The sequence below is a fragment of the Neofelis nebulosa genome, chromosome 9 (assembly GCF_028018385.1).
Source record: "Neofelis nebulosa isolate mNeoNeb1 chromosome 9, mNeoNeb1.pri, whole genome shotgun sequence".
NCBI classification, from domain to species: Eukaryota; Metazoa; Chordata; class Mammalia; order Carnivora; family Felidae; genus Neofelis; species Neofelis nebulosa.
In genome coordinates this window covers 51,084,468-52,187,172 of record NC_080790.1, presented here as the reverse complement: position 1 = coordinate 52,187,172, position 1,102,705 = coordinate 51,084,468, and the positions used below count along the sequence as shown (strand labels likewise).

The 1,102,705-nt window shown below is 42.4% G+C and overlaps 6 protein-coding genes and 5 long non-coding RNA genes across 32 annotated transcripts; 4 read left to right on the top strand and 7 right to left on the bottom strand.

The window, feature by feature from the left end:
• Positions 1 to 78,382: 78,382 nt before the first annotated feature.
• LOC131484925 (uncharacterized) lies at positions 78,383 to 88,252 on the bottom strand. Its single transcript, XR_009248504.1, has 3 exons — positions 87,902 to 88,252; positions 85,011 to 85,116; positions 78,383 to 81,304 (listed from the first exon to the last, which is right to left on the bottom strand). It is a non-coding gene; the product is annotated as an uncharacterized LOC131484925 (long non-coding RNA).
• Positions 88,253 to 169,796: 81,544 nt separating this feature from the next.
• Positions 169,797 to 190,339, bottom strand: LOC131484923 (cytochrome P450 26B1). 4 transcript variants are annotated; one of them, XM_058683721.1, is made up of 7 exons: positions 190,213 to 190,339; positions 188,742 to 189,850; positions 185,024 to 185,248; positions 175,911 to 176,186; positions 175,492 to 175,647; positions 173,683 to 173,967; positions 169,797 to 173,325 (listed from the first exon to the last, which is right to left on the bottom strand). In XM_058683721.1, the coding sequence occupies exons 2-7, from the start codon at positions 188,943 to 188,945 to the stop codon at positions 172,933 to 172,935; spliced, it is 1,539 nt and encodes a 512-aa protein (XP_058539704.1). In that variant the 5' UTR covers positions 188,946 to 189,850; positions 190,213 to 190,339; the 3' UTR covers positions 169,797 to 172,932. The 4 variants fall into 4 exon arrangements, with proteins under 4 accessions (XP_058539704.1, XP_058539706.1, XP_058539705.1 ...); XM_058683723.1 differs by having other exon boundaries at positions 188,742 to 189,408; positions 190,213 to 190,319; XM_058683722.1 differs by lacking the exon at positions 190,213 to 190,339 and having other exon boundaries at positions 188,742 to 189,357; positions 189,462 to 190,036.
• Positions 190,340 to 213,351: 23,012 nt separating this feature from the next.
• Positions 213,352 to 235,137, top strand: LOC131484922 (uncharacterized). The gene is made up of 3 exons (XR_009248503.1): positions 213,352 to 213,799; positions 220,741 to 220,813; positions 234,661 to 235,137. It is a non-coding gene; the product is annotated as an uncharacterized LOC131484922 (long non-coding RNA).
• Positions 215,495 to 842,404, bottom strand: EXOC6B (exocyst complex component 6B). 7 transcript variants are annotated; one of them, XM_058683715.1, is made up of 23 exons: positions 836,893 to 836,993; positions 827,560 to 827,615; positions 749,341 to 749,506; positions 741,202 to 741,249; positions 739,432 to 739,522; positions 739,275 to 739,320; positions 726,381 to 726,585; positions 584,916 to 585,092; positions 567,208 to 567,276; positions 523,030 to 523,113; positions 522,592 to 522,638; positions 521,202 to 521,322; positions 511,014 to 511,085; positions 510,132 to 510,229; positions 508,576 to 508,681; positions 507,299 to 507,408; positions 489,138 to 489,249; positions 477,112 to 477,246; positions 468,468 to 468,647; positions 400,414 to 400,555; positions 373,256 to 373,329; positions 223,065 to 223,177; positions 215,495 to 218,975 (listed from the first exon to the last, which is right to left on the bottom strand). In XM_058683715.1, the coding sequence occupies exons 2-23, from the start codon at positions 827,577 to 827,579 to the stop codon at positions 218,849 to 218,851; spliced, it is 2,343 nt and encodes a 780-aa protein (XP_058539698.1). In that variant the 5' UTR covers positions 827,580 to 827,615; positions 836,893 to 836,993; the 3' UTR covers positions 215,495 to 218,848. The 7 variants fall into 7 exon arrangements, with proteins under 7 accessions (XP_058539698.1, XP_058539699.1, XP_058539696.1 ...); XM_058683716.1 differs by lacking the exons at positions 827,560 to 827,615; positions 836,893 to 836,993 and adding an exon at positions 842,224 to 842,404; XM_058683713.1 differs by lacking the exon at positions 827,560 to 827,615 and having other exon boundaries at positions 836,893 to 837,132.
• A 10,552-nt stretch (positions 842,405 to 852,956) lies between these two features.
• LOC131486201 (uncharacterized) lies at positions 852,957 to 854,455 on the bottom strand. The gene is made up of 4 exons (XR_009249231.1): positions 854,313 to 854,455; positions 853,840 to 853,959; positions 853,627 to 853,753; positions 852,957 to 853,271 (listed from the first exon to the last, which is right to left on the bottom strand). It is a non-coding gene; the product is annotated as an uncharacterized LOC131486201 (long non-coding RNA).
• Positions 854,456 to 855,815: 1,360 nt separating this feature from the next.
• On the bottom strand, positions 855,816 to 883,570 carry LOC131484919 (uncharacterized). Of its 4 annotated transcripts, XR_009248498.1 has the most exons (5): positions 883,018 to 883,457; positions 880,775 to 880,905; positions 860,494 to 860,636; positions 857,562 to 857,665; positions 855,816 to 856,333 (listed from the first exon to the last, which is right to left on the bottom strand). It is a non-coding gene; the product is annotated as an uncharacterized LOC131484919 (long non-coding RNA). The 4 variants fall into 4 exon arrangements; XR_009248500.1 differs by lacking the exon at positions 857,562 to 857,665 and having other exon boundaries at positions 855,818 to 856,333; XR_009248499.1 differs by lacking the exons at positions 855,816 to 856,333; positions 857,562 to 857,665 and having other exon boundaries at positions 860,378 to 860,636; positions 883,018 to 883,570.
• Positions 883,571 to 883,625: 55 nt separating this feature from the next.
• SPR (sepiapterin reductase) lies at positions 883,626 to 886,476 on the top strand. Its single transcript, XM_058683712.1, has 3 exons — positions 883,626 to 883,947; positions 884,545 to 884,835; positions 885,684 to 886,476. The coding sequence occupies exons 1-3, from the start codon at positions 883,626 to 883,628 to the stop codon at positions 885,872 to 885,874; spliced, it is 804 nt and encodes a 267-aa protein (XP_058539695.1). The 3' UTR covers positions 885,875 to 886,476.
• Positions 886,477 to 911,180: 24,704 nt separating this feature from the next.
• EMX1 (empty spiracles homeobox 1) lies at positions 911,181 to 927,992 on the top strand. Its single transcript, XM_058683711.1, has 3 exons — positions 911,181 to 912,177; positions 917,952 to 918,136; positions 927,427 to 927,992. The coding sequence occupies exons 1-3, from the start codon at positions 911,646 to 911,648 to the stop codon at positions 927,592 to 927,594; spliced, it is 885 nt and encodes a 294-aa protein (XP_058539694.1). The 5' UTR covers positions 911,181 to 911,645; the 3' UTR covers positions 927,595 to 927,992.
• A 7,592-nt stretch (positions 927,993 to 935,584) lies between these two features.
• SFXN5 (sideroflexin 5) lies at positions 935,585 to 1,052,449 on the bottom strand. 7 transcript variants are annotated; one of them, XM_058683709.1, is made up of 15 exons: positions 1,052,302 to 1,052,407; positions 1,043,112 to 1,043,222; positions 1,038,902 to 1,038,970; positions 1,025,490 to 1,025,565; positions 1,012,969 to 1,012,995; positions 1,012,441 to 1,012,495; positions 1,010,420 to 1,010,445; positions 990,851 to 990,904; positions 989,788 to 989,844; positions 988,348 to 988,413; positions 977,025 to 977,115; positions 962,859 to 962,974; positions 960,781 to 960,866; positions 954,768 to 954,885; positions 935,585 to 938,741 (listed from the first exon to the last, which is right to left on the bottom strand). In XM_058683709.1, exons 1-15 carry the CDS (start codon positions 1,052,340 to 1,052,342, stop codon positions 938,664 to 938,666), a joined length of 1,071 nt encoding a protein of 356 aa, XP_058539692.1. In that variant the 5' UTR covers positions 1,052,343 to 1,052,407; the 3' UTR covers positions 935,585 to 938,663. The 7 variants fall into 7 exon arrangements, with proteins under 7 accessions (XP_058539692.1, XP_058539687.1, XP_058539688.1 ...); XM_058683704.1 differs by lacking the exon at positions 1,043,112 to 1,043,222 and having other exon boundaries at positions 1,025,490 to 1,025,567; positions 1,052,302 to 1,052,444; XM_058683705.1 differs by lacking the exons at positions 1,038,902 to 1,038,970; positions 1,043,112 to 1,043,222 and having other exon boundaries at positions 1,025,490 to 1,025,567; positions 1,052,302 to 1,052,445.
• LOC131484917 (uncharacterized) lies at positions 1,011,594 to 1,015,474 on the top strand. The gene is made up of 3 exons (XR_009248497.1): positions 1,011,594 to 1,011,721; positions 1,012,251 to 1,012,393; positions 1,014,640 to 1,015,474. It is a non-coding gene; the product is annotated as an uncharacterized LOC131484917 (long non-coding RNA).
• A 1,596-nt stretch (positions 1,052,450 to 1,054,045) lies between the features above and the next one.
• On the bottom strand, positions 1,054,046 to 1,091,875 carry RAB11FIP5 (RAB11 family interacting protein 5). 4 transcript variants are annotated; one of them, XM_058683699.1, is made up of 6 exons: positions 1,091,111 to 1,091,875; positions 1,070,535 to 1,070,971; positions 1,069,703 to 1,070,402; positions 1,060,086 to 1,062,068; positions 1,056,581 to 1,056,770; positions 1,054,046 to 1,056,307 (listed from the first exon to the last, which is right to left on the bottom strand). In XM_058683699.1, the coding sequence occupies exons 1-6, from the start codon at positions 1,091,539 to 1,091,541 to the stop codon at positions 1,056,104 to 1,056,106; spliced, it is 3,945 nt and encodes a 1,314-aa protein (XP_058539682.1). In that variant the 5' UTR covers positions 1,091,542 to 1,091,875; the 3' UTR covers positions 1,054,046 to 1,056,103. The 4 variants fall into 4 exon arrangements, with proteins under 4 accessions (XP_058539682.1, XP_058539683.1, XP_058539685.1 ...); XM_058683700.1 differs by having other exon boundaries at positions 1,060,086 to 1,061,756; positions 1,091,111 to 1,091,871; XM_058683702.1 differs by lacking the exon at positions 1,091,111 to 1,091,875 and adding an exon at positions 1,073,653 to 1,073,986 and having other exon boundaries at positions 1,060,086 to 1,061,756.
• Between the last annotated feature and the right edge of the window lie 10,830 nt (positions 1,091,876 to 1,102,705).

Genomic DNA, 1,102,705 nt, shown 5'->3' with positions numbered 1-1,102,705 from the left:
GAGGTCGGCGGCACCGGGGGGAAATCTGCTTGGACTACGCACAGAAGGAGGGAGTTTTATCTCTGAGGTGGAGGCCACGGCCCAGGCAGCCATGAAGAGACACCGACAGTGTTTACCAAAACCTGATAGCAGGCACTGTGTAGCAAGTTTTGACTGATAATGTGTCATGTTTGGGCATGTAGGTGTTACCCTCATCTCAGCTGTGAGGAAACCATCTCAGAGTGCACGTGCCCAAGGTCAAACGGCTCCTGGGATGGAGCTGGGAGTCACCCTGCGCTGATCCAGGCGGAACGCAGACATCCGGAGGCCATTGGGAAAACTGTTTTGTGTGGAAAGCCTTACTCTGCTGGCGGAGGAGGCTGCCTCAGAGTCCGCCCAGCCTGGCCGCTGGCTCCAGGAGCTCCGCTGGGAGCTGTCTCTGAGCCTAACTTGTGTCCACCCCCGCGCCCAGGGAGCCAGCCTCTTCACACTCCCGGCCATGGAGCAGGCCCTACGGATTTGGAAGGGGACGTGGAGCCCCCAAAACAGAGGTTCCATTAACCCCCCCCAGGCGAAACCAGTCAGTCTCTGGCTAAAGCACAGCTGGGGTGTTTCAGATTAAACCGGAGTCTTCTTTGTGAAAAGGAAACGACAGAAGAGAGAGGCCCGGGGGTGCTAAACATGGTTCAGCTTCTCAACTGACCGCTGAGCCCTGGGAGAAGCACTGCTGGGGACAGGAATGATGCTTTGTGCCTTTTTCAGAAAGAGCTTTTAAATGAGTGAGGCATACAATAGAATTTCAAACATTAATTATCAATTGGTGGATGCTATGTAGGTGCCAGTAACTGTTTTAAATGCTTCAAGTGAATTAGCCTGGTGAGTCCTCACAATAGCTCTATGAGATAGATATTAGCCCACCTTACCAATGTAGAAACTGGGGCACAGAGAGGGAAGTGACTCACCCAAGGTCACGCAGCTGGTAAGTGGCAGAGCAAGGGTTCAAGGAGAGCAGGCTATTCTTTTGACCAGGACCTCACAGGGCAGGTATGGGCCTGACGTTCCCAACCTCAGGCCTCGGCCCTCAGTGCCCCATCCTCTGTGGGTGTCTGCAAGGGAAGATAAGCGTGCATGGTCTCTCACTGCGGGGGAGGGACACCTGGGATCTGGCCCTCACCTCGAGGACTACCCTTGTTCCACAGGGGCCCTTGGCAGACTCCGCTTAAAATCAATGTAAAGTGTTTAGAATAATGTCTGGCACAAAATAAATATTCAAGCCAGAAATTTTATATGTGAATATGTAGAAAAGACAAGCTCAGTAACTGGCTCTAGAGAGGATTTGGCACTTTCCAAGGACTTGGGTTAGATTGAATTTAATGATTTGTAAATATTTATTGTTGTATCTACAGTTTAAATGCACTCAGACTAGATTTTAGATTCCACATGTAACTGATTCCCACATCCAGATTTTTCAAATCTAAAAAGAGTAAGTATAACACACAATAAGTTTTCTCATTATTTCCTCACTTTGTGTCTCAGCCTTTCCATTTCCTGCATGCCTCAATAAATAATTTTAAATCAAAATAAACAAATAAATGAATGTCTAAGCAGGAGCTATTATATGAGTACTAAAGATATTGACCCTTTGGCTGCCATTTGTCAGACATGTAACAGGAATCAACGGCCCTCTAAGACTGGAGGATCCTGGTTGGTGGCAGGCTCTCAGTTTTGCCGAGCTTCTGGAACTATTGGGGTACTTCGGCTCATGAGATAAGGCAGGGCAAGAAGAGCTGAAGTGCTCTGCATGACAGAGGGAGAAATATTTGGAGTTGGAGAAATTCTGGGATGTAGGGAGAAAAGGGGAGAAGGGAGTGAGAGAAGAGGGGTGTGGAAAGGTGTGGGTGGATTCCAGAATATGGCCCCCAGACCTCCTGAGAAGTCCGGTGGGGTAATGTTTGGTTCGAATGTGGTTCCCCGGTCTGAATCTGCATCCCAGTTGACATGAAATCGCTGTCTCAGACCATGAAGCCACTTACCCCTTTGCTCCCCAAACTGGCAAACCCAAACCGTCAAGATGCCTAGGAACACCAGGAGTTGGTATCTGGATTGCACATGTCTTTTTAAACCCGGTTTGTTATTTGGCGGTGTGTTTTCTTTATGGTTGGAATGGACATTGTGGTGTGTCTTCTTTAGGACTGTAGGACTCCATCCTCCATCGCAGGGAAATACTGCAGCAGGGAGCCTCCAACGGTCGGCTGTCAGAGGTACCTTGCCCAACATCACAGGTATAACAGTAACTCATGCTCTGTAATAAATTGCCCCAAAACATGGGAGCTTAAAACAACAATTATTATCTTGAAGTTTCTGTGAATTAGGAATTTGAAAGCCACTTAGGGGGGTGGTTCTGGCTTAGGGTTTCTGATGAGGCTGCAGTCGAACTGTCGACCAGGACTGCAGTCATTGGACCCAGTCCCCTGACTGGGACCGGGGAACTGGCTTTTAAAGGTGTCTCACTAGAATGGCTGGGGGTGGGAGGCCTTGGTTTCTCACCACGTGGGCCCCTCCATAGGCCTGCTTGAGTGTTCTCACAACATGGCAGCTTTCCTTCTTTTAAGAGGGAAGCCCTAAAAGAAGCCATGATGGCTTTTGTGACCTAGTCTTGCCATCATGACTGCCGTGCTCTCTTTGTTAGAAGCAACTACGTCCAGGCTCCATTCAAAAGGAGGAGAAGTAGGCTCCATCTCTTGGAGGGATAGATATTAGACAATTCATGGACGTATTTTTAAGCCACTAAAATGCCCCACTCCTGGAGGAGCCCATATCCAAGGATGAAAAGGCCCCCACCTTGGGACAACTCTGAAGGACCCTCTCAGCTTCAGAGCTCCTTGTGGGGTCCACCCAACCTTCACTGAGATGCAACAGAGCTCAGCTTTCCCCTGGCCGATCCTGCCTGCACATGTGACATTCCCAAGAACATTACTGATAAACCTCCTGCACTCTCCACCTCAGAGCTGTCTTCCCAGGGAACCAGCTTGTGAAAATAGTGTGTTCTGTTAGTGTGCTAAAGGTTTCCTGAGTGTTATGCCTATTTCTTTTTTTGTGGATTCTGCTCTTGAGAGTGTTTTTACAAAGGCCTTCTAATCCCGAGACGAGATATTACCTAGATCTTGTTCCAGGTTATCCGTGATTTCAAACTTTACTCTTAATTAAGTAATATAATTGGGGTTTATTTTAAAATATTTAAATGTTTTTATTTACTTTTGAACGAGAAAGAGAGACAGAGGGTGAGCAGGGAAGGGACAGAGAGAGAGGGAGACACAGACTGTGAATCAGGCTCCAGGCTCTGAGCTGTCAGCACAGAGAGAGCCCAACACGGGGCTCAAACCCACAAACCACAAGATCATGACCTGAGCCGAAATCGAACGCTCAACCGGTTGAGCCACCCAAGCACCCCATAATTGAGATTTATTTTAATATACATTGTGAGATAGGGACTTTTCTCTGGTACTTCATCAATTGCCCTAACGAATTTAAAAAAAAGAATCATTTTCCTACTGAGTTGAAATGAAACTGTTACATATATGCTGAATTCTGATATTTAACTGGGTTGGTTTCTGACCTTTCTATTCTGTTCTGAACGCTAGCCACACTCTTTTTTATTATTATATTTCTGAAGTGTATTCTAACATCTGAGACTATAAGTCACTTTTCTTCCTTCTTCCTTTTTGATATAGTCATGAGCTTATTCTTTAATGATACTTTTATGGTAAATTTGATCATTTTCCCACTTTCCAAAATCACGCTGAGATTTTGATTGGGATGTGCTAGGTGTTTTGATGTCAGTTCTTCCAAAACATCTTTACAATATTAAAACTTCCCATTAAAGAACATAATATGTCTATCTATCTATTAACATCCCATTTAAAGTTCTTCCTATATGTGTAGGGTATGGCTATATGTGTAGAGGACATACGTGGAGAAGTACGTGTATGTATACGTATGAATATGGGGTGTGTGTGTGTGTGTGCGTGCATCTGTGTGTGTGCTTTCACACACACCACTGTGTTTGGTAAGCTTATTCCTACATATGTTATGGTTTTTGTTGCTATTGAGGATATCTTTTATTATGTTTCCTAGCTGGTTATTTATGAAAGCCAATGAAATCTGGGTAACTATCTTTTAAAACAATTTTTTTTACATTTATTTATTTTTGAGAAACAGAGCACAAGTGGGGGAGGGGCAGCGAGAGAGGGAGACACAGAATCTGGAGCAGGCTTCTGCGGGACTCAAACTCACAAACCGTGAGATTGTGACCTGAACCAAAGTCAGATGCTTAACCGACTAAGCCACCCAGGTGTGCCTGGGTAACTATCTTTTAATAAGCCACTGTTTACTCTTATGATTTCTAATACTTTTATAATTGATTTGCTTTGGTTTTCTTAGGCAAACAGTAATATCTTCAAATAATGATAATTTTCTTTTCCTCTCCAATCTTGACCCTCAAGATTCAGAGGAAGAGCACATTTCCTGCATTGTGCTAGTTTTGTTTCCTTTTCACACACAAGTAATATATAAGCATAGTCCAAATGTTAGAAAAAAAATTTTTTTAAATCACACCTCTGAAATAATACAACTGTCTGTGACTTAACAGACAGACTTAACTGTGCCATGCATTCTCTTTTTAGACTGTTTTCGGTGGAAACATATATGCATGTGTGCACATATGTGTGTATATATAAAAACATATATGAATTTATAAATATTATAAAAATAAACACTATTTGGGGGCGCCTGGGTGGCTCAGTCGGTTAAGCGGCCGACTTCGGCTCAGGTCACGATCTCGCAGTCCGTGAGTTCGAGCCCCGCGTCGGGCTCTGTGCTGACAGCTCAGAACCTGGAGCCTGTTTCAGATTCTGTGTCTCCCTCTCTCTGACCCTCCCCTGTTCATTCTCTGTCTCTCTCTGTCTCAAAAATAAATAAACGTTAAAAAATTTTTTTTTTAAAAAATAAACACTTTGTAATGTGAACCTTAACCATTCTATAAAATGAAAGCATTTTCAGGAAAGTAAATATATGTCATAATTTTATATTGCTTTATGTCTTCATATCATAATCTATTCACTCAAGCTTCTTTTTTAAAAAAGCTTATTTATTTATTTTGAGAGAGAGAGAGAGCAGGGGAGGGGCAGAGAGAGAGAAGAGACTCCCAAGCAGGCTCCACGCTGTCAGTGCAGAGCCCGACATGCTGCTTGATCTCACGAACCATGAGATCATGATCCGAGCAGAAATCAAGAGCTGGCACCCCGTATTCACTCAAGCTTCTAATTTAGGACATTTAAGTTGTCTCCAGTTTTTGATATTCTAAATTGTTTGCAATAAATTCTGTTTGGAATAGTCTGATTCCTGTCCCTGCTGCACCTAGAATAAACTCCTGGAAATGGAATATTGGTGAGTGGAATGACACATGTTCTTAAAATATCTTTGATTTATGCAGGATTGTTCTAACAATGGTTACAGAGGGATTTTAATTCTTTTCACTTCATTGGAGCATGCCTTGTCTTCCCTGTCTCCAATGCCGATTTTATCACCTGTGTCATCCTTACCAATCTGAAAAGAAAAAGAAAAAAGAGGCATCACATTTCAATATGAGTTTCTTTGATTAGGAAGGAGGTTACATCCTTCTTTTGAGGCTGCCTACCTACATAGTTTACCTAGATTTGGATTTTGAGAGGGGTGATTGTGTAATTTTGTTATTGAATTACAAGTATTCCATAGATAAAAACAATCTTAACCCCCTTTTATCATGTATTTTTTTGCAAATATTCTTTACAGTTTACATTATGACATGGGGAAATATAATATCCATATAATTTGCTCACGTGACCTTATGAAATATCAACTTGTCAATTTGCCTCAGATTTTTTAAAGCAACAAAACATTTTCATTACAGCTCATGTACTTTGTGTTTCTCTCCATAATTGCATTCTACTTCCTCTCTCACCAAATCTAATCACTATCCCAGTTTTGGGGGGATATCATTAATTCCATGCATGCTTTAATACCAATACTATGTGTATGTCCACAATACTATGTGTATGTGTATGTATGATATTGTTTTGTACATTATGTTTTGTAAATTTACATGAATTGAATCACATCGCAGGTGTTCTATAATTGGCTTTAGCTCAATATCATGTTTGGAAATATATTCATATTGAAATATACAGCTATAATTCATTCATTTTAATGAGGCATAGTATTCTATTTATAAATACCCTGAAATTTATCCATTTTCCTGTTGCTGGGCACTTAGGGTTTTTATTCTTCTAAATCTTCATTATAAAGACCATTTAATACTATTGTACATGACTCTGTACATGTCCCAGAGTCTCTCCAGGCACGTGGCAAGCTGAGGATTGTCTGCATCACTGGTGTGCACAATTTCAGATTCTCTAGATGGTGCCAAATAGCTCTCTCAAGCAGTGGTACCATTATACTCTCTCCTGGGTATTGTTTCTCTGCTCCAACTCATAGTGTTACCAAACTTTTCATTTTTGTCAATATTATGGGTAAAAAAAAACTCACTGTTTTATAGTTTTATAGTTTCCTAGTCCAAGTCAGCTTGTCTTTTCACACATTTATTGGCCTCTGGGGTTCCCTCTTCCATAAATGCCATAAATCTTTATATATTTTGCCTATTCTTTTGTTTATTTTTCTAAACTACCTGTAGCAGTCCTTTAGCATTATACATGTTGCCATGCATGTGAAACATAGGCTGTTTCTCAGTCTACGGTTGCTTTAGTAACTTGTGTGCTGTTTTAGTTGAGAAATACCTTAAACTTTAATGTAGTCTCACTTATCAATCTTTTTTTTTGTTTTCAGGTTTGGACTGTGTGTGTGTGTGTGTGTGAGAGAGAGAGAGAGAGAGAGAGAGAGAGAGAGTTTTAAATCTGTCTTTCCTTATACAAAGACCATAAAGATAGTCTCCTATATTTTCTTCTAAAAGTTAAAAACTTTTGCTTTTTATATTTACTTCTTTAATCTACATGGAGTTTATTTTGTATATGGTGTGAGGTAAAGATCTAAATTCTTTTCCATATGGATAACCTGCTATCCCAGCTCATTTATTAAATAGTTCAACCTTTTGCCTCTAGTTCATTATTGCCTTTTCTGTCATCAACTTTCTGTGTATGAGTGAGTCTGTTTCTATGTCCTCTGTTCTGTTCCATTGGTCTCCTTGTTAGTCCCTCCACCAGCAACACATTATAATAATTATACCTTTGAAATGTTTTGATACATGACCAAAACTTTCCTGTGCCAGGCTTTTTTCCAAAAGTTGTTTTTTAATGTAGTTAAATATGTCATTTTCCCTTCATATTTAGTTTTATGTTAGAGAGATGTGCCCCACCCAAGATTATATAAATGTCAGAGTGATAACGTATAAATGTTTGATAGCTTCCCCACCCTCCTCCATTCCAAAGAATATTCTGTGTCTATTTGCTTAGATCCATGATTTTTTGTTATATTTTTAAAAACTTGGTACAAAAAGCTGCAAAATCAGAAGGTTTAAGAAAAGGGGGACATATGTATATTACATATACAAAACATATAGCCGCAGAAGAGACGGAGTGTGGAAGCTGAACCATGCATTCTCAGTTTCTGAATGAATTTTGATTGGGAACTTAAGAGTTTTTTGTAGCTATCAGCTGTGGCACATGTAGAGGACATAGAGAATGGCGGAGAAGTGAGAGAATTTTTTTAATGTTTTATGGTTCATTAAAATGTATTTCTGTCACACACACACATCACTATAGCCCATTGGTGTTTACTCAAGAGAATAAAGATTTAAATCCCTTTAAATTCTATTTTTCTGTGTAAGTTCTGTTTAGCGGTAATTCCATGGGAAGTGTGAACTAAAACTACCTACATTTCATTTTTTTAAATTTTTTCAATGTTTATTTATTTTTGAGAGAGAGAGAGAGAAAAAGAGAAAGAGAGACAGAGAGCATGATGAGTGGTAAGGACAGAGAGAAAGAGAGGGAGACACAGAATCTGAGCAGGCTCCAGGCTGCTGTCAGCACAGAGTCCGGTGTGGGGCTGAAACTCACCAACCGTGAGATCATGACCCGAGCCAAAGTCGGACGCTTAACTGACTGAGCCACCAGGCACCCCCCCCCCAACACATTTTATTTCAATAAGTTAATAATAGCCTGGTTTTTGCCTAGTACTTTCATAAGTTTACTATTTATTTTAGTAACAAATGCACGTAGAAAGTAGATGTCCCCTCCATACCTTTCCCCAGTCTCCAACTTGTCTTTTTCAGAGGTAAATTGTGTGTCCAGTTTCTTAGGAATCTGGAGATACTCAAGCATAAACCATGTGTGTACTTTACACACCCCTCCGCTCTTTTATCCCCATATAGAGTAGCATACTACATAAAGTGGGCTATTCCTTGCTTCTATCCCTACTGAGCATATTATTTGGAGATCATTCCTTATCCATGCATAAAAATCTTCCTGGTTACTTTAATGCCAGTATAATATTGTACTATACGAATGCATCAGTGTATTTGTCTAGTTTTTTTTTTTTTTTTTGGTGGGCCTTTATGTTTTTCCAGTGTTGTTCTGCTGTAATTGGTATGTTGAACAAGATGCCTAATGATATCATCAAAAAATTTTTTTCATCCATTATCCATTTATAAGTCTTTCTTTAGAATAACACTTCTTACCTCTGTTTGACATCACTAATTATTTTCATGGGCTTTTGTTTTCAGTCAAAAACACAGCCTCAATGAAAAATTATCATCTTTATTTCCATGTAATAGACCAAATCCCTGAACTTGACATAGTTCTTCTCCCTCTCTTCTCCTTTCCCCCAACTCGGCCAGCTACCTGTAGGAAGACTAGAGTGGGGAAGGAACCTCTGTCTGCCTCTTTCCTTACATCATTCCCCTGCTACTTGTGATTTCACTTCCCATGAGAGTGAAGATGGCAGGGGGAAGGGGTATATTCATGAGGAAAGGTAAAGGGATGAGGTGGTGGTTATCACTGGTTGGGTGATTTTGAGTTCCCTGCCCCTGGCTGATGGCTCGTGCTGCCTCTTTCTCTTAGGGATCTTTGTGTGGTTGTTGGAGGTTCCCTAGAAAGCTGTTTTTCCAGGCAGTTCTCCTGACTTGTTCCTGATTGTTTATGATTCCTTTCTTGGCATGACCAGCCTTGTTCTACCAACTTCTCTTTGGCCCTTAGGGCAGCTCTACTGAACCAGACCCAGGGACACCTTATGCTGGTCTTTGGCACATGGCCCATATCTGACTTTGGAAACACTCATATATCCCTTGTCCTAACAATCTCTGATCCCAACATAGGTTCAACTGCAGAGTTCTGACACCAAAGCTGTAAGGCAGGCCTTTTCTGACTTCTGGATTTCTCAGGAGAGTCAGCCCCTGACTCCAGGCCACTTCAGCAACCCCACACCTGGGGGAGACACCGGTCTTCTCTTTCTCCCTCTTCTGGAAAAGCCTTTTGAAATTCCCCTTCCTAGTCTTGACAGTAGTCTTCTCCACTGGTCCCCCAAAGTTGAGGTGAAGACCCAGAAAGACAACAGCTCTCTCTAAAGAATCTTCTCCCCAAAACCTCACTCTTGTAGTCTCAGACCTTATTTTCATCCTTGATGTGGCTGAGCAGTTCAAGAATCATTGAACAGATTTTTGACCAAATTCCTTTATCAATCTACAGAAAGGAAGGTGTCAATTCTCTTTGGTATCCTGAGCCAAGAAGAGTTCTGTTCTAATATCATAAATAATTCTGACATTACTATTCTTGTCCAAGGACATTTATTTGTATACATGGACCAGTATATCTACACAAATTATCAGGTGAATTAATACAAAAGGCATTGTGTGGCCAAAGTATATGGAAGTCTCTTAATTTTAATAGATACTGACAAATTGTGCACCAAAAATATATGAGAGTGTCTGTTTCCCACCCTTTTAATAAGCTTCATATTTTACATTTAAGCCTTTTCTGACACAAATTATGCTTTAACTCCTGATATATCCTCTGCCTCCCAAATATATTAGATAGTAAATGCAAATTTATTTATTGAAGAAATCCATCCATTCCACACTGACTTAAAATGCCACTCTTATTTTGCAATACATTCTTGAATACTTTTGGACTTGTTCTGGGCTTTGTCTTTTTGCTTCACTGATCTGTTTTGTCTATTCCTGCACTAGTTCCATACGATTGTGATTACTATAACTTTATTATAAATTTTAATATCTGGTAGGGAAACTCCCATTTCATTACTAGAGTTTTTCAAAAATTCCCTGGATCTTATCAAACTTTATTCTTTCAACGATTTTTAGAATCATTCTGTCTAGCTCTAAAAAATTCCATATGGATTTTGATGAAGATTACAAGTAATTTATAGTTAACTATGTGGGAAATGGACAACTTTCCAATATTAAATATTCCCAAATAAGAACACAATATTCTTACTAGTTATTTAAAGATTTCAAGTGAGCTTTGTAATTTTCTTCATGCAATTTTTCATACATTTTTCATAAACCTAATTACATATGTATGTGACATTGCATATGTTTGTTGATATTGTAATAAAGATCTTTTTCCCAGTATACTTTCTAATTACAGTTGATCCTTGAATAACACAGGTTTGAACTGCACTCGTTCACTTATATGTGGATTTTTTGGATGCAGTACTATAAATATATTTTCTCTTCCTTACGATATTCTTAATAACATTTTCTTTTCTCTAGCTTACTTTACTGTAAGAATATGGTACATAATACATATAAATACAAAATATGTGTTAATTGACTGATTATGTTATCATTAAAGGCTTCTGGTCAATAGTAGACTACTAGTAGTTAAGTTTTGGGGAAACCAAAAGTTATATGTGGATTTTCTACTGCATGGTGGGTTGATGCCCCTAAACCCTATGTTATTCAAGAATCAACTGTAGTTAATATTGTCAAATAAAAATTTTCTGTTTGAAAAATATTCTATTTCTTGTCATTTTAGTCTATCTTCTTAGGCCTTCTATGTAGGTAATCATATTATCTGTAAATAATAATAACATTAATAACTCTCAGGAGAGTTAGTAATAACTCTATTACTATAATTCCATTCGGAGATTTATACTACTTATTTTTGTTTGTTTGTCTAATTACCAAGGCTGCACCACCCACTACAAAGGTAGAGTTATGAACCCATATCTATTAGTGTCACCAAGTATAGACCAAAGTTGCAAAGACAAATGACAACATATTAACAGTGATTATTTTCTTTGTCATAACTTCTGTATTTTGGTAATATTTGCAGTAAACATCAGGAAAATCAACCAAGCAAATTTCTGCCACTTATTTAAGTCTATATTTCTATAATAATCCAAGTCAAGAAGTAAAAGAGTACTTACCCTTCTACTTCCAGTGATGACGGATTAACAGTGATGGGGCTTACTTTTCTACCTTAAACAACTAGAAATTAGATAAAAACATAAAATAACTGCTTCCAGATATTGAACGATACGTAGCTCAGGAAAGGCAAACAAACAAATAAGTAACCCCCCATGATTGAATTGGCTTTTTGCACAGAGGCACCTTCTGGACCACAGAACAGTGAGGGAATCACAAGCTAGGTAGTCTCAATGAGTTGAGGAAACAGAGTTCAGGAGTTCTGAGGCAGCTAAAATGTTTAGGGAAAGAATCCCCAAGTGGAGTAAGCTATCCAGAAAAAGAACTTGAGAAATCTTCATAGAAATCCTTTCGGTTCTCTGATGAATAATAAAATGATGGTGTGTAAATTTCCATGAGTATGGAAAAGAAGAAGGTGTCAGTGAGTCAGAAGGTGAAGAATTCTAAGATCTCAAACAGGGCTGGAAGAGTTCTTATTGAACATGTAGTACATTCAGTGTACTGAGATCCTAAGAAGAACCATACATGAATAGAAAAACTAAATCATAGATTAAAAGCCCACCAGGAAAGTGCCTTAAAAAAGGCCTTGAATGGATCAAACTAAATCACTAGTAACTTTGCTGCCTACCACAACAAGGCAGTGCTCTTTAAAAAAGACAACAAAATCCTGATTTTCAAGAATATATTACTTACACTTTCCAACATCCAATCTAAAATTTCTAGAGATGACTAGAAGCAGAAAAATGTGACTCACAATAAAGAAAAAAAAATCACTCAATAGAAAGAGACCCAGATGATATAGGTGAAAGAATGATCACCATAATACTTAATTATTTATTAAGTAGCTGTTATGAATATGTTCAATAATTTAAAGAAAACTTACATAATCCATAAAACAGTATAATGCCATTTGAAGGTAGACTGAGATTAGACAGATTAAACCCTAGAACAATCTCTAAAAATAAAACAAAGAAGCTAATAAATCAATAGTGGAGGCAAAACAACCAAAAAATGAATCAAGGGAGGAAAAAAATGAATAAATGGAACAAATAGAAAGTAAATAGGAAGATGGTAGACATACAAATGGCCAACAGGTAGGTGAAAAGGTGCTCAAGGTCACTAATCATCAGGGAAATGCAAATCAGAACCAAAATAAGATGTCACCTCATGCAAATTAGCATGGCTATTACAAAAAAGACAAGAGATAACAAATATTAGTGAGTATGTGGAGAAAAGGGAATCCTTACCCACTGTTGGTAGAAATATAAATTTGTACAGCCATTATGGAAGATGGTATGATGATTCCTCAAAAAATTAAAAATAGAACTACCATTTTGATCCAGCAACTCCATTTCTGGGTATTTATCTGAGAAATTGATACCAGCATCTCAAAGAGATATTTGCACACTCATGTTCACTGCAGCATTATTCACAATAGCCAAGATATTGAAACAATCTAAATGTGCTTTAATGAATGAATGGATAATGAAATGTTACATATATCTATATATAACCTTTATATAGAGAGAGATATGTATATGTATGTATGTATATAGATATATATATCTTACATGATGGAGTATTAGTCAGCCATTAAAAAAGAAGAGAAATCCTACTATTTGTGACAACGTATATGAACTTGAAGGCCAGGATATGAAGTAAAGTATGTCAGACAGAGAAAGACAAATAGTGTATAGTATCACTTAAATTGGAATGTAAAAAAAAAAAAGCGAATTTTCTAGGAATAGAATAGAATGGTAGTTTCTGAGGGCTGGGGAAGGGGGAAATGAGGTGATATGGGTCAAAGGGTATGAATTGCCAGTTATAAAAAGGTAAGTTCTGAGGATTTAATGTACAGCGTGGTGACTATATTTAATAATGTGGTATTGTATACTTGAAAGTTGCTGAGAGTAGATCTTAAGCATTCTTACAACATATACAAATAGTTACCTCTTTGAGCTGATTGATGTGTAAATTATCTCAATCTTGGTAATCATTTCACAATGTATATGTACATCAAATCATCACATTATACATTTTAAATGCATACAATTATACTTGCCAATTATACCCAATCATTCTTTAATTAAAAGAAATAACAGGTAGACAGAAAATCAGTAAGTATATAGAAAAGTCAAATGACACTATCAAGCAACATGACTTAACTGAAATTTATAATGAGAACATACACACATCAACAGCAGAATATATATTCTTTTCAAGAGTGTATAGGGAAATTACCAGGCAGATCATATGTTGAGCCATTTTTTTTCAAATCTCAATGAATTGGAAAAATATTGAAATCTTACAGAGCATGTTATCTGGAAAGAGTTAAACTAAAAATCAATAAAAGAAGGATATTTGGGTAGCTGCCAAGTGTTCTGAAATTAAAGAAGACATTTCTAAATAACAATTAGATATTCGATCAAATATCAAAGAAGAAATAAATCAAATAAATAGATCAAAGATCAAAGAAGAAATAACACATAAAATTAGAAAGTATGTTGAGGTAAATGAAAATGAAAACAGTTTATCAAAGTTGTGTAATATAGCTACAGTAGTACTTAGAAGTAAATTCACATCACTGTTTATGTTAGAAAAGAAGAAAGACCCAAAATTAATAATACAATTAACCCACCTAAGAAGTTATAAAAGAAGAGAAAAATAAGCCTAAAGTCAGTAGAGAAAATAGTAAAGGCAAATGCAGTAATAAATGATATAGGAAACAAACACACAAGAGAAAATCAATGAAAACAAAAATTGGCTCTTTAAAAAGAATGTTGTTTAATTAGAAATCTCTAGAGGGGTGCTTGGGTGGCTCAGTTAAGCGTTCCACTTCAGCTCAGGTCATAATCTTGCGGTTCGTGAGTTCCAGCCCCATGTTGGGTTCTGTGCAGACAGCTCAGAGCCTGGATCCTGCTTCAGATTCTGTGTCTCCCTCTCTCTCTGCCACTCCCCCACTCATGCTCTGTCTCTCTCTGTCTCAAAAATAAATAAACACTAAAAAAAAAAAAGAAAGAAAGAAAGAAAGAAAGAAAGAAAGAAAAGAAATACTGCAAACAACCCTATGCCCCAAAATTTGATAACCTAGATGAAATGCACCAATTCCTTGACAGACACAGCTTGCCAAAATTTGCATGAGAAGAAATAGACAATCTGAATAGACCTGTATCTACTAATAAAATTGAATTGATAATGAATAATCTTTCAAAACAGAAAGCACCCCAAGCCCAGATGGGTTCACTGGTCAATTCCGTCAAACATCCAAAGATATCAATTCTCTACAATCTCTTTTAGAGGATAGAAGCAGGAGAAATAATTCAGAAATAATTCTATGAGGCTTGCATTACCCTAATACTCAAACTGAACAAAGACATTTAAAAAAAGAAAGAAAAATACAAACCAATATCATGAACATAGATGCAAAATCTTCAACAAAATGTTAGCAACTCAAATCCAACGATGTATAAAAAGAATTATACACCATGACCAAGTGGAATTTACCCAAGTATGCAAGATTGGTTCAACATTCAAAAACAATTAACATAATCCATCTTATCAACAGGCTGAAAAAGAAAAATCACATGATCATATCACTAGATGCAGTAAAATCATTTGACAAAACCCAATACCCATTCATGATAAATGCTCTCAGTAGACGTGTTTGGGTGTCTCAGTCTGTTAAACATCCTACCAGCTCAGGTCATGATCTCACAGTTTGTGATTTCGAGCCCCATGTTGGGCTCTGTGCTGACAGCTCACAGCCTGGAGCCTGCTTCAGATTCTGTGTCCCCCTCTCTGCCCCTCCCCCACTCACTCTCTGTCTCTGTCTCTCTCTCTCAAAAATAAATAAGCATTTAGGGGCACCTGGGTGGCTCAGTCGGTTAAGCGTCCGACTTCGGCTCAGGTCATGATCTCACGGTTCGTGAGTTCAAGCCCCATGTCGGGCTCTGTGCTGACAGCTCAGAGCCTGGAGCCTGTTTCGGATTCTGTGTCTCCCTCTCTCTGATCCTCCCCCATTCATGCTCTGTCTCTCTCTGTCTCAAAAATAAATAAACATTAAAAAAATAAATAAATAAATAAATAAATAAATAAGCGTTTAAAAAATTGAAAAATATATGGTTCATTTAGAGATAAAAATTAAACTATATAAACACTGCTGAGAAAAAAATTAATTTAAGTAAATGAAGGGAAAGATCATATTCGTGTATTGGGAGACTTGGGATCATTAAGATATAAATTCTGCCCAAATCAATCTATAGATACAGCTGCAAGATCAATCAAAATTCCAGTAAACTTTTTAGTAGTTGACAAGTTAATTCTAAGATTTACATGGAAAAGCAAAGGAACTAGGATAGCAAAATGATTTTGACAGAAGAACAAAGTTGAAGGACTTACAATACTTGATTTCAAGGCTTATTATATTATCCTAAAGAAAAGAAGCCGGGTATGAAAGAGTATATATTACATGATTCTGTTTATATGAAACTGTAGGAAAACTAATTAGACAGAAAAAAAAATTAATGGCTTTCTGAGATCAGGGGCTGGGGTGGAGGTCAGAAATTAACTGGACAGGGCCACAAGTGACTCCTCTAGGGTAACTAAAAGGTTCTCTATATTGACTGTAGTGGTGGTTATGAGGTTGTATACATTTGTCAAAACTCATTGGCCCATACACTTAAAATGTGTGTATTTTATTGTAAATTATACCCCAATAAAATGTATCTTTAAAAAGAGTATTATTCAGATATCCTTATGAACTATAAAGAACTGGTATACGTTTACATCATTCTACTCCTAAATTCTTCCTCTCAAGTTTTTGCCAAAATGACTTGATATTTTTACCTCAGGTTTATCATGGTCAAATCATTTTATTTTTATAATTTTAAATGTAACTAAGAAAGCATTCAGCTTCAAAACAATAATGACAACAATTTACTTAGTTCTGTGTCCACATTACCTCGATATTTACCAGTTTCTTTTAAACCACAACTCCCCTATTTGTTAACTTTTTTGCTTTACCTCCTCGTCAACTGGATTAGATTATTAAGTAAGCTTTTTTTCCATAGAAGATGGGTGTGTGGTATTTTTTTCTGAATATGTATATAAGTAAAAAATGTTTCCTATTGCCTGAATCTCAATTTTTTCCTTCAAAATTCTTGGTAAATTCATAGTTTCTTCAGTTACCTAATGTGGCAAAGAAATGAGTCCAGCTTGATTACTTTCAAGCTTGAAAAGTCTCTCTTCCTTTAGTTCCAGACTCTCACAGCCTCCTAGTTCTCCCCATTTCTCGGGACTCTCTTTCTCACACTCTTTGGTACCACTTCTTCCTCCTCTTGAATATCGGTGCTCCCAAAGGCTCTACCTAAGGTTCCTCTTCTTTTTCGTGTTACACCAAGGATTATAAATCCAGTCAAGTCCAAACTTTAAGGAACTCAATAAAATAAATAATGTCCTGGGAAAATGCAAATCGCCACAAGGAATTCATGACACATGATGCCTTAAAAGACCAATAATTAAGGAAAAATTCAAAAGGTTGATACAGAACTACTGCAAACAAATGGTGCAAGGCTCTGTTTTATCACTTAAATGTTTGTGGAATTGAGGATTTCCATGGTACGTAAACTTTTACGGAGACTAGAAAGACATGGAAGATCCAGTTGATTTTATAAATCTATATTAATCATGATACAAAAATATGAGAAATATAGTAATGAAACAAAACTGCCTATTGAGCTAGAAAATCAAATCTAGCCCCTCAATAAGAGAATAATACAACATGAGGCAATGGCATTATTAACATAATGTAAGCAGGGGTGCCTGGGTGGCTCAGTCGGTTGAGGGTCCAACTTTGGCTCAGATCACAATCTCATGGTCCATGGGTGTGAGCCCCATGTTGGGCTCTGTGCTGACAGCTTGGAGCCTGGAGCCTGCTACAGATTCTGTGTCTCCCTCTCTCTGTCCCTCCTCTGCTTGCACTCTGTCTTTTTCTGTCTCTCTCAAAAACAAATAAACATTGAACAAAAATTAAAAAATAATGTAAACATGGTTTAATAGAAAAGCCATTAAAATAATTCACTACATCTTTAGATCTAAGAAGAAAACCCTATGGTCATCTAGACAGGTGTGAAGGGACAAGAAAAATCTACTTTCTCTTAGGATGTAGGAAATCACAAGGGAACATTGCTTCTCCCCACATAACCATGTTTGGTTTTTGTTTTTTTTTTAAAGTCAGATGATCTACAAAATTATTAGTTTTCCTGAACCCATCAGAAAGCTGTTGTCCCAAAACTACCAGATGAACTAGATTTCAAAGAGTGAATGGCTCATTTGAGGAGAGGTGGAACGCACAAACTATTTTACTTTGGCAGAACACAAAAGAAAGGGTTGTAGTAGGTAGTAGTAGCCCACCTACTAGAGGAATTTGCAAGATACCATAGTGTGAAGGTACCTATAGCAACAACAATATCAAACCCAGTTTAAACATTGACTAGAGCAACCCAACAACCACATACCCACATACCCACACAAATTATTGTTCTCACAGGAAAGGTATCATGCCCATCCCAGGGCAAAAGTACCATTTATCTCAATCTCTGCTATTTTTCTACACACCATGTGCAACATTCAGCAAAAAATTACAAGAAACACACACAAAAAAAGCCACAAAAAAATTGTCAAGAGATAAGGCAGTCAATAGAACTAGACCCAGAGATGACCCAGATATTGGAATGATCAAATAAGAACCTTAAAATAATTGTGATTAATATTTTAAAGGATCTATTAGGAAAAGTGGACAAATGCTTAAACAGGTGGGGAGCTTCAACACTGAGATTAAAACTATAAAAAAGCCAAATAGAAATACTACAGGTAGGGGATGTGATATCAGAGATAGAGAAGAATCTCTTTGGCAGGTCCAGAAAAGAAAAGAATCATTGAGCTTAAAGGTAGCTAATAGACATTTTCCAAACTGAAACACAAAGAGAAAAATAATATTAAAAATCAAGAAGACCCAAAATTGGCATTCTAAAAGAATAGAGAAAAAATGTGGAGGAAAAAATATTTGAAGAGATAGTGGCTGTGAACTTTTCCAAAATTACCAAAGGACAACAAACCACAGATCCAAGAAACTCGGGGAACAAAAATATTAAAAAGAAACAAAATCTAAACGTATTTTAGTCAAACTGCCAAAACCCCAAAATACCCCCTATATTGGTTTATGGTTTCAATGAGATTCCAGTAAAAATCCCAGTGGGATTTTTGGTAGAAATTGACAAGTCACCCCTAAACTATATGAAAAAGCAAAGGAACTAGAATAGAATTTTGGAAAAAAGAGTTGAAAGACTCATACAATCTGATTTCAAGACTTAATTTAAAGCTACATTAACCAAGATGGTGGTATTGGTAAAAAAGATAGACATCTAGATTAATGGAACAGAATAGACCTCACAAATACGGTTGGCTGATTTGGACAAAGGATCCAAGATAATTCATTAGAAAAAAAGATAGTCTTTTAACAAATGGTACTGAAACAGTTGGACATCCACATGCAAAACAAAACAAAACAAAACAAAACCTAAACAAACAAACAAAAACCACCACAAAAAAAACAACAAAAACTAACTTCAATCCGTATCTCATTCCATATAACAATTTACTCAAAACCCTGTCATAGATCTAAATGTAAATTCTAGAATTATAAAAATTCTAGGAAAAAAACTCTGGGGAAAATCTTTGTGACTTTAGGTTCCCCTAAACTGTTAAACTATGAGTTTAAAAACACAATCCATAAAAGAAAAAAATGATAAATTTTGGATTTCATCAAATAAAAAATTCTGCTCTTCAAAAGACATTTAAGAAAATTAAAAGACAAGACACAGGTTGGAAGAAAATATTTACAAAACATATATAGAATAAATAATTTTTATCCAAAATATGTAAAGAAATCTTACAACTTGGGGCGCCTGGGTGGCTCAGTCGGTTAAGCGGCCGACTTCGGCTCAGGTCATGATCTCGCGGTCCGTGAGTTTGAGCCCCGCTTCGGGCTCTGTGCTGACCGCTCAGAGCCTGGAGCCTGTTTCGGATTCTGTGTCTCCCTCTTTCTGACCCTCCCCCGTTCATGCTCTGTCTCTCTCTGTCTCAAAAATAAATAAACATTAAAAAAAAAAAAAGAAATCTTACAACTTAATAATAGGAGGACAATTAACTCAATTAAAAAATGTACAAATGACTTAAACACTTAGCCCAAGAAAATATGTTGGTGGCAAATAAGCACATGAGAAGAGGCTCAAAATCATTAATCATTAGGAAAAAGTAAATTAAGACCACAATGTGATACCACTACATCCTCATGGAATGGTTAAAATTTTAAAAACTGACATTACCAAGTGCCGCCGAGGAATGTTATTGATCAGAACTCTCAAACATTGCTTGTGGAGAGATGCAAACTAGTCTAGTCCCTTAGGAAAACAGTGTGACAGTTTCTTATAAAGTTAAACATACAGTTACTATCTATCCACGACTCAGTAATTCTATTCCTAGGAATTTACCCAAGAAAAATGAAAAAATATGTCCACCAATGACTGGTGTGTAAACTTTAAGGACTTTAATCATCATAGGCCCAAACTGGAAATAATCCAAAGGTTTGTCAACTAACAAATGGCTAAGAAAATTTTTATATCCACATAATGGAATACCGCACAACAATAAAAAAGAATGCAGTATTGATACATGCAATGATACGAATGAATCTCAAATGCATTATGCAAAGTGAAAGAAGCCAGACACAAAATACTACATACTATATGATCCCATTCATTTTATATTCTTTAAAAGGCAAAACTATAGGAACAGAAATCTAGATCTCCACAAGTTCATAGACATAAATATTCTCCAGTTTAATTTTCTCCCATGCAAAACAACTTATGCAAAAGGAAACTTAAGCCAAAAAGCTCAAACTCAAACTTGAACCCCCTTAAAATGCAGAAAAATGTCTATCACAGTGTTATCTGTAACATACATTTAAAGGAAACGTTGGGTGAATAACCTATGACAAGAATGCGGCCATTCAATCCTGATAGAGAATACTAAGGACCTAGGAAGTCGATGGCATATATATATATGAAGAAAGACAGGACACAAAATAGAAACATTACTAGCTAACAACTGTTGAGTGGCTCTTATGCACTGGGCACTCCTCTAAGTGCTTTATGAATATTATTCCATTCAATCCTGGCAGATACCATGTTATTATTGTTGTTGTGTTTTGCTGTTGTCAATTGTGGGTTCTAAAGTTTGGCAAACGTGTTGTAACATGCAGCAAGTGATGGGACTGGGATTGGAGCCCAGGCAGTCTATTCAAGACTCAGAATTCCAACTAGTCCACTTTAGTGCCTCTATCCTGCATGACTGTAAATCTGTAATGTTTAAAAAGCACACAGGGGCCTGGAAGCAGCTGAACCAAAATGTTAACAAGTCACCCCCGGGTGGGAGTTGTAGGTAGCTTTTATATTGTTATTTTGCTTCTTTGTGCTTTTAAAATTTGCTCTCCTGAAAAAGAGTATGATGTTTATAATAAAAGAAAATAATACACGTGATTTAAATAGATGAAGACTTCATCTTGTCTAAAAAGTTGCCTCCTCGTGAGACACTACATTCTAAGACTGGGGTCTAGTCCCTGTAAATTCAAGGGTGCCATCCTGCACTCTCTCTGGCTCCCCCTTCCTCCACATCACCGACTACTTCAGGAGTCTAGGATGAGCAGGGAGTCACTGTCTCCAGAGAAAAGCCTTCCAGCCGCTTCTGCCAGGCATCCTGGACGGCAGCCGGAGGGAGGCGGGGTGCGTCCAGCTCCCCCTGAGTCTGACGCCGGCAGGGCTGGCCCAGGGTCCTCAGTTGAGCCCGGGCAGCAAAGCCCCAGGTCTCCCCCACTGGGGGTGGGATGGATGAGATAGTAGAAGGCAGGGAGCCTGGAGGCAGTGGTGGCAAACATTAAAAGAAGAAAAGACCTGTTTGATTAAGCCACGTCTCTCTTCCCCAGAACCCCCCTTCCCTCCCTGAGCTGTATTCAAACCCCATTGCATTTGGAGGGAAGTTCAACCCATGTGTTTCTGATTCATTTACACTTAACTCATCAAAATCCTGTTTTGAAAGAGGCCATTGGATGGTCTACAAAGTCTGAGCAAAGCTCCCCGCCTCTGCGGGCTGGTTGTGGACTCACCAAATACCCCTTCTAATCCACCGGTCTTGTGGGCAGGCTGTGCACCATGGTACGGGCTGTCTGAATGTCTGCTCCCCAGCCTAGGCTCCCTTGGAGCCCTTCCCCAATGCTTTCTGCCTCTTTGCGAGTTCTCAGGCTGCCTTTGACGGCCTGGCAAACTCACCCGGCCCCCGGGGCAGAGGCACGAAGTGTGCTGCCCTTCCTGGGCAAGGCTGGGTTTGAGATGAACTTGTAGAGGAGAACACAAAGGGAGGAAATGAATAGATCTCAGGGTGGGAGAGTGTATTTCAGGTCAAAGGGGCTGCGCGGGGCCCTCTGTTGCAGTGGGTGCAGTGCTCACCTCCAAGGGGAGTGAGGAGAAGACCACGCAGTGCACCTTGTTGCCCAGGCCTGCCTCTCCCACCAGAGTCTGAACCTGCATTGTCTCTCAGCCTCGGACCTTCTTGGATTGGATTCGAATGAAGAGCCGGCCTTCCAGCAAGAGCAGGGCACTGAGTCCCGTCGTCGGGGTCCAGCAGGTGTCCTTGGGTCAGCGTGGGGCGGTGCTCAGTGTCAACCATTGGTGCAAAAGCAAGCCCTCCTAAGCAGACATTTGGAAGTCATTAAATCAAAAAATGGTTGACTCAGACACAAAGCACGCCCGAGCTAGAAAAGACCTTAGAGAACTTTATGGTCCAACCCCCACGTTTACAGATCAATCCTCACGAGATCCTCTCCAGGAGGCTTTGGAGTAAGCCAAGCTCCTCCAGCTTGCTGCTTTGGGATAACATGGGGTGTGGTCAGAAGAGACAAGGAAGGCTGGGCCCCCTCCAAGTGAGGCTTACAATGAAACACATGGGAAGCAAGAACAGAACCAAGACAGTGGGGACCTGGGTCCTCTTGTGTCACCATCACAATGTGTTTTAACCATTAGATAACCCCCTTCCCCGCGGGCGTGTTGTTCTCTTTTCCCTGTGATTACTAGCAGGGAAAATTCTTCAGAAGCTGCCATGAAGATATGTGCAGTTGGGGACCAGAAGGCAAGCAGTGCCCTCTTGAGAGCCAATGTGGGGGGGGAGACAGCAGGAGCTGAATGAGACAAGAGGGCAGAAGATGAATAATGACAGTAGTGACTGTTTACTGGGGGGATTCTTCAATCATGAAGCTCAGAGAGGTTCAGTAATTTGCCCCATGTCACACAGCCACTAAATGTTGGCATCAGGGTTCAAATCTACATCTGCCTGGCTCTAAAATCCACAAAACCAAAGACATAGGGGATGAGAGGACAGAGGGGAAAAGCTACTAGATGTGGCTCTGTGCTCCTTGATGTGCAGGGCTGACAAGGAAACTCCCAGAAGGAGGTGCTGTTGTGCAGAGTCTGGAAAGAGAGGAGGCGCGTGGTTTATTGTAGAGGAGAGGAGGATGGTCCAAATGGAGGAATCAAGGTGGGTGCCAGTTGGGGCGCTCAGCTGCACCGGGCACTAATGGCACATGGTGGCTGCACCTGGAACCTACCAGCAGGTGGCAGTATTTCAGAACAAGAAGGTGATGGAAGGTTAGGACCTTGCGTTACCAGTTACTGAGCTCTTACTATGTGCCAGTTATTGTCATGAATATTTTATACAGAGCATCTCATTGAACCTTCACAACAACTCAATGAGGTAAGTATTATTATTAGCCTTGTTTGACACACGAGAAGGCTCGTTCGAGGCTACAGAGCCAGGAGGTACTGAAACCAAGATTCTTGCCCAGGAGCCTAACTCCAGATTCAGACCCACACAGCACAGCTGTCACACCTCAGTCCGCAAGCTAGGCTGAATTTCCACCACGGGTGCCCCACTGAGCTGGGCACTACAGACCTAGAAGTGGTCTAGATAGCACCTCTGCTCCGGCTGCTCCACTGATGGCTCTAATGTCCCGGAATGATGGAGGGAGGTCCTCGCAGACAGCAGGGAAAGGGACCCCCACTGACCAGGTCCTCAGACCTAACTCGGGTCCAGCTACTCTGCTCACTGCTGGGTGGCCTTCTGGGCCTCGGTTTTGCTTATCTGTCGGTAAGCGGGTATAACATCGACCTCATGAGGGTTGGATGGGACAAGAATCAGGCAATGGTGTGGGTAGTATGCTTTACTGAAATGACCACAAATATCAAACGCAAAAGGCACCAGGAGCCCAGGAGAGGGCTATCAAAGTGGGCTTCTGAGACTGAGCAGCAGGCTGACAGGAGGGTGAGCCTGAAGAAGCAGGAGGACTTGGGCTGGGGAAGCTCCGTGAGCATCTCCCCATCCTTGGAACCAGCCCCTGGAGAATGTTAGAAGACTGAGAAATCCGATCTTCAGAGGGTCTCAAAGTGAGCTCGATTTAAACAGGGAAGTAGAGGATTCGGAGTGCCCGGGTCTGCACGCTGTCATTCAGCAGGCGTCTCATGGGCCTGCTAAGGGCCGAGCACCAGTCCTGAATTGGCTTAGCCTGGGCCTTTCCTCCTGTGCTGTACATGTGTCCTGCCGTTGACTGAATCAAGCCCCACCCAAACCCACTGCCCAGTTCTGCCCAGCGGGTTTGTGAGCACCCTGGTTCCAGAAGTTCCCTATGTGCTCTGCATAACCCACTCCACCTGTGACCCTTCCAGACACACCCTCAGGGGAAGAGGAGAACCCCGGCAGGGCAGGAGAAGGCATGACAACCTCCATTCCAGGAGTGGTTGAGTCATTCAGGGAGGGCACATGTCCCAGGACAGTGTGGTAGATGAAGGATTGGGGGCAGGCACGCAGAGTCGGGCCCCAGGGACCTGCAAGCACAGTGCCACCTGAGAATGCTCAGGCATCCGCAACCTCTCGCTCTGCCCCAACAACACCGTGCCTCCCCCGACACAGCCCCGCCATACTTCTAGCCTCCCTTCTCAAGATATTGCGGGAACAAAGGCTAGCAGGTCTTCCGGGCTCTTCGTGGGGGTGATGGGAGTACAGGTCTGGCTCTGGCCTTATCTGCACAGAGGCACATTCCTTCCCTGGAACACCCCCCACCCAGAAACCTCATCATTCATTCCATCATACACACAGCTGGGGCTGGGGGAGGTCATGACAGGTGGGCCAGCCCCAGAGGTGGGGATGGGGCGCCACAGCCTTCTCCCCACCCCCCAAACAAGACAGATATGTCCCCTCTGAACATGCTGGGGGAGATTATTTTAACAAGCACTTTTGTACCAGGAAATCAGTGTGTTTAACCTAACAAGCAAAGAACAGCCCAGTGGGGCCCATAAATCTCGTTCCCACCTATTAATTTTACGGCCTACATAAAGCAGTGTTGAAGTCCAAAGTATATGTGACCTAAAAAGGCATTGCTCATTCTGACACATATACGACGTGGCCAGGACTCGAACCCTGACCCTGACCCTCACTCCAGGAAGCCAGCTCCCAAGCCTCACAGGGTGCGGGGGCTCACACTACAGAAACCTGCCTCACCTCCTCTCAGAAGAAAAGGACAGCTGGAGGAGATGGCTGGGGAGGAGGCTGGAGGATGCGGCAGCTACTCCTGAGGCTGGGTGGGCGGGAACTCCCTGCTCAGAGACCCCCAACCACCTCCAGGGCTGCTACGTGGAGCTGTGCAGGCTGGTCACTGCCCAAAGGCACCCAGACAAGGGACAGGCGAGGGCTGAAATCCAGCCTGCACTCCATTCACCGTGACTTCCCCTGGGGCAGGAATGTGTCCATCAGAGCAGAGTATTTAAAAAAGGCCACTGGAATGGCAGTAGTTCTCATAGCCCCCGACCCCCGTCCTGATTATTTCAAATATTGATCCCCAAATCCAATGACTCACTGTACCCCCAAAGCAATTACATAGCCCTCCTACCAGAGAAATCCTGGGAGGAGTAGACTATCAGTTGTTGACTCCCGACTTCAGTTACATGCCAACCCCTCCCAAGCCTTAGCACGCTTCAGGTGTCTCACTCACCATGTAATGACGAAAACTGGGCCACTCTGGAGTCACCAGGACAGGGCCCACCCCAGTGCAACTTAACCCTAAGCAAGCCACCTCAATCCCTCATGGACCCTATTCTTCCATTGGAAGAACAGCCCTGAGGACCCCAAACCCCAATGCACACTTACTGTACCCCAACCACATGCTGAGCTGCCAAACTCAAGTGTACAGTGCCCAGTACCTTCTATTTGTTCCCCGACCCCATCCCAGATTCATGCTCCACCCTGTCTGTGCCTGGGAGGCTCACCTCTAGGGACTTGTCCTCTGGTTTCTAGCCCAGTCCCCAAATGTGGAGCCCCTATTAGTGAAGTAAGGGGGAGACCCCTGTGGCCAGAGCCATGCACTCTCCATCGTGGTTTTGCTTTATCTTGAGAAGTCATGTGGAATTCATGTTCCCATAATATATCTTTGTTAGCTTTATTATAAAAATGTTTCTCTTAGGTCAGTTTCCCCAGAAGCAAATCCGAGACCGGGATATGAGGGCGAGTCATTTGTTTGGGCCGTGATCCCAGGAAGCGCCACAGGGGAGTGGGAATGTGAGGTGGGGAAGGAAAGGAAGCCCACACAGGGTATATTAATGAACAAGGGACTACTGTAGGAAAGGGACTCGGTCCTGCTGAGAAGCTGCAGCAGGGGTATTTATCCACCATTTCCTGCCTGTCCTTAGTGTTGGGCTATCACTGAGGGAGCGCAGTGACTCCAGGCCTTTCTGGGTTTCCCGGTGAAGATGCAACCTACACCCACAGTCAGGGGTGCATCCTCTCGCAGAGTTGCAGGTGCAGTAGCCAAAACGTATGGGCATTTAAGGAACAGAGCCTACCTACCCAGGGGGTGCGGGCAGAGCAACCTTTGCATTTGCTACAGTGTTTTGCTCAAATATTCAAGTAAATTTGACTCCTAAATCTCCCCTGGTCCCTGCATTCTCTAAGAAGCCAGGTTGGAGAAGTCCACATCCAGAACTCTCCACTCTAAACAAGGCACCAACTCCCCCTACCCACCCTTCCTACCAACTCCCCTGACCCTTTCTCACCCCCAGAGTTGCATACCGGCCTGCTGACCGCTGAACCCCACCACTCTGGACTCGAGTCCCCAGCTGACCCCAATTCAGCCTTGGAGTCTGTGCTTATGAGGCTCCCTTCCTCTGGGAGGCTTTCCTGGGAAACCACTTGTTCATCCCCTTCCCCAACCTCATCCATGCCCTACCCTCTCCAACTGAAGGTCAATATGACTAACTGATCCCTAAACACACACTGACCCTCAAACCTGACATTTAAGCCCCATCTGTGCACTTACCTTTAATCCAAAGTCATACTGACCCCAAAGCCAAACATCCCAACCTGACTGCAAGCTGTGTACCCTCTGCTGAACTTCACTGCTCCTCCACAGAGAGAGAGGGCACTCCGTTGGAAGTCCCAACCCCCTGTTCACTGAATCCCCCCGGCCACATCGAACCTGTGGCTACTCTAGGCCTTCAAATCCTGTGTACATACCAACCCACCACAAAACAGTCCCAACCCAGCCTCACTCTGTCCCCTTCCACCTCCCCCACACCTGAGCCACACCTCACAGAGATCACCCAGGCTGAACTGCACCCTTATTCTCTAACACAACCTCACCCCCACAGACCTTGTAACCCACACAAGCTAGGACCCATCGGGATGGTATTCAAAGAGGGATCATCTCCAGACTCCAATAGGCAGTGGCCCTTGGACCTGGGTACTTGACACTGTCCTTTGTGTCCTATCTCTATGACTCAGGGAGGGCACCGGCAGCTCTTGCCTAGTGACACTGGGACAGCCAGCTACATTCCTCCTATTATTTAGACATCTAGTCTCAAATTCCTCTCCAGCTTTGAGCATACTGACCTCTTCCATGCGGTACAATTCCCTTATGCCAAGTTCAGGTCTCCAGGGAACCATCCAGGATCTTGGTCAGCTACACTAAGTTGGGTCACACAAATCTGTGCAGCCTACTGGGCAGCGGGGTCAGGAGACTGGATGATTGTCCTGCTCACTTTCCCACAGGCTATGTGATCTCAGCTCGTCTCCTCACCTCCCTGGGACTCATTTGATCGCATATGTCAGGGGTCAGCCAACTACTGTGAGCAGATTGAATCTGGCCATGCCCTCTCATTTTCCTATCATCTGTCGTTGCCTTCCCAAAACAACGGCAGACATGAATAGTTGTGGCAGAAATTGTATGGAACTCAAAGTTGAAAAGATTTACTATTTGGCCCTTATGGAAAAAGTTTGCCAGCTCTGCTGTGCATCCCCTACCTTCCTCCTAGAGGGTTTAATCACACTGGAAAATTCTGTGTGTGAAGGCTTGGATACAAGATATCTCCCTTCCTTCTCTGGGCTTCTCCAGGAAGATGCTCCTTAATGATGTGTGGATTGCTCACCATGATGATAATAAAACCCATGATGATAATAAAACCACAGAGTTCTGTGCCCCCCAACCGGTGGAAGAGGGGCCAAAGAAAGATCACAGGGTCAGAGAAAAGGCCTTAGGGTTTGGGTAGCAAAATTGGGATGTCCCAGTATCTCTGTTTATTGTGGAGTTTCTTCCAACATTATTGCTTTTGTTTATTGAAGCCAACCCCCATGGCACTCACCACCCTTGGCAGTGGGCCCAGACCTGCCCAGGCCCCAGCCTGCCAGTCCTGGCCAAGAGGACTGGGGGTGGAGGGAGCACTGGCCAGGCCCCATTCCAGAAGCCTTGCTTGCTTACAGCCTAAGGCACTAACCCCCACCCCCCTTCTTAACGTCTTGCTTACAAGACAGCATTTGGAGACAATTTCTCATCAGACCTTCTTGTAAACATCCTCCTGGATGAAGCAAGCCTGAAGGATCCCTTATTGGAAACACCTGCGCCAGACAACGGGCTTGGTGAATGACAGCTTGCAGAACCGCCACCGGCCCCCTTGCCAATCCTGGGGCTGGTGAACCGGGTGGGATGGGAGATGGGAGTGAGGGTTTGGCGGGGGGAAGTTTCTTCCCTCCCTTTCCCCTCCTCCCTAATCCTCCAGAGGGCTGGTTATGCTGAGACAGTGTCCTTGCCACTGCGGCATGAAGGGGTGTCAGGAAGGCTCTGGGAACAGGAATCTCTCATCGGCTGGTTCTTGTGGTGCCCCAGATTGCCCCCCATGAGTCACCTCTCAGATCTTGGAGTCGTTGCCCTCTCCAACTTCTCCAAATAAGATGGCAGCCACATTTCTGTCATACATACACCCCCAGAGGTGTTAACACACTGAGTGTTAACATCACTTTAAATGAATGAGAATATTCAAGACTTTCAGTACTGTCCAAGTTTAAGCGGAGATAGAAGAGAGGCAGATCGAAGTTTCCCTAAGAGGAATTCCCAGGCTGGAAGTAACCTTGCCATGCCAGTAAAAATACAGAAAAAGCAAAGTCAGAGTCCAAAGGCCATGTCTTCCACTGCTAAGGCAGCTTCCAGCCACCTCCCTGCTCCAACCAAACACTTCGGCAGGTGCTGACCCAAATCCCCATTTGGCTAAGAGAAAGCCGCAGACAGGGAGGGAGGAGGAGGAAGAGGAGTATATAAATTGGGCCCCGAACTCGTAGGATAGCAATGCTTGTACCATGATAATTGGTCTGTGATGGGACATTCCAGCACTCACTGGACCCCTCCCACTGCCACCCCGCTGGGACTTGTGGCCAAGCACCCCTGTACCCCTTCCTGCAGTCCAGCTCACAGATTCTCTCTGCCATTGGTCTGCTGACAAATCCCGGGACCCGCTGAGGTCGGACCCTGCTCTGGACCATCCCTTGGCCCTCCTGGGGGCCTGGAAAGGGATCTTCTTGTGCTTCTGGGGCTGGACACCCTGTTGAGGTACCTTTGTTAAGGTGAAGTAGATAGTTCTAGAGGGAGTAGAGGCAATGAGCATCTGTCTCTCTGGCCCAAGACAAGCCACACTCCAGCCACCCTTCACCCCAACCTCCCTCCTGGCAGGCCACAGAGCTCTGAGTGGGACTGAGGTGGGGGAGACTCAAGAAGGACCAGTCTTTAATGAGTTGGGCAGAAAGAGGAAGCACGAGGCTCCATGAAATAAATTAGTGAAATCTCAATTCCGATAAATCCAGTTTCTTAAAAAAAAAAAAAAAAAACAACACAGCAACTGGTAGGAAAAGAAAATGTAATTTATGCCTATTGAAAGGAGGCCAGGTTTAAATTGATGAAGTCTCCTGTTTATGTAATAAATCCATTTCCATTCATGTCACCAATATATTTATCCACACATCCTGGTCCAAGTCAAATCTTCATTATTTTATTATTCAACGAGGGGCATAGGGGAGGGCAGGGGAACAGAGTTCTGTGTCGAATTAATAAAGTCTCACTCTCTCCCCCAGATCCCTCCTTGCACAGGGACAATTTATTCCTAAGAAGAAGGCAGCAGAACTGGATGCAATTTATGTGCTTTGAAAGAGACCCAAACGTAATTAGGCAAAGTCTCAAGTTCACCGAGAAATAAATCCCAGAGAAAGTAGCCGGGGGTAAAATTTACGTTCCCTGAAAGTCTGAAAGCCTTTCTCCCACCGGCCTCCCGCCCCTCCCCCAGGCCACCGTGCTCGGTTCCTGGTTCCTGAAGCCCGCCAGGCCACAGGGGTTCTCTCTAGCACCCCCACTTCCCACGGGGACCAACGTGTCTACAGGGTGCTCCCCTCTGCCTGTGGGTCCCCAGGGATGCTCACCCTGCCTGTCCGTCCCTCCCCTTGACACATACACACCACTCGAGCCACTGTCCCTTCACTCCACAGTCAGGACAGTTATGGGACTAAGGGACTTTTTAGCCTGTAGGGGCATTTGCCTCAGAGAAATGAAGGCTTACAGGGAGGGCCTGTGCCTCCACACCAAGTCAGAGGCTCTTCCTGGAGTAAGGCAGTTTCCCTGAAGGAAAGCCCACAGAAAGCCCCTCTCCAGGCCCAGGGAGAATCTGTCTTCACTCCCAGGGCCCCAGCTTCCTTCTTTCAGGAGGGAGGTGTAGGAGATGGGGTGCCCTTGCCCCAGGAGGTGGGACATTTGGTATTTGGGCCAGGGTGGCTCAGGATTTTTATTTATTTTTTTAAAGTTTATTTGTTTGAGAACAGAGAGAGTGAGAGGGGGGAGGGGCAGAGAGGGAGAGGGAGAGAGAATCCCAAGCTGGCTCTCCAGTGTCAGCACAGGGCCTGACTAATGCTTTGTGGCTGAAAGCCTTCTGGGCACACACAGCCAACAAATGAAGAAGGTTCATGTTGTTCCAGAGAGACTGTGGGAACTTAACCTAGGTCTAGACTTACTTAAGGTGCTCCCCCAGTGAGGAGCTAGGCCCATCATGGCCCAGCCCCAGCCCCAGCCCTGCCTTTTTCTCTCAAGAAACAGGCCATCCAGCTCCGGGCGATCAGGCAAAAGCACTTGGGAGGGTGCTGGAAGGTGAGATTGAGGTCTGAGCAGAGCCCAGGCACTGGCCACAGAGAGAGAAGACAGACCCGACAAGTAATGGGTAGGAAAAATCAGCAGGACTTCGTGCAGGGCAAAGGAGTGGGGGCGGTTCCCAGGTTTCTGGCAGGAGCTCCTGTGTGACCAGCCAGTGAGGCCATTTGCTATGACGACGAGGGCTGGGGGAGAAGGAACCAGGTGGGGACAAAAGGTGATGAGTTTAGCTAGAGAAGAGCAGATTTGGGAGGAAAGCAGGGATAAGATGGGTTCCCTTTAGGGCAAGTGAGTTGACCGGGACTTTGCCTTCACCAGAGAGATGTCTGGTGGAGATGGTCAGGTGTTCAGGAGTGAGCATGGGAGCCTCTGGCACACAGATGGTCCCCCACCAGGAAGCCGCACTTGTCCAGGGAGAGTGTGAGGAGTTAGAGCGGGCTGAGGCCAAGGACACCCCCCACAGTGTCCAAGGCTGAGAAAGGACTATGCCCTAAAGGCCGGGATGCCCCCACCACTGGTAGCAGAGAACACTGAGGACCTCAGTGACAGGGGACAGAGCAGAGGCCAGACCTCAGCAGGCGGAGGCAGGGAGCCCCTGCCTGTGTGTGTTGCTCTGTGGATAGGATTAGCCTTACAGGCTGAAGAGTGACTGACATGACATCACAAAACAAGTGCCGAGGGAGGGTCTCAGGGAAGGCACTGGGGGTTGCTTCTCAGAGCCTGGGTGCACTGCACCCTTGGAGAGCAGGCCGAGCACCTTTCTCTCCAGGGTGGGAGGGAAGGTGGCCCTGGACATGAGATGGAAGACCAGGCCCAGCTCGGGATGGGCAGGGAAGGGCCCAGTTAGAATGTAGGGTGGGCCCCGCATGTGGAGCCCCAGGCCCAATCCCTACCAAGCCATCGCTCTTTCTAAGTGCCCCGTATTTTCAGCTTTTGCTGGCCACTGGCTGACCGGATGGCCTGTGGGAGGCTGGCCGCCCTGCCCCTGGAGAACGTCAGGTACCTGATGGAAGCCCATAAGACCCATGTCAGTCTACCGTCCTTTGTTTCTGCTAAGGAGATGCTCCTGGGGTGCAGGGTCCCAGTGAGAGAGGCTTTTGGGCTTCCCTCTCCAGCACATCCCTGATGGCTGTACTAAATGGAAGTGACCTAGATGCTGGGAATGTTGATGCCTTTCTCAAAAAGGCCCAGGCTGGGCCCCCTCCATGGGCAAGCTGCCTTCAAAGACTGCTTCCCCATGGGCCACACCTCTGGGAAAGTCATCGTGACTGAAGGGGGCCATCCGATCCAACTGACACATTATTGCTCAACAGCAGCCCATGGCATACGTTGACGGGAAATGGGCTTGCAGTTCAGCCAAAGGGCTGGTGTCTTCGATGATGCAACAACTGCTGTATCTGTGAAATGGGCATTCTAGAAGGTTCAGAAAGGGAGCCCTTCCACCCTCAACCTCCCTCTGCCCATAGGCAGCTTCAGGTCAACTCTGGGCAAGCTGGGAAACTCTGGTCAGGTGGCTGTGAAGACACCAGAAGGGGTCCGGACCAGCCTATGGCCTGCGGGGTGACAGATCGTCACCTCCAGGGGTGCTTGCCTTGCAGCCACACACCTCCAGTGGGGGCCGCTTGATTTCTGTGTGACTTCCCTGACCTGGGCAGCAAAGACTCTGCCTATAAAATTCTTGTTTTATGAGGTTCTCTGGGAAGCCAAAACTCCCCTGGCAAGCCTACCAGGCCGCCCCGGAGGAATGCAGCAAAGGAAGCCCTATTGCCAGGATGCATTGCATCTCAGTTGCTCTAGGAGCTACTTATTTCTCAAAAGTCCAAATATCCAGCCACTTGTCACAGATCTCGGAGGAGGTCTCTGGCTCTATCAGGAAGGACTGACTATGAACAAAGATCCCAGGGTCCTGCTGTCCTGGACCCAAGCGCGGTGAGAGGAACAGGGAGTGGGGGAGGCATCAGTGCAAGCCCAAGACTCCTCCTCCATTGTTCATGAGGCCCCGGAAAGCCCCCTCAGTGGACCCACTGTCTTCCAGGAGCAGACCCTGAGAAGGGGATTCATGTGCGAGTGATTCATCAAAAAAGTGCTCCCAGGAGAACCCAGTGGGGGAAGTGGGACCAGTAGCATAGGGACAGGGAGAAGCTAAGTCACAGTGTGACAGTCTGCCTGATCCTGCAGAGAGCTCTGGAGAATAAATCACACCACAGATCTTATCCCCCTGGAGGCAAGGAAACGGCCACATTCCTCCACCAACCAGGCAATGGCTCAGTCTGCCCCAGGGGGAGAGAAACTCAGCATTTCCAGATCTCCAGGAGTCTGGGTGAAGTGCCTACAGTGACCCCCAAGAGTAGCCTTTAAAGGTGCAAACTCTTGGGGCGCCTGGGTGGCTCAGTTGGTTGAGCGTCCGACTTCGGCTCAGGTCATGATCTCGCCATCCGTGAGTTTGAGCCCCGCGTCCGGCTCTGTGCTGACAGCTCAGAGCCTGGAGCCTATTTCAGATTCTGTGTCTCCCTCTCTCTCTGACCCTCCCCCATTCATGCTCTGTCTCTCTCTGTCTCAAAAATAAATAAATTAAAAAAAAAAATTTTAAAGGTGCAAACTCCTCACAAAAGCCAGGGCATGGGCACACAGAACTGGTAAAGGCCACCCGGGTAGAGCCCAAAAGCATCCTTCCTCTTTGGTAAGCTTCAACTTCGAGATGACAGTGATTCCCTGCATTGATCTGTGTCACACCATTCCACCCAACAGAGGCAGCAACTGAAAACTATCCACCCTCTTCCCAGTATGGGTCCCACTGTCCTGGCCTCTGACTCCCAGCAGGAATGATTTGGGGGTCAATTGTGTGGTTTTAGTATGGCTCAGATGTGTCCTGAGAACTCTGATGGCCACCATACCACTCTGGGAATCATTGGAGTAACTACTTGACAGAGTCCTTTTCTGAAATGGGATGAAGGACTGGTTTCAAGACTGGTCCTTACTCTCTGGGACAGGAAGCATTTGGTTCAGGCATACAGCTTTTGTCAGGACTACCAGAAAGAATGGGTTAAGGGACAAGGCAAGATTCACTCCTCTGGGGCTGGAAGCTTTATTCATGAACCACCAAAGCTGTATACTTGGATCACGATCTGGACATTTCGGAGCTAAAATCAGCAAGCTCCACAAAGAACTCCAATATTGGAGGTGGTCATTGTCCATTTTCCTTTTGGCTACAAGAAAGCTCTCAAAATTTTGTGATTAGGAACGAGCCATAGCTTGCATTTATGTGTATTTTTAAATATAAATTTCCTTTATTTACCTGTACTTCCTTTATAGAAAGTATAGGGGAACTATTAACCTAGACACTATTTCTGGTAAAGACTCCTTAACTTTCATGAAAGGATAGCAATTTTCTTTGCCATCAGCAAAGCTCTTGATCATGTCTTAAGTGAACAGCAGAGGATAATTTCAGGCTGGTTGCTTGCCTGAAATTGTAACCTGAACTCTCTGCTACTCAATTCTATTCAAAAGCTTGGTTTGGAGAAATTGTCATCGTGGTGTGGGTGGGGAGGGTTCCTAGTGATAATAAAAATCTCATTCCTGAATCAAGCCAGGCTATTCTGTCACCAGAGAGGTCATTCTTGGGCTACACAACTTTGAACACTCCTGTAATTACTGTTACTAAATATCCTTTTGGTCCCCAGTGTGCATTTCGTCCCTAGAATCAAGAATAAGTTTCATGTAAAGGGATAAGTGCTTTGAAACTTACTAAGTTGGACACAATTTACTCTTTATAATGGGGATGTTGCCTAAGACCTTGCCTATTAAAATACACATTGTTACCAGGAGGAATCCACAGGAAAACATTTTCTTTGACCTCATGGCCAGAAAGCCAGAGACACAGGTCTCCTTTTTTATTATATGGGCATTGAGAATCGAATTATATGGGCATTAATCATCTGCCCCTCTTTGCTTTGGCAGCTAGGAAGCTCAGAGGCAAATTAACATCTCATCTATATCATTTGTGCATATGTGTGAGACTTTCTATAGCACAGCTGGGTGAAGGAATGGTTATCTTCAACTTTACTAGATATTGTCAAATTATTGTCCAAGGAGATTATCATCAAGTAACCCAGAGTTCCTTTCTCTCCCTCTCCAGATCAACACTGGATATAATAATCATGATGTTTAATTTTTGCCAAGCCAAGGAGTTTGACATGGTTGTCTTTTAAATTGCATTCTCCTAGTTCCTCAGAGCATCTTTTCATATATGTATTAGTCTTGAGGTTAATTCATTTTAAGCTGCCTGTTGAGAGCCTTTATTTCTTTTTCTCTATTGAAATATTATTCTTCCTCTTACTGACTTCTGTAATATTTGCAAGACTTGTAGATTTTTTTTTACCCCTGACTTCATCCTATGTCCCTAATCTATTTGCCACCATCTTGATTTACTTAGCTATCTATATCTATATTCTTATATCTATATCTATCTATCTATCTATATCTATCTATCTATCTATCTATCTGTCTATCATCTGTAAGCTAGGCACATTACATACTCTTGAGGTTATAGTAGTCAGGGTCAAGTAACTACGATAATAAACAATCCCCAAATTGAAATAGCTTAACAGAATAAAAGTTTATTTTTCTATATTATAGCAATCCAAAGCAAGCATTGCTGATGGAGTGACTCTCCTCCTAGTGTGATTCAGGGACCTGAAATCTGTAAACTCCATGGTTCCAGAACTCTCTGCTGGACTCTCCACATCCAGCCAGAATAGGAGATTGTGTGTGTGTGTGTTGGGGGTGGGGTGGGGGGGTTGTTCTCAGGGGTAGGCGTGGAGTGCCCTCCATCACTTCTGCTCATATCTGATTGGCCAGAACTTAGTGGGAAATGCCAGGCCCAGGATGCAGAGAAAGATTTTGGAGAACACACCATCGTCTCTGCTATTCTATAGATATAAACATGTGTTGACTTTGTCTTTCAGTTTGTGTTGATGGCTCATAAGATTGTGCTTGCTTTCGGGCCATCTAGATCGGTTTATTTGGTGGCGGCAAAGCATAAGTACATGCAGACAAGGTGTAAGGATGGCCGTGTAGAACGCTGGGGAGAAGGAGCTCAGATCCATGTTGGGGGGACCTTTCTCAGAACTTTGGTGAATTGGAATCACCTTGAAGTATTAGAGATCCCCAACTTTGCTATGAAGAATAGAGAAAGAGAGTGGCCAGAGCAGGGATAAAACTTGAGAAAATACCGACACACACACACAAAAGGTAAAATTCATTTCTAGAAAAAAAAGGAGTGGCTTGCATGATCAGGCAGACAAAGAGACAGAGCCAGCAAAATAAAGGACTAATAATTGGGGTCACTGGTGGCCCACCTCAGAGGTGAGGAAGCATGTCTTGGGGACGGGGGTGAGGAGGCCTTGAAGTGGAGCGTTGAGACCACAGGCCTCTCCGTCAAGAGGAGGGAGCCAGGATGGGCAGAGCCAGGGAGCACAGGTCTGGGGACCGCCTGAGAATTTTCCCAGCTGTCCCTTCCTGAGCCAAGAAAGAGCACACAAATGAGATGATCCAGCTTCTGCCCTCGGGGACTCACTATCTGGAAGGACAGACATATCCTCTACTGATTACAGCCAGACCATGATAAATCACACAATAAAGCTGTTATCAAGCTTCTTAGCAGGATAGAAATCAGGGAAAAATCTGCCAAGAGGGATGAGAAGGCATTTACACCAGGCTTTAAAAGATGAATGCAACGTGTAACGGTGGACAAGGGGACGTGGCGAGAACTCTGCTGATAATGGTGCTCCTGGAACTAAGGCCTCCACTTATGAAGGCACTTAGCATATGTGATCTCACTGAATGGCTCCAACCACACCACGTTGTTATCAGTTCCACTTCACGGATGCGGAGACTGAGGTGTGAAGGAGATTCCCCAGTAGCTCAGCCAGAGAGTGGCAGCACTGGCACGAGTCTGAGGAAGGACGTGAAGAGGACCAGAGCGTGGCTGCGTTTAGGGCAGAGAGCCACTGGGCCCTCTCCAGCCTCCCAGACCCTGAAGCTCAGAAACCAAACCCGCCCCCTCCCCCGACAAGGCCCAGCTGCCCTCTAGGGCTGGGGTCTGTACCAAGACCCTTGGCACCCCCGGAGCCCAATCCCCATGCCGGTCCTGAGCCTGGAGATGAGGGTCATTTCAGGCATGGGGCAGGGGTGGCAATAGCAAGAGCAGGGCCTCTGGAGTCAGACAGGCGCCTCGGAGCTCTGCTCCTGGTCTCCTCGCTCGGGAGATAAGGATGATACCACCAGTGTTGCAGGGCTATGAGGATTCAAACTAGATGGCATGTTTCACATCGTCCCCTGGGCTTTGTAGGAAGCCAAGGAGGGGAACTGCTGAATCTCAACTATCTAGGGTATTTCTGGGCAGAGGGGTCTCCCCAGAGCCCCTCTTGCTGCCCCTAGTCGGCATTCTGGCCTTTAGAGGGATTTCGGCTCCGGCCTTCTACCTATCCTCTTCCCTGTGGCCCTGGGCAGAACCACTCTCTCCCAGGCTATCCCAGGCCTCCCCAAAGACCTTGCCAGCTCCAGCCCGTCTCACTTGAGTGGCCGCAGGTCAGTGCACGGGGCCTCCATCACGGCCCCCCTTACTCACAACCTGCAATCACTCTTACCAATTAAGGTTGGGCTCCTCTTCCTGGACCAAAAACTTTCATACCCTGTTCCTCCACCACATCTCCACACTGCCCACTGCCCATTCTCTCCAGCAGGGACCCGGGTTCTCACCCACTGCCACACGAATGCTCATGTGTTTCCTATGCCTGCAGGGCTCTCTCCCATCTCAGCTGGCAGGGCTTACCTGGATACCTCTTCCATCTGAGGCCGGTCCCCACTAGGAGCTTAGCCCAAGTATCTGAGGCCAAGAAGGATGGACAAAACAACCTGGACCACCTCTGTCTCTAGCCTGTGGAGCCATGTGTCCCCCTGACCAGAGCACCAGGCAGGAAGAGGCTGGGGCCATCTTGTTCTTACATTGCTCTAGGCTGAGGCATTTTTCAGTCAAGGACCAGGAGAGTCCAATGCAGGAGATACCTACCTTGAGCTTCAATTGGGCCCACCTGCTCATTTTGTTGAAGCAGCGGTGGCCCAGGGAAGGCCAGTGGCTGACCCGGGTCCTCAACAGCCAATGGTTCTCTGCCAGGCCCAAGGACCCCCTGACTCCTGTCAAGGGAGCTCATAACATGGGGTTGGTTACATGCTCTTTGTCACTACATCTATTTGAAAATTGAATAGAAATGGGCTGTTTGGGAGGAGGTAGAGGGAGGCCAGTAATGGCCTAGACTTACCAAAATAAAATTTTATGTTCCTTAAATAAATGAAGTCACCCTGAACGGCCATTAACAAAGCATGGTCAAGGAAAGGTACTGGCTACTTCAGAGATGAGGTCAGAGTTCACTTGTGATTGGCACGCTAACTGCTCCCATGCAAGTGGGTATGGCCAAAGGGTCCAGTACTCCCTCTGCCATCTGGAACACAACCTGCACTTGGAGGCCGGGAGCTCCTACAATTATTATCTTGTTCCCATGAGGAGTTTGTTCGGCACGTGTTTCCATCAGCAGGGTCTAATTCCTCCCCGGTCTTGTGAAAGCATCACAAATTCTAAATTAGAGGTGTCTGAGCTAACAAGGGCCTCTCTCTCTACTCTTCTTACGTTTCTTCCATTGTGTGTTCCTCACTGCCACCACCAGCCCCCAGCTAGACCTGCAATCCCGTGGAGACAGGGACCATGTCTTCTATTTCCTTCATTCAACAAGTACTGATTGACCACCTGTCATGGTTTGTACCAGGTGCTTTGGGGAATACAAAACATGGGAAAGCACAGTCCCCACCTTCAAGGCAGAGGAGATGACCCTGTTGTGACTACGTTGCCTTGCTTTGTGAAGCCACCCATATTTTTCAGATACTAGCTCACTTGGATATCTGCAATGCTCCTGAGGGGGTGGGAGGGGCAGAGCTAGTATTGTTCCCATTCGTCAGACAAGTAAGCTGAGGCCCACAGAGGCTAACTCACACCCTCAGAGCCACACAGTCTATTGGTGATGGAGCTTGGGCTGGAGCTCCCAGTTCTCTGGTCTTGCCGACAGTGGGCAGCTAGACCTGTGCACGCTCACATCCGCAGCCTCCCCTGTCTGCTCATCTGAGGGGGCTGGACCGTGCCCCTCTTCTTCTGGCCCTGCCCAGTCTAGCACCAAATCCCCCACCCCCACCCAGTGTGTACCGTTTAAGCACACGTAGCTCTACAACTCACTGGAGACTAAAATCAGAAAATGATAAAAGGCAACGAAAACACTGACGTGAAAAAATTTGATATTTGTCCAATTGCTCACAAGTGAGGAGGGGCCTAACTGGCAGGAAGTAACTCTGCACCCCACTCGGTTCCTCCCACAGGCTCTGTCAAAGGTCCTGTGAAGCAGGAACTCCTTGAAGGAGGAGCTGTTCAGTGGATGGTTATTGCCTGGAGTTTTAGAGAAAACAGGGACCCCTGATTAAACAGACCATTGTCGTATGAGCTCCCCAGGGGCAGCAAAGCTGTGCCCTCCCAGGAGGCAGCCAGCAGACAACGGATTTTGTCTGTGCACCCCAGCCTCTCATCTCTCACCTAAAGGAGCCAACTGCAATGTCAATGGCTTGGTGTTGCTTCTCCCCACTGCTAGGGACAGGGTTTGGGGCAGAAATGGGAACCCAGTGAACTGAATTGGGGTATCCCTCATCCCTTGTCACAAGCCAACCCATTTCTTCTGCTGCCCAGAATGTCCTCCATGGATAACTTTGGCTCCTCTGAGGACACCATGTGGATGTGGCAAGCCAAGCTGGGAGTGGGGAGGGCGGGTGACGTGGCAGCAGATGCGGCCACCTGGCCTTCACTCCCACAGCCCCAGAGGTGATGGGAGCGGCAATAAACTTGAAGAGCTAGAGTCCATATGGATGGGAGAGACTTCTTGGGGGAGGCAGGGTCTGGTCGTAGAGGGGCCACTGGGGTTTCCTCTTAGGGAGAGCAGCGGAAGAGAAACATCTCCCCTTTCTGGGGAGGTTTTGTCCGAGGATAGCCAAGGCTCTTGAGTGTGCATCTGAATCCCCCAGGGCAGGGGTGGGGGTGGGGGTGGGAAGTTGCTCATGAAAACACAGATTCTGAGGCCCCACCCTCAGAGCTTCTGATGCAGCAGGTCTGAGGTGGGGCCTAAATGTGTGCATTTCCATCAAGTTCTCAGATGATGCTGCTGTTTTGGGGTCCACGCCTAGAGAACCCCTGGAGCTTTCTAGAGACAGGGACGAGTTGACCTGCTCTGTGGGGAAGTTCAGAACAGAGGGTCAGCAATGGCTGTCTTCGAAAGCCTCTTATCTGCCGGCAGTCTGGGATGGTGAAGCAGGGCAGTGGACAAGTGGCCGCTCGGTCTTCTCCTTTCCACCCCATGAGGGAAGAGGGAGCATCGAAGGCTGAAGTTGGAGATCACGAGCGGCGTGAGGTGGGGCCTCCAGGAAGGGTACATACTTGTGCGCACATGTGTGTGAGGGGGGTGGGGTGGGAGGTAGAGCTGGCTTTTCCCTGCCTCAGGAGTTCATCAGAGCCATCGACTCTGCCTCCAACTGCCATGGTTTGACCTCATAAAAGTGCCCACGGCCTTCTAGGACTCTTTCTCTGCCATGCTCCTGGCCGCTTCGACCCTTCCTGGTGCCCCAGCTCTCCTCAGGTCGCAAAGGTGGGACCGCACGTGCTCCTCCTGTTTCTCCCATGGGGGCCTTCACGTGGCTGGGTCACAGCAGGTGCTCAGTGAAGAGTACGGGGCTGGATTTGGTTTGGAGCAGAGCGAAGGCAACCAGGAGTGGGAGGCAAGGAATGGCAAGGCCATGGGCTCCCAACTGCTGAGCTAAAAGTGGAAAGTACACTCACAGCCGCGGAGGCTTGGCCTTCTTCCTTGTCTCACCATCTGCTTTGCAAGGAAGGGAGCAGGGAGAGGCCACAGCACATGTTACTCACTTGCTGAAGTCACGGGTTGAGGCAGTCAGGGATGGAGGTTAGGGAAGGAGGCCGACCTTCCTGTCCCAGTGAGTGGCCCTTCCAGCTACCCTGCTTATCCAGACCCCAAATCTAGGACGCCCCCGGCCCCTCACCCCCACATCCAATCGCGCAGGCGCTCGGGGCAAGTCCCTCTCCAACATGGGCTCCGATTCATCCACTTCTCTCCATCTAACTGCTCTCGCCTGGTCCATGTCTTTCTTCACTCACCTGAACCCTGAGGTAGTCTCATCTTGTGATGCTCTGCTCCACTTCTGTTTCCTCAAATCCACCCCAGCCAGTGATAGTGCAAAAAATGTCACTTAGTCTCATGGCTTCTCTGCTTAGACCCTTTGAGCATCACTACCACTCTTGGAATAAAATCCTGACTCCTGCACATGGCCTTCCAGACTACTCCCAAGCTGATCCCCGTTCCCACCCTCACTCCTCTTGAATCTCCTGCTGCCTTCACTCCTCACTCCTCACTGTGGCCACATCAGCCCCCGTGCACTCCAGGCACTTCTGCCTCTGACCTTTCTGCACTGGCTTTTCCTGTGGGGACACCCTCCCCAGGACTCTCGCTTAGAACTTGTCCACCTACAATTCAGACACCTGCTGCAAGGTGCTGGCCACCCTTGGTGGGATGAGTATGTGACTGGCTATTGGAGACAATGCTACCCCAGCTAGAAAACACCACCCCCAGGAGAGGAGAGGTTTCAAAGTGAGTGCATGCCCAATTTCCTCCCAACTCCTGGTAGGAGACAGATACCTCTGAGGCCCAGACAAGCAGGAATTCCTCACTGTGCCCCGAGGAGGCCAGAGGCCCCACCATCAGGAAAGCTCAGGGGGAAGGCCAGGGCTGTCATTCACATCATTGTTCCTGTGAGTGGTGCTCCCAGAGCTGTTCAGTGCTCAGTCTGCAAGGCCACATGTAGCACCCCTGGGAAGTAATCACGAGAATCTGTTTCCCAAGGGAGCTGGGAAAGAGACCAGTGAGTGATGCCTTTTTTTTTTTTCTGGGAGGAGAGGTCAGTGAGAAAAGGGAATGCATGGCCCCCTGCATGTTTTCAAACAGTGGTTTCTGCAGGGTGGGTGATGGGCACTGCTGGAAGGAGCGGAGGCTGCTTGGATTTCAGTATCTCAAGAGGTCCCCCTGATCCCCTACCGGTCCACTTTATTTCATGCTTTTGTGGCTATGAGGGTCTCTGGCTAAGATAGTAAATCCTGCATGGTCAATAGAAGCAAAATACAATATCATATCCCCATCTCCCCAGCCTCACCTCCAGTCCTACATCCCATCCTATGGGATACCAAGCTGATAGACCAACACCTACCCCCCAGGGCTTTGCGACAATTATGTGAGCAAAATAAAGCACCTCGCACCGTGCCTGTCACAAGTGGGCCGTGTGTTCTCTCCATGGGGCAGGGGGTGGGGATGTCGATGGGGATGGGGAGAGAGGTTTGAAACAAGGAGTACTTGCTGGCACCTATAAAATTATACTGCAAAAAAGAAAGAATCAGAAGAAAGAATGGAAAAAGGGGGAATGACAGGACTGCTTCTCGATATGCTTCTAATTTGGAGATTCTGGCAAAGGGCTGGGAGACAGCGTGGCAGGCTGAGCGGAGCACTGACCCGGAGCCAGGAGACTGGGGTCTAGAAGCCGCTCTGTCGCAGCCCCAGGGCCTGCCACCACCTCCCTCTGCCTCTGTGTCCCCTTGCCCATGAAGGGGCCAGGGGGAGAGCACTCCAGGCCGGCTCCCGCCCAGCGCTGCAAGTCTGGGATTCTATTTAAGAGCACGTAGCCCATCTGGTTCCCATTGAGGAGGCTGCGTTTTCTCAAGTGCTGCCCCCCCCTCTGCAATCCAGATTCCCACCATGTGACCCCATCTTCTCCCAATGGTGTTCAGTTTTATGGCTTGTTGTTCTGTGTGCGTGATTTGAGTTTGGGGACTTTTTTATCCCCCACACACAGATTTCCCTCCCTCTTCCAGAAAACGTGGAGCCTGAACTTTTGACTGCCTGCAACCCTCAGGGGGATGGTGATGAGGACAGAGGGCATGAGGAGATGGATGTCTCCGCCTGTCTCCTACTGCCGACTTCTCGACTTCTTCATTTGTTTCTTCTCTGTTTGAAGCACTGCTCCTGATGGCCCCTCACATGAATCAGCCGCGAGTTGAGGCCAGAGAGGAGGCTAGAGAGAAGTAACTGGTTCAGTTCAACAGTTCAACCGCATTTACTGAGCTGCCCGGGCCTGTGTGTGCTGGAGCTGCAGAGGGGAGAGGCCGGGCTCAGGGCTGGAGGAAGCCACACACTGATGGATGGCAGAAGCACGGAGGCACGCAAATAACCTGGTTCGTGGCTGAACCTGCCCACCCGGCTGTTCACAGGGCCCAGCCAGAGACCCTGAGCTCCACCTGGCAGTTGAGGGGTACAGAGAAGGCTTCCTGGAAGACACGAAACCTGGTCATTGGCTCATTCGATCATTCTGCAATTATTTATTAGCCCCCTTGTGGGTTCCAGGCTCCGCGCTGTATATACTGTGTAGAGAGTGGTGAATACAGCAAATGTGGTGTCACTACTCCCAGAAGGAGCTTCTGGCCTCTAGAAAGAGCAAGACATCAGATAACAGCAAGCACATATATATATGTATATGCATATATATAGTTATAAAGTGGGAAAATGCTGACAGCAATTATAAAGAGGTCTCATTGAAAGGAACGGCTCCTTAAAGAAGTGGCATTTAAGCCAGATTGAAAGAAATAGTAGGAGTTAGTAGACAAAGAGCATTCCTGGCCAGGGGCAAGTGCATGCCTGACCTGGAGCCAGGAGGTGGACGTGCTAATGCCCAAAAGATCTTTACTCCTTCAAGCAACTGAAAGACGGGCAACGTGGTGGGAACGTGGGGGTGGGTTATGGGGCGCAAAAGATGATCCAGGAGAGGTAGACAGGGTCCAGGTCATCTAGGCCATGGTGAGGCCAGGATTCAGCCTGAAGTCAGGGTCAGAGGTCATTCTGAGGTCAAGTTTAGGGGTCAGTATGAAACAGGGCTTAGTGCTCAGGCACAAGCACTAGAAGCTATGCTCGGTCTGTGGCCAGGGTTAGGCCTTTGATGCCAGAATTAGGGGTTGGTCTGTGGCCAGGGCTAGAGTCAGTCTGAATCCAAGGCCAGGATCATTCTGAGGTCAAGTTTAGGGGTCAATCTGAGGACAGTGTTAGGATCAGTCATTCATTAAATATTCACTGAACATCTCCCTGGTTGACTCCCCAGGAATATAGTGACGGCCTGACTGCATCCTTTGCCTTCCTGGAACTTAGAGTTGAATGGGAAAAACAGTCATTAATGAAAGCACTTCCTGAATAATTAGTTCATTAATTACCATTGCAATGAGCTCTATGGAGGAGAATGCCGGGTGCTCAAGACCTCAGGGCATCATTCTGGTTACTACAGCCACGTAGCAAATGATCCCACGAAGTCACAACAGGAAACAGCCATTTGCCATGTTCACAGAATTTGTGAGTCAGGAACTGGAAAGGGCATGGGAGGGATGGCTTATCTCTGCTCTGTGCTGTCTGAGCTCCCCTTCAGCTGGGGAGACCTGAAGGCTGGGCATGGGTTGATAGCTGGAAACTGGAACCATCTGAAGGCTCCTTACCCACACATCTGGCACCTGGGCCAAGACTGATGGCCAGAACACCTACATGTGGCCTGTCCATGCAGTTGGCTTCCTCACGGCGGCCTCAAGGTACCTGGATTTCTTACATAAGCACACCTGTTATGGGAAAAAGGCAAAAACCGCATCACCTTCTACGACCCGGCCTCAGAAGTCACACGGCATCCCTTCTACTATGCTCTATTGTTCAAGCAATCTGTGCCCACCAAGAAACAAGGGAAGAGAAATTAGGCTTCCCTCCCCTCCTCCACAGAGGAGTGGCTTGCTAGAACACGTGGATCACAGATATTTGGAAGTCTCTGGAAAATACCATCTGCCACAGATACCAGCAGAGGGCAGGTCAACTTGCGCTGTGGTAAGGGGTCCATCTCTAAACAGCATTAGAAAGAGGGGAAGAGAGTGTGCTTCTGGAATATACACTGGCCTCTGACACAGTGGGAGCTAATCACCTAGCTGGACAGCCCCAAGCCTGCTGGACACCGTGGGGGGAGGTGGGAGGCTTCGAGGTTGAAGGAGCTCCCCAACAGACCAGGTTCCAAACACACCCTCCCCTGTGGGGTAGAGAGGGCAGACAGTTTCCAAGTCTCGGCTCTCATTCTTTACTGTTACATCAATTTTTCCTTTATAAACTGGGGTTCGCTTCTCCTGGCCTGGGCAGACTGGAGGCTGGCATGGTCCAAACCGATTTTGGGTTCCCTGGCGTTTGAGGAACCTACAGGCGAGCCTAACTTTGATGGTATGCCATATTTTAAAAACCTTTGGTGCCTTACAGATGGTAACTGTTAATAACATTTTGTTGAAATTAGAAGTTTTGTGAATCAAATTCCATAGGAAATACACCAGGGAACGCCTTGCCTTAATGGAATCCTATGGTAAAATTTTCTCTAAAATGAAGACAAGTTTGTAAAGTTAAGAATTTCTCCCCCTCTAGGTTTTTCTTTTTAAGATACAGATTTGTGGTGACCTGGTTGGAGGAAGCAGAGGCTCCCTTCCCAGGCTCCAGACTCAAATAAAACCTTTCCTTTGTTCACACTGGTCTCGCTTTGCCATCTGGAGCTTTGTCATCTGTCCTGGGGGGTGAGAGGAAAAGAAACGGGTTCCAACAGCAGCAAGGATTTAAATCAGAAGTGGACGGAGCCTGAGTTATGTGGGTCTCTAGGAAAAATAAAAACAGCTGGAGCGTGCACCAACCTGGAGACTGTGAGGATGACGTCCGGACGACGCTGGCCTCCGGGACCCCTTCGTGTAGGAGCGTAAAGGGCCCTGTGCAGGAGCCCAGGCCCTGCTCACGGTTCAGCTGCTAACTCCCTGAGTGGGCTTGGGGCCTCTCTCTGTGCCTCAGTTTCCTTCCTCGGCTGAGTCACTTCTGAGGTCCGTTCTGCAGCCCCTGGGCTCTGACCTTACAGGCACCGCACCCCATCTGCTTCCACCCCTTCTCAGTGGCTACAGGGCTGCAGCGGTCCGGGCATGACCCCCTTCCTCACTGGCCTTGGGAAACTCCCTGAACTTGGCCTCAGGGCTGGGGTCAGGCGGGAAGTGTGGCCCAGATGACCTCATGCTGGGTTCTTGCCCTGCAGTTCATCCTTCGGCAGGCAGCTCAGTGACTCACCTCAGCGAGGGGGGTGGGGGGGGTGGGATGAGCCAAAGCCATTTGAAAACTGAAAGCCCTGTGGGGCCCTTCCCTTCCAAAGGCTCCGAGAACAGGCCTCTGGCAGCTCTTCAGCTCTTCTCTTCCCAGGGACCCAGAATGAAAGGCTAGATGTGTCCCAGCCAGGGCTGTTGTTCCTCTGAGGGGAGCTAGACCATCCTGCCTTCCCCATTCTGTCTTCTCTGAGCCAGCACCTCAGGACCCTAGGCCCAGCCAGTCTGTGAGGTGGTAAATACATTCTTTGCCCTCCCTGGGCCTGTCTCTGCATCTCGAAGCTACCATCTCTCAGCCCATCCCTGCCCTCCCTCTCCAAGCAGACCATCTGAATCTGTGCCCCCAAACCCCATGCACCTTAGCCCCAGGAAGGTTTGAGAAGAGCTCTGCGGCAAAGCGATTTCTTGCTCTCTGAGTATTCGTGGCTGTCCCACACTTTCCAACTGCCTTGCAGTTAGGTGGGGCCTGGTGACCAGCTCTGAGCAGTGATTACTTCTTGGCTGAGCACAGAAAGGCAGGCAAGTTCCTCCACACACTCTCTTCTGCTGATACCTGGGGGGTGAATGTGGAGACCTCCTGTTGCGGATCTGCCCTGCCGAATGTGGTAGCAACAGCCGCATATGGCAATTTGAGTTTGTCAGAACCAAATAAAATTCAAGATTCTGTTCCTTAGTCACACTAGCATATTTCAGACCCTTGATAGCCACATGTGGCTAGCAGAAGTTGCATCGCACAGCACATACAAGACGGTCCGTCATTGCCAAAAATTGTATCGGACAGCACCATTCCAGATGGTGAAGCTTTGAGATGCCAGGTCGCCATCGGCCTAGGTCCTCAAGCAAGAAAGGAGCAGGGCCTCCCACCAACCCTCGACGGGCACGCAACACCATCAGAAAATCAACTTGCACCATGCGAAGCCACCGAGGTCTCAGAGTGGAGCTATTGCTCCCGCAGAGCCCGGCCTCCCGCAACCAGAACAACCTACCCACATGAAATGAACAGGGAGCGGCAAAAACAGGCGGAAGAGGACCAAGTTCCAGCTTGCCGGGCAAAGGCCACATGCAGTCCAGAGCGTCTGTAGTACAGTCTACACTTTGCCAGCCTTGCAGGAGGAGCTGGCTGAGGTGTCATCGTGGGACAACTTCTGGGAGGTGAGACCAGGGATGGGCCTTAGAGAACGGGCAGGATTTGCAGAGGCTTGTAGTCATCCATCTACAAGAACTTTTGGCTGCCCACACGGGAAAGCGGAGATAAGCAAAGACGGGCAGGCGTTCCAGCAAGAGCACCAGGATGGCCAACCGCAGGAGTGAAAACATTGGTAAGGACACCAAAGCCTTGGGCCATGCAATTTTCCTTGGGGTTGCAAGGAAGCCTTTGAGGAGCTCAGGAGACAAGTCAAGTGGGAATTGGGAGGTGAGTCTCTTTGAGGGTTTCAACCCAGCCATGGCCAAGCGTAGAGGGGAGAGTGTGGATGAACTGATGTTGTCATTACTGATAGTCAAGGGTGGGGTTGACCTCAGGAATGACAGGCTAGAATTCCATAGCTGAGGTTGCGGGGTTTGACTGGAAAGTCTGGGAATTCACAGAGGCGGCATTTTGTTTATGGAATAATCAGTTAATTGGTGATTAATTCGCACCAGAAGTTAGCTAACTCCAGAGCTCCTCCTCCCTGCTGAGTTCCAGGCTTGCCTTTCCAACACTCCGCTTGGCTTCCCCAGCTGAGGGTCCACTCGGCACCTCCACCTCAGCCTGGCCACAGTGAACTACCTGCACCACACACCCAACCTGGCACCAAATGGCCACGGTGATCCAAGCTCATGGCCATGGTTTTGGAATCACGTCACCACCACCACCACCGCCACCCACGTGCACTCACATGCACACGCACGCACATGCACACGTGGGCATATGCGCATAGCACATCTCTCAACAGGTTCTGCTGGGGCCTCTGCCAGCCGTACCCCAGCCTTGACTCCTGCCCCAACATCCCTGCCTCCCCCATAATCCCATGTGGGACTGTTCTCCTAGACCACGGCAGCTGCAGGACTGCTGGCCCTACCTCCTATATCTCCGCTCCCTCCAACTCATTGTGCATTCCAGCACCAAACAAGATTTCCAGTATTTACCTGGGTCGTGCCTCTGCTCGAAAGCCTTCAAGGATCAAAGAAATTGAACCTCCTCAGCCTGGCATTCAAGGCCTTCCACTTGCTGACCCCCATGCACATTAGGCATGATTTTGAATGTTCCCTTTGCACAAATGCCACTGTACCAAACAGATCCCCTCACTGCTGCCTCTGCCCCTTATTCTATGAGACCCTTCAAGCCCTAACAAGGTTTCCCCTGTCTCCAGCTATTCCGTGCAAAGTATGTGTAGAGGGAGGTCAAATAGAAAGGGGATCTGAGGGCAAGAAGCATGGACTTCTGTTCCCACTTTCTGACTAGAAGTGTCACCTTGGGGCCCCTGCACCCAAACCTCTGCCACAGTAGCCAAGAGCTTCCTATTTACACCCCAAATAAAACCTGAACCCTTCGATGCCATTAGCAAGGCCATGTGTGATCTGGCCCCTGCCAGCCTTCCTAGCCTCATACTCACCCACACCCTCTCCCTCTCTGTTCCCCCCCCCCCCACACACACACACACCCGAGATCTTCCACTTGCCCCTGAGGGCTCTGCCAATGCTGTCCCCTTCAACCTCGAATCCTACACCACCCTGCTCAGTGTCGGCCCAGGCTTCAGATCCCAGCTCTAAAGTGGCTTCCCCAGGACCCGAACCACCACATTGCCTTTCTCTCTCCCTAGCTCTTTCACAGTTCATAACTACACTGTGAAAGCACACTGATTGTTTTTAATGTCTGGTGCCCTGCCAGAATGTAAGCTCCTTAGGGCCAGGACCAGGCCTGTCTAACCCACCATGGAATCTCAGCAAGAAGCCTGACATGTGGTAGGTGCTCAATAAAGATTTGAGCAATGAATGAGTGAGTGAGTGAGTGAGAGAGTGAGAATCATGCAGAAGGTCCTCAGAACCACATGGGTGCCACCCTCTGGGCCCATCTCCCCCCAGTCACCTCTACACTCCTGCCTTTGCCCTGCTCATCCTTACCAGACAGGGGAAGGGGCCACTCCGCATGGCTTCTGTTGGCTCAGACCTCACACAGTCTGGCTGGGCCTGGGCTTGTGGAGAATAAACAGTTCTAATCCAGAGGGGCCTTACTTTGCCCAGGAACTGGGCTTAGACACGTAGAACCCTGTGAATCTGATTTCCCCAGACCCCAGGCCCCTCCCAGAGCAGCAGCCCCTGCTCCCCTGGCGGGCTCCTGGATACAAGCCAGGATCCTGCCACCCTCTAGGTCTCTTGCCTCCCACAGCTCTTAGCACCGCCCCCCCCCCCCCCAACCAGATCATAATCTCTCCTCCAAGATATAAAAATATGTTTCAGGGCACTAACTGGGGAGGTCATTACTTCAAAGACCCTCTTGGCAAATTCCTCTATTGGCCCCAGTTTAAAAAGCCAGCATCTTCTTATAATAGGGTTCCTTAGAGCAAGGCCCACCTGTGAAAATACTGCCCTCTTCAGGGATTGAGCCGCGCAGGGAAGGGCAGCCTCCAGGCCCCTCAGCTGTTCCCAGAGGAAGAGCGGGGAGGAGGTCCAGAAGAGCTTAAGAAATGGTCTTTTCCTGAAAAGAGGGAAACTCCTCCTGGCCAAAGACTCCAGAAGGGAATTAACACTTTCAGGGCCTAGCTGAGGGACCAGCAGCAACCTGGCCTCTGGCGGAGCTCTCCTTTGTAGGAATCCCGCGTACTAAAGGGACTGAGATCGGCCAAGCCAAAAACATTATCCCTCCACTCCCCAGCCCTCTGAGCAAGTGGCTTCATTCCCCACCTCCCAGTGATGGAGGTCTTTGGATCTCCTGTCCCCAGTTGTAAAGGGCTCCCTGCACCCAGACCAGGCTGATCTTGGTCCCTCCCCTCCGTGAACATGGGGAAGGCTCTCTGCTCCAAGCCTCCACCTGCTCTGAGCTCCAACCCCAGTGAGAGTCACAAGCATCTCCTCCTGCCTTCTCGGGGACGCTCCCATGCAGTAAGCATGCCCGTCCCCCTACGATTTAATCTCTCCTTCTCTGTCCGCCCCTCCCACCAGCATTTAGGGTGCTCAAGAGTCTGCCATGTTAAAACTGCACAGGTCCGGCCGCTGCCCCGGCTCCTTCTGCCATTCACAGCCAACTATCTTGGAGGTGCCCGCACTTGGTGTCTTTGCCCCCTCACCCGTACTTTCTCCTCAGTCCATAGTAGTGTGGCTTCAGTCCTCACCACTTTCCTAAAACTGCTCTGTCCAAGTACCCCGAAGGCCGCTCTCTTGTCAAGTAGCATGTGTCTCTCCATCTTGAAATATTCCTTTTCCTTGCCCTTCTCAGCACAGCGCACCTGCCTTGGCTCCTGTCCTCCAGCTGCACGTGATGGGCACTCTTCAGAATTCTGTTTCTGACGTTCCTTGTTTTTTCTTCTCTCCACGCTTGCCGGGTGATCTTGTCTACTTCCATGGCTTCGGTGACGCTAGAATCTTTATCTTCAGCCCAGAACTCGCTTCTGAGCTTTGGACCAAATGTTCATTCATTCATTCATGCCCTCACTCACTCAACAGATCGAGCAACTGTCACATGCCAGCCACTGTTCTCAGTAACAAAACAGAACAAGCCCCTACTCTTGGGGGCTTAACAATGCAGTACAAACACTATGCAAGGGAACAAGGTCACTCCAGGCAGGATAAGTGCTCACAGGGCAACAGGCCAGTGTGACGGGGTCCATGGGGACTGCATCCATCAAGGTTACATCAGGAAGCAGAGACGCAGTATGCAGGACATATTATAGGAATAAGACTTTACAAAGTCGCGGAGGAAAGTAGGGAAGGAGAACAGAGGCCTAAAGGGGGAGTTGGAAGATCAGAAGAGGGTGAGAAACCAGTGCACCGGGCCAGGTGAGCCCAACCAGAGTGGGCCCTGAGGCAAGTCAGGGGAAGGCTGTTTCCTCTACACCTAGAGGTGAGCAGGGCTGGAAATAGGGAAGACTTGTTCAGAGAGCCATCCGCTGTCACCTGGATTACTGCCCTGTTTCCTAATGGGACTCCCCGATGCTGCTCTTGATTCCTTTCAACGTGTCCTTCACAGCGCGGCCTAAGCAGCTTTTCTAAAAATGTGGTCCCGGGGCACCTGGGGGGCTCAGTCAGTTAAGTGCCCGACTTCGGCTCAGGTCATGATCTCAGGGCTTGTGTGTTGGAGCCCTGTGTCAGGCTCTGTGCCGACAGCTCGGAGCCTGGAGCCTGCTTCGGATTCTGGGCCAGATACTGTGTCTCCAGCTCTCTCCGCCCCTCCCCTGCTTGTACTCTTTCTCTCTCTCAAAAATAAATAAACATTAAAAAAAAAATCAAAATACAGTCCTAACCTGTCACTGCCTTTCTTAAAACATCTCCTGCTCCCCATTGCCTTCCAGATCCCATTCAGATTCTTTGGCAGGCTGACCCTGCCCACCACACAGGCCTTCCCTCACGTGCTTCCCACTTTTGGAGCCTGCCCCCCTCCAGGCTCAGCCCAGCTCTCCAAATCCTCACCAGATAAAACTTTCTGCACGTCCTTGTGCCCTCACTCTCTTCCAGACTTGAGAACATTCTTTCTTCCCTCACATTCTTTTCTTGCCAACTCTTACCCCGCAGGACTTAGCTTACACACCTCCTCCTCCAGGAAGCTTCCATGATACCCACCCCACAGACATCTGGGCCCTTCCCACGGGCTCCTCCAGATCCTACATTTCCCTCTCTTTGCCCTTGTCTCCTGCTCAGGTACCTGCAGGCTTGCTTGTTCTCATGTTCAGCCCACCGTGAACACTGGGAGGAAAGGCTCCTTGCCATGACCAGCCCCTGCCTGGGCACTGAAGGTGTTTGATAATTTGCTGAATGAACAAAGGTTTACAAAAGCTGTGCAATAAGACATAAATATAATTTATTCTGTAATGTTCTTATAAAAAGCAGAACACAAACTTTTGTGTATATTAAGATTATGATTTATAAAATAAATAGAAGGAAAATGTATGCACAGTTAAATAAAGGGGGAGTGGAAGGAATAAGATACAGTTATTGATAAAGGCTGGTGAGACTGTGGATGACTTTTCACATTTCAGTTTCAAACGGTTCTGTAAAGTAAAAAAAAAACAAAAAAAACTACCATTAAATATTTTTCAAAAGCAATAAATTGCTCTCTTACCATTTACTTCTATTTTTATATTCACATTCCTTCCTAACCACATTTGTTCTATACTTCCAAGAATGAAGATTGCTGTCTTGGGCAGAGAAAGCCAAATTTTTCCTTTCAGTAGGAGTTGACTGACCTGTCTTGTCTCTGTCATCTGTTCCCAGATACCATCTGCCAGAAAACGTGTTCCCATCTCTTCCTTATTCTTCTTGCTTTGTGTGACAAAAAGTAATTATGAGGGTTTAGAGTTGTACCAGAGTGGCATGCTGGTGGATATTTATAGAGACATAAATGGCCCAGGTGTGGGGGCCCAGATCTGACTCGCAAGAACAAGCTTTTTCCCAGATTCCCTAAAGGAAATATGAGCACAGAAGACAAAGTAAGTTCAAGGAGCCCTTTGTTCCCCATGGAGGCTTTGCCCCATGCCCCTGAGGCAGGTCTCCCTTGACTTTGCTGGGTGACCTTCTCTTCTCCAGGCAAGCCCAGCCTCAGATCCCAGAGCCGTCGTCATGTAAGGAAGGGCAATCCTGAGCACTCCTGCTCAGCGGAGTAGAAAGGTGCACAATGGAGAGTATGCTGGCCCTTGAACCCAGAGCAGCAGTGATCTGGGAGGCCCACCTAGTGGTGGGAACACCACCAGCCCAGTGTAAGTAACTATTAAGTCCAGGAGAGAAAGCAGATCACACCGTAGCACTGTGGACCAATCTTCGACTCTAAGCATCTTCATTACAGGAGGGACAAGGGAGGAGAAAATCACATAGGAACCTGGTCCAACTTGAGACCAATACTTAAGTTGCCACTTGCGTTCTGAAATCCGGTTTTCTTTAGATCCACCACTCTCCATCTTTGCCCTCATGTCTTGCATCTGTGTTCATGGAGAAGTCTCTTGGGAGCTTTATATGCAACCCTCTGGAATAATTCCTCCTTGGGACACCTTTTTGTCAATTTCGTCATTTCAGGCCACGTTAAAATGTTTGGAGTTGATGTGGTAGGAAGAGGACGGGCCTTGAAAGTTGCCAAGCAGTAGATGGGCTCGGTGGGTTTAGTGGCCTGAAAAGAACTCTCTAACATCAGTGTAAAGAATAGGAAGGTTGCATTGGTTCAGGAAGAGCTAATAAAGGCCAGAGCTATGGCAGTCTGAGGAGGTGGGCCCGAGGGAGGAGGGGAAGGTCTGAGAGCCATTCCAGGAGCTGATGGGATTAGAGGTGGAGTTAAGGTTATGTCCAAGGTTATATGGTAAATGTTGTACTCCAGGCGTGTAACACTGATGGAGAAGCAAGCCTTTTGAGGAGAGGATCATAATTTTGAGATGCCTGAGAGATATCCAGGCAGATATTTTCAATATGTATTTGAAGATATGAGCCTGGAGCTTGTGATTGGGATTGGGGGTATGAATATGGTATAGATAACAGTTGTAGATGTAGATACAAGTACAGAAACAGATATAAGGTAGATATATGTGAGAGACACAGAGCTTGAGATAGATGTAGATACATCTTAACACATGGCAATGAGAGTCCAAACCAGGATGACTCCAAGAATTTTTCAAGAAAGAAATAATGGTAATTGGTGACCACTTGAGCATATGTGATAAAAGCATGTAAGCAGTGAAAAATTGTCCCAAACATTTGAGTCCTGGTGTCTAGAAGAACAGTGTTCCCACGCACAGAAACAAAAAGGACTAGGCTATGGGAGGAAATGATGACTGTCATCTGAGCTGCTGAGTTTGAGATAATGGTGGGACACGCAAGTGGAAATGTTAACCAGGCAGATTTAGGACCAGAGCTCGGGTGGGGTCAGCCTGGAGGTGCGGAATTCGAAATCATAAAATCATAAGATGTTAGTGCCAGAAGGAATTTTAGACTCCGTCTAATCTGATGCTTCCTTTTATAGATGAGGAAACCGAGGCAAATTAAAGGCTCTACTCAGTCTCACACAGTTTTTGCTAGCAGAGCCAGAAGTAGAACCCTAGTCTCTTCGTTCCCAGCCCAGAACTTTCGAGAATGTGAAGATGGATAAGACAGCTTTCTGAGAGAGAACTGCAAAGGGCTATTGCAGTGTTAAGTCACAGTGACTCAGAAATGCCTGAAATGGTTACGTTAGAACACATGTGTGGTTGGAAATGACAGAAACTCATTGTCCCGACTCATAATGAGGATAAGAGTGCCTTCAAGGATAGCTGGATCAAGGGACCAAATACCATCTGTACTGTTTCTTTCATGCATCTCTCTCCTCTGTGTATGAGCTTGATTCTCTCGGACTGGCTTTCACTCACAATGGGGGACATGGCCACTGGCTTACTCTAGACTCTTCTTACAGCATTTGGCCAGAGAGGGAAGAGGGCTTTCCCAGGGAGGAGCTTTCACTACCCAGCTTTTACATCACATGCCAATATCTGACCAAAACGCTATGATCCACAAGACATCACATGACTATGAATAGAAAATTGTTTCTAACTGGAAGAGAGGAAGTGGGGAGGAATGCTGGGAAGAGGGAATCAGCAGCCCCTCTAATGTACTCAGTAAAAGTTTCAGACGCAGACCAGAAAGCCTGAGCATCAAGGGATAAGCCACATGAGAGAGATGAAAGAGGGAAGGCTCAGGGCCCAAATCTGGTAATTTGTAGGCTGAGGGTCTGGGAACCAAAGGAGGTACCTGTGTTCAAGGGATGAGGTACAAAGGAGGGAAAATAGGAAAAGATTAGGTGAGCAAAGCAGGATAGAGAAGTAGAGAAAACAGACAATTAGTGTGTCAAGCACCACTTGGAATTGAGGTCACACTAAATCCAGGAGATCTTTTTCTAGAGAAGAGCCAAAAAAGGCTCTTTCCTCAAGGACAGGAGGACACACAGAGGGAAACATGTATTTCCCTCTTGCTAGCTGGGCAGTCAGGAAGGCTAGATGAGCCAGGGAGAGGAGCCAGAAGACAGGTCCCCTAGATTACGTTCTCCAGGAAATAAGGATTAGCAATTTTGATCTATAAAAACATGGACCACTCTTTGATAGGGTCACCAGGCCAGTAGATTAGAAGCATGAAGAAAACATAAAGAAAAAAAAAATAAGCCAGAACCACAATTCCTAGAGGTAACACTATTGCGTTTCATACATTATTTTTTTAATTTCATACATTGCTGTATATAAATGCTTTTCTTTTTTATAAAAATTAAATCCTACTGCTCATACTCTTTTGTAACTTCTCTTTTCACTTAACATGATGCAAACATCTTTTAGTATTAACATATATGTTTCTACAATGTTTTTATTGACCTCACATAATCCTAATGTACACATATATCATCATTTATTTAACTCATTCCTAGTAGGGCTACTTAGGCAATATCCAGTTTCTTTTTTTTTTTTTTTTAAGTTTTATTTATTTACGTCACCTCTACACCCTACACGGGGCCCGATCTCACAGCCCTGAGATCAAGAGTCACCTTCTCCTCTGACTGAGCCAACCAGGCACCCCGGCAACAACCAATTTTTTATAATTTTCTATGGCTAAACCTTTATGTACATGACCTTTCACTTGGAACTTGGAAAAAAATCCTGGAAACATAATTTCTTCAAAAAAGTGTATGCATACTATAAAAACCAAAACTACCCTTTAGAAAGATGGCACCACTTTCTCTCAATCTCGTTGATGGTAAACACTACTTTAATTTTCTTCTTTTGCTAGTACTATTCCTTTCCAGCTATTACTGGTAAGAATAATACATTTTTCTGTATTGAGAATATATTATAAGGGTCCCTGTTCAAACATTTGGAAGCTAGATGAGAGATTAAGGAAAAAGACAATATTTTGTAGGTTTTATTGGGTTTTCTTCTGATCAGCAGATTCTAAGAGTTCTTTATGTGTTCTTGACATAAAAGTACTTTGTCAGATATGTGTCTTACAAATGTTTTTTCCAGTCTGTGGCTTATCTTCTTATTTTCTTAATGGATTTATTTATTTATTTATTATTTTTTTAATGGATTTTTTTAAATAGCAGAAGCTTTTCATTTAATCACGTTTAATATCTCAGTTTTTTCTATGGTTCGTGTTTTTTGTGTCCGAACACAGAAATACTCACCCAGCCAGTAAAGATTATCTCCTATGATTTCTCCTAGAGTGTTTACAGTTCTAGCTTTTACGTTTAGGTACCTGATCCGTTTTGAGAAATGTTTAGTATGAGGTGAGGTAAGGGCTGGGGTTCTGGTTTTCCACATAGTTCTCCATTTGATTTAGCATCATTTGTTGAAAACAGAATCCTTTGACTCATTGAATTACCTTGTCCTATTTGTTGGATATCAATTGGCCATATAGGTTTGGGTCTATTGGCTGATCTCCGTATTGTGTTCCATGGATCTATATGTCTACCATTGTGCTACTATGGCACTGGCTTACTTACTGTTACTTCATAGGAAAACTTGATATCACGGTTAATTTTTTAACTTCCTGAATGAATAGCTTTCAAAATTTTTAATTGATTTTACTTATTTAACAATGAAAACATTTGGGAGTACAAATTTGCCTCTGAATAACTTTGCTATATGGAATGAACTTGTGCTACCATGCATGAATGTGTATTTTAAGGGGCGCCTGGGTGGCTCAGTTGATTAAGGGTCTAACTCTTAATTTCAGCTCAGATCATGATCTCACTGTGGGTGAGATCAAGCCCCGCACCGGGCTCTGTGTTCCTGGTGCGAAGCCTGCTCGGGATTCTCTCTCTCTCTCTCTCTCTCTCTCTCTGCCCCTCCCCTGCTCATGCCCTCTGTCTCTCTCTCAAATTAACTAAATAAACATTAAAAAATAATATAATGTATTTTAAAGCTAAAATAATTAAAACTTGTGTATTTTAAAGCTGAAATAATTAAAACTTGTGTTAATGGCACAGGGACACACAAAAGATATTCAAATATAAAAAAGAATTTAGAAAGTGACTGCTTAAATAAAAGTAGTAAAAGAACAACACCTTTAGTGTAAAAGCCCCAGGCCCACCTCTCAGGTGTTCCTAAGAGACACCTCCTCCCCACCACCAGTGGTATTGAATATGTTCCCATGAATCTGTTCAGCTGCTGGTCACTGCTGGGCTTGGTTGCTCTAAAAGACACTGCTGATTGCCTCCATCACCTTGCACTGCCCCCGGATGGCCCCACCAGGCCACACTGCTTAAACTGCCCTTACTGCTTTGAGCCACACCGCCAGTGACACCGGTAGTTCCGGAGGGTTCTCCTCTCTTCTTTCCGGTCTTCCCTTTACCCGAGGACTCTTCCCTGAGGATTAACCCTGGCATCTAATGTGCTCAATCCAAACTATGCCAAGATAGTTCAGAATAGTTTCCAGGGTGAGAAGAGTTCTCCTTCCTCAGATGGTGTACTGGGTAGGTGGCTGAGTGAGGTCCTAATCAGGTCTCTTGGTCTCCTGAAGCACTATACAGCTTTGTGAAAATGGCTTCCTTATTAACCAGATTAAGACTTTCACAAGTTTGCTGTTCTTTTAAAAATACACAGTGTTATAAAAGTAATACACACTCAATGTAGAACATCTGGAACATACAGAAAAGCAGAGAAAGATAAAAATCATCTGTAATTCACCACTTATGTGAACACTGTTAATATCTTTCTATGTATATTTTTAACCTAATTAAGAATCTAACTATTTCTACAGTTGTATATCCCGCTATGATAAGTTAATATTATTTGAGGATTATTGTCATGTTTAATTCTTTTGGAAGCCCTATTTTAATGTCTGTGTATTTTTCCACAGATATATCATAATGTAACCACCAACTATTGTTGGTTATCTAGACTATTCCCATTTTGCTCTTATAAATAATATGTGCTATGCATCCTTAAACACATCTGCATTATTTATTATTTCTTTATAATAAATTCCTAGAAGTAGAATTATTGGCTGAAAGAGTATAAATCTTTTAAGGCTCTTAATACATAGAGGACAAATTTCTTTCTAGAAAATTTTTATCAGTTCACACTCCCACCAGCTGTGAATAACAGTATTATATCACACTCTTGCAAGCACTATTTTTTCAATGTTTGTTAATTTGATAGGCTAAAAATAGACATCTTTTTGCTTTAATTTGCATATTTTGATTACCAGCCATGTTAAAAAATTTTATATGGGTTTATTAACCTTTCATAATTTTGTTTCTGAGCTCTTTGCATTTTAAGACCATTATCTTTCTGCCATATTTGCTGGAGACATTTGAAGTATTATTCAATGTTCTAAGTTGTTGATGGTCATTTCAAAATAGTACAAATTCTTTTTCGCCAGGATGCAAATTTTACATTACTGCTCAAAGTGTTTAGATGGGTAGTGGTTGGTTAAAAATGTCTCAAGAAATTTTGCTTTTATAAATCTCTTTCTACAATACTAATAGGTTTTGCTTTGTGCCTTTTGATGCTATAGTGTTGGAGCATTAAGCATCCATAGGGTTCTGAAAGGAAACAGATGGCCCAGTATAAGTGGGTAATTTGAGGAGAGTTTAACAAAGAGACTAAGTGAAAAGGTGTGGTTCTGGTGCAGTGAAACCACAGTGGTAGTTTAGGTAGGGCCAGAATAGCAGGGAACCATCGGCTTCCTTAGGATGGAAGGAGCAAGGGTGACAGCAGGTATGGGAACCTGAAAACAGGGAGGGTCATATGGAAAGGGCTCCTCTGAGAACTATGACCTCAGGGGAGGAATGGAGCCAATCTGTGACACTCTTGCAGGAAGGCTGCTAGGGAACTAAGCACCCCCCCACCCCACCATTCCACCTCCCCTCCATCTTATGCTGGTGTTCTCCATTGGCCAAACCCAAGTGGAAGCAGAAACCAAGGGAGCAATGTGGCCCCTGCAGTTCCCTCCTGGGGCCCACAGCGCCGAGGTCATGAAGGAAGAGTGGATCTGGAAGGGAATATGGAAGGTGTCCAGCACAGAGACTTCTCACTGTTAAACAATCCTTATGACTTTTAACTCTTGCCAATAGAAACTGACCTTTTGTGATACTTTTTGTCTTAATTCTGCTTTTTCTGATGTCTTGTTTACATGTTTTTCTAATATAACTTAACTTATGCGTTTTATAGTGGTGTAAGATTAATTTGATTTGATTTATTATCTATATGGTCTGCCCCTAGATTTGAAATTTGCAACTGAGCTAAGAGAAAGGGAAAAGTATACAGACCCTGGGCAGAGGCCGCAGGTTGTCCTCTAATATCCATTTCCCTCTCCTCAATAGTACTAAAATTCTCAGTTATCATCTGGGCACATGGCTGCTCACAATAAAGACTACATTTCCCAGGCTTTCTTATACCTAGGGTGACCATGGAACTAAGAGCCGGCCAGTAGAAGCTGCAGAAAATTGACGCAGGCAATCCTGGTCATTTCCCTGAAGGATGGCGTGTGAGCCTTTTCCTCCTTCCTCCGCCCTGCTGCTTGGAGCATAGATGTGGTGGAGAGGCACCAGGACCATAGGGATATTGGAGCATAGGATCCTCGAACCACCTGGATTGCTTATCTCCAGAAACTGGATGAGAAAGACACAAACTTCTCATCTAAGTTGCTGTTGTTTTGTGTATTACACTAAGCCAAGCCTGATTCCTAACTTCTACAGATACTGAGGAGCAGAATTTCAGCCACCCATTTAAATGGGGAAAGAGAATGGAGATTGACATTTTCTAAGCACCCACTGTGTGCTTTCACCTATGTTACCAGACTTAATCCTCTCAATAATCCTGCCATTATCACCATTTTCCCTCCTGAGGAGACTGAAATTCAGTTTGCTTAAGAAACTTGCCCACAGTCACACAGCTAATACCCTGACTAGGTACGAGTTCCAACCAAGGCGTGTCTATCTGACTCCAAAGCCCTGGCTCCTTTCATGTCAATCTCCTGCAGACGGGTGAACAAAAAAGGGATTCCCAACCGGGCCAAGAGCGAGCTCATGTATAGGCTTTAATTGCCTCATATCCTCTTGTGTGCTTTATAGATAAACCATAACACCTTGTCATCATAGCAACTGTTGTTTACAACTGGAATTCATTCTTCAGCTCTGAAGAATGGCCAGGAGCCCTCAGCTCCGGGGATTTATGAGTAACAGGAAATGCAAGAATGCCAGCCTTCTGCTGTCAAAGAGAGAGGCCCTGGAAGACTGAGGTACATACTGCACAAAGTCCAGCATTCGTGACTCACACGCCATTGCCAACATCATCCTAAGAACTCTCTTGGTTCCGAAAAAATAACTTTCCCCAGTGAGAGTCCCATTTATCTTATTTATATACCAATGGTGGGCAACAGGAGAAAAGGATGATGGAAGCTTTGGATCATTTTTATACTTCTCAAGGATAGTAAGAAAATGAATAGGAAATGTGTCCACTCCTCAGGCATTACTGAGTTGATATCATAACTTAACGAAGACTCCACATTTGTACTTTCCTGGGCTCTCTTTCAGAGAGCTGCTTTGGACCAGAACTTTGTGGGGTGTACTGTGAAGTTAGCTCATCCCTAAAATTAGCCAAGTTGTTACTGCTGTAAGATAGCATCAGCTCCCCTTATCCATACCAAGACGTGTATCTTAATCTTCCAGGCCTTGGGGTAACAAAACTTGTGTGGGTTCTATGTACAAATGAAGGGAATGACCCCTTCTCCATATCTGTATCATTTGACCCCAAACACTCTAGATGCTGGCGCTCTCTCCAACTTTCTCTTTAAACTAACTTGTGGGGAACGTCTGGGTGGCTCAGTCGGTTAAGCGTCTGACTTCGGCTCAATTCATGATCTCATGGTTCGTGGGTTTGAGCACCACATCGGGCTCTGTGCTGACAGCTCAGAGCCTGGAGCCTGTTTAGGATTCCGTGTCTCCCTCTCTCTCTGCCCCTCCTCCACTCACACTCTGTCTCTCTCTCTCTCAAAAATAAAATTTAAAAACATTAAAAAAAAATAAACTAACTTGCAGATTTCTCTCTTCTTAGCTATAGATTGAGGTTCATTTTTTTGCGTATGAATGTCCAGTTGTTACGAGACCATTTTTGAAAAAGACTATCCTTTCTTTATTGAAGTGCTTTTGCACCTTTGTAAAAAATCAACTTATCAACTTCATACCATATAAAAAATTAACACAATGGACAAATATAAATATAAATATACAAGAACTAAAACTATAGAATTCTTAGAAGAAGATGGGTATGAACATCCATGATCTGTGCTTTGTAGATATGACAACAAAAACATGAACAATGGAACAAAAAAAAATAGATAAACTGGACTGCAACAAAATTTAAAACTTTTGTACATCGAAGTCCACTATCAAAAAAGTGAAAAGACAATCCACAGAATGGGAGAAAATATTTGCAAATCATCTATCTGGTAAGAGTCTGGTATCCAGAATATATATAAATATATAAAAACGTTTACAACTTAACAACAAAAAGACAGCAATTTAATTAAAAAGCAAAAGACATGAATACACATTTCTCCAAAGAAGATACACAAATTACCAATAAGCACAAGAAAAGATGCTCAACATCACCAATCATTAGGGAAAGGCAAATCAAACCACAATGGAATACCACTTCATACTCACTAGGATGGCCATAATAAAACAAAACAAGGAAAATGGCAAGTGTCGGTGAGGATGTGAAGAAACTGAAATCCTCATACGTTGCTGGTGGGAAAGTGAAATGGCGCAACAGTTGGGCAGTTCCCTGATAAGTTAAACATAGAATTATCCTATGACCCAGTGATTCCATTTCTAGGTGAATACCCAAAAGAATTGAAAACAGGTGTTCAGACAGAACTTCTACCCAAAGAGTCATAGCCACACTACTCACAAGAGCTGAAAGGTAGAAACAACCCAAATATCCATCAGCTGATGAAAAGATAAGCAAAATGGGGTATATCCATACAATGCTATATTATTTAGGCATAAAAGGAATGAAGTATCGATACATGCTATAACATGGCTAAACCTAGAAAACATTACGCTAAGTAAATAAAACCAGACACAAAAAGCCATTTATTTATTGCATGATTCCTTTTATATAAAACATCCAGAATAGAGAAATCTTCTGAGACAGAAACCAGATTAGTGCTTGCCAGGGGCTGCGGATAGAGAGGAATGGGGTGTGATTGCTTAAAGGCAGCACTGTTTCCTTTTGGGGTGAGCTTTATTTTCTTTTGTTTGTTTGTATTTAGATTCCACGTATAAGTGAAATAATATGGTATTTGTCTTTCTCTCCCTGACTCATTTCACTTAACATAATACCTTCAAGACAAGATTTCTTTTCTTTTTTTCTTTTTTTTGCTGAGTAATATTCTGTTGTGAGTGTATATATATGTGTGTGTGTATATATGTGTATATATATATATATGTGTGTGTGTGTGTGTGTGTATATATATATATATATATATACCCCCACACACACACACCCTATCTTCCATTCATCCATCGATGGATATTTGAGTTGCTTCCATATCTCGCCTATTATAAATAATACTGCAGTGAACATAGGGGTGCATATATCTTTTTGAATTAGTGTTATTTTCTTCAGGTAAATGTCCATAAGCAGAATAGCTGGATCATAGGGTAGTTTTATTTTTAATTTTCTAAGGAACCTCCATACCATTTCCCACAGTGGCTGCACCAATTTACGTTCCCACCAACAGTGCACGAGGGTTCCCTCTCCCCACATCCTCTCTAACACTTGTTTCTTGTCTTTTTGATAACAATCATTCTAACAGTTGTGAAGCGATATCTCAATTGTGGTTTTGATTTGCATATCCCTGATCATTAGTGATGCTGAGCATCTTTTCATGTCCTTGCTGGTCACCTGTATGTCTTCTTTGGGAAAATGTCTGTTTAGATCCTCTGCCCGTTTTTTACAAATCAGATTTTTTTTTTTTTTTTTTTTTTTTTTTGCTATTGAGTTTCAGTAGCCCTGCCTCTCTTACTGGTCTTGATGTGGCCCTTTTATCCTTTGTTTTGGAGGAGATGTTCCACTAGTTTTTCATAGGGAACTGACCCACACGTAGCTGGAGATTTGGTTTGTCTGTGGAAAGAGGTGAGTTCAGGATCTTCTTATACCATCATCCTATACTATAACATATATTTTGAATGTTGGAGCTGTAATTTGAAACCCTCCCACAAAGAAAGTTCTAGCCCAGACGTTTTTACCAAACACGTAAGGAAGAAATAATGCCTGCGTTCTACAACTGTTCCAAAGAATGAAAAAAGAGTAAGCATTCCCAATTGATTTTATGAAGATAGATGCAAAAAAAAAAATAAATAAATAAACGAATTGTGAGCAAGGTAAATCCAGTGATGTGTTTAAAAAACCAAGTTGGGTTTATTCCAAGAATGCATGGTGAAAAGTTAGTTTAATATTCAAAACCCCAAGCAATATAATTCACTGTATTAATTATTATTGAGAAGAAAAATCAAAGAATTATCTCCGTAGATATAGAAAAAATTTATAAATTTTCTCTCAATAGATAGATTAAATAAATAAATAAATAAATAAATAAAAGCTTTTAGCAACTAGGAGTAAAAGGGAACTTGCTTAATCTGATAAATTCTATCCACAAAATCCTTACAGCGAACATTGTACTTAATGACGAAATACTGAAACCTTTCCCTCTGAGTTCAGGAATGAGACAAAGGTATCTACTATACTTCTATGCAATGTTTATCAAAGATTTTAGTCAATGTGTTAAGGCAAGAAAATAAAAATTAATAAAAAGGTACAAAAACTATAAATAAAGAAATAAAAATGTTATTATTCACAGATGACATAATTGTGCTTGGAGAAAATCCAGAACAACGTTCAGGTAAATTATTATAATTAATAATGGATTTAACAAAGTCACTGGGAATAAAATTAATATAGGCAAATCAGTTGTACCTCTATATACTAGCAGCATACAATTAAAGAATAGAAATGATTATATGATACTACTTATGGGCTATCAAAAAATCAAATACCTAGGGCTTAATCTAATAACATATGTATAAGAGCTCTACGAGAAAAATACAAGTATCATTGAGAGAATTTTGAAATATTTAAATAAATGGAAGTATGTATCACATCAAGAATTAGAAAGCTCAGTATTCTAAAGACATCTGCTGTCTCCAAACTATGTCGCACACAGAGAGACCCACACATACACAGTCATTGATCTAGACAAAGATGATGCCACAGTGCAATGGGGAAAGGCTAACCTTTTCAGTAAATAATGCTGGGTAAGTTGAAAATCCACACGGAAGTAAAAAGAGTCTTGACCTTTACCTAACATCACAGGCAAAAATTAAATCCTAGGTGGATTGTGGATCTAAATGTGAAAAGTAAAACTATAAGACTTTTAAAGCAGTGGTTGGCAAATTTTCGTGTAAAGGGGCAGGTAGTAAATATTTAATGCTTTGTGTGCTGTATGGCCTCTGTGGCAACTACTCAACTCTGCTGTGTAGCCCAAAAGCAGCCATAAACAGTTATTAATAAACAAGCATGGTTGTGTCCCAATAAAATTTTTATTTGCAAAAATAGGTGGTAGGCTTTAATTTGCCAATGCTATTTTGTGCATGCTCAAAGGAGGCGATATTGCCCCCGGGGAGTGAAAATTCATTTTTGGGGGAGGGGTGAAAACATCTTATTATTTTTATGTGTAAAACAGAGATATACACGCATGACATAAACAGTGTATACAGTTTTATAGTGGAGGTGGTAGTGATTAGGAAAAAAATATTAAGGAAATATCCTTTGGGGGTATGATTTTTAGTTATCAATTGCTGCAAAACAATATTACTACAAACTGAGTGGTATAAAGTAACACATCGATCACATCACAGTTTTTGTGGTCCAGGAGTCTGGGCACAACTTAGCTGGGTCCCTAAGAAGACTACGATCAAAGCATCAACTAGGGCTGGGTCATCTGAAAATTTGCCTGAGGAAGGATCCACTTCCAGGCTCACATGGTTATTGGTAACACTCCGTTTCTTGCAGGCTTTGGGGCTGGGGACTACAGTTTCTTCCTGGCTGTCATCCAGAATTACCCTCAGTTCCTTGCTACATGGCTGTCCTCTTTGGGAAGCTCACGATACAGAACCTTGTTTCTTCAAAACCAGCAAAGGAGAGTGCCCCCTAGCAAGACAGCTGTTATAATCTTAGGTAACATAATGGCAGAAGTGACAGCTCGTCACCTCTGCTGTGTTCTATTAATGAGAAGCAAGTCGCAGGTCCCTTCTGCACTGAAGGGGAGGGGATTACACAAGGGCAAAAATACCAGGAGCAGGGGATGATGGGACCCATCTGTCCATCACAGGTGATAATGCAAAAGGTTGAGAAGCCTTGTTCTAGTTGATAGCACAGGAGAATGTCTTCATAATCTTAAGGTGGACAGACTTCCTAAGCAGTACACAAAAAGTACTAAGCATAATCAGACAAAACTTAAGTAGACTGCACTACCACAAATAGCTTCTATTCATCAAAAAACACCATTAGGAGAAAGAAAAGACAAGCAACAAAGTAGGAGGAGACATTTATTTATTATTTTTAATACTTATTTATTTTTGAGAGAGCGTGAGTGGGGCAGGGAGGGGCAGAAAGAGAGGGAGACAGAGGATCTGAGGCAGGCTCCGCACTGACAGCAGTTGAGAGCTGAATGCTGGGTTGAAACTCATGAGCCTGTGAGATCATGATCCGAGCCAAAGTCAGTCGCTCAACCGACTGAGCCACCCAGAGCCCCAGGGAGAAGACATGTAAAATACACGGATCTGGGGCGCCTGGGTGGCTCAATGGGTTAAACTTCTGACTCTTGGTTTCCGCTCAGGTCATGATCTCATGGGGTTCATGAGTTCGAGCCCGGAGCTGGGCTCTGCACTGACAGCATGGAGCCTGCTTGGAATTCTCTCTCTCTGTGTCTCTCCGCCCCTCCCCCTGCTTGCTCTCTCTCTCTCTCTCAAAATAAATAAATAAATTTTAAAAGAATAAAATAAAATACACATATCTTACAAAGATGGAAAAACATGTACCTAGATCTCTCATAAATTGTGAGAGACTGATAAACCACTAAAGAAATGGGCAAAAGACTTGAATAGGTATGTCACAAGAGAGACTATCTAAATGCTAGTAAACAGATGAAAAAGTGCGCTCTATCAGTAAACATCTGGGAAATGCAAATTAAAAACACACCCAAGAGGCGAAAATGCTAAAGACAAAAATACCTGCAAGGATATAGAACAGCTAGAACTCTCAATCACTGCTGCGGGTAGTGCAAATTGGTAAAAATCATTTTTGGCAGTGGTCTTTGACGGTAGTAGATCTTTGCTTGTATTTACTTAAAGTGAACACACGGGTACCCTGTGGTCCAGCAACTCCACTGCTGCATGTACACTCAGCAGGAGTGACATGTACCTAGATCCTCTTGGTGGCACCGTTCATTAATGGTCAAAACTCAAAATGACCCAAATGCCCACGAACGACTGAATAAATAAATGGTGGTATATCCACCTAATGTAAATCTTCACTAGATAGTGAAGAGAGGAAAAGACACTGCTTCATGCAACAACATTGATGACTCTCACAAAATAATACTGGGCCAGAGGACAGAAGGTGTGATTCTCTCGTATAAATTTCAAAAGCAGGAAAAACTAATCCGTGGTGGTAGAATTGCAATTTCCCCTGGGTGCAGAGGGGCCAGTGACTGGTAAGGATTTCTGGGGAAGTGGTAATGTTCCATTTCCCCATCTGGATGTCGGTTATAGGAATTTGTTCATTGAGTTATACACTTAACAGTTCGCGCACTTTGCTGTGTGCATGCCATGCTTCGATAAAAAATTTACTTTAAAATGAGATTCATTGAATCACTAAAACCCAAATACAAAAGCGAAATCACCAGTAGACAGAGAAATACGGATTAAAATAATAATGAGATGTCACTTCATTCAACAACATCTATTCCTAGAGGACGTGCGGAGGAAAAGAAACTGCAACGTATTGTTGATGGCAATATGAAATGTTATAGCTGTTTTGAAAAGCAACCTGCAAACACCTATAAAATTAAACTCTCTCTATATACCCATACACCTACATATATATATATATATATATATATACATACATATATATATATATATTCATAGAACTAGGATATATGAGGACATATATTCAAGGACATTTATTGCTGCATTGTTTTCGTGGCAAAAAAAGCTGGAAATAAAATTAATGCCTATAAATAGTGGAATGGCTGAGGAAAAATGGCCTGCCCATATCATGGAATATTATGCAGCTGTTTTACAAAAATGGGAAATATAACTTTTTGCCCGAGAGGGATTTAGATGAGGTCTTATGAAGCAAGATGTAGAGAGGGTAAATAATATCTCGTCTTTATATTTTGATAAAAAATGACAGAGAAACAAAAACTCTCATGTGTATGAGTGTGTGTGCACACATATGAAATTATCACATTAGCATAGAGAAAAATATAGAATGCTCCATACCGGTTCACTAACATGGGTTGGAATGCTGTTTTATAGAGGGATGGGAGATGAGAGGGGGGGGAAAGATTCTGAAAAGAAAAAGGGGGAACCAAAGCAACACATCCATGCCTTTATGTGAAATTACCTGTGTATGTGCATAAAGAAACTAAATAACTTTAAAACACAAAGACCAAGAGGTGCTTGGGTGGCTCAGTTGGATAAGCGTCCAACTTCAGCCCAGGTCATGATCTCCCAGTTCATGAATTCGTGGGTTCGAGCCCTGCGTTGGGCTCTGCTCCAGCTCAGAGCCTGGAGCCTGCTTCAGATTCTGTCTCCCTCTCTCTCTGCCCTTCCCTCACTCGTGCTCATTCTCTCTCTCTTTCAAAAATAAACATTAAAAAATGTTTTTTTAAAAAGACCAAATAATTACGTTGTAGTCATTTTAGAACAGAGTAAATCAATTAGTTCTTTTGCATCTTCCATCTTTCAAGTCATTTCAGACATGTGAAAAATTTAACCCGTGGTTATGAACCCCATTATTTGCTTCTAAAATATAATTGAGCTGTCTTTCTTCCTTTTGTAATTTTATTTAACATTTACAATATTTTTACTTAAAATCTTTGTCTTAAAAATGCTCAGCGGAATAGTTATGGCTCATCCTACCTTTCCTTGCTTTATTTTTTTTTTTTATGTAACACACAGTGCCAACTGACAGCATACCATCTGTTCATTTTGCCTCCCGTCCTCCACACTGGAACGCGCATGCGCCGAGGCAGGGCCTGGCTCTAGCGTCTGCCACTGTGTCACCAGTCAGTGCCTGGAGGGGTGTCTGGCAGACAGTAGGTGCCCAATTAATGCTTGATTGGATTTCTGAATGAATACCCTTTCTGTTTTGACTTCCCTCTACTTGAGTGCGCTTCACCTACCCATGAATTCATTTAGCGCATGTTTAAAGCACACTTGCAGTGCTCAAAATAGGAGCAAACAATGGAAGACAACATGACCCATTCCTCCCAAACAACATGCGTTCCGGTGGGAGAAAAAGCCAGGAAGTCGGTGACTATATGTGCTATGAAAGCTATGACAGAGGTAAGCGTGATGTACTAATGGAGTGCCGAGAGCTTCACTCCTAATTCAGCCCATTTGGGGGTGCAAGTGTAGGGAAGCTTCCAGAAAGCAGTAATCCCATGAGGGAAGGCACCAAAGCTCTAGGGCAGTAAGCAAGGCCATATGGCAGAAGCCAGAGTGCCCAGGGGAATCCCACAGGAAGCCTGGCTGAGAGCGGCGAGATGGGGCAGGCAACGGCTGGAAAGGCTTCTGGTTGGTATGAAACTCAGTGTCAAGTCCTCTTGATATAGTCATGACTCTCAACTGAGGGACCCAAATAGAATCACAGTATAAATTTCGTCCTGTCGCCTCTACCAGAGTTGGGCTTGAGGGGAACGGGTCGAGGCAACTTGGGACTAAATTCTCAATGCCCTTTTCTGGCAGAATTTTGGGGTTAACATTCTCCTTAGGATCCTCTCTGGGCCTCTACAAGTGGATGTCTGATACCGTGACTCTGCTTAGGGAAGGTGAGATTCGAGACTTTAAGATGCTGCTGTAGGACCCAGTTCTCCAGTTCTGCATGGTTTGCAGCACAAGAAGCAGCCTGAGAGTTTCCAGGGAGCCCATTGGTTCACCAGATTGCCACATCAGGATTATTTTCTCCTCCCCGACTCGGTGATGAGCTAGGAATTCCTCTTCTCGAAGCAGCAATTCTATCTATGCACCTGATGTGAATTCCCCTGGCAATTAGTTGTAATGTTTTTTGCTTGGTGTACTAATTCCCCTTTCCCAGCACCCTTAGGGTTAGTAATGATAACATCAACAGTTACTATGAATTGGATTATTACCATGGCCCATTTAATTTTCACAAGGATCCTGTGAGGTAGTCACTATTATTATCCCCATTTCCCAGATGGAGAAACAGACCTGGAAGGGTGAGTAACTTGCACAAAGCCATGCAGCCACAAGGTGACACAGGTACACACCTTGACATCCCAGCCTTTACCAATTTAGGAAGCCGTGCTTCCCCCTGATCCCTGATTCGCACAAGTCTGAGCCCCTATCCCTTTCCAGCTGTGTCTGGATTTCCTGGGGAATATTGGTGTGTTCACCAAATGCCTCCTATGTTCTTCTCACCTCGGGACATCCTCTGGCTCTGAAACACTGCTTGCTCTTCTGAATGTTGCCTTTGTAGGCTCAGGATCAGTTTCCCAGACACGTTCCTGCTCTCCTTGAAGCAACTCTTCCCCAAGTGTGGGAATAGCACCCTCCTGCCATTCCTCTGCTGATTGGAACTTAACACAAGCTGGCCAAAGGTAGTCTATGCAGACGGGATTACTGCACAAAAGGTTATACTGCACATTAGCGATGGCTTCCCTGAGTCCAAGGCCCAGGCCCCTTCACAGGGACTCCATACTGCCCTCCTTTTCCCCTTGACTCTTGCCCATCTCACTGGGGTACAGGCTGGCCTCCCTGCCTTCCCCAATCTACCTGTTCCTAGGTCTACTCCAAAAGAAGTGTCCTTAAGCATAACAGCCCAATCTAAAATGCAACTGAATCGTATCCTGAGGCCCACAGACAGGAGCCAGTTTTCTCTTGCTTAATTCTAAGGCCCACCTTCCAAATTCTTATTTTCCAGTCCTATGGCTAACCTCTTACAAACATGAGTGACAATGAGAAATCGGCTTCCTTCAAGAAAACCCCAACCCTACCCACAGGCATACAATCTTGCCCTTTCACCCTTAAAATACATCCAAACCCAAAGTTACAATCAAGACATTTCCCAACCTCTAGCTTACTTAGTCATGAAAAATACCATCTGTGAGCTATCAACAGTCCCAGCCATACCAAAACAATTCCTTTTTCCTCTTTCCTCCAGCAACAGTGTTGATCAGACCTGCGTAGGCTTTCTGTCACCCTCAGGGTCTCCTCCAAAATCTGTGACCCAATGTTTGAAGAGTCACAGAAACATCTCCCAAGAACAAACAATATTATATCATGAAAGACTGCCTAATCCAGTAATTGTGAAAGAGGTATTTCTTTAAAGGAAGTATGTTTCTGAGGAGGTACAATCTGTCCACCCCTCCCTACCTCCATCACTATCATTCAAGGAAAACTGTTAACATTATTATGCAGAGAAACTTAGCTCTTTGGAAATCCACTGCATTTGCTTTGCTTAATCAGAAGGGCTGTTGCCCAAGAATGAACCCAAGAACCCCTCTCTAGCAACAAAGAAAATCACTTGAACCTTTGAAATCACAGTTCTGTTCCAGCTTTGACCCTCCTTATCTGGACTATATAAACCCCAGGATGAAGTTTTGGTTTGAGGCTCATACTCATAATGTCTTGGCTTTCTCTTCTCTCAACAGCCTCTGCAGGGAGGAAGTTTCCAAAGCAGATGGTCTAAGAGTGATAGTAGCTAATAACCCTATGTGCTGTTTGGCCATGCACCACTGCACTGAGCACCCTTTCTCATTTTTAAACAAGGAGAGTGAACTCAGAAAGGTTAAATGGTTTGCCCAAGGTCCCATAACTAAAAACTGGGAGAGCCACCATTTGAACCCAATCAGTCTGGCTCCAGCTCTCTGAGCTGTGACTTACAGGAGGGGAATGAGAGCCCCACCTAGGGAGGAGAGCCATGGAAGACACTTCCCCTTCCACAGCAGAACATGGGTACCATGACATTCTCTTAACACTGAGTGTGGTCCCTTTGGTTCTCTTCTCAAAATTGTTATTTCCTCTAGTGCTAGGTCATTCTCCTGGGCTGGTACTTACTGCAGATGCTCCCTCCCACAGCTCACTGGCCCCTGCAGTCACCGTGGTTCCTCATCAACAAGGTCTTTCTGATGGGAGGCTGTAGGGGTCAGTTGGGGGAAGGGGGTAGGGAGGTGGGGGGTAAGAGGAGACTGGAACTCAATCTGACTCAGGGGAAGTCACCAGTGTAAGTCACTCCTCTATTTTTCTTTCTTGGCAGAGTCCTTCTCATGCCCTTTGTGTTCTCCAAGGGTTCTTTTCCCCCTAAGTTTGCCAAACATCCCAGCTATTTGTTTTGGATGCAGAGGTGGAGCCTGACAACTCTTTATGGGGTTTCTTAATCAGAGTTTAATAGACACTCCTTTGCATCTGAGGTATTTGGTTGAGTAAGTGCATAGGCTACTTTATTTAAATTCTTTTACACAAGGGGTGACTTTAAGTGTATTTCATGTCTTGGATGAATGAAGTCTCAGACCACCAAATACCATTGCAAATGTGATTGCTGAACCATTGTTGCTTATTTTTGAGAGTTTATAGAGAGCTAGAGACAAGTCACCAAAGAGACTGATAAGTGTTGAGTATTTTTCAATGTCAACAAGATGGAAGGTGGGTGGGTATTGCAGACTGATGAACGTGACACTTTTTACCAGCAAAACACCAGAATGGACTGAAAAGCATTCACTTTCTGCACACTAAATCACTATGCACTAACATGGGTTCTCAATAAATAGCTTACACCAAATAACCTACTCTATTTCTAATTGGTTCTTTGACTAATGTGGATCAGGGACCACTATGGGTCAGCCATTGTGAACCATTTCTCAAAGCCTCTATGGAAATCTTAATAAATAAGATGAAGAAATGTGACTTGGCTGATGGCAAATAAGATGAATTTGTAACTAGTTGAACAACTGTACCTAAAGGATGTTGATAAAATATTTTAAATCAGCAACTCAGGCAAGAGTATTTATGACAAGCTTATCAGATTTGCAAACAATGCGAAACTGAGAGAGGGTAACTGATAGTTTGGATGACAAAATTTGGATTCCAAAGGCTCTTGAGAGACCAGGACTTGGGATAAAGCTAGCAATAACAAAGTGAATGGAGGTAGTGTAAAGGTTTTCATTTAGATACAAAAAAAAAAAAAAAAAACCCACCAAAAAACAAAAAAACAAAAAATACAAATAAAACCCCAGTAATACAAATATAGGAAGTGTTGACATAAATTAGCAGTAATTCCTGTATTAGAGGGGAATGCTTTTGGCTGCAAGTAACAAAAATACCTGATTCCAGATGGCTAAGGCAATTTATCATCTCCTATAACAAAGAAACCAAGGAAAAGTAGCTTCAGGTGTGAAAGCTTTACTTCTCTGAGGCATTCTAGGCTAGTGGTTCCACCCGTGGTGGAAGGGTAGGGGACAGATTTGCTCCCAAGGGACGTTTGGCAATGTCTAAAGACGTTTTTAGTTATCACAGCTGAGGAGACGGGGTATGCTACTGGTACCTAGTGATTAGAGAGAGGCCAGGAATGTTGCTAAGCATCCTACAACGTATACCAAACCTTCACAACAAAGAATTATGTCATTAGTGCTAAGAAACCCTGATTTAGAGTAATCCAAATTTACCCCTGGGGGTAGAAGTGTCAATGGATTGCCTTCCTCAGAGTCACATGGAGAAGGGGTGGAGAACTGAACAAAACTGGAGTTTGTTAGGAAGGAAGGAGGGAAGAAGTGAATATTGGAGAGTCCACCATAAAGACAATGCACCCATATTAAAAATATCTATTGTTTTTGATGACTATGAGCCAGGGTCATTGCTAGCTCATAGAAGTTCTTTGTATAAATTAGAAAAGGCACCCCCTTCCTCAGACACTCTACTGCCATCTTCTGGAAAATTATCATAAGAAACATATAAATCTATAATACGTTGTAAATAGAGCCCCCTAGAGTTGTGCAGTTCATAAATCACAATAATTTAAAGCATCTCTTCTGTGAGTCTAATATGATCCAGCTATGTGCAATGCCAGTCAAAGAAGTAGCTCAGGACTTTATAGACAGAACTGTATGTCCCACATAAAGAAAGTAAAAAAATATTCTATATTAGTCAGATCACAGCTAGAAATCAGTTAAATTTTTGGTTCCATAGTTCAAGATACAAAAGCGACCAAATGAAGTTGGACCAGAGGAGGAAGAGTCAAGAAGTCATAATAAATGAGAAGTGATTTGGAAAAAAAAAAAAAAAAAAAAGGAAATGGAGATGGAGATGTTGAGTTTGAGGAAGAAAACACTAGTAGTGAACTGGAGAGTCCTCTACAATTATCTGAAGGGTGTTAAGGGAAGGGAGATCAGTCCAAAGCTGTGTTTCTCCATAAGGTAAAACTGAGTCCAATGAGTGGAAACAGAGAATAATGAGATCTCAAGGCTGAAAGTGACCTTGATGGTCAGTTAATCAACCCCACAAGCAATGGCATTCCTTCTACAGTGCTTCCCAGCAGTCAGAGCACCTTCAGTCAATCCTAAAGGTTTTTTCGTTACATTGAATTCTGTCTCCTTTGATTCTTATCTATTACCCTGGTCTCCTCAGCTGCTCTCTGATGACAAATAGTTTCAGAGAGTCAAACCTGCTTTACATAAGGAAGGTTTTACAACCAGGGTTTCCACTCTAGGGCTTCCAGTAGAAGGTGGGCCAGCATTTGCCAGCAATCAGGTTTCTCAGCTATAAAATGAAAACGTTCAAACTAGATCTCCAAACTCTTTCCTGGTATCCCAGTGGAGCGTGGCCTTGGGGCTACAAAATTAGGAGGGTGATGTGCAAACATAGGATTAACTATGTGGCTGCCAGGTTTTTCCTCCCAGTTCCTCACTCTCTTTGTACACATTGGCACAATTTGGTGTGTGAATTTACTGTAATTAATTTAATCAGTCCCTAACTGATAAACCTTCAGGTTGCTTCCAATTTTTCATGATTGCAAACTTTACTGCAATAAACATCTTTATATATAACTTTTGGGCACTTATGTAAATATTTTTTATAGGTTAAGTTCCCAGGAATGAAATCACTGAGTAAAAGGGATAGACACTGCAAAATTGGTCCTCCTTAATGATTTGCTTCAATTTATACTTGCAGCCACACAAATACTGGACAATTATATTAAATCCTATCCATCAAACTGATAAACTTAAATTTTAATTTTAATTTCTTTGACTATTAGTAAGGTTGGGCATCTTTTCTTATGCTTATTGAATTCTATGAGTTATTTTTCATAATCTTTGCCTATTTTTCTGAGTTATCAACATTATATAGAATCTTTTGTGTATTGTAGATATTATTTCCAGTTTTACATTGATCTTTTTAAGGCTTTTTAGGTCTTCCACTTGACAGAAATCATTGATAAAATCAGATTTGATACAATCTAACTTTTAAAACTTTATAAATATAACTACAATACAACTTTTATAACTATAAACAATCCATGCTTTATAACTTTTAGGTTTTAAGTTATAATTAGAAAGGTGTTTTCATATGGAAAGATTATGCAGGTATTCTCCAATGCTTTTATGGCAAGATGTTTTACATTTAATTACTTAATTAGTCTGAAATCTATTTCTGCATGTGATGTTAAGGAGCTAGAGGCACCATATTTTTTTCAAATGGATATCTACATATTCTGATTCCAGTTATTAAAAAAATCCTTCCCATGTTAATACGATCGTAACCTTTTTGTGTACTCTACAGGTTAGTTATTTTTATGTATGTATATTCATCTATTTTTACACTCTCTATTCTCTTCCATTAATCAAGTTTTCTTTCTTCTTTTTGTACCTCTGTCGTATAATTTTCATTACTGTAACTTTGTAGTACTTTTTTGTGTAATTGACACGCAATGTTATATTAATTTCAGGTGCACGATAGAGTAATTTGACAATTCTATACATTATGCAATGCCTACCGTAAGTGTAGTTACCATCCGTCACCAGGCAATGTTACTACAGTATTATTGACTATATTCTGTATGCCATACTTTTATCTTCAGGATATAGTCCTTTTTTATAGTTCATAAAACAAATTCCTTTTTATTACTCTTATTTTGCAAAATTATAATTGACTTGCAATGTTCAAATGTTAAAATCCCATTGGGCTTTTTATTGGAATTACATTCAATTAACAGAGTAATTTGGGAAGAATTGATATTTTTATACAATTAAATCTACCTATCCAAGAACTTGTTGTGTCTCTCCATTCATTAATTCAAACATTGCTCTGTATTTAAAAAAAATTTGGGGGGCAACTGGGTGGCTCAGTCGATTGAGCATCTGACTTCAGCTCAGGTCATGATCTCACAGTTGGTGGGTTCAAGCCCCGTGTCAGGCTCTGTGCTGACAGCTCAGAGCCTGGAGCCTGCTTTGGATTCTGTGTCTCCCTCTTTCTCTGCCCCTCCCCTGCTGCCGCTCTATCTCTCTCTAGCTTTCAAAAATAAATAAATGTTAAAAAAACTTTTTTTAATAAAATGTCTTCACATACATCTTATACATTACTTCTTAAATTTGCTACTAGCTATTTTGTAGCTAAGCATGCTCTTTGAATGATCTTTGTTTTTGCATTTTATTTATTAACAGATTGTTCCTGGTATTTAGGGAGCCTATAGATATTTGGTTTTTTATATAGATTTAATCTGGCTGCCTCCCAGAACTTGTTTCTTGTCAAATACTTGATGGCTGACACTATTTCAATTGCTCACATCAGCCATAACAATGACAAGTCGTCCCTTTCGATTTACTATATGTAATTCTTTATTTGGTTTTCTGATCTCACTGTTTTAGCTAGAACCTTCAACACAATGATAAATAATAGCAGTGAGGGTTAGCATGTTGGTCTTGTTCTTGACGATAATGGTGTTGCTAGTGTTTCACCATTAAGGATAATGGCTGCAGTGGTTTTACAGTGACTAATTGTTATCCAGTCAATAAACTTGCCTAATTTTCCCGGCTTACTTGGAGTTTTTATGAAGGACAGAAGTTAAATTTTGTCAAATGACATTCTGGCCTCTATTGAGATGATCATAATTTTTTCCTTTAATCTATCAGTTAATGAATTGTCTGATATTGAACTAGGTTTGAATTTCTGAAATAAATTTTAAAATTGTTTTAATGTTTATTTATTTTTGAAAGAGAGAGAGAGAGAGAGAGAGAGAGAGAGAAAGCAAGGGAGGGAGGACAGAGACAGGGCAACACAGAATCTGAAGCAGGCTCTAAGCTGTCAGCACAGAGACTGACATGTGTTGCAGAAATTGGAAAAGAAACAATCAGATCAAGAGAAAGTAGGGGGAAGAAACTGATGCATAAGAAAGAAAAAGAAGCGTTGATACAGAAAGTCAAAACAAGGCTCTGTTGGCTACCTAGTCAGTAAATAGTGTGTGCCAAGCATGTGCCAGATACTGCACATAACAGGTGGGGAATCCTAAGATGAGCACAGTAGACATGATCACTGTTCTTGGGGAGTTTCTTTGAAAAGATTTCTTAAAAGAGACAAACCTCTTTCAAGACTGGCAAGAAAAAAAGAAGAGTGAAAAAGAATATAGATGTATAATTTTATAAATATGAAAGTGGATATAATATGTATATGGAGGGAACGTCTTAAAAATTCAAAATCGGTGGGTCCCTTTCAATCATTTATTTTTAACAAAATAATTAAAACAATGAATTCTACTCTGAGTGTAGCTTTGGCTTCACCTCATACATTTTGATGTATTCTGTTTCCTTTGCCATTAATTTTTTGGTAGAAAATAATTATTAAAAAGTATTTCTAGTGATTCCATTTTTAGGAAAATTTTTGGTTTGATTTATTATTCCTAGTTTTTATTGCACCACGGCCAATTTTGGAAATTTATTGAGAATTTGTTTAGGTATTTCTACATGGTCAATTTTTGTAAATGACTCACAGGTATTTGAAAAGAAAACGTTTTTCTATATATCGGGTATAAAGTTATATTGCTGTCATTAAATCAAACTTTATAATTGTGTTACCTGAATCCTTTTGAGTGTCTGTCCAATTCTGACAAAAATGTGCTAGAACCTCCCAATATGATTGGGGCTCCTTTAAGTTTGTGCATTTCTAGCATTTTATACTTTTTTATAATTAGGTTTCAATGCATCAAGTTTCATTAATATTGTATATATTCATTGGCTATAACTTTTATGAATATAAATTATTTCATTTTTCCAATCTAATTTTTCCTTGAATTCTACTTATTCTCATATCAATATTGCCATCCTGCTTCTGTTTTCCTAATCCTCTTTCATCCCTGCATCCCCATCTCTCTCACACACACGTGCAATTCCCAATTTATCTTTGTTCATATCATTATTTTTCACATTCTGTATCCATTTGGTTTATGTGTTTCTCTTATAGACAGCACAATACTGGATTTGGCTTTTAGAGCCAATCTGAGATTTTTTTTAAGTTTATTTATTTATTTTGAGAGAGAGAGAGAGAGAGCACGCATGAGTGCAAGCAACAGAGGGGCAGAGAAAGGGAGAGAGAAAATCCCAGGCAGGCAATTCACTGTTAGCGCAGAGCCCAATAGGGGGCTCGATCCCATGAACTGTGAGATCATGACCTGAGCCAAAATCAAGAGTCAGACACTTAACCAACTGGGGCACCCAGGAGCCCCTGAGATGCTTTTTTTAATAGAGAGTTTAACTTAGTTATGCTTACTGTTGTTACTTTTATGTTTGATCTCATGCCTTTACATTTTGTCTTCTGGTTTCTGTTTATTGATATTTCCTGGTTTCCCTTTTCTACGTTTTACTGGACAAGTTTTTGGTACCTTTTATTCTCCAGTAGTTTCAAAGTCCTACATCCTATATCTATCCTACCATTGGTTATCTTTAAATTTTAACAAATAAATCTGAATAAAATATCCACATCAATAAATAACCACTATCTCAAAAAACAAAGTGAAAATTTTAATATGCTTTTTCTGATTGTCTTCTTCCCATGTCTTCCTATTCCCTAGATTTTTACAGGTATGTTTTTGTTTTTATAATCCTTCCATGATACTTGCATTAAATTTCTAAATCCCATTACTAACAAATTTATTTGGATTAAACTATTTCTTATATCCTGAATCTTCCCTTTGCCTGGATTTATTTTTCTCTGATTCATTTTCATCTTGTTTCTCTCCAGCCCCTCCACCCTACCCTTCCAGAAGGGGCATACAGATATTTTGACTTCTAGGTCCAAATAATGCCTTTCTCTGTCTCTCACATGAGAACATCAGTTGGGCAGGTATAGATTTCCAGATCACCCTCATTTCCCCTAGAAAAGGTAGGTTTGTGATAGCTGCTAGGCTCCGGGGGTGGGGTTTGCCTGGGGTGGGAACTGAGCCACCACACTGATGGTGGCTTCCTTTCAGGAGAGGTGGGCTGGGAACAGAGCAGCAGGCCAGAGTTCTCAGTTAAAAGGCTCAGGGCTATGAGGGCGCCCATCCTCATGCTCAGGTGCTGTGCATTCTGCTCCTAGTAGTAACTTCATGGTCTGGAGAGCATTGGCCAACAGCTGGGGTGAGGAGCTCGGGTAAGCCCTGAAGACCATCATGTCGCTCCCTGCTGCTGGCTTCCTGTCTTCTAGCAAAGCCATTGATGTCAACAGGACAGTGTCAACAGGAAGATGAAAAGGAGTTGTCTCTGTGGGTGCTGAGGGCCTTAGGGAATTTCACCATCCTTCAGACTCCTTTCAGTTCTCCATATTTGTGGTACGGCTCAGAGTTCGCTGGGGCCCTGCCACACCTTTTCATTCTTCAGTCCACACTGAGACTTGGTAAGGAACACACACAACATGAGCTTGCCACTCTCACTGGGGGGAAGTGATCCAGTTTGCAGTTCATGTCTTTTCAATTTGCCAAGTGAGACTATCCCACCGCATATCCATTAGCTATCCCTGTTGCTGCATCAAGTCCTTTGAAGTGCTGTTGGGAATACCCTCACCTTTAACTTCAAGGGAGTATCCTCTTCACCTGTATTGTCTGCTCACCTGTGTACTAATCAGCTGTCCCTTTAATATGATCTTATCACTTCATTTCTTCCAGAAATTCCTATAAATGCCTTCCATTTTCACGACAGCCTCCTCAGTCGGTTCTGCTCTGGACTTTTTCTAACTCTTAGCCTATTGGGTCTTTTTAGTGCATCTTTGGGAGGTGGAAGACTCAACCTGACCTCCTAGAGCTGCATCATAAAGGTCCAGAAGGAGCATGGTGGTCAGAGGGAGCCACAGGGTTGGCACCCGGCGGGGAGAACAGGATGTGCACAGGTAAGTAGTGTGAAGGTGTTTGGCCTGTTGGGGGGTGGACAAGGATAGCTGGATCCCTGGCACCGTTTGCAGTGTGGAGGGTATTGGCCAGGGTCAGGGCTGGGAGATGCAGGTAGTAGGCAGAGAATACATTACGAAGAGCCAGCATGCAATGCCAGAGTTTAAACTGTTCTGCAGACTCTGGAAGTTGTAGAAATGGGAGTGAAGCAATTGATTTTTGTGTTTTAGAAACGTCACTGTGGTGACACAGTAGAGAAAGATGGATGGTGCTAGGAAACAAGGGGGCGGGCATAAGGAGACACCTGAAGCAGAGGGAGCAGGAGCTGTGAGCACCGGAACTAGGGCAGGGACCTGGAGCGCTGAGGAGCCGATGGATAGCAGAGATAATAGGCAACTATAATCACTCAAACCTAGAGACCTATTGGATATGGGGGTAAGGCAGCAGTAGAGTCAGAGATGACTCAGAGCTTTCTGGTTTGGGCACCTCAGAGGATTATGTTGCTATTTATCAAGATAGAGAATACAGGAGGAAAAGCAGGTTTCAGGGGGAAAGATAATGAGTTCGGTCTTGAACGTACTGCTTCTAAGTTGCCTGCAAAGTGGCAAAGTGTTGATGTCAATAGGTTGGCCCAACAATTGGCTCTGGGGCTCAAGAAAGAAGATGCATGTGAGAGTCATTGGCGTGTGTGGTGGTTACTGCCAGCGGGCATGAGATTGTCCTGGGAGCATGCAGAACGGGCAAGGCCAGCTTCGTGGATGTGTGACCACACAGGGCCCTGTGCTCAGGAGGGCCCCGTGGTTTGGGTTTAATGCTCTCCTGTCGCCATCTTGAATCTCTTAGTAACTTTTAAACTGGCACCCCCATTTTTATTTGCACTGGGCCCTGCAAATTGTGTAGCAATGTTTGAGAATAAGAAGGACAAAAACAAAGTGCTCTGAAGCACTAAGCTGAAAAGGGTGGGTGGTGCGAGAGAAGCCTGGTCCGATTGTGACAGAGCTCTGTGCCAGGTGAGAAGACACGGAGAAGAGATGGGTCGTGGAAGCGAAAGGCATGAGGGTTGCAGGAGCACCATGTCACACAGAGGAGAGCTGACGAGCTGCGAAGGATGGGGACAGCAGCCAGGTTGCACTGTTCGATGTAGAAAAGGTCGGAACCTAGACAAGAAGAACAAACAGACCTCTAGTTTGGTGAGAGGGTATGGAGAAAGACTCAGAGTCTGACCACTTCTTACCCCTTCTGCTGCCATTATTGTAGTGCAAACCCCCATCAGTTCTCATCCAGATCACTGCAATAGCCTCCCTCCACATCTGCCTCCTTCGTTCTTGCCCCTTATGGCCACGGTGACCATGCCCAGACCCACAGAGTCTTCTCATCTCAGCAGAACATCAAGTATTTACTGTGGCTGGGGAGGTCCTGGGGGATGGAGTCCCTGCTCCCTGTCTGCTCCTGCTCTCCTCCACACGCAGTCCTCCCCTACTGTGCTGGCCTCCATGAACTCCTCCAACATTCTCAGCTTTGCACTGACCAGTCTCTCTGCTTGGAATTCTCTTTCACCGTGGATGCCCCGATACTTCCCCCTCTTCCCTGGGCTCTGCTCAGAAACCCCTCTCGGTAAGATGGTCCCTGGCTGGGCTCTCTGTGCCCTCTTCCCCCTACCCTGCTTTATCTTCCTCACAGCTCTTGAAATCTCCTGACTTTCTGTGTAGTTATTTATTTGCTTTTGACTCCCCACCCCTTGGAGAGTAGAAACTTGGCTTTGCTCAGTTTATCTGGCTGGTCTTGTAGAAGAATGATGGCCCTGGGGACAAGCAGGAGCTGTACAGACCCTATTTCCCATGCCAAAAATTGTCATATGTTGTCCAGTGACGAGACAGAATATGCATTTGTTTGTCTGTCTGTATACCTCTTTGTTTCACAAAAGGATTTAAGGCAGCATATAAAGATGTATCAAATTCAGCAAGATGACATAAATTAGAAGCAGGTGAGAAAGAAAAAATGTAAAAGCATGGGTAAAGCCATAAAATGGAGCCAAGGATGGGACTAATACAAAATAAACATACCATAAACTTTGATCCATTTGCTGGGGGTGGGCCACAAATTTGGCTCAGAAACTTCTAACAGTCAGTGCCAAAACGAAACCTGATCAGCTGCACAGCTCCCAGGACCCTCAAGATTAAAGCAAACCACTTGCCTATGAGAAGCACCAGCATTCCTGATGTCCCAGAGAAAGCAAAGAAATGTCTCCTTAACCCCTCCCAAAGAGGACAGAAGATAAGACCGTGAGCCCCCCCCCCCCCCCCCCCCCCCTCAGAGATGACTTTGTAGCAGACCGCGAGCTGTCTCTTACATTTGCCAGAGAGGTGTAAGGGAGTCTGCCTGATGTGAAGTGCAGTTAACTGAGGGCCAGGCACGTGACGTTGAGTGCAGCTATGTGAGTCCTGATGGCCTAATGTGGTCCATCAGTAGATGTTAGAGCACATGGTGGAGAGTGTCGTCTGCAGATCTCTGAAGTCATGCTGTCAAAGGAGAGTGTCTCTAGGCCAGGTTCAGACAAATTCTGGGAGACTCTAGGTTCTCATGACTGGTGCCTTGCTCAAAGCCCCTTCTAAGTGATGAAGTTTTCCATGAGACCCGATGACCCACCAAATGTCCAACCGGTGAAAAGCTGGACATCCTCTCGTGAAAATCAAAGAGGTCTAACCAGGACCAAGATTCTTCCCAGATAATAATGGTGGGCCCAATGAAATATATGGCCTGTGACTTGAGCCTGGGAACATTTTAAAGCAGAGCCAGCCACACATCACCCCACTTTTTTTTAAGTGTCAATAAAGTCTCCATAGGTGCCTGGCTTTGAGCAGTTTCTTTCCTGCTATACCTTCCAAGATAAACCGTTTGTGAAATGCGACCCAAGGTAGCTGTGAGAAGACCTGTGTGGGATGATTCACTGGCACCAAAAATAATGACAGCTACCTAAAATAATGACTCTGCTGATAGAGTATTTGATCTGAAGTCTTTCTTTCTGGCAATAATTAGATAGCAGGCCAGTGTCTCCTGGGCCCAAATGCTAAAATCCAGCTGCCCCAGAAACTCTAGACCACTGATGGGAGGCAGAGCAGAGATGCAGGGGCCCTTTCCCAGCCCTGTGCCCCACCCCTGATAAGGATCCCAGTTACCTCCCCGACTCCCCTGGGTGTTGAAAGGCTCTGAGATAACGAAGTGTGCCTCCTCTTAGTTCCTGGGAAGAAAGGTGCTAGGCAAATAAAAACCAAGGCCCAGGCATAGAGCACCAGGAAGACCTGAATTGCAAGACAGGCTCCAGACCTGCCAGCCCCTCCACGCCCCTCAGAGCCCCAGCTCCTGAGAACTAGGTTCTCGGCACCGTAACCAGGTCCAAGAAATGCATTGGTGGTCCTCCTGGGTATCTTCCCTAAATTTTTCTTGACACAGATTAAAACACCCTTGCAAATCCACAAATGTGGAGCACATTGAACAACCAATGTCCACCTGACCCAAACCGCACGGAGGTGGGTGGTTTGGAGGCTAATTGTTATCTCAATTTCACACACAAAAAAGAAACAAGCTCAGAATCATTCCACGGTTTTCCCACAGCCAGGTCACAAGCGAATATCTACCAAGGGAACAGAACTCAAATCTCCAGGCTCTTAGCCCATAAGTCACCACGCCCACCCCATCTCCAAAGCCAGCCATCTTGTCAGGACAGGTCAGCCTTGCCGGAGGACAGCCAGTGCACACGGTGGACAGGTACTCGTGAGGATGGTGTGAAGCAAGGGGGTGGAGATCTCCACATCTCTTGCTTCACTTCATAGTACCAGGGAATGACCCAGCTGGAGGGAACCCAAGAGTTTCCCCACTACAGCCCTTCAGTTCACAGACGGGGAAACTGAGGCTCAGAGGGATGGGGATCCAAGCTCACAGCTTCTGTGCAGAGTGCCCACTCTGTGATCAGAGCGGGTCAAACTGGAGGACTCAGTCAGGAGTGGGGGATGATTAAACACCCCTTGCTAAGGGCTGGGGTGTTAGACTCTCACTCACCCCCACATGCCCATGCAAACATCTCCCCGTCACCTCCCATACATCGAAGCTGCCCTGTACAAGTCTTGGCCACAAAGTCTTCTGGAAAGAATACGAAGTTGGGCATCAGCAGCTCCAGTTGGCCGCTGAAACTCTGAGTGGCCTTGAACCTGTCCTTCAACCTTTGGGAGCCTGTTCTCAGCATTTCCCACAAAGGAGTTGATCTGAATGAGTCCTAGGTCTCTCTGGCCTCAATGTTCATTCTGGGATTCCAGGATTCCTTTTAAGAAAGTAGCAACCTCTGGGGAGCCTGGGTGGCTCAGTCGGTTAAGCCTCTGACTTCGGCTCAGGTTATGATCTCGCGGTCCATGAGTTCGAGCCCCCCGTCGGGCTCTGTGCTGGCAGCTCAGAGCCTGGAGCCTGCTTCGGATTCTGTGTCTCCCTCTCTTTCTCTGACCCACCCCCGCTCAGGCTCTGTCTCTCTCTGTCTCAAAAATAAATAAACGTTAAAAAAAATAAAAAAGAAAAAAAGAAAGTAGTAACCTCCTTGGAGGGATACGATGTGGCCACGTGAGGTGGACACCACAGAAGGTCAGAATGGACAGGGCTAAGTGTTGGGTTGTAGTGGAACGTGGGGGCAGGAGGGCTGCCTGGAAGGAGGCGGGATGAGGCAAGACCCGAGGAGGAAGACAAGCAGGACCTCGGGCCAGGGAGAGGACCGAGAGCAGGTGGAGGCCCATCTGGGGCTCCATGATGCTGCAGCCCAAGCCCCTGGACTCCTGGGATTTCCAGTCCCCTCTTCCTCCAGAAGGAAAAGCCAAGTCTCACCTTTAACTTGGATCAACCCGGAAGGGCTCTTGCCAGACATTTTTACACGCAGAATCTTGCCACCACTTTATGGTCTACCTGTGCGGTTGGGATTGATGGCCTCAATCTGCAGACAAAAAAAGTGAAGCCAGGGAAGACCTGGGACAGAACTTTGGCAGACGAAGCAGGGATTCCACAGCCTGGACCAGTACTCTCCCTGCCATGTGACCCTTGGCCTCAACACAGCCCAGCTTGTGACCAGACCTCTGTATCTCTGGACTGATAAAGATGCTTAGCTCGGGAAGAGAAGCCCAGAATCTAGCACTGCTTTCAGTCAGGAAATCAGAAGTGTCCCACCCCAAATATCAATATTTTGTTCAGTACTAAACTCACCCTTAACACCGATCTTTTTACTCATTTCGCTCATCAAAACCAACATTTACTACATTCCTTCTGAGTGCCAGGTGCCACGCTACACTGTAGTTTTGCAGCTTGTTTAGGGCACAGGCCTTAAAACGATCTTACATGTTATTGTTATGGCACCTGAGCATCTCTGGAATGTCTGGGGAGGGGGCGGCCCGAACCCCCAAAGCCCTGTGGAAAAGCCGTGTCCTCGTCTATGTCTGCTGGGTGAGGCATGGAGACTGTGGGAGCCGAGAGGAGGAGGGAAGGGAAAGCGCCTGAGAGAGCTGTAAAAGTGAGGAGGTAATCACCGGAGAGGTTCCTCTCCATCATTAAAGAGGATCTTAATTAAGGTCCCCGAAATAGATACTGAAAACAAGCAGCAGCTGTGGGAACCAGATCTGGCAGGGATAGCCGGGCAGCCCAGAGGTGCTGGGTGTTAGCTGGCCGGCTCCTCACCTGTCATTAGGGAGTGGGAAATCGCCCCACATCAAAGCCAGCCAGGAAGGAATGCGACAAATGCCATTCGCTTTAAAATGGTGATGAAAATAAATGCCAAAGTCTGCCAACCATTGTGTGCGAAAACTCCTCAGGCAGAAGGACAATCCCCAGCAAGAGAAGAGGCAAGGTGTGTCCAGCCAGGAAGCAGAGACAGGATGCTTGCATCTGGGAAAAGAGTCCTCCCTCTGCTGTGGGGTCTCATCCTGGCCGGAGCCTCTCCTGACCTTTGACCTTTGGGTTACTTGGGGCTGAGACCCCGGGGGATTCCTAGGAGAAGAATAAGTGGTTGGGATGCCCCTTTCTGCCTGTCATCCCACCACCTTGCCCCATCACCCAAGCTGGTTCCTTTGTTCCCTGCGCTACTTGCCAAGACAGAGTCCTGGTGGGAGAGGCAGAGGTCAGAGGACACCCCTGGCTGGGCTCAGCCACCTCTGAGACTGACCCTGGGTCACAGTTGTTTCCTGTCTTGGAGTCCCTGATTTCCCCCTTCTGGGAGGCAATTATTTTCCGTCTTTTTTTGTGATTGTAGATAATCCCAGATGAATAATAATAATAATAACCTCTGGGCCAAGGGTGCTTCATTTCAGCATAGTCCAGAATTTGGGGGAATGGCGGCAAGTTGGCATTTCCAGGTCAGGTCACAGCCGACGCTGATAGGGGCTTGCTGGTGTCAGTCTGGAAAATGGATCTCCGGGAGTCAGCTGACCATTCTTTTGCCCTGGCGTTGTGCTGATACGGTCTTAGATAGGGGTCTGGCCACAAAGGGTAGAAGAATGTTCTTTGTGCCAAGGCTGAGTCTATGTACTCATCCAGTTGTTGTGGGAGAATTGTCAATCCAGGCACCTTTGTGAGCCTGCCTTGAGCAGAAAGCAAAGAGACAGTGGTACAGAGACCAAGAGAAAGAAGCAGGGACAAAGAAAGATCCGAAGAGAATCAGGGAGGTAGGGTGGGGCATGTTAGCTGAAGAGTAGTCGTTACTGAAACACTGGCTTTCCCAAATAGCTCTCTCTTGGCACTTGACTTCCAAATCCAACACTGAGAGAGGCCAGCCTGTCCTCTCCTGTCCCAGCCTTTAACTCAGTCCTATAAGCATCTCATGAGCAGGGTCCAAATGACTCTTCCTTTCCCTCCAGCAGCAGGTGTGGCCGGGGTTCCATCGCAGCCTTGTAGCAGGGGAGAGCCCTGAGTTCCCCAAGGGCAGGAACACGGGTCTGCTTCTTGGCTTCTGGAGAGACTGAAATGTACAGGGAAGCCAGGGGTGTGTGTTTTCCACTAGGCTTATAGGGGAGGCCGTGGCTGCTCAGCAAGGCCAGTGAAGGCTGAGGAGGGGACCTGGCCAGACCCAAGGGTTGGGAAAATGTTAGATGTAGGGAGGCAGCTTTGAATCCCAGTAGAGGCAGGAGCCAAGTAGAGATGAACCCTGCTGTCTTCCAAACCAGGTGACCCCGGAGGTGGCTTCCTCCGCTGTGGGAGAATTCACGGGGGAGGGGGAGTGCCACGGTACTGCCGTCCCAGACCTGCACACGCTGGCCCACGCTCTCGTGATCTCGCCATCTCGAACCAACATAAAAGAAAGCAGACAGGTAGCAGACAAAGAGCCTTCGTCAACACATCCTCCAGACCACATGCACAAGGCCTGTCGCCGGCACTCTGGGTGCCAGCCCACCCTTTGGCTGCTGGCCCTGTTAGAGTCCTGAGGAGAGGCCCCTGAGCCCCACAAAGAGGAAGGTCAAAGTTGTGTTATCTCTTCCCTCCTCATGACCCAACTGTCACCTTTTCCAGCGTGAACAGGAGAAAAGGAAAGGGAATCAGCCACGCATCTGGGGCCTCTCCCGCAGCAAACCAAATGTTAACTACACTGCACACCGCGAGTCTGTGTGAGAGACCGGGGGAAACTGGGCCAATATAATGGAACAGGCTTCCTGGCAGAGGACTCGAGAGCCTACTTGACAAGTGGAATTTCCACTCCCATCCTGGGAGAATGGCGCACACAGGCATGATTAGCTCACCTTGTTTTAACAATCGCGAAGTTTCCCCAGCTCAGAAATAACAGCTGGGCAAATCCCCAGCTGGGTGAGTGCGGGCGAGAGGGTGTTTGTGGTGGGTGGAGGCCCTGTCCTTTCTCCGGTGGAGAAAGCCATTTATGACCTCACAGGATGAAAGGAACCAACCCAGGCCCGCTGAGCTGTTATTATAACAATTATCAAGACCTATCGCCTCCCTTTGGGAAATGTTCCCTTTCAAGTTGCAGTGCCCTCGTGTACCCTGGCTCACAGCCGCTCACAATCATTACCGGGTGCCCAGGGCAACTTATTAATAATGCTCTCTTTTCGACGTGGACGGACATGATCTGTTTCAAGGGCCATAGCTTCCCAAGGGCTCGTTAAAGCCACCGCAAGATGGAGGGGAGGGAGAGTGTGCATGCTGTCCTTGTTACACTCATGACGGCCTCCCCGAGCTCGGCCCAGGTGACTAAACATGCCAACGTCGTGTCTCGGGAGGTGTGCATAGCTTTGATCCTGCTCAGCCTCCCTGCCCTGCTCTCAGGAGCACAAGGTGGGGGAAGGAAGGAGGACAAAGGGAACGTTTTCCCAAGTCCCACCTCCCTACCCCACTCCCAGCTGGGTGACTCACCCCTATGGCACCTGAGCTGCAGAAGCCTCTGGATACTCGGGTTTGGGGCTTCAGGGCACGCACAGACCCTATTTCCTTCTAGAAGCTGGCTCAGGACTAGAATTCTCCTATCTGGGTCTTGTTCCTGGATTCAGGCTCTTGGGAGGAGGAGGCCTTCTCCCCATTCCCTTAACCCTCATTTAACTGTCCCCATTGTCACGGGCCAGTGACAAAGGGCAATGACACTGGATTCGTGAAGCAATGATGCCAAACCCACAGGAACTTTAGAAACATCTATTACAGCCTCCTCATCGTACAGACGGGCACGCAGCAGGCAAGTGACAGAGACAAAGTGGAATTCCAACATTTACATTCTGACACCAAAGGGCAGTTGGAATCTTGGGTAATTGCTTAGGATGCAGTTCACACTTCACTCAGAAATATTTTGGGGGGGCACCTGGGTGGCTCAGTCAGTTAAGCATCTGACTTCGGCTCAGGTCATGATCTCGCAGTTTGTGGGTTTGCACCCCGCGTCGGGTTCTGTGCTGACAGCTCAGAGCCAGAGCCTGCTTCAGATTCTGTGTCTCCCTCTCTCTCTGCCCCTTTCCTGCTTGCTCTCTCTGTTTCAAAACATAAATAAAAAATTGAAAAAAAGTTTTTTTGAAATGGGACACTGTTTAGAAATGTGCTTTCTTTAAAGCCAAAATGTATTGGGCCCTTTGAGATTTAGTCCTTAAGCCTCACAAACACCATGAGATTGGTATGAAAATTATTCCCATTTTAAAGATGAGAAAACCAAGCTCTGCGGAGTCACAGGTTCGGGGCTACACAGTTGGGAAGTGATGGAACTGGAACTCAAACCCAGGGGTCCCCAGTCCTGCTCCCTTGCATCTTGGCCCTATGGCTCCCAATTTATGCTCCAGAGGTAAATCTTTCAAGAAGGTTCCCCATATCTCAATCCCTCTTTCCCCTAGGAGGAACCGAATTATTTTTTCTCCTACCTATCCAGGAGCACTCTTCATAGCCCTCAGGCATCTGGTCCACTGGACAGAGCTCTAGAGGATGAGCAGGGCAGGCTGTGGTCCTTTACCTTCCCAGAGCCTGTCAAGGCCTTTTGTTTTGTTTTTTATGTTTACTTATTCATATATATATATATATATAGAGAGAGAGAGAGAGAGAGAGAACAAGCTGGGGAGGGAAGAGAGGGAGGAAGAGAAAAATCCCAAGCAAGCTCCATGCCTTCAGCACAGAGCCCCTGTAGGGCTCAAACTTTCAAACCGTGAGATATGACCTGAGCTGAAACCAAGAGTCAGACGCTTAACTGACTGAACCACCCAGATGCCCCCTGTCAAGGCCTTTTGTGCATCGTGATGCTCACAGAGCAAAGTGACAAGGGACACAAAGACATCATCTTCGCTTATCTCCATTACAAGTTTCCTACCCCAAATTGTCCTCTCTAACTCATCTAACTCACCTTCTGGGTCACAATAGCTTTGAACTTTTTTTTTTTTTTTAAAGATCACTCTGTCCTTAAAGAGGAGTGGGAGATTTACCTTCGAAACACATGCCAAAGAAAGTACCACAGGTCTCTTGGACTTCTAAGCAACATTTGTGCCCTCTGCTGGGCTCACCTGGCTCCTCTGAATGGCCAAGACCAGCAGCTGCTGACTACTCAGTCTAGGCCCTCAGCTTCCTCCCATGTGCAATCTAGAAGCTTCTGCCTCCTACAAGTGTAGAGGCTGCTCCCACCTCAGGGACAGAGGTGCAGTGGGGGTTCAGGACAGTGAAGGGTCAGAGGGGGGTACAGAACAGGGGTGGGAGGTATTCACAATCAGGAAGGCAGTCTATGGGGGTAGGTATGCGGGAGGGGGAGGAGACACAGCAAAACGCAGGGAGGCAAGGGAAAGAACGTGGATGAGGAGGGCCACGGGGTCCCAGGAAGGGACGCTGCTGTGCAAAGCTGGCAGGGGTGGGACTGGTTTCCTGTACCCTGGGGCTGTCAGGGTTGCCCTCGGGAGCAGTACCCACAGCTGGGCTGCCCCGGAGTGAGGCCTGAGAAAAGCAAGTCCCACATGGGTGAGGAGAGACAGAGGTAGGGAGAGAGCCCCCACAGGAAGCCAGACCCGGGAAGAGAAGGAAGCAGGGGTAGGGAGGGAAGGGAAGAAGGGGCAAGTGGGCCGTGATGGGCCATGTCTCAGTTGGCTTCCATGGCTCTTATGGGCCACTTGTGCCATCTTCGTGATGGGCCCTTCCTTCTTCCAGGCTCAGCTTTCCCCCAACCCCCGTGGCCAGCCCAGAGGGCCCTGGTAGACACATCCCTTCTTTCCATCACAGTCCAGGAGAAAGAGAGGGTGCATCCATGGTGTCAAGAAATCTGAGCACAACGCCTTCGGAGAGGCACCTCCCTGTGGCACCACAGGGCACAATTCCCCATTTGAGCATTCCTTTATCCATTCTATTCATGGGGAGACTGAGGCTCCAAGAGGTACATCTTTCTGCTTGTCAGTGACAAAGTGCTAAGGACAGGGCCCAGGCATACAGCCAGTGCTCAATCAATGTCAAATATGGTTCTTGCTATCACAAAGCCCAGACTCCTCTGTCTTGGTTGGAGCCATCCCAGAGTCTGCTGTCTCCTCTCCTCGCTTCCCCATCTAACCCCTGGCTCTTACTTCAGGGGAATGGGTGTCCAGGGAAGCCCTCCGGGGCACCAGCCAGAGAGGCAGGAGGGCTCTTGCTACCCTAAGCATAGCCTGCCTGTGGGGTCTCAAGGGGTTCTGGAAACACAGGCCACAGAGGAGAGGGAGGATGGTATGCTCTTCTGCCCAGGCCTCCAAATGCACACATCACAGGACTCTTAAGGACCCAGGTGTCTCCCAGGGCCAGGCCAGGACCCGCAGCACAAGGGAAAATTACAGGCCGTTCGAGGAAGGCCAGTGACCTCAAGACCCACCCTTGTCAGCATGCGATGCACTCCAGTCCTGCTCCTCCCTGATGGACACAGGCAGAGCCAGCACGTGGACCAACTGGCTCAGGGCCCTGTTTACCCTTCTCTTGGGAAAGAAGGGATGGTATGTTGGAAATAGCACAGGTTTGGGGTGCAAACCCGGTACTGACCTTCTCCCTGACCAGGCGAACTTGGGGGAGTGACTTAACTTCCCTGAGTAGCAGTCCCACCATCTCTAACGTGGAGATCCCCATACGCTCCTGAATGGGTTAAAGAGGGGACCACAGTGCCGGCACCTTGCAGCTGTGGGCACTCAACAAATACTAGTTCCTTCCCCTTCCCTGAAAGGGGTCCCTTGGAGCCTCCTTTTGCCCAGATAATGGTGGGTGTGTCAATCCCGGAGAGGCTGTGCTGAGGGCTGTTCTGTGCATAAGACACTTGGTGAGGCATCTGGGACACTGGAGACAGCAAAGCCTAGGCTGCAGACAGAGGAGGACCAGGCCTGTCTTCTTCCCCGCGGCCCCCCAACACCTAGCACACACTACCCCCCAACACCTAGCACCGTGCCCAGGCCGGGGAAAGGAAGCCCTGTGGGCTGGGGTAGACGGAGCTGAGTCTGAGCACAGGCCTCCCTTGAAATGCAAGTTGTGAAATGTCAACATAATTATGAAAATGCAAACACAGGAACATTTGCTTATGGGAACTAATGGTTTTTAATGAAGGTAATCAGCTTAGTTAAATCAAATTATTAGCTTTGACAATAGATGCGTAAACAGGAACTTAATGAATTTGTTGATTGCTCTTGCCTGCTAAAAAGACATTCCAGTAGTCTTCAGTCTAGCTTGCACACACATACCTGGGGTCCCCTCCTCTGTGGGGGCAACTCCTTCTCCCCTACACACACACACACACACACGCACACACATGCACACGCACACGCATACACACAGGGAGCTCCCAGGCAGAGACTCTATCTCTCCCATCAGCTCAGAGGATCACAAAGGGCAGGGCTCTTCTCCCTCCCTTATTTCTTGTGTTTTTGTTTTTCCTGTGGTGCACTCTGTACATGGTTGCTGCCCAGGAGACAGTCCCCGGGGAGTCCAGGATTGAGGGGACAGAGTCAGAAAGATGAAAAATTTTAAGACATGGGTCACCTGCATCCCAGAGCTTTTGCATACGTGATCTCATTTAACCCCAAAGGGACTCTTCCTACTCTTATTCCCATTTTACAGCTTAGGAAACGACGGTGCCATGGGAGGGGTAGGCTGGTGGCAGTGGTTCACACAGCTGGTGGTGGAGGTCCAGCCAGGCGGGGCAATGAGCTCTGGGGGTGGCATTGTTCTTAGTCTTCTTCGACCTCAGGAGAGACTTGGGGCCAGGAAGGGGAGAGAGCAGAGAGGAAATCTCCCAGAAGAAGGAGATGGGAACCCATTGGTGCAGAGGAAGATATTTAGAGGCCATTCAGGAATGGGAGCTGGATGCCCAGGCTTGATGCTGGGATTCTTTGAGAGCCAGGAAATAGAAATGGGGCTTCCCATCTCTAGAGACACCCTGGCAGCAATGATATTCCCATGGCTACTACTTTGGAACTTACCAGAGGAGAAATCCTAGGTTCTAGTTCAAGAGGAGGTACAGAGAGGATCCTCTCTCCTGAAACACACACACACACACACACACACACACACACACACACACACACACACCATCAGTATCAGCCAGGCAGGTGTCTCTTACAGTGCTGGGGGCAGGGGTGCTAGTTCTGTCGTTCTATGAATAATGTAATGAGCTCAGGCAGGGGCTGGGGTGAGGGCCGGGTGGGGGCTGAGGCAAACAACAGGCAGACACTCCCAAGAGACAGCTCACCCAAACCACCCTCCGAGATACCATCAGGCAGTTACACCGCAAACAGCTCGTTGGGGCAGCAGCGGGAGACGCCGCTGCTGCTGCCTCTCACCTGGAGCTTGCAGATGGGAACATTAGTCAGACAGACAGAGGGAGGGAGAGTGTGCTGAAACCACCTGAGGCCCTGGCTAAGTTCTCCCCGCGAATGGGCCAGCCCGCAAGGCTCCATGGGCTTGTTCCTGCTCAGGAGCTGGGGAGAGGGGAAGGGCAAGGCCCCAGCCCCTGCCCTAGGCTGATGGAGCAGACACAGCCTGCACTATCTGAGCCCTAGGCCGGTGGCAAGGACAGCTGCCACCATGCAGCAACTTTGGAGAATCTTGTCTTAGTTGGGGAATCACATTTCCTGCACTCTGACCCTTGGACCCTGCAATTAGTTAGAGGCAAAGTGTTCTCCATTAGGACCCCTGAGATGAAGATTCATGACCAAGAGACCTAAACTAAGGGCCAAGGGATAGGTAGGGCTGGAAGGCAGCAGAGTAGAGGGGTACAAGACGGGTTTCTGGGTCAATGTGCACTGCCATAAGTAAGAGGGAGTGGAGATAACTCCAAACTGAGTAGAGCAGTACAGGACCCATGGTCTTGCCCCTCCAGTGGATGGACGTGTGTCCATATTTCCCCAAGAGAGTCCTTATGAAGAAGACAGACTATCTCCAGAGAACATGGCTATGACCTCAGGGTGCCTGCACAGGTGTGGTGGACTGATTTAAGTAACTTAAGAATTCCTTCCCGGAACGAACAAGTCCCTTCTCAAGTTGAACCCAGTGATTTAGCATCGGGAAACCGAAAAATGAGCCTGCCACTGGACCCAGCCTGAAGACAGGGGTTGCCATTGGAGCAGAAGAGTCAGCCCAAGGAGGGAAAGAAGAGGTCCCCTTTCTAGCCCCTGGCCCCAGCCATAAATGGTTCCACCCTCTCCAGAACTCTCTTCACATACTGTACATTCCTGTACCAGCACAGTGTGTGGTAATTAAATACGCACCTCTTTCACTACACAGCAAGCTGCTTAAGGGGAGAGATGGTGTGCCTGACTCAGAGTGGGTTCCCAGTATTTGTTGCAGTGATGGATGGGTGAATAGATGAATTAAGCAGTTGGATGGATGGCAGACAGGTTGGATGGGTGGATGGATGGATAGTATTTAGACACATGAATGGATGGATGGATGGTTGGCATACGGATGAATACGTGAATACTAAACCCACATCCACCAGCACCCCTAGTGGTCACAGTATGCTTTGCCTTGCTCTCGGGTTGGAGTCATATCAACCCCTTTCCATTCTAGCTCCACGCAACTGATCCAAATGTCCACATAGGCAGGTGTCTGCACTTTGCAAAATTTCCTTCTCATTTAGAAGCCAAGGACTATTTCTTCACACTCTTCTAAAACCCACTCAGGATTGTGGTTGTATCAAAGAACTTCCACAGCCCTGTTGGCATATGGGCAGGAAAGAAGGGTTAGAGCCAGAACTGTTGAGGAATGAAAAGGCTTCCAAGAGAAAGTAAGACAGCCCCACCCGACCCCATTCAGTCCCAATCTGGTCTCCGGAGATGCAGCAAGGGAAGGGCATCCCAAAGGAGGGGCAATTCTGGTGCTCCCCACCCCCAGTTCCCCTCTGACCATGAGGTAGAATGTCCAGTCATCATGATCTAGGGTCACCCTTAACCCGAAACTAACCCAGATCCAACCCCAACTCTAACCCCAATAATAATAAAATAGCCACCATGTGCCAGGCACCAGTCCAAGTGTTTTACATACATTAACTCATTTAAACCCCGTAAGAACCCTGTGAGGCAAGGGTTCTTGTTATCCTCATTTTACAAGTGAGGTTATGCAACCTGTTTAAGGTCAATAGCTAATAAATGGTAGAGCCACAATCTGAACCCAAAAATCCTGGATCCCAAGTCTTTGCTCTTAACCGCTAGACCACCCTGCAGCTCTGAGTTCAGACCTGGACCCAACTCAACCTTAACATCAGCCTTCCCAGTGTTACGCTAACACCACACCTCATGCTCACCTCCCTGTTCACCCTTTATATCCTGACCTCACCAGTTATAGAATCTTCTAGAGATAATTCCACTGCCGCAAAATATAGGGTATAAAGGAACAAAGTAAATGATACCAGGAGGAGGCAGAGAGACAAAATACAGAATGTGGGACATTTTACAGAGCAACTGACCTGGCATCTGCAACACGCCAATGGCATGAAAAAAATTAAGAGGGCAGGGGAGAAATGCTCTAGATTCAGAAACTTATGAATCATAACAACCAAACATGAAACGCTGACTCTTGCTTGCATCCTGCCCAGTTGGATAAATCAACCACAAAGAGACATTTTTGAGTTCGTCAAAATAGTTTGATAATGTGTTGTGTTAGATGATACCAAGGAAATCAGTGTTAATCTTGTCAGGTGTGATTATGACACTGTGGTCCTGTAAGGGAACAGTCACTACACTGAAGTACAGTTGATTATCATTGTTTTTGGAAGTTATTTTGTATAAAGTCACCATAACACTGAATTATTGGATACTGAGCCATCACTCCCAGGGGAAATACAGGATAGGTCCCTACGAACTACTGGTCATATTTTCATCAACCAATCAATACGTAGCCTTGTTTCATGTTTGTTTCTGTTTAAAGACACCTTATTTCATACATATTGTTTATTCATTAACTTGAATTTGGCCAATAGCGCTGTGATTCATGAAACTGAAAAACTCATACAGGTCTGAATGAAGCTTATCTAACGCACGTATTTCCTCCAGAAGGCACATCACACCCTTCTGGAATCCAAGAGCACTGCACAGCACTCTAGCACTATACTTGGGGCCCGTTTTAAACAGAAACACCACCAACAAAAAGCACAGAAATGCAGCAAAAGTGGCACGAGACAGGCCACGTAGAGGACGTTTGCTCTGGTATGAGAGCTGAAACAAAGAGGCAGAACAGACTCGTTAAGAGAGTAGATCTCAAATGTTCTCCCCACAAAAAAGAAGTAGTAATTACGTGACGTGATAGAAGTGTTAGCTAACGCCACAGCGGTAATCATTTTGCAATATATAAATGTATCAAATCAACACCTCGTACACCTTAAACTTACACAATGTTATATGTCTATTATATCTCAGTAAAGCTGGGGGAAAGAAACAACGACAACAACAACAAAATGAAAACAAAGCAAAACAAAACAAAAAAACCCAAAAAGGCGGGACACTGGCCTGTTTGACCTCAGCTGAGAAGAGCTGGTGGCTGAAATTTCTCACCACTCTGCGTGTCCGTGAATGATCCTGAAAGTGCTGCCAAGGTCGATTGGGGCGTTATAAGTAAATTTCTGCAGTCGACGAATTTGCAAATGCAGAATCCGTGAATAATGAGGAACAACGGTCCTAAGAGTGAAATCACATGGTGTCCGGGATTTGCTTTAAATTACTCCAGCAGGGGGGCAAAAAAAGGGTGAAGAAAAGATAGATGATGTGAATGTGGTGAAATATTGATAACTGACCAGCTGTGGAAGATGGGTCTGGGGCTCCAGGTCCTCTAAGAGGCAGACACCAAAATGAGATGAAAGGTTTCATTTTATTAGAGGAAATGCCTGTGAGAAAGGAAATAGAGAAAGAGCCAGATGCAAGTCTGACCCTGAGTGAAGGGGGAAGGAGGAAAAGGTTGGGTAAGGGCATCTGAGACTTCAGTGTCATCATGGGGTCTGAGGACACTTGCACAAAGCTGTGGGGGGTCCTTGAGCAGAAGTCACTGGCAGAGGACCCACATCTCCCAGGACGGGAGTATCCCTACAGCACCGGTGGGGTCCAACCCGAGGGCGTTGCAGCCTCTCCTCCAACAGAGCGAGGGTTCAAAGCCCTGCAGCGGGGTCCCCAGGTCAGTTAGGAGGTCCTCCAAGCATGTTCTCCTGGCTACCACATTAATGGCTCATTAAACTATTCTCCCTACTTGTGAATATGTTTGAAACTTTTCTCAATGAATAGGACAAGACAAAAGAATGGAGGGAACAGGAAATACTAAGGAATAAGAAGTAGAAACAAGTTAGCACAGGGCACAGGCTGATTGATGGCGGGCAGTTCGTGCAAGCAACCCTTCTCATTTTAATTCTATAGGTTTGTAGCACAATGCAATTTGGTTTCCAAATCACTTCCACTCCCCCACATCGAACGCTCCCATCTACCTCCAGAGATGGCAAGGGCAGGTATGGGGAGACATGTCCATCGGACAGATGAGTAAATCTCTCTGAGGACTCAAACCTTACTTTGGTCAAGAGAGTTTCCCGGAGCCATTCCGCTGAGTGGGAGCCAAGGTGAAAGGCTGGTCCTGATTCTCACTCCAGTGGCCTTCCAAGGACTGTCCTCTGCCCACCCTCCAGGAATTAAGACTCAGGCAGTGAGCTGGATTCCTCGGAACCCATGTGAAACTACCCACACTGCTATGCCCGATCTCTCTTGGAATGAAGAATGCTTGCTTTGTAAGATGGATAGGGTTCAAAGGTGAGCCTGGGGGGACAGGGTTAAAGCTGTGTCTGAGGTCAGGATTGAGGTTAGTCTGAGGCTAGAACAGGGTCATCCTGCGGTCAGGTTAAAGGACAGGTCTGTGAGTCGGGAGTGACACCCCTCAGCCCCATGCTGACCGCTGTGAGTGGAGATCACCCCTGCCTGGCCTGGCCCTCAGCCTTCTAACCCTGCTCTCCCCAGCCCCTCTGGACCTGTGGACAGGAGGGCTACCACACCCACGGTAGAGGTGTCCCGCGTTAGTCCCTCAGGCCCATTTGCATATGTCGCACCTTGGACTCACCCAGGACGATTTCTCAGGAGCATTTCGTAAGCCACCTGCCTCTGTTTAAGCCCATTGACAGCAAGAACAGCTTTGGGACAAGATCTGTCCGATCCCCCGCCCATTGCTACAGACTTAATTACAGAGCCCGGCCACAGTAAGTGGCCACCTTCCGCCCCCACATGGGACAGGGGAGGGGGCAGGTTCGTGCTCCACTAGGAGGTATCAGGGAGAGAAATCAAAGGGCCTTTCCCAATAGCGTGATCAGCCTGGGTACAGACTTGGCCATGTTGGTGACCTTTTCTCAGACTGCCTCTCGTTCCCTGTGTGTGGTCCTTCCCCACTGCAGCAATGTTCTCCCCAGCCACCATACAGCCTGTCCCTTAATTCCCCCTGAAAGGGAAGGTCTGGGTACCCTGCCACCTTGTGAAAGGAGCAGTGCGTAAGCCCAAAAGAGAACCAACCGTCTGCTGGTGGCATTGCTGCCCCTGTGACCAGAAACGTGGGGACTCTCTCCGGCCACAGAGACTTCCTGGTGCCCTGCAGCAGTAAGGCCCCACCAAACTGTGGCAGGAGCAACGTCCTTTCCTTCTTCAGTGTCACGGCCTCTACTCAAGTCTTCCCGGTGCGCTCCCCCTGAGCTGGCGGGGCAAGGCCGGGGCTGAGGACACTGCCGACCGGGTGGGCGGCACCGGGCCTCCGTGTGCTGGCTCATGCCGGCCACCCACACTGTCTGCAGGACCCTCTCCCTCTCTGCACACCTAATCACTAGCCCCGGGAGCCCACCTCAGAAAAGGCTAGCAAATCAGCCCTGCCTCTCAACCCACACTGCCCTGGTCCTGAGGTGGACTGCCTCATCTCTCCCTGGACCTCGGCAGTAGCTTTCTACCTCTTTCTTCTCCGGTCAGTGGACATTCCTCAGCACAGCTCTGCCAGCGACCCCGGGTCGAAACTGGGGCTGGCAGACTACACTCAACCACAGGCCAAATCCAACCCATCATTTGTGTCCCCTAAGGCCCCACAAACTGGTAGTGTTTTTTAAAATTAATTAATTTACTTATTTTTGAGAGAGACAGAGACAGAGCTTGAGCAGGGGAGGGGCAGAGAGAGAGGGAGACACAGAATCCGAAGCAGGCTCCAGGCTCTGAGTTGTCAGCACAGAGCCCGACGTGGGGCTCGAACTCATGAATGGTGAGATCGTGACCTGAGCCAAAGTCAGACACTGACCCGACTTATCCACCCAGGTGCCCGAGAGTGGTTTTCACAGGTGAACATTTGCTATTAGATGATAGGGACCACTAACTTTAAACCCCAAGTAAGCAAAATATTATATCCCCAAAAAGTTTCCATTTTTTACATTATAGACCTGTATTATTTTTTAATTGTTCTCATTATTACATTTTAAATTTCATTAATAAAAAATGTTGTTTTTTCTTTTGTCATTTAAGTGTCTATGATTTCCTCAGTTTGTCCTCTTGGCCAGCAAAGTCTAAAATATTTACTATTAGACCTTCGCGGGAAAAGTTTGCCAACTGCTGGTCTAACTAAATCCTTTCTCTGTACATTCAAGTCCCTTAGCCATAAGCACCCCTGCTTCCTCCCAACCCAACCAGGCTTCCTGAGTTCAAATCCCGGCCCTTCCTTGTACCATCTTGGGTAAGTTGCTTGTACTCTCTGGGCCTCGGTTTCCTCAACTATAAAATGGGGTAATAATAGTATGCTAATAATTCAGTAAGTTATTATGAGGATTGAATCAGTTAATATTTATGAAGCTCTAAAACAATGCCTGGCACATAATGAGGCTGTGTACATGTTTGATAAATAAATAAAGCCTCTCCCAGCCCAGCGCAACCTTGAGCACGCCATTAAATCTCCATCTCCTCCATGCAGCTCCCTCTTCCTTTCACTGAATCCCTATCTGCATATTTTATCTCTGGCACACATAAGAGCAGTGATAACATAGGCACCACACTCCTTCTGCTCTGTTTCTTGCAAGCTCCTTGAGGGCAGGGATAATGTCTTCTCTTCCTTATTTCCCAGATGATTACAGAGCTGAATTGTAAAATGAAGCCACACACACACACACACACACACACACACACACACAGCAGTGATATTCAACATCTAGAGCAGGTAGGAGCATTCTTCGCTTAAAAGTGTATGGAGCAGTTCTGAAGGAAAGAATTTCAAATTTGATTGCTTAGAATGTAAGTTTTCCATACGACAAAAAAAAAATAAAATAAAGCAGAATGTAAAGTCAAGTAGGAAACATAGAAACAATATTTGAAACAAATATGGCCAGTAAAGAGAGAGTTAATGTCCTGACTATAGAAAGAGTTCTTAGAAATCAATATGGAAAAAAAAAACCTGAGGACAAAATAGATCACTGGTAAGAGAACTCAAATAGAAAAAAAAGGTGGAAATATAAATTGCTGACAGACATTTAAAATGTTTGCAGTTATTAATTATCTGCAAATGCAAATCAAAAGAATGACAAAAAATAATTTTGCACATTACATTCATAAATAATTTTTAAAATAAGAGTATCTAGGCTTGGTGAAGGAACTGCTGATAAATCAATCATCCCAGTAAATTTGGCATTATGAATCAAAGGCCTTTAAAAAAGACTTACCTTTTTATATGTTAATTTATCTCAACAAAAAATGGGGGAGGAAAGGGAGGGGAGTTTTACCCTGTGACAGTATTGTGACTCCAGGGAATTCGGCCCAAGGAAGTCATCTGCTGGGTGGGTAAAGATTTACATACAGTCGTGTGAAAAACTGAAAATAACTTACATGTTCAATAATAGGGGGTTGGTTTAAGAAATTAGGATCTGCCCATATGACAGTAGATTATGTAATGATTTAAAATGATGTTTACAAAAAACTCTTCATGACATGGGATACAAAGTTGTACAAACAGTTCAACTGAAAGTATGGTTTTTAGCACCTAGAAGAGGTTGGAAGGAAATCTGCATGACTGCCTGCCTGCCCAGACAAGACTGGGGAACTGAGCCTGCAGGTGGGGACTGTTCCATGTCTGAGGTACGTCCACCTACCCTGCATGGAGGTCCTGTGCACTGATGGATGGGAGCCTAATTAGGTCTGTGGTCATGTGAGAGAAGGTCTTCATTTGTGGACATGGGTGGGAAAGCGCATGCCAGGGTATATTCTGGGTTTGGACACATATGTCTTAGAGCTTCATGTTAAACAAATTAATTGGCAAGTGATACGGACATTCCTCAGCCTGTATGCCCTGACCAGAAGGGGCCAGTAGCCAATGTCCCCATTAAAAAAGGTATCCAGAGGGGCGCCTGGGTGGCTCAATCGGTTAAGTGTCCGACTTCAGCTCAGGTCACAATCTCGTGGCCCATGAGTTCAAGCCCCGCATCGGGCTCTAGGCTGATGGCTCAGAGCCTGGAGCCTGCTTCCGATTCTGTGTCCCCCCCTCTCTCTCTGCCCCTCCCCCGTTCATGCTCTGTCTCTCTCTGTCTCAAAAATAAATTTTTAAAAAAAAGTTAAAAAAAAGGTGTCCAGAGCACTCAGCCACCAAGTTGACCCTAGCCTAAGGTACCTTCACATCCAAGCTGGAGGTACAAGACCTCAGGGGACCATGTCTAGAGTTGGTCCAGGACAGAGTTGGTCTGATTAGAGGTGATTTTGAAGACCCCAAAGGCCTAGAAGGAGGCTGAAGTTACTTCCTAAGGGTCCGAAAGGCCAAGATCTACACAGCTCCGGACTAACCTTCAAGTCGCCCTGACCCAGTCTGAATACTGTCCATTGAGGGTCCTGCAGAGAGGAGGTCCACCACCTCCATGTTGAGAAGAACCCAAGTGCCTTCCAAAGACCCCAATATTTGGTGGGTCCTCTGGCCCAATACCTCTCAGGTCCTTTCTGCTCCCATTCCCAGGAAGGGGCTATGTGATGAGGTGATTTTCCACTGAGAAGTTCCTGTGTGATTGTCATCTCCACAGAGCCAGGCCAGCTCCACCCGTTGGCCTCATTGGCGATAAGTGAGCCCCACCTGCTGCCCCGGCCCCAGGAGCAGGCAGAGCAGACGGCCGGGGGTGTGACAGGATCCTATCTGGAGCACCCAGCCCAGATCACAGGGTGTGGAACTCCTCCGACTCCCCAGCACCTTCCCTTGAGCCTCTGCCCTGCCGCCTAACCCTGAACTGAACCCTGACCTCAGGTACCTGGCCTCTGAGGGCCCACCCTCCTCCAATCAGGTCATCTTGTCCACCCCTCCGCCTCCGAGCCTGGCTGACACTCAACTCGGCACACGTCTGCCAGCACCTACTCGGTCTCTGGGGAGCTCCCTCCGAGGCAGGGCCAGCCACACCGAGTCTGAGTCACTGGCAACGCTCCTGAAAAACGAGGAAGCGATGACTTAGCCAGCGAGTGGGGAAATATCCACTAAAGCCCAGCTGAGAGTGCGTAGACTCTGGGGAGGCCGGGAGGGACAAGATGGGGAACACAGGGCTCTTCCGGGCAGAGCTTGCACATTCTGTCATTCCCACTGAGTCCCAGGTGCACGGGAGGTGCTGGGCACTGGTGACATCATTGCCTCCTCAGAGCTTATAGTCTAGATGGCAAGATCAAAGAAGAGTAAAACTGCAACTGCATCAGGGGCTTTAGACCAAAGTTTCATGGTGCTGGGAGAGCCCAAAAGAGCATGGTTTATGGCTCACAGGGAGGGTGGCCAGCCTCTGCCCTGCACCCCAGGCCAATGGCCCCTGCATTCCCAGCACTCCGTGGTCTCCTAAAGTGAGCGCAAACCAGAGCAGTCTCAGTGCTGCGTGGTCCTCCCAGGTTGCAGGATGTTCACAGTGCCCCCTCAGTAGCATCAAAAGACGTCCACCTGTCCCCCATGTGAGAGGTGAAATGTACACTATAATAAACCAGCACTGAGAGGAGCAGCTGGTGGGGGGTGGGGGGGCGGCGCCAGGGAGAGCAGGAAAGGTTCCTGGAGAAAGTCACATCGGAGAAAGAGCTGAGGGCTTCTCAAGGTGCGTAGCTGAGCGGGGGCACCCCAGCGGAAGGAACAGCTAGTGGTGAGGCCGGGTGGAGGGCATGGATGGGCCAGGAAGTGAAAGGCAGCAAGTGTGTGTACAGAGGGCCAGTGGGAGATGAGTTTGGTGGGCCACGAGCTGGGCCCCGGGGCCGAGATCTGCCTCTTATTCTTATCCTAAGCATGCTTGGAAGCAACCGAAGGATTTTAAGCAGATGGTGACATGAGGAACATTGCATCTTGCTGTCCCCTTGGCTGCCATGTGGAAAACCAACATGAGGCCAGCAGAGAGGAGCAGGGGGCCAGTCAGGAGGCTCTGGCAGCAGGCCAGCCAGAGGCCCCAACTCAGAGCGGGCATGGGGGGCAGGCAGATGGGGGCAGAGCAGGGAGCCATGAGGAATGGTCACCCGGGGAGCCTGGAGGGAGACAGGACACAGCTGTAGACAAGATGCCAGCCCTAAGGAGGAGGCAGAGGGGAAGTCAGCCCCAGAGTGTCACTCTCCAGGCATTTGCCCCATGTGCTTGGGTTGAGGTGCAGCTTCAGAGGCCAAGATCCTTATCCTGGGGTCCCTGGACCCCGTGGGAGTCTGTGGATAGGATGCAAAGGTTTGAGAACTGGGTGAAGAAAAACAAATACACCTTTATTTTCCCTAATCCCCCACTGAATTCTCTTTCAATCATGCATGTAGACCACAAACCACAGAGGAATACCAAAGTACCGGTGACTTTGTCACCAATAGGAATCGGATATTCTCGTATCACGTTACAGTTAGGGAAGACACCTTAAAGTATCATCGGTGCTCACCACTACATTGGAATTGCAATAATTATTAGACCTTCTGCTACGTCTTGTTGTTTAAAGCACTAATAAGAAGCACATGTATTATTATATCACGAATTTGGACCTGTGTCATTCCCAGCTGCTGGCTTTCCCACAAGCAGCCTATATGCCTCCAGCCAACCTCATCAACAAAGATAAAAGCACCCAGTCGACCCAAGAAAGCTAATAATTAGTGTCCCCATAACCCATTAAAATTGTTTTGTGTTCAGCTTTTACTTAGTGGAAACGGAGAAACAGATTTTCAGTTAATATAAATTACATACTTCTTTCTTTGTGTTCAGAATAAGAAATCAATTACTTGCAGTCAATGTCATATATTTTAATTTACTTGGAATTGTTTATTTCAGAATCCTCCCCTTATTTATAAGTGGCCACTATTAGCCACACCCTCTAACTTATATACATATCATTGCTAAGCCTAAATTCACATTTAAACATTATTTTTATTGTGGTTCCTGGTCATCCGCTGGCCACATTCCTCAAGGTCTCAGTCCTCCTTTTTCAAAACTGGACCTGTTTTGGGGGTCATGTCAAAGCCTTTAAACCTTATGTAATAAAAGAAACCCCTCCTTCCCAATAAAAGTGCTTTATGCACCGTGCATTATTTGGTTGCAGGATTTCAGCTCATTGCAACTTTGAATGGGTCCCAGGTGAGAGGCATATCATGTAACTGCATCGTACAACGTCTACATGCTTATTTCAGAAATACACAGACAAGATAGGTTGGCATAAAATTTTCTTAATTTTACTCAAGGGCACTGCCTATTTCAGTGGTAATGGAGCTAATTGACATTTGGTCAGTTATAGATGGAGTCACAGATAGAAACCTAAGTTAGATGGCACCATTTTCCAGCTTGAATCCTTTAGGCCCTCTACAGACTGGCTACCTGACTGGTACCCAGGTTTGTTTCCCCTGAATTAGGCTCTGCCTGCTGAGGGGAACTGGCCTCCAGACACTCCCTTCACAGTCCTCCTAAATCAGCTCCTACACCCCCTATTCAAAGAAGCCCGAGACCCACCAAGAGTTTCATTGATAGAGAACAAGTGTGGACCTAACCGTTGGGGCGTTGGTGAAATGTGGAGTTATTGTGGAGCCTCCAAATGGATCTCATCCTCCCTCAGCACAGGTGTGCAGTGGCCTGAGGTGCCTCTGGTACCTGACCTTCTCATGGGGTTCTCAGGCTGCCCTCCTCTTCTCTGCTCCCCCATCCCACCCCCTTCACCCACCCAAGGAAGAGAGTGTTGGCTCATGGCGTTCATGGTGATGGGAACTGTGATATGCTTCCCGAGGAAATCTGCCTATGATTAGGGGATGTGCCTTAGTCCAAAAGTGTGAGTTTCCACTGCTCAAATTCCGGGCAGCATAACATTTGGCTGGAGCTATTTGGAGAGAAGACTTCTGGATACACCTCCAGTAAAACACAGTCTACCTGTCTGGGGGTCAAACCTCCTTCTGAGCTGGAGCCTTCTTGGGAAAGTCTCTGGCATTCTGCCATCTCCAGTCTCTATTGGATGTAGTGTAGACATCCTGTGAGCTTCCCCATGCCCTTGCTCCCTGGGAGAGAGGGCATGACCCAGGAAGTCTCATGCTTTTCTTCTGAAGTACAGGCTATGCCCGGGGAGGAAGGAGGGCCGGCTGGGGCTGAGGAATGAGAGGAATTAGCACAGGAAGGCTTCCTGGGGGAAGAGGCACCTCAGCCCCTCACCAGTACTGCCCAGAACATTCCGCAGGCATTCAGAAACTTCTGCAATCTGACCCTCCCCTACCCCATACACACACCCTATGATCTGGCCCTTGAATACAAATTCATTCCATTCCTCTGGCTATGTCCTTGCCCAGAATGCCTTCTGCCAAGCTTGCTTCTTCTCTGATAAGCTTCTTCTGATTACTTGCATGGAGCTGCTGCTAAGCACCCAACCACCGAGACCTCTCCCACAGCAATTGCCCTGCCCCTGCTGCACAGTCATCCGTGAGGTTGTTCCTTCATGGCCACTGCCTCCTCCTTCTCCCATTGCCTAAAGTATAAGATGAATTGAATCATTTCCCCCAAGGTCACATCTTGCTTCCCTAGAGCAGAAAATCGGGGCCAAGAGTTGGACAATGGCAGCCACGCTTAGGGCCAGTAGTGACAATAAATGGAAGAGCTCCTGGGGTCGGACAGGCTGCATCTGTATGCCGGCTCTCCTGCTAACGAACTAGCTCGGCACTCTGGAATCTTTTCCTTTCTCTGAGCCTCAGTCTTCTCATCTGCAAAACAGGACTATTTGAAAGCGGTTTGTATCCTGCACAATACTGAGCACCTGAATGGCGATGGTTACTCAGAAATTGCTGGCTGAACAGGTAGACAAGTGAGCAAATTCCAGGCTGGGGCAGGGATCTGGGGCAGGAGTGGGTGGCTGCCTGCCTCACCTATGCCCAGGACCAACCCTGGGCTCGAGTTCCCATTCCCCCCCCCCCCCCCCCCGGATCCAGGGATTTGCCAAACAGGCAGCTCTCGCCTGGAAAGAAAGTGACTCAGGCCGCCAGGAGAGCTGGAATGAATCAGGGAGGCAGGGACTTGAGTGTGGAGCCCCCACCCAGGGCCCGGGCCTCTCCCAGCAGGAAGAGCATGAGCTGGTCCTCAGAGCTGACTGGGTGAGAGGGCGATCCTGCCAATCTTGCCGAAATGCGCCCCTGGCCAGCCAATGGGGCATAGTAATAATCACCACTGCACTCACTCCCACATTCCAGACCTGTCAGGGCGCTTCCACCAGTACTATCTTGTCATGCACAAATCTCTGAACCTCGCATCAGGAAGGCCTGGGTTCTAGCTCTGCCTCTTGTCCTTGCCAGCCCAGGCAAGTCACGTGGGCCTCAGCTCCCTCTGTTAGAGGGCAAGGTGGAGCCAGCCAGCCCTAGCCCTTTCCTGCCCTGGCTGTCGCTGGGAGGCTGTGGATGCAGGGCACAGGAGCCCCTGTCCTGGGGAATAGCACAGGCGTGAGTCCCAGGCCTGCCACTCACCCGCCGCGTGGTGGGACCTGTTTCCTTGGCAATCCCCATGCCCCTGTTCTGCCCTGACGGTGGGACGATCGGATCCCAGAGCCGAGTCCTCAGCCTGGACCTCTCCCTGCACGCTAGACCCTGCTGGCTCAACAGCTCTGCCTGGGATGCACTGAACACGCCCAAGACTGTACTCTGATCATCCCCCAAAACCAGAAAAGAACCTTCTCCACCCTGTAGTTCAGTAAATGGGAACTCATCCTTCCAGTTGTTCAGGCCACAAATTTGGACTCCTCCAGTTCTCCACCACCCCACGTCTGACCCAGTGGCAAAACCTTTGACTCCACCTTTAAAATAGATCCAGAATCACACAGTTTCTCACTGCCCCTCTCCTCGCCCCCTTCAGGTCTTGGCTGAAATGAGGGTTTCCCTGGCCATCTCACTTCAACGCAGCACCACCCCCCCAGCACCATAGTCCACTTTACTCTTATCTTTCCCTGTAAGACTTATTACCTCTTAACGTGCTATATATTTTACGTGTCTACTGTGTGTCCTGTTTATTGTCTTTCTCTTCCTTCTGGAATGGTGGTTCCAGATGGGCAGGACTTCTTGTCTGTTTCATTCACTCATGGATCCTTAACATCTGACACACGGTACATACTCAATAAAAACTTCCAGAATGAATGAATGGATGGACAGACGATGGATTAATGAGTGAGTCTGTAGATTATAATAGTTAAGAGAACTTTGGTTAACCCACCATTTCCTAAATGCGTGACACAAACTCTTTGTGCCTCAGTTTCCCTATTTATAAAACTAAAGCTAATAATGGTACCTGACTCTGGGGGCTGTTGTGTGGATTAAATAAGTGTTCACCTCAGTGAGGTGGAGGTACATGACATGTGCTCAGTAAGTGTTAATTGTGCCCATGATGCCATCTGCACAACATCATTGAGAGACAGGTGACTCAGGGCCCACTGAGCCTGTTTCCAGGTCAGGAGATGCTCCTAGAAGTTCCTCTCAGCTCACTCAGCAAGATGCTCTTGCTCAGAGCCTAAGGAAGGCTCCCCATGCTGAGAAGCAGACACCTGCTCCAAGGGAGTCAGGCATCTCTGATGTAAGCACTGGGTCACCCTGAGATACTGGGTCTGTGACATGGAGGGGCCAGGACCAGTGGAGGACACAGGAGCAAGGATGTGAGGGAACCAGGCCTCAGGTGTTGAGTGGGTCTCCCTGGGGCCAGAAAGAAGCTATTCCTCGAACACATGGATTCCTCCTCTAGGAGCTGGGAGGAGGGTGCCTCTCTGGGCCTGGAGTCTAGGCAAACCCTCCTAGTTTCCTTTGAGCAGCAGGAGCAGATGTGCAAACCAGCCTTGATCTGAGAAATCATTAAAATCTGGCTCAGGGGAGCCTTGGGGGAACCCAGTGAAAGCCAAGGTTGAACCCCACATCATATTCATCATATCCCTCACCATGCCCAGAGGCCTAATGGCGCAAAAGGATCTGTCCCAGGTCCCACTATCAGAGAAAATGGAGTTAGGGCCAAAGTCAGGCTTGCAGCCCTAAACCCAGACCCCTTTCCTTCCACAAAGAGCCACAGTTTGGGCCAAAGTCCTGCAGCTCCTTACCCCAACCAGAAGCTATAGCTGTAAATTGTTTCCAGGTCTTCGAACCCCAGAAAATTCACTTTTTCCACATCCTGTAGCTTGAGATTTCCCCCAACCAAGGGGCAAGATACAGGATGTTCCCAGGAGTCCCCCTTAATGGTCTGTGAGCATCTGTGGACCCAACGACTTGCTTTTTAATGTATACTCTACTTACTTCCAGAGAGGACAAGAGGTAGCTTACAATAAAACACAGGCAGATAATGTTCATCCTTCCCCAAAGGATCTAGGAGACCCTTGAAGAATGCTTATGGCTGATTAAAAAGTAAATGCCCCAGGGGCACCTAGGTGGCTCAGTTGGTTAAGTGTCCGACTTCCGTTCAGGTCATGATCTCGCGGTTCTTGAGTTCAAACCCTGCGTCGGGCTCTGCGCTGACAGCTCAGAGCTTGGAGCCTGCTTCGGATTTTGTGTCTCCCTCTCTCTCTGCCCCTCCCCAATTCACACTCTGTCTCTCTCTCTCTCAAAAATAAATAAACATTAAAAAATAAAAAACAAAAAAAAATAGTAAATGCTCCAATCTCTGGGGCAGCCTGGGTTCACACCTTGTTTTGGCTGAATGAGGCATCATATCCTTGTTTTCTTGGTCTCTCCCCCAGAGGTTAGTCTGGGGCTTACATGAGGATGCCTGCCTTACTCTTATCTCTCCCCTGAGAAATGGTCTGTGGGCAGGACCCCCAGCCCGCCTACAGGAAGTGTGTCCCTGGCTCATGAAGTCATAGCTGACCTTGGCACCTGTCCTGTTGTCTTAATGAATCAGGCCTCACTAAAGAGAAAGCCCCAAGTGGCCAACTGGAGTCATTCAAAATGACTTAATTGACTTAGTTGAAAAGAGATAAAAAGAAGCCAAACCCTCCTGAGGGCAGTTTGGGTGCTTGTTTGGGTCACACGTGCTATGGAGATGTCCTCAGCACAGTGGCTCTGATTCAGGGGACTCACCCTATCCCTACCCCAGCTCTGCCTTAGGATCCATGGTGGGAGGGGGCAGCTGTGCCCTGGATCCTCACTGTGTCCAGAGAACCAGGCAGCCAGGGATCATGGCAAGACCATCAGCATGGAGGACCAGCCCTGGCTTTTGTGACTTAGCCTTAGAGAGCCAGGCCCTGGCAGATGTCAACCCAGGAGGCTTCCTGGAGGGGGTGGGCTGGGTCAGGCAACCCAGGAAGGATGGTAGATGTAGGGAAACAAGGCCAGAAAGGAGGTTCTTTCTTGGGGGAAGAGCAGAAAGGAGCTCTGTGGAGAGGCTGGACCAGGTCCTGAAGGCCCAGAGCCCCTGAGGAGCCATAAGAAGTGAGGGTGGCAGGGAGGCCAGCTTAGATACTGCCATTTGATCCTTACCCAATGAGAAAGACCTGATGTGTGGGGGGGTTGGGGGGGGTGGGGGTCTCAGCCTCACCACATCTCCCTGCCTTAGCAGAACACTGACATGGTGGTGTTACAATATCTGTGACCTCTGACCTCTACAGAGCAGTCATGGGCTCCAGGTACTACACCCAGTGCTTCTTGTCGTGCATCTCATGTAATCCTCACAGCCCTACCAGGTAAGTGACACCACTGCCCCACTTCACAGCTGAGGAAGCTGAGCCCAAGGACACACAGCTGAAGAATGACGGAGCCCAGATTCGAATGCGAGTCTGTACAACTCCAGTATCCCAGCTACTCCTATCCCCTCCTTGGAGGCCTTCTCAGATGACTAGGACACAACTCTGGCTCTTGGGGATCCCCTAATCTGATGGAAGAAACACAGTCCTGTCCTTTAAAAACTTGATCCAACTGGGGAGCTCTGTCACTGCTCTTAGGGAGGCTCTGGGTTAATGGGGAGATTGGTCCTTCTACCTGGGAGCTGCAGTCAGAGGGGGCAGGAGGAAAGATGCTCGTTAGTGGCCATGATTAAGAAGTCGACTAAAGAGACAAAGCCAGCATCTTCTCCTCCCAAGCTGAGGCCCCCTTCTCCATGTGACTACTCCCAGCAAGGGGAGCCAGGCAAGGGACCCCCTTTAGAAGCCCAGGGATCAGAAGGGAGGACAAGTGGTACAAAGAAAGGGACTTCATCCCAGAAGCCCTTGAGTGCCTTCCATGTCTAGAAGATGAGTTTGTCTGTAGTCAGGGCCAGAGCTTAGCCAGATACCAGAACTGGGACTGTCTGAGCCCAGGATTTAGTCAAAGTTCAGAACCACATATCAGTCAGAAGCCAGCGTGAGGTCTTAGCTAAGGTCAGGGTCAATGGCGCATCCGAGGCTGGAGATCAGCCTGTAAGCGGTGATCAGCAGAGGTGAGTTGCTGAGGGGTCCCCTGTGCTGGGTCTGGATCAAGAGGTCACAGTGAGTAACTGAGGTGACCCCTGGAGTCCTGCTGCCTGTTGGTCACTTGCTGGCGAGCAGGTACGAAGCAGGGCTGGGAGGGCCCCAGGGGTAGGCAGGGGCCGAAACCCAGCCCTATAGACTCCGCGCCCCTCATTCCTCCTGGCTGAGGTCATTTCATGGGCCCAGCCACTCCAGGCCTGGGAGGGAAGCAGAGGTTCCGAGGCGGCTCCCCCACAGTACTGTGAGTCACGATTCCTAGGACTACAGCTTCTGGGCCCAGCAAAGGATGGGGGTACCCCATCAGCATGCTGCTTCTAGCCCCAAAACCTCATGCATCAGCGACTGTCAGCTAATGGCTAAATTGTACTGTGCCAGCCACAATTCTAAGGTTTTGTAGACTTTGTTTGTTTTAATCCAATGCTGTGTTATTACCCGGTTGATAAATGAGGAAACTGAGGCAGAGTGGTTAAACATGTGGCTCTGGCATTTAAACTCAGAGACTGTTTTAAACCCAGGCAGTCAGCCTCACTCTTAACCACTGTATGATCGAAGCGCAAGAGCAAGACTAGCCCCACTCCCGCCCGACTCAAGGGCATTGCCAAAGCCCTCCGCAATGCCCCTGCACCCACACCTTCCTGGAAGAAGCTTAAAGCCAGCATCTGAAGTCCGAGGAGCAGAATTCCAGGGGAAGGAGACAGGTCCTTGGAACAGGGTGAACCTCAGGGAGCATTTGCACCATCACCACCTTCTGGATACCTGGAATGTTCCTCTATTTCTTTCTATTGAACACTGATCGGTCAGCAGGCAACGTATCTGGAAGGGGCAGCCCGATAGCATGTTAAGAAACACCACACTTCAGTGGAGTTGTGGATGCATTGGTAACTACATTTCTACTTGATATTAATGGTCTTAGTGAATCTGGGTTTAAAAAATTGTGAGGACAGGGACTTGTGAGAGCTGGAACAGGGATCAATAAAGATAACTAAGGCATGCAGGACCCCAGGGCACAGCAGCGCCCTCCACCTTTTGGGTGTGGGGGGCTTTCACAGCTCCCTGAGTTTGTCTCACATGGGACAAAGCTGAGACAACCAACCCTATTTCACAGATGAGCAAATAGAGGTCCCCCATGGGATGTGGTAGCAGCTGTATTGGTGGCTTCCCAGCTGACACTCCACTCTACCTCCTTCTCTGTTGCTGGGAACCTCCAATTCTGTCCTGAAGTTCATCATCCCAGCTGCTCAAGGAGGATGCTCCCTCTCAACCCCAAAGATGAACTCTATTAGCCTAAGCCAGTGGCTCACGACCCTTTCATAAACCAATATCCTCGTTTTTATTGCAAATCTTTTAACCTACCCTCTTTTCTATCCTGAAGTGAAATCCATAGATAACAGTTCCAAAGAAAAAACAATCAACACAATACCATGCCTAACATAAAGGAGGAATACAAGAAAAGCAATTTCTAATAAGATAATTGTGTTTCGGTATGTTACATGGTCAAGAAGGACCATCCCAGAAAATGCACCGTGACAATGCAGAGTGATTCGGTCGCTCAGATCCTGTGAAGGAAGCCACACTGCCCAGGAGTGGTGGGTGGCTCTAAACCACAGAGAATTGTCCCTCAATTTCCGGGTAAGTCTCAGGCAAGAACGCTTCAATAAAATGCAATTAGGTCCCAGGCTTGGATAATAAAAAGCAGGTTTTTCACCCCCATGAAAGGCTGGTGTGACATTCAAAGGTCGTGGAAGATGCAAACCACCCCACGTATTGTCGGACATGTGCAGTTGCCCACCTCCAAACGTCACAGGACCAGGACAACCATAACGTGCCCATGGCTGTCTGCTGAGAGCCAGCCATGCAAGCTGATGACAGGGTCTCACCTTCCTGGCCTGAAACATTAAGCACCCGAAGGAAGACAATGTCAAGTGCTATGTCAGGCAGAGGAGAGATGGGAGGTCTCCAGGCCCCTTGAGGGTTGAGGGGATTGTTGGGCTGCCAGGTCAACCGGCCCTGGATCACCCTACGTTGGGACTCCTTGCTATGTGTGAAGGCAAACCAACCCTCTTGTTTAAGCCGCTTTGCGGTGGGTCTTCAGTTACTTGCTGCTGGTTCAGATACAAGAAGTGACTTTTTCCAGACCTCACAGCCATTCTGGAAATTGGACGCCTGATCTCCTGACCCTCCACTGGCTCCTCTCTTTATCTTGTCCCGAGGAACAGGAGGAACCGGGACCGGGGCACAGCTCAGGGGTTGCTTCCTGGAAAGGGAGTCTCCCGGGGCCCTCCCAGTGGGCGCAGACCCTGAAGGGGCAGATCTCCCAGAGATGGGAAGGGGGCCGTCCGGGAGCTTCTCGGGGCTGATCCCTCCCCAGTTCCTTCTCTGACTCAAGAGACACTGGGATTAGCAGCTGCATTCCTCACCGGTGTCATCTTTTATGCGTCCAAGTGTTTTACAGGAGACAATTAGCAGCAAAGCGCCCCACCCCAAGGTGCCTCTTGAGGAGCCGGGGCTCCCTGCATGTGACCCAGGGCAGCACCAGACCTAATCTGCAGTGGGCAGCACAGGCCTCCCTGGGGAAGCCCCAAATGGGGAAGAGTAGGCTTAGAGAAAGTGCATGGGGAGATGGCTGAAGCATGCCGCAAAGACCCCACTGTGGAGAGACACCGGGGGCAGGGGGCAGGCTCTGGGCCACGCAGAGCCTGCAGACCTCATGTAGCTTTAAGCTTATCCCGGGTACAGGGGAAGCTCGGAGGGTTTAAGCAGAGGGTGATGCAGCCATCGCGAGTCCTTTCCCTGACCTGCCAGGGCATATGCCCAATGGCCTGCACAACTACAGGCCTCCCACTGCAGACAGGTGCTGTGGCCTGGAGTTCGGTCCTCAATGGGGACACAGTTGCCTTCATGGACATGGACAATGTCCCTGGCGAAAGCCCTCTAGTGCTTGGTATTACAGGAAGAAGCAGTATGCACGGCAGACTGGGGTTGCTTCCGGACACATAGTTTGAGGCCCATCATGTCCCTGCTCAAGAAGCTACCTTCGCTCCCTACTGCCCAGCGGGTCAAGTCCAAGGCCACTATCTGGGCTCAAGCAGCCTCTCAGCCTTTTCCTATTTATGCACAAACACCAACACCCACATCCAAGCCGGCTACCCTCCCGAGACCCTGGCTCGGAGCGTGCCCCCACCTGTGCACCACTGCTCCCCTTGCCCCAGCTGGACCGGCCACCCCTCTGCCCGCGTGCACTCACCTCACCCACAAATCCCACCCAGCTCTCAGCAGCTGCTTCTCCCCTTACAGACTCCAGGGGGATTTGCAAGCTCTCTCAGCCCGCCACTACCCCTTAGTCCTCAGAACAGCAGGGGATATTTGGCTGCACGTTCTGCTACGGCCTCCAGTTATTGCCTTGAATGGTCGCTTTCATATTACATGGTTGTTCCTCTTTTCAGCATTTGTGTTCTCACCACACACGTCCTCCCCCACCCCACCCCGACACACTCTATCGTAAACTCTTGGAGGATGGACACCGGTCTTATTCACACATTCCGGCCCCCAGCACAGTGCTGGCACCTGCCTGCTGGGAGCTCAGAGAACGTGGCTTTGAATTGCCTCTTCTCCAAGAAGTGACTCAGTGATGAGGTTTCCTAAACAGGAGTGATTGGGTGGGGGGAGGTTGAGGGAAGGGTCCCTCGCTCAAATTATCATCAGCAGCAGCCACAGGTATTTGTTGCGTGGCTCTATTGCCAGGCGATGCGACCTGTTCCTCCAATCTGTGATGATGGGGATGGAAGTCTGCAAGCAGCAGATGCAGACAGAGAAAGGGAGAAGCAACAGGATGACATGGAGATGGGGCAGGGATGGAGGTGGAGATAAGGCTCAGGAGCAAGACAGCCACAGGGATGCATAGAAACAAGCGTCAGGGCAAGAGGAGGAGAGGCTCAGGCGGAGACAGGAAGAAGCCAGGGGCTGGTGAGGCTGGGACCCAGAGAGAGCAAAGAAGACAGAGAGGGAGAGGGAGGCCCCAAGAGCTGAGAGAGGCAGAAGGGCAGCGGGAGCTCAGCCCCTCCCTCCCTGGCTGCCTCGGTGCCAGGCTGGGCTCTGCACCCCCAGAGCCTCTCCTGAAACTCCTGCATGTTGGAGCATGAAAGGCCAGGAGGAAGGCGGCCAAACTGGAAGGCAGCCGAGGACCAGCTGCCGGGGAGGCGTGCACCCAAGAGGGCGGCAGTGGGACAGGGAGACGGTGCCCTGACCCGTGGCCCCCATCGTCACACCTCCACCCCACCCTGACCTAGCCGAGGGACAGCTCCCACACCCAGCAGGCTGCAGGCTGGATGGGGAGTCCTTCTCCCAGGCCTGACTCAGGTGGCTTCTGGGGACAGGGAAAGGGAGTGGCTGAACAGAGACCATGGCAGTTGTGGGGGTCAGGAATGAAAGGAAAGCCAGGATTAAAGTTTCAGTAACCTGCCTCGAAAGCACCCAGGCATCGCGTGGGCCAGGATTCCTGGCCACTGAGTAAGGCAGCCATCTCAGCACCTGCTGCCGGTTGGAGAGAGGTGGGCAAGGGGATGGAGAGCCCTCCACCTCCCATCATGCAGCCCTCTCCTCACAACGCAGGCCAGACACCCCAACTGCCTAAGGCTCCAACCCCAGCTAGTGAGCACAGGGCCTAGCAATGGATTGGGACTTACGGAGGCTGGGCCTAGGGAGGACGGGGAGAGATGCCTATATGTGTGTGTGGTGAGAGGGAGACAGGAAGCCGAGAGAAGGAACCAAGAAAGGCAAAAGCTGAAGGGCTTTGAGCATAGCCAGCCAAAATTTTTAGTTCTTCCGTGCACTTAAGCCACGTTTACTGACACGGAAAAAATGGGATCCAATCACAAGCCTGCATCGGCAGACAAACCCTAACCCTGATCACACACTGAACCCTAAACCTGGCCTCAGACTGAACTTTACCCCTGGCCGCAGACTCACCGCTAAACCTGTCCCCAGACTTACTTTAATCCAACTCCCCCAGCTTCACTGAGCCTAATCTTGGCTTCTGGCCACCTCAGAACTGTGTTTCGATCTCAAAGGTACAGGAAAAGAGCATAGATGTTTCTGGAGAAACCCCACAAAACACACAGCTGTAGGTAGGGCTAGGAGGGAATGACATTGGGCTGCACCTCAGAAACCAGCACATCGTCCTTCAAAGCCCTTGCTCTCCAGCATCGCCTTCCTCTTTCAGCTGGATCTCTCTTCCTCCCCCATCCCACACTGCCCCCGGCTCTGGCCTGCCAAGCCAGTGTACCTGCTCCCCCCCGGACCCTGGCCTCCTGCCCCGCTTAGGGCCCTTGCTAAGCCCCTGCCCCTGGGCCCCCTGTGGCCCAGTTTACTGGGCAAAGCTTTCCATTTCCTTCCCCAAACCAATCCCAGCCAGAAGGCCCTCTAAGACATACCCTCAAATTATCTACCCAAGTAGTCAGTGATATTTCACTATCGTAATCAATGCTGAGATGGACACCCTTACTATACGTATTGTACGAACTTGTATACCAGAAAAACATCTCTTCCACCAGAGGAATGCCCTGAACACAGTTTTAAAAGTCAAAAAAGCTCACGATGAAAACTAGCAACGCCCTGCCTCACTCCCCCCCTCCCGCCTGAGACATTTGCTGTTCCTTTGGTGGTTTTTCTGGACTTTTAACTGCATACACCTAAATCGTTTGTTTCTATTCAGCATTCTTAATTTACCAAGTTTAAACTATTAATAGATTAAAACTCTATTCACTTTTGGGGCACCTGTGGGGCTCAGTCACTCAAGCGTTCAACTCTTGATTTAAGTTCAGGTCATGATCTCCCTGTTCGTGAGATCGAGGCTCATGTCAGGCTCTGAGCTGACAGCGTGGAGCCTCCTGGGGATTCTCTCTCTCTCCCTCTCTCTCTCTCTCTGCTCCTCTCTGCTTGTGAGTGCTCTCTCTCCCTCTCTCCCTCTCGGTCTCTAAATAAATAAATAATAAATAAATAAATAAATATTCAGTTTCTACTGTGGAAAAGGGATCACTTCTCTGCCACAAACATACTTCCTCCCAGTCTCCGTGTTCTGTTAAATTATAATGTCCCCAAATCTGAGCCATGTAGTATACATATGATTCCATTTCCTTTCCTGTAGCATTTTTACCCTTCCTGGACTTCTAGCAGAGGGTGTCCTTTTTTATAGGGATGCACTTCATTTGCTTTTTTTTTTTTAAGGTTTATTTTTTGAGAGAAAGAGTGTGAGAAGAGGAGGGGCGGAGAGAGGGGCAGAGAGAATCCGAAGCAGGTTCTAGGCTCTGAGATGTCAGCACAGAGCTCCACTCGGGGCTCACACTCGTGAACCGCAAGATCATGACCTGAGCTGAAGTCAGACACTTGACGGACTGAGCCACCCAGCCAGGTGCCCCCATTTGCTGATGTGTTATTGATGTTTTATTCATGAGCTCATTATTCAATAGCTTTCTGTTTTGTGTTGTTTCCTAAAGCTTTTGTACTAGGATTAAGTGAATCTCACTGAGTAAATTGAAAACTTTTCCTTCTTTATCTATTTGCTGGAGCAGTTTGAGTTGCGTAGAAATTCTCTTAGGTTTGAAATAAATCGCCTGCAAGTCCCTTCTGTCCCTGTGGTACAGTTTGTAGGAAATGGGGATAGGGAACAAAGTTCCTGACACACTGCTCAATTCATTCCATGTTTATTGCTCTGGTCAGACTTTCTTTTTCTTCTTGACTCTACTTTAGCTGTGTTTTTCCTAAAACTCAACCAATTCCTCTAGATTTTCAAATTTCTTTTCCTTTTTAGCATAGGCTTTACTGAAGTGTAATTTATGTTAAAAAATTCTCCCATTTTAAATGTTGGGCTCGATGGGTTTTAACAAATTAATGCATTCTTGTAACCTCTACCCAAAATATAGAGCATTTCCATGGTGCCAGAAAGTTCCCTCATGCCCCCTTATAGTCAATACCACTCTCTCCCCACCTCTGCCCCAGGTAACCACTGCTCTGCTTTTTCTCACTGTAGCTGTGCCTTTCCTAGAATTTTGTAGGAATAGAATCAGAATGAATTTGTGTTTTCCATCTGACTTCTTTTGCACAGCATAATATTTCTGAGACTCATGCATGCATGTATCAGGAACTCATCCCTTTTTGTTACTAATTAGTATGCTATTATATGGATATACTAAAATTTATTTATCCATTCATCAGCTGATGCAAATTTAGATTATTTCCAGCTTGAGGCTATGGTAGGCTGAGAAAATGGCCCCTCAAAAGATATTCACAGACTAATCCCCTGGAATCTATAAATGCTACTTCACATGGGAGAAGCATCTTTGCAGATATGATTGAATTAAGGATTGTAAAATGGAATCATTATCCTGGATTATCGGGTGGGCCCTGAATGCAATCACATGTATTCTCATAAGGAGGAGGCAGAGGAGGGGCACCTGGGTGGCTCCGTTGGTTAAGTGTCCTACTTTTGGTTTTGGCTCAGGTCATGGGCTCATGGTTTTGTCGGTTCGAGCCCCACATCGGGCTCTATGCTGACGGTGCAGAATCTGCTTGGGATTCTCTCTTTCCTTCTCTCTCTGCCCCTCCCCCACTCACGCTGTCTTTGTCTCTCTCAAAAAATAAATAAACTTAAAAAAAAAAAGGAGGCAGAGAAAGATTTGATACACACAGCAGAGGAGGTGTGAAGGCTGAGCAGGCAGAAGTTTCAAGGTGCCACACTGATGCAGCCACCAGCAGAGGAAGCTAGCAGCCACCGGAAGCTGGGGGAGGCAAGAAATGGGTTCTCCCCTAGAGCCTCCAGAAGAAGCAGGGCCACGCCCACACTTTGATTTCATCCTGGCGAAACTGGACATCTGGACTCCAGAACTGTGAGAGAGCAAAGTTGTGCTGTTGTAAGCCACCGCATTTCTGGTAACTTCTCACAGCTGCTTCAGAGAGCTAACTCAGGGGCTATTACAAATAAAGTTGCCACACAAACCTCTGTGTACAAGTCTATGTGTGGACACATCGTTCATTTCTCTTGGATAAACAGGAATAAGATTGCTGGAATATATGTTTAAATTTATAAGAAATTGACTGTGTCCCAGGTGGCTGTACCATTCTGCATTCCCATCAGAAATGTGTGAAAGTGCCACTGTTCCATATCTTTGCCAACACTTGATGTGGTCAGTCTTTTTAATTTTATTTTTGCTTAATTTTATTTTTTAAAAAATGTTTAATGTTTATTATTGAGAGACAGAGACAGAACATGAGCAGGGGAGGGGCAGAGAGAGAGGGAGACACAGAATCCGAAGCAGGCTCCAGGCTCTGAGCTGTCAGCACAGAGCCTGACACAGGGCTTGAACTTACAAACTGCAAGATTATGACCTGAGCTAAAGTCAGACACTTAACTGACTGAGCCACCCAGGTGTCCCTTCTTTTTTTTTTTTTTAATTTTTTTTTAACATTTATTTATTATTGACAGACAGAGCATGAGCATGAGCATGGGAAGGGCAGAGAGAGAGGGAGACACAGAATCTGAAACAGGCTCCAGGCTCTGAGCTGTCAGCACAGAGCCCGGCGCGGGGCTCGAACCCACGGACAGTGAGATGGTGACCTGAGCCAAAGTCGGACGCTTAACCGACTGAGCCACCCAGGTGCCCCTAAGAGTTCTTTATATGACAAATATAGTTGCAGATACTTTATCCCAATCTGTAGCATGTATTTTCAATTTCTTAAGTGTCTTTCAAATAGTAAGATTTTATTTTGATGACGTCCAATTTAATATTTTTTTCTTTAATGCTTTGTGAGTTTTTTGTGTCCTAAGAAATATGCCTCACCCAACATTGCAAGGATTTTCTTCCACATTTTCTTTTAGAAACTTTATAGTTTAAGCTCTTACACTTAGGTCTATGATCTATTTCATGTTCATTTCTTTATGTTGCATGGAGGTAAGAATTAAGGCTCACTTTTTTATATATGGATATGTAATTGTTCTACTTCTGTGTTTTATTTTTTAAAAATTCCCATTTGGGGCACCTGGCTGGCTCAGCTGGTTTAAGCATTCGACCCCTGACATGATAGGCTCAGGTCGGGATCTCGCTGTGGCTAATGTGAGATCAAGCTCTGTGTGGGGCTTTCAGACAGAGCCCACTTAGGATTGTCTCTCTCCTTCTTTCTGTCTGCCCCTCCCCCACTTGCCCATATGCCCTCTCAAAATAAATAAATCCCCATTTAATTACCTTGGCACCTTTGTAGAAAATCACCTGACCATATATGTCCCATTGATCTGTACATGTATCTTCACAACTATACCACACTGTCTTGATTACTGGAGTTTTACAGTCATAAAATCAAAGTTTAATTAAGTCCTCTAACTGTGTCCTTTTTAACAAAATTGTTTTGGTTCTTCCAGATCGTTTGCATTTCCATACAAATTTTAGAATTAGTTTGTCCATTTCTACCCCTCCTCACCGCCCCCCACAAAGCCTCCTGGGGTTTTAGTTTGGATTGTTTTACATTTATAGATAATCTGGGAAACAACTGAAATTTTAATAATATTGAGCCCTCCAGTTCACAAACATGACATATCTGTCTTTTAATTGCAGCTCTATTCAACTTCTCAGCAAAGCTTTATAATTTTCAGTGTACATGTGTCTCACATAATTTGTTATATTTATCCTTGATTATTTTAATGCTTTGATGCTCTTACAACTAGCCTTTTTAATTTGAATCTCCAATTGCTTATTGCTATCTTCTTTTTCGAAATCACTTTTTCTAGGGTTTTGTGCTGTTTCTCATTCATCACATTTTATGTGTTCTTTTTTGTTTCATTGGCAGTGTTAAAAAGATTGTCTTATTTTACAAGTCTTTACACAAATGAACACTTTGGTTTGTTTAATAAGTCCATTGAATCTTTTCCTAATTTATTAAGTTTTGCTTTTGCATTAACTTCTTCCTTTTCCTTTCATTAGGTTTGTATTACTACTCTTCTCTTAATTACCTCATTAACTACTGCATGCATTTGCTGTTTCTCTCTCTCTTATTTAATTCTTGTGACGGGTTTTTACTGAAATCACTTAGCTAAGCTGGAAGCGCTGCATTTCACAGGATCCCCTTCCTTAGGTAGCTGGGAGGTGAGCCGGCCCCAGGAGAGGTCCGCGTGGGATTTGGAACGCAGTGCTGGGCCAAATACCATTGCAGTTCACCAATGCTGCGTGTCTTCCGGATGATCTTGGTGTGGACAGTGGCCCTCGGCTCAGCTGGATCACCTCCTCCTTCTCAGAAGTTTGGTCCTCCTGCATGTCCCATTGGTGCGAGCTATTCAGAGCAGTGAGAGACACATGCCGTCCTTGTTTGTCCTGGTGGACTCCAGTTTGCTCTTACTGTTCCTACTTCACACGCATTTCCCTTCTACCTTAACCTGATCCAAGGATTTTCATTGGAATAACCAGAGGTTTCTGGTGTAGGTTATTGCTACAAACCTCTTTTCACTTTGGTTAACTCTCTAAAGAATGTTTTCCTCATTTCATTCGTTTCTAACCAAGTTACTAGCAATAACTTATACATTAACTTAAGTTTTACAGTTTTATTGCTTGCCACCGTCTCTTTTATAGTGCGGCTTCCATATTGGAGTTCTTATTTTGATTCATTTCTCAGTTACATTTCTTCAAGCAATTTCTCAGAAGGAGTAATGAGCAACTTACTTTCTGAATCCTGGCAGATCTAAGAATGCCTCTGTGTTGCCTTCTGCATAAATAATAATTAGGTTGGGTAAGTGAACGATTGTTTTTGCTGGCCCAATACCCATCTCTTCCTTTTTTAGGAACCACCTCTCCTTCATCCTCCATTCATGTGGGCTGGGTGGAGACGACTCTATCCAAGATCCCAGGGGTGAACAGACATAGGACAATGAAAACATGGCAATCCTCTGGCCATATGCCTGAGACAGCAATGACTGAGGTCAGGTCAATGAGAGTGACTTTTGCTGGAACTTTCACAAAAGCAAAGTCCCAAGGCTGTAAATTGTCAATTGGACAATTACATAGACACCCTACCTAAGGAAGAAGCCCACCAAAAGTAATTGCAGAGGTGAGGGATGACAGGAGACAGAGTCTTAAGCACCTGGATCTTGTCAGAAGAGAAAAAAAAAATTATCGATTAACAACAAAACACCCCGGAGATAGATTCAATTACTGCTGGGCCCTGATTTCAGATTCCTCCTTCATCTCATTGCTAATATGAAAGTAGAGCATTTCTTTTTTAATCTGAATTTAATGGAATAGATTTGTTTTATGTTTTCATATATATTTTCCTGTTTCTCTGAGTGGATCCCTTGTTTAGAGCTGCTTAATTTATTTGTGTGTCTGATGATTTTGTTTGCCTATACAGAGTGTGTATATATTTTTCCAGGATTAGGATTTATAATATGGTCTGTCAACAATAGTTTATATATTGGCTCCTATTAAAATTATTTAGTCCCGGATAAAATTGATCTTTCTTGTGCTTTTATTCTACTAGATTTACATTGAAGGTGGCTTTCAGTTGCCCAAGAGGATGGATGGAGTAGGTGAAGACTAAGTGACCCATACAGAGACTTCTGTTCCTATTCTATTCCTACCCCTATTCCCATTCCTATTCCATTTCCATTTTTGTGGCACCTCAGAGTTGGCTAGGTCACTGTCTCTCTTGTCCACCTGAAACAATGGCATCAAAGATGTCCCCACCAAATGCAAGCTGTAGCCTCAGGCCTTGGCCAATCTCTCTCCACACTGGTACCTACCACATCCTCCAAAACCATTCATGGGATTGAAATTCTTGCCTCCTCTCCATCTCCTGCCATTCTACTCCACAGTCACCCCAGTTGTTTCATAGCTAGTCCTTGGTTTTGTACTTATCTGCTCTAAGCTTGTGCTTTCTGTAGATCTCCTAGGTAACCTGTACCCTTACTTCCCATGCAAGACACAAACTTGCTACGCCTTCCTCAATCCCAGTGGTTCTCAAACCCCAGAGGCACACCTCCTATAGGAGCCCAACAAAGTACAGGTGGGGAGAAGAGTGCGGGGCTGAGGGGCATATGCAGTGGGAAAAAGAACAGTCAGTATTCTTAAACTCATATCAAACTGAAGGCAAAACTTAAGAAAATCTTCGGAACTGGAGATACACAGAGGCTAGGGTGAGAAACTGTGTAGGGGTAGAGACGTTGAGAAAAAGAGCATCCGACTTTTCCGGTAAGTTCCTGGCTGACTGATGGCTTCTTTCCTTTGTTTTCAGACCTAATTCTAGATATATAAAGGAGGTTGGGTGGATAGGTGGATAAATGGATAGAAATCCCACAAAGAAAACAAATGGCATTTCAAAAACTCAACTATGGTTTGAGATCCTTTGCCTGTCAGAGGGCGGCATTCCATTTAGGAAGACAATTTCCATTTTTCCCATAATTTGCATTGTTATATGAAGCTATAATACCTGGATAGTTGTAACAAAAACGATTAGCTACCACCAAAATAGCTTCTCCTGTTCTTCTACAGTATTAGTTCTTTCTGGGAAGCAGCTGCCCAGGCTGATGTCACACTCCCTGGTGCCCTCTGCCTCCCAAGGCAAGGCCACATGTCCAGTCTCACAAGAGAAGTGAGCAGCTAGGATATGTAGCATTGCCAGGCCTGACCCACAGTCCCTGTTCACTCACGTCTCCACATTCCTCCAGCTGACGAAGACGCCAAGGACTAGAACGCACTGGGAGGCCAGTGCTCAAGTTGACAGAGCTGCTGTTAGCCTCGTTCCCCAAACGATTAGATGGAGCATAGACTTCCACACACTCCCCTTAAATGAGAGAAGGAGGAGGAGTCATATACTTGAGGAGTCTTTTTTCCAGAAATGTACCACCTTACCCTAACACAGTGGGATTCTTTGAGGCAAAATCAAGTCCTTCCCACCTCCATCATCCTGTCATTTCCATGGTATGAAAAGAATATAGAAGAAATATCTCTATAGTTCCACAGAAAACTGGGAGAGAAATTTTGAGTTTTCATAGGCCGCTTGAGAAAAGGAGAATGAGGTAACCCAAAACGTGGAGAGGACAAGAGAGTGGAGAGAAGACCAGACTGGGGAGTAGCATGGGGGCCAAAGGAGAAGGCGTAGTCAGTGATAAATTCTCAGTGGTGGAAATAACTGAGTATGAAAACACCTAGTACTCAGGACTGAGTTATACTCTGTGATGTAGCCCTCCCTCCATTACTCTCTTGGAAGCTTCAGTAAATCCTACTGAACAAAACTGTCTTCTGATAAATGATCATTGGAAGGATAACAAAAAGGTGGGCCAAGCAAGTGTGGCAGAGTAGAAACAGCACAAGGTTTAGAGCCAGATCTGGGTTCAGGTCCCTTCACTGCTTATGTGTCCTTGAACGGCTCACATCCTTTGTGACTTCAGGTTTCCTATGAAGTGACTAAATGATACCCCCAGGACTTCCAATCAAACATGGAAGACTGAACCACTCTCTCAGAAGTCCCACAAAAACAAAAGTGAAATAAATTATTCATGTACAAACCCGCAGGGACAGATGGAGTAGAAGAGGAATAAACAGTCACCAAATATTGGAAGGCAGAAAGCGGGTAACAAAACAGTAACTGGCCATACCCTGGGGAAAGCTGAAACCCAAAGAAAGTGTTGGGGACCACCAAAAGGAGGTTATATGGGCCTCAGCCCCTGAGAATCTGACAATTTGAAGTACCAGTTACCCCGAAAAAGAGGGTGTGGGTGAGGCTGAAAATAAGAGGTTTGGTTGAAAGCCTTTTGAGGGGTAATTAGACATCCAGTGCCCTTTCCCATCCTGGCCCAAGAAGAGAGTTCTCCCTCTCTAAGGAGATTGAAACAGAGAAGTTCTGAATTCAGAAGCACTGGGAGCACACAGATAGCTATAAATAGGGAACTCGGGGGGAGGGGGGCGTGCAGTCCATTCCCCCAGCTTAGCTCCCACATTTCTGCAACAGGATTTACGTAACACTCCCAGCTGGGCAGAAGACTATGGATCCCTCACTGATTAAACCAATTAGCCCGGGAGGAAAAGCATACACACACTGACAGTCAGTGGTACCCCCAACAAATCAGCCCACACAGATTGTGCTAGACTGTCACATACAGTCAAAAAGCTTCATCCACTCAGTTTCCAAGGAGATTTTATAGTGCCCCATTCCTAAATATGAGCAAACAGCCAAGGATTGTCAACATGTGATGAAGGATGTTGACAAGAATAAAATGGGGTTGATTGCCTATCAGTGTTAATGACAATGTGTCTAGACATGTCGAGAGGATTTTTCACTTCACTAACTTCACTTCACTTTCACTAACATTTGGAGAGTTAGGGGATTAATAATTGGTAGGTATGAAAACTAAGCAACCAAAAATGGACAGTTATTAACCTCAGGGAAAACAAAAAGTTACACAAGAAAATGTGATCATAGTACACTACATGATTCAGCCATGAAGAGTGGATTTTATGGCCATAATGTCAATCAAAAAGATATCAGAGGAGTGCCCGGGTGGCTCAGTTGGTGGAGCGTCTGACGTCAACTCAGGTCATGATGTCATGGTTCATGAGTTCAAGCCCCACATCGGGCTCACTGCTGTCAGTGCGGGGTCTGCTTCACATCCTCTGTCCCCCTCTCTGCCCCTCCCCTGCTCACACTTTCTCTCTCAAAAATGAATAAACACCTTTTTTAAAAGATATTAGAAAATAAGATAGAATTCTAGTGCAAGCCTGGAAGGAGAGCAAGTATGTCCGTGTTTTGAGGGAGGGGTGGTAGCCCAAATCTCACGTTTTGTAGCAGGAAACCAATACATAATACCTAAATCTACCAGAAAAAGCTACATAAGCATAAAATCTTAAAATATGTAGACTAATGTCACTGAACGAGCTAAAAGTGGCTATCTCTAGGAAGCGGGACTCGGAACTGGGGAGGAGTAGAACTTCTAGACTTTTTTAGTCATGTACATATTTAACTTTGTCAAAATAAAATACATGTGTAAGTGGGGTGCTGAAATTTGCAAAAACAATTGTAAATTGACTTGTGCTACAGCTCGTAAATTATTCTCTCTTCATGTCTTAATTAATGGAGTTTATCTCTGCAATTATTAGTTTTCCTGCAGTTTTTCTTTTTCCTCTTCTTTCCCTCTCCTCCTAGTCGGAACCTAATGATTAAGGCCAATATTGGCAATAATGACAGCTGCTAACCTTCATTATCTTATTAAATCCTTGCAACAGCATGCTCAGATAGGTGCCCACTTCCTGTTCTGTCTTAAAGAGAAGGAACCTGAAGTTCAGGGCGATGCAGCAACTTTGTCCAGGTTGCGTAATAGCAAGTGGCAGATCAGGGTTCTGAATGTAGGCACGGTGACCCCAGGGTCACCATGCCATCAGAAGCTTCAGTCCCACTCCAGCGTGCCACTCTAAACCAGCAGCAGCCAGGGGTCCATGGGTGAGAGCTGCCATCTTGGAGACAGCAAGTGCCCTGCCCGTTCTGAACACGTGGTTGTTATCTCACCTGCTTGGAGCCCCACTTCACCACTCCCTAGAACAAGGCCTCTGAGCTGCAATTTCATGGTCCCGTGCTTGTACCTGGTGTTTGGATGATATGTGCCATCAGCATGATTGTTGACTTCTGTGCAACCCCGTTCCAGCTAGTGGGGACCTCTCCTGCTCTTTTTGGACAACATCTGCTGAGTATAGCCTCTGCCTGCAGCATCTGGCCAAGACTTCCCTCCCCTCCCTCCCAGGGGAGAGTGCACAGCCTAGCTTAGAAAGCCAAGACCGTCAGGGACCTGGGAGAGTTACAAAGTATCAGTACATCCACAAGGGCAAAATCCGAGAGGCCTCTACTCAAGACCTCAAGAGATGGTGTGGTAGATGAAAGAAGGCTCGAAAGTCTCTGTGAGTGCCCCCATTGGGAGTGAAATCTAATTCCCACCTCCTGAATGCAGGCTGGCTAAGCCGGGCTGCCACCCAGAATGCCCACAAAATTGTGAGATGTAATAACATGGAGGCTGTTTTAAACCTCTGAAGTTGGGGTCAGGTTGTACATAGCAATGAATAAATGGGACAGTCCACTTAGGGCCAGGAGAAGTGCAAAAAGACTTCATGCATTGGAGCAAATGGAGACATGGCTTGTGTTGACATTAGGGGAACACGGAATTTGCGTGGGAGGAGACAGAGTAAGTGTTTCTGATCTTGAGAAAGAATGAGGTAAGGGAAAAGAGGCACTGAATTGGGTGAAAATGAACACTAAAGTTAGTGAAAAGGGATGAGGACACACCGTTGGCGGAGTCTGGAGAGCATGGGAGCCAAGAGAGCATCACTGAATGAGGGGTGAAGGGGCCGGAGGCTCGGAGGAAGAGAGCCCCCTGGGAAGGAGAGCAGGAGGGAGGTGGGAGGGGGCACCAGCCCTCACAAGCCCTCATGGGGCTCTGGGCACCCAGCCTGCTGTGCCCCTTTGCCTGAGTCAGCCAGGGAGGAGAGGTGCCACCTCCATTTGCCAAAGAAATCTCCCCAGGGCCGACAGCCACATACAGAGCTCTAGTGCCCTACCAAGGTCTCTGAGGAAGGAAGGAAGGAAGGAAGGAAGGAAGGAAGGAAGGAGGAAAGGAGGGAATGAGGGAGGGAGGGAAGGAAGAAAAGAAGAAGGAAGGAAGGAGGAGGGAAGGAAGGGAGGAAGGAAGGAAGAAGGGAAGGAGGGAATGAGGGAGGGAGGGAAGGAAGGAAAGAAGAAGGAAGGAAGGAAGGAAGGAAGGAAGGAAGGAAAGAAGGAAGAAAGGAAGGGAGGAGGGAAGCAAGGAAGGAGGGAAGGAGGGAATGAGGGAGGGAGGTAGGGAAGGAAAGAAGAAAGGAAGGAATGTAGGAGGGAGGGAAGGAAGGAAAGAAGGAGGGAAGGAGGGAGGGAGAGAGGGAAGGAAGGAAGGAAGGAAGGAAGGAAGGATGGAAGGAAGGAAGCAGGGAAAGAAGGAAGGAAGCAGGGAAGGAGGGAGGGAGGGAAGGAAGGAGGCAAGGAAGGAAGGAGGGAGGAAGAGAGGGAAGAAAGGAGGGAAGGAGGGAGGGATGAAAGGAAACAAGGTGGGAAGGAAGGAAGGAAGGCAGGAAGGGAGGGAGGGAGGGAGGAAGAGAACGAAGGACAGACAAGCCTCCTGCTTCCAGGAAAACCAAGGCCCAGAGAGAACAAGAAACTGCCCAGGGCCACAGAACTAGCCCAAGGGTGGGGCTGGATGCCTGGGCCATCGGGTTTCCACCGCTCTTTCCACCAGATTGCACCTCAGAGGAAGCGAGGGGGAGAAAGGGTGAGTTGAGGTGAGGCGGTTCACCTCCCAGCCCGAAGCTGGTTTCCAGAAAGGACCATGGTTATTCACAATTTGGAGAGGGATTTACTGCTCTAGTATGCACATGCGTTCGCACACACAGTACACACGCGCACACATATCAGACTGCAAGGAGCTATGAGTCACACACCACATTCTGCTCCGGGGTAACGCAGGCTCTAAAGAATGGGAGCACCAAGACGTAGGCAGCTGGACTCCAAACACAACTCTGCACCCATCCTTCGTAAGCGGCGCTCGTGCCCGGGAGCCCAGGAAGCAAGCAGTGCCTGGAGGGATTCCTGGCAGTGATGCTCCAACCCCGGTGTCCACCCTCGTGCCGGGACCACTTGTGGAGTAAGGCAGTTGCAAATCCCTCCAGGATGGGGTGACGATAAGCCAGGGGCCGCGGAACCCTTCTCCACCCCGCGCTGCAGCCACTGGGCCCGTGAACCGCAGGCACACGAGTGCTCACACACCAGCCCGTGAGCTTTGTGTCTCTCTGAGGTCTGTGGGGCTTCTTACTCGCCTGCGAACCCTAGTGACTCAGCTCTGGGGTTTCCAGATCCCCCTCCCTGAAGCTCAGATGGCATAGCTGAGTAATCAGAGGGGTTGCGAGGGTCAGAGCCACGGGTTTCCGACCCTCGGGCCATTCTGGAGGGCGGTGGAGACCCCTGCCAGAAGGGTCCTCTTTCTTTAGAGCCCCAGGCCTGACCAAGCCACCACTCCCAGCCTGGTCCTCCGAGCAAGCGCCTCAGTCCCACCTCTCGCCCTGCCTGCACCCCACCCCTTCTTGGTCTCCATCTTGGCAAGCTGGCCTGCCCCCACCCGTTAGAATTCTGGGAAAGGCAAAGAGAGGAATGGAACAATGGCCTAAAATTAGAACCCACAACAGAAGCGTGGAACTGAGTCACGCATTGTTCTTTTTCTGCCGCTCTGAGTGCTGCTGGTAACCACGGCTTTCTGGCCCCGACAGAGTGCTGACAACAGGATTAGAGGAAGCCAGGCCTTGGGGAAGAGGGGCTGCGGGCAGTGGGGGTGGCCCCGTGGAGCTGTGGCTACTGGACGTCCGAAGCCGGCCGGAGGACAGAAGGCCAACGTTGCACTTGTGTCAGCCCGCACGGACGCAGGACAGGGAGGCATACGCCAGCCCACCTTCCGCCCACCTGGGCTCGCACCTGTCGGCCTAGCCCCCCTTCAGCACCTCCGTGCAGCGTGTGATGTGGGTGTGCAATTTTACCTGTTCACACAGATTAACGGTCGGCTTGGAGGATGTGTCGGCCGTGACCATGATACCCCAAGAATCGCCGTGCAGCTGGCCTCTCCCTGCTAAGGCCACACATTTGTCACCTTCTCAGAAAAAAAAAAAAGATACATAGGTGTGTCCACAATTTTCACTCCCAGGATGAAGTTTGGGTAAAGATCCTTTACGCATCTGGCCGGGGACGTCGTAAGAATGGGGACCCCCAGCATGGAGCCTTGCCCCAGAAACCTCTCATCCATCTTCTTGCCTCCCTTTAAGTAAGGAAACTGGTGTTCTGAGGTTCCCTCCTGTGTGTGGCCTCACACGGTCACTGCCGAAGTGAGTGTGGCCATCTGCAGGCAGGCCCATCCTGTTGCGGGTCAGGCCTCACATGGAACACGGTTTTCCTAGAGCTCCATTTGCACTGGGCTTTGTGGGAGGGATGAAGACAAGAGAGACAATAACCCAACCACCTTTCAGTCACCCCCGAAGTCCCACAGGACTCCTCAAAAGTCAGGCCAAAGCCAAAGCCACACCCAGGGCAGCTGGCTGAAGAACCAACTCCCCATTGCCAGGGGGTCTGCTGAAGGGGCCTGGGGAGCCAGCAGTCTGCCTTCCTAGCCAGTGTCCCAGGAGAGTCCGACGCCAGGAGTTGGGGGGGAGAAGACCACACTTTGAGAAGTGCGAGCTGAGGCCCGAGTACCCACGGCCCGATTCCAGAGCAGTGAATGCACAGGCCCACTAGCCCCTGAGGGTGCTAGGGAAATCTGATGGTCAGAGGAGGATGCCTGCTGAACTTGGAAGGTGGCAGAATATACGCAAGCCGGAAACAGAAGTTAAAATTAGAAAGGCTGCGAGGAGCCTTGAAGGCCTGCCAAGGAACCTGATCTCCACCTCTTGGTAATGGGGACAGTGTGGAGACAGGCACACAGTCAGAGCTGTTCGGGAGGGCGTTGTCATTGTCAGAGGGTGGAGACGGCCTGGTGGGGAGGCCGGGAGAGGGGACCCTGGCTTTCCCAGGCGATTCTTGGTGCCTAGGCCTTAGTAGCAGCCAATAAATGTTTGTGGGGCCAGTAAATCACTGCTGAGAAGGCTCCTGCAGCCTCCTGATGTGAGGAGGCAGCCAGTGAGGAAGGAAGGGTGGGACGTGGTGTGGTCCAGGCCTCCTGGGTATGAGGCTGGCCTTGAGGCCTTCCAGTGGGGGGAGGGGCTAGGGGTGGGCCCAGGAGACCCTGTGCTGCCAGCAGGTGGGGGCTGGGGGGTGGGGAGATGGAGCAGAAATCAGACAGGGAGATCAGGATCCCGAGCTGAGGCTGAAGAACATGGTAACATTACTCTTCCACGATGGCCTCTGCCCTGAGATGGTGTGGTCAAGCGGGGCTGGAGCGTGGGAACCCTCAGCCTCACTGTTAAGCTGCACACGTGTCCCAGGTCTGGAGGGAACGTGGCTCCTAACCTCAGTTCCCCCAAGGGGCACAGGCCACATCGTCTCCCCTTATGGCCGTTGGCGCTGTGAGAGAAGCCACTGGAAGCTGGAAGAATTTCCCACAGCTGGAGAGGCCCCGGCACGTGGCTGGGCTGTGGGAGAGGGAGGTGCAGGCAGCCACCGGCATCCAGGCCTGGAGGGAAGTCAGGTCCGGGGCCTGGGGAGTTTCTGTTTAGATAGAAAATAGTCACAAAACCCAGAGCTCCGGTTCCAGTTCAGACCGGCTCATTGGTTTGTTCTCTTTTTAAGACGCTGTCTTTGTTTATAAAGAGCATTTGTATTTGTTTCCATTTGGGATTCGGCAGATGAGTGTAGTGAATTCCAGGGTCTGCTTCACGGATCAGCTCCCCGAGAACACACGCACATCCCGCCCTCGGATCACGCTGTCTCCTGTCTGTCTACTGCCGGCACCCTGGGATGGAGGGTGCCCCGAGCAGGCGGGAGACAGAGGCTGCCCCCGACAGGAACATCCAGGGATAAAATACCACTGACCATTAAGGAGACTTCAATGCACCAGGTTCATGGATCACCTCATTTAACTACGTACAGCAATGTCCTACAGTAGCTCCAATTATTAGCCCCATTTTACCGATGGAAATGGAAGTTCCAAGAGGTTAAAAAAACACACCCATAAGTTGTTCTGCTGGCACACGCAGAGCTAGGATTTGAACCCAGAAACCCAAGCAGTCTGGCTCCAGGGCCTACCTTGGATCATCAGTAGTATTCATTCTGCCCACGGTCCTGCTGCTCACCAGGGATGTGGTCCCAATGGCCGTGTCCCCCCTTGAGAGATGATATGGACTGCGAGGCAGGAGTGTGACCTGTCACGCCTCTCCCAGGAGGCGGCTTACCCCGGCTGCCTGAGGCTCGTGAGGTGCCTGAGGCTAGAGCCACAAGGGCTCAGGGGAGGCCTCATCTTGCATCCCCCAAGCCAGGCCAGCTGCAGGCACATGGGGCTCAGCCAAGACTCAGGCTGTGAAAGCAGAAGGTGGGACGCAGGGCCCCCACAGCCCTGGAAGGACTCCTCACCTGCCTGCTGTCCCCTCTTCACGTGGTCCTCACGTGGTCTCTGCCCTGAGGCTCTGGCAAACCTCTGGGGGGCTCCCCAGCTGCTGTCCCCCAAGCCTACCTAGAGCTTGCCTCTGAAAGGAGGGCATAGTCTTAGGGGAGGAAGCCATCTTCACGTCCAGATATGCACCTGTCCCAGAAATGCCGAGGTCAGAGCAAGGATCAGAAAAGTGATGACATGTAGCAGCCGGGTCAAGTACCAGGAAGCGAGGCTCCTGGGTAAGCTATAACTCCGTGGGAACCCACCATCTCCCCACCAGTCTGGGAGGGCTGCCTGGAGAAAACCGCCTTTTGAGTGTCTGCGTATCCCCAGGAGCTGCACTCTCAGAGGCCTCTAGCTCCCAACAGCGCCATGGGCTGGCTGGCTCCCTCAAGCCCCCGCAGTCCACACTGAGGGGGCAGAGAGAAGAGAGAAGAGAGAAGAGAGAAGGGCAGAGAGAAGGTGCTTAGCTAGGGAGGAGGTGAGAAGACAGAGTACCCCGAGGAACAGCACCACCTCCAAACCTTCAATTCTGCAGTCCCCTCCCTGACCATGACCTCACTCTCCCCCAGCTCCTTACCCAGAAGCTGACCTTGCCAAATGCATAGAGAAGCAGAACATAGGGCCACACACACACACGCGTGCACACGCACACGCACACACCCGCATCTGCTTCCTGCCTCCCTGGGTGGGCAGCAGCCACAGCCTCCTTCCATCTCACTCCCACAGCTTCACCATGCTCAGGAATTCTTCCTGTACCCCTTCTTCTCCCTCAGCACTCCCAGCCAGCAGGGCACCAAGTGCGCCCCCCATGTGTCTCTAACCCTTCTCCTCTCCCATTCCAGGGCCAACGCCCCAGCTCATGGCCCGACCCTCTCTTACCTAGACCACAGCAGTAGCTGCCTCCACCAGTCAGGATGCCTCCGGCTGTCAGATACAGGATGCCCAGCCAACAGAGGCTTAACCAAGTGAGATGTGGAATATTGGCTCTTTACCTGTGTGTGGACTTGGGCATTCTCTGTGCCAAAGTCACTTTGATTCTCTGTGCATCATACAGATGAGGAAATACCTACATGTATTGCATGTAGAGTAATAACACGTGTGTTAGGCCTTTGATTTCCTTATGAAGTTAATATGAGAAGACTCAATACACGCAAAGTTCTTGGCATAGCTCTCAGTAAATGTTAGCCGCCACTACTCCATGATGGGCAGCCAGGAGACGTGCAAACCCAGTACTAGCTAAGCAGTGATGTTAGGGCTCAGGGTCAGCCTTGCCTCCATTCTTGCGGCTCTCCCCTGAAGTGTAACAGACAACTGCCATGGACCCCAACGACACATTCTACAAGGCAAAGTCTAAAGGCAAATAAGATATTTACCTCAATTTTCTCTTTTTATCAGGAAGGATTATTTTCCTGGAAACCCCTTTCCCAGGGGGATTCTCTTGGGTTCCATTGTCCAGTTAAGGTCACATGCCCATATCTAGTTGCAAAGGAGGCTGGGAAAGCAGGTGTCTAATATTTCCAGCCCTTAACCCAGAGGATGGCTTCTGCCAGCAAGAAGGAAGGCTGCCATTCTGGTTACCTGCCCTTAATCTTTTTCCTCTCCAGTCCACTTGCCATCCTGCCTCCAGAGTCATCTATCTAATCTCAGACGTGGTTGTGTTGTCCCTGCTTAAAAAGTTTTAGTAATTGACCTCAGGATGAAGGCCACAGTCCTTGGTCTGTCTCCCACTGTGTGATCACGGCTTTTCTTCTTGCTTCCAGCCGGTTCAAACTTCTCTCAAAGATGCCCTTCCCACACTTCCCACTCTCCTAAATCTGCCTCACAAAACTAAACTCCTACTCATTCCTCTGGACACAAACTTCTCTGTGAAACTTCTTTGGCCTCCTTGTTCCCTTGTGAGGCCACTTACCTACCATGGTGCCAGACTGGAGGTGCTCTCAATCAGTGTTTGATAAGGGGAGGAAGGAAGGAAGGGAGAGTGGGAGGGAGGATTAGGAAAGAAAGAAGGAAGGAAGGAAGAGAGTTAGGGAAGGAATGGAGGGAGGAAAGGAGGAAGGAAGGAAAGAAGGGAAGAAGGGAAAGAGGGAGGGAGAAAGGAAGGATTAGGAAGAAAGGGAGGAAGGAAGGAAAAGAGTCAGGGAGGAAGGAAGGGAGGAAGGGAAGGAGGGAGGGAGTGAGGGAGGAAGGAGGGAAGGAAGGAAGGAAGGAAGGAAGGAAGGAAGGAAGGAAGGAAGGAAGGAAGGATTAGGAAGGAAAGAAGGAAGGAAGGAAGAGAGTTAGGGAAGGAATGGAGGGAGGAAAGGAGGAAGGAAGGAAGAGAGGAAGGGAAAGAGGGAGGGAGAAAGGATAGATTAGGAAGGAAGGAAGGAAAGAAGGAAGAGAGTTAGGGAGGAAGGAAGGGAGGGAAGAAGGAAGGATTAGGAAGGAAGGGAGGAAGGATGGATGGATGGATTAGGAAGGAAGGAAGGATTAGGAGAGAGGGAAGATTTAGGATGACACCCTGGGCACCACTGGCCCCTTAGCTGTCCCATAAGTACCCACTACTAGAGCAGCTCCCTGAAGCCTCCTGGGCCATGCCATTTTGTCCCAGGCCATTGGTGGAGGTTGAACTAGAGGCCATATTCTTATTCTTGTAAGATTCAAACATTTTGGCTTTTTCCCTTTGGGGCAACTTCCTCACCCTGTGGACTATTTTCCAGTGCTCAATGAGACACGCCAAGTATTTTTTAAGAGCAGTAGTGCTGCGGTATGGTTGGAGGCAGCATTTCCCATCTGTCTTTTGAGTGTCATCACACTGGATTTGGCCCATTTCTCCAGCCTCACACTAGGTCTCTTTGACCTTTGACCTTGATACCCATTTTTTTTTTTATCCCTCTCAACCTGGTCACACCCTCATGTGATAAGCCTGTCATCTATGTCTTCATCTCCTTAGCTACTAAATCATTAAATAAGCCGAGACATTTTGTTGAAACCTCCCTCCATCTGACCTCAATTTTTCCTAAATCAGCACCCTTTGGGTGTGGCCATTCACCCCTGGAGAGGCTGAGTAGGAACAAAGCCTGGCTCAAGGTAACCTTGGGAGATGTGGAAGTGAGAAAAACCTGCCTCGGCTAAGCCTGGGGTGGGGGTGGGGGGATGGGGGAGGGGGCACCAGACTGATCCCCAGAAGACTCAACATGGCTGCAGAGTTGTGTCTCCCCCATCTCTGGAGCCAGGCATCCCACCTGCCCCTTCCTCTGCCTTTGTTTCTCCTTTTCACTGCCTGACTTTTATGAGTTACCTCACTTTTGAAATTCCCAATAGAGAAGATCTGATTGGACCAGCTCATCACTATCCAATATGCAACACCCTTGTGGGCAAAATCTTACTACCAGGGTAGTTCATGGGCAGCTCATCTCCCCTGCATCCAGCCAATAGATGGCCTCTATGGACGCAAGTACTGATTCCTGGGCCAGCCTTTTGTGGCCAGAGAGGAGCTGGGTCCCAGACCATAATGCCCAGAATTCACTTGCAAGGAACTGCCCAAGGCTGCTTTCCTCAGAAGAGGGGACGGGGATGGCAGGCACATAGAGTTCCACAGACTAGCCCTCTGGCCCCAACCTGTGACAACAGGGGCTAGAGGCTTATAGGCTATGGGAGGTCTGGGATCTGGAACTAGAGATGACTCTGGGGCAGCCATTTGCTAGGGAGAAACCGGCGGTCATCAGAGGCAGGAAGTACAGTTGGGCCAGTAAAGAGGGCAAGACAGGCGGCAGAGACTGCCCAGGCGGGCCAGCCTTGGAGAGGCCCAGGGGAGCGGCCAAAGAGGACTAAGCCACAGATGTCTGTGACAATCCTGGCAGGCCAGACTGCACAGCATGGGGCTCACTGGGAAAAGGGAGGCAGTTTACTGGTAAAGACAAGACACAGGCCCAACACTTGGACGGAATGGAGTTCCTGAAAGGGCTCAGAGACAAGAGGGACCTTAGGTTAGACTGGGTTCAAGGCAAGCCCTAATCTCTAGATCTGGGGCTTTAGGTAAGCCAAAAAACGAGAGATAACTGTGCTGCCTTATTCAATTACAAACCAACCAGACTCCTTACATTTTCCAAAACCTGGTTGGGATTGACTCCTGAATCAACCTTCCAGGTAGCTAGACATCCACCTGGTCTCAACTGTGAGGAGCAGAAAGAAACAGGGTCAGAGAAGGGCCAGGTCATCCCAGCCCCCAGGTCTCCACCTGGCACCACCGGGGTGACTTGAAAGACTTTGAGTGCAATTGACACATCCCCTCCCACACCTCCTACTTCATAAACCATCAAAAATGAACATGAGAGAATCTCACAAGTCTTCCCGGGAGTGACCACTCTTCTTTCTACAGATTTGCAAACTGCGTTTTTACCCATCCGATCAATGAGCCTCCTCGGGCATGATACCTTCTGCCATGATCCATCTTCTCTCCAGTTTTGAAGTTCAGAGTGACATTTGCTGCAGTTTCCTGATCCTCTCCCAGCTTCCATGATGACCCGGCATTGTGCAATGCACAGTTGTCTCCAGGCCTGCAGTTCACGACGGCAACTTCCCAACAGGATATCAGCACATCATTGATTACCCCGGGGCAGTTGTTGGGTATTGTCTGAGTAATCAAGTTCAAAAGGGCAATGGTGGAATTGAACATCTGCACTGGTTCTGGATCATTCACCCGAGGGAAGGGAAGATTCGGCCCAAGAACAGCAGGAGGAGGCCTGCTTGCACTGTTAGCACGGCAGCCAATTTCTCACTCATTTTGTAAGATCAAGTCCAAACTCCTCAGCCTCATATGAGGAAACGACTCTACTATAGGCCAAGAATTCTTAATGTGTTGCCACTGCACATTTTGAAACATGAATATGAAACAGTTAGTGATAAGATTCCCAAAAATGATCTCACGTGAAGCATGAGAGGGAGGCCCTGGGCTTGGAGATGACTGGCTTCAGCTGGAAGGACTTGCTCATCTTTTGGCCTTAGGCACCTCTTCCTCCAAATGTGCGGGAAATTAGAAGGGTCCCTGGGCTTGAAGAGGGGGCTCCACGGTCCCGGGAGGACCGTGAACTTGGAGCAGAGCATCTCATTCTCTCCTGGACCCTCCTCTTCTCCCCGGCGCTCTTTCCCTTGGCATGAAAGTTCTGACCATCTTAATAAACACAATAAAATAATTTCACCAACAGAGAAATAGTGAAATAAATTTTAAAAGAATTTAATATATACTAAATTTATGTGCATTTAATACATCTATAAATTATGGGGCGCCTGGGTGGCTCGGTTGGTTAAGCGTCTGACTTCCTCTCAGGTCATGATCTCACGGTTGGTGGGTTCGAGCCCCGAGTCGGGCTCTGTGCTGACAGCTTGGACCCTGGAGCCTGCGTCGGATTCTGTGTCTCCCTTTCTCTCTGCCCCTCCCCCACTCACGCTCTGTCTCTCTCTCTCTCTCTCAAAAATAAATAAACATTAAAAAAATTAAAAATGCATTTATAAACTATATTTAACATAAAACATCATCATTTTGTCCTGCTGTCAAAATTAAGGCTTGAGTTTTAAGTAACATGTACTGCTTTTACATAAAAAATGCCAGATTACTATACAAAAGCTAAAAACATTGGTTTAAAAGCACTGAATTTTTTCGTATAACTTTCTTCTTTTTTTTTTTATTTAAGTTTATTCATTTTGAGAGAGACAGCGTGAGAGCAGGGAAGGGGCAGAGAGAGAGAGAGAGAGAGAGAATCCTAAGAAGACTCCAGACCCAGCTCAGAGCCCAACGTGGGGATCGATGTCACGTCTGGGCCAAAATCAAGAGTCGGACGCTCAACCAACTGAGCCACCCAGGCACCCCAAAAGCACTAAGTTTTTACAAGTCTCCATTAACACTCACTTTCTTTTCCCTTGGGGGAAGCCCTGTGTTAATGTAACCATCTAACTCCTGATTAATTGGTTTTAAAATGTAATAGAAGTAGCTTTCAGATATGCCTGAATCCTGTCTGTCCAATTTTCCCTCCAGCCTGCCACCTTCTTGTTTTGCTCCATTCCCTTCCGAGCTTCTCCCCAGAGGGTCTGGACTGGCTTCTTCCCTCTCCCCATCTCCCACTGTGTCCCTGTGCTTGGCAATCTCACCTCTGGGACGTCAGTGCAAGAAGTGTTCCCCAAGGTCGCCATGACCTCCCAGTGCTGAATTCAATAGCTGCTTCCCTCCCCTCCCCCGCCCCGTCGTCTTATTCGATTTCTTCCTACTATCCCATATACAGAAAGCCCTACTTCCCCTGAGTTGCTGTCTCTTGGATTCTCCTCTTGGCCACTGCCCACCCCTCTGCCGCCACACCCAGATGTCCCCAGATGTTGGCATTCCTCAACTTTCTTTTCCCTTTCCATGTAGACCTTTCACTGATTCAATTCCATTAATCAGATGATGACCCTCCTAAGGTCCAGATTGAAACCCCACCTTATTGTTTCCTCCCCAGGCCACTGCCCCAGCACCCCCTCCCTTTGAGGTTCACCTCTTTGGGTGGTTCCACCAATCAGCAGTTAGGGTTAGAAATGTGGGAAGTATTCGCATTCCTTCCTTTCCTTTACCTTCCTCATTCAAACCATCTCTGAATCATCTGAGTGCCTCCTCCTTAGGAGCTCTCTAACCCACACCCTCTTCTCCACTCCCTTCTTAGTCGTCACCCAGGGCCCCATTGTAGCCTCCTACCTGGTCTTCCTACTGGCCGTCCCACCGCTGCCTCCCCCCCACCCTGTCCCCAGCCCCGCTCCAACCCATCCTCCACACAGGAGTGATTTTTATGAAATGTAAATCTGATGTTATCAGTCCCCTGCTGGATCAAAGGATCCATATCACCTTTGGGAGCAGATAGCCATCCCTGGCCCAGCCTGCAGCCCTCATGTTTTGATGATAGCTGCCCCCCTCTCCAGCTCCTGCCCAGCCTAGACCATCCTCCCCAACTCAGGCAGGTAATGATACCCAAGCCTCCAGGTCTTATTCCAAAATCCTACAACTGTGTACCCTGGGCTGGCCAAAGCCTCACTGACCTCTAGGAACAAAGGAGAGACCCCTCTTGATAATACCCCTGACTTCTGTGGTCCGTGTCATGCAAGAATTTGACATCTTACATCTCCACTGCAAGAACTTCTGGTAGTCCCCAGGAGTGTCTCACCTATGCTCACACACAAGTCCAGTTGCCACCTAGTGGTCTGCTGGGCACTTGTGGAGAAGATCATGTTGCCTTCTGACCATCCACTTCACCCTTCCTGCATGTGTACTAGTAAAACAGTTTGAATTGTCCCGACTCATCTCAATTGTAAGGGGGGCTCCTGATTGGTTCAAGCCAGGGTTTCTCAGCCTCAGCACTATGGACTTTTGGGGCTGGATAATTCTTTGTTGGGAGTGGGGAATGGGGCTGTCCTGTGTATTGTGGAATATTTAGCAGCATCTCTAGCCTTTATTCACTACGTGCCAGTCACACACACTCACCTACCGTGATAAAATGTCTTCAGGCATTGCCAGACGTCCCCCGTGAGGCAAAACTGTCCCCGGTTGAGAACGGCTGGTCTAAGCGAATTACATAATGTCATTCTCTTCCACAGTTACGGGTTTGGATATATGACCCAAACTGGCCCAATTAGAATGAAGTTGAGGAACTGTGTTCTGTGCTCAGTGCTTTTGTTTGCTCACCTGCTTGGTGTAGTTTAGGATTGGAGGCAGCCATCTTACAAACCCGAAGGGAGCCAGCTGTAGGATGAAGCTAATCTCATGGAAATAAAAAAGAGATGAAGAGAAATCAAGTCCTGAGTGACATCCTTGGGCCCCTAGATTAAGCTACCTGAAGCTCACTGCATTGCTAGATATTTCGTAATTCCATACTTGCAACTGAAACCATCATTGCTACATTGCTTGCTCAGGCCAGATCCACGCTCTAACACAAGGCTCTGCACAACCACTTGCCATTTCCCACTGGGCTCTGATCTCACCCTGAGCGCGGCTCCTGTATGCAGTACTCCCAGTGGGCACTGAACCCCCAAGATGCAAAGCCATCAGCAAGTCCAGAGCAGACAGAGATAGAATCTCTCTCTCCCCTTTGTGTTATGTTCTGGGAGAGGATCTCAAAGCTCATTGCTCTATCCACAAAATTACTCAGTTTTAATAAAATAGATATTTTGCTTTTATTTGTATTGCAGCTCTCTCCCAAGGACAAGAGATGAGTTCATGGGACATGGCCAAGGGCATATTTAAGTAATAGATAACACCCTATATATTAGACTCCCTTAGGCTCTCCAAGGCCAACCAGAAGCTTTCTAATCTTAGAGCACATTCTTTCCCAGAAGGTCTCTGAGTCTCTCACTGAAATACACTTTGGTTTATTAGGCCAATATTGGTATATCAATTAGCTTGTGCTAGTTTAGGCTGCAGGACTATGCAAATCTCAGTGGCTTGCAACAACAAGAATTTTCATATTTTCAGTATTGTATCTGTAAAATAAACATGATGGTTCCATATGTAAATTTATTCAAGGTTCATAACCCACCCTTTAATATGATGGTTTCTCCATTCCACAGTTCTTTATTTAGATTCATTTCTTGATCAATTGGATTCCATGACTGGATAGTTTCTCAAGAAATACTTAGGGGTGTCAAGTCTTGGCATATTTTTATCCTTGGGAATGATTATTGCCTTTAGACTTGAGTGACACTTTGCCTGAGTGAGAGCTTGCTATGTTCCACGTCTCTCAGAACTCGGTAGACAATACTCCACTAACTTTGGCTACTGAATATTACTAGGGATGAGCCTCAGGCCAGTTGATACTGTTTTCTCCCTTGTGAGCGATGCTTTTTCTGCATGGATGCCCATATGATTCTTTCCTTAGCTTTCATAATTACTTGACTGGGATGTGTTCTTTCCAGAACATAATGTGTCCTTTGGAACTTTACATTCAGGTCTCCCTTTATTGGGCAGTTTTCTTTTCTTTTTTATTTTTTTTTCTACTCCATCTATTTGGTCTCCTTCTATTGAAACAACAATTACATAGATGCTGGAGTGCTTTAATCTGTCTTGAACACCACCTCTTTTTTCTATCTGCTCCCCAATACGTTTTATAAGATTTTTCTCATACTTTTTTTTTTTCAACGTTTTTTTTTATTTTTTTTTATTTTTGGGACAGAGAGAGACAGAGCTGAACGGGGGAGGGGCAGAGAGAGAGGGAGACACAGAATCGGAAACAGGCTCCAGGCTCCGAGCCCTCAGCCCAGAGCCCGACGCGGGGCTCGAACTCACGGACCGCGAGATCGTGACCTGGCTGAAGTCGGACGCTTAACCGACTGCGCCACCCAGGCGCCCCATGATTTTTCTCATACTTATCTATTATGCATCTCACTGTGCTTAAAAAAACCTGCTCTATTTTTCTGATTACCAATAAGGTTTCTGTCTTCCCAACACATGTATGATTACCCTATATTTCTATTTTTTTTATCTTTATCAGTTCATTTTTATCTCTCTACATTGTCTTAATGTTTCTTCTTCAACCTTTTCTCCCTCCTCTGAGCTCTTCCATTGTCCCTTGGAGAGTTCATATTCTCATTAATCTCTTTGTGATCATGGACAGAGTATTTTTCCAAAATGTTCCTCTGTTTCCTGAAGTAATTGCTTTTCTGGTATGAGTTCTTCATCAGCTCCTTAGTTGTTATATTTCTTTTCTCCTTTCTCTATTGTAACAGGGTTCTTAATGATTCCTTTCTGTTTATTACTCATCTTTGGGGAAAGTTTTACGCCAGCCAGCGTTTTTCTTGAGAATTGTGTTGTGAAGATATGGAAGACTGCTCCAGGACAGCTGACGGCTAGAATTTAGGCATGACTCTAAGACCACATCCTCACCAAAAGCACCATATTCTCTGTCTAGGGTCACAATATCCCTATTTCCCGTGACCCTCAGGTTTCCTCATCCCACTTTAAGATGCGCAAGAAATCTTTTGGCGGTTCGCTCTTCTTTGAATGTCCTTCCTACTGTTTTTCCATTTTCTAGAAATAATTTTCAAAATGAATTGTACTTAAGTAACATCTTCTCAGTGTAGAAAATCCAAAAATTCATACAGGACAAAAAGAAAAAAAAAATCACCCATGATCTCACTATCCAGAATTTAATACACAAACCAGGGGTTTACAAGGCTCCATTTCAGATAGTCCCCCTCAAAAACAATTTTTATTGTGTTAGTCTTTGCCAATCTGATAAGTGAACCTTATCTTTTTCTATTTGGGATTTGTTTGATTGGTATTAAAGTTTTCATATGTTTATCAGTCATTGTATTTCTACTTTGTGAATTTTTATCTTCTTGTCTTTCTCTGATTTTCTCTTAAAATGTCCATGTTTTTCTTAGTAATCTTTGCAGGCTCTTTGTATTGTAAGGATTTTGTTATATGTGATACAAATATTTACCTAGTTTATCGTTTGCTTTATAATTATCTACTAAATAATGTGAGTACCAGACACCTTGTGAGATACAAAAGAATCATCAGTGAACAAAATAAGATTTAAAAACCATGCCCTCGGTGGCTCCGTCAGTTAAGCATCCAACTTTTTATTTTGGCTCAAGTTATGATCTCATGGTTCATGAGATGGAGTCTCACATCGGGTTCTATGTTGATAGTAGAGAACCTTTTTGGGATTCTCTCTCTCCCTCTCTCTCTGCCCCTCCCCTGCTTGCTTGTTCCTGCTCTCTCTCATCTTCTCTCTCAAAATAAATAAATAAGCATTAAAAAAAAAACATGCCCTCATGGAGCTTATACTCCTAAGCAGGAGTCCATGAGCTTTTCCTATAAAAGGACCGGATACTAAATACTTTCCACCACAGGCCAATTCAATGTAGATACTTATGTAAAAGAGACAAAACTTGTTCCTCTCCACCCTACTCCAGTTTCTGAGCACTGAGCACAATTTGTGCTGGTGGTTGTCCACTGTAGACATTCTTGGGAACAGGAGCAATCATCCCCAGGAAGGGGGGGGGGTGGCAGGCAGGAGGGGGAGCAGTGGCAATGGTCAGCTTCACTCTCTGCCCCAGTGACAGCCACACCTGATGAAAACTGACTTTGTTCTTCTAGGACATCCTGGCCATCTAGGCTAGAGCAGCTGGTTAGTGGGGTGGCCACCTGCCTAGTCACTGTCTCCCCGATGGAGATTCCACCGCTGGGTGCTGAGCAGTTGCCAAAAGCATGTAGGTGACAGCCAGTGGGTCCTGGGAGGCTGGGAGGTGGGACAGAGGAAGCAGACACTGAGAGCTGAGGAGAAAACAGAGGTGCAGGAGAGTGTTCCAGCCAGACCTCTATAGTTTATTGCACTAACCAGTACACACACAGGCTGTGGGCTGGATTTGACCCACGTGCTGCAGTTCGCCTACCCCTGCTCTAAAAGAGTAACACATACAATACATACATACATGCATGCATGCATACATACATATATATATAAAATGTCAGATTATTGAGGTGCTACAGGAAAAAAATATATATATATACATACATATATATATATATATATATATATATATATATATATATATAAAACAAGAAACAGAGACAAAGAATGCTGGTAGCTAGATAAGAATTGTAACTCTAAACAAGAAAAACCTCACTGAGAAAGGGCCATCATAGCAAGACTTGAAGGAAGTGAGGGAGCCAAGCCATTCAGATGTCTTAGGAAAGAGGTTCTGGTCAGGAGGAAGCAGCATGTGCAAAGGCCCTGAGGCAAAAGCATGCCTGATGTGTTCGAGAATAGCGAAAAGGCCAGCTCACTTGGAATGGAGTAAACAAGGAAGGAAGGAGAAGATTGTAGATGAGGACAGAGAGGTAATGGGGCGGATCATGTAGGGCAGGAGTTCTCCACTCTGTCCATGACTTAGGACCCCCGGGAGCCTTCCTCCACTCCCAGAGATTGCCATTTAATTGGCCCAGTTCTAGGCATCTCTACTTCTTTTAAAGTTTCCAAATGATTCTAATGTGAAGCCAGAGTGAAGAACCAATGATGTTGAGCTATGGAAGCTGTTATAAGGACATGGGCTTCTTTTCCAAGATATATGAAAGAATGGGATGGGGTAGGGGTGATCCTGATGGAGAAATGGTGTGATCTGACTAAGCTGTGGAGGGAGAGAGACATTTGGGATTCATAGTGAGTATCTAAGTGAAGATGTTGAACGGGCAGTTGAGCACACTAGTCTGGGATCCAGAAGAGAAGTTCAGGCTGGGTACGTAATTTTGCTAATCATCAGAACACAGATGGTCCTTAACGCCATAATAGTGAATGAGATAACAAAGAAAAGAACTGTGGATAGAGAGAAGAAATCCAAGGAATGAGCCTTGAGACCTCTCAACATTTTATTTATGATGATTTCCTAGAGAAGGTCCTAAATTTGTATACAGTTAAAATCTATGGGGTTTGTCTTTGATGTTATATTTAAAAGTTCTTTCTCACCCAAAGATTATATAGCTATTCATCTATGGTTCTTTCATGATTTAATTTTTTTATATTTAATTATGCCCAAATCTTTCTTCCTCCACATCTCCCAATCAAAGAAACCAGAATTCCTTAGAGAAATGGCTGATTCCAAGTCTGCAACGGAGAAAGTACAAAATGATCCTGGGACATCTTATTGTGCCAGAAAGCAAAGAAGTACTCAAAAACTGATAGGAACAGGTCAAAGGGCACAGGACCCACTGGCCAAATGGGAACAATCTGAGCATCAAAATGAATAATGACAGTAATGGATGATGGCCCAGTGAATAACATAAAATCCATGAGTCCACACTGACAGGAAAGAAGGAGAAAGAGGGAAGAAGGCAGAGAGAAGAGGGGAGGGAGGAAGAGAGGGGGAGAAAGCTCTTGCCAGATAATAAACACAGAAAGAATGGTAGAGTTAGAAAATTACCATCTTACAGCAACCCTAGTAATAATTAATTTAGGTAAAAATAAGTGACAGATATTTACACAGCCTTGAAGTGTCCAACCCCCTACAAATTTTGTACTAATCGTACACACACACAGAGTAACTTCACAGTGGAGAAATCTGTTAAACACTACTTAACCAAGTGGTGGCTCAAAGTTGACATCATCCAAGATGGAAAAAACCTACACCCTGTACCTCCCAAAGTGATGCACTGAGGACACAACGTGTCCTACAAAATGTGTAACCTGATTCTAATTATGAAGTACCAGATATACACAAATGCAGGGAGAGTCTTCGAAACTACTGGCCTGTATATTTAAAAAAATACCAGTAACATGAAAAACAAAGGGACACTAAGGGATTATGCCAGATTAAAGGGAACTAAAGACATAACAATTAAATGTGGTGAATGAACCTACATTGAATCCTAGATGGATTGAATCCAAGGGGAATGCCTATAAAGGTTATTTAGTGAGAAACCTGGCAAAATTTGAAGATGGGCTAAGCATTAGATTAAGAGTATTATATCAATGTTAAATATTTTAATTGGAACATTGTATTGTGATTACAGAAGAGAATGGCCTTGTTCTTTAGAGAATCTCACTGAAGTGTTTAAGGATAAAAGGGTACATGTTGCTTGAAACTCACTCTCGATTGTTACAGGAGAAACAAAACAAAACAAAACTATAGTTTCTACAGTTAGGAAAGCAGAAAAAGCCAGATTTGAATGCATATACAATAGACAGGTAGGTAGGTAGATAGATAGATAGAAAGATAGATAGATAATACACACATATCTATAATAAGCCATTGTACAATGTTAGTTATTGGTGAATCATTACAAAGGATATGATGAAATTTATTGTATTATTCATACAACTTTTCTGAAAATTTGAAATCTTTTCATAACAAAAAGTCAAAAATAAAAATATGTATGTAATTAGAAACTGAGATTTGCTTTTCTGTGCATTTTGAGGAAGGAATCTAACTTAGCCATTACTTATTGACTGCTCTATGAAATACCTCCATAATCAAGAATAAATTCCCACATACACTTGGATCCCTTCCTGCCTTCCTAGTCTGTCTTGTGAATCCATCTGTTTTTATGTACCAGTGAATCTGTTTTAATTGTTGGAGTCTTTAATTATGTTTAATATCTAGTAGGGCAAGTTCATCCACCTGCTTTTCTTCATAGTTTTCCCTTACACACTTCTAGTCTTCCAGAGAAATTTGCAATAATTTTGTCAAGGTTTCCTAAAGAAAACAAATCTCATTGAAATTTTGATTGGAATTTGTTCATGTATGGATTATTTGGAACAACTGAAAACTTGTATTTTGATTCTTCTTAGAAGACTGTCTCTCCTTTTGTTTGTCCCATCTTGATTTCCTCTGTAAAGACTTTAGGTTTTCTATACGTAAACCTTTCCCATTTCTTGTTAAGTTAATTCCCACAAATTTTGTTGCTGTTGTGAATGTAATATATTTCCATGATGTGTTCTAATGGCCTGCTCATTATTGTAGGAAACATATTGGTTTTTATATCTATGTCTCTATAGTTTGTGACTGCTACACTACTAAACTCATTTGTTAGCTCCATGACTTTTTCAATTGATTTTTTGCCATGTTCAAATTACAAAACAAAAAACAAAAAACAAAACCAACAACAACAAAAAAAACCCCAAACCATATCCCCTGAAAACGATGATGATAATATTTCCTCCTTGGGAATATTTATGACCCTTATTTTATCTTTTTGTTTAATTTCATTGCTAGAACTTCTGGAACATTGTAAGTAATAGTGGATAGATAGAGGCATCCTTATCTTGTTCCTGAACTTAACTGGGATGTCACTAATGTTTTCACAGTTAATTATGATGTTGTTTTGGTTTGAGAGAGATAACCTTTGTAATATTAAAGGAGTGTTCTTCAATTCTTGCTTTATTTACAAAAACATCACCTGGAATGAATGCTAATATCTTGGAATTTTTCTAAAATTCTCACCTATTGAGTTTTGACAATGTGCCAAGCTCTGTACCAAGAGTTTTGTATGTCCACACATGCCCTTGACTTGAGACATTATTTTCCCAATGTGGCGGTAGAGAAAATGCCTAAAAGTCCACAGTAAAGATGTGAAAAGGGTAGGATTTGTACTCGGGCTTTCTGCCTTCCAAACCTAAGCTCTTAAAACAGTGATAATGCAGTTTTTCACCTCGATCTATTAATGTCATTAATCGCACTAAGCGATTTCCTGATATTGAACAACATTTGCATTGCTGGCATCAGCCCTGCTATGTATCGCCTATTGTTATTTCACACATATGGCTGCATTCAATTTTCTAATATTTTGTGTATGTATTGGTGAATTGGGTTTCAGTTCCTCTTCTGCATGGCTGTCTCATCGGCTTCCGTGTCATTGGGGCAGCGCTGGCTCAGTACAATGACTTGGGAAGCAGCCCATCTATCTCCGTGCACTGACCCTATTTACACAGCACAGAGATGATTCGTTCCCTGAAGGCATGGAAGAATTCGCCTCTGAAACGGTCTAGGCTTAATACTTTTTTCGACAGTTTTTTTTCAGCTTCATCTGGGATTATTAATCGAATTCAGGTTTTCTACTGCTTCTTGAGTCAAATTTGGTCGTGTGTATTTTCCCAGAAAACTATCCACTTCATTGAGATATTCAAGTTTCTTAGCATAAAGTTATAAAGCCTATTTCTTTATATTTTTCGTTAACTCCCTATCATTTCTCACTTCTGTACCCTCATATTTCTTTTTTTTTTTTTTTTTTTTTTTTGATTAAGCTTGCCAATGGTTTCTTGAAGTCATTGGTCTGTTTAAAGAGCCAGACTCTGGCTGTATTTATCAATTTACATTTCCTATTTTCTAATCCATTAATTTCTGGGGTTTTTCATTATTAGCTTCTCCTTGTTTCCTTGGGTTACGTTGGTGGTGATGATGGTGGTTTGTTTCTGGCATCCGAAAATAAATGCCTGGCTCATTTATTTTTCTGTGTTGTTATCATTAGCATTCTGTTCCGTGCAGCCTGTTATTGAAGTTTGCAGTCCTTCTCAGACCCAAGAATGACTTCGAAAAGTGATTTTTAATTTCCCCAGTGGCTCTGTGTTGTTATTCTTTGCTTATCCTTTGGTTTTTAATTTCTAGTTTTCTTGAATTCTGGTCAGAGAATGTGACCTGTACAGTTTGTACATTTAGAGGCTATTGATAATGTCTTTGTGACCTGGCATAAGAATAATTTTTAAAACGATTCTCAGCAGTGATTGAAACGCATTTCTATCCTCTTTAGAATTCTCTGAGGTGACCCTTGAGCAAGCTGGAAGGATGGAAGGCAGCCTGACTTTAAACCGTCCCCATGGCCGGTCAAATCCAGCTTTCTCAACACCAGAGGGAGGAAAAGAGACTGAGGTTGGGGCCCACAGATGGCAAAGGCAGAGAAGGGAGTGGAAAGACCACCCCACCCCATCCTCCTGTCCATCCTGAGGCAGGACCCGAGGGTGGCATGGAAGTTCTCCCTTGGGACACCTGTGGCAGGCAGTGGAAGGGGGCACGGGGACCCCTCAGGAGCGTTGTTTCCCTGCTTATGAAACAGGAAAAGGCAAAGGGGACAAGTAGCGCCTCACGGCGACATCTGAACCAGCCAGAACTGCTGTTCTGCTCTTCACTGGCCCTCCTCTCGCAGGTGTGGCATTAGAGCTGGGAGAGGAGGGGGGAGTCATTCGGTCCTGACACAAACTCAGAGAGAAGAAAACCTAGTTATTGTTGGCTCCGTTTGCTTTGAAAAAGACAAAGTGCAGGAACACAGTTCCAGAAATCAAAACGTGCGCGTGTGTGGCCAGTATGGAGGAACTTTCTCATCAGTCTCAGAGCCGCACATCCCAGCCTGTTCCAAACTGTGGCCCACGCGCCCCCAGTCGTCCCCTCATTCACGCCTTTCTGGGGCCAGCCACTTGCCCTTTCCCAGCACTCCAAGTCCCCTCCCCACCTCTCTCTCTTTCTGTCCCTCCTCCATGGCCCCTCCTCTGTCTTCTCCAGGACTAGTTTACACAGAAAGGTCTAGTCCCTTTGCTGAAGGTCCCTTTCCAGACTGAGCTCTGGGCCTTCCTTCTGCAGCCGCATGCTGGCGCTGGCTCACAGGATGGCCTCAGAGGCTCTTTACCTCTGTCTCCCTTGTTGTCCCTTCAAACTTTGTTCAGCGAGAGACATTATTCAGTCCCCAACCCTTAGGCTGAAAATTGGAACAGTGTTTTTTCTCTCTCTCATTTTCAGATCATGATCTCACAGTTCATGGGATCAAGCCCTGAGTCAGGCTCCTTGCTGACAGCACAGAACTTGCTTGGGACTCTCTCTCTCTTTCTCTCTCTCTGCCCTTCCCATGCGCTCTCTCTCTCTCTCTCAAAATAAATAAACTTAAAAAAAAAAGAAAGAGGGGCGCCTGGGTGGCTCAGTCGGTTAAGCGTCCGACTTCAACCAGGTCACGATCTCGCGTTCCGTGAGTTGGAGCCCCGCATCAGGCTCTGGGCTGACGGCTCGGAGCCTGGAGCCTGCTTCCGATTCTGTGTCTCCCTCTCTCTCTGCCCCTTCCCTGTTCATGCTCTGTTTCTGTCTCAAAAATAAATAAACGTTAAAAAAAATGGTATAAAAAAAAGAAAGAAAGAAAAAAAGAAAGCATTTAAGCCTGTGTGGTAATAAAATCCTCAAACCTGATTTTGATTTTCTCTCCTACCTAGGCATGGGCAGCCACCTACCCTGAAGAGGGGGGGGTCTATAGGGAGGAGTAGGTGGGGGGCACCCGGCATGAGTCTTTTTCTGTCATTGCCTGGCACTACTCTACCTCCACCAGTCAATAGCTGTGGCATCTGCCCCTCTAGGGAGAGAGAAAAGAAGTAAGTACAAGGTGGGTTCTCAGCTGACAGGTACTGCGATAAGATGGCTTTATGCTCCGTGATTTAAAGATGACTGTCTTAGGGTGCATTTTCATGGAACCTTCAGAGGCCACACAGGGAACATGTGGCTATCCTTGCTGTAAATGGAGTGACACATTTTCTGCCATGGCCCCTTCCCAATTTCCCGGTCTCTGGCAGGATCCTCTTGAGAAAAAAAAAAAAAAAAAAATTGACAGACCTGAGTGTCTGGGTATTTGGGTTTTATTTTATTTTTTTATATTAAATATGATTTATTGTCAAATTGGTTTCCATACAACACCAATGCTCATCCCAATAGGTTGAGCAAAATTTTTTCACAGCTCTGGGCCAGTTGATGAATTCTCATTCTCTGGCCCATGAGAAACAGGTGCCCCGAGGCCAGGCCTTTTTTGGTAGAAAAAAGCAACCAGTCTCCCTCTGCCCTGCTACCTCACCTGGCAACCACAGCCTATTCTCAGGCAGGCATGGGACCCCAGTCCACCACATCCCTCAGTGCGGGCCACGCAGACCAAGTTTGCTCAGGGGCCTGCTCAGTGGCCATGAGGTAAAGGGGAGACCAAGGCTCACGCATACATTCTCCAAAGGGACCCTCCCTCTCAAGTCCTCTCTCTGCCCACAGCCTGGCCCTCTCACAGTGGTTTATGCCCTTGATCTGGGTAAAGGGCCCAAGAGTCACAGAACTAGTTTACTAAGCCTTTTGCAACTTCCACACATGGCCTCAAACAGTGGTTCACAACCTGGGCGCACACTGAAGTCACTTGAGGTGTTTTAAAAAGGGTAATAAGTGGGCCCCAGTCCCCAGGTCCTCATTTATTGGCCTGGGGTGTGGCATGGGCATTGGGATTTTGAAACATTTCCGAGATGATTCCAGTGAGCAACCAACGCTGAGAACCCGTGTCGTAGCCCAGGACTTCTCAAACTGAAATGTGATCATGAACTGCCTGTGGTATCATAAAGCTGCATTTTCCCACTCACCAGGCCTGGCACGGGGTCAAAAGTCTATATTTCTCTCTCTCTCTTTTTTTTCTTTTTTTTTTTTTTTTCTTTGACGTTTATTTATTTTGAGAGAGAAAGAGAGAGTGCGGGAAGGGACAGAAAGAGAGAGGGAGAGAGAGAATCTCAAGCAGGCTCTGTGCTGACGTGAGGGCTTTATCTCTCCAGCTGCGAGATCATGACCTGAGCCAAAATCAAGAGTTGGACGCTTAACCGACTGAGCCGCCCAGGCGCCCTGAGAGTCCACGTTTCTAACAAACTCATAAGTAATGCCGATGCATCTGAACCAAGGACCATTTTGAGCGTCAAAGAGCTAGAACATCTACGTGACTTGGTGAAACTCTGCTTTTTGGGTTTTTTTAGTAGACTTTATTTTGCAGAGAATTTGGGGTTCACCATAAAGTTGGGCGGAAGGTACAGAGATTCCTCCTCTGTCCCCTGCCCCCACACATGCACAGCCTCCCCCGTTATCAGTGTTCCCCACCATCTGTTCAAGTTTACCTTAGGGTTCCCTCTGGGTGGTGTTTGCTCTACGGGCACTGACAAACATAGAACCACACATATCCACCGCTACAGGAGCCACAGAGTAACTTCACTGCTCTGTCACTCCTCTATGCTCCACCGACCCCTCCCTCCCTACCCGAGGGTCACCTCACTACCACTGGAAACTGACTTCTAACATCTTCTTGTATATTTCTTGTTTTAAAACCCTAAGAAAGCATCTTCCTAAACAAAGAAGGCAGCAATGGCTCTTCGGCAGAGTTTCCTCAGCACTATTACTTGGGGACAGGTCTTCTCTGCTGTGGGGACTGTCTTGCACGCTGCAGGATATTTAACACCACGCCAGCTTCTTCTACCCACCAGCTGCCAGCAGTGAACCCTCCACCAGGTTGTGACAACCAAAAATGTGTCTAGATATTATCAGACTTTCCCACGGGGCCCAAACCACTCCCAATCCAGAACCACAGATTTACAGCAACACAAAGAACTTGCTGAAGTTTAAAAACGCTTATATTGGGGCGCCTGGGTGGCTCAGTCGGTTAAGCGGCCGACTTCAGCTCAGGTCATGAGCTCGCGGTCCGTGAGTTCGAGCCCCGCATCAGGCTCTGTGCTGACAGTTCAGAGCCTGGAGCCTGTTTCAGATTCTGTGTCTCCCTCTCTCTGACCCTCCCCTGTCCATGCTCTGTCTCTCTCTGTCTCAAAAATGAATAAACGCTAAAAAAAAAAATTTTAAAACGCTTATATTTAAAATTTCATTCATGTATGCATTATACTTTTTCTTCTTCTATTTTTTTTATAATGTTTGTTCTGAAGAGAGAGAGAGAGACAGAGCACGAGCAGGGGAGGGACAAAGAGAAAGAGGGAGACACAGAATCTGAAGCAGGCTCCAGGCTCCGTGCTGTCGGCATGGAGCCCAACGCGGGGCTCGAACCCATGGACCAAGAGATCATGATCTGAGCAGAAGTTGGACGCTTAACCGACTGAGCCATGCAGGCGCCTCCCATTATACATACTCTTGAGCCAATACTATTGTGTGCCAAACAGAGTGTCAGTAGTGAGGATACAAAGATGAACAAACTAAATGCTTATATAGTAACATCAAGTAGTGAGAATGATATGCAAACAAATAAATTTAAAAAATGAATAAAGCAGGATGAGGGAATACTGATGGCCCAGATGAGGCAGGGGGAGGGAGACCAGCTAGCAGGGAAAATCCCCTCAGGAAGAGGCAAGGAAGGCCTCCATGAGGAGGTGACTTTTGATCTTTCCAGAAAATGCAGTGAGGATGGGTCAAGTAAACACGGGTGAGGGCAGAAGCCAGATTGTTCCAGGCTAAGGAAAAAGTTGGTGCAAAGGCCTGGAAGTGAGCGTGTGATTTAATCCCAAAACAAAATCTTAGGCTGGGCTGAGGATGACGTGTTCGTGCTCCTTTCTTCCCCAGCAGACTTCGAAGGGAACAGGGTCTCAGCAGGTGGTTCTGCCCTGTTCAGGTGAAACCTCAGGAGTCTCCACTTCTCTATAACTTTTTTAAGAATCCTTGATTTGTCCAAGAGAGAGATCCATATGTTTGAAATCCTCACTAACACCATGGATTTGTGAATTTCTTCTTTTGTCTAGAATAGTTTTTGTTTTCTGTTTTTTAATGAGATGTTATTTGGTTCATAAAAGTTTATGATGTATCTTTATTGTGGATCGGCATCTTGATCAATATAAAATAACACTCTTAACTGCATTTTCCCTTAAATTCCACTTCGTATACTTCTGATACTGCTCCTTCTGCTTCCTTTCTGTTTGCATTTCCTGAGGATTATAATTTCCCATTCACAGGGCCCCTGGGTGGCTCGGTTGGTTAAGCGTCTGACTCTTGATTTCAGCTCAGGTTATGATTGCACGGTTTATGAGACTGAGCTCTGCATCAGGCTCTGTGCTTGGGATTCTCTCTGCCTCACTCTCTTCTCCACCACCCACCCCCCCCCCCGCCCCAACTCACACGTGCACGTGCGTGCGTGCTCTCTCTCCCAAAATAAATAGACATTTTAAAAAAAGAATTTCCCATTCATTTATTTTTCACTCTTCTCTAACACAGTATGTTTCTGATAAACAAAATATACTTTGATTATGCTTATACAATGTAAAAGTTTTCATCTATTAACAGTAGAATTTCATACACTCATATTTGAATGAAACTTGTATGTTTGGCATTGTTCTTGTAATATTTTCTGCTTTGTTTCGTGTTTCCTTGCTGTTTTCTCTTTCTGAATTTTGTTTAGTTGATCAATTTTTCTTGACTTCCTTTTCTGTGATAATTTGAAAGTTATGTACCTATAGAATAAAACAAAATATTTAAAACAAAAAAACTACCAATTTCCAGAATTGGTATATACTTCACTCTAGTTACATGAGAAATTTAGGGCACTTTTATTTCCTTCTTGGCCTTCCCCTCATCTTAAATTTTTGTTAGGAATAGTTACATATTCAGAACTTACATTTCTTTTCTCCTTAAAGAATTAACCATGTTCCAAAACATAACCATGGAACATAACCATGTTCCAAACAATGATGTAGACATTATTCTTTACTGGCTTAATTACTCATGGTTGTTTCTTTTATGCCACTCCTTCCATTTTGGGGTTCTTTATTTTGACTCATTTCTCAGTTGATTGCTGGACCTTTTGGGGCATTGTTTTTCAGGCAGATTACGTGAGTCCTTACATGTCTAAGAATACCTTTCTTTTGACCCATATGTGAATGACAGCTAAGTACAGAATTCTCTGCAAACACTGCTGCTGAAAATTCTACAGAAATTGTTTTGCTCTCTTCTAGAATTTAGAGTTACATAAACATGAGTAAAGTTTGGGACAAGTCCGTTTTTTTCTCTTTGTGTTTCTACCCTACCTATATACTGAAAGTATTTTTATTTTATCCTTGGAACTTGAGATTTTATAAAGATAAAGGTATGCATGGGTCCCTTTATTTTAATTTTGCCCCTTAAATCTGAAGGCTCACATCTTTCTTAGCATCAGAGAAATTTTACTTCTATTATTTCTTTGATTATAGAAGCAGTAGATTACAGAAAATAACTAACAAAATCTTTAACTAGAAACTTTCCTTTTGAATTTTTTTTGTTTCGTTCGATTGAAATGTAATTGACATGCAGCACTGTTTAAGTTTAAAGTGTGCGGCGTAATGACTTGATCTGGATATTGTGTGAAATGGTTACCACAGTAAGTTTCGTTAACACCCGTCACCTCCTATCGTTACAAGAACAGACAGAAAGAGAGAGAGAAAAAAGGTTGTTTTCCTTGTGATGAGAACTTTTAAGATGTACTCTCTTTGCAACTTTTCAGTATAACATACAGCAGTGCTAACTATAATCACCATGTTGCACGTTATGTCCCCAGCACTTATTTATAACTGGATGCTTGTACTTTTTTACTGCCTTCATCCAATCCCCCCTCTCCCACCCCCACCTCTGGTAACCATAAATCTGACCTTTTTTTCTATGAGTTTGTTCTTAAGATTCTACCTATAAGTGAGATCATGCAGCATTTCTCTGTCTTAACTAGAAACTTTAAATGATTATATAAAATCTCCACTAGTGGTTAGCTTGTAATAGGCTCAATAAATATATATTGAATGAATAACAAATGAATGAATAAATGCATTTTTAAAAAAAAAATTCTAACGTCTATTTATTATTGAGAGACAGAGAGAGACAGAACATTAGCAGGGGAGGAGCAGAGAGCAGGGGAGACACAGAATCTGAAGGAGGCTCCAGGCTCTGAGCTGTCAGCACAGAGCCTGACACAGGGCTCAAACTCACAAACCAAGAGATCGTGACCTGAGCCAAAGTTGGATGCTTAACCGACTGAGCCATCCAGGCACCCCATATAGATGCATCTTTTTTTCTTCATTTTGGTTGTCTTCATCCTCCTCGTAAACAAAGGTTGTGTCACCTGGATTCTCTATGTCCCTTACGTTTGCTCTCTTCTCTTTAGTGTTTTTCTAGTACGTATCTAGTAGAAATTTTCAAGCTGGTTTTCTAATACTGTTTGGTTTCATGCTATTCATGGTTTATACTTTTTAAATTTTGTAATCGTGATTTTTCATTTAAAGGAATTTTTGTAACTGAGATGATTCTTTTCTTGTAGATGCAATTAAACTTGTAGAAACTACAAAGAAAGATACAGTATTTCATTTTGTTTTCTTTTATTTTCTCTTGTTTCTTGCAGTAACTCTGAGGGCACCTGGCTGTCTCAGTTGGTAGATTATATGACTCTTGATCTCAGGGTCGCGAGTTCAAACCCCACATTGGGCTGTTTCTCGCAGTAACTCTGTTCCACAGTGGAACATCTGTTCAGTTTCCTTGGGGTAGCTGTCCTTGGGTAGCTAGCCTCCAAAATGTCCCCCCAAAAACCCCACCTCTTGCTATCCCTGCCCTTCTGGGTTCTCCCACAGTGAGCCAGAGACAACCTGTGAGACCAATGCAGCCTCACAACTGCACAACTGTGCAGACATGATGGCATATGACTTTTGAGGCTAGATTATAAAAGGCACCATGGCTTTCTCCTTGTGCTCTGGGATCTCTCCCTCTGGGGGAAGTCCAGCATTATGTCCCAAGGATGTTCAAGCAGCTGTGTGGAAGGGTCCACCTGGGGAAGAAATAAGGGGTCCTGCCAACAGCCAGTGCCACCTTTCCAGCTGCGTGAGTGAACCACCTTGGAAACAGATGGTCCCAACCTGTCAAGCTTTCAGATGACAGCAGCCTCGTGAGAGTCTCACCCTACCATTCATCTCCTACTAAATTCCTGAGCCACACAAATTGTGAGAGATTGTAAGTGCTTATTATTGTCTTAGGCCACTAAGTTTTGGGGCAACTTGTTAGGTGGCAAGAGAAAACTGGTACAGTCCCTTTCTTTTGAACTATTTGCCCATTCCAATAAATGTTACTTTTCCCTCTGTTTACCTAGTACAGTAAAACCTGGGGTTGTGGACAAGTTGTTCTGTGAGTGTTCCACAAGACGAACAAACATTTCTAATAAATTTTAACTTGATAAACGAGCGATGTCTTGCAATATGAGTGGTACATGACGCCAGACATCACATGATCACAACTGAGCCAGTAGTTCTCTCTCTCTCTCTCTCTCTCTCTCTCTCTTTCTCACTGCGGGGTTGTGAGTGATCGTCTCCCATGCTCAGATGCTCAGTCTCAGGCCATGATGTTTGGCAGAAATCAGTGATTTTTCAGAACTTTGGGAGGGGCCCACAGCTGGCACTAGTGTATTTTTTGCCACTTCAAAGCACCTCGGGACAGTCCTTTGCTTTTTCATACAAGAGTAAGCTTAGGAATGCTTCGCTTCATTCTAGGTCAGGCTGCCTGCAGATATAGACCTTTCCTCAGCGGCTTTATTGCCAGGTACATTAAATACAGTATATGACAAGAATTTATTAATACTGTACTGTAGTCAACATCCTTGTGAGCATATACACTGGCCCCCAGGCAGAAAAAGATTCCATTGAGCCCATAGACATCAGCGATTCCGTTAGTGATAGTGAAAGTCGTCCTACACAATAACCCTCCTCTCTTTCATCTCCCTCACACCAGCCACGAAGGTTTTCAAAGGTTAAGTGCAGGTTAATTTGTTTATTTTTCTTTATATTTTGTATGTTACTATTTTGTATTGTATTACAGCTTTGTAATCATTTTATATGAATATTTTGGGGTTGTGGAACAAATCATCTGAGTTTCTATTATTTCTTATGGGAAATTTGCTTTGATACACAAGTGCTTTGGGTCACAAGCATGTTTCCGAGATGAATTATGCTCACAAACCAAGGTTTTACTGTATTGAGATTCAAGACAGGTTCTTCCAGAGAGCATGTGGGTCTCTGTTCAACTCTTTCATCCCTAGGGGCGGAACGAGAGAAAGGCTGACCTGTGCTATAACTTTACTCTCCCTGTGCAGAGGTCTATTCGTTCATGATGAGCACAGAGTTTTCTACGGCTTGGTACGTCTGATTCCAAGTGTTTCCTCCCCGTGTGCAAGGGTTTTCTGAATGGGCGTATCTGAATGCTAGTGGTAGCAGGGACTTCTCTCTGCTCCCAATGATTACAGCCAGCAAGCTCACCAGTCTTCCTTTTCTCCATCTCTGCCAGCCATGAGGCCACAGTGTTGATCTTCTTGTAGAAAAGTCTCCCCAGCTCCTACATCGAGTCTCCCAGTGACTGCTGACTTGGTGACTTCACACTACAGGGCATTCAAGAACCAAATGCCCCTTTTCTGCCATGAAAACCAACCATTTCCATCACATTAGCTCTCCAGACCACAGAGTTGGGCTGCATTCTCAACTGAAACATTAGGGCAAGATAAGGAACGAAGAGCCACACAGGAAGAGCAACCTTTGGGAAACAGTCTGGCATCGTGTGATAAAGTTGAACTTTCTTCACACTCATGTATCCTATGACTGACTTCTAAAGAGCTCTGAAATGGATTCATCACAATGAAAGAACATTCATAGCAGCCCCACTTATGGTAGAAAAAAACCTGGAAACAATCACACATTCGTTCGCTGCAGGAGGGATAGATAAATCAAGGTATGTTTATTACATATAATGAGATATTATATAGTAGTGAGAGAACGAACCACAACTCCACACATCAACATAATTTTGTGGAATCTCAAAATTCATAATGTGTAGCAGGCGAAAGAAGAATGATTCCATTTACAAAATGGCAGGCAACGTGAAATATTATTTTTCTAAGGGCTACATTTCTTTTTTTTTTTTTTTAATTTTTTTTTTTCAACGTTTTTTATTTATTTTTGGGACAGAGAGAGACATAGCATGAACGGGGGAGGGGCAGAGAGAGAGGGAGACACAGAACCGGAAACAGGCTCCAGGCTCCGAGCCGTCAGCTAAGGGCTACATTTCAAGGCGGGAACCAGAATAGTCAAAATGGAGGAGGATGGGAAGAAAGGAAGGTGCAATTGAGGCGAGTGTCACTGGGTTGGTGCCAGATCTGGCTGACTTTGTTTTCTCATCCTCAGGGGTGGTTCCAGGGTATTTGCTTTATTATTATCCTTTAAACCTGTACACATACTTACATGCTCTCCGATATGTAAGAAATACTTTACAATGTGACAAACCAGAAAGAAAAGACTCCAGTTCTACTTCATGACTCAGGTCTTTCCAATGGAGGGTCCTTCTAGCCTAGATATCCGCTCCCCTCCTCCACTCCCTTACAGCCTCAAAGGCAGTGGCCCCAACCCCTCCCTGGAGACTCACCTCTTCCCCAGGATCCTCAGTATCAAGAAACCCCTCTGTTGGCCAGACCGGCCCCAGATCGACAACTCGTGGGCCCATGCTCAGCTCCAACCTGGACTGCCTTAAACACGGGGCAATAAATTCCTTCTTGGGCATGAGCTAGTTTGAGTGTGAATTCTGTCACTTGCAACTGAAAGAATCCTGAATGACACAGTGAGCTTGTTAACTGATCATTTCTTAAAAGGTACAAGATCTGTTCTGGCATGTATAAGAAGGTCTGAGAATTTTTTCTAGATCCTTCGAGGGGCTGGTTTCTGAGTAGGGGACTCATTCACTCACTCAGTATTTAGGGCAGCATGGGCAGCTGGGCAGATGCTGGCCCGAGAGCCAAACAGCCAGGTCTCCAAATGCTTCGAGCCTTACCAAGCCGGCCGGTTACAGTCCAGTTGGTTTTCCTTCCTGGACCTCAGATGCTTCCTTCACCTGTTAAGTGAAAAGTTTGGATCAAATGCAGCTCACATCCATTTTAATGTCATGGTCCCTAGATTCCTACTTGTGAAACATGTACAGAGTGTGAGGGTCACTGATGAGTGACAAGGTAACTTTAGTGACAAGGGTCACTAAAGAGACTGTACTCTCCTTAAGAAAACAGGGCCACATGGCACACAGAAGGCAGTACTAGGGGAGGCCAAGTTCCTCTGCACAGAGGTCGCTATACACAGGCACTGAGAGAAGTCACCCACCGAGGGGGTAGGAGAAGAGAATGTCCCCTGAAGCCAAATGTCTTGTGGATTCAGAGAAGGCTGAGAAGGTTCTCCCGGTCTGTTTCAGGCACAGGCCTGGAAGTCTCACCTAGAACCAAGGACGAGCTGGGGAGAGGCAAGACTCGGGAGTTCAGATGGGGAAGAACATGGGCAGGCTGCGTGCCGTCTCCAGCAGGGGATGGGGCAATGTGTGGAGCTGCAGGAGAGAGGAGTTTGTGAAACAGGTCAGCTGTCTGTAACGTGTGCTGTGCCCACTCCTCAGGCGTGAAGCTCTCTTGCTGGATGCAGGAGTAAGGGTCACCATCAGACCCTCTCCAGTGCCAAATGTTCAGTCTGTAGAGAAGCTTAGGGATGTCCTCACAACAGGCCTCCAGTGGCTGTGCTGGGTTGGACCCAGCTGGGGTACACACCCGCAGCTCTGTGCCCCCTGACCCATTCCAACTGGTATTTAGAAGATACAGGAGCTGGTGGTTTGTGGCTGAGCCAAGGGAGGTAAGAATTAACTTGTTCAGGGGGGCCTGCGTGGCTCAGTTAAGCCTCTGACTTCGGCTCAGGTCATCGTCTCACAGTTCATGAGTTTGAGCCCCACATGGGGCTCTGTGCTGACAACTCAGGGCCTGGAGCTTCCTTCAGATTCTGTGTCTCCCTCTCTTTCTCTGCCCCTCCCCTGCTTGTGCGCGTTCTCTTTCTCTGTCTGTCTCTCAAAAATAAATTAAAAAAAAAAAAAGAGTTAACTTGTTCAAAACAGATTCCCTGCTGCCTGGCCTCCCAGAGAGGGAGTTGGCCTCCTGCAGGGCCCCCTAAAACTAGCCTCAGCCCAGTGCTTAGGGTTACCAGTTCCGGTAGGAAGGGAGGGGGTGAAGAGCTACACCATCCAGTGGGGATGGACAGGGGCTATCCTGACCTAACCAAGGAGCCCCACAGCCCTTGGTCCTTCTCCCAGATGCCATGCCTGGCCCTGACGGATCCTTGAGTGCAGCCCCCAGATGAGGTGGGCTTCAAGGACCCAGACACCCCTGCTGGCCCCATGTCTGGAAGTTCCCCATATTCAACTGCCCCAGAAGGCCCGGCAAGTGTGAGTGACCTGGTCAGTGTCTTTGTTTGCTGGACACAAGGGGAAAAGACGCTTCCCCCGTGGGAGCTCGCTGCCCCAGATTGGATTGAAATCCTCTCTGTTATTGAGACAGCTTCCCACCTAAGTTCCCGCAGGTCTGTTATCTCCCTGAGCCATTAACCTTACCATAGCCGGAAAGGGTCAGAGCTGCAAATACCCACAAACACAGCAGGCTATGCATTCCAGGTGGGGGCTGGAGGAGGTACACATTCTCACCCACTTCCTGGTCATTTGGGGAAGCTCCTGTCTCACTCCAGGTGCTCATGGTAGAGTCAACTGTCACACAACTCACCGTCACCCCACGGGGGCGGGCATATGACCTCACTGGCCATCATGCACTCAGGTCCCTGCCCACAGCCAGAGCCTTCCTTGGGATTGTCGTATGAACCGCGAGGGAGAGTTCTCTTTCCCCTAGGATTGCAGGGACTGGGATGGCCCTTGGCCAACCTGCCTCTGACTCACTCAGAATGGAGCCAGACACAGACAACGAGGGACCAAGAGATAAAGTTGGAGAGAGAGCACCTGGGGGAACCCCGGGAACCAAGGGACCTAAAGCCAGAGCCCCTTCTGATTTGGGCAGCTCCGAGAGCCAGTGGGTCGTGCTTCCTGTTGCCTGTAAGCAAACATCTTACCGTGATACCATGTGCCAACAGGACCTCCGTGCCTCCCCCACGGCAGTCCACCATGCCTCACCTATGGCTCCGACGTCCTGAGGCCTGAGGCCCTAGACCAGCCACTCTGTAGCCCAGAAGCAGAGGCACAGACCCAGGCTGCGGTGTCTCCCACGCCCTGGGCTGGATGGCGCTCGAGCTTGGCTCCAGGGACTCGGCGGGCCCCGAGACCATCTTGGGAACGCAGATTTCTCTGAACAGTTCCTCCATAGCACGTTGACTCAAAAGCTCACTCCTTAGCTGGAAAGTGTGTGAATTAGTTCTCATTCAAATAAAATGTGAAATGGGGCGCCTGGGTGGCTCAGTCGGTTAAGCATCTGACTCTTGACTTCAGCTCAGGCGGTGATCTCATGGTTGGTGGGATCAAGCCCTGCACTGGGCTCCTGGCTGACAGCGCTGACCGAGCAGGGCCTGCTTGGGATTCTCTCTCTCTCCCCCTCTCTCTTCCCTTCCCCTGCTCATGGACTCTCTCAACAGAAATAAACTTTAAAAATAAAATACAAAATATAGAATAAAAGAAAATGTGAAATCGGAACTAACGATGGGACTAAATGTTTTTGAACCATGGCCCAAAAAGTAGCGCAGCATTTCCAGTCTCGCGGAACTGAGGAAGCCAGGGGTCTACATGGTCCTGTGTGGGCTGGGGAGAGCTAGAGTGTCATTTTCAGCCAGCAGTGAGGATGGAATTCACTCATCCAGCCACCGCGTGTGTCCTGAGCACATGCATGATTCGTGTGAGGCTCGGGAGCAGAAAGAGGCCCACATCAGAGAGCCTTCCAGGCAGTTTGGGGCCCCAGTCCCAGGGATCAGCCTGTCCCGGACAGAAGCCCCTGTGCCCCTTGCTATGGGAGGGGCTGCTCAGGAGAGAGATGCCCGTGTGCTTCCCCAGCCCCCACCCCCTCAGCACCTCAGCGTGTTGTGACAGGGAGGGACGGAGACTGGGGAAACCAGTCAGCCATTCTTAGTGAGTCAGGCCTTTGGCAGGCGGCCCCCAACCCCGGGGCATCTCTGACTCAGCCTGCTGACTGACAGACAGGGGACTGACAGACAGGAGACAGTGAAAGTGCCGGGAAAGGGCGGCACCGAGGGCAGACTATGCTCCCAGCTTCCCCAGAAAGCCTGTGTTAGGCGCCCCGCTAGGCCCAGCCCTGTGGGGTGCTCCCCGTCCAGCTTCATCTTGCTCCTACCCCTCACTTCCCTCCTCAGCCTGAGAGGCCAAACATATGGGTGAAGGCTGATGGACAGGGAAAGGGACCCCCTTCCCAGTGGTCCCCCAACTCCAGGGAAGACATCAGTCTGGCCTTCAAAGGACAGGCCACTCCGGGGAGGGGAAGGTTGATGCTGAGGGCTGAGCAAAGATCACTTCCGGGCCCTCAACCCTTCCACACCCTGTCATGGGCCCCACCCCACAACCAGTTCCCTAGGTGCTGCTCACCACCAGTGTGGGGCCAGCCCTGACCCCCAGGTCGTTTTCTTAAGCATGTGTGCCTCATCGGCTTCCCCCACCCTGTATTAATGCTGCTGGTTTAGCCCCTCAGGACACACCTTATGCTCACTTCTCTAGTTTGAGCCCACACATGCCCTGACTCTTCTTAGGTTCACGTCCCTCCACCCAGCCTCCCAGGTGCAGATGCCAGCCTGCCACTGCCAGGGAGCCCCCCAGGGTCACCCCCAGCCTCAGGGCCACCCAAAAGCCAGAGAAGGGGCTGCATGGAGTTGTTCTTCCTCTGGCTATGTCAGAGCCCCAGGAAGGGACTGCTTGTCCTTTTGTTCAGCTCCTTCTCTGCCACCTGACAGCAGGGAATGGAGGAGGCCATGCCTGACAGACTGGGCACCAGTGCCCCAGGCTCACCGGGCAGGCGTCTCTCCGCTGTCTGTGTGCTGAGCCCGGAGAGACGCAGGATTACTGCAAGCTGCACACAGGGGCCCTCCCCGCCCCTCCTCTTGCCAGGAGAAAACCCCAAGAAACAGCATCTGTTTGAGGATTCCAACTTCTAGCTGTGAGAACCTGGATACGTTACTTAGCACTCTGGGCTTCAGTTTCCTCATCTGTAAAAAGGGGTAAGTGGGGCCTGGGACCCAGACAAAGATGCATAAAGACTAGTCCTTCTTGTTCTACTATTGCTGACCCAAATGCACAGCACCGATTCCCAATCTCTCTGTACATCCCTGGACCCCTTTGGAAAGCTCTGGAAGCTGTGAACCCTCACCTCCAAGAAGGCATACCACACAAACATTGTAAATACAACACTAGGGGGTATCAAGACCCCCACAGCCTTCTACGGATCTCAGGTTGGAAACCTGTTGCACAAATGCAGTCTGGTGTCAGGCTCGGGGTCGGGGCTCAAGCTTCACTGTCCATTCGGGAGCAGTGCCGTCAGTTTGTGCAAGGCAGAAGGAGTTCTCACGTGGCTTCAGTCTCTAGCCTCGCCAGGGCCTGGAGAGGGAGACAGCTCTCCTGGCAGAGTCAGGGGAGGCCTGTGGGGTGCACAGCTCCCCCACACGCCCCCCTACAGCTGGGGTTTCCCACACGCTGCCTCCCTCCTCCCCCTCCCCCCGCCCCCCCCCCCCCCCGCAGCATCTGGCACCTCCTGGCGGTGTAGATGTCCTCAGAAGGACGTGGTCCCATGCGAGGCTCCTCACCCCCTTGCATCTCTTGCTTAAGACAAATCTCACGTTCACTTCTGTGTTTAAGTTTTGCACGCATGAAATACAAGGGGTCTACGGAAGTAGTGCATACAAATACATCGATGTGTAGTACAGAAAATGTTTTGTAAACCAGATACTAGCATAACTACTACCTGTGTCATTGAGGTCGAAAGAGAATACTCTGGCCTGGAGGGGACCGACTGGTCCTTGTAATCACCGTCTTGCTCGTCATTATAGTTTTGCATGTACATATGCATCCCTAGCAATAGCCTTGATTTGCCATTTTGAAACATACAGATATAGATGTACCTCTAGTTTGATGTCTGACTTCGCTCGATCAACTTTTTATTTGGGAGACGGTTCCATCCCGTTTGTGCGCTGCAGTTTGTTGATCTGTGTTGCTTCGTGATTGTACAGGTAGAGCTCCAAAATGACTCCAAGCTTCCTGCCCCTGCTATATCCACTGCGCGTGGTCCCTTCCCTGTGTGAATGCAATGCTGTTTCACCCTGGTGGTTAGGCTATGTTACATGCAAAGGTGAAAGGATTTTTGCAAATGTAATTAAGGTACTCCGGATCCACTGACCTTCAATTAATCAAAAGATGATCCTGGGTGGGCCTGACCTAATCAGAGGTCTAGAGGTCAGAGACAGAAGCCAAAGAGATGCCGCCCTGTTGGCCTTGAACAAGCAAGCTGCCATGTGGTCAGAGGGTCATGTGGCAAGAAAAGCAGGTGGCTTTTAGGAGCTGAGGGCCTCAGTTCTACAGCTTTGAGGATCTGAATTCTGCCAACAGTGAGCTGGGGAGAGAGACCCAAGCTTCAGATGAAAATGCAGCCTCCTGAGACCCTGGGTACAGAACTCAGCTAAGTGATGCCTAGGCTCCTGACCCATGGAAACTGTCAGACTCTGACATCTGTCTTCAAGGCCCACGTTCAGAGAAGCTCGAGAGTAATCCCAGGATGAAGTAGCCAGTCAGCTCGAGGAGCTCCTGCCAACCCATTTTCCAGAGCGGTTCACCAATTTACACTCCCCTCACCGTGTGTGAGAATTCCTGTTGCTTCACTGTCTCACCAGCTCTCGTGCGTTCCCACGCTCTTCTCACCGAGGGCCAGGGGCAGACTGTAGACCCAGGCACAGTGACCAGGTGGACCCCAGGAGGGAAGGGCCAACACTCTGCCAGCTCCTTGAGACCTCCATCTGGAGTTAGCGCCTCTCCGATGAGGGTCTGCTTGGCATCTCACCTAAGCCCATGTGCAATACTAATATGATCCTGCTGCTTTGTGGATTAAAAAACTAAGGCAGAGATACACTCTGTTCTTTGCTCAGTAGGAGAACTGGGCTTGAGGTCTCATCAGACACCAAGGCCATGTCTGCAACAAGAGAAGGAGGGGTCTCCTGGTTAGATATCAGGCCCTGACCTGGCACTTGAGTACTTGAGCACCAGGGCTGGTGCCCTTCCAGACAGTCCATCTACCGCATGGAAAAATGGAACCTCTTCCTCTAGGAAGCCTTCCCTGAGTTACTCCATCCTGCATCAATTTTTCTGCTTTGCCTTCTCTGGTTAAACCTTCCCTTAGCACTCTGTTCATTACAAAACCATTTAGATTGAGTTTTAGAAATACAGTGATATCTGGAATGAACTCTTGAGGCATTATCTGCCTCTCTGGCCCACCCCACTTCTCAGCTGCCTCGCCTGTGCTGGGTGACCCTGGCTCCCTGAACATAGATCGTTGGCCCAGAGCGGGGATACAAGCTGGACCAATTAGACTCTGTCTTCTAAGAAACTGAAACAAGAGGGCAATTCCACAACTCCCCATTGCTGGCATCTCCTGGACGGTCATGCTTTGCTCTTCCGATGACTTGGGGTTCAGGTCTTCCTTGGAGTCCATGACCCAATCTGGTGTTTTCTCAATAAATCCCTTTTTGTGCCGAAGCTACTTACAATAGAAAGAACCTGAACTCATCTAACATGAGAGCTGGAAGGAATCCCGGCATCCAGTTCTTCATTTACAGGTGGGAGAACAGAAGCCCCAAGAGGGGAAGTTGATGGACCTGCATCTGTCACAGGCAGAGGATAGAGAATGGACCAGACCTCAGTCCCACACTCCCCATGCACAGGCTAAAGTGCACAGTGTCAACTCTGAGAATCACAGCGGGCCTCCCGACACCCACCTCCCCCAGAGGAGATAGCTCACAGTGGGAGTTGCGTTAGGGAAATGAAAGGGACATGGTGCGGGGGAGATCAGAGGAAGAGGTGTGTGATAGTCAAGTGCAGCATGGAGTCTGTATTTGTCCTTAAAAATTTTCAGTGCATTTAAAAAATTTTAATGTTTTTTTTTTTTTGAGACAGAGAGAGACAGAGCATGAACAAGGGAGGGTCAGAGAGAGAGGGAGACACAGAATCCGAAGCAGGCTCCAGGCTCTGAGCTGTCAGCACAGAGCCCGACGCGGGGCTCGAACTCACGGACCGCGAGATCATGACCTGAGCCGAAGCCGGACGCTTAACCGACTGAGCCACCCAGGCACCCCATGTGCATTTTAAAACTAACCCCTACCCTAACTGGCATATGGAGTTATTCATAAGTTGTGGAACTTAATCAAGACTTGCATTATGAACTTAATAAAGAAGAGGCATCTGGCTCATGACAGGCGAAAGTGTACAGGTCGTGTCTTGGGTCTACACTGCAAGTTCAGCATCTGTCGATGTGAACTCCTTGGGAGGTGTCACCGGGTGACGCCCCTCACAGAGAGGGTTGATGGGTCTTCCCACCTCCACACAGGGGGGAAACAGAGTAGGCAGGTTAAAACTTGAGGATGATTTTCTTGTTTGCTACCAACTCCAGAGGCTATCCCAATTTTTATTATGGAACTGGAATTTGGCCTCATGGAGTTTTGTTTGGGATGTATGTGCCTTTGGGTAGGACCTGGTGGTCTTGAAGTGTAGTTGGGATTGGCGGTGGTGATGGATTGGGTTGGGCGCCATCTTCCCCACCCCCATCCCAGGGCAACCCGTCAGAAGTGACCACCCTCCTTCCCAAAGAATGAGCACAAGTCAAAAATTGGGCCAGAGTCCTTGCTGAGGGCTGCTATGTGACTGACCACTGCAGTTACAGGCTCAGGGTGAGGTTTTCTTGCTGCACACCTTCAGTGGGTACTGATCACAATATGCTCCACAACATTTCGCTCAGAGAGGATCGAAGCTTGAGTCCCAGAAGAAGCCATGGAAAAGAAGCCCTTACCAAAAGGTCAAGTCTACACCAGGCAAGGCAAGAAGGGCCTCTGAGGTGCGGATGAGGCAGGAAGAAAGTGGCCTATAGCCAAGCAGATGGGCACCGCCCAGGCACATCTGTCTCCCAAACTACCTATACTCTCCCAGGGAGACTGATCCCCTCAGGTGAGCCAGGAGCCCGGCCACGAGGCTACTACCAGCCAAGAAACCCTCTCTGTACCTCAGACGATCTCCAAGATGGACCCAGCTCCCTGCAGGGGTGTCGCAGCACCACAGTCCCATGCAAGTCTTTGTGGGCTCACCCATCATTGGTCTGCTGTGCAGAAGGAGGTTCAGTTGAAGGGAGCTGGAGTCAGAGCACCAGAGCTTGCTGGGAAGAGGGGAGGCATTCTCATTACCCAGAGGGGGCAAAGGCCAAAAGGGCTAGAGTAAGTATCTTCAGGGAGGCCAGGGTCCCTAGGGGGCAACAGGGGGCAGACCAATCGCTTCTGGAGAAAGGGAAGTCAGGTAAGAGATGAGGAGCTGAACCCAAGTTCCAGTCTGCTATTTCGTCATCAGAGCCGCTATGCCTTGCTCAGTGCTCCGGAGTGTCTACGAGGATCAGAGCCTGGCTGGCTTGGCCCAAAGACTCAGACAAGTCAGCTTTGTTTCTCCTTTAGGCCCCACCACGGACACACAGAGTCATTCTCCCTCTCTCTCTCTTCTCCTCCAAGGCACGTCAAAGCTGCACAGGCTGGCTCTGACGGAGCGCGGTCTCTGTCCTCACCTGCTTACCTCACCCGGCTGGCCCCAAGGCTCTGCTCTCACTGCCCTGTTCCTGGCTCCCAGTCCCTGGCCACCCTGGTCAGCGGGGCCCAGCCAAGACCAGGCTGTTTTGGAAAAATGCTGGGAGGTGGCAGAATGTGCGGTCTGTGAGTTCCCTCCAAACTGGCGCCCCAATCCCTGAACAAACAGTGGCCATGTTTGCCTGTCCACAACAGCCTTGTTCTCCTTCCAGGCCAGGAGATTCCCGGGGCAGGCGGCCGTGTGGGGGACATTGGTGACCCGCTGGGCCCACGTTGGAGAGGCACAGACAGACTGGGTGATGACAGGCCAGGCAGCCGCCTGGCTGGGCCCTCCCACCCCGTGGCAGGGCGGTCAGACTGAGGGCAGCCCAGGGACCATGCTGCCTTCACCTCTGCTGCCACACGGGACATTCCGCCAGGAGACTGGAATTCACACTTTGAAAAACTACTACCTTCTGCTGGCATGGTTCCTGGTGGAAGCTGGGGGGTGTTCACTGCTGCTTCTCACTGACCCTGGAGGCCTCCGGGTGAGGGAGTCCCACAGGGGCACGTGCTGGGTGGGGCAGGTGGCCCAGTTCTGGTTCAAGGACCATCCTTTGCTTCTGTGTAGCCATAAGAAAGTCCCCGCCACTCTAAGACTCTGGTTTCTCTTATGGAAAATGAGGGAGTCCCCCTTGCTGTCCCCCTCCCCAGGTGGAGGTTAGGGCTCAGGGAGAGCAGACCTAAGGGCGGTGGGGAGGGGCTGGTGAAGCAGAAAGATGGCACAGGGCCGAGGATGCGGTGGACAAGGCTGGCTGAGTGTCCTGCCCTGGTGGCATTGTTCAGAAGATGTTGGTGGTTCTCTTCTGGGTGGCCAGGCTCTGGGTCCAGGTGGCCAGGAGGGGAGAGGCCCTGCAGCCCTCTCTGGATCTGGGGACTCTGAACTGAGGTTGGACCTAACGGTGTCAAAACAAACAAAGAAAAAACGCTGCAGCCACAAAAAAAAAGTGCCTTTTTCAGGCTAGCTTTTTGGGGGTGTGGGGGTGGGGGTGGGAATTCCCTCCCCAGGCTGTGGGGAGGGGACTGGGCAAGGCAGAGGATGGGACCAGCCTGGGTACTATGAGGCCCTGCCTGTGACAGTACCAGGCCCTCTCTCCCCACCCCAGCCCCTCAGTCCTGAAAACCACCCTCAGAATTCCTTGTCCCAACACTGGACGTCTCGCCCTTTGCTGGCCTCACCTTTGCCCTCTGCGAGTCAGGTTGCAGAGCGCCTTTTATCTGAGTGTGAGGAATATGAAAGGGGACACGGTTTCCGTCGTCAAACGGGCTTGGGGAGCCCTGTGACCCACGCAGTCGCTTAGCACGCCCGCCCTCAGGTTCAAGGGCCCGGGAGGTCCTGCAGGGAGGAATCTGCCCAACCCTTTTTGACCCTTGCCCCAAACGTATTTAATCAGGGAACCCGTTTGCTCCTACAACACCCATGAAATAGGCTTTGAGAAGTGCTCTAGGGCACGAGGTTGGAAGTCAGGAGAACTGAACTCTGCTCCCCAATTTGCCGTGGGGCCATGGACATCAGTGTCCTTGTTCAAGACGGACGCTGAGGACGGGGCCTCGGCTCTGGGTTGCCTCGTCCAGCAATGAGACTCCCGGCCGAGCTGGTCATGGCCACAGTCGGCCAGCGGAGACAACTCCCAGCTGCCCCATCCCCCAATGTATGGGGACCAGTGGCCGTACATTTACACGTCTCCCCGCCCAGGGGAACCCACTACTCCCAGGGCACTGGCACGGACCTCTCTGCGCCTACGCACAAGGAATGGTGAGCTTGGTTGTGGGGAAGAATTTCCTGCCTGGCAGGTGGGCATAGGGGAAGGGCATGTGGGTGGCCGGGAGGACCCTTACAGCAATGCTGAGAATGCAGAGACCAGACAGCCAAACAAGGGTGAGTCCCCACGGTTTATTATGGAAGCCTATAAAAGAGCCAGGTTGAGTATTTCCAAAATCACAAAATGCACAACATTCATTTTTTTTTAATATGCAACATGGAATATTATATACAGATTAAAACCACATGACAGCAAAAACACTCACACGGCACCAGTTTCATATCAAAACAAAACACACAAGTGCTTTTTCAATATTAAAACAACTGTGATAAAAACATATTAATATTTTGAACCATGTTTACAATAGAGAAAAAAATTCATATTTTACTAAATAACAAATATTTAACAGCAAAAACTTTATACTAAATATCTATTTTGAATTATAACAAAAATAGTACTTATAATAGTTTATAAAGACAGACACAAAATTATAACATTTATGAAAAAAAAAGTTTTGTGTATAAAATAATATTATAGTGATCCGGGCAGGGTCAGGATGGTACCCAGAACACAAACGCCAGCGCCCAACATCGAAAGTGCTTCAATCTGCAAGCCCGTGGCAGGAAGAGGGTTGTGGGGTTTTGTCTTTTTAATGTCAAGTTACAATAGTTAGGAATGGTAAGTGAGGAAACATCACCCATCTAGCGCTACCTCTATAGAGCCTATACAAGAAACACACGGACACGGATGGACACAGAGAGGAGAGACGGCTGAATTTCGACACTGGGACCCTCCTGTCAGCCAGTCAAGAGCTTCTTTCGGTTCCCTTCTTGTTGCCTTTGAGACCCAGCGGGGTAAATAATCCTTCCTTCCTCCTCACGGGGACCCCCTCCAACTTCCCCTCTGCCCCTCCCAGGCTGGTCACCCCAAGAGAAGGCCACTGATGCCTCCCAGAGCCCTCCAGACCCCCCAACCCCTTACCAGGGCCAGGCCTGGTGGGCTTCCTGTCTGAAGTAGCACTTACTGCCTTCCTAGATGTTCAGTCAAAAGCGACTGGTTCAGGACAAGCTGGGTCAGCTTAATGGACCAGGAACCTTGCAGACACTGGGCTTTTTTATGGGTATGAAATTCTGGTGCACCATGCAGGTATTTTGCAAGCGTTGATGAGTCTTGACACATGTTTGCCTGTTTTTCAGAATGTGTGTGTGGGGGGGGGGGGGGGTGGATTGAGAGATTTTGCTAATATTTTAAAAATGTCTCTTTGCCAATGATGCCCCTGTTCTGCACTGTTTTTTAGTAGTGAAAATGTAGGAACCAAATAAAACACTTGAGAACAGGGGTTATAGAGCGGTCCACCAGGCATGAACCCGTTGCCCTAAAGCCTACCACACAGGGATGTGAGTCGGGGCGGGTGGGGGTCTGCAAGCACCATGAGGGGGCCACTCAGTGGCCACAGTAGCCACTGCTACAGAGAGGGAACTGGAGGGAATGGTATCCTGCACTCTTTTGTCTCTTCTGTGTGTTTTTGATTTTCTTGTAAAGATGATTCGTCGATTTTATATAACATCAAAATCCAATAGAGAAACACAGAAAGCCAAGAAAAATCTGAAAACAGACAAAATCACTTAGAGACTCACCAGAGACCCCCAAAACCATCCCGGGAGGCATCCCAAATTTCCAACACTCAAAATGCCAGTGGCAGGAACCACTCCTCTGTCCCCCAGTCATCCCCTGACTGGCCAGTTTTCAGCCAAATCACTTCTGACAAATCTCACGTACCCTCCTCCTCAGCTCTGCAGCACCCCCCCCTGCAGCTGCCTCCAGGCCACAGCAGAGGACCTGAGTCAGTGCAGCGAACGGGCCGCCTTCTTCGCTCACCTCCCCTTGCTTTCGTCTTGTCCCCACACCTCTGAGCTGGGCTAAGTAGACAGTGGCATAGAGGTGGGTGGGACTTCAAGGACATCTTTCCAAGGGCAAAGGGCCAAGGGTGAGGGTCAAGGGACGGACAACAGGGGCCCTCGCTCCCTGTCAGAAGAAAGAACCCGTATACTTCCCCATGCTCACTGGGAGGAGTGGGGGGCACCGGGGTGAACAGTGGCCAAGCAAGAGCTTGTGGCAGCCTCCAAATCCCCATGTGAACAGGGTTTTTGACAGAGCAGGGAGGGAGGCAGAGGGCCATTTCCCCACCACCGCCAGGGGGCAAAGGCGGAGGCACTGGACTTCACCCGGAGAGTGAGGCTCTGAGGTCGAACCCACAGAAGGTCTGGAGCCTGTGGGTGGGAGGACCGCATCATTTGCAGAAACCCTGCCCTGGACAGCTGGGAAGGTGGCTGGGGACAGAAGAGATGCTTATTCCAGTCCCCGGGAACACCAAGATTCGGTTGTATAAGTGAATAAATATGGGGGGAGTGGGGAGGGTCCGGGGTGAGGGGCAGCGGGCAGCCCATGAGCCAAAGGCCTTGGGCATGTGTGTAACAGGGAAGTAGGATGGGCTCAAGGCTGCCTGGCAGGAAGGTGAGGATGTCAGTGCGCATGCCCAGGGCCACCAGGGAGGGTGCTGGGAGGACAGGGCCTGGGGCTCCTTTGCCCCAAGGTCAGAGAGAGAAAAAGTAGCAGCAATAGGTAATTTCAAATGTCCAAACTGGCAACAGGGTGGGGCTCCTGCAGGCTGCTTGCAGCCCCCCACTCTACCAAGGGTGACTCGTGTTCTCTTACCCAGTAGCTATTCCGGGGCAGCCACACCAGGAGGGGCACTCTACCAGTCTGAGTCAAAGCAGGAAGGGAGGGGGTGCTGAAGAGAGCCCCAAATGGGGCACCTCTTTTCCTCCCTCCCCCTCAACCACCCGTCCTCAGACTAAAGGGGCCCAAAAGAAATGGGAGAGGTGGGACCAGTTCAGAACATGACAAGCAAATGCGACAGCCAAGCCACTGACTTTTAACACTGTAATGGGCATGCAGAGTGCCCCGCCATGCCCCTTCCCAGAAGCTAAGCTGGTGGGAACTGGAGGGACTGGAGAGAAGTAGGAGCCAGGAGAAGAGCCTTTCCCCTGGAAGGACGGGACCCTTCTGGCTTTGGGTAGGGTTTGCCAGGGAGAGGAAACAGGGGAGGGTAAGGTATGGGGGGCCGCTCCCCCTTCCCCACGTTCCCGCCCCCTCCCACACACAGGTTTCGACCCTTCTGGTGCCTCCCACCACCACCACCCCACCCCACCCCGCCTGGCTGGGCTGAGGTGGGGGTATGGGCCAGGCGCGTTTAGACTGTGGCGCTCAGCATGGCCTCCGTCTCTGGCAAGATCTTGTTCTGGTTAGAGTCCAGGCCAAAAAACTTGACACTGAGGCCATCCACGGGGTGCAGGACAGGGACCAAGGTGATGCGGGGGAAGGTCCGGGTGGCCAGCTCAAAGCGGCTCGTGCTAGCCAGCTCCACCGCCAGCACCTTCAGGAACAGCTTGGCCAGATGCTTGCCCAGGCAGGTGCGGACACCGCCGCCGAACGGGAGGTAATGGAAGCGGCCATCCTTGTCTTCACTCCGTGCCTGACCAAAGCGGTCTGGATCGAATACGTTCACGTCTTTGAACACAGGTGCCGTGTCGTGGGTATCCCGGATGCTGTACATGACACTCCAGCCTTTGGGAATCTGAAAACCCTAGAGGCAAGACGGGGGCAGGGGTGAGGTATGGTGGTGAAAGCCGAAGGAGGTCTGAGAGAGGGCAGATGACTTTCTGCCTGCCAGCCCCACAGGTCCAGATGTTTCTAGAGGCCCCCACACTGTGGCACCCCCTCCCCCCACAGCTCCCCCCTCAGCATGTTAGTCCTGTCTCTTGTTTACAGATGTCCACATGCAACTTCCATTATGATACCCGGGTTAGCTTCATCTGACCCAGCATCTGGGTACTGAAGTACCCTGACAAAAAGGCTGTTCTTTCCCAGCAGCCAGCCCCCACCCCCAAAGCAATGTTCCCAAGGATGCCCAAAGCCCCAGCCCCGCAGGGCCCAGCCTCACATCAAGCTCGAAGGTCTGCAGCACGGTACGGTAGCCACCAGAAATGGGTGTGAAAAGGCGCATAACCTCCTTGATGACACAGTCCAGATAGTGTAGCCCGCTGAGGGTGTCGAGGCGCAGTGTGCCCTCACAAGGGCAGCCGCCACTGTGCAGGATGCCCTGGGCCCGCAGCTCCTCTCGCAGCTTCTCCAGCACGGCTGGGTGCTTCAGCAGCTGCATGATGAGCGAGGTGCTGGCACTGGCAGTGGTGGCGTAGGCTGCGAAGATCAGCTCCAGGGTCCCGTCCTGCAGCGGCAAGGAGAGAGGCATCGTCGATGATCCAGCGCGGGGGCAGCCCCGCTCCACCGGCATCCCCCGTGCCCCAGGCTCGTCTAGCTGGGCCTGCCTCTGAGCCTCACGTTGCTGCAGCATCCGGGCCACAACAGACACAGGTCACAGGGCCAGTCCCCCGGCTGGGCAGGAGAATTAGCTGCTACAGTCCAGGGCAGAGGCACGAGCCTGGAAGTCCCTTGGGGCAGGGCTGCTTCTCCCTCACTGCTGGATTCCAGAGCCAGCCCCAGCAGGCCTAATCAGCGCAGTGAGCTCACAGAAGAAAAAGGACAAATCTCAAGGAGCCAGGCCCGGCGTGGCGAGCAGGGTGGGTCTACACTGGGGCTTTCCAGCTGGCAGCCGCAGCCCCTTCCTCCATTCCCAGGACATCTAGTAGGAGGTCAGGAGTTCTGACCCAACCCAGGGGAGGTGACCTGGGACCACACCCACGGGGACGTGTGCTGGGCTGAGCGGAGGTGGCCCCCAGAAGCCTCAGACCCCACCAGGGTTCTCAGGGGAGCAAGACACCTGGGCACTGGGTACCCCAGGGAAAGGTCTCAGCGGGTCACCTCATCCCGAACCCTGTATTTTACAAGTGAAGGCCTAGAGAGGAGAGGGAAGGGACCTGGGTTTCTGACTCGCCGTGGCACCACCTACGAGGCACAACACTTCTTGTCAAACGGGAAGGTCACTGGAGCTCCTAATGGCTCGCCAGGGGGAAAGCAGGAGCCAGACTAAGGGTGAGCACAGACAGTGGGGATGGCAGAAGGCGGAGTCTGCAGGAAGTCTCTGTGGGCACCTGGCAGGCCTGCGGGTGGCAGAGTCGAGACCAGGATGAGTTGATGAATCCCTCCTCACGTGGTACACCCACCATAAAAAGGGGCGGGCAGGAAGCCCTTCTTGGAGGCCAGTGTGGACAGTCTGGTGTTGGCAGCCTGACTGGGCTTAGCGAGTACCAGACAGGCTGGGAGACGGTATTGAGTGCCACCAGTTTGAAAAGGCTGGTAGGATGGGAGGAGACCCGAGTCAGGTCCAAATCTCCCTGTTCCTCCCCAAGGACTGAGGCTGCCCTCACGCAAGTGGCTTCCCTTCTGGGGACCATGATGCACTGAAATGGTGAATACTGGGAGGTGGAGGGGGTCGAGGGGTCGAGGGGGTCAACGAAGCCACCGACACCAAATGTGCGCGGGGTTTCTAGGGGCCAATTTTCAGTACCTTTTCCTAAATGGTGGATGGGATTGTGGGTGGGATGGAGAGTGTGGGTGCACAGAAGCTGTGGTGGGGGGCGGTACCACCCACGGCGGATGCTTCTCGTCTATCCCCATCAGACCGTGCACACTAAGCAGACGGGGATACAGTCTCTTTTCTGGTCAAATGCCCCAGCCCCATGTAGTGATGGCCACCACAGCTGGTCAGGGACAGTCCCTGTGGGCCGGGAGCAGAAGGGGTAGAAACAGAGCATGGGGTGCTCGCGCTGACCACTGGGGAGGCCGCCCCCACCTTCAGCTCCTGCATGGTCATCTCCTTCCCATGCTCCTTGCTGCTTTCAATGAGGATGTCCAGTGCGTCCGAGTAGTCCTTGCCCTGGGTGCACTGCAGCTTCTCCCGGATCGCCTTTTCTAGGCCCTTCTGCAGGATCTGCCGTGCCTGAATGCCCTGAGGGGAGAAGGAGGCCACCTGGTCACCAAAGAGGAAAGGCCCCTTCCCACGGCCGGGAGGGCCACGGGGAAAGGACTCCTCTGAGAACTTCCCACCTAAGCTGCAGAGACCAGCAGGTGAAGGCTCCAACCCTCACCCTTCCACTGACACCTCCCCTCTGTCTGTGTGACCGGTGAGCGTCTTAGTGGTCGGCCACCATCTCACTCCAAGTGGGCTCATGGATGCGCCATCTCCTCTCCTCCCAGGCCCTGGGTGCTCACCCGTCGGTAGCCGCTAAAAGGCAAGTCGACAGGCAGGGAGAAGACGTTCTCAACAAACTGCTGGTAGACTTCAAAGAGGTGGCCAAGGTCCTCTTCGGGGATGCTGAAGCCCAGCAGCACACGGATGGCCATGCGGAAGGTGAGCTTCTGCGCCTCCTGGTACACGTTGATGGCCTCAGGACAGCTGCTCCAGGCGCGAAGCGTGTCCTGGATCACCAGCCGGATCTTAGGCAGGTAGTTCTGCAGGGCCTCATGACTGAAGATCTTGGAGAAGACCTGGAGGGCAGGAGACAGTGGCAAGAGGTGCTCGTGCCGGCCCTCTCGGCTCCCAGGGGGCCCCACTGAAGCATGCAGCCAGGACGGTGGCCACAGAGACTCTGGGTCCCCACTCCAATCGAGCTCCGCTTTCCAGCTCTAGACACAAACACCTGCTGGCTCGCCTACCTCCAAAGCCCCTCCTGCTGCCTGTGCCTTGAGGCAGAACCAGGGGAAGGACAGGCTTAAAACACCATTCGTGGGCACTTTTATTCAAAGTCAGGACCTTCCATGTCATCACATGGAGATGTGAGCTGTCCTCTCCTTTCCTGACGCCCAGAAAAGCATGCTCTCCAAACAGTGGCAAAGCCCTGCGGACTGGGCAGTCCAGCCGCCAGCAGGTCTGCAGGCGATGTGGCTGTATCAGCTTTGGGGAGCACGCAACGGGGTGCTGGGCAGGGCTGCGGAGGAGCTGGCCCCTCCGCGACAGGAACCCATTCCCAAACTCCCAGGCCACAGGGGCAGAAGCACCCAGGAGGAGTGGAACACAGGTGCGAGGACTGGCCGAGGAAGAGATGGAAAGCACTAGGTGGCTCTTCTTCTCCACTGATGGGAGGACAAGAGAGTCTGAGGTTAGACCACAGGCAGGACTTCCTGAGACCAAATTGCTCTTATTCCCTGGGAAACACCTACTGGGTGCAGATCCCAGGCCATCTGTTAATAGCTGTGCCACAAAAATGTCTTCAATGTGGCCAGGCCTGGAGGCAGGGGAATGGGGGCAAGATTTTCCAACCCAAAAGATCACAAAGCCAAACAGAAGCTCTTTTAATGCCCTGCATCTTCCTGGTCCATTTTAAGTAGCCAGTGAGTCCCTATTTCCACCTTCTCTGCTTTCCATCCTCTTGCTTCCTCAGTAACACCCTCTGCCCCCTCCTTACCCAAATGCCCCAGCACAGTTTTCACACTGGTGACCACGGTGTACAGGAGAGGGGACAACGTTAGTTTATTTACTGATCCCCTGTGTGTGCCACTCATAACCAACATCCTCTACCCCCTCCAAGAGTCCAGAGCAGAAGGGGGTACCCCCACCAACAGCGAAGGAAAGGTCACTGGGGAAGGCAGAGAGGGGAGGGACGGCACAGGAGAAGGAGACAAATATTCCTCTAGCCCCCCTACCCTGACCCACGCAAACCACACACACGCGCTCACCCTCCCCTCCTGTCCCCCAAACACAACCACCGCACAAACTGTAAATGTGAGAATTTCCCCTGCAGTCAGCTCGAGGAGGAAAAGGTAACATTTTCCTGGCCTCAGCCCTGCATGGCTAATGGGAGGGCTGGTTTGCAGAAATAACAGTGCTGGCCCTTCAGTGGCCCAGCCAGGCATTCACAATAGCACTTTCATTCCGAAATTCCCGGTGGGCAGACGGAGGGAGGGAAGGAGGCCAGTGAGGGGCAGAGAAGCCAGCACTGTTCGGGGCTGCTCTTGCTATTAAGGGACAGCTGAAATGTAAAAGGATGATGGGAAGTGGCCAAGGGCAGCCCGGGCCTGAATGGGTCACTCACACCTTGCTCAGTTGTGGGGGTCCCAGGAATATACAAGGGAGACTTCAGCTGCTACTCTCTACAGAGGGCTATGGATAAAGGCAGTGTGCTTTCTGCCTCAGTACGCCCCCCCCCCCAACACACACACACCCCGTGTCCTTAGGATTCCAAGTTTGGCTCTTATGGGGTGGGAATGGGGCCCAGTCCCCAAAGCCCAGTGCTGGCCAACTAAGGGCCCTTACAAAACAGCAAAATGCTCATCAGGGAGGCAGAAAGATACTCTGTGGCTACCAGGCCTCAGTGAGGAGACTGGAGGTGGGGGCAGGCAGGGAGAGGGAGGCCACACCTGGCCTAGGACCAGCCAGTCCAGGGCCAACTGAGTACTGTCATGGAGGGGATGGGGGCAAGGGCTGGCCAGGCTCCCAGCACCAGGAGACCTGAGCCCAAAGGTGGGCATGTGGCGGTGGGTAACAGGACAGAGGCCATGCAGACCTAGACTGGTCAGTGTCAAAGCCAGCTACGCTCTAATATGCAGTGGGGTGGTGACTCTGCAAAGGCAGACTGGGCATCCAGAGACCTGAGTTTTAACTTACCAATTTACTGTGTGACCATGGCCTAATCACGCCCCCCAGCCTCAGTTTCCTCATCTATAAAATGGTGAGGTTGAAAGACGTGAGCTCTGTGGTTCCTTTCCATGTACAGAGCACATAAATGCCAGTATCTATGTGTCCCAAAGTAGATGCCGTCCCCTTGAAAGAGTCCAGAATCTGGCACTGCATGAGTCACCTGGTAAGGGCCTACCAGGCCCCCATGCACGCACTCCAAGTAGGCTACAGTGGCCCAGGAGGGGCCATCCCAGGGTTACCAAAGGAGGCGCTCTGAGGACCCCCACTGCACTTTAAGGAGTGGCCAGATGTGACCCATTGAGGAACCCTGCCCTGCCCTGCCCCAAAGGTTACATTCCCTGCGCCCTCTAGTGATGGCCAGATGAACTGCTCCTTCTCAAACCTTGGGGTCCAAAGAGGGCAGGAGGACCAAGGGGGATTTGGGACTAAGCAGATGGACTCCAAGGGTAAGAGGTCCACACGTCACCTCTAGGAAGACAGGGGTCCTTATGCGGAGCTGGGAATGATCCCCAGGATACCCTCTGCCACCCTGCACCTGCAAGCCTCTGGGCTGGGGCTTCTGAAAAGGGAATTACAGCCAGGTCCAGGGTTCTTTTCTTGACCCTGACTCATCAGTGACAGCCAACAGGTCACTGTCCTCTCTAGGGCTTAGTTTCCCCACTGGTTTCATGAGGAGTTTAACTGGATGTTCTTGGGTCCCTTTCCACCTAGCCATCTCACCCAAGATTCCTCTCAGAGCCCCCCGAGGCGGAGAAAATGGCCAACCGAGAAGCGAAGCAAAGGGAGATTGCAGGCGTTCTGAGCCCAAAGGACTTTGCTCAGAGGTCATCCAGTCCATGCCCCTGCTTCCAGCCCAGCGGCTCCAGCTCCACAGACATCAGGGCCTCCCAGGCACCAGGAAAACTCCCGGGCCTCATCTCTGGGTTGGTGCCCAGGATTAACAACGAGGGCACTTCCCACAGCCGAGGCAGCCCAGAAACCACCACCCACCACAAAGGCCAGGAGGAGGCGGAGGTGCTGGCCAGGGCACAGGGAGGCCTGGGCCACGTCGGGCGGGCGGGGTCAGGACTCGGGCACACGGGAAGGCGCCCAGCGGAGCTGCGCGGTGTGAAGAGAGGAAGGGTTCCCAGCCCCCAGAGCCTACTGCCCTGACCACAGTTGTAACAGGAGCCACAGCTGCTTTGTTTCCCTCTGGGGCTTCCCTAGGAATTCCCAAAAGTGAGCCAAGAATGTTGGACAAAGGTCATCGGGAACCAGCTGTGGCCCAGGCAAAGCCCTGCAGAGGGAGCAGCAGGTATGGACTTCCCACCAGGGTTGGTGCCGGGACAGAGAAAGCAGAGTGTCACGGGAGACCTGAGAACTCCCCGGCACAGACGCGGCACAGGATGGGCTCTCGCCTTGGAGGGCGTGCCTGGAAACCCTCCATCACCCCCATCAGTTTCTCCAGCAAAGCAACTGGCTCAAGGGTCTACATCCTTGTTCTCGCTCTCTCCCCTGAATGGGAGGGGGTGGGGGTGGGACACCAGGGGGCTTGTCAAGGTTCAAATCCTCCATAATTGTTTCTATACATGCTTCCCCCTCCTGCCTCTCACACAGAGCCCCTGGGAGAGGAGTGGCACACTGGAGCCCCAGATCCCTGCTTGCTGACCCGCTCAGCCAGATAGCCTCCCCCTTCTCAGCTGGTGGCCATGAATGCACAGACGGACAGACAGCCTCTGGACAGGCAGCCTCAGGAGCGGGAAGAGTCAGAGAGCGAACCTACTCCTTGGGCCAGTGACTCAGACTGGGAGGAATGGAAGCGGCTGCCCAGGAGGGTGGGGGCCTGGGCAGGCCACCCCGCCAAGCCAAGCCACCGGAGCCACAGCCTGCGGAGTGGAAAGAATAACAGAGGGCAGGCAGCCTCCGAGGCAGCTGTCCGCACAGCACAGGGGTGACGCCAAGGTGTGTACTTTAAACTCAAGTAAGGGGGAGGACAAGAGAGGACGTCATCTTCCCAGATGCCTGGCATTTCCACTGGGCCTGGACTTCACCTTGGCGGCCTTCTGAGCCAATCCCATCTCAGCCCCTCTGGTTGGGAGGGGCCAGCCCAGACCCCCCAGCCTGGGCATGCTTCTGGGTTCCCAGCACCTATGGGAACAGAGGGTCTGTCCCCCAGTTGACTCTAGCTCTGATTCTGTCCCCAGGACAAAAGCACATGGTGGGGGAGGGAGAGCAGCCCTTGGCAGATACCTAAGCCACAGAATCTGAAGGTTTAGGTTTGCCGAGACACTCATCCTTCTTCCAGCCATAGCAAAACCCCCTCAGAAAGCTGAGGCCCGAGGAGGGAAGGGTTTTCCCAATGTCACAGTCCAGACCATGACTGGCCACACTCACCAACGGCAGGGAACCCCATCTCCCACCACTCCAAACCCCATGAGCCACCCTCTTACCAATCCTGGGAGCTCTGAATTTATCTAAGGAGCCCTAAGGGGCCGCTTCTTTATGGCCAAGTTTATTCTAAGGAAAAGGCCAGCTGTTCTGGTTACTATATTCCTGCTCTCAGCATTTCTCTTCCCCTGGAGGCATGCTCTTAACCCTGGTCTTTCAGCCTGGGCCATCCTGAACAGAGACAATGGCTGGCACAGGGGGCTCAGGGCCAGAGCAGACCCCAGCCAAGCCTCCCCTCCCTGTCAAGGCCAGAATTGTCTCCCAAGGCTGGAAAGTGAGCAGACACCCCAGCATCATAGCCTTGGACCCCTCCCTGCCCTGGGAGGACAGAGAAAGGAGGGAAAGGGGAGAGGGTGAACCCTACACCCAGCCAGCCCACCCGCCCACTGCCTGGCACAGGGCAATTGGAGGGAGGCACCCACTCCCAGGCACCCTGGCGGCTGGCTGGCCATGGGCTCCCTCCCCCGTTGACCTTCAGAGAGATCCGCTCCTGCCACCCGCGCCCTCGGCAGCTCCTGCACCCACCGGCTACTGCTACAGTAACTTTTGAGTGAAGGACTTCTGGGGCTGGCAGAACAAAGGCTGTGTGCCTCTGCCAAGGGGCTGGGGCAGAGCTCTCAGTAGCGGGGCTGCCTGGCCGCGCCACCCACCCTCCTATCCAGTACAGGTGGGAACTTCTGCCCAGAGCTGAGCCTGGGGAGACTTTGCGGCCAGAGGTTGTGCACTGGTCCAAAGGCCATCTAGAGCAGGTCTGGGCTGGCTTCCCCAAAGACCCCCAAACCCTCCTGGCTCTGCCCTCCTGCTGAAGCACTTCCTGGACTCTCTACCCCAACACAGACTGCAGGGTGCACCGGGTCTCTGAGAGGGGTGCAGTGATCCTGAGCCTGACCTCCACTCCTACCCAAGACAGGGCCCAAAGGCCAGGTCATTGAGGGATGGTGTGCGGGGAGGCAGGGCTTCTTAATCCTTACCTCCAAAGCCTGGGGAGCTGCTCCCCCACCTCAGCCTTGGGTACAGAAGTCCCCGTAGCCAGGAGTCTGAGATGAAGGGAAAGCCATGCCTGCCATCTCCAGGACCCAGAAATCCAGGATTAAGTGCATTCTCTGGGATGCTCTCCAAGTTTGGGGAGGGCTACTACTGTCTGAGGCGCCCTGAAACTGCTGGCCCTCTGGTGCCGAAAGGCTCAGCCCTATCTCCAAAGGAAAAGAGGAAATGCCTGATTCTGGTGTGTGGGGCTGTGTGCACTGGAGCTTCTGTAATCACCCCCAACTCCCCCTCTGTGTGTCTGACAATTCTCCCCCCAATCTCCCCTACCACACTCCATCCACACTTCCAGGGTAATTACCCCAGCCTCTGCACACAAAGAAGGATGACATCCCTCCCCCATTATCAGAGACACCCCAGATCCCTGGGGGAAGGGAAGTTACAAAAGAGAAGGGACAGAGTCTGAGGTAGTGGCTATAGGGACACAGGCCTGGCTCTCCAAGAGAGGATTTTGTTAGACTGGGCAAGACTTTCCGGACTTTCTCCCTAACAACCCCGCCCATCTTGGCCCTAGACCACCAGGACAGCAGGGCAAACACCTGGAGTGCAGCAATGGCTATAAGGAGCCCCTTCCCAGCACATCTGGTCGGACCTCCCAGAGAAGGGGTGGGCCACCAGCCCCAATGGAAACAGTGACGCTCCTAGTTCCCCGCCAGCCAGCCGGGCCCCAGCACACCTGGGCTGTACTTCCTGTGAGGACATCCTAACCAGGCCTGGGCCCGGCCCAGCGGCCTGCTCACCAGCCAGGTCCCTGACTACAGAGTGGACTGGATAAGTCATCGTGCGTGGCACACCCCCGACCTTGCCCAGGCTGGGTCCACTGGGCACGGGGGTCCTGCAGACTAGCCATTTTCTCCAGGACCAACAATATGCCCCTGAATATTCATTCTCTTCTCGTCCCTCCAGCTAGATTCTACTTCTTGAGGCAAAGACCGAGATTCCTACTTCTGTGTCTACCTAGTCCAAAGCCTTCAATTTGGTTGAGCAAACCTAAGTTTATGGAAAATTGAATTAGAGAGATTGGGCGGGGGGGGGGGGGGGGAGGAGAGACCCTTTCGCCCACCCATTTACCATAGGACCCATATAAATGCCACATAGCAAGCATCAAGTAGTACACACACTGGGAGCGCCCTGCCCTGGGTTCTCAAGCCTCTGTCAGGATGAGCTGCTTTCTGGCCACCTCCTATCCCCAAGGAACTAGAGAATAGGGTACCCCAAAGAGGGAGACCATCCATGTGGCTCTAGTGTCAGGCCCCACCCCTGCTCCATCCCTATCCTTCCCTCCCCCTTCCTTCCCTGTGCATTCCTCTGACAGCATTCATTATGCCTTCTCCTTCCCTCCTCCCAAATGGACAATGTGGGCCAAACCTGGGGGCTTTCCAGGGGGGCCCTCCCTACCTGGAGGCCCACAGCCAAGTTGGGCACCGGGTGGGTGGAACCACAAGGCAACAGCAAGCCCTCTGCACCCCCAGGGTCTCACACTCTGGTCCTGATCCAGCCTTCTCCTTCTTCCCCACCCCCAACCACCAGTTTCTGGCAAGCCCAGGTGGGCAGGACTAAGTAGGGCTCTGCTTGGTGGCCCAGAAACAACTCATCTCACGGATGCCTGTGTTGCATGCCCTGTCCTGCCCTTTCTTTGCTTCCTGACCTGGTTCAAGTCCCTCAAACTCTCCAAGCCTCTGTGTCCCCTTCTGTGAGAAGGGGATGATAACTTTTCTTGTCAAAGCCTCTATAAAAATAAAATGAGGAAGCAGACGTATTCCCCGGAGCTGGGTTTCTGAATCTCAGGCTGTCTCCTCACTCTTTGGAACAGGCTTTGGGTGGAGTCATAAAGACTAGGAAAAAAATAATGGCCAGCACATTTTATAAGCCCCCCATGCCTGAGCCTATAGCCCCCTCCCAGCCACTCCTCATCTGCCCCCTGGAATTGTTAGCTGCTTCCTGCTCTAGTGAGGCAGATGGGGAAGACTACTTCAGGAGCCCCTTCCAGTACGTGCTTTATGGCGGGGCGGGGGTGGGGTGGGGGGGTGGGGGGAGTTGTCTCTTCCATCAGATTTTGCCGCCTTTTGTCTGCTTGTCTGCTATGGAGAACTACTCGTCGCAAGCAGTGCAGAAGACACCAAATACTACAAGATTAATTCCTACGTTCACAAAGACCACTTCACATGGACTTCTGGCCGAGAGGGCTGCTCACCGTTACCCGCCCCCCTCCCAGACTCTGCCACTCCTCCGGGAAGATCAGAGGCTGCCTCTCTTCCCTTCAGGTTTCAAACCTGGATGAGTCCTCTGACCTAATGGAAAACACCGAGGGAGGGGAGGTCGTGCAGCGCCCCCTCACTGGCGGCTTTAAGCCCGCGGGCCGCCGCCCCGCCCGCCGGCGGCTCAGCTTTCGGGTTACTGCAGTTCAAACAGCACGTGCCGCCCGCGCTCTGAGCCGCGGCGGCGGCGGCGCAGCCCTGTGAGGGGGCGGGGAGGCTCGCTCCGTGCGCGCTGGCTCGCCTCCTCCGCGCCTCTTGCAGGCGCTCGGGAAATCCACAGGATAAACACCCACTTTCTCTTCCTCTTTATGGGAGGGGGTAGGTGCACTTTGATCCCCTGCAGCGCCGCCGCCGCTCTCCCACCCCTCGCCCACCCCTCGCCCTTCCTCCGCCATCCAGACTGGTTCTCGCAGCAGTGGCCCAGATTTCATCTCACCCCTCCCGGGCGAGGCTCCGCGACCGTCTCGCACAGGGTGCTCGGCTCCCAGCGCCTGCCGCGTCTACCTTAATCCAGCAACCGGTGGCAGAAAGGCTAGGTTTGGTTTTACAAAGATCCGTTTCCAGGCCTTGGGAGCATGGACCACCATCTGCCCTTTTCTCTTTTCAATTTTGTGGGGCACCGCGAGGACAGGCGTTGGACGCCCTAGTCCCTGCACGTTCAAGCTCCCTCTAAACCACTTCCCTCACCCCGAACAGCCAGCCCCCCGCTGGGCCTGGTAGTGGGAAGGGCACAGCTAGCCAACAAACTGGCAGACCCAGAGGAGGCCTGCCAGCTCTGGAACCTAGACCGCAGACTTCGAGGCACGGAACTGCGGGGTCCTCTGGCATGGTGTACAAATGGGGTCTCAGATTCGAGTGGGGGCGTCTCCCGGGCTCTGCGAACTCCTTACACCCGAGGCTGGTACAGAGAAGAAGAGGCTCGGAGCAGGGTTGCGGGGTTCTTAACCCAGAGCGCTTACCTTGCGCTTGTTGCGGTGGATGTCGCCGATGGAGTTGGCCACTGTGTTTGGGCCCAGCAGCATGCGCGTGCTGCGTGGCCACTCAGTGCTCACGAGGTGGTGCTCGCCCATGAGGATCTTGCGCACGTTTTCTGCGCCAGTCACACGGATCAGCGGCCGCCCCAGCAAGTGCGTCTTGAACACGTTGCCATACTTCTCCCTCCTTGAGGACTGGAAGCCGGAACCCTGCGGGAGCCACGGAAAAAAAAAACCTCTCTCAGAGCGTACATCTCCAGATGAGATGTCCCGGAGGCCCAGCCTGAAGGGCTCGCGGGGGAGGGGCGGAGGACCCCGCTCAGGCCACCAGTCCCCTGCTCCCCCCCCCCCACACACAAACACGCACGAAGGTTTTATTTTTCATAGCATGCACAAGAACTGGGAAGTAGGGCCTAGAGGATAATAAATAATGCAAGGAGGCGGGAGGCCCGGGGCACCCCTCGGGAGGGTGTTTAGTAATGACTTGCGGGAGGAAAAAGGTATCCCGGACCGCGGGACCCAAAGCTAGAGCCTTCGCCCCCCTCCCCCTCGCTCCCCCGCCCCACGCTCCGGAGCCTCTCGGAATAAATATTTCCAGGCTCTCGGCCACGGGCTGGCGAGACCCCGCGGGGTGGCCGCAGGCCAAAGATTATTTATAGCGGTGAGCGGTCGGTGCCCGGAGGCAGTCACTACAGAAGGGGGTTGGGGTTTCCTCCGTTCTCAGGGGTGGGCCGCGAAGGGACCCGGCGGCCCTCTGAGGGATCTGCAAGGTAGGGTCACGGGCCGAGAGCCGCGATTTTCCTAATGCAATGTGCCCTGGGAATAACTGAGAAGGATTTTCGTCGCCGCCCAGGAGTTTGGAACGGGAGCTCCGAGGAAGGCGCTTCCCGCGGGGCGGGGCAGGGCGGGGCGGCTGTCGCAGGTAACCGGATCCCCGGCGGCGGCTGCGGCGGCGCGAGCCCAGGACGCCTAGGCCCCAGCCCCGGCCCCGGCCCGGCTCTCAGAGGAGCTGGCTGAGCGGGCCCCTGCGCGGGTACCGGAAACCGAGGGGACCTCCGAGGGGCGGGGGCAGGGGCGTCCCGCTCACCTTTGACGTAGGCACTCGCCACCCCACCCTACGTTAACCCTTATCCCGCCGGGACGGCACCGGGTGGGAAGGGGAGGGGCGCCACCTGTCCGGCCGTAGCTCTCGGCCCCCAACGAAGTGCGGATGCGGACTCCAGACCTACCGAGTCACGCACCCCCGAAGGGACACCTCGGCGGTCCCCTTTTCCTAGGTTGGTCTCTCTCTTCACTTTCCTTTCTTGTACGGAAAAGTATTCTCCAACTAGATGTGTACACACCCCAGCACAGCCGAAAAGTGACTCTGCAGAACCCGGATCCCTAATCACTTTTCCACATGCGCCTCCGGCCCCGGCCCGGGCGCGCGACAGGGAGAGAGCCCAGAGCGCCCGCGCCTCCAGGAGGGGGGCTGGGTCGCGGGGGGACGCCACCCCACTCCCAGGTTGTGGGGGAGGAGAGAGCTCTCCGACCCTGCCGCGGTTCTAGACGGCGTCTATCCCTTTAAGAGAATTCTAGGCGAGGATGGAGGTGCGACCAAGGGGGGTTGAGGAGCGGGATTCCCTCCCTCCGTCTGCTATACCCGTCTCGCTCGCTCCGTCTGACTCTCCGTCTCTCCTCTCCTTCTTTTCCTCTGTTTTTCTTTTCTTTCGACACAAAAGTTGGGTTGTGAATTTTCCGAGGTCGCCGCCGCCTCTCTCCCGCCGCCCCCCTCCCGCCTCTGATCTGCCTAACTATAATTAAAGTGCGTTTTTTGTGGCATTAATAAAGAGTTATTTGTCCGCCGTTTCCACGGTCTTCACAAAGAGGACTTTCATAGGGGCGGCCGCTCGGGCCGCGAGTCCAATTTATACAAAAATGTTGTATTTTTAGCCCTAGGCTCTGTTTAGATGGCGCACGGTGGAAACGGAGAGCCCTTGGAGGTCTCCCCGTAAAATCTGATAAATGACTCCAAAAAAATAAAGCTGGGATTCAGAGGGCTCCCATTAACCCCTTCAGCGGTCTCCTACAGGCATCCCCCATGTCGCTCCCACGGCGGAGTCTAGGGCCCTACAGGCTGATGGAAGGGGAGGTGTAGGCCTGCTTCCCTTTTCCCATCTTCTGTGCGGGTTGGACACGGAGCCCCAAGGGGCCCTTGTGGGATTCAGAGAAAAGGTCAGGGGGACATTGGATGGCAGAGAAAGGTCAGGAAAAGGAGGTGGGGACAGACCATGCATTCCGCAGATTGGCTCTAACAAGACAGGAGCTGATGCCCGTATGAGGTATTTTATTTCCTAAATTCTCGGCCAAAAGCCTAGACCACCGCCGCAGTTAACTCTTTAAGTGTGGCGGCAAGGGAGAGGCTCTGGGGATTTCTCTGCGGAGGGTAGCCCTATTGGTGAAAGCGAACCCCTCCCCACTGCCTGAACAACCCCAAAAGAGATGGGCCGATTCTGGGAGTTGGGAAGACCACACCGCAGAGGAAACGCGCGTCACCCTCCTCGCCCCCGCTCCGCTGTCACTTGGCGCGGGGCGGGGCCGGCAGGGTGTAAGTGTGGGGCGCGCGCGGATTGCACGCGTCTGTTAGTTTCAAACCTTGCTTTCGCACTTCTAAACCCACAGGTCTCTGCGTTCGCCTCCCGCCCCACCTCTCCCTTGCCCGGGTTGTCTTCAGGACATTCGTCCTTCTCTTAACCGCCATCAGCATCCTCCGGACAAACACCGGTGCACACGCGAACACGACACACTTCCCGCGGTTAACCAGAGGCGTCCCCCACCCCCAAAAGAAAAAATTCTGTGTGTATCCACTTGCAAACGCGTTTGTCTAGCACTTGACGAGGTTAATTCCAGGTTAATCTCCCCATTACCTTACCTGAGTCTGGTTCCCGACGCGCCCACCCCCATTATCACCAGCAGCGTGCGGTCGTGAGGCGTCTGGCAACAAACATGCACACACTCTATGGATCTCACACACCAATCCCAGGTTTCTCTCCCTTGCTCCAGTGTCCCCACCCAATAAGCAAATAGACCCTTTTCCTTAAAAGCCAAGAACCCTCGAGTCTCAGGCTTTTCATCTTCTTTGGGGTACCTCCTTCCCTCCCCACCACAAAATACACACGCTCTCTCCGACCTTGGACCAAGGCAGTTGTACCTAGCGCAGCCGACAACGCGGCGGGAACACAGCCGGGGGTCTTAAAGGGGCACTTCTGGGTGCCATTGGCTCCTTCGTCTCCCCGGCTCAGTTTTCGGGTCCCAAGGACACCGCCAAAGCCCCGGAAGCCGACGGCGACCGGGGCCTGGAACGCGAAGGGGATACGAAAGCGGCTCACGACCTGACGCCCCCTCTGGCCCGCACCGCGCGGGGAGCCCACTAGACCCCTGCTGGGTCGCCAGCGACCGGGGAAAGTCAATCTTGGGAGCCCTGTGGGGTCCTGGGACCTCTCGTGTCAACTCCCAGAATTTGCGCACCGGGCGCCAATGGGCTCCAAACCACGCCGCAGGCGGGCAGGAGAAGCCCGGACGGCACCCGCAAAGAGGAGGGAAGGGGCGGGGCGGGGACCCGTGCCTTCAAGCTCCGGGCGCCCCCTGGCCAGCCCGAGGCTCCCTCCTCCCGGCGCTCGCCGCTAGCGGACCCCGGAGAGCATCCGAGCGAGTGCGCCCTTACCTGTAGCAGCCAGTGGCCGGTCTCTCCGATGAGCGGGAAGCCCATGGAGCCCTTGGGGATGGGCAGCTTGCAGCTCTTGTCGCGGGTGGCAGCCCAGCGCAGCTGCCACAGCTGCTGCGACACGGCCAGCAACAGCGTCACCGACACCAGGCACGCGGCGAGGGTGGCCAGCGCCGACACCAGCTCCAAGCCCTCAAAGAGCATGTTGGCGGCCGCTCGGGGGATTGGCTGTGCCGGCCGCGGCGGGGGAGGGGAAGGCCGGATGAGAAGGGACACGAACGGCGGGGGAGGGGAGGCTGCGGCCGGGGGTCCTGGTACCTCCAGCCGAAACAGAGAAGGAGGAAGGGGCCGCGGGAAGGGGAGTGGAGGCTGCGAGGGGAGCGGAGAGAGGGAGGAAAAAAATTGCCTACAAGAAGAGAGAGAGGAGACTCGAGGAGACTCGGAGTGTAACTTTGTTTGTTTGTTTGTTTGTTTGTTCCCTTATAGCGGGCTTGGGGACTGCTCGAGGGTGGTGAGATGAAGCCGTGAATCAAGCTGGTGGATTAGCTCTCCCCGCAACCATCACACTCGGAAAACTTTGGAAAACTTTGTCCAGCGGGAGCCTCTCTCGTAAGAGCTAGCGGAGAGAAAGTGCGATCGATTTGTCAAAAGTTTTCCCCTCAAATTCCTAGGTGGAAAAAAAAAAGGGAAAAAACTCTGAATCCAAAAATTCCAACGAACCCAGAAACTTTGGGGGCGAAGGGGAAGGCTCCCCGGCTGAGGCGAGTCGAGAGGCCCGAGCCCAGCGTCCGCGGGCTGCCCCCGGCGGCGCGCCCGAGCCGCAGAGCCGCCGCCGCGCACCCCCGAGGCGGGCGCGGCTGGCTAGGCGGCGCGGCGGGCGCGGCAGCCGGAGCGCGGGTGCTGAGCCGGCGGGCCGCGGCCGGGACGGGACGCGGCCGACGACAGAGCCCCGGGCGGGCGCTGGGGCGGCGGCGGCGGCGGCGGCGGCGGCGGGCGGGGTGAGGCGGGGTGGGGTTGGGGGAGGAGGTGAAAACCCGAGCTGGGCTATTGTATCAATTAAGAAAAGGCAATCCGTCCCGGGACGCAGTCTCTCGGCTCTGGAGTTGCTGCTGGGGGAAGAAAGGGGGAAAAAAGAAAGGAAGGCAAAAGGAATGAAAGAGGGGGAAAAGCAGGAGGCAGGATTTCAGGGCTGGTGGTTTTAAAAGCTTCTCTCAATGTGAATTTGAGTCCAAAGCGAGGCGATGCGTGTGTTTATATAGAGGCGGGAGGCTGCGCCGTGGGCGCTCCGCCAGCCCGCCCCCCCACCCCACCCCCACCCTACCCCCACCCCACTCCACCCCCCACACTCCCCCCACCCTGCGCTCACAAAGCCGGAGGCGTGGTGAAAGGCCGGCGGCCGGAGCGTGTGAGCGCCCGCCGGCCTCCCGCCCCGCCCCGGCCGCCCGCCGCCCGCCGCCCGCCCGGGACCCACTTGTAGCCGCCGCAGGATCAAACTCAGTTCACCTCTCGCCTCCTCTTCCTTCTCGCCGGCGTCTCGCTGAGCCCGGCACCTACAGACGGACGAGAGGAGACACACACACACACACACACATACACACACACACACACACACACACACACACACACACACACACGGTGCGCGCTCGCTTCGTGCCCGCTTGGCTGCTAAGCTACTTCCCTCCCTCTTTTCCTCCCTCCCGGTCCCTGGCCCCCTCCTCCCGCCCCGGGCAGTCCCGTGTGGGCTGTCGCCCCAGTGGCTGAGGTCTCTGCCGGACTGCCCCTCGATGGAGGGCCGCTGAAAACCCCTGAACCTGTGATCGGGGTCCCAAGCTCCAATCCCGCGGAATCCCGCCGGCTCCTATCTCCCGGGACCCTTCAACGCCCCCGCCAACATTTCTCCTCCCAATTCTCCTTAGCCAGGGTCCCCCATCTCCCATCCGGGCATCCCAAACCTCCGATGCAGAGGTCTCTCCCCACACCGCCCCCCCCCCCGCCCGCACCACCACCCGCATATGTCTCTCATCCCACAAGACGCCAATGTTCCCCTTTCCCCGACCGCGTCCTGGGCTGCTCACGACGCAGCCCTTCCTCTCGGACCCCCTAACTTTATAGTGCCCTCCGCCCCCCGCAGCGTCGGAGGAACCCCCGGGTGCCGATCCGGGTGAGTGTCCCGCGCCGAGGACAAATGCGGCAGCCCCGGCACCCGGCACCCGGAGGCGGGAGGAGTCGGGTACAAACGTTCATTGATACAAATGAGTAAATAAACAAGCTGGGTGAGCGCGGCCACCTTCTCAGAGCCGGCCGCAGAGGGCCCGGCGCGCGTGCCTGCGCGAGGTGTGCGTGTGGCCCGGGGCCGCACCTGTGTGTGCGCCTGTGTGTCCTTGGGTCGGCTCGACATCTGTGGAGCTGGGTGGTGTGTCTGCGGGTTCGTGTGTTCTCTGTGGAGCTATATGTGTGTCTGTGCATCCGTCTGTCATCTGGCCTCTCCTCCTGCGTGTCTGTGATACATGGAGCTACGCGTGCCAAGCCCGGCATCATCTAGCTAGTGCCTGGCTCGCCCTCTCCCGTAGGTCCTTTCCCCCCACAGCCCCCTCGTCTCTGCCGTTCACTCTCGCACTCCCAGAGCAGAAGTCTTGATATCCCACCTTCAGTTTAGGGTGGTGTGTGTGTAAACGAAACTAGACTCCCCTCTTAACACCTCCCCTGCACCCAATACGTGTTCTATTTTAGAGTTCACTTGAAGAAAATGTGTGTGAGCGTCTAAGGTGCGAGCATATGTGCTGTCCCTCCCTGTAAGAGCGCTTCGGAGGTTGAAGTGGCGGCGGAGATTTGAAAGCTAATCTCTGGCTTCTAGAGCTCTGGCATCTCGATTCTCACTCTCTGCCTTGGAACCCCACCTGGTGGACAGTTATGGTACTACAGATTTAAGGGGAAGCAATTCCTGTTCCTCTGGCCCTCAATCTCCCTTCCTAGTGAAAGATCAGCCTTGAAGAGCCTGCGTGTAGGCTCCCAGAGGGCTCCTCTCCCACCCTAGTGCCCTCAGGCTTCCACCTCAGACGGCTTGGGGCCCAGATATTCACAAAGCTCCTGTCGGGACCACTGTAGCCGCAGAAATACAGAGCTGGGGCACGCCCTCGCAATAGGAAGATTTCACAGGACAGTCAACTGGACTGGGCACCCAGGAGTGGTGAGGCCAGCCCCACCTCGCTCCCCATGTGGGGCTGAAGTTCGGTGAGAATGGGGCTTGGGGAATTGTTGAGACCCCACTATTTTGGACACCCCTAACAATGTAGCCTGACCCCCAGACACAGCACTAGACTCAAGGTGGTAAAATGGGCAAGATGACCTTGGGGAACCCACCCGCAGAGGCATCTGTCTCTGAAAGATGGACACACACACACACACACACATACACATCTGTGAAACGGTGGACACATAGTCTTACCGAGATACAAAGAGATGCACAGGCAAATGGTGAGTGCACACACATATGTAGGAAGGCACACACACTCAGAGAATCATCGTCGACAAATTCACACAACACCCACCTCCCAGCCACCAACTTCAAAAGTCCACAAAGGTGTCGGCTTTGCTGGGATCACAGCCCCAGAAGCCATTGTCTTCCCCTTCCCTGCCCATACTCCTGGAGATGGCTTTTGTGCATTTTCATCCTCTCCTCCCATTCAGCAGCAGAGCGGGAGTCAGGAGGGGGCCTGGGGAAGTCATTCCGAGTCCTTTCTGCTCAGGCACCAAGTGGGGTCGCGGGGAATGTCCACAGGGACAGCACGGCCCCACAACAATAGTTGCTGGATTTCCTAATTGGAACCATCCTTGCTGCAATCCCAACAAGCACTTAGGACAAAAGAGAAGAAAAGCCACGGTGGTGTGATTTTCTAAGGCGTGCCAGAGATGCTGGGGAAGTAGGAATGCTAGGTCTGTGCAGTAGGCTTGCTGGGAGTGGCCAGGACAGAGAAGGGTCAGCCACCATCTTCGGCAGTCAGATTCCATCAGAGGACATTCCTTCATCCACCTCGGATGGACTTCTGACCCTGGCCCCAGACCTCAGTCTGACCCATCATCCTGACCTAAAACAAGCCCCTGAGCCTAATTCCAAATTGACCCTTAATCCTGGTCACAGATTCACCCTGCCCCTGGCCCCAGACTGAACCCCTGTCCTCTCAAACATCACCCAACCCCTCCTTTGGCCGAAGGAATGCGGCTGGCCCCTTGTGGACTGCCCCAAAGGTGGGTCACAGCTCAACCCATGAGGCTCAGGGAGCAAGAGTGGGCTATCAGACAGAATATTTTTCTCATTCTGGCCTGCATATGATCTGCCCTTTCCCCAAAAGCATCCTTCTCCCTCCAAGCTGGCTGGAGGAGTTCACAGGAACTCCTGCAGACTCTCTCCCTGACCCCCATCTATAATCCTCTCCCCAGGGCACATCCAGGGCTCCAGCTATTGCCTGCAGTGCTCTGAAGCTTTGGCTCACAGCTTGTGTCTCATATCCCCGTAGGCCTTCAGGCACCTGGAAATCAGTCAGAAAAGACTGGGGATCAGTCATGGCGATGCTGGTTCAGATAGAGTTCTGCATGGATGAACTTTGCAATGCTTGGCAGAAGGGGCGGGGAGAATATGGAGGGCAGGCTGCAGGCACTCTTGGAATATGCAGACAATGGGCAAGACGCAACCTCTACACCTTCTTCCTGGGCTCAGAAACCACCCATTCACAGGGGAAAGTCTGCCCCAAGGCATGCTCCTCATCAGAGCACAGAGCTTCCCAGGAATGTCCAGGACTTTCTACGCCCAAAGGAATGGAGGCATTGTACCTTTCAAATCCCTTTTATATGTGTGCAGTCCATAAGAGTCCACAAATCTCTTCTGCTCTTTTATTTCACCTCCATATAGCCCCATGAGATAAAGCTGATTTTAGATATTAGATATACATATTACTTTTCGTACCGATAAGAAAACTGAGGCCCAGAGTGCCTCCCCCCCACCGCAATCCCCATTGTGCTGTCCTACTCAGTCCTCCCCCAAGGAAGCACACAGCCCCGTGAGACTTGAGATCCTGTCCTCAGGGCAGCTGCCCCTTTGTTTTAATGCCCATTCTGACCGTTCAAGCTGACAAAAGAGGGAGTTGTCAATTTTACATTCAATTTTGCATAGTTTGGGCCTGAATTTTTAGAAACTTACACTTAATTACCTTCTTTTCCCTAAAACTACCTCTGCTTCCTCCAACCAGAGCCAAAAGCTAACAGTGACCAGAGAGCAGAGACCACGGGGCGGTGGACAGGAAGCAGAGCTGGTATTCAGGGGTCTACAGAGTTTACGCAAAGTCTTCTAGGTCTCCCACTCGGACCACGGACCACGGTAGTGTAGCCGGAGGGATAAAGCTCAGAATTTCACCTCAGGGAGTTCTGTCTGCTCTTTGCCCCATCCTGTCTTACTGGCATCCAGGAGTCCTGGGAAATCAGCTTTCCACTCCCATCCCCCTCTCCGGGCCTCAGGCTGGTCCTCATTTCATCCTAAGACCTCTTAGTACATGGCTGCCTGTGGAAAGGCCCCTTTCCTGAGAAACCTCAAGTCCAGCGGGGCAGCAACCTTCTGTTTCCTGCGTAGGAGAGGTCCCACCCCTGGGACACCGGCTCCAGCTCAGATATGTTCCTCCACTGCCTCTCCAGAATTGCAGCAGAAACAGCTACTCCAGCGGTGCCCTTTTGGCCCTGGATCCCAACTTGCGGCCCCAGATACTCATCCCTGAGGCCTGTTTGTCCACCTTCTCCCACTCTACGCCCTCCTTCCGGCAAGGCCGGCAGTGCCCCTCTAGTGCCCAGTCCTCAAGGACAGTTTAGAGGACGCTCCCAGACTGTGGCCCGGCTATTTTGAAGGGGGGCGGGAGCGGAGAACCCTCCTGTCCAGGCTGGTTAGGGGTGGGGAGTCAACCCAGCTCTGCTTGAAAATCACCTCGGTGCCATGAATGCTGCCTTTCTAGAGACCCCGGGGAAGAGAATCCTCGTCCGTCCCCCTTCCTCTCGGTTTCAGAGGCTCTGAGGCTGTTTAGAACACTAACAGACCCCTTCCAAACCACCACCACCTGCCGGAGTCCCACCCGGCCCAGCCACCTCTTTGGAGGCGCCATCCTGCTATTCGTGATGCTGTGGGAGCCGAGCTGATTCTGGACTCCAGTTATTTATTTCTTAAGGGTTTCTCTCTTCTTCTTTGTCCTTTAGTGTGATTGCTCCCATCCCACCCCCAGGTATCCCATCGTCATTGGCTGTCTAGATTTTTTATTTTATTTTTTAATTTTAGATTTGTTTTACAGATAACGACCCCCGTCCACGGGTCTCTACCTGCCAGTGTCCGATGCAGGCATAGCCTGGCTCCTTACTCCCAACCTCCCAGAGACCACCGGCTAGGAGAGCGCCCCTCACCCACCCTCTTGCCGCCCTGGGAAGGGGAAGCCCTTGGGAAAGAAGTTTGCTGCTTTCTCCTTTCCCTGAATAAGGAACGAGCCTCATCCCAGAAATCTCAGCTTCAGAGACGTGCCCCAGAAGGAATTTTAAAAAGAAATGGAAATACCCCCATCCTCCCCTGTTAGAGCCCCCATACCCAGTCCTTTTCCTTCCGCCCCACACCCAACCCAGAAGAAAGCAACCCAAAAAGGGACTTGCCGATGGAGAGAACGGGGTAGGTACGAGGAACGCAGCTGATAGCTGTGTCCAAATCGGCACTGCCTGGAAAAGTGTAGCCTGCCTGGTGGCGATGGGACACCGGCAGTGCCCCAAGCTGGCTGTGGCTGGCAGGGACACTGCCGCAGCGATGGCGTTCCCTCTGGCCCTGGGAGCCAAGAGCCCTTTATAGCCTGGGACCTGCCCTGGCACCGCCCACTGGGCGGTTGCAACCAGGCCTGCAACTAGGGGAGTCGCTGGGAGCTGGGAGGGCATCCGCCCCAGGACCCCAGGGCCAGGCCCCCACGCACAGTCTCTGGGATTCAACCTCCCCTCCCATCCCAGGCAACTCTATGTCCTGGTATGTGCATGAGACTGTGTGTGTGTGTGTGTGTGTGTGTGCGTGCGCTCGTGCTTAAACGTCCATTCAAAGACCTCAGATCTCTTTCCCTCAGCCTCTTTCTCTGGCAGTAACAGTTTTTGAAAGGATGGGGAGAGCAGTGTGTTTCTGCTCAGTTTATCAAATTACACTCAGTGACAAAGGACTGAAGTGCATTTTCTTGAAGGCTTGACAATTGGGATCCAGGAAGAGAAAAGAAAGCATGACAGAGAACCCAGAGCTTTTGTGGAAGGTAGAACACCGATATGAAAGGCAGGGGATGTGGTTGGGTGGCTCTCAGTGAATTTGCCTTCATGTGGTTTGGTGTTAAAAACTGCTCCCCCCCACCCTCAACCTCAGCTGCACAAATCCCACGGATCCCAGAAATTGCAAGATTGTTGATTTTTAAAAGGAACACTGTTCATTTTCACATGGGCTGAGTCAGACAAGCTGGAGCGCAGCTTCCTCCCTCCAGGACTCTCCTCCCAGCCCCCCTGCCAGGGAAACCTTCGCTGCTCAGAGAGGGGCAGTGCCCTTTGTAGCCCACCCCACCCCACCCCACCCCCGGCTCAGCCTGTGCAGCCAGCTTCTCTTTAGGGGTCTGGTTAGGAGAGGGACGGGCGCGCTTTTCCTCGCCAAAGTGCTGTCCTGCACCTGAACACTGAGGATGGCTTGATGGAGGATGGACTGTGGAGGCAGCCTCAGGCCCGAAGCAGGGCACACGGGGGCACTGGAACACTTGTTTCCATTCTTTGGGGGCAAAGGGCAGCAACCCAAGGCACCAGCCTTGGACGCAGAACAACACGCCTGACAGAAAATACACCCTCATCCAGAGCTTGGGGACAGTGCCCGAAACGAGCCCACCCCCTACCCTGCCTTCCCATTCCCGGCTGGCTTTTGTTCAGGAGTCAGACAGCAGGCAGGGAGGCTGACTGACCAGCCACCTTGTCCAGAGAGCTCAGAGAGAGAGAGCTAATCCGAGAACCTCGCTGGCAGAGCCCTCCACCCCAAAGCACGTCCTCTTGCACGAGCCATGGCTCCTGCTGACTCTCTGCCAGAAGGAGACGGAGAGGCAGAGTGGGGAGGCTGTGTGGTTTGTCCCACTGAGCACCCCCCACTCTCTCCTCACGCTTACACCCGCGCCATCCCACCCCAGCTCCGCGCTAACTGGGGTCTCGGGTGCTGCAGCTTTCCTTAGTTTCCTCCCCAGACGCTGATATGGTGACCGAAGAGAAGAGATGGCCCTGGTCTAACTGTTCTGATGGCCAAGGCTGTTCTAGCCCATGCCTGCGGTCCCTCCAGGCTCTCACTTCGTCCCCGTGCCCGGGCCTGACCACTCGGGAGGTACCAGGAAGTTCCTGGGAGGACTTTGGCCCTCTGACACACTCTGTCCATCAGCGTCCCCCCCCAAAACTCTCTGCTTCCTCTTCCAGTCAAGCCTCAGCACCAGGCCCTGGCGTCCCACCTCCTGCAACTAGATGGCCGCCCATATGGAAAATCTCTGCCTTTCTTAGTCCCCACCCCCCCAGTTTCATTCCTTCCTCGCAATCCTGCTTTCCAGATCCATTCGTTCTTTGTGCTGGCGAATAGGCAGAGGGGCTTAGTAGCTAAGAACAAGGGTTCTGGAGTCCATTAGACCTACAGGCACCAAATCTGCTCTGCCGCTTATTCACAGAGCACTCTACTTGCCCCGTGTGAGCCTCGGCGCTTCTCCAGGGGGGCGACTGGGTTAGAAGGGAATGAGAGCGGGGCCAGGGAGACCTATCAGGAGGCTGGGGATAACTCAGGGCATAGTAATAGTTCTAACGATTGTGATAACAATAGCACGGTAGTAATAGGTAACACTTGGTTAAACATTTCCTATGTGCCTGGCACTTTTTTAAGTGCTTCGGATATATTACTTCATTGAATCCTCACAGTGACCCCAGGAAGTGGATAGTATTATCCCCCACTTTACAGAGGAGGAATCTGAGGTACCAAGCAGTTCAAAAACTTGCCCAAGTGAACGTTGCTGTCTTTTGGGGAGTTAGACTTAATCACTCCTGGAATTCAAACCCTGGAAATTTGGATTAGTCTGAGCTGTTAGCCAGCACACTGAGGACTAAACCTCACTAGTAGCGAGGATAGAGAAACGTGGGCAGACTTTAGAAATATTTAGAGTTTCAGTCAAAAAGTGAACAGATCTGGCAAGTGACCAGGGGTGGAGGGATGAAGGAGAGGGGCTTAGGATTTCAGGTGATGGTGATCTTACCTACTAAGCTAAGGATCTCCGAAGAAGGGTGAAGCTTGGGGCACAAGATGAGTTTGGTTTTGCCCTGGAAGTTTCCAGGTGATGAAGCATTATTCAAATGGAGCTGTCTGGTGGGCTGTTGGATATGGAATTCTGGGGCACAGACGAGAGATCTGGACTGGAGAGAGATTTGAACATCATCTATATTCAGATGCTACTGGAAGACGTGGGGATAGAGAAGGCTACAAAGAACGGGGAGCAGGCCTAGGAGAGAGTCCCAGGGAACACCAGGTACAAGTGGAGGAAAAGGAATCTGGGAACGAGGGACTTCTTTTCTGTGCTCATGACGCACGTCCTCGTTAACTTCACTTGAGACTGATAACCTTGTTTCCCTTCAGCACCTGAAATCTCAGGGTTATCGAGAAACGCCCCTTAGCAATTTCAGCCCTACTCAACCTAGGGACACACATCCAAACCCGCGCACACCTGCACACACGCATGCACATGCACACAGAGCTTCCTGACCTAGGGACACCCATTAGTAGGACTTTTTATCCAGCTGCCTTTTTAGGAGTTAATTTTTGTAACTTATAATTGTATATAGAACCATCTATTTCACTGAGGCATTTTGCCACATTACATAGTGACATAACCATTTTAGGGGCACCTCCTAAGTGAGTATGGTCTTGTCTGTCCCCAGGCTGAGACTCCGTGCAAGCTGCCTGTCTTTCATCAGGTAGAGACCCCCCATTGCACTATGCTCTCCCCAGGCCATGGCTTCCTGGAGAACACAACCAGACTTCATAGCCATCTGCCGTGTGCTCAGGGTTGAGACTGGAAGGGGACCTCTGGAGGAGTGGGGATGACAGCACCCAGTGAGCTCAGAAGAAGGACCACACCCAATAGGTAGTGCTTCTACACAAACCCCGTGTGGGAGTGGGGGGTGGGGAAAGCATGGGAAGAGCAGCAGACCAATAACAGAGAGGGGTGCGATCGCTCCGCACACTCTCTTCACTGCAGGAGAGCTCAGGTGCCAGAGGAGCAAGCAGGGGTGGCGACTTGGCCCGGAGGGGCCAGGGCCTGGAGGAAGGCAGAAGAGAAGGGTGGAAGACAGGTGAGGGACGGGGGGGGGGGGGGGGGGGGGGGGGAGGGGGCATGCCCTCCGAGGGGAGGGGGCGCTGCCATCAGAGGCAAGAGGCAACGGTGGGGAAGAGACCAGACCCAATCATCCCATGGAGAAGCAAGTGAACAGGGAAGGGTGTCTAATGCTTCCTCTACCGGGTGGGATGCTCACATTCTGATTCTCAATAAGATGCTCTTATGGCACTCACACACGCTCAAGGACATTCGTGTGTCTTTCCTTCACACCACACGTGCCCCACCTGCTTCCCATTCTCCGCACGCCGGGAGGGGGGCTGAACGGTATGGCCTCGCAGCCTCAGGCCTGGCAGGAGGACAACCGCCCGCTATTCTCAGCAGCTTTGTGCCCGGATGAGCAGTGACTGGCTTGGCCTGCAGTGTGAGAGACACCTCACAAGAGCCTGGGCAGAGTGAGGAAGGCCTGCTGGGGATGAGGGTGGGAGTAGGGGTGGGCAGGCTTCTCACAGGCGGCTGCAGTCACATTAAAAGGATCCTGCGTGGGGGCGCCTGGGGGGCTCAGCCGGTAGAGCGTCTGGCTTTGGCTCAGGTCACGATCTCACGGTCCGTGAGTTCAAGCCCGGCATCAGGCTCTCTGCTGTCAGCACAGAACCTGCTTCAGATCCTCTGTCCCACTCTCTCTCTGCCCCTCCCCTACTTGCTCTCTCCCCTTCTCTCAAAAATAAACAGTTGAGGAAAAAACAAAAAAGGATCTTGCATGGCCCTCTGCCTAAGCAGATATGGGCTCCCAGCTCTGCTCAGCTGCTGAGCTCCCTCCCCCCCAGGACCCAGCTCAGATGGGGCCATGGTCAGTTTGGGGGAAGCAAGATTAACTACTGTAAGACAGGGGACCCATCACTGATCCAGAGCTCCATGCTGCAAGAGCTTCCACCCTCCTCGTCCTGTGGCTTACTGGTCCCTCCCAGAGCCCCTAAAGCAGCTGCAGCACTTGGGTACAGAGCAACAGCTGGAGGAGAGGACACTGCATCCACAGAGAGTTGTCTGGAAAGCAGACGTTTGAGTCAGGGGCCCCTCTGTGCCCACCACACGACCAGCTGACGCAACTCAGGCCAAGAGGCGGTGGGCCAAGAGCAAGCCAGGGGGTCGGTTCTACCATCCATAGCTGTAAAGTCTTGGCCAAGTCGCTTCACTGAGCCTCAATTTTTTTTATACAAATGGGGAGAATAAGTTCTTGCCTTCCTGGGAAGTTGGCAGTTGTGAGGCTTATAAAAAAAGGTAATCCATGTAAATATTTGACACAGTGGTGGGCTCATAGCAGGGGAAGATTCAAGGTAAGGCTGGGGAAGCTGGAGCTTTGGGGTCTCTCACTTGTACAGGCTCCTTCTGAAAACCTGAGAGTGGCCCCAGCAATTCATTCTTTTGCATTATTTTCTTAAAGAGGGTCCCCCAGATCATACAGGCTTCAGTTCTCATACATCCTGAAAGGACCTGAAAGGTAGATTTTCCCCTTCTCATTCCATCTCATTCTCAATCCTCTCCAAGTATATTCCATGCACAGGAGGAGACTTGCCTCGTCTGGCCAACAGAGCTAAAATGAGCCCTGGGCAAAGTGTCATCCAGATGGAAGGCCGGGGTGAAATCAGCTTTCCCAAGCAGGCTGCCCTAGGTCCACTGCTGAACTGGGCTTGGTGCCTGCTCCTTCCCATGCTCCACTCACAGCAGCGGGCCCGACCCAGGGATCTGGTCAAATGAATTCCCTGCGTTCTCAGAAGTTGTAGCCGACTCTGGGCACTGTGTCCCAGTCTGGCAGGGGCTTTGCTCCAAAAATTATGAACCCCTAGAGAAGCTAGTTGTAGGGCTGTGCTAGGCAACACAGGGGCTCAGGAATGGACCTTCAGGAAAACAAAAGCAACTTGGCTGGCTTCTCCATTAGCACCCGTTTCCCTAAGGAGCCTTGGAGGGAATGGGGACACAGGGCTCCCTCCTCAGTGTCTGGGAGATGGATGGGGCTGATTTTTTCCACGATTCCTCCCCATAAATCTGATTTGGCCCCTCATCCGTCTAGGCCAGTGTCCATGGAGGTGTGTGGTAGTGATGAATGGGCTGCCTGACTAATGTGACTGGGGTGGCAGGGACTTGGGGAGGGGCCCTGCTCTGATGGATGGTCCTCATGAGGGCATATTGCATTAGACACCCATAATGCAATCAGCAGGGCCATTACGATACCAATTTGTTGCTCCTCCTCACCAGGGTGGGGCAGTGGAGCTGGAAGATTAAGGAGGATGTCAGGACTTTAGAGACATGGAGGGTGGGGGGGGGGGGATTTTGGGCGGGGGCAAGATTTCCCTGTTGAGGGCTATTGCTAGAGGAATGAGATGAAGCCAAAGAAAGTGCAAGCTGGAAAAGGGAAGAGAGAGGAAGTGAGGCCCAGAGAGGAAGTGTGACCTGTCCAAGGTCACTTCTGGAACCTGAGGGAAGAGCTGGAATTGGCACTTGAGTCTCCTATTCTCTGTGCCCAGGGAGGCAGGGATGGACGCGGGAACGCGACTGGGAGAGGAGAGACCCGTCACCGGCCTCTATGCGGCTGGCAACCTTCACACACTTCCAGAGAGGTACTGAAATGAGCAAAGCCCATGACTGCCCCCGTGAAAACAAGAGGTGGTCTATTGTGGCATCCTCCAATGGCCCTAGATACAGCCCTTACTCCAGACCACCACCTACACACGTAACCTGTGATCTGGGTCTTTCTCCTGTCATTTTAAAGTAGTCTCCTGAACACTACACCATCTCCAGTCCTTCCTTACCTTCTAGGTCACCAGAAGGGAACCTTTGAAACAGAATGTTTCTCCTTGCTTGAAAGCTGTCAGCAGCTCCCTGTTGCCCTCATGATGGGGCCCAGGCTGCCTCTCTGACTCCAGCCTCCCTCCCAGCCTCAGCCCTGGGCTCCCTCCACTCAGCCAGCCCCTGCCATTCCATAGGCATTCATGCTTCCAGGTCCTTTATTTAGACCTCACGGGCGGGAAACAAGCCATACGCTTCAGTTCTTGGGTTTTTCCGTCAGTACAGGCTTCACTCCTATTTCCTCCCCCCAGCCCTACTTTGGATCCCCCATTTCACCCCCAGACTCACACTCCCCTGTGTTGGTATATACCCTTGGCAAAGTATCCGTTATCTTTGAAAATAATGCTATCTTGTGTAAGTATGTAATTTTAACTGACGTAAACGATCTTGCACTATAAGTCTGGTTTGGGATTTTTAAAAAAGTGAATGCGACTTTTGAGGTCGATTTATGTTGCGTTATTTCTATCTTGTGACTTCTGACTGTGGCAATGCATGTGTAAAATACGTATTTACCATATTTACTGCATTTTACTCTAGTAACGGACACCTAGACTTCCTCCAAAGCTTTATTACCACAAACGTTGTTCACTGGATGCCATTTCGTCTGGGTGTTTGACCAAGAATGAGCTTGCGAGGTCCTGGAGGGTGTGCGTGCTCGCGCTAAGTTGCGCTGTGGGACTCGAGAGAGACTGCACTAGTCCACGCTCGTTGGCAGTTCGCAAAGACGCCTGGTTGCCCTCATCGTCAACAGCCCTGGCCTTATTCCACTTCCTAACTCTGCCAGTCTAATAGATGCGAAGTGATCTAAGTCTTTACATATGCCAGTTACCACTACTTTGAATATCCTTCCTTTTCTATATTCCCTTCAATGTCCTTCTGCTTCACATATTTTCCTTTCATTGGCTGGTAAACTCCCACTTATCTTTTAAAACCCAATTCAAATATCATATTCTTTGTGGAGTTTTCTAGTTTGTCACCCCTTCCCTGGTGCTCCAGAACATTCTGTACATCCCATCTGAGCACTGATTGTATCCTTGTAATCCTTCCTCTCTTTCTTATTAAGGTAGATATGGTCCCTACCTCTTGGAACTGTGGGGGAGGAGGAGGTAGGAGGAGAGACAAAGAGTGAGGTGGGTTGTATTGGTGTGAACTGGGACATCAGGAATTTTATTGATGGATTAAAATGACATCGGGTACAGAAACTGGGCATTCTTCCTCTTCATAGCCCCCGTGTCTACATTCGCAGTAAGTGTTTTTCTGAATGAATCCCCTCATGTATTCCAAGACCTCACTCCCTTCCATCGCAAGCAACTTTATTCTGGCCATTTCTAAATGTTTCTTCCCTTCCGCCCAGAACCAAACCAATATCTCTCTTAGCTTGAAAAGCCTTTCCCTTAATGCCACTGAACTCTAGGCTGACACCTCATAAAGGATGCAATTAAAGAGCATGACTGGGGCGCCTGGGTGGCTCAGTCAGTTAAGTGCCTGACTTTTGATTACGGCTCAGGTCATGATCTCACAGTTGTAAGATCAAGCCCCATGTCAAGCCCATGGTCGGACTCCACACTGGGCATGAAGCTTGCTTGGGATTCTCTCTCTTCCTCTTCCTCTGCCCCTCCCGTGCTCTAAATACATAAATACACAAATAAATAAACATGACTGTTAGAATCAAAAGACTGAAGAACTCAGACTTTCTGGGCCTCTAGTCACTGATCTGTAGACTGGAGATGGGCCAGTTGTGAGGTTACATTTACCATTTGGCGGCACACTGTGCCTAATCTCTTTCCTTCATCAAGCTTCTAAAAGATACCTTCTTCAAGTGTCTAAAACAGAATTCTTCGCCTTCTTTCAAACCTACCCTCCCCTGGAAACTAGCAACTGTATTTCTGGCAACTCTGTCAGTTTTTCTAGTAAACTAGATGTCATTAGCTTGACATCTCCCATGTCCCTGGATGTTAGTTAACCAAAAGTCAATTGATTTACCTTCCCTGTTGATTCTTGAATCCACCCCTCATCTCCATCCCCACTGCCATCTTCCTCAGAGTAGGGGAATCTTCAGGATGGGAAGAGTTTGTTTAGAGATGATCTGTGGTTATAACTTATTTTCTCAAGTTACTTCCCACCCTTACTGTTTCTCTCTCACCTACACTCACCTGATGACTTATAGGAACCGCAAACTATCAATGACGAGCACTCTAGGTACCTACCCCTGCCCCAGATGAAGATAATTTTATAAGTTATGTCAAAGAACAGATAACCCTTGATACACCAGAGCAGAGAATAAAGATAAGATTTCTCAAAAAAATTCTTTCTGTGTACCAACACAGAACCTTTTGAAGGCAGTACAAAAGCAGTGTTGGCACAGACAAGTCTTATATTTATACAAAAATCCTAATCAAATGCTACTAAATAAAATTCAGAAGTTCATCAAAATAATAAGACATCATAACCAGGTGGGGTTGGACTCAATGAATCAAAAGATATTTCAACATTAGAACTTGCTATATTAATAGATAAAGGAAAGACTGATCACTTTAGTCTATGCTGGAACAAAAGCATTTAATAAAATTCAACACTAATTTCTTATAAAAGCTTGCAATAAGCTAAGAATAGAAGAAACTTTAACCTCATGGTTCACAACTAAACATAGAAGCACTTCAATTCAAGCAAGGAAAGGGACCAATCCTAACCATGACCTCTGTTATTCCACACTGTGTGACTGTCTTAGCTAATTAAATTTTTTTAAAAAGTCAGAAATGCAAGGGAAAAATCAAAAGTATGAATCTAAGCAAAACCAATGAACAAACAAAGAAAAAAGAGACAAAAAGACAAATACAGAGAACGAACTGGTGGCTGACAGAAGGGATATGGGAAGGATGGGTAAAACAGATAAAGGAGATTAAGAGTACCCTTATTGTGAAGAGCATGGAGACATGTATAGAAGTGTTGAATCACTATATTGTACACCTGAAACTAATGTAACACTGTGTTACTTGAATCAAAAAATAAACCAGTAATAGTATAAATATAAATATAAATATATAAATATAAATATAAATATAAATATGAGATAGCTCTTGAACAACTTCCTTGATTTCTTTCACAATAATTAAAATTTTGGGGCTTTCTCTTCCTTTCTGGGTCAACTTTAGCAATATATACTTTTCTGGAACCATCAGCCATCCTTAGGTTTATGGATTTATTTCCATATAATTTACCTATATTTCAGTTATTTTTTAAAACTGCTTTTAAAATTCCCTCAAGTCTGTGGTTATTTCCATTTTCTGATTCTTAATTTTGTCCAGGAATCAGGAAAGTATTTATAATTTCTTACATTCTTTTTCCTTGATTAGGTTTGCTTAGTGATTTACCTATTTCATCCCCCTGCCAATAAATAGCTTTTTGATTTAGAAAGGAATAGGACATTGTCATTATTACAGCTATTAGGACTGCCTACAATACAATATCTCAGGGAATCAACTAAAAACCTATTAGATCTATAAAAAGCATGTAATAACTTGCTCAGATACATGACAAACATATATATAATCAACAGCTTTCTTATATGTTAGCATTAATAAATTTGAAAATATAATTTAAAATATATAATGAATAATGTGAATATTCATGTGAATTTACATGAATAATGTGAATACTGTGAATTCATGAATAATGTAAGATTTCTGGGAAGAAAGCATAAAACTTTATGAAAGACATAAAAGAAGACCTAAATAGAGACTTACCATGTTGGGATGTCAGTTTCTCCAAAATTGGATAAACTCAATGTAATCACAATCAAAATCCCATGGGATTTTATAAATGAAATTTCACAAATTAATTCTAAAGCTCCTCTGTGATAATAAACATACAAGAATAGCCAAGACATTTTTGAAAACGATCAATGATGGGAGACTTTCCATACTAGATATCAGAACATATTTTAAGATATCAAAAATTAAAATAGTCTCCTATTAGCACAGAAACAGACAAATACACAAGTAGGATATGGAGTCTAGAAAGAGACTCATGCATTGCAAATCAGTGAGGAAAGGACTGACTACTAATAATAGGTGTTTAGGACATTCAGATGGCCATTTGAGAGAAAAAAAGTTTAAAGCTGCATCTCATATAATCCTCAAATAAAATCCAGATAGATTAAATACCTAAATGTAAAACAAAACTAAAATATTTTTATAATCTGGGGGTTGATGATGGCTGGGAAAGCCTTTCTAACCAAGAAACAAAACTCAGATGCTTAAAGGAAAGGACTGACAATTCAACTGCATTACATTTCAAAATTCTGTATGATCAAAGCTTCAAAGCTAGTACAACCAATTAACAATAGGTGAATGGGAAGTTATGGGTTAGCAATTCTGAAACTGTATAGTGGGCCTGAATGAATACGTAAATGGCTGGTAGATGGTGGGAGCCAGGTTCTTATCATTGGAGAGAAGGAAAGGTTAGAATTGTCCTGTGGTACTGGATTAGAGTTTGAAACATCTGTATAAACTTATATATGTATATGTATATATATATATATATATATATATATATATATAGTACATACATCATATATTATACACACAAACACACACACCATACACACACAGAGAGATGTATAGATACAGAAACAAATATAGATATGTGTGTGTACACGGGTTATTATATAATAAAGTATCTAGCTCTGTCTGCTGAGAGCCCATAAACAACACCCTAGTAGCAATGAGCACACTAAGCACCCAGATCTTGGTTTCTAAATATCATTTTACCATAAAAGGAGCTAGAGCTCCATGAAGAATTAGTTAATTCTAGAACTGGAACAGGAAAAGTACAAGATAAGCCTGGAGCATCTTGTAGTTCCATAAATCAAGGAAATGTTCAAATAAATGAGACGATGGAGGTTTTTCAAAGGTAGACAGGAACCAACCTGAAAGAGCATTACAATGGCCAAAACTGAGCAAAGAAATAGATAACATGGTGTTGAATTATAACCCAAAGTATAAAATAAATACAGAAGTCCCAAGGATAGACATACAGATTTGAGAGTGGGATAAAAAACTAAGAGTTCAGAGGCGCCTGGGTGGCTCAGTCGGTTAAGCGTCAGACTTTGGCTCAGGTCATGACCTCATGTTCCTGAGTTCTGTCTGTGCTGAGCCAGCACAGAGCCCACTCCAGATCCTCTGTTTCCCTCTCTGTCTACCTCCTCTGCTTGCATGCTCTCTCTCTCAGAAAGAAAGAAAGAAAGAAAGAAAGAAAGAAAGAAAGAGAGATAGAAGAAAGAAAGAAAGAAAGAAAGAAAGAAGGAAAGAAAGAAGGAAGGAAAGAAAGAAAAAAAGAAAGAAAGAAAGAAAGAAAGAAAGAAAGAAAGAAAAGCATTTAAAAAATGAGAAAATAGCTTAAAATAGGTGCAAAAACATGTGCATGAGTCCATACCGAGATAAATAAATGATTTAAGTAAATTGAGGAGCCAAAGCTTTCCTACACAAGAATTCCAAATAATTTATGTAGATACATTTTCTAGGAAGTAAATCTTAACCCCCGCCCCTCCCTGTCACATCTCAGTGGGCTGCAATTAGTGACTTGCTTCTTCTTTTTTTTAAAAATGGTTTTATTCATTTTTGAGAGGCAGACAGAGCGCGAGCAGTGGAAGGGCAGAGAGAGAGGGAGACACAGAATCCGAAGCAGGCTCCAGGCTCTGAGCTGTCAGCACAGAGCCTGATGCGGGGCTCGAACTCGAACCATGAGATCATGACCTAATCCAGAGTCTGACGCTTAACTGACAGAGCCACCCGGGCGCCCCAGTGACTTGCTTCTACTAGCTAGAGTAGGGAAAGGGATAAAGAGTCACTTTACAGTGGGGAAACCTGGCAGATGCTGTTACACCCAAGTATTCAAAGTTCACGTCACTAGTGATGTCATGTAACTTCTGATATATAATGAGGATGTTTCACCTCTGTGGCATTCTTTCAAAAAACCTAGAATCCCTGTCTATTCAAGAGAAAAATATCAGATAAATGCAAATTGGAGGACAGTCCGTAAAATGCCTAACCAAGACTTCTCAAAACTGTTAAGGTCATGAAAAGTAAAGAAAGACAGAAAAACTGTCAAAGACCAAAGGAAACTAAGGAGCTATAGCAACTAAGTGCACCATGGTATCCTAGATTGAATCCCAGAACAGAAAAGCTGGTGATATCCCACTGAAATCTGAGTTTAGTTCATACTAATGTACCAGTGTTGGTTTTTAACATTTTCACAAATGTATGTGGTGATATAAGATGTTAACAGCAGAGGAAACTGGGTGAGGGCTGTAGAACTCTGGATCAATTTGCAACTTCTCCATAAACCTAATATTATTTCAAAATAAAAAGCTTATTTAAAAAATTAAGGGAAAGACTAGGAGAAAATATTTGTTCATCTGTAACAAACAAATACATAGTTTGCATCGCGTGGCTCAGTGGGTCAAGGATATTGTGACAGACCCACTACCCTGACAACATTCATTTCCCTCTGATTCACAGCTGACAGGACTCGGATTGGCTCAGATCCCTTGTCTCCTGCCCCTAACCCAGCTCCATTTATCTTCTCATTCATACGTACCGTTGGTTCTTTCCATACAATTTAATAAGCATATTTTATGCAAGAGAAACTCTCTTAGGCACTCAGGATAAAACTGTGAACAAAACACTGTTTTCATGGAGCTTACAGGGAATAAACCATAGTTGATCTAAACCAAATGTGATCATTTTCCTCCCTTTGGCTGTGATAGTTTTTGGGGGTGGTCATATGGTTCAGTTCTGCCCAATAAGATGTAAGAGGTTGTAATGTAAGGAGATCATTTAAAATAGTAATTCAAGTTCAAATAATTTTGAGAACATTTTACATAATTTTAAGGAAGCAACTCCAAATCTACAGAAAGGTGGAAAGAAATCATGGTCTCCTAAGGAAGGAACAGAACAGATTTGGCCCACACAGGCCTTTATCTCTTTGCCTTTCCTTCTTCCTCCTGTTCCTTTCCTCCCGCCTGAAGGTGGATGTAATGCCTGCAGGTGACGCAGCTGTCCTGTGCCTGTGAAATGCTCAGCATGCTAAGCACGTCAGAATAGAAAGACAAAAAATGCCTGGGTCTCTGCTGTTCGGCTGCTCTAGTCCTGTATGCTTATGCTTCACCATCCAGAATTCTTAGGATTGGGAATATTATATAGAGTACAAATCTATGTATTTGTAAAAACATCTCAACATTTTGAGATATTCATTTCAGATTGAGAAAAAGAGATTAGACTTTGGCGCACCTGGGTGGCTCAGTTGAGTGTCTGACTTTAGCTCAGGTCATGATCTCGCAGTTAGTGAGTTCGAGACCCACATCCGGCTTGCTGCTGTCAGAGCAGAGCCCGCTTAGGATCTTCTGTCCCCCTCTCACTGCCCCTCCCCCGCTGTGTTCTCTCACAGATAAATAAACATTAAAAAAAAAGAGATTAGACTTTATAGATGAATCAAAAGGCTACTGTGTATCCTGGGGGAACCTCATCTCCTCCCCCCCCCCCCCCCCCGCGGAGATGGCTACCACACTGAATTTGGTGTCTGTCATTCTCATGCATGTTTTCAAACTTGAAGTTCTATCATGCTGTTACCATTCTGCCACTTGCATTTTTATTCAAGAAAATTAGGGGCGCCTGGGTGGCTTGGTCGGTTAAGCGTCCGACTTCAGCTCAGGTCATGATCTCATGGTCCGTGAGTTTGAGCCCCGCATCGGGCTCTGTGCTGACTGCTCAGAACCTGCAGCCTGTTTCTGATTCTGTGTCTCCCTCTCTCTCTGCCCCTCCCCTGTTCATGCTCTGTCTCTCTTTGTCTCAAAAATAAATAAACGTTAAAAAAAAATAAAAAAAAAAAGAAAATTAAAAAAGTTTGTTAGTGTTGGCGAATGTAGTTGTAGCTCATTTTAATTGCTATACAGTCTCTATTAGATGAATATATCACAATGGATCTATTCTCCCATTGGTGGACATCTAGGTTATTTCTTTTACTTATTTACTTCTTTTTTTATGTTTATGTATTTTGAGAGACAGGAAGCAAGCGGAGAGGGGCAGAGAGAAGGGGGACAAAGGATCCTAAGCAGGCTCTGTGCTGACAGCAGAACCGGAAATAGGGCTCAAACTCACAAACCGCGAGATCATGACCTGAGCTGAAGTCAGATGCTCAATCAACTGAGCCACCCAGGCGTCCCACATTTCGGTTATTTCTAATCTTTCATCATTATAAACAATACTAGAAGGTACAGTCTTAAACACGTCTTCTGGTGGCTAGGTTTCTCTAGGGAATGTTCTCAGAAGCAGAGTTTCTGAGTCTTAGGATATGCACATCTTTAGCTTTACCAGACACACACCCACAATACCTTGTTCAAAACTGTTGGAGCCAAATGTGGTTCATAATAAGAACTGTTTGGATCTTAGAAGGGCAGTATGGTACATGTGCCATGTATCAGACCCTAGCAGGGCTTGGGAGAAGTATTCCATAAGCAAATATATTACTTTTTCTGTGCTGAAAAGTAAAAATATCCACATTAAGTGTGATAAAGACCATAAATAGCCTCCCATCAAGTTAGGTTTTACCACCAAATATGTTAAGAAAGAACTTCCAGTTTTCAGGGGTTTTTTGTTTTGTTTTGTTTTGTTTTTTGATTTCTGAATTGCAGATAAGGGATTTGAATCTGCAGCACAAAACTGCTTTAGAAAGTAGTTGTATTAAGAATATCTCTTTCCACCACCGTTTCTCCCTCTCCTCATCAACATTGGTTAATATCAGACTGCAGGACTTTGCCAATCTGATAGATGTTTACACCTTACTTCTTTAAGTAAAACAAACCAGAAAATGTAGAATATGGAAGGAGAGATCTCACTTACGACAGTAATGAAAACACTAAACATCCGTGGTTGTACTAAATAAGAAATGTGAAGATTCCAAATGCAGAAAATGTTAAAACTGTTAGAGGAATCTAGATGTGATGAGTAAACGGACAGATATTTTTCACAAATGCATCGACAATGTTATACAGATGCTATTTACCTGCAAATTATTCTATAAATTCAATACAATTCCAATCAAAATCACAATAGAACTTTTAAAACTTGAAAAAGAGAATTATAAAATTACCCTGGAAGAATAATTATCCAAATATTCAGGAACAATCTGAAAGAGAAAAGCATGACGTAGGAAGGGATTAGTAGGTGTTAAAACAGACTAAAAAGATATGGTAATTAAAACAATATGGTAATGGCTCAGAAATAGAAATGATCATGGAACAGTAAATAAAGTCCAGAAATAGGCCCAAGAATAAATGGGAATTTAATATATGATAAAGATGATATTGACAAATTAATCAGTGATTCTGTGGGACAACTGGTCAGCCAGTCAGCCATTTGGTGTGGGGGGTTGGGGGGGTGGGGGGGGAGGAAAGCTGGGTCACTGCCACATTCTCCTATTGGAGGGAGTGTAAATTGGGGATTTTCAAGAGTAACACACAATTTCTATCAAGATTTGTAATACTAACGACCTTTAACCAATCAATTCCACTCCTGAAATTTTATACTATGCAAGAAGGCAAGGACGTATACAAGAGTCTTGCGATATTACTCACAATAGTGAAACACTGGAAACATGCCAGATATTCACCAACTCAGAATTAAATAAACCCCAGGTACATCCATGCAATGGAAGTATTCATGGGCTTCAGAAAGGAAGAAATCCCATTATATTGCCATGAAAGATGTTTAAGATACGTTAAGTGGGAAAGAAGCCCGCAATATAAAATACCAGGATTCAATTTTTTTGGTGAAAAAAGTACCTACATATTCAGATGATCTGAAAGAACATCACCATACTGTTAACAGTGATTCTATGTGGGAAATGGAATTAGGGCTCAGTATTTAGACACCCACATCCACATCCACACATGCACGGACACACTCCTTCACCACCACCACCACCACCACCAGGAGCACACCCTGCCTGTCAGGAATTAAACTGCCATTTTGGTTTCTCACCTGACGCGGTCTGTTGTCAACCTGTTCCTTACTCCACAGCATACCAAGAGTGGGGTAGTACATGGCTGTAGAGAATTTTAAAACCATAACAAAACTGACCAAAAGCTACTTTGCTTTTTATTCTCAATCCCCTTCCAAACCAGTGTGGGCCACAAGATATTCCTCCCAGCAGGGAGTGCTGCTTTCCCAGCCGCACCCCCCTCGGTAGTAACTGTCCCCACTGCGGGTGTGACTCATTTGGTCAGGAGGGCCCAGGTGCCATTTGCTGGGCAAGATGCCGCAGAGGATTCAGACAGGCATGCCAAGTCATTTCTGCCTCCGAAGAGCTCATTGTCAAGTCGGAGCATCAGACAAGCTCACGGTTCCTAGAAATCATCAGTGTCCCTAGGGCTCAACTTCCTGCCCCCATGACCTGCCTCCCCATAGCAGCCTCTCCTCCTGCTGCTCAAATGGGGGTCTATGCTCACTCCTCCCCACCTGATGCCTTCATGCTGCCCTGCACCTGAGGCCTGTTTCTCCTCAGACGTCGGAAAAAAAGGAATCTGAGTTTTTGATCTTCCTTCTCCCGTGCCCATCTTTGCCTCCCTTCACCTCCAAGGTCCAGATCATCACTTAATCCTTCACTTTGCTCCTGAGATTGACAGCCCGAAAGCCCCTTCCCTAAAACCTTGGAGACATATCTGGGAAGAAAGAATGAAATGGTTGCTCGGAACTGGCTACCTGAAAAGCCTTGAGCTGGGCAGAGGCCGCTTTCCTGGGCCCGAGGAAGTGGTGTTTCCCTAGCAGGCTTCTCTGGAGAAGAGGTTCACTGGAGAGGGCAAGGACTTACTCCATCAGCTTTAAAAATGAGCACTCCATGGAATAGAAAGAAAGAAAAGCCATCCACCCGGCTTAACCTGAGCCTTGTAACAGAGAGGGGAGTGTGTAGGGAGAACAAGAGGGAGATCTAATTAATTACCCTTAGAAGCAAAGGTAAAAGTTGAAGATTACGAGACCCATTTACAGGAGGAAATAGACCCATCATTGAGCCTAGAGAATGGAAGGATTGTTTAGGGCCAGAAAAGCGTCTCAATGTTCAGATTCCATTCCTTTTCTGGAGCTTTGGAGAGAGGAAGGTCATAGCTTGGGCCTGGAAGATAACACTAAGCAGTGGGTTCAGACTGGGAGGGGGCCTGTTCTCTTGGGTCTAGTTCTGGGCCCACATCCTGCCCCCACCCTGAGGGAACAGGAGCTTCAATCCTCTCTGGGAGTTGATGTGGGCTGGCTGGTGAAGGGGAGCCCCCCGTGAGAGAGGCCCCTCCATTACCATCACAACGGCTGATGTCACAGACCCCACAAAGCAGCTGGGGCCCCAAGTGCAGGGTAACCCTAACCCCAGCAGTGATTGAAACAGATAGAGGGGTGGCTCTCCCGCACAATGCCCAGGCCCCCACTCCTCTCCTCCTCCTCCTTGCACTTCCTCAAGAGCTTTTGTCTTCTGGTCCCCTGGGCTGTGAGGCTCTCTCATTCCCGGCACACACTGCCCATTAAATTCAAAACTGAGGCCTCTGGGGAAAGGGTCTGGCACTTTCTCTCCCTCCCCTTATCTCCCGCTAGCTGTTCCCCATCCTCACCTGCCTGGTCCGCAGATAAGCCTAGTTGTGAGTAAAGGGGCATGCTGGTGCCTGCTTCACATCTGTCCCAGGGTCCCCACCTCGCACCCCACCCTGGACACCCCACCAGGGCTGCTCCCTCTCTGGATAAGGCCTGGGGCGGTGGAACCATGCATCAGTCAGTGCTCGGAAGCTATAGGAAACGTTCTGAGGTGAGTCAGGTTCAGTTTGGCTTTGAGGGTCCATGTATCTACACTGGACTCTCCCCAACCAGCTGGGAGGCTCCGTATTCTCAGAAGTGCAAGGTCCTCATGCCGACCTCAGTTACCATAACCTGGCTGTGTAGAAAAAGCCAGGAGTGGCTGTACCAGTTTTTAGGTATGACCTGAGGTTCACATGGGGGCTCCTGGAAAAGGTAAGAGGCAGAACTGAAGGTCTTGAAAAATCTTCCAGAATTCTATGAGGCAGGGAGAGGAGGCTCAGGGCGTCTGGCTTTCCCTCAGGAGATTTGGTTATCATTCAGTATTTTAGTCCCGAATCTTTCTTTGACAGTGATGAGAGCCACGCACATTCTATCCAGAAAAAAATGGGTGAACGCAAGCTGGTACCCACACATGTGCACATACGTGTACACTCACACACATACACATATCCCACGGGTTCATGAACCCCTGGTTAAGAAGTCCTGAATTCTAGTACCAAGTGTGAACTTTGGCACCAAAGAGAGAGCGGAGAATGTTCTAAGTGGTGGTGAGGGGGCAGATTCTAGCTGAAGAACTGGCTGTACCCTGAGTCACAGTTGGCTGATTCGAAGGGCTTGCACCCATTTTGTGTACAGGAGATCCGGAGGCCTCATTACCATCCACCCTGTGCTGGGCTTGGAGAGGAGAAGCCAGGAGGCAGAGAAGCTCTGGACACTTCTGTCCAGTGCTCAGCCACGAGGAATGTTGTGGAATTGGAGAGGAAGGAGGGGAAGGCCTTAAACAGTGCACGTGCTATGGCTAGGAACTGGCGAAGCATCCTGACCATCCAAGACTCCTTCACACTTGACAACCACACTGTAAATTAGGACTACTTTTCTGTTTCACTGATGAGGATTAGGAGATTGAGGGAGGTAACTGGTCAAGGCCAGCTGGCTAGTAAGTGGCACAGCAGGGACTGAAACCTGGCTACAGTAGTCAGACTTGTTACTGAAGGAATTTTTCCCATCCTATTCTCATGGCTTCTGAGGGGGCAGGCAGACTGGTGCTGTTACACCATTTCTGGCCTTATTCCCCATGCTTCCGTGGGGAACCTCCCAGCATATGCCAAGCTCAGGCCAACTTTTTACTCTAATGTGGTCTGTGCCTAAGATACTCCTACAGCTTAATACAATTTGAATTTGAGTCCTTCAAGGCCCAGCTACTTAACGTCCTGCTTTCTCTCTGCTCTCTTCCCTGACCAGACCCATTCCTATAGCAGGCCGTGGTGCCTGCCCCTCTCCCACACTGAGCTCTAAAATCGGCTCATTTCGCCCCTTCTCCCAGCCTGGCTTTGTTCTGGATAATCCGCCATCTTCCCGTTCTGACTGGGAGCCTTTCTGTTGCCGGGCTGGTGTTCAACCCATCAGGCCTCAAGTTGCCTAGTCTGGTGCTCCACGTAAATCAGGCATTTCAAAAGTTACTCGTCTTGATGGTGATGATGCCAGCATTAACTACACACACAGGAAGATCTAACTCAGTAGTTCGGGACGTTTCAAAGGCTCCTTGCCCTTGTCTGGCAGGCAGGCTTTCTCCCCCCAGCAGGCTATTGCCTGCTCTGGTCCTCAGTCCAGTTGAGGGGGTGCATTGGCTGTCATACAGATCACCAACCATAGCTGCACTGTGCGAAAGGGGCGGAAGAACAAAAACAACCATGAGACAACACCGTGGCTTTTGAAACAGGTACATAGGCTCTCTTGTTTAATAGCAGTTAAGAGAGGAAAATGTACAGGAGGAATAAACATGCTCTTTCCACACGGGAGGTTCCCACTAACCACGAGGCCCATCTGCATCAGTAGCTTTACTAGTGAGTTTTAAAGAAAAAAATTCCCTTTAGAGTTAAAAATGGACTCTCCTAAATTTCCTCCATAAATGTACAACTATTTGTGCAAAATAAAAAGGCCATTTCCAACACATTGGTGAAAAGTAATTGCGGATGCAGGCAAAGAGAAAAAAAGAGGCAGTTGAAGCAGGCAGGAGGAGAGTCCTGGGAGAAAGGAGGCCAAGGTAGGGGGGGGATTTCTGTTAGCAGGCCCCAGGGAGTGTCGAGAGGCTTTATGAGGAAGGTCATGGCCACTGCCAATCTTGGGGATAAAGGGCTCTGGGTCTGGGGCTTGCTGAGCAAGTGCTTGACAAGTGTGCAGTGAAGCTAGGCTGGCTTTGAGGCCTGAGAGGCTGTTAGGCCTGGTATGCAATGGAAACACTGGGGAGCACTCCCTGGCCATTGGACATTTCTTCTGTCAACAGGGACTCTGCTGGTTCCAATCTCTGGGTCCTGTTCTCCCCCTCCCCCCGCCAACACCTTCATTTACAGTTCACTCAAAGAGATTTCCTATGAATGTTGAAACTATACAAGCCACCTGTACTACTTCTGAAACCTACTAGGGTCCCAAACAAGAACATCCCTCTAGAAGCATGGACCAGGTTTTTCCAGGAACTTGGTCAAGAGTCATATTAACTAGAAGGCCGGGAGGCTTCTAGCCACCTGTGTTCTTGCCCCCCTTACTGAGGCCCACTGGGGCACCTACCTATCTATCTCTGGGCACTTGAGGCCAGATCTTAGGAATCTGATGGGCATGGGCACATGTGCGTGAGTCCTCTCAACGGCTGGTCCAGCTAGAGGCCTATAGGCAAAACTGAAAATTCCTACTTCACCAATTCAAACAACTTGGACGCTGCGGGTCCCTGTTTTTTGACCTTCTCTTGCCCCCCAAGAGGGTGTCTCTACAGACAACTCAGTAGCGGCATGTTGGTTTCATTAGAGAAGACTAAAGGCAGACTGAGAGGGAAGATGAGATCTACCAAAGGGTCCTCCCTAATAAGTCTTGAGCTTGAGTAAGTGTTTTCTTTAAAGGGACTTCTGTGTACAAGGTGCAGAGGAACCCCCATTCCTCCACCTTGTTCGCCTTTCCTCTACAGCAGTCTTTCCAGGGTACATGTTTGAGACCGGACCAGCAATGATGACTCAAAAAAGACAAAAAGTATGACCTGCTTAAGGTTCTCTCCATTCCACATCCAAGTCTCAGTGCACAAAGCTGAAGGAATCTTGCTGCAAACTGGGGACTAATAAAAGGCGTATATTTGGAGCCCTTCTTAAGCAACAGGACTTTAGATTCGTGTAATCATTTCTTGCTCCTTTTCAGTCAAGTCCAGGGCTTGGGAGATGGCATCTTGGGTCTCATTCCCATGGCCCCCTGCCATCCCTTGCCTTTTGAAGTTCTGGGTGGCAGCATTCACCTGGACCCTCATCCTAAGACCCTAGGCTAACCACCTAGGTCTCAAGGTGAGCTTCAGAAAGATTCTCCAGAGCTTACACGCAGACTCGTCTCTCCAGCTTTGAGGAAGCCTGCATGTCTGTGGGCATAATCTCTTCCCCTTGGTTTTCAAGTTGTGATGGGATATGGGGGGCTGGGGGGCTGGGGTGGGGAATGAAAAAGGAAGCACCGCCCTCCCCAGAAGCAACTCAGTAGCTGACAAAGGTAGTGAAGAATTTTGCTTGATGCGTCTCTCCACCCACTAATCCAAGCTGGAAAGGCCTGTGTGGCTTATTTGTCATTGTCTGGTGATGCATAATTATATTCTTGCCAGTAGCCACAGTAGCATCTTCCTGAAGAGTCTTCAAGTTCCTCTGACTGACCTCACAGCAAAGCCCTTGTGTCAGAAGCCCGTCTGGGACAGCGGACACAGCTTCCAAGCTAGCTAGTCCAGGCTCGCTTTGCAAACTCCAGAATTTGTGGGGTAGGATTACAGACAATCTTTCTCAGATGAGGCCAAAAGATGGTTCGGGGGATCTCAGGAGAGGATGGAAGGCTTAGGCTTGAGTAAGAAGAGCTTCAGATCTAGGATATGACTTAGTAAGGGACAGCTGGGCCAGAGGTAACAAACTACTAGCCATACTTGGCCCTGTCTACTTCATGGTGACGTCTCCATCCCTAGAGGCATCCTGTCCAGCTACGGCTGCCCCCAGTGTGCAGAGCTGATAATATTTCTTTGAAAGATGGTGGCCAGGGAGCTGGTTTTACAACACAAGGAACACTCCCAGGTAATCTTCAGGTTTTACCTAAGGGTAGAGTAAGGGCCATTTTCAGGCTTCTGGAATCCGACTTATCTCAATGGATAAGTCTACTTATCCGACTACTGAAGGAGGCCAAGTCTCTGTGAAGATCTATGGAAATAACTGTTGATCTATGTTCTGAACCAAGTTCCCTGACCCTGAAAGAAGAAAATGAGAAGAATGGGGAAAGGACCGAGGCTGATTCCATTCACACTGGTTTTCAAGAGCCAATAAAACTCCTTTTGGTGTGGAGCAACCTGCAGTTAGTCATGGGGTCCAATTAGTACCACTGCATACTCAACTCTGTCTTGCCCTAGAGAAATCAGCAATAAAAGACTGGGTCAGATATGGGCTAAAGACATTGCCATCCTTGGGGAACTGGAGTGAAGCTGTCATCTGGCCACATGCCATGCTTGTTTCCCAGCCAGGGAAAGTTGGTGGACAGAGGAGATACGAACCTCCAACACAGTGTGCTGGTTTCCATACACTAAACAGTAATGTTTTCCTGGTCCTCTCCTTGCATCATGAAGAATCAACCTCACCTATGTGGTGAATGGGGCACCCGGGAGTAAACAGGATATACTTTATTACCTTTTTGCCTACTCACCTTACCTCCCAGTGCCAAGTACCCATTTTGTTAGTGTCGTTCCTGAGCCCCAGACCTAGGCTCGAGAGCCATGGATGAAAGGTGGTTCATCATACTGGGATTGGTGATATCACCATCTCTAGGATGATACAGACAGTATAGTGTAACTTCTCCTGAGCCCCAGCCTAGCAACATCTCACGTACTTGCTTTATCTTGTGCCTCTTTTTCTATAGGGAAAGGTTATGCGAATACTGTACATAGGTTATTAAAAAAATACATTTGCTCTCTTTGAAGAAGAATGCACAAATGCAGGGCCAGCCAGGGCTGGGTCCCAGGCTATGGGGCTATAGTGAGCAGCCTCTGTGGGCCTGAGGCCAGCCTTCACGAATGGTGGCTGCTGATGAGTCCCCGGAGCTGCTTGGCCACAGTGTCAATCAATTTCTGCTTGTCTCGCTCATTTTTCCGAAACTGTGCAAACATGTTGTTCTTGCGGCTAGTGTCCTTCATCCTAAACACGGAAGGAAAGAAAGAGAGCAAAGTGTTTGAGGAGACAATGGTAGAAAGAACTGGCAGGAGGCAGGATCGCACAGTGTATCTTACCCTCCACCCAGAGTTGAGAGAGTGCAGAATGTTTTCACTGTCAGGCCCATACTTACCTACTTATTCAGGAAGCTGTCCATAGCCCTCCCAACTTCGGTCACCTTTGGAATCAAAAGTCAAAAGCCAGCTATGGGAGAGCCAACCCCCTGATCATCCATACCCGCCCTACCTATTTCCTTCCCTTCCATCTCCAGCTGCGCACCTGTTACAGGTCTCTGGGGCATGCTAAAGCCCTGGTGCTCAACAGGCTCTTATAGGATATCTAGGATCCACTTACCATCTCATGAGTTTATGAAATCTTGCTGGGACCTTAAAGCTGGTATTTGAAAGATAGGGCAAAAACATACTCTCAACTAGTAATTCCAAGAGGATATGAATAACGAAAAGCCACCATGTATTTCTAAACTTCACAGGCTGTTTACCCTATCCCATCCTTAACAACACTAAGGGCTTGAATGATCTTTTTTCTTTTGTCTCAGACTAAGGACCCAGAGGCAGTGAGGTGGCTGAGTGTGTGGTGCTGAGGAGAGCAGGTGGGCCATCCTTTCACTTGATGAACCGGAACTTTAGGCAAGAGAAGCCCCTGAGGACTCGATGTCTGTCTATATCCTCAGACCTTTGGTCTTTGCAGGGCTTTCTATTCCTGGGTCCTGTTAAAGCTCCAGAGGTGGCATAGTCTTAGAGTACAAACCATGGGCAGCTCTGGGCAACAGTTGTGGTCAGACGGAGAGACCTAACAGGGAAGCATGGATAAAGTCAAGGCCAAGCTGTGGTTTCACAGAAATGCCCAGGTCTGAATAAGCCATTGTGATAGAATGTGGGAATCTGCTATTCCCTGCAGAGAGTCTACAACCTCTGACATCTGACTGTTAACTCTGGCCTCAGTCTCTGCACACTGGGCCTCCAGCCCACCCCTAGTTCTGGTGTTAGAGAATTAAGAACACTGCCCAGACCAATTTCTCCTGGGTCTTCATGACCACCTCCCAGGAGCTACAGCAGCTCTCTGACTTCACAGCTCCCTGGGCTGCAGGGACACAGGTCAGAAGAAGTGGGGGGAAGGAACCTTGGCAACCCTAGTAATCACCCCCCAGGTATACGTCCAAGGGCCTTTGGCCCATCGCCAATCCTGGCCCATCTTTTCCTGTGGGGTGGCTCTTGTGCAGAGGGGCAGCTTTGGGGCCAGTGAGTTAAAAGGCCAGAGATCCCACAAGGGCATATAAATGAGGTCAGGAGGTCGTGACGAGCACCAAAGCTGTGTGGTTCTGGCTGACACCGACGGCCACAAATGAATGGAGACTTCTCTCACAGATCTAAGCTTAAGGGCCTTAAGGCTGGAACTACTCAAGCGAACTCAGAACACTGAGTATAAGATACACCCACCCACATGGGCAGGTCTGTGCTTGGAGGTGAGGAAGAAGCAGAGGTGATGGAGGTTGGTTGAAAAGAAAGCACGCGGGTCTCAAGGCTATGATGATTACTGTATTTGGTCCCTTACACATTAATTATACCATTACATTTATGGAACTGACCTGGCTTTAGATTATATATCCCAGGGAATATGCTATAAATCTAAGTAAGAACAACACAAAACAAAAAAGAAAAAAAAGGAGGAAGAAAAAAATGCTCCCTATATGTATGGGATATTTAACATCCTATGTGATCATTAATTTCAGGACTCCTCCAAGCCGCCCAGAGATGGGGAACCAGAGTTGGCTTTCAGCTCCCATAGGAAGCTCTTGCAATAAGGTAGAAGGAGGGGAGGAAGAAGACCCCTGAGCCTCAGAGTCTTGGAGTTCTTGGCCCTTAAGGCCTGGAGTTGGGATTACTCAAAAGATAAACTCAGGTGCCCTGAAGGCTGACGGTGGCATGCTGGTTTGTGCCCTGGGATGCTCCAAAGCCAAAGGGGAAGCCTCCTCGGGATCCTGATCTACTTTGGCTATGGCCACCTCTCAATGACACAGGAGCCTCTTCTCTTTCCTGAATGTCCTCAGCAGGTCTTTGGTTCTTTTCGTATCTCACCCTGCCAAGAAGCGCCAGGTTAAAAAGCGGAGACTGTCAAGCTCTGGTGGTACATCTGGCTGTGCAGAAAGCAGGAAAGGGTCAGGGAAAGGGACTGGTTCCTATGAGGCTGGGAAATAGGGATTTTAGTGATCGGTGTGGCCTATGGCCCTACTGGGTTTGGAAGGAAGCTTTTAAACCCTGCTGACTCCTAGGGCTAAGCACGAGGCTTTGTTCCTGTTAGGCCTCCAGAATGCTACAGACAGGCTGATTATTTTAGCCTATAATTGATCCACAGAAAGTGGATGAGGCAATACCTCTTAGATCTAGGAATTCTCAGGAGCAGACAAGTAAAGGACTACTGAGAGAAGGAACTGGAAGGGAATCCCACAGCCCATTTGGACACATAGTGAATATGACATCTAAACGCCAACTGAAAAGCCAACATGTCCCCAATTCAGCTGGGATTAGGCCTTGCCTCTAATAAAAAATTTTCCGCGGGAGGCATAGGCTCCAGATGTTAACGCCATGGGCTTCAACCACCAGGAGGCGGGGAAGACTGCCGAGGAGCTCGCTTCTGTCAGGGCTGAGTTTCAAGCCCTGCACTAGCAAGAGTATTGAGTGGGCCAGGAAGCTGAGTGGGAACAGCCCTTTACCTGGCGCCAGTGGGGGAAAATCCCTGCTGTGACCTCCAGCCCCATAGGAATTGGTATGCCAAGGGTCACTCTGAGGACCAAGGATCGAGGAGGCAGCCAGCCAATTGGCACCAGGCTAGTTTAGTAGATTAGTGTGTCAGGGTGGGGACAACTCACAGGGTAGGGATTTTAGTGTAGTCATTAGTGTCAATGAGGAAACCAGAAGGACTTGCCTCAAAGTGATGGAAAAGGCCCAAGTGAATAATATACTTACTCTCTAGATATCCTAGGGAGGAAGGTCATTGGGAGAGAGAATCATGGGAAACAAAGTTAAAATGGAAACATCAGTCTGTCTTGGCCTGGAGAAAGCTGCACTCTGGGCTCTTAGTTTCTTGGCTGCAAACACATCCCTCTACATCCTGCTCTTGCTTACTTTCCAACTCCTCCCCTTCTCTCCCACCACACTGCGTAGTAGGGAGAATACACCTTAACCTTTTCTTCTGCTTAAGGCTCCATTCTGACCTCCTAGATGCTGGTCCATGTATCCAAGTTCACATATGGCCACATAGGTACTTGCTGTACTACTTAGATGCAGGGTACTCTTCCAAGAAGCTTCGAGGAAGCTAGGAGTTAACAACTGTGATGACAGGAAAAAGCTTCCCCTTTCCTTGGATCTTGGTCTCTGGCCTGCCAGCTCTCAACTAGGTTAGCAAAAGCCAGAACTAGGCTGCACAGCAGATCCCGGCATCTGGTTGATACACTGGTTAGCCATGGGATGTTCTGGAGACGGCTGACCCAATCTCAGTGGTAGCGCCTCTGTTGGCCAGTGACTGCCCAGAGCAAGAAGGAGACACCTTCTCCAACACAGCTTTCTTGGGACAGTCAGCACAGTAAGGCTCGACTCTGGCAGGGAGTGGGAGGGGTTGCTGGTGAAGGTTTCAGTAATTCCAAGAACTTCTCTGCTAGAAACCGGATGGGGTTTCTTCGATGGGGCTGTTCTGCCCATCATCCCCAGACGACTGGGGCCAGTCTCATTCTATTCACCAGGTGGCCTCTGACCAAGCTTAAGGCATGGTTCTTTCTTCTCTTTCCATCTCTAGTTAAAGAGATGTTGCCCCTTTAAGCTCCAAAGTACTGCCAGAGTCCACGTGACCCATACTTGGCCTAGCTTATTGGGGGTTCAGGAATTAAGAGGCTACAAGAAGGCCAGCCTGCCAAATCCAATGATGGAGACTGCTGGTAGCACTTGTGGCAACTTCAAGAACAGGACCTCTCTGCTGTCTTTTGAAGGTACTGGCAAAGAGAAAATTATCCCCGATACCAACCCCCACTTCCCAGCAGAGACCGCTGGACTAGGTACTCACTTCTCAAGCAGGGTCAGTGCTGTCACTGGGTTTACCCGGAGGTACTTGCAGTTGGGCTGACCATAGTCAGCAAGGTAGGTTGACCAATCCCACTGGATGAAGAGATCCAAAAGCTGTAAAATATTCAAACCCCACCCCAGGGATTAATCAGAAAAGACCAATCAGGATCTCAGAAACCCCTACCATCCTTCACTACCAGCTAACAGTAGATCTGGAAAATAAAAATAAAAATGTAATAAGAGAAAGCATGGCTAAAGACTGTAATGCAACTAGGAAAATAAATGAGTAATCATTGGAAGGCAGAGTCACCTCTACTATAAGTGCTGTAATGTTGCTAAGACTACATGCCAGCACTTAGCTCTCAGAGGCAGGCTGAGACTGAATCAAAACACAAGACTGTAGGGGCGCCTGGGTGGCTCAGTCGGTTAAGCATCTGGCTCTCGATTTCAGCTCAGGTCATGATCTCATGGTTTGTGAAACTGAGCCCTGCAACGGGATTTCTGCTGACAGTGTGGAATCTGCTTGGGATTCTCTCTCTCCCTCTCTCTGTGCCCCTCACCCACTCGGGTACTCCCTCTCCTCTCTCTCTTTCGAAATAAATAAACTTAGCAAAAAAAAAAAAAAAAAAAAAACAACACCACAAGACTATCATAATAACCGTTCATTAATTTAATAAATACTTAACAAATGCTTTCCATGTGTCAAGTGGCATTCCACATGAATCTTATTGCTAGAGAGACTGCTTAGAGGGCCACATATGTAACTGTATAAGCTTTGAGGTTAAAAAGGTATGAGTTCAAGAACCAGTTGCATGACTTCCTGAACTGACTTTGCCCAACTTACTCAGCTGATACTGTGAGATAACAGAAAATACATATTGGTCTCTGGCCCTGGTTACTGGTATAGAGCTCCTAAAACCCTTGTAATTTCCTAAATGATAAGAACACTACGGGCATCTCTTGTCCTGATATTGGCCTTTGACCTCTGTTCTTAACACAGATCTCTTGAAACCCATGTAATGTCCTAGGTGATAGGAGTGTCTTTTGTTCTAATGAGGTAACCCTGGGGGGCTTCCTGAATAAGGGCTGGTCACTACTGGAAAGATCAAACAATGATTAGAAGCTTGGAATTTTCAGCCCCACCACTCATTCTCTTGAGAAGGGAGAAAGGCTGAAAACAGAGTTAATGAGCTATCATGTCTATGTGATGAGGTTTCCATAAAATCCCAAAAGTACAGGGTTTGGAGAGCTTCCAGGTGGTGAACATGTGGAGATTTGGAGAGACCATGGAAGTTCCTTCACACCCTTTTCCCTATACCTACACTATAGCATAGCACACCTCTTCCACCTGAATGTTCCTAAGTTATAGCCTTTTCTAAGATACCTGTGATCTAGTAAGTTCTGGGAGCCACTCCAGCAAATTCAACCTAAGGAGGGGGTCAAGGGAAGCTGCCGTCTACAACAGTCAGTCAGAAGCCCAGGTTGACGACCAGGTGGTTGCTGTCTGAATTGCGGGGAGGGTCTTGGGGGAACTGAGCCTTTAACTTGTGGGATCTGATGCTGTCTGTGGGTAGACAGTGTCAGAATTGAGTAAAATTGTAGGGCACCCAGCTGGTGTTGCAGGGACTTGCTTGACGTGGAGAAAAACGTCCAAGCATTTGGTGACCAGAAGTGTCAGAAATGAAGTGTTTTGTGTAAGTGGTAAAGGAGACTCAGAGGAGAAACACAGTAGGAAAACTCTGAGTTTTTCCCTACATAGGGAGCAAAACACTGAGTTTTTCCTTTACAGACACAGACATATACACATACCTATAGTGTGTAAACAGGGCACAGAGACAACACGGAAACACTGGACCAAGGTATAAATGGATCCTGTAGCATTATGGGAGCAATCCATGTCGCACCTATGTGGATACTGGCCGAATAGATGGAACCCAGAGCCATGATAGGTCACGACTGAAAAGTGGGCTTAGCCCAAGATTGAGGGCACAGAATCTGGCACTGGGATCAGGAGGGTTCAAGCGGAGCACCAAGAGTCATGAGTGCCAACAACTGGATGCCTAGAAGAAGATAATGAAAGCACTCTGAGGGTAAATGGAGTTCTGAGTCTGGGAGAGATTCTGACTTAGAGAAACTTAAATGAATTTTGTCAAAGGCTTTCCTTCCCAGCCAGATTTAGCCTCAGGTTATCACCCTAACAAATATTTAAAAGCTGTAACTGGGTAAAGCCAAAAAAGAAATCATTGCATTTCTAAGGTAGGAGTGATGCAAGGGAAACTGTTGCCTCCCCTCTCTAAGCTTCTAGAGGGGGCAAAGTCCTGTTCTCACACTACTGCACAGCAGGAGGGGCTTCTAAGCAGTCTCTAGCCATGGGATTCATGTAAAGGCCTTTGAACTCAAGACATGTTCCTGGGTCTCCCTTTCTGAGAGGTAACTGACGATGGAGACAAGTGGATGGCTGTCTCTCTGTGCAGAACAAAGACAAGAGAGGCCTAGAGTCAAATCCAATGCCAGGGCCTGGGCTCTAGGCACACCTTCCTCCCCTGTCTGTCTTCACTGTGCAACTGGGCAAACAGGCACTTGTGGGCCTTGCCCTGCTTGGCCAGGCCTCCTCTCCCATCCATTCTTTTAGAATAGTTGTTATAAACTTCCTTAGGCAGAACAGGAATTGGCTGAAGTCCCAAGCCTAAAACCGAGGAATGCCCCTACACCCTTAGCCAAGAAAGGGATACTAAAGAGGAGAGGAGACGGGGACAGAGATGAGCAGACAAGTCAGTCACTCTAGGCTGGCCTGTCCCCAAAGGGCCCTCTCAGACCTCTTTCAGGTCAGGCCTATTTTAGTTGGCAAGTAAAAGGGCTTCTACCACTTCCTTTCACTGCCCCAAGGCCTCACAGAGCTCTGCTTTAGAAGAGAATTTTCCCTGACTTCCTACTCTAACTGTGGTATTTCTGTCCTATAGTACCCAAACACCATGCAAGATAGTTCCTCTTTACCTGCTCCTAGGAGTGCAATAGACACTTGTTCTAGTCCTCCCAGTACTGTGTTTTACAAATATAATTGTGTTTTTCCCCTAAATACCAGGAAAAAAAATTATGAAAAAAGACAGCATTCTCTTAATTAAAATTTCTTCTCGGAAAAATGTAAAAGACCTTGGGGAGCCTGTTATTGTTTGCACCCTAGGGAACTAATATAATAAACTAATAAAAAAAGTGAATGAATAACAAGTTGAACTGGAAACATTTGAAAACCTGATTTCTTAAAAGTATTTTTGGTATTTTCAGATGTGTATACATATGTGCATTTAACAAAACTACCTTCTCTATTAATGAATTCCTAATTTCTGTGATGGAATTAACGCTATCAGTATTTTCTGATTTATGGCACAGAATGCCATGTCTTTCTGGCTGATGATGCCTGGGCAAATCACCAATGGGGTGGGGAGGGTGGTTCATGATTTAGCTCTACAGTTTTCTATTTGTATCCTCCTGCCAAAGTCTCTCAATGCCAGTACTGAGCCTAAAAGCTCTGGGATGACAAGCTACTTAATTTATCCCACTCTGGGCATGAAAGCTACACAACTCTATTAAGGTCAACCAGTATGAGCTGTTGATCACACTCTGGGAGAGCTGGAGACTGGGGAGTCTGGGGAGTACTTAACCAAGTTAGCTGCATGGGGCACAGTTTGGCTGGATCCCATGAAGTGTTAGAATAAAAGATCAAGAGGGGCACCTGGGTGGCTCAGTCGGTTAAGCATCTGACTTTGGCTCAGGTCACGATCTCGCGGTTCATGGGTTTGAGCTCAGCGTTGGGCTCTGTGCTGACATCTCAGAGCCTGGAGCCTGCTTCGGATTCTGTGTCTACCCCTCCCCCACTGGCACGTGCCTGTGCGCTCTCTCTGTCTCTCTCTCTGTCTCTCTTTCTCTCTCAAAAACAAATCCCTACTTGGTTTTTTCTGGTGCTTTCTTATAATAAGATTTAAGACATGAATTTTTGGCCAGAATACAACCGAAGTGATGCCGTGTACTACTCCTCAGGGGATCACACCTTGAGGTATACACTGCTCATCTGTCTCTCATTGGTGATATCAATTTTGATCACCCTATCAAGATGCTGTCTGATTTCTCCCTGCCTAGGTATTATGTTTTCCTTTGCCAACTAGTCAGCAATGGAGGAGACAATCTAAGGTCATGCAGATATACAGCTCCTGATTAAAATTTCCCCTCAGATTTAGCATCCATTGAAGATTCTTGTCTGATTCAGCTTTACTATGATGGTTGCAAAACGATGGCATTCCAATTCCACGCTTCCCTCCACATTTATCAGTTGTCACTCAGCATTTCTCCCTCACTAACTTACACATTTATTTATGGCATGGATTCATGAGTTCCCATTTTTTCAATGGCTTATATTCATCACTATACCTAATTAATTATTTCAGTGCTCAAACTGTCCCAGATTTGGCAAGTGGGAGCGCTTTGAGCTAGAGCCTGTGTCCCTGTGATACTTCCTTACCTTCTGGCATAATAAGGTGTTTGTTGCAGGCTTGTCTTATATCGACCGTGCCCCAGCCATCAGCCATTTCTCTGAGAGGCCCTGGTTTCTTTTAGTGGGAATGTTATAGAGACCAAGATTTGGGTGCTAAGTATGCCTACTGCTACTGTAGCAGCTTTGTTCATTGCTGCTGGGGGGCAATCTGTGGGCAGTTAAACCCTTTCAGCAGAGCTGGGAAATACTTGCACGTAAATATACATATACATACATAAGTGTGCACACACATATACATGTGTGCTTCTATAAGCATGTACACATATATACTGTAGAAATCACGAGTTTACACTAATACCTCCAATTCAAATCATTCTCTCAGAGTTCTTTCTCGCCTTCCTCTATTCCGTACTTGTGCATGCTTTCTTCCACAATAAGAATCTTGGCTCTCAAGAACATCATCTCTTTTGTGAATTTGCTCCATCCTATCGTATATCTAAAATAGGTTCAGAATTATTTGTACATACCACTACCAAAAAAATTGCAATTTGCCATCCCAACTCAAGACTGGGTGTACAATCAAACAAACATTGTGTTCCTAAGCCACTTGGGTTAGTTCTTCATTTTCCCTTGGGTCTAGTTATGGTATTCATCTAAATGCAACCGGGTTCTTTTGTTTCCACTTGCTTTTAGTTCTAGGCTCCTTTCTCCCATCCTTGTTAATTTAATTTTTAAATATGTAGGACATTAACATGCTTCCAAAAGTCAAAACTACAAAAAAGCTAACTCGGAGAAGTATTGTTCCTTCCCTTGCTGTATTTCTTTTACCCCAATTCTTCCCATGCCTCACTGGTAACCAACTCCATTGTTTTTGGGCCTGTCCTCCCTATGCCTCTATTTGTAAAGATAGGCAGAGGCACGGACGCTTTCTAATTTTTCTTTCTCTCTTTCACAGGAAGTAGCATATTAAAAATGCATTCTAAGAACTCTTATTTCTTGATATTTGTAAGTAGATGGTGGATGGAGAAGAAGAAAGAGGAGGGTCAGAGGTGGAAGACTGAACTGAAGATCAGTGTTCCACAGTCTTTATAGTTTGAACATTACCTTGCAATTCTTATCATAGCCGCATGCTACATATGTTATTATTTACTTACCATTTTTTCTTTGTATTGATTCCTGTTTTATCATAAGAAAAATGTAAAACAACATTTTACATCACTATCATAAATGGGAAACCATTCTTGCCATAAAGAGAAGATGACTCAAATATTAGTGTCACAATGAGATGTTCTGTTTGTCATCACAAAAACTAAAAGGGGACATGATTTAGTGTTTCCTTACAACATGATTTAGTGTTTAATGGTGCATCTGGGTACTACCTAAACCTGTATCTTGAGTACTGTGATGTCTTCTGTACCTCCAGCATTTTATCCATACTACGGTTTAGTTTGTGACTTCAGCCAAGAGTTCAGTGATGCCTGTGTGCCTGGAACAGAATGAAGTGGTCTATGTGTACAAGGAAGCACTTATAACAAAAGTTTCAGTCAAGTATCAGTCTTATTATGAAGGAAGATCAGTGTTTTCTTTTTAAAAATATTTTTTTAAATGTTTTATTTTTGAGAGACAGAGAGAGACAGAGCACGAGTGGGGAAGGAGCAGAGAGAGAGGGAGACACAGAATCCAAAGCAGGCTCTAGGCTCCGAGCTGTCAGCACAGAGCCCGACGCAGGGCTCGAACTCACAAACTGTGTGATCATGACTTGAGCTAAAGTTGGTGCTCAACCGACTGAGTCACTCAGGCACCCCAAGACTGCTGTTTTTTTATGCATGGCTTCTGTGTCTGGGGCTGGTCAAGAGGGTCCATAGCCAAGGGTCTGCTTTGGCTGGGGAGGCCTAGCAAACCTGGATGGGCTGGAAAACTTGCTAACACAACCACAAGGATAGTTCATTTTTCTCATAACCAGGTATCTTCCTTAGTTAGTGGGTTTTCCTGTAGTTGGCTTTTGATGAGTTCTTACTTCTGCATCAGAACATTGTTAAAATTCCTGATTCTGTATGGGATGACTTCTGATAGAATTTATAGAACCACAATTTGGGCCTGCACTGTGTTCATTCTATTTATGTTTCTTAAGACTTGGTTGTTTTTTTTTTTCTTTTTTCTTAATTTCTATTTTTAAAAGATTTTTTAGAAGGAATTTTTTTAAGTTTTATTTACTTTTGAGAGAAAGAGAGAGAGAGAGTGAGTGGGGGAAGGGGAGGGGCAGAGAGAGAGGGAGACACAGAATCTGAAGAAGGCTCAGGCTCTGAGCTGTCAGCATAGGGCCTGACGCAGGGTTTGAACTCATTAATTGTGAGATCATGACCTGAGCCAAAGTTGGATGCTTAACCAACTGAGCCACCCAGGCACCCTTATGTTTTAAAGATTTTATTTTTAAGTAATCTCTACATCCAGCATTGGGCTTAAATGTACAAACCCGGGATCAAGAGTTGCATGCTCAGGGGCGCCTGGGTGGCGCAGTCGGTTAAGCGTCCGACTTCAGCCAGGTCACGATCTCGCGGTCCGTGAGTTCGAGCCCCGCGTCAGGCTCTGGGCTGATGGCTCGGAGCCTGGAGCCTGTTTCCGATTCTGTGTCTCCCTCTCTCTCTGCCCCTCCCCCGTTCATGCTCTGTCTCTCTCTGTCCAAAAATAAATAAAAAACGTTGAAAAAAAAAAAATTTAAAAAAGAGTTGCATGCTCTACTGACCGAGCTAGCCAGGAGCCTCTATGTTTCTTAAGTGTTGTATAAAACTTATTAACCTTCTAAAGTTTAAAAAGTTCAAATGAAGTAACCTGTTCTAATAGTTACTCATAAGATTTGAAACAATAATAATAGAACATAGGAGCTTATCTCAGATTTTCTTAATGAAGAGGTAAACCCCCTGGATTCAGCAAATGTTTTTAAAGCATCCTCTATGTGCAAAGAACAGGGCTGGGCCTTTCAAGTGTCATTAAAACAAATGGTTTACCCTCATGTAGGAGAATAAAAGAAAAGCATGAATAACTGTAATCCAAGCCAAATGAGTGAAATGCTATAAAATGACATACTGACTATTCCTCCTTTTTGAACTAACAACTGAACATTTTACAAAATTTTCACTTATAACAAATTTAAATAGCAAATATAAATTGTGGTGCAAACCACGCACACACACACACACGCACACACACACAATGCCTTAGAGGTGATGGGAATCATCTCAGCAATATTAAATACCAGTTACGCTTATATCCATGTCATAGAGTTCAATATGGAAATCTGTCTGCATTTTACTAACATCAGTGGCATATTAAAAAAATTATTTTTAAATAATGTTAGGCTTATATAAAAGTTGCAAAAACAGTATAGACAGTTCCTCTGTACCATTCACCCAGCTTCTCCAATGTTCACATATTAATTACATTGCCATAATATAATGATCAGAACCAAGAAATTAGCATTCGTACAATACTATTAACTAAACTATGACTTTATTCTACTTTAAGCAGATTTTCCACTAATGTCCTCTTTATGATCCACTCCAGAATCCCACACTGAATTTACTTTCCATGTCTCCTTTCTCTCTTCCAATCTGTTACAGTTCCTCATTCTTATCTTTAAAGATCTTGATACTTACGAATAGTTTCTTTGGTCATTTGTTTTACAGAACATCCCTCAATTTGGGTCTGCCCAATATTTTCTTATGGTTAGACTAAGGCAATAGTTCTCAGCCAGAGGGGAATCTTACCTCCCAGGGGACATCTGGTAATGTTTGGCGACATTTTTGGTTGTAATAAGGGGGTGTAATCTGGGGGTGGTGGTGGTGGGGTGGGGGTGGTGGTGGTGGTGATGCTGCTTCTAGAGGATAGAAGCCAGGGATGCTGTTAAAAAACCTACTATGCTCAGGACAGCCCCCACAACAAAGAATTACACAACGCAAAATGTCATTAGTGTTGAGGTTAAGAAACTCTGGGTCAAGATTATGCATTTTTTTTGTTTTGCATAAATACAACAGAAGTGATAATGTACCCTTTTCAGTGCATCACTATCAGGTGTACATGATGGCCACATCTCATTATTTGCGATATTAACCTTGCTCGATCACTTAGTTAAGGCGATGGCTGATGACTTTCTCCACCGTAAAGTTACCATTTTTACCTTTGTAATTAATCCAAAGACTATGCAATATCCTGTTTTCCCTCAAACTTTTGTCCACCAACTTTAATATCCATTGATGGATCTTGCCTGCAACAATATTTACTGTGGTGGTTGGCTATTTCTCTCACTCCTTATGTAAGTTATTAATTGGAATTCTTCTGTGAGGAAAAGTACTGTCCCTTCTCCTCCATTTATTTATTTGTCCAATTATTTATATTAGTACTACTTCATGAATATTTATTTTATTTCACGGGTTATAATCAAATATGATCATTATTTACTTTGTTGTTCAAATTATTCCAGCTTTGGTCATTAGGAACTCCTTCAGAATGGCTCTCCAGTGTATTTTCAACCAGCCCTACTCTTTTTTGAACACTTGCTTACTTTCTGGCACTAAGATGTTTGTTCCAAGCTCATCTTGTACCTTCCCTGCCCCTGCTCTGAAATGTCACTTTTCCAAGAAGCTACGGTTCCTTTTACTGGAGAATGGTGTTTAGAAACCACAATCTGGGCAATTAGCCTGCTCATTTCTATGGGGTGTTACTGCTTCTCGGTCATCACAATGGACAGAGCTAAGAAATATATGTGTTTACTAACTTGCACATACAAACATATCTATATTTCTGTATCTATTTATGTATATATACTAAAATCATGAGTTCCTATCTGATGTCTCTGGTTGCAGTTCAACACCATGGGGTTGGTGCTAGCCTTCCCTCTTTCCTTATCACTTCTTTCTCTGACAGTGAGAAGCCTGGTTCTAGTTATCTACATTTTATTTATTTGTTCAATTCTAGTATAAAGTATTTCAGAATTGCTGACCCATACCCCTGTGAGAAACAAATTTACTAACTAGAGTGTAGTATTTGTATATAGTTCTTTTTGTCTTCAGGCTTATAATTTCCATTCAAAATACTGGCTTTTAAATTACTTGGCTTAGTTCTTTTCTTCCCACCCCCAGCTTCAGTGTGGTTATATTACTCTTTCATAACTCAGTTAGACTTATTTTTCACCATTGTGTTCCACTTTGGATTCCTCCCACATTCTGGTTGATTTTTATTATTTATTTATTTGGGGGAATGAGTCAGAGCTATATAAAAATTATCCTCAGAAGTATCGCTCCCTCCTCATCCCAACTAACCTGTTCTAGTCTGTTCTAGTCTCTCCACTTCTTTCTGCATCTTTCCTATCTACGCATTGCACGCAACCAATTTCGTTTCTGGTTTATCCTTCTTGTATTACTTTTGTACAAATGAGAATATACATAAGCATTTTCTTATAGCCTTTTCTTTCTCACTTGAAGGGTAACATACCATGGATACTCTTTTGTGCTCTCCTTTTTTTAATGTTATGTCCTAGAACTCCTTCCCTAGATGATAATTCCTCATTAATGATTATATTCTTGATTTAGTCACACAAATGCTGTTTTTGTAAACCAGGTAAGTCATTTTTCAAGGGACAGGCCAGACATTATGTTTTGGGGCTACTTTATCATTAAACTGCTGGCACAGGAGAGCGTTTGATATTTACAGAGTAGGACATACCAATAAATGTTAGGGCTACTTAGATCAAAAGCAAACTCAACCAATCGTTAATGATGCTTTGACTGCAAACACAGTTATTTGTTCATGGTATTTATCAGAAGAGAACAACTAAAGTAGTGTAGTAGTTGATGTGACATTTTATAAGCTACATAGATGAACAAAAATTGTAAATTATATCATTACTGGTTATTATACACAAATTATACATAAGTGGGAAAGGACAGGACAAGGAAGGATATTTGAATCATGGTATACTCTTTTTTTTTTTGCTTCCTGTATGGCTTCTATTATTTTTTTCAATGTGACTTTAAAAAAAAATTTTTTTTTTAATGTTTATTTATTTTTGAGAGAGAGAGAGAGTACGAGCCAGGGAGGGGCAGAGAGAGAGGGAAACACAGGATCCGAAGCAGGCTCCAGGCTCTGAGCTGTCAGCACAGAGCCCGACGTGGGGCTCGAACCCACGAACTGTGAGATCATGACCTGAGCCGAAGTCGGACGCTTAACCGACTGAGCCATCCAGGTGTCCCTCAATGTGACTTTTAACTAAGGCTTTAGCAGTTCTAAAGCTGTCTCTACTGTATTTCTTAGTTATTTCAGAACACTCTCATGTTTAATAGGACTCAGGGAGGACCAAGACCCAGAAAGGAGAGGCAAGTTGCTGAAAATCATGAAGTAGACAAGTGGTAGTAGAGATGCCTTGATGGCTTATACTCCCCAAGATGCCACAGCTGTTTATTTTTTAAAATCCTCTTTGATCCAGGCTCTGGGTTGGGTACTTGCCCGAGGCTACGTCAAACTTCTGAACACTTTCTTTTTTGCACTGGTAGCTGAGAAAGTCTAGAACAATCCAAATGATTCAAAGTGAAAACTAGTCTAAGGCCACAGAGTAAGTTAACTCAACAGAGAACAGATAGCATTATAATAGCAGAACAAATGCTAACTTCCACAAAAGACTTTTGGAATGAGATTAAGAGAGAGTAGCACTTTCTTGGTTAGCACATACGAGCATACATGCTTCTCCAGCAGAGAATGTACAAGTAATTCGAATGGATGAGTTGTACGTGGTAAAGGGGTAGAAGGAAATCTTCAAGTAAGAATTATAGATTAATATTTTTTTAAATTTTTTTTTTTAACGTTTATTTATTTTTGAGACAGAGAGAGACAGAGCATGAACAGGGGAAGGGCAGAGAGAGAGGGAGACACAGAATCTGAAACGGGCTCCAGGCTCTGAGCCGTCAGCACAGAGCCCGACGCGGGGCTCAAACTCACGGACCGCGAGATCGTGACCTGAGCCGAAGTCGGCCGCTTAACCGACTGAGCCACCCAGGCGCCCCTAGAATTATAGATTAATATTTAAGCAAACAATTCTGATGGCGCCTTTGTGTTCTCATAGGCAGAAAGGATTACCCAAAGAACTCAGAACGTAAAGAAAGAAGAGGCTGGTGAAGAATGCCCTGCTTGTTTTCACTACTGGACTGGCGCTTGTCAACCAAACCAATTCATATCATGCCTACTCTTGAAGAAGAGAAGTGTTTTATGTACTTTTGCCTTTGTTGCTAATTCTGTGATCTGAGCCTCATCTCCCATGTAGATAGGGAGCTTGCTAAGGATGGTGATCATGTTTTCTCCTTCTCAGTACTCCACAGTGTGGACGAGCATATGGTTAGATCAACAGCAGATGGTCAGCAAAGACATGTTACATGGAATTAAAATAGGTGAATTAACATTTTATGGGAACAATATTGGCTAGATGGTGGAAAAGACTTATGATGTGTGTTTTTCACAACCAACATTCCAAATGGACCAACCCTAAGGTTCTCTTGACCAGCACTTGGAAGGGCGGTTGAGTGAGGAAGAAGGAAATATCAAACAGGAGAGATGATGCCTATGACAGGTGAGTGGGAACCCAGCTGCGGGTATGTGGTTCTAAGGTTCCAGAGGAAGATACCTGTGAGTACTGAATGGGAACTCAGTAGATGTTTGGCTCCAAGGTGACATCTGGGTCCCTCCTAGTGGGCAGCATGGGCTCTACCTCACATTAGAGAGAGCCTCCTCTTCCTAGAATATCTGCAAAGATTCCATGGGAGTAAAGGATCATAGGAGCTAAGGTACACACAGACACAGATACAAAGACACACTGACAAGAGCCACACCTCTTTCCCCTGGGGGTGCTTTACTCTACATGTTTTCTCTCAAACAGGCACACTGAGTCTTCTAGAGAGCTGTGCTCCCAAAGCAGGTGTGTCCTTGAAGTAAACTTGATGTACAAAACCCTGAATTTGCACTTTACATATATTCCGGAAGAATTCTTCATGAGAGGAGAGACTACCAAATGACTCCAAATAACATGCTCCTCTGGGAAATTTAACATATAATCTAACTGACAAAATTCTAAATATGCTACCTCTTCAGAACATGGCTGCTACATAAAGTACAGTACACTTAGTCAAGAGAATTGTAACATACAGGACACTAAACCAGGCCAAGTTTCTTTTGTCTACTCCCTGCCTTGGACAGGATGAAACCAGTTGCATCATTATAAAGTATTTTTCGTAATCACTGATGCACAGGTGCCTTTTAGGAGGAAGGTTAGCACAGCACAAAAGAGCCTCAGGCGGGGTGGGGGAGGGTTCCCTGACGATGTGACCCCAGTTAAACCAATAAATGTTTTCTCCTTCCAATACGGAATCATAACACCTGCTGTCAACAGCTGAGGGCAGATCAAGAGAATGACTGTGAAACGTCCACTAAAGAGCACGGAATTGACTACTGACCCGTTTGTGTTCACTGCCCAAGATCTCCCACAACTCCCTATTCCTGGGGCTGGGCCACACTCATTCAGAGAGTGTCTGCCTGCCTTCCATGTATCCTCAGGAGCACTTCATGACACTAAAATCTGAGCAAATGCAGTAGAAAGCAGGAATTATTTTAACAAACATAAACTGAGTATCAACAATGTATTAGGCATTCTTCTGAAAGGGTGAAGAAATTATCTCGAGTCTCAAGGAACTCACGCTGGTAAGTAATAGATACAGAATGATGTGAGCATGCTCACAGCTACTCTAACAGAGTGCAAAGAAAGTTCAGAAGAAGAGCATCTATGCCTGAGCCAGGTAGGTGGGGATCACCTTAGGACAAATAGGACAAATGAGCAAGTGATAAATGACCTCATATGCTAAACTAAGGAGATTGAAGTTTAGCCTAGAGGCTTCTCTCCTCGTTTTAATCAAAGCTGCTATATGCTTTCTTCTAGATCAAGGGATGGAAAACTACAGTCACCATTTGTTTATGTAAATAAAGTTTTATTGGAACACAGCCTTGTGCACTAGCTAACATCTATGACTGCTTAGTGCTTTAATAGCTGAGTTAAATAGTTGTGACAGACCACATGGCCTGAAAAACTTAAAATATTCTCTATCCGGTCTTTTACAGAAAAAGAAGCCTTTAGATCCATCCAGGCCAGGGAGGGCAGTGTGGTGCTCTGAAATTCTCTCAGATGTGAGATGTGTAATATCTACTAAATTAAAGACAGAAGGATCATGGAGATCCTTCTGATTGTAAAAAGGTGGCAAAAACTTCATTATCTTAACATCTGGCATCAGAATTCTTTTAGGGCAGAGAAACATGTCTGTATCTTGCTTTGTAAGATCTCCAAGGTGCCAAGACATGTGGTAGAGAAGAGGGAAGAAATCTGTTACTTTGGTTCTTGAGAGGCAGTGAGCTAATCTAAAGAGAGGAGACTTAACTATTATGTGTGTCAAGGGTTAAGAAGGAAATTCCTATTGGTATAATGGCCCCAAAGGTCTCTGATGAGCTGGGATGTCTGATAAGTGACTATTCTAAAGCTGTTTGCTGTGTACTGTGGGGTATAAATCTCCCCTAACAATCCATGCGGCTCAATTCTAATCTTTAGACAAATCTACTCTGCTCTCAATTGCTTGGGTGAATTAGTTATTTATTTTTTGGTGAACTCAAAGAGGCTGAATTTCGCACCTAGAAAGCTGTACATCGGCACTGTGGAAATGGGAGCCTGGGAAAGAAGACTGGAGGTATCTATCTAGGGATTCACAGAAATCTGAGGAAGGCCATGGGATTTTCCACAGGCTGTGGAACTGGGGTGGACAGAGATGGCAAGTTTCTCTGGATCTCTAGAGGTTACAGGAACCTGGCTTATACTTGACTTTTGCAGCAACGGCCACTCAATAGGCTGGCTCCTGGGTTTTCCAGAAAGGAAGGGCTGACCTCCTGCTCTTTTTTCCCTGGTTGAGTGCGGGCAGGAGAAGGGGCAAGTGGTGGCCGCGCAGCTCCCTGCCCTGCCTCAGGCCCAGCCGCCAGGCGGATGGAGGCTTCATTAAGCTCTTTATCAGAGACCAACTGCACGTCAGCAGCTTCCCCTGAAACGGAACGTCACTCTGAGAAATATTTATTTGCCTCATAAATGTGGGTTTATAGGTTTGCTATCTAAACTTTTCACCTCTGAGACTACCTTGGTAAAGAGAAAAAGAAAGACAGGGAGGCTTCAGGCTTTCCCATTGTCATCAGCTGGTGCCTGGGGCGGGGAGACTCCCAAACAAAAATGCCAACACCAAATATTCCTTTGTCAGAGACTGTGAGGCTATTTCTCATTGATGACAGCATCTATCCTGCTGCAGGGGCAGAGGGAAAACCTATTTTCATGCTGGGTGAGAATAGCCATACTGTACGTACATGTTCAAGGGGAGGATGGAAAGCCTCTTCCGTGGGCTGACATCCGTGGGTGTCACCCAAGGGTGACCCCTTGTTGGGGTAGGGAAGGCAGGCAGGTGTGGGTTTTGGATGGAGGTTAGTGCCACAGATGTGAGAGAAGGAGGTAGGAGCCATGGGCCAGTGTTCATTCTCCTTCAGCACACCGTGATTCGTTCAAGGTTCTTAGGTAAGTGGATTAGGGACCATACTGTTGGGTTTTTAAGTAAATATGCTTCCCCTCTGGCCAAAATGAGTAAGTGGTTTAAACCGCCGCCCCTTGCAAGGATACTATGGATTGACGATGATATTAACAATGTAAGTATAAGCAAACATCCAGGAAATGACAAAGCTCACAAGACTCTGTATCATGTGCAAGCCCTTTCTCATCCATGTGATAAAGTAAACACAATGATGAGCTAGTCAGGTTTCATAAAGCAGCTGTCCAAATTTGAAATGATTAAAAAGGCTATCTAGAATATGATTTGTATCCACTATTGTGAACAATGAACTTTACTCAGCCTAAGCACATATTGTGCCTTGAAATATTAATGACAGTAATGTGTGTGTAGACTCACATGGGCAAAGACACAAGCCAACTTTTAAAGGTAATGATAGTGTGCTATCTCTTAAACTGTAGTGCGGTTGCGGGGAGGGGGGCGGAATATGTGTGGGACTATCCTTTTGTAGCTATTCAGCATCCAATCACAATTTGTTAATAAACTGTTATATACAAAAAATATAAGGAGTGACAACAGTGGTGGCCAATCAAAAAAGTTTGCAAATGCTGGTTAGATCACCTGCAGGAAAGATTATCGACTATCCAAAATTCATAATAATGAAAATGGTCTGGGTTCTCGTTTATAAATGGATAAATTAAGAAACACTAGTTGTAAAAAATTACTTCTTGCCTTATAGGAGTCATTACAAATGACCACTTAGGAACTTTATGGTGGGCATAAAAAATACATCTAACAGGGAATGTCTTTAGACCCTGGATAAATTTAGAATAAGCAAGAATCTCAATGGCCTGGGAAAGGTGCTTGGGTTTGGACATAAGGCTCAGCCTAGAGAGCTAACTGCTGAAGACCTTAGCTCAGTCACATATGCCTTTAAAATCTATTTTGCTCTGGGTTGGAGGGACAGGAGACTGAATAAAATTACTACTCAGGTTCCATTGCCAAATTACACAACTAATCAATAGATCAATTAAAGAAGTATTAGATAAGTGACTCTCAGCCACCAAGGGATCCTTTCTGTTTGTTTCCTCTCTAGAAACTCCAAATTTCAAAAGGGTTCTTCTGCCTCCAGAAGACTGTATTAAGTAAACGTTACATGTTCACAGCAAGGAAAGATGGGCACGATTTAAACAGAGAAAAGAGAAAAGGGGATTTCGAACAAAGACACCAGTGGACGCCAAGGTGCACAAATAGGAGTAGCAAAGACATGTGTAAAGGAAGAAGAAATTGGATATTTCTTGAACACTTACTATGTGACATACACTGGGCTAGGCATCTTACTCACCTATTTCATTGAATCCTCAGGCAAATCGACAGCCTATGAGGTAGTATCTCGTTTCACAGATGAAGAAATGAAGGCTCCTCCCCCCTCACCCCCACCAAAGGTTAAAAGAATGGATGGAAAGGAACGTATTCAGAACGTGATAGAGTCAGGACTTGGACCCAGGAATCTTAGTGTGATTCCTAAGACTGGTCTCTTCCCTTTACTCCCTTCTGGGCCCCTCTCAATGGCCCATTGGTATACAACGTGGACGAGCAGAGGTGCCGTATAAAGGAGCAGCAGTGGGAAGACTGAAGAGGTAGTAATGGAGCTGGACTACGGAGAGTACTGACTGCCAGTCTAAGGATTTTAAAAAAAATTCATATACCACGGAGAGTGGTAACATTTCGGTCACAATTTATTAGATCAACAGACTTGAGGAGAAAATTTTCAGGTAGGAAGATCTGAGGTAATGAGGACGTGGACTAAGGTCCAACTGAAGGACAGGAGGTTGACTGAGTGTTGCAGAGGGACAGGGAAGACTGAGCAGTGATTGCAGGGCAGAGTTTTCAAAATCCGTTTCCTCCAGGGATCAGGCAAGCACTACAAATGAATGAATTGGGCAGGTGCTCCCCATGACTGTTCTCGTTCCCCAGAAAAGCATGGATCAGTATGTCTCTGGGTTCTCACACCCGCCTTTTGCTTAAGCTCTGGAGGAGGTGAAGAGATGTGTCCTGCTTTTTCCTTTGTCTTTGCTCACTGTGAATTTTGTAGACAGAGAGGAAGGCTGGCCAGGGGCCCATGGCAGGTTCAATGTGACCAAAGTCAGTTAAGGCTCACAGAAAGAGTGAAACCTTAACATTATCTAACTCCTTGGGGCCTCTCTCCTCCACCTCCATTCCCCTCACCTCCATCACCACAAATACCCTGCCTTTATCAGAATCTCCTTCTAAAATTGTCCTCATGTCAGAAACTGTCACCATATTACTTCTCAGAATTCTTGTTTGAGGGAGGAACAGTTTTGCTTGAATTCTGCCTGGCATCTTTAAAAACACTCTGGACCCCATATATTTATGTATGTGTCTTTGGGTTGGTAAACATACCTTTCTTCATTCTGCTTTCCTTTGCTAGCTTTAAATGTACTCCTTTGGCTTCTGAGGGGTTTTCAGATTTCCAGAACAGAAGACAGAAGACAGCATTGTAGCCCTGGGTCTGTCACCAGCAGCCAGTCTTACTGAGTAGGGCTCCTCTCAGAATAACTTTTGCCGACGACCTGTGACATTAATATCCCTTCCGGTTCTAAGATTCTCAACCTAGAGAATTCTTTATTAGGAAGTAAATAGCACCACCATTCCTTCATCTTACAGAGGAGGAAATTGAGGTCCAGAAAGATTCATGGTAATGTGTGAGGCTACCATGAATGGGGCTGGGGTTAGAACAGAAGCATGTGACTTGTGGTTCACTTCTCTTTCTACTACAGGCAGCGATTTAATTAGCTGGGGGCGAACCAAAGTTCCTGAGACCAGAATACAGGTCAGATGCAAAAAGAGACAAAGGAGATGGAAAAAGAGATTTTTTTATTAAAAAAAAAAAAAAGTAAAAAAGCATATAAAAGTTATTTTACCTCTGGTGAACAGACGTTACTGATTTGTCTAATTTACTTTCAATCCTCCTTTTGTTTTAAAGGAATAAAATGAGGTGAAAGCCCCTTCCCTTCCTCCCTTCCTTTTGCCTGCCTGATTTTGTTATGTATCCCCTATGTGGTTTTTTTTAATGTTTATTTATTTATTGAGAGAGAGAGAGAGAGAGAGAGAGAGCATGTACCAGCAAGGGAGGGGCAGAGAGAGAGGAAAAGAGAGAATCCTAAGCAGGCTCTGCACGGTCAGTGCAGAGTCCAATATGGGGCTTGAACCCACGAACCGTGAGATCATGACCTGAGCTGAAATCAAGAGACAGATGCTCAACTGACTGAGCCACCCAGGTTCCCCTATGCTGTTGGTGGAGAAACAACATATGGAAAGGTTTTGTCTTTTAGTTTACATATACAATATGGTACACAATGTTTGCAAGTTGCTTTTTTTCATTCAGTATTACGTTTTCAAGATCTGTCGGTGTTGATCCATGGAAGCCTAGTTCATTGGCTTTAACTGCCAAACAGCATTCTTAGATATACTACCATGTATTTTGTCAACTCAGTCGCTGATGGGAATTTGTACGGTTGTATGTCCTTGTCCAAAGACAAGGGAGTCTTTGGGGCAGTTTGCTTGCAGAGCACTGGGCAAGCACAGTGGGAAAGGGTATCACTCAATCTTTACCACCATACGTATCTGAAATGATGTAAAAATGTCAGGCCACTTCCTGGGCCCACTTAAATTACCCCTGAATTTGATACCACAGCAAGCGGTACAGAGAGAACTCAGATGACCAGTCCAGGCCAAGATTCTCAACAAGATAAGCAAAGGAAATCTATCCCTTCTTGGGAAAGAACACGTACAGGAATAAAGAAAGAAGCACAGTAAAGCTGAGGTCATTAAGCCCACTCTGACCAGCATTAAGATAAACACAAAATATTTCTTGTCTGAATAGGAAGGTCAGAAAGTTCTATCCCCATTTCCGAGCCTTTGGGAATGGGTCAGGGAGTCTCTGCAGGATTTCCCAGGGTATTTGGGGCTGACCTGGGGTGGCAGAGAAGTGCCAGCTCCGCTTCCATAGCTATGTCCCCTATTTCCTTGAACTTGAAGAGACGGCCTCTGAAATTTTACAAGAAGCATCTAAGTGCCCGTTAGCTAGGGTTTGAGTGGGTGGGAAGGAGAAATGAGAAGAAAGGAGCCTCCTTTTGGGAGCTTGGTATCATTTCTCAGGGGTCCTGGGATGGAAAGATTTTTTTTCTTATTCTGCACAGACAAGCTGAGTCTTCTGATTTCTCATCTGGCCACAGCAATAAGGTCTTTCGTCTGCGGTGGCATGGGAGCCTTTAACCCACACTAGGCCCTTGTTTTTATTATCTCTGGGTTAGAGTAAGGCTTGTCATGAGATCTCAAATCGGTGTAGTTTTCTGACTCAGTTTCTCAGTTAGGTGAATTTGCTAAAAATCTGCTCCAATTTATTATATGAGCGTACGAAAAAAGATATAGTAAGTGAAAGCACTTGAAAATTTCACATTGTTATTATAGTTAATAACACTATTACCACAGGGTATCATTATTATTCAAAGAGATTTTTAAAAAGCAACTAAACATTACCCTTCATGAACTTTAAAGCAATAAAACTTGTCTGCCTTTTGCTTCAATGTTGTCGACTGGAGCCTCTGGCTCTCCTCCAAGCTACAGCTCCCGTGTCCTGACCCCAGAGCTATCGTGTCCATATTCTCTGTGAGCCGGGACACATGGACATTCTCCAGCTTAGCATTTGTCCATGTGGCTTGTTCCCCGGAGCAGAGTTCCTTCAAGGACCTTAACAAGGGCCAGATTATCAGCTGTGGGTTTTTTTGCGGGGGACCACCCACAGTTTAAATACCATGGCCGAGCTCTGGGAAAAACAATTTATTCTTTTACCTGAGGTCTCTCCCATGTCTACAGGAAAATCGCCCCAAAGTAGATATCACGGTGTACTGGCAAATCACCATCGTCTTCTCACCCTTTGACTAGTCCTCTCCATCTGGTGACCAGCCCCATTCCTGACTTGAAGGCTTTATCTTTGGCAGCTAAATATTCCCAATACATTCCCCTGTCCCCTCTGTGGATCTCAAAGGCAAACATTGAACAACACTGGGCTTGGGGTAGAAGGTGAGTTAGGAAATCTTCAGTTACAGAAATAGGCGGTATTGAGGCAGCTCCAAGCTGTTCTGCCCGGGAGCTGTAGTGAGTTCAGGATTTCTATTGTCTTACTTCTGTGCCACTGGGCAGGATACCAACTTCTCTTCGAAGTGGAAATAATAATACCTACCCTGGGAAAGTGCTCAGCATAGTGCCTGGCATGAAGTAAATGCTCAGGAACCATTAGTGGTGGTGATGACAATGATGATGATGATGATGATGATGACAGCGATGAGGAAGAGGAAGAGGAGGAGGAGGAGGAGGAGGAGGAGGAGGAGGAGGAAGAGGAAGTGACAAACCAACTCACTTATTTCTGCCTTCACAACTGCACTCGTCCTGTTCTCTGATTTGGAATACCTCCCCTTTTCTCTTTGTCCCATCCAGACCCTTCCCTTTCTAAAGAGACCCGTAAGAAGAAGCCTTCTCAGATCATGCCAGGCACAGTCTCTCATTTGGTGGCATCATAGCTTATCTTAAGCCCCTAACCGTTCCTTTTGTCTTGCCTCCTCAGGGAGATTGTAAGCTCCTTCAGGGCAGGATCTATTGTTTTCTCTGCTTCTACCTAGCACAGGTCTGGTCCAATGTTAACTATGAGATGCTTAGTATTGAGTACAGTCACAGAGGCTTCCATTTCCTGGTCCCAGAGTGGTACCAAGCACAGCATAAAGGCAATTTCACAGCTGAAGGCTGTGTCTTCCTGGCTGCCAATACCCCCAGACTTTCTTTACCACCCACACTACTAAAATGGACCTGTGTTGGGTTGACAGGGGTAAAGCCCACATTCTCTAAATACTCCTCAAATGAGTAAGGGGTGCTAGCAGCTGGTTTGAGATTCAACACTTGCCACAGAAAATTCACTAAGCAATCATTCTTGCTCTGGATACTGGAATGCTAAGTATATCCCACATTCCCAAGAGGGATGCTGAGGTACAGCACAGGTTATGTTCCCAGAGGAACTAGAGACAGAATCTGTACTGGCCCAGAGGCTATGGACTGCCAAGGAAGTGGGTTTATGGCAAGTCAGAGTTGGTCAAAATCATCAGGTGGCCACTGCTCATCTATAACCTGTTGATCTTCAGGCTATGGTTCCTGGTACTGCCCATACACGCTGCCTCTGTAAGTTTCTGGGATTCTGTGGCCTGGAAGCATCTCTGTAAATGGGGTGTGCACCAAAGCACAGCCCTACAACTGAGGGGAACTTGTGACAGAGTTCCATCCCAAAGCAGTCTTTAGCTTTCTCTGGATGCCAACAGAGTCCCTCTCCTTCGTCCTCTTACCTCCATGGCCAGATCAAAGGTATTCCCACCTTTCAGCCCGTGAGCACCTTAAGGGCTCGTCCGTGTTTCCTCCCTTAGTGTTTAGCACTGTGGGTGGAGCACAACAGAAGCTCATCAGTAAATGTGGGCGGACTGACGTTCGTGAGAAAGTGTCACAGGAGGCCGTGTCCTGGGGCCCCGAGTGCATCGGAGCAAGCGCCTTTGCCTGAGGTCTTCCTTCGGGCCTCCCCTGGGTTCCCTGCAGCTCCCTGGGTGCCAGGGCTGCCTCCACAAGGTACTGGTCTCTGCTTTCTGTTGGTGTTTCTTCATGCTCTCCAAAAGGCAGAGAATGGGTGGAAAGGCTCAGCCACAGGATATTGGACTGTTTACAGTTGGCCAGGCCAAGATTAGCGTGAGCACAACATATGCCAAGTTCATTGGAAGTTACATTTTCCCTTTGTTTACACATTAAAGGGGAGAAGACCAGAAGGGAAAAAAAAAAAAAAAAAGCAGGTGACCTCCTGTTAACCTCACTCGTCTGCAAGAGGCTGCTGCCCTCACCTCTGAATGAACTTTCAGATTATCTCAGACAAGATTCACCTTGCGTTGAACTTGTACGCCTGCTCTGAAGCCCCCAGTCACGTAGCTGTGATTAAACATTACAGAGTGGCCATAAATTTACAGAAGTATTATTGTGGCTTGCTTTCCTCTTTCTTCTTTGGGAGAGGAAGAGAGCAATGAGTTTAGGGTGGGGGGAGCTCAAAAAGGGGAAACTCGTAGTCAAACAAACAGTTCCTTTTCACAGCTCTGAACAAAAGAGAAAACATTGCATAGGTGTCCCAGAAAGAAGGGCAAAGAGATTTGGCCATGGGAGAGAAATTAAGGCTCCAGAAGACCTCGAAAGCCCAAACTCAACAGAGCGGCTGAGATGCTCCCGGGCCCATCTCCAGGCAATTTCGAAGTTTGCAGGCGAAGCACGAACCTGTTCTGCCCTCGTTCCTGGCTTGTCTTGAAGGGTATCCTTGAAGTGATACTTCTGCCTGTGCGAGAGAGGTGCCCTCCCCTGGGGTGGCTCCACGGTGTGCGGCAGGCTGATAGGGCGGCAGGCAGGGGAAGGTTGCAGGAAAACATAGTTCGTTTTGTTCTCTGAGCTGCTCTGAGAGATGAGGACACCCTAACATCTGGGATATTGAAATGGAGACTGGACAGAGACTAGCCCATATTCTAAGGAAACACCCTGTAGCTGTACCCAGGAGACTGACCAGATGACCTAAGAATATTTCTTTCTATGATTCACTGTTTTATGCCAAAAGTATGAGAAAAAAATGGATGTTCCGCTGAAGTAACGTTTGCTAAACCCTCTAGGATCCCAAAGCCAAGATACGCCTGCAAAATCCCTGTGCTGACCCTTAAACAATGAGACCTCTATGACCAGAAAAGGCCACGCAGTGCTCTGTTTGATCCAAAAGATTTGTAAAAAGTGGTCAGGAAGCCCAGACTGAGGTGATAGGCCCTGGCCAGCAAAGTCACCTTTGGAAAGGACTCGTTCTGTCTCTGGTTACCCTATGGCAGTGACAGGGGTCCTAAAGAGGCTCATTGTTTCTACAGTTGGCAAGGCCTTGTCCATAAAAGCAGCCAAGTGCAGGCAGGGTCCATCAAACGAGGAAAGCAGCTGATGGCTTAGCTCCGCTTCTGCTCTCGGCAAGATCTCTCGCTGCTTGTAAGAATCAGCCAGGAATCAGAAAACGGCCTTTGGGACTACTCAGGCATTGCCTCTGACACACAGAACTGAGCCGGGAAGTGAAAAGGCCAGGGAGCCAGGACAGTATTGGGGATATTTAAGTCTGACAAGGGAGTTCTGAAGTCAGCCTCTGGTCCCAGTTTTGAACCTGTGTTCAAAACTCTGATCAGGACTTAGAGAAGAGAGAGAATGGGCTCCTGCCTCCCAGAGCACATTCTGTGTTTGGTAGTGAGTCCAGGAGGCTGAACATATGGGGCTGGGATGTGACATTCAGGGGGAAAGCTGAGAGCAAACAGGGGCCATACTAAAGCTGACAGTCCGAAGGCAGGCAAATAACCACCTAACACATAGGTAGCAGCCACGAGCAGTGAGACAGACTCAAAGGGCAGCTAGGAACCAGGAAGGCATACACAAGAGGAAGAAAGGCAAATCTGTGCCAAAAGCTAGAAACTATGAGATTAGACTGTGGGGTGGAAATTTAGGGCAGAGGTGGTGGGGAGGAGCATAATAAGTTACATCTGTTGAGAGCTGAAAGTCAGCCAGACACAATATTAAATGCTTTATTGGCATCGTCTCATTTAATGTTCTTCTAAGAGGAACATACTATTGTGCCCACTTTACAGGTAAGGAAACTGAGGCACACAACAGCCAAGCCAACTGTTCAGAAGCACACTTCTAATAAGCAGGAAGTCAGAATTTGAATCTAGGCCTACCTGATTCAGTGATCTTCAAATATGAGAGTAGAATATTAGAACCACAGAATTAAGGAAATCTATAAAAGCTCATGTGGGTCAGATTGAATGGAACATCCTCCTCCTTTTCCTACCATCCTTCAAGGTCTTGCATTAGCCCTCATCCTCTCTAGGAGACCCTGAATACCACTATGGGCTTCTGAGATTTACCCTTTCTCCGAATTCCATTTGTACTCACTGTTTATGGTGCACAGGAAGCACTGTAGCACATGTTTTTCTATTCTTGCAACTGTTTGTCCCTCACAACTGAATAGCTGACTATGTCAGTAAGCCAGATGTTGACATAGAGAGCAACCTAAGTGTTTTATGTTTATATATCCCGAATGGAAGTTCAATCCTTTGAGGTATGAAATTCACAATGCTTAATCCATTGAGAGGCACACACAGTAGGATTGCAACACCCTTGTGACTAAGCCCCCAGAAGCCGACACAAGCTCTCAGTGTGCAAAACGAGGAAACATTTTCTAAAGAAGAGAGCTGAGGAATGTGCTGGAGTAAAGGGTGTAAGGAATATGTGTGTGAGAGTAGAATGACCTCTACTTCTTTTGTGTATACTGTTTTTCCAAAATGATGCAGCATTATTGCGTAATTTCTTCACAAAAACTATATATGTTTTTGGGAAAAAAATCAGGAAAAACTTAACTCAAAAAAGCATAATGGGCAAACTATCATCTATAATCTCATCTCCTAGAGATAATAATTGTCAATGATTTGGTATCTAGCCTTCGAGACTTTTTTCTTTTCACCAAAAATAGAGCATATTGGACATCTTTGCAAAAACTGGTTCTTCTCCACTAATACAGCCCAGACATCTTTTACATGTAAACACCTATAGATAAACCCAATCATTTTAAAAGACTCAACAGTGTCTACTTTTAGTGGCTATATGCCATCATACTAAGATGAACGAATCCCTTACGGGTAGATATTTTGGCTCCTGTCACTCCCAATACTTCCCAATATTACCAGATGCCTTGACGAAATGCTCTTTGGGCATTTCTTCACTTGTTTCCTTGGGAAACAATGCAATATAGTACAGTGGCTCAAAGTGCTGACTCTGGATCTAGACAGATGAAGTTACATTCCTAGCTCTTCCACTTACTAACTTTGTGACCCAGGGCAAGTTTTCTAACTTCTCTACTATTTTGTTTCATTATCTATATAATGGGGATAATAATAGTACATAGGGTTGCTGTGTGGATTGAATGAGTTAATTCATTCAAAACCCTTAGAACAGTGCCTTTCACACAGTAAATGCACGACAAATGTTAGCCATGATGATGCTGATGATGGCTGAAGGGGAATTCCTGGAGGCAGAATTCCAGGTCACAGCTTTCACCATTCATTGGTAAACTGCTCTCCAGAAATGAATATCAATTTATTCTCCCATTAGCAGGTATCAGACTGTTTTTTTTTTTTTTTTCAACGTTTTTTATTTATTTTTGGGACAGAGAGAGACAGAGCATGAACGGGGGAGGGGCAGAGAGAGAGGGAGACACAGAATCGGAAACAGGCTCCAGGCTCCGAGCCATCAGCCCAGAGCCTGACGCGGGGCTCGAACTCACGGACCGCGAGATCGTGACCTGGCTGAAGTCGGACGCTTAACCGACTGCGCCACCCAGGCGCCCTATCAGACTGTTTTTGAATGGAAATACCTGAACAGAGCAGAGATGAACATGTTCCAGAAATACTAGTGGGGCTATCTCACTGAGCAAAAATCTTTACGTTTATGATCTCGAGGATCCCTTTCCACCATAAAATGCCATGTTTCTTGCTCTCTTCTTAAATCATATAAATGTAATAAAAATCAGGGGAACATGTTGAAAATACCTGGAACCCTTTGGAAGGAGAGTGATAACTTGTATTTAGATGGCGCTTTACAATTTACAAAATGTTTTCAAATATATTCTCATTTTGTGGTACAAATACCACCTAACTTACTGGCTGTGAAATCTTGTATTTTCCAACTGGAACAATTGACTAATGATTCGGTTACAAAATAACCAAAGGGATGCCAGTTCCCACCTTAACCCCTTTCTAGATCCTAAAACCCTGCACCTCAGAACAAAGTAAGCCCAGGGAGCCTGCACCCTTCACTTCACCACCCCCAGATGGAAAGTTCATACTCTTCTCTTCTCTTCCATTGTCACTTCCATTTCTCTTTACTCTCTGGTAACTTTTGTGTCAAATGAACCATAGGCAAGGAGTTAAAGATACAATCTTGTTACCTGAAGTATCTTGAGCTATTTTAGTTGACTCCTTGTTTCTCACTTCATCAATGGTGAGCACCGACTAGAAATTTACAAGTACAAGTTCCTTGGCTGTTTCTCTCCTGCTGTTCCCCAATCCCCTAAAAAACTTTCTTTCTTAAAGAAATCAAAGCTGGGCCTGGTGTGTTCAGAACCTTCCCAAAATTCTCCATTTTAGCACCCTCCCCTCCTAATAGAAAGTGTGACTATTGCACTCTACTGGAAGTTAAATGTGTTTCACCCAAAGACCCTATGCAGACACATGTTCACGGCAGAAAAGAACTAGTGGCTTGTTTAAAAAACTAGGCTCTAGTTCCATTTCTGATCATTGCAGCATTTGCTGAAGTAAGGGCTACGTCTCCATTAGAGAGTGTCTCTATGACCTTTGCCTTGAATGTTAAAATCAAGAAGGATGCACTGAAAATACAATTGTGGGCATTAGAATAATGCTCTTACCTAATTACCAATGCCTGTAATCAAGGCAGTCCCTCTTCCTTAAAATACATGGAGTTTAATTTTGGTCTTCAGTGATGACATTTTTATATTGTTGCTCTTTGTATTCAGTTATGATACAACTAACAAGGCTGCTGTGCACAGATTACGCAGGCATAAATTGAAAAAAAAAACGTACTGTAAATTGTAAGGCTTTCTTTTGATGAGTATCTGTAGCTGCCATCTCTAGGGTGTGCTGTTGTTTTAGGTCCTAAATCTTTGCTTGCTATCTGTCTCTTCCTTAATTCTCTCTACTTTGTCTCCAGATTTTATTTTTTAGGCATCTAATTAAACACCCTTTATCGAGTATTTTCTCTGCATTTGCCATCATGTGAAACACTATCAGGACTACAAAGAAAGGAACAGATACTACCTCGACCTTCAAGGAGTCTACAATTTAGTTGGGGATCCAGGCTAACGTATTTAAGTCAATAGATCTGCTGTCATTTTTACTGATGACATGTTATCTTTCCATCAATGCTAAATAAAATGAGCATATCGATATGCAGTAAGGTATGGGTTGCTACAGGAGGTTTACAAGAGTGAGCACTGGATAATATTTTGTTCACACTGTAGACCCATTTCCTAGAATAGTGCCTGACATGGACACGACACTCAATAAATATTTATAGAATGAATTCTCTCCTCTCCTGACCTGCCATCTATTTTAAAGCTAAGGGACTAGGTGTTTTCCAGGACGTGTACCTTCCCCAAAGGGCCCATGAGTCGTTACAATTTCCATAAAGTTGTGCAGTTTTCTGGCAGCCATCCCAGAGGGGGTCATGCCTCATCTAACAAATCGGTGTGTGCTCCTTCCCTGGGGACAGTGCCCATGGGAGCTTGGTTTGTACTTCTAATGAGACTGGGGGGTTTTGGTGGGTGGTGGGGAGCAGCAAGGTGCTGCTACAGGTCTGCAGCAGTGAGGCCTGTTTCCTCAACATAACGTGCACACATCCCCTGTGGCTGGGAAAGGGCATTTGGCCTTGAAATATTACGGGCGGGATCCAAGAGAGCAACACTTATTTACAAATGCGTCTCCTCAAAGCATCCACTTAGCACTGATTTGAGGGTGCCGATTAGGACAGAGAACCATAAGCTGAGCCAAATGGTAGAAGGCAACCCCCGCCACCTCTCACCCTCTCAGGGCGGCAAAGCTTTCTCCTGCTAGGGCCATGCAGGAAAGGGTTAGCAGTTTTATGCTCCTCCCTCCACCTGCAATGCCTTTAGTCCTCCCAATACCTGGGCACCTGCAACCTCTAAGACTCATGCCTCAGTGGACCAGTTTACTTGCCCCACTGGCAGAGATTCAGTTACAGATGCACTGACAGGTGATGCTGGAAAAAGTCATACTTCTGGACTCAATTTCCCCATCTATAAAATGAAGTTTGGGGGCTAATTAATTTCTCAGGGCTCTTTTCTAGCTCAAAATTTAATTTTTAAATGGGCCTTGTTCTCCCGTGAGAAGCTGGGGTGGACAAAGGAGCCCTCCTCTTCTGCTGGAGCTGGACTATCAAGGAAAGGCCAGCTTTCAGAGAAGTCTGGTGCAAGGTTAGGACTGAGGCTGGCACAGTTATTTTCCCACATGCATTCTCACCTGCTCATTAATGAAAGCCTACAATGAATGCCTACCACGTGCCCCAAAGAGTGCAAAGCCATAACAGAAACAAAAGCTTTGTCCCTGCTTAAGATGGAACATTACACCACACCCACCACAGGCTAGGTTTATTGGAGACTTTAAGGAGGCACCATGAATGGTGAGGTTACTAGAAGGTGATGGGCAGACTTATGAATGATCTTTAATCACACAACTCCCTACTGCTCACTGTAAATTTAGTATGTGGTCAGGTAGCATTGTCTGGGCTTATTATGAAGCCGGTGTGATTTTGGATAAAAGTATGTTTTGTTTTGTTAACCCCAGAGGCTGTGTAAGGGATTCAGGAGGTTATATATCGGTCTGGTTTACTTGTTCCTTTGATTTGGCTTTCTCTGCCACCCTGTGTCACCTTAAGCTGTTTAAAGTTTTATCTGAGTGATTCTCAGTGGTGGACTTTTCCCAAACCACAGAGCCTTCACTGCCCTAATGAGCCTCTACACTGATAGGAGTGTGTGGAATCCCTTAGGTGTGTTGAGGTGGAAAAAAAAAAAAAAAAAAGAGGCTCCACTGCTTTGGAATATGGAATATGCTGAGGGCACTTCTCCCTTTGGCTCAAGAATGCTGTGTCAAAAGGAGTGGTGTCCCAAAGGTGGCTGTCTGGCTTAGGATGGTGCCTCTCTTTGTAGAAGGGTGACATCTTTGTCCTCAGGGGACCTGAAGCATATCTAGAGGTGGGGAGCAAAAACAGTGCTTCCAAGGGTGTAATAGTGGCTTTCAGCCACCAACACAGCTTTTTGTATCTGCCTGGTTCAGCTCTCAGTCCTCTAGACAGTCCCAGTTTCTTGGGGCAGGGCAAGCTGTTTTATGGCTTGCTGTAGAGATTTGCTTTAATTACTAACATATCATAGAGATAAACCCAAGTTTCCAACACACACAGGAATAGAACAGCCCTAGAAAATAATAGCCCTATAAAAGAAGACTTGGAGTTGCTGAAACTGAGACAGGATAAAAAAGCAGAGTAATAAAAAAAAATTAAATGTCAAGTATCAAGCATATTAGTGGAAATGAAAATCCCCGTGAGGATAATAAAGCATCTTCAACTTAATAATAATAAAAACACATTTGACTTAGATAATAATGGGGGAGATGAACCAAGAATTTGCATCTTGTCTCCTTCCAGGTTTTTCCTCACAAATTCTGTCTTACTTAAGAGAGGCAAAGTTCAAGCCTATTGGACAATCAGCCTTTCAGGGATGTATTGGGGGTCAGAACTCCCATATTCTCCATCTCCGCAATAAAATGAACAACAACAAAAAAGCACGAGTGCTAACTGCAGAGCATAATGCTTGGGCTAAATATAACACAGCTCATAGCGGAGCAGGATGTGAGGCACTAGAAGGGGAGCCCTAGGTGGTGGAGGAGATTGTGTTTCAAAAGATGGCTGCAACAGTATCTCCCATCCTTTGTGCTCATTTGTGAAGAACCTTTCTACTGTCCCATCAAGAGGTGGGGTCTCTTCCCCCTCCCTTCAAATCTGCGTTAGCTCCAGGACTTGTTTTCATCAAAACAGTATGACAAGTGGTGGTGTGCACCTTCCGAGGCTGGGCCTTAAGAGATCACAGCTTCTGCTTCACCACTTGGAATACTCATTCCTGGAATCCAGCTGCCATGTAAAGAAGCCAAATGGAGAAGCAGACAGGTCCAAGCCTCTTAGCCAACCCTGCCAAGGTACCACATGTGTAAGTGAAGCCATGCTGGTACTCCGCCCCCACCCCCCCCCCCCTCCCCCGTCCAATCTCAACCTCATGAAGGATGCAAGCTGAGAGCATGTAAAGCAGAAGAACTGCCCAGCTGAGCCCTGGTCAAATTCCTGACCTACAGAATTGTGAACAAATAAAATGGGTCTTGATGAAAGGCACTGAACTTGGGGGTAGCTTGTTAATATAGCAAAAGATCATCAAAACAGGTGGAAATCTCCATTCTGGGAACAGGTTAGACAGTCACTTGTTTTGAGAACTCAGGCAAAGACAGTTTGAGGCCTTAAACCCACCTTTCTGGTTTTAACAATCCACTGAACACGGGGAAAGAGGAGGAATGAATTCTCTTAGAGTCTCTATAGTGAGTCTTGTTAGCACTTCTGGATGGGGCTTGTCTATAGGAAGCCTTCAAGAGGAAACTGGTGTTTCTCTGTAGGCTGGTAACAAGACAGTCTTCATTTGCGCTCAAGAAGGGGCTTCAGTGATGCTCTTTTGCCCACTACCTCCCTAGAGTCCCTTACTTCTGTGGACAACGAAAGTCATTTCTGTTCAAATCATCATTTGGTATTGCTAAGATTTATCACTGGTGTCTGGGGCACAGGATGTGCTGAAAAGTATCCTCCCTGCTGACTGTTACCACACACTGCTGTGGTCACTCAAGCCCCTTTTCAGCATCTGATTCTGGCTATGGTTCCCTAGCCATTCAACCCCACTTCCATGGAATCATGTCTTCTATTTCCTTCCTGCTAGTCATACTTTCCCCTCTTTGGTGATCTGCAGTTAGAACGCATCAGGTTTGTGGAGAGGTGGCCACTTGCAGGCTTCTTCCTTTAAGACCATACCAATGCCATTGATGGGATGCCATAAAGGTAGGTAGTTTGATTTAACAAACAGAAGTACAGGCTGAGGGCTCAGGAGAAGCTCCCTCAAAAGGTTTAGTTGATGCTATGCTTTTGTATGTGAAACTTTTGCTTTGGGGTTGTGAACTCTTTAAAGCAAACAGTTGAGGTCATTGTTAATGGGAGACAGGGTGACTCGCATAGCTTCTGTCAAGACTGCTTTTAGGGAGGAAATGCAGCAAACAGGGTTGGGCCTTTTCACGATGATCCATCTTTCAAAAGCACTAGTGAATGCCCCATCTCATTAATCATAAGACTCTGGCTTACACTGCCCATGGGGAGTAAGAGCTACTCATAAGGCCATCATATGGCTCTTCTTGCTGAATAGTAAGAGAGGGCCAAGTAATCTCATCTTCTTCCTACTTGCTACTAAAGAACACCTCTCTGAGCAGGCTAGCCACAGAAAAAAGGGATGGACATTTAAATTAATAAGTCTTATTGTTTTACGTGTGTCCTCGGAGGTAAGATGTTAGGGAGAAAAAAATCTGACTTCATTCCAGGACTGCCCTGGGCTAGGCACAAGTTCCAACATGTCTCTTTGATTTACCACCCTACTGTCACCTGGTAACCAAGAAGGAAGGCCAAAGCAGAAGCATCTGCCTCACATGACCTCTCCAACATGTCTCACTCTCCTACCTAACACAATGCTTATTACCTAAACTTAACTTCCAGGAAAGAAACCATTATCCTACACACACACACACACACACACACACACACACAGACCAAGGAAATCAAAGCAGCCTAAAAGCTTTGCAGGAAGGAACAGCTCATGAACTTATCAGACAGCTGAGGTTGCAAAACCAACTAGCCTAAAACTCAAAGACAGACAAATATTTTCAAGCAGACATGAGACATGAGTGCTTGCTTACCTGGGGCAGATGCTGGGTACCAGGCAAGCGGTCAGTTAAAATGTTAACAAATTGCTAAAGGCTGAGTGTGGACCAGCATAAGAATATTGAACTTTTGGGAGCAATACACAAAAGAAGAATTTGTACCCATTAGGAGACTCTTTCTCACAGACTTCACTGTTCAAGAGAGACTGGGAGAAGAACAAGAGATGAGAAAAGGCTTCCTTCGTGGTGGAGGACTGAGGAGATGTATAGTTGCTACTTTAGAAAACGAACAAAGCCCTGCCCCAGATGTTTTTACCCTTTCTCCATTACACACACAAAAAAAGCGCAGCACTCAGGGCACAGGGGAAAATCTAGTGAAGCTGGGGAAAGGGTACAGAAAAAAAAAAAAAAACCCAACAGTGTATCTATGAGGGAGAAACAGAAAAATGATTGGGTCCATATCATTAAAGATCCCTTACTGCTGATGGAGGAACAGGATCACTGAGAGTAGAAAATGTGAATATCTCCACTTCTCATCACCAAGCTAGCAAACAACAAATAACCAGTGTCAACAGTAAACTTCTGGAGGAGGGGCACTCTGACATGAAGCACCAAATGAATACCTAAAACAAGGAAGATTATTACTCTTATGCTCTTCAATATTGTAGTGAAGATTTCAGGCAGTGCAATAAGGCCAGAAAAAAAAAAAAGGCCCACAGATTGGAAAGAGAGAAACAGCACTATTCACATATGATAAAATTGTCTATATAGAAGGTCTACCTCAAATGTCCAAAAAAGCCACTAGTACTAATAAGTGATTTTAGAAAGATTATAGGATACAGGGCCAGTATATGAAAAACAATCTATCCTAATGCTATATACTAGCAATAAACAATTGGAAATTGAAGTAGATAAAAAAAAAATGCACCATCTACAGCACCACCAAAACTCGTGAAATACATAGGTGCCAGATTTGTATGATGAAAACTACAAAATGATGAAAGAAATCAAAAACAACCTGAACAAATGGAAAGATATACTATGTTCATGGATTGGAGAACTCTAAGTTGATAAGATGTCAAAGTTTCCCAAACTGATTTATAGATTAAACACAATCCCAATTAAAGCACTAGCAGAATATTTTCAGTATAAATTGAAGATCTGATTCTAAAGTTTATATGGAAAATCAAGGAAACCAGAAAAACTAAAAAATTTTAAAAGAGGAGCAAAGTTGAAGAATTCACACTACTTATTTTCAAAACTTATGTCAAAAGCTACAATAATCATGACAAAGTAGTGTTAGTGAAATTAGTCATATAGATCAATGAATCAGAAAGAGAGTCCAGAAACAGACATAACACACATGTATGATCATGGTTTTTTGACAAAGGTGAGAGAGAAATTCAATAGAGAAAAGACAGCTTTCTCAACAAATGGGTGCTAGAATAATTGGATAGCCATTATATTAGTGTCTTGTGACTACCGTAACAAAGTAACATAAACTGGCTGGCTTAAAACAATGGAAATATATTCCCTCTCAGTTCTATAGACCAGAAGATAAAAATAAAGGTGATGGCAGGGCTGGATTCCCTCTGAAGGCTCTAGGGGAGAAACTATTCCTTGCCTCTTCAAGCTTCTCATGGCACCAGGTATTCACTGGCTTGTGGGCACATCACTCCAGTCTCTGCTGCTGTGGTCACATTGTCTCTTCTTCTGTGTGTTTATAAAATCCCTCCACCTCTTTCTTATAAGGAAACATGGGATTGCATTTAGGGCCCACCTGAATAATACAGGATACATGCTTCATCTCAAGATTCTTAATCACATTTTTTGCCTCATAAAGTAATATGTATAGGTTCTGCAGATTAGGGCATGGACATATCTTTGTGGGGGGGCACCACTTGGCCCACTACAGCCACATACAATAAAAAAAAAAAAAAGAATTCCAAACTACACATTACACCATATATAAAAATTAACTCAAAGTAGATCATATACCTAAATGTGAAACTTGAAACTATAAAATTTCTAGAGGAAAGCATGGAAGAAAATTTTTGTGATCTTGGCTTAGGCAAAGATTTTTTAGCTATATCACAAAGTGCACAATCCATAAAATTAAAAAAATTGATAAAATTAGACCTCATTGAAATTAAGAACTTCTGCTCTTTAAAAGAGAATGAAAAACCGTCACTGACTGTGAGGAAGTATTTTCAAACCACGTATATGATAACGAACTTGAACCCAGAATATAAAAAGAGCTTTTATAACTCAGGAATATGAAAAAGAACCGCACTTTACAAATGGCAAAGAGATTTAGACAGACACTTCACCTAAGAAGATACATAGACGATAAACAGGCACATAAAAAGAAGCTCAGGATCATCAGTCATTTGGGAAATACAAATCAAAGCCAGGGATCTTATGATCACTATACACCTATCAGAATTGCTCAAATTAAAATTTTTTTAATGTTTATTCATTTCTGAGACAGAGAGAGACAGAGCATGAGTGGGGAGGGGCAGAGAGAGAGGGAGACACAGAATCCGAAGTAGGCTCCAGGCTCTGAGCGGTCAAAGAATTGCTCAAACTTAAAAACAGAATTGCACATCCATTTCGGAAAACAGTTTGGCTGTTTCTCATTAAGGCTTAACATAGAACTCAGCAACTCCACTCTTAGGTATTTACAAACACTAAATGAAAACTCATGTTCACAGCAAAACCTATACACATAAATGCTTACAATGGCTTTATTCATAATTGCAAAAAACTGTAAACAACCCAGATGTCTTTTAACTGCTGAGTAAACAAAGAGTGCGTCATCCATACAGGGGAATACTACACAGTAATCAAAAGCAAAATCATGCTTACAACATGGATGAATCTCAAATGCAAAGTGGAAGAAGCCAAACTGAAAAAGCTCCATATTGTATGATTCCATTTATATAAATAACATTCTGGAAACGGTGCACTATGGGAACAGTGACTTTCAGAGGCTGGGGGTGAAGAAAGGTTTTACTACAAAGGGATGAAGGAATTCCTCAGCATGATGGAACTGTTCTATATCTTGGTTATGATGATGGCTATATGACTGCATGTACTTGTTAGAACTGTACAATAGAAAGAGTAAATTTTGATGTATGTAAATACTTAAATTATATCTCAATAATAAACCACTAGCAACAACAAACCAACATCAACAACAAAAGTTCCAAGTAGCAAGGTATGTGAAAGCCAATCTCTGTACTTGTTCCAGTACTGCATATTATTTGTCTTTAAAAAATTTTGTTAATTTGATAGAAGTATTATTTTTGTTTTCTCGGCTATGAAGGAATCCATATATTTATTGTCTTTTTGGGTTTATTTTGTGAATTTCCTGTTCACATCTGTCATTCACTTTTCTATGGGCTTTTTCCTATTGATTATTGAGTAGTGTGAGGTTATATATATTCCGGATATTAATCTTCTGTCAGTTATAGATATTGAACATATTTTCTTCCAGTCTGTCACTTCTATTTCAACTGTGCTTAATAAATTACCTGTGTTTAATAAATTCTCATCAAATATCAGTAAGTGTTCAATTTATTCTTATATGTTTTCTTAGCAGACAATTATTTGTAATCAGTAACAACTTTTCTTCTTTTCCTTACTTCTTATTTCTGCTTGTCTTATTCATTAACCAGAATATATAGGATCATAATACTGATGACAGTGGTATTCTTATTTAATTTTCTTACTTTAGTGATTTTTTTCTATTTTCATCTGCTGATAATGTAAGATAGCCTGGTGTTTCTCAGATGAGTCCTGTTTGGTCAAAAGAGATTGTTTTTTTAATATGCTGTTGAATTCATTCAACTAGTATTTTGTTTGAGATTTAAAACTCTATGTCCTAATTCAAAATGATGTATAGTTTGCTTTTTTGTGTTTTTGGAAATGCAACTTTCAGAATTAGGCTAATTTTATAAAGTGAACTAGGAAAATGTTCTCTATCTTTCCTTAAGTTCTGATAGAATGTGAATAGGAGTACAGAAACAAATTAAATAGAATTATTCACTAAATATGTGGGGGAAAAAAACACTCCCCAGAGCACTGTTCAGCCCTCAATCCTCTTTTATTTTAGTTTCTCTCTTTTAGTAAAAATCTTTATTCCTAATGATATTAGTATATACAGTTGCTTACCTATAATATACATAAGATTGATTCAAAGTGTAGCATCAATATTACCAACCTATAATAAACCTGCAAGTAAAATTTAAAATTTTTTTGCAATTATTTTGTGGAAAGAAAACATAACTGTTTTCAAAAATAACTTGATATTATTATTTGTTCTTCACGGTGATGTCATCAATTTAATATATAATTAGGTTAATTTATTTGTTTTCATGAGATTACTGGTTCTGCTTTACTGTTTCCCTTTTTGATTTAATTACAAATTGTCGATTTTGAAATAATCACAAACTTACAGAACAGTTGCAAGTGCGGTACAAAGAACTTAAACATTTTTTCTTAAGCCCTTTGAGAGTAAATTGCCAGTCCGATGCCCTTGTATGAGCACAGTACAACCATAAGAGTCAGTCAGCAAGCAGCAGAGCCAGGATTTGAATATAGGCAACTGATTTAATAGACTAGTACTGACTGGACTAAAAGAATGAAGTCTACTAATCAGAAGGGTGAAGGTACTGCAGGACAGCAACCTTGTATTCTTCCAATCTGGCAAGAGAGAACATGCTTGCGTGATTCCAGATATAAGGTAGAAAGCAGTACCTGCCATAAAGGACAGCAATGGTTATGGATTCTTCGAGAGGGGAGAGATGACTTCCATCTCACAGCAACATGGAGAATAATTCAGCAATGAGACTGGCAGCAGGGAGACCAATTACAAAACGCTGTAGTAATCAAGGTAAGATAGACAGGTGGCCTGAGCTAAGGTGTCTCTCAGCAGAGGCCAGTTTTGTGGATTAAAGGTTTACACTGTGTGCTTGCCATGGACTCCCACTATTATGCCTTATTTTCCCATTCGAGACCCGCCCTGGATAATAACAATATTTGCAGGTCAGAAGAAGTTGAGGATTAAAAACCATTATGCATTTCTGGCACTTGAACCTTGCTATCCTTCCCTCTTAACTTCTTTCCCTTTTACTCAAATTAAGGTAAGGAAAGAACACACAGCAAACACAGAGGAGGGTCAAGCAGTAGGATTTCCTAAGTTGACACAGCATGGACACTCAAGTTGGACTTAGACTCAGTGGTACAGAATGAGGGCACTGACCACCTCTGCTACATATGGTCCCTTAGCTACAAAAAGGAGCTGGTGCATTCAGAGTACTCACTGTGCATAAAACTCATTATGCACCAAATACCTGCCAGCAGAGGAAGTAAAAGTCTCCCAACGGGGAAGCTTCAGGTCTAGTGGGCAAGACACAGTCTTTTACTATGGGGGCAGTCCTTGTTCAAAGTAGGAGAGAGGGACCTTGCCTTCAAGGGGTCACGCAGAAGAGTGCAGGTCAGGAAAAAAGATATAAAACAATGACAGAATATGGCTGCCTGAATGCCTAGGCACATATGGGTCTGCTTTAAGGGACTGGTATCTGGCATTTTTAGTTGGAAATTTCCAGGAATTGAAGAGATGAGTACCTTGAAGTCTTCTTGATTATGCTTTATTTTCTTTGTGCCTCAACTGGCTTGAATAGGACTTAGCACACAATAGGCATTCAGTAAGTGCTAATATGGGTACTGTCTGCCAGATGTGGTGCTGAGCACTTTTTTATATCATTTTAATTACCTCAAAATAACCCTATGAGGCAGGGTTTACTATATAATAAGCCCACTTTACAGATGAAGAGAATGAGGCTAGAGAGGTTAAGCAACTTGTTCTAAATCACTGATGGACTCTTTGGAAAAGAAAATGTTTGGTATTAGGGGGCGCCTGGGTGGCGCAGTCGGTTAAGCGTCCGACTTCAGCCAGGTCACGATCTCGCGGTCCGTGAGTTCGAGCCCCGCGTCAGGCTCTGGGCTGATGGCTCTGGGCTGATGGCTCTGGGCTGATGGCTCGGAGCCTGGAGCCTGTTTCCGATTCTGTGTCTCCCTCTCTCTCTGCCCCTCCCCCGTTCATGCTCTGTCTCTCTCTGTCCCAAAAATAAATAAAAAAACGTTGAAAAAAAAAAAGAAAATGTTTGGTATTAGGAACAATGAAAAAAAAGGAAATTTTGCCAGTTTACAAGTCAATGTGTCAGAGGACAAATATCACTTGCCTTCTGTCGACCAAGAGAATACCTCATAAATGTGTACAGCAAGGCCTGTGATGGCTACCTACTGTTCAGCACATCAGCAATGTGAATTTTTCACGTTGCTTCCTGCTCTAATAGCTACAGAGCTTTAATCCTAAGCATAAAGGCATTTTACAGTTTAGCATTTATGTATATGCATGAATTTTTTCATCCTGCCTTAATTTCTAGGGACTCAACCAAGAATAAGGAGGCCACCCAGCAAAGGTCTTAGAACACGGTATGTGTGTATAAGTGTGTGCCCATGTGTGTATCTACATGTATATGCTCATATGTGTTCATACCTAGAATAATTACTAATCAGGTTAATTAACCAAATTAAACTGATTAGTAATGATTTATTTGTCCACTGTCTTCCAGCACTGTTCCTCACTTGCCTGAGTTTTTATTTGTTCTCAGGACCTCTTCTTTTGCATTTATCCCTCACTCCTTACTCCAGTTTTTAGATTTCCATTCTACTCTTACATATCCAATTTAAAAAAAAAAAAAAAAAGAATGAAGAAAAACACCGAAGAGAATGAGAATAAAGGAACCAATGTTTTAACAACAATTTTAATTGCACCTACAGTTGCTTGTATGTGGGGGGGCTTGCTTTCTGTAGGCAACAAGAGACACTGGCATTCACCAGTGATAATGGTGACCATTATCCTGACAACCAATTCACTGGTCTCATTTTCCAAATCATGGTGTAGCAGTGGCAGGAGGGAGTGGGTGGTGGCATGGAGGGAAGAGTATAGGACATGATCTTCAAAGGTCATTACCAGAGCTGAAACACACACCAATGGTTTGGACGGCAGAATCCAGCTATGGAAGCATCCTCTGCCCTCGCATCTTCAGTTTCTCTGTGCCTGCCGCCATATTGCTGGAGTTCAGACAATGATTCTCATGCCAAGATCAGCAGTTTATGGCATTGTTATATACAATTTTACCTCTTTCATTTTTCTCCTCCTAGCATTACTCAGTCTTGTTAGTTTACTACTTTTGTGTTCCTTCTCTTCCCTACTCTAAGTTGAGTCAAACGAGGGAGAGGACTTAGTTTTTGCTAGAGGGTCAGCCAAAGGTGTTTCTCCTCACGTTTTCCGCTCGGGCCCCAAAACAAGTACGACTCCCTAAATATTCAATAGGTTGCTGAATCCTTCTGCCTCGATCTACTGCGTAGTTACAACTAGTATTATTGCACATCCACTTTGTCTTACTTTATTGTCACAATCATTCTTTGGGATCGGTAGGACAAAGATCACTAGTGTTTCACACATATACAAAAAAACTAAGGCTCAGCGAAGTTCAGGGATTTCTACAGGTGGAGCCACGGTTGAATACTGGTTCACGTACTGTGAAGTTACTCAGGACCTGACTCATGGCACAGCGTCAGGTGAGGCACTTACCCCATTTGTGTCTAATCTCTAATATGGGGATGAAAGTACCAACTTGCTTCCCAGGGAAACTGCAGAGATTAATTAGCCAATTAAACAACTGTCAAGGGATTTGGAGATTCCAAATGTTACATAAATGTTTTAATAAGCTTTTAATGTGAAGGCTGCATTAGGTACCCATGGGTGGAAATGAGGTGAATTTATTCTATTTTCCAGGGTCTGCAAAGTATATAAACTAGATTAAGCTGGTTTAGAGAATGCGCCCAGCTCTTTCTAAACTGCTCCTAGGTGCTGGCCCTGCTACTTGCAAGTCCTGTCTCTGCCTGCCCTCCTCTACTTGAACCCAAGCAGATGGTTGCTCTCTATCTGGCCAAGGCAATGAGAAAACATTGGAGGAGGGCTCCCTCCCCATGCCCCCTGGGGCAGGCGAGATAATCACAAGCAGACTCCCTACAGTCCTTCCAGATGGGCACTCTGACCTCTGAGAAAACATCCCAAACAATTTCCAGGGCATTCAAAGCATGTATAGTGTAGCCATGGCCACTAAGAAATGACACGGACATATCTAGGGTCTTCATGCTATGGTCTCCCTCTCTTCACTGAAACCCATTTAATGGGCATTATAACAACTTTGTTATGTTGCATGGGCAAACTAGTGACAACTTAACATCATATCAAAGAAAATATCTGAAGTCAACTTACAAGACAAGAAACCTCCAAGGCCCAAGGAAGATGGGCTGTGTGATGATGTGCTATCACAGAGCTCGGCTGAAAAACTGTGGCCTGCCTGCCCCACGTTGCTAAGTTTCATGGCTCTACTGAAGTTAGCTCCCCTTCCCTCTCCGGGTCTTACTTGTCCCAATCTGTTAAAACAAAGACAATGGCCTCTGCCTAAAAGCTGCCTCAACTGAAAGTCTCTTTAAGCCAGAACAGATATCCAGCTGGTATATCCAGTTTCTTCATTTGAAAAGGAAGGATACAACAATCTACCCCACAAATTTTAAATGATAAATCGTGGCCCTCCATCACCTGAAGGCTGCTCTTCTCTCAGATGTCTGCTTGAATAACTATGTCATTTCCCTCAAGGCATTGTTCCAATCTCACCTCAGTGAGGCCTTCCCTGACTCATTTAATACTGCAACCTGTCCCCCCACCCGTGCCCACACTCTCATCCCTCTTTCCTTGTTTTACTCCCTTATTCTTTCCACAGTACTTGGTACCTACCTACAACCGTATAGCTTATTGATTATTCTTATTATTTATCTATTTTCTCACTCCTCCACCCTAAATAATGTGTATCAAGTGCTTGGTACATAGCAGAGGCTTGGCAAATATTTATTAAATGAATGAATGACCCTCTAAGAATAATTTACTTTTAAATAACTGAAGGTAAGAGGTGAACTTTGTTTTGAACAGTTACTATACACAACTGAGGGTTTGGGCCCAGAAGATATTTAAAAACACATTCCAGGGGTGCCTGAGTGGCTCAGTCGGCTAAGCGTCCGACTTCGGCTCAGGTCACGATCTCGCGGTCCGTGAGTTCGAGCCCCGCGTCGGGCTCTGTGCTGACAGCCTGGAGCCTGTTTCGGATTCTGTGTCTCCCTCTCTCTGACCCTCCCCCGTTCATGCTCTGTCTCTTTCTGTCTCAAAAATAAATAAACGTTAAAAAAAAATTTTTTTTAAAACACATTCCAGTTGACTGGATGTACCTGAAAACCATCAATACTTTGTCACTGCCTTCTTTTATCTGTTTTCTCCTTGGTTTGGGGAAACCCTAACGATTAACCAGCCAGGTAAGAGGGTCAAGCAAGGGAGGTGAAGCTGGGTAAAATCAAGGGATACGAAGGAAAGACTGAGCAGAGATCCAGAATACTCATAGTGATAAGTCATTAAGAGCTTAACAGAACCTGGGAGATTCACTAATTGAACAGCCAGAGAAGACGGAGACTTTTAAAAACATTTACAACCTCCATCCTTCTGTTGGCTGGACCCCACTACTTGGCCTATTCTAGGCACTGGAATAATGAACCCTGTAAGATATAGCAAATACTATGATTGCCACTGAAAAACCAAATCAGATCTAAAAAAAGAAGCCGGTGACACACCACATGATGAACACCGACTCACTGTAGCAGGGAAATGCTGTGTATGAGGAAGGTTCACAAGGCCACCTATGTGTCCAGAATTTATCACAGAAAACTTTCTATAGGAAAAGTAGACCTTGAAGTACGAAAGGAAATATTTTTATGTAGTCATAAGAACAAGTATGTAATAGTTATATTTTTATAGGTAGAGCTGAAGGCATTGGACAATTCATTCAAGAAGCTTCTTAATCATTTGTTCGCAACAAGAAACATAATTTTGTTTTACCATAATTCAGTTTAACTTATTATTTTTTTTAGGTTTATTTACTTTGAGAGAAAGTGTGTGTGCATGTGTGCACAGGAGGGGCAGAGAGAGAGGGAGAGAGAGAATCCCCAGCAGGCTCCATGTTGTCAGTGCAGAGCCCGACGTAGGGCTCAATCTCACGAACTGTGAGATTAGGACTTGAGCTGAAATCAAGAGTCAGACTCTTTACTAACTGAGCCACCCAGGCGCCCCAATTCACTTTAACTTTTATTATTTCCAGAATCATTTTTTATAAGAAAATTTTACTGTATATTTGAATGTCACTGAGCCTAGTTATGGAATCTCAAAAACAAACAAACAAACAAACAGCCCTGGACTAGAGACTAAGCTGTTTATCAGCAGGGAGAGCGCATAGTCTTTCTTCTCATGAGACAGTGTTTCAGAGTTGGGTCCTTATGTGGACACTGGTATCTTTCTCAAGAGATATCTAATATTCATCCTGGCTTATACTGAAGACAGGTAACGCAGCTGGCTGGCCTACATGAGTAATTCTCCCGGAAAATATTATTATTGCACAATGAGCTATGTTTCTCACTTAACATATCCCCAACCCTCCAAGTAACTCATCACAGACTATGCTGAACTCTAACTGGGCAGAGGAAATGTTCACACTAGGGGTCCCCTCATGTATTTAACATTCCTCAGTAAACTGAACCAGTCAGGGGAGGCTGATGGCTAAGACACCAAGAGAAAGAGAGGAGACACTTGCTTTCATGTGAGGGCTTACAGTGCACTCATTTTCTCTTCAGAGACTAAAACTTTATATGTGAGTTACCAGCACTGAAAACGTGTGGCAGTGACAGCACCTGTGTATAGTATGTCTGAGGTCCATCTGCTCTGCCCTGAACCTACCCTCAATCCCACCCAAAGAATATTGCTGTCTTTTCCTTGGTCACCAAGCCCCCTCTATTTGGCAAGAAGGTAGAAGGATCCCCAAATGCAGATAAAGTTATAAGGGTTAACTGATTTCATTAGCTAATAGCCATTGATAGACCACTATTCAGAAAATGGAGTGGGGAAACACACACACACACACACACACACACACACACACACAAACTCCTTCAACGTGTTTTAAATCATTGGAACAAACACATTTAGACTTTGGGAAAGTGAATAAGGCACCAAGTTATGAGCGCAGTTTACAAAAGATAAAGATCTCAGTCATCCCTTTGTGGTTACAGGTTATGAAACCACTTCGGGCTCTCCCTAGGCAGTGTTCCCCGTGAATGTTAGGTTGCAAACAGGGCAAGCAGAAGGGAAGCATCTCTGATTACGACCCCCGTTAAGGTTTTGTCCTAAGCATCCTTGTATACTTTACAATTTAATTTTTTGCCTTTGTAATCTTTAGCCCCTTGTGTATATATCATCTAATGAAAAGGCCTTTTTTGAATTAACATGGTATTTGGAAAAAGAACATGTGTTTCTGTTTTATTATTAAATACATTTATAAAGAGAGAAAATGTTCTCAAACCTAGTAGATGCCTGTTTTTTTTTTTTTTTTTAACAAGCTTATAACACTTCAGGAAAATACAATCCTTAGCATAAGTGCTCAGATGGTGTGGGTCATGATAGGATTTGGGGCAGAGAGTGACTGTGGAGCTTAGGAATTCAGATTTGCCTCCTCTGATCACCTTGGGGGTAAACACACTGCTCTGCCTTTTCCCAGCTAGTTGGTGAGCTTGGCATCTATTAAGCAGGACATTCTGGGATACAGACCATTCCAATTACCACAATGGTCTTATGTTTCAAGACTGCTTGTTTATAAACACAGCCACTTTCTGGTTTAATTTCTCTCCTTTTTCAGCTTGCTGAAGCTCCTAAATCTTTTCAGAGTGCAAAAGCTTAAATAAGGATTTTTGAGATTAATACTGGCGATATGCATTAAAATAATAAAAGCTCCTGAAATGTATGCTGCATAAACATCTAGTTTACATTCACTAGTAATCAAGGACAGGGACATGAAAGCAATAAGAAGTTGCCATTTTATACCTAAGAAGTAGCACATCTATTAAAAATAAGAACTCCTGATGTTTGCCAGGTTTTGGTAAAATCAGTATAATCATGAGCTGTAAATAGCACCATAACACAGCAAGTTGTTTAGAAAGATATATTACCTTATGTTTTGAGAATCACAAAACTATTCCTACCCTCTGGCACAATGATTCCGCTCCTAGAAATTGACCTGAAGGGAATAACTTACTAAACTAAAAACGTTATATATATGAAGATGTATATTACAGAGTTTTCAGGGGGGTAGGGGGAAAGACAACATACATAAAATTATAAACCAGCTAAATGAATGGCTCTTAACTAGGATGCAAACACTGTTTTGTAGGGGAGGGAGGTATTGCAGAATCTCCCCAGAGGAAAAGAGGAAAGAAACGAATGTTATGTGCAGTTTTAAAAGCATACCGAGGGGGCGTTTGGGTGGCTCAGTTGGTTGAGCATCTGACTTCATGATCTCACAGTTCGTGAGTTTGAGCCCCACATCGGGATCACTGCTGTCAGTGCAGAGCCTGCTTTGGGTCCTCCGTCACCCTTTCTCTCTGTCCTTCCCTGCTCACGTTCTCTCTCTCAAAAGCAAATAAACATTTATTTAAAAAAATAAAATAAAAGCATACTGAGAATTACCATTGTTTTCATTTTCTTTTAGACACAAAGTTGCTTTATCTTATAATTTTAAATATTAAACAGGATATGTTGTCTTTATGTTCATTAAAAAGAGGTATAAGTAAAGAAAGTCTGATAAATTTCAATAGCAAGTCTAACAAGCAGAAAATTAGGAAAAGCAACCTAACAACAACAATAGTTAATATTTATTGAGTACTTTATGTGTCAGCTATTGAGGTAAGTTCTTACATTATTCTTTCTTTAATTTTCATATCCCTAGGTGGTAGAGTGGCAGGTACAAAATCATTATCAGAACCAGGTAGTAAAGGAAAAATTCCTTAGTTGTCCCAAAGGGCAGGGAGGTGTTTGAAGCTTGGATTTTCAAGCCCACGTGGGGACTGGAGACAATGACTTGGACCTGTCTATGGAGCAGGGTTAGAATTGGAAGTTGCTGTGTAAAGGCAAGACTCTTTGTGGGCTGAACTTCAGTGAAAGGACAAACCAAAAACAAATCTATCTTCCGGTATAGCAGGAATAAGGCAATCGATTTGTCATAACAAATGAAATACACTGTTCCCAATTTTCCTCTCCCACGTGCCCCTTTAACAGCAAATTGTCTATATTGGTCAGGTAAATAGGAAGGAGGGGAATTGACAACCACTATAAAACCAAAACCAAAACCAAAAAAAAGATATAATCCTTGGTATGTGTGTCAAAGACTAAAAGTAATTTAAGGTTGGGGCACCTGGGTGGCTTGGTTGGGCGTCTGGCTTCGGCTCAGGTCATGATCTCGCGGTTTGTGAGTTCGAACCCTGTGTCGGGTTCTGTGCTGACAACTCAGAGCCTGGAGCCTGCTTTGGATTCTGTGTTTCCCCCTCTCTCTGTCCCTCCTTTGCTCATGCTCTGTCTCTGTCTCTCAATGATAAATAAACGTTAAAAAAATTTTTAAAAAGTAATTTAACGTATTAAATACTTTTAGAAAATATCTGCATCCTTTACTTTCATATCTGTAACACTAATATTTTAAAGCCAAAATAAAAAAAATAAAAGGTGGGGAAAGTTAGAAACAAAAAGAAACAAAGGCAGGTAAATAGCATAAATAAGATGTTAGAAATAAAAATATGATAGCAATGGTCTAAACTAATTAGTTAAATGACTAAGGTTCTGGAATTTTATTAATAAGCAAATCCAACTGTAAGAGAGATATGAGTGATAAATTGAAAATATAACTTTGAGAACACAGAAAGTTTAAAGTGAAGCAATGGAAAAAGACAAACTGAGCAAACACACACACACACACACACACACACACATACACACACACAAAAGGATAAAGAAAGTAGATGCAGTATAGACTCCAAGACAAAACAACATTAGGAATAGAAGGCACTATATACTGGTAAAAGGATAATTCACCAAGCCATAAAATTTCTATATATAGAAATGCTATATACCCAATAGCATAGTCTCAAGACACAAAACTATACAAAGCAAAAACTCACACTGTTATAAGGATAAATTAATACACCACAATAGTAGAGGGAGATTTTATCACTCTTCTTTCAGTGATTAATAAAGCAGATTAAAATAAAACCTTAGGAAATGCAGAAGATTTAAATAGCACCAATATTAAGTTTGATTCACTGGATATGTCATATTTCATTCATTTACTAGAAAATACACAAAACTGATAAAAAATATGCTATATAGCAAACCTGAAAAATACCATATTCTTTGAATCAATGCAATAAAGTTATAAATAAGTTAATCTGTGTGTCTTCTTCTTCTTCTTCTTCTTCTTCTTCTTCTTCTTCTTCTAACTAGACAGTCTTTCACCAGGAAGCTTATAATTTTACTCAACTTAGAAAAAGCAACCTGGTGGGGCAAAAAGCTAAGGAGGAGATACCTTCATTTCAGCCTTACATAACTACTGTTGCTCACTCCTATTATTCATCAGGACAAGAGGAGGATTGCTGGTAGAGGAATAGTATTTGTAAGGGTAAAAAGGTGTGAAAAGAGTAAGACCTTCAGGAGGAAAGTACAATTGAAGTGTTGGACGAAAAGGAAAAGCAGAAAAGACATTGTCAATGGGGGAAAATTGAGATCTTTCCCCCTAAGGTCGGGAACAAGACAAGGACGTCCACTCTCACCACTTTTACTCAACATAGTCCTGGAAGTCCTGCCACAATGATTACACAACAAAAAGAAAGAAAAGGCATCGAAACAGGTAAGGAAGAAGTCAAACTCTCACTATTCACAGATAACATGGTACTCTATATAGAAAACCCTAAAGATTCCTCCAAAAAACTCCCTGAACTGAAAAATTAATTCAGTAAAGTCACAGGATACAAAATCAATGTACAGAAATCTGTTGCATTCCTATACGCTAATAATGAAGCAGCAGAAAGTGAAATTAAGAAAATAATCCCATTTACAACTGCACCAAGAATAATAAAATATCTAGGAATAAACTTAACTAATGAAGTGAAAGACCTATATTCTGAAAACTATAAAACACTGATGAAAGAAATTGAAGACAACACAACAAATATTAAGACATTTCATGCTAATGGATTGGGAGAACAGATATTGTTAAAATGTCTATACTACCCAAAGCAATCTACACATTTAATGTGACCCCTATCAAAATACCAATGGTGTTTTTCACAGAACTAGCACAAACAATCTTAAAATTTATATGGAACCACAAAAGACCTTGACTAGCCAAAGCAATCTTGAAAAAGAAAACAGAACTGGGGTATCACAATTCCAGACTTCAAGTCATATTACAAAGCTGTAGTAATCAAAACAGTATGGTACTGGCATCAAAATAGACATATAGATCAATGGAACAGAACAGAAATACCAGAAAGAAACCCACAAATGTATGGTCAATTAATCTTCAACAAAGAAGGAAAGAATATCCAATGGGAAAATGACAGTTTCTTCAATAAACTGTTGGGAAAACTGGACAGTTACATACAAAAGAATGAAACTGGACCATTTTCTTATACCATACACAAAAATAAACTCAAAATGGATTAAAAACCTATATGTGAGGCCTGAAACCATAAAAACCCTAGAAGAGAGCACAGGCAGTTACTTTTTCTGACATCGGCTGTAGCAACATTTTTCTATATATGTCTCCTGAGGCAAGGGAAACGAAAGCAAAAGCAAAGTATTGGGACTACATCAAAATAAAAAGGTTCTGCACAGCAAAGGAAACAATCAACAAAACTAAAAGACAAGCTACTGAATTAGAGAAGATATTTGCAATGACATATCCAATAAGGGTTAGTTTCCAAAATATATGAAGAACTGATACAACTTACTACCCCCAAACAAATAATCCAATCAAAATGGGCAAAAGAGATGAACAAATATTTATCTGACGAAGACATACAGATGGTCAACAGACAAATGAAAAGATGCTCAAATCACTCATCACCAGGGACATGCAAATCAAAACCACAATATCACTTCACACCTGTCAGAATGGCTAAAATAAACACAAGAAACAACAAGTGTTGGAGAGAATGTGGAGAAAAAGGAATGCTTGTGCACTGTTGGCAGAAATGCAAAGTGGTGCAGCCATGTAGAAAATGCTATGGAGGTTCCTCAAAAAGTTAAAAATAGAACTACCCTAAGATCCAGTAATTGTATTACTGAGTGTTTACACGTCAAAATATAAAATCTACTTCAAAGGGATGCATGTACCCCTATGTTTATTGTAGCATTATTTACAACAGCCAAATTATGGAAGCACCCCAGATAGATGAATGGATAAAGATGTGATATACACACACATGTGCGCGCGCGCACACACACACACACACACACAGGAATATTATTCAGCCATAAAAAAGAATGGAATCTTGCCATTTGCAACAACATGGATGGAGCTAGACAGTATAATGCTAAGTGAAATAAATCAGTCAGAGAAAGACAAATACCATATGATCTCACTCACATGTGGAATTTAAGAAACAAAACAAAAGGGCAAAGGAAAAAAGTGAGGGAGAGAGACAAACCAAGAAAAGACTCTTTAACTACAGAGAACAAACTGATGGTTACCAGAGGGGAGGTGGGTAGGGGCGATGGGTGAAATAGGTGATGAGTACTAAGGGGGGCGCTTGTGATGGGCACTGGGTGATGTATGGAACTGCTGAATCACTACATTGCACACGTGAAACTAATGTAACAGTGTATATTGACTATACTGGAGTTAAAATGAAAAGCTTAATAAAGAAAAGAAAATAAAGGCTGTTTTGGTCGACTGGAGTCAGCAAATCTACATTGCATTCACGAGAAGAACATGAGAAGAACATTTGGAATTTATCATTTAGGCAAAGGGAAATGATCAAAGGTGTCTAAGTGCCAAGTTGATAAATGCGGAGGACATGCTGCACTGAAGAAACAGTGCACACAGTGATCAACTGGAGGAGTTTCAACTAGGGTGGAAGCAATGGAGATACAGAGTGACAAAGTGGTTTGAGATTTGGGAAAGGCACAGAGCTGACATCACTTGATAATTTACCTGAAATCCAGGAGAATGAGCAAGTGAGAGGAATCAAGAATAAGTCGAAGATTTCTTAGTTGCAGTGCCTGATTGGGTAGCGATGCTATTAATGGGGAATAGGAATGGAAAAGAAAGAAAAGCAGGTAGGAGAGGAGGACAGAGCATCTTACAAAGGCAGGATCACCTTCCTGTACAATGTACCCTAGACAGAAAACCAAAAACAGAATATAAAAGCAGGAAAGAAAGGGATGAGTGCTGAAGGAAAGGAATAGAACAGGACTATTTCCTAAAGTATATGCACAGGGGGCTCCTGGGTGGCTCAGTTGGTTGAGCATCTGACTTCGGCTCAAGTCATGATCTCGCAGTTCGTGGGTTTGAGCCCCACGTCCGGGCTTTGCGCTGACAGAGCCTGCTTTGGATTCTCTGTCTCCCTTCCTCTCTCTCTGCCCCTTTCCCACTTGCACTCTCTCTCATAAATAAATAAACATTAAGAAATAAACAAAGTATATATACAGATTATCTGTGGGGGGAAAAGAGTTCTCCAGGCAGTAAGTTTGATTCACTAACGTTAAGTACTGTAGTCAGGGTTCTGAGAAGTTCTATTGTAAAGAAACCCATTGGAATTCATTTAACTCAGCATGTCCCCATTTTTTTTTTTTTTTTTTAACTATGGAACTCTTTTCACTGCAAGACACTTATTAATACGGTATGGCACTACGGTTCTGTTGAACACACTTTGAGAAATATAAATTAATAAATAAATTAAAAAGGGAAGAACTGGTAGAAAGACAAAAAGACTGAGTTTGGGAGATCCAACTTCTGATTGATGTCTTTCAGTAACTGAAGGCACATCGTTTTATCTTTTTGTATTACAATTCCTTCTTGTGTCAAATGGGAATAATTTATTTCACCTTTGTCTTACAGAGACCCTGATACTAGTTGCTTGAGATGCTGGCACAGAGGGTGGTAAATATAACACTGGATCTTAGCATTCTAACATTTTAGCTAATGACCTGACCTGCATACTTACATGAGATTTTAAAAATTCTTAGTGCTAGGTACCAAGGAAGAGAAGAACCAGTCTCTGCAAGAAGCGTACAGTATCTGGTGAAATAGGATTTACACATGGGATAAAATGAATTTAAGTGTTCAATTGTTATGTATAGATAGATTATCAGTCCTACTGGAATGCAGAGGACTAAACAAGGCTGGCTGGAAGAATTAGGATTTGATCTGGGTCTTGAAGTACTGCTGAAAGATGGCTAGAAAAGGGGCATTTATTTCGCCCACAGTGTAGATGAAAGCAAGAATAAAAGTGACATATTCCTAAGAGTGAAGAAACAGGCCTTAGAGGCATGTGTCAGAAAATAGCAGTTAAAAAAAAAAAAAAAAAGAGTCAATAAAGAAACGGTTAAAGTGCTTTTCCCATCCTTGAGTATAGCTGGAGATAAAGATAAAGTAGCTAACATTGATTTGATAAAATCAAACTCACTGAGAATGTTTGATTTAAAAGTTCCCACTGAAAATAGAATCTAGTTCAGGTTTAACATGGTGGAGGATTTTCCCAACTTCCTATTTCCCATGAAAACATACCACACACACCACACGCGCGCGCGCGCGCACACACACACACACACACACACACACACACACATTCTTTAAATACTAAAGGCACTGTAAATTTGTAAGATCTGGTTGCCAAATCTGGGGAAATGAATGGACAACACTGCTGGGAAAATGATCTGCATGAAACAAAAATAAACTAAATCCTCATTTCAGATCTTTATCCAAAATAAATCCTAGATGCATTTTAATCTAATTTTAAAAATGGAATAATAAAGAAGAAATGAAGGTATTAACCTTCTTTCTGATTGTGGAAGGACTTCTGAAGAATAATAACAGAGAAATTACAAAGGAAAGTTACAGATTTGACTACATACAAATTTAAAGCTTCAGTAGCTAATAAACATGACGATAATAAAAGGCAAATAAACCAGGAAAAATATGTTCAGTAAACATGATAAAGAAGTAATAACTCTACTATGAAGACCTATAATTGATAAGAATGTAATTCTCTTTTTTTTTTAATTTTTTTTTTCAACGTTTTAAAATTTATTTTTGGGACAGAGAGAGACAGAGCATGAACGGGGGAGGGGCAGAGAGAGAGGGAGACACAGAATCGGAAACAGGCTCCAGGCTCCGAGCCATCAGCCCAGAGCCCGACGCGGGGCTCGAACTCACGGACCGCGAGATCGTGACCTGGCTGAAGTCAGACGCTTAACCGACTGCGCCACCGAGGCGCCCCAAGAATGTAATTCTCTTAAAAAAAAAAAGAATGTAATGCTCTTACAAAACATGTAATGTTCTAAAGAACCATAAATGGCTATTAAACAGTAAAGAATATTTAGCCTTAAGAGCAATCAAAGAAATACAAATGAAAACAATGAGACACCTTTTGCTTATCAAATAAGCAAAGGTTTTTAAAAACTGACAGGTCATAGTGAGATTAAAAATGGCTCCCTTATGTAATATACATGGGAGTAAACTGGTAAAACTACTCTAGAAGGCAATTTGTTAATATAAATCAGGAGCCATAACATTCACAGCGTTTAAGCTCGTAATTCTACTTCTGGGAATTGATCCTAAGGAACTAAATAAAAAAACCAAAGATATATGTACAGGATGTTCATCATAGTGTTATCTATACTAGGCTAAAACCATAAACAATCTAAATGTCTAACCACAGGAAAAAAAGTTAAAAATTCTATTCTCTATGGTGGAATATGAAAAATGATGTTTGTGTAGTTTTTAACAACATGAGAAGATGCTTATAAGATACTATTAAGTGAAAACTGTAAGACACAAATCTATGTAAATATCAATATTATTTAAAATTTATAATTTTCTATATTTTTAAAGTTTTCTATAATGTACATATGTTACTTTTATAATCAGGGAAAGAAACTCTACTACATATGATATCCTTTAAAAAGTGACAACAGGACAAGGAATTTCAAAAGATCACATGACTGTGGAACCCCATATTTTCTTTATTAAAGCAACATGAATGAGGACATTCAGGCAGAATTGATAAATATAGCTTCTAAATGGTGCTGGCTAGAAATTGAGTGAAATACAAGAATAATCCCACTTAGCAGGTGTACAGGGCTTTCAGTTTATAACTGCCTTTACTCTAGCCCTCTTTCCCAGCATGCTCTTTGGATATGTTGTGCTCCTTCTGGGGTACAGTCCTGCCCTCCTCCTTGCTGCATGGTGAAGGCTCTTGGTCTCTTCAGCTGCCTTTCCATACGTCTGCCATCACCTTTTCTTCCCACTACGGTACCATTTATTTGGCATTTATCATACAACATCTTGTATTGTGGCTTATCTTTTTGTAGGTATATCTGGCCTCCTTTTCAAGGCTAACCCAGCTGTACAAAAGTGTTTAAGGGATGTCAGTTGATAAAAGAGCTTAAAGCATCTAATAAATGCTGTGTTAATCATTCTGACCATCCCTGAGAAAAAAGGATTCCTACCCCCATCTTATGGAAACTGACATCTAGAAGAGTTAATTTACTTCCCTTAGATTCTTGAGTTGAACCAAAATGGACTGAGAATGTTCTTCTCCTGACCAGACCAGACAGCTTCTTGGCAAATCAAAGTACATAATCCCCTCAGTAACACGGCTGGCTTACCAGCATAGTTGGCATTGATTTGTGCTTATAGGCCCATGGCAGTTGGAGAATAGGGCTGTAATATTAGGCCACTGCATACACAAGAGATTAAATGGTTTGAAATATTTAGAATCTTGGTTTACTTTGAGCTCGGAAAATAACCTTCCGGGTACACTAATCTAAGGGCAAAAGGAAGTTAATCACATCTTGGCACTGACTTGTTAGTACTGTCTTGAATTCAGACTTTCAAAATCACTCAATATTTGGTTATCAAATATAACATAACTTTCAACATGTCTTCCTGCAAGATAGGTACCAATAAATTAAAATATTCATAAGTTCTGCAGAATTCCCTGGAAACTTCATGCCAGTATTGTCCTGGTGTCTGAATTGTTTTGACATGTTTGGCCCATAATGACTCAATCAATTAGCAATGCTATTCCACAGGCAAAGTGGCTGGGATTTCTGTGACTCAGCAGAAGAGTCTTGAAAGATGTGGTTATTTTCTTGGCAACTTTTGACTTAATTGTCATTTAGCTAGATCTAGTGCAAACAGATAATTAGTGGAATTGCCAACAAAGAGGAACTTCAGAATTCAGGGGGACTATGGGCAGTATCAATTTCTCCTACACAATTTCCAGGGATTCCACTGCTCTTTGGCAACGTTAATGCTGCCTCTGGTCACTATCAACACATTACTAGTCCTGTATTTACACATAGAAGGGTAGTAGTAATGCTTTTCTTTTCTTCTACTTGCTGGAGAGAAAGATGACATGGCTGTAAACTCAGAGTCAATACTTCCTGAGACTTCAAGACAGGAAGGTAGACTTGGAAAAGAAAAAGGCATAGTGGTCCACGGAGAATTGAAGAGCACCTGCCAGTGCTAGGCAGAAGTTATTGAGGTAGTCCATTTGTTGATTCATTCATTCATAAATACTTATGGAGCACAGATGAGGGGTCAGACAGTATGTTAGGCAGTAGGAATGTAAACAGTTAAACTCTTCAAGTTTAATATATCACTAAGTGGGTATGTGGTTAAGCTAGGAAAGTTATGTGTGCCGTATGACAGGTTACCTGGTAATCGGGATAATATCTCCTTTACTTCTGATCAATGATTTTTATCACTGGCCAAAAAGGCTATTCTCTCTTAGAATATAATCAGGAAGTTGAAAATGTGCACAGGCAAATTTCAAATCAGATATATTTTTGTAGAAAAAAAGGGCAAGAACTACTAGAGAACAAAGAATCAAGAGATGTGCCTAATAAAAACATGAAAAAAAACTCAGCACAAAGATTATGAACAAAACACACAGAAAACTGGAAAACTGACTATAAATGAAGTAAAGCTTCTAGCTGACAATATAAAGCAAGCTACATGGCAAAGAGAATTTAAACATGTTCCAGAGTCAACTTTGTCCTTCTTCTTACCCTCGCCCTCTGCCTGACCTCTCAATCTCTGTGTAATTGCCAGTTTGTGTGGAACTTCACATACTATGACTTTTTGATTTCTGCTCTGTATAACATATTTCTACAGAATTTGACATTGTGGCAGCAGGGGCTGTAAACTGAGTGCTCCTTGGAGGCTACTGACTTGAAGTGTGGGTGGAGAGGAGGCAGGGGAGAGCCAAGGCCAAAGAAGGAAGGAAACAAAAATTTCTCTCACTTTTGGACTTGGGGAAGAACTTGGTATTTTTTTCTCTTAACGTTTTAGCTAAGATACAATTCACATACCATATAATTCACCCACGTAAAGTGTACAACTTAATGGTCTTTAGGATGTTCACAGAATTGTGCAACCAGCACCATAATCACTTTTACAACATTTTCATCACTTTATAAAGAAATCCTGTACCTATTTTTGGCAGTCATCTTGAAATACTCCCAGAGCATTCTGTTCTTTTATTTTTTTAAAATTTTTTTTAAAAGTTTATTTATTTTTGGGAGAGAGAGACAGAGACAGAGCAGGGGAGGGGCAGAAAGAGAGGGAGACACAGAATCCGAAGCAGGCTCCAGGCTCTGAGCTGTCAGCACAGAGCCCAACGCGGGGCTCAAACCCACAAACTGAGTGATCATGACCTGAACCGAAGTCAGACGCCCAACCGACTGAGTCACCCAGGCGCCCCCCAAAACATTCTATTCTTAGCAAGACTTGCTCTCAACAAAAACTATTTTACAAGAGCCTACCTGGGGTTTTAACAGAACCTAACAAACTAGGGAAAGGGAAATACTCAGCTCCAGACTTCCATGTGGGGGAAGGAAAATACTGGACTCCAGCCCTCTCCAGTCTTCCTATCTCAATAAAGTGGGTGGGGACTGAGATGTACTTGTGAAGGTAATATCCCAGGGACAAAAGCTCACTAAAGGACAAAAGAATAAAACTATACAACACTTGCCCTCTCCCCATACCTTTTGACATATCAACAGAGCCCCTGCATGATACAAGGGGAATACAACTGAACGAACAGCATATCTCAGGCCTTTTTTTTTTCTTAACTGTTTAGAGAAATCCAAAGATAATAAGGGACACAACAACAAAGATACCAGAGGAAATTTTAGCCTCTGACACACCTAAGGCAAATGGTAAACACAACCTAACTCCTATCAAGATAATCATAAAACCTCACAATAAAGATATATTTATCTCAGTATCTTTTACCCAATACATTACATCTGGCTTTCAAGAAAAAATTACAAGGCATACTGACAGGCAAAACACAAAGTTTTAAGTGACAAAACAAGCATCAGAACCAGACTCATATATGACAGGGATGTTGGAATGATTAGAATAGTAATAAAACTACTATGGTTAGTATCCTTAAGGGCTCTAATGGAAAAAGTGGACAACATGTAAGACTAGATGGGTAAAGTAAGCAGAGATACAAAAACTCTAAGAAAGAATCAAAAGGAAATGGTAGAAATAAAAAAACACACTGTACCAGAAATCATAAATGCCTTGGATGGGCTCATCATTAGACTGGAGATGGCTAAGGAAAGAATCAGTAAGCTTGAAGAAATGTCAATAGAAACTTCCAAAACTGAAATTCAATGAGAAAAAAATTGAAAAAGGCAGAACTGAATATCCAAGAACTGTGAGACAATTACAAAAGGTATAATATATTTGTAACTGGGAATATCAGAAGGAGGAGAAATAAAGGAAAATATTTGAAGTAATAGTGGCTGAGAATTTTCCAAAATTAAATACAGACATCAAACCATGGATTCAGGAAGCACAGACAACACCAGCAGGGTAATTACCAAAAAAGTTACACCTACACATATCATATTCAAATTTTATGAAATCAAAGATAAGAGAAAATCTTGAAAGAAGACAGAGGAGAAAAAACAACTTACCTATAAATACGTAGAAGAACTATTTCAGACTTCTCTTTAAAAATCATGCAAGCAAGAAGAGAGTGGAATGAAATATTTAGTGTTGAAAGAAAAAAAACCCCACCAACATAGAATCTTACACCCAGTTCAATTAACCTCCCAAAGTGAAGACAAAATACTTTTCCAGAAAGATAAAAAGTGAGGATGTTTGTTGCTAATAAACCTGCTTTGCAAGAAATTTTAAAAGAAGTTCTTCAGAAAGGAAGAAAATGTATACATTAAAAAATCAGTTCTAAATAAAGAATAAGTGTTAGAAAAGGAATAAATTTTTAAAATTTTTTCTTTAATGTTTATTTATTTTTGAGAGAGACAGAGACAGAATGCGAGTGGGTTAGGGGCACAGAGAGAGGGAGACACAGAATCCGAAGCAGGCTCCAGGCTCTGAGCTGTCAGCACAGAGCCTGACACAGGCCTCGAACTCACGAGCTGTGAGGTCATGACCTGAGCCGAAGTCGGACGCTCAACTGATGAGCCACCCAGGCACCCCTGTATTTTCTTATTCTTAACTGAACTAATAGATCAGTTTGTTCAAAGCAAGAATGTATTTGGCAAGTATATATAGCTTATGGGTAAGTGAATTGAATGACGACAATGTTATAAAGGACAGGTGGAAAGAATTGAGATGTTATGATGTACTTGTACTACCCATGAAATAGTACAGTGTTATTTGAAAATGGACTTAGATACAAGAAATCTTTCTTGTAAGCTTACATTCCAAACTCTAGGGCAACTACTAAGAAAAAGTACTATAATTGATATAATTGATATGCTAAAAATAGAATCTTTAAAAAGTTCAATTAAAACTATAAACAGAAGAGAGTGGAAGACAAAAAAAACTCTACAAAACAAATAATGACTAGAAAACACCAATAAATATGCTAGATATTAATCCAACTATATCAATAATTACTTCAAACATAAATGGCCTAAATACCAATAAAAAGAACAGAGACTATCAATGTGGATCAATTAAAAAGACTCAATTATATGTTGTCTACAAGAAAGTCACTTCAAATATAAAGAAAGATAAATTAAAAGTAAAGGGATGGAGAAAGATATAATATGATAACACTAGCCAAAAGAAAGCTAGAGTAAATACATTAATTTCAGACAAAGCAGATTTCAGAGCAAGGAAAATTAACAGGAATAAAGAAGGTAATTATACAATGACAAAAGGGTCAATTCTCAAAAAGACATAACAATTCTTTAACACCTATGCATCTAACAACATAGCATAAAAATACGTTTGGCAAAAACTGTTAAAACCACAAGGAGAAATAGACAAACTCACTATTATAGTCAGAGACTTCAACACAACACTATCAGTAATTGACAGATCCAGTAGCCAGAAAATCACTAAGGAAACAGTTGAACTGGATAGCACCATTAAGTGGATCTAATTGACATTTATAGAAAAATTCATCCAAGAAGAGCAGAATACACATCTTCTTGAGATCGTATATACAGAATATTCACTAATATTGACCATATTCTGAGCCATAAAACATACCTTAACAAATTTAAAAGAATAGAAATCATACAAGGAGTGCTCTAAGACCACATTAGATATGAAAAACTAGACACTAAAAACAGAAAGATGGCTTAAAAACTCCTCAAATACCTGAAGATTAAACAAAACACTTGTAAATAACACACAAGTCAAGTAAGTCTCAAGAGAGAAAAAGTATTTTGAACTAAAGTAAAATACAACTTCTAAAAATTTATGGGATACAGTAAAAGCAGTTCTCAGCGGGAAATTTATAGCACTGAATGAATATATTAGGGGGGAAAAAAGATCCAAGATCAATAACCAAAACTTCCAGCAAAGAAATCTTGAAAAATATAAGTGGATTAAATCTAAACAAGCAGAAAAATATATAATAAAAATTAGAAAAAAACTCAATAATATTGAAGACAGGAAGTCAACAGAGGAAATCAATGAAAATTTGGTTCTTTATGAAGATCAGTAAAATTGATAAACCTCTAGCCAAGCTAGGAGAAAAGACTGGAGACATTAGAAAGGAAAGCAGGACTATCATCATTGATACCACTGAAATTAAAAGAATAACAAAAGATCAGGAAAATGGCAGAATAGGTGGTTCCTGACTTCACCCACCATCACATAAAGACCAAGTGGCAACCCATGTCAAGTCCAAACAAGTCAAGTCAAGACAACCAAGTGTCAAGTCCATAGACAAGATACCTTTGTGGAAATGATGGAATCTGAGGTAAGGCTGAAGCACCTCCTTGGACACAGAGGCCAGGAAGGATTGTGTTAGAAGAGTAAGAGGAGCAGTTTCACTTTGATTGTACTGCCCCTCCCCCAGGCCGGCACAGCGCCACACTGAGAAGGCCCACCTGGGCATTTGGTTTCAACTTCTTCAGTGGAAAAAAGAGAGTCCAAGTTGGGCATCTACTTTCCCAAACATTGATGGATGATTCCCAGGAGGCCCACCTGGGTCTTGCCTCATAGGAATCACTTGGAGGATAAGTGAGGTGTGGACCATGGGGGATTAGGGACAAAGCAAGGGGCAGAGTTTAAGCAACTAGTGGATGGATCTTGGAAAACTGTTCCTGCTGGCAGTGGCAGCACTCAACAGATTCTACCTCGTAGCACTGCACATTTGCCTGGCTGCTCTGGTGGGCCTGTCTGGCCAGGGATCTCTATCAACAGTTCTGCCTGGTTTGGTTCCCCAGTAAATGGACCATACCAGCTATGGAGCACTTTTGACAGCACTACCCAGACAGGGAAGCAAGTCAATAGCCTGATCAACTTCTGAGCATAGTCTTAGCCTTGCATGACCAGGAAGCGTGGCCAGAGACCCCAGGAAGTCACAGAGCAAATCCTATAGCCCCTCTTGAGGAAAGAGCCAAGCCAGCAGCTCTGCCCAACTACTGAGTAAACCTTCCAGCCCTGCTTGACCAGGTAGCCAGAACACTGACCTTGGGAAGTCCTAGAGACTAGTTTACAGACACACCTAATTGATGACCACAGCCTGCAGCTATACCCAGGCAGGGAGACTAGCCAGTGACCCCACCCAACTGTGAATAACCTGCGACAGGTCCTACCTGACCATAGAGTCTGGACAGTGACACCACCTAATTGTAGAGAACATTGTCCATCCCCCGCCCCCACCCCCAGCTGCCATAGTACAGCTGGAGGCCCTGCCTGACAGAGGCCTGCAACCTCATCCAGCAGTAGAGCACAGCCAATGGCCTATCCAATGGTGGAATCCAGCCTGCAGCTCCATCTGAACATGGAGCATAGCCTGAAGCACTTTAATGTGAAGCCCGGCCTGTGGCCCTGCCTGAATAGAATCTAGCCAGTGGCACTATTTGGATATGGGGCACAGCCTGAGACCCCTGACCAGGAGTGACTGAAGAGCACAGCCTGCAGCCCTGCCCAATCACAGAGTCCAGCTAGTAGTGCTGCCCTGCCAGGAAGCACAGCATGCTTCACTGTCCAAACACAGGTAACTGCAGACTCTGGCTACTGGTCCTATCTGACCAGAGAGCACAGCTTCACATGACAGCGAGCATAAATAGGGGCTCTAACTGAACATGGAACACAGCTAGCAGGTCCACTCAATTGTAGAGCCCAGCCAGTGGCTCCCCTTCCCTGAAATCAGAGAATCTGGGCAGCAGCCTCACCCAGTTAGAGACCCCAACAACTAGTCTGCTTGTGGGTGCTATACATTGATCTGTCCAGAATACTATGCTGAGTTGACTGGTTAAAATGTCTTTCCATGCAAAAGCAAACCAGTAAAGTCTGGAAGAGGAGACTGCTTTCTCAAATGTGCAGATATGAACACAAGGATACAAGGACCACCAAGAATAAGGTGCATGTGACACCACCAAAGAAAAATTAAATAAAGCTCCAATAATAGACCCTAAATAAATTTATGACCTGTCTAGTAAAAAATCCAGAATAATCTTAAAGAAATTCAGTTAACCGTAGGAACATGCAGATAGACAAACAAAATTAGAAAAATAACGCAAGAACAAAATAAGAAGTTCAACAAAGAAATCAAAACAATAAAATATAAATAAAACAATAAAAAGAATACAAAGAATAAAAAGAAACAAAATGGAAATCTTAGAACTGAAGAATACAATAACTGAAGAATTCAATCATTAGACTACTAGAACAAGCAAAAGAATGAATCAGTGAATTTGAAGCCAGATCACTTGAAATGGTATAGTCAGGGGAAAAAAAAAAAGAATAAGAAAGAGTGACAAAGCTATACCAGACTTGTACAATACCATTGACAGAAACAATATATGCATTATGGGAATCCCAGGAGTGGAGCATGGGGAGAAAAAAAGAGAGAGAGAGTCTATTTAAAGAAACAATGGCTATAACTCTCCCAAACTTAGGGAAAGAAATGGACACCTAGATGTATGAGGCCCAAAGGTCCTCAAATAGGTTAAACCAGAAAAAGGTTTCAATAAGACATAATTAAACTGTCAAAACTCAAAACAAAGAGTTTGGTTTTTTTAGTTGAAATACAGTTAACACACAATGTTACGTTAATTTCAAGTGTACCTGATAGTGATTCAACAACTTCATATGTTATGCTACACTCAAAGCATAACATATGCTATAGGACAAAGAGTTCTGAAAGTAGCAAGAGAAGAATGACTTGTCACATACAAGGGGGTGCTCCAGTCAGTTAAGGATCCGACTCTTAACACTGGCTCAGGTCATGATCTCGTGGTCGTGAGATTGAGCCCTGTGCTGGGTTCCCATGCTGAGAGGAGCCTGCTTGGGATTCATTCTACCTCTCTCTCTGACCCTCCCCTGCTAGTACACATGTGCTTGCTTGCTCTCTCCCTTTCAAAATAAATAAACTTTAAAAAGACTGAATCATGAAGAAATAAAAATCTGAACAGACCAGTGACAACTAAAAAGACTGAATCAGTAATCAAAAGCTCCTAGAGGGGCACCTGGGTAGCTCAGTCAGTTAAGCATCTGACTTCGGCTCAGGTCATGACCTCACAGTTCGTGAGTTCGAGCCCCATGTCGGGCTCTGTGCTAACAGCTCAGAGCCTGGAGCCAGCTTTGGATTCTGTGTCTCCCTCTTTCTCTCTCTGCCCCTCCTCTTCTCTCATCCTGTCTCTCTCTCTCTGTTAAAAAAGAACATAAACATTAAAAAAAAATTAAAAAAAAAAAAGCTCCTAGAAAGGGAAAGCCTAAGATCAGATGGTTTCACTGGTGAATTCTACCAAACATTTAAAGAAGAATTAATGCTAATCTTTCTCATATGCTTGCAAAAAAAATTAAAGAAGAGGGTATACTCCTAAATTCATTTGATGAGGCCAGCATTACCCTGGTACCAAAACCAAATAAGGACACTACAAAAAAAAAAAAAAAAAAGAAAAGAAAGAAAACTCCAGGCCAACATCTTTGATGATTATAAATATAAAAAATCTAAACAAAATACTAGCAAATTGAATTCAGCAATATAGTAAAAGCATCATACATCAAGATCAAGTGGGATTTATCCCTGGATTGCAAGGATAGTTCAACATAGGTAAATCAATATGAATGAGAAACCACATTAATAGACTGAAAGATAAAAATCTTATGATCATCTCATTAGATTCAGAAAAACATGACAAAATTTAACACCTTTTCATGATAAAAACTCTTAATAAATTTGGCCTAGAAAGAAAATAGCTCAACAGAATAAAGGCCATATGTGACAAACCTATGGCTCACATTGCATCAACAGTGAAAGGATGAAATTTTCCTGCTTAGATCAGGAACAAGTCAAAGGTGCCCACTCACATCACTCCCACTCAACATAAAACTGGAAGTCTTGGCCAGACCAGTTAGGAAGGAAAAAGAAATAAAAGCAATCCAAATTGGAAAGGAAGAAGTAAAATTATCAGTTTTCAGTTGATGTGATATTAAATATAGAAAATCCTACAGTCCATGGGGTGCCTGGGTGGCTCAGTCAGTTGATCTCAAGGTTCATGAGTTTGAGGCCCACGTTGGGCTCTGTGCTGACAGCTCAGAGCCTGGAGCCTGCTTCAGATTCTGTGTCTCCCTGTCTCTCTGCCCCTCCCCTGTTCATTCTCTTTCTCTCTTTCTCTTTCTCTTTCTCCTCTTTCTCTTTCTCTTTCTCTTTTTCTTTCTCTTTCTCTCTCTCTCAAAGATAAATAAACATTAAGAAAAATTGTTAAAAAAAAAAGAAAATCCTACAGTCCACCAAAAAATTGTGAGAACAATTAAATAACTTGAGTAAAATTGCAGGATACAAAATCAACATAAAAAATCAATAGTGTTTCCATACACCACCAACAAAGTATCCGAAAAAGAAAGAAAACAACCCTATTTACAATAGCATCCAAAAGAATAACATAGTTAGATATAAATATAACCAATGAAGTGAAAGACCTATACACTAAAAACTATGAAACATTGATGAAAGAAACTGAAGAAGATATAAATAAATGGAAAGATACCCTGTATTTCTGGATTGAAAGAATTGCAAAAACATCCATACTACCCAAAGCCATCTATAGATTCAATGAAATTCCTATCAAAATTCCAATTCCAATTCACAGAAAAAGGAAAAATCCTAAAATTTGTTGGAAACCATAAAAGGCCAGAATGGTCAAAGCAATCTTGAGAAAGAAGAATAAAGCTGGAGGCATTTCTTACTTCCTGATTTCAGACTATACTGCAAAGTTATGGTAATCAAAACAGGAAGGTATTGACATTAAAACAGATACATAGCCTAATGGAACAAAATTAAGAGCTTAGAAATAATCCCATACTCATATGGTCAATTAATATTTGACAAAGTGAGCCAAGAATACTCAATGAGGGAAGGAAAATCTCTTCAATAAATGGTACTAGGTAAACTAGATACTCACATGCAGAAGAATGAAATTGGACTCCTATTTTATATTTCGTACAAAAAATAACTTGTGATTGATTAGAACTAAATGTAAGACCTGAAACATTAAAACTCCTAGTAAGGACCTAGGGAAAAAGTTCCTTGAAATGGATCTTGACAATGATGTTTTGGATATGACCAAACCCAACAAGCAATAAAAGCTAAATAAACAAGTGAGACAACATCTAACTGTAGCACAAGAAACAATCAATAAAATGAAAAGGCAATCTATGGAACAGGAGAAAATATCTGCATACCATCTATCTGACGGGGGTTAATATTCAAAATATACAACACACTTATACAACTCAATAGCTAAAAAACAAACAATATCATTAAAAAATGGGCAAGAGACCTGAATAGATCTTCTTTCTACACAATGGAATACTACGTGGCAATGAGAAAGAATGAAATATGGCCTTTTGTAGCAACGTGGATGGAAGTGGAGAGTGTTATGCTAAGTAAAATAAGTCATACAGAGAAAGACAGATACCATATGTTTTCACTCTTCTGTGGATCCTGAGAAACTTAACAGAAGTCCATGGGGGAGGGGAAGAAAAAAAAAAAAGAGGTTAGAGCGGGAGGGAGCCAAAGCATAAGAGACTCTTAAAAACTGAGAACAAACTGAGGGTTGATGGGGGGTGAGAGGGAGGGGAAGGTGGGTGATGGGTATTGAGGAGGACGCCTTTTGGGATGAGCACTGGGTGTTGTATGGAAACCAATTTGACAATAAATTTCATATATAAAAAAAAGAAGACGTACAAACGGCCAACAGGTATATAAAAAGATGCTCAACATCATTAATCATCAAAGAAATGTAAATCAAGACCACAATAAGGTATCATCTCACACCTGTTACAATGGCTATTATCAAACAGAGATAACAAGTGCTGGCAAAGATGTGGAGAAATGGGTGGATACTGCTAATAGACATGGAAATTGGTACAGCCTTTAGGGAAAACAGTACGGAGGTTTCTTAGAAAATTAAAAATATAACTACCATACAATCTAGTAATTTCATTTTGGGTATATATCTGAAGGAAATGAAATCACTGTCTTGAAGAGATATGTGCACTCCACTGTTCACTGCAGCATTATTTGCTATAGCCAAGACACAGAAATAACAAATGTCTGTTGGTGGATGAAAGGACAAAGAAGAAAAATATATTTTTTTAATTTTTTAATTTTTATTTATTTTTGAGAGAGAGGGAGAGACAGAGCATGAGCAGGGGAGGGGCAGAGAGAGAGGGAGACACAGAATCCGAAGTAGGCTCTGGGCTCTGAGCTGTAAGCACAGAGCCTGACGTGGGACTCGAATTCATGAACCGTGAGATCATGACCTGAGCCAAAGTTGGACGCTCAGGCAACGCCCCAGGCGCCCCAAAAAGAAAAATATTTTTAATATATCAGACACATAATAGATTATTACTCAGCCATAAAAAAGAAGAAAATCTTACCATTTGTGACAATATGGGTGAACTCCGAGGGCATTATGCTAAGTGAAATGAGAAAGACAAAGAAAGACAAGTAATGTATGATCTTACTCATATGTAGAATCTTAAAAAGCCTAATGCATAGAAACAGAATAAATTTGTGGTTTCCAGATGCTGTGGAGTGAGGGAAATGGGAAGAGTTGGTCATGGATACAAGTTTCCAGTTATAATGTGAATGTCTTCTGGGATCTAATGTATAGCTCAGTGCCTAATATTGTATTTTATACTTAAAGAGTAGATCTTTTTTTTTTTTTTTTAAGTTTCTTTATTTATTTTGAGAGAGACAGCAAGAGCAGAGGAGGGGAAGAGAGAAAGGGAGAGAATCCCAAGCAGGCTCGGCACTGTCAGCCTGGAACCCATCGTGAGGCTCAAAGTCACAAACTGTGAGATCATGATCTGAGGTGAAATCAGGAGTCAGATGCTTACCTGACTGAGCCATCTGGGCGCTCTGAAAGGATAGCCTTTTTAACAAATGTTTCCAGAACAAGTGAACATCCACATGCAAAGAAATTAATCCAGACCCTCTATAAAATTATATACCCTGTATAAAAATTAATTTGAATAGATCATCGACCTAAGTGGAAAACAAAAAATTATAAAACTCCTAGAAGATAACATAGGAGACAATCTAAGTGACCTTGGATTTTGTAATGGGTTTTTAGATACAATACCAAAAACATGATTGGTAAGTCGCACCTCATTAAAATTAAAAGTTTCAGCTCCACAAAAGACACTGTGAAGAGAATGAAAAGATAAACCACAGACTGTGAGAAAATATTTACAAAACACTTATCTGATAAAGGACTTGTATTGAAAATATATGAAGAATTAAAACTCATCAATAAGAAAATAACCAACCTAATTTAAAAATGGGCAAAAGATATGAACAGACACCTGACCAAAGAAGATAAATAGCAAATTAACATATAAAAAAATGCTGTGTATCATATTTGCTTACAAAGGTGCTATTATCAGAGAATTGCAAATTAAAACTAGAATGAGATATCAATATACATGTATTGCAATTACTAAATCCAAAACTCTGACAACACCAAATGCTGGCAAGGATATGCAGCAACAAAAACTCTCATTCCTGGTTAGTGGGAATGTAATCATACAGACACTTTAGAAGACTGTCAGTTTCAAATACAGCATCCATTCTTGACAAAAAAACCACTCAGCAAAGTAGGTATAGATGGAATATACAGCAACATCATAAAGGTCATAGAAGAAAGACCCACAGCTAAAACCATCATCAGTTGGGGGGAGAAACAGAGCGTTTCCTCTACGGTCAGGAATAAGACAAGGATGTCCACTCTCACCATTACTATTTAACAGTACTGGAAGCCCCAATAATCAGGCAACAAAAAGAAATAAAAGGCATCCAAATCAGCAAGGAGAAGTCAAACTTTCACTATTTGCAGATGACACTCTATGTAGAAAACCCAAAAGGCTCCAGCAAAAAATTTCTAGAATTAATAGATGAGTTCAGTAAAGTTGTAGGATAAAAAATCAACATGCAAAAATCTGGTGCATCTCTATACATCAATAATGAAGCAGCAGGAAAAGAAATCAAGGAATCGATCCCATTTACAATTACACCAAAACCCATTAGATACCTAGGAATAAACCTAACCAAAAATCTAAAAAAAACTGTACTCTGAAAACTATAGAACACTTATGAAAAAAAGTGAAGAGGACACAAAGAAATGGAAAAAACATTCCATGCTCATGGACTGGAAGAACATTGTTAAAATGTCTATCTACCCAAAGCAATCTACACATTTAATGTAATCCCTATCAAAATGCCACCAGCATTTTTCACAGAGCTAGACCAAACAATCCTAAAATTTGTATGGAACCACAAAAGACCCTGAATAGCCAAAGCAATCTTGAAAAAGAAAACAAAGTGGAGGCATCACAATTTAGGACTTCAAGGTATATTACAAAGCTGTAGTTATCAAGACAGTATTGTACTGGAACAAAAAGACACATAGATCAATGGAGAAGAAGAGAAAAGCCCAGAAATGGACCCACAATTACATGGTCAACTAATCTTTGACAAAGCAAGAAAGAATATCCAATGGAAAAAAGACAGTCTTTTCAACAAACGGTGTTGGGCAAACTCGATAGCAACATGCAGAAGAATAAAGCTGCACCACTTTCTTACATCATCCACAAAAATAAACTCAAAATGGATGAAAGACCTAAATGTGAGACAGGAAACCATCAAAATCCTTGAGAACACAGGCAGCAACCTCTTTGACCTCAGCTGTAGCAACTTCTTACTAGACATGTCACTGGAGGCAAGGGAAACAAAGGCAAAAATGAACTACTGAGACTTCATCAAGATAAAAAGCTTCTGCACAGCAAAGGAAATAATCAACAAAACTAAAAGGCAGCCTGTGGAATGAGAGAAGATATTTGCAAATATCTTCTTATCAAATTCAACATCCAAAAAACAAATAACCCAGTGAGGAATGGGCAGAAGACATGAATAGACACTTTTCCAAAGAAGACATCCATCCAGATGGCTAACAGACACATGAAAAGATGTGCAACATTACTCCTCATCAGGGAAATACAAATCAAAACCACAATGAGATACCACATCACACCTGTCAGAATGGCTAAAATTAATGACACAAGAAACAACAGGTGTTCATGAGGATGCAGAGAAAGGGGAACCCTCTTGCACTGTTGGTGGGAATGTAAATTGGTGCAGCAACTCTGGAAAATAGTGTGGAGGTTTCTCAAAAAGTTAAATATAGAACTACCCTATGATCCAGCAATCACACTACTAGGTATTCACCCAAAGGATACAAATACAGATTCAAAGGGCACATGCACCTCAATGTTTACAGAAGCATTATCAACAATAGCCAAACTATGGAAAGAGCCCAAATGTCTATCAACTGGTGAACGGATAAAGAAGATGTGGTACATATATACAATGGAATCTTACTCGGCCATCAAAAAGAATAAAATTTTGCCATTTGCAATGACGTAGGTGGAGCTAGAGTGTATTATGCTAAGCGAATAAGTCAGTCAGAGAAAGACAAATACCATATGACTTCATTCATATGTGGAGTTTAAAAAACAAAACAGATGAACACATGGGGAAGGGGGGTGAAAAGAGAGAGGAAAACAAACTATAATAAACTCTAAATGATAAAGAACAAACAGGGTTGATGGAGGGAAGTGGGTGGGGGATGGGCTAGATGGGTGATGGGTACTAAGGAGGGCACTTGTTATGCTGAGCACTGGGTATTGTATGTAAGTGATGAATCACTGAATTCTACTCCTGAAACCAATATTGCACTGTATGTTAACTAACTAGGATTTAAATAAAAATTTAAGAAAAGAAAAGAAAAGAAGACTGTCACTTATAAAACTAAACATGTTCTCAACATATTCCAAAAATATGCTACTTAGGCTTTACTCAAATAACATGAAAACTTATAGTCACACAAAAACCTGCACATGAATGTTTGTAACAGCTTTATTCATAATTGCCAAAACTTGGATGCAACCTAGAGGTCCTTCAGTAGGTGAATGGAAAACAGAAGGTGGTATATCAATACAGTGGAATACTATTCAGTGATAAACATAAGTGAACCATCAACCTACAAAAAGGCATGAAGCACCCTTGAAAGCATATTGCTTAGTGAAGAAAGCCAATCTGAAAAGTCCACATGCTGTATGACTCCAACTAGTTGACATTCTAGAAAAAGCAAAACTATGGAGACAGTTAATAGATCAGTGATTGCCAGGGGTTTGGGTGGAGGGAGGAAAGGAAAAATGGGATTTTTAAGGAAGTGAAACTATTCTGTATGATACATAATGATGCATACATGTCATTATATATTGTCAAAACCCATAAAATGTACAATACAGAGAGAACACTACTCTAAACTATGAACTTTAATTAATAATGATGTATCATTATTTGTTTAATTTCACAAATGTACCATACTAACACAAGATGTAAGTAATAGGGGAAGTGATGGCAGGGAGGGGAGAGAAGGAGGTATGTGGGAACTCTCCACATTTTCTGATGGATTTTTCTATAAACCTAAAACTTCTCTTAAAAAATAATTTTAATTTTTTAAAAGGTGACGTATGTATGCTTTAGATCTACCATAGCTCTTTTAATAATTAGACATGAATAATCAAGGAACCAAACTCCAATTCCTCTTAAATATTTTCCTCCTTTTCTGTTCCATATCTAAGTAAACAGCACCACTCTTAATCCAATTGCTCAAGCTAGAAATGTGGATGTATGATCACGTATTCATTGATTCATTAAAAACTTATTTTAATAGCTCATATATGCTATATAGTAAGGATACAACAAAAACTAAACACATCTTAACAAAACAGAGCCTTCTCAGAACTCATGGTTTACACACTATATATCGTTGATTCTTTCTTCCTTGCATCTCAATCTTTGGTCAAGTATTGGCAATTCTACTTCTTTCTAATCCACCCACTTTTCTTCCTCTTTTGCTATGATAAGCAGTTCAAGGTATCCTCCTTCCTCCTTTTTTTTTTTTAAACACCTCAACTATTGCAGAAACCTCCAGATTGGTCGCTTCCATTGATTCTCGACTTCCCCAATCTGTAGTCAGAGTGATTAAAAAAACAAACAAACCCAAAACCTGGTTATATTAATGCCTTGCCTAAAACTGATGAATGGCTTATTTTTTGAATAAAATATTTTCAATATTAAAAATGTAATATGGTCTACAGAGCTATGGCCTAGCCTGTCTACAACCCCATCACCTATCCACCTCACTAAGCTCTAAAGATACTGCACTCTCTCATGTCTCAAATGCACCAGTCTTTGCCACCCTTCATCATCAAGTCTCAGTTTAGATGTCACTTTTTCACAAAGGCCATCCCTAACTCCTCCAGATTTGGCTCAGTCCCTCTAAATCAGGCTTCCATATTTTATACTAGCTTTTCACAGTGTGTGTCATCTTTATCACATACTGCCTGCTTTGTTTTCTAGAATGTAAGCTCTGTGAAGGGAGCGCCTATAGCTTTCATTGTTGTATCTGCAGCGCCTGGCATATGGAAGGCACTCAGAATTAGTTGACTGACTGGCTGACTGATTGACATTCTGGAATAGGTTAACTTAGGAAGCAGTTGTTACCCTATTCCTGGAAACAGAGCTAAACAGATCCAGAATACTGATTAAGAGGTTTGATGACGTTTCTCTGAGATCATTTTCTGTTGTAAATCTATAAAGGCAGGACGCTGAAAGAGATGACCTTTCTAAGAACCTGTTTTGTTGAGGTTTTTGAGTTTCCACAGTAAAGTCCCCTGTGGTGTGATCCAAATTTAACAACAGTTATTTGCCTACAGAGGAAAGTGGCCCATGTGGCACCAAACACACATTTCTCGAAGAGGGTAATAAAATCTGCTACTTAGAAATGCAGAAGGTAGGACTCTGCTGTAAGGCAAACAACAAGAAGATATCATCAAGAAGGTGAAGAGAATTGTTCTGAGAAATGTTTTTTTATTTAATGACATGCAGGTTCTGTTGTGTGGGGTGGTTATTTGGTCAAATCTTATGCCTGCCTCAGAAAAGAAGACACGGAAAGGCAAGACACAGAATCAAGAATTAGACTGCTGATGCTGCTTGGTGTACAAGACAAGGAATTACGACCCCTCCTATGAGAAGCCAGAAGTCTTTGAAGGTACAGCAATAGGATGCCGAAAATGGTAGGGGAAAAAATCCAGCAGACTCTACTGCCTGAGAGAAAAAGGACACTTGGGGATGCTGTCATTATCACACAGATGCTGTTGTTTGCTTTAGTGCCTTTTAAAAGCTTCTGATCTTCCTCTAGCTCATCTTCCAGGGTTTCCCAAGGATAATCTACTATGCTGACCTGATGGTGTACCTCTGGACTTTCCAGCTCCAACCAGATGTCAGAAGTCCTCCCTCTTAGATCTGCTATGGAATTAAGACACTTTTTGGCAGGCTGAAGTTTGTGACTGTAACTACTCATGTAAACTCCCAGCAACTTCTCCACAGCTGCCTTGGAAGGCAAACATGGGAAATTTGCAAATTTATCAGAACATGATGATTGGCTCATAGATGAGATTCTTTTTGGGGGGAGAGAGGAAGGACAGTTGGTAGTTTTTTTCAAAGTTGATACTTTTGGTCATTTAATGATTTGTTTTGATTCATCTTATGAGTAAGTTTGGGAGGCATATTAAGATGCTCTGAATCTGAACCTGGATCTCTTCCTTGAGAATCTTGGGGAGTGAGAAAGGCTGTCATCTATCTTTTTATGGTGTAGGTAGAAGATGTCTGGAGATGTCTGGAGAATGGGAGATAAACTAGCTGTCCCTGAAAAGCCTCTCACCAAAGATTCTCTAATCATCTGATTCTGTTGATGACTATGCTTGCCAGGGGTCCTGGACTATTCGACTATTCTTGAGTCCTCTTGGAAGCAATTCTCCACATTACCGAACTCCCTCTCCCAGAATCTGAACTACTCAGATAACACAAAAACAATGATAACAACTAAAAATGGGTTAGAAGTCTTGCATTATTATAATTCCATGTCCCATGCCAGGTATGGGTACTATATTTTCTTTCCTTTAATCTTGGATTTCTGTTCTTTTGCTCTTGTTTTTTTAAAAGGGGGGAGGGGCAGAGAGGAAGGAAGAGAGATAATTTTAAGCAGGCTCCGTGCTCAGTGTGGAGCCCAGTGCAGGGCTCCATCTCATGACTCTGAGATCATTTACTTGAGTCAAAATCAAGAGTTGGACTCTTAACCATTGAGCCATCCAGGCACCCCCAGATTTCTATTCTTCTTTAGCAACCAGACTGATAGTCTTTGGAGGCAGGAACCAGGTTTGATAAATCATCATATTATCATAAATAGCACTTAGAGACACTTAAGAAATAATAATTATATCTAGATTTGTTCAGCTCTAAACTCTTTGTACGGAGAGGCATTTTAGCTTAAATTTGGCTCAATTTTCACCATTTCACCATGTGCTATATGCAGTGTAGGTTCATTCAAAGTTAATGGTGACTCAGTTTCCCAAATGTCCATAGCCTTCCATCAAAACATCCAGCTCTAACTGTTCATTTCTTTGGGTACATCAAAAGTCCATTTTCACGCGTAATTTCCTTCTATGGACCCTGTCTATCTCGTTCACTGCTATCTCTCTATGCTCAGCATAGTAAATCTTCAACAAATATTTGCAGAACAAATGAAACAGTGTTATTAAATTATTAACTTAATTATTACTTATACCCTATCTACTACCAAAAAGGACATAAAATTGCCTGTAATATTAAAACATAGACAAAATAAGGTAATTAGAAAGAAAGTTAGGTGAAAAAATAGAAGATTAGAAAAAATAGAAGAAAACAAACAATATGTAAGAAAAATAGAAATGATAAAGATATTATAAATATACATTAATGTAATAAATGTATTAGAATAGAATAATAGAAACATATAGAAAATATATAAATAGAAAAACATAGTAAAATTTAGAATAGATATAAGGTAAATAGAAAAATATTAGATTAACATCCCCCCTCCCCCCACTTGCCAAATAGGAGAGAAAAAAAGAAAGATGAACTTGGAATCTGGACAAATTTATCACTGTAATAGAGCACTAAACAGTTCTTGGCTTCCTGGCCACCAAACGAAAAGAGAAACACACTAAATTTCTAGTTTCAATAGAGTTCATTTGAAAAGGCAAACATTTTCTTGGCACTGAATTCTAGGATTTTTTTTTTTTTGCATGAATCCTTATACAATGGATGGTGAACAAAAATATATAGAGGGCTTTTATTTTATTTTATAATTTTTTTAATGTTTATTTATTTTTGAGAGAGAGAGAGAGAGAGAGAGAGAGAGAGAGAGAGAGAGAGAGAGAAAGTGTGTGTGAATGGAGGAGGACCAGAGAAAGAGGGAGACAGAGAATCTGAAGCAGGCTCCAGGCTCTGAAGCTGTCAGCACAGAGCCCAATGTGGGGCTGGAACCCATGAACCGTGAGATCATGACCTGAGCTGAAGTCAGACACTTAACTGACTGAGCCACCCAGGTGCTCTGAGAGGGCTTTTATTTTTAATTTTATAAAAGATTTATAAAATTTCTTCCAAATGAATATTTCTTACATGAACAGCCACATAGTCAAATGTATATGGTTTATTTTCACCTTAAAACTTATCATTATTATTTATTTGTGTGGTCATTTGTTTATTGTCTGTCTCCATCAGCTTGTAACTAGACTGGGGACCTAGCCTGTACAATTTCAACAGGCTTGTTTCTAATAACTATTTCTGATTTATAGAAATAAAACTATTTTTAAAAAAATTAATAAAGTTAAATAAGTTTAAATAAATAAAGCTATGTCAATGACATAGAAAAAAATGTATCTCTTCTTTGGTATGGTAGGTAGGCATTCATCCAATTAACAGCTGGTTGAATGGCATGAAATTGCTGTTTTTATTGAGTATTGGTAGTTTTATATGGTTCAACCTAATATGATAGGTTTATCAAGTTATTTAGGTTTAATGTTAAGGGTAGGTAAATCAATTTTGATTTATATTGTTTAGAACTGTCCATTAAAATGTAAACTTCCTGAAAATAGTGATTTGGCCTTGCTTATTTACTGCTGAATCTTTAATGTCTGGCACATGGGTGTTCAATAATGCTTTGTTGAATTAATGGATGTTTTACTTCTTGAGCTATTTCAAGAAACTCCTTCATCCAGAAAGTAACATGAAGCCTGAGTGACATAGCAGGCAGATCCATGATCAGGTGTCAATCATTTTATATAATGTTGGGGATAAAAACAATATTCAAATTCTTATATAAGCATGGCAATCAAAGTCACAATGTGTTCTTCCTATATGGTCTCTATTCTGTTGAACCAAACTGATCAGTATCTTTCTGATCCTGATAACACTGTGTCGACACTAGCATACTCTGCAAAAGTCAGATTTTTGTAGGCTAATGAAAGAGGCATGGGTCTTCATTACTTCATTTGCTTACTTTCTATTTGATATTGGCAGTGTCTCCATAGTTGCTTTTCCCCTGCCGTCTACTTTATTCCTTAGCATGCGTGTTCTTGATCTTATTCTTTGGTGAACTTTTCCTATTTGGATTCCACGATTATAAACTAATCTCTTAGAATAGGTTCTCTAGGCACATAAAATGGCTCAAATTGTACACAGGAATTTACATTTATGTAACAATTCATTTTTTATCAGAGTCTACTAATCTAAAGAATTAATTAATTTAAATGGCTTATATGGAGAAAATGGGTATAATAACAACACACCTGCTGTCAAATGTCAACTGGATTATTTCTCCCGTGTAGGAATAGGAATAGATATGAACCAAATCCAGTCCTATTGTTATTCATTTGAAACTAAAAGTATGCAAAAATGTAAAAGATCTGTAGGCTGAAAACCATAGAAAACTTATAAAGGAAATTTAAGAAGGCACAAAGAAATGGAAAAACATTCCATGCTCATGGATTGGAAGAATAAATATTGTTAAAAATGTCAATACTACCCAAAGCAATCTACATATTCAAATGCAATCCCAATCAAAATTGTACTGCCATTCTTCTCAAAGCTAGAACATACAATCCTAAAATTTGTATAGAACCACAAAAGACCCCAAATAGCCAAAGTAATGTTGAAAAAGAAAACCAAAGCAGGAGGCATCACAATTGCAGACTTTAGCCTCTACTACAAAGCTGTAATCATCAAGACAGTATGGTATTGGCACAAAAACAGACACATAGACCAATGAAATAGAATAGAGAACCCAGAATTGGATCCACAAATGTATGGCCAACTCATCTTTGACAAAACAAGAAAGAGTATCCAGTGGGGTGGGGGGGGGGGGTGGTGGAAACAACAGTCTCTTTAGCAAATGGTGCTGGGAGAACTGGAGAGCAACATGCAGAAGAATGAAACTAGACCACTTTTTTACACCATACACAAAAATAAACTCAAAATGGATGAAAGACCTAAATGTGAGACAGGAAACCATCAAAACCTTAGAGGAGAAAACCAGCAGCAACCCCTTTGACCTCAGCTGCAGCAATTTCTTGTTTGACACGTCTCCAAAGGCAAGGAAATTAAAAGCAAAAATGAACTGTTGGGACCTCATCAAGATAAAGAGCTTTTGCACTGCAAAGGAAATACTCAACAAAACTAAAAGGCAACCAATGGAATGGGAGAAGATATTTGCAAGTATCAAATAAAGGGTTAGTATCCAACATCTATAAAGAACTTACCAAACTCAACACCCAAAAAACAAATAATCCAGTGAAGAAATGGGCAGAAGACATGAATAGACACTTTTCCAGAGAAGACATCCAGATGACCAACAGACACATCAAAAGATGCTCAATGTCACTCATCATCAGGGAAATACAAATCAAAACCACACTGAGATGCCACCTCATGCCCGTCAGAGTAGCTACAATGAATAAATCAGGAGACTATAGATGCTGGCGAGAAGGTGGAGAAATGGGAACACTCTTGCACTGTTGGTGGAATGCAAACTGGTGCAGCCACTCTGGAAAACAGCATGGAGGTTGCTCAAAAAATTAAAAACAGAACTACCCTACAACCCAGCAATAGCACTACTAGGAATTTATCCAAAGGATACAGAGGTGCTGATTCATAGGGGCACATGTACCCCAATGTTTATAGTAGAGCTTTCAACAATAGCCAAATTATGGAAAGAGCCTAAATGTCCATCAACTGACAAATGGATAAAGAAGATGTGGTTTATACATAACAATGGAATACTACTTGGCAATGGGAAAGAATGAAATCATGCCATTTGCAGCAACGTGGATGGAACTGGAGGGTATTATGCTGAGTGAAATAAGTCAGTCAGAGAAAGATAGATATCATACGTTTTCACTCATATGTGGAACTTGAGAAACTTAACAGAAGGCCATGGGGGAAGGAAAGGGGAAAAAATAGTTACAAACAGAGAAGGAGGGAGGCAAATCATAAGAGACTCTTAAACACAGAGAACAAACTGAGAGTTGATAAGGGAGTGGGTGAGAGGGGGAAAATGGGTGCTGGGCAATGAGGAGGGCACTTGTTGGGATGAGCACTGGGTGTTGTATGTAAGTGATGAATCACAGGAATCTACCCCCAAACCAACAGCACACTTTACACATTGTATGTTAGCCAATTTGACAATAAATTATATTTAAAAAAAAAGGAAACTAAAGGTATGCATTCGCAAGATGGTTAAAAGGAAATTAGTTAATGAAATACATGTGTAAGTTTGAGGATAACATTTTAATTTTCATTTTTTTAAATAGGAAAAATGACATGGATGAGGTTTGAAACCCTAACTTCAACAGTACTTGAGACAACTATGTCTCATGCAAATACGCATTTACTCATATTGTGATACTTCCTACAGAGAAATGCACAAACACATTGGTCACGGGGTGTAACAACATTTGATTTAGCATTTCCTCAGTTCTACTCTTTTGTAACTTAATCCACTAAGCATAATCATGTATAGCATAGACGTAGCTGAAATAAAATTTAAGAGACTTTTCACTGAACATTTAGCAAATGTAAAGTTTAAATAACTTCATACCTGATCAACACCAACATTAGATAACTATTCTTGTTTACACTACTTTATCACCATGAAATCTATCTGCACCCTTGCATCTGTACCCATAACTTCTACTTCTTCTGTTACAGTGAATGAACTATCCTTCACTTAGACTCTAATCCTATTCCTTTTTGTCTACTCTAGGGCTCTGTTTCTGTAATTAACCCTCTTTTCTCTAGAATCAACTTTTCTCTCTTTATTGATCCCATTACCCCATAAATATGTTGTATTATTTCCCAATCTGATAACTTCTGACTGATATTAGGGAATAGGAAAAGGAAGAAGGGCATTGGAGCTACAGAAAGGGTTATAGCTATTTTTGGAAAGTATACAGTTTTAATCCAATTTATATAAATAAGGGCAAAACACCTGCCATTATTCCTGTATGTAGACATTCTTTCTTCTTGCTTTGTGTGTGTGTGTGTATGTGTGTTGGCTGGTTGGAGGGCTGATGGAATATATATATATATATATATATATACACACACTGCCTTCAATCATCATATGAGTGATATACTGCTCCTTAGCTATATTCTGAAAAAAATACTAGGAGGCAATATAAAGAGTAAAAACTTCAGTTTTGTCATCTGACAGATTTAGATTCAAATCTAGGTTCTGTGATATACTTTGGAACCCTGCCCAAGTCAGCTCACACTTCTTTTTTTTTTTAAGTTTTTGTAAGCAAAATCACATTTTTTAAGTGTATTTATTCATTTTGAGAGAGAGCACATGCACGTGCATGAGTGGGGGAGGGGCAGAGAGATGGAGAGAGAATCCCAAGTAGGCTCTGCAGTGTCTGCACAGAGCCTGATGTGGGGCTTGAACCCACAAACCATGAGATCATGACCTGAGTCAAAAACCAGGAGTGTGACGCTTAACCAACTGAGCCACCCAGGTGCCCCATCAGTTCACACCTCTGAGCCTAAGTTTCCTAACTGTACAATGGCAATAATATTACTTGCTTTATAAGTTACTGTGAGAATTAAATAATACACATAAAGCATACTGACACAATTAAAAATACTATTAATAGTCTCATTAATGAAAATACTTAAAAATCACAGATCATTGTTCTAGAAGGGAGCTTTAGAAACAATATGTTTCCCTAACATTTGGCAACTGTAGTGGGTTGGATGGTGACCCTTAAAAAGAGGGTCCTATCCTCCAGTACCTATGAATATGACCTTATTTGGAAAAAGAGTCTTTGTAGATGTTATTAAGTTAAGGACCTCAAGATGAGGTCATCCAAAATTAACTGGCTAAACCCTAAAACCTATGATAAATATCCCTATAAGATGGAAGAGGAAAAGACAGAAGCAGAGACCAGAGTTATACAAGCCACAAGCCAAGAATGTCTGGATCCGCTAGAAGTTGGAAGAGGCAAAGAAGAATTCTTCCATAGAACCTTCAGTGGGAGCACAGCAATGCTAACACCTTGTTCTCAGATTTCTGGACTCCAGAGTAGTGAGAGAATTTAAGCCACCAAATTTATGGTTATTTTGTTACAATAGTCCTAGGAAACCCGTACAGATTTTTGTACCTAGAAGTGTCATTGTAAAAAATATCTAAAAATGTAGAAGTGACTCTGGAACCGGGTAATGGGCAGGGGCTGGAAAGATTTTGAGGGAAACAATAGAAAAAGCTAAGATTGCCTTGAAGAAACTAGTGGTAGAAATATTAATATTAAAGAGGATTCTGGAGAGGGCTCAGAAAGAAGGGAGGAACACGGCATAGAAAGCTACTGTGTTAGAGGATGTATATATTGTCATGAAAAGAGTGTGTGGTAGAAACACAAACATTACAGGTGCTTTTAGTGAGGTTTCAGAAGAAAATAAGGAACATGTTTTTGAAAACTGGAGCAAAGATGATCCTTGTTATATACAGTGGGAGAAAACTTGTTTGAATTGTCTTCTACGGTTGGGTGGAAAGTAGAACTCATTTACAAGTCATGAATTTGGGTATCTGGCTGAGGAGATTTACAAAGTGTTGAAGGTGTAGCCTGATTTCTCCTTGCTGTTTATGGTAAAAGGTAAGAGAAAAGAGATAAAGAAAAAGTATTAAAATGTACAGATAAACCAAGAAACAGATTCTTAACTGTAGATGGTTACCAGAGGGAGGTGGGAATGGGGGAAATAGGTGATGGGGATTAAAGAGTCCACTTACCATGATGAAAAATAAATAAATACAATGAATAAAAAAAGAAAAATTATTAAAAATTAAAAGGAACAAATAACTGTTAACTATAAAGGAACCAGTACCTGATGATTTGGAAGGTTCTTGTCCAAATCAGATTGCAAAGGATATCAAAATTAGGAAATTTACTGTTTGGAAAGTGTGCTTTGGAGAGAAAGCCAAGGGTGTGCCTGGACAACCTTTTGCGAAAGAGATTCAGTGTGAGACTCACTGATCTACTGAACCATCTCAGCAGAAGCCAGAAACAGAGGTTATCCAGGGAAGCTCTATGGAGGGCTCTCCTATTTAATGGTATGGATCCCTGTGATATACACAGGGGCCGCTGTGTACTCTTTTAGGAATGTTGTATCAGGAGAGACACTGCCAGCCAAACTGAAGGGGATGGAGACAGGATGGAGTGAAGGAAGGCTGTTGGACCATAATTCTACAAGCAGGAAATGTGCAGACAGAGCTACCCAGTTGCAAATGTGCTACCATTGAAGGGGAAGAAAGAATGACTTCTAAGACATAGACTCTGGTGCAGAAAGCAGAGGCTGTTAGAGATGCCACAGCCCTGGAGAGCAGAGCCATGGGCCTGGAGAGCCATAGATTGGGCCGAGGCCTTGAAACCTAATGGAATTTGTCTTGCTGGATTTCAGAGTTGCTTAGGATTGGTAACACCTTTATTCCCTCAATTTATCCTTTTTGGACTGTCTATCCCATGCCTGTCTCACCATAGTATTTTAGAAACAGATAACTTGTTTTCTTGGTTCATAGATTCATAGATAAGAGAGCAATTCCATCCTAGGATGCATCATACCCAGAGTCTTACCCATATTTGATATAAATGATTTAGATGATTAAATTTGGGACTTATGGGCTCATGGTACTTAGAGAAGTCTTTCAACTTAGAGTAAATGCTGTAATGGACTGAATATCTGAAAATGTTGGGACAAGGTCTGTGTGTTTTGCACAGGTAAAAGATGTGAATTTTTGAGGGCCAAAAGGTGAAATATAGTGGGTTGAATGATGATCACCAAAAAGATATGTCCAGGTCTTAACCTCTAGTATCTGTTAATGTAACTGTATTTAAAACAAAACAAAACAAAACAAAACAAAACAATCTTTGCAGCGGTAACTTAGTTAAGGATCTTACGATGAGACTATTCTGAGATAAAACAGGTGAGCCTTAAATCCAAAAGCATGAAGAGAGGAGAAGTCCATGTTAATATACAGGCAAAGATTGGAGCTATGCAGCCACAAACTAAGGAATCCCTGGAGCTTCCAGAAGCTAGAAGATGCAAGGAAGGATTCTCTCCTTTAGGCTTCGGAGGGAGCACAGCCCTTCTGATATTTTGATTTTGGAATTCTGGGCTCCAAAAATGTTAGGAAATAATTGTTGTTTTAAGCCACCAAGTTAGTGGCAGTTTGTTATGACAGCCATAGGAAAATAATAAATACAGTGACTGAGATATTACCAAACCCTTTTGCAGTTAAGGTAACTAAAGTTTAAAGAATTTATGTGATTTCTGTTCAGAGGAAAAGTATGAAACAGATGGTCTTTGCAACTGTTGTTTCAAGGTAAAATGAAAAGGCACTGGAATGAAAATTGGGAGACTGGAGTTCTAGCTCTGGCTTTAGCTGTGTGACTCTGGGCAAGTCCCAACTTCTCTGGGCATTGAGTTGCCTCACTTGTAAGACTGAGAGTGGGGATGATAAGTACTGGTGAGGATAGTGCAAAACTAGCTGACCAGTTGAATCACATGAAAAGCTTACTTAAAACTATAGATTTCCAGCCCTCACCACACCACCCCAGTCCCATATGCTAACTTAGAATCACTGAGTTCCCAGCTAATTTAGGATCAACCAAGTTTGGGAATCAAAGGGTTAGATGATTCTTAAATAAATCCCTTCTAGTGCCAAAATTTATATTGTATTAGAGGCCCATTCCCATAGTTTCAGCACTTAAGTATTTGTTATAGCCTTGACTGTGTGTATTTGTGAACATGGAGAGGCTGAATGTAAAATCAAGTATCTGGAACCTATTTATTCCAGGTTCCAGGGGCATGGAATTTGGGCCTAAAGTCACCCTTAATATTCTTTGTTCTGTATAACCAGTCACTGTCCCTAGGCTGACTCCCTCCTGTCCCATCTCATCATGTTCTGGGAACAGAAATGACTGTGTAAGTGTTTTTTCCCCACAAAGGGAAAGCACATATGTGACACGACACAGGCCAACTTAAACAGGTATTGTTCAAAGTGTCTGCATATGAGCCAGTCTTGCCAACATGGATCCATCACATCTGAGAATAATATTCACAAAATCTTTTCCATCTTTCAGAAGTCACAGAGCTTTAAAGAAATAAAATAAAACATATCTTCCTTCTTAGACAAGGCCCAGTTTGACTAAATGTGGTTTTTGTTTGTTTGTTTTTAAAGCCAACTGGGGTTATCTTCTTGGCTCTCTAGTTTTGTTTTGTTTTTTTCTTTCCTCCTGAATTTAATCTCTAATTGTAGTATCAGGGTTGGAAAAATCACGTTTGTATTATAGTCTAAATTTGATCATTAAAATTAGTTGATCCTGAGTAAACCAAATGTTAGCAGAATGAAAAATCACGATCAATCTTTGGTCATGAAGTCAATACTGAAGGAAATGTATTATTCTGATGTTTACCATTAGTAGAATACAGAGTGTTAACAAGGCCTGTTAACACACGGAGCCTGAATTACATGTCTGTCAGTTGCCAGAAGATCCTTATGAAGACGGGATTTGTGAATTCTGCAGAATTAGGAAGACCTAAAAAGATCAGTGAAACACTGATGCCTCTTTATCTTGAGGAAGATCAAAGCAGGAGTTATTTCTGCTGTTCCCTCCAAACCACCCCATTTCTCAGGGCTGGGCTAGTCACCACGACCTATGCAGTCACAGGATGATATGAGGCTGATAGGGAGGGATCACATGGTCCCAGACAGTATTCTGATTCCTATAACTCCAGTTCCTCTGAAGACTCTTTGAAGAGTTGAAGTTAAATGGGCACAGAAATATCTCAATCACACAGCTGAGTCTCTTCCCACGGTTCTGTGTTAGGTCCTGTAAAAGGGACACCCTCTGGGAACTTCCTTCCTGAGATTTTCAGGAGGTGGTTGGCTCACTCACTAAATTTCACATTTGGAGTCTTTAAGTAGTTTAAAGCGAAAAGCCCATGTGGTTAGATTCTTAATGTTCTTTAAACCGAAATGGCCTAGCATTCTCTCAATTGTTTCTTTTCAAATTCTCAGACTAGTAAGACACAGACAACAAGGAAACAGCGCTGTCTTTCTTTATGGAATGTCAAGTGTGAACAGCATGGAAGCATCTCTTATCTACCCCATTAGACTGTGAGCTCCTCCAGGGCAGGGTTTGTTTCTTTCATCCTGATAACCCAGCAATTAGACTAGGGCTTGATGCAGAATAGGTACTCTAGAAATGCTTGCTGAATAAATGAATGAGTTTAATAATAGTAATAATAATAATAATAATAATAATAATAATAAATAGTACTAGAAGGCCCTAATATATATAGACTGAGACAATAATTATCCCACTGAAAATTTTAAGCTTGGCTTTCTTGTCACTGCAGCTGTTACTGCCTCCCAACTACTCCCCATCAACATTTTATGAAAAATTTCAGACACACAGGAAAGCTAAAAAAATTTAACAGTAAACACCCATATAACCACCTCTTAAATTTTATTTTACAATTTACATTTTACTATATTTGTTTATCACACATATATTCATCAATTACTCTTTCTTTGATGCATTTCAAAGTAAGTAGTAAACCATTTCATCATGTGTGTCATTAATTAGCATTTGATATGTTTACAGATCAACTTTTTCTTTTGAGGTAATATCTACATATAATGAAATGCACAAATCTGAAGTATACATTTTAGATGAGTTTTGACAAATGTATAAACTCATGTAACCTAAACCCAATTAGAGAAATTACTTCCATCATTCAGTCCCTAACCCTCAGAGGCAACCACTGTTTTGATTTTTTTCTACCTTATATTAGTTTTGCTTGGTCCATGAATCTTGTACAGTAGATAGTCACCTATTCTTAAATTTTACATAAACAACAGCATAAAATCTGTTCTCTTTTGCATAAGATTTCTTTCAGTCAGTATGATGTCTTGGAGATGCGTCCATGTTGTTCTATGTGTTAGCAGGTTTCCTTTGCATTAAAGAATAATATTCCATTCTATAGATATACAACAGTTTATCCATTCTCTCACTGATGGGCACTTGGAAATTTCAGTTTTTTTACAATTATGAATACAGTTGCCACGAACATTCTTTTAAAAGTCTTTTTGTGGACATATTTTCATCTGGGATAAATACCTAGGAGTGAAAGTGCTGGGTTATAAGGTTAGTAGCTTGTTTACTTTCACAAGAAACCACCATGGTGTGCCTGGGTGGCTCAGTCGGTTAAGCGTCTGACTTCAGCTCAGGTCATGATCTCACAGCTCGTGAGTTCGAGCCCTGCATCAGGCTCTGTGCTGGCAGCTCAGAACCTGGAGCCTGCTTCGGATTCTGTGTCTCCCTCTCTCTCTGCCCCTCCCCTGCTCATGCTCTGTCTCTCTCTGTCTCAAAAATAAATTAAAAACATTTAAAAATATTAAAAAAAAAAAAGAAACCACCAAGCCATTTCCCAAAGTGGTTGTACCATTTTACACTGTCATCAACAATGTATGAGAGTTCTGGTTGCTCTAAGAAGCCCATTTTTGACTGAGTAATTTAGTTCCGGCTAGTGTCACCCCCAGCATGTCATTCTGGGTTCCTTTGCCTTGAAAGAGTGTCAGTAGTTGAACTCTCTCTTCAAGTTTATGTATAATAAAGTTTATATATAATGATAAAACAGTATTTTAGATTACACATTATAGAAATATAGATATATGAAGGGAAACTGAACTCTGTGTACATATCTAAGGGGAATGCTGTGGCCCATGGAGACTGTTGGGCTTTCATCAATATCATCAGGTAAGGTGAGCCTGATTGAGATGAGGCTGATTGGAACATTAAGAAAGAATGGCAATTTACTTCTGAAAATTCAAGCTTAGGAACTAGCTTATAGGATAACAGAAGTCATATCCAGTTTTGATTATGCGAGGCAACAATTATGAACAGGGGGTCACTAGCACAACTTCTGTGAAGTTGGAAGACATGGTTTTAAAATATGTCACCACACAGATCAATTTCAAAGATTCCCTTTCCCTGCCCCATGGCCAGTGATCTAGACAGGATTTCAAATACCTTGAAAGTGTAATAGAAAAGAATCTCATATAAAATATGGGCTCCAGCAGATTTCAGAAAGGGGAGCGGGGGAAGTAAAAAAACAAAAAACAGAAAACCCAAAAACAAAACCAAAAACCCCCAGCCATCTAGATAATTTGATAAGAGAACAGAGAAGATCTTGGCAATTTCCTCGTAATAGCTGCAATTCTTGGTAACTTAATCCTTGGGGGGATGGTAAGGTGAAGATATTCCCACATGCAAGAGCATATTTCAACAGATTTCCAATTAGAGACACTGTCCACCAAAATTGGTCTTATTTTCTATCTGGTGATAATCTACGGAATTTCTTTTCCCCAAACCAGACTTGGAAATATAAAAGTTACTAAATTTATCCAGTTTAGAGACTCCTATAATTCTGTTTGAGTCTGTATGTGTCTGCGTGACATCTGTGATATCCCGAACCTCCTCTGTCTGTTCTTCAGAGCGATGGGAAGATGAATAAAGAGTTTATGTTGACAAGGACTATGAACTAAGCAGCTCCAAACACACTCCCCCAGGCTTCCAGAACACAAAGAAAAAAGTAATCACTCCAAATGACCCCCAACTATTTAGAATTTCATACCATCAAGTCAGATGAACCAAAATTGCTACCACCTGTAAAGATTCAAAGAAATACAAAAATCACTAAGAAGAAGGAGAAAAAAAGTGGCAGATGTGCTTGGAGGGAGGGAAAACAAGCAGAGGAAGAACATGCTTGGAGCACCCCCTCCAGGGAACTGGTGATCATATCAGAGCCCGAGAAGCTCTGCCAGATTGGAAAGCAATAAAACAACATGCCTTATCTATTCTCATACTTGTGATTTTAAGAAAAGCTTATTAAAACTTAAAGATCTTGTAGGGTCATAGAACTGAAGGCTGGGAGGAGTTTGGGTTTGTCTATGTACAAAATGATAGACCTGTAGCTTTGGAAGGGACCTTGGGAATCATTTAGTATAATTTGCTACCCAATAAGAAACATCCCATATAAATGGGAATCTGTTTTCTGCTTGCATTCCCCTAGTTATAGGAAATGTAGTCAGTTCCAACTTGGGGGAACTCCAGTTGTTGACAAGTTTTTCTCTTATACTGAGGCAATCTGCTTCCCTTTAACTTCTAATAATGGGTCCTAGTTAGCAAAAGAGAAGTAAATCTATTCATGGTTCTCTATAAGTTAGGTCTTCATAAATGTGAAGCTGGATATTGTGAATCTCCTAAGTCTTCTCTTTTCCAGGCTGAAATATTCACAGTTCTTTAAACAGTGATCTCTTGATAACCTGCTTAACTTTGTCTTCTAAATGCACTTTATCAGTGTCTTGCTTAAACCGTGCTCTAGATCAAATGCTATGCTTCAGGTATGGGCTTATCTTTATTGCACACCGCCTCCAATTACAGTTGATAGGAAAGGTTAGATTATTTGCTCACATTTACTCAAGCAGGTAGTAGTAGAGACAGACATAGAAAATAAATCTCCTGATTCTCAGGTCAGTGTTCTTTCCCTGTATCACACTGAAAATAACCTGTTGGATAGGAAAAATATGCTCCTTCAACGTAGATAACAGAGTTTTTGTGCTAATAAAGGGAATGAATGGAAAACAGCGAGTCTTAGGATTATGAACTTCCTTCTCCTTGGCCAGGTTAATTCCCTTACTGGGATCTCCACTACTGTCCGCAAAGAAAAATGAGATGTACTCTTAGGCAGCCTTTTGGGTAAATGTATCTAGTATCAGAGGATCAAAGCATACCCGTAACCTCTGGTCTCTGTTTAAGAGGTCCAGACAGGTTCCCTTTCCAACTCAAATCCCAACACTTACTTGTTTAGGCAATAAGTCTCCCCTGATATTAAAGGCAGATTACAAATAAATCAAAAAGAAAGTCAAAACTATTAAATATTGGCCTGGGTGGTGGCAGTGGGGTGGGGAAGGTAGGGACATAGAAGCTATCCTCGCCTTTTTTAAAAAAAACTTTTAAAAAATGTTTATTCACTTACTTTGAGACAGAGAGAGAGAGAGAACAGGGGAAGGGGAGGAGAGAGAGGGAGAGAAAGAATCCCAAGCAGACTCAGCACTGTCAGTGCAGAGCCTGACGCGGGGCTCGGTCTCACGAACCACGAGATCATGATCTGAGCTGAAATCAAAAGTTGGACTCTCAACTGACTGAGCCACGGAGGCACCCCCATTAATCAGAATTTTGAAATCACAATACATGTAGCAAAGGTGTAAAATGAAGTGATGTATATTACCTCTGGAGCAGTGGTTAAAATCGTTTCAGAGCATTGGGTAAAATAGCATCCTGGTGCATAGTGGTTGGTGATTTGGCTTACGTGCTTTCTTTGTAGCTTTCCCACCTCCCTCAAGTTCTGAATTCAGCCCTCAAAATACATATGGAATTAATTCAATATATACTTACTGCAAATCAACAAGACAAAAAGGCACTGAAAAGTGAAATTCGCACACAAAAAGAACAAGGCTTGCCTTAAAGTTGCTCAGCAACTAACTTAAAAAGACAAACATGCAGACAAGAGATGCCGATATGAGAGAAAATGGATGCACACAATATAAACAAACCTAGACTGAAGCTTTTCCTCTGAAAGTAAATTCCAAAGTTGGGGGAAAATTTAGAATTGGGACTAATTTACTTTTGACATCAGATTGAAAATTCCGTGAAATCCTCACAGAAATTCCAGAATGAAAGTCCCATATAAAAGACCCAGAAACTCTCCTTCTGCTGATGGAATAAAACTTGCCCTATGAAATTAACTGGCCCTTCGCACGAGCAGGTCTGTGTAACTGCCAGAACAGGTTAACAGCAGGATGGCCGCCGGCGCCACACTTGGCCTGCACATCTCTGTGCAGTACTTTGATTCCGATATATCTGAACTTTCCATGACTGAAGATGGGCTGCTGGGAAGAGACTGCTCCATGGTCAGAAATGATACTCAATCGTTTGTTTGGGAGTGGGGGAGCACTGCTATGTTCAGAGTGGAATATAAAAAGAACTGAGATAAGGCCCTGGTAAGCCACGTTGTCCTTCCCCTCCTGTCACTGGGTACACTAGTAAGCAAAAAACTATTATGCTGGACACAAGCCATTCTCATCCCCAAAGCAATGGATTTTACAAGCCAAATAACAAACAGAAACCAAATCTAGGAATGCTGAATTCACTGAGAAATCCAAAAGAGAAATATCAATTGTCAATCCCTTCCCAAAGGAGTTGGAAGGAAAGGCTGAATAAAGCAGTTCTATAAAATGCAATCCAAAAGCCCTCATTGTTTACTGCATGGTAAATCATAATGGCAGGAGTGGTCTTATCCTGTTACGCTGGAAAATGAGCTAGAAGAAGATAAAGTCACAGCCATAGCCACTAAATAAAGTAAATAAATACTTTATACATACAGCAGAATGCCCAAACAATGCATAGTCTCACTGTTCTCAGCCACTCCTGCAAAGCAAAATTTCTCCCTTTTAGGCTCTGCTGCAGGAATCATAAGAAAGCATTCTGACAGACAGTCAGAATGTTAGGAAGATCATGAAAGCAGTTTGCTTAGAACACCACAGAGCTGGCTGATGTTTGAATTCTGGGCATAAGATCTTTTATTTCCTTTTACTGAATTAATGGGCCTATCTCTCAGTATAAAAATAAAAAAGGATAATGTACCACTAAAGAGGAGATGCTGTATATAATAAACTAAACCATGTTAATCTCTCCCAAGTATAGAGCTGAAGACTGCCATTCTGTCTGTTGAATGGGAACAATGTTATAGACAGACAGTCAGGGGACCCAGAGTCTCTCATTTCTATATTGTATATTGACACTTTCCTTCTCTCACTGTAAACATACACCTATGGGTTCACTTGGGATCAGCTCAACAAATAAAAATCTCATGAGGGGCACCTGGGTGGCTCAGTCAGTTAAGCATCCGACTTCGGCTCAGGTCATGATCTCACGGTCCGTGAGTTTGAGCCCTGCGTGGGGCTCTGTGCTGACAGCTCAGAGCCTGGAGCCTGCTTCGGATTCTGTCTCCCTCTCTCTCTGTCCCTCTCCCACCTGCACTCTGTTTCTCTCTCTCTCTCTCTCACACATAAATAAATTAAAAAAAATTTTTTTTTTAAATCTTATGTGCATCAAGACAAGACTCAATGAGCCAGTCATTTTACATTTAGGTATACTTTTAGGTAAAAAGTCTCAAGAAACAGTCATATGCATGCACAATGAAAGAAGCATAAGAATGTTCCATGAAATGCTACTTGTAACAATAACAAAAAATGGAAACAATTTAAATGTTCTTCAGTAGGATAAAGGATTATAAAATGTGACATATTAATAGAATACTATACAACAGATAAAGGGAACAAATTAGACCTCGTTATTGGCACAGAGAATTCTTAAAAATACTATTGGATGAGAAAAATGAACAACGAATAGCATGATCTACATACATAAAGTTAGAAGACACACAAGGTAACATTCCATATTGTTCACAGGTACTCATATATGGCTTAAAAGCATAAACAAAATAAACTTGAAAGGATACCTAACCAAATTCATGTCAAGAATAGGCCTGCCTAGAGGGGGACAAAAACGTAAGAGACTCTTAAATATGGAGAACAAACAGAGGGTTGCTGGAGGGGTTGTGGGAGGGGGGATGGGCTACATGGGTATTTAGGAATCTAATTGAGGAATCTACTTCTGAAATCATTGTTGCATTATATGCTAACTAACTTGGATGTAAATTAAAAAAAAGAAAAAAAAAAAAAAAAAAAAAAAAAGAATAGGCCTGCCTAGAGCCACTGTGGAAAACAGTATGGAGATTACTCAAAAAGTTAAAAATAAAACTACCCTAAATCCAATAATCACACTACTGGGTATTTACCCCCAAAATACGAAAACACTAATTCAAAGGGATAGATGCAGCCCTATGTTTATTGAAGCACTATTTACAATAGACAAATTATGGAAAGCAGCCCAAGTGCCCATTGATAGAAGAATGGATAAAGAAGAAGCAGTGTGTATTTATATATATATAATGAAACATTATTCAGCCATAGAAAAGAATGACATCTTGCCACTTGCAGCAACACGGATGAAGCTAGACAGTATAATGCTAAGTGAAATAAGCCAGAGAAAGACAAATACCATATGATTTTACTCAAATGTGGAATTTAAGGAACAATGAGCAAAGGAAAAAAAGAGACGAAGAGAGGCAAACCAAGAAACAGACTCATAACTATTGAGAACAAACTGATAGATACCAGAGGGGAGGTGGAAGGGGGGTGGGTTAAACAGGTGAAGGGGATCAAGTACCGGGTGAGGTATGGAAGTGCTGAATCATTATATTGTACACCTAAAACTAATATAACACTGTATGTTAACTGTCCTGGAATTAAAATAAAAAACAATAAAAGTTTTTTTTTTTTTTCTTTTTAAGGAAAAGAATGGGACTGCCTAGGCCTGGGGATAAAACATACTCAAATGTTTTGCATTTTTTATTCCCATTTAATTCTTTTTCCTTTCTTCTCATATTTCTTCTTGCCAATTTATAGATTTTAAAATAAAAGATGAAACAGACAAAAATGTTGAATTTTCAAGTCTGGATAGCAGAAATATAATGTTTGTTATGTTTAAATTTCTCGAAAAACATTAGGTCTCAAAGGGGCCAATCTCTGGACTATATTTACTTTGAGGTATGGAAAGATATATCTACTGGAAATTTGGAATTCTAAAATAAGTAAAGACTTCGCATTGTTTAGTGTTTCCTCTAAAACTTAAGGTGGGGAATTCATGGCTATCTGGGTGAACGTCTGCTGCTCCGCTATGCTGGTTCTAGACGAGGTCAACGGAGAGAGGAGGGGGAAGAGCATCACCATTGACTGGCTTTGGCATCAGACAGACCTGAGTTCAATTCCTGATTCAGCCTCTTAGTGAGACTTTGGCTAAGTGCTTACCCTCTTTGAGTACCAGTTTCCTCATCTATAAAACAGAAATAATTCTTATCTCCCATAGTCTTTGGAAAATTACTTGAGATAATGTAGGAGTATGCTGCTTAGTTTTTGCCTAGCACATAGGAGATACTCAGATGGGCAAGGAAAATGAAAGGGATGAGGAAGCATTTATTGAGGGCTTTTAAAAGTTGACCATTCTTTTGTTAATTCTATATATGTGATGAGGATGGGACGTTCTCCTCATTATAGGAAATGGGGCAGACATGAAGAGGTGAACAAGTACAGGATGTGAGGTGATGACGGGGAACAAGAAGCCTTCTAGATGTACCCCAAACCACCTCCATCATCACTGAGAATGGCTGTTCTAGCTTAGCAGGACCAACAGAGGCCTGGGTATTTTAGGCTCCTAGAATTGCAGAGGTGTGGCTGGTAGCAACTCTGGATCACTGCTCCCTCTGGGAATCTGGGATACAGAGATCACAGAGATGTGAGGCTTCCTGCTGGTGGCAGCTAAAACCCCTGGTTAGACAAAATTCTGGGGCACCAGAAGCCGTGGAGGGCTGCTGCTTCGTCTAAGCAGCCTGGAAGTGGTCTCAGGGACCCCACCCTGAATAAGAGGCTCCAGGAATCCCAAATGAAGGCCAACAGGTTGTCCTAAGATATCTGTCTGCCCCAAGTCTCACTTCCCTCCAAAAGAGAGACAATGCTATATGTATCTTTGTTCCAAAAAACAGTAAGGTACAAAATAAAAGACTAAAAAAAAAAAAAAAAAAAAAAAAAAAAAAAGAACTCTTCAGACCTATTAAATCACAAATTCTAAAGAACCCTCAAGTGGAGGCCTCCTGCCCTCCCACCCTCCCTTCCCCACCTTCTTTCCCACACTATCCTGAACACATCCTAAGTTGCTGCTGAAAACATACAAATGCTTTTCTTAACTATTTATGTTTCCCAACAACGGTTTCAGTCAACTAAGCCAACTTCATCCAAAAAAGTATCAGTCGCAGATACCTATTTTCCTATAGTTATTAATCTTCAAAAATCACAATAATCAGAAAATGAATAAAACTAACTTGCCTTTGTATTAAGCCTCACCTAAATGGTTCCTTCCCTAGAAAAACAGGCGGCAGGGCAGTTCTAGCCTCATTTAAATGTTTCTTGCTGAAATTTAAACCTCTGCTGTCTTAATCTTCTCTATGTGCATGGAATAGTTTGGAAGGAAGGAATCAGCAACTTGAACAAGGTTCTCTAGCAGGCCCCAAGTACAAAACTGCTCCTGATTTTCCTCTCGGTCCAGAGACAGTGCCTATCATTTTAGCAGCCAGGTGCTTTGATGTGTTTCTTATTACGTTCAGAAAATGAGGAAACAGATGGTGGGAGGCATTAAGTGACATGATTGAGGCCAAGAATAAGGGTTTAAAAGCCCTCCCGCTTCATTTGTTGGGAGATATTCTTTCTGCATTCTGGTCTGCATTCTCTTCACGTTTAAATTAGGTAGGTGAAGATCATGGTGAATGCTCTGTCTGCTTGGGAGTAAGAGTTAAAATCCCAGCCTCTTGGATATCTTGTCTGTCATTGAATCCTCAAGTGAGTCTGCCTTCCTTAATCGGTATCTCTTGAGGGGGTGCCTGGAGAGTCAGGGTTAGTCAAATGAGGTTTTTCACAACAGAGAGGTCTACTGAAGGAGGGGGTGAAGGAAGGAGAGAGTGTGTGGGAGGTATGGGAGGAGAGAGAGAGAGAGAGAGAGAGAGAGAGAGAGATGGGAGAACGGGAGAGGAGGGATTAAGGGAGGAAGGGAGGTGGGAAGATACGAAGGGAGGGAAGAATAGAAGGAGGAAGGGGATTGCAGGGGAGAGTGGTTAAGAACTCCACTCTATCCTTCCATTTTTGGGGGGAGAAAAAACCCTTGTGATGCTGGTGCTAATACGATGTAAAGGGGTGTGTACCTATGAGGAAAAGTTTCAATTTTCATCTTGATAAATACTTCTGGGTTTGCACATATACCACAACTGATTATAGTTCAAGATCAAAACTGCACCTGCAGTTCACAATGACCTATTTTTTGCCCCAGTCCCCCAAAGTTGCTCTGTAGCAAAGCCAAGTCAAAACAATGCTCAAAAAAAGGCTGCAAGTTCCTGGCAATTTCCCTTCCACTCCACATGCTGCCAAGGTCACGTAGAGGTGAGGCTGAACTCTCCATTCGGCCTTTTTTTTTGGTCTTTTCCTCCCCCTTACCCCTCCCTCTACTTACGTACATACTGATACGGTTTATAGCCTGTACCTCAATAGCATTATCACCCTGGATTTTTATCAGACCTGGGGTCAGGGGAAGCAGGAAAGGAGATTGGATGTGAGTCTGGGTGTGGCAAGGTCCTGTTGCCTTATCAGGGAGGTAAGAAAGTGAATCCACCTGGTATGCTTCTGGCTGTGAAGTGCAGGGAGGTGAGCCAAGGTGCCAGGGGGTCACTAGGAGTTCACTTTGGATCGGCGCCCAATGTTTGCAGAACTTAGCTCATCAACTTTTCTAATTTGCAAAGATGTATTTCCTGTTTGGTTTCTTCCTCCCTGTCATCTAGGCAAAAGAATCCAGTATGCAGCTTGTTTGGCGTGTACAGGAAACATCCCTTTCCTGAATTAAGTCCAATTATGGTAATTCATTCAGAAAATTCTCGGGATCACTGGTACAAGTTAAACTGCCCAGGGTGGAGGAGTTGGGTGTTTAGCCAGGGGACTGTCAAGGATCCCTGGGTGCTTTCCTCACCACTGCATTGACCTGTACCTGAACCTACCCCATGTCATTTCACAAACCACGTAACCTTGGTGTGCCTTGTTTTACTCTCCAATAAAATGGTGGTCCTCACTATTTATGTCTAAGCTACTTCTATGACCTGTTTAGAGAGCCCCAGAGAGTAGAACAACAAAGTCACAGTGACAGAAAAAGAAACACAGGATCAAATTTCAAGAGTTTGTGCTCCAGGACTTTGGGGCTGACAGGGGGGCCCTATGGCTGGTCCTTAATAGAATGTTAGTGGCACTGTTCTTTTATGCTAATTTTGGATAGAATTGGCCATTGCGTGGGTCCTACTAAAGAATAATTACAAAGCAGGTGGGAATACTAATTTCTTCTGATTAAAATCCTGGCTGAAAATACTGCAAAATGCCAAGAAAAGGTGTTCATTTTCTGAAACGGATATTGCTCTAAAAAGAAGGTAAAAGATGAGACCAAAGACTCTACTTTTCTAGTTACAAATTGTACTTACACCCATCTGACCTACTTTGGAATCCAGGTGTGGTCAACAACAATAGCAAAATCACTTCCACTCAAACTAGAAGACGTTCCCAAATCAAGGTACCCGTGGTCAAGACATATTTCAAGGGACTGGATTCTCTGCTGACATAAAAAGAAGGTATGCACTCAAGCCCCCTTAGTCAAGTAGCTCATTTATCAACATGAAAACAGGACATCTATAGACATGAACTAACTTCTCAGTGGAAATCCTTTGGCTTTCTTTTAATTCCATTTAAAAAAAAGTTTATTTGTTCACTCATTCATTCAACAAACATTTTTGAACAGGGGCTGTGTGCCAGGAACTGAGATAAGGATATAAAAATAAGTGAGACAACAGTCTCTATCTTAAACAGTTCACAGCTAGTAGAGGAGACATATAGGAAAATAAATATAGTACGGTATGATATACTATAATAGAGTTTTGTGTAAGGTGTTAAGGACACAGGGCTGGCCAGTTCCTGCCTGAGAAAGTCAGAGAAAGTTTCCCAGATGAGGAAACGTCTGACCTGAGTCTTAAAAGTTGAGTAAATGTTTGCCAGGGGAGTGAGTGCCTAGCTAAAAGGAGGAAACTTTGCTATGCCATGTTTGTTGAATAGCAACAAAGTTTGTATGGGTATACCTAGGGGATGGTAGAAGAGGCAGCTGGGAAGGCAGGTATGGGCTAGCCTGAGAAGGCACTTTATACACAAGGGCTTTTTTTTTTCTTCTTCCTTCTCTGGAGATGATGGACAGATCCTGAAAAGTTGGGTTTTTTTGTTTTTGTTTTGTTTTGTTTTTGCAGAAGAATGATCAAATTTTTAGCTTAAAAAGTTTGGCAGCAATTGCAGGGGGAAAGGGGCTTACCATGCAGAAACAGAAGAGATATTGAGACAATGTGCAAAATAACGATGACAAAGTTTATGATAAGTGCTGACATTAATGTGGGTACTTGTATAAGTTTTGTTTCATATAGCTGCCACCACCATTATGAGTGCTGTAGAAAATCCATAAGAGTTCAGAGACTGGAATGTAATGGTGAGGGAGGCATCATGGAGAAAGCAGGAAGGAACTAAGAAACCAAGGCTAAGATAGAGGGAGCATCTCAGATTGCAGATATAGCACAAATGAAGTGTGATGCTTCTGGCCGCAGGCTAGAAACATGATGCATCCAAGAAATGGACGACACCTACCAGACTGACGGGGAAACAAAAGACATAAAATTATCTGAGGCCCTACACATTAAGGCAGATAGACCAAGTTACATAAAAGTCCACCAAAATCTAAATGGTGTCCCAAAGTGACAGGAGGCAATTTCTGTGTACAATGAGCCGCCATGATCATGCATGTAGTAGGGTTTAGTTAATTTCTAAGTTTGTGCATTTGACTGAGATGAGCACACTGGACAAATACAAGGCATTCTCTTTCAAAGAGACATGGATTCCTCTAGTCTATTAGCGATGTTGGACTTAAATCACCAGCCAAGTGAAATGACATTAAATTAAGATAAACATGCCTTGTGAAGTTCCCTCTTCATTTAAGTGTGGTACAAGAATTGCAAGAGTGTATAATGCAGGCTGCCACTACAAGAGGAGTTGAGAAGGCCAAGAGTGTATTTGGGTCTTAGCTGAAACCTCTTTTGAAATAGGAAGACCTCAGTGTTACTTACACATTTAACACTTACAGTAAACAGAGATGTGAACAATTAGATCATTCCAATCCCATGAATGGAATATTTCCACCCAGTAATAAACCCATTTTGGATTATTATTCTTTGTTTATTAAACCAACAAGAGCACTCGTTCTAGCCAGCCTGTCAAAGGCACAAAGTGAACTAAATGGTTTGTTTAGTCTAACGATGGATGTTCTCTGCCAAATAAGAAGGATCCCAAAGTAAAATGTGACTTTACCATGGAATGATATTACATAATTACAGGGAGGGGACAAAAAGATGGCGGCAACAGAACGATGCACTTCTTTTTATTCAGTGTGACAAGAGATGAAATGGATTTCTTGCCAATTTAAAGCACCGAATGTGACGAGGTGTAGCTCATGACTGATTCTGGCAATAAATCAATTGTTTATGGTATTCCCTTAACATAGCACACACTCAATAACTGCAGCACCATTATTTGATTCAGTTGATGATCTAAGGCAGTAAGCCACACACTACCTTTGAGATAACATTTCCCGGACAACAAAGAGTTAAATTTTATCTCGGACCCATTCACTCTACACCATAAATGACCCCATCACCCCTCCTTGTCATTAACAATGCTAAGTTACTGCTGTATGATTTTACCTACCTCATTCTGAATAGTTCCAGAAAGTTGTCCAGCCCATGTGTCAACAGACCACTTGGAGTTCAAGCAACACTCCATAGCTCTCAGCTGGTAATTACAATGTTTTCCTAAATATGTAGATGATATATGATTTCCAAATTACAATAATCTTCCTGGGTCACTATTAGGCCTGGTGACCTCTCAGCACTTCAGGAATCGATTCACAAAGTGGGCAAGTCACTTTCCTCAGCAGTTTTAACAAATTTTATGCTTCACGTAGACATGGATGGTCAAAACTCATTTTTATTTTCTGATTAGTGCTGCTCAATTAATCCTCAACTCTCTTACAATTGGCACTAAAAGAGACATAATCTTCTTTCTACAAGTACACTTGGCCCCGGACACATCCTGATTTCACCTGTTCAGGTCTCTGGGTATTCAATAAAGCAAGTTCAGCCGCTGTGCCAAGAGGCCACACAGAGTTCAAGGTAACACCTCACAGCCATCAGCAGGTTAATTATAATTTCATTTTCAAACACACCGACTGCATGCTTGTTTCAACTCCAAATGACCTTACCTGCTTAATTTTTTTGGGGGGGGGGAGGTCTACATGGAGTAAATTTCTGTCAGCAAAGCTGAAAGGCCACTCAGAGTTCATGGTAACAATTCATATTTTTAACAGGTTGCCCAGACCTAAATCCTCACCTTCAAACATTCCAGAGAGAGCACTTAGTAGCTGTGAAGAAAATGGGGCATGGGGGATGGGGATGGGAGAGGATAGGAAAGGGAAGGAGAGCCCTGGCTCCTGACTTCTGGAGTTTTGAGAGGATTAGTGCCAACGGCGATCTCAGTGAGCTGACTCTGGCTCCTGGGGGAAGGCCTTGCACTTCTGGGGTGGAGCCTTACAGGAGTTTCTAGATACTTACTTAATGACCGCATCCCTGTCAGAAGCAAAACTAGTTCAAGAGCTGTCTTGTGTTCCATTCTGAAGTGATGATAATAGGTGAAGCTTGAGGCTGCATTGGAGGCAACGGGGAAAATGCTGATCTCCTTCTGCTTTCTCAGTGAGCGGGAACAGAAAAGAAGTTCTCAGAGGGGTAAATGCTTTCTGCAAAGGGTTCCTTCTCTTATCAATTAGGCTGGAAGAGCCCAGGTAATATCAAAGAGAGGAGTCCATTCAGATGTGATTTTTTTTTTTTTAATCCCCTGTTGCCCATATTGTATCACATGCCAGAATGACAAGCTTTGTGGGAATGTTCTGTAGGACCAACTGACCCATTTTCCCACTTAAAAACCAAACCCAAACAAGTGGCCCCAAAGTTTTTGCTCAGGAAGGCTTTCTGCATAACTTGTCACTCATCCTGTATGAAAATCTCATTTTCCATCACAGAGCTTAGCTGTTTTTTGTTTGTTTGTTTTAATTCTTTTAGTCTTTCCAAACTATGTACATGACTCAACCACTCATTGTATTGTTCATGTTGCAAGCAACTTGAAGGGACCAAAAAGAAGTCTCACTAACGTATTTCATTCTTGGCAACTTATTCCCCTTGACACAATTATGAGTTGCATGGGACTTTGCCTCAAGTTGCTTAAGAGAACTCTTCCCTAAAATTGGGATCACCACCTGGCTTGGGCTGCGTCTACTTTCTTACAGCCTGACCTGCCTTGTTGACTCTTGGAATGATAAAATGAAATGACAATTTCTATAACGTTCACTCATTCCCTGTACAGAGAGAGGTTCCTTGTCTTGGCAAACAACCGGGTGGCGTAACAACCATTTCCCTCTCAAAATGTGACCGCGGTCCATTGCAATATTGATTTTCAAATGAGGGAGGTAATTTCTGGTTACTGCAGGACCACAGAGCATTTAGTCGAGTGCCCACCATAAAGACTGAATGTTTCATTATTGTTGCATCATCCAGTGATTTAAATTTCTTAGTTGCAGAGCCGGCTTTCTCCCCCCACATAATCTTATGAAGGAGTCGAATTTATAAAACATAGAAAATCAAAGCTGTTCAGGCAGATTTGGGATAAATCACTCGGGACCTATCAGCTCAGCCCTTCTGCCTCCCCCATTTGACCAGCTTCTACCACCACAGCATAGAATCACACCCACGGGAGCTCAATGGAATCACTGGCAGCCATGCAACACAGCTTAAAAGCTACTAAAACATGGATGTTGGTAGTAATTAGAAAGTAGGTATTTGTAAGTGGCAAATCATTTCCCTAAACTTAATTAACTCAGAACTATATGAACATGTTAGAACACCTTTTTTCCCCCCATTAAATTATCATCTCTTGGAGGCAGGAGCTTCGGTTTGTTCATATTATACACTTTCCACAATACCCAGCTCATCCTAAATGTTCAGTAAGTGTTATATTACACTTGCCTCAGATTGAAAGAAAAAATTACTTTCTGTGCAAAACATGTCATGTTACAGGGGGCAGGGAAGATATCGCCCTCTTCCCTTACCCTGCATTCATCCAGAAATCCCTAGTCATCACAGGGATTGTGAGAGACCAGTCATCACATCAGACTCCATGATGAATAGAGTCATCATAGAAACATTCCACCTGACCTTCAAACAAGATGACAACATATATTCATCTCAACTTCCTTAGTGAGAAATGTTGAATGGCAATTGGAAGTTGAGGCCTTGAATAAAGCGTCTTTGGTCTCAACTTCCCCACTTATAAACGGCAACAATTGAACTGATCATTTCCCTTGTCTGGCACTCCAGAGGAGGTGGTGAGTGTTAAACCGAGGCAAAGAAGCCATTTGAAGTCTGTTTTTCATTTTAGGGGGATCATTCCTTCTCAGTCAACAAGCAACCAAGTATTCATTGACATCCTCTGGGGTCCAAAGAGAGCACTGAACTTGAAGTCAGAACACGGGAGCCCAAATGTACAATTGCTACTGCACGGCAGTAAGATATTGCTCAAGAGCACCCCGAGTATCTGTTTCTTCATTACTATAAGTGGAATAATCTTTATCTTACAAGATTATTTGTAAGATAAAAAAGATAATTATGAAACTATCTAGTGTTTCTGGTGGATATTTGATTCAGGATCCTGTGTGAGATCCCAAGGACACAGAGGGTTAAAGGTGAGATACCAAAGAAATGTACTGTGACTTTGTAAATCAATTGCCATAAGGTGAATACCCAGGCAGTTTGTATTTTAATGTTCATAGGGCTCTGGGGTACCAGCTTAGCTATGTGGGATTAAAGTTATGGGATGGTAAGGGAGGAATTCAGGGCTCGTAAGCCTCAGGATATATCAAATTGACCTAGATTCAGAACCCTGCTAAGATTAAAGGCAGAACCAGAGCCACATTCCGTTTGTAGAACAATCATACTAATGGTTGCTCTGTGACAGGAAAAGGATTTTCATTTCAATCACCACATCTTTACCATCACTTTCTTTCTCTTTCCCTCTTTTATACCTGAATCAGGGTTGAACTGGAACTAGAACAGAGACTGGATATTCTCAGAAGTGTAGACTCCTACGGTCACAAACCTATTTACCGGTGTTAAGATCTGTTCCTTTAGGTAATTATTCCTCTGCCAAACTTTCTGGAGTTACATAGTTACATTTTAGATTCCCCTCAGGGATAATCTGACCAATCTTTATGATTAGAATCAAAATACGTCTGGTAAGGGATCAGGTGGCTTAGAAAATTTGGACCTTGGTCCACACAAAAATTGTATCAAGGGTCCAAATGTTAAAGAATTGCTTTTTGTATGTGGTAAATTATGATGACAGAGGAACTTCTGCTAAATTTGCTCCTCCCTTTTGGATCTACATTGGTGAACTAGCAAAATAAGTACAGATAATTTTCCTAAAGCTATTGAGTCATTTAGAAACAGATGACTGACTAACATTATCATCAACAATAACTTGCTTAATGGAATCAAGCAATGCTTCCTAAAAATACATCTTTCATCTGTCTTTTTTTTTTTAATTTTTTTTTAACGTTTATTTATTTTTTTGAGACAGAGAGAGACAGAGCATGAACAGGGGAGGAGCAGAGAGAGAGGGAGACACAGAATCCGAAACAGGCTCCAGGCTCTGAGCTGTCAGCACAGAGCCCGACGCGGGGCTCGAACCCACGGACCGTGAGATCATGACCTGAGCCGAAGTCGGACGCTTAGCCGACCGAGCCACCCAGGCGCCCCAACATCTTTCATCTGTCTTACAGCAAGCATGTACTAGTACTTAATCTATGTAGGTCTTAGTCATTACCGCCTCTGGCCTTTATTAATCTCTTCCTATCATTCTGGTTCTATTTTGCCATTTTTTCCTTTTTGTACTTTAAATAAATGGCACTATAACAAAGCATTTTATTTATGAGATAGATTCAAATAATATATTCTGCCATTCCTTTCTGTACTTTTCTTTCCCTGTTTCATCCTCATAATCTTTTTGGGGATTCTCTCCTTTGCCTGTATCACCTCTGACTACTTCACAAATTAATTCAGATATGTTTCAACTATGGTAACTCACTACTCTTTTCTCCTTTTCACATTCCTCGTGCTCATAACCCTGTTTCTAGTGAAGTGTCCTGAGATAAAACAGATGTTAGAATTAAGCAAAAACAAATGACCATTTCCCATGCACCCATATGAGTATAAAAGCCCATGATATTAACCTGAAAGAATCATTGGAAATTAAAAATTAAACGTATCTTTAGAGATCACTCATCCAGACATGGTCGGGAGCCTATGAGGCTTCAAAGTGTTAAAGGTGGTGATGGCCTCAGTGAGAATTTCTATTTTAAATCAATAAACAGGTTTTGGGTAGGATAAGTAACTTGAAGCAGACCAACACTTCTGCCAAGAACAATTAGAAAAGCCAGAAACAAAATTAAAAAAAAAAAAAAAAAAAGCTGCCTGAAGGCATCAGAGAGCTGCTGAGACATCCAGGATTGGAGAAGACAAGATCTTGGAGAAAAGAGAAGTTCTTTGGGATAAACCCAAAATTCTGCATACCGGATTCTTGGTGTTAGGAAAGAGGCAAGGAAGCCAGGAGAACTTCTGGCAAACTCACAGGGCTGGAGAGAAAATATCGGGCTTTGGTGTTACCAAGGGACAAAGAATTGAAATAATCAAGGTTGCATGGAGAAAGAAGGGACAGAAATGCAAGCTTACTGGCATGTGCTGATGCTAAACCAGAACAGGCAGGGGCCTAAGAAGTAGAGCAGAGTTTCCTATAGACTCTTGGTGCTGAGAAAACAAAAATTAAGAGTTCAACTCCCAGCATGGGGGCTTACTAACAAACCCTGGGCCCCTGCTTGGGACACAGTGAGGAATACTGGTAACAGTGGATACAAACAAAGCATACACGGAAACTTATACAAACTGCAGTTCATGCACAAGTCTGCACAATTCCTCAAAGGATGGGACTGGTGTCCTTCCTCCCTCTAAATACCACCTAAAAGACAAGATGAATCTCTGGGGGAGAACATTACCTAGGGCCGCTAAAATTTTCATGCACAATGGCTGGGATTCAATAAAAATACAAGCTTGCTTAGAATAGGAGTAAAAAAACACACAACAGAAAACAGTCCAACAGTTGAACAAAATCAGAACTAAACTTTAAAATAACTGTGACTCGTGTATAATAAAACAGGGGACACAATGAAGAATTTCACCACACAACTGAAAAATGAAAAAGAAAGGAAAAACCCAGCAAATTCCAGCAATGTAAAATACAATAGCTAAACTTAAGAACATAGGGGCACCTGGGTGGCCCAGTTGATTAAGTGTCCAACTCTTGGTTTTGGCTCAGGTCACAGTCTCTTGATTTGTGAGTTTGAGCCCTAATGAGGAGCCTGCTTGGGATTCTCTCCCTCTCTGTTTCTCTCTCTGCCCCCTTCCTGCTCATGCACGCCCCACCACCACCTCTCAAAAATAACCTAAAAAAAAAAAAAAAAAAAAAGGAATACAGTGGGTGGGCTCACTGCTGAAGAGAGCATTAGTAAATTGGAACACTGGTAAGTACAAAATATCTAGACTGAGGCAAATAATCTAGACTGAACAAAAAGATAAGACATATGGGATATAGTGAAAAGAGCCAAATATTTAGGGTTCATGTCCCAAAAAGGAAGAGCTAGAGAATGAAGGAAATGAAAAGGAAAGATATAATAGCTGCAATTTTTTAAAACTAATGAATGATATCAAGTCACAGATTCAAAAGGAATTTTAAATTCCATGCAGGAAAAACCCACAACAAGGCACAGTAGAGGAAAACTGCCAAAACCAAAGACAAACCTTCAAAGGACCAGCAATAAGACTGACGCCTGACTTCACCAAGAAAAATGATGAAAATCAGAAAACAATAGAACTGAAACACTGACATGCTAAACAAAAGTAACTGAAACTTAGAATTCAATACTCAGTGAAAATGTCCTCTGGAATGAAGGCAAAAAATAAAAAGACAGTTTAAAACAAACAAAAGTTCAGTAATTTGTTATCAGCAGACCTACACCAAAAGAAATATTAAAAAGAATGTGGAAAGAAACAAAAGGGTAAATATGTAGATACATATAAATAAATATCATCATCATCATCATCATCATCGTAGTGTTCCTTTGGATTTAGAATATTTGTGAAGTTAAAATGCACAATGGCAATAATAATAAGGTTCTAGAATTTTTATGGAACTTGTTAAGTTATACTACACTCTAATAAGTTAAGGATGCTTAACATCTTGCAGTGTTTAGGGCAACCACTAAAAGATATACTAGCCAATAAAAGATATGTTTGTTATACAGTCTAAAAAACAAACTAATAGATTAAGAAGTTAAACATTAAAAAGTTAAAATTAAAACAATTAATTTTTAAGAGGGAAGAAAAAAGGAAAAAAAATCCAAAAAAAAAAAAAAAAGAAAAAAACTCAAAACCAAAGACAGGGCAAAAATACAAAAGAAGAAGTATAATGATATATGTATAAATCCCAACATATCAGTAATTAATTTAAGCTCCAATTAACTAAATACCCCCCCCCCCCAATTAAGAAGCAGAATTTTTTAGGGGCGCCTGGGTGGCTCAGTTGGTTAAGCGGCCGACTTCGGCTCAGGTCATGATCTCGCGGTCCGTGGGTTGGAGCCCCGCGTCGGGCTCTGTGCTGACGGCTCAGAGCCTGGAGTCTGTTTCAGATTCTGTGTCTCCCTCTCTCTCTGCTCCTCCCCCGTTCATGCTCTGTCTCTCTCTGTCTCAAAAATAAATAAACGTTAAAAAAAAAAAAAAAGAAGCAGAATTTGTTAGAACAAAGACTAACAAACACCCTACATGTCCTGATAAAATACCTTAAATATAACAATCTTAAAAACTTGAAAATAAAATGAAAAAATATGTACCATGCAAATACTGGTCAAAAAGAAAGCTGATGTGGCTATACTAATAATACTGGACAAAGTAGACTTTAAGGGAAGAAGCATTATTAGAGATACAAGGGGATCTATTATAATGTTCAAAGAGTCAATCTACCAAGAAGATGCAACATTCCTAAATTTAAGTACACCTAGTAATTTATGCTTCAATATAAGTAGAGAAAAAAATATACAGGAATAAAAAGAGAAGTAGCAAATCTACAATCATAACTGGACAGTTACGTGCCTCCTAATTACTGACATAACAATTAGGATAACAACCAAACAGTTAGTAGAGATATAGATTTACCCATTGTGACGAACAAACTTGATCTGACTGGTGTCTACAGAACACTGCAGACAGTAAGTGCAGAAAAAACACTTTTTTAAAGGCATTTGAATATTTACCAAAATTGACCACATGCTGAGACGGATGACAGGTCTCAACAAATTTCAAAGGACTAGAAATAATTTTATTATATATTCTCTGATCACAGTAAAATCAAACTAGATATCAATAGCAATAGATAGCTAGAAAATCCAAAAATGGAAAATAATGTTGAATGTTAATGAAAATAAGAGAAATGAAGACCATAAAAATGATTATAATTTTGCAAATATGTTCAAAGATGACCTTAAACAAACTGGTAATTACATTCATTGATCAGACTCCACAAAAACTTATACTTAAAAAGAGGAGGGGCATCTGGGTGGTGACTCACTCAGTTAAGCATCTGACTCTTGATTTTGGCTCAGGTCATGATCTCATAGTTTGTGAGTTTGAGCCCCACATTGGACTCTGTGCTGACGCCATGGAGCTTACTGGGGATTCTGTCTCCCTCCCTCTCAGTCCCTTGCCCGCTCACTCTATTTGTCTCTTTCTCTCTCTCTCTCAAAAATAAAAAAAATAAACATTTAAAAAAAATAAATGAAAAGAGGAAATATATTTGTATTCAATTTGACTTTGTATTCATTAGGATTTAGGATTACACTTATTTTTTGATAAATAGTTGCACTTTCTAGCATAAAATACCTTTTCTTATTTTATTTAGAAACACAACTTGAAAATTATATATACAAATTAGTCTTTACTGTTCAAAATTAAAAATATCAAACAATAAGTCTTATAAATAGATTTGGCTCTTTGGATCTGTATTTTAATAACTGGAGCTTCTTACATTTTATCTCTAAACAATTCAATAAAATATTATAATTGGATTACTCAATAAATTCTGCTTTCTCTTACATAATTGGTTTAATTAAATACTGTGCATAATTTTTATAAGGGAAATGGTGACAGGTATTTAATTAATATTTCCAGATATTACATTTAAATTAACCTTAGAGTCTATAATAATATGCAAAATATGAATTTTTAATTTGCTTCTTTATCACATGCCATGAAACAAATGACAATATTATTTTTCTTTTAAGTTCCAAAAGGGAGGCGATCTAGATCTAAATTTAGGCGATCTAAATTTAGATCATGTCTAAATTCTACAACTCATGAATGTTTGAAAATGCTCATTTACTCTAAGGTCTACCTCCAACTTTTATGGAGAAGGAAAATAAGACTCTGAGCAGTTACACAATTTGACCAATGACACATTTTCAGTTAGCAGAGCGAGGGGAAACACTCAAGTGTCCTGATTATTGCCTAGAGTTTTCTGTAGCACAGCATAACAAACCATCTGCCCCTTCTAGCACGATGGCACATACTAGTTCCTCAACTGATTTTTTTACAAACACAGAAAGAATCTGGTCAACTCTAGCTATGAAAAGGCGGCCATGTCGTACTGAGAAATTCGCAAATATAATAGCTCTTTACATTCTCTTCCACCTTCAATAAATTTGGCTTTCACCAACTGATGCCTGAAAACATCTTTGGATAATTTTCAGCAGAGAAACAATAAATCAGGGATGTCAGTGGGCTGAGAGGGGAGAACTTTTCCAATTTTCATAAACAAAAACTTCAGTGACAGCTGCTTTCAGGTTTTGAATGTAATTTTCCTAACTGATGTCTTCACTGTGGCGTGCCTTGGCTGTCTTCCACTCACTAGCCAATCTTGGGGGAAACGTGATTTATGTTGACGCCACATCAATGTGAAAATCGGATCAACTAAACTAGAACTCGGAAGCCTCGCTGGGGAAAGCTGGAGGCAAGTCACCATTCACATGAGGATAAGGCAAAGACACGGTCCATCTATAAAAGTACTACTGCTCTGCCTCTGGTTTAAGTGGCCAGCTGATTAGTAGCTAATGACACAGCCTCAAGAAACTCCCCATGGAAACAGCTATACGGTCTCTAAAAAAAGTAAAAACTCTCAACAATGCTAAAATCTAAAACGGACACTTAAGCTTCTGCCAGAATGCAGGATTGCGAATCACAATCCAGGGCTCATGCAGAACGCACACAACAGTCTTCCCTACTCCCACCCCTGGCTCGAAATCCAGGCTTTATGACAATGTTTCCCAACATTGGACAGTTTTCTGCAAATACAGACTCCTTGGATTCATTTCCAGAGATGCTGGTTCAACGGGCCAAGGTGGAGGTGGGAGGTGCTGTCGAGAAGTGATTATGTTTTTTGTTTTTGTTTTTTTTATAAAGCTCATTAAGTTACTCTGATGATCTCCCAGGTTTGAAAACTACTGGCCTCTATCAGTCAGAAAAACTGGGTGGCCATTCCTCAGTTGCACAGTTGCTGCTTTTTTTTTTTGAAACCTAGTAGTTTGAAACGGACTCCTAAGAAGCTGCAAAAATTGTACAAAGAGTTTCCATAAACCATTCAGCCAGATTCCCACAATAATACTTTTTGTAACCAGAGTACACAGTCAAAACCAGGAAACTGACATTGGTAACAATACTACGAATTCAGGTGTAGACCTTATTTGGATTTTTACCAGTTTCTACATGCATTCTTGTTTATATGTGTTTTATACGTACTTGCGTGTGTTGCATAAAATGTACAAAATTTTATCACATGTAGATCTGTGTAATCATCTCTGCAATCAGAATGCAGAACTGTTCCACCACCATAAAGGAACTCCTTTGTTTTACTTTATACTAATCACACCTTCCCCAGCCCCAACCCTAACCTCCGGGAACCACTGATTTGTTCTTTATCACTATAATTTGTCACTTAGAGAATGTTATATAAATGGAATCATACAATATGTAACCATCTGAGATTGGCTTTTATTTTTCACTCAGCAGAATGCCCTTGAGAGCCATTCACATTTTTTTTTTTTTTAACGTTTATTATTGAGAGACAGAGAGACACAGAGCATGAGCAGGGGAGGGGCCGAGAGATGGAGAGACACAGAATTCGAAGCAGGCTCCAGGCTCCGAGCTGTCAGCATAGAGCCCGAAGCGGGGCTCAAACTCACAAACCGCAAGATCATGACCTGAGCCCAAGTCGGACGCTTAACTGACTGAGCCACCCAGGCGCCCCATTCACATTTTTGTATATTATCAATAGCTGAATCCTTTTTATTATCAAGTAGTTAGTATTCTACCGTATAGATCTATCACGGATTGCATGTATCTTCAAAGCACATACCTATTCATTCTTTGCAGTACCTTTGGACTGCACACCGGAAGTGCATTTCCAATTTCGGTTACTACAAATAAAGCTGCTATGAATGTTCATGTAGAGGTTTTTATGTAAACCTAAGTCTTCATTTCTCTGGGATAAATGCCCAGGAGTGTAACTGTTAGTTTACATGGTAGGTATATATTTAATTTCATAAGAAACTGTTAAGCTGTTTTCCAGTGATAGTATCATTTTATAATCCCACCAATATATACACAAGAAATTCATTCTTACCAGCAGGTGGTTTATCAGTTGCTGCTTTCTGAGGTGCACAAAGCTGGGTATCCTTTTTTCTCAGCCTCTACCTAGTACTTACACTTTTATGATATGGCTGAAGGCAAGAGGGCTTGAGTGATGCAAAGCATTATGAAGTGACAATGCGGGCACAGATTAGAAGATCCCAGGAAGAGAACATGTCAGGGCAATAGAATATCCATTCATTCTACTGGTTAATGTCAGAGAGAGAGACAGTGGGGACAGGCTTGTGATAAACAGGAAACCATTAATGTTGCGTTGGATGAATAATTGTTGAAGGTGGGATACTCAGTCAGGGATTGTGCATATCAATGTGCTCCCCGGCTATTGATCTGGGATGGGGCTAACCACACTCAAGAACAGGGTTAACAGGTGTCTGTTTTTTAAAACTGAAAGTCTGGTATTTAAACTTGTGGCCTAGAAATAAATATATACTGTGATGTAGCCTATGAACCAACATTCTTCCTCTGGGTGTATAACACATGCTGCTGTGCCGACTCCTAACACGGATGCAAGAGCATGAGCTTTCTGTTTTGATGTTTCTGGGGACACTATACAGCAGACCCAGGCAAACGGGACCAAAGTGCACCACAGTTCCTGTCTAATATTTAGATACATAATGCATCTAAATATTCCTTCTAGGATATGTAACTGGGGGGAAAAAGCTATGGTAAAATATTCTAAGATCATTGCAAGGGACCATCATCCTTAAGGTTCAAGAGGAAAACATATTTTTGGAAAAGACTTAATAGAGAAACCAGAAGGAAATTAAAAACTAAAAATTGATTTGCCTTTCCAGTATGATACAAGAAAGCAGAATAGTCATGATAAGGGAGACAGCATAAACAATGCAAAAAGAAACCCTATAGCACAACAGAATTCCAACAAATGTGTTAAAGGTAGTAATGATCATGATGCCAGGAAATTAAATAATAGATATAAAGGACGAGCCAGACTTTGATAAGAGTGCAGAGGTGAAAACCAAACAGATAAATAGAGGGGCGCCCAGGTGGCTCAGTCGGTTAAACGTCCAACTTTGGCTCAGGCTTGTGGGTTCCCGCCCAGCATCGGTCTCTGTGCTGACAGCTCAGAGTGTGAAGCCTGCTTCAGATTCTGTGTCTCCCTCTCTCTCTGCCGCTCCCCCCCACCAAAAAAAAAAAAACAAAATAAAACATTAAAAACATCTAAAACAAAAAACAAATAGAAAAAGAAGATGATTTGTATGGGGAGACAAAACCTAGGAATTGAATCAACAATTATTATTCACTCTCCAAAGTTAACGTTTATTACAGTCATTCTACTCTCCTTTCCTCAGTTTGACTCTTTACAACAGAAACGAAGCATTGACGAGCTGATACAATCACTCAAGCTCTAGAATTCTGACCAACATGGTTCTAATTCAAAGCATCCAGAATCAGGAAGGCATGTGTTGAAGACAGGCAACCATCACTTCTGTCTGTCTTTCTTTCCTCAGACACTTGGGCTTTTTCAGTTGTTCTTCACCAGATTTTCTTCTTTCACACATGTATGCACGCATCTAAAGGCTAGGACCTCCAGGCTAAGGCTAGAACACGTATTTACATGTTTTCTGTAATGACAGGCCTGAGTGATCTTGCTTCTCATTAACCAACTACCAGTAATGTTCAGTGAAATTAAATGCAGTTGTACTTCAATTTTTTTCAACTAAAATTTGGTATATTAACTCCTACCATGCTCACCGATTTTAATACTATATCCTCTACTTTCCCTTAAATTGTATTTGCTTGCACATTTGTCTTTTATGTATCTTTTAACACTCTAGAGTCACTTTTTGATATCTGGATTTTTTTTTTTAAATTTTTTTTTAACGTTTGTTTATTTTTGAGACAGAGAGAGACAGAGCATGAATGGGGGAGGGGCAGAGAGAGAGAGGGAGACACAGAATCAGAAGCAGGCTCCAGGCTCTGAGCCATCAGCCCAGAGCCCGACGCGGGGCTCGAACTCACGGACCGTGAGATCGTGACCTGAGCTGAAGTCAGATGCTTAACCGACTGAGCCACCCAGGTGCCCCTGGATTTTTTTTTTTTTTTTAATTTTTTTTTTTCAACGTTTTTTACTTATTTTTGGGACAGAGAGAGACAAAGCATGAACGGGGGAGGGGCAGAGAGAGAGGGAGACACAGAATCAGAAACAGGCTCCAGGCTCCGAGCCATCAGCCCAGAGCCTGATGCGGGGCTCGAACTCACGGACCGCGAGATCGTGACCTGGCTGAAGTCGGAGGCTTAACCGACTGCGCCACCCAGGCGCCCCTGGATTTTTTTTTTTTTTAAAGCCAATTTGAGCTTTCTGGTAGGAACGCAATCTATTTACATTTATTATTGTAATTCTGCTTTGTTTTCTTTGTTGTTTCCCCAACTATGCAGGAATTTTCTTCGGTTTTGTTTTTGCTAATGATTTACAATGTATACAGTCTTGATTCAATTTTTAAAATACGGACTTCTATAATTACCAGTGGCAAGAATAAAAGAACATCAATGTATTCTATACATTTTTTAATCCCCTGATGTGATTGACATTAGGGATTTCATACCCAATTTTTCATTTTTTTAAAATATAATTTATTGTCAAATTGGCTAACATACAGTGTGTAAGATGTGCTCTTGGTTTTTGGGGTAGATTCCCGTGATTCATTACTTACATACAATAGCCAGTGCTCATCCCAACAAGTGCCCTCCTCAATGCCCGGCACCCATTTTCCCCTCCCCTCTTCCCCCACCAACACTCAGTTTGTTCTCTGTATTTAACAATCTCTAATGGTTTGCCTCCCTCCCTCTCTGTTTGTAACTATTTTTCCCCCTTCCCTTCTCCCATGGTCTTCTGTTAAGTTTCTCAAATTCCAACTATGAGTGAAAACATACGATATCTGTCTTTCTCTGACTGACTTATTTCACTTAACATAATACCTTCCAGTTCCATCCACATTGCTGCAAATGGCATGATTTCATTCTTTCTCATTGCCAAGTAGTATTCCATTGTATGTATAAACTACATCTTCTTTATCCATTCGTCAGTTGATGGCCATTTAGGCTCTTTCCATAATTTGACTGTTGTTGAAAGTGCTGCTATAAACATTGGGGTATGTATGCCTGTATGAATCAGCACTCCTATATCCTTTGGATTAATTCCTAGTAGTGCTATTGCTGGGTCGTAGGGTAGTTCTATTTTTAATTTTTTGAGGAACCTCCACACTGGTTTCCAGAGCGGCTGCACCAGTTCGCATTCCCACCAACAGTGCAAGAGGGTTCCCGTTTCTCCACATCCTCCCCAGCATCTATAGTCTCCTGGGTTGTTCATTTTAGCTACTCTGACTGGTGTAAGGTGATATCTCATTGTGGTTTTGATCTGTATTTCCCTGATGAGGAGTGATGTTGAGCATCTTTTGATGTGTCTGCTGGCCATCTGCATGTCTTCTCTGGAAAAGTGTCTATTCACGTCTTCTGCCCATTTCTTCACTGGATTATTTGTTTTTTGGGTGTTGAGTTTGGTAAGTTCTGTATAGATTTTGGATACTAACCCTTTATCTGATATGTCATTTGCACATATCTTTTCCCATTCCGTCATTTGCCTTTTAGCTTTGTTGATTATTTCCTTCGAAAGGCAGAGGGTTTTTATCTTGATGAGGTCCCAATAGTTCATTTTTGTTTTTAATTCCCTTGCCTTTGGAGACGTGCCAAGCAAGAAATTGCTGCGGCTGAGGTCAAAGAGGTTATTGACTGCTTTCTCTTCTAGGGTTTTGATGGTTTCCGGTCTCACATTTAGGTCTTTCATCCATTTTGAGTTTATTTTTGTGTATGGTATAAGAACGTGGTCTAGTTTCATTCTTCATTTTTAAACAAAATGTTTATTTAATTATTTTGAGAGAGAGAGCAAGAGAGAGACAGAGAGTGTGCGCATGCTTGCACATGAGTTGGGGAGGAGCAGAGAGAGAGAGAGGGAGAGAAAGAATCCCAAGCAAGCTCCATGTTGTCAGCCCAGAGTCCCATGCACAGGACCTAAACTGACAAACCATAAGATCATGACCTGAGCCCAGCTCAAGAGTCAGAAGCTCAACCAACTGAGCTACCTAGGTGTCCCTAGTTCTTCATTTTTAAGTATTTATATATCTTGATATTATCTTAATAAAATATTTTAAGTATTTAAACATGTCTCTCAAAACCTATACAGACTTCAAAATGTTTTTTAAAATGTTAATGTTGTCTGCCAGTCCTTTTGTACAAACACATCCTTTTATGAAAAAAATCCCCACATTTCTATTGATTAAAAATATGGACATTTGGATTACATTAGAGACTTTTTATTCTTCAAAGTATGTAAGTGTTTTCACTTTCTTGCATTTAATACTATAGAGAAGGGGGTGGCAAACTTTTTCTCTAAAGGGGCAGGTAGTAAATGTTTAGGCTTTGTAGGCCATGTATTTATTCTCCGTATCAAATACTAAGGTTGGACATTTTGGTGCAAACACAGCCAGAGACAACAGGCAAATGAGTAGGCATGGTTATGTCCCCGTAAAACTTTATGCATAAACATACACAGTAGGCCTTAGTTTGCAGACTTTTGCTGTGAAAAAAAGGTCTGGGGCTAGCCTAACTGAGTTAAATCCTTCTCTAATATTAGATGATACTATATGAAATGAGAAGCACAGCCCTCTATTCTCTTATCTATATTCCTCTTACAAGAGATTGGGGCATAAATCTAATAGATAGTCAATCATTATTTATTATGATTTTTAAAAGTAAAACTAGAGGGGTGCCTGGGTGGCTCAGTCGGTTGAGCGTCCGACTTCGGCTCAGGTCATGATCTCACAGCTCGGGAGTTTGAGCCCCGCGTCGGGCTCTGTGCTGACAGCTCAGAGCCTGGAGCCTGTTTGGGACTCTGTGTCTCCCTCTCTCTCCACCCCTAATCCACTCACATTCTGTCTCTGACTCTCTCAAAAATAAATAAACATTAAAAAAATTTGTTTTTTTAAAAAGTAAAACTAGAGCTTTGGTGAGTACTTGAAAACCAGAATGACCCAAATATACACTCGTTAAGAAGCATAATCTGAGAATCCACTTAATTTCTTTTGACACGCTCATTCTATCAAGTAAAAAGCTGATTTTTCTGTAATATAAAAGCAAGCTCCATGTCCCATGGAGCTTTGACAAATGCATCAACAGAACCTCACTTTAGCGTTAACCCTAAAGGTTCTGTGACTCTTTGTAAGTACGACAAACCCAGACTGGTATACAGATTGAAGAGTAATAACTTCAATCTTGTCTACTTCTTGAACTTGGCTGGGGAAGACTATTGAAAGATGTGTGAGCACCTCACAGTATAATGATTTGGATGGAGCCTTCAATGATTCTAAGGGGCAGGGCTCTCATTTTTACCAATTGTAAGAGATGCACTGGCAGATGTGTGTCTTCCAGGTGGTAGAAGCAGAAAGGCGGAGAGAGAAAGAGTCAGTTACCAGCAAAGTAGAGCTAGGGGACTTCTAATAAATCCAGACAAAGATGCAGCGTAATCTAGTGGGACCAGTGTTCACTGCGACTATAGGCACAGCCAAAACAAATTCACAAACCTCTGAGCTCCAATTTATCATTCAAAACAGGCAACCGACGGAATGGGAAAAGATATGTACAAATGACATATCGGACAAAGGGCTAGCATCCAAAATCTATAAAGAGCTCACCAAACTCCACACCCGAGAAACAAATAATCCAGTGAAGAAATGGGCAGAAGACATGAGTAGGCACTTCTCTAAAGAAGACATCCGGATGGCCAACAGGCACATGAAAAGATGCCCAACGTCGCTCCTCATCAGGGAAATACAAATCAAAACCACACTGAGATATCACCTCATGCCGGTCAGAGTGGCCAAAATGAACAAATCAGGAGACTATAGATGCTGGAGAGGATGTGGAGAAACGGGAACCCTCTTGCACTGTTGGTGGGAATGCAAACTGGTGCAGCCGCTCTGGAAACCAGCGTGGAGGTTCCTCAAAAAATTAAAAATAGATCTACCCTATGACCCAGCAATAGCACTGCTAGGAATTTACCCAAAGGATACAGGAGTGCTGATGCATAGGGGCACTTGTACCCCAATGTTTATAGCAGCACTTTCAACAATAGCCAAATTATGGAAAGAGCCTAAATGGCCATCAACTGACGAATGGATAAAGAAGATGTGGTTTATACATACAATGGAATACTACTTGGCAATGAGAAAGAATGAAATCATGCCATTTGCAGCAACGTGGATGGAACTGGAGAGTGTTATGCTAAGTGAAGTAAGTCATACAGAGAAAGACAGATACCGTATGTTTTTACTCTCATGTGGATCCTGAGAAACTTAACAGAGGACCATGGGGGAGGAGAAGGGGGAAAAAAAGTTACAGAGAGGGAAGGAGGCAAACCATAAGAGACTCTTAAAAACTGAGAATAAACTGAGGGTTGATGGGGGGTGGGAGGGAAGGGAAAGTGGGTGATGGGCACTGAGGAGGGCACCTGTTGGGATGAGCACTGGGTGTTATATGGAAACCAATACAATAAATTTCATAAAAATTAAAAAAGAAAATAAAATGAAATAAAAAATAAAAAAAACATTTGAAAGTAACGTTATTAGAGCTATGGAGATAGAAAGAAATCTATTAAAATTTCAAAGAATGCCATAAGCCACAAGGTTTAAGAGATGGAATACAGGCTCTGGAAGAGGTTAACAAAACTGGGGAGATTTGAACTTTGAGAAGAAAGGATGAGAAGGAAATTTTCTTACTGTACATACCTATTTGCCTACATCCAGTGTGGTATGTGTCCTTTTCCTATTGTGATCGAAAATTAATGCAGTAATGGTTTTGAATGGTTTGTGGGTTTAACCAAGGCCAGGATAACTTCAAACAACAGGTTTAAAGGGTTGAAAACTTTGGAAGGAGGTTATCAGGAGACGATAGAGCCTCTTTCCTCAAAGACGGTGACGACCATTCGCCCACCTAACAAACTGCCACCCTAATTTCCTAAGCTGGGTAAGCTTCAGTACGACCTAGAGAGAAAGAGATTCCCTTGCTTCGTTACTTCACAAAGCCCCTTCCTTACCAGAACTGATCACTGCCTTGTTTCATACGCACATCTTCCAGTGGAAGTAGTGTTCCAATGGTCACTGCCTTATTCATCATTATAGGCCGTAACTTCTGCAGGAGAGAAGTCAGTCTAGCTTCAAATATGTATACGTGTAGTTTACAGTGAAGATGTTTCATCATCCATATAAGCCAGAACTTCTCAGACACATATGCCTCAAGTTATCTTTTATTCCAACCTTAGAGGCATTCAGAGAGAAGTTCATCACATGGAGAATATTTGGTTTCAAGATTCTGATTCAGTGATTTGCTGAATCAATCCCTAGTTTGAATCCTGGTCCTGGTGTAAATTCTGCTGACCACAAATTGGTGTAGATCCTCACTCTCTACAGCTGCCTGTAGGAGAAATTTATTTTGATGAAAAACAATTAGATATTTGCTAGCATGTGTCTGAACATGTCAGCAGGGAAAGTATTAGCACTTCCTTAAGCCCAGACTAGAAGGAAAGAATAGAACATGACAAAAGTGATGGTATGTCACTTCCGTGATGAAGTTCCAGAAGACTGTGACTTCCATCTTACTATCATACTCTCTGTTTCCCACTCGCTTGCTCTGATGAAACAAGGTACCATGCTGTGCGACGCTCCATGGAGGGGCACAGAAGGCAAGGAACTACAGGTCTGTCTGTGGCCAGTAGCTCTTGAACAATTGAGGGAGGCCTTGGGGTACAACCTGTAAGGAACTGGGTCCTCCAACAATCACTGAGTAAGTAAGGAAATGAATCCTTCTTGAAGTGACAGCAGCTTTGTGGGAGACCCAGAGCCAGAGAACACAGCTAAGCCACACTCATTCTTGACCCACAGAGACTGTAAGATCATAAATATGTGTCATTTTATACCAAGTTTTGAAGTAATTTGTTATGCAATAGCAGATAACTAACACAAATGATTAATGGGTAAGTGAAAATTCTTCATTAAGTCTAAGGAGTGTTCATACGAGTAGATACTGTTTTCTGTGCTCAAGGATCACCACAGTTGGTGTTTAATAAAACAGTAAGAGCTGGAACGCTACTGCCTGAATATCAGGGGTCTCATGCTGAATGACTAAAAAAGGAAGATGTGAAGTTTGTATTTTCCTAGATTTTTCAAGAAGAGAAAAGCTGATTCTCTCCTAAGTTCTTGAAGCTTCCGCTCCCCTGAGGCTGATTATTGGACCAGATGACATTTTGAAATCTCTTCTAATGTATTTATTTTAAACAGGTTAGATGATTGCACATAGAATAAGTTAAGAAGAGAGAAAGAAAACTTTTATATTTGTTTTTTTCAGAATATAGTGAAAGAGACTGTACAAAAGAGGTGAAAGTTAAATATTTAGAAGGAGGCTTTCAAATAATAATCATACTTTGTAATTGTCTGTAAAATAAATATGAAGACATCCATCCCCTTAAAGATGAAGAACTGAAGGTTAAGAGTGGTTATGGATTTGTCTAAGGGTGCACAGAGAATTTGAACAGAATCCTGAACATGTATGTCTCAATTTTACATGATATTAAATAATAATATATTAAAAACAATAGATTGGCTTCTGAAGAAATTAGTATGTAATCCTGAAGTGCCGAATATAAGATTATATCCACCCTGGCAGTTTCTAATATAAAACAGGAAGTTTCCAATGTAATACAGTTTGAGCCAGCTGAAATGATACCCTGACATGCTTGGGAGAGAAGAAAACACGAGTCTTTCAGATTCTTCAAGTGGAAAAGTTTTCTGAGTTGCCAAAATCCAGAGGGTCAAATTTCCCTGGCTTTTCTAATGACAATGCCACTGTTCTTTTCACAGCACACACAGAGAGGGGAAAAAGGGAATTCTAAAGAAGCCCTTAAATATTTAGATGAAGATAATTCATGCAGTATCTATTAAGGGCCTCTTATAGGTATAACATACATTTCAATAGTATAGATAAGAGAAGCAGATAGATATATCATCACTCATTAGATTCATTTCCTCTCTATTTTGCTGCTCCCGAAAAGTGTTTTGGGGGTTTCATGATAGAGGATATGTTTATAATAATGTTTTCTATATGGAAATAGAAAAGACACAATACAATCGTATGACTGTTCTCTAGATATTTAAAGAACGTGACTTCCAGGAGGAGAGAAAGGTAAACATCTCAAGAGACTTAAACTAGGTGTAAAGGAATGAAATTAAGCAAAGGAAAATTCACTATAAACAGAATGTTTTTCTGATTTTTCCTAAGTTTCTACTTGTGAACTAAATTCCCCCAGGAAGAATGTTTGCAGTCAGGTGAAGAGAATGTTCTTTTTGTGCTATTCTACAGAGGATAAACCTGCAGAAAGAAAGACAAGAGATGAACAAAATTATCTAAGAGAGATTTTTTACCTCTAAATTTATCCTCTAAAATTAACTGTAGTTTGAAGAAGTATGCAAGTAATACGAAAACACATTCTCAGTGAAAGAAGGCAATCAAATAAAAGTTTCTCCCTTCTGAAAACTCTTTCTTCTTCAAGATGGAGGGGTGATCTCATTGTTAACATGCACAATATCGATAGATATCTACATATAGATAGGAAGTTTCACTTTAAGTATTGTTTGGTGACTTATCTTTTTAAACTTCCTATGTCTTGGAGATCTTTACATGCTGGTATATATATACTGTCTCCACCTTTTTTCTTTTTTTAAGTTTATTTATTTATTTTGAGAGAGAGACAGCACAAGTGAGAGAGGACAGAGAGAAAGGATCCCAAGCAGGCTCCACACTGTGAGTGCAGAGCCCAACATGGGGCTCGAACCCACAAACTGCGAGATCAAGACCTGAGCCAAAAATCAAGAGTCAGACACTTAACTGACTGAGCCACCCAGGCACCCCTCCCTCCCCCTTTTTAAGGGATGTGTAATATACCAAGTGTGAATGGCCCATAATTTAGTCATTCTCCTACCAATGGATATTTAGGTTTGTTCTACTTTCCCCCTGTTACAAATAGTAGTATAATGAATTTTTTAAAATTTGTTTTGATGTCTATTTGTGAGAGAGAGAGAGAGAGAGAGAGAGAGAGAGAGCACAGGTTGGGAGGGGCAGAGAGAGAGGGAGACACAGTATTCAAAGCAGGCTCCAGGTTTTCTGAGCTGTCAGCACAGAGCCTGACATGGGGCTCTAACTCACAAACCGTGATATCATGATGTGAGCCAAAGTTGGACGCTTAACTGACTGAGCCACCCAGCCACCCCAATGTTTATTTGTTTTTGAGAGATAGAGAGGGAGGGAGAGAGTGAGCGCACAAGCAGGGGAAGGGCAGAGAGAGGGAGACACAGAATCTGAGGCAGGCTCCAGGCTCTGAGCTGTCAGCACAGAGCCCAACGCAGGGCCCAAACCCACAAACCGTGAGATCATGACCTGAGCTGAAGTCGGTCGCTTAACCAACTGAGCCACCCAGGCACTCCTATAATGAATATTTTATATTTGTATTCTTGTACACACGTGAGAGGTAAAATTATTAGAGATAAAATGGAAGGTGTAATTTAAAATAATGATAGTTATTGCCAAACTGTCCTCAAACACACTGCACCAATTTGTACCCCATTTGATAGCTTCAAATAGGATCAGATTCTTCTCTTCTTTTTTCAACACTAGATATTATACATTCAAAATTTTTTTATTAATTTGATAGTTGAAAAATGATACCTCATTATTATTTTAATTTCCCTTAATAGTGAAGGTAAGTATCTTTTTATTCGGGGAAGGGCAATTTTAGTTTTTATTTTCCCAACTATCTGTTGATATGATATGCTTTGATCATTTTTCTGCTGGTTGTTAGTTTTTTTTTCTTATTGAGTCCTTAGAGTTTTTTATATATTCTGGATATTAATCATTATTCCATTACAGATACTGCCATTATTCTCTCGGACTGTGATTTAACTTTGTTTATGCTGTCTTCTATCATATTAAAGTCTTAAATCTTGTCAATCTTATTTTATGGCCTTAGATTTTGTATTTTAGTAAGTCTTTTCCTACTATAAGAGCATAAAAATATTCTCCTATTTTTCTTTTAATACTTTTAATGTTTAGGTTTTTAATACATTTGAAATTTATTTATGGGCATGGTATAAAGCAGGGATCTAATTTAAGTTTTCCCCCAAAGGGATAGTAAATTGTCTCTGCACAACTTACTAATATTTTCCTGGCTGATTTGAAATTGCCCCTTTATCATAAATAAGCAAAATTCCCATGGGTCTATTTTTTCCTAGTGTGCTACTTTATTCTTGCACCAAAATCATAATTTTTAATTTATAGCTTTATATGATGTTTGATATTGAGTGGTGAAAATATCCCCTTGGTATACAGGCAGGACTGCAGTGGTTAAGAACAGGGGCTGAAATCAGACTATGGTAAGATCCCAGCTGCGTTATTTACTAGTTTGGGTGTTACTAACCTTGTTATTTACTAACCTTGGGCAGGTTACTTAATCGCTCTGTATTGTTCTAGTAGACATGATCTGAAAAATGATGATACTACCCATTCCTACATTTTACTATTTGGAGTACTAGATGAGTAAACACACGTAAGGTACTTAAACCACTACCCGACACATAGTAAGGATTCTAATACGATAGCTATTCTTAAAAATCTTCTTCTTTATTCTCACATATTATATCTTCCACAGAAGTTTGAGAATCAGCCTATTAATTTTCATAAAAACAGTTCCACAGGGTCTTTGACTGGTATCCCACTGACTGCATGGATTAGTTTCGAGGAGAAAATATTGCCAAAATTCCTTCATCTTCCAATCCAGGAACATGGTGTACCTCTCCATTTATACTTCTTTTATATCCTTTCACAAAGTTTCATACTTTTTTCCTATAGATGCTGTACATTTCTAGTTAGGTTTATTCCCAGGAATTCTATTGATTTTGTTCTTATTATAAATGAGATTTTTTCCTCTATTGATATTTGCTGTTATGTAGGAAAGCTATGTGTTTTAGTACATTAATTTTATGTGTGGCCATCTTGCTGACCATGTTTTATCAGTACATAGGCATATCTTGTTTTATTGTGCTTCACTTTCTTGCACTTCAGAGACATTGTGTTTCCTACAAATTGAAAGTTTTTGGCAACCCTGATGTCAAGCAAGTCTATAGGCACCATTTTCCAAAGCATTTACTCACTGTATGTCTCTAGGTCTCATCTTGGTAGTTCTCGCACTATTTCAAACTTTTTCATCATTATTATATTTGTTATGGTGATCTGTAATCAGTGGTTATGACCGATTGAATGCTCAGATGATGGTTAGCATTTTTTTTTGGCAATTAAGTATTTTTTAAATAAGGTTAACAAATACTTTTAACATACTTTTTTTTAGACAAGGCTATTGCATACTTAATAGACTATGATACAGTCTGAACATAACTTTTATATGTGCTGGGAAACAAAAAAATTCATTTGACTCGCTTTATTGAGAAATTTACTTTTATGTGGAGGTCCGGAACTGACCCTGCACTATCTCCAAGGTATGCCTACGTTGTTTTTCGGACAATTTACTTGAAGTTTTTAGGCTGAGGATGATACAATCTGTTAATAAAGACAGCTGTGTTTCTTCCTTTCCAATATTTTTTGGTATTAGTCAAAAACACTGAGGAAAAAATGTCATTTCTCCCTGTCTTTTGGTTGAGTGGCAATAGTCACAGGGTGATGGATACTTCACTAGAATTCTGCTCCATTTAATACTGCATGGCTCAGACAAAAACACAAAAACAACAATAAGAAACATACATAGTGCTTACTATATGCTAGGTGTTCTTTTTTTTATGTTTGTTTGTTTAGAGAAGGGGGAGAGAGAGAGAGAGAGAGAGAGAGAAAGGGAGAGAGAGAATGTGTGTTGGGGAGGGGCAGAGAGAGAGAGGGATGGAAGAGAATCCCAAGCAGGCTCCACACTGTGGAGATCATGAGCTGAGCTGAAACCAAGAGTCAGACACTTAACCTAGATTGAGCCACCCAGGCACCTCAGCTACGTACTCTTCTAAGTGCTTTAAATATATTGACTTATTCATATGTTTTCACTCATATGTGGATCCTGAGAAACTTAACAGAAGACCATGGGGGAGGGGAAGGGGGAAAAAAAAGTTACAGAGAGGGAGGGAGGCAAACCATAAGAGACTCTTAAATACTGAGAACAGACTGAGGGTTGATGGGGGGTGGGGGAGAGGGGAAAGTCGGTGATGGGCATTGAAGAGGGCACCTGTTAGGATGAGCACTGGGTGTTGTATGGAAACCAATTTGACAATAAATTATATATATATATATATATATATATATATATATATATATATAACATATATATACACACATATGTTGATTTATTTAATCCTCACAACCTCATAAGGGATAACTGGAATTAATCTCCCCAGATAGGACTCTGGTTGGAAAGAGATTCTGACAGTTTTCCCTCAAAGGAACTTTGTGATCTGTTAGTTATATCTAAACACCCCCACCCACGGCAAGTTCAGCAGAGTGCCACTTGTCCTTTAACCCCAAAGCTCCTTCATTTCCAAGTAAGCGGGACCAAATCAGTTTGAGCCCGAAAACCTCACTCTTACTCAATCAAAATAAAAACAAGGCCCATAAGAATCTACTTTGACTTTCACAGCCACGTGGACCAAGAGTTGCTCTGAGCAAATCCTTGAAAATCCTTAGCATTAAAGAGATCTCTCAAGGTCATACACAACCCAATTCTGACTTACTGTCAGGGAAGTCAGATGTTAGAAAAATTAGGCTGTATTTCTGGCTCTGTGTTCTTAAGAAAATTTAATTAAAAAATAATTTTTAATATATCCTTCCTGACCTTTCTTTTAGTAATATCACAGATGATGTGTTATGACCTACTTTCTGTCAACAATACGTTGTGACCAACTGAACTGTAAATAAACGCAGATGTGCATCGTCATTTTTTAACAAGTTCATCATAGTCTGTGGTTTGAATACATCATTTTTTAAAAGCACAGTGATTACTATGTACTAGGCACTATTCTAGGTGCTTTATAAATACCAGTTCACTTAATCCTCATTACATCTGGGGTGCGTACCACAGCATACCATATGGCATGCGTGTATCATGATTTACTTAATCAGATTAAACATATCAAATTCAGATTTGATTTAATTAAAAATTTAAGCAGATTGCTCCAAAGTCTGGTCATTATAAACAACACTGTAACAAAGTCCATGGTACATACGCCCTTGGACAGCTGTGCCACTATTTCCATAGACCAAATTAAATAGGTGTCTTTTCAGTAGCTGAACACTAGCTGATTCAAACTATCCCAAGAAGCCAGTGAAATAAAAGGATCAGAATTCCAGGGCTCGGAACTTCTGTTCTAGTTTAGATAGCACATGACTAGGGCCTCCGTCCTGTCTTGTTCTCCTGTTCCAAAAGGGGGAGCAAGCAGCATGGTCCCAGAGTCCTAAAACTCCTGAACACATTTTTCTCCCTGGGGAGAGATGAAAGGAGGAACCCTTTTCACCCTTAATAGGCTGATCCAGATTAAGGCAGCGCCCAAGATATATTCATATATATTACCCATTTAAACTAATTCACGTATCATGAAAATATATACCTTTATAATCCAATATCCTCATTACACAGTTGATAAAACTGAGTCATACGTGACTTCACCTGAAATAACTCCCCAAACTCTACACGTGCTTCATAACATCTGTATTGTTATCTTCGCCATTACAAAAATACATTTATAGGGGCGTCTGGGTGGCTCAGCCGGTTGGGTGTCTGACTTCGGCTCAGGTCACGTTCTCGTGGTTCGTGAGTTCGAGTTCCGCATCAGGCTCTGTGCTTACTGCTTAGAGCCTGGAGCCTGCTTCAGATTCTGTGTCTCCCTCTCTCCTTTCCCCTCCGCTGTTCACACTCTGTTTCTCTCTCAAAAATAAATAAAGATTAAAAAAAAACCCTCAAGAATACATTTGTATATAATGATGTCATTATGGATAAGCCATTTTTCTGCTCTTCTATTTTTTTTTTTTTTTAATTTTTTTTTTTTTTCAACGTTTTTTATTTATTTTTGGGACAGAGAGAGACAAAGCATGAACGGGGGAGGGGCAGAGAGAGAGGGAGACACAGAATCCGAAACAGGCTCCAGGCTCCGAGCTGTCAGCACAGAGCCCGACGCGGGGCTCGAACTCACGGACCGCGAGATCGTGACCTGGCTGAAGTCGGCCGCTTAACCGACTGCGCCACCCAGGCGCCCCTCTTCTATTTTTTTTAAGTAGGCTCCATGACCAACGTGGGGCTTGAACTAATGACCCTGAGATCAAGAGTCACACGCTCTACTGACGGAGCCCAGCAGGAGTTCCTCTGATCTTCTATTTTTTACCACTACTTTGCTGTACTTTTTGTATGTATTGTGCTCCTTACATGCATGAACGTGGTCCACAAATACGTGATTTTAATTAGAACATTATGATTAACATCCAACCAACAGTTTAACTCTTCTCAACTGTTAGATATTTGTACTGTTTTTTGTTTTGTTTTTGTTTTTAATCAAAAGTAGTAGCTACAAATACTTTAAGTTTTAACCCCTCTTCTCCCCTTTAGCCCCTTTGGGTAATTTTATAAATAGAAAAAAGTATTTTTAGATAAAAACTTAGTGGTTAGCTTTATGATCTTTGTTGTATACTGCTAAACTCTTCTCCAGAAAGACTGGCAATTTGTTCAGTTACATCTAAGCCTGCATGTTCAAAAATTCTGTCTCTTATAATTGGTAGTGAGTTGCCATTTGCTCTCAATCTCTACAATTCTGGGAAAACATGTTAACATTTCCTAATTACTAGCTAGGAATTTCAATATAATTCTATTAAAGTTGAATTCTATTTAAGATATTTGCATCTGTGTTTATAAATGAGATTATTATCACTTCATGTTAAATTATTTATTTTTTATTATTTATTATTATCACTTCATGCTCACTTTAGTGCACATTTTAGGATCAGGACCATATTGAAGTTATCTCTCATAATAAACAAAGGAGCCTCTTAGTTTATGTTCCCAAGTCTGTGATAGCCCTCCTTCAATCCCTCCACATTACAATTAGAATGACCTTTTAAAAACTCAAGTCTCATCATATCCTTTTCTTAAAATCTTTAATGGCTTCCCATTACTTTTACGATATAGTCTAAAACCCTAACTTGGTCTATATGGTTCTGGAACATCTGGCCATGCATGCCTCACCCTCTTCTGCTTTGGAGTCATCATGCATTCACCATGGGACTTCCACTCCCTCCCCCAGCTAAATCTTACTGAGCTACTCTTAAATGTCACTAACATCTAGGTTAAAGCTCCCTCATTACCCAGCTCACTTTATTCAAAATTACTCATTCAATGTCTGATCTCTCTGGTAAAGTGTAGAAAACTCTGCAAGAGCAACCCCCAACTCCCGTTTTTTTCTTCAGGCCAGAAGTAAGTAGGCATTCTTTACCTTAGGAATTCAAGAGCCTGATGCTGTATATACTGTTCTCCTATTAGAATACATGCCAAGGATAAGGATCAGTTCTTTTATATGTTTCCACCCAAAGTTTGGCACAGTGCCTTGGGCTTAATTAAAAGTTCAGTGGATTTAGGGGTGCCTGGGTGGCTCAGTTAAGTGTCCAACTTCAGCTCAGGACATGATCTCACAGTTCATGAGTTCAAGCCCCGCGTCGGGCTCTGTGCTGACAGCTCAGAGCCTGGAGCCTTCTTCAGATACTGTGTCTTCCTCTCTCTCTGAAATCCCCCACCCTGCTCATGCTTTGTCTCTCTCTCTCTCTCTCTGTCTCTCTCTCTCTCAAAAATAAACAAACATTAAAAAAAATTTGTTTTTTAAGTTCAATGTATTTATATCAACATGTACTCTAGAGGAGTAATACAAAGTTAATAACAATAAAGTTTGTGTCTGGCAGATACTCCTTAATGTTTTAACATAAAACATTATATAAAACATAACATATATGCTTACAAAATAGAATATAAACTACAGGAGAAAATCTTCCACCATAAAGAGATAGTCATCCTGACTCCCAGAGTCCATTGTTGAAATTCATCACAACTGCTGAGTTAAAATAGTCGACTCATTTGAGAGCTTTATACACCGGAATGCATAAAGTCCTTAAAATACTCTGAAGTGAAAAAGTCTCCTGTGAAGAGACCTCAAAGAAGGGAAATTCAACAAACACCACAACACCGAAATATCTTCTGCTTTTTACCTTTTACTTCCTCAAGGAAATGCGCATGTGTCTCCTGTATATGCCCGACCAGAACTAGCAACCCTAAACACTACCTCCTTTCTACAATAGTGGATCACTTCTGGAACCATCTCAGGCTTGGCTTCTCATGTTTTATGGCATTAGTAATTTCCAAAATCAACACTCGTTTACTGTAGATATACTGAGAGCCTAAGCCAAGAGTCCTAAGAAAGGTGGAAGAGGGACAACTATGCAATAAATAAGTGATGGAGTGGCGGCAGAAGCGGTAAGTAACAAGGAACACGTTAAAGTACAATGACCTTGCTAACGGAGTCTGCTTCTAAGAGGACATCTATAAGAGAGAATAAAAGTAGTGTCTACCTCACAGAGGTGTTGGAAGGATTAAGTGAGTTAATTCACATAAAGCTCTTAGGGCATGTAACTGTTATTGCTTTCTTTTTCCTATCTCTCATTAGGCTGCTGGAACTTAAGGGTTTAAGTAAATGAAAACAATCGGTCGGTATTCTGGGCCAAGAGGAGACCTCGTTTATTCACGGTTGATGACAGTTTGCATATATGTACATTTCTAGGGAGGTTCCTAATATCCCAACATTATTACTTTCCTCTATTGTAATAGGCAGGCAGTTCTTCACAATATCTAAACTACTTCAGATAGATTTTTATATCTAGTTCTTCTTTTTATTAGCGGGAAAAGAAAGGTGTTTTCTATAAATGAAGATGATGGCTATAAATGCATTAGGAAATTACTGAAAACAATTTTTTATTATCATAAGCAAAAAATAACTTCTACTAACATTAAAAGATGGTAAATCTGATGGAAAAGAGAGTAATTAAAAACCTTAGGAAATAAGTCTTCTCAAGCAGAATTATGAAAAATTAAAGGAAAGCCTTATGCTCTGAACTGAATAATTGCGTCCCTCCCAGATTCACATGTTGAAATCCTGATCCTCAATGTGATAGTATTAGGAAGCGGAGCCGTTGGGAGTGATTGGGTCATGAGGGTGGAGCTCTAATGAATGGGATTAATGGCCTTATAAAGCAGACTCGGGAGAGCTCTCGCCCCTTTCGCTAAGTGAGGACACAGCAAGATGACCATCAATGAGCCAGGAAGTGGGCCCTCACTAGACACCATATCTTCCAGTGCCTTGATCTTGAACTTCCCAGCCTTCAGAACTGTGAGAAATAAATGTTTGTTGGTTAAGCCATCCAGTCTGTGGTATTTTTTTGATAGCAGCCCTAACAGACTAAGACTCCCTCTGACCAAGGGGTGATGTTTACATTCTACAGCCACACAAAACTGCCCTGAAGCTTTCCTGCTTTCATTTTTCTCTATTTCTGTGACTGATGCAAACGGCCACACAACAAAATTTTCTATAGGAGGAAAGGGACACAGAAGAAACAGATAGGAAAGGGAACTTGGATGGAGGAGAGAATGATCCGGCTACTACCGGGGATTCATTCGGTTCCCACCATTTGGTGCCAAGTTAACGATAAATACTTCTCATTTCTTCTGACACTTTGTCTTCCAGTTAATCTCTGTTTACATACTCCTCACTAAAACGGACTTATGGAAAATTAGTCTAAACACACATCCTAACAAATATTTTTGGTTCCTGCCTAGTTTACTCCCTAATCCGACCTTCTAAATAAAAGTAGCTAGATGCTATGTCATGATAGTACCCAAGTTAAATCCCATTCTTGGAGCATTTCCCTACATGCTATAAAATCTGCACCCATGTATATTCCGATATCTTTAACAATATCACTTATTCTAAGACTTCCAAAATTCTTCCACTCCTTGATCCTAGTTCTACACCCGCATGTGCACATGTAGGTGTGTGTGCACCCCGCCTCCTCCACGCACACACACGCACTGACCACTCCTTAGCATTTCTGGATCATCAAAAGCGAAACTTAATTTACCATTTCAACTATTTTAAAGCGTACAATTTAATGGTACCAAGTACCTCCACAATGTTGTACAATAACTACTACTATCTAGTAATAGAACTTTTTCGTCACCTCAAGGGAAAACCCACATCCATTAAGCAGTCCCTCCTCATTCCCCTGTCCCTGACAACCACTAATCTGCTTTCTGTCTCTATAAATTCACTTACTTTGGATATTTCAGATACATGGAATTACAGACTCTGTGGCCTACTGCATCGGAATACTTTCGTTTCAAAGTTCATCCATGTTGTACCCGGTATTATTACTTCATTCCTTTTTAGGGCCAAACAATATTCCATTGTACGTATACACCACCTTTTGTGTATCCATTTATTAGTTGATGGAATCTGGGTTGTTTCCCCTTTTGACTATGGTAAATAGTGTTATTCTTTGACTATTCAAGTACAGGTTTTTGTTTGAATCCCTATTTTCAATTCGTTTGAGTACGTACCAGAAAGGGGATCGCTGGGTCATATGATAGTCTGTTTAACTTTTTGAAGAATCACCAAACCGTTTTCCACAGAGGCAGCACCACTTTACATTTCCGCCAGCAAGGTGCAAGGTTTTAATTTTTCTACATCTGCACCAACGTTTGTTCTCTTTTCATTTTATTGATTACAGCCATCCTAGTGGATGCAGAGTGGTATTGCGCTATGGTTTTAATTCACATTTCTGAAGATGTTGTATACACTTTTGGGGGAAATGTCTATTTAAATCTGTTGCCCACTTTTAAACTGGGTAATTTGTCTTTTTATTTTTGAGACATAAATTTATAGTATTCTTCTGAATACTAGTCCCTTGTATTATGTCCAAGGTAATGCCTCCTATTGGATCCGCTGTCTTTCACTTTCGTGATAGTGTCTTTAGAAACAAAAAAGTCTTAATTGTGATGGAAGTCCAATTTATCTATTTTTTTCTGTTGTTGCTAGTTTCTTTGATGTTGTAGCTAAGTATGGTGCTTCTTTTGACAGCTAAAATATATCAGTGTTGGCTTTAATTTTTACAATAGTAATCACTATCATATATTGAATTGTATAGTAAGCCAGGCACTTTACATGTGCCATCTCATTCTGCCCCCTACTCCAAGCTAGCCGGTGTTATAGCTATTTTCTAGAAGAAAAAAAAGTTCAAGAAGATTATTTTCTCAAAGTCATTCAGTAGGATATGATAGAGGCAAGATTCAAACTCAGCTTTGTCTAAACATACAGATCACACTCTTTTTTTCCCTCTACTGCAATGTATTATTGAATAGCATATGCAAAGTTTTTTGGCTTTGGCAACAAAACACGTAATGTACGTTGTGTTAGTTTTCTATTGCGTCCATTACAAATCACCACAAATTTAGTGACTTAAGCAACACACATTTATCGTCTCACAGTTCTGTAAAGCAGAAGTACACCATGGTCTCCCCCCACCCGGCTAAAATCAAGGTGTTGGGAGGGTTGCATTCCTTTCTGGAGGCTCTAGGGGAGGATTCGTTTCTGTGTTCATGTAGGTTGTTGACAATTCAGTTTCTGGTGGGCACAGGACTGAGATCCCCATTTGTTTGCTGGCTGTCAGCTGAGGGTCATTCCTAGCCTCTAGAGGCCACCCATACTCTTTGGCTCATGGCCTCCTTCTAGCTTCAAAACCAGCGAGGTAGGTCAAACCCCTCTCACACTTTGAATCTCATCTCTCATCTCACACTTTTTCTTCCATCTCATCTCTCTGATCCACTCTTCTGCCTCCCTCTTCTGCTTTTAAGGACTCATGAGATTAGACTGCATTTACCCAGATAATCCAGGATTATCTCCTCCTCTCAAAGTCCTCAACATCCTATTTGTGAAGTCTCTTTTGTCCTACAGGTAGCATTAGTCACAGGTGCCAGGGATTAAGACGTGGCCATCTCTGGGAGAGCAGGGCATTATTCTCTCTCTCACACACACACACACATTTTTCTTTCCTGAGCTGGGCAGAATATGGAGAGTAGGAAGAACAGAGGACTCACAGAACTGAGGGAACCTTGAAGTATGATATTAAGAAATGGATAGAAAAAAAGAACCTCTCCTCACCTCCCCATCTTCCCCCGGAAAAAAAGAGCCTGAGAAGAAGCAATCAAAGAGGTAGATCCAAAGGGACACTGATCTTGAAGATGCTTATGTGAAGTTTTGCCTGTTCATGACTTACTGATTTCCTCTTTTTAACCTGGAAATAATTTTCTCAAAACTCTTTGCCTAGTCTTTTACATCCTCCTAATCCAGTCATCTTTCATGGTGCTTCTACTTGGGCAGTGACCACACAAATGTCAATTTTGCACATAATATCCTGAAATACCTCAGAACACTCAGCCAATGAATTGCTAAATTGGCTGAACATTCAGAGACTTCTTTTCCAGGAACATCTTGCTCTAGGCAATAGAATAATAGATCATTGCTAGAACTCCCTAAAGCAAGGTAGCTGTGGAAAGCTGTAATAGCTAGATGGCAGTTCCACGGCGATAAGCAAGATCCTTACCTCAGGTTTTCAAGAAAAGAAAGCAAGCAGGGAGACTCCTGACATCAATATTGTTTTTTTTCCAACAGAGTCAAATAAATTCTATGAGACATAGACATGTGGATTGATAAATATTAATTTAACTAAAGGAATTGGGTAGATCCTGTGTTATAAACTGAGGATCATCAGTGATAGGAAAGCTAAAACTCTTCCTATTAAATAAATGTTATCTTCTAAAACTGAAATAAAGGGACTCTAAGCAAGTACCTATAAGAAATTAAGGAAGAAACCATCTTGAAAAAGGGCCAGTCTCAAGCCAGTAAAGATGATCCACAATCACAGAACATAAGACATCAAAGGGAACATGAATATTATCTAACCTAATTTTTTCATCTTACACTGGAGAAATTAAAATGTAAGGAAGAGACTTTCCCAGGATAACCAGGTTTCTGGCATCATCACATATATTCTGACTTCCCCTCAACGTTCTCCGTCTTGGGGTAGTGAACAGGAGGTGGCTCTACTATTAGTCCCCAAATTGGATTCTAATCTGTCAGGCACTCTATTCTGGGGCCTCAAAAGGAGGACAAAAATGTGGGTGAAACAATGCCAATCTTTGCCACTGTAAGCAATTTTAGGCTCAGCTCTACTGGAAACTCTGTTCTATCATCTCTGAGCCCTAAGAAGATCTCTTCAATAGTAATAGGGGTTGGCTCCTGAAAAGCAATGAGCTCTACTTCTCTCCCAAAGGTCCGTGCACCTAAAAGATGGTTAAGACAGTACACAACTCAAAATGCAGTATGTGCATAAGAGATTTTAGAAGTATGTGCATATTTATAATTACGACTGGATTCTGGGGGGGAAAATGGGAAAGATGAAGTAGGAAAAAAAGGTTAATGGCTTCACCTCTGCCACATCTGACTTTTTGCCAAGACGTTTTTAGTTCTATTACCATAAACTCATAAAAAGCAGGAGCCACAATAAAGAAATCTCTGAAGCCTATGCCGCTCAGCACATTACAGGATACGACTAACGTAAAACCACAACTAGCTTATGCTGTTCCAGACTGGGAAGTTAAAAAAGAAAAAAAAAATCCACATTTCAAGGAGTCAGTTTGGCCCATCTAAGCCTTCCAACCCTAGCATCTATGCAATTAGCCAGTTGCAGATTTAGAGATTAAGTCCTATGATCCCTCTCCAGACAATTTGCTACTTAAGGATAGTGCACAGTTGCCAGCTGCCCTCTGTAAAAGCAGAGGGAGATTTCAGCAGGCCGTATACTCCACAGATCACTCTCCGTTCTCTGGGTTTCTGTGGGCCTGATGCCCACACCAAGAAAGGGGATGAAGGAGAAGGGCATATGGAAAGCAACAAAAGGTGCCTAATTAGCCCTGGATATCTTAGTTCAGATTTCTCCGCCACTTCTCAGGATGGGCTACTGAATTTGTAGACTCTAATTTTAGGTTATACAGTTTTAGTATCTTTGTTTTTTTAATCCAAGATATCGTACTTAAACTCTCACAGTTGCAGGGAAGACTTCTCCTGCCTCTCTCTTCTTGTTTACTGAACTCAGCATCCCAGGTTATCACATTATCATATCACCTGGTATCCCTTGATTTCCCCAACTTTCCGTATATCATCATACCCTACTGACTCTCCTGGAAGAAAAGAGGTGAGTCCATTCATATATAACATTAAAAATCTTCTGTAAAAGTCACAACACACTTTTCCAATCAGGAGTCAATTTTCAGTTTACCAAAACATTCCTCCCCAACTGCTCTGTTGGGTTACTTTGACCATTTTCAAATGACTTCTGCATTTCTTGGTAAGTTGGGTTGCCTTAAGTTTTACTGCAACTTGTGATCAGACTTTCCCAACTGGCTCACAGTTTTCGTCTCCATACTTAATCCCATCAACATCACTACCATCAACATCATCATCCTGGATGACATGTTTTTAGGAAGGGACATTTATCAGCAAGTCTCCATCAATCTATGTTAGAAGGATACCTACACCCAAGAATATTTTTAGGAAATATCCTTTCTCTATCTTGTTGAAAGGTATACACTTTATATCCAATATGTACAACACAATTTTTAAGCCACGGATCAAAAACTCTCTGAAATCTCTACTTTTAATGGTACATCAGTTACTCTGCAGAACAATTCATATCTAAAAGGCTATTAACCTCTGGGTACTTAAAACTAAGGCAAACATATAGAGATTAAACTTTTTCCCTTTAATGAAAGGCTACCATGTGCTAGGAATTGTTCTAACACTAAAAATAAAACCATTCACAAAACGGGTGCCTGGGTGACTCAGTCAGTTAAGGTCTGACTCTTGGTTTTGGCTTGTGTCATGATGTAGTGGTTCGTGAGTTCGAGCCACACATCAGGCTCTTCACTGACAGTGTGGAGGCTTCTTGGGATTCTCTCTCCCTCTCTCTGCCCCTCCCCCTGCTCACTCTCTCTGTCTCTCTCTAAATAAATAAATAAGTTTTAAAAAATTAAACAAAAAACCACTCACAAAACAGGCAAAATCCACGATTGCGTGAATCATTTTCTAGTGGACAAGAAAACAAATTAAACAAGATATGTAAGGTATAAAATATACCAGATGATAAATTTGTTAGAGAAAAATAAGGCAGGGAATAGAGAGTTTTACTCTGGTTTTTGACTGGGTGGTGGGGTTGCAGAGGCAGTGGGAGAGAAAAGCAACAGTCTTAAATAGCAAAGGTCTCCATGAGAAGGTGAACTTGAGATGACTTGAATAAAGACCTGAGAAAGATAAAGGAGTAAGCAATATAAATATCTGCAAAAGAGCCTTCTAGGAAGAGACAACATCAGGTACACAGGCCTTGATATGGGAGTGTACCACGTTTGAGAAAGAATATAGATGCTAGCAGAGTGAGAAGAAAAGCAGTACGAGAGGAGGTTAGAGTTAAGGGATATGTGTGAGCAAAGATTCTATAGGACCTTGTAGGTCACTGAAAGCACTTTGGCTTTTATGTAGAATGAAATGGGAAACCACTGTGAGGTTTTAGACAGAGAAGTGACATGATCTGACTTTTGCTTTAACTGTTTCATGCTGCTGCCATATTGAGAATGGTCTGTAGAGGAGCAAAGGCACAATCGTGGAGAACAATGAAGAAACTATTGCAAGAAGACAGTGAGAAATAGCTGTTACTTGAGTCCGGAAGGGTGAAATGATAGTTATAAATGGTTGGTTCCTGGATATATTTTGAAGGGAGAGAAAACACAGCTTGCTGAGACTGGGTGTGGGATATGAGAGAAAGAAAGGAGTAAAGGATGACTCCCAGGTTTCTATTTCTAGAAGATCAGAATTGCTCTTCATTGAGATATGGAGGACTGAAGAAAGAACAGATGTTCATGGAGGGGAGGGGGATGAGGACATCAGGGACTTAGTTTTAGAAGGCTTAAATTAAGGTATCATTGATGTACATTATATTAGTTTCAGGTGTACAACATAATGATAAAATATTTGTATATATTACAAAATGATCACCACAATAAGTCTAGGTAACATCATCACCATACATAGTTACAGAATTTTTTTATTACGTACACTACATCCCTATGATTTATTTATTTTATAACTGGAATTTTGTACCTTTTGACTCCTCTTCATGCATTTCACCCACTCCCTCCACCCTCACCCTCTGGCAATCACCAATCTGTTCTCTCTTTCTATGAGCTTGTGGTTTATTGTTATTTGCTTGTTTTAGATTCCACATATAAGGGAGATCATACAGTGTTTGTCTTTGTCTGACTTATTTTACATAGCATAATGCTTTCAAGGTCCATCCATGTTGTTACAAATAGTAAGACTTCATTCTTTCTAATGGCTGAAAAATGTTCTTCTTTACTCATTCCATCCGTCAGTAGATATTTAGATTGTTTCCATATCTTGGTTATTGTAAATAATGCTGCAGTGAACACGGGGGTGCAGATATCTTTTTGAGTTAGTGCTTTTGTTTTCTTTGGACAAACACCCAGAAGTAGAATTGCTGAATCCTATGGTAGTTATGTTTTAAATTTTTTTTGAGGAACTTCCATACTGCTTTCCATAGTGGCTGCACCAATTTATATTCCAACAGGAAATGAGGGTTCCCTTTTTCCTACATCCTTGACAACACTTGGTATTTCTTGTCTTTTTGATAACAGCCATTCTAAAAGGTATGAGGTGATATCTCACTGTGGTTTTGATTTCCATTTCCCTGATTAGTGATGTTGAGTATCTTTTTGTGTATCTGTTGGCCATCTGTATGTCTTCTTTGGAAAAATGTCCATCCAGATCCTTTGCCCATTTTTTAAAAAGTATTTCTCTTATGTTTTTTATTTTTCTATTTTAGAGAAAGAGAGAGAGAGAGAGAGAGAGAGAGAGAGAGAGTGCACGAGTGGCAGAAGGAGAGAGAGAGATAGAATCTTAAGCAAGCTCCACACTCAGTGCAGAGCCCGATGCAGGCTTTGATCCCATGACCCTGGGATCATGACCTGAGCCAAAATCAAGAGTTGGACACTCAACCAACTGAGCCACGTAGGCACCCTTCCTCTGCCCATTTTTAAATTGGTTTGGGGATTTTATTGCTTTAGAGTTGTATAAATTCTTTATAAATTTTGGATATTAACCCCTTACTGGGTATATAATTTGCAAATATTTTCTCCCATTCAGTAGGTTGCCTTATCACTTTGTTGATGGTTTCCTCTGCTGTGCAGAAGCTTTGTAGCTTGAGGTATTCCTACTTGTTTATTTTTGTTTTAATTGCCTTTGCTTTTGGCGATGAATTAAAAAAATCATTGCAAAAACTGATGTCAAAGTTCACTCAACTATGTTTTCTTCTAGGTGTTTTACAGTTTCAGGTCTTATGTTCAAGTCTTTAATCCATTTTGAGTTAATTGTTTTGTATGGTGTAAGACAGTGGTCCAGTTTTACTCTTGTGCATGTAGCTGTCCAGCTTTCCCAACACTATTAATTAAAGATACTTTCCCCATTGTATATTCTTGGCTCCTTTGTTGTAAATTAATTGGCCATATATGCAGGGGCTTATTTCTGGGCTCTCTATTCTGTTCCATTGATCTATGTGCCTGTTTTTATACCAGTGCAATCCTGTTTTTAGCATAGCATTGTAATAAATTTGAAATTAGAACATTTTAAGCTATAATAAAATACAACACATTAAGAGAGTTTTTTATTATCATCCATGATGAAGATAAGCATATTTCTGGCATGAAGAATGAGGCCATGTTACATGTTGAACACTTTAATCACTTTCATTCAACCTTCCTCACTTTCTCACCAGGAGTTACTTGTAAACTGCTCTGGATGTCAATCCTAGAAAGATTTCAATATCTTGAAATGGTTTCAGAGTTTGAATTGACATTCTGGCCTAATTTTGGAGCTCCACTAGTAGGCCACATATGTCTCAGAGGGATACAACAAGGCTGAAATTCTGGATGAACTCCAAGGATGGATTTTCATTGAGAAAATGGCCCCCATTTGGGAATAGAAATAGAAAGGCAACACCTGACACCTGACACGGGTGCTCACCCGTGTTGGAAGAATATGATCAAGTGTTTCATCTGAGAAGTCATCTCCTGTTGAAGCAGTAAGAATAATTTATCAGGTGAGGAGCTATTTTCCTTCCCGGCCCGAAGCATCTAGCTGCACAATGCTCTTCCCTAGGTAGCCTTTCCTCATGGTTCTCACTAGAGAAGACCTCACGCACTAGGTACAGGAGACTACCAGTGAGCCTATCCTTTCCCCGTATCGAGTCCTGCCTTCCCCAGGGCTGTGACTCCTGCACTTCATTTAATGAGATTAAAGTGAAAATTAAGAGCACATGGTGGGAGAAAAATGATGAGTACTATTTATTTAAGGGAGTTTGAGGATAAATATTATTCAGAAACTCCATCTAATTCCATTTACTTCAGAAATGCCACAAACAATATTAGGTCAACGCATTCAGCAAGCAGTTACGAAAGCATTATATGTAATAGGACTATGTTACCCCCTGGGGGAGGGGGAAATCAAGGATAAATAAAACAGGGTTCCTGCCCTTGGTGAACACAGAATCTAATGGAGAAGGGAGATGATTAAACAAGTAATTATAAGAGAATTAGTAATGAAGGGACATACAAAATGTCAGAGACCCAAAGGGGGAACAATTAAATCTGTCTGAGGAGGTTGGGAAGAATTTATAAAGGAGATGACATTTGAGCCAAGCTGTGAGGGAAGGGAAGGAGTTTGTCACTCTACCAAGAGAGCACACTGTATGATAGGCAGAAGGGGCCTAAAGCTTACCCAGTTTTGGAACCAGGGAGGTGTGGAAACTGGGGAAGAGTTTCCACATGGGGAAGAGTGACAGGAAAAGGAGACCAGAAAGACAAGCAGGCATCAGAATTGCTTTGCTAGGGGTCTGTCCTTTGTTCTTCAGGCAACAGGGAGCTTTCAGGCTTTGTAAGCAGGCAAATGACAGGATCATAATTGTGTTTTAAAGAAATAGCAGGTGGCAGAACGAAGAAAAGAAATAAAAGATCCTCCATGGCAGAGACATAAAACAGAGCAAGAGAAGGAGGAAGAATAAAATAGAGTTTCATACTTAACAGAAAGAACCATGAACATATCCACTCCTGTGCTGCTTCCCCCAAACCTATCACTACCTCCCACCAATGAAATTAACTGTCTCCTTTCACTATCACTTCATCAAGGGGGCAGTGCTTCTCCACAAAGATAGAAAGATAGATATGGGACGTTGGTATCCCAGAGAAATCACATGGAAAACCACCTTCTCTCTTTTAATGATTTCTATCAGACGTGAGAAGGGAAGGTAAAATTAACAGCATCATATGGAACTCTAACCATACTTGGATTTAGAGCAGACAAGCACGCATGGACAAATACACACACACAGACACACACACCAGCATGACCACCACCACACTGCACCACATGCACAAATGCTGTGGTGACAAATGATAAGCAGTATATGCCCTGAAGTCAATAATTACATATCCCATATTACGTATACATATTATGTATACATAATATACATATCATAACACGTATTCACTTTTAATGACATCATCAACTTACTATGGTCTGAGGTAGCTCTTTTTAATATAGTCTTGGTGTACCAGTAGCTTCCGAGAACCACTTTGTCCTCACAGTCTCTCCAAGTCTCCTGTGATCTGACATCACTGAATACCACAGACTATACAAGTAGTAGCTCATAAAGAGGTCATACCATTGCATAGAAAACCTGCTGCTCACCTCGACCAGGCCCAAAGCATAGAGCTCTGGGGAGAATTTGGGAGGCCTCTCTATGATTGATGTTTGGCTTAGATGAACATCTCATTCTACAGATTAAGTCTCTAGAGTGTATTTTTTAGCACTGTCCAGAAAATAGAGAAGTTATACCTTTACTTTGCCAGCCAATAGAAGGCTAATTTGCTCTTTGTCTGTAGTTAACACTGAGATGAAATAATAATTTGAATACTTTTTATTCTTAGCATGGGATTAAATTTCTCCAGATGACCACAATTTTCACAGACACCATGCATAGCAAATCTCAAATGTTTTGTCATAGAATGCTTTTAGAAAAAATAAATACCCCAAACAAAAGAAAGAAAATCAGCTCCTACTGACTTATTATAACAACAATAACCGAAAAGGCAAGAATCATCACTTCTAATGGCACAGCCATACCTCCCTCCTCCGAAGTCATGCAATAGCATGCTTACATGCTATTGAATTTGGCACTTAAATCATATGCTGCTTCTTCCGGATAGTTAACTTTTTAGAAGTATCAGTCTCACCTTTCTTATTAGATTGTAATAAGCTAAATTTAAATGATGGATACATCAAATTGGATTGCAAAAAGCATACCACAGGACATGGCAGTGAGAACTGAAAATTGGACGCTGGTAAAGTCATACCCTCACTGAAGTTCATGAGCCACTCAGTATTTTTCATGTGTACAAAAAAAGAAAATAGTGTGGAAGAAAAGAATAAGGTACCCTCTAGTACCTATTAAGCTAACCAAAACACTTAAAATTTACATTTTATAGACTCAATGTTGGTGAGGCTAATGTCAAACTAGTGCCCGAACACACTGCTAGGGTTCTGTAAGTTGGTATAACCCTTTGTTGTAGGAACCAGCAATACATTGAAAAGCCATACAAATGTTTTTATAACTCTTGTATAAATAAATTACTTTTAGAAGTAATTCAGATAAAAAAAAATCCTCAAAGTATGAGTATATATCTTACGACTTCAGTGTAAAAACAAAACATTAGACATAACTTCTAAGTTCAAAAATAATAATGGCTAATGATAGAATATAAAACTGATGACCCCTTCATAAGAAAGACTCTAAACAGATTAAGAATTCAAAGACACTTGCTCAACTGATGAAGGACATTAAAAACTTACACTTATCATTATATTTAATGGTGAAAACTGAATACTTCCCCAGTAGGATCAGGAACAAGGCAAGGATATCTGTTCTCAGTACTTCTATTTGACATTGTGGTGGGGGTCCCAGTGCAATCAGGCAAGAAATAAAAGGCATCTAGTTTGGACAGGGAGAAGTAAAACTGTATTCAAAGATGTCATAAATGTCTACCTAGAGAATGCCCCCAAATGTATAAAATTCCACTAGATCTAATAAGTGAGTTTAACAAGTTTGAAATTCAAGGTCAACATACAAATCCCAATCCCAATTGTTTCAATACACTAGCAATGAACAATTAAAAACTGGCATTAAAAGAACAACACCATTTACAATGAACATGAAATACTTTGAGATAAATCTTACAAAACACACGCAAAGTTTGCTGAAAAATACAAAGCACCTATGAGAGAAACCAAAGACATGAGTAAATGGAGAGATTGACTATATATGTGGATTAGAAGATTCAATAGTGCCAGAATGTCCATTCTCAAACTGATCTAAGAATCCAGCAAAATCCTAGTCAAAATTCCAGCAAGCTTTTTGTAGGAATGGACAAGTCGATTCTAAAATATCTACATAAAGGACTTAGGATAAACAGAAGAATTTTGAAAAAAAAGATGGAGTTCATAACATACTATCTGATTTCAAGATTAATAGAAAAGTAAGATCATGACACAGTAAAAGGACAGACACAGATCAATGGCACAGAACATAAAGTCCAGAAATAGCACAATACATACATGGTCAATTGACTTTTTATTAAATGTGTCAGGGCAAATCACCAGTGAAAGCATAGTCTTTTGGAATGAGCAGGGCTGGAACAACCATAGGTTCTACATAAAAATTCAAAACATAACCATATCTTATATTATACTGAAAAATTAATTCAAAATATTATCATCAGAGACCTAAATGTAAAACTTAACACTATAATCTTTGGAGAAAACATAGGAGATATCTTTGTAACTTTGGGTTAAGTAAACATTTCTTAAGATAGGACACATAGACTATAAGCAATGAAAAAAAATGATATCATTATTAACTATGTATTATTAAAATAAAAAATGCAAACTTTTCAGAAGATACTGTTAAGAAAACAAAAAGCCAGACTGGGAGAAAAAAGCTGCCAAACACATAACTGATAATGGACCATTAACCAGAATATAGAAAATTTTTTTACAGCTCAATAATAAGAATTAAAAAAATTTTTTTTAATTAGTTTTCTTTATTTTTGAGAGGCAGAGAGAGACAGAGTGCATGTGGGGGAGGAGCAGAGACAGGGGAGACACAGAATCGGAAGCAGGCTCCAGGCTCTGAGCCGTCAGCGCAAAGCCCGATGCGGGGCCCGAATTCACGAACCGTGAGATCATGACCTGAGCCGAAGTTGGACGCTCCACTGACTGAGCCATCCAGGCACCCCAATAATAAGAATTATTTTAAAAACTGGACAAAAGACTCAAACAAACACTTCACAAAAGGAGAGAGATGGATGCCAAATAAGTATACAAAATGAAATTCAACATCAACAGCCACTATGGGAATATGCATTAAAACCACCCCAAGATCCTACTACATACCTAATAGGATGGTGCAAATAAAAAAAATCGACAATATCAAATACTAGTCAGGGTAAAGAGCAACTGCAACTCTCATATATTCCTGATGGAAATGGAAAATGGTAAAGGCACTTTGGAAAAGAGCTTGATAGCTTCTTGTAAGTTAAGCATATACTTTCTCTATGAACCAATTATCTCGCTCCTAAGTATTTACTCTAGAAAAATAAAAACATATGTCCACACAAAAACCTTTACACAAATGGCTTTATTCATGAAAGCTCCAACTGGGAACAATTCAAATATTCATCAACTGATGAATGAGTAAACAATCCCTAAAATGGAATACCATTCTGCAATAAAAATGAATGGACTACTAATAAATGTAACAATATGGATGAATCTCAAAAGCATTATGCTAAGTGTGAGAGGCCAAAATTAAAAGTATGATTCCATTTATAAGACAAAACTATAGTGTCAGAGATCAGGGCAGTCATTGCCAGGAGCTGGGAATTGGAAGAGGAAACTCATTGCAGAGGCGTAAAGAATTTTCTGAGGATGGAAATATTCTTGGTTTTTGTGGCGGTTATATAATTGCATAAGTTTGTAAAAATTTACAGAGTTGTATATCTAAGAAGGATTAATTTTACTATACGTAAATTATGCCTCAATAAACCAACAGACAAAAGACCGTCACACCAAGCGCTGAAGAATATGTAAACACCTGAGCTGGTCACTGGTCACTGCTGGTAGGTGTGGAATATGGCACAATCACTTTGGAAGAGTCTGACATTTTTAAAAATAAAGTTAAACATACACTTACCACGGACTCAGCAATTCCACTGCATGTACTACCCAAGAGAAATAAAAACATTTATCCACATAAGCACTTGTACATGAATGCTCATAGCAGCCGTGTTCATAGTATTCCAAGACTAGAAACAACAAAATATTAATAAATACAACAGGTGAATGACTAACTAAATTATTATATATCCATATAGAGAAATCTCACTCACCAATTAAAAAATGAGCTACTGATACATTCAATACCATGGAGGAAGCTCAAAATACTACACTGAATGAAAATAAGAATATAAATTCTAGAATTTTATAGATACAATGTTATTTTACATTTTTTTAGACTTACTTTTTAAAATCAATTTTATTAAGATATAATTTATATACAATAAAAACAAACCTATTTTAAGCATGCAGTTCCATGGGTTTTGATAAATATATACATCTATGTAACTACCACCACCACCAAGAACATTTCTATCATCCCAAGAAGCTCCCTTGTCTTTCTTTCTCATCAGTCCTGTCCCCTTGTTCCCAAGCACTGATCTACTCTCTGTCCCTATAGATTAGTTTGCATTTTCTAGAATGTTATATAAATTTTAGAATTGGATTATCAAATAGTTCCTTTTTATTGATGAGTGATACTTAGGTATATTATAATTTATTTAGTCATTCATTATATTTATGAACTAATGTACTGAAAACAGAGCCCGGGCTATAAAAAAAGAAGACTTTATAATAATTTATAAGGCTTAAAATGCTGGAGTAAGCATTAAATAAGATAACATAATCATGTTACTTACTATTTAGTAAGCATATAATCAAAGATAGCGGGAAACTACACCTTAGGTCAAATAATTTGCCATATGTCACAGCTAGTAACCCAGGTCTGTCCAATTCCAAACTTCACGCTGTCCTAACGCCCATTACAGGGTTCCTGGAATTTGTGGATATGGGAGAGTCCTACTTTTCCCAATGTTTAAGGGGTTGAGACATAGAAGGGAGACACCAGAAGTTTAAGAGGCCAACCGAGAGTTTTGTCTCTCCACACTTACAGGATTTGGAAAATTGCTAAGTGTTCAGCATTTAGAAGAGACTAACCAGCTCTCTGCTAACCTACTGGGAACAGATCTTAAGTCCCCGGATTGACTAGGATCTTGCCTATGTAACTAGTTTGCCAGAGCCAGTTTTTCTTTTCCACTGGATATTCTTAGCAAATGTTATAGAATAAAATGTGAGAAGGGAACACCAGAAGCTAATCAAGGAAAGTGAACTGTCCTTTCACACCAGTGCTACCAGAAGGGCTTCATGACCAAGTTCAACTTCATTTCACGCATAAGTCATATCATCCTTCTCTCTGGCCATATTCTCAATGAGTCATTTTGCTCTTGAAATCAAGAAAGACTAAGAAAGAAATGATCCTGGTTAATCAAGAAGGAGCTACTTTAAAAATGAGAATCTCACAGATCTGACTGTTTAGTTGTGTCTGAAATTGGTCCCTTTGCAGCTCCCTGCCTCATGATATGTGCCCTACACAAGGCTCCTTCCTAGGTATACCTGTCTCAGGGAGTCAGTCTTTCCTGACTCTATCTTTGCCTCTGCGACTTGCTCAGTCTGGATTGCCTTCCACTGTAGCTTTCTTTCATTTGGTTCCTATTCCATCTTTGCTTCCCCCTTGAGACTTAACATTTTAGACTATCCTTTTGGTTTCCTACTTTACTGATGTTGTCTGGTTGCCCTTTCCCAGTCAGTCTTATCTCATTTCTTTATGCATTCCTAGGAACCTGCCTAGAAGGAAGGTTTTAATTTTCAGATCAGGGTTGTAGATGCTCTTTTTGGTCCTTGTTCTCCAGGAGCCCAGGCTTGCAACCTAGGCTTGCTCCTAGGTAGTGAGTTCTCTTACAGTTAAGGGGGCTTCTTCCCTGGCAAATTGAAATATGCCTCAATTCCCTAAATCTGGACCTTTGTTGTCACTCTCTGCTGCCCTCCAGCGGCTGTCAATAGATGCAGTAGTTACTTAGATTGAGGCCTGGCTCTTTGCCCTTTCCAGGCTCGTAAGTGTTCTCTAGTAGGACACTAAGGCAGTGCAGTTAATGAAGATGAGATGTGTGTTCAGAATCCATCAGGTTTTATTTAATGCTGCCAGTATTCCTGCGACAGACTTTGATACCACTGCTACTTCCAGGGAAATTCATTGGTAATGACTCACTTGACCTTTCTCCCGAAGATGTGATTATCTCAGAAAATCCACAAATTCCACGTGTGTGGGTTTGCATATTCAGGCTGTGTGTTGAGATACGGGAGAAGCCTCCCAAGTTCCTGAGGCTTGGCGTGTTGGGAGATGCAGACAGCGGTGCAGAACTTCACGCTAGCCCAGGCAGCATGCCTCACAGGTTACCTCGGTCAGAGGATCACCAACGCTGTCCGTGAGCAAAGGGAGAAACTACCAGGTGGCTTTCACTACGCTATGCTTATTAGCTCCTCCCACAAGAGCTTGAAATGGAACAAAAGTCTAGCCTCTGAACTGACAGACTTGGCTATAAGGCTATCCAGAGTAACACTGGCACTGTGCCCACTTTAAAAGCGGCCATCATGCTATTGGAGCAAAGGGGTAGAAGATAGTTGCAGACTAGACGCACACTTCTGGAAAAAGTATGTCTAGCATACACTGGAAAGGCTGTTGTATGCTCTGGTGGAACCCCTAAGTGGCCCAGCTTTGCCAAGTAGGAAGTGCTAGACAACTCTGTTGAGCGAGCTTTAGATTAGACTTCCTATCTAACCCGAGATTGTGCCAATATGGGTTGACGGCAACAATGGATAATGTTAACCTGGGGTTGGGGCGATCCATGAGTCAAAGGCCAAACGCAATGTATTGTTCATGGGAAAACACATCCAACGTCTGGTGTTTTGTCTCCTGCTACCCAAAAGATTATCCACAACTGCTCCTAGCTAGCTAAAGTTCCTTCCACATAACTTCTTTCCACATAACTGCTATTAATACAGCTTAAGGACCCTGACAGGGCCCACTGCGCCAGTCATTCACGAGTCAGCATTTCCAGACACACAAACTGTCTATAAGAGGGAGGGCCTTCAAAGAGGCTCAGAAGCTACCACTTTACCAAGTACAAATGGGCAAAGAACCGAGTGTCTCCCACCTACATTCGTGCTAAATGGCTAAGCTTCCTCTCTGAGGAAAAGCAAAGCCCCTGGAAAACAAAGCGGTGTTCATCACACCTTTCACCTTCCTTTCATGGACCCCAACTATTCTCCACTGTGAAAAATCAACGAGGAATCTACCTCTTATAAACTATCATGATCTCAATGTGGCTGGCATCCACTACTAATACATGCTCCCTTTTCTCTGATTCCCAACCTCTTGAAACAACTCCATGAGACTTTAAGAGATTAGACTTCTGAATTGCTAAAATGATTTCCATAGTGAGAGGACAATGAATAGAAAATGGCCATCCCCACATGCTATGATGTCATTTGGACCGTTCAAATGTCTGGTTTTTTTTTTCCCCTAGCATTTAAATACCATCTTACATGATTTTCTATACCAAAAGTCGCACCTGCTCAGATATTATTTCACGAGATCCTGGTCTGGAAAAAAAAATGGATGCTGTGTTAAATCAAAACAAACAAACAAACATACAAACAAAAAACCCTGAGACAGAATTTCTGAGTGCATCTCCTTCCCTAGTTGAGAGGTTAGTATGAAGTGAGACAAAGTTTCAGCAGTTCTAGAATAGACTTTCCTCCAATCAACCAAGGACATTGGGTAAATCCCAGAATGTGTTACATATTACTGGCAATTCCTTCTATAAATTTTCCATGGCAACCCAGTTACATAAGGAAAGATACCTGATTTTCAGTGGCAGCAGCGGCATCTATCTCAGTGGCTGAAGACCTTATCTACCTGTGCCCCATCCTGTGTGTGCTGATCTAGCCTTGGCTTACATGAGGTCATAAGTCTAGCTCGGTGGAGTCTATTCTCAGAAACGTTCCTATCTCTGTTTTTTACAGAACCAGACCAAAGGCGTAAGCTTTCCCCAACTCGGGAACGGGAATCGTTTGCGGTCAGAGATTCCTTTGAGGTTAAAGGTATCGCCCTGGTGCCTGTCAAAATACCATGGGCACAACAATTTTGTCAAAACAACCAGAAAACCCTACTTTCAAAAACCAAAGGACCACCCTCTGAAGCGTTTCAAGATGGCCATCTTATGTATGCCGGGCTGCCAAATCACAGCTACAGGTTCTTTTCTGAAAGCCTGTGTATCGGTGTACAACAGACTTGGGCTGGCCCTGGGGATTTGCAGAAAGCTCTGCGGCTGTCCCTAAAACTGACCGATACAGCATCAATATAAAAAAAAAAAATCAAAATCGAGACCAACTGGCAACACCTTGGATGCAGTTGTTTTATTCCCAATTATACCAGTAGAGTCACTGTAATAGTGCTAGGGACAGTGTCCAATGAATGAATGAATACTTCTGATTTAGGGAGGTCTATAAAGTTTGCTTGCTTTATCTATGTTAAAACATGGACTAGGGTCTGTAAGAACTTTTAGTACCTCTGTCTCAGCAAAGAGATTTGTGCAGACTGACTGATATTATTACTTTATCTTCTTCCAACCACCAATGCCTTTGGGATAGGATGACTCTGGATTTCATTTCTGAAATGACATTTAACCACATATACATGCTACCACACCAGTAGTGAAGATGATCTTTTCTAAGATAATGTGCTTAATGGCTTAAACCATTCCTTCTGACCCCTCCATCCACATTAGTCATAGTAATGGCATCTTCCAATTCCATGAGTTATCAAGCTCTTTGATTTCTGAACCCTGGTGCAGATGACTCCCAGTTTTACAGGCCACTATTTATTCAAGATCATACACAATCTGAAGGTCAACAGAATATTTCAGGTGAGCACTTGGGAGAGTAGTTCTACCTCCAGCGTTATTGGCCCATATACTTCACTACCAGAGGATCTGAGGATTTACATACCACTCTATTTTCCTCCACCTAGAACATCCTTTCACAAAAACATCCCCCTACCAACTCTCCCCACACCTCTCATTTTCTCCACCATGACTCCTTGGCAACTGCTCAGTAAACATTTAGGAAAACTATAGGCCATCCCCCGCCCCCCACCAAAACCTCCAGGTTACATCCCAGCAAGTTAAAAACCAGTATTAAGAAGTACATGTGGGAAATGACTTTCTTCCTGTTAAATAGGGCTTAACCGTTGTGACGAAATGTAGAAGATTGCCACCTGAGGCCTTTTTAAGATGTGGGCCCGCCTTACCCTGATGCAGGCCTCCTCTGTAGTTTCCTAAAAGTTAGGGGTTGTTTAGACTGGCTAGGGAGAAACATTAAAAAAAGAAATTCTATTGACTATATATCATCTTGTTACGTGCGGTATCAGACAAATTCAGTTTTTCTATCAATTGGTATTCTACTGAGGCTAACACATAAGTGGTTATTAAGCAAAGTTAAGATTTTTCCACATGAGCCTAGATCAGTAGAGCAAAGGGGGGATGTTCCTCTTAGTGGGAGTGGTTGTTCATTAGACTTGGGGGCAGAAAAAAGAAGAAAAGTAGGCAATTTGATTCAAAAACCAAAACTTTACTGAACAGAATGAAGACAGGCTGGGAAACAGGAAGGGCAGTTCTGCATAGTTAGTTTCTGAGCTGTTCCCAGGTTTCATACCTGACAGAGCGGACGGTCCTGATTTCACTTTTACGCCTCTAACACGAACATCAGAATTCTTTCAACGTCTCCAAAGAAATATACAACTATTTCTCTTAGGTCCTAGAGTTGTTGTTAAGGCAAGTTAAGTGCCTGCAATGGAAATGCACCGTGTTTACTTTAGTCAGAAGGTTTAGAAATTGGGGAATAACTGGCCTAGAGGGAATGTCACCAGCTCCATCTAAAAAAAGCCGCAGATATCTTGGGATGGCTTTGCTGTTTGAGAGTCGTTGCCAACAAGCTCCATTCAGGAGATCTGATGCAATGTCACAACCTAGTTCATTCAGCTCTATAAAAACTTAGTATATCGGAAGTAAGCAACAGTTGGGGCCAAGGAACAGAAAATAATGTGATGCTACTAAAGAAAAGAATCCACTCAAACCTTTTCCTGTTGGTCAAATATGTACGGTGAACAGCCAGAAATTAAATGAGTAATATAAATAATTAATTATCTAGAGAAGTTACGATTCCCTCACAGTGAATGTAACAGAAATGTGAAATGTTTCAGGGTAGCCTACAATAAGCAGTGTTTGCTGAGAAGGAGAAGGCATAAACAAAACCAACCAAACAAACAAACAAAAAAACAGGTCCATGAGGAAGCTGAATAGTAAAAGTAAGAAACGAAGAAGAGAAAGTAAGAAATGGGGTTTTAAAAAGATTAGTCTAAGACTTAAAAAAAAGGAAAGATAGTCTAGATCCTAGTTAAAACAACTCCATATATGTTTTTAAACAAAACTTAAAACTGGCTATTCTCTATGCTTAAAACACTTTCCTCCCTCACCAATGCCTGGTTTCTATCAGTTGAACTTTCCACTATTTTAATGCAGTATTTTATAACTACTTAGGCTCCCGAAGACCTCTCCACTCCATGGCCTCTTTCTGCAATTATAGATGCATAGTTTGTATAAAGGTCTTATATCCCAACCAGAGGATAAACTGAAGTTGATTTCCCCGCTCTTTGATTTTGGGCTGGCCCTGTGACCAGCTCTAGCCCATAAGATGTGGTGGGAACGATGGCTTGCCAGTTCCAAGTGTGGACCTTAAGGGGTTTGCATATTTCCCCTCGCTCTCTTGAAACCTACCAATACGCCACGTGATTACGCCTGGGTTAGGCTGCTGGTGGATGAGAGACCACACGGAGCAGAGAAGAGTCAGTCTAGCTAAGATGCCCTAGACCAGGCAGTTCCTAGTGAATCTAGTACCTGACCTCAAGGTGTGAGTGAGCCCACAGAACCTATCCTAATTGCTAATCTGTAGAAACCTGAGTTAAATAAATGATTCTTCTTTTAAGACAAGGCTTTTTGGGTGCTTTGTTATGCAGCAAAACACAACAAAATAATTGAAACATATGTAATAGCTTCATCCTTCCAACGAAATGCTCACTACAGGCTGACTTATATTAAAATTAAGTATTTGCTGATCACTTCTTTGCTCCTGGAGGTCAGAGACTGTATGATATTCACTTCTGTATTCCCACAGCACCGGGGTTGTACTCTGTTCACGGTAGGCACTCAGAGTTTGACAAAATAAGCTGAAATGAAAATCAACGGAAGTTCAAATTCTAATATACATTAGTATTATCTACTGAATGCTTAACAAAAGAAGAAAAACACAAACCAGAGTACTGGTAGAGAATCCAGTCACTACTGAGAATCTGCTATGGACCTTGTATGGTAATTCCCAATGATGGAACATTAAGGGCTGGCAGCTACTAGTACTTGGAGTGCATATGCCACTTCAGGATAGCTAATAAGTGGGCCCTTTAAGTTGTCCTTGCCAAGATCTAACATTAACCCGAAGTTGGATTTTGATAGCGATTCACACACATATTTGAACACATGAATGTGAAGTCATACTGCAATCCTCCTTTTATGGACTTGGGACATTTAGTAGCAAAGGAGATTTTGATTTGCACTGTCTAATTCACATTATCATTAACAGCAGGTTTTCTAAGCCTAGCAGTCTGACAAATGAGATTTGCAGGTAAATGTACATTAACTATGAAGTGCTGCACGCATATAAAATATCATGAAAGCTTGTGTAGTCAAGATGTCATTTCACTCTTTTCCTTAAGAAGTAGGAGACTGAGAATAGACAGGACAGGTGGGAAACGATGAATCGTTTTGCTATCCGTATCTAAATTGCATCCTAATTGAATTTCTATAGCTTTTAAGTGACACTGTGCTATTACACTCTATGCAGAGATGATCTCATCAAATATTCTGTGTTTTGATTATTTTAAAATTATTCACTTGACAGTGTCTGAAACACTCTAAAGCAAGGCAACACAAAAGTACGATCAGAATGAACATGCTCATAAAGCAGTGAGGCAGATACAGTCAATGACAGTAAAAGAATACCCTTGCTGCACTGTAACCGTAGTGCTTTGCATGGATGCACACCCCAGAACTTGCCCTAACTTTAACTTCTTCCTTTAACTTCTGCCATGCCTGCTTAATATTGTTACGTCAGACTCAGAAAGAACATGATGATTAAGTCAGTCACTAAGCTAGAAAACTGAATCAGGATCTAATGAGGTTTAGACTGGTTAGAATGATAAAAATCTGTGTTGTTAACAATGTGAAAGAAACACATAGACCGAAGAGAGTAGAGTCTCCAATCTGTTCCGTAAAATCGAATGTGTGAGGACTCCTTGAGGAGTGGGTCTCAATGCTATACATGTGATAAAGACTCAATTGCTAGCAGAGAGGATGCTCAATAAATCAGGAGAGGAAGCCTGTCCCCGAAATTGTGATGCATTAATAAAAACATAAAGAACCAGAGGGTCAGAGTTCAGCGAGACAGATTTTAGCCAACTTAAGAAATATCTTTCTAGGGGTGCCTGGGTGGCTCAGTCGGTTGAGCGGCCGACTTCGGCTCAGGTCATGATCTCTTGGTCCGTGAGTTCGAGCCCCGCATCGGGCTCTGTGCTGACAGCTCAGAGCCTGGAGCCTCTTTCAGATTCTGTGTCTCCCTCTCTCTGACCCTCCCCCGTTCATGCTCTGTCTCTCACTGTCTCAAAAATAAATAAAACGTTAAAAAAATTTTTTAAAAAAGAAAAAAAGAAAAGAAATACCTTTCTAATAATCAGGTTGTCATAAGGAGGCCCTTGCTGTCTTGGGGTGGCGAGTTTTCTTCAAGGAGGATACACAGGCACAGTCTGGGTGCTACACATGGTTTCAAGTATCAAGTCAAAGGTTATCCTGCATGATTTTTCAAATGAGCCCCAACCCCCAAATTCCATAATTCTATTATGGGATTCCGAAGGAAACATGCAGAAGGACAACATACTCAAAGGCACTTAATCATGCTTCATTTGAGGTCCAGATATCTCCTTTGGAAACATACTCCCAGGTTTTCTCCTGATAGTTTGAACATCTCCATAGTTCAGAAGTCCCCTTTTAAAAAGATGCTCATTTTAAACAAGTTGTGAGAACAATGAAGATGGACTGCAAAGAGATCAATATTTTCAGAAGAGAACAGGGAGGGATAATTTGTCTCACAATGATTCCACCTACCTGGGGGCTGCTAATAAAGAGCTACAGCCTGAGAGCTGGGGAAGTTTTTCAAATGGTCTAGGTTAGGAAAGTTATTGTTTTAACAGAGACAGACACAACTAGAAATTAGGTGATTGATTCAATAGGAAGAGACATACTCTTCTTCTTAGTAAAATTCAGGAGTTTTGGTTTCTCCTGCTAAAATATCATAAAAGGAAGTCTGAGAACAGCAATGTAACAGCAAGTAGGAACTTAAGCATAAACACCAGTGCTCACTGAGAGCCCACAAATACTTGAGCATTCATCCCCGGCTCAGATCCACCTTATTTTGGCTGTGTTTTCTAACTTACTCCCTTAGTTAACATTTTCTGTGAACACCAGTTGCTTTCCATAGGGACCAAAAACCACAAACTAGAGAGAATGACCACACTTCCTTCTCATGAATAGTGAGAAAGGAAAAATTTTTTCCTTGGATGTGGCTCTCCAATGAAATTCAGTTTCTGCTTTCCAAGAAAAGCCAATTGGCTCAGAAGTTTCTGAGAAGAAACAAGGGAGAAAATTCCAACAGATAGCACTCCACAAAACCCTAAGGCAAAATCCCAATCTCCCAGTCTCACATCAGCCAAGGGGTTAAAACCTGAATGTCTCAGTTGAGTTGCTGAATCGACAGGTGGAAGGTCATAAGTGTGGAAAGAGATACTCAGCTCCATTTGTGACCATGCTGGGAAAGCCTTTATGTGTACGAGAACCCCCACCTCGGCCCCCAAATATTAAGTTGACACACGTTTCTGGGACGCGGCTTGAATCCTCAAACTTTGGCGGGTCTATAGAGACACAATTTTCTGTTTTCTGCTTAACAGGGCTTTCCAGAATTGTCATCAGATGACAGATTACACCACCCATCCACAAGGATTCAGGGGTAGCTCAGGCCATCCATTATGGGTTAAAAGCTGTTCCAGCATGAATCGAGTCACAGTGGTAAGGAGACTACCAATACAAGGGGTCCTATAGCTTTAAGAAATACTCTGGGCATCTAAAAGTTTTCAGAATGCAAACTATGTCAGCTCTGAAAACAAGAGGCACTGCATCATTATGGCAGGAGAAACAAAGCCAGCCCCCTTTTTAAAACAGACAAAAAAAAAAAGATTGTTTTAATAGGAGAGAAGCATCAGTCATTGATTCTTACTTCATTCACACTTTCTATCCAACGCCATCCATCTTCAGAGTGAAGAGATGACAGAGCCCGGTTAACTCTCTCCCTCTTTCGGCCCCCGCCCATCCTGTTCCTCTCTACCCAAACCACCGAGGCCTACCAACCTGCCCATTTTGATCTGCAAGCAACAGCCCTAGAGAATGACTCTTTCTAACTGATGGGCTCGCAAAGCTCAGGTATGCCTGACGACTGGCTTTCATCAACACTACTTTAACAGGGTTGCCTGTCAGGTTAGCATGACTGGTCAGGGCCTTTGCTAATCATCTTCTAAAACCACCACTTAGTCACTCTTGGCTGACCACATTCTACAAAGGAGGGGATGGGAAGACTGAAGGCAGCAGGAAAAAAGTCAACAAGCCAAACCAACCATCCAGAATGTAAAATATTTCATTTTTCTTAAATGCTGCTGCCCTCATTATCTACAAACAAAAGTCCCCAGGCAGGCTGTCTCTGCATCAGTGCACCTGCTTAGCATTGGTCTGTGGAGTTATCTTTCTGCTGTGTCTGCAGAAGCCAACTATAGCACAATGGGTCACATCACTTGAGGGTCACTTGAGTCCCTCTACGCTCTGGGTCCCTCCTCCCACCTCCTGCCTTCCCTTCTACCCACAAAACCTTTAACTCCACCATAGCTAAGGATCCCAGATAGCTAAATAAAAGAGGTGGCCTCAAACACAGGGAAAAACCCTTAGGTCTCCAGTGTGAATCGCCAACGCCAATCCCCCTCCCCTCCCCTTTTCCTTAAGACCTGATGGTCTTCAGTCACACATCTTAAAAGAAAAACAAAAAACAAAAACACAAAGACTTACTTGTCTCAAGTCGATGAAGGCCAACTGCAGCGTGTCCTCCTGGAACCCAGGCACCGGGCCGGATCTGGCAAACTCTGTGGGAAAGAAAAGAGGATAAAAAGCGCCTTTAACTAACCATGGACAGGGAGATTGGCAGACGGATGACAGGGAAGACAAGAGAGGCTGGGGGAGAGGAGGACCAAGCTTCTAAGGAGTCATGTCTCTCTCCCTTCAGCTTCTTTGTTTGCCCTTCAAAATTCGTGTCATCAAAACACCATTAATTCCAGCATCCTGACAGCAAGGAAACTGTACTAATTCGACCTGAAATTTATTCCCATGAGCCGCGCTGGGCTTCAGAGTATTTGTTTTGTGAATGGACAAACAACTTGCAAAGGAGGAGGGAGTGGGGGAGAGAAAAAAGTTTTTCCTCTCAACACAATAAAATCTTCAGCTGTGAAACTCTTTTCAGTTCCGAAAGCTATTTATATTTTAGATCGCTGAAGGAATTTTCTAATTTCACGCCTGTCACCTCATTCCCCAAGCATTTATCAAAAAATATTCCCTGCCACATCATTAATTATTCCCTCACTGATTATTTGTATTATCTCATGACTGCATTATTGCCAACACACACACACACACACACACACACACACACACACACACAAGCAGAAGCTGTCCCAACCCACTGCTTGGCTCCTGAGCAAAGGAGTACTTGCAGATATGAAAAGCCTACCTAAACAAATCTCATGGCAAAAGCTTACGGAATATTTGCACATATCCATCCTACTAGTGTACTCTTTGTCCTTGACTTCTACTTCTATTCCACTCTCGAAAACTCTTTTTTTTCTCTTCCCTCTACCCCAATTTAGTCTTAGGTCAAAGACACCACATGAATGCTATTTGCAATTTACAGTAGCGCCTTGGGTCCATGCTCAGTTTATGACTCTGGCTTCTACATCGTTAACAAGAAGATAACTGCACGGGCTATAGGGACAGACACTAGTAACAGTTAAGAATGTCAAGTTTTATCGTCCCTAAGCCCTGCTTATTATGAAATCAAAAGGTCTTGTTTAAGCTCCCTACACACACACCCACACCACACACACCACACACGGAGAATGAGAAAATTCAAGAGTTGGACAGTTACTATGTCTTGAATTCTCTCTATAAAGCCAAAGTGTGATGGACATTTAACATCAATCTACCATTTGCCTCAAAAACAACTCCAGTATTGGCTCAAAGCAAATATGAAAAGGAATGTTTTCAATTACGTTTTATTCCAGGAACGAATTTAAGAAATTATACAGACTTAGTATCATACTTTTTTTTGAAATTAAATAAAATCCATCAAGATACCTGCATAAATGCCTGGAAAATTACTTCCAACATCCAGTAGCTGGACAGATTTAAATGATGATTTGTGAACAACTATGGGAATCCCTGTTTTTAAAAAATATTTTCCATCTGGGGCTTAGACAGAATAGGTTTTCATAACATCCTTGCCCCACTTAAAAAAATAATGCTAAACAAAATTGAAAGGGATTATGGAAACATCACATGAAATGAAATTTAACAAAATTTGTTAAACAAAATATAGCACACGTATATTCTACAACTGTACACAAAATATTATTTTAGATATTTCAAAAAAATAACTACTGTAAGTGAAAGGAGATAAACTATAGATAGGATGATTAGCAGCACCGGGTTTCTATTTGCGAGGAAAAGAAAACTCCAATGCTATTTGCAAATTAATTCCATCATATTATAGCCCAAATGATTCAAGTTTCAAAAGAGTAGAATCCTACAACTGTACAAATACTTGAAGAGGGCCATGTTAATGGAAAGCCTGACATACTCCATCCTTCATATGTTACAACAGCCATTATCTGTGCTAACCTTGTATATACAGCAGCTGCTCAAGTCAGATGTACAACTCGCCCATACTGTGCTCCCACAGAAAGCAGTTCTTTGAATTATAGCCACAGCCGCTCTTTTTGACTGCCTTGATTGTCAGTGGTCGGCTTCAATAAGCTTCCCATGCCTGATGGTTTCATCCAAAGTTGCTAGTTTCCCCCCACTGCTCCTGCATGACTCAAGGCTAAGTTTCATCACTTGACGTACTAAAGTCCTCTCTGTCAGTAGGAACCTTTCTTGAGTCAAAATATAGCAACGGTCAAGGTGTTCTGCTTACCTACACATGTCCAACTCAATAGAATTACCCCGTGACACAAGGTTGAAATGCTTGAGAGCTGCCTACACATTCTCACCTCTCCTTGTTGAGCATGCTCCCTGGGGCTAACAGATGACACAGACAAAACCACTCAGGAAACCGAGAGTCTCACTTTATAGACCTCATTTTTATGACACACTGAATCTTCCAGGTTCCCAGAGGACATGGTGGCCTTTTAGATTTGCTTTTCTTTTTATAAATCAGGGAATCAAAGAGTGATAATTGCTTCAAACTATGACAGAGTAAAGAGATTCGTTTTCACATATAGTTTATGGAAATGTCTCATTACTGTATATTCAACTTCATGTTTGTATTTTTTCCTCATTGTTTTACATATATAATCCTTGTCTTCTCATGTAGATAGTAAACCCCTTAGGGATAAGGACCCTATCACTGAACCTAACAAGTATTTAAAATACTAGATATTTAACAAATACTCGTATATTAATTAAATAAGTTACAAAAACAGCGAGATTCATTAATCATACATCCTCTTCACTGCCAATGAAAATCTTTAGATTGCAATAGGTAACGTGGCCTTATTAATATGAGTACCAATAAGCAGGTTTTAGGAATGTATGAGCTCCCTAAACTTTGGTGCACAATGATTGAAGAGATGGGTTTTGAGGTCATAAATATCAGAATTTGAGCTCGGATACTAGGTCTATGGGCATAGGCAAATTACTTAATCTCCTTAAAGCTTCAATGTCTTTTTCTCAAAAATGAAGAAAACAGTGCATTCTTTATAGTGCTACCATGAGGATTAAATGAAATAACACACATAGAGCAGTTGGCAGAGGGCCTGGCATATCATAATTGATTATCATTACAATTAGTTTTCTGTGTGAATATACAGTTCTCTGGGAAGAAGCTTCCTAGCTTTCACTGAACTCTCAGAGGGCTGGTGACCAAACAAAAGTTAAGAAACACTGTTACATACCCAGGACAAAACAGGAGAATTTATTCAGCTACCATTCAGTGATGAGTTAGTGAGCTGGCATTGCAGATTTGTTTACAGGCAAATATTTAAGTCTTTCACTTAAATGAAACTGAGATGACTAATTAACAGAATGTTAGCCACAGCAATTTTTATTGGTGTTATTTATGAATTTCAAAAAATGCATAAAACAGATCTCTTGCAATGTTTGGATTCAATATACGCTTAAAAACACGGTTGTTCTCTTAGAGTCAATTGTTCAGATATACAAAAAATGTTAACAGCATAAGAAAGTGTGAATATTTTAAATAAATGAACATTTGTATAGAGTCTGATTTCAACTCTATAAAATATAATATGCATAGTAAACACTCATTTCATAATGTTAACTGAGGCTGTTGCAGATGGAAAGATTACAAAAGGATTTTCTTCTTTTTTATATTTTATAAACTTTTAAAATGAGTAGAGACCACTTTCATAATCAAAAATAGGAAATAGAACACATGTGCACATGTGCACCAAAATTACCTAGTGGTTCTGATTTAGTAATACTTTCTCTAGTGACAAGGGATAGGACTTATTCAAGATTTAGCATTACAGGCAGCCAGGATTGGTCTGCACACCCAAATTCCCAGATGTTGCTTGACAGAAAGAGAAGAAGAAAACTACAAAAAGCTCCAGTCTGTGTAACAGGCCGATGCAAACACAAATTCATTAGATGCACACACAAGAAGCCTCTCTTTAACATCACAAATGGAAACCTTCCTTCTTTGGAAATCATCAAAAGAGGTAAAAGTATGCCATTATGACTGAGTGGAACCAATGTACATATGGGGCACAATGGACAAGACCCTTTCTGGACTTGTCTCTGAGTCCAAGATCTGTCGGTTTTCAGTCTCTAAGTGTTTCCAACACCAAGTGTTTCCAAAGCCTGGGTTCTGTAGTGTAGACGGCATCGCAAGACCATATAAGGTGCTTGCTCTATTTCACAAAGACCCAAACCCAACATTTGACCAGCATGTGTTACTTAGGGACTGAGTCAAGGTTCCAGTGAGGCTGGCAAGAAAGCTTCCTCTTCAAAAATTTGTTCAGATTAGTAGAGCCTACCAGTGATGCATTTTCCAGAGAGCTCTGGCTCTCCCCAGCAGCTCTTTCCTGCCCTTTTACCATCATGGTAGGGACTTCAGAGTTGAAGCTGGTATCAGGGCTTCACTCCAAGACCCAATTTGCAAATGTGAAAAATCTTTTAATGAGGAAACTGCCAACTCATCAAAGTTTACAAAGGAAATATTTTCATTTAAGGAAATAAAAAGGAGGTATAAAAGTTACAGAAAACAAGGCATATTATTAAGTGAAGGTATAAATGGGGAAATAAAATCACACAAAAAAAGTATTTTACTTACCAAATATTCAACGTTCTTTCATATTCTCCTACACACTTAAATCTATGTGGTTGGGCAATCATTTCTAAAAACAATATTAATTTCTCAAAAATATCCTGTAGGTTTATTTATAATGACATAAAATTACCAAAAGAGAAAAAGAAGGGATTCCACTAATTTCAAAATGCCTTCTACACTTCTTGAAGGCTGATCTTATAATTAACTAACACTATCACTTAGAGGGGGAAGGAAAAAAAAATTTAAATAAACTTTAAAATTATCAGGTACATTCACATTTGGCTGAAAAAAAACACCATTTTTATAAACACCATAGAATGCTAATTAGAATAAAACGGTAGAGTCAGATTAGAAAGGGCTTTGAGAAATCAAAATGACTGTCTTAGTCTATAATCTGTGTATCTGGATAGGACATCTGAGAGTTTATCAAAAGCAAGTTGTGAGAAACAGAAAATAAAACTAGTTCTTCTGAAATGACTCTAGGAGAACAATCATGTTTGTAAGGGTATACCGAGTCACAAAATTACAGATCTATTTTATGCAAATTGTTCATGGAACAAGAATAATTTTCAAAAGCAGATGAGCAACAAGATAAAATTTATTTCAGAAAAGCAAAACTAGTACCCTCTCTGGAAAATAGGTAAGATAGCAATTGTCGGAGAAAACCATAATTTGGTTAAATAAGAGGAAGCTGAAAAGACAGTGGATAAAATTTTGACCAGAGGTCCCTAGATACCGCCATTCACTACTGCTCTCACTGAACTTCCAGGTCAGAAAATGGATAAGATAGCATCACCAGCCCTCACTGAAGGGACCAGAGGTTTGGCTAGGGCGAAAGTGCCAGGTGAGAAAGAAAACGCAGTACCCGGGGGGCCCAAAGTATGTTGGTTTCTTGTTTACATCTTAAGATCATGTCAGGTCACATGTGGTGCTTGTGGGATTGAAAAAATAAGAGCTGCTGTTGCTGTATTAACATAATGGTTTCCTGGTATCTAGCTCCCTAGAGCAACAGACAAGGAGTGTGCCAGACTACCAAGTGTGGCTCTGGGGAAGCTAGCCTCTTCTTGCATCACTTCACAGTGGCTGCACTAAGCTCATTACAGACAGGAGTTGATGGACTCCACAGGGAATCCACTTGGGGCTCTGCTGGTCAGAGAAAGGTTGGCCAGAACATAAAGAAGTAAGCAAAGGAGACAGATACCAAGGAGACAGGAAAACGGTGGGGCGTGGGGGGGAGAAAAAAACCACCTTGGAGATGAAACTGACCATACGTGTGTAAGTGTGCTTGCATGGACATGTGATCATAAAAAACAGGCACCTTTATTTAGCCAGGGTATGACTCCGTGTCGCACATCACGCTCTGTTTTTACATACCTTAAATATGTAACTCACTACATTTCCCATCCCAAAAAGGGCAGAGGGAAGCACAGGCTAACTCAAACACATTCTCAAAGTTCTGTGAGAGAAATCTGATGGAAACTGACGACACTGAAATCTGATTGCAAATGCCAAGACTTTTGCAAAGTACTTTTAAAGTTTGATTTTCTAAGTTCAATTCTCCAAGCTCCTTTTGCTCTGAAAGACCATTGAGAGCTAGGACAGACGGACATGGCATTTTAATTAATAAGGAATTAATCTCCCATAAGTGAGAAAATGGACACCAGCATGAAGGAAGTTCCATGCTGCTGCTCAGTAAACAAGACAATCAATCTCCACCTGGCTGCCCCTCTAACTGTACCACCGGGAGGAAAGGAGGGTCCTGGCACATTCAGTGGCTGGCGTCAGTGACAGCACACATTCTCCCGGACAGAAAAGCTGTTTTATGAGGAATAAACCTAGCAGATCAGAGAGGTCGATTTCTACATCTTATTTAACATATAAGAAGAATCAGTAAACAGCTTAATGAAATTAGTCAGCAGAATCTAGCAAAGCAAACTAGAGAAACAATTCTGTTTAAGTTTAGAAGACAGATAATATAAGTTCCCACCATTTCATGGAGTCCAAGGGGCACTGGGTGCCTTTATAGAAATAAAGTGCTCATCTTTGTCTGAAGAAATAATATTTTAAATGATGGGTAAGAATACTTAGCCGTATTCACTAAACTAAAGAGAGTGACTTCTGCATTGTGTGATTCTTTGCAGAGGAAGAAGGGCTGAGGAAGTCAAGACTATAACGAGTGGCAGAAGAACGTCATGCCGCACGGCAGCGGACTTTACCTTAATATTCCACAGAAAAATAACAGGCAAAAACAGAGCAAAAGATGACCTTGGACTTGAGTCTATAACTTACGCCGCTAAAGCTGAAAGGAGCATTTGGAACTACTGAGGACTTCTACCGATGAGCAAATTAAGGCCCAAAAGGTGAAGTCAGTGACCTAGTTAGAATCTGATCCCTCTAAGTCTGCCCTTCTAATATTTCAACAGGCACCCCCCCACCTCTAATGTCTAAAAACAAATATTCACTTTGCATGTTCCTTTATAGGCATATTAAGTATTCCTTTACATTTAGTTAGGAATCATAAAATCCTAAAAATACACAGATCTGTGCAAAGTCATAATTTTCCTCGGAAGTTCCCAAATGCTTCACAATTTTGCAAAGTGCCAGTTTCATAATATATCTTTTAAAATCATGGTGAAAAGAAGCTTCTCCCAATCAGTATTCCCAATCAGTACTTCTGTGTACAATCTCTAGGAAAGCTGAGGGTCCACCATGAGAGGGGTGGGCTTCCTGAGAGATGAGAAAAACTAGTGCTCAGAAGCAGTGACTTTATATCCTTGAAATTTTCACTGTGCTTTTAAGGAATTTTGTCCATGTGTTTGTTCAGCACTGATTATCCTGCAGTATGAACATATACACAAAGTTGCGGCTACTGACATTTTACAGAAGGATTCTGAGAAGGATTCTGTAGGTCATTTAACATAACAGTGAAAATCAATTTTCTAGAAAAGCACTGTCCAAATAGAAATGCGAGCCCCATGTGTAATTTTAGAATTTCTAGTAGACACACTAAAAACAGACAAAATAATTAATATCGAAACTAATAACATATCTTGTTTGACTCAATATACATAAAATATTTCAATTTCAACATGAAACTAATATTTTAAAAATTATTCATTTGGGGGGCACATGGGTGACTCATCAGTAAAACATGTGGCTCTTTTTTTAAAATATATATATGTACGTGTGTGTGTGTGTGTGTGTGTATTTTTTTTTTTTTTTGAGAGACAGAGAGAGAGCAAGCGTGAGTGGGGAGAGGAGTGGAGGAGTAGAGGGTGGGAAAGGAGGGTCTAAAGAGGGGGAGAGAGAGAGAGAGACAGAGAGAATATTTTAAGCAGGTTCCATGCCCAGCATGGAGCCCAACATGGGGCTCAATCCCACAACCCTGGGATCATGACCTGAGTCAACATCAAGAGTCAGACACTCAACTGACTGAGCCACCCAGGTGTCAGGAGCATGTGACTCTTGACCTCAGGGTCGTGAGTTCCAGCCCCACATTGGGCATGGAGTCTACTTAAAAAAAAATGATTCATGCCTTTTTTTCCAAAATTTAGTATATATTTTACACTTACAGCACTTCTCATTTCTGAGTAGCTATATCTCAAATGCTCAAATGGCCACTTGAGGCTGATAGCTATAGCGTTGGACAGCACAGCTTTACATGATGTTGACTGTAATGAACTTAAGTTAAAATTAAATGTGCCAAGAATGATCTTAGATTTTGAAATGACCAATAAAGAGCATTCCTAAAATTCACAGCATTATGAATTCTATTTTTACATCGGCTATGAAATTAGGATTGAAGCAAATGTCCATGATACTACACAATGGCTTTGATTCAGCTTGTATTAGAAATGTATGTTGCCTTCAGAGAGCTATATATATATACTTTGTATATTTTTCATCATGCCCGTCAATACATTTTTATACTACCTCTCAATTAATCCTTATATTTGTATGCTTACCTTTCTTCTCTTCAACCCATTTTTCTCTTTCTTATGCAGGTGTCCCCTGTTATCTATCTGCAGGGAGATATGTACCAAGACACCAGTGAATGCCTAAAGCCACAGAGGGTACTGAACCCCAAACATACCATGGTTTTTCCTATACATGCATATCTATGTTAATTTATAAATTAGGCACACTAAGAAATCAACAACTAAGAATAAAATAGAACAATTATAACAATATACTGCAATGAAAGTTAATGTCAATGTGGTCTCTCTCTCTCTCAAATAATTTATTGGGCTGTACTCATCCTTCTTGTGATGATGAGAGAAGATAAAACACCTGCCTGCTAAGATAAAGGAGACCTGTTACATAGGCATTGTGATGAAGTGTTAGTCTTCTACTGACGATACATCAGAAGGAGCATCACCTGCTTCCCGATCACAGTTGATCTTGGGTAACTGGAACCACAGAAAGTGAAACTGCAGAAAATTGGAGGCTTTGGTACCTAACTTATTTATTTTTTCAATTTATCCTGTTGAAAGTGGCCTCAAATCATTTTTGGAAAAAGCAGTAGGGTGTAATTGTTTTTAAATGATGATAGCTGGTAAGTATATAAATTTGGGGACATAGTGAGCTATGCCTCAGTTTCCCTAGCCAGTGATGACAATAACCATCCTGATCTATAACTGCAAACTGTTTTTTAAGGTGCAACATAAAATAAATACTGACTCATTAAAGGGAAAAGTATCAAGACTCTGGAACAGGGTGGAGGTATATCGTACCACACTATGAAAAATGCTGAAAGTCAGAGAAATGACTAAGGTACATTCCACATGGGAAGTTTCCTAAGTTAAAGGAGACAGACTTTTTAAGAAAAATCAGTATAATTCTTTTCTTTCTTTCTTTTTTTTTTTTTTTACAACTTTTTAAAAGTAAGCTTCATGCCCAATGTGGGGCTTAAGCTCATGACCCCGAGATCAAGAGTCACATGCTCTACCAACTGAGCCAGCAAAGTGCACCAATATCATTCTTTTCAAACTGAGAGTAGTTAATATTTCTTTGGCATATATATTTCATGATGTTCTTACAATTTTCTAGGAAAACTAAGTCTCATAATGTAAGCTGATGTCCACAAAGATAGATATATCATTAGATAAGGTAACTGAGATTCTAGTCCTTTCTAGAATTTACTTATGTGACCTTCGGCCAATCAGATAAGTTCTTAGTACTAAATGTCTCTGCTGTGAAATGAAGGTAATAATATTTCACTTAATTAAAGCTACAGGAATAAATCAAATATATTCTTGATGTCTATGATACAATAAAGAACATGTCTGGTCTTTGCCCCCGCTCCTAGAATAGAGTTTCAAATACCCTTGAAAGTTCCTGAGCAATAGGAATTGCTATTCACAATGAGCTTCTTTTGACCATACCTAGGTTTATGCTAACAAGGTTGCTCCAGTGGGACCTTAGAGAGTTTTAAGGGAGGGGCTGGATAAGCCAGAAAGACCAAGCTCATGATTTTCAGTCACACCCCCAGTCTACAGGGAGGGTAAAGGGGCTGGAGGCTGATTTCACTCGTGTGGCCAATTATTTACTCAATCATGCCCATGTAATGAAAGCCCATATAAAACCTCTGGATACTGAAACCCAGTATCAGATTAGTGAACACTCTGATGTGCTGGGAGAGTGACATGCTTAGACTCCAACCAAGAGACAAGATGAAAACTGTGCTTGTCCCCCTCTTCCCCAGGACCTTAACCTATACATATCTTCCATTTGGCTCTTCCTCTTACAGCCTTTATAATAAAACTGTAATCAGAAGTATAGAACTTTCAGTGATTTCTAGGAGTTTCCTAGTGAATTCTTTCATGCAAGGGAGTTTGGGGAGTTCTGAATCTGTAGTCAGCTAGCAAGAGGAGTGAGTGGCTTGGACACCTCAGACTTGCAGCTGATGTCTGAAGAGGGGAAGTCTTACAGGACTGACCCCTTAACTTGTGGAGTCTGCAATTAGTCTACGACTAATAACTTAGTTGCAGAATTGGATTGAACTGTAGGACACCCAACTGATGTCAGAGAACTGTTGTTGGAACACAAAGTCCAATATAGATCAAGTGCAATAAAACGGGATATTGGGTCCATTTTAATATCTAGGCTAGAGCCATACATGTCCCAGCATAATTAATGGGAACATTACTGGATTTGGATATAAGATAATATGCTTTTCCCCTTGACATGGCCACTTCTTCAATGAATCAAAAAATTAAAAATATTGAATTAAAGTAAGTCTTTGATATTAGAGATCATTTTTGACATGACAAAGTAAAAGTGCTGTATATCTTGCCCAGAGAAAATGAACATTTTCTATATTTACTAGCTTTGATTCTTTGTTTCATGAAATTGTTCTAGTTATCAGCTGGGAACTTTTTCCCCTAAAATGGAAATTTATTGTAAAATAAATTATTTTATAAATAAATTATGTTTTATTGTAAAACAATGATCCAACAGCCATGTTAAATGTTTGCATTAGATGAATATCAACATAAATACCATTCTCCCATTCTGGTTACATAGGCTAGACCTAAGAAGTCAAGACCTAAACTTAGGATCTCTCTTACTTAGAGAATATAAACTGTGCCACTGAGAACTCAGTTTAGGATGTGTTTTCCCTTTTCTCCTTTTCCCCTAAAGCAAACAAACAAACAAAGACAAAAGGAGAAGAGAATCTTTGTTAGTGCCACGCTAGCCCTTTGGCTGATACTTACTGGGTAAAGGGTCAAGGAAAGGACTTCGGACACAACTCAGGAGCTCTAGAGGAAGCATTAAGGATTTTAACTCCTAGGTACTGCTGAGAGGGAGATTAGTGTTTAAAAAGAATTTAGGTTGGCTGGAAGAAAAGGAAATGAAAATCGTTGTTTCTTAAGGCACATGAGCCACTTCTTTCCATGATAAACTGGTGCTTTTAAAGGAATATCTTAAGTGCTAGAAGGTATAGGAGATAAATGAACATTTCAAGTATTAAAAGCACTCCTGTCTTTAAAATGATCCTTGCTGAAAAGCCCTCAGAAATGCTTTTCTAGGGAAGAATAGAGAACCTCACTCTTTTCCCTGGTTAACTGTCTGGGCAGGGGCTTAGGCTACACCTTGTTTCCATCCACTGACAGGCAGACAGCTGACAAAAAGATTCCAGTGACTCAGAGGGGAAGGGCAGGCCTTAAACAGGCTGACTGCTGGGACTTGGTGAAAAATGGAGGAGCCTTGGTATTTCTCCAGCAAGGCATATCATTCAGAAGAAAGGTACCTCATTCGGAATGACAAAAAGAAGAGAAAGATGATGAGGCAAATTTTACTGATACCTATGAAGAAAATAAAGGAAGAATTATTTTTCTTTTATTGTTGGTTACATTATAGAAAATGTTCGGTGTCACTTGCTATTAAACCGTCCCAAATCATTAGGCTGAACAGTGGCAACATAAAAATAACCACTCCACTGAAGTTCTCAGACGCAATAAAATAAACAACTTCTGCTTTCTTCTCTTTTCAAACTCCATTTCTGAAAGAGCTATTTACAAGCACGGATTCAACTTCTTTATCTTCCACTCATTCCTGAATTCTCTGCAATCCGGTTTCTACCACCCCTACTTCCCCTAAAAGTACTTTCTCTAAAATTTACTTTGGATTCCTTCTTATTAAAGCAACACTTATTCAGGCCTTCTCTTACCTGACATTTGCATGTACCATGCAGTATTATATATATAAAATTATTCATTGTTTATCTGAAATTCGCATTTAACTGAGCGTCCTGTTTTTTATCTGGCAACCCTACTCCTAACTGAAGTTTCTGTATTTAGGCTTGCATTTTCCACAATTTTGCCACAGTGATTTTCCTAAAGCAGAAAATGACCATGTCATTCTCATACATAAAACATATGACCAAAAAAAAAAAAAAAAAAATGACCAGCTCCCTACGTACCTATAATCAAGTATATACTTCTCAATAAGTCTTCCAGCACCTAACAAGGATTATATTTTCACCGTTGCCTCTTGGTTACCCCACTTCATTTCACCTTATCCTCCAGTCATAATGAACTAGTTTTAGTTCTCTAATATGCCACACTTTTTGAATTTCCTCCCAGAATTTATACGAACACCTGCCTTACTAGTTAGAATATCCTTCCAAACCTACCTCATCCCACTTGAGTGGCTAACTCCTACCCATGTAGTTCAATTGGATATCCTAGTCCAAACAATTCCCATATAACAAATGAGTAAAAAGATTTTAAAAGACATTAGTGTATTATTCACAGATACTTAGTGATCAAGCACAAAGACACAGGTCTCGATTCACCCATTCAGGTGTGTGTTATCCCACCAGTGACCCTACTATACAAGCTTCTCTTCCCAGGAAAGGGGTGGAAAATAGAAGTAAAATATAGATCAACTGAAATTTATAGGCAAAACTTACGAATTCCGTACATTGACTCACCGGAAACTTTTCGCTTTTCTAAATGAAAGTGTTGGCAGTGATATTTTCCTCCTATTTTCTAAATTCCAATCTTAGAAATATAAAAATGGGAAATGCTAAGGTGATCTTTTGGAGAAATTGTAGTAGGTCTCCTCAACTTCTCTCTTTCCCCCTTTCTCTCTCATTCACACACACACACACACACACACACACACACACACACACATCCCCCCAACAAATAGATAAACTAAAGGAAGAGAGAAAGAAGGTAAATTTTTACAATTTGTAATGCTAAAAGTAGACTAGATAGATTAACTCAAACCAGAATTTGTTAAATGCTGAAATGCTAGATAGAGTATGTAATGATTGAAAAGACATGGGATTTTTTTCTTTTAAAATGTCTTATAAAATCTAGAACTTTCATCAATTTTTTGAGATGTATAAGGTGTGTTCCACCTAAAGACAGTAGATGGGTTAGAATGTTATGGGAACTCCTTGTACACCTGAGTAGAAGTCTGTCAACTTTCAACAATTAAAATAATTTTTAAATAAACATGGCATTTTTTTTTTAATTTTTTTTTCAACGTTTTTTTATTTATTTTTGGGACAGAGAGAGACAGAGCATGAACGGGGGAGGGGCAGAGAGAGAGGGAGACACAGAATCGGAAACAGGCTCCAGGCTCCGAGCCATCAGCCCAGAGCCTGACGCGGGGCTCGAACTCACGGACCGCGAGATCGTGACCTGGCTGAAGTCGGACGCTTAACCGACTGCGCCACCCAGGCGCCCCTAAACATGGCATTTAATATGCCTTCCTGGTTTACACCCTATAAAACGGCCCAATTAAAACCAACAGTTTACTGGCCTCAGCCCCAAAGACATGAAGTGAGGGCCAAAGAAAATATGTAATGTATAAAATGCCCCAGTGTAAACACTTGGTGACAAGCAGGAGCAGTGAATGCATCAGATATTCTCGACAGATTCCAGCTTACGGCAAGCATTAAGATTTGGGCCCATGTGAGTAAAAGGGATGCACAAACGGCTTAAGGGAAGGAGGCAGCAATGCTAAAGAAATAAAATAGCTTTTAGCTGAGGTGCTCTTTGGAGCTAGCTGATATAACAGAAAGAGATGGCCATACGCTGGTCTGGGGCTAATGGTGAGGTCTTGGGTTTGCAATAATTAAGATGAGCTACTATTTCTACTGGCTCATTTCTGCCTAGAAATGCTTCTGGGTGTTTTGAAGCAAATCACGGGGATTCATGAACATTTTAAATAACTGTCTAACTTTCTAATGAAGAAACAGTACAAAGGCTTTGGAGAGTAAGAAATTGCTATGATATACTCGTTTTACTGTAAGAAAACCTGTTTTACCAAGTCCAGAACCAGGGTCAAGTGACAGGAAAAGAGTAATAACCACAATATAATTTTATTATTTTCCTTCTTTGAAATGGCATTTCTTAACCTTTCTGGTCCCTGAAACTTCCAAAGTGTATAAGGTCTTAAAGTTGAGAAAAAAGTAAGGACTAAAATCTGAAAGAGCTAAAACGGAAAATGTAGAGAAAGAGGGAAGGAGCACTAAGTTTGGAATATCACTTCAACAAAAAAATCTGGTATTCTCCTTTCCAAAGCCATGCAGCAGGAAAAGAGCCTTTTGGAAACTACCAGCTGTTCAAGGTAAATCTCTTGGCCACCATCCCCACACCCCCCAAAATATCCCTTGAAATAAAATCAGGAAGAAAACTCAAACCAATTTCAAAGAGGAATCAGTCACCATCCTTATTTAGAGATGGGATAAGTACCACATTTTCCAAACAGTCAGACAGAACCTAGGGTATGGGAGAGTTTGCCACAGAAAGAGAACCTTAATTCAAAATTATGATCCCTCATGCGGCAGGTCTTTTGTATTCCCTCATCACTGTTATGCCCCACAAACAACCCAAGGTAACATTTGCTACCAGAAAAAGTACTTTGTCTGTGTTGGCCAATCTCTGGAAGCCAATAGCAGAGCTTGACAGTGATGTATAACAAGGTTAGAGCAGAAGGATCCATCTCCATTTGCTTGACAAGTATGGTATCTGAGGCCATGGTGAGGAAGAGCAGGTCGCCTGCCCTCGCTGCTCAGGTTGGCAGCACCTACTATCAAATGACCAGGTGTCTGGCAATGGGCTCAGAGAGACAATGACTTCCTTCTCTTCTGGAATTCAAGGAACTTCAGCCCATAAGCCAGAATAACTGCTGAGTGGGCACTACTCACTGACCCATGTCTGACAAGAGTCCTCTCAGAAGGTACAGGGCCCATCATCCACAGTCAAAGAGAAGTGATATTGCCATTTTAATGGCAGGGAAGACTTCTGTTTGGGTACTCCATAGCAGAAAGGTGCATCATAATAGCATATCACCTAGCATGACAAGCATTATAGTCGTGGGAAAACAACAGCAAACAAAGCATGGCTTTTGTACTGCCTATTTTGGATAGAAGGAAGATATTTGCAGTGTGTTCTCTTCCCACATTATTTTAGATCTGAAAATCCAAGCTCAATCCTGCATTAAGAAGAACTGGTAGGGATCTGGGAATGGGGGAGGGACAAAGCCATATAATCCGTAAGTTCCCAAAGAAACTTTTGCACAATACGTTGATTGGGAGCTGTGTACCTGAGAAAATGATTCCAGACTATGGCCTCTATTTTCAACCCAAATACTTGAGTTTTAAATCTGACTCCTTGTATAAAATATCTACAGTGTTCCAGGTCTTGCAGAGAAAACAAAGAATGTAGAGAATGAACTCTTGATTACTGTGTGTGTGTGTGTGTGTGTGTGTGTGTGTGCGCGCGCGCGCGCGCACACGCGCACGTGTGTGTGTGTGTGTATATATATACACGATTGCCAACTTAATGAATCTTCCCCTGCAAATCTGTAAGTTTCACTAAAGATACTGAATCAAAATGAGAATTAGAAATAGGAATAGAAAATGAAACTGAGAAAAGGGGAAAACAAACGATAAAATGAATAAACAAAAATACACTCTGTTAAGACTGGCTACTCAAATTCCTATATACTTCCAGTAGAGAATGAAAGCATTACTGTAAAGAAGCGATAGAAAATATTTTTCTGATTCCATTAACCAGTCAATCAACCAAAAGACAAAATTCATTAGCCACGGAGTTTGCTTCATGGAATGAGTTATTGTCTCCATCATATTAAAAGCATTAATGACTAATTACACTTAGATTTTCACACGTGCACAGCGCTGCAAATTATAAAAAAACAAGTTTATTTTTCTGCATATGAACCCAAAGTCTATCATTAATCTTACCTTAATGTTTCTCAGATGAAAGAGAGCAGAAAGCAAAAGCTTGTTTTAAAATTATAATTCATAAAGATGAGGCTCAAGATAGAAGCTAAGGGATCTGAAATTAATGATACTGAAACACACAAAATGTCCTTCAATAGTCTACCCATAGGACATTTGCATCTTCAAGCACTATACAGGCCATATGAAAAGAAGCATCTGTTATTTTAATATAACCCAGAGAGATCAGATTTAAAACTTAACTAAGCTCAAATTTCCTCCTTTTGTCACTCCTCAAACCTTATATTCTTAGGATGGCTCTCTTTTTAAGATTTGAAGAGGTACCAAATGCTTAAGATACAATCTGAAAAGTGTCCTTTCGATAAAGTATAAAAAATATATTTGAATTGGAAAGGAAGAAAATTCTAAACTTTTCACAAGAATCCCTTATGAAATGGTGCCATTTGTTACAATGATTTAACATTTCCAAGATTCATTTAGTGTTGTAGAGAGCCAACTTCTCTTCTTTAAATCTATTTCTACCAGTATTCATGTCCCGATAACCGAGTCTCCAAGAGATGTGTTCATACTCTTTAGTGTCTTCTGAAATTCAGGACTGCTTAACTAATATGTTTCATTGTTGCAATTCCGACTTGACCCACCACACTAACATCTTCACAGGTTACTGTAGTGCTTCAGGTCTGGACTATACAGCTTGACTTCTTCCTAAGCCAATGTTATCCAAAGGTAAATAGTATAAAACAGACTCTGAAGCAATCCTGCCTTAAAGAATTATATAGAAAGTGTCTTTGAGGAAACAATTATTGATCTATTCCAAGGGTCAATGAATTTATAAGAGCCCCTGACAGAAATCACTCAAAGCCTGCTTTCTGCTTCCATATACTCTGAGTATAAGTCCCCTGGGGACCATGGCATTGTACATAACTAATAATGAAAGCTCTAATAAACATGTGATACTTACTAATGCTTACAAACAGTCATGTATATAGGATCTGTAGATCATTTCATGTGCATTATCTCATTTAATCCTTACAACAACTCTCTACAGACATAAAAATATCCACACGATCTTTCCTCCCACAATAAATAATGTTATCTTTAAACTAAACAGAAATTTAGAAATCATGTAGCCCAACGTTCTCATTTTAGAAATGAGAAGCCTCAAGCCCAAACAGGTTTAAAGAATTTTCAAGACCGTACAACTAGTTGGTGGCAGCAGTGAGGTTATAATACAAGTTTCCTGACTTCCAGCCTACTAGTCTTTCTAATGATAATGATAACAGTGACAATGAGGACAGTTATTGAGCATTTACTATGAGTAATAACTTAATCATCAAAACAAGTCTATGATTTACACCAACTGTAATTTCATTTTACAAATAAAGAAACTAAGGGAGTTAAGCATACCCAGACCACTAAAATGAAGATCCAGGTTTCAAAGACCAATCTATCACCTACAATTTTAATCACTATGTATTACGCAGCTTATATATTGATAATTGATTGTTGATGGCAAGATGGCTTTATAATCCATAGAAATTGGTGGTAGGATATGTGTATTAAAGTTGCTAATCATTGCCTTGCCAGTTGTACATCCTCCTAAAAGAATATTCCTTAGGATTCCAACTATATCCCAGGCTGTCTTGCTATGCCATCCATCCGAGCGACTTCCTACTTACACTCCCTCCCATCCTCAGAGCTGACAAAGAGCTCCAGAAATGGAAGCAGTTGCTAACTGAATCATTTTTATTCATTCAATAAATATTAAGCAAGCACCATATGTCAGGCACTGTGCTAGGTGCTAAGGAGACAGGAACAATCAGGGCAAATAGGATCCCTAACTTAACTGATTTACTGTTTACCTTTTTCTTGGATTCTATGAAATGCATATATTTAAAATAAGCTTTCCTTTATTCTTGAACTGGTTTGAAGAGATTTCTGTTTCTTGCAAATAAACATATTCTTAATTAAGACAGATTATTAGGGATCGAGCTGGCAAACAAAGACTTTGGAGAAAAAGTAGACTGTTTGAAATTGGTTAGCAGGTTATGGCAGGGAAAAGGGCACTGAGACCTCCCATGGTTTCCCAGGAAGTCAACAGTCTGAGGAATGTGGCAGCCAAGTTCATAATTAAGGTATTATCTTAAGTCATCAGGGAACAAGTTCTCACTGCGGGTGAAGCTTTGGAGGACAAAGCTGTGCTGTCACCAATCAAGTTAAAGAAATTGAAGAATATGAGTCATGTGAAATCTTTTAACGACACTGGGCAAACAAGAAAATGGGGCAAACTCTGATCCCTGATAGAACGTGGAGCTCAAACATCCAAGAAAACAGCCATCGTGAGGCTCTATTGCAGTACCCCTCTATCTGCAGCTGAATAGCTGAGTGAGTTGAAAATGAAGTGCATAAATTGATCTTTCAAGTTATGTACTGATATTCCAGCTGTCTTCATAATCTCACCATATTTCTTTGGTAAATGCAAGAGTACTGTAAGAAATTGGGGAACCTTGATCCCTCCCCTTCTCCAGAAGGCTTTCCATTGCATCCTCTTTGCCGGAGAAGATAGCAGCCTGCTCTATGTCCCACTCCTTATTGAATCTTGTCCTGTGACTCAGATCTAAATAAACACGGGCTCAAAGGGTGATATGCAAAATAAAGGTAAAGAAGGAAAAAATTATATCCAGACGGAAATGTAAGAGTGTTCTAGGGAATCTCTGCAAAAACAGGGAAAACTGTATGGATATGCATTTTGCATTACTTATTCAAGGACAACTAAACATAATCTTGACTGACAAATTAATTGCTATAGGGCATCTTGCTGGAGAGGCTTGCTTGAATGTACTGGCTAGCAGTTATTTTAACAGTTTGGTTGGTCGGCTGATGCAGATTTGGGTTTAACACTGGCTTAGATGTTATTTAAGGGCCAGAACTGCGTTCACATAATATAAACTTCAAAGGCCGCAAAGGAAGAATGATACAGTGTGGATCTGTCAAATATGCTTTCCTTATGTTTCTCACCAGGGTCTTGAGGACTCTGTTCTCTCTCCCTCACATCGAGAAGGGATAGGTAAAGGAATGCCTAATGCCCTAAGAGAGACTCATATGTGAGTGACCGAAGGTAGATAATGAACTATATGGAATTGGAAGTCAAGGATAGGTGGACTCACATAGTACAGAGAATCAAAACAAGTGAGTACATTTATCCCAACTGGCAGTTGTTTGGGCCTTGCATTTAAGGTTCACAGAGACCACTTTATGAAGATTCTTTAGTTCTGAAGCACCAGTGGCAAAATCCTAAGCAAGCCTATAAAGGTTTGCCTGATTACCTTTAGCTAAAACACACCTGAGTCTATACCACAAGGGGACTCGAAGCCATTTATTTTAGTGAATATATACAAAGATACTAAAATGTTAAAACTTTTTAGGAACTACTAAAATTAATTCTTTGGTTTATTTATTTCTGAGAGAGGGGGTGGCAGGACGGGCAAAGAGAGATGAAGACACAGAATCTGAAGCAGGCTCCAGGCTCTGAGCTGTCAGTACAGAGCCTGAGGTGGGGCTCAAACTCACGAACTGTGAGATCATGACCTGAGTTGAAGCTGAGTCACCCAGGCTCCCCTGAGCTAAAGCTAATTCTTTAAGGTTTGCAGAAAGCTATCTGATCTTTCAGTTAGAGCAGGGACTTATGGAGGGTAAGTGACAAATGGTGTTCTGCCATTATGTTCTATCACAGTAGGCTCAGTGAGGTCATGAATTTATTCTGAAGTTGTTTCCCAAAATCCCAAGTTTAGGCAGAGCCACATTGGATTCCTGACTTGTAAAGTGGTGAGGGTTATTATGGTAAGAATGGCAAAGTGGAAGACTCTGGAGCCCTTCCCCAAACAGTAAACCAAGGCCAGATTTACTCAACCACCAAAGAACTGAGAGTACGACAAGGTGCATCCTCTCTTACCTTCTTGTTCTAAGGCCCAGTTTATTCTGTGCAAAAGACTGATGGATCCTGGGAAATGGACTCTTCTAAATTTTAAAAGATTCAATTCCTGCTGTATCTCTTTGCAAACAAATGTGCCCCAGATTTAGGTTAATTATATCATACTTTTAATATACCAGTCTTTTGAATAATTTAGGGACCTGAGTAGATAACTAAAAACTGAAAATATTTAACACCATAAACCATATAACAGTGGAAGTGAGAAAGAAAAGGAAAAAACACACATAAAAGTATAGGGGTAAAGAAATGATTACATAATATGTAAAATTTCCATGGATGTTTGTAAATGATTTTATATATATTATCTCATTTCACTTCCTAACAATACTGTGAGACAAATAGGGCAGGGATTAGTATTTCTAGTTTATTGATGGACTCAGGGAGGTTAAATGAGTTGATCCATTCATTTCCATAGGTTGAATTATTGTGCAGAAATAGGCTGAGGCTCTCGACTCATCTCTACCCTGACGTAGACCTATTACTGGTCTTGAAGGCTTCTGATAAACTGCAGAGTCCCTTTTAAAAACATAAATCTAACCAAAAGAATAGAATAGAATAGAATAGAATAGAATAGAATAGAATAGAATAGAATAGAATAGAAGTAAAATAAAATAGAATAAAATAAAATAAAATGAAATAAAGTAAAGTAAAATAAAAAATAATACAAATACAAATCTAATCAGTCACTCTCCTATTTAAAATCCACTGTTTCCCATTTTATCTCCAGCCTCCAGCATGGTACTCTGCACAAAGAAGGGGCTCCATATGTATTTGTTGAATAAGTGAACATATTACTAAATTAATGCTGTAAATAAGTAGTTGAGCTTGGCCATGAACCTAGACCTCTTTATTTAGAAGGCACAAAGAGAAAGCTTAGGAAATTCCAAATCCAGACCCAGACTGACTAAGAAGTGCATGTATGATATAGAGCCCAAGTTTGGTTAAGGAGGTAAAGTAGTAGGCTCTTAAGACTTGCTAGTATTTCAGATCCAGTTTCTCTGCCAGGATCCAGTGCTCCAACATCTAAAACCAAATAGAAGACATACAAACATATGGAGGTATAAGATGAAATCCAGACAAAGTAGAAATATCCACTGCCAGTTTTGAAAGGGAAAGGAATATTTTCTTCATACCTCCTGAATTCCTAATGGCCTCCACTTTAAACGTATTTGGTTTAGGGGCGCCTGGGTGGCTCAGTCGGTTGGGCATCCGACTTCAGCTCAGGTCATGATCTCACCGCTTGGGAGTTCGAGCCCCGCGTCAGGCTCTGTGCTGACAGCTCACAGCCTGGAGCCTGCTTCAGATTCTCTGTCCCACTGTCTCTCTGCCCCTCCCTTGCTCATGCTCTGTCTCCCTCTCCCTCTCAAGAATAAATAAAACATTAAAAAATAAATTAATTAAAATAAACGTATTTGGTTTAGTGTCCTGTCAGGAAGAATTATGTAACAACATTCCTATTAGATAATGGTGCCCTAAGCATAGTTACTATTTCTAGTAAACAGCCGAGCTGACTGACTGATATCTCACAAGAGCATCAACCTGAGAATCAGAAAATGATCGGTTCTGGATCAGACATTTCAGGACAACCACAGAAGTTTCACAGACAACTACCAAAAACAAAAATGAATTTCTTAACCCAAATAAAAGGGCATCTTCAAACCTACCTAATTCATACACTATAGACAAAGATTTGAGTGACCTGCAAAAGTCCTTCTGAGAGTTTGGATATTTATTAACTGCTGCGGCTGCGGCTGCTGCTACTGCTAATGATAACAGGAGAAGCCACTACTTAATGCACAGTGTTTTGCCAGCCATGAAATAAACCCTTTCATGCATTCGCTTATTTAAATCTGACCCCATTCCTGTAATATTAGTTACTATTATTACTCCTATTTCATAAATGGGGCTGTGAGAGGTTAAATAATTTACACACGGTCACACTAAATATAAGTGGTGTCTTGAATGCATTTGGTTGAGCTGACTCTGAAATCTATGTTCTTAATGACTACACGACACTAGCTGAGTATCTCAGGCTCATGCAATGCATACAATTCCTCTTTTTACTTGGGACCTAAGAAAAAGGCAGCCCAGGCCTCAGAGTCAAACACTCAAGGTACATTCACTTTCTGCCTTGTCCAGAGTTTGATTTCTTTCAGGACCTATACAGTTCTTCCAAGGACTCACAGACAATAGAGAAAATACCGCATGCACACGCCACTGGGTAGAAAGATGTAAGTGTTAATTATCTTGTCACTTGGGGCTGCTTTTATACGCCTCTGTATAGTTACTTGAATTTTATGTATCATTTCTTTAAGATTTTTTATAGACCACTGAGCATCTAAAGAAAAAAAGAATTAGGGGGATGGTATAGCAAAAGACATAGAATAGAATTCTTTCTTTTAAAGTAAAATAAATGTCCGTGGAAAGTTTCTTGACAGACAAATTACTGACAATCAGAAATGAAACATTAAAACTTCTTAAATCAATGAAACTTAGTGGTTCCACAATATATGGACAAAAAAAATTTCAGTGGTAATATGGTTATTGGAGGTACTGTCATGCCCTACAAATGCTGGCTTCAAGCTGATTCCTAAGTGTGAAAGGCTATTACCAATATATCAAATGGCTATTCAGATACCGTACTGGCTCTCTGGAACCGCTTTTGCATGGATAACAAACTCTGTTTCCACCCTTTCATTCATAAATACAATATTATACTGTATATAAAGTGATCTCCCCACCTCTTAGTCTTAATGGAAAACTAGCTCTCTGCTAAGGAAACCAATTTGCCTCTACTTCCCTCAGGTAGAAGATGCCCCTTCTTTGACATACAATGTACTTCAGAATCAGGCCATAACATAGGCATCTTCCTTCCTCCCCTGTGCTTCTCCTAGACCATCACTCCTCTTCCTCAAGGCTCCTATATTTTAGCTTTATCACCTCCATTCCTCTTTATCTTTTAGTTCTGACAAAATGCAGTCATGTAGTCCTTCCCAGTCATTCATCAGACTTAGTTGCTGAACCAATGACATTGGCTGGTTGCCTACTCCTACTCTATATAGAGAGAGTGAAGGTCTACTCTTTTCTAAAAACTCAGAAATGGATGACTTCATGCTAAATAGCAAAAACCAATCTTGATTCGTCTAGCCAATCATTATGTTTTTATCTTCCAAGTAACTAATTGGTTAAAACAGAGGCATGTAAAACAATTTTGGCTAAGTAGATGCATGGAATCTGGTGGACTATTTCTAGAAAAAGTTCTGTGGCTGCTGGATATTATCATTTCTGAATATAATCCCTGGAATTGTACTTATATCTGAATGATGAGATCATGGTGACTTTTATTTTCTTTTTCTAGTTTTCTTTTTCCCCAAAAAAATTCCGCAAAAAGAAGTTTTTCTTTCTGCAAAATACAAAATTCTGTAAATTAAAGTATTGAATATGTTAATATTCAGTTTTTTAAAGGCTCTGTCTGCTATTTTCTTTTTTTTTTTTTTTTTTTTTTTAAATTTTTTTTTTCAACGTTTTTTTTTATTTTTGGGACAGAGAGAGACAGAGCATGAACGGGGGAGGGGCAGAGAGAGAGGGAGACACAGAATGGGAAACAGGCTCCAGGCTCCGAGCCATCAGCCCAGAGCCTGATGCGGGACTCGAACTCACGGACCGCGAGATCGTGACCTGGCTGAAGTCGGACGCTCAACCGACTGCGCCACCCAGGCGCCCCTATTTTCAACATTTCTGTTATCAGTGGGTCTATTTCTATTGCCTGTCTTTTCTTCTTATGGGTCACATTTTTTCCTGTTTCTTTACATGTCCAATCTTAGCTTTTTGCTGTGCAATTGTCAATGCTATATGGTTAAGAGTCTGAATTTTTTGTGTTCCTCTTCCTTCAAAGACAGATGAGTTGTGTTTTGGCACGCAATTATTTTATTGGTAGATTACCTTTATCTTGTCAGGCCTCTTTTAATTAGGCTTTGTTAGGGTGGATCAAGATTGGCTCTTACTCTAGAACTTGAGCACTCTTAAGGTCTAACTTTTGGGGGTCTTACTGAATGTACAAGATAATTAGCTGGTCTCTCAACTCTGACTGATCAGAATTCCAATGTCTCATAGCACTGTGGGACCTCTAGCATTCCTATTAAGCTCACAGATCCTCAGAGGCTGTTCTCTGCCAATCACAGAATTTTAACCTGTACATGACAATTTAGTTTTTGACCAAGGGCTCAAGGGCTTTCCGATGCAGACTTCTAGAGCTACTTCTTTAAACAACTCCTTGCTCTCTTGTATCTTGCCCCACAAATCCCAGCTGCCTCACCAGCCCTATATGCTGATCTCTGTTTTTTATTTTGTTTTGTTTTGTTTTTTTCGATGTAAAACACTGCTTTTTATTTTGGCTCTACTTTCCTGTGCTGCTGTTTGGATAGTACCCTCTGATAGAAAACAAGAGTGAATGTCAAGTTTACCTTGTGCATTTCCCCTTTCTGAAAGATCACAGCTTTGTGCTGTCTGCTATCCAATGCGTGAAATAAACTGCTTTATACAGTTTATCCAGTTTTACAGTTATTGATAGCAGAAAGGTAGCTTTGAAACCTGTTACTCTGTGGTGACTGAAACTGGAAGCCTCTAATAAGTAATTAATTAAAAACAGCATAGCCAATAAAACCTTAATTTCTAGCCACCAAGAGTCAAGTGAGGGAAACCAACAGGCAGTAAAAATAAAAAGATGGGGAAGAAGTATTAGCAGATTTTTAGTATTTTCCATTATTCTAATTTTCTTAGAATCAAAAAAAAATTTCAAGTCATCATATCATTTTTGTTCATTTTCATTTCTTGCTGACAGCACAATGAACACCAGAACGCTCTTTATTTCTTCCTTCTTGTTCCTAACCAGAACTAATTTTGTGTTCAGCTCCAAGGGGATGATTCATGATGAACCAACTGTCCCAATTACAGTGGTCCTCTATCACTTTTCCAGATACTCAGTCTCTGGCCTCCCTTAGAGCCGGAGGTGACCGTACAACTAACTGTATGATGACCAATGAGATACAACAAAGTAGTCTGTTAGGAGTCTCCTGAAAAGGTTTCAATTATCTTAATAAAAGGAATAAGTGACACTGGGCTCTTTTTCCTGTCTTGAACGTGAATCTCTTCTTTTTTTTATTGAACTATAGCTGACATACAATATTATATTAGTCTCGATGGCACGACATAGTGGTTTGACAGTTACATGCAATGCAAAATGCTCACCACTAGTGTAGTTACCATGCCACCATACAGAGGTATTACAATATTATTGACTATCCTCCCTAAGCTCTAATTTTCACCTCTGTGACTTTCCCTATTTCATAACTAGAATTTTGTACCTCTTAATCCCTATCACCTATTTATCCATCCCCCACCCTCCCTCTGGCAACCACCAGTTTGTTTTCTGTATTTATGAGTCTATTTCTTTTTTTTTTAATTTGTTTTATTGTTCAGATTCCACATTTAAGTGAACATACGGTATCTGTCTTTCTCTCTTAGCATAATACTCTCTATCTCTATCTGTGTTGTCATGAATGGAAAGATTTCATTCTTTTTTATGGCTGAATTCAGTACAATTCCATTGTAGATATATACCACATCTTCTTTATCCATACATCTATCTATGGATACTTAGGGTGCTTCCATATTTTGACTATTGTAAATAATGCTGCAATAAACATAGGGCTGTGTGTATCTTTTCAAATTAGTGTTTTTGTTTTCTTTGGGTAAATACTCAGAAGTGGACTCACTGGGTCATATGGCATTTTGGGGGTTTTTTGAGGGAATGTGAATCTCTCCTGACTATAATACAATACATATATGAGAAGGAATAATATGCATGAGGAGGAAAATTCCACACTCTAAGTGTGGCAGAGGAGAGGGAACAAAAGAGCGTGGGTCCCCTAAATACCACATGATTTCACTCACATGTGGAATCTAAAAACCAAAACAAATGAATAAACACACAAACAGTAGAATCAGACCTATAAACACAGAGAACAAATGGCTGCTTGCCAGAGGGAGGAGGGATGGAGGGATGGGCAAAATGGGTAAAGGAGAGTGAGAAATGCAGGCTTCCAGTTAAGGAATGAATAAGTCATGGGAATAAAAGGCACAGCATAGGGAACACAGTCAATAATATTGTAATAGCCTTGTATGGAGACAGATGGCAGCTGCACTTGTGGTGAAAACAGCATAAGGTATATAGAAGCTGAATCACTATGTTATACACCTAAAGCGAATATAACATTGTGTGTCAACTATACTCAAAAATAAATAAATAAATAGATAGATAAATAAATAAATAAATAAATAAATAAATAAAACTTGAGTCCTTGATGACATCACTGAGCAACTAAATCAACACAGCAATTCACTGCCTCGAGAAAAATAAAACCTATGTTTTTAAACCACTCTAACATTTTCTATTTTTACCTGCAATAGAAAGCATTTCTGATTCCCAAATGCACACGCATTTGTTCTTTAGAGTAAGAAGAGTTTGCAGGTAAGATGTAAAAATAGCCTTAAAATATAACATAAAAAAAAGTGACTGGGAACTGCATTCTTCCGAAGTCTTCAGACTAATCAGGTTTTCTTTGGTGCCTATAAAACGCACGTCTGCCTTATCCCCCACTCTAGATTGCAAATTCGTTTGTGGCCAGAGATCTCTGTCCTACATGTGGGCCTAGGCACTCTGGGTGCTCAAATCAGCTTGATGATAGGCCATTTCTACACATCCTTCAAGTTGTCTCCCGTATTTGTCGACTCCATCGGGAACAAAGACCCCACAGACTTAAACTTCTTGGTTTTCACAGACGTGAGTACACAGGTGAAACAAACAAGTGAAGGGTGGTTCACTATCTTACGTTCACATTCTCTGACATCCAAGTTGAACTGCTGCAATGCTCCCAAGGTGAGCTGTCTTACTTCGGCTTCCAGCAACAGCTGCATCAAGGATGTGGCCAAATGCTTGCAAGCTGACATACATGCTGTCTGGGCCACTTTTCCCTGAAATACAAGAGCGTAAATCATGTTAATGGATTACAATGAAATTCCAACAAAAATGACAACTTATTTTTCAGTTAGAGATTTCTTTAAGGTTTTCTCCATCGTGATAGCCTCGGCATTCAATAATCTTGGATTAATAGCACCTGGTGGCAACATCTTAAATATTAGCTTCGTCACCCTGAGTTATACAGCTGTAACATTAAACTAAAATTCACAAAGCCCAGATGTTTAACATCCAAGCACTTTTACCTAAACAACAGATAAACAATATTCAAAATTTTAATAAAACAGAGAAGGATTTTTTCCACAGAAATAAATTTTAAAAAGTCCCTTCCAAAATTACTATAATTCTTGGGGCGCCTGGGTGGCTCAGTCGGCTAAGCGTCTGACTTCGGCTCAGGTCACGAGCTCGCGGTCCGTGAGTTCGAGCCCTGCGTCGGGCTCTGGGCTGATGGCCCAGAGCCTGGAGCCTGCTTCCGATTCTGTGTCTCCCTCTCTCTCTGACCGTCCCCCATTCATGCTCTGTCTCTCTCTGTCTCAAAAGTAAATAAACGTTAAAAAAAAAAATTCAAAATTACTATAATTCTTAAAAGACAAATGTAAACAACATGCCCTAATTTATCTAGAAACCAAAGTGTTTACTGTTTTATGATTTAACACACACAAAAAGGAAAAGAACAATTAAGGTTTCCTGGAAAAAAAAATGAAAAGGATGAATTTTGTTTTCTTAAAAAATGAACACGAAAGGGTGCCTGGCTGGCTCAGTTGGGTGGAGCATGTGACTTTTGATCTTGGGGTTGTAAGTTCAAGGCCCATGTTGGGTTTTGAGATTACTCAAAAAAATAAAATAAAATCTTTAAAAAAAAGTGAACACTGAGGTTTATAAACATAAACTGTAAGCTAATTTTATTTTATTTTAATTTTTTAATGTTTAGTTATTTTTGAGAGAGAGAGAGAGAGACAGAAACAGAGCAAGCAAGGAAAAGGCAGAGAGAGAGGGAGACACAGAATCTGAAGCAGGCTGTAGGCTCTGAACTGTCAGCACAGAGGCCAATGCGGGGCTCGAACCCATGAGCCATGAGATCATGACCTGAGCTGAAGTCGGATGCTTAACCCACTGAGCCATCCAGGAGTCCCTAAGCTAATTTTAAAAATATTGATATCAAAATTAATATTTACTATCTTCTTTAAAGGATTCAAACCCTTTGCATCTTAGTCCCAGATCTAAGCTATAAACCAGAGAAGAGAAATCCACTTTTTTCCAGATACTTATCCATTTTATTTGTTATTTATCATCTATTCTGAAAAACAGGATGATAATGCTTCAAAAAGTCTGAGATCTCAAGTTAGTCAATGGATCCTTCTATTTTGAAATTATGAAATATTTCAATCATACAGAAAGGTATACAGAATTATATGATGAATACTTATGTATCTATTAAACATTATAAATATAGTTTCAGCCCTTGTATGACCTCCTTAATCACTTTCTTTCCTCTCCCTAGGGGCAACCATTATTGTTGCTAGGTACACCAGCTAAATTTTTAAAATACTATTATAAAGTTACGTATAAGTATATAATAAAAAAATTTTATGTATTTTGAAACTTTCTATCATATCATACAATATGTCTCTCTGCAACTTGCTTTTTCGGTTCAATATTATAAATGTGAAATTTTTTAAATGTAATACATGTGGCTGCAGTTTATTCTTTTAATTATCCCACGGTATTTCATTTTAGGAGTATACCACAATTTACTTGCCTATGTCTACTCTTCTGTTGTTGGAGATCTAGGATGTTTACATATACATATATATATATATATATATATATATATATATATGCCTATCTGCTAACGTGATATATATGTGTATATATATAGATATATATGTATACCTATATATACGTATATATGTATATTCTATTATAAATGCAGTAGGTCATGGAGTAATGTAAGTCTAGTAAGAGGTCATAAAAATGCCAGATTCTGACTACAGTGTCTTTAACGTTTTTCTCATATGTTTCACTGGGCCAGGGCCTTCCTCAAAAGTAGCAAGCTTTAAATGAAAAAAATATAATAAACAATACCACAATGAATTTTGAAATTTGTGTACCTTTTTATATACTTTGGATAATTCCTTTAAGATTATTTCCTTGGACCATATTAGGGTATCAGTACTGTGATTCATAATGCATATGCATGTATGAGAGGAAAAACATAGGTGGAAACTAGATCCCTAAATATCTCACTATAAACTGCTTTGCTTAAGGTATGTGCTGATTTATAATGTCCCCACATATTTATGAGAGTATCACTAATTGCATAGTCACTAGCACTGAGTACTATATAAATTTTTCTCTCCTAATTAAATAGGAGATATTTTATGATTCTATGTCTTTTGATTACTCTGTGAGATTGAATGTTTTCCAAATTTTTATTTATTTGACCACAATATTATTTTATGGCATAAAAATAACAGGGTGATAAGCAATGCCCTATTTTGTATACATACTAGAAGTGTTCCTCATCTATATGCTTCTGCTTGTATGTTCTGAAGATCCACACTCTGGATGACTTAAGACAACAAATGGAAATACCTAAGTTAGGGAGTACTGCACAGACCGAGTGAGAATGAGGCAATGGCAGTACACAGAATCCTAAAGAGAAGAGTTATATTGTGAATGAAATCCCCAATAAGAGGCTTGCTTTCAGTTAAACCCACTGGAGACCTGGAACAGACACCACACCAAGGAGAGCCATGGAGTTCAACACACTTACAGGCCCTGGGTGAACAATCAGAGGGGGCGGATCAATGCTGTGAGGAGCCCTGTGGGTTTTCAACATTGAGAGCGGGAATGGAGTGAAGGAAGGAAGATGAGACTACAGCAGATGCCCAGAGACAGCAGCGCAGATCAGAAGCCAGAAAAAAGGGTAAGAAACTGTCATCTCTTGGGCATTACTCTATGCCCATTACTCTATGCCCAAGATTTGCTACAGCCTAAACAGTTGGCATCTTGTGCTATTTCACTTAATTCTCAGAATTACCGCAAGAAGTTGGGATTATTTTTTTCTTTTAGATAAATAAACTAAGGCTCTCTGTGAAGTTCAGAAATGTAGACAAATTCATAGAGTTATTGGTATTTCCACCCAGTCCTAAATCTGTATCTTTCCACTAAACCATCACCTAAAAAGCAGTAGTAAATCTTACACTGTCTTACACCGAAATACTGAGCAAAAACTGGTCCAGATGTTAACAAGGTTAATGGGTTATCCAAGGCATAGACTAGGCCCAAACAGGTAAGACAGTGGTAGCTCAGGAGCCAACTCTTCAAATACTGAGTAGCAGCAGGGACATACTTTTTGACTTGTAGCCCAACATGATTATCAAGGCCAAGATATTTAAAGGACCCGACAAGCTGAACATGGAGATGTTGTGAAAATCAAACAGCTACAAGCCCCATTAAGCCAGAGGCTGAAGAAGATAGCATTGGAAAGGCTTCTCTCAGTGGCCAAAACAGATTGCCAGGGAGAAGCACAACTAGACTGGTAACATGAAAGAATTTGGGACTTAGGAAAACCTCAACTGATGAAATGGCCCATAAAAATGCCTTTTGGATACCTCTAGGAAGACTTTCAAATCAGCCTAATGACACCTAGGCTGTATCTCATGAAGCTGTAATAGTGTCCGTGTATGGAGAACCTGCAAGAATAAACGTAGAATGCCAGACAAGATGAAAAATGAGCTAAGAATTGCCATATTTTGAACGCACAGGAAACATGGGGTGCAGGGCGGTTTGAGTCACAGGGTCTCAGAACTAGTTCAATAGGCAACATCATGCTGCCTCTCGATGCATCTACAATATTTACATACTCCAAAGACAGTCAACAAGCATCACCAAAATGAATTAAAAGTCCACTACCACCCACTACCAAAGCATTTTAGTTCATAGTATTTTTCAATCTAGTACAATTTTTTTTTTTTTTAAGTTTTAAGAAGGGGAGAGGAGTAAACTGGTGACAGGTTCATAATGTTAATTCAAAATCAGGCTTATGGCCATAGAGAGAACCACCACCACTGGGTGTGAGTCAAGACCCACGAAAATACTTTTGTTTTCACCATGTAGCTCTTTGATAACCAAATCAACTCACTCACTTACTGCCAAAATATACTCAGACTTGGGGCGCCTGGGTGGCTCAGTCGGTTAAGTGTCCGACTTCGGCTGGGGTCATGATCTCGCGGTCCATGAGTTCGAGCCCCACATCAGGCTCTGTGCTGACAGCTCAGAGCCTGGAGCCTGTTTCAGATTCTGTGTCTCCCTCCTCTCTGACCCTCCCCCGTTCATGCTCTGTCTCTCTCTGTCTCAAAAATACATAAACATTAAAAAAAATTAAAAAAATATATACTCAGATTCATATTCTGTAATTCAAATCATCCTCTCTACCTCCACCTCTACTTACTGTCTTTCTTCCTTGTATCACAATCCTTTACACAGAGTGATATACTGCACTGTCATATAATGCGTGTGCATTTTCTCGAAAAGCATATGTTCTGAAAGGAAAGAAACTATGGCATCAAAACTGCAAAGCAGGTACACACTGATACGTAACTTTATGTCTTGGAGGTATCTAATTCTCTTTACAAAAAGGGAGATATCCATTGTTTCTTACACAAAGACACAAACACAATTAAGACAAATGTTTAGAAATCTTACAGACTCCTTAAAAGACATACAGAAAGCGTAATATTCATTACTTTCTCTTTTTTTTTTTTTTTTCAACGTTTTTTATTTATTTTTGGGACAGAGAGAGACAGAGCATGAACGGGGGAGGGGCAGAGAGAGAGGGAGACACAGAATCGGAAACAGGCTCCAGGCTCCGAGCCATCAGCCCAGAGCCTGACGCGGGGCTCGAACTCACGGACCGCGAGATCGTGACCTGGCTGAAGTCGGACGCTTAACCGACTGCGCCACCCAGGCACCCCACTTTCTCTTTTTTTAATTTTAATGTTTATTTATTTTTCAGAGAGAGACAGAGTGTGAGTGGAAGAGGGGCAGAGAGAGAGGGAGACACAGAATTTGAAGCAGGTTCCAGGCTCTGAGCTGTCAGCATAGGGCCCATCGTGGGGCTCAAACCCACGAAGGGTGAGATCATGACGTGAGCCGAAGTCAGACGCTTAACCAACTGAGCCACCCAGGCACCCCAGTATTCATTACTTTCAATTACCATGTACTTCAATTACACGATACTAAGTTCTATGTCAGAGAACACAAATGAATAGAGGTGAGGAGCTTAGAGAAAGCATCGCCATCATCAATCCCACCACTATCTCTACGATCGCCAGACTGGCTGCCTTCATTTATTAAGCATTGACTATGTCCAAATGTTTTGAACATGTTCTCACATAATTCTTGCAAGAACCCCATGAAGTATTTAACCCTTGATTTATACATGTGAGTACAGAGGAGTTAAACTATAGAGTGTATCTTGCAAGTGGTGAAGTTGGGATGTGAACCCAGCCCTGTCAGACACCAAAGACTTAATAATCATTTGATTCTGCTTCCGAGTAAAGGGACTTTGGTAATTGCCATGTGTTTCTGTTGCTCCATGACTTGGGATAAGGGAATGGAGAGGACAAGAAAAATCACACAAGTATAAAAGGCCAGGATACTGAGCGAGAGGTTTTTTCTCCCTTCTCCATTAAGGAAGCAGCAAAAGAAAGCTCAGTTCACAGTAGGTACTGAGAATGGACTCCAACCACAGCTCTCTGTCAGCTTACTGGGATCAGACCCTGACTCCAAGATCACCAAGGATCTTGGCTTAGTCACTGCAAATGGCCAAAGCCAAATTTCTCTTTCTCTGGATAATCTTAGCAAGTTTCAAAGTAAGACAAATGCAAAGTGCCAGGAACTGTTCTGTGAAAGAGAGCTGTCTTTTTCACACCAACTTTCTCTTTTGCTTTTGCTTCCTGAATAACACTCCCTTGCTTACATTTTGGTTTTGTCAAATTTTTCTTTCTCAAGTCATGTAATGAGTTATTTCACTGTGAAACAGAGAAAAGTTCAGATGCAGAAACTGATCTAGCAAGGCAAGTAAGAGCTCTGCAGAGAGAATGTAAAGCCACGCTATAAAGCGCTCCCTTTCTGTTTACCAGGTGCCTCTGCTCCCTTAACCTTCTATTCTGACCTTTACTGTAGGCATTCCCTTTAATATGGACCCTTGTCTTATTTCTGCCTGCCCCAGGGAACTTGATTTTTTATTGCTAACTTGCTTTCCTTTATTGAATAAGAAAGCTACCTTGTTCCCTTTTCCTCAATAGCCCATAGCTATGGATAAGACCAATTCATTCCAGAGCACTGGGTCTCCTATTTATTTAGGGTGGACATTCATTAAGTTATATTTGGAGGAATAGAACTCTGGGTCTTCGCATAAGTTTTTGTCATCTGGGACCCATGCCTGGAACTTGGTTTCCCATGTGCTGCAGAAATTCCATGAACAAATTTTTACTTCACCATTATACTTAAACCATCTAAAAAAATCACACATCTGGGTGTCTGGGTGGCCCAGTTGGTCAAGCAACTGAGTCTTGATTTTGGCTCAGGTCATGATCTCACGGTTCCTGAACTCAAGCTCCCCATCAGGCTCTGCACTGACAGTGTGGAGCCTGCTTGGGATTCTCTCTCTCTTTCTCTCTCTCTCTCTCTCTGCTGATCCCCCGACTCATGCTTTCTCTCTCTCTCTCAAATAAATAAACAGACTTAAAAAAAAAAATCACACATCCTCTCCAAGTAGATTTTCCCACAACTGAATTCATGTCTTTACAATCCTGCCCAAAGAACATTCTTCAAGTCAGAAAATCTGTATAAATATCCACTCACTAAAATCATGCACAAATCCCCATTCTAGACAAACAAAAGTTTCCTAACAGCTAAAACAAACAAACAAACAAACAAACAAAGAAAAGAAGTGAAGCCCAAGGACGGTAGTCAAAGTATCCTGGACAACATATATAGTGTCATTTGAGCCATCAGTAGAGCCTACAATGAGATGGTGAGCCCCTAGTAATCAAAAATAAGGAAGACATAAAAAAAAAAAATAAGGGTAAACAATCTCTACCTTACTTGTCATGAAACAATTAGGAAGTCCAAAGAAAAAAGCATAGTCCAAACAGAACTTGGAGTATATACTACTCAGGATGTGGATGGAAGGAGAGGAGGGATTTACTGGTTCTGAGACCTAGCCACTCGCTTCACTTTCTTATCCTCAGTCACCTTTCAAGAAACATAAGAACCCTTTAAAAAGAACAACAACACTGTTTGCTATGCATGCTTTTATTGAGGTATAATTACAAACAGTACATGTGCAAATCTTAAGAACATAGCTTGATGATCTTTATGTATATAAAAACCTATAAAGCTGCCATCGAGATCAAGATAAGAGAACCCTTCCATACACTGGAAAGTTCCTCATGGCCCTTTCAAATCAGCAAGCCCACATAGATTATAGCCACATAGATCAGTTTTGCCTGTTCTTGAACTTCATATAAAAAGAACCCTATAGCCTTCTTTTGTGCCTAGCTTTTTAAATTCAGCATGTTTTTGAGATTCATCCATGTGACTGCATGTAACTATAGTTTGTTCTTTTTTATTGCTGAGGAGTATGAATAAATCACAAGTTGTTTATTAATTTTTTCTACTAGTATATATTTGGGGTTGTTTCTATTTGGGAGCTATTCTGAATGAAGTCTTTCAGTGGAAATTCATTTTCCTTGGAAAGATATTCAGGAGTGAGATTGTTAGATTACAGAGTAGCTGTATGTTTAATTTTATTAGAAACTGACAAACTTTTGGGGTGCCTGGGTGGCTCAGTTGGTTGATCGTCTGACTCTTGATTTCAGCTCAGGTCATGATCCTGGGGTCATGGTATCAAGCCTCCTCAGGGGCTCTGAACTGAGCGTGGAGCCTGCTTAAGATTTGTTTTTTCCCTCTGCCCCTCTCCCCTACTTGTTTGCACTCTCTCTCTCTCTCTCTGTCTCTCAAAAAACAAAACAAATCCCCCCCCAAAAAACCTGCCAGTTTTTCAGAATGATTGTGCCATTTCACACTCTCAGGAGCAATGTATGGGAGTTGTTCCACAGCCTCTCCAATACTTGGTACTGTAAGTCTTTTTAATTCATACTATTGTGCCAGTCTATAGAGGTAACCATTGTAATTTCAATTTGTATTCTTTCATGAGTAATTCTATTAAAACATATTTTCATATGTGTACTGGTCAAATGGATACCCTCTTCTAAAAAGTACCTGTTCAAGTTTATTGTCCATGTTGGTAGTGGATGGAGGTGGGGAATAGCTAATAGATTTTTATTTTTTTTTTAAAAAGTTTTTATTTAAATTCCAGTTAGCTAACATACGGTGTAATATTAGTTACACGTATACAATATAGTGATTCAGGATAGGCACCTTTGCTGAAAACCAAGGGACCACATGTGTGGGAGTCTATTTTGGGACTCTCTATTCTGTTCCATTGATCTTTCAGTCAAACTTTATGCCAATACTTCACTTTCTTCCTTACTAAATAAAGCCTTATAGTAAATATAGAAATTAGGCAGTATAAAGTTCTCTAACATTCTTCTTTTTCAAAATAGTTTTATTTTAGGTTTTTGAATTTTTATATAAATTTTTAAAATAGCTTATTAACATCGATACTCATTTCCTTCAAGATTGGTATGACTACTACAATTCCACATACATAGAAGAAATGTTAATTCATTATATATCATGGAGGCCTTAGGGCACTGAGGTTTAATTCTCACCCAGAAGTCTGGTAGAGAAGAGCTGCTAAAGAGTAACTTTGGGAGAATTGACATTTTAATAATACTGAGTCCATAAATACAGTAAACTTTTCTATTTAACTAGATCTTCTTTAATTTTGTTTGGTAATGTTTTGAGTGCACAACTTTAGCACATATTTTGTTTGTTACAGAGTATTTCCTGCTTTTTGATGTTGTATACTACACTGATTTTTCATTTCAGATTCTAATTCCTCTTTATTAGCACAAGGAAACAGACCTATTTTTTGCATAGTGACCTTGTATCTTGTGATATGGCAAACTTAGTTCCACTACCATTTTTTAAAGATCTCATAGGAGGCAAGGGAAACAAAAGCAAAAATGAACTATTGGAGCCTCATCAAGATAAAAAGCTGGTGCAGCCACTCTGGAAAACAGTACAGAAGTTCCTCAAAAAGTTAAAAATAGAACTACCCTACCACCCAGCAATTGCACTACTAGGTATTTATCCAAAGGATACAAAAATGCTGATTTGAAGGGGCACATGCACCCCAATGTTTATAGCAGCACTATCAACAATAGCCAAAGTATGGAAAGAGCCCAAATGTCCATCGACTGATGAAGGGATAAAGAAGATGTGGTTTATATATACAATGGAATATTACTCGGTGACCAAAAAGAATCAAATCTTGCCATTTGCAACAATGTGGATGGAACTAGTGTGTATTACACTAAGGCAAATAAGTCAGAGTAAGTCAAGTATCATTTGATTTCACTCATATGTGTAATTTAAGAAACAAAACAGATGAACATAGGGAAAGGAAGGAAAAACAGAGAGGGAGGCAAACTATAAGAGATTCTTAAATACAGAGAACAAACAGGGTTGCTGGAGGGGAAGTTGGTGGGTATGGGCTAAATGGGCATTAAGGGCATTAAGGAGGACACTTATTGGCATTAGCACTGGGTGTTGTATGTAAGTGACGAATCACTAAATTCTACTACTGAAATCAATACTAAACCATATGTTAACTAACTTGAATTTAAATTAAAAAAGAAAATACGGTGCTGAAGAAAATAAAAAAAAATAAAATAAAAAATCCTTTAGGATTTTCTGTATCAGCAATTGCGTTATCTTTTTAAAAAGAAAAACGTTTCATTCTCTCCCCCTTTCAATTAGCACTCTTTTTCTTTCTTTTACCTGTCACTTTGCATTAACTAGCTCCAATAGCGTGTTGAATTGGAATGGTGAGAGAAGACATACCTGTCTTGTTCCTGATCTTAGAGGTCAAACATTCAGTCTTTTACCATTAAGTAAAATGTTAGCTGTAGGTTTTCATTGATACCCTTTTATCAGATTAAATAAGACTAGATTGGTCTGCTAAGAAGTTTTTTTTTTTTTTTGACAGGGTGTCCATTTTTGCCAAATGCTTTCTCTACATCTCCTGAGATTCTCTCTTTCTCTCTCTCTCACTCACACACACACACACTAAATTTTTTTTTTTTTTTAAGAGAGAGAGTGAGCATGAGCAGGGGAGGGGCAGAGACACAAGGTGAGAGAATTCGAAGTAGGCTCCATGCTGTCAGCGTGCAGAGCCCAGCACAGAGCTCAAGCTCATGAACCACGAGATCATGACCTCAGTTGAAATTAAGAGTCAGACGTTTAACTGACTGAGCCACCCAGGTGCCCCAAATAAGCTTATTTCTAATAAAGACATTAAATTTATATTTTATAAACTTCCAATGAAGAGACTCCAAACTCGGATTATTTTGCCAGTGAATTCTATCAAGTATTAATTGAAGACATTAAACCAATTCTAGACAAAATCTATTGCAAAAGAGAGATGGGGAGAAAACATTTCTAAACTCATTTTATGAGACCAGCATTACCCTGGTGGCAAAATCAAAGGCAAAGACAATACCAGAACAGAAAACTATATACCAACATCCTGCATAAACACACATACACAATTTCAACACATTAGCAAATCAATGATATAGTATGTCTAAGTGGGTAATTACATAAACATGTCTTATGATTTCTAATTTATTTCTGTGGCAGATGGCAAACATAGTCAGTTAGATTTTACTCCTTTTAAATTTATTGAGACATGTTTTACGGTCCAGAATATGCTCTAGCTTAGTGAATGTTCCATGTATGCTAAAAAACAGCTGGTCGTGGTAGAAGGCCAATTAAGTCAAGTTGTTTTACTGTGGTTCAAGTCTTCTATACCCTTACTGACAGTGTGTCTACTTGTTTTATTGGTTATGGAAGGAGTGTTAAAATAATCAGCTGTACCTGTGAATCTATTTATCCTTCCAGTTCTGTCAGTTTTTATTCATGCAGTTTGAAGATCTGTTACTGAGCGCAGACAACTTAAAGGTTCTGTTCCATCCTTATTCTCTCCTTTCCTTCTGGGTCTCCAAGAACATAAGTGTTATACATTTATGTATGTATGTGTGTATGTATGTATTTATTTTGAGAGAGACAGAGACAGCATGAGTGGGGAAGGGGCACAGAGAGAAGAGAGAGAATCTCAACTAGTCTCTGCGCTGCCCACCAGAGCCAGATGTGGGGTTGGAACTCATAAAACTGCGAGATCATGACCTGAGCTGAAATCAGAGTTGGACACTCAACCGACTGAGCCACCCAGGCACCCCATGTGTTACGCCTTTCCACTGTGTTCCATCTCTCTTTTATGCCCTATTTCATTTTTTTAAATTAAAAGTACATTTTTTTTCTTTTTTCTATGCATTTACATTTTGGTGGTGTCTATAGACCATTGAGTTAAATTATCTTGACTTCTGCTTCATTGAATCTCTTATTGAACACATTTAATCCATTTTTAAGAGCTCACATAATGAGCTCTTCATTACAAATCCTATATTTTGCTATTCTAAAACACACATTTGAGTGGCACCTGGGTGGTTCAGTCGGTTAAGCGTCCGACTTCGGCTCAGGTCATGATCTCATGGTTCGTGGGTTTGAGCCCCACGTCAGGCTCTGTGCTGACAGCTCAGAGCCTGGAGCCTGCTTCGGAATCTGTGTCTCCCTCTCTCTCTGTCCCTCCCCTGCTCATGCTCTGTCTCTGTCTCTCAAAAATAAATAAATGTAAAAAAAAAAATTTTTTTAAAAACCACACATTTGATTCCTAATATCTGTTCAAATAATCTTTTTGTGTGTGTTTTGTCCATTATTTCCTCTGTTTTCTTTAACATATGTATCAGTTATTTTGAAATCTCTACTAGCATATCTGGATTATCTAAAGATCTGCTTCTATTGACTGTTTTAACTTTTGATTGCAGGTCAGTTTTTCTGCTTATTACCATGTTAAGAAACTTTGTTTCACATACCACACATTGCAGATAAGATGCTGCAGAGGGGTCAGATTATGTTATCTTCCTCAGCAGATTTTGAGTTTTGTTCAGGCAGGTAGTGTATCCTCTCTCATTCTGTCATGCTTGTTTTTAAAGTTACAGTGGGTTTATTTTAATTTCATCCTTTATCTTAGGACCTTCTCCCTAATCCCTGCAAATGGCCTTACTGAATGTTTAAACAGAAATGCAAATGTTTAAACACAAAGGCCATGTGTTCATCAGGTCTCTGTGTGGGTCCAATCCTCAATGTCTCTGCCGTGCACTTTTAGAATATTTGCTCAGCTATCAATATTCCAGCAGCTGATGTCTTCTACAGCTCCAGAGTAGGCCCTAATTTATGAAACTTAGAAATTAGCCAGGGACTGAAGGAGAATTTTATAAAGACATTGGGGGGGGGGGGCTCTTTCTCTGTGTTTCTTTTTTCTTTGGTACCCTGTTCCTCTAAAACCTGTTGTAATTTACATCCCAAGAATTGATCCCTTCCTTTTTTGGACAATTCTCTGTTTCTATATTTTGTATATAAGTATACAGATATAAAAATATAAATATAAAAATATTTATGACTAAAGAATAAGTCTCGCTCCCTCATTTGAGCTATGAGATCATACCCAGGACCCAAAGAACCTTCTTAATTTACCAATATATACCAACCAGAAAAAAAACTATAATAGCCATTTAAAGAATTTTGCCCCGGCCAATAATTTTATGTGCCCTTGTCTTGATTTCCATTATCAGTTTGGCAAACGGTTTTGCTTTATAATGAAAATGCATTCATATATTCATATAAACTCAAATTCACAATAAAGGATTAAGAGTATATATAGCCAGTTAGTCAGTACATTCCCATTACAAAACAACAAAAATACCAGCAAATACACCTTGACTTGTATGTTCTACTGACATAGACGACAACAGGGTTAAATATTAAATTGCCAGTGTAAATATTAAATATTAAATATGTGATTTAATGAAAACAAACATTAAATACAGTGCCATGGAACACTGAATTTAACCTCTGCCTCAATTTTGTCATCTGTAAAGTAGGATTGTTATGATGGTTAAATAGAAACAATTCCTATGAGTATTTACCACACTACCTGGTACTGGTAAGTACTCAGTAAATGTCTTCTGATTATTATAATATTTATTCCTCTGATCCCGAGCATGGAAGACAGCTGAAAAGACACTGGGTATATCTGCTTAAAATGTAAGTATTTTTTGAGCTCATAATATTTTACTAACCATTTACGCCTTTTATAGAGTCAGATGATTTTCCTCTTTTTAACCAAAAAATTCTGTTCACGCAAAAAGTGGAAAGTGTACTTCCCGTTCTGAAGCAAATCAAGGAGAACATGCAATTAAGTGCTAAATTGAGCAGAATAAACTCTAAGTGCTATATGATTTTAGAAGAAACGGTTATGAGGCCAAAATAGTCAGAGAAAGCTTCACAAAAGTGGTAAGGCTTACGGGGTGACCTTCGTTACATCCCAACAACAACAACATGGAAATGTTTTCAAGTGGCTTCCAATTTGAAATGAGGTCGTATAAAGGACTCTACAAATAACAATTATTACTACACAAACCTCCATAGAATAAGAAGTCCTCAAATGAGAAATAAAAACTCTTCCTTTCTCTTTCCTCAATTCCTGTTCAGGTTAAAGGTCAACTTCATCAAGTCATCTCATTAACACAGAAATGTCTTTGAAGGGATTCAGTCCTTGCCATGCTTGACATTTCACCAGACTGCAACCAAGATGCCAAAGAATCAGATTCAAATATTAATGAGGAAAAGGTCACGATGAGGTAATCTCCAAAGTTCTATTAGTTCCTGTTTTCTGACCCTGTCCGATCCCCCTCTCCTTCTCCAGTCCTCGCTTAGTACATACATTTACAATCACTGGCTTCATTTCAAGATATACCCTCTAAACTGTAATTTCACTTGAAGTGCATTTTAAGTGGAGGCCTCCCAGATGCTGATTTCTAATCCAAGGGTGATCTATAGAGGTATCGAGTTAAAATAAAAAGAAGAGAGAGAATCAACTAAAAACTATACTCAATTTTGATATTTAACTACCAGAACCCCCCCCCGCAAAAAAAAAAAGGAAGAAAAATAGGAAGAAGAAAAAAGAAACACTCTCTTTCAAACTTTCCAATAAGCTATTTAATAATGTGACAAAGCAGAGTGTATTAAAATATTAACCAAAGCTTCCAGGAAAACCTCTATAATCTCAATTGTTTATTCAAGACCTTTACAAACCTCATAAAAAATTAAGTGGGCTTGGAAAAAACACACCACAGCCATAGGAGAAAGTTTACAAAACACAATGGTACAGACGCCTGACTGTCTGCCAGCCAGTCGCTTTTAACTTCCACATACAACTTATTACTCAGTTCCTAACTGGTCAATACCCTAAATAAGAGCATTTCTCCTCCCAAACACCTCATTAGCCTGAGTTTCTTTTTTGCTTTTTTGAGCTAACGTATCCTGTAGGTGCTTTGGTTCATTATTTTCTGCCAATACAAATACTTCATTTCAGAATATTTAAACCCTTAGGTTTTCTCTGAGGGAAATCATTTAAGATCTTCTTTACAACAATTTAATTAGCTCTGTACTTAATCTTACTATGGGAGAACAGTGCATGAGCCACCATGTCCATTTTATGGCAAGTCGTAGTGAAAGCAAGACAGGACTAGAGGGGATGTGATACACAGAGAAAGAACAAGGACTTTGGTTCATACTAAATTAGGTTCAAATCCTGGCCCTGTCACTTCTGTGTCCTTTAAGGAAAGTTGTCTAATCTTAGTTAGACTTAGCTTGTTCATCAGTATAATGAAGATAATGACACCGACCTTGCAGAAATTTATGCAATAAATGGGATAACAGACTGTAGAGACCTATACAGTATCTGGCACATATTAGGGCCTCAATGAGTGGCAGAAAGTGTATTATAAAATATTCTTATCTTTGCGAGGAGTACTGCATATGGATCGAGGAAACTTTTAAATGAAAACTTGTTTGGGTCCCAGGTCGAATTAAATATTCCACAATTCCTGAAAAGTGGTTATAGAAAAATTCTGTAACGTGCAAACTCTAACGTGAGCTGGATTCAATCAACTTTCATACACGTAGAAATCCACTCTGAGTTAATCATGTTGTAGGAAATTGAGCATGAAATAGGAATATTTCACTCAGTCTCAGTTTGGGAGAGCAAATACTCTTAAACCACTTATGTCTAAGGAAACATGCTGCATATTCTCCCCATCCCCATCTTTCCCCTTCTGAATGGTCCTACAGGAGCTGTAAAGAGGAAACTTTTCATCACAGCGTATCTGTGTGAAAGCAACAAAATATGTTAACAATTAGAAAAGAGGAAACCTGAAAGACTGCCTTGTTAATTAAGGAACTCGCTATCAAAGAACTCATTAAAAGGTAATGAAACCAAATGGCTATTAAAATAAATACCCACTGAATAAAGATTGCCTGGCTAACAGCCCTTCAGTATAGTTTTTCACAAACACTCTCAATAGTAAAGAGCCAGAAAAAGATGAAAAGCCACAATAATGCTACAACCAAGACTGAAAAAACAGAGATGAAGTTATCCTAAAGTAGAAGGCAGAAGCTGAATTAAGAAAAATGTTCCTACATTTTCTACATTCAGAATACATCAAACACTCTGTAAAAGTCTTCTACAATCTATCCCTTGATCTCAGAGACACTGAGAATTACATAATACAGAACTAGGCAGCTGTTCCTCTCTATACTTGTTACTCTGAGCCATTAAGTTAGAATGTGGCTTCCCCTATTCCTAGTACATCCCTCAACTACTTCCTGCCACCTAGCTTCTTTCTTAAATCGAAGTAGAAGCTGTGCATCTTGAAGAGATGACCTAAACTTATAGTTGAAGGCAAACTGTTGAAATATAATGTCATCTCAGAGGCATAGTCCTTGAGTGAAGGAAGAACAAGAACCAAAGAATCTCTGTGACAGGACATGCTAGAAACTGACCATTTGCACTGTATCCCACAAGTTTAGAAACTTTTTAGAGATGCAGACAATGGTGACAGTAAGACACCGCCTCCACTTAAAACAGAATATATGTGCAGACTATGTCAGTTGCCTGTTCATCATCCCTGCTCCCTTCTTCATTAACAAAATAATCCTTGGCAACACAAACAGAATATGACGTTTCTCAGCCTCTTGTCAGATACGAAAGGCAAATGATTTGAAAGCAGAAATGTCTTCAGAAGCCCTTTTGCCCAATCCTTCCTTTTTTCTGCTATCTAAATATGTGATGGCTAAAATTCTGCCTTAGAACTTTGAGAAAAAGGTTAAGAAATGACAAATACCTTAGCCCTGACATTCCTGAGCCTCTGTGTGATTATAATTTCTGGAACTGTTATTATGTAAGGAAATACAATCTTAGGTATGAAAGCCATTGAAGTTGATTAGCTATAATAACTGGTAACTTAAAAGCCAGGAGAACCAGGAAATCAGAGGAGAGATGTGCATATCATTACATACATAAATAGTTTAGGGAAGGGATGACACTGCCATTAAATGGGGAAGAGAAAAGGATGAAAGGCTGTCTACTACCCTTGTTTTCTGACAAGGATTCAATGTGTAAAGAACTACATCTGGGGTCAAGTAGGAGAATAAAATACTAGCACATGGCCCAAGTAAGAATGCCACAAAATGAAGAGAGAAAAAAAAAAAGGGCATAGCATCTGTGGTTATTTTATGTGTTAATTATATTTCATGTGTCAACTTGACTGGGCCACGGGGTGCTCAGATATATGGTCAAACATTACACTGGGTGCATTTGTGACAGTATTTTCAGATGAGATTAACATTTAAATCAATAGACTGAGTAAAGCAAATCCCCTCCCTAATGTGGATGGGCCTCATCCAATCAGTAGAAGGCCTGAATAGAACAAAAAGGCATATCCTCCTGTGAGGAAGAAGGAACTCCTGCCTAACTGCCTTGAACTGGGACATCAGTCTTTTCCAGACTTCAGACTTGAACTAAAAAACAGCTCTTACTGGGTCTTGAGCCTGCAGGCTTTCAATCCAGAATTTACACAAACTTCCTGAGTCTCCAGCTTAACAACTGCAGATCTCAGGACTCCTCAGACTCCATAATCATGTGGGCCAATTCCTACAATAAACCTTTCATACACACACACACACACACACACACACACACACACACACACTATTGGTTCTGTTTCTCTGGAGAATCCTGACTAATACAGGATCCAAAAGACTTCTAGAATTCTCAAACCTCAGAAAAGTATGTATTAGAGGATACAAAGAAAACTTTCAAGAAACTCTTTGATATCATCATCTAAAAGGTGGAATAAATCCTTTTCAATAAAAGAGGAGCATAAAGCAATAAGGAGAAAATAGTGTGAGGTGAAATAACACGATAAATCCAAGAGTCAGCAGGAATTACAAAGAGAGATGGATAAGATAAAAGGACACCAAAAGCACAGTAACTAAATTAAATTCCATACGAGAGGGAATAAGTGCAGGATTTGCACTAAGGGAAATTAACCAAGTTATACGGAAAACAAACATGAGACCTTCTCTCCCAGAACTTGGACAACTGGTATAAAGCTAAAAATTGTAAGAGAGAAGATGATCAGTTTGAACACAGAAGATAAAGTTAACTTCAGGTCAACTGATGTTTGTAACGGGGAGCCAAGAAAAAAAAATGAAACATCAAGAATAATCAAGGGGCACCAGGGTGGCTCAGTCAGTTAAGCACCAGACTCTTGATTTTGGCTCAGGTCACAATCTCGCAGTTTGTAGGAGTGAGCCCTGTGTCTGGCTCCGTGTTGACAGTGTGGAGCCTGGTTGGGATATTCTCTCTCCCTCTCTCTCTGCTCCTCCCCCATTTGTGCATTCATGCACGTGTGTTCTCTCTCCCCCTCTCTCTGTCAAAATAAATAAATAAACATTTTTAAATGCTGGAATAATAATACTAATCTTGATCTAAAACACTGCAACATATTAAAACTATAGCAGAGGAAGAGGGAGATAACGCAAATGTGTGATAAACCGCTTATATTATGTCACATATGAAAATTTTCACACTAATTCTAACACTTGGAGAATTACAAATTTAAGAATATTTTGGAAAAAATGAAAGGACTTATGTTTTTCAAAGCTCTGGGGATGTGCAAAAGCTATAAAATATGGCATATGTACCAAAACAAACAAAAGAAAATTTAAAAAGAGAAAGAACAAAACAACACACTCATAACCAAGTAAATAGCACAATAATTGTATATTGTTTAAATTATCTTATTAAAAGACAAAGGCAAGACCAAAAAACTGATGAAACTGACAGATAAAATAATGGGTAAAGAGAGAGAGGGAAGCATAAGTCTCATAAGAGACTCTTTTTTTTTAATCTTTTTTTATGTTTATTTATTTTTGAGAGAAAGAGAGACAGAGTGCTAGCAGGGAAGGGGCAGAGAGAGGGGGAGAAACAGAATCTGAAGCAGGCTCCAGGCTCTGAGATGTCAGCACAGAGCCTGACATGGGGCTCAAACCCACGAACTGCAAGATCATGACCTGAGCCAAAGTTGGACACTTAACCGACTGAGCCACCCAGGCACCCCAGCAAACCATAAGAGACTCTTAATGATAGAGAACAAACTGAGGGTTGATGGAGGGAAGTGGGTTAAATGGGTGATGGGTATTAAGGAGCGCACTTGCTATAATGAGCACTGGGCATTATATGTAAGTGATGAATCACTAAATCTACTCTTGAAACTGGCATTACACTATATGTTAACTAACTAGAATTTAAATAACAATTTGAAAAAAATAATGGGTAAATATACATAAGGAAAAAGCAAATGTAAATGAAGAGGCAGTAATATATTAATAATGGATAAATTCAAATTCAAGGGGCTCACTAGTGGTAGGTAATGGGGAAATGATAAATAAAAGACCAAAAAATGCCAGTGACAATACCAAATGTTGACAAGAATTTAGAGTAACCATAACTCTCATACTATGGTTTTAGAAACGTAAAATGGTCTGGTTACCATCAAAGACCACTTGGCAGTTTCTTAACAACGTTAAAACCATACATTTATTTACCATTTGACACCAATACAAATTAAAATAAAACTGAACACATGGATTCATTCTTAACATCAAAAAAATAGAGAAAATTAGACACTATGAGCTTCCCAACTTAACACAATTAGGAATATACGTATGTATTTATAAAGTATTTTTGACAAAGTTACGTCTATATTTAACCACCGGTTTAAAGAAAATACGGAGCTCAGAGGACCATGTTAAGTGACATCATAGCGATGTACCATGGGACATCCTGAAAAATAAGTAGGTGGTTTTCTTTAACAAATAATGGGCAAAGAATTAAAACAATGTAGTGTACAGATAAAAAGAGACTTAGGAGCCTTCCAATTACAACGCAGCTGATGTAAAACAAATCTTCCCACCAAGACCCACTGTAAAACTTGATAAAATAACACAAACAAAACAAAATAAAAACAGCTGTTTGAAGGCATCAAAGAGCAACGAAGGATGCAAAGATTTAAGGAAACAAAAGAGAAAAGTTAAACGGTGGAATTTCTCTCATGTTTCTTCCCTTTGGGGCATTTGCTTATTCCCAACACAGAATTTGGAGGCTGAGAAGGAAAGCGGAGCTGCTCAATGATGTGGAGTCAAATAATAATGGATTTAGCACTCTTATTTCAGGTCCTCAGACACAAAGACAGTCAAAATTAGGGAATAAGATGATGTTGGAGGAAAGTGTACTGCAGAGATTGACATTCCTTCTATTGTTTCCTTTTACTTGATCCTAAACTGTAAGGGGGCATGAAACACAAACAATCAGGAAGAATCAGCTAAGAGGTGAGAAAGCTAAGTAGAATTTAAGCAGTCTCGTGGGGCTAGGTAGAGGTTTGGAGATCAAGATCCACCAAGGAATAAGGGCACTGGCAAACAGGCCAAGATCCAGGTTGAAATTCCAACAGGACCATACCTTATGATTACATGCAAACCAGAAACAGACTAATCTTTATAAAGCCTTAAGGATAGCCTAGTTTGCAGTGAGAATACATGGTCCAGAACTTAAAAAAAAAAATTATCAGAAGTATCAAAAGACAGAAATATATCATGAGAGGGGGTGGGGCAAAACAAGATAAAAAAATAGAAAACAAAAACAAACCCTTGGATAATTCAGATATTGTAATTATCGTATGAAATAATGTTTATAAAATTGGTAATAAGAGAATTTTACTAGAGATCTGAGATCTATCAATAGAAAATTGATAAGAATTCTAAACTGAAAAACACAATTTCTGAAGCTGAGAACCCAAAATATGTTTTTAATGACACATAAGACAGGGCAGAAGAAAGGATTTATATACTAGAAGATAGGTCCAACAAAATATTCAGACTCCGGCAAAGAAAGAAAACTAGATGTATAAAACAAAGTGTTTTAAGAAACATATGAAACAAAGTAAAAGAGCTAATAAAGTGTAACTGAAGTCCTAGGAAGAAAGTAAAAGAAGAGAGAACTGGACAGAAGAAATAGTCGATGAGATACTGGCTGGGAATTTTTCAAAACAAATGAAGGACATTAAGCCCCAAATCCAAGAAGCTCTATGAACGTCAAATAAAATAAACAAGAAGAGTCCCACATCTAGAAACATTTTAACACAAATAAAGAAAATTAAAGGAAAAAAGAAACCATTCTTTTCTATTCCTAGTTGTCTGAGTGTTTTTGCCACAAGAGTGTTGGATTTTTTTTAAATCATTTATCTGCAAAATTGTAACAATAACGTGGTATTCTTCCTTCACTCATTAATGTAGTGTATTACCTGACTGCTTCTGTGATAGTGGGCGAGTATTATATTCCTAGGTAAGATCCCAGTTGGTCAGGGTGCATAATACTTTCAATATTGTTGGATTCACTTCACTAGTAATTTGTTGAGGGTTTGTGGTTATATATTGATGTAGAATACTGGCCTGTAATTTTTCTTTTCTAGTGATGTCTTTATTCGGCTTTGGTATCAGGGTAATGCTGCTGTCCTAGAATGAGTTAGGAAGTGTTCCCTGCTCTTATATTTTTTGGAAGAGTTTAAGAAGAATTGGTATTAATTCGTTTTAAATGTTTGGTAGAATTCACCAGTGAAACCACCTGGTCCTGGACTTTTTTGGGAGGTTTTTGATTACTAATTCAATCTCTTTACTTATTATAGGTCTATTATAATTTTCTTTCTTCTGGAATCAGTTTAGGTAAAGTGTGTTTCTATAATTTTGCTCTTTTCATCTAGGTTACCTTTATGTTGTCATAAATTACATTTTTTACACACTTATACATACTATGCACCCAGTAAGATAGAATTGTAATTCTTGTTATGCATTTGTGTTTTAAATCAAGTAGTAATACAAAGTAGAGATACAAATCAAAAATACAATAATACTGACTCTTATATGTATTTACCTTTACTGGAAATCTTCACTTCTTTATACAGCTTCAAGTTACTGGCTAGTGCCCTTTCATTTAAACCTAAAGGAACCCCTTTAGCATTTCTTGTTCTTAAAGGGGATGAACTCCTTCAGCTTTATCTAGATATGTCAGTTTATCTAGATGTTTTCAACTTCATTTTTGAAGGACAGTTTGTCAAATACAGAATTCTTGGTTAATAAGGTTTTCTTTCTTTTCTTTCAGCTCTTTGAATATATAAACCTACTGCCTTCCGTTCTCCAAAGTTTCCGCTGAGAAAACTGGGATAATTTGAGCATGAGGTAGCCTTTAGACAGGTTAGAAGAAACATACACAATACTTTGTGTAGGAGATGTGCTTTGACCCCTCTGCAGTCCGTAAACAGGGACCCACGTTCGGGAAATGGGCTGCAGCTGCTTCAAGACAACCAACTTGCTTGGTGGGAAAGCGGGGAAAGGGCAAGTAAAAACACCACACAGATTTCCTGTTATCAGACTGCCTTTTTCTTAACTCAGCATTCATGTGGTCAATGTTTTTGTGGTGAGATGAGAGTTTGGAGCTGCCCACTCCACCATTTTCCTGATATCCCTCCCAGAGGTGACTCTTCTTAATTCAAGCAGCCATGTCACAACTGTATGTCACAGATGAGAGTTCCCCAAACTGGTTTACAGAGACAGGTTCCATGGTTCTTGATGGGACATTTTCCACACTTTTGTGACTGTCTAAAAACATAAGTTAATTGTGGTTTGTTTTATCTGAATGCTTGTTTTTATAACTGAGAACCACAATATGATTTCAGTGTTTGGCCTTGCATTTGTATTTTTTTTTTTTTTTTTTTTTTTTTTTATTTATTTTTGGGACAGAGAGAGACAGAGCATGAACGGGGGAGGGGCAGAGAGAGAGGGAGACACAGAATCGGAAACAGGCTCCAGGCTCCGAGCCATCGGCCCAGAGCCTGACGCGGGGCTCGAACTCACGGACCGCGAGATCGTGACCTGGCTGAAGTCGGACGCTTAACCGACTGCGCCACCCAGGCGCCCCTTGCATTTGTATTTACAATTACCTTGGTATCAAGTAACGGGTCATTTTTGCCATGAGCCAAAGGGCAGACACGGACCTTTATGCAACTGTATCAAGTGAAAGTCAAACTAGGTTATCACACAGTACAAAAAGTTTCACAATAGGTTAACCAGACAAAATTGGCAGAAAACTGAAAAGTCATACATTGCATGTGACTCTGAAAATCCTGCATTGACACTTAGTACTATTCATGGTGTATATAGCGACTTAGCTTTAGCAAAACCATAAAATTGACGTTATTAAGGTAATATTGTTCATTTTAATTTTATTCATCATAAATTTTTATATTTAAGTTGTAAATCTGTTTTAGGTGATAATTATATAAGGATTGTATGGATAAGGTATTTATATCTACTTTCTGTTTACATACATAGAGGTAGCACTGTCCAAAAAATGGGAAGAATTTAAGAGACCAAGAAATTTTAACTCTGGCAATATGGCAGACTGAGCTGACACGAAACATAGAAATTATGGATTCCATATCATAGCATGTTTTAGTTAAAAAACCGAGTTTGAAAGAAAAGGAAATATCCATGTACTAGGAAAAACAACAACAAACCCAAAACCTAACTAAATTTTGCTCAGATCTCAGGAGGACATGAGGCCAGAATTACCTAGCAGCTACATATTGGGCTTTAATATCAATATGGGGATAGACCTCAGCTTCCACAGAAGAATGGAGATATAAACTAGACAGTGTCCCACTGTCTTAGCTCAGGCTGTTACAACGAAGTACAATAGGCTGGGTGGCTTATAAATATTAGAAATTTATTTCTCATAGTTCTGGAGACTAGAAACCCAAGATCAGGATGCCAGCACGACCGGGTTTTGCTGAGTTGCAGACTGACAACTTCACACCGTATCCTCCCATGGTGGGAAGAAAACAAGCTAGCTCTCTAGCCTCTTCTTATAAAGGCACTAAGATTTAGATTTCAATATATGAATTTTAGGGGGACACAAATATTAAGTCCGTAACACCTGCCTACTTCTGAGACCTCGAAAGGCTACCCTTTCAGGGAGAAGAAATCATATTAAAGTGACATGGAAGCTTTGTTTTAAGTGCATATAAAGTTATCCACTTGGTGTTGGGGAAAAAATATTCTTCCACAAGAAGTTAAAATCCAAATATTGGTGGGCTGCAGAATTTATAATCCTCACACTACAAAGAATCCCTAAGCTGAAATATGAACAAAAACTGATCCTGGATCAGTGAAACTCCTGAGACCATCAGGAAAAACAAATGTAAAAGAGTTCTACAGGGGCATTTTTATTAATATAGGAAATATACATTCCCATGGAAAAACAATTCTTGTCAAAAATAAACTCATAATCAAAAATTTAAAACTACATAAAAAAATGATTTTTCATGAGGTAGAGTCTAAAGATCAACAAAATGAGGAAAAAGCATAGGCAGAGACCTGAGATAAAAGAACTTCTTCAAAGTTAAAATAAAAGATATATTTAAAATGACAAGAGAAAAGGAATTTAAATAATCACAAAATAATAGAACACTATGAACAGACAGATATGGAAAAAAAACCAAATAGGACCTCTAGAAAAATACACACTGAAATTTAAAATTCAGTGTATTATATAAACAACAGATTTGACTACAAGACAGATATGATGAATTACCTAAAATATAAGACAGAGATATAAAAAGACAAAAATCTTCAAAGTTGTAAGAAAGAAAAGACAAGTTTCCTATAAAGGAACAATAAATAAGGCTGACAGCAACAAGAAGAAGCTAGAAGATAACGGAATAATATCTTCAAAAGGCAGAAGGAAGGCTCATCTGGGTGGCTGTCAGTTAAGCATCCGATTCTCGATTTCGGCTCAGTCCATGATCTTATGGTTTGTGAGTTTGAGCCCCACATCAGACTTTGTGCTGACAGCGTGCAACCTGTCTGGGATTCTCTCTCTTTCCCTCTCTCTGCTCTTCCCCCACCTTCTCTCTCTCTTTCAGAATAAATAGACATTAAAAAAAAAAAAAAGCAGAAGGAAAATAAGGTTTAAATCAGAGTTCTAACCCTAGCTAGAGATGAACTGAGGTAGAATAAGAACACTTTCAGATAAGAGGGGCTCATCCATCACTTAAGTCTGAGAACAGTGATCAAGGTAATAACCATAAGCAAAATAATAAATTATTTTTTATTATTAATAAGTATTTTTAAAATAAAATTATTTTTTAAAAATTTAAAGTACACAAAAGCAAAAGAATTGATCTAGGATTGCTCCGACCAGAGTTGAGTAGAGGAGGATATAGTTCTAGATCAGTAACATTCTTAAATTTCAGCATACATCAGAATTCCCTGGAGGACTTATTAAAACAGATTGCTAGGGCAAAAGCTTGAGTTTCTGATTCAGTAATGTCTGGGATGGGGCCCAAGATTTTGGATTTTTTCAACAAGTTCTATGGTGATGTTGACACCAGTGTTCCAGGGACCACATTTTGAAAACTGTTAAGAAATATTCTTCTACAATACCTTAGACCAATTGAGCTTTTTGGTAGACCTATCGTCTTACTTATTTAACCTGAACTCACAGTCCACTCAAATTCTCAAGTCTTTATAGGCACTGTTGATTTGAATAACTTACTAAACACTCCCACTCCTTGTTTTCTATCTGTATTGAGAACATCAACAAAAAGCATGTTCTACATGGTAGATCGTTAATAACATATTCATCTATGAAAGACAGCATATTATTCTTCGTATTTTAGCTTCAGCTCATCAAGCTAAAGAGAGTTCCAGACCGCGGTCTTCTCTAATTTATAAGTGAGCCAGTTTCTGAGATCTCTTGGTGTCCTTTCTCTGACATTAAGAGAACTCAAAGACTCTGTCCGCACAGAGTATTCTTCAAATTATTTTTTTTTAATCCCATAACAACAGAATTGCAAAGAATGTAAAAAAACAAAACAAAAAACAAAAACACAATGAATCAACTACATAATGCTTTCCAAAAACTTTTGAAAAATAACTGTTGGCTCCTCAACTATATGAATAGTTTATCTAACTGTCCAACTACTAGTTGTCCAAAAAAAGTTTTATAAATACTCATCTGAAACTGAAAAAAAAATCACTTTCAAGTTTGAGTGCTTGACTCCAGTTAGCTAATGAGACAAGAAGACAAAGAACCCTGCCATTTCCACATGACATGGACAGAGGCCCTCTGTGCAGGGATATATTAATATGCTGAGAGAACAGCCTATCAGAGAACAGATGCGCTCAGTGTCAATCGGTTAAACTTTAGAAATTAATGACCTTCACTAGCTTTGCTTAGTTATTTTTTGTGCCAACTTCTTCAGTACCACAGTTCAATTCAAGTCAGTTAGACGGACCTAAGACAAATCCCAAGAATACAATCTCCAAGTCTATAAAAATTTACCAGTTTGCTGAAGTTGCCCAGCTCTGCTCACATTTACCACAATTCAAGATGCTTTGCTTCGCAGAGGATCAACAGTCAAGACAATTACTAGATTACAATATAACTTTTAGGATAGTTCTTTTTTCCCCTAATGTAAGACTCTATGTCCACTGCCTTGACTGAATTAACCTGGTAATAAGCACTCTCCTGTCACTGAACTGGTGAAAATCTTTTTGGAATTGATATGAACATGCTGTGTTTTTATGTATCTTTCTTTTCTGAAACATAATCAACTGCTATAGCAACCCTGAGGGATCCTTAAGTTTCCGGTACTCGCTCATATTATCAAGTCAGGAAAGATAATGGGCCCTAAGGCTCTCTATTCAATTAAAGAAGCCAAGTCTTCAGACTATCGCTTTTGCCCAATCTTCTAAATTTAGCTATGGAGTTCTGAAAGTTTACAAATCAAAGAACAAACAAAGGAAAAGATGCTGGGCCTGGGGTCCTGCAAAGAATACAGTGATCAAAGCCCAAATCACTGTGCTTGTTGCAAAACAACAACAACAACAACAACAACAACAACAAAGGCAGTAGGGGAAAGAAGCAAAGTTTTCTCAGGTTAAAACAAAAAACTATGTCTGAAGTGTCTTGAAAACTCTTGAAAATGTACTGACACTATAGTTTGAAATGTCTGGAAGACTTTCCATGTATTTTTTTGACTGTATTCAATCACAGACAGATGGTACAGCTCACTGTCCAAAGTGTGACCAAGGAGTTTAGATCCCAGCTTCTAGAATTAACCATGCCAAGGTAAAAACCAATTGAATAAAACTGTTGCAGAACACTGCTTCACTACACTAATGAGGAGCACTAGGTAGCACAAAGTGAAATTCTGACTACTGGCGCTGACCTTACAACAAAGCAATTAGGATCCCGGAAGGTGAAAACCAGTAACACTATATATGGTGCATACGCAATACTGCCAAACAGCAACAATCGTTTTGACTCTGTATCTTTCATTAGCAAAGTGCAGAGAAAAAGCGATTTTTTTTTCCAGGAGATTTTGGAGTCTTAGCGTTTTCAGGATTCTAGAGGTGAAATCAAAAACTCTGAGCAATATTGATTTATCAGACAACTTACACTAGGTTATGCTGCAGTAACAAATAATTCCCAAATCTTCGTGGCTTACAACTACAAAGATTTATTTCACGTTACATGTCGCCAGGGCAGGCTGAGGAAGCAGCACATGCTTCCTGGCAGAGGGAAGACAGCCACGGCAGAACAATGTAATGTTTGTTAGGGATTCTGCTTGGAGGTGATAGCCATCCCTCTGTTCACATTTCATTGGACACAGCAAGTCACACGGCCAAGCTTGAGATCACTGGGTGGAGAATTAGATTTCTCACACCCTACTCCCCAGAGGTGATAACCTGAAAATCCTATCCAATCATGCCAAAAGAGTCACAAAAAAGTCCATAATCCTGTAACAGACTCTATTTAAAGTCCAGATCTGGCACCTTTTACTCTGGAGACCAACAAACTAAAATGACAAGTTAGCTGCCCCTCAAACATCCAGCATATAATTGTAGAATGGGAATACTACAACTGGAATAAACCTTCAATTCAGAAAGGGGAAGACAGGAAACGTACAGCCGTCTCTTATCCGTGTGAATTCTGAAACTGCTGGGCCGAAGACGTAAGAGCCGCTTGCCCCCAGGGTGGAGAACATTCCTTAATCATTTCTTAATCTGCTTTCCTGTCGCTGCTTCCTCACTCACTGTACTCTGAGGCTGCTGGCTCTGCCCTCTGGGAAGTCATTCCTTTTTCTTGATCCTCACTGCCTACTTACTTTCATTGAATCTGAAGTTTTAACAAAACTATGTGAGTGTTAGCTCTGATGTGGTCTTTAGTAGACACCTGAAATATAATGGGCTTCTGTGGATCCAAATAATTTTCAGTTATATATTTTATCAGTTGAAAATGAGGAAGAGTTAAATATGTTGACTCTTCAATTCCTGGAATTTCTAGATTCTCCCTATTCCCTTTATACCCTGCTTACAAACAGGCCAATTCTTTCCTGAGTTTATCTCTATTTGTAAACAAATGAAGCCAGTGGCAACCAAAGAACATTGGTCCATTTTTTCTCCCAAAGTCTCCTAATGCCTAATACCACATATTAAATCTGGTATATTATCTGATTTCCAGTTACCTCAGGTGACAATTTCACCAAAAGTTCTATCATGGAAGCCACCTTCTGCCTAGCTCCACAGTCAATGTCATATATTTTAGGTGTTTCTCTACGTCTGTTTATTACAGCAGTATCCCATTTACTTATCAACTTCTGTGTCAGTCAGCTTACACTCTGTTACGATACATTAACAACCCCTAAATCTCAGTGATTTACAAGCAAGGCTTATTCCTCACCCAAATTATTGTTGGCTAGGGATCAGCTGCTCTGCTTACTGTCATTTTTATTCTAGAGCCAAGTTGGAAATGGGGCAGCTACCGTTGGGGACATTCAGTGCACATGGCAGAGGGGAATGCTGGAAGAAGCACAGAATGGCTCTTAAAGCTTCCTCTTAGACGTAGCATATGAAAAACTTCCATTTCACTAGCCAGAGCAAGTCATATGGCCGAAGCTAACACAGGGCAGGGAACTGAATAACTGTGAATGATACAATCTACTAAAATAATTTATCATAACAGATTGAATGAGGAAGCATGTTTAAGAATTCAGCTGTCTTCTATTAAACCAGACAAGAAAGATTGGCAAAAATGTAAAACAATGCTGCTCTGAAAAAGTACTTTGTTTAGAAAATAGCCATTTTTCATTAAAATGTTTCTCGCATTATCATATTGGATTTATTATTGCTCTTTAAAATAAAATAATAAATACTTAAAAGACTTCTAAGACAATTCCTAATATAGCATATATCAATAGATGTAATGCAAATAAACAAAAGTCCTTTGGTGTCCTCAGTAACATGGGGGAGTATGAATAGTTCCCCAAACCAAAAAGTTTAAGAACTGCTGCTCTGTAGGACAAACAACAGTAATAATCCAAGGACTGGTTGGATTAAAATAGATGCAGTTTGATGGGGCACCTGGATGGCTCAGTCAGTTAAGCGTCCAACTTCAGCTCAGGTCATGGTCTCACAACTCATGAGTTGGAGACCTGCGTTGGGCTCTGTGATGACAGCTCAGAGCCTGGAGCCTGCTTCAGATTCTGTGTCTCCCTGTCTCTCTGCCCCTCCCTGCTTGTGCACTCTCTCTCTCTCTCAAATATAAATAAACACTAAAAAAAAATTTTTAATAGATGCAGTTTGAAAATCACAGGGCCTGGCACAGAGTACACATTTACTAAATATTAAATATTATTGTTACTAATGATAACAACTAAAGGGATGAAAAGTCAACGAAAATAAGAGAAGATTCTTTCATAAATACAATATTCAACCCTTAAATCATAAAAGAACAATTTTTTTATTTTAACAAGAGGAAAATTCCTAAGGAATGTATAAATCAACTGTTATATTAGTGGCTCACTGATGACAAAAGCAATGCATCACTGTGGTAAAAAAAAACCTCCTCAAACATTATAGAAATACTGAACAAAGAAAAACAAAGTCCCTAATAATCCTACATTGAAGAGATAATGGATTTCAAACCTTGCATTTACCTCTGGAATTTTTTTTCTAACCAATATACCCTGCAGATACACAAACACACATACACACAAAGATTCTTGAAAAATGAGATCACACTAGATAAACTTACTTGTAACATACTTTAGAAAAATTTAATGTGTATCTTAAATAAATTTTAATGTGCATTTGTACTGATCTATATATTTCATTACTTGGATGTATCAATATTTATTTAAGTGCTGACTGCTTCAATATCACCGCTTTAAAAAATGCTATCTTAACATCCTTACAGATATATTGTTGCCTATTTGTGATGATGCCTTGAAAATAATATATGAGAATGAAATTTTAAGTAAAAGGGTGGAGATACAGAATTTTAATAAATGAAGTCAACTGCCTAACAAAAATTCATATTCTAACAAACAGTGCTTTCTTCGGTCACAACGTTGTGAAGACTGGGTATTTTCGATTATTACTCATATGACATATGAAAAATCTCACTGATACTTTCATTTGCATTTCTATAATCATGAGCACAAGGATACTTACTTATTGGCCTTTGCATTTCTTTTTGCGATATGCACATTTTTCTTCTAATTTTTAATTACACTGTCATTATAAAAGATTCAAAATAATGAAGAATTTAATAGAGCAAAGTGTGAAAATTCTTCACATTTACTCACCAGACAAACTCCCTTCCAGAGGTTACCTATCAGCACGGAACACATTCTTCCAGTCTGGCTTGTATGCATTTTCATACATGCGCAAGTGCATATATTTCTTCTTAAAACATGAAATCATAAAAAATCTCCTGTTGTATAACTCAATCTTATCAAATAGGAACTTACCACCTCACTGTGTTCTTTTAAAAGGTTAAATATTATTCCAAGTACTTACTATGCTATATACTATAATTTACCTTATAAGCCCCCTATTCATGGGCATCTGAATTGTTTTCAATTTTTTATGTAACAATGTTGCAATTAATATTTATGTATATTGATTTTCAATGGGTACAAGATGAAACTGTGGACTATATGAACGTGCACTTTTAAGTTTTACTAGATACTAGTAGGGTGTGTTCCAAAAGGGCTTTTTATCATGAAAATGTAGGAGAGAACTGATCTTCCTGTCTTTTTTTTTTTTTTTTAATTTTTTTTTTCAACGTTTTTTATTTATTTTTGGGACAGAAAGAGACAGAGCATGAACGGGGGAGGGGCAGAGAGAGAGGGAGACACAGAATCGGAAACAGGCTCCAGGCTCCGAGCCATCAGCCCAGAGCCTGACGCGGGGCTCGAACTCACGGACCGCGAGATCGTGACCTGGCTGAAGTCGGACGCTTAACCGACTGCGCCACCCAGGCGCCCCTGATTTTCCTGTCTTTTAACAGTCTTTATCATTTATGCTCATAGGATAGAAAAATATTATTGTGATTTTAAACTTCATTTCTCTGATTACTAATGAGGGCTGAAAATCTTTTCATTTACTCACCAGTCATTTCTAGTTCTTCTTTTGTAAAACATTCACGTATATTCTTTCCCCATTTTTCTATTGAGCTTCTTCTTAATAATTTACAAGATCTAGATCTTAATCTTTGTTAGTATAAATATTCTCTTGGTTTGTCTTTAATTATCTAGAGTTATCTTTAATTCTCAATTGTAGTATCTTGCATCATATATGAATTTCAACTTTTATGTGGTCAAGCACTTTAAAAATGTAATTTTGGTCTATTTTACATCATTGTTATCTTTTTCTATTGCCACACTTCACTATTTTAGATGTTATTGTTTTAAACTGATTATTTCACACCCTGAATCTTTCTATCCAGGATTATTGTTTTTTCTTCCTGCTAATAATTTGGTTTTCTTCTAGGTCCCTCATAAAATATCAGTGTTTCCTCTTATATGTTGTACATACTTCTTGTCATATTTATTTCTACGTATTTTATCATTTTTCTTACAGTTGTGAATGCAATCCATTTTCATCACATTTTGTTATATAGTATAAGGTAAAGCTGAAGAACAGGATATGTAACATTGTATTGGGGACTATTACTAAACTCTCACTAATTCTAATATGTTTGCAATTGGTTGTCTTGGCTTGTTTCAAATGGACAATCACGTGGTCTACAAACAACTTTCTCACATCCTTTCCAACAGTCCCACTGCTTATTATTTTTCCTGTCTTACTGCACTGGCTCAGACCTCCTGAAAAATACTGAATGACCGTGGTGACAACAGGCTTGTTTGTTCTACCTCTGGCATAATAGGATGTTTCTAATGTTTCACCATTAAACATGATGTTTGTTCCATATCCCTGGTAAACAGCATCTATCAAATCAATGAATTTTCTGTTCATTATTAGCTTGTTCAGTTTCTATTAGGAATGTCTGTTAAAGTACATCAAATGTTAAACTGTTGATTTCATGTTAAAGTATTAAATTGTTTTCAATATTTGAGAGATGATCATACAGTTTTTCCCTTTTAATCTTCCTGTGTATTGTGTATTTTTTTTAACAATGTGATATATACCTTTCTTATCTAATTTTGAGGTTGTTTGCCTGAAGTTCTGTTTTACATAATGTTAATATTGCTTTCTTTTTCTTAAATCTGGCTGGAATATTTGCTCACACATTTCTTTTATATCCTTCTATCCTGTTTTATTTGAGTGGTATTTCTTGTAAACAACACAAAGTCAAATTTTTATTTAAGGCAAATCTCATAGTCTCTATGTTTAAAAGACAATTTTACTATTTTTACATTAATGTCGTTTTTGACACATTTGGACTTACTACCATCATCTTATTTCATATTTTCTCTCTAATCACACTTTGTTTTTAACTTCTCCTAATCTGGATCAGTTAAATTTTCCTGTTTATGTTTCTCCCTCTGCTGCTATACGTTTTTGCTTTAATATTTTAATTTTGTTTAATGTTTACTCATTTTTGAGAGAGACAGAGTGCAAGCAGAGGAGGGGCAGAAAGACAGGGAGACACAGAATCCGAAGCAGGCTCCAGGCTCCCAGCTGTCAGCACAGAGCCTGACGCGGGGCTCGAACCCAGGAACCGCACAATCCTGACCTGAGCCAAGGTCAGTCACTCAAATGACTGAGCCACCCACGTGCCCCTGTTTTAATATTTTTAGTCGCTACCCTGAAATTTTAAAACATTTAAAAGGTATATTTCAGTTATTATCTAAAGATAATCAACACTGAGAGTCTCCAGTGGGATAAGACAAAAATCTTGGATGTTTTCTCTTACTTTTCTCCAAACTAGTATCTACTGCATGTTGACATTATCTGAGATCTGTCATTTACAATATACATGAATATCATTTAGTTTTAACTATGAATTTACTAGTTTCTATGCTCATTGTTCTTGCCTGGATTTACGTTAAACTTTGCCAACATACATTCCTTAGTGATTTCACAGAATGATGGAAAGTTTCTGAGTTCTATATCCTACAATGTCTTTCTTTTGCTATGCTGCTTTAAATACCAGTTCAGGCATAATAGAAGTCTAATTCCAAAATGATTTCCCTTCAGAAACTTAACAATACTCATTTTCTTCTAGTATCCAATGTTGCTAATACTCATTTATCCAAGCTTACTAGAGCATCCTTCAGCTGTTTCTATTCTATTTAGCTAATATATTGAGTTTTAAAAAATTCATTTAGCATATTTTTAATTTTTACATTTCCATTCTTTTGAATTTCTCTGAGGATATTAATTAAACTTACTTTTGGAAGTTCTTTTAAGTCAGATGTTAGTTCTTCTCTTTGTCATTGAGTGCCTACCCTTCATGTTGTTGGTTTCCTCAATTACTGGCTTGATTTGTCTATTCATCTTTGTATTTAGGAATCCATTTATCTTTCTATTAATGCTGGTTATATCTACAGTAGTATGTCCCCAGTGACTGTGGTACAGGATGGGACATGTTTCTGGGGAGAGTGGACTGACAGTTTATATTCAGGCTGTGAGTGACTCCCACCTCTCCTTAAAAGGGCATTATCTACATAGAGATTGCCTTATCAAGTCAGCTGTGATATCCAAACACTTTTTTAGACACATGAGCCACTTCTCAGTTGTCCACTGAAAAGAAGTAGGAGAGGGTTAGAGAGCCAATGGGTCAACTTCTTTCCAAATAAAAACACACTGACAATTGTCCCAGAGTCAATTCTCTATTAGTGTCAATAGTGTTGAATAAGAATTACCAGAACAGATATTTATTATAGGAAAAGGGAAAGACATTAAGAAAACATCGCTAAATTTGGAAGAACTCTATAGAGGTAAGACAAACATTGTAGGAAAAAAGTCAGACCTGGAAAAAGACAAGAGTATAGCTACTAGTAAAGACAGTCAGAACCTTAGAATGATTTGAAACCTTTTTATTATGCATGAGGGTAGCTAAAGAAACAGAAATAATCATACAAAAAGGAGTTAAAAGTGTTAGTAAAAGATGCATAGCACATAATCCACTCTCGGTTGCCTTGGTAATAGGACCCCACACCATGACCATAAGAAAAAAACCTGAAATGAATAATAAGTAAAAACTGGGCCAAATATACTCTTGTTAACTACACCTTGGGTATTGGTGAAGAGTTTGAGAGGGAGTTATGCCACTGAAAAAAATAAGGCATGAAGAATATAACTTATCTGTGAAAGAGTTAAGCTTATGCTGATAACTCAAGATAGCTTCTGGGAAGTGCTACCATGGAGTTACATACCGTGTTATCTTGCCAATTCTATTCACTGACCTCACTGCAGAGAAGGAATCATGACTTTCTCTCCTGGGGTACAATATATGTAGGCTAGAGTCTGGAGAAATCCAAGAGCCCTTCTGCTTACATTTTGCTCAGTACTCTTATCCTAATCATCCTAGAATTAAGCAAGTCAGCAGGGAAATAAAAGAATGAGGAGCCAATATGCTGGCTCTCAGCTTGGTACACTTGAACAAGAGTGATTTCATACTTGACCTTTAGAGAATGGTTTACTCCGGTATTTTTCCCCAAATAATCACACACACACACACACACACACACGTGCGCGCGCACGCACGTGTGTTTATATTTCAAAGTTCCCTTATCTTGTATGCCAATGGCATTCTTTTTCTTTTCCTTATTAATACAGTATTTATTTGTCTTCTCTTTGTCAACCCCCTGAGCCAACCATTTTCCCCAGCCTGTCTGGGGAGGTATAAGAAAAGGACCATACAGGGCAGACAAGACAAAGGAGGTGAAGACGGCTCCTTCCCATGGTGAAGAAGAAGGGCCACCATCAGGAGAAAGAGACCCATGGTCTCCAAAAGTACATAGCCCAAAATGGCATAGGAGGAGAGCTGTTGCTTCAGAGAAGGGTTCCTGGCATAACCAATGATGAAATTCCCAAACACAGTCCCAATTCCAGCCCCAGAGCTGGCCACCCCTATGACGGCTGCCCCAGACCTAAGAACTTGGCTGCTGTGTGGATGTCACTTTAAATGGCACCAGTTTGGAAGCTGCAGCTAGGAATAAGTGAGGTCAGGGTACATGGGGCAGCTACTGTTTTGGCACCACTGCAGACAATGATTGGCTCAACAGCTGACAGGTGCTCCTCATCAAGCAGGGGATGGAAGGAACTTTGCACAGGCATAACGCTTCAAAGGATGAGGGGCTGTGGCTGAGAGTGGCTCCCCATGCAGAGAAGACAGAGAGGGGACCAGTTACACTCTCTTTCCTTTCACTGCTAGTAAGTTATTTCCACTTAAAAGATATATCTGCACTATTATTTTACGGGATTGGAGAGTTAAAGAATATTTAAACATGTGTACCTCGTCTACCTTGACCATGTACATTTTTAATTGGTAGTATTTTAACTCAATATCTAAGAGCATGCTATATGCTTTTAATATTTATTATGAAATTAGCCCTGTCTGTTCTTACTAGACTTTGGACCCTTTACAGTGATTTTGACAGGGAAGTATTAAGAGTTTTAATAATAAAAAAAATAAAGAGCTTTCACAATCAAATTTAAGACTATTCCTTTATGGCCCCTGTGTTTTGTACCATGATAAGAAAACCTCCACTACATTTTCTTCTAATACCTTTGTGACTTTTTAAACACACATATTTAAATCTTTGTGTAAGGACAGTGAAAGGAATCTATTTTTTCCCCATCTTAACTCTGTTGTTACATTTATCCCATAATCCATCCTGGTTCCCAGTGATCTGATATATACTTATTATATATTAAATTCCCAAATAGTCTTGGCTACTCCATGGAGTGTAACCTTCCAAACTAGGTTAAAAAAAAAAAAAAGTTCTCCCTAATTTTCTTTAGAATTTTACTGATCATTCCTTTTCTCACATTCTTTCTTCTAGATAAACTGTACATAATTGTAATAAATCCAATGCAAATCCCACTGGGATTTTTATTGTGCTGCTTTGTATTAATGGATAATCGACAAACATTTTACCATATGAACAGGTCATTTTATGATACTTGGTAGAGTTTTATAAATTTCCCAATACAGTATTCACATATTTCATGTTTATTTCTAAATGTTCTAATGTTTTTGTAGCTATTATGAGTGGGACTTTTATATCCATTACATTTTTTAGGTTTTGGTTTATACATGGGAAAACTACAAATTAATGTAATTATTAAATTACATATTTTTTGTTTCTGATCAATTGTTCCTTAGTTAGGTTTGATGGTATTCCAGATGTTAGACCATATAATTGACAAGTAGTAATAATTTTACCTTATTTATGTATTTATTTGTTGCCCTTTTATTTGTTTGTATTTATTATTTGTTGCTCTTCCATAATTGCCTTAGCAAGCACCTCCAGAGAAAAATCATTAAGTAATGATGCTAGAAAACCTTTTAAACACATACACACAGATACACACACACACACACGTTTATTTTAAGAAAATGTTTATACATTAATGTTTATAAAGATTTTCTATAGGAATGTTCAATTATACACCAAATGTTTTTAGGTATTCAAAATTTAATCTTTTGTATTTCAGTATAATCTCAGAATTACATTGAACTAACCCTGCGTTCATAGATGAATTTCATTTGACAATGGCTTATGTTCTTTTAATACATTGGTCTATTGTGTTTGCTGAATTTTTAAAGATGATTTTCATCAATATTGTGCAAGATTGACTTGTTGATTTTTTTCAACTTTTTTTAAAAGAGTTATTTCATTTTGAGAGAGGGAGAGAGAGTGCACAAGTGAGGGAGAGGGGCGGGGGGGGAAGGGAGGGGGAAGAGAGAGGAAGAGAGCGAGAGCGAGAGCGAGAGCGAGAGCGAGAGCGAGAGAGAGAGAGAGAGAGAGAGAGAATCTTAAGCAGGTTCCATGTTCAGTGCAGAACCCGACTTGGGGGCTCGATCCTGGGATCATGACATGAGCTGAAATCAAGAGTCGGACACTAAACCAACTGAGCCACCTAGGTGCCCCTTTTACTTTTTGATGTCAGGTTTCATACCAATATTTTGTTGTCTCATGAATGTAATTGTTAATTATGCCTTCTATCTCCAATGTCAAGAACCTTTTTAATGGCATTAATATTATTTGTTCCTTAACAGTTAAGCAGAATTCATCCATGAAGCCATCTAGAAGGCATTTTAATTAAGAGGTAAGGATAGATAAGCTCTTTGTAACAGTTTTATTCTTCTATCATTCTAACTTTTGATTTTTCTAACCCCTTTAAAATCTGCTTAAAATTTCCTAGAAAACTATATATTTCATCTAAAATTTCAAATGTATAGTATAGATTTGTGCAAAGCTTTAGCATTCAATTTTGTCTGTATCTTAAATCATCTCCCAATTCTTTAACCTTTAATATTCCAAAATCTTTAATTTTGGATATTTCTGGCTTTCTTCCTTTCCCCAACTTAAGACTAATGACTTTTACATTATCAAAGAAAAAGCTCTTAAATCTATCAGTTCAACTGATACTGAATTCATTGATTAATGGCTTTGCCATTATTATTTAGTTCCTGTTGCTATCCTTTAGTTGCTGATTTTTTTTTTAAATGCATATAATTGTTTTCTCATTCTTGATAGATTTAAACTAGAAACATCCAAGTTATGAATTTTCCTTAGGTATCCTTCTTAATTGTACCTTATAGGTTATGACATGTTTTGCTTTTATTACCATTATTCTAAAATTTTCCGGAAGTTAGAGTGTTTACTTCTATGATCACAGAATTGTTCAATAGAAAATTTTCTAATTGTCAGTGTTACTGTTACACAAATAAGTTGACTGTGCTTCCACATTTGCTGGCATTGCCATGTGAACCCAAGTCAGTCCGACGCCACAGTCTGAGCTCTCAACTGCTATTTCCTATTGCCTCCTCTCTCAGCATTTCTTTTGTTTTCAATCTTTTGCTTTATGGCTTGTATTTTATGACCTTATATGTTTAAAATCTATATTTAATGCACTTTAAAATGCCAATAATTATAAGATGCGTTGTTATTTTTAAATGATCAGGAAAGAAGATATGGTGCCAATTATATCAGTAAGCCACAGTTGATTACAGGACAAATTCCAAGTCCAGAGATGTTAAAATGTGAAAAGAAACTGATGAAATACACTAGTATGCTGAAGCCATATTTTTCCATTTATATACTTCAAAAATAAACTCCTTTAAGAAGGATGAAGCAATTAGCATGTTAATATGATATTCCCTCCCACGCACCCCCCCACCCCCGCCAGAACACTACATTTTGCTGGCTCTTTAACTTTTTATCCTAGCTAACTAGCATCAAATTACTATTTCTAAATGATATATTTTCTATTTGAAAATTTGATTACATACTTTTTCCCTAGTCTGCTTTATTCTGTGTTTAATCTGCTCATCACCAATCTTTCCACATGGTAATTTTACCATTTATGGATTTCTTTTGACTCCTCTTCTTTCTAAGCAAATTTTTACACAGGGTTCATAGAGGCTATAATTTCTTACTTTTAAAAAATATTTTTTAATTTTTGTTTTTAAAATAATTTTATACTTTTTAACCTAAGTAACCTATTTTGTTTTCCTTCAACATTCTATAGACATTATTACAGTGTCATCTGGGGTCTGAGAAAAAAATATGGGGCCAACTTAATTTTGTTTAACTTTGTAGGTGACTTTTTTCTTACTCTAGTAATACTTATGGAAATTTTTTAATCTTAAAAGTTACCAGAATTCTAAGTCTTCATTACTTTTTCCTAGTATTTAGTAAACTCTTTTCAATCTGTAGATTAAAGTCTTTTATTCCAGGGATGAGTTTTTTCCTTCTGTAGCAACAAATTTCCACTAACAGTTTTTCGTCTCTCTTAACTGCATTTTATGTGATTTTTCTCAAGAATTGCGCCTAAGTCAATCTGCGGCATCATTCACTCCACATCTCCCTGTATCTAATGTGGTTTTAATTATTTTAATAGTTTTACTCATGCGCCGCCCCCCCACCCCTGCCAACTATTTTTTAATTGTGCTTTAGTTCTATAAAAGTACTATAGTTCTTTTCTCTATATCTTAATCTCTTAAACTCGTCTTTGATCTCTTATCATACAGTCTGTGGTCACTTTTATCTCCATGAGAGTGTTGAGAATTATTTTTTCTTAAAGTGTTCTTCAGTTTCCTGAAGTAATTCTTCTTTCAAAATATATTCGTCCATTGCCTTTTATGCTCCTATTTATTTCACTTATTTTTTAGTAGACCTCATATACAGGTTCTTTCTCCAACATTTAGCTAAGAAGAACAATTTGGTTACCTCTAACCAAAGTATGCTTTAAAAACACACTTTATAATCTAAGCTGGAAGTGTAGAAATTGGCTGGATATAACATCTGTTCATTATTTCAGATGCTTTGGGAAGTGGGGACAGGATGAAAGAGAATAGTGAATGTAGCAGTATGACCTATATGTAGTAGTAGTATATGAATATATATATTCTATATATAGTATATAGTAGTATATGCTACATATATGTAGCAGTGTATGACCTAAACTCAAATACGTTGTCTGCAAACACTCCTATCAAACTGGAGGATTCTCGTGTCCTGAGTTAATGTTAAGATTCATGAGGGTAATTCTTTTAGATTTTAGCAATTACCACTTCAGAACCAACAACACAACTGGAAAGATTTTTCCACAATAGGAAGTCAGGTTGAGAAAAATAAAGAGTATAAGCCACCCCTCTCTCAACCTTACCTCCTCTGTCATCCTCTATTCTGTAGTCTGAAAATTAGCCCCAATTTGGTATTTGCCATTTGTATCCCCCGTGCTTCTAAGTTAAGCGTTATCAATAAGATATTTCCGAACTTTCTCACTTACTTTGCAGAACCTAGAACCTGCTTGAAATTGGGGACCTATGTATCAGCCTTTGACACTCAACTTTGATTTGGTTCAAATGTTATTAATATCAAGAAAATGGTCTTTGATAATTGGAATGGGGCTAGGGTCACTCCTATGGTTTTACTTAGGGCTGAAGCTTACGACTCTATTTTTGCTTCATTTTGTCCATTTTTGGATAGTATTTCAGGTAGGCAATCTGCTCAATTAGCCGTCTTTCCCAGAAAATTTCACATAAATTTCAGATAATTTCACATAAGAGTTGATGAAATTAAATTTAGGGATATCAAATAATAGGCCTTTGTAATTAACAATAATTATATTTGAGTTTTACCTTGAACTTAGTATTCTAAGATACTTTCACTAATTTAGTCCCTTTAAGAGATAAGTGCACAAAATAAAAAGTTACTGTTAGCTTTTGTCTGGTTCCAAAGACACGGTCACTATTCCAATAACTTTTCTGAAAACCACTGTGGGAGTCATATATCTTGATATTTGCATTTGACCTCTACGAATATTCTGGCACTTTCTGCCAAATGAGCAGCCAACTGTTTCCAAAAGACTATTCTTGCACTTTCCAAAAATGGAAAAGGCAGATAAAAAGATGAAGATGTTAGAAGATAATGGAAACAATTTTTTAAATTTATTTTTCAGAGAGAGGGCGTGCATGAGTGGGGGAGGGGCAGAAAAAGGGGGGACAGAGTATCTCAAGCAGGCTCTGTGCTGACAGCAGAGACCAGATGCAGGGCTTCAACTCACGAACCATGAGACCATGACCCGAGCTGAAGATGGAGGTTTAACCGACTGAGCCACCCAAGTGCCCCTAATGGAAACATTTTTTAAATTGAAGATTATTTGATATGATTAAAAAAGTCTAATTAAAAGCAAACAGACCATATTGGGGGAAATGAATAAAGTACCAAGGGCAAGTAATGATATAAGATATATAAGCATAGAGTGGTTTAATTTTTTAAACAGACATTTCCTAACTTAGATAACCACGGGAGGCTATACAGTAGTGCTAATCACGCTCTGAATATTTTTGAAACTTCTCTTTTAGAACAGCTTTCATGACCATTACTATATTGTTTTCAGTGGAAGCAATTACTCATCACCTGAGTAATATTTTTTTAGATTTTTAATTCAGACATTGGAGCAGTGATGATTTTGTTTTCCAGGGGACATTTGACAATGTCTGGAAGCATTTTGGTTTTCACAATTCAGGGAGAAGACAGAGTGGTTCCCTGAAATTTAACGGGTACAGGCCAGGGATGTTGCTAAACATCCTACAGTACACAGCCCCCACAACAAAGAATGATCCAGCCCCAAATGTCGATAGCGCCATGACCGCGAATCCTTGCTTAATAGCCAAGACTAAGGCATAAAAAGGTAGATTGCTTAAGTATGGTTTCTTGCATTCTATAAGCATTTAACAAATATTTCTTGGATGAAGAAATAATTAAGTTGAATGACACTCTTTGGGATAATAAATAATAATTATAAAACAATTAAGATCCATAAAATGGCTCAAAATACATTGCTTTGGGGAAAACTGTATTGCTTTCCAACAAGACTATATCAAAGGACAAATTTATCTAGAAATGTGTTAGGACTGTTTTAAAAACCACACACACACTCATACAACTAAAGACCCAGCATAACTGAGAAAGTTACATTTCCTCATCTTATTACCCGCAGAGTTTCCTAAGAAAGCAAAAACAAACTACTGATGCAGCCAGCATCTTCTGCTCATTTCTAAAATTGGTCTTTGCTTCCAAGAATATGGATGGAATACATGTTTCTCCCTATAAGTCTTAAAAACTCATCATGATAGTCTGAGGAAAAAAAGATATAAAGGAAAACAGAACCTATAAAAACTCTAGTAGCTTGAAAAGTTATACCAGACGGAAATTTTAACTTTATAACTCAATATATCATTTCACAACCAAGTTCCATTGAAAGTAGCAGATAAAATTAATTAAAGGGAAGTAAAAAGGCAGAAAAAAAAAATCCTGAATTTCTCTATTTCGGTGAAACTATTCAAAGAAACCGAACTGTCAATCCTGCCAGTGAGAACTGTAACACTCTGTACGTTAAAAAGAACAAACTTTGGAGCTGGACCTTTGACATAGATTTGGGGGCCAAAAAATTCATGGCTATGGGAACACAGACAGGATGCTTAACCATAAGGATCCTGAGTTCCTCCATTGTAAAATGTGGATACTAAAATTTATCTTGTCAAAGGTATGCTATTACTATCATAAATTATTATAATTTATTTATAGAGACCAAAAAAGATCAGATAATTCAGCCTACCTGATTTAATTTCTTAAAAGCATTAAAAAGACCACAGAATCATTTTTAAGTACTGCAGTATAGAATATCTAGTATAGAAAATACTTACGTAGTATAGAAAACCTCACTCTACACATACTTTTTCAGAATTGGTATCATAGCTCCAAATAAAATTCACCAACAACTTCATAATGAATTTTAAACAATTATTTTGATGAATTTATTTATTTAAATTTTACTGCACATTGCCTCCACCAATACTGGACCCTGAATTAAGAACAGAAGGATCAGGCTGTGCTCTTATCTAGATCTTTAGTGAGAATGAAGAATTAAATCTGGAGTAAATCTCTATCTATTATTCCAGTGATGAATTATTCTTAAAAGGCATCTTCAGGACAGCTGGATTCCAAACACATCCCACGCAGTTAAATCAGCAATACTCTAAATCATTAAACTATATTCTTTCATGGAGAGGATATTTCATCCTTATAACCTTACCAAGCAGCACAATGCATCACTGAGCACATAGTAGGTACTCAATAAATAAGTCTTAATTAAATTGAAAGCAGTGAACCTCAAATTCTAGGAGCTCAAGTTATTCTAAAGTTACGGAAATAAAAATAAAATAAATTGAACAATGAGAAGGAAATGTCATTGAATTACAAGTGCATCGCCACCAATTTATCTAAGGCATTAGACTATGAAGTTACGTTGACACTTGATCAGGAACACATCACAGAGAAAATCCGGTGATTCTGAAACTTGGGCCTATAATTCTCAATCTTATAAAGAAGCACTTTTACAGCCCAGTGCATACAGTTTTTCCCAACCCTTTCAGAAATCATCTTCAACTCACATTTAATGCATTCTCTTTTCATTAACACTTCAGAACCCAGTTTAGAGTCTTGCTACATGGATGTCTAAAGCAAGATACTCACGTGCTGAGGCACTGGACCAGAATTTCCTTTTGAAACTTTTCCTAAAGCCTAATTTAATTTACTTTCCGGCACGTTGTCCAGAGAAACATCAGGTGTCAAAAAACCGCCACACTGATTCTGTAAAAGGCTGATGTTGCTTTTACTCAGGATCTAGAGACAATAAAATCCCTACCTCTGCCACTTATGAGCTGTGTGATCCTGGGCAACTTAATTAAGTTCTCGGTCCTTGAGTTTCCTCACCTGTTAAATGAGCAAAATACTACCAATCTCACAGGATTCTTAAATAATTAATATTTGTAAAGTAACTTAGAACAGTTTGTGTATACTAATAGTGTATAGTTTTTGTTAGACAAATAAGATCTATTTTGGTAGAAACAACTTCAGCAGGCTTATTTTGCAGATACAGAAATATAAAGATTATTGTAAAAGCCATAAATTAAAACATTTAAACATAATTCTTTACGTTTTTACATTTGGCCATATTTAAGACATTTCTTTTTTCAGAGTGCCTGGGTTGGCTCAGTAGGTTAAGCGTCCGACTTCAGCTCAGGTCACGATCTCACAGTTCATGGGTTCAAGCCCTGTGTCAGGCTCTGTGCTGACAACTCGGAGCCTGGCGCCTGCTTCAGATTCTATCTCCCTCTCCCTCTCTCTCTCCCTCTCTCTCTCTCAAAATTAAATAAACATAAAAATTTTTTTAAGACATTTCTTTTTTTCTAAAGTAAAAATGAAGCCTTGAGTGTTATTCTGAGCTAACATCCTCGTATTCTCTCTCTTGTAGTGAAAAAGAATAAATCTCCAGAATCATAATAACAGAGTTAAGTATTTCTTGCTATATAACTTACAACTAACAATACATACAATATAGAAGCTACATGCACTGAGTTAACACATTTAAGATACTTCAATATCAGAAATATGCTTTCATTAAATACAGGACAATAACTTCTCCATTAAAATTTCTATAAAAGGACAAAGTCGAAAGACAGAATCGCATCAATAAAAGGAACCATTGAGGTCCATTTATACCAAATATTTTATACAATGTCATATGCATAACACTCCAATCCTAAGAATAAGTACACATTAAATGACCCCAAAGTCATGTTCAAATTTAAATTCATCACGCCTTCCTAAAACATCTCTTCTTTACAGGCTATCTATCTTCTTGATATTTTCACCCTCTCAACTCCTGGCTCAAAGCTCTCAGTCATCTGTAACTCTCCCCTTGCTCCAAACATCCATTCATTATCCACTTATATTGATTCTACCTCCATAATATCTCTCTTAGTAATTCTCTCTTTATCTCTATTCTGTCAATTCAAACATTTTTAAATCTGAACTAGATGTACTAGAAGAAATTCCGCAGTTGCTAATTTGTTTTCCTATCTATAATTTGTTCCATCCCCGATCCAATTTCCTGCAATCAAATTAATTTTCCAGAAAGAAAGCTATGATTTTCATTCACACTTCCTTGTTCAAAATCTATCAGCGATTCTCCATTTTCCCTTAACTTGCTGGTTGGGATTCCCACAGTCTGGCCCCAACTATTGCCTTTTCCGATTTACTTTGCCCTGCTATTTTTCTTTAAATATCTTAAGCTCAGGAAATATCACACTACTCGTTATTTCCCACACCCCACCCCTGCCCCACCAAGCTTTCGAGCTTTACTGCCTTTTTTTAAAAAAATAGGGTTGGGGTGCCTGGGTGGCGCAGTCGGTTAAGCGTCCGACTTCAGCCAGGTCACGATCTCGCGGTCCGTGAGTTCGAGCCCCGCGTCAGGCTCTGGGCTGATGGCTCGGAGACTGGAGCCTGTTTCCGATTCTGTGTCTCTCTCTCTCTCTGACCCTCCCCCGTTCATGCTCTGTCTCTCTCTGTCCCAAAAATAAATAAGAAACGTTGAAAAAAAATAAATAAAAAAAAATAGGGTTACTTCTTTCTTAAAAGATCTTTCCTAAAAATTCTTCAAAGTAACTTTCTTACTTTCTTCATAAAATCATTCCAAACTTCCTCTCTCTCAGAACTCCTGCTTGAACATCCACTGTGCTTTATCTGTATCACTCTCAGAGCACTGACCATATTTTACACTGACCAGTCATCATTCAAATACCTGTCTAGTGCTTTTCTCATAGTATGGGTTCAATGAACTCATTTGAATGACTGCTGAACATAAAAACTATTTTTGTATGAGGAAATGGAGATAAAAGGTTTTGAAGCTACCACTCCAAGATCACACTGAGTTTCCTGGCAGGGGGAATTACCATATACCATACTGTATTTTTCTTTCACCTACACTATCTACCTGTCAATCAATCAATCTATCATGCATGTGTATATATGCATACATACATACATACATATACATATATACATATACTACATATATATTATCTGTATGTATACACACACACACACAAACATACATACAAATAGTACAGCAGAAAAGAATCTGGAAAGTACTATGGTATCTGAAAAGAGTGTTGGACAAGGAATCGAGGGATCTGGGTTTTATTTTATTTTATTTTGTTTTTCTATTAAGTAGTTGTAATAAGCTTAGATAAGTCACTAAAGGCCTCTGAAATTCATTTCCCTAACCTGTGTGGGCTGAAGTATATTAGGCATCAGGGTAGACACTATATGGTAATATGAAAAGACACAGGCTGCCTTATTAGCAGAAAACATTACTGGTTTGCTGCATTCTCCATGCTCAGCATAAAACTAAAGTTGTCTTTTCTTTTCTCTTCTACCAGATTATGTAGTATACCAAACTCTTATATAATTTTTTGAATTCTCATCTTTTTGAAAAACATAGTTATGTTATCTAACTCTAGATAGGAGTCTATCTCAAAAGAATACACTCCATCCTCTATTAATTTAAGTGACTGATATACGTGATTAGGCAACTGTTTACAAAATCAACTTAACGATAATCTAAGTAACAGCTTACATAGAGGAAAATAAGGTTCTTTTGATATTTTTCTTCATGCATTCTCACCTAAGGTGTACCTGAAATAATAATCTAAGGTGGGAGGAAAGTCCAGATATCCATTATCATTGTCTCTCAATTAACAAAACGATTTTATCATGGGAACATTGAATAGATGAACTAAATGATAAACCAAACATACCACCTAGACAACTAAAATAGTGGCTGTATAGAACATGAAAGTAAACTATAAAAATTAGCAAAAATGACCATATGTTGTGCTATTAAAAAAAAAAACTCCCTTGGTTTGGAGCATCTGCTTAAATTAATAATATATTCAAATTTCAAGCCAGAGTTCTTTATAAATAGGGAGTACAATGTTGTCTTAGAACATCTGGACAGGAGATTCGCCATGGATCAGGTCACTTCAATAGAAACTCTGTCCAGTCATGGAGAGGACACTATAATTGTCACAGTTTCCATCTGGGAAGATGGCTAAGGACTCTGAGGAGAGATACAGTGTCACTAGCATTCTTTTATATATTCACAAATTAAAAACAGTCATATGAGATTCCATAGTGCCAGAAAGCAAAATAAAAGTACATAATTGCCAATCTGTTGTTTCACTTACATTTAAGCCTATAAGGAAAATAATCCACAGCTCATATTATGTAGACTTTGGAAGTCTTACGCCAGAGCACTAAGTTAGAAATTATGTTCTAATCCTTTTCCTTTGCAAGGTGAAAGACCTGTACTCTGAAAACTATAAAACAATGATGAAAGAAATTGAAGACAACACAAACATATAGAAAGATATTCCATTTCATGGATTGGAAGAATAAATATTACTAAATGTCCATACTACCAAAGGAACCTACAGATTTAATGCAATCCTTCTCAAAATACCAATAGCATATTTCATAGAACTAGAACAAATAATCTTAAAATTTGTATGGAACCACAAAAGATCCAGAATACCCAAAGCAAACTTTAAAAAAAAAAAAAAAGAACAAAATTGGAGGTATCACAATCCCTGATTTCAAGACATACTACAAAGCTGTAGTAACCAAAACAGTATGGTACTGGCACAAAAACAGACCAAAGATGAATGGAACAGAATAGAGAGCCCAGAAATAAACCCATGCTTATATGATCAATTAATCTTTGACACAGCAGGAAAGACTATGCAATAGGAAAAAGATAGTCTCTTCAACAAGTGATTGTTGAGCAAACTGGACAGCTACATGCAAAAGAATTAAACTGGACCACTTTCTCAGGCCATACACAAAAATAAACTCAAAACGGATTAAAGACCTAAATGTGAAACCTGAAACTATAAAAATCCTAGAAGAGAGCACAGGCAGTAATTTCTCTGACATCGGCCACAGCAACATTTTCCTAGGTATGTCTCCTGAGGCAAGGGAAACAACAGCAAAAATAAACTATTGAGACTGTATCAAAATAAAAAGCTTCTGTACAGCAAAGGAAACCAAGAAAACTAAAAGGCACCTACTGAATGGAAGAAGATATTTCTAAATGACATATTTGATAAAGGGCTAGTTTCCAAACTCTGTAAAGAACTGATAAATTCAACACCCCAAAAAACAAATAATCCTATTAAAAAATGGGCGGAAGACATGAACAGACATTTCTCCAAAGAAGACATAGAGATGGCCAACAGATACACAAAAAGGTGTTCAACATCACTCATCATCAGGGAAACGCAAATCAAAACCACAATGAGACACTACCTCACACCTGTCAGAATGGCTAAAATAAAAAATACAAGAAACAATGAAGGTTGGCGAGGATGTGGAGAAAAAGGAACCCTCCTGCACTATTGATAGAAATGCAAACTGGTGCAGCTACTGCAGAAAACAGAATGGAGGTTCCTCAAAAAATTAAAAATAGAATTACCATATAATCCAGTAATTGTGCTACTGGGTATTGCAGTACTACCCAAAGAATACAAAAAGCACTAATTCAAAAAGATATATGCACCCTTTTGTTTACTGCAGTATTATTTACAACAGCCAAATTATGGAAACAACCCAAGTGTCCATCCATAGATGAATGGATAAATGTGGCGTGTATACACACACACACACACACACACACACACACACACACACACATTGTAATATTACTCAGCCATAAAAAAGAATGAAATCTTGCCATCTGCAACAAAGTGGATGGATCTAGAGAGTTTAATGCTAAATGAAGCCAGTCAGTCAGAGAAAGGCAAATACCATAAGATTTCACTCATATGTGGGATTTAAGAAACAAAACAAACGAACAAAGACAAAAGGAGACAAACCAAAACACAGATTCTTAGCTACAGGGAACAAACTGACAGATAACCAGAGGAAAGGTGGGTGGGGGGATGGGTGAAATAGGTGAAGGGGATTAAAGAGGACACTTATCACCATAAGCACTGAGTAATGTGTAGAATCATTACATCACTGTATTGTACACCTGAAACCAATATAATACTGGATTTAACTATATTGGAATTAAAATAAAAAATAAAATGAAGTAAATCCTTTACCTTTGCTATTTATGTTCCTAATTCACTTTCTAAGCTGTCTTACAGCATTATCTTTTCCCCCCCCCCACTGCAGTTATTGGAGACAGAGTGATAAACTTTTAGAACAGATCCCTCCCAATTAAGTTCTACAACTAACTATATTGGGTCAAACACAAGTATTTAATAACTACATAAGAGCAAAATAAGAAATATAAGGTGAAAATCACCTCAGATTAAGGCCTTGATTTAAAATTATCTTAACTATTAGTATAATTTTTAATATGTTTTCATAGTTACTGTGCTGGATGACCTATAAATATTACACACATACTGTATCAAATCATATCAAATTAGACATCAAGTTATTCTTCATATGTGATTCCAGCACACAGAGGAAGAAGCACAGGAATGTCAGGGTTGGAGACACAGCGCTGGTCTAACATTATGTATGTATTACCTTTGTAACAGTCTAACCTATGTGTGTATTACCTTTATAACATTCCATTAAAAATCATCTATTCTCTGTTCTAATGTTGACCATAAATTAACTAGTTCATGCTCTATTTAATTTTCCTCTCTCTAACTTCTACTTGTTAGATCCATTCAAAACAGATCAAATCCATATTCTATGCAACCAAGTTTTCCAGCATTTGGCTTTCCCATTTCTAGAAGAAGAGACAGAGGGCTATTGGGTATCCAGATTTTACTCTAAATAAAAGGTAGCAAATTAATGGTAAGAGCCAGTAACAATGCTCACAGCAGCCAGCTACAAATTGCTTCCTCTCCATGATGGGATGTCTATCCTTTAGAAAAATAATAAATAAATAGACAAAAATGAGGTCTCCAGAAAACTGTGCCAGGGTCCTCAGCATTCCTGTTAATGTAGACATACCCTGTTAATGTAGACAAGATAAGAAGGAAAGAGGAAAAAAAAGCTAAACTCTGGTATTCGGATAAGATCACATTCTCAGAGTGTCTTCTAGGTTTTTGGACTAGAAGCATTTAATAAGCCAAATATCTGCTCAATCTCCAAAGAGACATCAGAGACAGACTGGCAAATTTACCAGAGGGCCCTGAAAGGCAAAGGCCATATATTGCAGAGGTTATAGGTCCATTAAAAATTAATCACATGATTTCCACATGATTAAAAATAGCAGAAGATTTAAACAATGGAAGAGGTTACTTGTTAACTCATGGCAAAACAGGATCAAGGTGAGTCACAGACAAGTTATCCATAAAGACATTACAGTTTGGTAGTCTTGGGTAGTAGTAGCTGTTCATCAAAAGCAGATCAAATGCTATATAACATAATTAGAGGAATTCACTGAATCAGACAACTGTCCCCAGGCAGTCCTCATGATTTTCTACAGTTAGCATCAGTAATACAATTGTGCCAGGTCTAGCAAGCAAGCTTCTCTCAATACCATAAAATAGGTATCATCAGGTCTAATCATAGCCATATTATTTGCAGTAGTCTGGTGCCTTGCACTAACTTCAGAGCTGAACTAGGACTGAAGTTTTAAGCATTATTATTGAAACTCAACATGCTATAAAGCTCATGCTCATTAGACTCAGTCCCTGCCCTACACTTGGGAGCCAGGTTCCACCAGGAAGGTAAAGAGATAAACAAAAAACACTGGAAGGATCCCTATGGGCCACTGTTAAAGGAAAGGGAAACCCTAAAGAAAGAGAACAATTAAATGTCCCCTCGGGAACTGACATCTCATATTTCCTTTACCACCTACAAGGCAGCAAATCAATACTTTTCCTTTAATAATGAAATAACTGATGTCTCTTGTATATATTACAGAAGGATTTTCAAGTTTTAATAATAACAATACCTATAATGTAAGATTTAATATTATCTGCTATAAATTTTGTAGCTGGTATTTATTAAATGCTTACTACATGATAGACTATATTGTTATTTACTACATTTAAAGGTTCATGATTTTAAGATAATATTGAATAACTCACGTCCTGAAATAAAAATCTTCTAGACTTAAAACTGTTCATGAAAAAATATCTGTGATCTAGAAAATTCTACCTTCGTGTAATTGAGATTCACTTTTATAATCTTTCCCTTTTCCTCTCCAACCTACCAGTTAATATCATGAATGCTTTAAGTTACCTGCAGTGTTTGAACCATAAAACAAAGTATATTGAAGCTATGCAATTAAAGAATGCAGGCTTGTAAGGAGCAGAGATCACATACACCAACACTAGAGAATGGACAATTCCAATCTACTAAGGAAGAAAATAGAAGGACTGGAAATCAGAAGTGCGGCACAGAGAAGTAGAATAGAAAAATGGTAATGTGACCAACTTGTCATGACCAATATGTCAATTCCTTAGGGGGGGTAAAAGGTTTAATTTTGAAAAATTGTACCACAAAATAAATTTATACTTCTCAAAGGAATATGCACCAAAAACACCATTAAGAGAGTGAAAAGGCAAGCCATTTTCTAGGGAACAACTGTTCGTGATACGTATATCCTATAATGAACTCATAATCAGCAGATTAGTTCTCAAAGTGTAGTCTGCAGATGCCAAAGAGTATTCTGGACACCCCTCAAGGTGTCCACTAAGTCAAAACAACTTTCATAACAACACTAAGATGATATCTTTTTTCACTGTGTTGACATTCACACTGATGACATTTCACTTGTGCTGATATTTGCAAAAGCAATGACTGGCAAAACCACTGGTACCTTAGCATGAATTAACCCTATGGTACCCAACTGTACTAGTAACCTTTGTATTCTTCAACACCATGTACTCACAATAAAACAAAATGCCAGTTTCATTTAAGAATGTCTTTGTTGAAGCAGTAAAAATTATTCATCTTATTAAATCCCAACTCTTCAGTTTGACTTTTTTATATTCTGTGTCACAAATTGGGAAGTATGCATAAAACATTTATGTTGCAGGGGCGCCTGGGTGGCTCAGTTGGTCAAGTGTCCAACTGCAGCTCAGGTCATGATCTCGCAGTCCATGGATTCAAGCCCTGGGTCGGCTCTGTGTGACAAATCGGGACATATGCATAAAACATTTACGTTGCATAGCAAAGGATAATAACCGTCTCAAGGAAAACATTTGTGTAATTGTTTGGGTGCAAGCTGAACTAGCCTCTTTTTCATGGGACACCCTTTTCACCTGAAAGAACAGCCGACAGACAAATTATGGTTATTCAGACTTGGGGTTTCGGTAGGCATTTTCTTAAAAATGATTGAAATGATCCTGCCACTTTAAAGAAAACATCTGACGGTATTAGTTGCCAATGACACAAGTCAAGCCTGGAAGCAAAAATATGAATTTTGGAAAACTAGTATCTGCCACCATGATATAGTTTCCCAATACTTAAAAGACTTTATTTTTTTTAATGTCTATTTATTTATTTTGATAGAGAGAGAAAGAATGCTTGAGGGGGAGAGGGGCAGCGAGAGAGGGAGAGAGAATCCCAAGCAGGCTCATGCTCAGTGCGGAGCCAGATGTGGGGCTCAATCCCACAACTGTGAGATCATGACCTGAGCTGAAATCAAGAGTTGGACATTTACCCAACTGAACCACCCAGGCCCCCCTCTTAAAAGACTTTTTGAATGAGACTGGTGGTAATATGACTGAATGTGGATTGTGTTTTTCTGGTATTATATAATAAAATATGCCAACATTGTGAAGATCTGCATAACTGAGTAAACCAACATTTTCTAAATGATATATGCATAATGCTACAAATCACACATGGGTAAAAGATCTATTCAAAACACAAAACAGACCAATGAACATTAAGGTAACAGAATATGACACATTCACTGATAAGATTTCAGATTCCACATTACAACTAACCTTTATGAAACTATCACGTCAAGTTTTGCTGTAATGTCAAAGAATATCAACAATAATCTGAACAGACCATTAAAGAACTACTCCTTTATGCAACATACCTGTGAGACCAGATTTTATCATATACTTTAAACAAAGCAATTGATTACAACAGACTGTTACAAAAGCAGATTTGAGATATCTGACTTTCTTCTATTAAGCCAGACATTAAAGCTGTATAAACCATAAAATAATGCCATTCTTTTCACTACATTTCTTTTGTTTTGGAAAATATGGTCATTTTTCTTGAAAAATATATTATTCAGGTTAACAAATAATAAGTATATTATTGTTATTATTTAAAATAAGTAAATATTTTTATGGGGCGCCTGGGTGGCTCAGTCGGTTAAGTGTCCAACTTCGGCTCAGGTCACGATCTCACGGTTCGTGGGTTTGAGCCCTACGTCAGGCTCTGTGCAGACAGCTCAGAGCCTGGAGTCTGCTTCAGATTCTGTGTTTCCCTCTGGCTCTGCCCTACCCCATTCACGCTGTCTCTCTCTCAAAACTAAACATGAAAAATTAAAAAATAAGAAATATTTTTGAATTTCTCAGTCTCAACTTCAAATATGTTAAATATTAACAGCTATAAATAGCATAAACAAAAGATCTTTGAATTCCTTAATAACTTTTAATAGTGTAAACAGTCTGAAGACCAACATGTTATAGTACAGTTATATGAGCTTCCTATTGCTCCTGTAACAAATTGCCCTAAATTTAGTGACTTGAAACGATGCAGATTTATTATCTTACAGTTCTGGTGGTTAGGAGTCCAAAATAGGTCTTATAAAACTAAGGCAACATTCCTTATAAAAGCTTAAGGCGAAAATCTGTTCCTTGCTTTTTTTCAGCTTCTAGAGGCTTCCCACCTTCCTTGGCTCCTGTCTACATCAATCTGACCTTTGTTTCCATCATTATATCTCCTTTTCTGTGACACTCCTACCTCCCTTTTATAAGGACCCTTGAGATGACATTGAGTAACCTATATTACTTCTACATGCAATGGATATACCTCATGATTGTAATGCTGAGCCTAAGAAATGACACAAAAGAGTACACGCTGCATCGTTCTACCAACCAAGCAAAACCAAGCTACAGGTACTGAAAGTATGGATAGTGATTACCCTCAGGAAGAAAGGTAGAGATTTGATGGGGAAGTTGATAATGTTCTGTTTCCTGATCTTCATGCTGAAAACACAGGACGACCTACTTGGTGAACATTCTTCAAACTATATGATTTGTTCACTCTTCTAGGTTCGTTATTCTTCAGTTTAAAAAACAAATAGCAAATGAAGTTATTCCCTTCTCTAAAAGATGGGCTATTTTTTAAAAAACACATTTTTCCAGGGGACTCTTAACTAAAACAAGGAGCCATAGGGGTCACCATATCTGTTTTACAACAGCAGAAATACAGATATGGTCAACATGGCACCAAAAATAGAGTTCTAAAGAAAACTCAAGGGGTTCATGTCAGACTTCTTGAAACTGCAGAGTTAGGACCCGTTTGTCTACTGAAAGACGGCCTCCCATTTTCAGGTCCTTGTCACCTCTTTCTTGATCCTAACACTATCTCCCAAAGGAATTACCACGATACACAATGATTAAAGGAAACTTCCAAGAAAAACAAAAAATAGCAATCTACCCAAACAGAACAAAACACACATATACAAACACAGAACTTAAAGCGGCTTTGCTTCTTTAGTGTGACAATCACTGTAAGTACTGACGAAAGTCTCCATCCTGGAACAGTTAAAGAGAGTAAATCATTCATTTGCAGGAACACTGTAAAGGCCAATTACCCTAAATGAAATAAAAATAACAAGTGTATGTGGTAAACACAAACTCTTTTTAAAAATATCAGGGAAGCATTTCAAGGTAGAAAATTCATTTTTTTGGCTGCGTGTGTGTGTCTGTGAGAGAGAGAGAGAGAGAGAGAGACTCTAATCACTTTTTAAGAAAGTAGTTTTTCCTTAATCAGGGTCTGGACCTCATCTACAGCCAGGGAGCTCAAGAGCAACAAGCCTGTAGTTGCTAATTCAAAGTAGGAGGAGTCCCCAGGGGCAAGTATGCACTGTGTCTGATTCCCAGTAATGTGTGTTATTTGTTTAGAGAAGTTCAAGCACTTACTAAGCCATATTAAAACTGTGGCTATAAACCACCATGAAAGTATTGCAGAACAGTGGCATGTACCAGATTCCTGTTCATTTAACTGTGAACTCCTCACCCCACAACATGTGCACTAAACGTGCTACAGTATCTTGGCACCAATGGCAGGCTCAAATTTGCCATCGTGTCAAAGAAGTAAAAACGTACTTTAGAATGACCTGACTGCAATATTCCCAAGCAGCAATTATTTCCTTTCTTGGGAACTTGGATAAATTACCTTTGCAGTGTTTTCCCAACTTCATTCTCGAAGAGATGGAATTGTAAAGCAAAATAAGTTTATATTAGAGAGTTGTAATAGAAAAGATGTCATGTGATAGCAAACAGTCATGTGAGTTCGAAGTCACTGCTCCATGCATAATGTTGCTATCAGACTCATCCAATCTCATCATGACATTCACTGGATACCTACTTAGCGTTGGAGGATATATTAAAAAGTATAAGACATTTTCCTTCAAAGAACTTGTAACCTGAGAGATGATAAAGGGACTATATTTTTTTTAAAAAGCAGTAATTTAAGATAACATACCTTACGTTTTAAATAGAGAATGAAACCATTAAGATCTGTATAAGTTTATAAGAAAGTCAAGCCCTTGGGATATGACTTCAGCTGGGGGGCGGGGGGTGGGGTGCACAGTCCAGAAAGACTTCACTGGGAAAACAGGCTTTGAGTTGTATTTTAAAGGAAGGAAAGATTTGAAAGTGAGATGATAAGTCCTTCCAAGGAGAAAGAAAACCATGAACAAAAGTTTACAACCAGAAATAAGCATAGTATGTTTGATAACAGTGAACAGATCTACTTGGCTGAAGTCAAGGGTTTATGTAGAGGAATTACAGGGAATATAGGTAATGTGACTAAGAGTTATACTAGAAAAAGCACAAATCATTAAAAATTTCTAAGCAGAGGGCATGACAGACACACAGGTGTTTTTGAAATACACATCTGAAAATAAAGTGGCATAAAGATAAAGTGCATTATGGTCTTCCTATAATGATCACACGCCCTTAGTTGTCCTCAATGGTGATTTATTATTCCTGATCTAATCCTGATGATGTTTCTCAGTCCCCTTCCCTAGAACTTTGCTAGGACACCTCAATTCGACAGAACGTCCACAAATTCCAAACCAAACTTACTCCTTTAGTCTTCAAAATTTTAGGGAAAAAAGCAACTTGTTTACTATAGCAAAAAGATCTTGGGCTTCAGCATGGGAGGCCTCAATCTAAATCTCTATTCTACCATATACTGACTTGTATGATCCTGGACAATAATTTACCTACCTTTGCCTAAATTTAATCTGTAAAACGTGTTACTCTGAAGAATGGAATGAGCTAAATGAAGAAGACTGAAATCTTTCACTATTGTAATTTATGAGCAAAGGCAAGTCTGACTTGGAAAAAGCCACAAAGATCTAAAAATGTTTTAATAAAGCAAATGCTTAAATACTTTTAGGTTTTTTTTAAATGTTTACTTATTATTTTTAAGAGAGAGAGAGAGAGCAAGAGGAGGGGTGGGGCAGAGAGCAGGGGACAGAGGATCCAAAACAGGCTCTGTGCTGATAGCAGAGAGCCCGAGGGGGGCTTGAACTCACAAACCACAAGATCATGACCGGAACAGAAGTTGGATGCTTAACCAACTGAGCCACCAGGCACCCCTGCTTAAATAGTTTTAAAATGCCAATACCCAAGGGATACAGGAGTGCTGATGCATAGGGGCACTTGTACCCCAGTGTTTATAGCAGCACTTTCAACAATAGCCAAATTATGGAAAGAGCCTAAATGTCCATTAAATGACGAATGGATAAAGAAGTTGTGGTTTATATATACAATGGAGTACTACGTGGCAATGAGAAAGAATGAAATCTGGCCATTTGTAGCAACGTGGATGGAACTGAAGAGTATTATGCTAAGTGAAATAAGTCAGGCAGAGAAAGACAGATACCATATGTTTTCACTCTTATGTGGATCTTGAGAAACTTAACAGAAGACCATGGGGGAGGGAAAGGGGGGAAAAAAAGTTACAGAGATGGAGGAGGCAAACCACAAGAGACTCTTAAATACTGAGAACAAACTGAGAGTTGATGGGGGTGGGGAGAGCGGAAAGTGGGTGATGGGCACTGAGGAGAGCACCTGTTGGGATGAGCACTGGGTGTTGTATGGAAACCAATTTGACAATAAATTATATTTTTAAAATGCCAATAACAAAGAAATTATAAAGTGGCAATTTTGAATAAGATTACGAAGCCACACCACAAACACAATTACTTATAATTCACATATTTCCTCACTGAACATTTTTCCCACTAACACGCTTTTACAGTTTTCACATACTTGTAATCATGTTTGTAAAATTTTCACTCTGCTTTTTTCATTTAATATTATATTATAAACACTTTGCAGTGCAATGTTATTATTTGATATTCATAATACTAGTTTTAACAAACGCATAATAGTTCCTTGATCAATAGTATTATCGTTTATACAGCCATTTACCTATTATTACACAGTTAGGGATGTTCTTAATTCTTTGATCTCCTCATAAGCAATGTTGAAATAATTGTTTTGTCCTCAGAGAATTTCAAGTTTCTCACTACCTCAGCAACAATGAGAAAGACTCAGAGCTGCCTCCTTCCCATTTTATAAAGTTATGTGAGCTTTTAAAGTGACCAGACAGAGTAGTGTCCAAGATGTTCTCACTGGTATCTCTGACTCTAAACAGTGTATTAGATATGGAGAGTTGTAGCATTTTGTGCTCCTTTAAGCACTAGATTCTCCTTACTTTCTACCTTATCTCAGCACCAAAAACAAGATTAGAAGTATATGTTTCTTAGCATTTAAACTTTCTTAATCTTTTATTTAACAATTATAAGAGCAGGAGACAATGTAAAGACCAATATCATTAAAGAGGCAAAGGACTACCAGCTGATAACTACCAAAGAATGGCCATGGCCGTTGGTAACAGTTTTCTGGAGGAAAAGTGCCAAGTAATAGCTCAACACACAAAGATGTCTCTAAAGAAATACAAAACTCCTGAAGGATGTAAGTCCCAAACTAAACTCACAACCTCAGTACCACACTAATAAGGAGCTAACCGGTTGATTTCTATGTACTCTATGTAACTCAAATAATCAAAATCTTAACAGCATATAATCAGGGAATACTGATTTCTCAGTAGACAGAGAAATTATCAGCAAATCTGTCATTTGTTGTATCACAGGGGGGAAAAACACAAAAAAAGAAAAAAATTCCTTGGACACTGTCTCTACCTATATAATTAATCTGAACAAGAATTTGATAGATATCCTGAAGGCTTTGATTCCTCTGGTTCCTTAAGAACACCTGGAACTTCCTTACAGGCATACCTCATTTTATTGCACTTCACTCTATTTCGCTTCGTAGATATTTTGTTTTTTATAAATAGAAGGTTCAAGGCAGTGGAGGGAATAACTGCAGATGTAGTGGAAAGAGCAAGAGAACTAGAAATAGAAGCAGAGGCTGAAGATAAGACTGAATTGCTGCAATCTCGGGATACAATTTGAACCAATAAGGAACCGTTTCTTATGGATGCATAAAGAAAGGGGTTTCTTGAGATGGCATCTACTCTTGGTGAAGATGCTGTGAGGACGGTTGGAATGATACCAAGTGACTTAGTAGAACACCACATAAACTCAGTTGACAAACAGTGGCACGGCTGGAGAGGATTGATTCCAATCTTGAAAGAAGCTTTGTTGAGCCAGTAAAATGTGATCGAAAGGCATCACATGCTACAGAGAAATCATTCCTGGAAAGAAAAGTTGATCGACAGAACAAACTTTGCTGTCTTTTTTTTTTTTTTTGTAATATTTTAAAAGTTTATTTATATTTGAGAGAAAGACACAGAGAGACAGAGGCAGAGAGCAAGTGGGGGAGGGGCTGAGAGAGAGGGAGACAGAATCTGAAGCAGACTCCAGGCTCTGAGCTGTCAGCACAGAGCCCAACGCAGGGCTCGAACTCATGAGCTGTAAGATCATGACCTGAGCCACAGTCAGATACTTAACCAACTGAGCCACCCAGGTGCCCCTTCACTGTCTTATTTGCAAGAAAATTGCCACGGCCACCCCAACCTTCAGTGACCATCACCCTGATCAGTCAGCAGCCATCAACATCAAGGAAAGACCCTCCATCACAAAAAAAAAAAAAACTACAACACATTAAAAGCTCAGAGATGATGATTAGCATTTTTTAGCAATAACGCATTTTTCAACTAAGGTATATATATTGGATTGTTAAACATAATGCTACTGAATACTTAATAGACTACAGTATAGTGTAAACATAATTTACATGAACGGAAAAACCAAAAACATTCACTTGACTTGCTTTATTGCAAAATTCAATTTATTGCTGTGGTCTGGAACCAAACCCACAATATCTCCAAGCCACGCCTACGTTTCGTTCAAGTGAAAACCACAGAGACTGAGCTGATTTAGAGAATCATTATTACCATTAGACAGGAGAACTTCCACATGAGATGTCAGCTAAGGGAACTAGGTTAGGTTAGAAACAGGCAACCCACTTAACTAGTATCCTTCCCATTACCAGAGTTTCCACTTTCTGTACATATTATCACAATTTACCTCCCCTGCTGGGAACTGTTCTGTTCATAATGAATACAATTTTACACACTAACAAAAATACTGAATAAGAATCTCACAGAGGATAGACATTTAAATGATGTCTCCATGAAACGAAGCCTCGTGTACCCCCTGCAGAGTTTAGAAATAGCAGAGCCAAGAGAGAAGAGAACATGGGCTTTGGAGGCAGTTCACAGCCCAGCTCCACTGCTCTTAGATCATTACTTTTTGATACATAAGCCTCTCCATGATTTACTTTTCTTATCTGTAAAATGAGATAATAACACCTTTTTGCCAATTTCTTGCAAGGAATAAATGAGAACATATATATGAGAATATAATTTTAACATGTATATTCTCATTTATTCCTTGCAACAAAATTCACACACACACACACACACACACACACACACACACACACACAGAAACAGAGACAGAGACAGGCAGAGAAAGAAAAAGAGCCAAACACAGTATTATTAAATATGAAGAGATGGTTTTATACAGTGGAGAAAGCATGACCCAGAGGAAAAAAACAAAACAAAACAAAACAAAACAAAAAAAAACCTAGGATCTGCCCCACTATTGATTCATTTTCTGACCCTGAGCAAGACCACTTTAGGCCTCAGTTTTCACATTTGTCAAATGGGGAAAATAATAACTGTTTATATATCATAAAGTTTGTTTAAAAATCCAAATGAAATAATGAGAATATATAAAAGAAAAAAAAAAGAAGTTGGAGTATCATAAAGTGAAACATAAATGCAAGTTATGTTTAAATTATGACTCTGTCACTTGAAACACAATGATCTTTTTTTATTTGGGTACATTTAAGGGGATATGGAAGGAGAAAGACCAATTTAGAATTTTAAGCCAAAGAGGGGTGCCTGGGTGGCTCAGTCCCTTCAGCATCCAACTCTTGATTTCAGCTCTGGTCATGATCGCAGGGTCATGGGATGGAGCCCTTTGTCAGCCTCAGGGCTGAGCATAGAGCCTGCTTGAGATTCTCATTCTCTCTCCCTCTTCCCCCCTCCTCCACCTCTGCTTCTCTGCCCACTGCAGCACACGCTCTCTCTCCCTCTATAAAATAAAATTTAAAAACAAAGAATTCTAACCCAAACTTTTGGTCTTTGTCTCAGAATAACACTTTGTGACTTTTCTTTTTAATAATTAAATGAGTACTTTTAATGATACACATGATCCCAAAATGGTTTTCGATCCTTAGGTAGGAATTCACTTAATTTATTACACAAAATAAGAAAACTCCACAAAAACTTACTGTGCACCACTTCATGCAAGGAACTGCACAGTACACACAGACAGACATGAATCAAACAAGGTCTCTGTGTGGCCACAGTTTACAGTCCTATGGCTGGCAATCAATTTAATAGGCACAATGGTACAGAGGAAAAGTTATAAAGTCAAATACATCTGTTTAAATCCTGACACTGCCGCCTATTTCTGGTATCTCTTACAAAGTATGTAACTTTCCTGAGTTCACACTGTCCTCATTGAAACTGGGATCATACTCATCTGCCTAAGGCATTTTGCATCTTCATTAATTGGGATGACATGTAACACACGTAAAGCATCTGGAAGATAGTAGGTACTTCTAACTTACCACGCTCCCCTTTCCTGAAATAAGCACATAGGTCAATGACACACATCCCACCCAGGACAGAATTAGGTTAGTGCCATATAATAAGTGCCAAATGAAAAAGAAAGATGTCATACCTGGTTGGGAGAACAGGAGAAGGCTTCATGGAAGCTGTGGGATTTGAAAGGAGCCTTGAAGGATGGGAAAGATTTCAATTTCAATACACACGGTCAAAGTACACAAAAAGGTATGAACAACAACAAGGGTGGCAAATAGTTTGATGTGTTTGACAAAGAGCATTACTTCAGTTTGGAAGGAGTATCTTGGGCAAATAGAAAATGGAGAGAGACAAGGACAAAACGGTAGTTTGGAGGTCATATTATGGACAGTCTTGATGGTCACAGAGATTTTATACTTAATGGGAGGCACTGACAGTTTCCTAACTTGCAGTATCATTTGGTTGGTCCTGAGATGGCAGCAGTTCACAGAATTAAATGCAGTACTAAGAGAAATGTCATTTTAAAAGGGCTTTAGGCAGGAAAAATGTCAGGAACCTTTATATAGAAAATGACCTTCCCTTAAAGATGGCCCATCAAATAACTGCCCAGGAAGAAAGGCCAAGAAGAGGTAACACTGTGAAAACTAAGAAACCAAGAAACTAAGGCAAACCAAAATGGGTTAAGAGAGATCTTGACCCGGGTCATATAAATTAACATTAAGAGCAGACAGAGAAAACAAAGTCAGGATTCCCTCCTCTGGGTCTGTTACTTGAGACAGCATTTCCTTTCTCTCATGCATTTCTGAGAGATAATTATTAGGATAACCAGGACAAATTCTCAAAAGTATGCTCTTATGCTGAGCATGCAAACTGGGTAGCTGTGCCTGAAATTCTAAATCACACAACTGGAGCCTGCCAACATGCTTGTGTACTTACCTCATCTCTTTAAGGACGTGGCAACAATTTTGAATTCTAACTGTGGAAAACGTTATTATTACAATCATTTCTGGGTGCCTCGTGAAAATAGGTAGGCCACCTTGGGCATCAAAACTTCAAGAGGGAAATAGTTGCAAATCTCAACAATTACCCGCCCCCAACCATTCAGTGTTCGATGAAGTAAATTCTAAGACATCCACTTCCACCCAAACACTCTCTTTCCCTCTCCATTCTGCCTCCCTCCCTTGTCTTTCTCTCACACACACAAACCTGCGCACCGCCCTATACTCTGGGTTATGTTGCTTATGTAGTGACAAAACATCCCTGAGAACTAAGAAAACCTGGAGATTTCAAAATGTAATAGAACAATACAGTCTTTGGCTTTTTCTTTACAGTTCTTTCCATATACATATTTCCTATTATTCAGTCACTCTTTGAGAAGAGAGCTACTCTTGCTAGGGAGTTGAAAATATGAAAAGAAATATTCATATTAATTAAAAGACAAATGATTTTGTTTTTGTTTTTTCCTCAGAAATAGCTCTTTCCTCTCTCATCTTCCACTATTAGTGCACAAGAGCAAATCTCAGACACAGTTCTGTTTGGCTAATACAGTTTATAAATACAAGGTTCCATGCAGAAGTTATCCAGCACATTGGCGAACATAAACACAAGTGCTGGGTGGTCTATTCTGCTCTGTGTAAACCCAGAAGAAGGGATCATTTTAGAACCCATACTAATTTGATTCTAGAGAATACAATGGTTGGTGAATGCAAATACTTTTTTTTTTAACAGTGGCTTCAGAAAGAAGATCTCTATACTAGACTACACAGAAACATGGTATTTGCAGAAGTAATATTGAGGATTTAGGGCTGAGTCACCACCCACTTTGATTCTGAACAGCACGATCATCCTGATCCACGCTGAGAGGTTATAGTATTTAGATAGCAATGACAGCTCAGAATAAACAAAATAAAAGGAAAACTCCTCAACGAATTATTTACAGTATAGACCTGCAAGAAAGGTCACAACTCTACTGATAGAAAAAGCATGTACTTTGTGTTAGACAAACATGAGTCTGATTAACAGTGCTATTTCTAAGGCCTGGACATTCAAGTAAGTATGGAGCTGACCTATGATAACTACTGAATACATAGGAACTCTGTATTAATATGGCATGTAAAACAGTCATGCTCATGAGGGTGTCATTTTATTTTTTTAAGAACAGAAAAAAAGCAAGGAAGACAAATATAGGGAACACCTGTTTAGAATGGCTTTGACTTTGAACTACTACATTTTATTTTTCATCACATACCAAAATCTTTCTCATTCAAGCACCTGTACAATGCTGGAGGAGACATTACGGCCAAAATACTATTAGCCATTTTCCTTTCAAAAAATGAAACACATTTGTAAACATCTTTCTTCAATAAAAGTGTTTTTTAATATAAATTAATTATCAAAGACAGAATAATCTTGAAACAGAGAATAAAAATTCTAAAATCACCTCCCCCCCACTCCACAATTATAAAAGTAGCAAATGTTTCATGACAGAAAAAATATTTTTAAACACAGATAAACAAAAAGAAAAAAATTAAAAGCTATATAGAGATTAGTATAGTTAAACCAGGGAGTGCATAATTCTAGATTTTTTATTGTATATAGTATAAATGATTAATGTGTCTATATCTATATTAATAAAAGTGAGATCATATTATATAAAATGATTTTGCAATCCACTTTTCTAATCAAGAAATAATTAACATATCTTAAACCAATAAATATCTATCTCCATTAATTTAATGACTGACTGACATCACATTATGTGAATATATAATAATTTATTGAGCTAACACATCTATTACTGGCTTTTAACTTATTCTCTACTCCACTATGCAAAAGACAATAAATACTATGTTGAACATACTCACATCTGAATTGTATAATATACCCATGATTATTTCATTAAGTTAGAATGCTAAAAGTGGGATTGGATTGCAGGGTCAAAGGTAAGCAAATTTTATGAGTTTTTTGAGGCATATTGAAAAACTGACCACCAAGAAGGATATACCAATTTACACACCTTCCAGCAATGTATCAGAATACCGATTTTTGGAAATGTGTCTCATAAATATTGAGCATCATCATTTTCTTATTTACTTTTGGCAAGTTTATAGGCAAAAATATCCTACAACATTAATACATTTGTCTTATTACCAGAGTTGCATATTTTGTTCATGTTATCTTATATTTTTCTTTTTTTCTGACTGCCTAAAATACAACATTTACAAATTTTCCCAAGTTGTGTGTTATTTTCTTACTAAATTTGAAACAACGTTGTTATATTGTTATATAGTACAGATTTTAACCTTTTGGAATACTTGTTAAGTACTTTTTTTGATATGTTTACATTCTATTTTCTTTATTAATTCTTTTTAGGTATCTTACAAAACAGTTATTTTTATTTTTATTTTTCATTTACATCCAAGTTAGTTATCAAATAGACCACTAACGATTTTAGGAGTAGAATCCAGTGATTCATCCCCTACATGTAACAACCAGTGCTCATCCCAACAAGTGTCCTCCTTCATGCCCCTTGCCCATTTAGCTCATCTGCTCCACCCAGAACCCCTCCAGGAACCCTCAGTTTTTCTCTATATTTAAGAGTCTCTTATGTTTCATCTCCCTCCCTGTTTTGTATTATTTTTGTTTCCCTTCCCTTATGTTCATCTGTTTTCTTACAAAACATTCTATGCAGCCAAATTATTAACCTTTTCCTTAATGATTTCACTCTTTGGTGTCATCCTTATTTTATTTTATTTATTTATTGAGAGAGAGAGTATGTACATGCAAGTGGAGGGGGAGGGTCAGAGAGAGTGAGAGAGACAGAAAGAGAGAGATGGGGCAGGGGGAGAGAATCCTAAGCAGGCTCCATGCTCAGCACAGAGCCAGACACGAGGCTCCATCTCACAAACTGTAAGATCATTACCTGACCCGAAATCAAGAGTTGGAAGCATAACAGACTAAGCCCGTAACAGACCCAGGTGCCCCTGGTGTCACCCTTAGGATGGTGACTCACAGATTACAGAAATATTTGCTAATATTTTAGACAAATAAATACTTGCTAATATTTTTATTGATTCTCCCCTAATTTCTTTCTTTTTAAAAATGTAAACAGGCATTGGATCTAGAACTTATTTTGATAAGTGAAGTTTGGACTTAACACCTTTTTATCCACATTAGCAGACAGTAGTGGCAACAGCAATTGCTGAACACCACCTTCCCCATATACTAGATTCTTACATGTACTTTGAACTACTTACAGATTTTATGTTCTCTTTCTTTAATCTATCAGTTTATTCCAATGGGAGAAGGGTATTTAATTGAATTTTCAGTGTATAATGAACATTTCTAGGAAAAGACCACACTCAATTTACTTATTCATATCTTCTGGCAAATACTGTCCATTTTTGTCTCCAAATAAATTCTAGAATCATTTTGTTAAGATGACCCCCCACCACCAAATTCCTATCACTGCAATTAGATTAATTTTGGAAAAATTCTCTGCAATATGAAATATTCCCATCTAAAATACTGCATATATTTGTACATAATAAAGTCTCTCTTAAATTACTCTGTGAAGTGTTCTTCACATTGGTCCTACATATAACTTGTTAAGTATATTTACAGGGATCTTGTAATCCAATAATGAATACAGCATTTTTTTTTTGTTTTCTAAGTGGACCATCTAACCAACTAAAGTCTTACTGGTCCTAATTATTTTTTTAAGTTATTTGCGGGGGGGTGGGGGTGGTGGTGGTTATCCAACCACACAGTAATAATCTATGAACAATGAGAATATGTATTATTTATTTCTTTTTTTTTCTAAACCTTATTTGATAGAATAAAAGCAGTAGTAAGCCCAATGAGGGGCTGGAACTCATGAACTGTGAGATCATGACCTGAGCTGAAGTCAGTTGCTTAACCAACTGAGCTACCCAGAAGCCCCACCATACTTCTGATATAAATGCAAATAAATGTTTTTAGTGTTCCACTGTTAAATCCATGGTGATTGCTGAATTTCACATAGGTGCTCCCTATCATGTTACTGAAATATTATATTGGTTGAATTTTACTAAATATTTTTTGTAATCAGGAGTGCAGGCTGGATGTTGTACAATGGCTTTTTAGAATACACAATTATGATCTTTGTCTCTTTTACCTAGTAATGTGATAAATTATATTCACAGATTTTTAAATATCAAACCATCCTTGCATTTCCAGAATAAGTCCTACATAGCAGTGGGAAATTACATTCTTCAAACACCTTGGAACTGCTTTGCTAAAATTTGATTCAGTCTATTTTCTTATTCATAATTGTGAGATTGGTTCATCGTGTTCTCCTTTGTACTACTTATGCCTGGCTTCAGTATCAAGATGAAGCTAGATGAAATGACCTAGTTTTCTGCAGGCCAGTGCTCCCACCGAGCAGTATAAAAGGCAGTAAAAAACGGACACACGAGAAGACTATGAAGCAATGAGGACTAAAGGGAATAATGCTGCAAAGAGGGCAGACCTTTTAAAGGTGAGCTGAGGCTCTGCAGCCATCCCTGGAGGCATCTGCCAAACGTAGGCATAGGAACAGACCAAGAATTTGGGTTAGGTGCAGGCAGGGAGTAACTACTGGGGTGAAAAAAAATCACTGAATTTTTGTTGTTTCCACAGGGCTGAAGTGCCAAAATTGGAGATTTGAGGGCCAGCTTTCTCCTCAAGACATTTTCTGAATTCTAAAGCTACACAGCAGAGGAAAATAATGGTCTAAGGCAAAACTTTTGAAAAGCAAAGTAAGATCTTCCCCCAGTCTTACAGTGTTTCACAGAAAAAGATTCACTAGTGGGAGGATTCATGAGAATTTCAGTTGGGAGCTGAAAAATCTTAAGGGAGTGGTAAATTGACACTGACAATCTCCAACCACTTTTTTCCTGTTGGCAACTGTTGATCTGGGTAATCCTCCGTCTTAAGAAATTTGCCAAATTCTAAAATTAAAAAAGGCAAGAGGCTGAAAGAGATAAGGTTCCTCTGAAAAATGGAAATATCCATAGTCCTCTTGGTCCTGAAGAGACAGTGATGTGTCAGGCTCTCATTAAAAGCTCTAAAGAACCACATACTAATAACAGGGGCAAACGAAAGGCATGCTGCATCTACAATCCAAGCTTGACCCAGATCTGCCCAAGAAGGGAGTAGGTGATGAGGCTCAAACCATAACCCACCTGCCCATACTACCTACTTAGTAAAAAAAGGGATAAACCGATTTTAGTGGGAAATATCCTCACCTGGAACCTCTACATGTTTTAAATAAATGCAATGTCTAACATCAACCAAATATTAACAGAAAAAGTCAGGACCATATGACCGAGAACCAAAAAAAGGATCAAAAATAATTCTACCCATATGTAGATAAACTACATATTACCATTAATAAACATAAAAAATAACTTTAAAATTACTAATTAATATGCTAAATAAAATAGAGAAATGATAGATAAATTAGATTAAAAGATGGAGAATTTCACCAGATATTTAAGGTTATAAAAAAAAAAATTAAGTGGATATTCTAGGATTAAAGATACATGCCTGAAATTCTAACTCCTAAGTTTTTCTTCTATTCCTACCATAGCATTCACTATGTGTTTGCACTAATTACTTCAGGTGAAGTTAGGAGGAACAGAAATACACATGATATTAGGGACCATTTTCAACAAAATAAAAAAAACTGCAAGACTCAGTGAGAAAATGATGGAAGAGATCTCTAAATCTCATCAAGGGGCAATAATTATAGTGTGAGTTTTTATATCCTGAAGAGCCTCCTGGCTAGTTAAAACAGAAACAGACATCTTTCACCAAGATAGATTTTAAGAAAATTTTCTTCTATATGATGAGCAAAGTAAGAGCAATTGTCACTTACAGGAAGGTGTGTGAATACAGCAAAAGTGCTTCGTAGAAAGGCAATGAGGTCTACTAGGTAATCACTAGCTTTGTTGCCCAAATCTCCAGTCATCCAGTCATAGTCAGCCAGCTGTAGAAACTGGTCAATCTTCTGGTTTAAATTGGTATAAATTTCTTCTTCAGCTGCATGTCTGGCATCCTGTGAAATATGGAATTTTAAAACTCATTCAGACTTCCAGTATAATCAGAAATTTCTACTTGGAGACATCTCATACTTATATCCACTAAGTAATGGAATTGGGAATATCAAGACTATCCCAGTCTCCATTAATTTTTCCTTTTCAAAAGTATAGTAGAGTCTCTTCATTCTGTGTCTGCAAGACAAGCTATTGTTTTGCGTCACCAGATAGAGAATCTGTCTTTACTTCCCTCAACTATCTGCGTCCTTTTTTTACTTTCTTACGTTTCTTCAAAACTATACTCACTCTCAGGTCTTATTCCCATTCATCTCTTTTAGGACTCCAAGAACCTCCTTTCCTGTAATACCAACCTCTCTAGATCTCCTAGTCTCCTCACATTGCTTATTATAAGTTTCAGCTTCATGCTATAAAAATTCCCAGTAGCTACTACCCTACCTCTCTGGTGTCTTTGTCATCAGGCTCCTTCAAAGATTGGTATACGCCAATGTTTCTTGAAATGTGTTCTAAGGAACGACAGATCTGAAAAATGCTAACACAACAGCAGAAGAGCTCCTAGATCAAATAAGTTTGAGAAACCATGTTTAAGAGACTCATGATGTACACTAGCATATAAAAGGCTCTAAGAAGTATATGGGACTAATGTTCCAAGAAAAATATTTTCAGGACAAAAGGATGTACTTGCATTAGAGCAATCAGGATTCCAATGCTAACAATCCATCAACATGGATTGGTCCACGGTAACCCAAGACCTCCATCCCACAACATGCAATACTCATTTTTCAGTCTGACCTTACTTGCTCTGTCAAACATTCTCTTCTAGAACTCTGTTCTCCTTTGGCTTTCATGAATGGTTTTCTCCTGGTTTTATTTTTTACTTTTCTGGTCTCTAATCCTCTCAATTTCACTGGGTGATTTCACCAATTCCTAGAGCTCACACCAAATCTGTCCCTGTTTTAGAAGGCTATTAATTACTGATTCAATTTCTTCAATAAATATAAAGTTATTCAGGTGATCTATTTCTCCTTGTTTGAGTTTTGGTAAACTATGTCTTTCAAAGAATTGATCCATTTCAAGTAGGTTATCAAACTGTGGGTACAGAGTTGTTCATAATATTCCTCTATTATTTTTTTAATGTCCATGGAATCAGTAGTGATAATCCCTCTTTCATTTTTTTTTTTTTTAACTTAAATTCAAGTTAGTTAACATACAGTGTAGTATTGGTTTCAGGAGTAGAATTTACTGATTCATCACTTACATATAACACCCAGTGCTCATTCCAACAAATGCGCTCCTTAAGGCCCATCACCCATTGAGCCCATCCCCCCACTCCATCCCTCCAGCAATTAACCCTTTTTCATTTATGATATTAACAATTTGAGTGTTCCCTCTTTTGGTCTTGGTTAGCCTGGCTCAAAGTTTATAATTTTATTGATCTTTCTAAGAACCAGCCTTTGGTTTCGTTGATTTTTCTCTTTTGATTTTCTACATCAAAACCATTCATTTCTGCTCTAATTTTTATTCTCTTCTTCTGATTACTTTGGATTTAATTTGCTGTTCTTTTTCTAGCTTAAGATAGAAGCTTAGATTATTTATTTTAAGAAATTTCTTATTTTCTAACACATACAATTTAATACTATAAATTTCCTTCTAAGCTCTGCTTAGATGGCACAAATTTTGAAAAGGTGTATTTTATTTTCATTTCGTTTGAACTACTTTTTAATTTCTCATGAGACTCTTTCTTTGACCCATGTATTATTTTGAAGTTTGCTGGTTAATCTGCAAATATTTGGGGATTTTTAAGCTATCTTTCTATTAACTTATTTCCATAGATGAATTCTATGTGGCCTGAGAGCAAGTTTTGTATGATCTCTGTTCTTTAAAATTTGCTAAGATGTGTTTACCAGCCAGAACATGGTCTGTTTTGGTGAATACTCTTATGAGTTTGAGAAGTATGTGTATTCTACTGCTGTTGGATGAACTATTCTACAATTGTCAATTTAATCCAGTTGATTGACAGTACCATTCTGTTAGACTATATTTGGATATTCTCCTCCTCAAGCTATCAATTTCTGGCCCCTGGATTTGTCAATTGCTGATAGATGGGTTTACTAGGACATGTAAGCAGGAAGAGATAATGACTTATATAAAATACCTTTTCAGTATCTTTTAAATACTTACGTATTTTTTTCTCATTTGATCTATTAAAGAAGTGGATAATTTTAAACAATTTTCTAATACTAATCATTCTTGGATTCTTAATGTTACTTTTATTTCTACTTTCTATGTCCTAGATGATATTTGATAGTCTAGAGATGATTATTTATGATTTTTACATCAAAATTGAAATTCAATTGTTCAGATTATTTTTGGGGTTTCTCTGGGTTTTGTTTTTGTTTTTTTAAGATTTTATTTTTTTTAAATGTTTTTATTTATTTTTGAGACAGAGAGAGACAGAGCATGAACAGGGGAGGGGCAGAGAGCGGGGGAGACACAGAATCGGAAGCGGGCTCCAGGCTCTGAGCTGTCAGCACAGAGCCGGACGTAGGGCTCAAACTCACGGACTGTGAGATCATGACCTGAGTTGAAGTTGGACACTTAACTGACTGAGCCACCCAGGTGCCCCTCTCTGGTTTTTGAATCATTATTATGGTGACTTTGTGAAAATGAATTGAGATAGTTTCCCTTTTTTTCTCTACCAATCTGGAATAGTTTAAATTATATAGAAATTATCTGTTTCATGAAGACCCAAATGAATTCACAGACAAAATCATATGGATCTTGCCCAAATTTAAGAAGTCTTTAATAACTTTTTCACTTCTTTCATAGTTATTACCTTGAATCACTTTTTATTCTATGTTTTCCTATAGATCCCCAAATTTATTAGCACAGTTACACAAAATATTCTAGGTATTTAATTTCCTCTGATTGTGAATTTCAAGTAATTGTGATTTATTTATTCCTTCCTTCCTTCTTTCTTTTCTCCTTCCCTTCCTTCCTCCCACCTCCTTTCAATCCATCCATCCTTCTTTTTAATTAGGCAAGGTAAAATGATTATTTTCAAAGTGCAACATATCCTTGCTTGAAGTGTCTCAAAGACCTCAGTAAGATAAAATCCAGATGATGTATCAATACAAAACAAAGTGCTTCACAAGTTGGCATTTAACTACTTCTCTATCTCAGTCTCTATCTCTATCTCTATCTCAGTGCTTACTCTACACTGAACATGTCTGATTTTATTTATTCTTTCATCTTTGTACATGAAGTTCCCTCTCCTAAAAATGTCCCTTATTCCCTCCTCATCTTTTGTCCATCTGGATACCTCCTGCTGGTCCCAAGACCCATTCCATCTTGTGCCCTTTCTAGGAAGTCTTCCTTGAAGGTCTCAAACCTAAGATAAGTATCCTCATCCTATTCTTCTAGACCTGTAAGTATTAATTTCCCTTGAAGCCCAATCCTCTCACCTTTTCTCTATCTATATTCAATTCCCAGAAGAAAGCCAGCCCCACAGCATTAAATACTATCTTTATACAGAAGGATTCTGAATTTTTATGCCCAGCTCTGACTTTGCCCTGTCAATTTAATATCTCTAGGCAGATGACTACTAGATATCTGAAGCTTAATGTGTCAAAAATGGAAGTCTTGATTCTACTGCCGCTCCCCTGGCCTGTTATTCTTCACTGTTCCCCATCTCAGTGAATACGACCACTATTCATACAGTTTGCTTCATTCAAAAATCTTGGAATTATCCGGACTCCACTCTCTCTTATAACCCCATACCCTAGTCTAGCAGTAAAACTTGCCATCTCAACCTTTAAAAATATTTCTTACCACTTTCACCCTACCACTATTGTCCAAAAAAACACCATTATCTCTTACTTAGACCACTGCAAGGACTTCCAAATTGAATTTTCTTCTTCCACTCTTCCTAACCTACAACACATTTATTTTCCACATGGCAACCAGTGTTACCCATTAATATATAAATCAGATTATCACCACCACTCCCACTTTCTAATGGCCTCACGTTTCATTTCAGAATAAAACCCAAGGTACTTACCACAAGGCCAGAAAACATCTAACTCCCGACCATCTCATTTCTTACCACCTCTACCTCTAATGATAGATATATCACTGCCAGACTGAATTCCTTGTTATTCCTTGAACACACCTGCTTGAATATCTAGTATTGTACTGTTCCCTCTGAGTGCAATATTTATCTATCAGAAATCTAAAGGATTCCATTTCTCATTTCAATCAAGTCATTTATTTTTCTTCTTAGTTCTTGTCATCAACTGAGATCAAATGAGATTTTTGTTTGTTTGTTTATCATTATCATCCCCACCACAATATAAACTCTCTAAAGTCAGGAGACCTGTTGATTATGTTTATACCCGTAAATTGCCTGGTATGTAGTAGATGCTTCATAAAAACTTGTAGAATTGACAAGAGACAATGTATTTATTGTATTATTCTGGTAGTTCTCACACAGTTCTTTACAGAAGTTACAGTGTCTGTGCTCCCTGTAGATTACAAACTCTAAATCCAAGGATTAAGTATTATTTTTCTTTCTACCCAAGAACATACCAGATTGTCACATAATAGGTACACGAACAATATTTGTGGTGGGGTAAATTAATAAATAGCCTCATTCTATTTTGTAAGAGAGTAAGGAAATTCTTATGAACAAGGAAAGCTAAGAATGCCAGCTTAATTATGTCACACATGGCAGGAACAAGGGGCAATTCTGCAGGAAAATACCTTGAAGACCTTCTGATTATTTTTGCCCCTTTTTCAGCATAAAGGTTTCCATCTGCAAGGGAAAGTTTTCTGGAAACAGTAGCTTAGGAAAATACACAACATGTAGCTGCTATAATTGCTGTGTTTATACTGAGTTCTGGGTTAGTTGGTCTGAAACAGTCCTGGTAAAAATAAACTTTCAATGTGTTTTAAGCAATCAGTGTTTCCAATAAGCACTTGTCAACATGACCTTTAGTGGTCTCCAGAACTTCTCCTTTACTAAGTATTTAACTGGCTACTCAACTCCTATGGCTTCCTGTCTGCCCTTAATTTTCCCTCAGCAATTTTAATGCTGGAACAACAACAAACTACACAAGCCATCCTTTGGGAGGATTTCTGACCATAATTTGAAAAGCCCTTGAAATAAGAAAATTGAGGTGGATTAAGGGAAGAATAGCAGTACATTCTACATATTCCCCATATGAGAGACGAGTATAAATGAACCTCACACTCTAACTCCCTAACTCCCTCTTCTCTGGTGAACATTCAATTACAGTCCCTCCCACATCTTCTTTCCCAAGAAGTCTTGGCTTCCACAGTAAATTAAGTGGAAATATTTTTGATGAAAGTATTGCCCATCCTCCTTAATAATGCTAATATTTAACAGTAATCATAATTTTTATTACACTGTTTAAGGTGATTCTAAAGTTCTTAAAGCTCTTACCATACTCATTTTTGGGTCCTCTTTATCAGATAAATCTTTTCTTCACTATAAGAGTTTCAACATTAATATAATGAAACATTATTGAAAGTTTGCAAGTAATGATACCAATATAAGACAGTGTATAACAGAATTTTTTTTTAGGTGATTTGAAATGAATGACCCATGGCCACGTACATACATAAAGAATATTTTGTGAACATCTCATTTTTTTTTCAGATTTACTGGAGTATAATTGAAAATTTTTTAAAAAAATGTTTTTTGAGAGAGACAGAGACAAGAGTATGAACGGGGGAGGGGCAGAGACCGAGGGAGACACAGAATCTGAAGAAGGCTCTATGCTCTGGCTGTCAGCACACAGCCTGACACAGGGCTTGAATTCGTGAACCATGAGATCATGACCAAAGTTAGATGCTTAACCAACTGAGCCACCCAGGTGCCTCAGAAAATAAAATTATATTTAACATGTTCATTATGATGATTTAATATGTGTATATACTGTGAAAGGATTCCCATCATTTAGTTATTAACACATTCATTATCTTAAATATTTATTTATTTATTTTTGGTGAGAACACTTAAGCTATATTCTCTTAGAAAATTTCAATTATACAATACAGTATTATCAACTATAGTTACCATGTTTTACATTAGATCCTCAAATCTTTTTCATCTTACAGCTAAAAATTTATACCCCTTTACCAATTTCTATTTCTTCTACCTGCCTCCCCATGCCCTGGCAACCACTTTTCTCCTCTCTGTTTCTGTGAGTTTGACTTGTTTGTTTGGTTTACGCGTTCCACATAAAAGTGATAGCATGCAGCATTTGTCCTTCTCTGTCTGGTTTATTCCATTTAGCATAATGCCCGTAAGGTCCATCCATGTTGGATGGATGGCAGAATTTCCTCATTTTTCTTGGTTGAATAATGTTCTATCATATATATGTACCACATTTCCTTTACCTATTCATTCATCCAATGATAAACACTTAGGTTGTTTGCATAGCTTGACTGTTGTGAATAATGCTGCAATAAACAAGGAGGTATAGATATCTCTTCAAGATAGTCATTTTTATTTCTTTGGATATATACTCAGAAGTGGGACTGCCAAATCACATGGTAGTTCTATTTTTAATTTCTTGAGTAATCTCCTTACTTTTATCCATTGGGGATATACTGGTTTACATGCCTGACTACAGCACACAAGGGTTCCCTTTTCTCTACCTCCTTGCAGGCATTTGTTCTCTCTTGTCTTTTTGATGCTAGCTATACTAACAGGCATGAGGTAGTATCTCACCAACAGTAATCTTTTCATGTACATATTAGCCATTTGTATATCTTCTTTAGAAAAATGTCTATTCAGTTCCTCTGCCCCCTTTTAATTGGATTATTTGGGGTGTTGCTATTGGGGTGTATGAGTAATTTACATATTTTGGATATTTAATGCCTTATCAGCTATATGATGTGGAAGTATCTTCTCTCAGTCCATCAGGTGTTTTTGTGTTTTGCCTTTGTGTTCTGTCCTTTGCTGCTCAGAAGCCTTTTCGATTAATGTAGTCCCACTTATTTATTTTTGCTTTTGTTGCCTTTGCTTTGGTATTAAATTTAAAAAATCAGTGCTAAGACCAGTGTCAAGCTAACCCATTGTTTTCTTCTAGAAGTTTTATAATTTCAGATCTTACATTCAAATCCTTAGTTTGAGTTGATTTTTGTATACAGTGTAAACATGGGGGTCCAGTTTCACTCTTTTGCATGTGGCTGTCCATTTATTGAAGAGACTATTCTTTCCTCACTGTGTGTTCCTGTGTTTACACCTTTGTTGTAAATTATTTGACCATATATATACATGAGTTTATTTCTGGCCTGTCTGTTCTGTTCCATTGATCTACGCATATGTGTTTATGCTAATACCATACTATTTTGATTACGAAAACTTTGTAATATTATTTAAAATCAGGACATGTGATGCTTCCAGCTTTGTTCTTCTTTCTCAAGATTGCTTTGGCTATTCAGGTTCTTTCTCATTCCTTTTCTTATAACACAAAAAGAGATCTTACTAACAATTTCATCTCATAAAATATAATAAGCAGTTATGAATCAAATTTGATTTTTTTGTCTTAAATCTATTCTCAAGGGAAGGTGCCAATAAATAGGGAAAGAGGATAAAAGGATAGGAAAAAGTTGACACCAGTGGACATATATCATGATTTCCATCTACAACTTTGTATCTAATTAATACCAACCACAAAAGGATGAAACAGATTTGATTCCAAACTAAAATAATCAAATAATAACAATAATAACAAAAACCCAAAACAACAGGTTGGCTTTTATGTCAGAGTCTACCATTGTAGTGTTTAAGATGTTAGACTACTTTTTCTGCTTAATATTTATTTAAAGGTCACAAGGCAATATAAAGGAATTTCTTAAGGCCGTTTTAAATTAAGTCATTCACTCTCCAGAAATTCTCCATCAATCTATTTTGTGCTCTACAAGAGTGTCATTCTTCTCATTTGATCAAACTCAGGATCAAAGCTAGTGCTGTGGCCTTGTGAAATGATTATAAAATTGTTAACTACAATAGTAAGGGGCAGAAATTCCTCACTAAAAAAGTGAAAAAAATCTGGACACAGAACACAAAGAAGCAAGGACAGCTTATTAAAATAAAATTAATTGATGTTGATTTTAGTCACAACCACTATTAGCTAGACCATCCTTAAGAATTCTTGATTAAGACGAGGGCCAACTGAGGAAACAGTCATTTTCAAGTACAAAATACAAGGAAGATTTAGTGGACAGAGATGTAGACATTTTTAAGTCGAAAAATCCAGAAATTAGCATTGGTATTTGTTTTTCTAAGGAAATTATAAGTACTTATTCTCAAAACCATATTATGAATCATGTTACTAGGCATCCTGGGAGAAACAAAGCCATCTTGGGTAGAATGGTCCAGACTCTGTATCTCGGAGGCAGTTTTACCGTACTATAGATATAGAGCCTTCTCACCTTAAAAGTTGTGGTGCCATAGAGCTTGGTGGTGTGGACTGTCTCTGGAAGCACATTAGTGATGTTGGTAATGAATTCTTCCAAGTACTTACAGGACTTCTCCAAGTGTGTCGTATTGATAATAATCTGGACAAGCTAGAAAATAACAAGCACATGTAAGAGTCATTTGACTATTCACCCCACAACGAATACTCAATAGGAATCTACTGATAGAAGAAAAACAAAAGTCATAATGGCAGCGGCCATCTATATTCTACAAAGGGCTTGTAAGAGCATGGTCTTAGGTTGTACTTCCTCTATGAAGCCTTCCTTGACTTCCCAAAGCAGCTTGTATTTCCCCTACTATAAAAGCACTTGTCATTCTATTTTAAATGTATATCTTCTGTTTAAGAGATTAGACTAAGAACAAAAACTGCTAGTGTTTAGCACAGTGTCTGGCAATAAATGACTGCTAAATGAATTAAATAAATGAACTCCCACTGAAAGAACAAGAATAACTGAAATGGCAAGAAGTTTCAAAATGAATCATAATGAACACAGAGATGTTGGAATAGACTGCAGTATTATTAACAAACTACATTAGTTTCTAGAAGAAATAACATGGACATTACAGTCAGAGAAATAAGTGGATTAACTTCTTTCAAATTAATAATCTGGAGAAAGTTTTTTAACTTCTCTAATGGCTGCTTTTTTATCTGTAAACTGCCAAAAATAATTTCTAACTCACATAGTTACTTTGAGGATTAAGTATCCTTTTGTTAATACTATTTTCCTTTTCTAACAGGAGAGATCCTTAAGAACGACAGTATTGGTAAGATAAAAAGTCATTTATAAATAACTTTGAGAGGAGGATGAGAAAGAATGACTCTTACTGTCTGTATAGAATTAAAGTTTGTAAAGTTACTTCACAATTCATTTTCTTACACTGTATTCCCAGCGACCTGGAAAAGTAAGTTAAGTGGGCATAATTATTGCTTCTATTTTACTAAACAGAAACAGAATGAAATGATTTTCTCCAGCTCACATAACCTAAATGGAATTAGGACTCAACTCCAAGTCCTCTACCTTCAAATTATGGACTCATCGAAATGACTTCTGATGTTGCCTTTTAGCATAAGCATAAGATGGCAGTCCTGGGCGGGGGGAGGTGCACATTTACCATACATTAGGCTAAAATAATAGTTTCTGGGTCTGTCACCAACTAGACCTCGAAATGCTTTGATTCCACTCTTGTAAAAAATAAGTTTAAACTGAAACAAGGAGAGGTACCTATTACTTATGCTAACTATGAAAAGTATTGACATTTCGCAGTCTAAAAGAAATTTGAAAAGAAAATGGAATAGAATCTTTTTTTGTCTCTCTTTTCTACATGTTTAACTTTTTGTTTCCGCAAGGCTGTGTGTGGCGGCAGGGCTGTGGAAGGTAGGGGAAGTTTGGGTGTATAAGGTTACGGATGGACTTAGGTGTACCTTTTAGTCCAGTGAGAGAGTGAGCCGGGGCAGAATGGGTAGATGACACAAAGGGAAATCAAAACTGAAGATGAAGGTGGGGGGGTAACATACATTTTACAATCAAATGGTACTTCAAAACAATGTTTAAAAGTTGAATGACACCTCAGTAGAAGCCATTGTATTATACTGTGGAATATGACACAAAAATATTAATAGGATTATAATCAGAAAGTACACTCTTATCTCCCCAACAGCAACCAGCACAGGGCTAAAGCACAGTTCATTCTCAAAGAATCCATGTCAAATCATAATGACAATGCTTTTGTAATGGATTGGACTAAGGAAAAAGGTACTCAAGGATCTATTCCCCAAGGATCAGCTGGAACATGTGAGGGAAATATCTACTTTTGAAACATGAAGACAAAGGGCAGAGACCCAGAGATGCAATTCCAAACAAATGAAATGCTAGGGCAACATTGGGACTCGATCTCTGTATTATTCCCCACAGCCTATCAGACAAGTTCATATTCATCACCCTTCCCTTCATTCTACAGTTTGAATTTGGAGACTCTGAGTCTTGGACACAGATATGATCTCCTACAAAATTACCAAAAACATTAGACTTTTAAGCGTAGAGTGCTCTAGGAAAGAAAACCTACCAAAATAAGCAGTTCATCACCCTCTTCCTTTCAACACGTTTCTCCCTCAAAGAAAGGCTAAAATCATTTAAAAATTTTTAATTGTCTAAATTAAATCACTCTTCTTCCTGAGTGGGAGGGTGGCTACTGGCAAGGTTGTCTTGATGTATAAGTTAGAAAGTAAGAGAGCTAATTTGGAGAACTGAAGAATTTCTATTTTAAAGTCGGCATTACCTAGAGGGAACATATTCCATCTATCAAAAGAAATCCTAATAATAAGGAGGAATCATGTCATGTTATCGAAATAAAAAATAGTGGCAGTCAAAGAGAAAATTGTCCTGTTTTGCAGGATATTGGCAGTTAAAAAAAAAAAAAGGAGGCGGCTTCACTGGGTACAGTAGTAATTTCCCTTGACTTTTTAAAGATCTGTCAACACAAAAGATCACCATGAATTACATCAACTGGCTGTCAGTCACTTTTGAAATGTTTCATTGCCTAGCACAGAATAGACTATTAAAACACTCTACGATTACATTAGATACCATGTCATTTTCAAAAGGAATATTGTCTGTTCATGAGGCCTAAATGATCTCTACTTCTGAATGACAGCTAACCAAGATCTTTACAAGGGCATTTACAAATGTAAAGCCAGATACTTTAGGGGTAATTCTGAACTTAAGGATGAAATGAAGCAATTTCAGATATCAACTTCCATCAGAGTTTGAGCTCCTTTGATATTTTTAACCCCCACTTCCCACTCTCTTCCATAAATATATCACTGTAGCAATCCAAACTGTCCTTAATATTGTTTCAAGGACATGGTATTAGCAATAGATGAAGTATTGGTTATAGCTTATATAAAGCAGAGTTCTCTGAGGATTGCCTGGGAAAAAAAGAAAGAAAACACTATAAAGCAAACAACCACCTCTCACACATGAATGACATGAGTCACTTAGGTTAAAAACCATTAAGAAGCAGAAAATATTTCTGTCTCTCATTGCCGTAGCAGAGACAATGATGAGGAAAGCACAGAGCAGACTGTGGAAGTCACCTGTTACCTTCTCACATCCTCTGTTTCCCAAAGCAGAGAATTCAGGACACTGAAGCTCCACAAGGACTGACCCAAAGCAAGAAAATGAGAAGTCACCCCACCCTCCACACTGCCAGTGCTTCTCAACTGTTGGACTGGCAAGAAGATGAAGAACTAAATAGCGGCCTTGGTTCTCATTCGCAAACATAAACTCGACCTAAGATTTCAAGGATTTTTTTCTCCATTTCACCCAGCAAAGATAAAAAAAGCTGGTTCGACTACCAATTTTTTACCATCTCCAAAGCAAATACCTAAAATACTGAAGTACTTGGAGCTAGTGGTTCCAAATTCAAAATCTAGTACAAAGCTTATATTTGACAAGACTTACTTACAAAATAAGTGATATCAGTGATATCAGTGCTGTTAACAACAGGCGATGGCAAACAGTGATATGTGGGAGATATACAACAGGATAGAGCCACATGGTCATCAATTTAAACGATATTAAAAAGAAAGGTGGAGGGGCGCCTGGGTGGCTCAGTCGGTTAAGCGTCGGACTTCGGCTCAGGTCATAATCTCGCGGTTTGGGAGTTCGAGCCACATGTCGGGCTCTCTGCTGACAGCTCAGAGCTTGGATCCTGCTTCCAGTTCTGTGTCTCCACCTCTCTGCCCCTCCCATGCCCATGCTCATGCTCTGTCTCTCTCTCTCTCTCAATAATAAATAAATGTTAAAAAAGTAAATAAATAAATAAATAAATAAATAAAAGGTGGAATGCAAAGCATTGGTCATTTATTTGGGTCTCCTGGGGCACTATTATAAATATATATAAATATATATTTATATATAATATATTTATATATTATATATTTATATATAATATATATAATATATAATATATTATATTATATGTATATAATATATAATATATTATGTATATAATATATAATACAATATAAATATATATAATAAATAATAAATAATATATATTATATATTATATATTATATAATATATAATATAAATAAATATATATATAAATATTCAATGTGGTATCACCAATAGGAAATCTTAATTTCTTTAACTTAACCATAGGAACCCACCTACCTATCTTTCTTTTTTCTTTCTTCTCTTCATCATTTAAGAACTCCTCTGTGCCAAGGAATGAGAATACAGCGGTACACAATTACACACACGACAGACAAGGCCCCTGGCCTTGTGGAGACTCGAGTAACCACAAACTCATATAAACATACAGCATAATATCAAGTAGTGATAAGCACACTGATGGTAGGGCTCAGATCGGTGGTCGAGGAAGGGCTCCTTAAGGAAATGACATCTGAGTGGAGACTTAGATAAAGTGAAGTTATATTATTTCTATTATCTATAATAAATACAATTTAATCCAATTCATACATTAAACCTTTCTATCAACTCATTCTTCATGAAGAAGTAAGATGTGTTTTGATTCACCTCAAAATTTTCTTTCAAACGTAACTAATTCTCTGATATTCTGAGATTAATATTAACTGGTGGTTTATTTCCTTCCTCTCCATGGTACCGATGTTTTTAAATTAATGTAGTGCAAGAGTAAAGGTTCAGAACAAAGGAAATCTTATTTTAAACGTTATTTCAAATCTTATTTTTAAAAGAAAATTTTGTATTTCAAAACTTGTCTTAAATCTTGTTTCCAAACTACTTACTGGTTGTGTGGCCTTAGGCAAAGTTAAGATCTCTCATCATCTTAAAACTGAGATAATAGCATCAATGTCATACTAAGGAAATAATCAATATATTACAAATTATCACATATAAATATTATATAAATGATAAAGTACTGAATGTAATACATACCAAATTCGTGAAAGCTATTATTGATATGGACTTACTTAACATATCTCCCGTTAAATACGGCTTAAGAAAATCTACAACCATTCTGACTAGTCTCACTTTAATTCCTATCCATTGGCCAGAGTGGGCACTTAATGCTACAAAATAACCACATTATCCAGCACCAACCAATCTCTTTTCCATACCCCCAGATGTACTTTCTCTCTGCTTCAACCCCAACATTTGCTCTGGATCTCTACTTTCAGCTGAAGATCTATCTTTCACTGAGAAAACAGAGCGTCTGGAGTATTCCACCACAAAATATGCCCAGCCACCACCATCTGCGTCCACATACACTGAGTCTCATCTGTTACCAGAGATGAACTTTACACCATCTAAAGCCAATCCCTCTGTTTGTGCATTGCAGTCTACATCCTCTCTCCTACTTGAGGGCATTACTCCAAAGATTCCCCCTTTCTCCTACATCGTCAACTTTCTGCTTTCCATCGCAACATTCTCATCAGAAATAACAGGCTACTACATCTCCTGTTAAAAAACGAAACAAGGGGCGCCTGGGTGGCTCAGTCAGTTAAGCGTCCGACTCCAGCTCAGGTCATGATCTCACAGTTTGTGGGTTCAAGCCCTGCATCGGGGTCTGTGCTGAGAGCTTGGAGCCTGGAGCCTGCTTTCGATTCTGTGTCTCCCTCTCTCTCTGCCCTTCGCCCACTCGTGCTCTCTCTTTCTGTCTCAAAAATAAAGAAACATTAAAAAAAAAACCTTTTGCTTAATTCACTTCCCCTGCCAATTACCACCTCATTGGCTTACCTTTCTAATAAAATTCCCTGAAAGAGTTGTCTTCTCCTTGCTGTCTCCAAAGTCACTCTTGTCATTCTCACTCTTCTCATACATTAAATTGTGTAATTCAAGTCAACACCTTATTTTAAAATGGTTTTATATTTACAAAATAGCTTCAAAAAGTTCCCAAGTGTGCCACACCCAGTTCTTCCTATTGCTAACATCTTCCATTACTATGGTATATATGCCACAACTAAGCAACCAACATTGGTATATTACTGTTAACCGAGCAACACGCTTTATTCAGATTTCACTAGTTTCTCCCTAATGTTTTATCTTTTTCAGGATCTCGTCTAAGATACCACATTACATTTAGCTGTCATATCTCCTTAGCTTCTTCTGGTCTGTGACAGTTTCTTAAGACTTGTTTTTGATGACCCTACAAGTTTTGAGACGTACTGGTCAGGTATTTTGTAGAATGTCCTTCAGTTTGGGTTTGTTTAATCTTTTTTTCACAGTTAGACTGGGGTCATGGGTTTTGGAAGAAAGATCACAGGTGCCTTCTCATCACATCCTATCAAAGGTACATGCTATCAATATCACTTATCAATGATGATTTTAACCTTGATCACCTGACTGAGGTAGTATCTGCCAGGTTCCTTCACTGTAAAGTAACGTTTTCCCTCCTTCCATACCCTACTTTTTACATGAAGTCATAAGTACAACCTACATGCAAGGGGTGGGAGCTAAGTCTCACCTTCTCGAAGGGGTAATATCTATATACATTATTTGAAACTCTTCTGCACAGGACCCATTCTCTTTTCAACCTGCTCCATCAGGAGCCTTCTATCATCATTCTATTAAAAGTTATCTTATTGAGGTCACCGACATACTCCAAGTTGCTAAGTCCCATAGTAATTCTTAATTTTCATCTACCCTGATCTATTATCAGTATTTGTCATAACTGACCACTCCCTCCTTCTTGATACACTTTTTTCATTTGGCTTCCAAGACACCATACTCCTGTTACTGTTCTTGTTTTGTTTTGTTTTCCCTCTAATTCTCTAGTGACTCCTCAATCTCCTCTGTCAGTTTCTCTTTCTCCTGACTCCTTAATAATGGAGTGCCCAAGGGTTCAGTCCTTCATCTTCTCTTCTCCATCTTTACAAATTCCTTTAGTAATATTATCCAATCAAGTGGTTATAAACATTATCTATATTCTCCCAATTTTTCATCTCCAGGTCAAACCTCTTTTTCAAATGCCAAACTCATATATACAACCGCTTATTCAATATCACAAGCTGTATATGTAATAAACACTACATATTAAATTTCTCCAAAACCAAATTCCCAATATCCTCTATCCCAACACCAGCTCTACCTAAAGTTTTTGCCATCATAGTGCATGGTATATACAACCTTCTATCTGCTCAAATCAAAACATCATGGAGTTATCTTCAACTCCTTCCTTGTTTTCTCTCTCCCTTCAGATCCAATCATCAGGAAAGCACGCTGACTCTAAACTCCGAATCTGGTCACCTGTTACTACCTCCATGGCTACCACCCATGTGGCCATCAAATCTCGCTGCATTACTGTCCTAGCTTCTTAACCAGTCTCCCTGTTTACACCCTGCAGTATTGGGGATACCCAATGCAACAGTGTGATTCCTTTGAAATATGGCACATAGTACCACTAATCAAATTCCTGCAATGATGACTTCCCTCTGCACTCAAAATAAAAACCAAACACTTTACAGTGGCCCTACCACAACCCCCTAGCACTTTTGTAATCTGATCTCCGGCTTCTCTTCTTCCCCTTTCTCACTCCACTCTAGCCTTCCTAGCTTCCTTATTGTTCCCTGAACTAACCAGGAACTTAAATATCTTTAGACCTTTGCTCTAACCTCTGCCAAGAAATGCTCTTTGCCCTTAAAACAATAACTCAACATCAAGATGCTACTCTTTTTTTTTTTAATATATGAAATTTATTGTCAAATTGGTTTCCATACAACACCCACTGCTCATCCCAAAAGATGCCCTCTTCAATGCCCATCACCTGCCCTCCCCTCCCTCCCACCCCCCCATCAACCTTCAGTTTGTTCTCAGTTTTGAAGAGTCTCTTATGCTTTGGCTCTCTCCCACTCTAACCTCTTTTTTTTTTTTTCCTTCCCCTCCCCCATGGGTTTCTGTTACGTTTCTCAGGATCCACATAAGAGTGAAACCATATGGTATCTGTCTTTCTCTGTATGGCTTATTTCACTTAGCATCACACTCTCCAGTTCCATCCACGTTGCTACAAAGGGCCATATTGCATTATTGCCATGTAGTACTCCATTGTGTATATAAACCACAATTTTTTTATCCATTCATCAGTTGATGGACATTTAGGCTCTTTCCATAATTTGGCTATTGTTGAGAGTGCTGCTATAAACATTGGGGTACAAGTGCCCCTATGCATCAGTACTCCTGTATCCCTTGGGTAAATTCCTAGCAGTGCTATTGCTGGGCCATAGGATAGATCTATTTTTAATTTTTTGAGGAACCTCCACACTGTTTTCCAGGGCGGCTGCACCAGTTTACATTCCCACCAACAGTGCAAGAGGGTTCCCGTTTCTCCACATCCTCTCCAGCACCTATAGTCTCCTGATTTGTTCATTTTGGCCACTCTGACTGGCGTGAGGTGATATCTGAGTGTGGTTTTGATTTGTATTTCCCTGATGAGGAGCAATGTTGAGAAGATGCTACTCTTTTTAATAAGACCAACTTTGAACCTCCACTAGACTCCTGATTTCCTTAACATGGGTTCCTTCCGTTGTCTTCATCAAATTCACTTCCTTCTATCATACTAGAGGATTTACTATTTATTTTGCTGTTATTTATCACGTTTTCTGCCACTAGAATGTAGGCAAGGATCTCTGTTGTTGTTATTCTTGTTGTTGTTCACTTATTTATCCAAACAGCTTAGATCAGTGCCTGCTAAACACAGTAGGTATGCAATAAATATTATAAAGTCAACAAGCAAGCTATTTATCTTAACAGGACATTTGTTGTAATCTTCTAACTTTTCTTGGTTGAAAAAACTTCACCCTGTACTAAACTTGACAGTCAACTGTTTACCTACCCAGACCTCTTTTTCAACAACACCAGGTAACATACATGGAGTATTTACTACATACTGGGTACTGTTCTAAGTGCTTCCTATGTTCATTCAATCCCCACAACAACCCTATGAACTACACGCTCCCAAGAACACATTTATTAAGGGAAGAGAACCTAGGCAGAATTGGAACCCAGGCAGTCTGCTTAAGGACGCACACTCTTAACCACTGCTCTGCTGACTTTCTTCCCACAGACCTGGAAGAAGCAACCTGAGGAAACCAGCTAGACCTGCTGACTGAACAGGGACAGTCATGTAAGGTCTGAGAGTGCGAAGCATTCAAGCTACAGTAAGCGAGAACTAAAAGGTAATGTCGAGCTGAGTCAATGTGGGGAAGCCAAGAAGCAAGGACAAAAGCAAGAAAACCAGTGTACGGAGAGGAAAAGATAAAAGGATAGAGCATATAGACAGAAAAAAGAAGAAATGCGGCAACATAAATTCGAACAAGACAGGCAGACAGACATTAGCTTACAGGAACTCTTAAGACGTGAAGGAACTGTCTGACAACCTGAAATAGGGTTCAGTTAGTTTTGTGGTTTTATAATACTTGTACTGCTTGAATGGATATGTGCTCGCTGACACAAAATCATCTCTACCTAAACAATTTCCACAGTACTATGGACTTCTTGTAAAAGCCCCTTTGTTTTTGTTTTTGTTTTTTTTTTTAAATTTTTTTTTCAACATTTTTTATTTATTTTTGGGACAGAGAGAGACAGAGCATGAACGGGGGAGGGGCAGAGAGAGAGGGAGACACAGAATCAGAAACAGGCTCCAGGCTCCGAGCCATCAGCCCAGAGCCTGACGCGGGGCTCGAACTCACGGACCGCGAGATCGTGACCTGGCTGAAGTCGGACGCTTAACCGACTGCGCCACCCAGGCGCCCCTAAAAGCCCCTTTGTTATGATGAAATAATTAAATCAGTATGGAAATCAGTACATTATAGTAAAAGTGAATTAAGTTTGGGAAAAAAACAACCCAGACTTAGGTCTCATTTCTATCATTTTGTTAACTATATGACCTCAGGCAATCTCGCTGAACTTTAATTACGCTTTCTATAAAATAGGAATAATAACACGTGCGTAGCCAGCTTCAAATGTCATTGTACTAAACGAGATGGTATTTGTGAATAGACTATGAAGAATACAAACTGTTCGACAAATGTTACCTAGTATGATGATGCGTGCAGATGTGAACTCACGCTAGTTACCTGTAAAGGAGGATATAATGTCTTTCCAAAGGTGAGCAATATAATTATTCTATTGGCGATAAAAATCACTGGGTATGTATTTGTCTGTATGTGTACAAACCACCATAAAAGCCAAAATAAATAAATGTGTGTAGATGTTCCTTCATTCATATGCAAGGATATTGATACTGAAAGTACATTATTACCTAGAAAGATCCAATGACTTAGGAATAATATTTAGCATCCACTGAAAAGGTGCCAAGAACTAAAATATAGTTCTTTTGATAAGCTTCTACTGCTTCTCCTGTCCTGACCTGATATGTGCAGGGCCCTTGCAAAGGACAATGGTGTCAGGAAAACTGAAGAACTGAGAAGTTAGGTCTTTCTCTTAAGATGTCACAGTAAATCAATGGCATGCAGTCACAACTAAACTCAAGAGACTTCTGAGGCCAAAGCTGTTTCTATCACACCATCTTCCTTCTAAGCTACCTGTTTAAAATGTTTTAAGAGACTGTTAGATGGCATAAGAAAACCTGTATCAAAAGTTATAATACAGAGATAGTTCAAAAACTAAATAACAGACTTCCTGTCCTACCTGGGATCCACATAAGGAGAACAGTGCACTGTAACAGAAGGAGGAGGACTTCCTACTTTTCACTCCACTTCATTCCACTTTTCTTTTGCTCAGCCTTCCTGACGATGAAAAGAACTTAACCTATTCTCAGACATAAAGATAATACCTAATATCTCTATACCCAGCCACAGAAAGGAAGCTCTGCAAAATGAGGGAACTGTCCTAAATAATGTCAAATGTAACTTTCAATCATAAAAAAAGTTTGTTATACACGGAACTCAAACATTGCCAAAGTTCCACATTATAATAGTTTAAAATCTTCACCCAGGGAAAGAAGCTAGCACTCCAAAATCAGAAGGAGATGTTCACCTGGCTTCCAGCTGTCTTTACCTATGAGTCAGATTCATTAACCATTTGCTGAATTTCACCATGATCTCTGACAGTGTATATCTGAAAACGTCAATTTTTCCTAGAGCAACGGACTTTCAAACTACACCACCTCTACAAGTAAAACATATGGCCAACAGCCTTTCCCTTTCCCTGTGAAAAAAAATTCCTCCAAGCTCTCACTTTTGGCAATATAATTTCCATAAAATGGCAGGTCGACTCTCCCATGCAATCCTGGGTTTCCAAGAGAAAGGAAACTTCACATCTTTCTAAATTTTAGGACTCCACGCCAACGTGCCAAATCTTCAGTTTGCCAAGATACTGTTCGCAACACGTGTGTAATATCCCTTCTTGCTTTGTGAGATTCTGTAAGCTTCCACAGAAATGTGACGATCGCCTTTCTCCCACATTTCCTCAATCCCAGATCCCCAGACTCACATGCTGATAAGGAGTAATTCACCATTCACATACAAGAGGTATCTCAAAACCAAAAGCTGAGTCTAACACAAACCAAGGACTACAAGTGCCAATATCCTTGGCATCCATGATTTACGCACACACATGTGGTTTCATATTGTATGTTGTATTTGAACTGTCATTCGTTTGGATAGGAACCTGATGTTGACTATATTCTCCAACCAACAATTTTGTTTTTATATAATTGATGGCAAATAATACAAATGTGTCCCAACAACCTCAGAAAGGAAAACCAGTTAGGTACTGAAAATAATGAGAGAGAGAGAGAGAGAGAGAGAGAGAGAGAGAGAGAGAGAGAAAGTGACTTTTCAAAATGTAATAAATGTCTCCAAGAGGACAAAAGAAAAAAACAAATGATTTGTTTTGCACTTTCACCATTAGGAATCCATCAGTAAGAACATGACGGACCATATAGAAAGTTATAATTAACTTACAAACAGGCCCCAGAGCTTAGGGCATCTGTTCACATATTGCCTTGGCTGCCTCCATTAAGAGCAGCTTTACCTCAGTAAGTCCAATATTCTTCCTTTTAATGACATTCTGCAGAGAGTTGCTCAGAGTCCTGGTTAGCAACAGGTTTGTAGATTTACGAATCATGTCATCGACTTCGGTTGAGCTGAAAAAGAATTATCAAGAGTGAGTCATACCAGGGAGCAGGATTACTCTTGAAACAAACAAGGCACCACCAGTGGTACTTCTGATGATGTTAATGATAATGGCAGCAGCGAATAACATTTATTTTGTGCCAGAAATTATTCTAAGTACTTTAATATACTAAAATTCATTTAATGGTCCTGGGTGGCGCAGTCGGTTAAGCATCCGACCCTTGATTTCAGCTCGGGTCATGATCTCACAGTTCATGAGACTGAGCTCCTCATCGGGCTTTGTGTTGACAGCATGGAGTCTGCTTGAGATTCTCTCTCTCTGCCCCTCCCCCATTCATGTTCTCTCTCCCTCTCTCTCTCTCTCTCTCTCTCTCTCTCTCTCAAAAATAAATAAACATATAAAATAAATAAAATTCACTTAAACTTCACACCAATGATACAAAGTACTTTTATTATTATTTCTACTTTACAGATGAGGAAATGAAGGCGCAGAGAAGTTAAGTAACTTCTTTAAGGTCATACAGTAAGTAAACAGCAAAAAAAGGCTTTGAACAAGGCCATCCAGCGCTAAGGCCCATAGCATTTAAACACTATGATAAACTGTCTCTCAGACCACCTAAACAGTTACCCAGCATGATTCCTCATCCTGAAATCATTATTTCTCCCATACTTCCAAGATCCTTCACAGATTGTTAATATTAATAATTTTCCAACCTGGTCTCTCCGTCGGCTTCCTACCGCTAATTGTGTACAGCTAACTGCTGATGACGACCCCTAAGAAAAGTTACTTCTGTATTGTCTTCTTTCATAGAATGTCTGTTTAGCTCTGATTCCAAAATAAGTGTTTTAGGCTGGTAGTTTAATAATGCATAAATGTCTTGTAATCCTTACTATCCCAAAAATGACGAATAAAGACATTTTCCTTTTTTGAATTTATTCCCTCATTTTTAATCCAGTGAACATTATTAAACCCTTATTGTGTAATGGTTTTTTTTTTTTTCAGGTAAACTCACAACCCCGAAATCAAGAGTTGCATGCTCTAACAATTGAGCCACCAGGCACCCCAATAATGGCATTTTCTATACAGTAAAGGAAACTAAACATAAAGAAAATGATTCAATAGCTATCTATATTTATATGCAAAGTTTGAAAAAGAAAAACAGCCCTGTAACCAATAAACTAAATTCTAGACCTATACATCCTCCATGAGCTCCTGAAAGTATAACCCAAGATGGCTTTCTATAAAAGATATACTTTTAAGACAAATATTTCTTCAATGATAAGGTTAATGTTATAGAAAGTCTAGTTTATAAACATCAAGAAATAACTGTAAATAGAGATTTGTGAGTTCTTTGTAAATTTATTGCTTGTGGATGATGGTCACAAATTTAATCTCATCCATTTCTCTTTCTAGAAAAGAAAATCAGAGGCTTAGTATAGTCAGATTAAAAATCTTACAATTTTAAATATATAGGCAAGGTATATTATCAGGCTATGTGGAAACCAGAAAAATATCAAAACTAAATATGACCACAGAATTGAAGGACATAATCGGGAAGGAATGATACATCAAAATATTTTCACAACGTCCATGTAAGGATACATTTAATTGACCAATACCCTCTGGCCCACTGCTAACCTTTCCAAAATTATTACTGAACTGAAATACTTCACTCCACAAATATATGAGGTGCTGGGCATTATGTGGGTAGAATAATGAGATCAAAATGGTGAATGAACAAAATAGTCATGGTTCCTGCTTTCATATATTAAACTAATAATTATACCAGGTCAATTGTAATATGAGCTACAAATAAGTATACGTTGCTATAAAAATTATTAACACAGGTATCTAAAGAATCTGGTGCCCCTGATATTAATCACTCTCATGATATCCTGTACTTATTACATATCTCTATTATGGTTTAAGAAGACTGGGGCGCCTGGGTGGCTCAGTCAGATCAGCACCTGACTTCCGCTCAGGTCATGATCTCATAGTTAGTGAGTTCAAGCCTTGCATTGGACTCTGCACTGACAGCTAGAGCCTGAAGCATGCTTCAGATTCTGTATCTCCCTCTCTCTCTGACCCTCCCCCACTTGTGTTCTCTCTCTCTCTCTCTCTCTCTTTCTCTCTCTCTCTCTTTCTCTCTGATAAATAAACATTACAAAAAAAAAAAAAACATCTAGCAGAAGTTCCACATTCGGATGTGATATAGAAGATTAAGAAAGACCACCACTATCTTCATCACAACAAAAAAGTCAGGTCTAATCTAAAAGCTATATTTTCCTTCAATGTCCACAAAGTATAATTAGCACACATACATAAATGTATACCTGGATTGCGCACCATGACAAGCCTTTGAAAGGTGACCAAAGGGTAGCAGTCACTTTCATACCTGAGGCCATTTGCTACTCTGGGTACAGATGGATACAAGACTGAAACAGTCAGAGGCTGAAAGGCTTTGGTGAGATGAAGAGAAATTAGCCAAACCATTAACAATATGGGCTGCTATGACAGTTTGGAATCCTGGAGAGCCCCAAAACAAAAATAAATGAACTGATGCAATAATTCTCCCCTACAAGAATTCTGCTCCAGGGGCGCCTGGGTGGCTTGGTCGGTTAAGCGTCCGACTTCGGCTCAGGTCACGATCTCGCGGTCCGTGAGTTTGAGCCCCGCGTCGTCGGGCTCTGTGCCGACAGCTCAGAGCCTGGAGCCTGTTTCAGATTCTGTGTCTCCCTCTCTCTGTGACCCTCCCCCGTTCATGCTCTGTCTCTCTCTGTCTCAAAAATAGATAAACGTTAAAAAAAAAAAAAATTAAAGAATTCTGCTCCATAAGAAATGGTGAGGGGGGTGCCTGAGTGGCTTGGTCAGTTGCGCTTCTGACTCTTGATTTCAGCTCAGGTAATGGTCTCACAATTCATGGGTTTGGTCCCCATGTAAGGCTCCGCACTGATGGTGAGGGGCCTGCTTGGGATTCTCTCTCTCCCCCACTTCTCTCTGCCCCTCCCCTGCTTGTGCACATGTGTGCTCTCTCTCTGTCTCTCTGTCTCTGTCTCAAAATAAATGAAAACACACAAACACACACACACACACAAAGGTGAGGGCAGGGCAACTGGGCAGCTTAGTCAGTTAAGCATCCCACTCTTGATTTGGGCTCAGGTCATTATCTCATAATTGTGAGATCCAGGCCCCTAACGGCTTCACACTGAGCATGCATCCTGCTTGGGATTCTCTCTCTCCTTCTCTGTCTCCGCCCCTCCTGCACTCAATCTCCACCCCCTCCCCCCAAAAATAAATAAGCAGTTATAAAAAAAAAAAAAAAAAGAAAGAAAGAAACAGTGAAGACAATGCTAGAAAACAGAGACAGAGCTTGCAAATTCTGCAAGGGGTTTTGTTTCCAAGGCTAAAGAAACTCAATCCAAAAAGGAGAAGAAACTAACTAATGATGAAACCAGCCCAGCTCAAATCCTGTTAAGATCAGAGATAAGCTCCTGGATAAAAGCTCTGGAATTTTAGAGTTGGTCTTCTGGACAAAGAGATTCTGCAGAATCATTTGAAATCAGAAGTAATTTGAAACTAATTAAAACTGAGACTCACATTCAGTTCACTCAAGAAATCTGAATGATCTATCAAGTAGCCAGGAGTTGCAGAAGAAGAAAAAGAATGAGAAAGGAGGCATATTTAAAGACATACTGGCAAAATCATCTCCAAACATGACAAAATATTTCAACCCACATATCCAAGAGCTTTAGTACCTCCCACACAAAATCAACACACACATTTAACAACATCAGAGTCATTTAACAACATCAGAGTCATGGGGTGCCTGGGTGATTGAGTCAGTTAAGCGTCCAACTTTGGCTCAGGTCATGCTCTCACAGTTGGTGAGTTCGGCCCCCGCATCGGGCTCTGTGTTGACAGCTCAGAGCCTAAAGTCTGCTTCAGATTCTGTGTCTCCCTCTCTCTCTGTCCCTCCCCTGCTTAAACTCTGTCTCTCTCTCTCAGAAATAATAAAGAATAAGGTTTAAAAAAAAGAATATTAGATCAAATTGTAAAGTCCAAAGAGAAAAAGAAAATCTTAAAAACAACCATGGAAAGAAGACAATACGTTCAGAGGAACAAGAATAATAATGGCTTATTTCTCTTCAGAAAACAATGGAGGCAGACAGTGGTATGACATCTTTAGACTATCAACCTAGAAGTCCATGTCTTAGAAAATATATTTTGAAAACACAGGTGATGGAGTCCGGAAGATGGCGGCGTAGGAGGACGCTGGGCTCACCGCGCGTCCTGCTGATCACTTAGATTCCACCTACACCTGCCTAAAGAACCCAGAAAACCGCCAGAGGATTAGCAGAACGGAGTCTCCGGAGCCAAGCGCAGACGAGAGGCCCACGGAAGAGGGTAGGAAGGGCGGCGAGGCGGTGCGCGCTCCACGGACTGGCGGGAGGGAGCCGGGGCGGAGGGGCGGCTCGCCGGCCAAGCAGAGCCCCCGAGTCGGGCTGGCAAAAGCGGAGGGGCCGGACGGACTGTGTTCCGACAGCAAGCGCGACTTAGCGTCTGGGAGGTCAGAAGTTAACAGCTCTGCTCAGAAAGCGGGAAGGCTGGAGGACAAAGGGAGGGAGAGCTGTTGAGCCCCCGGACGGCAGAGCTCAGCTTGGCGGGGAACAAAGGCGCTCGCCAGCGCCATCTCCCCCGCCCATCCCCCAGCCAAAATCCCAAAGAGAACCAGTTCCTGCCAGGGAACTTGCTCGCTCCGCGCAAACACCCAACTCTGTGCTTCTGCGGAGCCAAACCTCCGGCAGCGGATCTGACTCCCTCCCGCTGCCACAGGGCCCCTCCTGAAGTGGATCACCTAAGGAGAAGCGAGCTAAGCCTGCCCCTCCCGCCCCCGTGCACCTTGCCTACCCACCCCAGCTAATACGCCAGCTCCCCAGCACCACAAGCCTGGCAGTGTGCAAGTAGACCAGACGGGCCACACCACCCCACAGTGAATCCCGCCCCTAGGAGAGGGGAAGAGAAGGCACACACCAGTCTGACTGTGGCCCCAGCGGTGGGCTGGGGGCAGACATCAGGTCGGACTGCGGCCCCGCCCACCAACTCCAGTTATACACCACAGCACAGGGGAAGTGCCCTGCGGGTCCTCACCACTCCAGGGACTGTCCAAAATGACCAAACGGAAGAATTCCCCTCAGAAGAATCTCCAGGAAATAACAACAGCTAATGAACTGATCAAAAAGGATTTAAATAATATAACAGAAAGTGAATTTAGAATAATAGTCATAAAATTAATCGCTGGGCTTGAAAACAGTATACAGGACAGCAGAGAATCTCTTGCTACAGAGATCAAGGGACTAAGGAACAGTCACGAGGAGCTGAAAAACGCTTTAAACGAAATGCAAAACAAAATGGAAACCACGACGGCTCGGATTGAAGAGGCAGAGGAGAGAATAGGTGAACTAGAAGATAAAGTTATGGAGAAAGAGGAAGCTGAAAGAAAGAGAGATAAAAAAATCCAGGAGTATGAGGGGAAAATTAGAGAACTAAGTGATACACTAAAAAGAAATAATATACGCATAATTGGTATCCCAGAGGAGGAAGAGAGAGGGAAAGGTGCTGAAGGGGTACTTGAAGAAATTATAGCTGAGAACTTCCCTGAACTGGGGAAGGAAAAAGGCATTGAAATCCAAGAGGCACAGAGAACTCCCTTCAGACGTAACTTGAATCGATCTTCTGCACGACATAGCATAGTGAAACTGGCAAAATACAAGGATAAAGAGAAAATTCTGAAAGCAGCAAGGGATAAACGTGCCCTCACATATAAAGGGAGACCTATAAGACTCGTGACTGATCTCTCCTTTGAAACTTGGCAGGCCAGAAAGGCTTGGCACGATATCTTCAGTGTGCTAAACAGAAAAAATATGCACCCGAGAATCCTTTATCCAGCAAGTCTGTCATTTAGAATAGAAGGAGAGATAAAGGTCTTCCCAAACAAACAAAAACTGAAGGAATTTGTCACCACGAAACCAGCCCTACAAGAGATCCTAAGGGGGATCCTGTGAGACAAAGTACCAGAGACATCACTACAAGCATAAAACATACAGACATCACAATGACTCTAAACCCGTATCTTTCTATAATAACACTGAATGTAAATGGATTAAATGCGCCAACCAAAAGACATAGGGTATCAGAATGGATAAAAAAACAAGACCCATCTATTTGCTGTCTACAAGAAACTCATTTTAGATCTGAGGACACCTTTAGATTGAGAGTGAGGGGATGGAGAACTATTTATCATGCTACTGGAAGCCAAAAGAAAGCTGGAGTAGCCATACTTATATCAGACAAACTAGACTTTAAATTAAAGGCTGTAACAAGAGATGAAGAAGGGCATTATATAATAATTACAGGGTCTATCCATCAGGAAGAGCTAACAATTATAAATGTCTATGCGCCAAATACCGGAGCCCCCAGATATATAAAACAGTTACTCATAAACATAAGCAACCTTATTGATAAGAATGTGGTCATTGCAGGGGACTTTAACACACCACTTACAGAAATGGATAGATCATCTAGACACACAGTCAATAAAGAAACAAGGGCCCTGAATGATACATTGGATCAGATGGACTTGACAGATATATTTAGAACTCTGCATCCCAAAGCAACAGAATATACTTTCTTCTCGAGTGCACATGGAACATTCTCCAAGATAGATCATATACTGGGTCACAAAACAGCCCTTCATAAGTTTACAAGAATTGAAATTATACCATGCATACTTTCAGACCACAATGCTATGAAGCTTGAAATCAACCACAGGAAAAAGTCTGGAAAACCTCCAAAAGCATGGAGGTTAAAGAACACCCTACTAACGAATGAGTGGGTCAACCAGGCAATTAGAGAAGAAATTAAAAAATATATGGAAACAAACGAAAATGAAAATACAACAATCCAAACGCTTTGGGACGCAGCGAAGGCAGTCCTGAGAGGAAAATACATTGCAATCCAGGCCTATCTCAAGAAACAAGAAAAATCCCAAATACAAAATCTAACAGCACACCTAAAGGAAATAGAAGCAGAACAGCAAAGGCAGCCTAAACCCAGCAGAAGAAGAGAAATCATAAAGATCAGAGCAGAAATAAACAATATAGAATCTAAAAAAACTGTAGAGCAGATCAACGAAACCAAGAGTTGGTTTTTTGAAAAAATAAACAAAATTGACAAACCTCTAGCCAGGCTTCTCAAAAAGAAAAGGGAGATGACCCAAATAGATAAAATCATGAATGAAAATGGAATTATTACAACCAATCCCTCAGAGATACAAACAATTATCAGGGAATACTATGAAAAATTATATGCCAACAAATTGGACAACCTGGAAGAAATGGACAAATTCCTAAACACCCACACTCTTCCAAAACTCAATCAGGAGGAAATAGAAAGCTTGAACAGACCCATAACCAGCGAAGAAATTGAATCGGTTATCAAAAATCTCCCAACAAATAAGAGTCCAGGACCAGATGGCTTCCCAGGGGAGTTCTACCAGACGTTTAAAGCAGAGATAATACCTATCCTTCTCAAGCTATTCCAAGAAATAGAAAGGGAAGGAAAACTTCCAGACTCATTCTATGAAGCCAGTATTACTTTGATTCCTAAACCAGACAGAGACCCAGTAAAAAAAGAGAACTACAGGCCAATATCCCTGATGAATATGGATGCAAAAATTCTCAATAAGATACTAGCAAATTGAATTCAACAGCATATAAAAAGAATTATTCACCATGATCAAGTGGGATTCATTCCTGGGATGCAGGGCTGGTTCAACATTCGCAAATCGATCAACGTGATACATCACATTAACAAAAAAAAAGAGAAGAACCATATGATCCTGTCAATCGATGCAGAAAAGGCCTTTGACAAAATCCAGCACCCTTTCTTAATAAAAACCCTTGAGAAAGTCGGGATAGAAGGAACATACTTAAAGATCATAAAAGCCATTTATGAAAAGCCCACAGCTAACATCATCCTCAATGGGGAAAAACTGAGAGCTTTTTCCCTGAGATCAGGAACACGACAGGGATGCCCACTCTCACCGCTGCTGTTTAATATAGTGCTGGAAGTTCTAGCATCAGCAATCAGACAACAAAAGGAAATCAAAGGCATCCAAATTGGCAAAGATGAAGTCAAGCTTTCGCTTTTTGCAGATGACATGATATTATACATGGAAAATCCGATAGACTCCACCAAAAGTCTGCTAGAACTGATACATGAATTCAGCAAAGTTGCCGGATACAAAATCAATGTACAGAAATCAGTTGCATTCTTATACACTAACAATGAAGCAACAGAAAGACAAATAAAGAAACTGATCCCATTCACAATTGCACCAAGAAGCATAAAATACCTAGGAATAAATCTAACCAAAGATGTAAAAGATCTGTATGCTGAAAACTATAGAAAGCTTATGCAGGTAATTGAAGAAGATATAAAGAAATGGAAAGACATTCCCTGCTCATGGATTGGAAGAATAAATATTGTCAAAATGTCAATACTACCCAAAGCTATCTACACATTCAATGCAATCCCAATCAAAATTGCACCAGCATTCTTCTCGAAACTAGAACAAGCAATCCTAAAATTCATATGGAACCACAAAAGGCCCCGAATAGCCAAAGTAATTTTGAAGAAGAAGACCAAAGCAGGAGGCATCACAATCCCAGACTTTAGCCTCTACTACAAAGCTGTCATCATCAAGACAGCATGGTATTGGCATAAAAACAGACACATAGACCAATGGAATAGAATAGAAACCCCAGAACTAGACCCACAAACGTATGGCCAACTCATTTTTGACAAAGCAGGAAAGAACATCCAATGGAAAAAAGACAGTCTCTTTAACAAATGGTGCTGGGAGAACTGGACAGCAACATGCAGAAGGTTGAAACTAGACCACTTTCTCACACCATTCACAAAAATAAACTCAAAATGGATAAAGGACCTGAATGTGAGACAGGAAACCATCAAAACCTTAGAGGAGAAAGCAGGAAAAGACCTCTCTGACCTCAGCCGTAGCAATCTCTTACTCGGCACATCGCCAAAGGCAAGGGAATTAAAAGCAAAAGTGAATTACTGGGACCTTATGAAGATAAAAAGCTTCTGCACAGCAAAGGAAACAACCAACAAAACTAAAAGGCAACCAACGGAATGGGAAAAGATATTTGCAAATGACACATCGGACAAAGGGCTAGTATCCAAAATCTATAAAGAGCTCATCAAACTCCACACCCGAAAAACAAATAACCCAGTGAAGAAATGGGCAGAAAACATGAATAGACACTTCTCTAAAGAAGACATCCGGATGGCCAACAGGCACATGAAAAGATGTTCAACGTCGCTCCTCATCAGGGAAATACAAATCAAAACCACACTCAGATACCACCTCACGCCAGTCAGAGTGGCCAAAATGAAGAAATCAGGAGACTATAGATGCTGGAGAGGATGTGGAGAGACGGGAACCCTCTTGCACTGTTGGTGGGAATGCAAATTGGTGCAGCCGCTCTGGAAAGCAGTGTGGAGGTTCCTCAGAAAATTAAAAATAGACCTACCCTATGACCCAGCAATAGCACTGCTAGGAATTTATCCAAGGGATACAGGAGTACTGATGCATAGGGGCACTTGTACCCCAATGTTTATAGCAGCACTCTCAACAATCGCCAAATTATGGAAAGAGCCTAAATGTCCATCAACTGATGAATGGATAAAGAAATTGTGGTTTATATACACAATGGAATACTACGTGGCAATGAGAAAGAATGAAATATGGCCTTTTGTAGCAACGTGGATGGAACTGGAGAGTGTGATGCTAAGTGAAATAAGCCATACAGAGAAAGACAGATACCATATGGTTTCACTCTTATGTGGATCCTGAGAAACGTAACAGAAACCCATGGGGGAGGGGAAGGGAAAAAAAAAAAAAAAGAGGTTAGAGTGGGAGAGAGCCAAAGCATAAGAGACTGTTAAAAACTGAGAACAAACTGAGGGTTGATGGGGGGTGGGAGGGAGGGCAGGGTGGGTGATGGGTATTGAGGAGGGCACCTTTTGGGATGAGCACTGGGTGTTGTATGGAAACCAATTTGACAGTAAATTTCATATATTAAAAAATAAATAAAATAAATAAATAAATAAATAAATAAATAAATAAAAAGAAAACACAGGTGATAAAAATACTTTTAGAATAATTTTAAAATTATTTTAAAGTATTTTAGAAATATTTTTAAAAGCCAAGAAAATGCCACACCAGCAGTTATACCCTAAGGAAATGCTGAAAGAAAAATTTTCATGCTGAAGGAAGATGATGCCAAAGGGTAACCTCGATATGTAGAAAAGAATGAGAAGGCCTGAAAATGGTAACTATGTAGTGGGTAAAAATAATACAATTTTTTTTCTTGAACTGTAAAATATTATTAAATGTTCAAACACACAATAAACTATTTTAGGGTTAAAACAGGTATATAAGTGAAATATGTGGCAACAACATCAAAAAAAAAAAGAAGATAAACTATTTTACGCTGTGGTAAGATTCTTAAATTACATACAAAATGATATATTATTCAGGGTAAACTGTGATAAATTAACAATGTACACTGTAGTCCCCACAGCAACCACACAAACAAACAATTGGGGGGAAAAAAGCTATACTGAAGTAAAGCCAATAGGAAAATAAATCACAATACTAAAAAAATTTGGTCAAGAAGAATGAAGGAAAACATGAAAAGATGAGCAAAAAATGAATGAGACAAACAGAAAAACAATAGCCAGCATGCAGGCTTAAATTCAACCACATCACTAAATTCATTAAGGTACGCTCCAATTACACAGATTGTATCAAGAGCCAAGAAGCACCTATTTGTTGACTCAAAATGACACATTTTAAAAAAAAGACACATGCCCAGATCTTATTTTCAAGATACCACTCAACACTAAAGGGAAGTGGGCCCCTTGGAGAAATCAATGATACCATGGTTAAGTAAGGAAATGTCCCAAAATGTGACAGGAATGCACCAACAAGGCATAGGAGCTAGTCTGAAAGGTTAACACTCCCTACATCTGGGACACTCTGGCATCAAAAGGAATGAAGATAGTAAAGGAATGAACCAATTGAATTAAGAATCCGTGTGTTTTAGCTGATGATAGATGATAGATAAACAGGTAGACAGACAGACAAACAGAAGATAGATAGCAAGGAAGAACCCCTTAAAATAGAATGCCAAGTAATATTTATACAAGGAATTAAAAAATCAAAATTAATTAAAAATCATAAACCAGTAATTATCAGAGTAAAAACTGATTCAGACAAGAATTATTTTTTTTTATTAAAAAAATTTTTTTTAGCATTGATTTTTGAGAGAAAGAGACAGAGTGGGAGTAGCAGAGGGGCAGAGAGAGAGGGAGACACAGAATTGGAAGCAGGCTCCAGACTCTGAGCTGTCAGCACAGAGCCAGATGCGGGGCTTGCACTCAGGACCAGTGAGATGGTGACCTAAGCTGAAGTCAGATGCCCAGCTGACTGAGCCACCCAGGCGCGCCTCCAGGCAAGAATGGAGACTGTAAGAGGGAGAAAGGTGAAGAACATCTGACAACTAACAGAATACATAGTCTCAAAGTATTTCAACAAAAATACAAACATAACTTATTATAAAAAGAAAATGATAATGATAATTATAGAGGGAGAACAGACAATATGTTAACCAAGTAATCAAAATTAATATAAACCATAGGACTTATAATATTATACACACACACACACACACACACACACACACACACAGATACATATATAGAGAGAAACAACTAGGGAGGGAAGGAGGGAGAAAGAGAGAGACAGATGGGGGAGAGAAGGAGTAACAAAGCAAACACACAAAAAATGGTAACTACGTAAAGTGGTAAATACGTTAATTAAAAGTAATTGTATTGTTTCTTAATGTATGTGTATATTAAATCACCACACTTCTTTGCCTTAAAAAAATCATGTTGTACAACCTAAAAAAAAACAAAACAAAAAACAAAAACCGAGCAATTAAAAACAAAGGAAAAAAAATTAGTTTTAACCATTCCCAAAGCCCTTTATTTCATCATTTATCTCTTCATGTGTAGAAGTTTCTACCCTGTATACTCCTTCTATGTAAAGAATTTCCTTTTATTTTATGTCTGCAGAAAGACTACACACGTCTGTTGGCAATTAATTATCTCAGCTTTTGTTTGGCTAAAAAAAATTCACTTTATTTCTGAAAGGTATTCTGTTGTCTATAGCAGTCTTGCTTGCTTTGCTTGTCTGATTACTTCAAGCATGTGGCTCCACTGTCTCTGGCTTGCATAGTTTTGGACAAGTCTCCCGTAATGCTTTTCATTACACCTACATATAGCATCTTTTTTTCTTTTCTAAATGTCTTTAAGGCATTATGTTAATTTTTATGTTCGCTTATTTGAAAATGATGTGTTTAAGTATTTTTCTTTGCTTGCTTTGTTGCTATTGCTTTGCTGTTTATCTTAATGAGGTTCTCAAAATCTGGAGTCTCTGGTTTGATGTCTTTTATTATTTTTGGAATACTCTTAGCTATTATCTCTTAAAATATTGTCCCCCTGTTCTCTTTATCTTCTTCTTGGCCCCTCAATCATACTGTTTGTAACTGCACCACAGATCTTGGGCACTTTATTTCTTTCACCTCTTTTTCTCTTTGTGTGTCAGTCTGGGAAACTTTCATTGACCTATCTTCAAGTTCCCTGACTTCTTACTTCAGCTGTGGCAAGTCTACTGATGAGCCTCTCAAAGGAAGTCTTCATCTCTTAAAAACGGTTTCTTATTTCAAGCATTTTCATTTGACTCTTTCTAAAAATGTCTGTTTCTCTACCAAAAGTCCCTATCTAGTCATGTATGTGGTATTTTAAAGTCTCTAACTTTAAAAGTTCTGTCATCTGGGTCATCAGAGTCTGGTTTGTTGACTTCATTGTCCCTTGACAATAGAGTTGTTTTTAATTGCTTTTTTGCATGTCTCACATTTTTTATTGAAGATTGGATTTCATATGTAAGACATTAGAATCTGAGGTAACAGTATTTATACTTGGAAATGACCACGTTCTCCTCCTGTTGGGCCATTTGCATAAGCAGGAGTTGAGCTGGGTTTGGGTTTTGTTGTTCACATGGTTATCTTCAGTGCGTCACAGATTTCAAATTCTCCTAATAATTGCATGGGACTGGTGTGGGTGCTGGAACCCCAGAGGGTTTTTCATAAAGTTTCTGTACCACCCACAGCTCTCAGTTATACCTGTGTGCCTATGATATAGAATGGATCTTCCTCTACATTCTTGCCCATCAATCAGTGCTAGATTGCAGCCACTTGTTATTTAGTTGCTGCGAAACTATTAATGGAGACCAATGGACTTTCTCTGTTGTCCTGGCCAGCTTCAGTCTTGGGTAGGCCCTGTGTGCCCAGTTCTCAGAAGCAGAGCTTGCTCAACATCCCTGCCATCCTTTTAGTGGCAGCCAACTCTGCTTTATATCTCCAGTGGGTCTACCACAGTTTTCTGCCCTTCCCCCAATGTCAGAAGACCTTTAATAGTATCGGTATGATCCTAGGCACAGGACTGTTTTCTGCCTTTGTTCCAGGGGTAAAAGGATGTTTTTCCTTCAGTGCTTCCTGTACAAAGAATGGGTCTTTTCCTGTACCCTGCAGAGAGACAGAGTTTGCTGTCCTTACTCCAGTGATGCAGTTCTTGATCTGTGTAAGTGAAGGGTCCAAACCATGGGGGTGGGGCTTCATGCCTTTCTCACAGCAGTGGCTGATCCCCTTTCTACACACCTGCAATATCATGGAGGGTTCTTTCTGCTCTCTTATTCAACCCCCAATCTTTCTCAAGGGCACCCAGTAGAGGTCCATGGAAAAGAACATATGAGGGAATGTTCTGGATCTCGGACTCACAACTAGAGGTTCCTTACTGACATGCCAGTTCCAACTAAGGTTTTAGCAATCCTAAGGCTTTGGTTGATTTCCTCCTTCTCACTTGTATAGTATCTACAACTTTCTTTCTTGATCTGCCACAGGTATGGGAATCTGTGCATCATGGTACTCTCCTTAGAGGGGTCAGCCTCATCTTAGATTTCAGCTGTCTGATGGGTTCCAAAAAAAGTTTTCATTGTATAGTTTGTTTTGTTTGTTTTGTTCATTGTTAAGGAGGAAGCAATACTCTTTTCAGCTTTCTATATTGTAAACAGAAGTATCTCACAGTAATTTGCTTTAAAAAAAAAAAAAAGTCCTATGCATGTGCATGTATTCACATGCGAGAACGACTAAAAGAAAAAGATTTCCCATATATAAAGAGTGGTTATCACTATGTGTTAAAATTTTGAGTCTTTCAAATTTTTTCTTCTTTGGACTATTCTCTATCTCCTAAATTCTTTACATAGATCTAATTTTGTAACTTAAAAGAATCTGTGTGTGTGTGTGTGTGTGTGTGTGTGTGTGTGTGTGTGTGTGTATTCTACTTTTTAAGTCCAGCGCAAGTGCTAGAACATTATTTTACCAAAGAAATGCCATTTATTTGCTTACTTTTAAAAGAATTTTCTTTCAGAGTTTTGCGTCCTCAGAATTCATATAATTCAATATTTCTCGTGTTATTCAGCATCCTCTGTCCAATGTAAAAGGGAAAATTCTTATAAGAAAAAGAGTTTGACTTAAGAGAATAATTATCCTTAAGCCTTCATAAAAATGTCAGTACAGCAGTTTTTCTTATTTTAAGAGTCTTGTGTTTAAGAGAACTGTTTTTATACATATTATTTTTTTAATGTTTATTTATTTATTTTTAGAGAGAAAGAAAGAGAGAGCATGCATGCACATGCATGAGTGGGGGAGGGCCAGAGAAAGAGAGAGAGAATCCCAAGTAGCTCTGCACTGTCAGCACAGAGCCTAACACAGGGCTCCATCCCATGAACCGTGAGATCATGACCTGAGCCGAAATCAAGAGTCAGATGCTTAACCAACTGTGCCACCCAGGTGCCCCTATATGTTATCTTATATCCCATATTAGACAGCTATGATTGTCAAAGTGGTCTCTGTCACTCCAAGTTAGAAGGTAAATATAGCCTAGAAAATAAGGTAAATGTAAACCAAAGAATAAAGGCACCTGTAAAATCTTCCCAAATCAAATTTTTTTTTAAATTATTTTAGAGGTAGAGAGAAAGCAAGTGGGGTAGAGGGGCAGAGGGAGAGAAAGAGAGAATCCCAAACAGGCTCCATGCTTAGCACTGAGCCTGACATGGGGTTCAATCCCATGACCCAGGGATCATGACCTAAGCCAAAATCAAGAGTGGAATGCTCAACTGACCGCACCACCCAGGCACCCCTGAATATTTATTTTTAATTGTCAATGTTAAACATAACAAAGGGAGTTTTCAGGCAAAAACTTGATATATTCAAGCAAGAAAAAAGACTTTTGAACAATTTACTCAACATTATCCCTTTATCATATTGCCCTTCCTCCAAAACAGGATAGAAAGAGTCATGATGCAATGAACTTGTAATATTTTTTATATGGTAACATACGTATCAGTACCCTAGAGATCACTCTCAGTTATTAAGTCATTCGGCAGTAGTGGTAGAGAAGGTGGGCCCTAAGGGGTAAACAACTTTTGGTTTATAACTTCCAAAGATAATCTCATTTCCATGAAATCAACCTCATTTTCAGAGAAAAGAACAAATGAACTCTACAAACCATGCTTCATTTTTTAATTAGTAAGAATGATTATCAAACAAGTTACTCAAACTATTTTCCAGTTATATTTACTTTCAGAATTCCCTGGCATGCCATACATTCCATCCACTCATTCTTTTTTGTTGTTGTTGTTTCTTAATTGACTGAGCTGGTGCAGGAGATGTTGTGCTGAACAAAACATTAAATGTTTCTACCCTTCAAGAGGCCTTTTCTAACATCCTTAATTTGTCTCAACATTTGGTTCCTATGTTGATGCTCTGTCTCTCCGTGATAGCGCTTATCACCAATTGTTCAGTTCCTCAGATTACACACTCCTTGAAGACAGGGACTGTATTTTCAGCATCTTAATGTCCTCACTACCAAGTACAATCTGACAAATGACAGATTACCTATAACATGAGGTGAATAAACCAGCAAATAAACAAAGGAGCCTTCAGGCTAACGCATAGATAAAAGGAGCCTACAGAAACACCACAGGTACAAGGAGAGCAATCAAATCTATGAGCAGCTCTGATCAACAGTATTCATAAGGTACAGAAAGAGCACAAAGGAGTCAGTAGATCAACTCCATTAGGGATGGAGGTGGTCAGAAAGCCTCCATTCATTAAAGGCTTATAATGAGCCTTGAAGGATGGTAGAAGACAGGAGCAAAAACACGGAAAAAGTGATTTTAAGTAGAGATAGAGTCAGGAGAAAAGTCAAGTCCAAAATAGCATCTTATGATCAGAAAATACCAAATAGGTTGTTAGGACTGACACGGAAACTAGCATGGGATATGAGCCAGGAAGGCTACAAGGGAGACTAGGTCAAGGGGTGAGGGAGCAGGCAGATAGAGAAGTGCATCAGGTTAGAGTTTGAACTTTATGCTGTAGGCCATGAGGAATCCTTGGAAAGGTGAGCATGTAAAGTTAAATGATAAGATTTGATTGTAGAAAAATTACTCTAGGGAACATACAGAATAGAATGAGGAGAAAGGGTAGATGGTTGGGAAAGCAAAGTCAGACAAATAAGAACAATTAGGAGACTATTAAAATGGCCCAAGTCAATTATAACTACAATGTGAATGAAAGCAGCCACACTGGGAAGAGAGAACTTTAAAGAAAAAAGAACTGAAAACAAACAAACACCAATCAATATAATTTTGTCACCAACTGGATTTCCAGAGGCTCATTTACAAATGAGCCATTTGTTAAATGGGAATAATTAACACTTACCTGCAAGAAACATTATGACAATTATCTGAGATTATGCATGTAAAATACTAACACAGTGAGGCCAAAGTGTAAGAATTCTAAACACTGCAGTAATTGTTTTGTTGAGGCTGATGCTGATCAGATTTGAATCCTGGCTTAAACACTTAATCTTGTGTGACCTTGATAAAGTTATTTAACCTCTCTCGGCCTCACTTTCTTCCTCTGAAAAATGGATTACACCTTCTAGGACCTCATAGATTAGTACTATTTTGAATTTTACAGACATTTTTAATACATTTGTAAAGTGTTTACAAAAATTAGACCAATGCTTAAAACTTTGTTTTTAATAAAAAGTTATTAATAGAAAATAAGGAGTTGGAATGATTCTTAGATTTCTGGCTTGGGTGAATGGTGGTATCATTCACTGAGGGGAGAGGACTCCTTTGAAAGCCAATCATGATGATTATTCTCCCTCAAATTCTTTAAGATGAATTAAGTAGTCTTCTAGGTGTTCTGCAAGTAAATTAAACACATTTCAACACTCGCCATCGTATATTTTCATGCCTAATATCCTCAGTAGATACTGACAATATCTGGGGGCAAAGAACTGTGTCTTTTACTTCTGCAGTCTCAGTAAACAGGATGTATCTGCTACATAAATAGGCTCAGAACATGTTAGTCAAACAATTTAAAGGAGATATGGATACCTTTAACAAGTCCAGAGGATATTTGGAAAGAAGGATATTTCCAAAGGATTTTATTTGCTACTCCCCTAGTGGCCTTAAAATTTCAAGTAGAATGTAAAAATTAATATACTATTTTCCAGTGAATTCTTACTAATAAAAAATGTTGAAATGCAAATTTATAATGAAAATAGAAAATAAGCTAAGTAATATAAGCAAAACATTATTCACAAGTTTCCAACTTTCACTTTTACCATGGTTTTATCAATATAGCAGTACTGTGCTGTGAAGGGCTAATATTACGACTTTTGTAATCAGCTGAAAAGAGTATCCAAAGGTTTTCGGAATATTTCTGCACATAAGACTCCCAGTCTCAGTATCTGCAGCATTTCCACTGTTTCAGACATACCTTAGGTGAAGATCTTCTGAAAACTTCAGGCAGGCATAGATAAATTCCTTAATTTGGTTGTAAACTTTTGGCACAAATTCAGAGAAAGGAAACTTTTTTGGAAATGGCTGCTGTAAATGCAAAGAATTAGTGGAAGTAAGTCACAAACTAACATATGCTGAAGATACTTAGAAATTAATTAAAATGCAAAAGGAATTTTCTTCCACATTGCAAAGTGCCTACTTAACAACCTCAAATTTAATAAAGTGTTTCCAAAAGTTTCCTGACACTAAAAAAATAAGCTATAAATTTAACTAAATAATAATTCAAATGTCTTTCCACACATGAAGGGATAAAAAAAAAACTGTGGTAAATACCCAACAATAAAAAGGAATGAATTATTGCTACATATACCACCTTAGACACATCTCAAAAGCATCACACTGAGTGAAAGAAGCCAGCCTCAAAAGGTTACCTACTGTATGATTCCATCTATATGACAATCTGGAAAAGGCAAAAGTAGATGGACAGCAACCAGATTGGTTGCCAAAGTCTGGGGGTTAGGGTTGGGAGAAACTGATTTAAAAAGGAGCAGCATGAGACACCTGGGTAGCTCAGTGGGTTAAGCGTCTGACTTTGGCTCAGGTCATGATCTCACGATTCATGGGTTTGAGCCCTGCATGGGCCTCTGTGCTGACAACTCAGAGCCCAGAGCCTGCTTCAGATTCTGTGTCTCCCCTCTTTCTGCTCCTACCCAGCTGGCGTTCAGTCTCTTTCTCTTTCTCTTTCTCTCTCTCTCTCTCTCTCTCTCTCTCTCTCTCTCTCTCAAAAAATAAACATTAAGAAAAAACATCTAATAAAAAAATAAAAAGGAGCAGCATGAGGGAATTTGGGGGGATGATGGAACTATTTTGGTATCATTATTATGGCAGTACATATATGACTCAATGCACTGTTGAATTATATACCAATAGAATTATATATTATATAGCACAGGGTAATTTTTACTGTATGTGTGGGGGAGAAAATGTCCTAAGAGTATGATAACAGTAAGTATTTCAAAGTATAAACCAAATTGGAACATGCCCAGCAATACCCTTAACACTTCGACCCCGAAATCATATACTGATTTTCAAACAGGAACTTCTGTTCTTTTAAGCCCCAAAATCGTTCTCTGGGGGTGTTCTAGAGCCCTAATGCACTGAGTTGGAGGTAATGCCTTCAATGAAACTGATAAAATGAAAGCTTTGAGAGTATGCCAAATCACAAAGAGAATTTTATTTTACAGTATTCCTCACCTTTTCCAGCTCTATGTCTTGGAATGGGAATTGTCCTACCACCTTTTTATACATCTCTTCACTTGTTACTGGTATAGGGCTGTAGTTGTCAGAATCAAGTATGTTTCTAGAAATAAAATGAAGGAAGGGTGGGCTAGTTAATCACTGTAGTGATTGCAAGTAATTTTCAGGTAAACTCAAACAGTTGTGTATACAAACCACCAAAACGAATGTTTTCTAGTTCCTATTCTATTCCTCTACAATGAAACTATTCATTGCAGGTAAAAACACCTTTGACAGAAGACAGAAAGAAAACTACTCTGAAACAGAGGGAACACAATTATGAACATGATCTCACAGTATTTGAGATTTACAGAGGAGACAAAATTTTACAGCAACATGTAGAAGCTGTAAGGCAAATGGGTAGTAAAAACAAAAGGATGTGTGTGCTCCAGAAAAAAGCAAAGAGGTTTCATTTGTTTTGGTTTTTTTTAAAGAAAATACATTTGATTATGTTATTTAATCCTGTATTAGTTCTGTTCTAACTTTCAAAACTGGCAGATGAAGAAAAGTAACTTCTATGATAAACCCAAATTATGTTCATTTACTTCATCTCTTATTCTGTATTAAGGATGAACTTCATCCAGAGGAACTGACTCCTTAACTAGACTGGAGGTTCTCTAAAAGCAGAGACGAAACTATGAAAATCAAAACCAAATTTACTGAAGGGATCAGATCAGACACTTTTAAGACCATGGATATATCATGTTATGAATTTTCAAGGTTCGTAGAGACATAATCCTCCCCTAAATACAATTGTACCATTAGTAATATTAAAGGAAAAATGTAGTATCTGATAGCTAGAAAAATTTAAAAACAGGGTAAGCTTATCTGGGGACAGGCTATTGCAATAAGCTAGAAGATCACATTAAATAAGGGAATAAAAGTTCAAAAGAAGAAGAAACTCAAGTGATATGACATGAGTTGTGTGCCAAGAAAATAGTCTAAGGAGATATTTGTGAATGCAAGGTGTAACAGGGCAATAACTGTCTTATTAGTGTATACATGGTATAATAACGATTTAAATAACATGTTTAAACACTGGATTGTAATACACCTCATCTCTATATGTAGAGAAGGAAGAATTTGAGGAACCACATAAGTAAGTCTTCAAAAAAGGTTCCAAAAAAGCCTACATTACTCAAAGGGGTTCAATAGCTACCACCCTACAAGTGAGCTATATAGTAGGCATGATCCTCAAAGAGGAAACCAACAAATATATTAAGAAGACTCAAGATGATCTGGATGGTATTCAAGGGGGAAAAAAAAAAAAGCCAAAATGGGATCTGGGGAGTCTCCACATAATAGACATGATGCACTGAGATCAGTTATCTTGGGAACTTTATTTGGGACATCTCTTCAATTTGCTTGAATTCTGAATCATAGCCTGGATCACAGCTATAATAAAATAAGCCACACATACTTGTTGCTTATAATATTGAGAAGCCTTATGTATAAACGTGTGTACATACACTAGCACACGCACGTGCACACACACGACAAAGATAATTTCTCACCTGAAAATACCTGCCCACTTCTTTAGCAGAGTTTCACTATACTGATCTCTGATTTCTAACAGCATGTCAAAAAGCTGATTCACAGGAAAACCATACACCTGAAACAAAATAAGAAAACAGCTTCATTTTATAAGGTGATTTTTTTTTTCAACATGAAAGAGATCAGGCACTGAAAGATATTATCATATTCTGGTCAAAGATTTAAATGAAAGCATGACAGCAGCATGTTTCATTCCCACTTCATGTCTAGTGTTTATCTCAAGAATCAAAAGATACATATCAAAATATTTAAGCTAGTCAGAAAAAAATAAACAAATGATAATTAAAATCAATATATACTGGTACAATGTCAGCTAAGTCCTCCCTGCAACTCATCCTGTACCCTTAGCAAATTTCAGGAGTAGGGAGGGAAATGTGATAGATCTCCCCACATCTGGCTCTGTGCTGACAGCGCAGAGCCTGCTTGGGATTCTGTGTCTCCCTCTCTCTCTGCCCGTCCCCTGCTCCCACTGCCTCTCTCTCACACAAAAATAAATAAATAAACTTAAAAAAAAAAACCAAAAACACCAAAAAAACTCCAAAATCACTCAGGCACTGTATCTGAATTAAGGATATTTAAAAAAAAACTAAGGTAGTGAGTGGTTCAATTAATTGACTTGCTCTGAGCAAAAAAAAGGGGGGATTGGAACTATTTATGAGAATATAAATTGGTCAAAGTGATAACAATGAAATGCTATAAAAAGATTAAAAGATCTAGCTCTAGGAAAAGAAGAAACACAACTAAAAACTAAAAGGCATTTATTAAGCTTAAGTAGACAATGAAAAGATTTACACCTGATGAATACTAATCTAGAAAAGTTTATGTAAACAGAAATCACAAACCTGAAGTGTGTCAGCAAAAAGCACAATGAGGTTCTTCAAATCTAACACAAGGTTTGGATCAGAGCAGTAAGACTAAAGGAAACAAAAGACAATGAGGAAAAACACTGTAATTATTAAAAATAAAACTAAATTTTTAATTTATTTAATTGTTTGATGATTCGCCTGGTAAAGGCTCTCCAGAAAGGGTCTAACCCTTTCCTGGCTCAAGGTAACACCAGATTTAGGCAGGAAAGAGCTGAGTAGAGACTCCAGTAAGCCATGATCTATATTTTTAACAGTTGGAAATTTCAAAACATACTTCTAAATAATTCTTCAGTCAAAACAGAAATCAAAATTGATATTGCATATTATTTTTAAATGAACAAAATGTAATACTTGATATCAAAGCCTATGCGATGTGGCTAAAGCAATTTCAAAATAAAATTTATATTTTTAAATGCAAGCAGAAAATACACAAGACTGAAAATAAACTAAGCACTCAATCCACAAAACTAACTCAAAAAGCCAAAATAAATCATAAGTACAAGAGATAAAAATTGATCAAATTAAAAGCAGAAATAACATAGAGACACGAAAAATTTGATCCATGAAAACAAAAGCTCGTTATGGGGCGCCTGGGTGGCGCAGTCGGTTAAGCGTCCGACTTCAGCCAGGTCACGATCTCACGGTCCGTGAGTTCGAGCCCCGCGTCAGGCTCTGGGCTGATGGCTCAGAGCCTGGAGCCTGTTTCAGATTCTGTGTCTCCCTCTCTCTCTGTCCCTCCCCCGTTCATGCTCTGTCTCTCTCTGTCCCAAAGATAAATAAACGTTGAAAACAAAAACAAAAAAAAAAACAAAAAACAAAAGCTCGTTAAAAATATCAATAAAACAGACAAGTCTTAGTTAAGTCTGATTAAACAGGAAAAAAATGAAATTAAGCAACAACACAAGGAATACAAAGAGAAAACAAACCTAAATAAAGAGGAAAATAAAAGTTACAAATAAAGTCCATACATAATCTCTTATCAGTAAAACTGAAAACTGAAATGACATGGAAGGTAGGTTATGTGGGCACAATTCAAAGATGTATATATGTCACTATGTGAAAGTTCAGTAATTTTGATATTCAAATTATCTTAATTACAATTTGGTTACTTCCTGTCTGAACTCTCAATTCCTGAAAGAGGCATACTGAATTCACCCATAACGGTACAGTTCATCAACTTCTCTTACTACTAACAGTTTTTGTTCTATACATATTGATGCTTGCTTGTCCTCTATAAAAAAGCTATTCTCTTTTTGGTGGGTTAAAACTAGAATAGTACAAAATATTCCTTTCCTTTCCCATTTAATGGTCTTCAAATTCAATTCTACTTGCCTTCGAGAATATTGCCATTTCTGCTCCTCTTACCTTATTTTCACTTTTTTCATACTCACCATAATGTATGAATATGTCTCAGTAACCAGACTATAAAACTTCCTAATTCTTTGACATTTCCTGTGATTGCTGACGTATCTGAACCTACTCCATCTTTTTAAAAAAATTTTTTTAATGTATGTTTATTTTTTTTTTTTTATTTTAATTTTTTTTTTTTTCAACGTTTTTTTTTTTTATTTATTTTTGGGACAGAGAGAGACAGAGCATGAACGGGGGAGGGGCAGAGAGAGAGAGGGAGACACAGAATCGGAAACAGGCTCCAGGCTCCGAGCCGTCAGCCCAGAGCCTGACGCGGGGCTCGAACTCACGGACCGCGAGATCGTGACCTGGCTGAAGTCGGACGCTTAACCGACTGCGCCACCCAGGCGCCCCAATGTATGTTTATTTTTGAGAGAGACAAACAGAGTGGAGCGGACAAGGAGTACAGACAGAGGGAGACACAAAATCCGAAGCAGGCTCCAGGCTCACCTGTCAGCACAGAGCCTGACGCGGGGCTTGAACTCACGAACCGCAAGATCACGACCTAAGCCTAAGTCGGACACTTAACTGACTGAGCCACCCAGGTTCCCCATAAACCTATTCCATCTTAAGTTTCCCATTTACAATGATTGCTTCTTTTTTATTTCATGTTTTTCATTGGATCCTAGTTCTTTTTAACTTTCTTACAGTGGTTATTAAGTTATATACTTTCTTCCCGCTGTTTATATGAAATAATCTAGAGTTTTCATTAAAAAACTTTTTAAACATTAAGTCTCTCTCCTTCCATATGGATTCTTAATAGCATTAAACTTTACAAATAATCAAATAGCTATTTAGATTTATCTATGAGTTTTACTCATTTTTTTGCACACATTTTATTTTAATCCTATCCCATCTTATATTTTGGATTTTTCATTTTTTGTACAATACCAATAAAACAGGAGAGGTAAAGCATAAACTCTGAATCCTCATGTTTGAAAATGCCTTTCGTTTGGCCTCAAACTAAAATACAGCATTTCTGATGTGAAAGAAGTGTCTGCCTTCATTTACCCTGCTTGATACTCAATACAGCCTTTCAACTATGGGAATCTGGAAATTTCCCTCTTTTAATTATTTAATTATCAAAGTCCTCTCCTTTGTGTCTATCCTTCCTTTCTAAATCTCAGTTAGATACGATAAAAAATGAGCATCAGCTATCCATCATGTTTCTTAACTTTCCTTTCATATCTTCCATCTCTTTATTTGCTCCATATTTGGGGATATACATTTGACTTTGTCTTCTTAATCACAAAATGATAGTTTTACCTGTTTAATCTATGAATTAAATTTCTGTATTCAGATAATCAGAGATTCCTAAGAAAGCAACGTTTATCTTTGGCTGTGTGCTTCCTTTTCCTCCTTACTACACTTTTTAAAAATCAGGCCCTGGTCTGACAGCATGGAGACTGGTTGGGATTCTCTGTCTCTCACTCTCTCTCTCTCAAAATGAATAAACTAAAAAACAAAAAACAAAAAAACACTATCCCAGTACAACCCTTGTCCACCTACCATAACAAACGGAAATGTTCACTATATATAATATCTATGAAACATGAGGTTTTTGCCACATGGAATTAATTACATTGTTCCATAATTTTGAATCTTAAAAAATACCTTTTCGGTATTATCAGATGATCTGTTTATATTATTAACAACTATATTAGCAGATCATCTGATGTGGAACCATTCCCGATACAAACTCTCCGTTGTATTAGCATATAATTTTCTAATATATTGCTAAATTTGAATTCCAAGTGAGATGGATTGGGTCAGATCTCTATCATGTTTTGAAATCAGCATTGAGAATACTACACATATTATTAATACCTGAAATATCGTATCTTTCAAAACGTTTCCAATTTATGTATTGACTAATAATTGAATCAGGAAAAAGAGTAGTTTGAAATATGACACAGAAAGTTAGATATATAGATTTTTGATAAACAAGTAGCATAATCAGTTAGATATAGTGTTTCTTTTTGAGATTTGTTTTGATGTTTCAGTTGTTCTTATTCTAGTTTGCTTTGCTGGGTAATATAATACTATAAATAGAATTAACATCTGTGGCGTCAACTACTCTGTCTCATAATAAATTAAATGATTGTAAATGTATGTGATGCAGAGGTGCTATGTTTTAATCAATGTTTTAATCAGATGCTATGTTTTAATAGCCTTGTTGAGATCTAATCCCTATACCATACAACTCACCTATTTGAAGTATATACTTTAATGGTTTTTAGTTTTTGTATATTCACAGACATGTGCAATCATAATCACAGTCAATTTTAAAACATTTTTTCATCTCAAAAAGAAAACCTATGTCATTTAAATTATCCTCCTAGCTACTCCCAGCCCAAAGCAACCACTAATCTATTTTCTGCCTCTACAGATCGATGCTGATCTACTGGAAAGAAAAAAGGTATTTTGTTATTTGTTCTTCCATTCAAAAGAATATACAGCACATCTACAAAGAAAGACTCCATTAAGATTAATGTTCTCCAGAGATACACATTTCAAACAGTATGCTTGGAAAGTGTCCTCCTCTTAATGATACCAAATAAGACTGCGTGAAGAAGAGAGGGCAGTTCCCTGCTGAGTGGTGTAGATCCATCACATCTCAAATGTATCAGTCACAGAGAAAAAGTTAAGAACCCCTGCTTTACAAAAAAGAAATTGCTTGCAAGGAATCTAAGTTTTCTAAAAGAAAAAGCTTTTCCCAGGAAAATAACCAAATTGGTAAAATCATTGACATGGACAAATATAAAATAAACAAAATCAAGGACTCTTCTCCCTAGAATACAGTAATATTAGTTAATAAATATGATTGGGGGCAAAAAACTTTCCTAAAAACATTACCTTGAAAAAAAACATAAAATACCAAAAATAGGACTTATGGAAAGCATATAAAATACCTTTCCAAAATACATGAAGGCAAATAATTAAGAAAAATATATATATTCCTGGTGAAAAACACCAAATACTGAAAAAAAAATTCCATTTTAATTTACAGCTTCACTGCATAACAACACTATAGTTCAATTTGGGGGAGGGAGGATATTGTAAGTGGTAAAAGGGATGTGACAAACTGATTATCAAATTAATCTGGAAGAGGGGCGCCTGGGTGGCGCAGTCGGTTAAGCGGCCGACTTCAGCCAGGTCACGATCTCGCGATCCGTGAGTTCGAGCCCCGCGTCAGGCTCTGGGCTGATGGCTCGGAGCCTGGAGCCTGTTTCCGATTCTGTGTCTCCCTCTCTCTCTGCCCCTCCCCCGTTCATGCTCTGTCTCTCTCTGTCCCAAAAATAAATAAAAAACGTTGAAAAAAAAAATTAAAAAAAAAAATTAATCTGGAAGAATGAGAACATAAATAGTTAGCATGTCCTAAAAAGAGGATTTTAGAGAATGTACATGTCCTATACGAAATTAAACCATACTATGTCGAATATAATAATCAAAAAAATGTTACATTGGTTCAAGACAGAGAGGAAAGGGGGGTGGGGAATCATAGAGCCTAGCAAAAGACCTTAGTATTTATAAAATCTATTATTTTTTAAGTTTATTTATTTATTTTGACATGGGTTGGGGGGTGCAGGGAGAGAACAGGAGCAGGGGAGGGGCAGAGAGAGAGAGAGGGAGGAAGACAATCCCAAGCAGGCTCCCTGCTGTCAGCACAGAGCCTGACTCGGGATTCCATCTCCTGAACCATGAGATCATGACCTGAGCTGAAATCAAGAGTTGAATGCTTAACTGACTGAGCCACCCAGGCACCCCATAAAATATATTATTATATGATAAAAGTAGCCTCCGAAATATGTTGGGAAAAGAAGGATATTAAGGAACAATTATGTCCCGACAACATTCATATGTTAAGGCCGTAACCCCCAGTGTAGCTATATCTGGAAATAAAACTTAGATAATTAAGGTTAAATGAGGAAAGGTCCTGATCTGATGGGATCAGTGTCCTTAGAAAAGAAGTAGGCGACAGTAGGATGCCATGTGAGGAAAGGCCATGTGAGGACGTGATGAGAACACAGCCATCTGCAAATCAGCAAGAGTTCTCACCAGAACCCAACCAGAAGCATGCTGGCATCCTGATCTCAGACTTCCAGCCTCCAGAACTGTGAAAAAATACATGTCTGTTGTGTAAGGTACCAGCCTATGGCATTTGATTATGGCAATCTGTGCTGAATAAAGTAAAAGATTAACATGATAATGTTATTGTAATGTTACTGGAAGTGATGTGTATTTTTAAAAAATAATTAAAGATAAAATCCAACTTCACACTCTATATTAAAATAAACTTTTATTTGTTTGTGAGATGTATATTTAAAATAACCACAGAAATACCAAGATCAAATGTAAACAAATAATTAAATATTCTTTCGAATAAGGAAGACAAATTATAAAGTTAAAAATCAATATATTTACATAAAAATTTAAATTTCTATAATGCCTTGGAAAAGAAAAGCAAAGTTAGAGACACATAAAACTAAAAAAAAAAAAAAAATTTGCGACCTATGTATCAGACTAGAGATTAACATTCAGATTAAAGGTTAGCATCCATATTTTAAAGAAATAATACATAATAAAATATTATAAAGCTATTAAAATATAAATTCAATGCATATGAACAGGAAATTTTTAAGAAGATATATAAATAACTAAAAACATCTGAAGAGAGTTTTAAAAAATTTTTTTAATGTTTATTATTTTTGACAGAGAGACAGAGAGCAAGCAGGGGAGGGTCAGAGTGAGAGGGAGACACAGAATCCAAAGCAGGCTTCAGGCTCAGAGTTGCCAGCACAGAGCCTAATGCAAGGCTCAAACCCAAGAGCTATGAGATCATGACCTAAGCCGAAGTTGGACACTCAACTGATTCAACCTACTGAGCCACCCAGGCGCCCCCGCTTTTTTTTTAATGTTTATTATTTTTGAGAGAGAAAATCTCTGAAAAAATTTTCAATACCGGTATTAATCAAAGAAAAACATGTTAAATTAAGAGATAATTTCTGACATATTAGATTAGGAATGATTTTTTGTTTTTAAATATAACTTTCTGGGGCGCCTGGGTGGCGCAGTCGGTTAAGCGTCCGACTTCGGCCAGGTCACGATCTCGCGGTCCGTGAGTTCGAGCCCCGCGTCAGGCTCTGGGCTGATGGCTCGGAGCCTGGAGCCTGTTTCCGATTCTGTGTCTCCCTCTCTCTCTGCCCCTCCCCCGTTCATGCTCTGTCTCTCTCTGTCCCAAAAATAAATAAAAAACGTTGAAAAAAAAAATTAAAAAAAAAAAAATATATAACTTTCTGTGAAGTAAACAGAATAGGAAAGTTGGCATTCTAAAAGATGATACTCAGAGTGGTGCTAAATGGTACAATATTTTAGTAAAGCAAATTAGCAATATGTATCCAGAGGCTAAGAAATGTACAGATCCTTTAACTCACTAATTTCACATCTAAGAATTTATTAAAATATAAATATAAGAAATATATTTTATATTTTATATTTTATAATATATTTTTAATATTTTATATTTTATAATATATTTTTAATATATTATAATATATTTTATATATTATATAATATAAGAAATATAAAAATATAAGAAATATAAAAATATTTTTATAGAAGTTGGTTAAGTGTCCAACTCAGTTTCAGCTCAGGTCATGATCTCATGGTTTGTGGGTCTCAGCCCCGCATTGGGCTTTGCACTGACAGTGCAGAGCCTGCTTGGGATTCTGTGTCTCCCTCTCTCTCTGCCCCTCCCCTGCTCACTCTCTATCTCTCTGTCTCTCAAAATACATACATAAACATAAAAAAAAATCAGTATTTTTATAAAAATATTCACTGTAATGTTTATAAGAGCTAAAAAAGATACATACCTACAATGGGATATTATGCAAGTATATGTTAAAATTAATATAGATTGATGAGACATTAAGTGAAAAACACAGCTTGTTTTTGTTTAAAATATATATTGTATATTATATTTTCATACACAAGAATCTTTATTTTTTTAAGATATTCATTTTTTAATGTTTATTTATTTATTTATTTATTTTTTAGAGAGAGTGCAGAGTCTCTCTGTTATCAGTGCAGAGTCCAATGTAGGGCTCAAATCCACAAACCATGAGATCATGACCTGAGCAGATGCTTAACTGACTAAGCCACTCAAGCACCCAGAAAAAGAATCTTTAAATTTACATATTAGAAAGCTAATAATAATCATGCAAGGATCATGACCAAAATTTGTTACTATCGATAATCATATATTCATATTTTCTTAGAATAAACATTACTTTGTAAGTTAACATTTACATATAACGACACACCATGCTAAGGGAGAAGATAAGACATTAAAAAAATGGTCTTAGGACAACAGATACACTGTTGCAAAACAATAAAATGAAATCCATAACCATTATTTAAATAAAAATAAATAACAAGTGGTAGTATATACAAAAATGTGTAAAACTCAAGCCATACCATAGTTATGAGACTTTTTTTTAGTCTCAGAAAAGGCAGAAACTTTTAAAAAGTATTTTTAAATTTGCCAAACTTTATAATGACAAAAAGATAAAATGGTAAAAATGTCAGATGAAGTCCTATGTCACTTATGAACGATGAGGGAAATTTTAAAATAAAATAGATATATAAACAGGCAAACATTTAACATTTCTAAATACCAAAAAAGAAACCGTAAATAAAAATAAAAGGAGAAAATCTTTACAATGCATTCAGTGACATACCTTCTTTGATTTCAAATTCATATTTATTTATTTATTTTGAGAGAGAGAGAGAGAGAGAGAGAGCAAGCAGGGGGGTGTCAGAGACAGAGTGACAGAGAGAATCCCAAGGAGGCTCCAGGCTGCCAGCACAGAGCCTAACGCGGGGCTCAGGCTCACAAACCATGAGATGATGACCTGAGCTGAAATCAAAGAGTGGGGTGCTTAACCAACTGAGCCACCCAGATGCCCCTCAAATTCTAAACTCCTATACTAAACATGTACTAAACAAACCCCTATACCTTATTACTTGGATGCCACAAAGGCAAAGTAATCATATCCAAATGTTCAAACCATCATAGGGAAAGAAACCATAAACCTAAGCATTACCTTGATATGCTTTTAACTTACCTTTTATATCTAATCCACCAAAAAATACAGTTAATCTTACCTCCTAAAAATCTCTCCAACTAATTCACATCTCTCCATATATACTCTTACCCCTTGTTCCAGCTATCATCACCTCTTGCCTGAATACTAGACTAGCCTACTAATTGTTCTCCCACGTTATTCTCATCCCTCGTCCATAATTTAGCCAAATTGACCTTCTCATTCCAATTTATCCTACCCCCACAATGAACACACACACTCCATTCAACCCAGTGCTTTAAGCATCAGATAGGTCTTAGATAATATGACACCTATCTACTTCTTTCTTTATACCTCATGCCACACTTGCCTAACTTTCTACATTCTATGTTCTACCCACTCTGAACATTTTTCCGTTCCCAAAAACAGCTACAGTCCCTTCGATGACAGATTTTACACATGGTATTTACTCTGGAACACTTGCTGATGAAGAAATAAGAAAGCTGGCGGGTCGCGGATATCTTGTTTCTAGCTGGCACTACATGGATATCAAAGCCACTTACTGAAATATTCTACATGCTAAATTATCTTCTATTATTAAGTCCTCACTATCATTCCTCGAACAGTTCAGATAGAAAAGTACACCCAAAGCCCTTGTACTACCATTCCTTATACCTAGAATTCTCTTTAATTGATCTTTGCATAAATAGTGACTCCTTTGCATAAAGAATGCCACTTCTGATCAACTAACCAAAAGCAGGCACCGTGTTGTCCTAATCTATCACTGTTTCAATTGTACTCAATTGTATTTAACTGTAATTTAACTATTATGACGATCTGATATTCTTATTTATTTATTGGGACCCCCCCCAATTAAAATATAACTTTCTGAGGGGCACCTGGGTGGCTCTGTTGGTTAAGCATCTGACTTCAGCTCAGGTTATGATCTCACAGTTCGTGGGTTTGAGCCCTGCATCAGGCTCTCTGCTGTCAGTACAAAGCCCACTTCAGATCCTCTGTCTCCCTCTCTCTCTGCTCTTCCCCTGCTCATATTCTCTCTTTCTCAAAATAAATAAATAAACTTAAAAAAAATAGTTAAAAATTCATGCTTTGATAAAATATATCAAAATCGTGGGAACTTGTACTTACTAACACTGATATGTTGTAAACATTTTTTTCAAAAAATAAGAATAAAACTGTGAACGCCACATCAATATTAATGGCCTTATAGCAGGCAACACTGAGTAGTGGCTGAGAATATAGTCACTTGTCTGGATTTGAATCCAAGCTCTACCACTTACTGCATAACACTAGGCTGGTTACTCAACCTCTCTGAGGGTCAGTTCCCAGACTATAAGGTAAACATAATAATGATAACTACCTTATGAACTACATATAAAGTACACATAACAATGCCTGACACAGAGAGAGGATTCCAATACACGTCAGCTGTTTTTTGTTTTTTCTTCCTGCATAGAGCATCCACAAAAGTGGGCTCCGTGTTAGAGAATGTGGCAATTTGAAGTGGCTACTTCCACATGTCTTTGAAAGAGATAGCTCCGGGTAGGTGATTCCACGCAATACGTAAATGATTTTAAAGCAGTACAACATTGACTAGTATACAGATCATCAGCAACAAGTGAGAACTTCTCACGGGCTTCTTACATACCGAGTGGGTGCGGAGTGCCGCGATGGTTTTTGAAAGTGCCATTTCCCAGAGTTCATCAATGTAGGCTCGGTTTACTAAGCCCTGGGTTGTATGTAAAATGTGATCTTCAACCACAAAAAAGCTAAGATCGAGGAAAAAAGAAAGTACAACTGTCAGAAATTACAGTTTGACTATCTCCAGGGTCTGGCAAACAAGAGTTGCCATCAAATCTGAAGTTAATAGTCATTTTTTTCTTAAAGAAAGCTACCTGGTGTCATGAACAAAATCATATTTCTTGGACATGGAATTTTGTCCAGCCACTTTATAGAAATCGGAGGTACATTTCTATTAAATGTTAACCATATTAGTCAGCCATGTAAAAGGGAAGAAAATGTTTACAGGTAAGGGAAGCTAATTTCACCATATTAAAAAATACCAGGCCATTAAGACATTTTTAAAAAGCTAACCAACTTGAAACAGACAGTGAAAGCTGCAATACACATTTTTTAAGAGCTCAACATACAAAATACCAAAATAATTCCCTTTATGTGGACTTCCTCCTTAAGGTAAAAAAAAAAAAAAAAAAAAATGCAAACTTATTTTTTAACACTCTGCTGTAGCTTTATAGTTATACATTTAAAATGTATGTTCAGTTACCTTGGCTAAATGTTCCTACTAAATAAAATAATTCTTTAAATAAGGAATTTTTATGATATATTTTAATCAAAACTGTCAATTACATTTAAAGAAATCTCAATTTGAAATAAAAAGAAATTTCATAGAACAATTCATTTCCCTTTCTTTTAACTGCAAAGTCATTCTTTCATAATTAGAATAAGCTGTCTATATGGTGTTTATTTGGGAAACGCAATTCCATCCTAGTATGTATACTCTAGATGATGGTGGCAAACTATATAGCCCATGGGACGAATCTGGCCCACTGCCTATTTTTATAAATATTGTTTTATTGGAACACAGCCACGCTCACTCATTTATATACTGTCTATAGCTGCTTTCCCACTGCAACAACAGAGCTGAATAGTTGTGACGGAAACCGTATGGACTGCGAAGCCTAGAATACTTTACTATCTGGCCCTTTTAGAAAAAGTCTGCCAACTTTTGCTGATTATTTGGTTCCCTCGTACGGAGAATGGAGAAACAAAACATCAAATATAATAAAATTACAATTCAAAAGTTTTCTTCTTTCATCCTTAAAAACTACTCTTCAACAATATAATGCTGAAACCAATTAGACATTCCTTTGAAATTATCAGAAAGTCAAAAATAAATCTCAAAAATTTAAAAGAAAAAAAGAAAAATAATTTCCCAAGGAAAAATTATCTTTCCAAGTCTCACGAGTCTAGGTATTGAAAGTGTATACATTTAAATACACACACATACATATACCTACCCTACAATTTGATTAAAATACTTCCTGTAGCCATCTAAAGTTTCATGCTGCAACAAAGCAAAGAAGAAAAAAGTTATTGTTTCTGTTTTGATACCTTAAGACAAAGTTAAAATCAGTTACTTCTTTTCTTAGGGCTCAGTTCCCAAGACTCTAAGGTAAATATAACAATAGTACCCTCCCTACATTATAGAGTTATAAGGAGGATGAAATTAGATAATTGATATCCAGTACTTAAAACGATGCCTGACACATAGCAATCAATAGATGTTAGTTGCTATTTTCTTACTGTAAGTCACACCCACCAAAAATGATCTCAGAGTGACAGTTTAAAAAAAAACAAAAACAAAAAACAAAAAAACCCAGCATATATGCAAAATAATGACAAGATGCCAGAGAAGAAAAGTGAAAAAGAGAGAAAAGTTAAGTTGGAGATCCTACCATGTTAGATGGAGGCTGGAGCACCAAACGGGCCTGTTTTCGCCTCTGTTTTCGGTAGTAGTTCTCAAATGTTTCACGGGCACCCTGTAAAATAAACAAAAGGAAATGGGTTGACACAATTTGACCAATTATTCTAGTATTTCGTGGGAAAAGAGAAACTCTCAGGTTTGGAATTGAGGCAACCCCACATTTCTCAAAATCTGCTATTTTAACAGTGATAATAATCATAGAAAAAATAAAAAGAACGATTACCATTTATTGAACCTTACTTACAAATCCCATAAGAATGGATACAAAAGATTCTTAAGAGGACACTACCAGAACTCAACCACCAACACACCAAAGCTGGTTGCTGAATCAACTACCATAAATTCACAAGCATGAAGACAAACCAACATTCTCCTAAAAGCAGTTGAGAAAATGGGCCTTAAAAACCTCACAGAACATTCCAGAAGAAAAATGTTCAGAATGAAAACCAGTCTCAAATGAATCATGAGCAAAGGGCCAGAGCAAGGCAGGAAAAAGGCAGGAGCAAAGAATAGTAAATCAGTCTTCCCAGCTAGAATAGAATCAAGTACAGGATTAACAGCAAAAAAGAAGAAACAAACCCCTAGAAATTCTTGATACACAGTTTCTTAAAATGAAAGGTGCTCTAGAGAGCAAGAGCTGGTTCATGAGCTCCATAACTGGGTTGAACAGCATCCTTTCAAAATTCATGTCCTTCCTGGGATGTCACAATAGGACTTTATTTAGAAATAGGGTCACTGCAGATGTATTTAAATTAAGATGCATTTAGGGAAGCCTGGGTGGCTCAGTCGGTTGAGTCGGTGAGTGTCCGACTTCGGCTCAGTTCATGATCTCACAGCTTATGGGTTCAATCCCCACGTCGGGCTCTGTGCTGACAGCTCAGAGCCTGGAGCCTGCTTCAGATTCTGTGTCTCCCTCTCTCTCTGCCCCTCCTCCACTCACATTCAGTCTCTCTCTCTCTCTCTCTCTCTCTCTCAAAAATGAATAAACATCAAAAAAAAATTTTTTTAATTGAGATGCAGTTGTACTAGAGTAGGGTGACCCTTAATCTGATATAACTGGTGTCCTTAAAAGAAAAGGGCTCCTGGGTAGCTCAATGGGTTAAGCATCCAACTGTTAGTTTTGGCTCAGGTCATGGTATCACAGTAGATCAAACCCCATGTCACAGTGTTTACAGCACAGAACCTGCTTGGGATTGTCTCTCTCTCTCTCTCTCTGCCCCTCCCTGGTTCATGTGTGCTCTCTCTCTCTCTCAAAATAAACAAACGAAAAAAAAGGGGGGGGGGGCAGAAAAGACACAGACACACAGGGAGAACATCATGTGGTGACACAGGTAGAGATTGGAGCAATGCAGCTGCAAGCCAAGGATGGATGGATGGATGGATGGCCACCAGCAGAAGCTAGGGAGAGACAAGTCTCCCACTCACTGTCTCAGAGGGAGGACGGCCTTCTGACACTTGATTTTGGACTTCTAGTCTCCAAAACTGGGTCGGAATAAATTTCTATTGTGTAGGCTACCCAATGTGTGGTACTTTGTTACAGCAGCCTAGGAAACCAATATAACTCAAAGCTTTTAAAGCATCATGCCCCCCCATTACTAAATTCTACTCTTAATCCAAGACTTTTCTAAATAAGAGTAGAAATGGAGAGACGGCATGCACAGTGGTTAAGAGCACTGATCTGAGAACCAGATGACTTCTTTCAAATCATGAGCCTGCCCCTTTCTAGCTGTACAACCAGCTGCAGAACTTTCACTAATTTAACTTCCACCATTTAGCTATTTAACTTTCACTCATAGATGTGCTATGGTGTTCTCACTTGTAGAGAGGTCACCCTCATCATAGTCATGAGGATCCAGATGAATCAGAAAGCTTTTAGAACAGCATCTGATAAATAATCACCACTATGCTAGTGCTTATGTTTTGAAAAAGAACAATGAAATCAATGATGAAGATGAAAGCCTTGCCCATGGGAGAAAGTATAAACTCTATGCAATCCCTAAGTTCAGTTTCCTTTACCTTCCCAAAACTCTGAAGAATTTGATTGGACATGACTTCTTTGCTAGGTCCCTAAATAGGAGAAGTTGATTCAAGGTGTTAAATCATACTAATTCAATAGTGTAAGCTCAGGGGTTGGCAAACATGTCCTCTAAAGGGCAGGATAGTAAACATTTTAGGCTTGATGAGACATACAGTCTCTCTTGCGACTAGTCAAGAGACTAGTTGAAATGCTGTTTGAAATGCAAAAGCAGCCATAGACGGTACATAAATGTGTGTGGCCAAATTCCAATAAAACGTTATTTGTGGAAACAGAAATAAGAATTTCATAAAATTTTCATCTGCCATGAAATATTCTTTTTACTTTTTACCAACCATCTAAAAGTGTAAAAGCTGTTTTTCAGTCACAGGTCACACAGAAACAAGCAGCAGGGTGGATCTGGCCCACAGTTTGTTGACCCCTGGTGTAGCTTAAAAACAAAAGTTTTTAAATGCTAAAGTGATTATAACCATACACACCTGCGTTTTTCCTGCCATAAAATGAAATCAAACACTAAAGCAGCTATTTCAAGGCTTTCTTATTTCTAAATCCATAAGTTAATGAGGTAGCAAATGATTCTATTTAAGAAGTAAGAAGTGGAAACTGCGCATTGGTTTGTTAAAGTTATTCCCCACTTGCCACCATTTCACAGCATAGTGGTATTTTAAATGTCAATTACATTCTGTACACACTGAAGGGCTTTTCATTTTAAAGTTAACAGCCCTAAAGGCCCTTTATTATTCTTGCGTGACGTTACACATTCAACATGCTTTGGAGCCAAGGTACACTTAGCTGAGAATTTAGGGAAAGTCTTCTCTCAAATTAGACCATTGTATAATAATTTAATTATTTGTTGTAAATGATAGAAAATAAGCAAGATGAAAACCTATCGTAGACCTATACTTAATGCTTAACTAGATACAGTTTTGCCTTTCAAATATTCATTCAATAAAATAAAAACATAAGGAAAGACCAATTTATCTAATAATTCTGGCTTCTCCCTTTACAAAAATTAGATTTTTCCCTCGTGGCAGCTAAATAAATTCACCTCTGATTATTCTATTTCCTCTGCCAATTTTGTCAACTCAATGCTTACAGGTGGAATTTCAGAAGTAGATGTCTGACCAGTCCAGCTGACTGCCTGTCTTTCCACAAATAGATCAAGTTAGCCACTTCAGCTTCAAACTCATCTAATCATTAATATTTATTAAAAAAAAAACAAACTCAAAAGCTAGTGAAGGTATAGAGCAAATAGATATAAAATAGTACCCAAGTAAAAAGTTGCTTTAGTTTGTTTTCATTTTATGTCATTAGTATTACAGTGGCCCAAAGGCTTTGTAATAATTAATTAATTAATACATATAACATCACAGAAAATCAAGTCACTTAATGTATATAAAGTCCTTGACATGCAATAAAGAATGGTCCCCATCATCACTGAATTTATAGTCTATGGTGGAAAACTAGCAATTAAAAAAACAAAAAAACACCATAGAATCCTCTGGGTTAGATTGGTGTGTGTGTGTGTGTGTGTGTGTGTGTGTGTGTGTGTGTGTGTGGTGTGGATGGGAGGAATGTCAGAGAAAGCTTCCCAGAAAAAAAAAAAATGCCATTTATATTCATAATTGACAAATGAGTGAGAATAAGACAGGTAAATATAAAGGAAAAAATATTCCTCATAGAGACACAGAGGTTCAAGGGAAAAAAATGGCATTACACATCCCATGAATTGAAAAAAGTTCTTCATGGCAGTACCCTCACAGTGTAAGAGAGAGGGATGACAAGAAATAAGGTTAGAGGGCTTTGTAAATTATGTTAAGATATTTGCACTTCAACTCTAGAGACAGTAAGAACTTCAGATATTTGTACGTTGTCATGTACTAAGTAGAATGAAAACAGAGAAAGTCAGATACAAAAAGATCAGTCTGAACCTGACTTATATTTAGGAGGTACAAGCCGATGGTTGATTGGTTGTTGGTGGTAAAGGATAGAAAAGAAAGAAAGCTAACATGAGGTTTCTAACCTGGGTAACTGGTCTGATGGTGGTGTCATGTAATGAGAGAGGAAACATATGAGCAGGGATATATAGTCGATTCTTATTCATGAATTCCGTATTTCCAAATGTGCCTACTTGCCAAAATTTACTTGTAGCCTCAAAATCAATACTCATGCTGCTTCCATAGTCATTCACAGATGAGCACAGAGTGTTGAAAAATTTGAGCTGCACCCAACGCACATGTTCCCGGCTGAGGTCAAACAAGGCAACACTCTACTTCCTTATTTCAGTTCTCATACTACAAACAATTATGCTCTTCACAGTCAACCAGTGCCCCATTTTTTTGCATTTTTGCGATTTTTTTAAATTGAGATATAATTGACATAAAACATATTTATGTTCAGGTGTACAACATAATGGCTCAATATTGATATATATTGCAAAATGACCACCACCACAAGTCCAGTTAAGACCTATCACCACATGCATTGTTTTTTCTTTGTGAGGAGAACTTTTAAGCTCTACTCTCTCAGAAAATGTCAATTATCCAATAAAGTATTATTTGCTACAGTCACCACGCTGTATATTACATCCCCAGGAATTACTTATTTTAAATTCTTTTTCATCTTTATTTATCTTTGAGAGAGAGAGACAGACAGTCCGAGCGAGGGAGGAAGACAGAGAAAGGGAGACACAGAATCTGAAAGAGGCTCCATGCTCTGATCTGTCAGCACAGAGCCCAACATGGGACTCAAACTCACAAACCACAAGTTCACTGAGCCGAAGTCAAATGCTTAACCAACTGAGCCACCCAAGCGCCCCAGGACTTACTTACTTTATAACTGAAAGTTTATTCCTTTTCACCACCTTCACCCAATTTCCCCATCCCCCACTTTTGGCAACCACAAATCAATGCATTCGGTTGGGTTTTTTGTCTGTTTAAATGCCACATATAAGTGAGATCATACATTATTTGTCTTTCTGTATCTATTTCACTTAGCAGTTCCCTCAAGGTCCAACAATGTTGTCGCAAATGGCAAGATTTCATTCTTTTTTATAGCTGAATAATACTCCTTTGTATATATAGATTCTACATCTTCTTTATTCTTCATCCACCAATGAACACTTAGGTTGTTTCCATGTCTTGGCTATTTGTAAATTATGCTGCAATGAACATAGGGGCGCACATATCTTTTTCAGCTAGTGTTTTCATTTCCTTCAGATAAAAACCCAGAAATGAAATTGCTGGAACATACAGTAGTTCTTTTTTTAATTTTTTGAGAAACCTCCACACTGTTTTCCATAGTGGCTACATCAGTTTATATTCCCACCAACAAGTAACAAGGGTTCTACTTTCTCAACATCCTCACCAACCCTTGTTATTTCTTGTCTTTTTGATAATAGTCATTCTGACAGATGTAGGTGATATCTCATTGTGGTTTTGATTTGCAGTTCCTTGATGATCATTGATGTTGAGCACCTTTTCACGTACCTGTTGGCCATCTGTATGTCTTGCGTTTTTGTGCTTCATGTTGGTGATTTTTGCCATTTAAAGCTTATTATTTATTTGTTTTGAGAGAGAGAGAGAGAGAGAGAGAGAGAGAGCGCACACAAGTGGGAGAGGGGCAGAGCGAGAGAGTGAGAGGATCCCAGGCAGGTTCCACACTGTCAGTGAAGAGTCTCAATCTCACAAACCATGAGATCACGACCGGAGCTGAAATCAACAGTCAGATGATTAACTGACTGAGCCACCCAGGTGCCCCTGGTGATTTTGCTATTTAAAAAGACCCCCTGGGGCGCCTGGGTGGCTCAGTTGGTTAAGGGGCCGACTTCGGCTCAGGGCATGATCTCACAGTCCGTGAGTTCGAGCCCCACGTCGGGCTCTGTGCTGACAGCTCAGAGCCTGGAGCCTGTTTCAGATTCTGTGTCTCCCTCTCTCTGACCCTCCCCCGTTCATGCTCTGTCTCTCTCTGTCTCAAAAATAAATAAACGTTAAAAAAAATTTTTTTTAATAAATAAATAAATAAAAAGACCTCCAAACACAGTGCCAAAGTGCTGTCTAGTATACCTAAGCTCAAGAAGACAAAATGTGCCTTTGAGAGAAAACACATTTAGATAAGCTTTGTTTGGGCACGAGTTATAATGCTGTTGCCCATGAATTCAATGTTAATAAGCCAACAAAATACATTAAATAAGACATCTTTAAAGAGAAACACACATAAAAACATGGCTGTGAACTGACTAATGACATGTTGTGACCAGAAGCTCACAGGAACCTAACCCTGTATTTCCTCTAGGAGCAATGGTTCAGTATTCATGAACTCAGTATTTACAGTGACTTTATAAAATATAACTACCACGAGTAACTAGAATTGTTTGTATTTGAGGAAACTGATGATAATGACCTCTGTACCAAACATGTTTAATTAGTGACTTCCAAGTGCCAAGTGTTCAGGAGCAGGTGTATTTGGGCCTGCAGCTCAGGAGAAAGGGCTAAGCTAAAGACAATAGTTTTCAGAATCAAGAATCACTAGCAGAGAGATGGTAATCTAAACCTAGGAGAAAATAAGATAATGTAAGGAATATCTGTAGAATGAAAGTACAAATGAAAGTACAAAAGGACCTAGCACCTAATTTTTGGTATCAAAATTTAGGAAATATCTGGCTCTTTCTAATAATTAAAATATAAATTTAAATGTCACCTACTAAGAAAAGACTTTTCTATTACTCAATTTAAAATGGGAATTTTTGCCAAATACATAACCTGCTTTTAATTCTTTGCATAGCACATATCTCCATCTGATATTACGCTGTTTGTTTATCGTCTGGCTCTTCTCATTAGAAATGCAAGCTCCACAAGAACAAGTTCTTGTTTGTCTTATTTACTGTCATGTTCCCAGCCCCTAGAACAATGCCTGGTATAAATGGCACTCAATATACATTGGCTTGAATAAATGATTAAAAGTATAAATAGAATATTAATCAATATTTTCTTTCAAGGCTCCATTTTTCTAGTTATGCTTTATCTGCTATTGCAGTAATCATTTCTTTGTAATTATTCCTACTTATCTCATCCTGCTGTTTTTCTACCTCCATTTATTCTTTTGAAGATTTTGTTTCTGTTTCATAGAAGTTATGCCTTCTTCATGCCAAACAATTTTCTAAAATTTCCTTTGGTTCCTGCAGAAAATCATTCTTAGAATCATGTTTCCTCTGAATTTTTACGATGGTGTTCCTTGTCCCATTTTACTCAGGCTGTTTTTGCAGATCTCATATTTTGTTTTGTATTGTTTCATTTTCCCAATTGCTCTGTTTTGAACAAAGGAGCTCTTTCTGGACAAGTGCTTGCTTCTAGGCTTGTTTTGTGGTTTGCCTTGGCCCACTCACCATCATCTGGCTATAGATCTAATATCTTTAGGGAAGCTGCAATTCACAGCAGGTTGATGTGCCCAGGTCCAAAGTTGTTTCAAAGTAAATCCACAAACTGATTCCAGTGTCTAGCAAACAACTGGCCTACCAAGTTCACATAAATACAGTCAAACATTCTCCTACCATACAGTTCCCAGTGTTTAACTCCCTGAACTTCTTAAGTGAATGAAAACCACAATACAGGGTCTTCCTATTTCTGTTCTTGTACAGCACTATTAAGTACTCTCCAGCACAAGATAAACTGTGCTGCCACCAGAAGTCCCACTGTCCCCCCCACCCACCCCACATGCTGACAGTCTTATAAAGGAGAATCTAAACAGAATGGGGATAGAAAACCAATATATTCATCAATTCAGTACTGTATTCTCCAGCCAGATGGCACAGAGTAGAAAAGGCATAAAGTACCTTCTGACTTTTAAGGTTTGTTCTGTTTATGGCAATAAAACACATATCACTCAACAACTAGATTTCTCAATCCATTCAATCAGCCTTAAAGTTGGAGAAAATGTTATTCAAATTCAGGCAATGTAATGTTAATTATAAGTCTTCTTTAACAATGGTGTTACAAATTTTCAGACGCTTATGCATTTAAAGAATTTTAGTGGAAGTGAGGAGAGGCTTAGAAGCCAAACTAGACTTTGCTTAATTTTTTCTGTTAAGTATATATATTCCATCTGAAATTTAACCTAAAGACAGGAGCTTATACTATTATAAAGTATTCCTCACAATAAATTTCTCATCATTCACTTATAGGGCAACTACATAAGAGCTAAAGGATCACAGAACATACTCTATTTTTACTTAATGCTAAAACAAAGAAATATCCTCCAGGTTCTATTAACCTCTTCAATTCACTAGGTGCTTTATCTTCTAAATTCATATTTAATTTAAATATTACATCACATCCTATGATAAAAGTGGAGAAGGGTGCTAATGGTCAAATGTCCCCAAAGCCATTGTCAATTTCTCAAGTCTAATCATTAATCCTAGCACCAGAATTAACCAGGAAATAACCCACTTCTCTTCAGGCTATGCTGAAAAAGGTTGTTTGGTTGGTTTCGTTTTCTTTTGTTTCAATCTTTTGCTTTTAGCTGTGTTCTTAATATTGTCTCTTTGCAATTACTAACTACAAAAGTACAACTTGTGACTTTTAGAAAAATCAGACAATACAGATAAGGCAAAGAGAGAAAATAAAAGTCATTCATAATCCCATCACCTGGAGATAACTACTGTTTACTTTTTGGTGTACTCCCTTACCAACATTCTTCTATTCTTAACAGGTATTTCACATACTCACATATGTACACATACACACAAAAACAGGACAATATGGTACATACCCTTTTCATTCCTTTCATTTTGCATGCAAAAATCTTTTCTCAAACATCGTAATTTAGTATGACCTACTCTTATTGCACAACATTGTGCCAACTTTCTTTCTTCAAACACATGCTGTAAATTGTCATCATACAAATGCTGGAACTAACATGAGCTTTCAATAAATGCTTAAAAACAAAAATAGATACACAAATGATAACTTTGAATTCCCCATGTGTCTAGGCACTTGCCTGGATATAAACATAGGAGACACACAGCACTACCACTCTGTGTGGGCAAATGAGGGAGGTTTTTTTGTTTTTGTCTGTAAGAGTGGTGAAATTTATTGCTAACAAAGCTCAAAGTCAAACTTTAGCTGCTGTCAGTTTACAAATGTACGCTAGTAATCAACTAAGTCACGACTGTATGATCCTTTCCCTCGAGCAGGGGGGAAAGGGAAGACGGGATGAAAGACCTTTCCGTGGATTTCTTTTTCTTCGTAAAAGGTGCCAACGTATACCACGCACACAGATACCCTGAACATTTCATATAGTTACTGAACCCCATGCCTCCAAACATTAGTGGGACCTACATGTCTAGTGTTGCAGAAAAAAAATAAAAACTTATGCTGGGACGATATTATTTCATATGGGCAGTATGTCCAAACAACAGACAACATGGGACAGGCCCATCTTCTTCATTAAATATTTACTGTGCCATTATTTGGGTAAACAGCTCTTCATCTGTGGGCCTTTCCTCGTAGAGACTAATACAGGGTCTACTGGAGAGTGGGCTGAGCCTTTCTCATCCATCACAATAACAGAAAACTCACTCTTGGATTGAGAAGCAGCTAAGGGCAAGTACACAAAGAACAAGGGAGGGAAATGGAAGGATGGAAGCACACACCATTGTTCTTCCGGCTTTGTCTACAGGAAGCAATATTTCCATTTGGTCTTGGGCAAAGCCTGTAATTTCACCACCCTGACTGCAGCTGGAGAACTCCCTTTCAACTGTCCCGGCATCCAAGTGAAGACAGGTTTATTCAGAGTTTAAAAAAAACCAAAAACCTGAAAGGGCCATTTTAATTTGCTTCCATGTGAAAAGGGGAGCACTTTTCATAGGGCCCCATAATGACGTTCAGCGGGATATTACACTTCGCCATATGGCTAATTTGCACAGCAGGCCCAAAGCAGGATTTTCTTTCATTAGAACTGCCCTAAAGATCAGACTACAGCAACATGTGTAAAGAACAAACCCAAGATGCCCCCTATTGCTTAAATCTAGAAACATTCGATTCCCAGATGTAAAGGCCCATTCAGAGAGTTCCCACGGCAAGGTCATTCAAGAGTCGGAGAGGTGGTATGTGTCACAGTTCCATTTACCTACGTTAGGGCTTTGGAAATGTCTAAAATTCAAAAGTCACAAAACTGTCAAAACACCTCAAAAAAAAAAAAAAAAACCACCAACAACACATGTACAGAGATAGGATAATAGCTCTGGTAGATAATTTATTATTACACAAAACAAAACAAAAACATTACTTTCCAAATGCCCTAATTCTTGATATCATTCATTAGCCTACAAAATAAATCTACATAAACTTTTGACCCTTTTTGAAGAGAGCAAAGGCAGTCTGACGTTCTAACAGAGTCCTGTTTATTTTTAAGATGGCCCTTATAACTTATGTTTGTCTTGGCATTTCCTCCTTCTGCCATATCCCAAGCCTGAGCCATAGAAAAGAACATCCCCTCCGGGAATGACAGAGTCTGCTGGATTTAAAAAAAGCAAAAGAAAGAAATCTGATGTCTAATGATTATGGAGTAGTTGAGTCTGTGCTTTTGAAGAAAGTAAACATTATGATTAACAATCTTGGGCTTTGTAATTAGCTTCCCCCTTCCAAGAGAGAGTGTTAATTTATTAAATATTTTAACAAAGAGTCTTTTATTATCAGATTCAGTTTGGCTGGCTCCTTTCATAGCATTACCAATTACAACCAATAAAGCTTTAATTGATGACTACTTTTTATAACCTTTGACCCAAGATGATAAACAGTTGTACCTCAGAAGCGAAAGGGTAAACCTCAAAGGGAACGGTGTCTTAATCATGCTTCGCAAACCAAACTGCTTAAAATTACAACCTACCTACCTGGTTAGAACAAAAACCCAGACTTCCTCCATGATTAAGGTAATTGATCAGGAAAAGATTTGGATTTCACTTTTAAGATAAGTGTCCTTTTTGTTAGGGAAACCCAAACTAAAATTACCTGCTATCACTCTGTACCATAATGTGCTTATTGTAGATTATAATATGATTTAATCAATTGTAGGCAATTAGCAAGTAAATTTTAATACATGACATAGCTTCTAATATAAAATAATTGAAATGCAACTTATTTTACTATTTTTTGTAACAAAACACTGTAATTTAAGCTGTATCCCCCCAAGTTCCATCATTTTATTGAGTAGTACCTTCATACCAGAAGCCATTAAGAATACGTGAGCAAAGACATAAACCAAATTAACTACTCAACAATGAGACACCAAAAATTCTTGGAGAATTGGTTACCTACACATGACTAGCAAGGAGAGCCATTCCTTTAATTAGAGTGAAGTAATGAGGTTGTCTGCATTTTCTCCCAAGAACAATCCCCAGAGTTGGTAGTGTTCCAAACATACTGTTCAACTGCCCGATTTCACACTTGCCAATTTTTAACGAAAGTCTTTTCTAACTCACACCTGTCAATCTTTTAAACTGCTAAGGTACTCCAAAATTTGGAAGTTTAAAACTTCCAGACAAATCTCTTAATCTGTGTCATGCTGCCACATGAACGATTACTAAAGTGCTAATAAGAAAATGTGGTGTCTAAAACCATAAATGAAAATAGTACCATCGTGTCACAGTGGTTACGCATGAGACACTGTTAATTGTCCTCATGATGGAAGTACTGGCCTAAAAGAAGGTATGGTGTAAGATTTTACATAAAAAGAACTAGGCGTACAGCTTTGAAGTGACTTCTCATGTACATAAAGGAAGCCAACACCAGGAAAAGCAAAAAATTCTGAGGTTCAGCTGAAGTACTTTATAAATTGAAAGAGCTATACACATTATTTTTATGATATATAAATGTATGTAATGGCTGTTTTATTAAAGACACATGGCTGCTCTCTGCATTTCAAAATCAAATTTGCCACACACCCAGAAAAAAACAGCCCTTTATATAGTTAAGTGAAGACTGGGGAAATTTTGTATAAATAAATCTATGCTTTCCTCCCCATTAACAGATGCTGTAAAGAAACAGACAAATTTAAAATCTAAGAATACAGAAATCTATCATATTGAACTTCAGATGTTCAGAAAAACAGGCAGAATATCTATAAACAAAGTGGGCAAATATTAAGCTGATACCTGGTAAAAAGAGAAAGAAAGAAAGAAAGAAAGAAAGAAAGAAAGAAAGAAAGAAAGAAAGAAAGAAAGAAAGAAAGAAAGAAAGAAAGAAAGAAAGAAAGAAAGAAAGAAAGAATAACAAGAAGAAAACAGGTTAAGAGGAAAAAGGAACCTAAGAGTTGAATAAAATATGCTTCAATACCATTTTTTCAAATTACACTTTTTATTATTAGAGAATTATAGATTCATACACAGTTACAAGAAATAATAGAGACAGATCCCATGTGCTTTTACCCAATTTCTCCAATGGTAAACATCTTAGGAAAGTATAGTACTCTATCACGACCAGGATAGTGACATTGACACAGTCAAGGTACACATTTCCAAAACTACAAAGATACCTCAAAGCTTCCTTTCTCCACTTGTCTCCATCCCTACCCTCTACTTAACTTTTCGTAAACACTAATCTATTCTCCATTTCTTTAATTTTGCCACTTTAAGAATGTTACATAAATGGAATTTTATAGTATGTAACCTTTTGAGACCAGCTTATTGCATTCAGTATAAATCTCTATATAGAGATTCCTGCAGCTTGTTGCCTCTATCAGTAATTCTTTCCTTTTTTTTTTTTTTTTTTTTTAATTTATTTTTGAGACAGGGAGAGACAGAGCATGAACAGGGGAGGGTCAGAGAGAGGGAGACACAGAATCGGAAACAGGCTCCAGGCTCTGAGCGGTTCAGCACAGAGCCTGACGCGGGGCTCGAACTCACGGACCGCGAGATCATGACCTGAGCCGAAGTCGGCCGCTTAACCGACTGAGCCACCCAGGCGCCCCAGTAATTCTTTCCTTTATATTACTGAGTAATATTCCATGGGAAGGTATAAATGTACCACATTTGTTTAACCATTCACCTCCTGAAGGACATCAGGGCTGCTTCCAGTTTGGGGCTGCTACGAATAAAGCTACTGACATTCATGTACAGCAAATACCTGAACTAAATTTGCATTTCTCTGGGATAAATGCCCAGGAGTGCAATTGCTGGGTCACACGATAATTACAGGTTTAATTTTTTAAGAAACTGCCAAACTGTTTTCCAGAGGGACTGCACTACTTTACATTCCCACCAGCATCCTCACTGCCATTTGGTATCATCACTATTCTGATAGGAATACAGCAATCGCTCACTGTGGCTTTAATTTGAATTCCTCTAGTGACTACTGATGTTGAACACCTTTTCGCGTGTTTATTTGCCATCTGTATATCTGCCTCGGTGAACTGTGTCTTCATGTCTTTTGCCCATATTCTAACTGGCTTGTTTGGTTTTAAACTGTTGAGTTTTTAAAAAGCCTTTGTATCTTCTAGATACTACTCCTTTGTTGGATATGTGGTTTAGATATTTTCTCCCACTCTGTCCCTTGTCTTTTCATCCTCCAAACAGGGTATTTTGCAGGGCAAAAGTGTTCTATTTACATATGGCCCAATTTTATCAACCTTTTTTCTTCTATGGTGAGCACTTTTGGAGTATAGTTTAAGAACTCTCTGCCCACTCCTAGATTCTAAGGATTTTTTCTCCTGTTTTTTTCCTAAAAGTTTTAGTTTTACACTTCACCTTTAACTCATGATCCGTTTTGAGTTAGTTTTTGTATAAAATGTAAGAAATAGTTCAAGGCTCACTTTTTTTTTCCTATGGATGTCCAATTGTTCCAGCACCATTTGTTGAATTGCTTTTGCAATTTTTTCAAATACTTTTGTGGGTCTATCTCTGGATTCTCTACTCTATCCCACTGATCTAATCTGTCTATGCTTCTGCCAATACCGCACAGGCTTGATTACTGTAACCATATAAGTCTTAAAACGGAGTATATTGGTTCCTCCCGCTTTATTATTTTTTTCAAAATTGTTTTAGTTGTTCTAGTTCCTTTGTCTTTCCATCCAAATTTTAGAATAATCTTGTCCATAGCAACAAAAATCTTATTGGGATTTTGAAGGGAATTTCACCAAATCTATGTATCAACTTGGGGAAAAAAATTGATATTTTTATGGTGTTGAGTCTTCTAATCCATATACATACTATGTCTTTCCATTTGTTACATCTTTGTTGATTTTATCCATCAGCATTTTGTAGTTTTCAGCACACAAGTCCTGCACACTTTAAAAAAATTTACATATGGGGCGCCTGGGTGGCGCAGTCGGTTAAGCGTCCGACTTCAGCCAGGTCACGATCTCGCGGTCCGTGAGTTCGAGCCCCGCGTCAGGCTCTGGGCTGATGGCTCGGAGCCTGGAGCCTGTTTCCGATTCTGTGTCTCCCTCTCTCTCTGCCCCTCCCCCGTTCATGCTCTGTCTCTCTCTGTCCCAAAAATAAATAAAAAACGTTGGAAAAAAAAAAATTTAAAAAAATTTACATGTAAGTATATCTTTTCTTAAATGATCATAAATAGTACTGTATTTTTAATTTTGGTATCTATATATTCATTTCTAATGTATAGGAATGCAATTGTTTTTTGTAGATCTTGTATCCTGCCACCTTGCTATATTCAGTTATTGGTACTATGTGGTTTTACCTTGATTTTCTGGGGTTTTCATCAGAAACAATCATGTTACTTACAAAAAGGGTCAGCTACATTTCTTCTTTACCAATCTGTATGCCCTTTATTGCCTTTCCCAGTCTTACTGCACTGACTAGAATGTCTACTCAACATTTAACTCTATGTTGAATATAAATGGTGAGAGCAGACATCCTTGCTTTGTTCCTGATCTTAAGGGGAAAACAGTCTTTCACCCTTAAGTATTTAGCTATAAGCTTTAGTTTAGCCTTTTTAAAAAAAATTTTTTCTTTAATGTTTATTTTTGAGAGAGACACAGAGTGTGAATGGGAGAGAGATAGAGAGAGAGGGAGACATAGAATCTGAAGCAGGCTCCAGGCTCTAAGCTATCAGCACAGAGCCCAATGCGGGGCTCAAACTCATGAACGGTGAGATCAGACCTGAGCCGAAAATTGGATGCTCAACTGACTGAGCCGCCCAGGCATCCCAAGCCTTAGCTATAGGCTTTTGTGTATGTTTTGTATCCATTTGAGAAAGGTTTTGTTTTTTTTTTTTTTTAAATAAAGCATGAATGGGCTTGAATTTTGTCAAATGTTCCTTCTGCATCAATTGATACGATTCTGTGATCTTCTTTGGACTGTTAATGTGGTAAATTACATTGACTGATTTTTAAATATTAAATCAGCCTTACATACCCTGAAATAAATCTTACTTGGCCACATATTCTCCCCATATATTACTAAATTCTGCTTAATAATACTTTGCTAATAAATTTTATGCCTATATTTATGAGGGACATCAGTCTATATTTTTAGTTTTTGTATTATCTTTTTAATACCATTTTTTAAATATTTTTGAGAGAGAGAGCGTGCGTAAGCTGGGGAGGGGCAGAGAAAGAAGGAGACAGAGAGTCAGAAGCAGGCTCTGCATTGGCGTGGAACTCAAACCCATGAGCTGAGAGATCATGACCTGAGCCAAAGTCAGATGCTCAACTGACTGAGCCACCCAGGCAGCCCAGTTTTTGTGTTATCTTTGTCTTGTTTTGGCATCAGAGTACTACTAGCTTCATAAAATGAACTGTAAAGTGCTCCTTCTATTTCCATATAATGAAGACACTATGTTGACTTGGTATTAATCCTTCTATAACTATTTGTATGAATTCTCCAATGAAATTTCCTGAGCCTAGAGATTTAACACTGAAGTTTTAAAATTACAAATTCAGTTTCCTTCATAGTCACAGGGCTATTCCAATTATAGATTTCATTTTATGTGAACTGTGGCAGTTCGCATTTTTCAAAAAACTGGTCAGTTTTATAAGTTCTCAAATTTATGTGTGTAGAGCTGCTCAATTATCCTTTCAATATCTGTAGTATCAATAACAATATATTCTTGATATCCCCTGTTTTATTCCTGATACTGGTAATCTGTTTCTTTCTTTTTTTCTTTATCAGTCTTGTTAGAGATTTTTCCATTTTATCAGTCCTTTAAAAAAATGCCAGCACTATCATTGATTTTCTCAATTGTTTTTTTCTTTTCAAGGTTTCATTACTACTATTATTACTATTATTATTATTATTATTTCCTTTATTCTGCTTGCTTTGGGTTTATTTTGTCTTTGTTTTTTTCTAGGTTTTTAAGGTAGAAAGCTTATACCATCAGTTTGAGACTTTTCCTCTTTTCTAATGTATGCAAATTAGTGCTATAAATTTCCCTCTCAACACTGCTATAGGTGCATCCACAAATTTTCATTTTCATTCAGCTCAATATACATTTTTATTTACTTTGAGACTTCTTCTTTGACCCAGCATTATATAGAAGTATATTGTTTAGTTTCAAAGTGTTTGGAGATTTTCCTGTTATATTTTTGTTAGTGACTTCTAGTCTGATATCACTGAAGTCTGTATATGATTCCAAATTTTGTTGAGGTTTATTTTATGGCCCAGGATACAGTCTAACTTAATACATGTTTTGTGGACACTTGAAAAGAATGTGTATTCTGCCACTGTTGTGTTCTATGAATGTCCATTTATCATTTTATTGGTTGATGGTGTTGCTGAGTTCTATTATCTTTGATGATTCTCAGTCTAGTTGTTCTCTCAATAGTTGTGAAAGGGGTTAGAAGTCCCCAACTTCCATTGTGAATCTGTCAGTTTCTCCTCTCAGTTCTAGTAGTTTATGCTTCACAATTTAATGGCTCTGTTGTTTAGGATATACTCATCTAGAATTATAGGTCTTCTTGATGGATCAATCCTTTTATCATATAAAGTACGTTTGTCTCTGGTAATTTCTTTTGTTCTAATGTCTACTTCATTGATTTTTTTTTAATGTTTATTTTATTTTTTGAGAGAGAGAGAGAGATGGACAGACAGACAGACAGACAGAGTGCAGAGTGCTAGCTGGGGAGGGGCAGAGAGAGGGAAACACAGAATCCGAAGCAGGCTCCAGGCTCCGAGCTGTTAGCACAGAGCCCAACATGGGGCTCAAACTCATGAACTGCGAGATCATGACCTGAGCTGAAGTCGGATGCTTAACTGACTGAGCTACTCAGGAGCCCCTACTTCATTAATATTAATATTGCCAATTCCACCGTTCTTTGATCAATGCTTCCATGATGTCCTTTTTTGCTCATCCTTTTTACTTTCATCTTGCCTATATCATTATATTTGAAGTGATTTTCTTATAGACAGCAGATAGTTGGGTCATGTTTCTTAATCTACTATGCCAATATCTGCCTTTTGTTGGTATATTTGGATAATTTACATTCAATGTAATTATTTATATGTTAGGGCCTATGTCTCTCATTTTTGTGTCATATATATATGACACATATATGTGTATATGTGTATGCACACACATATATATACACATATATGTGTATGTCTGTGTGTATATGTGTATATGTATATGTATATGTATGTATGTGCATGTATGTATATGTATACATGTATGTATATATACATATATGTGTGTGTATATGTATATATGTATGTATACATATATATATGTATGTATATGTGTGTATATGTATATATATGTATACATATATATATATATATATATACACACACACACACACACAGACATACACATATGACATCATGACCAAGCCGAAGTCAGGATGCCCAACCGACTGAGCCATCTAGTTGCCACCCCCTTTGTATGACATTTTTAATGGTTACTCCAAGAATTACATTATATATTCATAACTTATCATTGGCTACTGACGTTGTCATTTTACCAGTCCCAGGGAACTACAGAAACCATATTTCCCTTTATGTCTTTACCCTTCTCCATTTATAATATAGTTATTTTTTTTTAATTTTTTTCATGTTTATTTATTTTTGAGAGATAGAGAAACAGAGCATGAGTGAGGGAGGGGCAGAGAGCGAGGGAGATACAGAATCCAAAGCAGGCTCCAGGCTCTGAGCTGTCAGCACAGAACCTGAGGTGGGACTCAAACTCACGAACTGTGAGATCATGACCCGAGCCGAAGTCGGACACTTAACCGACTGAGCAACCCAGGCACCCCTGTAATATTTTGAATATTTTCTCTATATACTGTTAGAACAAAGTCAGCAAGTATTGGCAAATCAAATTATCGTTTAAAGATACTCTAACAAGTGCAGAATAAACATCCTTTTCAAGTGCACTTTGAACATTTACCAAATTACACTATATACTGGGCCATAAGGAAAAGCTCCATAAATTTCAAAGTGCTGAAGCCTACAGCATATATTACCTAACACCAATGGAAAAGTAGAAGTTGATAACAAAAAGATAACTATAATATTCCAGTTCTAGGTATTTCTCAAGAGAAAAGAGCGTCTAGGTCCATTAAAAAAATACTTGTATAAGAATGTCACAGTAGCTTGATTCATTATAAGCCCCAAACTAGAAACAACCCAAGTGTCCATCACTATCCATAAAATGAAAAACTACCTCACAATACAAATGAATAAACTACCAATACATGCAACAACATGCATGAATCTCAATAACATTATGTTGAGGAAAAGAAGCTAGACACAAAAGAGCATATGTTATATGATTACCTATGTATGAAGTTCAAGAGCAGCCAAAACTAAAAAGAGGTAAGAGGAAACTTCCTTGAGAGGTGGAAATGTTCTATTTCCAGATCTGGGTGACACAAAAGTGTATACATGTGTTAAAATCCATTAAGTTACACACTCAAAATTTGCACACATTTTAACGTACGCAACTTATACTTTAAAAAACACAAAGGGAATGGGGCGTCTGGGTGGCTCAGTCGGTTGAGCATCCGACTCTTGGTTTCAGCTCAAGTCATGATCTTGCAGTTCATGAGTTAGAGCCCTGCATCAGGCTCTGCACTGACAGTGTGGAGCCTGCTTGGGACTTTCTTACCCTCTGTTTTTCTGCCCCTACCCCTTTCTCATGCTCTCTCTCTCTCTCTCTCTCTCTCAAAAGAAATAAATAAACTTATAAAAACACATACACACGTAGGGAACAGTGACAGATTGATTCACAAATTTTAAAATTTCTACAAATCAAGGGCACCTGGGTGGCTCAGTCAGTTAAGCGACCAACTTTAGCTCAAGGCATGATCTCACAGTTTGTGAGTTCGAGCCCCACATTGTGCTCTCTTCTGTCATCAGAGAGCTCACTTCAGATCCTTGGTCTCCCCCTCCCTCTGCTTCTCCCCTGCTCTCTCTCTCCTAAACTTAAATAAACATTAAAAAAATTTTTTTCTACAAATCAAAATAAAAGAAACAATTAAAAAGCAAATAGCATACTAAGAAAATATCAGAAATACACATCAGAAAAAAAAACTACTTATCTGAATAAATAAAATATAAACATTCCGTGCACACACAAAAAGGAATGAGTGGCTTCTAAACATTAGAAAAATGTCCACAATCAAGAGTGATTTTTAAAATGCAAATGTAATTCACAATGTACCGTTTTTTCACCTACAAAATTAGCAAAAGAAAAAAGACAGCACCCAATATTGCTGAAAATATGGTAAAATTGCACTTCTATACTGTTAAGAAATGCAAATTGGCATGACTTTTCTCAAAGTTTAGGTATCAGGAAGCTTAAAATGCATATGCCCTTTAATTCACTTTAACAATTTTACCTAAAGTGATAATCAGATAAGTGATGAAAAAAATGTCTAAAATATGCACCGATGAAAGAACTTGTATTCAGATTTGAATAGCATGGGTTAGAACCCTGGCTTACCTCTAACTTTGTGATCTTAAGCAACTTACACACTCTAAGTCTCAATTGCCTTGCCTGCAAAATAAGGATATTAATATATATACTTGTCAGGGTTGTTATGAGACTTAAATAAAACAACGTACGTAAATCATACAATATGATGCCTAGTATGTATGTAGTGAGTACTCAATAAATAGTTGCCATCATCATCGTCATTACACGATTAATTCCAAGTATACTGGATTAAGTAAATGTATACAAGGGAAATAAAAAGAATAATGTTGGGTCTACATTTGACATGAACAGATATTTGTGATATGGTATATGTAATGGGGAGAGGAGCAAATCTAAATCATAAAGAAATGCACATAGTACAATTAAATTTTGATTAAAGTATATCAAATATGTTACAAAGAAGCAGACCAAAACTATGGTGGAACTGTAATTTGGTTTCTTCATATTTTTCTATTTTTTTAAAATAGGGAATAATGACATTTAGAAAAAAAAATTAAGATATTTCCTTGGTTCCCTTTTATCAAAGGCATTACAGTGTCCGTTAACTGATCTTACCAGCTCAGTTGCAGAAAGAGCCTAGAGCAGACAATGGTGGAATTAGTATAGAAACTACCAGATGCCAAAATAAAGGACACAAGGAAAGGGGGGAAAAAAAAAAGTGCTCTCTCTGAAGTGGACAGGGGAGAATAGAAGTGGCTAGAAGTAACAGCGCTGGCCCCTAGAAGGGGACTCACCATCCTGGTAGCAGTAAGATGACCATAAAACTACTACTTTGGTGACGCTGTCATCTACCACTTCTGACCACAGACAAGGTAGCTAGCTGGCTGTCTGAGGACTCCTCCCTCTGAATGCCAAGTATGCAACTCTACAATAATTGTATGAGATGATTTCAGGCAACAGAAGACACCCTGCACAGCAGAAAAGTTTTAACAGAAGGTCTTTGGAACAGACCAGTATCTGAAAGTCTCCCTTAAGAGAATAATAATGCTATGCCTGGAAAGAGGGGAAAGTTTTGCTCTTTTCTGAATGGGAGGGCCCAAATGAAGCCTGATGCTGGAACAAACTGCACAATAACCTGGCATTACGAAGGGCTATTTGGCAAGCCAAGGAAGGATGATCTACCCGAAGACGAGTCCAGAATAAGTTTGGCTCTGCCTAACTTAGCACTGGCAGCGATCCTTTTAAAACAGCACTATTAGCACCTACCCCTCCCCTCCTGATTTTCCCAAGCCAGGTCTAGAATGAAGAGCAGGGAGGGAGCGCAGGCTAAGTTTTAATTAAAAATAAATCTTTAGCATGAACTATAGAGAGCTATCTCAGCAAGGCTGAAATTTTACATAGCAGTCACAGAACGCTGACAGGACCAAAGAGACCTGGTGTGACGACACTAACACATTATTAGAGTTCCCCAGAAGGCAACATTCCCAATCTAAGGAGCAAACTATGAAATACAGTTTGCCCATCTTCTCTCTCCACTGCAGTCATTTTTCTAAGCCAAAACCAATGTGGTTTATGCGACTGTCTTTCTCCAGGTCCTTATATCTGATTTCCAAGTCTTTGCCAGTATTAGAAGGTAGGGCATGACTCTTATTTTTAAATACTTTCTTTTTTTTCCAGAAACCACCAAGAGCATTGCTTTCTTAATTAAAAATTTTATAAACAGTTCTTCCTTCTCAAACTTCAAAGACCAGATATTAAGGCAAAACAATGCCAATGTGTTTACTTTTTAGTGATACTTTCAGAATGTATCGTCATGGAAAAAGTCCCTTTACTTACTTTACAGCACTTGCCTCCGCAACAGAAACATTAATACAGGAAAGTAAAAAAGAGGTTTTCAAATACAACTCATAAAATCAGACTTGGCTCCTAGTCTGGCCAATCACTAGCTCTATGATCCGTCAGGCAGATCAATTAATCTCACTGAACCTCAAATTCCCTCAACCACCAGGTCCGTATAAGATGTTCACTACAAAACCTGCCTATGTCAGACTGGTATCTCGAGGCTCAAGTAAGATGAAGTGTGTGTGAAAATGCCATGGAAGAAACACAAAACCCTTAAACTTGAAAGGACTCAGCAATGTGGTATGATGACTACAGCACAGCTTCAGGCTACACCTACTACTGAGTGGAGAAAAAAGACAAAACTCTCCTTCCTTCTAAAGAGGATTATAGTTTGATCCTTTTCTATTTTCATACTTTGAAGACCTGTTGAAGAGGAGATAAATATAGCACCAGACATTAAACAAGGTCCTCTGTGCTTGCCATTTTCATAGAGGATATTTCACAGAAGCCACAAGGAAACAAATATTTTTAATTACCTGCCTTATAAAATAATATATTTTAATTATCTGCTTTATAAAAACACTCTTATTATCTCACGTATTCTTCTCAACAACTTTTTAAAATACATTTTCCTATCCCTGTAAGCAAACTGAAAGCCAAAGTTACCAAGTTTACTGAAAGCAAGAAAAATGTGTCTGATACCAGCTCATGTTATTTTTATTACACGCTCCTTTTCCTAGGCAGGTTTTTCTGCCTAGTTCCAAAGAGCCTCCTTCCAGCAACCTGACAAAAGTAGCTTTCCCCCCCTCCCCTCTCCAAGAATGGGTGAAGGTTTCCTTCTGAATCTCTCCCCTCCCTCAAATCAAGACTAAGTCATACTAAACTTCAGGGGAGGTGGACAGCCTAATGTGGTTTCAGGAAACTTACATCCAAATTGCTTTAATGAGGAAATGTGTTTCACTCATTGACCACAGATGAAAAGCTTAAAATGAAAACAGAACACTTGCTAATCATATCATTTACATTTCTTTCCCTCTTTAACACCAAGAACCATCTCAATGTCTTTCTTTCATGTTTACAAAGGTGCTGAGACTTGCAGTAAGGAACTCTTTTTTTTTTTTTTCAGGCAAGGAATCCCTGATGCACCTCTTCAGAGTCTAGAATGCTAATTGGTTTGACACCTACCCATATAGGATAAAACATATCTGCAATAAATACTTGTTAAGTGAATAGAGTATTATTTAGTTGCTTGATACAGCTGTTTTTCTTTGAAGAGTGAATTTTAAAGAATGTATGGTGACTAAAATTCACTTAATGAATATTAGATGTGTACATACTCTTTGCCATAAACATCAAATTCTTTTCTATTTTGGTTCCCCAAAATAGATAAAGAAAACTAGCTGGTGACCCGACCATGTATATCAATGATCTTAAAAAGAAATACAGGTTTTCAAGTAGCACAGAAGAAAAAGAAGAAATACATAAAACCTTCCACCTGTGTTTTGTGACTATTCTACCTACATTTTAAGGGTAGAGGTGGTACTAAAGAAAATTCCCAGAAGCCTCTTTGACAAATACTAATGGGATTTCTCTGATACCATGACATTCAAGTAGCAACAGTTCAGAGCATTTTATTAAGGCATCACTTGCAAAGACTTGATTTTATAATACTACCCTAGTTCAAGAAACACTGTTGAAGTATGTAATATTATGCATTTTTATTTTTTTGTTTTATGCCCCATTCCCAGTCCCATTCCCCTTGTCAACACAGGCACCCACTCTAGTATATAGAAAAAGACATGTCATTCAAATGAAATTTCTTTCTTTCTTTATATACATACATATATACATATGCACATATATATACACATATACATATATATATGTATAAGTGTGCCTTTGAAATAAGTATGTATAGTATTATTTTATGGGTTAATTTATATAAATGATATTGAGCTATCAATTGTATTGCTCCTTACTTTGATCCCCCAGCACTATATTTCTGAAACCTTTATATATTGTTACATATAACGGTTGTTCATCATTTAAAATAGGTTGGCATAGGGGCGCCTGGGTGGCTCAGTAGGTTGAGCATCCGACTTCGGCTCAGGTCACAATCTTGGAGTTTGTGAGTTTGAGCCTGGCGTCGGACTCTGCGCTGACAGTTCAGAGCCTGGAGCCTGCTTCAGATTCTGTCTCCCTCTCTCTCTGCCCCACCTGCTCATTCTCTCTCTCTCCCTCTCTCTCTCTCAAAAATAAATAAATGTTAAAAAAAATTTTTAAATAGCTTGGCACATGTTGCATATATTACAATCAATCATACGTAAACACCAATGTTACTTATCAGTCCCTAGTGATGAATACCTAGATTGCTTCCACTATTTTCGACAAGAAACAATGTCAAAATTAACACCCTCATACGTGTATTCTTGTGGAAATACAGTGGAGCTTCTTGTGGGGCATGCACCATCACAACATGGCTTCAAGTCTTCAGAGCAAGCCACTAGCCTCTACATTACAGCACTTTTGAACAAATTCGGAAAAGGGTTACCACAAACTTCCTATTGGATTTATTTTAATTTCATTCATTTTACAAATTAAGTCAGGGAAAAAGTGACAGTTTTACAATGTGTAGACATCCTATTCAAAGAGTGTCTCTCTCTTCATTTATCTACTACTTCCTAAATGTTTTTTAATAGAATTTCGAAATTTTTACAATAGAGGCTTTATTGTACAATTCTGAAATTCTATCTTCCCTCCTTTTCATTTTTTTTCCCTTGGCCTAGGACCTTAGGAATAATGAACACAATGGGTGGTGGTAGACATCTTTGAGTATTTGTCTTTGAGTTCTTCCTAATTTGTTAGGAATCTTTCTAAAGTTTACTCATGATGTATGAACTTTGCTAGGGACTTTTCATAGATGCCCTTTGCCAAATTATGAAACTTCCACATATATTGGTAGTTATCTCATAGGTATATCCATTTTTCTTGAATATAATAGTATGTCTCATACTTCTTTGTCTCTCCTCAATATATAAGACACAGTAGAAACAATACTCTCAGACTGACTGGTCTTTACTCTAACAAGCCCAACGCAAAAATATGTCAACATTAAGTAACGACAGAAGAAGAAGGGGTCAACACTACGTAACAAAAGGAGGAGGAGGAGGAAGAGGAGGAGGAGGTAAAGAAGAAAGAGAAAGACAACAGGATGATATTTCCCATTATGGAGCTGGGCTTGTCTACATGCCTAAGATTCTTCTTGGCTAAAAACCATGCTTCTACCTCCTGCTTAAGCAGCCCTACAAGCAGGAAGTCTGTTGTTCCCCTCCCTGAAGGTGGCCTACAGCTTTGTTCCTCATCAGCACTGCTCCCTGCTGGGGCCTCAAGTCACAGAAGCTCCTATAGCCCTGAAAATTATCTATATCATGGTTGAGACTTAGATTAAAAACTGTCCCAAATTCATACATGCCACTAATACCAAATATGACCTACCTAATGAAAGACAAACTAAATCAAAACCATGCAACTATGATACAAAAGATGTTAAGACTGCCACAATCATTTGCAGAGTGTATACACATTGTAATGTATACAATGAAGATTTAGCTTCAAGCTTCTAAAAAATAAAGCCATCTGTAGGGGCACTGCAATACTTATGTCTTGGCAGCCTTTCCGGGGCATGAAAGAACCAACATTTCCAAAAGACACAGCCAGGCAGCCATCAAAACTTTTTTCACAGTCCAATCTCCTCAGAGCAGAGTGCACTGTAGACTGCAACAACAAAGGGGAACCTTCACAAATAAGTATTAAACAGTTTTTATATCATTTTGTCATCACTGATATTATCATCACTGATCTATAATTTTATAAATGACTAAATGTTTAAGATTAGAGGTGAATTTTTTCCTTCATATTTAATAACCCATTATAGCATGCAATTACCATGACCTTACCTCCTTGTAGCTATAATAGTTAAGAAGAAGAGGAAGAGGAAGAGGAAGAGGAAGAAGAAGAAGAAGAAGAAGAAGAAGAGGAAGAGGAAGAGGAAGAGGAAGAGGAAGAAGAAGGAGAAGCAGAAGCAGCAAGAGAGCCTGTCCTTAACATTTTGGCAGCTTATATAAAAGTTGTACCAAAACCATGAAAATACTACCATCAAGATGGGTCACACTAATCACTTTTACAAATGTCATCTTGTAAATGAATCTGGTTCCCCAGAGACATTCACCAAGGTTCCAAATTTATTCAGCAATGGTATACCAAGAATTTAACAACTGGACAAGAATTGGTATTTTTGAGATGTACTGACCGCCATCAAAACTGGAAAAAAAAAAAAAGTGTAATAATCATGGTTGATATTCACAGAAAAATATTAAACATAGTAATACTAGAAATTACCACAATCGCTTCATGATAAGAGACAGAAAATACTCAGGGTTTGTAAATATTATTTCATATTTTGATAAGAAGCAATGTTCTACAGAAATATAATGCAAGCCACAAATGTGAGTCACATACCCAATTTAAACATTTTCCAGAAACCACAGTAGAAAAGTAAAGAAGGAGGTGATGTAAAATATCTTACATTCCTTTTTTTGTACAAAGCCTTTGAAATCTGGTGTGTATTTTATACCTACAGCGTATCTCATTTAGGACTCTCCATGATTCCAATGCTCAAAAGCCACATGTAGCTAGTGTTGATCACACTGAATGGCACACACCTATATCATCCAGAACAGAAATTCTACCCAAAGGCAGAAGGATGGACCGTGTCCTCTGCATACAACAAGCATGCAATAAATATTTATTGAAAGGATGAATGAACAAAGTGAGACAAAACCCTAAAGCAACAACCACAAAGGACAACACAAGTATATAAATGGAAAAATAAGTCATTAGAGAGGATTTGACTTTTTATGGAGTCCTGGTATCAAGCATCTCTGGCCTGCCGTGCCATTACTATAGTTCTTAAATTCTAGGAAGAGAGTTCTATGGATGAGCCTCTTGCGGTGGGAGTAGACACTGTGACTCCCAGGTCACAGCCGGAGGAGTCAGTGGAATATAACAATGTCTCACTAAACCTCAAGTACCATTTTTCTATTACCAGGATAAACTCAAAGAATCTAATTCACTGGAACACACCACTATCCACAACACTGAAACACAAAAATTCTCCCTAAAGCCCAGAGTAGTGCAAGACCTCCAGCTGACAAAACAGCCTGCCCAGAACGGCTTGATTTGTCAGTAGAGCAAAGGGGGGAAAAAGAGGATGAAGAAGGGGGAGGGGAGGACCTAACATACTTCTTCTGCCCTGTTATTTCTACTCCCCACGACGACGAGACCTTTGTGAGTAGGCAAGGGAGTTGAGAAGAGAGAACTCAATCTCTGCAGTCCAGGCTGCTTCACATTTTTCAGAAATTACTGCATGTTCAAACAATGGAATATTTGTCAAAGTACAACTTGATCACCAGAATTCATCTGTTTTTCATAACCACATTTGACCTAAACTCTGCTGACTAAACAAGGTACCCTGTGTTTCGCAGTCTGGAAAATGTGGCTCCCACCGTCATTTTCAGACCGCGCTAAAACCTCTGGCCCCTGGACTACAGCCGCGTGGTAACTAAGTGCATTCAGATTAGGCCAAGGATGATGTCTGCTGGCTTCCCTTGTTACATCAATCACAGATTTTCATTTCCAATTCACGTTTTGGTTAATCTCTCTTTTTTTGTAGGTATCTATCAAGAGAGTGCAGAGAGAAGATCTACAAAATTTTTTATATTTTTCCCTATGGGCTAGGTACATATGTATAAATTCACATATATCGACATACATATGCTTTTAAGCTTTTATTTCAAGAGAATTCTAATTTACAGAAAAACTATACGAATAGTATGAGGAAACACCCACGTATTATTTACTCAGATTCACCTACTATCCATACTTTGCCCCATATCCTTTATCATTTGCTCTCTTCCTAAATATTTATTTTTTCCTTAGCCATTTGAAACTTTGTTACATACATCAGATCCCTTTACTCCTAAATAGCTCATTGTGCATTTTCTGAAAATAAGAATAATTTCTTTAACAAGAGAATAGTTTCCAATTTCAGAAAATTTAACATTTTCCTAATCTACCGTCCATATTCCAGTTTTGTCAATGAATCCAAAAAATGTGCTTTAGAGCATATTTTCTTGCAAGCTCAAGATTCAATCTAGGACAGGGATCAGCAAACCACAGCCCCCGGGTCAAATCCATCCTGTTACTTATTATGTAAATAAAGTTTTATTGGAACACAACCACATTCATTCATTTACATATGGTGTCTGGATGCTTCTGAGGTATAACCAACCGTAAACTTGAGTGGTTGTAACAGAGACCCTTTGGTCCACAAAGCCTAAAATACAACTGTCAGGCCCTTCAGAGAAAATGTTTGCCAATCCTGGCCTAGGACAATGCATTGCACTTAGCCGTCATGCTTCGTTAGCTTCCTTTAATTCGAAACAGTTCCTCAGCTTTTCTTTATTTCTTATGATTGACATTTTTATATTTGTATAAAATATGTATTTGTAAATATGTATATTTGTATATATTTGTTTCCTTCCTTCCTTTCAAACAGAATGCTTCTCATCTGGAGTCTGTAATTTTTCCTCATGAATTAGATTCAAGTTATATACTCCAGGTCAGAATACTACATAAAGTAATGTGGTATCACTCTCAGGGAATCTCACTCAGAGGCACACAATGTTTATGCAAGTTTTGGTGTAAATTTTGATCACCTAATGATGAGGGTGCCCAATTATATTTTTGCCTCATTATTAATAAGTAATCCTAGGGAGACACTTTAAGACCACACAAATATACTACCACTTACCAAAATTTCCTCACTAGAGTTAGTAAGTATGAATGATTTGTGCCCGAATAAATCTTTAGTGTAATGACTACAAATTGAAAACCCACGAAGAGTCTGAGATTTTATCACCATGCACACCAACAAATCAGCGTGTGCCACATTTTCATGAATGCTAGCGGCAGGTACAAAACTGGATCAGAGACAAAGGACTTTATTACTAGTATCAATAGCAGCAGCTCGGGTATCAGCATTTATGCTTGCATCAGTTCCCAGAATCCCAATGTCTACAGGACAATGTGAAGAAGTCCAGGAGACACCTGCACATATAGCGGTTTGCTTTAAAGGAAAGGAACCCTGAGCTAGGGACCCAAGTATCTTTTTCCATAGAAAAACACAATCTTGATCTTCCAAAGCTGGAAACATGCCTGCTTCTTTCTCTGGCAGGAGACATTATCCCTACCTTACAAAGCTGTTGGCTGCACAAACATCCCTGAAAAGATAATCTGGAACAAACACAGACAATGCCTCTGCTCACAAGACGTACAGGGATGCAAGAGACCCATAAGTGTCAACACTCAACATTCTACTATAAGAAATAAGACCACAGCCTTCTTCCCTATTAACATAGGGATGTATTTAGATTTTTACATGTTCATTCATTCATTCATTCATTCATTCATATATCTGTGTATTGTTTTTTCTTTTTAACATTTTTTTAATGTTTATTATTTATTTTTGAGAGAGAGAGAGAGAGAGAGAGAGAGAGAGAGAGAGAGAGAGAGACAGCATGAGCAGGGGAGAAGCAGAGAGAGAGGGAGACACTGAATCCAAAACAGGCTCCAGGCTCTGAGCTGTCAGCACAGAGCCCGACATGGGGCTCAAACCCACGAACTGTGAGATCGGATGACCTGAACTGAAGTTGGACGCTTAACCAACTAAGCCACCCAAGAACCCCTATCTGTTTATTGTTAATATCAACTTACGGTTTCCTATTTTTTCCCCAATGAAAATACGCTTACTCAGAAATTTTCCCACTTTTGTGTTTTCCATTAAAATTTTAAAGCCTAGCCGCCTTTTATTACATTATTTGGTGGAAGGAATTACACATCTGAATTTCTGAATAATGGAGAAAAATCTAGAGGAAGAAATTATTCTTCTGAATTTCTGAATAATGTGGGAAAATTTAGAAAGACAACAAGTCAATTGCAAATAAAACCTAGAGAAAGTGTCCTAAAGGCCCTCCCAAAAAATTGAATAACAGCTTAAACAAACTTAACAAATAGCCACTGTTGACCATTTAAGCCCACAACTAGTTGTAAGCCAAGTGTGGTCTGGACTGGACTATTCACTATCTCAATGATACTAGTTTCAATGGCATCTTTTTATGTTACAAGAAAAAAAAAATAGGCAGACAGACCATTTTCATAGAAAGTAACTGACCTTACTGTTTAAGAAAGGAAAATCCTATTCTTTTCCCAAGTATGACTATGATAAATCAGGCCTCCCTATAAGGCAGTTCTAGAAAACCAGACCAAAACTTTTTTGATAAACACAGTCACATAAAATTGTTACACTCACATGGTCACAGAATTGTTAAAGTATGCACCAAAGGCAAAGCTGAAGGAGAAAAGATGTTTTGAAAAAGTAGACTAAAAAGATGTAGACGGCCTTCCCACCTCCATCCCTACTTCCAATCATTATGGACAAGAAACCAGGTCCAGTCTCTTACTGATAGTAGAACAAAGAAAACCATGTGCTGATAAGGTGTACAAAGTTAATGTACCGATTATGTATCATATGAGGGTGCAATACAATATAATGAATAATTTAATGCTTATAAACGTGCTTAGAATAGCTCTCCACACATAGCACAATAAATAAGCCACTTTAATGATGATGACAACTGACGGAGGAAAGAACACAAGGCAGAGAATTTATAGGTAGCTCTTTTTCTTTTACGTTTATTTATTTATTTTGAGAGAGAGACAGAGAGAGAGAGAGAGAGAGAGCAAGAGCAAGCGGCCGGGGGGGGGGGGGTGGTTGGAGACTTAGGATTCTCTCTCTCTCTTCTGCTCCTCCAGCAGGTTCTGCACTGACAGCACAGAGTCGGATGCAGGGCTGGAATTCATGAACCATGAGATCATGACCTGAGCTGAAACCAAGAGATGGACGTTTAACTGACTGAGCCACCCAGGTGCCCCTATATCTAGCTTTTAGTTCTAATTTGGTTACCTACCGATTATATGACTTTAGGTGAGTAATTTAACTGCTTGAGGCCAAGGTTTCCCCTTCTGTGAAAAGAGATAAATAAAAGAAAGGGTAGGCAAAAGTCCTTCTTGCTCGGATATTTCACAGTTCTTAATTTCTAGATTCGTTATTTTATAAAAGTAACCTTAAGTGGCGGAGGGTTGTAGGAGGAAGGGCACAGGTGTTATTGTAGTATTTCTGTATCTGCGCATTTATATCTACACATGCATTAGTCTAGTCCCTTATTCCTTCCTCGCTGCATTCTTAAAGAATCCTTTTTACAATATAAACATTTAAGGATGGGGTAGGAGTGAGCAGGGTTATGTACAAGCTAGAAAGAGAAATATTTCTTTAAGATTTAAAGGTAACATGCCAGGTGCTTTTACATCCATTCTTTCATTCCATTCTCACAGAAACACTGTGAGAATTTTTTAAATGGAAAAAATTGAGGCTGTGAGACATTAAGTAACATGTCTTAAGATTTAGAATAGATTCAAGCTTATCTGGTTTGTCCGTAATTTTTTTTTTAAACACCACGTTGACTAGAAATCACTTGGTTTCTAATCTTAATTGTTTTTAAAATTACAACAGGATTCAGCATTTTTACAAAATATTGTATTCATGGGGCGCCTGGGTGGCGCAGTCGGTTAAGCGTCCGACTTCAGCCAGGTCACGATCTCGCGGTCCATGAGTTCGAGCCCCGCGTCAGGCTCTGGGCTGATGGCTCGGAGCCTGGAGCCTGTTTCCGATTCTGTGTCTCCCTCTCTATCTGCCCCTCCCCCGTTCATGCTCTGTCTTTCTCTGTCCCAAAAATAAATCAAAAACGTTGAAAAAAAAATTAAAAAAAAAAAATATTGTATTCTTTGAAGCTACTGCTTTCCTGATGAACAGAAACAGACTCAGATGGAATGCAGCCCTTGCACTGTGGCCTTCCCACCTGCTTTCTTTCTGAGATACAAGAAAGATGCCTAAAGTTCTGGTATTCATGTCGCAAGTACAAAGGCAAAAACTACATACTAAAGATGGACAACTGGAACCGCTAAAAAAACATAGGTGTCTGGGGACAGTATAGCGCCACCATACCACACTGAAGTGCCGACACCTGGACTACTTGTCATATTATAAAAAAAATAAATAAATAATACACTCTGTATTTGTTTTTGTTTTATTTTTTAATGTTTATTTATTTTGAGAGAGAGAGAGAGAGAGAGAGAGACAGCGCACAAGTGGGGGAGGGACAGAGAGATAGAAAGAGAAATAGAGAGAGAAATTCCAAGCAGGCTCCAGCCCGACGTGGGGCTCTGTCTTATGACCTGTGAGATCATGACCTGAGCCGAAATCAACAGTCAGACACTTAACCAACTGAGCCACCCAGGTGCCCCAAAACCCTGTATTTGTTTAAACTGTCAAAGTTGGGTCTGAGTTACATGTACTCAAACACAACCTACACTGCTACAGATATCATCATTAAATATAATAAATGACCTCATTTTCATATCTAAAAAATATGTTAATAAATCTTATGCTTTGTTTCAGGGCAAAAGGAAATCCCAAACCTAAACCAATATCCCATATAATAGACCGATGAACTTTATTGACCTCAGCTAAAACAACAAAATCTTCTTTGACTATGGCATAATAGCCCTTTTTTTTTTTTTTAACGTTTATTTATTTTTGAGACAGAGCAAGACAGAGCATGAACAGGGGAGGGGCAGAGAGAGAGGGAGACACAGAATCTGAAACAGGCTCCAGGCTCTGAGCTGTCAGCACAGAGCCTGACGCGGGGCTCGAACTCACAGACCGTGAGATCATGACCTGAGCCAAAGTCGGACGCTTAACCGACTGAGCCACCCAGGCGCCCCCATAATAGCCCTTTTATAGGTCTCCATCGATATTTCACATTGTACTTTCTGGAGGGATTCTGAACATTCATTCATTCATTTGTTTCACAATTGTTTGTTAAGTTCCTTCTGTGTCATGAGAGAAACACAGTAGTCTGAGATTTCCAGAAGCTCTAGTTAAAGACATTCAGTTAAGGAAATAAGAAGAATTCTGCCAACATTCCCTGAGGAAATCTCAAGTGCTACAGGCAAAGAGTCTGAGTTTCTACTCCAGTGTTGAGGTCCTAAATTACTTCCCCTGTAGATTGTGGTCTGAGTTACAAAAATCTGAAAAAGTAGAGAATCCACTATAGCCCCAACCTCGGCTTTTCCAAATCTCTCACAATTTAAAATAAATCAGTTCTATTCATAGGTTAAAAACAAACTCTTCATTACACCTGCTACAACCAGCCATATTTAAAACATAGCTCCAATTATGGCATTTGCTTCTGGTTAGATCATTTTGGTATATGCAACTTACATAACTGTCTGAATGACCAAATTTCCTCTATAAAACAAAAGGAAACCCTTCCCCTCCATGTCCTCTTGTTCAAATCATGAGGTTCTGGCCACAATTATTCATGCCTCCCCACACACCTCATAATATCCGAAATTATTGGGACAATGTATTAAACTAAGCATCCAGTAAAGAAGGCATTTCAGGGAAGCAAAAGAACCCAAAATTTTTAAATTTAAAAACTGAAAATAAACAAACAAAAACCTGGCAGTCACAACCAAAACAGGAAAAGGAAGAAAAAGATGTAAGAGATCTGGCTGGATATATGAGACGAGGGAGAGAAGATTATAAATGCCAAATCCAGAGATCTCAGAAATGGGAGAAATTTGGCATAATGGAATAGAAAAAAATATCAAAAGGAAGACAGGAAATATGGACTCTATTTCAGGAAAGAGAACTGCCTGTCCGAAGGCATCATTATGAGAGAACATGGGGTCAGTACATCTGGAGCATAGATTGTGAGCAGGAGAAAGAGAGTGGCCAGAAAGGAGGTAAGACAGTCAAGCCCAGGATAGAACATGGAAGACTATTTAGACCAAGTTAAGAAGTTTACTTCATTCTGAGAACAATGAGAAACTAAAGCGTTTGAAACACAGTTTTTATATGATTGAAACTGTTTTGAAGGGGTGTTACTGGGTGTGATACGGAGAATGATTTATTTCTTGTTCATTTTGTCAAAGCTTAAAAAATAATTATGTTATTGTGGTATCAAAAGCTGTGTAAGTGAAACATTAGTGTTAAAAAAAAAAAAAAGCACCTTGAGTTTAATCTTTCCCAACACAAACATTATAAAATATAAATGTGAGCATATGTAGAAAAAAAATTTTTTTAATCACTTTTTTTGCCTCTTGTTTTTATTCAAAGCCAAATGATATGCTCGGGGGTAATAAGGTCACCAGGTTAAAAGAGCAATATGACAATTATAAACAGTTAGATTACAGCGACTACAAACCAGGGCCCATTAGCCCATACTACAGGAAAGTTATCGCTATAAATGGCTTTTCCTGTGTCCTTATCAATGCAGCACACAAAGAATCTCACCCTCAGCTTTTCTCTATGATCTATGCAGTGTTTATGCCTATCTAACCTCCCCAGGCACTGGTGGGTCAGTGCAACTACGGGGCGGGGAGATATGGCAGGAGAGTGACGAGACCATCTGCGAAGTGTCAGAGATGGACTAGGAGTCACCACATATTTCAGGGCAAAACTTTCCACATTAAAAAAATATCTCTAAAGAAAATACTCCAACTGTGCTCTTATTGCTTGGAAGTACTCAAGATCACCATGGAAGCAAACCAGAAAGCTCCCAGCTCTGTTCTAACAGTGTTAAGTTGGCCCCTCAAACAGTACAACTTGCATTTGTCTTAGAGAGGAGGGGGGAAGCAAATGAATAGTTCTGAGATGGGAAAGAGAGTCCATTTAAAGTGAAAATAAAACAACACTTACCAAAAGGGTCATGAGGAATAATGTCTAAAAACCAGAGCCTGAAATGCTGGCCACTTCAAGTTCTTAAAAAATAAATGTCAAGTACAGAAACATCAGAATTCCTTGCTAATATCATTGCTATCCCAAAGATTTGAAAGTGGTGCCCACTCATTTCATATTACTCTTCTCAGGAAGGCTTTTCTACTAAAAGTTCAATATTCTTTTCTTATTTCCCAAAGACAATGTATATATTCCAAATAAATATGATTGATTAAAAAACAAACAAAAATAGGTATCTTCAGAGTCTCCTACAAAGTGGCTTTTCCCTAGACCCATTAAATTATGAACTTCCAAGAGCAGAAAGTATCCTGGTCCTCCTCACCTCTTTCACTCTATTAAGAAATACTGGCTTAAATAAAATTTAACATGTTTATTTATTTATTTTTTTGGTAGATCTTCTTAGAACATATTTGAATATACTACTGTGATCTGTAAAAAACCCAAGACAGAGAAATACAGTATACAAAGTTCTGACGACATCTGAAACAGGAGCCCTCCTCCTCCTCCTCCTTTTAACAGATCATCTGATGAGCCTGGTGTTCCCTAGAAATATAGCTCCAGAAACAACGTTAGGAGAATCTAGATCATTAAGCTATGTGTCTCTGGCAATGCTGGAATTCTACATCCACAATTTCCAGTTTCATGTGACTAGTGAAATAATGTGATATTTCCCTCTCTCTGTAACACCATCTTTGGAAATGTCAAATGAGAATAAAAACTTACAAACTCTAAGCCCCTAGAATTTTACATATAGGCCTTTCTCACTTGTCTTCATTTCTACCACAGGAGTTGTAAATGACCTTGCTTCTGCTTCCACCCGAACCAAAAACTTAAATGTTCATTCAAGTGTCTCTGTAAAAAATTGGAAGAGCTTAAATAATGGATTTTTATCACACTTACATAAAATAAATACAAGTCAATAGTTTCAATGTTTAAAGTAGAATCAGGATAGGTCTTCAAAAAATCGCCTATAGCAAAGTACAATCAATTTTAATGAAAATTAAAAAACCAGTCAGCATTTGCTGTTAGGTCAATGGTCTACGAGAAACACTAGGAAAACTACATGAGGTTGATGTCTGAATATCCGCTTTTTATTTGCCAATCAACTGTCCTGATACCTAAATGTAACAGAAAAGTTTTTCTATTTTTTTAAGGCAGTCTTATTTTTTTAAGTCAATAACAATTAAAAGAATCTGGCCATCAAAAATACACCCAATCCTGCAGACAGATGTGCCTTAAGTCTGTGTTCCAATTCTTGCTGTTAAATTTACTTGATTATTAAGTAGCAATAGTGCCTTCTGATAAAGGTACAGGAGTAAGAACTATAATATCTTACCTCAGGTGCCAACAAAAGAACTATTTAATGGCATGATTCAGAGTGAAGCCAGTCTCTACCAAGTGAGGTGTTCTCATATTCGCCATGTGAATAAGTCACTTATTTAATGTAGTCAAATTTGTGAAGTACTATGAGACTGTTGCACGTGTTATATAAAAACCAAGACAATACTATCATAAATACACATATAAACAACAACCCTTCCACTACCACTATTTGAAAGTATCTTGAAGTCTAACCTTAGAATGCCAAAACGAATCATTTTTTTTTTTAGTTGAAAATCTCAGTAATGTCTTAGGCTCTTCATGTTATGTATTTCCCAAGTGCTTTAATGGAACAGCCAGTTGCTACCACAGTTCGTTAAGTAATTTCATTAATTCCTTTAACATCTCAAAAAATATGTCCCTTAAAACTGCTCATATCCATTCCTTTTTCCACTCTCCAAATACTTTCCTTGCTGTTATCAGTAGTCACAGGACCGTGGATTTTGGAGTTTCCTCCAGTGCCAGTGCAGACCATACAAGTAGATATCCTCAGATTAGAAAGGGAGAGATACATTCCAGTAAGATTCCTGCTTACCCCATCCCACCCCATGCCATTGCTGGCACTAGCAATGATCACAAAGAACTGTAAAGAGATTGTGGGTAAATTCTCGCCCTGCTACTGACTATCTCTCCGAATTATAGCCAAAAAGGAATATTATTAAAGCAAGCAAGAGGTAAAATATCCTGAAACTTAACAAAATTACTTATGTTCAGGGAGATAAATTATTACCTATAGTCCTCATAATTACTTTTAAACTTCTGTTTGAATCTTCTTAGTAAAAGAATTCAAGGGACAAAGCTATTAGTTTAGGTGCTGAGGCTAACTTCTTAATAGAAAAACAGGTCACCAGCTTGCCGTGCCTAATGACTGCCCAGGGAATGAAGATTTACGGCACAGAAGTAAGTTCACTTTGAAATATGCTTTTAAATTGAGATTTTGGCAAGGCTTCCAACTCTAAGAGGAAGACAAGTGGTAGAGAGTCCTTAGGAGGCTTATAAAAGGGGATACTCAAGTGGAATTGGGGTAAGCCATTCTGGGGCATAGGTCTGTAATCAGTAGATGTCTGAAGCCTAACTCAGCCTCTAGTTCCCTTGACATGAAGGATTCTTTCTAGGTCTAATAAGATTCAGGAGTTGAAGAAGCCTCTGAAATTCTAAGCAAAATACCACACGCCTGTACATATGTGCATTTGGTCTGGGGAAAGGGCTCACAGCTTTCATCAAATTCTCAGAGGCCCCTTGCCCAAGGAAGTTTAAAAGAAATACTGCACTTGCTAGAGCCTTTGTAATACGAATTCGCCGCCCAACGACATTCTGCATTCCCTTATACCTCAGGCTGTTTTATAGTCTCCTTTAGTAATTGAAAGAGAATGAAATAAAAATGAGGTTCTTATGATTCATGTAATACTGAGAGGCTGCTGCTTACTTAAAAAATCCACATATTGCTATATACGCTATCCCTGGATCCAAGATGTCAGAAATCTTTAGAAAGGGCACTTTTACTATAGTATAACACAAATGCGAAAAGGTACATAAATTAAAGGTATACACTGGGCAACATTCTTTCACCTAGGATTTTTTTTAAATTGTTAATGAGCAGATGATGCAGATCACTGGAAAACAAGAAACCACAGGAAGATAAGATCATAAACGAGACCCACACACCAGGAGTATGGTTGTATTTACAGGTTTGCTCCCCCCAGTCTCTTAATGACATCCAAGTTCCTTGATATGGGACATATATACAGTCCTTCCGTGATAGAAGGATGAGCGAGCAGAAAATTTGGAGAAGAGTCAGAAAGATGTTCCAGGGCCCAGAGGAGCTAACAGTATATATAAATCTTTGTCCAAACTGAGTTGGGTTCAAGGCTTGGGGTCCATAAACATGGCAGACATCGCTGGGTTGGTAGAGCTTTCAAAAACTCTGTAAGACAGCCTGGCTTCTGTCCTCATTAGACAGACAGTCCATGCATCTTTTTAACTACTACTACACTATGTACAAAAATCTCAAATTATTATTCATTTCTCTTCCGGTAAAATTTTTAGTTTGTTTACTTTCTCCCTTCCAAAAACATCAGCCTTGATGACTATAAAATGATGTTTTATACCTGCCCCTTGCCTGCCCATCTCTAAACTGTGTATGAAGATTTAAACAATATAAATTGTTTAAAGCAATTCTATAAAATACACCTACATTTGCCCTGCACACTTCCACTGCATTACTATACCAAGAACCAAGTCTCAATTAACCACTATCTGACCCTTGTTCACTTTCTTCCCTCCCCTCCTCCTGCCAAAGTTTGCCCTTCCTGCCAAAGTTCAGCACTTCCTAGAAAAGTCTCACTGCCTGTTTGATATTGTACTTCACTTTAGTCACCAAAGGAAGAATTTACAGGTGCTTGGCCCCATCTATAAGACCATGACCGAAATCTGACCTCCTGTTACAATACGTGAACTCCTGCCCTACTGATAAGGCTGGCAGATATAAGTAGGATTTTTCAAATAATCCTTTGGGAATTTATAAGCAGCACAGCCATAAAAGGGGGGTGAATGGAAGGTCGGTTTCACTAAAAATAATAAATATTGCCATGTTTATTCAAAGTGTGCCTTGTTATCCTCCAGGCCAAAAGTTCAGATAAACACTATTGTAAATGACAAAATATTAGAACTTTTTGTTACTTCTGTTATGATCCTTCCGTTGGACACCAATAGAACTGTTTTCCCTCGTATAAGTCCCAGCCCTGATATTGTATAACACTGCCTGAGGCTAGAAAACTGGATTCATTTGCAGGTCAAAAGGAGGGCAGTTATCTCTCAAAATCAAAAACAAACATTTATTGAGTATTATATACTGTTAATACTAAGTGCTAAGTGCTAAGGCTAAAAAAGATGAATAAAACATGGTACCTGCCCTAAAAGAGCTTACAGTCTATTGAGGGAAAAGAACACATATTTAGGATGAGATAACAGAATACAGTCAGCACTAACAGAAACAGGTACTGGGTTCTATAATGCAAAGGGGAAGGGGGTCCACTGAGCTCAACGTGAAACATTAGGAAAATTTGCTAGAGGACACAAGTATGAAATGAGTAGGAGTCCGTAAAATAAAAAGAAGTGGGAATAAATACTCATTCAGGCAGAAGGACCAGAATGAGGAAAGAATGAGAAGCAGGAAACAGCATGGTACATTCAAAGAACTAGAAGCATTTCAGTTTCATTAAAGCAAAGTGGTAAGCAGCAGACAATATGGCAGACAGGACATGGAAAACCTTCTGTCTTTTGATATGCCATATTATCTTCTATACTTCTATATTTTACTCAATAGATGACCAATTAGAGAATCTTAAGCAGATAACATATATCCCAGATTTGCATGATGCACAGATCACTATCGTCACAGTGAGAAGGGAGTCAGGGATTTATACTATAAGGAAGGGAGAGCAGCTAGGAGAATGTTTTCAATAATCCCGATGTCTAGGACAATCATTTTATGATAGGGGAGGATGAGAAAGAGAGTAAACTGTATTTAGGAGGTAACATTTGCAAGGCGTGGTGATTTACATATGGTACTGAGAAAAACGAAAAGGTTTGGGTTTCTGCCTGGGGAACTGATAGAATGCTGTTATTGCCCGAGATCATGGTAAATCCAAAACAGTAGATTTTAGGGAAGGGGTGAGATAATGAGTTCATTTTGAAACATACAGAGTTTGTGCTGCCTGTGGAATATGCCAAAATGTTAATATTAACTACATCCGGAAATCTGAAAAAAATATTTATGTTACAAATCTTTATATTAAGCAATTCATTTTTAAATATCTTTGTCGTTATTATTATGAAGAGATGTCCTTCACTATATAGTAATACATATTAGTGATGTGAGAATGAGAAACAAATATAGAGAAGTAACAAATTACGGCCCCCCAAAAGCTATGAAAAGGGTCAACTCTAGAAGTCATACGTGTCTGGCCCTTCCTTTAACGAAAGAGACATTTTAGTGCTTAAAGTCCATCTAGCTCTGGAACAGCAATGTCCAAAAAATAAACATGTATTCCAGAAACAGAGCTGAGCTCTTACCACTGGTTGTACTTTTTCAAAATTAGGAAACACTATGAAAGAGGGAAGAAGCCTGTTTCTGCCATATAAACAATGTCTTATCAAATTATTATAAAACCTTTATGAATACCAAATATTGCAACACTACAGAATATTAGCATGTGGAATTTATTTAAAAATTTTAAACTCATAGTTTAGGATGACATCGACTTTGTATATTTAAGAATGTGTACATTTAGAATAATTGATAAACTCTATTGATGGCAGAGACTAGAGCCTCTATCTACATGTCTATACTTTACATCATATACTTTAAAAAATACCAATAATGTGCCTAATAATCAGCATCAGAGACACATAACTCCTGCCAGATTAACGGCCATGTATTAAATTCCAATCACGTACCAAAGACGGAGCGAGGCACCATTGGAACATACCTTTAAGTGCAGTAAGCAGATCATTATTACCACAGCTCATATATGAGAAAGCTATGGTTTAGGTAACTTGCCTAACACCACACAGCCAGTGAGTGTGCAAATAAATTACTTCAGTACTCTTATTAACCACTAGTAGAGTTCTCATTTGAAGAAAACTTGTCACATTTTCTTTACCATAAAATCTTAACAAAGTTTAAAAAACTAACAGATACACAGTGATGAGATACAGTGCTGTTATATTCTAATCATTCAAAGATTATAACTTCTCTCCTGGTAGATCGTAATTTTTTTAAAAGCATGAGTCCTTGATTTATTTATACATCGTTGCTCTCCATATCCATTTCATGCAGGACAAAAATTCAGTAAGTGTTTAGTGAATAAATGAGTAATAAAGTTTGAGCTAGCATATGCTCAAACAAGTGTACTGCATTCTTTTAGCTACCACTTACTTATTCATTCCATTAATATTTATTGAGTGCCTACTATATGCCAAGTACTGTTGTTGGTACTGAAGATATAACATTAAACTAAACAAATTGATTTTCATACTTTTACACTATTTGAGAGGAAAAGTACACTTGACATTGCAATTCTGAGACTTAACAAAAACCATATATAAATACAAGACAGATTTAAAATAAAAAAAATAAAAGGAGTTAAATTTCACAGAGTATTTTTTTAAAAAGCAGTAATATATCCTCATTAAGTTGGATTTATCTAAAGAATACAGGAATCATTTAAGATCACAAAAATCTATCAATGAAACTTAATTAGTACATTCATGAGCTAAAGTATAAAAACCACAGAACTGTATCAATATATTTGAAAAAAATCCAATAATATTCAACATTTATTTATATTCTTATAAAAAATTTACAGGAGCCTAGGAATAACTAGATAAAGAATATTTACCAAAAACTTATTGCAAACATCAGTTAATTGAGAAACATTAGATACATGCTGTTAGAGATCAAAAATGAGACAAGGATGCCTATTATCACCTTCCTGAACAACAAAGTAAGTAATGATGATCCTGGTCAATACAACGACAATAAAAAAAACAATGTGATATATGGATAGGAAGAAAAGAAGCAAGTCAGTATCTGTAGACATTATGAACAACCACACAGAAAATCTACTGAAAACCAAAAAACAAACCATAATAACTAATAAAAGAGTTGAACAAGATTGCCAGATATAAGTTAACTTACAAAAATCGAGAGCATTCCTCAATATCAGCAATTACTAATTAAAAAGTAAGGTAGAAAACTGTAAAAAAAAAAAAACAAAAACAAAAAAACAAAAAAAAAACACACACACACACTATATTTTGCTACTACTTAAAAAATGCCCAAGACCATTAACATAGAAACAAAGCTTAACTAAATAATTTAAAAGGAGACTTTTTTCTTCCATGAATACCAAGAATTAGCAGTAGAAAGTTGTCAATTCTTCTCAAAATATGTATAGAGATACTTAGTATATGCCCAAGGTATTCCAGGAATCAGTGGGCCATATACAGATTATGTAGTAGATAGGACTGGCAAAACTGAGTTTATCAAATAAAAAAATTAAGTTGGATTCCTACACCTCATACTATAACTACAGTGAACCCAAGATGAATCAATATCAAAATGTAATGGGTAAAAGTTAAAGTTAACATAAAGGGAATGCCCTATGACATTGGAATAGAGAGGGGCTTTTCTTTTTTAAACAAGACTTAAAAAGTACAAACTACAAGGTTTAAATTGATGGACTTGATTACATCAAAATCAAGGACTCCTGTTAATGAAAGATAATGTGGCCATAGTGTAAAGTCTACGGGCAAACTGGAAAAAAGACATTTGCAACATCCTCCATTGTCAATATGTACAACATAAAAGGAATTTCTGAAATTTCTCTTACTATAAAAGAGAAAAAAACAAAACAAGGAAGGCAAAACAAAACTGAACAAAGGTCAAAAATAGGCATTTCAGAGAAAAAAGATCTTAAATGATTGGGGAGTCTATAAAAAGCACAATGTTATCAGTAATCAAAGAGATGCCAATTAAAACAAAGAGACCTCATTTGATATCCATCAGGTTATCAAAAATTAAAATTAAAATTATATATATACCTTCTGACCCAGCAATTCCAACCTAGGTATAGAAATCTTGGAAACTTACACCCAAGTCCATACAGGGGTCCTACTTATTACAGCAGAATGTTAGAAGCAATTTAAGAGTTGATCACTGAAGTAATAGACAAAACACAGCAAATGCAAACCATTTGTTAATAATCATGTAGAAGTGGGAGGCAATGAGAAAGATATATAGACTATAACAAGGTTAGATATTAAAAATAGGCTGAATAAAAAAATACAAGAAAAAACTAGATCCATAAGATAACACCATTTGAGTAAATTAAAAACACCTACATATACAAAATTACTCTATATTTTTCAAGGATACAAACACAACCATTATCAGACATTAAACATATTAGAGTTTGTATATTTGGAGATAAGAGTTGTGGGCTTGTGGATAGGGGATGAATGGAAACAAACAAGATAAAAAAATACAAGAGGGGTACTGATAGGAAATAATGATAATAGCGTGTTGTGTCACAAACTAAGATGAATATGATTTATTTAATTATTGGTACATGAGATTGAAAAAAAAAAATACTTATTTTAGGTGCCTTGAAACAACTCAATCTATGACCTCCTCCATCTTTATAGAACAAGGAACGACAGATGGAGACAAGGGGTGGAGAGGGAAAAGAAGGGAGGAGGGGAAAAGGAAATTAGCAAGAGGTGGGAGGATGAAGGAGAGGAGAAAAAATTACCAAGTCTTCCCAAACTAATGGAAATCACCCCAAAATACTCCAGCCATGAAGTCCATAGACCAGTGTCCCAAACTGTCTGGAGTAACAACTAAGTGACACTATATTAGATATATGAAGAAAGAAAATGTGTAACAGACTTAAGTAAGATTACTCCATCATATTATAAAACAACCTGATAGAATCTTTATAGAACTTTGTTATTAAAAATACCAATAATGGACTTCTCTCATCAATTGGTCTTTAATGATACTTTGGCTTCCTAGTTTAATTTTTTGATTGCCTTTATATCTGTGTATCTGCACGTAGGTGACTACCAAGATAGAGAAAGGGCTATTTCTTATAATACCATTGACACCCATAATAATTTCCCCCCCAGAGAGGTTTCTCTTTGCATAGGAGTAAGTGTCATCAGGAATAAAAAAATAAACAGTTTTTACAAATATTATTTTAATATATAAAGATAGGTTATTGTTATTTAAATAACTACATCATTAAATTAAGAATAGAAATCTGAGTGTGTGACTATTTCTAGGTATAATCTTATTATTTGTTGATGACTGATAGAAATTAATGTTATTTGCCTAGCCCAATTACATGGCAAACAAAAGATTCAAGAAGAAAAGAAAGGATTCTTTTTTGTAATTAATACTCCTTAAATAATAGTTTCTTTTTTCTTACTCTTAATAATAAACAGAAAAACTATAAAAAATGAGAAAGAAGAGTTCTGAACTCAATATACCTCTTTATTAGGCAGAGCTAGATAAAGACTCACCAGGACAGAATATATGTGTAGACATCGATAAACAGGAGAGAAATCCACCAAATCTTGGGCTCCAGGTACCTGCAAAACAAACAAAATTGTCACAAAATATTCAAACAAAGCTATTAGGAACATTAAACTGCATTTATTTTTTTATTACTCAAGTGTAAAAAAAATAAAAGTCAGCTCTAGTTTCTAGCAGAAAAACACAAAGCAAACAAACAAACAAACCATGCTCTCATAAACCCAGTTTGGGTATTTTAACCATGAGATTAATAACCGAAGATAGCAGCAAGGCTGGGACACAGAACAGAAGGATGAAAACAAGAGTAACAGAAGATGTCACTGGCCCTGCATCTGCTTTTAGAGATATATTTCAGGCTATGGGCCTCCAAAGGGGATGAGAAGATGGTAACATGACTTTGACAACTTGACTGTATCTTCTTGGACACATGGTAGGCTACATAAAAGACTGTTTCAGGAGTGCCTGAGTGGCTCAGTCAGTTACACGTCTGACTCTCGATTTTGGCTCAGGTCATGATCTCATGGTTGGTGAGTTAGAGACCCGCATCGGGCTTTGTGCTGACGGCACAGATCCTGCTTGGGATTCTCTCTCTCCATCTCTCTCTGCCCCTTTCCCGCCCATACCCTTACCCACGCACACATGCTCTCCCTCAATCTCTCTCTCTCTTTCTCTCTCTCTCTTTCTCTCTCTCCCCAAAATAAACAAACATTAAAAAAAGAAAAAGAAAAAAAAAGAAAAAGACTAAGTTTCAGTGGTCAAAACCAAAACTTGCTGCACAGGATGAATTAAACGGCCTGCCAGCCAACTTCTGAAGGACATAAGAATTAGTGAATATTTACGTCAGCATGCAATCAAAATACCAGAAAATTATAGTACGAACAATGTAGACAGATTAAATCTAGACATCAAAAGGCAAAGTAAAACAAACAACATTAGGTAAGAACTGGAGATAGTCACAGTGCTAAAACTGTTTGGTTATGTGACCTGACAATGAGTAACTCACAATTTACTTTGGCCTCAATTTCTCAACTGAAAAAGGAAACTATTGCCTGTATTGTTGACCTATAGGAATTAAATAAGAATAAAAGGACACAAAGTAAATACTGAACAAAACAAAATAAAGCAAAAACAAAACAGACAAAAGTGCATTAAAAATAATCAAAATAAAGACCTAGCTGCAGGTTTTACTGTAACACTGCTAATTGTAGGATTCATCAGAATATAAGCAGCAGGCACTAAATTGGGTTGAGCGGACTTGTGATTACAAAGTCTGTTTCCTCATTTCATCAAGCAGGATCATTTCTTCTTTGGTGGCATAGCTTTCTTCACCAAGATGCTTTTCCAAAGAAATCTACTCATTCTACAACTCAGCAGCCCAATACTTTCTTGTCTCTCCAAAATCATCATCTCTCTACATTTATTGGTTCAAATGTATTGACTATTTTGTTCATTTGCTTTGCACCCATGATAGCACACTAAATCTCTATGTTTAAGAATCTCTCAGGGCTATATACTCTGAAATCACTCAAAACAATCTCCTGTGAATCCTAAGTTTGATCATAAGATCTACGTCATGGTCCAAGCATAGATTTATTAAAAAAAAAAAAAAAAAAGCAATTAGAAAAGTCAGCATTAAAAAATCACTGAGAAAAACATTTTATGGACAGATAAGCACCATGCATTTAAAAACAAAAAGATTGGGGCGCCTGGGTGGCTCAGTTGGTTAAGCCGCCGACTTCAGCTCAGGTCATGATCTCACGGTCCGTGAGTTCGAGCCCCGCGTCGGGCTCTGTGCTGACAGCTCAGAGCCTGGAGCCTGTTTCAGATTCTGTGTCTCCGTCTCTCTGACCCTCCCCCGTTCATGCTCTGTCTCTCTCTGTCTCAAAAATAAATAAACGTTAAAAAAATTTTTTTTAATAAATAAATAAATAAATAAATAAATAAAAATTTAAAAATTTAAAAAAAAACAAAAAGATTAAAAAGCATGTAAAAATTAAGGACACTCGTTTTCATCTTAATAAAACAAAAAGAGGCAACAGATGATCATTTTAGGCAGTCTTATTTTAAATGGCCACAACATCAAAATATCTTTATAGTCTCCTCTCTTGAATTGCAAAGTAAAGATGTGAAGGAAATTTATCTTGCCAGAAAAACAGAGCCTACTAATGAAAACTACAACTAAGCAAAACACAAGCTCAAAAGATGAAAAATAAAATTATATTAATAATATTTAAACTACATAAAAATTACACATACATATGAAAAGGGATAAGAACACATGTAAAATAATTTTGATCTGTATAAGAAATGAAACTTTTATTTAGAATGAATGATTATAAAATTATTTACAATAAATTATATACTTACAAAAAGCTTAAGGAAATTTAAATAAATTTCAATCACAACTTTGTTCATATGTTCATCTTTACATAGTTTATTTATTTTGTTTTGCTTTGACTCAGGACCATTAGTTTCATTCAAAAGGAAACTGCTCCCAAGCCATTCCTCAGACAGAGGCCTGGCCCCTTGACATGTCAGACCCATCCTTATAGAATGAACATCCACATTAGGGGACAGTTTCCCCTAAAAATCTGTGATGAGTAAGCTAATGGTGCCCCTTTCTAATGGGATAAAAAGAATGGTTTATCTGGGCCAACCAAAAAATACATATATTTAGAGAGGACAGAAAGATTTTCCTGTCAGCTCCAGCAAATATTTACAACCAAACCTATCTTCTGTGAGGCTGTCTTGACATCATCATCCTCAGCTTCAAACAGTTTGAAGTGACCTGACCCGGAAGTATTGGCTTTGCTATTTCTTAGCCTCTGCAACCATAATCCAGTTAAGTCCTCCCCAGCCAAGGACTGCCTGCTTTGAAAGCGGTACACAAATCTAGACAAGAAAAGGAGCAAAATGGGGCTTCGGTTCACAAACTTTACCTCCACCCCCAAAACAGCCTACTATTTAGAAATCATTTTTCCTCCATGCTCCCTTCTGTGAAGAACACTAGGAACACTGCAAGGAACCAAGAAGAGTGCTGTGAGGAGAAAGGTATGTAAAGCATGCACTGACTCATGTTGCTTTGAGCTAGATGTGTTTTCTCTGCTTCCACTAATGAAAAAGAATCACATCTACTGAAAGGCAAAAGGAAGAGGGCAACATACGCTGTACGTGAAGGAATGCCATACGTTTGGAAGGATAAGAAATGAACTTTCAAAACTAAATAAATGGGAGTGGGAAAGAGAACAAAAGGCAGTTTCTCCTGACTCACATAAACGGGTCTGTTTTAAGGTCCACATTTTGCTCCCCATTTAAAATGCAAAATCTCTGTCAAGGTTGTCTTCATTCTTCTTCCCCTCCTGTTTGCCCTTCTCTCCCCTCAAGTGCAAAGAATGATTCAAGCAGGTTTAGATTTCAGCTGGGGCAGAGGGAGGAGTCCAAGGACACTTTCCTAAGCTAACAATGACTGTCCCTAATGGTTTCTGTCTCCTAACAAAAGCCATGACTCCGTCTTTATCAGCTTCATCTAATTTTTCCTTTCCAAAGTAAATAACACAGCCCTTGCATTTTACACATGTCCAAGTTTGACAAATCATTATCGACTGGGACTATAACTGATAAGAGATAACTTTGTGGTAGGACGTTGTCATTTCCTCTCATAAGGGCTTTCTTTCTGAGATACAGAAACATGATTAAAATAGTTAAACATTTCCTCTGCCTGGCAGTCAGGAACTCAAGACATTAAGATACTGGAGTCTGTATTTTTCTAGTTCAAATAGATCTATGAAGATACCAACAGCAGCCACAAACAGTATACTCAAGATTATCCTGCCTTTTTAACTAGTTGTTTTCCTTATGAATGCACATGAAATAATTTCATCACCAAGGACAGCAGCTGCCTCATTCCCTATATAGTTCCTGAATGGAGGGCATTAGTGCCTTCTGTCAACTCAAACCTCTTCATTATCAGAGAAGCAAATACTAGGTTAGATTTTAGATTCTGTAACTAAGAAATTTGTGCCTCAGGACGTGTTATAATATTATATAAGTTAAGATATTAAAATAACATAAATAAATAAGCTATCAAGAGAATTTAGGAGTGACTGGACTAGAACATTCAGGGGTAGATATCATGAAGACAATTGTTATACCCTACAATTATGCATTCACACACCCATTAGAGGTCATGTATCACCAGATACCAATATACATGGCTAGTCTGTTTCAGTATGCTTCTTACATTTGTAGGATACATATTAATAGCTTCCATCAAAGCTGTAGTTTTTGTTACTTATTGTCTGTAGATTTTGTTAAACAGCATCATATACTATCGATACATTAGCTATCACACAGTGCCACTATATAGGTGACAAAAAAGAGTCTGGAGGCAGAGGATGCTGTAAAATAAGAAAAGTAAATTCATGAATAGGATCAATGAAAGGCACCCTGACTTAGAATCAATGAAAGGCACCCTGAAAAAAAGTCTTATGAGACTCTGCAGACCATGTATTGGAGAAGATGATGTAAAGATTCAGAGTAGAAATGGACATATTAGATGGTCATAAAGAAAAGAAGAATAAACATTTCTGATTATAAAAGTTCTTGCAAAACAGCAGGATCTGACTTTTATGATGTTTTTCTTCTCTAATACATCTTTGATCTGACAATTGAAAATTGAAAGGTTACTGGTTAAGTTCTTTCCATAAAGAATAAGGAAAAATGATTGTATTTCTTAAAGAAAAAGGAGATTTTTATTTTAAAATAAGTGACATCAAGCTTTAACAGATACATTTATTTAAAATTTTTATACCACCTTTTCCCCCCAACAAGGGAGTTGGAAGTTAGTAGCTACTTCTAGTGAAGGGAAGCAGGAAAGAAAAACATCTGCAGGTAACAATATCATAGATCTACCTGCTTTACTAACAGGTAAGCATATCATTAAGAAAAGGGAATAGAGTACACAACTGCTTGTCTCCTTCCATTCAAGAATATTTACCTATGCTGCTGATAAAGATAGTACCTGAAAAAAAGAAATGCATTAGTGTTCTAGCCTTGTTGTTCACAGCTGTCCCAGCAGATACACACACACACATACACTATACCACACAGGCCACTTATTTTTCTCTTATGAAACCTTTCAAAGTCGGTAAAACATCTAAAAGGGTATGATAAAAATTTGCAAAGAATTTAGAGATGTTTCTTCTCACTAACATCTGAGTCATTCTCCTTCTTGAAAATACTTTTGATTACCACTTTTCACAAAACAGTTCGTTGGGATTAGTAAATGAATGCAGGGACTTGGTGCCCATTTCTGAGCATTAGTTGGATCTCAAGTCATTAAAATGTACCAGGCATCTTTCTGAAGGGAGAAAACAAGAAATGATTAGCTGAAAAGAGCACTACCTTTGCACTCAAAGGATCAATTTCGACGGCCCATATTATGTCTGGAAGCCAGGAAATACCTGGCAAACATTCTTCACCAATGTGCTTTTCTATACTACTCTGCTTCCAAAGCTTCAGAGAAAAGAAAGGTAGAATTCATTTGGACATAATCTTCCACAGAGCTGGACTGAACACCATGGAGGCACCAACAAACTCGAAGGCCTAGGACTCTAAGTGACTCGAATTAGCAAAAGGATAAAAGAATTTTCTAAACCTTTGAACCTGTAAGAATACCCTGAACAGAGCCCTAGCCTAAAACCTGCATAATATTACTAAGAGCTTCTCGCGAATGACTAGGATTCTTCCTGAGAAATCCCTAAACAAATTACTACATAATTTACTCAAGTGTTTTCACTAAGCAGAAGAAAATCAAGAAAAATCACCATTCTCCCTATACTGAGATGCCGCAAAAAAAAACTTTGTGGCCAAAATGAAAAGCTACTCTCTCAAGAAATCTCTGCTTAAAGCTGAACACTAAGGCAGTAAAAATTCAACTGGTCTTTATTTAACAATGGTCTACTATAGGCTAAGAAATGCTGAACTGTTACACAAAAAAGGACCTTTAGCCGTAAATATGGTATTAAATATAAAGGTTTTGAGAGGAAGAAAAATTAAGCTGATCAAAGTAGGTAGAAAAAAATGTTATAGATGAAGAATTAATTTTCCTAATACAGAAACAACTCACTAAGACTGAAGGGGAGAAAAAAACCAAAATCGCTAGAAAAATAGGGACACGAGCAGTTTACTTTTAAAAAGTATACAAACAGCTCTCAAACTTATAAGATACTACATTTCACCCATAGCCATAGGAATACAAATTAAAACCATACAGAGAGACCATTTCTCATCTATGCAACTTGTAAATATTCAAAGCTTAACAAAACACTCTCTTAAAGAAACTGTAAGGAAATAAACACATCATACACACCTAGAGGGGGGATGTATAGAAAATGGTATGACTTCAATGAAGCAGAATTTGATATTATCTAGCAAAACTACACATGCATTAATTTACTCCTTGAATCAACAATCCTTCTGGGAACACCCTGAAGATATATATCTGACTATAAGAAGAATAACTCTCAGGCTTTGGGGTTGATTTTTAAACTGTTTTTTAAATTTTAAGATTTTTTATATAAGGTAAAATTCACCCTTCCAGTGAACAATCCATTAAGTTTGGACAAAACCATATAAGCCTGTAATCATTATCACAATCTAGATACACAACAGTTTTACCACCCCCCAAATTCCCTCATGCCTCCCTGGAGTCCATTATTCCCTGACACCCAGCCTTTGGCAAACACTGACCCAGTTTATGCCCCTAATTTTGCCTTTTCAGGAGTATTATTTATTCAGCCCCAACGGTATGCAGCCTTTGAGTCTGACTTCTTTCATTTAGCATACTACATTTGCGGTTCATCTGTATTGTTTCATGTATCTGTAGTTCATTTCTTTTTATTTCAGAATGAAACTCCAATTATGGATATACCACAGTCATTTACCCCTTCCCCTGAAGGACAGTTGGGTTGTTTCTACTTTCTGGCAATGTCTGAATAAAGTTGCTATAAACATTCGGGTGCAAGTCTCTGTGTGAACAGATGGGGAAATACCTATGAGTGAAATTGCTGAGTCAGATGGTGTGTGTTCAACTGTATAATACACTACTACACCAAAGTGTTTTCCAAGGTGACTAAACTATTTTGCATTTTTGCAGCAATATCTAAGAGCAATATATACAGTTGCTAGGCACCCTGCCAGTACTTGGTATGGTCAGGTTTTTTATAACACTAATTATAATAGCTGTGTAGCTGAAACACTATATTTTAATAAGAAAATTTTGGAAATCATTAAATGCCTACATATAGGAGATTGGCTGAATAAACTGATACATTCAAATAATGGAGTGCTAGTTAGCAGTAAAAATAGAATGAGAAACATTTCTATGAATTTATATGGAATAATTTATAGGACATATTTTCATGTGGAAGAATAAGGTACAAAAATATATATGTATTACGTTGTTAACAGCCATGTCATATAAGGTATGGGGAAAGGTATGTGAAAACACACACATACACACATACTCATGATACTGATTACTTAGGAAGAGTGCATAGGACCAGGGTGGAAGGGATAAAGAGGAGACTGGGATATCACTGAAAAAAATCTTCTTATATAATTTTGCTTTCTTTTTTTTAATTTTTTTTAACATTTATTTATTTTTGAAGGAAAGAGAGACAGAGCATGAGCAGGGGAGGGGCAGAGAGAGAAGGAGACACAGAATCCGAAACGTGCCCCAGACTCTGAGCTGTCAGCGCAGAGCCTGATGTGGGGCTCGAACTCACAAACTGCGAGATCATGACCTGCACTGAAGTTGGTTGCTTAACCGACTGAGCTACCCAAGCGCCCCTAATTTTGCTTTTTGAAACATGTTTACATTTTACATATTCAAAAAAATTACATTAATAAGGATGAGGAACCCTAAAAAATATACAAAAAGAAACAAATGAACCTAATTATATATCAACTTGGTAACAACCACATAGAAGAAAAAGAAAAAAAAAAAAATGAACAAAATAGTCTGAACTATAGCCCCAGTGGGATATATTGTAGGATAAAAAGAATTGCAAAAAGAATCTTGAACCTAGTTAAGTTTACTCCTTTTAGTGACATGTGCATAGCAACTCTGAAACTTTTTTGTGTTATATGAGTAGACAGATGAGTAAATATATTCATACTCTGGGAACCAGAATTCTTAGAGATACAAATATAGAATAGGAGAAGAGGAAGACCTATGATATTCACGTGAAATTAGAAGCATCACCTTTAACTCAGGATTTATAAAACGGTCTATGTGTTTATGTAGTGTGTGTATTTCTTAGCTCTCTCCACAGAAGGAGCATACCTAATGCCCATATCTCAGTTCTATATATCATTCTCCAGTAAAAGGGAAAGCTCTTTGACAAACTAGCTGATTCTGGGGATAGGGCAGAACTTGGAGTGAACCAAGAACATCCTGTGCCAGAAAAAAAGGAAGTGTTCAAAAATTGATGGAAACATGTCAAAGGATAATGGGTAAGACTCCCACTGGCCAAATTTGGAACAATTAGAGAATCCAAATGAAAGACAGGAACAGAATATAACCCATTGTATATGAAGTAAGAATTCATGTGCCAATACTGACACTAAAAAAAAAGGGAATGGGACAAAAAGGAAGTTCTTCTTTATAGAAGAATGCCAGCTAATCAATGTGAAAGAAATGATAAAAATAGAAAAATCACTCTTTTATAATCACCATAAATTGCATGATTCAGGAACAAAACATCAATGAATTCTAAATCACTAAATCAGAAAAACTGTCAGGGAACAGGATAGTCCCAGGATCTAAAGAATCATTCCACAGATCACTTATTAATTACAAAAGAAGAAGGGTACCTTTACAGCACAGAAATCTGGTAGACTCCACCTTCACTACTTGTGTACCTCCTGATATGATGCACTAAAAAGGACCTAGTATTACTTTTGTGATTTTCCTGTCAAAAATGATTAATCTGAACTTAATCATGAGGATTATCAGATATACCTAAACAGAGAGATATTAAAAGAGAATAAAGAGACACAAAAATTAAATGCGACGTGTGATACTTGACTAGATGTGGCTGCAGGAAAAATGATAAAAGAATTTGCTATAAAGGACATTATTAAGACAACTGGGGAAATTCACACATTGGTTGTATGTTAAGTGGTAGTGTTGTATCAGTGTTAAAATTCCTGAGTGTGATCATTGCATTGTAGTTATGTAGAAGAATGTCATTCCTGGGAAACCACAGATTGTGGTATTGGGATTTCAAATACAATGCATGAAATAATTGAAATAAATGAAAAAGCATTAAATGGCTCAGCTTTGGCAGGGGAAGGGGAGGATTGATGAAACAGATTCTTTCAAAGTCAAATTTTTAAGAAAGAAAGTGCCAAATTTTAATAAGCAGAGTACTTAAGTGAAGGTACATGGATGTTCATTTTACTACTCTTGTAACTTTTCTGAAGATTTAAAATTTTTCAAAAAACTAATAAATTTTTATAAAGAAGGTGCTACTCCAAAGGTGGAGTTTGGGGGGTTGGTGAGATAGGTGAAAGGGGTTAAAAGGTACAAATCTCCAGTAATAAAATAAATAAGTCATGGAGATGTAATGTACAGCATGGTAACTACAGTTAGTAATACTGCATTGTATATTTGGAAGTTTCTAAGAGATCTAAAAGTTCTCATCACAAGAAAACAAAATCCTGTAACTATGTTTTCTGATGGATGTTAACTAGACTATTGTGGTGACCATTTTGCAATACATACAAATATTGAATCATTATGCTGTACTCCTGAAATTAATATAATGTTATATATCAATTATACCTCAATTTAAAATAAAGAATGATGGGACACCTGGGTGGCTCAGTCGGTTAAGCATTGACTTCAGCTCAGGTCATGATCTCTCAGCTCATCAGTTCGAGCCCCACATTGGGGCTCTCCACTCTCAGGGCAGAGTCTGTTTCAGATCCTCTGTCTCCCTCTCTGTCTGCCCCTCCTCACTTGCATGCACAGGCTCTTGCTCACTCTTTCTCTCTCTCTCTCAAAAATAAATAAACATTTTAAAAATTAGAAATAAAAAATAAATGAAATAAAGAATAGATGTATGAATAGATAGCTAAATAGAAAGATGATAGATAGATAGATAGATAGATAGATAGACAGATAAATAGATAGACAGATGGACAGATGGATGATGGGTGTTCAGAAGAGGTCACATTGAGCCAGTCCTCAGGGAAAAGTAGAAGTTAGTATTTTAGACAAGGATGAGGGGAAAAGGAGTATATTCCCTAATTAGAGTTATGAGCAATTTAGTACACAGTGAAGGGAGTGACTGAATAAGCAATGAGCACATAAAGGAAAAATTCTAAAAGCCCTGAAAAGGCAGGTAGATGTTTATAATTGAGGTAAATAATTCTCAAATGACAAGACCTTTATACTATCAGTACAATGAAAAGATTTTAAAGATCTTAAATCAATGTGAACCATAATATATCTTTATGAACAGACAGACCTAAAAGACAAACGAATAAGAAAACCAAAACAGAATATTTGATGCATGTTTAGTTTTCATTCAACTTTCTAAATTGCTTTTATTGCTATTTGATTTTAAGTACGGGTATTCATTCTTCATCTGACTGCTTATCTTCTTAATAGACCAGTTGTCATTAAGAACAGAAGTGAAAAACAAAGTCTACAGTGGTGGGTAGCTACTGGGAATAAGTGAATCAGGCCAGCTTTTCATATTGTATCCTTTTAACAGGCATGCTTTGTATGTGAAATATCTAAAACTATCACTCATTTTTACAAAGAACTCTGTTCTCATCATTTTTTTTCCCAGACATGTGGCCCCGTCAGTGTACCTTCCAGTTTGCCATTTGTAAATACAGACACGGTATAAGTAATAATGTATTTCCCTCGATAACAGCACAAATGTGATAATAAATGGCAATATCCAATGTGCAGACACAACAGGGATTGTAGATTAGTGAAAATAATATATCCCTGGTGACAATCTTGCTGCTCACGGTGATTCTACTACTACTATACTTGGAAAGAGCCTACTACATGAATTCGCTACTTAAAAGTTGGCAAATAACTTAAAAACCTTTAAGTGCCGTGCAAGCCAATAGCCATTTTGCAATCTATTTCTGGCCCATGGGCTGCCAATATGCGACCTCTGATTTTAACTCCAAAGTTCTAATGGCATCCTTTATTTAACTTACTGAGAAATAAGTAAGTAACAACTCATTTTGTTACCTTCCTATCAATAGAAAGTATTGCAATAAGCACTTTGAAATTTGGGAAAATATCATAATAACCACCCTTTTTCACAAGCAATTCAGCATTAAGTAATCACTGTCACTATTTTATAGGTGACAAAGAGATGCTCGAGAAATTACATGATTTGCTCCAGTAACACAAGGCTTGTATTTTTTAAATACAAATCTTGCATTCTTTCCAATCCCTCTGTGAATTGTGTCTACCCCAAAGTTCATATGTTGAACCCCTGAACCCCAATGTGACTGTATTTGGAAATAGGGCCCTTAAGGAGGTAATTAAGGTAAAGCAAAGTCATAAAGTAGGGACTCTAACAGGACTGATGTCCTTATAAGAAGAGGAAGACACATCAGGGGCATACAATCACAGAGAAAAAGCCATGTAAAGACACAGCAAGAAGGTAATTGTCTGCAAGCAAAGGAAAGAATCCTAAGGAGAAATCAACCCTGATGGTACCTTGACCTGAGGACTTCCAGCCTCCAGAACTGTGAGAAAATAAATCTCTGTTGTTTAAGCCAGGCAATCTACGGTATTTTGTTATGGCATCCCTAGCAAACAAATAATCTTGTTACCTCAAAATTAGTACAGTACCACAATCATAAAGACATCTCAGCAGACATTATTTATATTTTACATGATACTTGTATTTAAATTAGCAATCCCATTCTGTTAACTTCACATTTCAAAACAGACACCAAAATCTTGAGAGAGAAAACCTGACATGGATTTGGTCAACAAATATTTATCTGACCCATACTCTATGAACAGTTGTATGGATAAAGTAATGACTACTGTTCTCTAACAACAAAAATAACTAAGAGAGATACAAACTAGAATATGAGATGTGCCAGAAGTATGGTACCAGGGAATGCTTTAAGAATGCAGAAGCTCTGGGGCACCTGGGTGGCTCAGTCGGCTAAGCGTCTGACTTCAGGTCATGATGTCGCAGTTCATGGGTTTGAGCCCCACATCAGGCTCTTTGCTGACAGCTCAGAGCCTGGAGCCTGCTTCAGATTCTGGGTCTCCCTCTCTCTCTTCCCCTCCCCTGCTCATGCTCTGGCTTGCTCTCTCTCTCTCAAAAAAAAAAAAAAAAGAAAGAAAAGAAAAAAGAAGGAAAAATGCAAAAGGTCTTTGGGGAGCCTGGGTGACTCAGTCAGTTGACCGTCCATCTAGCTCTTGGTTTCAGCTCAGGTCATGATCTCACAGTTCATGGGATTTAGCCCCATGTTGGGCTTCACATTGAGTGTAGAGCCTGCTTGGGATTCTCTCTCTCCTTCTCTCTTTGCCCCTCCCTAACTTGCACTCTCTCTTTCTCTCTCTCTCTCAAAAGAAATAAACCAAAAAAAAAAAAAAAAAAAAAAAAATGCAGAAGTTCTGAAGTAACCCAGAAACAAAAAAAAGTATCATAGGCCCTGCTTCTCCAAATTATTTCTTACTCAATACTGCTTTATTTCAAGCAGATTGTTTTGTTTACAGTAGATAGTGTTCCATCAGTCCACGCAAATATACATTACCAAGAACTGTATCAACTTGTGTTTCACCTTTATTTCCCAAAAAAGACACAGTCATAATGCCATCATCTTAACTAATATATAATGGTAGCATTGTATGTGCCAAGCACTGTGATGAGATACATTATGTATCATATGATACATATGTATGTATGTGCCAAATCATACATATTTCCACTGAAAATCAATTTAATGAAGTTGTAGGTCAAAAATGATCACGTATCAGTAGTGTACATAGTTCAACTTTAATATACGACAAGTTTAAAAAAACTTACATTAATTAAGGTGACTCTTTCATTAGCTTAGATACAAATAGAGAATTTTACAGAGGAATACTTTTCCTACAACATCTTCTCAGCAATCAAGAGACTGACTCTGTCAGGGCATGCTGGTGGCTCAGTCAGTTAAGCATCCAACTGGATTTCAGCTCACGTCATGATCTCACGCTTCGTGGGTTTGAGCCCCACATCAGGCTCTGTGCTGACAGCATGGAGCCTGATTCTCTGTCTCCCTCTCTCTCTCTGCCCCTCCCAGCTCAAGCTCTATCAAAAATAAATAAAATAAATGTTTAAAACAATTGATTAAAAAAAGAGAGAGAGAGACTGACTCTGTCAGTTGGTTCTCCATGTGAGCTGGTCTTTCATCCAATATGACAATTTACTGCTGTGACTTCATCTTCATTTCCCAGGCTATTCAGTTTTTCTACCTCTGGCACAAACTTTACTTCAGTTCAACAATAAATTAAATATCTGTTTCCTGGGGCGCCTGGGTGGCGCAGTCGGTTAAGCGTCCGACTTCAGCCAGGTCACGATCTCGCGGTCGGTGAGTTCGAGCCCCGTGTCAGGCTCTGGGCTGATGGCTCGGAGCCTGGAGCCTGTTTCCGATTCTGTGTCTCCCTCTCTCTGCCCCTCCCCCGTTCATGCTATGTCTCTCTCTGTCCCAAAAAAAATAAATAAAAAACGTTGAAAAAAAAAATTTAAAAAAAATAATAATAATAATAAATAAATAAATATCTGTTTCCTAAGTTCAAAGCACTTTCTAGGTGTTCGGGTTTTTCTACCCATCTCATTCTGTGGTCTCCCATTAAGTATCATCACATTAAAGACATAGTTAATAGCCTACAAATGTCACTTGACTCAAAGAATACTAAAAGTGCACTAAATACACTTTTGTTCAAAGCACAAGAAGGAGAAAAATACCTAGACTTTCAGAGAATAATACCTAGACTTAAATACATTAAATCAGAATCATAAAATTTCACGAAAAATAATGCTGGTAATCTGTAAGCAACAGATTTTAGAAAGCAAAATATAACTTTCTCTTAAGTACTGCATTCATTGTTAGAAAAAATTTAAGACATTTTAATGAAAACTCAGTAAGACATCTAAACATTCGAGGGTTGTGTTTTCTTTAGGTACTAAAAATGCTTCCTCAGTGTCCTCTATAGCCTTGCAACTCAAAATGTGCTCTGCAGAGAGAAGCATCATCCTTACCTGGGAGCTTGTGAAAAATGCAGATTCTCAGATTTCACCCCCAACCTGCAGAATCTAAATCTGCATTTTTTTTTTATAAATTTTTTTTTCAACGTTTTTTATTTATTTTTGGGACAGAGAGAGACAGAGCATGAACGGGGGAGGGCAGAGAGAGAGGGAGACACAGAATCGGAAACAGGCTCCAGGCTCCGAGCCATCAGCCCAGAGCCTGACGCGGGGCTCGAACCCACGGACCGCGAGATCGTGACCTGGCTGAAGTCGAACGCTTAACCGACTGCGCCACCCAGGCGCCCCTAAATCTGCATTTTAATATGACTCCAAAGTGATTCCTACGCACATTAAAATTTAAGAAGCACTCAACCTATAACACGGGTTCTAACAGGGGTCCTGAAAAGCAACATGAGTTTCACGAATCCCCTGAAATTTCATGCAGAACCTTTCATGAGTGAATATATGCATATTTCACTGGGAAAATACTCCATATACTTTTTTATCAATCTCTCAAAGGAATATATGACCCCAAATAGATTAAGAATCACTGCCCTACAGGATTGTATGCCACAGTTTAGAAGTCAAAATATTTCAAAAACTATTTACGCTGCTCTCAATGAGGTCTGTTGAAGAATGACAAGAATGAAGGTCAGAACGTCACAGTGGGTCACGAAAGACCTTATCTGAAGAATTTATTCACACCATGCAAGAACTATGCCAAGAAACCAGTTTGGAGACATCTAAATAAATAATTCTCTACATGAGGTTTGAGATTAAGAATGTGCACTTGAAGAAGATTCAAACTGAGAAGTAAATAAATAGAAGGTAGGATTTTTTTTAAGATAGGATGCCATTAGACGACAGCGAAGTGCTGAATTCTTGTTGTAAGAGCTCAATCAGCAAGTCTAACAGGATTCTGTTTGATTTGGGATACATGACCATTTTAAAATGTTAACTTCCAAGTACATTCTTATAATATTTCATTTATGAGGAACCCTCAACACATTTCACTAGGCCCACTTTCTTTATCTTCTCTGGACCTCAGAAGACAAAACAAAGAAATAGCGCACAAAAATTAAAAAGGATTTGCCCAGGATCTTCAGTGAGTTTATAATAAAGAATGGCTTACATCCATAAGGTTCTCACTATATGTCAGCACTATGCATATATTTTATTCTTTCATATTATCATCTAGTCATCTCTTTGAGGCGTGTATTATGCAGAGGCACAGACTATGTCTAACTTCTATTTCCTTAGGTCATAGTGCCTGATAGAATATAATTTCCTTAACAGGCACCCAAAATGTAAATAAGAGGCATTAGCTGGTCTTTCTTGCTTCTGATGCTTGATTGTAGTGCTACTATAACTTGTCATCAGTGATGGGCCTAATACCTGACAATCTGCTCTCCAGGATGGACCCATATCCTACCCTATCAGTCATTCCAGGCAAGAAGAGACAATGCCCACCACTCAGGGGATCAAGTTTCTCTGCCCCATTTTATTTCTACAGGTATAGGCAAACGCCTGATTCTTTTCTTCGCTCTATTTCTTATCCACGTACAATAGGGATTTTGATGGAACTTTCACGCATTATTACCTACTAATGTCCCTCATTTACATAATAAACATATCCCGATGAAGAATATGGAGGTAGTGAAACATAACAGAAGTCGGCAAAGAAGAGTAACAACAGGACAGGCACTAACATTTGCTGACTACCTTTTATGGAGCAGACACTTGTGCAATTCTACGGGGCAGAGACTACTGTCTTTACTTGATAGATGAAGACTAAAGTTCCAACAGGTTAAACAATTATCTAAGATTACAAAATTAGACAGTGACAAGTTTGGGGGTATAGTTTTGGGGAGGAGAGGAAAATAAAGAATAAGAAGGTCAGGAGGACAGAACAAAGAACATGGGTGGGGAAGACAGTGAACCCAATTTCATCAGGAGACATGAAACAATGAAAAGCAGACAAGCACTTGAAGGCAAACAGGTTACAGAGTGCAGGCATAAATGGTCCTCACACATGTCAGTGGACATTTAAAAAGTAAATGATATGAGTTTTAATGAGAATTCTAAAAAATAAAATTGAATTAAAAGGCAAAGCCAGAATCTGAATAAAATCTGTATGACTCCAAAGTTCATGCTCCTAACCACTACATTCACAAAGAAACTGATCCAGTTTCTGTCCCAAAAATAAATTTAAAAAAAACGTTGAAAAAAAATGTTAAAAAGGGGCGCCTGGGTGGCACAGTCAGTTAAGCGTCCGACTTCAGCCAGCTCACGATCTCGCGGTCCGTGAGTTCGAGCCCCGCGTCAGGCTCTGGGCCGATGGCTCGGAGCCTGGAGCCTGTTTCCGATTCTGTGTCTCCCTCTCTCTCTGCCCCTCCCCCGTTCATGCTCTGTCTCTCTCTGTCCCAAAAATAAATAAATAAAAAAAAACGTTGGAAAAGAAACTGATCCAGTTTATGCAAATGGTATCTAGAAAAACAGGTTAACAAGATTTCTCAAGCGTCACAGTAGTTTTATTTTTAAAAACCCACTGAATGTACTTCTAACAACAAATCAGGACATAAATATATGTACTACTGAAGCCACTCAATCTTATTCTTTACCTGAAAGTGACACACAACTAATTTAAGAGGTTACAGATATGTCACAAAATTCCCAAATTCTCTATAAGCACTCCTATTTATTTCCTCCAGAAATGTATTGTCAACTTTCTCAAGCCTCTTTATATTTTCAGTCTAAGATCCCTTTATTTGCACACACTGTTTAAAATACTATCTTTTGGGGCACTGGGTGACTCAGTTGAGCATCCGACTTTGGCTCAGGTCATGATCTCATGGTTTGTGGGTTCAAGCTTCCATATGAGGCTCTCTGCTGTCAGTCTGCTTTGGATCATCTGTCCCCCTCTCTCCCTTCCCCTCCCGTGTTTATGCTTTCTCTCTCAAAATTAAATAAACTATTAAAAAAATAAATAAAATAATATCTTTTATCTCAAGTAGCTATGTTCCAGTTTCAGTGGAGGTCATCTAGATCTTTCTCTACGTCAGATAAACTCTACTCTTTCCTTAATGTAGTGCCCAGTCAGTATACAATCAAAAACCTTGAAACTTAAAAAAAAAAAAAAAAAAAAAAGGTGGATGATTGTATTCAAAATCTAAAAAAATAGATTCTAAGATATCATGGTGCATCTTCAGTTTCCTTAAGTTGAGGCTCATCTGGATTTAAAATGATAATTTGATTGTGGGTTAAATTTAATTGTGGATAATTGTGATGCAGAAGATCACACAAGCTATATTACATAGATAAATTCTTCATCACATCTCAAATATACTACATTTAAACCTAGTAATTAGCCCCCTTTCCCCAGTTCAAATGTTGGTTACCTCTTCATCATCTTCCTCATCTTCAACATCCAGAATTCCTGAGTCCTGTTCAGACTTGGGGCTAGTGCTTTCTATCTCTGTATCAAAAATTGTGTATGCATCTTTCTTAGATTTTCTCTTGCTACCTATTCTGGGTTGTTGCAAGACGATGTTATCCAGGTTTCTCTGTTGCTGAGCCTAGGATAGAAACACATATGCACACATTACAAAAAGAAAGAAAGAGAGAAAAGAAACAAAATTTGATTAAGCATTCAAAGAAATTCTAATATTGAACAAACTGGTATCTTAAAGAAAAATACAACAAAATGTCTTAATTCATAGTTTTAGTCCCAGAAATAAAATCAAACATATTAATATATATTTTTAAAAATGTTTTTTAAGAAGTTTATTTATTGGGGCACCTGGGTGGCTCAGTCGGTTGGGCATCCAACTTCAGCTCGGGTCACGATCTCACAGCTCGTGAGTTCAAGCCTCGCATCGGGCTCTGTGCCAACAATTCAGAGCCTGGAGCCTGCTTCAGATTCTCTGTTTCCCTCTCTCTCTGCCCCTCCCCTGCTCATGCTCTGTCTCTCTGTGTCTCAAAAATAAATAAAAACATCAACAAAAATTGTTTTTTAAGTTTATTTATTTTGAGAGAGAAAGAGAGGGAATGCAAATGGGGTAGGGACAGAGAGAGACAGAGAGAGAGAATCCCAAGCAGACCCCATGCTGGCAGTGCAAAGCCCAATGAAGGGCTTGAACTGATGAACCATGAGATCATGACCTGAGTCGAAACAAAGAGACACTTAACCAACTGAGCCACTCAGGTGTCCCTCAATGTATACATTTTTAACCCTGATGTTACCCATCTTGATTCATTTTCCCCAGAAAGAAAAAAGATCATCAATATTATCATTAGACTTTCCAAATATACCCAGTAAATAATCACAAAAATACAATCTACCCTTTTTCACATAAGTAGCCAAGAGATTAGTGCAAATGACTAAATATGTATCTCTTATGAGATAAATGCCATACTGGAATCATTGTGGTTGAGGGAAGAAAGACAAGAACTTTTTAGCTTAGCAGACTCTTAAGAACAGTGGTTATAATCTCTGTGGTATTAAGAGACCAATAGAATATAATCAGGGGAATGAAACATCTTAATAATTTGAACTAACTAATCCTTCAGGATTGCATGGCCTTTATCTGTGGAAAACAAAGTTTTAAAGGGTTTCTTCTTCTGAACTTTCATAAAAAGGAAACGTAATCCACTCAACTTTACAAAATAGATTCAGATGGTGTGGTTTTAATACATACAAAGAGGTGGAAAGTGTCACGATACAGTCAACAACGTAAGTAGTAATCCACACAGTATTAGAGCTGTATGACCTTAGTCACTACTTAGGAAACTGAGTCTAGAAGGCAAAGGATCCGTTTGAGGTCACAAGGCTAGTTGGTGGTAAATCAGAAGTTCAACGTGTGATTTCCCAAATTCCGGGTCAGAGATCTTCCTACTCTACCCACAGTCCCTCAAAGCGTGACAAAATATTTCCCCCACAAAAGGTTCTGTTGTCAAATAAATGGGAAACACTGCTGTCTTGGAGCCTTCTTGGAGCCACAATGCACATTAACAGAATAAAAAGTAAGAGAAATCCTTTTTAAGGAAACTTCTTTAATTTGGTTTAACTGAGCATGTTCCAAAAGTTCATAATGGAACTTCCAGTTTTTTTTCATAATAGTTGGTATCATCCCAAGATACAAAGCTTAAGAACTTATAGGTCACTTATACCTCAATAAAACTGGAAATAAATAAATAAATAAATAAATAAATAAATAAACATTAAAAAAATTTTTAAAAATAAAGAAATTTCACATTCCAATGCCAAAAAGAAGAAGAAGAAGAAGAAGAATGGCCTCTCAAAACATACATTTCTGAATCAATATATGACATTTTCCACAGTGACAGGCAGAAATTAGTTCTGGAGAAAATAAAAGTCTCCAAATATTCTGAATGACATTAAGAAATTCAAGATAAGGGGCATTGGGGTGTCTCAGTCAGTTAAGTGCCCAACTTCAGCTCAGGTCATGAACTCATATTTCATGGGTTCAAGCCCCACATCGGGCTCTCTGCTAGCAGTGCGGAGCCCACTTCAGATCCTCTGTCCTCCTCTCTCTCTCTCTCTCTCTCTCTCTCTCTCTCTCTGCCTCTCCCCTGCTTGTTTTCTCTCTAAATAAATAAATACTTTTTAAAAATTCAAGATAAATATTAAGTATAAGATGTTAGTCCAGGCACTGGTTAAATGAGGCAATTATAATAGGACAGAGAAAAACTTGAACTATGTGAGCTAGTTTCTGCCAAGAAAATGAAAAGAATCTACATTCCAGAGATTTGAATCAATGGACAAGCTTGTTTCTATGCATAATACTCACTGATATTTTTATTTGACTTACATAAAATATACATGGCTTCAGTAACAAACTGAGATAGAGAGGGTATCCAAAAACATTTAATTTACATATGTACATAAAACATACCTGTCGTCCAAGCATTTGACCCCTAAATTAGATAGCATAGTCTTTCTATCTCTCTCAAAAGTAATAAGTTCTTTTCTACTTTCAAGCAAACCACACAAAAAGGGATCCAGGTCTCTGGGAAGGCACAAAGGAAGGAAGAACTTCCTAGAGTTTTCATATTTAAAAAAGCAAGCCCTGGACTACAGTGATCACTTGTCCTTTAAGCCTATCTTCTTCAGTTTAACAAAACCAAAAGCTTTCATAAAGTGGTCTTATTCCATTCAATCCCAAGTCATTTATTTTTCTTCATAATCAATAAAATACTATCAGCATATCAAAAGCAATCAAGAGAAGCCACACTTCAGTACTGTCATGAAATGAAATGAAACTTGAAATGATACAAATCTGAAAGTATCCTATCGAAGTAATTTTAGGTCTTCTATGATTTGTTCTTTTCAGGTGGTGTCTGGTGTTCCCATCACTTTGAAGGAATGCAGTTTCGGCCAAATAGGCAAATTAAGACAGCAAACCCTCTGCTAGAAATCAAAGCACTGCAAGTTGTATTCTAAGGCTTTAACAGAACTTGGGGTCCTGTCAAAATTATCAAGGCTTCAATCCATAAAAGAGCAGTCAGAGCAGATCTGCTAAGCAGAAGTGGCCAAGTCAGAAACAAAGAATCACAGGTAGAACAATGAAATACTAAGATATTACTCATTATGAATGCAAATGAAAATTACCATCTATCCAAACCATACGTTACGGGGTTGGAATGAAGTGGGAAAGAGTAAATACAGATGTAAGTATATAAATACATGTAATATATGCTAAAATTAAAATGGGATCCTAAGTCCATGAAAAAACAACAACAACAAAAGCCCTTCAGAGCTCTTTTCTACCATGCTAAACTATCTCACCAGGACCATTTATTCTGTCCCTCCAAAGACAACCCTTATAACCATGAGCCAAAGAAGCAGCTGACCAATTTCTGCCTCCTATGTTAGAGTTGGGGGAGAAGGTGCCAAGCAGACAAGCAGACATTAGAAAGTATTGAGGTATTTTCTTTTTCTTAATTGTTCATTCTCTTCATGACCAATTTTTACACATTAATTACCTCTTCCTCAAGATTCCCTCATGTATATTCTTCTCTGATTTCCTAATATAGAGAAATTAAGCAAGATTTCTCCCTCAAGCCCTCTTCTCTTACCAGTCTCCCATGACCCAGCAGCACATCTCCAGTAGCACATTGCCTATATTGCTTGTGAGTTTCTCCACCTCACTTCCAACATGCCTAAAATGGAACCCATCACCTTCTCATTAGAATTCCCCTGCATACTACAGCCAGGCTCTTCTTAAACCACATTATTCATCACACAAATTGAGTGTGAGGGGAAGTGGGAGGAAAAATTTCAAAAAGTACAAATCCCAATTCGATCCCAACTTCCCTTCGACTCCACCATAATGGAAGCTGAAACTAATTTTCCAATGTACTTACCCAGTACTCTCCAACATGAGTCTTGGATCCACTTGGATCAAACTCTACCACTTAATATACTATGAATATTATGCCATTTCTCTAGCGGATGACCTCTCCCCACCTGAATCTAACCTGTACTCTGAATCCCAACTAGAATTCTTCTTCCTTTAGAAAGCCTCCTCTCACTGTGCTAATTCCCAGAGCATCCTCTCCGCATCCCTACTTTCAGTCAAACAGGTCCTGAATATCTATTGGTACCAGGCATTGTGCTACATACTGGGTCTACAAAGAATAAGATGGAGTCCCTGACTCACAAACCCCATGTCATACTGTTACAGGAAGCATAGATAGGCAAATAAGTGACTGAAATTCAGTGTAATAAGCAGAAAAACAGATGCACAGGTACAATAATTGAACATAGGAGAAAGTAGTCATATATGTGTGGAGGGGATTAAAAATGGACTCCACAGAGGAAGGGGTAGCAAACTGTGGTTTTAAAAGATAAGTATGATTTTTACAAAGGGAGATAGGTAAAAAGGATAAGCATTCCAGAAGGAAGGAAACAGCATGAGAAAATATTACCGCATGTGAAATAACATTATTCACCCAAGGAATAAGTAATTTTGTATAAAAGCGTAAGTGATAATGAACTACCAAGAGATAAAGAAACCATACAAAGCAGTTTCAAGGTTCACTAGTAGGTATGGAGAAACAATGAAAGAACATAAGCAGGGAAGAACAACATCAGCTTTCTAATTCAGGCAAATTCTCCAGGAGCAGAAGAGTGGTCAACTGGGAGAAGGTAAAGACTAGAAACAGAAAAACTAATATGGATCACCGTAACAGTCCAAACAACAATGATGAGGACTTGAATTAAAGGTAGGCAGCAGACAGATAACTAGTAGAAGGAACAGAACTTACTGATTTCCGTTGTACATGGAAGTACATGGAAGAGGTGAAGGAAATAAGAGTAACTCCAGGATCCTGGTCTTGATGACTAGATGGTGGCAAATCATAAAAACCACGAAAATAATATGTTGAAAGAAGACAGAGAAGATGAGCTTGGCAAACGTTCCAGGTAGACAGGTTAAAAAAAACAAACAAACAGGCCAGTACAGCCCTTGAGCATGTAACTCTTCTCTCTTTGAGGATAGGAAACACATCTTACCATTCTTAGAATCCTCCAAACCCAGACACAGTGATATATACGGAGTAAATTTATATAAATGTTTACTATATAAAGGCAATAGACAACAAAAGAAATATATGTAAGAATGAAATCTAGTTCAATAAAAGAGATGATTTGGATGTTTTCCTACCTATGAAAGAGGGAACAAAAAAGAGACAGAAGGGTGGAGGGAGGGAACACCTATACAAATTACTTAATCTGGACTATTAACCTAAAAATGTATCTTTTGACACTTTTAAAACTGTCAAAACGTGTCTGTGAGGTACCCCACCTATCCTAAGAAGTTAAGTTTTATTGTGAAATACCACTTCCAATGGTACCTGGCAGTAAGACTCAGTTAAAATTCTGTGAATAAAGCAGTCTCCAGTCTTTATCAACCCAATACTGACCTCTAGTGGACTAAAGAAACACATACAAATGACCTTTAGAATCAGAAGAGAGGTCTAGGCTTACAGGCTTGGAGACCTGACATAATTATATAAACTTCAATTATAGGGAGTGTGTGTGTGTGTGTGTGTGTGTGTGTGTGTGTGTATCTGTATATGTATAGGCTTCTTGGAGCAAGCCACATCTTTAAATCTAAGCTCTTAAACTCAGTAATTCTATAACTTTGAGTAAGTTCTTTCCTTCTCTGTGTAACATCCCTATCTACAAAGAACAAAAACAAAAACAAAAACAACACTGAGAATTTTAGGTTCCACCTGTCATCCTTCTGAAAATGAGATAGGAGCCTTGTTTTACCATCTGCTATGGAAGCACCTGAGCTAGCAATATTTAGATGCATTATCATTAATGGCATCTAATATTGCTACACACTGCCACTCAATTTTGCACCCGTACTACATTTTAAGGGCTAGATATCTGTACCAAACACCTCTTGTGCTCCACTTCAGATCCTCTCAGCCTCAGCTTATTCCAGGTAGAGCATCAGCAACCTGTTGTGGGCAGCCTTGGACAGTGTCTCACAGTGGAACCTGAAACCAGCTCTCACACTTATACCATACCTCTAGCTTCCTTCCTGCCCGGGGGCTTTGAGCACCATCAGAACTACTTAGCATCCGTGAGTCTTAACCCAGAAGGGAGACAGCCTTGACCAAAGAGCTGACAGATAAATGCTTCCCCATTCTGTCTCTCCCACTGCCATCAGTTCCATATAGCTTCTCAAAAGGCCCCATGGATTAAAGAACCAGACTGCCCTACAAATGTAACATTGTACGGACTCCACCAACTTCTCTTCTCACTCCTCCTGACCCCTACTCTAATAGATCATGTGCTTGAATAAACCACTCAAATACAACCTCCCAGGTTCCCTCAGGGAAACCAAAGCTAAAATAATATCCCATACGATAATAAAGTGAAGTAGGACTATGACCTCTGTTTTAAGTCTGAGGCCCAAAAAATAACCATGAAAATAACTGTCAAGATCAAGATATAAAAAATCTAAAGTTGCCTCTTTGAATCTCACCAAACAAGACAAGTACAAAAAAGCTGCAATATCAGAACAGAGTTTCTGCACATTTACCAGCACTAGCTCTGGCAACCATCTCCAATATCCAATTCAAAGAAACAAACAGAAAACAAAACAAGATAGTGATTCAAAATTAAGGAAAAGCAACATATGAAAGATCATATTTAAAAAGTTATTGTTGCATATTAGTGTCCATAGGAGTGTATATATGTATACATGTATGTGTACTTTGTATAATACTTTTAACGAGGGATAAACGAGCACCTGGGTGCCTCAGTCTGTTAAGGGTCCGAGTTCGGCTCAGGTTGTGATCTGGCGGTTCGAGTCCCACATCCAGCTCTGTGCTGACAGCTCAGAGCCAGGAGCCTGCTTCAGATTCTGTGTCTCCTTTGCTGTCTGCCCCTCCCCTGCTCATGTTCTCTCTCTCTCTCTCTCTCTCTCTCTCTCTCTCTCTCTCTCTCAACAATAAACATTAAAAAATTTTTTTTTACTCTTTTTTTAAAAAATTTTTTATTCTTTATTTATTGTTGAGAGAGAGACAGAGAGACAGAGACGAGTGGGGGAGGTACAGAGAGAGAGGGAGACACAGAATCCGAAGCGGGATCCATGCTCTGAACTGTCAGCACAGAGCCCCACGTGGGGCTCGAACCCACGTACCACAAGATCATGACCCCAGCAGAGGTCAGACGCTTAACTGACTGAGCCACCCAGGAGCCCTCCAAAAATTTTTATAAATAAATACATAAATAAATGAGGGATAAACAGTTTTGCATGTAACTTAATCAGATCCCCAAAAATTTCCATCAGTAAGATGAGAAATCTAGGATTATGATACCATTGGAACTTTTTGTTTTTTAATTGAGGAAGGTGTTCACTACATTCCCTTTGAAATTATAACCGGGATCCTGGGGTGCCTGGGTGGCTTAGTCGGTTAAGCTCCCTACTCTTGATTTCAGTTTAGGTCATGATCTCACAGTTGTGAGATCAAGCCCTGCATCAAGCTCCATGCTGGGAATGGAGCTTGCTTAAGATTCTCTCTCTCATTCTCTCTCTCTCTCTCTCTCTCTCTCTCTCTCTCTCTCTCTCCTGTCTTGCTCCCACTCTCTCTCTCTTCCCTTCCTCTGTCTCTTACTCTCTCTAATTAATTAAATTATAACTGGGATCCTTAGCCCTTTGAAAGTCTCCAGTTCATATTTAAATCTATATTTTATATGGGGCGCCTGGGTGGCTCAGTCAGTTAAGCCTCCAACTTCAGCTCAGGTCATGATCTCACGGTTCATGAGTTCAAGCCTTGCATTGGGCTCTACACTGACAGCTCAGAGCCTGGAACCTGCTTCAGATTCTGTCTCCCTCTCTCTCAGCTCCTCCCCTGCTCACTCTCTGTCTCTCTCTGACTCTCAATAATAAATAAACATTAAAAAACAATTTTTAAACCTATATTTTATATTTCAATGGCAAGGGGGATGTTTTTGCATTAACAAAATTCACTGCAATAAGATGTACTACATGTAGGGTGTTACGTTTTGTATGACACAATAGTAAAATTACAGAATTCTCTTGCAAATTAGAATTCTCTGCTCTTTTTAAACACTATCATTTTCCTTTGTCAACACACAAACATATGTTAATTACAATTAATTATAAAATAAATTACAAAAAAGTAAAGGGAAAAAAATCTATCAAAATCTCCACTCAGTAATATCAGTTATTTTGATGAATGACAACCCCACATATAAAGATTTCTGTGCATGTAAAAGACTGTTCTTCTTGCTTATCTGCATTTTCTATTTATGAGCAATTACCATGCATACTGGTAGGCCAAAAAAAGAACCATACTAAATAAAGTTCTTTTAATTTTCTTTTTGCTCAAAAATATATCACAAATCTACTTCTCTACAAATAAAACCATCTATTACAATATTTGCATTGTATTGCATTTAAAAGAACACATTTATTTAGGGGTGCCTGGGTGGCTCAGTTGGTTAAGCGTCCAATTTGATTTGGGCTCAGGTCACTATCTCACGGTTCATGAGTTCAAGCCCCATGTCGGGCTTTGCACTGACAGTGCAGAGCCTGCTTGGGATTCTCTCTCCTTGTCTCTCTCTGCTCCACCCTCGCTCTTCTGCTCTCTCTCTCTCTCTCTCTCAAAATAAATAAATTTTAATAAATGAATGAATGAATGAATGACTAAAAGAACACATTTATTTAAACATAACCTACTATAAGAGATTTATATTGCTTCCAATATTTTGCTGTTTAATAATGCTGCACAGACTATCTCCAGAGCTAAAAGTTTGTGTGTATACTTAATTATTTTATTAGGGGAATTTCTAGAAGTAGAAAATCTAGATGAAAAGATAAATGTTGAAAATAAATAAATTAGGGGCGCCTGGGTGGCGCAGTCGGTTAAGCGTCCGACTTCAGCCAGGTCACGATCTCGCGGTCCGTGAGTTCGAGCCCCGCGTCGGGCTCTGGGCCGATGGCTCGGAGCCTGGAGCCTGTTTCCGATTCTGTGTCTCCCTCTCTCTCTGCCCCTCCCCCGTTCATGCTCTGTCTCTCTCTGTCCCAAAATAAATAAAAAAAAAAAAAAAAAAAAACGTTGAAGAAAATAAATAAATTAGATTTGGCTATGTAAAAAAATTTAATGTCCACTCTACAATTTTATCAGTATTTATTTTCCTCTAGTACTTTTATCATTTATTTTACATTAATATGCTTAATCCTCCTACAACTTACCTTGAATGTTACATAGAGACAGAAAACCACTCATTCAAATGGTTATTTTGCACCAACTCCATTTTTTAAAAAACTTCATCTTTTCCCAATTAATTTATTTCACTTTAAATGTCTGCCAAATGAATATAAGTTCATGGTTTTTTTTAAAAATCCAATAATACTAATATTATTTTATGATAATAAGTAGAACCTCCTTATGCTTTTTCCTACACCCAATTCTGTTCTGTAGAGTTAACATTTTATACCCACATTTCTAAATAATACCCTTATACTTTAGAGTAAAAACTTAGCTCACTTAGGGGTGCCTGGGTGACAGTTGGTTAAGCATCCAGCTCTTGGTTTCAGCTCAGGTTGTGATCTCACAGTTAGTGAGTTCATGCCCCACCTCGGGCTCTGGGCTGAGAGCCTGCTTGGAATTCTCCTCTCTCTCTCTCTCTCTCTCTCTCTCTCTCTCTCTCTCTCTCCCTCCCAATCTCTCTCTCTCTCTCTCTCTCTCTCTTTCCTCTCTCTCTCTCTCTCTCTCAATCTCTCTCTCTCTGCCCTTCCCCTGTTCGCAAGCTCGCTCTCTCTCACTCTCTCTCACTCTCTCTCTCAAAATGAATTAATTTTTAAAAAATCTAGACTCCTTACCTTTTTACCTTTCTGCTTCATCAATTATCTTCCCAGCATAGTATTTTAAGTTAAAGCAATAATCAGTGTTAATAATTATGTCACGTAAGCATCCTGTCTCACAGGATGTATCTATACGATGAGTATATATATTTGATTATACGTTTTTGTTTTGATTATAGCTTTTGTTGTTGAGTTTCAAATTCTCTATTTAAAATTCTCTAATATTCTAACTATAATAATCTTTATTTCTTCAAAAAGCTTATCATAATAGGCACCCTATCCAGACCCTATTTTTCCTACAGGTTTAAGTAACCTGAGCTGATTGTTCTATAGGCCCGGCTTCATAAATATCATTCTAGAGGGGACTTACTTTCACGTCTCACTGGGGTTAGAGACATAGTTTCATAAACTCTATATCTACCTTGCAATTAATTTAGTCCCACATTTTGTTGGAGCACACCTTCAAGTAATTCCTAAGAAATGAAATATGAGAGTTAAATTTCCTGAGTCCTTGCAATCAAAAAATGACTCATCTTCACATAAACTAATAAAACATCTAACTGAGTATAGAATTCAAGGTTCCTCAGATTATTGAAAGCATTGTTCCATTGTCTTCTAGTACCCATTATTGCTAACCAGAAAGACAATGTCATTTTGATCTTCATTCTTTTGTATAAGACATTACATTTCCTCTCTAGAAGCTTTTCAAACCTCTTTACCCTATCTGTTGTAAATTTCACAATGGCATACCTTGGTGTTAGTCATTGTGTCATTTGTTCATTATGCTAGGTAAGTAATTTATCCATGAACCTGGATATTTGAGTCCCACAGAATAAAGGGGATTTTCTCATATTACTGCCCTGATCATTTTCTTCCTTTGCCTGGAATTCCTAATGGACAGTGAGTTCTCCTATAAAACCTCCTGATGATCTTTGTACCACTTTTATATTGAAAAAATTGTTTTAATTTTTGAGAATACAAATTAATTTTTTAACATATTACTCTGTTTCTGCATTATCTGCTCCCTCCTGATAATTTTTATTGTTATTACTTGTTTTCTCATATTGGTAAATTTGGGTCTCTCTCTTCCCAGTTGGATATTTTTTCCCTGAAATGTCTGTTAATCCTTGGGGGCCATTTATATTTAACAATAAGTCACTCAAGAGTTGACAGAAAGATCTGTAAGGATGAAAAGACTTGTCAACCAGCAGGCTTCACTTTAGGGAGTTCTAGGAGGGAGATAACCTCTTTACTGGTGAAATCCAAATGGCACTTCATGGCAGTCTTTTATGAATTTCTTTAGAAAAGAATCTTCTAGTCTTCCATCTAAGAATCTAAGTGCAAATATTCCATGCATGAGGCAGAAGAAAGAAAAGGAATTCACTGTTTTGCACACTAACATTCAACAAATCACACTATTTTTAAGTCCCTCATCTTACCCCATCATCTATTATTAACTCAGACCTCCAAAGTCTCAGCTTCACTGGAGGCACCAATATGTCCTGAACTGTCTTCTCCATTCCACGCGTACCTCTGTTTATACTTTCACTTGTGCATTCATACACCCTGCTATATTAGTTATCACTCTTCCTAGTGCTTTCTTTTTTTTTCTTCCAGCTTTCCTGAGATATTATTGATATATAATTTACATAAGTTCAAGGTGGACAATGTGCTGTTTTGATACGCATATATATTGCAAAATGATTAAAACAGGTTACCTAACATCTCCATCCACTCACATAATTATCGTTTTTGTGCATGGCAATAACATATATGACCTGCTCTCCTAACAACTTTCAAGTATATAATATTGTTAATTATAGTGATCATGCTGTACATTAGATCCCCAGAACATACTCATCTTACAGGTGGAAATTTGTGCCCTTTGACCAACAGCTTCTTATTCCACTCACCTCCCGGGCCCTGAAAACCACCATTTTATCCTCTATTTTTATAAATTTGGCTTTTTACATTTCACATATAAGTGACACCATACAGTTCTGGTCTTTCCCTATCTGACTTCTAAATTAGAATAATGTCCTCAAAGTCATTCCATGTTGTCACAAGAGGCAGGATTTCCTTCTTTTTATGGCTGAACAATACTCTCTAGTATATATACACCACATTTTCTTTATCCGTTCATCCACTGATAGACACTTAGGTTGTTTCCATGTTTGGGCTATTATGAATAATGTCTCCAGCTTTGTTATTTCTCAGGATAGCTTTGGCTATTCAAGGTCTTTTGTAGTTCCATACAAACTTTAGGACTGTTTTTTTTTATTTTTTTTAACTATTTCTTTGGAAAATGTCATTGGACTTTTGATAGGAACTGCACTGAATCTGTAGATCACTTTGGGTACTAAAGTCTTTTTAACAATATTAATTCCTCCAATCAGTAAACATGGGATGTGTCTTTATTTGTGTCTTCTCCAATTTCTTTCATCAATGTCTTGTAATTTCCAGTATAGGTATTTCACCTCTTTCATCTCCATGGTTACATTTATTCCTAAGTATTTTATGATGCTTGATGCTGCCATAAATAAAATTGCTTATTTCTTTCAAAGATAGTTTATGGTTAGTGTACAGAAATGAAACTGATTTTGGAGTATTGATATTGTATCCTAAAACTGTACTGAATTTATTAGTTTTGACGGTTTTTTGGTGGAACATATAAAGATTTTCTACATATAAGATCATATCACCTGTAAACAGAGACAATTTTACTGCTTTTTAATTTGGACGACTGTTATTTATTTTTCTTGACTAACTTCTCTGGCTAGGATTTCCAGTACTATATTGAACAGAAGTATTGAGAGTGAGCACCCTTGTCTTCTTCTTGATCTTAGCAAGAAAGTTTTCAACCTTCACTGTTGACTATGCTGTTAGCTATGGGTTTGTCATATGTGGCCTTTATTATACTGAGGTACATTTCTTCTATATCCAATTTGTGGAGAGTTTTATGATGAAATGATGTTTCATTTTGTCAAGTGCTTTTTTTCTGCATCTATTTAGATGATCATATGATTTTTACCTTTCATTCTATTAATGTGATGTATCGCCCTTATTGATTTGAATATGTTGAACCATCCATGCATCCTAGGGACAAATCATACTTGATCATGGTATGATCCCTTTAATGTGCTGATGAATTTGTTTGCTAGTATTTTCTTGACAGTTTTTGCATCTATATGTATATTCATCTGTAGTTCCCTTTTCTTCTAGTGCCCTTACCTGGGTAATGCTGGCCCCATAAAATGAGTTTGGGAGTGTTCCCTCCTCTTCAAATTTTTGGAAGACTTTAAGAAGGATTAGCATTAATTCTTCTTTAGATGTTTGGTGGAATTCACCAGTGAAACCATCTGGTCTTAGACTTTTCTTTGTTGGGAGGTTTTTGATTACTACTTCAATCTCATTTATTACTATTCAAATTTTTTATTTCTTCCCGATTCAGCCATGGTAAGTTGTATGTTCCTATAAATTTATCTGTTTCTTCTAGGTTATCCAATTTGTTTGCAATTACTGATTTCTTATGATCCTTAGTATTTCTGTGGTGTCAGTTGTAATGTCCCCTCCTTCATTTCTGATGTTGACTCCTGTATTGTCTTCTTAGAGTCTAGCTTAAGGTGTATCAATTTTGTTCATCTTAAAAAAAAAAAAAAGCTGTCTTAGTTTCATTGATATTTTATATTGATTTTCTGGTCTTTCATTTATTTCTGCTTTGATATTTGTTATTTCTTTCCTTCTCTTAACTTTAGGTTTAGTTTGGCCTTTTTTCCCCCTAGTTCCCTAAGGTGTAAAGTCAGGCTGTTTGTCATCTTTATATTAACTGCCATAAACTTACCTCAAAGAACTGCTTTTGGTACATCCCACGAGTTTTGGTATGTTGTATTCCCATTTTTGTTTCTTTAAAGATATTTTTTGATTTCCCTTTTGATTTCTTCTTTGACCCACTGGTTGTTCAGGAGTCTGTTAATTTCCACACATTCATTAATATTCTAGTTTTCATCCTATTATTGACTTCTAGTTTTTTACCTTTGTGGTTGGAAAACATACTTGGTATGACTTCGATCTTCTTACATTTGCTAAGGCTTGTTTTGTGACCTAATATATAATCTATCCTGGAGAATGTTCCATGTATGCTTGAGAAGAATGTGTATTCTGCTGCTGTTGGTTGGAATAATTTGTATATGTTTGTTAAATTTATTTGGTCTAAGATATAGTGTAAGTGCAATGCTTCCTTATTGATTTTCTGTCCCACTGCCCTATCTGTTGTTGAAAATGAGTTACCCCTCTATTGTTGAAAATAGTCCCCCTACTATTATTGTACTGTTGTCTATTTCTCCCTTCAGATCTGTTAGTATTTGCTTAATATATTTAGGTACTCCAATGTTGGGTATACCTCCTTACTTTCATTCTTCCAAAGATGTATTATACCCTTTTTATCATTTTCATTCAATTCATTCACTGGATGAATTTTTAAACAGTTATTATAACGACACTTAAGGAGATAAAGAAAAATATGCTCACAATGAATAAAATACAGTGAATCTTGGGGCACCTGGGTGACTCAGTTGGTTAAGCCACCAACTCTTGATTTTGGCTCAGGTCATGATCTCACAGTTGGTGGGATTGAGCCCCCTGTCAGACTCTGTGCTGACAGCACTGAGCCTGCTTGGGATTCTCTCTCTTTCTCTCTGTCTTTCCCTCCCCCACTTGCTCACACATGCACACTCACACTCTCTCTATATATATATATCAAAACAAATATTTTAGGGGCGCCTGGGTGGCGCAGTCGGTTAAGCGTCCGACTTCAGCCAGGTCACGATCTCGCGGTCCGTGAGTTCGAGCCCCGCGTCAGGCTCTGGGCTGATGGCTCGGAGCCTGGAGCCTGTTTCTGATTCTGTGTCTCCCTCTCTCTCTGCCCCTCCCCCGTTCATGCTCTGTCTCTCTCTGTCCCAAAAATAAATAAAAAGCGTTGAAAAAAAAAAAAAAAAAAACAAATATTTTAAAAAAAAAAAAAAGAAAATACAGTAAATCTCAGCCAAGAAATAGAAACTATGTAAAAGAGCCAAAGGGAAATTCTAGAACTAAAAAATACAATGTCTGAAATAATTTATCATTTAATGGGCTTATAAACCAAATAGAGATAACAAAAGAAAAAGTCAGTGAACTTGAAGACAGATCAAAAAAAAATTATCCAAGCAGAAAATAAAGGAAAGAAATGAAAAATTAAACAAACACCAAACCAGAGCCAGAGGAACATGGGGAATAATACTGCAAAAGGTCTAATGTAAGTAGAACTAGAGTCCTGAAAAAGAGGGGAAATAAAATATTTTGTAAAAAATATTGGAAAAATAATAGATGAAAATGTCCTACATTTGATAAACATAAAGTAACAGAGTTAAGAAATTCAGTGAATCCTAACATAGATAAATGCAAAGAAATCATGCCTATGCACATCAGAGTCAAAACACTGAAAATCAGAGATCAAGAGAAAAATCTGAAAGCCTTAAGCAAAAACTCTACATTATATATGGTAGAGAAACAATACATGATAAATGACTATTATCTCTCATGAGAACTACAGAGGCCAGCAAGTCAAAGAAAAGAAAATGAAATGAAAAAATGTATCAACCCAAATTCTACATGTAACAAATATCCTTCAGGAATTACGTGATGAATTGCACCTTCTAGACAGATATATTGAAGTCTGAAACCCTGGCATCTCATAATGTGACCTTATTTGAAATAGGGTCAATGCAGATGTATTGAAGATGAAGTCATACTGCATCAAGGTGGGCCTTTAAGGCAATATGACTAGTGTCCTCCTAAGAAGAGGACAAGACAGAGACAGAAGACATAGAAAACAATATCAGGTGATGAGGAAGCCAGAGATTGAAGTGCTACAACTGCAAGTGTTAAGGAAAGCCAAGAGTGCTGGCAAATCAGCAGGAAAAGGCAAAGGAGGATTCTCCCCTAGTGGTATCAGAGGAAGCATAGCCTAGATGACACTTGGATTTTGAACTTCTAGCCTCCAGGACTGTGACATGGTAAATTTATTTTAAGCCACTCAATTTGTGGTACTTTGTTATGGCAGTGCTAGGAAACTAATACAGGAATGAAAGTAAAAGAAAAACATTTCAGATAAAAGAAAACTAAGGGAATTTAAGACCAGCACATCTGCACTATAAAAAATGCTAAAGGAAGTTCTTTAGCTGAAGGGAAATGATTCCAGATGGAAACTCAAATCCTCAGGAATGAATGAATGAATTAATGAATGGCATCAGAAATGGCAAATTGTTGAGCAAATATAAAAGAAGGGAAGAAAGGTTGCTTTTTAAATACAGAGTAATCAAGAAGAGTCTCCTTTATAAGTATCATTTGTGTTTCAGACCTTACAGCTTATTTATTTAGTGTTGGTACAGGCTAAGAAAAGACACACAACTACATAGGGTCAACCCTTTAATCCTGAGCTCTCACAGAATTTAAACTATTATAAACATTACATTCTAATATCTAGAATGACAATGTCAGCCATGTTGATCACATTTCAAGAACTTTTAAAATACAAAATGAATGCCAACTACTAAAGACAGGAGCATTATGGTAGCTTATGCTTAATGTCTAACACATTAATAGATCATTCATGCATAGAATCATTTATGCATGGTTCTAAGATGGGCTGGTTCATGAATGAACTAAATTTCAATATAATCTTTATTATTTCTGACAATAGCATCAACTCTTGTCTACAATTTTTTACCACAGATTAGTTTGAGTTTTACATCTTTTATCATTGTCATCTTTAGGTGGTGGTGAAAATGACCCCAAAATACCCAAAGGAAAGGTAAAACTGGGAGGAAAAATAATCAAGGGTTATTGATATTTTATGTTTTAACCTACTCTCCCAGAAAAGATAAGGCCTATATAAGCAAGGCTTCACTCAAGGACCACCCAATCCCACCCAAAAAGAGCCAGAAAAAGTTATAATTAAAACAGTTCAGTCAATATTTCACTCAAACCAATAGTTTCAACTATAACTACAGTATCAACAAAGATCCCAATTTAATATCCTAATTTAGCTAAGTTTTCATTGTAATGAACAATAAAATTACATAAAGGACATCAGAACATCTTACTAAACTACTATCCAAGCCATATTCTTTTTCAGAAGACAACTGATAAAATTAGGGGGAAGAAAGAGAGTATGCATATATCCACCAACTACACACACTCTGTGGTCAGCCGAACAATTCACAAAGGTTTTAAGTCATTTCCCTCAGTCAACAGAACCCAAATGGCACCTCAAAAGTAAATCTATAATAAAAGTATTACCGGACAGCACAGTCATAGTGTATCAATCACCAAACTAGATAATGAGCTATTATTCTTTGGGTCCCTTCCATTTCTGCTTTACAAAACAAACTCAAAGAGAAACAACTTCTTTTTTCTATTCCATTTATAAGATTTACAATCAAAAGCAGTTGAGAAAAACAAAACAAAACAAAACAAATAACAGCAACAACAACAACAAAACCAGAAAGCCACAACAAAGAACTGGAGTAATAGAAAGTAAAATCAATAGCATCTTGGGGTCTATTTCTGAACAACAAGAATTATTCCATAATCACATAAATTATTGATTTCACCCTTTCAGCAAAATAAAAATTCTAATATATCGATCTTTATTTATCCATTATCTTCCTTCTAGGAAACCAGGTAAGGCTTGCCTTTTGCCCAGAACTTTAAATTCTGTAGTGCATTCCTAATAAAAGCCAGGGTCTCAAGAATCTCAGATGCAGAGGAGATTCCCGTCTTTCCAAAATCTCAGAAACAAGTTACTTTACCCAAGGCAAATATTATTACATTATTAATGTATTTCCTCATTCGTTCCAAACTCTGATGATTATATTGGTTTGAGAGGACGGGGAGGAGGAGGAGGAGGGGGGAGAAGGAGAAGGAGGAAAAGAAGAGGACAAGGGGACAGAGGAGGAGGCGGAGAGGAAAGGGGAGGAGAAGACGATGACAAGGAAGATGACAACCAGGTATCACTACTAATAGATCCCAAAGGGCAAATGCTTCCAAAAATAACAACATTGTATTGAAGATTTCAATCCACTATAATTCTTCTCAAAAGTACTGTTAGGCTTTCTCTCTGTAATACCTACCATAAGAAAAAGAATCCAATTGGGCTCAGTTTGGAACTGTCTGTCAGAAAGACTTTTTTCCTGACAGACTTCTTCCCAAGGAAGTTAAAATTAAAGCAATGGCTGTGACAAAACAACAAAGCAGTGTGAGCTAAGAAGAAAAAACACTGGACACTGAATCTTGAGATGAAACTTGTAGTTCTAATTGCTACTAGTAAGTTGTACAACCTTGTATAATTTTAGTTTGTTTGCTGAAAACAAATATTTTGAATTGCTAAAGACAAATCGAGCATTAAAATTTATGCATGTATTATTTAAACACATGAAACAACATAAACTCAGTTTTAAAATACAGAATAAATTTTCATCAGATGTTGAAAATTTTTTAAAAAATTGATTTTTTTAAGTACCATAACTCTGACTAGACAGATGATACAAAGTTACAATTCCTATAATAATTAAAATCCATACAATTTGACTGGAAATAATAACTTTAGTGCTATGTAAACAACAAATTGCTTTTCCTTCTTCCATCTTCTTCAATAAAGTGTTATAAAGTGCTCTGAGTTTCTTAAATATTATCAAAATGGAAAATATTCAGTAGTATATTGAATGTTGAAAAAACACTAAGCATATGGTCCAGAAAAAGAAAAGTAATTTTTTGTCAATAGAATAAGTTTTAAATTTTGCAAAGGAGCAGGATATCAAATGTATATGTGTAATTTCTTTGTACCCAAGTGATCACTGAGACATATTAACTGCCTAAAATTTGATTTTCCCCTAGCAGAATCAAGAGAAATCTAAAAACAAGTTACTATATGTACACTGAGTCACTACAATTACTCCCCCATGTCTATCTTACTATCTTTTCCTTATGTTTTTGTACCGAAAAAATAATATAACAGATCCAACATAACTTACTTGACATGGTAGTGAATGAAAAAAAAAATGATGTGTTAGAAAGCCACAGCTGAATTTAAACATTCTGTTTCAAATAAAGGCTTCTGTAAGAAGTCCAATGAAGAGAGAAGAAATTTAAAGACCACATCAAAGTGAAGGGCAATACTCCAAACTGCCCTCTAAAGAGGGGAGACTGATGAAGGAAGCCAATTTTTAGCAGGAGAAACCAGTACCTTTAGTGTGGTTTAACTAGGAAAGCCAGGGTATGCTTTTCCTATCCTGTAAATTACCTTGACTTTGGGGCATGATCTTAGGACTGCAGCAAAGTTACTGGATGTAAGTCATTGACTATGGAGAGTGCTAATGAGACCAAGAATGGGGAATCCAAATGTATAGAAGACAATTTCCCACAAAGAAAATCTCCATACAAGGAAAAACTTGGTTATGGTCCTAGTAAAATTCATACAACGTATAAACTATTGACAACAAAGCATATCTGGAAAGATAATATGGATAACATTGTTGTTTATAAATATAAATGGAAAAGTTATGAAAACACTAAGCTTATGTCCACATTCTAACACAGAGCGCCTGAAGAAAAGCTATCAGAACATCCAATCTATTAAAAATACGAGTATTTACATAAAAAGCATGTGTTACTATGTTGTGCTTGATTCACATCCTCTGGAAATAGCAAAAATAACAAAGAAAAAATTAAAATATTTAAGATTTCCAAAGCTTTAACTTCAACCACCTTGAGAAATTTTCACCTTGAGAAGCATTAAAGTTCTAAGCAAATCATTCCCCTCTTTTATGTGAGAGTGCCTAGCACTATAATTGGCCCAGAATAAATTTTTGAAAAATGACAGTTTCTTTTTTCCTTCCATAATCTAATGTTTTCTTGCTTTATCATTAGCTTCCTATCAACACAGAAGATATGTTTTTCATGAAACACACCAGAGGGATAAGAAGAGTATCAGAACAGGGAAAGCATATCTCTAACTACCCACTCCTATGAGAAGTGCCATAGGAGGATGCCTGGGGTGGCTCAACTGGTTAAGCATCTGACTCGGTTTCAGCTCAGGTCATGATCTCAGGGTTTGTGAGTTTGAGCCCTACTTCGGGCTCTGCACTGGGAGTACAGAGCCTGCTTGGGATTCTCTCTCTCCCTCTGCTCCTCCTCTCTCTCTCAAAAAAAATAAATAAACTTAAAAAAAAGAAAAGAAAAAGAAAAAAGAAGTGCCATAGGAACAACATAATTGCAGTTTAATCAACCTATAAAAGACAACATAACAACCACTATCCAGTTCATAATAAAAAACTGAACCAAATTCCCACAAAACTGACCTTTGATGAACCATAGTAGACAGAAGAGTGTTATAGAATAGAAAGAGCATGTCTTTACTTCCTTCAAAAATGCCACAGGAAAAAAAAAACCAATAATTACAATTTAACCAATCTATGAAAGACCATCATTACAAATATGAACTAGTGTACAAAAACAAATAAAAAGGCTATAATAAATGTTACACAAAAACTGAGTACTAAGCTATAAGATTTAATCTCAGTTCCAATCAGGAATATCTATTTACAAATGTGATTTTAAATGCCTCACTCTTATCCACAAAAGAAGCTAGGGATGATCGTTTCAAAAAGAAAAATTCATTTGTTGTCTTGTGATGATCATTACAAGCTGATTTACTATGACACAGAACTAAAAGTGAGTTAAGGCTAACTCTGTGGTTCAGACTAGTTACTGCATATTTTGTGTTATGATGTTTTATGAGTCTATTTAATGGACTGAGACACACGATTTTAAGACACCATTTTACAATATCCTTTTGAATGGAATCATATTTTTTTAAACAATATTATAAAAAGCAGGCTTTCTATAAGAAGAAAAAGAGAACAAAGTTAATAAAAAATGACAGCAAAAATGGCTCAGGGCCAAAGACCCATTTGAAACTTATAAAATCTTCCTAAGATCAGATGGACATGTGTTCTCTTATTGCTAGGTGTAAAACTATACACTAACACAAGCTTCTGTTTCCAGTTTTAACTTAAAAGCCAGGTGTTTCTCAAGATATTAAAGGTTTCTATGCATCCTCATAATAAAATTCAATTTTGTTATCACAGCAGGCATCTAGTTCAGTAAAAATGATCAAGTTTACATTTATAAAATGTGTAAAGTAGAGGGTCTGCAAATAATTTTGAGTCTAGAAATATCATTATGTAGGAAATACAAAGAAGAAATGTAAATGTCTAGTAATATGGAATTAAACCAGAAAAAAGAATAGAAAATTATACAACATAATGTGAAGAAATATTATTCAATTTATTAATAACGATGACTTTCAAGAATATTTATTTACACTAAGAAGTAGCTATTAATATTATGTTAAGTTTAAAAAGTTCAGATAAAATTTACATATACAATTTGATCAAAATTTTATAAACAGATGTGGATATAAATAACTATAAAGGAATATTCTCTTCAGGCAACATTGAACTAAATAATTTAGACAAGAAAAGCAGAATAAAATATAAAAGCCATCTGCTCAAAGGCTTCAAGAGAGCTAACAAGATTGTAGAAACTTATTAGGCCAGAATGCAGGAAAGGGAAGTGACATGGGTAAGAAATAGCAACATTTGAAGCTATTCTTCCTTTGAGGGCATTTGCCAATACTAAAAGGGTAACAGACTGACCAAATAGCACCTTTTTCAATGCCAAAGGATTAGAAAACAGAATAAGAGTTGAGTTCCATCAGGAAGGAAAGACTTTGGTGAACCATTCGTTGTGGGTTGGAACTCTGAATAGTTGCACCCTGTGACACATGTAAACCAGGAATCATACAGGCCCTTATAGAGATTCATAGTATGCATTAAATTGGATCAAAGTGATCCCAAAGTCCCCTAGAATAATTCTGTCTACTAGTACCTCATAATAGCAAGCACAATTCTTTTCCAAGGAAGAATACCATCATTCTAGACTTAAACTGTTTCTACAATTTTGAAATTACAGTACCCAGCAACAACCAAAGTAAACAAACACAAAAGGAGATAAGACAACATGCACAGAAACCAGTGGGGGAAAGAGGAGGTGAAGGAAATACATCAGAGATCTAAAATTCATAATTATTAGATATGGACTTTAAAGATTCAAAATTAGGACATCACTACAGACCCAACATACATTCAAAAGATTAGGGAATATTGTTAACAACTGTATATCTGCATATTCAACAATTTAGGTGAAAGAGACAAATTCCTTGAAATACATAAACTACTAAAGGTCAAGGGGCACCTGGGTGGCTCGTCGGTTAAGCGTCCGACTTCGGCTCAGGTCATGATCTCACGGTCCGTGAGTTCGAGCCCCGCATCAGGCTCTGTGCTGACAGCTCAGAGCCTGGAGCCTGTTTCAGATTCTGTGTCTCCCTCTCTCTCTGCTCCTCTCCTGTTCATGCTCTGTCTCTCTCTGTCTCAAAAATAAATAAACGTTAAAAAAATTTAAAAAAAAAAAAAAAAAACTACTAAAGGTCAAGAATAAATAGATAATCTGAATAGCATAGATGATTCACTAGCAAATTCAATCAAACACTTAAGGAATAAATACATATTTTTAAAATATATAAAAATTATTCCACACAATGCTTCCAGAAAATAGAAGAGAAAAGAATATATCCAAACTCATTTTAAGAGGTCAGTATCCAAACTGGTGCAGCCACTGTGGAAAACAGTATGGAGATTCCTCAAAAAGTTAAAAATAGAACTACCCTATGACCCAGCAATTGTACTACTAGGTATCTATCCAAGGGATACAGGTGTGCTGTTTCAAAGGGGTATGTGCACCCCAATGTTTATAGCAATGCTATCAACAATAGCCAAAGTATGGAAAGAGCCCAAATGTCCACCAACAGATGAGTAGATAAAGAAGATGTGGTATATAAATACACAATGGAGTATTGCTCGGCAATCAAAAAGAATGAAATCTTGCCATTTTCAACTACGTGGATGGAGCTAGAGGGTATTATGCTAAGTGACATTAGTCAGAGAAAGACAAATATCATATGACTTCACTCATATGAGGACTTTAAGATATAAAACAGAGGAACATAAGGGAAGGGAGGCAAAAATAATATAAAAACAGGGAGTGGGACAAAACACAAGATACTCTTAAATATAGAGAACAAACAGAGGGTTGCTGGAGGGGTTGTGGGGGAGGGGGGGGAATGGGCTAAATGGGTAAGGGGCATTAAGGAATCTACTCCTGAAATCATTGTTGCACTATATGCTAACTAACTTGGATGTAAATTTTAAAATAATTAATTAATTTTTAAAAAAGAGACCAGGATCACTCTGATATTAAAAAAAAAAAAAACTATACAAGGAAACTACCTATATCTCTTGTAAAAATAGACATATAAACATATGTAATACTTTTAGCAAACTAAAAACTAAACTAACCAAACTGTAGAAATGTATGTGTGGGTATGTGTGTTGCTAATACTTCATGACAAGATGGGGTTCATATTAGGAATGCAATCTGGGGCTAAGATCTTTTTTACATACAACACATCTGTTGTATGCACAAATGTGCAGGTTTTTTCCACCCAAACCAACTGGGTGTCCTACCATTCAATTCAATTCTGACATTACCCAGAGTTAGTGTTAGACTCCACAGGTGTATGGTCTCAGCCCCAAAATTTTGCTATCACTTCAGACACCAGCCACAAATATTGGGTGCCAAGTTACCCACCCCTCTGTCCAATGTGGCTATAAATTAGAAAAGTTCCTATGCCCTTTTCAGAAGTTCAAAATTTTGCTAGAGTGGCTCATAGAACTCAAGAAGGTGCTTTACTTACTAATACCAGTTTATAATAAAGGATAAAACTCAGGAACAGCCAAATGAAAGAGATGTATAAGGTAAAATAAGGGAGTGGAGTCAGAAGGAGAAATGGTATACAGATTCCATGCCTTGTCCTGGTACAGCACCTTCCCAGCACCTTGATGTGTTCACCAACTTGGAAGCTTTCCAAATCCCATGGCTCACAGACTTTTATAGGCGCAGTTGATTAAATCATTGGACACTGATGATTTACATGATCTAGTCCCTCCCTCCTTTCCCCTTCCCAAAAGTAAAGGAGTAGGGTTGAAAGTTGCAACTCTTGGGGCTCCTGGGGGGCCTGGGTGCTCAATCGATTAAGCATTCAACTTTGGCTCAGGTCAGGATCTCATGGTTCGCGAGTTTGAGCCCTGCATTGGGCTCTGTGCTGACAGCATGGAGCCTGGAGCTTGCTTTGGATTCTGTGTCTCACTCTCTCTCTGACCCTCCTCCACCCACACTCTTGTCTCTGTCTCTCAAAAATGAATAAATGTTAAAAAATTGTAAAGAAAAAAGAAAGAAAAAAAGTTGCAGCCCTTTAATCACAAGGTTGGCTCCCCTGGTGACCAGCATCCATCTAGGAGCTAAACAAGGACCCACTCAGAGTAATCTCATTAGCATAAACTCAGTTATGATTGAAAGAAGTTAGTTATGAATAACAAAAGATGTTCCTCTCACTCCTATAACTCAAAAAATTCCAAGGATTTTAGCAGCTCTTTGCCAGGAACCAAGGATGAAGATCAAATATGTACATTTTATTATACTGCAGTACAACCCAGGTTCACATTAAAAAATCAACCACAAATAGGTACCTGAGTAGCTCAGTCAGTTAAACATCCGGCTTTGGCTCAGGTCATGATCTCAGAGTTCATGGGTTCAAGCCCTGCATCAGGCTCTCTGCTGTCAGAGCAGAGCTGGCTTCAGATCCTCTGTCTCCCTCTCTCTCTCTCAAAAATAAATAAACTTGAAAAATAAAAAATTAACCATGTAATTCACTATACATAAATAAAATATATAAAATGAAAAACCAATGATCACCTCAAGAGATGCACAAAAGAACAACTGAAAACTTGTAAGACCTGGGGCGCCTGGGTGGCTTAGTCGGTTAAGTGTCCAACTTCGGCCTAGGTCATGATCTCACCGTTCCAGAGTTCGAGCCCATGTCAGGTTCTGTGCTGACAGCTCAGAGCCTAGAGACCATTTCAGATTCAGTGTCTTCCCCTCTCTCTGCCCCTCTCTTCCTTCTCTCTCTCTCTCTCTCTCTCTGCCCCTCCCCTACTCACACTCTGTGTGTGTCTCTCTCTCTCTCAAAAATAAACATTAAAAAAAAAAGTGAAAACTTGTAATACCCTTTCAAGCGAAAACTTTCAGCAACCTACAAATAGAAGAAAACCTCCTCAAATTAAAGGATTTCTACTTGGATTAAGTGTATAACGTCAGACTTAATGGTAAACAACTGAACAACCAATAGTGTATAATACCTGAACAGTAAAAAATGGCAAGTATTGCTGAGAGAAACCAACAAAGACTAAAATAAATGGAGAGGTACATCATTCCCCTGGAGAAGACTTATTATCGTTAAGATGTTACTTCTCCCCAAGTTGATCTATAAATGCAATAAACTCCCAATCACTGACAGGCTGATTTGAAAATTTATAGAGATGCAAAGGATATAAAATAGCCAAAATAATTTTGCAGAAGAAAAATAAGTGTACATAGTCTACACAACCTGATTTCAGAACGTCTTATAAAACTACAATGGTAAGACAGAATGGTATATATTGGTATAAAGATAGACATGTAGACAAATACAACAGAATAGACATTTACGGCCAACTCACACTTAGTAATTACAAAGGGAAAATAAGTAACTTTACAGTGGAGAACCTTGGCAAACATCCTATTAACAAACCAATCAAAGTTAGTAATAAATATCGGTATCTTGTAACTCCCAAAATGATGTATTCATCCTAATAATGCACAACATCAATCTAATCTTAAAAAAAAAAAAAATCAGACAAACCCAAACTGAGGGGTAGTCTACAACATAACCGATCAATGTGAAGGTCATAAAAGAAAGAAAAGACTGAGGAACAGTCACAGATTAAATAATAATAATGAGACAGAGAAACTTAATGCAACAAGGGATCCTAGATTGGATCCTGGAACAAAGAAAGGATATTAGTGGCAAAACTGATGAAATTCAAATAAGTTCAGTACAGTAGTTAATAGATCTGTATCAAGTTAATTTCTTAATTTTAGTAAATGTTAGTGTTCTACAGTTATGAAAGATACTAAGAGGAAGACTGGTAAAGGTATATGGGAAATCTCTACACTATTTTTACAACTCTTATGTAATTACCAAATTATCTTCAAACATTTTTTTTTAAATCAACAAAAACATACTAAATGCCACTAAAATGTTCACTTTAAAATAGTCAATTTTATGTTATCTGAATTTCAGTTCAATAAAAAAAACTTACAAATTTTAATAATAATAAACTAAATGCATTCAGTTGTAACAGTTCATGGATAAGGGAAATATATAACAGTAATGACATAAGGGACCAGAAGGAGGAACTGGGAATTCTCTGTTATATCTATTCTACCTGTGAGGTGGTACAGCATTATTTAAAAGTGGACTTAGATTAATTATAAAAGTATGTTGCAAATGCTAAAGCAACCAGTATAAGAAAACTTTAATAAAGCATAATCAGTTGTTGAGAGGAAAGAAAATGAAACCATAAAACACTCAATTGAAACCAGACAAGGCAGAAAAAGAGAAGATAAAACACAAATAAATGCAATGAATAAGAAAATTACAAATATGATATATATTAATCCATCTATAGCAATAATCACTTTAAATGTGAATGGTCTAAATACAACAATTAGAAGGAACTGAAAGTTGATAAAAAAAAAAAAAACAAGACCCAATTATCTGTTCCCCACAAGAAACCTATTTCAAATATAAAGTCACAGATAGATTTGAAAAAGTAAAGGGATGAAGAAAGCTACCCCCCATGCTAACACTAATCCAAAGAAAGACGAACTTGGGGCGCCTGGGTGGCGCAGTCGGTTAAGCATCCGACTTCGGCCAGGTCACGATCTCGCGGTCCGTGAGTTCGAGCCCCGCGTCAGGCTCTGGGCTGATGGCTCGGAGCCTGGGGCCTGTTTCCGATTCTGTGTCTCCCTCTCTCTGCCCCTCCCCCGTTCATGCTCTGTCTCTCTCTGTCCCAAAAATAAATAAAAAACGTTGAAAAAAAAATTTAAAAAAAAAACAAAGAAAGACGAACTTAACTATACATCCTTTTCACACAAAGCAGACTTCAGAACAAAGAAAATTATCAGGAATAAAAAAGGGTGTTACTTAATTATGTATTTCCTAAACTTGATGAAGAACACCTATAAAAAAATCTTAAGCAAATCATCCTTAATGGTGCGAAACTACATGCTTTCCTCCTAAGATCAGGAAGAGGGTAACATGTGCGCTCCACCACTGCAATTCAACATCACATCAGAAGCCCTAGCTAAAGGAATATGGCAAAAAAGAGGAAATGACATGTATACATTGGGAATGAAGAAATAAAACTGTCTTTGTTTAAAGATGACATGATTATCTATATAGAAATTTCCAAAGAATCAACAAAAAAAGCTCCTAGAACTACAGAAAAGATTACAGAAAAGTAAGTGATTACAGAAAAGATTACAGGATGGAGGTGAATACACAAAAGTCAAATATTTCACTAAACTCCTGCAATGAACAATCAGAATTAGAAACGTATAACATAACACTAATTGCATTAGCACCCAAAAGAAATACTTAGGGGGGTGCCCAGGTGGCTCAGTCAGTTAAGCATCCCACTCTTGACTTCAGCTCAGGTCAAGATCTCATGGTCATGAGATTGAGCCGCAAGTCAGGCTCCATGCTCCATGGAGCTCAGCATGGAGCCTGCTTAAGATTATCTCTTGCTCTCTCTCTCCTCCTGCTCCCCCCACAAGTGCCCCTCCCCCACTTGTGGGCTCTCTAAATAAATAATAAATTAAAATTAAAACGTAAAATAAAATACATAGGTATAAATCTATCAAAATATGTACAAAATCTATAGGAAGATAACTGCAAACTTACAATGAAAATCAAAGAAGATCTAAATAAATGGAAAAAAATTTCATGTTGATTGATAACAAGACTCAATATTAAGATATCAGTTCTTCCCAATTTGATCTATAAATTCAACACAATACCAATAAAATCCCAGCAAGTTACTTTGTAGATATTGATAAGCTAATTCTAAAGTTTATATGGAAAAACAAAAGACACAGAATAGTCAACATAATACTGATGGCAAAAAGTATCAGAGAACTAATAGCATCCAACTTCATGACTTAGTATAAAGCTACAGTCACTAAGACAGTGTGGTATTGGCAAAAGAACAAATAGATCAATGGGAACAGAACACAGAGTACATAAACAGACAGACTCACACCAATATAGTCAGCCGATCTTTGACAATAAAACAAATGCAGTTCAGTGGAAAAAAGATAGTCATTTCAACGAATGGTGCTAGAACTGGACATCACATACAATAAAATAAAGCTAGACATAGATGTTAATACCACTCACAAAAAAAAAAAAAGTAATTAAAAATGGATCATAGACCTAAATGTAGAATGCAAAAATGTAAACTACCAGAGGAGAACATTAGAGAACACCTAGGTGACTCTGGGTTTGGTGAAGACATCTTAGGCAACCATACCAAATGTATGATCCATGAAAGAAAAATTTTTAAGTTGAAGTTCATTCACTGAAATTAAAAAACATCTGTTCTGTGAAAGACACTATTAGGAAAATAAAAAGACAGCCCACAGACTGTGGTAAAATCTTTGCAGAACGCCTATCTGATAAAAGAATTGGTATCCAAAATATACTTGAGAAAATAACAAACATAAAAAACAAAACCCAATTTAAAAATTAGCAAAAATTCTGAATAGACACCTCCCCAAAGGAGATGTACAGGTGGCAAATGAGCATATGAAAAGATGCTCAACACCATCTCTTATTAGAGAGCTGCGAATTAAAACAACAACTAGATACCAGTATAGATCTATTATGGCTAAAATTAAAAACAAATAAAACAACTGCCGATCCCAAATGCTGGTGAGGATGTGGAGCAACAGGAACTCTCATTTATTGATGGTGGGAATGCAAAATGGCAGAGCTACTTGGGAAGACAGTTTGGTGGTTTCCTACAAAACTAAATATAGCCTTACCACATGAACCATCATGTGCATTCCTAGGTATTTACCCAAATGAGTTTAAAATCTATGTGCACACAAATGTATTATAGCAGTTATATTCCGAATTCCCAAAAGCTGGAAGCAACCGAGATAGCAGAATGGAGAACAAACTGTGTTACATACACACATACAATGGAATATTGTTCTAAAATTAAGAAAAATGAGCTACCATGCCATAAAAAAGAGAGGAACCTCAAATACATACTGCTAAGTGAAAAAACCCCAATCTGAAAGGCTACACACTGTATGATTCTAACCACATGACATTTTGAAAAAAGCAAGACTAATGAGGAAATAAAAAGATCACTGGCTGTCAGAGATTTGAGGGTGGGGGAAGGTGTAAACAGTTGTGAAGAACAGGGGATTTTCAGCCTGGTGAGATTATTCTGCATGATACTTCAATGATGAATACATGACATCATGCATTTCTCAAAACTTACAGAACTTTACAACATAAAGAATAAACCCTAGTGTAAATTATTAACTTTGGTTAACGATATATTATGTTGTCACAAAATGACAAGAATAATAATATGTTGTCACAAATAGCAGGATTTCCTTCTTTCTCATAGCTGAATAATATTTCATTCTACACATACAGATATAAAGCTACTAATACACACACACAACTCCCATATCTTCTTTATGTAGTCATTCACTGACAGACACTTAGGTTGTTTTCCTATCTTGGCTACTGTAAATAATGCTGCAATAACCATAACAGTGCAAATATCTTTTTGATATCCTGTTTTCATTTCCTTTCATAAATCCTCCCACTTGTGACAACATGGATGGACTTTGAGGGCATTATGCTAAGCAGGTTAAGTTGGGCAGAGAAAGACAAATACAGTATGATATGCCATATGTGGAATCTAAAAAAAACCAAATTCATAAAAACAGAGGGTAGAATGGTGGTTAGCAGGGGCTGGGCAGTGGAATAATTGTGGAGATGTTGTTTAAGAGCACAAATTTGCCACCAGTCGAGAAAGAAGTGCTCGAGCACAGCATAGTGATTAGGGCCCCAAATACTGTATTATAAACTTCACAGCTGCTGGGAGACTACATCTTAAATGTTCTCACCATAAAAAAGAAATGATAAGGGGCGCCTAGGTGGCGCAGTCGGTTAAGCGTCCGACTTCAGCCAGGTCACGATCTCGCGGTCCGTGAGTTCGAGCCCCACGTCAGGCTCTGGGCTGATGGCTCAGAGCCTGGAGCCGGTTTCCGATTCTGTGTCTCCCTCTCTCTCTGCCCCTCCCCCGTTCATGCTCTGTCTCTCTCTGTCCCAAAAATAAATTAAAAACGTTGAAAAAAAAAAATTAAAAAAAAAAAAAAAGAAATGATAATTATGTGACATGATACAGATGTTATGGTGGTAATCATACTGCTACATGTAAATATATCAATCAATCAACACAGCTTAAATGTACAGCACAAATTTATACGATGTTATATGTCAACTATATCTCAATTTTTTTTAATTTTTATAATGTTTATCTTTACTTTTGAGAGAGAGACAGAATATGAGCAGGGGAGAGGCAGAGAGAGAGGGAGACACAGAATCGGAAGCAGGCTCCAGGCTCTGGGCAGTCAGCACAGAGCTCGACACAGGGCTTGAACTCGTCAACTGTGAGATCGTGACCTGAGGCGAAGTCGGATGCTCAAACGACTGAGCCACCCAGGAGCCCCTATTATATCTCAATTTTTAAAGCTAATATCAGTATTGGTTCATCAGTTCTAACAAATATAATCCACTAATGCAAGATAATATAAGGAAAATTGCTAGGAAGAAAAAAGGCATATGGGAACTGTCTGCTCAATTTTTCTTTAACCTAAAACTTTCCTTAAAAAAAAAACAACAGCCTATTAATTTAGGAAAAAGCCAAGAAGAACTTCTAAAATAACAAATATTACGGGGCGCCTGGGTGGCTCAGTCGGTTGGGCGGCCGACTTCGGCTCAGGTCATGATCTCGCGGTTCGTGAGTTCAAGCCCTGCGTCAGGCTCTGTGCTGACAGCTCAGAGCCTGGAGCCTGTCTCAGATTCTGTGTCTCCCTCTCTCTGACCTTCCCCAGTTCATGCTCTGTCTCTCCTTGTCTCAAAAATAAATAAACGTTAAAATAAATAAATAAATAAATAAATAAATAAATAACAAATATTAGGGAGACATATTCATATATTTAAAAAATCCCTAAGTAAAACTGCATCTTATGAACCTTCTTGAAAACTCGGAATTTAGAAATGCAGCTAAGCTTGATTCAAAATAAATTATCCATGATTGGGAAAGTTGGCAATGAATGGAAGAACACCAATTATTTTAAAGTTTAATTAGCGCTAAATAACTTACCACATATTGGTAAGACAACATGAACCTTCTATAATTAGCAGAAGCTTGATATTACATAAAAATTATGACATATAAAAAACTTCATTTTATATAAAAAGAACAACTCATTTATAATTATAACCAGATCTCACCCCTCCCAACAAAAGATAAAAATAAAAGAGATGCAAAGAAAAGGAATATAAAAGCATGAATTTCTTTATCCTCCATTAGGAGACTCATCAGACATTCAAAAAGAGATGAAGAGGGGCGCCTGGGTGGCGCAGTCGGTTAAGCGTCCGACTTCAGCCAGGTCACGATCTCGCGGTCCGTGAGTTCGAGCCCCGCGTCAGGCTCTGGGCCGATGGCTCGGAGCCTGGAGCCTGTTTCCGATTCTGTGTCTCCCTCTCTCTCTGCCCCTCCCCCGTTCATGCTCTGTCTCTCTCTGTCCCAAAAATAAATAAAAAATGTTAAAAAAATAATAATTAAAAAAAAAAAAAAAAGAGATGAAGAATCAAAAGACAAATTGAAGGCACACTGTGAATGCCAGGGTAACTCCCACAGCACTGAGTACATATCTCTATTGGAGCATCTATCATGAGGTACCTGGGTGGCTCAGTCGGTTAGGCGTCCAACTTTGGCTCAGGTCATGATCTCACGGTTCAAGGGTTCAAGCCCTGCATCAAGCTCTCTGCTGTCAGCACAGAGCCCACTTCATATCCTCTCTCCCCTTCTCTCTCTGACCCTCCTCTATTTGTTCTCTCTCCCTCTCTCTCTCAAAATAAATAAACTCTAAAAAAAAGAGCATTTATCATTTAATATTATAACTAGATCTAATCTTCTTTACTAGACTGAAATACACATAAACTCTTAGAAGACAGAGGCTGTAAACTGGTTGATTTTTGTGCTGGGCACATAGAAGGCCTCAGTAAATACTGAACTGAACTGAAAAACTTCAAAAATATGACTGCTACAGCATTAAAAAGAACTATAAAGCTAAAGTTCCATTCGAGAGGGGAGTATGACTAAAAGAATACTTTTTTCTTTTTTAGTCTATTAGTATTAGTATTAGTATTATTTATTATTATAAAGTACAAGACCAAGTTTGTGGGCAGAAGAAAACCAAACAAGGGACTGAACGTGTAAGTAAAAGAAGAGATTACTTGAAACATTTTAAAGAAATTAGGAAGAAACAGCATCAAAAAAAGCTTATATTAAGGGCGCCAGGTCCTTTTTTTTTTTTCTCTGAAATAGGCAAAGGAGGATGATGACCTAGGGGAAATTTGAAATAGAAAAAAAGAAATTTGAGAAAATTATCCTAATGGCCTAGATTTCTACCTAATGACCTTCTTTTCTAGGTAAAAAATCATCTGCTCAAATGTAGAATAGAAGTAAAGTTGTGGGATTGAGCAACATGAGAAGAGTTGAGAATAGAAACCAGGACTTATGAGATAATTAGGTAGCCCTGAATGCTTAGGTGAGTTCAGGTAGCATGATTACAATGGATAAAATGTGGATAATCATATTACTTTTTCCAGGAATGAATTCTCAATAGCAGCAATTTTTTTTTTCCTGTTAATGGATTTTACTGCCTCTATCTCTTGCTTGTTCAGTAAAACCATCACACTTCATGTGAGAAAGAGAACAACAAAACATAGTGGCTAACAGTTAACAGAATATTCTCTCAGCAACATGAGAGCAGACCAACCATGCTGACAACTCACATGCCCTACAATTAATTAAAATCTTATCAAATACCTGGTTGTTATTTCAGAACCCATTTGCCGTAACAGACTGCTTCTATAGTACAGCAACTGATACAAACTTTAATTCCTAACACTTAGTAACTTCATGCCAAATGTGTCTTCGATTATAAATACCATACGTAATTCCTACACAGACCATTGACTTTTGCTAACATATCCAAGACATACAAACAGAAATGAGCCCCAGATTCAAAAGAAGCAGTCTGAGACTGAACAGCAGCCTCACATCAAAATTAAGCATTCTTCCTCCTCACTCAATATCCTTGGATCTGGATTAAATTAATCAGAGCCATCACTGTATGAAAATGACAGCTTCTGGAAGATGGTGACACACAAATTTTTGTGAGACCAAAGATCTGGCTTTAACCTGAGTCTTCCACCAGGAAAAAAAAAAAAGAAGAGGAGGAGGAAGAGGAGGAGGAAGAAAGAAAATAGTCAGGGTTAACTTGTGTACAGACAGATGGATTTTTTTAAAGCACTTTCTTTTCCACCAGGGAATATCAATAGCCTTTTAAGCAGTCTCGCATTTAAATGTGTGTTCTGACAGTCATGTCAGAGCCTGGGTAAAAGCCTTTTCATGGAAATCATTAAAACGAAAAGATCCAGACAAGAGGCCTGGTTTTTTCCAGGGAGTGAGGGTGGAACAGAATAATGTCATTTTTTTAAAAAATGTAGTACCTCAAACACTGATGAGATAGATGAAACACCTTCCTTCCCCTCCTATCCTTCCCTGGCCCACCACCCCCACCCCCTGAAAATGTTTACCTGCTGCTGTCTAGAACACTCTATTATAAACAATCAAGGAACCTTGGGGGCAGGGTTAGGAGTGAGGAGAAAAAGAAGAAAAAAGCCTACAAGCGCAAGCACACCTCAGCCTGTGATTCAAAGCAGAAGGGAACAGAGCAATCCCAGAAGTATTCCAAGGGAGCTAGCTGCCCCTCCTGGGTCTTCTGTTCCCTATGTGTAACTCGCTGAGTCTCACGGCTCTCTACTTTAAACTGCTGAATCATTTCAGCAAGTAATGTGTACCTATCTGCTGGTGAGAAATCACAGTCATTCCTTGCTTCAACCATCATTTCCTTGCTCCCCACTGTCAAGCCCTGGAGCAATGCTGACGGACTCTCCCTAGGAAAACTTGAGGTTGAGCCAGCCAGCCATGAAGGTCACTTTGTATCTTGGCTCAAACACTAGCCCTCTGCAAAAAAAAATGTTTTTTGTTCCTGAAAGACCACAGAGATACTGGTATTTCCCTTACCCAAGTTAACAACTTTTCAAGGACTTCCCCCACCCACCACATTCTTCCTTTATGGTCCTGGAGTTTGTTTTTGTTGTTGTTGTTTTCTTAATATCAAGACTAGATCTCGAACTGTTAGAATGTTTTTTCATTTATATGTTCCAGCAAAGTAGTTTCTGAATAATCATGAACTATGCCAGGGGGAACAAAAAATCTTAGATTTATTAGTCCCTGGTCACTTGATGCTGATGGAAGTTTGTGTCACACTGATCTTCTGGAGTCCCCAAATGATTTAGTGGCTCTAACCACCTAAGGAAGAAGAATACAAACCCAAAGTAAGTGTTATTGAAATAAATCTCACAGATGCATGGAGATTTCCTCCTGAGAGTTAGTGTTATTCACAGTCTTAAACCAAATAGAAAAAAAAAAAATGTGTGAACAAAATCTGGTTTCAGGTCCTTCAAAAATATTTTTAAAATTTTTCCTTTACCCTTCAAATGAGGAAAACCATATAATTCTTTGAGTCTAAAAAACAATTACAAAAAGGAATCCTGTAATAACAATAAAAATGTTTTTGTGTGCTCTTTATGCACCAAGCACCATCCTAAGCACATAATCTGAATTATTTTATTTAAATCACAAACAACTATAAAGTAGTTACTTTTGTTATTCCCACTCTAGGCAAGAGGCACCTAAAGTTTAGAGGGGTGGCTTTAAGTGACCACAGGTCACAAACCTCAGAGAGCGGTAGAACCAAGATGTGAAGGCCAAAATAACAACAGTGGTGATACCCTCAATCACTGCAAGTATATTCTCATGTGCATGATAATTACACTCTCTTACTGATCATATCATACCACCGATTATATTCGAATTATTTACTTCCAAGTCTGGTCTATATGATACCAAAAAGTGAGAGACAGCATTAAAACATTCCTGGCCAGGGGTGCCTGGGTGGCTCAATGGGTTAAGCGTCCAACTCTTGATCTTGGCTCGGTAATGATCTCACAGTTCATGAGTTCAAGCCCTGCATCAGGCTCTGAGCTGATGGGATGGAACCTGCTTGGGATTCTGTCTCTCCTCTCTGCCCCTCACCTGCTGGTGCTCTGGCGCTCTCTCTCTCTCTCTCTCAAAATAAATAGATAAACTTTAAAAAAACTAAACTAAACTAAAATAAAACATTCCTGGCCAAAAAAACAAAACAAAAAAAGGCTTTCTCATCAATAAAGTTTTCAAATTTTATACAAATTAATTCTTCAGAGTTATTTCTCATTCATTTACTCAATTTCCTGACTACTCACAACTAAACAACCCCCCAAAAAACAGTGAAAGCCCGATGTACTTGAATTCAATGGTGTGTGCACAAAAATACAAGCACCTCTCATTCACTTAAGCAGCTCATAAAATCTGAAGGCAAAACAGTGCCTATAAAGGTCACAATTAAGAATCTCTAACTTAGGGACAGGAACACTAAAACCCCGCATGAGAAGGCATGTCCATCAGTTTATACTGTGAAGAGACATCACTGAGGGTTTCGCAAGGCCCAGTCCAGCTTTTCCCATTCTTGTCTTGATTATGTAACTGTCCTCTTAGCCCAAAGGAAAAGCCTTTTGTAAGTTTTTACTACAGTTCTCACTATATCATGTTAACTTGTCTCAAAGATAAAAAGAACTAAGCTGCTTCCTTTGCATTTTAAGGTCCCCAAATGCCTGCAGGTAAGAAGAAACCTTTATTCTTTTTGTTGTTGTTGTTCAATGGCAAGGATCACTTCCATGGCATTTCATGTAAGATCAGACTAGCACACACACATTAAAGCCTGATTCATAAACTAATGCATCCCAGGCAAACAATTCTTAGGAAGCTTTATTTATATGTCTTCAAAATCCCTTTAAGCCTAGTTCCTTCATCTAGTCCTCAGAAAAAATGAAACCACAGTAAAATAAAATATTATTGTATTTTAATTCACTATATGTATTAATTCACTATAATTGAATTAATTTTATAGTTTTGTAACTATCTTTTCCCTCAACCCAATATCACTAAAGATAATAATCCTCATATTTATGATATATCATAGGATATGTGAATAATAACTCAGAACCTATTCACCACGTACAAGGACTTTAGATGAAAACTGAAAACACAAAGCTATCTGTATTTACCATACATGTAATGCCCTCTACAGGCCATCAGTGGAATGAATCAGAAAGAGAACTAAAGAAAGAGTTCTCCCAAAGATTGTTAATATGCACTAATAAAATTTTATTTTCTAGATAGGTCAATAGAAATTGCTTTCATTTTCAACCAAATAAACTTCAGACAAAATATTCTACATGCTTCCAACTCTTTAAGCAAAATCTTGCTCAGGTCCAATGAGATCATTTATCAAGCTTATTTAAATTCAATTTCCTATAAAGATAAAAGGATCTATTTATCTACTACTATATACATATGCCATAAATAAATAAACACACACACTACTGGACAGGCCTATGAAGTAAACATTAAAAAACTATTCCATATTAGCAAAACTTTCTATCCATCCCCTTTCCATAAGAAACCATATATTAATGAGGATTCTATAATAGAAGTTTTAGAAGATAAGTACTTCCCAGAAATATAAAATACAGTCCATTCACAATCTTTCTAACCTAATGTTACCAAGATTTAATCTAACACGTATTCTAAGTATCAAACTTAACAAAAACACCCTCATGGCTAATGCATATAACACAACAAACAAGAAATTTATTTCAGTGAAATCATTTTTTCATGGGCATTTAAAAAATATTGCCATTCTTTTTTTTTTTAATTTTTTTTAATGTTTATTTTATTTTTGAGACAGGGAGAGACAGCATGAACAGGGGAGGGTCAGAGAGAGAGGGAGACACAGAATCTGAAACAGGCTCCAGGCTCTGAGCAGTCAGCACAGAGCCTGACGTGGGGCTCGAACTCGCGGACCACGAGATCATGACTTGAGCCGAAGTCGGACGCTTAACCGACTGAGCCACCCAGGCGCCCCAAATATTGCCATTCTTAAAACAGCATTAAGGAAAGACAGTGAACAGAGACTGTAATATTTTTTTAAAAAGCTATTTCCCAGATATGGTTAGATTTGAACTAAACCTAACTCTAAATCTCAAGCTCTTTCCCCAAATAATTAGGACAATCTTGCCTCTCATAACTTATTGAAGATATAACTGTATGTACCCAATTTTTTAAAAACAGCTAAGTTTCACAAACTCTCTCCTTCTCAAGAAGTAACATTTTTACAAATACTGTATAAATGCTCAACCCAAATCTTTGGGTCAATGTTTGGAAAAATATGTTACACTCTAGCATCCAGACAGTTAGACACTTCCTGATCTATAAATAGGAAAAATCAGTCCCCCTTTTTAATGAGGTTTACATGGTAACTGGACAATTAATAACATGATAAATCTTCTTCTAAGTTCAGAAAAATTTTTATATAAATAACTTTTCTAAGATGTTGGGAAACACATTAAGTCAATTAAATGCCCACGTGTTAGTATTACTTATATGCATAATCTAAAAACAAAGAAAGTCAAACTCAAGAAACAGAGTAGAAAAGTAGCTGCCAGAGGATGGCAGGTAGGGGATGAGGGGAATAGGGAGAGGTTGTTAAAAAGGTACAAACTTTCATTTATAAGATAAAGTTTGAGGATCTAATGTATAACAGGGTGATTATATACACTGTATTGTATAATTGAAATTTGCTTTTAAGCAAAAAACAGAATTTAAATGTTCCCAACAACAAAAAAAAGGGTAAATCTGTGAGGTGACAGATGTGTTCATTAACTCGATGGGGGAAATCATTTCGCAAAGTATACGTATATCAAATCATCACACTGTACACTTAAATGGTTTATAGTTTTATTTATCAATTATACCTCAGTAAGGCTGAAAAAGTGCCCATTGTAAAGAAAAGAGGGATACATATGTTAAAAAAACAAAAAGCCAGCACATGATCCTAATTTAAAGTGGAAAAAAAAAGACATTAAGGAAATGAGTCACAATGAATGGAATGTTTGAAGGAATGGTCATTCCATATAAATTCAGCAAATATGAAAGGTCATCTTCAAAAATAAGTTTAAATGGACTAAACAATGCTGTTTAGACCAGAATGCACAGTGCTAAATAAATGAAAACAGAAAACAACATACAAGATTCTAACAATTCTACCCTGAACTCTTAGCTTTACAAGTCTCAGAATGGAGTATTAATATTCAGTACATAAAGATTCAAAGCTTTAAGGAACTTTAAAACCCTTGAGAACTTAATAAGGTACTCAGTACCATCACAAAGAAGATATTAAAAGGATGTAGGTGTAAAAAGGAGAGATTAAGGGACAAACAATAAAGTTTAGCAAGACTTCCAGATACTAAAGATAATTAAATTCCAGAAAGTCTTTCTTGTGAGGGGTGAAAAATCCCTGATCTTAGAAATCAGTGAGTAGTTTATTAAACTAACTAAAAGACCTATGTATGTCTTAATGTTAATGGTCATCAGTAGCCTAATTATTCTTCCTATATCCAACCCCATCCCTCCGCCCCAAAATAGTCATACATGCACACAAGCATTACTGAAACAAAGATTCTTTATCATTTCTTTTATTGCCTACCCATACACACACAGTAGCCATGAGATTTCAACCTACTTTCCCTCCATGCTAATACTTCAGCAATGAATGTAAAAGCTGAAAGAAATTTTTAAAAACTAAACTTCAAATTTTAAAAACCCTAAATTCAAAGAAAAAGGATATTTGGTTCTAATTATGCTGTAGAAAATCACAGTAGACCATTGCTCTCACCACACCAATAACAACAGTGAAAATACATATCAAAAAGTAAATATATTTCTTATTATACATGAGGTATGAATAGAACAAAAATCTAAATGAACAAAGTACCAGAAGGAAACAAGCCCTTCTCGATGTTAACAGAAAATGACATCCATTATCTTCACTGGAGACAGCTGTCAAGTCTGGGTCACAGGTGAGAAAGGAATAATCCTACCATAGATTTAAAAAAAAAAAATGTTGGAACAAGGAGAAACCAGTCAAATATTTAATACCAACCCTTGAGCTGGTATGGGAGACTGAAATCTAGAGATGTCCAAACACAAACCTAGTTATTCCTACTTTCCGATCACCCCCTCATAGTCCACCTCTGCTCACAGGTCCATAACCAAGTAAGCAACATATGGGAAGACAGAAAGGGTATTGGAAAACAAAGGGAAATCTACAGCCTTAAGTGCTTAGTTCTCAAAACTCTGTTGGAAGAGCAAAGGAATCAAAAATTGAGACATGGAAAGAAGCAGAACAATGTAACTCAGAATCAGGAGAACTTAACAGCAATAGAAGTAGACCCATAGATGACCTAGTTGTCCAAATTAGCAGACAAAAATTTTAAAATACTTACTATAAATATGTAAAGAATTTATAAAACTGGAAGAAATGAGAGAGAACATGTAGACAATTTCAGCAGAGAAATAAAAATTCAAAAAATAATCAGAAATTCTAGTACTGAAAAATACAGTATCTGAAATGAGGATTTATTCGATGTTCTTAGAAGCAGACTGAATAAACCAGAGGAAACCATTAATGAAATCAAACTATGAAAGTACAGAAAAAGGATCAGAGATTAATGTGTCCATTTCTCACAGTACGACAGATGTATAACTGGATTCTTAGAAGGAAAAGAGACACAATATAGGGCGGAAAAATTTAAGAGATATGAATCAGAATTCCCCCAAACTAATGAAAGATTTCAAACCAGAGACCAAGAAGCTCAGTAAACTCCAAGGCTAAAATCTGATATACAAGTATCCCACAAACCCTCACCTGTAAACTGTACAACTCAACAGTAAAGAAAAATATTGAGAACAGCTAGAAAAATGATATGCATGACATTCAGACAAAGAACAATTAGAATACAATGGATCTCTCTTATCAGAAACAATGGAAGCAGAAAACAATGGAATGACATGTTTAAGTGCTGAAGAAAAAACTAAAGTAACCTAGAATTATAATAGTAAAACAAAGAATATTACTTATTTGTTAAGTAATAAATAGGGAGATTGCAGGGATGCATAAAAATCCAAGGACCGTTAAATGAGAATATAGAACAAAACAGCATGCATAAACTCTTACAGTTATGTAAAAACAAAGAATATAATATGGATCAGGAAGGATCATAAAATCTGAAAAAGGAAATGTTCTGTCATTTCTTTTATATTTTACTATATATTACTTAATATGAAATGATGAAGTAAATATGAGTCTGGAGATATATATATATTATATTCTGAAATCCTAACATTGCAAAACACCTAAAAATCCTAGATAAAACAAAAAATATTCTTTCAATCTTGTATTAAAATGAATATTAAGCTTAAGCTTGCATGGAAGTGAGAAAAATTCTAAAAGGGCCAAGAATGACAGCAGCAAGGAGGAAAGATATCTTAATAACCTAAAACATGAGTCGGAAAAACTTGGTCCACAAGCCAAATCCAGCTTCTAGTCATAAGCAAGAACATTTTTTAAAATTTTAGTGCTTGAAAAGAAAAAAGAAAAACCTTAACAAATGGAATTATGTGAAATTCAAATTGTAGTGTCAATAAAGTTTTTTGAACAGCCATGCTCGTCATTTAAGAACTATCTACAACTGCTTTCATATCACAACAGCAGAGCTGAGTAGTTGCAAAGAACACTGTATGACCTGCAAAATCTAAAACATTTTCTATCTGGCCCTTTACAGAAAAGGTTTGCCAATACTTGGCCTACAACTTCATTTTTAATGAATACACAAGGGGGACAAGAAATAAAGCCTCTGGCTCATGCAGGGCAAGGAATCAAAGTAGAGACGCAGTAAAAAAGCAGTAACAACAAAGGGCTAGACACATAATAAAAACTGAACTAGAGAAATACATATCCCACAAAATCACATGGCATAGACACAAGCCTGCTTCCACAATGACTCTTCATAAAGAGGGGAGCAGGGCAGGGGACAGGGGTAAGAAGGCGAGTTACCCTGAGCATTTGTGGCCACTGAACAGCCTGCATATGGGTCTGGGACTCAAAAAATACCAAGTTGAAAATTTAGTTAAAACTGGACTCGTGTGGGGCACCTGGGTGGCGCAGTCAGTTAAGCGTCCGACTTCAGCCCGGTCACGATCTTGCGGTCCGTGAGTTCGAGCCCCGCGTCAGGCTCTGGGCTGATGGCTCGGAGCCTGGAGCCTGTTTCCGATTCTGTGTCTCCCTCTCTCTCTGCCCCTCCCCCGTTCATGCTCTGTCTCTCTCTGTCCCAAAAATAAAAATAAAAAACGTTGAAAAAAAAAAATTAAAAAAAAAAACTGGACTCGTGATCAGTGTCCCCCACCCTACAACCACCTGACTGAAGCCACTACAACTTTTCTCAGAAAGACTACAGAACCCATAAATAAAGTTCCAAAGAAACTGAGTCAGCACTAACAACATCAAATCACAACAGAAATTCTAATAATGGAGAGCTAGGTTACTCAAACCAACATTTCTACTTAAAACAAACAAAAATGTTAGATAAAATATTAAAAACATCAAGTCAAGTCAAAAGCACTGAAATGCTAATAAGCTACTGTGAAACCATGGAGACAAATTCCTGGAGAAAACCTACACCCAAAGAAGTAAGAACACTTACAGCACCAAAGCTAAAGGTGAACTGAGGGCATTTGCCAGTTACAATTCCAGAAACTTCAAACTTGGGTTCATTTTGGAAACCTGAAAGAGTGAGGAGGGCAGAAGTTAAGTCTCAGGCTCACAAGGCTTTGGAACCCAGGCCTGGATGGACCACATGAGTTTGGTTTAAGACAGTCCCTTATTAGCAGTGCTCTAAGGTACCTGACAGAAATAAACAAAGTATCTTGGGAGAAAGGAACTTTCATCCCAGGCCTCAAGGGACACTAGCCAAGTCAGAGTCAAAGAAAGGCAGGCACAAAAGAAAATCAAGATCCATGAGTGTGGACAAAAAGGAAAACACCCATAAAGACCTCAGGTCTTATAATGAACAAGCACAGATATTACAACTCTTCTTACACTGTTTGAAAAAATAAAATTATTGAAAATACCTCCCAGAAATAAGAAACAAGTGACAGAGAGAGCCAGAGATGGACAGAGAGGGAGAGAGAGAGAGAGACAGAGAGAGAGAGAGAGAGAGAGAGAGAGAGAGAGAGGAGAGATTCCAGATTTAAGGAAACAATGGAAACTAGAAAAGAAAAAAACTGAAACTCAAAATTTTATGAATACCATTGATAGATGGAACACAGCAGAAATAAGAATGTTAAGTGGAAAATAGATCAGAAATTATACAGAATGAAGCCAGAGAGAAATGGGTGAAAAATATAGAGCAGAAAATAACAAGCAGTTTAGTATGAAATGAATCTAATATACGTTTAAAGTTCCATAAAGAGAATGCAGAGAGATTGAGGCAAAGGCAATATTTAAAGAATGAATAACTGAGAATTTTCTGGAATTGATTAAAGACACCAATCCATAGATTTAAGATATACAACAAACCAATAGTATAAATTTGTAAAAAAAAAATCTACTTACAAATATAATCGCAATGAAGCTGCTGAAAACCAAAGACTTGGAGAAAATTTTAAAATCACATGGTGGGAGAAGGGATAAATTAAATTCAAAATGGCACCCAGACTGACAGCTAACTTAAAAGCATCAAAAATAGAAGCTAGAAGACAGTGAAATAATATGTAATGTACTGAAGAAAAGAACTGCAACCCCAGAATTACATACCTACTTTTAAGAATAAGGGTGAAATAAAAAAAAATTTCAAACTAAATAAGGGGAAAAACTGAAAATGTTAAAGACAGACTTCTATCAATGGAAATTATAAAGGACATACTTCAGGCAGAAGGGAAGTAATCTCAAATGGAAGGTCTGAGATCAAGGGAAAGAAAGAATAAAGAGCTAAAATGTGGCAAATATAAACTAGCATTGATTGTATATAATAATAATGTCTGGTACAACTAAAAAGAGAATGAAGTATTGGGGTGTCTGGGTAGCTCAGTCAGTTGAGAGGCTGACTGTGGCTCAGGTCATGATCTCATGGTTGGTGGGTTCAAGCCCCAAGTTGGGTCTGTGCTGGCAGCTCAGAGCCTGTAGCCTGCTTTGGATTCTGTGTCACCCTCTCTCTGCCCCTCCCCCGCTAGTGCTCTGTCTCTCTCAACTGAATAAACATTAAAAAAAAAATTTTTTAAATGAAGTATAAAATAATGATATCACAGATCAGGTGGGAGATGAATGGAATTTAGATAATGTAAGGTCCCTATCCAGGTGGAGAGAAAAGGTTTTTGATTAACTTCAGACTTGTCTAAGTTAAGTGTGTTTCTAGGCTAACTACACAAAGAACAGAAAGTGTATTTAACTCTCAAAAGAGGAAAGGGGGTTTGAGAGATAGGGGGTGGAATAATTTTTAAAAACTCAAGTTCAGAAGATAGATGAAATTTCAAATACCATCAGTAGCAGATGAAATGTAGATCGAATGCCCATTAGTAAATGCTGATAAAGGATATGCTATTTAAAGAGACAAATCTAAAAACTTATTTTCAAAAAAAGTAAAAATAAATATTGCACCATGAAAATACTACTGACAACAAGAAAAGCCAGTATAATTTTTTTAAATATTACACGAAATATCAAGCAAAAGCATTACTAGAGATAAAAACAATCTTATAATTAGAATCAAACACCTAATATAACACAGCTTCAATTTAAGTAAAACAGTGATAATATGTACAATATAATATGCACATGCATAACCATTATATATATAATCTTACATACCAAACCATACTATACTACTTTCAAGGTCACCAAACTTGCCATCTTCCAGTACCCACCTTTAGTTGAATGGTGAAGTACATCCTACTACTTTTCTAGAGCAATGAAAATAAAAGAGCCGCCAAGAAATGGATGATTTGTAGTAACATAGTGTTCAGTGTAAAATGCAAACCCAAGATCTGTTACCTTTTTTTTTTTTTTAATGTTTATTTATTTTTGAGACAGAGAGAGAGCATGAACGGGGGAGGGTCAGAGAGAGAGGGAGACACAGAATCTGAAACAGGCTCCAGGCTCTGAGCCATCAGCACAGAGCCCGATGCGGGGCTAGAACTCACGAACCGCGAGATCATGACCTGAGCCGAAGTCAGACACTTAACCGACTGAGCCACCCAGGCGCCCCTATTACCTTTTTTATCAAAACCAAATAACAAGGAAAACTAAATAATATATTATCTGTGGTTACACACAGAACTACAAAAAACAGAAGTAAATGATGTATACAAAATGTAGCATTACTGGTTATCTCTAATAAAGGAGGAAATAGGAATATAATGAAGCTGAGCAACTCAAAGGGTTTCAAAGTTGTTGATGACATCTACCTTAACCTGGAAAGCAGTACAAAGATGTTTATCTTATTTTCATGCTTTATAATTTACATACATTATATATTTGACTGCATTAAGTATTTAATAACAAATGAAAAATATAAATACTAAACTATGTCCAATAATCCATTTATAAATATGATGCCAATGTTGTTAATAAATAAATATATGTGCTTGTATATCCTTAAAAAATAATATGTATTAAAATGTTAACAACTTCTTCCTAGATGATACATCACTAATGATATATATTTCTTCATTGTACCTCTTAGCATTTTCTAAGTTCTCTAGAATGAACATATATTATTTTTATATGTTGAAAAAAAGTTAGTTTCCATAAAATTAAAAATAGAAACAACAGCTCAAGGCAAATGTTCGGAAAAATCTCTGCCTTAGTGTTCACTGGAATTGCAACAGATTTTAATAAAAAAATGTGGTCGCAATTTAAACAACAACAACAACACTTTTATGTTTCACATAAGGAAAGTCCCCAATAATGTAGCCTTTGGGAAACTTTAAAAAACAGTGGAATACTGAAATGGTCACAGTGTTCTCAGGCCAAGAGCACCATCAAAAGCAAAGATGTGGGTAACAAACTATTCCAAACACCGACAACTGAAATTGGACTTAGAAAACTATGTTCTCAACTTTTACTTCTGTTTATGATAAACAAAAAAACATATGATCCCAAAAAACATATTGTGTGAATTGATAATTAGCTGCCTACAGACTGATCATGTCCATGCAAGACCCACAAAGGTCAACAAACAGGTAGGCAACTTAAGTCAGCTAAAGTATTCTCAAAAGATAAAAGGTGAGGCAGAGGTTGTTATCCTGTCTTCTTTCTCTCTATCCCTTGGATTTTTATACTCTCACAATTGTGGAAGGGGATAAAATCACAGAAGCAATCATTTTGGTGTCATGAGAAGAAGAGTGGGGCTGAGATAAAGCTAAAGCAAAAGCAGGTAAGTGTAAAGAATAAGGTTAAAATGCAAATAGAATACAAAGTCAACTGTAGGAGAAGACTGAGCCTAAAGGTTTATAACTAGAATCTACCATCAAAGATCTAAAAAGTCAGTTAACTTCTTACCAAGTATTTAGCAAGTATTCACAGAATTGTGGATCCTGCTAGTCATTCTCCTAATTTCAATTTATTCTAGGAGGTAACCATCTCAGATGATGGTTGGAAAAATACATTCACGAAGATTAAATGACTTCACTAAAGTCATAGACCAGTTGGGAGCAAAACTAGAACCAAATACAGCCACAACATTCTTCTTCATGTGCTAGAGCTAGAACAAGCTGCTTGAATCTACCCATAATCTCTATTATAAACTGATTCATATGTATTTTAGTATAAATAAAAATGGAAATGACAGTCAACAAAAACAGTTAGAACTACTATGGTAAAAAATTCACTCTTAGATAATGTCACTTGCAAAGAATACAAAGTAAGCACAGAATGGAAAGTTAAGCATATTTTCTTCCTTCTTACTGAGAAATTTGGGGAGTGCAAAGCTAATCCTCTCATTTTTTCATCCTACCCAATGGAAATCATAAAGATGTGACAGAGATTAAACAGTCAGTGCAAAGCACTTATAACACTAGTAGATTACAGCTGTGTAACAAATGTGTAAGGATTTTTTTTCAGGGTTTTACACGCCAAGCATTCAAAAATACAGGGGATGCAACACGAAGTACACATTTTTTACCAGATTTAAAGAGTGAGAAAGCACAATCTGGCAGGACTATTATGATGGCAAGGGTGCTATTAAGACTACAAGAATAAGAAGTCCTGACATCATCAAAGCCAGAGGGAGAAAAGTCACACACACACACACACACACACACACACACACACACACACACCCCTCAAATCCAAAAACCAAAAACCAATACAAGGTCAGAGGCAAGAATTAGCCTACTTACAAAACAGAAAGAATCACCAAAAAACCTAGGCTAAGTGATTCCCGAGAGACCGTAAATAAACCCAGTAACATGAACCAGTCACCATAAGAAAAAGCAGCTCTTATGTGGATCCTGAGAAACTTAACAGAAGACCATGGGGGAGGGGAAGGGGAAAAAAAAGGTTAGAAAGGGAGGGAGACAAAACATGAGACTCTTAAAAATTGAGAACAAACTGAGGGTTGATGGGGGGTGGGAGGGAGGGGAGGGTGGGTGAGGGGCATTGAGGAGGGCACCTATTGGGATGAGCACTGGGTGTTGTATGGAAACCAACTGGACAAATTTCATATTAAAAAAAAGAAGAAGAAAAGCAGTTTAGGGGTACTTGGGTGGCTCAGTCAGTTGGGCGTTCAACTTCAGTTCAGGTCATGATCTCACAGTTCATGAGTTCAAGCTCCGTGTCAGGCTCTGTGCTGACAGGTCAGAGCCTGGAGCCTGCTTTGGATTCTGTGTCTCCCTCTCTCTCTGCCCCACCCCTGCTTGTGCTCTGTCTCTCTCTGTCTCTCAAAAATGAATAAAGATTACAAAAAAAATTTTTAATAAAAATAAGAAAAAGCAGAGTTTGGGAGAATATATCAAGAATGGATCAGGACAAAAGGTAAACATTTATAAAAGTACTGATGATAGCCCAGTGATTTCCAATGTATTCACAATGGCCCATAGAGACTATCAGCATTAACTGCCAGTATTTTCAGGTGAGAAAACCAAAATTCAAAGTTATGTGTATGTGTATACAACTTACTGGTCCAGTATCACTCAGCAAAGCAGAAGCAAGATGTGAACCATCACATCCAACATACCATGCTTCCAGTGAAATGCTTTATAAAAAGCATTTTACTTACCTTCTAATTACTGATTCCAGATATTTAGATGAATAAATAAAATATTTCAAAGATAGGCTGTTTAGCAATGAACTTTCCCACGTCCTTCTGTTCATTATGCAATGAAAAACACTGCACAGCTTCATACTAACAAATGAATTCATTTAACATGTATTTAGACAGCAACAAGTATATTACATACATTGGTTAATATTAGAAATAAAAAGATGAATATATAACAGTTAGCTCAATCCTACAAACATCCACTGTGTGTCAGGCATTTTATTAATGCTCTATATAAATATCAATGTCACATGGTTTCTACCCTCAAAGATCCCAACTGGGTGGGCAAGACCAACAAAAACAAATCACTGCACTGCAGACTAAGTGCAGTGATGGAGATATGGACAGGGCACCACACTAGCCCACTAAGGGAGGAGAGGGACCTCAGAAACCAAGGAACATCAGGTGATGAGTTGCCTGATGGGTTGTTGTTGTTTTGTTTTGTTTTGTTTTGTTTTGTTTTGTTTTGTTTTTCCTTTTTGGTTTTTTATATCCCAGAGTAGGTATAAGACTAACCCCCAGGTACAGCCAACAAAAGCAGACAAGGTCAAAGAAAAGCACCTTCTCTCCAGCCAAAAGACTGGAAAGGGGCAACCTAGCAGTACAGCAAACTTTTAGATAGTAACCATCCCACTCCAGCCAAACATCATATGGAAAAAATGTAAACCCCACCCCTACCCCATCAGAAAAGGCTGGGTGGGAAGCCCAGATTTCCACCCTCATCAGGCAGCTAATAAGGCCCCTCAATAGGGTGTCAGTGGAGATCATGTGGGGATCCTGGCTTCCAACCCCCATAAAGTAGCAGTGAGAACACGGGAGTGTCAGAGAAGGCCCAATAGGAAGTCAGATTCAAGAAGCTGAGTCAACTCCAAACAAGATAAACCCAAAGAAATCTACACCAAAACACATCATAATTAAACTTCTGAAAACTAAAGACAATGAAAACACTGTTCAAAGCACCCAGAGGAAAATGGTATCTTACTTATAGGGGGGAATAAATTCAAGTGATAGTAGCTATTTCATCAGAGACAATGGAAAACCAAAGGAAATGATACAATATCTTTCAAGTGTTAGAAGAAAAGAACTGTCAACCCCAAATTTTATATCCAACAAAATTATCCTTCAGGACTAAAGGGGAAATAAAACATATCTTAGATATCCTCATTAGAATGTCTCAAGACATCCAAGATGAAGGAAAACTAAAAGAATTTGTCACCCACAGACCTACCCTAAAGAATGGCTAAAAGACGCTCTCCAAATAGAAAGGAAATGACAAATGAATGAATCTTAGAACATCAGCAAGGAATAAGAAATAATAAAAAGAGGAAAAAAAGTATGAGCCAATACAATAGGCTTTCTTACTCCTCCTGAGGTTTCTAAATTATATGATTAAAGCAAAAGTATAATATTGTGTGGCACAGATCTCAATATACATAGGAAAAATTAAGACAATTATATTATCAACAGAAGGGGTAAAGAGACAACAGAGGTAAGATTTCTACACTTTAATTGGTAAACTGTGATACCAACAGATCTTTGCAGTGATGGAATAATTCTATATATTGACTGTGACAATACTTAATAGAAATCTACTACACAAATGCTAAAATAACACATACACACACAAATACACTGTATCAATGTCAATTTCCTTGTTTTGATATTTTACCATAATTGTGTAAGATATGGCCTCTGGGGAAAACTGGGATGAAGGGTGCACAGGACTCTTTAAACTATCTTTGCAATTTTCTGTTAATTCTATAATTATTTCAAAATAAAGCTTAAAAAATTTTTTTTAATATTTATTTTTGAGAGAGACAGAACATGAGCAGGGGAGGGGTGGAGAGAGGGAGACACAGAATCCGAAGCAGGCTCCAGGCTTCAGAACTGTCAGCACAGAAACCAATGTGGGGCTCAAACCCGCAAACTGTGAGATCATGACCTGAGCCAAAGTCGGATGCTTAACCAACTGAGCCACCCAGGCACCCCTCAAAATAAAGCTTGTAAAGAAAGCTAACTGAAGATACCAAAAACCTATACAAAGAAGGTGGCAGTTGATCTGGGATTTAAATGTAGTGCTGGGTTGTAAGTACAAGGAAAAATATAGGTAAACTAAGGTCCTGATATGCTCACAGGACAACCTTGGTAGGAAGAGAATATTTGAGTAAAGGAGCAGAGGGCGAGATTAGAGTGATAGGCTCATTTTACCTTTATAAAAATGAGATGATAGGCTGCAATAGGCTGGGGAAAGCCTCGATGGCAGGTCTCTGTAACTTGTAACTATTCTGCAGTCAATGGAAATCTCAGAAATAAGTCCAAACTTGAATGAGTAAAGTTTCATTAACAGTATAAAGACTTAGATTCAGTAAAGCAAAATAACCCTAAATTTAAGAAATATAACTAATGTGGCTAGAAAACAAAACATGACATATTTTAGGCACACTCCAAAAGCACTAAAGATTGACAGAAGCAGAGACTCCACACTGAGAAAACATAAGAAACACTCATAATCGGATAAAGCAGTGCCTGTTTAACTATTAAAGTAGTAATATCCCTGGAAAGCAGGTAGCCTCAATCTTTTCCTTATGTGTCTTCTCCTTATGTCTCCATAAGTGTCCAAATAACAAGAAACACAGAGAAGAAATATCAGCAAACAATACAGGTTTTTAAATAGTAATGAATACTAGATATTTGGAGAACTTAGTACATAATAAAAGAAGTACAGGAAATCAGTTAAACATGGGTCTGAATTCTAGCTGTACCACTTACTAGGTATGTGACTTAGATTAAGTAATTTAACTTTCACTGCATCAGTTTTTACCTTTACAAAAATGAGTTGATACCAACCTCACAAGGTTACTGTAAAAGTTAAATGAGATTGTGTATAGAGCAGTTAAAGGAACTAAATAGTGGCTTGTAATATTTTTCATCTGCATATATTATATCTTAGTTGTTTAAAAAACTAATAAATATTAGATCACATATCACATAAATATTAACCACATAAATTTTTTAAGGGATAAAAGAAATAAAGCAAGTGTGAAAGCCCTTTGTTAACCAAAGAAAATCAGAGTGATTTTAAAATTTCCTAAAAAGCCAAAAGTCCAAGGAGGTCTAAGTTAGAGATCATTAAAGACTACATTATCTGTCAATATTTAATAAATGTTTATTAATATAAAAAAGCAAGCATTATTCAGGGTAACCAAGGTTCTCTGAGTTGAGTTTAATGTGCTAAATTACCTTTCATTTGCCTTTAGCTCATAAGTGAAAAACAAAAATTTTAGAAAAAGCTCTAACCTTATTATCTCATATTATAGGAATGTAAATAGTGATAATAATTTGCTATTTAAATGTTTATTTATTTTGAGAAAGAGAGAGAGAGCACAAGTAGGGGGGAGAGAGAGAAGGAAAGAGAGAATCCTGAGCAGACTGTGTCAGCACAGAGCCCTCTGCAGGGCTTTAATCCCACGAACTGAAACCCTGGGATCTTGAACTGAGCTGAAATCAAGAGTCAGACACTTACCTTAGCTGAGCCACTCAGATGCCCGATAATTTGCTATTTAAATATGACCTGCTTAAATATTTGGATACAGTCCAGAAAGGAGGCACAACACTACATTTTCATATATATCTTCTTTATTAGTGTTCGAATCAGAAAAAGGTAAATAAAATTTCAACGGGAGGTAACTGCCATTTTTTCAAAGTTTGTAATTCACTGGCTCTCTCAAAACCCATGATTTATTTCTGGGTTATGAATAAATTCAATAGAATATAATAAAGTAAAATCAAGGACCCATGGGTGGTTCAGTTGGTTAAGGGTCAGACTTTGGCTCAGGTCATGATCTCACAGTTTGTGAGTTCGAGTCCCACATCATTCTCGTTGCTGTCAGCATGGAGCCCACTTAGGATCTTCTGTCCCCCTCTCTCTGCCCCTCCCCAACTCAATGCTCGCTCTCTCTCTCTCTCTCTCTCTCTCTCTCTCTCAAAAATAAACTTTAAAAACTTTAATAAAAATAAGGTAAAAGCAGATAGTCTCAAGGTTTAAAAAGTGATTTTATTTAGTCCATCTTAATTAGAGCCATCAGAGGTATTTTAAATCAAAATCATAGCTTTAGAGTGAGATTAAGATTCTGTTTTTTACAACAAGGCAATATATACAAGATCTTTGAAAGAGCTGCCATTTGGCCCTAATATTTGCATTGGTGATAATTTAAATATCCAGTAGTAGAGAAATGGCTCAATAAACTGTGGCACATAGATAATGATGACACAGTCACTTAAAAATGGTTTCAAAAAAATATTTAGTCAAGTGAAGAAATACTTCTAACATATTTTAAAGATAAAAACCTACATACAAAACAGTATACACATTGTACGACCCATATTTATTTAAAAATTATTGTTTAAAAAAAACAATATTGGGGGCACCTGGGTGGCTCGGTCAGTTAAGCATCCGACTCCTGATTTTGTTTGGGTCATGATCTCACAATTCATGAGTTCAAGCCCCACAATCAGGCTCTGCACTGACAGCAAGGAGCCTGCTTGGGATTCTCTCTCCCTCTCTCTGTCTCTCCTCTGCACACACACTCTTTCGCTCTCTCAAGATAAATAAATATTGAAAACATATACATTGCCAAAGCTATCTGTGGGTTGCAAAATTCCATGTGATGAAATTACATGTTATTTTCTATATTTTCTAAAATGAGCATGTATTCTCCTTACAATAAAAAAATGTAAGCAATCCATATTAGTACTTAAAAGCATACCTGATTATGCAAAAAATGAATCCACAGGAAGCTCTTTCCAAATAGGGAAGAGGGGGAGAAGGCAGGAGGACAGAGCCAACCTAAGAATTAGGATTTTACTAGGTTTGAAAAAACAACAATCATTCAACAAATATTATTCTGTGTGCCAGGGCACTTACCTAGGCACAAAAGATACAGGATGAATAAAACAACAACAATCTGCATAACTGGTAGGTGGAAAAATGGAAGTCATTTTTAAAAGCACAACCAGTCACACACTTTTCCCATTTGCATCTGCATATATTTGTGAGGTTATCTTTTTCAGCTATGAAAATCATAAAAACCAAGTATCAGAAGGAAAACCTATTAAATGATCTTTGCTATATTACAAAATGTTAAACCAAGATTTTCCAAAGTAAAGAATGTTCACCTTTCTCTACCATTGCTTTCCCTTAAAAATACTAATAAAAAGTGACTTAATGAGAATTAGAAGAAATTCTTTCCAGTTAGTAAATGAAAATTATTTTAAAAATTCATTTCATTATATGATAATTTTTTTTTAAGTTTATTTATTTTTGAGACAGAGAGACAGAGCATGAACAGGGGAGGGGCAGAGAGAGAGGGAGACACAGAATCGGAAGCAGGCTCCAGACTCTGAGCAATCAGCCCAGAGCCCGACACGGGGCTCGAACTCACGAACCGCAAGATCGTGACCTGAGCTGAAGTCGGACGCTTAACCGACTGAGCCACCCAGGCGCCCCGATAATTTTTTAACTTCTACTTTGTGTGCATGTTTTATAATGTCACAGTATTAGTATAGTAGCACTCATTTCTAAATAAATATTTATTATATTATAATATTTACATTATAGTATAGTAAATATATAATTATATATTAACATATTACTATATTATATATGTTAATACCTAAATCAATAAATTTATATATTTTTTACTATCAGGGATGTACTATCAAAAGATTTGGAAACCACTGACTTAAGTCCTGTTCCAGAACTCACTGAACAGAATTCCTTCCAGGTAGGGTAGGGTAGAAAGAATGGTAACAAAGCATCACAGGACACCAACTCCAGTTCAAATGCTGTTATCATAAAATTCTAGGCTTGCCATCCAACTCTTCAAAACTTCTGAATATAAGTTGTTCAGGTACATCATTAAACCAGCCTCCTCTCTTTAAGTGTCTGTGTTTACATGTCTGTAATATAGAAATGTACTTCTCATTGTGTGACTGTATATTTGCCTATCTCCAGATGGTAAAACCAAATTAGATTATAAATCTCTTAAAGTAGCTCTATTGTGATTGGCTCAGAGATAAACAAGCACTTCTACAAAGAGAACAGTCCTTGAACTCCTAGCAATTAAGGAAATTAAATATCTAATGCTTTCAGTGTGAAAAAAAAAAGGTATTCTTATGGGAACTCCAAAATATTCCATAAATTCAAGTTCACACAATATTAGTAAATCTTTGGCAAATAAGACTATTTATTTTGGTTTATTAAAAACAGCTATTTATTCTCTAATACCATTATTAAGTATAACATATGCAGAGATTTTTTAATTCTACTATGTTCTTCCTAAACTTTTACCTTACTGATCAAATAAACTAGTGCTGTATCTACTTAATGTTTAAAATTGTGAAAAATGTAAATCTGTATTTATCCAAATTGAAAACTTATTCTGACACATTTTATTTCAACAATAATTATGTCAGCTTCAAGACAACTTCCAGGGGTGCTTGGGTGGCTCAGTCAGTTAAGCGTCCGATTTCCACTCAGGTCATGATCTCTCAATTCCGGGAGTTTGAGCCCTACATCGGGCTTTCTGCTGCCAGAATGAAGCCCATTTTGAATCCCCTGTCTCTCTCTCTCTCTCTCTCTCTCTCTCTCTCTGCCATTTCCCATCTCATGCATGCTCTGTCTCTCAAAAATACATAAACATTAAAAAAAAAATGTTTAAAGACAGTTTCCAACATCTTTAGGTAACTTAAAATCTTGCACCAATACTAAATTTAGTTAGTTAGTGGGCAGTCATTAGATACCTGGACCATTTCTAAGTAAGATGGTATATGGAAATAACTAATTACTAAACATAACTTAAATTTGTACACTTTTTGCTTATTTTAATATGCTACAGAGAAGCTACATACACTTAAATCTGTTAATGAATGAATTCAGTTTTGCCACTTTGAAATATGTATGGATAAAAAAATGTTAGGCAAAGTTTTGAAAAAAAATTGTATTTGTCGTGGTCAAAGCTAACTAAGGTTTGACGGGCTTATTTATAAGATTTTCATAAAGAACTTTAGTAACAGATATTATATTGATACAAAAGTATAATTTATATTCTCTGTTAAAAATTGCAAATTTTTCAGGTCACCCAGGTGGCTTAGTCAGTTCAGCGTCCGACTTCAGCTCAGGTCATGATCTCATGGTTCGTGGGTTTAAGCCCCGCATCAGGCTTTGTGCTGACAGCTCAGAGCCTGGAGCCTGCTTCAGACTCTGTGTCTCTCTCTCTCTCTGCCCCTCCCCTGCTCACACTCTATGTCTCAAAAATAAATAAGCATTAAAATTTTTTTTAATGGCAAATTTTGGGGGGATATTGGCCTGCTTTTAATAAGAGGTTGTAAAATATTATTCTTTACCCTTTTGTACCCTCTTATCTTCCCAGATAGTAAGGATTCTGTGTCTTAATCAAAAAACCTTCCATGATTTATGTTGACTTTATTATCTCCTTAATTATTTTTTTTTATTTTTTTAAAAAAAAATTTTTTTTTTTCAACGTTTTTTATTTATTTTTTTTGGGACAGAGAGAGAGACAGAGCATGAACGGGGGAGGGGCAGAGAGAGAGGGAGACACAGAATCGGAAACAGGCTCCAGGCTCCGAGCCATCAGCCCAGAGCCTGACGCGGGGCTCGAACTCACGGACCGCGAGATCGTGACCTGGCTGAAGTCGGACGCTTAACCGACTGCGCCACCCAGGCGCCCCTATTATCTCCTTAATTATTAAAAAAAAAAATCTCTCACTAGGAAAGAGGTTTCTTTAGAATCATGTTGTCCCCCATATTTGCATTTAAAATCCTTATTGTTGCTTTGGTTAAACAGATAACCAAGTATTGGGTGCCTGGGTGGCTCAGTCGGTTAAGCATCCGACTTCAGCTCGGGTCATGACCTCATGGTTCAGGAGTTCAAGCCTCGCATTGGGCTCTGTGCTGATAGGGTGGGAGCCTGCTTCAGAATCTCTGTCTCCCTCTCTCTGCCTCTCCTACCTTCTCTCTACATATCAAAAATAAACAAAATAAACATTAAAAAAAAAAGATAACCAAGTATTATTTCCCTATAACCATGAACCCATCTCAACCACATATTCAAATCTCTTAACAATCTTCAATATTTTGCCTTCCTAAAATTGAATCCTAAATGATATCTTTTGCACATCAAACTGTCCTTGAGATTTCTGAGAGAGACCCTGGACAATCACAAAGGACTTGTTCTTTCACCGTGTAAAAAGAGAAGTGCTAGAAATATTTAAGTTTAGTTGATAGGTTACTATTACTGAGTTAGCAAATCGGAAGAGATGCTTAGCCTTCCCTAGATTAAATTTGTAAAATGTGGTGTTTCAGAAATCGTTTGCGGCATGAGAAGATCCTAGAAAACTGTAATATCCTCACTGTCAATGATATGGACACCAGAGTCTTGGTGCTGCTTTGCCTGATATTAGATAATAGTAGAGTGTCATCATAATTTGTTAGTGTTTAAAGTGTTAACCACAACTTTACTTAAGTTAAATCTTCCAGAACAGTGGTCTTCAACTAGGGATCCACATCACTTATCCACTAAGTTTTATTCATATACAGATGTTTAGAACCTACTCCAGACATATAGAATCTCTTTACTTGATATACTTGATATATTTTGTGATATGCCAGGATTATTGTGTTATAGCTGACGATATTTTTATCAGTAAAGATGGTGTCCATTTTTATGAATTAGAATATATACTCTTCTTTGGAAATAAGGTTAATCTATGTGTTTAGACTAAATATTTATTTATTTATTTAATATTTATTTTAAAAATTTTAATTGAATTTTATATTTTCCATGCCACAGAAACAACCAAATTTCACTTATTATAATAAACTCTCCTTAGATCTTCCACTTTTAAAATTGTTTTTAATGTTTATTTTGGAGAGGGAGAGAGACAGAGCACAAGCAGGAGAGGGACAAAGAGAGAGGGAGACACAGAATCTGAAGCAGGCTCCAGGCTCCAGCTGACAGCACAGAGAGCCTGATGTGGGGCTCGAACCCATGAACCGTGAGATCATGACCTGAGCCAAAGTTGGATGCTTAACCGACTGAGCCAACCAGGTGCTCCAGATCTTCCACTTTTTTTTTTTTTTTTAATTTTTTTTTTTAATGTTTTTTATTTATTTTTGGGACAGACAGAGACAGAGTATGAACGGGGGAGGGGCAGAGAGAGAGGGAGACACAGAATCGGAAACAGGCTCCAGGCTCCGAGCCATCAGCCCAGAGCCTGACGCGGGGCTCGAACTCACGGACCGCGAGATCGTGACCTGGCTGAAGTCGGACGCTCAACCGACTGCGCCACCCAGGCGCCCCCAGATCTTCCACTTTTAAAGTAAATCAAACACAGCAAATTTAAATCTTTTGTCATTTACATATATTTTTCTGATGTTTCCCTGAAAGTACGTGCAATCAGCTACAGGCTAGAATGCTTCATCTACAAAAACAAATCTTGGAACCCAACTTTGGATAAGGACTTCGGCAGGTCCTTTTGGGCATAGGATTCTGATACATCACTTTGAGGCAAAACTAGTAAAGTGAGGATTTCTAGAATACCAGTTGAAAGCAGATGAGTTCATGAGACGAGTAACCCAAGATGAAGCAGAACAAGAATTAACTAACTACACAGGACTAAATGAACTGTGAATGATTGTAATTTTTGATTGGAATATTGCTCAGATTTCATTGTTCTATTTCTGAATATATAAGGAACTACTTTCCAGTTACACTTCTATAGTCAATAACCAAATATAATGCTAATAGAGAAGTTTAATCTATATGCTGTTTTTAGTCCTCAGTAGAAATGAAGAAGGAAGATTTAAAGAGTAACTTCCTAAATTTTCTCCACTAGTTCAAGATTAGAGGATCTTATTTTACTGTATTTTATTCTAAAAGGCATTTATATAGTACCTGCCATTTGCCAGGCACCCTTCTATGTACTTTACACATACTACCTCATTTAATTTTCCTATCAACTCTATGAAAGAAACAATGGACACAAAGAGGTTAGGGAGCTCCCCAAAGTCACATATATTGTAAGTGAAACAGACTGTCTGGCTGCAGAATCCACACGGAATGAACCAGTCTATACCCTTCCTCTACTAATCAATGGTAACAGCCTGGTGGTCTGTCTTTCCATACCTTTTTCCATGCTCAAGAACATACATTTTTTTTATTTTATATAAAAAGAGACATAGGGGCACCTGGGTGGCTCAGTTGGTTTGGCATTTGATTTTGGCTCAGGTCGTGATCTCGTGGTTCACGAGTTTGAGCCCCGTTGACAGCTCAGAGCCTGGAGCCGGCTTCTGATTCTGTGTCTCCCTCTCTCTCTGCCCCTTGCCCGCTCACACTCTGTCTCTCTCTCTCTCAAAAGTAAATCAACATTAAAAAAAATTTTTTTTAAAGAGACATAAAAAAGACTTTTGATACTGCGTAATATTTGTTCAATTATAAAATTCCAAGTGCGACTGAAACAGTCTTTTCATATTTGTCTGTAATTATATAGTCAAACACACATCTAGAGCCCTCAAGACAGCTCTGCTAGGATCCCTGCTTTCAGTTCTCTCTCACACAATTTACTGCCAGTCTCTGAAGAACCGGCCCTCTTGCCTGTCCATAATGATGGTAAGGATACATCAGTTTCTAGTTTTCCTTATTGTCCTCATTCCAGCAACTCATGAGAAATTCTCCCATGTAACACATCTGGAAAGAGAACTTTTTTTCCAAAATTTGCTAGCATACGCCAAGAAAGGCTCCAGGCCATACCAATTACCTCTAAATTCCTGCACTATTCTTCAAGATCCCAAATGTCATGCATTCTCAGGGGATTGTTGGTCTTTTACAGAATTGTATAAATATCTGAGGATATTTCTATTCTCCTTCCACTGCTACAAGGCCACCACAGTAGGTCCGTTACAAATCTAACTTCAGGAACTTCACCTCCAATTCACATTTGGTCATCATTTACACTAAACAATGGTTTTCAACTGAATTTACTGTGGCTTTTACAAAACTATAACTTTTCCGTGGTTTCAAAGAGACTAAACTTATATGTTCTGGCTATCCTTCAAAATTTCTACTCATCTGTCCCTCCCTTCTGAATTCACCCTCCATCAGAATTTAACAGTAGCTTTTCCTTTCCTTTTTCAGGACAACTGCATAAATCAAAGGAATTTAAAGTTACACTTTCCCATCTCCCAGAATACCTCATTGAATCCAGAAAAAATAATAAAAAAACTCCAAAACACACATTTTTTTTACTTGAATAAGAAATGATGAAATAAAAAACTATCCTATATTTATTCTTGTAGACAACTCACATTCAACAATAAAAATGAATGGTTCCTTCAGCATTCATCCAGCTGGAGCTATCAAGAAGAGAATACACACTAAATGGTTATCAAAAGAAGAATACCAAGAATTCCTAATAGTATTTAGAGTTCCTCTTAAGGCAATAAATAGCTAGCAAAAAAGCTCCCAAGTCTAAATTAATAAATATTTTATGATTTAGTCTCATCCAAAAATGTTAAATGTGCAATTTTTAGAGGTAACTGACTGTCGACTAGTCAATCCCTAAATGGGTTATGACAAGATGATTTCGAGATCCTTTCAAACTGCGAGACTCTGAATTCTCTTATTTAGCTGGCCTTGACCATCCTACCAACAATGATCTCTCCCTGTTCTGATAACCTTTACTATACAATGCCTATAATATTTGCTGTTTATATAACCACTGTAGTTTCTATGTATAATAGTTTTGTCTTCTCATGTAGATTATAACAATATTAAAGACAACATCATGACTTTTTAGATAAATTTTTGGCAACTAACTGGCACAATACTTTATATATACTACTAAATATTGTTGAGTATGAGGGAGGGAAGCATTTTCCCTCCCCAGTATCCCATAATCTACATAAGGGAGAGAAAATCCCTTTTGGTTTTTATATTATTTTTAAATATGCTTATTAGTAATCTAAGGTGTACTAATCTTATGCTGTGGGCTAAAGTTTGATCCCTACTGGGCATGATCTTAATTAAGATTACTCTAATCAGGGCACGTGGATGGCTCAGTCGGTTGAGTGTTCGACTCTTGAATTCGGCTTGGGTCATGATCCCAGGGTCATGGGATCTTGCCCAGCATTGGGCTCCATGCTGGGCGTGGAGACTGCCTGGGATTTACTCTCTCTCTTTCTCTCTCTCTCTCTCTGCTCCTCTCCCTCCCCTCTTATCCCCCCTCATGCTATGTGCATGTGTGCACGCTCTCTCTAAAATTAAAAAAAAAAAAAAAAAAAGATTAATCTGATCTATGTCATATTGGATAGATATTAGTATTCAGAAGCAACTTTAATTTCTATTTCCTAAGACTGACTGAGAATTCCTTTGCAGAGGGCAGACTAGTTGAAGATTTAAGGAGAGCAGGTTCAAATGAATATCTGAGTAACTTAAGTCAGGAAAGACTGCCCTCTGAGCTATCATGAAGACAGGGAATGAAAGCAGAATTCACGCACAGGCTTTTAGTAAGCAAAATGGAAAATCAGTGTCTTACTGTTTTTCTTTAGCTGTCTGAATGCTGTTCTACATGCAAATTGTTCCTTTCTTCATCTCTGCTTCTCAGGTTACTGAAAGTCAGGGCAAACTGCAAACCAAATTCCTTCTCTAATTGAGTCTAAGACCCTGCAAATGTACATATTAAAAACACTCTCCATTTCAGCAGTGCTCCCTTTACTGGTGCCACATCAGAGATCCCTGCCCAATTGTATAATAACTTGCTGCTCACAGAGCAGAACCTTTGTAATTCAACAAACTATGCTGTACACTCTTTCTTATGCAACCAGTGTTCCCTCCACAGAAATCGTTCCTGAGCAGAAAAGTTTTTCGGAGTTAGCTTCAAGTAGAAAATAACATATTTTTATATTCAAGTAAAATAATCAAAATTACTAATAAAAGCTCTTACATGAATTAATGAAGTATTGGTTTTGCTTATGTTAACCAATTGTCATCCATAATTTGGCTACCTTAGAAACAAGTACTCTGCAGAGGCCTGGCATAAGCCTGTCTTTCTCATGCAATCTCTCTTTCTCTTTCCCTCTCACTTTCTCTCTGGAGAGAAGATGATATAGTGTATCCTTGATGTTTTAGGTCCTGTATTCAGAAATCAACATGGCTGGAAAATCCACTCACAAGAAACACAAAGTAGTATATAGAAGGTAGAGGTTCCTTTTTTCTCATTTTTTGTTGTGATATTTTTATGATATATGAATTCTTGCAGATGCATTTGTTAGTCTTTGCTAGTTTTGTACATGCAGGATGCAGAGCCATTTAAAGTAGATAATCAGATTAGCTTAAAAAAATTTTTTTGGGGTGGCGCCTGGGTGGCTCAGTCGGTTAAGCGTCCGACTTCAACTCAGGTCACAATCTCGCGGTCCGTGAGTTCGAGCCCCGCGTCGGGCTCTGGGCTGATGGCTCGGAGCCTGGAGCCTGCTTCCGATTCTGTGTCTCCCTCTCTCTCTGCCCCTTCCCCGTTCATGCTCTGTCTCTCTCTGTCTCAAAAATAAATAAACGTTAAAAAATTTTTTTTTTAATTTCTTTTGATGCTTATTTATTTTTGAGAGAGACAGAGCATGAGCGGGGGAGTGGCAGAGAAAGAGGGAGACACAGAATCCAAAGCAGGCTCCAGACTCCTAGCTGTCAGCACAGAGTCCAAGGCAGGACTCAAACTCACAAACCATGCGATCATGACCTCAGCCAAAGTCAGGCACTTAGCCAACTGAGCCACCAAGGCGCCCCTTGGATTAGCTTTTAAATGTGGTTTCAAGCAAACATGGAATTAGCAAATTTTTTTAGATATTACTACTTTTAAAACCATGTTTTTATAGAAAATTAAATTATTATTAAAATAATATTTACTGTATTAGATGCTATAGGATTATATGATGTAATACATATGAAGTCACATGTAGAATATGGAATGTTGCTCCCCATCCCTTTGTTTTCTTCTTCCTGCACCCTAATCTTTACCCAATCCCAAAGCTTCTTCTACCCACCTGATAAAATGCTACTCTCGGGCTAAAACATTACAATTCTAACCAATTTTCCATGTTAACCCTCTTAAAATATAAAACCATATCAACAGCTCCAGAAGTTCTCTGTTTTCCAGATTAAAAACATATTTTAGTCCTTCAACTCTCGTCATAGCAGTCATGTTTTGTTGGACAGCTACTCTATTTCCTTTCCACTGAAGATGTTCTGCTTCACTTATAGCCTATTAAACCGTGGCTCCAAAAGCTGAAAATAGCATTCCAGGTGTGTTCCAAACAGGAATGGAATGATCAACTCCTTCATCCAGTACTAAACTAAATTCATACATCCTTGGTTTTTCAGAGTGACCACATTGCAGTGCCTTTCTACACACACACACACACACACACACACACACACACACACACACACCACTGTTTATAAACTTTTCCCATCTTGTACCTAGCAATTATTTTAGATTTAAGAGCAGTGCAATATACTCAAGACAAAATTGTATTGGATAAAGCCAATTCATTACCCTGTAGAGACCCTTCGGAATCTTGATTCATTCATTCTATTCACCAGCTAGTAATCAGAAATAATAGGCATATGCCCTTAACATCTTTATTCTGATAAAAAAGCCAAGACTCAACACAAAGGACCCTACTACACAAGACCACAAGGGCAGCAATCGTCTCTTCTCAAAGATTCATTTATCACTGCACTTTATGTTCGATCAGTTATCTATTTATTCATCTTTTTTACTCAATTCATCATCCTTCACCACATATAAACTGACTAAGATGTCAATGATATAAAACAGTGTTAAAAATAAGAAACAGTTATAAGAAGTAAATTATTTTCCAATTCCTAAATGTACCATACTCTCTAGCCTTCAGACCTTTGCAAACTTTGTTCTCTACCCACAACACAACCCAACTACCACCCCATCTTCAAACTCAGCTGATATACCACTTTTACGGGACGCCTCCCTTAATCACCCAAATCTGAGTTAGATAACCTTCTCCTAGGATTCAAAATAACCCTGTACTTCCTCTATTATAACATTCACTGTACTTTATTATACTTTCTTCTTTACTTCTCTTTAATACTCAAAAGATTGCAAGCCTTTGGAGACATCATTAGTCATGGTCATCGTTACATCACGCCAAGCCTCAAATAGACAATAAATGCAGAAAAGAAATATCAAGAACCAGAGCAAGAAATCTGTTTACTCACCATCCTTTCATAAGCTTCAGGGACTAATTCTATCATACCTCCCATCAGTGATTGGGGCCTAACGTTCTTTAATCATCCATCACCTTCCAGACTCATCCCCACATACTCTTTAGATCTCCTAAGTAAGCAATCACAAATGTGTGACCTGCCAATATTAAGAAATTAGGAGAATTCATACCAAAATCCAGGTTGCCAACACCTCTTAAGGGAAAAAATTAAGGTGTGATAATAATGGAAATAATGAAAAATATAAAAATAATCAGCTAAAGTTGAATAGTAGCTAATCCCCTTAGACCTGCATAGTCTTTACTATGCTCATTTACATACCACCTTAATTCCTGGAGTTAACTGAATAGGCAACATCTGTCCAAATGTAACCTAGTCCTATCCATATTCATGACCTCTTCCACCAATCCTTCCACTGTGACCTCTGGAATCTGATTCTGAGATCAAACTTCTACATACCTTTCTATATTGTACAATAAATGTGTATAGATTTTTCCAAACAGAAAAAAAAAACTTTTAATGTTTTTGAAAGCAATAATGCTACCAGAAGTTAGGAAATATAGGATTATTTTTCAAGCTAAATAAGAGAAAAGAACTCCCAAGCTAGCTAATTAAATAATTACAATAGGAGAAATAGCAATCCTGAAGAATATTAACTGCATTTTGCCCTGGAAAAAAAAATTCTAATGCTCCAGTGCAAATCTCAGGAGGAAGTAGCAATATGAATAATAACATTACAGTAGTCAACCCTAATGGAGAATCACTGGCACTGTATCAAATCACCAAACTAAATAATCCCAAAGTGATGTTCTAACATAGCAAACCACATAATAGCACATTCATCATGACTTTGCATTACCATCACTAATCAGAACATCCTGCAAAAATTAACTTTTATTTACAAAGGAAAACATATCATAGTGTGAACAGGCAACATGGCATAGTTAATACTTCTTCATAGTTCTAGAGCAAAGAATTGTACTTGTGTGTATTTATAAATGTATATACGTGTGTGTGTGTGTGTGTGTGTGTGTAAAACAATGTAACTTAAATGAGTCAAAGATAAATTATCCATAATCCCACATCACTACTATATAGGACCCCGACCATTCTATTCCATCACTACATCCAATCATAATGTTTAAGTACGACATCAAATCTGTAAAAGATAACGTACAAGCACAAGAGTATGTACAGGAGTCAAATTCATAACAGAATACACAGATTAGCCAATACATGTTGATGCCAACTTGGAAAGCAATATAGATTTTTATAACACACCATATGCCAAAATGAATTCCAGACTGATTAAAGAGTTAAATTATGGGGGAAAACACACTCAAGCCATTAAAAACAAAAATAAGAATAAAAACAAACAAACAAAAAACCGAGATCAAATATAAATATCCAAACAAAAAACAACAATAAATCACAAACAAAAAAGATCAGAAGATATACTTTATGGGAGTGGATACAAATTGATAATAAGAAAGCAAGAAAGAAAAAAGCTAGGCATTACCTCCCAATAGAATACAAGAATGAACAAGGGAAATGAGCACACAATTCACAGAAGAAAAATGTAAATAGTGGATAAACACATGTTAAAAGCTTTTAGTATCACCAGTGATTAGAGAAATGTAAAGTAAAACAGTGCCTATTAAATTTTAAGAGACTGAAGAAAATAATAATAGGATCTACTGGCAAGAGTACAATGAAACAGAAATTCTCCGAAAGTATCAGGAAAATGTGAAAAATTAATTTGGAAAACAATTTTTTAATATGTAGCAAGAGCCTTAAACATATTTATACCCTTTAACTCAATAATTCCTTTTCTCAGAGACTCTATCTTAAATTGTCTTAACATGGACAGGACTATGAGGACATAGTTGGTGTTTTAATATTTTTTTAAACCTGGAAATAATCTAAATATCCATTATTTAGTAAAAATAATTGATTAACATAGAATAATGACTCTCTAGAAGAACAGATTAATTAAAAAGAGAAATTTACACAGAATATATAACATGAAAATATTTATAAGTAAATGTATAAAATAAGATACACAACTGCACAGACAGAACAATTAAGAATGTTTTTCAAGGTATCACCATGAAGAGAAAAATTCTATAGAAAAATAAGCAAAAATTAAATAATGGTAATCTCATACATTCTACTTAGTTTACCCTAAACTTCTAAGTACCCAATATTACGTCTGATAAGAAACTACAATAACTGTCCCCCAAGAATTAAGTCCCATATACCAACTTCTTAATTTACACATTGGTTTCACAATGATGAGAATGATATATGAGCTAACTTCTTTAAACTGTCCAGCTGGAATAAACTGTACCCTCCTGAGTATATCCATTGATATATCTTCTTTGTATTTTATATTACACCATGTATTTAGCTTGCCTTATTAGTTTATTAGCTCAATAGCAAATGGCCAAACACAAAATTTGCCTCTTACACCAAATATTAAGGCCCTTAACAAAAAGTACTCTATCTGCCAGCAGGTGGAGGTGCAGGGATTCTAAACATAGGAGTATATTCCTGTCTGCCTGTCTTCATCTTCACACCCCTGAACTGGGGAAGGAACTAGGCAGGATCATATAGTGTTTGTGTTTGTGTTGATGTTGTGGTTGTTGTTGTTACTTTAATATCACTTCCCAATCCCCTACTGTCAACAAGATTCTGGGGCCTCAGTGAGAACCACTGGTATAATTAAAACAAAGTGAGTTTAGATTCAGACTGTCACCTGAGCCTGGTCCTTTCTATCCCTCCAACCTTAAACAAATTACTTTAGCCCTTAGACCTTCAGCATCCTCACCTATAAAAAGGAGGAACAATATCCATCTTAAAGATTTATGTTAATATTTAATTAGCAAACATAGTTAAAACTCCTAAGACAATCTCTTGGAACTCATTCAAATTAAAGTTTCAACTTCCCCTTAATAAAACTGCCGAAATGTCAACTACTGTGTTAAACACTGAAATGTTGTTCTAGGGCTTTGGAAGCTAGTAAATAAAACAGAATTTGTTCCATTAAAGAACTTGTCATTTTTGTGAGAATAAAAATAAACTTTAAACCAATATCACACTTATCAATTTAGAATAACATTGTTAAAAGTATGATAAAAGGAAAGTTGACAGTGCTATGAAGCAGCATTGAGAATCTCACTTAGACTGCTAAGGGCCAAGGAGGTTCCCTTTGAAAAGATATAATACATAAGCTGAAACCTGAAGGATAAACAGCATATCTAGGGAGACAATAGAGAGAAGAATGATACAGATGAAAGAAAGTGCATGTGTGAAGTTCCAAAGACAGAAAAGAGTTGGATGGTTTAAAAAAAAAAAAAAAAAAGCCAGCGGCTGTAGCACACTGAGCAACCAAGGGACTCAAGATGAGATTAAAAAGATGAAGGCAGCTATCACATTGGAAACCTACAGTCTACTATAGTAGACTATACTATAGATAGTATATATCTACTATAAATATACAGGATATATCTACTATAGATATACCCATATCTACTCCACAGCCTGTTTTGGCACAGTCCTTGAGCTAAGAATGGTTTTTAACGTTTGTAAGGACTGTACAAAAACAAAAACAAAGCAAACAAACAAAAAAAAAAAACCCGCTACAAAACAAGATACCACTACACACCTATCAGGACGGCCAAAATCCCAAACACTGACAATACCAAATACTTACAAGGATGTAAAGCAACAGGAACTTTCATTCATTACCAATGGGAATACAAGATGGCACAGCCACTTTGCAAGACAGTTTGGCCTTTTCATATAAACGAAACATAATTTTACCATACAATCCAGAACTGTGCTCCTTGGTATCTACTCAATGGAGCTGAAAATTTATGTCCGCACAAAAACCTGCATATAAGTGTTTACAGCAGCTTTATTAGTCATTTGCCAAGATTTGAAAGCAACCAGGATGTCCTTCAGTAGGTAAACAAACTGTGGTACTTCTAGATAATGGAATATTATTCAGCACTAAAAAGAAATGAGCTATTGAGCCATGAAAAAACATGAAGGAACCTTAAATGCACATTACTAAGTTAAAGCAGCTAATCTGAAAAGACTACATACTTTACTACGACTACAGCCTCAGGACATTCTGGAAAAGGTAAACTATGGAGATAATAAAAAGATCAGTGGTTGCCAAGGGTTGGGTGGGGTGGGGGTAAATAACAGAGAACAGAGGATTTCTAGGACAATGAAAATACTCTGTATGATACATTGTAACGGTAGATACATGTCATTATACATTTGCCCAAACCCACAAACTATACACCACCAAGAATGAACCACACTGTAAACTATGGACATTAGGTGATTATGATGTGTTAATATACATTCATCAGTTGTACCAAAGGTACCACTCTCATGGGGGAATGCTGATAATGGAGGTGGCTATGTATGTGTGGGGGATGTACTTTGCTCTCAATTTTGCTGTAAACTAAAACAGCTCTAAAAAAAAGTTTTAGAAAAATAAACCAATAAAAAAACAAAACAAAAAGCAAACTTCAATGTCCAGAAAAATAGATGTATTTGTTTCCTACTCTTCCTAAATACAGCTAAGAACCCTAGACATTACATAAACATTCTGAGAGTAGGAGAAAAGGCAGCAAATCATCTAGGGACCTTGGGACCCAACAAACAACATAAGGTGAGTTCCCTGAGATTTATTTGACTCATATATACCACACTGGATACTAGGGAAGCCAGCAACATGGAAAAGTCAATGAAAACAGACCAAAAAAGGACCAAAAATTTCCCTGTATCTAGCCAAAGGACCAGGAAAGGGGCAGTCTACCAAGTCAGAAAACTTTGACTCTGCTCCAGCCACACACCACAGAAAAAGACTGCAGCCCCATCCACCACCACCTCATCAAAGGCCTAATGAGGAGTCGATATTTATACCCTCTCCAGATTACAATGATGTGCTCTAATTCCTCCCCCCTTTAAGAGATGCTGTCAGAAAAGGGAGAGTAGGGAGCCAGACCTTTAATGCCTATCAGGCCATAACGGGGAACCTCTGCATGATGTCCATGTGATAGAATGGAAAAGAGACAGACAAATTCACAGTTATAGCTGGAGATTCCACACCCTTATCTCAACAACTGGTAGAACAAGTGAACAGGAAATCAGCAAGGATATAGAAGAGCTCAACCATGCCATCAACCAACAAGAGCACATTTACAGAACATTCCTCATTAACAGCAAAATATCCATTCCTTTCAAGTATCCACAGAACTAAGACAGACCATATTCTGAGCTATAAAACACATGTCAACAAATTTAAAAGAACTGAAATTATATAGTGTGAGCTCTGAAAACAATGTATCTCCCGCATACTTAGAAACTAAGCAAAACACTTCTAAACAACACATGAATCAAGAGAAAGTATCAAAGGAATTTAAAAATACACTGACCTGAATGAAAATGTAAATAAAGTACATCAAAATGTGTGGGACACAGCTAAAGCAGTAGAGAAATTCATAGCACTAACTGTACACATCAGGAAAGAGGGAAAAAATCTCAGATCGATAATCTAAAATCCCACCTCAAGAAACAAAAAGAAGAACAAAATAAACCCAAAAAAGCAGAAGAAAGGAAATAATAAGGATAAAAGCAAAAATCAATTAACTTGAGAACAGGAAAATAACAGAGAAAAAAAAAACAATGAAACAAAAAGGTGCTTCTTTGATGAAAATATCAATCAACAGACTTCTAAGAATAAAATGAAAAAAAAAAAAAAAAAGACATTAAGTCAGGAATGAACCAGGGGATATCACCACAAACTGTGCTAACATGAAAAGACTAATAAGGGAACATTACAAATAACTCCACACATATAAGTTTCATATAAATTTGACAACATAGATGAAATGGATCGACTCCTTGAAAACTACACACAAAAATCAAACTGTAGCACATTCATAACATGAAGCAATGTATCTCAAGGACTGAAAAAAAACTAATCCCAAAAAGTCATACACTGGACGATTCTATTCACATAACATTCTCAAAATAAATAAATAAACAGAAACAGATTAATGGTTTCCAGGGGCTGGGGATGGGTAAGATGGGTGAGAGGAGGAGGTGGGTGTGACTATGAATGGGTAGCATGAAGGAATTCTTTGTACTTAATGGAATAGTTGCGTACCTTGACTGCAGATTGAGGTGGTAGTTACAGAAATCTACATATGTGATAAAATAACATAGAAACACACAAACACACACACTTCAATTTCCTGGTCTTAATATTGTACTATAATTATGTAAGCCGTAACCACTCGGGAAAGTGTATAAAGGGTATATCAGACCTCTCTATTATCTTTGCAACTTAATGTGAATCTATAATTATTTCAAAATAAAACATTTTGTAAAAAGAACATATGACAGACACTGTATGTAGCCCCAATGCCTAAAATATCTACTCTCTGTATTTACTCTCTTGACCTTTATACAAAATGTTTGCCAGCACCGGATGCAGAGTATTTGGGACTGGAGAGAAAACTGACAAAAAAATGGGAACAAGAAAATAATCTAGGAGACTATTTCATCTCTCCTGAAAATGCTATACATATGCTAAGCAATAAAATTCTGAATCCTTAACTTTAAGAATAATGGTCATCTAAAGATAAGTATTATCCAAGTATTCACTGAAAAAGTGAATTGAATAAAATCAGTGAATGACTAAGCAAATGAATAACGACAAAAACAACTGCCAATTTTTACTGAATGCTACTGTGTACGAGGAATTAGACTAAGGGCTATCTAATACTTAATCTGCTTTAAACCTTCAACTACCATTTGAGTTAGGTTTATTACCTTAAACTGTAAATTACAAAAGTTAAATTCCTCACCCAAAGCCTATTAGAAAGTGTAGAACAGGAATTCAAAATTCAAGTAGTCTGACCCACAAAGCCTTCAGTTCTTTGTCTTTTTAATTTGAGAGAGAGAGGAGGAGGAGGAGGAGGAGGAGAGGGGCTGAGGGAGAGAGAGAGAGAGAGAGAGAGAGAGAGAGAGAGAGAGAGAATCCTAAGCAGGCTCTACACTGAGCCCCACCATACAGGGCTCAATCTCACAACCCTGGGATCATGAACTGAGCTGAAATTAAAAGCCAAATACATAACCCACTGAGCCACCCAGGCACCCCACCTTCAATCCTAATCCATGATGCAACACTGCCATTATTACACTATCCTCTACCTTCATCTGTGAGTGAACAACCAAATAAGATGTAGGAAATTAAATTTAATACCAAAATGAAGTAGCTGGACCTAAACGGATATAAATTTAATTGACCTTTGAAAAGGCACTTGAAAGGAAAACCTCTGAAGACACAATTATTCTAAGTATAACTAATTGATTAGAAGATGTTACAACAATTTATTTAGTGAGCATTAAAGTTTATAATTGGAATACCTACACTTATTAAGCCTAAAAAAAAAAATCAATGCTTTCATTCTACTTGAAAACAAAATATAAGTATGACACAATAATATATAGATCCAGGTATAACATGGTCTGCCTCTGGCAAGGATATGAATTAAATAACTTCTAAAAGTCTCTTCTAAATGATCCACAATTTCTACTTCGTAATTTATGCATTTTATAAATGAGTCACCATATGTTACTTTTCCAAATTTCTATAAAACAAAACCATACATTGCCAGGTAACAGAATTCTGATATACATCATATTAAATTTCAAATTTCCTCCCCAAAATAAGAAAACAAAACTGAGTGATTATACCTAATAAACACAGCAGTTGGAAAGTCAATCTTTAAAAAAACAAGCGGGGGGAGGGGGTACGGGGGTGTGCAAGACAGTGGGTTAAAAAAAAGTGTAACCATCTGGCAACCATACAATATTTGAGAAAATGTTAGTGTTCTAATTGAGATCTAATTGAGTTTGATTTACTTGTCAAGATAATTGCTTCAGTATTAATTAAATATGTCTCCTGCAGCTGCAGAGAAAGCTAAACCTTACATTCTGCTGATTATATAGGATACACATCATTCATTCAAGTCAACATTACTAGGCTCATGTTACCCCCAAAATAGCTCTCTGTATATTGATTATTAACATCTCAGATTTTGACAGTATTTTCTCCATAAATTAAGGCTACAGTTTCTTAAATCTTGAGAGGAAACTGGTGAGGCTACCTAGAGATTAGTCAGAAAACTATTCACTTATCAACAATATTCAATTCTAAACAGCACTTTCAGAAGAGAAAATTTAGTTTCAAATCCCCTTAGTATCTGAGGCACTACAATTACCTGTATTTTATCCACTAACAAAATTAACATCATTTCTTTACAATATCTCTTACTTATAAGATTTTTTTGCAAATTAAAACAAAACAAATTGGCCCTTCCCATGGTTTCATACAATAAGTAATTCCAGAATTTCTTGGCAGTTGTTAAAATTTCCCCCCAGATATTGAATTTAAATTCTGCTATAGAATCAACCAAATTATTTTTTCCTCTTTAAATGGTGGACAGCTGATCGATATTCTTAGAAAATTAACTGTGCATGCATATACTTAAAGATAGTTATTAGATCATCCTAATTTTCAGGCTACTTATCATCCTCTCAATTCCTTTAATTTTGCCTCACTGGTTCTACTTTCTAGCTCTTTAATCATCAGGGTAATTCTCTTCCAAATCTTTTCTAAGTTTGTCTTCTGGTAGAACAGAGAGTAAAGAGAATTCCAGTCTAATCAGAACACATTACATGAATTATACTTAGGACCCATCCATCAGTACATCTCTACATCTCATCTTCATGTTTCATTTTTCATCCATTCATTCACTCAGTCATCAACAATTATTTCTGAAGCTCCCACTCTATACTAGGTACTGATCCCTATGAGGATGTAGTCAAATGGGTTAATATAGACAAGGAAAGAGGCAAATAAAAAGCAATGTGGAAGGTCCGATGTTAAGAAAAGTAAAGAATGCCATGGAAATACACAGGAAGGATACTTAACACAGAATTAGAGTAGTACAGGGAAGAAGAATCTTGGAAAAACTTCCCCAGAGGAAACAATATTATGTGGAAGTCACCAGGAGTTAGCCAGGCCAGGGGTGAAATAGCAGGGTAAGTCCCACCAACATTTAGTTTCAGGGGAAACTAAAATGTATTTTACAAGAACTAAGACAAAAGGAGCTTAGAATGTCTGTAAAGTAGAATGGGCGAATTATAAAAGGCAAGCAAGAGAGGAAAGAGTCTGGATTTTATCCTGACAGCTAAAGACACATTAAGTGCTTAATGCTTCAAATTTGATTTTTACAAAGATTACTCTGGCTGCTGTGTAAAGAATGGATTGGAAAGGAACAAGACTGGAGGTAAGGGAACAAGACAAAGAGTCTATTCCAGGAACTCAACAATGAAATTATAACAGACTAGGTTGAAGGAATGGCAGAAGGAATGGCAAGCTGAGGAAAGATAAAGAAATATTTAGAAAGTAAAATTGATCTTTATAACTGATTGCATGTGAAAGGTAATAGGGGTTCTAGAAAGGAATCATGTATACTTGAGATTTTTAGTTCTCACAACCAAACCTGAAAAGAATTAAGACTTCTTCTACCTTATCATTTGGTTTTTTAAATTGTTTCAATTTGTTCCTTCATTTAAAACTCTTTTCATTATGGAAAGTTTTTAAAAACACAGATTAACAAAAAGCATTTAAATCACCCACATTTCCATTATACAAAATAACCACAGTAAACATGATGGTGTAATACTATTTCGACTTTTTTTTTTCAAATCCATTTTATTCATCTCACTTATAAAGTAGAATCATATTATAAACAGTTTTATAATCTTCATTCTTTCTCTAAATATTTATCTAAAAAAGTGGTTCTCAAAATATGTTCAGTCCCCAGACGAGCAACGTCAACATCACCAGGTGCTGATCAAGAGCAACTTCATGGCACCTCAGACCTGGCAAATCAGAATTTCTGAAAATAGGGTCCTAGTAACCAAGTAACCTTCAACCTAGTAACATTCAAACCTGAATGTGCCTCAGTTCTAGAACACCATTCAGCACATTCTCCCACTGTTTAAACATGAAATAATTTATTTAATGGTGCACATTTAGGTAGTTTCCAATTTTTACTGACATAGTGCAGTATATATCCTTATATCTAGATCATTGGACACATCCTTGATTTTAAGTGGGCTAATTCCTCAACCTTGAAATTCTAGGTAAAAGCTTTTAATGTGTGTTCTCAAATTTTCTCTCACTGACTAATACTTCCTCCAATCAGAAGTATGTGAGAATCGCTGTCTCTCTACATTCTTGGTCACAGTATATTACCACTTTTTGAAAATCCCTGCCAGTTTCATAGGTGACAAATGACATCATATTAGAGTTTTAAAGTATATTTTATGGAAGTTGCCTTCTTTTGTAAGCAATCTGTTCATACTTTTTGCCCATTTTTTATGGGGCTCTTGTCTTTAGAGTTCTCTAAAACTAAACATGTTAACTATTTATTTATGTTCCAGAATACAAATGCTTTCCAGTTGTTTTGCCTGTCTGGATTTTTTCAGGCATGATTTTTTTAAACTAACATTTTGCATTGGTGTGGTACATGTGTTACAACTGATGAACCAATAATGACAAATTATTTTTAACTAATACAGTTAATACTACAGTTCTGTGGGTTTTGACAAATGTATAATGTCATATATCATAGTATCATACAGAATAGTTCATTCTTCTAAAAATCCCCTATGCTCTACCTACTTATCACCTCCCACACTAGCACTGATCTTTTTACTGTTCTCCCATAGTTTTGCCTTTTCCAGAATGTCATATAGTTGGAATCATATCACATGTATGTAGTCTTTTCAGACTGGCTTCATTCCCTTAGCAATATGTATTTAAGGTTCTTCCATGTCTTTTCATGGCTTACCATTTTTTTTTTTTTCTTTTTTTTTTTTTTTTTTGGGTGCTGAACAGTATCCCATTGTCTGGGGGGAAAACACACAGTTTATACATTCACCTACTGAAGGACACCTTGGTTGTTTCCAAATTTTGTCAATGATGAATAAAGTTGCTATAAACATTCAGGTGCGGGTTTTTGTGTGCAAACCCATATTTTGGGTAAAAACCTCGAAGCATGACTGCTGGACCATATGGTAAGAGTGTATTTAGCTTTTTAAGAAACTGCCAAACTGGCTTCCAAAGTGGCTGGACCATTTTGTATTCCCACCAGCAATGAATGAAAGTTCCTGTTGCTTCATATCATCAATGGCATTTGGTACTGTCAGTGTTTTAAATTTTAGCCATTCTGGGGCACCTGGGTGGCTCAGTCGGTTAAGCGTCCGATTTCAGCTCAGGTCATGATCTCACGTCCGTGAGTTCGAGCCCCGCGTCGGGCTCTGTGCTGACAGTGCAGAGCCTGGAGCCTGTCTCAGATTCTGTGTCTCCCTCTCTCTCTCTGACCCTCCCGCATTCATGCTCTGTCTCTGTCTCAGAAATAAATAAACGTTAAAAAAAAAAATTTTTTTTTTAATTTTTAGCCATTCTACCAGGTGTGTAGTGTGGTATCTCATTGTCTTTTGCAATTCCCAACTGACATATGACACACAGCCATCTTTTCATATGCTAATTTTCAAATGTTAGTATCTTCTCTGACAAAGTGTTCAGCGCTTTTGCCAATTTTTTATTTTTTTAAATATGAAACATTGTCAAATTGGTTTCCATACAACACCCAGTGTCATCCCAACAGGTGCCCTCCTCAATACCCATCACCCACCCTCCCCTCTCTCCCACCTCCCATCAACCCTCAGTTTGTTCTCAGTTTTTAACAGTCTCTTATGCTTTGGCTCACTCCCTCTCTAACCTTTTTTTTTGCTTCCCCTCCCCCATGGTCTTCTGGTAAGTTTCTTAGGATCCACATAAGAGTGAAAACATATGGTATCTGTCTTTCTCTGCCTGACTTATTTCACTTAGCATACACTCTCCAGTTCCATACAAGTTGCTACAAAAGGCCATATTTCATTCTTTCTCATTGCCACATAGTATTCCATTGTGTATATAAACCACAATTTCTTTATCCATTCATCAGTTGATGGACATTTAGGCTCTTTCCATAATTTGCCTATTGTTGAAAGTGTTGCTATAAACATTGGGGTACAAGTGCCCCTATGCATCAGTACTCCTGTATCCCTTGGGTAAATTCCTAGCAGTGCTATTGCTGGGTCATAAGGTAGATCTATTTTTAATAATTGGGCTGTTTAACTTATTGTTGAGCTATAAAAATTCTTTGTATATTGTGGATACAGGTCCTTTATCAGATGAAATATTCTCTCCCAGTCTGCAACTGACCTTTCACTTTTGATAATAAGACATAGGTTTTTAAATTTGTAATGAAATCTGCCAAATTTTTTCCAGACACCATTATACTTCTTCCAATAATCATGTTTAGAAATCCTCCTTGACTTCAAGAATAATAGTCAATCATATTGTCCAGTACTTTGATGATTTCTCACATTAATTCTTTAATCCACCTGTCTGTTTATGTGCCACAGTGAACCCTTTAGTCTTCTTACTAGTAATTTAAAATGCTGCCTCTATCATATAACAGTTTCTTAAGTGTACTAGGGTTTGTTTATGTACTTTCTATTCCAGTCTATTGTTCTATCATTACTGTATGCTGTAACTTTATATATTTTCATATGTTAGCAGCAAATCAATAATACGTACCACAAAAGCCACACACCATTATTCATGGTACTATGATTATAGCTACTCCACCAAGTGAATTCTGGAATCACTTTTTCATTTTACCCAAAAGAATTTCATTTCATTGTGACCTTCATTAGAACTATGTTAAATTTATGATTTCCCATTCATCAATATAGTCTCTTCATTTATTAAAGTCTTACTTCATGTCCCTTAATAATGTTGATTGCTCGTTTTTTCACACAGATCCTACATCTTCCTTGTTAGTTTCATTAAGTTCTTTAATTGTCTTATTTTTTCCTAGGAAGTATACATATATTTGAGTATGTGTAGTTGTTGTCAATGCTTTTGTATATAGTATGTTTTTTTTCCCATTTTTTCTACTTGTAATTTCTTACATATGGTAAAGCACTGACTTTTATATATATTGACTAGTTGCTAATCTCTCATTAGTTCAAATCATTTTCCAAGTGATTTTCTTGGGCTTATCCAATAAATGGCATTGTATTGCAAATTAAAATAAATAATTCTTCTCCTCTTTATTTTTTGCACAATTCATTTCATATTCTTCTTTCATTGCAATGATTGAAGTTCTATCAAGTATTGAACAGTGGGGCACCTGGGTGGCTCAGTCAGTCAAATGGCCAGCTCTTAATTTCAGCTCAGGTCATGATCTGACAGGTCATGGGATCAAGCCCTGAGTTGGGTTCCACCATGAAAGTGGGAGCCTGCTTGGGATTCACGCTTGCTCTCTCTCTCTCTCTCTCTCTCTCTCTCTCTCTCCCTCCCTCCCCCACTCACATGTGTACATATGCACATGTCTCTCAAAAATAAACTTTAACAACCAAATGTTGAACAGTGATAATGGTAAAGAGTACACTGTCTTATTTCATAATATTAAAAATTTGTATTCCATAATAAGCCCTAGTTATAATGAAATCATATTTTAATAAACCACTGAATCTCCATCTCCCTCATAGCTTATACCTACCTTAACACATTCTTTCTCTCTACTCTTACTAAGTTTGCATCTACATGTCTTTCTAGTTTCCTCTGACTTTATATTAAATCCAAATCCTATCATCCTGTGATGATCTCCCGACTTCTTCAATGTGATATCTTCTTTACATTTATTCAGGTCAGTAACAAAACTACCCAACAACCACAGAACTATTACCAACTCTTTGGTAAAGCCTGTTCTGCAAAATATTAAAGTCAGAAAATAAAGGGAAATTAAATGTGATAACCACTTTATGAATAGGAAAAGCTGATTAACTTTTGAGCTGAGAAGACACAGAAATACTACTTTTCAATAGATTTTACTGCCATAGTACAAACCACATCAAAAATCTGTCATAGTGGGGCTCCTAGGTGGCTCAGTCAGTTAAGCGTCTAACTCTTAATTTTGACTCAGTTCATGATCTTATGGTTCATGGGAATGAGCCCATGTTGGCCTCTGTGCTAAAAGTTCAGAGCTTCCTTGGAATTCTCTCTCTCTCTCACTCTCTCTATGCCCCTCCCCTACACACTCACTCTTTCTCTTTCTCTCTCTTTCAAAATATAAATAAACTTAAAAATATGTCATAGTGACTTCAAAAATAATTCGTATCACTCACCAAAATAATGTTGCTTTTTTTAGCCAATAACAGAGTAAACGATTCTAAAGAAAAAATATTCTTCCTATCATTTTTTGTGATTAATCAAGTGAAACTTTGCAACTATCAGCAATGACCAAATGACAGAGATTTTCTTCTTTGTTGCTAAAAATGATCTAATTACAGTGTCTATTGCTTACCTGTTGGAGCAAAATAAAATTCCATGAAAATAAGCCATACACACCACCCCCATACCCACACACACACACACACCTTATCTATATAATAGATATAAATTTATATATATATACATATGTATATACATGCACATATATTATGCATACCTCATATATAATTATAAAATATTTCATATATATAATTGCACAGAAAAAAGAAAAAAATACTTTTATAATCATTATGCCTTTTTCTAGAAAGCAATATATTAGAGCAATATCTTTCAATTGATACTGAGTTGAAAGAGACTTTGAAAAATCATCTAGCTTTTTTATCATGATAAGGACCAGCTGATGTACAGAAGTAATGAACCACTACACTGTATACCCGAAAGTAATATAACACTGTATGCTAACTGTAGTTAAAATTAAAACTTAAAAAAAAAAAAAATTAGCTCACCAAAAAGATAAAAAACAAACAAAAAATCATCTAGTTTTACCACTAACCCTGAATACAGAAATATACTCCAAAGAAGGAATAATATCAACTGACTGGACAAAGTTATAGATTTAATACCTAACATTTACGAGTAACATTTAGCAGAGGCTTTATCGAATATAAACATTCCCATATATATGCCTCAATGGGATATACCAAGCTTCCACAAGTAATGACTATAGCATAGCTAGAAAAGAATCTAAATCTAAAGTATCTAAAGATACTAAGTATTAATAATATCAAAGGGCTATAGGGCTAGTGAAAGTACACTGGTTTACAATAAATCTTTGATAACATACCATTGCATAACATCATGCATTTAATTTTTTAAAAACATACTTTTAGACATTAGATTTTCTTCCAGCTTTCAACCTACATAGAAGTCTTTAACAACTGTCTTCTAGGAAGTCTTATCTTATCCCCAAAAGGTGTATATATTGAATCCTGAGGTAAGTCTCCTATTTCTTTCGCATTTATGATTACCTGGGTTAACTAAGAAAAACTCGAAGGAAATTAATAACAGTCACTTGGGTTGAGGGGGACACTAGATTTTAAAACTGACATATAGAGTTTAACTCTGGTTTTGTCTTGTTATTTTTGGCTTCTCTAGAGATGTAAATTAAACAAAGTGCCTTTTCATATTTTCTGAATATATGAATTGCTTACATACTGGACATTGCAGGTAAGTAATTTCTTTTTCTCTCGTTCTCTCTTCTTCTTCCTCTTCTTCTTTTTTTTTTTTTTTTTTTTTTGCATTTCTTGACCACACAACTTTCTAGCCGAGTTATCTTAAATTCAAAGCCCCCAAATATAATGCCCAACAGCTGTTATCACCCACACATCAAGACTGCCACAAATGCTCCAGCTACAAAAATATCTCAGCAAGTTAGCAGGCTGTATGATTTTATAGGTTAATTAAGCAGAAAAGAGGCTGAACATGTTTTCTTGGGTTTTACTCTACACGAACTGTCTTAAATACGTTCCAAGAAAGACACAAGGATACTGAGTGAAAACAAATAATGCCATATATAAATAGTAATATAGAATTAATTCATTCTTTTCATTCACATATACTTGTCTTTTCAAAATTGTTAGCCCATGTAGAACCAAGTCTAAATCTAAATCCTACTCTACAATTGTTAACCATACTTCTGCCAACAATTTTCCTTAGGAGAACAAATATGATTTTCTTACTAACATGGGCCACATACTCAGTGTCCAGAATTACTGAATGATTCAAACAATTAAGTAAAAGATCTGAGTAACCACTCCACACAAATGTCTGTTAGGAGCAGCGAAGTTTATGTAGAAACAATTGTAACTATGATCACTCACCTCAATAGCTGGGGAATATGAAGGTCAATTAAAAAAACTACAAGCATGCATTATAAATAACTGTATACTAACTTATTCAAAATGATCAATATTTTTTAATTCCCCAAACTTGTAGATTTTTTTAAAGATAAACTAAACAGAAAAATCAAGCAGACATCAGACTTCTACCATAAATGTCAGAAGACAATGGAGGAAAATAATTCTGAGGGGGAAAGCACATGACACAAGAATTCTATATTCCAAAAAATGGTTATTTGTGGGAGAAAAAATGAGGGAAGAAAATTATTTAGTTATACGATAGTTCCACAAGATTTTCATCCATGTAAATTCCAATGCATGTAAACTTAGCGAAAAAAGTATTCAAAGATGCACGTCAAACACAAAATGAATCAAAGAAAAACCAAAACATGGAGAAACTCCAGTGTCCAGTGCCTAGAAATGAGCACTGAGATATTTAACAAAACAACAGATTCAAATAATTGTTGAAAGCAAGATGACCAAAATTTAAAATTCCATTTATGTGTAGAAAGTGCCTTTCTAATTTGGCAATATTAAACTAGTTAACCTTCCCTGAGATGAGAGATTTTGGAAAGACTCCCAGTTTAAACGTACATATTTTCTGAGCATATCTTGGTCTATGAAACTTAATAGACATAAAGAAGACCAGAATAAATGAATATACACACCATGCTCATAGCCGTGATGCCTCTATTATAAATATGTCTATTCATCCAAAAGTTAGAAATATAATGTAATTTTTTTTCCAAAATTTAACAAATTCTTATGAAATATAACTATATTTTCAAAGGAAATGTTAGAAATGATGGAATAAATAAATGAAAACATCTCAAATCATTTTCAGCTAAAGAATAGTGAAAGAGAAGCTAAAGATCAGAGTATAATATAAAGTGATGATAGCTGAAATAGTAGTATGCAATAGAAGAAAGTGAATAGAATGGAAAAATCCAAAAACCGCTTAAGTTTGTAAAGGTAGCATTTCAAATTGGTGAGGAGAAGATTAATTATTTAATAAATGGGATAAATAAATAACCTTTGGTGAAAATATGAAACGCCAGGTTTCTATCTCATACTAAACAACTATACTATAAGAAAATAAAGGAGGGGCGCCTGGGTAGCTGTCGGTTAAGCGTCCAACTTCAGCTCAGGTCAGGATCTCACAGTTCATGGGTTAGAGCCCTGCACCAGGCACTGTGCTGACAGCTCAGAGCCTGGAGCCTGCTTCAGATTCTGTGTCTCCCTCTCTATCCCTCCCCTACTCATTCTCTCTCTCTCCCTCTCTCTCGCTCTCTCTCTCTCTCAAAAATAAATATAAATTTAAAAAGTTTTTTTAAAAACTACTTACTCTTGAAATGGACAAACACTTCATAACAGAAAACAAAGGAAAACCTCATTAGATATGAATACATAAAACTAAAATTCCTACACATAAATGCAAAGGACCAAAAAAAGGGCAATTCACCAAAGAAGAAATAAAATTTTTTAATTGCAAATCAAAACAGCAAGATATCAATTTTTGCTTTTTATACTAGAAAATGTTTATTTTTAAAAAAACAAGGGGGTGCCTGCATGGCTCAGTCAGTTAAGCGATCAACTCTTGATTTCGGCTCAGGTCATAATCTCACAGTTCTTAAGTTCAAGACCCACATCAAGCTCTGCGTTGACAGTGCAGAGCCTACTTGGTATTCGATATCCCTCTCTTTCTGCCCCTCCTGCTTGCTCTCTATATCTCTATCAAAATAATCAATCAATCAATCAATCAATCTGCCAGCTATAAATAAAAAGCCAAACTCATTCAGTACTGGTGAAACTAAAAATCTTTGTTTCAGGATGTTTATCACAGAACTATTTTCAAACAATTTAAAAAAACCCATAAAACTGTCCAGAGATGACTACTACCATTTTGTTATATGTCCTTCCGGACATTTTTAACGTGTATGTGGGTATATGTATATATGTACAAACATATTTGCATATATACATATACAAACATATATACATGTTATCTTATAACCTGTTACTTGGTTTTTTTAATTAACAATACATCATCAATATCTATTTTATTAACTATTTAACCATGACTCTTCAATATTAGGTCTTCTTTTTTTCTGTCTCCAAATTCTCCTGGCTGAAATATGGATAGGACAAATAGAACTCAGTCATCTTGGACCTGGGTAGTACTGACAGATGGCAAAGCAACAGGTTAGAAAAAGTCTGGGTCTCTCATGATTTTGTGGAATAGTCAGTGAATCAGTCTTGGAGAGGCTACCTTAGGTTTTTACATAAAAGAAAAATAAAGTACCCGTTTAATATTAGCTATTATCATTATTGAAGAATATATTCCCACATAAAAATTGTTCACAATTCACTACAGTACTAGATTTTAAAAACTAGAATCATAAGAACATTCACCAAAATATTATCAGTGGTCACCTCTAAGCACTAATTATAAAACACAATTTTCATGTTATTTATTTCCCAGATGTCCTGCACTAAGCAAACACTACTTTTGAAATTTGAAAAATTATATGGATAATTGAAATAAGGCAACAGACATTGGAAAATAAAGTCCAAAGAATAGGTTAACTATCCAGTCCTGCTCTTCAGTTCTAACTTTCTCTATAACTATACTGAAGGTCACACAAAAACATCCTCAAGGAACCAATATAGACATTGGTCCTTTAAAGGATCAATGTATTCTGAGACAGTCAAAGAGAAACAACAGAGATGGAAGAAATCAAAAGTAATTTATAAAATAGTGGGGGAAAAAACTAGTTTAAAAAAAAGACAAAATCAGGGCACCTGAGTGGCTCAGTCGATTAAACATCTGACTCAATTTCGGCTCAGGCCATGACCTCACAGTTCCTGAGATCAAGACCTGCATCGGGCTCAATGCTGAGAGTGAAGTCTGCTTGGAATGCTCTCTCTTCCTCTCTCCCTCTCTCTCTCTCCTTCTCTCTCTTTGCCCCTGCCCTGCTAGCACACATGTGCTCTCTCAAGCTCTCTCGCTCTTTCTCAAAATAAAGATTTTTTTAAAAAATACAGAATTAACTTAAAAATCTAAAACCAATAAAAGTTCAATAATTTAGGCCAAATACCACTTAATGGCAACAAGTGAACCACAGATATCTGTCTGTTAAAATAATTTGTAATTATTGTTAGTTTCATGGCTGAACCCCATTTTTTTTTTCAAATATTATAATGGACCTGGGGAAGAGCATGAAGTTTCAACAGCAATGCTCCCTCCCTCCACTGCCCCCCCCTCCCCCCCCCCTCCCCCCCCCCCTCCCCCCCCCCCCCCCCCCCCCCCCCCCCCCCCGTCATGGAATTCTGCCCCTTTCATATTCCTGACATTGTGGTACTGGAGCTAACAAAGGGCTTTTGCTTGCTTTTCCTAAGTGACTGGCCATTTGATTGTTACAAGTCTGACTGACAAGAAAGAAAGAAAAACAGACTGAGAAATGCAAAAACATGTTCTAATAAGTGTATATATCTTTATAGAGATAGTAATTTTCTTTTTTTTTCTTCTTTTGCAAATATACTTTGTTTTTAGCCGTGGTTACTGTTGTACCACCCCACCCCAAAAATCAGGAGTTATCTTTAACAAACAAAACAAAACTCTACATTCTCTTGGAAACTGCCAGGGGGGATAAATCACACTTCTTTTAATCACACAAAGATGAAAATTACCCATGTTGTCTTTTTTTAACCTTGGGTGATAGAAAATTCAGGGTAAGGTTACAAACAGAAATGTAGTAACTTTCAGTAGATCAATTTCCTGGTATAATTATTTCCTCTTCCTTTTAGTTATGCATCCTATCCACTATCATTTTCATTATGATATTACTGCTCATTTAACCCCACTATTTGTAGGTCTCTCTCTTTTCCCAGGAGTACCTCAAATTATCTTAGGAAGTAGGTAGAAGCATATAATAAATTAATACACAAATTGGAATATATACAATATGAAAATAATGCAATCTTTTGGCCACAGCCCAAATTCCTAACAACAATCTAAAATGAGATATTATCCTCTCAACTGAAGAAAATAAAAATCACACAAAAGCAAATCTCTCCACAGGATCTCTATCCTTCAAGTGACTGCTGATCTTTTACCAACTGTATTAACAAGCAAAATCCTTCCCACCTACCCGTGCTTCATGTTACACGGAATTCCTACAATTCTTCTTATTTAGTCCTGAGAAAGAAAGTGACAGAATTGTCTGCACATCCATATTTTATTTCCTCAAGCCTACTTAAGTGTTCTTTATCTTGTTAGTCAAATGCTAACAGACTCCTGTGAGGTTTTTGTTTTGTTTTGTTTTGTTTTGTTTGCATCCAAAATTTTACTATTGCAGTGACCACAATGCTGGCAAATGCCTCCTGAGCTGGAAGCAGAACAAGATTTAAAATAATTTATAAATAATCATTTCAAGAACACATCTTTTCTTCTTTTATCCCACAAAAGACAGCATTTTCTTCAGGACCCACAAACTGTCAACTTCTCAGCATACCCCAAATCCCACTTAGGTCTCTATTGTAAACAGTGTAGTATTTCGCTACCACATCAATAAATAAAATTCTTGAAAGAATCATTTTGTGTTTGATTCACATTTGTTCTGCATATGCCAATGAACCTAAGGTATTTGTAATGTTAAGCTCTTAAAGGCCTTAGCTAACAAAAGAGTCAAGCAATCTGAAAACAGCAAAAGATCTATCCCATATAGATCAATCTGGACAAAACCCAAAATAAGGAATCAAATCATAAAGTGACACAATATTCTCCTTTACTACTCTATCTCACTCTCTGCTTTAGTAAACTTTTATTAGTGAGGAGTGAAGAGTTGGCTATTAAAACTCCATTTGCAGATAGGCAGCTCTACCCTAAGTCTTAAAACTATGATTCACCTAACCAAAAAGTTGAAAGAAATAAAGCCTATAATAAGTTACAGTTGAGCCTTTAAATATGCAAAGATGAGGGGGAGCTGATCCCCTATAGTGAAAACTCCGCATATAACTTGAATCCCCCAAAACTTAACTACAATAGCCTACTGTTGGCCAGAAGCCTTACCAATAACATAAACAGTTGACATTTACATAATAAACATTAACACATTTCGTATGTTATACGTATTATACACTATATTCTTCCAAGAAAGGAAACTAGAGAAAAGAAAATGTTATTAAGAAAATCCTAAGTTAGAGAAAATACAAAAAAATATATATATTTACTGCACTGTATCTATCAAAAAATCCATTTATAAGTGGACTCATGAGTCCAAACCCCTGTTTTCAAGGTCAACTGTAATGACCTTATATTATAGACATGAAGCTCTTTCTAATGGCACAAAGAACTAACCTATGGTACCTTGGAATTTCCTTCAGGAGTAGTGCACAAACACTATCTTGATTCAGTGCCCCCTAATAACAACTTTGTCTTCATTAGTGCACTTGCCTGTTAAGTGCTATATCACAAAATATTTTCAATTATAAATATGGCAACATCATGAGCTCATTCACTCTTGATTACTTAGACTATGCATAAGAGAGATGGTTCAGCTCAATCTCCATAAAATTCCATTGATGGAGTCCAGTTTCAAGTAAAACTGAGTAAGCATACTCAAACCTATGACTCCCACTGAATATAGCTATAAAATCTGGGCAGAAGGCAGAGAGCAGCTATTTTAAGGACTTTGAAAAGTAAATAGTAGCAGGCTGACTAGGGAAGAAGACCAGGATTTGAAGTACCACCAAGCTAACAGTAAATTAACCAATTATCTTTTTTTTTTTTTTTTTTTTAAACTTCTGTTATTTCCAAGCTTGGACTCAATGTACCAGAAACCTGGAAGTGGGCCTTGAAGCTTCAGGACCACCCCTCAGTTTTAGCCCAAGGAACAGAAAAGGTACTACCTAATGCTCAGTGAGAACAGGAATATCCCACGTTTCTTCTCTTTTTCTTCTCCATCCCACCACAGCCTATAAGCAATCTCTAAGCAATAGTGGCACTGGTCACTAATGGGAGTCCACAGGAGCTAAAACTCTAAGGGAAAGCAGGAACCTTTCCCTCCACATAGTGGAGCTGTGGTCCGAACAGGGTGGGGCCAAACAGCATGCTTTTTTCTTTCTATCTTTTCACTCACTCTGTGGCTCAGGACCAGGGGGCAGATAGAGAAGTCTAAAGCAAAGCAAAGTAACAAATGCCCCAGTTTTCTAGTCAGAAGATTTAAAAAAAAAAAAAAAAAAGCTAGGGAACTGAAACGTACCTGGTCAATGCAATAAGACAAGAATGAAAAAGTAAAGGCATACAGATTAGAAAGAAAAAAAAAATAAAATTGTCACTATTCACCCACAATGTGATTATCTACCTAAAAAAATACCAAAGAATCTTTTTTATAAAAAAATCCTCCTACGGTAGAGAAGTTGAGTTTGGCAAGCTTGCAAGATAAAAAGTCAACATACAAATATCAACTGTACTTCTATAAACTATCAATAACAATTGAAAACTAAAAAAATTTAGTATCATTTACAATAGCAAACGAAATATGAAATAATTGGTAGAAATCTAATATACATACACAGGACATATAGGATGAAAATTACAAAATGCTAATGAAAGATATCAAAGGAGACCTAAATGAATGGAGAGACAAAACGTATCTGTGGATTAGAAGACTAAGCCTAATAAAGATGTCAATTCTCCCCAAATTGAATCATAGATTCAATGAAATTATAAGTAAAATCCCAGCACAATTTTTTGTAGATATAGACAAGCTGGTTCTAAAATTTATATGGAAAAGCAATGGAACAAGAATTTTTTTTTTTTTTAATTTTTTTTTCAACGTTTTTTATTTATTTTTGGGACAGAGAGAGACAGAGCATGAACGGGGGAGGGGCAGAGAGAGAGGGAGACACAGAATCGGAAACAGGCTCCAGGCTCCGAGCCATCAGCCCAGAGCCTGATGCGGGGCTCGAACTCACGGACCGCGAGATCGTGACCTGGCTGAAGTCGGACGCTTAACCGACTGCGCCACCCAGGCGCCCCAAGAATATTTTTTTTTAATTTGGAACAAGAAGAATAAAGTGGGAAGAAACATACTACATACTTTTAAGACTTACTTTAATGCGACAGTAACCAAAACAGTATACGATTGGTGAAAGGATAGACACATACACCAAAAGAACAGAAATGACAGAAACAGACTCAACACAAACATGGCCATTTGACCTTTGACAAAGGTACAAAAATTATTCAGTGAGAAAAGACAGTCTTTTCATCATATGGTGTTCAAACAACTAGACATCCACATGTCCGAGAAACAAAGAATTCTTAGACATGACACCAAAACCATGATCCATTTTTTAATAATCTGATATACTGCGCTTCATCCATATTAAATGCTTTTGCTGTGTAAAAGATACCGTATAAAAAAATTTTAACAAGCTACAGACTAGGAAAAGGTATCTGCAAATCACATATCTGATAGACAACTTGTATCCAGACTATATAAAAAACTCCCAAAATTCAAAATAAGAAAACAAAAAGCCCAATTTAAAAATGGGCAAGGGGCGCCTGGGTGGCGCAGTCGGTTAAGCGTCCGACTTCAGCCAGGTCACGATCTCGCGGTCTGTGAGTTCGAGCCCCGCGTCAGGCTCTGGGCTGATGGCTCGGAGCCTGGAGCCTGTTTCCAATTCTGTGTGTCTCCCTCTCTCTCTGCCCCTTCCCCGTTCATGCTCTGTCTCTCTCTGTCCCAAAAATAAATTAAAAACATTGAAAAAAAATTTAAAAAAAAAAATAAATAAAAATGGGCAAAATATTCGAGCAGACACTTCACCAATAAGAACACCTGGATGGCACAAAAAGATGCTCAAGATCATTAGTCAGTGTAGACAGATCAATTCAAACCATGATAACATCACTACACATCTAAGACTCAAAGGGAAAAAACTACCAAGTGCTGGTAAGGATATAGAGCAACTGGAACTCGCAAACACGGCTAGTGGAGCATGCTGAGAACAGTCTAGTCACTTCCTTAAATGTTAAACATATACCTACCTTATAATCCAGCAATCTCACTCCATTATATTTATCCTACATAAAAGAAAACTTAGGTTCACACAAATCCTGTACACAACTGTTTATAGTAGCTCTATTAAAAACTGAAACAACCCAAGTCCCTTTGACAGGTGGTTGGATAAACAACTTGTGATACATCCGTACAACAGACTAATACTCAACAAAAAATGGGAATGAATTACTAATACAATGATTTGGATGAATATCAAAGACATTACGCTCAATGAAATACACCAGTCTCAAAAGTGTACATATGTACACCATTTATACCATCTATGTGACATTCTCAAAGAGACAAAACTATAGTGATGGAGAATATATCAGTGGTTGTCAGGGGTTAGGGATAAGGGCAGGACTATAAGGGAAGAGCACAAGGGAATTTTAGAAATGAATAGCATAAATATAGCTACTAATCCCAAAATGCTTTGAGAATAAAACACACACACACACACACACACACACACACACCCCTAAGTAAAACATGGATCAAAGAAGACTCAAGAGAAACGTAAAGATATTTTGGTTGGGAGGGGGTTTAATGTTTATTTACTTATTTTGAGAGAGAGAGAGAAAGTGTACAGATGAGCATGCAGGCATGTGTATGAGAGCGGGGGGGGGGGGGGGGGTGAGGGGGGGCTAGAGAGAGAGGAAGAGAGAGAATTCCTATGCGGAGGTCAACCCCACCACCAAGAGATCATGACCTGAGCCGAGATCAAGAGTGCAATGCTCATACCACTAAGCCACCCCGGAGCCCTAAGGATATTTGGTACTAAATGAAAGTACAACTCATCAAAAATTATGTGATGAAGAAAAAGCAGTGTGTACAGGGAAATTTAAAGCAACATGATTCCAAGTATCTGACATTATGGAAAAAGCAAAATTATGGAGATAGTAAAAAGATCAGTGGTTGCCAGGGAGCAGACAAGGGAGTGGAGGAGGAATGGACATGTGGACCACAAGAGATTGTTAGAGCAGTGAACTATTCTGTATGATACTGAATAATAGACACATGTCACTACATATTTATTATCATATATATTTGCTATTTATATTCTTATAAAATCCATAGAATATACAACACAAAGAGTGGGCCTATGTAATGTAAACTATTAGTAATATTAATAATAAGATATCAATTTTGGCTCATCAATTATAAAAAATGAACCACACTAATGTAAAGATAGAATGAAGTGGTATATGGAAATTCTCTGTAGTTTCCTCTCAATTTAGTAAACTTGAAACTGCTCTTTTAAAAATCTGTTAATTTTTTTAAAAAGACAAAAAAAACACTCATTATTCAAATCTGGAAAAGTAGCTATAAATCTTGGGAACATTAGTCACCAGGAACAATGCAGCAGCCACTACAAGTGACCAAGAAATTTTCACAATTCCCAAGAAACAAGTGAGAGGTTCACTACAAGCTTCCCTCACCCAAAACATAACTGTAATCTAAGCTAATAAAGACCAGTAGCCTTTTTATAAATTTTTTATAAAATAGAAGGGAAAAACAAAGTCAAAGAAGTGAGTCTGATTTATAAGGAAGCAGGTACTATTTTCATCAAATTGCATTTATATGCTTCAGAGCAAAAAATAAATAAATAAATAAATAAACAAATAAATAAATAAATCAATAAATATGTGTGTGTGTGTGTGTGTGTGTGTATGTGTGTGTGTGTATATATATATATAAGAAATTAACACAAAGATAAAGATACTATGGCTAGGACCACAAACTGTTTGAATGTACACCTATCCAATTACAGAGACACCAAACAATATCATTTCCTGATGATTCATAAAAAGTTCCAACATGACACTATAATCCACCATAGGTTTCTCCTCAAAATTCTTTAAAAGAAGAAGCACCAAAAACAAAGAGATCAATGTGCTATTATGCCTTAAACTAGGGATCTGTACTCTGTGTCAGAAAGGAGATAATTAAGAAATTGTGGAGGTCTGGTTATCACATTAACTGGTAGGTAGTGAGGCACTACGGGCAGTTAGCGGGCAATGCTAGGGATATAAGAAATCCTGCCATGTGTGGGATAGTCCTACAAAAGGAAGAAATGTCCCACATCACTCTCAACCATCTGATACGCCAGTGCACATTCACGTAATCCAAAAACCTCTGAACCCATAACTTAAAGCTTCTGTCTGCACAGCGTTAATATACATTGAACTTTCAGAAATGCAATGACTATGTTAATTGAGGGGAAATTGCATTCTGCGGTTTGTTCAGAACTTTACAAAGAGCTGTTCTCTAACTCAGAAAATCAAGCACCAATGGTAATGCTGCTTATGGTATTTAAATTGCAAATACAACATGCTGGTATGAGTCTGTATTACATCTCTAATATAGAAAGTTAACAAATTCCTGACTCTTTCATTATGCCTTTGATATATTCCATTATGTCTTCAAGTATTTTTAAATAGAATACATAACTATTTGGCTATTATTGATAATTTTGCTATAAACATCATGGTGAATGTATCCCTTCAAGTCAGCATTTTTGTATCCTTTGGGTAAATACCTAGTAGCGCAATTGCTGAATGGTAGGGTACTTCTATTTTTAACTTTTTGAGGAACCTCTATACTGTTTTCCAGAGTGGCTGTACCAGTTTGCATTCCCACCAACAGTGTAAGAGGGTTCCTGTCTCTCCCCAACTCCTGTTGTTCCCATGTTGTTAATTTTAGCCATTCTTACTGGTGTGAGGTGATATCTCATTGTAGTTGTGATTTCTATTTTGCCCATCAACTGATGAATGGATAAAGATGTGATATATGTATATATATCACACAATGGAATATTATTCAGCCATTAAAAAAAAGAAGGAAATCTTGCCATTTGCAATGACCTGAATAGAACTGGAGGGTATTATGCTAAGTGAAATAAGTCAGTCAGAGAAGGACAAATATCATATGATTTCACTCGTATGTGGAATTTAAGAAACAAAACAAATGAACATGGCGGGGGTTGGGGGAGAGAGGCAAACCAAGAAACAGACTTTTAATAGAGAACAAACTAAGGGCTGCTGAAGGGGAGGTGGGCGGTAGGGGGGGCATATGTGCATCTACAGACCCAAGAAAAAGAAGCAGCTTCAGATTGCAGGGATAAAATAAGACTCCTAACCCTGAAGCAAAGACTTCCTCACAGAGGAATGACCAGTATCTACCACAATAATACCTTCTACCCCCCACTGTATACTCAGTTCCCAATTACTCATTGTTTCCTCAAGGTTGGAGTGTCAGAAGAGACCAAATCAGGAGATGTCTGGTAGAAGCCCCACTGGGGAAAGCTGCTTAACAAACTTTTTAAAAAGATATAGGCTCACGGGGCGCCTGGGTGGCGCAGTCGGTTAAGCGTCCAACTTCAGCCAGGTCACGATCTCGCGGTCCGTGAGTTCGAGTCCCGCATCAGGCTCCGGGCTGATGGCTCGGAGCCTGGAGCCTGTTTCCGATTCTGTGTCTCCCTCTCTCTCTGACCCTCCCCCGTTCATGCTCTGTCTCTCTCTGTCCCAAAAATAAATAAATAAATAAATAAATAAATAAATAAATAAATAAAACGTTGAAAAAAAATTAAAAAAAAAAAGATATAGGCTCAGTTCTATTTTCTGGGCCCACATTTACAGGCATTATGTTATACAGCACTGGTCTTAAACAGTGTCTGCTTCTGATTCACTCATGCACACCTGAATGGGTTGTAATAACAATACTATAGAAGTCAACATCTTATAATATAAGTTTTATGTCATGATAATATTTTATTATAAATTTATTTTACTTCTCCTTGTTACTACAATTAGGGTATTATATTAGCTTCTGAATTTTATATATACATAGATTATATTATCCATGAATTTTATTTCAGGACTATAAGGGGGGCATTACAAAACATTCCTTATAAAATGGCAGTGTTGGGTCAGACTGGGTTGCACCACTACATTAAAGTATTTCATCTTTCCCCTGAAATTCTGCAATAGTCTCTCAGTCAGATCTCTTTTGGTTTAATCTGGTCATCACACTGCTTACCGGTAAGCCTTTCTAAAACACAAACCTGGTCTTGCCCTTCTGCTGTCCATAAGCATTTATTAGGGTTGACAGGAAAATGGCACTAAGGCCCTCTGTAATAAGATCCTACTACTTGCCCAACAATCTTTATTTTCTGGTCATACTGAAAACTTTCCTCTCAATGGAAGAACTGAGAACACCTCTCTCTTCTGTTTCCCCTACTTGGTTACTGAATGCTATTCTTAATATGTTTATGTCTGTTGTATTTTGGTTTTGTAAAATATTATGAATCTTGGGCATGTTTGTAAAAGAACTGCTCAAGATTTGTATAACATGTTGTTTTATAGATCTCTCCGTGAATAAACACAAAAATTCCATATATAAAATAATTATGTATTTCTTTTTTTATGCTTCTACATATATGTTTATTTTTTTCAAGTTTGTATTTAAATTTCAATTAGCTAACATACGGTGTAATACTAGTTTCAGGTGTAGAACTTGGGGATTCTTCACTTACATACAACAGCCTGTGCTCATCACAAGTGACCACCTTAATCTCCATCACTTATTTAACCCATCCCCACCCACCTCCCCTCTGGCAACCATCAGTTTGTTCTCTATAGTTAAAAGGCTGTTTCTTGGCTTGATTCCCTCTCATAGCCCCTTCCCCCTCACCAAAACCTACTCCACCCACATTCTTCTCCACCTTGGTGAAAAGCAATTCAATTCTCTGAGCTATTTGAACCAAAAGCCTTCAGAGACATTCTTGATCTCTCCTATCCTACAACCCACTAATCCACCTATTGGTTCTATACTCAACATTTATGAACTTCAGTGTATAATCCTTGTCAACATCACCACCACTACAGTCTGGTCTAAGCTATACTCAGTCCTCTCATACCTCTATCACTAAAATTGCCTCCTACCTGATCTTCTTACTCCACTTTCACCCTCCTGGTCCATATTTCACACAACAATAAGAAGTAATGTATCCATAGGGTCAAAAAAGTGATCTACTTTTTTGATCTATTCAAAATGCTCCAATGGCTTCCCTTTCACTCAAAAATAAGTCTCTACACTAACTCTCAAGGCCTACATCAATATTCATCAAGTCTGGATATATACTGGAATCACTTGGGAAGCTTTTAAAATATACCAATACTCAAGCCTCATCCTCAGTGATTCACATTCAACTGGTCTGGAGTGCAGGGTATTGGTATCTACGGAATGAATGACAGTGACTGTCAATAACATGCTCTGCCTTGGGAATGACCATACAAGCCGGGTTAGCCAAAGTAGTACCCCATTCTTCTGGTCTTAGTTCAGGGTTGAGCATATGACCCAAATTGAATCATTTCCTGAGCTTTTGTTGATGTTATCTGGAGAAATATATGGCTAATGTTTAATATTATGTAAGCCTAGAGTCGCTAGTGGCCATTTTTGCCACCCTGTAGAAAAAGTCTCCTTTTGAATGAAATCATCACAGGGGCGCCTGGGTGGCTCAGACAGTTAAGCATCCGGCTTTGATTCAGGTCATGATCTCACAGTTCATGGGTTTGAGCCCCGCATCAGGTTCTGACAGCTTGGAGCCTGGAGCCTGCTTCGGATTCTGTGTCTCCCTCTCTCTCTGCCTCTCTCTCTCTCTCTCTCCCTCTCTCTCAAAAATAAATAAACATTTTAAAAAAAGACTGAAATCATCACAAAGAAAAGCAGAATAATTAGCACATTAGATGCGTCTGTGAATCCATTCTTGGAACTTTCATTTATGAGCACCAGTAAATTCCCTCCTTTTTTGGAGAAGGTAATTAGACTTGGGTTTCTGTCACTGGAAAGAGAAGAATTCTTACAACTGTAAGTACGTATTTAGTTTTTAAATCTCTTAAGATTATTCTTTCTCTACCATCAACCCCCAACTACACAGTAAAACCCATGAGCGGAAAGACTATTTCCTTCACACCTGTATCCACAGCACTAATAGTACACTGTCTGATGCATAGTAGGAACTCAATAAATATTTACTGACTGAGACCAAAAGGGTTTTTTTAACATTTAAAACCTCCCTTCAGTTACAGGTACTACTGAAGAAGGATTTTTCATTGGCAGAAAGGTTAGATTATATGACTTTAAATATTTCCTTTAACATTTTAATTGTATGAATCTATGATTTCTTTATTTTGGTGACATATACTAGGAAGCCCTAGATATCCCATTTCCCTATGTCCTCAGTTTGATCCTTTTTGCCCCTGCCAATCAACCATACTCTCAACCTCCCTTCAATGACATCACCCTTCTGAGATTTCTTTCAGGTCTCACTGTATGATTAAGAAAGTCCCATCTCGGGGTGCCTGGGTGGCTCAGTTGGTTGAGCGTCCAACTCCAGCTCAGGTCATGATCTCACAGTCTGTGAGTTCGAGCTCCGCGTTGGGCTCTGTGCTGGCAGCTCAGAGCCTGGAGCCTGCATTGGACTCTGTGTCTCCCTTTCTCCCTGCCCCTCCCCCACTCATGCTCTGTCTCTCTCTCTCTCTCTCTCTCTCTCTCTCTCTCTCTCTCTCTGTCAAAAATAAACAAACATTTTTAAAAAATTTTAAAGAAAGTCCCATCTTTTACAGATGACCAAGCTCCCTACTTTTCAGTATTCTTTCAAATCCAGAGTTCCATCTCTCATACCAAGTATTTTTTTAATTAATGGTCTTGGAACCAGTGCTATCTCAACTTTCAATGCTCTTCACTTACTTTTCACACTTTTGTACACATAATACAAGATACATCTATTTCAACTACTTATATCTATCCAATATAATGATTCATATACCCTTTATTTTTTTATTTTACTTTTTTTTTTTTTTTACTTTAGAGAAAAAGAGATCACTCAAGGTGGGGAGAGGGGCAAAGGGACAGAGAGAGAGAATCTTAACCAGGCTCCATACTCAGTGCGGAGCCTGAAGCTCAATCCCATGACCCTGGGAGCATGATCTGAGCCAAAATCAAGAGTCATATGTTCAACTGATTGAGCCAATCAGGTGCCCCAATTCATATAAAAGGCGGAGCAACTGACTGGAAAACAATAAACAATGTTTAGCTATTTTAGCTTACAAAGGCCTAGAGAAGAGAGTATATCAATTAACAGTGTTAAGTTGCTCAGTGCACAACATAAATTTGTTTAATAATGATGCGTGAATGCTTCTTAAATATACTGTTTTCCTATCTTTAGGTTAACATCCACCTCAGTTGCATATCCCTTCTACAAAATCAGGATGACATGTATTTTACACACCATTAAATTAAAATTATCTTGCTCCACCATTATAAAGGTCTGCACCCAACAGAGTACAATCTAGAGGAGAGGAGAGGCATTGATACATGCTACATGGTCAGGGCATATCACTAACTGGTTCTTTTAACTTTGTACTGACTTTCATATCTGGAATTCTATAATGCAACTTTTCCATAGCTTATTTTCAAAACAGACATAAAAGGTGAACAAGATCTCTCAGTTTAAAGATAACATTTAAAATATTCTATTAGTCTGATGTCATTAAACAGAATCTCCTTTAAAAATCTACCATTAAACGATGGGATTCTCTGCAAGTAACTGACCCTGCAAACTGGACCAATTACTTGAATACTTATATTGAGGAATCTTTATGGCTCATAAGATTCCCTCAGGCAGTTTCATGTAGCTAAATGCCTTAAATTCACAAGCCTAACATCAGGATTAGAAAAACAATACACAAAACACAAATTCTTCGATGATTACTCTATTATATGGTGTTTTCCTCTATGTTCTATTAATGTGTCCACTGTACCCAAATCAAGCCATAGCTTCCTCCACAGAATTTAAAAAAAAAAAAAAGAACATGCACAAATAAAATACACATACACAGCCCCTCAATGACTACCTTCATTGAATAGAAGGTAGACTCTGGAGAACAGCCCTTATGAAAGAGCTGACATGAATAGACAAAGCTCTGAACCAATGTGTATGCATCTTATTTTGGTTAGAAAGTAGTTTTTCAATTTTTGAGGGAGAAAAATATCAGGTTCGCTTACGATAAGTCATTCTTAGTCTTTAGAGAATGCCCTGGCCATTTTCTGTCTCTCAACTCAACCTTTCAAATGATTTTTTTAAAAGGTTCAAACACTACAGAGCATCTGATTTAGTGAAAAGCACTTTAAATACCTCTCCAAGTACTCCCCACTGGATCAAAATGTCATAGAAATGTTGTAAACACTATCAGTCATGTTCCAGAGAACAATTTAAACAAACATTGTTTTGCTCTTTTGTCTGGAAAAGTAATTTCTGAAGTGAAGAGTTCAAAACTTTTAGCCCTACATACTATGCAGTAAGAAAAAAAAAAAATACATCTTTTAAGCATCAGAAGCAGAGTACACAATAGGCTTTGTCTTGTTAAACAAAAGAACATGCTTTTCCTTTCAATCATTTCCAGCTGTATGATCTGGCCTTCATGGAATCAGAAATTAACAGCATATGGCATCTGGCTACCTGCACAGACTGCATATAAAATCCAAAGTCTTCAATAAGATTAACGGGTCTAGCAGTTGAGAGTGGAGGGGGAACCACCAAACGCTATTTCCAAAATTGAGGCAACACCCGTAACTAAAAGAAGGCAAGAAAAATTAGTGCCTATCTAATCAGATGTCAATTGTATTCTTGAGAAATGACTCAGACCACAATATCTTCTTGCCCCCTGGGCAATTAAAGAAGATACCACAACTGACTCATAACTATTTTCGTTCTCAAACAAGGAAGGAAGTGATACAAAAAACAAAAACAACCCCAAAAACAAGAAGTTCTGGGTTAACCCACCTTATGACACAGCACAGTGATACTCCGCACCTCACTAAGCCGTGAACAAAAAAGCTCAAATGACTTATTACTCTTATAATAAGTTCCACTAAGGCTTAATACCAGAATGTTGAAATATATAGAACCTTGGACTAAAAGGTCTTCAAGGGTCTTCCAAAATAAAAGCATTCCAGACAAAACATTAATTTACCTTTCTTATTAAGATCAGCAGACCAAAAATCTATCAGCTAACTCTTAGAATATTTTTCAGTGTTTCAGAATCTATTCAAACCCTAATCTCTATCCTGATTCTCAGCTGTCAGACGTAAATCCTACACCTTTCTTCCTGCGGTTGGATAGTGTGGGGGGGAGTGAGTGCACAGTAATAAAGAATAACTAAGTACCTTCAAACTTAAAAGAAATAGTTGCTCAAAATGCCACAGTCTGATCCTTTCCAGCCCCTCCCCAGTACTTTCTTCTACAGCTTCAGGCACTCAACACCTCCAAGTCTACTCTTCACACTTTTAATCCTATTTAATACTTTTATCTGGACCCTCTCCAAAGCATTATAGCTGAGCTTCAGTGGGCCCAAAAGTCAAACAGAGATATTCCTTGACAGTTTACTTCTTAACTCCTAGAGGAGAGAGAAAATATAATTTATTAATAAACATTATGAGAAGTGGGCTTAAAATAATTTCATCAACAAAGTTTAATTCTGCCCTCAAGCATTTGGATTTCATAAAAGAGTTCAACAGTGCCTTAAGTGAAGACAGAGGAGGAAACCCAAACACATTCAAAGGCAGAATTAAAATCTCATAAAGGCATACAATTCAGAATAGACAAAATAAAAAGATGGGCAATCCATGACAGAGATAACCACTTTAATATTTTTTAAAGCATGCATAGTCTGAGCACAATCAACCACTGGAATTCCTATATCAAAAGCTCTTCTAGTGACTACGGGAATTAATGGATTCCAGTAGAAACTATCTAGATTTAAAAAAAAAAAAAAAAAAAAAAAGAACAAAACCTACAAGAATAACAAACTTATTTTCATCCCAGATTCTTCCACTCCCGACAGTTCTCACCAGGACCCTGACAGCCTGACAACATCGATGTATTGCATACCCTAAGGCACTAGGTCAAATGCAGGAATCTATCACAGCTGCTAATGTTTTATCTTCACTTGAAATTTCAGAAATGCAAATGCAATGCACCAACAGCTGTTCACACTTTCAACTTTTTTTGCAAAGCTGGTCATGAAATGTGTGGCTTGCTGAACATTTGTAACATGACTACCAATTTCTGTTTCAATGGCTATATGTGCTGCTACCACTGGGTATGATCTGATTTCACTGCCCAGTAGTGAAACAGCGTGGTTGGACTGGCATTGGTTCCCTGAAGGAGATGGCAGTGGGGAGGAGAAAGGGGTGCTTATTAAGGAACTGAAGCAGACTAATAGCTAAAACATACACGATAGGAGTCTATTTAAATTAGGAACATGGGTATACTTAACATGTGCCTACAACAGATTGGTGTGCAATGGAAATTTTCAATAAGTGCATTTGATTAAAATTTGCTTGGACTTACTGTTTTATTGCCTACCAGGATTTCCGAAGGCACACAAAAAAATGTTTCAAGATACATTCTCTCTCCTCTAGAAGTTAACAAACTAACAGCGTAATTCCTAAAATTATTCTGTGCTATCAATCTTGAAACCCTAACGAAAGGTATGGACTCTCCCTCCAGAAATGTATGTAAATACACATCATATTGCATTTAATTTCAGAGGGTTAATGGACCTCTTGGACCTATATAGAGATCACGGGCCCCAATTAAGAACTCCAGTTTAAAAAAAAAATTCCTTGGGGCCCCTGGGTGGCTCAGTCAGTTAAGCGTCCAACTTCGCCGCAGGTCATGATCTCCAGGTTCCTGAGTTCAAGCCCCTTGTCCATCGGGCTCTATGCTGACAACTCAGAACCTGGAGCCTGCTTCAGATTCTGTGTCTCCCTTTCTCTCTGCCTCTCTCTTTCTCTCTCAAAAATAAATAAACATTTTAAAAAATTCCTTTAAGGTAAACAAAGGAAATGTGGGTCTCTTAGTTGCAATCTGACCAGATTATGTTTTTGGAAGTGTATTTTCAATGAGAGAAGAAAGAAGTTTGGGAGAAAGGGTAACACTTTTCTAATATTAAAAACTGGTGGGGCGCCTGGGTGGCGCAGTCGGTTAAGCGTCCGAATTCAGCCAGGTCACGATCTCGCGGTCCGTGAGTTCGAGCCCCGCGTCAGGCTCTGGGCTGACGGCTCGGAGCCTGGAGCCTGTTTCCGATTCTGTGTCTCCCTCTCTCTCTCTGCCCCTCCCCTGTTCATGCTCTGTCTCTCTCTGTCCCAAAAATAAATAAAAAACGTTGAAAAAAAAAAAAATTAAAAACTGGTGATTTTCTGGGACTCCACTGATGGTATTATAAAATGAATTGGGAGGAAGTAACAGAAAAAAGTGTACATTTATAATTGGATAAAAATTCCTGAAAAAGAGAGAAAAAAGAAACTTTGAAATTATTAAATCATTGAAACTGACAGACATAGCAACAGATTTCAAAAAAATAAAATAAAATATAACCAATGTTTAGGTGAAGACAATGATTCTGGTAGCCTGCCATAGGACCAGCCCACAGGAAGCCTGCACAGAATGGAAATTAAGAGCACAAAATCCAAACAGTGATCTGGGATTGGATCCTGGACCAGAACAATTTTTTTTTTTTTTTTTTAGAAAATATGAACATTGTTTATAAATTGGATAATATGAACATTAATTTCCTGAGTTTGATAATGTGATTATATAGGAGAATGCATTTTTTTAAAGGGGGCATTATATCTGCAGCTAACCCTAAAATCAATTGAAAAAATTAATAATAGGTATAAGCAATTAGATGTACAGAGAGAAGGATGAAGCCAATATGGTACAATGTTAACACTTGGTCACTCTGGATAAAGTGTATGTATGTGGACTGGTTTGTACCACTTCTGCAACTTTTTCTTAAATCTGAAATGACTTCAAAAAATTTTTTTGATCATGTGCTCTGCAGCATGGCTGCCTAGGTTCAAACCCTGGCTCTGGCACTAATTAGCCATTTGGCCTTGGGCAAGTTAAGTTCTGTGATGTCTCTCTGCCTCTGTCTCCTCATTTGTGAAATAGGAATGATACAGTACAGCCCCAAGATGTTATAAAGAAAAAAAAAAAGATAATTCATGTAAAGGGTTTATTAGACCAGTAGCTGACAAATAAGCACTCAAATCTTAGTCATTACTGTTGATCCTTTCCAAATACCATCCCTATTCCCTCTCCCTTTCATCCCAACAGTCTTAGACCAAGCCATTACAGAGAAAAAAGGAGAGAAATGAACAATGAAAAAAGCCATGGTTTTTCATCTTTAGCTTTGAGTTTATCGATTTGCTGTGTCAGCACCCTGTTTCCAGGCTGGTCATCCTTTAACATATTCTGTTTGCTGTCGGGGGGGGTTATTTTTTATTTCATTTTTTTAGTAGTCTCCATGCCCAACGTGGACTTGAACTCACAATTCCTAGATCAAGAGTCACATCCTCTACCTACTGAACCAACTAGGTGCCCCAATCAAGGGGGTTTTTTACATATACAACTCTGAAAAGTCAATGCCTTCCTTAACACCTTAATATTAGCTATAAGAATTAAAATTCCAATTCCTTTAATTTACTATATAAAATCCATCATGATTTGCTTTTAGCATTCCTCTTTGTTCTCATCTGTCAATGCATTTCTAGAAATATTCCTTCACTCAGGCCTCAATGAACTACAGTAGTTCTCTGAATACAAACCTTCAACCCCCAAAACAGAATATTCTCTCTGCCAAGAACAGGGTTTCACCCTCATTCATCTAGCCAACTCATGTTCACCCTCAAAACTTATTTTAGTATGATGCAGATGCCTCTTTGAGCACATAAAACCCTATATGCACCCTTCTACCACAGGATCATACTGTAATTACTGATTAGGCTATAGTGCTTATTAGGTTCTGAGCCTCTCAAAGGCAAGTACTAGATCTTATAATTCTTTGAATTCCAAGGACAAAACCTGACATAACATAGGCTTTCAACTACTGTTGAGTGAATGAATCTCAACAAGAATCTCTTGACAAGAAGTTCCAATACATGTGTACACAGAGAATAATCTATTCAGTAGCAAATAAAAGCATTTGTCAAAGGCAGAGGGGTTATGCATAAGTCAAATCTATAGATTTAACTAAGTGTGTAAGATGTCTGCCATGCAAGTTTCAATCATGAAAAACTAGCTCCATGCCTCCAGAGTCTAGAAAAAATAGATGGCAGTACAGTTTGGTAAGAAAGGGGATTCCCCTGAACACATGTTCATGGATTTCCTAACAGACACCAGTCACGACAATATTGTGGCATTAAGTTGTTAAACACAATATTAATAACTGAAAATATGTTCGCTGCCAGAGCAGCCATACATTCCATATAAAATAAAAACTCTTCTAGTCCTTTTCTCCACTACCCATGAAATAGAACGGCCTAATTTCAGTTCATAAAGTTATTTCTAACCAGAGCAGCTGAAAAAAAGAACTAATGCAATCTGTCTGAGAAGGCTTTTAATCTTGCTAGTCACAGTGCCTGGTTAATTCCTGTAGCTAAAGTCCTGACCAGAGTTCCCTTTCACACCATGAGCTGGGCAAAACACATGGCCAAATAAAAAAGGTGCTGGAAACAGGCCCCTGAGCCGTATTAAACACAATGGAAATAACACTTGAAAACAGTATCCTTCCCAGCTGGGTAAGAAACACAATGGCTCCAACCTTCAGCTCTTTCCACAAATGGATAGACTGACTTATTATTTATTCCATCCAAGAAACAAGATCCCCAGGGTTGAAGATCACAATTTAAGTCAGATAAAATTCAGACAGTAGTAAGATAAAAAGTGTACAAACTCCCAGACATATTTTATTGTGTTCCTCTTTGTATTATATTCTCCACCTCATTTACTATCCTGTCGGTAAGTAAGAAAACTCAGTAAGAAGCTTCTTGGAAGTAATTCTAGAGGATGTTCTACAGTAACTCTGAAACGGAGAGACGAGGAGCTAGAATGCAAACAAACCACTGGGTAACCATAAGAGATGAGGAGAAAGCACAGGAGAACACCAACCATTCACTCATTTGATAATCTAAAAAGATTCAAGTCATTGGTGAAAAAGTAACCATCTATTAATATATGAAATGATTTGCCTCTGATTTTCTAAATGTAACTAAGGGGGAAACTATAAAGGAAGAAATCTATCTTGATTCCATATGAAATAGAAAGACTATGAATCTATTCCATGGCATTGTTTTATAAAGTAGATCTTCAAATCCCATTGTAAACACTGGAAGAGACATAGCCCTATGAAAATGATTCTTCCAATGAAGCCCCCATAAGGTTCTCATGCAGTTCTAGGGTTCTGTGGAATGGCATCTGAAAACCGCAGGAACAGGTTTCTATTCCCAAGTGCAACTAGTTTACCATACTTCTTAGAATACCAAACTCTATCAAAATTTGGCAAATCTCACTGCCCGGGTATACTGACAAAGGAGGGACCAGCAAAAGAGTCCTAGAAGTCCGACAGAGTTTTTGCACAAACCACCACACGGTCTGCACATTCTGCAAAGAAAAATACTTAACTTTGAAAGCTTTCAGCATCTGATTCAGTTTCACTGGATTATGAGTTCCTACAAGGCAGAACTCCATCTTTTTCATCTTTGAATGACCCCAGTGCCTAGCATAGAGCTTTACACACAAAAAGGACTCAAAAAATATTACAAACAACCTAATATCCAGAGATAGAGGAATGGCTAAAATATGTTATTTATATAATACACTACTAAAAATGATTTGGTATATTTATACTCTGGGACATTAACTATGTCTTTGATATGAACGAAAAGGCTATGGTTTATATGTATGGCTCAAGACCATTTTTGCAAATATGTAATGCTCACATGCATATATACACAAATGACTTTCATTTATCCACAGATAAAAATCTAAAATCTTTTCATCAAAAGATTATCTGTGAGCTTTGGGATCTTTAAATAATGCTCACATGCCTATTTATATACACCTTTATATAGTATATGAAATGTTTAAATAATGACTATTAATGCCTCCCATAGATACCACAATAATAAAAATGTTTTCATGCTGGAAAAAAGTCAACTAAATTTAACTCTCTATGCCAACTACTATTCTTCTCCTTGCCAAATATCTGATGTGACTTCAGCCCTGGAATCCCTCAGGGCATAGCCCCCTCATCACTTGTCTTCTCACTCCACCTCTCTGTCTTACTTTTCTTTGTGTTTTCTTCACTCACTTCATCTACATCCAACAAGACAGAAAATTCACTATCTGGGCTACTACTACTTGTTTTGATGTCCCTTCCATCTCTTACTCTTCATTTCCCACACTAAGCCAAAAATTAACGTTGACCATAATGAGACACCGTTACATACCCACCAAAATGACTAAAATTAAAAAGACTGAGAACAACTAATGTTGGCAAGGAGGTAGAGCAATTGCAACTTTCATATATTAATAGCAGGAATATCAAATGGTATGACCACTTTACAAAAAGGTTGGGCAGTATTTCATAAAATTCTGACCCTGAATTCTACTCCAGGTATATTTACCTAAGAGAAATGAAACAGACGTCCATAAAAAGACTTATACAAGGATGTTTACAGTGGTTTTACTCATAGTAGATGAAAAGTGAAATGTCTCAAGTGTCCATCAATAGAAGAATGAATAAACAAACTCTGTTCAATTCATGTAAGAGAACAAAATTCAGCAATGAAAAGGAATGAGCTACTGAAACATGTAACAACATAGATGCATCCCAAAATCACTGTGCTGAGTAAAAGAAGCCTTACCATATGATTCAATTTATATGAAGTTCTATAACAGGCAAAACTAATTTACAGTAGAAAAAAATGGTTGCCTCTGGGGAGGGAAGGTACCAGACTGAGTGGAAAGGAGCAAGACAGAATTTCTGCGGTGACGGTAGTGTTCTACATCTTGACATGTGTTTAAGTCAAACAGGTGTATACATTTGATAAAAACTCACTTGGATTTGTACATATCATCATATTTGAACTTTACCTCAAAAGAAAAAATAATCCAATATTAAACTCTAACTAATGTCATGCATGCTAAAGTATTTAGAGATGAAGTGTACTGATGTTTCAAACTTACTTTGAAAAGCATAAAAAGGATGTGATGGGTTGATGGATGACAGATGGAGAGATATACAATAAAGCGAGTATCATAGAATGTTAACTGTAGAATCTAGGTGGTGGGTAAACACTGGTGTTAACTTTTCTGTAACGTGTGCAATTTTTCAAAATAAAACATCAAATAGAAAAAAAGTAATCTCTGATCTCCAACTGAAGTTATTTTTTGCTCAGTCTCCAGAGATAGACAACCTCATTTTGTGTCAAGCAAAGTCCAATCTCCCTCTACTGAGACCACTAGGCAGGCACACTCGGTGTGCTACTTAGCAGGGGAGTCAGAAGTGGTAAATCAACAAGCTTGCCTGGAGGGAAAACTGGTCCCAAAGGATGAGCCAAACAGGAAACTCACTGGTACAAAGCGATCGAAAGAGCAACTAGACTACTCCTAACTATAACAAACAGCACCTTTGGTGACTACTTTCTTGAGCTAAAACACCAACAGCATTTTCAACCAGGACAAATCCCCTTTAGGGGAGTCTGCCACCACCACCCAAATACTCACGAACATTCTTAGGCAGCTTTTCTTCCCTAAGTACAACCAGAAGTACCTTCTAACAAAAACACACACAGCTTTGAATCGTAGCATGGGACAGATTTATGGAATATGGAAGACATTAAAGTATTCGCTTTCTCTCTGAAAATAAAGAGCGCAGACTCATAAACAATGCCTGAAAGGCATTTCAGCAGCTTAATCCACACAGGACATGTTTTGCTTTTTCAGAAAATCAGGAACTGTTGGGCACAGGAAGCCATAAACAACAAGAATTTGGCTTAAGAAGGAGAACAAAATAAATGTTTTTTATGGAAATCACTTAACATTTTTTGAAGGGGTTTATTTATCTGTGACAAGGTCTACCAGACACAACTTGTACATAAGCAGCAGCTCTTATAATATATTTAATATTGATTGACTTTTCACAACAGTGGCACCAAGCAGAACCAGTCTGTCAGCATTTCCATCAACAACTACATTTGCTGGGCTTAATAATTCCCTTTTTCCAATTTTCTCCAGACAGAGAAAACCACTTAGCTGGTTCTCAGCATTCAAGCTCAGCCAAGGGTTTTTCTTTTAAGTTCCATCACACATGAAGTCTGGGGTTTTGGAAAGTGCATTTCCGTAGGTAGGTGCACTCCTTCTAAGTTTAAGAGGCAAAGGAGTCATGATAGAAAACCACCCACAGAATTCTGTAATTTAACAAAGATGCCATACACAAAATTCACTGAGTTAATACAGTTTAAGATAGAATAAACCAGTCAATGCTGTGGGTGGTAGGTGAAAGATAATCTCTTAGAGAAAAATTACTATTTTCAATACATATTTCCTTAAAGCAAAACAAGTTATATAGAAGACACAGATTTTTTTGTCAAGGAGTAGTATCTGGAAAAGTCCAGGCTTCAGAAATGAAGGATTAGTGTTCTGCTTTGAAACTTTGGTGTCACCATAGGCAAGAATGTGAATTCTTTATTTACCCATCAATAAAATTAACCAAACTTCCTTAATTATTTATGTTCAAAGACTTCGAACTTCTCAAATAAGCAATAATAAATAAGCTATGTTCTTATTTCTTCCCAATATAAAAGAAGAGGTCCTGCACAAGACACATAAATAGTACTTATACTCCCACATGATGACATTCAGCACAAATATCTGACACAAATTGAGAATACATACCCATGCACACTAAAATCGTTAAGATCTTCTTTGACTGTTAAGTTCAACTTTCACTTTTATGTTTCTCTTACTCAACAGTATTTTATGAATACTCTGAAAAGAAATAATTGTTTGAAATGTTTTTTTGCAGATGCTCAAAAATACATAAATTGTTAACTTATTAGGACACTATGCACAACCTACCATTTTATTCAATACCTCTGGCTGTACAGCCGCCATTTTTTTTTTTTTTTTTTTTTTTAATGTGAAAAAAAAGACCATACAGGGTGTGTCTGGATGACTGGGTAGACTAATCTGACAAGGGTCTTGGAGAAGACTGCTTTGGAGATGACACTGGAAAAGTAGGTTTGAGCCAAACTAGCAAGATTCAAATGACCAACTAGGACATTTAGATTCTGTTCTGATGATAATGCTGCGCCACGGAACAATGTGAGTAGACAAATGCCAGGTGGAAACGGGAAGGCGGGAAAATTAGGTTAAATGCCAGTTAGACCAGGGAAGAGAGATGGGAAGTCAGAACACGATAGCCAAGCTTCTTTTACTATTATGTTTTCTTTGGTGAAAACTAACTCACATGATTTCAAGTTAAAGATGGCAGACTGAGCATGTGCACTGAGCTGAACTCCCTCCTTAAAGCTCCACTTAAATAAAAACCAAACGGCCTTTTTAAAAAAGGCATAAACCCACAAAATTAAAGACTACAAAAGAACCAATAGCAACAAAATGATGGAAACGGGAAAGCAGAGGGCCCAGTTGGTAACCAGACAAAGCAAGGAGTAGGAAATGCCAAGTAGCAGCCTCACCTGCATCACACTGGCAGAACGAGGCAACTGGAAGGGAAGGTAGAAAACGCAGACTGAAGGGCTTAGCTGAGAGTCTGCTTACAAAACAATCAGACCTCGGATTCTCCTTTCTAATAAGCACTATCCTTCCCTCACCACAGCAACAGGCTATGAATTTATTTTACAGAAAACATAAAACAGAAGGTCTCAACTTGAGGAGAAGTGTCACTAGTGAGAAGATAAGAATCATCCTGAAAATGAGGAATTAAGTAATGAGAGTGTACCAATGAGATCACCAATCTCTTTTTCCCACTTAGACTCCTTAAAATGAGGACAGGCAAGAAGGATTCCAGAAGTTCCTACTTGGAGTAAGTAATTTGATCATCCCAGAAAAAAAAAAAAAAAATCACCAAAAGATACTGACAAAGGACATTTCTCCCCAAGGAAATCATCCATCCAAATCATCCTACAGGTGAGAGAAGGGGATGGGGAATAAGTTTAACAGAAGCTGGAGTTAAGTGGCTATGTATGTGTGCTTCATCTTGGATCCACTAAAAACTCACATTTATTGCTGAGTATGTATAGAAATAGAGTCCAGTCTTTTCTTTCTCTTTCTTTTTTTCTTTCTTTCATCTTAGAGACAGCATAAGCAGAGGAGAGGGGCAGAGGGAGTGAGGGAGGGGGAGGGAGAGAGAGAGAGAGAGAGAGAAAGAAAGAGAGAGAAGGAGGAAGAATCTTAAACAGCCTCCATGCCCACGTGGAGCTCAATCCCATGACACTGGGATCATGACCTGAGCCGAAATCAAGAGTCAGAGATGTTCAACCAACTGAGCCACCCAGACTTTTCATTGCTATTGACTACTTTCTTATTTTCAGTTCCCCTAGAAGGAGAACCTGAGAAAAGGATGTGAGTCTAAGGAATTTATGTGGGAGAGGACCCCAAGAAGGGCTTGTAGGGACATGAGGAAGTGAAACAATAAAAAGAATGAAGTCATTAAGGAGCATGAAGCAAGTTATCAAGTAAGTTAGGCCAACTAAAAATTCCATGCGGGATCTCGGAAATAGTATAGAACGCTTACCTCAGAAGTATTCTCCACCACCCACCCACCTGATGGGCAAAGGAGCTGATATTTACGAACCTGCTTCCATCAGTTATTGATTGAGAGCCACTAGGACAGGAGGATGGGCAGAAAAGCGGCATTAATTCCCCATTTCTGGCATCCAAAGAAAGCCGTTAGGCAAAAAACTGCAGATGCTGGCAACTGGAGGTTTGGTCAGCATACACTGAAATGATAAGAGCTGAAGGGATATAAACAGAGTACCAACAGCATCTACTAATGTCCATCATGATAACTGAGCTCATTTATCACTATCCTACCCAATGTAAGAAAACAGTTTCATAGGTTCACTCTTGAATCCTTTGCTTTCCTATCTTTTACTAGCCAAAGCTGTACATCATTTTGGTTAATGGCACTAACCTCATCACTCTCTATTGGAGATAAACTCTAACCACCCCCTATTTCACCAATGAGAAAATGACTCCAAAGCATTGAAGTGATGCATTAGGTCCAAACATAAATTGAGGTAAAAAAAAAAAAAAAAAAAAAGCTAAACTCATGGTTCCCATTTTCAACTTTCAAAATACACTGCCTGCTCACATTCACATTCATATTAATTATGCCAATTCCCAGCTCTAAGAATTTTAGTCCAGAGCAGCTGGCCAGAAAGGTGCATTGCTTTATTTCATGATTAAGTTACCAAAACTAAAAGTTATACCTGGCTGTGACATTCAATCTCTAAAAGGTAAATGCATCCTGAATGTCCCCTAGGCCCATCAGTCTGAATACCCAGTTAGGCTAGTCAATGTCTCCAAACACATTGGCGCAAAAACTTCATTTATCAAAATGACTGGACTTCATTTTCCATTCATCGTAGTCTCACTTACAGTCCATTTTGTATGAGTTTTTCTCTTCTTTAGAGAAATGCCTGCTTTTTTAATACCTACTCTGTTTAAAGGTGGGTACTCCACAGAAGGATTGGAATTCCTAATGATCTTAATACCATGTTAAAGTTTCCTATCCTAAAGCATTCAATTGCTTGGCACTCGAGTGAGGTTAGAGGAAAAGACCAGGTGAGAATGGATGGATCAATGTTCCTTCCTAGTACTCTGGTCCTGTAGCAAAGGATCCTCACTTGCATGTTAATTTCCCCTAGAGGTTCCACTGCCTGCCCTTGCAATCAGATCGCCTCACCTCAGCTTTTAGGTATTTATAAATGTGCACAGGGTTTACCTTCTTTCCCCTGTGTCCATGATGTAGCAGACAAATGAAGGACACGGCTAGGTGCTGCTTAAGTGTCCCTGAGATTCCTGGGACAATTAAGGAGACTGCCCAAAACATCTGTAAGACACATCCACTGGAGTACTACTGAACTTCTCATTCCAGCCTTGACTCTACCAAGACATTCTGCTACATGAGTTTGAATTCTTCACAGCAGAAGAGCAGAGGTAGTAAGTCCCGGAATTAAACCTTCAGTTTCAACAAGTTTATCATCAAGTTTCCATGCCCAGCCTGCCCAAAGAAGTTGTTTTTTCTCACAGCACTTACTTTTCTAGCCTATAAGGTAGAGAGGAAAAAACACTGACCTACTTCACAAAAAATGTCAACAATAACTCCAAAACCTCTAAACAGATGCTTCATGTAATCAGTCATCATTTCATCATTTAAGCACCACCTGAGTACAGGATAACCAAGGAGAGCAACATTATAATTAACAAGTGACTGATGGTTTTCTTCATATCCCCATGGGTAGGCATATTCCAATTATCTCATTTCCATGCAACAAGAAATAAAGAGGACAGTCTTATTTTCTAAATTAAACTAACCTAATTATTCCTTTATCCCCAAGTTGCTTCAATAGTTATAGTATCAGATGACAACATGTCAATTCACCTTTCCTGAAAATGTTCTCAAGGAATTTTTTCTTTTGAATCCTTTAGCAGTATCTAATATAATTCCTTGTACTTAATGGTCACATTAAAAAAAAAAAATGTCACTACTATTGACTTGTTGACTGCAGTTAGGCACAACCTGTTGACAAACACTAATAACCAACCACAGATCAGTCTTCCTAATCAGGCTGGCAACTCTGTGCATACAGTATTAGTCTGAGTTTCTGAATATAGAGACTATTTTACCTACTTAGTTTTAATTCGTTTTTTATAAAGTACAGATTTTTTTTATGTTAAAGATTTCTGGGGCATTTAGAGCTCATTTCTCATTTTCCTTGTGGTATGACAATGTAGAGAAAGTTGATAAGAAGGGCATGCCAGGCACTCAGTCAACTTAAATTTAAATTCTACTGTAGTGAGTTAAATTGTGTCCCCCCATAATCAGAAAAAGATACCTGAAAGTTCTGACTTCCAGAACCTGTAAATGTAATCTTATTTGGAAATCGTGTCTTTGCAGACATTATCAACTTAGGATGAGATCACCAGTGTGAGCTTTAATCCAATATGACTGGTGTCCTTATAAGAAAAGGAGAGGGGACACAGATACACAGGGAGAATATCATGTGATGAAGGAGGCAGAAATTGGAGTTATGCTGCCACAGGCCAGGAACACCAAGGACTGTTGGCAACTACCAGAAGCTAGGAGAAAGGCGTGAAATAGATTCTCTCTGGGCCCCCAGAAGCTATCAATCCTGCCTACACCTTGATTTCAGACTTCTAGCCTCCAGGACCACAAAAGAATGAATGTCCGTTGTTTTTTTAAGCTACCTTATTTGTGGTACTATGTACAGCAGCCCTAGGAAACTAATACATCCACTTTAAGTTTAACAATAAACTGAGGGGGGGTGCCTGGGTGGCTCAGTCGTTTGAGCATCTGACCCTTGATTTCGGCTCAGGTCATAATCTCACAGTTCGTGGGTTAGAGCCCAGCATCGGGCTCTGTACTGACAGTGCGGAACCTGCTTGGGATTCTTTCCCTCTCTCGCTCTGTCCCTCCCTCTCTCAAAATAAATAAATAAACTTTAAAAAAAAAAAAAAACAATAAACTGAGGAACCAAATTTAAAAGAAAAAAATTAACCCACAACATACTTAGCTATAAAGCTTATAGGAAAAGCCAAGCTAAATGGGCAATGAAATTTATGGAGTTCTAAAAAGGTCAATCTATAACATATTATAAATAACTTTTACTCTATTTTAGGTTAATATTTCAGAAAACTTTAAAATATATAGGAAAAGCCTGGATGGCTCACAATCTCACAGTTCATGGGTTCGAGCCCCATGTCAGGCTATATGCTAACAGCTCAGACCCTGGATCCTGCTTCGGATTCTGTGTCTCTCTCTCACTCTGCCCTTCCCAACTCATGCGCATGCACGCACTCTCTCTTTCTCTCTCAAAAATAAACATTACAAAAAACTTTTTAATAAAATACATAGGAAAAGAAAAACAAAAATTTAACAGGAATGCTTGAAGAAAACATAAACTAGCAAGGCTTCCTAAGGATAAACACAATGTTCTAGAGCTTCTGAAAAGTGTTTCTAGATAGGAATCTTTGGGGATCCAAAGACTCTCTTAGCTCCTGCAGATTAAGGGTCAGTAAACTTGCTCTAAAAGGGCCAAACAGTAAATCGTTCAGGCTTTGTAGGCCATAGAGTGCCTATTACAACTAGTGAACTTTGCCTTCGCAGCACAGAAGTAGACAAAAGGAAAACAAACTAGTATGGCTGTGTTCCAGTTAAACATTACTTACAAAAACAGGTGGTCTACCCACAGGTTACAGTTCCAACCCCTGCTATGGAGTAATGGTTCTTAATCATCCTGGAATCATAGACACATAGTTGTAATGTGTCAGCTTGCCTAGGTCAAACTACATTTCCCACCATCCCACCATCCCCGCACAGTTAGGGGAGGCAGAAAAGACATTCCCGTGCAAGATTTAGAGAGTGGCAAGGAAGCATCAGCTGTTTTGCAGCTCACACTTGTGGCACGTATCTTCTAGTGAAGCTTGTTGGCATGGGGCGGTGGCCGGCCCTGCAGTTATTCCAGTTTCCCCTGGAACCTCCTTCAGCTGCTCCTGGGCCAGGTGTGTATTCAGCTCCAAGATGCAGGGCGCCAGTTTCTCCTGCGGCTTACTCACATCATCACCATCAGAGGCAGTAAGAAGTACCAAAAGCTTCAGTCCATCCTCCTGGGTTCCGGCTCATCTTTGCTCTCCCTGATTCTAGAGCCACTTTCCCTTCCTGACTACCTTCCGATTCAACTTCAAACTCCAGCATCAGACACCAAGATGACAGCCCTGCTGAAGAGAGTGGCCAAACGCTACTATGGGAAGTGGGTAAGCACTCTGCTAGGGGTTCTGCTCCCTGACTGAACCCAGACTGACACAGAAACTACCATGAGAGGCCATGAAAGCCGTGAGCCAAGACAAAGTGCACACACATATACACAGGGACAAAATGTGAAAACACTTCAAGGGGTTCAACAAATCCATCTCAAAAACCCTATTATAGAGTAAAATAAGTAAAATTACAAGTGTCGACTAAAAGACTGAAGAATCTGAACCCTTCCAGCCCTGAAATAGTAGAACACAAATGTGCTACCAACCTGGCTGACAGGTTGGCTAAAGTTAGCTCATCAAAGCTGTCGACTGCAACAAAAACAGGAAAAGCATCCAAATCTGTTTTTGATTTAATATATAAATTTATAATGCATAAAACCTTCTTTAATCTTGAAGTTTCAAATGCTTCTTTAAAAGAAAAAAATCAGACACTATTATCTGGGGATCTGCTATTGTACTTGGCTCTGCACTAGAACTACTATAAAAAATGGGGACAAGGAGCGCCAGGGTGGCTCAGAGGTTTAAGCATCTGACTTCGGCTCAGGTCATGATCTCACAGTTTGTGAGTTTGCACCCCACGTCAGGCTGTCAGCGCAGAGCCTGCCTCGGATCCTCTGTCCCCTTCTCTCTCTGCCCCTCTCCGGCTTGTGCTTGCTCGCTCGCTCTCTCTCTCTCTCTCTCTCTCTCAAAAATAAACAAAACCTTTAAAAAAAAAAAAAAACAGGGACAGATACAAAATTCTATACCCATTTACCTAATAAATAGTTGTTTATAGTCAGAATCTGGGCTACTGAGGAGGCAGAAGCATGAAGCGCTGCCACCCAAAGATACCCTAAGGTCTAACAAAATGATGAGACTCAGCTGATGTGAGAAGACAACAAACCTTGAAAATATAATTAATTTGTAAGTATCTAGCCATAGAACACCCAAGGATTAGACACCTTACCCAACCTCAAATAAACACCTAAAACTCCCCACCCCCTGCTTGATTTCTCTCCATAGCAAATAGCACTGACATATACTATACTGACTTAGGGTTTAATACACTCAACAGGCATTTGCTGACTGAAATAATAAATGAAGTATAAAACATCAAGACATTAATCTTGACATTTTTAAAAACCTGTATTCAAATGTTGAGATATTACTCAACAAGGATAATCTTTCACACACTAAATAAATTAGTAAGGCGAAGTGTTATATAGGGAGAATGCGACATGATCACTGCCCACTTCCAAAGTCCTTTTCTATTATTCTTCCCTCTCTTTTACAACTTTCACTACACAAAGAAGGGGGGAGAATCATCCTCTTCTTTTGTCACAGTATTCTTTACCAATTAAGATTGCTTTGCATAAGGTGAAGCTTCCATTCAGTAAATGACCCATTTGAAACTCTAAGATGGTCCTGGGAAGTAAGTGGCATTCACTAAGATTCAGGGGCTGACAACCTTCCAGTTGCATTTTCCTCTCTGTGCAAACTATTCTACAAAAGCCCAGGAGAGGAAACTAAGTGGAATCTTAGGTTTCAAACTTCTTTTGCATGAAGTCAATACTAATATCCTCAGGGCAAATCCTATTTTGACCCAACCAGGACTCTAGAAGAAAGAAAAACAGATGATCAACCTCTCATCCCAAACCACTCTTAACAGAAATTTATAGTCAAAAATACTCTTTAGAAATAAGAATCTTCATGACTGGAACACTGGAGCTTTAATACCAGAGGGCAAGGAAGGAACTCCGCGAAATTTAATAAAAACTCCCAAGTGGTAGGCAAACAGGCAGCATTTTCTCTTTCTGTTCCCTGCACATTCTCCACCCTCATTTCAAAAGGGTAAAGATGGAGAAGTAGGGGGAGGAGAGGAAGAAATCTGACTTAACAAAGAAATATGATAAAATCATAGAGAACACTTGAAAGCAGAACAGATCTGATGGTCTCACCTGGAAAACTGAATATATCCATATGTCTAAAGTTTGCTTTTTTTTTTTTAAACATAGAGTTAATAAAAGCAAGTTCTGAACAGTAAAATGTATTTGTTTTTCCCAATCCAGGATCTGCTGTACATAGTGCTTTTCTTTGCCTGTGAAGTTTCTATGCCTTCCCCACCTCAAGTGGGAAAGTATAATCTAGGTAATAACAAAGTCCTGTAGTGAGTCCCCAAAGCCGCCCTTTGGGCCATTTTGAAAAACAAAAGAATACTGTAAAAGATCAAACAATTCTTCATTCTCTTCAACACGGAATGAGCGTGATGAAATACATCAATGTATGGTGAGGTTATTTAAATCCATAAATCAATATAATAGTGGCCGCTTTTTATTAATATTTCATATCCACTGTACATTTTGTAATTACTTTTATCTGTTCCCTCTGGTTTACCCATGATTAAAAAGCTAGCTCATCTTTCTCTACTCACCCTCCTCTTTCCACCAACTTCTTCAACCTTTCTCCTGCTTCCCCCTGCCATAACATGCGAACCGCTTATACTTCCTACTTCTCTACAGTCCTTACATTGCCTTTAAAAATGTCTAAATTCCTTTAGAGAACTGACAGATGATCTATCCTAACCCTATCGTAAAAGCAGGGCAAGATGTCTAAGGAAATGTGACCTGAGATACTAATGTGGTCTATGCTGTCTTTGAGGAAGAGGTGATCTATGCTTATGATAAAAATACATCTTTTTAGAGAGAAATCTAGAAATCAAGAAACCTTGAACCTAAAAAGCTCAGGATACAAACGTATCCGCTTTGTAAAAGCACATTTCCATCAAGAATGAGCTTCACAGATCTCATCCCAATGACCCATAAATCTAGCTTCAGAAGGTAGATAAGTCTTCCACCTCTGTGTCTTCGGTCCAAGTTAGGTTTTTAATAAATGTTCAGCGGGAATGGCACACTGAAGGACAGTGGGATGCAAACTATTATTTCCATATGGGTTTTGCTGTTGTTGTTGTTTAAAGAAGAAGGAAAATGAACAGGCTTTCTTTCCCGTTAAAATGCCACAGGAACAAAGGAGTTGCTAAAGAATCCTGGATGCTCCACAGGCTGTGTACGTACAGATGCCCAGAGTCACCTTTCCTTTTGCAGGCTTGCATATTGCTGAGATACAATTCAGCCCTTCCATTTGTAGCAAGACATTTCTCTGTATGTCATTTGGCAGATGCAGTTGTGGGGCTCTGCCAATTCACCCCGGAGCCCTCCATTTTAATCAGCATCACATAAAGTTTAACACATGCTTTGAAATGTGCACCAGATCCAAAGCTTTGCCTGAGGATGGGGGTGGGGGTGCTCGCTACAAAAACACATACAATCCCAGCCGCTACTCCACAAGCAATTATCTTTCACCTTTGGCTGAACCAGGAGAACTGTCAACACCAGCACACTGCCAACCAAAGGAGAGGTTATAGGGTCAGAGCAGGAAAAAAGGCTGAATGCTTTGGGGTTCGGCTCAGCTATGTGCTAATCCTGCTGGCTGCATGGAAGAAGCATTCTTCAGGGCACAGAAGAACACAGCTATCAGAGGAGTAGTAGTAGTGAGCACACCAGAATTTTACCAAGGCTTTTCAAGTAGTAAACCCCTTAGTAAAAGCCCAATGTTCCAACAGTACAACAAGACAAGCATATATCAAAAACTAAAGAAAGGACTCATATAAGTAAACACATATACATCAGGAAACTGCAATCATGAACTGACTTTTGTAGACAAGAGGATTACAACAAACCTTATACACTGCAAAGAAACACCTGTTTTCCGGGCACCTGAGTGGCTCAGTCATTAAGCATGTGACTTCAGCTCAGGTCATGATTTCATGGTTTGTAAGTTCGAGTCCCACATCGGGTGAGCTTGTGCCCCACTTCAGGTGAGCCCCGCTTCTGTCTGTCTGTCTCTCTCTCTCCCTCTCTCTGCCCCTCGCTCAACTTGTGCCCTCTCTCTCTAAAAAAATTAAAAAAAAAAAACCACTTGTTTTCATCTCCCACCTAAAAACAAGTTAAAACCATATGAAAATATTAAGTTTTCCTTTGAATATGTAAACCAAAAGAAAGTTGTCATTGATGATTTAAAAAAACTACTAAAGCCGAGATGGAAGGCCATAATCTCCCCAACTCCCTACAGCTCCCTCATACAAACCCTAAATACCCACACACACACCACTGATGAGATCTTTCCAAAAATGCCAACTGTGAAATATATGAACCTTCTACCTCTTCCACAAGTACACTTAATGTCTTAAAACCGGAATAACAAACACATTTTATCTCCTGTGCCATCTATGATCTATTTGTGAAGGCTGGCCGAGGTCACTTGAGAAGGACTCTAAGGCTTAGCTAGTATAGGGATAAGAGCGCCACGCTGAATCACTGACTTCTGTCAGCGTTGACACTAATGGGCATACCAGTGCCACAGATGTGTGGCACATAACTGTTCCACACGATGGTCTCCAAAGTAGAGGAGGTCTACCCCCAAGGCTATGCATCACAATCCATCAGTACTTAACACTTCTTTTCATCTTTAAAAACAAAACAAAACAAAACAAAACAAAACAGGAAAATAACTAAGCTTCACTAGCATCTGATTTAAGAAATGACACCGACATCCTCACTCTCTATACGTCAGACGGTCACATATCATATATGGAATTCAGAACACACTGCAGTGAAGAAAGACAATGCAGAGTGGTTGATAGTAACGCTCTCATTTGTTGATTCTCTTTCAGTTTTTTGTGATATGTTGTGGATTACATGTGCTTAATTAAAATTAGATTCTATCTCTAGTTTTCGTTAAACTTGTAGAAAATGGACAAATGGTCTTAACATATTCCTGGAAAGAAACTGTAGTTTTAAAATAATAATAATAATAATAATAATAATAATAACAATAATAATAATAATGCTAGTACAGTGGTGCCTAGATGGCTGAGACAGTTAAGTGTCCAACTCTTGATTTCAGCCTAGGTCACAATCCCATGGTTTATGAGTCCCAGCCCAGCATGGGTCTCCATGCTGGCAGTTAAGGAGAGTTTCTCTCTCTCTCCCTGCCCTTCCTGTATGCATGCTCTTTCTCTCTCAAAATAAATAAATAAACTTAAAAAAAAATAATAATGCCGTACATGCAAATGACAAGAAAATAGCAGGGTTAATTAATACGTGTCTTCATCCTACTACGGTAAGACCATTACAGTATTGGTCTCCAATGAATCATGCCTCCTTGTGGGCATGCCCCTTAGCAATGTGGCCCTGTTGCTTCTCCTATCAAGAGATGGAGACCATTTCTCCACCTTCTTGAATCTGGACTGGCTCTGTGACTTTCTCTGGCTAAAAGAATGTGACAAACATTGTCAAACTCTGGAGTCTGGGTCCTAAGAGGCCTAGCAGCTTCAGCTCTCTCTCTGTGTAAACCCTAAGACCACCATGCTATAAGGAAGCACAGTTCAGCCTACTAGAGGATAAGAGTCCATGCAGAGAACCGAGACAACAGCTGGCACCAACTGCCAGCCACATGAGTGATGCCAGGTGAGGCCAGCAGACAAACTCTCTAGCTATGCCTAGCCTCAAATGCTGACCCATGGAAACATAAGAAATCATGGCAGCATTGTTTTAATGCCATTAAGTTTTGGGTGGTTTGTTAAACTGCAATAGATAATTGATATGCCTGTTAAAAGCCCTGTGTCAAATACATCTTGTGGTAAATATAAGGATGATCAAAGTATATCTGAAAGAAAAAAAGCCCCCCCAAATTGAAATTATCTAGAAGACTGTTCGAAAATAAGATATAAATGCATTATTAACAATGGACCTTTCCCCAAATATATCTCTGCTCTAAGATAGTAGCTAGTGAGAGTAGTACATGTGTCTATCATTTTAAATAAATAATATAAACATATTGGAAGATTTATACACAAAAATGGCTTTCTAAAGGCAGTCCATAATCCCAAAAGTTTAGAACCACTGAGTTAACAAAAGAAGTACACATACATAATTTATAAATACAAATAGACAGATATAGGTATAAAAGTTCATTTTCGTTTTTATTTTAATTTTTTTAATGTTTATTTATCTTAGAGAGAAAGAGAGAGAGAGCGAGAGCGCAAGCGGGGGAGGGGTCGAGAAAGAGGAAGACACAGAATCCGAAGCAGGCTCCAGGCTCTGAGTTGTCAGCACAGAGCCCGACACACAGGACATGAACCCACCAGCTACGAGATCATGACCTGAGCTGAAGTTGGATGCTTAACCCACTGAGCCACCCAGGCGCCCCAAGTTCAGTTTCTTTTGAAGCAAAGGTGCCAAAATTTTTTGACAATCTCTAGTGAGCTGCAGTACACTAGTTCATTTAGTAAAGTTGACATAACAGCCTCATCAGACTACCTAGTCCACCTCTATTTCCAGACATTACAAATTCCAAATATCCCAGGAAGTAAGGATCTCCATAGTTCTAATATTTTGTTTTTACTAATACAATGCCTATACCTTACAGTACCTACACTCCTCCCCATCCTGCAATATTTTATTTGTTATACTATTCACTACATTGAGATCACAACACAAGTTCCAAGTTTCCTAGCATGGCAGATTTCTATCTTGGATGCACAGTGACATCATTCAATGACAGAGGAAATGTGGATGAAAAGCACTGGATAGTTTGGTGATGGGAAGAGGATCTATGGTGATATGGCCAATGAAAGGGAGACTTGAGTACGTCAAGTGCAAAGTGGAAACAGTCACTGAAAACGAAAGCCTGAAAACAAGAGGAGAAGAGGGAATAACAGAACAAAAGACAAAGACAAAAGACAAAAGAACAAAGACAAAACAAAGAAAGGAGACTGAGTAGAAATGGAAGAAATAGCTTTAAACAAGAGGCACAGCCTGTTTTCTGAGACTGGAGCTGAAGCAATAAAGAATGATGGACACACAGATAGTTCAGGAAAAAGAGTGCTGAAAGCCAAGGGAGTTTTTGCCTGACAGTCTTCAGTTTCTCTGTGATGTTGGTTAAAAGGCAAGGTCACCCACAAAGAAAAGAGTTATCGACTCTGTGAAGAAAAAGATGAAGTCTTCACCTTTTTGTGTCATACCAAATATTTAGATGAATGCCAATTTCGGGGCACCTGGGTGGCTCAGTCATGTGAGTGTCTGACTCTTAATTTCGGCTCAGGTCATGATCCCAGTGTCATGGGATCGAGTCCCACACTGGACTGAGCATTCAGTGTGGAGTCTACTTAAGATTCTCTCTCTCCCTCTGACCCTGCGGCGTACACAGGCATGCTCTCTCTCTCTCAAATAAAAAAAAATAAATAATAAAAAATAAATGAATACCAATTTTAAGTTTACTATCTTATGCTATCTCTAGCTATTTCAAGTCAAAACTAGAACATTTTTTCATTGTTATTTTGCCCTTCTCTATTTCTTCTGTACTACCTGCACAAGAGAAATAAGGATGGGGGAAAAAAAGAGAGAGTACAGAGAGAGAGACAAAAGCACATGAGAAGTCATAGCCAAACCACAATCTGGAAATAAAATCTTATCCATCTTACGCAGCAAGATACAATATAGGTCAACTTATTCTCTGACAGCTATCTTATGTAAACTGGGCTACTCAGAAAAGTTTACCAATACCTTGAACCTACTTGTCAATGTGTTAGTGAATATGGCATCCATTTTTACTAATGATATAAAATTAAATTCTGGGACAGCCAAAACTCTAGTCAACGCTTTACACTATGTAATCTTCACAAATCATAATTAAACTAGAAAAGAAGCATTGTTGAATGTATTACTGAATCTGACACTGATAATGTACCTTAATAATACAGATGGCTCCCACAAGGGATATATAATTGAATACATGTCAGAGAGTGCCTAAATCCCTTGAAATTTTATTTAAAAATTTGTATTCGCATGACAATTTTTCTAAAAACAGCATTCATGACTTTCATTAGTTTCTCAAACAGTTTATGTCCCTAAAATATGTATGAACTATCACTATTGATATCTCTCTTCTCCAATGTTAAAAGACCAACTCTGCTTAAAGACCTCCCAAAAAAGGCAAATAGAACACATGCCCAGTTAGGCCATGGCCTCTTCATCAGGGCAGCAGGAAGACCACATGTTTAGCTGACTAAGATGTAATTCTGTTGAGAAGTAGGCTATACTATTTTTTGGCATTTGCTTGTTTTCTTAAATGGTTTGTTTAGAAATAAAAGAAAGGTACAAATTAATAACAGACTTCAACCTAAATAAAAAAATAAGATGATAGTACTGAAAAAAAAAAAAAGAAGAAGCAGCTCCTTTCCTTATCCTTAAATTGTCTGACACCAGGATAAAATTACCATATTCAAGGACAGTATAGCCCCCAAAAGTAGATTAAGACCACCATGGTTCAAGCTATCCAGTAACGGCACTAAGCATAAAACCTAAGGTAGATATATTTTTATTTATCTTTGTGAGATTGAAAAACCATGGAAATATACACACGCGCAGGCTGGAAAGACTTTAAGAGAGAAAGGGCTACTCCCAATTGTTGCTTCTGAACAAATTCTTTAAGGAAACTGAAGAACAGAAAAACCTATCTATAAAATTTGAGAATTACAACCTTTTTAAAAGGCTGTTGTGTGATTTCCAGTTTTGTTCTTTGCCTTTTTTTCTTCTCTATAAAGCAATCATGAGTTCCTCAACATATATACGAAAGAGTATTTGCAGGGCGCCTGGATGGCTCAGTAGGTTTAAGCATCAGACTCTTGATTTCGGCTCAGGTCATGATCTCATTCATGGTCATGAGATCAAGCCTTGCATCGGGCTCCACACTGAGTGTGGAGCCTGCCTGGGATTCTCTCTCTCCCTCCCTCTCTCTGCCCCTTCCCCGATCTCTTTCTCTCAAAATAAATAAATAAACATTTCAAACAAATTTTTTTTAAAGACTGTATTTGCTCAATCAGTACTGGAGCACAAATTACAAGCTTAAAATTCACTGGTTACAGGGTTTCATTTTTTTTTTTTTTTAATTTTTTTTTCAACTTTTAAATTTATTTTTGGGACAGAGAGAGACAGAGCATGAACGGGGGAGGGGCAGAGAGAGAGGGAGGCACAGAAGCGGAAACAGGCTCCAGGCTCCGAGCCATCGGCCCAGAGCCTGACGTGGGGCTCGAACCCACGGACCGCGAGATCGTGACCTGGCTGAAGTCGGACGCTTAACCGACTGCGCCACCCAGGCGCCCCGGGTTTCATTTTTGAAAGATGAAACAGTTCTGGAGATGGATGGTGGTGACAACTGCACGACAGTGTGATGTATTTAGTATTTAAACTGTACATTTTAAAATGATGAAAAAGGTAAATTTTATGTTAAGCATATTTTACTACAATAAAAAAAATTTCACTGGTATATAGAAGGGAAAAAGACTCACTGGAGGAGAGTCCAGATAAAATGGTATCTAAGCGAAAACACTTCACCTAGGATTTCAAAGAGAAATTGTACCTTGAGATATCAATGCTGAATAGAATACTCATAGGTGTTGTCACGAAAGTAATAGCCTAAGAAGAGCAGGAAAATATTAAAACTTTTATTATAATATCCATGTAAATTCCCTGTCCTTAACTGCAAAAGTGCTCTGCCAACAGGAAAGAAAAGTATATGTAGGTATGATATAAGAAGAATTTGCCGAATGCCTGGTACGTACAAAGCAGTGTGCTAGGTTCTTTGGGGACAAAAAGATGAAACCAGATCAGACACACGCCCTCGAAAAATGCCAGTAAATGACTCTCCTCTTAGTTCCACTTCCGGAACTCTGCCATAGGTCCAGGTCCCCTCTCCTCCAAACACCGGCCTCAGATCCCTTTTATTGCCTAGTATTCTGCAGGTGGCCCCCTGTGGTTTACAGCCCACTCTCCCCAAGGTGGTGTGCTCAGGACAAGAACACGCCTTCGGCACTGGCAGTGCAAGGCTGTAGAAAGAAACCTCTTAAATTCCCTGCTTCTCTCCCAATCTCATTAACATCTCATTGGTAAACAGTGCAAATCATCTCCCCTGGAAGGCTACTCTGATTTCTAAAACAATATTTTTTCAATTTTTAGAAATTTCTAAATACTTACAAATTTATATAAACATCCATTATCACTGTTCTCTTTTAATGGCTAACCACACTCAGAGGCCTCAAATGTTGGCTGACTTCTGAGTTTTAAGCAAACACACACACGTGCAAGGAGGCACCACAACCTGGCAAAGTCTTTTCTTTCCCCCGCCACCCTGCCAGACAAATGTCCTAATCTGCAGAGAATTTTCTCCTCCACATGCACACACGCAACTAATAATTGAAAGCTGTTCTAAATTTGCTATAGATGTGCAATTAGAAAAGTATGTCAGGAAGGTAAAGTAGCCTGGATTTGTCAACAACTTTTTTTTTTTTTTTTTTTTTGCAAGCTTTCAAAACAAAAGGTAGCCAATGGAAAACTTTCAACTCACAGGGTTAAACTCTTGCTCATTGTGTTGTTCACTAGTGTCTCACAAAGAACAAAGAGTCTAGGAGTGAAAAATTCAACTCTAATGATCTGACCACTTCTCATACTTCCTAGTCCAGGTGTTACTTTCCCTGGCCATCTTGGTGCTGTTGTTTATCTATTCACCTTCCAATGAAGACAGAAAGAAGCCATCCCTATAAAATCAGGTTCGAAGGCCACAGAGCCTCTAATGCTTACAATTGCACTTGCCTAGAAAAAGCAATAACTTAGGTGATCATCTGTCACTATTTAATTGAGAAAATTAACTTTTCTCTGTTTTGGTTTGAGGTTTATTACGCTACTGAGATCTGAAACAAAAGGCAATAAGTGAAATGCCACATTTCCGGTCAGTGAGGAGCACAGCAATAATTAATTATAGTTTCTGATAGTCCTCATTACTTGTTCAATGTGCTTCCTATCTTACACTTTTGATACATTTCATGATCAATGGCCAGAGGTTACAGGTAGAGAAGGTTTAACTACAAAGGGGCAGCCCAGGAGAATCTGGAGGTGATAGAAATGTTCTGTACCCTGTCTGTGATGGAGTTACATGAATCTATGCATGTTTTAAAAATTCATGTACACACAAAAAATTACTGTATATAAATTTTAAAACTTTTTGAACTACTTTAGCATACCTGCTAAAACTTTTTGGAGTTTTAGGGAGATCTAGAAGGATGTAAGATTATATAACTAAGCTAGATTCCTCTTGTTCTAGAACATCCTTAGGTCTATTCATCTGGACCGGCTGTTTGGATATTTCTTTTTCTTCCTTTCTTTTTTTTCCCTCACATATCAGTTCCCTTAGCATTATTTTGATGGAGTTTTTGTGCTCAGTAAAGAAAACATCTGGCAGAGGACAAGAATAAAGCATTTGCTGAGAACACAACAATCCCAGGAATTCTCAACTGGGTTTCTCCAGGGCCAGGTCAAAGGGCACACCATGGGGATTTAGGAAAGGCTCTAGATCCAAACCTCAGACTTGGCTCCACTGCACTCTGCACAGTGCTCTGCACAGTATCTAGGGATACTGAAAAGAAAGTATAGCGCACCAGTAAACTGACCTATTCATACCAAGAATATCAACACAGAAGGAGATAAAATATTTTGAGCTCAGTGTACAGGTCAATCTAGTAACTAAGAAATATAATCACCAGATGCATAGTGAAGTTATTTGAGGAGACTGTAGAAAATCTAAGACAACTTCCAACAACAAAATAAAGATCCATTTAAGCCTCACTAATTTTAGTGGCCTGAATTGCTTATTTAAACAGAGTAGCATTTGGTTTCTCAATGACATTAAAGTGATCATTACAAATATAGTAAAAAACAAAAGCAAATAAAACCCTGCATTTATTAATACTGAAGCCTGAAAATAATAAGGAAAACCTCTTAAGGTTAAAAGAAAATTTCCCCTCCAAAAGTAGTGGCTCATGCTCTCCCAGATCAGTTTGTTTAAAGACACTCATGGAAGCGCAATGAGTGGGTGGCTCAATCAGTAAAGCGTCCAACTCTTGATTTCAGCTCACATCATGATCTCACAGTTCATGGAAACCAGCCCCCCTGCTTTGGGCTCTGCACTGATAGCATGGAGCCTGCTTGGGATTCTCTCTTTCTCTTTCTTTCTTTCTCTCTCTCAAAATAAATAAACATTTTTTTTAAAATAAGAATAAAATAAAAAAGTAAAAACACACATAGAAAAAAAGGTGTTGCAATCATTGAATGAGAAAATGGAGAGGTGGAGACCCAGTTGGTATCAGGCTATCAATACCCAAGCTATACCCAAGTGAAGACTTCAATTATCTGATAAAATCACATAGCTCTCAAAACACAAATATCCCAAAATGCCATGTTTATTAAGAATGTGCTAGGTGTTGGAAACAGTGCTAAGTACTTTATATACATCATCTTACTTGACCCTTATTAATAAAAGAAGAATCTAAGACTTTTTGCTCAGTCATGTTGCAAGTGATAGATCCAAGTTTTAACCCAGCTTTTCCAACTCCAACCTATGCCTTTAATACTGAAGATACTACAAAAGTTTTTCTACAAGAAAGACTTGATCAGGAATAGATATGAGCTTACTTTCTCTAAAAACTATTATAAAGACGGTTGATTGATATTCTGTAGGCTGTATTATCGGTAAAACTGCATGACGAAGATAAGGGCATCACCTCTCCTGGTCTTCAATAGTGCTAGTCAAATTCATAAAAGTAAATGCCTATTGTCCTTGAGAGTGTCAGCAATGGAACCCGGCTCTGAGCTGTCAGCACAGAGCCTGATGCAGGGCTTGAACCCACAAAGAGTGAGATCATGACCTGAGCTGAAGTCGGCTGCTTAACCAACTGAGCCACCCAGGTGCCCCTCAAATGCAATCTTCTTAAAGTAAGAGTAGCTTTGGTTGGTGTTAATTCCCTTCATTATATTTTATAATGCATAATTCTTCTATTTATATAATGTTACAGTGATTTCTATAGTCACTTACATAAGAAACCTATTTTCTTAGGTATAATGATCCCTGCTAGTCCAATGAAAGTATTAAGGAAAGATAAATGAAATGACAAAATATATCTATCATGCTCTATGAAATCTATTTTATAGAATTATATTAAACAGATCTAAACATAGGGTGGAGAAAAACTAAATGTGAGAAAGTACTCACCAAGTTTAACATGGAATTAAGATAGAATAAATTACTATCTGCCAGCAGGGTCCAAGAATTTAATCACATTTAAGTAAAAAATGGCCAAGATTTACAACCATTTTTTGAAAAATTTTTTTAACGTTTATTTATTTTTGAGAGAGAGACACACAGAGGGCAAGTGGGGGAGGTGCAGAGAGAGAGGGAGACGTAGAATCCGAAGCAGGCTCCAGGCTCTGAGCTGTCAGTGCAGAGCCCAACACAGGGGCTTTCACCCACGAGCCGTGAAATCATGACCTGAATCGAAGTCAGATGCTCAACCAACTGGGCCACCCAGGCGCCCCAAGATTTACAACCATTTTATTTTTTTTTTAATTTTTTTTTTAACGTTTATTTATTTTTGAGACAGAGAGAGACAAAGCATGAACAGGGGAGACAAAGCAGAGAGAGAGGGAGACACAGAATCGGAAGCAGGCTCCAGGCTCTGAGCCATCAGCCCAGAGCCCGACGCGGGGCTCGAACTCACCGACCGCAAGATCGTGACCTGAGCCGAAGTCAGACGCTCAACCGACTGAGCCACCCAGGCACCCTACAACCATTTTAAAACATATTCTTTGCTGTCCTTGTTTGCTTTGTATACTTTTCACTGTATTGGCATCAGATATTAGAATGTATCTAATCTAATCAGAATTAGTAGTGAAGATATATCAGAATATCAGGAAAATCTGGGATCTGGGAATAACCAGAACTAATTAGTCCTTATCCTTGAATTTAAACACTCTAAAAACATTATACTTGGAATTCTTCTTTAGACCAAGAAACATTATCTACACAGCTAAATGTGTGTGTGTGTGTGTGTGTGTGTGTGTGTGTGTGTGTGTGTGATTTTAAATCTTATATCATGGATGATTTTTAAAACATAAAAGATTCTCTGTTGGGGTTGTCAGCATGTAGGCCTGCACAGGAAGAACCTAAATAGGTCCTGCAAGCAGGATTTCTAGAACTAGAGAGGAAAAAGAAAGGGAAGTGAGGAAGGAGAAGGGAGAAAAGAACAGAAAAAAAGGAGACAGGGCACCTAACCAGGTAAGGTTAAATATTTATTCTATATTTTAAATATTTATTCTGTATTTCTTTTTTTTTTAAGTTTATTTATTCTGAGAGCAAGAGAGTGCAGGCAAGAGAGAGCAAGGGAGGGGCACAGAGAGAGGGAGAGAGAATCCAAAGCAGGCTCCAGCCACGCTGTCAGAGAAGAGCCCAACATGGAGCTTGAACCCAAGAACTATATTCACAAACCATGAGATCACAATCTGAGTTGACACTAAGAGACACTTAACCGACTGAGCCACGCAGGCACCCCATTATTCTAGATTTCAATCATGGTGTTTTTATATCTGACTTGAAAAAACACCATTCATACACAAGCAAAGTAAGATAGTAACTTCATAAACAGATATAGCACAAGAATACTAGCTCATTCAGACCTGTAATGTGAGATCACTACCTTTAAACATAAGCTTTAATAGTCCATTCCAATGATGAGAAGAGAAATACATCTTGCTTCCAGTCATCTCTTAGAAAGGCAAACAGAGGCTGTCCCTGACCAAATCTAAACTTTATCTGATAATAAGGTGGTTGTTCTCAGGCTCCTCTGTAGTAATGTTGAATAGCAATTAGGCTGTATATTTATATATTGTATTTACATTTTAAATAACCTCTTTCATATTCTCTCATGTCAGAAGGTAAATTACATTATAAAAACATAACCAGATAGCATCTTACTTGTTAATAATTTCAATTCATTTCTACCCCATAACACAGATCTACAGTACTGATCTCAAGTTCAAGTCAAAAGTTAGTTCAATGAACTGAACTGCACTTCCACATTAGTGTGGTACATTTATTCATGATATTTGGAGGAGTAGGAAATCCCAGGAGTGTTACAATAGGATGAAGTTCAGTTATTGTACAAACCACCCAAGAAAAACTTCACAGTGTGGGTCATGTTCCTTTATTTTAAATTCAACAGAAAGTTTAGTTTCCCAATGAAGTAATAATGAGGCCACTGGCTCTCTCCCACAAGATTCTGAGGCCAAGCCAATTAATTATATGAAGGCCAGCCTATCAGCACTATTTTCCTTCACTGTTCTTCTAATTCACTCTTCCTCATCTTCTCCTGAGGCTACACAGGCACCACTCACTCATCAGAACACATGCCCAAGGACAAACGAAATGAGTTTGTGGGCCTGCAGTAGTGGCAGGGGCGGGGAGTGTGATATTTTTCAACCAAAAAAAAGTGTTGAAGAACACACATTCTCTTCTCAACAGGGATAAATATTTATCTTAAGAATTCAAGGCAAGGGAAAGAGATCATTCTGATTATCACAAATTTTCAACCTTTATCATCACCTTCAAGATTTTTATATTTATAAAAAACATTTGCGGGGCGCCTGGGTGGCTCAGTCGGTTAAGCGTCTGACTTCGGCTCAGGTCATGATCTCACGTCCATGAGTTCGAGCCCCACGTCGGGCTCTGCGCTGACAGCTCAGAGCCTGGAGCCTGCTTCAGATTCTGTGTCTCCGTCTCTCTCTGACCCTCCCCTGTTCATGCTCTGTCTCTCTCTGTCTCAAAAATAAATAAACATTAAAAAAAAAAATTAAAAAAAAAATTTGCTTTGTTGCCCATTATATTATTTAATCTGCTCTCTTCTTTAATAAGGCACACAATATAACAGAGAACCAAATGGACCTTAATTTAACTTACATCTAACACATAATTACGATCCCATCTTGCCACAGCTAACAAGAAACCTGAAAAACAAAGACTCCTCAATTACCCCACATAAAGCAGAAAAGAAAATCAATAATCATAAAGATAAGTAATCCCTTAAATAAGGGGAACTCTTTCTCTCTACCCTGAAAGTTGACTTTCCCACCTTATATCCAGTCCACCAACAAATCCTGTCTACATGTATTCCAAATCTGATGACTCATATTTCTTTTTTTTGTTCAATATCTAAGTTATACACACAAGGCTATACATAATTAAGTTGTACACAGTCAAATCATTCTATAGGGTTTGTTATGAAAAGCAAGTTTCCTCCTTTCCTCTTTCCCCCTAAATCTGCTCCCCAGACTCAACGACTCTTTTGATGTTTATTTACTTTACCCTCTTTACCTTTATATAGCATGCTTATGTGTGCTACAGCCTGTTTTTTTTCTGATTGTTTAAATTGTGGTAAAATTTACATAACATACAACTTTCCATATTAACCATTTTTATTTTTATTTGATCTCCCACCTGTCACTTTTTTTTTTTTAGTTTAGTTTTTTAATTTACATCCAAGTTAGTTAGCATATAGTGACACAATTATTTCAGGAGTAGATTCCTTAGTGCCCCTTACCCATTTGGCCCATCCCCCCCTCCCATAACCCCTCCAGCAACCCTCTGTTTGTTCTTCATATTTAAGAGTCTCTTATGTTTTGTCACCCTCCCTGTTTTTATATTATTTTTGTTTCCCTTCCCTTATGTTCATCTGTTTTGTACCTTAAAGTCCTCATATGAGCGAAATCATATGATATTTGTCTTTCTCTGACTAATTTTGCTTAGCATAATACCCTCTAGTTCTATCCACATAGTTGCAAATGGCAAGATTTCGTTCTTTCTGATCGTCGAGTAATACTCCATTGTATATATATACCACATCTTCTTTATCCATTCATCCATCGATGGACATTTGGGCTCTTTCCATACTTTGGCTATTGTTGATAGTGCTGCTATAAACATTGGGGTGCATATGTCCCTTTGAAACAACATACCTGTATCCCTTGGATAAATACCTAGTAGTGCAATTTCTAGGTCGTAGGGTAGTTCTATTTTTAATTTTTTGAGGAACCCCCATACAGTTTTCCAGTTTTCCAAACTGGCCGCACCAGTTTGCATTCCTACCAGCAGTGCAAAAGAGATCCTCTTTCTCCGCATCCTCGCCAACATCTGTTGTTGCCTGAGTTGTTAATGTTAGCCATTCTGACAGGGGTGAGGTGGTTGTCTCATCGTGGTTTTGATTTGTATTTCCCTGATGATGACTGATGTTGAGCATTTTTCATGTGTCGGTTGGCCATCTGGATGTCTTCTTTGAAGAAGTGTCTATTCATGTCTTTTGCCCATTTCTTCACTGGATTATTTGTTTTTTGGGGGTTGAGTTTGAGAAGTTCTTTATAGATTTTGGATACTAACCCTTTATCTGATATGTCATTTGCAAATATCTTCTCCCATTCCATCAGTTGCCTTTTAGTTTTGCTGACTGTTTCCTTCACTGTGTAGAAGCTTTTTATTTTGATGAGGTCCCAATAGTTCATTTTTGCTTTTATTTCCCTTGCCTCTGGAGACGTGTTGAGTAAGAAGTTGCTGTGGCCAAGGTCAAAGAGGTTTTTGCCTGCTTTCTCCTTGAGGATTTTGATGGCTTCCTGTCTTTCATCCGTTTTGAGTTTATTTTTGTGTAAGGTGTCAGAAAATGGTCCAGGTTCATTTTGCTGCATATCACTGTCCAGTTTTCCCAGCACCATTTGCTGAAAAGACTGTCTTTATTCCACTGGATATTTCCTGCTTTGTCAAAGATTAGTTGGCCATATGTTTGTGGGTTCATTTCTGGGTTCTCTATTCTGTTCCATTGATCTGAGTGTCTGTTTTGGTGCCAGTACCATATTGTCTTGATGATCACAGCTTTGTAATACAGCTTGCAGTTCATATGTTAACCATTTTTAAGTGTAAAGTCCTGTGACATTAGGTACCTTCCTAGTGTACAACCATCACCACCATCCATCTTCAGAACTTCTTCATCTTCCCCAACTGAAACTGTGTAGCCATTCAACACTAATCCATCATCTCCTCTACCTCAGCCCCTGGAAACCATCATTCTATTATTTGTCTTTATAAATTTGACTACTTCAGGAACCTCATAAAAGTGGAATCATACAGGGGCCCCTGAGTGGTTCAGTCCATTAAGCGTCCAACTCTTGATCTCAGCTCAGGTCTTGATCTCAGGGTCATGAGTGCAAGCCCTACATTGGGCTCCACACTGCCCTGGAAGCCTACTTAAAAAAAAAAAAAAGTGGAACCACACGTTATTTGTCCTTTTGAGCCTGGCTTATTTCACTTAGCATAATGTCTTCAAGGTTCATCCATGTTGTAGCATGTGTCAAAATTCTCTTGTTTTTTAAGACTGAATAATGTTCCATTATATGTATGTACCACATTTTGTTTATCCATTCATCTGTCAATGAACCCTTCAGCTCCTTCTACCTTTCGCTATGTGTTAGTTAGTTTTAAGCATTATCTATTGACATTCCATCATGGAAGATGAGGATTTAGGTCTCTTTCACATACATAACACACCAGCACCACATATCTGCCTGCAGTGTCCATTCACCTACTCCTCCAAAACAGAGGACAAATCCTCTAATTTATATAATTTATAGATATAGATAACTATAGATATAGATCACTATATTTATATAGTTATAAGTGCTAAAAGTTAATTTATCTAATGAATTTATCTAATAGATTCATTAGATAAATTATAATTTATCTAATGAATCTAATAGATTCATTAGATAAATTATATAAATGCAATCCACGGCCAAGCCATGTCAGATACTATGATCACTTTTCCTTTCTTACACAATTTTGGTTTTCTGGAGTTAAGTTTTCTTATTTTTTAAGTTTGCTTAAGTTCTTTAAGTACTTAGCATTACTTTATTCCCAAATTCTCCCCAACTATCTGAATTTCCTCTCGGTGTGTACAAATACATCCAATATTCTGCCACTTTCACCTTCTCAGAATACCTCTTTTAAACTTTCTAAAACAGTCCAGACTGTGCTGGTTGTACTTTCTGCCTGCTTCCCCACTGTCAACCAACTCCCTCCCTTTTAATCATCATCTTAGAAACTCCATTTGTCCCTCTCCTCTCTTGGGTTATCTATGCCCTCAACATCCCATATCTTTCCTTTTTTTTGGGGGGGGGGCTGGGGAAGGAGCGGTAATAGGAAGCAAATTTTTGAGGACTTTCATTACTGCAAACATCTTTATCCTATCCTTACTCTTGCTTGATATTGTAGCTAAATAGGGAAATATGGATGGATAATCATTTTCCCTTAGAACTTTAAAGATATTGCTCTGTTTCAGTCTACGTTCCAGTATTGCTATAAACCAAAATCATTCTGACACTGAATCTTGTTTTTTATCTCTAGAAACATTTAGGATTTTCTATTTGACCTCTGACCTCTGATATCACACAACATGCCTGGATCTAAGATTATTTTGATCCCTTTTGTTAGGCATTTGATTGGTCTTTTAATCTGGAAGTTCATGTCTTAGAATTTTGGGAAATTTTCCCATTATTATTTCCATGAATTCCTTCCCTTCATTTTCTCTGCTTTCTTTTTCTAGAACACCTAGTACTCAAATGCCAGATATCCTAGACTGACCCCCTAATATTCTTAGATCTTTTCTATTTCCCATGTTCCATCTCTTTTTCCCTTTACTCTTCTCTTTGGGGGATTTTTTCCACTTTATTTTCACAACCCTCCTTTCAGTTTGTTTTTTTTTTTTTTTGCTATCATATTTTTAATTGCTGAACATTCTTTTTGTTCTCTGAATTTCTCCTTTTGTGTAGCTTTCTGATCTTGCTTTTACATATAAAATGTTTTCTCTTATCCTTCTAGCTCTATTGATTGTTTTGCCTTTTACGTTTTCCTGTTCTTGCATAATATCTTCTCCAAGTTGCTTCTTTATATGTGCTTGTTCTGACCTCTAACTGTTATGTTAGAGGATTTTCTCAAATGTCTGCTGATCCTTAGTGATCTGCTCATATTTCAAGTTGGGAAACTAAAAGCTAACGTCTATGCATGTGCATGAGTCTAGTCAACTGTGGATTTCAAAATGATCTGACTGGTCCATTTGGATGGGGACTACCGAGTGGACATACCTTTAGGACAGTTCTTTGGCACTAATCATATTATTCACAGTACTTTCCAATCTCATATCTGAAGGGTATAAACCTGGCTATTAGAGCCCTAGAGACCAAATCAGAGAAGAGGGCTATAAAATGCAAGTTGAATCTCAATACTCAGTATACAAACTTTCACTATTTTTATACCCCCAGCTTGTGTCTATGTCCTCTGGTCTTCTGCTAGAGCTGGGATAGGGCAGTCACCTGGTGGAAAAAGCTGGGGAAGGAATCAGGCTGTCTAACTGCTTTTGAAATAGACAGTCAACCAATCCCTCTGTCTGAACATCAGTTTACCCCTCTTTTCCCAAAGGAACCTAATGCTAGCAATTTCTTAGACATGGGGGTTCTGCAAAACACTAAAAATTGGATTGTCCCAAGCTTTTTCTACTACTGGCTTAGGACTGAATTTTCTTGGATATGCTAGGACAATTATCACACACAACACACCTTCTTACATTCCAGCTTCCAAATTATGTTGCTATCATCTAACCCTCCTATATTCTTTACGTTTGAGAGCTCATGCTGTAAAAACAAAACAAAACAAAACAAAAAAAACCTTGGCTATTGTTTTTACAAGTTTGAAGAGGTAGAAAATATAAGTGTATATGTTGAATTCACCATTTTTAACAAGAAGTCAATTTGATAACCTCTTAGTACCTCCATAGTACTTACAGAAAAGGTCAAAACCCATTCAAAAAGCAATTACAGATATTTTCACGTACTTAAGAATGTAATTGGAGACTAAGAGCATATACCTTAGAACATTGTTTTTAAATATGTCTTTTCCTGAAAAATGTTAAGGTGTAGGTATATTAAATTTAATTAAATAACACAATAGACATTAATTGATTAACTATGTATTAACTATCTACAATCCCTAAGTACTATGCTAGTAAGGTACTGGGGCTATAAAAATAAAACCGTACCTCTGTCCTTATACAGACCACAGACTGGTTGGGAAGACAGATAAGTAAAGCAGCAATCACATTAATGGAGTTCCCCACTGCTATGAGATGTCACCTTGGAGGGCCCTTGTGGCTCTCCACCTTCACCATTCTCCTAGCTTAGCAACAAGCTAGTTCAGGAAAACTGACTTAGCTCTTCTGAAGAATACTAGGTCTCTTTAGCTGATATAAGTGGCATTGATATGACAATTCCCCTTACCAAGACATTTCTCTGACCAGTAAGGATCCACCTAATATGTATTGACTGTCTTCTGCTTCCTCCCAGCTTCCCTATAACTGATCTAGGGCAGGGTCCCTCTCCTGAGGCACATCCTGCTGTTTGTACAGCAGAGCTGAACCCATCAGACCCCTCCAGAAAATGACAGTAGAATGATGTTCCCACGTACTGTGCTGAGTTTTCTGCCTATAAGGTTTACTGAGGGAATACTTACTTTACACCTGTATAGTGTGATGCTCATTGGTGTGTGTTTATGCTTCTTGCATGAGACCACCTTTGTCACTCATGAAATTCTTATATTTGGGTCAATTTCTATACTTGTATTCCGTTCTACTTGTTAGTTTATTTTTATGATACTATGTTTTATTATTGCTCAAAAGCCAAGGTTCAGTAAAAGAAATATTCTCAAAAAAAAATTAATCTTAAAATTAGTGAAATGTGTGTGTGTGCATACACACACACACACACACACACACACACACACAATCTATAGGTATATATAATTGTGAGCAATGATATAAGTATCATAATAACTGTTCCTCCTCTAGATTCTCTAAGCACTGTTTTATTCTAGGATGAGCACACCACAAAACCATAAGCTGTACTGAGAATCCATATGGTAATTTTCTCTTAAGTTTAATAAAAGAAAATTTTCTCCTAATAAGCTGATATGCTTTGCTTGGTCAAAGCAAATAAATATTATGTTTATTATAGATGCACACATATATATATGCCATAGTTTCCCTTTTTCTGTTAAAACAGAAAGTTCAAAACCAAACTGTGATACTGTCTTCAAATCAGATTTAAAAAATAATCTTTCCTCTCTCATCCCAATTCAACACCAGTACAAGGATATTGATCTTCTATACTTCATAGTCGTCTAATATATACATGATTTTTAACTGAAATCAGGTTCAAAATGTTTCAGAAGTATATATAACAAATAAATTTTTTTAAGGCAAGGAGAAAAAAGCTGTCTAAAAACAAGATCTAATTCAAGGCCGAAAACTGCCACTGGAAATTTAATTTTAGGAAGGAAAAAAAAGTATTTCAACACATCAAGTTTAACCTCTAATTATCTTCACCTCCAAACTGTTAAGAGTCTATTCGTAGTCACTATTCACCTAGAATAGTTCTCTTTTTTTTTTTTTTAATTTAGCATTTATTATATCCCTGGGACTGAGCTAAGATACCTGATTTCCCAAAATTTTTCACATCTTTAAAAGAGAATTAAAAATTCCAACTTTATAGAATTGTGCAGACTGACAGGGATGCTTAGCAACCTACTCATTGTAATATAGCTACCAAATGGCAAGTCTAGGAGTCTAACCCAAACTCCAAAGTCTATTCCGTTAACTATCATATTACCTAATAGTAAACTCAATCCCTGCTATCAGACTATCTACCATACTCTGATTGCCATTCGGATTGCTGCTTATTTCAATAATCCCTATAAAACAGCTCTCATATTCCCCTACCCCACCCCCAGGCCATCCACACCATTGAAGACCAAGGAGTAAAAACCAGTACAAATATATAAATACTGAAATCAAGAAGAAAAGAGAATATGAAGTGAATCCAAGAATACCAGACCAACTGAGCACCAGATTCTCTGACTCTAAAAGTCACATGCTGTTGGAGTTTTGCATAGAATCCAGCACAAAAGAGGTTTCAAGGGCACTACTGCTTTTCCTTGGCAGTCATCACACGGCCTGTGTTAGCTCAGTTCATAGTATGGAGCCAGATCTAAGTCAAAGGATGTTCTACACAATAAATAAAAGAGCACATTTTGCTCTAGTCGAGACTTAACCAAAGAAAGTCAAGGGTTGAAAGAACCATGGAGACAACTAACCTCACCCAAGGAGCAGTTTCTTTAAAACCAGTTACTAAAGGAAGACTGCTTAGGAGCCTTCAATTTCTTTTATGGGCAACCAGTTCCTCTTCTAAGCAGCAGTTATACAACCCATATAATTTGGCAAAGCCAAGTTAGAATTTTAAAAGTAAATAAATCCCTCCCTTTGTTAAACAGCTTCACATAGAAATCAACCTAGCCAAGAATGTTTATATTACAAATGTTACTTCGCCTCACAAGGCCTAAGGCAAACTAATCAAAATAAGAAATACAGAACTTCCCTCCTGTACAAATCAGTTCCATAACAAGTGAATTACAGAAATCAATTTCAAGAGGAAAACTAGAAAACAGCAGACAATTAACAAAAAAGAAGTCTTTAGACACTTTTTATAAAATCACTTCAAGCCAAAATGAAGTTCTAAAATAAGATATGTAGAGTATTTTGGAAGCATACAGGAAGAAAATCAACTTAAAAAATAAGACAGGATAAAAGGTAGGGTTTTTCTACATACTTTACAGATGGCTCTATTTCCCATGGCAGAAGCCACAGGTGGGTCCACTAAATGCTATCAATCCAATACCATGTTAAATATATATATATGAAATGAATGAATATTGAAGATTTTTTGAAAATAAAACATGACTACTTAACTTAAAATTCAACAAGGTAATAAATAGCAGAATGGACAATTTTTAAATTCCTCCTCAGATTCTACTAAATGGTTGAACTTCTAATTGTCATACTTTCACATTTTCTTACTTTTCTGCAGCTTTTTAGGTACGTGGGAAGACAGATGAAAAACTCAGAGACTTTTAGCTAGACACCATTTTAAACTAGATTATACCACTCTTTCCTAGCTCCAAAGCAAAATAAAAATGTACAGGTTAGTAAAAAAGTAATTCTACTCAAGACCAAAATAATGGAGTATATTAATTTTCGACTCCTGTAATAAATTCCTATAAACTTAGCAGCTTAAAACCACACAGTTATCTCAGTCTCCATGGGTTAGAAGTTCAGCATTTGCTGGGTCTTCTGCTCAGGATCTCACCAGGCTGAAATCATGGTGTCAGTCAGAGCTATGGTCTCATCTGGAACTCAGGGTCCTCTTCTAAACTGATTTATATTATAGGCAGAATTCAGTTCCGTGTGGTTGTAGGATTCTGGACCCCATTTCCTTGCCAGCTGTTAGCAATAGCTCTCAGCACCTCAAGCTGCCTACAGTTCCATGCCACCTGGCCCCTCCAAAACACAGCAATTTACTTCTTCAAGACCAACAGTAGCACATCTGCTGCAGCTTTAAATCTCTCTAACTTCTATATCTGATCTCCACTCCCTCTTTTAAAGGAGTTTGCCTGGTTAGATCAGGCCACATAATCAAGGAGGAGGATTTTACAGGACGCATGTACCAAGGGAGCAGGAATCTAGGGGCCATCTTGGAATTCTGCCTACCACATGCAATCAAAGCAAAAGCTTCCTAATGATAAAGCTTTATCTAGAGACAATATAACACTTTGAATACAGAGGAATGGATAAACCACATATCCTTCAGATCAGCCTCAAAAAGTATTTTTTGCAACATATCTTTTGATAAAATTGGACAACAGTTTGAGATTATAATAACAGATAAAAGTTTGGAGCCTAATTTGGTCATTAAAGTTTAATCAGGGTGGAGCCTTCAGGTACTTTGCTTTTGCTGGTATATCCCGAAAAGAAACCTATCAGCTGCCTCCATCTGGCAATCTACCAGCTGCCTCCATCATTTCACAGTACCAAGGACAGAGTCCACCCATAGATCAATGCAGCAACTCAGGATATGGTGGGTAGAAGGCAAAGGGAGATGTCGACCATGAAAAAGCACAATCATCTACCTAATTTCTAGAAGAGCTCAAACCAGTAACCAGTATTAAGTAAGACTTTCAAACCTATTTTGTCATATGGTCCCAAAGAAACCTACTTAGAAAAAAAATTTTTAAAGGAAAAGAACAAATTTCTATAGCCAAACCTGTGGTTGCTAAACTGAAAATAATAATGATGACAAAGTCCTAAATAGCATCATTGACAATGATGAAAATGAATTTACTAAAAACTGAATTAGTAAATCCGAAGGCAAACATATGCAAGGCAGGGGGAAGGTCAAAGAGATGAAATAGCAAAGAAAAAAGGCAAGAGAATGGAAGATACGTTTTTTTTTCAAACCTATATGGTAGCAGATTGTATCAGAGGCTAGCTAGCTATTCACCAAACCTATTTCTTGTTCCGCCTGGTCACACAGACAGACTAGATTTCCAAGCCTCACGTGCAGCGTGCAAGCTATAGCCAATGTAATATTAGCAGCGTGATTTGTATCACTTATAAGCCTGGTCCATAAAAATCCCCCAGGCCTTATTTACTCTTTTTCCTTCCGAAACAATGTTAGAAGACATGTGTTGAAGTGATAGAGCCACAAGTTAAGAAAAGTCCTGGATCCCTTGATGGTCACCTGAAGAAGAGCTACGCTACAAGGAGGATCCACTTCAGACTTCCAGTGAGCAAAAAATGAAACTTCTACAGTGAGAGTTCAGAGCTTAGCTATTACAACAAGCAGAATTTTTTAAGGAAAACAGAAACTAGTATTGAAAGAATGGTTTTGCCTTAACAACGACAACAACAACAAAACTAAAATAAATGGCATTGATTTAGAGGTCAGGCAACAGGCAGCAAAAATATCTCTTTAACAAGTTGAAAGCCTGGAGAACCCTGTAATACTGTGGCAAAACAAACAGTAAAACTGGAACCTAAAATAAATGAGAAGGCACACCACATGCCTATTAGGCCTGCAGCCTGATAAGTCAACGGAGAGTCAGAGTTATAACATACATCGGCATTTACTTTCTGCTTTTAGCAAGGTATTACATAAAAGAGATGAGCACAAAAAGAGTCTGCTGGTTTGCAAATAAAATTATAGGAAACAGAAGAAGTCCAGACACTTGGGCCTCAGAGAGTTAGAAAGCTGAACACATATAGAATCCCAACAGAAAAAGAATGGTAAAGGGCTGAGTAATAACATCCAAAGAATACTTCGAGTTGAACAAAGTGACCCAATTCCAAAGCAAAATCAGATTCAGGTATGGTTCTCTTACTCATTATTTCATATAGCCTCAAAGTAGGAACATTAAAGTAAGAAAGGCATAAGGCAAAGCCTATGCTCCCCCAACTCCACTACCTTCCCAATAGGGGCGAAGAAAAAAATCATTCCTCAAAATTATAGTTAGAAAAGAGCACCGGGTCTGGTGTCCACAGAGAACCTATAGGAAAGAAACAGATCAGAGGCTTACTAAGTTTTGAGGTAACTATAATGCCCACAAATCTGGACTAAATAAACTTTTAACTGTTTAGAGCCTTAAAACAACCCTTTGGGCCCCTACACCTGAAGAAGCAGAAAGCAGGCAGTCAAAGATAAACACACACACACACACACACACACACACACACTTATACCTATAACTATATAGGGGGTATATGCATAAATATATACACACTTATAGATATTAATGTGGATATATCTAGAAATAGAGAGAGAAAGAAGAGAGAATGAGACAGAGAGATGGTCTAAGAAAGGTATATTCCACAGCACTTGCTTCTTTTTGAAAAAGAAAAAAACAAAGAAAAAACAGAGTGCAACTAGGAGCCCAGAAGAACAGGCAAAGGAATTCCTCTCAGAGTGTTAATGTCTAAGCAAAAAAGATCCACTATTACCAAGCGAGAAAGATTTCCCAATGATGGCCCAAAAAGATTACATGATTTGCGTAAGAAGCAGGGAATACTGTGTGTCTCCCATTATTCCCTTTTCTATATGTAAGTTTTTGTTGTAGTTATTCTATTCTAGCCTCTTCATTGGAGGTGGGAGAGAACACAGGTGTAGACAGCTTGTCATCTGATTTCCTGGTCAGCAGCCCATCTGGATCTGGAGACATATCTGGATCTGATGAAGAGTTGTGAGCATCCCTGAAATATACTAGACTTTGAAATGGATGTACTAACTAGATGGGATACTAGAATACCCTCCTTGGGAAGGGTTAAGTGTATTCTATGGACAAGAGGAAGACTGAAGAGTTATTTGATGACCAAAGGGTAGACTGTGTCAGAAACTAGCTACTATTCACCAAACACGTATCTTTCTCCTCTTAATGATAGAGTGAGAGTATATTTTCTCAGCCTCCTTTGCAGGTCGGTAAAGCCAAGTAATTAGGTTCTGGCCAATGAAATGTGAGTAGAAGTAATAATATGTTGCATCCATGACTAGCCCTTAAAAATTATCCTACGTGCAAAATTCCCTGGCCCTTCTGTACCAATCTTCAAAGCCACATTAAAAATAGCAGAGCCACATGATGAAAAGATGCCCCAAATAACCAACGCGAAGAAAACCATCACAAGTCAGAAACACCATTTTGGGCTTGACATAAATGAAAAATAAACCACATCCTTTCCCTCTTTTCTAACATCCACAAATTGAAATAAATATTTATTGAACAACTACTATGTACAAAGTATGTGGTAATTTCTCTCTTTCCTACTTTCCTTACTTTTTAGGTACTACAGATTTTAAAATGTGTTAAGATATTTTTATTCAACGATCTTAACTAACATAGCATAGGATAGCCATGCATGCAGTAAGAGCTATATTTGATATAAATTTTATAGGAAGTATGAAGGGTCATCAGTTAATTAAAAGTCCTGAATCTACAACAGTTTTCTTCACCATTTCTTTATATGGCACAGATATACCAAATAGCTAATAGTTTACACAGACTGAGTGCCACAGTAGACAAATTTTGCCTCAGTGTAACCTAAATTCTACTACAGGATCTGACCTTTACAAGCTGTCTGAACTTTAGCAAGACACTTCCCTGCCCTGGGCCTTAATTTCTTTAGATAATTAAGAGGTGAGACAAGGAGCACCCGGGTGGCTCAGTCGGTTAGGCGGCCGACTTCAGCTCAGGTCATGATCTCGCGGTCCGTGAGTTCGAGCCCCGCATCCGGCTCTGTGCTGACGGCTCAGAGCCTGGAGCCTGTTTCAGATTCTGTGTCTCCCTCTCTCTCTGACCCTCCCCTGTTCATGCTCTCTCTCTGTCTCAAAAATAAATAAATGTTAAAAAAAAAAAAAAAAAAAAAAAAAAAAGGTGAGACAAGATAATCTATATTAAATGAAATAATAACATTGTGTCTTTCACCAAAAAGGAATTGAAGTTAATTAATTTCTCAAGCAGAGGGCTAAAAGAAAAGGCAAGTTTTAAAAAGAATGCTTCTGGGGTGCCTGGGTGGCTCAGTCAGTTAAGTGTCTGACTTCAGCTCAGGTCATGATCTCACAGTTCATGAGTTTGAGCCCTGCATCAGGCTCTATGCTGACAGCTCAGAGCCCGGAGCCTGCTTCAGATTCTGTGTCTCCCTCTCTCTCTGCCCCTCTGCTGCTCGCACTCTGTGTGTCTCTGTCTCAAAAATAAATAAGCATTAAAAAAATATTTTTTTAAAGAATGCTTCCACAGAGACTTTGTACTATACTCTCCTATATTTTGAAAGTTTAGAAAAAAATCTGTCAAACACAACAGAGACTTGTCTTGCAGAATACCTTCATTCCCGTACTCAAAAAATACACCCAGCAACACAGATATATTTTCAATGCTTAATTTTGTTTCTTCACCACTAAAAAAATGACATGATGTATTATTCCCATCAGGCTTATCATCATCAACTAGTTTTAAACTTTTCACATTAGAAAGTGTAGCATTGAAAAATTTAAAAGAAAGGGTAAAGAATATCAGCGTTGCCTTAGGAAAGGAATTTCCAACAGGCAAACCTCTTTTGCAAAATCAGACATCTGAAAAATTACCAAGACTTGTTGAGATCAAAAATATAACCTGCTCCCTCTTTCCTCCCAGAATGATAAGAACTATATATGACTTATTCAAGAACATAGTTGTTTGTAGAACCAAACAACACTTTCCATAAACAATCGAATCTTCTGTTTATCGTTGTAAGCTACGTCATAAGGTATACTGAGATATTTCAATAAAATCCATGTGATTTAAATTTCAGAAGAGCAAGTAACACTGAAAATCATTACTGCTCTTTTATTCACAATGACAAAAGAAAAGAAAAGAAAAGAAAAGAAAAGAAAAGAAAAGAGAAATGACAAAAGAAAAGATGTTTCTTGGTGCCTTTCATGACTTGGAGATGAAGATACTGCAATAAAAAAAATAAAAAAAGAAAGAAAAAACCTGAAAATTCTAATATGTTTGTTAATTTATAAGCTATAAAGAAATCTCTTTCTGTGATCATAATTCACAGCATTTCCCAAAAGGCCTCGTTTCATTGATACCCACTGATATCAGAAATAACAATTACAGAAATATTTATAAACAACACAATACCTTGTTTACATAGTAAGTAATCAACCAAAGATACCTGCAGCACAATTTAGCTCATTACCGAGAAAGAGACCTTTTAAAAATCTTGGGCTTCAAATCATATCCAAAGTGAAGGAAAATATTCAAAAAACAGAAAGACCTCTTCAAAGTCCCAATATAAACCATCACAATCAATCCATATTTACTGAACATCCACAGAGCAAAACAATAAACTAGCAAATAATTCACCGCTCTGTTAAAAAAATAAAACACATTTTTAATCATATGTCCCCATAAAGAGGAAGGACTTCCCTAAAATGACAAGAAATAGTTAAGACACTTACAAAGAGAAACCTGTATTTAACTGAACACTAGCAAAGTCATTGGCCAACCTATCATAAACGCAAGACCTACTTGCTTCATGGCAGTCTCTCCGATTTTGTCTGAATGTTTGCGGATACTCTCCAAAAAGTCTTTGAGATCAGACATAGAAACATCCTTAATTTCTTCTCGAAGCTTGGGGATGTTGTCCACCATCACCTTGCAGAATCGATAGTGGCTTACTTGAGGCAGATAGGTATGCTCTAGATGTTCCAGAGTTTTCAGTGCAGGATAATGCCTATAAAAGGAATTGTATCACCTTTAGCTCAACTCAGTCTTCTTTAGGGCCACAGATATATTCCTCAGGTAAAATTTCTGGCCTCAATTAGTTTTGATTGCACATTAAGACAAATACAGTATTAAGTTTCAATAAAAACATCAATGGGAAAGTATCAAATTATTAAAAATTAATATATGCACTAAAGGACTCAATAAATTCCAATCAAAAAAGATTTTACCCCAAGAAAATAGAAAACTTAGAAAATCTACCAATGAAATTATACAAAAAATAAATGAAAATACAAGATGATCATATCAATGCCAAAACAATCATCCTATAAAAGTACCTAAGTTTAAACTTCCAACTATGGCACAGGGAAGAACTCAGAAAATCTTCTACCCAAAAAAACAAATATCATCAAATCTTTTCAGGGCTCTGGAAATCGACCAAAGAAGAACAAACTGAAAAGTGTTTTTTCATGAAAACTGTTGAACAATGGAACTTTGTGGTGCTCTCTCCTGGGGCTTCCTCCATCAACCCTCCAACTCCACCCACTCCCCATTCCCCCTCCCTCCCATTGGTTATACTGGTTTGTCATAAAAACCAGCAGCTTCCCTGCCTTTATAAGGAGTGGCATTATTAGGAAAAGTAGCAAACTCCAGATGGATGGATGGATAAATGGAAGGAAGGAAAGAAGGAAGGAAGGAAGGAAGGAAGGAAGGAAGGAAGGAAGGAGGGAGGGAGGGAGGGAGGGAGGGAGGGAGGGAGGAAGGAAGGAAGGAAGGAAGGAAGGAAGGAAGGAAGGAAGGAAAGAAGGATCCAGCTCTCCTGGCCTGAAGTTGGTCTGGGTTGGGATAAAGGGCAGATTGGAGGACTAACCAGAAATTTAACATACATATGTAAATAAGAGACCCATGAAAGGGCCTGATAGCTCTTAGTATATCCTAGCTGATTGAGGCTGTGCACACATGCAGAAAGACACCCAAAAGAGCCTAAGCACTCCACACAACCCTGGCTGACAAGGAGGCAGCAGGCACACACGTAGAAAGCCTGGCAGAAACTAAAAGCTCAGGCTGATTTGAAAACTGCCTGAAATTTTGATGTATTCTGTTGCTTACACACAAATCCACTGACAAAGGGTAAAAACCTTATTGGCGTAAGTTTGTTTGAGTGAAAACCTTGGACTAATCCTTAGTTGATGACTATCTTTTAACAATAAAAATGAAATACATTCCAAAATAAAGACAGAGAATTCCTTGATCTGCCTTAGAAAAAATACTAACGGAAGCCATAAAAGAAATGACAACAGAAATTAACTTTATTTCACAGAAATAAATGAAGAGCATAGGAAATAGTAAATATATGTGAAATACAAAAGACTAAATATATTTTTTCTTTTCTCATTTTAATTTCATTAAGAGAAAAAATTTAAAAGCAATGATTATAATACTGTATCATTGGGTTTATAAAATATAGAGACATAATATATATATGACAATAATAGCACAAAAAAGGAGGAAAGAAATGGAGCTAAGTTGAAGCAAAACCACTACTATGTATTCTACCAAAACTACATCAGCATTGACCTAAAGTCAAAGTAGGCTATGATACGTTAAGATACAGATTATAATCCACAGAGCAACCTCTAAGAAAATAACGCAAAAAATGTATCATTAAAAAATCAACAGAGGAATTAAAATAGTATACTATAAAATATTTCATACAAGAAAAAGAGAGAAAAGGGTAAGAACAAAAAGACACGAAAAACTGAAAACAAAAAGTAAAACTCAACCGCATCAATAACTACATTAAATCTAAATGGACTAATAAACACTTCAGTCAAAAGGTACATTGTCAGACAGGAGGCGCCTGGGTGGCTCAGTCAGCTGAGCATCCAACTCGGTTTCGGCTCAGGTCATGATCTTGGGGTTTCATGGATTTGAGCTCCATGTCGGAGCTCTCCGAGCTGGCAGAGTGGAGCTTGCTTGGGATTCCCTCTCTCTCCCTCTCTCTCTCTGCCCCTTCCCAACTCATGCTATCTCTGTGTCTCTTAAGTAATAAATAAATAAACTTAAAAAAAAAAAAGGCAAATTGTCAGACAGGATTTAAAAAGAATGATCCAACTATATGTCCTCTACAAGAAACACAGTTTAGATTCAGAGATAAAAGTAGGTTATTAAAGTAAAAGATGGAATAAAATATACCATGGGAAAAGTAATCATAAAAGTGCTGTAGTGGCTATATTTATATCAGATACAATAGATTTTAAGAAAAGAAATATTGCTGGTTAGGTAGAAGTAAATATTGCTGGTAATGCAATAGTAAAGAAAGTAATATTTATCTGATAGGTAGGAAAGCTTCCATAAGCATAAGAGAACAAATAAAACTAAAATTAATAAGGTTGACAAAGTAAAATCAAAATAAGTCATACATTAAAAAAAAATAAGAATAACGAAGAAACAAAAACTTGGTAAAGATTATTGACAACAGAAAAACTTAAGGTTTTTTTTTTTAAAGCAATGAACAAAAAGCAATGAGCAAAGAAAAGTCACAAACATTGAAAAGGCCAATATATTGGCGGGGGGGGGGGGGGGGTGTAGAATTGAACAGATATGTAAAAAAATACAAATCAAAAACATAGTTTTGTCATTCAAACTCCCAAAGATTTCTCAAAAGATATGGGTATTATTATCAGAGGTTTCAATAAATGAGAATTTACTACCTGCTGGTAAACAAATTTGTATTAATGAAACAAGTTTTCAGGGAAGAATTTTACCATGACAAGCATTCTAACCAGTTGCATTTCCAAAAAGAAATATTAGGTTTACAAAAATATATAAGCCTCCTGAATTGTAGCCATTTATATTAGCCAATAAAAAGCTAATCTAGGTGTCTAATAACAATGAGTTGGCTAAACACATCATGATATATCAATGTAGTCAAAGACTAAAAGCAAAATGTTTACAGTATTGTTGAGTAAAAGTTATGGCAAAAATAAAACTTACAAGTATGATCATAATGTTTACAAAATTGTAAATATGTATACATGTATAATTATGAATATATGTACATGTATGAGCTATGTATCACTAACTACACTCATACCCACATACATAAGTACACAGAAAATGTCTAGAAAGATATACACGAAAATGTTAAGCCATGATTTTTTTTTCCTTTGGATAGCAACATTATGGGTGACAATTTTCCTCATATTTTTCATTTCCTAATTTCCATACTTCCCATGATATATTTAGTATAGGAAAAACTCAGTTCTGATCTTATAAATAAAAGAACTGATAGCTCTGTTTCAGATTTTAAGAATGAATTTCATGGTAGGTACTTAAGTTCTTCTCACTCCTGTACTTAGTACCATAAACACTAAGGACTAGAGACTGGTTTTACTGATTTTTTTATTGTTTTTCCCTCACATGTTCCAAAAATCAAAATCTTAGTACAAATAAATAGAGGGTAGAAAGATTTATTTCCCCTACATTTAGAAATAAAAGTACAAATAGAGTTAATGTGAAATGGTTGCTTTTATTTATTACAATTTTACAGACTCAAAAACAGTAAAATTCACATGGCTTAGCATAAACAGAATGGTGTTTATACTACAATTAGGTATGAAGAGCTATGTGCAATAAAATGCAATTCCTCTAGAGAGAAACCTTAGAAAGGATAGAAAGCCAGAAATTAAGCCAAAAAGATAAACACACTTTGGGGTTTAGTTATATTTTGGAACATTGTTTATAGAATGAGAAAAATCTAAGAGTGTTGCCTGCGGACACAGGCACATTCACTGATGAGACACATGGCTGCGTGCTGAAAACATCTGGTCTGTCAAATAACTCCACGTTTTTCAAGGCTAATTAGTACAAAACCCAATGATTCCTGGCAACAAAGAATGTCACCTTATTTCCCCATCGTCCTTTCCCTAGCATATTCATGCTCCAAATATAACAGTCCAATAAGATTATTCAAATTTCTAGTGTATTTCAATATCTGTGACAGGTTAAAGAATGATAGCCAATTAAACACCTGTATAGCAGACACCAAAAGAAAAAATTTCTATTGCCAGCTGCCATGGAAATCTAAAACCAGATTTTGACATTACTTTTGACAACCTCTAAACATTATTAAAAAGGAATCAAAAGTCAAATTCCTAAGTTTCATTTGCATGTGTGCTAGTTTTCCCTGTCTCCCCCTCATTAGGCTCCCTAATAGAAATGTGAGCAGAAAGAAAGTAAATGAAACAGAAGCAGGGAATATAAAAGAAGAAGGAAGGGAAAGACATTTAAATAATCCGGTAAATTGGATAACTAAGGTCAGAATAATTTAGACATAGTTGAATGCTATTGTGAGAAGAGGAATGTTAATTCTAGGCAAATTAAATTTTGGTCCTTTCTTGCCATGGTACAGAACTCTTTCACAATAATGATTTTTAAAATTCTAGTAAGTGATCTTTTAAAGCAGATCACAACTATCCATGAGAAATTTTTATAAATTCAGAGTATGATAAGAATATGAAATGAAAGCTCTCACCACAGGAAATATTAGTGCCTTTCCTAATCAAAAAGCACCATTAACAAACATTTAATCCTTTCACCGTATTAACAAGTAGAAAGATGGTCAGATATCTTTCATTAGGAAGCATAAAACCTAGAAGTATTATCAGTATTTACAGCTTAAAACAAAAACAAAAACAAAAACAACAACTAGGCTTCCAGCCATGAAGGAGTAACAAGGAACAGTCATGAACTCCCAATCTTAAAAAGCAGAATACTGGCTAACATATAAAATCTGTTTTCAGATAGTGGACATTCAGTGGTGTCTGATAAAAGGGAGACAAAAAAGGTAAGTTTAATAATTATGCAGATTATCTACCTGAATGTGATTTCTACATCATGGACACAAAGAAAACCTAAACAGAGCCCAGCAGCTTAGCAGAGTTAGAGTCAGAGACAGAAGTTCAGAAAAGCTGACACAACTTTAGGTTGTACAGCAGAAATCCAAACAAAAAGAGGGAGAGGGAGCAATGCAGAAAAAAAAGACTGCAGAATCTACAGAATCAACACAGGGGTTCCCTTAAGTCTTTGCCGAGTACTAAGTCAGTCATAGAAAAAGTGGCATTCCACACAGACAGGCAAAAACAAGGGAAGGAAGGAAAGGTAGGCAGGGAAGGGAAAGAGGGGAGGGAGGGAGAGACAGAAAGACACCAGGAAGATGTATGATAAACACTTCAAAGAGCTCAGACAATGCAGGGGAACCTTGGTGTAGAATCCCTAGTAATTCCTGAGTTATTCAGAGTACATGAATACGGCTCTGAACTACCCGTGAAACGAAGGTGCAGCTCCAAAGATTAAAAAGAGGGGGCAGAGGGGGCATGCCTGGGTGGCTCAGTGGCTTAAGTATCAGACTCTTGGTTTCCTCTCAGGTCATGATCTCACAGTTCATGGGTTCAAGCCCCGCATCAGGTTCCACACTCCTGGCGCAGAGTCTGCTTGGGATTCTCTCCCTCCCTCTCTCCCCGCCCCTCCCCGTCCATGTGCACACTCACGCACTCTTTCTCTTTCGCTCTCAAAAATAAAAAAATAAACTTTAAAAATGGGTTTGAGGAGATCAAATAGATCTGCAAACAACTCAACTATTTGCCAAAACAAAGAGCAACACTCTCTAAGGGGAAAAAAGGCTCTCAAAACTCCAGACACTCAGCAACATAATATAATGTTCGTTATCCAATCAAAAATTATTAGATATGGTAAGAACCAACAAATTGATCTACAACTAGGAAAAACAAAATCAGTCTGCAGAAAGAGATCCAAAATGCCAGAAGTGACAGAACTAGCAAAGAAGTACATGAAAAGAGATATCAGAGCAATATACATGTAATTAATGAAAGACACAAAAATGAGAAATTAAACATAAAAAAAAAAAAATGGAACTCCTAAAGATGAAACACATTATCTGAAATGAAAATATCACTGGATAGGATTAAAAGAAGATTAGACAATACAAAAGAGAGAGATCAGTGCACTTGAACACAGCAATAAAATCTGTCGCATATGAGGCAAAGAGAGAAAAAAGACTGGGGAAAAGATAGATCTTCAAGTCATCTATGGGATTATTCAAAGTTGTCTAACATAGATGTAACTGAAGTCCTAGAATGAGGATGGGAAAAGGACAGAAAAAAATGTTTGGAAAAACAGTATCTGAACATTTTCCAGATTTTAAGAAAATTATAAACCTACAATCCAAAAAGCTAGACAAACCACAAGGAGGATAAATTCACATAAATGCATGCATACACACATATGGACACCAAAGTGAATCAAAATCAAATTGCTAAGAAAAAATGACACAGATAAAAGTTTTAAGACAGCTTAAGGAAAGACACATTAAGTACAGAGTGACAAAGACTGCTCACATACCTTTCCTTCAGAAACCACATAAACAAGAAGACAAAGAAATGCCATCTTAACTAATGAATCTTTACACCTAGAATTCTATGCCCTTCAAAAAAATTTTTCAAAAACAAAGGGTAACAATAAGATATTATGTCACACTCACCAAGATGGCCATAATCAAAAAGACAGACAATAATAAATACCAACATACTGAATTTGCAGACATTGAAATCTTCATATGCTGCTAGTGGAAGGCAAAATGGCATAACTGATTAGGAAAACAGTCTGACAGTTCCTCAAATGGTTAAACATAGAGTTACCACAGGATCCAGCAATGCCATTCCTAGGTATACAGCCAAGAGAAATGAAAACATATGTCCACACAAAAACTTGAAACAAAAATTCATAGCAGTATTATTCATAAAAGCCAAAAAGTAGAAACAACCCAAATGTTCATCAACTGATGAATGGATAAATAAAATGTGGTATATCTATACAATGGAATATTATTCAGCAATAAGAAGAAACGAAATACTGAAATATGGCATAACATGGATGAGTTTTGACAATATTATGTTAAACGAAAGAAGCCAATCACAAAGAACCACATATTGTAGAATTCCATTTATAGTAAATGTCCAGAATAGGCAAATCTATAGAGACAGAAAGTAAATTAGTAGTTCCCAGTAGCTGGCAAGTTTTGTGTGTGTGTTCGGGGTTGGGGGGAGGGTAGTAACAACTAAGGGACTCAGAGTTTCTTTTGAAAAGAATAAAAGCACTCTAAAATTGATTGTAGTGATAGCTGCACAACTCTGTGAATACAATAAAAACCACTGAATTATACATTTTAAATGGATGGATTAATAATGTAGAAACTATATCTCAAAAAAAGCTGTTAAAATATTTTAAATAAAAAGGATATTAAAAAATAGACCATGTAAAGACTAAACAAAAAGCAGTAGTGGCTATGTTAATACGAAACAACGTTTTTTTATTTTTTTTTTGTTTTATTTATTTGAGAGAGAGAGAGAGAGAGAGCGAGCATGAGTCGGAGAGAGAAAGAATCTCAAGCAGGCTCCACACTCAGCACGGGCCCCGCTGCACGGCTCAATCCCACAACTCTGGGATCATGACCTGAGCCAAAATCAAGAGTTGGCCGCTCACCTGACAGAGCCACCCAGGCACCCCAACATATATTTAAAAAAAAAAAAAAAAGAATATTACCAGGGATAAAGAGGAACCTTCATAATAATAAACTGGTCATCTCATCAAGAAGATATAACGAAGACATAACAATGCTAAATGTATATGCACCCAACAAGAAAGCTTCAAAATACAACAGCAAGAACTGAAAGAACAGAAAAAAGAAATTTGCAAATCCACAATCATAACAGACAATCTCAACATTACTGTCAGCAATTGACAAATACAAAATCACTAGGATGTAGAAAACCTGAACAACACTGTTAATCAAGGGTATCTAAATAACGGTTAAAGAATGCCCTATTCAACAACAGAATATACATAATTTTGAGGTATACATGAAACTTTCACCAAAACGGACGATATGGTACCATATGGGCCATTAAAACAAGTTTCACCAAACATTTAAAAAGTTGAAATCATACATCTTACATTCATGAACACAGTGAACTAAAATTACAAATCAATTTTTTTAAACCTGAAAAATCTACTACTTGGAAATTAACCAATTCATTTCTAAATAATGAGATTAAATTTCTAAAATCACAAAGGAATTAAAACATTTGAGATAAAAGGGGGAAAAACACATCATCATAAAACAGGTAAGAGCAGTTAATGCACTGCTAAGAGAAAAATGTACAGCTTTAAATGGCTACATTAGAAAATAACCAAAATCTATCTTATAAAGCTAGAAAAGAGGGAATTAAACCTCAAGTAAGTAGGAGAAAGAAAATACTAAAAATAATAGCAGAAATCAGTAAATAACAGTAAAACCTAGATGCTTTTCAGAAAAAACATTAGTGCAACTGATAAACTTGTAGCTAGAAGAATCAAAGAGACCGAGAGAGAAAAGACACAAATTATCAACTAAGTAACGAAAGAGAAAGCATTACTACAGAGCCCACACAAGTTAAAATTATAAGGGAATATCCTGAACAATTTTGAGATGGACCAGCATGGTGTGCAAGGGACCTAGTGGAGTGTGGAGGATGTCCATATACGAAGGCAGCCTGGCATGGAGTGTCAGAGCCCAGGAGAGATGACAAGGGCATTCAGCCAGGACTTACAGTATTACAGCCCAAGTGGAGTACGGAGGATACCATAGAGGAGGGCAACTCAGTGTGCAATGTTGAGAAGATAAAGAGTTGCAGTGACAGCGATGATACGTGATTAGTTTCATACAAGGAAATGATTCAGTAAGTAAATGTATTAAGAGCAATGAAAACCAGGTTACTCACTAATGAGTACACCAAGCACATATATCCTGGCTTCTACATAACATTCTCTACCAAAAGAACCATAGTTACTCGGAGAGTTGACTGACTCCAGGGCTGCAACAGGCAGAGTATAAGATGAACCTGAAAAATACCTCCTTCGTAACAAAGTCCTCAAAAAATTAAGAGGACATATTAAAAGGACATAGAAGCCAGACACAGAAGCACCACTGGTGCCATTCAGGATAATTTGAACAAAACAAATCATACTAATAAATCATGACTCATCAAATAAAATAAGAAACTGTGAGTCCATACTGACATAAAAAAAATTAAAGTGAAAATCTGATGACAAATGATTAATTTATATAACTATAAAATACCTCCCCACAAAATTTTTAATTGCAAATGTAAAAAAGAGCAACTTTACAATGCAAATGTCTGAAAGACACCATCTTAATCAAGTAATCAAAGTGGACATCATCACTGATAGGACAAATAAAATTTATGCGCCACCTGTAAGATGCAATGAGAACGCAGCACCCACTTTGTGATATTCCAGCCAAAGACATAAAACGTGAATCTAACCATGAGAAAGCATCAGACAACTCCAAACTGAGGAGCATTCTACATAAAAATTGGCCTGTAATATTCAAAAGTGGCAAAGTCATGGAAGTCAAGGAAAGACTGAGGACAGTTCCAGGCTGAAGAATAAAGAGACATGGCCATTAAATGCAACACACGTTTTAAACTGGATTTTTTGCTGTAAAGAACATGACTGAGATAATTACCAAAATCTGAATTGGGTATGAGGATTAGATGCTACTAAAATATCAATGTTAATTTCTCTTCTCTGTTGCATTGTGGCTGCACAGAAGAGTATCTTTATTGCTCGGAAATCACACTAAAGTATTTGGGGAGGGTGTCACATTAGCAACTTAAAACTGATTCAAGAAAAAACACAGTTAATTTATACTGTACCTGAGAATGCTGAAAAATAAAATTTTTTAAAGACCACAAAATAAATGATAATAACAAAATTTACAACTACTATAACAACAAAAAGCACTAACTTTACAAAGTTATTAGACAAGCCATGCATTGAAAGAAAATATTTGCAGGATATTCCTAATAAGAGGAAAAGGTATCCAAAGCATATTAATGAATTCTAATAAATGAAAAAACAACAAGAACAAACCTGAGAGAAAAATGGGCAAAATAATGAAAGAAAATCCAAATGTCCAAAAACCAATCTCACTAGTAATCAAAAAATGAAAATGCAGAATAATGGTCTATCATTTCATAATCATCAGACTGGCAAAAACCACAAAGTCTCACAATACAGATGTTACCTAAAGGTGGAGTAACAGACCTCCCCAAAAAATGACAGTGGGAGTCTAAATTGATAAATCACTTTGGAGAATAATACCTAGTAAGAACAAATACATGAAAATCCTTTTTTTGATCCAGCCAATCTCTTTCTAGGTATAAACCATATACCAGCAGAACTGGTACTACCTGGGAGCTTGGTAGAAGATGCCTAATCTCCAGAATGGCCTCACACCTACTGAATTAAGAATCTACATTTAACAAATCCCCATGTGATTTGTATATATAGCAACATTTGAAGAACATAGTTCTCAAGAAACCCTGAATGTGTGAACAAAGAGACACAAACAAGAATATTTACTGAACCACCGTCTGCATAGCAAACAACTGGAGACACATCAAATGTCCTTCACAGTATGTGAGGACAGCTATCTTGTAGCAACAACAATCCCAAAAATCTCAATGTCTTAAAGCAAAGATTTATAACTTACTCATACTATACACCCATGCCAGGTTGGCAGAGTTCTGTTCACTGCAGTTACTAAGGGATTCAACCAACATCTTGAAAGTTACCATTGGTCACACCCAAAGGAAAACAGACCTCTGGAAGGGCCTTGTGCTAGAAAGTAACTGCTAAGCCCAAAAGTAACATTCACCACTTCTGCTCACATCTTATCAGTCACACAGCCCAGTGGAGCCCAGGAAACATAATCCTACTATGGCGCCAGAAGAAGACTGAGCTGGAAGTATTGGTGCACAGCACTTATAACAACTACTGGAAATGAGAGGGGAAATGTGACTTATTTACATAATGGACTATTATGAAGGATTAAAGTAAGTGAACTAGATCTATATACATAAATAAATTCTCCATTAGTGTGGAAGCCCCATAACAGCAGATAGTTTTGTCTGTTTTCTTCAGAGCTGTATCCCCAAGAACAATGCCTAGCATATAGTAAGTACTCCATTCATTTTTGTTGAATGAATGAATGAATGAATGAATGAATCTCAAAAAAAACCGACTGAGAACCATTCATGTACATGTTTTTAAAAACACAAAATAAGGGGCGCCTGGGTGGCGCAGTCGGTTAAGCGTCCGACTTCAGCCAGGTCACGATCTCGCGGTCCGTGAGTTCGAGCCCCGCGTCAGGCTCTGGGCCGATGGCTCGGAGCCTGGAGCCTGTTTCCGATTCTGTGTCTCCCTCTCTCTCTGCCCCTCCCCCGTTCATGCTCTGTCTCTCTCTGTCCCAAAAATAAATTAAAAACGTTGGAAAAAAAAAAAAAAAAAACACACAAAATAATACAATATATGATTTGCAGACGTTAAAAACATGGACTAGAAAGACACCAAATTTATGATACTGGTTTCCTCAGGGGAGTAGTGAAAGGAATAGGGTTAAGGAAAGGGACATAAATCTTATCTGTAATTGTAAAAAATGTCTATCTTTACCTCTCTCTGTCCAGATATGTCTATATACGTCTATGTGTATTTATATATATATATATATATATATATATATATATATATATATATAAATCAAAACTGGAAAATTATTAATATCTGTTAATTCAGAGAAGCTGGTACACAGTGTTTTTTTTATTCTCTGTAATCTTCTGTAATTTTATAATGTTACTAAGAGGTTATCAGAAAAATAACACTACTTTCATATCTCACCGAACAGAACTTCTCCTATTATCTTACCTACATTCTCATATGTGAACACATCCTCCTGGGAAAAAGATGGGTGTCTAAGAAATTCAAAACACTTTGATGCTTCATGCTTTTTAGGCTTTAAAATTCTTGAGGATTTAATGGTTTTATTAACAACATTTCTATTGTTATTTCAATATCACATTTTAATTCTATACTTTTTCCCTTGAAACCTAGGTAAAAATCAACATTCCAGAAAGATGTGTCCTGTTTATCAGACAGCTTCACATACCCCCTCATACTGCAGCACACTCCACGGTAGGGAGGGTGGGGATGCTTACTCTAGCTTGGGAAGAAGAGCGGAACAGTCACTATAGACATTCCTTTGGAATAAAACCAGAAGAAAACAACAGCCTCCATAATCAAGTGAACCAGCTCCCTAAAATCAATCAATCAATACCTCCCTCCCTCCCTCACCCTACACATAGACTTCCTCCCTCTCTCTCTCTCTCTCTACTGATTCTGCTTCAGTGAAGAACCCTAAGTCACCCCTGCACCAGAACCAGTAATCATTTTTCTACTACAATACTAAACCAAAGCATGTTTCTCCAATAAACTACCACTAAAAGTTACGTGTTTTACCCCTGAAAGACCAGGTCTTCTAAAAACCAAACTATGAGTAGTGTTTTTCTTATTAAACACGATATATGGCAAAATACATCAGCATACCAGCAGTGTATGTAAGTAAGTCTCAGGATGAATCAACAGATATACAAAAGGCTAGAGAGGATGTTATACGGACTCAATTATTTCTTGAAAGGTTAGGCTAAATATGGGCCTTAAAACTATCCTAATTAACAGAAATTTTAGATAATAAAAAATATTCAATAAAAAAAATCTTACCTTTTAGTTTTCATCTGGTCCCTCAGTTTGCTATACATCTCTAGGACTTGAAAGAAAAGGGGGAAAAGAGCATATAAGTATTATTCAGAGCAAGTGAAAAACTTATTAAAGCTAAAGGAATTACATCAAGAATCCTAGTCCATTTCCAGCTCCTCACCTGGAAGACACAGCATTAATTTATCAACAGTGGCTGAAATATTTCTCTGTTGTAGTCGACACTGCTTCAGCTCTTCCATTGCTATTACCAGCTTGGCAAGAGGAAAAAAAAACTGAATTATGCCAGTAGCTGTAAATAAAAAGCTTTCAGTCACATTTTTCCACCCTGTGTTCAATTCATCAGAAAATCCCAGACAGTTTCATAGAAAGACCTGCCAAGTGAACTAAGAAAGTGCCTTTCTCAACTAGTAAAACATTCCTGCGTGGTTTCCCATTTTCTCCCCAAGATACATACTATACTGGAAAAGGCCAGCGAAAGTGGAATCCTAAAATCCAGGGGCTATCCAGAAGAAAAGAAAAAACTTGCAGATTTTCTCCAAGCCTTACTCAGACCCTTCATTATGCTTGGTTTCATCAAATCTTCTGAGAAGATCCTATGTTTCTCTCATCAGTGCGAGGCTCCTTGAGGGAAACAGTCCTCCCTATATTGCTTCAGTTGGGTTCTAAACATAATCTTCAACTAAATCTCTATTTTAACAAATAAACCACATGCTTAGAAGTTATGGCTTTTCCAAGAGTTCCAGTTTAGGGAAGAGTAACTCACTTTTCCTTCCCATTTGAAGTCATTCCACACTACAACTAGAAGAAACTGCATTCTCTGTGTAATTTTAAATATGTGAGACAAACTTTCAAAAAACAGTAATCTACATGGCTTTTTGTGGTACTCATCCTGAACCTATACCTAAAAAACATTATCTGCCTAGGTAATACCATACAGAACAAGAGAGAGAGAGAGAGAGAGAGAACAGAGAGAGAGAGAGAGAGAGAGAGAGAGAGAACAGCCCTGATTAACTCATTGATAAAACAATCAAAAGCTAGTCTTAAAAATTATTAAAACTAAGTAAGTACTAGTCGGTAATAAAAGTACATGACACAAAGAACAGTAATGGTCTGCAAGTCAGAAAATAATTGCTATGTAAATTTTAGCAAATCATCTGTTTTAGTTTCCTCACCAATAAAATGGCGATAATACCTGTCCTGATTTATCATAGGCCTATCATGGGAATCAAGTGAGAAAAAGGATGTAAAATAATCTTGTAAACTGTGATGGCTTAAATGGCAATTATATCAATTAACGGAATCACTGATTCACTTTTTAACAAATATTTATGGAGCACCCACCTTGTGCCAGTCACTGTTTAGGCAGGCAGAGGGAATATGGCAATGAATAAAACAAACAAAAATTCCCGACTTCACGGAGCTTAATTTCTAATGGAAGGAGACAGACAGAAAACAATCATACCACTAAAAATATGTAATAGTAGAGCACGATAGGTGCAGTGGAGAAAAATAAAGCACGAAAAGTAAAACTAAAAAGAATGCAGGAGTGAGAGCGAGTCTGCAATTTCAAATAAAAGGCATCATTAAGAAGGGAACATCTGAGCAAAGTCTGAAGTAGAATACTGGGGAAAAAGCATTCCAGACAGAGAGAACAGCAGTCGCCACTCAAGTGATTTAAAACCACAGCTACGAAAAGCTACATCCTTGTGCTCACTTTGGCAGCACATATACTAGAAAAGCTACATCCTTTCTCATTACACTTTCTAGCGGCTATATTCATTTAATTCAGAAAAACATTAGGAGAAGCAATGATAATGTCCAAGTTCCTCCAACACACTGCTCTTGGTCTTCTAAGCCATCAAGAATGCAGTCATCACAAGAGAATGACAGGAAACAGAGAAGATTTGTTCAAAAGGTAAACCGGCCTTACTTCCTTTCCCTCATGTTGCAGTTTTCTATTAGTATCCGTCACTTGATTCTGTGGAGAGAAGACAATTTAAACTCATAAAAAAACAAACATTTAGACAATTGTTGGGTAAGATCAACATTTTTTTAAAATTTTTTAATGTTTATTCATTTTTTGATAGAGAGACAGAGTGTGAGTGGGGGAGGGGCAGAGAGAGAGGGAGACACAGAATCCGAAGCAGGCTCCAGGCTCTGAGCTGACAGCACAGAGCCCGACATGGGGCTCGAACTCATGGACCGTGAGGTCATGACTTGAGCCGAAGTCGGACGCTCAACCGACTGAGCCACCCAAGCACCCCAAGATCAACATTTTAAATGAAAAGACTAAAAACAGTTATTCAGATACTTTCAGGATCCCAACACGTTTTGGTTTAATGGCATTCTCTTGGGTCTAAATTCTATCAACTTTTCTACTCAATGTTTTCTACTGCATGGTATTTTTAAAAATCAAAGAAAACAAATTTACTGACTGACATGTTCAGCTTAGAATATTCCAAACTAAGACACTATAACAACTAAAGATCACACCTCAGTTTTGGAAAGAAAAGAGAGAAAACAGAAAATAGAAAAAATTACCCAGAGAACCTTAGCATCTCTACTATATGTACAAAGAACAAATTTTCCCATAGATATTCCTCACTTCACCAATGTATTCCTGGAAAACTTGGGTGTAAACTGAACTTTTAACTCAGGTCAAATTTTCCATTTATTATCCTAATTTTATTTTTTTATTCTTTTTTTTCTTTTAAGTTCATTTATTTTGAGAAAGAGAGAGAGCACAAGCAGGGAGGGGCAGAGAGAGAGAGAGAGGGAGAGAGAAAATCTCAAGCAGGCTCTGTGCTGTCAGTGCAGAGCCCAACACGAGGCTCAGCCTCACAAACCATAAGCTCATGACCTGAGCCGAAATCACGAATTGAACGCTTAACCAACTGAGCCACCCAGATGCCCCTATTATCCTAATTTTAGAAAACATTTTATCTTAATTCTTTTTGAAAATTTTTTAACTGTGCTGTTATTTTTGACAGAGAGAGAGAGAGAGAGAGAGAGAGACAGAACACGACTAGGGGAGAGGCAGAAAGAGAGGGAGACACAGACTCTGAAGCAGGCTCCAGGCTCTGTGCTGTCAGCACAAAGCCTGACGTGGGGCTTGAACTCGTGAACTGCAAGACCATGGGCAGATCTGAAGTTGAACACTTAACCGACTGAGCCACCCAGAGGCCTCTTTTGGATCATTAATTCAAAATAGTTCCTAACACCTCCATATTCCCATTTTTTTCAAAATTAATCAATCCATCAGATAGTCAAAACTATGTAAACAGGCCTTAAAATTTATCTAGAGTTCATAATTTAAAGGAACCGGCACCAAGTTTTTTGACATCCACTTTTGGAGATTTGACTGATATAAAAAAAATTAAGTATACAGAATAGTAATTTCCTCACCATGTCGGATATTATCAAAACATGAGCAGGGGCACCTGGGTGGCTCAGTCAGTTGAGCAGCCAATTCTTGATTTTGGCTCAGGTCATGATCTCGTGGTCATGAGATCAAGCTCCATGCCCAGCATGGAGCCTGCTTGAGATTCTCTCTCTCCCTCTCCCTCTGCCCTTCTCTCTCTCTCTCTCTCTCTCTCTCTCTCTCTCTCTCTCTCTCTCTCTCTAAGCAACAACAAAAAACATGAGCAATATTAACTTCTAAAGCTTTCTTTAATGGAGGCTTTCTACCCCCCTTCCACCAATAACGGCCACTCCTTACACTTTTAAGACATTCCCTTAGCTGAGTGTTTCCTATTATGTCCCTTAGAACACCAAGAAATGTTAATAGGCACTCTTCACATGCACCCAGAGGTGCACACAGTGCACAGATAGATACACACACACCTATACATACACACACACCAAATATCCCACTAAAATTCAGTGGGAAATTCCACTAAACAGGTTACTTTATTTAGGACTTCTTGAAGCCTTTAATATTCTGCATGTACCATGAATGCCCAATAAGGGGGATATCATACAGAATGTTTTCCACATTTATTTAACATAACACCCTTTTACAGAGGATCATCTTAAGAAACTAGTTTTTCAGGAACACACATGTGAAAACTTTTCCCTACACTATATACTACACCTGGAGTATCATTTTCAGAGCAGATTACCACAAGCACCTCCTTTTTTCACAGACAAAATAAAACCCAACCTTCTCCAGAAAGTCTTTATGAAGTAACAGAAAAAGAAGAAACCCTCAAACTCCCTCTTTACTATTTAATAGTACCACATGTGAAACACTTGGTTTTACTGGACTATTAGCTCAACATGAATTAAGAATTAAGAATGTAGCTGTCCCAAATGCAGAGCTAAGACAACACTAATAGAAGCATTGTCTAAATGCTTCTAAAATGCTTCTAAATGCTTCTAAATTGTCTAAATTACGGGGGTCAAGAAACTATTTTTGCAAAGGGCTAGGTAGATAATCTCTGTTGTAACTATTCGTCTCAGCCACTATAGCAAAAATGCAGCCATAAACAAAACGTAGATGAATGGGCATTGCTACATTCCAATAAAACTTTATTTACAAAAATAGGAGACAAGCTGGATTTGGCCTGCAAGACACAGTTTGCTGATCCTTCGTCTGGAATCAGTAAGATGGTAAGACTCTAAGACCACATGATAAGAATTACATTAAGATGCCATGTTTTAGCAAGGCCACTGACAACTGAAACACGGTTAGATTGGGAGTATGTTTGGAGAAGAACTCAAAGCTACACACATGAAAAATAAAGGGTATTTTAGCCCAAAAATGGGTAAAATATTCATTGAGAGATACTATATACTATACCTGGACACTATACACTATACCTAAATAACAGCTATCCAACAAATATCTGAAAAGCTATCACAATAAAGGTGCTAAAGTATCTGAAGGGCGATCAGAAGAAAGATGCTGCCCTAAAAATAGTGCTTATTACTCAAACTAATAAATGGATGTTACTAGAACATAGGAAAAATATCAGCTTAATATAAGAAAAAGCTTTCAAGCTATGTGAATAAAAATGGGGTGGGATGCCTTGAATTGTACTGCTATCCCCCCCCCTTCACAGTAGTTATTCAAGAGTAATTTGTTTTTTAATCCTAGATATCTCATGAAATTCCACCTTCCATGAATCTCCTAAATTCAAAATCATGGTCTCTATTTACCTTATAAAGACACAATTTCTAAAACTTTTTTTAACCTCAAACTCTTTGCAAGAACATTTTTCACTGCAACCCATACACAAGTTTAAGGAATACACGCAAACACGCACACACACACACACACACACACACACGCACGCACGCACACATGCATGCCTGAAGCAAAATTCCATGTAATACATGCTATTATTTTCTATTCTGTTCTGTTCTATTTCATTTCAATTTTTATTAACGATACTGATTATGGCACCCTAAACTGATCTCATGCAAATGATAGTTCTAAAACACATTCAGAGGTGGGGTGCCTGGGTGGCTCAGTCGGTTGGGTGTCCGACTTCAGCTCAGGGCATGATCTCATACTCCATGAGTTTCAGCCCCCACATCAGGCTCTCTGCTGACAGCTCAGAGCCTGGAGCCTGCTTCAGATTCTGTATCTCCTTCTCTCTCTGCCTCTCCCCCAACTCACACTCTGTCTCTCTCTCAAAAATAAAATAAAAGCATTAGAAAAAAAATTTTAAACACATTCAGAGGAGCCTAACCAATGCTTCTAATAAAATAATTACTATTTCAATACTATTATAACATAAAAATGAAAGGAAACGGGGTGCCTGGGTGGCTCAGTCAGTTAGGCGTCCAACTCTTGATCTCAGGGTCTTGAGTTTGAGCCCTGCGTTGGGCTCCATGCTGGGCATGGAGTCTATTTAAAAAAAGAGAGAGAGAGAGAGAAGAAAGTATCCTCCTGATCCAGGATGCTACTCCATGTAGAAAACATAAACATAGAGAGAGATAATATATATACTATGAATCAAAAGAAATAGTGGGTATTCTAGAAAGTGTAGTTTCTCTTCATTGTTATGTTAAAATAATACTGACAATAGTTAACATTTAACCTTGTCCATTTTCTAAACATTTTTTCTAGAGTTCAAGAATCTCAAATGTTCATAGGTTCTTAAGCCAGGTTGAATGGATCCCTCCGAGAGCAAAACCTCCCGGGTGTGCCGCTAGACTTTAATAGCCTCAGGTTTCAGAGGAAATGAGTAGAGCCTGAAGCAGTCAAACACCCTGAACTGGCAGTCATGCTTTCTCTCAGGGGCATCTTGAGTAATCTGAAGGAATTTGCAACCTGGAACAATTTGGAGGAAGAAAGAGGAGGGGAAGATGAGTACCAAGCGGCCAGTGACACCAGCAACTGGTGAACATTATGGGCAATATTCAGTGGTCCTTCCAAGGAAAGTATTCTGCCCCATAGCTACTTCAGTGACCAGAGGCAGAGCTTTATGCTGTCCCTCACAGACAAGGGGCCTGGAGAGCAGAGGGAGAAGTTTGGAATATACACATACAAGAAACACAGAAAAGAACAGCCTGAGGTGAGAATGGAAAGTTGGGATGGCTGAGTGAGGACAAATAGCACACACGGCTCCTGGCAAGAGCCCCATATCTTTGTTTTTAGACATTGCAGATACTTCTGTTCATCTGAAGCCTCAATTGTCCATTTCAGTTTTCAAAACTTCATTGTAACTTTTTATTTTAAATGTAATCAAATTGGGGCGCCAAGGTGGCTCAGTTGGTTAAATGTCCAACTTCCTAAGGTCATGATCTCGTGGTTTGTGAGTTTGAGTCCCACATCAGGCTCTGAGCTGACAGCATGGAGCCTACTTGGGATTCTCTGTCTCCCTTTGTCTCTGCCCCTCCCCAGTGCATTTTCGTTCTCTTTCTCTCAAAATAAATAAATAAACTTAAAAAAATTCTTTAAAAAAGACAAATATAGTCAAATTGTTCATACTTTTTAATTGCTTACTACATTAAGTAAACATTTGTAATACCTTCTTATGTAAGATATTTTTCTAAAATACACTGTAGTTTATTATTCTTTTAAATGAATGTACCAAGATTTATTCTACTAATCTTCTACTAAATGACTTTAAGGACATTTAATGACTTTAAGTTTTACACATTAGAGGGCAGGGCAGGGGAAAAGTAATTAAGTTAAATTAAATTTAGGGGGTGTAGGTGGCTCAGTCGGTTAAGAGTCCAACTCCGGCTCAGGTCATGATCCTGTGATTCATGGATTCAAACACCGCGACAGGCTCTGTGCTGACAGCTCAGAGCCTGGAGCCTCCTTTGGATGCTGTGTCTCCCTCTTTATCTGCTCCCCAGCCCTCCCCTTTCACACTCTGTCTCCCTCTCTCAAAAATAAACATTAAAAACATTAAATTAAATTAAGTTTTACACATGCAAAAGAAATCATATGAACATCCTTATACATACACCTATAGCCTTAGAATAAGTCTTTAAAACTATGTGGAGTTTGGGGTTCCTGGGTAGCTCAGTCAGTTAAGTGTCTGACTCTTGATTTAGGCTCAGGTCATGATCTCACAGTTACTGAGTTCTAGCCCTGCATCAGGCTCTGTGCTGATGGTACAAGCCTGCTTGGGATATTCTCTCTCTCTCTCTCTCTCTCTCTCTCTCTCTCTCTCTCTTTCTCTCTTCCTCTCTGCCCCTCTCCCACTCACACTCTCTATCTTAAAAAAAAACAAAAACAAAAACAAAAAAAAAACTATGTGGAGTTTTAAGTATTCATAAATAAAATTGCTCTCCTTGAAGAGCGTAACAATCTATACTCCAACCAGGCATTCCCTGTTTGACTGGTATCATATCTCTACTCTTAAATAGCACTTTTTTTCATCTTTTCATTTAATTAGGTGACATTTTATTGTTTAAGTCAGCATTCCTTTAATTTTCTAAATTGTAGAGTTCCTTTATATTTCTTCTTATATGAACCATATATTAATGTCTATTTCTCCGTTTATTAGACTGTTCATATTTTTCCTTTTAACTTATAAAGACTTTTTCTATGTTAAGGATATTAATCACTTAGCAAATGTATTTTTTTCTTTTTTTGGCAAATGTATTTTTAAATAGCTTTTATTTATTATTTGTATTTTTAACTTATTTGTAGAAAAGATTCTTTCACTTTAATGTTGCCATTTCTATCAAATATTTTCTTTCTGGCTCTACGAATTTTGTTTAGAAATGTACTCCTCAGTCCCCAAATCACATAAATATTCATCTGTACTTTCTACTAGTTTCTTTATGGTTTTGTCTTTTCTATTTAACTGTTTTGTTCATCTGAAATTAATGTTGATATATTGAATGAAAAACAGATCAAACTTAATTTGAACTAAAATAGTTACGCATTAAGCACAGTAACAACAACAACAAAAAACAAAACAGAAGAGCTGTTACTTTTGGAGGGGAGAGTAAAGAGAGCAACTGAGAAGGATACAAAAGAGATTTAATTGTGTTGGAAATAATACACTTCTTAAGAAGGTTGGATAGCTGTTGTACAGCTCCATAAGCTCTTACTTGAAACCTTGGGACCCACTGTGTTTTGGACTCCAGAAATTTGGAGATTTTATAAAGATAATATGGTACATATTGTACATTACATAAAACCTCTACCCAATGGGTAGTAGGACAAGATCCCACCATCAAACACATTAATAATTCTGCAGCAAAATACAAAATTTTACATTAAATGAAACATTTAAAAGTTTGACAGCTTCATGCAGGTTAGGTTTTACAGTCTAATTAGCTGATAAATCACTGTAGCTTTAAATAGCCCATTTTCCCCCTCAATAAAGTTGCTTCTTTGCTTTTCTTACCAATGTATTGTTTTATAGGAATTTCACACTCACTATCAAGTTCATCTTTTTGGGATCTTAATCCAAATTCCAATAAGAGAAAGAGGAGGAGGAAGAGGAGAAGAAGAAGAAGAAGAAGAAAAAGAAGAAGGGAATGAGGGAAGGAAGGGGAGGGGAGAGGAAGAACAGGGGAGAAGAGAAAAAGGAGAGGGGAGGGGAAGAAAAGGAGAGGGAAAGGGAAGGGGAAGGGAAGGAAGGAAAGGAAGAAGGCAAGAGGAAAGAAGGAAGGAAAGAGAAAGGGAGGAGTTGAGAGGGGAGGGGAGGGGAGGAAAGAAAAGAAAAGAAAAGAAAAGAAAAGAAAAGAAAAGAAAAGAAAAGAAAAGAAAAGAAAAGAAAGAAAGAAAGAAAGAAAGAAAGAAAGAAAGAAAGAAAGAAAGAAAGAAAGAAAGAAAGAAAGAAAAAGAGAAAGAAAGAAAGAAGGGAGGAAGGGAAAGAAAGAAAGAAAAGAAAAGAAAAGAAAAAGGGAAAGAAAAGAGAGGAAGGAAGGAAGGAAGGAAGGAAGGAAGGAAGGAAGGAAGGAAGGAAGGAGGAAGGGAAATTAGAAACATAAGGACTGGAAAGAATGAAATAAAGCTGTTATTACTTACAGAGCATATGAGTGTTACACGGAAAATTCAAAAGAAATCCACACACAGATTATTAGAAATAATGGAAGAGTTTAGTGAAGTGGTTAGATTTAAGATCAATAAGCAAAATCAGTTATCCAAGATAAGGGACCTGACCAATATGGCTGATCTCCTTCCTATATTTGAATCTGTCATATCAAGAATGAACTCCCACACTTTGGTAAAAGATACACCACAGCTACCACTGACTTTTTTTTCCCCTGTGACCTTGGTTGCCATGCTGCAAAGACTTCTGCAGCCACGCTCTACAAGCCTCTCATCCCACAGTGATGCTTTTACCTAGCAAGGAAGTAGATGGATAACACGAAGAGTCAACTGGGTTTCTATTTGAAAGAAACGGTTACTGATTCTGTTGCTAGTTCTCACCCACATATAGTTATCCAAAATAAAGTTTAACTTTATTCTGTATTAACTGTATTCTTATTAGCTAAAATAGTCCCAATTATCTACATTTCAGTACAAATTCCTTTTCTTGGTATCTTGACTACAAACATGGACCCTGTAATGTACTCCCTACTCCTTTAGCGCTAATCAAAACCCCAGCACAGGACAGAAAATTAGTCTCTCTTAGAGTCTCCTTACTTTGAGTTTCTGGGCTTCTCCTCTCACTTTCAACAGTTCAGTTATAGAGTCCACAAAGCCCTGGTAATGAAAGTTGCACATTTTCTCAATTTCTCGGTCATGATTACGGATGCGAGTTTCAAGCTTCTCCATGAATCGTCCATGTTCTTCACCATCATAGACAGACCTTTAAAAAAAAAATTGTATGAAGATTACACCAGATTTACTTCTAAGAAACAGAAACAGAAACAGAAACAGAATTATAAACCCAGAAGCAAATTTATGTGGACATTTCATACTGAAGGTACATTAACCACAGAGTAATCCAATTATATTAATATTGACCCAATTCTAGATGAGCAGTTTTTTAAGGAAAATAGAAATTCTGCTTCCTATTCATTGAAAAATATTTAAATATGACAGTATTCATCACAGAATTATCATCATAAAGTGAAAGAAATGAATTGCAATTCCTTTGCACCTTTCTTTCTGAAACTTACCTTGAAAAACTCAATTTTGAGTAAAGCCAAATATTCAATTACTCCACGACTATACCCAAGAAGCTGATGCCGCCAGAGAAAAACACAGCTGAGCTGGGTACTCAGGTTAGCAATATAATCCCAAATCTAAACTGGGCACTCAATACATGCTGCTAGATAATACTCCTAAAACTATTCCCCCCCTACCACCATCACCACCACAACATCACTTTGTATTCTCCAAAATAACTATGTGTAAGAAACTTACTTTCCCCTCTCTTCAAATGTCCACCCCCTCACTCTCAGCTGCTGACTTGACCACCCACTTCACAGGAAAAAGAGAGAAATATTTCTCTTTTTCCCACTAAAATGAACGAACCTTCTTACCTCTTACTCTGTCCACTTTCCCGTAACAAAGGAAAAACTGTTTCCAGCTCTTACCTGTCAATCTTTGTTGATCAAGAACTTTATACCTTTAATTATTTCCTTTTATCCATCCCTTACACCATACATTTCCCCACTCTACTAAACCATTCTCATGGGTATATAAACAGGACCTTAAGAAACTGTCCTTACCTATACACTTCTCTCCATCTTTTATTTCTCTGCTCCCCTTCCAGTAAAACTCCTTTCCCCTTCCTCACCTCCCAATAGTCAGCATTCATCATGCTCCACTTAATAGCAGCATTTGCTGTAACGTGATACACTCACCCTTCTTGAAACAATCTTTTCTCTAGAATTCCATGATACCACAATAGTGTGGTTTTTTTATCCTTTCACTAACATGCCTTCTCAATCTCCTTTCTGGACTCCTCCTCTCTATTCTTTTTCTAAATATTCTAAAACAACTTATCTTTTCTACCTATGCTCTTTTACCAAGCAATGTCATCCCATGCCATGGCTTTAAAATACCCTGTACATAATAATGACTTCCTAATCCACACCTGTAATTCAGACCACTGCACTGAGCACTAGACTCAAATACCCAGCTACCATTTAACAATCACAACTGGACTTTTAAAAACCATCTCAAATTTAAAAATCATCTATCACCAAACTATCTCCACTCTCCAACCTGTTCCTCCCCCAAATCTTCCCACCATTCACCCACCTCACCACAACTAATAGCACTCTCCAGTTACCCAAGTCCAAAATCCAAACGCAGGAATTACTCCCAATCCACCTCTTTCTATCACGCACCCTATCCAATTGATCAAGAAGTCCTAACAATCCAACCTCCAAAACATCTTAATAGTGGACTGCATCCCATTATTTCCACTAAAACTCTAGTCCAAATCTATATCATTGGCACACTACTAATAGCCTCCCAAAAGTCTCCATCTCCCCATCTGCCTGCCTGTATTCAGACACCCTCCACACAGCAGTTAAAATGATCTTTCTAAAGCAGTAATTCATATGTTATCCTTCTGCTTTACCAAAGAAATAAAAATTTGGAAAATTCATTAACTTGTTTTGAACCTGTTAACACTAGTCTGGAAAATGTATGATCTTTACATTTTATTGATTTAACTTGAAAGTGGAAGTTAATTGTAGAAAGAAAAAAGAAAATGGCTTCTCTTTACCAAAGGAATAAAAATCTTAAATCCTTACCACAACCTGTAAGATCCTACACAATCTAGACTGTGATTATCTCTCCAACCTCATTCCTCTCTAGTTCCCACCCCTAGCTTCCCTCCATCCCCTATGTTCTAGCTACAATGGCCTTTTTTGTTGTTTTTAAGGCTGTTCTTCCCTGAAGAATTTTGTTTTTGCTGTTCTCATGTTAGTAATGTTCATTCTCTGAATCTTCAAACAACTCTCTCATTCTCATCATCCATGGTTTGTTGTCTATCTCTCCCCCAAACCCATCCCAATTAGATTATATAAGCTCCAGGGCAAGAACTTTGTCTACCATATTCACCACTGTACCTCTACAAACAGTGCCAAATAGGTGGTAGGCAATGAGTAAACATTCATTCATTGTTGACTAAATGAATGAGTAATACTATCTCTAAAACCTCTTCGACATCTGACATTTGTTTAACAAATACACATGTGTTCATTACCAACATTTTCACATTCTAGAGTCATTTGTGGGTGCCAGATCATGACCCTCATCTTGCATACTCTCCTCAGCAGATCAGTTCCATTGCCCAAAACTCAGCAGTAACTACAGATAATACATATACAAGTTTGGCTTCCACTAAAAATTCTAAACACTTACTACAGAAAACCCAGAGCAATCTATATTCATTCTCCTTCTTTTGAAATAAAGAGGAGAGATCTTCAAATAAATTATAAACAATCCCCATGCTGACAATTAAGACACAATATAGAGGGGCACCTGGGTGGCTCAGTTGGCTGAGCGTCCAACTTTGGCTCAGTTCATGATCTCGCAGTCTGTGAGTTCGAGCCCCGCATCAGGCTCGGTGCTGACAGCCTGTTTTGGATTCTGTGTCTCCCTCTCTCTCTGCCCCTCCCCCACTCACACTCTGTCTCTCTCTCCTTCAAAAATAAATAAACATTAAAAAAAAGACACAATATAGAATAACCACTTGCCTGAAGGAGCTATTTGAAATATGAACACAAGACATAATCTACCATTGACATTTCAACTAACTTCAAATAAACATAGATTTCTCCTTCCAAAGGGAAAGAAAAGAAAGGTTACCATGTGAAGATACTAATATTCCTTGCCACTCATAGAAAAGCAATAACCAGTAAAAATGTATCAGTCTAAATGACATGAGCAGAAAGTATTCAATATTAGACAACTCTTTGGTTTCAAATTCAGTTATAGCTTGACCTAGTAATACTGTTAAGTAGCACATCTACTTCCTTCTACTATGTACAATCTCTTCTTTTTTTCCTTTCCAGTATCTATATTAATATCACAAAAGACAACTCAAGGAGAAGAAAATCCCCAAATTAAGAAATTCATAACACGTCAATAATGCCTCCCTAGTTCCCTGAACTTCCTATAAAATAATATAAATCAAAGAAAGAAAGGTAGATTTTCGTTGCCTGACTGTGTAGCCTTGGTTTTAGCAATGCAACTAAGCAGCCAACTCAGTTAATTTCTCTGACCCTCAGCTTTCTCATTTAGGAAATAGAAGGCAATCAATTACAAATTCTCTTAAGTATCAGCCTACTTTCTACAATTAACTTCCACTTTCAAGTTAAGTCAATAAAATGTAAAGATCATACATTTTCCAGAATAGTGTTAACAGGTTCAAAACAATTTAATAAATTTTCTACATCCTTATCACTTAGCCCCTACCTATTTCTCCTATTTTACAGCCTTTATGATTCTACTATTCTCTCTAATTATAATAATGTTGAATAACATCAAAGGTTTACAGTGGATCCCTTCAGTATCTTGAGAGTTTAAAAAGTTAGAATAAACATAAAACCCACATATTTAAAACAGGGGTGTTGAACTATATTTAATAAACTTGTGTTCAATGGGTATGTTTCAAGAAATCCACATTTTCCAGATTTTATGTGTGTATAGGGAGAAGCACATATATGTAATTTGGGGGGGAAACTGATCCATAGCTTCCATCTGGTTAACAAAGAGGTTAAAAATCATTGATTTAAAGGTTTTGCTTCAAATTGCCCAGCACAGGAAAAGGCAATTATAGGTCACTACTTAACAGTTCAATTTCTACCAGCATTTCAAGTGTATCTGAGCCTTACTCAGTACTAACCAACATTATCTATCAGATATAAAATGTTAAAAGCAAAAATAAACAAGTCTTATATTCTGGAAAGATTATAGACCTACAAAAGTTAACCCAATATTTGCAGTCAACAGTGCACTTGAACAAAGAGTAGCTTCCCCACCCCCCAACCCCAAATAAATGACTTAAACTAGAGAAAGACTGCCATCTAGTGATGACCCATTTCTAATATTCCTTGAAACTTTTGACTTGTGTCCAAGTAAGAGAGACTGCTTAAAAATCTAAAACCTGTATTCTATAATACCTCCTGGCCAACGACTTATAACTAGTTATTAAATGATACTTTATATAAAGCACTCTAATATTTAAATTTCCATTTCTAATATAAAGCAGGATTTACAGAAAAGCTATATGCTTTTAACGTATCGGTGCCACAGGTGTGCCACAGTTAAATAAGACTATGAAATAAACAAACTGCACCACTGCATTATTTGTCATAAGCCAAAGAATATTCTAGTACCTGGTAAAAGAGAAACAAGAAATGCTTAGGAATTAACAAGTTTTTATAGCCTAAATTTTGAGTCAACCACATAAATGCTGCCTTGTAGAGTCTAATTTCACCAAAAAAAGTACCCAATACACAAAAAACAACCACATAAACACATACACACAAACACACGTGCACACACACACAGGTTTTTGCAAAAAGTAACATGTTTTATCCTAGTGGCTATATCTGATGCGTACTTTCAAACATCCCACCTAGATTTCATGGGCATTTTAAGAGACAGATTTTAACTGCTAAAATGGCACTCCAGGAATTCTATTCAACAAATACTTATCATTCCTCTGTAGCAAACCATTACAGGATTATATCATTTGCTACAGCCTGTATCAGCTCTAATCTGTTTGTCAAAGAGGAAAATAATGTTATGAGCATATGTTATCTCATTTAAATCCTTTGCTCCTTATAAATTAGACATAATTCCCATTTTATAAATGAAGAACCTGAACCCAAGGAGATGAAGCAACTTGCCAAATTCACACAGCTAGGAAGTGTCCTCTGTAGTACATTGGTCTGTCCAGCAAAGAAAGTAAAATGGTTCCATGAACCCCTAAAATTTCAGAGTTGAAAGAGGTCTTAGAGACGGAATACAAAGCTATTATTGTACAATGGAGGAAACTGAGGCTAAGTAAAAATGCCATAATGAAAATTGCATTGCTTGTTACTGATACATCTGGAACTGACTCCCAAAGAAAACACAATTAGGAAAAGCTCATGCTGGACACAATGCTTCAGGGGTTTAAAAACAAAGACACAGGGCGCGTGGGTGGTTTGGCCAGTTAAGCGACCGACTTCAGCTCAGGTCATGATCTAGCGGTTAGTGGGTTCAAACCCAGCGACAGGCTCTGTGCTGAAAGCTCAGAGCCCAGAGCCTGCTTCGGATTCTGTGTCTCCCCCTTCTGCTGCCCCTCCTCCGCTTGCACTGTCTCTCCCTCTCAAAAATGGATCAACACACACATGCATGCGCACGCGCTCTCTCTCTCTCTCTCTCTCTCTCTCTCTCTCTCTCTCACACTTCTACTTCAGGATGAGTCCGTTGCCTATTAGTTGTGCCTACACAAAAGCTATTCCATTCTTCTTCCTGTTGGAAGAGCCCCAATTTGTTCTGGTGTTTCACCTTCCCATCCTACTCCAAGAGGTAAGTACAAACTAATCCGTCAACCAATCATGGTTATTCCATTCCCCATGTCAGTGACCAGTTAATAGGTGACACAACTCGCACCAATGAGAAATAAAGAAAAGTCTCAAAGTGAAGATCCAAGAAGATGTTTTCTTTCCTGAAGGATGCAGGAAAAGAAACTGCTTCTCCTACTTCAGATACTGTCCAATACAATGTGTGGGGATGCAGCAAACATCCCAAGGTGAGAGGAGACAGCCCCAACAATCTGAGGATGGCAAGGGGGAAAGCATGAAAAACACCTGGGTCCTTGATGATGAACCAATGCTGAAACAGTCCATTTCCCAACTTCAGAGTACATGAGTTAATAAATTTCCTATTTTAAGGGCAATTTCCAATTTTTAGGAAATTGCTTATTTCCACTTTCCCTCAATATTCTATTACTTGCAAAGGAAAGTATCCTAAACGCACAACATTGTTCAGTCTTCAAAAGGTAGTAGGTAAATCAAAGAAAAAGCCAACAGTGAATCAAAGTCTACACAATGCTAAGGAATCCGGTTCCCAGGACTGCTAGACTGCTTTCCCCATTTTCTTCCAGTTAAGAGTTAACTCCCATTCACTCCTCAAATCTCAGCTTGCACCTTAATTTTTCTAGGAAACTTTCTCTAGTTCCAGAGACTCTGTGTTCCTCCTTTGTTATGAATGCCATCACAGAATTTATTAAACTATATTCTGACTGCCCATTCACTTGTCAATTTCTCTTACTAGTTCTTACTAGAACATTAATTTCCTGTGGGCAGACATTGTGTCTTGCCCATTTTATCTCCAGCTTCTAGCACCGAGCCTAGCCCGGAGGAGAGCCTCCATGTATGCTAAAGATGGAGAAATGGAAGGAATGGTAGGAGACTAAGATGTAAGTTTCTTTTTATTATTATTATTTCAAGTTTTTATTTAAATTCTAGTTAGTTAACATAAATGGTAAAATTGGTTTCACGTGCAGAATGATTCATCACCTACACATAACATCCAGTACTCATTACAAGTGCCCTCCTTAGTACCCACCACCCATTTAGCCATTCCCCAGCCCACCTCCCTCCATCATCCCTCAGTTTGGTCTATATACTTAAGAGTCTCTTGGGGTGCCTTGGTGGCTCAGTCGATTGAGCATCTGACTCTTGATTTCAGCTCAGGTCACGATCCCAGGGTCATGGAATTGAGACCCATGTTGGGCTCCACACTGAGCGTGGAGCCTGCTTAAGATTCTCTCTTTCTCTTTCTCTCTCTCCCCCTCCCCTGCTCATGTTCTCTCTAAAAAATAAAGTTTGGGGGCACCTGGGTGGCTCACTTAAGCGTCTGACTCTTGATTTCAGCTCAGGGCATGATCTCGCAGTTTGTGGGTTCAGGGCCCCCCCAGGCTTCACACTGACAGTGGAGAGCCTGCTTGGGATTCTCTCTCTCTCTCTCTCTCTCTCTCTCTCTCTCTCTCTCTCTCTCTCTCTTGCTCTTTCTCTTTCAATCTCTCTCTCTGCCCCCATCAAAAATAAATAAATAGGGGCGCCTGGGTGGCGCAGTCGGTTAAGCGTCCGACTTCAGCCAGGTCACGATCTCGCGGTCCGTGAGTTCGAGCCCCGCGTCAGGCTCTGGGCTGATGGCTCGGAGCCTGGAGCCTGTTTCCGATTCTGTGTCTCCCTCTCTCTCTGCCCCTCCCCCGTTCATGCTCTGTCTCTCTCTGTCCCAAAAATAAATAAAAAATGTTGAAAAAAAAAAAAATTAAAAAAAAATAAATAAATAAATAAACCTTGAAAAATATAAATAAAAATAAAAAAGTTTCCTATGGTTTGCTTCCCTCTCTTTTTTTCCCCGTTCCCCTATGTTCATCTGTTGTTTCTTAAATTCCACCTATGAATGAAATCATATGGTATTTGTCTTTCCCTCATTAACTTACTTTGCTTGGCATAATACACTCTAGCTCCATCCATGTTATTGCAAATGGTAAGATTTCATTCTTTTTGATGGCTGAGTAATATTTCAGACTGTGTGTGTGTGTCTGTGTGTGTGTGTGTGTGTGTGTGTGTGTGTGTACACACACACACCACATCTTCTTTATCCATTTATCAGTCAATGGACATTTGGGCTCTTCCCATAATTTGGCTATTGTTGAGAATCCTGCAATACACATCAGGTGCATGTGCCCCTCTGAATCAGTATTTTTGTATCCTTTGGATAAATACCTAGAAGTGCAATTGCTGGGTCATTGGCTAGTTCTATTTTTAACTTCTTGAGGAACCTCCATACTGTCTCCCACAGTGGCTACACCAATTTGCACTCCCATCAAAAATGTAGGAGGGTTCCCCTTTCTCCACATCCTCACCAACATGTGTTTTTTCCTACATTTTTAATTTTAGCCATTTTGACAGGTGAGTAAGGTGGTGTCTCATCATGGTTTTGATTTGTATTTCCCTGATGATGAGCAATGTTGAGCATCTTTTCATGTGTCTATTAGCCATCTGGATATCTTCTTTGGAGAAATGTCTGTTCATGTCTTCTGCCCATTTCTAAACTGAATTGTTTATTTTGGGGTGTTGAGTTTGATAAGTTCTTTATAGATTTTGGATACTAACTAACCCTTTATCAGATATGCCATTTGCAAATATCTTCTTCCATTTCGAAGGTTGTCTTTTAGCTTTGTTATTTCCTTCACTGTGCAGAAGGTTTTTATCCTGATGAAGTCTCAATAGTTCATTTTTGCTTTTGTTCCCCTTGCTTCTGGAGATGTGTCTAGTAAGAAGTTGCTATGGCCGAGGTCAAAGAAGTTGCTGCCTGTGTTCTCCCAGGATTTTGATTGTTTCCTGTCTCACATTTAGGTCTTTCATCCATTTTGAACTTATTTTTTTGTGTATGGTGTAAGAAAGTGGCCCAGTTTCATTCTTCTGCATATTGCTGTCCAGTCTTCTCAATACCATTTGTTGAAGAGACCATCTTTTTTCCATTGGATATTGTTTCCTGCTTTGTCAAAGATTAGTTGACTATAAGATGTGGGTTTCTGATTATCTCAAAGACAGTTGAATAATATCACATCAAACAAAGTTTAGCTGTTGAAATGTTTTCAGAACCAAGGAGAACTTTAAGACAGAAAGACTGAACATTTTTCTTTTTGTTTTGATTAATCCAAGAAAAAAAAAAAATCCAGAATTTATTCTGGTCTTTTCTGTTTCATATATTTTTTTTTAACTTGTGTCATGGTTTTTAGTCTTGAAACATTTTCTTCTCATTAAGCTCCATAAAAGCATCATTAGTATTTTTGTTTATTCCAAAAGTTAAAAATAAAGTGGAAAAACAGATTTGAGCATGATGTTGAAAGAGAAACTGCAGAAGGTCAAGTGGAGTTTAAAGTTCCTTCCTCTTCTTCAGTTCATCTATCACTTTAAATCAGACCTTTACTATGGTAATGTGGATGCTCAGAGTATATAAAGGTGAAAGTAGATCACTGTATATTATCATCAAGGACAGGGGAAGCACATACTAGTTAAGGAAGTCTAAACTGAAGACTACACCCAAATGTCCTTGCACGGCCACAGGAGATCAAACACATTTAAATCCTTCTTCCACCCTACAGATACCAAGGTATACAACTGGCTTCACCAAAATAGTCCATGCCACCAAAAGAATGTTGTGATGGAGATCTCCTTCAAGGCAGAAAGGGGACCCCACACATGATGGCTTTTTTGATGGTATTTTCAGAGAGATAAAAACAGGGTGGAGAAATGTTAACTAGCACCTAGCTAAAGAGCTTACTAAAAACCTGGTATTGGTTAAATAGCACGGCAAAGTGGAGAAGGGGAAATTGTCACAAAACATCTGTCAAATCAACAACAGCCTATCGGAAAATAAACTAATGAAAGCAAAGGAACAGAGACCGCCGTAACTGCTACCGTGACAGCCACACTGTTAAGGACAATCTATATCTCTATCTACCCTTAAACGTGTACCTTCCTATCTCAATGGAATAGATATCACACCTCAATCTAAGACTAATTCTGTTCTAAAAACTCTCATTTCTCCTCCACTCCAGGAATGCCCCATCAATACTTCTTTTTATTTCTGTACTTTCAAATGTTTCATCCCTATGGACTTCTTTCTCTAAAACATTCCCCCCTCTTAAACCAACATAGCCCCATGGCACCTGGGTGGCTCAGCTGGTTAGGCATTGGACTTTCAGTCTCAGTTCAGATCTTGATTTCAAGGCCATGAGTTCAAGCCCCACACTGGGCTCTGCGCTGGGCATGGAGCCTACTTAAAAACAACAACAACAGCATAGCCCCCTTTTTACTCTTTTTTAAACAAATACTGTTAAATTAAAATTTCTGTTCTGATAATTTGCCTTCTGGCATCCTTTCTCTTACTCTTTCTCCTCTCATAGCTAAGATTCTTAAAAGAGCAATCTATACCCACTGCCTCCATTTCCTCAAACTGGACTTGCTCTTCGACCCAGTGTAACTTCTCTCTTACCCACATCACCCTAATGAACTGATTCTTGCTAAAATCAAAAAAAAAGCCTGTCAAATAAAATATTCATTCTTCAGTTCATCATTTACTTGACTCCTCTTTTGTATGTGCCACCGCTAACCATTCCCTCTCCCTTATTTTTTTTTTTTTTGAAGATTTTATTTTTAAGTAATCTCTACACCCAACAAAGGGCTCAAACCTACAATCCTGAGATCAACAGTCACATGCTCTACTGACTGGGCCAGCCACATGCCCCTCCCTCTCTCTTAAAGATCTACTCTCAGGGCTTCCATGACATTTCCCTTTTCAGTCTCCACTAATTCTTCTTCCTTCTGGACCTCAACACCTGCTTGGGCTTCATCTCCTCTCACTCTCGCACAAACTCACTCAGAGATATCATAAACACTTCAGTTTTCACTATTAAACACCTTTGACTCCCAAAGCAATAACACCAGGGCATACCTCTGTCAAATCCTGTAAACCCGAATATCCAACCACCATTCATCCTCAAAAACATCTCAAACTGCACGTGTCAAAAGTTGAAATCATTAGCTTGCCACCCAAACCTCCAATTCCCTCCTACAGTCACCATCTCTAATTGAAGATACCACCACCCACCCAAACTAGAAATACGTAAGTTAACCTGCACTCCTCACCCCACCTCACGCCTCCTTCCAACTACTCAATCACCAAGACTAATTCTGATTCCATAATATCACTTCCATGCTTTTCTTCCTCCCTATACCCCCTGCTACTGCCCCGGCTCATGTCTCATTATCTCTCTTAACAACCGTTTGACCTCCCTCCTTATTTCCCTAACAATCTTTGTTTGATACTTCTTTCGCAGTAATCTTCTTTAAATGAAATGTGATCATGAAACACACTCACTCCCTTTTAGAATTAAGACCTGCCTCAAAGTCAAGTCCAAGTCCGTAACATAATATATAAGCCCTCTCCAGGTGTAGACTTATCTCTGAACACTCTCCATATTCTCTCTACAACTCCACTCGAAGTTCCTTGAGTGTACTCGGCAGTCGCTCTGCCCAGAATCTTATCATCACTTTACCTGGCAAACTCCTACTCATCCTTCAAGCTTCAGCTCAAAACTCACTTCTATAAAACCTCCTTCCTTACTACAACTACCATAACCTGGCATAGAAGATTCCCTCCTTCCCAACGAGGTAGAACCTAACTAACTTTTCATAAAACCAGAGAAAATTTAAGCCTGCACCGTCAGGAGGCATTTACACCAAACAGAATTGTGAGTTCATTCTTTGAAGATTCATACTGAAGGTTTTACTTTTCTCCTACTTACTGATATGCTGACATTAGGCGTCTTTTCCCACAAGAAGTCAACTTCTTCTATAATAAAAATCCATTGCAGTATGTAGTAATCCAGTTTATTAAGGAATACATTTAAAAATCTATTTATATTGTCTTCATCATATGAGGACTTTAAGATACAAAACAGATGAGCAGAAGGGAAGGAAAGCAAAAACTAATATAAAAACAGGGAGGAGGACAAAACATAAGAGATTCTTAAATATGGAGAACCAACAGAGGGTTGCTGGAGGGGTTGTGGGAGGGGGGATGGGCTAAATGGGTAAGGGGCATTGAAGAATCTACTCCTGAAATCATTATTGCACTATATGCTCACTAACTTGGATATAAATTGTAAAAATAAATCAAATAAATAATAAATAAATAAATATTTATAAAAATGAAGAAATGGGGCACCTGGGTGGCTCAGTCGGTTAAGCATCTGACTTTGACTCAGATCATGATCTCACAGCCCATGAGTTCGAGCCCCGTTTCGGGCTCTATGCTGACAGCTCAGAGCCTGGAGCCTCTGTATCTACCTCTCTCTCTCTGCCCCTCCCCCTCCCAAAAATAAACAAACATTTAAAAATGTTGTTTTTTTTTTAATGAAGAAACAAAATCTGTTGAAGCACCTAGCCCTATCATTGATAATCAATTGATACAGGATAAGAAGTACTCCTTAATAGCCACAGCATCCTCATTTAACACCCCATTTACGCCCTTATTTTGACACTGTAAATTTAAACTGGCCTTGAACCTACGAAACCATGTGTGGCTTGAGAAGTACTATCATCTTGCTTTGCCTTAAAGTTCTTCAACAAATGCTTAGTATTATTCTAGAAATGAATGGGCACCTCCACTAATAACATTTACTGATGGAAAGCTGAATCAATACTCTTCTGTTCTGAAATGTTTATTTGTTCATATTTTTGAGAGAGTACTACACTGAGCACTCTACATCATGATGGTTTATTTATATGTCTATCTTCCCTATAGGACCTTGCGTTCCTTGAGGGTTTACTCCTGGAACAACGCCTGTATCCCACAGAGAAGGCATTATAGAGTGACAAAGGGTCTAAAGCAGTGCCTGAAATATGTTTCAACATTTAAACTTTCTCCAAAGACAAGTCTAGAGTTAATAATAAACATTTTTACTTTAAAAAAAGTAAGTTCAAGTTCTAGCGGCACAAATAGTTTGTACTTTGGCTAAAATGCAAAATAGAAAAAGAAGGAATCGGAGGAAGAAAAAAGGAACTTAGAAAGTTCAAGGAAATCTATTGTAGGAGAAGAGAAGTGTCTGGGAATAATTTGTTATTTCCCCAGCTCTCCTCTAACCTTCTCTGGAAGCTAGGAGAAAGATGATTAAACAGCAACAAGACCTGACTCTGAAGGGAACTGGTGTTTCTGGCCCTTTTTTTGCCAACAGAAGGGGGGGAGGGTGACAGCAGTCCCTAAGGGCTTTTAGAAAAAATTGCTTCCAGGTGGAAATTTTTTATGGTACTGTGCAGCCTGGAGCCATTTTTTGCTTTCCTTCTTAACTACTGATGATTAAACCATGGACAACCAGGCTACAACAATGGAAACAGTTAGATAACTCCCAAACATCATGGTTATATGCTCGAAATTACCAAGTTAACTCTCAAAGGAGAGAAAAAAAATTTGTTGGCAAAGTCTTTTTTATAAGGGGGAGAGGGGGGTACAGTCTGTTAAAGATTTGTATTTGGGAGAACATAAAAGTAGTCAAGAACTCTGTATCATAATGATAACCATCAGTCTCATACAAAGACTAGACACTGTAATGTACAGTCATGAAGAGCTGAACAAAAAGCGATGTTAAATGTCCTGTTATTTAGCAATTTTTCATCATTTCAACCTGGATTAAGTGTTCTATTAAACAATTATCATACGAGTATGCAGAGAAATCCCACCACGCATCATGGGGGACAGCTAAGTCGATTTACACCTGATCATGGTTCTGAAAAATGTCTGAGGTACACATCTGAGTTTGTAATGATGGCTCAAGAACAGAAGGGGGAAGTTACCTACAGTACCAACTCCTAAGAAAAGCACAGAAAATTACAGGCCAGTCATTTGACCACCCAGCAATTGAATCTAGAAAATTTTACTATGCCAATATCACCCACAACATTAAAGGGTAAATCCAGCTCAAAATTATAATAGTAAAAGTAAGCTTTTTAAAAATATATATATACCAGGGTGCCTGGGTGGCTCGTCAGTGAAGCATCCAACTCTTGATTTTGGCTCGGGTCATGATCTCATGATTTGTGAGATCGAGACCTGCGTCAGGCTCTACGCTGACAGCATGGAGCCAGCTTGGGATTCTCTCTCTCCCTCTCTCTCTCTCTCTGAAAATAAATAACCTTAAAAAACGAACTAAAAAGAAATAAATAAAAAAATACATATACCAAGGTCTCTGTTGAACATTTTATATACACTACCTTACTTACTGCTCAAAAATAATCCTACTGGAGTAATCACTATCATTTCACACATGAAGCGACCTTTCTGACATTGTCAGTACACAGAAACATTTACCTTTCCCAGGTTGCTACAATGACATAAAGGATAAGATGAAAGGAAAAGGATGAAGGGGTACAAAGAGGAGATGAGACATAGGATGAGGGCAAGAGGGAGGTAGTGGAAAAATACACCAAAATAATACAAATGTTTGGATAATGCAATTGTGACTTTTTTCTTGCTACTTTTCTGTAACTTTACATTTTCTTTAAATAAACATGTATTGTTTCTATCATTAAAAAAAGGAAATGCATTTTTAAAAGTCTAAAATAGTACCTGGTTCACAATAGATAAATGATCAATAAAATGTTAACTGAAATAAAAACCACACAAAAACAACCACGTCAGGGTTACTTGGAGTCTAATGTTTATCAATTATCTAAAAATCGAATAAATGTATAAAATAGAATGAGAATTTCTTCTCACAATCTATCTCCTACAAACCCAGGAAGGAATCACCCACTGGTAAGAATTTTTTTAATTCACTATCTTTTCTACATTCGAACCTTCTCTTCTTATTGATCATAATCTCAAAATGTATTTAAAACATAAATATAGGGGCGCCTGGGTGGCGCAGTCGGTTAAGCGTCCGACTTCAGCCAGGTCACAATCTCGCGGTCCGTGAGTTCGAGCCCCGCGTCAGGCTCTGGGCTGATGGCTCGGAGCCTGGAGCCTGTTTCCGATTCTGTGTCTCCCTCTCTCTCTGACCCTCCCCCATTCATGCTCTGTCTCTCTCTGTCCCAAAAATAAATAAAAAACGTTGAAAAAAAAATAAAAAATAAATAAAACATAAATATATATGATATCCTGAAATTCTCAATTTGAAAACTGATGTTGACAGTTTCCTAGGGCCCTTTAATTGCAACTATGAAGTGCACCAATTAATGTTCTTTCATGGGCTTTCAAATGGGAGGGGAACAGAGGAACCTCAATGGTTATTATGGAACCTTGTTCTACTACTAAGTAATTTGGTTTGTAAATTGGAAAAGTAGGCCATCTTCTGTTGTTTCCTATTCCACTAACAGGACATACAAAGAACTCCCTACTAATATCATCAGGCTATTTACAAAAAAACCTTCATGTTTTAGACAAAAATACATCAGGACACACCCTTCCTCTCCACCATAAGTGCCATGCTTCCATTAGGAATCAATACTGTGTGTATGTGTGTGTGTGTGTGTGTGTGTGTGTGTGTGTGTGTGCAAAGAAGCATTTGTTTAAGAATATTACAGCCTAACTCATTTTAAAGATTTTTCTTTAATATAAAAAATGTACAGAAAAAAGGAACTTCAGACATGATCCAACCCAAACTCACGGACACTAGTTCAATTTTTTCTAGGTATCTCTATCACATACTTGTCCAGCTTTTGTGGAAACATCTGTAGTAAAAGAAAGCTCATTATGAAGCAACTGATCCCATTTCAATGGCTGTTGCAAAGTTCTTATACAAAAATAAAATATGCCTTCCTATAATTTTCACCATCTATCTTATTTTTGCCCTCAAAGGACCACTGAGAACAAGTCCTTGCTCCCCCGCTTCCTTTCTCCAGACTAAACAATCTCAAATTATTCAACTATTCCACATATAAACAGCCTTTCAATTCAGGTTTTTACCCTCTGGACACGTTCCAGTAGTCAACATTCTTCTTAAAGTATAATAAAACAGGCAGTATAGGACAGTGGTCAAGAGCACAGACTTCAAAGCCAGGCTTCCTGGATTCAAGTTTGGTTCTGCTACTTATTAACTATGTGACCTTGGGCAAATTATTAAACTTCTCTATACTTAAGTTTCCACATCTGTAATATGCAGATAATAATAGCAACTAATTCATACAGTTATTGTGTGAAGATTAAACGGCATAATATCCGTAAACCATCAAAACAATGACTGACACACAGAACGCATGCTATAAATATTAGCAATTTTAAAATCAAGCATGGTCAAGCTAGAGGGGAAAAAAAGACACATCTCCTTTAACTTTTTTACTCAGCTTCTATTAAAACAGTCTTACAATAATGCTTTAACAGTTTTGGCCATCATATCATGCCATATATTGAGCTTAAACTCACATAAAATCTTTTAATTTGCTTTTATATACTGCTATACTCACTCAGTTGATATCCCAATCTCTAACTTACTACCTATCACAATTACAATCTATTTTTCCAGTCTACTGAGATCTTTTGAGACAATAATTTTGTCATTCAACTTTCCATTTCCATGTTTCCCTTTGTCATGTAGGCACATGAGTATTTTCACAAAAGAAAACTCTACTATGGAGAAGGCAAAAACCTAAGCAACGCTACAATCTAAGACAAGAGAACCCTGGAAAACACCAACATATAAAACTGTGTGATTTTCTGGTTCCATTTTAAGGGGAAAGAAGAGACCATCAATCTCATAAAGTCAAATAGAAAGCTTGAAAAAGTTAATGTTCAGTCTTTAAAAAAAAAAATAATAAGTCCAGGTTATAGAAGAAGGCTCCAACCCCACTTCCTTTAACTAACATTCAGCCCCCCAACTGCGTCCAACTTGGAGAGAACTGTCATGAGCCAAAGCTTTTAATGTCCCTCCCTTTTGAAGGCACAGTGGAAACAATTCCCCAGAACAAAGGAGTTGCGTCAGAGAGCTCTCTGCTCTTTCAAGTTGGAAGGACAGTTGATTCACACCATGTGTCAGAGAGAAACACCAACTAGAACACCAAGTGAGATAAATTTTAGGCCTTCTGAGCTGTTTAATATTAAACTGTAATAAATCATCTTTACAGCAAATTATAAACAAAATATTTTGTTTACCCTTTCTCTCATATGTGTCTTCCCTTGAAAAGAAATTCTAAGAGAATTCTTAATTCCAAAGTTACATATTCTCCACCAAGAAATCATTTTCAAATGTTAGCATCCAGAATCAATGATCTGGTTCATACTCCCAAAACAATGCCCTGGCATATCACAAGTAGCCTTGCCATATGGCCCTTTGCTTTCCAAAACAGTGTTAGTTGAGTGATGGTCATGGTCTTTGATTAAGATCTCACCTGTCATTAACTCTACACTGAGTCATCTTAGTGTCCTGTCCGCTCTGGTCAATGATTTTACTTTACACCTAGACCATGAAATCAAATATATGTTCAACTATCATAAATGATACTTAAATGATTTTGTTTTTAATACTCCAAAAGAAAAAAAAAAAAATCTAAAACAACCTTGATCTGTATAGATTTATTTGGAAAAATGGCCCTAAAAATAAAATTTAACAGAACGAATGATACCACAACTCAAATGATAAAATAAAGACTAGCTTAACATGTTAAGAGACATGTTTCTGAAAAGAGAGAATATTAAAACTACATGATTGGTTCAATACAAGGAATTAGGAATTATAATGAGGAACTGTGGGGAAAGTAAACTGCCTTCCTATCAGAAATGACCCTATAATTAAAATTTGTTAGACATCTCCCCGAGGTCTAGTGCATATTTTCACCATGCATCTATTATCGGTTATGTATCATCTATTGTCAATCAGTCTGGTCTGGGTCCTGTAATTTCTTTAAAAATCTGCTACCCTACACAAGTTAACTCTGAAGTCAACAAAATAATGATCCAAACATCACTAAATAAACAAAGGCTACTTACTAACAAAGAGTTGTGTTTAGGTCACTCTCCCAAAGCTATGAATATCACTATTCATATCACATCCCAGTTCTCCAGTCTACAGAGTAACTTGATTATTTACTTCACGAGAAAAAATGGTGGCAATTATTTAAAATGTTCACAATACACTAAACTACAAAAAATAAAGTTTTAAAAGGCAGAAGAAATCTATTAAATGAAATTAAATAATAAAATAAAATGACCACAGCAGGCTAAATAGAAACTGTTTTCTCAGAAATTTAAGAAAACTTGCCATTCTAGGTGGGTTAGACATTTTTCCAGCATGGGCTCATTTAACAAACATTTACTGAGCATTTACTAAAAGGAAAAAGACAAGAATGTTTACCTTTGAGGGAGCTAATACTGTAATTAGTAAGGAAAGACAGAATGGAAGACAATGAAAGGCAATTATAAACCTGTACAGAAATTAATATAATGTTTAAATCTATACACTTAAATCTGTATACTTTAACTCTGTATACTTTGCATTACAGTAATGTAAAATACTGTTTGGTGTGGAATTGGATTAGTTAGAAAAAGTTTCTTGAATTTGCAGAAGACCAGGAATAAGGGGGCTAGGGGAGCTTTAAAAGCAGAGGAGGAAAACAGGACACAATAGATGCAAAGAAATAAAATAAAATGACTACAGACTTGTCATCCAAATTATATAAGCAAGAAGACAATGGAAAGATATCCTTAAAGTGCCAAAGGACAAATTGTAGACCTTGAATTCTCTATGCAGCAAACACATTCTTCAAAACCTAAGGACAAATAAAGATTTTTTTTTTTTCAAACAAAATCTTAGAGAATTTGTTACCATCAAACCTGCACTACAAGAAACATTAGAGGAAGTTATTTAGGCAGAAAGGAAGTGAAATCAGGTCAAAATAGGGATCTACACAAAGGAACAAAGAGCACAGGAAATAGTAAACATAAAAGTTTTTATTATTTAAACTTCCTTAAACTATAACAATGTTAAACCAAAAACAATTAGCTACAAATTGTAGAATTTGTAACATATATAGACATAAAAATATGTTAGCAATAACTTAAGGTCATTGGGGGAAATGAAAATATACTGTTGAAAGGATCTTTTTTTTTTTTTTTTTTTTTTTTTTTTAAAGTTTTGAGAGAGAGTGTGAGCATGGTAGGTGCAGAGAGAGAAAGGAAAGAGAGAATCCCAAGCGGGCTCCATGCCATCAGCACAGAACCCCGATGTGGGGCTCGAACTCACAAACTGCAAGATCATGACCTGAGGTGAAATCAAGAGTCAGACACTTAACCGACTGAACCACCCAGGCTCTTATGTTACACAAGAATAGGGATGATATCATTTGAAGATAGACTGCTGTCTTAATCAGTTTAGGCTACTATAATAAATTATCATAGACTGGATGGCTTAAACAACAAACATTTATTTCTCACAGTTCAGCAAACTAAGAAGCCCAAGACCAAAACACTGGCAAATCCAGTGTTAAGTAAGGGCTCGCTTCCTGGTTTACCAGACAGCCATGTTCTCATTGTATCCTCACACTGTAAACAGCAGAGAGAAAGAACAAGCTCTCATGTTTCTTCTTATAAGGGTACAAATCCCATTCATGAGGGCTCCACCTTCCTGTCCTAACTACCTTCCAAAGGCTCACTTTGGGGGTTACGATATTAACATACAAGTTTTGAAGGGACACAAAACATTGAGGCCATAGCAACTGTGATAATTTAAAGATGCATATCACAATCCTTACAGCAATAACTTAAAAAAAAGGTATATCTAAAAAGCCTACAATGGAATACACCAGAATGCTAAATATTAAGTTAATCTCACTCAGTTAAAGAAAGTAAGGAAAAAGGGACCCAAAAAATGGGGCAAATGAAAACTAAATGGCAAGATAATAGGTTCAAATTTAATCAAATATGTAATGATATTAATGTGAATGGTTTCCTTTCCCTGCTTTCTTTTTAACTAATTGAGTATACCTCCATTTTCCTCCTTCCCATCTTTTGAGCTATTGTTGTCATTCCTTTGTGAAGTGCCTTGGTGTAATTTTGTTGCTTACGTTTATCCTGCTTGAAGATCTTTAAGCTTCTTGGATTTCTATTCTAATTTTCCAGAAAAAAAAATCACTTTAAACTGTTTTTAAATGTTTCTGGTTTTAATTTCTGGAGGTAAGCCCGTATCTGTAAGAAATATGATAATATTGCTGCTTTCTTTTTATCAGTTTCATATATCATCTATATCCTGCTATAATTAGATCAGACTTACCTCATTCCATATCACTTCTCTCCCTCTCTTCTCCATATACTTGTACCACTAAGGCAATCAGAAATTAAAGGAACAAGATGCTGGAGGCCAGGGGAAAAATGAGAAGAGCTGAGCCAACATTCTTTAGTCACTTTTTCCCCTCGAGGCATTTGCTAAATCTGTGCACAAGTAAAGCTAAGTTTCCAGTAAAGAAACTGAGCAGAAGGCCATGACTAAGAGGAAGAGAAATCAGTTTTTGACAGTTTTGTGGAGCTGAAGTGACATAAATTAGAGACTTAAGAAGTAAAGATCCTGGAGAGGAAAAATGGGAAGGAAACAGAATACTGCTCTCTCCTTCCCTCAACACAACTTGCTGGATTCTTAAGCTACAGTGGACAAGAGGCTAAGAAGACAAGCAAAACGCCTCTAAGATGCAGAACAGGGTGTTAAGAAGTTTTGAGATAAAGAGGAAATAAAGATTAGAATTCAGTGTCCACCTGAAAGAAGGGGCCCTAATCATCACTCCAAGGCTATACATCTTTGTGATAGGATACCATAAGGCAGTAGTGCACCACAGACAGCCACAGCCTCGCCAGCGCTGAACCCTGAATCTAGCAAGCTCTGACGGGACAAAGATCACTGCCACTCTATCTGCCTTACAAAAAAGAGGGTGGAGGGGTTAACCTCTTCTTAGAGAAGATAAGGTCATCCAGAACCTCCACAATTTTTATCCCCATTCAGGCCAAAATTACCAGGCAGGCTAAAGGAGAGGATCACATGACTGAAGGTCAAGATCCATAGATGCTCCAGATGTTGACATTATCATGAAAGGACTTTAAAACGGTTATGATTAATAAGACAAGAAAAAAAGGGAGGAAAGATTAACAATATTGATGAGAAGACAGAAAATTTCACCAGAGCCTTAAAATCTATATTATTTAAGGGGCTGGGTGGCTGGGCTGAGCCTGGGTGGCTCAGTTGGTTAAGCATCCGACTTCAGCTCAGGTCATGATCTCACAGTCCGTGAGTTTGAGCCCCACATCGGGCTCTGTGCTGACAGCTTGGAGCCTGGAGCCTGCTTCAGATTCTGAGCCTGCTTCAGATTCTGTGTCTCCCTCTCTCTGACCCTCCCCCGTTCATGCTCTGTCTTTCTCTGTCTCAAAAATAAATAAATATTTAAAAAAAATTTTTTTAATCTATATTATTTTAAAATGGAGGGGAAAAAATCAGAAGCAAAAAATATGATTTTTAAAGTTAAGAACTGCATAGATGGTTTATCAGCAAGAGAGGATTAGTGATGATAAATCAATAGAAAATGTCTAGACTGAAGCATGAAAAGGAAAACAAAAAGATGTAAAATATAGAAGACTATTCGAAATATGAAGCATACGGCACACAGTCCAAAGGCCCACCCCAGCAGTTCTCAAACTTTTTCACCTTAAGATATCTTCATGCTTTTAAAAAATACCAAGGTCCCCAAGTGCTGCTGTATATATGGTTATATTTATCAACATTTGTCGCATTAAAAATTAAACTAACAAAAGAATTTAAGCATAAGAAAACATAAGCATGTATCACATTAGCCTTTGAAACAGTGATGTTTTCATATATCATGTAGTCTCTAGGATACTATACTATATATTCTCCTGCAGAAATGTGAGTAGAAGAAGTTAGTGGTATTAAGAAAATCGTTTTGAATTTGTGACTCCCATGAAAGGGGTTTAGTCTTTCCGTAACAGGGCAGAAACAACATCTAAAGACACCATGGTCAACTATTTCTTACCCAAAACTAATAAAAGACATCAATCCACAGTTTCAAGCCCAGCAAACCCCGAGCAGGGTGAATACAAAGAAAACTATACCTAAATACATCAGAGTAAAACTACAGAAAACCGAAAAGAAAGGAGAAAATATTAAAGGAACAACAATAACATTAAACAGAAAAGATATGTCAAACAACAACTGAATGATACCTTGGCAGTTCCTCAAAAAATTAAAAATAAAGTTACCATGTGATCCAGCAATTCCACCTGTAGGTATACACCCAAAACAACTGAAAGCAGGGACTCAAAGAAATATTTCTACATCTATGTTCATAGTAGCATTATTCACAAAAGCCAAAAGGAAGAAGCAACCCAAGTGTTCGCTGACAGATGAATGGATAAACAAAAGGAGGTACACCTAAGATAAAATATTATTCAGCCTTAAAAAGGAAGGAAATTCTGGCACATATTACAACATGAATGAACCCTGAAGATGTTACACTAAGTGAAAGACACCAGTCATAAAAGAACAAATACTGTATGATTCCACTTACATGAAAGTACCTAGAATAGTCAGATTCAGAGACACAGAAAGTAGAATGGTGGCTGCCAGGGGCAGGGGAAAGGGGAGAATGGGGAGTCACTGTTTAATAGGTACAGTTTGGGAACATTAAGAAGGTTCTGGAGATGGATGATGGCCATGGCTGTACAACAATGTGAATATACTTAATGCCAATAATCTGTATAGTTGCAAATGGTTAAGAGAACAGGTCAGTAGTAGACTTGCATTAAAAGAAATGCTGCAGGGGCGCCTGGGTGACTCAGCTGGCTGGGTGTCCAACTTCAGCTCAGGTCATAATCTCACAGTTCCCCGCAGCAGGTTCGCTGCTGTCATCCTCTGCCCCCTCTCTCTCTGCCCTCCCGTGCTCATGCTCGCTCTCTCTCTCTCAAAAATGAATAAACAGGAATGGCTCAGTTGGTTAGGCATCCAACTTTGGCTCAGGTCATGATTTTGTGTTTCATGAATTTGAGCCCCGCATCGGGCTCTGCACTGACAGCTCAGAGCCTGGAGCCTGCTTCGAATCTGACTCCCTCTTTCTCTGCCCCTCCCCCGCTTGTGTGCGCGCTCTCTCTCTCTCTCTCTCTCTCTCTCTGTCTCTCTCAAAAAAAGATAAACATTAAAAAAAATTAATGAATAAACATTTAAATAAATGAATAAATAATAAACAAACAAACAAACAAATGCTGCAGAGAGTTCGTCATGCAAAAACAATCTCAGAAAGAAGCACAGAATGGTGGAGGAAATGAAAATTAACCCAAAAGGGTAAACAGTAATGAATGCTGACTCTAAAAAATAATAAGGATAATGTCTTATGGGCACTAAATGACATGCAAAATTAAAATTCATGACAGCAATAGCTTAAGAGGTAGGAGAGGATAAATGAAAATCAAGTGTTCAATGATCCTAGCACTGTCATGGAAGTGACACATGTAATAATTTATACTACGATCTATGAGTCAAAGATGCATATTGTAATCCTTAAAGTAATTCCTAAAGATTAAAAGAAGAGCCAATGAACAGGAAAAGAAAAAGTCAACTATCATGAAAAGAAAATCCAAGATTTTTAAGTTCAAAGAAGCTCTCTTTTCGGTATAAAGTCTACAGAGCAGCCATTCTGAATATACAGTTAACTGAAAAATGTGTTCACCTAAGTCCTTCTTAAGGCAACTACTAGAGGAAGAACTCCAACCAAACTAAACGACAGGAGAAACTTCAACCAGAAAGACTGGCAGGGCTCTAGTCTTTCCATAACAGGGCAGAGCATATTTAACTGCAACTCTAAGACAAAAAACAAGATCAGGTTAAAAGTCACAAAACATAGTATATAAATATAGTATGTAAAAATTACACAACTAAAAAGAGAAAAGAAAAAATAGAAAGCAGCATAAGCTAGTAGACTGCTTCATACCTAATAACTGGGAGTCAAAGCTAAGCAAATCAGGTACACATCTCCAATCCCTAACCTAAAAATCCCTGAAACAGAAATGTTTCAGAAATCAGAATTTTCCATACTTTAAAAAGCAAGTAGGGTGCATATTTTGTACATTTCATAACATCCCCACTGAGGTCTTAAGAAGCATTCCCCTCATCTATCACATTAGTATTTCTGCAGCAAAATGTAGGAATATTTATACAACAATAAATATAAAGACTATCACTGGGGCGCCTGGGTGGCTCAGTCAGTTAATTAAGCATCCAACTTCAGCTCAGGTCATGATCTCACGGTTTGCGAGTTCGAGCCCACGTCAGGCTCTGTGCTGACAGCTCAGAGCCTGGAGCCTGCTTCAGATTCTGTGTCTCCCTCTCCCTCTGCCCCTCCCCTGCTCACGCTCTGACTCTCTGTCTTTCAATAATAAATAAACATTAAAAAAAAAATTCCAAAAAAAAAAAAAAAGGCTATCACTACCTCAGGTCAATGCTTGTCAGGTTTTGTTGCCGGATGAATTTAGACAAGCTTGGACAACAAATGTTTTCAGGGCCTTTGGATTTTTGAACTACAAATTCAATACAAAGGAACCACAAGATCAAAAATACAATTCTTTTTTAATTCAAAGAAAAAAGACACTATGAGATATGGCTTACAGTAGTAACTTCCTCCATGCCCCCCCCCTCCAAAAACACCTCTTTTACTTAATACTAAGTTATTGTTGAAGGACTACAGTGCTCTAAATTTCCAAGTGGTGGTACTTGCAGAGTAAATTGCTGATGAACATAAAAGTCACTAGGGGGCAGCAGAGCACAAGGAGTGTCCCCGGAAAAGTGGTGAAACTGGCAAAGTACTTACATAGCTAGAGTACCAACTGCTGGAAACATTTCATTCACTAACACAATAAAAGACTTACCGATTAACCTGTAAAATCTGCTTCTAAAACCTCATTATATTCCTTCATTATTTTTTAGTTTTAATTTTTAAATAATTTCACACTGCATGAGTAATACTGAGAACTCCTGTAACAGCCTTTACGCAGAATTCACCAATGTGTAAGTTTGCCACATTTGTTTTATCATTCCTTGTATGTATATATGCATTTTTATTTTCCTAAACCATTTGAGCATATGTTCATACACTGAGCCCTTAAAACCGCGGTGTGTATTTCTTCTCTTACCTAACGACAGCACAGTTAGCAAATTCAAGAAATTTACATTGATACAATTATAAGCTAAGTCATAGTCCACATCCCAATTTTGTCAACCGTCCCAATAATATTCGTTAGAGCATTTTCATTTCTTTCTGGAGGGTGTCCCATCCAGGATCATCTATTCCCTTCAGTTGTCGTGCCTCTTCAATCTCCTTTCATCTAAACTAGCAGTTCTCAGACTTTTTAGATACAGAAGCCCTTTACATTATTAACAATTGAGGACTCTAAAGAACTTTTCATATGAATTCATATGAACATATGAATATACATACATATTATCATTAGAAATTAAAACTGAGAAAGTAAAAAATTAATTCATTTAAAATTAACAACCCATTAAACATGTTAAAGAATATATTTTATGTTGGGGCACCTGGGTGGCTCAGTTGGTTAAACATCAGATCTCATGGTTCGTGGGTTCAAGCCCCTCATCGGGCTCTGTGTCTGACAGCTCAGAGCCTGAAGCCTGCTTCAGATTCTGTGTCTCCCTCTATCTGCCCATCCACTGCTCATGCTTTGTCTCTGTCTCTCAGAAATACATTTTTAAAAAAATGTTAAAGAATATATTTTATGAAAAATAGTTATACATTCTAAAACAAAAAATAGAACAGCTTGTTTTACAGTCATGCAAATCTCTTTAATGGCTGGCTTAACAGAATACATCTGGATTCCATAACCACTCCTACATTCAATCTACTGCAGTGCAGAGTTTTGGCTGAAGGATAGGAGGAAAACCCTCATACACATGCAGTTGGAAAAACAACAATGTATTTTTAAAGCTTTTCCATATATTTTTATATATATACATATATACAAATTTATGTTACAACCTCAAAACTTTATGAGTTTCAGAATAAAATCCATTTGTCTTACACTTTGAATGAATGAATCTTGTACCCATATGATTTTGTATCATAGGGCGTTGGTCATCTGAAAAATACTGGTTCACTTGGTTTTGTTAAGTCTTTCAAATGTTGACATATTTCATTATACACCCTCAAAAACTCACACTAATCAGTATCACCATCCAGTCTCATAAGTTTCTAAGTACTGTCAACCTTTAGAAGGGCAACAGGCCACATCTACGAAAACATAAACTTGGAACAATAGTAAATCCCACACAAATAGTGCAAATAATAAATCAGTCATTCCATACAACACAGCAATAAAGATGGACTTGGGGCACCTGGGAGGCTCAGTCAGTTAAGCACCCGATTCTTGATTTTGCCTCAGGTTATGATCTCATGGGTTCATGAGATTGGGTTTGTGAGATCAAGTCCTGCATTGCGCTCTCTGATTCTCGCTCTCTTCCTCTCTATCTGCCTGTCCCCCATTCACACGTACTCTCTCTCTCTCTCTCTCAAAAATAAATAAACTTAAAAATAAGTAAACTAAAAAATGGACTTTAATCACAGTAAACAATATTACAGTATCACTGTACATCAGAATTGCTGAAATAAAAACAGGCGACAACACCAAAATGCTGGTGAGGATGCAGAGAAACTGGATCTCTCATGCATTATTGGTGGGAAGGCACAGAACAGTACAGCCATTCAGAAAAATAGTTTGGCAGTTTCTTAAAAAACTAAACATACGCTTATCATAAAATTCAACAACCGCACTCCTGGGTGTTTATTCCAGAAAAATGACCACCTATGTTGACCAAAAAATACAAAAATTTGTATGCAAATGTTCATAGCAGCTTTATCCATAATAATAAGTGAAAGGTTCTTTCTCTTCTTGATATCAAATATGTGCCGTCTTTACCAACACCAATTGTCTGATTCTCTGACACCAATTCTGACACTTAGTACTGGAGTTAATGTCAGACCCCACAAGTTAAGGGCTTAGTTCCATAAGAATGCCTCCACTTCAGACACCAGCCACAAACAGGGTACCCAAGCCACTCAGATTTATGCTTGATCAACTACAAATTCAGGGGTTCCTATGCCCCTCTTCCAGGTCAGGTTCAATAAGTCACAAGAACAACTCACAGAACTCAGGAAAGCACTTACCACTACTGGTTTATTATAAAGGATACAAATCAGGAAGAACCAATGGAAGAGATCTATAAAGCTGACATGGGAAAAAGGGGTATGGGTAGCTTCCATGCTCTCTCCAGGCACATCACCTTCCCAAGCTCTTTGATGTGTTCATCACCTTAGAATCTTTCCAAATCCCATTCTTTAGGGAATTTTATGATTGATTAAATCAGTGGTCATCGGTGACTGGATTCCATCTCCAGCCTCTTTCTCCTCCCCAGAGGCTGGGGTATGGGGCTAAAAGTTCTAACCCTCTAATCAAAGAGGTCTTTCTGCTGACTAGACCCCATTCTAAAGCCACCTAAGCGTCCCCCAAGAGTCACTTCTTTAGCATAAGCTGAGGTATGGCTGAAAGGGATATATGTTAGGAATAACAAAAGATGCTCCTATCACTCAAGCAATGCCAAGAGTTTTAGGAGCTGTGAGCCAGGAACCAGAGAAAAAGACCTAATATAGATTTCATATTATACCACAGCTAAGAAACTGGAAACAGGCTAGATGACTTCCAACGAGTGGTTAAATTGTGCTACATTTGTATCATGGAATACTATTCAGCAACACAAAAGATTAAGTTATTAATACACAGAACTACTTGGATGAATCTCCAGAGAATTACCCTGAGTGAAAAGAAAAGTCTAATCCCAAAAGGTAACTAATACATACTGTATGATCCCATTTATACAACAATTTTGAAATTACAAAATTTCAAAAATGGAGACAGATCAGTAGTTAGTAGTTATGAGGTGGGGCAGCAGGGAGGTGAAAATGATAATAAAAGGGTAATGCAAGGGATCCTTATGGTGATGAAACTGTTCAGTATATTGATTGTGTTGGGAAATACACCAACTTACATGAAATAAAATTGTACAAAACTAAATACACATACATAGATGACTACAAGTTAGACATAGAAATATGACTAACACTGGCAGACTGTATCACGTCAGTATCTTAATTTTAATGTTGTACTACTATTTTACAGAATGTTACTACTGGCAGGAAATTGGATAAAGAGTACCTGGGATTTCTCTGTTATGTCTTACAACTGTATGTGAACCTACAATGATCTCAACAGAAATATCAATTAAAAAATCAGTATACCTAAAGAAAATCTGAATATTGTTTTTATAATTTAACATAAAACTCAGAAGCCACAAAGGAAAAGACTGGTAGATTTTACTACAATAATATGTTAAAGTTCTCTATAAAAACTTGCAATATAGGGGCACCTAGCTGGCTCAATCAGAGGAGCATACAACTCTTTATCTCAGGGTTGTGAGTTCAAGCCCCACATTGGGTGTGAGATTACTTAAAAAAAAAAAAAAAAAAGTCACGTGTCCGACTTCAGCTCAGGTCATGATCTTGCAGTCTGTGAGTTCAAGCCCCACGTCAGGTTCTATGCTGACAGCTCTGAGCTTGGAGCCTGCTTCAGATTCTGGGTCTCCCTCTCTGCTCCTCTCCCACTCACACTCTGTTTCTGTCTCTCAAAAATAAATAAACGTTTAAAAACATTTTTTTAAAAAAAATGAATTAAAAACAAAAAATTAAAAAAACACTTGCAACATAAATTAGGTCAAAAAACAAAATGAGAAAATGTATTTATAAAACATGTAACAAAAGCTTAACATACATGATATATAAAGAGTCCTACAATATCAGTAAATAAAAGCAAACAACCCAATAGAAAATAAAATGGACAAAGTTTATGAGTTTCCAACTGATAGCAGAAGAAGTAAAACTGGTCAATATACATAAAAGATGCTCAACTCCTCTGATCATTAGGAATTGTGAATAAAAACAAAAATCAAATACTATACAATAGTGTTCACCAGCACCAGTGAATGTTAGCTTCCAACCCATCTTGCCTTCAGGCCTTCCCAGGAAGCTCAGTATTCTGAATGCTGCATGTGAGTATGTCCAGTAGTGTCTGGAACATAGCAGGGACTCAATAAATATTTACTGAGTGAAGAAATTAATGTGATTCCTCAAAAGTCAGAGGCAAAAATGTCAGGGTGGGAAACCAAAAGTCCATCCAAAAGTCCATAAAAATAATGAATAAATTGGCAAGAATGGTCAAAATCAATTCTCTCAGAACTCTTGATACTAATCAAAAGCTTGCTGAAACCAAGGGAATGATTAATCAAGAAAAAAACAGCTGAATCTCAGTGTTTGAAAAAATCTCCATCAAATGATTAGCTTACCACTAAGTTAAAGGAACATATGCTTCCATGGCCACACCCAACAAATAATACAGACAACAAAATTAGTTCAGAAAATTCACTAAACAAACAAACAACTACAACAAGCAGCAACAACAAACCCTGGAAAGGGTTATGATATTCAAAATGTCTGGTTTTCAACAAAAAAATTATGAGGCATGCAAGGAAATAATAAAGTATGGACCATACACAGGAAAAAAAAAGGAAACAGGAAAAAGACTTAAAGGAAAGACAAGACTTAAAGGAAACTATGAGAATAATGTCTCACCAAATAAAGAATGTCAATAAAGAGATAAAAATTACAAAAAAATAAAAATAAAATGGGAATTCTGGAGTTGAAAGATGCAATAACTGAAATAAAAAATTTATGAGATGGGTTTACTAGGAGATTTAAGTAAACAAAGAAATAATCAACTAACTTGGTGACAGATCAATTGGAATTATCCAGTCTGAGGAACAGAAAGCAAAAACATTCTGAGGAGCAGAAAGAAAAAAGAAAAATGAAAAATGTGTACCAACATACACATTACAAAAGTCCTAGGCAGAGAGAGAAAAAGGAACGGAAAAAATATTTGAAAGAAATAATGGACACAAATTTCCAAAACTTGATGAAAGACATGAATATACGCATCTAAGAGGATCAACAAACTCCAAGTATGGAAAACTTAAAAGAGATCCATACTAACGCACATTATAATAAAACTTTAAAAGACAGAATCTTGAAAGTAGCAAGAAAAATGATTTGTCATGTACCGAGAAGTCTCAGTAAGATTAGCAGCTGATTTTTCATCAGAAACCATGGAGTCCAGAAGGTAATGAGATGACATATTCAAGCGCTAAGAGACAAAACTGTTAACCAAGAATTAATTATCTGGCAAAACTATCCTTCAAAATTGAGGAGAAATTAAGACATTCTTGCCTAAATAAAAACTGGAAAGAGTCCATCATTAATAAATTGCCTTATAAGAAAACTAAAGAGAATTCTTCAGGCTGAAATGAAAACACAGTAACTCAAATCCACATGAGGAAATAACATCAATAAAGGTTAACTACACAGGTAAATATAATAGTATTAATGTACTCTTGGTCTATAACTCCTCATTTTTCCTATCTGATTTAAAAACAACTGTACAGGGGCACCAGGATGGCTCAGTCAGTTGAGTGTCCAACTCTTGATTTTGGCTGAGGTCATAATCTCACGGCTCAGGCTTTGCGCTGACAGCACGGAGCCTGCTTGGGATTTTCTCTCTCCTTCTCTTTCTGCCCCTCACCCCCTCAGAATAAATAAATAAACATTTTTTTAAACAACTGTACAAAACAATAACTCTAATCTGTTCTGGTGGGCACACAATGTATAAAGATATAATTTATGACAACAGAAAGACAAGAGGGAATTCTGTAGGAGCAAAGTTTTTGTATACTGTTGAATTCAAATTGGTAGAATGCCATAAATTAAGATGTTAATTGTAATCCCCAAGGACAACCACTAAGAAAATAAGCGTAAAATATATAGTAAAAGAAAAGAGAATGAAACCAAAGTATTAAAACTAGAAAATACCTAATATAATAAATATTTATTTTATAGAAATATTTATATAAATACAATATAATAATAAAAATATATAAAAATATAAATATGATAATATAATATTAATATACATTTATTTATTTAAATAGATATAAATATAAAAAATACGTAATGGAGAAATTTAGGAACAGAAAAAATATAAGATATATAAAACAAACAGGAAAATGGCAAAAGTAAATCCTTCCATATCAATAATTACAATAAATGAAAACAGATTTGTCTTTTAAATTAAATGGCAGAGATTGATGAAATGGATTTAAAACGAAACAAAAACAAAAAAACAGAATAAACATGATCCAAGTATATACTGTCTTTAAGAGACTCATTTTAGGGACACCAGAGTGTCTCAGTTGGTTAATCATCCGACTCTTGATTTCAGCTCAGGCTCTGATTACACAGTTGGTGGGATCGAGCCCTGCATCAGGTTCTATGCTAATAGCAGAGCCTGCTTGGGATTCTCTCTCTCTCTCTCTCTCTCTCTCTCTCTCTCTCTCTCTCTGCCCCTCCCCCACTTGCACACATACTCTCTCTTTCTTGAAATAAATAAGTAAACATTTTTTAAAAAGAAAGAGATTCATCTTAGATCCAAAGACACAAATAGGTTGAAAACTAATGGATAGAAAAAGATATTCCACGCAAAGAGTAACCAAAAGATTCACAGGACAAACCAAAAGAGTTAAATTGAGACAAAATAAACCTGAAGATAAAAACAGTTGCAAAAGAAAGAAGACATTACATAATGGTAAAATGGCCAATCCATCAAGATGATGTGATAATTTTTAGATAAACAGCGTAATAGTGGTAGCATTGTCGTCTCTATTTTACAGGTTCAGAAAACTAGTATCCAAACACTAGTCTGCAGACGTTCTTTCTACAATAATGTACTGTCTACAGTAGAAACAGAATCAACCTTTTAGTGCCTTAATAGGAATCAACATACTAAAAATGAAAAAACTATTATTTTTTTATATTGATAGTGAGTCTCTGGTTAATCTTTAGCCTGTTTATGCCAGTCATCTTTTCAGTTCAGGAAAGGGATATACTAAGTGTACTAACCAAAACATTCAGCCCAAGAACTGTAAACCATGACTAAGATTTGCCTTTAGTCATCTCATGTTCCTTCAGAACACATCACACCTTTGAGTTAACAGCTATCATACTCAATGTCCTTCCCAAAATGCCATGTTTCAGAAGAAAGTGAAGATCACCAAAAAACTCCAAAGTTTAAGTTTGTGAGGTTTCTAGAAAGTGTTGGAAGTTCAAAACATTACAAAAAACAAGTTAGTGAAAAAAGCAGGATACAAAATCCATGACACCTGTACAGATATTAATGAAATATAAATACATACAGTATATATGTCCATAAATAGTATAATACAAACATAACAGTATTTATAATAAAAATATTCAGGGGTGCCTGGCTGGCTCAGCCAGTACAGCACGTAACTCTTGATCTCAGGATTGTAAATTGGAGCCCCATGTTTGGTGTAGAGATTACTTAAAAAAAAATAAGATCTTTAAAATAAAAATAATAATGTTTATTACATTATTCTAAACACTTTTTATGTATTACCTTAATTAACCTGAAACCATCCCATGATACAGTGTAACAGTATTACCTTCATTTTACATACAAAGAAACTAAGCCACAGATGTTTGCCAAGTCACAGAGCTGTAATTAAAGGTGTAAGTACACTGACACAGAATCCCACACTCATCTATTTCTTTCTCCCCATAAAAAAATGTGTGCATGTATGTGTGTATATACACAAATATATAATGTACATATTATAGTTTGCTGTCCCTACATAAAATATACGTAACATTATATAATGTTATAAATATACATGTTACATATACACAAAAAATCTTATTGCATATTTACATATATATGTGTGTGTATTTCAACTACCTAGAAAAAAAGCTGTTAATAATGTAAAACACGTTGCCAACAGGTCAGCACAAGAGCCCCATGTCACAGTCTTAAACCTGACCCCAGCTTCACCTTGTCTTCAAATGCTTGCTCATGGTTTTGCCGAAGTCAATTCATGCTGAGTTTCTGTCACTTACAACCAGAGTCCCAATCAATGTAAACACGTATTATTTTCATAATCAGAAGAAAAGCAGAAAATATTTTTAAACTATTTATTTTTAAGTGGTCTATATGTAACATGTTGTATTATTAGAATATAAACTCTAAGAGAAAAAGAATAGCTTAATAAACAACAAAAACATGCAGGCAATATACTGAATTTCCTAAATTCCCAAATGTCCCTACTCCAGTATAATCAAAACAAGTAAAAAAATCATTTATTTCACTAGAGCAAAGCAGGATTGAAAGAACATAGTTCTTCCACCACATTACAAAATAACCTGATTATACAGGGATTTTCTGTAGCATTTTTTGTTGTTGTTATTCTATGTTTTTTCCTTCTGTATATCTTCAGTACAGCATATGTATGATGAAGCTGCTTTAGGAAAACTGAAGGATTCCGTATGCTAAAATACTATATTTTAACCTTAAGGAGCAGCTGTATACTCTTAGTTGGCAAACTGACAAAATTTTCCTTCCACATATATATACCAGATTAAGCAATGGGATGGAGTTAAGCCTAATTCTGGCTGTTTTTCGCTTTAAACTACCTTAAGCCATCTGACACCAAATTTCACTGAATAATTGATGTTATTTGCTTCATTTAAAAAAGAGGAAATGAGGAGTACCTAGGTGGCTCAGTCTTTAAGCGTCCAACTCTTGGTTTCAGCTGAGGTCACAATCTCATGGTTCGTGGGTTCGAGCCCCGCATCAGGCTCTTTGCTAACTTAAGCTGGGAGCCTGGAGCCTGCTTCAGATTTTTGTGTCTCCCTCTCTCTCTGCCCCTCCCCAACTTGTGCTGTCTCTGTCTCTCTTAAAATAAATATATAAACTTTAAAATTAAAAAAAAAACTCTTTTTAAAGAGGAAATCAAAGAAAGAAGGAAAGAAGGAAGAAACTGGCCCTCAGCTATCACAACTCCCTTGACAATGATTTTCCTCACCTGTGTAACTGCTCAAATTGCCAAAAATCTGAGGTTGCTACTAAGCTTTAAACAGGATAAGAATCTAAGTCACTGCAACTTTTTCAATTAAAAAAAAAAAAAAAAAAAAACACGGGGCGCCTGGGTGGTTCAGTCGGTTGAGCGTCCGACTTCTTCAGCTCAGGTCATGATTTCACAGTCCCTGAGTTCGAGCCCCGCATCAGGCTCTGTGCTGACAGCTCAGAGCCTGGAGCCTGCTTTGAATTCTGTGTCTCCCTGTCTCTCTGCCCCTCCCCTGCCCATGCTCTGTCTCTCTCTGTCTCAAAAATAAATAAAAACATTTAAAAACTTTAAAAAGAACACACAAAACCTCAAGTGAAATTCCTGTCAGATTTTCAGGGACTTTTGCTTTATTTTATAGAGATCAAATTCCTGACTCAACCACTGCTCCCGACCCCTCTCTAACTATTCAGCAGGTTAATCTTTTTATCATTAAGTTCCTGCCATACTCTTCTTCTGTCCCTTGGAAAAAAATCCCAAATCCTGATTCTATACTGAGAATTCTAAATAAAATCTAAACACCTGAGCCTAACAGTCTACTACTTTCACAATATTACATGACCATTCCTATCCATATTTTCTTCAAACCACTCCTCTTCAACAGGTTTCTTCCTCTCCAAGAAAAAACTTCTTTTCCTATAAACAGCCTGACTGTCAGGATGGACGGGATTATGCTACCGTAACAAACAACCCCAAAATACAGTGGCTTACAACAACAAAATTTTATTTCTTGCTGACGGTGTATATCTACTGTGGGTCGAAAGGAGGCTGTACTCTACAATGTCCTGATGCTAAGAAGCAGCCAACATCTGGAGCACTTGTCGGCAAGAGTTTTTTGTAAATGGCCAGATAGAAAATATTCTCAGCTTTGTGGGACATACGGTTTCTGTCACGACTATTCAACTTAACCGTTATAGTGCGAGAGCAGCAACAAACAATACATAAAGAAATGACTATGGCAGGGGCACTTGGCTGGCTCAGTTGGAAGAGCATGTGACTCTTGAACTTGGGGTTGTGAGTTCAAGCCCCACGCTGGGTAAAGAGATTACTTTAAAAAATAAAATCTTTCAGGGGTGCCTGGGTGGCTCAGTCGGTTGGGCGTCCGACTTCGGCTCAGGTTATGATCTCGCAGTCTGTGAGTTCGAGCCCTACATCAGGCTCTGTGCTGACAGCTCAGAGCCTGGAGCCTGCTTCGGATTCTGTATCTCCTCCTGTCTCTGCCCCTCCCATGCTCATGCTCTGTCTCTCTGTCTCTCAATAATAAATAAACATTAGAAAAATACGTCTTTAATAAAAATAAAATAAAATCTTTCCAAAAAAGAAAGAAATGACTAGGCTATGTTCCAATAAAACTTTATTTACAAATACAGGCAACAGATCATCTTTGGCCCACATGCCAATCAGATCACCGCAGGTCACTGTGGCAGAGGAAAAAAAGTATAGTGAATGCATGGACTCTTTAAAACTTCTACTTTGAAATGACTCATGCCACTTCAGCTCACATATCATTGGTCAAAGCAATTCACATGGACATACCTAACTTCAAAGGGGCAAGGACAAGTAATCATAACAAGTGCCTGGGAGGAGAGAGAGAAATATTGAATGGGTAATCCTAATGAATATCACAAAGTATGTTTTGTTGGTCGTTTACTGTTTCCAACTACTAGAATGCCCAATCCTTCCTTTCTCTACAAATCCACATCCTAGCTGTCTCTCAAGATTCAGTTCAAATGTCACCTTCTTCAGGGGCACCTGAGATACTCTTGATTTCAGCTCAGATCATGATCTCATGATCCACGACTTAGAGCTCCACATCGGGCTCTGGGCTGACAATGCAGAGCCTATTAAGGATTCTCTCTCTCTCCCTCTTTCTCTACCCCTCTCCCATGTTCTCTAGAGAGGTAGGTAGGTAGGTAGGTAGGTAGGTAGGTATAGATAAAGTCACCTTCTACAGAAGTGTTCTCTGAGTCTCCAAAGCCCATGTCTCTCGTCAGCTCCCAAAGCCCTCTTGTCTAAGTTAGTGTTTTCTACACTACAAATTCAATCGTCTTGGGACAGATATTTTGTATTATTTATCTCTGTGTATCCCACAGAACTTAGTACTGTGCCTTAAGAAGGGGTTCAGTGAAAGTACTGCTGGTTTCTCAGTCATTTGTTAGTTTAAGGATTTAAAGTAGCATATAAAGGGGAGCCTGGGTGGTTCAGTTGGTTAAGTGTCCGACTTCAGCTCAGATCATGATCTGGTGGTTCCCAAGTTCAAGCCCTGCACTGGGCTCTGTGCTGACAGCTCAGAGCCTGGAGACTGCTTCAGATTCTGTGTTTCCCTCTCTCTCTGTCCCTCCCCCCCCACCACTCTCTCTCAAAAATAAATAAAAACATTTAAAAAAATTTTAACAGAGCGGCACATAAAGATACAAATGATGAAACATTAAATAAGTATAGAAGAGCAATCACTACAAAGTGAAGAGACTACATAAGCTGCATATCAAGAAATCACCTTTTTTGAAGGTAAGCCACAAATTTGGCTCTAAGTATTCTAGCAGCCAAACAGAAGCAAGATCCATCTTATCAATCACCGTATCAATAAGATAAATAATTGCTTAGGATAGGCATGAAATTAAATAAGGCCCTTTAAAGAAAATACTGGTTTTTTTAAATAAAGACAGACATTTTGCAAAACAAGAGACCAAGAAATGCTTTTCTAAACAAAAGAGCTAGCATGCAGAAGATACTGAAAGAACAATAATAATCAGTAAATATTTATCTAAAGATATATTATGGGGGGTGCCTGGATGGCTCAGTCAGTTGAGCATCTGACTTCAGCTCAGGTCATGATCTTACAGTTCATGAGTTTGAGTCCCGTGTCGGGCTCTGTGCTGACAGCTCAGAGCCTGGAGCCTGCTTCGGATTCTGTGTCTCCCTCTCTCTCTACCCCTCCCCTGCTCTTGTTCTGACTATCTCTCTCTTTCAAAAATAAATAAACATTAAATACAATAAACTAAAAAATAAAATAAAGATATATTATGTCCTTTGCACCAGCCTGCATGTCAGAAGGAATACAAAGGAAATTATAAGACCTGGTAGTTGGGGAAACAAAATATACATACATGATATGACAGCAAGTACTAAGATTACACCATAATTCAATCATTTACGGAGCACTTACATCCCAGACCCTGTATTAGACTGAAGATAAAATAATCATGAATGAAATATTATCCCTAATTTCAAGAAACTCACAATCAGAGGAGACTAATACAATCAACTATAATACAATATAATGAATACTCTGATGAAGATTTTATAAAGTATTAGGGAAACCAGTATTAAAAAAATTGCTTCTGCTGCTAAGAAGAAATCGAAGATGGCTTCATTGGAAATCAAAGATGGCTTCCCTTGAATGGGTAAGGTATGCTATAACTTGACTATGAAGAGTCTACAGTGGGCAAAGATGTGATGTGGATTTCATAAAAAGTTTATGGCAGTGGTGTGGGAAATGGACAGACATGCTGACTATACACTTTGCTAGGGCAACACCATGTCTGTCTTGTTTACTGTTGACACCCTTAGGGCAGAGCACAGCATCTCACACACAGTAGACCTTGTTGAATATAGAGTTGTTGAAAAAATCGAAAAGAATGAAATGGAGACACCATTAAGGAAACTATCGTCCAAGCAAAACATAAGGGCCTGAATTAGGCCAATGACAGGTGGAAGTAAGGACAACACCAACACTGAGTTAAGTCTTTATTAAAATGCTAGAGAAAACAGCTATAGAGACTAGAGAAGGAATTTGGTCCAGAAAGAAACCTCACAAAGACCTCTAAATCAGAGCTATCTGACAACCTAAAATATATTGCATATTATTAGAAAGTGAGACTTTCAACCAGTGTGAATTCATCTCAGAAGATCTTTAAAAAGCCTATATGCCTCAATCTTCAGGTTTCTCTTTTTTCATATTCTCTGTAAGAGATAGTTTTAAGGAAAGTTAGAGATTATAATTTACTTTTAATTCTAACACAAACTTCAAAAAGGTTCTAGTTAAGACCCAGAAAGACAGTACCGGTCTAATTTCTGTCACATGGCACTACAAATTCAAAAGACTAAAAAGAAGACCCATCAGGTATTGAGGAGGGCACCTTTTGGGATGAGCAATGGGTGTTGTATGGAAACCAATTTGACAATAAATTTCATATATTAAAAAAAAATAAAATAAAATAAAACACCACCTTTATTTCTAGCAGAAAAAAAATAATAAAATAAATAAAGATCTTATTCCATTGGGAAAAAAAAAATAAAAATAAATAAAAATAAAAAGAAGACCCATCAAGTCATCTGAGCTAGAGAAAAGAGACGTAACTAAAAGAGTTTTCTGATACTTGATATTCACCTGTTTCATGCTGAAGCACGATGTTAAAAAAATAGTTTATAGGGGTGCCTGGGTGGCTCAATCAGTTAAGTGTCGGACTCTATTTTTCTTTTTTCTTTAAGTAGGCTTCAGGCCCAGCGTGAAGCACATGTGGGGCTTAAACTCACCACCTGAGATCAAGACCTGAGCTGAGATCAAAAGCTGGACACTTAACTGACTGAGCCACAAAGGCATCCCAAGCATCCAACTCTTTAATCTCAGCTCAGGTCTCAATCTCAGGGTCGTAAATTTAAGCCCCACAATGGGCTCTACACTGGGTGTGACGCCTACTTAAAAAAAAAAAAAAAAGAAATTATAAAAGGGGGGATGAGATAATACCTACCTTACAGTATTTTTCTAATATAGCATAATGGTTTTGATACAACATAGCAGTCAAGAGTGGAGACACTAGATTCAGACTCCCTAGTTTCAAGTTCTAGTTCCTTTGCCTAACCATGACCTCAGCATTATTCAACCTCTCTGTGCTTGTTTCCTCATCTACCTCATAAGGTTGTTGTGAATATAAAATGAGTTAATATGCATAAAACTCCTTAGAATAGGGCCTGGCACAAAGTAGGTATTCAGTAAATCTTAACTGCTCATATTATCAAAAATAATACCTGGTACAAATATAGGTACTGGGTTGAAAGTGAATTCTAGTCATTTAGCCAGTGCATGTGCCTAGCAAACTACCATGTGTCAACATTTCAACTGGGAATGTTCTAGAATTGAAGATTCTTAACAGCATGTATCCTTCAAGAGTATTAAAAAATCCCCCATATTCCCAGTGTTACTACTGGCAGAATCCTGAGGAAATGATGACCCCATTCTTTGCTTAGTTTCCTCCTTAGATCTTCGTATCAGCTTTTTCTCCAGGATCCTGAGATGAGTCACAACCTCTCCACTGAATTCCTTATTTAGGCTCTTTTATGGCCTGTGCCTGACTGATTCTGGGTGTGGTGCCATGTTTGGCACCAATCCCTCCTGAGAATACTGATGTGGTGAAATTCAGCTGTGTTTAGGCTGGTTTACCTTGTAATTTTCCACTGTTTCTTTACCAGGATGAGCAAAAGCACAAAACCTAACTATCACTTAGCACTATCAAGCCCCCTGAAATTCCAAAGGAACTAAGTGCTTTACCAACTCTCCTCTAAGAAGCAGTATTAACAAGTCGCACCCAGATTGCCAATCATGTGAGACTTAGTTTACCCAACCATAAATTGTTAAAAGAACCATTTTTCACCTGAGATCTCTAATTCAAATGCACCCAATGTACTGTCCTCACAGTGACCTGAAAATAACAGACTTGGGCTTTTTAGAATTTTTTTAACGTTTATTTATTTTTGAGAGAGAAAAAGAGGGGTGGGGGGGAGGGGCAGAAAGGTGGACAGAAGATCCAAAGCAGGCTTCACCTGTCAGCACAGAGCCTGATGAGGGGCTCGATCCCATGAACCATGAGATCATGACCTGAGTTGAAATCAAGAGTCGCATGCTTAACCAACTGAGCCACTCTGGTGCCCCTATAACATTATTAGTAGTAGTAGTATATGAGATAACATGTAATTCATCTAGTTCCCATCAATAAATGCTAGTTTCTTGGGGCGCCTGGGTGGCTCAGTCGGTTAAGTGTCCAATTTCAGCTCAGGTCATGATATCATGCTTTGTGAGTTCAAGCCCAGCATCAGGCTCTGGGCTGACTCTCTCTCTTCCCCTCCCCTGCTTGTGCTGTGTCTCTCTCAAAAATAAACGTTAAAAGAAAATTTAATAAATGCTAATTTCTTTCCAACCTTTTTCTTCCTACATCATCCCCACTGCCAGATAATATAGGATGGAAAAGTTTAGAAGAGAGACTAGGATGGGTGTGTGATTAGCTTGTTGGGGAACAACTTGGAGGCACTGCAGTTCTTGACAACAACTCAGCGTCTTCTGAGCTAAATAGGAATTAATGTCAGTGTCCTAATTCTTCATTTTAGCTATGCCTCCCAAGTTCCTAAAAGGTGGGTGTGACTGCATGTTTAATGTTTGTATGATTAACTAACATTAATATCAGAAAGAAAACAGCTTCATTTTATGACTCAGAAGTCAAAATGTGAAAATCAGTACTAACTGATGACACCAAACCTAATTTTCTTTCAACTATATAATAAAAAGCCAATTTGTGGGGTGCCTGGGTGGCTCAGTCGGTTAACCATCCGACTTCAGCTCAGGTCATGACCTCACAGTCTGTGAGTTCTGAGCTGTGCTGACAGCTCAGAGCCTGGAGCCTGCTTCGGATTCTGTGTCTCCCTCTCTCTCTGCCTCTCCCCTGCTCATGCTCTGTCTCTGTCTCAAAAATAAATTTTAAAAAAAATATTAAAAAGCCAATTTGATACTTAAATGGGAAAATGTATATAAAGTAAATATGGCAAATGTATACAATTAATTATTGACCCTAGGTGGTGGTTCTTTCCCTTTTTCTGTAAACCCGGAATTTTGCTTAATAAAAAGTTGGGGCAGCAAAGGATTGGGTGACAGAACTTGACACACTCATATAGTAACATTCCTAGAGGCCAGTAAAAAGAATTACTGTTTATACCACCTAATTAATAGAAAGCAAAGTCTGATTTTGTCCTCTCTTTATAAATTTTACCAGGTCTTACACCAAACTACCTAGATGTTCACAGACTCCCTTAGGGCTGCCACACTCAGAGGAATGGCACCGGGCTAATTTGGAAAAGGCATTAGCCATAAATTATAGCCATAATCTCCTTACTCTCTAACATGGTCAACTGAAATGGATTGGTCTGTTGAGTGTATTCCGGATGAGTGTATTCTCAATGAATAACAGCTCCATTCCAAGGGAGCATTAGAAACCTTTACTGAGATAGTTTTTTTAAATTTTAAACCCAAGAAGGCAAATATTGAGTACAATCAAATAAATCTAAGAAAAACAAAATGGAGTTAAAGGAGTTTAGGCAACAAGTTCTTACAATCTAAGTAGCAAAAAAGGGGTTTTTTTCCCCACCGAAATAGAAATAAGAAAAGAACTGTATATTTAGTATCCCATCAGTACTTCAACTGTAGGGGGGCCTAACCTACAATATGCTCTTTAATATGTAATAATGTAACAATAATGTAAAAATGTAATATAAAATAAATACTTATAATTTATAAGCATAATATATAATAATAAACATAATAGTATAAAATAATAAAAAATGAAAATAATTATATAGGATATAAAATAGGGGTGCCTGGGTGGCTCACTTGGTTAAACGTCCAACTTCAGCTCACATCATGATCTCATGGTTCGTGAGTTCGAGCCCCGTGCCGGGCTCTGTGCTGACAACTCAGACCCTGGAGCCTGCCTCTGAATCTGTGTCTCCCTCTGTCTCTGTCTCTGCCCCTCCCCCATTCACGCTCAGTCTCTCTCTCTCTCTCTCTCTCTCTCTCGCTCTCTCTCTCTCTCTCTCTCTCAAAATTAAATACTGAGAATAAAATAAAATAAAATAAAATAAAATAATATGGGGTATCTGACTGGTTCAATCAGTTAAGCGTCCAACTCTTGATTCTGGCTTAGGTCATGATCTCACAGTTTGTGGGACTGAGCTCCGTGTCAGGCTCTGTGATGACAGCACAGAGCGTACTTGGGATTCTCTCTCCCTCTCTCCTGCCCTTCCCCCGTTCATGTGTGCTCACTCTCTCTCAAAATAAATAAGTGGACATTTAAAATATATATAATAATATAAAGTAAATTTTAAAAATAATAATAATATAAAAACGGGGCCTTTTCAAAGGCTCAGTAATTAGCTTATTAAAAGGTCACTCACATAGTTTCTGGGACCTAAAGCAGTCCCACAAAAAGCTACGCTTTCAGCTTACTCTGGCTTCCTAAAATTTTAAAGCTAAATATAGTGAACAAACTGTTCATAGCTCCTTTCTTAAGTGATGTAGGAGGCAAGACAAAAGCAGTCCATTTTAATCCAAAATTGCTCAGTAGAAAAAATAAGCGTCTAGCAAATTAGACTAGAGGATTACTATTAGCACTAACAAGCAATCTGGAGCTGAGAATATACATCTCGATACCACTACAACCTCTCTGGGTGATATTTAAAAGCCATTTAATTTTATCTTATGCTTAAACTGAAAGCAGCACTAACCGTACTTTCTGAACCGAAAATAGGCCTATTAAAAATAAACTTAAAACCAAGGGCTACATAAATGTTTATTAAATAATAATGATGAGAGAACAAATACAGCTGGGAAGGAGCCAATACTCAAAGGATATATATATATATCTTCAACACCTAGTGGATAAGCAATCCTTCATGAAGTCACCTTTTTAAGCCTTGGAGTATGGAGTATACTGTAAATCTAACCAAGCTTCACAGTAAACGTCAAAGGCAGTAAGCACACAATAAATCAACATGCAATGTATTACAACAAACAACCCTGTAAATTTTTGCTTGCAATCTTAAATTCACTGAAATTTAGATTCCAAATGATTTCCCAAATCCCAGCTTCAGCCTTTCAGATTAGACCCTGTAAAATTAGAATTAATCTGGGAGGCCTAGGGGTGCCTGGGTGGCTCAGTCAGTTAAGTGCCTGACTTTGGCTCAGGTCATGATCGCACTGTTTGTGGGTTCAAGCCCCACGTCAGGCTCTGTGCTGACAGCTCAGAGCCTGGAGCCTGCTTCAGATTCTGTGTCTCCCTCTCTCTCTGCCCCTCCCCCACTCTCTCTCTCTCTCTCTCTCTCTCTCTCTCTGCCCCTTCCCCCCCCTCAAAAATAAATAAAACGTTAAAAATATATATATTTTTTTTAAATCCTGGAGGCCTGGAATAAACTAAATTAGTTTAAGCAATTAGCTTCCATTGCATAGCCATGGAAAATGGGAGTCCCTCCCTGGAAATGAATATAAGCTAATGGTCTTCAGTAGAACTTTCCCAGGGTGTAACTTGACTAAATACTTCTAAGAGTATTTACATGTGCAATGCTATTTTATGGTAACTTTCAAGTCATATTTAGTCATTAGTAACAGCACAATGAAAAAAAATCTTGATTCAAATCTCAGCTCTACCATTTATTAGCTATAGAACACTGAAAAAAATTAACTGACCTATTGTAAGATGGTAATAATGACACATGGGTTAACTCTTTTATAATTGAATCTGGTCTCAGGGTCATTTTGAAGATTAAACAAACTAGTATGCCCAACTAGCAAGGTATATACACAAAGTAGTGACAGCATCCAAATACAGCTTCCTTGTCTTTATCATTATTTCTATATTTTCTTATTTGAATTTTATCCAGTTCTTTTGAATTTTATCCTCCCTGCCAAAAGCCAACAGCATCTACTTCAAATCAGTGAGAGACACAATATAATAAGAAAACATTATCATTTAGTTTTTACTGTCTACTCTTAGCCAAACACTGAGCTACACTGAGCTAATTGCTTTATATAGTTTATTTCATTTAATCCTTACCACTTTTATAAGGTGATTATATCATTTGAGTTGATAGCCAAAGGCAGTGAAGCTAAGAGGTTAGATAATTGTCCCCAAATCACTTGGTTACTACAATCATTATTACTTTTGCCCTACATAGCATCCCTCCCCAATCACTACCTCACTCCTTCCCCCAGAGGTCACCATGAACCTGAGTTTATGATAACATTTCCTTGCTCTTCTTTATATTTTACAATGTATGTATGCATCTATAAACAATACTGCTTAGTTTTCACTATTCTTGAATATTATACAAAGGAAATATAGAACTGTATTCTTACCTGCCCTGTTTCTTTCAATAGTATATGAACAAAAGATGAATCCATGTTGTTCTATCTTACCTATGGTTAATACATTTTTTTATTCAGTTTTTTAATTCCAGTATAGTTAACATCCATTTTCATTATTGTATAATATTCTACCATATGAACATACAATGATTTATTTATCAATTCTATTATTTTTGGACATCTGAATTGTGTCCATGTTTTAGCTATTATGAATATCAGTTACTGTGACCATTTCCTTTATATGTAACCTAATGTAAATGCACAAGAATTTCTTTAGGGCAGTGATCTAGGTCAGACAGACACAGACCTACACAAAACGTACACAAAAACTTTCCAAATGGTAAAGAGGCATACAGTATCTAAAGAATTCAGCCCCATGACCTCGATATAGACTCTTTCCTAAAACCAATCTGCCTAAAAACAGGTTGCATTTATAATACAGTAATTTTTTACAAATAAAGACCTACCTTCGCCCATCCCAAATTATTACTACAAAGCACTGGTTCTAAATACAAAACTCACAGGAAGGCAAAATGTTTAGTCTTGAGGGGAAGGAAAATTGACAAGTAAGAACAATGTGATAAGTTCTATAATAGAGGTATGAACAATGTTCTTCAGAAGTGAAGAAAATGAATTACTTAGCCACCTGTAGGAGTCAAGAAAAAAAGAGATGACAAATGGCATAAGCCTTGGAGAGTGGGTATGGCTGTCAGGTGGAAAATGGTTGAAAAGACAATCTTTGCAAACAGGAAAATGAGATATAAGAAGAAGCTGCTAGGTAGAGCTTAAGAAAAAAAACTATTAAAAGAAGATAATTCAACTGGAAGATGAGCCTCTTTTAGCACTGAGAAGCTAAACTTTGAACTAGAAAGAATAAGGTATATAAGAAGATGCCAGAATAATCTGTACCTATAATTACAAACATCACATGGGCATATTGTCTACTTATATAGACAGTACATAAGACATATTGATAAAATAGAAGTGAAGAAGGTGCTGGGGAAACTAAAACTCGGGCTCGATCCCTCCACTGGAGCCAGCAAGAGCTGCCTGAAACCCCATCCCAAAAGGGAGGTGTCCACTGGTAAAGACTTCCTCGGCATTAGGGATGAGAGGTGAACTCACATCATGAGCAACTAACTGCCCTCCCACGAACCACTGCCATGTTCCTCAGTAAACTCAGTAACCATCATATTATTAATCACATGCTACAGAGAGCTGTCCTTGTTAGAAGCAGCTCAATCTTGATCAAACACAGATAACCTGCCATTTGACTTTTGATTTGGAGCCCATATTTGAAACCACTGTTTCTCTGTCTATGGCATCTTATATATGACATGACTCTCCAAACTTGCAGTCACATGGACCACCTAACCTAACTCAGTATCAACTGCTCTGGAATGATAGATAACTAACTAGTTTTGAAGTGACCCTCCCTCCAGAGCTCTCCAAAGTCAACGTCCTAAATATAATCATAAAGATAATCTTGAAATTTGATGACTATCACCCAGACATTTTAGGGAGATGTGGAGCAACAAACCAGAAAAGAAAGTTTATTCATATAAACTCCACTAATAATCAAAAACACTTTAATGCATTCCTACCACTTTATAAATTTCTACTTCCTTTGTTTACTCCCTAGAGAAAGTGCTGACAGTTTATGGTCTAATCATAAGTATATGAATAACTTCAGTAACTGCTATTTGATAAATGACCAAAAGGAACACTGAGTACCTACCATGACTCATTTACTGCAGTAGGTGCTAGAAATAAGGAATTCATAACCTGTTCAGGAAACAAATGTGGACAACTAAATATTATAAACTAATTGCTATAAAAGAAACATAAAAAGTGTGAGATATAAGTAGAAAAGAAGTAACAGAGAAGTTCTAATAGGAATTGAGTCAGGAAAACATCACAGAAGAGATGCCATCTCACATGGACCTTGAAGAAATTTACACAGTGGAGGTGAGGGGAGGAGGAGAGAGATGAAAATCTCTAGGAATAACAGTCCAGTGTGACTACATCAGAGGTTCTCAATCCTGGTTGGAAAGGGGCAGTCTTAATTACATAATTTTATACCATCTCACAGATGTTTCTGAGGTAAAGCCAGACTGGAGAAACATTCAGCTAGAAAACCAGATTACTGGGGTTGGGAGACGGGGCCAGGGAAAGAGGAGAGCTAGAGGCTAAGCTAGGGCTAGACTGAAAGGCCTTAAAAGATAGGCCTTAAGAAGCCCTGCCAAGGGGCACCTGGCTGGCTCAGTTGGGGAAGCAGAAGACTCTTGATCTCAGGGTTGTGTGTTCGAGCCCCATACTGGGTATAGAGACTACTTAAATAAAATTTAAAAAAAAAAAAGGAGGAAGAAGAAGAAGGAGGAAAAGAAAAAAGAGAAGGAGAAGAAGAAGAGGCCCTCCCAAAACTACTACAGAATTTCTGTGTGACCTTTATTGTGGTGAAAGAAATCATACATTTCATTGCATTTGGATTCTGGTCCCACTCCCCGACCCCCAAAAATAAGAATCCCTTTTTGTAAGCAATAAGCTAACCAAGTTTTTAAACAGTGGAATGGCATAAAAACTACCCTTTCCTGTGGTAGGCAGAACAATGACCCGACCAAAGATGCCCATGTGCTAATCCCCAGAATTTATTAATATATTAGGTTATATGGCAAAGTGCAATTAAAGCTGTACTTTAATTAAAGGTGGAATTAAAGTTGCTACTCAGCTGTGAGATAGGGTGATTAATCTGGATTATCTAGATGGACCCAATGCAATCACAAGAGTTTTGAAAGTGGGAAAGGACAGAGGTTCATGCATCCCTCAGTCGGTTAAGCATCAGACTCTTGATTTCGGCTCAGGTCATGATCTCAGAGTTCATGAGCTTGAGCTCCACATCGGGCTCTGTGCTGACACTGCAGAGCCTGTTTGGGATTCTCTGTCTCCCTCTCTCTCTGCCCTCACTTGCACAGGCTGTCTCTCTCTCTCTCTCTCTCTCTCTCTGAAAATAAATAAACTTTAAGTCTTTTTTTTTTTTTATGTTTTTTGTTTATTTTTGAGAGAGAGAGAGCGCATGAGCAGGGGAGGAACAGAGAGAGGGGGGACAGAGGATCCAAAGCAGGTTCTGCACTGACAGCAGCGAGCCCATGTGGAGCTCGAACTCCTGAACTGTGAGATCATGACCTGAGCCAAAGTCGGACACTCAACCAACTGAGCCACCCAGGTTCTCTAAATAAATTAATTAAAAAAAAAAAAAAAAAAAAAAGATGTGAAGGAAGAGATCTCCCAGGCATCCTCACTGGTCTCTACTGACACAGGAGACAACTAACTCAATTTGCAACCAGAAGCAATTTCACTTAGACCACAAGAGGAGAGCACCCATAAAAGAGGAAATAATTTGCCAAGAGGGAATAAGGTTATTTTGCAAAGTAAACTTACCAAAGAGTATAATTAATTCTATGCAAATACACCTCAGGCTACCATACTTCTCAAGAGGGGAGGTACAGAGTAGATAAATTAAATTTCTGGGAAGACTTCTAATGGAGGGAGGAGACTTTATTTTTTTTTACTTTTTTTTTTATTATTTTTTATTTTTTATTTTTATTTTAAAAAATTTTTTTTAACGTTTTTATTTATTTTTGAGACAGAGAGAGACAGAGCATGAACAGGGGAGGGGCAGAGAGAGAGGGAGACACAGAATCTGAAACAGGCTCCAGGCTCTGAGCTGTCAGCACAGAGCCCGACGCGGGGCTCGAACTCATGGACTGTGAGATCATGACCTGAGCCGAAGTCAGACGCTTAACCAACCAAGCTACCCAGGCGCCCCGAGGAGACTTTAGATAGAAGGAACAGGAGGAGTGAAGTGAGAGTCAAAGGAATAGCTCCCCCCAGAAATCCCAAAACTGGGATCATGATGCCTGAGGCCAATGGCACCACTGACCTCTCCATCTTTTTTTTTGGATCATCCTTTCTGACACTACCCAAGGAGCATTAATTAGTCTGGTACTCTTACTCAGCAAGGGTGGTGTTCTGAAGGGACAAGGGAAGAGCTATTTATAAATTATGTCTCTGTTTCTTGTTATACCTCTGCCTGGTCCTGACAAAAATGTCCCTTTTTTCAGTGACTCCTCAGAAATGGAAGATACTCTAGCTAGACATAAAGAAGAATTTCTACTTTTCAGTCCAATATGGGGGCGGGGAAGCTAACAAAAAGCTAAGAAGCCTCTATATAGAAGAATACAAAAGCAGGATAAGGATGAAATGGCCTAGAATTTGGATTTTTTTTTCTCTTTCTTTGTTTCTTTCTTTTTTTTTTTTTTTTTAAGAGAGAGACAGAGAATGCAAGTGGGGGAGAGGGTCAGAGGGAGAGAGAGACTGGTAAGTAGGTTCCATGCTCAGCACGGAGCCCAATGCCGGCCTCAATCCCAGGGCCTTGGGATCATGACCTGAGCCAAAATCAAGAGTCGGACACTCAACTAAATGAGCCACCCCCAGGTGCCCCTAGTGTCTGGATCTTTTCTAAGAGGAGGAGCAACTAAGCTGAAGGTGGATCAGAGGGAAGAGACTAAGTAAAAAAAACAACAATTTAAGGACTCTCTCAGGGAATCAGTCCAATACAGCATCATAGGAAAAATTATCATAAACTCAAAGCCATACAAAGTACAGCCAAAACAATATACTTTACCAACAAAGAAAAGTCACTACATTTGGGTTAGAGAATCTAGCTTAAATCCAAACTCTCCCATTAAATTTTATAATCTCAAGCAATTCACTTCACCTCTCTGGGCCTCCATTTACACTCTTATATGAAATGCAGAGTTTGAAATGAGCTTCAAGGATACTACAGTCCACCTTTGCCTTTATTAAGTTTTAAAATGTCTCTAGACAGTCCTCTTACCACTTATGTATGAATCAATAAGGTCATCAAGTTGATGGCCTGCATTAAATCCTCCCTGAACATTTGCAGTCTAGCAAAATTAAGCCAGACCCTCTTCACCCTTCTTTTATTAGCTAAATAGATGGTAAAGACTTGGTGGGGATTTATTATACTAGTCTCTCTACTTTTGTGCATGTTTAAAATTTTCCACAATGGAAAACTGGTTACCTAGAAAACAGCAGAAAAATCTTAATATATTCTGTGTCTTAAAAAGAAAACATGTGGGGCGCCTTGGTGGCTCAGTCAGTTAAATTCCTGACTTCAGCTCAGGTCATGATCTCATGGCTCGTGAGTTCGAGCCCCATGTCAGGCTCTGTGCTGCCAGCTCGGAGCCTGGAGCCTACTTTGGATTCTGTGTCTCCCTCTCTCTCTGCCCCTCTGCCACTCACACTCTGTCTCTTTCTCTCAAAAATAAATAAACATTGAAAAAAAAATTTTTTTAAGGAAAACATGCTTAATTATAAGTAATACATTATTTCTACATTGGTTCTTAGTAATTGATTTTCCCACTTTGGTATGCAGTGAATCTAGACTAAATATTAATTTTACTGAAACACAAACTGAATCAAATGCTAAATCAAAAAGAAAGAAATTACCACAAATTAGACCTGTATGTTTTCTAGAAATACTAAACTGGATCAAAATATCTGCCAAAATAGTATTTCATTTAAGTTCTAGAGAAACTGAATCTCCTACTGTGTACCTATCATACAGCTTCAATAATCATATCAGTATATGGAAGGGCGCCTGGGTGGCTCAGTCGGTTGAGCGTCCGACTTTGGCTCAGGTCATGATCTCACCGTTCATGAGTTCAAGCCCTGCGTCAGGCTCTATGTGGACAGCTCAGAGCTTGGAGACTGCCTCAGATTCCGCACCTCTCTCCCTCTCTGCCCCTCCTCTCTCTCTCTCTCTCTCTCTCTCTCTCTCTCTCTCAAAAATAAACATTAAAAAAAAAATTGTTTAATTATATCAGTATATGGAGAATTTTGTTTCATCCCTACCCCCACCCCTAAGAGAAAAAAACTACTCACAAAAAAGAATGATACAACTAATTTCACTTCCCATAAAACATCCGATATTATGGAGAAATTAGTCATGGTTTTTCAATTTAAGCATCTGAGTATATTGCCAAAGAAATTCTCAATGAACTATATTCTCCTAATTTTATCTTTATATTCCCTTGGTACTAATACAGTAATTCACAGAGTAGATATTTAAGAAATGTTTATAAACCAAACAATTAAATGAAAAAGAACATCTCTAGAGACAGTAAAAGTAAATTTAACCATTTTCTATCCCAAACATTTACTTGTTATGAGATAAACACAAAAGGTGAAAATCTATTTTTTGTAACTCTATGGAGGAAAGAAAGAAAAATAATTACATCTGATTTTTACAATTCTTCAGCTTTATCACAAACTTATATTAACCTTACCCAAATTCAAATTGAAAAATTATAAAAAATTGAATACATTTTTTTTAAAGACCTGTAACATGTTGACTTAAAATAGTGACATACTAGATATTTATAACCACTAATCAAAATGCACTACCTGGAGCCCCAATCTGCTAAATACTACACATTTATGATCTACCAAAACAGGTTCTAACATTTAAAGAAGTATATATACAATGATCGCAGAGTTTAGATTTTCTCACTTTGCCATTTTAACATATTTGGTCTCAAGGGTTCCCATAAACCACAACAAATCCCAGTATTTCAGCAAATAGTAACCAAATAAAATAGTTCCCATCACATATATTTTTAAGTTTCAAATGCTGGGCCACAAAAAATAGAGAACACAGGCCAAAGCAACATGATCATAAGGATTCATGATGATCCTCATGAAAACATGTAGATGACTAGTCTATAGCATGTACGTGTACTTACAAAGTTCACGAACAGCACAGTAACACAAAAGCAACTGGGTAAACAAGAAAAAGAAAAAGCTGACAGCTGTATGAGATAATAATAGCGATAGATTTATTGCCAGGTATAATTTATGTGGTCATTTGGCCTAAAGTTAAATATTGTTTAAAACGTGTTCTAAATTAAAGTTTAAAATTGTATTTTAATTTCAAAATGTATGCAAAAGAAATTGCATTTTTGAAATGTTTACAAAAAGAATAAACTTTTCTTTTTGAAGAAATGGGACCAAAAAAAAAAAAAAAAAAAGGACAAGCAAACATCTTCTTTTTTTTTTAATGTTTTTATTTATTTTTGAAGGAGAGAGAGAGAGACAGAGCATAAGCAAGGAGGAGCAGAGAGAGAGGGAGACACAAAATCCGAAGCAGGCTCCAGGCTCCGAGCTGTCAGCACAGAGCCTGATGCGGGGCTTGAACTCACACACCATGAGATCATGACCTGGGCTGAAGTCAGACGCTTAACCCACTGAGCCACCCAGGTGCCCCTAAAACATCTTATTTCTTTTTTTTTTTTTTTTTTTCAACGTTTTCAATTTATTTTTGGGACAGAGAGAGACAGAGCATGAACGGGGGAGGGGCAGAGAGAGAGGGAGACACAGAATCGGAAACAGGCTCCAGGCTCCGAGCCATCAGCCCAGAGCCTGACGCGGGGCTCGAACTCACGGACCGCGAGATCGTGACCTGGCTGAAGTCGGACGCTCAACCGACTGCGCCACCCAGGCGCCCCAAAACATCTTATTTCTAACAGAGAAGTGAGATAATTATAATTTAGGGTTTACAGTATCTCAACACAATAGAACATTACATAGATGTTAAAAAATTATTAATATATTGGGACGCCTGGGTGGCTCAGTCGGTTAAGCGTCCGACTTTGGACAACGTCATGATCTCACGGTTCGTGAGTTCGAGCCCCGCATCAGGCTCTGTGCTGACAGCTTGGAGCCTGAAGCCTGCTTCAGATTCTGTGTCTCCCTCTCTCTGCACCTCCCCAGCTCATGCTCACACTCTGTGTCAAAAATAAATAAACTTAGGGCATTAGGGGCACCTGGGTGGCTCAGTCGGTTAAGCGTCCGACTTTGGCTTAGGTCATGATCTCATGGTTTGTGAGTTCGAGCCCCGCATTGGGCTCTGTGTTGACAGCTAAGAGCCTGAAGCCTGCTTTGGATTCTGTGTCTCCCTCTCTCTGTTCCTCCCCCAGTCACACTCTGTGTGTGTCTCTCTCTCAAAAATAAATAAAGATTTTAAATAAATATATAAATAAATCTTAAATCTAAAAAATTATTAATATAGCCAAATAAGAACATGAAAAAATTTTATGAAATGTATTTGAAAAGTAAAATTTAGAATTTTATTTTTGAGTATCTGTAAAGAATAAACAGTTTTTATTGATCACTCATAACACCCAGGCATTTTTCTAAGCACTATACATGTAATAATCCATTTAATTTTCATAACAATTTAATGGGATATGTACTGTTATTATCACTCATTTAAATGATGAGTAACCCAAGGCAAATCTAAGTTGACTTGACCAAGGTGACTATAAAGCCAGTATTCAAACCCAAGCAGTAGGACTCCAGAAAGATATGCCATTCTGCTTGTCATAAAATATCAAAGTATCTGTTGGTAGATGTATAAGAGAATTTTACACTTGTTAAGTTCTAATTTAATTTAAATTTTCCTTTTTATATTACTTTGACATTAACTTCATAATAATGAACAGTACTAATAATAGCAAACATTTAGTAAAAGCATTGACTACAACATAGATCATTTCTCACAAGAGCCCCATAAGACGGATGCTCTTATGAGTCCCATTCTGCAGATGAGGCAAGAGGCACAGAAAGGGAAAGTAACTCACCAAAGATCACACAGTGAATAGGTAACAGAGCCAGAAACTGAATCCAAGTAGTCTAACCCCAGAGTCTGGGATTGGGCTCTTAACCACTACTAAAATTTAGGTAATAAAGACAAATGAGACAAAATGATTTCCACTATACCTTTTTTTTTTTTTTTAATGTTTATTTATTTTTGAAAGAGAGGGTGGGAGCAGAGAGAGAGGGGCAGAGAGAGAGGAGGATCTGAAGCAGGCTGTGTACTGACAACAGAAAGCCCAATACGGGGCTCAAACTCATGAACCATGAGATCATGACCCGAGCCAAAGTCAGACACTTAACCGCAATCTATATAACGGAATACTAATTTGATATATATCTGTGTCTATTGTATATTGCTGAATTTTAGAAGTAGGTTACAAAATATCAGGTATAAATGAAACCATTTTGGATGAGATTATAAATTTATATAAATGCATATAAAAACATCTGAAATGAAGTTCACCAAAACTGGTTTACTGTATTGATAATGGGATTTTAAGTACTGTTTACTTTTATCTTTAAGCTTTGCAGGTGCCCCGGCAGTATGGTTCCAAACAGAACCGAATCTAAAGTCAAAGTAACACATGCTCTATCAATGACATTATGTACAATTTTACCAACCACCTAAAGGAACGAATAATACCTTCTTCCTTCTTATTCTCCACTGTGGTGATTACAACGAACTTTAGTTTTTCCGAAGCTGATACACATAACGTACATTATGAGGCTCAGGAACAAACTATCAAAATGGTGTTTGGGATATACTGCGTCTACACTACACACAGTATAAAAGTTCAGTTCAGGTATATGCCTCTATAGAAGATGATGCTTAAGAAATAAACCTTGAGGGATGCCTGGGTGGCTCAGTCGGTAGAGCGTCCAACTTCGGCTCAGTCATGATCTCGTGGTTTCTGAGTTCGAGCCCTGCGTCGGGCTCTGTACTAACAGCTCGGAGCCTGAAGCCTGTTCAGATTCTGTGCCTCCTCTCTCTGCCCCTCCCCTGCTCATGCTCTGTCTCTCTGTCTCTCAATAATAAATAAAAGTTAAAAAAATATTAAAAAAAAAAAAAGAAACCTTGCAAGAATGGCGGTTTCTGAGGTACAGAAAGAAAATTAGCATCTTTACTATCAATATCCTACTCTTACCCTTTTAAATTTCTATTTTCCTGTGTGTGTTTGATAATATAATACTTTAGTACTTGCATTTATAATTTATAAATAAATACACTTTAAGAGGATGAGTGTTCTGTTTACTGATACAAATACATTGTCAAAAAAAACAGACAACTAGCAAAAAACAAAAAATTTACATGACTGAAAAGATTGTTTGACTCTTATTTTAAAGGTTTCCTTTTACACCCTAAAGTTTCAGGATATTTGTAGTTGTTTCACTGGTCACCAGATGATTCCTAAATCCTAAAGCACCATGTTGACTGTTTCTATCCTGTGATAGGCCCTTTTCAGACACTTTCCACAAAGCTTAAATGAAGGACAAATGACAGAGTTGTCTTTTGAAGTCCTTTCGGCATCATGAATATAAAGATGTGTCTGAGAAAGTGTTTTGAGGCTTACCAATCTAAACAATCTTATCAGAACCATGATGAAATTTGAGGAGACAGAGCTAACGAGTTTCTATCCCAGAACTAATAGAATTTTGATGTGTCCATCTTAGATAAAACATTTTCTAACATTTCTAACATAAGAAGATAAAAGAAATTTGCTATCTTAAAAATCACTTCAGTTTACAGACAAAGTTTTGGCACTGTTAGTGGAAGCGTTACTTAACAATCCCTTTCTGGAGGCAATCTGGCAATATTTATCAAAATTTTATTTATTTTTCTTTTATTTTTTTTTAACATTTATTTATTTTTGAGACAGAGAGAGACAGAGTATGAACGGGGGAGGGTCAGAGAGAGAGGGAGACACAGAATCTGAAACAGGCTCCAGGCTCTGAGCCATCAGCACAGAGCCTGACACAGGGCTTGAACTCACGAACCGCGAGATCATGACCTGAGCCAAAGTCAGACGCTTAACCGACTGAGCCACCCAGGTGCCCCTATTTATCAAAATTTTAAATGTACGTCTCCTTTGACCTAGCAATACCATTTCTTGGAATTCACAATAAAATGATTAGACATATGTACAAAAGATATAGTATAAGAGCTTGTGACTGCTAGAAAATTGGAAACCATCTAAATATTTACCATTATCATTGGCTGAATAAATTGTGCAATATAACAGAATACTAATTTGATATATATCTCTGTCTGTTGTATATTGTTGAATTTTAGAAGTACAAATTATTGGGGCGCCTGGGTGGCGCAGTCGGTTAAGCGTCCGACTCCAGCCAGGTCACGATCTCGCGGTCCGTGAGTTCGAGCCCCGCGTCGGGCTCTGGGCTGATGGCTCAGAGCCTGGAGCCTGTTTCCGATTCTGTGTCTCCTTCTCTCTCTGCCCCTCCCCCATTCATGCTCTGTCTCTCTCTGTCCCAAAAATAAATAAAAAACATTGAAAAAAAAAAAAAATTAAAAAAAAAAAAAAAAACAGAATATTTAAAAAAAAAAAAAAAAAGAAGTACAAATTATTACAAAATTACAAGTATAATTACAAAATATCAAGTATAAACAAAATCGTTTGGGATGAGATTATAAATTTATATAAATGCATATCAAAACATCTGGAATGAAGTTCACCAAAACTGGCTTACCGTATTGACAATGGGATTTTAAGTAACGTTTACTTTTATCTTTAAGCTTTGCATTATGTTTTGAATTTTTTACCCTATACATATATTATTTTCAAAGTCAGGAAAAATAATACGTTCTCATCTTAGGAAAAAAGAATTCTAAGACTCTGACAGTTTTCTCAAAGACCTGAACCTATAAATTTAGAGAAGAGTAAGGCAAGTTTATCTTAGGGCAGTGGTTCTCAAAGTGTGGTACCCAAACCAGCAGTATCAATGTTAACTGAAATTAGTTAGAAATGCAAATTCTCAGGCCCCACTCCAGACCTACTGAATCAGAAACTTAGACCCACCCGAGTCTGTATTAAGTCATCCAGGTGATTCTGATCTACGTTCCAGTTTGAGAACCACTGTTTTAGATGAACTTAAAACCTAGTGACCTCACAGGCTAATTTCAACTCCTTTTGGTATTGTGTGCCACATAAATCCAAACAAATGTAGGTGATGTCCCTACCAGGAGAGTTTGCTTGCTGATAATCTTTGAGGATACAGACCTCAAAAACTATTTGAAATGTCAGAAGTAAAACAGCAACTGTGACTAATCTTGATGCAAAAAGAACAAATAACAAGACTCCCAAACCCAACTTTAGAAACAAAAGCACCACATGGTGAATACTATCAAAAGCCCGGTGCTACTCAGGGCAACCTTCTGGAAACTCTGAGAAATAACAAACGAACTTGGAATCCCAGCTGACCACATACTGATAGAATCACAACTGAGTAATACCCAAAACTCTGGCAAAGATGTGAGGTTTATTCAACATACAATGGAGCTATTAACTGGGTCCAAGTATTAGGTCATCTCAACTTGGTAGGAACATCCATACTAAGGCCTCAGAGTTGCTAAATTGTGAACTAACACACCAAAAATAAAAATCTAAAACACTTTCAAAGCAAATCCACTCAAGAGCTCATTTCTCGATAAAAAGAAAAAAACCTGTCACTATTAAAGTAAGGAAAATGTGAGAGAAATAATACATAGAGGAAATGGGGTAAATATATGGATAGTGGACTTAAAATCATTGCATCTATACATACAACTTTAAAAAGAGTTCTTATTTACAGTCTTGTAGGGTCTACACTTGTCCATATTGCATCTGTCCCTTCTATAAGATACCTACCTGCCATCTACTGGAAAACTGTCCCTAATAAATATGTAAATCTACCCTATCTATGCTGTAACTGGCACCACCTTAAATGTAGCCCAGCTATGCACTATACAACCGGCACAACTGTACAAAGCAACCATTCTTAAGAATTCAAACCTAATTTAGACCATACCTGAACCTCCATAGTGAATTAGAAGTCTTTAAAAAGACATCAGACTATACAAATTCATAGAGGTTAGGCTGACCGGAACCTCCCAGCTACGTACATAACTTATAACCTACTCTTTCCGAGTAGTTAATGATAAAGCTCTATCTAGCTCTGGGGTTCCAACTTCAAGTAGATAAAGAATAGCAGGTTGTTCTCTGACCCCTGGCTTTCCATCAACAGGATGAAGCTGCTTTGACTACCAATTCTAGTATATAGGAAAACAAAACTAGTTTGAGAATTTTTCTGGACTCATTCTCTTCATTTGCTTCCAAAACTAGTTTGAGAATTTTGCTGGACTCATTCTCTTCATTTGCTTCCAAGTCAGTTTAATCTTTATTTACTTGTTTTCAAAAGGTTTGGCTGTCTATTTTTGTGTGTTGTACCTCTATGGACAAGAACACTACACAGGGGTCTGGTGCAGCCCATCCTAGAGCCATGGAGAAATGAGTGGTTTGATTACTAGCAAATAATCATTTTACTGACAACATACTGATCTGAATGAAAAATTCTTTAAAAATTTGTATTTGAGGGGCACCTGGGTGGCTCAGTCAGTTAAGTGGCCAACTTCAGCTCAGATCATGATCTCACGGTCGGTGAGTTCAAGCCCCGCGTCGGCCTCTGTGCTGATAGCTCAGAGCCTGGAGCCTGCTTCTATTTCTGTGTCTCCCTCTCTTTCTGCCCCTCCCCCATTCGCGCTCTGTGTCCCTCTGCTTTTCAAAAATGAATAAATGTTAAAAAAATTTTTTTTTTTAATTTGTATTTGATGAACAGAACCTAATGGTGCAAAATGGGAGCACCAGAAATAAATCTGCTCAGGTATACAGCAACCTAGATTTGCAGCCCCTCTTCGCTTCTGGAACAGATAATCATTTCTCCTTCATTTACCTCCTAAAAGAGCTGTTCTAAAAAGAAGAAAATGAAGGCGAAGATGAAGACGATGACGATGATGACGAAGAAGAAAAGAGCTATTCTAGAGGCAATCTCCACGTATGATTGGCTCTAGTACACTAGTAAACAGGGAAACAAGTAGGAGGATCGAGGAATTTCAAAGTCTTTCTAGTAACTTCTTGTTGTGAAATGAAACCTTTACAACTCTGCTTCAAGTAACTTGAGAAATTTCTCTCTGCTTCTCCTATCAATGAACTATTGTAATTTAGAACTGATTCTAAGTTACATGGGACTTGTTTGTCCTCCTAGTTTGTCAAAGACTGCCGGGATCCAAAAATAAAACTCATGACCAACTTTGTTTAGTGACATGGGAAATAAAACCCAAAAAGGACACCTGAGTTTTTGGGTGTGTGTGTGTGTGTGTGTGTGTGTGTGTGTTTAGAATTAATTTATTATAAGCTTCTGACTTTTTTTTAGTAAGTCTGGTTAACAAGGGCAAATTCTGGGCCATGCTGTCCAAAGTTGATAATTGAGACAATGACAGTTTAAAGCTGGTATACCTTTGGGAGACTGTTTTCCCAGCTTTATATACTCCCAGAACTTTGTATATTGAAAAGAGGTCACTTTCTAAGTTCTGGTCACAGGTTTCCATACTATACAACTGACTTAAAAGTTCAAGTTAATAAAGCCCTTAGAAAGATTTTTTCCTCCAGAGCTATTCAAAAACCACTTTGCCAGTTTACATACTCCACATGAATGGTGTTTTCTGATTGGAGAAGAGCCTGAGTCATTATCTTAAAGGACAACATTTTGCTCGTCCTCAATAAAAAACTTAGTACCTTATTAAATAATCCATTACAATTATAGGTCAGCATCCTCAATAAATGCTGTCTTGGGCTTCTCCAGTCAGCATTATATAAGGACCTGGCAAACTTAAGGCATAGGCTATTTTAACATTGATCATAAGAAATCATTAGAGGGGCGCCTGGGTGACTCAGTCGGTTAAGGATCCGACTTCAGCTCAGGTCATGATCTCACAGTTCCTGAGTTCAAACCCCACATCAGGCTCTGTGCTGACAGCTCGGAGTCTGAAGCCTGCTTCAGGTTCTGTGTCTCCCTCTCCTAATCCTCCCTCTCTCTCTCTCTCTCTCTCTCTCTCTCTCTCAAAAATAAACATTAAAAAAAATAATAAATCATTAGAAAAAGTATCAATTGCATGAGGCTTTTATTGACCATTATTCAGCTTAAGACTCTGGGTAAACATTTTATAACCTAAAAAAAAGAAAGAAAAAAAAGCCCTTTCCTGATACTTATAGCCTATTCTTTAAATTTGGCATAGCAGTTGGGAACTGTAGGCAGTCTTCCGAAAAATCAGATGATCATTTTCAGTGAGACAAACAAGAATTTTTGTTGTTGTTCTTTCACCCTTACACTCTGAGGATTTGATAACTATTTTGGTTGAGTGAATGTATGCCCTTCTTCCCCTCCTCTTTCCCTCCCTCCCACCATCCCCACACAGAATGGAAAGAGAAGCTATATAACCTATGTGCTGATTACACGGTTTTAGGTGTGACCTTAGAAAACTGTTCTTACTACCTAATTATTGCCAAAATGAATAATTCCAAACCAACTACAGACAGTGCTTGATTCACTCACTAAGTTCCTGGGAGCCTATGTATGAAGCAAAAATCCATAAGTCAAAGCAAAATTTTCCAGAAGTAATATGGGTAATACTGAAGTGTTTATGGATGAAATGATATGATATTTAGTACTTCCTTCAAAATTAGCCAAGGTAGGCAAGGGGAGAAATGGGTAGGCAGTAAGAGAATTAGATGAAATAAGATTTGTTATGTGTTGATAACCGCTAAGACTGTAAGAAGGGGGGCGCCCAGGTGGCTCAGTTGGTTAAGCATCCAACTCTTGATTTCGGCTCAGGTCATGATTTCACAGTTCGTGAGTTCAAGCCCCACGTTGCGCTCTGCACTGACAGTGGGGAGCCTGCTTGGGATTCTCTCTCTCCCCACCTCTCTCTGCTCCTCCCCCTTTTGTGCTCTCTCTCTCAAAAAAAAAAAAAAAGAGACTGTAAGATGGGAACATAGGGGTTTATTATGCTATTTTCTCCACTTTCGTGCTTTAAATTTTCCACAGGAAACTAACTTGGAGAGAAAAAAGAATGGGATGGGAATTAATTGGTTCCCCCCCCCCCAAGTTTGTTTGGTTTTTTAATGTTTATTTATTGTGAGAAAGAGAAAGAGAGGATGAGTAGGGGATGGACAGAGAGAGAGGGAGACAGAGAATCCCAAGCAAGCTCCACACTGTCAGCACAGAGCCCAACGCTGGGCTCGAACTCACAAACCATGAGATCATGACCTGAGTCTAAACAAGGAGTCAGACATTCAACCGACTGAAACACCCTGGCGGCCCTCTACTTATCGAAATGTTAAATTTACAAAGATTCTCAGGAATCCCACATTTAAGTATCTACCCTACAGAAATACCAGTATCGATCATTATGTAAAAAAATATTTATCAGAATACAGAATTGTTTGTAAGAACAGTGTTGGTAGGGAAAAGGAGACCATCTAAATGTCTGTCAACAGAGGAGCATGTAATTCCATATAACAGAATACTCTGCAGTCATTACAAAGAATGAAGTAGAGCTAGAAGTTTCCACTTATAAAGATATGACTACTTATATATTGTTAAGTAGGAAAAAACACATGCGTATCAAAATATATACTGTAATGCCCATGTAATATATTTAAGAAGAAAACTATAAGACTGTGTATATGTATTATATATATAAGACTGTTTATATATATTTATGTGTGTATATATATGTATACGGTAATACCCATTTAAAAAGAAAACCATAAAACTGTATGTGAGTACATATATAAACATACTTATATAAGCACAGGAAAAAAGCCTAGAAAATTACACAACAAACTACTAATAATGCTTTGAAGAGGTAAATTTGAAACAGGGAAGAGAGGGAATTTTACTCATATACTTTGAAATTGTTTTTTTTTTTTTTACAATAAACCAAAAAAACTGTGAAATTTTTTTTTTTTTTAATTTTTTTTCATCATTTTTTAATTTATTTTTGGGACAGAGAGAGACAGAGCATGAACGGGGGAGGGGCAGAGAGAGAGGGAGACACGGAATCGGAAACAGGCTCCAGGCTCCGAGCCATCAGCCCAGAGCCCGACGCGGGGCTCGAACTCACGGACCGCAAGATCGTGACCTGGCTGAAGTCGGACGCTTAACCGACTGCGCCACCCAGGCGCCCCAAAAACTGTGAAATATTTAAAAGCCATTACAGTTTAAAAATAAAGTACCTGGTACATAAAGATTACTTACTTAACAAAAGGAAATGCTAAATGAATCTGTTAGGGATTGTCACAGATTAACAAGTATGACATAAAATAATTTCACATAAAATAGAAAATAATAAAGTTTAAAGACAAATCATGTAAATCAACATACTTTTTACAAAATATGAAAGAAAAAAATGCAAACTGGGACACATATATGAATAAGTCTACAAGACTGCTGCTAAGAAGGGTCATGGATAGAGAAAACTGCGGCAGTCCAGGTGAGAAATGACTGGCCGGGTAAAAAAAAAAGCAGAGGGGAGAGAGACCAAGAAAAAATATGTGAGAAGAAAATGAGGAGAAAGTTAGAGTCACATAAGACTTCCCACTGTATGAATAGTATTGAAAAAATGGGGCGTGGGAGATGGGACAGTGCAGTTAGTAGCTACGGAAAAATCTTTACTTTTCCTTCACTTAAAAGAAAATCTATTGAATATCAACTATTTCATGTATACTGGCTTCACCCTACAGTGTAAACAAGGCAGTCTGGCTTCCAGACTTCCATTACAATGTAATGAGACAACCATGTACATTTATCTTCCTCCCTCTTGAGACCCCATAAAAGGAAAAGGCATAATAAACTGCATTACTCCAAGAAGAACATAAAAGAGCCTACAGCTAACAAGAAATAGGAACAAATTTCTGGAAGATGAAAGCTGATAACAGCAGTAAGGATGAAATAGAGTAGTACAGAAAAGTGCCTAGAGTATTTGCCAAAGGAATGAAATCCAAAAAGGAGTCCAAGGACCAGCTATAACCACGGAGAAGGTTAGGATTCAGAATGCCAAGAATAATGGAAGCGCTGAAAACAAACAGATTAGTTGAAGATTAAATACATAATAGTCAAACCCTTACACATGCACCCACGAATGGATATTCATTCCAGCAGCCAAATACTTAACCCTAGGCAAGGTAACAGAGGAACTTGCTCTGGAGAAATGATGTAGCCTGAGAATATACTAAAAGCCATAGAATTGTACACTTTAAGTGGGTGGATTATATGGTATGTGAATTATATCTAATTTTCCTTTGCTTCCACAGTGGGAAATCAATTTATATTGCCTAAAATTGAACATGAGTTGTGTTATTTTGTTTTGTTTGGTTTAATTTTAGAGAGAGAACACACAAGCAGGAGAGAGGGGCAGAAGGAGAGAAAGAATCTCAAGAAGGCTTCATGTTCATCGTGGAGCTGGACATGAGCCTCAATCCCACCACCCCAGGATCGTGACCTGAGCCAAAATCAAGATGCTTAACCAAGTGAGCCACCCAGGCGCCCCAAAGGTGAGGGTTTTTATGAAACGTCTATTTATTTATTTGAGAGAGAGAGAGAGAAAGAGCATGCACAAGCAGGGGAGGGGCAGAGAGAGAAGGGGAGAGAGAATCCCAAGCAGGCTCCACACTGTCAGCACAGAGCCCCACACGGGGCTCAATCCCACAAACTGCGAGATCACAACCTGAGCCGAAATGTGCCCCTAGAATGTGAGTTTTTTCATTACAAATACAGAAACTGCCTTTTTACCTTACATTGAAAAGATGTTTAAAAATGAACATCATTTGTGATGAAAAAAAAAGCATTTACCTGAAATTCAGTAACTGCATAAGTTTCTTCTTCAATTAAGATTACATTTAATACTTTTTATTAGAAATAACATAATATAACCACTTTTTATGAAAATTATTTTCTTATATTCCCCCTCCTGTTTGTATGTTTGTGTGAAATGATGTTGATCTGGAATGATGATCACCTAAAGTTAATGATGGTTATTTCCCAGAAACAGATTTTTTTCCTGGTGTATTTATGTCATCTTTACATCTTCACTCTTCTACACTGCTTGACTTTATTTTTACTAATAAATATACACGATACTTATAAAAAGAAAAGTAATTTGAAAATTTAAAGACAAGGGGCACATGGGTGGCTCCGTTGGTTAAGTGTCCTACTCTTGATTTCAGCTCAGGTCATGATCTCAAGGTTGTAGTTCGAGCCCCTCATCAGGCTCTGTGTTGGCACTGCAAGGCCTACTTGGGATTCTCTGTCCACCCCCCCCCCCCGCCCCTCCTGCACATTCTCAGGCATTTTCTTTCTCTCTCAAAATAAATAAATAAACTTTAAAAATTAAAAAATAAAATTTATAAACACACAATGGAATTCCACTTCCTAGAAGATGGAGCAAATGTAGTTTTTCCTACTCCTACTAAGCATAAGTAAAAACTCCAAATATTATATATAAAACAAACATTTAAGGGGCGCCTGGGTGGCTCAGTCGGTTAAGCATCCAACTTTGGCTCAGGTGGTGATCTCACAGTTCGTGAGTTAGAGCCCTGCATCAGGCTCTGTGCTGATAGCTCAGAGCCTGGAGCCTGCTTCAGATTCTCTGTCTCCCTCTCTCTCTGCCCCTCCCCAGCTTGCTCTCTCTCTCTCTCTCTCTCTCTCTCTCTCAAAAATAAACATTAGGGTGCCTGGGTGGCTCCATCGGTTAAGCGTCCGACTTCAGCTCAGGTCACGATCTCACGGTCTGTGAGTCCGTGAGTTCGAGCCCCGCGTCAGGCTCTGGGCTGATGGCTCAGAGCCTGGAGCCTGCTTCCGATTCTGTGTCTCCCTCTCTCTCTGCCCCTCCCCCGTTCATGCTCTGTCTCTCTCTGTCTCAAAATAAATAAATGTTAAAAAATAAATAAATAAATTTTAAAAAAAATAAAAAAATAAATAAACATTAAAAAAATTTTTTTTTAATTTGAAAGATGGGGGTGCCAGGGTGGTTTACTCAGTTGAGCCTCCAACTCTTGATTTGGACTCAGGTCATGATCCCAGGGTCATGGGATCAAGCTCCACATCGATCCACGCTAAACGTGGAGTCTACCTAAGATTCTCTCTCTCTCCCTCTGCCCCTCTCCCCTGCTCACATGCTCTCTCTAAAATAAAATGAAATAAGAGAAAAGAAAAGAAAAGAAAAGAAAAGAAAAGAAAAGAAAAGAACAAATAATGCATTTTTAAAAAAATCTGAGAGATGGAAAGAAAAAGGCAGATTGGATTGGAACTTCAGGACCAAAGAAACAACACAAGGGTAAATTTCCTACGTTTTCTTTTTGGCCTCATAACCCAGACTTCAAACTAAAGAGAGCAGCAATCCAGAAACACAAACAAGTGCAAACAAACAAACAAAAAAGTCTCAACTAAAGCCTGCTCTCTCTAGCCAAAAGGGGTAGCCTACAAAGACAGAAAATGTTCACAGTCACTGTTCTATTCCAGACAAACACCACAGAAAAGAACTATGGCCACACTCACACCAACACAGGCAGAGAGGCAGTCTAGGCTTGCACCTTTGCAAGGTGATTAAGAAAGCACTCAACACTCCAGTCAGGGTGTCAGAGAAGGCCAAGAAAGGAGCTGGGGCTCTCTTCACCACCAAATGTTTACAACCCTCTCTCCCACACCATGGTGTCAGCACAGACCATGTATGGAGCCAGAACTCCCATCTGCAAGTTATTAGCAGCACCTCTCAGGTGTCAACAGAGGCCAAGTGGGAAACATGGACATCCACCCCCACCTAGCAGTAGTGAAGCAGTAACCCACACATTCTCATGCCAGGGTAGTATCAAAGAAAGCCAGATGAAAGAGTAGGTTTAAATGAGAGCCTGAAGGAGAGCCTGGGTGGCTCAGTCAGTTAGGCGTCCAACTTCAGCTCAGGTCACGATCTCACAGTCCGTGAGTTCGAGCCCCGCATCGGGCTCTGGGCTGATGGCTCAGAGCCTGGAGCCTGCTTCCGATTCTGTGTCTCCCTCTGTCTCTGACCCTCCCCCGTGCATGCTCTATCTCTCTCTGTCTCAAAAATAAATAAACATTAAAAAAAAAATTTTTTTAATGAGAGCCTGAATCTCATAACATAATATGAAAATGTACAGGTTTCAATGAAAAATCATTCTTTATACCAAGAACCAGGAAGTTGTCAAACTAATGAAAAAGGGCAGTCATTAGATGCCAACTGAGCTGACAGTGATGTTATAATTATCTGACAAAAATTTTAAAGCAGTCATGATAAAAATGTTTCAAAAAACAATTAGGAACACACTTGAAACACAAAGATTGAGAGCCTCAGCAAAAAAAAAAATAATAATAATAATAATAATAATAATACCAAATGGAGAGTTTAGAACTGAAAAATACAACAACATAAATAAAAAAGAAAAAGAAAAAACCAATTCAGTGGGTGGGCTCAAGAGCAGAGTGGATGGAACAGAGGAAAGAATCAGTGAACCAAAACACAGAACAGTAGAAATTATATTATCTGAACAACATGTGGGGGGAAAAAAACTGAAAGAAATGAACAGAACCTCAGGGGCTGTTGGACTGTAACAAAAGATCTAACATCTGTGTCACCAGAGTCCCAGAAGGAGAATAGAAAGAAAGTGGGGCAATAAAGTACTTGAAGAAATAATGACTGAACAGTCCAAATTGGCAAGGGACATAAACCAACAGACTCAAGAAGGTCAGTGAATCCCAAACAGAATAAACCAAAGAAACCCATGCCAATTTAAACACATCATAATTAAACTCCTGAAAACTGAAGACCAAGAAAAAATATTATAATTAGCCATAGAAAAATGATACCTTTCCTATAGAGGAAACACAACTTAAATGATAGCACATTCTCATCAGAAACCATGGAGGCCAGAAAAAACACACAACACTTGCTGAAATAAAAGAACTGTCAAACTAGTAACCTACACCAGCAGATATATCCTTCAGGATATTCTAAAGGGGAAATCAAGACATTCTCTTGTGAAGGAAAGCTAAGACATTCTCATGTAAAGAGAATTTGTTGCCAGCAGGCCTACTGCAAAAGAATGTCTATAGGAAATGCTCTAAACAGAAAGGAAATGATTTAAAAAAAAAAAAAAAATCTTGGAACATCAGTAAAGAAAATATGAAACAGTAAACAAAAATATGAGTAAAAACAATAGGCTTTACTTCTGTTAAGTTTTCTAAATTAGGTTTCCTGCTTGAAGCAAATATAAAAACTGATGGGTCTAAATGTTTACAGAGGAAATGTTTAAGAGAAGTATAAATAAAGAAAGAAAAAGGGACATAAAAGGGAGGTAAGATTTCTATACTTCACTTAAACTAGTAACACAATGTCACTAGTAAATTGTGATAAGTTACGAATCAATAATGTCATCACCTAGAGAAGCCACCAAAAAAAAAAAATACAAAACTACAAAAAGGTACACTCAAAAACACTACTGATAAATCAAAATGGAATTCTATAAAAATATTCAAGTAACTCAAAGGAAGACATGAAAAACAGAAACAAAAAAGGAGAGAATAAACAGAAAACAACAAAACATTAAAGCCTTACCATATCAGTAATACATAAAATGTAAATGTTCCAAATATGCCAGACAGAGACTGATAGAGTGAATTAAAAAACATAACACAACTATACACTATCAATAAGAAATTCACTTCAAATATAATGATAGAAGCAGGTTAAAAGTTAAAGGACGGAAAATAATATATCGTCCAAATATTGGGGCACCTGGGTGGCTCAGTCAAGTTAAGCATCTGCTTTCAGCTCAGGTCATGATCTCATGGTTCGTGGATTCAAGCACCACATCAGGCTCTGTGCTGACAGCTCAGAGCCTAGAGCCTGTTTCAGTTTCTGTGTGTGTGTGTGTCTCTCTCTCTCTCTCTCCCCCTGCCCCCCCCTTGCCGCGCATGAGCATGCGCGCACACGCTCTCTCTCTCTTTCTCTCTCTCGAAAATAAATAAAAACTTAAAAAATTTTTCTTTAAAAAGACTCTGATTTAAATAAAAACAAACATTAATTTTAACTAAATTATCATTAGATAAAGTAGACTTCATAGCAAAGAAAATTATCAGGGAAGGGAAGACCATTATATAATGAAATGCTCAATCCACTAAGAAGATACAGCAATCCTAAATGTGTATGTGCCATACAACAGAACTGCTAAATATGTGAGGGAAAAAATGACATATTTCAAAGGAGAAATAGACAATTCCACAATTATACTTAGAGACTTCAACATCACTCTCAACAACTGACAGAAACAGATGATCACCAAAGATATACAACATAACAACACCACCAACCAATGGGATCTAATCAACATTTGTAAAACACTCTAACAGCAGCAGAATGCACATTCTCTTAAAGTATACACAGAATATATACCAAGAAAAACCATACTGTGGGCCATAAAACAAACTCAACAAATTCAAAAGAACTGAAATCAAACATAGTATGTTCTCCAACCAAAATGGAATCAACCTAGAAATCAATAATGAGATAACAAGAAATGTTCAAACCCTTAGAAAGAAAACAACACGCTTCTAAATAATTCATAGGTCAAACAGGAAGTCTAAAGAGTAATTGAAAAACACACTAAACTGGGGCACCTGGGTAGCTCAGTTGGTTTAGTGTCCAACTTCATCTCAGGTCATGATCTCAGGGTTCATGGGTTCAAGACCCACATCGGGCTACATGCTGATAGTGTAGAGCCTGCCTGGGATTCACTCTCTCCCTCTTTCTCTGCCCCTCGCCCACTCTCTCAAAAAATAAAATTAAAAAAAAAAAAAAGAAAAATATGCTAACCTGAATGAAAATGAAAATACAATACATCAAAATTTACAGGACACAGGTAATGCTGAGAGGGAAATTCACAGCTCCTATGCCTCAAGAACCTAAAGAGCAAAAATAAATATAAGACAAACAGCAGGAAGGATGGGTGCCTGCATGGCTCAGTCAATTAAGCATCTGACTCTCGATTTCAGCTAGAATCATGACATCAGGGTTGGTGAGTTCAAGCCCCGCATCGGGCTCTGTGCTGACAGCATGGAGCCTGCTTTGGATTCTGTGTCCCTCTCCTATTCGTGTTCTCTCCCTTTCAAAAATAAACACATAAACATTAAAAAAAAAAAAAAAAAAAAAAAAAGACAAGCACCAGGAAAGAAATAATAAAAACAAAGGTAGATATCAATAAAATTAAAAACAGAAAAATGGAAAAAAAAAATCAATGAAAAAAATCTGGTTCTTTGAAAAGATAAATAAGATTGACAAATATGTAACAAAGAAGAAAAAAGAGATACAAATTACCAATATGAGGAAAGAAACCAGAGACATTGCTACAGGCCTTACAGCATCAAAAGGATAATAAAAGAGAACCCTTTTGGAATGCCTGGGTGGCCCAGTCAGATAAGCATCTGACTTCAGCTCAGGTAATGATCCACAGTTCATGGGTTCAAGCCCCGCATCAGGTTCTGTGCTGACAGCTCAGAGTCTAGAGCCTGCTTCAGATTCTGTGCATCCCTCTCTCTCTGCCCCTCCCCAACTAGTGTTCTGTCTCTGTGTCTCAAAAAATAAAATTAAAACGTTAAAAATAAATAATAGAACTCTTTTAACATAAATTTAACAACTCAGACAAAATAAACAATTCCTAGAAAATGACACACTATCACAATTCACTCAATACAAAACAGTAATTTATACAACCCTAGAACTATGAAGAAAAATGAATTTGTAATTAAAAAATCCCGAAATAGAAGTCTCCAGGCCTTGATGGTTTCACTGGAGAATTCTACAAAATGTTTAAAGCAGAACTAACACCAATTCTAAAGTCTCTCCCAGAAAATAGAAGAGGAGGGAGAAACATTTCCCAATTAATTTTATGAAGCTAGTATTACCCTATCATCAAAACCAGAAGAGACAGATAGATAGATAGATAGATAGATAGATAGATAGACCGACAAACCGATATCCTTCATAAACACAAAAATCCCGAAGAAATACAGACAGTTCCCAATTTACTATGGTTTGAATTACAATTTTTCAAATTTACAATGGTGCCAAACAATACGCATTCAGTAGAAACCATACTTTAGATTTTGAATTTTGATCTTTTCCCAGGCCAGTGATGTGCAGTACGGTACTCATCCACGGATGCCGGGCAGAAGCAGTGAGCTACAGCTCTCGGTCAGCCATCCAGTCACACTGATAAAAAACCAATACACTTACAACCACTCTGCACCCACACAACCATTGTTTCTCATATTCAGTACAATATTCAAAAAGCTACATGAGATATTCAACACTTTGTTATAAAACAAACTGTGTGTTAACTGATATTGCCCAACTGTAGGCTAAAGTTTTCTGAGCATGTTTAAGGAAGGCTAGCCTAAGCTATGATGTTAGGTAGGTCAGGCGTATTAAATGCATTTTCAACTTAAGATATTTTCAAATTATGATGGGTTTATCAGGATTTAACCCCGTCATAAGTAAAGGAAGATCTGTACCAACAGACAGAATTCAGCAGTATATAAAAAGAAATATACACAATGACTAAGTTTATTTCAGGGAGGTAGGTTCATTCAATATTCAAAAATTAGTCAATACAATCCACTAAGGTAAAGAATAAAAATCACATGAACATATAATCAATGCAGTGAAAGCACTGGACAAAATTGAACACTCATGATAAAATTCTCAGAAAATAGGAATAGAAGGGAACTTTCTCAGCTTGATAGAAAAGCATCGGCAAAAACCTTAAAATGTTATATTTAGTGAGGGAAAACCTGAATGCTTTCTCTCTAACATCAGGAAAAAGGCAAAGATGTCCACTTTTGCCAATCTTATACAGCACAGTTCTAGAAGTTCTAACCAGTGAAAGAAAATGAAAGAGAAGGTATACACATATTGAAAAAAGAACAACTAAAACTGTCCCTATTTGCAGATGACACTACTATCTACATAGAAAGCTCCAGGAATCTACAAAAAAACTCCTACACTAGTAAGTGAGTTTAGCAAAGTCACAAAGATACAAGATAAACATATAAAAAATAATTCGATGTCTATATACTAGCAATGAACACACCGATCAACATTTTAAAGATAATACCATTTACAATCACTTAAAAAAAATACTTAGGTGTAAATCTAACAAAACATATATTCATTTTGAATGTTAATCACTACATAAAGCTGATGTGAAGAAGTCAAAAGAAAGCTAAATACATTGAGAGACATTTCCCCGCTTGTGGAAGACTCGTGATGTAAAGATGTCAATTCTCTATAAAGGGACATACAAGTTTAATGCAATTCCTATCAAAATCTCAGCAAGATATTTTTGTAGATATAGACAAGATTACTCTAAATTTCACAGGGAAAAACAAAGGAACTAAATTAGCTAAAACTTTTGAAAATCAAGAAGATTAAGGTCGGAGGAATCAGTCTATCCAATATCAAGACAGTAATCAAGACTGTGATATTGGCAGAAGGACGGACACAAAGATCAACACAAAAAAAGAGAACCTAGAAAAAGACCCATACCGATATACCTGAGAAATTTTTGACAAAGGTGCAAAAGCAGCCTGGTAGGGGAAAAACAGCCTTTTCAACAAATAGTTCTAACCTTTCAATAAATGATGCTAGAGCAACTGGACATCCATAGGCAAAAATAAAAACAAAAATCTTTGAGATAAATCTCACTCCTTATACAAAAAATTACAAAATTACAAAAATTAACTCAAAATGGATCACAGACTGTACATTTTAGTAAAACTATTAAACTTTTAGGGGAAAAAACAAACAGATCTAGGGCTATGCAAAGAGTGGTTATAATTGACACCAAAAGCATGATCCATACAAGGAAAAATGTATAAATTAGACTTCATCAAAATTAAAAACTTCTGATCTGCAATAGACCCTATTAAGAGGGTGATAAGACAAGCTACAGAGTGGAATAAACTGCCTGCAAACCACATATCCAACAAAAGACTAGTATCTCAAGAATTCTCAAAACTCAACATTAAAACAAATACCTAGGGGCGCCTGAGTGGCTCAGGCGGTTAAACGTCCAACTTTCGGTTCAGGTCATGATCAAGCCTTCTGTGAGTTCGGGCCCCCCGTCAGGCTCTGTGCTGACAGCTCAGAGCCTGGAGCCTGCTTCAGATTCTGTGTCTCCCTGTCTCTCTGCCCCTCCCCCACTCACGCTGTCTCCCTCTGTCTTTCAACAATGAATAAACACTTAAAAGTTTTGTAAATAATACAAAAATAAAAAATAAAAAAAAATACCTAATTCGAAGATGGGCGAAAGAAATGAAGAGGCAGTTCAACAAAGTGGATATACACATGGCAAACAGACATATGAAAAGGTGTTCAACATAATTAGCAATTAGGGAAATGCAAAGTAAAAGCACAATGAGATATTACTATACACATTATCAGAATAGCTAAAATAAAGCAGTGACACTACCAAATGCAAGCTAGGATCTAAAGACACTCTAATCCTCACACACTGCTAGTGGGAATGTAAAATGGTGCAGGCACTTTGGAAAATCAAGTTTCACAGTTCTTCAAAAAGTTAAACATAGAGTGACCATATGCTCCAGCAATTCCAGAGCTAGGTATATACCCAAGAGAAATGAAAACCTATGTGCACACAAAAACCTTTACACAATTGTTTGTAACAGCTTTACTTTTAATAGTCAAAAACTAGAAACCACCCAGATCTTCTTCACTGGGTGAATGACTAAACAAACTGTGGGACAGCTATACTATGGAATACCCCTCAGCAATAAAAAAGAACACACTACAGATACACCAGCTTGGATGAATCTCCAGGGAATTAATGCTGAGTGAGAAGCACCAGTTCCAAAAAGTTATATACTATATGATTTCATTTATATAGCATTCTTGAAATGACAAAATTATAAAAATGGAGGACAGATTAGTGATTGTCCGGGGCTAAAGAGGGGATGGAGACAGAAAGTGGTTGTGTCTAGGGGCGCCTGGGTGGCGCAGTCGGTTAAGCGTCCGACTTCAGACAGGTCACGATCTCGCGGTCCGTGAGTTCGAGCCCCGCGTCAGGCTCTGGGCTGATGGCTCGGAGCCTGGAGCCTGTTTCCGATTCTGTGTCTCCCTCTCTCTCTGCCCCTCCCCCGTTCATGCTCTGTCTCTCTCTGTCCCAAAAATAAAAAAAATTAAAAAAATTAAAAAAAAAAAAAAAAAGTTTAGAAAGTGGTTGTGTCTGTAAAAAAGGCAATATGAGGGCTCTATAGTGATGGAAGTATTCTAAAACTTGACCTTGAAGACACAATATCAACATCTTGGTCATGATATAGTTAGTGTACTACAGTTTTGCCAGATGTTACCACTGCAGGAAACAGGGTAAAGGTACAAGGGATCTGTGTATTATTTCTTTTTTTTTTTTTTTTTTTAACATTTATTTATTTTTGAGACAGAGAGAGACAGAGCATGAACGGGGGAGGGTCAGAGAGAGAGGGAGACACAGAATCTGAAACGGGCTCCATCCAGGCTCTGAGCAGTCAGCACAGAGCCCGATGCGGGGCTCGAACTCACATACCGCGAGATCGCGACCTGAGCCAAAGTCGGCGCTTAACCGACTGAGCCACCCAGGCGCCCCTAATTATTTCTAATGACTACATGTGAATCTACATTATCTCAAAATAAAAAGTTTAATTTTTTAAAAAGCTAATAATGTATATAGTCACATCCACATCTACCATTTAAAATGCTTCTAATAGGGGCACCTGGGTGGCTCAGTCAGTTAAGCATCCGACTTTGGCTCGGGTCATTATCTTGCAGTTCTTCAGTTCAAGCCCCACGTTGGGCTCTGCACTCACAGCCTGGAGCCTGCTTGGGATTCTGTGTCTCCCTGTCTCTCTCTGACCCACCCCCACTCACACTCTGGCTCTGGCTCTCTCTCTCTCTCTCAAATATAAATAAACACTAAAAATAAATAAAATAAAATGCTTCTAATAACCTATTTTTCTTTAGATTTCAAGAGTTCTTCTCATTTCATTTTCCTCTTACTTTTGCTACTCTAATACCAAAAGACCTTCATTGTACCCTTCTTCCTTTCACATGTCAAGAAATTCTTTTACCTCATCAAAAACAAATTGCTTAGCTAGCTCCCTATTTCTTTCTTTCCTTTTTTTTTTTGTTTTAATATGTTATGTCCTTCCCAAAATCAAACTCCATACTAAAAGTGTTTCATAACATAGATTCAGTCAAGCTCAGTATCTGCTGTTTTTATTTATTCATTTTGCTTGATAAGATCACATTTCATATCAATCCCTTTAGAGTTCTATTGTTTATTGGCACTAGAGCTATTCCAGTAAATGAAAGTTAGTTGCACTGTGACGATTCTTGCCTGCTTAGATGTTGCGCTGAATAATGCGTGTTTTCAAAGTTCTAAATTACAGGAAATAGAAGGGCGGTACAAAAACAAAAAAGCAAGCACAAATATGAGGAGAGAAACAAAAGTACAATTAGCAAAGAGAAAAACATAAGGAAGCAAGTTTCGAAAACAGAGATTGAGAACAATGGAAGCAAAGACACCTGGCTTGCGCACACAAGATGTCAGTGCCCCACTAGACAACATCATGGTGCCAAAAGATGTGCTTTCATCACAGAGTTTGTCATGTTCCAGTATATAAAAGCACAATCAAATTAAAAGCCTGTGCTACTCCACAGCTTTTTAATCAAAAACAAATACAGCAAAAGAGCCTGTATTTTAATCCAAATCATCATTTTTGGCAAATGGTCTTGATCATTTATCTAACATACAACAGAACATTTATCTAGCATACTAAACACTGGAAGCATCTAAATACTCAAAACATGATAGAACTGCTCTAAAAAAATTTTTCATTATTGTCATTGTTTTTACTTTACTTTTGTTTTTATCTATGGATCAATCTGATCATCAAGCCACAGTAGTGACTGAAGGTAATTTCACTACAGTGCAAGGTATATGTTAACGTGATTATCTTCAAGACTGTGAACAGCAGGCAGGTATTTTAACAGAGTTCGAAGCCACATGTATCATCAAAAATCACATTAAGGTAATCTAGCTGGTTGCACTGTGAGAATTCTTATTAACTTGGATATTTCGCTGGGTAATGCATGTTTTAAAGTTCTAAATTACAGTTATACAAATACATACTACATGCTTAAATGTCTTTTTTATCAATCATTGTGCTCTTGGAGTTACATATCTCAATTTTTTTTAATTCATAAATCTAGAATGGTAGGTTCCATACATTCTAGGTAAACAGCCTCCTTAATAATGCATACATTTTCCAGACAGTATATTCCAAATTATATAGCTTAAGGCAAACATCTATGGTTACTTTATTCACTGGTAATTTTTTAAATAGCCAAGGCAGGTTGGTTATTTTTTAACATCAAATTTAAGATTGTTCTAAATAAAATCATCATGGACTTAGGGCGCCTGGGTGGCTCAGTCAGTTAAGTGTCCGACTCTCGATTTCAGCTCAGTCATGATCCCAGAGTCGTGGGATTGCGCCCTGCATCAGGCTGCACACTGACAGTGCAGAGGCTGCTTGGGATTGTCTCTCTCTCCCTCTCTCTCTGCCCTTCCTCCGCTCTCATCTGTGCGTGCATGCGCACGCTCTCCCTCTCTCTCTCTCTCTCAAAATAAATAAACTTAAGGGGTGTCTGGGTGGCTCAGTCAGTTAAGTGTCTGACTTCAGCTCAGGTCATGAATTCAAGGCTCGTGAATTCAAGCCCCATGTCGGGCTATGTGCTGACAGCTCAGAGCCTGGAGCCTGCTTCAAATTCTGTGTCTTCCTCTCTCTATGCTCCTCACCCACTCACACTCTGTCTCTCAAAAATAAATAAACATTAAAAAAATTTTTTTAATTAAAATCATTAATTTTTTTAAAAGTAGCATTTAAAAAATCATTGTGGATTTAACAGCATTTATTTCAGTGCTAGAAAACATCCTAAATTATTTCTAAGGAAGAATCTTAGCCCTATCATAGGATACTCTCACTCTACTTCTTCTGTAGGAATAAGGGGGCTTACATCAGCCTCTTCAACTTTTATAAAAAGGTACTGATCCAACCTCCAGCTGCTTTATTTACATTTATTTATTTGTTGGTTGGTTGGTTTGTTTGTTTGTTTGTTTTAAGTAGGCCTCATGCCCAGCACAGAGCCCAATGCAGGGCTTGAACTCACAACCCTGAGTTCAAGACCTGAGCTGAGATCAAGAGTCAGATCCTTAACCGACTGAGCCACCCAGGCACCCCTTGTTCATTTACTTCTAAAGCATATATAGCTCTGTACTTAATATAGGCAAGTGATTGGGGCGCCTGGGTGGCGCAGTCGGTTAAGCGTCCGACTTCAGCCAGGTCACGATCTCGCGGTCCGTGAGTTCGAGCCCCGCGTCAGGCTCTGGGCTGATGGCTCGGAGCCTGGAGCCTGTTTCCGGTTCTGTGTCTCCCTCTCTCTCTGCCCCTCCCCCGTTCATGCTATGTCTCTCTCTGTCCCAAAAATAAATAAAAAACGTTGAAAAAAAAAAATTAAAAAAAAAAATATATATATAGGCAAGTGATTATTCAGAAAAATGGGCAAAAAATATATATATAACTTTGTACTTACTGATACTCTTTAATTATCAAAAAACTTGACTATTAAAAATAGTATTTATGAAGAATTAACCAACATACATGCAATGCATATACTCTTCCATATCAGAAATCATGGAGACTGGATACATATGCATCTTACTAAGGAAAGGGAGATAGAGCTCATAACTTTCTGAAAGTGATCAATGATCAAAAAATAAAAGTGGGGGGCTGGATAATGCACTTTCAACTTCCACTATAGGTATTAAAACTCTGTGCCTTTATTAAGCCAAGACCAGCAGAGAACTGAATTCTTTTGGCTCCCTGCAGATCTGCCTTTACTAAATTGTATTTTGGTTATGCCATATGCTTTCACTAAAGGACAATATAAGAAACAGCCTGTCACATATTGCTGCATTTACTATATGGATATTAAAGTTACATTATACAGGGCCTTCTTTGTGAGGACATATGGGAGAAACAGTTCTCTGGTCTTACTCAGAACCAAGAATAGCTGTGCTTCTCCTTAAGTAACTACTTTTTAATTTTACAACACCATAACTCAAATAACAGTGCATGTCTCTTTTTTGCACTAGTTGCTGGAAAGCCCAGAGCCAAACTGATGGCCTACATCCTTTACAAAATGTATAGGCCTTCAAATAGGAATCTTTTTTTTTTTTAATGTTTATTTATTTTTCAGAGACAGAAAGAGACAGCATGAGCAGGGGAGGGGCAGAGACAGAGGGAGACACAGAATCTGAAGCAGGCTCCAGGCTCTGAGCTGTCAGCACAGAGCCTGATGCGGGGCTCAAACTCATGGACTATGAGATCATGTCCTGAGCCGAAGTCGGATGCTTAACCGACTGAGCCACCCAGGCGCCCCCAAATAGGAATCTTTTAATTGCTCTCACTCTTGACTTCATAGTCTACTTCCTACCTTTGTTTTTGTCTTACCCCAATTTCCTCACCACATCTATTATATGTACTTTGTAAATCACGTACATTTTTAGAAACTGTCTAATTCCTTTCTAGAACAAGTCAAGGAGAGAATCAGAAAAAAGGAGAGATAAAGAATAGTCGGTTGTCAATTAACCAGAATAAAAGATGACTAGTCAGATGTGACAGAAATAGTATTAAGTTACCTACAATTTAAGGGAAAGCATTTACCATTCTGCAGACATCTAGAAATGTAAAATATAATATAAATTTATAGATACACACCACAAATCTTTTTTTTTTTTAAATAGCCAAAGTATTAAAATATTTCATTAATGCTGTCACTGAATTCTCCTTCACTTGAAGACTGGAACAAAGTCCATGCAATATGGTCAGACTTCAAGCAAACTGTCATCTTTGTTTTCCAAATACTTCAGCAAATACTACTGCATCACAAAAATGGCTTTACTCTTCTTTCCCACAGCCATAGCACGAATCTCTAAGAAATAACCTATTAATCACCTCAGGTCTCAAGTGTTTAAGCTCAGCTCTGCATGAACTCAGTTTTTATTTTTACTAAGTCTTTCCGTCCCACCCCTGCCTTTTCTGCTATTTCCTCCAAGCAAATTTACATTGTCATCATTGCTCAGCATCTCAATCCCGATTCACACATTTCATAGATCAGCCAGTCACTGATTTTATTTATTCAAGTTGCCTTCATCAGAAAGCTTCACTAAGGCACATGATTAAAACAATTGTTGTATCATTGGCAAATGCTACAAATTACCAACTTCAATGACATAAAGAATCAGAAAATCTTTGCTTCCTTCAATGACCTAATTAATATTCATATATATTATATTCCAAATTAAAACTATGTCATAGATGTCATCTAAATTTCTAAACTGCTTCCAAAACCATACTACATAATTGCCCTTATCAATTACTTTTTGCAATAAATTCATACATTAGTTGTGTTGATGCTGGAAATTATGTAAACATGTGAAGAGATGCATCATACTTTAAGGTAAATAATTTATTAAAACATTGACAACTTCTGATTTGCTAAGAATTTTATTTGTATATAAAGCGGCCTTATCTAATAATGTTACTGCATTTCCCCCAAAATCTTCTGATTTCAAATTATCAGTCTCCTGATAGAAGATTTTTTTTACTCTTTCAAAATGTCTGCTTATTCATATACCTTTATGACTTAAAATAATGAAAAGGCAAGTTTGAAGCTTTCACTCCTTAAAAAACAATGGTTTCTTTGTTTTAGTAACCAAAACTCATTGCATTTTGTATACTCCTGCTGTATTTAAGCAAAGCATAACAATGAAAGGTTCTTTACTGATGCTCTTAAGTCAAAGAAAAATGCCAACTTTATAGAAAAATAAGCAAAGGAGACAGACAATACACACACACACACACACACACACACACACAAAGATATACAAAAAGCCTTTTAAACATATGAAGAGATGTTCAGCCTCACTCACAATAAACTACAAATGATAACTACACAGAAATACCATTTATCATTTATTACATTGGCGAAAAATCAAGTCGAATGCACACTTTGTTGAAAAAACTATGGAGAAATGAGTAATATCATAGAATGCTAGAGGGAGAACAAAATGATCCAACCTCTAAAAGGTATAATACCTACCAAATTACATACATACTCATCAGTCTACCCAACGACAATTCTTCTGGGAATTTACCCTACAGATAAAGTATGAAAAGTACAGTAAGAAATGACCAATGTTCAAGGTTAATGATTGCTGCATTATTTTGTCTAGCAAAAGACTAGAAATAACCCAACTAAACAGAAATAGGAGACTGGCTGAATAAACCACAGTATATTCACATGATGGAATACTATGTAGCTATAACAAAAAAAATTAGGAAAATCTCTGCATATGGGTATGGATACACCATCTGAAGAGTAAAAAAACAAGCTGCAGAACTGTATATATAGCACACTACTTATTGCATAAAAGGGGGAAAATAAAATTATAAATGCTTAGTTTTGCATTAAAAACACAATGAAAGTGGGGCACCTGGGTAGCTCAGTCGGTTGAGCGTTCGACTTAGGCTCAGAGCCTGGAGCCTGTTTCCGATACTGTCTCGCTGTCTCTCCGTCTCTCTGTCTCTCTCTCTCTCTCTCTCAAAAATAAACAAACATGAAAAGGATAAACAACAAACTAGTAAAATAAGGAAACAGAGGGAATGGGAGAAAAAATACATTTATTAGGTCCATGATTCTTATCCTTTTCTTTCCATTTTTTGAATAAAATATTTCAAACCCAGACAAATAAGGATAATTCATCTATTTGTATTTTATCTCCAAAGTTGTATCTCCAGGAGATCAGTTTCATCATCAGCATTATATATAAGATCTGACAACTAATAAGCTCTTGATATTCAACAAAGGAATGGCTGACAAAGACTATCCTCCCATTTATATTCTCTCTCTGATTACTAATGTTGTGTAGTTTGAATCTAATTAATCAGATAACACATCAGAATAACCTTCCCCTGGAAGAACTTCAATGAAAATTTGTGTTTATTTAGCCCAAATAAAATCAGACACAGAGTCCATTGCTAACTGAACCAAATCACTATTGTCTTATCAGCTACAAGAGGACTTTTTTAGTTTTTCATTTTTCTAATTTGCTTAACGATTCAATGACATTATTAAAATAAAACCTAACTTCTCTTTATGAAACCACAAAAACTCATTCTCCTATTCTGTATGGTAATGAAATTTATTTAATGCCACCCATCCCCTTTCTCCCATATGTATAATTCTAATCCTAATCTCTCTCTCTCTCAAAAATAAGTCACATTTTTAAAAATTTTAATTATATGTACTTCCAAAAAATAAATACATCTCATAAATTGAAGTTTTCCAGATTTTCAGCAGTTTTGTTTTCTCTCAAAAGGCTAGACACGTTTTTTAAGACAGTTAATCCACAAATCAGTTCATCAGCCCCGGATAATTAACAGTTTGTGGTACAATTCTTGTATCCTATTCTTTCAATAAATATTTATTGAGCACCAACTATATGCCAGGCACCCTTTTAGATTCCCAGGATACAGCAGCAAACAAAAGAAAGAAAATCTCTCCCCTCCTGGAAAACAAATTCTAGTGGAGAAGCCTATGTGTCAGGCAGTAGTTTAAGTGCTATGAAGAAAAATAAAGTTCCTCTCCTTCTAGTCCCTGTATCAATAAATGGCAACCACCATTCACCCAGTTACTTAAGCAAGAGCCTTGGAATCATCCTTAATTCTCCTCTTCTTTAACACCCAAAATTAATCCAACATTTTGGCTCTACTTTCAAGATATATTTTAAATCCACCTACTTCTCATCACCTTCTCCCCAACACCTTATTGCATGCCACAGCCACCTCCTGCCTGTTATTACTGCAAATACCCCTTGACTGATTTCTGTTTCCTCTCTTACTCCATCTCCACACAGCATCCAGAATGTTCCTTGTTTAACCTAATTCAGAGCATGTCACTCTGCCGCTCAAAACTCTCCTATACCTCTTAGCCTACATGATCTGGACCCTGACTAACCTCCTACCATCGCCTCCCCCCATTATGCTTCTCCTGAGAGCTTTCACGCAACTGTGCCCTCCATCTGGAAAAGACTTCTCCTGGAGAGCCACATGGCTTGCTCCTTCACTCTATTCAAAGCTTTGCCACAGTAACCTTTTCTAAACACCTAATTGAAAACAATACCCCATCATGTGAAACACTAATCACTAAATAGCATTACTTTATGCATCTGTTTGTTTATTCTTGTGAGTGCTCCACTAGAATGTAAGGTCCATAAGGGCAGGAACTCATTGGATTTGTTCTCTGCTGTACCCCAGAGGCGGTAAGAACATCCAGTGCATAAATGTTGCTCAATTAATATTTGTTGAATGAGTAAATTCATGAATAAAGCCACTAAAACAATATAGCTATATAATGTATAACAATGCACGAAACTGTATATAACCTATTAACTGGAAAACCAAGATAAAACATGATGGTACTCTTCTAATACCTAATGTAATAAACTATATATGTAAAACGCCAAAAAGAAATATGCAAATCTAAGAGTTTAGACAGGGTGGTAGGATTAAGTTTTTACTGTCTGTTTCTTATTTTTAAAAATCATTGGGGCGCCTGGGTGGCGCAGTCGGTTAAGCGTCCGACTTCAGCCAGGTCACGATCTCGCGGTCCGTGAGTTCGAGCCCCGCGTCAGGCTCTGGGCTGATGGCTCGGAGCCTGGAGCCTGTTTCCGATTCTGTGTCTCCCTCTCTCTCAGACCCTCCCCCGTTCATGCTCTGTCTCTCTCTGTCTCAAAAATAAATAAACGTTAAAAAAAATAAAAATAAAAATAAAAAAAAAAAAATAAAATAAAAAAAAAAAAAATCATATTACATTTTGGGGCGCCTGGGTGGCTCAGTCGGTTGAGCGTCCGACTTCGGCTCAGGCCGTGATCTCACAGTCTGTGGGTTCAAGACCCGCATGGGGCTCTGTGCTGACAGCTCAGAGCCTGGAGCCCGCCTCGGATTCTGTCTCCCTCTCTCTGCCCTCCCCCACTCATGCTCTGTCTCTCTCTCCCTGTCAAAAATAAACTTTGGAAAAAAAAAATCATATTACATTTTTAAAAAATAAGAAATAAAAATCACATTACATTTATAATTGAAATATAAAAATATTACTTTTAAAAGGGAGCTATTATTAAAAAATAAGCAATCAGCAATGAGAGATAATTTCTTTCTCCTCATTGACTGTCAAGGAGGGAGTATATCAGAATCACCTGAGGGGCTCTTATAACTTTGTTTCCTGTCTTTTCCTCCATTCTCCACTCCATCCCAAAATAATTATTTTGATAGGTCTGATTGATTATTGATGAATATTATATCCCTCAAATAGGTGAGTGCAAGCAAAAAAAAAAAAAAAAAAAAAAAAAAAAAAAAGACCAGCAGCCACTAAACTAACATAACTCCCAAAATAGACTTAAGGCCACAAAGCAAACTCAAAGGTAACAGGCAGAAGATGACTCATATTATGTGAGTGACTACTACATGGCAGGTACCGTGAAAAATGCTTTATCTCATTTTTTTTTAATACTGTCCCTGCAATGTATATGGTATCATCTCCATTTTAACAGAAGAGAAAAATGTGCCCACTTGGGTGGTCAGTTGCTTATAAAAATAATTAACTGCTTACAGAGGTCCACGCATGTGCCAATAATGATAACACATCATGAACCAAAGATTATGATTAGCTGGCTTTTGTACAACTTAGATAATGGGGGAGGGCAGACAATGGAAAACAAAGCCATGTGGCCAAAGGCACAGAGGTAGCAAATGAGGAAAACAGGTCCCCATATTTAATTATCAAATGACTTTAAGTGAAACAGTTTTTGAAAACATCACCCAATTTGTTTCCTGTAAGAACCGAATTTACAACTTAGTTAAATAAGCAAGATTAAAAAAAAAAAAATTGTTCCTAGACCAATAGTATAGATTTCTAACAAAGTATATAAAGCAACAGTCTAGAAGGAAAGCACAAGAAAAAAATAAAAAATAGATACACTGGACTACAAAGTAATTTTTTAAGCTTATTTATTTATTTTCAGAGAGAGTGTGAGGGAGAGAGGGGCAGAAAAAGAGGGAAAGAGAAAGAATCTCAAGCAGGCACCACACTATCAGCATGGAGTCTGACGCAGGGCTCAAACCCCAAACCGTGAGATCATGACCTGAGCCAAAATCAAGAGTCAGGGGGCGCCTGGGTGGCGCAGTCGGTTAAGCGTCCGACTTCAGCCAGGTCACGATCTCGCGGTCCGTGAGTTCGAACCCCGCGTCAGGCTCTGGGCTGATGGCTCAGAGCCTGGAGCCTGTTTCCGATTCTGTGTCTCCCTCTCTCTCTGCCCCTCCCCCGTTCATGCTCTGTCTCTCTCTGTCCCAAAAATAAATAAAAAACATTGAAAAAAAAAATTAAAAAAAAGAATAGCTTTTAAAAAAAAAAAAAAAAAAATCAAGAGTCAGATGCTTAACCAACTAAGCTACACATGCGCCCCTGGACTACATAAAAATTTAACTTCTGTGCAGCAAATGATACCATCAAGAAAATGAAAAGACAACTCACAGAATGTAAGAAAATATTTGCAAATCATATATCTGGTAAGAGATTTATTTATATCTAGAATATAAAAGAACTCCTACAATTCAACAATAGAAAGACAAACCGATTAAAAACTGAGTATGAGTAAAGGATCTGATCTGAATAGACTTTTCTCCAAAGAAGATACAAACAAATGACTAATAAGCACATGAAAAGATTAGCCATTAGGGAAATGCAAATCAAAACTACAGTGAATTGCAGCTTCAAACCCACTAGGATCCTAGCATAAAAAAAAAAAAAAAAAAAAAATCATAACAAGTGCCGACAAGAATGTGGAGAAACTGGAACCCTCATGAATTGCTGGTGGGAATGTAAAATGGTGCTGACATTATGGAAAACAGCTTGGCAGTTCCTCAAAATGTTAAACATGGAGCATGATATGACCCAGAAATTCTACTCCTAGGTATATGCCCAAGAGAAATAAAAACATATGTCCACACAAAAATTAGTACGCTTATGTTCATAGAAGCATTGTTCTAACAGCCCCCAAAGGAAACCTAAATGACAATCAACTGAATAAATAAAATGTGGTATATCCATATAATACAATTCAGTATTGCTGAATACTACTCAGCAATAAACAGAAATGAAGTACCAATACAAGCAACCACATGGATGTGCCCTGAAAACTTGCTATGTCACCAAAAGAAAAAAGAAAAGAAAAAGAAAGAAAAAAAGTGATGGAAATGTTCTAAAACTAAATTGTGGTAATGTTTATACAGTTCTGTGAATATGCTAAAACCAGTGAAATGTATATTTTAAATGGGTGAACTGTTTGGAATATTAATTATATCTCCATAGAGCTGTATTTTTACAGGCAGTATATTTCACTGCTAAATTTAAAAGCTTAAAAACAAAATCTTAAATAGCAGTTAAGACTGAATGTTGGGGCCCTGAGTGGCTCAGTCAGTTAAGCATCAACTTGATCTGAGCTCTAGTCTTGATCTGAGGGTCGCTGGCCATGAAGCCTACTTTAAAAAAAAAAAAAAAAAGACTGAATGTTAATTGCTGGTATCCAAAGAGCAAAATTAGAAAATGACTTCTCCTGAATGTTATATGAAAGTGATATTATATGAAGTGATATGAAAGAAGACTAGAAATATAGAGATGGGATTTGAAATATGAAAATGTGGAGCTACTGTTCTTGAGTGATTTCTGATCAATATTTTAGTATTAGCAGTACAGAGCAGGAATCAATATCATTTTAAAAGCAAGACAGGCCCTAATATCTTATGGGCCTCTCTCCTCATCTGCAAATTAGGACTTGCAGCTAACGAAATAATTTTTTTTTTTTTTTTTTATTAAAATTTTTTTTTTTTCAACTTTTTTTTTTTTTTTTTTTTTTTTTTTTGGGACAGAGAGAGACAGAGCATGAACGGGGGAGGGTCAAAGAGAGAGGGAGACACAGAATCGGAAACAGGCTCCAGGCTCCGAGCCATCAGCCCAGAGCCTGACGCGGGGCTCGAACTCACGGACCGCGAGATCATGACCTGGCTGAAGTCGGACGCTTAACCGACTGTGCCACCCAGGCGCCCCTAACGAAATAATTTTTAAGATAAAGACAGAGAAGAAAGAGATGGCTGCTTTCCCAAAAGAATTTGCTGGGCAACAGCCTCTATATGTGCAGATATGCTTGGGCCTTTCAGAATACAATGAAAAAGGAGAGGCACTCTCTCTTATGGTATATGGAAACTGACTACCATTGCATTCACTGTTCAAGATTAAAATAAGGATAAATATAAAATGAAAAAGTCAAGCTACTCTGGCTTCGCAAACCAAAAGGAGTAGGATTGGAAGAATAATTTGGTATCACAGAAGGGAAAGAAAGTAAGTCATGATTCACAAGTAATAGTTGGCAAAGGAAAGAGTCTGGTTAAGCAATGTAGCTAAATGGATTTTTGTGAAGAGCAGGAACTGTAGGGATGGCTATAATCTTATACCTTATTATCTTATATCTGCTACCAATTCACTGTTATTGTCTGTTCCTTAGTTCCTCTTCAGTTACAAAACCTAATTCAGGAACAGCTAAGAATCTGGTGCTTTAGAAATACTACTTCAAAAGATGTAAGAAACAGAAAGGACTACGATGAGGGGAAGAGGCATATGAGATTAACAGTTGAGGGTAGAGTTCAGGAAGAGAGCCTACTGCCTTAAATATATTTAATGACTGCGATGGAAAAGGAGAGGAGGTAATAAGGATGGAGGTGCATCCAGGGTAAGGCATGGGCTCTGAAACATCAAGTCTGTGCATGCTGCTGCCTGTAAATGGGATAACGGGAAAAAATGAGATCATCCTCTATGAATATGGACAGGAACAATGTAGACTAAAGACAAAGACAGTGGGTATTAGTACTTGATTTACAGAATGTCAAGTGATTGAATGTTTGCGGATGATAGTAAGATTTAGGGTTATCTGCCAAAGACAGGATGAGGCCAAAAATGAAGAGCCCCTACTAATGATCCAGGGAGTCCGGAAAAGCAACTAAAACTGGTAGGCTAGTGCCTTAACTCTCAAACCCCCCCCCTTTTTTTTTTTTAATGTTTTATTTATTTTTGAGAGAAAGAGAGAAAGAGCGTGAGCAGGGGAGGAGCAGAGAAAGAAGGAGACACAGACTCTGAAGCAGTCTCTGGGCTCTGAGCCATCAGTACAGAGCCTGATGCGGGGCTCGAACCCACCAACCACGAGATCATGACTTAAGCCGGAGTTGGATGCCCAACCAACTGAGCCATCCAGGAGCCCCTCAAACCCTTTTTTTTTTTTTTAAACCATGTCCCCTTTGGGCAAAAGATCCCTTCATCCACCTACACCCACAAAACCCCACTTTCCAGTGGAAAAATAATTCAGTAATAATAATAAAGCAAATTTTAGGGAGAAAAGGTAATGTATTTTAATCCTAATGCATATATCCTGAATCAATACACTAGAAAGTTACAGGCCAAAATTTGGCTGAACAAATATGCATTATGATTCAGTGGAGAATTAACATAATAAATCACAACAAACTATACTGACAACACTAAATTAAAGTCACTTATCATATAAACCAAGGACAGCAATTGAAAACCACAACCAACTCAAGACAATATTAATGGTGTTCTGATAAAGAACCCTTCTTTAAAACTCTAGCAATCCCAGATGCTCCAGTGGGAACTTTGCTTGGCTCAGTAGCCAAATATCTTAGCTAAATACTGAAACAGCATCCTCAGTAACTCCAGTAACATTTTGTGTTATAAAAACCAAATATTAATAATCGATAGTAACACACTTAGAATACTGATAAGCAGTCTGCAGTTTTTATAAAAGTAAAGATAATGAAATAAGGATCATTCACCCTTAAGAGCTCAAGAAAATGGGAAAAGAAAGCAGTATGATGGTCATGATCCCAATGCAATGAAGGACAAAGGCAAACTACTAAAGATGGTCATGACCAGAGATGGCACAGAGAGAAGTAGGCTACCATTGTGCCCTGGAGAAGAAAGATGTGCAGGTGGAGATGAGGAGTAGAGTCTCCAGCCTGCCCCTCCTCCAAACACTCTTTCATGAGACAACTCTCCCTATGAAAACAAAACAAAACAAAACAAAACAAAAAAACAACAAGCAGTGAGTAATAACTCCTTTGAAGGGAGAAGTAGTGCCCCAAGACTGTGCAAGGTGGGTAGAATTATCTGTCTACTGACTGCATGAAGATCAGGAGGTACAACAGGAAGGATGAAAATGAGTAAGTTCCAGGGCACTAGTAAACTGAGGGGAAAGGAAAAGGTGGTTGGAAATTGGATCTGGTGAATAATTAACAGGAAGTATAGTATACGATAATCACCAATTGAGACATAACAAAAAAGGTTAAGAATGCAGACCCTGGATCCAGAGAGCCTGAGTAGGAATCACTACTCCCCTACTTTATTTTCTCTGTGACCATGAGCAAGTCACTTAACCTTTCTGTGCCTCATCTGTAAAATGAGGATAATAACAGTACTTAATAGGATTGTTCTGCAGTTTGAATAAGTTTCACTTGTAAATTGCTGAATACAATTTCTTGCACTGTACATAGTAAGTGGTACCTAAGTTTTGTTAAATACACTGAGCTGAGGTAGGTGGAGTTTGTTTTGACATTTACAAATAGAATGGGGGTGAGAGGGCAAAGTAATGGTATGCGGGGGTGGGCAGAAGGGGTGACAACTTTTTCTCAGCGATGAGACTACCTTGAGGCTGCACCTTTGGAAGAGGTCGTCTTACTAACAGGGTTCAACAAGTGCCCGCTACCCAGAGAGGGGCGCGGGTTGAGGGAAACTTCCTTCCAGGCCTAAGATTTTCAGAAACTCATTTCTGAGAAGTGGTTGTGATTTTATGGAGGCAAGAGTGTAATTTCCCATCATCAGACTGTGAGTGAATTTCTGTTTTGTCCGTAGAGCAGGACTTATGTCTAGGACAGGATGGGGTCTGAGTCGGAGAGGAAGGGTGATGTCCCCAGGGGGAAGATCTGCTAAAAGCCACCATCTGCCGGGCGCGCTCTAGTCGCCCAGCTCAGGGCCGGCCTCGGAGGCAGAACCAAGGCTGCCCCAGCCTGGAGGAAGGCAAGCGGAGCCTCCGGAGTAACTGGGCTGTGGGCGTCGGCGGTCGAGTAGGGACCCCATGTCCGGGCTGTGGAGGGAGACCCGCCTTGCCCAGGGTGGAGGTCGCTCGCCGGGATCCCCGAAACGGGGGGCTGGCGCTGGCCCTGCGGGCGGCCGGCCAGGCACACAGCCCCGAAGGAGCCTGGCCCCCGTCCAGCCCGTACCCGCCCGTCGGTGGCCCCGGTCCCCGGGGGGTACCTGAGGGTGGGCCCGATGCAGGCCGTGTCGGTGCTCTCGATCTCTCGCAGGATCCGCTCGTGTTCTGCCGCTGTCTCCAGGCTCTCCGCCTCCGCCATCTTACCCCTCTCCATAGATTGGGGGCGCCAGGCAGTGCGTCCCCTCCTTCAGCCCCGCTCACCTTTCGTTCCCTCTCTCACCCTAGGCTCCAGAACCTCCCCGGCCTCCGGCTACCCGCAGGACGACCCCTCCCTCGGGCTCGGCACGCCCCCTTGCATCACCGCGTCCGCCGACGTCCCACGCAATACCCGCTGGGACTTGTAGTTCACTAGGCAACGATCGCCTGAGCCCCGCTCATTTATTCTTTGAATCCACAAATACGTGTTGAAAGCCCCACTATAAGCCAGGAACAGTTAAAGATACCGCATGTGCAATGGTGATCAAGTTAGGAAATGACACTGATTCTACAGCTTCTTCTTTAAGGCCCTTGCTACAAAGTGCACAAGGCTCTGGACACTCAAATAATAAAAGACAAAATGGGTTTCCGCAGGCAGCGATCTTACAAGCTTTAAAAGGGGGTGGGAGGGGGGTTGGAGAATCCCCAAACTAAGTAAGATAAGATAGAATGTGGCTGTAAGCCAGTTAAGCTTACTCGTGTAAATCGAGTTCAGGGCTACTTCTGGCTATGAAGGATTCATAGAAAGGTTGGGTCTGGTAGTTTAAAAGTTGTGACTAGAAGGTGTTAGGAGTGCCCAGAAAGCCAACAAAAACTTCATATGCACTGGCGTGTAGAGAAGCAGTAGTAAAAGATGGGGTTGCAAATGCACCCTGAAGAGAAATACTGGGCTGAGAAATTGCGTACCGTACTCTGATGGTTACACTTGGTCAAACAACCAACTGCATCTGGAACACTTGTAAACTTTTTTTTTTTTTTTTTTTAATACAGACTAAAGGTGTAAACCCTCTGAACATCCTGATCCAGGGATTTGCATTCAATAAATTACCCAGGTTAGAATTTTAAAATCATATTTATTGATCACTGCTTCAGTTTTTACGTAAGACAATGAATGAGAATCCACCCGAGGTTTTAAAGAAGAGTGACACAATCAGAACCTTGACGTTAGGAAATGTGATCAAGAGCAATTGTGCAACATGAGCAGAGACAAAACTTGGAGGGGCACCTGGGCGACTCAGTCAGTTAAGTGCTGGACTCCTGATTTGGGCTCAGGTCATGATCTCATGGCTGGTGGGATCCAGCCTGGTGTTAGGCTCTGAGCTGACAGCACAGAGCCTGCTTGGGATTCTCTCCCCCTCCCCTTTTCTCTCTTTCTCTTTCTCTCTCTCTCTTTCTCTCTCTCTCAAATCAAATAAACTTAAAAAAAGATAAATTTTAAAAAATTAAAAATAAAATTAAAAAAAATGGGAATGCAAGCTGGTGCAGCCCCTCTGGAAAACAGTATGGAGTTTCCTCAAAAAAATAAAAATAGAACTACGCTATGACCCAGCAATTACACTACTAGGCATTTATCCAAGGGATACAGGTGTGCTGTTTCGAAGGGACACTTGCACCCCAATGTTTATAGCAGCACTATTAACAACAGCCAAAATATGGAAAGAGCCCAAATGTCCACCGATGGATGAATGGATAAAGAAGATGTGGCACATATATACAACGGAGTATTACTCTGCAATCAAAAAAAATGAAATCTTGCCATGTGCAACTACGTGGATAGAACTGGAGGGTATTATGCTAAGTGAAATTAGTCAGAGAAAGACAAAAATCATATGACTTCACTCATATGAGGACTTTAAGAAACAAAACAGATGAACACAAGGGAAGGGAAACAAAAATAATATAAAAACAGGGAGGGGGACAAAACAGAAAAGACTCTTAAATATGGAGAACAAACACAGGGTTGCTGGAAGGGTTGTGGGAGGGGGGATGGGCTAAACGGGTAAGGGCCACTAAGGAATCTACTCCTGAAATCATTGTTGCACTATATGCTAACAAATTTGGATGTAAATTTTAAAAAATAAAAAAGAAAATTAAAAAAGAAAAGAAAAGAAAATTTGGAGATAGCTGAATGCTATAAGAATTTTAAGGCCTAATCCAGGGAGGTAGCCATGAGAATGAAAGAGAATAAATGGAAAAAAGTAGAACTGGCATGACTTACTAGATATGGGGATGGAGGACCTTGGGTATCACTCCACAGTTCGGAGCAAAGTGACTGGGAGAATTGTGTGCCATCAACAACAAAAAAAAGGCATGCAAGAACCAAACTGGAAGTTGAGGCCAAATCATTTCTGCTCCACACATGCACCCAATGTTTATAGCAGTGCTTTCAACAATAGCCAAATTATGGAAAGAGCTCAAATATCCATTGACTGATGAAGGATAAAGAAGATACACACACATACACACAATGGAATATTACTTGGCAATCAAAAAGAATGAACTCTTGCCATTTGCAATGATGTGGATGGAGCTAGAGTGTATTATGCTAAGCTAAGTGTATTAGAGAAGGACAAGTATCATATGATTTCACTCCTATGTGGAATTTAAGAAACAAAACACATGAACATAGGGGAAGAGAAGGTAAAATAAGATAAAACAGAGAGGGAAGTAAACCATAAGAGCCTCTTAAATACAGAGAACAAACTGAGGGTTGCTGGAGGGGAGGTGGTTGAGGGGATGAGTTAAATTGGTGATGGGCATTATGGAAGCCACTTGTTGGGATGAGCACTGGGTGTTATATGCAGGTCATGCATCATTTCTACTGAAACCAATACTACACTGCATGTTAACTAAGTTGAATTTAAATAACTTATTAAGGGGCGCCTGGGTGGCGCAGTCGGTTAAGCGTCCGACTTCAGCCAGGTCACGATCTCGCGGTCCGTGAGTTTGAGCCCCGCGTCAGGCTCTGGGCTGATGGCTCGGAGCCTGGAGCCTGCTTCCGGTTCTGTGTCTCCCTCTCTCTTTGCCCCTCCCCCGTTCATGCTCTGTCTCTCTCTGTCCCAAAAATAAATAAAAAACGTTGAAATAAATAACTTATTAAAACATAAAGAAAACTTAACTATTATATGACATAAAAAATAAATAAAAATAATAAATAAATAAAAATAAATCATTTCTGCTCCAGCCATATGCCATGAATTATTTATTATGCAATCATTAGAGAGAAAAAGAAAACACTCTGTATTCTGTATAGATACGAAACTATCTCCAAATTGTCGGGTTGAGCAAAGCATGTCGGGAAAAAGCAAAGCATGAAACAGTATAGAGAATATGTTTTCTATTTTTTGAGAAGAATAAATATTTATATATATGCTTACATATATACATGAAATATGACATAGAATATCCCTGAAAAGATACCCAAGAAACTGTTAACAGTAGTGGTAGCCAGGAGAGGGATCGGAAGGAAGGGGGCTGAAGTAAGAGAAAGATCATTTTTAATTATGTATGCACTCTTGGAATTCTTTCCTTTGTGCATATATTGCTTTTTTTCAGTAAAAATGGTAGTTATTAACTGAAAACACATTTTAAAAATAAACAAATAGTGAGGAGAATGAGTTACAAGTCCTGGTGTTTGCCAAGAAATGAGCAAGTTGCCAAACCTGTCTGTTTCTAGATAATCTCTGGCTGTCCTCATTTTATTTAATTACTCATGCTTAAACAACCCCAGACAGATGTAGGAGGGGCAGGGAAAGTATGGAGCCTTTCATATTTCTAAAGTTCCCTTAAAATACATGACAGACGGTCCCTTCAGCATTTTAGCATCTCGCTCAGCAAAAAACTTTTTGTCCATCACAGGAAGAAGACTGGTATGCAGACCGGATATGTATAGTAGTGATTAAACTAGCTTCTGCTACTGTCAGCAGCTTTTTTGAGGCCCCACTGAATCCAGAGATCTGTTACCAGCAAGGATGTCTGGAGTGAGGGGTGTACAAAAGCTCCAGTGAAGACAGCCTGCCTAATCTGAATGCCTGCTAAATAGAGAGAATGTCAGGTCAGCATGGAATGACCAGAAAAGCACTCAACTAAGACTCAGAGGGCCTTTAATTCAGTTCCAGCACTGGTAGTTAAAAATGTATTCAGCACTTTTCTGTGCACCAGTCTCAATACACAAAGTAATCACTTCACATACATCATTAAATTCTTACAGTAATCCTTTGCAGTAGATATCATGTATCCCATTTTACAGATGAGAAAGCTGAGAGATTAGGTAATACCTCAAGTCTCACAGCTAGTAAATGCTGAAACTGGTATTCATACTTAAGTGCACCTGATTCCAAGACCCATTTCCTGACCACTTGGCCATGCCATCTCACCCATACCCTCCACTGCCACGAGTTTATGAGTGACCTTACTCAAATCACTCAAAGTCTCTCTGCATCTGCATCCACATCAGTATAATGAATCGTATAATTTCTCAGCCCCCCTCCAAATCACCTTGAAGACCTCTTCACAGAGCTACCTTCAGGGAAATGCAAATCAACCGTTACACGGTTTGTCTGAGAGTTTTTTTTCAGATTGTCACAAATCAGCAAACCGTTTCTAATAAATGTACTGAAAAACATCCGCATATAAGTGGACCTGCACAGTTCAAACTCATGTTGTTCCCGAGTCAACTGTATGAATACATGACCCCACATTGTTTCTGTCATACCGTGTGATCTGAAGCAGTGGCAATACTAACAGCTACCATTTATTAAATACCTGCCAGATTCCGGGGGGGGGGGGGGGGGGGGGTGCCTGGGTGGCTCAGTTGGTTAAGCATCTGGCTCTTGATCTCAGCTCAGGTCATGATCTCACAGGTTGTGGGTTCGAGCCCCACACTGGGCTCTGAGCTGACAGCACGGAGCCTGCTTGGAATTCTGTCTCCCTCTCTCTGACTCTCTCTCTCTCTCTCTCTCTCTCTCTCAAAATAACTAAATAAACTTTAAAAAAAAAAACACTTGCTAGGTTCTAGGAACATGATATGATTTCTCTCATTCACTCCTCACAGTCATCCTGCTGTGAGACAAAAATTGCCATCTCCATTTTAATGTTTTTTTATTTCTTTTTGAAGGAGAAAGAGAGACAGAGCACGAGCGGGGCAGGAGCAGAGACAGAGGGAGACACAGAATTCGAAGTAGGCCCAAGCTCTATGCTGTCAGCACAGAGCCCGACACGGGGCTCGAATTCACAAACCGTGAGATCATGACCTGAGCCGAAGTCGGACGCCCAACCGACTGAGTCACCCAGGCGCCCCTGTTTTACTGGTTTTCAAGTCTGTCTGTCCACCTGTACCATGAGCTCCTTGGGGACAGGGGCTTGCCCCAGCTGATAGCTCACCCCACACGACCTACCATGTCTTGGGTACAGAGCCTCAGTGCTCCTTCTTTCTGTCTCTCTGCACAGTCCTGAGGTACAATTCTATGCCGGCAGGAGGGTGAAGGAAAAGAACAATAATTGAACAGCCGATGAAAGCAGCTCAGCCCCTAGGGCTCTCTTCATCATCATGTTTGCTGCTCCCGCCTCTTTAGGGGCTGTGAGGAGGCCTCCCTGGAGTCTGAGCTCACTGGGTCCCCTGGGCAGTGATGTCACCCTCCTGCTCTGCCAGACCCTTGAGGTCACAATCATACTGACATCACCCATGTTTCCATAGGGCTTAGTAAGGAACTGCGACCTCGTCCACATGCTCCTGCCTGAGACAACTTCTGTCATCATGATTTTGGGGGGTCCTTTCCTTTGCCCAAAGGTCTCATTTCATGTGTGAACAGCTTTTCTTCCTCTCACCCTAATCTGCCTGTCCCTGAAAATGGTAAGCTTCACTCACTACTTTGCTCTACACATACACTGCCTGGAATCTCTGACACACCAACATAACACAGGAAACACAGGGAATTAAAAAAAAAAAAAACTTCCCCAATGATCTTGTCAGACTGGAGAAGGGAGAAACAAAGCAAGAGTAAATTAGGACAACTTGTCAACTTTTCCAGGACCTGACTGTCACGGGGCTGCTCTACTTTAAAGCAGTTGGAGGGGCGCCTGGGTGGCTCAGTGGGTTAAGCGTCCAACTTCGGCCCAGGTCATGATCTCACAGTTCATGAGTTCAGGCCCCACATCCAGCTCTGTGCTGACAGCACAGAGCCTGGAGCCTGCTTCGGATTCTGTGTCTCCCTCTCTCTCTGCCCCTCCCCACTCATGCTCTCTCTGTCTCTCTCTCTCAAAAAGAAACATTAAAAAAAATTTTTAAGTAGTTGGAAACGTGTAAGGCCTTCCAACCCTGAACTTTTGGGTTTTTAACTTGTCAGTCTTTGTTAGCCATAAGGAAGCCATCTCCACAGAGGGCTTCTCCCCTCCACCCACTAGTTTAATTCATTTTGGCAAGTAATCATCAACCAACCAAAAAGTCATTAACCCAAATACCTGGCATGATGGGATATGGTTGAAAACACAAATGAGGTGGTGTATGGAAACCAAGTTGACAATAAATTCATATTAAAAAAATAAAAAATAAAGAAGAATAAAAAAAAAGAAAACACAAATGAGACAGCTATTCCTCAGCTTCAAATCCTCACACCGTTCCCACTGCACTTAGAACAAAACCCAAACTTAACCCATGATCCTGTGCACCTTCCTCCTGACTCCCTACCCCCCGCCACCCAGCTCCATCCTGCACCGCTCTTCCTGTGTTTGCGCCCTCCAGCTGCACCAGCCATCTCACGGCCCCTCAAACACTGGACCATTCAGGCTTCACAATTTACATTTCTGTTGCTATCCGCAGGATGAGTGGGAGTTAGTAGGTCTTAGGTTAGTCACTCCTCAGAGCCAGTAACAAACAATGGCACTGATGTGCCTGACAACTTGAGCATAGTGTTTGAAGTATTGAAAGTCCGCACTGAAAAGATCTGGCAGGTCTGGCCACTAAAGAAGCAGCAAATCAAGGCAGGGACCTCGGGGCATGGTCAAGGTGTTGCTTCTGTAGCGGAGCTGCGGGTGGGGGCTGAGTTAGTGCACTGAGTTCCTCTGCGGTAACAGCACTGGCTTAGGGGCTAGCTCCCAAGTTAGAATCTTGGCTGCCAAGATGAAGACCCCATTCCTTTGCTTCATAGCACTCATCCCCACTTCTAATTATATACTTGTTTTTATTTATTTATTTATTTATTTATTTATTTATTTATTCATTCATTCATTCATTCATTCCTCCCCCGCTGTAAATCCAAGGCTGCAGGACCATGTCTGATCTGCTTAATGTATTCCTAATATCTAGATCAGTGCCTGGCATACAGTAGGTCCTTAACAAATCTTTATTGACCAAATGAATGATAAAAAGTGATCCCTGCATTTGGAGAGTGTCTCATCTCATCTAGACAAGCCAACTATTACACACAAAGCAGGTCGAAATTTTGCTTTATAAACTAGGCACGCAAGAATTGGTGCATTACTATAATCCCCTTCAATCAAACTGAATCTGCCTCAACTCTCTGGTTGGCAGAAATTCAGTCTCAATTCAGGCTTGTACAGAGGCCCAGGGTATTGTCTGGAACAGAACATTCAGAGGGGCTCCTCAACTGACATGTTCATTGTCCCTGCCCCGGGGGTCCTATGAAGTTGCTCTACAGTCTCCAAACCACCCTTCCCCTAAGTAAGCCTTGTGGGGTTAGTAACCCTGGCGTCTGGGGTACACTAGATGGCCATCCTTTTGTCCTGTCTCACTACCCCCACGGGGCACCCCAAGGGGACAGGCCACATGCTTGGGAACCCCTAAGTCACTTCGCTAATCTTGAAAAACTCTGCCCTCCCCTCTACCCTCTCCACTTTAGCCTTCTCCCATCAGACACTAGCATGCTCCCTCTCCCGATAGCCTAGGATGAAGCCACTGAGGAACTCAGACTTTCCTCTGACTACTTTCATTTGTGTCTTGCCATGTAGATGGCTCTGAGACCATGGTATCCAAAGCCAAACTGCCTCCTTGGAATGAGAGAAGGAAATCAGCAGAGTAAGAGCCCGTGTAAAAGCTCAAGACCTTATTCTCTACAGCAAACAGGCAACTTCACAAAGACAGAATACAATCAAGTGCTACGCTGGAAAAAACCAAGTCCAAATGTGTATGGTGTGATCAGGGGTGTCTGGGGTTAGTTTTTCCTTCATCTCCACAAGTCTGTCTTAACCTCCCTCTCACAACCCATGTGCCCGTCTTAGACAAGCTCATCCTGTGCACACTAGAGACGTTCCTGAATACACATTTACACCACAGTCTTATCAATGGTTCTACATCCGCGGTGACTTGGATTCCCCCACCCTTTGTCTAGCACCACCGCTACCATCAGAAGGCAAGGTTTAACATCTTCTGCCAGGACTCTGCAATAGTTCACCAACTCATTTCCCTAAAATCCTCCTTCCCCATCATTCATTCCCTTTGCACTTCCATCCCAAAATCATTTTTTGAGCAACTACAGTGACCCTAACTGTGTAACCTGGGGAAAATACCCTGTGCCTCAACTCCCTGTAAATCAGGATGATAAGAACACCTCTCTTACAGCATGATTATATTGTCATAAAACAGTGCCTGGCACATAGTAAGTGTTGGCTTACTGGCCAACAATGTTGGCTCTGGCATTTGTTGTGGCTCTTGTCATTACTGTTGTTATTGCTTGCGAAGTACTCTCAGATGCTACAGACACAGTGGTAAACGAGAGAGACAAAAATCCTTGTTCTTACAGAGCTTACAGCATAGGGGGGAAGAAGAAAAATATGTGTGTGTGTGTGTGTGTGTGTGTGTGTGTGTCACATGCATGTGTAAAATCTCAGCTACTTACAGGGGCTATTTATCGAATTAAAATGGAGTGATATACCACTTCACACCCATTAGGAAGATTATTTATTTAAAAAAAAAAAAGAGGAAATAACGAAGGTTGGTGTGGATGTGGAGAAATTGGAACATTTATGAGTATTGGTGTGAATATAAAATGGTGTCACTACTGTAGAAACAAGCATGGCAGTTCCTCAAATAGTTAAGCACAGAATTACCATATGATCTGGCAATTCCACTTCTGGGTATATATCCAAAAGAACTGGAACCAGGGACTCGAACAGATGCTTGTACCCTAATATTCACAATAGCATTATTCACAATAGCCAAACGATGGACACTACCCAAGTGTCCATTCTTTTCTGTGTATGTATACATATAATATGTTATATATATATATATGTATATATATATATATATATATATATATATATATATATATGAGTATGAGTCCACCTTAAAAAGGAATGGAATTTTTTTAAGATTTTATTTTTAAGTAATCTCTGTCCCCAACAGGGGGCTCGAATCTACAACCCCAAGATCAAGAGTCACATGCTCCACCGACTGAGCCAGCCAGGGGCCCCAGGAATGGAATTCTGACACCCGCCACAACATGGTTGAACCTTGAAGACGTCATGCTAACTAAAATAAGCTAGATACAAAATGACAAATATCGTGTGATTCCACTTTCATGAGGTACCTAAAAGAGGCCAATTCATAGAGTCCAAAATTAAATCACGGTTGGCAGGGGCTGGAGGTGCAGAGGGGGGGTGAGAGTTGTTGTTTCATGGATATGCAGTCTAAATTTGGGAAGATGAAGAAGTTCTGGAGATGGTTGGTGGCAACGGTTATCCAACCATGTGAATGTACTTAATGCCACCCAATTATACACTTAAGATTATTGAGATGGTAAATGTTGTTATGTATATATCTTGCCACCATAAAAATACATAAAAAATTTTTTTTAAAGCAGAGTCGCCTAATAGCACCTGCACACATAATGTGTAGATTGATGGTCAGAGAAGGTGTCTCTGAGGAAATGACATTTAACCCGAGCTCTGAGTGACAAGCAGCCAGCCAGGTGAAGATGGTGGGTGAGGGGGAAGCCGGTCAGACAAAGGGTACAGATAGTGCAAAGCCCTCAGGCAGAAACACAGTTTGTTGTGGTGGTGGTGATTATTTTCAAGTTTATTTATTTATTTTGAGAGGGAGGCCAGTGCAAGCAGGAGAGGGGCAGAGAGAGAGAGAGAGAGAGAGAGAGAGAGAGAGAGAGAGAGAGAGAATCCCAAGCAGGCTCCACCCTGTCAGCTGTCAGTGCAGAGCCCAACACGGACTCAGTTTCACGGAATCGTGAGATCATAACCTGAGCGAAAATCAAGAGTCGGATGCTTAACTGGCTGAGCCACCCGGGCACCCCAGAAACATGTTTGAAATGTTCTGGGAGCCTAAGGAAGGCTAATGTGGTGGGGTTGTATGGGGCAGAGGAGAGAGAGTGGCTGGAACGGAAGGTAAAGAGGTGATCACAATGACCACGGACAACTCTCTCAAGAAGTTTTTCTATAAGGGGAAACAGATGGGACAGATGTCAAAGGGGCCTTGTGGGGAGATTTTTAGTTTAGTTTAGTTCTCAAGATGGAATGATCTAGCAGAGAGAGAAATGACCATGCTAAAGAGAGAGACAAAGTTGTAGGACAAAGTCCTTGAGTAAAGAGAAGGAATGAGGTCCAGACCACTAGTGGAGTTTCTGGTGAGAGTTGATGCCAGCCTAAGTCCCAGTTCGTGTATTTAACAATACAGGGACAGGGCATACTGTCCTGTCCTTGTATTAAACAATACTGAAATCCAGTAACAATAACTTAGCTGGTGGCTCCGGGAGATATCTGTTCCTGGGAGATGAGGCCGTGACCCCACTAAAATGACTTGTTCATCAAGACTCCTTCAGACCTTCACCTAATGACTTCACCTCATGCCCACCATTCCAAAACGGTTATACACGTGCTCGATCCTAACCAGCTCTCCTCCTTTCAAGACCCACCTTAAAATCACCCAGCCCTGGCCCTAAAACTATATATATCCTGTCCTCGTGTCTCTATTTGGAGACACCACTAAGATTCCAGCAAGTGGAATTCTCCCTTATTGCAGTGAGTCTAACAAACCAAGCTTAACGAGATAAACGAACTTTACTGATGGTCTTTTGGGGAGTTACCACTGGCTGTTGACAGAGGCTGGGATATTCACCCATTGCAACAGGAAGTAGGGTAGAGACGAAAGTGTTCTGAAGCGGTGGAGAGGTGATGGAGCCATCTTTCTAAAATATAAAAATTACACCACCACTACCATGTATTGGTTCCCTATTGCTCCTGTCACAAATTTCCGCAAACACAGTGCCCTGAAACAACACAAATGTATCCCTCTTATAGTTCTGTAGGTTGGAAGTCTGAAATGGGTCTCACTGGGATAAAATCAACGCGTCAGCTGGACTGTGTTCCTTCTCAAGGATCTAGGGGAGAATCCATTTCCTCCCCTTGCACAGCTTCTATCTGCTAATTGCATTCCTTTCAAAACCACCAATCCTGTCACTCTGACCTCTGCTTTTGTCATTACAACTCCTTCTCTGACCCAGACTTTCCTGCATCCCTCTTTCACTTATCAAGGCCCTTGTAAGTCACCTCACATTGGGCCCACCTAGAACATTCTGGACAAACTGCCAATGCAAGATCCTTAACATCTGTAAAGTCCCTTTTGTCATGTAAGGTAACACGTTCATAGATTCTAGGAATCAGAACACAGAATTCCTTGGGGGCCACTATTCTGCCTACCACATACTATTATAAACCTATGATATTGTAATTTATAATAAGTATATATTTTTGTCTTCACCCATGGTTCCTGGCTCAGAGCTCCCAAAACCCTTGGAATTTCCTAAGGGATTAGAGCAATGGGATCATCTTTTGTTATAATATTTGGTCTTTTGTCCTCAGTACCTGAGTGGGAAAGGTGAAATGGGTGTCTTGTTATTCATAACAAGCTCTTTCGACCACACAGTTTATGTTAATAAGGTTACTATTGAAAAGCCCTTAGGCAACCTAAGGAAGGAAGCTGGTTGCCAGGGAAACCAAACTGCTTTGTAAATTTAAACTCCACCCTCAACCTTTAGGGAGAGAAGAGGGGCTAGAGATTGAGTTCAATTACCAGCGGTCAATGATTTAATCAGCCACACCTACATAATGAGGCTCCAAAAAAATCCCTGAACTTTGGGTTTGGAGAGCTTCCAGGTTAGTGAACCAGAATGCAACCTGTGCCAGGAGGGTGGTGCACCCTGAAACACACAAGGATGTAAGCTCCTGGGGTCAGATCCCTCCTGGACAAACCCTGATATACCTCTTTATCTGGCTGTTCATTTGCACCTTTGATACCCTTTGTATAAACTGGTAACCTAAGAAGCAAACTGGTTTCCTTAGTTCTGCGAGCTCTCTAACAATTTAATCAAACCCAAGGAGAGGTGCATTGGCTCTATAACTGGTTTGATTAGAACCAAAGTTGGAAGGGTAATGGGGAAACAGTCATTTCCTACATCGCTGGTATAAATATAAATTAGTTCAACCTCTAGGGAAGGCAATTTGGCACTATTGATCAAAATAAGTGCCAGTATTTTGTAATCCAACAGATGCACTAGTAGAAGTTTATTCTACAGATATTCCCACATACGTGTAAATGGTACCATCCATGTACCACTGTTTGTTATAGCAAAAAGACTGGAAATGTCCATCAGTAGAGAAATGGTTAATAAATTAAAGGCATACCTTGGAGATATTGTAGGTTCAGTTCCAGACCACTGCAATAAAGCAAATATTGCAATAAAGCAAGTCAAATGAATTTTTTTGTTTCCCAGTACACATAAAAGTTGTTTCACTTACACTGTAGTCTATTAGTGTGCAACAGAATCGTGTCAAAAAGAACAAGGTTTATATCTTAATTTAAAAATACTTTATTGCTACCACTGTCTTATACCATTCACGATAGGAAATCATCAAAACCCTAGAGGAGAAAGCAGGAAAAAACCTCTCTGACCTCAGCCGCAGCAATTTCTTACTTGACACATCTCCAAAGGCAAGGGAATTAAAAGCAAAAATGAACGATTGGGACCTCATCAAGATAAAAAGCTTCTGCACTGCAAAGGAAACAATCAACAAAACTAAAGGGCAACCAATGGAATGGGAAAAGATATTTGCAAATGGCATATCGGACAAAGGGCTAGTATCCAAAATCTATAAAGAACTCATCAAACTCCACACCAAAAGAACAAATAATCCAGTGAAGAAATGGGCAGAAAACATGAATAGACACTTCTCTAAAGAAGACATCCAGATGGCCAACAGGTACATGAAAAGATGCTCAACATTGCTCCTCATCAGGGAAATACAAATCAAAACCACACTGAGATATCACCTCACGCCAGTCAGAGTGGCTAAAATGAACAAATCAGGAGACTATAGATCCTGGAGAGGATGTGGAGAAACGGGAACCCTCTTGCACTGTTGGTGGGAATGCAAATTGGTGCAGCCGCTCTGGAAAACAGTGTGGAGGTCCCTCAAAAATTAAAAATAGATCTACTCTATGACCCAGCAAGAGCACTACTGGGAATTTACCCAAGGGATACAGGAGTGCTGATGCATAGGGGCACTTGTACCCCAATGTTTATAGCAGCGCTTTCAACAATAGCCAAATTATGGAAAGAGCCTAAATGTCCATCAATTGATGAATGGATAAAGAAACTGTGGTTTATATACACAACGGAATACTATGTGGCAATGAGAAAGAATGAAATATGGCCTTTTGTAGCAATGTGGATGGAACTGGAGAGTGTTATGTAAGTGAAATAAGTCATACAGAGAAAGACAGATACCATATGGTTTCACTCTTATGTGGATCCTGAGAAACCTAACAGAAGACCATGGGGGAGGGGAAGGAAAAAAAAAAAAAAAAAGAGGTTAGAGTGGGAGAGAGCCAAAGCATAAGAGACTCTTAAAAACTGAGAACTGAGGGTTGATGGGGGGTGGGAGGGAGGGGAGGGTGGGTGATGGGTATTGAGGAGGGCACCTGTTGGAATGAGCAGTGGGTGTTGTATGGAAACCAATTTGACAATAAATTTCATATTAAATAAATAAATAAATAAATAAATAAATAAATAAAAATACTTTATTGCTGGGGTGCCTGGGTGGCTCAGTCGGTTGAACGTCTGACTTCAGCTCAGGTCATGGTCTCGTGATTTGTGAGTTTGAGCCCTGCATCCAGCTCTGTGCTGTCAGCTGGGAGCCTGGAGTCTACTTCAGACTCTGTGTCACCCTCTCTCTCTGCTCCTCCCCCACTCACACTTTGTCTCTCTCTCTCTCTCTAAAAAAATAAACAAAAATTTTAAAAATACTTTATTGGCTAAAAAATGCAAACCATTATCTGAGCTTTCAGTGAGTTGTAATCTCTGACCGCATACCATATAACAAATGTAACAATGAAAAAGTTTGAACTATCATGAGAATTACCAAAATGTGACATAGAGACATGAAGTGGACAATTACTGTTGGAAAAATGGTGTCGATATACTTGCTCAACGGAGGGTTGCCACAAACCTTTAATTTGTAGAAAAACAGTATCTGTGAAGCACAAGAAAGGGAAGTGCAGTAAAATGAGATACACCTAAGTAATAAATCCATACAGTGAAACACGATGCTGCCATAAGAACGAATGAGAAAGCTCGCCTGGTATTGAATCAATAATCTCCTAGATACATATTTTTAATAAGCTTGTTATTTGGAATAATTTTAGATTTCGAGAAAAATTGTGAAAATAGTATAGAGAGCTCCTGTACACCCCTCACCCAGTCTCAGTCTCCCCTGATGTTATCATGTTACATTACATGTGTGAAAGGGTTCCAATCTAAAATAGAACTGGAGGATATGAATTGGCGAATCTCATGTGTGCACCCTCAGAAGAATGGAACTTAGGGGGGGCGCGTGGGTGGCTCAGTCGGTTGAGCGTCCAACTTCCACTCAGGTCACGATCAAGCCTTCTGTGAGTTCGGGCCCTCCATCAGGCTCTGTGCTGACAGCTCAGAGCCAGGAGCCTGTTTCAGATTCTGTGTCTCCTTCTCTCTCTGCCCCTCCCCCACTCATGCTCTGTCTGTCTCTGAAAAATGAATAAACCTTAAAAATTTTTAAAAAAAAAGAAGAAGAAGAATGGAACTTAGGAACTGAAAGACTGTTTTCCCGTAAATGCCCAATTTACAGAAGACTGAGACTTATGTCCTGACCAATGAACATCCACAAAGATCATCTCCCCATCCTCAAGCCAACGAACTTACTGCTTGGACTCTGGCTGGACTGCCTTCTCTTTGCACCCCTCACCCATAAGTCAGTCTGCCCAAACTCTCAGAAGACACGCCTGTAGCTTGCTATAGCATGCATTTCCTGAAAGGCAATTCCTCCACTTGTTCCGAATAAACCCAGTTTCTGGTAATTTGAGCTCACCTCAGTTTACTTTTTTATGTAGGTCAATATATGATACATTGTCAAAACTGAGAGACAAATGTTGGGACATTTCTGCTAAATAAACTCTGGATTTCACTGGATTTTTCTGTTAATGTCCTCTTTCTCCTCCAGGATCCAATCCAAGGAATCACACTGCATTTAGTCATCCTGTCCCTGAGTCTTCCCCAGTCTGTGACAGTTTTTCAGCCTTTCCTTATGTGAATACCTTGAGCAATACTGGTCAGGTATTTCATAGGATACCACTCAATTTCAGTTTGACTGATATTTTTCTCATGACTAGACTAGAGCTCTGAGCCTCTGGAAAGAATACCACAGAGGTGAAGTGGCTTCTCTTTGCATCATAGCAGGTGGCACGTAAATCTACACATCACTGGTGATGTTTACCTTGATCATATGGCTAAGGTACACAGTTTCTCCATGGTAATATTACTATTTTTTGTATTTTTTGTTTTTGAGACAGAGAGAAAGCATGAGCTGGGGAAGGAAGGAAAGAGAGGGAGACAAACGGAACTGAAGCAGGTTCCACACTGAAAGCAGAGAGCTGTGAGATCATGACCTGAGCCCAAGTCAGACACTTAGCCGACTGAGCCACCCAGGCATTCCTAGTATTACTATTTTTGCCTTTCCAAACTCTGTTCTTTGGAGTTCAGTCACTAAGCTCCACCCCCCAGGAGGAATATCCACATAAGATAAATGAAATTTTTGGGAAAGGAGGATCCCCTCCCCCCATTTACTTACTTATTCAAACACCAATTTTTATGTTTTGGGTAACAACCCAACACTACATTATTTATTGTATTGCTCAGATTGTTCCAGCTTTGGCCACTGAGGGCTCCCCCAGGTTGGTTCCTGTGTTCTTTCCAGATGCCCCCATCCTGTCATTTATTTGAGCATTTCCTTAATTTTGATTGTTGCCTGGAGGCCAGCAGCATTTCTCTCTCTCAGCACCTGCTCCTTCCTCTGTGGCTTCTGGTGTTTCCTCCCCTTTGGTCTTGTAGCCGCTCCCCCTAAGCTTCCCCCACTAGGCTGGGCTAGACGAGCCCTTTGTGGAGGGCTGAAATCAGAAACACCATCCCTCAGCTGTGTCTGTCCCCAAGACAATTAAGAGGCCCTGCATGAAAGCCCAGGGGTCCTGCTCCCAAACCTCCTTCCACCTGTGGTACAGGGAGTCCTCGGGGTGCAAAGGTGGGGGCCTACATCTCTCACGTGACCGCTGTCACCATGGCACTCTGGTGCAGCTTCTCCAGGGACCAGGACCCAGGGAGTTAGGTCTACAGAGGAGTGGCTGGCTACCCTTTCTCCAGAGTTTCTCAGGGAGGGCCTGGTGAGATGAAGTCACAGATTTGTTGAGCTCCTGTGACCTGCGCCTTGGGATTTCACTCTTCTCAGCTCTCCTGTCCGATGTTTACCTCCTAATCCAAAGCCACCGTGTCCAAGTTCTCCTTCTAAGATGACTGACAGAGAAAACTTCCCCTCCAAGGATACTGACAGAGAAAGAACTGCAGGGATGTGGGCATCTGCTGGTATCCATGCATTCTGCAAAGCACCAAGTGACAGGGGAAGGTGAAGTACAAGTGTGAATGTAGGCACGCATGGGCATGGAAGGGTGAGTGTGACCTTACCCTTGAGTCGTAAACTCATCTTTCATTCCTCGCTCCCAGATTCTCAATAGGTCTTCTCTCCACACCCATGCTACCATTGCCTCGCTCAGATCAGAGCCATATCCTCCTGATGTGCTTGTCCTGTTCCAAGTCATTGTACAGATTTTTTTAAGAATACAAATCACATTATGTCACTAATCTTTCAAACCCTTGAATGGCTCTACATTGCCATCATGATAAAGACCCTCAACTCCTTCCCTTACCTTGTGCCACTACCCCGTCACTACCCAAACTGCAGCCACCTATGCGGCCCTTCACCCTAGCTCCTTGGCCTGCGTCCTCCTCCCTCCAAATCCCCATCTCTTCATTCCTATTCCTCTTCCTCCTTCAGACATAAGGGGTCTGTTAAATGAATGCAACTCTTTGGTGTCATTTCCCTCAACTGCGAAATACAGAGGAAGAAAACCCTAAAGGCTTGTCAGGGGCTGGGACACCTGGCGATGGGGAGATGATGGTGGTGGGAGAAGCTGCCACAGTGGTGGCCCCCAGCCTTCAGAGTGGGGTCTCCAGGTGCTGAGGCAGGTCACACCCTCTCTGCCTCACTCACACTGCAAGGGCCAATGCTCCCAAATGTCTGTCTGAGACCTCATGAGAGAGTAGCTGCAGTGACAACAAAGACATTTGTGAGGTGGGGGCTTCACCCAGCTGTGGTGACACACCATGGTCAGGAGCACAGACCCCGAGGAGCTCTGGTCAATAAGAGCATCATGGAGGAGGAAGAGCCACAAGGAGACTCACCCTCAGCCATGACTGAACTCAGAGAAGAGGGCAGAATTTTTTTTGACTGAGTATAGATAATCCTTCTGGCTTTTATCCTCCTGGGGCCATCAGGAGAGTCTTTTCCAGGGCCACAGACACTTGTATCTAGCCAGGCTTCACTTGCCTTCCCGAAGAAGGGAGAAGGGAGCCTGGAGGCGAGGGACGGAAGGAGAAGGGAGGTTTCCACTGGCCCCAGCGCCACTCCAGGAACCTTCAAATTCAGCATCTGGCTGTTCCACGGGACTGTCAGAGATTCAGCCCAACGGTGTTTTCAAAGGCTGTTCTGGCTAACCGTCCTCAACACAGCTTCTCTCAACTTCCCAGGAAAGCACCCATAAAACACAGAACAAAGAGGAAAGGCAAAAACCACTGCAAACTTATGCCAGAGCTCAGAGAAACCAATGATAATTGCAGGCAGATAGAGCCAGGTCTACCAAACCTTAGTGACGCCAAGGCAGTTTTAGGAATTTTAGTCTTCGCCCGCTTGGGATGCTTTCCCAATGCTCAGATTTTGTAAGGTGTAGGGAGGCCACGGATTTTACTTAAGATTAGATGCCAAGGGGCACCTGGCTGGCTCAGTCAGTTAAGCATCTAACTTCCACTCAGGTCACGATCTCATGGTTCATGAGTTCAAGCCCCACATCTGGCTCGCTGCTGTCAGCATGGAGCCCGCTTCAAATCCTGCCCCACCCCGTCCCTCCCCTGCTTGTGCTCTCTCTCTCAAAAATAAACAAACATTAAAAAAGAAAAAGACTACCTTAAAAAAAACACGATTAGATGACAAAATTTGGGGGGAAAACTGATGAAGTGGCAAATCAGGAACACCTTATAGTATTAACAAATTAAAACAAACACTGGGTGCCTGGATGACTCAGTTGGTTAAGCATCTGGCTTTGGCTCAGGTCATGATCTCATAGTTCCTGAGTTCAAGTCCTGCTTTGGGTGAGCCCCACTTCTCTCTCTCCCCCTCTCCTCTCTCTGCCCGTTGCTCTCTTGTGCCCTCCCCCAAAAAAACCACTTTGTGAAAAAATAACCAAATTTCTTTCTTTCATTCTTTCTTTCCTTCTTTCTTGAGAGAGAGAGAGAGCAGGGGAGGGACAACAGGAGAGGGAGAGAGAAACATACACACACAGAGAAAGAGAGAGAGAGAGAGAGAGAGAGAGAGAGAGAGAGAGAGAGAGAGAAGCTTAAGCAGGCTCCATGCCCTGTGAGAAGCCCAATATGGGGCTTGATCTCACAACCAGGAGATCATGACCTGAGCCTAACTCAAGAGTTGGATGCTTAACCAACTGAGTCATCTAGGTGCCCCCTCAAAATAACTAAATTTCTTTAACACCATAAGGTAGTTGTTTTATGTGTTGTATCTTGACTCAAGGTAGGACTCAAGTACAGAAAATTCACTATGTACCAGCAACAGTGGTGTTTTAATGCAAGTCGGTGCCATATTTGCTCATTTGTGAGAAGCAGGACAGCAGAATGATGAAGAGTAGATTCTGAAGCCAGACTAGAGACCAAAGGGTTATGAGAACAAGGAGGTCTTCCCACCTGGGCAGATTCTTACAGGGCAAGAAGGGGTCTGGACTTTATGCAAGTGAAAAACCTTCAGATTCTGTGGCCATCTCACAGAGGTCATACCACAACATGGTGTCCCATGCTCTGGTTACACTGGGAATCCTGGTTGGGGTCATATCTAGGGCTGAAAAAGACCAAGGCAGACATACATATTATTTTTTAAATGCATACAACAAGAATGGAGAAAAAATAATTTTCAAAGCATCGGAGAAAAAAATCCTTAAAATACTTTCAAAATACTGATAAAAAATACTTACAATACTTTTTATAGAATAATGATAAAAGTAGCATCTTGGGAGCCATCCAAACCTCACTGAGGATCAGCATTAGGATAGCTGTGTGATGCAGGGCAAATCACTTTAACCCTCTGTGAGCCCTATCTGTTGGGAATAATAATAGCACTTCCTACACAATGAAATGTTAACTGAGATAATGATTGTTTGGCACTGAGTCCCTGGTATATGGTGCTGTTATTACAGATGCTTGATATAGGTGGACAAGAAAATCAAAATAGTTCCTTTCCGGTAGTTCCTTTTTTGGTTTTGGGTACATAATTTGAACCCACTGAAATCCTTGTTTCATAATACATGCCCACCAGTGGTTGTAGAACACATAAAAAATGGACTTCTGTGTTGGGATTGGATGGTTGGAGACCATCTGGTTTCAACAATTCAGAATAATTCTAGGATTGAGAGAAAGCAACCGGGGTGCCTGGGTCGCTCAGTCAGTTAAACATCCAACTTTCGCCCAGGTCTTGATCTCACCGTTCGTGACCTCAGGCCCCACATCGGGCTCTGTGCTGACAGCTCAGAGCCTCGAGCCTGCTTCAGATTCTCCCTCTCTTTCTGCCCCTCCCCTGCTCACACTCTGTCTCTCTCAAAATTAAGTAAACATTTAAAAAAATTTTCTTGGGGCTGGGTGGCTCAGTCAGTTAAACGTCCGACTCCGGCTCAGGTCATGATCTCACGGTCCGTGAGTTCGAGTCCTGCGTCGGGCTCTGTGCTGACAGCTCGGAGCCTGGAGCCTATTTCAGATTCTGTGTCTCCCTCTCTCTGACCCTCCCCTGTTCATGCTCTGTCTCTCCCTGTCTCAAAAATAAATAAAAACATTAAAAAAAATTTTTTTTTAATTTTTTTCTTAAATAAAAGAAAACATACTCCTGCACCTGTATACCCATACCCCACACATGTACATACCACACTTGTGCGCACACACCCACACTTGTACATCATACTTGTACACACCCACACACCATGTACGCCCTTACACTTGCGCACACACACACACACACACACACACACAAACACACATAAGTGTAAGCCCTTTCCAACTGGTCAATGACTCATACCAACCTGCTGTCATCCTCAAGAACATCCCAATCTTGTCCCAGTTATGCAGGTGTAGGAACTTCAAGATTTTGAAGGTTGTGTCAGATCTTATGGGAGTGGGCTCTGACCTATGAGGGAGGGTGTATTGTGACTCTCCTTAGAGGAGCACAGTGGTCAAACTGGAAGGAGGGAAGGGCCCTCTGCTCCGACAGATGGCTAAGTACTTTCCGAAGAACAAGTAAGTAAAAGACGTACATTTTGCATTTGTCTATTAGTTTTTAAAAAAGAACTTTTTTTCTCTTCTTTTTTCTAATTAATTTACCTCCACAGTTATTTCTTTACTCCTTTCTTAAGAATCTGTTGCTTTTCTAAAATTCTAAGTGACGTATTCAGTTGATTAAATTCTCTTTGTCTTGGCTAACAGAAGCATTTAAAGCTATGAGTTTATATCTGAAAACAAAGCTTTGTCCATATACCTTAGTGTTGATATGTTGTGTTTTCTTGCTTATTCTTTTTCTAAAGATTCTGGTATTGTAATTTTTATTTCTGTATGACTCTAGTGCTGTTTAGAATCATTTTTCCCCCTCTTATGATTTCCAAGTGGCTGGGTTTTCGTGTGTGTGTGTGTGTGTGTGTGTGTGTGTGTGTGTGTGTTAAATATTTATTGGTTACAATGTGGCTACAGAATATAGTTAAGTATAATTTCTGCTTTATGGAATTTATTAAGGTTTCTTATGTGCAATTTCTATGAATATTTGTAGCTGACGTGCATTTCACAAGCCATGATCTAGCTTTGGTAAAACAAAATGTAACTTTATTTTTCTGTTACAAAACTTGTCCTCTTTTTTGAGGCCTATTATTCCTAATGGCCATTAAAAAAATAAAACCCACCAACCACCCACAAATATTAGCCACTTCCAGGCAAACTCTGGCATTCCTGTTTTTTCAGGATTTTCCATCAATTAGGGATTTCTCCTTCCCACATCTAAGTAAGGGGAACCCTTGTTGCCTTCCAGGAAGGTCATCCGAATGTTTTGAGGCCATTTCCTGCCCGCTGTGACATCCCTTGAGATAGATGGTCTTCTCCTCCCAGGCCTGTCACCTGCCACGGCTATGCAGAACATAGATTTGTGGCCTGTCTCCCTCACTTCCCGGTTTGGGCACACGCCCTACTGGCCGAGACCTCATGGCCGCTTCCACTCTGACAGCCCCCTCCCAGCCACGTTTGTGAAACCTCCCATACTCAGGTCGTCAGGTCCTCTGGTCCTGATACCACCTTGACACCTCCCCAGGTGCCTGCCTGTCCTCCCAGAGAATCTCCACTTTGGGACCTCACATCCCTAACTAGGGGAGGGATATCCTTTCAGGGGAGCTCTGACCCTGGGGGCAAGGGAGGGGACAAAGGACCGTGGCCCTTCTCAAGACACCCACGCAGCATCTGATTCTCCGGCATCCCCAACTTCTCCTATCTGAGGCGGCAGGACGCGAATCTCCAGGTCTCGGCTGCGCTTTGGTGCCACCTGGTGGTGGTTGGACAGCCCGGGCGTTACCCCTGCCTAGGGTCCTGGTGCTGTTGCTGGTGATCCTCCACGCTGCGGTGACTCCCCAATGAGCTACTCTTTCCAGAATCTGCCTGGTTAGATGGCGCCTGCTTTGTTGGGTAATCTGGGGATACTGGGCAACTAGAATACCAAGACAACAGCTTCTGCTCTGCGGTTTCCAAAAATAAGTTCCAAAAATGTGTTTTCACTGCCCTGCCGTCCCTCTATCCCCACCCTACCAACAAGAAATAATAACTTTAATTCCCACCTCAGCCCTTAGAGAATAGAAAATAGTCACCAGGAAGACAGTGAAATTCACAGGATGGTGCAGGTGGGTTTCTGTCAGGTTTTACTCATTATCCCTCCACATGGGTTATGAGCACTTGACAGGTGGTAATAACCCCTCTCTGTAAATGTCTCATGCCCCCTTCCCTGACACGTGGGGGACCCAGCACGCTGAATGCTGTGGTCAGACAGGGCAGGAACCTAGGCGGCAGCAGAGGAGGGAAAGAGACCCAATTCCAAACCACCCTCCTGACACCTTCTGAACCAGGACACCAAAGCAAAGAGAAGGAGGTGGGAGATGGGAATAGATTCCTTGTTTTCTCAAAGTAGAATGTTCCTATAATCCCTTTCCTAAACGGAAATGGCATAAAGCAAAACAACAATGACCAGTTCCTAAAGGCGAAAATCCGCTTCAGATTTTCCTTCCACTAGCAAAAGTCGGTGCTGATGTGGGTCTTTTATAAAAATGAAAGAAAGCAAACTTTCAGATTGGAGGAGAAGGGGACACCTGTGCCTGAAGGAAGTGGAAAGACCCCACGTGAACCAGGCATTCAGAGTAGCCAACAGGAGACACAGCTGGAGGGGGTTCCCTGAATCACGGTGACCAGCATTCTCCTGCAGAATTGCCGGTGAGAATATAGGCACATTTAACTTTTTTGCTTAAATTTTGTTTTGTCTGACATTAAATGTACTAGCCTTCTTTATGTTCACATTCTAATGCTTTTTTTTCTTTTTTTCTTTCTTTCTTTCCTTTTTTATGTCAGCACAGAGCCTGATATGAGGCTGGAACCCACTGACTATGAGATGGTGACCTGAGTCGGAGTCAGAAGCTTAACCGACTGAGCCACCCAGGTGCCTCTACAGTCACATCTTAAAACAATACTCTTTGTTGTGGAAAAATATAGACATTTTGGGAAAATAAATTTTATATATTTTTTCTATCTTTCCATCTATCTAAGCGTACAGAGATTACTAGTTTCCTAGGGTCGCTGTAACAAATTACCACAAACTGGATGGCTTAAAACAACAGAGATTTATTTCCTCGTAGTTATGGTGAGAAAAAGTCTGAAATTAAGGTGTCGGGAGGGCTATATTCCCTTCAAAGGCTCTAGGAGAGATTCATTTCTTACCCCTTGCAGCTTCTGATGGCTTTAGACATTCCTTGGCTTGTGGCTTCTTTTATCTCTGTTTTCACATGGCCATGGCCTTCTCTATAGTTTGCATCTTCTCCTCTTCTGCCTCTTATAAGGACACCGGTTGTTGGATTTAGGACCTATGAGGATAATCCAGGATGATCTCATCACAAGATCATTAATTTAATTCCTTTTACATCCACAAAAATCTCCTTTCCAAATAAGGTCATATTACAAATTCAGATACTAGGATGTAGGTATACATACATACACATCACATCTTTACGCATTCTTTTCAGGTGTTGGTTATATGCATAAATAAAACTTTTTAAACTAAATTTAGGGGCACCTGGGTGGCTCAGTCGGTTAAGCGGCCGACTTCGGCTCAGGTCATGATCTCGCGGTCTGTGAGTTCGAGCCCCGCGCCGGGCTCGGTGCTGACAGCTCAGAGCCTGGAGTCTGCTTCGGATTCTGTGTCTCCCTCTCTCTGACCCTCCCCTGTTCATGCTCTGTCTCTCCCTGTCTCAAAAATAAATAAACATTAAAAAAAATTTTTTTAATAAATAAATAAAATAAAATAAATTTAATTCACAGGCTCTACACAGTTTATATTCAATATTTCTGTAGCAAATTTCTCAATCTTTAAATATTGATCCAAAACAAATTTGTAATGGCTGCATCATAGGCCATCTTAAATGTGCTATGTTTTATTTAACCATTCAGTTAATACTGAGCACTCATAATTTTTGGTACTGTAGATAAATGCTATAGTCAACAGCCTCGCAAAAATCTAGCTTCTAAAGGTATGTAATGGACAGCTTGTTTTCACCACTCTGTATCCATCGTCCCTTCTGATAAACTACCCCAGTTTTTCCTGTGGAACTAACCCTTCCTTATGGGCTATGGGTTTGGTGAAGCCATCAGTGAATATGGTAGTTCTACACTTTTCTAGATTAAAAAACAGACACGAAACCTGACCTAGGCTAATTTTATACTCTCTCCATGGCAACTAAATCTTAAGCAAAATGATAAGACTCAAAACAGCTGTAGCCGATTCATCCTGTAGCTGATTCATTTCTTTCTGTTACCTGGTTCGGAAAGCAACCCGAGAGCCACCTGGGGCTTCTAGCCTCTTTGGACCAGTTTTTCGGATTTCTCCATCAGGGCTGTGAATTGAATAAAAAAGATTTTTTTTTCTGTTTTATTTTGTCTGAATTAATTTCTGGTTTTTGCAAAGATCCCTAACATATATAAGGTGAACACTTGGTTCATTTTTGTCTTTTTTGCTTTCTATAAAAAACATTTAGTAATATAAATTTTCTCCTGAGCAGAATTCAATTGGTGTCTAAAGTCATGTTCTCACTGGTATTATTTCATGCATGGATTTATATTTCTTCTTTGAACTGAGCTATTTAAAAACGTGGTTTAAGAATTTCCTGTGGTTTTTTAGAAAATTATTTTATTGCTTTATGTTTCATTTTGTTACATTATGTTAAGAGAATTTTGGAGATTTATACAGATCATTATGTGCATGATGAATTTTTATAAATGTTCTTTAGGTCATTAGAAAATAGGTATTGTCTATTTGTGGATACGAAACATCCTTTCTCTCTCTCTCCACACACACACACACACACACACAGTCACCCACAAATGTTATAACTAATAACTGACTTCAGCAAAGTTGCAGGATACAAAATCAACACATAAAAACCAGTTGCATTTCAATTTACTGGCAATGAACACTCCAAAAAGAAAATTAAGAAAACAGTTCCATTTAAAATATCATCAAAAATGGGGTGCCTGGGGCTTTTGGTTTCTGCTCAGGTCATGATCTCACGATTCATGAGTTTGGGCCCCACATTGGGCTCTGTGATGGCAGTGCAGAGCCTGCTTGGGATTCTGTGTCTCCCTCTCTCTCTGCCCCTCTCCCACGCATGTTGTCTCTGTCTCTCTCAAAAATAAATAAACTTTAAAATAATAAAATAAAATATCATCAAAAAGGAAAAAATGTTCAGGAATAAAGTCATCTAAGGAGTCACAAGGCTTATATACTAAAAACTATAAAACATTTCTAAAAGAAATTCAAGAAGACCTAAGTAAATGTAAAAATATCCCATGTTCATGGATTGGAAATATACAAATTCAGTGCAATCCCTATCAAAATCCCAATGGCAATTTTTTGGTCTTTTTTTTTTTTTTCCAGAAATGTTCAAGCTCATCCTAAAATTCACATGAAATTTCAAAGGGCCCTGAATAGTCAAAACAATCTTGGAGAAAAAAAGAACAAAGTTAAAGGACTCACAATTCCCAATTTCAAAAACTTACTACAAAGCTACAGTCACTAAAACAGTGTAGTACTGGCATTAGGATAGACATATAGACCAATGAAATAAAATCAAAAGCCCAGAAATAAATCTTCACATCCCTGGTCAATAAATTTTTGACAATAAGGAAAAGGCCAATTTGCTCAGCAAAGTATTTTTAAGAAAATAGGATATCCACAGGCAAAAACAAAACAAAACAAGTTGGACTGTTACCTCATACCATACACAAATTAATTTAAAATAGATCAAAAACTTAAGGGGCGCCTGGGTGGCTCAGTCGGTAAAGCGGCCGACTTTGGCTCAGGTCATGATCTCGCGGTCTGTGAGTTCGAGCCCCGCGTCGGGCTCTGTGCTGACTGCTCAGAGCCTGGAGCCTGTTTCAGATGCTGTGTCTCCCTCTCTCTGACCCTCCCCCGTTCATGCTCTGTCTCTCTCTGTCTCAAAAATAAATAAACGTTAAAAAAAAAAATTTTAAAAAAATAATAAAATAAAATAGATCAAAAACTTAAATTTAAGAGCATAAACACGATGATCATTTTAGAACACTTCTATCACCCCTAAATAGTTCCCTCATGCCTATGCCTAATTGATTTGCTCTATTATTTTGGTCTTTCTAGAAATTTTATACGAACAAAATCATACAAAACATAGTTATTTGTGTCTGGCTACTTTGATGAAGTTCACCTATGCTGTAGCATGGATTAGCACTTTGTTCCTGATTTTCATTGCTGAGGAGTATTCCATTGTGATTTCTCATGATTATAATGGGATTATGGGTTTTGGAGAGGAAGACCACAGAGTAAACTGACATTCCTATCACATCACATCAAGGGTACATGGTATCAACATGATTCATCACTGTTGATGTTGATCTTGATTTCCAGGCTGAGGTAGTTTTTGTCAGGTTTCTCCACTTTCTTACGCCTTTACATACGATACAATTTGAAAGAATTCGCTATGCACAGTCCACACATAAGCGGTGGGGAGTTATGCTCCCCCAACTTGAGGTAAAGCATACAATGGAGCATAAACACTCCTTTCAGGTATCTACATAAATTATCTGGAATCTGTGTGGGAGATTTGTCTATTCTCCATTTATTCTTTTATTTATTCATAGCATGTGGACTCATGGATAATTACTTTATACTATAGGTTATAATCCAATACTATTTGGTTTTATCGCTCAATTTGTCCTGCTTTGGCTGCTGGGATCACCTTCAGTTGCCTCCCATGTCTTTCTGACATATTCCTATCATTTTAGGTATTTTCATTTTTTAAGTACTTTTTTTTTTTTTTTTTAAACTTTCAGGCACTACAGGACGCTCCAGGCTATTTCTCACACCTGATTTTAGAATCAGCCATTTTTCCAAGAAGCCCTGGCTCTTTTATTAGAGAATGGTATGAGAAACCAAGATCTGGGCACTGCGTATGCTCATTGCTACTGGGGTGTTTGCTTCTTGACCCTCTCAGAGGGCAGAGCTTGGAAATATATCTGTATGTACACACTGTGTATGATTATTTGCCTCTTGGGGCTCCTGTGTGGCTCAGTTGGTTGAGTGTCTGACTCTTGATTTCAGCTCAGGTCATGATCCCAGGGTCATAGGATCGAGCCCCGCATTGGGCTTTGTGCTGAATGTGGGGCCTGCTTAAGATTCTCTCTCTTTCCCTGCCCAGTCCTTTAAGACTTTGGGTTTTGAATACCAGCCACGTGCCAAAGAAAAAAACGCATGAGAGTTGTGGTACACTGTGGACTGACTACCCTCGATATTCTGTGAGGGCTTCCTGAACAGCAAAGGGTGTGAGATCCCCAGTCCAGAGTTGGGAGATTGGAGTGGTGCCATTTCCCCCCCCGACACCAACACAGGGGGACTTCAGAGAGCAACACAGCGGCCCCAATGGAGGCAGGACCCACTTACACCAAACCCCACCCCTGTGTACCTGGAAAATGCTTATTTACTGGGGTAAGACTGACTCTGAGCCAACACAGGGAGCCTCTCCTCCAGGACAGACAGCACCCCACATGCACCAAGGGTACTGAAAATCAAGTGCTTCAAAACGTCACCTGCAGTTCTGGTGAAAATAGGGGCAGACCTGCTTTTTTTTTCTTTTTTTTCTTTCTTCTTTTTTTTTCTTTTGGAATCAGGCTCATAGTTTCTTTCTTTCTTTTTTTTTTTTTTTTAATTTCCTTTTCTCTTTTTTTTTTGGATCAGATTTTTTTATCCTTTTCCTTTCTTTTTTTTTTTCCTTTCTTTTTCTTTGGAATCAGACTTACAATTTTTTGATTCTCTGTTTTTTGTTGTTGTTCCTTTTCCTTTTCTCTTTTTTGGGGGATCAGGCTTTCCCCCACTGCCCATTTTTTTCCAGGCTTATTTCAACAAACAGATCAAAGCACACCTAGTTAAAGGTCCAAACACTCCCCACTGGAAGCAAGGAGGAGCTCTGCAGAGGACTAACTAGCAACAAAGAGCGGCCAAGATGCAACAGCAGAGTGCACACAGCATACACCAGAAACACTTTCTGAAGTGCCAGGCCCTGGACAGTGTATGACCCCTTTTAAATACAGCACTAATCTCAGGTTCAGGAAACATAACAAGCATTTAAAACACACAAAAGGAGGATGCCTGGGTGGCTCAGTCAGTTAAGCATCTGACTTCGGCTCAGGTCACAATCTCATGGCTCGGGAGTTCAAGACCTGCATGGGGCTCTGTGCTCACAGCTCAGAGCCTGGAGCCTGCTTTAGGTTCTGTGTCTCCCTCTCTCTCTGCCCCTATCCCACTCACACTCTGTTTCTTTCTGTCTCTCAAAAATTCATAAACGTAAAAAAAAATTTTTTTCAACACACAAAAGACAGAAACTTAGCCAAAATGACAAGATGAAGGAACTGTCCCTAAAAGAAAGGTCAAGAGGAAATCACAGCCAAGGACTTGCTCAAAACAGACATAAGCAACATATCTGAACAAGAATTTAGAATAACAGTCATAAGACTACTACCCGGGCTTGAAAAAAGCATAGAGGACACCAGAGAAACCCTTGCTGCAGAGATCAAAGACCTAAAAACTAATCAGACTGAAATAAAAAATACTGTAACTGAGAGGCAAAACTGAGTGGACACAGTCACAATAAGGATTGAAGAAGCAGAGGAGAGACTAGGTGATACAAAAGATAAAATTATGGAAAATAATGGAACTGAAAAAAAGAGGAAAAGGAAATTATTAGATCACAAGGGGGAAATTAGAGAACTTAGTGATTCCATAAAGCAAAACAACATCCATATCATAGGAGTCCCAAAAGAAGAGCTGGAAAAAGGGGCAGAAGATTTATTTGAACAAATTATAGCTGAGAACTTCCTTAATCTGGGGAAGGAAACAGGCATTCAAGCCCAAGAGGCACAGAGAACTCCTGAGAAATGAAAAAACAGGTCAACACCATGACATATCATAGGGAAGCTTGGAAAATACAAAGATAAAGAGAGAATTCTGAAAGGAGCTAGGGACAAAAGATCCATAACCTACAAGGGTAGACACATAAGGTTAGCAGCAGACCTGTCCACTGAAACCTAGCAGGCCAGAAAGGAGTGGCAGGAAATATTCACTGTGCTGAATGGGCAAAATATGCAGCCAAGCAATCTTTATCCAGCAGGGCTGTCATTCAGAATAGGAGAGATAAAGAGTTTCCCAGACAAACAAGAACGAAAGGAGTTGGTGATCACTAAACTCGCCCTGAAAGAAATTTTAAGGGGGACACTGAGTGGAGGAAAAAAAAAAAAAAAAAAAAAAAAAAAAAAGACCAAAGCAACAGACTAGAAAGGACCAGAGAACATCACCAGAAACACCAACTCTACAGGTAACACAATGGCACTAAATTCATATCTTTCAAAAATCACTCTGAAAAAGACACACGGTATCAGAATGGATAAAAAAAATAAGATCCATCTATATGCTGCCTACAAGAGATTCATTTTAGACCTAAAGACACCTGCAGATTGAAAGTGAGGGGATGGAGAACCATCTATCATGCCAATGGGTTGCCATTGGCAAATAAAGCCGGAATAGCCACGCTTATATCAGACAAACTGGATTTGAAAACAAAGCCTAGGACTCCTAGGTGGCTCAGTCAGTTAAGCGTCCAACTCTTAGTTTTGTCTCAGGTCATGATCTCACAGTTCGTGAGTTCAAGCCCTGCGTCAGGCTCTGTGCTGATGGCATGGAGCCTGCTTGGGATTCTCGCTCTCTCTGCCCCACCCCCACTCACACACATGCTCTCTCTCTCTAAATAAATAAACATTAAAAAAATAAATAAATAAAGACTAACATGGGATGAAGAAAAGCATCATCTCACAATTAAGGGGTCTATCCATCAAGATCTAACAATATAAATATTTATGCCCCCAATTTAGAAGCACCCAAATATATAAACCAATTAATAATAAACATAAAGAAACTAATTGATAATAATACCATAATAGTAGGGGACTTTAATACCCTACTTACAACAATGGACAGATCATCTAAGCAGAAAATCAACAAGGAAATGATGGCTTTGGGTTTTTGTTGCTGTCGTTTTTAATTTTTTAATGTTTATTCATTTTTTAGAGAGACAGAGTGTGAGCAGGGGAGGGACAGAGAGAGAGGGAGACACAGAATTGGAAGCAGGCTCCAAGCTCTAAGCTGTCAGCATAGAGCCCAATGTGGGGCTCAAACCCATGAGCCATGAGATCACGACCTGAGCTGCAGTCTGATGCCTAACTGACTGAGCCACCCAGACACCCCATGGAAACAATGGCTTTGAATGACACACTGGACCAGAAGGACTTAACAGATATATTCAGAACATTATGTCCTAAAGCAGCAGAATACACATTCTTCTCAAGTACACATGGACCATTCTCCAGAATAGATCACATATTGGGTCACAAATCAGCCTTCAACGGATACAAAAAGATCAAGCTCATACCATGCATATTTTCAGATTACAACACTATGAAACTTGAAATCAACCACAAGAAAAACTTTGGAAAGCCCTCAAATACATGGAGGCTAAAGAACATCCTAGTAAGGAATGAATGGGTTAACCATGAAATTAAAGAAGAAATTAAAAAAACACATGGAAGCAAATGAAAATAAAAACACAACAGTCCAAACCCTTTGGGATGCAGCAAAGACAGTCCTAAGAGGAAAATACACTGTAATGCAGGCCTATCTCAAGAATCAAGAAAGGTCCCAAATACACAACCTAACCCTACACCTAAAGGAGCTAGAATAGAACCAGCAAATAAAGCCTCAAGCCAGCAGAAGAAGGGAAATAATAAAGATTAGAGCAGAAGAAAGTAATATACAAACAAACAAAAAACCCACAGTAGAACAGATTAAAACAAAAATGCTGGCTCTTTGGAAGAATAAACAAAATTGATAACCCCCTAGCCAGACTTATCAAAAAGAAAAGAGAGAAGACCCAAATAGGTAAAATCACAAATGAAGGAAGAGTGAGTGATCACAACCAACACCATAGAAATACAATTAAAATAGAATACCATGAAAAATTATATGCCAACAAACTGGGCAATCTGGAAGAAGTTGACAAATTCCTAGAAACTCATGCACAACCAAAATTGAAACAGGAAGAAACAGAAAATCTGAACAGACCCAAAACCAGCAAAGAAATTGAATCAGTTATCAAAATCTCCCCAAAAACAAGAGTCCTGGGCCAGAGAGCTTCTCAGGGGAATTCTATCAGACATTTAAGGAAGAGTTAATACTTATTCTTCTCAAACTGTTCCAAAAAATAGAAATGGGAGGAAAGCTTCCAAACTCATTCTATGAAGCCGGCATTACCTTCATTCCAAAACCAAAAACCCCACTAAGGAGGAGAATTACAGGCCAATATCCCTGATGAAGCTGGATGCAAAAATTCTCAACAAGATACTAGCAAACTGAATTCACAATATATTAAAATAATTATTCACTATGATCAACTGGGATTTATTCCTGGGCTGCAGGGCTGGTTCAATATTTGCAAATCAATCAATGTGATACACCACATCAGTAAAAGGATAAGAACCACATGATCCCCTCAATAGATGCAGAAAAAGCATTTGACAAAATGCAGCAACATTTCTTGATAAAAACCCTCAAGAAAGTAGGTATAAAAGGAACACACCTCTGTGGGAAGTAAGTTTAAGAATTCTGGGGCGCCTGGGTGGCTCAGTCGGTTAAGCGGCCGACTTCGGCTCAGGTCGTGATCTCGCGGTCCGTGAGTTCAAGCCCCGCGTCGGGCTCTGTGCTGACAGCTCAGAGCCTGGAGCCTGTTTCAGATTCTGTGTCTCCCTCTCTCTGACCCTCCTCCGTTCATGCTCTGTCTCTCTCTGTCTCAAAAATAAATAAACGTTAAAAAAAAAATTAAAAAAAAAAAAAAAAAAAAAAGAATTCTGTATGCTTACACCAATGGGTTAACAAGGCTTAGGGCGGAAAGCTGCCACAGGATGAAAGCTCTCAAGGCCAGTCATTAAGTAAGACAAAACATAGAGGCGGAAAGCCACCATCAGGTGAAAGCGCCCAAGGTTAGTTAGTCACTAAGTAAAACAAGGCTTAGGGTGGGAAGATGCCTCCACAGGATGAAAGTGTCCCAGGACAGTTGGAGGTGGAAAGCCACTATGGGGCGAAAGTGCCCAAGGTTAGTTAATGAAAAGTGCCTTGTTAACCTTAAGGCAGCATGCTCCAGCAATCTTAAACTTTGGAGATAACAGCTACTTGGCTGTATCACCCACAGAGAAACACTGTCCTTCCCACATCTGGCTCCAATATATCATTGTTCTTTAATCTCAACTTCTAATGCCACTTGCCCACCAAACCCTTTGCTTCTTACACACACAAATTAATGGTCACTATCTTATTGTTGTCTTCTGCACGTTCACCACATATGTAAAACCTTGAGAGGGGCACCTGGGTGGCTCAGGCAGTTAAGTGTCCGACTTCGGTTCAGGTCATGATCTTGCAGTCCGTGAGTTCGAGCCCCACATCGGGCTCTGTGCTGACAGCTCAGAGCCTGGAACCTGCGTCAGATTCTGTGTCTCCCTCTTTCTCTGCCCCTCCTCTGCTCATTCTCTCTCTCTCTCTCTCTCAAAAATAAATAAGCAAAAAAAATTTTTTTTAAACCTTGAGAGCTCAATAAATATGGAGACAAAACCCCTGTTCAGGGGTCTTGTCTCCTCCCGGACATTAGCCTCTCTTGTATTCAATTCCGCATCCACTCTCTTGCTGGACAAGAGAGAACTCCAGACTCAAAGTCTGCAACACACCTCAACATCATAAAGGCCATATATGAAAGACCCACAGCTAATATCATCCTCAATAGGGAAAAACTGAGAGCTTTCCCCCTAAGGTCACATATAAAACAGGGATGTCCACTCTTACCATTGCTGTTCAACATAGTGCTAGAAGTCCTAGCCTCCACAATCAAACAACAAAGAAATAAAAGACATCCAAATTGGCAAGGAAGAAGTCAAACTTTCACTCTTAACAGACGACATGATGCTCTGCTGGAAAACATGAATGACTCCACCAAAAACCTTCTAGAACTGATACATGAATTTAGCAAAGTCAGAGGATATAAAATCAACATACAGAAATCAGCTACATTTCTATACACCAATAATAAGCAGCAGAAAGAGAAATCAAGGAATTGATCCCATTTACAATTGCACCAAAAACCCTAAGATACCTAGGAATAAACCTAATCAAAGAGGTAAAGGATTGTTTGCTGAAAACTAAAGAAAGCTTATGAAAGAAATTAAAGACACAAAGAAATGGAAAAACACGGATTGGAAGAACAAATATTGTTAAAATGTCTATAATATCCAAAGAAATCTACACATTCAATGCAATCCCTATCAAAATAACACCAGCATTCTTTACAGACCTAGAACAAACAATTCTAAAAAATGTATGGAACCACAAAAGACCCCAAATAGCCAAAGTAATGTTGAAAAAGAAAACCAAAGCTGGAGGCATCACAATCCCAGACTTCAAGCTGTAGTACATAGCTGTAATCATCAAGACAATAGGATAATGGCACAAAAACAGACAGACACATAAATTGATGGAACAGAACAGAGAACCCAGAGATGGACCCACAAATGTATGGCCACCTATCTTCGACAAAACAGGAAAGAAGATCCAGTGGAAAAAAGACCATCACTTCAGCAAATGGTGCTGGGAAAACTGGACAGCGACATGTAGAAGAATGAAACTGGGCCACTTTCTTACACCACACACAAAAGTAAATTCAAAATGGATGAAAGACCTAAATGTGAGGCAGGAAACCATCAAATTCCTAGAGGAGAACACAGGAAGCAACCTCTTTGACCTCAGCTGCAGCAACTTCTTACTAGACATGTTTCTGGAGGCAAGGGAAACAAAAAAGCAAAAATGAACTGTTGGGATCTCATCAAGATAAAAAAGCTTCTATACAGCAAAAGAAACAATCAACAAAACTAAAAGGCAACCAATGGGATGGCAGAAGATATTTGCAAATGACAACTGGATAAAGGGTTAGTATTCAAAATCTATAAAGAACTTATCAAACTCAACACCCAAAAAATAATCCAGTGAAGAAATGAGCAGCAAACATGAATAGACACTTTTCCGAAGACATCCAGATGGCTAACAGACATGAAAAGATGCACAACATCACTCATCAATCAGAGAAATTCAAATCAAAACCACAAGATACCACCTCACACCTGTCAGAATGGCTAAAATGAACAACTCAGGAAACAACAGATGTTGGCAAGGATGCAGAAAAAAAGGGAACACTTTCACATTGTTGGTGGGAACGCAAACTGGTACAGCTATTCTGGAAAACAGTACGGAGGTTCCTCAAAAAAGTAAAAATAGAACTACCCTTCAACTCAGCAATTGCACTACTAGGTTTTCATCCAAAGGATACAAAAATGCTGATTCAAAGGGGCACAGGCACCCCAATACTTATAGCAGCACTATCAACAATAGCCAAATTATGGAAAGAGCCCAAATGTCCACCGACTGATGAATGGATAAAGATGACGTCGTATGTATACACAATGGAATGAATATTACTCAGTGGTCAAAAAGAATGAAATCTTGCCATTTGCAACAACATGGATGTAACTAGAGTGTATTATGCTGAGCAAAATAAGTGAGTCAGAGAAAGACAAACATCATATGATTTCACTCATATGTGGAATTTAAGAAACAAAACAGATGAACATAGGGTAAGGGAAGGAAAAATAAGACAAAAACAGAAAGAGAGGCAAACCATAAGAGACTCTTGAATACAGAGAACAGACAGAGGGTTGCTGGAGGGGAGGTGGGTGGGAGATGTGCTAATGTGTGATGGTCATTAAGGAAGGTACTTGTTGGGATGAGCACTATGCAGTAATGAATCACTGGGTTAAATAACTTGAATTAAAAAAAAAAAAAGATTCTCTCTCTCCCTCCCTCTGCCCCCCTCCCCCACAGGCTCACTCTTTAAACTAAAAAAAAAAAAAAAAAAAAAAAAAAAAAAAAAAAAAAAAATATATATATATATATATATATATATATATATATATTTGTCTCTTTATCCCATTGGATCTATATTTAGCTAAATGAGTTCATACTGATGACTGCAATGTTAATCCATCATCACATCGTTTATTATTCTAGCCTCCTCCCTGCACTTTTTTATCTATAAATTTGCACTCCAACAGCAAGTATCACCTATGGACATGACGACTCAGTTGATTACTAATTCAGCAGTCTCTTTTATTTTTTTTTAATATTTTATTTTTAAGCAACATGGGGCTTGAACTCACAACCCCAAGATCAAGAGTTGTATGCTCTACCAACTGAGCCAGTCAGGCACTCCTCTTGAGAAGTTTCCAGCAAATAAACTCCTTTATCTTCAAACTACTATGAGTTGTTAGAAAGTCCTGCTTTGCTGCTATTGTTATCTGCAAAGTAAAATGTCAAGGCTTTCTTTTGGTCGAACAGCTTCCTTAATGTTAAAATCTGCTATTTTACCTTGTTTGAACATCTTGTGGAAGTACAGGATAAAGCAATTCCAAAGTATCTTGTATATCACATAGTTTACTTTGGTTGGAATATGCAAAAGGTCTACTCTGTTTATTGCCAACTATCCTCGATGCTCTTTTTTTTTTTTATTTTTTCAATATTTATTTTTTCATATTTTAATTATTTGTTTTTATAATTTACATTCAAGTTAGTTAGCCTATAGTGCGACAATGATTTCAGGATTAGACTCCTTAATGCCCCTTACCCATCTATAGCCCATCCCTCCCTCCCACAACCCCTCCAGCAACCCTCTGTTCTGTATATTTGTTTCTTACATTTTGTCCCCCTCCCTGTTTTTATATTATTTTTGCTTCCCTTTCCTTATATTCATCTGTTTTGTATCTTAAATTCCTCATACGAGTGAAGTCATATGATGTCTTTCTCTGACTAATTTTGCTTAGCATAATACCCTCTAGTTCCATCCACTTAATTGCAAATGGCAAGATTTCATTCTTTTTGATTGTCGAGTAATACTCCATTGTGTATATGTATATATATATATATATATATATATGTATATATATATATATATATATATATATATATATATATACCACTTCTTCTTCATCCATTCATCTGTCGATGGACATTTGGGTTCCTTCCATACTTGGCTATTGTCAGTAGTGCTGCTATAAACATTGGGGTGCATGTGTCCCTCTGAAACAGTAAACCTGTATCCCGTGGAGAGATACCTAGTAGTGTAGTTGCTGAGTTGAAGGGTAGTTCTATTTTTAATTTTTTGAGGAACCTCTGTACTGCTTTCCAGAGTGGCTGCACCAGTTTGCATTCTCACCAGCAGTGCAAAAGAGATCCTCTCTCTGCATCCTCACCAACATCTGTAGTTGCCCGAGTTGTTAATGGTAGCCATGCTGACAGGTGTGAGGTGGTATCTCATTGTGGTTTTGATTTGTATTTCCCTGATGATGAGTGATGTTGAGCATTTTTTCATGTGTCAGTTGGCCATCTGGATGTCTTATTTGGAGAAGTGTCTATTCATGTATTTTGCCCATGTCTTCACTGGATTATTTGTGTTTTGGGTGTTGAATTTGATAAGTTCTTTATGGGTTTTGGATACTAACCCTTTATCTGATATGTCATTTGCAAATATCTTCTCCCATTTTGTCAGTTGCCTTTTAGCTTTGCTGATTGTTTCCTTTGCCATGCAGAAGCTTTTTATTTTGATGAGGTCCCAATAGTTCTTTTTTTTTTAATGTTTTTTTATTTTTGAGAGAGAGACAGAGTGCAAGCAGGGCAGGGGTAGAGAGAGAGGAAGACAGAGAATCTGAAGCAGGTTCGAGGCTCTAAGTGTCAGCACAGAGCCCGACATGGGGCTCGAACCCACAAACCGTGAGATCTTGACCTGAGCCGAAATCGGACGCTTAACCTACTAAGCCACCCAGGCACCCCCCAATAGTTCATTTTTGCTTTTGTTTCCCTTGCCTCCAGAGACACGTTGAGTAAGAAGTTGCTGCGGCCGAGGTCAAAGAGGTTTTTGCCTGCTTTCTCCTCGAGGATTTTGATGGCATTTACATTTAGGACTTTCATGCATTTTGAGTTTGTTTTCGTGTATGGTATAAGAAAGTGGTCCAGGTTCATTTTGCTGCATGTCGCTGTCCAGTTTTCCCAGCACCATTTGCTGAAGAGACTGTCTTTATTCCATTGGATATTCTTCCCTGCTTTGTCAAAGATTAGTTGGCCATACGTTCGTGGGTCCATTTCTGGGTTCTCTATTCTGTTCCATTGATCTGAGTGTCTGTTTTTGTGCCAGTACCATACTGTCTTCATGATTACAGCTTCATAATACTGCTTGAAGTCTGGGATTGTGATGCCTCCAGCTTTGGTTTTCTTTTTCAAGATAGCTTTGGCTATTCAGGGTCTTTTCTGGTTCCATACAAATTTTAGGATTGTTTGTTCTAGCTCTGTGAAGAATGCTTGTGTTATTTTGATAGAGATTGCTTATTTTTTTAATGTTTATTTATTTTTGAGATTGAAAGAGAGAGAGAGAAAGAGAGAGAGAGAGAGAGACAGAGAAAGAGAGAATGAGTGGTGGAGGAGCAGAGAGAGGGAGACACAGAATCTAAAGTAGGCTCCAGCCTCTGAGCTGTTAGCACCGAGACTGATGCAGGGCTCGAACTCACAGATTGTGAAATCATAATGACCTGAGCCGAAGTCAGACGCTTAATCAATTGAGCCACCCAGGCAACCCTCCCCCTTTTTTTAATGTACAATGCTCTTATTTTTAAAAAAAGTATGCTTGCTTGTGCATATTCAAGTGTCTGAGGTACAGCATACAGAAGTAGCACATTTAATAATATCATTAACCTTTATATACACAGCAGACTTTAATTATAAAAACTGTTTCTAGTAACATATTTTATAGAAGGAAATTTATATCTTCATCAAATGTCAAAAAATCCCTCATCTTCTACCACTAAAAATAGTTGGCAGTCTATAGCAGTCATTTTGTCAAGCTTTCTCTTTAAATTTTTTGTCTCAAAAGTAGAAGGAACTAACTATATTCTTGAAATATTTTTATAAAGACTGTTGTTTTGCAATTTGATTAGTAACAACAGAATGAGTTTAGGAGGTCTCATATTTCTCTGAAACTTTCTTGTTTTATTCATAGTCTATACTCTTTGTTACATATGGGTCAAAGTTGTTTCAGCATGGATGTTCTTTACGTAAATTTAGAGATTTCGTTTGTGAAATTTTAGGGTGGCGAACTTGATGTTCTCCTTGCATGTAATCCTTGCAAGATGTGAAGAATTCCCAAAGGGGACTTTTTGCTGAAAGACTCAAAAATAAACAAAATTAAATAGCAAAAATTAAATATAATTCTTAAATATTAGTTCGTTTAATGTTATGAAGGTTAAAATGCCAAGCAAGTCGACAAAGATTAAAATTCTGATATAATCTTTCTCTATTTGTCCTGGTACATTTACGTATTCCTTTAAGAGCCTATTTTATTTATTTTTGAATAGATAATACATTGACATGGCTTTAAAAATGTAAAATGCTACCAAAAGGTACACTATGTGTAGATTATCTTCCCCTCACCATCCTCTGTAGTTAACTAGTTTTATAATTAATCAGGGATTACAGTACTTAATATGTATAACCTAAGTACATATATTTTATTCCCCCTTTTTACTGTGAAAAAAGTAACATAGTATATACTCTTTTCCTGTTCTTCACCTTGCCTTTTTCATTCAATTTTTCACATCAGTGTGCACAGACATGTTCATTCACTTTTATGGCTGCATATTATACATTGATGTAGATGTACCACAGTGTATTTAACCAGGTCCCTCTTTCAAAAGCAAAAACAAACAAACAAACAAACCAATCCAAGTAGGATTATACCCACAACTATATGGTCAATTAATCTTCGACAAAGCAGGAAAGAATATCCAATGTGAAAAAGACAGTCTCTTCAACAAATGGTGTTAGGAAAACTGGACAGCAATGTGCAAAAGAATAAAAGTGGACCACTTTCTTACACCATACAGAGAAAAAATTCAAAATGGATGAAAGACCTAATATGAGACTTGGAACCATAAAACTCCTAGAAGAGAACACAGGTAGTAACCTCTTTGACAAAGGCCATAGCAACTTTTTTCTTGATGTCTCCTGAGGCAAGGGGAAAACAAAAGCAAAAGTAAACTACTAGGATTACATCAAACTAAAAAGCTTCTACACAGCAAAGGAAACAATCAACAAAACCAAAAGGCAGCCTACAGAATGGGAGAAGATACTTGTAAATGACATATCTGATAAAGGATTAGCGTCCAAAATCTACAAAGAACTTCTAAAACTCAACACCCAAAAAACAAATAATCCAATTAAAAACTGGACAGAAGACGTGAACAGATATTTCCCTAAAGAGGACATATAGACGGCCAACAGACACATGAAAAGATGCTCAACATCATTCATCATGAGGGAGATGCAAATCAAAACCACAATGAGCTATCAGCTCACACCAGTAAGAATGGCTAAATTCAACAACACAAGAAACAACAGGTGTTGTTGAGGATGTGAAGAAAAAGGATGCTGTTCACTGTTCATAGGGATGCAAACTCGTGCAGCCACTGTGGAAAATGGCACAGAAGTTCCTCAAAAAGTAAAAAATAGAACTACCCGGTGATCCAGGAATCTCACTACTGGGTATTTACCCAAAGGATACAAAAACACTAATTCAAAGGGATATATGCACCCCTACGTTTATAACAGCATTATCACAATAGCCAACATATGAAAGCAGCCCAAATGTCCATTGATTGATGAATGGATAAAGAAGATGTGGTATATATACACAATGGAATGAATCTTTCCATTTGCAAGAACATGGATGGAGCTAGAGAGTATCATGCTAAGCCAAATAAATCAGAGAAAGACAAATAACATATGATTTCACTCATATGTGAAATTTAAGAAACAAATGAGCAAAGAGAAGAAAAGAGAGAGAGAGAGAGAGAGAGACAAATCAAGAAACAGACTCTAAATTATAGAAGACAAGGGGCGCCTGGGTGGCTCAGTCAGTTGAGCGGCCGACTTCTGCTCAGGTCATGATCTCGCAGTCCTGAGTTCAAGCCCCGCATCGGGCTCTGTGGTGACAGCTCAGAGCCTGCAGCCTGCTTCGGATTCTGTGTCTCCCTCTCTCTGCCTCCCCCCCCCCCCCCCCCCGTTCATACTATGTCTCCCTCTGTCTCAAAAATAAATAAACATTAAAAAAAAAAAAAAGAAATTAGACCTTGCCTATTAAAAAATAAATAAATAAATAAATAAATAAATAAATAAATAAATAAATAAATTATAGAAGACAAACTGATGGTTACCAGAGAGGAGGGGAGTGGGGGGCTGGCTGAAATAGGTGATGGGGATCATGGAGTGCACTTGTGACGAGCACCTGGTGATGTATGAAAGTGTTGAATCACTATATTGTACACCGAAACTAATATGACACTGTATGTTAACTAACTAGAATTAAAATAAAAACTTTAAAAAGCAAATGAAAAACAAAAAATAAAATAGATAGGACTACATCAAACTGAAAGTTTCTACACAGCAAAGGATATCATCCACAAAATGAAAACTCAACCTACTGAATGAGAGAAAATAGTTGCAAATCATTTATCTGATAAGGGGTGAATATCCAAAATATCTGAAGCACTCATAACCCAACAGCAAAAAACACCCAAAAAACAAAACAACAACAAAACAATCTGATTAAAAAATGGGCAGGGAATCTGAATAGACATTTTTCTAAAGAAGACATATAGATGGCCAACAGGTACAAGAAAAGATGCTCTGTATCATTAATCATCAGGGAAATGCAAATCAAAACCACAATGAGTTATCTCACACCCGTTAGAATTGCTAAACTCAAAAGACAAGAAATAACAAGTGTTAATAAGAAGAGGATGTGGAAAAAAGAAAACCCTGTGCACTGTTAATGGGAATGTAAACTGGTGTAGGCACTATGGAAAACAGTACAGGGGTTCCTAAAAAAATTAAAAATAGAACCACCATATGGTCCAACAATTCGATTTCTGGATATTTATCTAAAGAAAACAAAAACACTAACTTGAAAAGATACATGTACCCCCCTGTTCACTGCAACATTATTTACAATAGCCAAGATATGGTAACAACCTAAACATCCACAGATGAATGAATGGATAAATATTCAACCATTAAAAAAGAATGAAATCTTGCCATGTGAAACAACATGGATGGACCTCAAGGACATTATGCTAAGTGAAATAAGTCAGACAGAAAATAAATACAGTATGATCTCTCTTACATGTGAAATCTAAAAAAACAAAAACAAAAACTAGAAACAAAAACAAACGTGTAGATACAGAGAACAGATGGTGATTATAAGAGATGGAGGGTGGGAGAAATGGGTGAATTGTTTTCTTTTTTTTTTTTTTTTTAGTTTAAGTAAACTGAACAAAAATTTTATTAAAAAATTCTAAAGTCCAGGCCTATGAGACACAGGCATCAGTGTTTTTGTAGTTCCCTGGTGACCAATGTGCAAACAAATTTGGGAACCGTTGCACTATTTAAAAAAAAATTTTTTTTAATGTTTTTATTTTCAAGAGAGAGAGACAGAGACAGGATGCTAGTGCAGGAGGGGTAGAGAGAGAGGGATACACAGAATCTGAAGCAGGTTCCAGGCTCTAAGCTGTCAGCACAGAGCCCATTATGGGGCTTGAACTCACAAACTGTGAGATCACGACCTGAGACGAAGTCAGAGACTTAACTGACTGAGCCACCCAGGACCACTGTGCTATTACTAAAGGAATTCTATGGGTGGTATTTCCCATTTAAATATTATTCACAAACTGCTGAAATATTGCTTGAAATAAGATTGGTGGAGCCGGGGGGGGGGGGGGGAGTGGGAGGAGGCAGATAATCATCTTCCTCAGAAAAGAATTTTCCAGGCTCTCTCCCAGTCCAGGTAAACCACTCCGTCCCTGTGGACTGTTACCAAACAGGTCCTTCTGGAAGCAGCTAGGTTTAGAAGAGGCTAGGTCTGAAAATATCTGTAAGTCTCAAGGTATTATTACCCGTGGGAGAGTCTGCATTGTGTGAATGGAGGCCTCAATGCTTGTATTCCCCACGAAAGATTTATTTGAGGATCCACACTCAGTGACAGCCTGAAGGAAGGTAGCAAGCACAAAGTAGTTTACTAAGGACAGAACACTGTCAAGAAGGGACAGTGAGCAGACCCAGAGGTAGCAACTGCACCAGGATTAGGGGTGTCTTTTCTTTTTATGTTTGCATAGGTTATGGGTCATAGCTAGGTCAGTCTCTAACTGAGGTCGTTTCCAACCATCTAAGGGACTCCTCCTGCCAATTAGGAGGACGAGTTTTGGGCCCTACAAGGTTCTTGCTGGAACTGTCCTGTCCATCTCCTCCCACAGGGGCAGGGTTAAAATCACAGTGTAAATACATGACAATGACACTATAGGTTACTCTGGGGCAGAGGCTGAAGAGGAGAGGGCATGTTCTGCACCTGTGGCTCTTGATCTGTTATTTGGTGTCTTGGTGGCCACAAGGCCAGGATGTTGAAGGGTCTTGGGAGCCACAAAGTCAGGATGTTGTGTCCCCAGGCTTCTAATGTGTACCCTATTTATCACCATCCTTGCCTCCAATACGTGTCTAACAAACTGTCTATCAGTACCATTTAAAACCGGCATCCCAGTTTTGTTTTGTTTTTGTTTTTTTCTATTAAGTACCCATAGCTTTCTAAAACTTTGAGTAAATTAAGTTCGGAGAGATCAAAAGTTCCCCATAATGGCCATTGGTGGTGTTTTTTTTTTTTTCTTTTTTAGTTTATTTATCTTTGAGAGAGAGCAGGGGAGGGGCATAGAGAGAGGGACAGAGAATCCCAAGCAGGCTCAGCGCTTAACCGACTGAGCCACCCAGGCACCGGTGCTCTAAATTACTTTTGGTTAAGTCAATCCACTTAGTTTATAAATGTGCATGCAGAAGGACCATAGTTTATTAAACACAAAACCAGTCAGAGTCCCACTAAGGGCAAGGAAGGGAGCAGCACTCTCAGAGCATTTTGATGACTGCAATCCCATTACTAGGTTTTTCTCTGGTGCAAAGGGAAAAACTCCTAAACAGCACAGTTTCATCAGTAGCAGCTTGGTTCCAGAAGGAATCAGAGTAAAGACCGTCACAGTTCCAATAGGAACAATCCAGTCCCCAAAAGAAGTCCGACCAAAGGCCAAAGGAGCACTTTCAAAGTAAAAACAAAACAAACAACAAGGGCATAAAACAGATCCTAATAAAGCCTGGAGAGTGCAAAAACAAAGCGCAGAGCCCCAAATCCAGGAGGAAACTTACCGCAAACTCCAGGGTCAGCGAGAAAGCAGTGAGCCCAATTGGCTCTGTGGGTGCTGTCGGGTTTGTTCACCAGCCTCCGAGTTGCTGGGGGTCTTCTTCGCATCCCACTTCTGATCACCAAGTAAGTTAACCTTACAAAACAAAACTACCAGCTATTTTAACAGCAAAAATGGATTTATTGGGGGATAGCAGAGAATCGCAAGCCACAGCACACACTCTCCCAAGAAACTATAGGTAACTCCCTTCAATGAGGAACGTTCCTTTATAGAGGAAAGGGGAAGCTCGGCTGTTATAAACAGAAAGTCCATTGGTGAAAACTGGGAGTTCAAAGTATAGTGGCTTTTCATTGGCTGCATTGTTGCAGTCTCTCATTGGCTGGGCTGTTGCCAGGGGAGGAGAAAGGCCTTCCTTCTTGCTGGGATAGGCGTGGCCATGTGCAAGGTCCTCCTCTTCCACTGGGTCTGTAATTGACAAGTCATAGGGCATGAGAGCTCACCTTGAGGGCTTCCCAACTGCATTCTAAAGGAGATTTCCTTTTATTACTTTTCACAGAGCATACTCTAATCTCTGCCATTACTGCAGGAAGAACTCTTAAAAAGGTTAATCATAGGTACTGGAGAACCAACATACCCAGAAGAGAAAAACATGGTTTTAGTGTTATTGTATAAGAGTAAAAGTAATTGCAATAGATTCTACAATTTTCTGGATTCTAATTCAAATTGAAGTTTACAGATTTTCCCTTAACTTCCTTCAATTTATACCTGGTCTCTTTAACACTGGAAATCTTGGCTCCTAATAACATTAGCATAGTTACTTTTTTTGGTCCTAATTTACATCAGTTTCAAAATAATACTGTGCATTTTAACAAGAAATATACTAAATGATGTTTAAGGTTTCTTTGAAGTTTCATTTGTTGTTAGAGTATGTTCCATAGTGACATACAGTTTGAACTGCACTTTTTTTAAATGTTTTATTTATTTTTGAGAGACAGAGCACGAGCGTGGAGAAGGGCAGAGAAAGAGGGAGACACAGAATCCAAGGCAGACTCCATGCTCTGAGCTGTCAGCATAGAGCCTGACCTGGAGCTTGAACCCACAAACCATGAGATCATGACTTGAGCTGAAGTCAGACACTCAACCGATTGAGCCACCCAGGAGCCCCTGAACTGCACATTTTTAAAAAAAATTTTTCAGGTTTATTTACTCATTTTGAGGGATGGGGTTGGGACAGAGAGTGAGGGAGAGAGAGAGAGAATCCCCGAGCTGCCAGCACAGAGCCCAACTCAGGGCTGGATCTCAGGAGCCATGAGATCAGGAGCTGAAATCAAGAGTCAGACACTTAATGGACTGAGCCACCCAGGTGCCCCTGAACTGCATGTTTTACAAAAAGGTTGTCGTAAAGGCACCCATGGTGACCAGTAGAAACCTTCCCCCCAAATTGTTTTAGTGTTGGCATGATATAGCCCACACAACACAAGGAAGCAAAATTTGTTTTTCCAGGAGCCTTGCTGTCTATCATCAGAGAGAGAACAGCCCTGTGAAGGCTTGGGCTGAATTATCAGAGGTTGCTTACCACTCTTGCCAAACTCTCAAGTCTTGTTAAGGAGATTTGTAGCTGTCTCCCAACCTTCTCATCTTCCCTCTCTCCTTGAAAAAAATCAGAAAGCAGGTATTCTGAAGTATGGGTCTCGAAGTACACATTTAGGTGATTGTGTAAACTTGAAGTGTAGCTGAGGCACAGGGGTGCAAGAGCACCTGGCTGCAGGGGTCCCAAACCAGGTTTGGCCATTTGCTGCTGACAAAATCCAAAGGCAGAGAAACGGGTGGTGGTCAAACCAGAAATAAATTTATTTCAGTGAGGCCAACACTTGGGAAGACAGCAGACTAACCCCTCGAGGACTGTCTCCAAAGTACCAAAAATACTTCAAGACTTATATAAGGAAAACGTGGGACAAAGGTCTGTGGGTGCATGCAGATAGGCTGTGACCTTCAAACCAACCATTGTCTTGAGGTCAATCACATGGGGTGTGGCTGGCAGCTGGGCAGTCCCTATTGCCTGAGGGGAATAGGTTTTAGGTCTTTTGCCTGAGTTAAAAGATAAGCTAGAAAAAAATTTAATCAGTTAGAAAGTTTGAAGTCAAAATGGAGGTAAGTGCTGTCCTCTCTCCGAAGCTGGGAGTAGGTGCAATTGACTATTAGGAAAAGTGAAACATGAGTGGGTGCAGAAATCGGTGTAACACAGACCTGTAAGACCAGGAGGAGTCAGACATCTCAGAGGACGGGAAACTGGCTGGTGCACAGAGTTGTTGAGTCTAGGAAGGGAGAAGAGGTTTTTACAATACTCCGAGAAGCACTGTGGTGCCCCCAGAGGTAGGTTCCGTTAACCCGAGAGCGGTGAGTTCCCAGAGTCCAAACTGGCATGCGCTTCACTCGGCTTCTGCTGGCCGCTCACAGGGACACCCAGCACAGAGCAGGATGGCCTGGCCTGGAGGAAGTCCCTTGCGCAAAAAGGTGCGACGTGAACTTGGAAGGCGGATGCGTCCCTGAGGGGAAGTGAACGCGAGGCAGTGAGGGGGTGGGAACTAGGTGGTGGTGGGAGAATGATGCCACGCCCAGAACTGGACTAGGATTCCCCGCGGGGGCCGTGCTTCCCGGCCCTTTCGTTTTGACCTCTTCCCACACCCTGGGACCGCGCAGGCGGCCAAGGAAAGTGTTGCCCAGCAATCGCAGCCGAAGCCTTCGGTTCCCGCCCCCCTGCGTCCGGACCTCCGCCTACTCCTTCCGCGGCCGCCCCGCCCCGCCCCGCCCCCCGCCAGTCTCGGGTCTGGCGAGAGCTGGCGCAGTTCGGAGGCATGGAGGGTGTCGTTGGCAAGGAGGGCGGCCTGGGACGCGCCGTGTGCGTGGTGACCGGGGCCTCCCGTGGCTTCGGCCGCGCCTTGGCCCCGCTCCTGGCCCGGCTGTTGTCGCCCGGCTCTCTGATGGTCCTGAGCGCCCGCAACGACGAGGCCCTGTGGCAGCTGGAGGCCGAGCTGGCTGCCGAGCGGCCGGGCCTGCGCGTGGTGCGGGTGTCGGCCGACCTGGGCGTCAAAGACAGTTTGCAGCAGCTGCTCGGCGCCGTGCGCGAGCTTCCCAGGCCCGAGGGGTTGCAACGGGTGCTGCTCATCAACAATGCGGGTAAGACGCCCGCCGGCAGGGGCGGACTCCCCAGGGGAGCCCTAGCCATAGTGCTTAATGCCCCTGCCTCTTCTCGCTCCTTCTCACTTTCCCGAACCGCAGGGAACTTTAAAGGTGACTGTTAGGAATCAGATAAGATGTCTAAAAATCCTGGTTGTTTCAGCAAGGTATGGAGGAAGGCTCGGTACCATCGGTGCGGTTCAGGCTTACCCTCCCCACCCCTTCCCGTTTCAGGGCAAATTTTCCAAAATGCCTGTAGAACATTCCTGATCTTTTCCTTGTTCCGCGCCCTCTGGCGGAGGCCTGAGTCAGGGCATGAGGTCTTCCAGCAGAAGTAAATTACCAGTTTTTCCAAATGGCCGCCTGAGTTCTACCTCCAGGCCCAGAGCGGGGCATGCACCCTTTCAGTTTCCAGCTTGGGATGAGTGAACAACCCCAGGTGTGTCTGCAGAGCCGGAAAGAGGGAGAAGTCTTCAGAAACACTAGGGAGATTCCTCTAGGTTTGGATGGGAGGGGGGTGTCTGGAGGAACTTGGAGAAGGCTGAGGAAAGAGAAAGACCCATCTGCACAGAGTGATTCCTATGGTCTGATTTTCAGGCACTCTTGGGGACGTGTCCAAAGGCCTTGTGGACCTGGCTGACCCAGCTGAAGTGAACAACTACTGGGCTCTGAACTTGACCTCCATGCTCTGCCTGACTTCCAGCATCTTGAAGGCCTTTCCAGACAGTCCTGGCCTCATCAGGACTGTGGTTAACATCTCGTCCATCTGTGCTCTGCAGCCCTTTAAGGGCTGGGGACTATACTGTGCCGGGAAGGCAGCCCGAGACATGATGTTCCAGGTCCTAGCCACAGAGGAGCCTAGTGTGAGGGTGCTGAGCTATGCCCCAGGTAGGAGGGGCATTACCACCATCCCTGTCACCCAGAACTGGCTGGGTGGTTCCCCTCAGGGATGGGCAAAGGGCCTAGTCCATCCCCTCCAAGAAAGAATCCACAGAGTATATTGTCCCTGAATCATTAACCATCACTCCTTAAGGGAAATACAGACTCCCAGCAAGTGAGAGGTGAGAGCTAGCCAGAATAGGGAGTAGAGTTGGGAGTTGGGAGTCGCCTGGACTGGGCGGAGGGGGCAGGGGGGCAGGGGGGGGCGGGCAGAAAGTCTGAGAGACTAGAGTTTGAGAACAATTAGGGTTTGAATTTCAGGCCTGTACCACATTTCCTTATGTGAAACAGGGAAGATGCTACCTGTCTCACAGGGCATTTAGCAGAGGGCTACAGAGGAGTTGGAACAGGGAGAGAACCAGGGGAGTATAAAGGGCCTGATTATCAGCGTATATAGGGGCAGATCGGTCCTGTTTGCTGACTTGTTGGCTGTGGGAACAGAGTGGGGAGGGAGGAGACAGGGATGGAGGTTTTGAGCTTGAGAGAAGAGTACTTCATTAATAGAAATGAAAAAGGCAGGAGGAGGTGCTGGTTGGACAGGAGGTGATAAGCTTGCTGGTAGACCTAGTGGTCTGGAGATACCATGTTCACTGGGCATTGGAATTTGTGAGTCTGGAACTCAATAGTGACAGAATGACCCTGACCCTTTTGGTGACCCCCTTTGGTGACACTAACCACCCTTGTCAGCCAGGATGAGGTATTGCCTGTGGCCAGACCTGACTCCACCACTCTCCATACACACAGCAGGGGCCCCTGCCTCAGCCATGTCACCTCAGCTCCTGCACTTCATGCCCTAGGTCCGCTGGACACAGACATGCAGCAGTTGGCCCGGGAGACCTCGATGGACCCAGACTTGCGAAAAAGGCTGCAGGAGCTGAAGACAAAAGGGGAGCTTGTGGATTGTACGGTGTCAGCCCAGAAACTGCTAAGCTTGCTGCAAAAGGACACATTCAAGTCTGGAGCCCACGTTGACTTCTACGATAAATAAGCCAATGCCCTTGGCTCCCTGGGGCTTTCTTCCCCCTCTTTCAGGCACACCCAGGAGCCCTATGCCTCCCCCACACCCTGCCACAGTGGTACTGCCAATCCTGCCTTACCCAGATAAGCACTCATGTCTACTGTCCTGCCCCCAGAGCCAGCCAGCATGAGGGACTTGGGTGGCCTGAGTCCTAGTTCTCAGGAGTGTGTTGACTGCCCTGAGTTAGGGGAAGCTTGGGGGAGAGAAATTAGGGTTACTGGTGTTCTCTCTCCCCAGGAATAGAATTATAGGGGTGGGAAAAGCAGCACAAGAAGCCGAAGCCTTGAAGAGAAAGAGTTGGGTCTCATGGCCAGTCCATGGCTGAGCTAATGTCAAATAGGAGGGTCCATGTTAGATTCCCAGCCTGCAGGGGAGGGAGGACGGTGCAAGTTTGGCACACAAGGATGCTCTGTGCTCATGGTAGCAGGACCTTGTGTTGAACTTCATGTCTTCATTCTCATGCCTCCTCCCTCCAGAACCTGCCATCTGTCCCCCAGATGGAGGGAAGAGGCTTCTGAGAGTTTATGTACGTGTAAAAAAGCAGATAAAGATAAAATGTGGATTGTCCTTTATTAATGCCTGCCTTCTCTGACACAGGGCCCATGACCGACTCCTGGTTTGCTGGGCTCAGGGGTATTCCCTAAAGCAATTAACCCAAACTTGGGGAGTTGCCCTTATATCCAGGGGCATTGGCTTGGGAGTGTCTGCCTCTTGTCACTGAGCACTACCCAGTGGCAAGCTTGGTTCAGAGATGGACATGCCCAGATGCCTGTTCCTCCATCATGCTTTTACCTATATCGACCCAGTCTTTACTACCCTTTCCTCATCTTGGACCTATTCAAAGAGTATTTAGGGTTCAGGGCCTGACTCCCAGCTTCCCTGGCCCTCTTGGATTCCCAATTCTACCCTTTGCCTACATGACAGTTTTCTGAATGGATCCCATCTCCTCAGGGTGCTGTCATGGCTCCTCCTGGTAGAGTCCATCTGGCCCATGGTCCCAGTCTTCAGTGGGGTGGGCTTGGCACCAACATGCCTTTGGAGGAGGTGGGCAATATTTGAAGAGAGGGAAGCCCTAAGAAATTAGGTGTGTGACCAAACCCATCCTTCTGCCAGTCGGTGGATATAGGATGTGCAGCTGGGAGCTCCACAGTGGTGGCAGTCTACAGCCAGCCAACCAGCCCCTCGCCCCTGGCCCATATTTAGGAGGAGAGCCCATGGTCCCTGCCAGCCAACTCCAGGACTCAGCCCTGCGACTTGATGGTGTAGGAGGGAGCTCTCTCTGTTCCTTTTCGTGCACAGCAGAGGGCGCACTGAGGCAGTTCCTCCAGGAGAACCCTGAGTAGCTCATCTCTGGAGCCCAGGCTCTGGGCTGGAGCTGGCAATGCCCTGCTAGTTTCCCTAGGAGGGATCTAGTGACTCATGCTCTTTCTCTGCCCAGCAGAACATTTGCCTTCACTGGAGTCAAAAGCACTGCATTCATATCCCTGTTTTGCCTTTTACCAGCTGGTAATCCAGGACAAATTGTTTCTCTTGTGTTTTGGTTTCCTAATCTGAAAAATGGTACCTCCCTCAAAGGGTCATTGTGAGCACTGAATGACCTAATGTTGGTAAATGGTCATCACAGTGCTAGCATCGCAGTAGGTACCCATAGATTTGGATAGTATGTATTGCCTTTTCATCTCAAGGTCCGGATCAATCTGGAGCCCCACTTGGAGCCCACATGCCGCCCCCTTGCTGACCTACAGCAAGAACTCACTGTTTTGGACCTCAGTGGGTCTGGACTTCAGTCTGGACCACTTGTTCTGGACTCACAAGACCTATGGGAAAATGCATGACACTTGAAGTCAGGAACCCTTGGTCTCACTTCCCACTGTAACAGATGTGGGGTCCTGCACAGGGCCCTCCTCCCTCTGAGCTTCTCTTTCCTTAGAACAGATGAGCTCTAAGATTCCTTCCTGCAGGTGGGGCCAGGCCAGCCTGAGCTGCCCCTTCTGTCTGGTGAGGGTTGGGTGATCTCCTCACCTGGCCCCTTGCCCCTGTGGGGCTGTGAGACCCGTCAGCGCCAGCACAACCCTAGTGTAGTTGCCCCATCGGGATTGTTTCCCTCTCTTCCCACCAGGCTGGTTGGCCAGGACTTAGTGAGGAGTACCACATGTCCCCACCAGGTGGCGAGGCTCTCCCATGCCTGATACTTGTCCTCTTTGAGCCCAGGGATTTAAGAGCCTTGGAAACAACCCCCATCTCTCTTTCTCCCTGCACTCTAGGATTGAGAACTCTCAGGGCTCCCCAGGGAGCTGGGGTCACTCTCCCTGGCAGGCCTAAGTCCTCCTTGAGTCCTCACGGGCTCCGACTACAGGGATTTCCCAGACCTTGCTCCTTGACCCGGACTCAGCCTCCCCAGTTCTCCCACCGCTGGGGGAGGGAGACTGTCTTGCCGGCCTCGGAGGGGGGGGCAGCCATCTGTGTTCCCAGAGTGCATGGCCTGGCGTTGGCCACCACACGCACGAGCACATGCAAGCACACACACAATACATGTCTGCACATGCCCAGAGTCCAGCTGCAGGGTTGAGCAGGGCCTCAGATTAGCCAAAAACCAAACAAGATTTCTCTTTGTCTCTGGTGTGAACGAGCTGGGCAGATTTTGGTTTTGTGTTTAATACCCTGAGCTGGAGGCCAGCAGCTGGCCTGTGAGGGGCAGGGGAGGGGAATATTCCAGGCCCACCCCAAGGACATCCAGCACCTCTGTCCATGAATGTGACCAGCTGGGACTAGGCTGTTCAGGAGCATCCTCCCCAGCCCCCAATTCATGTTCTTCATCCCCTGACCACAGTGCAAACGGGTGCCTGAGTCCATTGTCAGCCAAGCCTGGAAGGACCTGGCTGCTCCCTCCCTCCCCACTCAGAACCATTCCCTGGGGACATGCTCCATCCTAACATCTGCCCACGTCTCACTTCAGGGAGATGGCCCTGGGATACTGCGTATGGCCTCCTTCACCCACAGTATCTCCCCACGAACGTGGCCTCCTATGCCAACATGTGTTTGCAGTAATTCTCACTCATGTACACAGCCCTGTGTCCGGGGGTGCCCAGCTTGCTCCGTCACCATCGAGGTCCTGTGTGGTGGCAGAGAGGTGGGTGAAGAGAACTTCCAGCCCCTGGAGTGGACACGTCACGGGGTGACACCTCTCCAGCTCCCACAGCGTCTCTCCTCTGGTGTTTAAAGGAGCGGCCACTAGGCAGTGTGCAAGGAAGGTAGCTGAGGGTGCACTCTGAGCCTCTGGGGCCGCCTGGGGGAGGGTTCAAGGGTGGCCCAGGAGTCATCCTTGCTCCTCTACCCTAGCCCTGAGCTTTTCTGCCTACAGGCTGAGAGGCAGGGTTGAGGGCTGGATGTTCCCTCAGACTTCTAACGTATAGCCCACCTCCTCACTCTCACCCTGGAATTGTTACTTTCCAGCAAGACTCTCTTACCTTGCCTTTCATCTCCCATTTCATCCATCATGTACTCTCCCTCAGCCCTAAGGGCACTTACTGTGAACTGGGAGAGTCCTGGACTTTTATTTTCAGGCAGAGGTTGGGGGAAAGGAGGGGGGAGAAAGAAGTTCCTTTTTTTCTTTGAGGGGATCCACTTCTCAGGCCCACCCCCCAGGGTGACCCCAGAGGCTCAGCGCAAGTCCTCAGCTAATTAACCTGGAAGCTGCCTAGTGGTCTCTTAGCCCACTGGCCCATGTCCCCCATCCCCCACCCAGGGGCAAGGGAAGAGAGGACCCTGGCTCCCATTCCCAGACCTGGTGCCTCCTCTTGGAGCTGCAGGAGTCTATCTGGCCCATACTCTGGTTCAGGTCTTGGTCCCATTTCTTCAGAGGCTTTGCTGTCCCCACCCTGCCCTTCTAAACCCCAGCTTGACCCCAGGGATCCAAGGCCCAAGGCTCAAAAGGCTGTATATATTCCACAGACCTTACTCAGACCTAATCCACTGAAGCCCTGTTGAGAGAGGAATGAATGAATGAACGAATGAGTAAAGAGAGAGAGCAAGCGAGCCAGTGAATGCTGGAGTGGCTCGCTGCCAGGTGTATAGTGAAGCATTTGAAGTAGCTCAGGTGTGATGATGGTGCCTGGGAGTTAGGTCTCTGCAGACAAACTCCCGTCAGCACAGGTATCCCTACATGGGGGTTCAAACCCACCCTGAATTCCTCCCTGGAACCCCTAAAGGAAAGCCCAAAGTGTGTATTATGGAAGTGGGTGGGACTGGCCTGTGTCAGAATCACCTGGGCAGTTAAAAAAAAAAAATCACTTTCTGGGTGCCTGGGTGGCTCAGTCAGTTAAGCATCTGACTCTTGATTTTGGCTCTCAGGTCATGATCTCACAGTTCATGAGTTTGAGTCTGACAGCACAGACCCTGCTTGGGGTTCTCTCTCTCCCTGTCTTTCTGCCCCCTCCTGTTGGCATGTGCACGCTCTCTCTCAAGATAAATAAACTTAATAAAAAAATCACTTTCCCATTACCCTTCCTTCACCCCAGATTCCAATTCACTGGATCTAGGTGCGTCCCCACATGCACTAAAACATTGGAGAGTGAGCTGTGAAAAATAATTGATTCATTAATTTAAAAAGTGAGCTGTAAACCTTGCAAACCCAGGTGGTATTTGGCAGAGATCAAAGAAGGCAGCTGCTCAGAAAAGGGAAGTTTAGGGGACAGAGTCAGGGTTAGGGTGAGGGCTAGTCTGAAGTCAGAATTAAGGATATGGCCAGGGTCAGGGTCACTGTGAGTCCAGATTTAGGGTTAGCACAGAGCCATGGTAGGTTCAGTCTGTGATGGGGGGTGGGAATACAGAAAGGGAGAAAATTTTGCAGTATTTTGGGAGGCAAAAGGGGTCTGCACTATTAGTGGTTAAAATATTAATTTGCATATAAATGATGAGTGTCAGGATGAGCTGGCTCATGAGGAAAAGAAGGCCATGCCTGAAGACCAAGGTTGAGAGGCCGTTTTCTTGGGCCCAGGATAGCCCCAGATCTGCCCACCCCATTCCCCTGGGCAGGAGCCCTGTGCACAATGCAGGGACATCATCTGGGACAAAATGGGCTTTAAGAGTCCATCCTTGTGGCCAGCCTGGGTAGGACAGGAAGCAAAGTGAAGACTTTGAGAGGAGGCAAGTCTCCTCTCCTCACTGGAGCATCCAGGCCAAGACACAAAAACAGACACAAGGCACAGCGAGACTGAGGTAGGGTGAGCAGGACAGCGAGAGCAAGAGGGAACAACACAGGGAGGAAGACAGACAGAAAGATTTGAAAATATAGTAAAGGCAGATTCAGATGGAGGGAGAGAGTTTGAGAGAAGTCACACACTCACACACACGCATACACGCACTCACACACGCTCGGGCGTGTGCTCACGAAGCCACCCTGAGCCTTACTGGAAATAATCCCACATTCAACGCTGGGGCCTCAGCTGCACAGGCAGTGCCGAGCTGTTACCTTGCACATCTGTCAGCTCCAAATGTAGAAGCTGTCACAGGGGTGTGTGTGCATGTGTGTGTGTGTGTGTGTGTGTGTGTGTGTGAGAGAGAGAGAGAGAGAGAGAGAGAGAGAGAGAGCATGTGCATGCCTGTTTCTCCCACAGAATTCTAAGCCCTTAGCCTGGCAGAGGGAGATCCCCAAGAGGCTCTCCAGAAGGTCCATACCCTAGGAAGCAGGATGTGCTTCCTTCCCATCCTGCACAGGCAGAGGCCCAGGGGCTGCCCAGCTTTAGGAGATAGCCCACTGGACTTGGCTTCTGTGGCCGGCCTTGGCCACTCCCAGCCATGAGATCCTGGGCCATCGAAGAAGCTGGGTCTCCTCATTTGTCAAGTGGGCATGTCAAGTAGCCGAGCCCTCTGGATCCTAGAGGGGCAGAGATGAGCGCCTGGCTTCATGTGCACCAGTCACTCCTGGGACTTCAGGGATTCTTTTCAGCCTGCTTGTTTTAACCAGGAATTCCTTCTGTTGGCTGATTCCTGACTTCCAGGGATATACCCAGCACACAGGTTCCTCTGGGGACACCGAGGACATTGCCCTCCTCTGGCCTGCTCTTTTCCCAGCTGCTTTCCGTGCCAGACCCAAGGATGTGCCTTGAGCACTGACTCCGGCCTGAGAACCTCTGACCCGGAGCCTCCAGGAGCAGAGAGTGTTGGCACAAAGCCCAGGGACGCAGGGATACTTAACCGTTTCTTGTGACGATCCTTGGGTAGAACCATGTGCTCTTTCTCTCTGGGGACACTTTCCAGGTTTTTGTCCCCCACTCCTTATGAGCCAGGAAGTTCTTTTTTGTATTTGCACTCTGCCCTGCTTTAATCCAAGCTTATCACAAAGGCATTTTACGGCACTGAGGAAGAGGCCCCAGAAACGATCCAGAAGGGAGGGCAGCCTTTTTACTCTGAGTCTGAGAAAACAGGGCCCATGGCCGGAGGGCGTAGCCCCTGGGCCTACCACAGTGCCATGCCCAGTCAGGGGGGCCTTCTCAGCCACACAGAACTGACACTTTGAATATATAGAGTACACAGCCCTGCCACTCATCCCACAGACTAGCAGACGTACGGTTGACCTGCCCCATCTAAGCCCACCCTGACCCCCGGGCCCATAGTCCCCTCTTTCCTCAGATCTACCATCCTTTCTGCCCAAAGGTTGGACAGAAGTTCTAGCTAGGCTGTGGGTGTTCATGTCGCTCAAGCAGGGGGTTCTGAGAGAAGAGATGGGGTCTAAACCCTTGTATGTGTGGCTCCAACCCTGTTTTTTCAGGAAGGCAAGAGGCCATTATGGGGAGTGTGTTCTCTCCTGGGGCCAGAGTCTGTGTGCACATATATGGATGTATATGAACCACACATGGGCCTGCTCTGGGCCCCAGCCACGTGTGCGTGTGACTGTTTGTCACCTTGGTGTTAATATTAGTCATACAGGTGCTGGAGCATTTGGCTTTGCTTATGCATGGAGGGGGGTTTGCATAATTGTGTGTGTACCTTTATGTAAGTGTTTTGATGTAAAAATTGCCAGATAACAGTGTGTACACGCCAATGTGGGTTTGTGTGTGTGACTGAATGCACATACCTATGACGAATGTGATGAATGGGATGAATGTGAGTGTACCTGTAAACTACCGTGAGCGCACGTCCCCATTTATAGCTGAATAAACGGTGGGCTTGTATGTCGAAAGCATTATGCGCATGGTGCACATACATGTGATTATGTGTGGTTGTGGGTAACCACACGTTGTGTCCCTGGGTTGCTCTCAGTTTATCCGTGGGTGCGCATGGGTACACACGCGACAGGGCGTTACCTTACCTCTCGAGAGCGAGATTTCACTGGCACGGGGATGCGTGCGTGTATCTGGGGGTGATTCTGACATGGTGTAGGCGGTCCTGGATAAAAGGGTGTGTTCGGGCCTGTGGCTGAGGGACAACAATTGTGTGTTGACAAACTCCAGCCACCCCTTAAGCCACGTCCAGTGAGGAGAAAATGTGTAAATGTGCCTGTTAAATACAAAACAGAAGAGCCACAAGAGGCCAGGTCCCCAAGTGGTAGGGGTGAATCTGCAAGTCTCTCTCCCTCTCCCTCCCTCGCTGGCTTCGCGCCCCTCCCCTGCGCTGGCTTCGCTCCCTCACACCTAAGCCCAGTGGTGTTTTGCAGTCTTTCAGCTGTTACCTCAGTCCCTCCTCGCCTCATTCCCGATTCACTCCGTTGCTATAGGTATGTTTGAAACCCCAGCGTGGTAGATTTTAATTAGTCTTCCTACAGATGGCCAATTAACATTCATTACTTTTGCCTTGAGCGATTAATTATGAGTTTGGATAGAAAAGGAGAGAAGAGGAGAGAAGATGGGCAGGTGAATGAAAGGAGAAAAGAGAAGGGGTTTGATTGGAGTCTGGGAGTTTTACACAGAGCAGGCTGCTGGGGGAGAGGGTGGGAAAGAGCTGTTTGAATCCCCTCACTCCCAGCGGCCTCCCGGCCTCCCTCGGCCCACAGCTGCTCCGGGCCCCTAATCGGCTTGGCTGGCCCAGCCCTCCAGGAAAATAGAGCTCACACCCTTGTCGGGGCGTCCCTAAGCCTTTGGTGTTCCCTGACCCCAGCCCCTTTCATAATACCAGCCCTCCCGTCTTTCGTGCCAGAGCTGGGTGGGAACTATGTCAGGAATCGTCTAAAATGCAGCACATGACCCAGAAGAGAGGCTCGGCTGGCAATCACTCTTTCCTAGAATTGTAGCAGCTCATTGTACAGATGAGGAAACTGAGGCTAGATAGGAAATGACCCCCAACCCATGCAACTCAGGAGGACAGGCCTGCTCTGTTGACCCCTGGCCCCATTCTCATTCTGCTGCAACCAGGGTGTTTATAAAGACTCTGTGCAACGTTAAACGCAACCATCTGGAACATACTTGCTCGCATCAGACAGAAGCGTTCTTCAAGGTTTCAAACGTAACTCACATCCTCCAGTGTGCACCCAACTGCCGAATGCTCGTATGGTTTCCCAGCTCATTAAAACACTCCCTGGATGATGTTGCCCGATTTAAGAGCTGTAGCTATGTTCCTAATCCTAAATTCACTCCAGGAATGGAGGATAGACTCCTAAATGTAAACACTGGTCTTTTGGGTGGTAGGATTACAAATGATTTTTGTGTTTCTCTTTAAAATCATTTGTACTTTTTACTTTCTCTAGCACAAATGTATTACTTGAACAATTTTAAGTGTATAAACTATGACTATGTGTTACTTGAAATTTTCCCAAGATCTATTTGTAGAAAGAAGAAAAAAGGAGTCCATGTTACTTTATGATCTTCTTAAAAAGACCATAAATATTATACACATAAATTTTGACACTGGTTATTGCTTGAGTTATCACCTGCCTGGATTCAAGTTGCAATTCTGCCACCTGCTTAAACTGTGTCTCAGTTTCCTCATCTGCTAGGTCAAGTAAAAAAGAGTACCCATCTCACAGGGTCGAGAGGATTAAATAATGCACGGAAAGTCTTAGAACAGTGTGTTGTGACTAGAAAGAGCTCAACAAATATTAGCTATTATTAATAACGGTATGATTTTTAAACAATGATATCTGAGTAGTATGATTTTGAGAAGGGTTTGTTGTTTTTTTTTTTTTTGCTCTTTTTCCTTTTCTGTATTTTGAAATTGTTCCCTAGTGAATGCACATTACCTTGGTAATAAGAAAGACAGAGAAGGAAGGAAGGATGGAAGGAAGGAAGGAAGGAAGCAAGGAAGGAAGGATAGATGTATTTAGTCTGCTCCAAGCAAATGTCGTTCTACTCTTTTAAATTTCTATTAAATTTGGAGGTACCTGGGTAGTCAGTCGGTTGAGCGTCCCACTCTTGATTTCGTTCGGCTCAGGTCATGATCCCAGAGTCATGGAATCAAGCTCTGCATGGGGCTCCTCGCTGAGAGCGGAGCCTGCTTGGGATTGTCTCTCCCTCTGCCCCTCTCCCCTGCTTGTGCACTTTCTCTCTCTCTCTAAAATAAATAAAATGAAAAAAGTTAAAAATAAAATTAAATTTAAAATTCCTATTAAATTTCTACTGTCTTACTCATGCTGTAGTGCGTGCAGTTATATGGCCTATGTCCCCTGGAGATCTCACACCATGACAAATGTCCTTACCTGCAGGAAACACCCTCCTTCTCCTTTCCTGGGTAGCTAAATCTTCCTTATCCTCACATCCCTGGCAGCCTCTCTCGGCCTGTCCCATTCCTTGCTCAAGCCTGGCTCCAGGGCCTCATTGGGTCTCCTTTGTTTGGGGGTTGTGTGGGTCACTGTCAAGGTACCTGGTGAGTGGGAAAGGGAGCCCCCAGCCTTCCCCTCAAGGGCCCACCACATGTCTCTGCTGGTCAGCTCCCTTCCTCTGTCTCCCGGCACACTTCTTTGTACCCTTGTGACTTCAGCGTGCACGCACCCTGTGCCCAGGGCCTAGGCCCACGTTTAATTGCAACTTCCCTCTGCCTCTCTTATTTACATTTCTGAGGGTGAGCCCCTTTCTAGGTCACCGGCCAGGACGTGGACTGGCCCCCGTGCATTGCATTTCCATCCTTGATCTGATAAACCGTGGAGTGGTGGGGCACTGGGCAGAAGGTTCACACAGTACAAAATATGTCTGTTTGGGCCAGAGTTTCCTAAGATGGGGGTTTGCGTAGAACAAGAGAAGGTTGGCATCTTTGATACTGTGCTCCCGCCATGGACTCCCAAAACACCTCCTGCCACCCACACAACACCGTTCACACTATACCATCGATGTCTGCTTGCTTGTCCTGCTCCACCCAACATGCCCCATGCTAAGCTCCATGACAGGGGCGACCATGTTTGTCTCGCTCACTGCTTTGTCCTCAGCACCAAGTACGATGCTTGATGCCTAGTAAGTGCTCGGTAAATATCTGTTGAATATTGGAAAAGTACGCCGTATAATCACGCCATTCTGTATATTTATAAAGGTCTTCTAGAGATTCAAAAGGTGAACACATGTTATAGAATCATTTGTCAGCTTCAGACTTCTCTGGAGAGAATTGGCAGAGCCAGGTGATTTAGATTTAGAGTAGTCAGGGAAGCCTTCTGGAAGTAAAGCAAATTGCGCTGAAGGAAGTGAGATGGGGCTTCCAGCGCAGCAAGAGAAAGCCTGGCTTAGCATGAGGCTCCGGCCTTTTTTGTTATTCACGTCTGAACTGCCAATCACAGTGTGGGCACTGAGGACATCAGGTCAGGGCCTGGAGCCAGGCTCCCAGGAAACAGGGAATGGGAGCAGCAAGACTGAGGCCTGAGCTGCAGGTGACATCAGGGTGGGAAGGGCAAAGCAAATCCACTGGTGCGACGGAGGGGACAAAGTCTGATCTCTGGAGAAAGAAGAGGATCTCCAGAAGCGCTGCCAGGCGGCTCATTAGGATAACGAGGGGCTTGCCCCAGCTTACGGAGAATCCTGGGCTCACTACCCCTGAGCACTAATGTGCTCATTAAAGGAGAGTTGGCTACCAGGTGCTGGGCTGGTGGGCCAGGATGCTGCTGCAGCGAGGGGCAGAGACAGGGGTCTCCCTCGACGAGGTGGGGGTGAGTGGGTGCGCTGCTTTGTGGGAGAAGCGTCTCTGTGCCTTTGCGGAGGCGGGAGAGAGGACAGCTGAAACCAGAGGCTCCCTGAGCGTCAGAGGAGTACTGGGAAACCAGACAAGGAGTGGGTGAAGGGAACCCCTTCTGACTCTCCTTTCTCTTTGGGGCCATGGAATGAGGCAAAAAGGAAGTGAGGGGGGCCTGAATTTCTGATGCGGGAACCCAGGGCAGCGGCTGCCTTGTTCTTTTCGTGCCGTAGTCCCAGAGAGTCCTAGGCTCCTGCTCCATGCCTTTCCCAAGTTACATGAATGCAAGCGTTCTGCAAGTGGTGCATGAATGCAAGAATGCAATGCATGAATGCAAGTGGTGGTCCAAAGACTCCAAAGGGCCATCTTTAGGGGAAGGAAGATGGGGAGGACTGTCTGGAAGAAGGGAGACCGGAACAAGCCTTGAAGGTTGTGCAGGGTTGGCACTGGTGGGGAGGAAGAAGTCATGCTAGGTGGCGGAAGTCTCGTAAGCAAGAACACCAGGGGGAGAATGGGCACGGTGTGTGGGACGGGGACACAAACTAACTGGGTATATTAGAGAGGACTGAATGAGGCCAGATGACAGATGTCTTTGAGGCTCTCTGGCTGTGGATTTGGGGCTCACATGAGCTGCCCTCCTGGGGATGGGTGTCTACATTATCAGACCCTGTCCTCAACATCAAGCTCCCGAGACTTCTCAGGGCTTTCTCATGGTCTTCCTCCAGGCCTCTCCCCAGCAGCTGATACCAAGTACACTCTGGCCACCTTCTGAGGGTCCGGTAAGAGGCTGACGGTCTTCTCTTGCACTACCTCCCACACTCATTACATCCTTCATCTGGCCGGATTTCCTAACTGTCCTTTTATCCTAATTAACCCATTTCGCAAGGAACTCGGTGACCATGCCCTGTTGGGAAACGTGAAACAAGGAACATAATGACTGCTCTCAAGGACTTAAGAGCTGCTCAGGGGGAGACAGACATGATACCGGCTGTGCTCCTCACTCTAAGTACGATAGACCTTTGGGTGGACGCCAGGATGGCTCGGGGTTCCAGGCATTGTTGCCACCTCCCTGCTTTGCTATGCTCTCTGCCCCCCTGTCCACGGCCAAGTGTCGTTTCTCTCTGGGTCACTTAGTTCAAATGCCTGAGAGAGAATCTCATTGTTTGAGCCCAGCCCAAATCAAGGTCATCAGCAAACTCATGGTGACCACCTCAGTCCTATCAGCTATGGTCAGTAGGATGGCCACGCAGGCCCAGCAGGCAAGTGCACCGAAAGTTCCTGTACATGTTTAGCTGTTTCTTCATTGAATGTACTGTTCCGCAAAACAGTGTTTCTGAAACTTGTTTCATTCTGCTATTATTGGCTTTTGAAAACACAAATTTAGTAATATGGCTGCAATTTATTGGAGAGAAACATTTACTATAAACTGTTTATCTGACGTAGTAGGGGAAATATACTACCTGAGTTACCGTGAACTTTTTTCCCCCTCCAAACAATTTTTTTTCTACTTTGAAACCTTTGGGGTTTACTTTTTGGCATCATTTCTCTGTTCTGTCCCAAATGGCTTTGAAATACTTATCGCTTCTCTCAGATGATAAGCCATGAAATTTTGCTTCTAACTTTGATGGCAAAGAGAAAAACATCTGTAGCTTCAATTAGAAGCTCTTTAGGGGAAAAAAAATGCTTGGCCCATTGTTTAAAATTAGCCAAAATTTGTAAACTTGGGGCGACTGGGTGGCTTAGTAGGTTAAGCGTCTGACTTCAGCTCAGGTCACAATATCGCAGGTTTGAGTTCGAGCCCCGTGTCGGGATCTGTGCTGACGGCTCGGAGCCTGAGGCTGCTCCAGATTCTGCATCTCCCTCTCTCTCTGTCCCCCTCCCCCACCCTGCCACTCTCTGTCTCTCTGTCTCTCTCTCTCTCTCTCAAAAATAAACACTAAAAAAATTAAAATTTATTAAAATCTGTAAACAAAAGGTGAATTCAAATTTGGAAACCAAAGTCAGCCAAGACCTCACTGGACCAGCCACCGGCACATTTCAAGAATAGCTTGAAACAACTCCTCACGTTTGAACAATCTGCAGAAGTCTCTCGATCACAACAAACAAGCCAATGTGTTTCCAACAACCTTGGAGCTTCCTGTAGGTTATGACTTCACTCCGTTTACAAATGTTTTGAAAATTTGCCAGCTTTCCAGAGATGCATGAATAGTGTCATACAAAGAATTGACAGACTAAGATCACTGCAGAACTCTTTCATATCCCGACAATCCCAACACCATTAAATCCCTAAGACGTGCATGACAATGTGTGTATAAAGCTCTTGGCTCATCCTCTGTAAACGTTGTAGCAACAACATTACATCTTTCACTTATGTCAAGCTCCTGTGTAGACATAGCAATGCAATTTTATTCAAAACAGCTTTCATAATAATTCAGTGTAGGAGCTTCCCAGTGATCTTAACCATACCCATGGTGCCCATGAATGTCTGCTTAACGAAGACGGTTTGGGACAGTTTCTGCAGGAACCTCGTACAGACTAAGAAGTTGGCATCCTCACACCATAAGTTGCCTTATTGTACCTCATGAGTAGTTTATGAGAACAATGTCCATCTTTATTATTTTATTAATAATTCTAAATGATTACTATGTTCCAGGCACAATTCAAAGCGCTTTACGTTCATATACTCGTTGAGTCCTCTCAACTGACTAGACGGCAGGTTCTATGATTTATTCCCATTTTTCAGAAAAGGAAACTGGCACCGAAAGTTGAGGAACTTGCCCAACGTTCACGGAAAGTTTGCATTATTTGTAGAAACCAATTTAAGTTAGTTGTAAGTTCTCTTTGTATTTCTCTTTGATTTCCAACTCAAAATATTTACCCTCACTCACAAATGAGGTTCCCTATACCCTTGGTAGACACAGTTTTTCAAGAAATAAAACGTTTTCAACTTCGGATAATTCTACTTTCCTCCTCAGGATTCGGGTAATCAGGCAATAGTTTACAAAAGACAATGACACTGAAAAGTAGATATTTATGACAAAACTACACCAATACAAATGCATTTCCCACTTTTTCTGGTTTTCTGAAATTTTCCAGTAATTTTTTTCCCACATTTTAATTGATCTTTCATTCCTGAATTTTTTGTTAGTGGAACAAGCAGAATGGGCAACAGAATATCTTTTATCATGCTCTGTTCCATCCATCAACAATCCGATTGTAAAGGTTTTAAAAGAATATTTTAATTCCCTTGAAGTTTTCGTACTTTGAGGATAGTTTTGGATCAACAAGGCCTATTGCTTTCCTTCATAAATTTCAAACCATGTACCGAATCTTGGCTTCGAAACGTGTTACTCTCTGTATCAACCTATCAACCCTGATTAACTCTTGATGGTGAAATACTTGATTACTCCTCACAATACTATTGGCATCATGATTGATGGACACTCTCAGAAATTTTTGCGAAAAACAGAAACTCAAACTTTTGTTTTGACATCAGTTTTTAAATTCCTGTGGCTTAAGTATTTATTTAGAATTGCTCAGTGATTGTGTTCCATCTCCAGGAGGAGAATGCCAATGACAGATTCTCTAACACTTCTTGTTATGACACTTTCCATGTTTTCTCAGCTACTTTCTAACCAGATTAATGTCCCAAAGCAGGGCTCTTTCTGCCTAGTGATGCACTGCTGTTAGAGCCTACATACCATGGGCTGAAGACCTGTCCACTGACCACAGTTTTTATTAAGAAACTGTTTTATTGTTACTCAATCACCTTTCATCCTAGATTTTTAAAAATTCTATTTTTTCCTCTTTTACTAACTTTGAAGTGATACTCTATTTCTATTCCTTTGGTGGTGACCCTAGACATCTTACCAGGCCTACTTAATTTCCAAACTCTAAAGTGAATCACTATCTTTGCCTTCCTTCAGAAAATTATGTAATCCAAATGTGCTTTAACTTGGTCACCAGTCTGCCCTATCTATGTGCTACTATTGTCCAATATTTAGTCCTACAAATTATACAGGAAGCTTAGTGTTTTATTTGGTGTTTTATTTAGTGTTTTTATAAACAGTCGACGTTTATATTTGGGAGAGGAGGTGTTGCTGTTTTTATTTTGCCAAATAGATTTTAAGAGACACACACTACTTGCTTTCGTCAGTGTTTTGTTTATTTATTTATGTATATATGTCTTTGCTTTTCAACTTATTTTTTATTGTGGTAAAATACACGTAACAGAAAATTTACCATCTTAATGATTTTTTAAGTATTTGCGTACTTTTTTTTTTAGGTTTTAATATAAGCTCCTTTTAATGTTTATTTATTTTTGAGAGAGAGAGAGAGACAGAACACGAGCGTGTGCAAGAGCATGGGTGGGGAGGGGCAGAGAGAGAGGGAGACACAGAATCCAAAGCAGCCTCCAGGCTCTGAGCTGTCAGCACAGAGAGCCTGACATGGGGCTTGAACTCACAGGCCATGAGATCATGACCTGAGCCAAAGTCGGATGTTTAACCGACTGAGCCACCCAGGTGCCCCTTTACTTATTTTTGAGAGAGAGAAAGATGGGGTGGGTTGGAGGGACAGAGAGAGAGACAGAGGGAGAAAGAGAATCCCAAGCAGGCCCTGCACTATCAGTGCAGAGCCAGTCACTGGGCTTGATCTCACCAACTGTGAAATCATGACCTAAGCCAAAATCAAGAGTTAGAGGCTTAACTGACTGAGCCACCCAGATGCCTTTTGATGGGTTTCAAATGTACATTTCAGTGGGATTAAGTACATTTGTATTGTCAAGCAACCATCACCATTATCCATCCGTCTCTAGAATTCTTTTCTTTTTGCAAAGCTAAAACTCTATATCCACTAACCAGTAAGTCCCCATTCCCTCCTTCCCCACAGCCCCTGGCAACCACCATTCTGTTTTCTGTCTTTAGGATTTTGACTATTCTAAGGACATCACATAAGTGGAATCATACAGCATTTGTCTTTTGGGGATTGGTTTGTTTAGCACAATGTCCTCAAGGTCCATCCATTTTGTAACATATTGCAAAATTCCATTCTTTTTTAGGGGCACCTGGGTGGCTTTCAAGGTTTGGTGATTATGAATACAGTCTTTCTGTGAACATACGCACTCATTTCTCTTAGGTGTATACCCAGGAGTAGAATGGCTGCATGGGTATATTTTAACTTTATTTAAAAGTGCCAAATAATTTTCCAAAGTTGTACCATTTTCCACACCCATGCTAGGTACTTTTTAGTTTCTTTTTAATACTGTTTTTTAGTTTTAAAATACACTAAACATAAGTATTTCATAGTCTACGCCTGATAATCCTAATATATGCTGTCTCTGCAGGTCTGATTCTGCAGTTTGTAGTTTCTTCTAATTCTCACGGTAGTTTATATCCCCGTGTATTTTGTGATTTTTGATTGTGAGTTCATCTTCCTTGGAACTTCGTCTGGGGGAGTATTTGAAGTTTGGCTTTCAAGTACATTCCTCTAAAAAAGGAGGATAAATATACTTATTTGCCTCTGCCAGTGGATACTAAATTCTCAGCTTGGAATCTTTTAGGGCCTCCTAAAATTTCTGGCCCTAAATCCAAGTAAAGTGAGGCTATGGTTAGGAACTCTCAAGAAAATATGTTTTCTTTTTTTTCCTTTCCACACAGAGCCAAAGCTAAGCCAGGCACGTGTGTCCACCACCTCCCTTTGTGGGGGTGGAGTTTTTTCTCATTCACTCAGTAAAGATGTCACTTTTCAGGGGTCTCTGATCTGACTTCCTGTCTCAAACTTTGTGCCCTGGCCCTCTCACTTGTGGCCCTTTAGAACCCAAGCCCTGTGCTACCACTGAATCGGGGTTTGTTCCAACACAGACTCCAGCTTCAGAATCCACTTCCTTGGCTCAATTCAAGCTTTCTATAATTTCTGGGCATTTGAGGATTTTTCCTTATTTTTGTGCCAGCTCTGCCATCATTCAAACAGATGTTTTTCAGACTGGCAAAAAATTGATAATTGAAGTTGAGTGATAAACATGTGGAGATTCATTATACCATTCTCTACAAAGCATGTTTGAAATTTCACATAATAAAAAGTCCTTTTTTTAAAAAGGAATTCTCCATAGAGATTCATAGTGAGATAGTTAGAGGTAAAATATTAGGATGGCTGTAGTTTACTTTAAAATGCTTTAGAAGGACAGGGTGTCTGGGTGGCTCAGTCAGCTGAGCGTCTGACTCTTGATTTCAGCTCAGGTTATGATCCCAGGGTTGTAGGACTAAATCCTGCATCGGGCTCTACACTGAGCATGGAGCCTGCTTGGGATTCTCTCTCTCTTCCCCCCTCTGCCCCACTCCCTCACACTCTCTCTTAAAAAAATAAAATAAAATAAAAAACAAAAAACAAACCACAAAACAAAAACAAAAAAACAACTTCTGAAGGAAAGAGATAAAGCAAAATGGAAAAATGTTAATAATTATAAAATCTGGGTTACAGGGCATATGGGTGTTCATCATACTATTTTGTGTGCTTTTAAGTATGCTTGGAAATGTTTATAATACAAAATCAAAGTATGATAAAAGGATTCTTAGGCATTCTGTACTGGGTCTCTGGACATCTAGTCTACCATATTATTAGAAACAAATATGACATCATATTGAATGATTGAACTTACAAAGAAAGAATCCACCAATGACCCGGCCAAATGGTTGAACAACCGAAGAAAAGGAAGAAATGTATGTACAACATTGCAAAGCTGTGCAGATCCAGATATGAACAAACTTGTGTGAATGGACAATTAGGGAAGTGGGAAGGTGAGTATACTGGCAGAACACCAAGTCAAGTCGGGATGGGCCTGCCAAAGTGTCCTGTCATTGAGCTTAGTTTTCATTGCATGACTCAGTTATTTGCTGGTTGGTAGCCCCATCCGTGTAATAGCAGGATCTAGCTTCCTCCTCTCAGAGTCCAGCCTCCCTGGTTTGGGGGAAGGGGGACTGTCTCCCAGCTCCAGCCCAACTCTCACCTGCTCTCTAAGTGCCTCCAGTCTAGCCCCTTTTGCTGCCTTGCAAGATGCCTGTGAGTCATCATGTCCATTCCAGAACTTCCAGGCCTTGCCTGGAGCCCCACTAGGACAATCCACTACTACATAACCATCTGACAGGAGTAAGTGGGCATTCAGCAGAATAAATAGCTCAGGGTGGCTTTGGCAATTCTGGTCAAGACCCTTTGACCAGTGGGAAGTGAGGATAGAGGCCCCCCCCCCCTTCGTTTTCCACTTCTATGGAGAACTATTTGAATAAGAACACATCCACACTGTCAAGAAAGAGCCTGAATTTTCAGGGACAGAGCAGTCTAGACCCATATGTTGAAAAGAAACATTTCCTTGAATTAATAGTAATCTGCAAAGATAACATCTCATTATAGAGAAGATATTTATATTGTTATGCAAAACACCGAGACACTGAGCCATGGGCTCCTTAATTGCTCCATTTAAGAATTAAGTCTTTGGTTCATCTTTGCAAGAACAAGGCATCCATTGATCCAGAGGAAAGAGATATTTGCTCCAGTTCACACATCTTACCATATAGAGAGACAGTGGAAGGTTTTCATTTATAGTTCTCCCCACTCAAGACGTTAGCCAATTACTGGACAGCTTTCAACTTCAAAGTGTCTGGGTTTCCTTTCCCATTAATCAGAGGCTCTGCAGGAGAAATCTTCCAAGGTGAGGCCTAGATCTAACTCCCCTTTCATGGCAAAACCTCACAGGGCATGAACTGGTTCTTTTTTGTGCTCTGTTGTGATGAAATTTTACATCATTGTACTGTTGCAGAATAAATATAATCTAAAATTATGTTTTTCGAATTCATATGTCAGTCAACAAATCTTTGATGAGCACCTATTGCCAGGCAAATGTGCTGGTGTTGGGAACACAGCAGCAAAGAAAATAAATGAAATTTTCACAAAGTTAGCACCCTATATAGTTGACTTCATGTACTTTTTTAATGTTTATTTATTTAAGAGAGAGAGAGAACATGAGTGGGGGACAGGCAGACAGAGAGGGAGAGAGAGACTCCCAAGCAGACTCCGTACTGTCAGTGCAGAGCCCAACATGGGCTTCAAACCCACGAACTGTGAGGTCATGACCTGAGCCGAAATCAAGAGTCAGGCGCTTAAGCGACTGAGCCACCCAGGCGCCCCTTACTTCAGGCACTTTTGCCAATTTCCTAACTCTCAGAAGTTGGACTGACACATGCTGTAATGTTTTTGAGCAAGGTTTGGAGGGGGAAATGTGTAGGGCATGCACAAGAGGCACAGAGAGCGAGGAGTCCCTGGATGCATGGCGGTGGCAATATTGCTACAGTTGGGGCTACCCATGGGTGAGCAGAGGCCAGGAGGTTAGAATGGTAGGCACGTGCTCGTGGAGGGCCTTGAATGCCAAGATAAAAGCTTGAACTCTATTAGAAATGGTGACACTAACAGTTAGTGCTTATTGGGTTCTTAGCCTATGCGCTAAGCGGTATACACGAACTGCCTCATTTTAGTTCTCTCAACAACTCTCCAGGTACTATTATTATCTCCAGATTACAGATGAAAAACTGAGTCACAGAGATAAAGAGACTTCCGTGGGTCCCACAGTTGTGTGAAAACATTTTTACATGGAGTTGTGTCCTAGAAATCTGGCAGCCTTGAGTCAGATGAATTGCAGAGAGGAGAGACCACAAATAGTTATTGTAAGAGAATCACCAGAGAAAGGTACCAAAAGCCTGAAGTAGAACGGTAGCAGGGGGAATGGGAAGAAAGGAATGGATGCAAATACTGAGTGGATGTGCAGGGCGGTGGCAGAGAAGAAGATTTCACAGATGCCTCCTAGCTACTGAGATTAGGTGTCCTGGAGGTCTGTTATTAGAAGAGGCTGAGCCAGGGAGAGACAGATTTGGTGTGGAGGATGTTGAGCTCAGTTTTGGGGTACAGTGAATGTCTAAGGACCCCCAGGAAGGTTACCTCACAAGCACTGAAAATTAGCAATTTGATCTGGGAAAAAATAAAGAGTTGGTGTTACAAATCCGTAAAGGGATTGCACCAAGGTATTGGTCGCAACAGTGGGAGTAAAGGTAGAATAAAGATAGATGATGGATGATTAGATAGATAGATAGATAGATAGATAGATAGATAGATGAAGGAAGGAAGGAAGGAAGGAAGGAAGGAAGGAAGGAAGGAAGGAAGGAAGGAAGGAAGAATGGTGTCTAGTGAACACCCACAGTTAGGAGAAAAAAGGGGAGCCCATGGACGAACAGATCAGAGACAGCAGATCCAGACAGGTACCTTGTTAGGAAAATGAAGAGATGAGAGAGTTTCCAAAAGTCAAATGCTGAAAAGCCCACAGCCAATTATAACTAAAAAAGACACGAATTTGGAAATAAGGAACCCTGATGATCATTTCAGAGAATGAAGGGAAACCCTTAAACTCTGCACATGGGGGAACAAATGGGTACATTACCAGAGGCTAAATTGGCAATATGGATCAGAAGAGTTAATACCGCATATCTGGAAATTATACTTCTAGAAATTTATATAGAAAAGGAATACTCCTAGAGATGCAATAAGACAGAGCTATGAGGCTGTTGGTCACTATTTTGTTTAAAATCCTGAAAATTTGTCAACAGCACAAACAATGGGGAATATTTAATGGGTACAAAGAGGATTGTAGTTGGTTATAAAGAAGCAAGTTACAAAACTGCGTATGTTTCTCCCACCCCCATTCCCCACCTTTTAAAGGAAGGCAATATATAGAGAAATATGGAAGAATATACTGCAAGAATTTCATGATGGTTTTTTCTAGGTGGTAGGATATGATAATTATAAGATCTCTGTTTTCCCTTTCTGCACACCCATTTACCCTCCCTCCCTCCTTTGGATTACCTATATCTACTATAACAACTCTGTCCAATAGAAATATAATGGGAGCCACAAATGTAATTTTAAACATCCTAGTAACTACATTTAAAAAGTAAAAAGAAACAGATAAAATAATAATATATTTTCTTTAACCCCAGTGTGTCAGTGTTATCATTATAACATGAAACCAACACAGAAAATATTAATGATATCTTAGATTTTTCAAAAACACTCAGCCTTCCAAACCTGGTATGTATTTTACATTTACAGAATATTTCAATTTGGACCATCCACATTTTAAGCACCCGACGGCCACATGGCTTCCGTATTAGACAGCAAAGCTGTATAAAATTAACAGCTAACGTTTATCAAGTGCTTACTATGTGCTAGGAACACTGATGTAAGCCCATTGGGTGGGGATTATAACTCATTCAACATCACAAAAACTCCTTAAGGTTGTTAGGATTGTTATTGCCTCCGTAAGCATATGTTGCTATTGTCATAACACCGTGGTAAAAGTTTGGTAGCTTTGCAAGCCATTTCCCTAATGGGATGGGGGTGGAAGCCAGGTTGCAAAGGCTTATTGAGTCGAAGGGAACTGAGGCAGATGCAGAGAGACTAAAACTTACTCAAAAAGTTTGGTGGTGAAGAAAAGTTAGCAGAAACTAGAGGACGGAAGGCTTTTTGTGGGATAGGGAGACCCAAAGGCAAACTAAGCTAAAGAGGAGGGAGGAGAATGAAAGGTAAAAGAGAAATGGCTGGGGATGTTGTTAGACCAAGTACTCCACAAGAGTGAGGGCTCTGTTGGATAAACACTGCCTGGCCTGTGCTGGGGGTGCTGTGATGGACACCATCGCTTCCCAGCTGAGGGTGGAGGTGGGAGTGTAGCCTGGGAGGTGGGGGGGCAGACCCTGGTAACTCCCTCCTGCAGGTGAATGCCAGGACAGAGTGGAGGCGGTGCTTCCCTGGGGGGAGTTGAACTGAGTGGTGAAGAATGAAAGTTACCCAGCAAAGCAGCAAAAAATGGACGGGATATAGACTTGAAAAATACTTGACTATAAGACCAGGTGACTGGACGAGAAAGATGAGAGAGTGAGGATCTGAGTTCCCAAGCTTCCTGCATGGCCAAGGGCAGAGATAGTAACATCTACTGAGGGGCTGTCTGGAGTCACACATTGGTCCTGTGCACCACATACTAATCTCATTCATCCTCACAGAGGTCCCATATAGTGCTTCCCATTGTGCAGATGTGCAAACTGAAGAAGCAAGATTATTGGCCCCAGTTCTCACCATCAGTAAGTGGAAAAGTCAGAATCTGAGCCCAGGTTGTTCCAGAGATGGAAGGAAGGAGGAGACAAATTGATGAGGGCCCAGAGGTAGGATGGGTGGTCCAAGGGGCTGGGCAGGCAGGTGTGGAATGAAAGGTAAGCAATATGGGATGGTAGGGCCCTCTGGCCTGAGGAAGGCACCGATCAGTCTTTGGACAGAACTCAGCAACTGGGGAGGGAGGACAGGCAGGTGGAAGGGAAGGGCTGGGGAACAGAGGTGGGAGAGGGGGCAGGAGGTTTGGTTTAAGGTGGACTGCTGTCCACTGGTGGAGAGAGGAGGCATTTATGTACATGATCAGCTGCGGGTGGGAGAACTTGGCAGAGACTGGGCAGGTGAGAAGGCACAGCAAGAGACAGGGGCCAGGTGGAGAGCATTGTTACTAGATCCAGAACACAGAGGCAAGCTTAGAGACCCCCTGAGGGTGACAAGTTCTTCTCTTCACTTACTGCAGAAAAAGCGACAGTAGAGGAAGAGGCCCTAAGAGGAGCAGAAATAGAGGAAACCAGGTTAGGGATAAATATCCACACAGGGAGGGGAAAGATGGAGGGAAATTAGAGAGTTACCAGAGAGGAAAGCCAGAGAAAGGAGGCTTGGAACAGGGAAACGGGAGGGAGGGTGAAGGTAGAAGTGCCATCATCCAGCACACCCAGCACACCAGCAACCCATCCCTAACCCAGAGAACGCCTGTCTTGGGAGTTAGCTGCAGCAGCAGGGTGGGGACGGAATGGGAGTGAAACCCGAGCCGGATCACTGACCTGTCCCAGCTCAATGGAGACTGCGACCAGACTCAAGTCACTGGTCCTGTGCAGTCTGTTTCTTCATCCGAAATATGGGGTTCATGACAGACAGCTAGATGTCAAAGGACTTCGCAAGCACCAGGTCCACAAGGGAAGGTGTTATTATAAGGCCTATCAAGTTAATAACAACAGGTATCCTCAGAACCATGCAGATGAAAATAGATGCCAAGTCTAGAAATGGCCCGGTAGATTCCAAGCTCCTCTACCTGCCCAGTGTAGCGAGTTCGCGGCCAATATCCAGCCTCACGGTGGGGTAGGAGGCGAGGGCCTGCGGTTGGACAGATGGGGTTCGTCTCTGGCCAGGGGCGCAAGGCCCGCAGCAGGGTTAAACTTGCTCCGGCTCCTGTCTTCTCCGTGGCAGCCCCCTGTCGCCGCAGAGCACAGGCCCAGGCAATGCTTATCCAACTGAACCCGCGTCCCCGCGGGGATCTTGCTCCAACAAAATACCCAGTCATCTCCTTCTATCTAAAGCGAAAATCCCTTCGTTCCGTGCCCTTGCCCAGCTCCGCACACTTGGCCCCTCAGTGGTGTGGCCTGCTCAGGTCGCCGCTCGGCCCGGCTGAGCTTCCCCTTTTCCAGGACTGAAGCTGGGGCAAAGGAGGAGGGGGAAGAAATAAATGAAAAGTCGGGGTGGAGGGTGGAGCAGCGAGACAGGGAGGGGGATAGACAGCCTGAGACATAAACGGGAGAGAGACAGAGAGACCTGTACAGAGCCAAAAAGATCCGGAGAGGTCGCAAAAGAGGCACTGGCGCTCGCCACGGATTCGTTAAGGATTCCTTCCGCAGGCATTTCTGATGAGGCTCCGCCGCGCTCGGCCCGGGGCTGCCCGGGACGCGAAGGGCTGCAGGGTGCGGTCGCCTCGCCTCACCTCCCCCCTCTCGCCGCCCCCTCCCCACCTCGCCCAAGGGGGCCGGAACGGCGTCGGCGCGCGGGGGCTTTTCGGCGCAGTCGAGTGGAAAATAGACTTTAACCCGCTTTGTGGCGACAGGGGCGCCCGAAGCGCTCTCCCGGACCGGGGCTCCCGGCGCTCAGGCGGGCCACTCCCAAGACCCGGCCTGGAGTCCCTGCAGAGTCACACGGCACGCGGAACCCCTGGCCTCGGGGCGCCGGCAAGGCCTAGGCCGGATCTGCGCACCCGGCCACAGCCGGGCCGCCCCGACAGACACCGGCGACGGCGAGGAAGCGAAACGCGCTGCGGTCCCCTCCTTGCAGTGCGCTGGCAGGGTCCGGGTCCCAGCCTCCCCACCACCGCCCAGCGCCCTCCTAGGCCTCCGTGCGGTGTTTCCTGCGGCCTGGAAGGCCCGGGTGAAAAAGTTTGCTGAGTACTGGTTCTCTTCACCCTCTCACCCCCAGGGAATTATTGCAAGAAATGGAAACCTGACGGAGCAGAGTCGTCCGCTGCTCCGCGGTCGCAGGTGGAAGGTGAGGGTCAGGGGAGGCCAGGCGGCCGCTGCGTTCCCGGGACGGCTGGGATGCATTCTTGGAGACAGGGTCGACTGCTCGGCGAGCTTCAAGTTAAGGCTCGAGGCCCTGGCCTGGCCCGCCTGCACCTGAGCCCCACGACCAGAGAAGGCGAGAAAAGCAGATCGTCCTCTGCTGAGGCCCGCCGTCCCGGTGCGAGCAGACCGCGGTGGCTGTGGCTGGGCCAAGGAGGTGCTTCCGAACACGGATTTGCTGCTTGAGGTCTGCAAAGTGACCACTCCGGTGGCTCCTCTCGCGCTGTCCCCGGCCTGGCCCCTGGGTGAAAAGAACTGGGCGTCCCCTTTCTGGAGCCGTCTCCCATAACACTCAGAAAACGCGAAACCTCACGAACGAGGGCGCGGCTTTCAGACCCGCGTCCCAAGAGACAGATGGTGGGTGAGCGGGAGGGTCCCGGAGGCCAGGGAGCTTGTTCTCGGAGAACCTATTTGTTGGGCAAAACCCACCCACCCTCCACTCGGATCCAAGTTGCCTGAGAACTGAAACGACATCCCAGGATGAATTGGAGGGGGTTCAACTGAGTTACACATCGGGAAGTGGGGCTGGAGATTTTCCCAAGCCCCAAGGCCCCTCGGACGCCTTCTTCGGCTCTCGCGTGGGCTGAGGTGGTTGGAGCGGTCGCCAGACTCAGCTAAAGGGCAGAGACGCGAGGAGAAGCTTGTGGCAAGGGGCGGATGAGGGGTGGGGGGGAGGCCTAGATCGCCCAGCAAAGGCTCCAGTCCGCTTTTTGCCTCCGACTGCTGGCTCCTTCCCCACCCGCCGTCCCTCGCCCCGCCCCGCCCCGCCCCCCACCTTGGGGCAGGTGAGCGGCGGCCAATGGGCGAGCGCGGGGCAGGTGCCGGCTAACTCGCGCCTCGCAGAGCAGCGGCCGAGGCTGAGCTGGGCAGTGCTGGGAGGACCAGGGGCGGGGGTCGGTCCTGGCTGGACTCGGGAGGGAGGGGGCCGGGCTCAGCCCCCAGGCCGTAGAGGCAGCTCGTAGCCTCGCACGGAACCCGCGCCAGTGCCTGTGCCGGGAGCTGCCCGCTCGGCCCCAGAGGCCGGCGCGCCTAGCTGCGCGCCGTGGCCCGACTCCGCGTTCGCTCGCTCGCACGCCCCTCGCCTCACCGCGCCTGGCTCGCCGGCCGGGTCTGAGCGCGGGCGGGCGGGCGGGGGAGGTGAGGGGTGCTGGTGTGTGTGCATGTGCCTGGCTGGGTGCACACCCCGCACGGCGGCGGCGCCAGGACGCGGAGCGCTCCCCAGAGCCCAGCTGCCTCGCTCGGCTCTGGAGACCGCGACCATGTTCCAGCCCACAGCCAAACGCGGCTTTACCATCGAGTCCTTGGTAGCCAAGGACGGCGGCACCGGCGGGGGCACTGGCGGCGGGGGCGCCGGCTCCCATCCCCTGGCGGCGGCCGCCTCGGAGGAGCCACTCCGGCCCACGGCGCTCAATTACCCTCACCCCGGCGCGGCCGAGGCGGCCTTCGTGAGCGGCTTCCCCGCTGCCGCCGCCGCCGCCGCCGCCGCGGGCGCCGGCCGCTCGCTCTACGGTGGGCCCGAGCTTGTGTTCCCCGAGGCCATGAACCACCCCGCGCTGACCGTGCACCCGGCGCACCAGCTGGGCGCCTCCCCGCTGCAGCCCCCGCACTCCTTCTTCGGCGCCCAGCACCGGGACCCTCTGCACTTCTACCCCTGGGTCCTGCGGAACCGCTTCTTCGGCCACCGCTTCCAGGGTGAGTGCCCATGCTGTGCCCGCTTAGGCGGCCGGCCAGCGCCCACGCTGCGGTTGCGCGGGGGAGGCTCGGGGGCGCGCGGGGCTGTTCAGAAGTTGTTGAAAGAAGGCTGTGGGTCGGCAGAGGCCGATCCCCGAATGTGGAAGAGCCGCGGCGGATCCATTCGCGCTACCGCGGTGTTGGGTTCCCTTCCAGAGAGCCAGGTTGGGACCTCCAGGCTTTCCCAGAAACGATGCCGGTCCGGACGCCAAGCCGGGGCGCATCCTTGGAGCCTCTCCTGATCCTCCCCGCGGCCTGCCAGAATTTCTCCCGGCCGAGCCAGTCGCAGTCCAGTGAGCGCAGCGCTCACGGTTCTCCCTCCGCCCCAGCTGGACCTGGGACCATACTTCGCTTACCCATCCACCACCAACTCCCAGATATCCGCCCTCGCTGGCGCGTCGGAGCAGGGCAAAGTCTACCCGAGTGTCCCGGGTCTGTGGAAAGAAGGGGCAGCAGGGAGGGCAAACTGGAGAGTTAATGTTCAGTGTGGAGTGTTCCACTGTCTTGGGGTGTTTCTCAGCAACCTCGACCCGACTTCTCCAAGTTACAAGTGCCTCTCAGACGCAGGGTCGGGAAGGTTTGCAACAGCAACCGGCTTCGTCCGCCCTGCGCGGACTCTGGGAGCCCGCCCGGCTGCTGGGGGACCGACGGCAGTCCTCCCAGGCAGGGGGCGGGGGCAGAGGGCTTTTAAGGTCATAGGCAGGCTGTTCTCCCATCTCTGCACTGGGCAGTGGGTTTGCTAATGAAGATACCCCACTGGCTTTACACACGCACACACACGTTTCAATTATCTGACTTTTCCGAAGGAAATAGAGTTGCATTTGTTGGAGTTCGTTTTCTTCCTTGAATTTGTTAAAGTTTGTTTCTCTTTTCTTGTCTTTTTTTTTTTTTTTAAAGAATGGCCTTAATTTGTGAAGTAATTGCTTTAGTTTCCAGTTTTATTTTGTTAGTGTGGACGGGACTGGACCTCAGCCTTGTGAGGTTGTATGACTCAGAGCTAGGTAACCCGGCTTTTAGTGAAACAAATGAAAAGGATATGGCTAGAGAGAGCTTCAGCTACCAACCTAATCTGACGATAAACCGCGGTCTACCCAAAGTAAACCAGATGCTTGGTACCATTATTTAGGTAACAGAAGAAAAATGATCTTTTGAAGCTTTGACTATAGGTGCTTCACTGTTTCACCGAGAGCCGCTTTCCCGGTCCTGCTTTGTCAATTTGCTTAGTCCCATCTGACCAGTAGATATTGACCCAGCAGATCCCACAAAATAAAAGAATGTAATTACTTGAAGAAGAATTTTTGTGGGCAGACTTGTCCCCCTGGGATTTCAAAGATTTGCCCAAATCATCTTGGGGGCAAAAAAAAAAAAAAAAAAAAAAAAAAAAAGCCTATGGTGTCAGCCGCTTTGGGCATGAAACTTGTCAATTACAATCATTGTTTACTGCTATAAATGAAGTTTTATTCAAAACTGAGCAAACCACTTCGGTACTCCGTGGGGCCTGGCCTGGGTCTCAAAACCTGGCATCCATGGGCCGATCTGAGAGACGCTGCTGCTTCTGAACCGTCGGAACGGGGCACAAGGGGCCCGTGGTTAGAAGGATGGTGCAGAGACAGGGACTCAGAGGAGAGGGCAGAACCGATCCTAAGCCCTATGGTCTCTGTTCATCCGATGGTCTCTGCAGCTGTGCCCTTGGCTTCGGACCCGGGGCCCCACGCCCTCCGCTCTGCCTTTCCCGCCTCTAGCCTCGTCCCCGCGGGCGCGGGGCGCTGAGGGCCGGGGGCACCTCGCGACTGATCCAGCTCTGAGCATTCCCAGCCAAGCGAGGCCAGACGAATTCTCCGAAAAACCTTCTCAGAAATTGCCGCCGCTCCCTGAGCCATCAGTCCCGGCGGGCACGTTGTCGAGTTGCAAAAACGGTTGGATTTTTCTCTCAAGAACCGTGTCTGGACGCGGAGATGGAGCCATGCGTGGCCGAATTTTTGAACTCGGAAATCCGTTGGACACTGAAGGACTTTTCGGACGCTGACACGTTTCGGCTTTGGGTCTGGTCTTCATCGCTGCAGCCCGGTGCGCGCCCCGGCGGCTGTGAGCCTTGCGGTCCCAACGGGGCTTTGGGGCTGCGGGCAGAGCCGTCCCAGGCCCTCCGGCGCCGCGTTTTCTAGAGAACCGGGTCTCTGCGATGCTCATTTCAGCCCCGTTTTAATGCAAGAAACGAAACCCTACACGAACGAAAAGGAACATGTCTGCGCTCGGTGCGCAGCGCTCTCGGGCAGCACGGGCCCGCGCGCAGGCAAGCAGCTTTTCCGGCAGAGCCAGGAGGTGGAAGAGGCAGAGCCCACGCGGGATGTCTGGATCAGGCGTCAGGATCCTGAAGCCGGTGGCCTTCGAGGCCTAAAGGGGAGGAGCCGGCGGAGACGCGGAGTTGGCCGCACTTCGATGTTATTACCCGGACTCAGGAACTTTCCAGGCCAAGAACAGCGTCAGGAGGGGGCCTGGGAAACCCCAACCCACTGGGACCGGCGTTTGCAATGGGCCGGTGCATCAAAGGGCGCCTTTGTTCCGGCAGGAGGAGGGGGAATGAGGTTATCTCCGCAGTTTGGCCGGCCTCTCCTTCTAGTTGCCCCGGGCTCCTCCACCCAGCCAGCCACCCAGAACCCCGGGCCGGCCCGGGCCTCTCCAGAAGAGAGTGCAGCGTCTGCCTGGGCACTTCGGATCCCTAGCTCCCACCTTCAGCCACCTCACTCCTGGGAGTCTCTATTGCCAGTCATTGCCTTGGAGGGGCCTGAAGTGAGAGGCCGGAGCAAAATGGGCTGGGGTTCAGTTCCTCCTGGCTCCAGGGAAGGCTAACTCAGCCCCTCTCCACTTTTCCACCTATCCTTGTCTGAAACTGACAGCCCACTCCCACAGGCCAGAACTACTGCATGGAAACAAGCCACACTGCACCCCAGCCCCAAGCTTGTTCTGTTCTTGTCCAGTTAGGGGGAACTGAAGCTGTGGTAGGGACTGTTGAGGCCCCCTACCCATAATGAGAGGGTACCAGGCACATAGGCACCTAAGGCATCACTGTCCTTACAGAAACATAGAGCTATTGATCAGTTTCTCAGGATGGTTAGTTTTGCACTAAACCACCTCTTTCTTATAGGGAAAGGCCTGGCTTCTTTTGAAATCCAATCTGTCATCACTTTTCAGCATCTTGAGTAATTTTCCTGCCCCTTGCTTCTTCGAGGTTGGGTCAGAAGGACCCCTGTGCTTCTGCACATACAGAATACTATACATATGCTATCTGCCCCCAACAGAACATTACAATAAACCAAGCAACCCAGCTTTTCCTAAAATAGCCAGACTTGAGGCAAAGGGACATGCGTATGTCAGGAGAGAGAAGCTTGTTGCTTCCATCTTCCACTTTGGGTTTATAAAGACAAAGACAGAGAACTTCACTGCACAAGTGACCCACACACACTCCCAGAATTACAAAACAGCCATCAAGTCACACACACTGAGGCAGACTGTAGTTCTGCTTTCTCAGCCACAGACTGCCCTAGGCACCCCTGCACCCCATTCGCTCCCACCTACAGGGTCTCTCCAGGCTGCCGCCTCACTTTTCACTAGCCTGGGTCAGTTGAGCTGCTGAGGCCAAACCCTGTGAACTCTGGGATGATCAAGGCCTTTTCCCTCTCCAGCTCACTTGTCCAGAGGAAAAACCACTGTTGGGACTTCCCCCAGGGTCAGAACAATGCTGTGTTTTGAAGCAACTTAATATCAACAAGAAGTATTTGCTTCCCACTCACCTCTCCCACCTTTCCCTGGCCTAATCACACTGGTACCCACTTAAGACTTTAATTCTTATTTCTACTTGGATCAGTCTCCTCCTTTCTCTCCTCATTATTCCTCTCTTCCAGACCATCTCCCCTGATCATCTGTCCCCTCCACCACTACCAGTTAAACTGCCTTCAGTCAGGCCTAACAGCCCTCGGCCTGCTGCCACCTTGAAGGGCCCACTGGGCAGGCTGTCCCCCTCCATCCCCCCTGTGATGTGATCCCACTCCCTTTTGTAGCTGCACAGATCCAGCCACTTGAAATGGATAAGTGATTGTCAGGGGACTTTATCTCCCCTCTAGCAATCTTGTTCCACAGAAAACCTCAGCGATAAAGTTCACCTGTGTAGGTGTCCAAACCCCAAGGACCCAAGACCTCCAAAGAAAGTAATGCCAATCAGTATCCGCCAGCAGAGGGACATGAACAGTTACCTGGAGAGTTTTAGCAACAACATCTCAATTATATGACCTTACTTCACTTATAGAAGTGTTTCCAGAGATGGGAGATCTCAACGGAGATCCAAACAATTATCTTAAACAAAACAACAGGTCAAATTGGGTAAAACCAGTGGCCATTTCTGAAGAAATTAATTGGATCAGTCAAATCTCAACAGCTAACTGTGTGAAAACATTCCATCTAGGGCTCTGCATTGTCAGTGGGTCAGGGGGACTGTTATGTGCCACTGCATGAGATCCATGGGTGATGTAAGGGCCTGTTTCAAGCCTGTTAGCATGTGCAACCAAGCCAGAGATTGTGTGAAGGCCTAGTGGGGGGTTTATTGAGACTGAAGCTGTGGGTGGAAGCTTATTTTGGCTTCTGTAGTTCCTGACCTAACCACCCGGCCTCATTGAACCCAGTGTCAGCCCCTCCTCCTGCAGGTAGGAGCTGAGTTCCCATGATGGCCAACATTTGCCAAGGGACAATCACACTCTTTGAAAATCCTGTATGGTAGATGGGAGAAAAAGACAGTAGGGAGGCTGGAGCATATATTTACACACGCCCATGCAGAAACCAATATATCTATATCTATATATATTAGAGAGAAAGATGACATCTAGATATTTATACACGTGTTTCTTCAGCACGGGACTATTCAGGGATGAAGCAAGGCCTTTTCCCACGGAGAGCAGTAGGAGTCTCCTGTGGGGAGTGGGCTTTACCAGAAGGCCTGGGGGAAAGAGGTGGGGAAGGGGGAGGAAGAAGCCTGACCTTAGACCTTCAGGAATTGCTTGGACGTTGACCTAGCTGCTGGCCTATTTTTACCACTTGCAAGGTAGAGCCTGAGCCTGTTGGCAAGAATTTTCAAAGGGCTAGCAGCCTAATCATTTAGCTGCAAGGCTGGTTTAAACAGGTGTGAAAAGAGAGTGCCTTGGGTACCTACCTTCTAGTTCTTGAAAATGTGTTTGGCATGAGGGTGTCACTTTCCTGACATCCAGCCCTGTCTCTACTCTTGGCCTTTTTGAGGGAAATAGGACAGGGCAAAGTGGACAAAGAGAGCTAAGGGACTTTTCCCACCCCATGGCCTCTTCCGCTGCTCCAGGCGCTGTGGATTTGGGCCGGCCGGCGCCTCACTAGGCCTGGGCCCTCCTCCTGGCCCAACGGAGTGATCCGCAGCTCTGCTATTCCACCCCTCCCGCGACTGACAGGGTAGCACTCTGACCCTAACTCTCCCCCCTAGGTGTCGGGGGAGGACAGGGGATTGGACTTTAGGAAGGGGCGGCGAGAGGGAAAGGGAGAAGTGGGGGCGGGGAGTCAAGGATTGGAGAGGGTAGAGAAGCGCCGAGGGCGTTTGCTAGCCGGGCCAGAGGGCCGGGGTTGGCCGGCTCCCGCGGGCGGCCCGGCGGCGGCCCGGCTGCGGCTCACGGCGCCCCTTCTCTCTGTCTGTACCTGCTGTGTTGCCGTCGGCGGCGCGGCCGCAGCGAGCGACGTGCCCCAGGACGGGCTGCTTCTGCACGGCCCCTTCGCTCGCAAGCCCAAGCGGATCCGCACGGCCTTCTCGCCCTCGCAGCTCCTGCGGCTGGAGCGCGCCTTCGAGAAGAACCACTACGTGGTGGGCGCCGAGCGGAAGCAGCTGGCCGGCAGCCTCAGCCTCTCCGAGACGCAGGTAATAACCACCCCGCGGGCCTCCGCGCTCGGCCGGTCAGCCCAGGTGGAGGGGGGGGAGGACGGGCAGGTGCAGGAGGAGCCCGACTCTCATCCCCGCCTTCTCCGGAGCTCTGTCCCACCCAGTTCCAAAAGCCACCACCGCCTCTACCCCGCGGCCCTCCAGCTAAACCAGTCTTTAGAGCCCCTTCCCTCCCGCTGCGCTTAGCCTCGCGGAGGCCGCAGGACTTCTGTCAAGCACTAAGTACCACCAGGAGGTTGGAATCAAACTACTTCCCCAGTCTGCTCAGCAAGCCCATAGGAGGTGCCAGTTTATCAGGAGGAGGCAGGGCGTGGAGCCCCACGCCCCAGTCACTCCTGAGCTGCCCCTGAGTCCACTGGAGCCGTCTCAGTCCTGTGGTTACTGCAGCCCTTCTCCCGCCACTCTTCCGGGGGTGCTCGCAGTTTTGTGGGATGGCCAGACCTTTCCCACACTGGCTTTGCTGCTTGGGCTTTTCATGGGCAGAGCTGGCGAAGGCGGATGGGGTGTGTGGAGAAAGCCCACGTGTCCTCAGGCTGTAAACATCAGAAGCAGAGGAGATTAGCCAGGAAGGGGCCCGACCCTGCTTGGGGTCCCAGGGTGGCACTGATCTCTGCGCAGACAGGGCTCTCAAAACTGGTAAACGTTTGGGCGCGCAGACAGGGGATGGTGCGAAAGCAGAGTCTGGGAGTCAGGGACTGTGTTCAAACACTGGAAGGGCCGTTGAGCTGGGGAAAGGAACAAACTCCATGGTGTTGGAGGGGTTTTGAACTGGGTGACATTACAGGAGTGTTTTTGTAATGGATAATTAAGAAAAGAAAAATTTTAAGAACTAGATTGGAGTTATAGGGAGGCAGACTTGGGTTTGTTATGTGTAAAGACTTCGCCATAAATAAATGCTGCCTGGAAGCACCGCCTAAGCTCTTGGTCCCTGGGAGTAAGACTTGCTGGAGGGGCTGGCTGGTGCCCTGGAGGCGGATTTCAGGGTCTGAATGGGCCTCGGGAGACCTTACTCCCTTATGTACCTGACAGCTCCCAGATCTGCAAATGAGAGAGGTATGCTTGCCCGCTTTTTAGCCTCCTCTCCCCTTTCCTGCTGGTCTGGCCCCTACTACACCACCGCCAGTATCCCGGATACACCACCCTGGTCCCGGATCTTGAGGGGGCAGCCTGGGGTCTCCGAGGAGCAGTGAAGATAGGAAGGGGGCTCAGACCCTAACTGCCTCCCCAGTTCCCCTGGCGGACATCACCCGCCGGTCCTCGCGTCCCATTTTGGCATCTATTGTCTTATCTGTCTGATGCCCCCATTTAATCAATGCATTACTCTGGACTCCACTGCAGGACCCGCGCTTTTTCAGATTTGCTAGCTGGGCTGTTCTAACAGCAGAGATAAAGCTTATGATAGAGTTAATTTTTAAAATGTTTTAAAGAAAGATGTTAAAAAAACAAGTTAAAAAAATAATACCCCCGTTCCCTCCTGGGAGTGTTTTAAAATTATTGTCTAAAACAAGGTGTCAATTTAAGAATGGTGTTTATAGTTAACATCATTTAAAAAGTATTAGTTATTAAATTTTAATTGCATAAGTGTAAGAAAACAAAATGGTTTATAATCCTCCCACCCACAGATTAACACTTGTTGAAATAATGTCATTGTTTTTAAACTTTCAATTTTTTAGCTCAGTGAGAGGATTTTTAATTAACTTTCTTTCACACCAAGTCTAGCTGCCTATTTGCTCCTAACAATGCCAGTTAGTAAATGTAATGATTGTTTCTTTCATTTTCATTATGTTCCAAACACATTTAAAACAAAACCCAGATAGACTAATATATCCAGCATCACTATCAAAACTCTTATGTCTACTCATATTCTATCTATAAGTGAGCTGGTTTTAGCATATGGAACAAGAAACCACAATAGAACTATGGGAGGTTTGAGCCTGAGAAACCTCCTTAGAGAGGCTCATCTATTCAGGTGAGGACTCTGGGAAAGAGACACCAACTGGGCAGAGCTCCCTAGGCAGGCAGTTTGGATTTCATTATCTGTGTGACCCTGGGTGAGTTACTCAACTTCTCTGAGCTGTGATGTTCTCATCCAGAAGATAGACTGTTTAAAGATTAAAGTCACCTAATATGAACTCAAATAATATTAATTCTCATCCCCAGTCCTTCCCTTCCCTTTGTTTAAAGTAGTGTATCAGGTTAGTGTTACAGTGAGCCCCAAACCTGGGTTTCCTGACTCAGTCCAGTGTTTCTTCTGCCCCATCCAGTCTCCTTCATCATCAGAGCTTTCTGTCCCTCTGGGACTTATTATTTGGACTTATGCCATATATTTAATTAATTGTCCATCTTTCAGTATTTATCAGGCAAACTTACCTGTCATTTCCAGCTATCAGCTGTTTGTCAAGCGACAGTCTCTCTCATCAGTTCCCTGCCATCTATTTCTACTGTCAGTACCTACATTTGTCTCTCAGGGCTCTCCAATCCATCACAGATAGCTGTTTTATATCTAGCCACGCACTTCTGTCTGCTCTCATTAAACTGCCTCTCCATAGCTAGTTAATTTATATTTTCTATTAATTATAATCTTCCTAATAATAGCTCTCATTTACCCAACTGTTGATTATTTCCTTATCATCTGTTCTATCTTCTGTGTATCTATACCATCCATCTCAAGCTTCCATCTCTGCAGATCTAGTTAGCTACTGGCAGATGCATGTTCAAATATCTGCTGGTGCTTACCTGTCATGTCATCAGCTCTGCCTTTGTCTTCATTCTGGGCCTCAGTCTGCTGTATCTGTAAGATTTAATGAAATCAACTCCGTGGTTCTTTCCAGCCCTGAGTTTCTGGCTCATCCATATTCTACTTCTCTGTGTTTCTATATAATGCTTCCTGCAAGTTCTCAGAGCTCACAGTACATCTCCCATATATCATAATACACCTAGGACTTTGCTGTGGTTTAATTATCTATCATGTCCAAACGTCACTCTGTGGACTGGCTAGATCCATTGCACCAAGAAGTCTTAAAATACAGATTCCCAGGCCCCATTCAGGAGATTCTCTTAGGAGTTCCAGGATGGGATCCAGGAAATGTTTTTAAAACAGCTCTCTGGGTGATTCTGATGAATAACAGGCCAGCTCTGGGAGCCAGAGGTCAAGCCTTCATGTTTCTCTCTATACCGTAGGGTCCAGCTCAAAGACCAGCAAGGCATAGAGGCTTCATAAACATGTATCGAATGAATAGGCGAATTTCTCTTGATTGTACTCATATCCATGTGTTAACTTTATCAGTCATTTCCCTTGCTTTCTGCAGTCACTGACCCCTTCCTGTCCCTCTGTTTTCTATCTTTCCCTTGCATTTTAATCTACATGATCTCATTTTGTCCACCAGTTCACGGATAAAACTTCTGGGAGAGTTAAGGAAATCAACGTGTGGGTCTTAACCCAGCCAGAGCTCAGGGGTGTATGCATGCTCAAAGCTTTAGTATGGAGTGTTGGCAGGTGGGAAACCTGGGCTTCTTTGTTGGGGGCAGGTTTGTGTGTTTGGTTGAGAGAGGGTGTTTGTACTGGGATGGTGGTGGATCAATCCAGGAAGTGGAGGGAGTGGTCCTGGGAAAAGGGCTAGTTCTCCCCTCTGGCTCTAATTATTTGCTCCTCACTGCTGTGGCGCAGCCTCAGCGTCTGACCTCGATGACTGAATGAGGCCCATTTAAGCTTCAGTCTGGTGGTACAGACCCGGATTTGGGTCAGATCAGAGCTGTGAGGGCAAGTGTGTGTGTGTGTGTGTGTGTGTGTGTGTGTGTGTGTGTGTGGAACATGTATGTGCCACAGTGTGGAGCACAGATGAGCAGTGAGATGATGCCCAAAGGTCAGGTGATATCATATATACACATGGCACGGACAGCAGCTCGGGTGCTTATGTGCATGTGTGGGGTGACACGTTAGTTTTATGGGGAATGAGAGAAAGCATTTGTTTGCTCCAGGCTGATCAATTGGTCCGTGTTTCCAGCTGCCCTGTCTGCTTTGACCAGTTCAGCGGGTGTTTCTTCACCTTTTCCAGCTTTGAGTTCACTTGAGCTATGAGGGAAAGGAGTGTAGAAATGGAGTCTTTAGCCTTGGAGATTCCTCATTTGGTGGTGGGAGCAAAATGTAAAGTGTGCACACTTATGGGATATGCACAGGGTGAGTGACCAGAGTCCCCTTGAAGTCACACCGTGACTGAGGAAGGTAAGGGGAGACCTGTATGGATGGAAGGCTCCCAGGAGACCTCAGGCCCAGAAGGCTCAGTGGGATGCATAGGATTCTAGGTTGGTGGGAAGGAAGGGGAGGGTTTGAAGTGAGTGAGTTAAGATGGAGTGGGAGCTGACAAGTCTGGCCACCATCTTGGGGCCCAAGAACAGGTGGGGAGGTCTTAGAAGGAAGGAGTGTATAGTTACCCACCTATGGGTTTTTCCCCCAGGAGCATGGTAAGGAGACTTCCTGGGGCCCCTTCCTGCTCTGAAAAGCTCTGTTTTGGGGGGGACGGAGGAGAAGGAAATATCCAAATGACTTGAATTTTAGGGAAAGGTCAAGAGGCCTTTGTTGCTAGCTTATTGTTGGTTCTGAGATGGACTCATCCCTTCTTCAAGTCTTGGCTCTTCTCCAAGAATTTCTGCATCATTCATGTTCCAGGAGTCCAGTGGGAGGCAGGACAGGGCAGGGGAGGTAAGGCAGACTGGAGTGGTTCTTCAGGGCCTGGTCCTGCGGAGGCAGATGAATCTGTGATGTCTCTCTGAGAGTGAGGGCAAGCATCCAGGATGGTCGGACAGAGGAGGAAACAAGAAGGCTTAGGAAGAGTTAGGGCTATGGTTGATGGGGAGTCAGAGGTGGCCTCAGTTTGGTGGGGTGAGGGCTGAGCTTCATGACATTGGGCTTGACACTGTGAGTGAGAGTAGCTCATATGATCAGATAATAGGAAACGGATCCCCAGTGGAAAAGGCTATTATCTTGATAGGGTGTTCAAACTCCTTGAGGACAAGTATTTGTCTGAAAGTATGCAGGCAGGAGCCACAGACTCTTCCATTTGGGAGGGACTAAAGTTGGGGACTAGTAGAAAAGAAGGGTCCAAATCTGGTTCATTCAAATAGGTTATTCGAAAGTAAAGTCTGAAACAATTGGCTGGAGCTGTAGTTGGCTTGTGCATTAGTTCCTTTGTCCATTCATTTGTTCGTTAATACATACACACCTTCATTCATCAATGCATACATACATCAATCAGTCCTTTAATACATTAATGAATGCATGCATTCCTTCATTTATCCACAGCACTTTCTTCGTCCTATTTGACTCATGCTGACCCTTGTGCCCCCCAACAATAGGTCTTTCTCCCTCGCCCAGATTCTCCCTAGAAGTGGTTAATCCAATTCACAACATGGAGAATTAAGAATTGACCCCCTTGGGGGAGGCTGGCTGGCTCAGTCGGTAGAGCATGCAATTCTAGATCTTGGGGTTCAGTGTAGAGATTACTTAAATAAATAAAACTTTTAAAAATCTTTAAAAAAATTAAAATAAAAAAGTTGACCCTCTTGTAGAAGTGTCCACTGAACTAAACCCATCTTTCCAGCAATTGTACTTCCCAAACCCATTTTCTAATTAGATCTCAATTCCCTCCACCATTGATTTTCTTCAGCTTTCCAGTTCTGACCTAGGCACCTCTTGCCAAGAGCAGAGTGCAGGTCACTTCACCTCTGCCCAGCTTGCTGAACAGACTGGAACATGCCCACTGGGACTCTAGAGTAGACTTATACACTGCTTTGATTCTCTGGGTTCTCACAGCCTGATGAGGAGACAGAGGTTCAAGCAAATAAATTAACCCACTGCTGGGGTCACTGTTGCTGTGACAGGGAAAAGTACTAAGGAAGTACAGATGGGCAAAGGGCAGGCCCAGCCTAGGAACATCTGAGCAGGAATTTGAAGGCTAAGGAAGAGTACCCCAGGTGGGTAACTCAGGCAAAAGTGGAGAATCTTGGAATGATCTGGCTTACCTGAAAAAGAGACACTCAATGGGATGGGGACTTTGGAGACCACAGGGAACCTCTCTGCAAACCCAGGAGACTCAGAGATGGGGGAGGGATTCCTTTAGCCAACATCCCAACTGTGTCTTTGAGGGCTCATGTGCAGATGTTCCAGGGAGGCAGGTGCAGAATTAGGCACAGCTCCCCCAGAGCTGGTAGCCTTTCTAGGGCCTCTGTCCTCTAGGGAAAGGGCTCTGGGGTGACCCCAGAGGCTGGGTTAGAGAGGTGATGGGATGTCACTCTTGTCTCATACTACACTCAGAGCCCAGTTCTTTTTCTTTTTCTAAGTAAAAAATAACTATTAACTGTTATCAGTAATGCATTAAAGAAAAGTCAGAAAAGTGGAAAGAAGAAAGAAATGTCACCCTCACTTTAGGTACATTTCCTTCTAGTCTTTTTTTCCCCATGCATAGATTTTATTTTCCATGGTTGTGATCACACTGTGCCCAAACTGCATCCTGCCGTTTTCACTGATATTATGAAGTCAGAAGCATCCCCCTGTTATTACAGTCTTTGTAAACAGCATCTGGTCACTCAGCCTAAGGCTGTTCAGAAGATAGCCAGTCTGCCTAGGGAGAGAGTTTGCATCCCTGTTTCTAAAAATCTGCCTCCTTGACCCCAGTCGTTTTCACGGAGAAAATATTCCGAATCACTTTCATTTGGGTGTGCCAGGAAGCTGGCCCTTGCCTGAAAACATATCCTGCACCTGGGGTTCCACCACTGGAAACTTTCCTTCTTTGGGCCAGTGTTGTGAGGCGAAGGTAGCAGGCTGGGTCCATCCATCCTTCCTGGAAGGAGACTTGGGAGTTGTGTGGGAGGGAGAAGGTGCAGGAAGGGCACTAGGTCCTGGTGTTGCCCAGGGCTTCCCCGGATTGCCCCATCGCTAGGCTGGGCACACTTAACCCTTGGCCAGCCCCTTGGGCTCTCAGGAATGCTGCCCCAACCCCGCATCCAGGCCTGAGTCACACACAAATGCCTGCCACAGGAGCTCACCCACCTACTGGCTGGTGTAGTGTCAGTGGGCTCCACGATAGGGGGTGGGGACCAGGCTGGCTGCCACGCAGTTCTGCCACGCAGAACCACCCAGGGCCTAGCCAGCCTGGTACCCAAGGAAAGGTGATTATGGAATCTAGAAGTCTTGCACCCAGAGCATCTACCATTCTCCCTTGTCTACCTGGGGTGAGACATGCAGGCGACAGGTTTGCACCTTACCCTAGAAATGAGGGAAGAAGATCCTCCTCTTACACCATCCACCAGGCCAGGCACCTCATCTCTTCCTGTCTCTGGCTGGCTGCCCCCACCCCCAACCAGTGCTCTAAAATCAAGGGGTAGGGCAGACCCTGGGAAGGGTGTGCTCTTAGGGGAAGCCTTGGACTGGGTGAGTTCCACGAAGGGGATAGGGGGTAGTGTCTGGGAAGCATGAAAGTAGAATGTCCTGGGCAGGAAACTGCTCCCTACGCCCAGATGCCAGGCCTGCTTGCTTTTGGCTGCCACTGCCTGGCTTTATGGCTAAGACCTGTGCTTCTCAGCCATTCTCAGGGACTAGGGGTTGGACTGGGTAGTCTTCTGAGGACTGCTCCTGGCCCCACCCAGGGTTCCAGGATCTCCCCTCAGCAGTAACTGCTGCTGCCAAAACCAAGGTGCTCACCATCATTCCACACACATGACTTACCAGTCACCACTGTCATGGACACCACAGATCACCCAGCTGCAGGTGACAGCACCTGCTTGCTTTTTAAATGAGCTGTCATTTTCAGGAAACCATCCATGCCTTGTAACCCTGCCATCTCTGCCCAGGAGGTGCCCTGGAGCTGCAGGGGCCCCCCAAAACATCTCTCCTATGGATGAGGGACTTAAGCCCAGAGAAGGGAAGGAACTTAGCAAAGGATCAGCACCAAGACTCACCTTTACCAGCTCTGAGGATGGGGGTGCTGGCCTGGCTCTGTAAGGCCAAGTAAAGAACTGTATGGTCAGGAGGAGTTGACAGACTGAGTGAGACTTTCTCCACAGTCCCCAAGCACTAAGACTAGTCAGGAAGCTGGGACAACCCTCCTAGATCACGCCCACGAAGATGTTAAAGGCTGTATCCTGGACACTGATCACATGCTGGGGGAGGTGGGAGGAGTGAGGGGTGATTAGAGATGGGACTAAGCCTCTTCACAGAGGCTTTGCATTGCAGACCTGCTCCTCCCTCTAAGCACCCCGCAACCCATCACAGAAGATAGTTGTCCACTGTTTGAACCCTCCCCTTGTCAGGACTCTCAATGCCTGACACAGAAGTGGGGGACCCTCTGTTTAAAGAGGAGCTCACTTCTGTCCCCTGTGATTTCTCCCATGTGACCTGTTCCCATATTTGGATAGGCTACAGAGGCCAAGGCTTTGGGGGCAGGAAGTTTAGAGCCCTGCCCCAGGTGGGGCTGCAGACACTGCTATGTCTAAGGAGGATGAGGCCTCATTGGTGGATTTCAGACTACCCTGAGGAGTTGCCACCTGAGGGACCAGACTTCCCACCTGTCCAGCTCTACTTCTGATGTGGGATGGCGGTAACTCCACCTGACGTTGCTCACAGGGTCCCCTGGAGAGACTGACCTAGATGGGGTGTGAGTCAGAGCCTTTTGAGTGGCGGGGTCCGCGACCCCAGGAATGCTCTGGCTGTTGTGAGCACTGCTCTTGGTGTGGACATCATCTCCTGGTCACGTAGCCATGTCCGCTCTGCCTCTTTGTGCTGCAAAGAGCATAGGGTGGCCCTGGGAGGTGGGGCCCATATCAGGCCCACAGGGAGCTCGTCAGGACTCATGCGATGGCTTTTCATATATTCTCCCACTTACTGTTCATCTCTGCCTCGTGAAGGAGCAATTATTCTCTCTTCTCTAGAAATGGGTAGGGACCCAGGTCTGCTGGGCTCCAGAGCCTGGGTTCCTCCCTTCTGCCATGCTGTGGCTACAGGATGCTCGGCAGCTCCCTGATTGCTCCCTTCCCTCTGTGATAGAGGGATGGGAAAATGGCTCCTCGTGGCCCACTGTATCCTCTCCCTGCCCCACCTCATTCGCATCTGGAAGAGTAGTCTTCTGGACCCAGCAGGTGGCACCTGGCCAGAGGAGAGGACCCTGGTCTTGGTTTCCCCAACTGGCTCCCAGCTCAGCCTGGGTGCTGAGGCCCCAGTACCTGTTCTGGGGGCCTCCTGGGTGTTTCTTACCTCTGCCCCTCCCTCCCTGGCCCAGGTGAAGGTGTGGTTCCAGAACCGGAGGACAAAGTACAAGCGGCAGAAGCTGGAGGAAGAGGGGCCTGAGTCTGAGCAGAAGAAGAAGGGCTCCCACCACATCAACCGGTGGCGCATCGCCACGAAGCAGGCCAACGGGGAGGACATCGATGTCACCTCCAATGACTAGGGGGGGGCAGCCACGGATCCATGAGGGCAGAGCGTCTGCTCGCTGCTGGCCAGGCCCCCGGGTGGGCCCAGCTGGACTCTGGCCGCTCCCCCGCCAGGCTTCGGGGAGGCCTCGAGTCACGGCCTCACAGGGCTTGGAGCCTGGGGCTACCACTGCCAGAGGGACAAGAAATGGGCTGGCTGAGGCCTGGGACTGCTCAACCTTCTCCTCGGAGAGCCTGCCTGCCTGGGCGGGCTGCCAGCCACTGCAGCCTCCCAGCCATTCTCCATTTCTCTTATCTCCTGTTTGTTTTGATGCGTTTCTGTTTTAATTTATTTTCCAGGCACCCGCTGTAGTTCTTAGTGATCCCCTTGTATCTCCCTTCCCTATGGGAATAATAAAAGTCTCTCTCTTAATGACATGGGCATCCAGCTCCAACCCCAGAGCCTGCGAGCCTGGGTGGCGGATTCCGGCTCTGGGGACCAGTGGGGACCAGCAGAGCAAGCTTGTGCAGTGCCTTGGTGGTCTCTACCCTGGTCTCTAGCTCCCAACTGTACAGCAAGAGAAATGGAGGCCAGACATAGGGAAGGACCACTCTGTGTCTTAAGGGAGGCTATGCTTGGGAGTTTCCAAGTTTGTTGAGCGGTGGGAAACAGGCCCATGTGGGTTGTTGGAGAGAGAGAACATGCATACTTCTGCATGCTGAGAGACTGGTGGCTCTTCCAGTTGAGGAGACACTCGAGGAAAAAGGGAGACTTGGGAGCTGAGGGGCGGGGCACCATTCACAGAAGTTGACCATGCTAGCCCCGGGTCCTAGCTTCACCAGGATGCGCACCCGTCCCCGGAGAACTCCTCCGTGTAGATGAAAACTTCCGAGATGGGGCATAAGCTGAGCCTGTAACCTGTCCCCACGGACACAGGGCCTCCAGCCAGGAAGGACCCAATAGAGCTCTGTAGTTCACCTGCTCTTCCGCTCATCGACTTGCCTTTCCTACTGTCACACATCAACCTGCCCTTCATCCTTAAAAGCAAGACCTGTATTCCTGACACCTTTCTCTTACAACGTCCAGACCTGTCTCCACTTCTTCACCTCCCGTGAGCTTTCTAACCCGATGCTGATGCCATCACCAGTCACCAATCACTGCCACCCCTTGGGGCCAAACTCAGCTGCCTCCTGTCTGGCCTCATCTACGCCCTGATCTTCTGGCCATTCCCTCCTTGATTCCCGTACCCCTCCCTGCCTTATTCCAGTACCTCTGACACTTTTACCTCCCGTCTCTCCAAGCCCTCCCCAGTCTCATCCGTGCCTCATCGCCCCTGTCCTCTGCAGGGTCATTCCTTGCTCCACCTGCCTCTTGATTGTGCCCTCTGCCTGGGGCTTCGCATCGATGTCTGGGACTTCTCCTGGCTCCCTGGACTCTCTCCAGCCAACCTCTGCCAAGCTGCAGAGCCACCTAGCCGGCTGCTCGCGTCTGCTGCACTCCAGCCCCCTTGGCACCTTGAACCCAACACATTCACAGCTGACTCATCTCCCCACCTGTTCTCTTCCAGGCTTGCCCACCTTGACAAACGGCCAAGGTTTCTTCTACCTTGGGAAGCAGTGTACATGGCTCCTGGGGGGTTGGGAGGAGAGGGAAGGGATGGCAGACATAATGAGGTTTATGTGGATTGCCAAGGATGAGGCCGCTTCAAAGGAGGACCTCCATGCTGTGGCTAGGGTTCTCTTCCTTGAGCCCAGACAGGACTGTGTCACACCCTTCCTAAGCCCCCTCCCCTGCCCCACTTCCTTCCCAGGCTTGACCTCTCCTACCTCGCTCCTGGTGCCCTTGGCTTCAGTCTCATCCATGTGACCCCTGTCCCCCAGTGAGCCATGGGTTTTGCCTGTGCTGTGCCTTTACTTATGCTTCTCTAGGCTCCTGGAATGTGTTGGGGGCTTGATTAATGTTGAAGTCAATGTTGAAGACTTGCTGCCTGGGGCCCATGCAGGGATCCAAGCACGGAAGGTCCTTTTGCTGAGCCTGTCAGCATCTCACTTGGGTCCAGTCAATGCTAGAAACCAAAGGGCTTTCTCCCATCTCAGTGCCCCTCTGCACCCCATCAGCCAGGAAACACATTCCTGGCATCTTGAAAGTCCTCACCTTGGGGTGGACACTCTCACTGCCAAGCAGGTGGATAACCTCTGGGGAGCATGTCCACCCAGGTGGGGTGAGGGTGAGAAGGGGAGGCATCCTTTTGGCACCGGTGTGGGCAGGGGAATGGGCGAGCTGTTCCTCTCAAGATTCTGTCACTTGGTGGGGGAGGAGGTACACGAGGATCACAGCAGAGCAGCCCCTGTCATCCAGATAAAGGGCTGGAAAGGACCCAAGGAAACCTGCCAATCTTCCTAGGCCAGGCCTGCAAGGGGCGGGCCGGGAGTCCCCACTGCACTCCCACCCACCCCCCCGTGTTGTGCCTCTCCCTGCAGACGGTAAATATTGGTGTTGTGACTTCATTAATAAAGGCTTCTGTGAGCCTGAAAAACATGGAATCAGGATGAACTATTTTCTGAGCTGCCGGCTTGCCAGGTTTGCTAATTTGGGAGTTTTTGGGCCCTCTCCAGGGAACAAACCAAAGTTTCTCTCGAAGAGACACAGATGCAGCCGGGAAGGGGAGAAGAAGCCGAGGAATGATGCTCCCGGCCCTCCCTCGACTGCTCCTTCCTCTTGGAGATCAGGGCCCTGCAGGGGTGAGGACAGGTGGACAGGGGCTGCTTGGCCAGGCTTTCCGCGAGAGAGCCTGGCTATGTCACATTGCCTCAGCTGGGCTGGCCTCCCAGGCCCTGCAGAGTCAGATGGGCTGAGGTACTGATGACGCCCGTAAGAACCCCATGTTGTATGTGACTTAAGTAGCGGGAACGCAGGTTCTTCGCTCTTGTCGCCCAAGCCACGCGCCTCAGCTTCGGGGAATGATCTTTACACTCCGCCGGTCCGCGGAACTTTCCAAGATTAGTCCCCACGGCTCCGCAGCAGCATGGCTGGTGCTCTCAGCATCTCTGCACTTGGTTGTCACCAGCTCCTCCTCATGGGTGCTGTGACTGCTTCCCGTGGGACTACGTGGAACCCTCACCTCGTCAACTGGGTTCTGCCCAGGAGGGAGCCAGGCGGCACCCCCACCCCACCCCCCACAGGCCTCTCCTGGAGCCCCTGCTCTCGGGCAGCCCCGTAGGGGGAGGGGCGGGGAGGCCAGCAGGCTGAGTGGTGCAGGCCCAGCCAGCTTTCCTGTCAGACAGGCGCTGCCAATGCGGAGCCAGACATCGGGAACAGGTTTAACCAATTACCCGAGCGCCCCATCTGCTGTCTGGGGTGTGTGTGAGGGTGAGTGCATGTGAGGGTGTCTGGGAGTGTCTGGGAGGGCTGTGGGCGTGTGTGCGCGAGTGTGACTGTGTGGGTGTGTGTGGGCGTGCGGCTGTGCACGTGGGCGGGGTTGCTGCCTGTCCCAGTCGTACCCCCTCAGCTGTCAGACTGTGGTTACCAGCTCATGGTCTTCCTGTCTCCCCGAGACCTGGGGGTCTCCATGAACAACCCACCCAGCACCCCAGGCCCTCATTTCCTACTCCCCTCATCACCACTCCCTCTCAGGGCTTATGAGAGGCCACAGTCACGTGACCCCTTCTTTCAAACCGCACATTCAGAGGTCCTTCCCTATCAAACCACACGTTCTTGCCGCTCACTCGTTCAGTCGTCGCCTATGTCCATGCTTTGGCCTCATAACGCGCTCCTGGCCACGGGCCCCTCTGTTGTCTCTCTGACATCCCCTGGTCCCACTGCTCCTTGTTGCACCTGCCTGGCACCTGCAAACTTGCCTGAACCTGTTTCCCCACCTGCCCTTGCAGCCGCGTCTGTGAGGACATCCCACGAGTGTGCTGGACGGCACCCCTTGAAGTCCAAGGTCCCAGCCTCAGCTGAGGCCTCACTCCTGTTGATAAATCCACTCCCATTCTCCACAGAGGATGTCTCAAACAGTCACCCTTCTGTCCAAACCTCTTCTGCTTACCCTCAACAGAGGACCTTATTTCCATCTCCAGAAAGAAATGAGAAGCACTGCAAGGGAACACCTTCATATCAACCAGGGGCCAGGAAGAAAGAGGTAGTCCCTTCAAATGGGGCAGTCTGAGGAGAGTTGGATAAAGGAACAATTCACGAGTTTTAGACACCTGACAAGAGATGTTGTAGCGCCACAAGGCCAATGACGATGGCCCACAGCCCTGGGGCCCGAAGAGGCAGGGGCAGGAGCAGTTACCAGAACTCAAGAGGACAGTTGGATGGAGATAGCCCCAGATAGGAGCCGCAGCCTTCGTGAGTGGGAGGCCCAATGATGCAGGGGAGGCCCGCGGAATCCACCCCCCCGTGTCACCCTCCTCGAATCCTCAGTTTCCCACTGGAGACTCCCAAACTTGCCCAATGGCAAGTCTATACGAGTAGGCCTCCCAGACAGAGAGCGGATAGGGAATGGTGCAAAGTATACCTGGAGGGGCCAGGCAAGCTAGTCTCTCACCCTTCAACCTCCCTCCCTCAGATCCACACTACCTGCATCCAACCCATCCTCTCCACCTGCTTCCTGTTACCCCTGAGACCCTTCTCTCCTCCTGGCCCGCCCCCCTCCGGAGACCTCACTCCTCTTGCCTGTCTCCCTAGGCTCCTCCCCTCTCACCCATTAATGTCCGCAAGCCCCAGTGTGCCTTCGGAAGCCTTCCCTTCGCCCCCACATTATGCTGCAGCCACTGTCGTGTCTCAATGCCCAGCTCACAACCCAGTCTCTTGGAAATCCTTTGTTTTACAAGTTAATTGTATACTGGCAGCCAGTCGGAGACATACTCACTTCTCAGCCCGTGGAGATCTGGCTTTTGACCTGACCACACTCCACTGAGACTATTCTCTCCAGGTCCTTCCAAAGGACGTGCTTGGTCTTCGTCTTCCTTCACCTCCCAGCACCTATTCAGTATGTGCACAGCCTCTCCTACTGGAAGCATTCTCATCTCTTGTCCTCTGGGGTGCCACGCTCTCCTCATCTTCCTCTTACCCCTGGCATTAGTGTGCTCAGGCAGTTTACACAACAGAAGTACATTTTCTCACAGTTCTGGAGGCTGGATGTCTAAGCTCAGAGTACCAGCTCAAAGTGGGTTGGTTTCTTCTGAAGCCTCTGTTCTTGGCTTGAAGATGGCTGGCTTTGTGTTCGTCTGTGTCCAAACTTCCTCTTCTTATAGGGTCACCAGTCGTATTGCATTAGGACCCACCCAGCTGAGCTCGTTTTACTTTAATAACCTCCTTAAAGACCCTACCTCTGAATACAGTCGCATTCTGAGGTATGGGGGATCGGGGCTTCAACATTTGAATTTGGGGGGACACAGTTCAGTCCATAACACCCTTCTTACGGCTGAGCTTTTTAGCAGTCTCCTGTCTTGGGCCAGGCCTCAGAGGTGGGGGTTCCTGGAGGTTCTCTCCCAGGTCTTCCTGTTCTCACCCCACATACTCCCCCCTGGGTGGTTGCCACGGTCCCTTTAGCTCCAGGTGCTCAGTAAGTGGCTAACACGCCAAGCTACGTATCTAGTCTCCACCTGCTTCCTGAGCTCCCGACAAGCACATCCAGTTGTCCCAACACCTCGACTTGAGTACCTCACAGGGACCTCTAATAACTTGTAAAGCAGAATGCCTGCAGATTTGTTCTTCCTTCTGTTCCTTAACGGAGAAGTGGCGCCACCATCCATGTCCTCAGCTGCCTAAGCCAGGAACCTGGGGCCATCTCTGACCTCTCGGCCACCCTCTCCACCACCAATCACCTAGAGCTGAGCAATCCTGAATCTCTTCATTCTCTCCATCACCTTCCCACCCCCTGGTCTAGGCTCCGTCTTCCCTCACCTTGACTCTCCCCTGGTCTCGCCGGCAGTCTTGCCTGTGTCTACGATACACTCCATTCTGTTGCCAGATGAATCCACTTCCCTACTTAAAGCCTCCAGTGGCTCCCAGCTGCCCCTTGCCCTGCAGCAGCTGGCCCACTTCTATTTCCAGCATCTTGTCTTGCCCCACCCCATTCCCTAACGCTGAGCTTCGTGCGGTTCACCCCTGGACTGAGTGAGGGCCCTGTTGTACTGCCCTTCGCTCTGCCATGCTTCCATGCGGAGAGGAGAACTGGCTCGGGGGGGCCAGGGGGCTGAGGGCAGCCTCCTTCCCTCATTTCCTCGCTGAATTTGCATGGGGCACCTGGTGCCTCTGTCACTCATTTGTCTTCCTTCTCTTTCTCCTTCCTTCCCTTTACCCCTCCACAAGGCCCAGGGAACTGGGGTGAGGTGGGGCCCCAGATTCTTGCTCTGGTTGAGAAGATGTCCTTGTCAGGAAGGAGTCAGGCTCTGAGCTTAGATCAGGTTGCCAGCGGCTACCTCAGAGTGGGACGTGAGAAGTGAATGAACATTTTTCAGCCACTGCCCAAGAGACTCCTGGTACTGCAGGGAAGCAAGGGCACATGGGGGTTAGGCCTTTCGGGAGTGGCTGACACTTTTCTGTTTGAGGAGCTAATCAGCGGCAGGGGTATGGTGAGATGGCAGGAGCAGCAGCAGCTCTGGAAGACTGAGGGAGCTCCATTCTGCAAATTATCCCAGGTACCCCAGGGCCTTGAGAAAGAGTCACTCATCACTGTCCTCATCCCCTAGCATTCTGACTTTCCTTCTAATCATGGCCTGAGTGGGAGGAGGGAGGCCCTAGGGGCCAGCGGGTGGGGATGGGGCCAGGGAGGCCACATTCCTGGAGTGTTAATGATCTCCGGGCTGGGCAGGAGCTGAGCCCCCAAACCAGCTAAAAACAACAAACAGCTCCCAGGAGGGATTTGCGTCTGTCCTGAGAGTCAAGGATTTCCGCCCGGATGGGGGCTGTGGCCAGTGGGGCTGTTAGCAAAGAAATTCCCCAGAGACCAGAAGCCCCGTGACCTAGAAGTATCACTTTGAGAACAGACCCCGCCCCCATCCCTTTCCTGCCCCCCCTCCCCAAGCCTCCTAGAGGGGCCCAGTGCACAGGTAAGGGGAGGCAGCAGTTCTCTTGACATGTGGCAGGCAAAAGTGAAGAGTCGGGGTGCATTCCTCACCTGGTCTCTCCAATCCTTACACCAGCCCAGTGAGTGATGCTTGTTCTTGACATTTTATAGCTAAAGACACCAAGGCTCTGTTGGAGAAGATGCTCCATAAACGCCTGACCAAATTAATGGGTGAATAAAGGAAGTGACTGGCTAGAAGTCAAACACTCATGCTGGGGCCAAGCTGGGGCTGGCACCTGGGTTGACGTGACCCCAGCCGTGGACCTCACCTCTACAACATGGTCCCCCTGCCGTGGGAGGCCATCAGCTTCTCCCTGCAGGGGTGGAAGATGCTTAGAGGTCCAGGAAAAGAGTTCAGGCCTCACTTCCCCAGGGATTCTGGGGGCTTCCTAGAGGAAGAGGGGCCAGAACTATTGGGAGGTGGCTGAGGCCTGGCCCTGAGGGACTGTGGGGAAGTTAGGAAGGGGCAGAATTCCTGGGGCTAGTGCCGCACACACTGTGGATATTGGTACCTTTGTACTTGGCTCACATCTTTCCTCCCTATGAAGACTCTCTGGGCTCCCAGGCAGTCCAGAATGACCCTCCCACCTGCACTCCCCTCTGTGTCCCCCGGATAGCAACAGTATGAGATCTACCAACATCCCTATCTACTCAAGTGCCTTGCAGTGGGGTCTTAGTGAGTGCTCAGCAACTTTTCTGTAAAGGGGGGGGGGGTTCCTTCTGTAAAGTTCAACCCATGCCCTCTGTCCAACTTCCTGCCCTCACATGCTCTTCCATCCTTTCCTTTCCCCTTCCCTTTGTGCCTCCCAGATGGCCTGACCCCTCCTGGAGCCTGGGGTCTGCACCTTCCTCGGGGGGCTTCCCACAAAATCCTCAGGCAGCCCTGGCCTGTCCCCACTGTGTTTCTGTACCCCTATTGCTCCCACCCACAACCCACAAAGCCAAGCCCTGATGCTTTAAATCCATCATTTATTGCCCACAGCTCGTTAGTATTACATAAATCACAGAGATTGAGAAATTTTCTGAGAAGGTTAAAAAGACACTGCAAAGTCCCCTTGGTGTGGCCAAGGCATATGTGCTTGTGCCTCACTCACACCCGGCCCAGGGCTGGAAGAGCACTTGTTGCCCCTGTCCTCTGGCCCTTCTGTTCTGAGGACCCCACTCTTCTCCCAGGCCAGGGGCTCAGGACAGAAAACAAGCCAGCTCACAGTCAGGAAGTAGAAAGGGGGCTATCAGCCACCTTGACCCAGCAGCCGTCTAGACATCTTGGGCTTTTGGCCCCTGCACCATCAGATTATTCTCCGGAATGGGAGAAGGGCATCCCCGAGCCTCAGAGAATGTTTGAAGTGACTAGAAGAAGGCAGGGGTGGGGGGTGGGGCAGTACACCAGGGCTAGAGAACCAGTTGTAGGTATGGCCTGGATTCTGGCACAGCCGGACCAGCCACACCCTAGCTGTGGGACCTAGCTCAGCCTCCTCCCCAGTCATGAGCCAGTCTGCCCACGAGGCCTCCCTTCCTCTGGCCTCAGCAGAGTGGGTGACGGATATTGGCCAAAAGGTTTCCCTTATGGTGTTTTCTACAGCCAAGCCAGGGCTTATCTTATCAGCACGGCCACTGACCCTCTGTCACCATCACCCTGAGCTGTATTATACAGATCTTTTGCCAACCCCTTTCCCAAGGAGAAGTCCCGTTAGCTCACCTGAAGTTGCATTTGGGAGCATGACCAGAAATCATCCAGGAGACAAAGTAAGTAGGTTATGAGATGACAAGGCCACAGGGCTGGGGCTGGGGTGGGGCTGGGCCAGGGCAGCCAGTCCAGAGAGGGAGCCGGAGAGACCCCATCTCTACCACATCTCCAGAAAGGGTGGGAGTGGGGCTGGGGTGGGCAGTTTTGGTCTCAAGGTAAAGTGCACACAAACAAGGTCCAATGAGAGGGGGTAGGGTGAGTTTGAAGAGAGCTTTTCAAAAGGGGACCCAGAAACACCCAGCCTGTCATTGGCACGGTCACATCATGGCAGGATTGGCTCAAAAATACTTGCCCCTTTTTCTCTGCTGTTCTGTTCTCCCTACCTGCTCTGTGTTCACCCCTTCCTGACTGGTAGGGGGGTGCTGCTCCTCAGGAGAGTGGGGGGCCCTCAGGGCAGCATTCTGCAGAAATAGCAGGGCCAGGCTGGGAGGTCCTCACAGACAGCACGGGGTTCTGAGGGGGTACATGGTGCCAGTGCCTGTGGAAGACCCACCTTCCCACAACCACCCCTGCACGGAGGATGGTGAGAGCCGCCCATGGCCACAGCCTTGCTGCCCTGCACTAGTGTTTTCCTGCACATGCCTGTGTTCACCTCCAGCCAGGTCTCTCCCCAGGTGGAGTCACCAGGGAGGTGAGGAGGCCATGCGGCTGCATGTTGAGGGCTCCATTCCAGCTGGGGGCAGGTGAAGGGTACAATGGGGCCCATGCTTCCTCTTTGTTTGCCCTGTTCACCCTCACCTCGGGTCCTGCTGTCTTCTGCAGAGCCCCTGCAGGCCTCTCCTTTTCTTGGCTTGCCAATGGGAAGAGACAGGAGCCAGCAGCAAGTGGCCTCGGAGGCCGGTGCAGGGTGAGAGGTGGCACGTGGGTGTGGAGCCACACTTAGGCCCAGCCACCCACACTATCTCCTCCTTCAGAACTGAAAAGGGGCAAAGATCAAGTGTTCCCAGGATGTGGGTTCACATACAGAAAGTCAAGGTCTAGCTCCTGAGGCCATTCCCAAAGGGGCCTGCCCTTTTCCCAGTTCAGTGTCCACACTGGGGATGTGCCTGGGATGACCAGCATCTGAGCAGGACAGGCAAAGACGAGGTTAGCTGGAAGAGTCGGTGGGAACGCCCTGATCCAGTCCTCTGGTTCCGGATGGGGAGTAGAGGCTCAGAGAGGGGAGCAGACTTGTCCAAGGTCACACAGCCCATTGGTGCCACAGCCAGGGCCTGCAGTTCCTGGCTTGATGCCGACTCTCAGATTGGTACCTAGAAACCTGCCTCTGCACTCAGGCATAAGACCCTCCCACTCGGGAAGCAGTGGGATGGGGCAGGAAGCCTTGGGGCCTGAGAGCTCCCCAGATGGAGGTCGGTCCAGCTCCAGCTCTAGCCCCATCCTCAGCCCCACAGCCCAGCTTCCAGCCTGGTGACTAGAAGGAGGGTCACCCTGCAGAGGTCAAAGTGCAGGCCCACAATTCCAGCCAAACATCATTCCTTCTTGGGGCTTCTTGCCTGAAGCTGGGGCCTCGAATGGATCGGGATTCCATGAAGGGTGACCCCAGCCCCAGGCACTGGGCTTCGTGCAGAGGGATTGGTTCTGCAGGTTGTAGCATGGATGAAGGCCAGCCACACTCAGAGTCAACTGCCCACAGAATCTTCCAGAGGCTTCCAGTGCTTCTGACTCCCTGGGCCACCTCCTGAGGACCTCAGTCATAGCTGCTTCCTCCTGTGAGGTGTAGACTGCCTCCCCTACCCCCAGCCCAGCCCAGCCCAGCCCAGCCCAGCCCAGCCCAGCTCAGGGAGCCATTGGGCCTAGTCACCATAATGTCTTGAATCTACCAGCCCTTCTGCCAACCCAACCAGCCCCCTGGCCTATTCCTACTGCCACCACTGGTCCGCTGCCGCCATCTGGGCCACTGCAGCCAAGGCTCAGACTTGATTCAGATAAAAAACAAAAGAAAAAAAAAACCCAAAGTATAAAAGGATCCTAAGTCTATCCCGTGGGCACTGTACAATTTTTCACCTTCACAGATAATTGTGCTGAGTAGAGTTTTGACAACCCCACGTAAGGCCCAGAAATGCACTTGATTATTTCTTATAGGAGATGTGTCAGAATTCCTCACCCTTATGTTAACATGTGAATAGATTAGTCTCCCTACCACTGTGGGTCCAGTGCTCCCCCAGGTGGCCCAGGACCGGTGGGATCAGCTTGCCCCTCCCTGCAGGTGCAGCCGGGAGACTCCTTCCCGCCCCCAGCTCCCCGGCCTGGATAGCACTCCATCCCCAGGCCGGCCGGCCACCACTCACAGCCCCTTGTTGTATACCACCGTCCGACTACTTGTGGCCCGGGCAATTTCAGGCTCTAACTGGGACGTCTCGATCTGAGGAGAGAGTGAGAACAGAGAAGAAAGGTGAGGGGGGACGGGTGAGTGTGGAGGCTGGGAGTAGCATTAAGACTACCCTGGTGCCCAAAGTTCTCCCTCACTGCCGCCTACTGACACATCCTCCTTTACCGCCCTCCTGCCACAGTATCCCTTCCTGGCTAGGTCTCGTGTCTTCCTCTGACGGTGTGTCCGTGCAGGTGAACGTCCCACACTCTGACCTCTCAGTCGTGTCTTCCTCATCTCCCAGGGCCCAGTCTGCTTCGTGGCACACACCCACTCCCACACCCACCCTGGACCTGGTCCCCACCCAGGGCTGCTCCACCCACACTCCTGAAACCCAAACTCAACCTTCTTGGACTCCACAGTCCCTATCCTTCCAGCACCCCACTCACTATCCCTATCTGTTTTTAGACATCGAAGACCTCAAGCCCCAGACTCCCTACAGCTCAGTCTTCACACCCACCCACTCCAACCCGGACACCAGGGGCTGTCGCTCCAGCCACTCTCTAGCCCAAAGGTCCTTCCAGCTCTGACTGGCAGAGGCCCAGGTTTACAGGAACTAAACCATGCTCTTGAACCTGACTTTGCTGGGCCCCCACAGTGACCAGCAAACCGCCTCCTCCCAGCCACTTTGCCCAGTCAGCTCCTTGCCTCATTCTCCACAGGGGCCACCTTAAACCTTCTCCGCCCTCCTTAGTCACTCCACCCTCAGCCCCCCACTCTTCCTGAGCAGAAGAGCCTTCTTCCTACTTCAGAGAAAAAGCAGAAGACAACAGAAGAAGCCCCTCGGCATCCCCCCATCAAACCCATGAACTACCTGTCCACACTGCTCCGCACCTGCCCTCCTGCCACCCCTCCCCTCAGAAGGCAGAACCTCCTGGGGTCCATCTCCCCCATGCCCACTCCGGGAGCCCACTCCCAGACTCTCCTGCTGTCTCCCACCTTCACAGTCCACTGACTCTCGACCATCAGCGTTTCAACACTGACAAGAACTTCTCATCTGATAAATTGTCCCGTTAACCCCACGTCACGCTCCAGCTACCGCCTGGTCTCTCTCCTCCCCCACAACCAGATTTCTTTAAGGCACTGTCTCAGGTGGCCTTCTCCACCTCTTCACCTCCCACTGACTTTCCAACCCACAGCAAATCTGGTTTCTCTTCCCACCACAATCCACAAAAATCCTTCTCTCCCAAGTCACTGCCACCCTGCACTTTGTGACATCCACTGGACACTTCTCAGGGTCACCGGGGGCTTCGTCTGGCTGGGCCCTCTTCCCTGCACAAGGCCTGGGGTGATTCCACCCTCCCGGGGACTCCCCAGGTCTGCGGGTTCTCCGGCCATGTTTCTGCCCTGAGTCCTGGGCATGCAGGGGCTGTCTACTAGACCTTTTCATGGATGTCTCACAGGCACTTGAACTCAACCCTAAAATCGAAATCGGGATTGAAGTCACCATGTGCCCCTGTCCCAACCCGGCTCCCCACACCGTCATCCAGTGATGCTCTGGCACCACCTCACCTCCTCTTTCCTTCCTTCCCCTCAAGTCTCCGTCTACCCCCACCTCAGACAGTGCGAGCCTTCCCAACCACAAGTTTTGGCACCCCTCTCGTCCTCATAAAATGGCTCAATGACCCCCCTGTCCTCAGGGAACAGTCTCGACTCCTGCGCTATTCGGCCCCTGCCTAGCCTCGCCCTGCCCCTGGGGCTGGAGGCACCGCACACGCCTACTTATTGCCATGCCTCAGATACGGGGCTTTCCCCACCCTGGTTCTTTGCCTGAACTGCCCCTCTGTCACCGCCTCTCCCCACCCCCCTTGCCGGGCTCCTCCTTGGGCTTATCTTCCACATCTCAGTTTTAGACATCTTCCCTCCTCCAGCCTGGGTGTGGCCACTTCCTGGGACCCCCCCACAGCTTCTGGCACTTTTTGCATCTCAGTTGTATCACTTGTTTCTGAGGTTGACCGTCCACTCGTCTTCCCCCTCTCCACTTTAGACTGCAAGCTCCACAAGGCAGCAAACGTGACGTGCGATCGTGTTCATCCCTGCACCCTCAAGGCCCACTGCCAGTGCACAGGAGGTATTCAGTAAGTGTTGAATAAATGAATGGAAAGAAGGGAGGCAGAAGGCACTGGGAAATAAGGTCCCCCTGGAGGCTCTACAGCAGCCCAGATGTTGGTCTGCAGCTCCAGGGACTTAGCCAGTAAGGATGCCTGAGGGAACCTGAAAGGGAGGTGCTACTTCAGTGAGGGGGGCCTCGGTGTGGTCTCCACCCTAGGCAGAGTCAAGGAAGTGCCGGGCCTTTGTGGCTTAGTTCAGCCAAACCTGGTCCCAGGTACCTGCTGTATGTCAAGACAGGGCAACCCTGAGAAGTATGCAGAAGGTGCCATAGACCAGCCCTGCCTTCAAAGAACTCGGTCATGGCCAGACCGGGCATGTCAGAGGCCAGGAAGGAGGGAGTTCAGCGTGGACTAGAGCCAGTGGGCACGGTGGAGTTTCTGGGGAAGGGGGACCCTTCCCCTGTGGTCCACGGTACCCCCATACCCAGGCTCTGGCCACTGAAGAGGGCCAAAGAGACAAGAGCTAGGCTCAGGGCCCAGGCCTCTTCCCCACCCCCTCTCCTCAAGCCACCTCTTCCCTCCCCACCCCTGCCGGCCTCCGTGTCCCCTCCACCTCACCAGCTCCCCTCGTCCCCATGCTGCCACTGACACAATGCACAGCGCCCACGCTTAAAAATCTAAATGCTTTTGAAAATGTTTAACCTAGTTAGACAAATTAGCAAAAATTTGTGCAAAACAATTTAGGTATTTAAAATATTCAATGTTTTTAAAAAACTGGAAAACTGTTCTTAGCTTTCAGCTGCAAAAACCAACAAAATATAACATCCCAGCAATCTTACCATGAGGTGTAACATAACCCTTCGGGAAAGCTGTTAAACAGCTACTGAGGCATCCTGGGAAATAGCACTTCATTTATTCAAATGCACATATGTCAGGCTTTTGCACCATATGTCATTCCAAGCTATTTACAGTAATAATTAAATCTTAATCAACGTTTAACCTCTGTAAAATGTTTGAAGAATCCTAATCACCCTTCAGACTGCACTAATGAAGGAGAAATATATAAACATAAAAGGAAAATGATGCACAGATATCACACTGGAAAGAACAGTAATTGCAAAATTGTATTTCTTTTAAATATAATCAGTAAATGATGTAAAGTAAGCCAAGGAGTATTTTAAGTTAAGACATCTTGGATGTCAGAGGTGTGAGCAGCTAATTTTGTTCTGCTACCCATAACAGATGTAGCATATTTTATTTTAGTGCCATTATTAGCAACTTCCCATGCCGGCTTTCACTGAAGCACCGAGGCCCGCATTAAAATCGGAGAGGCTGCTCACCACCGCGGTGGAGGACCACGGCCGGGGCCACGGCCCACTCGACCCGCTCCCTGGAGGGTGCCGGCCTGGGTGCAGACCAAGGCCTCATCCTCCCCGCGGGGGCTGTCCCTGACTCGGGTCCCCCAGGCTCCTCGCCGTGCCGAGGGCAGGAGGTAGAAGGGATGCAGGGGGGAGATGCGGGCAGTGGAAAGGCTCTGGGGAGGGGTAGCTGGTTGAGGTACTCAGGAGCAGAGGCTCGGGGACAGAGTGGCCTTCGGGGCTTTTTCTCTCATTTCACGTTAACCAGCCCTCACGTCAGACGTTTATGGCTGTCAACTCCATACACCAGGGCTGGGCACACAGAGATGGACAGGTGAGATGGACAGTCTATCTCATCCATGCCCTTGAGTAGCTCACAGTCTAGGGGAGGAGTCATCTATGAAAGCACATGGATCCCAGAGAGACAAGGTGCCATGGTAACTGGGGAGGGGGTGGGGGTTACCACGTATTGATGAAAGGAATCAGGAAGAAAGACTTCTCAGAGGAGGTAGGCTGGGAATAAAATGGAGGATTTTGATAAGAGAGGGCAGGAAAAGCATTGGCGGGCCAGCACGGCCCGTTTGGTGTGGGCAACGTTGGGCATGTAGGGAATGCGGCAGGACGTGGAGGTGGGGCTGGGACGGGCAGGCCCTTATGGGCCACACGAACATGTCAGTGTGGGCCATGGGGAGCCATGGGAGGATTCTGAGTGGGGGTGGGCCATGATCCAGACTCCATTTTAGAAATGTTTCTCTGGTGGCGGTGGATGTGGAGGACGGATCAGAGGGTAAGTGAGGGGGCAGCTGTGGGAATAAGAGAGAGGTGCCAGGTCCTGCCCTATGATGCTGCCGGCGGGGCTGTGAGGAGGGTGGCACTGAATCCTTTCTGAAGAGAAACCCATAGGAGTTGATGACCAATCCCATGTGGGGGTGAGAGGGAGGTGTCGAGGATGACTGTGCGTTGGATGACTCCTAATTCTAGCTCGGGAGCTGGGGTGGCTGGTGACGCCGTTCTCAGAGGCAGGGAATGCGGGAGGGGGACGGGTCAGGGTGGGAGGGTGACAGGCTCAGGCTTGGTCATGTTGAGTTCCCTAGGCAGAGAGGCCAGGGAGGCAGACAGCGCATGGGTTCGGGAGCTCTGGGCAGGGGTCTGGGTGGGAGAGCAAACCTGGGATGTGCAAGCACAGCCAGAGGCCCCAGGGTGGGGGAACTTGCCCAGGAGAACAGATGGAAGGGGAGGGCGCCAGGCCTGGAGAACAGGCAAATTTGAGGGGCGGCTGAAGGGAACAAGCCCATGATGGTAGCCTTGAGGGACCAGCCCAAGTAACAGAATCAGTGACAGGGGGTGCCAAGGCACCAGGCAGCATGGATACCAGGCACAGCTTTCTGAGTGGTCCCAATGAGGGCTGAAAGGCTTCAGTCTTCACAACGGGATTTGGTGACCTCTAGAGTCCAGATTTCCTACCCCCAACTCAGCGCTGACCCCGGGCACAGACTCTCACTTCCATCCTGGGCCACTTCAACTGGCTGTCCGTTAAGACTCCTCTAGCCTTGGCTGGGGCTGGGGCAATGGCGGATCTCACGGGCGTCGGGACCACTGGGGATCTTTACCGCTGGGCTCAGCGGGAGGCCCCCACAGGGAAGACCCCTGTGCCATTTGAAGATCACCTCTCTGAGGTGTGGGGGTCCTGGGTCTCCTCCACAGCTATCACATCCAGGGCTCTGCTGGTAAATGGATGTGATTCAGATACAGAGTGCCCCGCTGCTGCCCCAACCAGAGACAGAGACAAAGGGCTGTGCTGTTGTTCTGGGGGCACCCCTGCTGCTCAGGGTGGTGGGGCTGATGGATAAGAAGCAGAAGCTGGCTTTATGTGCCAAGTGGGCAGCAGATCAAATGGCGTGTTGGCCACAGAGGTTCATGGGTGGGTTGTGGAGTGAGGGAGTTGCCAAGGCCTGGTAAGGGGAATGGGTGCAGCAAGAGGGGTCACCAGTACCAACCCAGTAAAGGCTTGATGGCCCAGGGTAGTGGGCCGAGGGCAGGGCTTGGTTCTGACCTCAACAAGCTCTGAGGGGCCTCCTACAAGGAGAATGGGATGAGGAGAAAGGGGGCTGGGCAAGAAGTGGCCATAGGGAGGAGGGGTGACCTAGTTCCAGGCTGGCCTCAGGGGGCAGACAAGAGCCCCTGGCTCCCTCTCTTCATCTGGTAGACACCTCTCCAGGTACCTGACAGCCAGTTAGCAGGGGATGGGGAGCCAGAGCCCTGGAGGGTGGGGGCTGCAGGGACCAGTGAGAGAGCTGAAGTTATCAGCTGTCTGATAGTCCCCCACAAGCCCCAGAACTGGCGGTGCCAGGAGGCCATGGGCCTGCTGGACACACACCCGCCCTGCCCAAGAGAGTGCTGCCCAGCCACTGTTCCCTGACCCTGAGGTACAACCTGCACCCTGGCTCCCAGAGAGCCTCATCCAGGTGCCCTACCCAGCCAGACCCTGCTGCCCCTCACAGCAGATAGTCCCTAACTTTTAGTTGCATTGAAAGAGGGAGGCAGAAAACATGAATCATCATGTCCAGAAACCCCCAGCCCCCCTGAGCACCCCAAGGCCCAGCTGGCCCCAGAGTCCCCTAGAGCAGCCTGACTGGGTCTTCCTTGGTGGTGCAGGAAGGGTTAACCCTGAGCTATCTGCCTCTGTCTCCCGGCTCATTATGGGTGGGGGGCCCGAGTCAGGAATGCATTTGGGGCCACCGCTGCCTCTGCAGCCTGGGAGCACACACACCTGCAGCCAGGCCGGCGGATAGTTTACATATTTGAACCTGGAGCTAAGGTGCCCAGACACAAACAGGAAACTGGATCCCTGGCCTGTGCCCCATTCTCAGGGGCTTTTACCTACTACAAAGAACTTCCTCCTCCTTGCCTTTCTTCTGGTGGCTTTTCTGCCTCCTTTTCAAAGGCATGGGGCTGGGGGGGCGGGGTGTTCAGTGTGACCCCGTGACATGGCTCAAAGCTGCCTCCTGCTCCTGGCCAGGGTTCTGGGCTTCTGCATCTGCAGGTGGTGCTGACATTGACATGGGGTCCAATGCCCAGGCCGGCACCTGACTGACCCTGTGTGTCTGACGCCTCTTTCAGGTCTAGCACGTAAGGGGCAGCACACCCCACGCTCTCTCTTCAGGGCTGAGCAGGCCTCAGGTCCTGCTTAGGCACACAAGTCCGGGCCCCATCTTTCGTGAAGCTGTCCCGAGTGTCCTAGAGGGCAGAGGTGTTAGGACAGCGCTGGAGAGCAGCTGAGGCTTGAGCCTAGACCCTGTGGGTCAGGCCTATGGTTGCTGGCTTTTGGCTCCCGCTGCTTTCCCAGTGAATGTCAGATTCCTTGGCTGGATGCTAAAAGCCTTCTGGGACCTTCTCCAGGTTTCTCACCTACTGGCTGCTCTCCATTTCTAGTACACTGTATGTTTAGCCTTTGAGGCCCAAGTCTAGCTATATCTTAATCCTCTAAGGCTGCCTCCTCCAGGAAGCCTCCCCTGATCTTCTCAAACCAAATCCATTGCCCCTTGCATTTATTTCCATCTCCATCACATCCCCAGTCGCAGGCGATTTGTTCACTAATCATCTATGAACACAGCAGTCCCCCACCTCACCCCAGTTCAAGCCGGTAGGTCCTTGGCAGAAGTTGAATCAAACTGAACTGAAGGTCCCCAAGTGTAGGGATCCCGTCTATACTCTTCCATCTCCCCTGTGCAATGTGCACCCAGTGGAGGCTCAGACCCCCTCCCCATTTTGGAGCTTTGTACTGTTCCTGGGTGCCCCCTGGTGGATCAATCTCAGAATCCTTCTCTGTCCTCCATCTTCTCAGCTTCAAGGCCTCAGTTTCCCCATATGTGTGGTGGGAAGATTTTCTACTTCCTGGGACTGACATGAGGATAATATCAAGAAACAGGTGAGAGAGTTCTTTGGAAACTTGGAAAATCCATGTGATGCTGCATAAGGAAGGAAGGACTCCATGGCTATCCTAGAGCCCAGGCCCAGTCTTGTTCACGGGTGTCTCCTCATGGCTCACAAGGCTGAGCCCTTGTTTGTGCACAGGCCAGGCATGTTCTAAGCTTCGCACATATTGATGCTTTTAATCCTCTCAGCGGAAGCTTTGCACAACCAAGCCTCCTCCCTCCCTGTCCTGAATTCAGCTAGGCTTTCTAGAAGGTCCTAGAAAGAACCAGGAGGGACAGGCTGAGAGGTGGCCCTGCTGGAGGATGTCATTGGGGCATGTGTGTGCATGTTCATGTGTGTGCTTGTGTGTGGGCCTGTGTGCACATGCAGGTTTGGGCTGGGGGTGTGGGGAACAGGCAACGTGACAGGTGGCGTTGGCGTTCCTGGGCTCTGAGTGGCTTTGCCATTCCCATCCGTCCCTCCTGGGGGGTCCTGTGGGCAAACTCCAAGAAAGCAGCGGGCGGGGAGGCGGCAGATTTCTGACGGCAAAAATAGCCCGCTTTGGAGTTCAGTAGAGACTGATTAAACCAGTAAACGAGAAAAACCCCAAACAAACAACTCCAAGGAAAGTGGGAGATGGATTTGAGATTAGAGGGAAGAGGCCCCTGCTCTGGGAGAAGGTGAATGTCTGTGGACTCAGGAGGGCCACAATGCCCTCTAGACGTTGCCTCTGGCCTCATAACAGCACTGCAAAAGCAGGAGAAGCAGGAACCGGGGTAAGCCCAGATGAGCCACACTCTGTATTAGGTGTTGATAAAGAGCTCTATTTCTCAGCCCTAGGAACATCCTTATGTGTTGAAAGAGGGAGAAAGGACTATTGTCTCGAGGTAGTAGATGGGACACAGGAAACACATGTCACCGAAGTCTACCTATGTGAGGTGAGACAGATCCTAGTGTGGCTCATCAGAGAGGACTTCCTGGAGGAGCGGTCATTTCTAGAACAGCCTGAATGTAGACCTGAGCTCATTCCCAATTCTTCCCATTCTTGGTTGGGCATTCAAATGCTTTCCCAAGAAAAAGAGAAAGAGAGGGGAAAGAGAGGCAAGCTGGGGTAGATATTTGCTTCTGGTAAGTCACAGCTTCCAGCCAAGCTGGTTCGTGAAAACTACCATTTTCCTCAGAGCTGCTGATGGGGAGAGAGGTGGTAGAGGTTCTGCTGCCAGTGGGGTCACCCATATTCTCTTCCCAGACAGGGAGGGGGTAGGGAATGAGAAGGGGGTGGCTGAACTTGACACTCAGGTACCTCATCTACAGCATGGATGTGGCCTCTAAGAGCCACCCTCTGGGGCCAGGGTGACTTGTGGTATGTGAGTGGTATGAGGATGTGACGAGGGCCTTAGCCTTCTTCAGAACATGCCTTCTTCTAGTGCCCCGGACCCTCTAAGGCTGAGGTAAGGAGAGGGTAGGCTGAGTGGGGGTGGGGTTGGCAGGGCTGACATGGGAGGCTCTGAGCAGGAAGCCTTGAGGGCCTCTGATGATGTCTTTTCTTCCAGTCAAGGTGTTTGGCAGAAGCTGGAGGGGCAGGGGAAGGTGGGAAGTCCTCTGCTGAGCTGTCAGGCAAGGTCAACGAGCAAAGGCCAACCAACCAGCAACTGCAGGGCATGCCAACACAGCAAACAGGTGCTCACTACCGGTGAACCTGACTCCTTGCCTCCCACCTGGCATGTGGTACAGGGAAAAGAGATGCACACACACTTAGAGAGCCCCCTAGCCCTATGGAAGAGCCCAGGGTTCTCTCCTTCACCTGCAGCCAGCCAGAGGCACATAGCCCATCTTTTCTGTGCCCCCACTCCAGTCCCTATTGCTGCTGGGAGGCCAGAAGAGTCAAGTGAGGGTCCAGGGGCCACAAGGCAAGTTCCCAGGAAGGCCAGGCTCTGCCCATTAACCATTTGGCAGCATTCTTGAGCCATGCCAGGCCCTCAGAGGTGGCTCTCAGAGGGCACACTCGTGCTGCAGACAAGACACCTGAGGGTCAGATGGGGTCAGCATCTGACTCAAGATTGCATGGCCTGCTGTCAGCTCTTCAAACTCCAGAACAAGGGCCTGGTCTAATGGTTTCGCTTCCAGAATCCTAATGGGCAGAGCCATGAAGAAACATAGTTCCACCACCCTATGGCTGGGGAAACTGAGGTCTTTAAGGTTAAGACCAAGGTCATATGGATAGTTGAGGCTGAGGGATGCCAGCCTCTGCCTCTGGAGGAGGGTGGGCCTGGGGGATGTGGGGTGACCGCCAGCCCCAATCCCACCTATGGACAGGGCAGAGCTCTTAGTGGCCTCTATTCCCCAATGCCTCACTCATCCACAGAAAAGCCCCACCTTTTCCTGTGGACACATTTCAACCTCACCAAATCAGCTAATTATTGACAGTTGGTGAAGAGGAGATTTCACTTTTTCCTCCTGTTAAACTGCTCCTAATTAGTTCCCTGTTACCACGGCTGGCTCGCCCGCCCGCCGCCCGCCCGTTCACGCAGTAATCCCGCTGCACAGTGCCTCATTAACCTTTTGCTCCTCTCCTGCCGCCTGCCAACAAGATGAAGACAAAAACAGATTGTCAAACAATGGCTCCGGCTTGTATGTGCAGCCCTGTTCCCCAGCCCCCGAGCTCCCAAGGGAATAGTGGGGAAAAGCGAGGGGAATGGGGTTGGGGGGGTGGTGGCGGAAGCCGGAGAGGAATTGAGGAAGGGAGAAAGAGGCACAAAGACAGAGAGACAGAAACAGGCAGGGACACGGGGAGAGGACTTGGCCAAGGTACTGCTTCTTGCTCCAAGGAGACATGAGGTTCATTAAATGGGATTGGAAACTCTCCCAGGTGGGGAATGCTGGCTGTCAGAGTTGGAGGGACATTCACCATCCCCTGGTCCAGCCTCTTGTGGCAGCAAAGGCTGTGGGCATGAAGACTGGACCCTGGACATCTTCCTCTAGGGACCCGGGCCGCAGGCACAGAGTGTGTGTGTGTGTGTGTGTGTGTGTGTGTGTGTGTGTGTGTGTTTATGCACGTGTGTGTCTGGGGGAGGACAGAGATGACCACATTTGCTGGAACCCAGAGCCCCAATCTACAGAGAGGACTGTAGGGTGGCCAGACAGGCCACCACAAATCAGGCCCCACATGCCATGGTGGCCCCCACAATCCATGTGACCTTGAGTTGCCTCTGGAAAAGCCCCAGCACAGTCCTCTGCTTTATTTTCATGTTACTACACCACCACCTGACATTTGTTGTTCACTGGGTTTCTGCCCATCCCATCAGAATGGAGGCTGTCTGATACCAGGGGGCTATGACATGATTCTCATAATTACAAGAGGAAGGGAAAAGCAACCCAGCATCTATGGGGTGGGAAACAGAATCTAGGTGTGGATGGGTCCATGCCTGGGCACAGCCTGACTGAGACAGTCTTGTCCAGTGCCTCACAGCCCTAATCTACAGGTCACAGGGTCACTCACTCCCTGCACGGTGACCGGCCTGGGGTCTGGAAGGAAGGCCAGACTTTACCCCCATGTTCTCACACTCAACTTCCTAAGGAGGTTCCCTGCCCTACCTGCTGGCCTACTAACAACCCTCCCCCTGCCCCCAGTTCTGGGGTAGAGATTAAAGGCACAAGAGGTGGCACCTGAGTGGCTCAGTTGGTTAAGCCTTAAGCATCCAACTCTGGATTTCAGCTCAGGTCATGATCTCATGGTCCTGAGATCCAGCCCCGTGTAGGGCTCTGCACTGGGTGTGGGGCCTACTTAAGATTCTCTCCCTCTTCTCTCTCTGCCTGTCCCCTGCTCTTGAGCACAGGCTTTCTCAGGCTCTCTCTCTCTCTCTCTCTCTCTCTCTCAAAAAAAAAAAAAAAAAAGTTTAAAGGCACAAACACCTACTCCAGAGGGTCCCTGTGAACATGGACAGGGACTCCCCATGAAGGGTAGGAGGGTTGGCTGAGGGTGCTGGAATGTTCATAATAATACATTATCAGGGAGCCATCTGGGACTCAGACTTGGGCCTTCTCATTTTATAGAGATATAAATGTGGGCTGAGGAGGGACATAAAATCCTTTCGTGAGTATGGAGCCACCATTACCACCTTTGGACCTTGGGCAAGGCATGCCTCAGTCTCCTCCTTTGTAAACACAGAATAATATTGACTCCTATTTCATAGGACTGTCATGTCCTAGTCTCCCATCTCCCCTCCCCCACCAAGCAGGCCGCTCTACTTACTGGACCCAGGGCCGTGCCTTTCTACCCTGGGCTACGTGCATCCCCTCCTGTGCATTCCTTCCGCCTACTGGCCCTCTCCAGGCTCCCACCCCCATCAATGGAACACCCAGGGAGTGCCACTTTCTTTACTGTTCTTGAATGGTTTCCCATTCATGAGCTTGCTTCTCTGAACACAGAGAAACTTGACTATCATTCGCTTCCTAGATTGCTTTGCCCACACACCCAGCTGACAGGTCCCCTTGCAGTAGCTCACTCTGCGGAGAGCCCCTCCTCCTTGAAATGACCTTGTCCTCAGGGTCCATGGTGGTGCTCCATCAGGGTCCTCCCTCTGCTCCTGGCTGCCCCTGCCTTTTCCTGATGCCTTTCTTTCCTCCCACAATGACCTCACCCCTTCCTTGGCTTCAGTTCCCCCCAGGCACCAAAGGTACCATCTCCAGCCAAAATCTCTTCCCAGAGTCAGAGATGTGCACACCTAACGCTAACGCTCTAGGTAACATCCCTTAAGAGTCAATAATACCTCAGACTTGAAGGGCATTGGGAGGACTTGATACAACAAGGCATGCACAGTTACCAACATGCTGACAGGCCTACTAGATGCTTAGCAAATGGTGGCTATTATTATTGTTTGCAATTTTAATTTTAAAATTAGCACCATTTTAATAGGCAGAAATACTAATTTGAAATGAGCAGCAAAACTCTCTCCCAGGGATTGAAGGGAGGATTGAAGTTCTTTCCTCAACCTCTGGGGTTAGTGGGTTGGAAACTCCACACCAATCACTGCAGGCCAACCATTCTAGAAACAAGTTCCTAAACTCTATTTCCAAGTCCCCTAATTAATTAATTGGTGTTCCAGCTATTACTCCTGTTGACAACCTTGGTGACTCTTGGCAAGGATGGGTCAGCCCAAGCAAGTCCAGACTTATTATGGCAAATCCCACTGGCTTCTGGGACGTGAGACATGATCCCCATACGGCAGAAGCTGTGCCTCATTAGAATTAATTGGAAGGATGGATGGAGGGAATGAGGTCCTCTCAGCCAGTTGGCTGATGGCCTTGCTGCCACAGGTCGCAGATTGGCCTCAAAACAGCTCATAAAGCCCCCAGGCTTGCCTACATCCTAGTGGACTTGATGCAGGTGAGGAAGGGGCACTGAAAACCACATCCCTACCCTCCTTTCTCAAGAGAACAGACTTCTCATGCCATGATTACATTCTTCCCAGTCTAGAAAAAAAAAAAAAAGGCTTGGGTTTCAATGAGAGGGACTTTGGTCCATTTCCATGCCTGTTTGAGGCAGACATGAGGGAAGAGAGGAGCCTGAAGCTTGACAGGGAGCCTCTGTGAGGGCAGACCTGCTCACTGAGACCACCTCCTGCAGCTAGAGCCAGAGGCTTGGGTGGGTGGACTGCAGCCATCTCTCCATCATCTGCCCCAGAGGAACACCTGCCAAAGGCCCACTCCTAGGCTCTTCCCCCCAGAGAGTAGGGTGGCCCCCGGTCCCCCCATCTCTCCACTACCTCAGTGCAGTCAAAGTGGCTGAGGGAGGAGAGAAAATCCTACAGAACAAGTAGATGCAGCATGGCCTGGGAATGGGCCTCTGGGGGTTCCTCTCATATCACCGCCTCGCTTCTGTGACGTTGGTCTGGTCCCTGGGCTGCTCTGGGCCTCCATTTCCCCAGCAGAGCCAGAAGGATGGTAAACTGAGCAATCCTTCCAACAGGCCAGTCCCCGATTCTGTCCTGTGAGGCTTCTCTGCCCTAGGTCGCTCCCCATGCGACAGAGATAGGAGACCTACCCGAAGCTTCTGAACACAGTGGTGCCTACGAGTGTCTCTGACCCTCGCCTAGAACTGCAGACTTAGCCTGACTGTACAGAGAGATGCAGTCACTTTGGCGAGTGCTGGGCACAGCCCTTCCAGGATGGGGATGCCAAGACCACCGAGAAGTGCCCTCTCTCCCACCTTCAGAACTTCTGGAGCCCTTGGCTCCATTCAGAATCTCCAAACATCAGGTAACGGCTTTTCAGCTTTCATGGGGGAAGGGGTATCCCTGGCCTCACAGCAAGGCTGGGCCCTGTGGGCATGAGGGCGTTCCTGGCACATATCGCACACCGGGCTTCCCACCCCAGTGTGCCTTGGGCCCTCCAAGACAGGAGCCCCACCCCATTCTGGTTTCCTTCTAAATCTCTGGGGCTCAGTGTGGGGAAGTGACTCTAGTCCTCACCCTCCTGGGACCTCAGGGCTCGGGGCTGGCTCACTACCTCCTACTTAGGACCTTGGGTCTTCAGGGCCCACAGTCCAGGCCCCTCAGTTTTACCTTTCTGGCTTCCCTCCAGGAACCTGCCCCCAACGCCCACCTCTCTCAGGACTGAGCAGGATCAGGCCTGTAATCTCAAACTCTTAAGTGCCAGTCTGTGGCCACAGCCTCCATCTGCCCAGGAGTTCAGTGACTCCAAATGCCACATTCATTCTATGACCCCCTTGGGTCTGCCTTTCTGTCAAACCTTGCCTTCCCCGGTCAGCTTACTCGCCCATCTTCACCCACCCAGCTAAGATTCCGGGGCCCGCCATTCCTCCTGATGGCTTACCGACTCCCCGAATCAGCCAGCCAGATGAAACCTGCGGAGTGAACCCTGTGGCCCTCTCAGCCCCGGCTCCTTTAGACACACAGGCCCTGGCCACGCCCACAGACCTGCATCCTCACAGCAGACCTGGTGCACTGCCCACCCAGATTCTCTAACTTCCTTGGTCAGCTGTCTTTCCCATTCTCCCTCCGAATGTCTCCATAGTCCTCAAACCTCTGGCCTCCCCCTCCTCCACCCTTCGCCATCCTCTCTGCTCGGTCAGGAGGACACAGAAGCTATCAGAACAACTTCCTTAACCTCCCTACCCCCCAACACCATCCCCAACTGCATCTCTCTCCATCCCCACTCCTAAAGTGGGGAGCAGGCTCTCCGCAGCCAAGGCAAATCCCTTGAATCCCCGGTCTGTGCTCTGCCCTGCCCCTACTCCATAGACTTTGCTCTCCCCATCTTCTCCCTCCCTCGGTCCTCTGCTTCTCTCCTGGTACCTTCCCTTTTGTATTTACACAAGCTCCCATCTCTTTCATTTAAAAAAGGGAAAAATAAGCAAATCAAAGCCTCCCTCGATCCCACATCTCATTCCAGCTGCAGGTCTATTTCTGTTTTCCCTTAGTGCCAAGCCCCTGGACAGAGCCGTCAGCCCTGCCACCCTATTTCCTCACCCCTCAGCTGGGCCCACTCCTGGGGAGAGGGTTTGCCTTCATCGTCTGGGACACCAAGGGACACTTCAACTTCATGGGGCTCAACTTCTCAGGAATGCCTGCCCCTGCGGGCGGCCCACCCCCCTCCAACCGCACTTAGCTCTGAACTTACCAAACTGGCTGCTGGTCTGTGGATGCCACTCCTCCCCAGGGCCTCTTTTCTCCACACACTCCCTGGCTTCCATCATTGTTTTTATGCTGGTGGCCTTACGTCAGTCCCTCTAGCCCAGGCCTCTCTCCTGGATTCCAGGCCCAGAGCCGACTTCCCACCGGGCACCCCCATTAGCACATTCCACAGGATCCTGGAACCTCACGTGTCCATCCAACTCAACATGCCCTCTTCCCTCAAACCACCTCCCTTCGTGTCTCTATCTTGTTAAATAGTGCTCACGTCTGCCTGGTCATTCAAAAGCAGCAAGCCGGACGCACACCCCGTTGCTCCCTTCCCTCCCACCACATGCGGTTCTTCATAGACCTAACTTCCTCTTAAAGGACCCACTTCTCGATGCCCACTTCCAACAGCCTGGTCCAAGCTGACACTATCTCTTGCTGGATGCCCACTGCCTCCTGATGGCTCCTTCTCCTCCAGAGCTCCACCCCAGGCTCACAATTGGGAATCTGCAGTCCTGCGTTGCACGGCCCTTCTGATGACACCTACCTTCTCTGCTTTGGCTCCCAAGTCCCCACCTCCACCTGCCCTGGGCCCCCTTGCCTGGCCCACCCTCTGCTCGTGATGCAGACTTTCCTTGGCCCCTGTAATGCTCTGTGTGCTGCCTCCTCTCAGAACCTTCACCCCAGGTGACCGCAGCCTATATGTCCCCTTTTCCCCCTTGCACCTGGCCAACTCCAGCTCATCCTCAAGGCCCCATGAAATGCCACTTCCCTCTTAGGCTGGGTTTGGGGCCCCACACTGTCTCCTCCCATGTCCGGCTGGACTTTTCCCTCCTAACAGTCCTCCCCCTTCATTTGCTAGTCCCTTTTTAATTGTCATGCTCACTGCTTGGCCTTCAGCTCAGGAGAGGTCAGGGCCTGAATGTGTCTCCTTTATGGCTCTAACCCCAGTGCCTAGCTCAGGGCCAAGGAGTCAGCGCTGAATAAGTATTTGTTAATAAAAAATGGCAAAACTGTACCCACCCGTCCTGCCCTCGAGACCTTCCCCACACTGACCTCTGACATCTGCGGGAAGAGGCTGATGGCCAGCGGTAGGGCCAGGCCGAAGGCTGCCAGGCACACAAGGCTTTGTACAGGGAGGAGCAGCCGGGGGCGCGCCTGCAGGAGAGCCGTCCTGTGGGGGAGAGAGGAGGGAGCTCCATGAGACCAGAAGACAGGGTGAGCTGCTGCTACCCGCCACACGGGGTCCCACTCAGTGTCCCAGGGCCAGGCAGCACGGTCCTGGGCCAGTGCCAACCCATAGCTAAATAGTCGTGGTGGAATTCTATCTTTGGGGCCTTCCCCAACGGCACCCTTTTCCCCAGGCTCTGCTCTGAAGGACATTGCTGGGGGAACTCTCAATCATCCATCATAAATGAGTACTTGTGGGGCACCCATCCCACCATGCGTCCAGCTCTGTGCAAAGAAGGCCACATGTGGGGGAGACAATAGAGGAGGCTGTCAGCCCCTGCCCCTGGGGAGACACACAGCAGAGAAAGACGGTCCTCAAAGGTGGCACATAACGAAGCACTGAACAAACCAGAGTAGGTGCCAGGTCCAGGGAAAGAGACAAACAGCACAGACACATGCACACATACACATACACACATGTGGATACAGGCACATGCACACACACATACACACAGCCGGGAGGGGATTATCCTCTTCCGCGTATGGGAATAGAACACACCCCAGCGACCACCTGGTCCACGTCCATCCAAGAGCCACAGAGAAGGGCAATGACTTGCCCAAGGCCATGGCTAAGTCTGCAGGAGGCAGACGGGGCTGCTGCCTGGACTCTTGACTTCCTGAGAGTGCTATCGCTCCCGTGCTGCCCCCAACTCCTGCCCGCAGAACACTTTGCCAGCCTCATTGCAGCATGTCACAGCTGGCACCCTCCCCCCCCGCCCCCTGCCATGACAAGCTTTGGAGGTGGGATTCTTGGGCAGGAGAAGTGTATGAAAACCCTCCCTCCAGGCTCTGGGGCCCCAGCTCCATGATAGAAACAAGGTCTCCAGACGGAGAGGGGGCCATGCCCACTGGCCAATATACCTTTCCTTGCTGCCCATCAGAACCTCACATTTTGTATAATCCAGCAGGCCCTTTAGTGGAGACCACCAGGCATTCTACTTGGGGAGGCTTGGGGCCCTGCGCCAGCAGGATGGGTGACTGGACTATGTTGGGTGGGCACTAAATCTGATTTCAGTAACTGTGTCAGCGTCCTCATGACTGACTGGCTCCTGGTGTGAAAAGGATATAATCAGGGTCTTGCCCCTCTCCTACTGGAACAGGGCTGGCTATGACCACAGGCAGGTGAGAGGCTCTCCTGGAGGAAGGCTTCATTGTGGGGGCAGGCAACTGCTTCCCCCCCCCCCCAACCTTCCCCTCCTGGGACAAGAGCTCCTGGCTCCGAGCAGACAGCAGAATTGGGAGCCACAGTTTTCAAACTCTGGTGTCTTGGTAACTGCTAAACAATGCAGACCCCCAAGGGCCCCTTACCCCCATAAGATCTCCATTCAGTTGGTATCATACCTGGGAATCTGTATTTCAAACAACCTTCCATGAGTCTAAAACAGAAACCCGGGCCTAGGATGTTCCTGCTAAGGCACAAATAAAGCTCCACTTATTTGTTAATTCTATGCAAATAAAAGGACTGGACACAGTAAGTGCTCAGTGATTTTGTGTTATTGCTGTTACTGTTCTTGTTAAGTGCAGGAAGGAGGGAGGACCCTAGGGCTACCCTCTAGCCCTTCCCACTTGCCCAGACCCCAAGACCTGTCCAGCTGTTGAATTAAGACTGAATTGAGAGAGGGCAGTTTCATAGGATTAAGAGCAGGTCAGGTGAGCCTCATATCCTCCATGGACTCAGCCCAAGGCCTCCTGGCTTCCATGGGAGTCACAGAAGGGCCAGGAATAAGGCTGAAATGGGCTCTGAGATCTTTTTAACTGAGATCAACTTCTCCAGCAGGACAAGGAAGTGGGGTACCCGGGCTCACTCTCCAGACTTACACAGGAGGCCCCTTGCCTTGAAGAGGCTGTGGAGGGTGGGGCTGCCTTCCTGTCCTGTGGCAGTGACTGGGACCTCAGTCCCTGGAGGCATAGACTGGAGGGTCACCAAGGGCCTGGAGGGTGACAGGGAGAAAGAGTGAAGCTCCCTCCCTGGCAGGTGAGGGGCAGGCCCTGGGCTGAATCCCTGGGCACTCCTGGCGGGGACACTGGACAGCCTCCTTCCACATGGGGCTGTGACCTCAGCTCCTCTCTCAGGGGTGACTGGCTGAAATCTGCACTGGAAAAGGGGTCCAGAAGGCCCCAAGCCTGTGCTCCTGACTCAGGAAGCAGGCAGCCCCAAGACTTCAGCCAAACAGGAACCCCTGAAGTCCCAGCCCTGAGCAGGGAGAGTGAACACAGCAGGACTGGGGAGGGGTGGAGGAGAGGGAAATGGCAGGGAGGGATCGGAAAGGCAGCTGGGGGAGTTGAAATATGCAGATGGAGAGATGTGCGTGTGTGCGAATGCCTGGAGAAAGGAAAGACCCGGAGCCTCAGGAAGGAGGGAGCCTGGGGAGCGGCCTCAGGAACCACTGGGGAGGATGTAGTCTGAACCCCTACCTGGCTGGGACCCCACCTGGCTGGAAGGCGAACTCCAGGGCTGAGGGAAGGGAGCCATTGCACCTGCCTCTGAGTTGGTGGGATTATGGGGAGGATGGATCTCCCAGCCCAGGGACTAAGACCATCTTCCTCCTCAGGAGGGTAGAGCTGGAGTGTGAGCCCTTAGCCCAAGGGAAGGGGCAGTGGAGAGTGAGGGGAAGGGGTGTGTGTGTGGGAGGGGTGCACACCCTCCGTGCTCTGGGTTGGGGGTGGTGGCTCCTCTGCTTCAGACTTGAGACTCTCTCCCTTTTGGTCTCAGAGACAGGGACACCCGGACAAGCTGGGCTCCCACCTCTCTTATGCCAGCAGGAAACCTGGGGACCTTGTCCCCGAGTGCTCCTCCCAAGCAGGCAGGGCTGAGGCCAGAGGCAGAGCCAGCGGGCCCCAGCCATGGCACCACCACACCCGCCCCGTGACAGCTTGTCTCCCCGCAGCCTCCCCGCCACCACCGCACACTCCCTCAGCACTTGGAGCAGTCTTAGTTTGCACTCCATTAATTTGCAAGTAGGCTGCTTTGTAAGTGTTCTTTTGTCTTCTTCCCCTGGCTGTCCTGACTCTCTCACCCAACTGGGCTCCCCCACCAGCCTTCTGGGCAGAGGCCCCGCTGCTAGCACCCCTGCGTGTGGAAGGCTGCAGGGTGCATGCTGGAGCCCCTGCAAAGGCTCCTAGCCCACAAGGTGGTGAAGCGGGCAGTGCCAGCATTCCCTGGGTGGGAGACCGCGGCCGAGGGACTCTCTCCTCCACTAGCCAGGCCTGAAAGTGCTGGAGCAGGAACCCGGATTCCGTTTTCCTACCAGGAGCCTCAGCTGCCACTGCTGTGCGGCTCGGCCCCTCTTACCACACAGTCCTGGGGTTACCCGACAGATCTGAGGTTAGTAAGTCCTTGAGGGCACAAACTGGGTCTGGATATTGCTGAGGGATCCTGGGCTGGACTCTTTCTCCTCCCCAGGGACCCTCTCAGGAACTTCAGAAAAGGACCCACCAAACACAAGGCTGCCAGAACCAAATGGCCTCCCTGTCTCCGCCTCCCTGACAGACTCAGGCTCAGCTCTGAGCTGAGCCAGGCACACAGCCTCTGCGCAGATCCTAGGCCGGGAGGTTCAGAACCGGAACAATCCCACCCAACTTCCCAAAGCTACTTAAATCCCCAAACCAATGGGACACTAACCATCACTCCACTCCACTCCACTTTCTGCAAACCCAGCTCAGATACCAACTAGAAAGGCATCACAGATGTTTCCCCAGAAAATTCCAAGCCTGGGGTTCAGTAGCTTTGAAGACTGAAGCCCTGCCTTCCTCATTTGCCTGGTGGTCTCCTTGTGTGTACTTGTGGTCACCATTCACGAGGCAGCTACATACACAAGGGCCAGGGGCACCAAAGCCATTGCTCTCCCAAGATCTGTTTCTTTTTGCAACTCCCATACAAGATTGATTTTCTTGAATCCTAGTGCTCAACACACCACACCCCTGCTCAGTTGCCTCCCACGACTCCCCCTCTTCCATGGTGAGGAAGGGATCATCTCTTTGGCTGGACACAGGGCCCCTGATCAGCTGGCCCCAACAAGCACACTTTGCTTCTGTCTGGTTAGACTCCTCAATTTCCTGCACAAAAGACCCACACCTTGTCCAGAAAGCCTGCCTTCCACAGAAGTCCTACCCTGCTCTCAGAGTCAGCTGCAGCCCTTCTCCTATGGACCAGCCTTCCCTGCTAATGGGCCCATAGTGCTCCCCCCGCCCCCCCCCTCAAGGTCACCTTGGGCCCATTTACATACTGCCCAGCCCCACCTGCAGCTGACTTGTGTACGGGTCATGGCCATCTCTTTTATCAAAATACAGGCTTCCTGAGACCAGAACCCCACATCTGCTCCTCTCCTGTCTCCATGCAGGGCAAGACCCAAAGACATGTGGATTATGCGATGTGATCTGAAGACCCAAGGCAGCCTGTGTGGGAGGAAGAGCCAGCATTGCGGCTGTGCTCCTGGGCCACTCCTGCCTCTGTCGTTTCCTATTGGAGAACTATAGGCAGATGGTATAACCTCTTTTCGCCTTGCTTTCTTCATCTGTGAAAAGGAAATGTTACACTTACCTCACCATACTGTTGTGATGGTTAAATGAGATCATTCATTCAACAAACACTAAGCATCTACTACATGCCAGCAACCGTGCTGGATGCTGTGCAGGGCAATAAATGACACGCGTTTACTCGCCTCCACGGAGATTGCATTCTAGTGGGCCAGACAGATGATAGACAACGAGATAAAGTCTGCGATGTCTCTAGGTGCTATGAATAAAAATAAGGCAATGGACAGAAAAGGGAGTAATGGTGCTGTTACCTCGATGGGGTGGTCAGGGAGGGACTCTTTGAGAAGATGGCGTCGGGGCAGAGACCTGGCTGGGAGAGGACTGGCACTCAGGACACGCTTAATAAATGTTAGCTGTTATTACAATTCAAATGGTGGGAATAGGAAGGTCCCTAAACTGATCTAGAGCCCCAGGTAGGGTGTCCCCAAGCCTGTCTTTATGCCCTGAGGCACCCCCTCCTAGGCTAGGCCACCAGGAGAGTGGGAGTGGTCACTGCCTCCTTCGTACTTGCGCGAGCTCGGGGTCTGCACCTCCAGACTCGTATTCACCTTGCTGCCCCCACTTAGAGCCCTTCTCTGCTCCTTGCCATCCTCCCAGACTCACACTCATCCTCAGAGCCTGCCCAAGCCTGCGTGAAGGTCAGCTCTGGCTCCTCCCTTTGTCCCCTCAGCCTGCCCTTCTGGCAGCATGTCTGTCTTCACAATTCAACGTCCTGCTCATTAATTATAGGATCACTCTATCGTTGCTCATATTGCTGTGTTCCCTTATGTCTTTATAAGATTTGTCATGGCAAATATGTGTTCTCAGAACACGCTTCTGCAGAAGGCAGGGAGGTTAGTACTATCTGTATTTTAAAAACGAGAAACTGAGGCTCAGTGAGGTATTGAGTTGCTTCAGGGTGGATGCCTGAATAGGGTGGCCCTGCCCCCAAATCTAGTCTTCCTACCACAATCCTCAGACTCTTTTCACAACCGGTCCTGCACTGTGCACCAACAGAGCACATGTACGCACACACGTGCACACACACACACACACACACACACCCCAGAACTGTCAGCTCCTCAGGACAGGGCCAGTGTTGTCCATCTGGACATCCTTCCTAGCACCTAGCGCAGGGTCCTGCAGAATAGAAGTCCGTGAACGTTCACGGCACGATTCCAGTAACACTGCCCAGGAGTGTCTGAACAAACGGGCAGGGTGGGCTGCCAGCCACTTCTGTCCCCTGCCCTGGGCCAGCTGGTTCCTCTTCTCTCGCACCCTCCTCCCCAGCGGTGGCCCCTCTCTCCTGGCTGCCCCAACTCACTTCTCCAGCATGGACATGACGATCGGGGGGAGCACCAGGATGGGCATGGGGAGGACCACTCGCGTCAGCGCCGTCTCGAGCAGGGCCTGAGGGGCAAGCAGAGGCTGTGGTGAGCAGAGCTCCCAGGGGGTGGGGGAGAGCCACCTGGCGGTAAACCCCTCCCCTGGAGCCTCTAGGTGTGTGTACTGCTGCTAAGCACATCTGGCTGGCTGGAATAATTCATGGAATTGCTCACAAAGCCTTATTCCAAACAACAGAAAAAAGCCACCCCCATCTTCCCACCACACACATTTGAAAAGAGCAGATCCCTGTCACCTGCCACATGTGGGGGAGGGGTGGCAACACAGAAGCGGCCCCAGGAAGGGGACTGTGCCCGGGGAGGTGCCTCGGTGGCAGGAGCAGGGGCTGGGGAGGAAGCATATGGAGGACTCGAGATGCTCTAAAAACAAAGCAGGAGCTGGAAGGACCAGAGCAAACAGCTGGGGCCTGCTGAGCCGCGTGAGGCTCTCGGTGCTGAAGGAGGACAGAAATTCTGGGATTTACTTCTTTTTTCTTTTTGACACCCCCTAAAGACAAAAATTTCAAAGATTCTGCCTCTCCTGGCTCTGGATGAGAGACTTTCTTAGTGACGAGAGGTCAGCTTTGCGAGCGGGAAATGCTTCTGCTGAGTGTCTGCTGTGTCTCCATATGGGGTTAACTGGGTCCTTGCTCTGAGGGCTCCCCTGGGATTCCTGGGGAGGCAGGGCATGGTGAAGGCAACAGCTCAGAGGCAGTTCTGCACTCTGATGGTCACTGTGGGGAGTTCCTTCAAGGCTTGGGCTCCTGGCCCTCAGAGAAGTGCTGAAGAATGCTCACAGCTCATAAGCCCTGGGAGCCTTCCCCTAGACAGCAAGGGTGAGGGGTTCCTTGCTGTTTGCATCATGAGGAGAGTTACCGTAGTCGGCTCCCTCTTGGCACATCAGGGGAAACGCTAGGGTTGCATGGGAGGATGGGGTTGGGTAGGAAACTGAGGCCAAATCCCCTTCGATGATGGATAGGTTCAGGGCTGAAAATGTCTTCCAGGAAACTAGGTCTGTCATGATCAGCCTCTGGAAGGCCTGGGAGAAGGTTCCTCCAGTCTTCTGAACAGGTGTGGGAATGATGGGGGGCCCAGCGCCTGCACAAGAACCCGAGGGTACAGTGCCGGCTCCGGCACCCCCAGGCCCTCTGCCCCTCACAAGCCTTGGATGGGCACTCATGTTCTCTGAGACCAGTGGGGAGGGGAGGGCTGGGACAAGGAAAGGGTTCTTCCCACCTCAGAGGATTATAGAGAAGGCCTCACTGACGGAGGTGAGGCTTGGGGCCCATCGGGAAAGCTGATAAGGGACAGCGGCTGGAGAGGAGAATGCTCAGGTACTCACAGCAGACCCTCCATGCCATCACTCAGGCTAGAGCAACACCGGCCACTAATCACCACTAGGATGAAGGCTGGGAAAGCATGGGGAGATACACAAGCCGACTGGAATTTTCTAAAAAATTCCAGTTGCTGAAGTAGGTGAGGCTGATGAAATGAGAGGTGAAAGATGGCCTTCTTGCAGCAAGATATTCTTTCCCCAAAGCCCCACCTCAGCCACACTCGGTCCCCAGGGAGGTGCCACCTGCAGAAGTGCCCATTAGCACAGAACCACGAACTACCCGCTCCCATACTTCCTCTTCTTGCCCAGGAGGCTCTGAAAGCCCAGAGAGCAGGGCTCTAGGTCCCAGGGTGGGGGAAAGAAAGCTCTGGGCGGGGGGGGGGTCTCCTCTGCCCTTTCCAATTAACAGATCAGAGAAGCCAGGTCCTGAGGGGCTGGGACAAGAGATGGGATGTTTTATAGTGGTGACGAGAGGGGGGATGGAGAGAAGGACTGTTCAGGGACAGGCATGGCTGGGGCCAGACCTGGAGGCCCTGGGCTCATGCAGAAGGGAGGCAGGGTGGGACAAGGAAGGCAGACCAAGAAGACAAAGCAAAGGCACTATGCACAGAAGCCCCTGAGGAACAAAACCCTCTCCCTGTCGCTGGCCTCTCCACTGGCCCCCTGAGCCTCCGGATGACCCACATGTCTGGCTGCAATCTTGGAGGAGCCCACGAGGTTGCCATCACCATCCAGGACATCGATCCCTTCCTCCAGCTCCCCGTACCGCATCAGGACCACGTTGCAGATGTTGGCACTGGCTGGAGAGAGAGAGAGGGGAGCAGGGGGGCAGGAGTAAGAGGGGAGGATGCCATTCTAGCTGGTGGGGCAAAGCCACCGGGATGCACCCAAGCCTCCCCGTCCCAAGCAGCAACAGTCCTGAGTTAAGGGCCAAGTCTGCGTTCAAATGTGGTGAGTGAAGGTGTGGTTCTGCTGCCCATCTGCCCATCAGCCTGCTGAGGGATTTGGGAGCCCTTGATGGCCTGGTGAGCAAAGGTGGAAAATAACCTACATGAGAAGAGGAAGGGGGCAGTGCTCAGGAGCTAGAGAGCAGAGCTATCAAGGGATAGCGGCTTTCCTTTCCTCGGGGGTGGGCCTGGCAAGCAGGCGAAGTGAGTGCCCCTCTGGGAGGGCTCCCTGGCTTGAAGACACCTCACCAGTGCCTGATGTTCCATCACCAGCAACTCAACCCCTCGGTCTGCCTTTCCGGGCATGTTCTCGAAATGGCAGCCCCCTACCTTCAGCCCTTTGCTCCTCAGAGTGAATCGGGTTCCCAGAGATCCGCTTCTCTGACTGCAGGTGCCAGAGCAGGCGGGAACCTCAGCACTCACCCAGCGCCGCCCCCTCATCATATGGATGGAACAGTGAGGCTCAGGGGAGGGGGGTGACTTATCTGAGGTCACACAGCAAAGTGGGACAGAGCTAATCCTTTGGGTGCCCCGGAGATGGGCGGGTTCGGGGATAGGGGGCAGGGGTGGGTCAGGGGGAGCTAAAGGCCGACCTTCTCACTTCACATGGTTGGGTTCCCTCCCTTGGCTAGGAGATCATGACAGACCTAGGCTGAGGGGAGGGTTCCTGGCTCCTCTGTTAGACACCAGATACCAGCATTTGGGGGCCACCCATCAGCTGGTGACTAGCCCCAGGAGTGTCCCTCTGCTCCTCTCGCCTGGAACTCGTGGAGCTGGACCTGGGCCTGGGGCAGGGCTGGTGTGGTGCTGACCTTGCCTGACCTCCTCCAACCCTGTTCCGGGATAAAACTGGGGGGACTTGAGGGTGGTGGGTGGGTGGGGAGTGGGGGGTGACAAATGTGGAGGCCGCCTGCTTCACTCCTCCCCCAAAAGCGCCTTGCTGTGTTTAAAGTTTTAATTTTTGCTAATTAATGTCAATTAATTTTGTATAATGAGTGTTTAATTTTGGGGAGTGTGTGAGCCTGGGAGCGACTGCAGTTCTGGGCTGTGAACGCTGATTAGCATCAACACCTGCTGCTTCCCCACTCCCTCCAGTGGGGGGGCACTAGGGTTTGGGGAGCCGCAGGGCTGCAGGGCCTAGTGGGCAGGTGCAGTGGGAGGAGGACCACAGATGCTCCTGGTGCCCGAGCCAAGGCTGGGGAGCCGGCGGTGAGGGCGCTTGCAGCTGGGGGACGGGGTTCTGCAGGTGAGGGGCGGCTTGAGACCCTGGGGGTCTCTGAGCCTCAGTCTCTTGTTTCAATAAAGTGGGGAGGTGGAATAAACAGAGGGAAAGACCGAGAGGCTCTGCAGTCTTTGGAGAAGAAAAGCAGGAGACCAAATACAGTTTTAACATGTATTTACAGCACATATGCCATCTCTGAGGAGCTCTCGTGTTTCCACACGACTCTCAGGCACAGTGGTAACCACGGGCAGACCTCTTCTGCACTGGGTCCCTCCTGTCGTCACAGCAGGCACGCTCACCTGACTTACACAGCCAGGGGCGATCTTGTGGACCTTTGGCGAGCTTTGGAGACATTTCTGATTATCGCAACCTGGGGCTGGGGGGTGCTGTCATCTAGCGGGTATTGACCAGAGGTACGCTAAACATCCTACAACGTACGGCCTCCATAGCACGGAAGTATCCGGGCAAAAATGTCAGTAGTGTTGACATTAGGAAACCCTTGTCTTACACACACGTCCAGAGATTGACAGTAGTAGGAAGGTGAATCTGAGGTAAAGGAGAAGTTGGGAGCCTGGCTCTGGGGCCAGCTGGGCTTGAGTTATAGTCCTGGCTCTGAATCTCCCCCTCCTGACCTCCAGAGGTGAGCTCCTGCCAGTCTTGGACCCTCCCAGGGTTCAGGTCCCAGAAGGGTCCCCAGAGTGGCCTCGGGAAGCGGACACCTGGCCTGTGTGTTAGTGACGTGCCCTCTAGTGGCAGCAGGAATACTCTGCACCCCTCACACCTCTGGGGCTACCAGGCTCCTCAGTTCCCAGGAGACCCACAAAACCACTGGAGAGGATCTTGGGGTTTTCTGCCCTGAAAGGAATCTATCTCTGCCCTCTGAGAACCCCTTACACCACTGCCACGGCACCACTACACCACCACCACCATGGCGGTAAAGGCAAGGCCAAAGGAATGTGGTCCAGGCAAGCAGCATCTGCCTGAAGTCAGGAGCCACCGGCTCACTCTGCAACCGGAAGCGGCCGCCCTTACCAGCCTTCCCCAGATATAAGAAGAGGTGCTGCGCTCAGCCTCTCTATGGGATCTCTGGGCACCGGCTGAGCTCACATAGATGTCAGCTTCTGCACCCACTCCCCCACCAGGTTAGGGGAAGCCAGGGACTGCTGAGACATCTCTAGCCCCGTGCTGTGTGTGTGCCCGGGCAGAGGAGACAAAGACAAGAGTATTTGGAGGCGGTGGTCAACCAGCTCCAGGCTCATGGTGGCATCTGCTTGCTCGCTGTAATTTCCAAATGTAAAATGAAGCCACGGCAGATAGAGCAGGACTTCGGTTCAAACACAAAACCACTTGGCATGAAACATAAAGCAGGAAAAGAAGTGAAAACCCAGTGTCCCTCCCCTCAGACAGCCCCGCCAGGACAGTTTGGGCACGATAAAGCTCTCTCCTTATCTAAGCTGCCTGGATGGGAAAAAAGGGAAAACCCTGAAAGCCACCCTAAAATGGTGGCACCCCCAGGCTCCTCCCTCAGAACGCCCACACTTCTCACTGCCTACTCAACTGGCACACGCCCTGTAATATCTTCAGTTGGTGCATTTATTGAGCACCCACTGTATACACAGGTTACTAGCCATTCTCATCTTTGAGCAATGAGAACACCAAATGAAATTCAGTGATTTCATTTCCATGATCTCGTCCAGAACTTCCATTTCTGCCGCATTCCTTTCAAGCCTCCCTGGTCCCTCCCATCCCACTCTTGGCAAGTCCAGCTCCCAAGTCATGAGCACTGAGAGCCTAAGCAAATGCAAAAGAGAGAGAGAGAAAGAGAGACCAAACCGTAGGCCATGGGTCTTCTTTCTAGCACACCAGCAAGATCTATTATTGACAGTATCAGCAGGTTAATTAAGCAGTCTGTTAGTGATAATGTTAAGAAAGCTGGCACATTTTCAACTCAGATTGACACCATTCAAGACTCAGGCATAACTGACATTGGAGAAGCTATGCTAAGAGATGTCATGGGATTAGAGAGAGAGAGAGAGAGAGAGAGAGAGAGAGAGAGGAGAGAGGGAGAGAGAGGGGGAGAGATCGCTTCACGCTGATGGCAAGCTCAGTGTCAAGTCCCGGGGAAAATATGCGCTTGACTGCTGCAGATGTTCTCACATCAGACCCATCGTGATGCAAAATCATGCAGATTGTGAACAGCTAATGAAGCACCCTGTGTAAAAGGGACAGCATGGGGAAGAAGAGCAGTAGACAGAAAGGCAAATGTGCAAAAAAAGTTCTCCAAAAGACGACTATGGGGGAGTGTGCCTCTGATCTAGCACAGGAACAGACACATAGATCAATGGGGTTAATAGTCCAGAAACACACCCACCTGTAGGGGAAATGAGTTTGCAGGAAAGCAGTTCTATCAACTCACAGGAAAGGACCATTCAAACACGAAGGTGAAGCAATGGGCTATTGGGCTATTCATTTGGGGAAAACAACATATCTTAACTCCTTGGCTCTAAGATGGATTCCCCCATGTTTTAATGTTTTAAAAATCCCAGTGGGCCTTACAACGGACGTCGGGGTCGGGGAGAGGAACCCTTACCTGCTCCCCACCACAACTGCCTGTGCGTGTGTGAACTTTGCCACGTGGGGAGGTTCGTTCAAGTGTCACCTCAGCTACCCAGAGCAGTCTGCACAGAATTTGAACTTAAACTTAGATTCCTAATTGTTGCCTAAAACATCTTTTTAGAACTTACACTATAATGGAGCACGGACATGAAAAGTTATTGTACATGCAGAAGATCGTCTGCCAGATACCAGGCAATGCAATTAAAGGCAGCAGAAATTGCCAAACCATAGATAGCTACCCTAAAGAAATGCTTGCCCATATGCACAAAGAGACATTTACAAGGATGTTAATTATAGCACTGTTTGTAAGAGCAAATAATTAGAAACAACCTAAATGTCCACCATTAGGGAACTCACATGGGAAGATCTCCAAAACAAACTTCTATGAAAAAATGCTACCGAGTTGTGTACAGGATGATTTACTATATGTAAAACCCCATAATTGGTACACATGCACTGTGTGCCCATAAACCCACAGGTAATGTTTTAGAAGGTTCACACCTCACACAGTGATTTCCTTGGGAAGGGACCTAAATTTAGGAATTAGGGGTTGTTGAAAGACTTCCACTTTTTTTTTTTACCCTGTTTTTCTAAATACCATTTGAATTTTTACAATGAGAATAGAATCATGCTTTACTTGTCTAAAAAGTGAAAAGAAATTGCCAAACTTCCTAAAGTGGATCATAAAAATTTGACAGCCAGCAGGGATCGGTGCGACCTACTCACCGTTCCCACACTTCGGTATCTGTATGTGAGGAACTTCCTAAAGAAGCTGATTAACTTCAGGAATAGTTTTTCCTTAAAGTAAAGGAAAAAAACTGAAACCACAAGTATAAAACCAACTAGGAAATGCAGACAAAAAATTCGCAAATTCTTTTACATGCTTTCAAAGCATACTGTCGGTTTTAAAGTGGCCAAAAGGGTCAAGATTACAAGCAGGGTTACAAAAAACAGTGGTGGCCGTGACCCCGTGTTTAACAACTGATGTCCAAAAGAGAAGTGGAAAAAATGAGGAAGGCTCAGACTCAAACTCTGTGACATCGAAGAAAGTGACTTGGATTGAATGTGTAGTGAAGGCTTGTTTATTCCTCCACACGAACAGAAAATACAGTCCTCTCCTCTTCGGAAAGGCTATTACATTAATGCCCCTATAACTGAGGCATCTGAGCATTGAGAAATACGGCAGTCAATATCTATGAATCATATTATAAGAAATGGGAAACTGAGAAAATGTATTCTATGTGACAAAGAGCCGCTACTACTCATCAATAGAAGGTCATGGTGACTGACGCCCAATAACTATTCTACCCCCAGAGGATTAGTCTTAACTAGTTGTGATAATCCTTCCCTTGCCAGTGATTGATTGAGGAAGGGACATGTGGCCAACCCTAGCCAATGACAGATGTATGCAGGGGACTTCTGGGAAAGGTCTCCTCTCATCCAAGAAGCGGTGGCAGGGAAAGCCTCCTGTCCTCTGGGCAGTGGTGGGTGGTGCTTGGAGTTGCTGTTACCATTTGAGGACATGAAAGGGGCTAGCCCGCAGATGAAGCCCCCGGCAGAGCACAGAGGTGGAAGGAAGGGCCATGGGTGCCTCACTCGGCACTCGCCCTTTGTGAAGTAATACATTCATTTTTTTTTTATTTAAAAAAATTTTGGGGGGCACCTGGGTGGCTGTGCTGACAGCTCAGAGCCTGGAGCCTGCTTCGGATTCTGTGTCTCCCTCTCTCTCTGCCCCTCCCCTGCTTTCACTCTGTCTCTCTCTCTCAAAAATAAGTATTAAAATTAAAAAAAATTTTTTTTAAGTTTACTTATTTATTTTGAGAGACACAGAGACAGCACGAGGGAGAGAGGGAGACAGAGCCAAGCAGGCTCCACACTGTCAGTGCAGAGCCCGATGTGGGGCTCGACTCACGAAACCTGTAAGATCATGACCTGAGCCAAAATTAAGAGTCAGACGCTTAACTGAGCCACCCAGGTGCCCCAGTAATACATTCATTTATTAATTCAGCCAGTTTGAGTCTGGTGCTTTGGGGCAAAACCATTCATAAAATGTATAAAGAGCTTTAACAGTTATTAAGAGAAAGATAGTCATTGAAATCACCCCAAAAATATTCGAGTAGGAGTTCATAAAAGAAATAGTAAAAATTCAATGAACACGAACTCAATCTTATTAATAGTCAAAGATAGATTTTTTTTATCTAAAGAAAAATCAATCTGGCAGGAGTTCTTTGGATGTTTTGGAGACTAATCCTCATTGGTTAAATGGCTTACAAATAGTGTGTGGCTTGTTTTCTTACTTTGTAAATGGAGTCTTCTGGCATATACTGTAACATGTACTCAAATAAGCAATCCTTTCCCCTCTGGTATATACTTTTTGTGTCATTGAGAAACTCTATCCTTCCCCAGTGTTCATTTATATTTTTTTCTAGAAGACTTAACATTTTACTTTTCACATTTAGGTCTTAATCTATCCGGAATTTATTTTTGTGTATGGTATGCAATAGGGATCTCCTTCTTTTCTCTCCATTCTGTTTGAAAACCCAAATGCCCAATACAGTCAAGAAAATATTCTCAATCACCCTGGGAATTGGAAAAATGCAAATTAAAGTGAGAAAAGAACCATTTCAGATGAACAAAAAATTTTCAAGATTGATAACACCAAATGTTGAAGAGGATGTAGGGAAACAAAAATTTAAGCCTTGCAGGTAGGAGAAAAGAGCCGGTATGCTCATTTGGCAATATCTAGCAAAGCTAGGTATGTGCACGCCCTCTGACGTGGCCATTCTATTTCTAGATTGGTGACTGTCAACACTGGTTGCACGACTGAAACCAAATCTGAAGTAGGGTCCAGATCTGTGCATTTTTAAAAGCCCCTGCCCCCTGCCCCCCCACCAGGTGGCTGTTTGAAAACCTCTGCCCTGGAGAAGCTCCCAGTCACGGGCACAGAGACACGTGTGTATAAGGTTGTTCAGTGCAGTACTATCAGGGTTGGTAAAAAGGATAAGTTGAGATTTTATGACTGCCCTGTAAAGGTGTCTAAAACTTACTGAGGTTAAAATGCAGTTTACAGAACAGTATACATGGTATGATCTCATTTGTATTAAATATATATTTATATATGCATATTTATATTATAGATTAAATAGAGATTGCCGCATCTTTAGAGGCTTACTTGAATTTGGAGGGATATACACAAACTTACTTTGGAGAGAGAAGTAGGGTTGTTTAACTTCATAAAGCAATCATGTACTATCAGGAAAATAATAGAACCATTTTTATTTAAAAAAAAAAAAAAAAAAAAAGCATGACTGTGGTAGCCAGGAGACTTGAGCTCCCATTTGGGTCCAGACTGACATTGGACAAAGCTTTCCCCACACTACTTCCTCTGTCTCCTTCCTGTTTTGTGGGTTATATGTGCACACAGTGAACAATTCAAATCTCATAGAAGGGTAAATAACAAAATCAGTCTCCTTCCAACCCTTGACTCTTAGCTTCCCTTTGACCCTCCCCAGAGACGACACTCTAGCCAGGTTCTCATGTCTCTGCCAGATACGGTCTATGTATTTACTAGTGGACACGTATGTACATCACGACCTGAAACACACATACACACACACTCATGCGAATCACACCAGAACACAGCCCCATCCCTGCCTTTAGAGGAGGGATGATTATCAAATAGGGATGGATACCTTAATATTTGCTTCATTTCACGATATTCCCCAATATTCCACCTGAAAAGCATTGCTATATGACACAGTTTTCTTTTAAATAGCTTGAGAATTTGGGGAGAGGTTCACAACCCATACTAAAGTGTCACAAACTCAGGACTGGGAATTTGGGGATTGAAAAATCAGCCTGTAAATAGGTGTAGGCTGACTCTCAAGCTCAGGATCTCTTAATAAAAGATTCCTGCTAACACATTCGTCTGGAAAACTCCCTTTTATCACAGCTGCTTCCTAGCTTGAAATTCTTCAGCGATTGGTTCCCTGTTAACCATAAGATGAAGTCCAACTCTAAGCTAACATCCAAGGTCCCAAAGGCCCTCTGCCCTTCCCTTTCCTCAACAGGCCAGGCCCACCCCAGCCAGTCCCTACTCCTCCCACATTCATAACCCCCCTCTCCTGCCTTGTGCTTCCCACCTTCTCTGCCTCTGGATTCCTCTGCTATCTGGATTTCAGTAATTATGAAATCTCTGAACTGGAAAGCCATTCATTCAATAAGCATTCACTGAGTGCCTACTATATGCCAGGTCCTGGGCAAACTGCCCAGAAACAGGTGACTTGATCACACGTGAGAGCCCCTCACAGCTTTTTGGGCCCGGCTGCTACTTGGACACTTCTCTAACTGAGGGGTCAGGCAGCTCGTTGCAACAACAGACTGTCAGTTTTTCAGAAGATCCTGCTACTTTCGTTGGGCTCCTGCTCATCATGTGTGGAGCATCTCTTGATGTGTGGAGTCCAGAACTAAACAGACTCCTTTGTTCCGGGCCACACCTTGAGCAATCTTAGATCCTGCACCTCTTGCCCATGAATTCACAGTCACTGCCAAGTTGCTGTGCCTGTTCCTTAAACGCAACCCACAGTTACGTATGACCAAGGCAGTTATAACTGAAGGGGACAAGACTGAAGACAGAGCCCCAGGACACACCACTGGAGACTTCCCTCGGGCTAACTACTCATGTCCTCTTGAAACCTGATACACACTGGGGGCCCATGTCATTTCTAGGGCGGCTCACGCTTATGGCACCCAACCCAGCCCACTCATCCTTCCAGATCCAACCCAGAAAGGTTGGAGAACGTGCCCCGGATGACCTGGAAACGTGGCCCATTGGTCATCCACCCTAGGCCTGACAACTAAACGTGTGGAGGACAGTGAAAACGTTACATAACAAAAAAGAACATTCAAGAAACAATTTTAAAAATGAAAAAAAAAAAAAACCCAAACAGAATAAATGTCCAAGCAGCCACAAAATGTGGTCACCGATGTCATTATGGTGGGCCTCCACTATGGGTGCCCAATTTCAAAGACTTTTTATCAAAGCACTCATTTGATCACTGAACAAACCCACACTGAACACTGTGTGCCAGGCATAGCGCGGGCCTGGGGGTTGGGGATGAATGAGTCTTGGGGAGCTCACAGTCTGATAAAGGAGGCAGACTCAGAAAAAAAAACAACAGCAACAAAAAACATGCAATTCCAGGTCACACAAAGGCACACACAGGGTGCTGTGGTCTAGCCCTGATTGGGCCTACCAGGGAGGGCTTCTTGGTGGAGTTGGTGTCTGAGCAGAGAAATGAAGGCAAGAGAAGGCAGAGGATGGGGGCTGAGGTAATGGGAAGCGGAGATTCCAGGCAAACAGGGCCATGTGCAAAGGCCTGGGGCCAGTGAGAGAGGCAGACGGGAGGTTGAAGATTCACCACAGCTCCAAAGGAGTATGGGCAGGGACTAGGTCAAGGAAAGGACAGAGGAGCTGAAGGGCTGCGGACACCACATTATCACTGACCTGGATGGAAGGGACAAATGTCATGAGGCCCAGCCACAGCTGACACAGGTGCACCTCAGGGGATGAGGAACTGAGGAGGTCAGGACCAACCCTCTGGGCTAGGGCACACTGCCGTGGCCACCTCCCGGACGAGGCAAGCAGGGAGGCTTGAACACCAAGGGAAGAATAGTAAAGAAGGAATCAAGGACACCAAGACCCACGTGGCCTGGGGGTGAAGGGGAGCAAGGAGGTGGGGTGAGGGCAGACATGTGAACAGAAGACCTCCCAGACACTGCCCAGACATCCTGAGGAACGGACTCCCTGGTGAACACAGAGATTTTTTCCTGGTGATGAAATCAGCTGTGACATTTAATGCAGGGGACTGCTGTAGACAGTGCAGGAAGAAGGCGTTTCCCGGCAAAGGGATGATGAGGCTGGCATTTTGGCCCATACGCGAAGGTTATCCCCCCCCCAGCCCGTGCAAGGAGTCAGCTGGCAGGTGCTGAGGCTCCGGCTTCCCCTGAGGGAGCTCAAAGCCCACATGGGGGTCTTGTCCCCTGCTGGGTATGGATTCAGTCAAGCAGGTGGGGGTGGGGTGACCTTCAGGGCTTCCTTCCCTGACTCCTGTACACACATACGCAGAGCCCGGTACGGAGATTTGCTTGCCAGGTGGCACCTGGGGATCCCCACCTCTCGGCCCCTGGCTAAAGGCCCTGCCCCACGCATTCCTGATGAAATGTGCCCATTCCTCTCACCAGTGCCCCCTCGCGGCATCCGCGACCTTGCATGCCTCCCGCTGGCCACTCCTGCCAGCTCCCAGCCTAAGGCCTCAAGAGAAGGCTGTTTGTGGGGTCTGCCTGCCCTGGAATGGACTCTGCTCATGGAGACTGGTGGGTGGACCTGGGGGGGGGGGTTGTTTTTCCAGTGCCTCCTCTACTGACCTTTAATTACACTGTTTGCCCAGCTCAAACCATTAACTCCCACCTCACAGCACCCATCAATTAATGGAGGGCCTGCTCCGAGCTGGAGCTCCTGAACACAATTAAGCGTGACAGTCCACAAATAAGAAAGAACTGGAGAATTAATTAAGGTCTAAACAAATTAATTACCAGTCCCCAATCGATTCTGATGCCAGCACACGGGCTCCTGGGCTCACCATCTTTCCTAACATCTCCATGTATAAATAGAAACCGAGATTTCCCACATGATTGCTGCTGTGGACCGGGGCACAGCAAGGCTCTGAAACCACCATGAGGGAGAGAAGGGCTCAGTGAGTGTCCTCAGGGCTTCCCATGTACTCAGCACACATGCGTGCATGTACACACGCACAACCCTAGCTAAAAAACCAGGGTGAACCTGGAGGTGGGGTGCTCCTGGGGGGCGCCTCTGGACCACATGCCTCAGTTTCGCAGCTGCTTGGGTGAGGGGTTATCCAAGTGGGCTTGAAGTAGCCTGGGCTGGGCCTTCAAGGCCTGGGCGGTGGCCAGCTCAGAGAGTCTGAATTTTTTCTTCTGGGAAATGGGGATGGCTCGCCCTGCCTTGGGTCCTCCCAGAGAGACAATGTGGGGAGTGAGAGGCCACAGAGGTATGCTGGGAGAAATGTGGAGAGCTGTGGAGCCCCTACAAACCCAGGGAAGGCCTGCAATGTCTGTCACACATGTTCCAGTGGGAAGGGGCTGAAGTGAGGTCTGGTCCAAAGCCAGAGAGGGGTAAAATCAGTGGAATCAGGTGGGGGAATGAGGTGTCCTGTGCCCAGAGTCTCAGGCCTCTCTCTTGGGCAGCATGGAGGGCCCAGTGAAGAGAGGTATCCTCTCAACCTTCCAGACTGCAGGTTGGAACAGGACAGAACTCACTGGGCAGGGCAGCGGGAAGAAGCAACCGGCTCCTGGGAGCCTCCTTCCCTGAGGGAGGGAGTAGGGATATGGCCTCTGAGCACAGGGCACACAGGCCCTTTCAGGACCCTCCCTCACCATGAAGACCCCCTTCTGCTCTACACACCACCCCCAAGCCCCCACACACATCCCAACAGCCAGGGCTTAATCTGATCACTTCCACTTGCCTCAACCTCCTTCCCGTGAGCACTTATGGCTCTGTGAGTCCTGTCTCCCATCAGGCCAGGGGTTGGAAGGGGCAAAGAACCCTCTACAAGGTAAAGCAAATCCTGAGCAAGCTTCTTGGTGGCCTTAACGATGGCTTGGCCTAGTCTGGTCTAGCCCACCATGGAAAGCAGGGTGAATGCCTGCATGCAGTGAGCCTTACAGAAGATGTCTAAGCCTGAGAACAAGGTGAAGGGTGGCCAAGTGCAGGGTCTGTATGATGGCCCGAGAGGACCAGGGGTTCAAAAGCAGGTGAGGGGCATGCCTGTTCATCTTGCACACCACCGTGTCAACATCTACCCGGGGGGTTAGCAGGTATCCATTTGCAGATGGGCCTGGGAGGGCATCGGGGCCAGGGAAGTGGAAGCCTGCAATGTGGACAAGGAGAGACAGGGGTCAGGGGTGGAAGGGAGGCAGGCACTCAGCTAGGACTCAGGCAGCAGGCCTGAGGAAGCAGCCAGAAAGGATATGCTGCTCTCTGGATCCTGGCAAACTAGGACTATCAGGATTACAAACGGCATTGTGTGCAACCTGTGCAACTGACTAGGGATATATGGGATCTCAAGACAATTTGACAGTGGCTGGACCCGCAGGCTCCTCTTGGATTAAGACAGGAGGAGAATCAGGCTGGAGCCCAAAGAGGGACAGGTCCTAAAGTCTCAGGTGGGCATGACAGATAGGGTCAAACCTGAAAGCAGGGACCCTCCTCCTGAAGGAGCCCCAGAGGTTAAGACCACCCCCAAGGTCATCCAGCAAGATGACTGGCAGAGCAAGGCTGGAACAGGCCCCTGGCAAAGTCCTAGTCTGAAGCTTGGCTCAAGGACAGATTGCATCTCGGCCGAGTCCCAGATCCAGTCCAGTGCAGCTAAGAGCTGCCACCTTCTGAGGCTACACCTGACCCTCCAGCCCAGAATAGCGAGGAACGCAAGATCGGCAGCCTTGTTCACTCAATTAGGCCCCTTAACAAAGTCAGATCTAAAGAGTTATTCCATTAGTGGCCCATGCCAGAAATAGCTGGGAGTTCATTAAAAGTGTGGAGTTGCTAAGCAATTATCTGGGTCAGCTGAGGCTCAGACGGGCAGTTGGTCCTGGGAGTTCATTAGCCTCTGGCCAACGAGGGGGCGGGGGCTGCCAGGCAATGATCTCCCACCTTCTTATGGGGCTCTTTAGGTGCTCCAAAGCACTTTCCTGCGAATGGAAATCTGGTCTGTAATCTCGTTTGGCCCTCCCACAGCTCTGGGCTGCAGGAAGGTCGGTATCAGTGCCCCCATTTTACAGATGGGGAAGCTGAACCCTGGAGGTGAATAATGAGATTGGGACCATGAGCCTGGGTCTGACTCGGGATCTTCAGACTGAGCCTTGGCACCTGGGAGGTGACGGGACCTGACACCACTCCTGGGCCGGCCCCTATCTTTGTCCTCTGGCATCAAATGGGGAACTCGGTATCATGGTTCAAGCGTATACTTCTCTTTAGACGACTAATCACACACTGCTTCGTGCTTCTTTCAGTGTTGTTTCTTTTTAGTTTTTAAAAACATTCTGCTATAGGGCCCTCTCCCCAAACAAAGCATGAGATTCTTAAGAGCCAGGCTGGGCTTGATGAGCTGGCCGGGGGCATCTATTGTGAGCTCAGCGGCTCCAAGACCAGCAAAGACTTAGCTGGAGGCAGCGAAATCCCCTCTACACACACGCACGCACGCACCACAATTACCTGAATATGAATAATACGAGTACGTGGGACTCACTGCTGTCGGCGCAGAGCCCGCTTCAGATCCTCTGTCCCCCATCTCTCTCTGTCCCTCCCCTACTCATGGTCTTTCTCTCTCTCTCTCTCAAAAAAGAAATAAACATTAAAAAAAATAAAGGGATTATATTGGAATACATTGCCAAATATTTTTTCAATTGTGATACAATCATAGCTGTGCTTTTTAACTAACGAATTAAAAAACAAGACCTACCAGTGGATTGAATCAATATCATAATTTTGAGTCAGTGTGGCACATGAACGGTATTTTAAAACCTCTGTAGCAACTGTAACGGGACGTGAAAGTATCCATGATTTCTATTGGTGACAAAGTCACAGCTCTTGCTTGTTACTGTGGTTTGCTGCCTACACTCCCAGTGGAAGGAAATGTTAAATTTCCTTACACTAGCTAGAGGCTAGTGTAGGTATTTTCCCCAGCCAAGTTCATAGGATCCCCTGCGTTCTCTCTACTGGTCCTGTGGGAGACTGGGGCCCCAGGTTAAGAATCCCTGAGCTAAAAGCAGAATCCTGGTCACAGAGCTTGTCAGCAGCGCCCCTGTCACCCTCACTTCTGTCTACACATGTTTTGCTCTAGTTGCCCTCACCAGGAGACCCCCAAGCTCAGAAGAAGTCTGGAAAGGCATCCAGTTCCCCAAGAGCCCTGCAGCCCCACACACCCAGGTGTGACACACACACGCCTGCACACACCCCTGCACACCTCTGCATGGTTCAAGTCTTACCTACAGCGGGGAATGGCACAAATCTCTGGACAAGAAGACGGGTGGCTGGGGTGAACTTGTTGGCTTTCTGAACCAGGACATTAAGGCCCACCTTAGAAAGAGAAAACAGAAAGTTCATGATGCTGCAGCGGCCTGGCCAACTAGGGCAGGGGGGGCAGGCTGGGGCAGGAGCAGAGAGTGAACGGCACTGTCTTCCCCTGAAGTTGTGCCCCAGACCCCAAATCCTCAATGTCATCTGGGGCTGCCGGGCTCCAGGGTCACTAGTCAAAGCACCACTGCCCAGTCATTCCAGTTAACCAGCCCACGAAGAAGAGGGTGAGGGGAAAGTCTCAGCTACACACACACACACACACGCGTGCACGCATGCATGTACCACACACACACACACACACACACACACACACAACCTCTTTTAGGAGGGAAAAAGGAAAGACTGCTGTTAGAAGAACACATAATCTGCAAGTAAATGAAGTGTGGGAACCCTCATTCCCACCTCAGCCTCTAGGAACCCCTTTTCTGAGGCCCTGCTATGGGCTCAGGCACAAGCCTAACCTCGAGAGCTCAGGAGAAGGAGATCCACACACCTGCCCACAGGTGACTGTGGAACTAAGTAGAGCAGCCGAGAGCAGGATGGGGGTGCAGGGGGTGACATCCTGGGCTCACTGCCCTCTTCACGTAGACCCCAGCCCCCTCACGCAGCCTGGGACACTGGGCCCCTGCCTCGCCTTCCCCTTGGGCACTCCCCATTCTATTCCATCCCCCATGCTATCCTCTGTTCTTCTAGAACACGTGGTCCCACCATGTCTACCATAACCAGCTCCTCCCGTGACCTGTGTGAAAAGGTGCCATTTCCTTCACGCAGCTTCCCCACTCCCTCAACACCCCACATTCCCCTTCCGGGAATCCAGTTTACTGCTCCCCAGATGCTATGGGAGCTTTCTGGTCTTGGGGCCTTTGCCCATGCTGGTCCCTGAGACCCGAATGCCTTCCTTCTCTACTCAGTCCACACCTGCTCTTTAAGGCCCGTCTCTGAGCTCCACCTCCAATGACTCACTAACAGTGGGAGTCACTGAACCTTTTTCTGCCTCGGTTTCCTTGTCTGTAAAAAGGGACCATAGTATCTACAACATCCCAGGGCTGTTACAAGAATTTATGTAGGACCTCCTGGGTGGCTCAGGGGGTTGGGCATCCGACTCTTGATTTCAGCTCAGGTCATGATCTCACGGTTGTGGGATCAAGCCCTGTGTCAGCAGGCTCTGTGATGACCACGGAGCCTGTCTGGGATTCTCTCTCTCCTCTCTCTGCCCCCTCCTCCACACGTGTATACACGCATGCGCACTGTCTGTCTCTCTCTCAAAATAAGTAAATAAACTTAAAAAAAAAAGAATGTATGCAAAGTGTTTCGCATTGAGCTTAGAGCATAAAGGGATCTAAATAAATGAAGCTATGTAAAAATGTAAGCTATGTAGGAACGTTGCCTCTCCCAGGCAGGAAGGTGCTCCCTCACATGTCTCCGATCCCTCCTTCCTGCCACTCCGTTCACGGCTCATGGATGTGATGTCCCAGCTGGACAGGGGAGGTGGACCATGCCTTTTTCATGTTTGTGTACCCAGCATTCAGGACAGTGGACGGCATGTAGCTCTTGCTCAATCAACTGGTGACTGAGGAATAAATGCATGAACCAACAAATGAATGGATGGAGATCAGCAAAGGCTGGAAGGGGGGTTTCTTGGAGGGAGGAAAGGTGGGTTAGGCAGGGCAGAGGAAAGAGAATTTTGGTGGGGAAAACAGCACAAGCACAGGCGTGGAGAGAGAAAAGGCTAGACGCATGTGGCCAGACCAGAAGCAGATGTATAGAGGCCACTGCTGCCCCAAACTGAGGCCAGAACCAGACTCTGCCCTGGAGGTCTTTCCTGGGAGGAGGGGCAGCGGCAGCTGCCGCAGGACACCTGGCCAAAGGGGGCCTGGGGAGCCTGCGCTCAGCTCTGGCACACCTGGTCACTAGCAGGCCACCCTGCCCCCACAGCCCTGGCTCTGGCCTCAGCCTTCTGAGTTGTTGGAGAAGATGCAGAGCCTTGGGAAGGCCTCCAGGGCTGCAGGATGACTGCAGCAGTCAAAGCAAGAATGGCACGGTGACCTGGGAAGACAGGAAGTGCCAACCTGTCAGCCCCTGGGTAGCCCAGGACCTCACGGAGCCAGGATGCTCCCGGGCAAACCCAGCTTGGGCTCTTGGGCATCTGGTCTGTATTTGAAGCCTCAAGCTGATCTTCAGAGTCTCATCCTTGTCCTTTCCCTGTCACTTGCTCAAGGGGAGGCTGGGAGGCAGGGAGATGGGCGGCAGCTTGGACACACTTCACTGGTACAGCAGGGCAGGCCAGGGAGCTGCTAGCCTACAGTGGGCCCTGCTCCCCTGCTTCCAGGCTGCCCTGCCACGCAGATGGAACTCACCAAGTCCAGGTCTCCCCAGCTCTCAGCAGTGAGTGACTGTCTATTTCTGTGGTCCCCCCTCCCCCCAAATGCCAGGGAACACGTTCCTACAGAGTGCAGAGTGGGAAAGTCTGGAGGGAGACAGGATGACACAGGTGTTGGTGAAGGAGAAGAGGAGGAAAGGGGCACGGGGAAGTGCCAGGCCGTGTGCTGAGCACATCGCATGAAATACCTAAATTAAATAGGTATGGGGCACCTGGGTGGCTCAGTCAGTTAAGCATCTGACTTCAGCTCAGCTCAGGTCATGATCTTGTGCTTCGTGAGTTCGAGCCCTGCATCAGGCTCTCTGCTGTCCGCACAGAGTCTGCTTCAGATGTTCTGTCCCCCTCTCTCTCTGCCCCTCCCCCCTCAAAAATAAATAAACATTAAAAAAATAAATTACATAGGTATGTTGCTCCTTTTTATAGATTCAAAAAAGTTCAGACAAGTTCCGAGTAGTTAAGTAACTTTACCCAGGGACACACAGCTATTACGGGGCAGGTAAAGCTAGGATTTGAACCCAGGGGTTTGCTAATTCCAAAGCTTTGCTCTTAACTATGCTATTTACTTTCCCTGTAGCTTCCATCTCAATGAGGCATGCTTTAATGTCTAATGTGCCATTTAAAACTTGCTGTTTGCATAGCAAAAGCTGTCCTGAAAAGACCACGGTTGGGGCCTTGGGGCCGGGGCCCAGATGAATGGAAGGCAGCTCCCGTCAGCAAAGACAGAGCCCTTGATCCAGCCCTGCCTGCGCCCCCATCCCAGCTATCAAACAGAAGGTCTAGGTTCAAACTCCAGCTCCACCTCCGACATCCTTTTGGAAAGATGTGGGACGTGTTGGAGGAGTCTTCCAGGAGGCCAGCAGGCAGCTGCGACATTCCCCTGGCAGCCTCTTGGGGGCAGGCAGGGCTGGAGTGTAGTGGGAGGACAAGGAATAGTGGTCACTGGTTGTAACAAACACTCAGACTTGCCCTCAAGCCTCCCTGGCTGGCTGTTTTTCCTTCTGGCTAGGACTGGCACAGTCCAGAGTGAGTGTTTCAGCCTGCCCCCCAACTCTGGGTGGGAGTCCGGGGTAGGGAGGAGGAAAGAAGAGAAACAACAATGCCTGGGTTCCAGATCTCTTCTGGCCTGCCCTTTCCCTGAAGCCCACTGGAGTCTTCCCGACATGCTCATTCCTGAGCATGGCCAGCATGCCTGAGCCAAGGAAGGGGCCGGGGACCAGCAAAGTGGGGAGACGAAGAGCTGGTGAGGTCACCCTGCACACCCACTGATGATGAGCTCGAAAGCAGGAAGGTACAAATAAAGGAGAGTCAAGCAGCCACTTATTCCCGCTCCTGCCACAGCCCCCAACTCAGGCCTTACCGTCCCAGCAGCTAGGATGGCCACAGCCTGGGAAGGAACCAGGGTGGGTTGCAGACCAGGGTTGCGAGCCCGTCTGTTCTGATTCCTCAGGGGCCCTTTGGCCTGAAACATTTGGTGGAGCCCATTAAAATTAAAAAGCCAAGTGGCTGGTGGCTCTGAATGCCAGCTCATTTTCCCTGGCATGGTGGGTCCTGTTTAAGGGAACCAGCTGGCATTAATGGCACACAACTCATCACGAACAGCAGCTAGCGATCAGAAAAATCTGAGCTAATAATCGGGTTTGGGAAAGATAATGAGATATGGAACAATCACTGCTGAGGGTCCCCCAGGGTCTGTTTTAACAGCCTCAAAATAAGCCACAAAATAGAAATTAACCAAACAGGGGCTCCATTTTGGCAGAGAGGAAAACAAACAGGGTGTGGATTTTGCACACGAATTCCCCTTGTGGTCAGCAGACAGGGGTCCTGGGAGGAGCAAGAGCCCAGGAGACCCCGTGGGACATCAGCAATGACCTAAGGAAGCAGCGGACCGTCTCTGGCCACTTCTCTCCAAGCTCTGGCTCCCAGGCCAGTGGATTTGCCACGGGCAGCTGGCAGGAACAGAAGAGAGAAGACTGGCTTCCTGACAATCTCCCAAGGTGGGATAAGGGGCTCTGTGACACAAGATCTCCCACGTCATGAGCTGTACGGCTGATAGCTGTCTCCCTAAGCACCAAGGTCCTCCCCAGGCCACCAGCAGCTTCCTTTCTGTGAGGCCAGCGAGGAGACGCTGGATGGGGCTTGAGCAGTGCAAGCAGGCTGTGTCCTCCACAAACCTACAACCCCTTGCAGGATGCCTTTATCTGGAGAGGCTTCAGGTGCTCCCCTTTCACACTCCCAGGATGAAGGTTCCCTTGCTCCTCCTCACCTACACCCTGTCCTGTCCCACTGTTAGCAGCTCCTCCTGCCCCAAACCCAGAAGTCTTCCTGGATAGGAGCCTCTCCCTTCCCAGATGTAACTCGGCATTCAGGGCTACCTGTCCTGTCTCCCGGGTATCCTGAATGCAACCACTTCTCTCTGTTCCTGTCGCTTACCTTCAGCACCCATCTCTTCTCCTTGGACAACTGCCCACCTCCTAACTCGGCTCCCTGCTTCTGCTCTTGCTCCCTCCCATCAGCTCCCTACACAGCAGCCAGAACGATCTTCTAAAAATGGGTATCAATTCGCTTTAGCCTTTCAGTGGCTTCTCACTGCAGATAGAGACCCACAGGGCACCCCCCGCCCACCCCCGCTTGCAAGGCTCCAGCCACCTGCCTTTGCCCTGCTCCTCCCCTGAGCCAACTCTCTCTCTCCTCTCCCTCCCTCACTCCCCCCACCACCTCTCTCCTCGGGGCCTTCAAGCACGGCCCTCCCTTGGCCTCCTCCCTTTTCAGCTTAAATGTCAGACAGCCCTCCTCTTCACTCAGGGCTCCCCTTTTTACAGTTTCTCACAGAACCCGGACCTCTTCCTTCCCTGCACCTATCACAGTCTCAAAGTGTATATTGATTTTCCTCCTTAAAAGGTTGGGAATCAAGGTGATACATGTATATTATTTAAAACTGAATAGCACAGAAATATTTTTACCTGTGGCCTCTTTACTAAATATCCATCTCTCCCAGTAGGCCCTAAGTACTGGGTACAGGGCCTGTGTCTCCCTTACTCCTCACTGAATTCCTGCTGCCTGGGGAAATGAGTAGGTGCTTAATAAATATTCTAGAATGAATCATGTGAGTGATTTCTGAGGCAGGAAAAAAAGAGCCGCAAGGGAGATCTGCCTTGTGCAGTCACTGCTAGCAAACAACTGCAGTGCTAAACGTTGCACACACAGGACCGAGTTCACCTGAGCAGACGGCTCGTCACTCTGCCAGGAGGAGGGGCCTGGAAGGGGTGGCCCCAAGGCCGTGAAGGTTTCTGGGAAAGGGGATGCCTGACTGAGACCTGAAGGGTAAGTAGGAAGCAACCAGATAAGGAACGAGGAGGCTCAGTAGAGCGTCAGGGGCATGAAATACCGGGTTGTCTGTAGCCAGCTGTGGACTCTAATAGCGCCTGTAAGGGGATCCAAGGGGCCCTGGAGAACAATGGAGAAGAGGGCATGCCTGAAAGGAGAGATGGCACGAGATTCCGAAATCAGATCTACTCTTGGGTGGTGGGTGATAATGTAACGAGATGGTTAGGAGGTGGTGGAGCAAGGACCTGGGCAGGTCGAAGAATCTTTGAGGTGCCAAAAATGCCCAGCAGAGGGCGCTCGTTGTGGAATAAACTCTTGGCAACCAAGCGGATCCCATGACCCTCTGTGGAGGTCAACTGTCCTGCAACCCCAGACAGCCTCTTGCTTGGTGACAGGCTCAGGAGCAAAGGGCCAAGGTGACTGAGACAGAGTCATACACAGGCTGAAAGACCAATCAGCTTCACCTGCTTCTGAGAGGGTTGTTTGCCAGCAACAGAGACCAATCCTGATCCCTGAACCATGTCCTGTAGGGACCTGTTGGCCACCTGCTAGAAAACCAGTTACATCAGACCCCTTACACGTAGGAAGGGACACAACTTGTCCTCCCCAGAATAGAATAGATGCAGAACCCATATTCACGTTGGACTCACCACTGCCAATATCACCATCTGCAGGCTTCTGGAAAACTTCAGATTCTGCTACAGGGTCCATGTAATGGGCCCTCCAACCCGAAAGCCAATCACAGGAAAGCAGTGAGTTAACATTCTGGTCTTGGATTCTCAGGCTAATGGTCCCTACCTCCATTAGGCCCAGAGAAAGACAGCAAAGTTATAAGTACACCCTGGATCACAGAGAACATCCTTAAGTATACCCTCAACTACAGAGAACACTCTAAGGTACACCCTGGATCATAGGGAACATTCAAGGTGCATTCTTGACCACAGAGAACACTCTGAGGTAAAGGTTGAATCACAGGGAACACTCTGAGGTACACCTTGGATCACAGAGAACACCCTGAGGTATACTCTTTACCACAGAACTCTGAGGTACACTCTGGACCAAGAGAACACTCTGAGGTACACCCTGGACCACAGGGAACACCCTGAGGTACACCCTGGACCAAGAGAACACCCTGAGGTACACCCTGGATCACAGAGAACACTCTGAGGTACACCCTGGACCAAGAGAGCACCCTGAGGTACACCCTGGACCACAGAGAACACTCTGAGGTACACCCTCAACCACAAAGAACACTCTGAAGTATGCCTTCCACCACAGAACCAGCCAGACTTGGTTCTTGCAGGAGGCGGAACAAGGAGCCTCTGGACCAGGGACAAATATATGCCACTGGCTCAACTTTGGCCAGAAAACATAGGTTCAGGAACCAAGTATGAAGTTGGATAGTGGGTTTAACCCCATTACACCTAAGGAGCCTTTCAAAAATTTTCTTCCAGTCCCCACTGTTCTCCAGGTACGTGGGGGCAGACTTATCTGCCAGGAGGCATGGCTACAGTTCCTTTAAACTGGAAGCCAAGAACATTGTTTGGCTCTTTCCTCCACCTTAGGCCACAACTGGGAACAGGAAGAAAATGGTGTCTTTGTATTAGCAGAATAGTGTACGATTAAGCCTGTGTTTGAGTCCTGGTTCTGTCACTGGTTTCACCTCTGTGCTTCAGTGTCCTCATCAATACAACTGAGAAGGGCACCTAAGCAGTACTGGCACACTGAAGGCATTCCAGAAGTGTTAGGCATTACGACCATTGTGATTATTTGCCACTCTGATACTGGGACATGGAGCTCCCAGTAGGCAATGGGAACTGGGAGGGGGAGGGGTTCAGCCCAGGAACCTCCTGGGACACCTCCTTGCACTCCAATATCTAGTAAAGGTAAACAGACAACCACTGTATCCTGTTCAGAAAGAACCCCTCAGGACCCAGACCCTTTGGGAATGGAGAACAGCAATTCCCCAAGAGGGAAAGAGCTCAGCCACCTAAGACGTGGCTGAAGGTGAGGGGTTTGAGAGCCAGGCGTGAAGTGTCTCTCATGTACCAAACAGCTCCTGACCAGCATGGAGGACTTCAGCCCTGAGCCTTCCTCTCCAGCCACAGGTCCATTCTCACCAGGGCCTGATGTCCATGATGGGGGTCATCTGCTGGGCTTACCGCCCCGCCATGACTTCTCTTCCAGCCCACTCTGCCCGCCCTCCCCGCAACGCCCCAGGTCCCTGAGTCCAGCCAGCGCTGCCGGCGTGGCCCCCTAACTCCTGAGTAGGCGCTCCCAGTGTTTCACAAGCGGCTCTGCTACTCCTCAGTTCATTGCCACCTCATCCCTATCACTTCCGGAGTCCATCACAGTCTCATTTTCCTGAATGCCTCTCCACATGCTGTGCCCTCTACCGGGAACCCTCAACCCTGCCTTCGGCTCTCTCCGGTCTGTCCTGAAGAGTCGGCCTTGTGTGACTTGGGGGGCCTCTTCCCTACTTACCACCACACCCAAGGGTCACCTTCATCAGAATTCTGGTTCTACCACAGAATATCCTCAGCTTTCCCTCTCCTCGTCTTGAAGGACAACATACCAATCGGAGTGACCCCCTCGCACCTACCAACTGCCTGCCATATACACTCCCCTGAAGGGAGTGAGTAGGTCTCACTCTTGTGTAGCCAGGGCCCGAGGGGGGCTGACCACAGAAATGCTCAACATGAACCCCCAAATTCAAATACAGTGAGGAATGACAGAGGCTTCCTTTGTTAAAAGACAGCAAACTGTTAGATTTCAAAAATAACTTAAGACAAAATTTCTTTTTTATTCTCGAGCAAGAAGCCAGACATTGCCAAATCTATTTAGAGAGTTCACCAAAAGGCTGCTACCCCTGCACTGGTGGTCCTGTAACCAGCATGAGACTTCATTTGGGGGGCCGTGCAAACTGGGGGCCCTTGATTCAGGGGGGTGCTGGCCAAGGTCAGGGCTCTGGCTCTTCTGAGGGAGAGGAAAGGTCCAGGGAGGAGACTGGACTCTCAGGGCCTAGCCTCCACTCCAGCTTGTCCTTAGTCCCTGGGATTTGCCCTCAGCCTGTCAGCACCCCCATCCACGCCGCCTGCTTGTAGGGACTCGTTTTAATTAATGCCAGAGCTGGGCCAACCACTGGGGCCGTGACACTTGTTTGCAGGTCTTCTCCTCCTAACAGGTTCTCCCTGGGAGGGGATTTGTCACTAATTGAAGCAGAGATCAGTTAATGAGGCCGCGGGCCCAGGGTTCCAGAGAACAAGGGAAAGGAAAATAAAATAAAGCCTCTTTCTTTGGAGGTTTTGTGATTTACACACACAAAAGAAAAGCAAGCAAGCTGCAGATTTTCCAAGTCAGAAACTCCGCTCCATCTGCCGGAGTTAGACCCTCACTGTGTGAAGACGTCAGGCAGAGGGACGCTGCCACGGCTAAGACTCGTGGATCTAGGCGGAGAGGGGCCTCCTGAGGCCGGCAATCAATCAGCAACCTAATTAACAATTATTTATGGAGCAGTGCTCACTCCCCCTCCATGGGGGAGAAGACACAGGGCCTGTCCCTGGTTATCTTGTAAGCCAGTAGAACAATGACAGGACAGGACACCGGGTGTAACTGAGTGACTGTGTGGGAAGGCCAGAAGTTTCTAGGCCTTGGGGCTGTGGGAAGAGTTTGGGCTGGCATGGTCAGGAAAAGCCTCTTTGAGGGCTCTGGAAGGGAGCTGGGATGTCCCAAGCACAGGCGCAACCCCTGGGGGCTGTGACAGCCCAGTGTGAGGCCTCCGGTCCCTGAGGGTAAGATCCTGGCTCTGAGAGCCTGGAGGGCCCCCAGTCCCCAGGAACAGCAGCTTGGGCATCAGAGGCCCGACCCCACAATCTGGGCTAGCTCAGATCCTAGGAAATGGGAGGGATGGAATGCCCAAAGGGCCCTTGGGTGGGACAGTGAGGCCTGGGGATGCTGAGAGCCTGGAGCCCCAAGCCTATAGGAGGAGGACATCCCACCAGGATAGGGCTCAAGCCCTTCCCAGTCAGGGCTGCTCAGTGGTTTCCTCCCCTCAGCTCCACCCCACTCCACCCTTAAATCTCAAAGAAGGAAGATGGGATTTTCAAGCTGCTAAACTGGGCAGAGCCATCAGCTCCTCTTGTCATGAAGAGCAAGGAGGAGGTGACAGAGTCCCTTTCCTTCTCTCACAAGAGCCATCACCTTTGCCAGGAGCCCCCCAGAATCAGAGCCTGCCAGTTTGTATGGCCCCAAATGAAGTCTCTGCTGGGTTGGGGACCCCACCAGGGTGGGGTTTGCAGTCTCTCGGCGAGCCATCTGAATAGATTAGGCAATGTCTGGCTCCTGGCTTGGGGTAAGGCAACGAGTCGGGGAGGGAGCTCAATCTTGGTATGAAGTGGGGATCACTCCCCAACAGGTCATTTGGAGAGGACGTGGTCCACACGGGAGCAGAGTAAAAGAAGCCATCTCAGAACAATCCCAAATCCCTACTTTCCCAGAGCAGTGGAATGAATGATGGTGTAGGGTACAGTGGGTTAGTACATAGTTGTGAACAATTATTACACTTAACGACATGGGAAAGATAAGGAAAGTGGGTTTTGCAAAGAGATTATTATATGTGAATTCTTTCATTATACGTGAATTTTCGAATTTGCATTTTGTAAGTTTTTTCTCACCAATTGCATGTATTTATTGTGTGATGAATAAAATAACAAAAGTTGTGAAGTGACTTTCACCCTCTGGAGTCAGCTATAGGAGACCACCCAGCCAGGATCTAGAGAGTAAGATGGGGGCACAAGGGTGGGCTCAAGGGTGGGACCAGTGTAGCCAAGGTCCTGGGAACTTGAGCTTCCACTGTGGCTCTGGCCCAGGCCCCTGCTGTGTCACCTGCCTTCAGCCCTCATCTGGGATCCAGCCTTACACTCACACAGCCAGTTTACAAACCTCCCCTACTTAATAGCTGCTCTATTCTCAAAGTCCTGAGGAATTCAAATGAAACTATTCCTGTCTTGTGGAGGGCCTCCAGGATGCACTGGACATGTAACCACATGACCAAGGCCACAGAGAAGGACAATAGTGCCCTGGGAGCTCGGGCAGAGAGCAAAGGGGAGCCAGCCTTTGGGCCAGCCTTACAGCTGTTCCTGAGCCCCTTGCTTCCTGCATCAGCCACATTACTGAGAGTGAGCTCCTCTGACGAGGGTCCTGGGGCAAGGGGCCCTACTAGGGACAGACGTCCTGTCCTCAGCTGGAATGTACAGCCCTTTGCATCACTCATGGGCACCGCCTCACCTCCCCGCCGGCTTTCCAAAATCTCGAGCACTCTGTGTTAAAGTTTGTGTCTCTCTAGTAAAGTGTCACCAGAATCTACTCTCTTGTCTGCCGAGGAAGCCTGCCCTGGTGGCCCACCCACACAAACCTCTGTCTCCCACATCCTTGCCTGGCCCTGACCTCAGACAGGTCTGGCCAGAGCTGCAGGGGAGAGGGGCAGATGCAGAGCAGTGGGACAGAGAAGTGGGGAGAGAGTTACTCACAGCAATGGAGACGGCGCTGATGACAGCTCCCAGGTAGCCCTGGATGAACTTGGATGCAGGAGAAGGCTGGAAGGCAGAGACAGATTTCTAGGCCCACTGGGTGCCCAAAGCTGCCATACTCCACCCTTGCAAACAGCCCCAGCCAGCAAGAGACAGTCCTGCCCACCAACAGGTGAGAAGGAAAAGATCCCTCTGGAAGCCAAAGGGAGCCAGGCTTCCCTCAGCACAGCTCCATACAGGAAATACAGGGCAGGAACGTCCAGAGAGATGCCAAAGGGGCCCACTGCACTTTTGCCCTGTTCTAGAGAGCTCAGGGGCAGACACTGCTGGCTGGAGGTAGACAACAGCAAGGGCCAACGTGGGTCATGTACGTCTGGGGCAAGCATATCCAGTGGAGGGAGGATGCATGCTGGAAGTGGGCTGAGGGCAGCTGGAGGGCTGTCTAGGTGAAAATGGCAGCGGCCCGGCTGGCTGTGCCTGGCTGGCTCTCCCGGCCTTAACCCATGAGGCCACCGGGCTTCCATGCCAATAGGCGAGGGGTGCTCAATGTTTCTAAGGAAAAATGTAACCCAAGTTGCAACATATAAAATTAAGAAAGAGCTGAGGAACTTGCCTTTAACTATGCTCTGTTATTTTGGAGATGTTTGGTTCAAGGCACGTGAGAGCCATCCAAGCAGGGATGTACACGTGTGGATCACACACGTGAGATGTGGACTGAAGGTTTGGACGGGGGAGGGGAGCGTCCTCAGAGTTTCAGGCCCCAAAGTTCCTACCACCAAGGCCCAGCCACTAACCCTACCCCATCACCCCCCTAGGTTAGAGGACGCCCTCAGCCTCTCCTCCCCAAACTGACAGGCCCCCCAAGGGGACCTAGACTCCTCCTCCCCTCTTACTGCCTTTGGACAGAAGTGCAGGAAATACAGCGTTACCAGTGAAGCTGGGGCCCAGCCCCTTCCTGGACAAGAGAAGGGTGACAGGCCTCCACCCTGAGCTTGTCCCAGGAGCGCAGGGGACTTTGGGGAGGAGGTGACAGGCCCCTCAGACCCCTCACCCCTCAGGAGCAGCCCTTCAGCTTTACAGCCCACAGTCTAGGGGCACCAAGGCAGCTTCCAGGCAAGCTTGGAGGAAGCTTTAGGGGAATTCAGTCCCCATGTGGCTGTTGCCATCCTAATCCAAGATCTGGGGATAAGAGTTGCCCAAGGAGGATTCCGCCAACGGAGCTCATCTCTCTCACTGCTTCAGGCACATTCCCATTTCATGGGCCTTCTTCACTTCATGTTGAACAGCCCCTCCCCAGTGGGGCCCTTCCTGAAGGGCTGGCCATTTCAATAAGGTGCTTGGAGAAGCACAATGCTCAACTCAGAGGAAGCAGCCCCCGAAGGTGGCACACCACCCTGGAGGGAGGTTGAGGGTCACCCGAGCCTGTTCTGAGCGGCTCACCTTGGTAGCGTTCCGGTTTGCATAGTTGACACAAGCGTTGTGGCTCTGGTTCAGCCACTGGAAAGCAAGTGGGGGAGAGGAGAAGTCAGGGGAGGCGTGGAAGCCAGGCCTGGACCCCGGTGGGGCCACAGCCTCCAAAAAGACAATGGGATGCTGTGTCCAGTGGGTGGTTCTGTCCATCCCACAAGTTAGCATGACTGACTGTTCCAGTTTGCTTGGGATGGCGCCAGCATCAGCGCTGAAAACCTGGGACACCCCTCAGTTGCTGCCAAACCAGGACACCGGTCCTGCCCATGCCGGCAGTTCATCCCCATCCAGAGACTGTCACCTCTCCCGGAACCGTGGCGTTCACTGCCCCAAACGGGCCTCACTGCCTCTGACACATTAATCCTTATTATATTCCTTACTGAGCCGAAAGCGGACGTGTAACCCCTGGAATTACTGACAGCCGTGAACCTCTTTCAAAAGTATCCCAGCCCGGTGTCTTGCGCCACCGGCCGTGCCCTGATGTGGGCACCGTTAGGAGTTTTATTCAGGGAAGACTCTGACATTTTTTCCTGAAGACAGACAGGTTTTCTTCCTGCCCAGCTCTCTGTGCATAGACACACATACACAGAGCTTCAGCTGTTTTAAGGGAGCCATAGCCCAGGCTCTAAGAGTGGACACCAGGGTCTATGATATTCCCCTACCCACCTTGCTACCTTGGGGTTGGCGGTGGGTTCACCTTCCCCACAGATCTCAGTGAGGCTTACACCAAAATGCTGCCGAGGGCCTCGAGGTCACAGGCCTCTGGACAAGCAGCCAAGGAGCAGCGGGTGGCCACAAATAAGCCATCCTCCCCTCGTGCAAAAATTAGTCACATAAAATGGTCTAGGCATGGGCCACTGGGACCTGCTCAGCAGCATCTGAAGTTCCGGGGTTCTCCCAGTGGCTTCTGGGTCAGGGCGGGGGAAATGGGGTGGCTTTTCCCCAGGGGCCTGGATGGGAGACACTGGGGTGGGGAATCATAACCAGCATTTATGGGGCCCCCTTTCATAGGCCCTCTGTTGCCAGGGACTGTTACCTGCCAGAAGACAGTGGATGCCAGTGTCTGGTTGGGCAAGAGAAGACCAACTACCTATGAGAGAAAAAGAGAGGAAAGACTGAATAAAGCAAAAGGACCATCCTACACTTTTGCAAGGAAAAATGACACAGGCATGAGCAAAAGTCAAGCTGGATCTGTACAAACCGAGGTGGCTGATGTGTACATACAAACTGCTGCCCATGTGAGATGGCACACGAAGGAAGTGGATCAGGTTGCAGAATTATATTACAGCACAATCCCACTCTTGTTAAAGAAAAGACATCACATCGCACATAGAACCATATACACAAACATAAGCATATATGTATCTTCATGAACAAATCTATAGCCCCACAAGTAGATGTCTCTGGAGGTCACGTTATACAGTACTTTCTTGCATTCTTCTTGAATATTCCTATATTCTTTTAAGCATTGGGCATGTATTATTTCCATAACTGACGGCAGGGGGACAATAAAAACAAGCAAACAGAAGGAACATCTTTCCTTCCACTCAGCTAACCCAGCTCTCTTTCACACCCTCATCATCCAATAGGATTTTTGTGCAGATTAAAATATGATGAGAAAAATCGTTTCAAGGGCCTTAAGCACTTTATAAATACAAACGGGGGGGGAATTTAGATCTTTTATCTCTGAGCCTCCATGAAGAAAATCTACACCATGTTTAAGCTACTGAAGGAAACATAGATGTCTAATAAATACTTGTCAAATGAGTGAATGAATCAATGAATGAACAAATACACATATGGCTGAGTACCGCTACATGGGTCTGGATTCATTATTCCCAAAGCCCAAATGTCACCTAAGAGCTAGGCTTGCTGACTTTGTTTTTTTGGTTTAAGTCAACATTAATGGTCTCATCTTGACAAGTGGCCAAACTTTGGACTTCAGGGATCCATGTGTCTCTTTCAAGTTTACCTTTTGAGAGCCTGTGAGCAAAATAACATCTACCAAGTACCAATGCATATGGGAAAAATGTGCACAACCATCCACATATTGACTTATTTATTATTCCTGTAGATAAAATGGCTCTTTGGCAAGAATTTCTGTAAGGAGCAAGTATAAACATCCAATACTATGCAGTAAATCAAATTCTAGACATCCTCAGCAGCATTTGTAAATCATGTTTTAAACATTAAAATGTTTTAAGACAGCAAACACACACACACATTTATATTTATTGGCCCACATCAGTTTGAATAAAATTATATAATGTAAAGGCATTCCATAGCTCCAATGAGGAATTATGAGATTTTTCTCCCCAGAATGAGATCCCAGTTTGATTTTTCTCTGCAGCAACAGCTTAGGGCACTGGAGTGAGAATCAGGAGAGCTTGGAGCTCAACCTCAGCCCCGTGCCTCTGTGATCTCCAGCCGACAGTGTCTCCAGCAGAGGACAGGCTCCTTTGGGGCTCTGGCTTTCTTACCTATAGAGTGAAGGGGTTGAGCTTGGAGGTCCTACCTTGGTTTAAAGTTCTACTCTTGAGTTCCAAGTAGTAGGTATGAAGTCAAGTGAGATAGTCCCATTGCCTGTAAAGGGAATCACCCCTCCCCAGCCTGGCTGAGAAAAATCCCTGGGGACCCTAGTCAGCCTCTAGCCAGGAGCCAGAGAGCTTCCACGGAGAGGAAGCTGAGCCTAGAGAGGCCTGAAATTGGGAACAAACAATGTGATCCAGTGAGTGTGTGTGTGTGTGTGTGTGTGTGTGTGTGTGTGTACACACGTGCATGCCTGACTGCCTCCCAAAGCCAGAAGAAGAAGTAAAAGCTGTTATTCACTGTTGAGAACTCAGCATATCATCCCCCCTAATCTGTTGGTTTACATAACAAGTGTGTGTTATGGGCCACGTTGCCTTCCCTTCCTCAGTCTCCCTTACACTCCCTGAACTGAGCTTGGGCCATCAGGAGCATCATAAGGTACAGCACCTTGGGACTCATTGTATTTACCAGACACCTATTGTCCAGGACACTCACTGCTCATTACATCACAGAATCTCCTTTATGAATCCTCCTGGGGGAAATTTTTCTGGCCTTGGGGTCAGAAATTTATACTTCTGAGCATCTGGTCTGCATCTGTCTTGTAGACGTTGAGCATTTAACTGTGTCTCTCTCTGCAATGACTGTCAAGAACCTCAGGCCAGATCTCCACGGCTCATATTTGTCAAGTGTACAAACCATCACTGCATGTATTTTGTGCCCAAACTTCACTCCTGGCTTCTTCCCATTCCTAAACTTTTGTCTCACTTTCGCCTTCACTTGTCTTTTCTGGTGGCAGGCATTGTCTTTGTGTGACATCAAGTCTTTTCCAGAACAAACCACAGCCCTGAACGAAACTGAAATAGTACCCAGGCCTATGTAACACACACACACACACACACACACACACACACACACACACACACACACAGCTTGTAACCTGTGAGCTTGTAACCTTATTAGCCAAACCCGACCAGCCTCCTGTCCCAACCTCCTGCTGTAACATGGGCCTGATATTCATGCTGGGCACCTCTGACCCCTCATGCTTTCTTAAAGAAATTGAATGATTGATCGATTTTGCTAGGAATTTCCCCTATGTCACTTACCATGATTCTTATTAGTATGCTGGGGCGCAGACAAAATAGAGATTGCTTTCTATATTTTGCAAATGGGGAAACTGAGGCTTAGAGAACTTCAGTGATTTGCCCAAGGCTTCACAGCAAACTAGAGAGAACGTCAGAAAGGTCTCCTCACTCTTGGCTTGAGGGCTCCAACTCTCTGATTTTAGGGGTTCCTTTTCCAGCTCATTCGCCTGAGCACAAAGGAAGAGTCACACTCCATGCCCATTTTCAAATACCTTCTATGCACCATGTTCCGTGGTGCTCCCAATGGAGCAAACAGGAAGAGAGGAATATATGGCACCTAACCACAGTAAGCACAAAGACCAAACAGGAAAATGTATGAGAATATCCTTTATAACATCTGGACATGAAAATGACCAGATGGTTTAATCAGGTACTCGGTCATGTCAAGCCGGTAACTTCTAACATCCGAACAGGACCTAAAGAAGGGAGAGGTCAGCATGCTGTGGCTATCTGCCGAAGTAGGCGGTAGGATGGAGCTGAGCCGTGCGCGCGTGTGCGTGCGTGGGGCAGGGGACACGTGTGCACACTCACAGGAGCAGAACAGCCGAGAGACTGGTCTCATTAGAAGAGGCAGAAAAATCAGCAGACCTGGGGAGGGTGAGGTTAGAAGGCAGTGGAAACCCATGCTGTATTGGCCAAACGGACCCACGGGAACCATCTGAGGCTGAGGCAAAGGGAATAGCGATCCCACTTCCCAGGTCCTACAGTCAGGCTGGTGGGGCCGGGAGCACATGGGTGCCAGCCCCATTCCCTATTAGGCAACACGCAGCGCCATCTGCACAGTCCCAGGAGCAAGAGCAGATATTTTATAACTTCCTTTTTTCTTTTTAAGTCTAAATTAAAAATAAATGTTCCTTCAGTTCTCAGATGTATATCTCTGGTGCAACCTGCCCACATTCCCCCACGCTGCCCTTTCCAGAACATGGCAGGAGAAAGGAGGAAAGAGATGGATAGAGAGAGGGAGCCAGTCCACCCGGCTTCAATGCCAGTGGATTGCACCTCTTCCAAGAGGGAAGCGCTTCAGGCGTGGCCGCGCAGACGGGTGGAGAGAGCCCAGAAAGCGGCTGGTACCAGGGAAAGTGGAAGGAGAGCCAGCAGCCAGAATTTCCAGCCCAGCCTCCACCCTATCTTGCTGCAGGACCTTGGCCAAATCGCACATCCAGTCTTTGCTCCCATTTATAGTTCATAACACGGCTGGGGTCCCCTCCACAGCTCCCGCCCCCTGGCAGCTGTCTTCTTCTCACATCTGTCTACTTTTGCTGCTCCCCTTCGCTTCAAGTGGCCGGCCAGAGGCCCCGGTGATTAACATGCAGGCTCTGGTCATACGAAGAGCTGGACTCACATCCTGGCTCTGGTATTTACCAGCTGCGTGACCACACACAAGTTACTTGAGCCCTTGTGCCTCCATTTTTTTTTTTTTCCTGTTAAATGAGCACCATGCTGGCACCTCTCTGGATGGCCATGAGAAGAAGCAACGCATGGAAAGAATTCGGCCCAGGGTTTAGTGGGCAGCAAGTGCTCACTAGGTATAAGGTGTCCGTATCATTCCTCTCCTCCTGTCTCATCCTTTTCTAGTTTTTGCCGGTCTCTCCTTTCTCTGAACTCCACAGGCTGCATGACACAATCGAGCTTCATCTTGCCCCCATCTTGTCCTTGAACACAAGCCTCATCCCTCAATAGTGAGCTCCTGAAGGTAGAATCAGGGTTTTTCTCTCTGATGTCCCCCAAAGCACTCAGCACAAAGCTGGGTCCACACTACACACTGGAAGAACATTACTAATTCATTATTAAGAACATGAATTCTTGGGGCGCCTGGGTGGCTCAGTCGGTTAAGCGTCCGACTTCAGCTCAGGTCACGATCTCGCGGTCCGTGAGTTCGAGCCCCGCGTCGGGCTCTAGGCTGATGGCTCGGAGCCTGGAGCCTGCTTCCGATTCTGTGTCTCCCTCTCTCTCTGCCCCTCCCCCATTCATGCTCTGTCTCTCTCTGTCTCAAAAATAAATAAAACGTTTAAAAAAAATTAAAAAAAAAAAAAAGAACATGAATTCTTGGCCAGGCAAAAGATCTATGATGGACTGTGACCATGACCACCATCACCCATTTCCTCCTTACTCCTTGTATTAAAACCCTGCATTGCATGAGGGCACGCTCTTGGAGAGAGGGGCAGATTAGTTTTAGGTCCCGATTCTTCACTCCTCCCTGCATCCATGCCCTTGACACAGGAAGAATATATTTCCATGCTCTTGGCATGGCTTGGCTTGGACATATATGTCTTGCTGTGGCCAAAAGCATGTGGGAGGAAGTGGCAGTGTGCCAGTTCGGAGCCCAGGCCTCAGAGGCCTCATCAAAGGAGGATGAGAGACGTTTGAAGCAAAGTACAGTCTGCGTTGGCTGACTCCCGGTTGACCCCAGACCTGCAATGGCACGTAGTACCGCCTCAGTCAAGCACAGTCGAACGCAGCTAGACCCCAGGTAACCACAGACCTCTAAGAACAAATTCTTATGGTCGCCACAGAAATTCTGTGGATGTTTGCCACACAGCATGGAGGTAGCAATAGCTGTTTAAATACAGGGATTGCCACATAGGAAGGCTGCAGATGATGTCCTTTCTGATTCAGAATTCCGTACCATTACTAATGCCCTTGAATTATGCCTTCACTAGTGAGATTGGTTCCTGAGCAGCCGGCTTATCACTCCACCTGGTGACCAATAGCTCAACTCTGGGGCTGCCTGGCCAGCCAGGAAGACGGGGGGTTTGTGCCTGAGGCTCATCTCAGGACAGAATCCGGAATGGGGCCAATGGCACCCAGATGGCAACTGGCTCACACCTTTACTCCAGGCTTCCTCCTTCAGAGTATTCTAACCTCTGCAGAGAGATAAGGTCTCAATGTGGGAGAGGGGCACCCCCAAATATCCTGATCTGCTTGGCCAGAGGTGGGACGCGAATGGCTGAAGATGAAGACAGGAGAGCAAGGCCGCTGGTCACAATGTCCTACGATGCTCAGAAAGAGAGAACTGAGCAGCCCTCACTCCTTCAGGCTGCTGCCATGCAAAACAGAGTCGAGCAGTAGGAGAAAGATGTTTTATAAGTACAGAAAATCCAGGGGCACCCGGGTGGCTCAGGAAGTTAAGCATCCGACTCTTGGTTTCAGCTCAGGTCATGATCTCATGAGTTCAAGCCCTCTATCAGGCTCTGCGCTGACAGTGCAGAACCTGCTTGGGATTCTCTCTCTCTCCCTCTCTCTGTCCCTCCTCGCCTTCCTCTCTCTCTCTCTCTCCCTCTCTCTCTCTCTCTCTCTCCCTCTCAAAATAAATAAATAAATTTAAAAGAAAAAAGCACAGAAAATCCAGAGAGGAAGCACAGTGTGTGTCAAAACAATGAGGTGGTGAAACTCAAGTCAGGGGATAAGTACAGGGTACAGCACTGTCCCTGTCATCTCCACCCCTTCTCTACTCGGCTAATCCCTCCTCATCCTCCAGGTTTCAGCCTAGTTGTCACTTCCTTCAGGAAGCTTTCCCTGACCCTCAAGAGGAGTTAGGTCCCCTGTCATTCGCTCCCTCAGCACCCTGCCTGCCTTCTTGGCAGTATTGGTTCTCCGTGGTAAGAATCTGTCTGCTTAAAGTCTATCTTCCTCAAGAACTTCCAGAGGCTTCCGACGACATTCGGAACCATCGACATTCACTGCTCACATACCTGGGAGTCCTCACTGGCAAAGCGACAGTCCTCTGGCATTGTACCTGTGTCCTCCATACTGACTCACTCAATTCCAAAATGTCCCTTTTCATTTTTGAAAGACCCACCACAGGCCCCAGTACTCAACAATTTGCCTGTTTTTTCCTTCTACTTTGTCTCCATCTTCTGATTTATGTGGCTAACGATCTGAAAAGTAACACTTCAGTGCATGAGGGGTGCTATTTAAAGGATCCCAACCAGTTAAAGAGAATATCGTGTATCCAATGAATGTTTGTCCCTGACTGGTCAATTCCAGCTTAACTGAGTAACACCTCTGGTGCGAACCAGGCCAAACTGACTGCTGTCGGGTTACAACGGAGGTAGGCCAGGGAGAAATTGTGATTGGCATTTAAATGTGTGAAAAAGCAGAGTCTGGGATGAGGAGGGTTGGGAGACACCGCAAAGGCTCTGGGACACAGCCAAATCCTCACGTGAAATGAACCCTCTGTGGTCTACCCCTCCTCCCCCTGGAGGTGAAGTGACCCACACCTGCACCTTCTGAGGCTTTTAAGTCCGTGTATGCACATGCAGTGCAGGGTTCAGAGCATAGAATCCAAGCTCTGAATGTCCCAAGACAGAGATCTGGTTTGGATGTAACCCAAGGCCACTGGACTCACTGACCGGATGCTCCCGGTCTGCCCCCCTCAGTCTCCCACCTGGATACGGGAGATTGGAGCCTTGAGTTTTGAGGGTTTGAGAATGACAGGGGGAGGGGAGAGGAGGACAGCAGCATCACGGGGAGTGCAGAGGTGAGGAGGGAGACACAAATGGCCCCTGAGAGAAGCTCGGGCCCGCAAGAGAAAGCTGGCATCTGCGACATTATGGTAGCCAAGGGTGCAGGGTGCAGGCTGGCAGGTGGGAAAACGCAGAGAGAATAGGACAGGGTTCGGAACACTGGCCCTGCCTCTCCCCAGCCGCACGTGCATGGAAAGGACAGTGCTGCACACCTCTTAGTGGAAACCTGGGAACAGAACTGCCACTTCTAAGCAACCACGGTTGGCGGGGTTCTTCTGGGAAGGTACCCAAGGAAGAGGTAGCATGAACTGCACTAGCCTGGGGAACAGCCTTGGTGCCCTGGCTTAGCCACCATGCTTATGTATAAATTGGGATCTCTTTGCCACACACCAAAGGGGGAAAAGTTCCCATCTTCAAATGTTAAGCTTAAAATAAGACGTTACACGGGTGCCAGTGGATCTGTGAAATCTGCTGACTAAACTGGCACCAGCCTCTGGGAGAAAACCAGCTCGCTTCTCCTGAGCTCTGGAGAGCGAGCAGGGTGGGGGCGGGGTTACTCTCAGGCAAGGCGGGAACAACACGGGGGTCAGGGCTGGGGATGCTCACCTAGGCAGGAAGCGTGGATGCTGCTTCCAGAAGCATCTCAGTTGAGGCATCTGCCAGCCTTAATCACCCCTTCCCTTCATAACTCAGGGACCCGGTTCCTAGCACATTTGCCAGCACCCCATTTCTATTTTGGTAAGCATTTTAGTGGCTTCTGCATGTATATATTTCTTACGCATTCTATCACACCAGGGGCTTCCCTAAGGTGTGGACTGGAACCTTCACTCCCCTTCAGACCAGGCATTTGCTGAGATGTTCAGTGCTACCAGGTGATGGTGGGGGCCTTAGGGAAGCTGATGTGGCTAGAGGGAGCCAGGCTCTGGTAGAAGGCCGGAACGGCCATGGTGCCCCTTCCATACAAGGCAAGGCAGTGGCCCAGGAGGGAATGAGAAAGTGAGCCCTCTGAATTCTTAGCCACGTTAAAGTGCCAGGATAGAAGGCTACAGGTGTGCCTCATCCAGTGGCTCTTTTCAGGACCTGGTCTCTGGGCCAGCTATTCTGAATCCTGGAATATGAATATTTGGGACTAGGAAGTGGGGACTGGGTGAGCATTGCCACTTTGGCTCTGGCTGCCACTGAGGCCTACTGGGAGATGTCCCAGCTCTCGCTGCCCATTCACCTCAATCAAGTGTTCATACAGATCTCAGAGCCAGGGCACCGTATTCCCATACACTACACATTTATTCACAGGGGTGCTTGTTCCAGGCTGGGAGAGGATTGGTCCTCATAGGACATTCACAGCATCTGCTTTAGCAGTAAACCCCTGAATAACACAAGAGTGGACGGCACCCAAGTTCCCAGGATGCCTCCAAGGCTGTAGGGACCTGAGATAACTGACTTGTCTTGGGTAGGAAGAAGAGAGTGGAAATTAATGGGGTGTCCTCAATAACACCCTGTCAACTAGAGACAGTGCTGGTATCCCATGGGTTATCTAGTTCATCCTAGTTAATGGCACCCATTAATTGTGTGAGGATCCAGTTGGCCTCTTATGGGGAAATGAGCCCCAAATTCAACTTCTCTGGTTTGCAAAGAAACAATATTGCTAAATGATGCATCTTTCTTTCTCAAGTGTTGATGGAATATTTATTAAAATTATTATGGCAGATTCTTCTTTGCCTACATATCAACCATTCTTCTCTTCTTGCTTACTAACAGAATTCCTATAGTTGGGAGATTCTGCATGAAATATAAACAGAAATGTTGTATGAGAGATTGAAGAAGTCTCCATAAAGGGAACTGACTCTGTTGGGAAGTACATTCTTTTACTCTTCCCTTTAATATGGATGTGAACTCTGACTCTTTAATATGGATGGCTAGAACTCTGACAACCGTATTGGGCTATGAGGGGATTCTGATGACAGAAGCCAGCACGGAGAATGGTGCAGAAATATGGAAGTCTGGGTTCCTGGTAGCATTACGGGGATCCACTTACCTCCAAACTTCTTTGACATGAGAGAGTAATAAATTATTTTCTTTAAGCCACTGTTATTTTGAAATTTTTAATATGCAGATGGTCCTATTCCTAACTGGTATAATCGTATAGTATGCTACAGAGAAAACCACAATACATCTCCAATGGCAGAATCATTCTCTCTGAAAATACAACACAGTAGAAAATAATAAGAAAAGAACACATTTGTAAAAAACAAACCACTTGCAATTCAAAATGTGTTCTTCTGACTACCTGATTAAAGAAGAGTCAAAACAAAACAGAAATTTCAAACTTATTTAGAAAATAAAAATATGGATCACTGTATACAAACACATATTAGATACAGCTAGGTATTAAGATATACTCAGAAGCAAATTCACAGCCCCAATAATTTTTATTAGAAAGAAAGAATGAGCATAAATAAAGTATTTGAGATAAAAAGTAAAAAAAAAAAAAAAAAAAAACCAAACTAAAACACCACAAATAAACCAAGGGAAAGAGGGAAAAAGGATATTATAAAAACAAAAGCAGAAATGAATAAATTAGAAGATGAAAATAGAAGAATTGATCAATACATCCAAGAGTTGATTCCTAGACACGAACCTCACAAATCTGGTAATTTTAATAAAGGAGATGAAGGTGACAAGGGGGGGGGGTGGGGGACAGAACTCAAAACCCATCCAAGGAAAGATTGTTATATTTTAAAATGTCAATATTTAAAACTTTCCACAACAAAGACACCAAAGAATGAAGAGAAAATAGCTGGAAGAGATCTGCAATGTATATAATTCAAAGGATTAGTACCCAATATATAAAGAACTCTTAAAATTAATTTGGAAAATACAGCCAATGGAAGAATGGACAAAGGATGTGAACAGGTAATTCACAGAAGAGGAAATATAAATGGTAAGTACATAGATGAAAAGAAGCACAAGCTTTTTGGTATTCAGGGAAACAAAAACTAAAACCATAGTGAGATGCTACCTTTCTCCCATCAGGTTGTCATAAAAAAAAAAATCTAAAAATATAAATACCAATGTTACTAAGGTGTAGTGAAATGTAGCCTTCCTGAAGGGAAATTTGGCAATAGCTATCAAAAATGCAAATGTGTATACCTATTTACACAGCAAATTCACTTTCTAGAATGGGCCTTTGAGAAATCTTCATACTTGGGTGAGAAGAATTTCACAAGAATTTTTCACAGTGCTGTTATTTCTTTTTTGTTTGTTTATTTGTTTTAGAAAGAGAGAGAGCAGGTAAGCAGAGGAGGAGAGAGAGAGAGAGAGAGAGAGAGAGAGAGAGAGAGAGAGAGAGAGAGAATCTCAAGCAGGCTCCATGCTCAGCATGGAGCCCAATGCAGGGCTCAATCCCACAACCCTGGGATCATGAATTGAGCTGAAATCAAGAGTTGGACGTTCAACTGACTGAACTACCCAGGAGCCTCACAGCACTGTTATTTCTAATAGCAAATAATCAGAAACAACCTAAGTCCATCACTGGGGGAGAGAATATTACTCAGCAGGAAAAAACAAATGAATGAATGAATGATGAACCAGATCTTTATGTAGCCAAATTACTAAATGTAATAAGCTAATTGTAGACAAATAAGTATACTGTTGTATTTTTAATGGAAAAAATACAAAACAAAAAAGAACGTTTAAATGATGATTCATATATATGCAAATGCCTAGAAAAAAACCTGAAAATTCACATCAAAGTTCTAACAGAGGTTACTTCTAGGAGCAGATTTCGGATTGAGACTTGTCAGAGGAATTTCTACTTTTTTTGCGTTGTTTGAATTCTGAGCTGAGAGAACATATTCATGTATTACTTGTATAACTTTAAAAATATTCTTTAAAAAGTCTTGGTGGTATTTTTGAATTCCAAAGAACATATTCATGTATTACTTGTATAATTTTATAAAATATACAGAGAAGATTTTTTTTTTAATCCTGAGGATATTTCTGAACTCCAAAGATAAAAAGAAAAAATACCAAAGGATCCTAAGGGGAGTGGGGGAGGTTTACCTACAAAGGAAAAGAGAATCAGGCCAACTATTGTTCATGTATGAGAGAGAAAAAAAATACATTTCCAGATATGCAAGGACTCAAAAAGTATATTGCCCACACACTCTGAATATTATTCACAGACGTGCTCTAGCCAAACATAGAATGCGCGCGCGCACACACACACACACACACACACACACACACACACACACAAAGCCTAAATAATTGTGAAGTTTCATACAGGTATTAATTAAGCAAAGATTCAAAAATCTGATGAGATTCCAGATTATCTCCAAAATCTTGGCAGGTGTGTGTGGGTAAAATGGTAAAGCAGAGAATAGAGGAAAATGGTATGTTAAAAATCTCTTCCAGGGCACCTGGGTGGCTCAGTCAGTTAAGCATCCAACTTTGGCTCAGCTCAAGATCTCACAGTTCGTGGGTTCGAGCCCCACGACAGGCTCTATGCTCACAGCTTGGAGCCTAGAGTCTGCTTCAGATTCTGTGTCTTCCTCTCTCCCTTCCCTTCCACTGCTTGCACTCTGTCTCTCTCTCTCTCTCTCTCTCAAAAATAAACATTAAAAAAAAGTCTCTTCCTATGTGAGGAGGGTTAAGGAGGTCGTATTTATTATTCAATTATTAATTGAATAATTTATTATTAATATAGGGTAAATATAATAGAACCTCTCTATAAAATATTACAGATGAATAGTAATTAGAGAAAAGTAGGATGTTTCCCTTCCAAACTACTTAAGAAACCAAAGGACCATTGAGAAGGTCACTCTAGTACAAATCAGGAAAGGAAGTGGAAACAATAGCAAAGCTTAATAAACCAACAACAAACTATTTGATGGCTGGGATAAGTAGTCACAATAACCAGTAGCAGAACAAATATGAATGGGTTCCGTTTATTATTAAAATTAAAGACAGTGTTTCTCAAACTGAGTGAAGAAGTAAAACTCAGCTACATTTTGTCAAGAGACATACAATACAAAAAATGCAGAAACAAAATGTCACTCATATAAAGGTGTGGGCAATGATTTACAGAGCAAATAAACAAAACAGGAATAGAAACACTGATATAAGATGAAGTAGAATTCAAGACAATATTCATTGAAACAGGGACACTTTGTGTGTGCATGTGAGAGAGAGAAATAGAGAGCTCTGTCACCATGCATCGCTATTACAGTACCATCAACTATATTCCCTATGCTAAATCTTTTATTCCCGTAACTTTTTCATACCATACCTGGAAGCCTGATCTCCCAGTCCCCTTTACCCATTTTGCCCACCTCCCCACCCCCTTCCCTCTGGCTTAACAACAGTTTGTTCTCTGTAATTATAGGTCTGCTTCTGCTTTTTGGTTACTCATTTGTTTTTTTGTTTTGTTTGTTGTTGTTGTTTTTTAGATTCCACATATAAGTGAAATCATATGGTATTTGTCTTTCTTTGTCTAACTTATTTCACTTAGCATGATACTTTCTAGGTCTATCCCTGTTGTCACAAATGGTAAGATCTCATCCTTGTTATGGATGAGTAATGTCCCACATATAGATATACCACATCTTCCCTATCCATTCAGGATGGACACTTGAATTGTTTCTATACCTTGGCTATTGTAAATAATGCTGCAATAAACATAGGTGTGCACGTATCTTTTTGAATTAGTGTTTTCATATTCTTTGGGTAAATATGCAGTAATGGGATCATTGGATCATATGGTATTTCTATTTTTAATTTTTTGAGAACCTTCATGCTGTTTTCTACAGTGGCTGCACCTATTTACATTCTCACCAATAGTGCACGAGGGTTCCTTTCTCTCCACATCTTCACCAACATTTATTATTTCATCTTTTTGGTTTCAGCCATTCTGACAGGGGTAAGGTGATATCTCATTATGTTTTTTAAAATTTTAATGTTTACTTATTTTTGAGAGGGGGAGGAGCAGAAAGAGAGGGAGACACAGAATCTGAAGCAGGCTCCAGGCGCTGAGCTGTCAGCACAGAGCCCAGTGAGGGGCTCGAACCCACGAGCTGTGAGATCATGACCTGAGCCGAAGTTGGATGCTTAACTGACTGAGCCACCCAAACGCCCCTCTCATGGTTTTGATTTGCATTTTCCTGATGATGCATGATGTTGAGCATCTTTTCAGGTGTCTGTGAGCTACCTGTATGTCTTCTTTAGAAAAATGTCCATTCAGGGGCACCTGGGTGGCTCAGTCGGTTAAGCGTCCAACTTTGGCTCAGGTTATGATCTCACAGCTCATGGGTTCGAACTCTGCATCGGGCTCTGTGCTGACAGCTCAGAGCCTGGAGCCCGCTTTGGATTCTGTGTCTCCCTCTCTCTCTGCCCCTGCCCTGCTCACACTCTGTCTCTCTCTCTCTCTCTCAAATATAAATAAACATTTTTTAAAAATTAAAGAAGATGTGGTCTATATATACAATGGAATACTACTTGGCAGTGAGAAAGAATGAAATCATGCCATTTGCAGCAATGTAGCTGGAACTGGAAGGTATTATGCTAAGTGAAATAAGTTAGTCAGAGAAAGACTGATATCATATGTTTTCACTCATATGTGGATCTTGAGAAACTTAGCAGAAGACCATGGAGAAAGGGAAGGGGAAAAAATAGTTACAAACAGAGAGGGAGAGAGGCAAACCATAAGAGGCTCTTTTTTAAAATTTTTTTTTCAACGTTTTTTATTTATTTTTGGGACAGAGAGAGACAGAGCATGAATGGGGGAGGGGCAGAGAGAGAGGGAGACACAGAATCGGAAACAGGCTCCAGGCTCCGAGCCATCAGCCCAGAGCCTGACGCGGGGCTCGAACTCACGGACCGCGAGATCGTGACCTGGCTGAAGTCGGACGCCCAACCGACTGCGCCACCCAGGCGCCCCGAAAATTAACATTTTAACACTATTGACTCTCAATCCACAAACAAGGTATATATCTGACTTTACTGAGGTCTTCCTTCATTTCTCTCAGCAACGCATGTAATTTTCAGCGGAGAAATCCTGTATAACCTCTGAAGCATTTATTCTTGAAGATTTTATATCTTTTATGTCATTGTAAATGATGTATAAGGCTTTTTGCTGCTGGTATATAGAAATATAATTGATTTTTGTATATTGACCTTGTAGCCTGCTACCTTGTTAAGTTTATTTATTAATTCTAGCCACTTTTTGGAAAATTCCTTAGGATTTTCTATGTACACAATCATGTTGTTTTCAAATAAAAGCAGTTTTACTGTTTCCTATCCAAAAAAAAAAAAAATGTTGCTATGGTACCTTATAGTTTTAAGTGCTATTGTAAATACTACCTTTTTTTAAACATTATATTCTAGACGTTTTTTATAGGTCCAAAGGCCTATAATAATGTTTTATATACTGATCTTACATCCAGACATCTTCAAAAATAGTAGTTCTAATAGTTTGCCTATGCTCATGAATGTTCTTGTTTCTTCCTTTCCAATCCTATTACTACTGATTTATTTTGTCATGTGTTACTGTATTTGCTAGTCTTCCAGGAAAATGTTGGATATCAGATACTCTTACCCTGTCCCAGACATTAAGAATTTACCTTCATCTTGGGGCGCCTGGGTGGCGCAGTCGGTTGAGCATCCGACTTCAGCCAGGTCACGATCTCGCGGTCCGTGAGTTCGAGCCCCGCGTCAGGCTCTGGGCTGATGGCTCAGAGCCTGGAGCCTGTTTCCGATTCTGTGTCTCCCTCTCTCTGCCCCTCCCCCGTTCATGCTATGTCTCTCTCTGTCCCAAAAATAAAAATAAAAAATGTTAAAAAAATAAAAAAAAAAGAATTTACCTTCACCTGTTTCATCTTTAAGAATGCTGCTTGCTTTGGGGTTGGGATTTTTTTTTTTTTTTTTTTTGGATAGACCCTCTATAAATTAACAATGTTCCCTTCTGAATCTAATCTGCTCTTAAAAAAAAAAAAGTCATAAATGGAGTTATGTTTCATTTTACCAAATCATTTTTCTAAATGTACTGAGATTATCACATTTCTCCTTTAATTTGTTAATGTGATGAACTCTATTAATATATTCCTAATGTTATCATTCTTAGTAAAAATCGGTTATGACATATCTTAATGCATTGCTGGATTCAATTTGTTATTTCATTTGGACTTCTATTTGTAATTTCATAAGTGATATTAGCATACAATTTTTCTTTCTTCCATTTAGTTCTTTGGTATTGGTCTCAAAGTGCCTCATGAATGAACTGGGAACATTTCTTCTTTTTATCCTCTTTCTTGAGTATAATGAAAATTGAGTTTGGCTATTGTTTTAAGAGTAGTCATCCAGAGGGGCACTTGGGTGGCTCAGTCGGTTAAGGGTCCAACTTTGGCTCAGGTCATGATCTCACAGTTTGTGAGTTCAAGTCCCGTGTCGGGCTCTGTGCTGACAGCTCAGAGCCTGAAGCCTGCTTCAGATTCTCTGTCTCCCTCTCTCTCTGCCCCTCCCCTGTTTGTGCTCTGTCTCTCTCTCTCAAAAATAAATAAACATTAAAAAAATAAAAATAAAGAGTAGTCATCTGGAAGATCATGGGAGTCTAGTGGTTATGTTTTGTTCGTTCTTTGGTGCATATATTTTATTTTTTTTTAATTTTTTTTAACATTTATTTATTTTTGAGACAGAGAGAGAGCATGAACAGGGGAGGGTCAGAGAAAGAGGGAGACACAGAATCTGAAACAGGCTCCAGGCTCTGAGCTGTCAGCACAGAGCCCAATGCGGGGCTCGAACCCACGGACCGCGAGATCATGACCTGAGCCGAAGTTGGACGCTTAACCGACTGAGCCACCCAGGCGCCCCTGGTGCATATATTTTAAACAGCTGATTTAATTTCTTGTTATTCATAGTCTAGTCATATTCCTTATTTCCTCTTGCTTGGTGGTCTTTGGGAAGCTGTGCTTTCCTAGAAATGTGCCCTTTTCTTCCAGGTCTTCAGATTTATTACCCCATATCGTTTAATGCATTCTGATCTTTTAAAGTTCCATTGTATATACAGTTACTGTACTTTTTATTCCTAATATTGTTTATTTGCATCTTCTTTTTTCTTGTTTAGTGTTTCCAGAAATGTCTATTGAATTAGTCCTTACACAGAAGTTAGAAATTTACCCTCAAGATATATCTCTAACTATATCAAAACAATATGCACAAGATTACCCATTCTGGCATAATTCATCATAGCAATATAGTGGACGTAGTCTCAATGTCCATATGAAGGAAATTAGCTGAATAAATTATGCCACTTCCACAAAGTAGACAGTTAGATAGCCATTTAAAAAAAAGAATGATGGGGCACCTGGGTGGCTCAGTTGGTTGAGTGTCCGACTTCAGCCCAGGTCATGATCGTGCAGTTTGTGAGTTCAAGCCCCACATCACTGCTGTTGCTGCTGTCAGCAGAGCCCCCTTTGGATCCTCTGTCCCCCTCTCTCTGCCCCTCCCCTCCTTGCACTCTCTCAAAAATAAACAAATGTTAAAAAGAAAAAAAAAACAGAACAAGGAAGACCTGTATAAACTGATGGGCCGTGATTTCTAGAATATGTGATTAAGTGGAAAAAACAATGTGCAAAAGAGTATATATAGAATGCTACCTTTTGTATAAGAAAAAATGGGACCTATATTTGTATCTGCTTATTTTTAGAAAAAGAAATAGGACGGATAAAATTGTTTACCTGCACAGGATAGGTGAAAAGGGAAGTGGAACTTTTTAAACATTTTATTTTAGAGAGAGAGAGAGCACACACAGGAGAGAGGGGCAGAGGGAGAGAGAAAGAGGATCCCAAGCAGGCTCTGTGCTCAGTGCAGAGCCCAATGCAGGGCTCAATCCCACGCCCCTGTGATCATCACCTAAGCCCAAATCAATAGATGCTCAACCAACTGAGCCACCCAGATGCCCCAGGGAGTGGAACGTTTATCATGCCTTTTTATATAGCTTTGACTTATGTTGATATTTTAGATATTAACAAAAATCAATAGGAACAGAAAAGCAACTAAAACTGAATGCCAACAATAACAAATAAACCTAACTGTATATCAAACAAATAACCACACAGAAGAAAAACATTACTTCAAATAACTTTTGACCACAATTCTGTGACTGTACACCCTCAGGAGGATAGAGTCCAAGGACAAAAAGAACTTCAAAGAAATCTTGAACTTCACTTAATACACTTTTGGGGAATAGTACTGATATAGCAATTCTGAAATTCTTTCATTTGTGTGCGAGATTTGGTAAGCGAGTATACATGTTTGTTGGCTTCTCATTCAGGGAGGAGGGGGATATAAATATGAAATGGGAGGAAGGAAGACCTCTGAGATGTTGGATTGGGATTAAAGGTATTGGCATAAACTCATCATTTTTAAGAAGTGGTATTTCCTAGCTATGCATGCTAAGAGGGCCTAGAAACAATGAGGCTCCGGCAACAGTGAGCACACCTAAGCATTCAGATCTTGGTTTCTAAATGCCATTCTTCTCTGAAGAGAATCAGAGCTGTTTGTAGAAATGTATGATTCCAGGACTGGGGCAGAGACCACAAGATGAGTCTGGAATATCTATACATTGTGCCAAAAAGTACTAAAGTATCAGAGGATAAAGAGGACTTGTCAAATGGACAGAGAAACTGCTTTAAAGGTTTTCTATTGGTCACATTTGGGACAATCTGCATATGAAAATGAATAATGACAGAAGTAAATTGTTATCAACCAAATACAAAAAATACACCCACCATACTTACTGATAATTTAAAAAACATTAAAAGGGAAAGGCAGATGGGAAAACGTTTTTTTACAGAAGGGAGGTCTGCAAATACACAGAGAAGGAATGAGACCTATGAGATATATAGGAAACTTCCAGACTAAGCAATGACTCTGTTCCCAGTCAGGTTTTCACTGATAGATATACTATCTGTTGGTCATTCTTACCTTTTTTCAGTTTTAGGCTAATACGAAGAAAGCCACTATAAACATTTGTGTACAGAAATTTGTGGGGACATATGTCTTCATTTCTCTTGGAGGAAACGCCAACAAGTACGTTACTGACTCACATCATATGTAATGTATGTTCACTTTCCAAGAGACCACAATACCATCTCACACATGCCCCTGCCCTGGTCCCGATCCCAGCTCTAGGATTACACGCTGCATTTCATTGCTATCTCTTTAACACTGTAGGTATAATCCAGGAGAAGTGAGGGAAAATACCCTCTAAAAGACTTGTACAAAGCAGCACTGTTTGTTGTTCACTCCAAACCCCAGTATTGTCACCAGGACATGCTACTTACAGGGGAGTTTTCCCAAAAAGCTTAGGAAGTCAGAAAATAAGGGGGATGGATAAGTAAATTTTGATATAGTTCTAACAAGGCGATATGACACAGAAAGCAATGAAAAAAGAACAAATAAATACTACATACACCAATATGGGTGAGTCAATATGGATGTCCGTACAGTATGGATGAGTCCCACAGATAATTTTGAGGGAAAGAAGACAGACCAAAAAAAGTACATCCTGGTGATATCCTTCATATAAAATTCAGTAATAGGCAAACTTGGAATATAGTAAAGGAAGTCAGAAAAGTGATTCCCTGTTGGGGTAGTGACTGAGGGGTACACGAGAGGTTCCTGAGATGCTGCTAGGCTCTGAATCTAAGTGCAGGTTACTTGGATGTACTTGCTTTGTGAAAACGTACCACACTGTACATTTATGATGAATGCACCCTTCTATACATGTGTTATATATATATATATATATATTTTTTTTTTTAAAGAGCAAACTTAACCTTGATTCCAAAACTAAACAAAAAGAATACTGAATCCTTTATGAGTTAATTTTAATTTTTTTTAACATTTATTTATTTTTGAGAGACAGAGTGTGAGCAGGGCAGGGGCCGAGAGAGAGCGAGACACAGGATCCAAAGCAGGCCCCAGGTTCTGAGTGTCGGCACAGAGCCCAATGTGAGGCTCGAACCCACGAACCGTGAGATGATGACCTGAGCCAAAGTCAGATACTTAACCTACTGAGCCACCCAAGCACCCCTCTGAGTTAATTTTAAACTTTAGGTTTCAGCAGGCATGCTTATTTTCTGACTTTCTAAGCTTTTTGGGAAAAGTCTTTTGTAAGGAGCACGTCCTAGTGGCAATACTCAGGATGGGAACGTGCAGGGACAAAGGTACTTAGAGGCTCTGTCTTAGGTGCACATTGGCACACTTTTGTGGACAGAAGTTCAACAATACACACCAAGAGATTTAAAAAGACATGCATGCTACTTTACCTGCTAATTCCCCTCCAGGAATTAATCTTAAATCAACATCTCAAATATTTATGATATTACTCTATCACATAACTCTATTACGATATAGAGTTATACATTAACACTTTTTTAGAAAAGAAAACCCTTTGAAGGCAGTACTTACAATTGGCGTCCCAAAAGGAATGTAACCTGAGAGGGGAGAGGAAAGGGTCAGGTCTTACAGTCCCACCCCCATCCCACTCCACCCCTCAACAGAGGCACCAGAAGAGACCTCTAGACTTGGTCTTGTCAATGGTCCTGATGAGGGAGGTCAGGTCAGCGAGGCAGGAGGCACCTCTAGCCCCCAGAGCTTTTCCCGGCTCAGCCCTCCCCAGGATGGAGGGCTCCCCCGTGTCCCCCAGCCACCCTCTCTCTGTCCCCCTTTGGCCAGATACTTCTCCCTCCAAAACTCAGAAGCCCTCTGCTGAGGTCAGGGCTGCCCACCGCTGGGAACACCATGCACTTGGTGCTACAGTTGGTGTTCCTTCCATGATTTCCTCCAGGAGGCACCATGTCCCCTGCCCACGCCCACTACACACAGCACGCTGCCTTCAAAGGCCCCAGAATGCCCTCCTTCTTCTCTCAGCTTACCTTTCTAGCACACAGCCTTACTTCAGTTCTGAAAGGGGAACTCTCCACACACTTGAGATGTGCACCTCTAACTGCCAGGGGTACTCTTTAAAATCTCTCCTACCCTGCCTAAACATCCTCAGTAGAGCAGGCCCCAGGCACTGTCTCCTCACTGCTCGCTTCCCTGGACTATCGGAGGCCCCGTCTGCTGCCCTCCACCTCCCACTGTCAGTGGGCGGCCCTGTGTCCCTGGCCTCTAGCTTATGGCAGGCAGTCAGCTGGCGGGCTGGACAGCAGAGAACCACACTTATCTGGGTTATCTAAAGCAAAGGTTCGCATCCTGACTGTGCAGAATTGCGCATGCACATGAACCGTCACTCTACTGCCCGCATTCCTCTGGAGATGGGCCCCAGGTTTGACTGGAGAATTACAAGAGGATCCAGGCCCCAGGTGAGAGCGTGCTGTGGCCCGGTGCACCTACAGCCGTAGCTGCAAGATGCTCGGCCAGAGGCCTTTGCTACCTGGGAGTTCCTCACAGCCAAGCAAGGAGGGTCCGTGGGCACGCAATGCCTCAGCACGGTGAGGTCACGTGGTTGTTTGTTCTCTCACTCACATGAGGTCAGGCTGTCTGGGGGTGGGGATCCTGACTGCCTCAGCTGAGAACACCTCTTGGTAGAGACTCTTTCTCCAGCCACCTGAGGACTTCTCAAGGCAGCAGCCAACAGCCCTCCCACCCACCCTGCAAGAATGCCCCAGTGCACTGAGAAATGCCACGCAGTAGGCATCAACACTCTGGTGGGAGTCTGACCTCTGCTGTGTGACTCTGGACAGGGCCTGTGGCCTCTCGGAACTATAGGTAGGACAAACACGTGAGGCCAGGCCCCGTGTGTGCAAGTGTTTTCTGGGCTACTAAGCTCATGCACACAGAGCTTCCCTCTAGTGACCACTGGGCAGGGACTTCCTGGGGGCAGGGACTTCCTGGGGGCAGGGACTTCGTGGGGGCAGGGATCTTATGTCCACTTTCCCACCCCAGCCCCTCTACCACTGGTCTCCACAGAATGGGAATCCACCCTCCCTGTGTGCACAGTAGTGCTAATGCAGTTTATGCATTCTGGAGTACAGGTTAATAGCAGGATCGGACACCAGGGAGTTAGCCTGGGGATTAAGTGCCTTTAAGGGAGCGTGGTTTGCAAGGAAAGAGCACAGTACGCACAGGTAGGTGAGAGAGAAGATAGGGCTTGCCGGAAGCAGGTATCATCCCTGAGGCTGCCGCCGTAGGTGGGTGGTGTATAACAGGAAAAGGAGCCCCAGATTCACCTGTGGAGGCCTCCACTGCACCCCAACTGCTCAGGAAGAAAAGGCAGACAGGCACATTTTTTTTAAAGCCCCACAGGTGATTCTAAGGCCTGGCCAGAGACGTGTATGGTCGAGCCAAGGTGAATACGGAGGTGCAAACTGGCCGTGTGTGTAACAGGTTCTGCCCCTCCTCAGGTTGGTGCATCTGGATGCTTCTGCAGCTGTGACCGTGGTAAGCGCCCGAGGTCGGGCAGATTCAGGAGGGTCCCAGGGGCTTACCTGACATTCTAAAGGGCATGAAGATCTTCTCATTGGTATCTGGGTGTAGAATAGCCTGGCAAGAGCAGGGAACAGAGCACAGGGTGACTGTGGGGAGGAGGAGGAGGGAGGGAAAGGAGAGCTCCCCCCGGAGGACTGGAAGGCCAGTCCTTTCTCACCATTCAAGGCAAGAGAAACAAAACACGGGCAGCAAACAGGACTTTTCCTGATTAATGCTCAAAGCTGAATGCAGGTGAGTGGGACTGGGTCCTCTGTCCCCTGTGCCTAGCATTTAGTGGGCATGTAAGAAGGATTTTGTAAAGGAGCCCACAGGGAAGGAGCTCAGGGGCCCAGGAGAAGGCAAGGGGCCTGAGCTCTGGCATTCAGAAACTCAGGCCCTGGGTGTTGGGGAAGAAGGGACGGCAGGGCAGCACGTGGCAAATGGGAGGGGCAAGGCTGAGCAGCACAGCCATGATTCCCCAGGACAGCGCAGGGCAAGGTCCAGGAGAGCAGAGAGGAGGGAAGGAAATGAATCCAAAATTGAATTACCTGCTTGATTTTCTGTGCACTCCAGAGCTGCAAGGAAGGAAGGGAGAGAAAAAGGAAAAGAAAATAAAGGACAAAAATTCAAAGCACATATCAATTTAAAGTCTCAAAGCCCCATATTTTAACCAAGAGATCCAGTTCGGAGGGCCTGAGAAGCTCAGGCTGTCCTGATGCCCCCAGGACTGGCAGCATCCCTGGGGCTGTGGCATCAGGGAGCCCAGAACAGCAGAGCTCGGGTCTCTCATGCAGGTCATTTCAACCAAGGGTCCTCTGCTCTGGCTGCGCTGTAAAATTACTTGAAAAATTCTTCCAGCAATTCTCTAGTTGATTCTAAGGTATGGCCAGGTATGGAGTCCCGATTTCAATGAAGTTACTTTAATTGTCTCCCAGAATCATTAGAGGCAGCATAACACAGATTTTTCAAGGCTGGACAGACTGCCTGGATGCCTGGCTTTGCCACTTCTTCTGCTGAACCTCCATTTCCTCATCTGTAGAATGCGGATAATAGCTCTGCCTCCAACATTGTTAAAGAGGAATAGGAAAAGTGACTGACGCAGCGATGGACACACAGGAAGGGCTTTATTGCTGCCGACTGCTGTGGGCATTATTTTCCTATTGTTGCTGTTATTATAACAAGGTTATAAAGAGAAGTTGCTTTCAAATGGGCAGTGAGGTCTCTCCAGCACATCACAGGAGACAGGCTGGAGGGACAGAACAATTGCCAGTTCCTTCAAATGACACAAATGCTGTATTTCATTGAATCTAAGACATCACTGATCCTAAGATACACTGGCATGTCCCACTAAGAAATAAAAGTATAACATAATGCCAAGACCTCCATCAATTAACAGACTCATCCCATTTGAGAGATGTTAACATGTGAGAAGATAAACCTTTCAAAAAGAAATCAAGCAAACAGAGTCAAAATTTATGGGCAAACCAAAGGCGGGGCATTTTTAAAGGAGCAAGAAGGTATGGGGTGAGAGGGAGGAGGTGGCCAGCAGTTGATTTGAGTTTTACAAGAGAACGCTTCAGTTACGCTTCATTTATATAGCAGCATTGTCATCTGGAATATAAATTAAGCTGCAGAAGGCTACTGGGTAGCAGAAACAGAAGCATAAGATTGATATATTAAAGTTTATGCATTTTACTCACAGCAGAGTCCCTCAAGCCTTAATCAACAGCCTAATTATCCTTATTTTAGATACATTTCAAACATATTTGATTGTCTGCTATTCCAGACCCTCAAAGATTAGAAATGGTAGATTTTTTTTTTAATAATTAGGGGAAAAGGGGACTGAAGAGAGAAAAACTAAATGCAAAATCACTGTTGGCCAAAGAAGGTGAGTCAGTGCATAACAGCAAAGAGGTAAAAAAAAGTGATAAAAGGCAGATCCTCTATTGCTCAGAAAGTGCCTTCATACAGTGCGCCTCCAGTCCCAGCACCAGCTCTGGTGCAACCCCAGGCCCTGTGCTCAGATTCCTGACACCCCATACTCCTCACCCAGGATCAGAATCTTCCATTTCTAGGTCCAGCTTCTTAGAGGCACGGGCATGCATGCTGCTGTCCTCCATTATCTGCCACAGTGCTGGGCACACAGCAAACCTAAAGCTATTCTAAATTAAAATTCTACTCTAATCTATTCTATTCTATTCTAAATGTTTATTTCTTAGAGAGCATGAGCTTGAGAGAGGGAGACAAAGGATCTGAAGCAGGCTCCTCACCGCTAGCACAGAACCCTACGTGGGGCTCAAACCCATGAACCAGGAGATTATGACCCAAGCCGAAGTTGGATGCCTAACTGACTGAGCCACCCAGGCGCTCCAAAATTTTATTTGAAAAAAAAAAAAGTGCAAGATCTCTTTATATAACTCTTATAAAAAGAAAAGAAAAGAAAAAATTCCCCACGATTCTGATGAAGAGCTGGGGTGGAAAACACTGGTCTAAGACATCAAACGACAGTACAAAGAACAGGTATTAGAACTGTGTTCAAATCACTTGCTGGTTGTGTGATTACTCTGCCTATGTGCCTCAGTTTCTCCATCAGTGAAATGGGTTGTTGTAAGAGTAGGGCAGAACCATGCTGGATGCTCCCAGCAGTTTGCATTTCCCTTTGGGCACACAGCGAAGCCTGTGTTTCCAGCTTCCCTCATGGGCAGGTGGGCTCATGTGATGGGGTGCTGGCTAATGAACTATGGGTGGAAGTGACATTCACCACACCTCCACCAGGCCTGGCCCCGCAACCTCCCGCAGAGGATCCAGTGGAGGCTGGTGGCAGCGAAGCCACGAGGCAGAGGAGGCCAGGCCCTGGACAATGGCATGTGCCCTGTTCCCCAGCAGCACTGGACTCTGACATGAGAGAGAAATAGACCTTTGTGCGTAAGTCCCTGAAATCTGGGGTTGTTTGTTCCGGTGCTTGGCTCACCCTGACTAAACAGAGGTCTCAATGAGGTGTACATATCTAAAATACTCAGCCCCTGGAACGTGCTCAATGAATGCCTAAAGTAGAGGAGAAGTCATTCATTCAAATGAGCAATCTATTTTTAAGGGACTTAATTATTTTTCAGAGTAACTTCATCTCGATTGTCTTTATTCCTACAACATGCCTGTGAGGTAGGTAGATTATTTTCAGACAAAGCAACTCGTCTCAGAGAGAATAAGTGACTCAGCCAGGGTCCTCCGGGTTGGTGGCAGGATGGAGATGGGCCCCCGGGCCTACCCGGCCTCTCGACTCATGTTCTCCTGCTCTCCAGGAGCCTCTGGAGCAGATCGGTGCCTGGTGTGGCCAGGGTGACTGCCGTGCCTGAGGCACGAGAAGAGGAGGAGAGTCAGCTGACATCATCCTGGGGTCCCCGAACCTCTTCCTTGCAGCCCGGTGGCTGATACCCCTCGCCAGCACCTGTTGCTCTCCTCCCGCAGAAGTCCAGCTGCGCAGCCCAGTGCTTGTAACCCACGGCCACGGCCATGTCCCTCAGGTGCAAGGACTGCCTCCTCTGCCCCACCCAGGAGCGGGGGCGTCAGCGGCAAGGCCAGGGACCCAGCGCACACAGACATATTCCCCACCCTGCAATGACACTACCACACCATGCAGGCCAGTGCCACAGATAAGAGGCGATAACAAAGCCTCACACATAATTCCATGCTTCCCCGTTGGGCTGAGCACCTTCCCTCCCTTTAATTATTTGATTCTCACACTCAGAAACCTGCTCGCAGCCCAGGTGAGGAAGTCAAAGCTCAGACCACCTCCAAAGTCTCAGAGGCAGAGCTCACGACCTCTGACTCAGATTTGTCCCTCCATTCATCCTCACTCATTTATTCACATTTAGTGAACAAGTGCTAGGAGTCTGACACCCTTCTGAGGGCTTTGTACATATTAACTAATGTAATCTCCTCAATAGCCCCTTGGGGCAGGGACTAGTACATTCCCCGCTTTATAGATGTGCAAATGGAGGCACAGACAGGTTATGGGACTTGCCCAAAGTCTTACAGCAGCATTGGGATTTGAACCCAACCAGTCTGGCTCCAAAGTCTCCAGTCTTAACCACCACATGCACCTGTTTCTAAATGTTGGCACACTGACGTTCACTGTTCTCTCCCTTTAGGCATCTATATATTTCAGAGATCTTTCCATATCACCACCACTCTTCCTAACAGAAACCTTGGATGAATATATTGTAAACCGTACCCTATAAGTGGACTTTTAGGCTATTTTCCATCTTTTTTTATTGTGGAAAAATATTCATAACCTAAAAATTTACCATTTTAACCACTTTTAAGTGGCAGGTCAGTGGCATTAAGCACATTCACATTGTTATGTGGACATCACCACCATCCACCTCCAGAACCTTTTCATCCTCCCCAACTGAAACTCTGTACCCAGTAGATCCTTTTTAAAAAATGTTTACTTTAGGGGCACCTGGATAGCTTAGTCGGTTAAGTGTCCGACTTCAGCTCAGGTCATGATCTCACGGTCCGTGAGTTTGAGCCCCGCATCGGGCTCTGTGCCGACAGCTCAGAGCCTGGAACCTGCTTCAGATTCTGTGTCCCCCCTCTCTCTCTGCCCCTTCCCTGTTCATACTCTGTCTTGCTCTGTCTCTCAAAAAAAATAAATGTGAAAAAAAATTTTTTAATGTTTATTTTAAATGGGGAGCCTCTGGCATCTTCTCATCAGCCTGTGAAGTAGCTACACTTTAACCTGCGAATTCCTCAACCTTTAACCTATAAAATCCTTAACATGACTTGTCTTCTCTGGGCTCAGCCCATCTCACTCCATGCCTCTGGCGGAACATAAAAGGGTGCGGCCCCAGTCGCACCCTTGGAACTCATGTGGACGTGAGACTTTGGACCTTGCTTGATTTCTCAGCTTGGGCAATGAGGACAGAGCGGGGGTGGGGGAAGCAGTCTGGGCAAGAGGTTGCTGGAACAATGCAGAAGTTTGCTGATTTCAGAAATGGCCAGTGTCTCAGCCGAGCTGCCATACGAACCTATTAGAACCCCGTGTAGAGGCCAAGGGAAGGGGCAGAGGGTGGGCTTCAGAAGGAAAAGCCTTGCCTTTTGGGTATGGAGCAGGGCATACCCCAGCACCCAAAACCCAGATGAAGGGAGCAACCGCCCCCAGTCTGGCTCACTCCCCTTCCCCTCTGCCTCCTTCCAAGCTGCTTCTCCAAACCTCTAAAGGCAGCAAAGACAGAGCCTATTTAAAACAACCTCCAGAAGGTAATTAAACAGAGCCCGAAGGGGATCCTTCTGTAAAGCAAAGGATGCCTCCATAAAACAAACAAAAAAAACTTCCTAATTTATCACTTGGGCCAATCCCATTATTCCTTACCATTAATTTTGTTGCCATGGTTACTCCCAGGTAATATGTACATATGCAAGTCTATGTGGGGTAAAGGTACCCCCCTCAATCCTACAGATTCATAAAAGGAGAAAAACATCCTCCTGGTAGTTTAGCGGCAGTAACTTCTTCTGTATACGTGCAGCTTCTCGAAGAGGACGCACCTTGGAATCAAACCCTGGCTTACTCCAGATCTCCCGCTTGCTGGCCATGTGATTTGAGGCAATTTACTTAATCTTTTTGCACTTCCACGTCCTCTTTTGCAATATGGGGATAGGAATACTTACTTTCAAGGTTATTGTGAAAATTAAAGCAAATTCATTTATTCAGCAAATATTTACTGAGCACCTACTATGTGCCAGCCACAGACAGCTCTGGCATTAAGAACACATCAATGAAAAAAATACTGAAAATCTCTGCTTTCATGAAGCTTATATGCAGTGGGGATGGAGGGCACAGCAGTACAAGGTGGGCAGGGTCATTTTCTTTCTTTCTTTTTTTTTTTAAGTGGGTTCCATGCCCAGCGTGGAGCCCAGTGTGAAGCTTGAACTCATGATCCGGAGATCAAGACCTGAGCTGAGATCCAGAGTCGGATGCTCAACACACTGAGCCACCTAGGTGCCCTGGGGTCATTTACATTCAGGTGACATGGGAGGAAATACTTGAAGGAGGGAGTAAGTCATGCAGATATCTAGTGGGAGATTGTTCTGGCAGCCAGAACAGCCAGAGCTAAGGCCCTGAGGCAGAAGTGGGCCTGCCCAGCACGTGTGAGGGACAGCAAAGGAGGCCAGCGTGACTGGAGTGGACTGAATAAGGGGAGACTACTGGGAGACAAGATCACAGAAGGAAGGGGGCTTTGCAGGCTGTGCTAAATACTATGGCTTTTACTCTGAGTGGAAAGCAGGGACACAACACAGTTTGTAGAGAAGTGGTTCTCACCGGGGGGGTGGGGGGGTGTGATTTTGCATCTGGGGTACATTTGGCAATGTTTGGTTGTCATGACTTGGGAGGGGGGCTACTGGCATCTAGTTGGTAGAAGCCAGGGATACTGCTAAAAATCCTATGGTGTACAGAACAGCCCCTACAACAAAGAATTATGTGGCCCCAGATGCCAATAGCACTGAGGCTGAGAAACTCTGGAACCAAGGAACAAGTGAAATAATGTAGGTGCTCACAGATTACTCTGCGTGCTGTGACAGAGGGGCCCAGGTAGAATAGGGGGACCACCCAGGACCCCACTGCAGCGACCCAGCCCAGAGATGCACCTACAGCGCCCAGCACCACACCTAGCACATCCTGCAAATGCTTCAGCTAGGATTGGCCACTTGCCTGTCCTGTGCTAACAGTAAGGGACAAACCGTGGCCAGCCTAGAGGTGTGGGCTCCTGACCAGGAGTCAGAGGCTAGGGGTCCTGAAGGCTAGGGTAAGGAAGGGGAGGTATCAGCCAAGCCTTCCCTTCAGCCACCTTCTGGCAAACCTGCTGACACCCAGAGAAGATTTTGGGTGCAAGTATTTTTAACTCTCTCATATTTTCTCCGCTATTTTCAGCAAAGCCCAAACACAGCTGACCCCATTTCCACACTGCCAGAGGAGGAGACTTGCAGGATCTCTTACACCAGCTGCCCTTTCTCCTTGGCAGGTTGCAGGCAGAATCCACCCTTTCGTGGGGCCTCTGGGCAACCAGTAGGTTACACTGGGTGCAGAGTAGGCAATTAACAAGGTGAGCTGGTCCCCAGGCCCTGGGGGATGTGGAATGATGGGCAAGAGCAGCCCACAGGGGCTCCCAGAGCCCTTACGCCTGCTCCCTTATGCCTGCCCACTCCAGTAGCTTCCAGGCTGGTTTCCCTAAAGGCGTTTACCCTCCCCCTAGCACTCAGACTGATGCTACCACAGTGCACATCCAGGCTACTCCCTTGCTCAAGAGCTTCCAGTAGCTTCCCCTGGCCCCATACAATGCATCTCACATCTCTACCTGGGTTGCAAAACCTTTTGCAATAAGTAACTTCCCAACTGCCTCTCCAGCTTCCTCTCTCTGGTCTCATCTTCTCTCCCCACTCCTTTCTCTCCTCCACACTCCCTCCCCATCTCTCTCTCTCTCTCTCTCTCTCAATCTCCACTTCACTTTTCCCTCTTGTCTGTGAACACGGTGGGTCTCTGTCTACACTCTACACTAACCACTGTGTCCCCTCCGTGAGGCCTTTCCTCACTCCCTGCATTCTCAGGACTCTCTCCTTGCTGAGCTCCTACCTGCCTCAGCCACAGTCTTGCCTCCAGCCTGGCCTCTAGCGCCTGCTTCTGTGTGGTCACCTCACCTGTGCTGGGAGCCCGCTGCGTGAGGGCAGGAACTAGGGTGCGCTCATCTCCCCCTCGGGTCCACCTCCCAGAGCAACTGCTCCAAACAGGATGCTCAGCAGATGCCCAGGGCCTGCACTGTGTGTGCGAACCGCACAGGTATAACTGGGCTGCAGACCTTCACAAATGCCAAGCTCTTCTGCCTGTCATGTTTGCACACATCAGTCCACTCCACAGAGTATCCCCTTCCCTGCCAAATCCACCTTCAGGAAGTGGGTGAAAGATGGGCACTGGATCTAGCAGGCCCAGCGTCAGATCCCTGTTCCACCACATACTGGCTATGTGGCCTTAGGTAAGTAATGTAACCTCTCTGAGACTGTTTTCTTACCTGTAAAATGGGATTAATACAAGTACCTACCAAATAGGGTTCCTGTGAACATTAACTGAAATGTGTGTAAAGTGCTAATACTTAGCACAATGCCTGGCACTTGGTAAGCCAAAGTGAGTGGCGGCTCATTACCAAGAGGGCATCTTTCATATTTAACCTCACCCATCTCCATCCACAGCAAACCACTGCAGCGACACCCCAGTGTATAAAGCACCACAACAGAGTCAACATCCAGAAACCTAGTCCAGCTGCCTATGCTTATAGCTTTGCTCTCATCTATGGCTTTTTTTTAAATAATTTTTTTAATGTTTATTCATTTTAGAGAAAGAGAGAGAGATAGGAGCAAGTGAGGGAGGGGCAGAGAGAGAGGGGGAGACACAGAATCCAAAGCAGACTCCAGGCTCTGAGCTGTCAGCACACAGCCCATCGCAGGGCTCGAACTCACAAACCATGAGATCATGACCTGAGCCAAAGTCAGATGCCTAACTGACTGAGCCACCAAGGCACCCCTATGGCTTTGTTGTTTAACTGATAACTACAGTCCTTAATAGGGCTCCTAGCACATCAAGTTTCTACTTGTCAAGCCCAAAGGGTAATTTATACATACTTATTTTTATTTTATCCTAAAGACTAATTTTTCACTGGAATAGCAACCTTTTAACAACAGTCTCTGGAGGAATTATCAGCCACCCACCAACAGAAGACCAAACAAAGGCCATCAGGTGTGAACAAACTAGCAATCCACTTGTATGTACCCACCGGTGAGATGTCATAACAAGAGGCCAGGCTTACAAGCTGGTAAGTAGGTTACCCTGCACTGCCTGTGACATCAGGATAGGCCCGCAGGCATCAGGAGGCAGCCACAGGCTTCTGATCCACACGCCTGCAAAAGGACGTCAGAGCAAGCACAGAGCCTAGGGGCAGATGAGGCAGCTGTCCAGACTGAGATCCAGAGCCACCCTGGGCCTAGATATGGCTTGTGAGCAGGACCAGCCTAGACCAGGAATAGGGGACCATCCTTAACTGCAGAATGCTGAGGCTTTCCCAAATCCTGGGCTAATATGTCATCATCCACCCACTCTGTTCTTGTCCATGGAGGCCAGAGGAGGTATGGCTTTGTAGATGAGGCCCAGGGAGGGAAGTATTGTGAGAGCCAGGAGGACTGGAAAGGGAAGTAGAGGGCGGATATGATTATTAATGGGGCTGAGCAGCAGGCTCACACCTAGAGCACTGTGCTACCCAGCCATCAGATGGACACTGCAGGTATCACTAACGTGAGCCAGAATTGGGAAGCATGGCTAGTGCCAGGATCCCCCGCCCCACCTCCCCTCCTCCCAGCTCTCTGGGGGCACACTGGGGCTTTCAGGGCAGAAAACAAAAGAGGCCCAGCAAATAGGGCAGGCAACTTTACGCTACTGAAGGGAGTAAAGAGGAGAAATGTGGCCTCACTCCCCAACCTCTGGATGCTGGAGGGAGTCCCAAGAGGCCAACCTCAGCCAGAGGGAGCTTGGGTTGGGAGCAGATGCAGGGTGAAGAGTTGGGGGGCTGAACTCACCCCTGACAGGTCCAAGAGGAATTGCAAGGGTCTGAGGATTACTTTGGCCTAGAGAGGAGATGTCAGGTGAGGCCACCCAGGCTCCTCAGTGCCCATGCCAGAGGGAAGCACTGTGCTCAGGGATGATCTGATCACAGCCTGTGCTTCCTGCTGATAGCAGCACAGATGCCTGAAGATAGACCCTGTCTAGCCAGGCATTGCCCCATCTCCCACCACTCCCTGGGGCCCTGCACAAGGACATCTGGCCAAGGTGCTGCATCAGCTCACATATTTGCCCTCCTTCCAAGTGGCCGGGCCTCCGTCAAGCACATTCTCCCAGACTTCCACTGTGGGGGGCTTGCTATCTTCACTCATGATGTGTTTCCTCACCCAGATGGCTCTTACCTAGTACTCCTCTTGGCCATTCCCCTCTCATCCCTCAAATCTCTGGTGGGAATCTCTTCCAGACAGTCTGGGCAAGTTACTCCTTCTTCTGCTGTCCCACAGTATGGTGGTTTTTCATAATCATTGTCTAGATTCGGGGGGTCCATGAAGCAAGAATCTTCATCTACTTTCTTCCTTGCTCTCTCCCCTAGGCCCCAGCATCAAAACTGGACTGCAGGTGCTCCATAAATACATATTACATGAATTAGGTTGGGGAGAGCTGATGGCTGAGCCACCCACCCCAGGAACATCCAGCCAGGTACTAGTGTGTCCTGAGGTCAGCCCAGAGCCTCAGCACGGGCTTTACACCTAAAGGTGTTAGAAGGCAAGGGCAGTGCCTCATAGGGTCACCAAAGGAATGGAAGGAGAGACAACAGCAGAGAAGGGACAGCAACATGTTTTTGGATGGAAAATAACTAGAGGTTTAGTAACTTATCCAGTAGACAAGAAAAAAACATCCCCCAAATGCCTGAGGAAGGCATGCTTAGGGAGCCAGTCCATTGCTCTCAAAACACCAGCAAAGTTCAGGTCTTGAAGGTACCAGGTACCACAGGAAAAAAGGGCTAATCATAAGACTAAACACAGGGAGTTGGTCTAAAGTCTGTCCTCAAAGCAATAAGATCCCAAGGCCTTCACCATACAGCAAGGTGACTCTTACCACCCTCACCTATGTTTCCCAGATGCTATAGGTTTATCAGCCTTCTGGAGAAACTAAATCCAAGTGATCCCAGACTTGAGAACACCAGCACAGTAGAGGGTGGGAGTAAGTGAGACTCAAAGCAGGGAAATTAATAAAAGTCTGCAAAGTGAGTATTGGGACTCCAGCCTCCTTCCCCCACTTGTCTTCCAGAATGCAGAGACGTGAGATGGCTACTGTACTCACAACACAGGAAAAAAATTCTATTAAGAAGAATTTAAGGGGTACTGAGGTGGTTCAGTTGGTTAAGCCTCCAACTCTTTATTTTGGTTCAGGTCATGATCTCACGGTTCTTGAAATCAAACCCTGCATTGGGCTCTGCACTGATAATGTGAAGCCTGCTTGGGATTCTCTCTCTCTCTCTCTCTCTCTGTCTCTCTCTGTCTCTCTCTCCTTACCTCCCCTGCTTGTGTGCATGTGTACTCTCTCTCAAAATAAATAAAAACATTAAAAAAAAGAAGATTTTTAAAAAGAAACAGTCAAAGAGCTCTTGGAAATTAAAATTATACTAGCTGAAGTTAAAATTTCAATAGATATGTTGAAAATAAACTCAAGGAAATTTCTTGCAAAGCCACACAGGACAAAGTGATGAAATGGAAGAGAAAAAAAATATAAGAAAATTTAAGTGTCAATTTAAGATGTCGAGTATTTGGCTAACAGGAGTTCCAAAATAAGAAGAAATTGTCAAGGAAACAGCATAAGAAAATTAGCCAGAACTGAGAGACAGGAGTCTCCAGATTGAAGAGGGTCACTAGAAACCCAAAATAACAAATTTTAAAAGAGAAGATCCTAAACATTTCCAAAAAGGGAAAACAGGTTACTTGAAAAGAATCAGAGATGAAATGTATCAGATTTCCAACAGCTGTCCTGAAAGTGAGAAGACAATAGAGTAATGTCTTCAAAATGTCTGTCAACCTATAATTTTCTCCTCAGCAAAATTGTCAATTAAGGCTGAGTGAAGAATTACAATTTTCAGACATAAAAGGACTCAAAATTTTCTTCCCATTTACTCTTATATTAGGAAGCTACTGAAAGAGGTGTTCCACCAAAACTAAAGTATACACCAATAGAAAGGCCTGGAGCTGGAAGAGGTGGACACCAGAAAGGAAAACTTCCAGGGGAAAAAAAAAAGGACAGGAGTCTTCAGATTGAAAGGAGGCACTGAAAACATCAAAGGCTGCTAAAGAATGTAGTAAGAGGTAGAGATGGTATAAAGAAAACTATGCCAATGTGAAAAACTAAGGCAATTATTAACTCCAGGTAAAATACAAAGTTCAAAAGAGAGAAAACAAAAAACAGTAAATGGTATTTGTATAATTGTAATAGTGTGAATACTGAATATCCATCAACCCCCAAAGCCATAATAACTATTTTGGGAGAGTAATGAGGATGGCGGAGAGAAGTGTGTTTTTTATGAAAGTAAATAACAAGAGAGCTGAATCCTCATCTACTATAAATAGATAATACAAAGAACTAGTTGAAAAATAAGACTATAGATAAGCATACTGGTTTGACATACAGATTTCTATGTGAAGAAATAGTTAAAAGTATTTGCTTCTGGAGAAAAAGAATGGGAACAGAAGAGGGATGGGACAACATAGTACTTTTCCTCCAGGTATTTTAGTACTATTTAACTTTTTGAACTATGCACACATGTTACTTTGGGGGAAAAAAAGCGTGAAATTAATTTTTTTAAGTTTTTGAAATAAAGTTTATAAACAAAAAGAAAAACTTTGGCAATGTTAACCATCAGTCTTTATAATCATTAAAGCAGCCCTGCACTGCATCCCTCTACCTTTCCTCAAACCAAACACAACCAATAACATTTTACTTAGCTCTAGTTCAAATTCCTACATGATATATAAAAAACGAAATTATAGCATCCTAGCCTAATCCCCTTTATCCTGCCCCATCTTTCCCATCCTCAACCTGAACTTTTGGGTAGTGGTATGCTAGTAAATATTTAAAAATTAGTTCTTTGGGGAAGAAAGTCCTGATTTGTAGCATTTGCCAATTTCCATGGGGTAAATGCTCCCACGTGGCTGATTTCAAGTTACTTCTGTGATGTCACTGAACGTGGAATTGGGAAGAGATGTACACATCAGCTCCAGGAAACTACTGCCTTTGGGCGTCTCTTGTCTTATCACCTCCGTGCTTCCCCCCAGACCCAGGGTATGAGAGAGAGCTGAGTGTCTCCTCCAAAAAACCAGAAGTCCACATGGCTATGTAACAGTGGAAGTGGATAATGAAGGGAAGAGAGTTGGTTCCGGATGCAGAGAAAGGATTGTGACTTTGCCCCCTTCCTTCTCCTCCCACCTCCAGTAGAGTTACCTGCTCATTGGTGACCCCTGGGCGCAGGGTCCCATGCTTGTAGTCCTCCAGCAGCTGCACAGCCTCTCTGAGACGTCTCTGCAGGGGAAAAACAGACATTGAGGGGCATAGATCCAAGGCTCCTGCAACTCTTTCACTTGCAAACAATAAAGAAGGATACACTTTAAATGTCCTTCCAAAGGGATGTGGCTAAATGACAGGGGTATAATAATACTATGGAACAATATTTGGCAGTTTAAAAAAGCAAAGTACATCTGCATGTGATTCCATCTCCAACATATTTTTTTGAGTGAGAAAGTGAATTGCAGAGCCGTATGATGCCATTCATTATACCAAACAAACAAAGCCCCCCCCCACACACACAGAAAACGATATTTTTCTATGAGAATACTTATGTGTGTAGATGCATCAAAAAAGCTCTAGAAGGAGACTTAGCAAACTAGTGACAGGGGTTACTGTGGGGTAAGAGGAAAGGATCCAGATTTGGCAAGGGGTGTCAGAAGGAAATGTAATCTTAATTGCAATATTGAAAGTTTTTATAAAGAGAACGTATTTATATAATACTCATAGAATTTCTTTTCAACATTCTAAAAACACCAGCAGAGATTTACATACTAAGTACATACGGCTACGGTAACTGATGGAGAGAGGGAGGGGGGAAAAGGAGGATAGGATTGTATCATTTGTAAGATCTTAAAAGCTAAAGGGACAGCAACAGTGATTGAAGGCAGCATTTACCCACCAAAATATTTATATAAGAATATTCACAGCAGCACTATTCAAATAGCTCCAAATTGCAAACAATCCAAATGTCAATAGTAGACTGGACAGGTAAATGGAATATTACTCAGCAATGTAAAAAGCAAACTACAAATACATGTTACAACATGGATGAATCTCACAGAAATAAAGTGCAAAACGTATTTTCCAAAGATGAACACTCCAATATCTACCACTCCCCACCCTCTTTTAGAACATTCCCACATCCCCATCGAGAGGTAGAGTCCATGTTTCCTCTTGCTGATCCTGGGCAGGCCTTCGTGACTGCCGCCACAAATAGAGTATGGCTGAGGTGAGGCTATGTGACCTCTGAGGCTATGTCATGAAAATGCCTTGCACTTTGACCTCGTTCTCTTGAGATGGTCATTCTCTTGGAACTCAGCCATCATACTATAAGGAAGCCCAAGCAGCTTCTGGAGTGACACATCTGGATGGGAACTGAGGCTCTGGCCCAAGGCTGCAGCTGAGCTATCAGATGACAGTCAGCATCAACTCACCCACCACGCAAATGAGCCATCTTGAAATGGACTTTCCAGAGCCCCATCAATCTGCCCTAGCAGATGCTGCATGGAATAGTGATGAACCATCCCCTGCAAGCCCTGCCCAAATGGAAGATCAGTGAGCAAAAGAATTGAGTGTTGTTGTTTGAAGCCACTACATTTTGGGGTGATTTGTGAAAGCTGACTTACATAATGAAAAGCAAAAGAAGTCAGATGCCAAAGAGTATGTATAAAGTTCAAAAACAGGCAATGCTAATCTAACCAATCTGGTGGAGGTCATGTTACTTTTGGGGGGCGGGGGGCAGGGTGTTGACTTGGAAAAGGCACAAGGGACCCCTTTGAGGTAATGGAAATGTTCAATATCTTCATCTAAGTGGTGGTTATATGGGTATAAACATAGGTCAAAATGCTTTAAGCCATAAATTTAGGATTTGTGCATTCTATCATATGTATACCATACCTCAAAAAATTAACAAGAAGCAGATAACATTCATGGAAGGCAGCCTATGTCAAGGTCAGGTGAGGCACCCAGACATCAGGGTTGTCTAGCGTGGGCAAAGAAACCCAGTGAAGCTATTCTGTTCTCCTTTTTATAATTTTGCTTGCTTGCTTGCTTGCTTGCTTGCTTGGGAGTGTGAGCAGGGGAGGGGGCAGAGAGAGAGAGAATCTTAAGCAGGTTCCATGCTCAGCCCAGAGCCTGACATAGGGCTAGATCTCACGACCCTGGGATCATGACCTGAGCTGAAATGAAGAGTCTGTGGCTCAGGGCCTGAGTCACCCAGGTGCCTCTGTTCTCCTGTTGATAAAAGAATAAGGCTGGCTGAGCAGAGGAATGCAGAGGGACCTCCACAAAAGCACCTTGGTCTAAAGGCAGGATGTAGCATCAGGAAAAGCACCCAGTGGGGCAGGTGGGGTGTTTGCTGAGCCAGCTGACAGGCAGTCCCATAGCATGGGAAATGAACAGCCACCAGCAGGACTAACTGGGAGCCCGGACAAGCCAGCCAGGCCACCCGGCCCATCAGGCATGTGTGAAGTTTCTGTGGCCAACACTGGTCTAACCCAGGGCATTGAGGGGCCAGGGAAACTTCTTAGGAGCAGCCTGACTGCTGGAAAGTACAGCCCCTTCCCCTTTCAAATGTATGGGTATCAATACCAAAATTCCAGAGTCCCTTCCCAGAATCTGTTTCCAAAGTGGAGATAGCTTTGTGAGGGTTTTTATTGGAGGGGACCCCAATTAATCCATGCTGTTTAGAGAAAATGTCAGAAAAAATGGATAAGCACAAAAAATCACTTTAAATCACTTGTAAACATAGCACTGAGGTAACTACTGAAGAAATGAGGATGGTTTAAAAAAAAAAAAGTGAGGATGATTTTCCTTCTAGATTTAAAGCGTTTTTCAACAAAATGGGATCATGCTGACTGTTTCAACTTGCCTAAGGTCACACAGCTAGAAAGTGGGAAGTTTAGTTTTTGTACCCAGAGTTTAATCAGACCCTTGCTCTGTGCCCCCAACACCCCGAAAGCCTCCTAGTGATGCAGCGAGCTCTCCCCCCTCCCCCCCCCCCCCCCAAGCCGGCTTCCTCCCACGCCACAGCCTCTGCCACGGGACAATGAATGCTCTACTTTCCAGCGCTGAATGGTGAATGGCCCCGTGTTCTCATTATTTTCCCACTCCAGGGATTCTCCTGAGTTCCTATAACAACCTGGCCACATTCCATCTCATTTGACACCATCATTAAAGGGAGGCCTCCTGCCACAAGAATAAGTTCCAAAGAGCCCTGATCTTGGCATGGGTTGAGGGAGAACTAAATCCCAAGTTCCTGAAGACAAGCCTGAGAAATGAGGACTGGAGGAAGCTAGAACATGCTTTTCTGTTGCTGGGCCTTACTAACCCTCAGACAGGCCCCTCGGTCAGAGGCTGAGGGGTTGGGGCTCCAGGCCCTGCTGCGGGACAGCCAAAGAGGACCTTACAAGATCCCTGAGGCCTGCCTGTTCTGGGGGCTGGGCTCTTCACTATAGAGGAGGCCATTATCTGGGAGATTTGAGGGATGGGAGGAGTATCTCCCTGCTTTAAACCCTCCTCTCACCCCTATGCATCACGAGGCTTGACGGGAGAGCCCTGGGCACTTGAGGGAAGGGGAAAGCTGAAGGTCCGAGGCACGGTGAACTTTGCAGGAAGTCTTTTCAACCATGAACAAACAGGCAGCCAGGCCCTGAATGCAAAGGCATCGAGTGGCAGATGTAAGGCTGCAGGCCCTTCTCTAGAGCCCTGGGCCAGGGGGAGGGATGGCCAGGTTGCTTCCCAACCTCCCTCATTGGCTTCCTGCCTGTTGCTAACCTACCAGAAGGTGTCACCTTGAGGTTGTCTCCTTGTATTTGATGGGGGTGTGGTCTCCAGAAGGTCCTTCTGGAAACGCTGGCCCCTGGGAGGTCTGCTCCAGGGCAGAGAATTTAAACAGAGGAGAATCCTGGCTCCAAGGGTCCTACCCCCAGGCCTAAGTGGAAGGAGAAGGAAGAAAGAGGGCAAGCATGGAGTGGTGGCCAGAGAGGGCAGGAGACCGTACTACAGTAATGGGGACCGAGGGACCCAGGAAGGAAAGGACACAAAAAGGAAAGCTGGGGAATAAGTTATCAAAAACAAAATTAATCTTGGGGTGCCTAGGTGGCTCAGTCGGTTGAGCATCCAACTTCGACTCAGGTCATGATCTTCCAGTTTGTGAGTTCAAGCCCCACCCACATCGGGCTCGCTGCTGTCAGCGAAGATCCCACTTCGGATCCCCTGTCCCCTCTTTCTGCCCCTCCTACTCTGTCCTCTCTCTCTCTCAAAAATAAATAAACATTAAAAAAAAGAAAAAAAAAAAAAAAACATGGGGCACCTGGATGGCTCAGTCGGTTGGGCATCTGACTCTTGGTTTTGGCTCGGGTCATGATTTCGCTGTTCATGAGTTTGGCCCCACATTGGGTTTTGCTGACAATATGGAGACTGTGGGATTCTCTCTCTCTCTCTCTCTCTCTCTCTCTTTCTCTCTCTCTCTCTCTCTGTTTTCTGCCCCTCCTCTGCTCATGCTCTCTCTCTTTCTCTCAAAATAAATAAAACTTAAAAACTTGGGGGAAAAAACCCTAATCTTTTTTTTTGGGGGGGGCACCATAGCCCACCCTCAAACTAAATGCAGACTGCATGTAATCCCTGCTTTGCTACAGAGAGGATGTCAAAAATGACATAAGTATTTACCATAAGAATATTTAATATATTAAACACATGGTGGCAGTGATAGCACCTGATCAGGATATGAGTAGCACTCAGAAATATTTCACCCTCACATCTGGTAAAGGGACCATCACTGTCTGGGTGGTGCCTGCATGTTCCCACCTCCTGGCCTTGCCCATACTGTTTGCTTTATCAGGACACTCTTGCTCCCCAACAGTCTATGACCATCCCCAACTATGCTTCCAGGCTCAGAGCCATCTTCTCCATGAATCTTCCAGAAATGTTCTCCTTCACCTCTCAATGGTCAGTGCATTTATTTGATCTGCATCTCTCTGAGGTCCCTGACCCCTTAAGCATCTATGTGTCCTTGTCTGTCAGAGATTGCACAGCAGGGACCAGGGGGCTGGTTTTAGGTACTTTGCAGATCCACAGGACCCACTCACCCCTGTCCATCTTAACACGGGGCCACACATCAGAGGGATTTAACCAAAAATGAGTGACTGAGGTTGCTGGGGGGAGAGGTGAAAGGTATGGTCAGGGTTAGGAATCCAGGTTCCAAAGCCACAGACCAAAGTCCCTCGATGGTGATGCTGGTTTGACAAAATCCCAGAATTACAAGAGACTGTACTGTTTACACAGGATGTAGATAAGAATACCCCTTTGCATATATCTATCATAGAACCATCTAGGCCACCTCCCTCCTCTGAAATAACTGGGGCCAGAAAAGGAAGGGTATTTCCATGTCCAGGGTTACATAGGGGTGGAAGGCACCTAGGAGCCTCAAATCCCTCAATCCCAGTTCTGGGCCACTTCTACAAGATATCAGCATGGAAGGGGCACCTGGGTGGCTCAGTCCGTTAAGTGTCCGACATCTGCTCAGGTCATGATCTCACAGTTAGTGAGTTCGAGCCCTACAACAGGATCTCTGCTGTCAGCACAGAGCCTGCTTCAAATCCTCTGTACCCTCTCTCTCTGCCCCTCCCTTGCTCTCTCTCTCTCTCTCTCAAAAATAAATGAAAACATTAAAAAGAAAAGACATCATCATGGAAGACCCTCCTGTCCTCATAACAATAACTGAAAGAAGGGTCGTCTCCCAGTGAGTTCACAGCAATGCCTGCATCCCCCAAAGTTGATGCCTACTGGGGCAGGGCACCCCAGGCAAGGGTAGGAAGGTCCTTCCTTACTCTCACTCAAAGCCATGCCCAGCCCGACACAGAGAAACTGGAGCATTGAAACATGGGCATTTCAGGCAAAGTGGAGAGTTTGGAAGTCCCAAAGTTTGCAGAACTGAAATAAATAAATAAACAAACAAAAATAAAATTAAAATTAAAATTAAAATTAAAAAAACAGCGTCCGAGGCCAGGGGAGAATGAACTGGCAGAGGGGGGTGTGCATGAGAGAACGGAGCAGGGATGGCTGGTGGGGAAGCAGGAGGAGGTGGGGGCAGCAGCTTAGGTCGCATCATGCCTTGATTGCTCAGTGTCTGATTGTTCTTACCTGGGTCAGTCTTGCACCTGCCCAGGGCAGAGAGCCATGCATTCTCCCCTCACCCGAAAGACTGCTTGAATCATTCTTACCGTGGTCCCAAATGCTGGGACCTGCAGAAGATAATGATTTATAGGCAGACAGGGTCCCAAGCCTTTCTCTTGTCTTCCTTCAGCCTTCCTATACTCTCCTGTTCCTTCCCAGTAGTCCTGGGACCCCCAGGGTTAAACATCTGTGCTGAGATTGGTCCTTGGCTTCCCCGCCCCAGGCCACCCTCAGGGAGGCCCCAGGGGAAACCAGGGACATATGGGGAGGGGTTCTGCTTTCCCTGTGGCTGACCTCTGATCACCTTCAAGGGGCCCTTGAGAGGTAAACTCATATAATTCTGGCAGCATGACAGGAAGTATAACCCCTCAGAAAAGAAACCCATCCAGCTACCCCAAAGAGCTTTAGAAACAATCATGGCCTCCAGCCTAGATAGCCTACTCTTGGGAATTTATTCTAGAAAATAAATGTAGCTGAAGTGAAAAGTGATAGGTTTGAGACTATTTTTCTTGGAAAAGCACCGCCTGTGCTGTTAGATCTAAGGGTCAAACCAGGGACGGTTATTTAGACTTTAAAACTTGATTTTAAAAAATTGTGGAGACACTTGGGTCACTTGGTTGGTTGAGCATCTGACTTCAGCTCAGGTCATGATGTCACTGGTTCGTGTGTTTGAGCCCACATCAGGCTCGCTGCTGTCAGACTGACATCTCAGAGCCCACTTTGGACCCTCCGTCCCCCTCTCTCTGCCCTTCCCCTGCTTGCACCCTCAAAAATAAACATTTAAAAATATATAAATAAATAATTATAAAGACTTGGAAATGAATGAAAAAGGCAAATAAAAACTGTTCAGTGCAATAGTATGCCAAAAATGCATGCAGATAGGCAAGAACTTAAAGTGTGTAAAGGTACTGACGTTTGGTTCCCTTCCCTTATGTCCATCTGTTTTGTTTCTTAAATTCCACATATGAGTGAAATCATATGATATTTGTCTTTGTCTGACTGACTAAAAATAATATAAAACCAGAGAGGGAGGCAAACCATAAGAGACTCTTAAATACAGAGAACAAACTGAAGGTTGCTGGAGGGGGTGTTGGATGGGAAGGGCTAAAGCGGTGAAGGGCACTAAGGAGGAGACCTGTTGGGATGAGCACTGGGTGTTATATGTAAGTGAGGAATCACTAAATTCTACTCCTGAAATCATTATTACACTACATGTTAACTAACTTGGATTCAAACAAAACAAAACAGTAACTTGTCACTGGGAAGCTATCAAAGATCTTATAAACAGGATGAAAACTGTGTTTACAAAGCTGTTTTAGGTAGAAGATAATGTTATAAATTTTGGCACTCTTTCAGTTTCTGTAAAAATCCCAAAGAGGGATAAACGAGCTTTATGTTTACACTTACATTTTTATAAATAATCAATAAAAAATTGAATAAAAAAAAGCGACATTTGGATATTTACTATTAAAACTTCAATTAAAGACTTTAAAATTAGAATATCAGATGCTGTCTAGAAGGCATTTAAATAAATGGGCATCCTCAAAGAGATTAAGGGTACACTTATTATGATGAGCACTGAGTAACAGAATTGTTGAATTACTATATTGTACACCTGAAACTAATATAATGCTGTATGTTAATTATACTGAAAGTTTTTTAAGTGTAGAGAAATATTATGATTAAAAAGTAGTTGATAAAAAATAAAATATAAATGGATATCCTCACTATTATTGAGACTATAAACTGATATGATCTTGGCACAGCTTGGTATAATCTACAGGGTAAACTGGCAATATATATGAAAAGCCTTAAAATGTCTTTCTTTCAGAGGGGTGCCTGGGAGGCTCAGTCAGTTAAGCGTCCGACTCCTAATTTCGGCTCAGGTCATGATCTCACGATTCATGAGACTGAGCCCTGAGTCAGGCTCTGCACTGCTCTGCACTGGCAGTGTGGGGCCTGCTTAGGATTTTCTCTCTGTCTCTCTCTCTCTGTCTCTCTCTCTCTGCCCCTCCCCCGCTCATGTGCTCTCCTTGTCTCTCTCTCTCTCTCTCAAAATAAATGAAGATTTTTTTTAACATTAAAAAAAAGTCTTCCATTCAGAAATTCCACTTGTAGGAATTTATCCAAAGAAAATAAAGAGAAATATGGGGAGATTTATGTACATGGATATATGCTGCAATACTACTTATAATGGCAAAAGACTTGAAACCACCCAAGTGGTCAACAATAGAGAAAATTATTAAGTGCATTATAGAATAACCACATGGTTATTAAATATATTTTGTAATGACATTTAATGACAAGGAAGAATGTTCATGATATGCTGCATGGAAAAAAGAGTATATATTATGTATACATATATGTTATGTAAACATATATATCATATATGATTCTCTCTCTATTCTATATAAAGAGATAGATATATATACACATATTACATAAATCATCCTAATTTTGCACATATGCATATACCAAAATGTCAATGGTGATTATTTCTGGCAGGTAGGATTATGGGCTGTTTTTATTTTCTTCTTTAGGCTTTCATATATTCCAGTATTTAGGGATTACTACCAGAATCATATCACATCAGAAGGCATATAATGTCAGTTTTTCATGGCCAATGATGCTAAGTTTGGCCACCTGGTTAAAGCAATGTCCTCTAAGCTCTTCACAGTAAAGGTAACTTTTCCCCTTTGCTAACTATCTTCAGGGTGACACTTACTTGAAAACATCCGGATATCCTGTTTGCCTACAACTCATTACTCTATGCGAGCAGCATCCATTAATGATCCTGGTCAGAGGCAGTTATTTCATTGAGGGTTACACAATGACTATTTCCTACTACATTTATCAGCTGACATTCTTCTGTGAAGATGAGCTTCCCCCTCCCACACTTCTAGTGGACTGTGGACGGATGGATTTCTCCTCCTCCTTCTTGTTGTTATTATTGACTCCTGCATTTATTATTATTGCCATTATTATCATTCTTCAGTGTGTTATAACTGAAGGGTGGATAACTGAAGGGTGAATAACCCATTGTATTCTTCTTAACGTTCAAATTCTCCCAAATGTGACTGGTGGGTTTCCTTTCAAGCTAGTTCCTGTGTGTCCATTCTTTGAGCACCCTCCCACATTCTGTAGCAGCTCCTCTTGCCCCAAATGTGGATTTCGCCACCTCTCCAAGAATCCCTGATTTCTATTAGTGGGTACTGGTACTTAGAAACCAAGATCTGAGCGCTAAATGTGTTCACTGTTACCAGGTGTCATTGCTTCTAGGCCCTTTCAGTGAAAAGAGCCAGGAAACTGGAAAATATAAACACAAATGTGTGTGTGTGGTGGGGGAGGGGGGTCATGAGTTCATATCCATACCTCCAATTCAGTGCAACATCACGTAGTTCTTTGTCCTTTCCCCTGCTCCAGATTTGTATCCTCCTACTTCCACAGTGAGAACCCTGGTTCCCAACATCAATATAATTACTTATCTATTCTATCCTACAATATACCCTGGTTTCAGATTACTACACCAAAACTAGTCCTGAGTCTGTGTTATTAACACTATTGCAGTTAGTTTTCTCTGTCCTTCAGGATGATAATCTGTCAACCATTCATTCCATTAAATAATTATTTAATTCATAATAGCAAATTCCTTTCATTTTCAGTCCAAAATTAAAAGTAACTTCAGGGGCGCCTGGGTGGCTCAGTCAGTTAAGTGCCTGATTTCAGCTTAGGTCATAATCTCACGGTTTGTGGGCTCGAGCCCTGCATCCAGCTCTCTGCTGTCAGCACAGAACTTACTTTGGATCCTCTGTCCCCCACTACCCACCCCCTCAGCTCTGCCTGCACTCTCTCTCTCTGTGTCTCTCTTAAAATAAATAAACTTAAAAACAAATAAATAAAAGTAAGTTCGATGTCAGCTGGTACACCTTTAGACCTTTAGAGGTCTAAATCTAATTCCATGACCTAGGTGGAAAGCCAACAGTGGGGCTTCTGCCAACTCCTGGTGGTTTGCTTCCTCAGGTCTGATCCTGGACACACTGCACCCTGACAAGAGACTCCTAGCCTCAAGATCCTCCCAAATAATCTACTCCTGCAGAGATTTCATGAACCAGGCAGACTTTACTGACAACTTTCCAGGAACAGGCAGAGGGGACAAAAGTACACCATGTCAACAAATTTCACAACCCAGGAGGCATGAGCAGTCTCAAGAGAGCCCCAGCCACTGGCCTCTCAGCTCATCCCAGATGCTTGCTCTCCTTTCCACTGTTTCTCCCTCTTCTTCCTTCTCTCTCCCCTCTCTTGCCACGATCAAAAAGGACAATTCTTCCCCCTGCGTCAAGCAGACAAACGTCTTCCTCCTCTGAAGCCTTGCTCAAGACATTCTTATGACAAAGACAGCCTTCTTCCTACGGTGAATAAAATGTCCTCTGCCTCATCACACATACAAGGATTGGGATCTTTTTAAAGGTTGGTCAGTTATAAATGTCAAACAAATCGCTGCAAAACTCTCTCAAGAGGAGTCTATCCATCGACTTGGCTAATGCCTCTAAGAACCAAGTCACCAGACGGCTCACGCTGCCCAGGATCTTTCTACCTCAAGAACCTCCAGCTTCCGGAACTACCTCCTCATGTCTCCACAAACCTATTACTCTCACAGGCAAAGAGACCTGTCTAGGTCTCTTCCGGCTGGGACCACCCCACAATCCCTGCCAGAACACCAGCAAAAAGCCCTGGGAGAGAAACAGTGCTCTGTAGGCATGAACCATGGTCTGTGGACTGAGCTCAGCAGAGAGGAGAGTGGCCCTTCTGGTAGTGCCACAGTTCCTGGGGGAGAGCATCAGGTAAGAGACTCTCCTCTCAGTTTCTAATTTCTCATTGCTTCCATGCAGATGGCCTTGCTAAGCAACCCGCATGGACTAGAGCCAGTGAAGGCCTGGATGCCCCACTCATGGCCCTTCCAGAGTTTTTAGGGCTTAGAAGATGATCTTCTGTGGGCAAAAACTTTCCAAAAGGCCAGCATGTAGTGTTGGAAAACAGTCCCCAACTGGGATGTAGCAGGGAGGGAGGTGTGGGTCTTTCTGGGAAGCCTTTCAGAATCTTTGATGAGGGGAGGAGGACAGGTGAATTTTGAAAACTATTACAAAATTACTGTTGTACTGGTTATTTTCCAGTTAGTAAATAGGTAGCTTTGACAAGTGAATTGCTGATAGGGGAAACAGGTCAAAAATGGTTTAGTGATGTACGGGAATATTGGGGCCTTTCAAAATGCAAGAAAGATGTGGCACCAGGAGGAGAGTGGCAAGTGAAATGGTCTGGGAACGAGAAGAGGGTGGACTGGAGAGAAAGGAGGGTGTGGGTCCCCTGGCACAGCTGGCATGCTGCCCTGTAGCTGTCCATCTATCCCCAAAGCCCCCGCCTTCTCATGGTAATCTGGGGAGCACGAAGTACCTCCTGACCTTCTGTCGTCCTCCACCATTTCTCAATGTGTCTCAAACCCATCATTAGCACTCCTATCCTTTGAGTTAAGCACTGGCCTCTGCGGCCTTCTCCGTCAAGCAGGTGGCATTTTTGTTGGGATTCATGTTACAATTGTATCCGGTTTTGTGCTATTCTGGAGCTTTCTAGAAAGTCACATCACCTAGGCTAGGTAAGTAGTTTCTCTAGCTTGGTGATTTCCCAAATTGTTGTGTAGTCATATTGATTACTCCTCAGGAGAATCCAGACAGAGCCCAGAGTATAGCAGCCCTGTGCTTTCGAGGCGGTAGACCCAGAGGGGCAGGTAAAGTCAGCCAGTAAAACACTGGAGCCCTTTGTTCTCACTGACATGTTGTTGGAAAGCACACAACAGGGTAATTCTCACATTTAGTGATACTGGACCGCATCCCCCACTGGAGATGGTTCTAAGCCCAGGTGCCCAGAAGGCCTTGTGCTTCTTTCCATCATGGGTTTTACCTCCCAGAGGGATCAACTCCAGGGCGGAAGCAATCCAATGCTCAACACAGAGAAGACGTGCAGAGAAGTGCACAACTCAAGGCTCAAGACCTTCCTCGGGATAGGTGGGGCCCTGGTGAGGGAGCTCAAGCCTTCTGCCAGCTGAGTAATCTTGGGATTATTACCTGAACAGGGTACAAACTGGCTAAGAATAAGGGTTCCGGAGACAAGCTTACCTGGGTTCATACACTGGCTCCACCACTGGCCAGCACCATGTGCATGAGATTTAACTTCTGTCTGTTTCCTCATCTGTAAAATGGAACTTAGAATAACATCTACCTCGTAGGGATGCTGTGAGTTAATGTGATGAGCTAACGCATGTAAACTGCTTAACACACTGCCCTGCTCACAGTTAAGGGCTTAACAAATATTTGCTTTTTTTATATGTGCATGCATTGCTACACACATACAAAGGCTATAAAGACATACGATGGCTAAAATAGACTTGGCGATAAATTTAAATGTGATGATACCACATGTTGGTGAGGATGTGGAACCACTGGGACATTGCAGATGGGATGTTAAATGTAGAGCCACTCTCAACAATGGTTTGGCAGCTTCCTATGAAGAGAAACATACACTTACCACACTTACCATACGAACTAGCGCTCCATTCCTAGTTACTTACTCAAGAGAAATGAAAACATACGTCCACACAAAGAATGCTCATAGTATATTATCTACAATAGCTCCAAGCTGGAAACAGCCCAGGTGTTCATCAACAAGTGGATGGATACACACATTCTGGAACAACCTCTCAGTGGAATACTACTCAGCAATAAGAAGTCATGAACCACTGATACACACACGGCAACGTGGATGAATCTCGAAAACATTACGCTTCGGAAAAGAAGCCAGACACACAAGGCTACGTGCTGTAGTATTCCATTTATATGGCATTTTAAACAGGAAAACAATACAGACAGAAAACAGACGAGTGGTTGCCAGAGGTTGGCAGGAACGAGGGAGATCAACTTTACAAACGGGCATGAGCGAACATTTTAGGGTGATTGGGAGCGTCCTACAGCTTCATGGTGGTGGTAGATACATGACTGAATCTGTTTGTTGAAACAGAATGGTACACATGCAAAAGGTAAACTATACCTTAACGAACCTGACATTACCTACGACAGGAGGGAGCTGGGTAGGGAGAGTACATCAAGGATACTTTCTCATTTAAACACACCTGTGCCATGTGAACTTTTCTAATGAGCATGTCATTTATGTGCTGGGTAATAACTTTATTAGAGTTGGAAATAATAACGATGCGATATATCTACCTTGAAGGGATGTCGTAAGATGCAAACGGAATGAGACAATGTGTATAAAGCATACACACAAGTGACCCATGGATCTTCCAAAGGGGCCAGGGGGCTCTCCTGAGAGTGACATCCAGGACTTACCTCAGTGACAAAGAGTGTGCGAGGATCAATGATATCCAAGAAGTGCCTGAAGCGGCCATAGAAGGATGTCTGGGGAAGGAGGTGGGAGAGGAGAGCAGGTCAGCCACTGGAGATCATCCTCTAAACCCCATGGACCACACCCCACAGCCTACACTTATTATTGGGGTCCCACAGTCCCCAGGACTCCCCATGTGATGAGTGCCAATGAGACCTTGCTTCTCAGTGACCTGAGGGCCTCCCAGGTCTGAAGTCTTTCTAAAGTCAACCCATAAAGACCATTAAGACACTCAATGACTATCTCAGCTGCTCTTCAAAAATGCCTCGCATTTTCCTCTCACTTCCCCGAATTCCCTGAGATCCATTCCCAGCTTCCCACTGCTCCCAAGCACCCATGAGCACACAGGCTAAAGGTGAGACCTGGGCCGAGCCCTCTCCTGGCCTTCCCTGTCCACCACAGCCTCCCTGCCTTGCTTTGGATGTCTCCAGTGAAGGAGGGTCCCTCTCCAAGGTCCAGCTCAGGCTCTGTCCCCGAGGAAATCTCTCCACGGGCAAAGCTCAGGCATGACAGTGCCCAGCTCACTCCCCTCACGCCCTCCTATACCCATAGCCCTGGAGCTGCTGTGAGGCTCAGGACAGGGCCTGCCTGCCCTGGCCTCACCCCAGAGCAGGGGCCCCAGAAAAGCAGGGCTTTGTGCAAAGCAGGCCACAGGCATTAGGGCACAATGAAAGGAAACCAGGCAACAGGCACCACTGCTCCTGGGCCCTCTGCCTTAGGGAAAAAGCCAAGCTCGATGGGAGGTGAGAAGATGCCAAGCTGGAGGACAAAGGGGAAGCCACAAATACCGGGGGTTGGTGCCTCACTACACTCCAGGCTCTACCCCAAATCTGCACTGGAGCCCCACCGCTCCCCCAGCACCGTCCTCTGCATGGTGAAGGAAGCAGATACCTCCACACTCCCTCCCTCCCTCCCCTTGCTCATTAGGACACCAGATCCTATAGCCACCTCCCGCTCCTTACCCTTCCTAATAAAGTCCTGCAATAGTCCCCTGAAAGTCCCCTGCGCACACCAGGCCCCATGCTGCCTCCATCTCTCTGCTCGCTGTGACCCCCCTGCATGGAGGACCCTCTCCACCTCCTACATCCACCCCCACTGAGGCGCTGCAGTTCACAGAGCAGGTCAAGCTTCGGCACTGTTCCTAACTAAAACGGTTGCTTCTCGGACCTCTTATAACTCAAATGGTCTCAACCATTTTCCCCACGTGTACATAATGCTCACATTGTTGTCCTGGCAAAATTTCCCCTCTAAGTATCTAGTCTCAGGAAACAGAGACGTTCAGAGGTGCGGTAAGATGTGAATGCTGAGGGTGCTCACCGCTGCAGTATTTGCAAAGGTGGATGGTGAGCAAATAACAGTCCAATCACATGATTGAACACTCTACAGCCATTTGAAATGTCCTTGGACATTTATGACATGAAAATAGGCTTCTGATTTTGTGGAATGCATACAAACAGGATAATTCCAACTCAAAAAAATAAGGAGATACGGGGCATCTCAATGGCTCAGTTGGATAAGCATCTGACTGTTGATTTCTGCTCAGGTCATGATCTCACTGTTCGTGCAATTGAGCCCCCCGGCGGGCTCTGCGTTGACAGCATGGAGCTTGTTTGGGATTCTCTCTCTCTCTCTCTCTCTCTCTCTCTCTCTCTCTCTCTCTCTCTCTCCCTCGCTCTCTGCCCCTCTCCTGCTCACGTGCTTTTTCTAAGTAAATAAATAAACTTTAAAAAGAAAAAAGCCAAGGAGATAAATAGAGCTAGATGGACGGTAAGTGGATAACAAAGAGACAGAATGACATCCAGACCCTGATCTACTAAAACGAACCAGGGTTCCTTAGAGAAGTGGCTGATTCCAGGGCCGGGGAAGGGAAGGCACAAATGAACCTGGTACATCTCGTTGTGTCAGAAAGTAATGAAGTGCCAGCCCACAAAATGATGGGGACGTGTTAAAGGGACCAATGAGGGGCAGATGGACATTGTGTGCCTCTAGATGTGACACCCTGAGAAGTTCACAGTGTCACTCAAACAGTATTCTGGAGGGATTGAATCTAATCATAAGGAGACACCAGACAAACCCAAACTGAGCAGCATGCCATAAAATAACCAGGCTTGTTCATCAAATATGTCCATGTCATAAAGACAAAGAAAGACTGAGGACCTGGTCCACGTGAAAGGACACTGAAGAGACAAGACACCTAAATGTAATATGTGATTCTGGACTGAAGCACAGAAAAGTGTCCTCAAGGATGTTACTGAGAGAACTGACAAAATTGGCATAGGGATCATAGGTTAATAAAAGTATTATAGCCATCTTAAATTTCTAAATGTAATAACTACACTTGAGGCTAGTGCTAGACACTGGATGTTTGTGTCCCTCCCCTAATTCCTATCTTAACCTAACACCTGGGGCGCCTGGGTGGCGCAGTCGGTTAAGCGTCCGACTTCAGCCAGGTCACGATCTCGCGGTCCGTGAGTTCGAGCCCCGCGTCAGGCTCTGGGCTGATGGCTCAGAGCCTGGAGCCTGTTTCCGATTCTGTGTCTCCCTCTCTCTCTGTCCCTCCCCCGTTCATGCTCTGTCTCTCTCTGTCCCAAAAATAAATAAAAAACGTTGAAAAAAAAAAATTTTAACCTAACACCTAATGTGATGGAATTTTGAGGTGGGGCCTTTTGACACGAATGACACTAGTGCTCTTATAGAAGAGACCTCAGAGGGCCCCCTCGCCCCTTCTGCCATGCAAGAACACGGAAGATGGCTGTCTATGAACCAGGGCTCAAGCTGTCACCAGACGACGAATCTGCCAGTGCCTTGAGCTTAGACTTCTAGCCTCCAGAACTGTGAGAAATTAATTTCTGTTGTTTACAAGCCACCCAGTCTATGGTATTTTTGTTACCGCAGACTGAATGAACTAAGACAGAAATGTAAGAGAATGTCCTCATTCTTGTGTTACACTAAGTAGTAGGGAGACAAATGAATATAAGCTACTCTCAAATGGCTGAGAAACAATAGCATGTGTAAGTAGAGAAGGTGGCAATACAATCTGGAAATGTAGATACTTTTATTTTCTTTACAGACTGAAAATGTCTTTGGTGATATCATGCATATTTGCTATGTTTCCAGACTTTATGATCATCCGCAGATAAAAAGAATAAAAAAGGAAGTGTGGCAAAATGTTAAAAACTGGTGGATCTAGGCAAAGAGTATAGGAAAGTTCTTTATTCTTTTTTTTTTTAATGTTTTTAATGTTTATTTATTTTTGAGAGAGAGAGAGAGACAGAGCACGTGCGGCAGAGGGGCAGAGAGAGACACACACACAGAATCGAAAGCAGCCTCCAGGCTCCTAGCTATCAGCACAGACCCCGATGGGGGGCTTGAACCCACGAACCATGAGATCATGACCTGAGCCGAAGTCAGAAGCTCAACCGACTGAGCCACCAAGGCGCCCCTGAAAGTTCTTTATTCTTTTTTTTTTTTTTTTTACATTTTATTTATTTTTGAGAAACAGAGTGAGACAAAGCGTGAGCGGGGGAGGGGCAGAGAGAGAAGGAGACAGAATCTGAAGCAGGCTCCAGGCTCTGAGCAAGCAGTCAGCACAGAGCCTGATGTGGGGCTCGAACCCACAAACTGTGAGATCATGACCTGAGACAAAGTCGGACACTCAACCGACTGAGCCACCCAGGCACCCCAAAATTTCTTTATTCTTATTGCGACTTTTCTGTAATACAAACTACTTCAAAATAAAAAGTAGAGAATTATTTTAAGTTAGATGAAAATACATTAAAACGTTAACAGAGACTGACTCTGAGTAATAGGAATATGGATGGTTTTTATTTCTTTTTAAAATGAAAAAAATCAGCATTATATATAATACATAAAAGTAATATTCTATTTTTAAAATATATATTTAATTCAGTCGGTTAAGCGTCTGACTCTCGGTTTCGGCTCAGGCCGTGATCTCACGATTTCATGAGTTCGAGCCCTGAACTGGGCGCATGCTGGCAGTGCAGAGCCTGCTTGAGATTCTCTCTCCCTCTCTCTCTGCCTCTCTCCCGTTCATGCTGTCTCTGTCTCTCTCAAAATAAATAAATAACCTTAAAAAATTAAAAAATAATAAAATAAAAACATATATTTAATTTAAAATACTATCTAATATATTACTTGATTATAAGTTCCTGAAGGAGGCGGGCTGTTGGCTGTTCTTTCTGTCTCCTCATCCTCCTTGGCTCCTGGTCTCGTGATTCATACCTAGAAGGGGCTCCAGCAACACACCTGTCACAAGAATGAATGAGTGAGCAGATGAGCAGTCTATGGCCTGGAGGTTGCCTGGAGAGAATGGAGCCCAGGCAGGGCTCTGAAGGGAGAGGACTTGAAAGGGACAAACGTATGGCAGATGGTGGCTCAAGGAAGGAAGAGGAGCAGCAGGGGCAGAGGTGAGAGCCTGGAAGATGGGCCTGAGTAAAGCAAACTCTTGAAGATGGTGGGTGAAGACGTCTAGCTTCTGACTGCCCTGTGGTCTGGCACTGTCTTCACCCTGTCCTAGCCCTGCTGGTCCCCAGTGTCACTCTCCACCCAGCCACTAAGAGAGAGTCCCAGGAAAAACATTTTGCTCCACAGATATCTACACCCTCTTCTGAGTTGGGCTCAGGGAACGCTTCTTGGATAAGCATTCAAGAAGCTGAGTCCGTCAGGAAACACAAGTAAACAAATAAATACAAAATACTGTGACCAGAGCTTAAATGAAGCATTATAAGTACAGTGGGGACACAGATGATTTCTCCCTCATGAGTCAAGGAGGCTTCCCAGAGGCTCTGGAGTGGGTGGACAGCCGAGTTTACCAAGCAGAGAAGGGTATCAGCAAGGGTTCTGACGCATGAAGGCCAGAGTCAGAAACTGCACCACTGTCAGCCAAAGGAGGGACTGAAGTGTGATAAAAGACTTTTCAGAAAAAAGAGGGCAAGGCCAAGAACAGATAGGGTTTGACCGGAATGTTCTGATAATTTTTTTAAAAATAATCACTGTAGGGGCACCTGGGTGGCTCAGGCAGTTGAGCATCCAACTCTTGATTTCAGCTCAGGTCTGATCTCATGATTGTGAGATCAAGCCCCAAACTGGGCTGGCAATATAGAGACTGCACGGGATTCTCTCTCTTGCTATCTCTCTGCTCCCCCCTTCCCCTGTGTGCGCTCTCTTGTTCTCTCTCTCTCTCAAAATAAATAAAATCAAATTTGAAAAAATAATCACTTTAGTTACCTGGGGAACTAGCTATATTATTGTATTTATCCAATCTATATACATTAAATACCTACTATGTGCAAATAACTAAGCTGAGAAGTGCAAGGCAAACAGAGATATAGACCCATCCCAAGACCTAAGCAAATGTATCATCTAGTAGAAATTTTTAAAAATTAAAAGAAAAGCAACTACCAGACTTGTGGTTTTATTCATTCATTCACCAAATAGCTACTCAGGACCTACTATGTGCCCAGCACCGCGCTGGGTCCTGGGGTAGAACAAGGGGCTGGCTGACTGACCGCGGGAATGAAGAACAGAATATGGATAATGCCTTGATTTCTAGTTAGATACTAATGCTTATTAACCAGGACAAGGAAAACAAGAAGCATACTGACTTAGTGGAGGGGAAGATAAAAGTTCTGTATTGGTCATGTGAGTTTGAAATACTTAAAGGGCCTTCCAGATGTAATTTCAATAAACACTGGAAAGATAGGCCTGAGATTCAGGAAAGGAGTTCTGAGTTATAAATCGCAAGCACAGATGACAATGTACTAATCCAATCAGCCTAAGACCCCCCAGGGACAAACATATAGTCTGACAAAGTCACATCTACTGACTCACTGCAACGAGGGAGAGGCCACACAGCAGAGGAACCATGGGGCATGTCACCAAACAAAGGGGAAAATAGGGTTAGTACAGAATTCTGGAGAAAGGTAGAGTAAAATTTAAATGATGTGGTGCTTTAATAGGCTCAAAGCAAAGCACAGCTATGAGGTAAAGGGTCCATCTAGGTCTATACTGAGAAATGGGCACTGGATCTTGTTTCCTTAGAAACTATAAAATCAAGATAAATATGGAATGTTATGTCCAGAAACTATTGCACTTGGGTTAGTTCTCTAAGTCAAAGTGACTTCGACCCACCTATCAAGAGGTGGATGTTTCATTCCTACTGACATTATTTTAAACAGCAAAGTTTCTGGCAATCTATTATCTTGGAGAATGCGATTTCTCAGCGAGTGTGGAAGAGTAGTGTTCAAAGAAGTAAGTCATTGGGAAACTTTATACCCTTGTGAGAAACACTGATTCTTCGTAGAGGGGGCTTATATGTCTGTCCTCCCCGTCCTCCCCAGACTGAAAAATGGCAACAAAGGGTTTTACTTTCTCTGTCTGAGTTAATTTTTATTTTCTCAAAAGTTTTAAATGTATGGGCTTCCTCTCCCCTCCAAAATTCAGCCCCCATCTTTACCCAATCAATCGTGGATGTTTTTCCTTTCCTTTTTCTTTACCGGAAGAATGAGTCAGCCCAGTGATTCCTTCTCTTTCCCTTCCCAAGAGAGGTGAGTCATCTCATTCTCAGCAGGACCTGCAGCACAGACAGTCTCACCTCTACACCCCCTGGGGAGAGGCAGCTAGGGAGCACCAGCTGAGGGCCAAGGCCTGAAAGAAACTGACTGTCCTTCTATACCCAGACCTCTAAGTCAGGGCTCTTCCAGATCAGGAATAAAACACGCACTGAATCTATAGCCCAAAGGCAAAAAGGCTGGGCCAGCTCAGTAGTCCTCAGCCAGGCTGCACAACCTGAGTATCCCCAAACAAGGTCTTCCACTCAGGGATTCAAATTCTATTGGCTGGGGTGGGCTCCAGGCATTGGTGTCCATTTAAAACCCTACCCAGGTGGTTCAAATGTGCAGCAGGGATTGAGAGCCACTGGACTAGAAGGTGTTGACCTTGTCCACAGCACAAACCCGCTCCAGGACCAGCCTCGGAAACAGTCACTCTCCAGCCTATAAGATGTAAACAATTAAAACATAACTACCTGCAAGGCATTTTCATCCTGGAACTTGAGTTCAGGCAAACTCCATAAGAAATCTCCCTACTGCCTTCCAACTCTCAGCCCACACACAGCTTTCTTCCTAGAAGTGAAGAGTGCACTTTCCTGTCCAGCCAGCTCCTCCTCCCCCGAGGGAGCCTCGTGCAACCCATCTGCTCTGCTGCCTCAGTGGATTTCTGGATTTCCCATGCACAAACACAGCACACTCACACCCCCAGTCAGCTAGGTAAATGACTCAGGCAAAGGAAGAGTAAAAGGAACTTTAAAAACAAAACACAACTTATTTCTGGATAGACTGAAACGCAAATGGGAAGAAGCACATATGTTAGCTCCCTGTCCTAGGACCTGACTTGCCAAAATGGTGTCTGGGCCCGAAGAAAAGAAAAAACAACTTCAGAAGAGGAAATGAGCAGAAAAGGAGGAGGAAAGAGAGCACAGGCAGGTCACAGAGCTTCCCCAGGAGCCGTCCTACTATCTTTCTCCCCTTCACCAAGCAATATGGCGCAGTGGTTAAAGCACGGACTTCAAGTTTATAGGAACAACAGGGGACAGAAGAACATGTTAAATAATACCACAGATCAGCCATCAGCCATATTCAGAATGAGGGACTCTACAAGGCAAACAATCTAGTTTCTTCAACAAATGGGAAAAAAAAAAAACAAAAACGAGAGGAGAACCAATAGATTAGAAGAGGCTTATCAGTCAAATATAATGTAATATAATGTATGGAACATATATGTATGTTCCTGATTCAGACAAATCAATTATTTAAAACATGATGTGATAATCACAGAAATGTGAATAGTGCAATATTGTGCCCCCTCAAAAGTCATATGTTGAAGCTTAACCTCCAGTGTAAGGTTAAGTGATGGTATTAGGTGGTGGGGCCTTTGAGAGATACTGAGGTAATGAGGGCAGAACCCTCATGAACGAGATTAGTGCCCTTATAAAAGAGACCCCACGAAGATCTCTCTACCCTTATGTCATGCAGTGCTGCAACTACAAAGTGCTGCTATCTATGAACCAGAAAACTGGCTTTCATCAGTTTGCCAGCACCTTGATCTTGAACTTCCAGCTTCCAGAACAGTGAAAAGTACATTTATATTGTTTGTATGCTACCCAATCTACGGTATTTTGTTATAACAGCCCAAACAGACTAAGACAAACAGTAACTGGTTTGAAGATGTTAAGAAACAATAATTTTAGGTGTGTTAATGGTATTGTGGTTATGTTAAAAAAAAAAAAAAACCCTCTGATACCATGTGAGAAAGAAAGCACTTCACATCTGTGATATTCTTCCCCCAAAATGCATAACTCCAGTCTAGCCATGAGAGACAGCAAATTGAGAGATAGTCTACAAAATACCTGACCAGTACTCCTCAAAGCTGCCAAGGTCATCAAAAACAAGGAAAGTCTGAGAAGCTGTCATAGACCAGAGGAGGCTAAGGAGACATGAAAACTAAATGTAATGTGGGATCATGGATTGGATCCTGGAACAGCAAAAGGAATATTAGTGTAAAAAATAGTGAGATCCAATAAAGTCTGGGAGTATAGTTAATAGTAATGTTCCAACACTCAGTTTTGACAATTGTACCATGGTCAGTTGTCAACTGTACCATGAGATGATAACATTAGGGGAAACCAGGTGAGAGTTATACCGGAATTCTGTGCTTTTTGACTTCCATAAATCTACAAATATTCTGAAGAAACTGGTGCAGCCACTCTGGAAAACGGTATGGAGGTTCCTCAAAAAATTAAAAGTAGAACTACCCTACAACCCAGGAATTGCACTACTAGGGATTTATCCAAAGGATACAGGTGTGTTGTTTCAAAGGGGCACATGCACCCCAATGTTTATAGCAGCACTATCAACCAACAATAGCCAAAGTATGGAAAGAGCCCAAAGGTCCATTGACAGATGAATGGATAAAGAAGATGTGGTATATACATACAATGGAGTATTGCTCGGCAATCAAGAATGAAATCTTGCCATTTGCAATTACGTAGATGGAACTAGAGGGTACTATACTAAGCAAAATTAGTTGGAGAAAGACAAATATCATATGACCTCATTCATATGAGGACTTTAAGATACAAAACAGATGGACATAAGGGAAGGGAAGCAAAAATAATATAAAAACAGGGAGGGGGACAAAACATAAGAGACTCTTAAATATAGAGAACAGAGGGCTGCTGGAGGGGTTGGGGTAAGGGCTAAATGGGTAAAGGGCATTAAGGAATCTACTCCTGAAATCATTGTTGCACTATATGCTAACAAACTTGGATATGAATTTAAAAATTAATTATTAATTAAAAATAAATAAAACTGGGATTATGAAATACCCAAAGCTTTATTTAATGGGAAAAAAAAATTATTCTGAAGTAAAAAAAAAAAAAAATTTAGAAAAAGTACTGGGATGGCTGGGTGGCTCAGTCAGTTAAGCGTTTGACTCTTGATTTCATGGTCATGAGATCAAACCCCACATCAGGCTCTTCACTGCTCTTTCTCTCTCTCAAAAGTAAATAAATAAACATTTTTTTAAGTCCTTATTTTTTACAGCTATCTACTAGCTGGTACAATGAGATGATGGGTTGTCTGGGCATTGCTTTAAAATAATTCCTTGGGGGAACCTGGGTGGCTCAGTCAGTTGAGCGTCCGACTTTAGCTCAGGTCACGATCTCACAGTTTGTGGGTTCGAGCCCCGAATCAGGCTCTGTGCTGACCGCTTGCTCAGAGCCTGGAGCCTGCTTCAGATTCTGTGTCTCCTTCTCTCTCTGCCCCTCCCCCGCTCATGCTTTGTCTCACTCTGTTTCTCAAAAATAAATAAATGTAAAAAAAAAATTTTTTTTTTAATAATTCATTGGTTGGGATTGGGGGCATGCATATACATGAAATGAGGCTAGCCTCACAGAGGCAATTGTTGAAGCTCAGTGATGGGTGGGCTCTTCTTTGACGACTGTCTCCACTTTTGAAAGTCTGAAAACCTTAATAAAAAGGTTGACAATAAGAGGTACCTGGGTGGCTCAGTTGCTTCAGCGTCTGACTTCGGTTCAGGTCATGATCTCACAGTTAGTGGGTTTGAGCCTCACATCGGGCTCTGCGCTGACAGCTCAGAGCCCGGAACCTGCTTCAGATCCTCTGTCTCCCTCTCTCTCTCTGCCCCTCCCTTACTCTCTCTTTCTTTCAAAAATAAATAAACACTAAAAAAAATGTTAACAATAAACCAACAAACAAGGACTCTGGAGCCAGACTGCCTGGGAAGTGAGTTAATCTGTGTGTGTGGCAGCTTCCTCACCTATCTGTCTCATGGAGTTGTGAAAATTAAATAAGCCAATATGCCAAAAGCCTGGAACGATGCTTGGCTGTTATCATCATCTTATGGGAAGAAAGATGGTCACAGACCAAAGCCCAGCAGGGCAAGCCATCTCTCTTCACCCTCTGACACTGGTGAGTGTCCTTTATTCCCCAGCCCTCCTGCACAGAGAACTTTGAAGGATGGAAAGAAGGGTCCTGAGGCGACTCTAGGGAGTAAGAAGAGAACTCCCTGCACCCAGTCTTGAAGAAAGCGATGAGACTAGTTGGGGACTGAGGGTGGTGTCCGTGGCATGGGCTCTGGGAATTGGGCCCCGGATTATGAACCACTCAGAGTTCAAGTGGCTGAAAGCAGCCAGTGTGATAGGAGAGAGGGGGAAGGAGGGGGTCTGATTTCAGGAAGAAGAAGTCAGCATGGGTGGGCCATGTGAGCTTTTGGGGCCTCTTCAAAAGGGAGGTCTTTATCTCAGAAGGAGGGGAAGCCACTGGAGAGTGTTTAAGTCTGTGGTGGGGGGAGGGGAGGGAGTCACCTGATCAGACCTGCGTTGTTGAGGCTGCCAAGTGAAAGAAGGATGGGATTGGAAGGGGGCCAGAGTGGAAGCAGGGAGACCTGTTAGGCTCCCACAGTGGCTCAGGAGATAGATAATGGCGGCTTGATCCAGGATTCCAGCAGGGAATCCGGTGAATTTGAGAGCTGTTTCAAGAGACGAGAACACTGGGCCTCTGGTTGTGTTTAGAGGGTGAGGGAGAGGAAGGGAAGTATGCAGGGGACTCGCAGGTCTCTTGGGAGTCAACTGGGTGGCAGGTTGGGCTGCTTGCACAGCAGGGAGTGGTGTGGAAGGAGCAGGAGGGGGCATGGGCAACGGTGGGAAGTTCCTTAACATGGACAATCACTTGCACTATGCTTTATGCAAGTCACTACGCTGGAGGAGGGCTGCTGCCAAAGCAAATACAACAAACACTCTTATTGCCCTCAAGAGCGGTGCCAAAAACAGATACCAGCAATGACTGGAGTAATCTCAAATGTGCATATATGGCTCCAGCGGTGATCACAGCAAAGGGCTCAGTCATTAAAGCCACTGGGAAGTTCTCAATAACTGTGTGTTGTGTGACTGAATGTCCCAGAACAGGTCCCCGAAAAAGACAACCCACAAGTCTTTATTCAGCACATCACCATGTGTCTAGCCCCACCTCGGGGTAAGACAGAGACAACGGAGGGCAAGACCAGCCCCTTCTCTCAAAAGATGCACACAAGGGGTGAGGAGAACAAGTATTAGAGCAACACGGACAGACTGTCACTAAAGGCTAACCTAAGAGGATCCCACTTGGGGTGGCCAAAAAGGGGGGTCAGGAAAGAGTCAGTGACCTGGTCCCACCAGGGGTAATATATGGAAGAAGAGAGGAAGTGTTTCCAGAGTAGGAGGCCTAGCTGATCCTTAAAGGATGAGTGGTACGTGTGTGGAGGGCTGGGAAAGGGGGCCAGCCAAAAGAAGGGTCATTCAAGTTCTGGGAGAGGCACCCCTGACAGTCTCCTCCTAGACAGCACCCTACACTGACAGGAAATGCCAGTCTTGCTCTGACACCTACATGCTGAGATGGCTTAATTTTTTTTAAGGAATTAAAGTCCTGTTTTAAAACAGTGAGGGCATTGTTTTCAGAAGGCTCAGGGGCTTAATTCCTTAAGTATCAGTGAAGCTCGGTGCACCACTTTGCGGGAACCAGTCCCTCTCCCACACAACCACTACCACCAAAAAACAAAACAAAACAAAAAAAACCCCACAAAACACACACAAAAAAAATCCACCACCTCACCGACCTTGTACAATTTCCTTTCTTCCTGCAAACTTCTTTCTGTCCGCCTCCGCTGCCCCCCACCCAAGGCAAACCCAGTTCACTTCAGCCGAGCCTCTTTGCCCTTTTCCTAATAAAGTCCACTTCCTCCGCGCTGGCTGGAGGCAGTGGAGGAAGGAGGGTAGGAGGCGGCCCGCAGCGTGGGAACGGCCCCTCCAAGCCTTCAGCACTGGTCGCACGTCCAGGCTATGGGTTCGATCCCCATCTCCGTGGCCGAGGACGAGTTAGTCACGCCCTGTCGGGAGTGCCCGGGTAAAAAGGCCACTGTCACCATGCTCCGAAGAGCCCGACAGGGTCCAAAGAGCCGAGCCCTCGGCGGCGCCAGGGCCCGGGTCCCAGAGACCTTCCTCGGAAGTCGCTCCGGGGGAGGAGCTGAAGCGGGCTCCCAGGGACGCGGACTCTTCCAACAGCCCGCGGCCCCAGGGGATGACACAGCGTTTCCTCCGCACCCGGCTCTCCCCGCACGTCCTCCTTCCATCCCCGGCAGGGCACCAGCCGGCCGACTCGCATCAGCGAATCCCCCATTGGAGGGGAAAGGGGGCGCCAGGTCTCGGGGACCCCTCGGCCCGTGGCCCTAAACCATCGAGCACAGCGGACCTGGCTTGGGGTCAAGGGCTGGCAGTATGACCGCAGGGTCAGACACTGCCCAGGGGCTCCGCCAGCATCTCGGAAAGAACGTCATCCCCACCCAGGGAAAGTTAGAAGGCATCTCCGCCACGCCAACTTGTCATCCAGAGCCGGGATCGAACTTTCCGCCGCGAGTGGCTGGCTGCACAGCTCAAAGCGACCCTGCAGAAGCCGCTCGGACCCGGGGCGCCCGGATTCCTGGCCGCGACTGTCAGTGGCCAATCACAGAGCGCCTCGGGCGGGAAAGGCTGGAGGGCGCGGGCAGCCGAGGAGTGACGGCACCGGCGGCCAATAGGGAGCCAAAGTGGGAGTCCTCGCCCACTCTGCTCGCCAATGGGAAAGGGATGGCTGTGGTCGAGGTCCCCGAGGCAGTAGCTGCAGGCTCCCCAGTGGCCGCGGGTCGGAGGACCCCAGGACTAAAGGGGATTTTGGAGAGGAGTGTGCCGCCCTCCCTGTGCCACCCGCCGACCTTCAGACCATAGCTCCGTCCTCACCTGCTGGAAGCGAGGTTTGCCCAGCTGGAAAGGAGGTGCATCGGTCGAGGTGTTAGCGGCACTAGCCGCCGCCGCCGATGCTGTAGTCGCTGTATCCGCCATGACCACTGACGCCTGCAATCTCCGGCCCTTTTAAAATGTCCCTCCTCGGCCCCCGCCACAGCTGCTTCTCCCGATTGGCCATGAGCAACCGCAGCGAGCCGGGGGCGCAAGGGATTGTGGGGAGTGTAGTTTTTCTAGTCACGGCGCTTGCCAACCCTAGACTGCGGAGAGTTGAACTGACTCAAACCCGATCTCCGTTCCTGCTGCCAGTTCTGAAGGGCTAGGCAATATGGGAAAAGCGTGCGTGTACGACTCTAAGGTCCCGATAGGGGGCCACAGGGCTCCCCCTCGCTGGTTACCTGCCCCTAGAAGTTTCACTTGCTGCGGAGGGCGTCGCTCCCGGAGCTCTAGTCCGAAAGAGCCCTACTCAAGTGGGTCCGACCCGGGACCAGATGCGCAAAGGCTCCGGGTTAATCTCGAAAGGCTTCCTGCAAAGACTTGCACTGCGGAGTCTTCATGCAGTTTCTTCTGCCGCCACCCTGCCCCTCCCCTTGTGCTCTCCAGCCATCCTGACACTGAGTACAGGAACATGCTGGGGTGCTTCCCACCTCTGACCCTTGAACATTCTGTACCCAGAAAACTCTTAACTTTTTTGTCTTTGCCTGATTCTGGCTCTCCTGACCTCAGCCTAAACATCGCATTTCCCGATCCATCACCCTACTTCCACAAAATCCGCTATATGCTCCTATTAGTATCCAGCACTTCTCCCTTGCAGCCCTCTCACTTTTAATTATTTACGGCTTTGTCTATGTGGTTCCCACTGTTAGTTAGGTCCATGAGAAGGGAAGTATGACCTTTTGATTCACTGCTGAGTCCTCAGTGCCAGGCTTGGGAGGACTACCAACAGGGACTCAAATATGTATTGACTGTGTGAATTAAATAGTGGGAGCTTCAGAGCCCTGGCGGCTTCCACTTCCTTTGCCCAACTAAGGAAGATCCTCCTCAGCCTAATTCCCAGGCAGGAAGAGAAGTGGGAGTGGGGAGTGGGGTTCAGTAATGTTTATTAAGCACTACAAGGACGTTAGGTAAGAAGGAGTGCTGCAGATCGTAGAACAAGACGCAAGCAAGGATAATAAACACACTTGTGCAGAACGGAGTAGAAGATTCCCAGATGAATTATCTGGTCAGTGTGTCAGGCTGCCAGGAGGGGAAGGAAGCTACCCAAGAGGGAAGTAGAAATAGTTTTGATCCTAGGGAATCCCACTTTGGGTCTCCCTAGTCTCAAAGTGAGGTGCAGTATTGGCTCATGCCTGCTCATGTCTTTCTGGACAATGCATGATTTGTAGCAGCCAGTTCCTCATCCACCAACAAAACCCACAAGAAACAGACGGTTCCTAAAGCTAGAGAGAGATTCTAGCTAGCTATGAAGAACCATTTGTATCTTGGATTTGTATCATTTGCTACTAGACTACGTGGTTTCACATTAAGAATCAAGTCTTTTACCCTCTGTATTCCCCCACAGTGCTCAATAAATGTGGGTATCTCGGCAAAGAAAAGACTGAGTCCATGCCACCTGTCAATGCTGTGCTGCTGCCCCTGATGTTAAGATGGGGGCAATGACATCCAAAACCCCATTACCCGCCTTTTCCCCCAGGAAGCCTCCTTCATACGTTTGTCAAAACAGGAACACAATAGAGCCACCTGCAGTATATGAACTTTTTATTCTTCATAAAGTGCTCAAAACATGAAGAACAAGCTCTTTATAAATAGGAGTTACAACTAGGAAGACAAACAGCAAAGCAGAACTGTGCCTGCTCTCTGCCCACCCCACCTGCAACTCTCCAAGTCGTGGCCAGGAGCAGAAACATCCAACAAGAACCTTGGGCTTCAACTCAAAGCTCTTCTGAAGACATCCTTGCCCTGGGCATTTTGGAGGCCCACAATCAAGGATGAGTGGAAGATCAGGGTCAGGGCTGGTAATGAATAGAGCCCGGAAGAATACATAGTAGAGGAGTGCTCCCCTTCCCCCAGAAGAGATACCTACCCAACCCCCACTGACCCCCAAAAAAACCATGACCCAAGATCTGGACACCTGGGGACACTTCCTCAGCTTTGATGAGTGATCATTAAGGTAGATAACATTACAGGGGCTTTCCCCCATGTGTCGGGGCTCCTCTGCCTCATCCTGGCAGAAGACATCACCCACAGAGCACATGTCCTTCCAAGGCTGTCGGAAAGATCCCATAGGCTCTCTCAGGAAGAAGAGGTAATTCCAGACGAGCTCTCACCTCCTCCCTGGGCCAAAAGTATCCTCCTTCAGTACCTCCTTACCCCAAAACTTTTGCTAAATCAGGGCACGCGAGCCACTAAAGGTTCCCTGTAGATGCCATGGGAAGCCGGCCATGTTTTCTGCAAGCTAACCAGGGCTGGGCCAAAAGACAGACACTTCATTTCAAAGTGCACTGCAGCCAAGCCAGGCAAGGCCATGGGGCAGAAGGGACAGGCTGGGAGAGCAGCCAGTGGATGGAGAGGAGAGCAACAAAGGCTTTTTTCCTAAGTATGGGCAGAGTGGGACCTCCCACTTCCAGAATGTAGTTTTTATCCCAGGACCCTCCGCAAATGCGGTTGGGGGAGGAAGAGAAGGTGGCAGGAAAGTTAAAGGAGCAGTGGCAGCTTCGCCAGACCCTTAACTGAACTCTGGGGGAGGGGCACAGGGTGCAGCGAGTCTCACCATCCTCCTCTCCCATGTCCAGGGCTCTGACAGATCCAGCCCCATGTGCTCAACAGGGAGGGAGGGGGACACCAAACAGAGAGAGAGAGGTCTGCATCCAGAGGCTCTTGACCCCACCCACAAAAGGCACATTTTAATTGGTTTCCAAAAGTGCAAACCCTGCTGCAGCACAGAGTTTTGGCATCTGGACAGGCAACAAAAACAAAGATGGAGGCTTGATCCCCAAACACAAGCAGCCCAAAGCCCTGAGGCCTGGAGGGGCCCACAGCTTGGAGGCAGGTGAGGAGGTGCTCTCCCCACACTTGCCCCAGCTCTCCATACATTCACACATGACACTCAATGGAAAGATCAGAAGAGGAGGGCAGGGCGGGGGGCCTGGAGAACACACATCATCCCCATCCATCCACGTGGCACTCGTTCTGCAAACAGCTGGAAACACACAAAAATCAGAACACAGCAGAGATGAGACCAGACCATACAGGCTCCTTGCTCTCAAGGGAACAGACATGAGACTCCAGTTGCCCATAACTCCAAAATGGGCAACTTGGTTCCTGCCACAGCCCCAGCCCCAGTAATGCTAGGAGCCCTCCAGGGGCTGAAGACAAATGAGGAGGACAAGGGTTTAGCCTTGGACAAAATGACTGACCATTGTTGTGGGGTAATAAAGTATGTCCCAGATGCCACGTCAAATTGCAGCTCACCCCTGCTCCCCCTCGAGTACTAAATTCTTTGTTCCAATTCCCTGGAGCCCCTAAAACTAAGGGATATGGAAATAGGCAGGTGGGAACGACTGAGGGCTCCCCAAAACACACAAGTTGTACATGGAACCTGATGCCTCCAATGGGAGTCCAAAGGGTCCCCCTTCCAGCAGCCCCACGGAGGCAGAAGGGAAGAGGAGCAAGGAGTGACAACAGAGGACAGACAGCAGCCTGCCCAGGTAAGAGTGAGTTCAGCGGGAAGGAGGGCAGCGTAAGCCCCGTTTGGGCAGTGGGTCCACGCTGACCCTCCCGGGGGCAGGGGTGAGGAAGGCTACTTTGGGGGGCCAGGGGGGATCTGCAGCAGTGTGGGTGAGGTCTCCATGATCCGCACCAGCAGCCGGTCAATGTAGCTCTCCAGCTCTTGCACATGCTCGTCCCGCTGGCTCAGCTCCCGCTCCCGCTGCAAGAGCAGGCCGATGAGCTCGTCGTGGGTCAGGTGGTAGTACTTGGCCGACTGGTCCAGCACACCTGAGTCCTGAGGCCAGGAATGAGAATGAGCAGGGCAGCCTCAGGCCTACCTGCCTGTCCACCCACCAACACCCGGTTTCACTCCTGCAGGCCCCTGGAGCGGCCTCTGTCTCCAGTGCGAGAGACAGCCTGACTGGCTTCAGGGCTCTGGCGTGGGGGACCAGGCCCACTCTTTGCTCCACCCTGCCCAGCACCCTGCTCCTGACCTCCAGGCGCCAGACCTCTCTCCATGGCACCACACATCCGGTCTGACGCACCCTGGCATCCTGCCGGGCCTCACCTTCAGCCGCTTGGCATCCACAGTCTGGCCAACGTGGGGGGCTGGAGCCACAGGCTGAACGCTGCCCGATGTGACGGTCTTGAGCTTCTCCAGCCCACTGCTCAGAGCTGTGCTCAGACTGGAGCGAGGCTGCTTCCTGTCTGGGCTGCCCTCCACAGGGGCAGCACTGAGGGGCTTCACAGGGTGGGGGCTGCAGACACAGAAAGGAGATGCCTTATGAGGAGGGATGGGCAGTGCAACGAAAACACGGGGCCACCTTCTCTGGGGGGCCAGCGGGTCTGCTGGACACAAACCACCACGTGGTGGTGGCTGTCCCCTACACAGCCAGAGCCTTGGGGCGGCTGCACCCTGCACTCCTCAGCAACTCTCCCCTCCTCCTCCCTCACTGCCTGTGCCCTCTCCATTTTACTCCCTCAGAAGACCTGCCCCTTCACAGGGATGGCAGAGGCCAGCCCACAGCATTCTCTGCACCTACAGCCAGTCTTTGCCAGGGCCACCTCCCCTCCCCCCATCCTCCCTGCCTCTTCCATACTGTAACCTTTCTCTAGGGATCTGACCAATTCTCCCAGTTTCCCAATTTTCCCAGGACTAAGGATTCCCAGGGTGAGGGACTTTGGGTGCTTAAACCAGGAAAGACCTGGCCAAACTAGAACACTTGGCTGCCCACCTCTCTCTACTGGTTGCTTCCCTTCAGCATTTACACAGGCCTCCCTTGACTCTGTTTCCGCATGAGTCATGCCCCACCTCCCCTTCCTCCTCCCCCAGCCCCACCAGAGCATGCACACTGCATTTTGTCTCTGCAAGTTCTTACCTTTCGTGACTCCTCAACCCATCAGAATGGGCCGTTGGCCCCGCCGACCCATCACAAGTGTTCCTGCTGAGTCCACCAACCCCTCAGTTCTCAACTCACTGACCTCTCTGTGGAGTTCACACTTGGACCACTCCTTCCTTTGGCTTGCTCTCCCTCATTTCCCTCCAAGACCTCCATCTGGTTTCCTGACCTCTGACGGTCTCCTCCTCAGTCTTAACTGCTAGTCTGCCCTTGGATCTCTCCCCTCCTCACCTTGGCTCCCACGACCCCTAATGTCCAGCTCCAGCCCAGACCTCACCCCCGAGCTCTGGCTCACATACAATTGGAGGCTGGCTCACTCCACACCGGGGCCAGTTCAGGTGCATCATACTCCCTTCCATGTCTGTCCTGTCTGTCCTTTTCTGTGTCCTTCCCAGCAGTGGGTGGCTCCAGTCAGACACCTGGGAATCCCTCTGATTCCTCCCCCACCCCACCCCACCCCCACTCAGCTCCAGGGCTAACAAAAATCAAGCCCTGCTCCCTCTCATCTTCTCTCACCCCATCCCCTCCTCTCCGAGCCAGTGCTAGCTAAACTTCCTCCAGCTACAACTGCTAACTCATCTCCTCCAAGGGAGTCTTGCCCACCTCCAACCATGCCCCGTACCGCTATGGGACTGTGAGCTAGCTCAGCCTCTCCAACGCTTCAACAGCCTTTACCGTTCTAGATCAGATAAGAAAACACAATCTCTAACACGAATGGGCCCTGCCCTTTCCTGCTGGGTCTCTACTTCCCCACACACTGCCGACACCCCGGGAAATGTGCTCTTTCTCACCTGCAGGCTCTTATAAAAGCTGTCCCTCTGTCTGGAACACTGGCCCTTCACCTGCTGGCCTACTAACTCCTATTCATGTTTCAAAGCTATGCAAGGCCACTTCCTCTGGGCAACTTTCCTGATTCCCCCAAGCTGACTAAAGTGACCCTGCTCTGGGATCCCCCAGCACCCTGTACCTGTGACAGGTATGCAAACTGCAAGCAGCAGGCCCTCAAATCAACTAACCTGCCCCCAGAATTTGGACTGTTCAGCAGTAGGAAGCAAAATGGCTTAGCCCAAGGCCCTGAGCTCCATTGGAGGAAGGAGTGCCCAGACCCAGAGAAGTCAACTCTGCTACTCAGGATAGGGCCATGGATTCAGTCTCACAACCTGGGAAGAGTGGTAGAGAGGCCAGGCAGGGGGCAGATAGCAATAAACAACCTATCTCTTCCCACCTAAGAGTTGGCATTAGGGATGGGAACTTAAAAGCTGCTCTAATGCTACCTATGGGCTGTGCCTGGGGAGGGGTGGCATAAAGAAACCCTGAATGGGTCCTGGGCTCTCAATCTGGTTGCCCCCACACATCAGAGGGACCCTGGACCCCATAGCTCTCAAGGACTCCCATTTCCTCATCTGAGAAATGGGGATAGCTCTACTTGGCCCATCTACTTCATGATGTAAGGAACATGCTGAGTTCAACACGAAGCCAGCCCTGAAGGGAATAAAGCTTCCTAAAGGTAGTGAGTATAATTAGAAGTGAGGCTGGAATACAGCAGGGCCAGGTAAGGACAGTGTCATCAGAGCAAGGAAGCTGTAACCACCCCCTCTCCCTCACCACCTACCACTGGAAGGGTAGCCCAGATTCCTTCCCTCCCACTTCTCCTCCATCAGCATGGGCCCCATGGGCCAGCTCTTCATGGGTGCATTTCTGTCTTGCTCACTGGACTGGGAACTCTCCGGGCATATCTTTGATCTCTGTTTAGTGTCTGACACACAGTGGATGCTCAGTGAATTCGGAAGACTAAATGTATGAGCCAGCAGGCTGGGGGCCCTAGTCCAGGAGCCCGTCCTGCTCCTCAAGACTCTCACCCTGCTCTGTTCAGCAGAAAAAGCAGCCTCCTCTACTCCCTCCACTTCTTCACTCAGGGCTCCTAGAGCACTAGCATCCTTCTGGACTTCACTGCTCCCCATTGACCCCAAATGATCTGTGTCTCCAGACCTCAGCTCTGGTCACCCCGCACCAGTCAACCTGGTGAGGTCACAGCCTCATCATTCTTCCCCAAACAGGCCAATGCCACGGTGACCACAGTCACACAGGCATCCAGTGTCCACTCTGCACAGTCCTAAGCACACCAGGACCACCCCCTGAAAAGGCACAGATGCAAACCAATGAGGCACCTGAAGGGGCTACAGACCCTTTCTTCTGAGTGAGGGAGTATTTTTGTTTTTCTTCTGTCCTCTAAATAGCTCTTGGGCTTTCTCTCCGACGGACCTCTGTATCGGTCCCTCCTCTGGTTCTCTGCCTCCCACAGCCTGTTCCCCTGGGCCTGCTGCAGAGGACATGGCCCCCATCTGACAAGTACCCAGCTTCCCTTGCAGCTGAATGCCTGAACTCTCATCCCCCTTCCCCTGCCAGCCCACACTGGCTCTCCCCACTCCATTCTTCACCCTCTGCACCTCTGCTTGCCCGAGGATCCAAGAAGGAGACAGCTTCAGAGCAGGTACCACAGAAGGGCTCCTTTCTTCAAAGCCTCCCCTATCCTGCTTCAGGGTAAAGGAGCCCTTCATCTGCCCCTGGAAGGACTGAGGCTGGAATGTGAACATCCTAGCCCCTGGGCTGCATTGCCCCCCTCCACCCATCTCCTCCTGCAGTGTATTCTCAGGGTGGCAGCTCACCGCTCACCTGGCACTGGGCTGTGGCTCCTCAGCTGGTCGTGTCTCCAAGGGCAGAAGCACAAGCGGGGAGGCTGGGGTGGTTGCAGCGTGGTCCTCCCCAAGTGGGGCAGGGGAGCCCCCAGGGGAGGAGGCTGGCTCCCCAGGGGGTGGGGAGGAAGAAGTCAGGGGCCGAGCTCCAGGCAGAGGAGAGCATGGAGGGCTGGGCTCCCCATGGCGGTGGCCGGCCCAGGACGGGAGAGGGGGTGGTGGAAAAGCAGGCTCTGGGGGCGTAGGCAGCTCTTCTGGACCAGAGAGGATGGAAGATTCCCTGGACCCTGGAGGGGATGTGGATGGGAGACTGGGGGGGTCTTGGTTCCCCTGAGACAAAAAGGGGTTCAAGGCATCCTCCTCTGACACCCAGAGGTCAGTGTGTTGGGAGCTGCCTGGCAAGGGCCCAAGCCCCTCTCCCACTGGTCCTTGGCTCTGGGCCTCAGGACCCTCAGGGCTCCCTCCTTTCTCTGGAGCCTCCAGTATCTGCTGACTCTGAGGAGCCAAGCTCTTTGAGTAATGGGGTATAGGGGCAGGACCCTCAGGGCAGCTAGTGGGCAGGGATAAGTAGGGCCCAGACACAGGAGGGCTGGCACCCTCCACTACATCTTCCAGGCCTGGCCCACCCAGCAGGGTTCTAGAAGAATGGCTGTCAGACTCCGACCCAGGGGCCTCGCCCTCCTCCTTGGCCTCCTGTGGACCAGCAACCAGCATGCTTGGGAGGTCGTCTTCTCCTCCAGTCTCTGCCCCCCTGCTTCTCAGCCCCCCTGCAGCAGCTGCCGTGGCCGCCTCCTCCTCCTCCTGAGAATCTGAGGGTGTGAAGAGGCGTGGTGGCTTGGGAGGTGGCCTGCTGGGTTGCAGTTCCTTGTCCAACACCTGCTCAGGTTTGGGCTCTGGCTCAGGCTCTGGCTCCAGCTCCAGTGGGGGAGGCCCCTCACTCCCCTTGGGGCTCCCAGCTTCTGGCGACTCTGGCTGCATCTGGGGAGGAGGCAGCTCATCAGACTCTCCCCGCAGGACCGGTGAAGACATTTCAGCTGCAGGAGAAATGGTGACCACATCCCAAGGCCATGAATCTTCCACTGTATTGAGCTCATGCAAAAGCTGGCCTTCGCCTTGGGAGGCCTCGTCCTGGCCCTCAGGGGCGTCGTCTGGGCCAGGCAGTCTTTCCCACACACTGATCACTTCTGGGGAGCTAAACAGAGACGTTGCACTGTCTGCTGGACTCTGCCCTGCTTCCCCTCCTGGGGCTGGTGGCTCCCTGTCTGCTTCAGAGTCTGAGGCTCTCGGGTGCAGCTGGGCTGACGTAGAGGGCAGGCCGGCCCCTATCGACCCAAGGGGCCCCAGGTCAGCCGTGCTCTTGCTCTGGCGGTCCAGTCCCAAGTCCAGAGGAACCCTGGGCTCCAGCCACACGCTGCTCCCACCTCTTCCTCCTCCCCCAGGGTCCCCCCGGGGCTCAGCTGCCTTCATTGTCATGGCCCCACGGCCTTGGTCTTGCAGCCCAGTCACCTCCAGCCCCACTCCTGCAGGGGCCAGGATCTTGCTCCTGGCCTCTGGACGCAGCCTGCTGGCAGCAAAGACGTTGAAGGTGTCGTCCCACTCAGGCGGGGCTTTCCCAGGGGAGGCCAGGGGGGTGGGGCTGGCCCTCGAGGCACTGGGGAGAGAGGGAGCAGGTGAAGGAGAGTTTAGTGCTATGTCGGCTATGAGTTCCTCGAAGAAAGGGTTGCTCTGCATGGAGGTGAGGAACGGGTTGGTGAGACCCAAGAATCCAGATGGGGTGGCTTCAGGGGCGGCGGAGGTGGCAGCAGCAGTGGCAGCAGCGGGGGAGGCGGCTGCAAAAAGGTTAGTGCTTAGCATGGGAGCAGCGGTGGGAGCAGGAGTGGGGGGGGCCGTAGCACAGGGGGAGCAGGGGAGGTGGTGAGGAAGAGCAGCTGGGTCAGGTTCTACCTGAGGAGACACGTCCAGGCTGTGGAGGGAGACAAAACCGTGAGCCTCCTGGTTAATGCCAAGACTGGAAACGCCCCTGCTGAATACCACGCGCCTGCCCCCCACCTGCCTTGGGCAAGGTACCACATGCCTGGTACCTGGGTTCAGGTATGTGAGCCAGGGGACAAAGGGAAGACTCTAACAGGTACATTATTAGGTGCTGCCCAAGGAGGAAGATGCTGGACAGAGCTCATTTAAACCTCATGCCAACCCCAGAGAGCAATAATCCCGTTTTACAGCCAGGATTCCAGCCAAAACCAAGTGTTCTTCCACTGGTCCATATGCTGAAGTTTCTACTCAACACCAGACTTACGCCTACAGAACCAATCAGAAAGCACCCTATATCCCTTTAAGGACTGAGAGAGGAAAGAAATACCAGGGGCTTGGAGGGGATGAGGAGACCAGAGAAAGGCCAGGCTTAGCGATCTGGCTGGGTAAAGTAAAGCCCGTGCTAATAAAACCCAGCAGGGCGCCTGGAATTCAGACCGCTGAAGCAGATGTGTTCTGCTGACCTCTTGCAGAAATAGGAGGTAATGATGGGGCAGTCATCAAGGCATGATAAGATGTCAATAAAATAGAACCCACCCCTCTTGTTTCTTGGGGGGGGGGGGGGGGAGGGAGGTCCATAACCTGCCCGGATGGACAGCAAGATATCACTGAGGATGTCTGCTGTCAGGCATCCACATGGCCCAGCACCCTGAAGAGGGTGCCCATCACCAAGGGCACTCACAGGCCAGCCTTGAGAGCAGCCCTGCTCAGGAGACAAAGACTGGAAGGCGGCAGTAGCAGCAACTCTTGAGTGTCACCAGGGGCCCTCTGGGGTCCCCCACACAGAGAGATCGCCGGCTCCCCTGGGAAATCCATCCTGTGGCAGTGAACCTCCACTCCCACGGACACCGGTGAACACTTGCTGGCCTCCAGGTGTCCGCTCCAGGGTCCTCTCCAGGAGGGAGCACCCCCTGCACCTGCACCTTACCTATGGTGCACAGATGACTGTAGGGGTGTGGGCTGGGGCAGACTCCGAAACTTGAGTTCATGGCTTCTCCAGGACAGCCCAGGAGACGGAAAACCAGAAAGGCAGCACAGGTAAAAAGGGGGGGCCCACGCCCCAGTTTTCAGGACTCTGACAGTGGTTTACAGCTGCCCGGCAGCTGAGCCCACCTAACAGGCCCAGACCTTGCTGGCTTCGCCTACTGCCTGGGTCCCATCTTCCAGCCCCCAGTCTAAGCCCCAAGACCCCCATTCCTTGGCCCCTGCCCAGGTGATCATCCCGGGAACTCCTATGTCTCCATCTTCTCCACTCAAGCTGCTGTTTCCCCCAAGGAAAAACTGGGGGCAGGCACAGGGGCAGGGGGTGGTGTGGCTGGGGAGCAGAAGCCAGGTGTCACCGGCCAGCTCGTATGGAATGCAGGTTGGGGTGGGAGGGGCACCTATGGAAGGAAGCCGGTTAGTCTGGAGTTCACCAGGATTCTTCTGGGAACACAGGGCCCAGACAGAGCTGGGCAGAGGCAGGGCCGGCTTGTCCACAAACACGGGGAGCAAGCAACGGGAAAGAATCCAGTTCAACCAGCAGCAAAGGTGGGCTTCGCAAGACAGTGGCACTGTCAGGGCACAGCCAGGTGCAAAGCTCTGGGTTTCTCTTAAGAATCCAGCTTCCAGAGACTCTCCTTATTCTTTTGCCCTATACTAACTCCCCACCCAAGTGTGGCTTCTTGGCCTCATACTATCACCTAGAGACTGGGTGTGGGGTGGAGGGTAAGAGAGTCCCATCGACTCCCAACCCACCAGGCTTCCCAGCACTGCTCTACCTCTGTGGTCCTGACATGGTGAAGATACCAAAAGAGGGCAAATCCTGGGCCCAGAGTCCCAAGCCCCACAAACGTCCCTTCTCCATTCCAAGCAGGCCCCAGGCAGGTGCCTACCTAGGGGACCACAGAGAGCAACGTACCACCACGTGGGTCAAGGCCCTGCCCTCAGCCTGCCCCCCAGCTGGAGCACCCATACCAGACACAGTCCAACTGTGCCAGCAGGAGTCAGCCCCCAGGAACAGAGCTACTCTGAGCCACCTCAGTGGTTCTCTCCAGTCCCCTTCGTGACAAGTGACCAGAGGGGTCTGAAGGAAGAGAGCTCCATCAACATTAAATAGCACCTAGCTTAGCTCTGCAGTCCCCTCAGCTTTGGCCTGGCCCCACTCACCCCTGTGGTCTCATCGCAGTCTGGCTGGCAGTCAGAACCGCAGGGCAGGAGACGGCAGAGCAGGAGGCCCGGAGCCCCAGGCTAGGCTAGCACCCTCCCCCACTGGCTCCCCAGAGGTACACACAAACCCGTTGGTATGGAACCAGCCAAGGGCTCTCCCTAGAGGAAGGGACTCCTAGTGCCAGGCCCAGCAGGCTCCCAAGAGTTGCGGCACCTGTGAGAACATCCCATCCAACCCTCCCACCCAGTAACACCCCCTCCCCTTCCCCCCCCCGCCTCTCCCTTACCCTTGCTCCACCCCAGATGCACACTCTGAGGGTTCTCACTTTAGAATTTCCTCTCCCTGCCACTGTATCTGGCACAGACCAGACACACCCCCACATGTGGTTATCTCCCCAGGTTATGCTCTGAGGCCAGAACCCACGGTGCCAGCCCGCACCATGCAGAGGGGACTTCAACATATGCTGACTTGTCTTCTCTTCTAGGAACAAAGTTGGGGAAAGAAATCAGAGGTCCAAATGTCTCTGCCCCAGTAATCTGAGGGAATAAAGCTTTAGGGCCTGCAGGAAACTTAGGACAACTGGTGGAACCCGCCCCTTAATGCTGACATCCCCCCTTCTCTCTAACAGCCCCTCTACTTAAACGTTGCCGTTGCTGGGCAACTTACTGCATCACCAGGCCACCTCTGTAGCTGGAGGTCAGTTTCACTGGTGGACAGCCCTTCCTTAGGCTGAGATGAGCCATGTGTCCTTGTTATTTCCACACACTGGTCCCAGAGGTGGCATGCGGATCTGCAAAGGCTCTCCACCAGGCAGTCCCCCAAAAGGTCAAAGCCAGCCTTCGAGGCATACACGCCCAGCCAACAAGCCCTTTAGCCATCCCTCCTAAGGCACGATCTCCTGGCACCCTCCTGAGACTGATGCCTGATGCCCAGGAAAGGTGTCCAATAGACGGGGCGTGTGTATCCTCTCCCATCACCTGAGCACAATGGGGTGACAAAGAGGGGCCTAGGAAGCTGTAAGTGGGGAGACCACATAATTTATCTTCCAAACCAGAATGTTTTTAACACAGTAAAAGGGCAATATTAACCATACCAGGAAAACAGCCACAAACAGGACAGACGGCCACACTAACTCTAGGTCACTGGACACACATCATGTCCCGCATTTACCCCACCGGAACTGCCACTGGGGCGCTCAGCTTTAGGCAGCCACTGCACACTCTAAGCTCATCGGGACCTCGGTGTCACTACTCCTGGTGAGGGGCCGGGACAGATGCACAGACCACCAAAGGCCACCACGATACACTTGCTCCCATGTTGTACCACACTGACCCCAATTTAAAAAATCTGCATCCAGGGGAGGGTGGGTGATGGGCATTGAGGAGGGCACCTTTTGGGATGAGCACTGGGTGTTGTATGGAAACCAATGTGACAATAAATTTCATATATTGAAAAAAAAATAAAAATAAAAAATCTGCATCCAGCACTTGATCCCCTATTGTACACAGGGTTCTACGATTAGTGTGAAGGGGCCCTGGCGGGCGAGCTCCGGGGTGGCCTGCCCACAGGAAGCTTATACTCTAAATGGTCAGAGAGGGATAGACACAAAGACAACCCTGTTTGGCTCTGGTGGGTTGAACACGCTTGTGTTGAACACTCCTGACAGTCCTCAAACACACAGTAAGGAGCTCATGCTGCAGCCCAAGACGCACGACGACCACGGGGCTGGTGAGCAGGGCTGAGTCTCAACTACCATCGCCCCCCAGGCACACACACTGGTAGGGGCCTAGTGTGACAGCCATGGGCCTAGCAGGCGAGGGAGGAAGGCCAGGCCAGGAGGAAAAGGAGGACCATCTTCTCAGTCCTTCATACCCTTGTTCCTTTTCTTCCAGCCACTGGCTTCTCCAACAGCAACAGCTTTTTTTCTGGAGACTGCACATCTGACTCGTACTGCTTCCCGCCTCTCCCTGGGGCACCAGTGCTACGTGGGAGCACTAGAGGGCGCTGCTGCCCTTCCCAGTGAGGAACACCCAGCAATCTGCAATGGTAGCCCCGGGGGACACAGGTGCCCCGAACCTCTGAGCCTGTAGACAGACTCTGGAGCCCCACTGGGGGCCTGCAGCTACCTTTGGTCACTCCAGTTCTGGGTATCTGACCTCATTCTCTCCTCAAAAGCCTCGGGGCGCCTGGGTGGCGCAGTCGGTTGAGCGTCCGACTTCAGCCAGGTCACGATCTCGTGGTCCGTGAGTTCGAGCCCCGCGTCAGGCTCTGGGCTGATGGCTCGGAGCCTGGAGCCTGTTTCCGATTCTGTGTCTCCCTCTCTCTCTGCCCCTCCCCCGTTCATGCTCTGTCTCTCTCTCTGTCCCAAAAATAAATAAAAAACGTTGAAAAAAAAAAAAAAAAAAGCCCAGAGCAAGCCCTCTGGGCAAGTGCCAACACTCATTTCTTCCAGACCACCTTCCCGGCTCTGTCAAGGCCCAGGGCCAGGGTGATGCCGACGGACTCACTGTCCAGGTTTCACACCTGTCCAGATTAGGCCACTTGACCCAAAACACAGCCCTCCCACCCCCACCCAGCCTGGATGCAAGGCCACAGGCCCAGCTCTGGTGGCTTATGCCCTCAAATGAGCCTCTAAAGGGCAGAAATGCCTGGATGGCCTCCATCCTGGTGAGGACAAGCTCAGAATTCAAGGAGAAGGGCACAAACCTCAGCTTCCTCATGTCTATAAGTGAGCCAACTTCTCTGGACTCTGAAGGGCCACTGGGAGACATAGACACCCAGGATTAGGAAAATAGGCTATAAGCAGGAGTGGTGACAACATCAAAGTCATGGCCTGCAGGGGTCTGAGCCCAAAGCCTGGGCACATGAACAGAAATGACCTCATGAGCAATTGTCTGCCCTGGAAAAGGCCCTGAGATGCCCCACAGACAATAGCACTGAGCCCATGGTCTGTGTTCCATCTGACCCAGGCACCCTAGCTCCTCCCAGCAAACGCCCTGCCCAGGTCTCCTGCCATCACCTTCCAGACTACCACCCATAAATATCTCTAAGTTGTCACAGGGCTATAGGCTCAGCCTGGGCTTCTGAGACAGGCCCATCCCCTTTTTCCTTATCTTCCCTCCGCTGCAGGTGGCCAGCAGTTCCCCTGGGCTCTGGTGAGTAGGGGCTGGGCAGCAGGGACAGAAGCTGATATACCTATAGCAGGGGACGCAGAGGGCAGCATCACCCAGGGACTGCTCCAACCCCCGCCCGTCCATGTGTGAGGCATCCCGGGGGCTGCCAGGCAGCCAGGCCTGAGCCCTCTCCCTGCCCTTCTCCGTGGACTCAAATTCCACTGGGAAAGAGAAAAACCAGGACTGCAGGAGTCCTCTCCCTTCTGCTGGGGAGTGGCTTTAGGGCCTACTCTCAACCCTTCCTCACTGTGCCCAGCCTTCACACCCCACCTCCTGCCCACAGACCCGTGGACAAGGGAGGGGCAGGCTCACTGAGGGCAGAAACAGCGGCCTGACCACACTGTCTGGAGCTGCCACAGACACTGCCTGTCCAGGGCCTGCCCCCTTGTGAAGGGGGGTACCTCTGCTCCTAGGACCTAGACCTGGTGGCCCTCCCTACACCCTGTTGGACAATGCAGCAGCCTCCAATGGTCAGAGTGAGGAGTAGTCAAAGGGCCAGGGTGGACGATTTGGTCATCTGAATGACCAATCGTATATTTCTCATATATATGTGGTCTTCATCCAGTTTCTGGCTCATAGCTTCCAAAACCCTTGAAATTTCCTAAGCGATAAGAGCATCTTTTAATATTTGGTCTCTTGTCTGCAGTTCCTGAAATGCTTCAGAGCCATAAAAGTGAAATGGGCATCTTGTTATTCATAACAAGTCCCTTTCTACCATAACTGGGTTTGTGTGGATGAGGTGACTCTTAAAAAGCCCCTAAGAATGGGGCCTGGTTGCCAGCGGAACCAACCATGAACAGAAGGGTGGAACTTTCAGTCTCACCCTCATTTCTGCAGAGGAGAAAGGAGCTGGAAGTTGAGTTGATCACCAGCGGCCAATGATTTAATCATAAGCGCTCATGTGATGAAGTCTCCATAAAAACTTCAAAGAATGGGGTTTGAGAGTTTCAGGGGCCAGTGAACATGTGGAGATGCTGGGGGTGTGGCATGCTGGGAGAGGGCATGGAAGCCCTGCGCCCTTTCCTCATACCTTGTCCTATGTATCTCTTCCATCAGGCTGTTCCTGAGTTATAGCCATTTATAATAAAAGAGCGATCTAGTAAGCAAAGTGTTTCCGAGTTCTGTGAGCCACTCTAGCAAAATAACCAAACCCAAGGAAGGAGGCGGGGAGATGGTCACTGGAACCTCTGATCTACAGCTGGTTGGTCAGTAGCACAGGTGACAACCTGGACTTGCGACAGGCATCCGAAGTGGGCGCGGGGGGGGGGGGGGGGGGGGAGGGGGAGTCAATCCTGTAGGTCAGTCCTGTAGTACTGAGCCTATGTGGGGTCTGATGCTATCTCTGGGTAAATAGTGTCAGAATTGAGTTGAATTGTAGGACATCAAGCTGGTGTCAGAGAATTCCTTGGATGTGTGGGAAACCAGTCCCCACAGTGGAACCAGGTACAGAATCCTAATTAGTACCAGAACCCTTCTGAGAGCTCTGCCAGAGCCTGAGCTCAAGGACTCCCGCATCGCTCTCATGGGTGGGACTTGGCACATTCACAACAGAACAGCCATCAGCACTTGCCATACCCCAAGACCAAGGATGACAGTGAGGGCCAGAGCCCTAACAGTCTTCAAGGACAGAAGGTAGGTCACAGATTTTAAGGGAGTTGTCCACAGCCCCTTGCCAGCCCAGGAGCATAACTGGGGGGGGGGGGGGGTGGTGAGTGTACGAAAAGAGGAGGGGGGCATCAACGACTTGGCTCCCATCGCTCAGGGGGAAGAGGTTACAGAGCCAACAGGGAACAGCTGGGATGGAGGTGGAGGGTATGACGTACAGGCCCCGTCCTGCCTCTCCACCTGCCAAGGCTTCCTGGCCTTGAGGCCAAAGGGCAAGAGGTAGAAGTTGGAAAGCAAAGAATTCACACAAATAGCCTTTCCTGCTTTTCTTCCCTTCTCCCCCTCCCTCAGGGGGTAGGCGTGCCAACTCAGAAGCAAGACCCATGAGCAGGAGACTGGACTCCTCAATCCACAGGGCCCCCAAAGCGCTGTGCCCTTGCAACTCACCTGTGTCCATATGCCAACACCGAGCCCTGGCTTAGGGAAACAGCACCCTCCCCCAACTCAACCATGCAAAGCCAGAGCCCCAGCAGCCTGCCCAAGGGCCCCATCTGCTCCATTCTCCCTGCCCCAGGGTCCAGGCTGCAAATACCCCAGCATACTTCCCGAGGAGCAAAGCTGGTTTTGCCAAGGACGTACCTGGGTTTCTGAGTCGGTTCCTTGGCTTCTCTGAAGCCAAACCAGCTACTCTTGGCCTTTTCCTCCCCGCTGGATGAGTGGTGGGGGGAGGCCCCCAGCATGGGACCCCCCTTCTCCCCCAGAGAGCCACGGCGCCCCAACTCGCTCCGACTCAGCCCCTGGTGGTGGTGGTGGAAGAGGCCCATCCGGGGCTTCCGCTCCTCCTTCCGGGCTCCTTCCTTCTCAGCCACAGCCTCGGAGGAGGCCACCATGGGTGTGGCAACCTGTACTGGCTTTCCCTCTGGGAGCCGGGCCCCCTCTTCCTCTCCAGAGCGGTTGGCCCCAGTGGCCAACACTTTGGCCTGAGAGCTTAGCTCCTCCTGTCCGGGCAGCACCTCTGAGCTGCTGGTGCTGCGGCTGCCTCTGCCCCCGGAGTCATCTGCGGGCCGAGTCCCCTCCTCAGCAGGCCGGGAAGACACACTGTGCAGGGAGCTGGAGGGTGGGAAGGGGCCCGAGATGGAGCTGCGGTGCCGCAGGGGGGCCTGGGGCTCCTCGTTGTAAATGTGGCTCCCATTGACACAGAGCGAGGAGCGGGAGGCAGCTTCCAGGTGGCCCTGGAGGTCCAGAAGGGATCGGGGTGGAGCCGCTCGCATCTGGCTGGCCTCATCACTGTAGGTCCTTTTGTGGGTGAGCAACTTGGGGGACTGGGTAGCGTCCCTGCCTGAAAAGGAAGCACCCCATGGGGTTGGCAGCAGGAAAAGAAGCCCTGGTTCCTGGCGGGGGCCTCCCCCCACCACCCTCCTTGTCCCCCTGTTCCCCACCCCCGGCCCCGGGGCGCTCAGCCCTCACTCACCCCCTTCGGTGGACAGCCAGCTGCTACGGCTGGGCGAGCGTGTGAGGAGCTCGGCGCCCGGGCCCTGGTAGGCCAGGCTCCCGCTGGCCGAGGACAGGGTGCTGTCCGAGCCCAGCGAGGTGTTAGACTGCGTCAGGGAGGACTTGCGTAGCTTGTTGCGTAGGAAGAAGCCTTTGGCTTTGCCCATCTTGCCCAGGCTGCCCAGCTCAGGATCCTCCAGGGCGCTGCTTGGGAGGATGGCAGAGGCAGATTCCAGCTCATACTTCTTCTTGCCCTTCATCTTGTCCTTGATCTTGCTGAAAGGGGACCGCGGCTTGTCCTTCATGGACAGGTCAAACATGCTGGCGCTCAAGTTGTTGCGAGTGAACTGGATGGTGACCTGGATCTCTCCACGTTCCTTCTCCTTCTTGCCCGCCTTGGAGTGCAGCTTGTACCACCTGCGGGAAGGGGGTGGGGTACAGCTGTGGTCACAGCACAAGGAGCCCGCCCCCTCCCCCCCCCCACAGGCTCCTGCCCTGACGCACAGGCCCAGCCTTCCCAGCCACAGGCAGAGCTGAGAAACTATCTACAGCTTTTCCATGATGAAGGAAACCACATCCTGTGTAGGGGAATCTACTGGGTGTTACTGGGCAGGGCAGCGGTTACCACTCCATGCCACCCTCCCATCCCCCTTCCCTGAAGCTCGGAGATCCCCCCTCTTCCCCCTCCCTGCCTACATCTGCAACTCTGAGGCCCAGAGGGGTGAGACTGGGTGTGGAGAGGTCTCTTAACCCTCCAGGCCCCTGGTATAGACAGACCTACTCACATTTTTCCCTGTTTACATCATCTCCTCTGGCTAGTCCCGGCCAAAGCTCTGCTCCGAGCCACCAGTGAGCCCAGGAAAAAACAGCTCATCCAGAGGCCCAGGGCCAGGAACACATGTACACAGGCACCCCTACCTCAGTCACTTACTGACTCATCCAAGCCCCACCAGGAATACCTCTGCAAGACGGGGGGAGGGCACACTATGGCATCAAGTGGCCTCAAGGAGACCTCAAGAGACCCAGGGAAGGGAAGGAACACTCGCATCTGCTGAGCATCGTGTGTGTGCCACAATGTACAAGGGTTTTCGTCTGATGCTCACTCACACCTTACAACATGCCTAGGGGGTGGGGGCCGCCACCCTGATTTTACACATCAGGAGGTCAAGGCTCAGCAGTAAAGTAACTTGTCCAAGAACAACCAGCCAGGAAGGACAGAGGAGACCGACAGCCAGGTTTTCACCTCTCCAAAGCCCATGTTCTGCCCACCACACACTCCCAGAGAGACCCCTCACACACATGAGGACTGCACAGAGTGGGTGGAGCCCGCCCTACAGGGGAGCGCTGTGCACGGAGCTCTTCCTCTGCTGCCCAAATCCTCCTCCCGACCACTCGCACTCCAAAGAGTCTGCCCGGAGGTCCACCCAGGTCCCTCTCCCATTCTGCTCAGCGGGTCATACCCCGCCCCATCTCCTACAGATGTGAGCAGAGAGATTCTGCAGAGAAACTGAACCAGAAAGGTTCTGGACGTAGGGACGCCAAGATGGGTTCAGGTGCAGGGCTGAAGACAGGAGTGACTAAAAATCGGCCCCCTTTCTCACACCAACACCCAGAATGTCTAACCTCCCTAGCATAGAAGAGCTAAACACAACCCTCAGAGGATGTGTTCCAGACAAGTTGGGGGACATCTCCAAGAAAGTAGAACAAAGATGAGGCAATGATTGGAGGTCAGTCAAGGAGTTTCACCACCAAGTAACTGGAGAGTCAAGAAAGATGAGGGAGTCTTCTTCCATGTGTGAAGGGCTTGGGAGGCCTCTCTCCAATCCACAAGACAGGAAAAAGGCTGAACAAGCTGAAAACCAACAACTCACAGGGAATTTTTAGGGCAGTGAAACTATTCTGTGTGATACTGTAATGGTAAACACATGTCCTTATGTATTTGTCAGTACCCGCAGAATCTAAAACACAGAGAGTGACCTCTAATGTAAACTACAGGCTCTAGTTAATAATATTATATTGGTACTGGTTCATCAGTTGTAACAAATGTACCACACTAATGTGAGATGTTATAACAGAGGAAATGGGGAACGGGATGGGGATCAGAGTTAGGGAGTGTATGTGAACTGTCTGTACCGTCCATTTGTTTTTCTGTAAATCAAAAACTGTTCTTAAAAAAAAAAACAACTGTATACATTTAAAAAAGGAGAGGGGGGGAGAGGGAGGGAACAGAGAGCACAAAGTGGAAGAAACTATGCGAGAAATAACACAAGAAAGTTTTCCTGACCTGAAGGACATGAGCACCAGCACACAGGGGCCCATGAGCATCAGCACACAGGGGCCCATAAGCACGTAGCACAATGAATAAAGAAAGACGCAGCCAACAGGTCTCACTGTGAGGTTTCAGAATACCAGGTATAAAAAGGAGAACCCAGGGGCTGGGTGGCTCACTAGGTTGAGAGTCTGACTAGTGATTTCAGCTCAGGTCATGATCCCAGGGTCGTGGGATCAAGCCCTGCGTCAGGCTCTGTGCTGAGGGTGAAGCCTGTTGAAGATTCTCTGTCTCTCTCCCTCTGCCCCTCTCCCCTACTTGTGCACACACACACGTTTTCTCTCTCTAAAATAAATAAAATTAAAATTAAATTAAATTAAATTAAATTAAATTAAATTAAAATAAAGGAGACCCTGGGAGCTTCCAAATAGGGAAGACAGGTTGATATGTTCAGGAATTAGAGTAACATTGGATCTTCACTAGCAACACTGGGTACATATGGAATCATGCCTTCAGAATTCTGAGGGAAAAGTTTTCCAGCCTAGGATTCTAGACCCAGCCAATCAAGCATGAAGGTACAATGAGACCTGGTAGAGATGGTCAGATTGGTCACTGAAGGGCTCAAAGTCCCGCAGTACATACATATACTACACCCACATATACCCCATACTACCCACCCTCCCACCCACCACCCCCACCACCACCCCCAACACTGCACCCCACACACCCCTCCCACACCACACACATACACACACCACACACCCTACAACCCCCCCACATGCCTCAGTCAGTGCAATGCTGGTCACCCCCAACCCTGAGATCTGCCTACCCCATGGCACCAGCTCCCCGAGCTTCTCAGCTTCTCACAGACATAAACGGGTTGGGAGTCGGGCATCTTCTGTATGAAAAAACATCTTCCCAGGCCACGTGCAGTTGCACCCCTTTGGGAGAGTCCATCATGACTGCACCCTTGTGTGCCCATTATGAGCTATGCGCCTGTCCTGTCCTAGGTGACCCACGCGATGGCCCGAGTGCAGTGAGCCAGGGCCGCTGGTTTTCCCTCCTAAACCATCCACTGGGCAGGCTGCATCAGGGCAGACGGTGGCACAGGCAGGCAGGACAGAGGACCCTGCTCAAAGTGTGCGTGCATGTCTCCATGCTCTCACAGTATGCAGGGGCAGGAGGAGGAGGGAGAAGTGTGGGGAGAAGAGAGAGAGCTGAGAGATCAAAGGCATGTGTGAGAGGATGTGTCTGGGGGCAAGAGGGGTTACTAGAAAAACAAACCAGCTTGCATCGACATCCTCACACCCCTCCTTTCTCAAGCCAGTGCCCACCCTGGGCCTGACATTCCAACTCTTTAAAGGCCAGGCCCTAGTCACTTTCTCCAAACCTAGACCAGGCCCTATCTGGCACAGAAGATCCTGGGAGGTGGAGAAAAAGAGAACTGTGTGGACTCCACCCCAAACCCACTAGCTCTGAGTAACTGGAATCGGCAAGTACAGACATCCTTTGCTGGGTCATAAAGGTCAGGGGCCCTCAGTCCTAGCTGGTCACACTCCACACATCGCAGGATGAACAGTAGCTATCTGTGGGGGGTGAGGCTGCAGGGAACAATGACCGCCTCCATTGAGTATTTTTGTCCGGTTTGAATTTTTTATAAGGAATATATATATATATATATATATATATATATATATATATATATATTACTGTCACAATAGGAAAAAGAGACCAAAGAAAACGCTTGTTCCTATCTTATCTCCTCAGTTGCTTGAGCCACAGAACAGGCTGCTGGCCTCTCCCCTCCCACCCCTCAGATGAAGGGAGCTTGCATCATTAGACCACAGGGAGGCTTAGGTCCTCTGCCTAAAGGATCCTTGTTCCCTGCCCTTCCCTACCCCCATATAAGGTCACCTCTGCTTCTCCTGCTCTTCCCCAGGGAATTTGGGTCTGTGTCTGTCTGTCTGCTTGTCTGTCTCTGACCTGCTTTTCAGGAAGGCCAGGAGTAAAGAGGAAAGACTTTCCTTACCATTTTCTGAGACTCCCCCATCCAGAGCAGAGTGAGGCTGCCTCTAGACCCCAGCCACTGTCACCCATCTACCTCCCTACCAGTCCAGGGCAGGACTGAACTGGACCCTGCCAGGCACCTTGGGTGTCCTGGGACTCAACCAGAGCAGGCCTTCTCCAAAGAGTATGACCCACACCAGCTGGGATGGTAAGGCCACATAACCACCAGCTCCCAGACAAAGCCCACATCCCTCTCCTCGACCCCTTGCTTCTGCTTCCTCCTTCTGCCTATACAGATGGCCCCTAGAAAATCCCAGACCTGCCAGACCCTGTGGCACACGGTCCACTGGAGGCTAGAAGGCCACAGACATTGCCGACATGGGCTGATGATCCCTCAGTGAAACGATGGAGACTCTCTTTACAGAGCCCCACATGCAGCAGATCCCACTGGGCATCTCATCCCCACAAAGCGGGGTTCCCACAGGGAATGTGCCTACAGGGTCCTGTGGCCCAGCTCCAGTCCCACCTCCTCTAGGAAGATCTCGCAGCTGCCACCATCCTGGGCCAGCCCAATTCTTCCTCTTTCTGACCAGGCACAGGCACTCTGAACCAAACTCACTCCACAACCAGATCTGTTTGCAGTCTGCTCCACAGCTACCTAGTCCTGTCATATTCTGGGTGCTCAAGGTTCTCCCTAGCAGGACTGGGTTCCCTGCAGATACTTACTGAGTAACCCCCAGGGTACACAGCTACAAAGTAAATAAATAGCGCATGGCAGTAAATTCTGAGATGTTACAAGCTCTCAGTGATTCCCTGCCTCCACTCCCTCTCTTTTCCCTCTTGCTCCACCCACCCCTTGCTTGGAGCTCTCATCTGGATGCCCATGGCAGCAAAGCATGGTGGCTAAGAGCTGGGCTCTGCATCCTGAGTGCACACCCTGGCCCCCATCACTTACCAGGTTACTTCCCTAAACCTCCGTGTCCTCAGCCATCCAGTGGGAGCCACCCTCTTGGACCCCTGGTCAGTGCGGAGCCAATGCTTCCCATTTACTCTCAGACAGTGTGAGGGTCAAGGTGGGTGGGGCATCTGAAGTCTCCAAGGCCCAGGCAGCACACACGCAGGAGACGAGGGTTTGACAGTGACGATCATTATCTGGGACTTGTCCCGGGGTGTGTCTGCAGCCAACCCAATGGGCACCAACGAGAAGGAAGAGTAAGAGGAAACTCCTTGTCCCTGAAGAGAGATGCACAGTACGATGCTGCGCTTCAGGAGTAACATACATCAGCACTTCCCAAACTGCCAAATGCAAAAGGATCACTGGGTCTGGTTAAAATGCAGATCTGAGGCCATGAACGTCTGAGAGGCTCCATTTCCACCCAGCTTCTGGGGGATGCCCATGCTGCTGTGGACCACACGTGAGAGGGGGAGACGTGCAGCACGCTCATGTCCAAGGTTCTGTACCTCCTTTACTACCCACACAGTCCAGGAAGCGGGGTCCATTTTCTCCATTCTGTAGATGAAGAAACTAACCCACAGAGAAGGTTTGTCACTTGCCTGAGTCACACAGTGGGTAAGCAATGGATTGGAACCTGAACGTGAGGATGCTGAACTCTCAGCCCATGCCCTTGACCTTTAAGATGTAACATTTCTCATAAAGCTGAATGCAAACACTCAGGCCTCTGGACACCCTGTCCAGCGACAGAGGCTGGAAAATTCCTGGACGTATACCACAGATGCTGGCACAATCCCAGGAGGATGTCGGGATTCCGACACCCTGGAATGGTCACTGAGGGAACCTTGGGGCTTTGTCCTGTCTGCAGGCCATTAAAACCCTATCTGAGGGCAGCCCAGCCTCCCCCAATGGCCATCAGAGTCCAGAATTCCTGGGAGGACAGAACCATGGAGAAGCCTTCAAGGCCCCTTGCTCATCAGCCAGACCTCCCACAAGCTCCCTCAGGCTGACAAAAGTTCAGCAGGGCCAGCTTGGACTTAGGACTTGGCACTCAGCCTCTTGCCCTGCCTCCCCCCACACCCCAGGGACAGAGGACAAAGGTGGGATGGAAGGGGTAGGGGGCTAGTTGCCTCACCTGTTCCCAAGATTACGACCTTAGTTACTCCTGTCGGTGGGGCTTCCCGGCCCGCGGTACCCAGCTCTCCACCTATTTATCAGGGAATGCTGCTGGGCTAACAGCTGCCACACACCATAACTGGAAATGCCCAGCACCCGGTGAGCCAACCTAGGGCTGATGTCCAACTCACACATGCCCAAGTCAGGGCAGGTCCTGTCAGAGACCGGGGGCAGTAAGGGCTGTGACACACAGGCCCAGGCACACCTGACTCATCTTCAGTTCTTATCAGCCCCAAATGCAGCTTATGACCCAAATAATGGTGCCCCAGTTAGCCCCCACATCATTTGTTCTGTCCCCAAACCCAGGACCATCTTTGTCTCTTCTCCCCCACCTCGCACCCCACATCTAAACTTTGAACTCTGCTGGTTCTATGTGCAAATTATATCCAGAATTCTACCTGTGTCACCACTGTCACCCTGCAGTCCAGTCCACCAGGATCTCCCCGCTGGACAGGACAACTCCCTACCATCCCTGCTCCACCGGCAAATAGGCACAAAACACCCTGCTCCTCAGAATGGTAGAAAGGTCCCATCTTTGGGTCCTGGCTCCTCTGACGCTCTGCACAACTCACCCCACACTCACCTTCTTGATGTCCCTGAGCCCAAGGCCACTGCACTTGATCCTCCCAGATCGTCAGGCCACGGTTCCCTCACTCACTCACATCAGGTGTCCGTTCATCTGCACCTCCTCAGTCTTCCCTAGTACCCCCAGGGCACATGCCTTATTCTGTTTCTTCAGTGTACTTAGTACTACTGGACATCCCACGTGCGGGTGTGTGTGTGTGTGTGTGTGTGTGTGTGTGTGTGTGTCCTACCCAGTACAATGATGAGACGTCTGTCCTCCCCTGCTCTATAGGCAGCAACTGTATTCCGTTCATCTCTGCATCCCCCACACTTAAAAACAGCAGACATCTAAATATTTGTTCAGTGAATGAACAAATTAATCTAGCATTTGACTTTGGAACTTATCTGTCCCCATTCACAATTGAATAATTGTGTAACGTTTCTCTCATTACAAACCCATGGGTCTTACCCATGAGACCAGGAGCTCCTGGAAAGCAAGGGAGTGCTCCCTGCCTCCCATCCCCAATAGGAGTCCTCCGAGGTCAGGAGCCACAGGTGCCAGGCTTAAAGGGGACAGTTCCAAAAAGGGGCCTTCTTTAATCCTGACAGCCTTACCCCCCATTTCTGAGTGAAGAATCTCATTCACTTCCTTGGGAGAGAAGGCACTGGGCTAGATCTGGGAAGTGCCCAACCCAGTGAATGGAGGTCAGTGAAGGTGAGGGAGGTTGGGTGTTGACCACATTCTAGCCCATCATTAGGACACTAATCTTATCGCCATTGATAGCTACACCTCTCCTTTATCACTTATTGTGTGCTGGGCACCATACTATGCACTCAACACTCCCATGATACCTTACTAATCCTCTTAACAGCCCTGTGAGGTGGGTGTGGGGGGCAGACCTCGAGGGTGGCTACAAGCACGGCCTGTGGAGCCAGGCTACCTGGTTTAAGCCCCAGCCCCACCACCCGGGACAGGTCACTTAATCTTTCTACACCTCAGTTTCCATACCTACCTATAATGTGGGGGTAACGGATATTCAATCTGCTCTCCTCACAAGACAACTAGGAACGTTAAGTGGGCTATCTGTGGAGCACTCAGAGAATGGGGCCTGGCACAGGAGAAATGCCAGACGAGCGTCAGCTCACGTGTTTCTGCAGATGCAGACACGGAGGCACAGAGAAGTCCAATGAGTTAAGACACACGGTTCTTTTCAGTAAGTAGGAGAGCCAGGACGTGAACTCAAGCTCCCTGACTCCAGAGACCCTGACCTTGATCACTGCACTAGACTGCCCCTGTCTGCAAGTACAACCAACACCCAGAGACCCATGTCCCCATGTCCCTGCCCAACCAAGGAATCCAAAGTCACCCCCTTATTTCTCTAGGGCAGGGTTATGTGTTAGATGGAAGACAAGTTACATCTTTCTTTCCCCTAACCTCTAACTGAAATTTAGTATTTCTGCCAATGATGAGTTTTTGCCAACAGTAATGGTATATAGTAGCAGTCAGTACCCATAAGTGTGTTACCAAGAGAAACCAGACATTTTCACATCCCATTACAGTTGTGGCAGATGTTACAAAATATGGTTGATATCCATCACTACTCTGAACTTTAACTTTTTTAAAGTTTATTTATTTTTTGAGAGATCGAGAGACAGTGCAAGTGGGAGAGGGGCAGAGAGAGAGGGAGACACAGAATCCGAAGCAGGCTCCAGGCTCCGAGCTGTCAGCACAGAGCCCGATGTGAGGCTCAAACCCATGGACTGCAAGATCACGACCTGAACCAAAGTCGGACGCTTAACCGACTGAGCCACCCAAGTGCCCCCTGAACTTCAAAGCTATTAGACAACCACTGGACTGCATCACTTAATATAGTGATAACAGACATGTTACTTTAACAAATGTTTCCACATATTGATAAATGTACTTCAATATCATTGGTGTACTTTATATTCTATCCAGTTGAAGGGGTTGTTCTGAAAAGGGGTCTACGGGCTTCACCAGATACCAAAGGGGTCCATGGGACCAAAAGGACTCAGAACATCTGCTCTAGAGTAGGGAGGGAGCAAAGGCAGCAAAAAAAGCAGGTCTTTCCCTCCTGCCCCACTACACAACACCCAAGCTGAGATCTCAAAGCAGAGGACAGGCACTGCTCCCCATTTCCCACCCAGGGGTATGGGAGGGCCTGGCCAGGGGCCAGAAGCTGGCTCAAGGCCTTGAGTCTCTCCAGCGTCACGCTACAGTGCTCAGCCTAACCCTCAATACCCTGCATGCCAGTGAAGGTGACTCCAGAAAAACAAAAACAGCCAAATGCACCTGCTAGCTAGGGAGCAGGCAAGCTTGTTTTGATCATGCCCCAATACCACAATCTCTAACTTCCTGGAGGGTTGCTCCTCACCTGACCTTTCTTTGCTACAGCTATAACCCACCAGGTATGCAGTTTCTCTCTTGTGACTATGGATGCCACCTCAGCAGAGACAGGCCTCACTTCAGGCTACCGAACAGCTACCACCAGGCTGGGAATGAGGGGTCTTGCAAAGCTGATAGAGGCAGGAATCAAACCCCACCCTCTGAGGCAAATGAAGCGAAAAGGCCTGATGTACTGGCTGGAGAATCTTCCAGAAGGGAAAGTGAGGAGCCAGCACAAAGGAGAGAAAGATATACTGAGCCAGCTCTCCTTTCCTGACTTCACTCTCCCCATGTAGAGAGTTAGTACAAATGGGGGCTACAGGGCTCTGAGTGGAGAGGATTTGCAACCCAGAAAGTAAATGTTGGAGAAAACTGCAAGAGAAAACACAAAAATATCTATCCTTAACATTATCTGCCCCCATATTCCTACTCCAAGCCAGCCATCAGCCATTTCGAGTGATGTCGTACAGAGTAAATCATTTGCCCTGGAGAGAGTTGCAGCTCCAGACATGAGCCGCCTTGTCTCCACCATCCCCAGGTTCATGAGGCCCTGTCATCTCTGCTTTGGCAGGAACCCCCTGATGTGTAAATAACTAGGATCATGCACACTATCATGGGGCAGGGTGGATTTTTAATTTGAAAGCCATCACTACTTGAAAAATAATGGCAAAGAATTGCCATTCCTGCTATTCCTATGGAGGGTGACCCCAGAGTTGAGAGGGAAAGCTCTTCCTTATGCCAGATTCCTGAAAGGTGCAGAAGAAAAGGCAGAGCTGGGGACAGAGGTGGTGCTCATCCACGAATGCTAAACCCACTGGGTGACACGGTGATGGGGAACCATGGTGGCTGGGTCGGACTAACAGGACCCACTGCTCAAGCTGGGCCTCACTGACAGAGAGACCCTGACAGCGAGGCCAGGCAGCCGCATCAGCCACCCCACGTGGAAGGACTCCTTTCAGCAGGTGGGGCATGGGGACCAGGCCTTCCAGACCCAACAACTAGTGCTCAGGGGCTGGAGAACCGAGGTGAAGGGCAACATGAGGAGCTCCTCAGCCACGGCCACAGTGTCAGCCTCAAGGACAAGTGACCCAGTTCTATCAGGCAAGGGTCTGAGATAGAGGGGGAGGGACAGTCACACTGGGAGGTCTAACCAGGCATAGGATGGGAGCCCTATCTGATCCTGACTCAGCAAACCACCTAGGAAGAAAAAGTTCTGATATCAGAGAAATTTGAATATGGACTCTGATACTGGATGATTATTAAGGAACTGTTGATTTTGTGTGTGATAAGGGCATCATGGTTATGTTAGGGAGCACGGATTCATTTACACTGTCCTTCTGGTCCCACTTGGGACTAACAGTGCGTTTCCATTAAACCCCAGAGGCCAGGACACAGGCTTTTTTTCCTTATGCTATGACTGAGCCCTGCTCCTGGTCTCTGAGCCTTGTGCAGACCTGTGAGCTCAGCCCTGCCCACTCATGGCCAAACCTCAGCACAGGGCCTGGCATGTGGGATCCTGGCACTCAATGCCAACACCGTCCCTCTTAATTTTTTTTAATGTTTATTTATTTTTGAGAAAGAGAGTGGGGGAAGGGCAGAGAGAAAGAGGGAGACACAGAATCCAAAGCAGGCTCCAGGCTCTGCACTGTCAGCACAGAGCCCGGTATGGGGCTTGAACTCATGAACTGCAAGATCATGACCTGAGCTGAAGCTGGACACTTAACCGACTGAGCCACCCAGGTGCCCCCAACACCATCCCTCTTAGAGGCACAGGGCTCTCACCCAGACATAGGAGGCCTCAGCTAGACCTCCCAACATTTCCCAAGTATGTGCCAGGAACAAGAAGGGAGAGTCCTCAAGCAGCTCACATCTTGGTGGGGAAGTAAGATAGCCACATAAATCAGGAACGTGGTCAACACCACGAAAGTGCACAAGCTGCATAGGAAAGTTAAAGGGGAGTACTACGATGATTTCGGAAGGGTGGTGACAGGTAAAGACACGCAGAAAGGGGCTTTGGGGCAGGTAGAAGACTGCCTCCAACACTGCACTTAAGGGCTGTGACTTTATTCCGGGCCCTGAAGAGCGCTATGGGGTACAAAACAAGGACCCAGCCTGATGGATGCTGTGCTGTAGGAAGAGCGTGGGACAGCAGGGACAAGGACAGCACAGAGACAAGGCAGGGGCGACAGGCAGGAAGCTGACACAACCCAGGGCAGGACCCATGGCTGGGCTGACCCAAGCAACTCTGTACGCCTCAGCAGTTACTTCTCATCGTAAATTAATAAACTGCCATTCTGGTTTATAAAAAGGCAGCAGCAGCTATGCTAACAGTCCAGAACAGAAGTAAAAAAAAAATAATAATTTCCTAAACTAGGACAGGAGCAATGGGAGGGGCTAGGAGTGCCCTCCCTCTAGGGCCTCCTTTCCTCCCCTAGCAGTAGGGTGCCTCCACCCTGCACTCTCAGTACTTAATGACAGCAGGGACTGCTACTTACCTTTTACCCCCAAACCCAGGGATGGGGCCTGATATTTGGAACACTTTCCAATACTTGCTGGATAAATGAGATGGAATTGGCAAGGACTCAGCTAGTCCCAAAAATAAGTTGAAAAAAAATTATTTTAAGGTCATAGCAGGAAGACAGGAAGGAGATCCAGGTTCTAGTTCTGGATCTACTAAGTGGCTTTAGACCAATCATTTCACCTCTGTAAAAGGGAGCAATAAGAAAAGCCAGTTAGGGGCAGGAGGGGTGCCAACTAAGACTGTCATTACTCAGGGAGCTGGAGGGAAGCTGGAAAACCTCCTCCCCACAGTCTCCTGCATGGGATGCCCTTCCTCCTCTCCAAAACCCCACACAAGCATTCTTCCTCACATACTATCAGATACAATGACGTGTGCAGGGCCCTCAGGCCCATCTTCTGGCTCCCCACGCCCAATATCAAACCCACCCTTTGATTTGGTATCTACAGCAAGACTGTAAGCCAGACGCAGTCCTGGGGCAGGATATTGCCTCTTATCGGCCACAGGATGATTCTTATCACCCACTCTAGAACCAATAGTCCTCAGAGCCCAGAACCATCACTTCAAGAGCCGCCCCAGCCTCCGTGGACATGGCTTGCTCAACTCACCTCAGAGCCCAGCCAGGTCCAGCTTCCCTCCTAGGCACAAACATCTCAGCTAGTGCCCCCTACTGCTGCAGGCTCCAGAGGCCTGTCACTGTCAGCTTGCCTCAGACTGGCCAGCGACTATGCTCACTTGGCAGAGGAAAAGCCATAAAAATGCCCAGAGACGAGTCTAACCACCCCAAAAGCAGCAGGAAGTGTGTACAGCCAAAAGCACGAGGTAGGGGAAAAAGCACTGGGCTTGCAAGTCAGAGATCTGGCTGCCACTAACAAGTCATGTGACCTTGGACAAGTCATTTCACCTCCCGAGACGGCAGTCTCCACATCTGTAAAAATGGGGGTCACCTTGTCTGCCCACAGGGAAGAATGAAATGAGATGATGCCAGGAAAGCACTCTGAAAAGTAGGCCAAACCACACATAAAGATTTGGGTTCACTGTCTATCAAGGGCCTTTTATAAGCCGTCATCAGCCCCTAGGAACAAGGTGGCCCAGGACCCCCCAGTGATGACTCTGTCCAGGAGGAAGGAGAGAACCAGCAAGATGACCTCTCTCAGACGGTCTTGGTCAGATGGGGGTTGGGGACTAGGAAGAAATTCTACTTAACCACACCCCCTCTCCAGTTTGATCCTAACCCCATATTCACCCAACATAGGAGTGTTGGGTCATAGAGGACAAAGCTAAGCAGTGTCTGTCCCCTCTGCCAGGGTCCCAGTTCAGACGCACCATAGGTGGAGATGACAAACATCCTGTGTGGGATGGTCAGTCTGAGCATAGGTAAAACCTGTGTGTGGAGAACGCTGTATTTGTGCAGACAAACATTAAATGCATAGAATAACTTTGAAAAGTTACCCAAGAACTGGTAATACTCGTGCCTCTGAAGACAGGAGCTGGATGATTTAAGGTCAGGGCAAGGGAGATTTTTTCATGGCACACCTTCTGTACCTTCAGAATTTGAACCAAGTAAACTACTCAAAGAAATGATAATAATGGGGCACCTGGGTGCCTTAGTCAGTTAAGCATCGACAATTGATTTCGGTTCAGGTCATGATTTGTGAGATGAGCCCCACAGCAGGCACAGCGTGGAGCCCGCTTGGGATTCTCTCTCTCCCTCTCTCTCTCTGCCCCTCACCCACATGAGCACGTGTGGTCTCTCTCTCTCAAAATAAATAAACTTAAAAAGAAAAACACAAAATAAAACAAAATGCTAAATACTACCACTATATTAAAATAATAATAAATAAATAAATATAAAGTCAAGCTGTTTTGCTAAGAGATGCACGGAGGAAACTAAGATTGGCTCCCCTCTCCTGGCCCAGCCCCAGAACACTCACTTTCCCTTCAGGAAGGGAAGTCTACCTCCCAAAAACTCACCCAGCCTCCATCACAGCCTCAGCTATCATTCAAGGACCTGCCTCCCCCAGAAAGCCACCCTGATCACTCCAACCCTGCTGAATTCACCCTTCTCCTGACCCCTTCCTTCTCTCACATGTGTGTATGCTGCTTTGTAGGTTAATTATCCTTCCTGGGTAAGTCTTGTTTCAAACACATTTTTGCCCTTCTAGGGAAAGGGCTATACATTTCTTTCTCTTGTTTTCTCCAAAGCCCTGACCTAGGCACAGCGGTTGCCTAGTAATTGCTTCCTAAATATTGAACAAAAGAAAAAAAAAAAAAAAAAAGCAAACGACTGCATTACTGTGAGGCACTGGATGGCTCAGAGTGTTCTGTCACAGCAAAACAAGCACGTGATTCTTGAGAAAGGTCAGGAAGTCTTATATCTGGTGATGCTCCTAAGCTCTGCTCTACTGCACAAGCCAATGGGAGCAAATCTCTCCAGGGCTGGGGTGTCCAGGGCCAAGGCAGAGCTTCCCAGGCCTTCCCCAAGCTCCTGAGAGACCCTCTGGTGACACTGATATCCTCCCTCCCAAAGTCCCACACAACACCTCCAGCCCCTGAGACAGACATGACCAGATTTGGAGCTGCAGATCACACACGCCCCAATCAGCCAAGGCCTCACACAAGAGAAGCAGGCCATGCTTACAGAGCCCCAGAGACTGGCCCTGCGGAGGAGAGAGAAACCTTCAGGAGGGCAGCAGCCGAACCCCCATCCTATGCAGAACCAAATCATGAAAGAAATGGGGGAAAACTGAGGGGAACAGTATAGAGTGGTGATGAAGAGCACGGAATCTGAAGCTAGGGTGCCTGGGTGCAAATCCTGACCCTGTCATGTATGTGTGCCTTTAGAAAAGTCACTTCAGGGTGCCTGGGTGGCTTAGTTGGCTAAGCGTCCAACTTTGGCTCAGGTCATGATCTCACGGTTCATCAGTTCAAGCCCTGCATTGGGCTGTCAGCACAAGAGTCTTCAAATCCTCTATCTCCCTCTCTCTCTCTCTGCCCCTCCCCCGCTCATGTAAGCTCATGAGCTCTCTCAAAAATAAACATTAAAAAAAATTTTTTTAAGCGAAAAAAAAAGAAGTTACTTCACCTCTCTGTGCCTCAGTTTCTCCATTTGTTAAACAGAGTAACAATACCTACACCTCAAGGGGCTCCTGTGAGCTACAGTAAGTCAAGCCCATAGGACAGTGGCAGCACAAAGAAATGGCTTAGTAAATGATATGCCTCCCTAACAAGGCAATAACAGCCCCCTGAAACAGACTGCTACATGCTGCCAAGGTGGACCTCACAGGTCTTCAGTGTTCATCTCTTCCTCAAGGAGGTGTCCCTGACCACAGCTGAGCCCAGCAGCTCTGTATGCTCCAAACATCTCCAGTGCTCCCTGGCAAGGCCTGAAAACACAGCACTTGCCTATGGCCCTTTCTCCAAAAATATGGGGTTCATCCTCCTAACAAAGCCATTACTTTCCCAGCATTCAGGCTGGGATATCCATGTCCTCCCCTCCTCTGAGCCCCTCCACCCCACCCAGTGTCCAGACACTCCAGAAAAGCCTGTGGATGAGACTGCTCCTCCAGGCCCATAGATAAGCCCCAAGGCCCCCTTCCCTATCCTAGCAGTAATGTCCTTCTCACACTAAAACCCCCTGGGATGCACACAGGGCCCCAAATGCCTTCTCTTCGTTGGCCCGAAATCCTACAGCTCTGTGGGCTGCCAGGGCCTAACAGAGACCAGCAGAGCCCCACCCCCCACTGGCGGCTGAGTAGCTGAGTCGGTGTCGTTCCCCTCCCCAGCCTCAGCTCCCTCTTAGAGCTCTGACATTGCAACTCCATGATCAAGGGCTGTGCTTCCCCTCCCCGCCACACCCCAACCCCTGGGTCAGCTGAAGGTTGAGGTGGCCCGTGACAAAGCCCTTCCCTTGCACAGCTCCTAGAAGTGCTGCCTCCTGGGAATGGAACCTGCGGAGTCCCTGCTGGCTTGCCCTTCACTAAGGAGAGGCCTGGGCCCAGGCCCACACCCAGGCCTCAGCCCAACCAACTGACCAACTGACCAACACTGGGCTATCCAAGTGCAGCTCTTCTCACTGGCTGCCATCCTTCCTGAGGGAAGAAATAACCTAAGGGGTCCTTGGGCAGCTCACCAAGAGCAAAGCCGTTAGACCCTTCACTGGCAGCACAGCCAGCTATATAAAGGACCCACATTGTAGACTGATTTTTATCACTTGGCTGTGAAAAGGGCCAACGCTTCTTCATGACTACACAATTTTGCAGAGGACTGGCCCTGCACAAGGAAAAACATAGCAAACTGACTCGCAGAGAGCCCCGAGAGCTCCTGTCATTGTGTTAATGATCTGTCCTGGCACAGGATAGGAAGGGCAGGGAAAATGTGGACAAGGCCAGGCTAGTCATTTAGCTTCGGCAAGAGCGTCGTGGCACCAGGGGAGCAACCATAACAAGTGCAGCCGGCGGCCCCCATCAGTGGAAAGGGAGAGCCCTCCGGTTGCCTGGAGTGGAGGAGCTGCTGAGTTATGCCTGTCCCCGGCTGGCTTCGGAGAGGAGAACAGGGCAGAGACGGGGTTCCCACCCAGGGCCAGATGCAGAGGGAAGGGGAAGCTGCTGTGCCAGCCAGGAGCCGCCCAGTCGGAAGGAGGAGTCACTTCCTACCCCTCCCCTCTGCCCCAGCACTGCTGCTCAAGCAACCCCAAATAAAAACTACCCGTAACTCAGGGAGTGGGAGCCAGACCCTACCCCTCCACCCCCCACAGCCAAAGCAGACTTCCCCAGCAGCTCCACAGGTCTGGGGTTGGAGCAGGAGCCAAAACCAAGGACCCTCATGGCCTCAGCTACTTCCTGAGGAGCAGTCACATCTGGAAACTGGTGGAGAGAAGGCTGCGGGGTCACGGGCACAGGAATGCACAGGCTGTCTGGAGGCTAAGAGATGAATGGAAGCCCTCAAACACCAGCCCAACCGTAGGCCAGCAGGCTGCATTTTCCCTCAGGTGCATCTCGCAGTGCCCCCAACCCCACCACTCTCAAGGGATCTCAGGTCTCCATGCCCAGCCAGGCAGAATACTGTAGTCTCAAACCTAAGCGGTCCTGGGCCACAGGCCTCCACAAGGCCCTCCATAAAATCAGTGGCACAGGTCTGACCAGATGCAACAGAACCTATCAGGGTGCCACAGTTAACAGCCTTGCCGTGGTCCCAACAGTTCTATGCTTTGGGATAAAAAAAACCAAACCGGTCCCGACCCAAATTAAACCCAGACTCAGCCTTCCCAAGGGGCCAGGCTCTAACCATGAATCTAATAGGCCCAGGATGGGTGGGGAGGGGTTCTTTACAGCAGGGACTCTTTTACTCCACACACAGCACCCACTGGAGAGTAGTACCAGGAAGGGTACAGAGATAAAAACCAGAGAGGAAATAGTGGAGAAACATCTCAGGATTTTCAGACTTGTGATGATGCATATATGGCTTTACTGGGGGGAGATAGCTATAATCAGTTTCCTCCTGTATTACGTTAAATTATGTTTTGAGGACTTCCTCTTCAATTATTTGGAAGCCTCCAGTGAAATCCCTCACCTCAAAGAGCACCCCTTGACAAAGGAGCTTCAGGAGCCGTGAAGGCACCTCGCACCAGTCACCATCATCACCATCATCCCACAAGGCAGGGTCCTCAGCGTAACCACAACACCCATACTTTGAAGCCTTGCTCTAGGTCTGCAACTATACCAAAGCTTTTATAGACACTGTCTTATTTAACGTTGCGATTCCATAATTATTATTCTGACCTTTGCAGAAATGAGGAGACGGGTTAAGAAACTCGCCTGCTAGGAAGTCACAGAACTAGGAGTGAAACCCCAGTCTCCAGGTTTTTAAACACTGGGCTGTCCAGCCTCCCCGACAGGGCAGGGGCAGCTCCAGCCCAGGCTGCTGGGGGGTGCTACAAGCTGATCCGAGCCGGGCTACAGCACTGCAAGAGGCCTCCCAAGCCCAGCCCTAGTTCTCAAACCTGGAGCAGCAAAGAGAATGAAGGACTGCAAGGGGTCAGCCTATTTCATCAGGCACTCTCATACTCCTGGATGCACTCTGCCACCCACGGTCCTAGGGTTTTCCCAGGCTCAGGCTCTTCTAAGTTCTGTATTGTTTCCCCTCATCACATGAGAAAGTTTTTTACAGGGCAGGGACATCACCCAGACACTGTTACCAACAACCTCCCTCCACTATCATTGCTTTTCACTGACCAGCAACCACATCTAGATGCTTCACCTGCACTCTCATTTCATGCTTCACATCAATCTTGTAATAGCCCCATTGGACGGATGAGAAAACTGAGGCACCAAGAGTTTATTTGACTTGCCACAAGGTGGCAAGTTTGAGACTAGAATCTGTTTCTTGCAACTCCACAGCCCCATCATCATAACCACGAGGCTGCCCTTCCCCAGTCAGGTTCTGTCTTGGTGACACAGGCCTGCTATCTACCTTCCACGAGACCACCACAACTGACTGGCTCCTGGGGTTAGAGTGGATGGTGTTCTCCACCATTATTCAAAGCTTAGGAGGCTACACCCTGGTCCTCTCCATCTTGCCCTCTCCCCACTGGGAAATGTGCAGACTCACTGTCTTAACAGCTCATGCCAGGGTGCTCCCAGGATATGCAACCACGAGTGGCCATTAAAGTCAGAGGTGGGAGGTGGGGACCAGAGTTGGGAACAGCAGCTCTCACCCTCTGTCAGTAGGCATGCTGTTAGGTCCAGCTTACCGGAAGATCAGGCAGATTTCACAGACTTTTCCTCGTCCCACCAGGAGGGCCCCTCTCCTTTCTGCCCCCTCCAGGTTCTATAAATAACCCAGGTCAATGCAACAGAGGAAAAGCAGCTGGTAGGTGCGGAAAGATCCTGGTGAGAAAGAGGACTTCTATAAAATAAACTAAGGCTCCCTTCAGATCAAGGGGTGGCAAGTCAAATTCACCAAGAGGGACTGTCCTTGGCTGCAAACAGGCAGGCCCACCTGGGCGTACAAGCACAGACAGCTCAGGAAGAACCAAAGACCACGAAGAAATCAAGAGCAGAAATTGAAAAAGATCAAAGCTCCCCCCACCCCAAGTCACGGACTTCACAGAGGCCTCTCCCCACAAGCCTAGAGACTTTCTGTCTCCCCCTGTATACCAGGGGTATCATGTACTAGTCTGGTCAGATTAGCTGAGTGGTGGAGGCTGAAGGACCAGGAAAGAAAGGGGTGGAATGAATTTGGGGACAGAAGCCTCTTCAGGAAAAGAAAAGGGCTAAGAGATCCAGAGGAGAGCTTTCTGCCCCACCCCCACAGCCTCCCTCAGCCAGAAAGGAAGGAGAGGACAGAAAAGCGGAGGAAAAAAACAAAACAAGGGCCAAACTATACCACATGATTCCACACCCAGCAACCAAACAGCAGCAACTCAGAGAAAAGGAGAGGAGAAGGCCAGGGGAGGGGGGAGGTGGAGTCAGGTCACAGCCCTGCCCTGAACCTGCCCTATGCTACCCAGCTTCCCATTCCAGGCCACAGAGCCATGAAGGCCCTTTCCTCCACACGTTTTGAAAAACATTCAAGGTCAGATCCTTTCTAACCAAATCCTGCTCTCATATGGGTCTGTACCTGCTCCAACAAGGTTTCCTAGATTTACTCAGTTAGATGCCATTCCAGGTGGGCAAACCTTTTCAGCACCTGTCCCCACCTAGGGCACACCCCTGCCCCCATCCCTTTACCCTCCTCATCCAGGGTCCCTGGGGTCCAGGGGAGGTGTCACCCCAGTTAACCCCTTGAATGATCCACAGCAGGTGCTCAGCCCTAGGGACTGGCTTTCAGATCCTGCCCAAGTCCAAACAGGAAATGGGGTTCCAAGTCTGAAGCCTTGATCTTAACACAGGGAAGGTTAAACACTGCCAAAATAAATGATTAAAAAACACACAGGCCCTTCTAGGTGGAAGTGGCTGGGAGATGATCTCCTGCTGTGCACTAACTGTGACGCTGCCTTCACCTCAAGCAGGACAGGCAGGACACTTGAAGGCTGCCTGAAGGGTTTCCTTCCTTTAATTAAGAGGTTCTCCTGTTTTCAGAACAGGGACACAGAGGGGCAGGGTTCCAGAGGCCATCCAAATACCAGGCAAGAAGCAGATGCCCTCTGCATTTTCCAGATTTGGTGGGGCATCTCAGGTCAATCTAGCCGTCAAGTAGAACACTGCACCTTTCCTTCCCCCACAGGGCGAGGCCGTGGACCTCTCCATTACCCTGCAGGCCTGGCTTGGGGCAAGCGCCTGCAGTGCCCCTCCCCTTCCAGGAAAGGGAGACAGGCCCAGAGGCCCTAAGAATGGCCCCAAGATTTTCCTTCTTGAGGTTCCCATGGTGCAAGGGCCTCTGGATCCCACTCCGAACTTTACCGGGCAATCTACTCCTAAGGCTAGGCCACCAATCATACCTCCCCCCTAGGCTACCCAAGGACACACCAGCAGCCAAGCATTGAACGTCGCAAGGAAGGGGATCGATCGGAAGGGGATCCAAAATGCAAAGAGGCGGTTTATGCCCTTGAGCGCGCGGCAAAGGGCGCACAGCCCTGGCCGAGGTTCGGGGTCCCGCTCCCCCGCCAGCCCCGCCCAGCGAGGCCTTTAACCGTTTCCGCGCTCTCGGCGCCCCTCACTCACTGCGTGTGCTGGGCGCGGCCTGCGCCGAAGACCTCGTCCAGCGCCACCGTGGCCTGGCCCAGGAACTTGTCGACCCCGATGAGGGAGCGGTGCATGGTGGTGAGCACCAGCTCACAGGCGGCAGCGGAGCCCGCGGCCCACGGCGCCGGGCCCGCGTCGGCCTCCTGCGCCCGCAGCAGGCCGTCCAGGGCACCAGGCGGCAGCTCGAAGGAGCACTCCTCGCGCCACTCCGGGCAGCCCGGCGTCTTCTCCACCACCGACGTGCTGTACTTCTCACGGCCCACCTGGATCACCGTGTACGCGTCGCTAGTACTGCCCGCTCCCGAGCTCTTGCCCCGCAGCCCGCGGGCCCGCAGCACAGTCACCTGGACGTGCGTGGGTAGCCAGCGGGAGGGCCCAGCCGCCGGCTCGGCGTCCCGCACCAGGGCCATGGCGGGGCAGGCGACAGCGGACGAGGGCCGGCAAAAGCGGGAGCAGACACGGAGACCGTGAGAGGAACCAGGCAGCGGGCGGAGGGCGGTCAGGAGCCGGCTCCGAGCGCCGCCGCCGCCACCACCGGGCCGCCGCAGCTGCGGGCTGGGCTGGGCCGAGCCGGCAGCCGCCTCCCCGCCTCCCCGGCCGCCGGCCGCGCCACGACGTCAGCGCCCCGCCTCTCGCCCTGCCCCGCCCCGCGACCCAGACCCGCGCGGCGGTGCGGCAGTGCAGCGGGGGCACTAGCTGTCGCGCCCCGGCGCTGGCCTCCGCAGACCCGACCGGAGCTGGAGGGGCCGACGGGGACCAAGGGGTGGGGCGTGCGGCCACTGCAGAGGGGTGGGCGGGGCTCCGGCATTGGCCCCGCCCCGGCCTGGGGGCACCCGCGGAACCCCGCCTCGCTTGCGGGAGCGCGGCACCCTCTGCCCGGTATGAAAAGCCCGCTCTGCGTCTCCCGGCCAATCCCAAATCTTTCTTCAAGATGTCCCTGCTCCGAAAGCCCTGCCCTGCAACTGCCCCGGCCCGCCCCTCCTGGAATGGCCATCCTCTTGGCGCGGGCAAGTGGGGGTGGGGCGGGACCCCGCTGCCCCCTCCGTCTCGAGCCGCGCTCCAACCCTCCTCCAGCCGGTCCCTGCCAGGGAAGATGCTGCGTGAAACAGAAGTGAGTCCCGCTCTGGCACGTGACTGGCCCGCGACAGCTAGCTGGAAGCCGGAGAGCTGCCCCGGCTTCGGACCTCCGCGCGCTTCGGGACCTACTGATGAAACGAGACCGCGCCGCGGAAGGCGGGAGAGCTGGGCTCGCCCTTAGCGGACACTGCGGTGGAGAGCAGCGTGATGAATAAATAAGTAACGACATCAATATTTCAGCTGGAGCTCCTGCGTCACTGGTTGACGGAAATTATAGGCTCTAATGGGAGTTTTAAACAATTACTTCCACCCATTAAGTGCCTACTACGTGCCTGTGTGTAAAGCCCAGGGGTATGATTTGAATGCTTGGCTTATTATTAATAATGATAACAGTGGTTAGTAATTATAGATGCTGCATTTCGGCCAGTGCCGGTCCATGTACTTTATATGCATTACCTCATTTTATCCTCAGAGCAACCTTCTGGATGAGTATGAGTTTTATTCCTATTTTCCAGAAGGTAAAATTTCAGCTTAGAGAGGCTAAACTGCCCACGATCCATAACTGGCAAAGGTGGAATTTGAACCCACACAGATGACCCCACAGCCTGTACTTTTTAAAATCCTACTTTTTAAATAAAATGTAACACATACACCTAAAGAAAATCAAATAGGACAGAAGCGCTTATGACGAAAAGCGAAAGATTCCCTCTCCACGGCTGTATCCAAAGAAAACTCACTTACAGCCATTTGTGTTTTCAAGCCTGGTGGGTACCTCCATCTCTCTACATAAAATGCTTACATAGATGGATTTATCAGGGCCATTGTCTATTGTCTTCCTGCTGTGACAGATAATGTATCTCACAACCATTTCCCTCCCTCAATCTTATGTGATAACCTATTTTTAGTTCCTCTGGCTGGCTGCTTTTATGGCGGAAACCTGTATTTCTTCTTGGGAAGACTCTCCACAGTACCCCTTGACATCCTGTGCTATGAGAGAAGGATGCCAAAAATCCCAACTCTGCCGGCCATGTTCTCCACCACAATATGGATACAGAGAACCAGTACACCAGGCACTGGGGATCCATGGGAACACACACACCACAGGCCTGATCCTGACAGCCTGCCACCTTATCCCTGCATTCTGAAGACTGGGGTGGAGGAGTCCTGGGCACTGAGCCCCATGGTCCAACATCCCTGTGGATAGCACCTATCTTTGAAGCAGCCAGATCTGCCTGTGGGTCTTGGCTTTCTGCCACTTCACGGCAATAAGATCTGAAGATTAAACCAGCTCTCTAACCTCTATCAGCCTCATTTACTCATCTAGAAAATGAGGATAATGATGCCTACTTCAAGCAGTTGCTGAGAAGATTGCGTGAGAAAATATTGTGAAAGATTTTAATGCAGTGGAGACCATCACAGATGATCTCAAGGCATCTGAAAATCATATACAGCTTTTCTTCTGATTATAAACATAACTTGGAAAATGCAGAAGAAAATAAAGGAAATACAAATAGGTCATAATCTCCCCACCCAGAAGTAAACATTGTTAACCATTTGTTGTGTTTCTATCCAAGCTTTTCTCTACACTCTGTTGTTGATGTGTTTGCATTATGCCTGTAGGCAGCTGTAGTGTAGCTTTGGAGTGGGCGTTGGAGCCCTGGTTCTACCATTTACTTTACATGTATTATCTCATTTACCCCTGAAGACACCGTTTAAGGCAGGTGCTGTTGCCACCTTCGTTTTCACTGATGAAGAAACCAAAGCGGAGAGAGAGCTTGGGTAATTTTCTCCAAGTTTCTAACTGGAAAATTGCAGAGAATGGGCTTGAACTCAGGTCTGAGGGACTACTGCCTGTGGCACTCTGCTCTCACACTAGCTTGTTGGTCATATAAGCACTACATAATTCGGAGTTGATAAAGCAGGAAGTGTTGTCATACCCATTTTACAGATGAAGAAATTGAGATATAAAAACGTTAAGAGACTTAACCAAGGTTGCACTCAGGACGAAGCCCCAACTTTAAGAATGGATTCCCCAAGGGCTTTGCAAATGAAGACATCTTTACCAAACTGCAACTAACATACATTAGTCACCCTTCTTTAATGGTTCTGTTTAACCTGTTTCCTCGTTCTCTAACACAACTAGACTGCCTCCCCCCCCCCCCCCCGCCCGCCCCCATGGAGTAGCAAGGCTGCAGGAAAGGACAAAACAGAACTCAGATGGACTACTCCCTCTCTCCTTCCTCCTGCCCTGGCCCACGCAGTTTGGCAAGCTCAGGCTTCCTGTTGGCCTGGGACTGCAGCTATAGGAGGGCAGTGAAGCCAGGCAGGGCTCCCCTGCAGGTCACTTGGCCCTAGGAGGAAAGGGCCAGGTCTTTTAGCTATCTGTGGGTGAGAAAAGAGCAGAAACTCTGAAGACACTGAGGTCTTGACCACCTAGAGATATGTGTCCTCCTCTACAAAATGAGGCCACCAACATCCCCATCCCCTGCAGCCTGCCATGAGGGTTAGACTAAGGACCCTCTGGCTTCCCCTACCTCCCCTGGGGCCGGGTGTGCTCATGCCTTCCTGGGCCTCTCTAGTCCGTTAGGGGATAGTTCTTGCTATAAAAAAGTGGTCCTTTGTGTAATTTCAACTTGTTGCTTCGTTCTGCAATACCATAAAAGCCCATTCACCCTTCCACATAGGTACTTCAAATATCTTTACCTGGCTCTTCGGTCTACATTTCCCCTTGTTCTTCACCTCCCCTTTCCCGCATCTGTTTTCTAGGCCCCTCACCATAGTAGAGTCACACAGCCCAGGTTCAAATTCTAGTGTCACCAGTCAGTGGCATTATAAGCTTGAGAAAGTTACTAAACCCCACTGAGTCTCAGTTTCCACATCTATTAAATGAGCCTAATAATAGAAGTCACCTCAAAGGGTTAATAAGAGAGCCATCTTAACACACACTAAGCAGTGATAAGTATTATCATCTTAGAAATCTTTGCTGAAAGCAAACGTTTGTATTTCCTTGTTTCATTTGCATTTCTTCGATTGCCAATGAGATTGAACTTTATTTTTCATTATTAGTCATTTATATTTCCTCTTTTACTGAGTTGTCTATTCTCTGAATTATCTATTTTCCATGCTCATTTTTCTTTGAAGCCTTAATGTCTTATTAATTTTTGTTAGCACTTTACTAAGAATAACACTTTGTCTTTCATATATTTTGCAAATCAGTTTGACCAAAGAGGTTATGTTGTCAAATCCTTGAATTTCTTCCATTGTCTCAAGGTTAAGTTCTTCCACACTCACAGGTCCAATAATATCCACTCATATTTTTTCTAGCTTTTAAGTTGTTTGGCTTTTTCTTTGTTCTTTCATCATCTTTAAATTCTTCTATATACTATTTTAGTGAAAGGTTTGGAAATCTAACTCTCTCTCCCCCAACAGCCGTCCGTACTTCCCAGTACTTATTGCAAAACACTATCCCCTTGCCATTGGTTTTCTAGTATACATTCTTATATATACTGTAGACAGAGCCTGGACTTTGTTTTCTATTCTGCTGAGGTTTCTATCTTGTTGCCAGTGCAATTCTGTTTTAATTATTGTTGCCTTTTTAAAGCCTTACTACAACAGAAGAGCAAATCTTCACTCATTTCTTTTTTTCAAAGATTTTATTGCTATTCTCGCCTGTGTATTCATCCACATAAGCGCTAATTCTTTTTGGAATTGTAAGAGAAATTGTTATGAGAAAAATTAGTATCATTACAAGCAATAGCTATTTAAAATCATGGTATACTCCCTAAAATTTGGAGTAAGACAAGGATGTCCTCTCTCTACTTCTATTCAACATTGTGCTGGAGGTTCAAGCGAGGGCAATTTGGCAAGAAAAATAAATAAAAGTAATCCAGATTGGAAAGGAAGGGTAAAATTATCTCTGTTTGCAGATGACGTGATCTTATAAATAGAAAATCCAAAGGAATCCACTAAGAGACTATTAGAACTAACAAATGGGTTCAGCAAGGTTATGGGATACAGGTTCAAAATACTAAAATCAATTGTATTTCTGCACACTAGTAATAAACAATTGAAAAGAAAAATGAAAAACAATTCCATTTGTAAAAGCATCAAAAAATAAAATATAGGGTTGCCTGGGTGGCTTAGTCAGTTGAGCATCCAACTTTGGCTCAGGTCATGATCTCGCGGTTCATGGGTCTGAGCCCCGCATTGGGCTCTGTGCTGACAGCTCAGACCCTGGAGCCTGCTTTGGATTCTGTGTCTCCCTCTCTCTCTGTCCCTCCCCTGCTCCCACTCTATTTTTCTTTCTCTCAAAAATGAATAAACATTAAAAAAATTTTTTAAGAAGTTGTTATGGTCAATGTCATTTAGAAAAGCCTTCCAAAAATTAAACAAAATACCAAGAAATGAACTTAATGAAGTATAAAAGTTGTACACTGGAAACTACAAAACATCACTGAAAGAAATTAACAAAGACCTAAATAAATGGAAAGATGTTCCATGTTCTTGGATAGAAGACAATATTGTTAAGATGGCAATACTCCTCAAATTGATCTATAGACTCAACACATTTTCCGACAAAATCCTGTTATTTTTGCAGAAATTGACAAGCTGGTCTTTAAAATCATGGAAATGGGAGGGACCCAGAAGAGCCAAATAAATCTTGAAAAAGGACAAATTTAGGGGACTCCTACTTCCCAACTTCAAAACTTATCTACAAATCAGGACAGTATGGTACTGGCATAAGGATAGCCATATAGATCAGTGGAAGAATTGAGAATCCAGAAAGAAACCCATATGTTTATGGCCAATTGATTTTTCAACAGAGGTGCCAAGAGCATTCAGTGAACCTTTTCAACAAATGTGTTGGAACAGCTAGATATTCACATGCAAAAGAATTAATTGTACCCCTTCCTTACACCATACACAAAAATTAACTCAAAATAGATCATAGACTAAATGGAAGTGCTAAAAAATAAAACTCTCAGATGAAAAGGGAGTAAATCTTCATGACTTGGATTAGGCAAAGCTTTCTTAGAACACCAAAAGCACAAGCAACCAAAGAAAAAATAGATAAACTAGACTTCATCAAAGCTAAAAGTTTTTGTGCTTCAAAGAACACCCTTAAGAAAGTGAAAAGACAACTTGCAGGATGGGAGAAAATATTTGTAAATCATACATCTGATAAGAGACTGGTATGCAGAATATATAAAGAACTCTTACAACTCAACAATAGAAAGATAATCCAACTCTAAAAGGGGCAAATGAGAGGGGCCTGGGTGGCTCAGTCGATTGAGCGTCCAACTTTGGCTCAGGTCATGATCTTGCAGTCCGTGGGTTCGTGCCCCATATAGAGCCTGTTGCCTGGAGCCTGCTTCAGATTCTGTCTCTCTCTCTCTCTCTCTCTCTCTGCCCCTCCCCCACTCAAGTTTTGTCTCTCTCTCTCAAAAATAAACATTAAAAAAAATCATTTTAAAAACATTTTTTCAAATGATTTGAATAGATATTCCCTAAAGAAGATAGACAAATGGCCAATATGCACATGAAAAGAAATAAAAAACATTAGTCATTAGGAAATGTCAATCAAAACCACAATGAGACACCACCTGAAACCCACTGGGTGTGGAAACATTGAAGCCCTCATTCATACATTGCTGGTGGGAATGTAAAAGGGTGCAGCCGCTTTTCAAAACGGTTTGGCAGTTCCTCAAATTGTTAAATATGGCAGTTACCGTATGACCCAGCGATTTCATTGGAATAGAAATATACAGAAATATATCCAAAAGAAATGAAAACATGTGTCTACATAAAAACTTGTGCATGAATATTGATTCCCAGATTCCCACCCTAAAACCTACAAACTAATCACCACCTACATTTCTCCCATCTCAGAGGAAGAGGTATTCCTATGTGCTTAATTTCCCTCTCTTTGCTTTGGGGCACTCCAGGTTTCCATCTCCTCCTTCATTTTGGTATTTCTCATCCACTGGCTCCTTCCTGTCATAATATGAATGTGTTCAAGTCCCTCCCAAGAAAAACAGAGAAAATATCAAGCTGCTTCTCGCTGTCAGCCTACACCATGTCCTGCTTTCCATCAGATTTGCTGAAGATGATATATCCTCCTAGTCCTTATCCCCTTCTCCAGTCACACCCCAAACCACTGCAGCCTGGGCTCTCCATGCCCCCACCCACTCATAATTGTAAAACCCCAAGGCCTTTCTTCAGTCTTTATCTTACTTGACCTCTCTTTGGCATTGAGTAGTTAACCACTGCCTTCTCCAAACTCCCTCAACTCCACTCTCTGCCTCAGACTCCATTCTTCCACACTTTTGCTCCTGCCTATCCCTCGACCCACTATCTCTGGGTCTCCTTCAAGGGCTTCTCTTCCCCCATTTCTTAACATTGGTTTATTTCTGAGCCCTCTCCTCATTTCACTCGTCAGATTCTCCCTGGAGATTCACCCTTATATACGTGGTTTGATCCACCCTGTATATGTTCCCAATTCCCACAGGTCTGCTTCCAGCTGTCTTCTTTCCTGAACCCCAGATGCACACTTACAACTGCGGAGCGACATCCGTGGATGCTTCAAACTCAACAGGTTCTTAGGAGTTTGCTAAGGCTGCCATAACAAAATACCACTGACTGGGTGGCTCAAACCACACAAATTTATTTTTTCACAGTTCTGGAGGCTAGAAGTCCAAGATCAAGGTGCTGTTAAGTTGGTTTCTTCTGAGGCCTCTCTTCTTGCCTTGCAGGTGGCCGTCTTCTTGCTGAATTCTCACATGACTGTCCCTTGGTCTCTGTGTTGTCTGTGCCCTAGTCTTCTGTTCTTTTTTTTTTTTAAGTTTATTTATTTTGAGAGAAAGAGAGAGAAAGACAGTGAGCACAAGTGGGAGAGGGGCAGAGAGAGAGAAAGAGAGAATCCCAAGCAAGCTCTGCACTGACAGTATAGGCTTGATGTGGGGCTCGAACGCAGGAACCATTAGATCATGACCTGAGCTGAAATGGGACACTTAACCGACTGAGCCACTCAGATGTCCATAATCTTTTATTCTTATAAAGAACATCAGTCACTTTGGCTTATGGAGGATGGACCTATCCACATGCTTGCATTTTACCTTATTTACCTATGTAAGGCCCTATCTCCAAATACAATCTGAGGTACTGGGAATAAGGTTTTCAACATAGGAATTTGTGAGGAACACAATTCCACCCACAACAAAGTTAAAAGCTGCACTCATCGAGGTGCCTGGGTGGCTCAGTCAGTTAAGCATTCGACTTCGGCTCAGGTCATGATCTCACGGTTCGTGAGTTCAAGCCCTGCACACATCGGGCTTTTTGCTGTCAGCATAGGGCCCGTTTTGGATCCTCTGTCCCCATCTCTCTCGGCCCCTCCCCCACTGGTTCTCTCTATCTCAAGATAAATGAATAAACTTAAAAACAAAAAGTTGTACTCATCATTTTCCCCACCTCCAGCGGCTCCCTCTTCTGTAGTCCCTCTCTTGCTGAACCCCTCAAGGCTCTTACCAGAAACCTAGAAGTTACAGTGTTTCCTCTTAAAAGATGGGACTAAGCAGAGGTGCTCTCACCAAACCTGCAGGCTACAGAGGGCATCTGCCTCTTGCCTGCTTCCCAGATGCCATATTGGAAGAAAGCCATCAAAGACCTACTAGGATTGTCAGAAAGGACTCAGAAGCCAACTTGAGAGGCTTCCACAGGCCAAAGGTGCAACAAATAGAGCATGGCCAAGGATAATAATCAATGGATTGAAATATATTAAATATATTTAAATCCATGACTTCATAATGATTGTTAAATGTGTATTTATTTTTGAGAGGGAGGGGAGGGGCAGAGAGAGAGGAGGACAGAGGATCTGAAAAGGGCTCTGTGCTGACAGCAGAGAGCCTGACACGGGGCTTCAACCCAGGAACCATGAGATCATGACCTGAGCCCAAATCAGACGGTTAGGAGGGCAAATCCTGCCTGGTAAATCGGAAGATGACCCTTTTGTTTCTGTCGGACACCTGAGGAGTTCCAGGTGAAGAACGTTGGTCTGGGAGCTGAGTTTTTGAGGAGAACTGAACCTGAATTGCTGTGTAGAGTGAGGATTTCGTTTCCCAGAGTCATCTAGTAATCCAGGAGGGAGGGGCAGGTGCAAGAGTTCTGAGGGGGTAGTGGAGCAAGCAAAATTACAAGAGGCATGTGCTTTTAAGCCTTACCTTTGTTATTAATTTATGATTTTAGTGCATTGTGGGCAGATGACATGATCTGTGTGTTATTGATTCTGTGAAATTTATTATAGCTCCTTTTATAGCCAATGCAAATGTTCTTCCTGTGCTCAAAAAGAATATGAATTCTCTCTTGGGTGTGGAGTTCCATTATATCTAATACAGCAAACATATTAGTTGCATTTTTAGATCTTCGCTATCTCTGTTTTTTGTCTGCTTGCTCTCTTGGTTTCTGAGAGGAGTGACTTTGCAGTAATACAGGCTGTAGGATATTTATTTAAAAGTAAAAAGATGAAGATTAATATTTAAAAGTTAAACATTTTTCAAATTGCTGGAAGTGGGGAGAAACAATGAAGAAAACAGACCAGGAAACAAATGATGGAAAGCAGCAAGGGAGTATTAAAAAACAATCTGAAATTATAAAAGATGATAAGAGTAAATCTATCAACCTGCATAACAATAACTGAGTGGTGGAAACTTGCCAACTCAAAGAAAATACTTTCAGATATGCTTTAAAAATGCAAAAATATGATAGCAATAAAAGATACACCTAAAACAAAGTTGCTCAAGGAGTTTGGGAAAGGCAAATCTCAGTGGGTTTTAAAATAACTTGACATCAGGGGCGCCTGGGTGGCGCAGTCGGTTAAGCGTCTGACTTCAGCCAGGTCACGATCTCGCACTCCGTGAGTTCGAGCCTCGCGTCAGGCTCTGGGCTGATGGCTCGGAGCCTGGAGCCTGTTTCCGATTCTGTGTCTCCCTCTCTCTCTGCCCCTCCCCCGTTCATGCTCTGTCTCTCTCTGTCCCAAAAATAAATAAAAAACGTTGAAAAAAAAATTAAAAAAAAAAATAACTTGACATCATTGATTCTCAAGTATATTCGAAAGAGTAGAATATAGAGTGACAAATATTTGTTGAGTGCCTACTGGGTACCAGGCATGTGTTACAAAGCTGCAATGATTCAGACAATGTGGGGTGAAGCCAGAATTCGGCAAACAGTCAGCAGAAACAGAGTGGAGTCTGGGAACAGTCTTACACTTGCATAAGAATTTAACCTATGATAAAGACGGTAGTTCAAATATGTAGGGAAAAGGCAACTTTAACCTCCATCTTTAAAAAAGAACAGTAATAGGGGCACCTGGCTGGAGTGCAGGTTGCAGTCAGGAGAGCATGCAACTCTTGATCTCAGGGTTGTGAGTTCAAGCCCCACGTTGGGTGTAGAAGTTACTTATAAACAAACAAACAAAACACTTAAAAAAAAAATAGTGGGGCACCTGGATGGCTCAGTTGGTAGAACATCCAACTCTTGATTTCAGCTCAGGTCATGATCCCAGGGTCGTTGGATCAAGCCCCCTGGAGCTCCACACTGAGTGTGGAGTCTGCTTAAGATTCCCTCTCCCTCTGCTCTTCTCCCCGACTCACGCACATGCTCTCTCTCTAAAATTAATAACAATAATAATAGCAATAAATATTAAACACAGAGTTAGAGTTCCAACGCATAAAAAAAATCATTCCCGATAGATTAAAGATATGGACATAAAAACCTCACTCAAGTAACAGAATAAAATATAGGAGTATATATTTTATATTAGGGCTCTACCTGAATTGCTCAAAGAATTTGAATAAACAGTTCACGGCAAATACAAAGGGCAATTAAACATGAAAAAATGCTTAACCTCACTACTAGTTTAAAATTGCAAATTAGCACAACAGTGGTATGCAGGGTGGGGGGGCTGGGCAAAGGGGACACCCTTGGGCACAGCCTTTTTGATGATCAATTCAGCAGTATATACCAACAATTTTAAATGGGTCATCCCTTTAATCTGGCAATCCCATTTCTACGAGTTTACCCTGTGGAAATCTTCACACAGTGTTCAAAGATCTTTGTAGAAGGATGTTCAGTTCCAGGGGATTTAAAACAGCAAACCACTTGGGGTGGAGCCTAAATTTCCATTAACAGAGATGAAGAGGTCATAGCACATCAGAGAAGGCCAGGAGCTGTGTGGGCCACTGAGGAAAGGGGAGCTATGGGCTTGGCTTCTCCCCTCTCAGAGCCAGCCTCCCCACACTGGGCCTTGTACTGAGGAAAGCTTTCCTCTGCAGAGACCATGGTCTCAGCATCCCAGAGGATTCGGACCTTCCCATCCGGAAGGAGCTGTGGTCTCCATGCATGAGAGTTTATGTTCTTAGTCATCATCTTTGTTGATTTCACATTTATTTTGAGAAAAACACTTAAGTCTTGGGCCTTTTGGTTAGGCAAACTATCAAGATACAT

What these genes read in the sequence shown, in the direction of transcription:
- LOC131484923 (XM_058683721.1), bottom strand. Translation starts at nt 188,945, where the DNA reads ATGCTCTTTGAGGGCTTGGAGCTGGTGTCGGCGCTGGCCACCCTCGCC. An exon ending in TCCACCGCAACAAGCGCAAG is followed by an intron (nt 176,187 to 185,023) that starts GTAAGCGCTCTG and finishes CCTGCCCTCCAG; the next exon opens with GTCTTCTCCAAGATCTTCAG. An exon ending in CTTTTAGCGGCTACCGACGG is followed by an intron (nt 175,648 to 175,910) that starts GTGAGCACCCAG and finishes TTCTCCCCTCAG; the next exon opens with GGCATTCAGGCACGGCAGAT.
- EXOC6B (XM_058683713.1), bottom strand. Translation starts at nt 837,005, where the DNA reads ATGGAGAGGGGTAAGATGGCGGAGGCGGAGAGCCTGGAGACAGCGGCA. An exon ending in TATTTTAATCAAATTGTAGG is followed by an intron (nt 521,323 to 522,591) that starts GTAGGTATATGT and finishes CCTCGATCTTAG; the next exon opens with CTTTTTTGTGGTTGAAGATC. An exon ending in AAGACATAGAGCTGGAAAAG is followed by an intron (nt 507,409 to 508,575) that starts GTGAGGAATACT and finishes TTGCATTTACAG; the next exon opens with CAGCCATTTCCAAAAAAGTT.
- SPR (XM_058683712.1), top strand. Translation starts at nt 883,626, where the DNA reads ATGGAGGGTGTCGTTGGCAAGGAGGGCGGCCTGGGACGCGCCGTGTGC. An exon ending in GCTGCTCATCAACAATGCGG is followed by an intron (nt 883,948 to 884,544) that starts GTAAGACGCCCG and finishes TCTGATTTTCAG; the next exon opens with GCACTCTTGGGGACGTGTCC. An exon ending in GGTGCTGAGCTATGCCCCAG is followed by an intron (nt 884,836 to 885,683) that starts GTAGGAGGGGCA and finishes TTCATGCCCTAG; the next exon opens with GTCCGCTGGACACAGACATG.
- EMX1 (XM_058683711.1), top strand. Translation starts at nt 911,646, where the DNA reads ATGTGCCTGGCTGGGTGCACACCCCGCACGGCGGCGGCGCCAGGACGC. An exon ending in CTTCGGCCACCGCTTCCAGG is followed by an intron (nt 912,178 to 917,951) that starts GTGAGTGCCCAT and finishes GCGCGGCCGCAG; the next exon opens with CGAGCGACGTGCCCCAGGAC. An exon ending in TCAGCCTCTCCGAGACGCAG is followed by an intron (nt 918,137 to 927,426) that starts GTAATAACCACC and finishes TCCCTGGCCCAG; the next exon opens with GTGAAGGTGTGGTTCCAGAA.
- SFXN5 (XM_058683709.1), bottom strand. Translation starts at nt 1,052,342, where the DNA reads ATGCACCTCCTTTCCAGCTGGGCAAACCTCGCTTCCAGCAG. An exon ending in GTCATGTCCATGCTGGAGAA is followed by an intron (nt 954,886 to 960,780) that starts GTGAGTTGGGGC and finishes TCTCCCCCACAG; the next exon opens with GACGGCTCTCCTGCAGGCGC. An exon ending in TCTTCCCGCAGATGTCAGAG is followed by an intron (nt 938,742 to 954,767) that starts GTCAGTGTGGGG and finishes CTCTCTCCTCAG; the next exon opens with ATCGAGACGTCCCAGTTAGA.
- RAB11FIP5 (XM_058683699.1), bottom strand. Translation starts at nt 1,091,541, where the DNA reads ATGGCCCTGGTGCGGGACGCCGAGCCGGCGGCTGGGCCCTCCCGCTGG. An exon ending in GAACCGACTCAGAAACCCAG is followed by an intron (nt 1,062,069 to 1,069,702) that starts GTACGTCCTTGG and finishes CTCCCTCCACAG; the next exon opens with CCTGGACGTGTCTCCTCAGG. An exon ending in TGGATGCCAAGCGGCTGAAG is followed by an intron (nt 1,056,308 to 1,056,580) that starts GTGAGGCCCGGC and finishes TCCTGGCCTCAG; the next exon opens with GACTCAGGTGTGCTGGACCA.